The sequence below is a fragment of the Helicoverpa armigera genome, chromosome 3, assembly GCF_030705265.1.
Source record: "Helicoverpa armigera isolate CAAS_96S chromosome 3, ASM3070526v1, whole genome shotgun sequence".
In the NCBI taxonomy this organism is placed as follows: Eukaryota; Metazoa; Arthropoda; class Insecta; order Lepidoptera; family Noctuidae; genus Helicoverpa; species Helicoverpa armigera.
This window is the reverse complement of record NC_087122.1, coordinates 10,194,957-11,130,282: the sequence shown is the minus strand read 5'-3', so window position 1 is coordinate 11,130,282 and position 935,326 is coordinate 10,194,957. Positions and strand designations below refer to the sequence as shown.

General features: G+C 35.8%; 62 protein-coding genes, 2 long non-coding RNA genes and 3 pseudogenes across 102 annotated transcripts; 16 read left to right on the top strand and 51 right to left on the bottom strand.

Moving 5' to 3' along the window:
• Window positions 1-11,826: 11,826 nt before the first annotated feature.
• Window positions 11,827-172,986, top strand: LOC110372922 (uncharacterized). 5 transcript variants are annotated; one of them, XM_064043652.1, is made up of 11 exons: window positions 11,827-12,112; window positions 29,027-29,242; window positions 98,513-98,660; window positions 121,945-122,102; window positions 147,993-148,065; window positions 152,773-152,940; window positions 156,758-156,956; window positions 164,930-165,219; window positions 167,924-168,017; window positions 170,140-170,379; window positions 171,104-172,986. In XM_064043652.1, exons 2-11 carry the CDS (start codon window positions 29,181-29,183, stop codon window positions 171,220-171,222), a joined length of 1,551 nt encoding a protein of 516 aa, XP_063899722.1. In that variant the 5' UTR covers window positions 11,827-12,112; window positions 29,027-29,180; the 3' UTR covers window positions 171,223-172,986. The 5 variants fall into 5 exon arrangements, 4 of the variants coding, with proteins under 4 accessions (XP_063899722.1, XP_021185623.3, XP_021185619.3 ...); XM_021329948.3 differs by lacking the exons at window positions 11,827-12,112; window positions 29,027-29,242 and adding an exon at window positions 63,785-64,028; XR_010278175.1 differs by lacking the exons at window positions 11,827-12,112; window positions 29,027-29,242 and adding an exon at window positions 84,203-84,356 and having other exon boundaries at window positions 170,140-170,547.
• LOC135119141 (putative nuclease HARBI1) lies at window positions 99,563-100,330 on the bottom strand (annotated as a pseudogene).
• A 253-nt stretch (window positions 172,987-173,239) lies between the features above and the next one.
• On the bottom strand, window positions 173,240-174,698 carry LOC110372892 (putative serine protease K12H4.7). Its single transcript, XM_021329909.3, has one exon. The coding sequence runs from the start codon at window positions 174,680-174,682 to the stop codon at window positions 173,240-173,242; it is 1,443 nt and encodes a 480-aa protein (XP_021185584.3). The 5' UTR covers window positions 174,683-174,698.
• A 704-nt stretch (window positions 174,699-175,402) lies between these two features.
• On the top strand, window positions 175,403-179,208 carry LOC110372921 (intraflagellar transport protein 74 homolog). Its single transcript, XM_064043530.1, has 11 exons — window positions 175,403-175,597; window positions 176,030-176,156; window positions 176,686-176,923; window positions 177,020-177,216; window positions 177,326-177,502; window positions 177,595-177,720; window positions 177,850-177,951; window positions 178,058-178,363; window positions 178,453-178,567; window positions 178,685-178,794; window positions 178,980-179,208. The coding sequence occupies exons 1-11, from the start codon at window positions 175,491-175,493 to the stop codon at window positions 179,190-179,192; spliced, it is 1,818 nt and encodes a 605-aa protein (XP_063899600.1). The 5' UTR covers window positions 175,403-175,490; the 3' UTR covers window positions 179,193-179,208.
• Window positions 179,209-179,608: 400 nt separating this feature from the next.
• LOC110372891 (leucine-rich PPR motif-containing protein, mitochondrial) lies at window positions 179,609-191,124 on the bottom strand. The gene is made up of 16 exons (XM_064043651.1): window positions 190,918-191,124; window positions 190,498-190,848; window positions 190,129-190,285; window positions 189,786-189,895; window positions 189,263-189,494; window positions 188,653-188,859; window positions 188,006-188,219; window positions 187,401-187,613; window positions 186,645-186,865; window positions 184,207-184,383; window positions 183,597-183,755; window positions 182,991-183,205; window positions 182,449-182,622; window positions 181,823-182,045; window positions 181,171-181,393; window positions 179,609-180,887 (listed from the first exon to the last, which is right to left on the bottom strand). The coding sequence occupies exons 1-16, from the start codon at window positions 191,043-191,045 to the stop codon at window positions 180,709-180,711; spliced, it is 3,183 nt and encodes a 1,060-aa protein (XP_063899721.1). The 5' UTR covers window positions 191,046-191,124; the 3' UTR covers window positions 179,609-180,708.
• Window positions 191,125-191,876: 752 nt separating this feature from the next.
• On the top strand, window positions 191,877-237,278 carry LOC110372890 (ADP-ribosylation factor 6). Of its 2 annotated transcripts, none has more exons than XM_021329904.3 (7): window positions 191,877-192,034; window positions 207,808-207,908; window positions 233,820-233,928; window positions 234,583-234,738; window positions 235,129-235,275; window positions 236,293-236,475; window positions 236,780-237,278. In XM_021329904.3, exons 3-6 carry the CDS (start codon window positions 233,847-233,849, stop codon window positions 236,433-236,435), a joined length of 528 nt encoding a protein of 175 aa, XP_021185579.1. In that variant the 5' UTR covers window positions 191,877-192,034; window positions 207,808-207,908; window positions 233,820-233,846; the 3' UTR covers window positions 236,436-236,475; window positions 236,780-237,278. The 2 variants fall into 2 exon arrangements, with proteins under 2 accessions (XP_021185579.1, XP_021185581.1); XM_021329906.3 differs by lacking the exon at window positions 191,877-192,034 and adding an exon at window positions 203,790-204,020.
• A 2,359-nt stretch (window positions 237,279-239,637) lies between these two features.
• Window positions 239,638-251,086, bottom strand: LOC110372889 (uncharacterized). Of its 2 annotated transcripts, none has more exons than XM_021329901.3 (6): window positions 250,738-251,086; window positions 241,665-241,787; window positions 241,158-241,293; window positions 240,788-240,886; window positions 240,323-240,464; window positions 239,638-240,072 (listed from the first exon to the last, which is right to left on the bottom strand). In XM_021329901.3, the coding sequence occupies exons 1-6, from the start codon at window positions 250,984-250,986 to the stop codon at window positions 239,883-239,885; spliced, it is 939 nt and encodes a 312-aa protein (XP_021185576.1). In that variant the 5' UTR covers window positions 250,987-251,086; the 3' UTR covers window positions 239,638-239,882. The 2 variants fall into 2 exon arrangements, with proteins under 2 accessions (XP_021185576.1, XP_021185578.1); XM_021329903.3 differs by having other exon boundaries at window positions 239,638-240,051.
• Window positions 251,087-253,898: 2,812 nt separating this feature from the next.
• LOC110372948 (uncharacterized) lies at window positions 253,899-282,486 on the bottom strand. The gene is made up of 13 exons (XM_064043649.1): window positions 282,155-282,486; window positions 273,756-274,031; window positions 273,287-273,438; window positions 262,686-262,938; window positions 261,315-261,430; window positions 259,943-260,075; window positions 259,412-259,585; window positions 257,884-258,017; window positions 257,442-257,601; window positions 256,963-257,070; window positions 255,964-256,072; window positions 255,289-255,437; window positions 253,899-254,458 (listed from the first exon to the last, which is right to left on the bottom strand). The coding sequence occupies exons 1-13, from the start codon at window positions 282,398-282,400 to the stop codon at window positions 254,396-254,398; spliced, it is 2,073 nt and encodes a 690-aa protein (XP_063899719.1). The 5' UTR covers window positions 282,401-282,486; the 3' UTR covers window positions 253,899-254,395.
• A 5,121-nt stretch (window positions 282,487-287,607) lies between these two features.
• On the top strand, window positions 287,608-753,767 carry Kcc (kazachoc). 15 transcript variants are annotated; one of them, XM_049836553.2, is made up of 23 exons: window positions 287,608-287,723; window positions 303,608-303,907; window positions 372,996-373,028; window positions 726,780-726,850; window positions 736,069-736,326; window positions 737,421-737,606; window positions 740,897-741,132; window positions 741,758-741,911; window positions 742,302-742,488; window positions 742,736-742,892; window positions 743,255-743,467; window positions 743,719-743,898; window positions 743,976-744,095; window positions 744,279-744,472; window positions 744,848-745,016; window positions 745,432-745,624; window positions 746,019-746,234; window positions 746,413-746,520; window positions 746,669-746,719; window positions 747,534-747,674; window positions 748,688-748,851; window positions 749,235-749,374; window positions 749,744-753,767. In XM_049836553.2, exons 2-23 carry the CDS (start codon window positions 303,787-303,789, stop codon window positions 749,833-749,835), a joined length of 3,384 nt encoding a protein of 1,127 aa, XP_049692510.2. In that variant the 5' UTR covers window positions 287,608-287,723; window positions 303,608-303,786; the 3' UTR covers window positions 749,836-753,767. The 15 variants fall into 15 exon arrangements, with proteins under 15 accessions (XP_049692510.2, XP_049692509.2, XP_063899717.1 ...); XM_049836552.2 differs by having other exon boundaries at window positions 287,612-287,985; XM_064043647.1 differs by having other exon boundaries at window positions 287,612-288,008.
• Window positions 417,698-426,725, bottom strand: LOC110380589 (monocarboxylate transporter 1). Its single transcript, XM_049836580.2, has 8 exons — window positions 426,475-426,725; window positions 422,901-423,027; window positions 422,143-422,550; window positions 421,956-422,067; window positions 421,601-421,748; window positions 420,371-420,515; window positions 419,681-419,872; window positions 417,698-418,111 (listed from the first exon to the last, which is right to left on the bottom strand). Exons 1-8 carry the CDS (start codon window positions 426,697-426,699, stop codon window positions 417,999-418,001), a joined length of 1,470 nt encoding a protein of 489 aa, XP_049692537.2. The 5' UTR covers window positions 426,700-426,725; the 3' UTR covers window positions 417,698-417,998.
• Window positions 428,331-449,241, bottom strand: LOC110380577 (monocarboxylate transporter 9). Its single transcript, XM_049836571.2, has 8 exons — window positions 448,800-449,241; window positions 445,066-445,192; window positions 442,509-442,931; window positions 441,834-442,194; window positions 439,634-439,781; window positions 438,802-438,946; window positions 433,263-433,454; window positions 428,331-429,824 (listed from the first exon to the last, which is right to left on the bottom strand). Exons 1-8 carry the CDS (start codon window positions 448,908-448,910, stop codon window positions 429,679-429,681), a joined length of 1,653 nt encoding a protein of 550 aa, XP_049692528.1. The 5' UTR covers window positions 448,911-449,241; the 3' UTR covers window positions 428,331-429,678.
• Window positions 470,864-476,481, bottom strand: LOC110380576 (monocarboxylate transporter 12). Its single transcript, XM_064043320.1, has 10 exons — window positions 476,327-476,481; window positions 475,671-475,797; window positions 475,098-475,240; window positions 474,674-474,776; window positions 474,084-474,263; window positions 473,611-473,746; window positions 473,019-473,166; window positions 472,442-472,589; window positions 471,786-471,977; window positions 470,864-471,036 (listed from the first exon to the last, which is right to left on the bottom strand). The coding sequence occupies exons 1-10, from the start codon at window positions 476,465-476,467 to the stop codon at window positions 470,870-470,872; spliced, it is 1,485 nt and encodes a 494-aa protein (XP_063899390.1). The 5' UTR covers window positions 476,468-476,481; the 3' UTR covers window positions 470,864-470,869.
• Window positions 479,919-487,850, bottom strand: LOC110380590 (monocarboxylate transporter 1). Its single transcript, XM_064043347.1, has 10 exons — window positions 487,680-487,850; window positions 487,307-487,433; window positions 486,655-486,797; window positions 486,118-486,220; window positions 484,079-484,249; window positions 483,592-483,727; window positions 483,021-483,174; window positions 481,648-481,795; window positions 481,104-481,295; window positions 479,919-480,094 (listed from the first exon to the last, which is right to left on the bottom strand). Exons 1-10 carry the CDS (start codon window positions 487,779-487,781, stop codon window positions 479,928-479,930), a joined length of 1,443 nt encoding a protein of 480 aa, XP_063899417.1. The 5' UTR covers window positions 487,782-487,850; the 3' UTR covers window positions 479,919-479,927.
• LOC110380575 (trypsin CFT-1) lies at window positions 519,877-521,509 on the top strand. The gene is given in 5 exon segments (XM_049836595.2): window positions 519,877-520,022; window positions 520,604-520,772; window positions 520,859-521,114; window positions 521,191-521,343; window positions 521,345-521,509. Coding segments are annotated over 5 exon segments (702 nt in total). The 5' UTR covers window positions 519,877-519,976; the 3' UTR covers window positions 521,423-521,509.
• LOC110380582 (trypsin, alkaline C) lies at window positions 523,332-524,597 on the top strand. The gene is made up of 4 exons (XM_021340596.3): window positions 523,332-523,471; window positions 523,582-523,750; window positions 523,860-524,115; window positions 524,210-524,597. Exons 1-4 carry the CDS (start codon window positions 523,426-523,428, stop codon window positions 524,504-524,506), a joined length of 768 nt encoding a protein of 255 aa, XP_021196271.3. The 5' UTR covers window positions 523,332-523,425; the 3' UTR covers window positions 524,507-524,597.
• On the bottom strand, window positions 526,823-537,102 carry LOC126053744 (trypsin, alkaline C). Of its 4 annotated transcripts, none has more exons than XM_064043646.1 (4): window positions 532,945-533,091; window positions 527,630-527,798; window positions 527,286-527,541; window positions 526,823-527,198 (listed from the first exon to the last, which is right to left on the bottom strand). In XM_064043646.1, the coding sequence occupies exons 1-4, from the start codon at window positions 532,988-532,990 to the stop codon at window positions 526,905-526,907; spliced, it is 765 nt and encodes a 254-aa protein (XP_063899716.1). In that variant the 5' UTR covers window positions 532,991-533,091; the 3' UTR covers window positions 526,823-526,904. The 4 variants fall into 4 exon arrangements, with proteins under 4 accessions (XP_063899716.1, XP_021196275.2, XP_063899715.1 ...); XM_021340600.3 differs by lacking the exon at window positions 532,945-533,091 and adding an exon at window positions 527,940-528,097; XM_064043645.1 differs by lacking the exons at window positions 526,823-527,198; window positions 527,286-527,541; window positions 527,630-527,798; window positions 532,945-533,091 and adding exons at window positions 531,614-532,174; window positions 532,265-532,520; window positions 532,606-532,774; window positions 537,003-537,102.
• LOC110380588 (trypsin CFT-1) lies at window positions 535,501-536,450 on the bottom strand. Its single transcript, XM_021340603.3, has 2 exons — window positions 536,315-536,450; window positions 535,501-536,232 (listed from the first exon to the last, which is right to left on the bottom strand). The coding sequence occupies exon 2, from the start codon at window positions 536,188-536,190 to the stop codon at window positions 535,939-535,941; it is 252 nt and encodes an 83-aa protein (XP_021196278.3). The 5' UTR covers window positions 536,191-536,232; window positions 536,315-536,450; the 3' UTR covers window positions 535,501-535,938.
• LOC110380581 (trypsin CFT-1) lies at window positions 538,598-539,786 on the bottom strand. Its single transcript, XM_021340595.3, has 4 exons — window positions 539,687-539,786; window positions 539,412-539,580; window positions 539,071-539,326; window positions 538,598-538,976 (listed from the first exon to the last, which is right to left on the bottom strand). The coding sequence occupies exons 1-4, from the start codon at window positions 539,730-539,732 to the stop codon at window positions 538,677-538,679; spliced, it is 771 nt and encodes a 256-aa protein (XP_021196270.3). The 5' UTR covers window positions 539,733-539,786; the 3' UTR covers window positions 538,598-538,676.
• LOC110380580 (trypsin, alkaline C) lies at window positions 542,174-543,427 on the bottom strand. The gene is made up of 4 exons (XM_021340593.3): window positions 543,281-543,427; window positions 542,972-543,140; window positions 542,636-542,891; window positions 542,174-542,548 (listed from the first exon to the last, which is right to left on the bottom strand). The coding sequence occupies exons 1-4, from the start codon at window positions 543,324-543,326 to the stop codon at window positions 542,249-542,251; spliced, it is 771 nt and encodes a 256-aa protein (XP_021196268.3). The 5' UTR covers window positions 543,327-543,427; the 3' UTR covers window positions 542,174-542,248.
• LOC126053743 (trypsin CFT-1-like) lies at window positions 544,953-547,180 on the bottom strand (annotated as a pseudogene).
• On the bottom strand, window positions 550,581-551,845 carry LOC110380585 (trypsin CFT-1). Its single transcript, XM_021340599.3, has 4 exons — window positions 551,686-551,845; window positions 551,385-551,553; window positions 551,044-551,299; window positions 550,581-550,948 (listed from the first exon to the last, which is right to left on the bottom strand). Exons 1-4 carry the CDS (start codon window positions 551,729-551,731, stop codon window positions 550,655-550,657), a joined length of 765 nt encoding a protein of 254 aa, XP_021196274.2. The 5' UTR covers window positions 551,732-551,845; the 3' UTR covers window positions 550,581-550,654.
• LOC110380587 (trypsin, alkaline C) lies at window positions 555,185-556,958 on the bottom strand. The gene is made up of 4 exons (XM_021340602.3): window positions 556,802-556,958; window positions 556,292-556,460; window positions 555,816-556,071; window positions 555,185-555,519 (listed from the first exon to the last, which is right to left on the bottom strand). The coding sequence occupies exons 1-4, from the start codon at window positions 556,845-556,847 to the stop codon at window positions 555,226-555,228; spliced, it is 765 nt and encodes a 254-aa protein (XP_021196277.2). The 5' UTR covers window positions 556,848-556,958; the 3' UTR covers window positions 555,185-555,225.
• Window positions 562,030-570,711, bottom strand: LOC110380584 (trypsin, alkaline C). 3 transcript variants are annotated; one of them, XM_064043643.1, is made up of 4 exons: window positions 570,557-570,636; window positions 563,280-563,448; window positions 562,716-562,974; window positions 562,030-562,355 (listed from the first exon to the last, which is right to left on the bottom strand). In XM_064043643.1, exons 1-4 carry the CDS (start codon window positions 570,600-570,602, stop codon window positions 562,053-562,055), a joined length of 777 nt encoding a protein of 258 aa, XP_063899713.1. In that variant the 5' UTR covers window positions 570,603-570,636; the 3' UTR covers window positions 562,030-562,052. The 3 variants fall into 3 exon arrangements, with proteins under 3 accessions (XP_063899713.1, XP_063899714.1, XP_021196267.3); XM_064043644.1 differs by lacking the exon at window positions 570,557-570,636 and adding an exon at window positions 563,866-563,945; XM_021340592.3 differs by lacking the exons at window positions 562,030-562,355; window positions 562,716-562,974; window positions 563,280-563,448 and adding exons at window positions 569,048-569,369; window positions 569,595-569,853; window positions 570,048-570,216 and having other exon boundaries at window positions 570,557-570,711.
• On the bottom strand, window positions 564,738-566,138 carry LOC135116565 (trypsin, alkaline C-like). The gene is made up of 4 exons (XM_021340598.3): window positions 565,985-566,138; window positions 565,604-565,772; window positions 565,226-565,484; window positions 564,738-565,055 (listed from the first exon to the last, which is right to left on the bottom strand). Exons 1-4 carry the CDS (start codon window positions 566,028-566,030, stop codon window positions 564,765-564,767), a joined length of 765 nt encoding a protein of 254 aa, XP_021196273.3. The 5' UTR covers window positions 566,031-566,138; the 3' UTR covers window positions 564,738-564,764.
• Window positions 566,874-605,659, bottom strand: LOC135116564 (trypsin CFT-1-like). Of its 2 annotated transcripts, XM_064043642.1 has the most exons (5): window positions 605,602-605,659; window positions 567,970-567,996; window positions 567,695-567,863; window positions 567,355-567,610; window positions 566,874-567,271 (listed from the first exon to the last, which is right to left on the bottom strand). In XM_064043642.1, the coding sequence occupies exons 1-5, from the start codon at window positions 605,642-605,644 to the stop codon at window positions 566,975-566,977; spliced, it is 792 nt and encodes a 263-aa protein (XP_063899712.1). In that variant the 5' UTR covers window positions 605,645-605,659; the 3' UTR covers window positions 566,874-566,974. The 2 variants fall into 2 exon arrangements, with proteins under 2 accessions (XP_063899712.1, XP_021196272.3); XM_021340597.3 differs by lacking the exon at window positions 605,602-605,659 and having other exon boundaries at window positions 567,970-568,107.
• Window positions 574,354-576,035, bottom strand: LOC110383666 (trypsin, alkaline C). The gene is made up of 4 exons (XM_021344467.3): window positions 575,876-576,035; window positions 575,464-575,632; window positions 575,088-575,346; window positions 574,354-574,772 (listed from the first exon to the last, which is right to left on the bottom strand). The coding sequence occupies exons 1-4, from the start codon at window positions 575,919-575,921 to the stop codon at window positions 574,476-574,478; spliced, it is 771 nt and encodes a 256-aa protein (XP_021200142.1). The 5' UTR covers window positions 575,922-576,035; the 3' UTR covers window positions 574,354-574,475.
• Window positions 577,019-578,412, bottom strand: LOC110383663 (trypsin, alkaline C-like; annotated as a pseudogene).
• Window positions 578,822-580,421, bottom strand: LOC110383668 (trypsin, alkaline C). The gene is made up of 4 exons (XM_021344469.3): window positions 580,335-580,421; window positions 579,844-580,012; window positions 579,301-579,556; window positions 578,822-579,230 (listed from the first exon to the last, which is right to left on the bottom strand). Exons 1-4 carry the CDS (start codon window positions 580,378-580,380, stop codon window positions 578,934-578,936), a joined length of 768 nt encoding a protein of 255 aa, XP_021200144.3. The 5' UTR covers window positions 580,381-580,421; the 3' UTR covers window positions 578,822-578,933.
• Window positions 580,980-582,152, bottom strand: LOC126053740 (trypsin, alkaline C). 2 transcript variants are annotated; one of them, XM_049836589.2, is made up of 4 exons: window positions 582,060-582,152; window positions 581,816-581,984; window positions 581,448-581,703; window positions 580,985-581,372 (listed from the first exon to the last, which is right to left on the bottom strand). In XM_049836589.2, the coding sequence occupies exons 1-4, from the start codon at window positions 582,103-582,105 to the stop codon at window positions 581,076-581,078; spliced, it is 768 nt and encodes a 255-aa protein (XP_049692546.2). In that variant the 5' UTR covers window positions 582,106-582,152; the 3' UTR covers window positions 580,985-581,075. The 2 variants fall into 2 exon arrangements, with proteins under 2 accessions (XP_049692545.2, XP_049692546.2); XM_049836588.2 differs by having other exon boundaries at window positions 580,980-581,703.
• Window positions 582,738-584,807, bottom strand: LOC110383665 (trypsin, alkaline C). Its single transcript, XM_049836607.2, has 5 exons — window positions 584,734-584,807; window positions 584,057-584,450; window positions 583,789-583,957; window positions 583,367-583,625; window positions 582,738-583,172 (listed from the first exon to the last, which is right to left on the bottom strand). The coding sequence occupies exons 2-5, from the start codon at window positions 584,100-584,102 to the stop codon at window positions 582,876-582,878; spliced, it is 771 nt and encodes a 256-aa protein (XP_049692564.2). The 5' UTR covers window positions 584,103-584,450; window positions 584,734-584,807; the 3' UTR covers window positions 582,738-582,875.
• Window positions 585,278-586,544, bottom strand: LOC110383667 (trypsin, alkaline C). The gene is made up of 4 exons (XM_049836601.2): window positions 586,396-586,544; window positions 586,028-586,199; window positions 585,692-585,947; window positions 585,278-585,604 (listed from the first exon to the last, which is right to left on the bottom strand). The coding sequence occupies exons 1-4, from the start codon at window positions 586,439-586,441 to the stop codon at window positions 585,308-585,310; spliced, it is 771 nt and encodes a 256-aa protein (XP_049692558.2). The 5' UTR covers window positions 586,442-586,544; the 3' UTR covers window positions 585,278-585,307.
• LOC135116563 (trypsin CFT-1-like) lies at window positions 593,653-594,923 on the bottom strand. The gene is made up of 4 exons (XM_049836600.2): window positions 594,763-594,923; window positions 594,395-594,566; window positions 594,059-594,314; window positions 593,653-593,977 (listed from the first exon to the last, which is right to left on the bottom strand). Exons 1-4 carry the CDS (start codon window positions 594,806-594,808, stop codon window positions 593,681-593,683), a joined length of 771 nt encoding a protein of 256 aa, XP_049692557.2. The 5' UTR covers window positions 594,809-594,923; the 3' UTR covers window positions 593,653-593,680.
• Window positions 601,423-602,884, bottom strand: LOC110378558 (trypsin CFT-1). The gene is made up of 4 exons (XM_021337877.3): window positions 602,727-602,884; window positions 602,184-602,343; window positions 601,849-602,107; window positions 601,423-601,762 (listed from the first exon to the last, which is right to left on the bottom strand). The coding sequence occupies exons 1-4, from the start codon at window positions 602,770-602,772 to the stop codon at window positions 601,466-601,468; spliced, it is 762 nt and encodes a 253-aa protein (XP_021193552.3). The 5' UTR covers window positions 602,773-602,884; the 3' UTR covers window positions 601,423-601,465.
• LOC110378565 (trypsin CFT-1) lies at window positions 611,495-614,411 on the bottom strand. Its single transcript, XM_021337887.3, has 4 exons — window positions 614,282-614,411; window positions 612,694-612,862; window positions 612,215-612,470; window positions 611,495-611,938 (listed from the first exon to the last, which is right to left on the bottom strand). The coding sequence occupies exons 1-4, from the start codon at window positions 614,325-614,327 to the stop codon at window positions 611,642-611,644; spliced, it is 768 nt and encodes a 255-aa protein (XP_021193562.3). The 5' UTR covers window positions 614,328-614,411; the 3' UTR covers window positions 611,495-611,641.
• LOC135119327 (uncharacterized) lies at window positions 615,209-622,714 on the top strand. The gene is made up of 2 exons (XR_010278173.1): window positions 615,209-615,659; window positions 621,050-622,714. It is a non-coding gene; the product is annotated as an uncharacterized LOC135119327 (long non-coding RNA).
• LOC110378564 (trypsin, alkaline C) lies at window positions 624,852-627,702 on the bottom strand. Its single transcript, XM_021337885.3, has 4 exons — window positions 627,542-627,702; window positions 625,878-626,046; window positions 625,340-625,595; window positions 624,852-625,193 (listed from the first exon to the last, which is right to left on the bottom strand). The coding sequence occupies exons 1-4, from the start codon at window positions 627,585-627,587 to the stop codon at window positions 624,894-624,896; spliced, it is 771 nt and encodes a 256-aa protein (XP_021193560.3). The 5' UTR covers window positions 627,588-627,702; the 3' UTR covers window positions 624,852-624,893.
• On the bottom strand, window positions 628,801-630,427 carry LOC126053742 (trypsin, alkaline A; the record flags this gene model as incomplete). The annotated part of the gene is given in 3 exon segments (XM_064042842.1): window positions 628,801-629,135; window positions 629,554-629,809; window positions 630,252-630,427. Coding segments are annotated over 3 exon segments (732 nt in total), but the record flags the coding sequence as incomplete, so codon positions are not given.
• LOC126053741 (trypsin, alkaline B) lies at window positions 634,177-637,194 on the bottom strand. Its single transcript, XM_049836598.2, has 4 exons — window positions 637,143-637,194; window positions 635,400-635,565; window positions 634,905-635,160; window positions 634,177-634,517 (listed from the first exon to the last, which is right to left on the bottom strand). Exons 1-4 carry the CDS (start codon window positions 637,186-637,188, stop codon window positions 634,212-634,214), a joined length of 774 nt encoding a protein of 257 aa, XP_049692555.2. The 5' UTR covers window positions 637,189-637,194; the 3' UTR covers window positions 634,177-634,211.
• On the bottom strand, window positions 640,191-641,571 carry LOC135119326 (trypsin, alkaline C-like). Its single transcript, XM_064043641.1, has 4 exons — window positions 641,467-641,571; window positions 641,149-641,314; window positions 640,813-641,068; window positions 640,191-640,525 (listed from the first exon to the last, which is right to left on the bottom strand). The coding sequence occupies exons 1-4, from the start codon at window positions 641,510-641,512 to the stop codon at window positions 640,226-640,228; spliced, it is 768 nt and encodes a 255-aa protein (XP_063899711.1). The 5' UTR covers window positions 641,513-641,571; the 3' UTR covers window positions 640,191-640,225.
• LOC110378553 (trypsin, alkaline B) lies at window positions 643,443-645,099 on the bottom strand. The gene is made up of 4 exons (XM_021337869.3): window positions 644,973-645,099; window positions 644,615-644,783; window positions 644,115-644,370; window positions 643,443-643,775 (listed from the first exon to the last, which is right to left on the bottom strand). Exons 1-4 carry the CDS (start codon window positions 645,016-645,018, stop codon window positions 643,476-643,478), a joined length of 771 nt encoding a protein of 256 aa, XP_021193544.3. The 5' UTR covers window positions 645,019-645,099; the 3' UTR covers window positions 643,443-643,475.
• Window positions 645,704-646,973, bottom strand: LOC135119138 (trypsin, alkaline B-like). Its single transcript, XM_064042835.1, has 3 exons — window positions 646,717-646,973; window positions 646,219-646,474; window positions 645,704-646,027 (listed from the first exon to the last, which is right to left on the bottom strand). Exons 1-3 carry the CDS (start codon window positions 646,971-646,973, stop codon window positions 645,716-645,718), a joined length of 825 nt encoding a protein of 274 aa, XP_063898905.1. The 3' UTR covers window positions 645,704-645,715.
• Window positions 753,768-754,124: 357 nt separating the features above from the next.
• On the bottom strand, window positions 754,125-756,552 carry LOC110378542 (FAST kinase domain-containing protein 3, mitochondrial). The gene has a single exon (XM_021337851.3). The coding sequence runs from the start codon at window positions 756,431-756,433 to the stop codon at window positions 754,478-754,480; it is 1,956 nt and encodes a 651-aa protein (XP_021193526.3). The 5' UTR covers window positions 756,434-756,552; the 3' UTR covers window positions 754,125-754,477.
• Window positions 756,553-757,219: 667 nt separating this feature from the next.
• Window positions 757,220-758,412, top strand: LOC135119224 (uncharacterized). Its single transcript, XR_010278059.1, has 2 exons — window positions 757,220-757,628; window positions 758,068-758,412. It is a non-coding gene; the product is annotated as an uncharacterized LOC135119224 (long non-coding RNA).
• A 383-nt stretch (window positions 758,413-758,795) lies between these two features.
• Window positions 758,796-764,251, top strand: LOC110378531 (trans-1,2-dihydrobenzene-1,2-diol dehydrogenase). Of its 2 annotated transcripts, XM_021337834.3 has the most exons (7): window positions 758,796-759,056; window positions 759,386-759,436; window positions 760,741-760,948; window positions 761,905-762,196; window positions 762,455-762,701; window positions 763,270-763,420; window positions 763,858-764,251. In XM_021337834.3, exons 2-7 carry the CDS (start codon window positions 759,422-759,424, stop codon window positions 763,962-763,964), a joined length of 1,020 nt encoding a protein of 339 aa, XP_021193509.2. In that variant the 5' UTR covers window positions 758,796-759,056; window positions 759,386-759,421; the 3' UTR covers window positions 763,965-764,251. The 2 variants fall into 2 exon arrangements, with proteins under 2 accessions (XP_021193509.2, XP_021193510.1); XM_021337835.3 differs by lacking the exons at window positions 758,796-759,056; window positions 759,386-759,436 and adding an exon at window positions 760,203-760,444.
• Window positions 764,248-857,791, bottom strand: LOC110378530 (ornithine aminotransferase, mitochondrial). 3 transcript variants are annotated; one of them, XM_064043640.1, is made up of 11 exons: window positions 857,788-857,791; window positions 770,724-770,757; window positions 770,486-770,598; window positions 767,757-767,895; window positions 767,464-767,632; window positions 766,790-766,930; window positions 766,549-766,708; window positions 765,540-765,667; window positions 765,124-765,201; window positions 764,779-764,917; window positions 764,248-764,642 (listed from the first exon to the last, which is right to left on the bottom strand). In XM_064043640.1, exons 3-11 carry the CDS (start codon window positions 770,595-770,597, stop codon window positions 764,476-764,478), a joined length of 1,233 nt encoding a protein of 410 aa, XP_063899710.1. In that variant the 5' UTR covers window position 770,598; window positions 770,724-770,757; window positions 857,788-857,791; the 3' UTR covers window positions 764,248-764,475. The 3 variants fall into 3 exon arrangements, with proteins under 3 accessions (XP_063899710.1, XP_063899709.1, XP_021193508.1); XM_064043639.1 differs by lacking the exon at window positions 857,788-857,791 and adding an exon at window positions 771,224-771,282 and having other exon boundaries at window positions 770,724-770,782; XM_021337833.3 differs by lacking the exons at window positions 770,724-770,757; window positions 857,788-857,791 and adding an exon at window positions 771,224-771,373.
• LOC110378562 (NADH dehydrogenase [ubiquinone] 1 alpha subcomplex assembly factor 2) lies at window positions 775,045-776,340 on the bottom strand. The gene is made up of 4 exons (XM_021337883.3): window positions 776,228-776,340; window positions 775,911-776,001; window positions 775,575-775,725; window positions 775,045-775,373 (listed from the first exon to the last, which is right to left on the bottom strand). Exons 2-4 carry the CDS (start codon window positions 775,999-776,001, stop codon window positions 775,172-775,174), a joined length of 444 nt encoding a protein of 147 aa, XP_021193558.3. The 5' UTR covers window positions 776,228-776,340; the 3' UTR covers window positions 775,045-775,171.
• Window positions 776,761-777,690, top strand: LOC110378540 (tax1-binding protein 3 homolog). Its single transcript, XM_021337848.3, has 3 exons — window positions 776,761-777,090; window positions 777,169-777,297; window positions 777,383-777,690. The coding sequence occupies exons 1-3, from the start codon at window positions 777,037-777,039 to the stop codon at window positions 777,569-777,571; spliced, it is 372 nt and encodes a 123-aa protein (XP_021193523.1). The 5' UTR covers window positions 776,761-777,036; the 3' UTR covers window positions 777,572-777,690.
• On the bottom strand, window positions 779,287-780,195 carry LOC110378541 (NADH dehydrogenase [ubiquinone] 1 alpha subcomplex subunit 5). Of its 2 annotated transcripts, XM_021337850.3 has the most exons (3): window positions 780,044-780,195; window positions 779,732-779,893; window positions 779,287-779,636 (listed from the first exon to the last, which is right to left on the bottom strand). In XM_021337850.3, the coding sequence occupies exons 1-3, from the start codon at window positions 780,059-780,061 to the stop codon at window positions 779,460-779,462; spliced, it is 357 nt and encodes a 118-aa protein (XP_021193525.1). In that variant the 5' UTR covers window positions 780,062-780,195; the 3' UTR covers window positions 779,287-779,459. The 2 variants fall into 2 exon arrangements, with proteins under 2 accessions (XP_021193525.1, XP_021193524.2); XM_021337849.3 differs by lacking the exon at window positions 780,044-780,195 and having other exon boundaries at window positions 779,732-779,935.
• Topors (Topoisomerase I-interacting protein) lies at window positions 780,674-785,451 on the top strand. Of its 3 annotated transcripts, none has more exons than XM_021337847.3 (5): window positions 780,674-781,062; window positions 781,570-781,786; window positions 782,109-782,266; window positions 782,590-782,817; window positions 782,961-785,451. In XM_021337847.3, the coding sequence occupies exons 2-5, from the start codon at window positions 781,580-781,582 to the stop codon at window positions 784,465-784,467; spliced, it is 2,100 nt and encodes a 699-aa protein (XP_021193522.3). In that variant the 5' UTR covers window positions 780,674-781,062; window positions 781,570-781,579; the 3' UTR covers window positions 784,468-785,451. The 3 variants fall into 3 exon arrangements, with proteins under 3 accessions (XP_021193522.3, XP_021193521.3, XP_049692523.2); XM_021337846.3 differs by having other exon boundaries at window positions 782,109-782,278; XM_049836566.2 differs by lacking the exon at window positions 780,674-781,062 and adding an exon at window positions 781,128-781,279 and having other exon boundaries at window positions 782,109-782,278.
• On the bottom strand, window positions 785,917-796,170 carry LOC110378533 (mitogen-activated protein kinase p38b). Of its 2 annotated transcripts, none has more exons than XM_064043637.1 (10): window positions 795,898-796,170; window positions 795,568-795,704; window positions 795,286-795,479; window positions 794,914-795,023; window positions 794,682-794,806; window positions 793,816-793,895; window positions 792,646-792,767; window positions 791,815-791,945; window positions 788,409-790,288; window positions 785,917-786,319 (listed from the first exon to the last, which is right to left on the bottom strand). In XM_064043637.1, the coding sequence occupies exons 1-9, from the start codon at window positions 795,999-796,001 to the stop codon at window positions 790,209-790,211; spliced, it is 1,083 nt and encodes a 360-aa protein (XP_063899707.1). In that variant the 5' UTR covers window positions 796,002-796,170; the 3' UTR covers window positions 785,917-786,319; window positions 788,409-790,208. The 2 variants fall into 2 exon arrangements, with proteins under 2 accessions (XP_063899707.1, XP_063899706.1); XM_064043636.1 differs by lacking the exon at window positions 793,816-793,895 and adding an exon at window positions 794,078-794,157 and having other exon boundaries at window positions 795,898-796,168.
• Window positions 796,480-797,417, top strand: LOC110378537 (uncharacterized). The gene is made up of 3 exons (XM_021337844.3): window positions 796,480-796,844; window positions 796,934-797,035; window positions 797,179-797,417. Exons 1-3 carry the CDS (start codon window positions 796,602-796,604, stop codon window positions 797,314-797,316), a joined length of 483 nt encoding a protein of 160 aa, XP_021193519.1. The 5' UTR covers window positions 796,480-796,601; the 3' UTR covers window positions 797,317-797,417.
• Window positions 797,411-799,033, bottom strand: LOC110378535 (probable dimethyladenosine transferase). The gene is made up of 5 exons (XM_021337841.3): window positions 798,868-799,033; window positions 798,422-798,608; window positions 798,024-798,327; window positions 797,717-797,938; window positions 797,411-797,601 (listed from the first exon to the last, which is right to left on the bottom strand). The coding sequence occupies exons 1-5, from the start codon at window positions 798,923-798,925 to the stop codon at window positions 797,452-797,454; spliced, it is 921 nt and encodes a 306-aa protein (XP_021193516.2). The 5' UTR covers window positions 798,926-799,033; the 3' UTR covers window positions 797,411-797,451.
• Window positions 799,170-814,217, top strand: LOC110378532 (transportin-1). Of its 3 annotated transcripts, none has more exons than XM_021337837.3 (16): window positions 799,171-799,365; window positions 799,616-799,948; window positions 800,277-800,492; window positions 800,593-800,715; window positions 801,017-801,112; window positions 801,444-801,627; window positions 801,992-802,209; window positions 804,586-804,795; window positions 805,020-805,331; window positions 805,404-805,511; window positions 806,439-806,612; window positions 807,504-807,675; window positions 807,750-807,845; window positions 808,671-808,746; window positions 809,562-809,863; window positions 809,941-814,217. In XM_021337837.3, the coding sequence occupies exons 1-15, from the start codon at window positions 799,261-799,263 to the stop codon at window positions 809,842-809,844; spliced, it is 2,706 nt and encodes a 901-aa protein (XP_021193512.1). In that variant the 5' UTR covers window positions 799,171-799,260; the 3' UTR covers window positions 809,845-809,863; window positions 809,941-814,217. The 3 variants fall into 3 exon arrangements, with proteins under 3 accessions (XP_021193513.1, XP_021193512.1, XP_021193511.1); XM_021337836.3 differs by having other exon boundaries at window positions 806,439-806,621; XM_021337838.3 differs by lacking the exons at window positions 808,671-808,746; window positions 809,941-814,217 and having other exon boundaries at window positions 799,170-799,365; window positions 806,439-806,621; window positions 809,562-809,722.
• On the bottom strand, window positions 813,495-820,114 carry LOC110378536 (doublesex- and mab-3-related transcription factor 2). Its single transcript, XM_021337842.3, has 3 exons — window positions 819,522-820,114; window positions 818,835-818,982; window positions 813,495-814,543 (listed from the first exon to the last, which is right to left on the bottom strand). The coding sequence occupies exons 1-3, from the start codon at window positions 819,714-819,716 to the stop codon at window positions 814,299-814,301; spliced, it is 588 nt and encodes a 195-aa protein (XP_021193517.1). The 5' UTR covers window positions 819,717-820,114; the 3' UTR covers window positions 813,495-814,298.
• LOC110378545 (DNA ligase 4) lies at window positions 821,067-831,286 on the bottom strand. Its single transcript, XM_049836564.2, has 14 exons — window positions 831,128-831,286; window positions 828,054-828,241; window positions 827,272-827,581; window positions 826,924-827,099; window positions 826,422-826,595; window positions 825,947-826,142; window positions 825,505-825,718; window positions 825,215-825,350; window positions 824,647-824,767; window positions 823,634-823,827; window positions 823,406-823,543; window positions 823,067-823,328; window positions 822,091-822,362; window positions 821,067-821,800 (listed from the first exon to the last, which is right to left on the bottom strand). The coding sequence occupies exons 2-14, from the start codon at window positions 828,216-828,218 to the stop codon at window positions 821,471-821,473; spliced, it is 2,688 nt and encodes an 895-aa protein (XP_049692521.2). The 5' UTR covers window positions 828,219-828,241; window positions 831,128-831,286; the 3' UTR covers window positions 821,067-821,470.
• LOC135119325 (general transcription factor 3C polypeptide 3) lies at window positions 828,590-831,129 on the bottom strand. The gene has a single exon (XM_064043635.1). The coding sequence runs from the start codon at window positions 830,997-830,999 to the stop codon at window positions 828,633-828,635; it is 2,367 nt and encodes a 788-aa protein (XP_063899705.1). The 5' UTR covers window positions 831,000-831,129; the 3' UTR covers window positions 828,590-828,632.
• On the bottom strand, window positions 834,763-839,258 carry LOC110378561 (F-box/WD repeat-containing protein 9). The gene is made up of 6 exons (XM_021337882.3): window positions 839,099-839,258; window positions 838,396-838,540; window positions 837,724-838,035; window positions 837,356-837,624; window positions 836,689-837,229; window positions 834,763-836,505 (listed from the first exon to the last, which is right to left on the bottom strand). The coding sequence occupies exons 2-6, from the start codon at window positions 838,519-838,521 to the stop codon at window positions 836,416-836,418; spliced, it is 1,338 nt and encodes a 445-aa protein (XP_021193557.3). The 5' UTR covers window positions 838,522-838,540; window positions 839,099-839,258; the 3' UTR covers window positions 834,763-836,415.
• Window positions 840,874-851,126, top strand: LOC110378569 (alpha/beta hydrolase domain-containing protein 17B). The gene is made up of 5 exons (XM_021337891.3): window positions 840,874-841,008; window positions 841,089-841,721; window positions 844,518-844,650; window positions 844,728-844,845; window positions 844,936-851,126. Exons 1-4 carry the CDS (start codon window positions 840,989-840,991, stop codon window positions 844,809-844,811), a joined length of 870 nt encoding a protein of 289 aa, XP_021193566.1. The 5' UTR covers window positions 840,874-840,988; the 3' UTR covers window positions 844,812-844,845; window positions 844,936-851,126.
• Window positions 851,387-852,973, bottom strand: LOC110378568 (lipid droplet-associated hydrolase). The gene is made up of 2 exons (XM_021337890.3): window positions 852,643-852,973; window positions 851,387-852,431 (listed from the first exon to the last, which is right to left on the bottom strand). Exons 1-2 carry the CDS (start codon window positions 852,824-852,826, stop codon window positions 851,722-851,724), a joined length of 894 nt encoding a protein of 297 aa, XP_021193565.2. The 5' UTR covers window positions 852,827-852,973; the 3' UTR covers window positions 851,387-851,721.
• Window positions 853,709-856,239, top strand: LOC110378567 (uncharacterized). The gene is made up of 5 exons (XM_021337889.3): window positions 853,709-854,171; window positions 854,670-854,855; window positions 855,061-855,385; window positions 855,476-855,734; window positions 855,937-856,239. Exons 1-5 carry the CDS (start codon window positions 853,806-853,808, stop codon window positions 856,199-856,201), a joined length of 1,401 nt encoding a protein of 466 aa, XP_021193564.3. The 5' UTR covers window positions 853,709-853,805; the 3' UTR covers window positions 856,202-856,239.
• A 392-nt stretch (window positions 857,792-858,183) lies between the features above and the next one.
• On the bottom strand, window positions 858,184-859,423 carry LOC110378571 (low molecular weight phosphotyrosine protein phosphatase). The gene is made up of 4 exons (XM_021337894.3): window positions 859,261-859,423; window positions 858,807-858,994; window positions 858,562-858,723; window positions 858,184-858,484 (listed from the first exon to the last, which is right to left on the bottom strand). The coding sequence occupies exons 1-4, from the start codon at window positions 859,298-859,300 to the stop codon at window positions 858,401-858,403; spliced, it is 474 nt and encodes a 157-aa protein (XP_021193569.1). The 5' UTR covers window positions 859,301-859,423; the 3' UTR covers window positions 858,184-858,400.
• A 114-nt stretch (window positions 859,424-859,537) lies between these two features.
• On the top strand, window positions 859,538-868,182 carry LOC110378566 (myoneurin). The gene is made up of 13 exons (XM_064043638.1): window positions 859,538-859,922; window positions 860,183-860,548; window positions 860,750-860,823; window positions 861,045-861,159; window positions 861,391-861,578; window positions 861,678-861,910; window positions 862,321-862,507; window positions 862,675-862,858; window positions 864,445-864,587; window positions 864,665-864,928; window positions 865,390-865,481; window positions 865,889-865,985; window positions 866,280-868,182. The coding sequence occupies exons 2-13, from the start codon at window positions 860,218-860,220 to the stop codon at window positions 866,355-866,357; spliced, it is 1,986 nt and encodes a 661-aa protein (XP_063899708.1). The 5' UTR covers window positions 859,538-859,922; window positions 860,183-860,217; the 3' UTR covers window positions 866,358-868,182.
• A 76-nt stretch (window positions 868,183-868,258) lies between these two features.
• On the bottom strand, window positions 868,259-876,558 carry LOC110378570 (protein rolling stone). The gene is made up of 4 exons (XM_021337892.3): window positions 875,698-876,558; window positions 870,538-870,648; window positions 869,474-869,669; window positions 868,259-869,161 (listed from the first exon to the last, which is right to left on the bottom strand). Exons 1-4 carry the CDS (start codon window positions 875,990-875,992, stop codon window positions 868,948-868,950), a joined length of 816 nt encoding a protein of 271 aa, XP_021193567.3. The 5' UTR covers window positions 875,993-876,558; the 3' UTR covers window positions 868,259-868,947.
• A 2,057-nt stretch (window positions 876,559-878,615) lies between these two features.
• LOC110378543 (protein rolling stone) lies at window positions 878,616-882,505 on the bottom strand. Its single transcript, XM_049836590.2, has 4 exons — window positions 882,063-882,505; window positions 881,386-881,496; window positions 880,826-881,015; window positions 878,616-879,534 (listed from the first exon to the last, which is right to left on the bottom strand). Exons 1-4 carry the CDS (start codon window positions 882,373-882,375, stop codon window positions 879,312-879,314), a joined length of 837 nt encoding a protein of 278 aa, XP_049692547.2. The 5' UTR covers window positions 882,376-882,505; the 3' UTR covers window positions 878,616-879,311.
• Window positions 882,506-882,912: 407 nt separating this feature from the next.
• Window positions 882,913-888,350, bottom strand: LOC110378572 (protein rolling stone). Its single transcript, XM_021337895.3, has 4 exons — window positions 887,947-888,350; window positions 884,190-884,297; window positions 883,634-883,823; window positions 882,913-883,406 (listed from the first exon to the last, which is right to left on the bottom strand). The coding sequence occupies exons 1-4, from the start codon at window positions 888,257-888,259 to the stop codon at window positions 883,187-883,189; spliced, it is 831 nt and encodes a 276-aa protein (XP_021193570.3). The 5' UTR covers window positions 888,260-888,350; the 3' UTR covers window positions 882,913-883,186.
• Window positions 888,351-888,752: 402 nt separating this feature from the next.
• Window positions 888,753-899,368, bottom strand: LOC110378554 (uncharacterized). The gene is made up of 8 exons (XM_021337871.3): window positions 898,689-899,368; window positions 897,735-897,845; window positions 896,524-896,719; window positions 892,047-892,239; window positions 890,838-891,171; window positions 890,441-890,548; window positions 889,355-889,547; window positions 888,753-889,117 (listed from the first exon to the last, which is right to left on the bottom strand). The coding sequence occupies exons 1-8, from the start codon at window positions 898,999-899,001 to the stop codon at window positions 888,931-888,933; spliced, it is 1,635 nt and encodes a 544-aa protein (XP_021193546.3). The 5' UTR covers window positions 899,002-899,368; the 3' UTR covers window positions 888,753-888,930.
• An 11,005-nt stretch (window positions 899,369-910,373) lies between these two features.
• LOC110378549 (protein rolling stone) lies at window positions 910,374-926,053 on the bottom strand. Of its 3 annotated transcripts, none has more exons than XM_064043633.1 (6): window positions 925,790-926,053; window positions 915,163-915,313; window positions 914,696-914,904; window positions 911,764-911,928; window positions 910,981-911,208; window positions 910,374-910,607 (listed from the first exon to the last, which is right to left on the bottom strand). In XM_064043633.1, the coding sequence occupies exons 1-6, from the start codon at window positions 925,836-925,838 to the stop codon at window positions 910,459-910,461; spliced, it is 951 nt and encodes a 316-aa protein (XP_063899703.1). In that variant the 5' UTR covers window positions 925,839-926,053; the 3' UTR covers window positions 910,374-910,458. The 3 variants fall into 3 exon arrangements, with proteins under 3 accessions (XP_063899703.1, XP_021193541.1, XP_063899704.1); XM_021337866.3 differs by having other exon boundaries at window positions 911,764-911,910; window positions 925,790-926,048; XM_064043634.1 differs by lacking the exon at window positions 925,790-926,053 and adding an exon at window positions 924,904-925,163.
• Window positions 926,054-935,326: the final 9,273 nt, after the last annotated feature.

Below are 935,326 nucleotides of genomic sequence, written 5' to 3'. Positions count from 1 at the left end.
ATCAAAGGAGTGGACATTTTTAATTTAATTGCTAATTCAGAAATTTTCGCAAAAATCTACATAATATTTTGCAAAGATATAATGTCTTCATTTCTTTTTATGTTTCTCAATCCGACTAACATTGATGAATTAAGTATATTTCCGAAATTATACTCGTATATTTACGAAGTTTTATGCAATCTGTATTCTACATACATTGGTCTAAATAAAACAATATTCTATTAACATTTAACAGCAAAACATTTCCCTTTCAAAACACAATTAGTCTAGCATTAGCTATTTCTGTTCCGTGGGCGTACATTAGCATGATACACACTGGTAGTTAGTCCGTAGTTAGGACCCTACTTAATTCCCTTGTAAGCACAACTTGGTACATTGAGTCGTAGACCAAACATGTGAAATCGAAAGTTAATGAAATGAATTATTTAGATATTCTAATGTAGGATGCGGGGCGAATTTGTTGCGTTAATTTTGGTGTCTCGGAATGTTGCTGAGAAAAGGATAAGGTTTAGATGTTTCTTTAAAGATCTGTGTATAATTAATGACACCATTCAGAAAAAAATAAGACTAGACAGACAATAAATGTTTATCTCTATCATTTTTATCTATAGCTTGTTGGCATTATTAGTATTAATTGAAGTAATTTACTTCAATTACAGAGGGACGACAGAAAACTATCGGGAAATTACGATAAAATATAAATATACTGATAGTGATCGGTTATTCTAATATACTAAAAACTTTACAGCAGAAATAGAAAACGTTTATTTGCAAAACAGTTATACTTACTTATATACTTCGGCATACTAACTGATTTCCATTACGGCTCATTATAAAATCCGCCTAAACAGACCAAGTGATATATTTGCCTCCCACTAAATGATGTTAACCGACAAGAAAAAAACATTAGTTAGAAAACACGAACTTTAAATAAATAATAAAGAATAACATATAATTAAAGCCTATAATTATTTATTCATTAAATCATGTCATACCTATTATGAGTTAAAATTCTGGTTAAAATTCTGTTTTGATGGTAGAGTGCGAACAAACGCCTTTTGATCAATGATTTTCTTGTCAGATTTATAATTAATGAGCAATTTTGCGTTTCCTGGTGATGGATCTATTAAAAATCTATAAATATCAATCAAGATTATCAGGGTTCATGTGTACTTATTTCATTAATAGGTATCAAATTGGATTTTAAAACCACGATTATTTAATGACTCAATATTGGTTTTATAAATCCGGTTATTATCTGGTATGTAATCAAATGTTATGCTCAATTCATTAATGACTGATAATATTTTTTATTTATAATATACATATATATCCCAATCTATCTTTTATTTTTATTTAATAAACCACTATCGAGCCACTCCTACTTGACAAGGATCTTTCTTATTCCTCTATCTATTGGTGAAATACTGTTCAGTAGTTACTTAGTTTATCGGAAGTAGGTATAGAGAGAAAGATAAGTGTGACAGAGGCCTATGAGAAATCTTCATATCTCGATCATATTAATTTAGCTTCGTATGTATCTACTTAATTCATCCAGTTGCCATCAAACAGCCAGAAATCAGTGAATAGGCGTAACATATGTATGTTTGTGTTATGTTAAATAGAAAACACTCTTCACCTTGACACCTTACTATGTACCTACTTCTAATTTGAAATCTATTGTCTAAGCCCGTGTGGGTCGACGATGAACTAACTTCATAATAAATATCTATTCTTTATAACTAGGTAAGTAGGTACTTGGCTCTTTTAATTATTGAAACATCTTCATTATATTTTTATTACATTTTCAAGTAAATTATCGGTTTTTTTTCGACCTTTATACGGATTTATTGTAAGTACTTAACCTAGCAAAGATTTTGAATGAGAGAGATTATTATGATTGAGATATCAATTTCAAAGGAATGGCTTAGCGAGGATTTCCGGTATTTTTATGTTATTAAATTTTATTTTAATAAATATATGTATGTTATTAGGAAGGATTACAGCGATGATCGCAGGAAATTACCTTCAAAAGGAATTTAAACCACAAATCGAAATAAAATTAACGAAAAACTACCAACATTAAATGCAGTTTTATCTTGATTGATCGATTCTTGTGACTACTCTAGGTATTACAAAAAATATTGAATACAAACCCGAAACCTAGTAAAACCAGTGTTCTTTATAACCTTTGACATTTAAATAAAAGTAGCCTACTACATTACAAGCGGTACTCCGATCGCATCACACAATAAAACAAAAACACATCTGCCAAACTGTGTCTAGGTCATGACATTGGTAAGGTCGAACGAATCTAGATCTAAATTGGGTCTTCATTCCTTTGGACCTATTTTTTTGGTCCCAATGTCAGGTAGGGACCTGTTTAGCTGTTCTGGAGCACGCTTTGTTATTTAAATTTTGCACCTTTCGGATAGAATTTATGGAGATGTTTGGGAATTTTAATTTGGAGTTCCAAAAAAGTATTTTGGGAGGTACAAAGAGAATTCTAGTATTAACTACGTTGGGTAAGTCATCAAAATACGTTTTTTAAGGGTAATCTCTGGATCGCGCAACTTGTGCAACATTTTATAACAGAATTCGAAGGCCTATTTTAAATAATTAAAATCATTTGACTTCGTTTTTGCTACCAAACTCATACCTAATGATGCTTTTTTAATATATGGTTATTTTTGAGTGTGATAGGCTATGTTTTATCTTGATATGGGGTATTAGTATTAGTACCACAAAACAGTTAGTCTCATAGTTTAATAGATTAGTTACTAGACAGTAGTTGACTACTTAGAAGATGCGAGTGGGTTCCCCACTGACTCACGATGTAAACAAGACGAAAACAACTGTAGGTTGTAATCTGAAGTCTTAAGTAATGTTATATGCTAATCGTGATGCACATCTCTAACAAAGTACCATTCATTTTTGTTTCCTTTAGTTTTGGAAACCGTGAACTTTGGGAACCTCACATAATAGAGTGATTTGATTGTATTGGTTTTATATAGCCAGTCTTAATAGACTATCCTTTAAGAATGACTTTAGGAGTAAGAAATATAGAGAACTACGGAATTCGGGTTGTTATGTATATTTTGAACAAAGTGTAGCCACTGCGTTAAATTATTAAAACCATATTTATACATTTTTTATCTTATACTTCTACGATTCTCATGCAGAAACATTTTAGGACAAGCCAGGCTTTAAACTGCTATGAAAAGGATGCCACAACTTAATATTCGAAGGTTGGAATTCTGTGATCTTTGGTCTTCAACAAAATCCACATACGGTCATACAAGTTTCCATAGTTTGTGAACAGATTCTAGCTGTAAAGCTTGTTGTCCAATTCTTGTATAAAATCATCTTATATAGCGTAGTATGGTGTACTTTGTTATAATGTACATACATCATACTTAACTTTTCAAGGGTTTATTTAATGTTAACTTTTCTTGGTTTTTAGAAGAGAATTACCGCTCTATTGATCAGCAACCATAATAATATAAAAATACATGTATGGAGCAATGGAGAACGGTTCTTCACTATCCAGGATGTAGACAAATTGAAGGGACCGGCGATCCTATTAAGATCGAGCGGGGAATATTCCAGGGTGACAGTTTGAGTCCACTTTGGTTTTGCCTGGCCTTGAACCCTTTGAGCACATTGCTAGAGGGTTCGGGGCTGGGCTATCCTTTGCGGAGAGGGGGTCAGGTTATATCCCATTTGCTTTATATGGATGATCTGAAACTGTTTGCCACTACAGAACTGCAGCTGATGAAGCTACTGAAGATCACTGAAAATTTCAGTAGTTGCATCAGGATGGAGTTCGGTGTGGACAAATGTGCAGTCATGCATGTAAAGCGAGGGGGAATTGTGGAATCTGAGGGAGTACAACTCTCAGATTCCATAAATCTGAGATCACTCTCCGCAAACGATACATATAAATACTTGGGTATGGCGGAGGGGTTAGGCATCAATGTGGCTGTCATGAAACAGTCATTGCGGGGCGTTTCTTTGGCCGCCTGAATAAGGTCCTAAAAGTTCCTTATCAGGCGGCAACAAGGTTCGCGCCTATAATGGTTGGGTCATGCCAGTCCTGATGTACTCCTTCGGCATACTCAAATGGACTCAAACTGAATTGGATGCCTTGGATAGGAGAGTCCGCACACTGCTGACCGCAGAACGAATGCATCACCCACGATCGTCGGTGATGAGACTGTACATCCCACGGAAATGTGGAGGCCGAGGCTTTTAAATGCAAAGACGCTCCACAACCGTGAGGTGTGCAGTCTCAGAGAATATCTTCTCAAAAGCGACGTGGGTATGCATCGTGATATGGTAGCAGTGGACAAAGGACTCACCCGCTATCGTTGGCAAATGAGAACTGGCGCAGACCTGTGGTACTAACTACCCATGATCGCAAGGAAGTATGGCAGAGCAAACAGCTACACGGACGCTTCTTCGGGGCTCTTCATGGCCCCGATGTAGACTTCAATGCGTCCGTATCTTGGCTACGCTTCGGTGACTTGTTTGGAGAAACCGAAGGGTTTGTATGTGCAATTATGGACGAAGTTATCCTTACGAATAACTACCGGAGATATATCGTGAAAGACGGGACGGTTGACATATGTCGGGCATGTCACCATCCGGGTGAGTCTATCAGACATATTATATCTGGTTGTTCTCGTTTGGCTAATGGTGAATATTTGCACAGACATAACCAAGTGGCCAAGATTATCCACCAGCAGCTTGCTCTGCAATACAACCTTGTCGACCTTGAGGTACCGTACTACAGGTATGCGCCCGACCCAGTTCTCGAAAAGGACCATATCACGTTGTACTGGGATCGATCTATCATCACTGACAGGACTATTGTAGCCAATAAGCCTGATATTGTGGTGATAGATCGATTAGCGCGCCGCGCGATGATAGTCGATGTCGCCGTTCCGCATGACGAGAACCTTGTGAAAGCTGAGAAAGAGAAACAAATAAAGTATCTCGACTTAGCGCACGAGGTTGTCGCCATGTGGAGTGTCGACACGGCTGTTGTTGTGCCGATTGTCGTTACGGCCAATGGTTTAATAGCCAAGAGCCTCGACGAACACCTCAGGAGGCTCTCGTTGGGCGGCTGGATCAAGGGACTGATTCAGAAGGCAGTACTCCTTGATACGGCACGTATTGTGAGGAGGTTTCTGTCTCTGGGACCCTAACCACCGGTACCTTGGACCCTGTGCCCGATATCGGTGGCAACCTATTTTTTATATTTTTAAATGTTTTTTATTTTTATATTTAATATTTAAAAATGTAAATCATATGTTAGAAAATAAATAAATGATAAAAATAAAAATACATAGTTCTGAGATCAAGAATCTGAAGCTTGCGTCAACCCTTTCTAGGTCATTGTATATTCAGAAGTATTAGTAATAGTTATTTGTTATACAAGAGTGCAAAGTTGCTTTTTAACTGCGGGCTCAATTTTGATGACCGAGGAAGCGAAGGATTCTAAAATTGAAACACGAGCATAGCGAGTGTTTCAATAATTAGAATCCTGAGCTATAGCGAGGGAATCAAAAGAGCACAAGGTGAAAAATCTTTGCACTCGAGTGCAACACGTAACTTTTCATCCCACCTCATCGAGGAAATTTCTAAACTCAAAAAACAAAATGGCGCGCACATATGAGTATCAATTAAAAAGAAGTAGGTACCTATTAAAGTTCATTTATTTGAAAACTTAGTTTAAAAATGAAACGAGGTTAAAAATCAATGTAAAAACAATAATAAAAAATACTTAATTAATGAATTAATTATTTTAAGCAGTACTTTATTTGTTTAATATGTATTTGTTTGAAAAGTCTTATCAAGATTGTCACAAATGGAGTATTGCACACGATGTTCTAAATTCAAATCACTTTGCCGCTCTAGAGGATAAAAACGGCTTTTGCGCTCAGATATCAAAGGGTAAAACTACTCTTTCCGAGATGGTGGGATGAAAAAAATATTTCAAGCTAACTTACATATTTCATTGCTTATCTTTCAATACATACAAGCTTGAATCTATCGGCTATTCAAAATAATGCAATTGGGTGTCCTTGCATCCATACTGATGCGCCTGTTTTAGCAATCTTCGAACGAGTGTCATCAATTAACGCATTTTCCATGTTAAAAACAAATGTTAATTCTAATTGAATTCAGACATTTAATTAAATATCTATATTTTTTGTAAAGAATATTTGCTGATTTTGCTCTTCTGTTTATTTTTAGAACCCTAACTGAAGATGCGAACTTTCATTTTCTGTAAAGCTGGTGAGTTCGTTTATCTGTTTTTATGCTCTTTCTTTAAGAACTTCTGGTTTAATTTGAAAAATATTTAAGCCTTTTGGATAGCCCATTTATTGAGGAAGGCTATAGGCATAGGCACACTTTTACGGGTGCTCGAAGTAGTGAAATAGGTTCTACAGGACGTGGGCGGAAATGCGAAGAACAATTAATAATGCATAAAATTATGTTCAGGTATGCAAATGGTTTCGAAACGAAGTATAATTTATGAATTTTTAATATTCGATTTTATTGGATAATTGTCGTGTTTGATGGATTCAATATTAATTCATAGGCTGTGCGTGATTCCGTTGAACTGAATTAGTGGAACTAATAACATCCTGTATTTACTTATTTAGGTATGTGGCTCGGTGAGAAATAATGAAGATAATTGCTGTTGTTGTTACCCTGATGTTGGGTATTTTTTAAAAGCAAGTTACTGAAAACAGTTAAGAATCTAAAAGTACCTAACTATTAGGATCACATATAAATAAAATACATAGATCTCGCTTTATTTTGTAAATTTTTGTACAAAGTTTGTACGTCTACACTGCAAACTTTTAGTCGGGCGGTTTGAGTTGGCATAAATCAGTAGTATGAGATCAGGTAACTATTTAGCCGGTATTAGACCAATAGCTAACTTTGACAAAAAAAAAAACAACCATCGGGTCGACTGTGCTGCAGTGTGCGGGAACTCAGTTAGGTTCACGAAAATGTCAAATATTTCATGAACGGAAAGTCTATAAAAATAAAACAAATAGGAAAACTTAGTCAATTACAAACTCTATTTGTGTACCAAAATAAAACAAAGAAACTAGTCACTTAGAAACTTTACGTACAATTTGAAACACAAATTAAAAATACAGACGAAAAAGATTACAAATACACTTGTTATTTTCTTAAATACGGCTAATTACTTTCCTAGATATTATTGTGACTAATTATTTGACCACATACACTGATTTCGGTAAGTAAATTTACACTTTATGACATTGTAATAGAGTTGGATTTGCTGGTTTAAGAATGGAAAGATGGCGTGACAACAAAGAAAGATAATGGATGGTCAGTGTGGTCAGCGAAAGTGACCAGCTGTAAGTATTTGTATCTCGAGTAGATTCATCTCGATGATATTGTAGTGCTTACGATTGTAATAAGCTCATTATTGTTCATAGATAGCGTAGTTAATAGTAATGATTTGGAGACGGGTTTCACTTTAATCTGTGAAATTCAGGATGTTGTTGTTTCTGTCTTTAAAGATCTAATGTTGTAAAGAGAGCAGTAAATGGTTCCATATTTCCATGAATCATCTAGGTAAGAACATTCAGCAGTTGTTACGGGTAGTCAGAAGCCAGTAAGTCTGACACCAGTCTAACCAAGGGGTATCGGGTAACTGGGTTGAGGAGGTCAGATAGGCAGTCGCTCCTTGTAAAGCACTGGTACTCAGCTGAATCCGGTTAGACTGGAAGCCGACCCCAACATGGTTGGGAAAAAGGCTTGGAGGATGATGATGATCTAAGAACATTCAATACAGCTTTTCAAACAAACCCATTTACCGTTTCATTTTCACCTCTCCACTGTCAAAACGTGTATAAAGACTGTACTTATCATCCTCAAAATCAAAAAAGTGACCTTGAAAGTCTTTAATGAATGTCCTTTCACTCCTACTAAGCTAACCTATTACCCCGTTATCCTTAAACCTAGACCAAAGATTTATAGGTTCATAAAAACTTTTTGTGCGAGTCAGTTGTGCGTATTGAGCGCGCAGACCTGCGCACGCGCCGCCAACCGGTCACCTACCGAATATGGAGCTGTACCCGTTACCTATGTGATGGACGGCTATTCATGGATCGATATGGTACATGTTTCAATCGATTAGAACTGAGGTTTGTGTTTGAGGAGTGGTACCTACATACAGTATTTTTATGATTTTTAAAATAAATACTTTGATTTACGAAAAGGTTTTCCTGTAAAGTATTTCCCATCATTGAGAATCTTTCTTGGATATCTTTTCTATTTTATATTATTTTTCCATTTTCCTTTATTGCGTGGAACTTTTAAAATGTAACTAATACTTCTATAGTAGTCGAAATCCCTAATGATAAAGGAAGTCTTTGACGGGAAACCTTTAAAGTTCTAAGTATTGACACCCTCTTATTTCCTTTCGCAATCCTAATAAATGAATAACTTATCCGTGAGACTAGAAGCAGTCGCACACTTAAAATTTATAATTTGGGCGCCAAACCTACCTTTCTACCGACAAGTATCAAAGGAGACTGGTTACTGGTAGTTTTTGCTTGACTGTGTTTGAAAAACTGGGCGCAATTTTAATTAACGACTCGGAACATACATACATAGTATGTGTGCAATAGCACCGGCCTAGTATTTGTGGTAGATAGTAAGATTCGGAACGATTACCGAACTATTTGGTGAATGTGGAGTAGGTACTTTTTTGTGTTTCACGCTTGACTATGGTGTTGGCTAGCTGTACCAACCTATACGATTTATGAAGGGCTGTATTTGTTTCCCTCAGTGTATAAATGAAAAGGGTGACTTAAAAGAAAGATCTCATCGTGGAAATCTAAAGGTACTATTATACAGCTAAAGAGTTTCTTGGTTTGTTTGAACGCGCTAATCTCGTTAACTTCATTTTCGATTTGAAAAAATATTTCAGAGTTAGATAGTCTATTTACCGAGAAAGGCTAGAGGACGCTAGAGGGCTGCGTGCACTGTTTAGTTCTCATGGGACATTGGTGAAACCGCTAGAAATTCACAAAATTATAAAGCTGGCAAAACATTTTTGTCACAACAAACTTGACACGAACTTTACAACCGAAGTTACGATTCGAAGCTATAAACGTTAAAGTCGGAAGTATGACTTTCTAGAATGTAGGTTTTTAAAATTAATTATGTCGCGCGGTCAATGTCAATGGTCAACGTAAAATTAGTGGTTTAACTTGTTTTAAAAAGCTTTTGAGTTTTAATTAATTAGGGAAATTATTTGACACTAATTTTAAAGGTGATTTCTCACTTTTGAATATATCTGACTGTTTAACTGCTAGCCGTTTTCCTGCTCTGACTATTGCCCGTACCGAAATAAAAATATAGAGTTTGTAGCTTTCGAACAACGAGTTTCTTTCAAATCGGTTCAGTAGTTTCGGCGCCTTTAGGGTTCAAACAAATAAACAAGACGCACGAAGAGCCATTTCTGTCATGAGTACCCCTAAAAGCAAACACGCTAATCTATTCAGTGTAAGTACCTAATTGTACAGTACACTGTACAGTGCAATTATATCGAAAGTATGCAGGCGTTAACTGTGTAGCCACGGTCACTTCGCTAGGAAAGTGCCAGGTAAGACTTCTGCGATTTCTTTTTCACTTTTTACGGGTCGATTGTCGTGGCTTTATAAAGATAGCGTGGTATTGCAGGAAAATGGGTACTGTTTGCGGTTTCTCTTGTTTTCTAGGGGAAAAACAATTAAGATCAATTCTTGTAGGTTTCTGAACAGAACTGTGGGTTGATAAAAATCTTCAACAATAGGGAAAAGTAAACAACATACCTATTAATAAACGTACTAAATGAAATTATAACTGCTCTACGTATTCGTATTATACTTTCATTAAGCTAATAGGTATATTACCTAATAGCTGCTGTTACGCATTTACAACAAATTCCCTATGTTTAGGTATTCATCGTTTATGAGAATGTGATTGTCAATTGTTTGGAAGTCATTTAATGTATGTAGGTAAGTAATGCATACAATTTTACGAGAAACAATTATTTTGCGAAATAGGTATAATCTTTTCATGAAAAATCTTCGTATAAAGTGGGTTGCAGGTTTTAATCACCTAACAAGCCCTAGTGTCAGAGTTTCTGACTTCTGACCTCTGACCTGGAATTATCACGTCTAGGTACTGATTAGCATTCAGGGACGAGGGTTTTACGTGCCCTTCCAGGCTGTTGAAATACCGCTAAAATACAGGCTCCAGACTGCTTTTGTGAATCTTTCTAATACCAACATCGCAATATCAGCCCAATCCGGGAATCGTACCCGAGACCTCGTGCTCAGCAGTTGCGCTATACAACTACTAGACCAATGAGGCACAAATTAATTAAAGAACAGTTTGCCTCCTACATAAGTACAAGACTTAACCAAGCTCGTAGCATTGACTTTGTAAAAGCGCATTAGAACTTAGTCGTAGGTGTGAGGTCAGCCTAAAGGTTGCACAGTAAAATAATGCTATACATCGGCAGTCGTTTGTCTTTGCAACTAGTTGGAGTTTGCTATGTATTTTCAACATGCTTTTATTAAGTCGAACTACATGTAACTTATTATGTGCCTAATAAAATCTTCTTCTTCTTCCTCTTGCCCTGTTGCCAATTTTATTTGGGGTCGGCGCAATATATCATCTTCTTCCATTTTCCCCTGTCACTCTAAACTGCCTAATGGAATCTCAGGTGACTATCTTCCAAGGATCGCAGAAGGAACGTATCATGAAATTTGGAAGCTCTAATGACAGTAAAATATGTAATATTGTAGTGTTAAACTGATCTGATGATGAAGCCGGAAGATATGATCTGAAGCTTCATGATGAAACATCGAATCATAGATGTTTAGACTTGTTATAAATGTTTACGTGTATTCATAAACTCGTGTTCTTCTAGTATTATTTAAACAATTTGTTATAGAATAAACAGAAAATATATAGAATTATTGAAATGAAAACAAATGAAGCACGTTGAATTGCAATGCGATGTTTGTTACGTTTCAGTTTATTCACTTTCAATATATATTTATTTTTAATTTTAGGCGCTATAATTGCCAAAAATCATTTAGTGAAAATGATTATAATTTGACAGAAGTGAGTGAAAGTTAAATACTCTAACACTAGTGCATAATTAAGGTGTATGCGATGTTCAAAGACCAGCACAAAATGACGAGAGTTCCAACGTTTTGTATTTAACAACTTTTCCTAAAGCAAGCAATTATGTTTATTTATACTATTGTTGACAGAAAGCCATTTTTCTTAATGTCTTTCTGAATATTTGTAGGTTTTGTGAAAGTATGTTAATAGCTTAGGTATCGATTATTTTGTTTTTGCAGACTTGTGGTTATCGATTTTAGAACTTTAATCTCTATGTATTATTAAGTAGATATGCTGTTGTGTTCGATGTATGAAGTTGGCGTCATTAAAAATCCACTTAAAGTACGTATTGCTAAAAAAACATATATTTAATGTTTACATAAATATTGTAGCAATTTTATTTCATTTGTACAATACCACTTGTTTGCATTCTACATACGAAACCAGATGTATACAAAAAACATTTTGTAATCTTTATTATAAATGTTGGTTTTCTCCCAAAAATATAAAATTTAAGTCACAATTCTCACACGAAAACTTAACTGAATCGAAAATTAACTAAACCACAATACTTAAAATCAAAGCTGTCTTTACCTAAATTCTATGTCACCCACTTACGGGGCGGTGGGCGATACAGGTGCGCGCGCGCAAATTGTCGGCACACACCACGCCGCAAACACGCATCATACGCGGCCATCACTATAACCGGTCAAACGAGCGAATATCAACCGTACCGCGTTAAACATAAAGCTCAATTTTACTTTAGTAGCGAGTTTTTTTTTTCGTGATCGAGTGAATTTTCCGAAAGTTTTTCCCGAATTGTTTTTTTTTTTTTGTTTTGTGTGAACGAAAGTGAGGTGAACTTGTGATTTTTATTTGTTTGAATATTTTGTGGGACGTATTGAAGTTTTGGGATAGTGTTATAATTTTTGTTGTAAGTATTGTTATTTATTTTAAATATTAATTATAATATAAAATTATGCAGGTGTTTCCAGGTTGAGAAATCCCAATGTATTTTTATTTAATTTTAATTTATGGAACCTGAATTACTACGATAATTGGCTAACAAAATAAATCAACACTAATAATTTAAGTATATGAAGTCACTAGTTTTTTATGAAATCACGAAGTCAATGTACAGTAGGTATTAACAGTGATTTAATATTTCAAAGTTGTTTACAAATTAACTACTAATAAGTTACAAAAAGTTTACACGAGCATCGAACAATACTTTTCGAACAAAAAATATCTGTTCTTTACGGCAAAAACTAAAATATTTACACCAGCAGACATAAAAACTAATATTTAACTTCACCATTCCAACGTTCTGTGTAAATAAAAGCAAGAATTTATAAATAAAATTAATTTATTCAAAGAATTAATTAAATTAAGTACCTCATTAACATTAAGTTAAGAGAAAGTTTCAAGTTTATTTTAGTTCAAATAATAAATGCACGAAAAAAACAGAATTGGGTACTATATTGCAGTATATTATTTGCTTTCCAAAAAAAACACTTTGTACCTTCTTGCTAAGAAGGATATTAAACTTCAATATTCACGTTTATAACATACGTACAGTATACGTAGATCTAAAATGCTTTTTCATCGTTTTCTATAATGTTATTTCAAAGTCACACACACACCACATGCCAGCCTGTATCATCCTTGCGGTTTTCACAGGTCATCTCCAACAACATTTCAATATTTTTCTAAATGAGTCACGCCTATATAAACAGAACATTTTAACCTGACGAGAAGATACTTCAAATAAAGCTTGGCCTCGAATAAAAATCCGCGTGATCAAATAAAATTCGATTATGCAAATCCTAAAAGGTTTTATGCCAAAACTGATGCTTCCTTATGTGAAAAAAAATCTTAAATTTCAATAATTCTATTGTTTGAAATGTCATTTAAATTTTAAAATGTTGATGAGTCAATATCTTGCAAAAAAATTAATAATTTGTAAAAAAAAAAATCATTCAATAGTAAGGTTTCTTAGGGGTCATTTCAACACGCTTTTTGCAATAAGACGTAGACGCACCTTTTGGTAGACACTCCTTTGCCTTGAAACTAACATAAAAGGATTCTCATTAAGATGAGTAGTTCTATTAACATACTTCTATACTAAAATGAAAATGAGAGTTGTACTTTTTGGCTTTTGGTCAAGATAGGTATTCCATGCCGTTCATGGCTGAATAGGATACACATTTTATCTATCTCATCTTATAATGTCTCATGATATAATCCTTTTTTATTGCATAAAACGTAGAAAATAATTTACTTGTAGTCTATCCTGACTTTTCGGTAATTTTGCTATACCTACTTACCTAATTATTTTTCTCTACTATCACGTTTAGATTCAATATGCCTATCTCAATGATAATCAATTCGCCATTGCAATTTTCCCATAAGTATAACATTATCCCTTTACACCATGCATCTATGTTCTCTCTACCATAGCTTCGGAGTCATCAACGCCATATGTAATGATACACACTTTCCTTCTCATAACGTTGTGATATCGGAAGATATTATACTCCCATTGAACAAACTGTCGCTTATGTAAACAAACGATTTCATAAATACTGTATACAACTACTTGGATATCTATAAAAGTAATTTAGAGCACTTTGTATTGCGATTACATCGGAATGTGTATCTTGTTTGCGAAATTAATAAACATTCAATTCATAACATTGTAGGAACTTGAATAAAGAAATGTCTAAAAATATCTGTTACTAAAATTATAAAATGGTTTTTTTTTGTTACCATATCTGAGTCTGAATCTTTAGAAGATGCAGATTTCTTAATATTTTTTAAATTTTTTTCTGTAGTCAGACCCTGCTATTTCTTCGCGATAAATAGGGATATCTCAATCAGTAACTAAAAACTTCAAGATTACCTAAAAATCATCATCGAACACTTAAAATATCTCTTACAGTTAAACCGATCATTGACCCAATCAAAGTCTCACATTACACATGAAAACGTTACCAAACTGAGCGTAGCTAATGAGTGAGAAATCAATCAAGTCATTAGGTAAGTTGATCTGTAATCATCACGCTGATTATCTAACAGCCTATGCAATGTTTGTCAGCCATTTAATAACGGACCAGTGTGAAATCGATCCACTTTTATGGATATGTAAATAGAACACGTAGGTACCGTACTAAATGTTAGAAAACCAAGCCAAGAAAGTCTTTACAATACGTATGTATTTGTTTTTATTTGGAATCTAAGAAAAATTAAATCCTGTGTTTTTTCCATGATTATTTCTTTGTGAGAATAATCCGTTTCAAGGATACACATTTTTATCATTTCAATAAATCTAAGTAGTTAGGTATCCCTCAAGAGAAATTAGTCATTTAATTATGGTTAATGTACACTTAAAATTCTTATTAAATAAGAAATAAATTAGAACTAAATTCTTTTGATTGGTGACATTTTGTTCAATTTTAATAATTTTGTCCAGCTTTTAAAATAGACCACCTGTATAACATAGGAAATGCTAATAAAGCAATTGAGTATTAATTAATTTATCAAATAAAATCAATTGCACAACGCAAACAAGTTGCTTCATTTTCAATTTACTTAAGTGGGATAACAGAACAGAAGTGGGATAATATAATATAATGTGTCGGGACACCTTTTCACACACGGTCGGTTAGCCCCATGGTAAGTTATTTATTAACTTGTGTTATGGGTGCTAACACAACTGATAAACTACATATAGCTACATATATACATATTTATAAATACATATTGTAACACCCAGACCACGGCCAACAAGCATGCTCATCACACAAATGTCGACCGAACCGGGAATCGAACCCGAGACCTCAGGTTCGGGGGTCCGGCATGATGACCATTGCGCCATCGAGGTCGTCAAGTTAAGTCCATTAATATAGTTATAAACAGGCCCGCCGCTAGCTGTTTGTTCGCCCGCGTGCAAAACTGATTATGCCGCCCTATGACTACATACGTTTTGTCAAAAAATATATAAGGGGGGGGGTCCGGCCCCCTGGATCCGCCCCCGCCCCTTCATATCCATCTTACTTGTCATTAGATCAGAAAAATATATGTACATGCACCGCTCTGATTGCAGAAAACCAGTGCAATCATTACCCATGTGGCCCCTATGTATTGAAATACTTATTGTGAATTGTGATTAACTTAAACTAACGCACTTAAATATCTATAACAATGTTTAAAGTCAGTAAAATATGTTATTTGGTGGGTTTCCCGTTGAAAAGTCAACTTCCATACGTTAAGACACTTTCCATATGTAAGGAAGCGCGAGCGTAGCGAGCGCGAAATTTTTTTAGTCTAAGGACACAAAACAAATAAAAACCACTGTAAATTAACAAAGCAAAGTCAAAAATTAAGATATGCACAGAAGTGAAGTGCAAAAGCCGCGAGCGAAGCGAGCGCGATTTTTTCCTTAGAGTTTTCATGAAGTAAACATAAATCATAAAAAGCCATAACGGACGTGCGCGAAAAATGTTTATTCGGAATTGAATGCCTCAACAATTAAACAAAGATAAAATGCGACATCTGATATGGAGCCGCGAGCGCAGCGAGCGCGAATTTTTTTTTGATGCAAAGTGTGAAACATTCAAAATTGATAGGAGACGACCAAAGCTAGGGCGGCTTTTTCCGAAATTTTATTGGTTTAATTTTGCCGCCCCCTAAATAGCATTTGCCCCACGCTATGCCACTGGTTGATTTTAAATCGTTTTTAAGAATCTTTAATTTTGAAAATGTCCTTTCAACAGATGCACCTAACTGAAACCGGCAGTGTAAGTAATATTCTTAGCGCTATTGCTGAGTTCGGAAATATTGAAATCAAATCATTAGTAAAAAGATATTGTATTTTTTAAATATTACGTGATAACTCGCTAGATTTGCCGCCCCCTAGGACGTGCCGCCCGCGTGCTGTGCACGCGCTGCACGCCCGCTTACGGCGGGCCTGGTTATAAAGTTTAATATTCGTGTAATGGTAGCACTAACCGCCAGTTATTTGCTATCTGGCTAGGCGTATGACTTCATCGTTGAACAATATCGCTTTCGTAACAGTAGGAAGGTAAGTTACAATGTTTATAGAAATTAATAGACGTTAGGCCTTTCTAGTTGCGGTGGGTATGCATTTAAATATTGACCATTACATTAAATACTGATAGTTTGCATTTATATTATTACTAGAGGTTTCACTTAGAAAATAAATGCATTGAGAATCAATATGTACTATCATTAAAATAACGACACAAGAAACTGTAAAAGATATGGCTGTAAATCAATAATTTTACTTGAGGTAATTGAGATAACGATAGGGGTAAGTATGTAGGAAGAAATTGGATTAGGTAAGGCAGAGTTATTATGGGACTCGAGGGTGATGAAAAATTGTGACATCACGGTAGACGAAGAAAAAGAGGAAAAAGAGAAGAAAGGAGGAGAAAGAGAAAAAGAGGTAAATAATAAAACGGAACAATATGTTATTACTGAAAAGCAAACAGGCGTGACATTACAAAAACCTTCCTCTTTAATATTACTAATAAGATTCCAATACGGTAACAATGTTGAAGATCAAATGCACTTGTGCTCTAATGAAAATCGTGACTTGTAAGATGACCCCAATCACCTACAGTGACGAATTTATTGTTAGTTTACCATTTATTCAAAGGTTAACATATTTTATAAGAGCGAAGTTATACTTAGCAAGCTATGTCGCAGTACCTAACAATTATGTCTTCATGTGCTTCCCGAAGGAACTACTTCGCACACTCGGATAAAATGCGTATGACGGTTACAAACGGTCCCTGAGTAAAATAGCAGATTTTTCTGATAAAATAATGTTAATACGCTCAAGTGGGCTAAGGAAATCTGGTTGTAACAAAATCCATATTTTTCAGGTTTCAGAGAACTATTTACTAAAAGGTTAATATTCTCATCTTAAAACAAACAATACATACTTTACCAACAAGAGTGTGGTACAAAGAAGCCAGAAACACATTAGTCATGTGGAAATTACCGAAATTACTCAAAAGCAGCGTTAACGATGTTCAGTATTGTGTCAAAAAGCACATAATAGTTAACAGTTAGCTGAATGTAGCCGCATTGGTGATGCTAAGCAAATGACCGCGAAAATGTAAACAGTGACGCGTTAGGTACCTACTGTTGGACTTCGTTTACTGTGGGAGTGAGTTGTAAGTCACTTTTTAGTCGCTTTGCAGACGGTAGCTAAAGAAGTTTAATAACCAAAGGAACAAAAATAACATAGGTACTAAAACATTTGAAAATATGAAGAGAATGCGTTAAATGGCATAAGTTTTTTCACTGTTAATTAGGTATGTAATTATATTTTATTATTGGAGTTTGTTTTTCTGCAAAAATTTCAGTATTTACAGTGGATTTTTTAAGTATAAATCAATCCTATGAATACCACAATATCAATGGTAACAGAAACAAGAAGAAAAGAAATACATTCTTTCCCAAAATCAGATGAATGTTTACTTCTTTACTATACTTGTCTGACTAGAACTACAAAATACAAAAATACAAAAGTGACATCCAAAACAATAGTACCGGCCATCTTCACAGGTATCATTGACTAGCTAACGAATATTGGCGTGTAACTGTTTACCTAACTTGTTGAGATTGCTTCTGAGCAAGTAAGGCACTGCCTTTGGCAAATAATATTAAAACCAAGGCCGGGTCATTCGGAGTTTTGAAATTCTCAATGAGCCATGTATGATGGAGTGTTTATGGTAAGGAGAATGATTATGTAGATGAATATATTGATTTGTGTTATGCTTATTTAATTTTAGCTTTGGAACTAATGTGGTGTTTATTGTATGTTGCATGAAGTAATCAGAAATTAAGTTGGTAGTAGTAGGTTTCCTATTTAATAAATACGCTTTACACTATATATACTATACAGATTACACTGGTTTGGGAAAATAAATCGGCAGTTTGCCCAAAATTAAACTCTTATCTCTAATAATTGCTAAAAATTAGAATTATTTAACTTAACGCATAGCTTAAGTTAACTATAGGACCCTAAGAAAAATATTCGCCTTCTAACAATTCATTAAACAAGTGCCAAAAAACAGTTAATCCACAAAAGACCTCGTAAACTTGACACTTAAACTTAACAATTGACATTTAAACAAACAACAGTTGCACATGACGAATTAGAAAATATGTTACGAATCGAAAACGTACGGAATGCCCGCAGATGCGCTTGCGCAAGATCATCGAAAGTGACCGTCGATGAGTTGCCGTGACGAGGTACCGTCTGCACCGGTACACGATACATGTTTATTTGGTTTTTTCGACACTTTTTCGAAGACTTTTTGGATATAAAGATCTTTTTAGGTATTGTAGATAGAGGTATGAAATAGCCGTATAGTGAGAAGAATGAGTTTTTATTAAGTTACAGTGTAGGATTAAAAATAAAATAAAGAAAATGCAGGAAAACTCTAACGTGCACGTGTTGTTAAAATTAGATGTTAGATCATGGAGGTAGATGATGCTGCTGGATCTTGGACTAAAAGATCGTTTAGAGGTCAATTACATTTCAGAAACTTTACTATGGGGAACCTACAAAAATACATATAAAAAAATAATTACTAAGATTCAATAAAAATTACACAGATTTTTTACTTTTACCGTATGCTTACTGTATTACTTACCTAGGGGTATTGGGCCTTACCAGGGGGTATTGGGTTGGGTTGCCCGGGTAACGGGTTGAGGAGGTCAGATAGGCAGTCATTCCTTGTAAATCACTGGTACTCAGCTGCATCCGGTTAGACTGGAAGCCGTTCCCAACATAGTTGGGAAAAGGCTAGACAGAAGACGATGACCTTATGTTTACTGTACAAAATGTTTTCATAGTTCCTGGATACAATTTGATTAACTGATTGGATCGAACCAAAGTTCTGTTAAGAGATTTCACTTACAATGTTACAACATCAGAACTACAAACTACTGTTCTAGAGTTCTTGTAGTACACAAGTAGACACAGGTTCATTAGAGGTTAATGAATTAGTTACGTATCGTGTTAATTAGTTCCGCGCGGAACGAAATGGTTAATTATGTGACAGTTATTGCGATGAGCGTTTGATGTATCCATATCGGTCTGTCATGCATTGTAAGCAAGTGCTGCTTTCATTAAATGCCTTTCAGCAGGTTTCAAATTGATGTGTTGGAAATGTTTCCGAGATTTCGGAGCTAATATCGTCGTATATCAAATCATAAGAACATTTACTTATTCAAAGTAGGCTGAAAAACAGCACTTCAGAATTACATGAGACAGCCCCCAAAAACGCCCGACCTTCTAGTACTTGTTTTGCTGAGAAGAAGTAGAAGAAGAGCTTGTAGTCCTGTCCTTGTAGTCTTCATTATTTTCTCGTAATATGTTTTTTAGATTTATACTAATACGAATAAGGTGAAGAGTGTGTTTGTTTGAATGCGCTAATCTCTTTACAGGCCTTTTAAAAAGTGTTCAGTGTTCTTATTGGCTACTTTTAATCCGGGTATGCGGAGCAGTTCTTACGAGGCATAAAGGCTAGTCAATCTATTGTTTTTTATTTTCTATATTCAATATGTTTATTTGACTTAATATGTTTGTCCATTTTTTAATATTTTTTCTTATGGTAAATTCCTCTGTTTAGAATCACGATTTTGGCAACTGTTGTATGAACTTCAATGCACTCGAACGATGTGAACGTCTGAATAATAGTTATGACTAGATTTATGTCTTTTACAGTTGTTTTAAACGCGGTATTACCAAGAATTTTATTGAGAAATACGTTAAGATTGTCCACGGTATAATGCATTTATTTAACTTCTAAAAATAGAAAGATTTCGTGTGAAATTTGAATATTATCGTGTTTTAGTGCAGATATTTGCAAGCTAAAAGCTATTTTTTTATCTAATATGCACACACTTTCTGTTTTAGGTTCCTACAAATTAGCTTAATTTGGACCTACATATATTTGTTTGTCTACTTTCAATGTCCAAAACTCGGGAAGAGTTAGTTTGACTTTAGGTTATTTAATAAAAATACAAGCCTAGAAGACAATTAATTTTGATGGCTATTACAACAGCAGCAATTGTTTTATTTAGGTTTACAGCTCACTACGTCAACTGAAATCTAAGACACGACATTATAACCTAGAATTAAATTTCCGTTTTCATTACGCTTCCATTACAAGTTACAAAAAATAAGATGATTTAATAGAATTTAGAGTTTTAAGTTAATATTTATATTCTTTTATAATCTGCGAATTATCGTAATTTCAGAAACTTTGTTGCTTAAGTTATTAACGTTAATACAAAACACTGTTAACACGCACAGAATTAAGTTTTCAACTATAAATCAACGCATCTATTAAGTGCTCTCAACGTGCGAAATCAATTAATAGGGCTGTTAAAAACGTTTATTCATAACAACATACATAATTAAACTTGAGTACTTCGCCCTGAAACTAAGGTGGTTAAATTGGTAAAAAACATTTTCTCATTCAGAGAAAATAAAACCATATGTTTATGTTTTTCTTTTTACAGCCACTATTCATTTATTCTAGAAGGGAATTTGTCCTTTCTGACAGTTTCTTTCAAAGTTTTTGGTCCTCCAAATTGGTCAAATCATCACCACCTCGGCTTTCTTATACCACATTAACCACCAGTTTAATAACATCTACAGTTGACATAACACTACATAATTAAGACCACACCAAAAATCCCATAACACGGTTACGAAAATAAATTGCGTGTGGACCAATATTTCTTTATATGTACAATATTTCGGCCGAGTACTCACGTCACGCGACTATCTTGCACACCGTACATGAAGCTACGAAATGACAGCGATTTATTTGCCATATGCACACATTATTCGTAATTCGATGGCGATGTCGAAAGCGAAAATTTGCGTGTATTAGGAGCCGTGGCGGTTTAGTTAGCGATTTTATAAGATGATTGGGGTAATTTTGTGATGTGTTGTTATGTCGTTTGTTTTAAGTAATTGGTGGTTTATTTGGGTTGTTATTTTGTGTGATTTTGGAGATGATTTGGGAAATCTAATCACCAAAATAGAAGACACATGATGTGATTATGATGAAGTGTCAAAACTATTTGATATAGATAGCTTATTTTTGCTTGAGACACGTCTGCAACCTCTGTAGGCAGAATTAAAGGTTGAGTTAGTCAGGTTTATAGTCAATACTTTACAAAACTAACCATTATACTTTTTAACGAACACAGGCAAATGGATCACCTCAAGGCAATCGCAAGGACTAAAGGAATAGTGGAACGCTGAAAGCATCCTTATGAAACAGCCGTAATTGATTACACAGGATTACTGGTTATTACAAAATACACCCACTAACATCCTCAACTTATAAAAATCAACCTTCATTTCCCTCAATCATGATGCAATACCACCCAACATAAGTAGGCCTATTGCTTCATATGTTTTACTTGAGAAGGCAGGTCAAAAGGTTTTGGTCCTTCGATCAAATTCCAAGCATGGTTCGGATGTGGACTGAATGTTAAGAGCGACATACAAAATTGGCCTCTTGGGCTTCCTACGTGCAATAATTTGAGGGTTCCTAGTACAAATGTACTGTATATAATAGTATTGCTTTTTGCCTAGTTATGCGGTCAGTGGCTTTTTGGTCCTTTCGGTCAATAACACGATGTGTTTCGCCCACTTGTGAATATGATGGATAGTTGTTTAAGAAATTGTGTGGATAGCTGGTTAGGCTGAACAGTTCAAGCATTTTTTATATTTTATTGATTCAGTTATTTAAACCTAGGATTGTAGAGTTAGAAAGTTACAATCTATTAAGGAGTTGTAGGGGCAGGTATCGGCAAAGAATAGGAAAGGAATACTATTAATGCAGTCTTTTTCCTCTACTAGGTCCCTATACTGACAGTATCTGAAAGTGGAAAAACTACTATAGGAAGAGTAAGTGTAAGTGGCTTAAACGTGTTTGCCTTCTCCAGCAATCAGGAAATGAATGAATACCAAACACTTATGTTCTCGTATGTAAATACGATAATCATGAATTACTTTGTGTAGCAACAAAAAACGAGCAAACAAATCGTTTACCCATAATAATATATTAAAATTATCTTCCGCACATCACATTATGGGACATTGGCCCCCAATTTAGGCGCGACATCTATAAAAATACTGCCGAATAAATTTCTCATAAAACCGGCAAAACCTGTAGAATTTCGCATAACTGAGTAATATTATTGTCGATATTTTATATCATTTTGGATTCGGTAAGGTCCGGTAGGGTTCGGGTATATTCGTGAGTCATTCGTCCAGTGTCCATTTTGTTGCAAAATTTTGCTTACTCACTGCAGTTGCGAAAGGGTTAACTAAAAATAGTTGAATGCAATTTTGGTAATTGTGGTGTAAATTATTTGGAGTTAGTTGCGAATATTTGTCTGTTGTAGATAAATGGATAGTTAACGAAGAGAGTGGTTTATTGCCTGGATTCTTGTCGTAATATTTAATCTTCAAACCTTCGCGCTTTAGACTGCATATTGGATTGTTGTGTTTAGCAATTATTACTTCCACTATATATTTTCAATTTATATCCACTATATCCAATTTGGTGATGTATCATACAAACCATATTTTGCCAATATTCGTGGAATGGAAAAAAACTGGTGCAAAACAATGTGCAGCTTTTGTTGTATGTTAACACAAAAGCTCATTATTAGGCCAATGTAATGAAACTTTTAACTAAAGTTGATGAGTCTTCTTTGTCAATTAATCCATTTATGCCTAACTTAGAGTTTAGATAGGCGATACTCAAGTGTATTCCACCGGTTGAATATCCTACACTACACTACATTGCATGCGATATTTGGCAACATATTTGCTGCATTTTTTCTGCATTCTAATCCAAATAATTGGCCATAAAACTACGTATATACTGGCCAACTGTAACTGTACTAACACTGATCGATGTGTTACGGTTCATGTGCCGATTAATGTAATTAACACTGGCTTATGCCAATTTTCCTAGAATTCGAAGTTGGTTTAAGAAATGAAAGGTCGTTGGATGGATTATGTATGAATGTAGTTTAGCCGACCCCAACATAGTTTGGGAAAAAGGCTCGGAGGACGATGAGTTTGTAGGTGAAGGGTGAGTATACATGGGCTGCGGGTTGTTCGAAAGAGATACCGCGGCCCTGGTACATAAAAGGCCTATGACGGAACACGACGATTTTAGTCAGTAAGAGTCTGACACTCCCTCTCCGCTGCTAACCCACAGCGGGAGGGGTCATTTGATGATTTTACGTCGCTAAAAAAAAGGGTGAGTATACATGAATTAATAAAAACAAATAAAGTTATTTAACTAGAATTAAATAACAAATTGTTTGTAATTTTTTTTCTTAATTTTTTTTTCATATTCATTTCTTTCACTTTGCATGAATCAATGAAAACAAATAAAGTTATTTAACTGGAATTAAATAACAAATTGTTGTTATTTTTTACCCGACTGCCAAAGAAGGAGGGTAATGTTTTTCGAGTGTATGTAAGTATGTATGTATGTATGTATGTATGTATGTCTGTTCCTTTGTGACCTCCTGTAGCCTAAACGGCTTGATGGATTTTGATGTATGAGGTATCGTTAGATTTGTCTTGATTACGGGAGTGTCATAGGATACATTTTATCCTAAAAGTCCCACGGGATATTTTTTCTAAATTTCCCTTTAAAAAAATATGTATGCGGTATCATTAGATTCATTTCAATCACGGGAGTAATTAATATAGGATACGTTTTTTCTCAAAATTCCCACGGGAACATGTTAATTCTGCGTCAACGCAAAGCAACTCATGCGTTAGCAAGCAAAAAGCGATTCTTTTGGCGATACAATCACGTCGTCTTGATCAAATGCATGAACGTCGTCTTGATCGTCTTGAACGTCGCATTGGCGGTAAATTTATGTTGCGGAGTAACATCACTCGTAATCTAAAGCCAAATGTCGTCGAAATAATTTAAAATGGTACTTACATATACATAGTCTTCTACATCTACAACATTTTCGTTAAATAAAACAGCTAAAAGTTATAAATAAAAGAATTATTATTAAAAACAAAATACCCGACTGCACACTAAAAGAGTAAAACAAGCCCCACAATAATATTGATCAATACAACTTTACTGAATATAATTTATAAATATTGATGGAAAGCATCGCAGGCGGGGACCACCTTGACCGCCACCAACGAAAATTCTGCTAAATGGTGCACAACCGAAATGACTATAAATAAGCCTCTGTTGGTCCCCGCCTGCGATGCTTTCCATCAATATTTATAAATTATATTCAGTAAAGTTGTATTGATCAATATTATTGTGGGGCTTGTTTTACTCTTTTTTTAGTGTGCAGTCGGGTATTTTGTTTTTTTAATAATAATTCTTTTATTTACATTTCTTTGCTTTATTTTCATTTAACTCAATAATAAATAATCTGGATAGATGATGGTAGGTATTTGTTTCTATTCAATAGTGCGAATTTAAGCGTACGGTGCACGGACGTGATCAGTAGAAGTAATTCAAACGTGAGTGTCTGTCAGGAATTGAAATGTCTATATGACCAAGTGACGTCAATTGTCGACATTCTCTGGAGAGAGTGTACTGAGGGTAGGCACTAATTATATTATTTACAAATCAAAAATTTTGCCATCATCGCTAAATCCAGCTTTCAAAGCCATGTCAAAAAACTAATAAATCAATCAATCACTTCATAACAGTATTTGAATTCTCAAAACTGCACGCGTAATAGCCAAAACTGCTGTAGACTAAAACTAACAAGGCGAGTCTAAAAGGCACATTGATAATATTTACATACCGTACTGTGACGACCTAAAATCTATGAGAAACTGAACGATTAGGGATGGGATAAATTTCGTCCTGATTAGGCCGAATAGTTGGTACCTAATCTAGACACTACGTCATAACTGGGTGGTAAGCGAAACTATTCAGTTTAATCTCGTAAAATTAGTTTCTAGTAAAGTTATTTGTAAGTATTGATTACATTACATTTATAAAGTTACAGTTATCATTCGACACCATCGCGTCAGCTGAAAGACGTCCATTGCTGGAAAAAGGCCTCCTCCAAGGTTTACATTCAACTGACGCAAGTTTTTCTACTATAATACTTAATCTTTGCCTTCAAATTACACTGAAACTTAACGCCATAAACCTAATCGCCGAATATCCAACCAAAGCCGAAAAACAACGCCGAATATTGAACCCATCACTAGCCGAATTCCCTTCACGGAAATCAACGCAGCGTTTAGACAAAGCTAAGGCTATACGTCATCGGTTACCGGTTTGACCATAGACTGAATTGCTGACGAACTGTTACGACATTGAATATCTAGCTTTATAGCCATTATGGGGACTTGTGGAATGTTCGCCGATTTTGAAACTAACTGCGTTTTTAATTGCATGTGCATTGCGGGTCGGTTCTCATCGGTCTTTCTTGGTAGTGTAGATTCGTTTTGAGTATTTGGCAAGTTTCATTGGATTGATGGTATTTTCATTGTAGTTTTGGTAGGTGCTGTCTATATGAAAGCTAGGGTCAAATAAGCTTAGTATGTATTTTATATAGACTGGCGTTTTTACGTGGAAAGTATTTTGTTTTGATTTGTTTACCCTAGTTTCCATGTATTGATACTATCTTAGATCCTACACACGTTTACTATCAAAAATCGGTTTGACGGATTAAAATGTAACTTATGAATTATTTTGAATTGCAGATATTCTTAAAAATAACTTTTTTTTTAAGTAGGTGCAAGTCATTATCTCACTAAGTGGTGTTCTAAGATAAAACCCACTAGATTACTCTAGTGAAACCTCATTATCATATTAAAGCCAGTTTTTACTTTTTCCCGTTAATACACCTCTACTATGATCGCTAGAGTGTAACACTATGCTTTACGAGAACGTAGTTATTTCATTGATCGTACGCGCAGGTATGTATTCTAATATGCGCACACGACTATGTGAAGTATCTTTAGGTTACGTCACGTAAAGATATAAAGTTAAGTTAGGTAACGGTTTATTGGTTTGTACTTAAACGGATTAAGTAGATTACTCACTCCCTTCATAAAATGTTCTTAAAGCTCAGAAATAAAACCTGTGAACATCAGAGTTCTTTTACTTTTACTCTTATGATGAGATAATCTTATGAGATGTTAGCAGGGCGAAGCAATGTTTCATTCCCACATATTATTTTTTGTGACACACTGTTAAGCACCACAAAATGAAAGTACAAAGTAAATCTACGCCAAAGTCAAATCTATAATTTAATTACTGGATTAATTGTTTTAAAAATGTATTCTCTTATAGGAAACAGTGACATCACCATCAAATAACGTAACCTAAAGGTGTTACAAGAACTATTTCTCTCAGGTGGCTTAGAATGAATATTTTATAAGAGAAATGCGTTGCAACGGATATGCAACATTCAATTATATTATAATTGTGCGGTAATTGACAGTGTGTGAAGGAGACGTGCTTATGTGTTACCCGTGTGTGGGAGTGAGAGGTGCGACGGGAAATTATGAAATCATGTTAAGGATATTGGACTTAATATGCAGTTAATGTTTACCTATATTCCACTAGTAAATTTTATGCTTTTAATAGCGCATAATATCATGTTTGTAGACAGTTGTTAGCGATAAATGTAAGCGTAATTATTTAGTTACACGAAGGAAACGTCACATTTTAAATTTTAATACAAATAATATGCATCATGTCCGTGTACTTTTTCGTACATAATTTATTAACCACTTTTGAATGAGCGCCATTGTTCTTTTAGCAACACAACTTAAATCAACTGGATCAAATAAAAGTGTTATTTGAAGAACTTTTTCCGAGCTCGTAGAACATAGATAAATAACAGTCTTTATTTTATGGAGAAATTAAAAAAAGTAAATAATATATCAGTGTGTAAATACAGTTACAAAAACCACAAAAGCAAAACCAACCTGTTCCGTTCCTATCACTTACAAAATTACCATAAACAGTCTAATTAATAGCGCCTTGAACGAAAGGAAAATGCTTTCGACACTTACAAATTAACATAAGCGCATGATCACTCGATATGCAAATCAGACGACAGTCGGTTAGTAGGTCAGGCAACCGGTTGGTTCGGTCAGAACGCCCCACTAATGCATTCCTATGATACACAAGTGTAGGTTATGAACTTTTTCCTTTATATTTATTAGTTGTTTTTCCGCTGTTTCTTTACAAATCTGTTAAAACCATTTGGCTATGTTTTACTCCAGATTTTAAGCTATTTTCTCCAGAATTTTCATTAGAATCGTTTCTACTGTTTTATCATGATGCAAAGTTACTTCTTTTTCTGTATAATTACCTCTACTTAAACGTAAACAATATTTATAAATGTATCGATATATTTATAATTAAATATACAGTATCTAAGAAGTCTTACAAATAGGTATTTTAAAATCCTTTGTAAGTTTTTCCAATTGTCAATCTGGCTACTCACAAGGATTGTTTAAGGTTGGATTATCATCAGATGACCTATCCCTTCCTTCGAAATCTTATTTCAGACATTCCATCGTAGGTACTTACTTGCACCATTATGCAATAATGACATCTCAGACCTTGAAAGAAACCAAGACTGACCAGTTTATTTCGGTATTTTACCTTAATGTTGCATGATGAATTCTTGAGTTATGTAGGTACAGTCAACTTCAGGTCAGTGGTAACAGTTTTATAGGAAAATCGTATTTATTACTATTGCGTTAAGGTGCACGACAGTTACCACTGATGTGCGGTCTACCGTACATATGAGTTTTTACAAAACATCGCCGAGAATGATTTAATAGGTACCTCTAGATTGTTACTAATTTGAAGCTACTTTGAATAATATATTATGAATATTCATGTGATATATGTTTACAACATTATATAAATATTTATTTATATGTAACAGTAAAATGTTGGGAAAAATATTTCGTGGGTTGATTCACGGTTTATAAGTAAGGGGGATAAGAGTACCCAGCACACTATAAATTTTTAGTCGGCCGATAGTTTGTTTGGACTTATAAATTAGTATAAAGATGAATGGTAGTTACACACACTGCAAAGTAAATAATTATTAAATAACTACAACAGTTAAAAAAATATCTCTGTTGGTCAGCATTGTGAAAAGATGATATTTAATAGTCATTTTACTTGCCACTAAAAGTTTGAAACCTTTTATTAAATCATCAATGAACAGCTCATATTGGTCGTGTAATATCTTAATGAAATAGATGAGTTAAGTTTAGGTATATTCAGCCAGTTAGAACGTTTTATGGCTTTTATTAACGATCATAAAATTGCTGAGGAAATTGTGTATGTATGAGTTTCGTAAAGAAACGGTATTGCATCTGGGAGCTATCTTTCACAATGTTAGATTTTTATATGACTTCTTTTTAGAGTTCCGTAGCCGACGGGTAAAACGGGACCCTATTGTTTTCACTCCTCTGTCCGTCCGTCCGTCTGTCACCAGGTTGTAACTCATGAACCGTGATAGTTAGAGAGCTGAAATTTTCACAGATGATGTATTTTTGTTGACGCTATAACAACAAATACCGAAAACTAAAATAATAAAAATATTTTGGGGGGCTCCCAGCTCCCACACAACAAACATGTTTGTTTTGCTCATTTTAAATAATGGTACGGAACCCTTCGTGCGCGGGTCCGAACTCGCACTTGGCCGGTTTTTTAATTTGGCAACTTCAAACAAAATGAAGGTACTTATTTACTTTTCCTAATTAACTTTTTTATTGTTTCAGATAAACTCCAGTGAAGTGAAAACTTAAAAGAAATATATTAAGTGTTAAATAATGTTTTAAATACCATAATAAATAAGTGTGATTAGTGCATACAGTAGTGTGGATGTATCATATAGTGTATTGAGTGTGTGAGTGACATACAGCAGGAGTCAAGATGATGACCCTGTACAGAACCATTAAGGGGACCAGTACAACTAAGAGGAAGAAACGAGAAAGGTATGAGATGTTTTATTATATCTCTAGATTATAATTTGGTAGCTTTGTAGGTAAAATTGGGGCTAGCTTTCGTAGGGCACTGAATTTTTGAAAATATAAATACCTAACATCAAGTGACAGTGCTAAACAGTGACAGTGGTGGCCTAGTGGGTAAAGGACCAACCTCTCAAGTATGAGGGCGCGGGTTCGATCCCAGGTCAGGCAAGTACCAATGCAACTTTTCTAAGTTTGTATGTACTTTCTAAGTATATCTTAGACACCATTGGCTGTGTTTCGGATGACGGTTAAACTGTAGGTCCCGGCTGTCATTGAACATCCTTGGCAGTCGTTACGGGTAGTCAGAAGCCAGTAAGTCTGACACCAGTCTAACCAAGGGGTATCGGGTTGCCCAGGCAACTGGGTTGAGGAGGTCAGATAGGCAGTCGCTTCTTGTAAAGCACTGGTACTCAGCTGAATCCGGTTAGACTGGAAGCCGACCCCAACATGATTGGGAAAAGGCTCGGAGGATGATGATCAAGTGACAGTGCTCAAACGGGTGGGTGCCTAGTAGAACAAAAAAATTGCGGCTGCGAAAACTACAAAAAGCAAATAGGCATATTTTTTTATTTTTTCTGGCTTAAATCTAAATTGAAAGAAATATTCTATACTTCTTTGGAAAAGTAGACCGGATCCAAGTATCAAAAGGAAGTGAACTGAATAACAGCCTAATCAATACTTTGAAGATAGCCGAATGTTCAGTTCTTGGCTCTTAAATTATCACATGGGTAAATCTAGAATCAACAACATCGTTCATAAGTGCTTGTAAAGGTCTAACTAAACGAAATACATGATTTGATTTCGACTTTGACAAAGTAAACACCAATAGATGCTCATAATAACTACAAAAACTCCAAAATTACCGGCGTAGGCGCAGCACCGCGGCGCCACTACTCAACTAACGGGACCTTTCGGCATCGAATGCAGCGTTTCACTTTTACTTTACACTGACCGTTTGATGGATAGTTCGGCGCTGCGGCGATAGATGGCGCTGGTTTAAGTTTCTGTATAAATCTTGATACTTGGTAAATTTGAAGATACGTTGAAGCGATAAATAGACAAAATATTTTATGTGTTCCAATAGTATTTAACTCATTACTATTCAATTGTGAGAAACTTAATAATAATATGTAGATAGACCTACCTAATTTCAGTAAGTATGTTTTTCACGAAGAAAGAGAGGCACCATGCCATATCATATATAAAATAAATAGAAATAAAAGGATTTTTCATGACCGTTTCAGAATTTCAAAATTAGCAGTATTGTCAGAAAAATATATTTAATATGGTCATTATTAACCTTAATATGTAAATTATATTTAAAAATAAACCGGCCAAGAGCGAGTCGGACTCGCGCACCGAGGGTTCCGTACAAATCCTGTATAGATAAAAAGTGAGTCTCGCGCCAACCGTTCAGTTTAGAACAATCATAGTTACGGTAATTTCGTGAGAGTCAAAATAGTTAATATTTTTTATTTTATAATATAACTAAAATAGTAGGCCAGTACCTTGTAAAAGTTATTTTATTAAAGTTATTTATATACAACATTTTATAGTCATCATTCAGAAATCTGATTGAAAATAACTAATTATGTCTTAAAGGTCATTGGGCATATCTGACCCGCTTTGTAAAAAGTGGCGGACATGAATCAAAGTAGTTTTAAATCGTGGAGAATGGTATGACGTTTCTTTGAATATAAATATTTTATTAAAATTCCATGGAGACGAATGTCCAGGATCGTTTGAAAAATATAAAAGACAAGCAGTTTCAGAGGATTGTAGAGGTTGCAATGCTAGTTTTTATTGTTAAAGACTTTTCATAAAGAAGGAAGATACCAATTCGGATGACCAGGATCTGATGAGGATCTGGAAACCCTGAGATATCCAGGGCAACTCTTGAATATTGTAGGCACGCATCGAATCAAAACCAGACATGTGACTATATTTTTGAGGGTACTGGTAAACAGTAAAGGTTTGGAGCTGATTTGATTATGGAGACTACAGAGAGTCGAGGGAACTCCTGAACGGTATGTTGCAACTACCACGTGTTTGGGCTTATTTTATTCGTATTGATGAGAACTTTTCACAAAAGTTAAAAATAAAAACTTTTTACATAAAAAAAAAACAACAAGAAAACTGTTTATATGCATCAGTCTAGATCTCGGTAGTTAAATAAATATAGATCCATCCTCTAGACACCGACTTCTAGACCTAATCGCATTGGGGTAACCTGTAATGGTAAATGTATGTAGATAAATAAATAAATAAATATGAGCCCAAACACGACGTAACTAAAACATGCCGTTGAGGAGTACTCTCGACTTTCTCACGTCTCCATCATCAGGTAAGCTCTAAAGCTTCACTGTTTGATAGTATCACCAGACATACATCTGAGAATCAAGTTTTAATCCTATGCATGCCTACAATTTCTGATAGTTGCCCTCGATTTCTCAGGATTTCCATCATCAGATCCTGACCTGATGACAATGGAAATAAAAGGCGAGTATACTCTTTCACTACAAAGAAATGATTTCTCAAATCCGTCAAACTTGGTCGTTTAAATTCTCCATTGAAATGAGGAAAATATTTGATGTTTACACCTGATGTTTTAATGTTTTATGTAACTTCAAATTTATCATTTTCGCAATTTTTCCTTTATCTGTACTTTATAACGTTGCTTCTTGCCGAATTTCAAGATTCTGAGTTCACGGGAAGTACCTTGTAGGTTTTGATTCCCTAGCGTGTGACGGAAATTCGTCTAAGGTGTCGGTATAACTGCTGTATCTTTTGATCGCGTTAACTTAGAAGTTTGATTTTTTCACTACCTAAAGGGACAATAGACCTAAGTATTTGGTATAAATTTCAATTTGATACCTTTATTCGTTCGTGAGAAATAAGGTAGTAAGTTTCATTTTATTAAAATATTTTTTTTAATGTTATATAACTAAAAAAATGAGATTTTCGGAATTTTTCCTGTATTTGCATTATATGACAATGCTTCATGCCAAATTTCAAGACTCTGAGTTTACGGGAAGTATCCTGTAGGTTTTGATTCCTTTGCGAGTGTCGAAAATTTGTTGAAAATATCGACATAATCGGCTGTATCTTTTGATTGGCTTGGCTTAGAAGTTTGATATTTTCACAGCTTAAAGAGGCAATAGACCTGAGTATTTCATGTGAATTTCAGCTTGATACGTCCACGCGTTCTTGAGATAAAGGGTCTTGACAGACAGACAGACAGACAGACAGACAGACAGACAGACAGACAGACAGACAGACGGACAACAAAGTGATCCTATAAGGGTTCCGTTTTTTCCTTTCGAGGTACGGAACCCTAAAAAACAGACATATCAATACCAATCACCTAGTTATAATATTGGTTATTAGTATTTTTTCCTTTCCTTGTTAAAAAAAAGTCGTGGTGGCCTAGTGGGTAAAGGACCAACCTCTCAAGTATGAGGGCGCGGGTTCGAACCCAGGTCAGGCAAGTACCAATGCAACTTTTCTAAGTTTGTATGTACTTTCTAAGTATACCTTAGACACCATTGTCTGTGTTTCGGATGGCACGTTAAACTGTAGGTCCCGGCTGTCATTGAACATCCTTGGCAGTCGTTACGGGTAGTCAGAAGCCAGTAAGTCTGACACCAGTCTAACCAAGGGGTATCGGGTTGCCCGGGTTACTGGGTTGAGGAGGTCAGATAGGCAGTCGCTTCTTGTAAAGCACTGGTACTCAGCTGAATCCGGTTAGACTGGAAGCTGACCCCAACATGATTGGGAAAAGGCTCGGAGGATGATGAGTATTTTTTCCTTCCCAGTATACTCAAAAGGTCAATAACATAATAGTGAAGATTATCTATTTAAGATCATAACTACAAACTGACAGACTGTTAACCAGCTTAATTATAAACACATAAACTATGTAACTCAATTAAGTTTTTGTGGGAAAGTAATTAGAATTTGTTTATTTTTTTATGAGTGATTATCATCTAAGAACGCATCAGTCAGGGAAGTAACAAGCCGAAGATTTGTGTATTTATATGCTATAAGATGATCTTGATGTGATGAGTCGCAGAATAGGCTGTAATAAATAAAATGTAATAAATGAAAGATAATTATTACTCTGCTTACCTATAATATGAATATCGTAAATGTGAAAATAACTATGTCTGTCTAGTTTCCAAAACTACTGAAGTTGGTTCTTGCTAGTACAAAAGCTCGTAGGCTTTTGACCCGGAAAATGTTTTTCCCCAAATGGTGTAACAGAACGATACAATACGAACCCTTAGAGTTCCATCCCTGATATTTTAAATAAAATAATGGTTGTAGTATAGAAATAAAAAAAAAGTTTTCCAAATGTACTTAGCTAGTAATTCTAACAGTCTGTTCTGTGGTTGCCTATGTGTTTCGGTAAAATATTATTTACTGCAATTAATTTTGATGATTTATCTGTAAGTCCTTGTCAATAGAAAAGGCTTGGCAGATCATGAATCGAACAATACGGAACGTTCAAATCAACGAAACAAATTATCCTCAAGCTTACCCATTATATTTGGTAGTGACAGAGTTCAAGGTACGCACTAATTACTACAGCCTATAATTAATCGATTGTTGTGTTATTAGACTTTTCTATTGATAGGTATCGATTACAATGTTCGATTATTTTGACGTATAGGAAATGGTTTGAAATATTATACTTACATGGTTATATATTAATAGCCATACCTATGTAAGGCTATTAATTTAAGTAATGTCAGAAACTTTTCTCATAATCAAGCTTTATTAACCGACTTCAAAAAAGGAAGTTCTTAATTTCACCTGCATGTATGTATGTTTTCTGGTGCACAATTAAGTATCTCACGTCTGGATGAACGCATTTTGTACGTATTATCTGTTAGGAGACATAGGAGATGGTTAAGGGATATATTTTTTTTATATAAAAGGCTGATTGTATTCGTAGTCCGCATAGTCCTTAAATACTACGAGCTCGATGTAATTTGCATCGGATAATGACCCAAGCAAACAGTCAAATAATAATCCAGTCATAGTCCCAAGAATTTCTTAAATAAACCTCTTACATTACACTCAATCAAAATAAACAGAATTCTAGTACCGAATGACTCATCGAGCGCTGCCAAAAATTCCCAATTCTATCTTCTCGATTAGCATTCATCGAGTGCTCGAATCGAGTCATAAAATCGAAATGATCGAGTTAAATTGGGTTCCCGATGTTGTGTGCGATGCATCTTTGAGTAGAATGCAGGTAATAATTTACTGCAGTGCCTTGCAGTGTCAGTTGACGAATAACTGTCAACTTTATCTTGGTTGTTTGATTGCATTTTGAGGGACACTGTTGTTTTATAAACTAGCTGATTCGATTTTACTGGTCCATTTAATTTTATCCTGTTAAAATTGTTGTTGTGATAATTATAATCATATTGGACTTGTTTTGAATAGATCTTATTCTTTAAACTCAATAGACAGCTTAGATGGCTGGGGAGTTTTTTGCGCCACTTCTTGTTCCCAGTAAAAATACATGGGAAATGGTGAAGGGTGGGCGTTTTGGGGGCTGTCTTTTGTTTTTGACGTACCTAAAAAAGTCATGATTTAGCCTAATTAGTTTTTTTTTGAATTTGTTATCATTTATTTGCCTTGTATAATTTGCAATATTTTCTTTTATACTGAATTGATGAGCATGCCGTAGTTCACGCGCTTAATACCTATGGATTAGGATAAAAAAGACTGTTCTATAATTTTACCTCTATGTGTAGCCTTAAATCTACATTTGTCTCGAAAGTCTTGTTAAATAAAATTACGCTTTTCAAACTAACGGATTTTTCGTGGGAATGTAATAACTAAATCGTAAATCTGAGACATATCAATTCTTACCAAAGGTGACATTATGAATACAAAACTTGTACGTTTTTGGCATGTAATTTACAAACATTCATTATGTGGGAATATTAGTGACATCATCATTACATGAATTGAATACTTAAATAATTACATTACCTATGCGATGAGAATTTGTTTCAGTTAACGTCAATTTATTGGATAGGCGACATTAATTTGGTATTTTGTTATATCATAGCTGATTTTGATCTCCGGTATAGTTTATTGTTGATTTTATCACCTTTCTTGATAGTTCCAGCATAAGTTATTGAAAATTATAGTTTTATCACTAAGGTAGAAATCAGTGTCTAGGTATATTATGATATTTACCATAAAATAATATATGTAAGTACCTGGGATTTTGATATTAAAAAGTGTTAATTTGATCTTTCAGATGAGTTAATTCGAATCAATAATTTGATTTTACCACAGTATACATTCGTCTGGATGCAAGTCGCCTCCAACAGGTATCTGTGGAGATCTAAGGGGGAGGCCTATGTTCAGCAGTGGACGTCCTATGGCTGAGATGATGATGATGATACATTTGTCTAGGTATAAGAATCAACTTATCTCAACGATGTATTTTTTTTCAATATCTATTACCCATGCCTATGTTTTGCAATACAGTTCACAACATCAAGCCCTTAGGCAACTAAACCAATCCTGTTCTAAATTTAGCAACCGCCTTGTCATACCAAAACAACCAAGCAACCAACTATTTGACAGTTTTGCACTAAACAGCCAATTTAATACTGCAATATTAGTATTTTACACGTTACAAACGCCCACGTTATGAATATGGGTGCTTGTTAAGGTCGGGTACATGGTTACGGCTTCATCCATGAGAGGACTCCTATGTTTTTCGTAAATGATGTCACTGGTGGACCGTGTGTGGGGCACTTAATTTGATGTGTGAGATTTGTAGGTGTGTGCGTTTGCGAGTGTGTGGAGGTGACGTTGGATTGTTGTGGACCTGTGTTGTGAGACGTTTGATTCGGCAGAAAATTGAGTCCATGGAGCCATCGGTTTCTTGCATATGTATTTTTCAGACGTTAATGCAGGTTTTTACGATGTCAATGAAATTAGCAGGATGATTTTAGATGAACTGAAATAGACACTGAAAACCAACCAACGGTATGGCACTAGGTACTAGCAGTTTCTAGAATCAAAGTCAGTTTACATTCCGAAGCTACAAATCAAACACTAAAACTTAATCAACTACATACACTACTTAAAATAGATACCTACGCACATCCTTAGTATTCCAACGCCGCCCCACATCTACAGATTTATTATAAACACTTGAGCAAGATGTCCATCTGCAGCGAACAACGACAAAGCAATAGGTTGCTTGTTGCAACTGCAGTTACCTGTAGCGTGGGCGACTCTACAGACGCGATATGACGATATTTAACGATATCCCTGATAGTTGGGTAAAGGTGATAGTGTAAATAAGAGGTTTTTGTTTGTTTTTTTCTTCTAAGATATGGAAGAAAGAAAGGGCTATTAAAATGAATGTAGGACTTTCTGCGGTTGTTATTATAGTGATCTAGAACAACATACATGACATAAGTGCATCTAATCTAAACACACCTAATATTGTAGGTAGTGATTTTTTTTTTTTCACTGTTTAGAACCTACACTATTTCCCTGTATTGGGTTGTTTGGTTAACTGGGTTGAGGGGGTCAGGCGATTGCCCTAGCCGCTCCTTGTAAAACACTGGTACTCAGCTACATCCAGTTAGACTGGAAGCCCACTCGGAGGATGACGGAAGACGAAGAGTTGTCCCGGGATTTGTATGAAACTGCAAGAAATAGCCAGTATTGCACAAATCAATGCAAAAGACAAGTCCGAAATACTTCGGACCTTTAGCGTTAAGTTCAAAGAGTAACCTTTTAAAACTGAAGTAGGTATACTTACGTTCCGATACTAAATCAGTCAACTAATTAGATATCGCTCTTAATGCTAACAAAACAACTTTCAATTAGCAATACAGCTTAAAGTAACCCACTTAGCATAGTCGAAATAATATCGGCACAATCAAAGACGCATCTCCGTTGAATACCGAACTCACAATGCCAATAAGAAAAGTATATGCTAGTCCTAACTTAGATCCTTTACTAACAGGATACGCCATTGTCGGGCCTTGCCCTCTTGAAAATGGTACGGGAATGGTACGAGAACGCCGCATTTACTAGATCTGTGCTTTTGTGCTTTTGTCGTGTGTGTGCTCATATTTTTACTGGTATTTTCTCAAAGTGATCGAGAATATATGAGTGATATAACACTATTTGTTTCATCGTCTCATCCGTCGTCGTCGTTGGATGAAAGAAGTCCACTGCTGGACACAAGTTTCCCCCAAGTTTCGCCATTTTGCTCGATCTTCAGCAACCTGCGTCGAAAGTTGAAAGGCTATTTTGCATAGACTTCATGGCAGCTTCAATTGGTTAACTGCTCTAAGTCTAGTCCTAATGAACGCTCTACTTTGAACGCAATATAGCTATCTTTAAACAAATTTTTAATTGGCTTTAAGATAACAATCGGTAATTGAACAATAGTCGAGATAACGTGGTTAAGTGAGAATTTATGTTATAATGAAATTCTCTTATTTTTGTGACGCGGTTTAGTAAAAGTGCTTATGTATTTTACTAATTGTGAATGTAGGTAGCTTGTTTGTCTAAAATGGTATTCGGGTTTTGTGATAACAGTGGTATGAAGTGACTATTGAATTGAGAGTGTTTTGTTTTTTTTTTGTTCACCGTAAAGGATTTTTTTTAAATTAACGTGTGACTTTGCAGTAGGTGTGCTCTTGCGTGGTTTTAAAGCTTTAGTTAGTCCTTGGTTCATCATGGTTAATAAAAAACTTCACCGTCATATCCACCTCTAGGGCTAGCTGCTAGTTGAAAGAAACTCCTTAAATTCCTTATGACTTTTTATCTGACAGTAACTTGCCAACATCTGCTCTACTGTACTCAATTTGAAACTAAGACATTTAGATCAGGATCCAATCCACGATTTGCCTCATTAGACTAAAAGATTATATTCTTATACGTTGTTAAAAAAAAAAAATCTTTAACAACATAAAAATATCAGCATGCATCACACATCATCGGAATTCGTATCATGTCAACAGAGATTGGTCTTTAGAGGAATGTTTCACGAATTTTAATACAGTCCTTCTGTTTACATGGCCAGTCATTGACATTGATATTACTTGTATTAGGTAACGTTAGCTAAAGGTAAAATACCTAAGGATATTTTAAGGTTTAAGGAAAAACCTTTTTTTCTCTTTGATTCATATGATTCAGATATTCTGTGATAGTCTTTCCTTGTAGTTGTAAGTAACTATTTGGTCTTATTTATATCCGATGATCGGAGTGATGACCAGTTTCGAATTGAACTTTTCAAAATTATCTGAGTAGAATAGAAAATTTATATTTAGGTCATCTATTTCTGATTATTTCTTTTTTTGGATTAAACAGAAGAAAGGATAGTATTAAACGTAAAAAAAATGTTTATTCTCTACTTTAGCCTCCCATTTCGAACGATCAAAGTTTTGATCAGTGTTACTTGATGCTTCTGATTTGCTCACACAAATCCCATTTTCTTATATTTCATTGAAGAATTTAAGAAAAAACGAAGTAACTCAATCCTACAGCTCATTGAACTTTTTCACATAACCATCTTAAATTCGAAATTCACTAAAAAAGGCAAAACCAATACAAGTGTCATCATTCTTCGCATGACATAAGAATCCGTGACGGAATTCTTTGCGAATTCATTTGTTTACCGACTTGAAAACTGTAGGTATGCAAGATTTATGCGAGAAAATTATGTAATACCTTATGGGTTCTGTATTTATGCTTTGTGTGGATATAACTGTATTTTATTTCTGTTTATAAAAATTAAGATTGACCTTCACATTTGCCCAAAGGGTTTGGAAGAGCTACTTATTGTCTGCATCAGGACTGCCGTCACAAATCACCGACCCTCTCGAAATACATATAGAGAGTTGCTACCTAATTGCTACCAGCTACCATTAGTTGCTACCAATTGCTATCCTCGGGTTTTAAAGATATTCAGCATCTTAAGGTGACAGCCATTCTGATATCAGGATGGCTGTCACTTTTCCCAGTGTGAAGAAACGGCGCAAAAGTATTGAGTTTTTTTGCGATAATTCACAAATAACAAAAATAATCATTTTTTTGAGCTTGATAAAAGTAATTTGTGTGTAACGTTCGGCTTAGTGACTAAATGAGTAATTGATATTGTAGATTGTAGGTATGTTTTTTATTTTTGTAAGCCAAAAATAAAATCCAAAATTAAATTTTAGGTAACTACTTATAAAACCGCAGAGGTCCTTAAAAATCCCTAAATAAACCGCATCGGGCGTACCTGAAATGACATAACAAATGTATAAAAATATCAGGGTCCAAAACCCTTGCATCCGTTATCTGGAAATTCCAAAAAACCATCCCATAAGGAAAATTTTATCAAAAATGTTCGTCACTAAACAAATGACGGTGATTGTGGGTGCGACACATTCATTTGGTATTATCTAAATAAGAACCGTAAGGTTATTATGTTTACTAGCTGGTGCCCGCGACTTCGTCTGCGCAGGTTTAGTATTTCGAACAATATGTTTACAAATTGTAGCCTATGTGTTATTCTGATGTATAAGCTATATTATTGTAAAGTTTCATTAAAATCCATTCAGTAGTTTTTGCGTGAAAGAGTAACAAACATCCATACATCCATACATACAAACTTTCGCGTTTATAATATTATAAGTAGGATTACTTACATGCAGAGTATTTTAGGGCCTCCATCAGAAAAGAAATGATTAGAATGCATGAACATTTAAAAATATGTGTAGGTCGGACTTCATATGTAACTGAAATGTCCAATGGAAGAAAAAGTACGATGTTTTATATAAGTCAGTAATTCTTTGTGCAAAGTCCAGTCTAGTAAATATGGAAAAATCAACCGCATATTCAATGATATTTTGATAGCCAATTTACTTAGTCTAATACATATTAATTACTAGAGAGGTTGCATGCGTGTTTAATGCTATTTGAAAAATTATTACAGTGTTAGAAAGCCCATTTATCGGAAGCGTTAAAGTTAGTTCCTACTTGACGTGGGCGAAGAGCTCTGATCCTTTATTACACTACATGGAACTGATATGATAGAGATAATTTCGTTCCTGGGTATAAGTGGAAAATACTGTATTTTAAGACCCTGCCTAAACCCTGTCAAAAGTCCAAGCACCTTTTCTTCAACAGTTACAGTACTTATCTGGAAGCCATTGTATAGAATCGCCATTAAACTTTATGAAGCCTATTACAGCACATCGATCATTGCTCTCTATGTACACAAACTACAGAGGAAGAAAAGGTATCGGAGATGCCATAAGGAAGGTAGACCAGGTGTCTTCTTGTAGGTCAAGCAATGTATAAGTAGGCTTGATCAGTTGATAGAACTAACGATACGTTCGGGTTTCTTGTCAAATCAAAAGTAATCTGTCAAAGATTGGTATTGATTGATTCCTTAGAAGGTGTGTAACGGCGGAGCTACTAACGTTCCTCATCCCCCGAATACCTGCGTTTTGGTGCGCTACTTTATTAGGAGATTTTGCCGTATGATATCTCTGCTGGTCATTTAGTTCTCCATGACACAAACAAACCATTATTATAGATAAAGACAGCTCATATTATACAGTTTTTGTCATTGACAAAACTGTTACTGGTTATAGCTGTTTAGATGATGATTGATGGTTTTAGAAGTTCTTTAAGATAGATCAGTATTTAAAAAAATATTGTTGGTAAATGGTGATAATAACTCTAGATAAAGTTTTGATTTCCTATTGCTTTGTGGGAAATGGGAATACCTTTTACCTGAAAAATTTAATATTCCTTTCCCTTTGTCTTCATTAATACATTTTTAGAATAGCCTGGGAAAAGTCAATCTTAAATCGTTAGCTAGCTTTCGGCAGCATGTAGCAATTTCTTACCTTTGTATGCCTGTCAAACCTATAGCAATTTATCTCCGTAGTTGATCATAAGATTAGTATATTTTAATTTATCCGTTCATCACAAGCGAAATTGTAAAATAATGCCATCATCTTAGAACTCGTTGAGTAAGGTCCATATACACGCTTCTGTCTTAATTAACTCCAAAAATACTTTCTTAACTAAAATCTAAATGGACCTCTCTTAATCAGATCCTTTGCATCTTAACTCGTCAAGGACATTTTGGCGCCAAATGTAACGGAGAGCAAGTTTGCAGTCACATCTCATTGTTTAAACATTTTTTGTACTAAGTAAAAATTTTTCTGATCTTGTCTCAGGGCGATGTCCATTTGTGCAAACTTTTTGCTCAAACACTTACAATATAACTTGAACTTTATGGTTCTAGAAATAAGGTTCAATGCCCCGTTGTAAATGTTAAGTGTATGCAAAATAGGGTTGTCAGTTTTCGGGTAGGTGTACCTAAAGTCAGCTGTTACGGCAATCACGTTCATTTATCTCATAAGATGGAGTGGCTACTTGGTTCTTCAAAAGTTTTTTTGGTTATGCCTAACCCTGCGGTTTGAGACAACTTGACCGTTATATTATGTGGTTTTTATGTATGTGTCACCAAATGTGTATTGTTAAATATGTTAGTTTTAATGAAGGCTAATGTGCTGTGTAAAAGATGACTTGGCTCGTGATGGTTGAAGACCAAATATATTTTGCGAATAAAATATTGAGATAAAATGAAAAGAATTATGGTTTTGTAGCCTTTAATAAAACGTTTTATTTTTTAGGGATGAAGACATGACTGAAGTTGTTTATTCGTTTGCTACCGAATTCACCAATGTGCTACCGAATTAAAAAATAAGCATTTATTCAGTCTTCCCATTCTTAACGAATGTTAAACAACAAACATGGCGATATCAGTTAAAGCAAAAATTATGACACGTTCACAGCTCCGAGCGTAATCTACAAGACAATAAAAAATAATTCAACACAAATAAATAAATGTAAAACAAAATGATCTCAATAAATATAAGGCGGTGGTCTCACTTGCAACATTACACGTTATCACATACAAAAGTAATTTCAGATGACTTCTCCCTTAAAAATGGTAATGGGATTTACTATGGGTAACTTGCCATTAACACGCTTTATGGCCAATAAAAGTGATAAACTTCAAAAGTAATGCGCAAAATAAACTTTTTGATGCACACTTTTTATTTAAAGACACTGTAAATCAAACCTGTGTAATCAAAACTCAACCTTGTAAGCCACACTTTAAAGTTCAAAATCACATGTTGTAAACGAACCCTATAATTCTGTTGGAACCTTTCTCACTGACAGATATGGTATTTACACTGAAAGACAATAGCACTGATATTTATGTAAAGTAGGTTGAATGTTGCAAAGTTGATAGGAGTCAAATGTTATTTTCTACACCCCATAACCCTGGGATAAATACGGGGAATATTCTAGATTCATATTTCTTTTTAACTAATTGAAGCTTAGCGGCTTGAGGTTTGTAATTTAAGGTTAAATGTGTGAAGTTTTATGTATCTGGTGGTGATGACGAATATAATACGCTTAGTAGGCTTAATTTATAAGACCTAAGTTCACCGACAACATAAACGTCCGTTTATAGGGTTCCGTACCCAAAGGGTAAAACGGGACTCTATTGTTTTCGCTCCTCTCTCCGTCCGTCCGTCTGTCACCAGGCTGTATCTCATGAGCCGTGATAGTTAGAGAGTTGAAATTTTCACAGATGATGTATTTCTGTTGCAGCTATAACAAAAAATACTGAAAACTAGAATAAGATAAATATTTTGGGGGCTCCCATACAACAAACGTGATTTTTTTGCTCATTATCTAAATAATGGCCGTACGCGCGTTCCACTCGCACTTGGCCGGTTTTTGCTTTTACTTAAGAGTTCTTATTTTTTTGGAAACGATTGACGAAACTGTTTTTCTAGTGTGATCTTATAATCCCTAAAATAAAAAAAAAAAACAATAAATTAAGTACATAATTATGACAAGACAAAAATTTGACATCGGATGAGGTTCATGCGTGCTCCGGAAATACTTTAAATATTTTGTAAGGTCAACAAGATTTTTAGTAGACTTTTAAGACTCAGGTATCTCCTCGGAAGTTCTAGGAATTTAGGCAATTTGGAAAACACCCATGTTGTGGTCCATGTTAGGATTTTTGGGCAAATGCCTGTCACACTTATTAAGTACTACTGACAGTAATTTTTTTATACTTTGAAGTTTTTATGACCTTCTATAATAGAAACCATATTCGTTTAAATTACATAAGGAAGAAGGTTAGGTTAGGAATATAAGGAAGTAAATAAAGGGAGTACATAAGAAAGTTTATTGATTAGAGAAGATAAGGAATTACATCATAGGAGTACATAAGGAACTACATAAGGGGAGTACATATTAGGAGTACATAAGAAAGTTTTGATATTTATGAGCCTTTTATTTAATTTATTTTTATACCTGAAAAGGCACCTAGACCACCATTTCTAACCAAATATGACTTAGTAGAAAGAAGGACTACACTAAACTACATCCAACCGAATCGAATGGCTCCAAACATATTCAAGGCAAGATCTCTTGAGTACAATTCTAATAAGGACCGTGCTATCGTCGATATACATAAGTAGTATCATTTTAAGGCTACATACACAATGAATGGTCTTTATAGACTGTGTGAATGTCACCTGTGTGGAATTTGAACCCTGAACCCATTGTTGAGATGTGATACCGATCATGTGTCTTGTGACTAATATGTTCGGACCTTTTTGGTGGGTTGAAGCTGAGAACCTATTTGGTATTGGCTGTTTAATAGGGCATTAGTGGTTTTTGGTTCTAGGTAATATAGGTTAAATATTTTATGGGAAAATACATTTATTGATTTTTCTTACAGACTTTGATAATTCTTAGAAATAATATTAATTTATTTGGTTACCTATAATTACGCTCATGTACGGTTGTTTGGGCAATAAGAAACTTTATTTGTAGTGAACTCAATAATTCGTCATCAGCTCGCATACTCAAATGTCAAAAAGCTTTGAAAAATATCGTTGCCGTCAGATCCAGCTAAAATTCATTGGAATTGTACTTCGCTTGTCTTAAACTATAGTACCGTGATTGTTTTACGATTACAGTAAGATGATATGAAATAGATACTGCAGCCACATAAGAAGATAAGTAGACACCATTAGATTGCAAAAAGATATAATTGAACACACTACAACAACCCATTTAGACGAGCATAAAGAACTTAAAAAACGCATTAAAGCTACATGAGCACTAAAATTAAAATCTATCATGAAAAGAAATAATGGTCTTAAACAGCAGCTTTTCAATGTTTTGCAATTCGCAATAAACTATTCAACCGACTCTATATAGGGCAAATAAGTTCTACTTAACACACTCGAAACAAAATTGAACCTTAATCCCTACGTTCTAAAGTACATTTTCATTTGTTTCAGGTAAGCATCGTTTGAGAAAGATCGTGAGTTATGATTTCATTACTGATCGGCGCGTGCGCCGGTTTAAAGCATCTTGCGACATGGATAACACCCCTAAGATAAAGTATGTGCTGAATGTTAAGCAACTAAGTTATGAGGTCAAATTGTTTTTTTTTTCTTGTCTATGATAACAATGGTCTTTTTAATTGAGTTTGTATGTTGGTAGTTGTTGTCTGTGGTCTAGGATAATGGTTTGATGTTTATCTGTTTGTATCTTTTGTGACCTTTGTGTTGTATTATTGACCAGTAGTTTGTTGCGATGTATTTTGAATTAGGAACACGCTTTATGCAACTGAATTAGAACCCAGTCTTTAAATATTTAGTTTTGAATATTTGTTTTCAAAATGAGGATAGTCAGTTTTTTTTAACTATGTTAAAGTGATCTTCCTGAAAGAAGAAAAATATTTAAGATCGAATTTTGTTGTTGAACGTCTTATTAGCTGAAACAGAATAAAACAGTTGTTTAGTAAATAAATACTTGAAATACAGTGGGTAACTTGTATCTACCACCATGCTGGTCCCATAGATCACAGTCCTAAGGCTCGCCATTCATTATAAGACAGACAAAATGATACTCAAAGTGGCGTATATCTGAATGGGACACCTATTAATCTCAGCTTGCAACAAACGGGACGGCTATTGTTTCTTTACGAAGCCGAAACCAACAAATCAATTTAAAGTATTTACATCTGAAGTCATTACACACTGGCACGCCAGTAAACCGCGCCAGTAGACGGGCGAGTGGACGGGCGAGTGCACTAAATCACTGGCTGGATAGTGTTACGAGCCGTTCGAGTGTAAACTAATGTATGTAACAGTACGTTATAATTGATAGTCACGGTGTTCGGAATTAGATCTTGTTTGTGGTTAGAATTTGACAGTATTTAAGGAATTTATTGATGCTCCTTGTAAGTGAATAAATTCTTGGTGTGTTACTAACACACCACAAAAGATACAGTTAAAATTGAGCGATTATATGAACACTGAAAGTACTGAAAAAGATAACAACCGTTGCAGAAGAGCTTCAGACGTATTTATTTCAAAATACTTCACCCAATATTGCTCATGATATTGTGCATTTTTTATAATCGTGTAATTCCTATTCATTGCATTAAGCAGCATATGCTAAACATGACCCAGAAGATGGAAGCCCACAGAACCATTTAACAAGGACTACCTCAATATATTTCACCAACAATGCCAGCTCAGACTTGAATAGCCGCACTTGCTCCCGTAGGATATCACATCGCTACATTGTGTCCAAAATGCCCATAAATTAAATGTACGCAAATAAATTCACTTTATTTATTGTGAGACGGAGAGTCCAACTGACAGATTGCGGGAGGATGAACACATCTTGTAATTGTATACTGTGCGTGGAGGTCCCGAATTGACAATATAATAGAACGGACTGGGGATACGGACTGAGAGGCTGACTTGAGGGTAGCATGCTTAGCTTGCGTCGCGTGAAGGATGTGACGACATGGCTGATACAAAAAATATTTTTAGGAAGAAAAATAATTACAATATTATTTAGCTTAAGTTACGTTAAAAATTAAATAGTGACGTTAAAAATGTATTTTTTGATTATTTAAGAATTTATTTTGTAAGTGATTTTTGGATTTGGTGAATTGTGACGTCACTCTTGTTTAGTAGCATAAGCTAATTGTGTTTCGCGTTTATTCATCTATTTATATCTTTTCAAGAGGGGCATTTTCGTAGCGACGGTTAATATTTCTAGTGTATAGTATATCTGGCCGACGACAGTACATTGAGTTTTGTTTTCTGTACCCTGGGTGGCACGAGCGCTTCAATTTATTTCCGAACTTCCAGATAAAAAGTATTTAAAGTAGGTAATGTGGAATAAATTTTGATTATTTTTACTTATTCACTGCCTTTTGTGGCTTAACATTTTTGTTGATCAAAATGCATGTGAAATTCAATGGTAATGATATTTTCCATAATAGATGGATGTTGTTTGTTTGTCGTTTTGTTCGTTGAACAGACAGGTTGTTTTTACCCGACTGTGCTAAAAGAAGGGTTATGTTTTGAAAGATTGCTAAAAATCGTATGTTCACACTGGTTACAGTAAATTTAAATCAGCAGAATGTCTTTGCTGCTACTCATTTTTCAACTGACCCATATCTTTCATGCGAGCACCCAATAACTCTGTTACGAGCAAACCATTGTCCATCAGCGATATACATTCAATGAGTGAGCTAGTGACAACTGGATGCGCCATTATTGTGTGTGCTCGTATTGAACTGCCCGCGAGCGCACTTTGAAGTCCCGTGTTAACACCGCGATGGTATGCAAAGCGTTAGCATATTTGTGCCCCTTCCAGTGCGATTGATATAGTTGTTGATTTTGCTGTTCTTTTCGTATTGGAGTTGTTGTATAATTTACGACGGATTTTAAAGCTTTTTTTTCGTTGGACTTTGCGAGTAGAGTAGGACTGGAAGCCAACCCCAACATAGTTGGGAAAAGGCTCGGAGGATGATGTACTTTGCGGATAGAGGTACTTTGTAGTAGGTACAAACTTGAGCATAGAATTAGGAGTCAATTGTTACAACTTTACAATAACAAAAAGAGGTGTCAACTACGTAGCAACAAAGTTCTTCATAAACCAAGAAGATAACATGGCGCCTGAAAACTCTCTCACATAAATCGAAGCCTTCCGCATACCTGAACACAGAAACAAGTCAAGCTATAACATACTTCAAATCCTAAAGGGCGCATTCCCCACCCTTACTATAAGTCCACGTCTACACCCACTCTAGGGTGCCACATGGTAAGTAACATCCATCACGGCCTACACTCCGGGACAATACGCGTTCGCCCCACCGCTGCCCCATAAATATGAGATACGTCATCATACACCCGGGGCGCGTCCGAAACGCGCGCGATCCTCGATACCGTTTATAATGTAATAAATAACGCGATATGTGGACGCAGACACCTACTTACTTACGTGTGACTTGTCGATTGATAGTACTGTAGCTGTCTATAAAGTTTGACTCGACGTGTGCTCGGTTTGTTTAAGGTTGTTGTGATTTGTTTGAGTAATATGTTACTGGTTTTTTGTTAATAATGTACGTATACGTTTACATCTGATTAATGTAGAAATGGATCCTTCGATTTGCTTTAGGTAGGAAAAATGCCTGTTATCTCCTTTTAGTAAAGTTAAATCGAACTAATTAGGATCGACATCCTATAAAATACACTAGTTAAGTTAGTTAAGTAGTTTCTACTTTAAATGTCGATTTCGTTTCCTTGTCAAAAAAATTAATAATTCAAAGAGGTACTTTAATGAAGTTTTTTAGATATACCTAATTACCTACTAAATCCACCACTATTCCATTCGTAAACATAATAATGTTATTTATAATGAAGACTGCGATGACTGGCGCCAGTTACTTTTTTAAATTTAATTTTCAGTTCAATCACTTGACATCTTCCAATTTATTCTTACCACTAGGTACATTCTTTGTCATCAGTCTGAAAGTTCATTGATTTTAGTTTCAGTTTTTATAAAAAACTTAGCAAAAAGTATTTAGTCATGCTATCTAAGTGCCGTTATAAGTTTTTTTATATAAAATATTCCTTTAGCAACATAATTACACGTCTTATTATGAAGTTCCAATTCATCGAAGTCATTTGTCACTTCCATTCTTTTCGATGCTGGTAAAGAATATCTGCCTCGGTCAACAAAAACAGACTTGTGTTACGCTGCTCCAATTTAAAGTAATAATAAAATATATTTTTCACTCTGTGTTTATTAAAATATTTACATTAATTTTTAAAAGTTAAAATAAACTCATATAACAATAGATTTGGTTGAGTAAAAAACCCGTCATTATATGATAATTTATTTTGTTAAATAAAACCAAACTAATAAAACATTCTAATACTTTTGCAACAGCGCTGTTATCATCATCTGCATAGCATTTTCCCAATTATGTTGATCGGCTTCTAGTCTAACTGTTGAGTACCAGTGTTTTGCAAGAAGCGACTGCCTAGCTGACCTCCTCATCCACTGACCGACCGCAAAAAGCGTTTTTGTCCCAAAAATAAAATTAAAAAACCTCCGCTTGTTTCTCCTCATACACATGTGCTTGTGCACATCGACAAAATGCGTTGTCGAATTTTGACGTCACCAATTTCCCGTAACGACACATAAGTATGTTTTATTTAAAACTGCAGTACTGTCAAATTAATCAACGCATTTGACAGTGAGCTGGTCGGAGTCACGAAGTTAAGGGTGGCTGTATTTATTATGAAACGGAATTAAGCCGGCGATAAATACTCGAAGTACCGCAATCTTGTTACTGTATCATTGGAGTACGATTACTGGTCACGGTATGTTGTGTTTGGCACGTAAATCTGTATTGATGGGTGGAATTTCGTTGTTGTGATTTTTGAGTAGTTAGCTATGTAAGGTATTTTCTTAGAAAAAAAAAATGGGTCACTCTGTATTTGTTTAGCCAAGAATTAAGTAACTTTTTTATGCATTATCGTGTGTATTATGTTAGGTTTATTCATGAAAAAGAAAAAAGGTCATTGAGTACCTACCAGTAAATATCCTTGTGACATATTTATTAGAGACAAACTAAATAGATGTAAATGTTTCAGTTTATATTATTTCGTAAAAAATACATAGTAGATATTATATTATTTGTAATATTATATAGAACCATTAAAAGTTTAGGTTGAAATACATACCCCTAAAAGCCCAGATACTCTTCAAATATTCATGAAAATTCCCTAATCCCAAAATATTTCACACTTTCATTTACACATACATTCCCCAAACCCCAAAAAACAAAAGAACACACACACACTCACACCGTCCGATTTCGGGCTCATTCAGATACTGTTACGTTCCCGGGAACACCGCGGGATTTACGACTAGTCTCGCGGGATCGTACATCGAACCCCGGGTGGTATGGCACAGTTACACTTTGACCGACATCGGGATTACGGTACTTAAGGTAAGTTATAAATATTTTTGCCGACCTGTTTTTTGAGGTGGTGTAATGAACGGGTGGTGTGGCTGTATTTAACGTTAATGATTGGGCATCTTATTCTAATGCGAAACATGCACAAAAATGGGAAATATCTAAGGCTACTCTTGAAACATTCGCTTAGGATTTCACTCCGTATTTTTCCGCTTTTCCCGCAAAATGCAACAGTCTTGACACATCTAACCCAAATGAAACATCCCCAAAAATTATGTACACACGTCGTTAGTGTAAGTCCAGCGACGGATCTCTGCCCAGTTGTGTCCGATTGCCGTCCCACCGCATCGGCCCATAAGAGTACGGGCATAGAATGTGCACCAGTGTCAAAAACTGCTATATGCCATTATTTTTACCTTTTCTCAAGTTTGATCAATTTTTGTTAGCCCGAAATGTCCCACTGCCCAGCAGGAAAGGGCCTCCCGATATTGTCTGGGTTGTAGGCGTCCATGTCGTCCGGCCATCTTTTCCGGGGTCTACCTTCTCTGCGGTGGCCACCTTGTGGTATTTTTTTCTTACCTTTAATTACCTATTTTGTCTTGATTAAACACCTCCTCATTACAATATCTAAATACGCTAGACAGGGGACACTCCTTCCAACTCTTGGCGCCTACACTTGCGCCATTGCAATGTGATTTGGATGTTAATTAAGAAGACTTGCAATATAGTAGGAAAAGTTCAGAATAATTGACGTTCAAACGACGCCGCTTGATACGCAATGCGTGTTTGGCACCCAACCAAACTGCAATCTGGTCATGAGTAAAACATCGAACACTGTTTACTTCGTATGTTGTTACTAGAATAGTGTATTTAAATACCTTGGTATCTTAATCTGCAATAGTAATGATTTGTGCATGTACACGATTTAGAAGCACTTAGGAATATTTTGTATTTCAAAGATTTGATTTTCCTAAATCCAATCTATAGAATAAGTAGTAAGGTCTTTTTCTATGCAATTTGCTCTTAAATATTCTTTCAAGTGTATTGTTTCATTTAAGAGCACGGAAATATCACCAAAATAATAAATTCTGCTAAATGCAACGATTTAACGTAAAATAATCAATAAGGACATCAATATTATTGTTTTAAAATACTTCCAAAAATAGCCTGAGCTACCGTAACTTGCTTACCTTCGATAACGGTAACCGGCAAAATAATATCACAACGACTCACAAAACACTCGCCGGTAACCGAATACTACATTTCCTTATAAATAAACAAATAAACTTTTCTACCACATTAACTTTATCACCACCATGATCCACTTTCAACCTTAGGGCTAACCAATTAAGGGTTATCGCAACTGCATAATAAAGATGGTTAAGATATATCCGAAAAGTCCTGCCACCTACGTTTGGGAGCCATTTCTTATTTGTCTTGTACATTAAGTTTTTGAACAATGCACCGTTAAGCATACAATAAAATTCCTCTGTATTTGCTTGCCTAATATGCGCGAAAGGAAAATAAACGTAATTTTTGCGCGAGTTTATGGAAAGATGGTCTTTTCACAGAATTGTTTGATGTCATACTTTTTACCCCAACGCATTTAGATTTTTGAGAAAATGTGAAAAGGGTTTTTACAGTGTCCTATTTTAACAATACAATGCCACATTCTTCTAGAAACTAAAGAAAATAATGCCAAAAGACTATCAGTAACATTTAGTATCAAGCACAGATTTACAATAAGATCGCAATAAACAGGACTTTCGCATTTAATTATGAACCGTTACAGGCTTTCAATCATCCTGGAGTATCATTTCTCAAAGGAACACTAATTTACAACCACGATCTTTAAAAAAGCCTATGGCAAATGACCTGCAACTTGCAATGCAAAGCACTAAGTTTAAAACGCAGAAAAATAAATCAACCTCCCAAAAATTGCCAGCTAAAAATACCCCCTAATCAATCTCAACTGGCAACACCGCATAAATATTCAAATTAACCGGCGGTACAAAATATTTGATTTACAACGCATTATAAATATCTTCATTATGCACCAAACACTAGGCATTAAAGCAGTAACCGCCAATAAATTTATTCGACGTCGCCAATAAATATTTATTTACGATTAATATGATAATAATTAATTACTATGACTGCACTTTCTTTCGGCTGATATTTGAAGTTCTAAGAAGTTGTTCGCAATTTGTTTTGCGGTGTAACGAAGAAGGGATGGTGCGGTTGTGAGAAAATGATAATGATACAAGCGTAATAAATTGATTCTCTTACCGGTTTAGGGGTGGTAAGTATTAAAAGATCATGTTCCTATCTCTTCAAGTTAAATATTATAATATTGCTCGAGGATAGCTGATCATCATGGAACACAATGACACAGGAAAAGTTAAGAACTTGGGTAGCAAGAGCTGCTCTAGATTACTTTTACTCAAATTCATATTCAGAATATAAGTTTTTTTTTTGCATTGATTTAACTAAGCTTGGTGGCATTTACAGTAGCAGTACATGGCTTATGCCTATAGGTATGTGGACTAACAGATAATTGTCAAGGATTACTGAACAGGGTTCCTCAAAATGTGCCCTAATTTTAAAACTCAGGTTTGGCGGCCCTCTTTATAGCAGAAGAAAATTCCAATTCGAAAAATATCATGTACCATTCCTGTCAGCTAGTTTATGCTGGAATTATCCAGATTCCCAGTAGCAGCCCTACCCAATAATCTCAGGGAAGAAGACAGATGGTTTGCGGAAGCACGGGCAGTCGGCAATGCTCGGTATTTACGCGCACTGATTTAAATCCTGTAACACGTCAGTTACTGCCTGAAGGGACGCGTTCTTGTGAAGAAACCGATGCGTGGAATGGAACACCCACACTTCTTGTTTGGACTTTATGAAATGTATTTTTGAGGGAATTCTTTTAAATCAATGATTAAATATTACTTAGCTCCTTCTTAACTCTTCGTCCACATTTATGCAAATAAAATATAGGATAGGTAGTTAAGCACTGGATAATGTATATATCGGTAAGTCAAAGAATTTGCAGATTCTGATGTTTTAAAGTTTTGTTTTTAAAGGCGAGCGATTTTGGGGGCTGTCTTATGTAAACTTGACCTTCATAAGTGCTGATTTTCTGCCTACTTTGAATAAATGACTTTTTATCTTTATTTTTATGTAACTTACCATATAAAATGGTCCTCATATCTTAAGTCCATAATTGTAAGATCATACAGGAAAATATCAAATCGAATAAGTTCACAAACGTAACAAAATTAAATGCTACAATTTGTAACGCTCATACAAAATAAAAAGAATTTCTTTAATATCGAAATATTGCTTCATCGCGATCGGGGCTGGTGCGATTTTTATTTGCGACTAAATAATGTAGTGACATATTTATATTACGTCGTAGGATGGACAAAATTAAAAGTACAACAAGTCAAAAAATATTTTTTTGATAGGTGAAAGAGGTAGCAAATGCTTTCGTACATCAAAATGTTAAAAAAGTATCAAAAATTTTCCTGTTACACTATGTGCCAATATTGTTGATGATTTTTCCTGTATAGCCCGTACTTCCTGTACCTATATAAAGCTACTGAGTTTTCTACAGGCTCCTTTCTTTTGCTTTCTACTAACAATGATAAACTTTTTAGTGCCCACAGTTTGAATTACCACAACCACCACACAGCAGAAGCTAATTGTGTTACAATTATAATTCCAAATTCGAATTATTAAATCGATTCCGCGTTCCTTTTTTAAACCAATTGAGGATTCATTTGGGAATCGTGTTAAGAGTAATAGTTTTTTAAATGTACTCCCGCCGCGGTCATACATCACGGAAATGTCGACGTTTTTAAATTTTAAATGTATTCCAATTTCGAACGGTTCTCATATAAAGTGCGTGCGTTCAAAATATTACGTGTATTTATCATATGAAATTAAAATATTGGATTTTGATATCAAAGAGGATCGATGTGTCGATAATTTTTGTCTATAAATTGCGTGAAAATAAGACATAGGTTCTGAACTAATGTTCTTTGATAGCCGAGCTTTGTTTGCTGCAAAATCACTATTTCAATTCTATATTTTTTAAAATATTCTATCATCAAAAGCCTCAAAATTATTCATCTGTACGGCCAACTAAGATTTACTACATTCACATCTCCGTATCACCGATTCCATACAAACATTGCAAACAACACTGAATTACAAAAACAGTATTTAATTATTCTTTCTAAAGAAAGTTCTAATTGATATTGTGATTTATGTGCGTACGCGCAGCGAATCAAAGTCACGCCTCTTGTAATATCGATCGCGATTCGTGCAACGGCTAATTTTTATACCCCTATCAGATATTAAAATCTTGTGAAATATTTTACCAAATATTTATTATAATGTATACTCCCCCTATAAAGTTTTAAGGGCCATCCCCAAATTGTTAGTTGCGAGTGCTATATTTAGATGATGAAGAGTTCCTTGAAGAAGTTTTTCCTTATTTTTTTGATTTCTTAAAATATAACCAAAAGGCTCAGTATAAACCAAAAGGCGCGAAGTTAACTATGTGAATATAGTAGGTACCTTAGTTGCTTTGGTAATTTATTCTGACTTGATTATAAAGACAGACCTACATAAAAACACAAATTTTGGGTGTTCCTCATTATAGAATCTAATAGCAAAGCTCTCAAATGAAATATGCAGCAACAAGATGTAAAGCATCACTTAACGTTAAATCCAGCAAATAAATCGATAGTAACGTTAAATTCCACTACTTACCAAGTAGGTAATCATTTCAAATGCCTTCCTTCAATTTAGAACAGCACGAATCCCAATTAAGTCTCAAACAAGATAATTGAAATAACAACATTATTTATACGCAATTAATAGATTTAAATACTAAAGAGGTTACATACCTTGTTCCAAATATATAACAGTACATTATGGTCATCACAATGTACACCAAAAAGATCTAGACTTGTTTTCCAGTTAAAATAAGGAAAAACCACTCGTTTCTATGGCAACCCGCTTGTTTACACACCTACGAAAAAGGTGTGAATAATTTTCACAGAGGAAGGAATGAGCAGAGATGCTATAAGGCTGGTAGCTCAAGCGCCTTCTTCTAGGTCCAAAACGTGCATTAGGCGTGACCAAAACGATCAGTTACGAGTAATCTAACGTGGCGTTTCGGTTCCTTGACAAATCTGTCGATGATTTTTGGTTTTGCAAAAAATGGGCGGGTTTCAAAGAAAGTTTACGAGAGCATAGCCATAAATGCTTTTCGTCACCCAAATACCCGCATTTTGGTGCGTTAATTTTTTAGGAGATTTTCCGTTATGACATCTCCGCTTGTCATTACGTTCTCCATTATAATTTTATTATAATAGTGCTGCGCAAATATCCATTATTCGTATATTATGTTCGATAATGTTTATTCGAAGCAAAATTCCTTTGAAATCAAGAGTATTGTAATGAATAATGCAAAATGTGGTCTAGAGTCTAGACTTTGTGTAGGTGCGGTAATGTGTCACTATGTAGATATATTTTTACAAGGTCCTATTTAATATTTGTTTATTTGTTGACAAATATTAACAACTTAATAAAAACTACCTACTTACTTTTCTTATCCAGCAAAAGATTGTAAAATAGCATGGGCATAATAAGTAATACCTACTTAACTTCGAAGACAGTTAAGAGACCAATACAATTTGATTGTGAATCTTGTTGATCAAGTAAAATATAGTAGAGCCTATTCTAATATATTCTTATGTATAATATATTCTTTATGTAGGCAGATATATTACTCAACTACGCACTAAGTGGTTTCGCACTGACCGTGAAAGTTCGTTCAGAAACGCTGTATCATCATTAAATTGCAATTCCAATTATCTGGTTTAGAACCACTTTCATATTTTGTTTTTACCTTCCTTGTTTCTAATATTTACACCATACATACATATTTACAGATTATCATATAAAAATAACTAATGCTTATTAAATAAATATAATTATCGTGATTACACGATAATCGTCACACCTCTATTACTGCTCTATAAATATTTAAAATTCATAGTGTACGCGTGACGTAACAATGACTAAGAAAAGTAAATAAGGCCTAAAGGGTCAATGAACTTTCCGTTTTATTTACAAAACACCATAAAAGGGTTCTTAATTGTGTAGTGATTTCTGGAATACGCCAACACAAGCTTTTAAGGCTAAGTTTAGTTAACCAAGAAAAGTTATTTAAACGTATATGGTCGTACCATAAAAACGTCAAATTCGTCGTTTGTCGTTTAAACATCCGATGAACACTTGTCTAAAAAATTACAGATTATGACGTCGAAATAAGGTCCGTTTTGCAAGCACGCTTTTTTTTAAACACGTGTTCAACAGATGTTTAAAAGTTTTTTTAGCAAGGCTGTTAATGTTTTATTTAGGTATGAAAACGTAGTGTATGACGAATAAAGTTAATGATAATTATGTAGTGACGATCTGACATTACACTGATGTAACCAATGTTTTAATTGGCCATGCCCTTAGTAAAGCAAAATTGCACAATCTTAAACTTTTAATAATAACATACTTAACATTTAAATCTCAACAACAATAAGTACATCACAATTTATATTTTCAATTTCACATCATCCTATATTCGATATTTCGAAACCACATTACAAGCCGCTTATCGATACTTACGTCACTAATTAGGTATCGAGATGTAACGGCAGTCTCGATTTCATTAATTCGATTTCAATTGGTAGTTGGTGTACCTCTATCTGAATGTGAATTAAATGACAGATGTGATAACAATTAGGGGGAAAGGTTCTGTGAATATATTAGGAACTAATAGATTTACAATAGAATTTTATTTGATAGAGTTTATTCATCTGCCAACATCATCTCATCTGCCTAACCTTTTGCCAACTATGTTTGAATTAGCGTCCGTCTAAACGGGTGCAGCTGAGTATCACTGTTCATATGTTCATGTCCTATCTATCCTTGTCAACCCAGTTACCCTGGGAACCCGATATCCCTTGGTAACATTGGTTATCTAAGTTTCGGGCCTTTGACTACCTGGGGCCCGATTCTCCTAATTTTACTCAAGCGACCTTCGATTGACGTTCGACTCGATTCGACTGAAATCCAATCCCGACTCGATTACGATTGAAGCGTATGTGGCATTCCGCTATTTTTTCTTTGAAATAAACGTTTTTATCCTTTTCTGTCATTCAATAATGAATCATTTTGTCTGCAAATGATTTACGATTGCAAAATGATTGTACAGCAAACTACCGTATAGACCAAAATCATCAAAATAGCAGACCAATCGCACACCAATCAAATGTCAATCGAATACGATTGGTCTTTTATTAGTAGCAGAATGCCCGATATGGTTAAAACTGCTATCGATCATATTGCGATTCGATTTATATTAGATTTTGACATTATTAACTTAGGAGAATCGGGGCCCTGTAACGACTTTCATATGCGTTTTAATGACAGCCGAAACCCATCAATTCATTAAAATGAAACTTAATTATGTTTGTGGTTTGTTAAAAATAAATCTTTATTTATCTACAAATGCGTTCTACTCTTACTTTCTACGATTTCAAATGGTAATCTCTCTAAGAACGGTAGACGGTAGAAATCTATAAAGAACCATCGTATATAATGTAGTATATACCCAATTACTAGTTCCTTCTCAATTATCATAAATAAACTATGACTGTTGTACTAAAGTATCGTTTTACAAAGGATTACCCAAGGTCGAAGTATTCCTTCTTTCTGAACAAGCGATTATGAACCTTATGATCGAAGTGTAAGGTTGATTATTGCATGCTGGTGGTTTTGTCCACTCTCCAGATTGACACGTCACAGTTCTTTCTGAATGGGTTTTACCAGAATATGAGATTGATGACACAGTGTAGAACAGTGGCAGAAAGGCAATTCTGAATGTTAAATTGTTGTTGAATTATTGAACTTCTGTTGGCATAGTTATCTTCCTTTCTCTGCATTCATTTAAATTCGTCGACTTGAAGAAGCCTACATTTTTGTTAAAATTTCATCTAGTACTCGCTGTTTCACCATTTTTTTTCTCTTGAATGGCCATTGAACATCTTTGGCATTCGTTACGAGTGGTCAGAAGCCAGTAAGTCTGACACCAGTCTAACCAAGGGGTATCAGGTTGCCCGGGCAACTGGGTTGAGCAGGTCAGATAGGCAGTCGCTTCTTGTAAAGCACTGGTACTCAGCTGAGTCCGTCACATTAGACTGGAAGCCGACCCCAACATAGTTTGGGAAAAGGCTCGGAGGATGGAACTTGCTTCTGACACAAATTGCAATCTCCGTACTCAGACAGCAGATATTAGGTACGTCAGTGGCTGTTGGTACTTCTGCATAATACTTTTGCTGTATTTATAAAACACCCGAGGCCCAAGTACTTAACTATGACGTGCCAATAATGTTGAGCTCCGATTCATGAGGTAGTGGACTGGCCCCATAAAAAATGGTGACACTAACCGAATTCCATATGAGATCATTGTCATGACATCATTATTTAAACATTACATGAATAAGTACGGATATATTTGTACTAAGTTCCTTCTATTTTTAGTAAATGTTGGGAAGCCCATTTTTTCAGCAACTAAACACAGCATGATGCGAGAAGCCAAAATCGATCCCAGTGGCGTGCACTTGGAGAGGCCTATGTCCAGCAGTGGACTGCGATAGGCTGATGACGAAACACAGCATTACTTATATCGTTACTCTTTAGCGAAATAATAAATCCTATGCTAGTTGCTTGTGATACACTAAGTAGGTACTGGACGTAGATGGAACTAAAAACAGGATAGTACACCATCAAAATGTGAACTTCACTAACCACGGTCTCGCTAGTCAAAACTTCAATGGATCTAAACAAAACACTTGAGTAATTCATTGATTAAATCGTCATCTGTAAAAAAAACAACAAGAAAATACACTGTCATTTCACTTTCAACCTTACGTCTTTGTAATAAAGTCGTGATTTACTTACTCCTATATATATAAATATCAGGCTGCTTAGCTTATTGCCCTTAATAGCACAGCTCATTCCAAAACAAAAGACAACTGTAATTCAAAATCTAATCAAGAAGATACAAACCTGTTCAATAATGTCGAGGGCATAGAGTAAAAATTTAAATATACAAATGACACGATAATTATAGAGGTGTATTCGTCACCGAGTAGTGTTGTAACCGAATATCGATACTTGCATGTGGGTCAATGCCGATGCGAGTGAACACGTTGATAAAGCTAAGGCACTTACAGATGTCTCGATTGCGAGAATCGATTTTGTTTTGATGATCCTCATCCTCATTCCAACTGAATGAGGATGAGGATTTGATATTAAAAAAATATGCTTAAAATTTTATAAAAGACCATTTATTGATGTAAAAAATAATAAAAAACTGCAGATTAGTGATCAATGCAAAATCGAACGATTGAAAATCCAGCGGCTTGCACCTATTTTTACAATTAACAAAGTCCCTATCAAGTTAATCAATATTAGTTAAATATTTTTTTTGGCATAAAGATTTTTGTTTTTAACACATTACAAGTTAGGTTCCTAAGCATAAACCCATTTAAAGAAGGGTAATAGTGCATTTGACCTTTTATCGTCAATCTTGACACGTAACGTGTGATGACTACGTGCGCTTGCGCGCGTTTCGAACTACTGTTCTGTTGCGTCAATTTGGTAACACTAAAGTTTTGTGCATTGTGACGTAAAGTTGATAAACTTGACGCAATGTTGCACGTTGAGGATAAAGTTTTGATTTGAATGGAGGTATAAGAGAGATGAAAGCTGACTTAGTTGTGATTATGAGAACTTCTATGCAAGTTATGATGAAAGTGTGTACTAGATAATAAAGTATGGGTCATATCTAGACAGCAACAAGAGTTTATCACCATAGTCAAAGTCACAATTAATTTAGCACTTGCACTCTAAAATTCTTGGTTCGTTTTCTTGTTGCTTACATTTAGACAGTATTAGGACTTCATTATGTTACTTATTTAAATAGCTAAGTTAATCGTCTGAGGTGCCTTCAATGCTATCCGTCCTACAGTTTGACAGTTCACATCGTGTGAGCAAACGAAGATACAACTAATCTTCGAATCGCGTGGGATGATGAGGAGGAGTCGGATGTCAGAGCTAGTGTGTTTAACGATGATAGGGACATTGTTTGGTGAATGAAAGTATGTACGATTTGGTATGTCTTAGGTATGTAACTGACATTGATATATTTCATTGAAATAAATTTCAACTATAATAATTATTAGTGGGTATGGAAAATAGATAGGTAACAAATAACAAGATCCAGACAAATTGAGAACCTCCTCCTTTTTGGGAACTTGGTTAAAAATATGATGTTTTTTTGTTTTTATAACGGCTTAGGTATATGCAATAAGTATCTCTCTCTTTCCTGCTATGCATCGCACATTGTGGTGGGGTCAGCTTTCCTTATTTTTCTTCTCCACTTCGCTCTATCCGTGACGTCGTTCTCGGATACCTATATATGCAATAAGTATAATTATGATATTAGATTGAAAGTACATATAGTGAAATGTTATGAAAAGGTTTTATGAATAATCATTACACATAATTGTCTTGCATAATAAAATGCAGACATGCAGAATCACAAATCAATTACACCACTCATGAAATAATTTCTCAAGAATGACTCAAAAGTTGGAAAAATTTCTAAAAGATTTGTTTCGAGAAATAATTTAAGAAGCCAGGAAGTGGTAATGTCTAGGTTACTGTGTCAAGGTTCTATAAAAGCAGGTCAATGTCTCAATAGACGATAGGGAATGAGTCGTCTGGGCAATTTCGCTGACCATTGACTCAGCTTTGAATCAATTGCTTGGAAATATTACTTTCAGATGATTGCTGGTTTTCTATTTCATTGAATCACTTACAATTATGTTGGTTAAAGATGGAATATTTTTTTGGTGATGACCTTTGGGTATTCTGTTTGCTTATTATTCAATGTTATTGTGGGAAAATTTAGACAGTGATAGAGCTCGTTTATTAGACTAATTTCAAGGAATGTAATTTACACATTTTATATTAACGTTGATAGTCATTTTACGTGGAAACTGTACTTTAGATTTTAGACTAGGTATTGATATTTCCTTTTATTTTTAGGTATCTAGAAAAAAGTAGATTTGCATGGTCTCGTTTTGCATAATCTGCTGTAGTATGCTATACTAATATAATAAAGAGTTCCCATTCTTTTGTTTGTTTTTTTTTTTATGATTTTACTGTTGACTTCAAAGCCATACTCTTCCCTAGTAACATAGGCTATATTTATATCCCGTTCACACGGGACGTCAGTGAAACCACGGCAAAACAGCTAGTTTTAAATAAAATTGTACGTCACAAGCTTTTGCACTAGTTTTTAAACACACTGTATCTAGTACTTCCCCTTCAAAATGATACATATTTATAAAAACATGTGCATTCACGGATATAAATTAGGATTTCCTGATGCGTGCATGTTTTTACTAGTTCATGGTCCGTGACATTCGACTGTTTGATCTTTAATGTTTTAAATGCTATTGTTATTTTGAGAACGAGCATTACAAAGCAGATTTATATTGACATAGTGCAGTTAGGGTCACCGTTATATAGGGTATAGGTCGAAAAGTACATATAATGCGGAATTTTTGGGTGTTTTAAGGTTACAGATCAGTAAATTATGTTTTTGTCATACTGTCAAGGTGTAAAGCGTGCTTTATAATTTAATAGATTTTAAATACCGTATCCCGAGGAAATTATTATTATCTTAGAGAACCTCCGTTTCCGGAGTACTACCTATCACCCTGCTAATTTTGGTCTTAATCGGTTTAGTCGTTAGAAAACAAATTTAATTTCGCATTTAAAATATTAGTAAGGATAAGTATTTTGACGTTGATAAGTTATTATGTTTTTCTAAGTTTTGTCAAACTAGACACATTCGTATTGTTTCAATGCTACAATACACACGACTGAGTTAATTAAGCTGTCGCAATAATATAACAATATCCCTTGACATTTAGTAAAACACTATTTAGAATGTTGCAAAGATATTTCTGTTTCGGGGAAGGAAGAACATATAATTGTATTTTTATATTGAGTAGTTACCTACATAGTACCTATTATAAAGTTTCTGCTTAAATATTTGCATAATACGACTAATATGAAAATTATAAACGGGGATATATGTATTAGTTTTCAAAGGGATAAACATCTAGTCGCTTTGTCCTTAATAATAAATTATTTATTCAGATAACAAGATCCAATGTGTTGGTGATTACATAAGGTGGACAATCATCCACTATAATGGATGACTGAAAAAAGTATTCTTAACCAACTTTTTTTTACTTAATGGTGGAACATCATTTTCCACTTAACTATATTTTTCCATCATTTATCTCAATCCTTTGTGTCCACTCGACATTATGCATGCCAACTACACTAAAATTGATCTCTCATTAAGAATCGCCGATCCGTTCACACTTTTTGTCCGACTGTTTCAAATCGCTGATTAAGATCGATTTCAATTCGATTATTTATCGATTGTTATGTTGAAATTATATGAATAAAGTTCTTATGGTGATTATTTTTTTATAGTTCATCAATATTAGCTTTGTTTCTTGCATGTGTTATTGGTGTATTGGTCTAGTTAGACAGAAGGTTCTTGGTAGATCAGATGGCGGTTAGTATGAGTATGTTTGGGTTTCTCCAATATCAGTTGCTACTTTTTGCTGTAGAGATAATAATTAACTCATCTTCTATTGTGTGGTTATAATACGTGCAATATTTATGTTGTTAGTAATACTAAGTATAATCTTGTGTATTACTTTATAAATGCGATAATTAATGTAAATAACTAATATCAAACAACTTCTTTTTTTCGAATTCTCCATTTCTTACCGACACTTTTATTAGTATCTGTAGTGATTTACGAGTGTTTACTATTATTTGGTATTTTGTTATACAATGACTTGATAAAGAAAATAAACTTAAATGCTGATTTATATTGAATTTCCAAGCTAGTAAGGTCGAAATATTTTATGTTTATAGAGAAATCGGTTATCGATGACACATTTAGGAAGATAGTCAAGGTAACGAAGTAAAAATGTTGTTTCTTTGATTCTTAATAGAAAATTTAATTCATAGCATTTGTACTTGGACCCCTTACAACTTCTGCATCAACTTTAAATCTTGTTCTGGGTAAAAATATTATTAAAATATAACTTGACCCTTAAAATGGTCATCCTAGCGTTTGTTTTATTTATAGTATGATTTCAGAATTATCCAATTTGTATAAAATTAGGTACTGAGTCTCAAATATTTTTGATTTATTTTAAATTATTCTCAACAACCCTCAAAAAAACCTGATCAAAAGACCCCAAAATACCCGAAAAAAATCACGTCATCTCTCGATAATTCTCAAGGTCAAGTACAAAATTCCAAATGACTATAAGTAAGTAAGTTATAGGTAAGTGACGTATCTTTGGCATTGGACTCCGGTTTGTGACGTCACAGTTTCCTATCCTGCGACCTTTTGTCACTTAGCCTCTGATGTGTAGAGAAATGACACGCCGTATCTAGATCCGTCTCACCTTGTGTGGTGTGTGGTACAAGTTATAAGTAACAGAGGGTTTTAGAAAGATTGGTGTTGTTTATTTTAGTTTTGTGGTACAAATAATTTATTTTTGGTTATTGGAAGTTATTAATGCTCAGGTATCGAGAAACATAGCCTTACGGATAAGTGGAAAAAAATTAAACTGATTAGCTCTTTCTGTTTGATAGTTAACTGAGTTAGGTATCTTGCACAGAAACATACAAGGAACTGTCTTTAGCTAGCCCCGGGTAGGCGGCTTTCATAACCTATGTGCAATGGTATACGTACAAACATTAAAGTGAAACTCTCTACAGCTAATAAACCTCCATAATTTCGAAGAAAAACCTCTTTACAAGGCAATTTTTTTCCATCTATCAGTCGCGATCTCTTATCACGCGCGCCTCAATCACAGTCTCGATAGCAAGGTGATTAGTATTTCGGGCGGCGATGGTGGGAGTTGCGCGCGCAGTCTCTTGCCGCCAGCCGTCCCGTGCGCCCGCGCCGATGAGCGCACACCCGCGCCAAATTCAAACCCAAGGACCAACGAACTTTATCCCCCAAAAACACCCCTAAGTGTGCTCCAACCCCACAAAGTGATCCAAACAGTGTTGTGTGAATATTCAGTGTTTACAAAATCCCACCAGTCGCGACCACCGGAGCGACTTTCACTTATAACCAAACAGTTTTTGCAAGCGGTGAGTGTTTTTTCGCTTATTTTAATCAGACGTCGCGTAATTGTTCGTAGTTTGGTGTGTTACACAATGTCGTCTCGTTTCGCGAGGGAAACAATTTCGCAATTATTTCTTTTGTAGAAACTGTTTCTCTAAAGTTAGAAAAATAAAAATGAGTGCACGAAATTGTTCGTAGATTTTTTTTAGTTTAGTAAAAGTTTGGAAGAAAATTGTGTAGGAAATTTTAGTGGCGCTCGTTGATATCTTTTGTATGCGTAGCGCGGGGCTACGAAAGTGTAGCGGCTTCTCGCATATTACGCCGAGTCGCGCGTTCGTTGCGTTTTCTCGAAGCCGCACGCAAACCTATCATACTCTCGCATTAATATTTCTTGCGTGTGATAATCATCTTTAGATCTTTCCGACATATTTATTTAATGATTTGAAGGGAAAATTATGTGTGTTATTAGGTATAATAAAATAATAATTCGTATAATATAGGTACTAAAGTTTATTGTATGTGCAGATATTTACAAAATAGTATAAAGATTTTCCTAGACTAAACAGGATTTTTGAGGTCAGCTATAAGTACAATACAAGCTTTATTGCCTGCCATTTAGTATTCTGTCATGTAACCGCTGGTCGTAAAGACTGCATTTAGGCAATTAGAAGCTTAACTTAGGGATAAGCATGTACAAATTAATTGCTGTTTCTTTTGATGAAATACCTAGTAATGTAAAATCTTAACTCATAACATCTTGAGATTTTCTTAGGGTTGGCACTTACTTCAGCAAAATATAACTTAACTTATCTGTATTTAAAAAAAATCATCTCATTCATGAAAAGAAAAAAAATATTGTATATATCTACTACATTCGTCACAAAGAAAGTCGCTAAATATAGCACACGTTATAAAGTACAAAACGAACAACTACACAATTAAAACAATATTAAAAGATCTTAACAAACAGAGCATCATACAAGGAACTTCAAACATAGGAAATAATTATTATTTACTTAAAAAATACAGAGATTTACTTGAGTTTAGGAGTATGCAAATGTACATGTATAATGTATGCAGTAGGTACGTACTCGCCAAGGCCCCAAAATGGAATTACAACAGTTCTTAAGAAATCCACTGCAGAGATTATGTCATACACAGTTTATAGATTTTTACTTTGTTGGTGAGAATTTGATTGAATTTTAATTTGGGAAACAAAAACCTTTGATTAATACGTGTATGATGTGAAGTTTTTATTATGGTAATTCTTGAAGACTAAAAAATAGCGCTATTAAAATGTATTATTTATTTCGTCTTTTAGCTGTAGTTATAAAAGCAATTTTTTTAACTATTAACTACATAGAGACTACTGGACCAACTTAAAAATCTTTCAGTATTAGGTAGCACATTTACTGTGAAAGGCTGTAGGCTACATTTTATCCTAGTTAGTAAATAAATCAATAAATAAAATTGTTTTGTCATTGTACGCTGTTTATTATTTACTCAGCTTCGATTTCTTACTGAGACTGTTTCCCCAGTAAGAGCTCTTAATAAATTACTACCGTAAACAAACACGAAAGAGAGCTTAATCCAAACACAGTGTTGCACTTCACACTTTTTTCTGGACAAAAAATCAACAAGATTCACTTAATGCAAATTTTGTGTCATCAATACATACTTCTATACTTAATATAACATTTATACTCTAAAGGCGTAGAAAATACCGAACTGATTTGAAAATTTTATTCACACTTTTCGAAAGCTACACTCTTCCAGAGTAGGATAGGCTATATTTTATCCCGGTACTTGGAGTAGTTCCTACAGGTCGCGGGCGAAAATGTGGAAATTTGCCTAGTCAAATATATTGGCGACTGTTCAATGATCCCACGGTACAGTCAAAAACATTTCGACACATGGACCTATATTACTCTTTTTTTCAAAAAAGCTTGACACAATAGAGTAGGTAATGTTTGAGCTACAATTTGATAGGCTACAATAGAACTAATGGTCCGGTTAACCGCTTTGTTATGGGTTACAAATAACGTTTTTATATAGGGCTGGTGGATGGAGAAATTTTGTAGTTTTTTTTTATGTAGTGTTTTTTATTCTGATTGTGATTTTTATTATGAGTGAAATTGTTTGTTTTAGAAAATTGATTACAATAGTACAAGTTAATTGCTAGTTTAATAAAATTAATTGCTAGTTCTATTATCAATAATTATAAAACCAGTTTACTTAAATGTTAATTTAACATACTTGTTACTCGGACAGTAAAGAAGTTTTGTATTTTTTCATAAGAGAAAAACAACTATCGATGCTATAATATTTGCTTAAAGGTAAATAAAATACTATTTACTACTGAATATATACATCTACAGTTTTCATAATAAGAAAACATACTGACTTGCGAAGCTTCATCATAAACATATTTTGCAAATCGAACTCAAAATAATTTATTTAAATTAAAACTTCTAAACAATTAAATCACCACTATTCAAACAAAAACACATAAACAAACAAACACACAGCCCTATCTTTAGTACCATACTGTTAACTTCACAATGACAGGTCGTCGAGTTGTGTAACACAAACATATGCTTGTGTGCGTTCTATTTACATGTGTGAGTGCACGGTAGCGAATGAAGCCACTCGCTCATAGTTCACTAGCACTCGATTGATTGGTAAATCAATGAATGTTTTAATGTTTGTCGGCCATCTTTAATTCTGTCTGTTGAAATTTTGATGTGAGGTGTGTTAATTTTGGCCTTGAAATTAAATTAGAATAAATAATTTTAGGGTCTTTTATAGTTGGTATTCTTTTTAGGGTTTTGTAAATTTTTGTAGCAGCCATTTTTTTGTTCATGGATAAATAACTCTTAAACGCTTGTGACTGGTTTGAGGAGGTCCGATATGCAGTCGTTCCTTGTAAAAGAGTAGTACTCAGCTGCATCCTGTTAGATTGGAAGCCGACCGCAACATAGTTGGGAAAAGGCTAGGCAATTGATGATGATGGAAATAATACAATCACATATGTATGGAAAGTGAAAATGATAAGTTAAGATATCAAAATGACATAATCATGACAGTGCCTATTTTAACAAACTAGTTGGTATTGTTACTACACTAACACATTACGTAATTACATTTTTACACAAATGTTTGTAAGACAAACAATTAATTAACTCGACTGTTACATTATGAAGCAATTAGACGAAATATTTTTGGTATTCGTTTAACTAAATGTTTCTACTAAAGTGTACAGTTAGCAACGTAAGTTATTTCAAAAAATTGTACCTTATAAATTTAATGGTTTTATTTTTGTGGGTAACTGTGTCGTGTAGTGTATAGTTTCAATGGAAATTGATCAGAGTTCAGCTTTCGCATATGGACGATACGAAAATACTTTAGGTGCAGTAATAATTTACTATGTTCACGCATTTATAAAATTATTTTGACTGAGGTTGACATTCTCATTATTTGCAAAGAAATTATTTCTATTTCTATAGCCGTAATAGAAATAGAAATAATTTATTTGCAAATAAACCTACTTTGGTTCGTTTTCTTTTTCTGCAATCTTTTTATTACATAAAATATACTACAACTACTACTAAAATATGAACCATTCCATTGTGACCACATAAAATTTCTGTAAGGCTTGTGTTGCCAACTGTACAGAGTAACCGAATACGCATTGTTTTAGCCGAACATTTCCGAATACGAGTATTAAGGCCGGCGGAAGAACATTATTTCTGTATATCTTTTCAGCTATTATCTTTTCCGATTCGCTAGAAACGCTTATTCCGGTAGGATATAACCAAAATTTGCCAAGCAAAAATCAACCTTATTACATTCTAAGACTAAGTTCTACTGACGTGGGAATGAATGACGTATCTCCACAGTGGTTAAAGTTGATTTTGCATTGCGCCACAAAAATCGATTTATTTTAAAGTTAATATTGCTTTAAGAAACTTACTGATTGATAGTCTCGCGTGTTGTGAATTGTTTTGAACATTATTATTAAGTTTATTAAGTTATCGTTCGCGTTTTGGCCTCAGTTTGGTCCGAGTGAACTATTAACAATGAAAACGCTGTGTAAAGAGAAATAAAATGTGCCATTTAAAAAGTTTACGTGCTATACCTATGTAATATGTATGACTAGGTATATGAATTTCATCACTAAAAGTATTTGAAACTGTAAGTTTGTGTGTGATGTATGTAATTTACAATTGCTGCAATAACATGTTCAATATTTGCGATGTCTTTAACAATTTTGTTATCTGCGCAACAAAATTTGATTTAAATGGTCGTTTTTGGTATTTTTGACAATATGTATGACTGTTATCTTACAACTACGTTTTGATGAAAGTTCTACAACAAAGGTATCTTATGCATTAAATTGTATTACTATTTTCAATGTTAAGTATTTTATATACCTAAAGATTTGTAGAAAGTTTTAGTTTACAAACAAATAAGTACAATCATACGAAGCAAGTAATTTCTATATGGTTTAATATCGTTTAATGAACGTGTCAGTTTTTGTTCCGTCTTGAGTCTGACAGATTTCCCTGATATACTCACGAGATGACACAAATACCTTATTCGTGACACACTTCGCTAAATGGAGACTTTTCACTCGTTTAATATCAACTGATTTCTGTAAAATTATTTTCCTGTAAAATAAATATCTATAAGTATGTATTATATGTTTCAATGTACTGTCCAATCATCATCATCACTTGCAACATTACATATTTTATAATTTATTTGAAACGTTTTTTATATGTCTTTCATTGATTTCATTTCCTCTTCTTTCATTCATCCTCCTCCATTTTGCTTGCTATTTTTAACACAATTCATTCTTTCATTTTTATACGTAGCTTCACACTGAAACTTTGTAGTCATACTGCCCATCCCTTCTTAGCACCTCCTGTAAAAATGCAACAAACATTTCAAAAAAGTCACATGACCACACAAGATTTTAAAAATGCACATAAAAATTCAAAGTCAAGCATAAAAAATAATCAAGCCTTCACAGATTTTAGTGTCCTTTACAATAGAACCTAATATCTGTGTTTAAATGAATAAGATACACAGAGCACCTGTTTGCTTTCGCCATTACAATTAGCGAGCCGCGCACGCGCTTACGAAACCGAACTCTGACGACATTTGCCGACGACTCACGAACGTTGAAAGCGCAGTATCAACGTGTCAAATGTATTAAAATATTCTCGAGTTGTTGTGTAAACAGTGACCTCCTGCATTTTATGGTGTTGATTTAATATTTTGATGGCGTGAAGTGTGAAGGTATTTTTGGTTTTCTTATAGGACTTTTCCTTTTGGAATCTTAGGTAGGTATAACCTGATTTTTTGTGGTTGGTTCTTGACTGCATTCTAAATAAGACATACCTATAAAATAACAGGATGCATAGTAACTGCTTATCTGTTAAATCTTTAAGGAAAACAAACGTAACATTGTACCTATGAAGTTGTTGTTGATTATTTCAAGAAATGTTTTAGGTTTTTTAGAAACAGTCGTAACTAATAAATGATAATTTTTAAATAAACTTTGAGATTGGAAATCGAGGCAAAGAATAGGTTAGATAAAGCTCTTGATAAAACTTTTAGTAAAAATGTTCAACAATCCAATTTTATTCGAAGCTTTCCAATATAATAGACGTAGGTGCCAGCTAGTTAAATCGTAAAACCGTTCGATAGTAACGATTCCCTTTAATAACATTGTTAGTACAAAATATATTAGATAGTTACCATCATAAAGTATTTTACAATCGATGAAATATAATCGTTTAGTAGCTACTCGTGTTAGCGAGACGCAATCGAATTTTAATTAAGTAAATGTTCTCTAGTTAAAATCATGGTAGTTTTTTTTGTTTGTAAATAATTGCTATGTAATTGTAGGCATGATAAAAAATAGGTACCCATCGATTTATTGGACGCCAAATATGACATTAATAAACAAAGTATCTTCGTCATTTTTATTCACAAAAACGTAGAATAGTTCATGCCTATACTTTGAAGAAATATCGAAAGCAAGAAAAGTAATAACTTACTCAATTATGTATTTAGTTATATGTATCGGAAATACTCGAATAAAAACACTATTCGAAAAGTACCGATAAATTATTCGATAATGTAGGAACTAAATAAATCGGAAGCTGTAACGTTCTTGAACATGTTAAACGGTGTCGAGTAAGGAAATCCAATGTCCTTGTGTTCAATTCAATTTGTTGTCGATAAACATGACACTGAAATGTGTAAAACATTTAGAATAATTTGACTGTTTTGAGGTAAATCGATGACTCACTTTGTAAAAATTTAAAACCGATTTACTTTAGGCTTTAATGTAGATTAGTGGTGTTTATTTGATTGTGTAATATGTATGTTCTTTTAAAATGCAAACTCTCAAAAATAAATAAAAAAAACAATAAACGAAAAGATAGTATTTTTGATTAAGCATGATTCAAATCACAAAACTGATTTATTACAATTGGTAATAATTAAAAAAAAATATTCGTGAGAAGGACCCAATTAAAAAAAGGTCTGTTATTATTCAAATTAAAAAACGTGGGATGTGACAGATTACCATAGACAACTATAAAACACATAATATCATACTTAAAAATTCAAAGAAAATAAAAATTTCTAATGACATAACAGACGAGCCAGATTCGCAAAAATTATGTGAAAAAAAAAGAAATTAAGTATCTAGAACACATTAAAAATTCAGGAATATATTATAGCATAATTAGAGGCTAAATTATATAATAGTTTTAACTATAAATCTTAAACATAAAGAAGATACTTTAGTACATAATGTTCATCACCCGGATCTTAAAACCAGTCCTAGTTTGGCTCATCGCATAATATATAGCCATCGATACGATTGCGACATTTTTGAATATTAATTTGTTGTATAAAAACTATAAATATTTTTTTGTATGAGTAATTACATGATCTGTTCAGATAATAATATATTAAGAATTTTCTTTTTGGTTTATTTTTTAATTATGACTATTGATAATACTCATATAATGGGCATACGATTTAGCTTATATTTAGCTCTAACTCAAGTAGGTACCTTAAAAAGTAACTCCAATTCCGAAGGCTAACAACCTTCGTATGAAAAACAAAATGTTCATTTCAGCTAGGTACTCATCCTAAATCTTAATTTGGTACATTATAAATGTATAGATTTTTAAATATTAATAGCCATTGAATCACAAAATCAAAGCTTCCTGGTGACATTATGATTAATAATTAAATTGACACATCAACTTTGCATTGATGTTAAACCACTATTATTTGATCACCAAATAATAATACTCACTTATAAACGTGATTTTGAAGTATTCAGTTTACAATAATGATCTCATAAGAATAAAAATCTCATAAACAGGTCAAATTTATTCGAACTTTGGCATAATTTACATAATCACGCATAACACAAAAATCACGGTGTCAATGAATGATCGGAGGAACTTGTTTCGCAAGTTTTGATGTATTTTGGATACTATATTAACTTAATTGATTGAAAAGTATTGTTTTACTAATGTATACATCGATTTAGTTTTATATCTACATGTGATAACACACTAGCTTGTTTTCCCGCGGTCTCACTAGCGCCTCGTAGAAACGATTGTACTCGGACAAAATGGTACTCGGGGTTAGTGTATGTAGCTTCACAATAATGTAAGATTTTTTCAAATTGGTTTGGTTTGGCGTTCATTGTAATTGTAACCTTCTGAAATGAGAGCTGGTTTATTATCTGAAATTAGGCACAACTGTCCAATAAGCTCTGAAGTTCTCACTAACTACATAATAGCTTTATCGATATCAGATATCAATGAGAAGCCGATCCCTGAAAATGAATATCGATAGACCAATCAATTAAAATTAATCAAATGTATAATTAGAGCTCAAATTACTTCGGAAACTGGTTTTAACCTTTACAAATGAAAGTGATTGTCAATGTATTTTTGACTAGATATGTCCCGCGGTGTCACCCGTATCAAAACCACCGTATCGAATTGTCGATTGCCTATAGATACCGTTATTTGTTTTCTCCACTATCTTGCAAGGTAGTAACTAATTAGGACGATTAAAAAATTAAGACGGTTTACATGGGTAGCCAGAAGCCAGTAAGACTGACACCAGTCTTGTGTCACACCAGTCAGTGACTCAGCTGAATCCGGTTACACTGGAGGCCGACCCCAATATGTATATTTTCAAAACCAACTAGTTGCAAAGCTCGGGTTCTTCTAAAAAACAGACAAACTCTCCACTTTTATAATATTAGTAAAGATTTGAATACACGCCCTCCGGCTCAAAGAAATAGTCTTCTTTTGGTAGACAAGAAATTAGATGTGATTAATAATCGGAAATATTTTAATTGTCATAGAAAAATGAACCAGTGATTACAATGTTTTTAATTTGCTTTAATGAATAGAAAGTTATTAGGAAATTAAGTTTTGTAGTCAATATGACTTATATTTGTTTGTTATTAATATGAGTAGACATAATTTTGTAGAAAAAAATATATTTTATGATATCATGAAAAAATTGATTTGATGAATATGATATGTTGAATATTTGATTACATATCTATAAAAGTACGTAGGTGACACAATACGCTTTTTCAAAGCTTATCATAAAGCATTCAATTAGCATAATTTATTGACAATACTCATCATCAATATACCTTCTAACCACAATTTAACATAACCAGTTTGCCCCAAAAAAAAATCATGTACTTAATACAATGCATTTTGATCCAAATAACCCATAATAATGCTAGCAATATACAACAAAAGAAAATAAAAGTTCTTAATTCAAAAATAAAATAGTAACTAGGTGCCACTGGCTGGTACGGTTCAGAATAAAATTTAATATGAATCGAACAGTTTGTGTGACATTTTCAAAACTTGTTCTTCTCAATTTGGCAGCAGTCGGCGACCTTTGTCGCGGCCTCTAGTCGAACGTAAAATGGAATGTTACTATCAGATATTTTTAATTAATATTGAGCTTGTTGGCACCAATGTTGGACGTATTTATTGGCCCAAGTTTTTTGTCAAGGAGTTTACAAACATTGGACGAAGTTTTGAGACGACGAGACTACGTTTGCAAATCACATTGGTTTAAAATTTGGGCAAATGGTTTAAAGTAGTTCCGTGTTTTGAAAACATTTTGAAATTATAAGGTAACTAGTAATTAGCAATTAATGAAGCGTAATTTAATTGCATTTTAAGAACTTATTTATTCGAACATGATGGCTACATATTTGAACGAATGCATTCCTGATTTTTATTTTTTCATTTAACATATTGATTCATATGTATTAGTCTAAATTCGTTTAATTAATGAATTGATTTTCATTAATTTATTAATCAAGTCAATTAATATTATGAGTTACTTACAAGAAAATATTTTTGATCTTTCGTAATTTTGTAATATTGAGTTTCGTTTTCATATGACCTACTTGACCTGGAAAATGTGTCCTTTTTAATATTAAAGCATTTTTAAGCCCACCTTCAAACAATAAATAATGATTTCTGGACTCTCCAAGAAGTCCACTGAGCTATGGAACCTCACCTACAACTTATCAGAATAGGTACTATTATGATCGACGACCAATAAGCTACCTTAGCACTACAAACGTAGAGTTCCCTTTTCAACAGCATACGTCCCACAGAAAGCTGCTTCCAATATCAAATTATACCTTCAATAGAAGAAAGATGCAGTTCCAAATTCAAAACAGCTGAACATGACTTTTCCGATCATTCATTTGTTTTAGTTGAATGAATGAATAGAATGGACCTAAAGCATATAAGGTCCTGCAGTTTAGATGTAAGTATTTGCATGTAAAAGAGATTGACCATATTCTGTTGGTCTACATTCTACATAGAGGTTAAGATGCGGTTACCGCGATGTATGATAGCCGCCTTGGCCTAGTACATCTTATGAGTTCAGATTACTTATGTACCTGGACTTATTTAAACTTATATGACATACTCGTACATAGAGTTAAAGTTTGTGATGTCATGAGGGATCTTTGGATACACTGTGTTAATTGTTTTACTAATAGAAAACTATCGTATCAATTGTGAGCTGCATACGAGTGTAATAGGCTTATTTTTATCGAAGTGCTGGAAGTAGTTCCCTCGAGATTTTATAGGTGAAACGGCGCTAGGGCAATTATTCTGGGTTAAGCTCGCCGTTGTACATAAACTGTCTTGATTCTTTGTATATATTTATGTTAAGTGTGAAATAAAATAATAATTGTGAAACGGCGCTAAACATCTCTTTACAAATATGGTGGAACATCATTTTCGCACAGAATTTATTGTGTTCTTGACCGCAAGTTTTTCAATTAGAAATTGATACACCTCGTATATAAAATAGGCAGGTAAACCTACATAAGGTACAACAGATTTTACCTCAAATCGGCGCAGATTCTTGTACGTAGGATGCGTATGCAATGAGGACTATCTTGCTCTCATATGATTCATCCGCATCATCCTCCATGATGCAATAACTATATTATAGTATGTGCTGCCACCTACCGCTCTATTAGTAAACTGTCAGTACATTGTATAGTATGACTAATTATTACTTCAACACATCTTAGAATTAATTTACACATTTAACAAATATGACGTCAAAACCAGAGAAATCTCATAACAGTGACATAATATTGTAATATAATACTTTGTTATAAATATTCATATTGCCATAATTATGTGAGATGCGCTAACCCGGGTTATTCAACTTCGAAAGTAAGAGAAAAGTCGAGAAATTCACGTCTAAATACAAATGTCGTGTTGTATGAGCTCAGAGACCGTGACCGTTGTCTTCAAATAAATCTAAACCTTAATTCTTTATGGCTAGGGTACAATTTAGAAGAAGGTTGCTACATAAACATGAAAGTCTAAAAATATTTAAGCGGTAATTATTAGTTTATTGTGCTTTTTTAGTGTTGATACTTTATCTTGGTTTGCTTAACATCCGTGTAATAGTGCAAAGCAAAAACTACAGACTAAGTATTTTTTTGAAAAACTTAGACCTTGTAAACAGTCTTTCTTTTGCCAAACGTGGGCTATTATAACTTTAGTTAGCTATCGTATTTAAATATCAACAAATGTAAGCGATTTTTCTATAGTCGATAATTCACTGACTCTCTTTATTACTGAAGTATAGATTCCCATACTTTTGCTATCTCAGCAAAAAAGGGCATAACATGATAAAATTAAAATCACAATCCAATAGAAATTTAACCATTGCACAGTGTGACGAATTCCGACCTGATAACCGACAAAAACGTCACAAAATGTGATATTTTGTCACGACAGATTCTTTTATAGTGATCTTATTTCTAGTTGTCACTGTGTCGACACGCTCGTGTCCAATTTGTGTCAACACTTTCATCCTTTTGAAGCGCTTTTGTAATCCACTTAGGTACTGCAATCGTTTTGGAGATGGACAAATATTTTTTTGTCTCTTTTTGAGAAAGTTTTCTAGGCTTTTTGAGATACTCGTGGTATTTAAAAAAATTCATCAGGTGTTTTATCAAATATGAAGTATACATTATTTGATTCACCAAATCGGGTGATCCATTTGATTCTTGTGTGTATGTATGACTCTGCAACTACTGAGAGCTCCTGAACTTACGCACACCCAAATATGGCTCATGACTTTCGTGAGAAAAAACATCTGCATATGAAATGGAATATATAACCTCTACAAAGTTCAACATCACTTTCAAAAACTAACAAGATCGATTATACAATAAAAACAAAACAGATTATAGAAATGATTATTTCACAAATCATTTGAATATCTAATGTACTCATCTGTAATAACAGTGGGTACAGTCACGAAGAACTGCATGTATAGGTGAAAGGTGCATCTTTACGCAATTCGCGACTGTACCTAATTGTGTCTGTGATTCACTAGTGACATAATATTGACTTCTGACATTATTATTTCTGAGTGACTGTCAGTTTTGACGTGCTCTGAAAACTCACGTTTTATCAAAATCTCTAGTTATACAATTAAAGAAAAAGACCCACTAAAATTAAAGTCGTATTTTTGCAGTACTGGTTTTACAAAAAGTGGAAATATCACTCTTGGGTACATTATATATTTATTTATATTTTTTGTCGCCTGATTTTCTTGTAAGTAGTTTTTGTGGGCAGAAAATACTTGATAAGTTTTGATGTTGATGAAACCTATAATTTCAAATCAAAGTGTGCAGCAAATTAAATTTAAACAATACTCCGTCTTAACCCTACCTGTATGCTAGATTAGAAACAGTGTGTACCTCTATTTGAACAAACAAAACATTTCTTCTATTTTCTTTTCTTTTTTCTAACCAAAAACCGTTCAAAATGATTTATTAATCGGCTTAAGGTCGGCGGCCGATTTGTCAGTGAGGGATTAGTCTGTCCATCTGTCGGGTTGCGTCAGCGACATGCGTTGATGTTTTATTAATAATATTAAAGTCTTACAATACGTCTCTGTGGTAAATGCTGCATTTTTCATACATTTCGTAAGGTTATTTACGTCAACTGAAAATGTGACGTCGCGACGTCACATTCGATTAAATATTTATCCAAATGTGAATTGCAAAATGAATTTAATTTTGTAAGCTTAAATACTTAAAAAAAACGTGTTTGCGATTATAAAGTCAATGAATCTTTTCTAGATCTCGTCTGAGGTTATTATCAAGTAGAACTTACTTAATTCCATTTTCTACTGAAGAGTAGAAAATGTTTTAGAAGTAGTTTTCTATCATATTCTTAAAGAAATATATAATAATATTTCATAAAAATTAACATGTCATAAAATAACAAAATCTCACAAAAAAGCTGAGTTAATATAATATTGTCTCCATGCTTTCCGTATATGTAGACGACTTAATATTTTTTGCTATCTCCCAGTCAGCATTGTATATGATTTGAATTTACATAACTTATGGCTCAATTTTGATATATTTTTTGTCCCATCGATGACTCAACGATCAATCATTTATTAAGTAATGTCAATCAATACGGAGGAAGTGAACACCGGAACAAACTGGGGTCATGAAGAGACGTGACTGCGGTGGGAATGATTCGGAACGATCGCGCTATTATGTGAATTGAGGACAGTTTGTGATGAAAGAAAGGTACTTTTTTGGTACCAACTTGAATGTTTTTCCACAGAGAATAAATCACCAGATAGTTTGTATGATTTTAGAGAAATAGACAATGAAAGTGCTGAAAAAAAACTGTTACATGTAAGTATGTTTAAAAAAAAAGAACATTTTCACCTAAAATTGGTATCCCATCACCTCCAAACCTAAAAACCTTTCAAAATCTTCGAAGTGTTAATTTAAAAACAGAAAAAAAACAATTGAAATCGAACCAGCTTTCACGGCCTGATTGATCTCACACATCAAACTTATCGAGCTATTTTATAAAAACATCTAATCAAGACAGATACAATTGAATTGAGACCCTATTCTGACAGGTACAAAGTGCATAATTGATTGATAAGGGCTCTTAATAAATCATTTCGTAGCTAGGCGTGACGCGTGATGGACACTATTATGAGAAAAAAATAACAAGTGGATAGTTTGAGATGATACCCGATTACTGTTTTCGGATGTACGATAAGCTATTTATCTCAAATTGGCCGGTTTATAGACGAAGCGTCAATTTTGTTGAAGACAGACAGGGATTTGGGTTTAAACTGTAATTAATTGTATTAACAGTTCGATGTTTGTTTTCTTTGTTTGTGCTGATAGATGGAGTAGAACATTGAGACATTGCTAGCGATTTTTTACGAACTTCTTTATACATCTAATTTCGCTGTATCCAAAATGTTATTTATGACAAACATTTATTGTATACTTTTTTTAATGTGACGCTTAGGTATTTCCAATTTTGCCACTATATTATTCTCACTGTGGAACATTTTTATTTACTTATACATATTAAGTTAAAACACCAAAATCCGTACCTGATTTTGGGTGAAAGTACCTCGTGATCGATTCATGAACATAATTTCGTTATGACGCTCGGTTGCATAATGATATATTACATATGATGGGTTTACGATTATCAACTGACTGCTGTTATTAACACTCAGTAAGGATATTGTACTAACGACATTAAGTTTAAGTATTCCCTTTTATATTGTGTTAGGTCCACGGTTTTACTCGTGTCCCGGGGAAACTGCTACTTACTATCATCTTGATGAAAAGTAGCCTATGCCTGTTATACCCATCTCTGCCAAATCTCATCTCAATTGGTTCAACCATTTTAATGTGGTTGTGGTTAAAAACACAGTTAAAAATAATAAGTTTCTTACGGATTATGAGATACAATATTATTGTTTGGTATGTCACCCAGCAAAATTAAACATTTTTTTTATATTATTAATACTAATGAAATCCCTTTATTTGTTCCAGGTACCTATCACCTTTTCTAAGAATACTGGTAACATTAGCACTAAGGAAGTACCTAAGGAGCCACTAAAATGGCCGCCAAGGTGCACCTTCAGAACTATGCACCGATGCACTCTGAATATAAACAGACTAATGTTCTGACAGTTCGGGGAACGGCTTGTGTGCTCGACTGTACTTTGTAGGACAGTCGCGTGCACAAGTGCATTGGATATGAGGTGAATGAGAATTCAATTGGAACGAACTATTGGTTTGATAGGTTTATGTTGTGAATAGATGGAATTTCATTGAATCTATATTTTACTCTATAAAGTTACAACTAAAAGCGAAATATGGTTTAATTGTATTCATGTATTATTTTGGCATGTTATAATGGCATCGATAAATAGAATAATATACAATCATAGCAAAAAAGTCAGAAAATACATAAGCCAGTTACTAAACATACAGTTATTATGAGCAATACCATACCACGTTACATAGTCGTTACAAAATCTATTCTTATCGAACTGTACCTACGTCTATGTGTGTGTCGTGACGTTCGATGACGCGACGATCTTACGCACACATACATAACACGTGTCAGGATGCCTCCTGCATACCAATGAGGTGAAATTTGTGTTATATATAAAAATGAGGCGATCGCCAACAGGATATGGGCGTCTAGAAGGTTTTAGAATGATATAAACGCAGTTTTTATCTATGTAACTCTTAAATTGTTCTTAATTATCGACTTTGGATAGAGCTCAAGATCAGAGACATTTTAAACCTGTTGAATTTTATATTTTTGTATTCTCCCTACTCATGATACTCCATATTTCTATACATATCAAATCATACGAAAATTTAATCCTCAAGCTCCCTAAAAATATTTGAGATACATCTTAACCCTTTTCTCCATTTAACTTAACCTCTTTTGAACACCTACTTCTTAAAAGAACCGCCTTTTAAACTATACCAAATTAACTTCTTAAAAGATTCCCTTAATTTTATTTCCAACCTTTCTACCCACCTAGATTTCACGAAACCTTTTTTGAAACTGCCATCCTCGTCGAAATAAATCTCGATTCATTTGTAACGCGGTCTCGCTAAGATTAATTACTTGCGTGTAAAACAATTGATACTATCACTTATCTTGAAGACAGATACAAGATCTTTTCTACTGAAAGTACAATTCAACTTTTTTTTAACCAATCCACGCGATCTCAAAGTTAAAAGTTAAAAATCTGTAGGCGACAAAGTAGGAGTAGGTGCGAATAAAAAACCGGCCAAGTGCGAGTCGGACTCGCACACGAAGGGTTCCGTACTATTATTTAGAAAATTAGCAAAAATATCACGTTTGTTGAATGGGAGCTCCCCAAAATACCCATTTATTTTATTCTAGTTTTCAGTATTTGTTGTTATAGCGGCAACAAAAATACATCATCTGTGAAAATTTCAGCTCTCTAACTATCACAGTTCATGAGATACAACCTGGTGATAGATGGACGGACGGACGGACAGAGAAGCAAAAACAATAGGGTCTCGTTTTACTCTTTGGGTACGGAACCCTAAAAACAAAAAAGTTTTTATAAAGGTCAGTAGTACAACTTCATTAGGAGTACAAGATGTACTTAAAATGCAAAATTAAGTGGTTTGAATGAGGACATATTGATGGTGTTCAACTTCTTTTTCTACAATGTCTGCATTTGTTTTAGAGTTTTCTTTTACGTGTTTGGTAGCAACTTTTCAATCTGAATTAGCAATTCTAGCTTCTTTGGTATCTCTTTTCTTTTAACTACCAATGTATACTTTGTCATTCGTTTTTTTATAGTTTCGTATCGTGAGCTAGAACTTTCTTTGTTAGCCCTTTGTTTTCTTTTGTTTTGTTTATTTCATCAAAGTTGATATTTTGGCTGTCTTACTCAGCATTGTTATTATTTGTTGGATCCTCATTGTCTTCACCAATCACATCACCCACAATAGCATTAGTCATATTAATACAAATATTGATATTATTAGCAACTGTTCTCCTATACCTATTTTCCCAACACATCATCTTAGCGTTATGTTTGTCATGAGCTAATAGTGCATTGGCGACATTCTTACTACGGTTCCCATTGTAAATAGCTTGCAGTAATGTCATCGGCTGAGGTAATACTTAATACTAATTGAGTACACGTGATCTATCATTCATAGTTCATGAGGAAAGAATTATGAAGGTCGTTCATTGCTGTGGTATAAGATCCTATCAGATGTAGAATTCATTGTAGCTTTGACTGTTTCATATCTGCTTTTAAGCGAGTCACTGAGAATTCAACGGTTTATGTGTAATTTTAAAAAATGAGTTTTTGTAAGCCCTGTAAAGTTACTTTTATAGTCTAGGGTTTTCCAAAACATTGTATTTTTCGATCGCTTCCTGATCTGTATTTGCTAGCGCAGCTGCTGAACTTGAGATTCTAGTTTAATAATTAAAAAAAAAAACTAGTTTAAGTGCAGTTGGGGTTTTCAATGACAACTTTATTTAATAATCATATTTTAGACTTTCATAAAAGTTTCGGGCTATATTTGCATAGTTACCAACTTTACCAGTTTTACTTCTCATACCAAAGTGTAAAGCCACAGCAAAATACAGGCTCATTCAAGTAATGACAAAGTTCTATCTCTAGTAGGTAATAAAAACAACAGATGGATAAAATATTGGGAGCAGCCGTAAATATCTAAGTGCTTTCAGTACAGTTACGTTCAATACTAACCTATCAATGGACACATTAAGCATTCGAGACACGATCGGTAACGGTGCGGTACCGAAGTCATGCGGGTGACTGCCCAGTTTTATTTGTATGTTACTCCAATTCAATGTTAAAAAATCTATTAAAAAGGTTAGTTTTACTAGCACCTTTTATAGTTGACCAGTTACTTTAAAGACCCATAAAATCAAAGCTTTTCTAAAACATCGATATCGGTCCTTATTGTCCAAATATCTCTTTTTGAAAAGCACCTCATGATCAAATATTATGCAAGAAATACCTACATGCATTTTGCAATTATAATCAAAGCCATTACGAGTTTCTAAATCGTCATAACATAAACAAATATCATACCTAAATATATGTTTTGACTGTCAATACTTACCTAACGGTTCGCTTTGAATATTTCACAGACGCCAGTGTGAACGAAACAAAAACGTTTGAGAAAAAACTTAATATCTTCACACAAATTTATTTATTTTGTTAGAATGCCCTTGTCGACGTATGCAAGGAGAAGCACGTTCATACATTAGCAACAGGTTGATATTTCAAACTGCATCCAACTTGTTTTACTAGATTCAAAGATAGGACTAACAAAAAATATAGATTTTATGAAGGGTCCCTAGTATTTGTTATGTAGTCGGGTGCCTGCTTTTTGCGATCGTTTTTTGTCTAGGTTGGCATTAAGAAAAACTGTTATTTTATGCATAACTGCATATTGATGAGTAATCGTGATTGTCTAAAATATTCGGTTTTATAAAACAGTATTTTGTTTTTATCTTTTTTATTAGAAAATCTAGCTAGGCTTCGCAATGAAAAATATGTAATTCAAGCAAAATTTACCAAATACAATCGCGCACAAATTATTACGCATTTTTCTATTTATTTTTTCCATTACATAAAACTTTTTCATTACATCAAAGTTGCTTAAGCAAATTCTTCTATTTGAAAAAGAAAGAAAATCTACAGTCCACTTGCGTACTGAAGTGTAATGAAATTGTTTTTTGAGTTCTTTTATTTCTAACTTAGTGAACTGAGGCCGAACTATTAGAGTTGCGCAATAAATAATTGAAATATACAAAACATTTTTTACAAAGCTGAAATAAATGGTTACTTTGGGAATCATTGGAACGTTCACTTTTAAAGAGACATGACGTATTAAGAGGTGTAACTAGTTGAAGTAGCGAAGAATTTAGTAATAAAAAATAAGGCGACCCATAAATAGTAAATAGAAAAAAAGTGAAGTCATTTACAACGAGATAAAATGCAAACAAATACTATATATTTTATTCCACACCTATACAGGACACATTCCATACGATAAGACATAAATACGACATTTTTATATACTTATTTAAAGTCTATGAATAAATTAGTAACACGCCTCAAAATACATACGTCGTACTTCAACAAAAATAGCTACAATTCTAATATCTTTATACAACCAAACTAGCCGATTTCCCGCGGTGTCACCCGCATCCCGTGGAAACTACTGTCCGTGATGGGATAGAATATAGCCTTTGTTACTCGGGAAAAGTGTAGCTTTCCTACAGTGACATAATTTTTCAAATCGGTTCAGTAGTTTCGGAATCTTTAGGTTACAATAAAATAATGTGTCCTCTTTATAATATTAGTATCTCTTCGAGGAAAACATCGCGAAAATCTCACCGGATTACGTGACAATTCACAGTTACATTAGATAAGGTTAACATTTGCGACGGTAACTGTACCTAGGTTATTCTAAGCGCATGGTTACATTAACTATCGCGTCATATGGCAAAGCTCGCCGCCTCCTATCTATGACGTGGATCGCAATCTAACTCCTATTTGTTAGGTTAGGGTCGGGTTACTGAAGAGCGGATGAATGAGCGATTTTATTTATTTGTTTGAGCATTTATTACCTTTTTTAATTGAGTAATTAAATAATGATTTAAAAGCGGTTTCCCGAATAAAATATTAGTATTGATCAGAGAAAGATCATCGAGAGACCTTCTGGTAATCAAAATGTATGTGATTCGATTGCGATTCTAACTATTTATGATTGACATCTTTTTATATTTTAGTCGGGAAAATAAAATATATCCACAACTTTGCTCATAACCGTTGCAGCTACCTAAGATGTTGAAGATCAAAACGGGAACACTTCCTGGTGTCCAATCAGACTGTACTTCTGAAAAGCGCGAATCTGAAGCCAATATAGTGGACGAGATAGCACTGCAGTTATGAAACCTAAACCATTGACATACATAAGTTAGTGTCATTTTAGAACAAAAAACAGTATGACTTACGGCTCTCATATGTTTAAAATATTATCTTCTTTACAGATTATGTTGATTCTGCTAACTTGGATTTATGAAAGGTTTACAGGTTTCATTGATTTTTGTGACCTTTACGAAATATTATCAGAATTGGTAATTTTCTAAAAATGGTTGCTTTACATAACTATTAACAATACTGATGAGTGTTACTGTTACTGTTACAGCCTTTTTATCGTCCCACTGCTGGGCACAGGCCTCCTCTCACATGGAGAAGGATTGAGCATTAATCACCACGCTTGCTCAATGCGGGTTGGTGATTTCAGACTTTATAGTCCAGGTTTCCTCAAGATTAAGTGTTAAAAACCATTTGTAGATACAAAATTATTTAAGTAGGTACCAAACTTTTCATTCAAAGTCTTCAAAGAATTTCACTTTCACGCATTTTTTAAAGATCACAATCAAACGTTATTTTTTACGCCAATTACGCATCCAAAAACAACTAAAACTAAACTCATATTTTAATTAAAGAAGCATGCGCTTACGACAGCGAAATTACGAAACTTCGCTGTCTCTCTCTGTTGCTTAGGCTTAGCTATTGCCATCCCTTTTCCTCACATGAATAGCCGACGGAGTAAGATTTGCCAACTTTACAATGCAATTCGTTTCTAACGGCTCCGTAAGGCTAAAACCTGAAATTTTATGATAATTAGATTGCAATAGTATGTTCTAATTAATATGCTAGTTGCCAGTGTCAGAGGTTTGTGAGTGGTCGTGTCTTTTGTGTGTTGTTTTTTTTTTTTAATTTGTGGTGAAATTTCCAAATTCAAAAATGGATTTGCGGAATCATAAGCTTTTTAGGCCGAAAAAGCCGAATCTGTCTCGATCTTCGTCTATTTCTACTCCAAGGTCAGTTTCTACAAAATGATTATGATAATGATTATGCATTATATGAAATTAGCAATACTAATTAGCACCTATTCTAACAGTATGCAAATATCGTAATGAGGTATCGATTGACGTGTATTGTGGTGAATAGAAGGCGTGTTTTTAAACAAGTGTTTTTACAACTTTATTGATTGAGTAAAAAATAATAAAAATATTTCCTCTTGAGCTCATAGACCGCAAATGCTGTGAAACTTTCTCTACATTCTTTTGCCGTAGACAAGGTTGTCGTAACAATTTTAATAAGCAATATCCTATACTTATTAGCTTTAATTAATGCCTAGTCCTATGTTTTGATTAATTGATATGAAATGACGTTTGAAAGTATTTTCTATAAAGTCATATCTTCGTAAATATTAAAAAAAAATTGTCTTATATGTACAATAAAGTATAAAACAAAGTTACACAGTGGGTGGTCTTGCAATCCTAAGGTAGAAAAAAAGAGAAAAGAAATTATACATAAATATGATATTATTGTCGAAATAAAATTTAAATATTCTTGTTTAAAAATGTATTGATTATATTATTAGTTTTGTGTATTCATCACGTTGTTCATAAACTTGTTTGGTTTCTCACGTCATTGTCACGTGATTTGTACTACAAATAATATACAAAAAACCAGTTATACACGAATTCAATACTAATTGTAAAAGAGTTATCGCAATATATTATGCACCAAATAATTAATCTTAGAATAGAGTTTATTTATTTATCTACAATACTTGTTTATCAATTAAATTGAAGTTTATGTGTTACTAGATTTTGCTTAGTTTTCTTTTCCTGAAAAGCATTTTATAGTTTTCTATGGTGCCATAATCAAATTAAAATCCTTTGATACATTTGTGCAAACAAATTACGCTTTTAATAAAATGAAAATACTTGAGCATACGTAAACAGTTTTTATAAAATTTCGCTTTTACTTTCACGGTAGCGTAACAGTAAGTAGTTGGCTGTTTGAGCTGTCAATCAGAGTGTGATTATTATCACAAAAATTGATATCAATGTATACCCACAATTACGATATTCATTTAGTAGTATTATTGTTGCATTTATTTTTATATGCGTTGTATAATTTTCAAAGGTACTTAAAATTACAATTTAACTTTGAATATATGGACTATATGCCCTAAAATATGTTTAACTACAATTTTCCAACTGTATCCTAAAATCTCAAGGTTTTTGGTAAATCCAAATGTTGTAAAGATTGGTCGACGTTGTTTAAATACAATGTATTTTTATGAACTGAGGAGTAGCTCAATTTATTCCTCAAATTAATTTGAATTAAGGTGAAACCACTTTGCCCGGCGGCTGTACCATAGGCTGATTAATTTATAGAAAAACCTTGTTACAATGACTTGTTAAGTGATTTATTCAAAACACTCATTTATTTTAAAAGATTTAAAACTCGAATGAAAAATGATGAGATTCTGAATGTTAAGGCCTTCTGTGATTTGCATAGAGTCATTAAGCTTATTTCTGTGGAAAAAAATATTTCACCTAAATCGGCATCATCTTTGATTGAAACAATTAATTCTTTAGATAACGTGTGTGATATATGATGTCAGATCATTATTGTTTTAATTAAAATTCGAAAAGGTCAATAGTCATTTGTTTTCCAAATAAAGCATTTCCTTCTTATTGACAACTGTTAAGTCTCCTACGCTGTTTTTACTTTTACGGTAAAAACCCCACAATACTTTTATGCATAAGCAAGTATTGTAAAGTAATTAAAGCGCTTAATTAGCGTCAATTTCTTCATTTTCCGCCTATAAAATTAGTAATAAAACGTTTTACTTCAACACTTTTACATCACGCATGACTTATAAACCTAACGTCAATTTTTGTTAAAGAACAAGAAGTATGTACTTAAAATTGAAAGCGCAATAAACAATTAACAAATTACTTTTGCAATTTTCTGAATTAAAAAGAAAAAACAGCAAAAGATTGACACTTCAAAGCTAATACAAGATGTTTCCTTCATAAAAAATTGTTCTCACAATATGTTGTAACAATCGCCGTCTCATTTTTATTAACCCACGCTCTATGTAAGCATTGGATTAACTAACTTTAGACACTGTCTCCACTTGATTTAGAAGGAATTATAATTATCTAAAAATAAGGGTTTTGTAGAAGGCGCTAAGTAACTTTACTTATAGCACTCACAAAACTCATAATTTATGATTTGCAATTATATAGGTCTATTTTTTAAAGATACGCATATTATGGTGAACCCACTGTGTAGCCTATTGCCTCTATAGCCTGCGTAAAATAAGAGTAATTTTTTTTTCATATACTTTCTCTATTTTTCCACATGTAGGAATTAGTGGTGTTTTTTGTTGTTAAAATGACTACTTGTAAAACTGTACTGATTTTTATATTTATATCGTTAATTCACAATATCCGATAAATCTAAGTACAATCAAACAGACAAACATTTATCGTATTAGCACGTTTAGAGATATCTTAATGCCTACTATGTTAGATAATTGTGTAATTGACGTGTGGCAATTACTTACTTAACCGCTTCCACCTGTGATTAATGAGCAGTTTCATTTGTTTATTTACTTATTGTATGCTAACTTTTGCTTTTGTGTGAAAATTAAGTAAAACTCAAACACAGAAATGTAAGTATAGGAAACTCAGAATGTCATGATTTTTTTCTTCATTAATGATTTGGTATAATCCGTATATCTTTGCAAATTTTTCGTGGGCCGATAGTTTGTTTGAGCTCATACATCAGTATGAAGGTGTATGGTAGTAGTCACGTTACAAATAACAAACATCAGGTATTTACCGGGTTTCAGACCGACTGAAAACTTACTGATTAGGATCAAGAAATCTTAAAAAAAAAACAACCATGCATCGGGTCAACTGTCGGCCGTTTACTGTTTGGTCAGTGTGCATTATTTTGAATCGATTCAATGACAAAACATAGAAAATACAACAAACTGTTGATTTTCGAATCCCATTAAGAAACTAAAACTATTTCTTGTGTCATCATCATCACCTAATTACCTACTATGTTTTGAGGACGAACCATCTGCCATGTTCAATTCTTCTAATCATAAATATCAAACAAACTGGTTTCACTATATGCACCGGAAATATATCTATTTCATAAGCCGAATCGAAAGGTTAAGCATGAATCGCGACTCATCCATCAGCTATTATATTTATTCACTGAGAATTTGACGTCGATAATTACGCAACTTCATGGGATGTAAATGTCAAATGCGGCATTAACGGTTATTTGTTAAGTATTGCGAAGACAGATTTATGGTTTGTATATAAATAATATACACGACATAATAATATGAAAGCCCTTTATTTAACGGAAACTGACCAAAATAGAACGACGGCTTATGCATCTCGTAACTCTTTCTTTTACTTGGTAGCGTAGCCAAGCCAAGTTCAAACTAAATTACCTACTAAATGTATTCAAACTCAAAATATTTATTAGCAAATTCTAATTAGCAATTATTATGTACAGCTTAACAGCTTCTTTTTCGCAGAGGACTTATAAATCTACTTACCATAATTTGTATTTATTTACCTAGATTATATCCCTATATGAACAATATTTAGTTTCGTTTACCAACTTGGTAATGCAGAATTCTACCTTACATAATATCACCAGTGGTTTAGGTTATTTGAAATCTAAAAATAAACATTGATTTATACTTCAAAACTGCTTAATTCCATATACCAGCAGTTCTCACGACCATGTACGATAAAAAATACAATTTTGCGCAATGTCCTTTTTAGGCAGAAGTAACTTTGGGCCTAGGTTTAATTGTAGATTGCGTGAATGCAACGTTGGGTACAGTCGCACACTTAGTCTGCCTTATGTAGAAATAGTGTTGTTAAAACGGAGCGGAAATGTACGAATTTTTACATTACTTACACATATTTGTTGTAAATTCATATGTGTGTCTTAGAAGCGGATATAGATAGTTAATGTTTGATCTATTGAATAGCGTAACTACACAGGTTGTTACACCTAAATTCCAATAGTGTTTGGAAATCTCTGAAAATGGAAAAAAAACAAAATTTGTCGAGAAACAACATTTAGCTCAAGCGCCATTATAAAGTTGAAGAATAAAATGAGATGGATATTTAGACTTTTTCTACAACTTTCGATAAAACTATGCAAGTGCTAGAAAATGAGTAAGTAACTGATAACAAATCATTATCTGCATACAAAAACTGGCCAGCAGTTATCTTAAACCCACTGACACAGTTCACTCCTGACCGCTTAGTATTATTGTTAGAAACCATTAAGATTAAAGTACCTATCATAGATCTGAGTAGTGGTCACTAAACTGTGTCGAGTGTTATCAAAATCTTTGTACCTACATATGAGAATTTACATTGTTTGACTGTTTGTGGAATGTTCGTAAGTAGATTGTGAGGAAGTCCTTCAATCCTAAAGTCTTAGCTTTTTACCTATGTTTAGAGTTGGCTTAGCTGGTCTTCTTTTTCCATAATTCTCTGCCTGACTTCATCTCATGTCACATATTATTACAAAATGATACTCATTTTGCTTACGATGCTTATTAGATCTTTTTAACTTCTCATTCATTTTTATGTCGTTCAGTAACACTATAGCTCATTCTCGATACTCTTCTCTGTTTCAATATTGTTTTCATTATTACGAGTAACAATATACCTAATAGCAGCTGGTTCCGAAACAACTAAAATGTTACCTACATTATTCATGTTCTCAAAAATAAACAACCTTGACATTTCCACTTCTATTATAATCTAAATATAAAACAAAAGGCAGTTTGAAATAATTGGGTACACCGCATTTAGGCCAGAAACGGATCACGCATAAAATTTGCAAACCGCGGTATGTGATCTGATGGTAACGGCAGATTAACTCTGTAAGTGGAATTGTTTTAGTATTGCACACCTGTTCCATGTCAGTTTTATGTATCCCTGATTACCGCGAGATATAAAATACTAGCTACTGCCTGCGTTTTTACCCGTGTCCTATGGGAAAGAAACCGCGCACCCGGATAAAAAATTAAGTTTTCCTAGATAAATATGCTGCTAATTAGGACAGCTCTTCTTCTTTTCCTGCTAAACTACTTCGGCATAACATAGTTTGGGCCCCTATGTTACTATTTTTTTCAGTAGGTACATGAATTCCCCTCAACATACAATACTTTTTACTTCAAATCATCACAATTTGCACCCAAAGCACGTTTCTGAAAATCCCAAAGAAAAAACCGTTCATAGGTCACTATCACCATAACCTGTGAGGGGTGAACGGAATCCTTAGTACGCAGCACATTAGTCATGCGAAGCAAACTTAGAGGTTGTAACCGACCGGAGACGCCATTGCCGTATCTTCCCCTCTACCAAACCTTATAGAGCTTCACTTTTTGATGGGAAATCATCAAATAACCACCAAATGGTGATAAGTGTCAGACTCTTACTAACTAAACCCCACCATGTTCCTGCTGGAATCCTGTTTACCAGGGCCGCGGTATCTCTTTCGAACAATCCCACAGCCTCGATGACTTACCCTACTTAACTATGTATATTGGTAGACTTTTTCACTTGTTGGGCCCATAGCGACTCCGGTAGTTTCGATGCTCTAAGAAGTAAAACGATATGACTTGTTCTGTACCGTTGCGAACGTGCGTCTGCCGTTTTATTTTATTGCTGAGATATTGCGATTTAATAAGCGATCTGCGGTCCGCGATAAGCGATTTTTTTTTTGTATTGTTACATCATAATGTAACGGGTGTTTTCGCGGATGAGTTAAGAACAGGCTTATTTTAGGATACAAAACAGGCCTATTTTGGCTCTAAAATGTCATTAACATTGACTACTATAGCCAGAGATATATAGAGAATGGAATCGATATATGAGGAATAGTGATCTGTTTTTTTTTGTTATATGAGAATCTTCTAAAGTAAAGTTTCTTTTATAAATATAAAATTTCTTTTTCTGCACGATTGCATCAAAACCCAGAGCAATAAGGAAACCGCAATATTGCTATGTTTAGTTTTATTACATTTTCATTGTAGTCTAGTTCCCCTTTTTGACTTAACACTTAGACAAGATCATAAGGAGTCCGATAATTGTTTCTACCTAGGCTACTTTAAGTACCTAGATAGACGCGTCTAGACGACATTTCGGCTACACTTTTAAAGATAACATCACGAAAATTTGCCAAACCATTGTGTGTTTTATCACCTTGTCATAGGGATAAAAATTGAATGGCAAAAAGAAGTGGGCGATTTTGTACATGCATGGTTTTTGCCTTATTTCGTGCTTTTTACTGTTTTTTGTATGAAAAAGATTCCTTTATCGGTGTTAGTGTAGGTGTTAGGTTAGGTTACTGTCATTCATAGAGATGAAAAAGGTTTTCATTCATATTGTTGCCATGGTTCAAAATATGGGCATCTTGAATAGCTTTTAAAGAACTACTCTATGTATCTTATGTCAAATTACTTTTTAGAGTCCTAAGCTGTTTTACCCTTTCTTGTCCGTTTGTCGCTAGGCCTTATCTCATGATCCATGATAGTAAGACTATTGAAATTTTAACAGATGATGTATTTCTGTTGGCATTATAACTATTAACACTGAAAACTAGAATAAAGTAAATATAACAAACCGTTTTTACTCATTTTTGTTCTATGTTGATTACTAAGACCCTTCGTGGGCGAGTCCCGCTCTCACTTAGTTAAGATAAGTTTTCTAACCTAATTCAACCATCATCCAAAGTAAGTACCTACCTACCATTTTTTCAATCCAAGACTACAATAAAATAATGACCGGGTATTAAAACTATTACTAACGCCACATTACTGGTACTCCCACACTTAGTATATGACCTTTGCATTACGTAACTGTGTGGGCTATGCAAAGGCAGTCATTTTAAATACGTCAAAAGGTTACTTACCTACAAGCTTGGGTCTTGATGTCTTGGTAATTACTTGGTCGTTGGTTTATTGGAAGTAAACGCTAAGTTTAAAATTGTGGGTGTTCTGTTTTGGGGATATTGAAAGGTATGATTTTAGTGTGTTTCTCTTTATTTCATGTCGATGTCCTTTAAATTGCTTGCAAAAGTTGTGTATAACTGAACACACTGTAAATCTATACAGCTTGCTAATAACATATACCTAAATGCGATAGTAACACTGTCTCTCCCGCTTTCAGACCAAAACGATCAGAATTTTAGTACACAATATGTTCTATCTAGAACCCAAGATAGGGGCTCTAGATAGCGGGAACAGCCAGCAAGTTTAATAAGTTTTCCACCTTCAAATCAACCAACACACGTCAAATTACCATCTCAAAATAATCTCATCTCAATATTTGCATACAACACTCCAACACCATGTTCGAACATATCGCAAACCAGACAGCGTGTCCGAATATATGTTTGACACGTTACCGATCATTCTCGACCGCCCAAATTGTGACACAGATTGGATAACCATAACATAACGTAACCAGGAGTTCTTACCTTGCGCAACGTTGGGCTGTCCAACGGCCAACATATAAGTATCGATAAAATGTATTGTCGTTATAAATATGATCGATTAAAATAATTTTGTGGGTCGATGGAGCAATTTATTGTGATATGATTTATTGGGTGCATTTTGACGTTTGCTTAGGGCTATGAGTGGACCCAATAAAAGTATCGGTGATTTAATGATAGTTTGATGGTTTATGATAGAGAGATAGAATGTTTTGTAGATGCAATAGGACAAAATAAAGGTCAGTTACCTCACCACTTAGAAGTACATAGCCATCTGGTAGTATAATAAAATGGGGCTGACTCTAACTCCATAATATAAATTCTTTATTCGTTTGAGGACAATTTCATAATGTTTAATATCATAATGCCAAAACTTGCCTTTCTTTATGCAAATAATCGTCCAATATTTAGCAAAATAAAAATCCTCTTCTTCTACAAAACATAAAGTGACTTCCGAAATATTTTATAGGTACTTAAGTATATAACTATTTGTTTATCAACGTCAGTGGGCGTGAATCTCTTTGTATTCAGTTAGATAGCCTGCCGTTTCTAACAGGTAGGCGCCCACGCAAATCGATACGTAATCGACTATAGTATCGATATGCTGTGACATTGAAATTGAGTCGTTTCTATCGATAGTCGAGTATCGTGCTTAGCGGTTTTCTCTTGATGAGCGGAATATTAATCGGTGTCGCGAAATGCATTATTGACAGTTAAAAGTGAAGGAGAATTTTCTTCTTAGTTACTTTTTTTTTTTATTGATGATTCTGTATTTTAGGAATGTATTGTTGGAAATTCCAAATATGAGCGAGGTTTATTTTATAAACATATTGTCGTGCTTCGAATACTATGAAAGTAAGAAAATTCTCAATGTAGAATCTAATGAATATTTCAAAAAGATTTGTAGAATGCCTACAAATCTTTTGACACGAAAAAATAAATAAAAGATGAATGTCCTACTACTTATGTGCGTGAGAGAAAGTTATCATTTTAATTGCTAGTTAATTTATGTCGTGTACTCGCAGATGCAATTAGAAGTCAAATGCGAGATGATAGATCGCCAGTTGTTATGCAAACGTAGTTATAAATTAAATTCATTCTTCTTTGAACAATTCCTAATAGATAGGTACCTAAAGGACGAGCAACATGATCAATTTCCAATAGATGGGAATATGGTCCTTATTTCATCAAAGTCGGACTGAAGGACCAGAATCTAAAATACCAACGGGACAAAAATATTGACTTTGTTTATTTATTTTATTTATAAACTAGCTTCCACCCGCGGCTTCGCCCGCGTAGAATTCGGTTATATCACGCTTCCAAGAGAATTCTTCAAAAGTCCGGAATACAAACTATCCTATGTTCTTTCGCAAGGTCAACTCTATCTCTGTACCAAATTTTATTATAATCAGTTCAGTGGTTTAGACGTAAAAGCGTAACAGACAGACAGAGTTACTTTCGCATTTATAATATTAGTAGGGATATATATAGGCTTACTTATACACATGTAAGATATTAAAGTAGAGAACTAAACATAGGTAGGATGTGACTAAGAAAGGCCATTAGTTGATAGTTACGTCACTAAAGTAATATTAATTGTTATGTAAACTGTTGTAATCTTAGCAACAGGTTTGAATAGAAACTTGGCAAGAGCCTTTGTAGATGCAATAGGAATTGCCTACACTAAGTACATACATAGTTATAATTGCTAGATAAACTTAAACCTAAACTGTGGCTTTGACTAAGATTAATTTATTAACCTTTAGAAACCTTGCTTAAAAATGATTAAATTGGTTATTTGTAATATTTTCAAGTTTATGGATGCTCCTCAGTACATAATCAATTTACTAATTAGTAACAAGATGAGATGTTTAGCAACTCTTAATAACCGCTCGACCTACCAAGATGTTCTCGAAACAGATTGCGAAAAAATATGTTTTGTCAAAGAACGTGTCTTAAAAATGGAACGCATCCAATCGACAATAGGGGCGAACCTTTTAAAATTTACGGTGACGAAAGGACCAAGTTCCAAGGACCAGGTTTCAAAGGATTTTCAACTCTAACTTGTAGGTATAAGGGTGTAGGTAAGTGAAGATGTATGTTTGTTAGTTAAGATGTTCGTTTTTGTCTTCTAAACACATAATAGTAACATGTAATTAGAATCGCGACCACGTTTGTCATTTGACTTGGTAAACAGTTGAGAAGAATGCGAGCTACACAATTTCTATTGAATTTTTAACAGTACATTTTGTAATGTTTTTGTAACTGTAATAAAGTGTAGTGTAAAACCTAACATACCAATACTTTTTAAAAGTCAGAAACTATGACCTAATTTTTACCTTAATATGGTTTAGTATGTAAATATAAATATTCTAGAATAATGCATAAATAAATATTTGTATTAAACTTATATTTTATTTAATGGAAATACCATATTTAGCTATAGGTGCCGCCAAAACATACATTTACTCCATAAATGGAAAATATTAATATTTAGAGCAAATTAAATCGAGGTGTGACCACAGTTCTTTGCAATCATGCATTCTCCAACAAACACAAAATAATATAACACTTCTAATTATTTATTTTTTGTTCTGTCACTTATTAAATCTGTATCATCAAATCAAATGAGATTTTCTCCTCCCCGATCAATAAACTCAGAGTAAAATAAAAGCAAGCATCACATTTGTCTCATAAACTACAATTACAGTCGCGAGGCAACAAACTATCAAGCGATTATATCGTGGCGCGTGCTATCCAGATGTTTGTCCAGGGTTGGCTGAGCACCTCCTTTAATTTTAATATATTATTTAAATATTTAAGATTTATAAACGGATAAATGATTAAGCTTCAGCTTTCTTTAACTTTTTGTAACTGAAAAGCGTCTTTCGATATTTTTTGAACTTAGACTATTTTTGTTTTTGTAAGTTATTGATTTCGACATGCAGGTTTCTGTTGTATTTAAGTGTTTTTCGATGTTATGAAAATAGATTTGATAACTCTCTTATCCGTTGCCCTTTTCATAAATTTTGTTAAGTAATTCTAAAAAAGCTAGTTTGCTAATATAATTCTTATCTGAACAACCTGAGTAATTCTTATACTCATTTATCAAACAAATTCTCATTTGCGATTATTAAAATTATCCTCATTTTTAAGATAATGCTGATTACAATAAAAAGTATTTAAATCTACAAACACAACTGGTGTACAACCCTAAATGTACCGTAGCAATAGCGCCTGCCCGGGGATGCCTTCACGTATGTAAAAAGAAAATAAAAGTGTAAACCCGTTCCGCTAAGAGACTCCCGTAATGACTAGCTCTATGGGCCTAGCGGGACTCAATAGCTATCGACAATCGACATATCGATAGCGAATGACGCAAACATCGACACTATAAAAACAAATTATTTTTTTCTTACACCATAACTTATATCGAACAACTTATCTGTCAGTAATTACTCTAATTTTGGTACTTCGGAATGCGGAAAACGAGTAGCTAGTAGCTAATCATGCCATTTAAATATTACAATTTTAATTTACTATACACAATCACATAGTTACCTAACGCTTTGTAATTGACCACGTCTAATTTTTGCTTACGTGAAATGTCAATTTTTAAATGAAACATAAAAACGCACGCACATGTTATTACAATGACTGCAATCATGTCAACAGAAAGTTATTAAGTGTTTCGTCAATTGCTTGATTAGTATTTACACATTTTTTTAAATAAGATTTCTCTTCAAATACCACTTCAAACAAAATTGACATAGACACAACAAGTCATATATCATTCGATCATGTAAATCCGATCAACACCTATTCAAATAAAATGTTCACGAACGAACTATCGATTCGCTATCGACAAGCACCCGATCACAGCACTCGTCTCGAAGCGTTCACCCCTGTATATGGGTCAGCCAGCTATAAACGGGTCCTGTGACGTACAGGTGCACCGTTTTATGATCATCCTTTACGATGTATTATGTCAGACAATCGCAATGGCCGTGTACTTCACCTGGTCGTGGGAATATGTCAAAGTAAAGATTTGAGATGGAAATTAAAGTTTATTTTAATGCAAAGATGAGTAACATTAGGTTACAATTATAAAAAAGGATTCTAACGTATGTAGTTAACTTTAAAGTTCTTAAACAAAATATTATGAAAGTATTGCCAAATTGAGGAGGGATAAAATATAAATATGAATGTTTTTATGCTTGTACTCTCAAGTACAGCGAATCGAACACGCGACAAGACCAACAACATCACAGGTATGCTAAAGTGCGTGCGTAACATCAGAAACAGTAATTATTTAGAATTTGGACAATAACAACGTTTTTATTTATTTTTATAAGCAACTTGAATCAATCAATGACTGCTCGTAGAACATATGGTTCTAGTAAAAAAAACTCTTCAACCGTTTAACTGGTTGATTAATAAACAACTGACATTGTCACTTCAATATCGAACGTCATCGTACTTTTAAACAATTGCGTTTTGTTTTTCTATTACTGAGCAAAATACCATTTAGAAACAGCTGTATTGAACTGTACGTAAGTAACAAATAATAGCAGAGGAATGAAATAAATATCATGGCGAAATGTTCTAGATTTCTAGCGACACGAATCGATAACATGAATCTTTCCATGCTGTTGCGTATTTCATATCGCTGTATCGGTAGATCTAAACGTATCGCGATCGGGTGTCGTAACAGGCTTGCAATACATTATTTAGAGCAAAGTAAATCAAGTGTGAAAGTATTACTGACCTACTGACGCCCAGTCTTTACTCTCGGCGCCTTTGTGGCAAAAATCTTAAATGCGTTAAAAGGATAGTTAAAAGTTCACTACTTAAAGTATTTACGTAAGTTCCTGTGAGTGAATAAGCGAAAGGAATTCATTTATACCTGAAAATGCTTTTAAACGATAAGAAGAAACAGCTTCCTGAAGATGGTGCAATAATTAATGATTATAATATTACAAGATCAATAAAATAAAAATAAGTACAAACAAATTAGATGAAATAATAGTGGTATCACATTGAATAGAAAAACTAAACATAGCATCAAATGATAATTTTCCTCGACTTAGGTTTAATAACTTTGGCTTTGGAGAAAATCGCGTGAATAAAAGTACTTTCCACTTTCTATCAATTGAAATTAATGGGCTTGGTGTCTGCGGTCTATTCAATGGATTTATCCATGGCTTACCATAAAATAAAGAAAGTGCCCACATAAGATTTAATTTCAATAGGCCCATGTTCGATTTAGAAGATCTTCAAATTGATCGGTGAACATTAAATAAGACATTTTATGATTTACACTGAATAGTCTACTTCTTTTGATATTCAAATTCAAAATAACTACATAGCTATCATATATAGAGGTATAATGAACTCCGTTAAGTGTTCAATTTGACATGCTAAAACTTTGGTTAAACAGAACTTGACAATACTTAGATGTGCAAACATTGCTCCTATTACTAATAAATATTTTGAGTTTGAGTTGGATGTAATTAATAAACCATTCAATGAAACAGCATCAGTAGCTAAAATATAAGACAAACCAAAATATAAACACGAAAACCAACTAAAACAAACACAGTGGGTATCAAATGAATGGGAGGAACAGTCGGCGGCGATCGTTAGACACGGCAAACGATCCCCAATGTCGAATCCAATGCCATACATTGTTCGCTGTCGGAAGGAAGCAACGGACCGACGCTTTGTGTACTACTAAGAGCCAGCGATAAGATGTTTGCTTGTGTGGTTGGAGAAATTAGGCTTATGTACGTAGTTTAGTAGATGGAAATGTTTGGGAGATAAATAGTAGGGAAACTGATCATTGGATAGGTATAAATATTGGAGGAGACATCTTTGAATGATATGAGGTTGAATTTGATGTCGTGTTAAATGTAGACAATATAATTGATTTGAAAACAGAAACTGATATAATGAATGTGCGTGTATATTAGAACAACAAGATATATAAATAAAGTTATCATTAGAGTATGTCGTTCACATGTTTCAAGATCATAAATCGGTTTACGTATATTAAAAATGTGTGTAGAGTCTAAAACAAGCCTCGCCTATTCCTAATACGATGTCATTAACGATGAATAACATCAATGAAACGAAAACCTTCACAAACATTGGTGTCAATAGAAGCTTTCGCCTCGCCTTTTGTTTCATAACAATCTTATGTATAAGTTTAATCTTCTATAGAAAGTTCAACAATTGTATCATTTGCTATAGATATAATCATAATATTGTGTTACGTGTTGATATAAATAGTCTTCATTGTGTCGAAAATGTACCTAATTACATAGTTCCGGTTGAACACAAATTCCGATAGGATTGCATGTGTTGTTGCAAGTCAATCATGTAGAACTGTGGACGTTAGTTGATTTATTATATTCATACCATACATTCATATTTACAATAAGAAACGATATATTTACTGGCTATGCACAATGACTTTCAGTTGCATCTGAATCAACTTTAGTTTTATCATGCGCTGCTTTATGAATGTTTATATTTCAAGTCTCTGGACTTTTTACCTACTTCCTAATATGTAGTATTTTGAACCAATATCTAATGGTCTTGTATCTTCTTGTTTCAGCCTAGTTCCGTTCGAGGCGGCTGTGGGTAGCGAAATGGTGTCACGACGTCGAATACTTTCGCGTTCCCGCGACGACCTAACGCAGGCGTTCGCAGCACCCGTTGAGGAAGAGGAAGATGTGTGGTATCAAAAGGATAAACTTTATAAGGTAAGTTAGTATTTAATGCAAAGAAAATCAGGGATAAGTATTGTTAATGAAGGAAAATAAAGGTAATGCAGGTGATGTTGAGCGAGTGAAATGATGTAGGACCCAAAATGTTACCCTGTGGGAGTCCTTGTTCTCCTTTGCTATTATTGGTCGCCAATCTCTTCTCACTTATTATGTCAGTTGCATAATATAATACTTTAATGGGTCTTTACATAATTTTGAATGTTTCATGTCATAGGCATACTATGGTTTATGATATTGACTTTGCATACATGATGATGTTTTCAAAGAGTTTCGTCAGGTAAAGTAAACATATGTGGTACTATTCTGAAGAGGTAACAAACGTGAGGTTGCACTCGCTGTTGAAATAAGCTTGTACGTTTCCTCACCTTTTGCTTTGTATTTGAATAATAAAGTCGACTCGCATAAGCAAACAAATCATGTATATATTTCCAAAAAATAGACAAGTAACAAAAATTATGCTATGTCTTACGTAATTACGTAATATCTGTGTTTTATGTGTTCTGACACTAAGTATTTCAAATACATACTAACACCCGTATTTATAAAGAAGTAATTACTTGTTGCTAAGTAATTTCTTAATTAAGTCATTACTTATGGTTAGAATTCTTAAATACAAAATCTCATTCTATAGTTGAGTAACACACGTTACTTACTTGAGCAAATGCTTAAGTAATAGTCGACATAGTATTCATACAGTTATAAACTAATATTGTTATGGGATATCTTCCATGATTGTTTTTTTTTTATTTTGAGTAAGTAATAACAATATTAGTTTAAAGTTCAAACCGTGAAAGCTTAAAACAGTTTCATACAGTTTTAGTTTTATTGTTTATTACCTATATTATTGTTAAAATATTACTAGGTATACTATTATTTACCTACCTAGTGCAAGGATATCCTCCATCAGCAAGTAACACCCCACCAATTTCATTATTGCATAACCTTATATTTAAGCGCGAGTTTCTTTAAATTCGGCTATCATGTGTACTGCCAGCCCAACGTACTACTATATCATATATCATCAAATTAGGGCCACCAACTACTTGCACATTCAATGAAAAATATCCTTTTCTGTTCCGGTACTGCTCTGTATGAAGAATACCTCTAGGCTTGGTGATTTTAATGTGGGTGCAATCGATTGCTCCTACAATATTTTTTAGTCCAGGTGCTCTGCCAATGCAACCAAGGTTTTCGAAATCATCCTTAGTTTTCCTCAAATTTGCAGGAAACTTAATAAAATCTGGCATTAGCAATGCCAATGCTCTACTAACTCTCTTCACTATATTACACACTGTCGATTGAGAAATATGCATGATATCTCCACATACAATCTGAAAGCTTCCAGTGGCATAAAAACGTAAAGCAGTTAGCAACTGACACAGTGGAGTTAAAGGAAGCCCTCTTTGTGTCTCTGATTGTAAAGTGTCTTCAATTCTCGGTAAAATAACATGTCTCACAACACTTTTGGTGAAACGAAATCTCTTTTTAAAACAATCTTCCGAATAGTCATGAAATGGATCCACATCACGAAAGTAAACTTTGGGATTTCTAGGTTCAGCAACTTCTATCTCCTCTAATTTATTATCATCTATATTGTCTACAACAGCAAAAACCGCTTCGATACTATCCAAAGTGTCCATTTTTTATTCAAATAACGTCAAAGTAGTGCTTTAGTAAAGGAAATGGTGACTATTACTTGGCTGAGAATTCTAACTTTTGACAATTCTAAGTTTGAGCAATTACTTAACTATAGAAGACAAATCGTTACTTAAGTAATTACTTTTACTCAAGTACTTACTTTTACTTCTTTATAAATACGGGTGTTAAAGTCTGACTTATTCTATGAAACAAAATATTTCTTAAGAATACCTAAAACTGCAACCTCTAGTAATTTATAGACACCTGAACCGTTTCCTGCCATTGTATCAAAGGCTAATGAGCGGCCAATCAAATCATAATAGGCGAGCGATACCCAAATTGGTATTTAAACTTTCTATGCATCAATCACGAGGTCGTCGAGCCGATGTAAGTAATGTTCACGGCTCAGTTCACACAGTCACTACCATAATAGCATTGGTAAATGACAGATCATAGAAGAAACCATTATAACAAATTGTCAAAGTGAAATCTATGACTTTCCACAAATTAGGACTTCACGTGACTTTACGTGTGTCCACTTATGGCTGTTAGAGCTGTTTCTTTAAATTGTTCTTTAAAGTGCTGTTTCATACTGTGAAAATACGTATATCTTTCTCAATGAATAACAGTTTCTGTTCTGTCAATTTTGCTTTCAACAGTTTGTCTTGGATGTTGTACATTCGTGAGTACTAAACAATTATGGTTAGCGCTCGCTGTGAAAGCACCTAAAATGTAGTAACATCATTTTGTCTTACACAACCATTACAATTTTGAATTAATTAACTCAATTTGCAACTTAAAGATTACTGTCTTCCATAGTTGTTCCGCGTGTTATTACGTTTTCCTTTCCTTTGTCTTTGGTTACGTTTTTGTAACCGTTTCCGACTGCTTACTGTTATTAAGGACGTGAGAACTTGCCGTACTATATACTGATTACGACACTTACTAAGTTTCATTTAGCTTCAACATTACAAACGATACCATCGCTATTTCGATATCCATCGACAACTGAGAACAGATAACATTCATGCGTGCACTAAATTCAGTAGCATTGTATTGAAATGTCTTTGATTGTCTAGTGACGTAACAGCCACACAATAGTGTCTCGATTGACTCTCACAATGTTGTTTGTTCGATGCCATGCCTCCATTTATAGTTTTTATTAAAGCTTTCGCGGATATAATATCTGCGGTTGACAGTGAAAGCCTGGAATCATGAATGCCACATTCAATCAAAACATTGTTGTTATTGATAGATTTTTCTATTGATTCCTGTGGTTGTGGCTAGGAGTATATTTTCCCTTTTTCCCAATCATAGTCGGTTCTTTATGTTTGATTGTATCTGTATGTAGAATCGGTGCAACAAATCAACAATGGGCGAATACAGACTGCGATTCTATCGTAGAATTCCGTTGTTTCTTCAGTTACGCCATAGTTAACTAATTATGTAATCGTAAATGGAAAGAAACCGCAGACTATCGCAAGGTTTTGCATAGGTTTTAATTTCTTGACACCTTAATGACAGGTCTAGGCTTCATTCCTACATTTCGCAAAACTTAGTAAGTAAATGAATTGACTAGAATTTCATTTATCCATTATGGTTAGAATTTCTCAAGAAACGCTTGCCATTTAGGCACATTTAATGCCAAAGTCTTTGCAAAACAAACATTACTCAAGTGGAGTCTTTTCGCAACGTCTGTTGGTCCGTCAATCGTTGTACGATCAACTCTGACCCATTGATCGCGATCGTGACCGATGACTAACAATAAGTTACAGCATAGCAAATTGTCCGGAAACATCTGGTCGCGTACACTTTTGACCTTATCGCTGTGCAATGTCAAATTGCAAGTGATTTATCGAAGCTTACAAGCATTTCTGTAACAGAGAGTATTGGTAACCAAGATGGAGCGCGTGATTTTGTGAAATTCAATTATATACTTTGGAAATACACAAAGAAATAACAACATTTTAAAAGTCAATAGTACTCGGTAAAGGATCAATTCGTGTAAAGTTTTTAGCTGTAACGAGTCATTCAAGGGCCATTTTTCTGTCTCATGAACAAGAGGTATTGATTCCCTAAAGAGTCCGTCCAAATTCAATTCTTTGTTAAATATTTTGCATCGAATGCAGTCACGTCTTCAATCGGAGTGCGAATGATTGTATTAACCTCAGTATTGCCGGATATGTCTTAGGGCGTTGATCTGACACAGCCGTGGGAGGGCCATATTGACCTTAACAGGTCCAGTTCAGCAAATGATTGAAACTGAACGGTTCATTGAAATTTTTGCTTCGTTGTACAAAACGTAATCTTAATAATGATGATGCAGATTGTCCAGACTTTTTGTAAAAGACATTTGAATGGTGTCTTTTCTTATTTCTTTTACCTTTACAACAACTGCGATTTTATTCAAACCTTACACGTGTGTAAATTTTTTCCTTATATTGTGTTCATTTTTAAAACATTCTTTAACCTTTTCAAATCCTTGGTCTATAGAAATTTCTAGATCATCAGAGCTAACCTTACCCTTTTTAATCTTAACAATTTTATCATCTGCCATCACTGGACATTCTGACGCTTGATTTCCATTACTCTAACATTTTGCAAGTGCATTCGTACAATGAAGTCACGAATCTGACTGACTCCATATTTCGCTTTTAATATCAAGGCTCACAGAACCGTACCGAAATTAAGAAATGAATGCAACTCAAAAGTAGTTCAAGGTCACCTGTGATTCTATTTCGTGCGTTTCTTTCAAGTCGGTATGATTTTAAAGATGGAAATTATTCCATTCATGTTGTAAGTTTATGAATTTGGTATTTCGGTGTTTAGTTTTTGAAGAATTTAGCAACTTACCTTGCTTTTCTTTCAAGGTCGTCTCAATAACTTTCGGTTTCTATTTTAGGTTTACTTACCTTTCCAAGTACACTGTTTTGATTTCTCAATATTAATAACGCGTCGAATTCCTCCATAAATTATTCTATCCCAGATTCCTCTCTCAACTAATGCTTACCATTCAAGACATTCGTGTCACACCGCTGTATCAAAACACTCTAATCATTGGTCGATTGTGTATCAATATACAGCAGTGTCCTTATTACGGCCTACAGTGGTCGGCGCATGCTCTGTCGCAACACCTGACACTCGCTATTGGCCAACCCAGCTGTCTGTCTAGTCGTTGATTTTACGACAAAAATTAACACCAGCATATTAATATGCGGTACAACACTTTGATACGTTGCACAAGATATTAGCAAAAATATTTTTGATAGATTTTGTTTTCGTTTGATAGGTTGCTCAAAAACCTTGAGTGAATTAATCTGTGATGAATTTTATATTCAATTTAAATTCTGGTGTTATTTTTACATCTATTAAAAAAAAAGTATCTCTCATCACAATACGGAAAATATCTGACTATTGTTTCAAGTAACATCTCCAAAGAAATTCCTATGACGTTTTACATAACCACCATTTCTCCCATCATCTTTCCATGATAGTAATTGTTTTAGACACTTTAATTGTGCAGGGATCACGATCCGCGTGACGTTCAACGATCCTACGGACACGACATACTTCATACGTATCTAATGAAAGTGAAATCTTGTTGTTAGGAGAAAGATAAACAATGATATGTGCTGTTTTTACTTAATCTTTCTGCTTTCTTTAGTGTGCCGGTATCTTTGTTCATTGGACTTATTTTATTATAAGCTAAATCAGTTTTATCAGCATTAATATCGTCCAAAACAAAAAGTTCATTAAGTTTGATTTGTATTTTGAATAGATGTACTAAAAGTTTATCATTGCCATCAAATTAAACGCAATTATAATTCATTAGATCTTAAAATCCCTTAATATTATCAGCGTGTGTAGTAACATCACTATTACAGCATTTGCCTCATCTTCCATTGTTAATTTCGCGTGTAACAGCCTCTTACATGCCAATTTCATAACCGTTATCGAATGATCCAAACCAACAATAAACAAGATACATAACATTTGTTTAACTACATCAATGAAGCTTCGTTAATTTCAGATTACAATCGCAAGCGGCCATATTTGTAACACAATGAAATAACTGTACACTTCATCACACACTGAACGATATTGCAAAATCTAGCTAACGCTATCAAATCAAATGACATTCATTACCTTTACTCAAAGGAACTTAGGCTAGTCTTCGGAATTTTGACGGATAATAAGACAAGTGGCGGTGTGCGTGTCATGGGTCAATATTTGACATTTAAATAAGGCTGTTAAAAGTGAAATGACGTAAGATTGCGAGCCAGAGTTACGAAAGCACACACTTGTCACTTGTACGCTTGATATTTAGTTGCGTGCAATATAATTGCGCGTTAGAAAGGTCACTCTTGGTAGTAATTGAAGATTAGATTGTCGTGCGTTTGAAACTAATGATGTAGGTATCTTGCTCCATGCTAAGTCTTGCAGAGGATGATAGATTTGCATCGTTAATGCAACACCTAGGTTAAGTATTACGTGCCTTACGAGTATTTGATATGAACATGGTTAAGCAAGCCTTCTGTACGATAAGAACGATTGTTTTGTGTATTAATTTGACTTACTCCATAGATGTGGTAATAATTGACAGCGTTACGTTATTAACGCTTGATATTAGTAAGTTAATTTGTTTTAATGAGTTGTATGATTTGGTAATGATAACTCGATACTGCAATGTGAATGTTAGCTTTGACAGCTTTGCATAAAAAGTTAAAGGTACCAAAATGTCTTAATCAAGATTTGAATTTTATACCAAGCAAACACACTCACTTTTAAGAATGAAGAGTACAATGTAATTTACATGCCTAAATAAAGGAAACCCCAAAAAACAAAAGACGATTAAAACGACGACGAGTCCCAAATGCCCTTTTAACGTGGGAACAGTTGGTATTCGTGGTGTCCTTGAAATTAAAAACACTCAAAGGCACCCTACATCCGCCTGGCCGATATTATTTTTAAATTACGAGACAGCTACGCTCGGAAAGTAGGTAAATCAAGAGATACAATGCCCGAACAATGATTTAAAATACATTACAATTGTATTTTCTCACACAAAGGTATAATCATATATTCTTTTGGTAAGCTTACAAAAATATCAGACAGTGATTGTTCATTTGCAGGACAAGCTGCAATCGAAATACCCTTTACAAAATATCGACCCACGGAATGATTTGCATTTTTAAGATCAAATCCTTAAGACATCAAAGTCCTTTCATTCCTCGAACTGTCTGATTTGCAATAATGACATGATTAATTTCAAAACGCATTGTGGCAAATAAGCTGAGTAACTTAAAAATCTGATACAAGAATACCTTATTTAAATAAAGAAATAAGGATATGAATTTAACAAGTGAGATATTCGAAATTCGTGTCCACAATATTGCAGGTTTTGCGTAATTTGTGCCAAGCAGTAAAGTTCCCTACAAGGGCTTAAATCGTGTCTGTACATACACGCAGTTAACGTAACAATGTTCCTGTTGTAATTCTTCACACCCATTCTCATTTGTTTTAGCATCGTGACTCGATTTCGGACATGACCCTGCAAATCGTACTAAATCTCTCAGATTAAAACAAACTACATAATTACTAAGTTACTCATAATCTGCGTTATTGCCAAATGTTTGATCAACATCAATCTCACGAAAATCTGTGTGTAGTGCAAACAACGTTCCAGCCAATTGACATTTCGTTAACTCCGACCTCTTTGCAAAGTTCAACCTTCATTTCGATTTTAGTATCGAGATATTGGTAATTACGTTCCATTTTATACCAAATTCGTGGAATATAATAAGAACGATCCGATCTTCAGCAACTAAATCGAATATTAGGTCATTTGCGTTTTGCTTAACAGCTTGCTGATTTTCAAATCGAGGTTCTCGAATTGCATGATGTGCTGTAATTATATCCTTACGTCCTTCCCTTTCCCTCATTACGTTAACTGGACGACCTCCAAACTTATCGTCAGCAGCTGTTTCATTTTAGTTCATTTTTGCAATTTTAATGTATGTATTGACGACTTTTTGCTATAAGCGTTTATGCTCTACAATCAAGTTTTTAAAGTGGTATAGACACTTGCATTAAACACAGCTTGCAAGTTTACTATGAGGACATAATGAGTGTTGTATGTCACGATCCCCCTTCTTTATCTCTTGGGCTATTTACATTATGTTCCGCCTTGTTAAGAACAGTAATAACATCGCATTAAACTCGAAAATAGTAAACTCACTATGCTACAAAACTTTCCACAGCTGCACATATTTAACAATTCTTTATAATTTTTACGTCATCATTATCACGGTTAGCCAGCATTCCGTTGCCTACGGCGATTCCAGTTTCACTTTTTAGCGTCTGTTCAGTGAAAGTAGTTGATTCGAACTCCCAACTCTTCCTTTCATACGGCTCGTGCTGTATCATAACATTATAACATCAACCTGATATGTTTCCTGCTTTATGTCTTTTTTATATTTGTTCAATGTTTTGATTGTTTACTCTTAATTGCTTATCTGCAGTTACTTGTCCAGATTGCAACATTATAGTGGTCTTACTTTTTGGGTATCGGTACTTACGATTTCCGATTCGCATTATTACGCGAATGTTAATCGACCTTATGAAATACACTGTACAATTCGGCTGGTTTACTTTTCAGTACCAATTAACATAAAAACAATATTGAGTCCGACGGTTATTTAAGAAATACTCATTACCTGATGAAAAAAATAAACAAACATTTTAATATTTGCATGAATGAATATGCAACAAGTGTCAGGATTCCATTCATAATTCACTTTCAAGTAATACATCATCATTAACATTTTAATCGTGACTCCATCTATTGTATTATCAGCAATGTTGCTTTTCCTTACTTTTTTATCATTGATCTTTTCTACTGTATCGGTAACGTCCTTGCATATCAAAGTCTAAATAGTTATACCCATACCTGGTTTGAAGTCGAGGCGAACGGGTGAGCAGGAAGAGAACAACTTTCGTTTTCACGCACCTGTCTTGTTCTGCAGCTTTTATATGCAATTTTTTATCTCGAGTCAAAGTCGACTCAATCTTGTAAATGATACGGTTGATATTTGTCTGCTAGGAAGTAATAGTCTTGTGATGGTCAGTGATCTCTTGGGATTTATGCTATTTTTCTTTTCTGCTTTTATTGTGAATTCCCATGGCATGATGATTTTGACTAAAAATATTTTACATGGAATCGTTGAATTTTCATGGATTTTAGTCTTATGGCTTCACGATCTACTTTGATGCACAATATTTGTAACATTATAAAATATGATTCCATGCTCCTTTAAAATAAATAAGAACATTCAATTTAGCACCGCAGTTATTTCAAGCATTATACAAATGACAACTAAACGGTTCTAACGCAATTCAGTTTTGTTATGCTTAAACATCTACCGTCTTACCACAAAAACTTTTTAACGTCAGTTTAAGACTTGTCTAAAAAAATGTCAAATTATGACGTTGACATAAGGTTCATTTTGGAGCCACATTTTTTTTAGACAAGTGTAAAACACTGTTTAAAGTTTTTGTAGTAAGGCCACTAGTCATTTAGTACCATCAAAGGCTTGACGATCCAACAATAAGAATTGCATCCAACGAGTACTATTTTATCGTAGCCTTCACACTAATCTACTGAGCCTTGCCAAATTTTGTTTCTAGGTGGTGTTTATTGTCACTGAAACAAAAACCATATGACTGCTTTAGAGTTACATTTCTCTATCTAATGAAATCTGAATTATTTTAGTCATTATTTCTTGTTTCGTTTCGTTGCTTCCCTGTGTTTTCACCCCCATTCTCTGAGAACTGTACCTGGTCCTCAATTTTTTGCCAGTTCTCTTTGCACCACGTCACCCATATTTCCGTTCTTGTCGTTCTCCTCTTTTATCATCAAACTTTTACTGTCCTCTATAATATTATGTATGAATTGGTTAAATTATAATATTATACACATTACCTACTTAGCTCCGCCTAAAATTTTACGTAATGCCCCTTAGACTTTCGCTCACGAGTATGCGTGTTCGTAATGTGTGCGGAGATTCTCACACTATGTTTATTGTTGGCAGATGTTTAAGATAATTTACAGTAGTAACGCTATCTTTGAACGTTGTTATGTCATTTGGTGTTCGTGTTTCTCTATTGACTTAGCAAGTTATGTTTCTACGTGTAAAAGTATAATCTGTTAATGCCTTATCTGCCTTTCATTGTAATATTTTATTTGTATTTGAATTATCTTCTGCTATTCATACATTTTTGTCAGTTGTTTTGTTAGACTTGTATTTTTAGTTCCTGCAACTTCAAGTCCTTTCAAATGTTTTACTTGCTCGCAACTGTAAGTGACAGCAAAAACTCCAAGATCCTGATCAGCTCTACTTGATCATGCTCCATACAAGGAAACCTTACCACATTTTTTGCTACACTCACGCATTAGCTGTCCGGAAATAGCCTGACACTCCCAAACACGTTCAGTCGTCATCAGTCACGTTGTCAGTCATATGTTGTCAGTCAGCAGGTTGGTCGTCCAGCAATTAATCAACCTTTGTCATGCTTACACGACAGTAACACTTGTTCTCAAGCCTATTGGAAATATGAATAACGGACTACAAATACGCAGTTATGTAGAAATGTAATTAAGACGTCTTGAGTTAGAAAACTGTTCGACAGTCTATCGTTTGATTTTTGGTTCGGTGATGGTTTTAATAAATGACTTAACTTCCAAAAGGTACAAAAGGATGTTTTTTGTAAATATTTTTTCTTTTAAAATTTTGTGTTTTTGAATTCAAAGAAAAAAAACTCAAAATTCATACATTTGGTGTATTTTGGTGGCAAAATAATAATAACAAAAGCAATGTTTAAATCTGTAACAAAAATTAAAATTGGAGCTCATCTTGTAAATTCAATTACTTATATAAGTATGAAATTGGTCCACTTTATTATTGGCTAATGTAATATGTACGGCAATTTAGTTTCAAACAATTGAATGAATTATTGTGAAACTGCCAAGTGCGTGCTAGCCATTACATGAAACTTTTATTTCATTTTCTTAACACATTACACGATGTAATGGGTGTAAGATTTCTTATCTGTAATTCTTAAGTTCCATTTTATCTATTTTCTTTTGTGAAATTGTCACTTTAATAGCCACGGAACTCCAGTGAACATTTATTCAGAAAAAGCAAAAGATTTCACTTGTTTTATTAGGTTTTTCTTTGTTACAGTAATTTTTAATGGGAACAAATATAATGACCACCATAAAATGCTTTGATACCCTAAGTTTTGCAACCAGAAATATCTACTGAACACCAGAAAAATAAAGTCTAAAAATGTAATTGTACCAGCTATTTTAGTCACGACTTCACTTTAAATTGTATTCGACCACCAAATTTAGTAAATGATCACCAACTCTTGACGACCAAATTAATGTATTATTTTTGCCTAAATAAGTCACTGTGATTGCCATAAAATGTAGGCTTATTACCAAATAAAGTATTATGATGCCATATTAAGTTATGTGTCCGGCTTGCAATGCATGCGTGAGTGTCAGTATGACGAGTGACAGGGGAAAATGGAAGAAAATGACATATTACGCCGACGCCAAGTAAAATTGGGAACAGGGCAGGAGAAAGAAGAAGAAGAATGTGTTTCTCAATACACTCTTATCGCACTGTTTAGAGGCATGCAATAGACAATTTTCCACGCTAGTGCAGGAAAAGGGTCCCCATAATGTTATAACATTTATTTTATCAGGCCGAACTTATTTTTTTGGAGTCAGTTTACTTAAACAGGATAGCAAGATGTAAAAACTTTTTTGATGATCATTTACTACTTTTGGTGATCATTTACTACTTTTGGGATAACAATGATTTTTTTGGACTCATTTTGCCTAAATAGGATAGCAGAATTTAAAAACTTTGGTTATAATCTTATTTTAAAATGCATCCTCCGAGCCTTTTTCCCAAACTACGTTGGGGTCGGCTTCCAGTCTAACCGGATGTAGCTGAGTACCAGTGCTTTACAAGGAGCGACTGCCCTATCTGACCCCCTCAACCCAGTTACCCGGGCAACCCAATACCCCTTGGTTAGACTGGTGTCAGACTTTACTGGCTTCTGACTACCCGTAACGACTGCCAAGGATGTCCAATGACAGCTGGGACCTACAGTTTAACGTGCCATCCGAAACACAGTCATTGGCGTCTAAGATATACTTAGAAAGTACATACAAACTTAGAAAAGTTGCATTGGTACTTGCCTGACCTGGAATCGAACCCGCGCCCTCATACTCGAGAGGTTGGTTCTTTGCCCACTAGGCCACCACGACTTTTTATCTTATTTTAAAATGGTGGTTTAATTTTGGTGATCATTTACTATTTTTGGCTTACGCATGATTTATTTTGGAGTAATTTCACTTAAATAGGATAGCAAAGTGTTAAAACTTTGGTGATAGTTTTACATTAAAATGCGAGTTTCATTTTGGTGATCATTTACTATTTTTGTCTGCTGTTTGTTACTATATCTGGTGATCAGTTAAACATAAGCCATTTTTAATTTGTCACAAATTTTTGTAGAATTAATAACAAGATTGATTACATATTGGTGTCTAAGATGTTGATGATACAACGTAGCATGCAAATTCTTTAGTTGATTAATTTCGTTGATAATAAATTTCGTCGTTCTAATAAACTAATCTGAAATACGTCAAGAGGCGAACCGTGACTGAGTTATAAACACAGTTTGAGATATTACAAATTTGCCCAGTATCCAAATTGCTGTATCCTGCACTTACTAAGAGTGCCACACCGCAAACTTTTAGTGGGCCGATAGTTCGTTTGGGCTCATAAATCAGTATGAAAATTATTAGTACGCATATCATGAAGATACAGGTATTCAGCTGGGAACAAATCGACTGAAAATAGTTTGGAAAGAAGATTTTCTTTCATTTGTTTTTGCTAATCACTGGGTCAATGGTCGGTCAACTGTTTAGTCTGCAGTGTACAGGTATTTTAAGTCAATATTCATATAACGTTCACTTTCAATGAAATAACGACTCAATCGTAGAATTTATTACATTTGCCGATTCGTGACTCGCCTCCGTCAGAGGTCAGGATACGCCATTAAATTATTGCTTTACCAGAGGTCTATTAAATCAAATTCAGATTAAAATGAGATTATACAGATTTATATCGGCTGTTTGTTTTCATTTTGTACGTAAACTTCGAATTTTGTGTTGAGTCATAGTTTGTTACCAAATAGTTCCAAATTATTGGTAGTAAGTGATAGATGACATGTAAATTACATATATCAACTGTAGGTACAATAAATACTCTATCTTCATATTTACACTAGATGACATTTTATTTTATATTAGCAGAAAAAACTTATCTGCGTCAACACTGCAACTGTACAAATGTGCATATCTAAGTATATGAACAGCTTAGCTACCGATGCTTTTTGCAAACAAACGAAAATGTGTTAATAACGATAATTGCAAAAGTTCATTCAATAAATTAACACTTTAACATCCAAACAGCGCAAATGCTAAGAGAACCTTTAACAAAATTTATTGGACATCAACCAAGCTTTACAATATTACATATTCCTTATATCAATACTAATATAATATTATATTAATACTAAGTTTTCCTAGAAAAGCTCGAGTTGCCATTCACCGTAGGCTTGCATTCTATCAAAGGTCGTCAAGAGATGACCAAGGTTGCTCCACATAGCTGCAGGTGGAATAAATCAACCCAGCTCAACTCAATTAGGGCCAGGCCACAACAGTGCGTTGCGGCGTCGCATCGCAAAAACAACATTGCACAGCTATGCGATTAATATGATATGCGTCGTTGATTTTTGCGATGCGACGCCGCAACGCACTGTTGTGGCCTGGCCCTTAAGCAACCACTTAGATGATTCAAACTACTGGAGACGACAATGCCTTGTCTTTCTACCACAGATAGTGCAAGAGCGCCGCTCACAAAGTGTCTACATGTGTACCTAAATCAAGTTCATGTTTATGATTTGTATTTTTATCGTGTGTGTAGCAAAGTGATCGAAAATTCACAAATGATCTGTCTCCACATAGATTTTTTATTCATCTGCCATCACTGTTTGTTACGTTGCCTCGCCTCGCGTAACTTGGTAGACTTTTTGCATAGATTCATGGCTGATCCGGTTGATTAATTGTTCTAAGAGCAGACGACATATTAGATCAATGTTTTATTCATTTCATCTAAGATTAAGTCTTTGAGGACAGATCGTTTTATTGCTGCTAGCTTTGTGTGTGTGTGTGTGTGTTGAATAAAGTAGTGTTAGATAAAGCTTTTTGCTTGATATTGATACTAGTTTTTATGTCCTTTGTACATTGTTGTAACATATCAGTCACATTGTTATTTTTGTTATTTGCAATTTAATATCAATATCTAAACCTCACTGACGAGGATGATTGCTTTCTGTCATAATTAACATCATTTTGACACAATATTGGACGATAGATTTCGTCAAAATCTTCTCTTGTCACTTATCTACAGACAAACATTCCTACATTACACATACTAAGCTATATTTAGAAGACATTCAAATCAACTTAAAAGTAAGATAGCATGGTCCTGATAATAAAAATCGGCAACACAAAATTGTTTAGAGAAAAAACACAAAAAGTACAAACGAAGGACGCGGGAATACAGCCTGAGGATCCCTTTTTTTCTTAAAAAAAAATGAACGTTAATTAAGAACCACGTCCCAAAAGGGTTTAATGGTTCTACATCACAGGACGAAACCACAGAAATTGAATTTAGTTACAAAATACAAATAAAAAAGCGTTGTTTCAGAGATACGCTTGTCGGCCCAAATGTGAGATTTATCATCGATGTTATTAATGAAATGAACCTTTTGAACTTACTGTCGAAAATAACTTTATTTTGAAGTGCGAAGTGTATTTTGAAAATTATTTTTAGAGTTGAATAAAATAATAAAATCGAACTCCATTAATAATATCATGGCTACCGAATAATTAAAAATCAGAACAAATATTTTAAACCTGAAAAGTTCGCTTTGGCAATTCCAAAGCGAATAAATATCTCACTCAAGCGATTTGCAAGTTGACTGCATACATTTATATTTGAAGCGGTTAAATGAATAATGATTATTGAATTTGTCAAAATAACGTTTTATTTTTAAGTGTTTCAATTTATTTCAGTAATTTATTCATTTCGAATCAATTCTGAAAGGAACATGTGTCATCATTAATTTCTTTTTGAATTTGTTCTGCGCTTTCTGAAATCGTAATTTGGTATATTTGTTTGGTTACTAATATTTATTATCAATTAATGACATATTTTTTGGTTGTTTTGATGCCAAAAGATATTTTAATCATATGTAAGTTTTTGCAAGCTGCACGAACAACGTCGAAATAAGTTCATTCGCTTAGTATAAAAGTATGATAAAATCGCGAATATAATATCACTATTACTTTTGTAAGAAAAAAAGAGCATGTATGTACATAAGTAAGTACTTGTCTATGCTAATACCAGTTTAACAAAGAATGCAGGAAACATGACCCTGCAAGGCCGTGGTACTGTTACTTGCGTATGCACCAATTGCTGACGTGCAATTCTGAATTTTAATTGTAACCATTTAGCGTACTTATTTGAATGATACGTCTACTTTTAATATTGTGTAATTTAAAATTGTCTGTTTGAGCTGATATAAAAATAGTCGCTACCAATATTTCAATGGTTTAAAAGCTTACTTACTTAACTTAACTACACTGATTTAGAAGAACTTTGAATGAAGTACAAGATTAATTAAAATCTTGAGAAATATATTACAAATCGCACGTAAATGAATTAACTAGCGTCTCAATAAGCATTAGAATCCGAAGGTTAAAGCTAGTTAAAACACAAATGGCGTCATACCATCTCACACACATTCACCGTTCCATATTTAAAAGTTAAGGGCAAGGAATGACAGTTGTAGACCATAGTGTAAAGAATGCGTGCTTTCAACCAAGAAGGTGGCAATGTAACGCAATTTATGATAGTTCCTCTATGGTACAGGCACGCGTTTTATTTATGCAACTTCGTAATACAGTTATGTGGTATAAATTACCCAATAATTCGTGATAAAAATGTTTGATAGACATCTAATTTGAGCCAATAAATGGTCGATAGCAGTTGCAATGGTAACTATTTATTTAAGTATCTTTAATTGTGTTTAATTAAGCTTTTCGTCAGGTTGACCCAGATTTCCATTTTTACTCTTAATTCTGTGAGTCTACAGATTAAGGTTCGGTTTAGTTTGATTGGGTCATTGTACTTTGCACATGGCACTTTTTTACACACTACGTTATATCGAAACATCCTCACTAAAGTGTTAAGTTGCATTCAAATTGGCATTTATACTATCAAATACAATCTTTACGGAGTCGTAACCCAAACTCAAAATACAGATATTTCAAGCCGCTTTTTTGGCATCTCTACAGGAATATTAAAATTCCCAGCGGGATGTTGTTTCTAATTTAGTCAATGACCTAACCTCCTTTAAATTTAGAACTTTTAGGATAGGGTCCAAGTTTTTTTTACTTTTTTTAAAGCATATCTCTCCTCAAAATGGTTGCAGATCGAGTGCAGTAACATTTTATTTCTCTATTTTTTTTTGGTTGACTACTTAGTTATTGTGTTTATACTTATTTTTCTATGCAGCTTATAAAAAGTGAGTCTTATTGTTTTACTACATACCTACCTAATTTTGTGAACATAGATCACATCTTTGGAACATTTGAGAAGTCATAAGCAAAGGTTTAAGGTTGTTGTCTGCCTTATTTTTGATGATGTTTTTAGAAGCACTCTAATTAAAAAGATTTATAGCATATAATTCAGGCCCTTCTAAAAATTTATTATCGCTGAAAGTGTTTTGGTAGGCCATAAAAGTTTTTGAGGTCATCGTCCCGAAATTTAAGGAAAAAGACTCAAGTCTCAGGTAGAAACCTCACGTTTTAGTGCTTAAATTAAATAATCTTTAAATTTTTTATTTAGAAATGTGTCCAAATGACATCACCGCCATCTTTTTTTTTTTTTGTAATCGACTTCGGTTTTTGGTGCAAGTGTCATTCTCGCTTTTTTTTAAATGTCGAAAGTAAAAAGGTGGTTTATAAACTTTTTGTAAAATCTGTGTTTGATTTTAAGAATCCTTATTAAACATAGTAGTATGTAACGCTAGATGTCGCTAGCCGCCATTAAGTCAGCTGTCAAGCCCGCCACGCCAAGCCGCTACGTCACCTCCTACCGCGCAAGCCTTGCCGCCTCAAGAGGCGGGAGGTGAAGTAGCCGCCAGCCAGCCATATAAAAGCCAGAAGAGTTGATTGTGATTTTGCATTTTGATTTGTATAATTGTGATGGGAAACTCTGCCCAAATAAAACCACGTTAATCAAGTCATCTGTATTTATTTTATATCCGTGTCTTTATACTCAGAAGTGGTATTGGAAAAACCTACGATGAAACGATGCTCTGCTACACACAAACGTCGACGGTCCCCTTGCTCAGAGGACGAAGATTCTGCGTCAGTAAGCCAGTTGTCCGAAAGTTCAAACGACGAAGGTCGATGCACACCGCCTGCAAGGAAACTATTGAAGAATCTCCTAGCACAAGAAGTGGAAAAAGCATTCAACGATCTGGAACACGAAGTGCCTATTCGTCGGAAAGAACACCGCGCCGCATCGTTAATTCCAGAATTTGATCCTGAAAACGAAGAATGCACAGTTACCGCCTGGATAAAAAAAAAAAAAAATTGAACAATCAGGTCAGTCAACATGCCAATACTTGTACTATGCCATTTGCCAAATGTGTTCTACAATTGAGTGCCTCATGTGTCGATAATAATGCTATTGGTGGAGTAGACTTAGACAAGATCAGGGTAGGCCCGATAAGCAAATCTGATCATAATCAATTGATCGATTTACTATCTCAATACAGTGAATGTTTTGCTAGCTGTACAAAGGAGTTAGGATGTACGGATTTAGTTCAAATGCGCATAAGATTATCTAATAATGAACCAGTACACCGCAAGCCTTATAGATTAGCTCATCACGAACAGGAGACTGTTAGAGTCAAACTTAATGAACTATTAGAAGCGGGCATTATAAAGGAATCCGAATCACAAAGATCCAGTTTTGAGAATTTAAAAAAAAAACAATTCAGACACACTTTGACGACTACTGCATGTCCTAGGTCAAATGGTCAAGTAGAACGTACGAATCGCACTATTCTCGATGCGTTGGGGGCTACGGAACCTAGCGAGGCTTTTCATAATTGGGACAATAGTTTACCAAAATATCATATGGGGCATTAATAACACCGTTAATGATACGACAGGGTATAAGCCGTACGATTTAATGTTTGCTCGGGTAGGTAGGTCAGTATGCGATGTCTCCATCCCAGGTCGGCTCTCTGAGCCAGTGCAAGCTAGACGTAATAGGGCTTCCAATCGAATTAAAATAGCTAGTAACAGAATGAAACTTTGACAAGAGGCGTAAAAACAGTAGGGTTTACAAAAAAGGTGATTACGTACTTTGGCGCCAACCGCCGACTACTAGCGGTAACAAGATTAATTCTAAATTAGATGATTTATATTCTGGTCCATATGTCATAATTAATGCTTAAGGAAATGACCGATATAAATTGAGAAGTATAAAAATTCTTAGGGGATACAAGAAGTTTACAAGCCTAGTTTCTGCTGACTCCCTCCGACCCTATCATAGTGTTGCTTCTATGTCCGATAGTGCCAGTAGTGTGGATGAACAATTGGAGACCGAAGATCTTTTGGATCTTCTTGAGAGCTAGGCTGAAGTTCATCCCCCCCCCCTGATTCAACTCGCTCTGAACTCGCTTGTAATAATTTGTGTTGTTCCCATTGCGGGAGCAATTGTTACAGGATGGCCGAATGTAACGCTAGATGTCGCTAGCCGCCATTAAGTCAGCTGTCAAGCCCGCCACGCCAAGCCGCTACGTCACCTCCTACCGCGCAAGCCTTGCCGCCTCAAGAGGCGGGAGGTGAAGTAGCCGCCAGCCAGCCATATAAAAGCCAGAAGAGTTGATTGTGATTTTGCATTTTGATTTGTATAATTGTGATGGGAAACTCTGCCCAAATAAAACCACGTTAATCAAGTCATCTGTATTTATTTTATATCCGTGTCTTTATAAGTATTAAAAAAATAGTCTTGCTTATAACGATGTTTAGAACATAAAATATGCAGTATGCTATATGCAATGTAGACGCTTTAAAAACTTTGTAAACGCTTTAGAGATTAAATGGACTATTTTACTGAAACCATGTAATATAATAAGCAAAGGGCCAAGACTGAAATCTCCGTTAGTAACATTACAGCAACGGATAAAGATATTTATAATTACAATTATCTTCGCCCAATCGTTTCTAATTCGCATTAAGATGCAAATGATGATTCCAGCAGACGTTAAACGTATTAATACAATTAATTACATAAACACTGCTTCGTTTCATTAAGTTAGAGAAACACGCTAAACGATAACATGCGATATTCGTAACTGTTACGATATTGTGCATCACGAGAAAAATGTGGATCTGTATGTAACGTAAGTCAATTAAGAGCTCAGGTCTAGCTAAAACTTGGTTTCGATTAGGTAGTTAAATATCGTAAACAGGTAACTAGAATTCAACTCAGAAGGGTTTTTCAGCAGTTTTCTGTAAGGCAGAAACTTTTCAAGCGAGCTATTTATGCTACATTGTGTACCTACATATTTATTACAAAGAAGGTACAATCAGCTCAACTGAATCAAGACCGATTTGACAAAAAAACATTGGAAACGTCAGAACATCTCGATTTCCCCCATTATGGTGCAAACCATACATACAACCTTTAAAATATCAAGTCAACTACAGTTTTAAGTCATTTAACAGCAGCAAATATTGTTGACTTTGAACACGCAATGTCAGCGAGAGAATGTTACCACCCAAAAAAAAAACAATTCCTTAACAAAAAAAATGCATTTAAAATACACCAGGATATAATGACAAAATGCAGGTAGCCATTACAGTTCTAACATAAATAGCTTAAGGCGATCTAGGTGTGGCCAGCCTTGCATACTCGACACCGTTGCTCGCACCTAACCGTATTTAAAATGTTCTATCAAGTTCAGATACCAATATAAACGAACAGTTTATTATTAGTGAGAAGTAGTGACGTGTTTTATAGAAATTATTCATCTGTACATAATGTCATAAGATACTATCAAATTCATGTAAAATAAATTGGCAGTAAAAAGTATATTGCTCTTCAAGGATTTGACAATGATAAAATAAAACCATAGATTTAACTACATGTCTCTTTACAATCACATAAAATATGCCATACATCAAATCGATCATATTAATTCCAAAAATAAAATAATCATTCATAAAACAGCAACTAATATGACCAATATGACCATTACAATGTCCTAACGAACTAACTTGACCATTACTTTCAAATAATCATTTGCTCATTGTGGCACAAATGTCAACGTCACGCCATCTGACGGCAAAACATCAGAACTATCTCAGTGCAACAATATGCGGTTATAAATCAGTTGAATGATTAAGCATGAGTGACTGTCCAATCGCGAATAACTACAAAATAGCACTAACGAAGACTATTCAGAGCAAATAACGAACTGAATATGACAATATGGAGCTAGATTATGAGAAGGATGACGCTACCAATTGTGTATTACTAGATATTGTAGCGCTGTAGGGCTGTGCGAAAAGTATCGATGGTTCACTATAGCCAAATTCTTGAGAAGAAAATAGCATAATATTGATTGGTTAATCCTCAAGTACCAAGTAGCCGTAATGGAGGATTCTATGTATTTTTTTAACGAAAATGTAAAGTTAACCAAACGATACACATTTTAGTGGAAAATATTTTGGAACTTGATAATTTTACCTGCTTTTTATTTGATTTTTATTTGCTATTTATTGATACTTATACCTCGATGTTGTGCATCGATGTCGATACTCAGCCATACAGCCAGCCATCTACGAATGCACTAATGAGTGAATACAAAATCCTTCAGATTCGATACTCCATATTTATGGCAATGCCTGCAAATGATGGATTCTGATTAGAATTTGATTTAGTACTGTGAATGAGTCATTAGAGGCTTTCATATTGTATGAAGACGTTCAATAATTGGCTCATTTGGCTAATAGCTTTATCTTCAAACAGTGAATAGCTAAGCTGAGCTATACAAAGGTCCTCGATGGTCATATGCTTTTCTTTTTATTTTTGTCATTAGTCTATTACGCTTCTTAAGGTCTTAACATTTTTAATGACATTGCATTTCCAGTCTTACATTAAATGCTTAGTATTGCATAACACATAAAATAGTGTCGGTATCCATCTGAGCAGTTTTACCCTAAAAAATACAATAATAAGTAGGTACTTCCTCAGACCAGGAAATAACTCAATCAATCTTTCATGTTACAAAAAAAAAACACGACGAGTATCCTACTAATATTATAAACGCGAAAGTTTGTATGTATGGATGTATGGATGTTTGTTACTCTTTCACGCAAAAACTACTGAATGGATTTTAATGAAACTTTACAATAATATTGCTTATACATCAGAATAACACATAGGCTACAATTTGTAAACATATTGTTCGAAATACTAAACCTGCGCAGACGAAGTCGCGGGCACCAGCTAGTTGATAAATAAATTAAACCATCAAACAAAATCGAAAGTAAACACTAATTCATCTCCAACAATAACAGACAAAATTGCTATAATCATCGCATATCATATGAAAATGAAAGTTATTCGATTCGATTTCGATGGCGAGCGGAAACTAAAAAAAGTTTAGACCATCATAACGATGATTATACAAGAAACAATTGCGAATAAATAAAACTGTTGTTTTTCCGATATGTTAGTGATGTGCGTGTACGATAATGCTATTAACGAAGTATCGATAGTTTTCAATTTTCTTAACAAACAATTTTAAATCCAACAAATGTCGAATTAAATTGGTCCTTTATTATCTTATATTGTATTTTGCTCCAATTGTTTTAGTGTCAATAAACTATTCTTCTAATAAACTATCTCTCTTTCCTTAAAATAGAATTTTATCAACTTTTGTCTTTAATTTACGTTTGAGTTTTCATTAATAACCACATTAAGATAGTAACTTTTCTATTTTCTTTCGATAATGATAATAGATTTTTAATACTTAAATAACGTATTTTTAATTGACTATTTATTGAATATCATTCAGCTCTGATAAAGAGGACAAAGAGCCTTTAAACGAGAGAAATTTGACAGAAATAGAAGTGATAACAGGAAACCACAGACACTACATCCCTAGTCTATGAATGTAGATTTCAAAACTTTTTATTCAAGTAACGGTCTATTTAGAAGCGGCTTTTTAGTGGCAAAATTGCCGAGTTATTGTTACATGTAGGCAAAAACAGAGGCACGTTTACACAGGCCGATGCCCGTTGAAATTGTTAGAGAATATAAGCAAACGTAGCATGGGAAAATTATCTTTATTTCTTTTACCATAAGGCTCAATTTGCATTGACATTTGCAAGTTTCCCAGACCAGTCTCTTCCTTGTTATGAATACTGTCTATAGTATCGTTTGTATTTTTATTATAAATCATCATATTATTGATTGAGTGTGTTATTACGTCATCGGAGGCTTTGTGTGCATTTTTTGTTCAGTCGATAATTGCGGGCATTTATAAAATGCTCATCCGTCATCGCGTTTTGTGTTTGAGTCATTCATATCCTCATAAATATTGTTCAGATATTAAAAGAAATTAATTCAGGAACTGACCAACAATACCTATAAAAAATATAAAGATTTTTATTCTGCGACTGCATCTTCCAATAATTCCTTTTTTGCTTATTTTCCAATCTCTATCAGCCGTCATATTTTCATTGTTATTTTCATTCCTAACCACATTTTTTCATCAACTGTAATTAACTGTCAAACAAACATCACCGATATTTTACAATTTGACATAAAACACCTCACAAGTAAAGTCATACTCGTAGCAAAACACCGGTGATTACTAGAGCGGAACCTACGTTGCACCCGCCACGATGTCATCTGATTACAACAACATTGCCACATTAGGATTAATATCTAAACTTCAGTAATCATACCTTACAAAAGTAACTATAGCAAGGTCATTCTTAAACTGACGTTTTGCAAGACAATATGAATGAAAACGTTTAAGTAAACGCTGGCAATGAAACTACTGTTAAAAATGTGTGTAATAAAGCTACAGTCGTTTAAGGTAATGATTTTATTGTAGCACCGAATAATGAAGGTTGTGGAAATGGAAAATTGGTTAAGACCTGCTTAATAGTTTGTGAATGAAATACTTAATGTATTCGTAACATGCTATTGATATGTGTGAAGTAGTTGCTGTATTTTGTAGGCATAAAGCTATTGTTACTGAACCTACAAAGTCATGAATGCATTATGAATCTGTTATAATAGAAACAAATCAACAGTACTTAAAATGCTAATCTTTAATGATAAAATTACTAATAAAAAACATTATTTGTCAACAGGAACACATACAAGAAGTACTGGACAAATGGACACAGATAGACGACGAGATATGGGCAAAAGTGATAGTGTTCGAGAGGAACAGACGCGTTGCCAAAGCATATGCACGTGCTCCTGTACTTACCATCAACGGCTCGGACGATGGATTCGACGGCATGAGGTAAGAACAATGCTTAGAAACCATTCAATTTATGTAGAATCAGAAATTATTTAAAGCAGACAATGACAGATATTGCAAGCAGTGAGTCGATAGCTACAAAATGGATTTTGGAATCAGTAAAACTCGCTGGCTGATATAATTTGCTACAGCAAATTCCAAAACTAAGCAATATCAAACGCAGCCCGACCAGATATTTCTCAATCTAGTTTACAAACACACCTAGTTTTAATTATAATCAACTTGCAACTAATCCGAGCATAATTGCGAAATGTCTGCATTGCTAACTACTAAGCCTTAGCCGACTCCATTGTGGCACGTGGGTGCTCTAAATTCTATGCAATCCTGTTTATTATCTGCGAACATATTAATTTCTTGTTCCTAATCAATAACTGTCAGGTTTAAGTTCCCGATAACATTTTCTTCCATTGTTTCCAATTTACATTGTTATACTTCTTAATCACGCCGACTTCAATTCTCTAGTCTGTCAGTTACTTTGGTCAAAGTCAATTTATAGTTAAATTCAATAGTTGTTTGGTCCTGCTTCAGAGGACAAAGTAACTCGAACCACTTTTGTTGGTATTGTAATTCATTACCTTAGCTACAAAGTTCTAGCTTATTATTAAATCCTTCGCTTATAACTAATCCTTTTGTAAGATCTTATCCAACATTATTTTCAACACCTGCGGTCTCGTTAAGGTCTCCAAATACTAAATCATTTTAATTAGTTTCTACATCAATGGGATTAGCTACCTGTATTTTTAATTGTTCACCATTATCGTTATGGTAAATCGTTTCTCAATAATTACCATTGTGAAACTATTTCTGGTTCAGTTGCTTTGGACCTGTTGCAGTCACGTTGTCGTGATATGTTGAGCTTATCGATTAGAAGGAGACATTCAGCTCATTATTTTACTTGTGTGACTGGCTCTTTGTCATTCGTTTTCGTCAGTTGTCTTGTCTGATGTTTGACCTTATTTGCTTTACTTAGAATATTGTTAGTAACAATATATATCACTTGGTGCAATGTCAAATTGCTTGTTTAATATTATATGATCAATGTTTCTTTTTAACCATCGCCAAGGCTGATGTAATCTGTACCCTATTTCCATGGAAGTTCCTTCCATACAGCACGTGAACAATTCAATGTTGTACTCCAGTAATTGATAACTTCCTCTCATCATTATTATAGTTTCACGTATCGTTTTATTAATCAAATTAAATTATGATACGTAGGTTTTGATACGAATTATAAAAGGAAGATTGTATAGTCGCAATTTAAGCATGCTACACCAACCTAAACGTTTCTGAGTACAAATTATCCTACTTAAATCTTTATTTGGGGAAAATAAACGTTGACCTTGAAATTAAAATATTTAGTTTCTTACTAAATATGACAAAACACCTAACCACATTACCTTGTTGATTAAGAGCTTACGTAAATCATACATCGTCAATACCAAAATATTTAAACGTCGTTTCAAGAATAATTAAATTGCAATGCAAGAATTAAAATTACTAATTGAAAAAATCATACGTCAAGACTTGCGTATCTAACAGAATTAAAAGGCCAATAGCGCTATTTTTTATTAAATCCAATGAATGGTGTGAATTATATATAGATACCGAAGTAAGCGTTAACAAAAGACACGAAGCCAACGAAGCGTGGGCCAAGCAAGGTTACGACAACGATACTAACTGTAGTTTCACCTGTTTTAGTGAAGAATAAAATTTATCAAGATCATAATTCGTGTCAGCACGCGTGATAGTGAAAGTTTCGCGTTAGAGTAGGTGTTAAACAAACAGTGGTACATGATAATGATGATGAATGAGAAGAAACATTACAAAATAAGAAGGATTTAAGAGTTGTGTTTCATGTTAAAGCAACAATTGCCATTAAGCATCTTTTTATTTCTTCAAATATTTTGTTGTTTCTACACTACCAACCACTTTCTCGTTTTACAATTCAAATTCGCAAAATCATTAACTTAATAACTGAAGAATAGAGAATTTAGAATCACTATTAATAAAACCTGTTGCACCATCAATTAAGTCCTTAGACTCTCTCAACTTTCTTTCCTATAGATTTTTTATCAATTCACCCAACACCAGATTTAGTGACTCCACTAAAATTTGCAATAAACTCAAAGCGGTAACTAGTTCCTCTATCTGCCTTACAATCATTCGTAACAAACCCATACTCCTTTCAAGCGCACTGATTGTCCAATTATCCTTAGTATATGGAGGCTGCAGTAACAAGCCTCTTGTTCAACAAAATCAGTAATTGTAAACACTTCAATATGCTTACGTATATTATTATCATAGTCTCAGCTATCCCTTATAGCGAGGCAGCGTTAGGCAACCTCGCGTGCGAAAACGTCGATAACATTTTGATTATGGCAATCAATTACCCAACAGTGTGGCCAACACATTGAGGTTACGAGGATTGATACGTTAACAGGCGAGTTTTGACAAGAGCTGTTTGTCGGTTAGCTTTGGCGATCTTAGTACAAATTTTGTAAATGATTGATTCGCATCTGAATAATTCATTCATTTTTTGGGACATATCTCCAATGCCATTGCCTTTGATTAAGCTTTTTCTAAATCGTTTTCGTCGGTAATATCAGCCTGTCAATCAAATTGCTTATCTTTTACTTGCCCAACGGAAGTCTAAGTAGGTACAAAAATAGCACTATAAACACCGGATCTAGCAACCTGATCAGTTACTTGCGCACCAATTAATACCAAATTAATAACTTAAATGCCCTCGGTTTTCCTCGATAAGCTGTCACCGGACCTTAGCCAACTTGTTATAGATATAGCCGTGATCAACCAGTCACTGGGAGTTCGTGACCTAACTGCTAACGACATGCTGGAAATACGAGATACTGTATGTTTCCGTGAAGTTATGACAGATAGAGCTGTTGAAAACCAAATTATCGCGGTCCGTTTAGTGTCAGTTATAGCTAATTTAGTGGTCGGTAATAAATATGTTTTAATGTTGCAATAGTTGTGCGTAATGTTGCTAAACTCAGTTCCTTTCCCATGATAATTTCGTTCGTTATTCAAATTAGTTGTAGCTATAAAATTTTGGTTTTCATCAACCTTGTGTACTGCGATATTTAATGACACAGTTTGAATATATCTATCAACTTCTGCAAAGACAGTCTCTGTAATTGCACTGAATTCCTTTTCCTTTTCATTCCCAGGTTGTTAAGAATGTATGTCAATCGTCACGCTCTTTAACCACCACCATACCATTTGCTGTCTATACTTTTATGGCTATCAACTACGAACCATTTCTTTTTATACATGCAAGAGAAAATTCACTTCATTAGTTTCTTCATTTTCAAATTTCGATGACGCAGTCCTAAAAACAAAGGAAAAGCGTTCCTTTTTTGAATAGAATATTTCGAAAACAGAAGCCCATGCTTCCTTCATTCTCAGTCTACCCAGTGGATATTGAATAAATACATAAAATTAAGATGATAAGAGTGGCGGCGCGTGCCGATGTGATCTGCGCGCGAGCACTCCAACCCGTAATGATACGGAAGTCCGTCGAGTCGTAGATCATCGTGGACTGTCCGAGCTCGCTGTGATTTTGTACAATACTTTACTGTATGTGCTTTAAACGGAGAATTATGTTACTGAGGAATGTTGGAATGCTTGTGTATTTTTTTGTTTATTGTGAGGGCTATAGGTTCGTGGGTATTCTTAGTGCTGTATTCAGTCTTAACAACATTAAAATACATTCGTAGTTTATTGCAATATTGTTGTAAGTTACATAACATTATGTGGTGAAAAATCTTTACCTACTTCATTTCAAAAATGTTTTATTTTTTCACTTTTTGTTACCGTTTCATTCACCAAAAACGCTCTCACTACCGTCCTTCCTTTCCATTGTATCTTTCAATTTCACTCTCAACCCTAACACACTACATTAAAACCAAAGCTTTAACCGTAATTTTCCTTAAAACATTTACCTCAAACCACCACAGCATTAAATCCAGGATTTATTTAAAGCTAGATTTGCGCCTCTAGTTTTTACACCGGCTACAAGTAGGAAGTGTCGCTGGCGCACCGACTATCAGATCCACACACACGAAAATCGCCATTTAATGAAACCAGCCTCTTAGAACTAGCATTTAATTAGTCCAGATCTAATGTAAGGGCTGGCTAACAGCGAACAATAAAGATCGAACATTCCCTCTAATAATTAGGACTGGGAGCCTCTGATAGTGGGCCGGCTTCTAATTTTATGTGAATTAATTGGACCTATCTTGTAGGAAGTGGGGTTTGTGCACTTGCTGGGTACTGGTGGGACGTAAAAGTGGGTTTGTGGATATAATTGTTCTGTTGCTGGTTTTGGTTACATTTTTTTTTCTTTTTCGACTTGTTTTTGTTGTTTGTAGATTTAGGGATGGTACGTGCTCAGTTGTAGTTATGAAAGCTTGTAAAACGAGTTCAATTAGAAAGAAGGAAAACATCTAACATTTAAAGAATTGACATCAGTATCAAATAACAAATTCTGAGAAAGTGAATTTAAAACGATATCCAAATTGACTTTCTCCACAAAAAAATAACAAATAAAAATCACTAAATTCATTCAAATAAAGAACTGCAAAATTCTAAAATCAAATCACTACTCACACTATAGAACGAACACTCCTCGTATATGATTGGCTGGAACCTAGAACGTACATTTCAAAATACGACCGATCAACGAACTCACCTGGCACTTCGACCCAGTTACCGACGCCCCGTCGATAAACTAGATCGTCAAGCCCACGCGACCATTACTATCATAATTTGCGACGTGAGGTCGCTCTTTTTAAGGCGCCATTTGTCATTTGTTTTTTTTTTGTCTTGTGGTTAACAAGATGGCGTTTGATTTTGATAGGTGGCGCTTAGTAGTATCGTTTTTCATAAATAATCTAATATTAAACAGATAGATTAGATGTTTTGATATTTGTATTCGTTTTATATTAATTTAATTTGAAGAAAATGTAAAAGTATGTTCATAGATATTTTCATCTCGACACTATCATAGGACACTTCAAGCCTCAAGCAAATTATGAAAGAAAGTCTCGGAATTTACAAGAATGGTTTTTTTTCATAATTGAATTTATATTTTCATGTTTAAACAGTATGTCAAAACCTTCAAATCCTAACATTATTTACACTCCATTCTATCTACACTCCCAAGTATTTCTGACATAACATCGGAAAAAAAGTCGCTAAATCGCAAGTCCTTACAATCGTTAGTCGCATAACAGTGTTGTAATCGCAATACACGAACGTTATTGTTTATTGTGTTCTTATCGATATGTTCTTTGTACGGAACCAGTGTGTCAGTGCACAATGGGCTGGAACCTTGGTTTTTGTGGAAATAAACTGCACTGTGGGTAGGTCATGTTTGTGGTCTTTTGGTACGTGCTATAATTTATTTGTGAAAGAATTTGTTAAAAATGTAACCCTGTGTGTTAAGGTGACACTTAGAAAAGGCTGAACTATTTGTATTATATTTTAAAAGTTTTTTTTATTTTATTTAAATATGTAGACTCTGTATTTTGACGACTTCTATGGCGCAATGGTCACCAAGCCGGACTGCCGAATCTGAGGTCCCGGGTTCGATTCCCGGTTCGGTCGACATTTGTGTGATGAGCATGCTTGTTGATCGTGGTCTGGGTGTTACAATATGTATTTATAAATATGTATATGTGTAGCTATATGTAGTTTATCAGTTGTGTTAGCACCCATAACACAAGTTAATTAATAACTTACCATGGGGCTAACCAACCGTGTGTGAAAAGGTGTCCCGACATTATATATTATATATTATATTATATAGACACAGGTTCAAAACGCACTTTCCTTCAAATTTTTACACATTCTTTGAACCGTCAGTAAATACCAGTTAATTAAAAAATAACTGTCTATAAGTGGAAAGGACTTTAATAACATAGCAACATTCTTTGGCACATTATTTCACGGACAAATCTACAGACATGACTCTCATAGCCGGAACTATGTTTAACACAGTGAAAAGCTGTGCAGTCAACGCCCAGGCGGGTAACAAAACCACGTTGTATAGAGGTAGATCAAAGTGTAGGCTAATTTCTCAAGAAACTATTAAACACAACGGTAATACTAACAATTGCATATTTTAATTTCACGACTGGTAATATTCATAAAAATAAAACTGGTTTTCATACGAAATAGTGAGGATATACCGTTTTTATTTTACTTTTTTCGGGGTGACAGAGGTGACTGTAGAATAATTTTTGTGTAACTCCAAATAAATTTTTGTCTAATATAGTGACCGAATATTCCTAGCACCGTCATTTAGCTTTGTAAAAGAAGTTGTAAGTAGAAACATATGAATTAAATTCAGACAGACTGTAAAATATTTACATTATTAATATTTATTTGATGACAGAATATGTAAAATATTTATAGCAAGATTAACATTGGAATTATTTTAATGCATGCCTATAGTTTCTGAGGATAACCTAAATGATTACTTACGTTATTTCTTGCCTCTAGATTGCTTCAGACTCTTGAATAGTAATTTGTCCTCAAATTGTATTACGATATTTTAACCCAGTGCGTTATTGCTGATTGCATTCTGTAATTATATGACAGTAACTACATATCTGAGTAAAATAATGCAAAATCAAGTTTAGCCTAGTGATATAAAAACTTTAATAAACATTAAGAAAGATTATGTGAAATACGAACAAAAAATACAGTCCAAGAAATCTTGGAAGGGCTTTGTTATAAGCCATAATCAAGTAGACTGTCGTAATTCCTGAACCAGTAATTTTATAATGACAGACAAATTTACTGCAGTCCAGCATTTAGCTCAATTGCTGTAACCATAGATCCAGATCTGATCCAACGCCCACTAACTTAAGTTTCGTAATTGTCCTCATAATACCAACTACCAAAAGTACACTGTGGCGCCGACTGGTCCTATATCCTGATCACTTGATACAACAAATCAATCTGAACCCTATTCTGAATTCAGTAGAGCCTGCTTTAGAATGCTCGGTGGCTGCAACATATGCCATTCCAGAAACATTTTGCACGAACTTAATGTCCTCGATTCTATTGTCTTCGACGATAGCAACAACTATATTTGCTGTTTTCAAACCCTTTGCTTTAGCATTTTGAGCTTTATTGCCTGGACATAAGTGAGCTTTTGGAGTTTGATGATAGCAAATGTATCGTGGTATACTGTGTGATATAATTGTTTGTTTGTTATATTGTCCACATAATTGTAGCTGTAGATACGTTTGGAAAGTAGGGCGGCATTGAGGTAGGCTTTTGTAAGAGATCGCATTGGTCAGTGTCAATGAATTTGTTTCAGATGTTACGCAAATGGTTGCTGTTATGATTTTACGAAGTTATCGACGTTCTTTAATTGTTTTTTAAGCCAATGTGAAAATGTTACGAAATTGAGTTTCCTATCAAAGTTGAAAGATAATGTCTCTCTCAATACTCACCAATTTCTCCATTTGCATTTCCAAAACATATTTTGTTGCATTCGACTGACTGTCTTGCACCGAATGAAACAATGATTCTAATTTCTCTAAGCTTTTATTCGGAACCTTTAGGTAAGCGATTATGTATTGTCTGGCCACGCAGTTACGTCATCCAGACTTTGTCTTAAGCTCTAGGCAGACTCCTAGATGTGGTTTTGCAGCTTTTGCATAACGTGGTACTACGCCTATTCTAAAACCTACATTGTAGAAGAGAAATAATAGAAATTGTATATTGCTCTAGTACCCCGAAATATAGCCAAATGTCAGTTTAAATAAAATTAGAATAATTGTAAAGCAAATTGTAACAAATCTCGCTTCAAAAAAAGTACGGAAATTAAAATCTTTGTCAGTAACGAGACGATACTCGCCTCTCATGCCTCCTTGGTATATATCTAATGTAGCCATTTCAAAACATACAATATATGACTCGATGGGAAACATCGATCAGAACTCCACCCAGACCATAAAAGTACATTACTAATAAATAAAAACATAATCAATACCATAAATATCAATTAAAAACATTATCTTACTAAACTAGACTATCTATAGATAACTGATAAGGATCGCTCTAAAACTATTAAAGAAACCTATTGTTCTTTATAAGGTTTTATAGCGTGCTTATAAAATTATAATAAATTCAGGAAGTTCTAGATTCTTTGTTTTAAGATTACATCTTTAGCATTTCAAATTATCTTGGGCTTATTCATTTCGATTTAACTGAAGTAGGTAAGCTAAAAAAATATTTAAAGAAAAGCTGTAAACATGCTAATATCTAAACAATATTTTGGGTGTACTTAAGTAAAGGAAGATTTAAAACAAAATTAATCAAGCAAAATATTATTGTAGTTAGAATTTTTAAATCTATTGGAAACCGCCAAGCAAACACGCAAGAATTTAGAACCTTCGCATGTATAACTACACCTATAATCTTACTTTGGACATGCTCTTGCATAGCAATGCCTACAAATCGTACTACCTACAGTTTGTACCTGCCTCTGAATTAGCAAACATTCCTATTCCTAACTCCACCGGGTTTACAAGCAGAACCAGTTCCCTTTACACGAAAAGGCTCACTTTCATTAATCGACCTCAAACAATTTAAATTATCCACTTAACTTACTTAAATCGCAGTCGCGTGCTAGATCTAATTTATAAATAAAAATGGCCGCCAAGCAATTCCAATTCTAACAACTCGTAAGAACTCAATTAAGATTTTAAACTTAGTCGCTCTGGCTTCTTGACGCCTAACACCGATTAACTAAAAATATACTGGACTAACAACATTTTAATGGTAATACATAATTGAAGACAGTGGGTTGATTGGAATGCAATCTCTGATTCTTGCTTTTTGATAATTAGACGTCCTGTGTATCCTTTGGTAATCTTGACATCTAAATCTTTATTATACGTCTCGTACTTTTTGCCTTCAGTCAAAACTCATAAACTTTTGCTTATATCGTTTTATTATTCGACCCAAACTTACAAACTGTCATCTAAGTGTTCTTCCATTATTTACGTAAAACATATTTCACGCTATTTTCTACATAGTTTCTAAGTTTTCCCAAAAGAGAAATCATACGTGTGTCTATAGCAACCGGAATCGCCAATTATCCAGTCGGACATATGTACATACGCTACTGCGCCCACATCTATTCATCACTGTCCATCACCGCGAGGATGCCTGGCTACATTCACAATATTTTGATTGACACTGACTTAATTGCTTCTTACTGCTACTACACGTAACCTCACGATCCCTTTCAAAGTGGAGCAACAATTAAAGCCATAGTTTCAAATGTTTCTAGCTTAACCGTTCATAACTGCACTCGATCCATTGAAGGCGTTTCACCAGATTCCGATTCCATTAGAGATAATCACGAACTTAAATGACTGTATCTTTACAATTCAATGTGTGAAAAGTGAACAATAAAAATAAATAAAAAAGCACTTATTGCGTGTACTTAACGTATAAATTCGAACAACAAATCAGTTTGATGTGTGGACACGTACATTGACTTTTCTACGCTGATCTAAACTGTCAATATATGCAAATATGGCGCATATCTGATGTTCGGGCGCACGTGGGTTAGTTTAAGTCGCTTCTGTCGTTTAATAAAAAGATTAGTGGTGTTGATTCGACCCACGGAGGCGCGTTCCCTGTTTCTGTTCCTGTATAAAGGGTGATACACAAGTTCTGGACTAGAATTTGAAATCGTTAGGGAAGGTGCAGATTGGCTTCTTCAAACCAAAATTATTTTTGACCCATTTGTAACTAAACATAATTTGAGAAGACTTATCGGATGCACGTAAAAGAAAGACTCAATATAAAATAAGAAGCAACAATAAAAGCAAAAGCTATCAAACACTTTTCTGACCTCCAAAATTCCACTGACCCAACTGTACTTAACAAAACAAAATAGGTGACAACCACTATCGTGACATCTAACACAGAAACAACAAAACAAATGTGCATACACCTCAACGTGAACTCGTATTTCTTGTTGCTAGCTAGTCGCTTGCTTAGAGATGAATGTCACATGTTTTGCTAGACGTTGCTATTTGATGTGAATTTCGCGCTTGCAGCCGCCATCATGAATTTGACATGAGCTACAACTGTGACATTTATGTTTTGTTTGCTTGTAGATTCAGATTCATCTTTTTGTCTGTGTTTAGTTTCGAATTCAGAACTGTGTTTTGTTAGTTCTAGCTAGTTGATTTTGGATTTGTGATGCGAACGAGACTTTACTGTTTTGGCACATCTTATTCCTATACCATGATCAGTTTAATAGTGAACATAATTATCCAAAAAAGTGAACATAAGCAGTTATTAGGAAACATAATTAGACGAGCAACTATTTCCAGAAAATTGAGACCGCGGGATTCCCTTTCATCCCAAACCACTTTTACTGGAAACATGACAAAACTAACCTTTGCTCTAATTCTGCAACTAAAAAGTCGTAGAACTAGGCGATTCCGTGTTACTCAGGCAATAAAGATGATATCTAACGCGTCCGTAGACGTTCACAGACGGTGTGAAAATGACGAAGTGAAAGTAGCCCTACGCAGTGACAATGTAATCTGTGGATCTCCGCATCTCGCTTTGAAGCGATAAATGCGCACGCGACGCAAAACGCACGGCCGCTTGCGTACTTGTGACTAAATTATATTGATTTGTCTTGATTTTGATTGGTTATTTAGGCATACCAAATATGTATGGTAAAATTTTGATGAAAACACGGAAATAATTTAAAAAACAAATTCTTTACATAAATCGGTTAAAACTATGAATAATGTACAAATTCTTGGATATAGAGACTGTAATAAATTCATACTCAACTCTCACTATTTTAGCCGCCCCCATTAAAACCTTGATTATATCATTAATATAGAACATTATATCGATCATCAATAGAGTATTGTTTCTGACAACTCATGTATCGGTACAGTATCGATTCTCTAATCGATTACGTCGACCTTGTTCTTTAAAGTTGATTGTTTTGAGATCGCAATCAATCATTGCTTGATTTTTAGGTCAGAGTTTATGTTTTATTTTGATAATTAAAGATTTCTTGTAATCTAACTAAATTAACCTTTGCCAATTTGGAGTTGTGAGATCGTGTGTAATACATATTTTACATGAGTTGTTAAAAGTGAAATATGTCACTCAAAAATAAATACAGTAGCACAGATGAAAAGATTACTGAATTGATTTATATACCTCACAATCTTTCTAGGAATATTTGCTAATCTTGATCCTTCTGTCAAAAAAAAAACACTCAAATCCTAGCAACGTATTCAAAAATGTGCAAAATAACATCTTATGCGATAATTTATGATAATTACAAAATTCCTTACATACTTTTGTTAATTAATACCTATTTCAACACTTATTCGCATTTTATTACAAGTTTATACATATGACATTTATACTGTGTCGTAAGTGGCTAGTCTTGGTACTTAGTTTGGTTGAGCTAAAGGCTACGTCTAAATACTTGATACTAATGGATGGACTTTGTAAATGTTTTGAGATGAATAAGGCTTAGATGCGCAATTGAAGGCTTAGGAATGTTGCTTAACCTAGTGGTCGAGGAAGCAAGATTTTTTTAGGTGAACATAGACTCGCTACTCATTATTTTTAATGCTTCACTTCAATTTATATCAAAAGTATGAATGGAATACATTTTTTGAAAAGAATAATTCTTAAATATTAATAAAATCTGCGGTCATCAAAACTCTTTGGTCTATTTTAAAATCTTTTTAAACTTTACCGATACACGATTGATTGACAGTCAAACTAAACTTCAAAAACATATTTCGAAACATACAACAATTAGTGATATGTAACTTTTAATAGCTAGATAAATTATCTAAGTAATGAAATGGCTGTAAGATTAACAAAATGCAACATTATCATGCTACATAGAGCCTGGGGCGAGATCTAAACTTTTGTAAATGGAGGCCTTGAACGACCTTGTGTGTGAATGCATTAATGAAACAGAGCGGGGAGCAATTTAAAAAAACTGGATATTAATAGTGCATAAATTAATAAAGAACAAATCCTAGAAGGCAAAAAAGATTAAAATAGATTATGCTATGACTACATATGATATCATAGCCATAGCAATGATGAATCTTAATCATAATAAAACGAAGATTTTAATTAAAAAAATGTTTTAAATGACAACGGACCTACATTTGTAGACTCTAAGGCAGACTCTTCAAAATGCTCCTAATCTTGAACGCATTAATTAATCATGGCTTTATAGCTGAGTTATTGAATTTCTAGATATTAAATTTAATTTTGGAATAATTGAGTCACTAATTGGAAATCGAAACTATATTTTATTATCATAATTGTCGAGTATGCTGTCATCATCGGAAATGACCTGGCCATGTAATCTTAACGCGTTGACTAATTCCATAAAAGGTACCAAATTAAACTATTTCATTCTTATTTATATATTAATTAATTTTATCTCACTCTAAAACTACATATTTTTGAACCTCACATAGATTTACTCCAAGTTATGTTATCTGTACTATTTTTAGACCTTCATATTTTATAAGGTGACATTCTACGTTCACTTTAGATGGTCGTGATAGGTCAGTTTTGGATTCTGCAGCCTTATCATCTACTTTTCCATTGCATCGTAGTGTTGCTTCAGAAAGTGCAATGCTCAATTCTAGGTTGTCTACCTAAGGTAATCGAATATTTTCGGGACTCTTTAGTTCGTTAACCTTTTCTGCACATTTCATTGAAACTATCACTACCTCTCTTAACTTTTTTGAAGCTATGCCATCTACATATAAATACATATTATTACCTTCAAAATAATACTGCCCCACTTAAACAGCAGCACTACTAACAACTGTTCTATTTTTTACATCTATTATAGTACAGTTTTATTTATTTTTAACCACTTAAATTACATTCACTTCACAACACTCAATTTTGTTGAGAGCATCACGAGAGGTATCTGACGAAACGCCAGTGGTTAATCCCCCTGCTTCACTCGTTCGACCTTTTACCTCAAACATTTTGAGTTCGTTGCCTTTAGACACTAATTTGCCGATTGCAGTACGTCAGTCTAAATTAAGAGCTAATTGCATGTTAAATGCTAAATGTATTGACTTAGGTAACTTGGATTTTACTACCTCGAGGTTATGCTGATATTTGTACACTCGCACTAGTCTGCCATTTGTGCTAAGGATTTTGTTAAATATTGCGATCCAATGAATATTTGAAATTTTACATTGACATGAATTTACGCTACTAATGAATCTTTTACATAAAGTGTTTTTATAGTTCTTATTTTATTTTTATTGTACCAAATAATAATTATCCTTTCTTTTGTTTTCAGGTAAATAATTCATCAATTCAAAACCTATACCAAACCAGTTCATGCAGTCACGTATGTACAAATAAGTTAAGACTATTGAATACGCAAGAAAGAATATAACAAAATCCGTTTCTTACTATTACTAAATATTAATTTATGTATGTTAAAACGACCATAGCATTTAATAATAACCTTTTTACCTCCGCATTCAAACTGGTCTAAATAAATATCTTACAAAACACCAGTAACGATACTTATGTGACAAAAACTGTCTGTAGACAGTAAGCAAATGCAAATCTGAGTCAAAAATGTCGTGCAGCCGACATCCTGGTACCAATGGATCAGTAGGTGTGACGAAGGCCGACCAGTGAAGTTAATGCTTCATCTCGAATACCAAGTCGTTGGTGTAGTGAAATTGATGATAATTTTGAGATAGGAAAGGTTTTGTTTGATTAATATTGTTGTGTAGGTACTGCTGTGAATGATGAAGAAAACTTGCCTAATCATAAATATCTTATAAGTAAATAATCCAAACTGTATGAGATGCCTTATTATAGAGATTCCAATTTAAAAGTGGGATTTATTCCATGAGACTATTTTCAAATTACGTAAGATACTATTTGCATATAAATAACACTGGTAGTAGAGTAGTAAATTTTTTGCACCATTAAAAGATGAATCTGTTCCACTAACTCAAACGTGACAAGTAGTACATTCAATAAAAACAAGCCACAAGAAGAAGAACACAAATTGACAAAAACTTATTTGCATCTAATTTGGACACAATGTGTCATCTATCATCAGCAATCACTGTAGAGGATTTAAATGTACCTAGACCTGTATCTTTCAATCAGTTAGTTTTTATACATAAAGTTACTAAAGCTAAACTAAATAAAGATGTTACAACAGTACACATAGGTAAAAAATATTCAAATGAAGTGTAATGTCCTGAGCATGGTCACACGTTGATTGATAGCGCCATCTACCCGTTACTCATGAATAATTGGCAGAAATCCATCGTAGGAGCGTAGAACTTGGCAATGTAAAACAAACATGGTGATACAGACTAGTATTTTGTTGTTTAGGACTTAAAAGCAGATGAACAGGAATTTGATGATGCAAGAGAACGTAGCAGGCTGTAGGTATTTTAACTTCTTGTAGATCTTGGTGAAATTAAAGAACTTAACTAAAAATCTCTTAAAACCCAGACTTTAAAAAAAATTATCATGCTACGAGTATAAACATTTAAAATAACATTTAAAATAAAAAAATGAAGATGACGAAAACTCTATCAATCTTCAAACTAAAACTTTAATAAAGACATCAGTCGACCCAAATCCTTTGAATAGTTCAAGAGAACTGTAGCTTAATAAATAAGATAGATGCTAGAGTGCTATCAATCTTACCACAAAAGAGTGATTAGTTTAATAACCTGCTTTTAATTCAATGATCAGTCAAAACACTAGGACTAGTAAATCATAGCAACTGGGTGCAGTACATATAATTTATGCTTGCTCTGAACTTTAGTACTAAAATGTACGAAATGCTAGTTCGACTGTTGGCAAGAACAATGAATTTATTGAAGCTTAACTCATAGAATAATCTTGTTTAATGTCAGAATCGATGAATAAGGCTATGACGAAGAGAATTGGTTTCGAAATCTCATAATTTGGTGTAAAAGTGCCAAAATATAGGGATCATATATTTCTACTAGTGTTTTTAGTTATTATTACTCAGACATCACAATTTACATAAACAGGTCATTAATAAACTCATAAACTCGCAATCTTCTCTGACCACAGAATTCACATAGAAACCGGTATAAAAAAAACTTTCTAACAATCTTAACATATAAAGGCCAAATAACAATTCGGCCCTCAGTACTTTTCTTGGAATAATTTATTTTAAATTGACAGTTGATAACATAGTAGCACTATTATTAAGGGCTTTTTCTCATAATACAGTAGCCATTCAAAATAAAATTAAAGAGAAAATGATACTGCTGGATAAGTTAAATACTTACCTGTATACACACACACACATTGTTAAACAAATCAATTCTGAAACTTTCAAAGTCAATAATCTGATTTTAACTGAGACTGAACTGGACAATACATTCCACACAATCCAATAAAAGAAACCTTGATCAAGTAAGTACGAATAGAAGTAAAAGTATTTCTCTGGCAAACCTTAAACAGGAAGGCTTAGATACTTCGGTCCAAGGTAATTTAGCAATAGCCTGCAGCGTGCCACAGCTAGTACCTAGCTTTGTACTAGATCAGTTATGTCTTACAAAACGGCTAGAAACCTAGCAATAATGATCACGTTAAGTAATACTGACTGAGGTATGTTCAATAGTGTTAATCTTAGATTGAGGCGTGAAGATTGTGATATAATTCCATTATGTACTAATGAAAATGAAATTTGTTAAGCTAGTGTTAGCCTAGATAAGCAATATAAAATTGTAGATGAAACTATAAATATTTTTTCATTTACTAGAAGCCAGATCTAAAAATAGCAAACGTTTAAGTAGAAGCAATTTATAATAATGATGAAGATAGTTTGACAAATGAAATGGAAGCAAAAGAAAGTGGAATTACTGACATTGATCTCATTAAAAGTATTACAGATGATAAACAGTGCGTTGTTAATGCTACGGATAATGATAAAAAGAAAGTGATTCATAATGCTGTAATCAATTGATTTTACGCATGATAAATAATCGATTGTCGATATTCCGATGCCAATACGGAAAGCCTCACAGCGGAAGCGTTTATTGTTAACAGGCCTATTCAAAAGATCACACCCAATTTTCAATCTTTGTCAGTTGTGATAGAGTTGTAATTTGCATCGAATTCTTAATCTATTTTCACTTAAAGTCAATGAATGGAAGAAAATTCTACAATGGTTCGTTTGGCATCATAAATTATGAGTAGTTTACTTTTTAAGTAAATAAACATGATTTATTTGCCCATTTACGTTCGCAGTAAATTCATTTTTACTATGGAAGTGTTTTCAATATTGAAGTATTTTCTTTATTATATTAACCTTCTGTCAGGTGTAAAATCTACTTCGATGTTATTCCACGATCACTTACCTACGTCAATCCGAACACATTACCATACACGAACAAAATGACAGCAGCAGTCGACATTTCAATAACTATTTCAACTTAACTTACAGGAAACTGTGTTTTATTCTTACATCAACGTGAATTAGTGTGTGTACATGTGTTACTAAACATACAATTTCCTTTCAACTTTAATCCAAATGTGAATGTGCATCGTAGAACATACTCGTGCGCATCTCGTTCGGATCAATTGTATGACCCGGTTTTGAAGGCGAAGCGACAGAGCTGCGCATCCGATCACCTCGGTCCTTGGCACAGAACGAAAAACTTCCATGGATCACATCACAAGCCCTATTGTTGTTTAATAGACAATGTTGACCTACAACGAACATCTTTATGATGCGTAAGAGTGGATTTGTGGAGGGCATTCGATAGAATGGTTCGGAATGCTAATATCGAATTTGCATTGTGAAGGATTATTTTGTTTGGGAATTTACTGAAGTTTGCTGGTGGTATGTGGACAGTGAATAAGTATGTAAATGATGATAATAAAAAGTTAGACATGAGTTCTTGCTAGACTTTCCCACAATAGTTAATGAAGAAATTAAGTATACTGCCGATAATCTATATACAGCTACGGCTAATCCAGCTTATGAAAATAGTTAAAATATTCGCACAGCGTTTGAAATCAGATTTGAGAGTTAGCCTCAAACATGCTAATGAAACTAAACTACTGGTATCTAATTAAGCCGTCGAAAGGCGGATAGATCATTCTGATAATTCGCAGTTATTAAATTAATTTATAGAAAACTTTCTCCTAGTAAATTGATGTTAAACGGCTTGTAGACATGAAATAAAATCTGCTCTAAGATATAATGTATTCATTATGGTGCCCCTGCGGCGGTGTCCATAACTTGTTTACACTTGTTAGCAAGAAGAAAGCTATTGTTAACAAAACCTCTTTTATATGTTGTCAGTTTAGTATCTTTTGAGTTTCTAACAGACTTTCTATCGTCACTTTTTATGACTACATTTATCTGCCTGCTTCTTCTTCTTCTTTTGTTCCTATTATGTCTGGAATCGACAATACCTATGTTTTTCTATTTCAACCTTTACTACCTTTTTTTTAGCGACGTTAAAAATCATGAAATGACCCCTCCCGCTGTGGGTTAGCAGCGGTGAGGAAGTGTCAGACTCTTACTGACTAAAAACCGTCGTGTTCCGTCGTGGGCCTTTTATGTGCCAGGGCCGCGGTATCTCTTTCGAACAACCCGTAGCAACCTTTACTACCTTAATTCCTTCTTCAGTCATTTCATTAAATGACGTCACACTAACTGTTATTGATGCTGGGTGTTAATTCCTATTATTGTTATTTCCGATGACACCTACAGAGTTCGTAGTTTAACTCCTACAACACAATCGTTGTCTTAGTCACTAATTGTTTATAATGGGATGGGTAATAGCTCCCACTGATTGTTCCTACGTAAACAATACTCTTTTCGATCAATGCCATTTGTTGCTCTCCAAAATTTTTAATTTTTATCTAATTGTAATCCATTTGACCTTCTATTCTTAATGAATAAACCCTTTTGGGGCTATTTCCTACATGTCTTATGTTTATACTTCCTTTTTTAGAACAAAATCTACTGCATGTGGATAAATTAATATACTAACCATTGTATTCGTTCTGCGTTCAGAATGCTTAGTACCATAAAATTCACTATCATCCTTCTTTAAAGATATTGCATCTAAATAAAGGCATATTTTTGCAACAGGCACTATGAAAGGGACTCCGTTGTATTCAACCATTTCTATGGTATTTAAAGACAAGCCACAAACATGGATTTTACACAAGAATCGAGAATAGCTATTGATATTACCATTCATGGAAAATGTTACTTTCAATACATTTATGTGTTAGTATCAGCTTTAAACTTAAGTTATTGTTACGTCATAATTTTAAAATATATTAGTTCTATTTTAGACAAAAGTTTTACTTATATTTCCGAGAATTCAGAAGCCTATATTTTTATTTGTGCTTAACGGCGGTCATTCACTTCAACAATCCATTTCTATGCAAGCATGTCACTTCGTGTAGTTTTCCCATATCTTTCTAAAAGTGATAAATATTTCATCTGGGGAACATTCACTTCCCAATAATTGATAATCCTCAACCAGGTATAATTTAATTAACGCAATAACTTTATCAGTGTTTGTTTTATCATATCCAATTAAATTGATTGATTAATCGTCATTGTTGATAATTTTAGTTAAACAGAAATAATCCCATGATTCGAGTATCACAAAGTGAGTGGCATAAGTGGTGACCTCTAGTTTGTGTAAACAAAGTTATTAATAGTTACTTTAGCATTGTTTATGTTGCATTGTAAATGTTAATTAGTTGTTAAACTCAAATTAAATGCCAAGGATTGGGAGACGTTTCGGATTAACGATCATTGACTTCTTAATTTTTATGGATGTCTTTACAACAATAATGCTATACGCAGTTTTAAAGGATTACAAGGCTACCTTATACAGTTCCTACCAATTACCTGTACAGAAAATCTCGTTGAGGAACTTTTGAATAACCATACATAGATAGATGTATAGATAGATATACCTACTTTATTAGGTGCACCAATTTTTACATTTGTAAATATTACACTGTCAATAAAATGAGCAGAGTACCTACACTAAAAAAGAAAGTGTCAAGTCCATTAAGAAAGGTACAAAACATCATAAGGATTTGAGCAATATATCAGCAGCTCATAGAATGTAAACTATGTATAAGTAGGTAAATCCGGTACCCACCGATCAGCTTTTACTTTCAATGGAACTGCCGGCGTTGCTTCCGCGAAAGAAAGTGCGGGGCAACAACCGCTGATTTTTTATCGATATCGATGTTTTTAATAAATATAGTTATTAATAAATATTCTTTTATGCTTCTTAATAGTGAATTTGTATTGTATCTGGGGTTTAATGTAGAGCAAAACGTGAGATATTATAGGTGTTTTATGTACGTCATATTAACCTCTAAAGTCCGATCCACATATAAAACTACCACTTTTTTGCCCGTCTAGTCACTTTAATCAAAGATGTACTAAAACAGATTACAATCAAAAGTAAAAACCATACTTGAGTTACATATAATAATACGTTATAGGATAAAACTAATATTTTATACCAAGTTAGATAAGATAACTATGGTTTTTACACACAAAAACCTACTCCGTCTACAGCTTCAAAACCTTTTCTATAAATAATTGATCACGATATTTTTTTACGTGAAATCGAATTCAGTTCCGCGTTTAGTTTGGTCAAGTTAAAAAAGCGTGGTTACTATGTATTTTGCGTGGAGCATTACCTAACTTATTATAGAATAAAACTAATGGACACAGCGATATTTTTTTTTAACTTAAAAAAATAATAACTTTTTGAAATAAATAACGCGTTTTTTTCCACGTAGGACACGAACACAATCATAACACCGCGGTATAGTCACATGATGAATTATGATCAAAAACATCGATAAAATCACAATCTGATTAGACACATCACTAACGGTTTATCATCGGGTATGCTGATCAATGACAGCAAAACTTTCTTCTTCAAACACTTCACGTTCGTAAGAAGTTCTATAAAAAATCTTCCTATGGAGATACATACATACCTGTATTTAACAATTTCACTTCTTACCAATTTAATTGGTAAGAAAACAGGTTTAACTAGGAAATCGATTGCTTATGATCAATGTGCCTGCACTATGATCCTTAATCTTATGTATGTACCCATGTTGTAGCTTTATGATTCCAGCTAATATTGATTAAAATGCTATTTTTACTAATCGTTTCAATATTATTTTTGAAAACTGCAATACAATTGCTGAAGCCCCATTTCCTACTAGGTACTGTTTTAAAACTACTAAGTTAGGAACCCCTGCATCGTCCATTTTCCAAGTTAAGTTGTTGTTTTTTTTTTTTGAACTGCGGTCCCCAAACTAGGCTAGGCCTGTATCTTGGGAGCCTGAGTTGCGGTTACATGAGTATTTTAATCGAAATATAGGTCGTATGCGGTGTTTATGTGGACAATGATAAAATATAAAAATAAATAACATTGATACCTATACATATGATTTTCTTTTAAACAATAATTAATAGAAAGCCAATATACGTTTATATATAAATAAGTTGGAACAAATGATTTTCTCCCATTACAACGAGTGCACATTGAACCACAGTTCCGTAGCCACACCTTGGACCATGAACTTGCTGGAGTGACCACTTTCCCGATGCTATTGTTCTTAGAAAATGGGGAAAATCCAACAGTTTCTGTAGGCCATTTTGTTAATTTGTGACGGGTAAAATCTTTACTTTACATACTATCATTCGTAACTACAATTTTAGATACAGTATAATAGATTCTAGTGATATCTGCTTGAACGTTTTGGTTTAGAATGGCACATCGTTAGGAGTGGTATTGTCGTCAGAATTACAATAACTATAGGACAATAAAGTATTTATTTTGACGAATAAATGATGATGTTTGAAAACTTCAAAAGTCTTTGCACTTTTGAAGTCACAATCTTACAATATAGCTTCTTCATCCTATATATCAGCGGTTCCCGAATTCTTTTGGCTTCGGAACCCTTTTCGTTTCACCATTTTTCGGCGGAACCTTAGCCTAAGTAAGAAGTAAACTAAAGACGTAAATACACTTAGGTACGGCTCGTGGCGCGTGGTAGCGCACCAAATGGTTATATGGTTAGAGATATATTCAGTATACTCAGGCGTAGCATGACTATCTGCCACACGGGCCAGAAAACAATTTAGCCGCCCTTGAGTTTGTGTATTATGTGAATAGTTTTCAGTTTGAAGACTGACAAAGTAAACGCAAAAAGAAATAGATTGGGCTTGTTCAGGTGCGAGGCGAGCGAGCGCGATTTTTTTTAACTATAAGAAGAAGTTCCAAGCACCCGCTAGCATTGAAAGACTTCAGTGGCAGCCGGAATCGCGAGCGAAGCGAGCGCGAATTTTTTTTTAGTTTAAGTACCTACACAAAATAAACAAAAACACTGTAAATTAATAAGGTCTCAAAAAGTATAATATCCACACAAAAAAGCAAATGCAAGTGAAAGCAGCTAGCGAAGAAAGCGCTATTGCTTTTTCTGAACCAGAGGAATAAAAAATAAACATAAAAGGAAACCTCGACGGAACAGCGCGAAATTTTTTCGGTGTTGGATACTTGAGCAATTAAACGAATATATAAGCATCACCCGTAACATGGAGTCGCGAGCGAAGCGAGCGCGAAATTTTCGGATTCGCGGAGGTGCAAAAGTTGGAAATATTGTCACACTTTGATTCATGGTAAAAATAGCCACTGGAAACACTCGTATGCCGTGTCATTTCACGTCCTGTCAAATGTATGAAAACGTATAATCCTGGCGATGAAATAAGCCCAAAAAATGCGTTGCTTTTTGGCCGACTCGCTACCTACTTTTGCCGATTGCCGATTGCCGAAGACCTGTAGGTATTAAGTTATTCTACAATTTGTAACAAACGGAATTAAATTATCTGCTGCCGTGGCCTTCCCCCGCTACTTGTCGCGAACTCGTACTTACACTCCCGAGTGGTACCCACCTACATGATGCCTAAATGGAATTTTGGAATGCGATATTTAAAACAATTTAATTGAAAATGAATAATAATTTAATATTGTCAAAAGTGAAACGATTTACCATACGGAAATCTTGAATTTTCCACGGAACCCCTGAGGGCCTGTCACGGAACCTCAGGGTTCCGCGGAACCCCATTTGGGAACCGCTGCTATATATACCTAGTTACCTGTTAGACTGGAAGCCGGCCCCAACATAGTTGGGCTCGGAAGGCTCGGAAGGTGATGATTCTATATACACCTACAGATTCGTCAATACACGTGGAAACACTTTATATCTAATACACGAATATATATTTACTCACTATAATCAAAAGTTCATGCATTGACCCCAAGTACAAAGAATCATTCTGAATCACTAAACATAAAAAATACATTAAGCGATGCCAATTTTTTACGCCCTCCGAATTTGTCACGGCTTCATGAAATTATCACCTCTTTCGAGCTTTTATACATCATCATTGTCAGCCTTTATTTGTTCACTGATTATTTTAATCATTATTTTGTCATCTGCTTGTAATTTTATCTTCATGATACATCATTTACTTATTTATTTGAAATTGTCTCTTACATTTAAAAGAATGCTAAAATACGAGTAATACATACACGTACCTACTGGACTTCTCCAGATTGCTCTCATCGGTAATTTTACGACTTAAGTTCAGATTTTGTTAAGGTACCACGTTAAAAGAGCATTTCGTTCGAACTAGGTAAACCACAAAACTAATAAAAAACAGTGCAAGAATGATCAAATAAATAATAATTGCATTCTTCAATTGACTGCTACTACCTACTACTCTACGAATCTAATTTCAGTACCAAACAAACAGATTAATATTTACAATTGCACCTCATAAAATAACATAAAATCAATGACACAACCACGCGTATGATTACAATATTATATCATAACCATACGAACAGTTCCCTAATCAAACTAGCCTATAATTAACATGGAATTCCTAACCCAACGTCAAGAACTCGTGACCAGCCGTAATGACGAAATAATACATAATTGAATTAGATAACGAAACAGTATCAGTACACGATAGCATTTCATTAAAACAATTGACATAACCTTGGTTGGAGTCACGAGTGTCCTTAATATAGATAATATAGAAATCTTTGGTAGGAGTAGGTGTCCTAACCAGAATTGAGAGCTAAGAACTAACTATTACTAGTACTATCTAAGAGTATCTTGGACACCTGAAACTAAGCAAAGGTGAAGAAAAACTTTCTGAGGAAACCTAGACTTAAAAGTCTGATATCGGCATTCCTTGAGCCTAACAAGCCTTGAGCCTTAAGCAAAGCCCTGCATTGGTACAATAGGACATGTGGACAAAAAGCTTTGAATGATAAATAATTGTCCAGCTCTAAGGCTCTTTCTAGGGTAAGCAAAGTGCTTCGAAAAAAAAATTTGATGTCTAAAGTAGGTGGCCACATCATACTTGGTAAAGGGTGGAATTGAAGATCTCGACACCTTTCCATGCCTGTTGCAATAAAAACAAAGCTATTTAGTTCATACTTATTAAGCCCAGTAAACACTAAGATGCAAGACTAGCTAATCAAATCATAGGGCGGTATACGAGAAATGACACAGTAGCGGGTGACGGGCCACGCGCATGCGCGCCAAGGTCGCCGCTCACCGCGACTCCTGCGCCGACTGGTCGACGACCGATCTGCTCAATATTGTGCATTAATTCAGTTAACAGTTTATTATTTAATGTAGGGTCTAGAATGTTCGATTAATTTTTTTAAATTAATTGGTAATTTGAGGTGGTTTAGTAACTATATTTAGGGCAATTTTTTACTTATTTGTTCTTCTAAACATCAACGATATGCAAAAATGCATTCGGACTTTACCAGTCGCACAATACAAGTTATACCTACAAAATTATTATAGGCGCTATATCGTAAAATACTTTGACACATTATCGGACAGAAAATGTAAAACAAAATGTACTTTTTCCTCAAAACTTTCAATGTGACAAGGCACACCTCGAAATAAAATTTCGCTATAAAATAATTTGAATACAAAATGTAACACGCACACGTTGAATACATAAGTAGGTATAAACTTCGGAATCCTCTGTATGCCTTTAAAAGGGTTTTTCAAAAGGATTCTTCCGAAAAGGTATAATTTTGCGTTCAATTGACACGAAACACTCAATTTTTCGATAGCGTTAAATGCTATTGAATTTTGTCCCCACGTTTCTGTAGTAAGTTATATGAATATCACTGACATACCTACTCATCATATCTTATAAACACTATAATTAAAAAGAGCCTAGTAACATTATTGTAGACACTTGACCCAATTCTGTTTTCTCAAACACGCTATGCAACAGAGGTCAGATGAAAATATACGTTTGTATTGAAAAATAATACGGTGTTGAGGCACGTACGAGTCGTTTCGTGTCATTGTGATCAAATGAATTATCACCTTCAATTGTCATGTAAAATGTGTGTCAATATCGGCAAAACGCATGCGAAAAAGAATCTATAAAAAATTAAAATCTCTTAAAAGTATAATAATATAGAAATGGCAATATTAGAAGGTTAAGGTGAAAATACCAACAGGACTAATTTCTTAAGAGGTATGTTTCCTAAAACATCGAGGCAAAAAAACTTCAAATGTCCTAACGCTTGCATAAACTATCTCTATAATAGTTGACAGTTATGTTGTGAACAATTTAGCCTTCTATGTAACACAAAGTTAAACAGTTAGAAATAATTTCACACGCTTATAACTAACGTAAAGAAAGGAATTCCAAAACACATACCAACTCATACTGTACCATTTCTATTAACTTAAAAACCATAACGCGTCTCCACTTTTCACTTTCCACATCAAATAATGGAATATAAATTCTTGATGCGAAACGACCGTGTACATTTTCTTCACCATCGTTCAAACCACCATCAGAGTTAATCGTTTCACCCATTGAATAGAAATCAACATACACATAATAACCCAAAGAATCGAATAGAAATTCCCGATCAGTAAACAAAGCCAGACCTTAGTGACGAACTTGAATACCAATGAAAATGTGGACATTCTGAGGGCAATGCCAAGGAACGGTTTTGAGAAAACGATATTCCGATAGTACGTTTACGAAATACAAATGAACGACAAATTCCTATGTCGTCATTATTCGATACGACACATGAGAACCGAACCGGACTAGATTTGTTTACGAAACACATAAATATCGAGGAACTAATACATTAAAGAAGCTACTTAGAAGAGGCTTCAATCCTTGAAGCGAAAATACCAAGATTAGCTTATGGAACATTTATAATGTATCTGCCAATAATATACTGATAATTCACAATAGCAGGTACGACTCCTAAGTACCTATGTACTTCAATGATAAAAATACAATTCTAAGAAACCCACCCACTGTAAAAACCAATGTTATGAATGATGATATAGAAGCATGTAAATTATGTTTGCGGTTGCCAATGCCTATAAACAATACAAAGTTATTTATTAAAATTGCTTTTTTCACATTCAATGTTATTCTAAATTCGCTTGGCAATGTTCCAGCTATGCAAAAATCATCGCATGAAAAAATATAGACCGTGTGTACTGCATATAAATCACGTCATTGTATACCAGCTTTGTTGCATCTTTTGAATTGTGTAGGCATTTTTGCTGCGAACCTAATTCTATCTTCTTTTGCGCACGTGGCATTTTCAGAAAGTATTCACTCAACATTTTGTCACTCATGTCTTTATACGCATTTTTCTTTGTTTCCAGAATCGGTCTTTGCGGCTTTGATAACCCACACAGAGATCAAAAGACAGAAGAAGTCAGAAGACACATAGGACAAGTAAGTTGTACACATTCATTTATAATTCTACGCACACTCATTACCATTCTAGACAAATAACTCTTCTCAAAAATACGCGAGTACTAATATGGCAAATGGTCCATAATGAGTACATAGATTCAAGCTAGATAACTATCTTAGATCTGTGATAGGTCAACGTAGAACTAATGCTAATGATGGAGACACGCATGACACTGATATACCGTCAACTGATGAGCGTTGACACCCACACTAAAAACTGAGATGAGTTCATGACCAAATAGGCAAATGCAGAAATAACTAAGTACTTTAACAAATCGAATTAATTTTGCAAGCGTTAAAATTTGTAATGATGATAATTGAATAATGAATTCTTAGAAATATAGCTTTGATTCTGTTATCAGAGCAGATCTTGTTTTTGTGGAAATTCATGTCGAAGGCACCATGATTGATAACAATCTATACATTGATCATGAATGAACGATGGTGATGTCAAATGCTCAGCTAGGACCACCCACCACGAAGATTTTCATTAACAATCAGGATACTAATGAAAACATCAAAATAAAAAATCCACATTACATAGTCAAAATAGAAGGAATCACTGTCAATCATGAACCAACCCATCACGTTAGCAATGAAACAAAAAAATTGACAGACGATCAACAAGTTGCTGCAAGCAGAAACAATAGTTGTTCACAAGGAAGTGATGGAGAACATTTTAATATCGATATGCATACTGTGGCTATGGAAATATTAGACAATAGGATTGAAAATCCTGATACAAATGAGATGCGGCACCTAGCTGTCAAATACAAGGTTACAGATACCGATAGGAACGAAAAACAAACATCTAGCCTTAAGTGTGTCTAGTTCTTTATCATTGACTGGGTTGTAGGTCATTAGAAAGAGTACTGTTTTAAGCTCTTTTCTTCTAATGAGTCCTCGTAAGTAAATACCAATAGTGTATAAAAATGGCTCGTGCCAAAAAGATTTACTGATATAGTCGTGACTTTGGGCACGGTTTAAATGGGCAATCCTGTAATTTCACAAGGTATATCTATAATCGATTATAACCAAATCGGCCTAGAAGTAATTCAAATTGTATTTGCTCAACTGAATCCAATTTTATCGATCACCTTGGGAGTAAATTTGAACTCGATATAATCACCATGATTATTGTTGGTGCGATTGATTATACAGACGGACAAACATACAATTGTGATCGTAATAAACTTGAGTAAGGCTAGGAGCTTAATGAGACAAATGATCACCAGCTTTTATTACCCGTAGCTAACTTACGTTCTTGAAACAAATAAGATTCTGTGAGGTCAGCCTGATCTGCCCATATCCGGCCTAATATTTAGATTAAAGCAGATTGATTCGTTACAGAGTTTCTTGATTTCAAAACAGACAAATTATAGTGAGACGAATTATTATGTGGTTGTTGGGTGTGCTAACCTGTCACTTATCTTGCAAGCATTTGATCTTTAACCTCAGACATTGAAATTACAGGTGGTTTTAAAAACCGCAAAACATACAAAGTAAGAATAGGTATTGAATCTGTAGAATTAAATGTTAAATTAAATCTTGACATATTTTAATTACGTTAGTCCAATTAATATGTAAGACTTAAAATATGCTAGACATGACACAAGAGGAATTCAAAATTTCTCAAACATCATTCACCCTTCCACACAACTCGATATATAAAACCACTGGCTTCGAGTAAATTATCTACAGCTCACTGGTTCCAAGGAATTTGGTTCTACCGCGCGACAATTATGCGTTTCGTCAATACACATGCAACTTCCCACTACCGGTATAGCTGTAATGAAATGTTAATGTATTCCTCTGTTCAGTACGTGGATAGAGGAAACATTTTTAATGGAGGAAATGGGATTGAATGATTTGCGCATACTTCGGATAAAACATCGGATTTATAAATGCAGTCGTGTGGAGATTTAGCAATGAGTGAACATGTTGACGTAACTCTTCTAAGACCATACAGAATTGTAGGAGATAATAAAAATCTAATAATTTCAATTATACATTAATAATTTTATAGACTTATGCTAATCAATTTCAACGAGTTAATTTAGTTCTAGACACCCAAAAAAGTTGTGCTACTTCTTTAACATCCAATCATTCCTAACATATTTATTCTGCTCGTAAATAATAAAATTAGATGACTCTAAATTGCGACGAAATGTAATAAACAAATGATGTAAAATGTTGGTACTAAGCAATCGTGATCTCAACATCCGTTAATAAAAATATTTACGTTATCATAGATACGAACCAGGAAACAGTACTTAATGAAACACATGCACAAAATTCCACATGAAATAACAAAAAGAGTAAAAACATTAATAATTTTAAACAAAACATACTAGACGAGGAAGCGTCAGTCTCATTACGTATTCCACAAGATTTCTATCAGAACAAACGTAAACTTAGTTCGTGTATTAAACATTCGCTTTCAGTGTCTTTCCAAATGACAAGGCCATGCAAAGGTTACCTGTCATGGGTCTAATTTAAAATGAAGACATTAAAGTATCTAAATATATTTTCATTAAGATTCCTTCATTAAAATGCATCAATTTATTATCTAGGTATCTTGTATTGTTAATACTTTTCGCTTGTTCTACATTTTAATGTCTCTATTTAAAATGCTTGTTAGTAGCTATACATAATAATTCACAAAGTGAATTCACTTTAATAATTAACTACATAAGTCTGTACCATAGTTGTTTATGATGGTACTTTTATATTTTCTTTACCAACTGCTTCAAAGTGTAATAAGAAAAGTAACTATAAGTCATAACTTGCGTTGATGGCTATCAACATACTGTTCTCACGTTGTCTTCAACATCATTACACATGCATACTAAAAAGAACAACACATTATTAATAGTTCACCCACTATTATCAAACAAAAAAACACCCATTGTAAAACATTACAAATCGTTTACAAAAACCCTATTCTCACACGTTTAAACTCTAATTGATTTTGATATATTTTTTACTCCAAAATATGACCCATCTTCCGTGTATTTGATTAATTCAGTTATTTATAACAATACATTGACATGCACTTTTGAGTTCGGTAAGGTCATGATGTCATAGGTCAGATTAGTATGTACTTGTTCTATTGTTGAACGCCTTTGTGGTGTCATAAATCATAATGAGATGAATGATGGAAGTAAGAAGTATGGCAAAGACAATGACCTTGCTGATGGTAGATAAGGGAATGAGTTGTGATGTCATAAAGTAACGGGCGATGACAGCACTGGTTTAAAATGTTTGTAAGGTTACTGTCCTTTAGCAGCCTTGGTCTCTCCAGTTGTAATTCCAGACAAACATGAAGTAACTGAGTATACTGTCAATAGTCCCGTTACAGCGGATAAAAGTCTTCATGTCCTTGGAGAGCTTTTCTTTGATAGACTGAGCATCAAGAGACGACGCTTTATTAATAATCAAGTAATATTCAGGTCTCTATTGAAGCATATTCATGATGAAGTATGAAACGAATTCTGTACCGAATATCATATCAATATGATCAAGTTGTATGCAACAATATGAACTGACCTGATGAGAATTTCCCATCTGCCACATACCAAGTCTTGCGCAAGAGACGATTACTTAAAGCTGTAATTAATTTATCAACATCATACTGCAATAGATAATTTACTTGCTAAGTATAACGATCACGACGATATCCGACGAAATAACTAGTTAGAATAACAAGCATACTGGCAGCCAAATCGAGGTCCTGAGTATAATGCTAGTTGCTGCCTATTTTGAGGTATTTCATGAGACAACAGGATCTATATAAATATGTAAGCTATTGTATATTGATGATTTGAGAGTCGCTGTCAGCTTAGATCCCGACAATTTTCACCAATTATACATACTTCGGAATGCAGTCGTGGTGTTATAGATACAATTTAAGCATACCATACATTCAATGGCACACTTAGACCAGTACCAAGACACATTTTGTACTTCCAATAGAACCTTGGTCTACCACATTCACTTTCCATTCATGCTCTGCATTTGTCAGTGCTCAATTTTGAAGCATCCGGCCGATATTATCTTTATATGCCAAGCTTACACATCCTTGCATTAAGGTTGCGACTATAGAAAAAGTCACAACTGGCATTCTGCCATAGGTAGGTACTGCTAACGTAATAGGTTTTAATCAGCCAATGATCTAGCCTGCACGTGCATGACCAAAGTTCATTTCAACTAAGATATTGAGTCAAACTGTAAATTAAATGATAAAGACATTTGAGTACCTAGTCCACAGATGGAACTTGAAGACAAAGTCTCTAATGATGTTAATAATGTTCTGATAAGCTTAGCTGAGTCTAGGGTTAATAGTAACAAAACGTGCACTGATGAAGATGAAAATAACCGACGGAGAAGAAACAAAGCGAAAAATATTCGTACTAGACAATGAGGAATTGAGAATAACCACAAAAGTAAACCAGATGATTATGTTTAACCGCCAACTAAACCTTGATATCGTATTTAAAAACTCATAAAATTGCGTATTGCTCCATGTTATTTTAGCATTATTACTCCGACCACAGTTTCTTAATATTGCTCTAAATCTACAGATAATTTAAAAACAGAACATGAGAACGATCATTTGGTCTTAGTTGCAAGGATTTTATGATGGTTAAAATGTGTTTCTAAATGTTGATTTATTTTTGTTAACAGGGTGTCAAAATCAAAATGGACGACGCCGGTAACATACTCATCAGACGCTACTCCAAGAGTAACGTATTCGTGAAGAGTACGGCAGCCACCAGCAACGAAGAGACGGCTATCGGGCAGGACATAGTCAAACTACCTGGATATTCACTTGAACAGGAGAAAATATTTAAGGTGAGAGATATACTAATAGCAGATGGTAAGGCAAGGAGATAGGAAAGATTTAAAGACTTAACTTATTTTATAATAAGGAAGTTATTGCAAGCAATAGATACAGCAATGGGAACATGCTGTCCAGATAGAAACAGTGATGAATAAACTAAGAAATCATTTAGATAACAAAAGCAATAGAGATATTAAGCATCCATTAATGTTTTATACAAATACATAAATATATAATCCGAAACGCTTATTAAAACAAAGCCATTATCAAAGAATGTAAAAAACACCGTATGCGTAATATTTTAAGTGTTACAAATATGGTTTAACAATGTAATATAAAAACTTAAGCATCAATGTCGAGTCAAAAAAATCGTAACTATGTAGTTAAAAAATGTTCACAAGTAAAGTTAAATTTTAACCGTTCAAGCAAACTCGTTGTTAAGTACAAATCTATTTTAAGTAAACAAATGTAACAATTACTACCGTACCTACTTCTTGAGCTAACAAAAAACCTTGTACCGTAATAAGTTTTTATGATGCAAAATAAATAACATCATTAGCATGTCTTGCTTTGATAAACTTACAACCACAATTTGTACCAAGTCCAATAGGTGCATCTAATTGCACGTTGCTAGCTTATCCTTCCTCTTGCACCACGTTATTAACTAAATTATCGTCCAAAGAAAATAAACCACTATTCTAGTCTTTACTGCTATCAAAATATGAATTTTGGTATCTAATTTATGGGCAAGCAAGGTAAACTGGTTCGTTGTAAGCATACCAAGCAGGCGTCAGTAGTTATTTCCGTCAAGATAGATGCGTTTATGAAATAAGATGTCGTAACATTTGCCTATTAATTTCATGGTTGCCCACATAATGATCTAAATTGCTTGGAAGCCGATGAACGCTCGGATGTTCTGGAGAAATTACTTGTTTGGTAACTCAAACATCGATTTTTTCTTTCATATTTTGTAAGAGTAAAAGTTCTATCGACCGATTAAAAATATTCACTCACGTCTTTTTGAACTCGATCACACACAATAGGTGGCTATTGTTCGTCTGTTACTTCACCTTTTGCTGCTTCTGCCTCCGTAATTTCCTTATGTTCACCGTTATTAAAGACAATAATCATCGTAGAAAAAAATTAAGAGGCCGAAGCATTACTCTAATGCGCGTTGCGTTAGTGCATCAGTCATTTGTGGCGCATCACGACTGCACAGATTGTGTCCGAGCACGATTCACTCTGACCATGACATTGCCACGTAATTTCATTTTACCAACATTTTAATCTTACGAAATATTTTCCGAGCGTGCACTTTGAAGACGAGTTATTGTTAATAAAACCGGTATGCATGCACACAGGATTTTGTAGAAGGTTGGCACTTTATTAGCGTGTATGTGATACATAAGGTGAATATTATTTAATTTAATTTAACATTTGTAATCCGATAGGCTTGCGAAGTAGTAGATGGCTGTAACAAGAATACAATTCAACGAGTAAGGGCCATGACATTTGTAAACACGATACTAATGACAAAGCGAACGCAAATGTGAATATAATAACTAAGAACGACCACAAATTAGTCGGTTCAGCTGTTATTAAAGCTACTTTCATCGTAGCGCTAACCGACAGCATGTAGGTACAAGATGTGGTACAAAACAATGGAGAATTCACTTCCTAGCATCCGAAAGATTCATTACTAATTCATACTCCATTACCTACAAGGTTTTACGTAAGTCTGCAGCGAACAATGAGAGAAGATAGCACCATTAAGCAAGGGAAGGAATGGGCATTGCCTCACTTATTTGTTTGGGTGTTATTTTATTTCCTTGGGAGTAACGAAAGCGAATTTGCAGAAAGTGAACCATTGTCCGTGACCAGCGCACTGCCGAAACAATGTGATGCTTCAATTAATGGCGGCTGTGAGAAATATTACACTTCTGATAATATATTTAGGAGCGATGTAATACATTCTGTAATAAAGATTAGGTTATTAGGTAAGATTTCAGAAGTTTTTTTTTTTTGTAAATATGAATTGCGTTTTAAAATTGTGAATAATATAAATCATTCTTTGTCATTCAGTTAACATGAATAAAGCTAGTTATTACTCACGTGGGTTATTATTGATAATTGACGAGAACTGCAACATTGCAACAAATATTTTCATAGGTCACTCATTAAGGCGTTCTACAGCAGTGGAAGTCATCATTAAAAATACTCCAATTTCCTCGAAACAATACCGTCAAGTGTTGAAACTAGTGATCTCTGGGATTTTTTCTGTGCGATCCGACTCGTTTCCCACACCGAATTCCCTCGTGACTAAATTAATATAAAACAATACTATCAGTAGTGTCAACTACAGTTTTTAAATGAAACTAAACTACTTACTTCGAATCTACAATAATGTTGGAATTGTTGTGACATTAATTCTAAGCCACTTCACACATTCCTGCACTATTGTACTGACACCCAGCTATATGATCTATTTCAAAGATACAATTAACTTGCTGTGTTATGTAACATTATATATTCTTCATTTCCATCAAGCCTGTGAGAACGGAAGACTCAAACCATTTGTCTTAACAAAACATTTACGTCAAATCTTCCATTTGAATTTGGTACTTGCGCAAACCACTACAATTCATCACTTCCCAGAACACTCCCAATTATGTTTGTAGCTAGACGAGCTTGTGTTGCAACAATGGAATGTTACAGTTTTAATTAGAATTCTCAAAATGCATCAATATAAGTTGGAGCAGTCTTTTTTGAGTCACCGTCATATGATTTACGAATTACGTCGGCGAAGTTTTTAAAGATAACATCTATATGGTGTACTGGTCCGGGCAGATGGACGGACAACTCGACAACTGCTTGCACTGGTTATGTAACAACTTTATAAGCCTCATTCAATTTCGTCGATGCATCTGACTCGGCGTTTTTGTTTGTCTCTCAGAGTTCCGCGGTTAAATGGGAAATCTTTAAGAATATTTTAGATGATTATGATAGATTTGGATCACGTCGTGCTGGTATTTTTGGTTTTGTAACTTTGATGTTCAAAAGAAATTGTGAAATAGGAGAAAATATTTTTGAAATTGCAATATTGAAAATCATCACAGAATCGCAGCCTAAAGTCTTAAAGTAGATTAACAATATTTTTTATATTTTACTAACCAATTACATCATCATTTCGGGTACATCAGTTCAACACTCGCGCTTGACGTTTTGTAAAGATGGGCCCTACATGACGTCGGCGTAATTTTTGTTTGATCGAGCGATTGTCTTTTCATTATCGAACGATGGCTTGTTATGTAATATTAATTCGATAAGATCTCCTAATTTAGACGCATTCAATCGATCGTCCGACAATTTGTTTTAGATCATCGCTCGTGTTAATTAAGATAAAAAATGTACACGTTATTTGTAACTGTCTGTTATAAGTTTGTTTGTTATTACTTGATTGGTAGTATCGTCATCTTTAATATTATTCCTATTATGATTCATGTTAGGTGTTAGTACTTAATCATTGTTATTTAATTTTGTATTTGTTTTATCATAACGTGGTTTAAACATAATCAAATTAATGTCTATAGATAGCTTCTCTTCCTTATTTTGTATTAGACAATCTAGAACTCTCTCAGTATCTTAAGTTTAAAAAGCATACTTAACATTATCGGAAAAGTCTGCACGTGTTTTAGCCGCTCTACTTTTATGGGTGATAGGAATTAAATCTTCGCGCATTCCAACTTACCGGGGACTATATTGAAGCGGCTTCTTCTTACCTTAACATATCTGTTTAGTTTATAATCTAATTTTCTTTTCTTTTTCCAGTTATTCGACATGAAGAAGTTCCAATCTAACGTGAACCGTGAGCTTCGCCGTTCGTACCCTGACCGCAGGCGGCTGGAGACGCAGTGCCTCAGCGCTATTGCCTTCGTCAAGTCGGACAACGATCTCCTCGACTGCCCCATCTGGGTGCTCATCATCAACGTCGTTGCTATGGATATGCTCAAGTCCAAGCTTCCACCTGGTGAGTATTTCATTTTTTAATAGTTTATGTTATTCATTGATATTTTCTCTATTCGTTATTGTAGTGGATGGATTGGCCAGCATTCTTTTTTCTACAGCTATTTGATAGAAAATTTGATCTTTGTATTTGACCAGTGCAGTTTGTATCACTTAAAAATGCAGGTTTATTAATTCGTCGCTTTAGGATAAAAGAACATCAAAACTCAATTCTAAGAAATGTAATAAAAATAGTTAGACACAAAAAAGTGTACAAGCACAAAGTAACTTGTCCTTGCATTATTACGTTATGTTTTATTTTTGCTATTTACACAATAACGGATTATTTTTGACCAAGTTATCTGTTGTCTGGATTTGTATGAACATAGGTTTTGCTTAGTCTGTTTGCAATTTTTTCAACTACCTTGTGTACTCTTATAATATATCATCAAGAATCTACAGCATTTTTTATCAGGCTTTCTCAATTTTTGTCCCCATAGCAACTAAATTCGGGTATAAATATCTTGAGACACATTTACAGTCGGCTAATTTTATACCTCTCATAAGATTTGATACTGAAGACAAAAACAAATAAAACCAATGCAGGTTTTAGGATTAGCGATAATATGCACTTTGATGAATCACTTGGAGGGCAAAAAGTGAATTGTTTTGTTCGAAAAAAGACTTCACATTACTTTTTATTACAGCGAGACAATTTAGGAGAATATTTAAAACGTTTTTACTGCGAATTTAATTATCATTACTTATGACAAATGACGTGTTAATCTAACGCAAATCTGCATAAAAATCTTTGGAATCTTCTAGAATATTTTCAAAAGTTTCTCTTTTAAATACTTGATTAATTACATTTTTGTCTTTACCGTGTACTTCGTTTATTATTTAATTAACACTATCATTACCAGCGTTGGTTGACACAAGGGCTTTAAATCCGGTTGTCACGTCAGCGATCGACCTTGGTTCAACAATGTTCACTGTCACTTTCTAAGCCTTTGCAGATTGTATCTGTCTTAATAATCTGTAGTAGTTGGTCCTGATATAGTGTAAATTTCCACAAAAATAGGTCTAATAGACGAGAATATTGTAAAAGCAATTTAAGTTTTATAAATCACTTAAAATTAGAAAGCAAAGTCCTCCGCTGCCTCTGTCTGTTTGTTCGCGATAAATTCAAAAACTGCTGCATGGATTTTCATGCGGTTTTCACTAATAGATTGACTGACTTGTAAAGAAGGTTAAGGTGTATTTAATTTTATACAAATCTTACCAACAATACTTTGCCCTCTAACAAAGCTTTATGCCAGTAATGATAGATAATAGGGGTTAAAGTATGAAATTGCCGATTTGTACTGAAAACCTAAATTGTATTTTTTTTTAATTTTTAACAAACTTATTTAATCAAAATAGTTGCCATTATTATCTATACATTGCGGTCATCTAATAAGAAGGTCATTTATGCCTTTACGATAGAACTCTGAGGATCTAGACTGCACAAACAGTGTGAAAGAATTTTGTTCTGCCTCCTGGGAAGAAACTTCTTGTGACGTAGATAATTGTCCAAATCACAAAAAAAATGGTCGTCCGTTAGAGCAAGGTCTGGCGAATATGGAGGAAGACGAATAGTTTCCAACTGCAGTTCCTGAAGAGTTAAAACGGTTTATTTTGCTGTATGAGGCCTCGCGTTGTCATGGAGCAATAGCGGTGAAGGTCGATTCATGAGTCGTGGCTGTTTTACTGCTAATTTTTCAACATTATTCGGTGTTCGGCTGGGTATCTGGGTAGTTTGACTAGGATCGGCGTTCACCGTCTCTCTTAATTTCTCGTTAATCACCTGTCAGGCGGTCTTTCTCATGGCTCGTTCTTCAAGTCGAAGTTTCCACCACGAAAGCGTTTAATCCAAAATCGCACGGCGCGTTCTTTAGCAGACACCTCTTCAAATGCAGCATTGATATTGCGGGCTGTTTCTGCCGTTCAATCCCGCGTCGGAACTCATATTCAAAAATTACTCAAATTTTCGCAGTATCCATCTTTCTTGTTTAAGTTGAATAACAAAAACAATTGAACATCGATAATCAAATGTTTCACATTTTTTAAAAGAAGAACATCACAGAAACCACGTGAAAAAAGTTCCATTCGAAAACCTCAAACCATGAAGACTCTATGGCAATTCAAAAACCTACTAGAATAAAACGGCAATTTCATACTTTAACCCCTAATATGATATCGTACTAAGAATAGACCGTTTTGTTCAATCAAAATGCCTATTAACTTCAAAAGGCAGTTTGACACAACATATTGAAATAATAGAATGATGATGTAACACAAACGGCCTGTCATACTATATGGTTATATTTGATGGATTGGTTTATATTGGAAAAAAGTCGTGGTGGCCTAGTGGGTAAAGGACCAACCTCTCAAGTACGAGGGCGCGGGTTCGATCCCAGGTCAGGCAAGTACCAATGCAACTTTTCTAAGTTTGTATGTACTTTCTAAGTATATCTTAGACATCATTGGCTGTGTTTCGGATGGCACGTTAAACTGTAGGTCCCGGCTGTCATTGAACATCCTTGGCAGTCGTTACGGGTAGTCAGAAGCCAGTAAGTCTGACACCAGTCTAGCCAGGGGTATCGGGTTGCCCGGGTAACTGGGTTGAGGAGGTCAGATAGGCAGTCGCTTCTTGTAAAACACTGGTCCTCAGCTGAATCCGGTTAGACTGGAAGCCGACCCCAACATGATTGGGAAAAAGGCTCGGAGGATGATGGTTTATATTGGAAGTTAAACAAAAGGAAATACAAAACTTTCCTATGATTGACTTCACTTAGCTTTGAGTAAAATTTTAACAAATGATTGACATGATATAATTTGATTACATAATGTGAGCGAACGTTTAATTTAAAAAAGAGATTTTGTTGATAAAAGATTCGTTAACATAAAATTTTACATAAATGAAGAGTTGTTCTCACTCAAAAATCCAATTTGAAGTTAGAAGATAGCTTAAGTGGTAGGTAGGTTGGATAACTAATTGCCAACAAAAGATGAAGTTAGATAAAAATGATGGATAAGATTCCCACGAAACATTGCAGTTCATACATATGAAGATAGTAACTTTTTATATAATTATGCATTTATGTGATTCAGTATCTCAAGTTAATGTGGAGAGATTTCAAATAGACTGTGAGTCATACTATATTCTTAGATGAAGTAGAAAGCCAGTTTAAATCAATCTTAGAGAAGACAAAGAATCTGATGCCTTTCATAACAGTTTAAAGAAAAGTATGTGTGGGATTATAAAGATCTACAATAAATATCATAAACATGATACCATATAATCTGATCGAACATTAGACTTTCAATGAAAAGCATGGAATTTCGTGTATTGTGCAAGATTGACGCCTCAGAGAATTCGTAGGACCTAGCAAGAGGATATAAGCTTGACCTCTGGAAAAGACCAAAGTAGACCATAACCAATTTGTACCTAAACTTTATTCATCACCAAACTGCAACAAAAGCAACTAAAAATCATTCAAACCACAAACTTCAACAACACACACAAGAACAATGTGCTCAAAATATTAACACAAAACAAAATATTTCATACTAACTTCATTATAAAAACATTTCCGTGCAAAGAACTTGGAGATATCATCACTTGGGTTGTTCACTAGCCCCGAAACTAAAAAACTGATGAGCAATATGAATTGTTTTTGTCTATTTTTTTAAATATAGGCTTCATTAAGTAAAGCATGGTCAAGGTAGGCGAGTTATGATTTTAGCAAAATATTTTTGATGAGGTCAGTTGGTGATGCTTGTGGGAAATGATGGGGCTATTAATCTGTGGGTTGAACTTAAATCCATAGCAAGTATTTAGGTGCGATTAACTGATTTATTTAAACAAAAAATAGGTTTGATTGAGACATTAAGTATCAAAAATTGTAATAATACTTATTAGTTTTTTTATACCAATTGTGTTGACAATCCACGCGTCTAACTAGAACCTATAATTAAATCAACTACGCACGACCCACACACACACGTAAATACCATCTAACCACGATCAATAGTTCTTCATTAAACCCAGCAAAAACTATACAGGAAATGATTTCGTCTACATATTGCTTCAGAGCACTCTACCTAACGTATAAATTGGTCACAAAACCAATTAAATGTCTAACAAACATCGTGTCCAATGTTCCGCATATTTTGATAATTACATGCTACACGAAACTGGTCTAATGATTTAAAAAAATCAATTTGAATATAACCTCAGAGAAATGTACGCCTACCAATAAATATGTTTAACGAAATAAATAAGTGGAACTTATACTACCTTAAATTGAAGGGCTTTAAAAAGATCATGGTCGTTTTTGTACAAATAGTCTTTGGAAATAAAAGTGAAGTTACAAATGAACCTGCAAGCTACGGTCCTAAATAATCTAAATCTGTTACCGGCCACGTCGCATCGTTAAGGTTGACAGGGGCAGCAAACGATTTCACGCCACAACAATAGCAGAGAAAACAAGCAAAATCAACAGAAAAATTGCAATAGCAGCATTAAGGGACATAAACGCACAATACGTGTCATAGCGAATAAATTGCCTAACACCGATATCATGGACAGAGAAACATGGGTCCACTGAAGAGTTACCTCTTGCCACTTTATCTCAAAACACAAAAATATTACATTATAATACTGCATTGTGAACGGCATTTATCAAATCAACCTGTGGGAGTCACAACTAATGACGTTTCTTTATACGTTTGAACATCTGTTTTTAGCTCTCCCATCGATAGCGTCATCATTAACATTTAGGAGAATAATGCCATTAGCAGTAATGTTTATTTTAGGTCCTTCTGTATCATCAGTTACAAGGCCTCTGTCGAACATCAGTCACGCGTCATCAACGTTAACAATAATTACCATTGAATGGGCGTATGTTTGCATACGTAGACGATGACTAGAGGCACCCAAAGATCTGACAATGTTACAGTTACCTTGTCTTAGACCTCCGGAGACTGTGGCACAGGTATTATGGAACAATGGGACGACCTCTACACTTATCATTAACTGACGAATATACAAAATTAAATTCTTATAATGCACGGTAATATTCTCACGCGCAACCGCGAGCGTTTTACCAAGTTGTATTAACCTTGGGTTTATTGAAGTTTTAAGTAGGAGAGAAAAAATTAAATAGTGCGGAAAGTCCAGTCTGACCTTAAATTGATTATATGCTACAGATGTCTCATATAGGAGATGGCCTTTAAACCAGGATCATCAGCTGTCGTGTTCTTATTGTAATTATTGAGGGCTCGGTCCAAAGTGATCCGGTTTTCTTTAAAGCAAGGTGATCGGCCAGTAATAATGTACATACAATCGACTGCCCAAAGAGACTTCCGGAAATTAATCACATGTTGGATCTACGGGCACTAAGCGTGCGTCATCATAACGTCTGTGATTGAGTTACCTCTCCACACTCCTGTTTTATTCATAGGACTAGGAAATTTGTATTACAGCGAGTAATTTGCACGTCCTTTGAAATAAGCAACAAGTGTGAATCGAGGTGTTATTATATAAATAATGTTCAAATCTGATTTAGTTCCCATAGCACGCAACCGCATCAGCTATGCAGAGCCTCACTTCTCAGTAGTCTGCTTATTGTTGTGCAACAATGCAATCTCACATCGATCTCAAAATGTATTGCACCTCATTTCACTCAAACCGTACTGGAAATTTCTAACTAACCCCATCTAGGCAAGTTAACAGCAATTCAACATCTAATATTGGTTTTGCACAAATCATAGTGAGGCTATGGGAAAGAAACCGCACAGCGAGATTCCCGTGATTTTCCGCCACGGATAAGATGCGTTCATAGATTTTCTGCAGTGGTTTCGCGGTCTAGCCACTGTTTATCTGTTAAGGAACTCAAATAAATCTATTGAGTAACGTAGCTAATGTTTTCTGTATGGAAGTCGTGACACTTAAACGTGGAGACTGGTCGCTTTTGCCGATATAGCATCAAAACTTAACCTTCGTGTCATGGAGTTTATACATTGTTATTTTATTCGTGTGTTACTTTATTTTCATAATTAACCGATATGTATGGATTGCTAATCGTTTACTCTCCCTATACTTTGTTAAATAGCAACTCGTTGCTTTTAAATCCGATAAGATCTACATAAGTAACATGTTTCTTGTTCAATCAATCCAAGCCCACTTCATTGTCTACATCACACATTCGAATTTCGATTTCATAATGAGACCTTCGTTCGTCATAGTTGGTAACTGGATCATACGAATGCAATCGTAGCCCATAAACCCATTAAATTCACTTTGAATTGGTAACGAGCGCCAATTGAATCATTAAAGGCTTGAACAGACGTGAATCGTGACTGACGATTATGCAAAACTCCGATTGATGACAAGAGGAAGCATGGAGATCGAAAGTGATTTGAACATTATACAGATTTTAGTAGCCCTAAATTGGAGTTCTGACATGGTTGCGATGTAATTTTTGTAATCTGATAAAATTATACAAGAGAAACGTTAAGATTTAAGTACTTTAGATGGTCTCTACGCGAATAAAATTTTAAAGCCTTTTATTTTTTTGGCACTTGAGGAGGAAAATTTTTTATCTATTCATGATCTGAAACACCAACTGGAGCTTCGCAAAGATGCTCTTGAGTCGCATACCACAAATAGACCAAAGAATACAATTTTATTATTTTTTGTAAATAGACACACGTAATTTTCTGAGCATTTAAAAGCAGCCAGTGTTCCTCGGCTATTAGCATTCAGCTCATTGGCTGAACTAATCTGGATTCTAATCCCGTTGCGACATGGCGTCTACGGTATTTCCAGACACAGGTATATCTTGTACGCTTAGATTATGTGCGAAACAAAGGTTTATCGCTTCCACAACATCTTTATCATGTCGACGCTGGAAATCTATGAAATGGCAAGCTTTAACTTCCTTAACAAAATTACTGTAATTGCTGTTCAAACTAAAAGCTTTTGAATTATGATTGAAGAAATAATATTTAATATCCAGTTAAATTATCGTAATAGCAATGTTTGTAAGTGGTTGTAAACTGCAATCATCGTAATGAAAGGGTGCAATTAGGATTTATTTTTAATGTAATTGCCTAATGTGTAGGTACCAATTTATTACTAAGTTCCTCGTAATTACTCATAATGATTGACATGTATATAAAGAGCAAACAAAACATTTAGGACAGCATCGACAAGTCGACGCCATATGCTATGATGGATGCAGTTGTCACTATTCGTCTTTTGTACCGCACCGTCGCTCATGCAATAAATTTTATAGACACTTTAATATTTCGCAACTAAACAGTCAATATTCGTATGAATTTACGTTTATTGTTTGAATATTATGCATTCAACCTTGCGGTGTAATACTAAAGTTGGTTAATCGCGGACGATTCGTTTATTTTTATGATTAGGGACGAAGTACGGGTAATAAGTGATCTGTAGTGGAATGAAGACACTAGACCTTTGGCGTCGCTTTAATAATCGTAGGTTGTTCGAAGTCGTGAAGAGGAGTGATTGCCATCCGATCTCAACATCACGAAGTAACATTCGCGTTGCAAGTTGCGCAAGCGCCTCTAAATGTTTCCAATTGTTGTGTGTTCAAACTGTTGGATAATCTTTTTGGAAACTTGTTATTATACAATATTTTACCTCTGAATAGAATTTATATTGCTTCATTAATATCTGAGATGCAGATTGCTTGACCTTTGACTGCTTTAAACTCTGGTCTATGATATACGATTAGGACAAATTGAAATACTACCTTGACAACGATTATAATTTGAGTGTGCATTATCCAATAAAATCAGTTAAATAGAATAAATGAATTATGTTTACCATTGAGAAGTTTGACATTTACAAATGTTCGACGACCTTTCTGACACACTCTTCAATAAAACATCCATTAACTTCATGTACATCTTTGTCAACAGTTCAAAGACTGCTGGACATCAAGAACCGACCCCGCATTCCAATTCCCGACGAGGACCCGTACAGCATCGCCAGCTCCAACGCAAATGGCTCAGGATCTAGCGGCAGCTCCGGAGGCTATGGTCACAATGGACACAACGGACACCAGAATAATGGACATGGAGTAGTAGCCGCGACCAGGGAACAACTGATGATGCAAATGGGCCAGAGGAGAGGTGACAAGCCTCCGAAGCTACCACCAAGGGAGAATGGGTATGGGCCCGCTGATATTCCCAAGGTACGTGGATACAAAGTGAGTTATCGATTTTGGTGACATTCTGCATGCCTTTTGCACCTTGCATGCTTAAATTGTCACGGAGTTTCAGACTTTCTGATACTACAAACTTACAAATAGAAGCACTAAGAAGATGAGAATGAACGAGAGAATGGTGACATTTTTTTAGTAGGACAGAGATATTGATTACGTTCTGTAGGAAACCAAAGATCGCACTTACTCTGTAGTTTGTCAAATATAAAGATTTTGCCCAAAATAGTTTAGCTAAAAGATTTCTGATAGCCAACCAATTCGAAAATAAGTTCGTATTGAACTCAGATTCATTCATTCAAACATAAAAGACGTCTAGAAAGAAAAAGACCACTTAATAATACGGACATGGAATACGAAGTGGACTAATAAAACGATAACCAATAAAGACCCAGACGACTATAAAAACAAAATTAATCGCGAAGTCACCTAACAGTCAGCAGACACGTGTTCCAATTTTCAACTACTTCTTTAAAAGTACCTATTGCCCATAATTGAATTTAATAAGACATGATTTACGAGGGTAGTTTCATGATTGAATAATAATAAACATGAAGACGTTCTATCTCGATATAAAATGTAAGATGCGGTTGCGGATCGTCGAAGTAATTTCCGAAGTGAAAATTGCTTTACGAATTATTTTTTCATTGTTAAGTTGGTGCATCGAGGTGCTTTTGAGATGGCACGGCTATTTTTATTACAATAATTTACATGTAATTTTTATTACATCTCGTCTTATAATAAACACACCGCCAGCACGGTGATCTTTGTATATTTTATGTCCCTGATTATTCAGGTTTCTTTTAGTTGTTCTTTCGACTTTTGTTTCTTTTTAAGAGCAATTTGTACATTTCCGTTGTCTCCGAGTGTTGGCTTTGACAAAGATGTTCAAGAATTGAGTATGAGCTGTGGAACTACCAATGTTTAATTGTATTCTTCTACGCTTATTTTCAATTTCAACATGGGATCTTTTTAACACAAATGCTTTCGATGCATTTGAAACAATCAACTCCCAAAATTGCACCAAGGAAAAAGTAAACTGAAATGAATAAGCATAAATCTCTGTTAACTCTTAATGGACATTTGACAAAGCTAAAGTATAAAACGAAACACACAATCTACTTAGTGATACAAGTACGATTTATGCAAATTGAAATTCAAAATTGTCCCCGAACGAATAAATAATGGATGACGTCTGTAATCAGAAAATCGCTCGCCAGTGAAATATGCACCGTGTCTCTTAATACGACTTTATCAATCAAGACCGAACCGGGTCTTATGTCAGCTTAAGTTCTCAAATATTCCAAAATATATCCAAAAAAGTCAAGTGCACGCAAAAGGAAAAAGGTATTTAAATTCGATCCTAAAATATCGACCACATTTTCAAATTCCAATTAAAGTAATCCTTTCTTTCATTAGTGTCATTTACACTGTCCGGTTTTAGATGTATTTTGACATAACCACCTTCCTTATTTGGTTCTTTTACATTAGCGTATTGATTTTGGTTATCGATTTAAGCATTTACTTCTGTTATCTGCAAGTCATTTATTTTTCCGTCGCCGTCAAATTGAGTTTTTGCTACTACATAGAAGCTTTTATTATTTGAATCTGTTTATAGAAGGTTGTTTAATGGATATAGAATCGATATAATGCGTATCAAATGGTGTTAAATTAATCAGAATCCACCATCGTCTCTCTGCAGAATCCCAAAGTTCTTAGAATCTTTAAGAGCGAGTTGTTTGAACAGCAAAAAAGGAACAGCTATTATTACCATACAGACCATTCATCACACTTCAATCTAGGGTTGTAAGGTGGCTGTCATGTACTTATCTATTCACGTCAACGATTGATTCTTCTACCACAAAAACGTATTCATCGATCATTGCATAAATCATAACAATTGTAAAGATACAAACATCGAATGGAGGTGAAAGTTCAATCCGATTAACGGCTGTCGGTGCCGACTCCTTGTCAGATAATTGTGGACATGCGCTATCGCAACTGTGTGGAGTGGACAATGGTCGCCCAGCGGGGAGATAACTCTGACGTATCTCACATCTCATCGCCTCCCAAGATAAATGATAGCGACTACATAGTATCGTCGCGTCGGCTTTACTCTTTTATTGGTTTACCTAGTCTCCTTAGCTTCTGACACCATACAAATGAACAATGTCCTTTGTGTGTCTGTTACGCTTCACTTTTATGCCTGCTAGGTGTTTATTAAGAAAATATACTGCGTGAACCGATATGTCTTGCCGGGGTGGTTTCCATAACCTTTATTTGATAAGATCCTGTTCCTATGAGTTTTATATATCATGATTCGTTGTTTTTTGATGCCATCTTTGGTTCGTTACAAGGTAAAAGATTGTACGGCGCCCACACGTTCATATTATTGCATCTGATTTTTGCATCGTGTTTTATACGTGAATTACTTGCTTTTACATGTTCTAAGGCGCAAGTTGTGTTGTTTAGTGGACATATTACAATGTAATTGCGATCTGGGTGTTCCCTTAGGCTTAGGCGCTATCAGCCTTTCAAGTCGTCAAAAACGTTTTAGAATCTTGCTCCATTTTATTTACAATTTTATTCTATGAAGACACTATTTATCCAACTAAATTATCTTAGATTATATTTTCACAAAGCTTATAATAATACCATTTCTAATAAATATTTGTAACAATTTGTTTCACAGCCTGATTACGATGACATCGAAGGCCACGATGGACGCGTGCCAACACAGTTCCCAAGAGGCAAATCAGATAAGGGCAAAGACAACAAGAAATACGGTGAGTAATCTCATATGCTTCGTACTAATAAAACTTAGAAAATAATACCAGACGTTGATAGAGAATCGAGGGAAAAAATATTGCTGATGGATACCAAAACAGAAATAAAAAGAATCAGTTAGAATAAGCCCCTACTCTGCAGCACAAAACAATTGAAACTTTAAATCTCTCCATTTAAATTAAAAGAGTCTAATTACGTTGACTAAAGCCATTCATAACTTACCGGGCTTCAATTAACTTTACCATTCGCGAGAAACAAAGGGCATCAAGAAAAAACAAACAGACAAAATTCTGCATTAATTACTTGGACAGTATAAATTCTCTTCGTAGTATCACAATGTTCTGTCTTGCTGAATGGGTAATAACAGTATTTAAAAGGCAAAGTTCTTGGAGGCGCCTACATTGAGACCGGGCCCAGGATTGCCTCCCGTGTTTGGTCATTACCAAGCTCATAATTCTTCAGTAATGGACAAATAGGTTCAGCTGATATCAGAGGGCGGCTACTTAGTGATTTTTTCGCCGACAAATGTCTATGGGCTTTCTTTTCTATCTAAATTAAGATCTGCTGTTAGGTCTCCGTCTCCATTATTCTTTTATTTTCCTTTTTTTTTCTACATGAAAACTGTTAGTATTTATTTATATAGATCTACTAAATCTATTCATCGTAAATTGACTGGGAGTCAACTACCTGACATTAATTTTAAGAAACTCAATAGCATTTAATTTGACAGGACAGCACATTCGTCATTTCATTACGGCACCGCGAGTAAATTACAAAACTTTCTATTACATTTCACAAACGTCCAATGACAAAGATATTATTTACCACCAGCGATATTAGTCAAGCAATCACCGTCCTTTGCGACCAGAACTGTCTATTTGAACACGCTGCAGTTGACAATGCAATGGATTTATGAATGCGAGTTGCAATTTATACAGCCACAGTGCGAGTACTTGCAAGTGTGAACCTTTATATCAACATATCTAGCCAGATCATCATTTATAAACCCATGTCCACGCACAATGTGATTTAAAGCAATATTTATAAAATATGGAATATGGACTTAAGGTTATGGGCACAATGAACTGGATTGCTATTGATGTTTCTGTGATAAAAACTGATTTACCTACTGGCTTTTTTCTTTGGTCGTCGATGTTGTCGACTTTATTGTATTGTGTTCTGATGATAGTCCATAATATTAAATCCATCCTTTTTTATTTGCAAAATAGATATATATTTTTCCATTTATCAAATCTACGTTGGTAAAAATACAAAAAGTTAATTCAACAAAGCCTTAAGATTTATATTTAGCGAGACTCCACAGAAAATGCACCTTAAAATGGAATTTGTGTTTCTAAGGAACTTTTTGTTCACAAAAAGACAAGCAAGTACCTAGGTAGTGTATCAAGAGCATGGCCATACATCACAGATTACAAGGGGACACTTACTCAAACACCACAAGCACCGTCTTAAAAGGAGTAGATACTATTTAAAATATTAAGAGTTATATCGACCCGACAAAGAGGTGAAGTCTCTTTTGAAATATGAGCCCAGTTTACGTTTGAATACACTTTGGACGGTAAACTTAAACGTAAAAGGACTTTGACGTGTAAGTTCGAATTTCGGAAGTGTTATGCAAATGAATTTTGCGCATTACGTAACATAGGCTGCGTTCGGTGTTCACGGATTCCTGAGTGTCAATGTCGAGACACGTTTGACGCATACCACATACGACACGGCTGATCGGATATGACGTTTTTGGATCGCATTCGCACGTTTTAATTTGAAAGCACTTACCTTCCATTCATAAGAGGAGCTCAGTGCAGAGGTTATAAGCAGACAATGGCTCGGTGTCGCAACCGCCGGCTGGCATTTTGGCGTATCCTTGATATTTGAATCGTCGGTATTTGGAACGAGCCAGGCGTAGGATGCGGAACATGGAACAGAACGTGCATGCGTTCCGTTTTATAGACGAATGTGTGCGCAATTTCTAACATAGGAATAGGTGAACGATAACCATGTTATGTAAAGGCTCGTTTCCAGGTACTAACATGCCTATAGGCGCTTGTTGAGCGTGTAATGTGATTTTAACGTAACCATGTGGTTTTATTTTGATTACAGATGATCCTTACTACTGTGGTCTGCGAGCGCGCGTGCCCAACTTCGTGAAGACTAACGGCGCGAAGGTCTTGCCTTCGATGACTGAACGTCTGACTCTGAAGGAGGCTCCAGTGCCCAGCAAGCGCTACAGCGTGGCTCACGCTCACCCCGGCCCATTCCCGCCGCACATGGCGCCGTTCGCTCACGCGCCGATGCCGCCACAGGCTTTGTGGCACGCTCGCTCTTACGAGAGCGGAATCGGTGCGTACGATCGTCTACCAAGAAAAGAGAAGCTCATGTTCCAATTCTATCCGAACAGGGACAAACGGCTGCGACCCCTCGTGATCCAGCAGCCACGCTAGTGTATATACAGACTAACCCCGCACTTTAATTCCACCGCCTCAACGCGGACTCTTCGCTCCAATCTTGGTATTTAAACTTTCTGTTATATTAGACGCTTCGCTTGGTAGCACAACTCGCCTGTAAGCTTCGTTTCTTCACTTTTCACACTTCTGAGTTCATCTCTCATTTCACCAGTATCAAGAATTCACGTCTTTACTTTTTTCTTGACAGTCTTGTCAAATCTGATTCTTCTCAATTGCCAAATTTTCGAAAGCTTTGCTATCATCCTTAGATGTACTTTGCAAATACACTAGGTGTCCAGACTAGGCAGCAGAATTTTAGACTTCGCAAAATGTTTTCAGCATCGCGTTGTTGTCCCGTTTTCAAGGTCGTATTGTAACTAAACCAATTAGTCCGTCTGTTAATATTAACATACCCTGTTGCTTATCCTTAAATGTTTGTAACATCTCCACTAACTCCGCTGTAAGTCGTCAGTTTGCCTAGAACAAATTTAGTTCCTCAGTAAGTTTATATTAAGTAATGCCGAACAGCCTAGACCTGACAAGCAGAAACTGAAACCACATTAATAAGGTACCTAAGAGTATTCAGTCGTCTAAAACATAGATGTCGATATTTATTGCAGACGGAGAACAGCACTATGATCCATACGCGCTGTACGGACGGTTGCCCATGCCTGGGCGTGGCTTCCCCCCACCACCAGCACCTCACGCGCGTCACATGTTCATTGGAGAGTGGGACTAGAGTGCGAACCAACTGACACCTGGCAACTTAATCTAGACATAAGCAAAGGATACTGTCAAATCGATATAGAGAAATATCAGTACATTTTGGTACGATTTCTATGTAGACGATTTATTCAATCTTTTCAAATGAAGTAAACAATCATGTAACCAAAGATTGAAATGTAATTTAACTGGTTTTAGGGTGCATGAAGACAGGTATGAAATTAAGAATCGATGTGGCAGTATCTTTGAAATATATTATTCTTTATTGTTGTAAATATTCAAAGATTTGTAAAATAAAATGAATTTAAAAATTGTGTTTACGTCAATGACGCAATTGTTTATTTTTTGTATGTGGAGCAAGAGATTTGCGTTATGGTATTGCGAATATTATCGAGATTTCTAGTATACATCAATATGTAATCCTATAATCAACGTATTATGTCTAAGTATTAAGTATAGCATATAGTAATCGAGTTTACCAACACGTTAGGAGTAAAGTATTTAACTGAATATTGTAAAAATTTAGCGTTAATTAATTAAACCAATAAGTTAACTTTCACTGCCAATTTTTAACGATTTGCGTGTTCAATGTCATCACAATTGTCTTGTCGTTAAAGTATTTTCTCTTTTTTATTTTAATTTTTAAGTGGCAATCCTAGTCAAAACAGGGTTGGGAAAATTTAAAACAATTAGGGATTTTGAAATATTTTTGCTATTGTAATTGTTGCAATTTCCAAAAAGTTAAGATGGTTTTTTAGACGTGCTGTTTTCAAACATTTCATGTTGTTTTATCGAACAAAGTGACTGCAATATTTATTTTAATTGAAGAACAAAATGCTATATTAGTATACGAACAACAATTTTCGCCCTTCAAACATCACATATTGTTAATATAATATTATTTGTAATTGGCATGTAAATTGCATATTTTCAAATGCGACATGTAGGAATAAGGTAGGAATTCAATTATAGTTTTAATTAATACTTTTGTAAATATCTCTCTTCTTTAATATCATATTAAGGTCTATATCCACGTATTTCCTGATATATTTCCCAATACTCAATTTATCATAATATTAATTATGATCTAGTTTTGTACAACTACGTTGACAATTTAAATGTAATTTATTGTCACAATTAATTTTAAGGTTTTAATATTTTTTGTATATTTAGATACGTTTTGTATTTGTAGCACATTAAGTGTTATATTTTAACTGATAAACTCATACATTAAAATATTATATTCTTTGGAAAAACTGTGTTCTATAGAGACACGGTTCTTTTTACCATATCTTATTTTATTTGCTTCAAAAACTGAATTGTAGCTTCAAAAATTCGGAGGTGCTACACAGGTTACCATAAAATATTGTATCTTATGCATTATTGTAGATAATTATAATGATACTTTAAGATGAGAATATACACGTGAAACTATAGTATTTTTCCAAATCAAAGACGGTGATAGAGGAAAACGGACTACGATGAGTAAATGTATTAAAACATGTTCTGTAAATGTAACTTTTTATACAAAACAAGATCAATTTAACTGTCAAGTTACTTATTGATAATTGCAATTAGATAAGTAAAGCATTTTCAAAGAAAAATGTTATGATAAAAGGGTCGAATGACTCTGGCAAAATGTAAAATACTGCTGCTATTACGAATTTAAGTAATATAACATCAACATCCACTTGTATTGTGTAGCATTGGGTGTTGGTTATCGAGTAACCTATCATAAGGAAGAACGTTTATGAGTAAATATACAATTATTTTAATAAAACATTCGTTTCATTCTCCCTTTCACATTTATGAAGAATAAACCAAGTAAAGGCAATTTTATACACTATTATATACACCATTTCATAACTACATAAGGGAGTTAAAGGGAGTACATAGGGAAAGTATATAAGGCAGTAACTAAAACGAAAGAAGAAATAAGTGTGACGTCAGAAGCACATAAATTAGGGTCACGGGCATCAGCCCAGGCACCTCTGACATACAGCTTATCATATGCTCTTGTTATGCCATCAGATCTAAGGCATTTTATACTCTCCAGCACCTATCCATTTCTTAATCAAATACTTTATATACTTCCTAGCTTCTTTCAACTCTTCGGGATCCCTAGATCTATCTGAAAACAAGTCCCTACAGTGTGAAGACAAAGGTATAATTTTAGCTGGGGCATCATATGAAACATCTTCTAAAACGCCGAGTCTATGCCACGGATCTAAGTCACCATTAACAAAAACTACATTCGTTACATTAGGCTGCAAACCACCATACAATTCATTAGAACGTTCAATACCTTCATCAATTCTTCTTTCGTCAAATTCTGGACCATACGTTTTAGTACATAAACTGTAAAACAGGTCTGTATGTATATTATCAGTAAAAGGCTGATTCTCTGAAGCAGTGGTCATGAAGTAACCAAACTCTGTACAAGTTTGGTAAGTCCACGACATAACCCAGTCAACGTCTCTCATAGCCTCCACCATTGCATCAAAATCGTAATCAAAACAATTATTCCTTTCGCTCCACAAATCAGTTTCATCATCTTTAGCAGAGAATACTTTTGAATAAGTTGTTATTTCATCACATAAATTTTTAATGCTCTTAGGAGTTCCATATTGAGCTTCATACATAAATTCAGAAGCTTTATCGAGGAAAAACAACTGTTTGTTCTCTGGTTTGCCCATGTCTGTGTTGTTACAAATCTGTTCTTCTTCTTTAAGCTGAGCTATACCAGAATCGGTTTTGAATAATTCATCATACCTCTTAAAAACTTCAACAATTTTGTCATAACATCCAGATGTTCCTTGTTGTTCGAAGTCATCACTCACATTTTCTAGGTATTCGTAGAAATCCTTTTTGGCTAAAACTGGAGCACTACTAGATATAGCAGCATCAACTAAATCCGGGTAGAGAAGTCTCATCCAAGCCGCTAAGTTGCCTGCGTAAGAACCTCCTACCACAACAACTTTTGATTCATTATACTCAGATGACATTTTAATCGTTTCAATTAGTTTTGCTAGATCTGCAAGAGCTTGTCTGGAACTCAAGTAAGCTAAGGATTCTGTATTGATCTTCTTAAAAGGTTTGCTTTTTCCGTAATACCTGTGTTCTGATAGAAACATAGCTCCTTTAGTTTCTTTTGCTAAATCATACATTATGCCGGTTCGAAGAAACCACTCGCTTGCTTCACCTTCACCATTGATGAATAAGTATATTGGTCCTTTGTTTCTCCAAAAGTCCAGCCTTTCGAAGTACCTCATCTTCCACGTAAGGGTTTCATTACTATCGAAGTGGTCCAGTGGTTGTTCGATCCAGTTTGTCTCAATCTCAGGCGCATCAAATAAATTTAATGATGTATTCAGTTCTTTGATGAAGAATCGATAACCATTGCTGAGGCCGTTGAGTCCGAAACCGTTTGAAGAAAAGCAAGATGATAATATTATTGCAAGTTCTGCGAAATACATTTTATTTAAGTCCCGTTGGGCCTATCTGATGGACTGATGTTGAATGAATTTTGTAGGCTCCGAGAACGAGTGTTAGTAATTGCTAGCTATTTGGAACGAACGTCATACATATTTAAACTATCAGTTAAAGTAGGCTCATATGCGGGTGATTAATTCAAAAGTTTGTCACGCAACGTTATTTTGGATAGGTTCTATTACGTAGATACACATCTAAATACTATACGTTTGCCTACTCTTTTGCGCAAATGATCTATAATCTATACTAATATTATAAAGAGGAAAACTTTGTTTGTTTGTTTGGTTGTAATGAATAGGCTCAAAAACTACTAGATAGTTTATAAAAATTCTTTCACCATTCGAAAGCTACATTATCCACGAGTAACATAGGCTATATTTTATCCAGGTACGGGCAGGAGTTACCACGGGACGCGGGTGAAACCGCGGGAAAACGGCTAGTATTCAATAATAAAGTGACGAGTAATTCTTTGCTATGAACAAGAAAAATGGAACAAATAAATAACCTCATGACACTTAGGTATGCCATTATTAATTAACCCGGACACCTAAAAAGAAAACTGTTTTTTGTAACGCTTTTCTTCAATGACTACTTTATTATTTTGATTAAAAACTATAAACATCTAAAGTGTCAGTACCAAACACTGGCTGGCACAACAGCAAAAAGTAAAGAGGTTGTCAGTCCCGTTTCTATGGCAACGCATATCAACAACAAATCCAATGCGCCGGTCGACAATTTGAGACACTTGACCCTGTTTTATGTGAAAAAAATAATTAATTACTTGGCATTATTATGGATTTTTCTGAGGGAAGCGCGGGGGGGAAACGGCCAGACGCCCCTCGGCCGGTTTCTAGACGGGGTTACCGAGAGTACACGAATACAGGCTCAGCTGTGTCTAGGTGAGCTTATTACTGCTTATTTTGTGTATGTTATGTAAGTACGTCGCATATACGTACACATGAGCGAATGTAGTGTGAAGTGCGTTAGATTCTATTGCATTTGCGTAATTTCGCGAAGCGTGGTTGACATTTTCCTAGGCTACCATATCTGTATACTGATAAAGCTGTGAGTGATGTGTTTTGCTAGCTAATTAACTGGTGTAAAATTCTATGACAAATGCTTTGAATCCTCTTAAAATCTACAATTTTAATTTTCTCTAGTATGTCACATAGTTTCTACAATACATATAAAGGTTCATTGAATAAAATAATAGAATAGAAAAATAGTTTGAATACTTTCTTGGCAGATAGCCAGCTACTACGCTATGTTATCAAAAATTTGTTAGTGCAAAAAGAGAATACTTCCTTCCTTCATACGTACTGACGTTTTAGAAGCAGCACGATGAGGCCGACATCAGCATACAGAGGCAGTACAGCTTCACGGCTGTCCACGGCAGGGTTCGGACCAGCGCCTCCAACAGCCAGTAGGCAGCCTACAGCGATGACAGGATTTTCAATGGTAAGATCCATAACCATGTTCAGTGGGGAAAGTTCAGGAAAGTTCTAAAAATTTTTTGACGTTGTTGATTTCTAACACATACGCGGATATGAACCATGTAATTAAAACTACTTTTGTGGATTTTATCACGGTTATATTAATATAATCCCGACATTTCAGATCTTTTACAGCATCCATAGTCAGCTACAAACGGCTCGGTTTTAATTACAAACAGCTACCCTACATTTTGTTGATTATTGGGAATCCGATTCACGCAGAACAAACAGGCTCACTGCATCCTTAGGTCTAGCAGAATTACTTGTTGTAGTTTGAATTTACTTGATCTGTTGCCAAGTTTTGTTCACTTGATTTTAAATTGCTTTCTAGAGAGATCCTAATAATCTTAACAAAATGTACAAATTATTATAGACCTACGTAATGTTATGCATAAATTATTTTGTTCGCATGGGTATCTTCGAAAAATACTGTTTCAAAACTAAGCGATCGCCATAATCTTATACCTAAGTCTGAATAAAAACTTGCTATCTAGATCGACAGACCAATAACGCAGCAAGGAATATCAGGACTTAGGACTGGTACCGCCAGAGGGTTTCGGACGCGGCAACTGCAAGATAAACGATACTGGGAAGAGCTGATGCAAGTCAAAGTCAGGGAGATGAAAGCTGAGATAGCCAGATTGAGTGAACAGGCCGATGCGGGAGAAAGAGAGAGATCCGCTAAGAAACATTATGAGAAGAGAGTAAGGGAGTTAGCATTGGAGTTGACTGGTAAGATATAACAGATGGATTTTTAATAAAGGCTAGCAAGATAGGTATTTCATAACAAAAACAGTACATATAAAAGTGACACTGATATTATTCCAGATTTACAAGGACGTCTAGCAGATTACAACACAGCAATACGTATAGCCAATGGAGAGGCTAACAAACAATCAGTAGAAGAACAGACGAGAGAACTAGAATTAAGCAATCAGAAGATGCAAGAAGAAGTGGAACAAGTTTTCATGGAGAAACAGAGGAAGGAGAATCAGCTGCGGCAATTGAGGGAACAAATGGATAAGGTAATTGTAACTAGATATAGATCAGTAGTTCTAGAAGTCCAAAACTTTGGTAAAACAAGCCTTTTTAATCATATTGAAGTAACTAATAATATCAATATCGAAATTGCAGGAACAATCGACCATAACAAAATTACTAGCAGAAATGACACAAGAGCAAAAAGACGAATACAATGAGTTAGAAGCAACTGCTGCCGCACTAAGGGAGGAGGTTGAGCAAGCGAGGACGCAAATCGATCACCTCAACAGGGAGAAAGATGAATTTAGTAAAGAGATATCTGGATCTCAAGTAAGTAATACAAACAGAAAATCAAATAACTGTTAATATTAGATTAAGACCGTAATTATATTTATAGACTCCCTTTTACATTTGATGCATAGATAAAGGTCCATCTATTGGAGCTACATCGTCGACTAGTCGCAGCTGAAGAAAAACGTGACAACATGAAAAATGAAATGAACAACCGATTGGACCCACAAGAGGAGCGCGAGAAACTTTTACTTCAGGTAAAAATCTTAGATGATTAGCTATCTATACAGACAGTAAAATGTCACTATAAAATTGTTCACACTTATGAATGTACTTGGAAAATACAAACAGGACGGGCTTATGATGATAGCTTATGTTGCTTTTAGGTTCGTGAAGACAATGCCGCAATTGCGTCGCTGGACAGTAACGCAGCGAATTTAAAAGAGCAGATTAAGAAAGTACAAGAACTAATTGAGCAAGCTGAACAGGTAAGTGCAACATTCAATTCGTAAATATAATTTCATACAAACTCAAAAGGTTTTCTTAGCCAATACGAGTAAAAGAACACTAAATGATGTTAAATTAAATTTTCAGGATCTAGAAGAAGGAAATTCTGAACGTCATCAAAAATATCGTGAACTGAAAAAGAGAGAAGAAACAATGGACACATTCATGGCTACTTACGAAGAAAATCTCAAAAAGGAACAAGAAAAGATAGAACAGCTAGAGAAAGATATCGTCTTTGCTTTAGAACACAGTAGTTCTAACATTGACTTGGATTTGAGTGAAATAGATTCATTGAAACAGAAAGAAGGGTACACATCTCAGTATGATGATACCAAAAAATCTGCAGATATTTTGATGAAGGATTACGAAAGGTTCCAGGCTAATTTGAAGAAGGTAAAAGAAGAATCTCGTTGGAACTGCCTTTGAAATTGAATACCTACGGTTGATGTTGGTATTATAATACTTTTTGATTGATGTTACAGGCTGAAGCAACAAGGGAGCGATTAGCGACAGAGTTACAAACGTTGCCAGAGAAGACTAAAGTCATGCAAGAGGAACTAATAACATTGTCAGATTTGGAAAAACTTCGTGACGAAGGTAACTTAAAAGTTGACACAACAATACAATAACTACCGGTGTTCATGAGAAAATGGCATGAGCCTGTTCCTGAAGTCAGAAGGCTAGAAATAATTCTCAAATGTTTCTCAATTCCAGGTGAAGAACAAAAGAAAGGGTTAGAAACTGAGATGCAACAGCTCAGGGAAAAATTGGCTCCCACTGAAAGTGCAGTACAAGAAGCATTGGCTAAATTGAAGAAATTGCAGGTTAGCAAACTTATTTCTATAGCTCCTCAATCTTTCATTTTTTTTTAAATAAATCACATGACTATACAGTATAACCTTCTTCCATATAATTTCATACTCAAGATCTTCACCATTCAATCAGATCATTCTTTCATCCATATTTAATACATTGTCCAGTCCTGATAAAAATCTATTGAATCTTTCAGGCCAGTCTCGACGGCAATGAAATGTACGCAAAGCTGAACGCTTTAGAAGACCAGCTAGCTCAACTGGAGAATAGAAAGACCGTGCTAGAAGAAGATATAGCCTCAATTACTCTAAAGGCCGACTATGAACCTTTGAAGAAACAGGCCATGGAAGAATTGGCAGCTTTGAATAGAAAGATAAAAGAGGACTTGAATAGTGTTAAATCTTATTGATAAAGTGTTGTAAATGAAGAATAAATGTTTTATGAATAGTTTATGTTGTTTTACAAGTAATAGGTATACTATGAACGCTACATTAGGCTGTGTCTGCTGTTTTCACAGTTTTTCATGCCGTTTCGGGCTCCCACACAGAACTGCGATGCGATGAGATGCGAATTCGCATACTTGAAAGTATGGTTACCGTCAAAAACGGATCGCAGTTTTGTGTGGGCGCCGTTAGATCTCACACCCAGTTTATTTGATAGGGCCACTGAATGTGAAAGACACAAGCTTAGCACGCGTACTGTTAGCACAAATTATGCTGGTACAATTTTGATATATCGAAGGAGATTTCCAAATATCAAGTAGATACTTACTAGTGATGTGATCTCTTATTATAGTTTAATAACGATTGTAAATGAAACAGGTGATAAGTCTAAAAGTTTATTACTTCAATAATTTAATATCACAGTTGAATTTCAAAATATTGTAGAATAATAACTAGACAATTTACTTACTAACTAAAAAATGTTATTACTCCGAGGAGCAGAATTGTATTTTACGCTACGACTAGGGTCACTACAGTTAATAATATTGACTATACACAGACGCGATAGGGTTCAAATTCGAACGTATACACATCCAAATTTATACTAAATCACATACTGAATTACATTAAAGTCGATAAAAATATCGATAAAAATATTTTTTAAGGCGATGTAGAAAAAGAATGCTTATTAACAATTTATACATTTTAATCCAATTAAAAAAAAAACAGTTTTTCTCCGTTTTTGTCATGGTTTATAAATTTTTACAGTTCAAAAGTAACGCATTTCATATTAACAGACGCCATGACGATTTAGTAATACCTTTTAAAAAACATAGATAGTTAAATAGAGAAAGAAAATTATAAACATTTCATTAGGAACTCACTGTCGTCTTAATTTTTATCAGGTACCGCACACTGTGTATAGACCTTAAGAGCAAGAACTATCATATCTTTTGACTTGTACATATATCCAGGTTTAACAAAAACATATTAAAAGAAAAAATAACAATACCTCCTAGGCTTTGTACGGAAAACACTGAAATTCGAGGTAGTAATGCAGTCCATTATACTGTTAGATTGTGCCTAAAAATCTACTAATACAGTAACACTTTTAAATAATAAAAGGACATCCAAAGACCTGCTCCGTACACAAACAGCGAAAAGAAATGCTATATACATCGGATACAGAACGCCTATACAAAGATATGATCTCACATGATATTCATACCGATGTATGCGACACCCGTTTTGCGGGGAAAGAACAAAACATACCCGTGCTCAATATGCTTACTCTGATTTCTATATCTTATCCATCTGTTGTTTTGTGACTACAACAACTCTAAATTTAAATCTCGTATCTCAAACCATAGATAGATAGATATGATATGGAAATCTACTGTTTGTACTCTTTCACACTAAAATATTTACTTTTTACAACAAGACACCTCAAAAACTCAACAAATGTTAATAAAATAACTAGTGTTATGTCTGAACAATCTTTTTCTCTTTATCGAGTAGCATAGACAATTCTGGTGGTACATCTTTATTATTCGCTTTGGCCAGAGATACTAGATTCTTTACGAATTTCTGCGATGGCGGCACGTCCGCATCCTGCATTCTTCCAAATAGAGCTAGAGCTTCGGCGTAATTATCGTCACGTTCTGAAAAAAGGCGATTGTTTTTCAATATATCGACTTATTTTCTTTTGTAAACTTAATCAGATATAAAGCATAGTAAGTTAAGTTGCCATGTACGTAAAAAGTAGATGCGACTATTTTCTTTAAAAAAATCTTAATAATTATTCAAGCTGACTTGATCCGATCTGATATTAATGACATGATCAGATATTCAGATCAGATTCAGCATCAGTACCTCAATTTTTTTATATAAAACAAAATATTATCAACCACCTTTTCTTAACTTCAAAAAAAGACATATACTCACGTAAAACATCCAACATCAAATCATAAATGTCTCTAATATCGATACTGCGCAAATCCTTAGCGCACTCCGCTATCGTTTCTAAAGCCTTGATTTTCTTCTCATCGGCAAATCGTTCACAGCGACGTAAGATGGCGTCGGGATGGAATTTCACTGTGGGGTCTAAGAATAGTTTGCGGAGAGTCTTCTTGTAACCGACTTCTGCTAATGCTGCTATTATTGTCAACTGGAATGGTTAAAGAAGGAATATATGATTTATAGGATTTATTTTGTGATATGTTAGTTAAGGTATGTTAAGCAGTTAAGGAGATTTTGCAATTCATGTTGAAATATCATCGTGCAGTTTTAAAAGAGAAATAGAGTAAATTACAAAACTTAAAAATTGAATACGTTATACAAATTTTAATACAAAGAGAAAACTAATGAATTTCAAAAAAATCTTTTTCCAGAATGCTACATTATGCTAGACTAGCAACTCGCCTCGGCTTCGCACAAGTGCTAGATGTTCTCATCTATTCAAGATCCGTTGCGTAGTTTTAAAGATTTAAGCATTCATAAGGATATAGGGACAGAGAATGCTACTTTGTTACTTTGACTTTTGCCTAAAACCATGTGAAACAAAAAATCAAAATAAATAGTTATTTGAAACCATTACCTGAACATCTCCCGGGCCATGCACTTTCTTATCAATATTAAGTACAATTTGCACTAATTTGTTCAGTCTGCCGTTAGTCTTCTCATTATTCAAGAAGTTCTCTTCTGTCTGTCCGTCACCCATCAGGTGTAGGAGTTTGCATAGAAGCTCGTGTTTTAATGGAGTTTTGTTATATTTGTTGGCTAGGGATACAAATTCGTTGACTGCTTCTTGTACGTTGTCGCTGTGAATTAAATTAAATGATTATTTATCTAATAATTTTTTGGGTAGGTTTTGAGCTAATGATAATCATTTGTTCAGCATTTTTTAGGAATTCTGATTTCGGCATGTAAGCAATTTTGATCTGCTTCGTAGCGATTTAATAAAGCAAGATGTGGCTAGTTTTCACATTATTTTCAAAAATTGAGTATCTAGGAAGGAACCGCAGTAATTTTAAACAAAGTGAACTTGATGTGGAAGTCACACAGGTAGCATATTATTTTGATTTATAGACTCTTATATGTCATGACTTGAAAATTTGATATTGTTAATTTAGGGACATGGCGGTGACCCAGCCAAGTCTCTGAAGTCTCTATTATTTTTATAAGTAGTACCATGGAATATCAATATAATATCTCAATACTTACTTCTTCAAATGCACTCTAATCAGCGGCCCCAACATGATATTACTAGGCTTGCAGTACTTATTCTCTATAAGCAGATCGAACATCTTCCGCACTTCCACATGAGAGCCTTGTGCGGCCGTCGCGTCGAGAAGCCGCCAACAGTTCATTGCTATGCTACGACCGCCTTTTATGTTCCTGGTGCATTGTAAAAAAAGTATAAGGTTAAAAAAAATATTGAAAAGAAAAACAGGTATAGTATAATATTTGAATACGGATAATTGCATCTCTGCATAATAGGCATATGAAGGATAGAGTTACAGTGTAGGCAAATTAATCTACCATGTGCTTTGCGTATTCCATGTTTCAAAAATATTATAATTTTATAGTAATGTTTTAAAGCAAAAGTGTGTTTGTTTGTATGCTCGAACGCATTTATCTCAGGAACCATGAGGACCGATTTGAAAAATTCTTTCAGGGTTTAGATATCAATATTATCGAAGAACATCATAGGCTACTTTTTAAACGGTCAGGCGAAGTAATTAGGACTAAAAAGAAAATCTTACCTCTTCTTAGACTGTTCAGTAATCAAATCAAAAGCCTGATTGATCTTCTTTCTATACACCATAAGCGTTGCAAAGTCGATGATCTTATACTCGTCTAGAGTAAAGTTAGGTGACGATTTGTTAAGGTCCGCTAAAGCAACTTCTGCCATATCAAGCTCTCCGAGTTTTACGTGAAGGTCGAATATAGCCGCTTTCATACCAGCTGATAGAAATACCTGGGAAATTAGATGTTACCATTAAAATTACAAGACGAGAATTTAGGAGAAAGACTGGTAGATGATGATCTGTAGGTACATTAAATCCTTTTACCAACTATGTTGAGGTCAGCTAACAATCTAACTCGATGCAGCTATCAGTGCAGTATCAGTGTTTTACAAGGACCAACTGCCTATCTGAACTTCTCAACCCAGTTACCCAGACAACCCAAAACCTAGCAAGACTGGTTGTCAGACTTTCTGGCTACCGACTTCCAAAGATTTTCAAATGACAGCCAGGTCTCACCAATTTAACAGTCTCTTGAACCTGATATTATTCATCTTTGGTTTTTTTATTGGCTGAATTAATATATCAAAAATGCTAGTTAGCAAGGACTACATAATAACTTACCCCTTCTTTTTGGCACCTTTCAGCAATTTCTCTAGCGGCCTGCAAATTCCCCTCTCTGCAGTACTGTTGCAACAACCTTCTTAGAGTACCGCGTGTGTTCATGCCCTTAGCTTCGAGCTCGGCTAAGTGGGCACGTAGGTTTTCCTCATTCATGTGTTTCTGGAATATTCCATTTTATGTTTGATTAACTTTATATTTAAATCAGGCATTTTGCTAGACGTATATATTTTTAAATAGGAGCCTTCCATAAATTATGCGATGCGATTCTTATCCCTACTACCCCAAGTGCAGAGCGATATATTGTCTCTTCACTCAAAGGTAGTATAAAGCTGCAGAGCCGGATTGTTGGAATGCTCTAATCTCAGGAACCTAGCAAAAAGGCTGCGTTTTATCCGGGTGCACGAAGAAGTTCCCACGGGTTACAGATAAAACTACTTGCGGAAACAAAATAGTTAAGCATATTTTAGCTACATAAAGAAATACATAACATATTCTTAAATAGGTTCATTCTATATGCGAGGTAACTAATATAACTTTCAAAATGAATACACCTCACAGTATAAATTCACCAGATACAATAATTCTAACTTATCTATCAAGCTTGTCTTACCGGGTGCGGTAACTGCTGATCGAAAACATCGCCGTCATCCACCAGTCTCTCGTCAGTTATAGCTATGATTAGATCACGGAAGTTATCTATGGTGTCCTGGTCGTATTTCTCGGGTACTCGGGCGAGGCAGTAGTCGGCGGCTACTGTTGACATCTTTATTGTGGATTTCTGTAGGCCCTGGATATGAAAACAGTGTTTATATAAATATGGTCATGTATATAAAACATATGCATTAGGGTGTCCCAAAAAAATCAAAATCATTTTTTTTTAACGCATACCCTCCTATTTTTTTCCTTTTGGTCCAAAACTATTATAAATAAAATTTTATGATGATAGGACCACGGTAACCCGTGCCGACTTACATTTGTATGTTTGTCATACTTGCTCTCTAAGACTAACGCGATCTAACTCGTCGATGTGCTTGTGATTTCTTGTTATTTAGTGATCGAATCATTGTTTTCAAACAGCCAACATGTCACTAGACTTACGCAGTTATAAAAAGGGTATATTTTCAATTAGGGGACCTAAAGCATCAAATGACGGGCTCAAAACTTCCGTCTAATGGACAAGTTCTGGCAGTTTCATTGTACAACTAGCGACCCGCTCCGGCTTCGCACGGAATAACAGTATTTCTCCGCTATTTAATGTTTGTTATTAAACATGTAAACCTTCATCTTTAATCACTCTATCTATTAGAGAAAACCGCATGAAAATCGGTTGCGTAGTTTTGAAGAATTAGGTAAGCTTACAACGGGACACGGGGACAGAAAAAGCGACTTTGTTGTATACTATGTACTTAGTGCTATTCGGGAAATTGATTTAATTGTGAATGAAAACGTAAATCTTACTATTCGCGAATGCATTATCTACTGGGAAAAGGCGCGTATTCCAACAAAATCTTTGCCTAATTGTGTGACGAAACTCGTCACCTTTGGAGAGACAAAAGACACAAGTCGTTTTTAAGCAACGCCATCACGACTTTTTCAGCAACTTACATATGTAATTTGTTTGATTTTGATTAATAAGAATAAATCATCATGTCCCGAGCCTTTTCCCACTATGTTGGGGTCGGCTTCCAGTCTTGCCGGATTCAGCTGAGTACTAGAGTTTTACAAGGAGCGACTGCCTATCTGACTTCTCAACCCAGTTACCCAGCAACTCAATACCCTTTGATAAGACTAGTGTCAGACTTATTGGCTTCTGACTACCCGAAACGACTGTCCAAAATGTTAAATGACAGCCAGAAGAGCAGCCGGCCTACAGTTGGCGCGAGTTACAGAAAGCACGCGCCTCAGAGGAGCAAAGAGGAAATAACTCTTGAAAAACGATTGGATGTATCGTTTTTCAGGGGTTATTTTGTCTTTTTTTTTCAAAAGAAGATCTTAACGGTACGTTGTATGACAAAATCACCTCTAACTTCATTTCAGTAAAAAACGAGTTCTTTGATCGATCGCCTTAAAATTAATGACAGTTTTCTACATGAATGTGTCCTACCTTCTAGTCAAATAATGCTTCGTATCAAGAAGCCAAAGTTTCAGCACTGAGAGTTAGTGAACGATGTGGCCGAAAGATCGGTGAAGCTCATTCAAGACTTTTATTGATTAATCACAGTAGATGAGGAACAAAAACAATTATTGTTAGGTACCGTCCTAGAACATCGGAAAATTTATCCTGACTGTAAAAAAAACTACTTTAAAATGAAAATTTTAACAATGAAATTATTTTTCAATGTATATGAGAAGATAAAACATTATTTGGATGTATTCGAGGTTTATTTTTAGTAATAATAATTAAGATCTAAATTTCTCCACAGTAAGTCAGTACAAATTTTCATGTGAAAACTTTGGCATTAAGTCGGCACGGGTTACCACTGTCTGATCGAGATAATATTTATTATAGGAGATAATGAGGTCAAAACGAAAAAAAATTTTATTATAGGAGATAATGAGGTCAAAACGAAAAAAAATTGAGGGTATGTGTACTTTAATTCGAGAAAAAAAAAATCCCCCTTATGTCTTGGGACACCCTAATATGCATGAATGCTATCTGACAGAGAGGAATGGAAGAAGAGGCATGGTGCGCCGACCCCAAATCACTTCGGAACAGGGCAGGAAGATGATGTGTATAAAATTATTATTCTTAGATATTTTTCTTCAATTATGCACAGTATTATAGGAAATATTATGTATGTCAATTTATCCAGCACATGTGATGATTGAAATTAAAAGGTTGATGAAAAAAAATTAGGCTAGGTAATCCTATCCACATTTAAACAAGGTACGAAGAGCTAGTTTTTTTTAAGAGGATTTAATTCCTACCACACATTTAAAAGCACCACAAGACGTGTATATATCATACTTTTTTCGTTCAGCAAAAAATGCAACTACATACTAGCGCCATCTACTATTAACCAAACATAACCCCTTATACAAACTCACCTTCAACAAATTAGTAACATCAGTCAGATCAGTCTTTATCTTGGGATGCTGCATGAACTTACAAAGAAACCTGCCGACCCAGTCCTTATTCTGCTCAATAGATTTGTCAGTAATGTCTTCTAATGTATGTATAGTACACGTAACGTCTGCACTTATTAGATAGCCTTTTAATAGAGGTTTTATTAGCTTCTCTGCATCCACTTTGCCTTTGAATAATTCGCCTGTAATTTAATATATCAGATTATTTTGGGTATTTATCATCTGTATAGCCTTTTCCTAACTATGTTAGGGTAGGCTTCCAGACTAACCGGATGCAGCAGAGTGTGTTTGAGCAGAGCTGAGTGACCAGTGTTTTATGCATGCAGCAACTGCCTATCTGACCTCCTCAACTCTTACTGAATTTAAAAACTGACAATTTTGTAAGAGTCTTTAAACAATTGAATTCATCATTCTAAGGGAATGTTTGTTAAATATTTCTTTAGTTGACAGTCATAATAATAGATGCACAGAATCTCAAAGTACCAGATGAAGAATCTTGCCAAACAGTATTATTTGGTACTAATAATATAGTTTATAATGGAGCCAAAATATGACATAGGTAATCTCTTCATAATACATGTACAATAAAGTAGTCTGAAGGTTAACCCATTGCATGACGTAGCGCAGATAAACTTGAAAACAATTGATTTTCTATTGTTTTATGACTAGCAGCATACAAGCATAATCGACCCTAAAATAGTTTTAAAAAATACTCACACAGCTCACTAGCAGCCCTAACCTGTCCGGTATTCAACAAAGTCTGCATCATAGGCGTCAACACAGTGGTAACAGACAGTCCGGTTTCCAGAAACTTCTTCATCAAGTTCTGTGGTGAAGTGAAACTGACGTAGGGTAGCGTGTAGTCCATTATAGTGTCGTAGTCAGGTTTGACGTCCATTTGTACCATTGTTGTTAGGGTGTTCATTATTCCTGAGGAGAAATTGTAACTTTAGGAAACACATGACTCGTACTATGTCAGAATTTCTTTACCACCACACCACAGATTTTTTTAAAATCGAGTGAGAAATTGGTGTTACTTTGATTTTGACAAAAACATTTTATTGGTATTTTGGTTCAGTTTTCCCAAAAAAAAAAATCTCCTAAGTATTCCCTCAAATGGGTTAGTCTGTGTTAGTAATATTAAGTACTTTCGTACTCTCAAAATACAATACATTTCGGGTTATTTATGGCGACATAGACATCCATTCCTCGACACAACCCTCTTCTATGACAAAAAAAAACTTACTTTCAACTCTCAGACCTATTAAATAAGGTTGAATTTCCTAAACTAACCAAAAACACAAGTACCTCAAAACACATACCTTTTTCTCCATAAGTCTTAGAATTATGCAGCAATATTGGCCAGAAATAATGCGATCTAAGCGTAATACCAAGTTGTTTCATCCTAGTCATAAGATCTAATGCGAGAGGCACTTTGGCTTGCTGTAACGCGGCTTCACAGGCGTTTTGTAACGCTATCGGATTACGGCCTGATGACATTAGTTCTTGTGTTATTAGGCCTATTATGCTTGATGGCTGGAAAATAGACAAAAAAACTTTAAAATTGGGTAATTTAACTATGATATCATATAGTAGGTAGTAAAATGAATGACATCAGTAAGACCCTTGGCATTTGGAGCAACTATTGCAGATTGGGATTGCACACTTGTAACAACTTTACCATACATAACTCTTTAAAAAAAATTGATAGCTGCCTCAATTAAAGTTTATCCGCATCACACCGCCTAAAGAGATAAGCGAAAACGCAGCACTGGGTTCAAATGTTTTTTTATATAGGCAGGAGCTTCAAGCTTAACAGCTCAATCAAATAAGTGAATTGAATATGAAGATAAATTTAAAATAAGATTTTTTTTAGTACTTTAAAAGATCCTATAAAGCTGCATGCCAGTACTGGGCTTTATTTCACATTAAACGTTTATGAGCTGACAAAATACGTGGAAATTCTTACCATAGAGGCCTTAACACAATCTCGAACCAAACTTCTCCCATGCAATCCCTGATCATCTTTAGGCCCAAACGAAGGTAACGGCAAGCATTTGTATATTTCTAAAGCAGCTAGCGGATGGTTTTGGAACACCAGAAGTGTGGAAGTACTTTGCATTAATGGTGTAATTGACGGTGTCTTCAGTATTTCTTGTGGAAGATAGCTTAGAACCTGGAATTTTCAAGGTATGCAAATCTTATTATTATATTTTTTTTAATTGACTACGTGCTGGGTGTTCAGCTGCACTAGTTTGGCCGGATGTAGACCTCAACGTGGTTCAGAAAAGGCTAGGCAGATGAATTGAATTGACATCAATATAAAAGACGGAATACACTCCCAAGAAATAGGTTGTCTATCAACCAATTTAAGTAAATGAAGACACAGAGTTCTTTGACAGTTTGTCTAGTTTTTTTTTATCCCAAGGACTACTGAAACTTCAGATTTGAAAAAATATTTTAGCCAATTTATTGAGAGCCAAATAGGCTACTTTTAATCTGGCTGCACGTAAAGTAATTCCCGCTGTATGCAGTTGGTTCAGGAGATGGAAGCTAGTTTCATTCAATTATTATTTTACCTTAGGTATCGGCTGATACAAAGCAACCCAAGCTAAAGTCTTAACAATCTCCATGATATGTGCCTCAGTGAATTGCAAGCCGTTCTTCTTAGCTTTTTCCATTTCATCCAATAAGGCATCAGTCTTCTTGTTCCAAGCGAGGGCTCTGGTTGTGGCCGTGTAAGTGTCTATTGAGGGATCAACGTTCAGTGACCGCATCATTGTCATGACTTCTTGTATGTTGTGGACGTTCCTGGAATTTATAAATAAAGTTTTGATTTGTAAATTAGTCAGTGTTTTATTTTTTGTGAAGGCAAATGTGAGTCTTATTACTCCCTTTTTTATCAGTTTGCATTTAAGTATGCAACTATAAAGGCAAAAATTGTGATAGGATTTTTTACATATTAAATAAATAGATTACCATTTATTTACTTATTTATTGTTCTATGTTATTACCATATTTCTTTAGTTAAGTGCCTAATCAAATAGCATACTTATAATACTAATGTTTAAAGCCCAATATAATATGTATAGTGCAACTTACCCTGCCTTCCCTTGACAAATGATGAGAGAGTTGAATATACTTTCAGTGGCTGGCAGCCCTTGTGCCTTCATGTTAGATATCACTTCTGTGGATTGATTCAGGTCACCTGCCTGGAAATTTAAATATCTTATTATAATACCAATATTTATACATAAATTGGAATAACATATTGTACCAATCCCAAATATATTGGGAATAGGGCTGGAAGAAGTCTACAATATCATTAAAAGTAAATAAATTGTATATTACAATGCTAAGAGTATTTAGACTTTGGATGCCATATTATGCCATTTTGTAGTGGTTTATTTAAAAATGGTGAAAATTTAAAAGTTTATATACAAACCTCTCCAAGAGCTCTAAGTATTAGCTCATAAGTAGTGATGGTAGGCTTTGCAGGTGCCATCTGACTGATAAAGTTGCTAACTGTTATGGTCCTATTGTTAGCTATATACACCTTCAGTAGCTCATTGTAATGCTCTACTCCAAATTGTGTATGAGGCCTTAGGAGAAAGAAAAAAGTATTTATTAGCATTTAAACAGCCAAAAAGGAGCAGAATATGGTTGATTTAACAAACTTAAAATATAGTTAGAATTTCTTTTGTATTCATACTTTGTGACCGCTCTCATTGGGCTAGTAAGCATGTTTATCTGTGTCAGCTTAGGTTAAATTTCAATATAGGTACTCAAAGAAAATAAGTTTTTAAAAACTTACTTTATGGTATTCCACACCTGTTCCACCATCTGCATTCGACACAGAGCCGTCTCATCAGGCAGCAATTCCCCGCAGCATCGGATCAGAAGCAAACCTTGTTTCTTGGTCGAAAAGTTATACTCCTTCACTTTAGCCAGTACTCTTTGTAAGTCATTCTTATATACTCTGTTCTTCTGGTATAGGTCTGTGTTAAGCGCGGCAACATATTTCTCAAGTACTTCCTGAGAAGACAACGCCGGTTTCTTAACCCTGTTTCCATGTAATGAATCTTCTTCTTGTGCTATTTTAGGTGAATGTCGAATTTCTACATTCTTTTCTGCAAACCTATGTTGAGCATTCACTGCTATTGATCTGCAAATTTTTGATGATATCAACAGTAGAAATAAATTAAAATAAGAAACAATTTAAAAAGATCCTAACCTAGTCGCATTAAGATTATACGAATTATGTAAACGTGGAGCTAGTATATATTTCCTATTTAGCCTCAGACCATTGTGCAGTATTGTTCTTGAAGCACCAGCAATTTTAATGTAATGCCGAGATAACATTTTTTAGTTATTTTGTAAAATAGAATTTCTTATTTTTCGATTTCTAAATTCTTCAAAATACAGTTTTGACATTTGACTGCTAAATGGTATTGCCATTTTACAAAAATACTTTGATCAGATGTTAGAACTTTCCCTGTCTGAAAAAGAAACAATATAATTTTGTTTTTCAAGATCACTATAGAAATACGCGTATATTCAAATTCACTCATCATCATTCAAAATATTGTATTATTGTGCGATGAGAATAATCCATGACAACCTAAAGGCTGTGATGGATGGATGGATTAGTGTGAAATGTACGTTGGATGCTTCTCTGTTACAAGTTCCTATAGAAACAGCTTGCTTTTTTTAAGAGAAATCGTCAAGTGACTCCTCCCGTTGTGGGTGCATCGTGAGAGAGTACTAAAACCCACTATTTTACCACCTCTTATGAAGTCTTATGTACCAGGGCCAAGTTAACTCTGCCGAACAATCTCGCTGCCTCGACAGCCTTCATACCCGGGTTTTGCTTACTTTCCTTGGGGAGCGCGTGGAACAACGATATTTATTTATCGCGCGGTTCCACTCTTAGAATAATGGTACTTTATTGAACCGTGCTAGAAAATATTGGCATTTTGACAGAAGGCCCAATAACGTTGTAAGTACAACGCCATCGTCGCCATCTAACTTGTTTTCTAACTATGTTCTATTATTTTTAATTCTTAAAAATAAACTCTCTCATTACTTTCTTTGTCGTTAGAAATTATTGTAAATACATGGTTTGCACAATTCGTAAAAATTTATCGTCTAGGGAGTGCCTTAGAACATTACTGATGGTTGGTAGAACTGCAATTTGTCACTAACTTCACTCAAGTCCAATACGTGGCGCTAGTGTCGAAGCGAGTGACCGCCTGCCTGTCATTGTCAAACTGAATCGTGATTCGTGGATGCCAAGTGTTTTGTGTTGTGAGTGAATGTCGAAAATTGATGTAATCTATCGTTGTCATGTGGTAAGTGTTCATTATCATCTAAAAATTTCATAAATTCCTGTTTACGGGGTGTTAGAGTCAGGCAGATGCGATTTAAAGTTTGACGATTTGAAGTTGAAGCCGCCGTTACTTGACCGCCATCGCCCAAGCCTGTCGATGTCGGCGGTCGGCTCGGCTCCGCCTTTGCAGTTAAACGTGACATATAACACGATACTTGTATTATTATAATGAAATACGCGTCCTCGTGGATGTTCTAAGTGTTATTGTAGTATAATTAAATTTACTCCAGTGACCTAACCTTGTAAGAATTTGTATCTTCTCAATGCTTGTAACCAGTTTTCCAGTAGCGAAGTTAGTAATGCCGACTTCCCGCCGATGAATCACTACAGCATTATGTTGATATTTTTTTCGTGGGAAACATTTAACGAGTTTGTAATTTAATCAGTTATTTACTCAACAATATTAAGTTTATTTTACTAATCAGAATTTATTGTTACCCTAAATATGAGAAACATAAATAAGAGAAATTAAGCTTATATTTTATCTAAGTAATAACTCAAGAAACTTGCAAATACTCACTGACATGCATGTTAAAATATTGCAGCAGGCTTGCCCTACTGGTTTTAAAAATTAGAAAATAAAATATTTAATCTTTTTAATAGGTATCATTTTAATTATTAGCAATAGGGTCAACAATAATGATTGTAGGTATGACCTAGAACAAATAAACAATTACAGTTCGGTCTGTGGGTCATCAGGATTTCCTTAAAGTCTGATCACATAATTTCCCACAAAGTTATTTGAATAACATTCAGCTTGTTTGTTTAAACTTTATTAAAAACTCATTTGGGACAGATAAGATTTTTTATTTATGCAATTTTGAGTAAGTACCTACAGTTGGCAATGCAAATACATAATACCTAAGAAACGAATCTATTTCTCATTAGCATTCAAAATTATTACTGTCTATTTTCAGTATTCATGTTTTGTATTCTATCCTCTTTATATCTATACATATAATTCTATTGAACTCATTAAAGTAAGTGGGTTACTAATGTCCGTTGACCTGCCAGAAAAGTCAAAAAGCCAGATTCTACAGCAAACAAATACACACATCAAATACTAATTATGTCCTCCTCCTCCTTGCGTCGTAATTCCTCAATGCTGAGGGTCGTGACCTCCCTGTGTCATCACCTTTGAACGTATGATGTTCTTCCATTTGTTTCTGTCTCTGGCGGTGTGAAGAGCACTGTGCACCGTGGAGTCAAGAGCAGTGCGGATCTGGTCGGACCAACGTATGGGGCTGCGACCGCGAGGCCTTTTCCCATCCACTTTACCGGTCACGATTAGCCTCTCGAGGTTTCCCCCGTCTTTCCGTGCGATGTGACCAAAGTATTGTAGAACCTTGCGTAGGCACTCTGTTGATAATCGCGAGGTGATTTTTAGTTCTCGCAGTATGGATACGTTAGTCCGAAATGCTGTCCAAGGGATCCGGAGCATTCTTCTCCAGCACCACATCTCAAAAGCGTCAATGCGTTTGCGGTCTGCAGATTTTATCGTCCACGTCTCAGCGCCATACGAAAAGATCGAGAAGACCAGGGTCCGTACCAATTTAGTTTTGGTCTTTACCGAAATGCTACGATCTTTCCAGATTTTGTCTAGCTGAGACATAGCGCTCTTAGCCATGCCGATTCTCCTGCGGATTTCCTTTTCGCACGAGCCATCATTACTGATATTGGAGCCCAGGTAAACAAAGTTATTCACTATCTCTAGGTTCAAAGCGCCTGTGAGCTCCAATTTCCCAGTCCTGTCTACCACCATGACCTTGGTTTTAGACCTGTTCATGGAAAGCCCCATATCCTCGCTGAAACGTTCCAATCGGTCCAGGAGTGCAACCATTTCCGACTCATTTGCAGCAAGAAGAGTAGTGTCGTCGGCGTAGCGCAGGTTGTTGATTTTTAGGCCACCAACTGTGATGCCTCCCTCCCAATCCTCGCAGGTACGTCTCATAATGTATTCTCCATAGATGTTAAAGAGGATAGGCGATAAGATACATCCCTGGCGCACGCCTCGGCAAAATTTAAACGGCCTTGAGGCTGTATTATCGACTCTCACTATTCCTCGGCTTGAGTCATACAGGGTGCGAAGTAGGGCGATGAGATGATTCGGTACACCAAGTTCGTTTAGGACTTTCCACAAGTAATTCCAGTTGACACAGTCGAAAGCTTTGCTGTAATCAACGAAGCACATTATTACAGGCGTATCAAACTCGTATGCCTTCTCAACGAGCTGCCTTACATTGAGAATTTGCTCTCGAGTACCCTTGCCCTTCACGAAACCCGCTTGCTCCTGCGGGATTTGCCAATCCAGGTAGTAGCGGATGCGATTGTTTAAAATATGGAGCAAAATTTTACTGGCATGTGAGATGAGGGATAAGGTTCGATAATTGCCGCAGTTCTTAGTTGACCCTTTCTTGTGCAGCGGGAGAGTTACGGATTCCGACCAATCCTGCGGCCAGTCACCGTTGTGCCAGATGTGTAAACAAATCTCGTGAAGTCTCTCTATACCCAAATCACCCATAGCCTTAAGAACTTCTGCAGTGATTTGGTCGGTTCCTGGTGCTTTTTTCTTCTTGAGGGAGTGAAGTGCAGCGGATATTTCGGAACGGAGGATCGTGGGTTCCAGTTCTAGTTCTTCCCAGTTCAGGACGGCTCTTGGCGTTGAAAAGGGATCTGAGTACAGCTGCTCACAATATACACGCCATCTCTCGGCAATGCGGTCAAGCTCGTGTAGAACAGTGCCATCGACATCTTCAATGACCCACGATTTAGCCTTGAACTGTCTAGTGAGGACTCTCACTTTCTTAAAGAGGTCTGCAGTTTGTAACTTGCTAGAAAACCTCTCTATGTCGCTGCAAATGCCCTCGATGAAGCTGTTTCGGTCACGGCGACAACTGGTTTTGATAGCTTTGCTGAGCTCAGAGTAAACAGCCATTACAGTATGGTTTTGCAGTCCCTTGGTTTTCAGGGCCTTTCTGCGCTGGATGAGTTCCCACGAATGATCGGAGATCCAGCATTTTTGCTTCTGTTCTGGCTTCCTCGACTTAGAGACCAGGTCCAAAGCATCGTTGATGTGGCCTTTAAAAACTGACCACTGTTTGTCAGCGTTAGCAGGCTCCTGCGCTGGATAATCCTTCAGTTTCCCTTCTAAAAACTCTCGGAAGGCAGATTTTTCGGCAGGCTTCAAGTTTCTAGGCTTAGGTGGTTGACGGGTAGGAGCTTTTAAGCGCAGTGCGAAATTGGCTACGAGGAGGTTGTGGTCAGAGCCGCATTCCGCGCCGGGGAAGGTCTTCACATTTGAGACTGAGGATCTCCAGCGGGTATCTAGAATGATGTAGTCGATTTGATTTCTGTGCCTATCGCCTGGAGATCTCCACGTGTACAAACGTCTTGGATGATGTTGGAAATACGTGTTCATGATACTGAGATTTCTATCTATACAGAACTCGATCAGTTTTTCACCCCGTTCATTCCTAGTGCCAAGTCCAAATTTTCCAACAGTGCTTCTGATATGATCATCAGCAAGTGTACTACCGACCTTGGCATTCCAATCACCAAGAATCATTTTAATTTCCCGACCGGGAATCGAGTTCAGCGTTTCCTCTAGTTTCCCATAGAAGTCTTCTATTACCTCCTCCTGAGCTTGTGCCGTCGGAGCGTATACTAGTACAATATTCAGCACGCACGGCTTGCTGTTCAGCTTCATAGTCAGGATTCTATCAGACACCGGGTTGTAACCGAGTACGTATTTGTTCATGTGCGGTGGCAATATGATTCCGACCCCATTCCTACTCGAGTCCTCGCAGCCCGAGAAGTACATGGTATTCCCTGCCGCAGTGGTGAAGTGGCCATTACCACGCATATGCGTTTCACTGACGCCTAGTATGGAAATCTTGTGTACTTCCATTTCCTTTTCCACGATGGTGAGTTTGCCCGCCATTAGTAGACCTCGGACGTTCCAAGCGCCTATACGATGACTTGTTCGTATTGAGGTCTTCTCGCTCGCAGAAGTTGTGGTACCGACAGTAGTAATTCTTCCTCCTGAAGCCCGTCGGTATACCTCAGGGGAAGCTTCGGTCGCCAATTTCACACCATCCAGCCCGGGTACTGGGTGGCGCCGATTGTTAGTCGGGTCGCCCAACATAATCTCTCTCACTGTATCTGATTCCATAGGGGGTTTTCATGGGAAGAGTAATCGTAGTGGGTTCCCACGTCCTTCTACGTCAGTCTTTTAGAGGGTATTTAGGGCCCCACGGTCACTGGTAACCGCCCCACGGAAGTTGAGACCTCTCGGGGTTGTCGGGTTAATTACCGCCGCCCGATACTCGGCGTTGACTGTTTTGTGGTATGGGTGGGTCTCTTCCATACCAACCCTCCTCCTTTCACATTCGGGCTTGGGACCGACATCGGCGGAGTTAATTATGTATTACATAGTAATTCTAAACTAAAACCGTTTAGTTTTTTTCAACCGTTTGCAAAGCTACAGAATAGTCTGAAATTGTCATCAATCATATTAGATTCATCACCTATTCTTATTATTCTTATAATGTCCCATTGTTTGTTAAATAGTAAATTATCTCATGATAACTCATAGTCATAACATAATGTGTATTGTTATTGAGTAAAAGTCTCTATAATATAATATGTAAAGATTTCCATTTCTCTTTTAAACAGAAAATGATCTAGTTATTATGAGAAACTGTCTCAAAACAATTAGTTTTTTCATTCAGGAGTATAAGGACTGTAGTTCCCATGGATGTTTTATGTTAACCATACTTAAGTTCAACAGAATTCTAAACCTATTTTTCTATCTCAAATAACTGCAAGAATTTATAATTGGAATTTTCACTTGTCTCTTACAAATCATTTCGGATCAAATTCTTTCAATAACGGCGCGCAAAAAATGCTACCTACGGCCGATACCTTCCCAAAAAAAATCTTTAGAAACTGTATTAAAAATACCCGTAAATCTTTCGAAGGGTGGCTATGATCTTCTCACTAAAAGGCACATTGGATACTTTTAAATATCAATTCTCACCATCGATTTACGTTCGATTTACTGTAAATATTAATAACACGATTTCGAAACAAAATGCTATTCACGGTAACTTGCATAACTCAATTTTGATAGCAAATCTTTATGAGCAAGCAATGCTAATACGAGTTCCGATACCGAATATATCGGTAAATACCAAAGAAAATCGAGAAGAAAAAATCGTTCAGATAATAATGATACCATGTAACGCGATGTTCTGGTATTTATCAACGGCATCGACATCGTTCGACATTCGATACCAACCGTCCCTCACCCTGGGTCAACGAAGTGAGAATTGACGCCAATTAGCTAGACTCACGTCCACATGTGACCGCCGAACTGTTCAATTTGCTTGAGAAACATTTGCCTGATGTGCCGATCTTGCGTAATAAGAATGGCGTCGCTAAGAAGGGGCAGAACACGTTTCAGCTATTGTTCGGTTGGATGTTCGCGCCAGAATTTATGATCAAGTCATTCTTATTTGTACTTCCCGCAAACGTTAGTAGATGCTATGATGACTTTTGTATTATAACACCTCATTATTCTTCTGATGTTGGCTAGTCTTCAAGCAAAGAAATCGTCGATGTAGATTTCTACTCGTAACTTAGACAACCATTTCACTTGTTAGGTCCTTTTCTTAAGTTACAAAGACGTGTACTTAATTCCATAAAGGTGCTTGAGAGCTAGAGAGTCCTTGAGTAAATAAATGATGAATATCCTAAATAATTAACACCCGAGCGTGAGGAGTGTTAACAACTTACCTTTGCCTGTATCTCCAAAGGTTGTCAAATCATTCTAACATTCAAATCTCAAACTAGCATGACGCGAAGACAATCCAGCCTAGCAAGTGTCCCTGGACAACTGCATAAATAATATCTTTCACCATAACTTCCTCTAGAAAGGTTCAATAAACTTATGGATTTGAGACCGCTTTTGATGCTGACATTAAATCTTTATTCGTTACATCCCTAATCGTTACTCGAAGATGTAACACTCACCATGTTCGTAAGTCGGAAGCAATTAAAATAAGATTGAAAACTTTTAATTAGGACCAAAACTGTTTCCTTGAACTGTTCCCAATTAATTGACTGACCTTTGGACTTACACGTTCCCAGAAATAACAAATAACAATGAAAATATTTCAGGCCCTTTTGTTTTTTACCCTAAAAGTATTTGGCACAATTCATCTTCATATTGACTGTATGCTCATCACATTGTTTTTAATTGACTTTCTATGGAGAAAATGACACTCGTAAAGGTACTTAAAACGTAGAAAGATCTTGATGAGGACCACAATACGCAAACGACCCAAAAGTTTTCGCGAACCCCGTATTCTAACCACAAATTGTTGTTCGGAAGACATTTCATTAAAAAGCCGAAACCCGTCTGTCTCCGAAGGTTCAGACCGTGTCTGACAAGTGACATGTACTAAACACGAAAAGTAATTAAAATTAATTATGGTGGCCATTAAAGATTACGTAATACTTATTTGTAGCATCACCACTTGTGTGTACGACCCTCGACGTTTGTAGGCACTCCGCTTTATCAGTTCCTTGTTAGCGTTCAGATAACATTATTTTTTGAACCTTGTAACGTTAATAGTGTATACAGATTCTTAACACGTCATAATGTTTTAAATCTCAATGTTTTATTAATCTTCACGTGTTTGTGGAGGTTCTGAACTTGGCCAAAATTTAACTTCTCACTTCAAAATTGTTTTAGGCTTTAAACGTGAAATGGTTGATTTACTTCCAGCTATTCGTTATGATAATATCAAAGTAGATGCTCTAATAGCGAAATTGAAGAAAGTAGGTTAGTTACTGCACATTAATAATCTTATCATCCACATTGCAGTGTTTGTTACGCACTATTGCGAACTAAACTCGTAACATTATTGCCGTGTGTGGCTTCCTAAGCTAGTACCTTGTGCTGCACTCGTGATACTTATAAATAACACTAGCATTTGTTTGTATTGTTATCCTATCGTGGAAGGATTTTCTTTAGAGAAACCGAGAATATCAGTATGCAAATATCTTCACAACTAATTTATGCAGTTTTCGCTGATTGCACTCCTATTAGATATCTAGATGTACCTAGCATCATCGATTTGTTTCGCCACTTCATGGAAAACGCTTCTTAACTTTACCCACAAGTTCTGTTTTAACACGATTCCTATTTCCGTAATTAGCTTGAAAGCTGTCAGTGTCGCTTCGGACAGCGAAAAAGCGGCCATGACTGTAACCTTTCAGGGTCAATGTCGTCTAAATTTACTATTCATTATCATGACCTTTGGCTCTATGACAAAATCATGCGGTCGAGTATGACCTTCACCTGTGTATAGTCCCCAGGCCGGCGAACAAACTTTTTTTTGATACATATACATTTAAGACTTTGTGAGTGCCTTCCTTACGATGAGTCCGACAAACTTTTCGAATGCGCAAATTTTGGTGCCGCTGCGTTTTTTAATGCTTGACTCCTGAAATTGTCGATATGACGTCACTATGGCTCTTCGTACATACACGTTCCATCTTTTGAGATTCGTTTAATAAAGTTAACTAGAGAATGGTGGTCAACTTGTCCGATAAAGATCGTGCTGCGTTTGGAGTGTCCACCATCCTGAAAATGTCGGTATGACGTCACTACGACTCTTCGTACATACACGTTTCATTTTTTGAGGTTTGTTTAATAAAGTTAACTAGAAAATGGTGGTCAACTTGTCCGATAAAGATCATGCTGCGTTTGGAGTGTCCACCATCCGAAACATGTCGATATGACGTCACTGTGTCTCCCCATACATACATGTCGGACAAATACAACAATGATAGATAATACTAGTCTTATTGCAAATATCGACTTGTCCGACAAATGTAGTGAGTCAAATAGTCAGTTCGACAAGAAAATGAGAAAAAATATTACAATTGGAAGAAGTTTATTCTTTTTGTCAATTTCTGACTTAAATATTCACGTGCATTATTTAAGTATATTAAATTGGCATACTACTTACCAATTTTAATTACTATTTTTAAAAAAGTAGCCTGACTAAGACGTATTGTTGATAGTTTATATTATGTTAAGGAATAATATCCCACATCTATTAATGGACTATATATCAATCAAAAGGTCTTTTTAAGCGCAACATTTTGTCTCAACATACCACTTATCAATTCTTAGTATTTTAGAAGATATAGCCCAAATAAGGCGTATTATCGATAGGTTTTTCTATGTTAGGGAATAATGTCCCACCTCTAGGTATGAACCATATGTCAATCGAAAGATCTTTTTAAGCGCTATATTCCGTCTTAACATACCACTTACCGATTCTTAGTATTTTGGAAGACATAACTGACCTAAGGCATATTATTGATACTTTACATTGTGTTAAGGAATAACATCTCACTTGAAGTTATGAGCCATATTTCAATCAAAAGATCTTTTTAAGCGCAAGGTTGTATTAGCATAACTCCGACAAATTGTTAGTACTTTAAAAGCTAGAGCTTTTCTAAGAATATATTATCGGTAGGTTCTGTCAAGCTAATCCATTACTTCTTTAGTAGCAAATTATATATTATTTGAAAAACCTTTCCAAATGAAACATTTCGTGTTAACATACTTCCGACAAATTGTTAGTAGTTTAGAAGCTAGAGCTTATTTAAAATTATAAATAGATGTTTTCAAATAAATAAATCCCATCTCTAGTAATGAGTTACACATCATTCAAAAGACGTTTTTAAATGCAACATTTCGTATTAAAAAAACTTCGGTGAATTGTTAGTATTTCAGAAGCTAGAGCTTATATAAGATTATTTTATCGATAGGTGTTTTCAAGTTAATAAATCCCTCCTGTAGTAATGATACATATATCATTCGAAACGACTTTCTAAATGCAATATTTACTATTAACATACTTCACACCAATTGTCAGTACTTTATACCAAATCTTAAAATATATCTATATTTTCCGGACGGTGGACACTCTATATGCAGCATGATCTTTGTCGGACAAGCTTACCACAATTTTCTAGTTAACTTTATTAAACAAATCTCAAAAAATGAAACAGGTATGTACGAAGAGTCGTAGTGACGTCATATCGACATTTTCAGGATGGTGGACACTCCAAACGCAGCACGATCTTTATCGGACAAGTTGACCACCATTTTCTAGTTAACTTTATTAAACAAACCTCAAAAAATGAAACGTGTATGTACGAAGAGTCGTAGTGACGTCATACCGACATTTTCAGGATGGTGGACACTCCAAACGCAGCACGATCTTTATCGGACAAGTTGACCACCATTCTCTAGTTAACTTTATTAAACGAATCTCAAAAGATGGAACGTGTATGTACGAAGAGCCATAGTGACGTCATATCGACAATTTCAGGAGTCAAGCATTAAAAAACGCAGCGGCACCAAAATTTGCGCATTCGAAAAGTTTGTCGGACTCATCGTAAGGAAGGCACTCACAAAGTCTTAAATGTATATGTATCAAAAAAAAGTTTGTTCGCCGGCCTGGGGACTAGTAGTTTTCTGTTTAAAAAAGGAACCTGAAGGTATGAAATTTTCATGAGTGGAGCTTCTCCATGAAAAGTCCATAAAAGAGCAAAGTGAATTTGTTTGAAAGAAACGACATTTGGACATCCTGAACGATGATAAAATGGGAACATGTGGAAATGAAGACGTAATATGTTACGAACGCGGAAAAGAAATCACAACGACCAATCTCTTTCATCTTTTCATTCCATTCACATCAATTTGAAGAAGGATAGTTTAGAACTTTCAATCCGATCTATTTCCAATATTCAGTTCTCTAAATTCTGAATGTATCAAAGTTGAAGTTCTGTCAGTATTGTTATCAAAGTTCCTAGTTTGGGGTCGCAATAATAGCAGATTATTTCATCACGTTAGAAAGCCTAATCAATAACCTCGTCGGGATTTAGTATTGATATCGCGTGACATTTTCGTGAGAATTCAAATTGAATTGGCAGTACAAGGTTTTGAATAGTGGAACAATAATAAGAGGAAAGGCTAAACGATTGGTTTATGTAGGCTGTAACTACAAAGTAAAAAGATAGGCGTTTTTTTCATAACACCTAGACACTTCTCCTAATTCTGTTTAGCCGACTTCATGAGACTAATTTAGCTTCTTCAAACGTTTCATTTAATTGAACAACTTCTACTTGTACATCTCAATCATCACTTTTTTTAAACATGCAAGTAATAAGTAGTGCTTGTAAATCTTATTTGTTGAGATCACGTTAAAATTTCATGCTACACGCTGATTAGTCATGTTTGCCACATGCTTCCACTAGGTAGTAAAACTGTTCACTTCCAGATATCGTGTAGTACTGTTCTTATTATATTCTTCACGCTTGACGGAATAATTGCGGTTGAATAGCCGTTGCTCTAAATTTCGGGGTGTTGGCCTGCGTTTATTTCAAAGTTATGGCCAATTTGTGTTTGTCTTGAGGAGGCAATTATGAAATTTGAATAACAGGCCTTTGCTTTATTGGCTACTGTTTATGTTGATTATGATAGAACTTTGCTGTTCAAAATTAACGCCACTTCTGATTTTAGCTTATGAAGTCATAAAGAATTGAATGAACCTTGGGAACACTACTTGTGGCGGATACATTCCAAGAAGTCTTTCATTGAAGAGACCTCATTTTTCCATATAAACTCAGATTATCTAAATAGGCTTACGCTCGTCAGCGTAGGCTTATCCGTGAAACCATCTTCTAAATCTGGACGCGATGAGCATATCATTGTTAATTCTGTGTCGTGCGTGCGCGCATCTACACAACACAGGTGATCTGCAGGAGATCCACTACATACAATATCAGTTCATAGGGTTCAAAACATGTTATACCTACAGTACAATTTTTCTTATTTGTTGAGGTTACTTTTAGACATCAAGTGCGCCTGGTTTGCGGCTTTAATATTCTTCAGGTCATTTAGAAAGACCAATTAAATTGTCAGTTTTATTGAAGACGTATTACCAGATTTCGATCACTTCTCTTTCGATAATATCATCTCTTGCTGTGCGAAAATTCCTATGGAGGTTACATTTGACAACCTGGACCTTCTAAACCATTAGAGACTTTGTGGCAGGACCTCGTTACTCATGCGCAACGGCATGACTGCGGCGGATGGCAACCGATACGTGGAATCTGTTGCAAGTAACAAGCGTTCATACCTCTGAGCTTCATGATGGTGACGAATGAATTAATCACGCAGGAAATATAATAATCCCAGTCTATACCACCCACTGCAAAGTGGAGTTCAATAGGAAATGTACCCTTTTTATCGCGTAGTTTTGGGTTATAATACCAGGAATATATCCGCTGCAGGAAGACTCGGTTTATATCGCTTTATCAACCAGGAAGTTAATGGCCTATAGTTCATTTTAGAAAACTGCTGTTACTATCGCCATTCTAAAATTATAATTTTCGTCAAATTTATTTGGTTCATTAGCCAATTGCTGAAAAGCCAACTTCTGAATTTAATTTCTAAAATCAACAGACCGTAACTATTGAGTAAAACCCGTGCCTAACTTAGTTGTTGCTATAATTTTCAACTCCAATCACGGAATAATCAACATTTGCATTCTGTCTGGAAATATCTAAAGTATTAGTGATAGTTGGAACGTTTTACTCGTCGCCCGCTCCCTCGCTCGCTCGTACATTGCTCAGTTTGCTTGCGGTGGGTGTGCGTTACGGACGGAAGCTCGCGTGCTCTTGCGCAGATTACCACGTTCACAGACCAGTGCGGTTCGGAGAGGGGGTACTGAATACACAGTGGAATGTGGGAGTTTGGTGTAGTGATTAGTGATTCCGTGTTTTGATTTGTGATTTAGAAATTGTTTCTGCGTTTGCATAGTGGAGTTTGATATTTGGATGTGCTGTTTTTGTGTCAGGTCTGTTATGAATTTTGTATTCTTTCCGTGGTTGCATATTTCAGAGACAGATGTTGTATTAAGTATGCGAAGTTTTTTTTTTCTGTCATTGACAAGCGGTAGGTACAGGAAGCTATTTATTATTCCAAGAACATAGACGACACACCTCATTAGATATTACTGAGACTATGTAGTCGTATTGATGTCACATTTGCATCTGTTAGTTAGCGTTTTGATTTGAGCTGGCACTGGAAGAGGCGATTCGAATTACAAATGACTTCTAATAATGGAGTGGTGGTAAATACGAAAGATTTCATATTTATTGGAACGTTCCTATCTACTACAGTAGCCTTTAGTTAAACTGTTACGGCTATAGAAATTTTAAGAAAAATTGCAGTTGCATATAAAAAACGAACAATCGCCTACAGTCCAGACTGGCTACCAAGAACAACTTCAGCAGAATACAAAACTTTGTCAAAACTAAGTTACCTGTGTTACGTGATCAGATATTTGAAAAGGTTTCAATTTTACGGTTCACTGACTCGGGCATAATAGCATTAAACCATGTGATTTATGATAACATTCTAGTGTGTTCGGGCTTAATATTAGTAGTTTATACAATGTTCAAGTTAATAATAATATTACACATGCTAAAATTACGTTCGATGTATTTTAATGAACCATGAATGGGTATAACCTTCAATGATGCCTAGGTTTAGAAGCTGAAATAGTTTTGGCTACATATTCATAATCATAACTGGCCTTACCTGTCTCATGTCTCGTGTTAAACAAGAATCGATTTCTGAATTTGAGATACTCCAAACTTGCCAGCTTGCTCCTTAGTCCAACATGTTAATCAAATAAGTAATATGAATGAAGTTAAAAATATCCATCCTTAAGGGCAAAGAACTTCAATGGAAATTAACATTTTTATCTCAGTCTTCGAGTGACATTTGCTAGATATTAGGGATCCTAATTTACATTTCAAACAAATCCAACTTTATATTTTATTTACTCTTTGGAACGAATAATCCTAAAATTTTATCTTTCAAACAGCTTTTTTATTTGAAACGTAATATGGTTACCCTTAGCATGAAATGGAAGCTAGGTGATCATATAAAATTTAAGGCCATTGACATGACATTACGGAACGTGGGAAAGTTTTATATTTAGGTAAGGTGTTGCCTTTGCCCTTAAATGGACAAATACACGCCACGGTTATTTCATACAAAAGTATTGATTTTTCTGTAACTGTACCTACTGTTTTAGAAGTTCCTTCCGTATTTTTAACGGCAACTTTGATATAGTTTGTGGCTTATTGAACTGAAGTTATCGGACATCTCTGAAAATTATTCAGTAGATACTTAGCTCTCACGTAAATGCAGTTCTGATGTTACCTACAATTTTCAGCTCTATTAACTCCTGGAAAAATCCAGCGTTTTAAACTGGGTAAAGAATGTATTTTCCTGTTGAATCACTGTAAATAGAAATTTCCCTTCAATTGACTTTCCCCATTGATTAATATGAACCACTAAAGTTTCCATTATCGAAATTTTAGTTATTCTTCAAATGAAAACTTTAACGTTTGAATATGCAAGAGTACTCAATAAGTTTACACTTAGCAACACATGTTTTGCACGTCATAAACTCGTGTGGCAAAATGTCGTTAGTTCTAAGCCTTATGGCATGCGGAAAGACAACAAGGTCTTAATTGTAATTTACTTCATTGTTGTCAAGCGGTGTACTTGAAGAATCATATGCTTGCTGAACAAACGCCTAAGCAAATTATGTACGGTTTCTATTATTGAATTTGGTGGCAGGTGCTGCAACACGTGTGAAGGTGATTACCAATTAGAATTACTGCGACCTTCACAATGTGTACGATTAGTTATTATCGTATGACCGTCACTGGACAGATTTCTTGCAGTGATTATTAAAGAAGATAGCGTTGCCACAGAAAATTATGCAATTGTGATAAAGATAATCGTGTCAAATCAATTTTTATTACAGCTGTATTTTTAACAGAAACGTGACTGTTTCAAGTTATAATTAACGACTTCTCGTTTGCAATAACCTCTTGTCAAGGCAAAATTTGCGATGTGTGATTTCATAGCGGTTTGGAAAATTGTCTTATATTTAACGGCGATGTAAATATTTTGTCAATTTTCGACAGTGATGAAATATTATTATACCGAGGCTTATTTAAAAGTGAGTAGACAGTTTGCAGGTTACTTGCTGAGATACTTTTAAGGCGTGGAAACATCTAAATGATAAATATTTAACTGCAGGCAAAGCAGAAGTGAAAGTAAACGTTGAACAGAACCACAAGTCATATCTTCGTAAACTAAACTTAATCTCAACTGTTGAAAGTACAAGTTGTATGAGCACATCTCTGGCTTCGCTCTTTCCCTTCATACAAACGAAATTAACTTCATCTTGGAGTAAAAGATGTTTTACTACAGAGAAGTTTTGAACATAGAATAAGTATCATTGTAATAAAATGAAATCTTAACTTGTATTAGAGCGTTTATTTAACTCTGCTTTGGGTTCTTATGAAGGATTTCGAAGTTTTCCAAACACGAACATTGAGAGAATCAAATTTTTGCAAAAACTCCCATTTAATCTTTAAAACATTTTAGCATTCCATTTCAGCCTTTTATGTAAAACATAAAAACGAAATGATACTTGCAAAAAAGCCTGAATGTTGTCAGATGGAATTAGGCATGAAAACAAATTGAGATATGAAAAAAAATACCATCGAGGCTCCAGCGTATATTTTAATTTTAATCCCATCCAATTTGGTCAGGTGCCAAAGAGGTTCTATTTTCAATTCCTGATTGCACATTCAAAGCACATTTAGAAGCCTATTTTATTTTTACTAAGCTTAGCTTTACCTGTGCTTTTTTATTTCATCGTACCTCTGATTGTGGTTATTTATATGATCTTAAAATAGTTTCATCTACCTTAAAAAGGCTGCCAGATCCGAGAATCTTGAGTCATCCCACGTGTTTTCTGGGCATGAAGTAAAAAATCTTTAGTAAATTCTTAGAAATATTTCTGCTTTTCCTCATTCCTGTTCGGTGTTCTTAAAAGCAATATTCCTTGATGTTGAATAAATCGGATAGAGACCATGATTGCTTTTCAATTTAATATTGATCGCTAATATCAGAATTTGTCAGATTTATTTCCCCGGTTTCCTTAATTTCCTGTAGAATTCAATCATATTGTTGGTTGAATTGAATGAGGTTTGGTAACAATACCGACCTAACGTCTAATGTTCGTAATGTTATTACTTCGTCTAGTGTGATTAAATGCTCCATAAACATCTTCATTATTATTACTTACATAACGGTCTAGATAATTTTATTATTGACATAAATCATCACTTTTGCTATACATATAATAAGTTTATAACACAGACAGTTAGACAATATTAAGTCTTCGGTAAAATACTATTTTGCCTTGACTGGGCCGCTTGGCCGCAGCGCACGCACGGGCAACATGTAAAGATTTCCTTTCTACGAATTTCTAAACCGTTTAGCTTTAACATAAGGACCATGCGTGTGCAATCTATTCAATTATGTTTCCTGCCATAAGTATTTGCAGCATTCGATGCCCTTGCCTTTGCAAGCTTGTGTTTTGTTCGTATAATTTGACTTTACCAACTTTGAAGCGGCGAAATGAACTGACAATACCTGTGTTTCTAACAACCAACAGAATTTCATTTTCATCAATGTACACTAAGTATCCTGGAATGTGTTTACCACGTGTTGTTCAATTGTTTAACGCAGTTTATCCATTGTTTCAGGTTATGTGTGCGTGCCGTTAGATAAGCAACAGTGTGGTGGGATTGTTGAAGTGATCCAACAGTGTGGAATGGTTCCTGTGTGTTTGCGGTGTCTTGTTGATGTAAGTTGTAAATGTATACATATTGTCTACTAGAATATGATCGAGTATTATGTAAAATATGAAGAGGCTCCTAAATGATAATGAGGAATCTAGATCTAAAGTATTATACCATGTTCCATGAAGTAAAGACAAGTAACTTTCTAAATCATCAATGAATGTTTCGATCAAGCAGGCTTCCGAGACAGCCTATCGATAAGATCGAACGTTTAATTTAAGAATTATTAACAGCTTAGTAACTCAGTTCATTGCCAAGTCAAGATCAATAAGCATTCAAAACCGGTTCCGATTTTATCGGAAACCAGTGAATCATTTTATTTTACCTCTGAGTCTGACAATTTTAGCGTGACATAGGACCGTAATCAATTTCTTTAAGGTAAATCGACGTTAATTTTGATAGATTTGAAATAATAAAAATAATAACGGAAAAATGAAAAATTCAGCGTCCCAAAAAAAGAAATGGCATGTATTAATCTTAATAATAAGGTATCCGTTTTCTTGGACCTTCCCACTTCCCGAATTTCCGTAGGCTTTAAGTCGCCATCCCGTCTAACTGAGCGTTAAAAATGCAGCTCCGAATCCGAGAGAGCAACCCAAACCCGTGACTAGCAATCGGTTTTCGCTCGACGTAAGTCGATACTACATTCGAGTTATCCGATGTCCCATGAATACACACTGACCTCCTTACCTCCTTTACAAGTTAATATTAACAGTTTAGAGTAGTTTCGATTCCAGATTTAACGATTACATAATCGTGGAGATTCCAATTAGTTTCAGGGAATGTGTAAAATTGTTAAGTCTCAGACTCAATGTAATTGCTTTAAATTGGGCGTAATGTGAAAGAATTTCAACTGCTTGAATTGCTGTAACTAACGTACAAAATAATCGAATACAATGTGTTCATTAGTCTCCACGTTATAAAGTAACAGTAAGTGTATTTACGTAGCCTCAAATCGATTATAATCGATATATACTGTTAACTAAAAATTTCTCTTCTATCCTCGGATTACTACTGGCTTTTAGAGATGTGCTAGCTTTCTAAGGAGTACTTATGTACATGTCTGGGCGAAATCGAACGACTACCTAGCATGAATTGTTAAAATCGCTCTCGACCCAACTTCAGATCTTACGAGACTTGATAAAACTTTAATGTGTATAGGAATTTCTTCATCTACATTGTTTTTGTGTGTGCTCTAGTACTCATAACCGTAAATGTGCTATTGGGAATATTACATTTATTAGAAATATTTCTCCTTTGCTCAAAAGCCTCCTTTTTAAGAATTCTCGGGAGTGAAGGATGGCCATTTATGACTTTAATAGGCTTTTGACTAAACGATAATGGAACTTTAGGATCAAAAAGCATTGAATGTAGAAATTGCCATCACGCTCAGTGACTGACTGTTATTCAACTCGCAAATAGAAGATAGCCCACAGTGCCAACAAACTGAACATTACAGGCTCATATTGTTTAGTAGAAACCAGGAAATCAATTGAGCAAAAACAATCCTAATAAAACAAAATACAAAGCTACAAACAGGTGAACATATAAATAGGCTTTCACGTGCCTAGATCACACAATCCCGGGCTTAACAATACTTCGCGTCATATCACCGAGGTGAGCGTTTAATCGATATGTCTGTGTACGAGTTACACGTTCACGCCTGTTTAGCTCACTATTGTATGTAACTAGCCTTAGATGGGTGAGCAAACTACTGAAGCTTGTTTAATGGATCCTACTGAACTCTTAATATTTAGGCTTCACGGTGACTGAAGTATGATGAATATGGATTTTATATTGAGGCAGGATAGAAGCGGTTTCTGGAATGTACAGCTGACTGCACAATATTTGCAAATAAAAGAGGAGCATCGAACTCCTCTGTAGAAAGCTTTTTCACTCGAAATGCAATGCAATTTCGATACAACAGATTTTTCTCCTATCTCCGATAAATCTCCGATACTTTTCGAAATTGTCGAGAGCTTTAACTAAAAGAAGAGCAAGTGCTGTAGATACAATTACTTGTAAATAGTTATTTCCCAATACCCTGGCATTCTTATCTATGATAGTTTGTCCCTATGAATCATCGCTGCCCTGCCTAAAGTTCCGCACCCGGAGAATTTTAAACAGCACAAGTTTTGCGCTATGGTGACAGGTCACGGGGTTTTACCAATTTTATTCATACATGAACTTTAAGTAGTTCACGCTGTTATTTCTGTAGAAATTGGGGTCGTTAAATGGCGAAAGGGAGCCGTAATGGGGTTAGTGTCACCCCCAATTGACTTAAATAGTCTAAAATTGGTACCTTCATATTCTATAGGGACATTTTTATTTTCGATTTGTTGTCGGGGTTGCTTTATTTATAGTGGTAGGATAATATTTAAATTCGATATTTCAAATAGAGCTGTAACATTTGAAATTCAACGTTCTTGCATAAATAACGACTCCTTCGTACTTCGCCTACGGGTAGTTATTCGAATAAAATATTCCCTTTTTGTTGACTTAGCTCGCCCACTACCTTCCTACCTACATACAATAATGGAGGATACAGCTAGGGCAATTTTCACATGTTTGCCTTCTATTCAGCCATCCGTACTGAATGGATGTGGAACAATCTTAACACTCTGTTTTCCAAAACGCTGTAAAATGAAGACTGACGCGTAATTGATACTCCAGCAGTTAATATCTAAAGCGCTTTATGAATATGAAATCCCCAAAACCTTGTAAAGCGCTTAAAGTGCCTAAGCCTTATTATGTGTTTACATAGAACTGTTCACTCTAAACCAATTAATATTCGTTGCGCCTACGTGAACAGTTGTTCTGTGACCGCTTAACTTGTATCCAACCGGGAGTATGTACTGAATAAATGTATTGGTAATAGCATAGCAAAAATAGGCCACATAGGCATTTTGCATGGGATTCATCAGAGCATATTTTACACCAATTCCAAGGAAAAAGACTGTTAGAATAAGAACAACATTTGGTTGTTAGGGAAAGCAGTTTAATATGGTTATCATGGGTGCTGTAATGAAAAATTTAATAAGATGTTGCTAGTACTTTGATGTTACCTACATAATAAGCCTATAACGTAAGAGCCCAGATTTTCCATTCAATGCTATAATAATTCGCTATGTAAGTTTGTTTACTGCTTAAAGCTATTTTGGGAATCAAGCGGGAATGATTTTGCAAAAAAGTACCAAGTCCGTTGATGATAAATCAAAACTTTATCAGTTTCCAGTTTTTCTTTGTCTTCCTATTGAAGGAAGGCCCAAATGGCTTTTTCCCCCATTCCCGCCATAAGTTCTCAATAATTGTCCCTCTAACGATATTACACGAGCATATCGACGTAGCTCATTTTAATGTGAACAGCACAAAGTTCCCCTCATCCCGGATGTCGTCGGCACATAATTGTCGGTATGAAGAAATCAATATTATGTATTCTCTTAACGCACTGACTAACAGTATCGAGAGGTGGAAGTTTTGTAGCTTGATGACATGTTGTGCGGTCAGATTTTCAAAAAATTTCAAAGGTGTTTTAAAAGTGGAATTCAACATGAGGGATTTATGGAAGTTAAATCTATAAAGGTCTCACTGAAAAATACATCAAAATGGTATAATTGATAGTAAAAACATAACAAAATGTGCCCTCCAATTTAATTTCAGATGCCAGTATGAATTATGATGTGAAGTTTTGTTACTATTTTAAATAAGTTAACCTTGTACACCAAACCAATCGCGCAATATAAGGATAATTGCAAAATTATTATTTATCGCTTCAAAACACCAAATACATATCGCATACGTTTGCGTGAATTATATAAAAATAAAAAATCGGTAAAAAAACTTTTAAGTTAAACGGTTTTATCTTATGTGTACTGAAAACTAGAAAATAAAAAAATAGTTACTTACCTGTCAACCTACGTAGGTGGTCCCGGTCATATTAGACTAAAATAAAAACGTGGGGCCCATTAACTATTGCTGTAGTACTTTCTTCTAGAGGTATAATAGGTGTGGATTGCATCGACTTACTATAATCGTAACTGGAGATTTTGACAATCAATAATCAGCCGTAACGGCTTCACCAGCGAACGCCGAGCTCATGATCTACCAAAGTATAACGATATGCTTTGCCATAGGTAGGATTTCACAGGGGCCCCACGTTTTTATTTTAGTTTAATATGACCGGGACCACCTACGTAGGTTGACAGGTAAGTAACTATTTTTTTATTTTCTAGTTTTCAGTACACATAAGATAAAACCGTTTAACTTAAAAGTTTTTACCGATTTTTATTTTCTAGTTTTAGTATTTAATGAAAATGCCTACCGAATATTCCTCATTCTATCTAATTCATTTAGTGCATCATTATTACACGGTCTCTTACCTGACAATTTATTACAATCTAATTCCTCAATACATAGCCCTTCCAGATACTTTTTTTTGTAACAACCCCAAAATCATCACATGACCTCTCCTGCTGCGGGTCAGCAGCGGTGAGGAGTGCCAGACTCTTGACTAAAACCGTTTTGTTCCGTCGTAGGCCTTTTATGTACCAGGGCCGCGGTAACTCTTTCGAACAATCTCGCAGCCGGCAGGCCTTGGCCCTGTTGGGCCCCGCTGGAGTTACTGACAGTTTTCTACTTGTGAAGCCCTTTCATTTGATACCCATATTGGTGGGATTGATAAAAAATTGTTATCAGCCATTTGGTAGCGGCGGCCATCTTAGATTTCAATTTTGCATAGTAAATTGTATTCTACTTGTTGAGACCTTCCATTTGATACCCATGTTGATGGGATGGGAACCTAAGTTATCCGCCATTTTGTAGAGGCCGCCATCTTGGATTTTAATTTTATATAGTACATTGTATTCTACTGGTTGAGAACTTTCATTCGATACCCATATTGATGGGATTGATAAAACCTACGTTGTCCGCCATTTTGTAGCGGCCGCCATCTTGGATTTCAATTTTTTATAGTATATTGTATTCTGCTTGTTGAGCCCTTTCATTTGATACCCATATTGATGGGATTGATAAAATCTACGTTATCCGCCATTTTGTGCCGGCGGCCATATTGGATTTACAATGTTATTGATATTACTATATTGTATTGTCATCGGAATTAAAGGTGTATACAAAATTTCAGATTAATCGGTTGACAGGAAGAGGGTGAAATTTGAATTACTAAATTTGACCCAAGAAAAAAGAATGAATAAATAATAAAACAAACGGGGTGAGCTAAATAAAACCGTTTAATAAGTTTTTAATGAGCCACGTACAGTGTACATTTATTTAATCAATACTTTCAAATACATAACATAAGGAAGTTCCCAAACTACCTTTTCCCGCCCCTAATCACACATTCACCATTGTCACAGTGTGACGACAGATCGTTGTCATTTATAATTACTGTAGCCAAACAATCGCGATTAGAATCTGGTTTGCAACACAAAGGGGTTGTCTATTACAATCAGTCGGTAGGCTAGGAGCCGTCGGGTCATCTGTACACTGCCGTTAATGAAGTGACGGGTATCATGCTGTTGGCCTGTCATCGACACCAGTCAGCTTTCAGCTATGATGCACGCTATATGGTTGACTGTAGATTCTAGCAGCTGTGGATTTTTGGGATGGGTAAGGTCCGATTGATCTAGTGAACTCTAAGGGACATCTATGTCTTGAAGATGCTATAAATCTTTAGGAAGATACAAAAGTCGTCATGGGACACAACGCAGCATTTTCAAATTAAAATTGAACCCCAACTGAGAGATTTATCTAAAATGTATTTATTTTATCATCAAAAGGCAATTTAACAGATAATAAAACGATTTGGAGAGATTACGGTGTCCGAATTCTCGATACTGAAGTGGACATGGCGCCAAATTGGTCGCATAAATCAAACCGTAGGGATTTGCTGTATTAGTCAAGTAAGATTACTAAATGTTAGGGCTATATTTCAAAGTGGATATGCTCACAAATGGTATGTTGTTTATGCCGAGTGCTGAAAGTGTTAAATCTAAAAATAGTGGCGGTGACAAAGGAGGAGTCAACCCTGGCTAGTTGTGCTCAAACAAGTGATGTTTACATCAACTGAACGAGCTTCAGGGGACGCTTACAGTAAAGTTTGTTCACCCCACACATGTGCTAAAGCGACATGCAATCTACGTAATTGTTAAAAGCAGTGTGTGGTTTTTGTAACGTTTTTTTCCACCGACTTAGTAACAGCTTATGGTCATGCTTACACGGTTAGTTCTACGAGATTTCAATTAAAGGATGAGCTAAAATGAAAACAGACAATTCATTTCAGATTCAACAATGAACATACAAACGGTAGATCAGAAAGGAATTTAACCGTCACTACTCACGCTAAACATCAATGAAAAACATTGAAGCCGTCGATCATGATTCATGATGTTTATTTCTTTTACAAACGTACGATCAAAATCTACGGCATCCAAAAATAATTTGCACTATAAAGCCGTAGTGAAATGTTTATTACTACGGTTAGCGAACCCATTACAAAGTTATCTCGTACGCCACGAGATTTCCTCGTGGGTATTTAAATAGATGATACAGAACAATCGTCGGTTGCGAGACCGTAATAAGAACAAGGTCATCAGCTAATTAATTGTCTAATTCGATGTATTTGTTTAATCTAGATAGTACATTGTTTATCTTTACAGTTACGACATGAGTAGTGCCAGAAAAAAGAGTTTGTATCACAATTACATATAGCAATTGTTAACAGTCAAGCGTGATGTGTCGAAATGTCGTTTCTACTGCCAATTTTTGTAATTTCATTTTGCTTCGTTCGTTAAATCTGTTGCTATTTGCTCATCAGTTCAAATGTTCTCGTTATCATGCCAATTCATATTATTGCTTCTTATTCTTTACACACTAAGTATCAAAATAACTTCATTACTGTGAATGGCCACTTCCAGATGAACAGAAAAATCCTTATATTTGATACAGATTGAAACAATGAGTACGTGATATCGCAATTTCTTGATAATACAAGAGTTCTATTTCAGGCTAAAACAAATGATGGATAAAATATTCCCCATTATGAATAAGATAATATAATCGTTATCTTCATAATGAACTCGATATTACACTCACTTGAGCTCTTGTAAGTCACTGGCGGATATAGTTGGTGTATTGTCTATTATGAAGCAAATCCGAGTGCCAAGTGGCAAATACTAGGATATTCACACTATCCGACAACGATAACACTTATTCGCAACTACACTTAAATTGAATTCTAACGGGATGACTTTCATTGTTCGAGAACATTGTATCGAGAGCAAATCGATAACAGCAATGCAGTTTGAATCTAACGTGGTCAAATCCATTGATAACATAATAAGTAATATTGGAGAATGTTCTGAACTTTCTCTATAGTGCAAAAGTGTTATGTTTGGTTTGCGGTCCAATCATCTCAATCAAATCATGCTCCAACAAAAATTATTAAAAAATACACAAGTCTAGCCAATGTTAGCCAAATCCTCACCACAACAGATTTCGAGCTAGCAATAATAAAACTTTCTAATGAGAATTTTACCCAATTTTCGGTTTGTTTGGTTATACAATACGTTTCCATTAGCTTTTGTATATTCAACAATCTCTATTTTCGTGTTCGCATAACATTTTTGCAGTCCGCCATTGTAGTTAGAGGCCGTGACACAAATTCCAGTCAGAACTTAGTACCATAAGATACCATTAATGATAAGATCAGTCCAAACATTTACTAGAGGTAAAATCATAATTCTAAAGAGATTAATGTTGTATTGAGTAATTACGCTTTTTATACCAAAACCTGTTGGTTTTGAATGAAAGAAATAGAAAGTGCATACAGCTTTCCCACGCAAGTGGCATAAATTAGTTAGATAATAAAACCAGGTGATAATGTGGCGGTTGTAAACGTTGGTTTATTACCTGTTTGTCATAAAAATCTAATATGTGTTGTATACCTATTGTTATAAAGAACCATGATTTCAATATGGAAATCGTTAAGGGTGCTGATGGGCATGTAGTACTGACAAGATCCCCAAATGATGACTAAGCATTCAGTTCCAAACCAGAACTTTTTGCTAATATTTGCTCACTATCCCCTGTTTCGCCTGAATCAATATGGATGAATCCAGTGCTAAAGAAAGTAATATCAGTTCTAGCTCAGTATGTAGGTATTTAAATATATTCTGGGATTCACAAAGGCTCTATATCCTTTGACCAGTGGAACGTGAAGCTTCAAAAGATTATCGATACAAAAGGATTGAACAGGCATTGTACTGAAGTGCGAAAGCGGAACTTAGGGTTTTATTAATTTATGACGCAGTACCTGCAGAAAAGGGAAATTATTTACCCATGGGTGCGGAAAATTAGTTAGGAAATTCCAAAATACCTACTTTGTTGTACCTATTGGTGTATTCTCCTTTAACGAAAATAAATGTAATAAAAAAGATTTTCGCAATGAAACCCTTTTAACGCTTTAAAAATGTATGCCAGGGAACTCAACAGAATTAACCATACGTACATTTTTATTCTAGGAACGGCGATTAGCCGTATTCGGCGGTTAGGTCATTCGAAGGCCGGGGTTATCGGTCCGGATGTGCTTATGTGAAAACCATGATAAAACAACTAACCAACAGTTTGTGCGATTATTTTAATGTACAGTTAGGTATATTCGTGTGTATATTTTCACAAAAATTTTAAAGGTTTTATTGAGTATTGAAATCTGTTCAGACTCGATCTAATGTCATATCGATCATCGTTTGAGATATCGCGTGATAGTATAGCAAAATGTTTAATTTAAAAACAACCGGTTTTGTCTAATTCGCAGCGGTTTTTAAACTGTGTCATGTAATTAAGTATGCTATCTTTGTCATAATCTTCAAGCGTTTTATTGTTGTCAGGTCAGAAGGCCAATCGATCGCGACCTTTCACTTTGTTTCAAATCAATGCGGGTGCCAATTTTATGAAGCACGCAACTTTGTTATTTTATTTAGCACGAAACGTGTGCATTCAAAAAGTTAGTTAAACCTTCGCAAAGAACAACATGATCATTTAAAATGTATGTTTATTAATAACAGTAGTTCTCAAAATCGAGGCTTTCTGCATCTGCATGACATCATCCATAGTCCTTTTCGTAATCTCAGACCAAATGGTCCTCTTTGCTTTGAAAGCGCGTTAGAAACTGATATAAATGATGCAGTTTATTATGACAAAGTCTATGAACTATCGTGACACAAATTCCTTTAATCTGATTACGTAAGCGCTTGTCATCGGCCACATCTGGGCTTCCCGTTACAGACATAGTCGCTAGTGGGAGGTCGCGATGCACTTCGACCATATTAGCTTAGAATGGCGAACCTTTTTACGCGAAAGTCCACAAATAGGAGGCCCCTTTTCTGTTAATACCGATAACGGGTGTTCTTTAAGGAATTATTGTTTTTCGAATTGTAATGAGGTATGATACAGACACATAGATACAAAGCAATACCAGCCCGAACTGAGAATCTGTTTGATAATGTTGCTTAATAAATAACATCCATTATACCGTTGCATTCGCTTCAAATAAAGAAGCGACATTTAACCACACCTTCTGAAACAGACGTCAGACAGAGCATCAAGAATCAATTTGTTTAAATGTTACACCGCTTGAAGTGCCACAGGTCGAGATGAGCAGACGAACGTCCAATAAAATGAATTGTTGTTCGATCTGCCGTGAAGTCTCGATCTACGACTTCGATGCCACTTACAGACGTAAGAAGGCATTTAGTTTCTTGTTTACCTCTTTGCCGCCTTAAAGGAGATATCTCGTTACCTTATTTGTTTGCTTATTTCCACGACTCTTACCCGCCACTGCTTACATATAAACGAAGATTTTTAACGCTTCATTTTAATATTTCTGACAAAGTTCAAATCGTTTTTAGTGCCCTCAATATTATTTAACGTTGCTCCACCAACGTTCACTTCAATGATATTTTATCACCGAACTGTTGGAATTTGTGGTTCAAAATAAATGGCGAAATCTGCGAAGGGAACCATTAGTTCTAGAATGACATTCCGCCCGCAGACTTTATTAGCAGTATCAGTAAAAGGATCTCACAGGCGTCATTTACGTAGGTTTTGTGTTATGCAATCATTGTATTACACGTAGACCGACTATAAGTAGAGTCTTACATAAATGGAGTCTTCGTGAACGTTATCATGGAGTGCAGTAGCGCAAGGAAAAGGGGTTTAAATCTTCCGCCTAGAAACACTTATGGAGTAGCTTGAATTTTATCTACTACATTTAGCTTAAAATACGACTCAGTGTAAAGTTTTATTGTCTGAAATGCAACATCTACAACGTTGTATACTGTATTTACTTTTGTCAAAACTTATTAAGTTAGTTTATATAATTGCGCGTGCCCTATTTGTCTCCGTCTCCACCTACTTACTAACCCACAATTACCACAGACCGGCTCAACTTCTATTCGTTCCATGTAGTCCCCAATAGTAAAGTCGTATAAGCCTAGTGGATTACCCGAGAATTCTGGCATTTTCCTCGAAAATTTCACTAGAACAACAGTGAACAAAGTTTGACGTAACATTCGTTCATTTTTGATGCAGTTTTACAAAGTCTCATCCCCATGCGACGTGCTTGTTTGCAGTCAGTTATTGCATAACTCGTTTATTAACATTTATTTGCCGAACAGATGTTTCATGGTAAACTTGAATTTATTTTCATCAAACGGAATATGAAATATTTCACCCGTTGCTTTACCAATTTACATGTCAAGAGATTTGCACTTTCTGCTATGAGATAAAATCTTCCAAATGTCGAATATGAGCAGTGAAAGCGTTTCATAACATTTGTTATGTTTCAACGTTTATTTATAGATTTTGTAGAGCTTTAATAAGTTTTCTAAGAATGTTTTGCTAACAGATTTGATAATTCCGAGATTTAACAAACCCACAACATAATATTTTGTTGGAATAAGCGAATAAACATTTCCATGTCCACGAATTCCAATTTAATCTTGAATGTGGTCTGATATCACGTTCCTAATCTTAAACGAGAATCTTAGTACGGATACCAAGATCCGCAACTATTGTTTCCTGATTTACCGATCGGTTTGTGTGTACAACCCCAATATGTTCTCCCTTGCTTGCCATAAATCTTTTGTAACCGACATGCTGTTGTTTCAAGGGGCACAAAACATCCAGGACCATAAAAGACAGTTGTCCGATGATAGTATTAATGCTTACGGTGCGTGAACGATTGATTTGAAGGGTGCGGATTGTCTGGATTGGCGGGAAAAGTATTGAAAGGTTTTTGTTGATGTCAGTTGTGTAAACTAGGATTATCCATTCTTGGGTTTCTTCAAAAATGCGTTTTATTTAGATCCACGGCTGTGTAATAGTTTGTAGTCGTCAAGATGCAGTCTAATAAACATATCTGGTTTCTCTTTATTACAAAAGTCTCATCATGGATTTTATCTACGCCATCTTTATAGCACTGATTTAATCATCTCCTTCATAAAAGACAGCTACGTTTTATATCAATTTCTCCGTCATTCCAGTCTAGATAGCTAATGTTCGTCATTCTTTTTCATATTAGCTGTCGTCTGGGTCGAGCGATAAGACCTGAACCTGCTTGAAACACAATATATCACCTTACCACGGGACAGGGATTAAACGTGCTTGGCATGTCCAAAGACCCGCCGTTACCAACTTTATTCGAGGGTTAAGCTAACTACTAAAGGTTTTTGTGGCCGGTTGATTAACTCGATACGTTTCAAGTTCGATACACATTATGGAACTGAATACCTAAACCGATTTATCGCAACGATGTAAAAACCTTACCTTACCGTACCTTTCTGCAAATAACAAGGAGTATAGATATATATTCACGTTTGTGTTACACTTTATTAGTTCGCCACGTAACATGGTACGCATCCAAATAACGTCTAAATAGTATGTACCCCCGGCTTCCCCAGCCGCAATCTCTGTTGTAACGATGTTGCGCGCATCATAAAGCATCGTCTCAGATGTTCCCTCTCTTTTAGCTTTCGTCACCCTTGTTGACTGTATGTACTCCCCTCCCTTCTTAAATTAGCGTGCCAAAGAAACTTGACTGTAGAAATACAAATGTTTTACTTTTAGAATTCCATATCCGTTATTATTTTTTGTTCTTCTTCGATGGCAAACTTAACAATATAACCCAAAACTCGTTTTAAAGTATCAGTTTTTTACATTTACTACAGCAATATCGCAGCGCAGGTTCACTGAATGAGCCACCATAAAATGAAATAACGAATATCGGATCACGAAATGCAGAATTGCACTGTTCGTTAGTAATGAATGTTTATCACAAAAAAATAAAATAGCTTGGGGTTATTGTTCGGAAAATCTGATGCAAACCGCTGACGAAGCCAATTTGCAACGAACGCGGGTGTAAACCCCAGGATGATGGTAAAGCGACGCATAACGTGTCTACGTAAAATAGGTTAACCTATGGGCTTAAACTTGCTGACAGGGTTTTCTTGTTAATGTTCGCAACGTAAGCTTGTATAAAACAGGAAAGGTCTTATGTAAAATGTGAATGAAACGAATAAAAATACGTACGTAGAAAAGCAATAATGTTTTGTTGGAAAGATACAGTTTGGACTTTTCCTGCCTATGCGAAAAGTTATTCTGCACTTCAGAGGCGCGACTATTGCTGCCCTAATTAGGCTCCACCACAGCACTGTTAGAAGTGGAGTACATAAGTGTGCTAGCTGCACAACGCCCAAGAACTAGCTAGAGTTTGTCGAAAGTGCTAACTTTTCAAACGTACGCGATTTGTGTCATGAGGCAAACTAGACGATACATCTCACTGGAGCCGCTTTCCGTCTGAGACGTTATAAAATACAAGAGCTATAAAATATTTTATTGCCACGTTTCCCTACTAGCAGACCTGATGGGTGTCTGAAATTATTTTAACGCGTTAAAGACTGACTAACTTGAACGTTCTTATACTATTTAGGTCTTCGAAATTGCAAGCATCTGTATGTTGGAATATATGTTAAGAAAATCCCTCAAGTTATAGTCAATGTTATAAATGATCTGCAACTAGATATGCAATAGTTGCCACATGTTCCGTTTCCGTCCTGACTACGAATAGATATTGCGATTCTGCGGTTTAGACATGACTTGTTATGGACCATTGTTATTGCTTATGAGACTCCTGCAGAGCTGTTCAAGCTTCAGCAAGAGATACTCGAGCTTTATTGGAAGGGCTCTAACGGCTCATGACAATTTTAATTGGAAGTAATCTCAAGAAATCCCTTAGATGAAGCAACCTAATTGGAATTTCTTTGGAGGTTACATATGGGCTTTTTATTTTTGCTCTACTGTTTTGTTTAACAATCTTTATTTTGTGCGATCTTTTTATCCTCTATTACCGAACCTAAAACTTTTTGAAATAATACTTCTGTGTGGAAATATGTGGCTCCGCCTACTGAGCCTATTATCGAATATTTGATTTGCCCTCCTTTAGGACAGGAAAATATAAATCGGTCGCCTATTGTTCTAGTTTCACGATCCGATAAATGCGAGGGACTGTTTGCCTAAAGTCTGTTACGACTCGTGAATTTTAAAAGCGAAACGAAACATCTGTCTGTGATTCCAGCTATGGTTTATTTTTGGCTGCATTGTAGTATCCTATTTTGGAGGTGGGTTGGCTTTACCTACCAGTATTGAAAGGGTTTTGAATTGTTGATGTTTTGCCTTTGTCAAGAACTTTTAGCTGAAATTTGGATGCTATTTTTTCGTTCTCTGTATTTTAGAATCCTCCTATTCAGATATAATATCACGCCATTTTTTTTGCAATAACAGTCCATGAGGAGTAATTTTCACAATTGAAATGCTGTAACAGTCGCTGAACAAAAACTGCAAACTAGATTAGAATTTGAATATTCATTGCAATAGTCTCCATTCAACCACATTATCAGGAGTTGTGATTATCGTGTCTAACAAGCCACTCGGATGGGGTACCGTTAGCGAACCGGCCGCACCGGCGGTCACGGCCTCTGAATGCATTTTTTTTCTCACTAACCTACTAAGGAATCGTGTTAGCAGACAGGTTCTTCTAGTTCGTGAAGATGCCTGCTTAGTAGTTACGCTTCTATTAGATTTAGAACTTTGGTCCTCCCTTGGGTGTCATGTTTCAATTCGTAATTTGTATTTATGTGCGTCGTTCGATAAATTTATGCTTGGGTGGGACTTTGATTCAGGAAGAGTACTGAATGGACGATATTACCTATTATCCGTTATGTCTATTGGAAGGATTTTGGGGAATTACGGAAAATATATATAGGTAAACCTACGCAATAAACTCACTAGTAAGATTAAGACTACCTTTTCAGATTTACTCCTATTCTTTGTACAATTTTTGAGAGGCAAAAATGTAAGCCGGCTTTATTAACAAAAAGGAGTGTAGAAAATATAAAATACAAAAAGTCCTGTGTAAAATGATGTTGGCACAGCTTGCTCGTTGTTGTCGTGCTAACTGAATATAGGACTCTATACTTACTATGAAGAGTTATGCGTAGTGTCCATTCTTCGCAGCCGTTTCGGCGCCGAATAGTGCAGTTAACGCTTGGCAAATTTTCGTTTCGGAGACAGCAAAAAGTTTTTGGCTATTTTTGATCGTATTCAGATATCGGGCTTTTATAACCAACAATGTTCCAATTTCTGAGGATTACCTACTTTTTTACACATTTAATTAGTCAACCATATTTGTGATTCAACATTAAACATTAATCTCAATTTATGCGGCTTACATCGAGTTCACCCTCTGCTAAAACAAGGCACTCGACATATTTGATGTGATGTCAAAGTGTAAGCCAGGCATTTAAATCTTAATCTGATGTACGGCTTCAAATGTGATGCATTATTCATGAACACAGTGTAGATAGTAAAACAAATGAGTCAGTAAATTCATTAAACTTGTCTGTATACTGCACGTAACCGTTCCCTGGCCGCAAGCCAAACTACAATTCCCGAAATGCACTTAACTCGTAAAAAGTATCAAAAACGTTAGGCTAGGAGTTCACGGACCTATATAGACTTTTTCCGCCGTGGTACTGGCTCAATAGAATTGAAAAATAACACGAAGGACTACATGACGTGATTTACATAAAGCTTTCCTTGTTGCTGAGTTTGGATGCTTGGGCAATTAGATGGATTGCGAAGTCTGGCTGCCCGCATGCATGCTTCTATCAAATCGGGCGTTGGTTACTCTGTCGATATTTCTGCATATAAAACTCAGCGGAACAACACTGCGGAATCGTGAGTTACCCAATAAAAGCAGAACATTTACGGCACTGAAAATAATTTCGTGAGTTCCTACCTTGACTCGATGCACCATAATTCTTGAAAGAAAATAAGCGAAAAAGACACGACCGGGTCTGAAGTTTTTAATTTAGATGCAACTTTGGTGCCAGGACACGAGTCATTAGCTTTGCAATCATACTTTGTACGTTCTAATTGAGATGACCAGTATTTCTTTGATTACATACTGTCTTGATTGTCATTTGTTGGTTTATCTTAAACATGCCATTTTATGGCTAGGTGCGGTTTCACAAAGTACCTTTTAGCTTATTAAATACAGAGTGCATTGGGAGATCCAGATTGTAGGTATAATCTAACTTAACGGTGGCAAGCGCACTTAGCAGCCATGTTGCAGTATCGGAAGTGTATTAACTTAATCAGTGTTGCAGATCTATCTTGGATTAACCAATAAACAGAGTATTTAGTTGGGAAGTCCTTCCAAGTTGAGCTAGCGTGTTAATGCTGTATAATATCGCAATCTCGCCTTACTTGATATTGCAGTAGTATTGTAGTAGCAGCTTACTTTCTTTTGAGCTTATTTATGAATTCTTCGTATACTATCAAACAAAGGTCTACCCTTGAATGTATCTGGGTTCTATTAATATGCTTGTTCTGAAGTACAACCTCCCAATCACAGACTGTGCAGTATTATAAAGGATGCATATTTCCATTTGAAAATATGTGTTTGAAGTAAAATCGTGATTCATTTGTACAATTACCTGTTGACCTTAAACAGTAATAATTGAGTTTTACACGTTCGTATGTTATGCTTTATAATTGTTTCTGATTCATCGAATATGATTGTATCATGCTGGTTGACATCATCTGTAGCCGTTTGTTCCTAACCTATCCTTCCTTCAACGGATTTGTTAGCACTGGTTGTTACGTAACCCAAATTTTGCACGCGGATTGTTCTAATATTGTTTAAGTCTTCTTTACGTTTTTGGTTAGAGACTTTCCGTATAAGTCAATATGGTGATATGCAACATTCACATTGTTTGCATGTCTGTAACTCAATTTGTTTCTTCCAAAATACAGACTCAACAGAATTTCCTAAATTGATCCGGTTCAGTTTCTTCATTCAACTGCACATTCCATATTTTTAGAACCACTGGAAAATCACCTAATATCGCTTTTCACAATCCGTATTCCGTTGCCGAATACAATGACGTAAGTTCGCGTTCACCGCCGTTACTGCTGATAGGATAAATTAGATCAAATGGATTCCCATTTAAGCTGCTATGATTCGAAAATATTCTGGAAATATCTGAGAGTTATTTCTAGAGATTTATATGCAAAACACGAGTTGGACCGGTGTTATAAGCACGCAGCAGTTGAAAAGGTGAATGAGTGGGTTCCAGAAGATCTGTCCGTAATTGCTTAGGATTCTCGTGGGTTTGCTAAGGGTGAACTTCGACCCACGGCTGGAGCAATAAGATCCTGTGAAAGGAATTTATATTTTAGAATTTGAGCTTTTGAGGTATAAGTAAGTGGGCGGCACTTATTACGAGAGGCGGCTTGGAATATAATATCGTGTGTTTCATTAATCCTTCATTATGAGATAGGTATGTATTTTTTGTATGATCAGAATATACGTTATGACGGAAAATGTAATTTGAGACTAATGTTTGTTGTCATAATTATGACCCATGATTGATATGATTTTTATGAATGTAATTTTTTGGTCATTTGTGAATAGGATTGTCCTAATGCAAGAGATACGACTAAATAAATTTTTGATAGTTATGTTCCTTAATTATATCTCATTAGTTACTTGCTTTAGCACTTAGCTTTTTTATTATCATAATTATAATATTTTGAAACACAGCATGACGAATGTAGATTAAAATAATCTAGTTCATTTATCATAATAGCGAACTATATCTAGCTAGAGAGTAAATTATTCGTACTTTAGTGCAATCCTTACTTCATCAATCATTCTACTTGTGAAGTCAACACTAGAAATTCTCCTAGAGTAAGTATATTTTTTACGGTACCTAAGATAGCGGGTATATTAAATCACAATTCATCATTTTCACTTAAAACTTCCAGTAACAAATCATAGTCTTATCAGCTACCGATGAAACAGCCTCTCAATACATTGTTATTGCTATGTACTTAGTGCGGGGTATAACACTTGAACCGTTGGGTTTATACAATAGATTAAAATAACATTTGATAACGCAGCTGAGTCATGTTTCCAGTTAAAGTTAATAAAAATAAGTGAATACTTGGTGTTAATACTTTTTATACGGTACCTACATTTTAACCGTCAAGTTATTGTAAATTCAGAAAATGGTAAGGGAATAAATACTTAGAGGACTCAATATGATATCAATATCTAGAAATGTGGTTCTTTACATAGGTTTTAGTAAAAAAATATTTGTATGAAGCGCATAATCAATTTGAATACGAGTACATAATTGTCAAATTCTTCTAGGCGAATTCTTCTTTCTTATTCTTCATGAACGCGTCATCGTAAATGTTCAAATCACGTTTGTAAAACAAGTGACTGTACGCACTGTTTATTGTACCATTCAATTGGCTTTCCGAAGGAAATGACGTGGAAATGTGTAACGCCCTAGGCGTTGACCCGACGGAAATAGAAGGGCGACCCCGATGCTGACGAGGTGGTTCTGGACCCTGTGACAGTGTGGCGCCACCCTTATTTTGGGGTTAGGGCAGTAGGGAGCACCTTCGTTTAACTGTTCGATGGATATCTTGACTTGGTTTGGGTTTCGTAGATATTGAATTCCAAATTTTTGGGAGGTCCTATGTCGCCCAAGTTGATCCCTTCCGAAACTTGCGAATAACCGAAGTAGAAATGAATGACCTAACTGCAGTCATAAAGATAAGATATCCTTGAATTTAACTTATCCAGTTTCCAGTGCACTAACGACTCACTGAACTGAGTCTAGTTCTAATTGTCCATCTCTTCCTCATTCTTGCCTACTGGGTTTATTACGTCATCTAGCTAATGTTCTTTATCATTCGTTGCTATGTTACACTTCGCCGAGTTATGCGTTACGAATGTAATATTACGTCATTCAGTATTGTTTCGAAGGTACCACGGATTAGTTTATTCAGCGGTGCATCAACAATTCAAAAGCGTACCTTTTTTGGAACGGAATTGAAGTAATATTTCATCGCGGCACGGGTGGCTGATATTGCATCCGAAATTACGTAGTTTTGTTTGTTTTTAAAACTAAAGGTTATGAGTTCAACTCAGAGGGTCTGAAGAACAAGGTGGTGTCAGTATTTTCCAAACTAGCCGGTTTATTGGCAGTTACACAAACGAAATTACGATCTTCAATATCAAATAAAGGTTTTTGCTTTGGAACGCGATCTTTTCACTTCTAAATTTAGTATCTCCTTTCAGTTTTCAGACCGACAATGAACTTCGATGGATTGTCGAAAACCTTTCACTCGAGTGACGTCAGCCGTCTTGATCTTGAAACCGTTTGAAGTGCCCTTTGAAATCTTAGACCGTCTTGTGTCACCTTTAGAAAAAATATAGAATACAAATTGCGATTTCATGTGTGTTTCAAGCACAGTTGTGTGACACCTGACGTGTTTACAAACTGCTGCAAGTTACGACTTAAAGTTGCAAAAGTTTCCAGCTTAGATCACGCGTGCTGTGCCAAAATTGTTGTGTGAATGGTTGTTAGTACTTCTGACTTCTGACACTTTTATTGTTTAACCAGCTTGAAAAATCTCTTGTCTGCGACAGAGAATTAGTAGTTGTGACAGTTAGATAAAGAATGATACAGATTTTGACAAACGACTTAGCTTTTTTCATGTTAAAGGTTTCTGCTGTTCTTTAGCTGTTGTTTTTATGTACAACGAAATTATAGGAGATTGTAACATTACCCCTTTGAAAATATAACTAGGCGCCCTTGCAGACATTCAAGCATCATTATTTAGACACAGCCTTTCAAACGTAGTGACATTATAGATATACGGTGCGACCCAATTCAGGGACGTAGGGTTCCGTGTGCGGATCGCGGGCAAACCCTCGTTTCGCTTTTATGATGCCGTGGCACGCCGTTAAACCTTTATTTTGTTTATCGACCAAATACCTATAGTGGGTATCGCGTCAATCGACCTCTCCTTTCCCTTAGTTATGATCAATCCGGTTTGCATCCTAACGGTTCCTCTCACTTCTGATACTGGCAAATATTGCATTGTCGCCTGGTACCGTTTTTGTCATATCAGTTCTGGTTTTGAGGCTTCCCATTGTCTGATGTTGGGATCAATTTTCTTTATCTTATGCTTTTATTTTGATCAGCAAAGTAAGCGAATCAATTTCATGTATCTTAGTATCGCCTGCGTTCACATAATCATTTCTCAAGTTTTTCATCAGAGAATTCTAGTCTCATACTACATAAAATGTGGTAGATGGCATTTACTTTACCTACATGTCAGTGCCTCTTGTTCTACTAGTTAGATCTAGATTCCATTGCGGCCCGACCTGATCAATTAATGTCAATGTCCACGTTTCCTATTCCTACGCAGATAAATTGTTTCATCTGCGGGCTCTTAATAAGAATTTCCTTTGACATAAGTATGCTGAATTCATTGTTGGGACCTAATCAAAGATCTACGAATTTTAGTTGATTGGAGTTTCAAGTGTGCTGTTTTTCAAACCTTTGCAATCCAAACCATCCCGTACAAATTGCCGTTTTCATATATTAGCAATCTTGAACCGTAAGAAACATGACGAGTTCAGAATTGGTTATACCTACACACGCATTTCTTATTCCATTGCCATTCTCGTCATGCTTAAGTTAATGTTTCGTTGACACGTTTATTTATTTACCATTCACGTTTCATGAATATTCGAGGTTTTTCATTGCGAAAAATACCATTTGAATAGCAATCATTTCTATAAATTCTGATGAATATTTTGAGTGGTTATCTGGCGTCAAAGGCGTTTCAACGTAAACGTAATTGCTTCGTCGAAGCGTGGGATCTTTACATTCAGTATTGGAAGACTAATTTGTTTTTGTAGTGATTTGATTGAATGGGTTTCTTTATCTGTTGTGTTTGATACGGCTATTTTTTGGTTTTGTATGCAATTAAGCCTTCCAACTAACGATTTATCTATTCTCTCATTTTTATAGTTTTTGCTAACGAAAACGCTGGTCGAGAATAAAGCCCAAACAAAATAGGAGTAATAAATTACAACACCACACAAGCCCGTTACACTTCATTAAACAATATTCATAGCTCCCTTTTCCTTTGCTCATATAAAAATATCTTACACCAGTCTATTATGTTTCACACTTTCGTTCCGATTCGTATAGAATACATTCAACATTTCTATGACAATATGTTGGTAATATACGAGAACAATGAAACATCGGAACAGTATATGGTGTAACTGTGGATTCTGTCACGTGCTGAATTACACGTGTTCTCAAGAATGTCTGTTGATTGGGATATATGGACACGAGACATCTGCCACAAATGACATGTTGGCCACGATCACTCCGTTAAGAGTGCTATCGAGATGATGATTATGCTAAAACATACATTAATCGATGAAGCTAAAGACAGACCCTTGAAGCATCTGCAATAAACAAAAAATGTTTGCAATCTAAACTTGGTTTTAGTTACCGCCTGATATGGATGTCTTTTCAATCAAGATGTAAATAAATTCTCTCCCACAGAAAATGCGTGAACAATACACCTATGTGAAAGTAATCGATTCACAAAGGGAATGAAGAATATTGCATTATACATTTTGCCGTCTTTTCGTGTCACACCAACGGTATGTTTAACACCACTTTAGATATTAAATTCTAAACGTGTTGCGACTAATGTGCATTTGTACACGACACAACAAACATGTTTCAGTTGCCTGTTATTGTCTGCCCAACACATGAAAAATGCATTATTTCTACCATTCTTGGTATAACATTGATTGTAATTATAGGGTTTGTAGTCATAACGTTCGTCATAATTATTGGGTTTATAAGAATAATGACTAAAATGTATATGTCATGAAAAAAAGATGATAATTTGGAAAGAGTTCCACTATATTTACATGAGTTAAATATTGTTGCTCGTATCTTTTGCTGAACTCCTAAAGGACTAAAAGAATTTACTATTATCTCGCTCATCAGCTTGTAATAACATTAAGGCAATGGTACAAAAATGGGAGTTATTCCCAATTTGTCATTAGTACCGATTGGTCACCAACTATTTTTTCCATACACCAAATCCCAATTGGTCATTCGAGCAAAATAAATAATTTAATATTTAAATTTTGAGTTCCGATTCGTCCCCCGCATAAAATTTCACGTATCAGAGTACCGTCAGAAATAAAAGTGTTAGAAGAAATTTTAAATGAAAAACTTCGATGTAGGTAAAGTATAGCTCTCATATAAATATAATAAAATTTACATTAAAACACAGGTGAAGACAACTTGGGCATTTTATAAACCCGAAAATGTGACTCGATACTTTTTGTGCCGGTAACAAAAGTACCAGGGGCCCATAACTAGCAAAGAGATTGTATACATAAAAATGATGAATGATGGTGTAAATTGGTATGTTTATCTACAATTAGGAAAAAAACGTAAAATCCTGACACTCTTGACTGCTATACTCCTTTAAGTTATGCGGTCCTAGTACACGGTGGGCAGTTCCATGGACACTCGTTGATTGGTATATTACTCATCTGATTTATGCGATCCTGGTATTTTGGTTTTGGCCGTGCGGTGTGTGACGCCGTTGAAATCGCGATTTTATTAATAGCGTCTTGCCATATTCGGAAAAAACATAACCAAAATAAATAAAAAAAAAACATATTACAATATTGTAAAGCTTATCTTGTTGACAGTACTTTTTACAAAATAAAGTACGGATGACCAATTGGGACTAAGCAAAATAAAATATTTTATTGAATGACCAACTGGGACACGTTTTTTATGGATGCCAAATCACTAAAATGACGAATCGGGCATAACTCAAAAATGGCCTGTGATCTAATAGACAGAAATAATCGTGACAAATAAACGAGTTGGCAATTCATTCCACGCCTTTTATCCCTCCATTCTCCCCTCGGCAGTTGCTATTTTTCTTCCTAAACTAATTCTGTTCGACAATTTAGCCAGCCGATTTCAGATTCAATAGAGGTTTTCCCGTTTCAGTAGAAAAATAATACGTTGACAATTTGCATATCTTAAGCTTTAGTCGCAAAAAATATTTTTTATTAATAGACTGGTTGGCTGCCAAATGTAAACATCCTGTAGAGTTAGTACCAATTTTCGACCTACAAATAATTTTGACCTTTTTGCACCAATCTGACCTTTCGTAGCAAGTTTCTTAGAATTATGTGCCCTTTACCGATTGTCGTGTAATTGTCTATACTCAGTTTGTCTGCGTTTAAACTAGGTCTGATACGGATAATACTATTTCTGAAACTAGCGTCTTCTGAAATTGAGAGACGGTTGCCCCTTTCAACGCGAAGAGCAATCTGAATTTGTAGCGCTCTTACTTAATCAAGACTAGTCTAAGAACGGAGAGTTCTTGGAACGTGCCTGACGGTCCCGGAATAATCAGGACAATTCGTTTTATTCCATGTTTATCCTTTAAAGATGGTCGTAATCTTTGTTAAATGTCAGGTCTTAACTTTTGGGAGATTTGAGAGGTTTCAACTTTGGGAGAAAAACTTGGAAATTCTAATTTTGGGTTTCATTTTTGGTCTCCATACCGTACGGTGTTATTGATTTTTTCAAAAGACAACGCAGGATAAGATCAGGACGTATGCTGAAATGAGAAACATGTACTTTGGAATTCGATAAAATAACAGGTAAAACACGCGTGTCATAGATTCAGTTTGTGGATAGATCAAAGTTGAAGACATAAATGGTTATCTAATAGAACCAGCTCAAGATATCAGCTACAGGTCTTGTCTATATTTAGTTCGTCTTAACTTAGCATTTAGGGCATAGACTGTCTTGAAGGTAGGTGTTGCATGTGGGATGTTGATGTAATAGCTGGTTTCCTTGCTTAGAACGTTGTTATTAACGCCCGGTATCTGTGAAATGAATCGTTTCCAGTTAATGCTGTTGGTTGTGATTTGAAATTTAGATTTAAATCGATGAATTTTAGCATTTATTATTGGATACATTTTAACATTTACCTATTTTCTGGCGGATTTTAATCGATTGCTTGTTTTTTAAATCGAAGAAGCAGCAGGGAGTTACAAACTGATTTGGGAGAATAATTCACATAATACGAAAAGAAAGAATTCAGACACAACTTTTGTATGATTAAATGGCTGCCTGGAATCAATTGCGAATTGCACAAAAATCTATAAAGGTATCAGTGAATGGCATTGAAAATAAAATAGCGTGTGTTGTACCCTATTAAACGTACATTTAAATAAACGAGGGTGTTCACTATGATAGACGGTTTCCGATAGCGTAGGTACCGTCGCCCCGATTCTATGTTGATTGATGATAACGTTGAATGCATTAACACAGATCATTGATAGGACGATGTAAAACATTTTGTTCGATATAAAGATATGATAGTACTTTGATAGTTATGGGTCTTAAAAAATTAACTCACAGAAGCAATTTGTCTTTTCATATTACTACTTCAAAAGTTTGTGTCTCATTCGTGAATAATAAAGGGTTACTTAGAAATAATTAAACTTCTGGTTACATTAGTAATCATTCAACCTCTGCCCTCAGGTGTTTGGGAGATTAATTTCGCCCAAAGATGGTTGAAATTGCTCCATGATTTACAATCCTTCATTTCCAAGATTTGGGATATTTCCAGAATTCGGATCAATTGTGAAGTTCTATTTAACAAGCGTAAATTGAACAGTAATCTCAGGTAAAATTGGAATCTTTGACGTCATCGCGGCAAAGATTGGGGTTAAAGTAAATCGTTTCTGATTTAGAGGTACTTACCGGGAGACCAGTGTGTTTTGCGAAATATATTTTAAAAACGTCTGTCTCCTTTTTGGAGTTTTGTTTCGAATTGTTAATAAGCAAGATTATCGCAACAAGAATGAATGTAAGCATGGGTGCGCAATTAAGGCATCCAGTTAAAAATGGTGGACCTTAGCTCTTTAGAAGGATACAGTAAATCAATTATGTATAGTGCGAACACAGTGCATCGGATGTTTTTGTAGGCCATGTTATCACTTAACTTGTTAACAATGTATAGTGTATAAAATATGTGATTCAGATTGCGGAAACTTTGTATAAAGCTCTAACATTCGTACAGTGGACGAGCAATTTATCATCCTTGTGTAGAAATGGAACGGTGATCTTTTAAGGCTGAACAAAGCTTTGAGCTCTATCCTTACTATGCCTAGAATCCTACGTAGTAATGGATGAGAGTCGGGCCATCAAGCAATTTACATAATCCAGACTGAAATTGACGATGACACGTCCCCAATACATTTGAAATGACGAAGGAGAACATGTCCTCTAAGTTTCGACCGCTAACTTATTTCATTAAACTTGGATCCTGATAGGCAACATTGCCAAATTGGTCCATCGAATCTCTGCAAACATTTTTAGTGAGCTCTCAAGATTTTCATTCTCTCCCTGATAACTTGTGACTCGTAAAATATGTTTTTCGCTGATTTTCGTTTTCGCTTTGATAATATTGGAGATCTACTATCTTGACACGCTTCGTCGTAAAATAAGTATGTAGCATGATGAAAATGTGTTTTTCGAGCTTTATTCTTCAGTTTATAGGAATACCGAATACGAGTACGATCATAAGATTGGTCATTTCACAATATTGGCGGATCTGCAATGATATTATTATTATCGTGAATGCAGACTGAAACTTGTTTACGCAGTCAATAGTGTTTGTTAAACTCCACAGTCTGCCGTTCTTTATAACCATTAATCAGAATTAAAATAGGGTCAAACTCGGCAAACAATAGATCTAGTTGACTTTATTAGGGAAGTACCCTTCAACTCTACAGTTGTTAACTTCTGGAGTGCTTTAGCAGTTTGTACCGACTTCCGTAACCGCGCTTCAGTTGGTAAATTAAAACTTGAGTCTCTCGAAATTGATTTTCAAGAACAAACAAATTGAATGATATCCGTTTATAGTTCTGCTTTGGTAGAATGTAGAATGGATGTTGTTCTTGAGATTGAGAAATTGATTGTTATTTTGGCTGTTGTTTGTTTGGAGAAACGGTTTTTAAGATAACAACCCGAATTATTCTTTGCTGAATGAAATTGTTTTGTTGAATTTGAAGTTTTTCTTTTCGAAGAAAAATATTAAACATTGTTATATTTGTGTGGAGTGCACTTTTGTGGTCACAATAGCAACGGCTTAAAGCTTTAAATCCTTGGGCTGGCTAGCTTTATTGGGATTTTCCATTTGGATTTTCTCAGTAGGTACAGTCAACTTCAGGTCAGTGGTAACAGTTTTATAGGAAAATCGTACTTATTACTATTGAGTTAAGGTGCATGACAGTTACCACTGATGTGCGGTCTACCGTACCAGTTCAGCGTTTCGATCAATTGATGACGATGCTTATACACATAAAATTAATAGCTTTCTTTTCCTTATTCCAGTTGTGCGGTTGAGGAGAGTTCAGCACAATGGGGAAGCTGCTGTCAAAAATCTTCGGTAACAAGGAGATGAGGATATTGATGCTGGGCCTCGATGCTGCCGGGAAGACTAGTATCCTTTTACAATACTACATTATTACTACATCGTCTAGTTAAAGATGGTAAAGGATTGCCATCGGGGTCTTACAAGGTTGGGTATGAAAATGTATGGGTAATACGATATATTCTCAAAATTCTGATGAAGATATATCGACAGTCATGTTCCAATTGAAATCACAGCTATAATTAAATTTACTACGGAAACGATACTACGATTTCGTAAACCATAAATATTTAGATGCAAACTTAACTGGTTTTACGTTTCGATTTTACGGCGCCATAGATACTCTCATTTATAACATCGTAAACACGGTTCGTATAGCAATGAACGTACAGACTCGGGGCTACACCTCGACAGATAGTGTGGACTCTAATGAAACTACCAAGATAAAGAAAACAGAGGTCTCAATGCTAACCGTAAAGAATGACTCAGTAAAAGTAGTACATGATTAGATGCAATTTACGATTGCGGAGTACCCAAATATAATGTGTCCTGTAGTCCGAATACAAAGTCGTCAATGTATAAATTATATACGACCTAGCCTCACAAGGAAGTCCATTGTAAATCTTCCATGAAGTATCCAAACGTCAATTGTGAACCTTTTGAATGTAACTGTACAGTAACCCAATGATGTAAGAACATTAATTCCTTAAAATAAACCTACAGCTATTTTATATAAATTAAAATTAGGTCAGTCAGTCACAACGATACCTACGGTCGGTTTCAACGTTGAAACTGTTACGTATAAAAACGTCAAATTCAACGTATGGGACGTTGGGGGGCAGGACAAAATACGACCATTATGGAGGCATTACTATACAGGTGTGTATTATTTATTTATTTTTAGTTGTATAATGGGGGTACGGTGGGACACGCTACACAAGAAAATGTGACATCTGTAAAAAAATGTGGAAATCAAATAAGGATACGAATATAACACCCTAGACAGATCCCTGTTCCTAATCTACGTTGATGATTTTCTTGAACTCTCATGAGAGATTCTTACCTCTCTCGGCATGAGTAGTTTTCTTCCATTAATCGGTTGAACTGCCACACAATCATTTCCTACCTTATCAGCTCTATCTTTGGATCTTTCAACTAGAGTATATTCTATTATTCTTAATAACACTGCATCATCATCATGAATATTTACATTTTATTTTAGGACTACCGTCAAACATATATATTGAAGTCTCCATTTAAATGTTCCAGGCACTCAAGGTCTAATATTCGTGGTGGACTGCGCGGACCGGGACCGCATCGACGAGGCGCGCCAGGAGCTCCATAGAATCATCAACGACAGGGAGATGCGTGACGCCATCATCCTCATCTTCGCCAACAAACAGGACTTGCCTGATGGTATGGTTTAGCATCAGTCTATTGTCCCAATGCAGGGCAGGGCAGAAGCGCTTCTCATATAGAGAGAAGGAATGAGCCTCCAACACCACGTTTTTGCTCAAGGCGGATTGGAAGACTAGATTCCCCTCACCTTTATTGGTTACTTATGGCTACATCGTATAAATGCTATTATTACCGATCTACCATTATTGGACCTGTAGTAACTAGGTTCAGTACCAGCCTTTGCTGCTATGGCGAATTTCAAATTGAAAGAGAAATTGGGGGCATTCCCCCAGTATAACATTCGCATTTCCATAACTAATTTATGCATTTTGTCTGATCTGGAAATCGGCAAGAGATACCGGAATAGTCTCCTCATACCTGGGAAAGTCAGTGGTCAATTCTTAGAGATTGATTGACGACAAAGTTTTGGACGCTCAATTAATCAGCGGTAATAATGTTGCTTGTTACCATATAATGAGGCAAAGACCTATTTCCTAGAAGGAAGGAATCTAGGACACGTCATGTATCAGCTGCGAGAAATGGTGCTCGTAATTTACTAAATTGTACGGTCAAAGGTCGAATTCATGCGTGACTAGTAGGAAGCCATGCCGCATAATTTGACTCTTGATAATAAATAATTAAACTTTGCTCCAGATAAAAAACAGTAGGTGTCTTACATATTAATCAAGATTAGGTAAGCTAATTTTAAATTCAGGTGTTAAATTAACGTAGGCATTAATCTGTTTGGTAGGTGTAATAATTGTGTCAATTACTCGTATCGAACAAAGTTACGATGTGTTGTGTTATAGTCGATATGGCTACAAACAATGTTACTTGTAAGATGACGGCAGACTGAAGAGTATGGAGGGAGAAAACATGCTGCACCGACCCAAAAGAAAATTGGGACAAGGACAGGAGAATGAAGATGACGATTTTAATCATTTGCATAACCTTACAGATCCAATTTATATGTCAGTTATTTTCTTATAGTAGACCTTTCTGCATTTATCTAAACAAACTTGCTTGTGTTTCCAGCAATGAAACCCCACGAGATCCAAGAGAAGCTGGGGCTGACGCGCATCCGCGACCGCAACTGGTACGTGCAGCCGTCGTGCGCGACGTCGGGCGACGGGCTGTACGAGGGCCTCACCTGGCTCACCAGCAACCACAAGTTATGAGCTGCAGAGTAGGCGGCCGCCAGCCGCCGCGCCCGCCACGGTACGTTGTCACCTTCCTACTATTGTTCTAACTAAAAATCCGAATCCTATCGCATAGAAAACGCTAACAATTCGGTTGCTATGGCATGAACATTGAATCCTCAAAAGCGAGCTCGATATTACCAGAGCTTGTTGATCAGTTTTGGTCCATTGAAGCTGGTTGCGGATTTTGGGCTTTAATTTTGTCGTTTTATTTTTAAATAGCAACTTTATGGACAATATTGTGCACCGCTCTCTTTTCTTATTAAATTATGTAATTTGGTTTCCAAATGTGATTGTTTGACACCAGTTTTTTGTGGTTTCAGGTGAGGATGTCGATGCCATTTAATTTAAGTAAGCGCCCGCGTGCCGGAACAAGCAACGTCATTGTGAATACCAGTGTTGATTCTATATAATGGTTATACAGACAAAAACGCTCCAGTGAACGGTGCGAGAGACTGTCCGTGTGAACACAACGTTAGATAGCAAGCAAGCGAACGCTTGTCACAAAATCAATTATTCCATATTTAAAAAATTAAAAAACAAATTTAGAAAGTTTTGTTGTAACGATATTCGATTATTTTTTTATGTTATTTAAAGAATTATTACATAAAGTAAAATGATTTTTTTTTTATTTAGTTTAATGTTTACCTCCTTTGTATAGTAAGGTAGAATAAAGTTTCTAATGCATTATTGTGGGTAATCGAGGACTATGTATGGGAAGGTCGCAATGTTCTTTATTATGGATATTTAAGTGATAGCTATGCACGCTGTGTAGGTCATTCGTATGGAGTGGCTTGACTGTTGTAATATTTAACCACTAACCACAAATAATTTCAGATGAACCAGAATAATCAAAATAACATTTGACGATTACCCTTTGTTATTTTGTGTGTAAGGACATTCATGACTACAAATTGACATGTTAATACATCACTATATTATTTAATTTTATAATTAATATTAAAATAACTTATGTCAATTCTATAATTTACATAACCTATTTTTCCCCATTTTCCGACTAGTGTGACATAACCTAATTTCTTTTAACAATAGTCAAGCTACCCTCATATAAAAATGTACATATTAAAGCAATGTATGTACATATTGAAGAGTATTTTTTATTACTATCGCTGTTTGAATGTTGATTTTTTGTATGCGATTTTTTTTAAGACAAAATCCACTATGTATGTATAATGTATTGCTTTCTGCTTTCATTGTGAGTGGCCGGCGGGGAAAGGGCGCTTTACCGGGCTTGTGAATTCAAATTTTGTACATAATGCTTATTATTTTACTTTGAGAAAATTAAATAAGTCGTGTATAAAGATAGATGTTCATTTTGCTGTCGAATCTCGAGTCCGGATAGGTTATTGATCTACAGATAGAGGTCATGTTATAATCGGGCATTCTTCGAAGTTGCAACTTGAAACAAACCTATATTTGTTTTGCGAAGTTATCGTTTGCTAAGCCATTCTTCTTGAATTGAATATTAATTGCAAACAGTGTTGAGAACTATGCACACATGTTACTGTTCTAGCTTCTAAAAACTTCCATAACAATGTCCGCCAACCGCGAATTTCTCTAATCTATCTGTCTAATTTGTGACTAGAGATTGAATAATCTCTATGCACAAAACTAAGGATAGATAGGTTAAAGAATTCCGCAGTAAGTAAAGCGTCGTACTAACCCCGCCGAGCCAGTAGTTAGTCAGTTCGGGGACCATCTGATTTTGTAAATACGGCTCTTGAATGGACCTTGAAATGAGATTTTTCTAGCGAATTATATTTAATTTTTATAGCTTCGTTTTGTGAAGGCTTTTGCCAAAGGGTGATTTGCTTATACAAGGCTGATTTTAGATGCAAAGTCCATTAAATATCCAATCTTTGATTTACTTGGGAGTAGGTTAGTAATGGAGTGTTTATAAATCAATCAGCTATGTTTGACAGATTTATTTAGTTTCAAGGTGCGTATTATTCTGGTTCTAAATCACAAACTGAAACACTCCATTTTCAACTAATCTGTGATTGATATCGAATCAATGTTACGTTGGTTTGCTTGAGCATTGCGCTACGACAAGTAAAGGAAATATACGAGTATAGCAATAAATAGATTTTCCAACTTTACCTACTTTAGATAGAGATTAAAAGCAAATTAGTCCAACGAAATGAAAAACTCGCAAGTTGGAACATCGACTTTCGTAAATAATGTAATCGTTACTGCTAGATTTAGGGCCTGGTTTCCACGACCGGTTAACTTTTAACCAGAGATCAATCAGTAGTTGCTGATAAGTTAACGGATGATGGTTAATCTGGCCTTTATTATGGTCCTTAGAAGTAGGACAGAGTTTAGGTAGGTGTTGATATAACTGTAAGGCACTAGCAGGGAATTTTGTTTCACATAGTCTTTTGATTGGAATTTTATTGTATAAATCAATCCATCAGGCTATAATATGCCCGCCGGACGGATGGTAAAAAAGCTCCTAAGGCTAAGTGCAGATGAAGGAGTGGAATGGTTACTGTTCGAATGATAATGTACGTGAGACAATAAATTACCAATACAAGATCGTCTTGCGCCTCAATTCAGCACTCAGCCTTAGGACGTCTACGAATGAGTGACCACGAACATTTGTTGATCGAAATTAGCTCTTATTTCCAGGTCCATAGCCTACTTTTACGACTATCTTCATACTGATTTCTTGCCTACATTTAAATGTCCTATTGAATTGTGTAATTGCGAGTAAACTACGATGGAAACTAATGTTAACTTTTCTGTTGAAACTCACCTATACTTTGTGATATAAATATATTTCATAGAACCTTATAATGTATGATTATTTTCTAGAATGTTCGAATTATTGATGCTAATACTCTGAGACATGACAATATAAAATAAGTCATGTTCTGTCAAATTAAGAACTGATTTACATTTGAATAATCAATTTTCGTTTAACTTAAAGTGCAATTAAAATTTCTAGCAACTATTTTGCACGGAGATGTAAAAATAATATTTTTATTTGTATGGTAATGTACCGCTGGGTTCATTTTGCGGGAAGCGTTGATAACAATTTAAAACCTATTGTATAATATTGTAGAAAGATAAATTCAATATAAATTCACCCTTAAAACATCTAGTTTTATTCCTAAACTGTCAAAAGTGCGAACTAAACTGCAAAGCAAAATCCGTATAAAAAAGTAAACTTTAATGCGGACTTATTGGAAATAAAATTATAAATCAAAATTTCTTAATAAAATCACTAAGCAACCAGTCTAAGTACATGACTAGTCTGCCGATTGTTTTCCTTGAATTGCGTATCAGCCGTATCAATTGTCGACGTGCTTTCGAGCCAATACCAGGTTTCACGTTGAACTTCATTTATCATTTAATTCCTTGTAATTTGTACCTTAACACATTGCGATAGGGTGCAAACTCCTAACTGATGCTTTGGTCTGTGGTTGTGGTGGTGATGGACGAGTCGGCCGTGACGTCGTCGTAGCGTGGCGGGAGGATGATCTGCAGTTCCTCGTTGAGTTGCACTTCTTCGTCAGGCACCGAGTCTTCGGGGACGCGATTGTCGTACTCTTCGTGATTTGATATGCCGCTGGAATCATGAATATTCGTACTGTAACAAAACGAGCTTATTGAGTTAGATATAGTTTTCGAACTTTTTGTAGTCATGGAATATAGAAGATACAAACTTTTTTGTCGTCAGTTTGGCATAGGTAAGATTTTAGACAAAGTGGGTATAGGTACCATTGGAGAACCTCAAAAAAAGGCAAGGCTGGGCTCGCCGTTATACTCTTAAGTAAAAACATATATGTATAACTCTTGAATAAAGTAAATGCATAATTTACTTCCTAAGCTATACTAACTCCAGCTGATCGCCAGCCCTGGCGCCGGCCAGGACGGAGGTGTAGAGCCTCGCGCGTGCTCCGTGCAGCCGCATGCCGGCCGGCACGTCCTCCGCGCCCGAACGGGTCTCCAGAATCGGGAGTAGGGCGTTCGCACCGTTACCTGCAGTTAAGGTATTGCAGAATGCAATAGTTAGGTACTACCAAATTTTCAACTGTTAAACATTGAGTCCAAAATTAATTACAAAAAAAATCATACGTAGCTGCTGCGTTTCTTGTTTCAACGATGACCCTGTCGGGGGCTTAGATCCACTTAATTGGGTAAAAAATGAAAAATGGGTCTAACTAATGAAAATGGGAAACCTAAGTATATGAGTTACACTTGATAAGGTACGGTATAGGCACCTACCTATGCTTGGAAATCGCAAAGCCTTGATGAGTATTTAACAAACTAAATTAAATTTTCTGCTAATAATTCAAACGCACCCTCATCTGGTCTGCAAGCTTCCTTGACTTTATTCAATTCTTTTCCTTGTCCGTTCTCATCGGGCGGCAGAGACACTTTGGGAATTTCCTCTCGAACGTCTGAAAATGACCCGCAATATTAATGAATAGATATCAAGTAGTTTTCTATGTCTACATGGAACCTGTCAGTATGGTTTGTTTTAAACAATCTGGAACCTAGACAACAAACCTTGATGAACAAATAACGAATCTCGCTTTGTTGTAAGAGTTCTTCGGCAAAGCTAAACTTCATAGACCTGGCTAACTGGGTAATAGACTGACGATAAATAATATCCCAAAAAGTACCAATCACACTGGCATTGTTATACATATCTCGATTTGTAAAACTAACCATTTTTGGGAATTCCTCTCGTGGGCAAGTCAGCGTAACCACGGAATAGTGTTTCCAGTTCATCAGGTGACATGCGACGCAGGTACGGCACACGCTTCAGATCGGGCCGGTGGAGACTCCGGAAGGAGTTTCGATGCTGAACGAAGACATTTTTGATTTAGCATTACTAATAATAAGGCGGAACGGAGAAGTTTTTGAATACCTGACCAATAGAATTCTGTTATGAAACATCTTCGCCCACGCAGTAGTAGGTACCTATTCCTGAGCAAATAAATTCTAGTGGTCCTAAAATTCTCCGCCCCGCCTTGGTGGAGTTGCTTTTAGTTTCAGAAGATTGTGATACATAAAATGCCTGATTATTTTATAAAAGCAAAACTTTCTCATTCCTAGTTTTCCGGGTTTCCAGAACAAATCAAGTCGAAAACAATAGTACGAGTACAAGGGTAGGTATACATATGACCAGTTTACTACCCCAATGGTGGTCATCTAAATAAGTAAACATGGTACCTTAACGAGGCCGGGCGGTATTTGCATCCTCTCGCAGGCGCGTGACATGCTCAAACATTGTATCACGCTGTCGTGTTTCACGGAAATCGCTGAGAGTCCACTTCGCACCAGGTCCTCATTAATCTGCACCAGATTGTCAAAGACATATTTAGTTTTAAGTCTACATATTTGAATAGTAGTAGTTGTTGGTTTTTATGACGAGAAAAGTTGCTGCGATTTTTAGCTAAACTCGTAGCCGGTAGCAATAAGTTACCTATCGGAAATTTTAATCTAACCCTAAGAGAAAACTAGGGAAGTAGGTACGTACCTAACCAACCTATTACCTATAAGGTTCATATCCACTCTTAACCATCTTTTTATAGTTCACAGTTAGAAAATCGCTTTAAACTATGCTATTCCCAGGAAACTGGTTAACATTTATGAAATAACTTCAAGTGTCTATTGAGTGATATCTCCGAACGTATCGATATTCCCGAGCGCACCCTTTTACGCGTATGGTCACCTGGCCTGGTCGGCCACTGATTGGTCGTACGATATGAGTTTGATAGTAACAATGACTTACGTCTCACACAAACTCACCCCGACTACAAGTGCCGAATCTGAATTAGAATTAGACTAAACATCTAAACAGGTAATCTTCAAATTCCTAACGAGTTTCAAGTTCCAAATTCATTTTAGTTTGTTAAAATTCGGAGAAAGCTATGTTTCTCGGGAAACAGAAATTGGTAAAATTATTTGGTTTCCTTTTGAATTGGATTCTAGGAATGTCGGTAAACGAGCGGTAAGTTCTATGATATTTGCTAAATGGAATGACTGAAAGGCTTGGAACGATTTATGTACCAAAGTCTCAGAATACCTAATCAAAATACCTAGGTAAAAAATACATATCTACTAGGTACTTAAGTATTTTTGAACATCGCTCCTTATTTACACATATACACTTAACGAATCATTAACTAAACGAATTTGATAGTAGGTACCTATTACCTAGTTAGGTACCTATTTATATTTGGCATGGTTAATTAATGTGAAAACAATAGAATCTTGTGAAACTTGCGATACGAACGATAGCTTTAAGTCCGATAACATCAATTTATGCCAAGTTTTGATGAAATATAATTATTTTAAGTTTTGTAAATAGGCGTAAGTACCTACCTTCTTACAAAACTTCTCAAAAGTTTACAGACAGTTTTGTGTTTAGGCTCTTTAGACTATTTGGGTGGTTTTTGGGGAAAGCAAAGAAGGATATTTTATAATTCAGTTCGCTTTCTGTGGAATACAAGTTCATTGACTTATGGAATACCTCGCAAGTTGCGTTGACTGGTGAAAAGCTATTAGTTAAGTATTCACCCACCTAGGTACATATTTAAAAGTAAATTAAGGTACCTAAATACGAAATGAAACCTATGAATAGAAATTTAATGTTGGTTCTCAGGTTCTCAGTTAAAATTCTTCATGACAAAGAATCGAATGAACGTTGTAAATGTACAAATTCCCGCATGAATGAATTAAGGACAACTTCGACATTCCGTTTGACATTAAATCAATGTTCGCGTTGAATAAAGTATGTCGCATATGGACTGCGAACCCGCGTATATTGGAGCACATCAATCGGTAGGAGATGGGATCGCACTCATTTTATGCGGCAACCAGACTTTAATATTGTGTGTTATTGATAGCTTTAGGAATTTGGCGCCTTGAAAGCTACTATGAGAATATAGGTATATGAAAGGAGTGTTTTTCTGAATAGGTAGGTACTGATACTGGATCTTGTTTCTTCCTACCAATTATTATCCTAAAGGTTAGTGTCCTACACACTTGCATTTCGAAATTAAATAATGAGTAGGTACCTAGGTACCTCTAGAAGACAAGTTCTTTAAGTAATTAGTTCATGATTTTGATGAGATTCCCACACAAAAAAAAAAAAAACATAACGATAGGTAGGTACCTAAAGTTCGGCCGCTCAGAGAATGCGTTTCTGACACATCGCGATTGAACTGACGACGTAACTTTGTAATGGCGTTGCAGTACGATAAAAATATTTTTGCTGGTTGTTTATCGTTTTAACAATTGATGAGCATTAAAACAACATTATTATATCAATAATAATCAATGAATGTTGTAATTTTGTGCCAAATTGAGTGTCAAATAATTTGGGAAACAATATTTTTCTAAATCTATACTGCGCTATTACAAGGTTATGTCAGCGCTTTATATTTGTAGTGCTGTGCTAAAAATAACAGGCAAGTATCGTAATCTGTTCTGGTTGATGGTTCTTATACAGTTATACTTATAATATAAAATAATACGTTTTGTTTTTCTTTTTAAGAATTTGAAAATAATGGACTATAAGATAACTTTTATGAAATATAAAAATAAAACTATGATCAAACTGAACGCGCGAAAGTCGTCGCGAAATTGGAGGCGTGGCCACGAGCTACAGTTCCCTATGTGGCTTCTGGCTACCGTGGCAACTTGGCGACGTGGCCACAGTAGCCACTATAATGTACACGCACTGTCGAGACGCCATGGCCACTCGACTTGGCGACATTTGGATGCCAGAAGTAGCCAGACCTGCGCCGCTGGCGACGACGCCATGGCGTCCCAGTGAGGTAGAGCTCTAAAAACCTGATTTTGGAAGATTTTGACCGAGATATCAGGATTTTGTACAAATTTATTTACACAGATATTTACAATACATATTTACAATAAAAATAAAAAACTATCCTAGTAAAACAAACAACTAAAAAGCGTCAAAAAATTCGTCCCCATCGCTGTCAACTGGGAGCGTGCCCAAGAGGCTGGCAGCATTACCTCGTTGGATCGCCATGCTGATTCTTTGTCCGAGGTAATAGCCAGCCTTCTGGTCACGAGAAGCGTCAACCAGCCGCCTTGAGAGATCTTTAAATAGAATGTGGGCATTCGGACCCCACGACCCGAGGGTTTCAACCCCAAACGGTTCGAAAATATAGTTTCCGACAAGGCCACTATATTTCCGCCGCTTGAGGTTCTCCGCAGCAGCAGCACAGCACGCAGAACTTGGAAGGTGTGATGGCGCAAGAGTATCGACACAGGTTGCGTCCCATACTAAAGGCCTACCCATCTTCCAAGGGAATAACGACATGCCGTCTGGTCTCTTACCGTCGTCGCGTGCCAAGCCGTTTGGTTCTAATACAGCTGGTACCCCGACGGCAACATGAGCCCGACGTATAATGTCATTGATGTTTGCATGCCGGGCAATACGGCCCGCACTGCGGCTGCACGACAGGCCGTGGTGTCCGAGGCTGGTGACAGCCTCACCACAGTGGCAGCGATGAGGGGAGCAGCACGGTGCTCCTATACGTAAGCAAGTAGCGAGGCGGAAAGTTGTATCGTCAAACATGGTGCCAATATTTGACGACGGTAGTGCCTGAAGCCAAAGCCCCGACTCCCATCTACCCACAGCCAGTAGGCGCGCTCGCTCAGCAGGAGTAATTGCCGTTTCTATCAAACTATTCCGGGTTACTCTGCAGAGCGGCTAATCCCACTGTCTTTGGGAAGACGGGTTGCTGGGTAAATTTTCATTCGGGCAAGTAATTTTCCATGCATCCATAGCCTCGGCTAAATACGGCACCTCGAAATCAGCCAGTGTTGGAGTAAGAATATATATATAGCCTTTATTTATCCTTTGAGAAGTTACAAAAAATATACATATGAAATATTATATATATAACATTTACGTATCACAACTATTTATCTTAACTGAGTAAACTTAATTAATTTAATATTATAACTATGACCCATTAAGGACCTCTTTTTGAGTAAAGGCCTCCTCCATGACTTTCCAATTCCCTCTATCCGTCGCTTTCTTTAGCCAATCATTTCCTGCTATTGCTTTTATTTCGTCATCCCATCTTTCTGCTGGTCTGCCTCTATTTCTTTTTACTGGCGGACCTTTCCAAGCTATAATATTTTTTATCCACTTCTTTCCTGACATTCTTGCTATATGTCCTGCCCATTTCCATTTTAATTTTTTACAGTGATGTAGAGCATCAATAACTTTGGTATTTTTTCTAATTATTGTATTTCTTATTCTATGTCTTCTTTTTATATTGAGTAAACTCCTTTCCATCGCTCTTTGGGTTGTTGCTATTTTGTTACAGGTATATTTGTTGAAAATCCACGTTTGGCTACTGTACGAAAGACAAGGCAGGAGGCAAGAATCCATTACTTTCTTCTTGAAATATGTACTTAGATCTGACTTTAGTATTTCTTTATAGGACCAAAATTTATTCCATGTTAACTGGACTCGTCTCTCAATTTCGTCACGATGTCTAGATTGATGAAATGACATTTGTTTACCTAGGTATATATAGTGTTCAACGTATTCTACTGTGGATCCTTGTACTGTTATGCCTTTTTTTATACTATTCGTCATGACTTTCGTTTTATAGTATTTAGTTCTAAACCTATTTTTAAACTGCAGTTGTTCAACTCGTTAATCATGTTTTCAAGTTGTTGTGCAGACTCCGCGAACAGTACTATGTCATCTGCAAATCTTAGATTACTTAGGTAAGAGCCATTAATAGATATCCCTTTTTTGATCCAGTCTAGGTCTTTCATCATAAATTGGAGTACAAGTATGAATATCCTCGGTGATAAAGGATCTCCCTGTTTGACTCCTCGATTAATCGGTATTTCTGTTCCGCTTCGATCTAGTCTTACTCTACTGACGCTTTTAGAGTATATGTCTTGGATAAGTTGTATTAACTCTAAAGGGGTCCCATACTCTTGTAAAGCTGCCCACATACTATCGTGCGAAATAGAGTCAAAAGCTTTTGCGTAATCAATAAACGCCAAGTACAAGGGTCTTTTATGTTCTTTATATTTCTCTATAATTAGGTCTAGCGCATGGATATGATCAGTCGTTGAAAACCCTTTCCTGAAGCCTGCTTGCTCGAATGGTTGATGTTGATCAGATATTACTGAGAGCCGACGTTCAAGGCAGGTTGCTAATATTTTATATAGACAAGGTTGCAGACTAATCGGTCTATAGTTTCCAATATTAGTAGGGTCTCCTTTTTTATAAAGTAAGATAATATCCGATGCGGCCCATTCATTAGAATTTTCTTTTCTTCTAATATTTTATTGAATAAATTTGTTAGCGGTGCGGTAAGAAGAGTTCTTGCAACTTTATATATTTGATTTGCAATTTTGTCTGGTCCACTACTTTTGTCTTCTTTCAATTTTTCTAAATTCTTGTAAATTTCTATCTCTGTGAATCTTTCTACTTTTTCTTTATTAGATTTGGTTAAGTTGTTTATCATAGGTAGTGAACTATTTTTTTCATATAACTTTTTGTAAAATTCTGTTGCAGTTTGTATTATTTCCGATCTTGAGTATGTAGATTTATTTTTTCTTGATATACATGGTATCCAATTTTTCGACACATTGAGTTCTTTGTATGCTTTTTTCAGGCTCCCTGTTTGTGATAAGTGTTTTTCAAATTTTTGTTTTCTTAAGTCTTGACGTTCCTTCTTAATTTCTTTGTAGATGGATTTATATAGAGTCGTTAGTTCTATTTTTTCTTCTTTATTTAGATACTCTCTTCTTTTAAGTTCGTTTCTTCTTTTAATGTTCGTTTGGATGGTGTCTGACAAAAAAGAAGGTTTTTTGTGATTACTGTCTTGGTTCTGTGGTAGACTGTTGATGATTGCAAATTTTATTTTTTGGTAGCTAGACTCTACGTCGTCATCTATATCCATTGGACAATTATTTTTTAATTCCCGTTCGAGGTTTTCTAAGAAGGAGGATTCGTCTTGTTTAGTTTTTAGCCTGTGTTCTTTCTGTGTGTATTTAGCTCTGCTATGCTTTATCTTTTTTAAATGAAATGTACTTCTTATCAATCTGTGATCGCTGTTGAAGGCAAATTGGTTAAGTATTTCTATGTTAGTAAAATTTTGTTTTACATTCGATATTATGTAATCTATTTGACTTTTTCTTGTTTTCGGCGAAATCCAAGTCCATAGGTTATTTGATTTCTTTTTAAACATGCTGTTTATTACTGAGAAATTATTTTCGAGACAATGTTGAATGAGTCTTTCTCCTCGTTTATCTCTATTTCCATAACATGTAGGGCCTACAACTGTATGTTCGTTTTGTTTGCGTTGACCAATGCGAGCGTTAAAATCTCCCATTACAATGATGTGTTTTCCGGAATTATTATCTATGGTGTTTTGTAACATTTGGTAGAAGATTTCTATATCTTGTTTCGATGCGTCGCAAGTTGGTAAATGAACCTGTATTATCGACAGATTATACTCATCGAACTTTAAGTTTAGAACTCCAATTCGTTCTGTTATTCCAATAAAACTCTCAATGTATTTCTTCAGATGTTTTTTAATAAAGAAACCAATACCTAATCTCCCTTTTGTTTCTCCGTAGTAACAGAATATATGTTCAGTTTCTTCTATAATGTTGTATCCCATTTGCCTTACTTCACAGAGCCCTATTATGTCATTTTTGATGTCACAAATTGCTTGTTTAAACTCTAGCAATCTTTCATCTGTTGAGAGAGACCTTGCATTATATGTACATATGTAGAGTGGAGTTGAGTGAATATTATCTTTGCATGGAGGGTTTCGGTCTTGAGCTCCCACGGCGACCACCCGTGTTGGGAGTTTGGAGAGTGGAGGGGCTTCATTTTTCAGTTTTTTGGTTCGTTATTTCGAAGGTATGTGGTGATATTGCCAATTTTATTCTTCTTCGGAGCTTGTTTTACTGAAGACGACGAAGGTTTGCTTAAGTTATCAGTATTTTCAGGGGATTGCGACAGATATCTTTTTTGTGTGCGCGTAGAGTCTTCCTCTGGGTTTCGTTTGGTGTTCTTTTCCAGTGTAATTATTTTATCATATCTAAGAAAGACTTTATTTCCCTTCTCTTTCCCGTTTAAGTTCTTCTTGTAGTTGTTTTCGTTTTTCTAGAACTTTTTGGGAAAATCTTCTTTATGTATATTGTAGAACCTTCTAACAACTTCTTTCTCTTTAATATATCTATCTTCCGACCGACGCTGGTAACGGTTATCACAATAGGCCTTGTCTTGCCTGTTTTACTTCCTAATCTTTTAACCTCATCAATTTCTTCTCGTTGACAGGCAAGTTTTAGAGTTTTGGTGATGATATTATATACCAAGTCTCTTAGCTCGCTGTAATTATTTTCTGTCTCTTCTACTCCAAAAAATATCAAATTCTTCTTCTTTAATTGTCTCTCTAATTGCTCTATCACATCTTGCTGTTTATCTATTTTGCTTTCGAGCTCCTTTGTTTTCTCTTCAATCTGCGTGAATTTCCCGTTAATGTTATTATTAATTGACTCTTCTATATTTTTCATTTCCTGTTTTTGTTCTTTCAGGTCTCTCTGGATCTGTTTTAAAATCTCCATTATAGACTCCATTTTAAGATTTAGTATGACTCTTGATCTTTGTTCGAGTACCTAGCAATACTAAGTGTAAAAAAGAAACCTTTAATGGATTTTTGCTGTAGTTGTTACGGTACTCAAAGATAGATGGCGCTGTTTACAATTTTTATCTGCAGGAGTCTAGGACAATTTTTGATGTATCATTGTAATTTATAGGTTATGTTCAAAAAGGATAATTTTGAATTGCAATTCTTCACAATAGTTCTTGATTTATCACTTTCTGCCGTATCAAGTTGGATAATTGTCTTTGTGCGGATATAACTTGTGAATTATTCAAGATGTCAATCACTGAACACGTAATATTGTAACGAACACACTTTTGACTTTTTCTCTACAGTTTTCGGGATTTCTTCGTCACTAACACTTGTACGCGGTTATTTCAATCTTATTCACAGAATGTTCACTTTATTTTGACGGGTTAGGTATTATTTATATTTTTAATGCCGAACGTATTACGGAGCAGATGTAAACAAAAGCACAGTAGCGCCCTCACTCGGAGTAAGAATATTCCTGGTTAATTTCTCAGTGCCGTGAACCGAGGATATGAATGCCGGTAAACTAATACTGGTAATTTTGCGGACGCCGAGGCCTCCCATCCGGATGGGCAATGTGGCTTGTTGCCAGGCTCGGTCGTCCAGGGCCACATTGAGAATGGAGCTGAGGGTATGGCGGATATCAGGATTGATTCTGTTATTGATAATACCTAATATAATTATACACGTAGGCGAAGATGATGATGAAGACACCACCTCCTCAAGCGAATCGGAGTCTGATTAATATTCTGTACGCACATTCAATTCAATGTACTTTATTGCATAGAAATACAGATTGTAACTTGTAACAAAGAATAAATAAAACGATTTTATTATATGAATATTACCTTTTTTTGGTTTCCACTTAAATAACTAAAATATAAATTTTAAATGATTCCGCCAATTTAAAACGAAAATAATCTTAAAATAATGCGGCGGTTTATTTTGGGGGAACGGTAACGAACTCAGTGTTATGTTGTGCCCATCACTAGTCCTGACTAACTGATAGGTGTCAGGAACGCATTCTCTGAACGGCCGAACTATAATAGCTTTTTTTCTAGAGTTCATAATTCAAACAATTTCGGTATAGATTGAATAGTTATCCCAAGGGTTGATATAAAATTGCGTCAATAGCCCTCAAGAGCAATTTTTATGATTGCCTCCCTTCCTCGAAACTATTAATGGTTTTGTCCTGAAACGTTTTTAAATATCTTTTGTGGCCAAAGCTAATCTAACACAAGTATTGCCATGACATTTTATTCTGTTCTTTCTTGGAATCGTTCGAACGAATCCTTCTATTGTCTGTTTTATTTTAATATAAATTAGTTTTCTTGGTAACAGGTAGGTAAGCCAGGGCAGGGCAGAGCATCGTCTTGTTTTATCAAGAAGAAAAAGTAAAGATAAGTAGTTTATAATAGATTCTTCAACATTGCATGATCGCACGAGACGTTCAAATGTACATTTCGCAGATATGAGTATTTTACGCATGGTCTTACGATCATCTTGGGCCGCATGCATGACATAGGAGCAATGCTTATGGGATGGCGTCTACTACTAACATGATTGGCTAAAAGGTAAGTACTTGCCTGCAGTTCTCTCCCTTCACAGCACGGTACTAGGGGCGGCAGTTCTTCCTTCAGCTTGTGAGCGGAGTTGAGCCCGGTGGTCACGTTGTCTCCACTCGCCACCGGGTTCATGAGGAGCAAAGACGCGTCCGAGGACCTTTTCTCCTTCACCTCCATATTGTCGGACAAGTCCTTGACACTCATGTTGGTACTCATGCTCCTATCCTTCGCTGTCATCAAGTGAGTCTTGTTTTCGTGTAGTAGCTGCATCACTGCTATTTTTTTGTCTTGCTGTGGTTTGTTATATTTTTATGTTCACATTTTTATTGAAATTTTGACGTTGTGTGACGTTTCGATTTTGAAATTTGGGATTTCTTTTTTTATTGTGCCTGGTTCGGATCTTAGTTGTAACCTCTTTGGTTTGTCCGCTGTTGCAATTAGGTTTGTACCTAGTCCTTGCAAACTTTTTGGTTTGAAGGATAACCTCTTTCGAAAGCTTTATAGATCAACCAAGAATTTCGGAGTGGGAGGTTCAATCTAGATTTTCTTGATACTCGTAAAAACCGATGGTAAAAACCCACCGAGTAGTCACTGTTAGTTTTTACTAATACCGAGTCAACGAACTACCTTTCAGATAAGTCTTCTATATTCCACAAATTATTTCGTATCAGCATTTCTGCACAAACATATTTACCAACCTCTGGCAGCAAGCTGCATTCAGTTTACAAATTGATCTCTCATCCTAACTACATCCCAAAAAGGTTGGTAAGCTCTTGAACGAGTACTTGAGTGAGATAAGTGTACTGTATCGCACCCCGATCACGTAGTACCGCTTGACCAAAATTACACCCTCCGAGAAAAGTTCGCTTTGAGAGTATATTGAAATTAAGCCAGTCCCTTTTTGGGAATAAATTGCCAATACCAGTCTATTGTGTTATGAACTGGATAAAGAGTTATTGGCTGTATTTCTGACGTGATCAGATTAATCCTGGGAGGTTAAAATTATGTGGACTTTTTTACACAGCCAAAAATGCATCACTACATAAAGTTGTAGGCACTTCTTAGTTATCAACTTCAGACGCAAGTTCGGTGCGTTTGATAGCTTTACTTATAGAAGGGTATAAACCATTGTATAAACTCATTGTGTAACATTAATAAAAACTCATTTTATTCAACGACAGTTTTGACTAGTAATTTTGAACTTGGGGGAGTATAGTGGTCATACTTGGGTGATGGGCAATTCGATGTGTGATTGATTTGATAATTAAGTTCCCATTGGCCTGCATATTGACTAGGTATACTTATTCAGTCAGTAAATAAAATAAATCAGGTTAGATTTTGTACATTTATTGAAAAATAAATGAGCTACAAAACAACATTCATAGTGAACATTTTATAAAATACATATCAAAAACATACGAAACGATATACCTACACAATGTGGATTTCGTTAACTTAGATTTTATTTTAGGTACGTCAACAATATACAATTTATCTTTTAAGAGCGTGTACGCTCGGCGCGCGATGTCAACTTTAGGTAATTCAACGCAAAAAACCGCGCAGACTAGCGTCGCGGCTGTGTGCGTGCCTATCATACTTCACGTATAGTCACACAAACCATTTTGATCCTTTCGAGTGAAATTGGTAGAACAAAAAATATATTATTTAGTAAATAGTTAATAGCGGGAAAATAGTGTAAGTCTATGGATGTCTAAAATATAAAAGCATGAAAATAAGTCGTTAATACTTACACTCTTTTGCAAAAAAATCGGGCACCTATGAAAACCTTGGTTTTGAGGACTTTCTGTATATTACATACAATTTTCAACAGTAGATACTAAATAGTCGACTGATGATTAATGACAATGTTAAGAGTTTCTGTATTTTAACCGATTTCAAAAAAAGAAAGGAGGAGGTTTCAATTAGATTGTTTTGTGATTGTTCTCAATTTGATTGTTCTCGATTTCTCAAAGACGCCTGGACCGATTTGAAAAATTGATTGTTTATATGAATGGTCCAGTCCATCCAGACCGAAAAATTGTGGTCAAATAACAACAATTGCCGGAAAGCCAAATATTGGTGAAGAGCTTGGGTTTACCATTGCAAATAAAGTTTTAAGTTATCTATCCTATATGCTTCAAAAGTTATTCGAGATCAAAAGTCAAAATTTGAGTACATCCAAAATGAAAAAAAAAAAAAAATTATAGCTCGATTGGTAACAGACATCTGCAATAAGTGATTTCTAGCCTAAGGAGTCCGCCATATTGGATTTAGACTCGCGACACATTTTTTTTCGAGTTATTCATTGCAAGCCCTTTCATTTGATACCCATATCGTAGGAATGCATTAAAAACATTTTTTTCTCCATCTTGGGTATACCGCCATATTTTATATAGAATCATACATTGTCATTAAAACTGAACATTCAAACAAAATTTCAACTCCATCGATAAAAAAATATGCTTCAAAATTGAGCTTTAATAAAATAGTAATGTATCAAGATTTGTTGGTCGCGCTTGAAATGTACTCTATTCTCGGTATCCACGGCAGAGGTTATTCACCCTACGCGATGTGACGGAGCGACACGTCCTCTCTCTGTGAAGCCTTGCGGCGGTCTGGTTTGAGTTGACTCGCGTGCAGCGTTTTATAGTAGTTTTAAAATAATTTATAAAAAAATAAAAACGAGAGATTAAATTATAATATAAAGTTTATGTTTTAAAGAAAGAGTTATATTACTATAGTAAATAATTATTATATTAAATTAAGTAAGAAAGATAGGTAAAAAAAGCATTTGAAATTCACAATTTTTCACATTGTTAAAATATTTTTTTCTGAAAGATAGAGACCTAAATCAAAAAATGTTTTCAACTAACTATAGGCATGGGGATTTCGTCTATGAGTAAAAAAATAAATATGACTAGATTTGCCACTGTTTTCACATGAATTTAAGCTTCGAAATAGACGCTGAACGGGAATTTTATAAAACATCTTTTACGTTATAGGTGTTTTAAGTATTTAAACTACACAAATTGAAATTTATGTTCAATTAACTATATAGACAGTGAAATTACCTTGCGTTATTAAAAAATAACATAGTTATAGGATAAGTAGTTACTGAGAAACAGTGGTTTGAAAAGTACCATTTTAGGCCAAATGGCGCGCGGTTGACGTACACGCTCTTAAGTATAAAAATCAAACCACGAAAATGTAGTTACTACGAAGCTATAAATAATTGGAGACCGAATTTCATGGGAAAAGAGAAATATGAATATTTTGCGTAACTTGCAAAAAGCATTTAATTTATTAAAATGAAATCTTGAGGGCTTTTAATTAAAGGAACAAAATGACGATACAAAAACAAACACTTTTTTGTACCCAACGACACAAACAGACAAAAATACATGAAGAAAACTCATTCAATAGACTTAGTTCAACCGTTGGATTCCCTGAAGATGAACTTTCGTAATATATCTGAAAAAGGTAACCTATTTATAAAATAGATAAATATATTTTTCAACTTCCCAAAAAGGAGAAGGTGCTCAATTCGTCGGAATCTTTAATTTTTTATACCATGTATTTTTATCGGTCTCCAAATTATAATATAACAAAAATCTGTTATATATCACTATAAATATAAATATAAAATGCCGGGCATCTAAGCAGGTATGGAATTTGTTCACTATTCGCCCGGCACGTAAAAGTCCTCCCTCTTTTCATCCTGTAGCTCTCTCTCTCTTCGTCTCTGAAATTGCGTACTGGTATTAAAATTAAACTATTTTCGCATCACACATAATATCTGTTTGCTGGAGAATACATATCTATACTAATATTATAAAGCTGAAGAGTTTGTTTGTTTGAACGCGCTAATCTCAGGAACTACTGGTCCGATTTGAACCATTCTTTCGGTGTTAGATAGCCCATTTATCGAGGAAGGCTATAGGCTACTATTTATCCGGGTTCGTGCAGAGGTTCCCACGGGATGCGGGTGAAACCGCTGGCAGAAGCTAGTAGGTTACATAAATGAGCAGAAGAAACAAGTGCAAAATAAAGGTCAAGAAAAAAACATGAAAAAAAACGCACCAAAATATCTCAGAGTCGGAATGTCCGATTTCTATGCTGCCTTAGTAGCGGACAGCTGTTTTTTCGCCGCTTCCTGTATCAAAATAAAAATAACAAGAAAAAAAAACATTAATAAAAGATATTATAACAAAAAATTGGACAAATCTTTCAACCTCAGTCTTAATTACTATCTTTGGCGAACAAAGGCCTCTCCTCTCAACATGACATTAGTTCAGATCACCATGCTTGCTTAGGACAGGTGTCCAAAGGTCTTAAAAGTGTACCAAATATTTTGAAAATACCTATTTATTTGCTCATGCTTCAGATTCATCTGTTTTTTGAAATTGTTGCTGAACACACCAATCGTAACCTTTTCTAAAAATGTCCGTCGCCCAATTTGCCTGACTGATTCGACCAGAATCAACTTCTACATCGCCAGACAGTTCAGCACACTGGTGGCAAGCCCCCTTCCTAAACACAGCCCCAGAATCCTAAGTAACGAAGGCTACATACTTTCCTCTCCTGCTTCATGTCGTTCTGCAAGTTCTTGAGCACGCGGTTGGTGAGGAACTCGCACGCGCGCCGCACGTCCGCGCACTCCGCGTGCACGCGGTTATCTACTACCGCCATCGCTAGCCCTTCTACTGCTTCACCCCATTCCACTGTCAGGGAGATTAGAATTACCTTACTTACTATTAAGAATATAATTTAAATTATGTTTCGAAATAACTTCTGCCTTGCCCTGTTTATAAGTTATTTGGGGCCGATTCACAGTGTTTTTCGTTTCATCCACTTTATTCTTATTCATGTGTTTTTGTTTTCTCTAAAACAACTCACTTATATTATTTGAAAAGTGAGAGTGTGTGCCCAATTATTGGTACTATGTCGGGATTAGCTTCCAGTCGTAACGGATGCAGCCAAGGACCAGTTTTACATGCAGCGACTGCCTATCTGACTCCTCACCCTATTTACCTACGCTACCCAATTGCGGGTTGCGTACTAAGAGCTTAGCTCCCGTGGCTAACGCCGTTTTCTCCAGTTGTGCGTAGACCGCCAACTATTCAAACTCAGAAAAATAAGAGGTATGAAAAGCTGTTTAAGCTAAGCTAAGCTTAGTTCTTGGTCTGCAAAGCGCTTATTATTCTACAGCTATCCAAAAAAATAATTAATGAAGCAGCTACCACTTACAGGGGTGTCTCATCTTCGGCAGTGTCACCTTGCCCACGGTGACGTCCATGCCTTTGTCCACCTTCGCGGTCACTGTGCGCGACAGCAGCTTTGCTGATGCATTCACCATCTACATACGCCACATACACAATAACTTTATCCAGGTTAAAAAAAGAGTATTCCCTTCTACTTAAGTTAGGCTATGGGATTTGTGGGTGATGGATTTTAAAAGTCTAAGGCCTGGTTTCACTAGTTACTGATAAAGTGTACGTTAGTTATCTGATAGTTAATGCTGTCTGCCAGATAAAGACTGCTTATAGATTCTAGCAGATTTTGCTATCCGAGACCTGTGAAACCAAACTGACTTCATTTCGCTTTTAAAGAAAAAAAAAAAGGGTTGCTTTCTTCTATGGAAAATATTCGGAAACAAGGTAAGAAAATAAAAAACCGGCCAAGTGCGAGTCGGACTCGTGCACGAAGGGTTCCGTAAATTACAGTTAAATCAACCTATCTCAAAAACTATAAGAGATACTTTGATCAAACCAAAAATCGTTGAAAGAGTTAATTAGCATGCATCACCTCTATTTTTTTTAGAATTTTATACCCCGTAGTTATAAAAATAGAGGGGGGGGACATACTTTTTACGACTTTGAGAGCTGATATCTCAAAAACCGTTCACTTTAAGAAAAATGTTTTTTAGAAAACATTATATCATTTTAAAAGACCTTTCCATTGATACCCCACACGGGTATGTACATCGAAAAAAAAAATTTCATCCCTCAGTTACATGTATGGGGGGCCCCACCCCCAATTCTTTTTTTTACTATTTAGTGTCATATTTTTGTAGCGGTTCATACAACACATATTCCCATCAAATTTCATCACTGTAGTACTTATAGTTTCCGAGTAAATCGGCTGTGACAGACGGACAGACGGACAGACGGACAGACGGACATGACGAAACTATAAGGGTTCCGTTTTTGCCATTTTGGCTACGGAACCCTAAAAAAGCATCCTCACGTCGAGCAATTTCTTCCTCTCTGGAAGGTAGGTGGGCACAGACACGGGGTCGGGCAGGTCTTCCACCCTGTCTATGAATGTGACCTCAGCCAATTTCGTTTTCGATGGCTGCAAAAGAAATGTAACATGTGAATATTAAGTACCTTTTGCTTCAAACACATAGGTACATACCTAAGCCAAAATCGTCTTGTCGGTTTGAGAAACTTTTCAGAGCAGCCCGATCTTTGGAACTTGGTGATTGAGAGACCCGTGCATCGGCGAGCACGTTAATCGGTCCTGCTTGTGATCTCTCTCTGGACGTGTCGGTTTTCCATCTCACCGGGCTAGGAGAGTGAAAGAATAGAGAGTGCACCTGTGGGGTGCACCTACATGTCCTGTATAGCTGGCTGATCTCCTTAGATGAATGATAAAAAGCCGCTGTGGCTGACAACCGCCTACCTTCTATACGTTTTGCTAAATAAACCGTAAGTGTTACGTACCACAGGCGTTGGAATTCTTTCTTTAATACTTTTGAGCTCAATCTCAGATTCCACTTCTGCGGGTATTTTGATAGCCTCTCCGAAGCCGAGCATACTCTCTCGCGCATGGTGACGCGCCATCTCGGCCGCTATTTGAGATTGCCAACGAGACTGTTTTGATCTGTTGTGGAGATTGATAATATTTTTGATTAAATCTTAAATCTATACTGATGCACATGGATAAAAGTAGCTTATATCTTTGCCGTTCCCACTTCACGTATTGTGGTGCGTAACAATTAAGGTAATCTGTTCTTGTACCTAGAATTGTCACTGCTCAACGCTCTCCTGGACAAAACAGATTCTGATATTTTAATTGATGAATGGAAGACAATCTGTGTGTTAGTTAAGTAACTACGGACAAGCAAAGATATGTGACAAGAACAATAAATAGCAATGAACGAACCGTTTCTTGCCAACCGGTTGCCTGAAGTCCTGGAAGAACACGACGGATGCTCGCGATTGTACCATATTCTCCACGTCTTGCAGTAGTTGATGCACGCGGCGTCGCGAGAACTCCATTATGGCGGATTCTAGCATCTAGGTGAAAATAATTATGAAGAAATTATTAGAGTTTGAAGGATGTATTTGGAGCAAGTGGTGCAACCCACTGCACCATTTACTTTTACAATAACCAAAACAAAACCAGTAGTGAAATTGCACACATTGGTCAAATTGGCGATTTGACGGCTGAATACGGTTCGGTTATTGTTTGTAAAATTAGTTGAATGGTGCAACCCGTTCATAATATTCTTTCGCCTAGGAGTTGTACTAAAAAAACTCCCAACATTGAAATTCCCCACAATTATTATAAATTGACAGTTAACATTTATCAAATAAATAGCGGTTTTGAAACTTTTATACTCCTTATTTTGTTCCAAATAATACGAAGTAATAAGCTAACAGTCAAATAACGTTTTATTGGACACAGCTTCATAAATCATAAGATTATTAAGAAATAAAGATTGAGCGAAAATATAAAACAATACCTATCTAATTTAATCAGATCCCGTCTTGTTTTAAATAATCAAAGCGCCCAATTTTCCTAATGGTCCGTATAAACAACGGTTTATCGTTGACAGAGGTCAAAGTAATAGGTCCCACATGTCGCCAGTTAGTGAACCTACATAAATTACAATGTTTTAAGAAGCTTCTGTTGCTATAAAATGTTTAGTTATTTTTGGTTTAGGCTCATAGAAATAAAAGTTTCGGTCGAAGTTATAGGTTTACGTCAGCTCTTAAGGAGAAACCTACCAAGAGTTCGAGAAGGTTGAATAATGTTACGTCCATGATGCAGTTATTGATATCCGATCTTATCCTTCTTATGACTACTTAGGTATACATAAGTAATTTGACAAATTAGGCAAGCCATAAATCACGTTATTAACGCAATTCAAAGCTCATTAATACAGCAATGAAACTATTAACTAAATCGGGATATTCATTAGTTATCCCGACACCATTCGCGAGGAAGTCACGTTAATTGCGGGAATAAGTGTAATAAAATCAGCATACGTTATGTATTTAACTACTTCAGTCATTAGGAAAGTCGAATTATAACTTTTTGATACGATTATGGTAGGCGAGGATTTGATAAAATTGTGGGAATATGGAGGAAAGCTATATGATAGATGCTTCATCATCGTCTCAGCTATAGGCAGATAAATGCTTATGTCGCTTTAAAAAAGTTAATAAAACCTATTTATCTGAATTTATGAGCTAATTTAGGGATATAAAACAGGGATTCAAAACTAAAAAACACAAGAGCGCAAAGAAGACAATAGACAAAAAGAGAATTGTTTACGTCAAGATGACTGAGTAATATAAAAGGAGTCCTTATACATAGCTTGGCAATTTTTTTTTTTGCCTTTTATATATCGACTCTGAAGACAATATAAGACCCATACATGAATCATTTCAATGCAATAACTTACCTCATCAAGTAACCGTATCGGAGCTAACGGCAGCAAGGTCTCGATGTCCATCCTGACGCGCGCTTGTCCCAGGATCATGAGCGTGTCTCCCTGTGTCGACATCGCGTTCGACATCGCTTGGGCAGCCATCTTCTGAGCCAGTTCCGGGCTCATGCCTTTGGCACCGCGCTTCGACTGAGAATTAGTAAATGTACATAGATGTAGATTTTTATAGGGACGGTCACAGCTGATTAATAAAATCTGGCAGTAGAGTGATGTTTCAAATAGTGCTTTGATGGTCAGCCATAGTCAAACTGATAGATTTAAAGATGAAGGCCTACACCAAAAGGCAGAAGTAAAACCTGATACAAAAATAGTACACATTTATAGCCTTCTTACGGCCGCTCCGAATATTCTACTCATCTGTTGATTTGCTTGCTAAAAGTAAAAATATAATTTTGCTTATGCCCAAAAAAGTAATGTCTTTCTGCCTCAATTGCCTTGGTAGCCATCAATATACCCAAACTAAGAAATACACGTCGTTTTCCATACCTTCTCAAACTCCGAGCCCATTTTCTTGATAAGCCGCACCGTCTTCGCGGTGCCTCCGTGTCCAAGCTTCCAGTTGGCGAGTCTGATGCGCTGCAACTCTAGATCTGTGTTGTACGCGTATATTTCTGCTTTCCTATAATATAAGCATTACAGTTTTTATAAGACCATATATTCGTAGAGACATACAAAGCATGGAAGTTGTTCAGAGTGACCCGTTGAGCTACCTTTTGCTATTTGTTGTATGCAAAATTTTATGCAGGTCGAATTCTATGGGCTGAATTTATTGATGCTTAAATCTAGACGATGTGTTCATCACTACCTATTAAATTAAGCTCTATAACTAGACCAAGTTTTGAATAAATTGGCTTTTCTAATCCAGTTCCAACCACTCATTTGTTTCATCCACTTTCCAGACCTTATACAAAGTTTATTAGCTCTCACGTGTCTCCTACAGAAGCAATTTAGATGTCGTTCGGAATACAATCAGGACTTTATTGCTGTGTAATCTGTCGCCATAAAGAACGAAATGAATCAACATAAATTAGGATTACTTGCTTATTGTCTCAACGATCCGACCAGATGAGATAGAATCGAAAAATCAGGGATTTGACTTATTTCGTTTTTAGAGATTATTCCTTTTTTGATTGGAAACGAGAGTATTGTTTTCGGCTGTCAATATAAAATGAGTGAATAATTCATATCCATCTCCTCTGATTATTTCTGTTCTGGCTTTTCTATATCGGTTTATTTGTATTGCTTTTTCGCATCAAAATGTTGTCATGTACAGAGAACTGCGAAAACTATCAAACATTAAAAATATTTCTGGAAATTATTTCTAGGTACTCCAATAGCCTATTTGATAAATTCCAATTAATCGAACAAACAGGATATTGCTAAATTCAAAATTTTAATTGGATTTCATCGAAACTGTTATTTTAAATTCGTTAAATCAGCACAACATTTTAAAAGCGTACTTAAATAAGTTTTCGCGTATTGTAGATAATAAAATCGATGTATATTTGACTATCTACAGCTGTGTTCTGATTCATGGGTTCCGCCCGCATGAGTTATCTTATCGCGGGATGAAAGTATCTCTATACAGAATCGGGGCTGCGGTTCAGCTGTATATGACTTCTTATCAAAAGAACTGATCAATTGCCTGTACAAGAATAATACCTAGCATTAACAATGATTATGGCTATATTAGTAGCTAAACGCGAACTTCATATTTCTAGATAAAAGTACTTAATATCATGACCAATTTTTTGCCACTTTTATAACTTGACACATGACAAACTTTTTGACATTTTGAGGCAATTAAACCACATTTACCTCAAAATGGCAACATGTTAGTGTTAGCCACATCACTTACTTGGCTCTCCTCTTAGCACCGGCAGTCATGTCTTCGGAGTACAGCTTCAACAGCAGAGCCTCTTCTTGTATCTTCATGTTCTGAGCTTCCACGCGTGCAATCCATTTGTTGTTAGCCTATAATTATACAAATTTTTACCTTTGTTTATTTTTGTCTATAAGCAGTCTATATGACAAATCTGTCATCAGTAGGTAGACTCAAGCATTACTACTTTACGCCCGTGTTCCGTAAAAACGATTTCGCCAACTGGGTTAAAGAATGTAGTCAAAAAATTTTGTTGCCTTTAGGTTTTTTCGCTAAATGAGCTATCAAACCCTGTTTAGATTTTTTCAAACTTGAAGAACATTAAGCATAGATAAATCAGTCTTTTGTTACTACATTTCTTTTCTCTGTATCATCATAGAAACTACCTGAAATCCTATCTTACTAGTTTTTGTGAAACCAATTCAGCTTTGTACTAGTAACAAAAACCAATTACTCCGTCGTTTCGTCACAGCTAAGTAATGGGTGCGTCGCTATTCGCTCGCCTTTCCGTCACAGAAGCCACGACAACCGCTTTTCCTCAAACGGTTACAACCGAGATGAAGGTATTTAAGTCGGTAAACTTTAGAGGGAATTATATTAGGTAGAGTCTAGAATCTAGAATACAATATAGAGGTAGTAAGTGTTTTTGGCTAGAATTTATGTAGTACGGTGTGAATCTGTCGAAATAAAGGAAAGAAATGTCTTCCGAATATTTGTTCTAATGACAAAATAAATCAGTATAAATGTTTTAAAACTACATTTTAAGACAGGCTTCAATTTTCGCTTAGATGATAAAAGTGAACCTTAATCCTTTTATTCAGCGATACTAATTATTATCCATACTAGTTAGATGAAGATATTACATTATTATTGTTACGTTAGGTATGCAATAAACTGCAGAATTCTGACAAAAATGCAATAACCCATGGGGATCGTTCGGTGGAAAATATTTTGCATTTCATTGTCATCGCTATATGGACGAAAATAAACCAGAAATTGAATTTCTCGGTAGCACGAGCACGCATTTTAAATATTGCACCGAGCTTGGAACGAAAAAAGATCTCTACCATTTACTGGGGCTTACTTACGTATAGGCAGATATTACAAGCAAAATACCTACGTACGTAGTTTTAAAATATTTTGGATTTGTATTGATATTTTTGGTTAGATTGGAGATTTTGATGTTACAGTTTTCAAATTATAATATCTTGATAGTGATACTTATTACATAAAATGAGATTATTATTTATTTTAACCTTTCTATATGTACATTATAAGGGAATTTTATTAACCTGCTTCAATCCTACAGGACTCGAAGAAAAACCAAGAAATAAAGCAGTTAATTACCTCATTTTCCAACCGCCTTATCTTGGATTCTCTCTCTTGCTTGACCCTGTTCAGCCGTTTCTTCTCATTGGCCCGCCATTGCCTGACCATGGTAATCTTGCGCCGGAGTTCCATTTCTGCAGCGGCCTGCACTCTCTGCTTGATCCTGTTTTGTTTCTCTCGAGCCTTCTGAGCTCGTTCTCTTCGCTGTTTCTCGTTAAATTCTGCTAAATATTTCATCCTCGCTTGGATTTTCTTTTCTTGAGCTTTGGCACTGAGAAAACAGTTACAATATGATAAGTGCTTGTACAAGTTTAAGTGACTTTGGTTTTGATATGAACAGAAGAGGATTGTAATTCTGTACAACAACAAATTTCAGAACAGCTGCTTAACCGAGGGTTTTGGTTCAGCTCAGGAATTGAACGCGACCACTTGACCAAGAAGGAACAGCTTCCTCAGATAGAGATTTCGGCCTAACTGAATTGAATCCGAGACCCGGCCGATACGCTCAAGGCCACTAGACCAATAAAATTTAAGAAAGCTTACTATAACAATATTGTTCAACAATACAGTTTGTACATTTGTATTCAATGTACAAACGACGTGATAATGTTGCATTGATAAATCAAACGTTCTATACATTAGGTATTAGTAGCGCTATTACTCTACACAGAGGTAGATCCAGTATAGTGTTAATGCATTGATTAAGTGGTGGCTAATCAAAGCGTCTGCATCACCGAGATTAATGGCAAATCCGAGCGTGCAATACATAGTCAATGTTATCTTTGTAAGTCAAATTGATCTCGTATGGTCACATATTATTAATGTTCAACTACATTCTTGAGGATTTATTTTTAGACTAGCTGTTCTTCGTAGTTCCACCCGAGTCTTCGAGTAACTACTTTTCACAGTCCGATTAAAAGTAGCCTAATTAATTCCTTCTCAGGTTTAAGAATATATGTGTACCAAAAGTAAGTAGGTTTAATCGGTTCATTCGTTTTGGAGTTAAGTGTGACAGACAGACATGAGCTACGTTCACATTCATAATATTAGTGAGGATTAAATTAAATCTACTTGATGATTAACTCTTCGTCGTTCTCTGTGGCTCTGAGGCCTGTGGCCTGAAGTACGACAGTAAAAAGGCTGATGATGATGCATTATGACATGGTATTGACACATTGCACTAAAATTAGCAATCATTAAAAAACTACACAATCCTGAGATATACAATTACTTATTTGTGTTTGTATTGAAATGACAAGTCATTAATAAGAATTCTATTGACAATCATAAAATTACAAATTGCATCTTAGCAAGGTTATGCATAATCGCACTATAAAATATACACAACTGTACCTATAATAGAACTGTATTCTTATACACCACACATAGTGTAAGGTATTTCCTGATCCACTTCATTGCTAAGATAATTATTTATTATGTTAAAACGGTTTACACACCAATTACATTAACATAAAGAGAGAATTTTTTTTTTCAAATAATTTTAAAGTGAAGAGAAGCCACAAAATAAAATCATCATTAAAACCAAACTTAATAAGGCCGTCAAGGATGCCAGAACGTTCTAGAAATTCCTCCATCTTTCAAATGGTAACGCCTTTGCGGTGTGGAGTAAACCATGCTCCCTTTAATTAAAACCTTCGCCTTTCGTTGGCATACGTTTGAGTTAAATACTCGAAATGAAAACTCTTTCGTGGTTCATTTTAATTTCGAGTAATGAGTTACGCTTGCAATGAGTTATGATTGTGGCAAATTCCTTGAGACATTGTAATTGAATTTTGCATTTGCATGCTCATTTATTTTGTTAAATGTTTCGTTGAAATACGTCTTGTTTGCTTTAAAGATTCCGTTGTTCTTGTTAAGGTTGTCTTAATAGGCAAGAAGTATGCAGAGATGGTAAGATTTGCAGAAGACGAACAGAGACGGACTCAAGGGCCGTGAAACTATGTTGGATGGATGGTGGCATAGAAAACAATGATATCGATCTCTTTGACTGTATGTCGTGCTTTCACACCAAAACTACTGAACTGATTTAAATGAATTTTGAATACATAGATGAACACAGATACTTTAGATTCTAAGAAAGGAGAAAAGTAACATTTTATCCTTGTGCTGGAAATAATTAAAAGATGCGGATTTCAGATAATGCGAATGTATTTTCACGGAGATTTTACATTTTATTTTTAATACATGTATGTACATTGTATATCCCTAGAGGCTAAGATTTAATGAGGTAGTGTATAGCAGCCGCAGGACGCATGGCTGTCTCCTGCGGTTACCGGAGGAAGCAATTAAGCTATAGGAGAGATGCTCTGTAGCATATAGCTACCTACATATTTGGTTACTGCAAGTCTTGTATATACGAGTATATGTTTTGGAGCACGATAATTGGGAGATTTTACCCGACATGGTAACGCAAGTAAAATATAATGATATTTAGGTATTTGTTCATTCAAATGGTCTCATTTGATCACCCTTTGAATTAACAAGTCTTTATCAAGTTCAGCTTCACGGTTTTGAGTTAATGGGGTATGTATCATTATATCTCAGTATTTATTAACTATTGCTGGTCATTGCTTGCAGCTATGATTATTTCTGGTCAACTACTATTTAGTAGAGTATTATCAATAAACAACCTGTACAAGACATTCTCACAATTGAACTAACAGCGATCCAAAAAACGAAATTGCAATACATGAAGCTTATTTCGGACTCAGCATCAAAATCTTCCATAAACGATTTCCCTACGCAGCACGAAACTCCCCCACAAACGAGCAGTTAACAGGAGTTGACGAACGTCGCCATTAAATAGGTTATGTAAATGCAGCGATGCAAAGTTTCGCGTCTCGAGTGCAACATGCGACTTGAGTAACAAGGGCAAACGGTGCATACAAACAGCGAATGCGGAATATGATGTGTAGGTAATGAGAGAATGAGTACGCCTTTGAGGGTTAAGTTGCTCGTTTTCTGGTTCGTTTATTTGTGGTAAATATGTGTTAATATGAATATAATAGCTCCCTTTTTCCATATCTCTATCTAATTGCAAATTATGTTAAGTTTATGAAGAAATGTAGCGTACACGTAACAAAATCATCATGAGGTTTTCAACATATGTAGGTAAGTATTTCGTATGCTGCTCTCATCAGATTCGTTCCAGATAAAATGCATTTAGCACTTCAAGATTTTACTTCGCAATTTTAAAAACCGCACACGTAATATTACAGAATGGTTCCACCTAAATTGCAATTTTGAGCACATTATGTTCGCACACAATTTCATGCTGTGAGAGAGAGTAGACCAGATACATTTGCGTGCGTCACAGTGTCGTACACCTGTGAAATCTCGTCTATAATTTCCAAAGTTCCTTCGAGACGAATACGCAATACCGATACAAATGTTGTAAGGGTCGACCCTGACTGGTCACTGCGCTTAAGATTTAAAACTAACACGTTTTATTGAGCAAATTGGATTCAATACGACGCATACAAGAATTCACGAGCAATACTAATGTGAATTTCGCCACAAGACAATTTAAATAGTTTCGTTTAATAAAAAGTATTTAATTAAAGTAATAAAGGATTTATTTAACTCAATGAATCTTACGTAATTAAGCTCAGCTATCTCCTTCGAGCAGGTGTGCGTGTAATTAATGTAACGATAGTTGCCTTGGTGGGAACTTTGTGAGCACTATTTAAAGCGCCCAAGTGAAGGGATGAATTACAGTGGAAATTCATTTCAGGTTCCTGAGGTAGACCAGAACATGGTCCATGTGTATCATGGGGTATTGGATGCAACGGTTTAGACTTGACTGACAACTCCGAGCTTATGCTTAATTATAAGCATCTAGCGGTCCGCTAGTGTCCTGGGAAAACTTCTGCCCGTATCCGGATAAAATATAGTGCTCGTCACCCGGGGAAAGTGTAGCTTTCCAACAGTGAAATCATTTTTAAAATCTGTTCTTTAGTTTCGGAGCCTCTAGGGACGAAACAAACAAAAAATATTTTCTACAATTTTAGTCAGGTAGGTACTAAGATGAAACTGAAATAACAAACTGTATCTGTATAGGGAACAAAGCATAAATTCAATAAAAATAAAAACGATAGACCGACATGTATACTTACCATCAATCTCAAATGGAGAAGAAAATAAGAAAATTCTCACTCCAACGGATCCATACAAAGAGTGTTTGATGGTGTGAGAAAAGCCATAACTATTGGTAATAGTCGTAAGTAACGAGTTACAATGTACTTGAAGGAAACAATTCCTCGGTATGAGCTTGCTAAGTGTATTGTTACGATTAAGTTAATAGGCTGCACGAAATGGTGTGATATGGATGTAAGTGATGTGTGCTTTATACTCTCATTAGATTAATTGACATTATTACTTGTTGGTGAATGTTTCCGATAACCAAATAATTATCAAGAGTTGTTTAGAAAATACGATAAAGATAACTATTTAAAGCATGATGATTATGATAACGATTTCGTTCGATGACCAAAGCTTTGGTCTCTTAACACCACTTATCATCACACATCATATCAATCAAGAATCATATCTTTTTTTGTATAAGATTGGTAACATGACAAGTATTTTCTAGTAGGTACGCGTAAGTTTTTTTGTTAGATTGAATAGACAAAATTCAGGAACTACTCAATCGGTTTGTAAAATTCTTTCAATTTTGGATAGCAGTCATAAATAAAACTGATATCGAAAGAACTAGAAACAAACGAAATACACCATCAATAAACTAGCCCAAAATAAACTACTTCCTTAACTTCCGTAATAAGTACAGTAAGTTTCAAGTATCCAAACCGATAGTAAGCAAAGCGAAGTCTTGAACTTAGAAATTTATCGGGTTTGATTGAATACTACCAGCAGTAGTGTTTTATACATAGAGAAGTTTGCAAATGGATAAACCATTTAAGGAAAAAAATGGTAGATGAATTTTAACAAAAATGTAGATAAGCCTTTCTCGTATCCAAACTACTTTTAACTGAAAAATATAGAGTGCTAACAGTTTTGAAACCTATGACAAAATAACTTAATATCCATGCTACTTACACCTCAAAATGTCTGAAACAAAGTCATTACACGCATGCAAATGATACCGTGCACCATCCATTTATTAATTAATCCTTGTTCGATACCGCTGTATCCTCGCTACGTCGGTGCAATATCAGCATATTGTGTTCTCCATGTAATTACATTTTAGCGGAGTGGATGCTGTAGCAAATGAAAATGCAGATGCCAATATGGCGCGACCTTCTTTCTGTTTAATCAAATGTTCTGCGTGGCGTTTTAATCATTGGATTGCTGAGATTTTCACGTAGTTTAATACGTGGTGTTTTTGCTGAATTTCTTTCAGGTGATGTGACTTTGTGTTTAGCTAATAACTTCATCATACTTCTGCCCTTGCCGCAATTTGATTTGGAACGGTGCAGCATGTTTTCTCCTAGCATATCTAGCTATTAACTTGCGTATTATAATTATAATGCCTACTACTGAATTCAGGCTTGGAGAGAGATTATTTTCAGTCCACATTGGAAAGACTATTAAAAACTCTTTCCGAAAAACAGATTAAACTTACCAATATTACTAAATCAAGTAAATTCTATCGTGACCTATCTATCCTTAAAATACAATAAAAGGACAAGTACAAACTAGAACTTCCAACAGCCATAAGCTCATAAATAACTCAGCAAATAAAGAAATACGTTTTCCGGACGAAGGTTAATGTATAACAGGGACTAAATGAAAATAAGTGTCGTCATTAATCAGTGGGCCCTCGGCTTACGCAGAATGGGCCTCTAAGCCAACAACGCTAAATATTCCACCTCCTTTCATTAAACTGAAGAAGAAATATTTACTTGGGTGTTTGAAGAAGAATGTGCTATCGATGAATAGTTTTCTAGACAAAATTATGTAAAAATTGCTTGCTGTGTACCTACCTATAAACTACAAAATTTACAAATGTATCTTTTAAGCATTTTGTATTTTCTTATTAACTCTAGAGTGTACCAGAAATAATGTAAAGAAGAAAGGCTTACCCACCAAAAACATTAAATGTAAAAAAATGCCAAGTCTCTCGATGCAGTCTTTCCATCGTAAAAAGTTTTGAGATCTCATAGAAGCCAAGTCCTATTCAAAATATTTTGTAGTTATAAATCAACATTTAGTAATTGTATCAATAGTTTTCTTTATATTATAATTATAGTGACTTGGCAATGAGCACAAATTAAAAGCTGCTTGCTGCCTGGAATTATGTGCAAATGTTACTGACGAGACCAGTGGTCAGATTATTTGTTATGTGTGAATCATGATAGTCACTACCGACTACATGCTCCAATACAATAATTAAGAATACCTTACGGGCTATCGCTTTATGAAAGTAAATGAATCGAGAGTACACTAAGACTGACTGCCTTTGCCGAAATTCGGTTGGGACGACACGGATAAACCAAAAGAAAATTAATTTTGTGATATTAATGTTTACACATGCGGTGTGTGTAACTTTCAAATCCTCCAAATATGCCGTTTTATTTGTTTCTTCTTGTGCTCATTGCCAAGTCACTATAATTATAATATAAAGAAAACTATTGATACAATTACTAAATGTTGATTTATAACTACAAAATATTTTGAATAGGACTTGGCTTCTATGAGATCTCAAAACTTTTTACGATGGAAAGACTGCATCGAGAGACTTGGCATTTTTTTACATTTAATGTTTTTGGTGGGATCTCATTTATTTTTTGTAAGTGTATTTCTTTCTTTTTTTTTAGGTGACCTCATAATTTCTTGGACTTCAGCTACTGCTTTGCTTAGAACCCATTCTCTATATCTATCTCTTTTGTTTCTTCTCTGAGGCTTCGTTACTTCCAAGGTAGACAAGTCTGGGCGATATATACTTCGGAGTCGAATATATTCAGCTAATGCTGTCTCCTGAGCTTTGATACTACTAAAATTCACATTTATTAAATGTAATCCACCCAAACTAGTCACTCTTGAAAGGGCCACGTATGCTTGACCACAGGTAAAAACTGAAGAACCTATATCCATCATATATGTATAATAACTAACAAACTAAATAGAACTAAACTAACTATCAAATAAGTAACTAAATAAATATATACATATCTACTAACTTACAAACTATAACTAAACTAAATAACACGTAAAGTTCTCCGAATATCAATTATCACTACGATATGTTTTAGTTTCGAAATGGTTTTTCATAGACAGATAGCACTATCAAATGAAAATTATCGAATTATTTTGAAGTACTACTTAGACTGCGCTTTGTAACGAAACCATAGCGCGATTCAGACAGGCACAACGCCATCTCTCGAGCGCGCATACAATATTTATCGCAATACAATGGAGTTTTAGCTTTATTAATTTAATGAATTATGAACTGTATGTATTAATTTGTATTAATGATAGTCTATTTATTACATTTATATTATTCTTTTCTATTCTATGTATGTATTCATCCAATTGAATAGGTACTTAAACAACGAACAAAGTTAACAATGCAGTCAAAATCCATACATAATGTTCTTGCCAAACCGCAAATATAAAATTGTTTTCTATGGCATATAATTTTTTAATGTTTTTATAATTTTTCCTTTATATGTGGCTAATGACCTATCTTGGTGCAAAATTTGAAGTTTCTAAGTCTGCTAGAAGTACCTTAGATTTTTGATGATCTGTCAGTGAATCAGTGAATCAGTGAGTCAGTGAGTGACAAAATGGTGTAACTTTGATCGACCGTAACTCCTAAACTATTAATTCAATTGGCATGTAATTTCGAACTTAAGCTTGTTCTAATGCCTACTATTATTCACCGAAAACCTAAACTCCTAGCTTTGTCCACGTCGAAGATATAGGGGGGGCGAAACAGCCGCGAATCGCTTCGAGAAAAGATGGTACGGCCGCCGGGCCCGTTTTGCTCGAGACTTGGCTGGGGCACTGCCGTGCCCCCAGATTCATTTGAGAGATAATATGGAGGGAGGAATTTTTTGAATCTACCGATGAGATTTCGAAAACTCTTTCACTTAAAAAAATATGTCATATATTAATTTTAGTGAGATAGTTCTTGTCTGAGAACGTCTTGTCTTCATTATTTTTTATAGAAATAATCTCGCCTGTAATAACAATATTATGTCTACTGAGATATTAATTATAGCAGTTCGAAAGAAAAACAATAAGCACGAATTTCAAAGAGCCCTTAACATATAACTCGTTAAATTAACCATCCGAGGCGAGAAGGGATTTACATAATCATATTTGCACGCGATTATAAATGCATGAGGATCTTAGTTCCTTTATAAGATTCATTATAATCTCTACAGTTACGCGGCTAGCGGTAATACATTTTATGTACGAGTAATTGAATTCTTAGAAATTAGTTTACTGTATGCAAGATGACTTCGTACGTAAATAGCTGTTCCCCAAGGTTCTGAGCGCGTCCTTAAGTGATCATCTCCTTCTAACAACCGGATAAAAAGTACTCTGTGTCGTTTCCCTGCTGTACCATTTGCCTCCATTGCACCAAATCAGTGTACCAAACATTTATATCGAGTAATAAACATAAATTGAGTCGTTTTGGCCTGAAAGCGCGACAAACAATAAACTTTCTATAATATTAGAAAGGATTAGTCCAAGTAAAGTAAGTTATGAGCAAGTTATGAGAACTGCTTTTAATATTCATTAAAAGCTGAAACATCCTTTTAACTACCCCTTTATTGAGATAAAAAAATACTCCACAAGGGTTATTATCGCGAATATCGTTGAACCGTATAGGTATGGAACATCAAACTGTTATCCTTTACCAAGTACACGTTCTAAATAATAACAAGGCGAACATTTTGAAAATATTCCATCCCCGTGCATAACGTTGGAAACTTTGAGCAGCCCGTTAACAACTCAGGTAAATATGTACAAGTTGCCAACAATAGTTGTTTAACTTTTGAACTTATAGAACACAACCCTTTTGTCTAGCAAGACTGAAGTACGGCAAATACCTACTTAAAGGTAAGTATGAAAAGTATTGACTAAATTATCGACTAAAAGTATTATTAGGCCTTTACTTCGACATAACTAAGAAACCTTTGTATTTTTACGTAGGAGTTTACTACAATAAACTGGTACTTATTTTATTATTTTTTGAACACTTCATATAACAACGGTGACCATTATTTTTTATATCTGTAATACTTAAACCTATTATTAGAACTACCGTTGATTCAAGTGACCACCTTCACAATAATCCTTCTATAAATACCAATACCAAAATAAAATCTATACAAACCATTTAAACGACTAATGATGGACAAACAAAATATGCAAACACAGCATTAAAAAGGGCACTTCACTTCCAACCCGCTTATTCAGGGAAAAACCCTTTGTCTGCATTGTCCAAAGATTTCGGGAAAACGTTTAGGGTGAGTATAGATTACTTACAACATTTTCTCGAGCATTTCTGTGTAATGTAACATTATAGCGAATGGTACAATACAGGCAAAAGCTCAGTCTGCAAAGCATTTCCATGTAATGTAACGTGCGTGCGAACGCTCGGCGTTATGTTACGGGTAAATGCTCACAAGAAGCGAGTCTTTCGTCCCTCTCCTTCCGCGTCACCCCGCAACCGCGCATCGCCCGCACTTGGCTCGACGAAATGTTACACCAATATGCTCGTTAGTTTGTAACAAACAGGCGAGCGTGCTCGATGTTTTGTTACAAGTAAATGTTGTAGTTTATACTCACCCTTAGGTTCAGTTTTCCAAAGGGCTGACATTGATTGGTATTGTTAGTACATTAGGCATGCAATGTTAAGTTACGTAGACAATCCGGATAATGGAATAAAATAGACTTTTTATGGAGAACAATGCTTGAGAGAACAGAGTGTATTCTATTTGCGATTCGTCAGTAGCACTCAGACAAAACAAGCTTAAGTTCTGCTATATTTATAAAGAAATTACATTTATTTACGAGAACATAACGCATTGACAACACAAAAGGAAAAAATGTACGAACCAAAAAAAGAACAACAACAAGAAGACAATTATATGTATGTCGCTGAAATGGAAATGCATGATTTTAATTTAAATGCTGAATATTCGAGTATGTTATAAAATAAGCATTAAAATACTGCTTTCAGAGGAACGAAATAAAAAACTCGTCTCAAAAGGGGATTTTTGTCCTCATTTCAGATTCCGTATGGCAAAAATCCAATAATAAAATGCGAGCAGAAACGAAGTGAACATGAATTTTTAACTCTATGGTTTTAATAATGCTAATAAAGCTTCTCCGTATTTTTATGAGAAACATATTTTATTTTTTCGAAAGTGTGTCAAATGGAAAACAGAATACAATATTTAAAATACATAGTACTACCTGAAAGTACAGAGTAGTTACTCTCTGTTAATAACTATGCTTAGTCACTGACACATCGCATCTGCCTCGGCTTTTCCCTACTTATTAACTTATATCAGTTTGCAGTCTTACCGGAGACATCTGAGTACCTGTTTACGTAGTGACTGTTTTTCTGATTTCCAAGTTCCCAGATCTTCCCAGCTACCGGTAATAAAATTAGGACTTACGCTCGTTTCTTAGACGCCCACTCGTCTGCGTGCTCCTGCGCAACCTTTTCGAGGTGCTCCCTCGCTTTCTCTGCTTTCGTGAACACCTGAAGTCTTCTTGCAACGTCATTCTCTACTCGCTTTAGGGTTAAGTCGTCTCTCGCACGTTCATCCTGTTTGTTTTTGATAGAAATGTGAGAAATGGGATCGATTTTTCGGAAATTGTTTCTGGTGGAAACTAGTTCTGAGAATTTTACTTATTTATTTACTACTTGATTTATGTGAAACCTTATATGCGATAGTTACATTATACTATTTATATCGCACTATTAGGTTGACGTCGTAAGCATGATCTTAGCCTGTTCTCATATGATTATCATCAGCAGAAGTAGGCTCTAATCGGCATAGTGTTACTATGTTAGTTCTTTCTAAGATGCTTTCGATAGAGACAAACTTAAAGATTATGTTTAATAAGATTACTTTGACATACCAATTTCTTCATCTCCATATGAATCCTATCCATGAACTGGTTGTACAAATATTTCCTGTACTGATTGAACTCCTTCAACGAGCAGACTGCCCTGCCATCCTTGGTGCAGAAGCCGAGCTGTTTCATCCTGTTCCTAGCTGGTTTCTGCGAGAAGTGGTGGGCGAGGTGGGGGTCATGCATGGGCACGTAGTCGTAGGAAACGTTGTTGCAGTAAGGATCTGTGAGGTCGAAGGTAGGTCGTGGGCCACCGCCGAGCCCGAGGCCGAGTCGTCGAACCTGCGGGAAAAATGATTTGTTTGTTAAATTCTGTGGATGTGCTAGCGAATCGTTGCAAATAGTTGCAAAAAACTATAGTCAGTTGTCCTTAGGATACGGGTGAACTAAAAAACAAAGTATCCAAGTGTAGTAGGTATACTAAAGGTAGGATTTATGTACCTATTCTCGATGCTTTATTTATTTTCAAAATCTAACAATTAATATTTGATTTAACAAGAAACATTTACATTCGACAAATACAAAGGCCCCGTCCGTTTAGGTACATCTCGTCTGTTTAATTTAATGTTTAATTCAATACTACCTTTGGTGTTAAGCAAACGAAGCGAATAATTTAAATATAATAACAAAATAAAGTAACAGCCCACGCAATTAATCGTGAAACTTAATAACTTTGTCCTTTACAAATACTGCGAAAATTTTCATTTTACCGTCCCACATTTTCGTTCGTCGTATACCTATCCTATACATGATCAATATTAGCGAAAGGGAAATATTTGATTGGAGACTCCCAGTGGAATTAATCTGATCCTGAAAGCGAATTCCCACCGTTGGGATATAGATAAGAGTTCACGTTTCGTTTATCTGCTTTTGATCAATTCATAGCAGTACTTAGTAAAGTGTGAAAAATATTATTAATTTATGGAAAGTCGCAAAACTAGGACATACCGATTGCTTGAAAATACCAAGAAGTTCAAAAGCTTTACGGAAAATTGTGGTTTACCAGCAAAATAATTGTGTTTACGGAAACAATTTAGATATTCTTGTAATTTAGAATTTTGCATGATCTTTCAGTCAGAGAAAGCATCATTAGCTCTTAACAAATAATTACAACTGTTTAACTCTCGAGCAAAATGCTTCGTCGACCCTAACTGACATAAGAACTTCTTGAAAATTCAAATGTATGTTAATTGGCGAAACCTTGGCGGCGATGAACGTTGTAAATAGACGCTGAAAACCTGATCATTGAGACCTAAATATTCTAAAAACAATATCATTTTAATGTGACTAAAATGTCAAAACATAATTAGGTCATCATCTGCCTAGCCTTTTACTATGTTGGAATCGCCTTCCAGTCTAACCGGGTGAAGTTGAGTGTTTTACATATGACAGTCACTGCCTACCTGAGCTCCCGAACCCATTTAGTGGCAACTGACTACCCGTAATGACTGTCAAAGCTGAGAACTTGGACCCACCAATTAACCTGCCTTCCGAAACCGAGAAGAACTCGTCATGACAAGATGATCACTCATTCACGGACCCCAGGACCACACCCAATGCTTGGAGTATAGTTGTTTTTTAGTTTTTGCGTTGTCATCAATATAACAAATTCCTTATCCAGAGTTTTAATAAATCCTAGGTAATATAATATAACATTGAATGTAGCGTTAATGGTAAAACAAAGTGATCCATGGCAGGGCGAAGTAATTAAGTGCAGTGCGTAAAAAGGTCATCGTCAATATAGGTCGGAAGTTCGTTAAGTGACGGTAAAAGCTGACTGACGCAGTTCCAAGCACAGTCAGTGGCAAATTGGTGAAGTATTACACATTTATAAGTAAACTAGCTGGTGCCCGCGACTTCGTCTGCGCAGGTTTAGTATTTCGAACAATATGTATACAAATTGTAGCCTATGTGTTATTCTGATGTATAAGCTATATTATTGTAAAGTTTCATTAAAATCCATTCAGTAGTTTTTGCGTGAAAGAGTAACAAACATCCATACATCCATACATACAAACTTTCGCGTTTATAATATTAGTAGGATTTTTTTGTATAATTTCGCATTCATTTGAAGAGACATCGAACTTGCTGCTCAAGACCGAGAGGAGTGGAAAATTATTAAGCGATCTCTATATCCCTGATGAGGGGTAACAGGATATCATTATTTGTTTCACACTAGCGGCCAGCGGTTTCACCCGCGTCAGGCGTGAACTGTTCTGCGCACTCGGATAAAAAGCTATAGGCTTTCCTCGATAAATGTTCCATCTAACACTGAAATATTTTTACAAAACTGTCCAATGTTTCCTGATTATAAGAACACCAACTTTGAAGCAAAACCACTATTTTTGTTTGTATGAAATGCACCTCTAAATCGAGTGACAACAAGATAGAACGCCAGTTACCTTACTCCCCAGTGGCTGGCATCGGCAGGGAAATTGCGGGCAAACTCACCGTGACTCGTCTTACAAAGCAAATAGATGTTCTGTTACAAGCCAGCACTGTGGCTCTAAACGCAAAATTACTTTGAAGAATATCGTTGAATCTTGTTGGTATATGCTCGTTTTAATAACACAGATTGTATTTATTTAAAGGTTATTTTGCCATGGTTTTTAATCACCGAAATATTTTTTTAATTAAAGTAAAAATAATGAACGATAACGAGAGAGCCAAATAATCAGAATAGTTCAATGATTTACATTGAACTATCTCTGCGCTAAATTCATGCTTCCAGGAATTACTCGCAAACCACTTTTTTGTGTATAAACAAAAACCTCTTTCATAATATAAAAGCGGATCCCTCTCACATATTTTGGTACTAATAAATCAAATACCATGTACCATCGAGAAACCCCCTGCTATTTGACAAATAGCACCTTATTACCTTGGACCTAGTCTACCTTCCTGAAATACCCTATCGCTGGCAGAGGCCCAAGGCCGGAGATGACAGGCTATCATGATGGCCGCCTAGTTCCCGATGTTTTCCGACAAATCCCGACGTATCCCGAAGTTGGTAAAGTTTGTATGTGTTTGGTGCCTAAAGAGATTTGGGTCAGGCATCATATGACGTGATTAAAGCCTAACAAACCTGCTATGATTTGCTGACAGCTGTTTCGGATTTTGTGGTTTCATTTGCATTCTGAATATTGGTGTTTGGTTAAAGTTTTCATAGATTGAAATCACATAAATGTAGGTATATCGGGATTTAAGTTTTAACAAGGTGATAGGTAATTTTAATAGAACATAAGGACATACTACTAACATAAACGGCAAAGGCGAATTGTAATTGATAATTCAATAAATAGAGTAAGACAAAACTAACGATGCATATTTCAATAGATGTAACGTTCTATAATGTGCATCAAAATGTAGGCCACATCAACTTCCCCTATAAAATCACTCTATTTCAGACCCCCAAATCTGTAACTAACCGCATATTTTTACATACATACAAGTGTGGTAAGATGATTTATTTCGCGAAAACCTCACACACGGTACCATTCACCGACTGAAAAGCAAGCATTAGGATAATGAGAACTGCCGAGACTCTTAAAACAGATTTCAAGTGTTGCATACAAACATATTTTGTGGACGGAACCCTTTATGCTGAGAGCTTCCGAGCTATCATAAGAATTTCATCAAAAGAATTCTACGGATTTTCGTTAAAAAATGAGTTTGGTAACCGAATTTTTCATTGTTAGTCTATGTAGAAATAAAGTATGGAATGTTATTTTTATTTTATTAATGTTCCAGCACCATTGTTTTATTGGCATTTTAGTCACAAAAGTAATCCTTAATGTCTAAAATACTTTAAGTATTGTATCTTCCTCAGTTCGATGATCAGAAATGCGATGTTATTAAACCTGATCGTAGTCCAATTGATTTGGACTCTCATAAGAACAATAGCTTTTTAAAATCCTAATCCAGCTCTAGAGCACTTAATTATATTAATTTTGTAATAATAAATTCAGTACGCGTATACCTAGGTAAGATGCGAACACCTGTCGCATGGCACGCCATCTGTCGGGATATTTTCCGATAAATACTGCCGATATTATGTTGAGCATGTTCCTAAAATGGATAATTTTTCATGATGGTGAATTATTAAAACACCTATTTATCCTTAATTCCCTAGTCTGTTGGTTAGTAAGCATTGAAACCTGGGACGTTAGAATTTTCCAGGAATTTGGAGCTGAGGGTTATCCAGTTAAATATAATTAGAACTTAAGCTTCCACGCAAATGGCGTAGTTGATAAGTTAGAATCAAATATAAGGAAAGCAAGAAGCAAGTGTTTCTACTTTTACCATCACATAAATACGTACATATGTTGTTGTCAGTATACTTTATCTAATTTCAGAAATTAATTTTAGCTAGTAGGAAAATCTGCCAAAAATCTAAATAACAAGCTTTTGTAAATTTAATATTTATAAAGGCATATTCAACGATAATGTATTTGAAACGTATGAGGAAAGTTTGATAATATTTAATATCATTTAATTAAATTACCAAATTAATTTTGTGGCTTGCTAAACTATCCTTATAATATTTGAGATTAACGTCAACACCATGGTTGGGAACTCATAATTAAATTAACGATTATGTACATTTACTAGAATAAAATTACCTACAGAAAAAGACTCGGGAGATGTTTATTTGTGTAACTCGATTCGAATTAAAATAAAACAAACAACTGCGAAAAATGACAATATGAAAGCATAATAAGTCCATAAAATTGTACCTATAATAGGTGCCTACATGGAATAGGAACCGTCTGATTAATTCTGGCGTTCAAGATTGCTTTGCTTGCATACTGACAGACAGATTTACATAAATGCATTTAGATCAATATGACTATATTGCATTGTATCAAGCAAGGTATTCTAGGAACAGAAACCACTTAATCTCTCAGAAACAAGATACAATGGCATTAGGAAAATGTAACATGGATCGTTCTACCTAATATTGTTAATCTTGAAATAACTGTTTGTTTGTTAGTTGTACATTGAACTCTATACCTACTGTTGATTTCATCTGCCCAGTCTATTATCAACTAAGTAACAGGATGCAGCTGAGTACCAGTTTTCTACATGGATTGACCGCCTATATGACCTCCTCAACTCAGTTACCCGGGTAACAATATGCCCAAGTGTTGTATTTAGACTACCTGTAACGACTACCAAGGATGTTAAAATGACAGCCAGGTCAATTTACTATGCCTTACGAAACACGAAGAAACTCGTCATGACGTATACCTATGGTCACCCAGGTCCCAAGCGTTAGCCTAACCTTATGATCGAAAGACTCGTGCAGCTGCTATTTAGCCAAGACCCCATAATACGAGTTAATCCCTCTTAAAAGGGTTCCTACATATCTATCTATTGTACAAAGGTACAGGAATATTAGTGGTCGACCCTTTTTGGTATAAAGAGTTTTGACTACGATAATACGAGGTAATCCGATGAACTAGCATGTTATTAAAATAGTTTTTGCATAACGTTGTTATGTAGGTAAATTGAAATGTGGGGCAAGATGTATGAGATTCATAAGGATGGTTTGATAGACTTTTTATACGAATAACTTTGCTGATTTTAAATTAGACTTTACGATGAGAATGTGCTGATTCATATTTTAGTACAGTTAACAAAGGAGATGACGAAGAGTTTAATTTAAAAAAAATATTGTAAAGATTTTATTATTTAATTTTGTCGTGTCGGGGGACCGCTCTAATTCATTACTTTAGATACGTGTTTTTTTTTTTTTTAAACGAATGTTGTAATTAGGTAGGTATCATTTGATTTATGTAAGTATTTATGAAGGTAAAAAGCGTTATTTCACGCTTTTTAAAGGAGCTCCTTAATTTTTCCTTCTTTCATTTAATTTATTTTATCTTAAGATGGGGTCGCTATATGCGATCTCGGCCAAAGGAAGCTGTTTAACAATCGTCATGACAAACTGGCTCTGGGAGAATTGACAGATTGAGAAACAATAAAGATTAACCTTTGGACATTCTAGATTTTCAGCAAAAATATAAATCGGTTTATCCGTTTCATTCCGGCATTTCAGGGTTTCGTCCGCCACATCCCATTTCCAGCATCAGGTTCTCCTCAATCAGAAACATGAAGAGAACTCGTCAAGAAAAATTCAACGAGCCTAAACTCGATGGGTTTACTAAAAGGCAGTTCAGGGTTACGTCTCCTACCTTCGTGCCCTAACAGCAGACCAGCTCAGTGCTTCCAAAAGACATTAGTGTTTCAAATTTCTGATCCCACATATACTTGCAAGTAAACTGAGCGTGTAACATTCCTATCACATCTAGCAAACGAGCTGATGACCTTGAAGACCTGAACCGATTTCCACCAAACATAGCTAAGAACACTCCCGACTGACATTCCTTTTAAACAAAAAAAACCGCATTACAATCGGATCATCCGTTTGGGAGCTACGATGCCACATACACACACACACACACACACAGACACGTCAAACTTATAACACCCCGTCGTTTTTGCGTCGGGGGTTAATAAAAATAAGACGATACAATTTTAAGTAATATACAAAACACACACACATAAAAATATAGGTATTAAGTGCCTTATGAATTTGAATATTCGATACAAATATCAGTGATAAAAGCTTTCAGTACAATATTATTCAGGTACCTCCAGACACTCATTTAAACATAACGCGTACAATATGACTGACAAACACAATTGGTATAAAATTCAATATAGATATTTCATTACGTGTAAGGTAATGAAAAAGCTCATATTGCTTTTTATTTCGTACTTCGTCAAATATTAATGTTTTCATCTCGTTTGATAAATTAATCATATAAAAGATAATGCTTTTCATTCAAATATTAAATATCCCAGAATCAAAATTGAAGGAGAAATAGTGACTGTATGTCTTATAGATGAAATAGCTTGAATTAATTTGGGCGAAGAGGAGAGCTGGTACAAATCAGACAGGTACTCACACTATTCATAGCTAATAGAGTTAATATCTTGTAAAATCTCAAAGACATTGCCAGACTAAATGATGATGACGATTAGTGCACCTCATTGAACCAACTAATCAGTCAGGCTAAGGCATTTACACCTAAACCTATAAAACATATCTTAAGTATAGAAAATTCTTTCCAAACAAAACAGCCAAATGTTTACCAGGCGCTCATAAAGAAATGGGACAATTTCAATGCAAAGTAACGGTTGATTTATGAGTTCCCCAGCCTCCATTCATTCGTTCACGCATCTACCAATGGTATTTGCATGACAAACATTGACAACGAACCATTTAAACCTGAGATATTAACGCCCAAGTTCACCGACAACTTAAACGTCCGTTTTTCTTAAGCAGCTGTTTACTTTGAAAATTAAACGTCAAACTTCTAAATCTAAACTGCGGTTTTTAGAAAACTCATCATCTCCTGAGCCTTTTCCCAACAATTTTGGCTTCCAGGCTCATCGGATGCAGCTAAGAACCAGTGATTTACAAAAAAGCGACTGCCTATCTGACCTACTCAGCCCAGTTACCCGGGCAACCTAGAACTAGAACCCCTTGGTAAGACTGGTATCAGACTGACCGGCTTCTGATTACCCTAACGACTGCCAAGGATGTTAAAGGACAGCCGGGACCTACGGTTTAACGTGTTCTCCGAAACACAGTCATTGGGTGTCCAAGATACGTAAGGGTGTACTTAGAAAGTACATACAAACTTAGGAAAGTGGCGTTGGCACTTGCCTGACCTGGAATCGAACCCGCACACTCATAATTGAGAGGTTGGTCCTTTACCCATTAGATACCACTTTAATTATTTTAAGAAAACTGACGTTTATATTGTTGGTGAACTTTGGCCTCAAGCAAGATGTTTAGGAGGACTTAAGCTAGGTGTACAAAGGCAAAGTTTTCGCAACTGAGTTCGTAAGGTTTTAGCCGAATCCCTTTGTGTAAGTCATGCTTGAATACTTTGAATATGTATTTAGAGATGTTATGAATGTGTAGTGGCTTAAGATTTGGAGATAACGTTTAAATAAATCGCTACCTATAACATTATTATTCATTGGTTTATCAAAATTAGGTACCTACACAAAAAACAGTCAGACCGCAATGTTGTGAAAACATATGTATACAAACAAACTGTAATTGTAAATTAAATGGATTTAATAATTCACATTTGGATTTATTTTTGTAGCGTTTACGATTTGTCATTGTTGGAATTATGGCAAAGGAATAACTTTGCCATGCGTCACAATGTGCATGTCATGTAGTTAAGGTATAAAACCTATGAAAACAATTTCACAGAAAACCAACACCATGTGCCATTTCACATAACGCCATGTGCAACAAAGCTAGAGTTATATCACATCTAATAACTACTTGTAAACCTAATAATATGAGAAGTACTCACGTCTTCGCCGATCCTCCCGCGCGAGAATATAACTTTACCGACAGGCATTTTTGGCACTGGCAACTTGCACTCCAACCCAAGCTTGTACCACAGGGGCAAGCCATTTTTTGGCACAGCTCTCACAGGCTTTGGCACAGAATCGATCACTTTTTTGAGCTCCGTAGGCTTCCTCAATGTCATCAACGTAATATCGATATTATCGAGATCATCGATCGTCAGCTCAGTCAACTTTTCAGACGACGTCATTGTGTTTTTATAAATTTAATCAAAATAAAAAATAATAATTTAAGAAAAAACCGCGACGCGGCCGCTAGGCGGGGACTACCAAAAAATTTGACAGATATTGATGTTCTATTTTTAAATGTGACGCTGTGTTGATCGTTTTTTAATTCCTTTTTCTAGCCAGCCAGTGTTGTACATCTGATATTTAGGTAAAAAAGTTTTTATTCAGTTTAAGTATACAATAATCAAATTGATAATGGTATGAATCAATTTCAAATAGTTCACGACATAGAACAGATTTTAAGCTCATAAATTAGCTTATTTACATAAATGCGGATAGGTTTACACGGTATACATGTTAGTTTACATACTGATGAGTTGTTAGTGCAAACACATTGTTTCATTGTCGCTTACGTAATGATATAAATCGCTGCATGAGGTAATTCTGTGTTAATACTCATTTTAGGTAAACTAGTCGGTAATTCCTGCCAAGAGGCTAAGTTGTACAATTGGCGGAGTTGCCAAATGATCGGCGTATGATACGTCCGTCGTTTAGTTCGACATTTGTTATCGCTGCCAGCTGGTGCTTCCCCCAAATTAAACTACCATTTATCGTGAATATAACTTGAAGTTATTTTCATTTTATTTACAATAATATCAAGTTGTTAAGATTGCATGTTTCTAAGAGGTCATCTCCAAAAACATTCACTTTTGAGTATGCCTGTTTCAGAAGAAAACTGGGATATCAAAAAGGGGTCATTTATGGAAAAAAATGTAGCTCTGATTCTCCGAATAACTGTTTCGCAAAATAAAGCGAAACGTTTGGAAATGTAATATTTTTATTTTTTTTCCTAGTAATAAGTATATTTTAAACTATGTGGGTTAGTGTACCCCATTGACAATGACCTCCCCATTGAAGATTTATTGGTTCCTTTAATTTAATCAATTATATTCACCATTCAAGAAAATAATATCTTCAGTGCAGTAGCAAAACAAAAGAGGATTTTGTCCCACACGTACATTGATTATTCACAGACGTACATACTGACTCATTAAAACTGTTATCCGACTCATTTCCCCAATTTAAACAAAAGAACGACAAACAAACGTCAACCCTTACAAAGTTCACGTCCATTGTGCTAATTAGCAAACAATTTATCGGCAAGCAAATGTGTCACATCAAAGCTCAATAAAGTTACGCTTAGATATCCTGCTGAAGGAAATTAAAATTCCTGGAAAGACCGTACGGCGTACTGCGGCAAACGCAGGGTTACGGGTGAATGTACTTACCTACACAATTTGTTTGCGTACTTAGCGTTTTATTTTTAGTTGGGGCTTGAGTACGTAGGGTTAAATGTGGTTTATTGTTTGTTTTATTTTGAATTTATAGACCTAAAAGGTCATCTTCTGTTTAAGAGATTTGTTTATTTGTGGAAAATATGGATATTTTAATTTTCCGGCTTTTCTAAAAGTTTTACGAAACCAAGATTTCTCGAGTATATATATGACATGCCTAAACAATATTATTATTGGGCTCGAAGATCCTGAATTTGTAGGTATGTGCACTGAAAAGACCATTGAAATAACTGTCTGCTAATGAAAATGTTTCAGTTTTCCATTAAAATATGTACTTTCCTTGTTTGCAATTAATTATTATTTCGATATTAAACTGCATGAGTGGTCATTAATCCTACCGTTATCATTATCATTCATGTTATCATCAAGTGTTAATATTTGTGGCCGCGTTTGATCCACATTTTAATTGCATATAAATGAGATTCTCCAATATAATAAATATTGCGGTTATAGGGTACTTCAGTAAAATACAGCTATGAAATATCGAATGTTTGTCAGTTCACCTATTATTGTGTGAAGGTGACAGTGCAAATCCAATTTGTGAAAATAAGTATGGCGACTGAAAAAAATAATTAGTCCGCATTTTAAATAACCCTAAAATAATGGGCACGTATTTTTTCGACTGACTGAGACTTCGGAAAAATAAATATTACCTATATCGCATTTAAGCCCCGAATATTATATGATGCAAATATATTTTTGTACACATCACGAATGTTTAAAAACGTTTATGTATTGGTCGTCTGAAAGAGACAAGACTGCCCATTTTGACACGTATTATAATTAGTTTAGGCTAATTATCTAAATTATTTATAAATTGTTATTTGTCTATTTGTTCATATTGTCAGTTTCACCTATATCATCTTTGCGAATATTCTGATACTCAAACGTTTTTATGCTACGACGTGCGTGTCTGGAAATACATTTATATCTGAAAAGGTCAAACGCGTTTGAATAAAGTCGTAAGAAAAGTAGTAGCTACTTGAGTAATATCGAGTGCTAGCTTCCTTCTACGTATATGTTTATCGACCCCCTACTTACATATATACCTCTAAACTAAACCAGAAGTTGTATCATCATAGATATAAAACTACCTAAGTATTGTACATATGTAACTTTGCTACGATATTTGGTTTTCAGTGACACGATATTTATCTCGACCTATTCATTAAATAGTAGGTACCCATTTATCTGGTTTTATAAATATCAATATACATTACTACTCACAAACATTAATTTTAAAGTACCTAATTTAGTATCCAAGCTAAACAACGAACTTGAAGAATTAATTTATCCACATTTTTCTACTATAATTAGCTCAGCAAAGTTTAAAGAACCTGCAAAGTTTTTGGGTCAAGTACATGCGTCCCAGATATAAGAAACAGGACAATCTTTCTCTATGTTACAGTGGCTAACAGATCGAGATAATAATATGCAGATTTAATATACCCACTTACGTAGATATGCAGAGAACTATAAAGCCTTATTATATCCAATTATATTTGTAGACTAAATCATCTTCCGAGCCCTTTCCAAACTATGTTGTGGTCGGCTTCCAGTCTAACCGGATGCAGCTGAGTGGAAGTGTTTCGTAGGGAGCCATACTGCCTATTTGAGCTCCTCAACCCAGTTAGACTTTCTGGCTTCTGACTACCCGGAAAGACTGTCATGATGGGGTGGGCATGACATGATGGGCACCCATCCACGCATCGACAAAGCCAAGCGTTGCTTAACCTTAAGATCGATCGATCCGCGCGGTATTTATTGAGTAACGATCTCTCGGCCAAGAAATATACATTAGACATCATTATAATATTATGCAGATTCGATATATGCAGTGAACTATAAAGCCATTTTGATACCTACTACTGTCGTACCTAATAATATTCATAGAACTAATTAGGAACATATTAAGTTCTATAATAGATTCTCGTTTCACCTGTTACTGGTGTGACTAGATGTGTCATAGCAATGTCACTTTGACTGACGAATATATTATTGCGTTGGGTGTAATCTATGGAAATTAAATTCAAATCAATTCGATAAAATATAGAAAGATTACTTGCGAAAACAAATTCACGTTCCCGAACAAAAAAACTACAATTACATAATTTAATTTGTAAATATAGTATTAGAAGTAGAAAAAAAGCTCCTTCTTGTATGATACTTGGCACTAATATTCTTAAAAAAAAAATCGGATTGAGAAACTTTTTCCTTTGGGAATTTAGTTAAAAAGCTGAAAGGTTTTGTTTGTTTGGTTACTGATTTGACCACAAAACATAATATACACCCAAGAGCGGGATTTGACAGATTTCTAACCTGTGCGCGAAGTATTTGCCTTGGAAAGCGGGTCAAACCGCGAAAATCGGCTAAATTAGGAACATCGAATTAAGAAAACTACCATATTTACCTACATATTTTTTTAACCTTCTCTAACGAATGAACTTCAAATTAGTTGCTTACCTATGTCTGCCAATAAAACTAAATATGTATGTAAGCATAATTATACATTGCGGTATACTTATTTAGGTAATCTGATGAGGCGAATTTTAAATGAATCAGTTTTATTTATAGAACGTTTTAATACCTTGAGTGAATTTTAATTAATGATAGGTACCACAATTTATAAATGAGCTGTCGGCGTTACAATTTTGATTGGAGTGATTTTCACAACTTTCTTTAAAAAAATATTACGGCGGCTTTCTAAGGAGATCAGTGTATCAACATTTTAGCTTATACGGGTGCACTCTCTATGTATTCTCTTACTGTCGACCGGAGAGAGAGAAATCAGGCGCAGTAGCGATATTACGTGCTCTCCTATGAAAGGGTGTGTCACCACCAACTAACTATTGGACTTTCTGGCTGCTTTATAATAGTTACCTAGATCCACAAAGCGTTTTAGGCCCGTTTCATTACACCGAACCCGAGACCTCGTGCACGGTAGCCGCGGTTGGCAACCACAAGACCAACGAAGCAGCAAAACACTAAGTAATACAATAAAATATGAGTTCATATTCTTGTTTATAGTTCGTAAATTAAACTACCAAGACTGGATATTTCATATAAGTCTTACGAAAATAAACCCATCTACGTAGATTTATAGGTAGGTTTACACAACATTTTCTTATAGAGTTATTTCCTTATCAATTTTCTGTACGCATTTTAGGAAGGGACTTGTATACAAGGATATAATAGTGTTGGGGCCCATTGACCTGGTGGAATACTCAAGTCCCATCTTACGGCCCCTGAGGGAAGAGACGAGTGGGCTATTCATAGCATGGCACATGTAAATGGGTTACCGGGAGTCTTGTAGGCTCTCGACAAACACATATGCGGCTACAGGTGGTTTCAAACTGTGCCAATGTACGAAATTGGGCCTTCAGATATTAGGTTTGTAAGAGTTTGAGAGATTGTGTAATGTGACGTAGATTTGTTGTAGGTACGTAATTACTTATGGGTAGGTAATGGGTAGGTAAACTTTTCTAGATATTGATAAACGGCAAAAGGTTAACGCCCATTTTTCTCCACTAAATAGGGCAATATATTTTGATGGTTTATATATAAAAACGTAATGCATTAAATCGGCATTTGTATCCTAAGTAGATTTTTTGATAAAAAATATTTCAGTCCTTGAACTCTATCATAATTCTGTCCTCCATTGCACCAAAAAATTGTTACGTAATCATGATGCATCATTTATATACAATCTATTACTAAATCCGTATTACAGTGAATTGCATAGCAACTAAGATACAAGCGTGTTTCAGAAGAATGAAATGATGTTTACATTTGAGAATGCCGTAAATAACGCTGTGAACGTATCGGCGATTAGAACGCGCGGTAAACTGTGCTAGCACTGTGTTGCACTTTGCAGGCGGAGCAATGGAAATTGCGCAGAGTAGCGGCGCCGTGTCCACAGGCGAGCCGACCGTACTGCGAGCAGACGTGTCCTAGCCACCGTGCGACGCTCGCGTGCCGCAGCGGACCCGACGTGCGTGTCTATACTATACAAAACTTACGAAAACAAAGTGCTAACCAACAAAAAAATCCCAAAAAAACACCAGTTTTTGTGATAACCTCACCGACAAATAGTGCAGCCGTGCGTTTGCTATAAACAGCGATTTGTTTACGAATGCCGCGAGATTTGCGTATATTATAAAGGTTAAGTTTGTTGAACTTACATTTCGCGGCACGGGCCGGCTTCATGACGTCACATGGAGTGCACCGCTAATTAGATTAGATACGCTAAGCTAGTATGTAATGTACACGGAGGGAGGTAAGGCTGGCGACAGACTTGGAGAATGCAAATAGTGTTTCATACGATTTCATTCATAGTTGGCCCAGCCGTTCAAGGTCCAGCTGTGTAACAAAATATTGTTACGTTATCAGTGTTTTCCGGTGTTATTAAACAGTATGCGATGTCGTGATGTGTAGCTGTTAATGAATAACTTTGTTGGAGGAAACTTATGCAGTTATTAATGGGTGATTAAATACTATGTTATCAGATGAAGTTTAAGCGCTCTTACATGTAGATACTAGAACTACATACTCTTACCCATATGTTCGAGAAACTTTGGAATTTAAAATGAAAACATGAGACAGTAATTCGAACACAATGAAAGACGGTTTTCTCGAACAATTTGACAGTCGAAACTTTTTTCATATTCAGCTGAAAGTTTTACTTTGAGCTCTTGCAAGTTACAAGTTTACAGCGATTGTTACGAATATTGTTATTTCAATACATTTTGGACGTTCCTAGTTACGGACGATTGATATAAATAGATGTTTCCGTCTATTGTTTTACCTAAATGTTGACTGTAGGTACACAGTTTAGTTTGAAATGCAAATTAACAATAAGTAGGTAGGTAATTTGTAAGTCGTTTTTCAGTAGCGTGAATTATTAAGACAAATAGGCTTGGGTAATTTGTAGTCAAATTGTTTTAGTTACATTATTTTTCAACTTTTAAGTCATTATCAGTGCTGGTGTTTAGTTACAAAACGATAAACTGTGAATGATGAATACTTTCTGACATATGTTATAACGTTACTTAATTGAAATTTAGTTTGGCATTGAAAAATAACTGGATGCATATTACTTGACCTAATTTAGGATCCTAGCGAAATCGTGTAACTACCGTAGGTATACAGTATTATGTACCGTAATCTAGATTAAAAATAACTTGTAGTTATTTTGTAGGAAGGTAAAACCACACAAAATACCTTGTACATCTCTACCTATAGTAGTGTCGTTTTTAAAGGAAAAAGTCAACATAAATAGTTTGATAGTTATTTATAAATATTAGCTATTTACGCTTCATTTTCATTAAAATATACCTAATAAGACTATAAAAAGTGTAACATAATAAATACGAGTTTTTTATACATAAGGTCATAGAGCAATCTGATCCATTATTTTCCTTGTTTTTTGTATCAGCTATCGATTGCCAGCGCATGCAAATATTTTTAGGATTCCCATGGGAATTCCCATTCGCAAAGTTTTATGTCACTAATGTCAGCTGATTTCAACTCAGTTATAATACAAAAGCCATTATTCAAAACACAGTTCCTGTCATTTGAACATCTTTGGTAGTCGTTACGGGTAGTCAGAAGCCAGAAAGCCTGACAACTTTAACAATGGGTATTATGCCCAGGTAACTGGGTTGAAGATTTCAGGTGGGTTATCGCTCCTTATAAAGCACTGGTACTCAGCTGCATCCGGTTAGACTGGAAGCCGATCCTTACGTAGTTGGGAAAAGGCTAGGCAGACGATGATTCAAAACGCAGTTCCATATTTTTATAAAAATCATGATCTATTCTGAGGAAGACATATACACGTTTTATCATTAAATACAGTAAATATTATTGTATTGCACTTGAAATTGATTACAAACTTCATACTTAATTATATAAATCAGTGACTGATAAAGCATTTATAAAACTGTGTATTAATAAAGGGATTAAATAATACTCCGGTTCATTTGTCACTCTTAACTATATAGATGTTTAATTACCCCCACCATGGGTATGTATTGCTTCAATACTTCAATTTTCTATATAAATAATCAAAGGGTTTAGCCTTATATAAAGTTATCAACAACCTCTTTCAGGCCTTTTTTCTGTGAGGTTCTGTAACTGTAAGGTTAAGTACTATACCTAAATCATCAAGCTCGCTCAAAGCAGGTTGGCGAATTCAGATCATTTAAGTCCAGGTTTCATCCCCATGTTTTCCTTTACATTTAGTCATTCATAGATGTCCAAGATACGGCACATTCATACTATAGTTAGGACAGATAAATAATGAAATACATAAGGATTTGCCTAACCTGAAATCATGAAATCATAGAGAGGCTTTAACAGCTAGACAATCATTTCTGATGAATCATTTCTGCCGATACTAAACAAGATCAGCAGTTTTCTTGTGGTCATTGTAAGACTATAACTATTTCATATCCAGTGAAAGTTTATTTTCAGAAATTTATTTCAAATAGAATTTATTTAACAACTAACAAACACATTAATTTTCTACTGATAATTTAGAAAAAAAAATACCCTCAACAACTTTTTAATTTTTAATTTTTATTTTCTCTTTTCATAAAACATAATTAACTTGCTCACAATCCAGCAATTCAGAGTACTCTTTTCCTTATAATTAGCTTCAGCATCTTTAACTCTGTATTAAGAATTAATTCATTAAATAATAATCCTCCAGTCTTTTGTTTCTAAACTTAACTTTACTTTTAACCTCTCTTCCTTCTTTCACTTAGCTATCTCTTCTCACATTCCAGGGTGCCTCAGGGTTAACTTTTCATCATGTTAACCCGTAGAGCTGCATTCTTTGAGGAAAAGTTGAGGGCTACACTGAAAGACTTGGAAACCAGCAAAGATCTGTGCAAACAGCTGTTACAAGAACGGGATGACAGCGAGGTAGAAGTTAAGGTCATTGTTGACAAGAACACTGAACTTAAGAACCAGTTAGCTGAATTACATATAGAACATATGGATATACTCGACCAAAATCAACATCTTAATCGACTAGTGTCAAACATGCAAGAGTGCAGCGACACACATGAACTGGCTTTAACCAGGATCTCTGAGCTGGAACATGAGCTAAGCAGAGCCCACAACACCATCACACAGTTGGAGTCTGCAAAGTCCAGTGAACGGTCTGCGAACACCTGCAGCCTGTACGATGAGCTTGTTGGTAGTGCATCCGGTTCTTGTAGTAATCAGCCAATGATAACAATTGACTTGACCAATGATACTTTAGCTCAGGAAAGTAAAACATTTACATCACACAATAAAATTAAAAAGTATTTAAAATTAAATAGAATAATAGGTAAAATTAGAAAATCATTAAAAAAACAAAAAGTGTATAAATCAAACAATTTCCTTAGGAAAAAGAACATTAGTTTAATAAGTGATTTAGAACTTTGTCAATCAGAATTAGACGTATGTAGGTCGTTTCATGACACTGAAATTCAGCGCTTACAGGAGGAACTTCATATTAAAGAAATTTGTCTTAGGGATATTTTCCACAAATATGAAGCTTCACAACAGGATTTGAGTAAGCGCATGCAAGAGGCCTGTGAGCTGGCAGACATAGTGAGGTGCAATGCAGAGAGGTATGAGTCATTGACAAATAACCTTTCCTGTAGTTGTACTTGCTCCCCAACACCTGAGCCCCAGTCAGTTATCCCGGCACCACAGGTGACTCAAGTGGCTGTCACCCATGATTCTGATTCTATTACAGTTATAAATAAAAGTGTTACATACATTTTTTCTGACAAATTTGGTCAAGGATTAGGTAGTATATTTAATCAGTGTTCGCAACAATATGTAATTAATAATTGTTTACCTGGTGCCAGTTTTAGCCACTTAATAAACACTATTAAATTGACAAAGCTAATTCCCCATTCTACAATAATATTACTTTATGGAGATAGCTTTAATGTTACAAAAAAAGATATCATAGAATGCATTAGTCTTGTACTACATTTAAGTGTAATAAATAAATGTAAATTCATAATAGGTGCCTTACCTTACTCTTACAGTTTGACTGAGGAACAAAATAGGCACATTTTCGACCTAAATATGTTAATGTACAATAGGATTAACCGTCTTGAATCTATTTCAGTTTTTGATGTTAATCAATTTGACAATAGATTTAAACTAACTGAACATTCTATGTATTTGCCACCTAGTTGTAGACGACATATTGCTAATCTTTTAGCATATAATATACACACTGACACAGGTACTTGTCATGTATCTTCGGATATTGTTAGTAATACTACTAACATTACTATTGATACGCCTACTAGTTTAAACTATTAGGCACGACAACAGGTGAGTCGAATGTTTTGAATCTTGTACATCAAAACATGCAGGGCTTATCTGGCAAGGAGTTAGAGTTAAGTTTATTTATGGAGACCCATAATGTTCATGTTTTGTGTTTAACTGAACATTGGCTAAAAGAGCATGAATTACTGTTTATTAATGATAACAATTACACAATACAGAGTGCGTTTGTAAGAAGTAAGGCTATTCGAGGCGGTTCCTTGATTCTAGTTTCAAATAATTTAAAATGTAAACAACGCCCGGATATAGTTAATCTTTCTATCGAGCGCACTATAGAGTTGTCCTGTGTGGAACTTGAGCGCTATATTATAATCTGCGTTTACCGCCCCCCTCAGGGAGATTTCAGTATATTCGAATCGGTAATTGAAGATTCACTTAATAAATTAAAATCAAGTCACAAATTTAAAAAAATTATATGTGGTGATTTCAATGTTAATATCTTGGAGGCTTCGCCATTAACTACTAGAATTTTGAACTTATTTAAGTCTTTCAATTTAGTGAATTTATTTTATGAACCAACGAGAATAACGGCGTCTTCTTCTACTTGCCTCGATAATGTATTTACCGATTCTGTTGAATCAAATAATACTCTAGTCTTTAACGACCTCACGTCCGACCACTGTGGCCAAAAAGTAAGTTTTCCCATGGTAATTCATACAAGTCCACTTAAAATTGAATGCAGGCCCCATTCAGCTAGTCGTTGTAACAGATTTAAATGTAATATAGCTAAAAAAATAAAACCCAACATTATTAACAACGAGGATCCTAATGCCATCTATGGATCACTTTTCGGTATTGTTCAGAAAGAATTTGATTCTACATTTAAAACCAAAACTTTGGAAATTAAAAGTACCTCGGCCAACTTTAATCAATGGGCCACCACAGGTATTTATAAAAGTAGAGCGAGGCTGTATGAGCTATATGAAATAAAAACGTATCAATTTGATGATGCATTTGTTAGTTATGTTAAACAATATTCTAAATTATTTAAAAAGGTTTGTAATATCGCAAAATCTAAATTCTTAAGCGATACAATTAAAAAGTCAAATAACAAAATTAAAACCACATGGAAAATAATAAATAACGAAACTGGTAAATCGGTCAGTCATGAAAAGAAGTTTGAGATCCTAGTCGATAACAAACTTGTTAGTCATGCGGACGACGTAGCAAAAGCCTTTAACGAGTTCTTTGCCGATATACCCATAGCTACAACTCGCTCCTTAAATTCTTCTTCGACTGATGCTGAGAAGCTTTTACGTAGTTCTGTACCCAAGTGTGACTTCTTATTCAAGTTTGAGCATGTAACGCCGCAAGACGTCATCAATGCCTTCAAAACTCTCAAGGCAAAAAACACCGGTGATTACTGGGGTATTTCCATTAAACTTTTAAGTCATATAATTGACATTGTTGCCCCCTATCTAGCTGTCACATTCAATAAATGCGTTGATGCCGGTGTATTTCCCGACCTCATGAAACAAAGTAAAGTCGTTCCCTTGTTTAAATCAGGAACCAAGTCGGATATTGGTAATTTTAGACCAATTTCAATTCTACCTGCGTTTAGTAAAATATTTGAAAAGTTAATACTCAAGCAGTTGCTCAGTTATTTTAATGTAAATTGCCTCCTCCATAGCGAACAATATGGCTTTACTCGGGGTCGTTCGACCACTGATGCTGGTGTTGCTCTTTAAAACATATTTTTAATGCATGGGAAAACTCTCAAAACGCAATAGGGTCTTTGCGACCTCTCCAAAGCTTTTGATTGCGTTCAACATGACACACTTTTACGCAAGTTACGTTATTACGGCGTTCAAAACGGAGCTTTAAACGTCATAGAATCATATTTAAATAATAGATTGCAATGCGTAGACATCAACGGTGTCAAATCTTCAGGCCTACCAGTTCAATTAGGCGTGCCGCAGGGTTCTATTTTAGGTCCTTTCTTATTCTTAGTATATATAAATGATTTACCGTTCCATTTGAAAAATATATGTGATATAGTATTATTTGCAGACGATACATCTCTCATTTTCAAAGTTGATAGGAGTAGAGAGCAATTTGATGACGTGAATAGTGCACTCTCCTTAGTTACGCACTGGTTTACAACAAATAATTTAGTTCTTAATGCTAAAAAAACTAAATGTGTTAAGTTCACTTTGCCTAATGTGAAACACTTAGGACCTAATATTATCCTAAATAATGAAGTTCTTGAAACTGTGAAGTCAACAGTGTTTCTGGGAATAACAGTTGATGCAAAGCTACAGTGGGGCTCGCATATATCCAGCCTCGCGGGAAGGCTTAGTTCTGCTGCCTACGCCGTCAGAAAAGTAAGACAATTCACTGACGTAGACACAGCTCGACTAGTCTATTTTAGTTACTTTCATTGCGTTATGTCCTATGGTATTCTACTGTGGGGCAAAGCTGCAGATATCGAAAACATTTTCGTACTACAGAAACGAGCCGTTCGTGCAATATATCAGCTAGGTAGCAAGCATTCCTTAAGGGAGCTTTTCAAAGAAATAGGTATCCTTACTGTGGCATCTCAATTCATCCTTGCCAACATACTATATATTAGACAGAATATTCATCTGTACACTAAGAAAAGTGATGTCCACAGTATCAACACTAGGAACAAGCATAAACTGTGCGTACCCATTCACAGGCTTCACAAGGTGCATAGAACATTTAAGGGGCTAGGTATACGATTTTATAATAAACTTCCTCAGTCGTTATTAGAATTGCCATTTGATAAATTTAAAGTCCAAGTCAAATCTATTCTGTCGAAGAAAGCCTACTATACTGTTAATGATTACTTAAACGATAAGAGTAGTTGGTCCTCATGTTAAACACCGGACAGCTTCAAGAGTTATCATTGATAGTTGATGTGATTTATTTTAATTTTATACGTGACATTTTCCATTTTTGTATGTATTCTGACAGATTACCACCATCGTACTGTTTTCACGATGGGTTGTTTCGCAATTTTGTAAATGGTTTACTAGCGACTGTGAATCTATTAGTATTAACTGTTTTCTTGTTATGTGGTTGCAAGTCGTCATGCTCCCTTAGACGGTATTGCTTGCGGTAGCGTCGGTGGTCGGGTTGCCTCCCTCCCTCAAAAATGTGCGAGGGGGGCGATGGCTGATCCTCGCGTTATGCTCGTGAACGGGTGCTGCTTGTGGTACCAGGTCGTCTTGCTGACTACATATTTCTTGACCCGTAATATAATGTGTATGACTTTTGATTTGAACAGTAGTCCTAGTTCACCGTTTTCATTGTTTATGTTGTAAATCTGTTTAATTTTTTTTTTATATAATATATAAAAACACATCGTGTTTCACATGTCGGTAGGTACGCCCAAAAACTATACCTATTTTCACTGAATGGAGGCCTTATGTTCTCTCTTTTTTTTGTTTTTTTTACACATTATATATATATTTTTTTTGTAGCTGCTTGAGCAATAGGTATGGGTAAGGTGTGTACTAGCTAACATGATTACATGTTTACTTGCTTTTTTTATACAAATTTATGTGTATAATTTTGAGTGATATTTTTATTTATTTTTTTGTATACGGTTCTTCAAACCATACAGACAGAATTGTGTTGCTGGGGAGTTTGTTCCACCACTTCTTCTTCCCAGCAAAAACACATAGGAAGTGGTGAAGGGCGGGCGTTTTGGGGGCTGTCTTTTGTAGATTTGACGTTCAAAAAGTGCTGATTTTCAGCCTACTTTGAATAAATGACTTTTGATTTTGATTTTTTTTTGATTTTGATTTATGTAGGTACTACATTTATCTCAAAAGTCAAGTCAAACAGTCCTATTTATCTAGTCAGACATAATAATTATAATACTGATTGATGTTTATAGCGTTATAATTGCGCCATATTATAGGCATTAATTATAAATACTATATTAGCGCATAGCTAGATGATAATTAAGTATTGAAGTTGGATATTGAGTTATTGTAATTTAAACAGAGTTATTATGATTATACATAGGTATAAATAGTGACGTGATTTATTGACTAGAATGTATTATATTGTCGCTATGTATTTCTGTAATAAAGCTAGACTATAATATTATATGACTCTTAAGTTGAAGTTCACTCTGTATACATGATGGATGAGGAGAGAAAAAATATAGACTCAAAAAAACATACCAAAAACTAAAAGGTATTTTACGAGTATGTGAAAATGTTAATTTAATATTAATTATTTAGGCATATCTATCAATTAAAATGCGACAGTTGATAAGTTGAAATTTTTATAACTCCCATCGCTGAGAACAATTAACTATGTCTGCAATGTTTTAGAACAACGATCTAAAACTTCATATGGCATTAACTTATAACGAACAAACATTACATAGACCATTTCACAGAAATTCCAAGACACAATTTACTTACAACGAAACTAATTCAGTTCCAGACTTGAAGGCACTCCCTTATGGTGCGTTTACCCTAAGATTATCATTCGTCAAAGTGTCGCCTAAAAGGCAGTCGAGACAAGCAAACGTTAATCTTGCGAGGGAATGCCTGGATGCCAGACGTCCAATATCGTCATGTTTCACGCAGAAGTCGTGAAGGCAAGTTCGGATTACAAACGGTTGATGCGACGCGACGGTTGTACGTCTGATCATGTGTCGCGCGTTTTGTAAACGCTCGCGTCACTTGTTTTATTGTATAATATGTACCTATAGTCTAGACTAGGGAAGGGTATTAGATTTTTAGGTTCATTGCCTATTATGTAGGTACTGCACTGCCCTTTAAAAGAAAACCTACTTTAGTATACTCTTTGTTGATTTGCCAGATAACTGGCTCTATTTTGCGAAGTAGTTTTTGGGATCAGCGCAATAGTTCTTTGATTCCCCCATATGATTCTAAAAAGATACAAAAAAAATTACCTCTTAAAATCATATAAGCATATAGGATAAATAAGAGTTTGCAAACTTTAATTTCACAGAAATCTCGTGGTAATAATGATTTTATTATTTCTCCATACATCTCTATCTGACGTAGAATGTAATTATTAAGAATAATTAAGGCTAGCGTTACACAGTTAGGCTTACACATAATTAAGAAATATTATGCAAAAAAGTTTGGTAACAAAAAGTAACACAGCGCAATATGTTGCCGAGTAGTTTCGCAAGATTCCTGACCACACCGAACAAAATACATCTGATACTAATTATTTAATTAAGGAAGTTAATATTGTATTTTGCGTAAGCTTCAGTCTGATTGGTGCACGTATGTATATGCGAAAGATTTAATTATTTGAGCTACTGTTGAAACGCTAATGTGTTTAATGACTCGACAAAAAAAAATATCTTAGTATTAAATGAAATAACTTATTAAAAAAATGATGTTTTTCTTTTATGCATATTGCACTTGCAGGTTCTTATTTCTTAACCTTTTTGCGTCTTTCTATTATGATTATAGAATAGAGATGAAAAAAACACTGGGAATTTTCAATATCTCCTGGGAATACTCACACCCCACACGTATTTATTCCCAAAATAGATAACTTTCCCATCTCACTTGATTGGACCAACTCAATTCTATTACCAGTTGATTCTAAAATAAGAGCAAACGCCCATAGGCCGAATTGACCGGACACATTCATTTACTGCATGTATATCAATATGCGACGGTTAACCATTGTGTGACCGAATGTTATTCATTGTGGAGGTGAACTTTTGAAATAATGCGATGGGAATTATGTGTGAGTGAGTAGTGGATGTATTTTTGATTAGGAACGGCCACTAAGTGGGAATTATAACAACTAAGATAATGTTAGTAGACAATTTTAGTAGTTCTGTAGTTTTATGGAGGTCCAAAAAAACTTGAAAGGCGATTTAACAAGGCAGAGTTAAAGTAGTGCTAGTGCGTAGTGCTTTGAAAATAGCGACATAGGAATAAAATTGAGAACTTTTTTTATGAAGTCGGTAAAAATTTAAAAGCACTTTTTCTTGTATCAGATACAAATTCTTTTGTCATAATCAGATTACATGAAACCGTGAAGTTTTTTCTTAGAAATCAGATCACAAAGTTCTCTTCGAAATAAAAGCAAGTTTTTGCGGTTTATCTGCTTATTTATTTCGTAGTATTTCGTTCGGTTGGCGTCAACTGAAGTAAGGATTTATACTCTGGAGGATTCTGGCCAATAATTACAATCTAGCTTTCTTATTTATTTGGGATTATGTGGTGCCGGGGAGAAATATATTCCTTCCTTTATTGCCATACTGTTTTTATTTTTAAAAGGTGAAGCTTGTAGGTAATCTACAGTGAAATAATTAACGAAATAGGAGACCATTTTTGTCCTAAACAGAGTAGTTATGTGTGTTATGTCAAAAATGTCTTTTAAAAAATTACGTCAATCTATCAAGCATACGGACTAATCATTTAAAAAACTAGCTGTGCATAAATATGCTTTTGATCCATCACCAAAATAACATTGTAACTCAATATTATATAAAGTACACGTTGAAAATCCAAACTTTTCTGAATGATATTTGACAAAAATCTATGCTAGTATTACATCATGAAATATCAGCGCTGTTGTAGCCCGAACACTTGATACGTCCAGCTGTTTCAAGTGGGTGTCATAAAAGATACTCCCACGATGTCAGGGAGAGAACTTTGGACAGGGGTGACTTTTACATAATAGTCAAATATAAGGCTATTAGATTTTAGAATTGTTTAGATTGTCCTGTCTCTTCTAGTATTATAGAGTTTGCTTGTTTCCTTGAACTGGTTATCTTAGGAACTCATCAAGAGATTGAGGCTAGGGAATCAGCCAATTGCTGTCCACTGCTGAACGCCATCCATCCCGGTCATGGTCAGCCCGCATCCATCCATTCTGCACAGTGGACCGACGATTTAAAGATGGTGACGGGCAGTGGGTGATGGTATACCATGAGATAATCACCTCAGTATTATATTACGCATTAGTATAACGCAGTTCTCTATCAATGAATAGTCTAACATAATAAATCATCAAGACATCGCCCATCACAAAGGTCAACGACCCCAAAAACAGTACCACCAAACACTCATAATTGATTTGAACAAAATAACTCGCAGTAGACGCGACGAATGAAATACCGATGTCGGCCCTGGCGTTCAATTCAGTGTTTTCAATACATTTCAATTGGCGTCATTTGATCGTTCGTTTGTTGCACCGGATCACTTCGGTATCGGCCGATTGTCACTCGATATATTTATAGAATTACTTCTGTTGTTGCACTTGTGTAGGCTTTGTGTGCACTCGATTTTGTACTGTAATGTGTTTTACAGACGTTTGTTATGTCTGTAGTTTTTGGATGGGTTAAACGATCGTGTTTTGTTTTTCTTTGGAATTTCTTTCTGATTGAATTGGTGCAGTCAATTACACTCTCTTTCGTATATTAGTAGTAGTGGTCTAAGCACCCTTCTTGGCACATTACACTACGCACGTGTGCCTAACCACATTATTTTGACTACCACTACAATAGTTATTGTTACCGCTCTATCGCTCTGGTATCTAAGCTACAAGAATCATAAAAAAACGCTCTCATATCTAAGCTACAAACTAAAAAAATACAATATTAAAACTTCAATAGTAAGATCCTTTGATAAAAACCCGCACAACTTAGTTGATATAAAACAATTTAATAGCACTCCAAACTATAAAAGGGAACTGAGATCGAACTTCGAGAAACACTCTACAAAAAGTTTATCTTCATTTTCATAGACTTTACTTTCTTACTCACCCACTTCGCAACTGGGACAGTATTGAGTTTTTCTTACTGGTTGTTAATTAAAATCTTGATATTTTATAAAGGTTCGACAATGATTTGAAATAAATTATTTTATGTTGCAAACGAAATCTATAAACATATCCAGGGTAATTAGTAGCAACGTGGAAAGACGAAGAAGTAAGTTCTAAGTAAGACTGACTGAAATAGTATGTGTGTTTTTGTTGTATGTTTTTTTTTTGTTTTTATAATTTATAAATTAAATACTAAGTATATGAATGTCAAACTTTTTTGTAGCTTTTAGTTATCATTAAGTAAATGCTGTGGTTTCCTGTAATTGGGGAAACATTGTAATCAGTTCCTATGTACATATTTGTGTTTAATGTAAGTAATCTGTGTATCCTCTGTTGGAAATTAAATAAATAGGATAGGAGGATACCTGAAATTCCACCAGAAAAACAATGTCCACAATTTTTTAAGCGTTACTCAATAATTTTGTATCATGATAAATATTTTGCTTTACTCAGTAAAAAAAGTTTTCTAGAGTCGCAAACGAAGGTGAAATCGCAGGAATCCACTAGTCCACAATATAATAATCAGATTGCAAATGCATATTCTATAAGCCCGATCTTACCTTAATCAGTGCGACACAAGAATAATTTTAAAACCAGTTTGATATGTTACCTCGTCGACCCGAATGTTCAAGGACCCACTTTACTAGATAACTGATAACAATGTATGTGCCTGGATTATGTGACGTCACCTTTAGATAATACCTTTTTGTGTGTTTCGGAGGGCACGTTAAATTGTAGGTAAAAGTGGTGGCCTAGTAGGTAAAGAACCAACCTCTAAAGTGTGTGGGTTTGATTCCAGGTCAGATGGTACCAAGGCAACTTCTCCAAATCTTGGACACCAATGACAGAGTTTCGGATGGCACGTTAAACTATATAGGTCACGGCTGTCATTGAATATCTTTGGCAGTCGTTACGGGAGTCAGAAGCCAGTATGACAACCAGTCTTACTTAGGGGTTGCTTAGGTAACTAGGTTGAGAAGGTCAGATAGGCAGTCGCCCCTTGTAAAACACTGGTGCCCCAACATAGGTAGTTGGGAAAAGGCTCGGGAGATGATGACTTTTACATGATTCCTTTTTTTTAACAAAATATTGGTGGCTTTTATTAGATTGGTGTGAAGTGACCCCTAAGCTGTGAGTGAGGTATTGTTTACCAGATAAAAAACTATACCAATACTTACTAAGACTGAAGTTGTTTTGTTTAATTTCAATAACAACAGGACTGATTTGAATATTTCTTTCAGTATTAGGTAGCCCATTTATCAAGGAAAGCGAAAGCTTTGACTTTTTCTTCGGGTGCGTCAAGTTGTTCACGGGACGTGGGTGAAATATCACAATAAAATTATTATTTGCAATCTAATGGAAGTAATTCAATAAAATGTTTATTTTGAGATTAGAGTAGGTGTACGAATTCGGTTAAAAAGGACAGTCATGTGTGAGTGTGTGCAAAAAAATATATTGAAAACGAGAGTGGAATAGGAAGCGACGTTGCGATAAAACCATTTTTTATAGTCTAAGAATACAATGTCTATAAATCAGTCAATCTTAGTAGTGATATTATGCGATAAAAGAGTAAAATATAGTAGGTAGAGTCTAGTCCAAATAATATAATTTTGTTAGGTAGGTACATAGATGAGGAAAAACTGGTTTCATTTTGCAGATTGCAGACACAATTTTAATACACATAACTTACATAGGTACATAGTTATAAAGTGCTTGTAACTAGGTATAATTATAAAATATGAAAAAAATATGTTTCTAATTATTACATTGTTTGTTAGTTTAGCCATAGCTAAGAATGTCACGGATTTTACCGATAAGAGGTACCTACTCTCGGTAAAATGGTTTAAAATAGTATTTATGTTTAAGAAATTGCATACGCTGCATATCATGTAGCAGGTAGATTCCTAATATAGGTACATATTATTTAAATTAAAAAGGTATTTTTTAAGTACACTCTACTATTATAAAGTCCCCAATTACTATACGCCTGGAAGTACTGAAAAAAAAATATTTATCAAAAATTTTTACGAACTGAAAATCTACCATTTTCCTTGACCATATTTTCAAGTTTTTACCTATATTGTTTGTAATCTCTATTATCCTAAAGCTACGTTATAATTAATTCCGTAGCCCTCATTATTTTCACCCGCATATCAGCAAAGCTTTTACTATCTTCTGAAACCAAACGAAAAAACATCGCTGCATTTGCATTTTGCCGAGCTCGCGTCAGATACAAGGGGAATCTTTTTAATTCGATTTACTAGCCGTCCCGGTTGCAGGGATTTTTTTCCCAGAACATTCCAGATATTACGACGTGCTGACTGATGTCCTGTTCCAATAGTGTTTAATTATCTTTAATAGATTTTTGTATGATGTAAATTTGAAATTATGGTAATACAGTAATGAAATCGCGCGTAGCGTGATCTTAAAAAGCAGATTATTCGTGTTTTTGCAAAGATAAATCTGCTAACATTACCACACATACACACTACATAACCACATTTTGACTCGTTCTGAAGTGATGATCGCTCTTCTATCGCTATCTTTGTATTTTCTCGTATAAATTCTGTACTCTCAAACCGCAATCGTCAATCGGTACTTTTCAAACAACATAATGATCATGCTCTCAATACCACAATATTCGAACCAATAAACAAAAAAATCCGATTCAAAAACAATACTTGAATAACTTAACTTAAACTTGAATGCATAAGCAAGTCCGTATAATTTTCTTACTGCAGTTAAGTTACGCGGCGTTTTTCACTAAGGTTGCGGCAACCACGGCATTTGTTCATTAGTTCATACATTTACGTGTATTAATGATTTGAAATAGATTATTGGGTACATATGTGTATGTTTGTGTTTTACCATAGTAATGGTCTTTTATGATGTCAGTTGTAAGATAGCCCTGAAAGGGACTTTCAATGTTGGTTTGCTAGACTTTCAATTGTTTTTCTAATTTTATAAACAAAAAAAAATAGTTTGCGTTTGTGTTATGTTCTTCTTTGCCTATAGTTTTGCTATAGTAATGTATTGTTATATGAATTGTTTACTAATAAAACAATGTATTACCTTTACATTGTGATGGAATTCAAACTTACTTAGTATAAATTGCATACACTTTCTTTGAACAGAAAACAACCGACTGTTTTATACTAATTAGTCAACATTTATAACCTAGCTAGGTAACCCCTAACCACGTTATAAGGGTCGAGAACTTTCCGTAGCTGCGAAGAAAAATGTTTTGCTTAGAAATGAGTGTTTTTTCAACTTTATTTTGCTCACGTAAAAGTTTTTGCTTCGTCCGAATGAAAATTGCTCTTGACTACTTTTGTATGGATTCTGTTTCTATAATAAATTGAACTTGGGTACTAGTTTACTGGAAAAAAATATTGGTGCTTAGAAATTAAATATCTATAGGTTATTTCTGCCTTTGTTGATTAAAAGAACGAAAAATATTAATCTTATTCAAATAACAATTACGTAGGAAATTTACAGTTGAGGTGTCTACGCTTCTTCTTAGTGCGTTACTGACTAGTATCTAGTAGTACTCAAGTTAATACATAACATTTATGTCATAGATTCTCTCGTTGCCGACCTATCAACCCCCTTCATGTTCAAAACGAATATTTTTCCTAATGATTATTTTCTCTACATTCAATGATATTAAAATAAACCCAGCACTTATTTAAACAAAACTACTGTTTATAGCAACCAGCACGAAATAAACCAAAACAGTGGCACATAAGAAACATAAAACAATGTATAAGTGACCGAACACATCCATATCAAAACATATCACAGTGTAACCGAACAGTGTATAATCATATCGAGTGTTAGTGTAAATTGAGTGCTATAAGTGTTGGAATAAGAGTGAAAATTGCGTGAAAATGTCTGAACGGTTTAAGGTGACGAAGTTTGAGGAGCCCTCGGGCAAAACGTACAAGAATTATGGAGCTACGTCTGCTGAGAGCGACGTGGAGCTGAAAGGAAAGCTGCTTCCAGACTCAGGTTTGTTTCACACATACATTATTATGTGCAGAATTAGTTTACCAGGTATTTAGGTATTGTCTACACATATATGTATTGGTATATTTAGAATTAGTATACCGGTGTAAGGTCTCTAGAGTATATGTATTTGAAATGAGAAGAAAGTTTATTGCAAGGTAAAATGGTTTCTTATCTGCGTGATATTATATTTTTGTAGTTAAGTTAATGCTTGCTGAAACAAATGTAGTCGATACTGGTAACTCCATGTTATGGAGATATTACACAAAATAGGACTTTTGATCTTAGTTTGATTTATATAGGTAAATGGTAACTAGGTAAATGTTTTTCACAGCTGAGTTATTTCGCAATTAAAATTCAGACTAAGTCTGACTTATGAGAAAATCTAAATATACTAGAAAACGAGGTGTACAGTTAAAATAAATTTAAATATTATGAATAAATGTTTAACATTATACCATTTGGTGGAGCTTAACATAACAACTATAATAATTTTACCATTTCTTAGAGGTAGAAACAAACCAGCGAAGTGTTAATATGCTATTTAAATACAAGTTAAATAAACTAAGTGGATTCGACTTTTGAATCATAAATTAAATTGAAATTAATGTTATATTTTCATGAAGCTAAAATGATAACCGCGAAAAAAGCAATTGTTAACTTTTTACCCAACCTTCTTGAAAATATGATCTATAATTTTCTGTGCTTAACGTTAGTAAATAATTGATGATTTGTCTAATTAACATTTTTATATAACATTTCTCCGTTTCATAATATCTTGTCTAAGAGTTCCCAACTTGTACAAAAACAATACCAACTCACAAAAAAGGTCTGAAAACTTCAGCTAAACAAACTTCTTATAAAAACTTTGAGGGATTTAATAATAACCTGTTAAAAACCTATTATTTTTAATGAATCGTCTTAATTGAAGGGCTAACACTTAAACGGTGTTAATGGCTGAAAGGTCAGAGAAAATCGTAATAAAGTCATCGTTAAATTCTTGCTTGTATTAAACACGTTATCGTCGACTGACTTGTAGTGTTAATTAGATTGTACCTACTTAATTATTTTCAATTTTTGTACACACCAATGGCTGATAATAAGGTGAAGGAAATTATCTCGAGGAAACCTGGACTATATAGTCTGAAATCACCAACCCGCATTGAGCAAGCGTGGTGACTAACGCTCAGTCCATCTCCATGTGAGAGGAGATCTGTGCCCAGCAGTGGGACGATAAAAAAAGGCTGTAACTGTAACTGTACACACATAAATGAAGAAAGAAGACAGGAAAAAAAGAATTAACAAAGGTAATGCTTATTTCTAAAAAATCTCTTATTATTTTATATTTATTTTACAGATCTCTCTTTTTATACTCAAGCACCCTAGATACCAGGTCCTTTTGTGTATTATCTGCTTCTGGAATTAAAAGTTTTTCCTGTATTTTTTCTTTAAAACTGATGTATACGTCTTTTCTCATAACTTAAATACCTCTTTCACTTCAGTGAAATTGCAGTTGAATTTTAGGAATTCTTTTATTTAAACCTATGCTAGAAACCTTTCGTTTTTATCAATTTTCTAATGTATTTCAAAGTATGCACTCCTTTCAATGACAAAATGATTCGAAGAAGTGCATGCATCCTCCTCACGCATGCGCACTCAAAGATTGATCTAGAATAAATTCAAGTGCTCAATTGTGCGTATCCCGTAGACACCAGATACCTACTAATCAAATATGTTGTGGTTGGTGGTACATAGTGAACTTATCAAATATCATAGTCCAAAAGCGCTTTTTTAAAATTTTTCACGATAGTAATTGCTTCAGATGTTTTAAGAGACCAATAATATTCGATCAAACCACGGTGTTTTCAGTACGTTTAATAAAGCGATCGGTACATTAATCTATACTAATATTATAAAGCTGAAGAGTTTGTTTGTTTGTTAGAACGCGCTAATCTCAAGAACTACTGGACCGATTTGAAAAATTCTTTCAGTGTTAGATAGCCCATTTATTGAGGAAGGCTATAGGCTACTTTTTATCCGGGTACGGGAAGTAGTTCCTACGGGATGCGGGTGAAACCGCTGACAGAAGCTAGTCTAAGATAAATATGACAAGTATTATACCACCCAACCATTTGCACACTACCACTTTAACTTAAGCAAGAAACCAAGCATCGTTACACAGTAACTTCACTAACACGTGATTAAGTTAACACCACTCACACTAATGCATGCTCACTAACACTAATTAACTGGCTATTTGCATAATAAGCAGTTTTGGCACGATTGATAGTCTAAAAGGACTATCAATCGTGCCAAAACTAAGTGCGTAAGACTATGATGGGGAGTTAACTACTATGATTACTTTATACATATAATGTATACAAACAAAATTATCAGTTTTGTCGATGAAGCTTTGACTATTAAAATACTTCAGTAATTCAGACTATTCTCTTTCACGATAAATAGTCTGCAGGAAAACTTTGGTCAGTAGATATTGAAGCATGAGAAGGTACAGTCATTTTTCACTTGAGTAAAATGGTCTCTCCAGGAAAAATAAATATTTTTTAACAACCTATATTTTGCCCACAATTGGACACAGGTACCATTATTAGTCACTTCTAAAAGTATGAATCAATTCTTTCACAATAATTTTAGGTCTCAAACAAACTGAAAATATTTCACATCACCACTAAACACTACTATAAACACCAACCGCAATGTTTCCCTCATTTTCTTATGCAAGTCTATACAGAACAATGTAAGAAACACATAGGGTTGCTAAAACCAGCCGGCTTCGCGTTCCTTTGTCAACTTTGTACGGGAGCCCGGAAAGCGGATCCAGTGTGACGGTACTTAAGTGATGTGTGAAGCAAAAAATAAAATGCGACAACCCTATTTTGAGGGAGGTTTAATGTGTTGTAGGGTTATGGAGTTGCAACTTATTTGTTTATACAATATATGTAAGCTTATGTCGTTTTCTAGTTACTGGATTTAGACAGATAGACAGTCGCTCCTTGTGAAACACTGTAAGGAGTAACAAATTGGGAAAAGGCTAGGCAAATGAAGATGATTATGATGAGAAAAAATAAGACTACGAAACTACTGAACTGATTTTGAAAAAATGTTTCGCTGTTAAGTCTAAAGTAAAGCTATATTGTCTCCAGGTGATAATGGCTATATTTTATCCGGGTAACCAGCGTATTTGGCCGGTTTGTAATCTATTATATCGTCTCTAAATGTCCCCCTCGGGAAATCCTGTAAGTAAACACATTTCAACTTCAAGAAAACACGAAAATTATCCATGATTTATAGCCTCTACCGGCGGCTTCACTCGTCATCCGTAGGAAGTACTTCGCGCACCTGGATAAAAAGTAGCTTACAGCCTTGCTCAATATAACAGCACAGCCACAGCAGTTTCCGAATTAGCGTTTTCATATAAAAAAAAACAAACTCTTTATCAATGAAGATGTTACTTTTAGATTTTTATTTGGCTCTCAATTAACTTTATTTCAATTGCCAGATACATCACACTACTTAAAACACAGAATAAACAAATATAATAATTTCTTTGTATTTTAACCATGTTGTCAACATTTAAAGCCATTTCCCACGGCTGGCGTGTCGCGTGATTATTAACCCATGAACTCAGACTATGGTGTTCTAAGTATAGACTTACTGCGAAAATATTTTTACGCGAAATCTTACGTAGGTATAGTAAAAATAAGGTAATAAAATAACTGGAAGTATGGTTTATTTATTGATAAAATCGCGTGTAGTTCACATGTGATATATGTGATGTATGTCGAAGATGTAAGTATGTATATTTTTATGTTCGGATACAAAAATAAATATCTTGACGGGTGATTTTTGTTTTAAAATTGAATTATAAGTGTAGTGTGAAGCTAAAGATTGGTTGCTTCATAACACCTATGGAGTTTGATATAAGTAGCAATATTCAAAAAGCAGGTAGTTCACTCAGAATACTTCTTTTTGTGACAGATTTAACTTTATATGTTACTGTGTTCCGTCCCCGTGTTCCATCCGATTCCCGCACCCGAATAATAAGAAACCTATGTATGTTCTTTCTCTACTAAGTATCTGTGTACCCCATTTAAATAGGTCCAGTATTTTAAGAGCCCAGGCAGAGTTTCTTTCTCATTAAACATAGTAGAGATTATAAAAAATCCAAAACAGCGTCAATTAAAAACTAAAATTCTCGTTTACCTAGCATGATAAAAAATAATAAACAGTCCTCTTTGAAGACTAGGTATAAAGAAGAAATTGAGGTGTAACAAAACCTTTTGAAAATAAAACTTTTAGTTTGAAGTAACCCGTTTTCGCCGTCGAAGCCTTAATACCCGAGAGATAGACAGTTTACCTCGTTTCAGCCATCACAATTTCAGAAGAATAAGAATATAAAATCTTACAGATTTCATTCAGAATGTTTCAGAATGCATTATTTCTCGCTAAAGAGATGAAAAGTTAATGCTGCGTGCAGAATTTTGGAGTGTTCAACTGTGACCTGCACACTGGAAACTTTTAGTCGGCCGATAATTTATTTGGGCTCATAAATCAGTCTGAAGATGAATGATAGGCACATAACAAAAATGGTATTTAGCCGGTAACAGAAATAATCAATGCCAACCATCGGGTCAATTTTCTGCCGATTGTTTAGTCTGCAGTGTGCAGGTACTCTTAAAGTTATTCACATTATATTTTTAATTTTGAGACTTAAAAGTTGGCGTTTTATTAAAATTCCATTCACGGTCGAGTGTAGGAGTGAATATTCGTGGGATAAGTTATACATGCTTACGGTTTTGAAGTAAAGTATGAATGGAGACTTTTTAAGTAAGTATTCCCTGAAAGGCTTAATAGTGGTATCTAAAGGTGAGATTTCACCGGTGTGCGGGCACTGAAACAAATGAATGTTTCATCTCCCCCTTGCTGTTAGTATAATTGTAAAGTAATGTTTAATTTTTATATTACTTACGTCTAGACTATTAGGTATTTTACCATCCATTAGGCTCAAACTAGACTCGAAAAGATTTCTCAATATTTTCAATATTCCAGCTATTCTTAAAGTTAATCAAAGTTACACATAAAAAACGATATAATTAATAAACTTGAAAATATATGCAAAGAAAATAGTCTAGCTTCTCAAAATTCCAAATAGGCTGTTGACTTAGTTAAGTCGATATAGCGTTTAAATAAACGTAGTTCAATGCCAGTTAACTTTGTTAGGTTAAGATTAAATACCCAAAATGTCTGGGCAAACGGTACCCAGCGCCCTTGGCGGTCGGAAACAAGGGCACGAAACCCATTTAAAGGTGATTATACTTGTTACTAGTTTAGAAACGTGAGTTTGTCTACGTCCCCACACTATATGCTGCTTTTTCTCCCTATGTACGTACATTCTGAAAAGAGAAACATTTGTGCTATAAATAAGTATAGGTATGATATGATCCGGGGCTGCGGGTTGTTTGAAAGAGATACATCGGCCCAGGTACATAAAGGGCCTATGACGGAACACGACGGTTTTTAGTCAGTGAGAGTCTGACACTCCCTCACCGCTGCTAACCCACAGCGTGAGGGGTCATTTGATGATTTTTGACGTCGCTAAAAAAAAAAAAAAGGTATGATATGATCTCTCTCCGGTCGTGTCGGATAGCCGTCCCATCGGGCTATGAGAGTGAAGGAATAGTGAGTGCACCTGTGTCTGCGCAAATGCTTGCTAATCTCCTTCCTGAGAAGAGCCACCGTAGCCGATAATTGGCTAGGAGGACATCATCAAATATAGGTAGGTATATATAACTATTTGTACATAGCTTGTCATTTGTGTTAGGACCCATAAAACAAGCTAATAAAAAGCTTACCGTGGGGCTAATCGACCGTGTGTGAAAGGTGTCCATATGTCAGATATAGAGGTAGATGTTATTCGACAATTTACGTAATTAAAAGATAGACCAAACCAGTACTCAGTCCCAAATTAGTTGTAATCCCTAAGTTAAGTGCAAAGTGCTATGTTTTTCTTGAATAAATAAATACTTATACTTACTTATAAAAGTTAGCATCCCTAGGCAGTCAAGTAAACTATACAATACTATATCTATTGGCTTTATAGTAAGTAATTGTACAGAATAGCAATCGCAAACAAAATCAGGAACAGCACAGAAATAAATCGAACAGTCGTTTCAGTACAAACAGCGACAAAAGTGCATACAAATATGAGTTCGGAACTGGAGTAGGAAGTTAAGGAAATGGTATATAAATGGCGTATAAACGAAGCGTTTCCTCTAACTATTGACTTTCTATTGTAGAAAGGAACAATGGAAGTAAAATATAAAGGGGTAAAGATGGGGCAGTCATGGCAAAAGTCACCGCTCTTCGCGATTTCACCTGCGACTTGTAAGAAAATTTCCCAATAGTTGAATATTTCATCGTTTAGAAGTGTCAATTGATTCATCATTTTTATTTCAAAGCATGTGTTAGATAGAGCCTACTTATCGAGGCTGCCTCTAATCCGACTAAGCGAAGTATTTCCCGCTGGACATAAACAAAGTCACGTGTGGAATCGAGTTCATAATAAATACTGTGTCTAATTAATAAAAAACCCTGCTTCAATGTATGTACTTGATACTTTAGTCTTATACCTACTTACGTACTTATACTTACTCGACCCTTCTCTGTACGAGAAGAGGCCTATAGTATAGGCCCTATAGTGGGACAAAAAAGGACTGATGACGATGATGTACTCGATACGATTTTGAACGAAAAAGTTGACCTACATGCACAAAAGTCGGGAGCGTTCGGCACAGTTCGGAATTTCCCGAAGCGAACTAATAACGTATCGTGAGTCAACAGACTTTGTTTGTAGACAATAAAGCCGTGTTTGTTCATATGTCTAGTAGTACCCACATGTGCTTGTGTTTATATGTGAACTCTTCAACGAAGAAATGGGATAAATATTAGCAAACTAGCTCTTCTCTGCGGCTCAAGGCGTTCTAAGGGAACGCCGCTTGCTTCCCGCACCAGGGTAAAAATTATAGGCTCTAGATAATTATAATAATCTTGTCATAAACTTTACCTTAATTGGTTCAGTAGTTTAGATGTGAATCTTTCAAACTTTTGTCATCATGAAAAGTAAAATCTAAGCGTAGAGATACTCGTAAGCTATGTTCATCTTCAACTAAAAGCTATCTTATATAGTAACTAGTCTATAACATTTTATACGTTACTCAATATTTTATATTTATAATTGGTTTCCAATATTCCATCATAATATACATACATTTACAACAAAACCTACTTTACCACAAAGCTGTATTATAGAACTCAATAAACAAACAAACATGCGCACATGAAATTGGCTTGCAACTTTACTTCGGCGAAAAACTTTTCTCGACTGATTTCAGACAAAATGGATTTTCGAAAGCCTGTCTCAAAAATTGAATATTCTAGCTTTGGGTGTAGAATATTCACCTCATTGCATTATTTGTGTTTTTATTTTGTAGAATTGTGAGGTATTCTCCTACTTTTATCCTGATGATTAGGTATTTGGGATTAGCGCAACACATTTTTCTGTCTGATGTCATATCACAGGTATTATTTTAAACCTTATTATTTTTCAAGCAATACGTTCACGATTATCATCAGCCTTTTAATCGTCCCGGGCACATTTCTCCTCTCACACAGAGAAAGACTCAGAGTTACTCAACACGCTTCCCGTTTATCATGTCCTTAATGAACTAAAAAAAAAAGTCAGGCACCCAAATATATTTGATTTTTTTTTCAATAAGTATGGTATATTATTCAATACGTGCGTCACACTAGAAAGTTCTCGTGTATCGTGCGTGCTTTTACATTTCGCGCATTCATTTCACTTGCGCAAACATTCAGACCCGCATCAAAAAACTATGTAAAGTGATAAAAATGCTTTCCGCGTGGGAATGAACTTTACATACCATAGTAGGTACTCTATTGTGTGTAAATGATGAACTGGCTTGACAAACCTTAATTGATTTTTATATTTTTAAAACAAAAAAAGGTAACTATAATATTCATCATCCAGTTATATAGGCTATTTCAATTTAGAGAGCCTTAGACAGCTCAAACTCTCTCTGAGACCAACAGTTGTCAATTAAAAACGTATTTTTTGTCAGATATACGCACATCACATATAGACAGGGTGAAACACCCCTTTAACAAAGAAGATCAATCTTAAAGTATACCTAACATAAAAATACCGACCAATTCAGACATAATCCTCTATATAAACTTGGAATTTCAAGCATTATTGTTCCCACAAATGCAAATAAACGCTATGTTATGAGAATGTAAATATGAGAGTCTGAGGCTTGCTACCGATAAATTCATCTCGGTAAGGTATTATTACATTCAGTAGGCCGCATGAAATGTCTATACAATAGTTTTTGTAGGCTATAAAAGAGTTAGGATATTAAGATATACTTCGTTGTATAATTATTTCAGCTTATCGATTTATTTTTCAGTTTTATTAAGTAACAAACCAGCTGGTAAAAGACCGCCAATTGGTCAAATGATACAGTTCAAAGTCTCATATTCATTGACCAATGAAATAATCACGTTAAAATTAGTATATACGTGCAAAGCAATTAATATCCTAATTCAACAATAACCGCAAACCAATTATGGGAACTGTCCAATTGCCATCCTTCAATTAGGCATAGCTTTTTCCATGTACGTAGTAAACAGGTTCATTTATTTGATTAAACATATCAATATTAATCTATTATATAAAAATAAGTCGGGTTTTCCTCCCTGACGCTATAACCTTAGAATGCACGAACCGATTTCCACGGTTTTGCATTCGTTGGAAAGGTCTTGGGCTCCGTGAGGTTTATAGCAAAAAAAATTCTGGAAACTCGATGTCCGAACTCTACGCGTGCGAAGCCGCGGGCGGAAGCTAGTTATCGATAAATTAATTTTCATTTGAGTTTTCAATCAGTTTGTGGGAAATAATAGAAAATATTTAATGCTATAGCATTATGGGACCCTTAACATCTGTCTTGCACTTCATAACTTGTATGAGGAAAACGGAACGGTACAAAAACCATAGTACCCCTTTTTCTGGGCAGTAACTTGAAGAAATCCTTTAGTGGCCCAGAAGTAGCAAACGCGATATTGGCAAAAACCATGTGACTACCATGTTTGTGATATACGTTTATATGTAAAACCAGCTTTAGAGATAGTTCAAATAAACAATAGATGGTAGGAGTTAACTACAACTTATAGGTATCCTATACTTACGTTACACCTACATCAAATTTACTTTTTACCAACCTAAAAAAAAGAGAAAAACTTTTCTCTCCACGTACTCGCAGCTTAAATAGATTTCAGGTAAAGTACATTAAAGTGAAAATGTCGTAATATGGGCGCTTCTATAACTTGTCCAACTAAATGTATGACGCATTTCAGTTGGACTCTTTACACGGCTTTCACGTGAAAGGTACGTTTTGCGCTTTTAAAGCTAAAAAGGGGAGTTGTATGTGAAAATAGTTGAAAAAAAAGAACGCTGCAACCGAAGTGGAATTATGCAGTGACACGGAATCCGAGGAATACCGACAACAAGTTGCCTGGACTTAGGGCTGCTAGGATATAATATTATGAAATTTCTTTAGCGCTAAAACCCTTTTTGGGATAGTATAGTAGTCGTTGTGGCCTAGTGAGTAAAGAACCAACCTCCCAAGTATTTCAGGTTAGGCAAGTACCAAAGCAACTTTTCCAAGTTTGTATGTAATTTTTAATTATATCTTGGACACCAATAACTGATTATAATCAGCAACCCGCATTGAGCAAGTGTGATGATTAACGTTCAATTCGTCCCTGTGTAAGAGGAGGCCTGTGCCCAGGATAAAAAGGCTCTTGATGATGGTAGAGTTAACATTTTGTGTTGCCTATAGCAAAACAGTATGTACTAACTATAATTTGAAAAAAAAAAAATTACGAATTCAGTCAGTTGAAAATGACGTTGGCGAGGCAACGTTTCAAATCTTTACATGACAAACAGATGACTGTAATTACAGTCAAGTAATATTTTTGTAAGAAAAGTAATAATGCAAAAACATCTTCTCAATATTGATTGTACAATGTAAAAAAAGATTGTTTTTATATACCTTAAATAAAAATAAGTTGAGCTGAGCAGCCCTAGCGTGACTTGATTGCGGCCATGCCATTATGATTCTAGTTTTCAGTTGAATTTCAGTTCGTCGTAACGATTCGAAATGTACATAGAAGTTGGTTTTGGTACTTTTATTTAATTATCTGTTCTCGGGAGCTTCCGCCATTACTATTTCGTTTGAATACCGTTTTGAATAACTTATCTTTCTACCATTTATTTAGAAAAGCCGAATGAAGATTATTATTTTGTATTAATTAATTGTTAGGACGCAAAAAACCTAGCGACTACCATCGAATGTAATGTACCTAATCCTTCCAATACATATGATAGATGCGAAAATAACTTTATCTATGTATATGTTAAGCAATTCCAGTAAAAGCGGCTGATCCATTTGAGGCGAATGACACAGAGTTAAGAAGCATCCTGAACCCAACTTTTTACTCAATACGAAAATGCATCCGGGGTGGAAGCTAGTACCTTTATGTAAACTAGAAATAAATTCAATAAAATAGTACCTATTCACTAAAATACAAACGATACTCGCTTTACAAAGTAGCAGAACTTATTCTGTGACGAAGGTAAAATATCCATTTGAACAAGATTTTGCAAAAGCGTTCCGTATTGCATCTTGTACCTACAAAGCTGGTTATTTTAGTACCCAATAACTTCTCGAGTATTTATTTCAGTTTTCATAGCTCGTTAAGGACTCTTTCAGTTTCGAAGCTCGTTATGTTTCAGCTGTAAGTTTCAAGTATATTGCTGAGTAAGTATGTTTTCTTTTTGGGACGATATGACACTCAGAAAGGTATGATATTCCTGTTTTTCGTTTTTTTCTATCGGTTTTTATATTTCGACTCGTTACATTGAACCGTTTTCCTGAAACAGCAAAATTGTGTACTCGTTGGTCAATACTTGATTACTGTAATTTATTAAAAGACTTCAAACGAAATTTTCCCACTGTTCTAATTCTCAGTTTTAAGACCACAAACGAAATGTTTTACTTCTCTTCCATGAAGTGAATAAACCTGAAAATTTGAGGGAAACATTTGTTCATTACGAATGCACAGAATTAACCAGTGTCCAGTTGAATAACAATAGGTACACAGTATTCTACGATAATTAATTTTACAGGAACACATTTTCAAATCCAGGCAATACTCTTTCATTAAGTAATTTATATTACTAATACAAACACTAAAGGTTTTCAAAAATAAAAGATTCATAGTTCACAGGACCCTAAAAGCTTAAGCTTCAAAAAGGCTAAAGTTTTACATAATCACGGTTAGACCAGGCTGTTGCTATTAAGTTCACACTAACAAAAGGTCGTTCACCCTGATTTCATGAAACATTAGCGCAAAGTGACGGTTTTACAAAAGAATTCGTGTCACGCTTTCATCCTAGTATTCATTATCTTTCCTTTTGTATTTTGCGTAAAGAGGAATTTTTTAGAGTTTAATATATAGTATGCCTTTTTTTTTTTAACGACGTCAAAAATCATCAAATGACCCCTTCCGCTGTGGGTTAGCAGCGGAGAGGGAGTGTCAGACTCTTACTGACTAAAAACCGTCGTGTTCCGTCATGGGCCTTTTATGTACCAGGGCCGCGGTATCTCTTTCGAACAACCCGCAGCCCCGGCAGGCCTTGGCCCTGCTGGGCCCCGCTGGGGTTGCTGACATCTCTTTGAGGAGCGCGTGGAACAACGCGCGCCGTCGACACGGGTCTGTCGTCTAGAAAAACAGAGGGTCGATGAGCCACCCGAACTCACCGCCCACAGACCCACGCCTACGGTGGCCGGGAGTCATCTCGCGACACCCGGCGCCCATGGTGTCTACCTGGTCCAGCGCGGCGGCCGGGATGAGAGGTGCGAACTCTCTGGCGTTCCGCCTCCTCCTTCTCGAGCATGACCGCTTCGCAGAAGGAGGCGACGGCATCCCATTCCCTCTCGCCCCGGACCATGGCCTGAACCAGGGCCGGACGCGAGAGGTCGCGCCGCCCAAAGCCTCGACGAGGACCCGGCGGTGCCCCTCCCATGCGGGGCACACCTGGACTGTGTGGTCCACCGTGTCCTCGGGGCTGTCCGCACAATGGTGACACCCGGGCGCCTCCTCACGACCGATTCGGTGCAGGTACCTCCCGAAACAACCGTGTCCGGTGAGGACCTGCGTCATGCGGTACGTGAGGGCGCCATGACTCCTCCCGAGCCACTCCTCAAAGAGAGGACTTACCGCCACGATGGTGGCGTGCCCTGCACTGGGTTGCGACAGTCGCTCCCTCCAGGCCACCATGAGATCGCGCCGGAGCTCCGCCCGCTGCGCGACAACTTGCCGCGGTAGCGGAGTTTCCCCCCGGCGCTGAGCCTCCTCGCGCCAGTCGTACAGGCGCAAGAAGACCCTCGCCTCCAGATCCCACGGTGGCAGTCCAGCAAGTAGGAAAGCTGCTTCGCGGGAGATCGTGCGGTACCCCCAGATTAGCCTAATGGCTATCACCCTTTGGGGCACGTTCAGGTAGTGTACAGCCCGCGGCCGTACCGAACGTGCCCATACCGGGGCCCCGTAAAGGGCCATGGACCGCATGACCCCCGCGTAGAGTTTACGGCAGGGGGCGTTTGGGCCTCCCAGGTTGGGCAGGAGCCGCTTGAATGCAGCACCTGCCTTCTCCAGTTTGGGGCCCAAACGTCGGAAGTGCTCGACGAAGCTCCACCGGCCATCGAGGACGAGTCCCAGGTACTTCATCGCCCTCTCGACGCCGATGGTAACCCCCCCCCACCGTGACTTGGGAGCCTGAAGGTGGCGCGTTCCGAAGCCCATGAAAGCACATGGCCTCGGATTTGTGCAAGGCCACCTCCAGTCCCAGCAGCTGGATCCTCTCGATGACTATCGCAACCCCGCGCGTCATTATGTCGGCCGCCATTATATAGTATGCCTGGCTGACTTTAACATACTTAATTCTTACTACAATGTGTCTAATACAAAAATTGTAGGAGAAGAAAAGGGTCTTGTTTCTTTTTAATACTTTGTTTCGTAATTTTGTTATTAACTGACATAAATACTGGTATTTGTAGAAGAACTATGTTTTTAAGGAAAACAGAAAAAAGTAACTTTTATACGCTCTCTTTAAAATTATTTTCTTTTCTTTGTTGCAAAGAAGACTGTTTATTTCTTTTTTGCAATAAATTAACAAAAGGTGTTAAGATTTCATCTTAAAACAATCATTCATATGACACTAAAACATATTCCAAAAACATTAAAATCAACTTTAAAAGCACTGAAAAGCAAAAAAATATAACATCTTACTTTAACATCACTCTAGACTGGAAGTCGGTGTCTCAAAAAAATAAACACGGCATCAACTGTTTATTTTGCCACCGACTTCTATGCCGCTAATCGTACGCGAAAAGCAATTTATCATACTATGTTTATTCCTAAACCAATGTACGTAAAATTGGTTACGCAACCGAGCGTTCAAATAACCCGGTCATATAGAAATATGGATATGAATCATACACGTTCGCTCTTGACCTTGTTCAAACTATGAACCGCTTAATTTGCATGTCACGCCAATATTTATTCGAGTTTTGTTTAATCTAAGTATTTAGTACTCAGCTATTTAAGTTTTTGTTAAAGTATTTACATTTACTTAGTAATGTTTGAAATTCCTGTGATATGTTATGTAAGAATGGACTATTATGACTGGTATTTGAATATGTATAGACTGAGTGAATTTGGGTTTTGCAGCATTGTTAAAATTATGCATTCGCTCAGCTGTTTGAAGTATGTAAACACATACTATATGTAATTATAGTACAGTACCCTCTGCCTGCATTATTTGTCTAGTCAATCTCTACGACGACTACTATGAAATCATTTCTATAATCGTGTTTGTATGCTCATTAATGAGCTTAAATATGTGTGTATGTATATGTTTCTGATCTAACAAATAAATATGTTTTCAAATCGGACTAGTAGGTCCTGAGATCAGTGCATTCAAGCAACCAAGCAAACTCTATAGCTTTATAGTATAGTGCCTATAGATAAAATATTACCTGAACAGATATCTACACTGACTCATATTCATAACCCCCAAGCGTACATAAAGTCACTACGAATTGCGCACGATATTATACGTCTTATTAAAACTTCGACGCACACTAATGTACCCTCGGGTCTTCGTGACAAACTATACGGGGCTTCAGTATCATTGTCACCTCAATACCTGTCTGTCTGAAATTCTGGATAAAACTTGAATAATGCCCAAATTATGCTAATTCACGCAAATGACGGTTGAACACACAATAGCGGCAGAGTGTGCCTGAAGAAGTTTCAGTTTGGTATGTCTTTGAGATATATACCTATAAAAATATTTAGAGGATCTGTCATAGACTTTATTCGTGTAGTTTATTTACTGTTTAAGTCTGATTAAAGTTTTAGAACTTATGAAAATAAAAATTTCTGCCATGGTATTCTTTATTTTAGCAGTTTGATTTAAACAGAAATCGAAACAAAAGCAGAGTATACCTACTAGACAGTATCGCTTATGCTCGACAGAACTTTGACGGAGAATAAAATAAAGATTTGTATGATTGAAACCGCAAGCTGTTCTCTTCTGGCATACATTCTATCTATTACAAATAAAAAAAAAACTTTTAATAATATGAGTTAGTAATAGTAAGTACATAGAACAGCCTCCTGCTTCAGTATCAGGAACTCAATAAATCCACATACGAACCACATTGTCTAGCATCCACACCAGTAGTTGCAGACTCCATTACTCACTACAGATATGTTCAGTCCACACAGATCTTAATTAATCTCAAGCTAACAATGGTCGGACCTTCTGCGCGTTTCTTTTGTTTGCGCAGAACATTGTCCTACGTCGACAGCTCTAGAAATAAACATTATGGCTAGAAGTCGGCATTGCGGTATACTTGTACTGTCGACGACAGTATTGTTGAACCACTTGAAATTGATCGCATTTTAACCTTACCTACAGTGCAATCAATCGAAAAAAAAAACCAAGATCAGGAATAAAATTATTGCAAAAATGCAGGGATTTATCAATCACATTGACCATTTATTAGGATCAAATCTTGGAGGATTACTACTAAATTAATGGTGGAAATTAATAAGCTACAAAATGGCGGAGGTATGAAAGGTCAACAATTATGGTCGGTGACTGTACCTCGGGTTATAAACCGATATTTGTAGTTCAAGTGCAATGGAGTGCGACTTCTATAAATACGGCACTGCTTTGCGGGAGGTGGGTTACACGCAAATAGAACGCTTTGTGACTTTTTCATGTTTTGTGGTTTTGTTTATGATTCTATTTCGGTGTTTGTTGGAGACAAAATTAAGATATTATTTCAAATTTATTGTGGTGTGGTATCGGGGTATTTAAAATGCTACTTCTGATAAACCAATGTTGAAGTAAAACCTTAATGAACTTAAAAATAATCTTTATTGTATGTTCATCTTTTATAAAAGAACTAGCTTCTGCCCGCGACTTCGTACGCGGATCCTGTCCCTTATGCCAGCGACTACGGGGTCAGCAAAATCAAAGATCTGAATAGTCTGATATTGAATTTTAAGGGACCGAAGAGAAACGTTCTATATACTTAATTTTTGTACTTTAACAGCAAAAGCACAGCAGATTAAACAAAACGCTGAGAACTGAACCGCAATAGACGTGACCATAGGGATAAAAGTAGTGATTCTAATTAGTCCGCATTTGTGTGTGGCAAAAATATTACACAAGTATTATTACGTAAAAAAACATTAAATAGATGACAAAGTCGTGGTGACTTAGTGGAAGTCGTGGTGGTTTAGTGGGTAGAGAACCAATCTCTCAAGTATGAGCTGAAGGGTGAGGATACCTCGGTGGACTTTAAACGCAGATTACGCGCTCCCTGTGCTTACCATGAGGCACCTACCCTCCGAGCAGGGCTACTAATCCTGCTCTAGCGACTCCACTCTGGACGGCCAAGCCAAACCAGAGGCGTGAGACCTACCCCCGTCATGGTTCTAGCTGGGCTCCTGGAGTTCCACATCAGGTGTAGGTGTGGTTCAATTTTTATAAGTCAACAGAGAGTGCTTATCAGATTGAACAACTTTTTCTAAAACGTCATACCTCTATATGCTATAGTCTAGCTGGGCCCCTGGAGTTCCACATCAGGTGTTTTAGATCTTCAATTTGTGTAAGTCAATAGAAAGTGCTTATCAAATTGAACAACTTTTGCTAAAACGTCATACCTGTATATGGTATAGACAAGCTGGGCTCTTGGGGTTCCACATCAGGTGTTCCAGATCTTAAAATTTATTATCTTAGCTGAAAATGCTCATCACATGAAACAATTTTTGCCATGGCACCATTTTTGTATCTCTTATAGTTTTGTTGGTCTGTTGGAGTTCTGCATCAGGTCTTCAAGTTTCGAAGATAAATTATAGCCTATATGTTGACCAGGCTTAATACTGATACAACAATAAAAAAATCATTGAAATCCGTTCAGTAGTTCGGAAGTTTAGCGTGTACAAATCTAAGAAGATGTATACAAACTTTCATCCCCTATTTTATCCCCTTAGGGATGGAATTTATCAAAATCCTTTCTTAAGAGTTGCTTACGCCATAGTAGCTTTATGCATGCAAAGTCTCAGTCCGATCGGTTTAAAATTGACAAAGTTTCATACAAACTTTCATCCCCTATTTTATCCCCTTGGGGGTAGAATTGATCAAAATCCTTTCTTAGCGGATGCCTACGTCATAACATCTACCTGCATGCCAAATTTCAGCCCGATCCGTCCAGTGGTTTCAGCTGTGCGTTGATAGATCACTATGTCAGTCAGTCACCTTTGAGTTTTATATATTTAGATAATTTGCTAGGGAACTTTCTGTTTATATTGATGTCAAATACGTAGAAAGGTACTTAATGTCTAAAAAAAAAACTAGAGTTAGTAGTAGGTGTAACCGCACTTAATCCCAACACAAGATATAGCTAATCATTATCTACTATCAATGTTAACACAAACAAAACAGGAGGCTCATTATACTGTTGCTATCTATCGTGAAATGAAGGAAAGTCTGTTTAGAGGTCAGTAGACCCTGCAGGTCACGACATCATGACATGTTGATAAGGTATCAACATCACATGACTGCGTTAGTACATTTATTGTGTTTTATCACTGTTTTGGCGTATTTCTGCATGTTATTTGACACATTTTCTGCTTGTGTGTTGGGTATTTGTTAGTTTATTTTGGTAGACTGTTTGTGATAATAAATAATGGTATTTTCATTAAATGATTTAGTCGTGCACTTTATTTATTAATAACTTGCAGTTTCTAAACGTTCTACGCACGTCCCGAAGGAACTAGTGCTTGCACCCAAATACCTATGCCCTTTTTCAGGCTCTTAACTATCTTTCTTCTAGTTAAATCAATTCAGTAGGTTTTTTTGTTTAAAAATTTTAGGCTACTTTAGGAATTAGGTTTTGTTATTATTTATGTGCTATGTGATGATACTTTCCGTACACAACCATAATAATAACAAAGCCATTCGATTTCAAAATATCCACCCTGTAATTTTGGTTTGGATGATGGCTATATTCAATAATAGATGCCCTACGGATAAGATGATTAAGTTTTCCACGAAGTTTTCACATTCTCTCAAAAATGCACGAATCCCAGTACTTTCATAAAATGCATTTGAAATAATCCCTTTGACTATTCGAGTGTAATATTTCGTGTTTTATATTTACTTAGCGAGTGAACTGTTAATATTTGCAGCCCGTATCGCGACTGTGAAGCGATTCCAACGTTTTACATACGCAATGAAATTTTAACCGTCTATACGAGTACCTATGTCGTTTTAGTACTTATGTTTTATTGCTGAGCTGGATTGTGTTGTGTTGTTTTATTATTTATTGAGTTGCTAATGTCAAGGTTATAAGAGTAAGGTTGGAAAATACTGAGTGTGAGAGTTACATAATATGTAATTAGAATTCTGATTATTTGGATCCGTATTTACAATCAAATAAAAGTATTCCTCGGGTGAGAGTTTCAGTAACATAACTGTCAAAACGCATGAACCACATTTGAAGAGCTTTACCTCCAAATAAAAGGTAACCCACACAAAAAATTGTGACCAGGACATTTTAATGCCAAACCATTTAATTTTGACCAATAATAACCTACCTACCACTGCTATTTCTCCATCACCATAGACTGGCAGAAAACGCCTAAGGCGTTAAGTCCGCCAATGTACAAACTTGTGCATTAAGTATTAAATAAATAAATAACTACTTAATTTTGTACATACCTGTAACTCATCATTCGGAACCATGTCTTCTGACAACTGCTGTTGTTACATCTGACGAGCAGTCACTCAGATTCTGTGGCTTGTTCAGAATCAGTTCAAAGTATACAAGGAAACCTTAAAAAGTAATCTTGCTTGAAAGAATTCCTTGATACTCAAAATAATAATTTACACCACGAAAACAATACACTACCGTTATCAGTTAGACTTATCCTCGCGAGCTGTTGCCAAGTCCCGGATAAACCGGTTCCGGTTCATTCCAGTTTCATCCTAATTCATTACAATAAAGTCTGTGAAAACTTTTGTTGAACCACAAAACGTTTGAAAACCTTTTGCGTACCTATTCAGCTTAGGTAATACCGACGATCCGCCGTGTGTACTTTGCAAACCCTTTCTTTACGGCTGATACAATAGGAGTCAAGTAAATCTGGCGATTCAGAAAGATTATTATGTGTATTGTTTATTGAAATGAATTTTTTACGGATTTAATACTTACATTATATATGATTGTAATTAAAAGGAAGCATCTAAATTTATCATGTGTCATTTATTTACAGATTTAATTTTCATAATCATCCTCCGAGCCTTTTTCCCAAACTATGTTGGGGTCGGCTTCCAGTCTAACCGGATTCAGCTGAGTACCAGTGCTTTACAAGAAGCGACTGCCTATCTGACCTCCTCAACCTAGTTACCCGGGCAACCCGATACCCCTTGGTTAGACTGGTGTCAGACTTACTGGCTTCTGACTACCCGTAACGACTGCCAAGGATGTTCAATGACAGCCGGGAACTACAGTTTAACGTGCCATCCGAAACACAGTCATTGGTGTCTGAGATATACTTAGAAAGTACATACAAACTTAGAAAAGTTGCATTGGTACTTGCCTGACCTGGGATCGAACCCGCGCCCTCATACTCGAGAGGTCGGTTCTTTGCCCACTAGGCCACCACGACCTATATATATTTAATTTTCATAATAAGAATTCTAATTCACAAAGATATGTAGTAGCAAAAATGGAAATACATAACCGAGGATGATAGGTAGGAGGTGAGTGGAAACTTTTTCATGTTGATGATTTAGCTATCGTTATAGTTAAATAGTGCAAAAAATACCTCACCCTAAAAATTGTATCATAAAAGACCTTTAAAGTCCCCGAATATACCAAACCAAAACCAAGAAAAATATTCCAAAAGTATTCTGTAGGTTCATCAAATCACCCTCTACACATGAAGATTAGGGGTTGTGTAATCCCCAGCCAGACGCTTCCCCAGCTTAGAGCACCCCTCCGATTGTTTAAATAAAAGAGCAAAACCAACTGTAGGCACACCGGTTCTAAAGGGCATGTTTTAGTACCTACATGTCACTATGAGATGAATGGTGCCATATTCTAGGTTAGAGTATCGGAGAGCATGTAAATGTTGGTCCTGCTCCTGATCTCTCTGCGGTCGTATCGGATTACCGTCCCATTGGACTATGAGAGTGATGCGTATAATATGTCCTGCGCAGTAGGCTTATCTCCTTATATGAGAACACTACCCGTGGACAGGACGACATCGTCATCATCATCACATTCTAGAGAAATCTTTATAAATTAAATAGTCGAGGCAGCAGGCGCGAGTCGTCACGCGGGCTCAAATTTTATATGCGGAGAGTAGGTCTGTACTGAGCTCCCATTTTTGGGGACGGACGAATGACTACGTGTACATTAGAAAGCATTGTCTGCACAAAGCGTTAGGTAAAAAAGAATTATTATTAAAAAAACAAAATACCCGACTGCACACTAAAAAAAGAGTAAAACAAGCCCCACAATAATATTGATCAATACAACTTTACTGAATATAATTTATAAATATTGATGGAAAGCATCGCAGGCGGGGACCAACAGAGGCTTATTTATAGTCATTTCGGTTGTGCACCATTTAGCAGAATTTTCGTTGGTGGCGGTCAAGGTGGTCCCCGCCTGCGATGCTTTCCATCAATATTTATAAATTATATTCAGTAAAGTTGTATTGATCAATATTATTGTGGGGCTTGTTTTACTCTTTTTTTAGTGTGCAGTCGGGTATTTTGTTTTTTTAATAATAATTCTTTTATTTATAACTTTTTAGCTGTTTTTATTTAACGAAAATGTTGTAGATGTAGAAGACAATGTATATGTAAGTACCATTTTAAATTATTTCAACGACATTTGGCTTTAGATTACGAGTGATGTTACTCCGCAACATAAATTTACCGCCAATGCGACGTTCAAGACGATCAAGACGACGTTCATGCATTTGATCAAGACGACGTGATTGTATCGCCAAAAGAATTGCTTTTTGCTTGCTAACGCATGAGTTGCTTTGCGTTGACGCAGAATTAACATGTTCCCGTGGGAATTTTGAGAAAAAACGTATCCTATATTAATTACTCCCGTGATTGAAATGAATCTAATGATACCGCATACATATTTTTTTAAAGGGAAATTTAGAAAAAATATCCCGTGGGACTTTTAGGATAAAATGTATCCTATGACACTCCCGTAATCAAGACAAATCTAACGATACCTCATACATCAAAATCCATCAAGCCGTTTAGGCTACAGGAGGTCACAAAGGAACAGACATACATACATACTTACATACTTACATACTTACATACACTCGAAAAACATTACCCTCCTTCTTTGGCAGTCGGGTAAAAAAGACCTCAACTTGACTATTTATAAAAATCTAGTAATTGATGGTCTGGCCAAAAAGATTAGGCTTACAGATACTTTTAGAAACATCACAACGTACAGTAAGTAATGCTAATTAGCTAATTAGTCTGGTAAATAACGGTCAAGCCTTCTTTCAGTGTAAAAGGAATTTTGGTACACCTATGTGGTTTTGTGTGATGTGTATCGCGATAAAAATAGGTCTTTCTAATTTATCTAACAGTAACAAAAAGCTGAAGAATTTATGTGTTTAAACTAGTAACAGCCTAGTTTAGGCACGAAACAGAAAATCTATGACTATGACACTATAAGGGCTTGTGCACAAAACGTTTTTAAACGCGCTTCGTCGGCGCAAATTTATCCTACAGAGCAGTTTGCTTTCGTCTGCATTGGCACACACGGGCGTCGACGACGAGCTGTCTAAAAATCTTGTATGCATAGGCCCCTAAAAGTCGAATAGAGAAGAAAACATTGCGATTATTTTACCTGAATTATCGATGGCAAAACGTACAATATCTATTAAAGTACCTACGATAGAGCAATCGGACAGGACTTCACCAAGAATACGGATGAGATCGTACAGCTAATTACAAACAATACATTCCGCAAACCACTTTATTACGTCTGTGTGTGTACCAAGATTATTTTGTATCACGCAAAATAAACATTTTCAATACAAAAGCTAAGCTATAAACAGTACAAAGGGGACATTATACTAATCTTTATAAAAGGGCTTACAGGATTTTTTCTCCGTTGTACCGCGAACTATGCTATTGTCGTTAGTCCAGTCGACCTAATTCTTTAACAGGCTAAGCTGAAGCGATGCTTTGTTAAAGTGATTTTATCATAATTAAAATCGAGTGAAGGATTATTTGTTGAGACCGGTTTACATATAAATAGTTTATTGAGTGTTGTATTATTATGCTAAATATCAAACTTTTAAGTTACAAATACGAAAGTAATATGTCTATCTGCTCGGCTTTTACGCATAAACTTCTGATTTATTCAAATGATATGGGTTGCAAATTCTTAAATGAATTCTTAAATGCTATCTATGAAATTACTTTTTCTTTATTTTCGATATCTGTTTACACACGTTTCGATGTCTGTTTAGTATGAAACAATGTGGCTATCTTCAATTATTATTTACATGTACATTTTACCTATTAACCACATGTTCTTCCTCATACAAGGTAAAACAAAACCTATTGTTAAGATAAAAAATCCTGTATACGCATTTATTAATAGAGTTCAAAGCCCGATGACTTATTAGTCAGTACAGTTGTATGTTGTAGGTTTTTATGCGTCAACAGTTGCTTTTGATATCGTTATCAGGTTATTCAGTAGGATACTGTTGTATCATTACTCCGTGTAGAATGTAAAGCTACAAAAGTATTAACATCTAGATTTTATTTCAAATCTGTTTTTTTAAGCCTGCCTTAGATGGCCCTTTTACAGATGCAGTTGACTTTTGCACCTAACTATGTCCATCAAATTGCGTTTGGTTTCGTGTGTAAAACCAAACGAATGTCCATTCCGTCTCTTTGGGAGCAGTGAAAACCTTCCATAAAAAAAAGCATATTGAAATATGTACGTACCTAAATTTTTCGTACATCAATATCATCATATGGAATCAACGACGTTGTCATTTTAATTTAAATATCTAAAAAGATTCTAGAGCATTCTCCCCACCCTGTCTTACTCAACAGCATTCCTCTAGAAGTCTAGAACCTATAGAAGTCTTGAATGACGACATTCACGGGACGAGGGCTAGCATTGACCTATTTTTAAAGGAGACTACTCAACTATATGTATAAGCTTACACTAGAATATTCTAAGTGTATCAGGGCCGGCTATTGTAACCACATGCGGTAAAATATTTACACTTATTTACATTTATTTACACCTCGTTTAACCGCAAAAATATCTTGATTGTTATAATTAAGTGGTACTTAGTTGTAGCTGTACTTAGAGGTCAATGAACTGTATTGATAGGTAGATAAGTAGTACCTACCTAGAGTGTTGTAACTGTTTACAAAAAATTCATGGACTGTTTTGCTTTGCTTTTGAAAGTGTGTTAGGAAATTATGAGCTTTGACGCTATATTAAGTTCATAGTATATTTTTTCTAGTAGGTGTATGGTTTAATAAATGTTTATATCAAACGATATTTATATACATACTTACAGTTCTGATGGTAAAGGTCTGAGAAAAATAGGCGGATAGGTTAACAGCGATTTGAAAAATGTAAGGAAAAATAGGAGTCCGGCCTGTTATTTTTTTTGTAAGAAGTCCTCAAAAATGGTCAACATTATCAAATCAGCCTTAGAATGTCTACTGCACAACCATCAATTTTAAATTTCAAGCTCCTATAAAATGGCACAAAAATTGGTTAATACTAATAAAAACATTTTGGAGTATCAATATACAGAACTTAGCTTAAATGTTTATGCGAGTATGACGAATCTAGATTTTATTGTAAACATTTAAACTGCGTAGATATAAATGCAGTTTGTATTGCGGTGGCAATGACGTAGTCTCGTAAAGCTAAGTGTGTTCAAAAGATATGTTTATGGAGATCTGCCATCATGCTCATCATCATCCTCCGAGCCTTTTTCCCAACTATGTTGGGGTCGGCTTCCAGTCTAACCGGATGTAGCTGAGTACCAGTGCTTTACACTCATGCTCATGATATATTTTTATTGGAAACAACTACAACAGAAAACAACAACATTACTTTACAATAATTAATTTGTGTATAAAAAGTAGGTATGACAAATTGTTACGTAGTATAATTGACTGAATGTTCTTCGCAGTTTTAAATCCATCCCGACGGAATTCCTATAAAGAGTAACTTATGTATTTTCTTAAGCTCTGGATTACATGTGTACCAAATGTCATATAAATTGATTCCGTTGTTTTGGTGTCAAAGCCACCTACATAGGTAGAGTAACTTTCAAGTTTGTGGTGTTATAAATCTGCTGCAGGTCTTATGCAGTAAGCAAATGCAACATGTCAGTTCAAGCATTTTATATTATAATTATTACAAATGCTAATCAATTACTAGGCTTTATCGCAATAAAACGAGCTATTAGGCTATCTATCAACTTCAGCCTTTACCTATTTGCCTAGCCTTACAAAACTGGCTTGAACGATATGAATATTATAATACCTATGACTTGATAACCTTTTGGGATACATATGTATGTCTTTGCCAATAAAACAAGAAAACCTTTATCTAGGTGTTGCAAGAATTGCAAATCGTGTAAACTCCAAACTTTTTGTCGACCGATAGTCTATTTTTAACCCCTGAAGCAAAAACGACGGGGTGTTATGGCTCATGAAACAGTGTGAAGATGTATGCACACGGTAGTACGTACTTTATAAAGATCAGGTGATCTTACCGAGGTATCGAACCGACTGAAAATATTTATCGTAATTAAGCTTTTCTTTAAAAAAAATGGCAATCATCGGGTCAACTCTCCGCCGACTGTTTAGTCTGCAGTCTGCGGGCCACTCTTACATGAACAAAATGCAAATCGTGTAAATGTAACGACGTCATCATCACGAGGCGTAACCCACTTGTGTCCAGTCATGTGATGGTTTAAGTAATCGTAGGATTATGAATATCACTGTCGGATTCAAAGGTTAGAGATACAGGTAATCAAGAGATCATGTGATAAAACCAGATATGGTGAGGATGCTGCAAATACCTTAACGATCTAGCTTTTATGTAAGTTTTAGTATGTACCAAAATATATGATGTTATTGATTGATTAACTATTGAGAAAAATAATTGAGGAAATCCTGGCTTTTTAAGATTTGTCTGTGATTCTTAATCCAGTGTGTACTAGCGGGTAATAAGAAGGGTATAAGAGACTTTATTATTTGTATATACACTTTGTACTAAGACCAAAACTGTTTAGCTTGTCCAGAAGTGGAAAGGCTAAAAAATACGAAATTTCAGCCCAGTCTTGTCCCTGAAGGCTTAACAGTAAGTTGTGCGTAATCAACTCATTAACAAAACGTATTTTTAGGAGCAATGTACCGAATTTGCATTTCATGAATAATGTTTACACAACTGTTTAAGTCATATGATCTTTTGTAGGTATTACTGTTATTTATTTACACAATTTGTGATTCAGTTGCTTAGTGCGTATCACGACTTATTATGGGTATTTATTATTTAGTTTCGAAGTTTCAGTTCAGTTTCGTTCCAACCTTTGAGGATGATAATCATAATCTGGTATTTTGATGTCAACTTGATTATCATAGACGTAAAATTGAAATAGCAGAAGTTACTTTTTGAGTGCCATCGATTTAGATGCTGTAGAAAACTATGCCTTCAATTGGTTATAATGCATATTAATAGTGAAATGAAAATGCATAGTAATAATATAATGCTGTTATAATGCAAGATATTTTTGTAGATGTGTCTTTAAATACAATTTAAGCTTGAATAGACAAATGAACTGATCAATACAGTCGTTTCAGAAGCCATGAACCTAGAATACAAGATGCTTGTATCCACTTCAAGAAAATTAAAATCAATGAACCGTTTCGACGAAGTAAAGACTTCTTGGAACGTAAACTCGATACAGAACAGGGCTTCTAACACTGAAAGCGAAGATAAATTCTGTAGTAAAGTCACAGTTAAAATATAGCTTTGTAAAACAGTACCGAAGCTATGTACTAATTTTCGGAACAATGTCACTCACACACGCATGTGCTCGATGCACGACACTCGGTACTGACGGCGCCGAGAGAAGAACATAAAAGCTCGAGCATAAATATATCTTGGACGCCAATGGCTGACAAAAAGGTGAAGGAAAACATCTTGAGGGAACCTGGATTATAAAGTCTGAAATCACCAACCCGCATTGATCAAACGTTGTGATTAATGCTCAATGCTTCTCCATGTGAGAGGAAGCCTGTGCCCAGCAGTGGGACGATAAAAGGCAGTAACAGTAACTAAGTAGCTTCACAACTGTACATGTTTATTCTGTGGTAAAGTCTAGGGTTTCTTATATAGCTAGGATTTAGCTGAGCCCTCTAGAGACTGCGATAACGAACATGTCTGGGGATGTAATGCAACGTGATATCGCTGGAGTATACAGGATGATTTTAAGGAACCGTTACTACATGATTTTGTAACTGGTTTTTATACACTGTAGTTAGAAAATCAGAAAACAGGTTTTTGAAGCTCGGTAATTAATAAGAGTTGCTTTTCAGTTTACTGAATTCAGATTATACATTAGTTGATTACAAAATGTCTGTATGTATTGATATCATCATTATCATCTGCCATTTTATGTTACTTTGTCTGTATAAGAACCAAAGTCACTTATTTACTTCCAAATATCTTATGGAAAAATTACAAAAAGTACGATCGACGAATAATTATTACGGAGCCTTATATAAGCTGAATGATGGTGAAGGAACATAATTATAAATGAAAAATGAGACTAAAAGTAAAATGAGGGCACTATATTATACACAGGACTTAGATTATTCTAGATAACTCATATCTGTCCTACATATACACGCTAAGTTAGAGTCGTGACCAGAATTTGTGAGAGATAAGACGTGTTAAGATGACGGTGTAATATGACCGAAATATATCAACTGTGAAGCTGGATGACAGTCTCTGAATGCTTTTAATAGAACTGATCCAGTAAGTAGACGATAGTGTAGAAAGCATTTTAAATAAATCAGATATTTCTTGTTACTGAATCTTTAACAGTTATGCTCTAGATTTCCGAAGCTTAAGGAGAAATAACTAACATCTGTAAGCAAAACAAACAGTTTAGGTGTAATGGAGTCCATTATATTTATAACTAGACGTTTTGCCGCGGTTTCACCCGCGTCTCGTAGGAACTGCTGCCTGTACCGAGATAAAACATAGCCTATGTTACTTGGGAAGAGTGCAGCTTTCAAACAGTAAAATATTTTTTCAAAACAGACCACTTTTCGAGCTTATCTCGTACAAACAAAGAAACAAAAATACAAAGTTTTCCTCTTTATAATATTAGTACCAAGTACGACTTGTTTTATCCATTAAAGGTTCATAAATGTTACTACTATGTATTTTATATTTCCATATGGTAAATTATGGAATGCAATAAACGCTAATAATATATTCTGTCCAAAGTATCACACTTAGTTATTATTGTATTAGTTATATCAATAATGTAACTGTAATGTAAATCAAACTAGCCAGTTTAAACAATAGAAATTGGAACAGCTGTAGGTTTAACCGAATGTTTGCTAACATCGTGTTAACCTGGAAATCAGGTATAGACTGTTATTCAAATTAAACATCATTATTGTATTCGATGTGGTAGTAAAGCCTATTTGAATTTTCACCGGTACATATTAATTAGAGTTTATTTCACAGTTACACAGAAGTATGAATTTCAAAAAAAAAACCTATTGAAAGAAAAACATATACATACATATTAGCTGCGACTCAGAACTCACACTACATTTTATGACGGCAAAAATATCTCTCAAAAACTAAATAGAATTGGCAATTGCGTCATGCGGCTACTTAAAAAACCGCACCAACGAAGCAACCCTAATAAAATAACATTTCTTATTTTTTCAACTCAAAACGGTTTTCATCATTAATCTTCTTAAAAACACGAAATATGGAAGCATAAGCGCGAAAACGTTTATATTTACGGTAATTTTTATTTACACCTCTTATTTACCTTTTTTCTTTTATCTTTTAGAACGTTGAGGTAAAGCTTAGCAACTCATGTTCAACCGCGTTTGGCAAATCGCAAACAAAAATAACAGGTACCTACCCCTTTTTAATCGAGCAGGGCGTTTGTTTGTTTTATTTTGGGGTTATGTCTTTTTATGCGGGTTCCCTGGGCCGTGCTTTTAAGGGGTGTAGAATATTTTGTTAATAAGTGCTCTTGGTGTATCATTACTAATATAACAAAGTGAAACTCGGACACTCGCCGAGTGTTCAGTGTGACAGTCGGGAAGTGGTTTTCCCAGGATACGGGTGAAATCGGGGAGACACTAAGTAATGCCATTAATGATATTTTAGAATCTTTTAATTATTTCTCATCTGAACTTGCAGTAAATAGCTACATACATACATTCAATCTTGCCATCAATTTTCTAACCCGATTATTCAACCATTCAACCATACTCTTATGACTGCAGCTTGATATTTTATGTCTTATATTTTTGTCATTCCAATGTAATATCGCTGAGAAAATAAGTATTCATGCTAAAGCCTTTACACAATACCTACCTTATGTTACACTTAAGACAGTTGTAAGAACATATTCAAATAATGCAAATTCGTTCAACGTTTCATGTCACTCAGAATCCAATGTGTCTTTCACACTCGCATGTTCAAGGTCTTAAGATGGTCTGCAGTAAGTCTACTTGATCCAAGTTTACATATTTCGTCGTGCTCGGATTAACTGGTATTATGGTCTCGTGATGATGACGAAAGTTTGTATTATCACTTTGTACATTGTTTTGTTTCATGATTCAGTCGTGACGTCATATGAGAACATTCTTCATTTTGGAATTAGGGAACTAATTTTACTGGAAAGAGATGTTTCACGCCTATCTGAAGGGAAGCTAAAGACTCGAAGATTTTCCGAAAGAGTTACCGCGGCCCATGTACCTAAAAAGGCTTAAGGAGGAACATTGTGGGTTAAGACAGTAAGAGTTTGATACTACCTCATGCTTCACCCGATAAAAGACCCCAGATATTTTCAAACTACGCAATTTTGAATTGTTAAATCGTTTTTTTGTTCAATTCTTCATATTAAGCAGATACTTTCAGAAGAAATGAGGGAGACTTAAATCGTACTTATTAAGATTTATTTAAGTTCCCATTTCTGGCACTCTTCACAACTGAGATTCAAAGCTTCTGGATTCTTTATCCCCTGTTTGGCCATTCGCCAACATTGTTATAAGTTTCATTATCCTCTTACAACAGGTTGTTGCTGCTCATTGGCGGGTATTTTGTGGCTATCTCGACTCTCTTATATTGTTAGGTTTCATTCACACTGTGTGAGCGACGCGGATGGAGGATTTTTTTCAGTTAAATATTATATTCTAAATAATAACGACGCGTTATAAAATCAACAACAACAATATTTTAAGCTTATGGCTTACTTTATGCGGCTCCATCGAATTAACAGTAATTTCAGTAGAAACGCATAGTAGGTGCAATTTTAAGCACCACTCAAACAGTATTTTTTCGTACCCAAAACTTGACATGGCATATACTATAATTTTATTTTATTTTTATTTGGGAAACAAACAAATATTATACAAAAATAATTTCAATCAAATAGAAAACTCTAAATCCAAAACAGTTTCTACACTTAATCTATATATTCGCTGGAATATAATTGACCGGTCTCTACGGACACTATGGACTGGACGTGCCGTTGAAAATGGTCCTTAAAGCGTTAAGCGTTTTACTTCTTTCAGTGTAACGTTAACCTTAATTCAGTCGCCTTTATTTACAGTTGGATTTTCCTTAAACAGTGCTATTGATTAGGTTTTGAATATAATGCAATGTCTGTCCGCTTTAATCTCCAGACCGCAAACCGAGCTTGGCTGATTTTTCTCTTTAACTAGGAAATATTGTTTCTGTTTTTGCTTATACTGAAAAGTTTTTTGAGTACTTTATTAAGGAAGTCCTGTTGAAGAATTTTCATATTACATGACACAAGAGATAGTTTAATACTTTATCTAGTTCATAAGAAGCATTAAAAATTAAAATAGGTCGATTAGTTGAGGAGATTATTTTATATTATATTACATTATATTATATTATTTAGAAATACGTGAAAAAACATGGATCAATCCCTACTAATATCATAAATGCGCTTTCACATCTAAACCATTGAACTGGTTTTAATATTTGGTACAGAGATAAAGTTGACCTTGAGAAAGAACATAGGATAGTTTTTATCCCGGACTTTTGAAGACTTCTCTTGGAAACGCGGGCGAAGCTGCGGGCGGAACCTAGTTATATCATATGACCTAGCGCACCTAGCGCACTTACTTACACTCTGAAATTATTTACACTCTTTTTCTTCTATCTAGGATGACCTTTAGTGGCCTGACACATAAAGCCTAGCAAATATTCCATCACGTACTTCACGCCCTGGATTAGCTAATAACGTCAGACTGCATACTTCGAATTAGTCAGCGTGAACGCATGGAAATGCAGCGCAGCCGTCAATTGTAGTGGCTAGGCAGATCATTTCAATTATTGGTTTTATCGTCTAACGGATTCTAATGGATTTACTGAAACACATGGCATTGAAATAAAGCTATTGAGAAGAGTCATTAGGCGGTATGTAAACTTAGGTAAACTGTAATTTAGCCTGAATCTTACACTATTATTTTAAAACTTTCTAATACCTTTTACTTTTGTTTATTAACATCTGTTTTCCCGCGGTTCTGTGTCAACTATTTCCTATGTGACAGGGGAAGAGTGTTTCTCTCCAACAGAGAAGTTTCGGAGCCTTTTGGGGTACAAACCAAAAAATGTTACCGCTTTATTATTATAGATTTAATAACTTAAACCTTACAATAAACGTCAACGAAATATTCTGTAAACGGGTACAGGTTTTTATCACGAACGCTTGGTTGTCACCTCGAACAGTCTCAACTAGGATCACCGTGGCGAGCATTCCTCGTCTTTGCACGGGAAAGTTAAATTATCTTCCAACTTTCCGCCAATTTAATTATGAGACAAATATAGGTTGAGGGGGAAGTCGTAATCGATGGAGTATGAAGGCGTCAGCGGGGGTTGCAGAAGACTGATGTACTTTCCGTGGTGCGGAAGTGACGAAATGGCAAATGGCAGAGGAAGTTCGTGGGTTTGTGTAACATTGAAAGGGTTTAATTTTTAAGTAAGTTTATTATGGGATAGGTAAGGAGGATTGAGTTAGAACTCATTGTGTGTCTGTTTGATACTGAAGACTTTTCGGGGCTTTAGTTTTTGACCATAGGAGTCAAGGCCTTTGGACCCAGCACTGATAATGTCAATCGAGTTTATAGATTTTGCTTATTGTTTGAAATATTATTGCAATGTTAGTGGAGCGTTTACTGCCTTGTAAAAAGATACCACAGTTTGTAAAAATAAATGTTTTTGAATGTCAACAATCACCTTTTGGAAGTATGTGAAGTTTTTTTTAGGATTACGCTAACTGTTGCTTCCGTTAGACTCAAAAACAGAATAGGTCCCAGAGTGTATGGTTTATTTGCTTTGAGCCTGATTTTTGAGGAAAGGCAATCGTAAAACAAAAAAACTTTGTGGTGCATGTTTACTTTTAGATCTCGTTAGAATAAAATTCAGCATGTTCCATTTGTTGTAAAATGCTGTATGGATGCTGAATAGTGCTGACAAAACCTGGTAATCAAATACCTTATATTATTAAGTTTTAATAATAGTTATTATAAGCAAGCAAACCGTGATAGACGGGTAAATAGATTTTATGTAAAATAAATGTACTTAACTATTATTTTGCTGTCAACTTGGCATTCAAAAGGCAATGAAGTTAAAAGGCAAGTTCAACAAGAAAGTTCATTAAAAGCCGAAACTTGCTGCGTTGAGAACACAAAAAGACGTCAACTTGTGAAACTAGTATTTAAATATAATTGCCAACCTGAGTTCCCGAAAAGTTTTTACATCAAGTTAACTCTTAAGTTAATTTCATAACGAAGTTTCGGAACTAGGTTTTATTTTATTGCGTACGACTGAATTGCAGATTAATACTTATTTATAGTTTGACAGGCAGGATGTATTAATTATCTATTATTATTTTTCTGATTTCATTATTCTATATTTTCTTATCTACTGGTAAGAATTGGTTTTGCGTCTACTTTTAATGGCAGTCCTCATTCGTAGCTTTGCACACAGATTTAATCAGAGCTGCGTCGAAACAAATTGGTAATAATAGTAAGTACACTTAAGTTTCAGACCCGAGATAAAAAATAACCACAAAAACTTGTACTTGCGAGCTAAACGGTAGTACTGTAGTGTCTGACGTCATTAAAATCCTATCAACTATTACTGAAACATTCAACACAAAATAATAAATTGTTAAAAGCTACATTGTTTTGTACTACACAATACGCCCATCTTTTCACATGATAGGCGAACAAAACACTGTCGAACAATACCTAAAGATAGACTTGAATATGTTTATTGTGTACTGATACGAATGGAATACATTACGATGTCAGAATCGAAGATATCCAATTTTTCAAGGTACTTGTACTCGTATAATCAGGTTTGCAGCCTTGAGAGCAAACGCGATATTCTAATTTCGCGTTTTTGTAATGGGTCACGTATGAATTTTGTCAGTTCAGTGTGTTTAGGGTGTCTCTCTCCAAAACTTGTAAAGTTACCTTCGAGATGATGGTGGAATTATGCCACTGGATATGGTCGCATTCCAACAAAACTACTACTAAAACAAGCAAACGGATAAAAAGTAACTTTCATTTTAGCCATCTAACACTGAATCATTTTCTTCAAACAACCTGAAAAACATAAACAAACTTCAGCTTAATCCAACGTTAGTTTCAGGCTAATGTCCGTCTCCGCAATTCATCTTATCAAATACGTATCGTATTGTAAAGAAAATCGATTAATCCGTCCACCGTAAAAGCAGATAAAATAAGATTAAAAATAAAGTTATCGCCTACTATAACTCAGGAAGCCACCTTCGGCTTAAGCCAGGAGTACACCTTTCACCTAAATAATACGCGGCATACAAAAATAAACACCACAAAGATATATTTGGCCTATTTCAGGGAAGCCTTAATACTACGGCCTCGGATTAATCAACTAATTAGCGCTATCTGCAGTTTTGAGTGTCCCTAATCGTTTTACCTTTCATCTCTCGTATTAATGAGATTTATTTTCCTAACCTGATTTTGGCTGCGTATGTGCCAGGATTAGTTTTATGCCAATAATATTTGAGAGCTTAGAAATTATGAAAGGATTAAGAGAAGCTATGCGTATAAAGGATGAAAAAATCGAGGAAGACCGTACTCGGAGTATAGACCATATATAAGTTAAAATACAAGGTTAATTATATTGCCTTTTAACAAAAGGTAATTCTAGAGAATAACATACAAATTTTACTTCTTCAAACTATTGTTGGTTTTAGAGAAAAAACAAATCAATTTCAGTCAGTGCATTCAAAATGAGCACCTCAATTTGCCATTCAAGGTTTTTGTTCCAACCTTCAACATGCAAACTTGATTTTCAAGGGAAGTGTTACATCTGAAAACACAGTTATTCCATGTTGGTTACGTTTCTATACCTGTGGTAATAAACTTGAGTTAGGGTGGTTGTTCACATGGCATGCCATAGATAATGGTCGTTAGTACTGCTTATAGATTATAGTGCGATTTTATCAAAAACATCGTGGAAGGGAAGGTCGAAGAAAAGAGAGGAATTAGTCGTCCAAGGTACCCATAGCTACATCAAGCAATTAAAGAGAAGGTGAATGTTGTGACGTATAAGGAAGTTCAGGAGTTGGCGCTAGATAGGAGTAAATGGAAGGAGTTGCACCGATAAGAGCTGGGCTCTTAAATTAATGATGATGATGAGTGCTACTTATATGGATTGCTGTGAAACACTGAAGAACATATTTCTGTGAAACCATTGCTGGGCACATACCCCCTTTTTACACAGAAGTCAGAAGCTCGCACTTCCTAAAGGCGGTTTAGCGACTTCAGACTGTTGGGTCTTGGTTTCCTTGTCATTAATTCATATTCTCATTGCACAGTGAATAGTTAGTGTCCAGGTTACAATGAAAAAGTACATAATAACTTTGAAAAGCGACATAAGTACTTGTCCGAATTTTGGCTCCGAGCATCCTTAAGCATAAGAAGCCATACTTATCAATGACTAACTCTCATGACAAATTAACCTATCTTACGACAGGCTTCATGTGTGAACAAGCTCTTACCCTTATATCATGTTGGTTACGTTACAATACCAATAAAATTGACTTACAATTGAGTTTGACGTCACTATCAGTGCCTAATACCGGGAAAGGTCAGGGCTCTTTCGATCGGCTGTGTTCGAGTACTTCATACTAGACGCGGCTTTTGTATAACGATTGCTTGTTTCCTGCTTTCAAAGTGGATGCTTCAATATCGAAACTGGGATGTTGTTTCAGAGGTGGTTTGATGATAGGTGACTCATATGATAATGAAAAAATTAACGATTTTGAATCAGAAAGGTTTTTCTGCGTAACATCTAAGATGTCCAGAAAACTATGTCTAAATAAACACCATCAAATATATAATAAGATTATCATCCCTTTTCTGTCTACGTGGTTAAAAATTAGAACTTACTAAACTTACCCGAATATGAAATGTTTCAAATTTATTTTATTCAGGCTAAAAGAAACCTATACATTACCTATAAATTAGGAGTTTGAATTCCACCTGTCTTTTTGTTAGACATATCTACAGATCTGTCAAAGACTGAAAGAATAAAAGAGCCTTAAAAATAAATCAAATAGATATGCTTACATATCTACAAAAAACCATAATTCTTTGAATCAATTCAGCTAAACATACAAATCATACCAATGAAAGAGAATCCACTCAAACATATTGAATTCGAAGAAAACTTGCCAATTTAAATGCGAGGAACACTCAACCGCAAACCTAAGACTCAGGCTTCACGTAGAATATAATATCCGTGAAATTCCAGCATTCCCTCGATGTTATTCAGGAACAGTTTGTCATATCACTAGCTTTTGCGCGTATTTGTTCGTGTTCAATTGTCACTTTGGACCTACGCCACAGATTATTATAATAGTTACATTACGCTTACTTTCTTATTCTATCCTTTATGAATACCTACAGCTGTTTTTTCGGCTTCGCACACATTTCGCATTGTAAAAAGTATCATGTTCTTGTTTCCATAATTATCTCCATATCATCATCACTATCATCATCAACCTTTTTTTGCCGTCGCACCGCTGCCGCAGGGCACAGGCTAGCACTCATTCAGAGAAGGATTGAGCGTTAACGCTCAAACGTGGTGTTTTTCTTTACCTTTAATCAGACATTGGCATCCAAGATATGTTTGGAAAGTATAGTATGTTTGTAAGATATGTTGCATTGATTCTGGAATCGAACCCACACCCTGACTCTTCAAAACTTATACCCAAAAGGAAACAACGATTTCACCATAAAAGCGTGATAGAAGAACTGTATTTTCATTTGTAGTATTAGTAAGGATTCCTACGGAGGAAAGTGGAGTACGTTAGGATTGCGTCCCTCGGATTTCGCTTGTGTTTGTGAACTTCACAAAGGAGGTGCGCTGATGAAAGTCTGTAAGCGATAGCGTGGTATATGACTGTACTTAGTTTAGTTTTCAGTAGCGTAGTTTGCTATTTAATGAGGAGTCAAGCTTCTCAGACTTGAATAAGATTTTTTGTGGCATAATTCAGTTACTACAAATGCTATAAGAAGTTGTTGTTGGTTTGACTGTATGTTCGGGATGCTACCTGCACTGGCTGCGCCTTTTGCGAAAAAATATCCAGGAACGTCGTCGACGAGAAATGTCTTAGCTGAAAATACGTATGTGTCTGAATGTAACGTTCTTAAATATTATAATAATGTTGATCTAGTTTTGATAACGTCAATTTGAGAGGTACATATATAAAACACCATTATTAACTCATTCCGAGAGAAACCACAAGCTAATCAATACACAACCAAGGGAATACCATATTCACACATAATGCTCCTACTTCCAATGCCTACCAACGTAACCTAATTCGATTCCCCTAATGCGACTTCAGATACAAAGTGCTTATCAGTTAGCGTAATATATGTATATTGAATACTATTGAATCATGTCTGAATACTGAATAGACCAGTCGAGGCCTATTCGGTACGGCGTCACCAAAAACTCGGTGAAAGCGAGTTTCATCCGTATTCGATCGAAATGGTGGTTCTGTTGTTGTTCTGTCAAGCATAAAGACTTTGCTAATTAATTTAGCTGTTCTTAAATAGTGGACAGACGACCTTATAAAGGTCGCCGGAAGACGCTGGATGCAGGTCGCTTCCAACAGGTATCTGTGGAGATCAAAGGGGGAGGCCTATGTTATAGCAGTGGACGTCCTACGGCTAAGATGATGATGATGAATTGGTGAATATATAGATAATAAACGCTAACGCTTTCCAAAGATTCTTGTTTTATAAGGGTGGTATTATTACCTAGTCTAGATAAAGTTATTTCTTAACCTATCCTTGACGTACCTTATTGAGTACCATTATAAATGAATGCACCAGACAATTTATTATTGGAAGATGAATAATATATCTTGTTCCTAAACAATATTACCTATATCTCACAAGATATTTTTATTAATAAATAAGAACAGTCTGTCTGATATCAGATTACCTTGCTTCTAATAAATATAATTATATTGTTTTTACGTCCATTTTGTCACGTTTACTCGCTTTATCGTCCACTTGGGTGTCGGGAACGTGTCAGCCGTCTATGATCGTGTCAGACACTTCTACTAATGTTGCTAAGCGGTGATATAGAAGAATCTCTTTTGTAGTTATATACAAATAATGTTAAAAATATATGTAATGATGGGATGTATATTCTAAAATGATATGCCATACATGTATTTAATGAAAATGGCGAGAGAAACCGCCCATATAAGTATGCATAGAAACCATATTTGATTTTTCATTTCAGTATCTAGTTCCAATTTAAAATACGCTTAGAATAACTAATTCAAAAAGGTTAGAAAATAGACAAAAATAAGTAAGTATTCAATTGAAATAAAATTTCCAATATAACGATCGACAGCTGAGAGCTTTAGAATTGAAAATGTAACCTAAAATTAATTTTCTTCGAGAGTCGTATTTCAGAAGCCGGGCTAATATTCCTAAATTTAGAAGCGTGAGTACGTATTGATCGAGTCCTGAAAATATTAGGTTCAATGTAATTACTAATCAGCCGAGCGATACAATTAGGTTATTATCCATCAAGATAATTGATTACCCCGATTCTACATGATCTTCGCATGCTTTTACTGTATGTATCAATACATACAAATTGTAATACCATATTATTTTTAAAAAGAGTAACCATGGAGTTTCTTGCCCGTTCTTCTCCATAGGAAGCTACTTTTGGAATGGGCAACTAGAATCAAACTTAGTTATAATTTTGACGTTCATAAGTGCTTGTAAAGGCCTAAATGAAATAAATGATTTGACTTTGACTTTGACTTTGACCGATAAAGATGTTCGGATAAACAAGATGAGAAAAGGTGCTTTATTTAAGAATTTTATGTCCACGGTACCTATATGATATTGTATCATGGAAGGCTAATTCATAGATGGGACTATACCTGATAACATCGATATTATCACACAGAAATATTTTTGGGTACTGTTTATTAAATATTGATTTATTTATGACTAACTTATAAACTTATAGTGAACTTATACATAACTGATAACCCTAGGAGTGTCTTTCTGAAAATAGAATCGAGTTTGAATGATGCTTCAAAAATTAAGTGATGTAGCTCAACTTGAACACACTTTTTATTGGAGTTGACTCAAATCATTAAAATAATCGGTCAAAGTGCCATCAAAATCAGGTCGCCAGGTCATTCTTTGACACTTTTCTAGAAGTGTTCATTATGCAATTGTGCGTAATCTCCGGCTTAAGTGGCACTCTATCCGAAGGCTGTAATTGGCACCGACGCGCCACGAAGCCCCTCAGTGCCAGTCACGACATTTGATTTCCACTTACTTTATCACTGTGCCGGTTTTATTTACCAAATACACTTCTAGAACCTTCGTTTTTGTACCAAGAATAAGTATGGGAAACGTATTGGGTAAGGATGTGTGTATAATTTTGGTATTTGCGAGGAAATGGTGGAATATTTCATCAGTTGCTGTAATTCTTCCTTATTTTAGGTGTCTTTTGGTCGGTCTTTATGAACTGATTCCGATGGTGCCAATATAACTTTATGTCTGTATGTATTTAAGTAAGAAAGCCATACTATCTGTCGCCATTTAAGCCAGGTTTTCAAAGGTCACATCCATCCTTGAGGTAACGACTATTTTAGCCCTGCTGAAAAAATCTTCAGCAAGGCAAAATAAGAAAATACTGTTGAAGTGAACACAGTACCTAAGGGTAATAAACAATCAATTTCCAACACAAAACAGCATTACACTCGCATAAAGAAAAACAACACCCCACCGTACACTAGCGGGAGAGAAAAACGGGCACACCGTGACAGATACTAATAAGCCCTACCCGCCGCTGACTCATTAATTTTGTCCCCACTATGACTGACGACAGAGAGCTGTTGCTTCTGTGCTAAGCTAAGAGCATTGAACCAACAGGATCCGACATGAGCACAAATGTCTATGTGAAAAAAGGACTGCCAATTTACGAAGATGGAGGGAAGCAAAGCAAGAAAATTGTGATACCTTATTCAAGCATTTTTGATTTCATCGTTGCGACAAATACAACCTTTCACTTGACGTTCACGTAGACGCAGTAACTAATTAGTAATCAGTAGTATTTATATGAGTACTGCTTGGCAGAGGTGAAAGCGCGGGGAAATGGCGTGTCCAGCTGGTTCAATGATTTAAGTAATAAAATGAAATGACTGCAATCAGTTGTAAGTTATATTGTGGTAACGCTAGAAAAATAGCTAATACGAGGTTTAGAATATAACGCTTAATACGGTGTATGGTTCAATTAAAGTTACAAAATATGTTCTATCATATAACGTAAAAAAGTCACTTAAATCAAGTAGAAAAGGCTCTTTGTCATTAGTTTAAATGCTATAAGGGTTATATCATTATGAAAGACTTTTAAAAATTATTCGATTAGGAATATACATACGAATATCGCCAAAGAAATTGAAAATAGTGCTTAAGTAGGTATGCCTGTGTAACAAACAGACACGTTTTTACAACTCCCTTTTGTTAAAGCTAGGTAACATACATTATTATATAATCAAACAAAAGAATGTAAGCCATGTTTACTCTATTACTATTAAAGCATGAAGCCCTAGAACATTCGATAAGTGGCAAATAATCGAGCGAGAAACGATTGATCGAATGGATTATGCATACCATTATATCGAGACTCGGTCCGCTGTTGTGGCGTTTCTTCGAGAGATGAATAATCCATTTCTTGTTAAGTTCAGTTCTTGACTTTATTTAAACCTTTAATTATTTAAGCATACGAAACTTTTATAAAACGAGAATTGTAATTGGAGCCCAGGAAATACTTTTTAATTTACATTTGTAAAGTTTCAAACTCTTGAAACTCGAACGTGAAAGGAAAGCTGTGCTTGCCGCGGCCTGCCCTTGGATAAGACTAACTTAAATTATTGCCTACGTTATTTATTTTCTCTTCCATTCTTGATTCCAGCCTGTTGTCAGTAAAAACTGGACTTTAGTTACCATTTTCAGTGAAAGGTTCGTGAAACTCAACAAAAATGAACTGAAGTGCATTCTAGGAACACGATTATTCGAGCTATCACAACACTGAAATCCGATTAAAGTGAAGATAGGATTTTTTCCCCACTTAATTGCTGAAGGTACCTGAAACTACCTAAAGTAAAAAGCGTGCGAGGATTTAAATTGGAAGCGAACTTAAGTAGAAACGTTTTAATTATATACTAGGTATTCCTTAGCTTTCACTCACGTCCTGTATACAAGGTGTTCCCTAGCCATCACCCACGTCCGTCAAGACCCAGTCCCCGCAATCGGGTAAAATGTACCCTATGTCCTTTTACAGGCTCTGGACTCGGTACTTTTCAATTAGTAATTTAGTACTTTTGGCGTGAAAGATTTCTAATAAACAGCCGTTTTCCTTTCTAAACTCACTTTTATTTTGTAAAAATGGGCCACATTATGTAGTTTATCTCACAGGTAAAATAAATTAAATACACTAATTTAAAAGTTTATTTGTCATTCTGGACATCGGCAGGCGTTGTTGTCGGCTCACTTCATTCCACTTTAGTGTCCACTAATCCTGTAATTGGATTGCTCGACCCGCCATGTAAGGGCTCCTACACATCCGCTACTTCACGCAAACGACCATCGATTGCGTAACAAGTGACTCGAACAAGATTTTTGGGACAATCTGGAAGGGCTGTATTGCGATGGGAGATAGAAAGAAACAAAATATTTTTTACTGCGCAACAACAGACACATACACACACTCAAAATTAGGCACATTATACAGAAATAATAATAGAAGGGGAAAATATGCGTCTTAAAGCGCGCTATACGGCCCTCGCTCAGCAAAATACTGCGACGGAGTACCAGCGCTGCGCTGGTTTTCAGATAGTTTTATTGTTTTGTTACCTCCTGTTTTATTTTTAGGATTTTGATGTTTGTGTTTTTATTGTCACTTTCTTTGCTTTAACTATGCCTACATTCTGCCGCTGCTAACAAATTTTTATTCTACGATATATTTTGATAAATGTCCTGAGCGTAAGTATCTTTGACACCACTGGTTTACGGACTTATTTACTACATATTTCCTCGGAGATCTGATAAGACTGAAAACTCTGTCTGTCTACAAGCGTGGTAGTAAATTGAGGAAGACCTAAAATTCAAACAGTGGGAATCAGAAAAAGATAAATTAATTTTCTGTTGACAAAACGATAATTTCATTTTATTAGAACGCAATATCTATTCACATCCGATCTCGTCTATTTGCATACTTTGATTGGATTTCAATGATTAAATAAACGTGGGCTGCCAGCATTTTATATTTTATGTTTTGTATGGATGCTAGGCATAAAAATAACCTTGGGAATATGATTAATAATTTTTCTTTATTGCAGTTGAAACCGCTCGACCGCGCGGAAGGTTCAGCCGGATTTCGTAGACGCTAGACCGATATGAGATTGACTACCGCTGCGGTGCGCAGTGCGATGTGTAAATCACTTTACAATTTAAGTATCAAGATTTTTCATGAAAACTGTCAGTATTTGAAAATGTTATATTGCTAAGTTAATTAGACTTCAAAATTTGTAGTCGTATGGTACATCAAGTCGATTTTTTTTCAATTATGCGACCATACAGTGTAAGTTACTCTTTAACTATAACTTAAGCATTGACTATACGTGTATATGTGTCAATCAGACCACATCTGAATGAACATACGAGTATTACCTACATATTTATAAACATCACAATTTGCCACGTGCTCTTCGCCAAATTACCTAATACCAACTAATTAATTATTTAATTAATCCATTAGTACATTAGATATAGTTGTAATAGTGTTTTGATGGAATTGCTTCTAGCTCAAGTAATTATTGGTAGTGCCCTTCTCATCTTAGCTACATAATGTAGATAAGTACGAAGCTTCTAGACTTTGTAAAGGTGTGGTTTAATCGGACATCGACTATACTCTTCATTTATTAAGCTGTGGTCTTAGAAAAAAACCGTTTTTTAACATTTTGTTTACATTTATGGAGTAAGGCTATTTAGTGCATTTCCTAAATAATAGTTTGAAAAACTCTTAGAAAGTAAAAATCTTAAGTTATGTACAAATTGCGAAGACAATCTGAATGACCCGGACTGAAAACCTCCAAAAAGTTTCAGTAATTCTGATGTAGTTTAAAATCAAATATTATTCAAAGTTTACGTCTAAAAGGCTTAGTATTTTCACGCAATACTAAGAAACAGAACGGGCGAAGTTTTTTATGATATTACTCCTACTGGTAAGTAAGCACAAATGAGTTCTTTCACATAGCGCCATAATTAAGCAATTTTCTTTTCTACTTGTATAAAAGAATTTGAAACACATTTTAGCTAATATATTTGGCTAATCGCGTACATATTTCATGACTAAAAACCGCCCAAAATGTACACAGAAATAAAAGTACTTTTTTAACCTTCTAATTCGAAGGTGTATTTCATTATTGTGACCTTGGTAAGTGAAAGTTAAACGCCGTAAAAATAGCTTCACCGAAGACACTGTAGCTACTAACATAAATAAAAGAAAAGTTTGTGTGACTAGACGCAGTAATGAAGGCTTTGATACCTAGTGAGAATTTAAAAATAGTAATAATAGTCAAAAGGGTTCGATTTTTAGAGAAACTGAACTTTTAATCACTGTCAATAGATTGATCGGGCTCAAAATCAGTATGGAGGCGAACGGTAGAAGGTAAGCGCATTACAATAATCAGGTATCATGTCGACTAAAATAAACGAATGAATTATCTTACCTTTAAAAAACTCGGGCAACTATCAGTTCGATAGTTCAGTTTATAGTGTGCGAGCCAAGGGCTCTTAACTTGAACTAATCTAATCAAGCGGTAAAATAAAATTATAAACACTATATAAACCTTAAAATTAACTGCTGTCTGATACTGATATTCTTCAAATTACTTTCTCGTAAATAATAATTATAGTTTGTAAATATATATTAGGTAATAGTCACGCAAAGATACAGCGCCCATATTCGAAAACTTAATTGAATTTTAATTGGCTCATTATTTTTAGCCGAAACCTCTGAAATCCAGAGCCTAGGGATCTAAGATAAACGTAATAAATAAGAATGTATTTTCTGAGTTTCAAGAGGACTCGCAATATGTACTGAGGAAGGAAAAGGAGCGTCCGTGGGGATAAGATCGTGTAGATATATAACTTTACATAGTATAAGTATAACGTAAATAATTGCTTTACGTACTGTTGGAAAAATGTGTGTATGTGTGTGTGCGTTGTCGCAAAGTGGGTTGATAATTTAAAACCTCTTGATTTTCCTTAGACCACAATTAGACAGTGTCTTTCATAAACTGGAATTCAAGAGGTAATAAAACTGTCTGAGACTAGCAGATATCTAAAACCTTTAAACGCGTTTTTACTTACAAGCAAAGAATCAAGAGGACGAGTTAACTAAATAGGTTAGACCGAATAGGTTATTGTAATAGGTTGTTTGCGATCTGACTTTTAGGTATAAACGCAAAAATCAAATGGATCACAAAAACATTAAAGGTACTTTATTTCACGAACTTGTTGCTTTGAAGTTTGTAGGAGAAAATTCGTCCGTTATTACAAAGCCTTTTGAACTGTCCAGCCATTGTGAAAGTCTTAGGGGACACGACTCGGCTGAAACTATATAATTTGCATAATCTTTGTAAGTTAAATGGTTAAGCTTAATTTTTGTTTTGTTAAGATATTCCAGTTTGTTAAAAGTTATAATAGTTAATTTTGAAAGTTTAATATTAGTTTATTGAATTAATTTAAGGCAGCTTTATTATAATTTTACGTTTTTGAACATGGAACTTGGTAGTTAAACTGTATTAAGTATTTGAATTCTGGATATTGGTATAAAAATTATCGTGTTAGGTGTTGGTGTTACATTATGTCTACCGTGTCAATATAAATATGTATGTCTAATTTCCGCCTAACTTTAAACACCTATAAGTATATTACAAGGTCCTGTGTGCAAGTGTTTCATTGGCAACAGTGAAAACTTGGACTTAAAAATAATGTAATAAAAAGAAATTCGCGCTCGAGCGATCTTGGAGATGCCCCGTGAATGGGCGAAACATGGGTCGAGAGTATAGTCTATTTATTGTCTCTCTTGATTAACACCTGATTCCACAATTTAATCCTGTAATCACCAATCCGCCTTGAGCAAGTTTTGTGGTGATTAACGCTCATTCTTTCACTGTATTAGAAGAGGCATCTGCCCAGAAGTTGGCAATACAAATGCCGCTGATGATAATTGCGAAAATCCTATATTTTCTAATCATGACGAATTCAGTTCATTCCTATACAAAACTACTGAAGATTTCACAAACGTTTGAGCTTTTGTTCCTTTCAAAGATATTTACGGTTCAGTGAATCACAATACTTACTTCAGTCCGGACCTGTGTTAAGGTATCTATTCATATATTATCATTAGCGACCGATCCCAATATTTGATCTATCTGTTGTTTTGTTTACCGACTAGAGATAGAGAATTTGACATTACTTGTATTGGGCTAATTTCAAAATTCTATCTCATTAACCTCCTGCCCTTATCCCAATTTATTTTGGGGTCGGCGCAGCATGCCTTCAGCTTCCATACTTTTCTTTCTGCCGTCATCTCACAAGTAACATTCCTTCTAACCATATCAGCTACTTTCACACAATCCATCCATCGTTTCTTATGGTAAGAAAGTCAACCTATAGATACAATATTGGAAGTGGCCGTTGGCCTTTTCATATACTACAGTCTTCTAAATGAAATGTGTTGTTTCAGTAACTTTTGTTTGTATACTCTTTAGGTATTTTCTTCTTTCATAAACGTGTTGATGTTTTCTCGAAGCTTTTTTACCTACAGGCTCCTGTCGGCTGTTGATTAATTACCTCCTAAATTACGGGTAAAGAATTCACAGCTTTTACGCTTTTATTTATACATTAATGTTCTATAGAAACCACATGAAGTAGGTTTGTACTTACCTATTCTTCATATTATGTAGTGGTAGCAAATATTTCTAGATAATAAAAAGACAAGTGACTGAAATGTTGTGAGATGATTGAGATATAGTTAAAGAGCAGTGATACGAAATAGTTAGAACATAGAAGCTTTAAAGAAAAATTCTCTAGATAAAGCAAAAAGCGTTTAATTTGTTTACTTGACCACTTAAGATAGACACTGTGTGTGACATACGTTAAAGATTTTATCGGTGCTTTTGGCTCAGATAAAATGTGTAATCACTGTTATTATACGAGCTGAGGTCATATTACAAAAAAACAAATGACACTCGATCCCCTTTCCCATTGTCACTTGATGCCAAGTTATCAGTGTAATAATAACATAATCTGTTAGCAGATGCGTTTGTGATGACGAAATGATCGTATGTCCTTAGGGGTAAGTTACGGTATTAGCATATGTACCTACCTGTACGTAGCGGTTTTCTTTCACGATAGCTGGTAAGCCATAGTTCTGTGTGTAAATGTACAAGTATGTCTGTTGGCCATTCACTCAAAAACTACTGAACCAATTTAACGAATTTTTATACACGGGTATTAGAGTAGTAGAGCCTAAAAAATTACATTTGGTGCATATTTCTAACCGGATGCGGAAAAGAGATTGCAAAGAACAGGTTACAAAAAATATGTAGACTTTTGTCTTTTGTCGATATCGGGATAACGCAGCACATAATTAAAAAAAAACTTTAGTTATATACCCACAACCTATTAAAATAACTTAACAGTTTCTCATCTTTAAAAAGTAGGTTAGCGACGTAAAATTATGAATGCTCTAAATCTCAGTTTAATACCTAGGTTATCTCACAACTAGGCTAGCAATTTACCAATCAATTAGGATTATTTAAGCTACACGTTATAGTGTGATAAGCATGAAATTACGAGCGATGTTGCTAATTATTGTCTATCAGATATTTAGTTTATCGCTGTTACGCTAGCTTTGTATAATGAAGTGGGCTCATCAGGTCATAGGTGCGATTTAAAAGTGAATTATTATTATTTATCAGACAATTTAATTTTAAATATTTGTTAATGTGATTGATAAATAGACAATTTGACAAGGGTACGCAAACGGAGTAAGGAAAGATGAGCGGAGATGAAATATGCATTATTTAGGTATAGGTAGGTCAGGCGCCTTCTTCTAGGGCCAATTCGTACGGCAATGTGGGCATGCCCAAAACTATTTTTACGAGGGAACTAACGAGTCATTTCGGTTCTTTAGGGCTGTACCTACATGAAGTAGCCGCTATGATGAAGGTTACACCTAGATCTTGAGGGATACAACTAAGTTTACCTGGCTATACCTGGCTCCAGCCAGCTAGAGCTAGTTGAAACCGCACTTGTGTTTTAGCTATAACAAATATAAGTCCGATAATACACTCAAAAGCAACATCCCCATTTACTTTTCTTTACATTACAGTTACACGTTGTTATCTCCCATTTACACTTACCCAAGAATAATAACGCAACCTGGATGAGGTTTTACTGAGAGTCGACAACAGTATTGTACTGTATACGTTCTTAGTTAGGGGGACACTTCAAACACTCTTGTTGGGGCGTAGGCGCAACGGACAATAGGCACAGATATTTTTTTGTCTGCTATAATTAAATATGAGATCCTTTTGTATGACAAGAGGTCTGTTACATGTAATGGGACAGTAAAACCCTGCCGAATGCCAAAATAATAAAACATAACACAAATAAAAAATCAGTTCGCAGGCAGTTTGCGTATAGGAGCTCTAAATTTACAAACTTACTTGGTTCATGTTTTCATAGTTGATATAGCAGCCAATATTTAATTCAGATCAATGTTTGTACATACCTCTAGATTTCATTATTTGTTATTTTATAAAATGTAAAACCTTACGAGGCTGGCATAATGCAGCAGCGTTAAAGCCTCATACAAATAAATGATAAATAAAAATTTTCGTCGTCTGACTTTCGAGGTGCATGAGATATAGCCTGGTGACAGACGGACAGTGAAATCTGTAGTAAGGACCCCCGTACCTGATTTTTCCTTTGGGTAAGGAACCCTGATTTCAGTAGAAGCTCTTTTTCAGTGATATAAAACAAATTGTGAGGAGGAAAACACAGACATTAATTAGCAGCAAGTGGGCACTCAACAAACAACTTACGGACTAGTTATGAATAAACGTAGAAAGGTTCTCTTTGGTACAATCCTCTTATTATTGTAACCAGCTTAGTTCTTCAGTACTTCATAAAATAAAGTGATTATTTAAAATATGGGCCGTAATTGAATTACATTATTTGTTTATCTATTGTCTTTGAAATATTGTGCTATTTTGCTGTTGTTTCGGTAAAGGACTTAAAAGAAATCACAAATAAGATTTTGCAAGTTGATTATCTGTCTGTTGATCCTGATCCTTTTTCTCAGGAAAGCCAAGTATTTCAAGGTCCAAATTAAAACTTGTCAAAAGTCCTTATCTCATCACCAAAGTACAAAAGCACCAAAATAATTTATTAAATAATTATATTCATCGCAAACAATAAGATTTAATTAAAACCAAAAGTCCTTAATCTACTTTTACTTAACTATTAAACTGTAGAAATGTTCACAAAATACGATTAATAAATCAAACAAATTCCATTTAAAATAGTTATTGTTAACTTAACAAAAGGCTTAAAATAAAGTTAAACAAATTAACGTTTTGTCCTCCAAACAAAGTTTACTGTAACTAATAGTTTAATGGAAATAGGTAAGTTACGTTAAAAGGTTCCAAGTTAGAGTTATGCGTAGATAATTACATTGCTTCGAATAAATGTTATATTAAGTTACCTGCTAGTTTCCGCCCGCAGTTTTGCCCACGTCCCGAGGGAACTACTTACACATAGGTACATTTTATACATAACGACAGCAAAGTTTCCAAAATCTAACATACGAAAAACATAAAGCAATTGATTCCCATATTTGTTACTACTTTTCATTTGCATTTTCGAATAGCATTTATTCCACAAACGACATAATTTCTTCAATCGACAATTACACCCTTGTACATTGTCATATTAATATTGAATCAAAACTAAACATACTTACCTCCGTTGGGTTGAACCATTGAACTATAGGTAATGATAACCGAACCATTTTCAGTTATCAAATTGCTTTTTTGACCTATTTATAGGCGACAAGTAATCGTTATAGTTCAATGTTGCAACTCGCCCTTTGTCATACCTAGCTTCCTTAACAACGTTAATCCAATCTTGACTTGCTGAATATTTAATACAGTAACAATCCGGGATGCACTTAATAGGATCAAGTGTCCTCCATCCTGCTTTGTGCAGCGAACTGATAATGGCCACAATAGTTTGCTTTAAAGCTAAATAGTAGAAGCTCATTGTTGGCTGAAGTGACGATTTATCTGAGAAATGGAACTTGTGTCTTAGGGGAGTGATTAGCTTTTTGGTTTTAATATTGAGTAGAAATGTAAGATAGGTAAATGATAGTAGAGGATTAACAGATGGGTTTTACATAGCAATTAATGGACTGGTTGAAAATATATTGCAGTGTTTATTAGCCCTATAATCGAGGAAGACTATATGCTACTACTTCTTAGCTGGGCGTACAAAGAAGTTTCCATGGGACGTGGTTAAAAGCGCTGTCAAAAGCTAGTTCTAATATTAATTTTGCTTCATAAAACAATTATGTACATTCGGAGTTTTAGCTTATCCTGAGTGACATATAATTATGTAGTAATTCAGCATGTGTGAAATTAGTCAAATTAGCTATATATTTTGACTAAAATAAAGCATTTAGGTAATATTATTTCTGACATACTAATTAGACATTAGATATTTGCCGAGTTGAAACATTCCAAAATTGCGCTTTCATTACTTAACGAAGTGTATGTGTACATACTAGGGGATTTCATCACATATAAGCACCTAGCTTACAAACGTACAGTTCAAACAATTCCCAAATCCAGCAATCTAATTTCCTGCATTTTCCTCTCTGTTAGCCAAATTTATTCATAAAACGAAACATTTTCTGCAGAATAAACAATTACAAATTAGATTTATGAGCTAACTACTTAGAGCATGCAACCAACCGGAGCTTCAATTGCCGTAATTGCCCTTTAGTTGTCAATCGTACCAGAGCGCCGATCATACTGGTAGGAATGTCAAGTTAATTGGTACTAGTGTTTTTCAACTTTGCTATGTTCGTGTGTAAAGACTTGATAAGAGTGCATGACTATTTTGTTGCACTGTGTCGCCTCCTGCGGTTAAGTTGGCAGACTTTTTCGTAGTCTTATTAGTCTGTCAGTGCTACATGAGCCATTATCGGTTCCTTTTGGCTAAATGGTCTAAGTAAAACTGTAATGAGGCTCGCACTTCAAATGCCAAATCATTAATTTTGGTCACGTTCTGCTACCAGCAACCGAATCCGCCTGGGCCTGTAGTTTGATTCCCTTCTAAATTGTATGCTTTAGAATTATATTGGAATTAATAATTTGCATTCCTAGAAAATTTGGGACAACTCGGACTTTCAAAGGACTGTTGTTTTAAGTTTATTGGATTCCGTTAAGCATTTATTGGAACCTCAACGAGTATTTAAGCGTATAGTTTAAATATCCTAGATTATCAAAATTGTTTTCAGGTCATCGAAAATTCTTTAGGTACCTATTGAAAGTGACTTTAATATTGGGTCGGCTTCTAGTCTTAGGATCCACAACATGGCTTGGGAAAGGCTAGGCAAATGCTGGTGATGATAATTGACCGTACATATCGTGTCTAAGGTAAAAGAAATACAAACTCGCAAAACATACCTACCCATACCGTATTTGCATGATAAAGGGAGGCTGGGCTGAGCAAGCCAAGTTTTAGCCAGCTGTTATTTCAGCCAGACTGCCAAATGATAGGTTAAGCATACCTACGTGGTACGTGTATCTTGTAAAGCAGGTATCTTTCCAATACTATGGCAAAAGCTAACGAAGAAAGAAAGGAACTGGCTGTCGTGCTTTCGCGTTAAAACTACTGAACCGATTTTCAACTTTGTAATACAGTGATAGTCTAAAACTTGAATGAGTGTGCACTATATATATATGTACATATGTGCGGGATGTAGTTCATTCAAATTTTCATTTAAAACATTTAAATGCGATGGTGAAATCAGAAAATTTGTATTTATTTAATTATATATAAATTAGAATATTTTTCTTCAATTCGGAAAATTCCAGGCACAAAATAAGCTTAGGTACTATCTAAATTCCATTTTACCAAGCACTACATAAAGAAAATTTTAGTTCGATTTTTCCTAAGCAGTGTATAAACACTAGAGCTATTTTTAACCGTGTTTTATCGTCACTACGTGAGGCTTTCACGCGGGGTTTTGTCGGATAAAAATTGATTACTCTCGATCATCGTGTAAAGAGAAACTAATAGGAGTTGAAGTAACGAGCTTATAATGATACTAGTTGGTGGTCCCGATTTTACTCTTCTTTGTTATTCTTATGTAAATAAACTAAACTACTGTAATCTTTCAAAATAATTATAATAAAAACCGGTCTATAGCGTTTCTTTGAAAAAATAAGACACGTACACAATCACATCAAAACTGCTGAACCAATTTAAATGCAGTTTTTTACACTCTCTAATGCCCGAGAATATACATGAGCTACTTTTCCGGGTGTCGGAATTACTTCTCTCGAGATGCGGCAGAAACCGCGGGGAACAACCAGTTGGCACCTACCACGGAGGACAGAAGTCCAAAGAGTAAACAAAAGAAAGAAAAAAAACATGATTTCAGTATTTCCTTTGTGGCTTACTTTGTCTATCCAAAAAATACATACATAGGTACAAAGCCTAGAGCCTAAATAAAGCCTGCCTTTTTCATGTCCATCTAGCTTAGACCCTCAGACTTCTAACAACGCTGTGTCAATCTTGTTATCGAAAATCCGTCTTCTCTATTGAATTTGACAGTTCAATATTGTTGAAAACCGTGACTAAATCTGATGTTAGACGGTTGGAGTGTGAACGTTCATTCTATGTTCACACTACTAAGCTGAAATGAAAACAACTCCTATGATTAGTCGTAGGTTAATCAGGGAGGGTGTGAAATGCTTAACCGGGCTTACTTGTGGAATGGTCTAAAAAAAAATTGAATTATTAATAAAAAAAATGAGTGAACAGGTCTCAATCTCTCAACTGTCATTTTGTCTTTCACTCGGCGTTCAATCGTATGCATGAAAGATGGCAATATCCAATCCACTAATTACATAATACATTCCACATTCGTGTTTCATTTTATTTCAATAGAAAAGTGTCGAGTGAAAAGCGAGAATGAATGGAAAACCAAGCGTCTGACATCAGCTTTAGTCCTATGTATCTTGCTATTGTGAATGTGTTACATAAGGCCTTGTTTGTACGATTTCAATCAAATTCACAAACTATTTTGGAATTCCGTCTGATGATAATATTATTGTTAGCACATCATGTGCCTAAATAAATTAACTGAAGCTTTGGTGACATCAATTCAATAGGCTTTATCGACCAAAATTACACATATTACAATGGTTTGTCTGTCTAGTTTCAAGTTTCATCAAAATCAATTCAACATTGGTTTATTAATAACATTAAACAATATAAACACACACCTTCTCAAAAACTTTTCTTTTATAATATTAGTGTGATTTAAGAAGAAGCCTTTGAAATACAAATCGCTATTGCTTATGAATTAGAACGTGACAGTTTAATGAATGCGTCAGAAATTGCCTTTGTAAAGGGCGTTTCGCAAAAATATCATTTTAAAAGATTCAATTATTCACGTCGGCCTGTAAACAATCTTGGCATTTAAATAAGGATTTGAAAATTGGAGCTTTTTGTTTATGTTTATTTAATTTTAATAGGATCATAATTTAGAACAGTAGTTACCCAGCACTTTTATTATATCACTAGCTTCTGCCATAGGTTTAGCACTCGAGTAATATGCAATGGGGCCAAGCTTAAGCTTAGAAAATGTGCATGTTCATTGTACATATGCACACAAGTATGCTATACCATCGTAAAACATTAAAGGAATATCATATGCTAGAAATAGGTACTTAAGTTCGCGTATGATTTTAATTCATTCAATTAATTAAATACTTCGAATGGCTAACATGAAACTGAATAAATCAAACTGGAACTCGGTTCAGGGTTTAATATAATTGAAAACAAACACAATCAAGTCTGGGGTGACCTTTAATCCTATTGGAAACAATAGCAGTGTCGCACAAAATTCACGAGAAAATAAATTAGGACAATGTTTAAGTGGAGTTTCCTGTTTTACGCTTTAATATATAAATAAGGTGTTTTAATTGATTGGAGATGGATGCTTTTTAGTGATACATACAATAGGTAACTCAGCCTATGAGACAAAAAAAAATTAAGAGTGTTCCTAACATTTTGGTCAGGGTATCATTTGTATGCCGGACTATTTGTAGTAAAATAATATGCTTAGGTTATTGTAATCCATGTTCAGAATCAAACATTAACTTTTCTATTATTTTGTTTCAGGTATACACGGTTTAAGTACATTCATGACATTGGACAAAAAGACAATCTTTTACTGCACGGAAGTTGTGAGGTAATCGTTTCAATAAATAAATTGGGACATACCATGTTGGTACTTAAACAATATCGACAACACCCGAGAAATACGTACTTATTTAAACTTTTCAGATAATACTACAGAAATCAAGTTCAAACTTTAAATCAGAGTAGTAATTCCAATTTATCGATAAAATTGGTTGGTTATCGAGGAAGTTATCCGCAAACAAACATTAGAAAAATTCAAATTGAGAACCTTTTTCTTTTTGCGAACTCGGATTAAAGAGGCCGTATATTGTAAATAATAACTGAAAATTCACATTGGAAGTGTCATAAAACAATTGAGCGTACTGTATGAAGCATTTTTCGACAGCAGCAGTTTAATACACGCCCCGTACGCATCAGAATGATACACTGATCAAAGCGATGCCAATCGCTCCATGCTTCATAAAAATGAACTCAGTCGTCAAGTAAATAGAATTCATTTTGTAAAATCGTTGTCCGATACAGTTTACTACATCTGCATATTGAAATATTCTTTGTGAAAAGTGACTTTTTATCTAAGCCAGTTTATCTAGATGCTTTCTGTAGGGCTGAAATTACAAACTGATTGAATTTTCTTTTAAACTTAAGAAATAATCAGGATAGAATCTGGATCAGGTGTACACAAGACTATTTATATAACTCTATTAATATAACTACTTAAGCTTTGTTTAGATTTTTTTTATATTTAAGGTAAAGCTAAATGGTATAAATATACGTTTGTATGCTTATATGTATGTACTAGACTGTATTTTTTGGAAGATGAAGCCAACAAGTTGAAGCTCTTTTGAGACAACTTTAATAAAATGGTGATACAACACCAACAATTATTCTTGTATATCCTACAGAAAGCCCGCGTAGAGTTCGGTTATATCGCGTTTCTTAGAGAATTCTTCAAAAGTCCGGGATAAAAACTATCCTATGTTCTTTCTAAAGGTCGACTCTATCTCTGTACCAAATTTCATTAAAATCAGTTCAGTGGTTAAGACGTGAAAGCGTAACAGACAGACAGACAGACAGAGTTACTTTCGCATTTATAATATTAGTAGGGATTATGAAAGATGTAAAAAATTTCATAGTCATCGCGGTAGATTGGAAGCTGTCTAAAAATAGTAGACAAAAGTTAGTATTACATTTTATCTTTATTTCGATGATACCTAAAGTTTTTCAAAGCTGTCCAGAATTCATTGTTCCCTAGTGTAATTGTTACAAAGGGCAGGATTAAGGTTAGGGCCACTCCAATCCCTTAAGTGTATCTAAAAACACATATATACTAAGTTTCAGCTTCAGGCGACACGTGTGGGCGACTCTTTTATCTTGTTAGAAAAAGTTTTTTTACGATCACAAAAATGCTTGAAATATCAATGACGTTGTGTTTAGACACCCAGGTTACTGGATTAATTTGATTTCCAAAGTGGTCTGGTATTTTAATGTACATATATTTCCAAACAAGCTTCCGCCCGCGTCTTCGCGTCGGCGTAAAGTTCGGTTATATCGCGTTTCCAAAAGAATTCTGCAAAAGTCCGGGATAAAACATATCCTATGTCCTTTCTCAAGGTCAACTCTATCTCTGTTGAAAATTTTATTAAAATCAGTTCAGTGGTTTAGACGTGAAAACGTAACAGACGGACAGAGTGACTTTCGCATTTATAATGTTAGTATTCTTAAATGCTTATCTATTATTTTCTATTATTCTCACTGCTGTATACTTGTCAGGCCAAGATTTTACTTACACACCATCATAATTAAACCATGCACATGAAAATTCAGTTCGTACTCCTAAGCCCTTTCAGACACTTCGCGACTAAGACCTCTTTTCGCCACTCGTTGTGAACTCGAAAACGTAATGAAGCCATACATATTTAGCAGTGAGAGAAACTCGAGTACGTACCAGGAAATGCCATTTCTGAGATGTGAACGCGTTTAGTAAATTGACGCACATTAGGGGATAAATTTCATTTGAACTGTGCTAGAATTTCGTATGATACAAGTGCAGGAATAATGCTACTAATGTTTTTAGGTATAGGTTTTAGTTCTTTTAATAATGCAAAATTTTAGCGGGATATAGATATTGGTATTTTACACTTATTACACGAGCCAGAGTCGGAGAAAGAGAATCTGAATGATTAACTGCTTTTAATTATATGTATATTATTACACCCATATTTAACAAAAAACAATTATTTTGAAGATTCTCTCACCCACAAAAATAAATGTTATTTGTAAGTCAAAGGTTTATGTAGTTACATCAGTATGTGGTGCTTTAGCATAAACATTAAAGTAAAAAAGGATTTTTGTTTATAGTAACTTTTTGTTTATGTAACTTTCGTTTTGATAAGTAAAGTTTCACACAAAAAATAGTTGAGTGTCATCTTCATTGTCTTTTACCACAAAAATACGCTAAACTGCGTAGAATATTCTGGCAAAATTGTCTACCAAGCGCTTGGGAATTCTCATATCGTTTGAAGCCCGTTCCTCTAGATAAATTCTGATCCTAACAGATTTAGACTCAAATGTATATGCTGTATACAATGCTGGAATATTCTACAAACTGTAAACTGTGTACTAAAGTACAGCCTAGTAATTGTTTACTAGGGAACAGTTAATTACTTTTAACGTCTTAGGATATTGTTGAAAACATTGTTTAGGCTAAAATATGTTTAGGCTTAATTGAATTTAAAACTTATGTAGTTAACAAAAAGATTTGGTTAAGATCATAGTGTGGAGTACGTACAAATAAATTGGTAACTTATATTTTTTAATAAATGCAAACCTAAACGGACTAGGCTAGTATATGTAGTCTGTGCGAGGCTTGACATTTTTTCACACTTTATTTTAATATATTTGAAGGGATAGTAATACACAGGTCATTTCAAAGGTACAACCAACATGGTTGAAACTGTACCTACTTACGACCAAAATTGAAACAGGAAACAAGTAGATACATAATAATTTTCATTAAAAGTCAAAGTATTTTGATCAAGTATCGCGGTTTTAGCTTATCTCTTCCCATTAAATACCAAAGCTTGTACAGATAGTAATTCATGCCCATCAAGTTTATCTCAACAATAATCTAGATTCAGATCGATACTCCTATCGATAAACATGAAATATTAACATCACTATTTCGATGACGTCAAATTAATGCAGCTATCACTATTCAAGTGTGATTAAAATTAAGATTAGGATGAAGAAACCATCTCATTGGATTTTAAATAATATCAATTAGTCGCAATTTCTTGTAAAAAGGGTAATTGAAATCCGGTAAAAGGTAAAACAGGTCCTTTCAATGTTATTTGATTTCAGAAGATCATCATTTTCGATCGAATTCAAATAAGGTATTCAATAAACTTAAGTAAAAATTAGTTAAAAATAACCTGTTATACTGCATGAAACTTTAATCCAACAACTCTAAAACCGTTAACCCCATTACAAACTTACATGAACAACACGTTTGCAATCCTAACAAGTCCCCGAACAACAGAATTAATCAATCTCTGAAAACAATAAACTAGTTCGGAGCACTTGACACAGTGAAACCCAAACACACATGTGAACTATTAACAGGCAGACAAACAAACAAACAGACAAGCATTTGACTAATCGGGCCGACTGTTTGCTCGACTCGATTGAGAGCAATTAGCGAGAGGAAATAATGTCATCACTGTGACATATGTTGACACGTTAGGTCGAAAGGACCAGTGATGTGAACTTGTGTGTTTACAGAAACGCAGGTATATTTGTACCAAATATTTTCTGCAGTTGACAGCTGTCAATTTTCAAGAAAACTAGCATTTTTTTTTTGTACTGACGCGTACGGTAGACCGCACATCAGTGGTAACTGTCATGCACCTTAACTCAATAGTAATAAGTACGATTTTCCTATAAAACTGTTACCACTGACTTGAAGTTGACTGTACAAAAAAAAAATTTCGTCGATTGCACTAAAAAATAATCAAACCATAACAGAAGTATATAGTACCTACGAATTGAATTAAATAATGTGGAACGGAGGTAGCTTCAATTGTAAGAAGGTAAAATAGAGAACAGACCAGTTAAGAGCCTCGTCATTGCTTTACAAGCCAGTACTATGCCTGAAAAAGTTATTTCCTGCTGGACCAAAATCATTTGTTTTTTTTTACTATTTAAATTTTCTTTAGTCTCTGACATTGAATTTGAACATAACGGGATGGAGTAGGTACAGCTAGGTGCTTAAACCGTTCCCAAATAATCTAGAAAACAAACAAACGACGATGGTAATGACACGATAAGAAGAAGCGTCTTTGTTCGAATATCCAAGCAACACACACTTTACCGAATATAAAGACAATGATTAATATGTACAGCCTTTATTTCCTAATAAAGTTTCATTACTCTTCAAGTGTGTGAGAATGAGTTACGAAAACAATTTGTAGCGAAATTAATTCCAGAAACGCTTTACAATAGACCCGACGTTTATTGGCGTCATCTAATTAATTTAAACCTTTACAAAATATTACCTTTGCATATTAAACACTTTATGAGCTTCGAGAAATGTAAATTGATCATTAAATTTTGAATTGTATTCATGTCTTTGCGTCAACTTGTCTGCGTTTGTGAAATTTGCTTTATTATTTATGTTATAGCGCCTTCTTGGAAGATTCTCAAATTACTACTGATGGTTCTGTTGTTCTGTATGCTTCTAATGTTTATGTTGTAGCCGTGTTATCGTAAGTTCTTGATAATTATGCTCGACCATTGTCGTGTGCTTTCTTTCTGGGTGGTTTGAAAAAATAAAACCTCATAAATGAAACTGCTCAAATCATAATCAGATTGCTAATGAAATGATTGATAATTTCATGAAGTGATAATTTCATGAATGTATGTTATGCCTATCGAGATACTTTTAGGAAAGAAATGCAATATTTGTAACCCTATACGAAAACTAAACCTAAAATCATTCCAGAATGTACAAATTGCAGCCAATTAGTGTCTGACACTTGCGTTGCAATTTGTGTCGTAAGTTAACACAGCTGTCTGAGGTAAAAACCTGAAAGGGGAAGACGGTTCGTTGGATAAGAATAGTTGCGTCTGTGAGTCAATTTGTACGCGAATCTAAGGTCTAATTTGTTGGCATCGAAGAATTTGAAATGGTTTTTTCAACAGCAGATTTATTAGTGGTAACAATAAGATAACATGAGTTTATTTGCTAAAATGATTCAGAGTAATAAAGATAAAATTAAAATACATGACATGAAAAATCAAAAGTCCTTAATATTATAATAATAATGATTTTTGAGCCATTTATATATTTTTATAATATAATGTTTTGAACATATTTGGTAATTATTCATTGTATAATCGCATACACATAGTCAAAGACTAAAAAAAAAAAACAGCTGATCTAGGTAGCTCTTCCAGCACAAGCCATTATTGGCCACGTCGACTTCGAGAACTTTTATATAGTTCTTTTATTGGTTGTAAATGTTATTAAAAGATATTGTGCATGCTACAAAATGCAGGTCTTTTTCAGGTTCAATTCAAATTCGGAATTCAAAACTCGTTCCTGAAATGTCACTAGAATGATCAAAGCCTGCATTGATTGACATCTGTGTGTCACAGAGGGTTGCAAGCCAAAAGGGCTTTATCTGCTATTGCAAATCAGTGATGGATTTACACCCGTACCCAATTTGCTATCCATCCATTGTTTTGGTTATCAGAGATAGGAATTTGATATACTTGTATGAGGCTAATGTCAAAATCCAGTTTTTTTAAGCAAATCTGCAGCTAGACAAAATATTAGGAACCAACATTCCTTGAATGTTTGTGCTTCATCGTTTCCTAATCTCATAGTTATCAACTTTTTCTGCATTATGTTACTTTTTGATGTGTTAATGTGTAGCATGCCTTATATCCTGTACTTAATTTCAACTAGTGTAACTCGTGCAAATTGGATGCATCTACTCTGAAAATTAACTCATAAGATGTTGGGTTCCGTTGGTATACTGCTCGTTATATGTAATTATATTTTGTAACGAGTACTTAGAGAACGCTTTCAGCTTAGTTTCGTATTTTGATGCTTTTAAATACCCTCAAAGATCCTCATTTTGAAAAATACGTAGGTCCACTTTTTACAAATTTTAATGGGAGGTGAGATAGGCAGTCGCTTCTTGTAAAACACTGGTTCTCGGCTGCAACATTATTGAGAAAAGGCTCGGTAGATGAATGGTTGTTTTATTTGAATAGAGCATCCTGTAGAGGGTAGTGTGATAAAATACTCATTTGTAAAACTCTTTTATAGCGTCAAAGTGACAAAAAATTGTAAGAAACATTTGGCACGAGAGAAAACTGAAACCCCAAGGGCGTATAACCACCACTCAAATTGACTGCCATCCACAGGAAACGAGTTCACAGCGGAAAAGACGGGACACTCCTTTGAAATTAAAGAATTTCTCTTAACTAAGAACCTTTTTTTGAAATAATCTTTCAAAGTTTTCAAAAGTTGGGCAAATGTTTGAAAGGGCTGAAAGGCTTTTGAAATATTTTTTTTTTGAGTTGGACGCAAGATGCGCAAATGTGTTACCTATTTTAACTGTTGATAAAATAGGTAATGTTTTTTTTTAATATCAAATGACAAATCAAGAGAGATAAATTCCAGTAAGTGAGTAATTATTCAAACAGGAAAATAATTACTTATTTTTCCAGACTTTGATGTCACCCGAAATGCTTATAAATATTCATATTTGATCTTTTTCATAGTTACATTTGCTAGTAAATAACATTGTATTTGATACGTTCATAAAACATTACTTAAGGACATAATATATTTGGCAGTAGAACACGCGTGGGAAGACATTTATCAAAGGAAATGTCACGCTACAGGTAAATATGTACTGTTACAAGTACATTCGTGTCGTTTGTATTGCTAAAACAATTTACTAATGTATTGTAGTGTGTGTACGATATATGGTAGTGGGTGTGAGACACGGAGTAAAGAAAGATGAACGAAGATGCCGTATGCAGCTAGATCGGGCGCGTTCTTCTAGGTCATATACGTACGGTGGGCATGTCCAAAATGATGGTTACAAGTGAAATAACGAAGTGTTCGGGTTCTTTAAGACATCTATCAACGGTTTTAGTTATTTCAAAGAATGGGCGGATTCCTAAGATGGCGTTTAAGTGGTAAGACGGTAACGTTCCTCGTCCCCCGCATTTTGGCGCGCTACTTTTTTAGGAGATTTTCCGATATGGTATCTCCGCTTCTCATTTTGCTCTCTATGGTGTGAGTATTATCTACGGCTATTTACGGAATTTCTTCGGATGATAGAACTATTGTTGAAATGTGATAAGGTCACCTTTTGCTAGGAACAATAACAACTTTTTGTTTTGACAAGTGGAAAGCTAGTATTTCGCTTTGTTTATCGAACCATGGAATTAAACTTCAATCAAACATGGGTTTTCTATATTTATTTACACCAACAATTCCTCACATTTATTTCATACTTAAAGGTGAATTCCCACTGACTGTTGTTCCGAACATATTATGGGGCGTAATTCGTGAAAATATGTGTTAATATGTACGTGTCCCGATTTGGGGTGTTATAAATCTGTCAATGAATGTCCGAACGATAGCTCTAATGCCTTTTCATACGTGCAAGTGTTCCAATCGCAAAGGTGCTGGACATCACTCCATAAGGTTTTATGATATGAAGCTGTGTTCCTGAGGTTCCTAGAAAACTATTTTCTACAATGATAGCATAGTCTTCTACTAGACTGTTTTTCTTCCTTTCATTGAAATAAGTTCTGTAGCTTTGGTATGAAATGTAGACTGATCTAGATAGACCGACGGAGTTACATGTATTGTGTTAGTAAGGATAGTGTCATGTAGGTAAGTCTCTAGATTACAATAAGATTTCAAAAATCTGAAAAATCATATTATATTGTAATGAAAACTACATCCACACTTGTGTGTCTTAAATTCTTTACTACAAACTTTCTTTAAACAGCTACAAACGAGCCTGATCACCTCTTTTCGTAACATCCCAAAAATAATCACAATATAACCGTTGTCTATAGGGTACGGATAAAATATACAGGCTGAAGAAAATAATGATCGTTGACAAAAGGTCCCTCATTTTCTATATCTGTGATCTATAATCTCGAAAACGTTTTCGGATCATTCCGGTGGCGGTATTACGAAGATGACTTTGAACTTTTTTTATCTTTTTTCCTTTTAAAAAGGTTAGTATTGAATGCGCGTTTTTTATTAATATTACAGAGATTTTGTTCAATGGAGGCGTTTAGGAGTTTTTAGGGTTTTTGTACTTTGAAGATTGTTTGCTGTAAAATGCTTTATTGAAATAGAAACATGGTGTTCGGAACTGAAAAATAATATTTTACTTAAGCATACCTCGTCGTATTACATGCCATGTTTTGCATTTCCACATAGGTAGGCATTTTATCATAAAACGAAGGAGTAATTTTTTTTCAATTATACTTAATTTGATTATACGCACTTTATTACTTTTAAGTTTTTTTTTTTTATGTAAATATAGATCTACCTTTTTTTAAAGATAATGTACAGATTTGAAATTGAAAATATAATGCGCAACCTTATATTATAATATGTAAAACTTAATTTGATATTGAATACCTGCGGCAAAGCAATGGAAAAAACAAACTTGCGTCAGAATTTAGAATACACAAAATCTTTTTGTTTCTCTGCCACAACGAGATAGCAAACCAAAGTTCTAACCATCCTAGGTTTCAATCCAATTTTATTTATTTCTCTTCTTTACACAACCTACTCTAGTTTATAGTACCGAGCGTACGTTTTACTATCTGGCTAGCCTTAGGTGTTGATGGCTTCAGGCCTCATGTGGTTTTATGGCTGCAGTAAATAGCCAAACGTGGCTATTTAGCCAGTTTATTAGGCTTATTTAGAGTCTTGTTTTGTTTATTGACAAATTGGGTTTAGGTATTTAGACAGAGTCAGTGTTGAGACGGTTTTCGTTAATTTGAAAATATTATTATCCTTAAGTACATACTTGAGATCTATTGAAATATGGGCTGCGGGTTGTTCGAAAGAGATACCGCGGCCCTGGTACATCAAAGGCCGACGACGGAACACGACGGTTTTTAGTCAGTAAGAGTCTGACACTCCCTCACCGCTGCTAACCCACAGTGGAAGGGGTCATTTGATGATTTCTGACGTCGTTAAAAAAAAAGATCTATTGATATATAAGGGTATCTATTTTCATAAACAAATAACATAATGTACCTAACAATTATTGATTCCAGTATGATTGACTGAATACCGTTATTTGTGTTTGTACAAAGTAGGTAGCTCTTTTGCAAAAATATAGTATTATCTATTTCAATTAGGAAGTGCAGGAAGCACTGCTACTGACAAGTAAAATATTAAGTAATAAACGGAGCATGAATTTCCTATTGACCAAGTTTGAAGAGCTCCAACTTCAGTTATATCTCCTAGTTTTAGTTCCCGTTGTAAAGTTCAGTCCAATATCGCCCGATCTATTATCTGAAATAATTATAATATACCCACTAGCTTCCAACAGCAGTCTCACCCGTGTCTGATGGGAGCTATATTGTGCTACCGGATAAGAAGTATAAGAATGTGCTACCTAAAAGAAAAAACAAATCGGTCCAGTAGTAGCGAGTTCAGACAAACAAACTCTTCAGCTCTATATGATCAGCATCTATGCCATAGATATTAAAAAAAAACATAGGCCGGGGATATGTTTTTTGTTTAAAGCTTTTATACCAACAAAAATTGTTTAATTTAAAACAATTGTGTGCTCGATATATCGGGTGTGTCGTTCATAATCACATTAAATTCTATCACATGTACTTCATGATATTCTATAGCGAATTGTAAAAAAAATAACATAATCCATTCAGTGGTTTAGCCACAGGACTCATTTTTCGTTTTCATAATTTACAACATCATGTGTAAAGCAGAGATGAAGTTAGGAGTATCGAATGTTTTGATCAGTTGACAGCTGTCAGTTTTCAAAGGAGAATTTCAGCTGTTTATAATGACTCACTTCTATATGATGTTCTTATTTTCGCACATTTTTATTCTATTTACTTTGTTTGAAAAATGCATTTTTTTATTTTTACGTATTTTTCTTTTTTATCTGTGTTAATCGACATATATCAACCAGTATATTAACGCATTTCATTTAATGTGATTATGAACGACACACCCGATATGTTTGCTAACTACTTAAATAGTATATTTTTATCATACCTGTCAACAATGAACCTACAGTGTATTAAAAAATATTAAAATAACTATACTTCAGAATATTAACTATACTTCAAAAACCTACATACGAGTATAATGTCAAACTTCGCACAGCCGATTCGGCAGTAAAAAATATTTGCGGCAGTTGCCAACAATATGTCAAGGGAAATACTTTATGCTTTGCGGTAACCGAACTTGCGGTCTTTAGGGTCAATTCATGATAGAGCAAATAAGTTTTACTTAGGCTTAAAGGTTCATTTTCATCGTCATCGATTCAGACCTCGCAGTCAGAGTAATTTAGTAGTTAAGAGGTCAATATAATATGGTTGGTGGGAAGCATGAAAGTAGTGCAACGTTCCAGCCTCGTTTTACTGTCGCGGAATTAACACTGCTTATTTTTCCTAATATTTTATCTTTTTCATTACTCATTAGGGCAAGCCCACATGCGAATGATGGGATCCCTTCCCCTGTGGGTACAGCGCAAAGGACTGTAACATTTTTACTCACTAAGACAAGTTCTTTCTGGACGCCTTTGTATACCATGGCCAGGCCACGGTAGCTTCCTTCGAACGATCCCGCAGTCCAAAACCTATGTAAAGCTAAGCTTATTTATGCATGTCTTGTACCAACTAATGAATTTAAATTTTCATTCTGCATGCTATGTTATGAGTTAACGAGTCAAAATGTAAATAACCGTCAAAATTATTTGCCACGCCTTACTTAACGCTGGCATGAATTGGCCCTAACGTTTAAAACGTGAGAACAATACTGGCACGTAACAGTCGAATCGTTTTCCCGACGTTTCAATGGAAATGAATGATTGACGATTTTAAAAAAAGAACTTTTACTTTTTAATAGGCTACGTAGATAAAAACGTTTTTAAAAAGAACGTTTTAAATGAAACAAATAAAAACGTTATTTTTGGTGTGTTCCTATTTTAAATATTACCTTTTCATAGAACTTATTAATAAATGGTTCCGGGAAATTATATTTTCCGCCACGTGTATCAAGAATGTAAGGTTGATTTTTACATTAAAATTATCTCAAGAACTGAATAGAATAGGTAAACTAGACAGGTCATTTTACAGAGTCTTGTAATTAATGGAGGTTTTACACGCATCGCGTTTTTTTCAAGCTATAATTAAATCTATTTTGAAAGTATATGGTTGTGAATTCTTTATTAATGGAGTTATTATGTCTCATACTTGATTTAAACCTATAAATATTTGAAAACCAATGCTAGTTTTTAAACAAATCTAAACAAAAATTACTTATTAAAATAGTAAGTAGTCTATAAGAATTTATCACAAAACCCAAGTGCAGTTAATGCTCAAGCGAAAACTTAGTAAGTACCTTCCACTGATTTCAGTCGACTGTTTAGTCTGCAGTGTGTAGGTATAGGTATCATAGCAATATCAAGAGAAACTGAACTTTTTTACGTTACTCTTAATAAATTGTTCCTAGGAAGAATCCTTTTTCAATTAAAACAAAAAAATATTTCTTTTGCCTTTGAAATAAATTGATTGGAGTTTTCTTTTGTTTGCATTTTTTGTTTCAATATTTAAATGCTTCATAGTTGAATGACAGTGATCTGTATTTCTTTCCTGTTCGAACTTACTTAATATGTACCTAAATAAAGTTACATAGAATCTAGATTACCAGACGTATAAACGAATATGTTTCAATGGTTTTACTAACTATAAAATAGCGAACTGATAAAGTTATTTTCACAGTTACGATAAGCGCATTTTAAAATCAGTGCACGGATATGTTAATGAAGTACTATAATAGTATAAAAGCAGTAAGACTTAGTGCTTTTCTCCTAGCTCTTGTAAATAAAACTTCAGAGAACCAATAAAAGAGTTTACAGTCGTTTTATTGTGAAGCTTATGGATGCCGTTAACACTCACAATGAGAACTATTGAAATCTTAGAGCATTTAACAACCGGAGCCGACATATACCATGAACACGAATATTAAGAAAACCCAAAACAAAGCTATGAAAGCTCACTCATGCATTTTTGATAACATTGCATACAAACGGCAAAATTAACAATCACAGGCGTAAACTTGACGTACACTACATAAGAGTATGAGCTCTCGTATCTTTGGAAGAAGGTAAGGTGATAGCGTGTCTAGTTAGTAAAATTATCTCAGATTGAAATTAAACTCTCGTCTAGTAAAACTCCTTCATTGAGGTTTTCATGTACTTTTAGAGCGCGCTTGTATTCTTGCGAGGTTAAAGATACATGAGCGTTTTTTAAGTCGACTGTAATTTACTTTAATTGACTGAGATTTGATTGCAACAGTGCTATTGATGTGCAACACAACATTATTTGGCTAAATGCGCGTCAAAGCTGAACTAAATTTTATATAATCTAGTATATGGGTACGGATATGTATGTTGCATTTTTGAAAGAGTACGATAAGCACATCACTAAAGAAATCAAACATATAAACGGCCACCGTTGAAAACCAAAAGGTCACAAATCAAATGAATAACATACCTCTTTCAAACCTTTTTGAAAACCGATCAATTGTAAAGAGATTTGAACTTAATGATATTGGACTTGACTTTGTTACGGACTAAAAGGGTCAATGCGGTTTTGAAGTCAGAAGTCGATTTCCGCAAAGACTACAAAGTCTTTGGTTATTTAAAGCTAAGTTTAAAGGTAAGTTAACCTGACCGTTAGATGTTTGAAAGGTGAATGAAAAGTGTTTTGAAATAAGGTAGTATCCTTACAAGCTATAAAATTAAAGATATTCTATTTGGATATCAAAATCTAACAATTTTTATTTTATTTTAAATTATCTTTAACTGACAGCTGTGGTATGAAAAATAAAATATTACTTAATTGTACAATGTACAAGTTTTCTAGATGATCCGATATGTAAGTTTTCTAGCTATTACGAGTCGAATAGATATCGACTTAAAGTAAGCTTACGAACTCTCTGAACAGAGAAATCTGAAATGCAATTTGTAACTTACATCTGTTTTAGTCCAACTTATAATGTATATAATCTCATAATATTATCGGAATGATAGAATCTCTCATCCAACTTGGTAATAACATGGATTGGAAATGAACCTGATGGATATCAGCGCCTAGTCTACTTTGAAACTAATGGCAAGTTACTGCGAAGATTCTCTTCATCTTCGAACCGATTGTTTGAAATTCTGTTTTAATTGCTATGCGTACGAGCTGTCTAGTAAAGACATGATTCCTCAAGTGATCTTGAGTACTAATCGATTTGCAACCGTATTGAGCGCTGACCTTCACCTGCGCAGAAGTAATTTACTGGGTCCCTTTCGTGGTATGAAGTGAGGCGCGGGGGCGGCAAAAAGCTGTGATTGGCCCGCAGCGCATCGCATCATAGCCATCACACGGGATTGGTTCTTTGCTAATAAATCACTTCTGCGCAGATGAAGGTCGGCGCTCAAGATTCGTGCCGATAACTATAGGTGTTGTGAAATCATCGTCATTTTTACTGCCGCAAGGCAGGGACTTCTTCTCATTCGGAGAAGGAATAAGCGTTAATGACCACCCTCGCTTAAGGCGGAATGGCGGTTTCAGACTTTTTTAAGTTTTCCTCATCGTGTTTTCCTTCATATTTACCCAGTCTTTTGAGAGATAATTCGATAAGAAAAATCAGGCTTTCTTATTTAATTAAAGAGTCAAGACATTATCTTCAACCTCACATCTGATTCAAAACTACTGATCCTTGACTCTATATTTCGTCTACCCTTTACTGCAACTGAATGCAAACGCAACATTACGCATGCTGTTCGGAATTACAACCGCAGTAAACATGACCTACGTGATACTAATTACGAATGCTGCAAACGTTTTGTGTCGACAAATCGAGCTCCAATATTAACAACGTTTGGGGAGGTCTGTAGAGGTGTTAAATGCAGTTTAATGTTTGAATGGGAATTTTGAACTTTAGTGGAGTAAAGGATTTATGAAATCTATGTATGTTACTGTTATAAAGCTGAAAAGTTTGTTTGCTTGGACTCGCTTATCTCAGAAACTCGATCGATCGATTTGAAAAATTATGTCAGTGGACTATCATTAGCACATTGATTCAGCAAGGCTTTTTATCCTGGTGACTGGAGTAGTTCACTGAAAGTAGTAGAAATCGCTGAAGGATACTATAAAAGTAGGAAATTACTTGATCTACAAATGCAAAATAACCCCCACAATCTAAAAATACCCACTCAAATAACCATAGAACCATAATAAAAAAACTTCCTCCAAACACAATTTACGCTAAACTATTTCGAAAAATACAACGTGATTGAAAATCGTATCGTGTGTACCACATCAAAGGGCTTACTTTAGTACAAAATCGACAAGGGTGAACCAGACCCCTAAAAATAATAAAAACGTTATATTATAGTTGGGGTGATCAATCATTCAATTTTGTAGCCCGTCGTAGCCGGATCCAGGACGTACAGACGTAGTTATATAATTGGAACTGTTTACGGTATTATTAGGTATGTTTATTTGTTGTGTTTTTATTTATTGGGTAGAAGTTGTGGTTGGGATAAATAGTGTAGTATACAATGTGTCCCGGGGATAAGTGACCGCCCGAAATTTTTTGAATATTTGTACAAAATTAAGGATAATTCCATTTATATTTTTGAAAAAAATCATTAAAAAAAATTTATTGTCAGGCCTGTTAATAACAGGCTTTGCTCTTTTTTTTCAAATTTCAACTGACTGTATTTTTGCATTCGTTTCAAATAGCAGCAAACATTGTTGTGAGCTATTGTAGGAAATATCATGTAGTTTATTAATAAATTAAAAGAAAGTGATATTATCGGGGCATTTATTGGACTTATTTTGAAAAAACTGAAAAAAAGGCGTTATTTTCTTTGAATTTTTATTTTCTTTTTTTTCTAATAAATGTTTTATTACATTTTTGTTATGTTTGATAATTTTAATTGATAAACTATGATGTCGGCTAGTCAATAAAGAAAAAAGAATTTAAAAAGATGTAAAAACTTAGGAAATATCTTAAAAAAACTGCAGCACGTCACAGTATTTACTAAAAATCATTAAAAAAAAACCAAAGGCGGTAAGTCCCAAATATAAAGGAAATTATCCTTAATTTTGTACAAATATTCACTTATAATACCACAAGAGCTTCAAAATTATCGGGTATTTTCCGATAGGTTCGTTGCAAACAAATGAAGGAGTCAAGTTTTTCAGGTTAAAAAATAACGAGCGCGAAGCGCGAGTGATTTTTCCTGAAAAACTTGACGACTTTATTTGTTTGCAGGGAACCTTGAGGGAAATGCCAGATAATTTTGAAGCTCGTGTGGTATTCGGGGGATTATTTTTCCGTCCCAAATGTCGGCCACAACCTGTCAGTTTGACGTAGCAACGACCAGAGAAAATATTAAAAAAAAATTATCAGTACCATGTAGGTTGTACCACGTGACGTCGAATGGTGCAATTCTATTGGTCGATATTTGGGTCGGAAAAATAATCAAAAAAATTCGGGCGGTCACTTATCCCCGGGACACATTGTATACCATAATATTTGCAGAATTCTTTTTTTAGGGTTTCGTACCCGAAGGGTAAAACGGGACCCTATTGTTTTCGCTCCTCTGTCCGTCCGTCCGTCCGTCCGTCCGTCACCAGACATGTGTATCTCATGAACCGTGATAGTTAGAGAGTTGAAATTTTCACAGATGATGTAAGGGGTAGTCAGGAGCCAGTAAGTCTGACAACGAGTCTTACTAAGGGGTATTGGGTTGCTTGGGTAGCTGGGTCGAGGAGGGCAGATAGGCAGTTGCTCCTTGTAAAAAACTGGTACTTACTCAGTTGCATTCGGCATAACTAGTACCCGACCCCAAGATAGTTAGGAAAAGGCTAGGCAGATGATAACGCTACGACTAAAAACATAATTACAAAAACCTTTCAAAAAAAAAAAAAAAACAATTAGACACAAAAAAATCTATTACTCCTCAGTACACAGGCTACATAACTCATAGACTGTCACGCTCAAGATAGATGGCGGTCGTGTTAAACGCACAGCTTCAAGGCCGGGTGTTAAATTACGCCAAACGTTTTTGTCGATCATGGGGTAGTTTAGTGAGGAAACCGTGTTTTGGACATGGTTGTTTAAGGTTCACAGGAGGAAGTAGGATTAAGAGTGATTAGGCTTGGGTGGCGTAATTATTTCTGGAGTTTGTCGACAGCATGCTAAATGCAAACAATTGATTTACATACTTGTCAAATGGCTGCTCTAAACTTTAATGTTTATAAGTTTATTGAAATAAAATGTTGTACAAGTTAAGACCAATTTAATATCACCGATATATTCATAGGGCTCTAGAAAAGCATCCAATAACACGCTTAGTTGTTAAGACCAACAAAAAAGGCTAAAAAGAGCCATCATTTTCGGAGATAAGAACAAAAGCAAAACTGGCGAACAAACATAGCATTATTTCACACGACCTGCTAAAATCACAAGCCTCCCTATTTTTAGAGATGAGGTACCAAATATAAAGGATCTGAAGTGAGCAAAAGGACTGTTGACATGCGTATAATTTCACTCCTCTCTATTTACAGACCGGGCTGAAATCCGAGCAATATCGTCAAAAGGTAAGCGTTTGGGACATATAGACTAACAATGCTAACATCGGTTGAATGGGGCTTGTACTAACTTATGTGTCTTACTAATCCTGCTCATAGAGAATATTTCTTGTAACTATGAAAAGTTGTTTTAAAGATTGTGTAAGAATATCTTCTATTATCTGAATTGTGTGTTAAAATACACACGAAAACCTGTGAAAACTTTAGTCTGATCCGAGGATCCAAAAAAGTTTTAGCCATATAAAAACCGCGAGGCCATACCTAGGTATGTTTTTCTATGGGCTCTGCTTTCTTTCTCAAAGAAAGAAGGTCAAGCAAACGCCTTAAAAAACTTATCAAGAAGAAAAATCATAATTTCAAAAACAGAACCTTTTGTCTTTAAAACAAAAAAAAAAACAGCAAACGGCATCTCTACAAAACGAAGTTATTTATCTGCCAGTTCTTTGTCTGGTGCTAATTAAGTTTGAAAAAGTTTTATATACTTTTCCTTTGATATTCAAAATTATTTATCACAGGCCGTTCATTTTTTTTATTGGCACCTTTATTTTTGAAGGTGGTTCGAGGAGAATGGAAAGTGAAATCGTATCACCGACTTTTGCCTGATTTGCTATTGTGAAATATGTTTTCATATCCCTAGAGAATGTCTGTGTATACCGCCATCAAAAACTAGGGGTAACGAGTTATGACATCGAATTTACTCACATGTATGCAGAACTTTCTGAAACTCAAATTATTTCAGAAAGTTTATTTTATTGCACTCATTTATTTTATTTGTGTTGGAATTAAACCTATTAAGTTGTTTTTAACTTATTTAGTTGTTTGTTTAATATTTTATTGTACATACATAATTTGTAAACATCAAGTGCAGAGTAACTTTGGCAATTGGTATTTAAAATATGTTTTCATTCATGAAAAATGGTAAAGAAATCAGTTGTAATGACGATACCCATTAATGTGTAAAAAAGGGTACCTACGATCGGTAGTGCTGCGCGCTACAGATATGCCATGGTGTGAAACCGCTGTAATTTGGAAACAACGAATGACAGCGCGCGCGGGTCCGCGCGTCATTTTTCACAACTTAGAAATGGTGTGTCGTGATCTCTATGAATATATTTTATAAGGTTAAATACAAAAGTAATTACCTACATAAAAGCTTGCGGTTAACCTAGCGCAGTTAAAGTTAAAAAAGCCACTTGAACCGAGAAAGACAAGACAAGCTGTGTCCAGAGACCCTAAACTCGAAACTTTAATGAAATTCCTACCTTAATGAAACTGTTTAACTAAATTCTAAAGTGAACGGGTGGACATTTTGTGTATTGCAATTTATTTAATACAATGAATTTAGGTTGTAAACTCAAGTGTTAATACATATAAGGTAGCTGTATAAATCAAATAAATAGTTTTATTAGCCTTGTACGCTTGATTATCCTAAAGAAACTTACAAACAAACTTCACAAAATTGAGCTAAAGAGCTCAATCAAAAAAGTTGTATCTGACCCTAAATAAGACTTTTTCTTTTAACTACACCCACAGTATTCCTAATCAAACATTATCTACAAGTACCTTTACCAACACAATTCACAACTGATCACTTTCATACACAAAATACTTAGAAAACCTGGTACCTACTAGAAGTTTATAAAACCACCAAAAACAAGGCATATTGGAAGGCCATTTAGTCTAGCACTGGGAGACCAGATATCTCCATACAATTTATCTCCAGACCCTGGCGACCGAGGGTGTATGGCACAAAGCCAAACTGTCGCGACCATGCTAAGGTGCCTGTCAAGCATGGAGAACAAAATGACTAGCAGAGGTGCCATAACGGAAAATCGCCTAAGAAAGTAGCGGGCCAAAATACGGGTGTGCGGGGGACGAGGACCGTTACTGCCCTCGCCCTTATATGCTTTCTTTAAACCCGAGATTTTTCGTAACACCTATAAAAAACGTTGACAGATGTCTCATAGAACCTGAACGCCTCGTTTGCTCATTGGTTACTCGTTTCGTTTTCGTCATGCCCACCATACGAATTTGACCAAGAATCATTATGGTAAGCCTGACCTACCTGCATTATGGTATCTCCGGTCATCTTTCCTTACTCCGTGCTGTCAAATCATACAGTTCGTTGGGTAAAGACAATAGTTTTGATGGACCCGGGTCTATTGTAGTGGACATAAAGGCTTGCTATAGTTAAGGGTTAATTTCATGGTATAATTAATCATGGACTAATCTATTTTGTAGCGTAAAAACTTTCATCATTTTGTCGAACACATTTTTTTTGACCTACAGTTGCATTGGTAACTCGTCGTGTATCTGCAGGTACGTGCTCTAAATCCCACAGCACTTTGTAGCCTTTAGTATATACCTAGTAAATACCTTGCTTATAGACGAGCAGAGCAGCAGCATCTCCGAAGCTATAAAGATCCCACACTGCTTACCACATGCCCAGTGCATTGGGTATAGGAATGCCCCCAACTTGGAACCCTTTGTTTAGCAGAGGACGATGATAAGTCTAAAGTTAATTCAAATAGTAACTTCAATACCTCTTCAATACCTAAGCTAAAGTATATCAGTCAACGTCATAGTACAATAAAGTATGAAAGTAAATTGAATCGATACCACTATTCATCTTCAGTACCTGTTGCAAGCACTCGTAAAAATTGTAGAACAAAATCATAAAATCTATCTCTCGTCTATTTTACCAGTGATGCTGAACAAACTGCTCTCAGGTATCCAAGATACTAGAAATAAGGACGCTGATACACTAGAGTGCACCTGACAGTACAGTTATATTGCACTTTACTTTCTTTCAGAGAAAAACAATGAAAGCAATCACACCGTCGATACCGCTTCGTTAGTTCAGAAGTAAAGGTAGAATTCCAAGCATCACGATCGATCGCAGCCACGCGCGGCCTACGACAGTCGTCGTCCCTCGCGACAATAGTCAACTTATGAAAATATATGGCACCGCTGCCGAGGCCCGCGACTAACGCGCGCGGCCGACGAATGGCGTGAGCCGCGGGCGGACTTGCGCATCTTAACATGGCCTAGCGCTTAATAACATCTATAGGATCTTAGTAAAACCAGAATTGAATTGTGGACTATTGTCGCGAGCAATCGACGATAGTCGTACGCCGCGCGCGGCTGCGATCGATAGCGATGCACGGAAGTCTACCTTAAATGTTGGGGCTTTCATTTGTTTTTCATTCTCAATTGTTGTAGTGTAAAAGAATATTGCTCGTTAATTGTAACAAATATTGCCTGTTATGTTAGTAAATATATGAAACAATATATGCCTCAGAATTGGTGCGGCGAGTACTGTTATGAAAACATGCCTACATTCTGTGTCATATTTCAGTGACACTGCAACTTGAAAGATTGTTATGACTAAGGATTTGGTAAGGTTACGATTCGTAGGGCTTTTACCCGACTCTCCCAAAAGGAAGGTTATGTTTTGGAAGTGTTTGTTTATCAAACAACATAAAAGTTATTCTAAATCTTTTCTCCTTCTTAAAAGTATAAAGCATTATGTATTTTCCGATTTTGCAACTGTCTATCGAAGCAACAAATTCTATTGACCAAACTGCCCAACTAAGTACGATACCAACAGAACTCGATACAACGTTTTATATCAAATTTCTGCGAATCGAACCGATTGCGATGAATAGAAGTCCGTGATCGAGTAAAACCGAACGCTGTTTTGAACGTGGTTTGCTTTCAGATACGGGAAATGTGTTAATTGGACCCGCCAATTAGAGAAGATTTCTGACTACCTGTATATAATGTTTGATGACTATCTATTAGTTTAATTTGATCATACATTATTAGGAATAACTAGCATTGACATATACCCATGATAATGTTCTGATGACACAAATGAATATGTGTAATACGATATTATGAGCTTTCGCGTGCTAATGTAAAGCCATGTGGTATTATAGACTAAAAAATATAGAATGGTCACTTTAAACTTTTAAAAAGATTACTCAAATGGTGTAAAGTAGTTGAGAAAGTGAGAAAACAATAAACAATTTGATTTACTCGTTTTGGCGTAAAAGCACGACAGACCTATTTAGCGACATATTTGTAAAGATTTAAGATAAAAAAATGTTCTTCAATGGCACACAGAAAAAGCCAAAAACCACATAGGGTTTCCAGGTTATTAAGTCATACACACCATGCCATACAGCCAGAGGCGTATACCTATGTATATGAAAATATACCTACATATATAAGCATATGAGTACCATATAGGCTACCATACAGGCAATTGCCAGGTTAGTGCAACGCACCGAATACTGGAAATGATTGGCTCTTTACAAACTAGCTGTACCCATTCAAAGAGCTGTTCGATTCATTCATAAAACGCCAATTAGTGCGTATCACCAGTAATTAATGATAAAGACCATTTATGCGTGTCCAGGGAATTAGTATGAGGTTTAAATCAGCTTTGATATATGATTTGAAGATGATGATGTGAAGACATATTTTAGTGCACTGTTTGCTCCGAACACATTACCAAACAAAAACTATAGGTTCTGTAAATTATTAATAAGGAGTACGTGCATTAGTAGTTTGGAGCTTTAAAAGGTTGCTTACATACTGATGAGGTCATTCTATAAGTACATCTTCGAGTAGCATGAACTTGATGGAATATAAAGTTATTAAGGTCTAAGCAAACAGTAAACCCTTAACTAGCTTCTTAGGTAATAAAATATCATGCACCGGAGCGTCCAAATTAAATCTGTTAAGGGTTTACGACTAATAAACCTTTACTATCTGACCAGTGATTCTCAAACTTATTACGTCTTACCTCTTGTAATAATATTAATCAACGTAAACATATAATATAAAAATTAAGTTAAGTATGTTATGTTTCTGTGCCTAAATAACCAGGCATATTATAGCCATATACCCAAGGTTGATCACAGGACAGTGTTTTTACCAGTACTTTGTGTAAAATACATCATCCTCCTTCCCTTATTGCCATTTTAATTGAGTTTTCATCTAACTGCATGTTTTCATCTTCTATACATTTAATTATTACCATATAATGCGTAAAGTTTAAATTTCTGGGTCCTTTTTTTCATTTGACTATCTTTGGATATCGTAACGTGTAGTCGGAAAATAATTTTTCATTTACAAATTGTGAAATTAAAAACATCATTTACGTAAACTTTGAGCATCGTACTCCGTCTACCTATTTGATAAAGCTAATATTGATTATTAATTAAGTAACAATATTGGTCGGGTAGCTCACTTTAGTGTCGTAAGTGTGGATGGTCATAAACGATGTTATATCCTTGGCCTGAGCTACTGAGGAAGATGTCTTTATGGGGACTTGATTATATTACGTAAGGTTTAGAGGGCAAGTTAATGAGTTTTGTTGGTTTAAGTTTACTCGTAGTTAATATGAAATTAAGACATTTGCAAGATACCTGAATAGTTTTTACCTACAAATGGTATTTCATGATTTCTTTAAAACGTCAGAGCATTACGAAGCGCTCCTGGAACCATTCATAGTGTTGGAATATTTGTCCAAATAATCAGAATGGACTTAACGTCTAAATATCAGATCTTAAGGTTGATTGAGGGCGAGACAGGTGCTATCTTAATAATATTTATATATTTTTTGGTCAATAGTTATTTAGTACCTAAATAAACACGCAGTCAAAGTCCACGCACGCAAGTCACGGGCAACAGCTAGTGTGGAATGAAAGTATAGTGACATCAAATCATACACATTATATACAGTTCAGGCATTTCACCATAAAACGGCAACATACAAATCCCTTTCCGTGTTTATAATATTAGTAAGGAAATTAAATAAGAATCGATTCTGTGTATTCCAAAATCGAATTCAAATCAAGTAATACCTTGACGTTCGATTCATCAGGTCATGCCCTTTTCCGTATGACAATGACCTTTCATTAACCATACACGTTCCCTGTTAATTGATTTTGCGGTGTCCGTGAGTTTACGCATTTTTCCCTGTGGTTTCCATCAAATAAATTTTTATTTTCTATTTTTGCTCGCTTGGAAAGCACGGTAATCTGTAGGTCGCGGCTGTCATTTGAATATCTTTGACAGCCGTTACGGGTAGTCAGAAACCAGAAAGTGTGACTACCAGTCTTACCAAGGAGTTTTGGGTTGCTCGGGTAACTGAATTGAGGTGAGATAGGCAGTCACTCTTCGTAAAACACACTCAGCTGTATCCGAACAGACTGAAAGCCGAAGAAAGCGGTGAGGGAGTGTCAGACTCTTACTGACTAAAAACCGTCGTGTTCCATCGTAGGCCTTTCATGTACCAGGGCCTCGCGTTACCTTAGACCGCAGGACCTTAAAATATAATTTTTGTAAGTATTCATTTTAATTTTAGCTAATTAAAATAGGTTTCGAAACAGCAGGCGTTATTAATTTCGTTAGTTATAAGAACCTTCTGGGTCGTGATCGGTCCTGTTTTAATTACAATTGATTTCCATCATATTTTGTCAAATTGAATATCAATTTATTTTGATTTCTGTTTACAATTTGTTTGTGTACAGTTTTGTTTAGAGCGTCCATTTATAAAATATTTTCATCTTGTTAAATAAACGTAGGATTTTAAGAACAGTTTTAGTTTTAAGAATATTTCTACAAAATAGGCCAATAATTAATGTTTTTTTTTTTTTTATTTATAAAGCCTTACCGCAGACTTGAGGGTCCGCGCTTTTATTTACATTTTTTTTTTTTTATTTAATTATAATTTTTTGCCGTCTTGGCCTCACAACTTATGTCTAGTCTTAAGACTATGTGAGTCCACCGCGTATTTACGTTTTTATTTTAATATTTATATATATATGTATACAGAATTCTTTTTATTACTTACACAATACTTAACACTATATTCATGGACTTTGGCAACTTAGTTAAACACGATTTTGGGACAGGAACGGATTGGGGATTGGTCTCATTTCCCGCTAGCGACTAGGGACTTTGCGAGTGCTAGTAGGGCTAACATGACAGTGGAGTCTCGATGTTGCATGGCCGTCTTGAGGTTGTATTCGACGACCGTTTTTATTGGCGCGTCCATCGCTCGCTTTATGAAACGGCCAGTGGCATCGTCGGCGTCATCTGTGTAATAGACGCAGCTAGCCGTATGTCTCGACACTGCCACTACCGCGTGGGAGACGCTGTCATGAATTTGGAGCTTCCTGGACTTAGTGTTTATGATAACGACGCTGTCGTATGTCAGTCCCTGAGCCTCGTGAATGGTTAAGGTACGCGACCCTTCACCGGACCCGTATCCCTGGCTAATAAGAGAAGATTTCTCTTCTTGCGTATGAACCAAGAATAGGGTGTTCTGGGCGGTGGTCGGTATTTGCGCTCCCGTAAAACCCTTCAAGCTCAGGGAATGAACATGAGACAGCGACGTTTTAGAGGAGTATATACCTGAGTATATCTCGCTGAGTGCGAATGCCACATCCATCGGGTTACGGTGGGTGCAGAGCAGCTCCTGTGTGATGCCAGCCACCAGATATGGACGGGTATACTTTAATGGAAAAAGGTTATCCCTGTCCAAATATGGTAGCTGATTCACGTCTCCGATGAGGACCACCTCGCTTGCACCAGACAACTTTGCTGCCATGACTATGGCCCCGAAGTGGTTCATGAGAGCTTCGTCTACCGTCAAGCGGTGACATTTCTCATTTGGCTTGAACCCGTTGGCTAAAATTGAGGCCATAGTGCGCAACTTTGTCTTCGCCCTATCGCCCAATTGGTGCGCAAGCTTTCCTCTTAGATCTTTGGCCGCTTCAGTTGTCGTGGTGGCTACGACGTCCCTCCTCTCGTCGAAGTGTTTCACCACCCAGGTAGTTTTGCCGCACCCCGGCACCCCATTTACCCATCTGATATTGGGTACCGCCCAAGGTTCCATCGATGCTGAGGTGTCTGAGGTCCCAGAAACGGTCTGTGCCATTTCAAGGATACTATCCTCCAGCATGATTTTGGTACATTTGGCGGTAACCACTATCGGGTCATCGTGTGGCGTCTGGAATTTTATTTTGCCAGTTCGCTCCGTTGCTTCTTCGTCCAGGGCCACGAAACCGTTCTTTGCGCTGTAGGCAGCCATGTACGACCCCGTCATTTCCCCCGCAATGACTTGGGAGTTGGCGTTGTCGTACACCGCCGCCTCTGCTTCCTTGAGCAATACCGGAGCAGACCCTCATTTTCTCGACGGAAGGTCAGCATGATCTTGTTGCAAGTTCTAAGGTTTACCTCCTTTGTGGCCCTTACGACTGCAACGTACTCCAGGAAAGCGCTTTTGACATGGTCCGTGGTGCCCAAACTCATCGCGAGGGTCGGTGGGCTGACCTGCCCCTTGTCTGCTCTTGTAGGCTTAGGCTTTGGTGACTCGGGCTCTTTGGGCTTTTTTCGGAAAAACCGCTCCACTGCTGATTCCTGTTTCGCTGTTGGTGATTTGCGACTGACCGATGGGAGCATGGCGCTCAGGAAAGAACCGATAGCTTTAAGGCGATTCCGCGCACGAGCGTGCTCCTCTTTGCTGGTGGTATTCCTTTGCTCCTTTGCGGCTTTTTCAGCAGCTATCTTTTGCTGGGCTCTTTCAGACCCGCTTTGCGCAGTTGGACTTTTTGTGGGGCTCGTCGCGCCGGCTGTAGGGTTTCCGGGGACTTTAAGGAAACTCAGGGTTTCCCCTCTGTCCTCGTATACTACCACCTCATGGTGTTCTGAGGCTTTCAAGCAGCCGAAGCGGTCTGCGACGTCACCCCTTTTCCATCCAACTGCCATCGCGTCGACGCTTATAGTGCGAGCCGTGGCTGACGCTTCTTCTTCATCCTCTGCGATCTTTTGCAGCAGTGAGCACGCCTGAGTGAATGGAGTCTCCTCTCTCCACTCGAGTATTACGATCGTCTTGCCTTTGAATCGCAATAGTCGGCATCGGTGAGAGGCTACTTCCAATTGAGGCAGTGCATGGTGCAATAATTAATGTTATGCATATATCAGAAAAACCAACACAAGTGATTAAATCGAATTACTGATTGTGAAAATGAAATTCGAATACAAAATAAAACTAATACGTATTATTGGTTTTACCAGAACCGAACTCGATGGTAACATGATCAAAAATTGGCTTTTTGAAAGTACAGTTCGCGTCAAAATACAGGTAAACATTTAAAAAATCAGCTTTTATTATTTTTTTGCAATATTTAATAATAACGACATAACCATCTTTTTACTCTCCTTTTTATAAAATGTCAATGAAAATCGATATCTGAAAACGTCCCTTTAGTAGCCAAGGAAACCAAGTTCATCACCCTCCGAGCCTTTTTCCCAACTATGCTGGGGTCGGCTTCTAGTCTAACCGGATGAACCTGAATACCAGAGCTTTACAATAATACACAATAAGGTAAACGCGGGTGAAGTCGTCATGCCCCAATAGTCGTCAGTTAATCTTAAAACTTTTATTATTATTTTCTACTGAACTTAAAATGGGCCGGTTTATATATCAACATATTCTTGATAATATATTGCACAATTGAAATAACAATACGGGGTTTTAACAGTCACGGCTTCTAAGATATGTTATTTGAAAAGTGTGTGCCCTAACAAAATCGTTTTTTCGTGAAGTTCAGCTGTCAAAAGTGAAACTCAGCACGTGGTTTTGTGTTTTGATTTACATAACTCCAGTGGGGTCTGTGGTATGTTTCTTCGTTTAATTAGATAGTTAAGTATATTTGCTAGCGATGTTATATGCAATTTGGAATACTTTTAACATAGAAGATATATTTTTTTAATGTGACATCTATTGGTACTTCAAAACTCCCATTTGACCCAAAACCCGTCAATTTTAAAATTATTATGACGACTACTGGGACATGCTCAAAAGTTGCACCTAAACTCGTCATAATGACGTATTTTGTGTTTTACAGTACAAAATGCGAATAAATAGCTAATATCGGGACTTCTACGAAATTCATAACTGTCTAGAACAAACTTATTTAAGGTTTAGAATACATTTATTCATAAAACTGCGTTTCTTTTAAGCTTTTTCTTAGGGGTAAATTTTACTCTGCCGGTTCTAGATGCACGTACACAGTCATGTTATTCGATTCATATGTTTCTTAATGGTTAAGTCCCCTGTTTCTATAAGTATGCACTGTCTACGAGTGTTTTTTCAGGTATATGTTGGCCGCTGTAGGCCTCCGCCATTCGATTAAGATCTACCGCTTTGGGTACAAGTAGGTCTAGCACTAGCCTTTGTTTCTACAACGCTTGTATTACAATTTGTGGCAAACAAAAATTGACTGTTCTTACACTATGCTTTTTGTTCGAAATAACTGCATTTCGTCACGCGTATTGTACCGCGTCTTCCTAACGTGCCTTAATAGCGCCTGTATAAAAATTATGTCATTCAACTAGTTTTGACGCAAAAAATATTAAAATCAGTTTTAAAACTAAGATGACATAGCTTCCATCGCTGTCACTTGTTTGCTTGTCGTATTCGATATTGATGGGTAAAGAGTAATCTTAAGTAAGATTTTTTTATTTAAAATTGTCTGTATTTAGTGATTGCATGATCGTAATTTTAATAGAAGATCATGACTGAAAGAAACTACAAGCAAGAGGGCCTTTTAAAAGTCATAAAAGCTGTAAATCAAGGGGCCACACACAACATCATATGCAGCAAGAAAATTTAAAACGCCCTTTTGAGACAACTAATGAAATGGTGACACAAAACCGACGATTATCCCTGTATATACATACTATAGAAATGAACCCAAGGACAATCTCCGGTTCTGAGCTAAAGTATTGCTAACTATGGAGGAAAACTACTTGGGCTATTGCGTTGGGATGTTAGTGGATTCATCATCATCATCATCATCAGCCTATCGCAGTCCACTGCTGGACATAGGCCTGTCCAAGTGCACGCCACTGAGATCGATTTTCGGCTTCTCGCATCCAGCGTTAGTGGATTAGGATATAGGAAACTATAGGAATTATGGCACCTGGAAAAAAAAAACGTGGCCTGGTGGGCCAAGAATCAACCTCTCAAGTATGAGGGCGCGGGTTCGATTCCAGGTCAGGCAAGTACCAATGCAACTTTTCTAAGTTTGTATGTACTTTCTAAGTATATCCTGCAATGTCACCAATGACTGTGTTTCGGATGGCACGTTAAACTGTTGGTCCCGGCTGTCATTGAACATCCTTGGCAGTCGTTACGGGTAGTCAGAAGCCAGTAAGTCTCATGCCAGTCTAACCAAGGGGTATTGGGTTGCCTGGGTAACTGGGTTGAGGAGGTCATAAAAAGGCAGTCGCTTCTTGCAAAGTACTGGTACTCAGCTGAATCCGGTTAAACTGGAAGCCGACCCCAACATAGTTGGGAAACAAGGCTCGGAGGATGATGATGATGAGGAACTATGGCACCTGCCGATGACAACGTATAAAATACATGTTAAAATGGCAGGTGGAGACTCGCCACCTCACTTACTGGGCCCCCGGGAATCAGTCGCTAAATCGCAACAAGAGGGCAACAGGTACATGAGCGGCTGAAGGGTGAGGATATCTCGGCGGACTTTAAACGCAGATCACGCGCTCCCTGTGGGTCCAGCATCACCGGCCCACCCGCCACTTACCACGAGGCATCTAACCTCCGAGCAGGGCTGCTAACCCTGCTCTAGCGACTCCACTCTGGTCGGCCAATGAAGGCAAGCCAAGAGGCGGGAGACCTTCGGACACTCGGATATATGGCCCCGCGGGGTCGCTACTCCCCGTCATCCGCCTCAGATGCCCTGTGAGGCTTATTAGATATTATTATTACTGGGTTTGAACGGTTAGTTGTACCTAATCATATTTTATTTTTTGATTGATACCTTTAAGACAGTAGACAGTTTGAACTGTCTATAGAGATTTTTGCAAATGGTACTTAGCATGCGCTAAGCAGTTCAGAAGTTTTGATGAATGACAACCTTACCTACATATCTATGAATGTTAGTAATTATTTCGCGGAAACCTATTTAAATGAATGTGGCTTTTATTTTTTGTAAATACTTTTATTTTACAATTTAAATATTTTAAAAGTAATTATTTTACTCGTGCTACATATGCACATGACTGCATGGGTATTATGATTAAGAAATATAACATATATTTTAGGGTTGATTTATATTAGGCCTGGACGTGGCCGGGGCGTGCCGTGCACGTGGCTCGAACGGGGCACGGACGTGAAACGTTACATACATTTTGTATGAAGTAAAAGCCCGGCCGTGGCCCGTCCGGGCCACAAGCGACGCTCGTCATACAAAATGTATGTAACGTTTCACGTCCGTGCCCCGTTTGAGCCACGTACACGGCACGCCCCGGATACGGCCCGGCCTAATATAAATCATCCCTTATAGACTGGTTTTGTGATTCCAAGCGTTTGATAGATTGAAATATAAATTAAAATGCAACCATGTATCTGTTTTATTGAATACCTGCTCTTCTAACAGATTATGACCTGCTATTCTAAATAGGAATTTGGTTTTTTATCTATCTACCTACCTAATGTTTCAAAAGCACAAGTATGCTTAACAAATTCAAGCACAAAAAATGTACATAACTTGAACCTTATGTTCAAGAGCAGAGAGTTTACATTAGCATTAAAAGTTGACGAGTACTGGGAATATTTGACGAGTATCCGTACAAATCAGACGACTATTGGTACAAATCGCCCTTTTTTTACTTTTGCCTTAATAAGTATATATACCCATCAAAATAATTAAAAAAACATTAGCTACTTAGAATAATGAATAAATACTCTATCACGTCATGCAAAAAATTTCATTTTCTATTGAATATTTAACACACAGTAGCGCTTCAAAGTCAGTGATTTCCGAAATCCGACGACTATTGGTACGTTTACCTTACAATAATATATCTGACCCCCTCAACCCAGTTACCCGGGCAACCCAATACCCCTTGGTTAGACTGGTGTCAGACTTACTGGCTTCTGACTACCTGTAACAAGAAACAATAAACCAAGATAACACCTACGTATTAACTCTCTAACTGATTTAACTTATTAGAAAAAGACAGCAAACATTAAAGCTCCTTTAAAAACGACCATGTCCTTTGCAGCCACTAAAAATCCCCAAAAAAGTCCCTCGTCTGATCATTACACGGCTGCATAATCCACAGTATATAGTCTATGTAGTTCCAGTTTTTGTGGCAGATAAAAGCGCACTGGACTATGAAACTAGATATGATAACTACCAGCTGATGTCACTGACAAAGTGAACTCTGTGTTCACTTTTTGGTGCCCTAACGACTACTGGAATATGGTTCTCGTAGTTCTATGAACGTTGTAAGGTTAACTTGGTTTTGTGGAAGAAAAGTCTTAAAATATATTGGTCTGAGTGACTTTTATTGCTAAGAATCATTAAGTAGAGCAATGATAAATGTAAATGCCAAGTTAGGCAGAACATAGCTCAAACTTTTAACCACTGTTAAACTGGTACCACCTTTGTTCTATACCAATAAATGTTTCATTCTTTCTTTCAAACATGTGCTCAAGAGACTATTTATCTTAGAAGAAAAAAATATTTATAAATAGGTTTGAAGAAAATAAAATATTTTAATTTTAAAGCGTCAATAACTAGCAGTCAATCAACATAATAATATGCATTAACATCAATAAGTACAGTCTTCTCGAATTCTACTTTCATACATAGATAGACCGACGCAGATTTATAATATATTCCTAGCCGACAGTACACCGAAATCGGTCTGATTCGGTTTTCATCCGTTTTGGTATTGAATTTGACGTTAATTTGATTATGCAATATCAGGAATCCGCCGAGTGAAATTGATAATATCGATGTTGTACAATAGCTTTCATTTCCAGACCAAGACTCGATATCAAATTGGAATAGGAAAAATTGGAGGATTACCTACGCTTTTTGAGTTTCTTAATACGTTTTAGAAGATTATCCCTCCATAGGTATGTAGTGGTAGACCAGTATATTATCGCGGTTTCTTTAGGTTTTTTATGGAACCAGTCCGTGCAGTTTTTTTATGGTCTCACTGTTATTTTGTACAGTTGACAGTGTTATCAGTCAGTACAAAAATGCATTTTTTCTACTGGCAGTGCAACTGCACAAAATATTCGATACCCTATACCACTATATAAAGTCTATTAACGTCACCATAATCATTTTCCACGAAAACAATGATAATAATACCTATGTAAATCTATCGAAAGCCTTTTAATATTTTACCAACTTTTAGATATTTGCGTAGATAACTTAACACGAGTGCCTTTAAGCTTGCACGTCATATTTCTTAGTTTGAAGATTGCATCAAACTTAGTTCAGACATCGCTACGTCGCTACGTACAAGGTACAAGTTTTGTAGTCGCTATGTTTACCTAATGCGTTCTAACATTTTAGTTTCAAGTATAGAATACTAAAGATAACTTGAAGAACTAATTTCGATATAAGTAACTCGGTAAAGTTGGATATTTAAAAAAATACGATTCTCATCTGATTTGTGGAAGGTATTTTCGAGACTGTGTTACTTTAAGCTAAGTTTGTTTCTTAGTAAAGTCTGAATCCTTGATGTCTGCACCCAAAAGACCTTGCTTGAGGTTATCAAAACTTACTCAAACACTAACTTGTTCGTCCAAAATTGTTCGCTAACTAAGTTCTCTCGAGAACTGATTATCGTCAGCAAAAGAATCCTTTTAACTTTTCTCGTTCTTCAAAACTTGTTGAGAGGTTTATTTTCTTTCGTCTTTTTTTTATAATTAGTTGATAACCGGTATTTTGAGGAACTTAATAAGTTCCTTCTGTTTTAAAAATTGCTCATCTCTCTAAGTTACTCGACTAGCTTTGTTCTGAACTATCTATTCAGCTCAGCGTTATTGTGATAACTAATTCAATCAAATTACAGTATTTACTCATAGGGCTTGTTTAATAGGAGGATGAACTGAAAAAAAACTTCTAGAATTCCTTGAGACTTTTGAATTTTTATCTTTAATGATGCTTCAATGAGCAGAATTAAAGGGGCTAAATTATCGAAAATTGTTTTAGTGGGGGCCATTATTGCTCAATCATTTGCGGTGGCAGCATACCAGCTGTAAAAATATAATTGTTTATATATGTATACGATTGTTTACTTTCTAAGGTGCTTCATACTTATATCTTAAATAGCTCATTACTACACGTTATTTATTTAGAACTACCCCAATCGACACACCATGCTTCAAAATCACAAACTGTAAAATAATTGCCGAATGCCTAACAATTCAAGGCCTTAATTTCCTAAAACCTTCAAGTATTTAGCATTGGGAAACTTTGACTAATCTCACAAGCTTTAATCAAAGTTACACAAAAGTACATGATACGGGTATACCATACCTAATTTGGCATAATAATGTTTACTTGAAGTTTTCATACTATACTGAATTATTCTAACTCTGTAAAAGTAAAAGAATTTTAGATACAGAACAGCATTTCTTTTACTTCTAATCATCATCTTTCGAGCCTTTTCCCAACTATGTTGGGGTTGGCTTCCAGTCTAACCGGATTCAGCTGAGTACCTACCAGTGCTTTACAAGGATATTTTTAACTTCTAATACGAAGTCAAAAATATCCTAATCTGTGAATTCAACTTTAACCAAAAGGTTGGTCAAGTACCGGTGAAAGTAAAGTGGTTCTAAGCCACAAAAGTTGCGGACGCAAAACTCACTTCTAACTTTAAGGGTCGACATCAAAACGTGCAATTTTGTACTTAATAACTAATATTACAATCTGAACGTAGCTTTTTGTCAACTGCGCATTTGAGAGGTAAGTATACGTTGAAGCGGCTGATTTATTTTGGTAATGTCATGTTTGGAGATAGACTCAAATCTTAGAAAGGAGTTCAGAATTATATTCATGAACACGAAACAAACCGAAGAAAAGAGATTTTCTTTCTGTTTACTGTAGGAACTATATAAGTCATCCAAAAAATTATCTGGCTCCAAAACCAAGATGCGTAGGTATCGAAAGTTCTACACGGAAAAGTTCTAAGGGTCGTCCACGGTCGCCCACGTAGACCGGCCTACTATATAATTCAGGAAACTTAAGAAACTGTAGTTTACATGCCATAATCAAACTTCCTCATCACTGATATGGATACTGTAACATTATGGATAGTGCTTACTTGTTTGAAGTTACTAATTGTCTGCGCCATACCTACGCCTAGTGATTTTTAATAGCAACAAGTTACACTTTGATGTGATACTATCAAATAATTATTTTTTTGTTTTACGTTCACCCGCAAACTTTTTATATTACTCACTTCTATATTGTACACGGTTGCGTCGCCAGAAAATCTATAATTTCATTTTGTAAAATGTCAAGAATTCAGATTATTAAACCTGTATTGCGAAGAAACTGAGGTTTTCATTATTAAACTTCCAAATGTCCACCACTGGACATTAAATGGCGACCGTGACAGGACGGATTTGCAAAAATTCGGATCGACTACGAAGACAAAGGAATTCTCACTAAAAGGAAATCTACCAAAGATTCATCGTGGAGGACTACAGACGCAAGAACACTATAATAGAAGACAACTAAGCCAGCCAGGTCGGTCAGAAGAACTCGCCGCGCCCAGCCTTAGCTTCTACTCCGTCGAGGTTCACCGTCAGCCTGCCACGTCAGTCCGAGAATTTCGTCAACATCTGCGAGCAGCTCGTGTACCTATCAGTACCACAGCCACCAGCGAGGACCAGTGCAGCCAGAAGCAGCCGTCTCGCCTATCAGTTAAGTGCCATTCCTACGATTTACCCTAATACCTGAACCCATTTTTCCTATCGAAAGGTCGCTGTTTGGTACACTCCACTTGTGTATTTCATTAGTTTAACAAAATATCTAGCAATTTTAAGGCTTATTTCAAGTAAACAATCAGTAAATCTCCTAAAATAGTACAATTAAAATCCATAATTTATTGTCAACTACCTACGTAATCATTTGTAAAATCATAAATTCATTAAAATAACAGTAATTTCATGAAAATAAGTTCATAAATAAATAATACTTGAGTATCTAAACACCTATTAGTAATTACATTCCCGATATTTTCATTCTGCTAGGTAATCTGAAGGCCTAAACTTAGCCACCCTCCCAATAGTGCGTGTCATTATTCTAGTTCACATTATTTCAAATATTTTGGCCGACTATTCCAGGGAATTCGGCGCCGCCCGACGTTGACTACCGCTAGCCGCGTTCGGGTGACGAAGCGTCTGCGCTTCGCCACGCGCCGCGCCGAGCCGCCGCCGCGCTGCTGCCGCGCTGTTACCGCGCTGCTGCCGCGTGGCTGCGTTCAGGCCCCAGGTGTCGCCGAGGGAGTATCAGATAAGAGTTGAACATATAACTTTATTCCTTCATTTTGCATTAGTGTGTTACTGTTTAGATTACTCAATCACCTATAATACTTTCTTAAGTACTAGTTTGTCGTTTGTTGTTGTTACATACTATTAATTAATAAACAAAATGTCTTTAAGCGAAGATAAAGACAGTAATGCAAAACAATTGAAGGAGCTATTTGCTAAACGTAGCTCGGTCAAAGGTCGTTTAACGAAATTTAAAAAGTATTTAGATGTAGTATGCTCTTTAAAATTATCAAAAACCCAAATTAAAGAGTTAGAAATTAATATTGATAAAATACGAGCTATGTCTAGCAAATTCGATGAACTACAGGCTCAGATTGAGGTTATTAATTGCGATAATATGGACTCTGAGATTGATGAACGTGATGGAATTGAGCAGATCTTCACCTCACATCTGGCAATTGCTGAAGAGCAACTTGACAAGTATAAGACTACTTCTCACTATTCTGATTCGCACAATTCATCACAATGTCATCACGATCAGTCAACTCATTGTCATCATGTTGATTTTAAATTACCACAAATACAAATTGCAAAGTTCGATGGCGCTTATTTCCGCTGGCTTGAGTTCCGAGATACCTATTTGTCGCTTATTCATAACAATGAGCGTATCAAGCCTATTCATAAGTTCCATTATTTGGTATCGTATCTCGAAAATGAAGCTGCGCGAATTATTTCTAATTTAGAGATTTGCGAAACTAATTATGAAACTGCATGGCAGCTTTTGTGCGATCGTTACGATAACAAGCGCCAGCTTATAAATCAACACCTCAATTCATTGTTATATTTTGAATCGACACAGCAACAACACAAACGTGAATCAGACAAATCACTGAGGTTTCTAGTTGACCACGTAACAAAAAACTTGCGAGCATTATCAAGCTTAGCTAAACAAGATGAGCTGCTTGATATGATAATTATCAAAATTCTTATACCTAAGTTAGATAATCGTACTGCTATGAAGTGGGAAGAACACCGTAATAGTTTGTCCGATCTCCCACTCTAAAGGACTTCAATAAGTTCCTAACTGATCGCGCTGATGTGTTAGCAACTATGTTCCAAAACAAGTCTGACACACCCAAGGCTACACAATCACGCCAAAATAATAATAATAATTCTCGTAGCACTAAGTCGTTTTCATCTACAGTTCAGAACACCGGCTCTGTCACTAAGCAGTGCGTTGTCTGTAAAGGTGACCACTGGATTTACGACTGCCCTACATTCCTAGCGAAGAGTGTTCAAGAACGACGAGACGAAGCATTTAAGTTGCACTTATGCTCCAATTGTTTACGAACTGGGCATCGTGCACGTGATTGCAAGTTGGGTCCCTGTCGTGAGTGCAAGCGTAGACACAACTCACTCTTGCATTTACCTAATTCTAACAATGCTAGCACAGGTAATACTAGTACAGTCAGCAGCAATAGCACTAACACAGATCGCGGTTCAAGTGAAATATCAGTTAATAATTCGATTAGTGATAATTTCGTAGAAAATCATATTCTTTTGTCAACAGCCATGGTAAACGTTATCAATCCTCAAACAAACAAGCAATTTCGAGTGCGTGCTTTATTAGACTGTGGAAGTCAGTCCTCATTTATTAGCCAGTCACTCATGAACAAGTTATCATTACAGGTATGTACTATAAATACTATAAACGTTATTGGTATAGGCAACAACTTAGCGGAACATGTAAATAAAAGTTGCATTGCCCGATTAAATTCATTTAGCAACGACTACAGTGTTGTACAATCATTTTATGTGTTGAACCAGTTAACAGGTGCTATTCCTAAACAATCTATAGATATTAGTCAACTTAATATCCCACGAGACATACAGTTAGCTGATCCCAATTTTAATCAGCCTTCGGCAATAGACATCTTGATAGGTGCGGACCTATTTTGGGACCTATTAGGATGTGATCAGCTAGCATTAGGTCATAACATGCCCAAGCTACGTAGCTCAAAGCTAGGTTGGCTAGTCGCCGGCCCTATTTTTCCAAGTTTAAGGAATCGTTCGTTACCAAAGAGTATTCCGTGTCATGTTTCAATCAGTGATAGTGACGAATGCAATAATTCCGATATTAATTCTCAATTAACAAAGTTTTGGGAACTGGAGCAAGTTCCAGATAAGCAATATTTTAGTAAAATTGAGCAGGCTTGTGAAGACCACTTTTATCGTAATACTTACCGTTTAGAATCTGGCAGATTTTGTGTTAGGCTGCCTCTAATTGATAGTCCAGATTGTTTAGGAGATTCTTACGCAATGGCCAAGAAACGATTATTGTATTTAGAAAAACGTTTCCGTAAGAATCCAGAATTAAAGTTACAATATTCAAATTTCATTCAAGAATATTTAGAGCTAGGCCATTTAGAGGAATGTCCGATTATAAATCCCGTTCCATCCTATTATCTTTGCCATCATGCAGTGTTTAAACAAAACAGTGAAACGACAAAGACACGTGTTGTCTTTGATGGATCGGCACGAACTTCCTCAGGTTTCTCTCTGAACGACCTACAGATGGTCGGTCCCAATGTTCAAGACTCAATCTTTTCTATTTTGATTCGAGCTCGTCAGTACAAATACATTTTGACAGCCGATATTGAAAAATTCTTTAGGATGGTTGAACTAGATGAAAAGGATCGTAATTTACAATTAATACTTTGGAGAAGTGATGAGTCAAATCCTATCAAAACTTTACGTCTAAAAACCGTCACTTATGGTCTCGCAAGTGCTACATATTTAAGCACCAAGTGTTTGTCAGTATTGGCAGAGGATTGCGATGATCAATTTATAGGTAATATTATTAAACACGATCATTATGTCGATGATTTGGTCACTGGATCCAACTGTGAGTCCGAGCTGTTATACATTCAGCGCAAGGTGTCGGACACTCTAAAATCTGCAGGGTTTAAACTACGTAAATTCAGGTCGAATTTACCAAGTATTTTGTCATCATCGGTCATTGATCAAAATGACAAGGTTAGTTTAAGCGGATCCACTAATACTTTAGGATTAAATTGGAATCCTAAAACCGATACTCTTCAAATATCAATTGTAATTCCCAACAAAGGTGATGTAGTTACCAAGCGATCTATACTGTCTACATCATTCAAGATTTTGATCCTCTCGGTATTCTCAGTCCATGCGTGATTATACCTAAAATGTTACTTCAGTCCTTATGGCTCAATAAAAAGGGCTGGGATGAACCGGTTAGCTCTGATATTTTGGAATCCTGGAACAAGTTTATTAACAATTTAAGTTTTTTATCAGATCTACAGATCCCGCGATTAACGCTATGCGAAGCTCCTAGTTATATAGAAATACATACCTTTAGTGATGCTTCCCAAGTCGCTTACGGTGCATGTGTGTACCTGCGGTCACACAACTTAGCTGGTGATGTAAAGGTTAACTTACTGTGTGCTAAGTCTAAGGTGGCGCCGTTGAAGCCGACGACAATACCGCGTCTGGAGCTTTGTGCTGCTCTGTTGGCTGCAAAATTGTGCAAGACAGTTACCAGTTCTCTACGATGTGAGGTTGATCGTATCATTTATTGGTGCGATTCTAGCGTTGTCCTCAGCTGGTTGAATGGTAATTCTGCAAAGCTAAAAACATTTGTAGCAAATAGGGTTGCCGAGATTAATGAACTTACCGATAGTTCGTCGTGGCGTTATGTGCCGACTGATCAGAATCCAGCTGACCTGATCTCAAGAGGCGTAAGTCCAGATCAAATTACCAATCTTAATTTGTGGTGGTCAGGTCCAAAATTTCTAATACAGCCTGAATCTGATTGGCCCTATTTAAATAAATTAATAAATGAAACAGACTTACCTGAGATGAAATCCACTTCCGCTGTTGTCCAGGAACCTGTAACAGAAATTCTAAAAGTAGATAAATTTTCATCGTTTTTAAAATTAAGACGCATATTTGCGTATGTAAATAGATTTATACATAATATTAGACATAAAAATCCTAAAGATAAATTATTTGGTAAATTTAGTGTTACTGAATTAGAATCATCCTTTACTAGCCTATGTAAAATTGCTCAGCAAACTTCATTTGCTGTAGAGTACAATATTTTGTTAAAAAATAAAAATTTAAGTAGCAAATCATCTCTCTTGTCACTTTCACCCTTTTTGGATGATGACAAGGTGATGAGAGTCGGTGGTAGAATAGAATTATCAAATTATAATTATACTAAAAAACATCCCATACTTTTACACGCCTCTCATCCACTCACCAAATTATATTTCAAACATGAACACTTACGGAACATGCATGCCGGGCCTCAACTGTTGCTGGCCTGTGTAAGAGAAACTGTGTGGCCTATAAACGGTAGGCACTTGGCCCGCCGCACAGTACATGCCTGTGTCAGATGTAGACGTATTCAAGGTAAAACATTAACTCCCATGATGGGAAACTTACCTGCACAGCGCATCACACCTGATTTTCCATTTCGTACTGTTGGCGTTGACTTCGCTGGTCCGTTCCTCACGCTAAATAGAAAGGGTCGAGGTGCACGATTAACTAAAACCTATTTATGTTTGTTTGTATGTTTTCGCTATAAATGTGTGCACCTGGAAGCCGTCAGTGATTTGTCCAAAGACGCTTTTATTATGACATTACGCAGATTTATATCGCGACGGGGCAAGCCAGCGGAGATATTTTGCGATAACGGCCGCAACTTTGTTGCAGCTGCTAAGGAAATAGGCAATTTTCTTAAAACCAATCATGAGCCTGTAGTCGATTTTGCTACCAATGAAGGTGTGAAGTTTGTGTTCTCTCCCACGTATGCTCCACATTTCGGCGGCATCTGGGAGGCTGGCGTTAAATCCGCGAAATACCACTTAAAACGCGTTATGGGAAACAATCATTTAACATTTGAGGAGATATGTACCCTTTTCACACAAGTGGAAGCTGTACTCAACAGTAGACCTTTATGCCCACTCTCCCCTTCCCCTAACGATTACCATTTCCTAACTCCCGGTCACTTTCTGATAGGGCGTGCCTTAAATGCATTGCCTGGTCCATCGCTCGAGCACGAGAACCAGAACAACCTTCAACGCTACATGAAGCTTGAACAAATACATCAACATTTTTGGCAGCGCTGGCAAAGGGAATATGTAGCAGAGCTACAGCAGCGCTCAAAATGGCGTACTAAATCAGCATCCCTAAAGGTCGGCGACTTAGTTCTTCTCCATGAGGATAATGTCCCACCACTCAGTTGGCGAATGGGACGAGTCAGCCGCCTGTTCCCGGGGACCGACGGAGTCACGCGAGTCGCAGATGTGCAAACTACCAGAGGTTGCTTCAGGAGACCTCTCACTCGGATCTGTCCCTTGCCTACATCTTTACCGGATGAAGACTGATGTAGTTGAAAGGAGTCTTTCAACGGGGGGGAAGATGTCTGCGCCATACCTACGCCTAGTGATTTTTAATAGCAACAAGTTACACTTTGATGTGATACTATCAAATAATTATTTTTTTGTTTTACGTTCACCCGCAAACTTTTTATATTACTCACTTCTATATTGTACACGGTTGCGTCGCCAGAAAATCTATAATTTCATTTTGTAAAATGTCAAGAATTCAGATTATTAAACCTGTATTGCGAAGAAACTGAGGTTTTCATTATTAAACTTCCAAATGTCCACCACTGGACACTAATCAAGTTAATATTCCCACGTACTCTGGACATCGTCAAGGAAATTTAATTTCCCTTTAGTATGATTTTACTCGATTACCTTGCAGCCTTGTTGTTTATATAAAGGTCATAAATAGCTGTTAACTAATTGCCTTTATCGATGAAAATTGAAATCACATCATTAATAATCAAAAACAGAGTCGTCGGTTTTGGATATACAGGAACATTTAAATGATGATATGTACTCGTAACTTAATTGCAACTGTGGTTCACACATATGGCCAGTTTCCAAACGTGAAGAGGTTGATAATAATACAGATGGAAATATGAATTTCCGAATAATGACGCCTTTCAATCAGGTCCGATTTTACAATAAAAGATTCACCATATTCTCTTTGAAGGTACCTATTATTTTTAATGCCAAATTGTAAAAGGCATATTTCGAAGGCCTTTTAAGGCAGATATTTTGGAGCTGCATAAAAGTAAGGTACATTCAATTTGATGTCAATATTGCATATTGCATACTGCAATATACACCTTGTATACCAATTTATTTTCTTTTTCTTTCTTTCTTTTCTTTTTTTTCTATTTCTTTCCAGCAGAAACATATGGAAAGTGGAAAGTGCTGTTTTCCAGCCAAGTTTGTGAATAAATGATTTTTTATTTGAATTTGAGTACACCTGTTTGTACACTTTCTCGTTATAATTGAGATCCAAATACATTTTAATACCTGTCAACAGTAATAGGCTTAACTTACCACTATCAACTATAATATCAGGTCCTAAAATTAACCCAGTAACTTATAATCCTTAAGACAATATAGGTCATGTTATGTGGATCTCCTAAACGCTGTTGGATAAACCCTGGCTGTAGTTAGACGGGCGAAGGGTATGATTGATGAGCCCAAGTTGGAAGATTCAGACCTTGGGGTGTATCAGTTAGTAATAGGAACCAGGGTTACCGAAATCGGGAATTGATTTTGCCTGTAATTGGTTTTGTTTTATGATTAATTGTAGTATGATTGAAATTTTTTGTTGGATCGGAGGAATGTTTGTGAACTTGAACTTTTTTGTTAGATGGGCATCGTGGTCACATTTTGCAAAAATGGACAATAAATTCAGTAGGTATACGTATGTATTTTTCAAAATATTGTTTGTTGTTTTTGGTGTTAACTTTTGGCTTATACAACCAAATATTTAAGTATCAGAAATCTAAACCGCTTATATCATAAATCGGCTTTTGTTATTTATCATCTTATTTAGATACAACAATTTCACCTTAGAAGATTCCGTTGAAAATTAATTGAAAATTAATCAGCTCAGCTGTTCTGAAATCCAATTTCCTTAAAATAATCTGTAGAAGCGTGGCACCGTCATACTCCGGTGTTTGACGCGTCGGCACGTAAACCTGAACGGATTTCACTTGGATTTGTATTCAAATTATTATTCAGAAGAACTTGACATTTCAGATTTACTGGTTTCTACAAGTTTAATAAATATACTTCAATTTATAAATGGTACTAGCTGGTGCCCGCGACTTCGTCTGCGCAGGTTTAGTATTTCGAACAATATGTTTACAAATTGTAGCCTATGTGTTATTCTGATGTATAAGCTATATTATTGTAAAGTTTCATTAAAATCCATTCAGTAGTTTTTGCGTGAAAGAGTAACAAACATCCATACATCCATACATACAAACTTTCGCGTTTATAATATTAGTAGGATTTATTTTAAAGTAAACTACTTTCAACTATCGGGAGCACGATTTCAAAAACTAGGTTATTTTTGCATCCTTAAGATGAAATCTACTATTTATTGAAAAAATACAATATAAAGATATTGATAAGAACCTTAACACAGAAACACGTGAAATCTCTACAACAAAGCAAATTCAACGACCAACGCAACTACAGAACACAGCAGTTTCCAAAAACAATAGAACACCCAATTACCTAAGATTGGTGCACTAACAAAGGACCCGCTTGACTGCTTGCCATTGGCTGAATTGCAACCTCTTACCTCCCCACTACTTCCACCCTAGTTAATTCCTTCGAAGGACTAAGATTGCCTTCATTATAACGATGCATTGTGAACAATAAGTTGTAGTGTGCAAAGTACAATTTATCTTGCTCATGTCTTTCCGTTCTCAAAGGACTAGTGCTGAGGTGCCATAACGGAAAATCTCCTAAGAAAGTAGCGCGACAAAGTGCGGATGTGCAGGGATCGAGGGTTGTTACTGTCTTCATTATATTTATACACATAGAACATACTATCATAAATAGAGGTATTATAACATTAAATCATATTCTAATACATATTTTGTAATACCAAAAATTGTTAACAAATACCTCAAAGAACCCGAACGCGCGTAGTTTATTCGGAACTGATCGTTTTCTTCATGCAAACCATACCTACGTATTTGACCTAGAAGATGGTGTTTGACCTATCTGCATTGTAGCATCTCCGCTCATATTTCTTTACTCCGTGATTGTGAACAATAACTTGTAGTGTGCATGGTATAATTTGACTTGCTTTTGATGCAGAAGAATTTAATTGGTCTCTGCTGTTACTGAAACTTGATTGTTTCAAGAGAATTTGAGTATTTCGTGTGGGATACAATGGAATGCAATTATACGAGTACCTTCGTGAAGGACTCGATGTGTTTATGAGCTATCTCGTTTCAAATGATAGAGTAAAATGTATGATTTACTTCATTATTTTTGTGTGAACATCTCGTAGTGTTCTAAATTCTGTAAGAGTATTTTCGTGAATGTCCACCTGCTGCATATTTTTATACATTATAAGCATACGATGAGGTCTTATATCAGACTTTATCACTTGACAAGTGTGTATTATAACAAAATCATGTTGAATCGCAAAAACAGCTGGACTTTATTTTCATAAAAGCAAAATAAATATAAGTAACATTATTGAAAAACCTCATCACCAACTTACTCAGATATGTGCAATTTAAGCATAACTCGATTCCAAGCAAGTAAGTTCCTCTTCAATCCAAACACTTGTGTAAAAGACCTTCATTTTTCGAGATATTCTATGAGAGGATACTCTTCAAGATATTTTTATCCAACCCACTATTAGAGGTGTAATGACGTCAACAAGCTAACTATTTTTCATTATTTCTATCGGCTATTTTCAAGCCCTGTAGAATTAACGCATGACTAGACTATTTAAAATGAAGGTAAGTATGAACTCAGATGCATGTAATCTGTATACCTAATAAAGAATTAGAATTTGGAAGGTTAAAATATGTCTGAAAAGGGCGTTCACGCCACGCATAATGACTGCAATGCCAATAAAAAATTAAAGACAAATAAATAAAAAAATATGGTTGAAACAATTATAAAACAAAATGATTGCTATTATTTAAATTTTTGATGATAACAGAGTGAAAATGGTTTGAAATACTGATAAAAATGATTATGACCCACTAAAAATATTTCTCTTTTGTTGCAGGTAATCCAGTTTGCCCCACTTTGAACGTATCTCGAAGATTCCAAAAGCTTTCTTTCCTAATATTATATCTCTTGATATCGACGGACTTTGACAGAAGATGATTTATGTATCTCAGCGCTGAAGGAAATAGTCTGTAAGACCCCGACATTCATTCGAGTTTCAAAGCAAGTTCCAATGAAAAGCTTTAAAATAATTGCAACATTTTATACGAAAATGAAAAAAGCGAATACATAATATAACTTAAAATTCACAGATAAATACAGGGTACAAAATTAAGTAAATGAATGTACTTATTTCTTAAATAAAAGATAAATTTGTGTTTAAGGAGACATTAAAAAACTGACAGATATAGTACTACATAACTGTGTGGTGTTATAATCCATCCAATAATAGGACATACACTTGTTTTTTTTAAACATGTTCTCACTTAAAAGAAACGTCAAAAATAACAGAAACCGCGATCATTATTAGGAAAACTCACCGAGAAACGACTTCTCAACTCATTTGTAACTGCGACCATAAAATCAGATTACGTATCTGCAAATACGCAAAAGATGACCATAATAAATATCATTACCGCGAGTTATGGGCCGTGATACTTTTAAAATCGCTTTAATTATATTCGTTTTTTCTTTTTTCTTTCTGTATAGGCAAAACACGCCATTGTTTTAGAAAATTGTTTTCGCGCCGCGTCGCCTGTTCCCACAAAAGGTGACATTCTTTTTATTGAAATCGAGAAAACAAAGAAATCGTTGTGTATTCTGATAAATTAATAAATGTTAGGGACTTTTATTTATAGAAAGAAGTACGTCTTTCAATTGTTTAAGGTACTTCGTATTATAGTGGAAGCTTCTAGAGAAACTCAATTAATATTTTCTTTATTTTACGGCTTAATAAGTAGTTACTTTATATCGAACTAACAGTTTTCCCGCGTTTTTACCTGCCCCTTGGAAACTACTACCCGTACTGGGATGAAATAATAGCATACGTTATTCGGGAAGAATGTACCTTTCTAACATTGAAATAATTTTTCAAATCGGTTCAGTAGCTTCGAAGTCTTCAGGGTATGTACAAACAAAAAAATGTTTCTTCTTTATTATATTAGGTAGTATACATAAAATAATATAAGCATATGATATTATATTTATAAGAGATGCTAATTAATTAAGGTACGCTTTTTTTCAAACGATCCGATTCTTTTAAAATTAATTAACACACAAATAATGTTGTTCTTCTGACAACAAACAGACATTTTTATAAAGCTCTCTTTGAATTGCATTTACTTGCACTCAAAGTATTCTTAGTTTAATTAAAATCTCTGAAGAAAACTGCTCGGAGCAATTAGTTGAGGATTTCTTTTGTATTTAGAATGGACTGATGTTGATTAGAGAAAACAATATTAGATTTAAGATTAATTTACACATACTTTAAGAAAAAATCAATAACGGTTTCCGCAGAAATCAATGGGTTTCGTAAAAACAATGATTTATAAGTACTTACACTGTTGTCCTGGGTTTATTCAACTTACGTTTCTACATATCAGGTTAAAAAGTTATCCTAGACACCTGATATGTAGAAATATACATAACAATAAATTACAATCTATACTAATATTATAAAGAGGAAAACTTTTGTTTGTTTGTTTGTTTGTTTGGTTGTAATGGATAAACTCAAAAACTACTGGACCGATTTTAAATATTCTTTCAGCATTAGAAAGCTAAGTATATTATCTGCGAGTAACATAGGCTATATCTTATCCCGGTGCGGGCAGTAGCTCCCACGGGACGCGGGTGAAATCGCGGGAAAACGGCTAGTAACAAATATAGGTAGGCACTTAAAAAATAAAATTCACCCAATGTTTGAAATAATAAAAATATTTATAAAACTTATCACACACAATTTAGCAAATCCATTTCGTTTTAGCAAAAAAATTTAAGTAAAGTTATGTTGACCATGTTGTTTAAACCATACAGACAACATATTTTTTCAACTGGAATAACATGATTGTACAATTTATCTGTAAAAAGGATTCCTGTGGGATCCCCATAACGAAATGTGTAATAACCGAAATAAATCCATTTATAAGTTTACCTACTACTATTAGGAAATATATTTTTGGTTGAATACGCAATTTAATTTTTGGTTCTATTTATGTTTAGTATTTGTTCAATACCAATCTATTGCGATTTTTATTTTGTTTTAATCCGTTATTGAGTCTGTTATAAAAATATTAATATTTGATTTTTCAGCATTCCATCTAATAGGTGTGACGAAAAAAATCTATTTGCTTGTTTGACACTTTTAAGTAACGAAGTTGATGTTTCTCTTTATTTTTAGGGTTCCGTACCTCAAAAGGAAAAAACGGAACCCTTATAGGATCACTTTGTTGTCCGTCTGTCTGTCTGTCTGTCAAGACCCTTTATCTCAAGAACACGTGGACGTATCAAGCTGAAATTCATATGAAATACTCAGGTCTATTGTCCCTTTAAGCTGTGAAAATATCAAACTTCTAAGCCAAGCCAATCAAAAGATACAGCCAATTATGTCGATATTTTCAACAAATTTTGGACACTCGCAAAGGAATCAAAACCTACAGGATACTTCCCGTAAACTCAGAGTCTTGAAATTGGGCATGAAGCATTGTCATATAATGCAAATATAGGAAAAATAGCGAAAATCTATTTTTTTAGTTATATAATATAAAAAAAATATTTTAATAAAATGAATCTTACTACCTTATTTCTCACGAACGAATAAAGATATCAAATTGAAATTTATACCAAATACCTAGGTCTATTGTCCCTTTAGGCAGTGAAAAAATCAAACTTCTAAGTTAACGCGATCAAAAGATACAGCAGTTATACCGACACCTTAGACGAATTTCCGTCACACGCTAGGGAATCAAAACCTACAAGGTACTTCCCGTGAACTCAGAATCTTGAAATTCGCCACGAAGCAGCGTTATATAGTACAGATAAAGCGAAAATGATAAATTTGAAGTTACATAAAATATTAAAATATTATTTTTGCTTACACGACATAAAATATTTTTTTAATAATTATAAACTTACTACCTACCCTTTTTTACATGAACGCGTAGAGATATTAAAGTTGAAATTCATATCAAACACTTCTTAAATATAATTGCCTCTAAACTGTGAAAAATTTTAAATCATTCAAAGGTCATTGGGCACCTTAGTATGGAAACCATACCCACGGCGGATACGAACGAAATATAGCACAGTATAATGATAAAGGCTCTGAATTACTATGGCATTAGTCGCATCTATGTGAACCATGGGATTCTAGAGAAAATCAGGTGTAAACATCAAATATTTTCCTCATTTCAATGGGGAATTTAATCGACCAAGTTTGACGGATTTGAGAAATCATTTCTTTGTAGTGAAAGAGTATACTCGCCGTTTATTTCCATTGTCATCAGGTCGGGATCTGATGATGGAATCCTGAGAAATCGACGGCAACTATCAGAAATTGTAGGCATGCATAGGATTAAAACTTGATTCTCAGATGTATGTCTGGTGATACTATCAAACAGTGAAAGTTTAGAGCTTACCCGATGATGGAGACGTGAGAAAATCGAGAGAACTCTATGTATGTTTAAAAAAATAAAAGATCCCATGAGTAGTGAATTCTCATCACCTAAAATAAAATAAGCTCCAACACAAGGTTACGTTATAAATTGTGAAGGAGTTCTCATAACTATATCTGATCTTTGCTATCGATCCCACAATGGCAGTTAAACCTATCTATGTGGAAAGTCTTCGCCAATACGAATAAAATAAGCCCAAACACGTGGTAGTTGCAACATACCGTTCAGAAGTTCCCTCGACTCTCTGTAGTCTCCATAATCAAATCAGCTCCAAACCTTCACTGTTTACAAGTACCCTCAAAAATACACTCACATGTCTGGTTTTGACTCGATGCGTGACTACAATATTCAAGAGTTGCCATCGATTTCTCAGGGTTTATAGATCCTCATCAGAACCTGGTCATCCGAATTGGCATGTTCTTTCTTTATGAAAAGTCTTTAACAATAAAAACTAGCATTGCAACCTGTACAATCCTCTGAAACTGCTTGTCTTTTATATTTTTCAAACGATCCTGGACATTGGTCTCCATGGAATTTTAATAAAATATTTATATTCAAAGAAACGTCATACCATTCTCCACGATTTAAAACTACTTTGATTCATGTCCGCCACTTTTTACAAAGCGGGTCAGATATGCCCAATGACCTTTAAGACATAATTAGTTATTTTCAATCATATTTCTGAATGATGACTATAAAATGTTGTATATAAATAACTTTAATAAAATAACTTTTACAAGGCCTACTATTTTAGTTATATTATAAAATAAAAAAATATTAGCTATTTTGACTCTCACGAAATTACCATAACTATGATTGTTCTAAACTGAACGGTTGGCGCGAGACTCACTTTTTTAGGGTTCCGTAGCCAAAATGGCAAAAACGGAACCCTTATAGTTTCGTCATGTCCGTCTGTCCGTCTGTCCGTCTGTCCGTCTGTCACAGCCGATTTACTCGGAAACTATAAGTACTACAGTGATGAAATTTGATGGGAATATGTGTTGTATGAACCGCTACAAAAATATGACACTAAATAGTAAAAAAAAGAATTGGGGGTGGGGCCCCCCATACATGTAACTGAGGGATGAAATTTTTTTTTTCGATGTACATACCCGTGTGGGGTATCAATGGAAAGGTCTTTTAAAATGATATAAAGTTTTCTAAAAAACATTTTTCTTAAAGTGAACGGTTTTTGAGATATCAGCTCTCAAAGTCGTAAAAAGTATGTCCCCCCCCCTCTATTTTTATAACTACGGGGTATAAAATTCTAAAAAAAATAGAGGTGATGCATGCTAATTAACTCTTTCAACGATTTTTGATTTGATCAAAGTATCTCTTATAGTTTTTGAGATAGGTTGATTTAACTGTAATTTACGGAACCCTTCGTGCACGAGTCCGACTCGCACTTGGCCGGTTTTTTTATCTATACAGGATTTGTACGGAACCCTCGGTGCGCGAGTCCGACTCGCACTTGGCCGGTTTATTAACTGAAAGATTACACCTTGGTTTGTTTGGAAGTTTTGCATAAAACAGGCAAAACCCGGACTAAACACGAGTATCGTTTTTGGAACACAGATGAAAACAAATTACTCTGAAACTGTTAACAAAAAACACAACCACATCGAAATTCATTTGATAGAAACTAGGTAGGTATCGATTCATCGCTACCGCACATTTTAATACCTATTCCGAGAATTAATTTAACTCGGTATACAGTTTGCGAGTATCACGCAGCACATATAACAATAGCAGTTTAATTGTATGTCATTATCGGTTTCTGTTTAGTAATTTTGTTTATCTGTTTATTCGATTAGAAGTTCTAAACTGATTAATGGATTTTGATATAATAGCTAGTAGACCGACCATCTACAAGAGTTTTAATGGTAATGGAAAAACTCCTAATGCACCCAAAATAAATGACTATATCCATATTACAGTGTCTTTAACGGATTGAATCCATAATATTATAGTGCATCTACTTCGTGGGTTTCATCACATAAAAAAAACTTTCAAAACATTGGTGAAAAACTAGAAACCATATTAGCAACTCCTCTGGTGTTGTGACCACGGTTACAATACTACCTAGGTAACTTCCTACTAGCCTCCGCACGAACATGGGAAGTCTGCACGAACCCGGATAAAAAGTAGCTTTCCTAGATAAATATGCTATCTAACACTGAAATAATTTTTTAAATCGGACTAGTAGTCCCTGAGATTAGCGCGTTCAAGCAAACAAACTCTTCAGCTTTATAATATTAATAGTATAGATAAGGCTATTAAATGTCACTACAGGTATCTGCATCCGATATTTCCTGAAACAATGCCTAGTTAAAACACGGGAAGGCCAGCCCAACCTTCCGTAGTGATCAAAGTGACCCCGATGCAACGCTACCAATGTCTCGGCCGGTCTATATTCAGATGTGACATTCAATGTTCGTCTGCAGTTCAGGGTTTCATTGTTTTCAAGGCTTCGGTTGTTTCGTCAGGTTGTTTTGTCATAGCTTTAGAATTTAGAGGATCGGAAAACTAAGCACTAACAGATAATATTAATTTCAACTTTAGAGGTACCTATATAAGTGGGCATGTAAATGCGCTTTTCAGAAAAAATCTGAGATAGATTTGCAGGATCTACAACAAAATAATAACTTTCTAAGGTCTTTTTCTTTTAGGGGTCTGGCAACGTATAAAACGGAACGTATAATACGTATTGCAAAGAGATAAGCGTAATGCTACCTATTTGAAGATTGATGTTAAGTTGTTATAGGTAGTGGATAACTTTCCCATTTATATTATCAAATAGGTGCCCACATTCTATTACATTTTTTTTGTTCTTTCACCCCCTTATTGTGTCAGGAAAATACTTTAAAATCAGCTTTCAAGTAGGTACAAAAACTGCATCCAAATCGGTTTACGCGATAGCGGTCAATCTTAACACGCAGTTCTTGCGTGAGGTGTTAAAAAATAATATAACACCCCTCTTTTTGAGGCGAAGGTCAAAAAACAAACAAAAGTGACCCCCAAAAACTTTAGATAAGTCCTTGAAAAGTAGTCTATTGTGGATGCACTTCCAAAGAGGTTGTTTCATAACTCAGCCTGTCTATTTTCACCAGCGGACCTTGACCAACCGGCTACCCTGGCCTCGTGAAGGTCGGGTATTTTAGTTCGCAGCCGATCTGTTGTCTGTTGTCTATTGTCTACAACTTGTATTTGGAACATTGTCTAGTTTAAATGGAAATATATGGTAAACTGAAGATTGATAGACGGCCTTAGGTTTAGAAATTTAGAAGTGTTTTTGAATAAAGAACGTTGTTTTCTGTATGGAGTAGGTAAAGCTACAGGTAGACACCATGGGCGCCGGGTGTCGCGAGATGACTCCCGGCCACCGTAGGCGTGGGTCTGTGGGCGGTGAGTTCGGGTGGCTCATCGTCCCTCTGTCTACTTAGGCGACATACCCGTGTCGACGGCGCGCGTTGCTCCACGCGCTCCTCAAAGAGATGTCAGCAACCCCAGCGGGGCCCAGCAGGGCCAAGGCCTGCTGGGGCTGCGGGTTGTTCGAAAGAGATACCGCGGCCCTGGTACATAAAAGGCCTATGACGGAACACGACGGTTTTTAGTCAGTAAGAGTCTGACACTCCCTCACCGCTGGTAACCCACAGCGGGAGGGGTCATTTGATGATTTTTAACGTCGGAAAAAAAAGTAGGTAAAGCTAATTAATATGATCTGATTTTGGTCCAGCAGTCAATTGAATGCGTATTGACAATTGCATAAATTAATTAAGGTTGATTAATCCTATTCTACGTGCTTTCACGGCTCATTGGTGTTGCAGTGCATACAAATGTCCTGACTATGTTGTGTCAAACTAGTTCAAGTACCTATATTATTTGATACAAATGGTAGCTTATTCCAAGTTAAGAAACATTCTGGCTATACTATCCTTCGAACAAGAAATATTACATGAGTTAGAATGTCTGTTACTAATCTTAGGTAAGAAAAGTAACTACTTAGGTACTGAAAAATCATTTCAGGCCAAACATTATTAGGTTTATATCAATGTGAGCATCTATCATGAAGCCTTCACCAGCAATTATGAAAGTATAAAATAAATATTTCCTTTAGTGACCTATTCCAAATGTAACCAAGTCCCATATTCATTAATATTCCCTATAGTAGTAACCATGCTATACTCGTATATACCAACATACATTGGGCACCAAACTCCCTCAACTTGGTACAGCAATAATTTCCTTACGTCCAGTGCACCACCGCGTCATGTAAGGATATTGGCTGCGTCGCGCCAACGTCAGCTGTCACTGCGTCGCTATTGCGTTACGTCACCGTTTGTGTGCTGTAGCTTTGTTTGTTGCGCTGGCCTTGTGCTTACCGTCTTTCATCTGTAGCACTGATTGTGTACTATGGTCAGGGGGTGGCATTTAGTATTATACCTACTCATATATACAAAAATTATATGCAAAGATCACATAGGAACACTAAATATTTGAAACCAAACTCCCTACATTTCGTACGTGCGTCCAGTGCACTGCCGTGTCATTTAAGGATATTGGCTGCGTGTTGCCAACGTCAGCTGTCACTGCGTCGCTATTGCGTTACGTCACCGTTTGTGTGCTGTAGCTTTGTTTGTTTCTCTGGCTTTGTGCTTACCGTCATTCAGGTGGGCTATTTATATGGACTTTTCATTGGAATTTAATCTCTGCAAAGGACGAGGGGAGGTGGACGACTGTTGAATAGTGGAAACGCTAAGCCCATGAGTGATTAGGAAAGTCACTTCCATGTGACGAGAAGAGGCAAAAAAATACGTTTGTTGTATGGGAGTCTCAAAAAATACTATATTTAATTCTAAGTTTCTGTAGTTATTACAGGGGTAATAGAAATACCTACATATTCTGTGAACATTTCAACTGTCTGGCTGTCATGGCTCATGAGATACAGCCTGGTAACAGACGGACGGACAGATAGACAGTGTAGTCTTAGTCATAGCGTCCCGTTTAACCCTTTGGTCACGGAATCCTAACAAGGACCAAACTGCTGCTCCAAAGTCGTGATTACGTCAGTTATAATTTCTTTCAATATTATTATTAAAGACTATATAGATATACCCAAGAATCCAACATATGGCTTGAAAATATATCTTTGTGAATTAAAACAAATGCTGGTTTTTCAATCAATAAATTCCTAGTACTGCATCGAATTCCGTTTAAACAGTGAAGGAACTCAGAACTATTGATAACATAGCAACATCGATTGGCTAGATAAAGTTTTAGATGAATTGAGACCGCTTAACGTTTGCTTTGAGAGATTGTAATATCATTGTACGTTTGTATTGCGAAGTAACTTGAGCTAAGTAATTGGAAATTATACGAAGCTAGGTTAAGTCGCTGCACATAACACAATGAGGTATCTAAGGTATAGTCTTTTTCGTAAAGCAACAAAGAATGGAAAAAGTAAATATTGATAGATGTTGATAGAAGAAAATTATTTACTTCTTATCGAGTGAGCTGCAAGTTTAATCACTTACAAAGTCCTAATAGAATGTTAGAGTTTTCTCAAATGTTCGTGATGGCTTTCTGACGTAAAATTTTGACTTAGTTGGTACTTACAGTACAGTAGGAAACAATCAGAGACGATTTTTTGAACATCATTCCCATTTCACCAACACATTAAACACAAAAGTCTTTTACTCAAAAATAAGTTTTCTTAGTATAACTTTGAATACAATATTGAATGTTTCATAATTGTATCATTCTCAAGTAAAGCAATAACTCTAGTTACCAATAAATTAGGCAAACTTCAGACAGTTACAATGATTTATCGCGAAGCAAGTTGTAATTCTGGACGAGTCCGATACAATCGGAGAACTAAGTTGCCAAGCTATGTGAGAGCCATACATAATTAGGTGCGATGCAAAAGTTCTTTCATTATTTACTTACTTCAACTTTTATACCGCAAAGAAAAGAGCTCGTGAACAGTTAAGTAGGTATTAATCTATTCAGGCACTTGGCAAATAAGTTATTCAAAATATATATCCAAATCCACCAGTACACTGATAATTTGTTATTATCGAAATAATCTCTTAACAAAAATGTTCCCAAAATTATCTTTTTTTTTCACCACTCTAACAAAAACTGAATACAGCGCCATCTCTGAGATGGATGTGGTACTAATATAATAACATGTTCAGTACGAGATCTCACATAGAACCTCCTCGGATCTCTGTGTCCAGTTTTCATTGTAATGCGTTCTATCAGCACTAGATGGCGCTTTCAGTTTAGTTTCGGAAAATTGAGCGAGGTAGCGCTAGTAGGCTGAAAAACAAAAGAACAAAGAATAGATTCTAAAATGATTCTTTTAATACAACTTCAATTACAATCATTTTTTTTATTCAATCAAATCTTTATGAGCTTAGTATTTATAGATCAGAATTCAATTTTAACAACTGCACAACACCGATAATGTTAATGTTTTCTATATCCTTGCTGATAAACAGGAATACTAAAGTTTTAATTTCACCAAGGGTACAATAGATTACTTGTTCCGACTGAGAAGGTATTTATTTGTGTGTATTTTTTCCTCTTTCAAAAATAATGTAAAGTCACTTGATCGTAAGTAACGAAATCTCAAAGGTACTTAAGCAAAGTTGTTTCTTTATTCGTGTTTTCCTTTCTTTCAAAAGTAGCGTTCCTCGAAACAAAACGGAGGAAAAAAAATAACAATCGTGTGAACAAAACAATAAACAGGAAGTTCTTAACTCCCGAAGATACAATCAATTCCTTCGGAAACAAAATTTAACACATAACAACAGAAGTTGGCGACAATCCAAATTGTATCACCAAATTGTTCCAGCTACTCTGCTCGAAGTACTAGGCAAACATAACATAACAGCGATGATTTATGCCGACTCAACGATTTGTCGCGGAACGGGAGAAGCACTTACTTTTTGACGTGATATCAAGTAGGCTTGAGACCTGTTTAATTTTCTGCTATCCTGGTATTTGAATGGCCTGCATTAGCGGATTTTCTTTGTAGCTTTTTTACGAGGGTTCTAAATAAGAAGAGAGGAAAAATTTTGGGGGGAACAGTCATTTTAGCCACGAGATTTTTGACATTGACCGAACGAAAATAGGTCATGTGGATAGGGAGGGTGAATTGGATAAAATATCAAATTACTGTGTCAATTCTTATTTTTGTAGAAATGTAGCTTTTGAAATGATCATAATAAACAAAGATCCTAACAACATTACAACAAACCACGACATAATAGCTAAATAAGATATAACCCACATTACGAACCATTGCGAGAGTACGAGCATTTTGCACCCGGAGCTTTGTTCAACTCGGCAGAAAATAGCCATTTACCTCGCCGTTTCTATGTAGCCACTGGACCGAAAGTGAATAACAAAGGAAATCTTTGTCACTGGCTACAAGACTGTGAGAAAAACTACATTTATACGAGTATATGATTAGGATATTCTTTGGGCGCCAGTTGGTTTGCTACGAGAATTTAGGTCAGTGGATTTAGGCATAATAATGGGTTTCTTTCGCTTGTTTTGACGGGATGTGAAGGTATTTAGAGGTCCAATGATATGGTTTTATATTGGTTTTGGAATTTATGTTTAGTATTGGCCTTTATAATTTATTGTGTTCCGTACGTTTTACAATTTTCAATCCTGGTATGTCGCTTAAGTGTACCTACTCATCGTCATCTATTACAAATTAAAAAAAAATGCTAAAATCTTTAGATGTATACTGCGATACTATTAACAAAGGATTAAGGTAGGTCTACATTAATAAAATTAACATTTACTTTTCCTTTTAGGTAGCACTTACACTTTAGTCAAGAAATTCCGTTTTGCTAAAAAATAGATCTATCTATATTTTGACGACAACATTGGTTACAATTTAAAAGTTGGAGAACAAACTACATAGTTTTCTCCATGGCTCAGATGATTTGGATTCTGTGAACAGAATCGAACTTTAGTAGTTTTACGAGCTAAAACTTATGACGTATGGTGAGTTCTGCTGTGGAAATCAGATGTGTAAAGTTATCTCGTATGTAATAACTGTAGGGTGACGACGACGAAGGCGATTTCTAAGTTATATTATCGACGTAAAAGTTCGAATGTGATACTTACTACACTTATAGAAATATATACAAAGGTATACCTACTTACCTACCTAGATAGATAACACTCACAATTCATAAGCAAAACCCTCATGTTACAAAACGATAAAGAAGTAAAATAATATTCCGAATTGTCCCAAACACCTTCCATTACAGGCAAAAGCCGTCACATCTTATTTATCAGTCGAAATTCAGTGTTTTTGTGGCTCCCTCACCCAATCCATTTATCTTTCTGCGTGAAATATTCGCAAGCAATATGTAAAACGGTCTGTACCTCATAGAGCTGTTAAAAGAAAATACGCAGGTACATCAACATTATCGGTTGGCGTAAATTCTCATGAATCAATACTGATACCCTTTTGTTCCTTGTGACATTTCCATGTTCATGTGTAACAAATATCTTAAGTATGTACAGGTACTTGACATAAATTGTGTACTTCTTTATTGAGGACCTCTTTCCTTTTTCAAAGGTTTAATACTGAAAGGTTTTTAGAAGTGTAAGTACATATAAAGTTCACTGGAAGCCGAAGCACCTTTCTTTAAAAGGTTGTACTCAATAATTTTGACCTAATGTAAGTTGATGGAAATCACTTATCGAGGGGATGGGTGCACAATGCAGATGTATGTCATAATGTTTGTGATTGATTGAAAGGGATGATGCAAAAGTGGCTGCTATAAGCTCTCGTATTTGGGGAGTTATTTAGGGAATGACCAAGAAAGGATACTGGAGGGAGCTCCTAAACGTCACCATTGAGTCAATCGCCCGAAGGACGCAGTGCAGTATTTTGAATTTCTTTTGTCATTTATTTAAGTACTCCTTGTGTGACCCAAAATCTGTCGATAGTTACATGTAAATAGTTGATAGTTATACTTAACTAGACAAAACAAACACCACTAGATCATTATTTACTAATTTATTGCAATGCTTTTTGCTAATACGGATCCCTACTGTGAAGGATATTGGTCTACATAAATTATTAGACAATAGAAATACGAATTTGTGAATTTTATCACCTTATCTTACCCCATGCTGAGAAGATATCAACAAATGCACAAATGTGTATTTATGTAAATGTCTTGTTTTAGATCACGTATTGTGTGGTAGAGCCTTGACGCTGCATCGACATTTAAAACATTTCATGTGACATGTTATAACACCAATTAGAATATTATGTTCTAATGGAAGCAATAAATTATACCAATTACTTAACAAAATCTAATCAAAACATATTATATATTCGATGTCATTTCGTAGTATCAAAAATAGCTAGAATAATAAGGCTTGAATAGAGAAACAAATGAAAAACGTTTTGCCGTCGAAACACCTGAGTATAACAGAGTCCAACTAAGATTTTAAACTACTTCTACTTTCCAGCAAAAATACATAGGAAGAGGTGACGAGCGGGCATTTTGAGGTATGTAAATTTGACCTTTGAAAGGGGCTGATTCTCTTCATCATCATCATCAGCCTATCGCAGTCCACTGCTGGACATAGGCCTCTCCAAGTGCACGCCACTGAGATCGATTTTCGGGTTCTCAGCCTACTTTAAATTAATTACTTTAACCTTTATTTCTAACCGATACAATAAGTCACCCTCACATTAAATCATCGACGTAAAATTTATGATTAACCATTTGACATTTGGTTAGATGAATCGATATGACAATAGCAGTCTTCCTGACGGATGACTAGGATACGATGGCGCGGGTCGACATTTTGAGGACTGTCTTTTGTTAATTTGACCTTCAAAAGAGGCTGATTCTCAGACTACTTTAAATTAATTATTTTAACCTAGGTACATAACAATTAGGTATCTCCAACCGATACAATAAATCACCCTCAAATTAAATCATCGACGTAAAATGATTCGCCATGACATTTGGTAAGATGAATCGATATGACAATAGCAGTGTTCCCAACGGATGACCAGAATACGATGGCGCGGGTCGATACAGCATTTTGAGGACTGTCTTTTGTAAATTTGACCCTCAAAAGAGGCTGATTCTCAGCCTACTTTAAATTAATTACTTTATTAACCTACATATATCTCTATCCGTTACAATAAATTACCCTCAAATTAAATCATCGACGTAAAATTTATGATTCGCCATGACATTTGGTAAGATGAATCGATATGACAAAAGCAGTGTTCCCGACGGATGACTAAGATACAATGGCGCCGGTCGATACAGCATTTTGAGGACTATATTTGGAAATTTGACCTTCAAAAGGGGCTGATTCTCAGCCTACTTTAAATTAATTAGGTACTTTAACCTTGATCTCTAACCGATACAACAAATTACCCTCAACATTTATTAACCCTCCACATTATCTGATTTAATAATCATCGACGTAAAATTTATAATTCGCCATGACATTTGGTAAGATGAATCGATATGACAATAGCAGTGTTCCCGACGGATGACTAGGATACGATGGCGCGGGTCGATACAGCTCGTCCGGGATCCGCCACAATGCGAAGTAGGTCTTGCTGTGCGAACTTATCATTGCATGTAGGTTTTGTGTTTTTGGGGTGGATATTTGTTGGATTTTTGGCGTGAATGATATAGGATAAATATATAGGATAGAATCCCTTTGGTAAATTAGGGTGTGAATAATAAGTCTTGTTCAAGAAAATACTGTTCTTTTCTATAAGTCTAAGTCTAAAATGTGTTAATTTCATGAGTTAACTAGGTAGGCTTTTCGTTTATGGGATTGTTAGAATTCATATTGTACAAGGAAGAAGTGTCCTTTGTTTTTTTGACCTATAAAAATAATCGAGTTTTTGTTAAGATGCATAAACGTTTATTCTATTATAATTTATCTTTCATATTTAAATTTTAGCACCATCATTGCACTTAAAAGAAGCTAATTTATGAACCAAAACATTATTATTTGGTCACACGATCAATATTTCATAACTTAATCGCCTAACATTGATTACTTTTGTCTAGAAACGCAGACAAACAACTTTAAAAAACATGTATTTGTCGAAAATTAGTACTAAATCAAAAAAAAATATAGCACTAGACTGTTTGTTTAATAGACGTGTCTCGAACATTGTAATAATTGTCAAAATATGTAGGTACAATATGTGTATATTATTATTTATGTACTGGATAACATTTAACCAAAATTTTAATCGTTTTTGACTGACTGGTCTCTTTATAATATGGCTTAAATTCTCCCGTGGGTATTGACCTACCCTAACCTTTAATATATTAAGCACCTTACACTTGGAATTCCCATAGTACTGAGAGAAAGGGGCGGGGCTTTATATACAGGTCGATAAAATTCTCCCCTTCCGTAGATAGTCAACTATTTCTGAGTCACAATGGTTACCAATTGTCATTTGTTTTGATTTGTCCCATTGATGGCAGACTTTAGTGTTATTTACCTATGTGCTTTTGTATAAATTAATATTCTGTGGTTTTTAGGAGTCCTGTTCTTCGTTGTATTATCCGCACCTCACAATTTGATTAATACATTTCTAGTTTTAATAATGTTCTGTTTCCTCTTTAACAATTTGCATACCGCATCAAAAATAATTTAACCATTTCATTATGAAAACTTTACTAGCTCACTCAGCTAGTAGGTAGCAATAGTTCCAATGTGTGAAACAAATACATTATACATCAATACATATACATCTATAGCAGTCTTTTGGGACATACTCGTATACACGTGATGTTACCTCTACATAACGTATTATTGATTCGGATATATTTCAAAATAGTATCAACCCTGTCACCATATAATTTGATATGACCTCGACCTTGATTCCTTTTATACTCCACACGTTTCCTACATTCATATCAAGCAATGTGTGACAGACAGCAGCCAACTCCCAACATTGGCGTGATCGTTGGGGCCAATGCAATAATTTTTGTAACCGCATATTCGGCAAACATTGGATCCAACATTGGGACCGAAAGTCAATATTTTCCTCAATCCCCAACGAAAAATTATTCAACCTTTCACACAAAACGTAATAATAACATTTATATTTCCTCCTAACCTGTGTCAATTTTAATTTGTCGCGAATCAAAAATTCGACCTGTATTTTCCGGTACCTAAATAATTGAGGATGAATATAAATATAACAATTTCTTTACGAATTCGAAGGTCGATTTTGCGACCTTTTGTTTTGAGTTTGCCATTTTACTTATAATTCAGTTACTTACATTAATAAAATAGGAAGTTGTTAATTTAGTTTGTTGATCGGCCGTGGAAAGCTACAAGTTAGGCAAACAATGTCGTTAACTTTGGCCTAGTTTGTTTACTTACCTCATAATTTATCGCTTGGTTTGTACAGTATCATTCATGAAGTAAATGGAATCAAAATTAAAGTAAATATAATCAGTATCCTGTATTGATAGATGGAATAACTTTGATAAACATTATCATTTCATAAACGCATTCTTTCTTCTTTAAGATGATCATAATTACATTTTTATCTGATGATCAGAAATGGAATCATCTTTCCTTTATTTTATATGCTAAAATATTTCAATTGAATTTAAATCCATCATCATAAATCTAGTTTAAATCTCAGATTCAAGAACTCGAGAAAGAATGGCTGAATTCAAAAGAATCCTCAATTCGCTAAGTCAATGAAAGAACATCCCACAGTATGCGCAGATCTGGAAATTATTCCCTTTCCTCAAGTTATTCGACATTGCTCAGCTACCTGTCCTCAAACTACTCACGTAATCTCGTTTGGCAAGGAATTAGGAAGTTCCAGAATGTTCGGAAACAACTTAAACGCTAATCACGTTAGCCATCGTCAAGGCTTACTGCTGACATTATCCCGAATAATGGATTAGTGCACTCCTTGGTAATGGATTATCTAGTTAATTAATAGAAAAATCGATCGTTTTTGTAGGGATAGTTCTTGAGTGGGATCTCTAACTTTTTGTTTATTTTGGGAATCAAAGATCACAGAGTTTCCATTGGGGAATTGTCAGAGCGGTGTCCGTTTCTTGGAAACAGGTTTATCTTTAGAAAAAATGGCAAACTACTACAATATACCACTTCCTCAATAGCAGCAAATATTGAGAATTCTCCTAACATATTGAGAAATTAAAGAATCAAAAGGGCAACATAATTTTTATTAACGCGATTTTCGGATGCCGTCTAACTGTTTTATTCAAAGCATAGACTAAAACCAAATAATTCACCTACTAGATTAATAACGCAATATTATGCATATTCTATCTTCATTCCGAGATTGAACCAGCAAAACCGGGAAGCCATTATTCAAAAACTGCAATGCAACAATTTGCAAATGAAACGTGATATTAAAACGAAGGCCGAGCTCATGCGGACTTCAATCTGATAGGAAGCAAACTCAGTTGTCGGGAAGCTATGAATAAATTTCTCTGGAGCCCCTTTTAGCTGAGTTCTTCATGCATTTCAAGATGTACCGATAATCCGCTTAGAAAGTCAAGTGTGTGTGTGTGTGTGTTTGAAAGGCACAGGTTGTTTTATGCAAGAGAAAGGTGATGTGGATTTTGTTTGTTATATGTTTTTACTGGATACTATTGATCCTAGAACTTTTGAAAATATGATCATGCTTACAGTATTGTCATATTTGTGTAGGCACAATTTTTATTTTTAGAGTAATCAAAAGGCGTACAGTACAATCAGGCTATAGAAATCTTACCCGGGTCAACCTTGAAAATGAAATAGGTATACAGCAACTTACTCTACTCCATCTTCCAAGACCAAAAGAAAATCTTCCCCAAAACTATAAATAGAACACGAAACCCAACCATCATATTTTGAAAACCCTCACACGTTTAAAACCGATTAGCCACAAAAAGGGTAATAAGAAAGCGTCAGAAAGATTGATGCGGCCCAACTTCGTCCGAAGGTTTTTCTAAAGCACCCAGCGCGTTAAGGGTTAATAATGAGGCCTCTTCAGAGGGCCCAACGTAATACTGAGGTAACACTGAAAAAGTACCTGATATATTTTACCTGGCAACATTTTTGTTGGACTGCGTGAATAAAATGATAGTCTTTGCATCTACTTGGTTTTGCGCGAAGAATTTATGGTCGGTCATGATTTTTCATTTGTTTTTTATTCTTAAGTGAGATGAGTTATTGACAGAAGTACTTATTATTGATGACTGTCTTAAGGCTTCGTTCCTTCTTGTATTTATTCTTAAAACCTATTGCCAGATTACATCACATTCGCATTACGCAAAATGAGTGTTACATTCAATCCTTCGCCCATCTTCTCTTGTGGATAGGTATAATTATGAAATATAGTACTCTTGAAAATATGTATGTAATTCCATACATGTGTATGTACAATTTGCTATACATACACTAGTTATTGGCCATGCATGAATGAATAAATTTATTAGATATGCAATATAAAGTAAACAAACCAAAGTACACTTACGTATTTATTATTGAACACAAAGTCCTATCAAGTATGTATAAATTAAAGTAAACTAAGCATTTTATTATACAATCAAGCAGAAATACTCCTATGTTTTTATACTTATATTAGGTACCTAACAATGCTTACATCCTTGTCGATTAAAAATAAAAAGTTGTATAAAAGACGGGGATAGTAGGCTGGTAGACTCGATTATAGGGCATTCATATGACTCAGTCTTAACAAGAATATGCAGGAAGGTACAAAAATATTTCAGGTTTCACTTAAATTACACTGTACGGTATATAAAACAGGTCACTTTATCTTTATTAGATATTCTATCGGCCAGAAGAGAAGACAGGGGATGCAGCAGAGTGTCAGAGCATAAAATGCTGGCACATAATCTTGGTACACGTCTTTCAATAAACCTGTAACAAATAAAAAGGTATTAAAGTTCTGTGTTTCAAAAATAATATAATTTTGTTTTGTATGAATTCAATTTAGTGTGCCTATTTTTCATCATCTGTTGTATTTCGGCCGGCAATTGAGTAATGACGCCTATATTGATGTGCTTGTAAGTTTCTTTCCTGTTTATAATAAATAGTTTATTAATAAAGGTAATAAGTAAAGGTTTTAAATCTGTTGGCATTTCAAATCTGTTTATTTACACAACGAACAGAATTAGAGGGAAACGAATTGCAAAACTAGCAACAATGCTTATATTTCCAGTAGTTTTTTCAATTAGTCATGCAATGGTGCAATTTTTGTACTGATAGTAGATTAAATAAATATATTATTCAAATAATAAAAGAACAGTTTTATCAAAAAGCAAATTCATAATAATAGATAACAATGTTTGTAGCTATCATCACATTTGAATGGAAAATTCTTATCAGACTGGATGATGACATTCTGATAAAAAAACACCTAAAGTTATTGGAAATCTTTTATCGATAAATAAGTAAACCTGTCTACAGACTCCGTTATAACCCCTCAAGTTAGTTAATTCTTTCACATGCTTTCATAAAATAATTTATATACCTAGTGTTCAAATCCAAAATAATTTATATAATGTTAAAATCCATTGTAAGTATCAAGGTTTTTATTAAAATTTTGTTAATTTTCATGAACCACAAAATGTTAACCTTTTATTATGAATAGTCGGAAACATTACTTAGGACACTCCAGTATCCTACTGTTGCCAAAATAATGGCATAGTTATATCAATATTGGATTGATGTTTATCAGCATATTCATTGATTATTATAATCAGCAAGAATAGAATCATGATATAACATAATAAGTGATTGAACAAAACATTTACCTACTGGCGGAAATAAGTTAGTATTGTTTGGGAAGAAGATCTCAACTGAAGTACCATCTAAGTGAATATTTTATGATAAAGCTAGAATTCTTTTAACATGTCGTGTCCTAAATCGAGTTTCAATTCCAAAACATTATGATATTGAAAATCTTCATATGGAACACCTGCGGTAATACAAAATGTAGTTTAGTCTTATCTTGTCTTAGCATCAGAGATAATCATATCGTAAATAAGATTTAGTAATTTACAGGCACAACAAATGAAATAAAAAAAACTCCCTTGTTGCAAGAAGGTGCCATTATTTCACTTAATGCTTTTTTCCTGTTCCCAGTCTAGAGTCCATTTGTCTACTGAGCTATTGGGAATCGAAACAATTGAAATAATTCATCGTGTACTCTAATGAATAGGAGAGCTTGAAAAAACGTAATACTTGAAAAGCTACAACTACTTTTTTGCTGATCAACGGAAAATTATCACATTGAAACTTAAGTTTTGAAAGGTTAAGAATAGGTATTTTTGGTGTTGGTGTCAAAATTATAATGATTGTAACAATTCGAAAAATGATAACTGAAGATTATGACTTCATTAATTGCGATATAAAAATACGAGTACATAGCAAAAGACCACGCCCAAGGCATTCTGTAAACCCATATTGAGTAGACAAAATTCTTACCAATAAGCGGCGAAAATGTAACATTAACTGTGCCAGCAGCTAACATAGACAGCGCGTAGGCTCCAGGAAAGTCTTCATGAGGCACATGGTTAGCGATAAGCAACGGACTGGCCACGTGCAGCCACGCCCGCAGTATACCTAGCACGCCAGTCACTGTCGCCATCCAAACTATGCTGGTAATTTGGAGCATTACTGAAAATGAAGAAATAATGTCGATATGAGGACACAGAAAAAAGTTAATGGAATTTTATTGTGTTCTACAGGGATAAAAATTCTTGGGGTCATATACATAATTATATGGACAAGTGTGGAGACCAACTGGGGAGGCCTTTGCCCAGCAGTGAGACAGATCGGGCTAAGGAAAAAAAATGGGACATATAATATCCAATGGATAAATATGTAATAGTATTTTAGTCCAGTAATCAACACATAAGCCTTTCTTATAAGAAAGTCATTACGACAGCGAGACAATACTAGGCCCGCCTTCTTTCTTTGATTGATGATCTCATTAATAACAAAGCCAGGCCTCCTAAATTACATCACATAGTGTGACAAACAACATGAAACTAGACAGAAAACATAATAAACTTGAAACAAATAAAGATACTTATCTCACGATAGCATTGTAATAACGAAGGAGTCAACAAGATAAGGCAGTAGATATCTATACATTAATGAATAATTTCGTACCTAATCTGATAAGGAAGGTAAGGAGTGTTGCTAGGTAGAATAGAAGTCGGGTGTTGATGTGGAATATACTGCTGATGATGGCGAGCGCGAATCTGCCGCCGACGTCAGCTGCCGCGCATATGGATATGCACATGGCCACTTGAGTCTGTAATAAGAAAAATGAATAAGTGTAAGGGAGCCAAATAAATTAACAATGCAGAGGCATGCTATAATGGCATTTATCTAATTGGGAATAAAACCTAATTTTAAATTAATCTCTGGTAACTTTTGAGTGCCCCTGTTGTTACTGTTACTGTTACAGCCTTTTTATCGTCCCACTGCTGGGCACAGGCCTCCTCTCACATGGAGAAGGATTGAGCATTAATCACCACGCTTGCTCAATGCGGGATGGTGATTTCAGACTTTATAGTCCAGGTTTCCTCAAGATGTTTTCCTTCACCTTTTTATCAGCCATTGGTGTCTAAGTATACTTAGAAAGTACATACAAACTTAGAAAAGTTGCATTGGTACTTGCCTGACCCTGGAATCGAACCCACACCCTCATACTCGAAAGGTTGGTTCTTTACCCACTAGGCCACCACGACTTGCCCCTATATTTTTTATATTGAAATAAATAGTAGGTATGTAAAATGTTATTTAATAATTTGTAATAAAACATGACAAATATAATAAATTTTGAGGCTTAATTGAGGAAAACATAAAAAATGTTTTTGTTTTATCAGTTTCTGTTTTATGGTACTCTAACAATAATATCTAACATTCTTAAAAACAAGTCTTATTTGCATTGCATGATAGCATTTTTTATTTTGAGCAACTTAATATGATTTTGTGTTTTTCAAAACCTTATCTTTTGGATTCATTGTTTACTGTCTGACATGAGTAAGCAAGTTACAAATGTCATGTCTGACTTATTGCTATCTTTCAACATAAGCCTGTCTGATTTACAATTGTGTTATTTTTAACTGATAGCTCGTTTATATGAAAACACATTTAAATATAAATACTGAAAAACTTGTATAGTTGGGACACGTTTCGCCAGCCTAGTGATCGTAGTTTAGTTTTAAAGTTGCAAGAACTACTGCTCAGCACTTAGCCTAATTACTCTGGATCGGGTCAATAATCTCTGGATCCCACATTGTTTAATTGGACTCTCATAGGCAAACCTCAGACGCACCAGGATAATTTGGTAGGCTTATAGGTATTTTCAAATAAAAAGATTCTATCACTTACCCTATCATAGCCGTATTGAAACAGAAGCATCGGCTGTAAGACAAAGAATGTGAGATCGGAGAAATTGACGAAACTCTGTCCCAAACAAATGTTGCAATAAACAGCATCTTTCAAGATCCTGAAGTTGAATATTTCCATTAACTTCTGTCTGCAATGAAAAAATACAATTTAAACAGACTTATTAAAAATGTATCACCAAAATATGAATATGGTAGCTTTCGTGAGCGGTTTTTCTCGCGTCCTGAGGGAGCTACTTTCCAACAGTGAAATAACTGTTCAAATTGATTCAGTAGTTTTGGTGTGTTTGGTTTGTTTCTCTTTATTATAAATATAAGTTTAAATTCATATGACCCACCTTATTTTTTCAATGAGGCTCTTATCAGCATTCTGGTCTGCTTTGTTATTATTCTCAACATTAGAATTCAATAAATCCTCATTTTCATGACGTCCCCCATTTTCTATATCAGCTGCAAATAAAAAACCACATTCAATTTCACAATCAATTCATTGACAAAACTTAAAAATTCCAAATGAAAAAATACTTGCTGTTCTTATTTTTCTTGTAGAAGATGCATCTGTCTTCATAACTAGCATTCCTGGGAATGTGTGGAGGGACATTCCAGCTAAGATTAACAGAGTCCCTCTAAACCCATAAATGGTCATTATCTTCTTCAGTAGTTGAGGGTACCACATTAAGATGACTCCTTGGACAGCCTTACAAATGCTCATCACCGTCGTTCTCTTTCTCACAAAGTAATGATTCAATGTCGAGTAGCACACAGGTACCATCATACCGAAACCAATGCCTTGTAGTATTCCAAAAGTGATTGGAAGTTGGTTGGTGTTGGTAATGAATATCGTACTAATAGATCCAGTTGATAAGAGGACCGCTCCAATAAGTCCTCCGAATCTTAGAGAAAATCTTTTTGTTATACTGTTGAGTATTATACCTGAAATTAACGAAGAGGGTTTGTGTTTAATAGTAATATACTAAACTTATGCTACCGCTGTGTTAGGTAATGTTCAATTTGGCAAAATAGTCGGTAAATAGGATGTTCTCATTTTAGTGTAAGTTATGGTTTGAATCAAGACTTTTAACTTTGACTTTGTTTTTTTTTATTTTTTAATCTGTAAAATATGCTAAACAAGATACCATATCGCGAGACACGATACACCACCGTGTTGTATGTTGTGGTGGTGTTATGGTATGTCAGTACTTGTATGCCTTACGTTGAAGATTTCATTCAAGTATTATTTTGAACTAAGTATATCATAAACAATCTAATATTATTAAACTTACCTCCGATAGCTAACATGATAGCAAACACGCCATGTGCCGAAGTTAATGATTTTGCAGTAGAGTGTGTGTCAATAATAAAATCATTGTAGATCAGTCCAAATGAGTTCACGTGTCCAATACCAGCTATCTGTAAACATATTGAGAGCAAATTCTTTAATATAAATAACTGTATTTGTGTGTGTAGTGGGTACTTATACAAATAAACCTTATTTGATTTTAGGTTTGGTATACATAATTACATACATACTATTAAACGAGCGATTACTCATTATAATTATACGAGATTTCACTTTGTAACTGATGGATAGAAGACTAGGACATTTATATCAAGTGGATTTGGGAAACTCCAACACTGGAGCTTGTTAAACGATATGACCTAGCCCATGCGGTATGAAGACCACTATCAGTGCGTACTCTGTATGTTATTTTTAGCACTGTTAAAATCAGAATCAGGACATGCATAATAGCATGCGAGATGTTTACACTATATTTATAGGTACCTAAACGTTACGTAACTGAACGTTTCATATATATTTTTCAGTACTTTCCCGTCTTTGTTTTTTGACATTTTGGGTTAAATTGCGGATTGAGTACATTTTGACCAAAACAAAGTTATTCTCTTGTTATTTAATATTACTAATTAAAACGCTTACAAAGTCAACATCATTAAATTATTTACATAAAACTGTTGGAATCGGTTTCACAATTAAATTACGAATTTCGGAAACGAGCGTTTTCTTTGTTTCATTGTTATATTTAGAGAATGGAATTCGATTAATGAAATACTGTGGCGTGGTGGATTCATAGACAATGAAATTACTCGGAAAAGCGTTGCACCGAAATCCCCACAAAGGCTTTTCCATCAGGAACAACCTATGTAATTAAAATGGCATGAAAATAGTACTATGATAGATAGCTTTATTGATTTTTTCATGCGAATTTTACACTTTTGCGAATTTTATAACAGAAAAGCTTTTAATAAAATCACAGATCAAAAGAGTGATTTAAAAAAATAATCTTTCAACAATATGCCATGTGAAAGAATTTTACTAGCACGGAAAATAATATGATTCTTCTCTCCAATTCGTCATAAGAGATTGCTGACGACATTGAACAAATGACAGAAGAATTTTTGATTTCAGAATACTTTGTCTGGTGTCAGGTACTGGCCATAAAACATTTTATAAACTCAACTCTTTGGTTTTCAGAATTCCAAAATGGAACACACGTAAATAAGTAAATTAGAACTTCAAAATTCAAATCAGGAGTTGAAAAGCACCTAATGTTCTCATGATTATGGCCCCATAGCGCCATGTTATTTTCAATCCCCTCAATTATCCCACAGTTCAAATCAGAAGGTGTAATTAAGAACAAATAAAACGATCCCATTTCAGTTATGAGTTGTGATTTTCCAGTCTACAGCTTTCAGTCATTGTGAATTTGTGACCCATTTTTCTCAGCGAGTCCGGTAAATTGCGTGGAAAGATTAGTTAGTACTTTAATTGATTTTCAGATTATGAGCGAATGACGCCATTTTGTTTTTTACGGACTTTTCGGGTAAGGAGGCCAGTTGTAAAAAAAACTGAGATTTCGTCATAGGTTGATATTAATTTCGGATTTTGTGCTATACTGTTTTATTTCTAAAATATAGAGGAAGCATTCTTTTGTTTGTTTGTACTCTATTGGCTCCAAAATTGCTATAACGATTTGAAAATTATTTCACTGTTAGAAAGCTACACTCTTCCCAAGGCTAGTAAGATACCCTTGTGTGTCAAAAAGCTAGATAAAAATAAGAACTTTGTCGTTCTAACAATCACAGTAGTTTGCTGTTAAAACTGACTGTCAATGTTTACAGAATTTACTCTCACAAGGTTGTTACCAGTTTGGTATCAACAGAAGCAAATAAGAATCGGTAGTTCTGCGTTGGTAAATATTATACCAGAAGCAGGAAAGTTTATTCTATAAATATATGCACAGGACTGATAACAACTGCTATCATCATAGAGGTAGGAAGAGTAAATTCACACGTGAGTAGGTAGGCCTAATATCTCCAGCCTTGATTGTGTCAAATAAAGAGAAACCGTGTTACCCAGTGTTACCACAAAAACTTTAAAACGTCAGTTTAAGACTTTTCTAAAAAAATGACAAATTATGACGTTGACATACGGTTCATTTTGCAGCCACAATTTTTTTAGACAAGTGTAAAACAGACGTTTAAGTTTTTGTAGTAAGGCCATATTGGTTTTAAGCTTGTCCGCAACTGGCTTCAAGCTACGTTTACTTTATTTTAGGCTTATTGTTTCTAAAATTGCTGTGACATCTAAGAGTTGGTTAACCAACAGTAAATACTTTTGGGTACCATACACTCTTAGGTTGAAAAACAGTACATGTCTACTTGCTTAGGTGCTTTTGTTGCAATTATTATTGCATATTTCACAACAATAACATATTATTGTGCTACAAATTAATACTTACAACTGTAGTTTATGTTCGCCCTTTTATCTGGAATGTAGTTACATACTACATAGGTACTTAAGATATTGTAGTAACCCGACACGCATGAAGATGTAATGAGTATGTATGTACCTACCTACCATTCAATTTTAAGGGAATATTACACTATATGGATATGATATAATAGAAGGAATTCCTACAAATAGGTACGATAGCAATTTTGTGTAGGTAAGCTAAGCACCGATTTTATATGTAAAGATATGCAACAAAACTTTTTTGAATTTTGGTATAGAAGTAGCTTGAGTCCAGCAAACGTTGTCGAAATACTTTTGTTGTTTTAGACGATGAACCCGCGGGAATTCATAAGTATGTAGCTGTAGGATTCTTGTATATGTGATTGTTATAAATTAATTCTATCAGCCTTAGATGCCTGATTCAATTGAATAAGTAAAATAAACTACCGATGTCTAGTTCTTACTATTTGTCATGACCTCATACAAACCACAGAGGTTTCGGGATTATGGGCTATTATGCAATCATAAATAGATTGGACAAGTGGGCACTAAGGAAGTTTAGTGACATCACTGACATCTTGGAACACTCTTTGTTGACATAGGAGGGGACACAGCGGCTCGGTATTCAGTACCGAGTAGGTATGGTTTTAGATTATGCTAGATTTACGTAGCCCAAACTGGATGGGAGATGGGATATGTATTTGTCGTTTAAATTACACATCGTTCAAGTGCCCACAAGACTATTCAATGAAGAAACCAAGACCATCATTTGGTAAACGGACATTTTTTAAGTGAAGCTATTAAACGCCTAGACTCGAGTAAACAAACACAATGAACGAGAATACTGGAATAATTTGTCTTTCATGCAAAGTGAGGCCCCAAAACCCGAATACTAACTTGACTCCGAAAGATCAATAACCCAAAATAACACACATACAAACAACTTATTTATAAACAAAGAAAACTCTAACGTTCTTTATATAAAATACTGAGTCACCAATCCATAGGTGACCTTCACACAATTTCCGCGGGAGTTCAAAACAGCTGGCAATGTAGACACAACAATAATATCAGTATTTAAATAAAAACAAAAGAGAAATACGTACAAAGGTTATCACTGTTCCGAATCCGACTGCATAACCCCAACTGTTCCTATCTGTTCTCTCCTTAACCGTGGCTTCTCGTTCCTGCTTATTATCCAGAACATTGTCTTCTAAATCCTGAGTTTCCATAGCACAAACCACTGTCTTGAGTAACGTACACAATTGTACTGTGAGTCGACCGGACGCTACTGATAAACAAGTCGTATGTGCCTTAGGGCTACAACACATTGCTCTGTGTTTGGTTATACGACAATTGACGGCTGATAATAACTTCCTTTGGGCGCACATGTGCGTCACGAGTTTTTGTCGTGGATTATTGCGACTGAAATAGTCGTGCTATTTTTATTGTGGTATTTGATTGCTGCATTTTTAAAAGTCATCGTACGCATATAAGTATAATATAAATATATTTGTACCTAATCAATTTATTTAGGAGCATTTTCTTTCTTGTAAATTATTTTCCTTACTGCGTATAAAACAAAATTACTCAAACGAGTGGGTGTTTCTTCTTCTAATAACAAATTGTTGATTTAGGTATCAAATTCTCATTACAGAAACAAAACTCTCGAGATTAACGGAATGGTTTCAGATTTAAAATAAATAGATTTGAGTTTGAATTGGATTTACTTTAAAAGGATCTAAGCTCTGAGAGATGTTTTTACGTAGAGATAAGTATCTTTTAGGTTAATTCCGAATTTAGCTACACGGTACTAAGGATATTTTTTTGTTGCTTCTAGTATGTACCTACAAAGAATGTAACTATTTACTCTGTTATAAGGCATAGTATTTAAATCAATAGTTATTTAAAACCTACTAATTACAGTATAAGCATTTTACCATGGCAGGTTTTTACCGTTTTACTTGTTTCTTTTACCGTAGTCCATAAGATTTTATATGCAATTAAGACATTAAATCTCCTTTATTGTCCTGCGACTTTTAATCGCTCTTATTCAATCGTGTCGTGTTATGTGCGCCGAACATTAGCGTATGCACACCGCTCTTAGCCTATAGAGTTACGTATAGATAATTTTTCTTTGTTCATTTATTCGCTCATACACAATCGCATAATAAATACTGTTATCGTTTATTGGAGTATTAATAAAGCTTAGTGGTAGGTTTACATAGGCGTCGGAACATTTTGTAGTACAAGACGGAATTACGCAGTTTATAACTTTTTTATTGTTGTAGGAGAGATTATTAATTAATTGTTTGTTAATTTATTTATGTCCCTGTTTGTTTATGAGTCATGTGACATATTTAAATCTTGTAGGCGTCATTTCCGCGTTTAAATCAAGTATAATTTCAATATTTGGTGAATGCAAAAATAACTGTATTTATGTATGTTTTTTTAACGTCTTATCAGTGAACAGATATTTCATATCATGGTGAAGAAGACAGTTTTTTATCTATTGCTGAATTGCATGATTCGATCATACAGATATTGTCTTTATGATTTTCAGTCTAGACTAAGCTTTAGATTAGGATTATTGTTGTTTCATACATATGTTTCTTATAGACTTGCCCTTGGCTTCTTTCACTGATAAATGTCAAAGTATAATCAATTAATTATTATTATGCAATCTGTATCGATACACAATGCCGGTTTTTAATCGATTCCGTCTTGGTTATTTACTATTTTTGTCTTTTTCTTGTTAGCTCTTATAAAATAATTTAAAAATGTGATTTATTGCTTGGGATCCTAGAGTTCTGGTAAAATTACTTTACTGCTCCGAAGTTGGGTCTAGTTACTTCGGCAAATAAAAACAAATGAATAAAACACTGCTATGCATGCTCAAAGAAGCTGGTGGCAGCAGATTCCTTCGATATGGTATAAAATTAAAATAAACAAAAGACGTTCGTGTAAAAAAAAAACTATTTTATTTCTCAACAGTTTCACTATTACACAGCCATAAATATTTCAATCTACAATATTCACAGGTCCCAGTGATTTTAATCTTCACAGCACAATCAAAGGTACAGACTAAAATAAATTCTTTGACATAGTACAACTAAATGACAGTCTACCAATATTAAACTGGGACCGTGTGATAGACTATGGCCTTTTGACTTTGGAGAGGCCTGAACAACAATAGTGGCAAGATTAGAGGCATATTTATAGCTATCTAGCTGTTCCCCGCGGTTTCATCCGCATCCCAAATAAGCCACTCGTCACAGCCGTGCCTATGTGAAGTTTCATAATATGACTTTTCTCAGGATCTAACTACTATCTGCGCAAAGCACGACAGACTTATAGACTACTTTATTTTCACAATCATAATATTAGTAGGAATTAAATTTTAATACATTATGTACACTTAAAAAATAGTTACGTAAGTAAAACTAATTACTTATTAGTCCTTAATATTGAACGTAGGCCTCTCACTGAATACCTATATATATTAATTTTGTGGCTTTAATTATAACTAAAGTAGGTCTTATTGCTACAGATTATTTTGACTGATTAATAACTAAAACTACGACGTAAAAAGCCTTCAGAAATGGCAACTACATATTTGCCTAAGACTTATATTTATTAGTCAAATCTAAACTAGTGCTTTCATTGAAAATAAAATCTTCAATAAAAGCCAAATGCAGGTCTTTTTAATGAGCGACCAATATGGCAACTTGTTTATTAATCATTAGTTCTAAATCTACTTATAAACTAAAATGTTCAACAGACTCAATACACGTCTTATAACAATGAGTATCTGTAACACTAGAACATATTTACAACTCGATCCACCGCTTTTAGCTAATCTTTGATCAAAAAACTACTCCCTAAAAAAATAACGGTTAAATACTTCTTCATAACATCTAAAAATACTTTCACTAGGGGTGTTCTAAAAGGACCTGATACAAGTCAATACTTTTGATAATCGATTTTCGAATCGAATATTAAGGTGGGTCCACACGATACCGACATAAAGTTTGCACAAATATCTGTTTGAGAAAAATCGAAAGTGGAAATATAAAGTCTGTGTAAAAATCTGAAGTTTGAGTGAAAATATGATGACAAGATGCTTGTGCAGACTTATCATTGGCTCAGACTTTTGTACGCACCGATTTGTTACGCTGACTAAATTCTATAAAAGTCTGTGTGAAGTTGGTATAGTATGGACCCACCTTTACCTATATCGATTCACGGTGGGTTCAAATCCTTTAAAGAAAAGGTCGAACTCGAATGATTAAAGCTGATAACTTAAAGGTTCATGTCTTTAATGCGTTGGTTGAGTTCTTGTTTTTTCTGTACTTGGCGATGGCTTCAATTGCCCAAGGAACGACGCAGAAGAGATTGCACATAGTTATCATGTTGAAGGCTATGGCATAACTGCCCGTGTAATCTCGGACGAAACCTGGAAGTAAGGAAAAAATATGTTAAGTATTTATTGACATGTGGAAATTATACTTATAATACTCTACTTAGAATCTTTTTAATCCTTGAATTACCATTGAGGTTTGCGTAAAAACGAAAGGCTGAAGGCGGAGCACTCAGAAATTAATTATATCATCAGTTACAATAATTTTCCTAATGCTATTTCGTGGCAAAAAAAAACTTAAAAAAAAAAAATTTTCGGTGCCAACTTCTTAATAGTACCAAATTTTTTGACTCAAAACTAATCGTTTCTTGTTCACCGCCCAAGCAATAAAAGAGTTTCAGAGATACAGAGGCTCTTTTTCATGACATTCATCCCCCACGGATGGCCTTAGCAAGCATAACGTAATTATCCCCAGAATAATACAGAATCATTAATTGCTATAGTATTCAATACTCGTTGAAACGTTGACTTGACACAAATTGAAGCGACAACCAATAGTACGAACGTCAGCGAACGATATTGATTTACCGCCGTAGGTATTCTATATTCTATCTATCTTTTGATTTGGTTACTAGAGATAGAATTTTGACATTAGCCCCATACAAGTAACTAGCTTTTGCCCGCAACTTCGTTCGCGTGGAATAGTTACTTCCGGCAGATTTTTGGTTTGACCAATAGATGGCGCTATATGTCCGGAATAAATTTATTTTTTATATTTTTTACTAATCAAAAAAGTATCCTCTGTCCTTTCTCAAGCTCCAAACTATGTCTGTACCAAATTTCACACAAACCGGTAGTTTAGGCGTGAAGAAAAGACAGACAGACAAACAGAGTTACTTTCGCATTTATAATATTTGTTAGGATGTCAAATTCCTACCTCTAGTATCTAAGCATAGATGGAATATGGGAACGGCGTTAAATAGGATTGCTGAATCATGTTCGATAGTAAGCAAACGTGTTTAATGTCACACTCTGGTTAGTGTCGAAGCGAAGACAATATTAGGCAGACATTTTGAATGATGTATTGGCGTTGAAATGTTTCGTTAGTAATTTCATTGTGTAAAGTAAATTAGGCCTTATGGTTTCCCGTGACCCGATTTCTTTTTCCGTCAATTTACTTTCATCATCATCATCATCATCTCAGCATCTCAGCCATAGGACGTCCACTGCTGAACAAAGGCCTCCCCCTTAGATCTCCACAGATACCTGTTGGAGGCGACCTGCATTCAGCGTCTTCCGGCGACCTTTATAAGGTCGTCTGTCCACCTTGTTAATAATTTTACTTTCGCGTTTATAATATTATTAAGGAAATCGCATGGTTTACTGTTTAAGACATTTGCGAGGATCTTAGGTAGGTAAAGTTTTAATAAATGTGATCATTTTGACATTTCGAGCAGACAATTCAATTATTTTTATTTTGTATTACCAAGTTAAGAATATTTAAAGACCTAATTTAAATGCTTATGTTTAAATTGAAATCAATTTAAGAGAATTTGATAGAAAACAATTTGCACAACAATACCACTTCTAAAATATTATTTAAATTTTTCTGTGTCATTTTATTATTTACGGTTGTTTTGTATTTTTATTTGTTGTAGGTAATATCATCAAAATGCTAATGGGTACTGACGAATTGACATTTGAAGCTAAGCATTTCAGTGGAATTATATTTTTGGGTAGGTATTAAATAATTTAGGTAATACTGTACAACATATTTAAAAATATGAAAATTAATAACGATGTAGGTTGGTATAAGGTCATCCAAAAGGAGATGGCTAAATTTAAAAAAATACTTCTGAAGTTGTCTTTAAATAAACTAATGTTCCAAAATAACACCGATCTTTTGTTTATCTTCGTTAGATAATCTTTCAAAAGGTTTCAAATGTCAGTAAATTAAAAGATAGAATAGATCACTGATAGTTACAACAAGATAGTCCATTATGTTAATTTTTAAATTGATCCTGTATACCTAAACAAATAAGTTTGAATCTGTCCATTAGGACTGGTCTATTACATATGTTAACATCATGTTATTTTTAACCCCCGACGCAAAAACGACGGGGTGTTATAAGTTTGACGTGTCTGTGTGTGTGTGTGTGTGTGTGTGTGTGTGTGTGTGTGTATGTGGCATCGTAGCTCCCAAACGGATGATCCGATTGTAATGCGGTTTTTTTTGTTTAAAAGGTATGTCAGTCGGGAGTGTTCTTAGCTATGTTTGGTGGAAATCGGTTCAGGTCTTCAAGGTCATCAGCTCGTTTGCTAGATGTGATAGGAATGTTACACGCTCTGTTTACTTGCAAGTATATGTGGGATCTGAAATTTGAAACACTAATGTCTTTTGGAACCACTGAGCTGGTCTGCTGTTAGGGCACGAAGGTAGGAGACGTAACCCTGAACTGCCTTTTAGTAAACCCATCGAGTTTGGGCTCGTTGAATTTGTCTCGACGAGTTCTCTTCATGTTTCTGATTGACGAGAACCTGATGCTGGAAATGGGATGTGGCGGATGAAACCCTGAAATGCCGGAATGAAGCGGATAAACCGATTTATATTTTTGCTGAAAATCTAGAATGTCCAAAGGTTAATCTTTATTGTTTCTCAGTCTATGCAATTCCCCCAGAGCCAGTTTGTCATGAGGATTGTTAAACAGCTTCCTTTGGCCGAGATCGCATATAGCGACCCCATCTTAAGATAAAATAAATTAAATGAAAGAAGGAAAAATTAAGGAGCTCCTTTAAAAAGCATGAAATAAAATTAAATTATAAATTTAAAAAAACCCCCGACCCAAAAAAGTATGCAATAATTATGACAAAAGGTTAAAAACGCTAAACCCTATAAAAAACAAAAAATAACTTTTAACACTACGTAAACTAAATTTTGACGTGTCGGGGGGCCGCTTTTTGCCTTCATAAATACTTACATAAATAAAATGATACCTACCTAATTACAACATTCATTTAAAAAAAAAAAACACGTATCTAAAGTAATGAATTAGAGCGGTCCCCCGACACGACGAAATTTAGTTTACGTAGTGTTAAAAGTTATTTTTTGTTTTTTATAGGGTTTAGCGTTTTTAACCTTTTGTCATAATTATTGCATACTTTTTTTTAAGACTTTACAGCCTTATCTTAATAGGTCAAATAAAATATTTAAACTAATATAGGCATTCATTTTATGTTCTGCTCTAAAAGGCTTTTTTTAATAATTTGAGCAGAAAATATTTTCTTTAAACCCCAGGTATTCTAACCGTAACAGCTAAATAAAATTTTTGAACTACTAGCCGTTTTCACGCGGTTCCACTTGCATCCTGTTGGAACTGGAACTACTGCCCGTACAGGGCTATAATCTAGCCTATGTTACTTCAAAAGTGCTAGGTATTCAATTACGTTTTTTTTTCTCAAATCAGCTTAGTAGTTTCAGAGCCTTTAGGAAACCAACAAACATACTAGTATATAAGTATAGGTAGATAATCTTACCTATCATAGGTCCAACGCTCAAACTGATTCCTCCGGCCAACAGCATGTATAACCCATACGCTGGTGGGTACCTCTCTATGGGTACATGCTCAGCTACAACTATGGGCTGGGCTATATGGACCAGTGACCTCAAGGAACCCAGTATACCGGTGAGGATGAGAAGTGGTGTGTAGGTGCTGAACTGGATGAATACTGGAAAAGAAAGAGAAGTAAAAATAAAATACAAGTGCCGAAAGTGAAAGTCGAGAAATCTGTAAGATTCAACAAAAAGCAGACATAATATACTTAATAATAACTGGCATGCCAATAATGAAGTATTATTTCTTGTATTAGATATTAAAAAAATAAAACACCTTTAGAAGTTTGAAAGTATATATAGCAATCTTTGACGACCTCAACCGAGCTGTACATATACTTAGTCTATTTAAAATAAATGAAGTCCTATTTTTTCCTATACCTAAAACTTGTGCTATGTGGTGCTTCCTTATTGACTGGGTTTGTTTACAGGTGCATAATACCTATTTAGGTAAGATTTTCTATTTTTGATGCATTTAGATGCATTTTAAATAGAACCCAATCCATTAACTTTTGCATTAAGTGACACGATAAAACACTCTTGCAAATGGAACAACAAAATAAAACTTGCATTTACATGATTCCTATTTTTAGACTGAAAATGACGAACAGTAGCTAATCATTCACTTAAATACAATATTTAACCTTTTTGCTTAAATATCACATTTTTATATTTTTAATAACTATGCGGATTTATTTATTTTTATATTATGTATTAAATCTATAAACATATAAGTATAATAAATAATTGGATTATACATAATAAAAAACCATTGTATTCTCCATTTAAAAATTTTGATGCATTTATCCAGACAGAAGCAAAAAACATTTTAAATATAATTTTAAACTTGTTATATTATCTATACATATAATAAATCTGTAGAAAAGTAATTTTTGTACATTGAAGAAATTGACAAAAAAAATAGCCAGCATGTTAAAGGATAACTAACAGAACCCATTTCCATCATTTTTGTAATTTTTGTCTGTTTATCTGTTTGTTCGTTCGGGATTCACGTAAAATCTACGAATTCAATGCAGACAATGCTTATATACAAAAATTCTACGTAGCTTGGGGTATTACTTAGTTTTTGTTTCATCGAAATCGATTCACTCTATCAAAAGATATGATTAATTTTGTGAATTCAAGATGTAAAATATTACGACACGCAATCTGTTTGTCAAAACTGTACATTTGAATGTTGTACTTATATTAGTTGATCGGCCTATTATTAACCTTTACACAGAAAATCACACCTTCATAAGTAACTTCGGAAGAAAAAAAAAATGAAAATTTTGTTTAGCCAAGGTTAAAGTAGCTCCATCTGTGGTAATCTGTGTTAAATAAAATACATAAAATTTGTCAAAGGAGCGAGGTGGTAAATGACAATAAATTACCATACATTCTTTATAGAGGATTATTATTTCAACAGATGGAGTTGTGTATTTTCCGTAATTCACCATATTTTAACACGTAGTGTAATTTTTCGGTAGACATTTCAATAGTGTTTGTCAGTTTGCCGTGCCACATCAAAATCCAATTATAATTATTACCTTGATGAAAGGAAGCCAAATTTAAAACGGTGCCATCTTAATTATTTTTTGAACGTTATGTTAAAAATGATGACTTTAGTATAACAATTAATTATCATTTAAAGTTACAGATGGAGTTCATATCAGGATTTTTTCATAAACATAGTTTAGCTTATCTTCCACTAATGTGGTGGCCTTAAAACAAATTACTTTGAGTGAGTAGTATTAAGTAGACCTTAATTATTTTTTCTGATGCAAAATATGTAAACTTAATCCTAGAAGAAAGGAGAATCTGTCTCTCGCAAGCGCTGCTAAGCGTGAGGTAGGTATTTAATGTAGCTTTAAGAACAAGCCCAGATACAAAGTGCAGATAAGAAATGGGAGCTTTCTCGATTTAATACTTTCAACTTCTGATCGCAAATACACTGGTCACGATTACGAACAGTCTCAGTAAGACCCGAGCCAAGTCTAAAAAAACACCTTTTATATAAAACTACGTTTGATGTCATTCAATCACAAAGACAGAATTGTTTTCTGTTGCAAATCCTATCCACCTGTATCCTATCCTAATCCAGCATGCATTGCAGGTGTGCATTGCACAAAAACCAATGGTATCCTATTCGAGAAGTCAAAAGAGTCAAGTGTTCTTAATAGTACCATCAGAATTACATTCATCGTTGAATGAGGTGAATAAATTTTCAGAAACCACAATAACAGTAGGAGCCAAAGCGTATTATCGCTTCATAGAGCTCTGATTGGCCCCAGGTGACCAAGTCAGGTCTGATTCGTTCGTTCATCAGATCTTTGAAAGTGTTTCGGTGGATACTTACTGTCGTCCTGTATGACATAAAATATGGTATATAAACGTCCTCCGCAAGAGCGAAATTTTTTTCTCAATTCTCAATTCTTGATTGCATACCATAATGTATTACAGGTTGTTGGTAGGTTATAGATATTAGTCACAATTATGGACCCTGTCGGGCACAGCAAACAATAGTATTTTCCCGGTGTGCGGTAGTGACGCACAGTATACAACACTTATGTTTCTTTCGATTTGCTGGCTCCACCAAGAAATGACAAATCGCAAGCGTACATTTTGAAAATCTTAGCAAAACTGCAGGTTTCAAGTACGAACACATGAAGTGGACTCTCACAGATACGTACATTTTGCCTATTCGTGAACTAATGCAAACATTTCGGTGGAGTCCCGGCTTAGGCCTCCCCCACATTAGGCGTGCGCGAACCTCGGGCGTGTGAGTAGTGCGGGCGCGACGCGTTTTTGTATTATATATTATGTATGTTAGTCTTTAAGGTATATATTTATGGGCCTATGCAGCCTGAAATAAAGAGGTTTGATTTGATTTGATTTGATTTGCTGCCCTGCGGCGTTTACCTACAGCGCGCTCGCGGCGCGCACGCGCCGCTCTCCTTGACGTTTAACTGCTAAGGCGTTTAGCGGGCGGCGGGGATAGTGGGCGAAGGGAGGCGGGGAGGGGCGGAGGGGAGGGGGTAAGAACGCAACTCGAGCGCCGCCTGCTCGCCGCGATCGCGTCGCTTGCACTCTTCACACATGCCGTAGGGCAGCAAAACGCGATGTTCACGCAGCGCGCTCGCGACGCCCGCGCTACTCACACGCCCGAGGATCGCGCACGCCTAATGTGGGGTCAGCCTTACCATAGTGAGTAAGTGAAACTATCCTACCCTATGCGCCTGCTGATGATGATGACTCATTTCATCATCCATCCAGCTATTCCCCAACTATGTTGGTATTGGCTTCCAGTTGCCGAATCTGTTCGAGTACCAATATTTTGCTTGGAGCGACTACCTATCTGATCTCTTCAATCCAGTCACATTACAAGACATTATCCATGGTAAGACTGACAGACTTTCTGGCTTCTGATTAGTCACAGCAGCTGCAGAAAATGTACAAATGACAGCTTTGTCAGACTCAAAGCGTATAGACATAGATTATAGCTGTTTCCTGTGAAAATTATACTAATATTATACTATACGTAATAATTTTCCAAATTGGCTGACTAGATCCAGAGATATTCACAACGTCACAAACTTTACTTCTTTTGTTTAGATAAATGGTCACATCCACAACACAACCTTGATCAATGAATCTATGCGACTGCTAAGTGCTAATCCTAATTATACTGTCACGTGAAAGAATGCACCTACGGGATAAGTAGTATTTTGACTATTCTGTATTGCCCACGCAGACGAAGTTGCGGGCAACAGCTAGTAGTATTTAAATATGATTATGACATTATATCGTAGTCTATAAATTATGCTATCAAAATGCTGCAGTGATTATTATTGACAGTTTCGCATAAACAGTAAACAAATTAGCATTTTAATAGGATTCTTGTATAAAAAACGTGTTATAGATAAGATAAGAAAAACCTTTTTTTTCTTACTATTTTGTTTATTTTATGCTAAACGAACAAATATTAATATTTTTTTACTAAGTAGTTTTTTGTTTTGAACTGAACTAGTTTTTTTGTTTTGTTTTAACACCTATGAGTATCATTTTATTTAACGTAATATAAAAAAAAATGACAGCCAAGAAAAGGAGAAAATTTACTTTTTTCATCAGCATCTGCATGCCTAAAAGAGGTATTTTAGGCCGACTATGCTTAATATCCGCTTCGAATATCTTAGAAATAAATAAGCAATAGGAAAATACCTAATAATATGCTAATAAAATCTAGTCCTAAAAATTAAATGCCACTTTATAAGACGGATTCATATAAATTCATGTTCAGATATAAACACCTGTTTTGTTATCATATTTATTGCACGTGTAATCAGTATTATACTATAAATTATTCAAATAAATAAAAAAAGGATACAATTAATTATAATTAATATTCTATCTTTATTTTAAGAAAACTAAGCCAAGTACGAGTTGGGTTCGAGTACGAAGAGTTCCTTAACATTATCAATGAAACGGACTAAAAAATCAGTTATTTGCCATGCCCATAAAATATTAAGTTTAATATAATTTTGAGCATTAATTGTCGTTAAGGCGACAACACAAATACATTTTCTGTGTTTCAAATCTCTAAGTATAACGGTTTGTGAAATACAGCCTGGTGACAGAAAAACGTACAGTCAACTTCAGGTCAGTGATAACAGTTTTATAGGAAAATCGTACTTATTACTATTGAGTTAAGGTGCATGACAGTTACCACTGATGTGCAGTCTACCGTACGGACAGCGAAGTCATTAGATCTCGTTTGAACCTTTGGGTAGCTACGGAACCCTAAAAACGGTACCTATAGAACAGCCTTAAATTGTAAAAAAATATACCGTTTAGCCTCAACATCAGCTAAAAATAAATTACTGCCAGTCAAAGTTTCATCTAAATAAATAAATTATAATTTTTCAGCTTAAAAATACTAGTTTATACTGGCACTAAGAACACTTAATAAATTAAATATCTAATTACTATGTTGATGTATGCAAAACATTGATGTATACTATTTTTAATTAAAAAGCTTAAAGACGTGAAACACAGCTGCACAATGACTGAGTGCTTTTTTGATATCATTGACGTAGTTGAGAGTTTACTAATTTGGTATAATATCAGATTTTTGACGAGTTGAATTACTGACTAGAGTAGTGTAGATAGATCTTTTTAATCCCTAATATTTTATTTAGGTCATAAATAACATACATTCGTACAAAATCCCCCTAAATAACTAACGCAAACTGTCAAACTGATTTTAAGTATTATGTATTACTTCATTTAACTAACTAAATATTAGTAGGTAAATAAACCTCTAAACCAACAGCCCCCTCATTAATAAATATAGTATATGGTGTGATTATGAAGACACGTCTTTTTTCAATCAAAATAACTTATAAATCTGTCGTTAGTTTTTGGTTGCCCTGAAACATGAGGTATATAAAAAAAATAACTTACTGAATCTAAATAGTGCTGTGAAAAACGCACCGCAGAAGAACATATATCGACTGTTCATCCTGAAGAATTGTCCTGCCACGCCCAGGAAGAGTCGCGCTGACATATCCATAGCGCCACCCACCGCTATTATATTTGCTATCTCGGCCTGGAATATAATATAATTGGTATTTTAGCTGATATTTTAAAAGAACAAAAAAAAATTGCTTAGCATAATTGAATTTTGAAAAAATATGCTGAAGATGATTGATCTTCTCATTCATTTATGATTAAAATGGTAAATGACTAGGTATAAAAACATTATTTGATATTTAAGGGGGATTTTATCAAATTCTGAAATAGTTAATTGGAATTTACGGCAGTAGCCACAACTATTCTAGTAATTCGATTTATTCGACAAATTAAATCTAAAATATCGAGCTCACAAAATCCTGCTCCATACAAATTCACAAACAGTTTGGAACAATACAACGATGAAGTTTTTATTGTAACTTCAACACATGTGTTGCCAGTTAGAAATATTTATTGAAGTTGCAACACCGTAGCGCTATTTGAATTTCCGAATAGTTCCATGTGGTTAAAGATTAGAATTATGCATACGGACTGCAAATGTAGTGAAAATCAGCATACGGAACCACTAAGAGGTTCCTTATTTCCTCTACGTTTTATTTTAACCTTTGTATATATAGGTCCTTCAGAGATAAATATTCAAAGCGAGATTTATTCAACCATTTAAATATTTTCACCAAAAGAAAACCAACCCAAATGATCCAAGCGAAAAAATTAAAGACCCTCAGTTTAATATTCTAAAAGCAAAAATATTAAAGAACCTTACCTTGCTTAGATGTTTTTTGTCCAAAAATAATGGTTCCAGAGTAAAAAATGTGAGGTCAGAAAAGAAAGTTAATGCCAGTCCAAATATAATATTAACGTAGACTAAGTCCTTTAGAAGGGATAAATCCAGAAATTCCGCTACGGTTTGCCTGAAAAAAATAATCCTTACATTATTTCATGAAGTTCAAGTATCTGTAAGTATCTGTCTACCCTAGCTAAGGATGGGTCGATTCCTTAAGTAGCGCAAAGGTTCGTGGTTGGGTAACTATCTATACAAAACCTTGGGACCGCGTATTGATAAACTCTTGTTGTCAGTCATTCATAAATATGAGAAGCGATATAAGTTGAAGATTTCTTAAGAAATAAGCAGCGCCTTTGTGTTTGATTGTTCAATTTTTCTTCTTATCTCATATGTGTAAACATATTAGTAAATATTTTTTTAAAAATAAGTAGTACTATTACTATTTTGTGATATATCGTATTGTAGTATTGTTAATAGAACAAAACAATACTTGTTTTCAGCCTCCCAGTCGTATTAAATTACTTTGCTAAATAAACTTAACACTTTTTTACATATAATATTTAGGCGGAACTTCTTGAATGGACGTTATTAATGATGGTAAATAAACTAATAATAAGTGGAATATTTCATCGTCTAACAGAACAGTAATAAAATTGTTTATTTATTTGTTTGTAACCTTTTAGCTCTGTGTAATAAAATTATGTAAATGAAAACAACAAATTCTTTTAGGTGCCACCGACATTTTAGCAAAATTATGATTTATTATTTAATTAGAGAATATAATATTTTGTAGGAATTTAGCTTATGCAAAATGACTCATCATCTGCCTAGCCTTTTCCCAACTATTTTGGGGTCGGCTTCCAGTCTAGCCGGATGCAGCTGAATACAGACTGGTTGTCAGACTTTCTGGCTTCTAAGAGCTCGTAACGACTGCCAAAAATGTTCAAAATTGTAGCCGGGACCTACATACGTAGTTTTATCATACTTTCCGAAACAAGGAAAAACTCGTCATCAATTGTCAACAATCTCCAATCCACGAAGCGACCGCGCCAAGCATTGACATACTTGTAACAATTGACTGTCATCGTAAATGGTATTATTTTTCGCGTTTAATTATGAGTCCTGCAACTACATTATTTTTATTAGAATTCTTAAAAAAGTGTGGAGTCATGGAAAGCAATCTGAATAGACTCCTATCATAGTACTTTACATAATTACATAAAAGAATTATTCCGCAGCCTTATTCAAGGTTGACATTGATTTAATTTTAGATCACATTATTTAAATGCATTTTTTATACAAAAAAAAAAAAAAAACTATGTTCAGGAATTCGTAACATAGTACACAATAAACATTTATATCTATTTTCTCAATATCTTGAATATCGAGTCTATGTCATATCATGTTTAATGTTGACTTATCGATGTGCATAATTACTTCTTTATCTTGTGTAATAGTATAATTTGTATAATACAGCAATTTTTACACACATTCAATTATGTATATGTCAAAGTGACGTTAGTTTTCTAAAAAGATTCCACTTATTTACGTTTTTTATCAAGTCTTTTCAGGTTTACAAAACTAAAAATCTACTGCCTATCTATATTTTTATTTCAAGTAAGCATTTAAGCACGTAGGTATGTATTTATGTAATGCGTTTTGCGTAAATAAGATTTTTTTTGCGAGAAAACTAAACAGAAAGACTGACATATATTTTATTAGTATGGAGAACCGAAATGCAATGTTTATTTATGTATTTATATATATGTACTGTATTTTATTACACCAGACTAAAATCTGCATTCGTGAATTAACATAAGACTATAAAGAAATCCAAAGTCCATTACTATTTATTGCATTTGTATTATTCAAAATCAGTCCAATATAACGTAAATACTTAAGTGTTTATATTCTAAAAAATCATGTTGTTTGTTTTTCATATTCAATGACATTTTCGTAATGACTGAAAAGAACACGTATTTTTACTTCCACATTCCATCTAATTAGAATAAATAGATGAATTTTGGGGTTAGACTATACAGTTTCAGACATATACACTTTCAGGTATCTGCTATACAAGTAGGTATAATAACGTCTTAATGTAAAAAAATAGAATAATCAATCGCGGACCGTAATTAAAAAATTAAAATAAAAATCAAACAAAAGATTTAAAACATACCATTTTCCTTCCTTATTCTTTATAATCGGCATAGGTTCCGCAGCAATATTCCCAAAGTTACCCAAACTCGATACCGAAGCGGCCTTGTACAAATTCTCTCGATACACATGATCGCTCGAATCGAATTTACTATCTATCTTCCCGTCTGCCGGGATCAAGACAACTGGTATGCTCAATCGCCTGGAATCGCTTAATTTCGACACAAATAGTAATTCTGCTCCTTTCTGAGGATTTTCTAATCGATTGATTCGGTACAGATTCTCGACAGATCTCGCGTTTTCTGATGAATCGATTTTTGGCAGCGTTTTCGTGAAATCGAATTTGTCTTTGTTATCTTCTTTGGCTGGTGTTGGTGGTATTACTGAAAAATAAATATTAATTTCCATTAAGTCAAACTAAAACATAACAAAAATATAATTTTATTTTCAACAATATTTTTGCAAGAATTAATCTGTGAAAAGCTTTCTAGTAAAATTATAATTCAAAGCCCAACTCAACAAACAAAAAGTTACATCAGAATACAATGCTAAATTGCATTTCTCTGTTCTAAAATTAAATATAAGCTCGACTTCATACAACGAACAGATTTGCAAAGCAAAATGAATTTTCACAAAGAACAGTGACCGGTACAAAGTCGGCTTTATTATGTAGATAGAGTGTAATAAAGATACTTACAAACAATTTTCTCGCAAGGTTTTGGTTGTTTCACCATGTGCCATTTCACAGGGTGCATGACCAAAGCTCCAAATATACTATGTGCTGATATAGCACAAAGAATCGCTAGAGTCCCCCTAAACCCGTACTCAGTTATCGTGAACTTGATAAACAACGGGTAGAACATCGTTATCATTCCAATTGAAGCCTTACACAGACTGAGATAGAGTACTTTTTTCTTTGTGAAGTAGCTGTTGAAGCTTGTGTAGGAGACAGGTATGAGTAGCCCCATGCCGAGGCCGTGTAGGAAGCCATTTGTTATGATCAGCTGTGTCGTAGATACTACGAATATGGCTAGGAATGACGCTAGTGTGTATATGAAGGCCCCTATTAGACCCACTTGTCTTAGTGATAGTTTTTTTAACGCTATGTTTGCTGAGAATCCTGAAACAAAAGACATTCATTTGTAGATTTTCGTTTTGAATATGAGTATACCTATGTTTAATGTAAACTCAAAAATCAATTGTTTATTTTAAGACGGCCATATTTATACTTGGCAACCAATATTGAAGACAAAAAATGTGCTGCTTCAAGACAAAGCTGAAGTTTTGAAAGAACTTTTGCTGCAAAAATAGGAGTAGGCAAGTCTTAATCCGACTGAATTTACAAGGCTTTTTCCCGTAGCCACTTCTTTTACAACGATGAAATAAAACCTCGGCTTTGTATGCCTAAACAATTGCTTTAAAGTTTTCAAAAGCAATAAATTCACAACGATTTTTACTGCCGACATTTTAATTCGTGAATTTTTGTTACTTTTCCGTGCAGCTCTTGTTACATTCCTAATGCTAAGTGATGTATTTAATCCTGTCAGATCTTTTAAAATAATAGCTTTTGACGATTATTTATTAATTCTTTGTATAATGTTGACAGTTAACACACAATTTATTATTGTAGAATGAGATAACAACCAATGCCTAAATGGTAAGAACTAGCAAAATCTCATAACAACCAATTAATTAGGTTTAACAGGAGTTTTGAGAAATAACGAATTCAATAGAGTTATTTAACCTAATATGGCAACAAACATTTATTTTTATAGTGCAATAAAAATAAGATTTATGCGTTCTCAAACGAATTCATAGGTCTAGCTAGAAAAATAGTTTCTTATCTCTTTTTATCAGAATTTAAAAAATGTCCTGAGCTTAAGCCGTGACCAGATTCGGAATGGCTTTAAAAAAATATTCCATCACAAATATACTTGTTTATTAATGTTAGTTAAAATTAAAAATGTATTAACGATCTGATAAATATTTACTAGCAATTAGTAGCATGTCAATCTAATTTAATTGTTCAGGTAATTTAAATAAATGTATGGTTAATTAATTTGCAGAAAACATCATTTTGGTTGTTAGCTAGGATAAAGATAGGACTGGCGATCGGATTCTAAGAACAAAATAATAGTCTCGTCACCTTACTTTTGATAATGATATCAGAAAATAAATATCGATCTAATAAATATCTAAAAATATATTGTAGTATTAATAAATATTGTATTAATAGTATTGTAGTAAGTTTTATTTCTCCTTTCACAAAAATAACAAAACAAAAACGTGCTACAATTATAGAGCAGAGCGAACAACTTTAAAAATTGCTTCATATAACTAAACACCAGCTTTATCCTATTCAAAATTCTTGGACAGAAAATGCAAAAGAATTTTAGCAAAAAACATACCTAACCCAGCTTTTGCTGCATTTGGGTAAATACACGTAGGATTTCGTGTTGACACGAGTTTAGAGTTGCTTTGGCATAAACAACTGCTCTAGAAACTAGAATGCATTTTGGTTTATAGCGTATCGTGACGTAAGGAGGTTTTATATTTTGTGTTTCTTATTTGTGTAGGTCATTATTGTTATTTTGACACAGACAAATATTTAAGATTTTTAAGACTTGTTTAATTGGAACGTACTAGTTAACGATTTATATTAAGTATTGTAGTATAAGAGGTATGTGGAATTAAAATTAAAATTGAGACATAAATTAAAATTAGCATGTTGTCAAACAATATTTGTTCATTCTAGATGACTTGGACATGTAAGTAGTTTTATTTTGTTTGAGCTTGAATAAAAACTATGTCTATAACAAGTCTATTGAGTTATTATATTACAATCTAACAAAAAAATAGACACTTCATTAATTTAGATAAAGATAATTATTTATAAGAGTAACGGTTCGTATTATTATAATTAAAATTGTGTGTTTAAGTTTTATAAAATCAACGTAATTGCTATAAAGTATATAATTTATATAATTACATAATACGCTATTATATACACAATGTAAGGCCTAGTTTTTGTCATGAGTTAACTATAGTTTGAACAGTTAAAAGAACCTGCAGATAGTTATTTCAAAAAAAGATAATTGATCAAATAATAAGGATCATAGTTTTTATTGTGCACCTGCAGATCATTATTTGAAATTACTAAACTAATATTTGAGAAGACTATTCTACAATCTATGCTATGTTAGTTAGTTTGCGAGAATAAATAATTTGATGTTAAAATCATGATTTTTACTTACCAGCAATAGCTAATGTGACTTGAAATACACCGAAAACTAAAGTTACCGCCGCTGTGCCTACCCCCAATTCGTCTAAAAAGTCGTTATATATGAAGCCGAATACTGGCTGGTGGGCTGTGCCTGCAATCTGAAACAAAAAGAAACAATAGCGTCACTTTTTCAAAAATGGAACAAAGGAGAACTCCTATTCGAATTTTGGATTTAAAATTTTCGATTCTTTTTTGTTTGTGAGGCTGTCAGATGTTTAATAAATGGACGATATACTATACAAAGTTTTGTTTAAAAATTGTAACTATTAATTTTTCTAGAAGTTCTAAAACACAATTTGCGACATGAAACTTTGAATATTAAAATTATAAAACTTAAACACACCAAGTAAGTCTGATGCTAAGAAGTCTAGCATTAGATAGAGAAATAACAGGCATACATAGGCATTAGTCATAATGCTGAGTAAAAAAAGTGGAGTCAATGAACTCTGTCAACTGAGCACGCGTAAATCGCGAGAAGCTATTCATTTGATTCCTTTACGAATATGAGTTTCACTTTCTTATAGTTTCTTATCATTTTATTTATTTTTCGATCTATTTTAAATGCAATATATTTTATTTTAATATATTTATAGTATCAACTATAACGTAATAAGATCGTTCTAAAAATAGTCAAAATTATATAAAATTATTCCGCCACGCTTATTTATTGACAAATGCATATAAATTAATCTTTATTTACGACTCTATGTATATGTATGTAAATATTTATTAGGTCTAAGAATTTCGCGAAAATAACAGCATAATAATTATGATGGAAATGTATCAAGGTTTTAAAGCAAGGCTTATCTGGGTTTAGACCTGTTATGCTTTTTATTTGTAAAAAAAAATCTATTAAAATTACTTTATTTTATTCGTTGACAATTACAACCCGTTCTATTTCATAATAAAATGGAATAAAAGTAAAATCACACAGGTAGTTAATATTTATTTATTTATTGTGTAGGCATAGTATGTACCGCCATTCACATAGTAAAACACAGTTTCATTATCTTTTTGATTGTATTAAAAATAACCTCTCCAAACTTGGCACTTTAACCACTTCCTAACATTTGTGTTTTTGTTACAACCCTAATTATATTATTAAAACTTATATAACAATAAGCGTTTTGATTTTGAATACCGGTCATGGTCACCTTTATGTCTAACCGCTTGATATAAGAAACCACGCAGTTACTCCTTAAAAAAAGCTTTAACTTTGGCTCGCTAGTATTTAATGACAGTTAAGTAAGCTTAATAAAGATAACTGTTTTTTTGAGATTTTGTGTCTGTTGTTTTAAAATGTCACTAAACATTATTTAAATCTTCAGCCTTACTTTTAGTAGGTACCACCTTTTAACCACTTCACTGTCCAATGTGTATCACATTGACTCAAGGGACAGGGAAGTTATTAAGAACCAATTTCCATCCAAAGAGACACAACTTAAAACAAGTTTCATCCCACCGTAGATAACACCACACTGACGGAATTTAGACTGATGGTAATAAGCCTTACGGGCCAAAACTAACCTTCGAAATACAACAGGTTGGCTCAATATGGAAAAACATTGTGCAACATAGTGTAACTTAACTAATTGAAATAACTATTGGCTGACGACGCCAATGGCCGCGGAGTTTCGACAAAAAATTAAAGAAACTATTTTATTTGCCTAAAACTAAATTACTTTTGTGGATAACGGATATTTATAATGTATGGGGGTCTACTCGCGTGCGGTAGTCATATTATATTGGTTGACTTGAGTGCATAAAAAGTGACTATACGTTGAAATGAGTTGTCTGTTCTGTGACAGGTTGTATTTAGTTATGTAACTAGATCTATACGGATATATTAGCCTAGGACATACTAATTGGTATTAAATTACTTCTTAAAAAAAATATTTAAATATTCGATATGTCTGCACTTATTAAGGGTTTGTATGTAGGTACGTTTACAGATGAATTATCTCTGTCAAAACTGGATCATTGGCTATAATTTTAGATAACGTTATTATCTGAGAAACAGAAAGGTTTATTTTTCCTTTTCTCAATGCAAAAATCTCAAAATATGCTCACTCCTAGTGCTTACATTAACATTTGGAAAATTTAAGCTTTTTAATTTGAAATCATTACAGGCTTATGCAAATATTGAAGTAGGTATATTTATACATTATTATGTATCATAAGCCAGTAGTATTCCGAGCTTTATCATTTAAATCTTAGCGTATTTTAGATGGAGATTCTATCTAAAGTGAATCATTTAAAGCCTTTTGACGTCATTCTGATAATCAATTTTTAAGTGTCACATTTTACGGCCTTTAATTATTCTATGCTATTTTTAAATGGAGAATTATGAAGTATAAATATTTTTTGACTTAATTAGGAACGGAAAAGAGTTGGTAATCTTCCGATGTTTCCTTGGTAACACAATAAATTATTTAATACTGCAAGTAAGATGAAATGAAATCGGTTGGAAAAGAAGAATCTGTGAGGGTTAGGATTTTACTTCTTGGTTGCCTACGTTATATTTGAACCCACATAGCCAATGAGGTATCTCTATGACATTATGAATGCGAAAGTTACACTATTTATTTGGATAAGTAAATAATTAATTTACAGTTATTTTTTTATATACAACTGTTACTGTGCTGCCATGACTCATACTAATAGTTAATGGTCAGCTGTCTTCGATCATTACATAAACATAACTTATAGTGGTTCTTGGACTAAATTTTTAGATTTTTAAGAATGAGATTATAATTATTCCGGTTTTAAGATTAAGTTTAACAGTCTTTTAACTTTTCTTAATACATGTGAATCATAATAAAATCGAAGTAACTTGAATACCTACGTAACTTATTATTCCTTGTTCGTTTAATTCAAAACCGCTAATTGACTAACTATATTTAGTTTTAGATATTGGACATACTTAAGAAAGTATATTAGCCGTATTTCTTATTACATAACTTGCTATTTTCAACATTTCTTGTTTAATTTGCACTAGTTAGACTATGTTTGTATTAAGAACTCCGTAATCAGCAATTGTGGTTCAAGTCCGTTCACTTCAAATGCACATATGCATATTCGATATTATATCATTTGAAAAAGGAACATAAGTATAACAAAATTGGACACTCTTTTGTTTTTAGTTTTTTTCTCTTTTTTATATTTTATGTCTTTTTGTCAATTTGTGTACGTAAGCAGAGAAGGGATAATGTTTCGTTTTCCTGCTTTTGAACCAGTCTTAGGGTTTATTGATCTTACTTAGGTGTTGTTATAGCATGTGCAACAAAAACTTGTGACGCACTTGGGGTTATTTTAAGTGTCGGTACGGTTGGTTTTAATTGTATTTATTAGGTAATGCGATGATAAACAGTTTTTGACGTTTGTGAAAAAAATTGCTGGGTTATTTATAATTTTGCCCATGTGATGATTACCAATTGTATTTTACAACTATTATATTTTTATATGTCTTTTTAATTTATTTTAGTACTTAACAAAATATTGTTTTTAAATATTATTTTGGGACAAAAACAAGTTTTACATAGGATTTATTTATTTTAATTATTTCTTTAAAAATAAAAAAGTTTTTTTTTTTATTCAACAGCTAATAGAATCTCTGACCCTATGTCCTCACTTACTACCACAATTTTAAATTTTAATTTTTTTTAGGTATTTCAAAACTCATAAAAGTATGTAGGTAATACTTACAAATATAACAGATAGTCCGATGCACACCATATACCCCCATCCACCCTCGGGGGGCACATACTCGTACTTATCCACATCCCCGAACTCAACATTTTTTTCCTTCACACTCATTGTCACTTCAACCTTCTTTCTCCCCGTACAACACTTCAGCAGCGGTTTTATAAATCTTATGTTATCGTCAACTATACGGAGGCTATTTACTCAAAGCTTAAATAGTAACACCTTTATTGAGGGTACGGTATGTAAATAGATTTCGGATTTCCCACAAACACGATTGACAAACAACCTGATGATAAACGACACGCCACTTTATCAACCCTTGTGCACGAAAAAAGTTTTAAACAAAAAGGTTTTTTTTTTAATTTGTGAGACGACGTAAATGGTCAACGGTTTGGAGGCAGATGAGCTAAGCAATCGAACTCTGTGCGGCCAGTCTTGTGTGAGCACGCTAGGTTCCACGTGCACGCCACCACTGAACTCAATGGGCCTTCGATATTCAATTTTACGCTACACATTCCATTTAAATAGTCCAATGACACAGACACTGATTGTTTTTATTTTTTGTCGGCCATATGATTGAAGCCATTAAGTTCAATGATGGTTGCCGATTGCAACGGGAGCTGTTTATATTGTGTTGCTGTGCGAATATATTTATATTTTATATTTTATTATATTCATTTAATTTTTTTGTTTAAATATTGAGATTTATTTGATTTCTTCGTTCAACACTTTTGATTTTAGGTAAGTCTTTTTTTGTTAACGTTATTTTAGAACACTAAACCACTGTCCGCTTCTAACACAGATACGTGCAAAGTAAGAGTACTCAATCAATAAAATAAAGTGCATAATATTCAATAAATGCCTAAGTATTATGAAATCTACATAGACATACCAAGTAGGCTGTTTACACTGTCAGCATTTTGTGCATGCGTGACGTTTAAATGCACGTGAGTATAATGCCTATGCATAGTTCTGACGCTTATCTACATATTTATTTGCAAGCAAGACAAAAAATGAAAATAAGTAATCCTAGGTTTTTATACTGTTCTTTATAAGTTACTAGCTTCCGCCCGCGGTTTCGCCCGCGTACAGTTCGGTTATATCGCGTTTCCAAGAGAATTCTTCGAAAGTCCGGGATAAAAACTATCCTATGTTCTTTATCAAGGTCAACTCTATCTCTGTACCAAATTTTATTAAAATCAGTTCAGTGGTTTAGACGTGTAAGCGTAACAGCCAGACTGACAGAGTTACTTTCGCATTTACAATATTAGTAGGGATTTCATTATTTGTGATAGTTCCGCGTTTGTTTGAAATATACGTAATATTTATGCAATTTGATTTGATACAGAAATAAATGTATTAGCATATTATCTTTGTTATATTCGTAGTTGTTGAAATTGGTATAATTTATTTCTCGATTTATCTCTTAATTTCTAGAAAGAGTGTCAATTTTGTCGAGTTCTTAGAATTAAGTTGAACTCGTTTGTTGGATGTTGGAAAAAAATGCAGGAAAATTTTTATTTCTTTCTTATATAACAGTATATATTTTCGCAAACTTTTCCAGATATATCACATTTTCAAAAATTGACAATTGTTAGTCTATAATTCTATGGATAATATAGTTATCTTAGGTGACATTTACACCTTGCTCGTAGGTATATAATTATATGAAATCGCACCGAAAATTATATGCGATAACATTTCGAAAAGTCAACAAAATATGAAATATGATTATGATAGTGTAGCCATTTAGATTTTAGACCGAGAAATAAATAAAACAACATATGCATTTATAGTAATAGCTATTATATCTAGTCTTATAATTTAATAGACATTGTTGTACTAATTTCAAGGACGAAGATTCTACTGTCTTTATTTTATCCAGAATTACTACTTATCGTATTGATAGTATTTTCGGAGAAAAGGAGAAAGGCAATTAACTTCAGAATAAATAAATAGATAAAGAAACATTTTGTCTTCTAAATTCTAAACCGAAAACCTACTAATGAAGTTCTTTCACCAAAATTACAAGCTTTTGTCAATCAGTTGCTTTGTGGTACCCATTTGAATAAGTAATTCTTGATTCCAAGATAATTCCTTTTGATACAATAATACTCTCTCTACCATGGAGAACAAAATGACTACCAGAGTTGTCATAATGCAAAATCGCTTAAGAAAGTAACGCCAAAATGCGAAGTTTCAGGGGACGAGGAACGTTACTAGCTCTGTCCTTACCCGCTTTTTATGGAACCTGCTCATTACTTTCAAAATATAATCAGCGATCAATCAAGACCAATCTTTGACAGATTTGGCAGATTAACTTTACAGAAAACCTTGTCAGTTCTAGTTCTACGGGAAGGCGCCTGACCTACCTTCTTCGTGTCATCTCTGCAATATTTCCTACCTCCGTGCTGTCTACGTATTAAGTTCTTGGTTTCACCACAGACGGGTTAGCTGGTTGTGAACTAAACTTTTGAATGATGAATCAATTACATTGTAATAATAGCGGAATTCAACCTTAATTGATGTCTGTATAATTAAAGGGATTTGCTTGTTGAATGATTAAGTGTAAAAAGTGTATTTTAATTATAATGGATTTTTAACTAGCGTCGAGTTTATGTAATAGATGGGTATGGGTATGTAAGATAATCTTATGCAATTAGTGATAGGTAATTATTCAATTACGATGTATTTTTTGACAATAACGGATAGTTTTAGTACTTTGTAATGCAGATGCAAAGGTGTCAGCTGATTTTTTTTTTTTGCTAAAAAAGTGTTTAAACTAGTCTAACCAAGGGATATTGGGTTGCCTGGGCAACTGGGTTGAGGGGCTCAGATAGGGCAGTCGCTCCTTGTAAAGCACTGGCGCTCAGCTACATCCGGTTAGACTGGAAGCCGACCCAACATAGTTGGGAAAAGGGCTCGGAGGTTGGAGGATGGTGCTAAAGAAATGTTTAAAGTCTGATAAATTTTACATATAATTTTTAAATTGCATTTTCCTCTGGAGACAGGTAAATTCGTCATAAAATATCGATAATTGAGTAATTTTGAAAATAATGGTGAATTAATGCATTAGTGATTATAGGTAATTTGTCGATGAAGGATACTTCAAATCAGTCCACGGTTAAATATAATACTACTAGTGACTCATGAACTAGATTTGCTTTACTCAAAGGATAATATTTTAAATCCAGTATTTCTGGTTAAAGGGTTTTCAATATCTCATTACGAATTGAGGAAACTTATATGGAACCAGTACTTTAACTAGGATATTAAGAGCGCCTTGAAATACTTAAACATCATAAATTCAAAAAGTCATAATGACTGCTAATGAATGAATTTGTTAAATATTTTAATAAAGGTTGCATAATATAGAACTCGTTTTGATACCACAGTTAAATAAAATAGTATTCAGGCTATTTTTAGTTCTTTTACCGGTTCTGGTGTCAATTTTATAGACCACCTGCAGATACATATTCTTCAAGTTATGTAAAGCGGACGTCAGGATCTCTCTAGATAGGTCTACGTCTCGTTTAAACTAATTAATTAAAAGGTCATTAAGCCTAATATGAAAACATGGTACCCAGTTATTACTGGAATTTACTATAATACCTACCTACTAGTGAGTAAGTATAACAATTCTATTATAATTTTACCTGTCCATACAACATTTCGATACTCTATTGTAATTTTTATTTCCACACAACACTTCGATAGCCAAATTCTAAACCTATTCTGGTATATGGTGCCTACGAATTAATAAATTATTGTTTAAGTAAAAGTTAGTATAGCATCTTTTATACACGAGTACATGATTGAATTACTTAATTTTAGGAATTTTGGTATCAATTTAAAGCATACCTACTAATGTCATTTGTAATCCCCCAAGCGACAGAAACGGGTATTAAGCAAGTACACCTACATCTTACGCAGGAAAATAACCAGTAATAAGGGTCTGTATTGCAATTATCCAGATCAATATTGAGGCTGTGAAATTCCTAATGGAAAAAACCCTTTAACGTTATTTCCAGGTATAATTTGTAACATAAAATATTTGCCCGTAGATTAGCTTGAATATTAGAGGAAAAATTTTAGGAACCCGCATAAATGTTATTATATCCTTATTTTTGGTAAAGTATTGTTTTACACAAAGATAAGAGATGCTGGATGCATGCAGGGGTTGTGGCTAAAATCGAAAGGGCTGGTATTTTGAAAGTCCTTTCTTTTTCGTGCCTTGGAGAACAAGGTGTAGGTAATCTTTCGCCGGTTGTAATTCGATATTTGAGAAACAAAATGCACTTTTATAACAATGTCTTCCGTAGCTGGCTGATGTTCTCAAGAACAGTCGCTGTGGCCGAAAATCATTATGGGTAATGCCAAGCCTCCTTTTTTTTTCTTTATCTGAATAAATATGTTTTTAAGAAATGGAAATGTCTAACAAAAATGATTTACTGCGGTCACAGGCAGACAGAACAGTAGATTATATTAAGTAATTACCTATTTTGTCAATTTAACCGCAATTAGACAACTCAATAAAAGATAGTAACTAACTTCCTGTCTCCTAAGAAAGCTACCTACACGTGTTTTAATACTTTATTAATAGGCAAACACAATGTTTGCACACGTTTTTATAGTAAACTGGGGAAACTCACACTTGTTCTAATAAAGGATTTCCGTTGCGATACAGTTATGAAGATAAAACCATAAAAATTGTTAAGATTGTAGATATTTTATTAGTAGTTTTTAATGTTCTATGTAGAATATCAGGTTGATTGTGACGTAGTCGTCTAAGTAAACTATTGTATGTACGTTATAGTATAGGCTTGTGTAAACACATGTATGAAAGATAAGGGAATCAGTTTATTTGTAAACAGGGGGTAATCTCCGAAACTACTAAACTACTAGGTACTTACCAATTATAAAAATACGCTGAGGATTCCGAAACTACTAAACTACTAGGTACTTACCAATTATAAAAATACGCTGAGGATTCCGAAACTACTAAACTACTAGGTACTTACCAATTATAAAAATACGCTGAGGATTCCGAAACTACTAAACTACTAGGTACTTACCAATTATAAAAATACGCTGAGGATTCCGAAACTACTAAACTACTAGGTACTTACCAATTATAAAAATACGCTGAGGATTCCGAAACTACTAAACTACTAGGTACTTACCAATTATAAAAATACGCTGAGGATAATATGTAGCCTCTGTGTTTTTGGGTTTTTTATTGGCATACGTAGGTAACTCATAATCCTCTCAGAGATTTCCAATTGCATACAAACTTCTAAGCATGCATCTCTATAATTTTAAACTGTAGGAGTTCTTCACCTTTAAGAACAACAACTATTATTACAAATAAACAATATTATTTAACACCAGTACAGCCTACTATTACACCACTATCTAAATCCTATTAAATAATAACGCAGTTGTTGACAAAATATCGTAGTTTACTAATGTTTGCGAGCGCCTATTGTGTTGGGAATACCCTAGGTTAAGATTTATACAGATTGTGTGCTCTGATTGTCTGTATTTGTTATTGTGGCTCTGTTTTATATGGCTAAAGTTTATTGGGGATGGGGGCTTGGCTTCAAGTAATTAAAAACAAAAGAGAAAGCCAAATCAATTTTAGATCAACCAAACTAAATATTATAACACCCCTCTCCTAGGGTCGGGGTTTATAAACGACGACTAGGACTGTGCGCACGCCATTTCATCTCTCTCTGACAACTTTTTTCGATAAGTATATTTGTATTCACTGCATTTACCTATTTTTTATCACAAGTCAAATAAATCGGGCCTTGGCGGAAAACATTGTTTAAGTATCTAAATAAGATTTGTTACCAAGTTATAGATACCTAAAATAACGTGCCAAAACTTTAGTATTTTTGGAATTATTGTCCTGTAACAAAAATATTCGGATGCAAGGACAACCTTTGAGCGTTTAAAATATTTATAAAATTTTTGTGGTTTCCTCGAACAAAAGTTCCGTGCCTCTTTGTGTTGCTCAACAAAAGATGGCCGAAATCTAAAATTATTTTTCTGTAAAACAATTGTTTCGCTAACGATTTTTTTAATTGAATTTTTCTTTTATAACCTTTTATTTTCGGAAGAAATTAAATTAGCTTACCTTCAAAATTTTGAAGTACCTTCATAATGAGATTTGTTATTATTGAAAGTCGCTTCAGCAAATATTTAGATTTTTATTTGTGTGATGGCTCATCACTCATTTTACTTGACGTTTTGGCATTTTAACTTGACCTATGTAGTAAAAGTGCACTAATATGTATGACCATAATACAATTCGTATTCAGTGGGATTGTTTACCGCTCTATGAATCAACTTAGTGCTGTTTTATTTTAGTTCAAGGCAACGGATTGAGACCCCCACAAAAATGTCATAAAACAGTTTTATTGCATCTTTTTTATATAAAAATAGGAAGGTATATAGGAACCTATATAGGTTTTATATAGTTGTCATAATGTGTAGGTGAACGGGTGACTGATGCCATGCATGCAGATAATGTGGTCAAAAAAGATGGAGTTTCACATTATTTTTACGACTCTGAATCATTTAGATTTATCGTTTTTATTTGCATATGTTGCAGCTACATTCCGAATAGATAAAATGTTTATTTATAGATCACAAAAATACTTGCTATGTAGTATGGAACTGTTTAGCGTACGTCATACGAGACATTTTGGTATCTGAAGAGCATTTTATTATCTGATTGAAGATTTTTTTGTTCTAATCTATTTGATTTCATATTATAAAGCTGAAGATTTTGTTTGCTCTTCTAAACGCAACTGTCAAAGGAAATACAAAGCTGGCTGATTAGAAAAAATATTTCAGTGTTAGATAGTCCTTGTTCCGAGAAGAGCTACTTTATTTCTTGGTGCGAAATAGCTCCAACCGAACACGGGTAAAACCGCTGATGCAAACTAGTTTCACATAAATGTTATCTTTCTTCTTATTACATAGGTATGTATTGTTTTTCAGCCTTCAAATACTTATCGATACTTTTTTTGTTGCAGGTAATTTCAGGCCCCTATCGCAGTTCTTCAGTAATGCGGCAGTATTCTAGAAAATCATAAGTATTTTTAGAATTGACATTGGTTTAACTTAAATACCTTGCGTTTCTTTATAATTTGACTTATTAATGTTTAGGTACCATGACATGCATGACATAGTTAAAATATTTATTTTGTTATATAACGAGTTATGTAATGTTGAGTTCGTTAAATTCAGGTATTTAATATTACCTTTTCGCTCAAGTTCACTGCAGGTATTATTAAAATTGACAATGCATAGAGACACACATTACTTTACTGCCTGCCCGTATTATTGAAAAATGCTATCTATCTAATAAGTATGTTATCTGTCTAATAAGTGCATCTTAACTTGTAATTAAACAAGATGTATGAGTAGAAAAACGTAGTATTTAAAGGTTAGCAAAATGAAATATTCAAATACATCTCGTTAAACTTCTAAATAAAAATACTGACTAAACTACTAAATACTTCACAAAAATTTCTACGGTTCCGAAACGAATTTTTTTACCTACATATGAAAGCTCTGCAAAATAAACATCTAATAAAGTAAATGCATTGTATAACGTATACTTAAAAGGTTACATAATCTATGAATAGTCCAAAGTCTAACAACCTTCGACTCTATTTTAGAACCTAGAGAAAACGAATCAAGACATTGATTGAAATGTGACGCTTAAAACGTTTTAGTATTATTAATTACAATTATGAAATAAATCCCTTTAATATTCGATTAGCACTATCTTTAGTGGTAAGTTAAAGAACAATTTAAATCATATCACAAGTTGCGCAATATTACGTTTCTCTGCATCTACCTAACCTAACGTACAATCATAGAGTATAAATAAGTTTAGAGGGCCAAAACAAAGACTCTTTGATAACAGAATGATACATTAATTTGATAAAATGGGCTCATTCATTAAAATATTCCATCTAAGTACCATTAGTATACTTTCGAAATGTTACGCAATGTCATCTCCTTCTAATTAGTTAGGCAATCAAATAAAAAAATGTCGCTCAATCCATAGACCAGTTATTTTTGGGCCTACAAAACTGGTTTGTGTCAACAAACTTCTGGGAATTGAAACTCCTTACGGACATAAACTTTATTGTTTTATCTTTTTTGGTTGCTAGTCTTTTTGTGTGCCAGTTCTTAAGATGTTTGAGTTTTTTAGATGTCCTTGTAAATTGAATAGGCAGGTTTTTAGTAGGGTTCAAATGGCGCCTTTTTTAGGAGTCCTTTATAAGGTAAACGTACCAATAGTCGTCGGATTTCGGAAATCACTGACTTTGAAGCGCTACTGTGTGTTAAATATTCAATAGAAAATGAAAATTTTTGCATGACGTGATAGGGTATTTATTCATTATTCTAAGTAACTAATGTTTTTTTAATCATTTTGATGGGTTTATATACTTATTAAGGCAAAAGTAAAAAAAGGGCGATTTGTACCAATAGTCGTCTGATTTGTACGGATACTCGTCAAATTATCCCAGTACTCGTCAACTTTTAATGCTAATGTAAACTCTCTGCTCTTGAACATAAGGTTCAAGTTATGTACATTTTTTTGTGCTTGAATTTGTTAAGCATACTTGTGCTTTTGAAACATTAGGTAGGTAGATAGATAAAAAACCAAATTCCTATTTAGAATAGCAGGTCATAATCCGTTAGAAGGGCAGGTATTCAATAAAACAGATACATGGTTGCATTTTAATTTATATTCCTATCTATCAAACGCTTGGAATCACAAAACCAGTCTATAAAATATCTATACTTGCTGAAGAGTTTGTTTGTTTGTTTGAACGCGCTAATCTCAGGAACTACTGGTCCGATTTGAAATCAGTGTTAGATAGCCCATTTACCGAGGAAGGCTATAGGCTACTTTTTATCCCGGTACGGGAAGTAGTTCCCACGGGATGCGGGTGAAACCGCTGGCAGAAGCTAGTATGTTATATTTCTTAGTCATAATAACGATGCAGTCATGTGAATATGTAGCACGAGTAAAATAATTACTTTTAAAATATTTAAATTGTAAAATAAAATAACTAGTATTCACATAAAATTAAATTATAAATTTAAAAAAACCCCCGACCCAAAAAAGTACGCAATAATTATGACAAAAGGTTAAAAACGCTAAACCCTATAAAAAACAAAAAAATAACTTTTAACACTACGTAAACTAAATTTTGTCGTGTCGGGGGACCGCTCTAATTCATTACTTTAGATACGTGTTTTTTTTTAATACGAATGTTGTAATTAGGTAGGTATCATTTGATTTATGTAAGTATTTATGAAGGTAAAAAGCGGTCCCCCGACACGTCAAAATTTAGTTTACGTAGTGTTAAAAGTTATTTTTGTTTTTATAGGGTTTAGCGTTTTAACCTTTTGTCATAATTATTGCGTACTTTTGGGTCGGGGTTTTTAAATTTATAATTTAATTTTATTTCATGCTTTTTAAAGGAGCTCCTTAATTTTTCCTTCTTTCATTTAATTTATTTTATCTTAAGATGGGGTCGCTATATGCGATCTCGGCCAAAGGAAGCTGTTTAACAATCCTCATGACAAACTGGCTCTGGGAGAATTGCACAGATTGAGAAATAATAAAGATTAACCTTTGGACATTCTAGATTTTCAGCAAAAATATAAATCGGTTTATCCGTTTCATTCCGGCATTTCGGGGTTTCATCCGCCACATCCCATTTCCAGCATCAGGTTCTCGTCAATCAGAAACATGAAGAGAACTCGTCAAGACAAATTCAACGAGCCCAAACTCGATGGGTTTACTAAAAGGCAGTTCAGGGTTACGTCTCCTACCTTCGTGCCTTAACAGCAGACCAGCTCAGCGGTTCCAAAAGACATTAGTGTTTCAAATTTCAGATCCCACATATACTTGCAAGTAAACTGAGCGTGTAACATTCCTATCACATCTAGCAAACGAGCTGATGACCTTGAAGACCTGAACCGATTTCCACCAAACATAGCTAAGAACACTCCCGACTGACATACCTTTTAAACAAAAAAAACCGCATCACAATCGGATCATCCGTTTGGGAGCTACGATGCCACATACACACACACACACACACACACACAGACACGTCAAACTTATAACACCCCGTCGTTTTTGCGTCGGGGGTTAAAAAAATAAAAACCACATTCATTTATATAGCTTTCCGCGAAATAATTACTAACATTCATAGATATGTAGGTAAGGTTGTCATTCATCAAAACTTCTGAACTACCATTTGTAAAAATCTCTATAGACAGTTTAAACTGTCTACTGTCTTAAAGGTATCCATCAAAAAATAAAATATGATTAGGTACAACTAACCGTTCAAACCCAATAATAATAACATCTAATAAGCCCCACAGGGCATCTGAGGCGGATGACAGGTAGTAGCGACCCCGCGGGGCTATATATCCGAGTGCTCCGGGGAGAGTATACTGTCCCCCATCTCCGGCCTGCCGGAGTGAAGGTCTCCCGCCTCTTGGCTTGCCTTCATTTGCCGACCAGAGTGGAGTCGCTAGAGTAGGGTTACCAGCCCGCTCGGAGGGTAGGTGCTTCGTGGTAAGTGGTGAGTGGGCCGGTGATGCTGGACCAGGGACAGGGAGCGCGTGATCTGCGTTTAAAGTCCGCCGAGGTATCCTCACCCTTCAGCCGCTCATGTACCTGTTGCCCTCTGGTTGCGATTTAGCAACTGATTCCCGGGGTGAGGTGGCGAGTCTCCACCTGCCATTTTAACATGTATTTTATACATTGTCATCGGCAGGTGCCATAATTCCTCCTCATCACCATCATCCTCCGAGCCTTTTTTCCCAACTATGTTGGTGTCGGCTTCCAGTCTAACCGGATTCAGCCGAGTATCAGTACTTTACAAGAAGCGACTGCCTATCTGACCTCCTCAACCCAGTTACCCAGGCAACCCAATACCCCTTGGTTAGACTGGTGTGAGACTTATTGGCTTTTGACTACCCGTAACGACTGCCAAGGATGTACAAGGATAGCCGGGATCTACAGTTTAACGTGCCATCCGAAACACAGTCATTGGTGTCATTGCAGGATATACTTAGAAAGTACATAAAAACTTAGAAAAGTTGCGTTGGTACTTGCCTGGAATCGAACCCTCATACTACCCTCATACCTCATACCCGCGCCCTCATACTTGAGAGGTTGATTCTTGGCCCACCAGGCCACCACGACTTTTTTTTCCAGGTGCCATAGTTCCTATAGTTTCCTATATCCTAATCCACTAACATCCCTCCCAACGCAATAGCCCAAGTACTTTTCCTCCATAGTTAGCAATACCTTAGCACAGAACCGGAGATTGTCCTTGGGTTCATTTCTATAGTATATATACAGGGATAATCGTCGGTTTTGTGTCACCATTTCATTAAAGTTGTCTCAAAAGAGCGTTTTTCATTTTTTTGCTGCATCTGATGTTGTGTGTGGGCCCCTGATTTACAGCTTTTATGACTTTTAAAAGGCCCTCTTAAGATGACCTACTCTTTACCAAAGAAGTGACAGCGATGGAAGCTATGTCATCTTAGTTTTAAAACTGATTTTAATATTTTTTGCGTCAAAACTAGTTGAATGACATAATTTTTATACAGGCGCTATTAAGGCACGTTAGGAAGACGCGTGCCGAAATGCAGTTATTTCGAACAAAAAGCTTAGTGTAAGAACAGTAAATTTTTCAAAAAAATTGTAATCCAAGCGTAGTAGAAACAAAGGCTAGTGCTAGACCTACTTGTACCCAAAGCGGTAGATCTTAATCGAATGGCGGAGGGCTACAGCGGCCAATATATACCTGAAAAAACACTCGTAGAAAGTGCATACTTATAGAAAACAGGGGATTTAACCATTAAGAAAAATATGAATTGAATCGAATAACATGACTGTGTACGTGCATCTAGAACCAACAGAGTAAAATTTACCCCTAAGAAAAAGCTTAAAAGAAACGCAGTTTTATGAACAAATCTAGTCTAAACCTTAAAAATGTTTGTTCTAGAGAGTTAACAATTTTGTAAAAGTCCCGATATTAGCTATTTATTCGCATTTTGTACTGTAAAACACAAAATATCCTCATTATGACGAGTTTAGGTGCAACTTTTGAGCATGTCCTAGTAGTCGTCATAATAATTCTAAAATTTACGGGTTTTGGGTCAAATGGGAGTTTTAAAGTACCAATAGATGTCACATTAAAAAAATATATCTTCTATGTTAAAAGTATTCCAAATTACATATTACATCGATAGCAAATAAACTTAACTATCCAATTAAACAAAGAAACATACCACATACCCCACTGTAGTTATGTAAATCAAAACACAAAACCATGTGCTGAGTTTCACTTTTGACAGCTGAACCTCACGAAAAAACTTTTTTGCTAGGGCACACACGTTTCGGATAACATATCTAAGACACCATGACTGTTAAAACCCCGTATTGTCATTTCAATTGTGCAATATATTATCAAGAATATGTTGATATATAAACCGGCCCATTTTAAGTTCAGTAGAAAATAATAATAAAAGTTTTAAGATTAATTGACGACTATTGGGGCATGACGACTTCACCCGCGTTTACCTTAGTGTGTATCAGATTGAAATTATCAAATTATTCCCGCAATGCAATCTTCTAAACTAAAAGGATTCTACGCGATCAGATAACGTTAGCAGAACCATTACTCTGAGCCGTTTTCAATTGAGCAAACATCTAGATCGCTTAATTTCAATATTAATTAATTTTGCACACTTCAATATCTGTTGTGTTAATTAGGTGTTAACTGGTTACTTGCATAATTCATTTTCTCAGCCTTATTACGTAAATGTATGAATGAAATTCAAACATACATACCTACATACATCCGCATAGCCTTAAGATAATAGATTGAATTAAAAAAAAAATGCACGGATGAGGTCAAATATTTTTGATCTATGAAAAAGGAATTCTTGTACATAGGTATTTTGTTTCTGGCCAGTAATTTGAGATTTTAATAAAGTGCAGACGGCCTTCTTATATAACATGTTATGACTGATACACCAACCTTTTTGCAGCTGATGAATCACCTACCTCTGTAGAATGTCATTTTGTTTTTATTTCTAGTTTAAAAATAGACTAATAGGCACTACACCTCAGCTAGCTACTCTACTGCCCACAAAAATCGCCTGCATTGTATAAGAACTAGAACATATCAATTCTCACTAAAAATTTAGGTAAACTATTATAAAAGAAAATATTTTTGGTATTTACCTATTACCTAATTGATTTAGAATATATTATACTGCTTATATTACCCGTAGAAAAATATAAGGAACAAGCTAACAAATAAGTACAAACATCCGAATTGAGAACCTCCTTTTGGGAAGTTGGTTAAAAATCTATATTCATAAATAGGCTTTTATACAGTATGTTTCGGATGTTCCCACACGTTATAAGCGGTTTATTTTATCTAAAACCGGAACCAACAGCCTAACGGGCTTGACGCGCGAAGTCTTGTCTGGATGTGTATAAAAAGTAATAGATTCACGTTGTTACTCGTACTATCATGAGAGGAACGCGTGTTCTGGACTTTGGTCAGTTCAAAAACGAGATAGTACGCATGTGTTAAAAACTTTTTGGAAGTTGTAAGCCTTTTTGGTTTCGTCGATTTAAATTTAGAAGTTTAGAATGTTGATGCAACGGAACCATGAGATAGTTTTCCTCAAATGAGTTTGTAGTGTGTAGTAAGTACTGTCATACAGGCAAGGTAATTTGATATTTCCACTAAAATCATTGATCAGGGTAGGAAGTCAATACACAATAATGGAATTTTACCGATCACCTTCTAATTCTGACCGAGGAAACTCGCAGTAAAAATAATTTACGACTCTACTGGTTTAATAGACCCTAAAGATTAATTATCTACTTAATAATCAAACACATTTGTTATAAAAACACAGGCAAAATTGATTTCTTACCGCCTTTGACTGAAGCACACGTTTTAGAGTAAATAAATTTATTCTTATGAAATGATAAAGATACGAGGGATATGGATACAATTTCCTATCGTTTTTATAACCATGATGAAGCAAAAAAGGTTGTTAATGAATTCGAAATTGGTAAAATCCTTTTTTTGACTTCACCAACTTTGAGATTGCAAAGACTTTATTTGAAGTTATGCAAAATGCTTCCTTATTACATCAAACGAAAGTTGGGAATCGCTTCAATAGAATCCATTATGATGCATTCTTCTGGGTTTGAAATACAGAAGCTTTCTATGTATCCAACAGTGGACTAGGAGTAAGAATGGTGATTCAGAAGCATCAAAAATGAGCACGAAAAAAGTCCAGCCTTAAAAAAAGTTTGGTTGTTATACATTTTTTACATAAACTTTTTATAGCTATTATTATAAATTAGCATGTTGCCAGCAATAAAAAACCACGGGCACATTTTTGTTCTGGTCAGCAATACCAGTTTAATCCGGTTCGAATGGAGAAGAAGATTTTTTTGTAATATTTAACACAGTGTTTTACACATACTTGTTTCAAATTAGCTTATTAACTATTATTTATTGGTAATTATTTATTCAAGTTAGGTGTAGGATGTGGATATTATGGTAACTGAGATACTTTTTAAGTGGTTATGACTATCCACATATTTTCTAGGATTGGATCTATAAAACCAGTTTAGTACTCTAATTTTTATTAATATTCTAAATTCCAAACTCATATTGATGGCCTATTTCTGTCTCCAAGATTTAAAATTAGTTTGTTAAGGTACGAGTGAATCCGCGGGCGGAATGCAGTATCTATAATATAATGTTTATTGTGGTTTGCCATAGCAACGAAAATTGATATCACGGTATCTAAAACATCAAAATTAATGTTTGGAATAATACAGAGATGCTTATCTTTGCTTGATTACGATTTTTATCTTTGCTCAAAACATAAATACAAGATGCCAATTAAATACTTAAAATCATAAAATACTCCGCATTAGACACAATAAAATTATAAAAATTAGCTGTACTCCGTGATTGCATTTGTATCGCAACCTCTTCCGCGCCCGGTTAACATGAGTATTGAAGTAATATTCATATTATTAAAAGCATGTATTGTTTCAAATAATTTATCTCTCTCTCTCTTCCTGTTATGTATTAAAGTATAAGTTATATTATTGCATTTTTTTTTTGTGAAAAAGTATGAGACATCAATGCATACACACAATCTCCAAACCTATACCATTTATGGTAGTTAAAAAGTCTATAAATAGAGTTTTAAGATTTTTCTTCTCCTAGTGACATTTTTATTGAAACAAAAGGTCGCAGTCTAAAGTCTAGACATAGTGAAGATAGTTATCGTTGCCTAAAGTGATATTTTTAGTAATTGCAGCTGTGATGCAATTTAGATAAGATTATATTTATAACGGATCACTACCTACGACAACATTTATTTTTACATCTTTTAACAACTTTATATCATGCTGGCTTCCGCCCGCGTTAATTTTACCCAACCAGACAAAAAGTACCATACAAACTTGCTCAGTAAGAGGGCTATCTAATACAGAAATGTTTTTTTATCGATCTGATATTATAATTAAGCGCCCAATACCTAAATTAAAATGAAATTAAAAGGGTATTAGGTAGCCCAGGTTGTGGAAATCAGATAGGCAGTAGCTCCATGTAAAATCTGGTACACAGCTGCAACCAGTTAGCCTGGAAGCCTGGAAGACCACAACATAGTTGGAAAAAGGCTAGCCAGATCGTTCTTAGTTTTCTGTATTGAAGTCGTGATAAATTACCTACCTATATAATTTTGCTATCAGTGTTCACTACTAATAGTACTAACAGTGAACTGTGATAGCCTTATTTAATCAAAACACCAAGTACTAACTCATTAACAATTGCAATAGGTATCTCACAGTTCATAGTAATGTACTCGTAGCTGATTGTGAATGTATTCTTGCATTTACGTCACAACATTCAACTCGTTTTTGACATCCAAACTTTTCTACGATATTTCGAATTCGCTCGTTCACTGTCCATTTTTAAACATTTTGTATCTTGCACATCTGTGCGTACTTGTACCTAATAGTAACCAACTTCACAGAAGTAAAGTTATTTGACGACCTGCGTTTTGTATGCATGGACCCAACTCTGTAGCCATAAGCCATAAGTAGCCATATGCCAAATGCCTATTCCATATGCCAAATGGTCACCAAAATGTGTGAAGGATATAGACGGATTAACTAAAATAGGCATCATAATACGAATTAATGATACAGACGCTACTAAATAAAGTATTCATGATAATAAAGAGATATCTAAAAGCTCATCTCTGATTACAATCAACAAATAATAACCTACACCTACCAATAATACCACAAGTTTAGTATCATTTAGAACTAGTTCTCCATCATAATTTACTGCTAATCTCATCATCTGCCTAGACTTTTACCAACTATGTTGGGCTCGACATCCAGTCTAACCGGGAGTAGCAAGTACCAGTGTTTTACATGATTTTTTGGCTTCTGACAGCTCCATATGTGCAGCCAGAACTACGATCCTCAACATGCCATCCCACAGACGGAGGAACTCGTCGTAGATGGTCATCCGACAACGAATTGATCGCGTCAATTGTTGCTGAACCTTATGATCGATCACCCTTAAGGCCTACTTTGCTACCACAACTTGTTTCACTACCCAAATATAGGAGCCTCAAAAAGTGAAGTGTCATCAAAAATGCTGGTCGATAAAACCTTTTTGCAACTATGTACAGTTTTAACATCGTTGTATCCATCTAGTTACACGCCCACACTATAACATCGTTTACTTAAACAACTTTCATCAGACCAAGATACAGCTTATTTTGTTTTCTGTGGAAAAATCCGTCCCATGTAGGTTACACGATAAATTTTACGAGCGACAGAATATTTCATAATATTTTTATGTGGATCGATGATATGCTAAGTTGCTTGTTTGCTTTACTGGGGTCGCCCAAGTTTTGAGCTGCTGAGTCAACAGATACTGAAGTTTAAGTGGAGAAATAAATTGAGAGTAATACAAAATAAGGCATTTCTATCATTCATGTAACAACCACAACCAAAAATGGTCGGCTTTCAAGAAGGGTTACGCTTTTACAGAAAGATGCACCTTATCTTAAGCCAATTCATTCCCTGTTTGGGAACATGTCTTAACATTTTCTAGTGAATTATTCTATCGATTGATGGCAACAGTGCGCAAACAGATCAGGCAAGGTGTGACAATACAGGGGTGCACGTGTTTATAATTCTCCCTAGTTACATAGCAAAAATAAATGTAAATCCTTTACAGCACGTTTTCATGCAATGAGTAGCTAAAGTGCTAGATTACGAAAGATAAAATCTACTGCTGTTTTCGTCCTACAGCAAGGTCGTAGGAAACCCAATACCACTTCATATAATTCTTCATATAAATGGATTATAAAGCAACCGTGTTTCAACATTTGCTCTAAGTGGCAAATAAACATTTATAATCTTTGCAGGTGGTAATATAAAAATTCTTAGTTACACACTCATAAACTACACTGAATAATATTATTTAATTGAAGGGAAAGTTTTACGTATTATGCATATGTTTTGTAGCAGTCTGTTGTTTTTCAGTAAAGGATGATTCATAATGTACATAATTCATCGAGATTTGAAAGTTTTCGCTATTTCTAACATAGATCATCGGTTTATTCATATAAACATGTAATAATACAGTCTCAGTGTTCTAATAAAAATAAGTCGATATCAAACATATCCTTTACGGCTACGCAAACAAAATGTAACCGTTTTTTGAGTACCAGAAGATTACTCATTCTGTCCTAGAACACTAATGGTTGGTTCTAATTTATTAGGGTTAACTTTTTGCTTATTGAAATATTACAGTTAACGTGCTCATGGTTTAATGAACTCTTGTATGTACTTGTGAAGTACAATATATTTGCATAGTTAATTAGGTCCACCTACTTACAGTAGTTATAGTACATTGAAATTATAATCTACTGTCCAGTTATCTTTTAAAAAAATTGTGTACGTACTAATAATTTCAAGCTCCATCTAGGCCGATATTTATTATAATCGTTAGATACCAAAAATTACTAATCTTTAATTCATTAAAACCACAAAATTAGATCCAAATCTCCATGGAGACATTAACGTAGTCAAGTTTTTAGAAGACATCCAAAAATATATTGACTCTGGCCATTACCGAACGTGATAATTTGTTAAGTTTAGGAAGATCATTCTCAGAGGTACAACTCACTTTAGAGGTACAACAACGCAGACAAGAACGGAAGTCATTATCAACAGCCAACAAGTTAAACGCTGCCATTGCCCTAAGGCCTACCAAGGCCAACAGATCAAGGTTTAAAGGGCCCAAGCTTGGACAACGCGACCTTAGTTATCGATCAACGCCACGAACCACGTGCTGACCACGCTACACTTAAATAAATAAAACAATTAATAAATCAAAATCTAAACCAAACAGGTTCTTTAACCCGTCTGGTGTTTGACGTCATATCAACGTGTAGCGGAACGTGGTCTGTTAACATTTTTTTAAACTCATAAAAGGCTCAAGGTGGCTCAATAGCGGTTATGCATGAAGGTTTCACATTTGAAATCAATTTAAATGAACCAAATAAACAACGGTAGTTTCCATTGATGTTTCTAGGGGAGAAAAACATCGAAAATGTCAGCTGATTAGTATTCAAAGTCAATGAGAAGGGGGTCGCGACTTGCGAAACTCGGATGCAATTTTGGAAGATTTTGCGTTACGTTTCACTTTTATTTTATTTTTGTCAAAACAAAGTTTGTTTGGAAAGTTTATAACAAATAGCTTTAGTAGACTATGAGAATAATGCAATCACCTCGTGAGTTTTTTAACTTCAAGATGATTCGGATGACCTACCCAACCCAAAGATATTTTAATTAGGTACCCATTTGTTTCTAGTAAGTAAAAATATGAAACTTATTAATTTAGGGGGCTATAGACGAAAAGCCTACCATAGTTTTAAACTAATATTTTCTAAAAATCAGGTTTCCTCGAACCATGGAATTTTATCTCAATGTTTCCATATTTGTGCTAAATTAAATAACCTTTACCCATACAAATATCCTGATTTTTTCAATAGCTTTTATCCTTGAACTTGCACTCAAAATATTTGGAAAAAAACAAAATTCTTAATTAAGATTATTTTGCCTTATTTATTGTCCATTTTTAATGACTGATCAGATAGCGATCTAGAGCTTGATTGACTTGCTAATTAAATGTAGCGTTGAAATAAAATCCTGTATCATGTCGTGTGTATAGCTAATCCGTGTAACTTGGTAATAGGTAGACTATGTTTAGTCTAAGCACGTGTAAAAAATGGGCCAAGTGTGAGTCTAAATATATGTGCCAGAATGACGCATGAAGGTGTTCGTAATTATGAAAAGACAAAAAAAATACTAGATATGTTGTATGGGGAAAATAATTATAATCTAATTTTCAGTATTAGTTGATATAGGCTTTATTTGATATTCACGTTATAATTAATATTAGCTTATCGCTGTTTCATATGGTAATATAACTGTGATATAACCTGGTGACAGCTTTTGGACAACACCCAAAGAACTACGACACAAATGAGCACCTTCTTCTTTTGCAGACGGTTTGAAATGCCTGTCTTCAAAAATAGCTCAAAAAGTAGTCATTAAAACAAAACTAATTTAGTATTGATTACAATAATGATATTTATGACGTTGTAAATAAATATTCTGACAGATTCATAATGCATTTACAATATATCACAATAATATTATATTTATGCGTCTCGTCTTGTCGATCAGGTCTACTAGCATATTTTGAGGTACTTACACAAAAAAACTTTCTTTGAATACTTAAATTACGAGTTGTTGGTCGCGGTTTATTATCCCAATGTGTAAGTTACATAATGCACTTAGTAGGTCCCCCTGAAAATCCTTCAATATAGTTGAGAAAGTGCTATTCAGAGATATACTTTCACACCGAAAAGTTATTTCAACCCGTTGCTATGTCTCCAAGAATAAAAGAAAGTTACAATCGCATCTGTTTATAAGAGGAATTACAGTTATCAGCTCCTAACAACTGCACTGCACCTGGGAATTCCGAAAGATAAGTATGTACTCACATTGTCATATAACCACAATAATTATAGCCTGTGATTAAAAAATGTCTATGGTAGACAGTCAGTCAAGTCAGACAGTAACTGCCTCGTTGGTCTAGAGCTCGCGAGGGCGACAGGTCTCGGGTTCGATTCCCGGGTCGAGCCGAAATCGGTTTGTGGGTTTTATAAAACTTTCACAAAACAGCCGGTAGTCTGGAAGTTGGTGATTGATTCACCCGTGCATAGGAGAGCACGGTATTATTATTAGGGTAGACAATGGTCGTGCGATGGCGCTAGTTGTAGCCAGTGGGTGATAGATCGAGGATCGTAGCTCTCGCATTTTATGATCTTAGAATGGCGGACTTGTCTGAAAAGGATTTGCTTGTGGAGACGCGAAACTCATGCATAGCAGTTCTGGTCAATGATAAGCGGAATTTGCACAATATGGTGGAGTTTTTAATGCAAGCCCCACCAGAACATCTTTTTTAACTGCTGGCAGCCTTTTCATTCCAAAAAAGGCAGCAACTGTGCAGGTGACAGAATAATATTATGAAAAAACGAGTTAAGACTCAAGGAAATAATAATATTTTAATTATGCTGCCAAATAAAAGAATAAAGTCACAATCCCTTTAAAACCACTTTTGGGCACTTTTGGAAAAATTAACACACATCCTGTTACCGAGCCACATTAACAAAACGTGTTCGTATGACGTGTGAAGCAGATTATTAAAATAATATTTTGAATAATATAAATTTTGTATTCAAGAACACATTTTACATAATAATAGAACTACCTCAACAAAGATTTAATGTAGGTTTAATATAATAAAATGATCACTTTTAGACCTTGGGTCGTCTAGTTTTTTTCTTGTCACCTGAACTGTCATGTTTGTAAGCATATGTCACTATGCATGTGTCAAAATGATTTTTTTGTCAACTGGATTAACTTATCACGGTAATTTAAAATTGAAGGATCCTGATGAAGAAATAATTAATCAATACTGTACAGTTTCTTACTTATAACGTGGAGTTTCGATTAGCTTAAGGCGGGTTTTACCATGGTTTTACAATCACACTGACCATCAGTGCTGACAGCTACACGTGTAGTTTGACTGAACGTCGTCTGAGCTGTTAGCCTCATTCAGAGTGCTACATATATTTTCTGCCACACCAGAGCGGTGAGCATGCCTTAAGTTTAACTATTTAAGGCTTAAGGCTTAGATAGCCGATTCCGAAAACAAATGATAAAATAAAATTGCAGTCTTTACGTCCTCAAATTCACACTTGAGTATATGTATTGTCATCCGAATTTGGCCATTTACATTAACTAATAAAAGAAGACTTTTCTGCGCAATTTCTTTCTCAACCCCGTTACGTGAGCTACCGGGTCTATTTCCAAATGATTCACGGAACTTTGTGACTGCACGGCAAATAGCTTTGCCACAACGGATAAATACACTAAGCCTGCTTCCACGGTTCACTCTATTTACCCTCACACTATTTGGTCGACTACTTTGTTGACTTGTTCTGTACCTCCAAAACGTATTGTGGGAAATGAAAGAATCACAATGTATCGGGTTGGTTGGGTGACTTTGGGTACTGTAAGTTTGATGTTATTTAAGTTTTTGGATGTAGGCTGTATATAGTGTATATATAAGAGTATATGTAATTTCTTATATTCATCCAGGCAATTGAACAAAGTTATTACATTAGATAGTAAAAAGGATTAGTAGATAGGAAGGAAAGAATATAGGTATATGAAGGACGATTTTCTGATAATTAGGAAATCCGACTATCTTTTTCATTAGTGTAGCCTTAAGAAGTGTCAGAAGCTAGCTAGTCGTGATAAAAAAGTAGTTGGTAAATGAAATCAGAGCTTAAATTCATTCAAAACCTTTATTTAACTGACTAGATTTTTTATTCTCCAAGTTTTTTCTTCTTCTGTGTTTAACAATAAGTTCTATCGGCCACAATATGGCTACAAGTGCATACATCGATGTTAGGATATAGAAGGCAGTGGAATAGCTATTTGTGTAATCCCGGACGGCACCTGCAAGAAATGTAAGAGCAATCAGTCACAGATCAACGATGTTCGCATAAATTACAGAGGAAGGAAAGATGAGTGGAGATACCATAAAGCAGATAGGTCAGGCGCTTTCTTGTGGGTCAAGTGACGTACGGTAGCCAGTTATAGAATAATCGAGGTGTTCGCGTGCCTTGTCAAATTAAGACGAATCTGTCAAATGTCTTGATAGATTGGTCATTTAGTTTTCGGAAAAAAGGGCGGGTTCTACAGAAGGCGCACGAGGGTGGAGCTAGTAACATTTCTCGTGCATTTTGGCGCGCTTTCTTAGGAGATTTTGTGTTATGACATCTCCGCTAGAGATTTTGTTCTGCGTGACATAAATTAACATAAAATCAAAACAAATCAGTATTAATGGTGATTATGTGACTTATGATACTGGTGACAAAGTTTAAAAACATTTATGTTAATTTCTGTCATGTTTTAGTTAAATAATTAAGTAATGGGAAGTTATGAGCCCATTTAATATTTACGATGAGAAAATTCAATACAATTTTAATACTGTTAAAATTTTGATAACATTAGTTAACTGTAAAGTAATAGATATTAGCAATGTTAAATGATCAAAACATAATGCAAACAGGAAATAAAATTATTCCAGGTTATTGGTGGAAACAGCTCATGACATTAACATGATTAAAGGAGTTTTGATCTTGATAAAAAAGCATTACATAATCGGAAGATTACAAAACAAAAGATATTAAAAAAAAACTCACCAATAGCAGGTCCAATAACCAAGCTTGATGTACCAGTAAGGAAACAGGTGATACCCAAGGCTGAAGTGAATTTATCAGGCGCCACACTTTCAGATATGACTAGAGGAATAAGGACTGCAATGGAACAGTGAGCCACGCCCATCAGTGTGAAAAACACCATAGTAGCTAGAATACCGGTCCACCATAGCATACCTGGAATTTTGAAAGAGGAATTAATTAATTTGTAATACACTACAATTATGTTGAGCTTTAGCTTGGATTAAGAAGAAACTTTTTCAAAGTTTTTGATAGCTGACAAGCTAGCTTCCGAGGCTATTGCTGATGGCATAGTTATTCCCAGTGACCCTTATTTTACTGAGCTTATTCCTCACATGAAAAAGTTTTGTCAAATTTTTTTGGGAGGAGCACTTTAGTAAAACGCAGTAGCGTTTAAGCCTCTATATATAAATGACAAAAAAAAGTTTTTGATAAAATAAGAATTGCAAACTTTTAAAGACAGTTTAGTCTATATCGTATATGAAGCCTTCATGATTCACTGTTTAATGCTGGTACTTAGTGAATAGTCAAATGTTTTGAAGCAACGCTTTTTTGGTTATCCTTCTCTCCATTTACCTATATACTTTCTTGAGGCTAATAATCATAAAGGGAATACTTACCAAGTCTTGAAATAATTGCTATGACGATTCCAACGATGTAAATGTTCTTAACGCCTATCTTATTCATCCACTTTGAGATCATAGTGAATATTATTCTCATTGATAAGTCTCCAAATCCATACAATGTTACTGCCATTGCTACGTTTTCCTGAAAGTAATAATGGGTTTGTTCTTTTAACATTATAGATATACATAGTTGGCCATGCCACAACTACTGCCTGTTGAGGTATATACCTAGGTTAGTCATAATTTAAATCTCGTTTGCAACGTTATAGTCATATGGATCGAGGAGAGTTCCGCAGGTCAAAGCGGTGTCAGTTCATCATATTTTTTAGAAGCTAGGATGTCTTATAGTCAATCTTAGTTAAGGGTATCGGATTGCCCAGGTAACTGGGACGAGGAGTTCAGAGAGGCAGTCGCTCCATATAATACACTGCATTTGAACTTATCTACATCTTCAGTCTGACTGGGAGCCGACCCCAACATAGTTGAAGTAGGCTGAACATGCATGGCTGGCGTTCCTTTGTAACCATACATTTTTGTAACAGATTTGGCTAATTATTGCAGCAATACTAACCTTACTCCAATTCATGGAATACAAGTATTGAGGCGACATCACCATGTAAATGCCATCAGCATTGGAACACATTGCGGTGCCAAGCGCTGCACCAGAAAATAAATAAGTCTTCACAAGTGATGGATCTATTACTGAATCTATAATTTTTCTGAAAAGAAATGAAGAAGGAATTTAAATATTCTATACTTATATGAAGAAAGGTGGCGTTTTAAGGCATAGAGAGCAGGATTATAAATAACCAATAGAATTTGTCCGCTCAAGCATCTAACTACTGAGTGCCCGGATGTTTAAAAAACGGAATTCTATGGTTCTTTAAAAACGTTTCTGCACCGCTTTGGTGGAGTCAGGGCCAAACTCATTTTTTGCTATCGAAAGTTTCTGAAGTGAATTAATTTTTAGCATTTTTACGAAAGGAACTATTGGTAATTAATACCCGTTTTTGGTCGGATGATAAGTGATTAAGAACGTCGGCGTAAATTTTTCTTGCGTTAGCCCAACTTTTTATGTGGATTCCAGATAAAGGGACAGCAGTATATTTTTCTATTTATAACCAATGGCGCTCATTAAGCTTTATTTTTATATTTAATCGTACCTGATACCGCTCTTCTTTTTTTCTGGCATCTCTAAAGCCTTTGCCAAAGCTTCCTTTGTTGGATTTTCTAAATCGGTCAATTTTATTACTGGTGTATCCAATTTCTTGACATCATTATTTTCTTCTAGAAGAAGTTCTGTAAAGTAATTTATTTATAGTTAGATTTTTCTCAACATCTAAGATATCATCAATGTTTAAAATTTATATTTCGAATAACATATATATGCTTCTTCAACACTAATTAATTATTGCATCCAAAAATTAAAACAATTTTTTCACTATAACTGAAAAGCAACTCTGTCTGAAATTAAGTTCATATCTGAGAGAAGACATTTTAAGGCAATTTTTTCAGGCTAGTTTAGAAGGTATTTATAAGGTAAGGTGTTTATCGGTACACCCCTCTTTTTTGATTCTAATAATAATGAGTCTCAAAAAAGGCTATAAAAGCCACTGGAAATACAAAAAATCCTTACTAAGTTCAGCCTGCTCCTCCGGTACCTCAACCTTCTTCATGTGCCATCGAACCGGCTGCATCAGCAACACAGCCACAAAGTTGTGAAGTGACAGTCCAGCGATGAGTAGAAGCGTGCCTTTCGATCCATACTGTTCCATCGACCATCTGACGAACATCGGTGCGACCATGGCATTGACCCCTGTAATTCATTTGAATAATGTTTAAAAACCAGTAAGTATTAATGTGAGGCTATTAATTTTTAAATTATGAGTGTTTTAATTTTTTATACAGATAACTCTAAACAATAATTTAGATTAAAATTTAATACTAATGAAATCAACATTTCCTGAGGGTGGTCACACTTATTATCTTTGTTAATTGACGTTATATTGGTCCTAAGTTTGTACAATAGTCCAAGATAGGTAAACTGAAGTGTCATAGAACTTTCATACTGGCGGATTTTCCGAGCAGGTCGTACAAGCGATGGTTATAACGATGAAATGTGATATTGCACGACAGGTTCTTGTCGCTCAGAATGTGTTCTGAATCGAACGAAAGAAATCGCTTTTGTGAAAGCGCTAAGACATAAAAAAGCATTGGCACATTTACCTGTAGCAGTTTGAACGAAACTCATGATCAGAATTCGTCTTTCGACGAAGTAATCATTCACTACAGTACAAGCTAAGTTGTATAGTACGCCTAAACCAGCACCCTGTAATGTAAAATTATAAATAATATTAAACTTAAAAATGATCATATAATGAGCATGAATCACAAAAATAAGATTTGAATAGTTATGTGCAAACATCTTTGGCAGCCGTTACGGGTAGTCAGAAGCCAGTTAGTCTGACAACCAGTCTTACCTAGGGTATTGGGTTACCCGGGTAACTGGGCTTAATTGGTACTCAGCTGCATCTGATTAGACTGGAAACCGACCCAAACATAGTTGGGAAAAGGCTGGGCAGATGAGGATTTTTATACAAAGTGCAGTAAATACTATCATTATAATTCAAGTCTATAAAAGTGCATTCACCTGCAATACTCCTGCGGTCATGAAAAACATCAGTGGTGTCGTCATGATCACCGTGCCAAAAGTCCCGAAGGCGAAAGCCACTGACGCAGCGAACGCCAACCATCGCATAGACATTATTGACAGGAGAGGTGATGTAAAGAATCCTGGAATTTGTTAATTTATTGCGTGATTTCAATTTCTTTGAATTAGAAAAAGGACACGCTATGGCGATTATCAGATGACATAAAGACCCAGCGCGTAAGATGGTAGCGGTAAATCAGAATCAAAGGTGTTTGTGTAAAAGGCGTGGCAGTACAGTCCAATATAAAATGTGATTTGCTTTCGGAACACATCTTGAGGACGAGTGCTTGAAACTGACTGAAGACTCAATTGGAGCACGTGAGATGATTAATGCTTAGGCTCTCCTTGATAAGCAGATGCCATTTTTAAAAAGAAAGTTTTTTGTCAAGAGTTTGATGAAGTTTTGAATACCTATCACTGAATTTCTTCTCAGTTTGAGCCTTCGATTTTTTATTCCAAAAACTATCTACATAATAAGAACCCGGTAGAAAAGCAATATGAATGAATAATTACCAGTTAAAGCTACAGACAGGCAGAATATTCCTGTGAGCAGTGTAACGCTGGCTGAACTCATTGCAACCTCAGTTATGAAGTCATTGTACATTATCCCGAAGCAACCTCCAAATGCCGTTGTTGTAGACTGAAAGTATATGATGAAAAAGTTATAGACTTTCGTGATCATTATGCAAGACGGTGGGTAAAGGTTTCAGATTTTTGTTTTGCAAAAAAAACATGTCAAGTTGTTCTAGATTTTCGAGTATGAATTAAAGTTGTATTTTTTAGTAGCCTCTTCAAAGTGAGCAGTCATAGTAGATGTTCTCCGCGAATCTCTGAACCACTTCGCGCAACCGGATAAAAGTTGCCTATCCGAGGTAGGTGCTGTAGCGAGGTAATATTTAGTGAACTGCTGTAGTCTATTGTCTATGTAATTTACAGTAACTAGTTGTGTACTAAATTTGTACCTTTGTGCCAAATTTTAATTTAAAACTTAGATTCGTAGGTAATATTTACTTATTATTATATTTTACTCCCATCGATATCTTTAACATCCACTCGCTTAAAAGTTCATGCCTCTAAACGGAAAATTTGAGATGCCCCATCCTGAATCTTCTCCACCCCACTAACACTCCATTTAGCTTAAATCCCACCGTATTCACAAAACTACTTACAAAGCATATTATAGCCGAAATAGCCACCAAATAACCCCATCCTCCATCAGGTGGTACATACTCATAATTCTTCACCTTCACCTTTAAACTGTCTTTGCGATCCATATTCACGTCACGTATATAATATACAACAAACTTCATGTACCACCAGTTAACGGTTTTATTTGGACTCCTATTTACTTGTTTTATCTAGAACAAGCATTGTATTTAAACATGCAATAAATGGTTTTTGTTCTATGACGAGATAAATTGGCTGGAGATGCCAGTCATGTACAGTTTACGTTTTGTAATAGGTACAGTGTGTTTTACTGTTGAATGGAAAGTCACTATTCGTAATTCAGATGAGGAGCATTAGAAAATCATAAATCACAAACCTTATTTTTGTCAATTCTTATATCTCTTTATAGCTATGCGTGGGATGCCTTCTCTTTATTATATTATTATAGTATTAGTGGGTATAGATTATTTCACTAAATAAATCCACATTTATAAATCATATAACATTATCATTGTCAGCTCGAACCCTCGTAGCACGGGTAGGCCCCATAAGCTTGGGTAACCGTTGATCTGAATGCTGTTAAGCTGGCTTTCGCACCCAAGCAAACATACAGTCATTGTCAAAATGATGTGTGATGATAACCCCTTTACAAAGGGTGACAAGAGATAAACAGGGAATAAAGACCAGTGATGTATGTATTTTGGAAAAATAGATCATCTTGGAAAAATAGATCATCTTGAAAAAGTTGATCATCTTGAAAAAATTGTTCATCTTAGAAAAATAGATCGTCCTGTAGATGTTACGCAAATTAAAAGGAGACAGATGCAAATAATAGGTAGGCTGTTATCAAAATACTTTATTTATAATTACTTCTTTTATCATTGTTTAGGATTTGCACGTGATTCAGATGTTTTTTTTTCCTTTTCAACCTAATAAACATCTGCAAATAACTGTTTAATGACAATTTTCTTTCTAAACCAGTTTCAACTACAAGATTCACCTAACCGAGTGCACAATTCTCAAAAGTGTAAAAATAAATTAAACCATAAATTCAAAAACCGGCCAAGGGTACCATTATTTATAAAACGGACAAAAAAAAACACGTCTTTTGTATGGGAAAAATATTTATTTAATTCGAGTTTTCAGTATTTGTTGTTATAGCGGCAACAAATATACATCATCTGTGAAAATTTCAGCTCTCTAACTATCACGGTTCATGAGACACCTGGTGACAGAGGGGCGGACGGACAGAGGAGCGAAAACAATAGGGTCTCGTTTTACCCTTTGGGTACGGAACCCTAAAAAGCACAAAATCAAGTTCAAGTTCTGGTCAAGGTCCTATTTCGGAAAAAGATTCCTATGAGTCTCCTTCTAACCAGCTACCTTATTTCTGACTACTGTTTGTATTCTTTGACGCAATACTGTTATGTATTAATTGTAATTATAATGTCTTAATTATTATCTCGACCTTGGTAACCTTGAACGCATATCGGATTCTGAACCCAGAAACAGAGCAATGTTATGTTTACGGGTGTTAGTATCTACTTACAAATGTTTCATGTGTCCTGTGTCTAGAATGTCAGCTGATAAAAATTAAGTTGTGTTGTTGTGGTTAAGTGTACCCTTATAAAAATCCTAGGTAAAATATAGATGTCGGAGACTGTCATTAGTACGGACACTAAACGTCACGCAAGCACGCCCTCTGGTGGCGTTTCCGGTGAAACAACATTTTGGCGCGCTTGGCAGAGTCGTGGTGGTCGGCGTGGCGTCCGCGGAGCTCAGTCTTGGTCGAGTCGTCGTGCTGCGCACATCTCGATACTGCCTTTCGTTACGTGTAGTGTACCTAGTGTTATTGCCTAGTGTTGTAGTACTGTTGTAGATCCATATTGTAAAGTGTGTAAAGTGTCTTTTGAAATTAAAGTGTAAAGGTTCTTCTAACCTAACAGACAGACATGTGTTGCTGGGGAGTTTGTTCCGCCACTTCTTCTCCCCAAGCCAAAACACATAGGAAGTGGCGAAGGGCGGGCGTTTTGGGGGCTGTCTTTTGTTCTGACTAATTTGAATAAACGTTTGAGTTTTTAGTTTGTTTGAGTTTTGAGTTTCTTTGAGTTATCTCTTTGCTTCATTACCCTAACTGATGTCGGACGATAGTGCCATTCCTGATGACCCCTCCGACATAGATATCTTATCTATGACAAATCAAAATCTACTAAACTGTACAAACAAGTATGAAGCAAAAGTGCTGAATCATTAGCCCTCTGCCCTTATCTCAATTTTTCACCCTCTAACGTCATCTTACTATTATCAATCTTTCCATTCTAGATCAATCTTTCAATTATACAAACTTCATTGCTACTAGCTTTCACCAAAGGCTTCACTCAAGTCCGATAAACTATTTTGCACACTAAAAAAACCTTTTCTCAGTCTCTAATACTAATCATTTTTCAAATGAGACCAGTGCAGTATAAAAATAATTAGTGTGAATTATTGTTTTGGATTTGTAATGAGGTGTACTACAGACCCGGGGTTGCAGGATTGTTCGAAAGAGTTACCGCGGCCCTGGTACATAAAAGGCCTACTACAGAACACGACGGTTATTAGTCAGTAAGAGTCTGACATTCCCTCACCGCTGCTAACCCACAGCGGGAAGGGTCAATTGATGATTTTTGACATCGTTAAAAAAAAGACAAGAGATTAACCTAACTATTCATCTTCATAATATCTATTAGTATGCATACTTATTTATAATTAGCTTCATACACGTGCCTGTTTATTTTATTAAGATTTTTCGTAAAAGTTTTCCTCTCACAAAGTCAGTCATGATTGTTTTATTTTCATGTAATCCTATCTCATCCTCACAGACGTAAACGAAAGTGTTACACAATAATTATTTTTCAGCTGCAATATTTTCTTAAGATTTATTGAATTAAACATTAAAATCAAGATGACTGTCTAGTATTATAAGTGCAGACATGTTGATACTCGTAATTGTTCAGCTCATACTTACTGGTTCTTTTGTAAACCTCAAGTGTACGCTTGCAAACAAAAACAGAAGTTTTGTAAGCAATCTAAAAAGGCGGTTATGTCATTACATGATAAGAGGAAAATTAGGATTAGGGTTAATAAGGTAAGTTTATGTATTTCCCGCGGTGTTGCCCGCATCTCCTGGGAACTGTTTTTGGCACTGGTATAAAATATAGCCTATGTTATTCAATGATGGTGTAGCTATCCAATAGTGAAAGGATTTTTCGAATCGTTTAAATAGTTTCAGAGCCTTAAGGGTCTGAAACTATTTATTTTTCTATTAAAACAAACAATCAAACAAAAAGTTCCTCTGTGTTATATTAATGCAGATTTGTATATAACATGAACTTTATTTCTTAAATATGCATAGCAATAGTTCAACATTTATCCGGCAAATTTTAATTTTGATACTAATCTCGTTATCATTAGACTTATGTAGATGCAGATAACAGATAGATTAGGTGTTTTGACTACTCATTTCTGTCTAATCATGCTAATCTCTAAGATATGTTTAATTTTGGACCTTATTTATATAAGACTGAGGAAAGTTTGAATAAAAAAAAATGTACATTCATTCATTCATTTATTTAACTTTTTCTGTCTCAAATATTCTCTCCGCTGTAATCTCTTGTGTTTGTTCTTCTTGTAGCACATTTCTATTGACCAGAATAGAACGATGATTGCAAAACAGGACGCGATCAGGTAGAATACTGGACCGTAACTCTCTGACAGGTCTCTGACGGCACCTGGAAAGTTTTTTGTTCCCTTTATTATACGTATTATTAAAACATATTACTCAATAAAAAATATTGAATAATAAGTAGATATGTTTATTGTTTAGTTTATTATTTCAGAAATCTCCGATTAGAAAGATTTTTGGTCTTAGGCCTTTGCCTCGAATTTTGCGGGCAGCGGGGCGGCAGCGGCGGCGGCGCGGGAGCGGCAGGATCTTACGCGTATAGTCAAATGGACCGGCCCTCGAATACAGAGGCGCGGGCGCGGGCAATGAGCGGTGAGCTCCAGTCAAAACGGTGAACGCCCGCGCCGCCGCCGCTGCTGCCGCCCCGCTGCCCGCAAAATTCGAGGCAGAGGCCTTAGAGAGCTTATTTATCGAGTATGGACTATGTATCATGTTGTCAAAATGGTAAAAAACTGTGCTTTATCTAGTCAATATTAAATAACATCTAATGTTATTCGTTTGTGTGGATTGTTCAACGAAGATAAGATTTCATTCGATATTTTCGATGCCTTATCCAGCTTTTGAAATGTTAGATTAAAAGATGCATAGATCCATTGAACTTTTTCAGAAAATAAATAGATGATAAAAATAATCTGGACTGGCAAGTATTATTTTGCTTATTATTTACATCTACTTAGTGTTAATATCAATGGAATAGTTTGCGATTTTTTCTAGAAAAACTAATTCGATTCTGTTACAGAGCTTTTTTTTGATAGTGTTGATTTGGGATTGATTGTTGTATGTATATACTTATTCTAATGACATGTACTATATATAGAACATCATTGTTTTCTGGACCTCATTCATATAATTAGCGACAAGTACATGTACATATGTAGACATTAATCATATTAAATGATTTTTTTATTAGAATAGGGCATACATGAAGCCACACAATATCACGTAATAGAACATAATAATGACTCGTAGTGGAACCAAACCATGAATTTTCCCATAAAATCATGTAGTCTAAGTAAGAAACTTAGAAATTCGTTCCAAAAACGCATACTACTTACAAATAGCCGGTCCCAACACCAAGTTGACTATCCCAGTCAACATCATCAGCATGCCTAAAGCTGAGGTAAACTTCTTAGCAGGGACAGCATCACCTACCACTAGGGGAACTAGAATAGTGACAGCACAGTGCGAAGCCCCCACTAGAGAGATGTAGATCATTATAGCTATGTAGCTCTTAGACCAGAGCATTCCTGGAATGGAAAAAATGAGCTCTTCAAAATATGTTGAGGCTTTTGAGATGGCGTTAGATAGAAAGGTATGGAAGAAGAAGTTTTTTTTATGGAGAGAAGGCTTCAAAACAATCATGTCATTTTGGGTGGCAAAAATGGGGGTATCCTAGTTTTACCTACAGACTTACACCTTAGCCGTTTGAGATCACGAAAACTCTTTTTCAAGTTGTACCTTTTGTCAACTTTTAATGAAATTGAAGTACTCGTATCGTTTATCTGTCAAATTAATATCAACCTTAGATCTTGTGTAATGAAGTCCAAATTAAATTAAGGATGACTGGAAGACCATCGAGTCTCTCTCAGCATAACTTACCAAGCCTAGACACTAAGCCCAAAGTGACTCCAAGTACATAAAGCTCCTGGCTGCCGAACTTGTGTAGCCAATTACTTAGTACGAAGAACAGCAACCGCATAACCAAGTCTCCAATGTTATACAGCGTGTTGGCTAAAGCTATGTTATCCTGCAAAAATTAAGTTTAAAAAAATTAGGTCATGAGAGCCAGAAAAGCCACCTGTTGATAATAAATTTGTATTATAGAGGAACAACAACTAGTCAGATCTTCATCATCATCCCTCTGCCTTTATCCGAATTTTATTTGGAGTCGGCGCAGGACTTTTTCTACTTCCAAACATAGATGTGAAAAAGCTAAGAAAAAGTTGGTTAGGCTACTGTGGTTACGTAGCCCATTGTAGAATAACATACCTTATCTCCTGTGCGTCTTGAGAGACTTCTACATTTGTAGCATACCTACATAGTCTATGGTGTTTATGTGCACTAGCAATGCAGGATGTAGGTATTTGTACTAAACGTGCAGAATTCATTTATGTACAAATCATATTCACAACCTGTTTCTAATTCTGAGCCTAATTTTATAAATAAATTGCTGAAGCTAATTAATTCGAGAAAAGCTCTCACGCTTAAAATACTTTAGAATAATTTGATTAGCATTGTGTTTTTGGAGCACACCTGTATTTTATTAAAACAAGTATTTATTAATTAATATGACTTTTATGAATAATGTCGAACAGAGCCACCAAATTCGAGATCTTTCTTCTGACGTTATATCATCTGGCCAAATCAGGATTATTAGGTATAATAGATTTTGTTACAGATAACTAAATATAAATTCGTCTGAGTCTGGTACAGATAAGAAACTTGATTTAACCGGAGATAACAGTTTTGAATAGATAAATTCCCATTTAAATTTCAAATGGTTGTAAAAAAACTTGTAACATTGATTATAAAATAAAATGAAGATTAAAAAAATAAAAACAAACAGAACACAGTTTTATGTCATACATGAATTTTCTAGACTTTTTGTTGTTGTTAGTACATAATGTATGAAAATTACGTTAAGTCGTTGACCTTTTAATAACGGAATATTATTTCTTCATCATCAGCTTTTCATTCAGAGAAGGAATGAGTGTTAATCACCACGATTGCTCAAAGCTAATTGGGGGTTTGCAGTTCAGATTTCCTCAAGATGTTTTATCTTTACCTAATCATAGTCCAAAATATTATCTAGAAAATACAATAAACAAATATGCCCACCATACTTAGTCTGTATTTAGACGTGGATTACCATAAAATGCTATGCATAAATTCGGGTCTTTACACATTTCATCAGTACATGACACGTTTAAGTAATCCGTCTGGTACACTCCTAGATAAAGTCTATAACTCACTTTCATCCATCCAGCAGTTTTCAAAGCTTGTGATAGTATTGAAGAGTAAGTAGTATCAGCGAACAGAGCCAGTGCAGGGCCGGCGCAAACGCAGGACAGTAGAAATCCTTCATACAGCGACTTGTCTACCAGTAAATTGATTATTTTTCTGAAACTAAACGAACATAACAATAATACATAAATACAAATGAATCGAGAATCATCCTTTATGGAATGTTGGTTAAAAATTTTACTGTCACTACTTTATTGTGCTATTTTTAATTTTAAGAATGCTTTTGTTTTCTTCTTCTCTTGAATGTGCTGTAGGCCGTCTACGTTTTGCTTTTTTTACATTTACAATACATCTCATCTCATATTAGCTAATTGCCCTCCACTGCTGAATGTAGGCCTCCCTCAACGAAAACCAACCATCCCGATCATGGACAGCAAAAAAATTATATAGTTCTAGTTTTGACCAGTAAGCTTCTTAACAATATTGTCAATATCGTGTCTTATCTTGCTATCATTTTTGGATAAGTTCTTCCTACTTAAATATATTTCACTATAAACAAAATCCAGTGTCAAAACATACTTGATTCCAGTATCATCGTTCTCAGCTAAGTACAATTTGTCATTAACATTCAAAATATTGCCATCTGCGTTTGTCAGTTTTATAATTGGAATAGCGCTCAGATCTTCGCTCTGTTGCTTCTCCGGCAAAAACTTTTCTGAAACAGGAATTTTTAATTTTAATTTCTTAATTAAGTATGGCTTCGAGAAATGCGAGTGGACTTGTCACTGATAATTAAAAGTGGTGATGACTTTTTTGAAAAGAAAGAACACAGGAAAAGTTAAATACAATAGGAAACAAAAAATATAAACCAATAAAGGTGTGCCAAATAGGTCCATCTTAGAATTATACCACATATATATTTGAAATTGATATTAAAGTCTATAATATAATTTAGAAACAGCTTTGATCGTTTTTAATTATTTTTGGTAAATTTCTTCTAAATCTAATTTCTGCTCGTTGCCTTTGACTTTGCTTACGATAATTTGTTTCTAAGAAAGTAACTTACCATTACTACAATCAATTTCAACTTTCTTCATGTGCCACTTAGCCGGGTGCATTAAAGTCACAGCTATGAAATTGTGTAAAGTCAGGCCAGACAGCAATATCATAGTATCACGGAACCCATACCTATCCAACGACCATTTTATTAATAATGGTGCCATCATTGATGAGATTGCTGAAAAAGATTATAAAAATATATTACAAACATACCTAGGTACTTAAAATTTAATGAAAATTATTTGTTTGTTTATAAACAATCATTATCTGTTATTGAAAAATCTTTATGATACCACTTTATATTGTTTAATTTCAGCGAGCTCTATATAAAATTTGGGCATAGTACAAGTCTTCTGGAAAATCCAGAATCGTGTACACACTCAAGTATCGAATTCGTATCTCCCAAAATATAAAATAAATAGTGCGGATAACGGTATTTTTATAAGAACACAGCCACATATAAATAGCTAAATCATTCTGCTATATTACCTACACAAAACCAGTCTCATGAGGACAAAACATTAATCAAAGCAAAGTATATGGCTAGCCGCAAATGTTTCGCAAACCTAAACGATTCCAGCTAGACATTTCATCTAGACCGAAAGATAAATGAAACAGGACAATACCGCAAATGTTCTTTTATTTTATTACAAGCTATCCTCCGCGTAGTTATACCCACGTCCTAAGGGAACTTCAAGCATGTTGATAAAAAGTAGCCTTAACTTTTTCTCTGGCTTAATACTGTGTCACTTACACATTATCTTCTGCCGAGCCTTTTCCCAACTACATATGTTAGGGTTGGTTTCCAGTCTAACCGGATGCACAAGGAGCGACTGCCCGTCTGTTCTCCTCAACCCAATTAACCATGCAACCGCTTTAGGTAAGACTGTCAGAATTACTGGCTTCTGACCACCCGTAGCGACTGTCCAAGATGTTTAAATGACAGACGTATCGTAGTAAAATATTTGCAACATACTGTATTTCAAAACGCGAGTTAAATAATAACTCCATCCATTTCAATTCTACAACCATACGATAAATCATAAATAACGTACCTACACTAGAGATCTCAATAATATTACGTCTCAGGATCAATTTAAGACGTGATGCAGTAAAGCGTACATAACATTCAATACGGGGACACGGTTGAATGGGTGCCGTTCACATTTCCAATAAATAACAATGTAAGCTCGGAAATATTGTAATTTTATTATGTACCGATTTATTGTCGCTTCGATGCGTTTTAGGAGAATTGTAGAGTAACTTGGAATATAATTTATTGGGGTGTAATTACTTTTCTAAGTTTATTCTGTGTTTTTACTTCGTCAATATGGTGTTTACATATTTCAGGCTATTTCAGGAATGAAATTCCCAATAAGATTTAATTTGTTCATCATTTTGTGATCCCTTTTTCTGCCTATGTATGAAATATTTTGTGTGATAACATTGTAAACAGAATCATATTGATTTATTTAAGAAACATGTTAAACCAGATGTTATTATTCATTTCATGATAAAGTTAACTGTAAAAAGTCGCTATGTGAAAAGCTTCCTTTTTGACCCATAACAAAACCACAATATTTACTTAAAATATCCTCATACAAAGCAAATAAAGTGTACGTACATAACATAGGAATTTTGATAAATGACATGACAAACAGTTTGGATGGAGCTCGGTAGTGACATCAACTGACAGAGTGCTTTGTTGTTCAGATAGCAAACATTGGACTTTTTAGATTTTTGAATAGCTTATTGTTTTTATAGATGGATAAGAGCTTTAGTTTTGTTATGCAAGTTTATAGGTGCCTATTAATAGATATGTATAAACAAAAGCAATCTATTTACTTTTTCTAGATGCAAGAATGAAGTTGCTTTTTTCTCAACATTAATTTAATAATACTTTTTTATTTAGTGGAAAGTCCTTCAAAGTTAATAAAGATTGCATGCATGATTATAAGTTTTCTCAAAATCTCTATTCATTATTGCCTTACTATCATTATTGCCCTTCGCACAAATTAAATGAATAAAAGCTCAATTTGAACTCACCGACAACGCTTTGAATTAAGCTAATGATCATGAGTGGTCTCTTCACGAAGTAATCATTCAAAATACTGCAGGATAAGTTATACATGAAACCCAGTCCGAGACCCTGAAATCAATACAGGAAATTATAAATAATAAATAACATTCATGAATAAATAATGTTATTTACTCAAAGTATTGAAGAATAAAATATTATTCTGTGCAGTGTATAAAGCAGGTGAGTTCTAGGATTTGTAATAGTGATATATCGTGTAGTCGTTATCCGCAATGATATACGTTCATGCCATATATTGCTAGTAAAAATCATTCAGACGCATAAACTTTGTTATCTATAAAACAAACTTTACAGTAGATTCTTTTTCAAGTAGGTATTTCTCTAAGATTTGATTTGAAAATAAGGTATTCATCTGCCTTGCCTTTTCCCAAATACGCTAGGGTCTTCTCTACTTTCAGTTTAACCAGATGTAGCTAAGTACCAATGTTTACATGGAGCGACTGCCTATCTTAATCTAAATACTTGGGCAACACGCTTAGATATACCTGTAAAATTCCATAGCAAATGTGAAAAGTGAAGACAGATTTCACAAATATAATGCAAACAACTCCAGTATTAAATATCAGTACAGCCACCAGCGTTAGCATTCGATGACTCATCAAGGAAAGCAATGGATTTGTCAGGAAACCTGGAAATGTTGATAGCAATAAATTAGTTTTCACTCGTCAGAACCAAAGGTATAAATATGAACAATTAAAGAAATAATGCAATTACAAGAACCTATTTGCCCCGGTTTCGCCCGCGTACACGCGTAGCCTTTTTCAGGGTACCACCGACCATCTGTCATAATACGTTGAAATAAAAAAACCATTGTCTGTAAAGTCGTTTTACTGACGATAGTTGAACGTGACAACGTGAGTAGCTGCCGATTGTGCCTCTTTGTCGCTCGCTGCGTGCTCTCGCTTGCACTTCAAGCCTTAAACGGAACGCCTCAGAGCGAGGTAACGCCTCAGAGCAAGGTAACGCCTCAGAGCGAGGTAACGCCGCATGAGTCATGTTTTTTCGTGCGTGCAGCCGGCTCCATCGATTTATAAGACGTTGTCACGTCAATAACAAACATCCATATACCCAAATTAACTTTCTGCGTTTATAATACATATTAGTGGGATAATAAAGCATAAAAAGTTATATGCTTACCTGCAAGTGCAGTACATGTGACGGCTACACTGGGTATCAATGATACATCATGCGAGCTTCTGCCGATGTCTCGAAGAAATTCTTTGAACAACAGGCCGTAGCTTGACACAAATGCAGTTGAAGTTGACTGGAAAGTATAGATGATAATTGTTAAAAATTCACTTTACAATTCACACCAAACACGGGGCAGCGTAAATTATTCCATACCGCAACAAAATTCGTTCTTCACAGAATCGTCTCAAAACCGTCAGAAGAATGAAAATTATGAGTAGGCGCTTATAGTTTCGCATTTCAGAATCGAATGCTTCAATGCACAATTTCGACCAACATGTATTAGGTAAAAACCGTAGAACTTTTGAAAAAAAAAACTTACACTTAGAATAATCACAGCAAAAGCTATCATATAACCCCAACCGCCATCAGGAGGAACATTTTTATATTTTTTGTTCACATTATTATCATCTTTAACATTCATGTTAAACACTAGCACTCAGCAATAATATTCTCTTAATGAATAAAACAATTACATGTTTTATCTCAAGTCAACACTCTTCTATATTAATTTTATTGCTAAGGATCTAAAATGATAACAAGACAAATACAATTATATTATTGCGATCATTCTGATGAAGGCTGAGGTTTCCAAGATCTTTGTGGCAGATTTTCTGTTTTATCCACGTAACTAGACTTTTCCCGTGGATACACCCGTTTTACGTAGAAACTTCTACCTTTACCGGGATAAAATATAGCCTTTGTTACTCGGGAAGAGTGTAGCTTTCTAATAGTGAAAGAATTATTCAAATCGGTTCGGTGGTTTCGGAGCCTTTACAAACAAATAAACAAACAAAATGATTTATTTTAAGGTACATTATCATGATCATTCCACTCGAAAAGGTAATGCCACCATATCTAAGTATTGTTTACACATAACAAAGCATTATCTACCACAAATCCCATACATTTAAATTCAACCATTATCCATCGCAATATATCTTCGGGAACACATACGAGAGTCTACCTGATTACGGACTACACTATAAAAGTCGACGATAAGGCGTCCATAACTCAATGGAGACAGAAGGTAATCTACTCGACTTAGGCCGTAAATATACAGGCCTTGGTCGCGTAAATTACGAGTACATTTCGTTCCCTTGCCTCACCTCCAGGTGTTTTTTAAAGTCTCCAATTATGTTTTAGATTAGTAATTTGTCCGTGAGTTCTTTAGCAAATGCGTTGTGGTAGATTAGCAGGAGATTGCTATGTAACTTTAGTAAGATTTTATCTGTTTCTATTATGACAAATCAAGGTAGCTTATTTAGTAAACCGTCGTCTTTTCAGCTGAAAGACGTCCTCTGTTGGTCAATTCCTGCCCCAAGTTCTTTACTTTGCCCAATCTTCAGCAACCCGCATCCACTGCTTCCCGGCCACCTTGGCGAGATTATTCATCCAACTAGTCAGTCATAAAACAAATTATGTAAAACAAATCCAATTATTTTAAGTATGTTAAGCCCAAAAATGCACCAGATAACACGTTTAATTGAAGATTTCCTGATCGTAAACCAAATATTAACACAGCATAAAGATAGCTTAATACCAGGAAGGTTACAGACATTTGGATTGACGTTCAGTGAGATTTTCGCTCACTATGGATCGTGTAACTTTCAATGCTCGACATGAGTGATGTGGCGCAGGGCCGCATTTGAATGGAAAATATTTTGATCAGTTTTTATTAAAAGTCATAATATGCAGTTATACACTTATATAACTTGTATTAATGTTAATATATATGTAGATTTAGTTTATTTTAAAATGTAATGTATAGATTTTGAGGTAAATAATTTATTTACTACTATTTGAAATGAAAATGAAAATAATTGGGTCGCATTGTCAATTTTGTAAATGTTTAATTTTGTTAATTAAGTAGTTTATATACAAAATATTCCACTCCCCCCCACTCCTATAAATAATAATAAATAAAAATTATTTAATTCAGGTACATAACCCATATAATATAGACCAAACTGTCGGCCGATGGTTGGTTGACATTTTAAAGATAATCCTGAATTCCACTATCAGCTAGGAACAAGTAAAAATACGGTACGTAATACTTTTAGTACAAAGCAAACGATCTCTTAATTTTAATACATTGTTATCCATCAATTCGTACCTGTATTTACGGTCGACGTATTTTTTCTTCCATCAGCCATTGATTGGCAGTCGAACCGTCCCACCCTGTGCGTTGCAATTTCCACTCAGCAAGATTGACTTTCACATTGAGGTACAATAGAAAATGTTTCAATGTATTTACATCTTCTTTTTTTAGCTACCTACCTATAATGGGTTATGTTTAGGAGATAGCAAATACTAACTTGCGCTATTGCAGATTACTACAAAATTACTACTTCGCGCATGTGTAATTTTAGGGTTCCGTACCTCGAAAAGAAAAAACGGAACCCTTATAGGATCACTTTGTTGTCCGTCTGTCTGTCTGTCTGTCTGTCTGTCAAGACCCTTTATCTTAAGAACGCGTGGACGTATCAAGCTGAAATTGAAATACATGAAATACTCGAGTCTATTGCCCCTTTAAGCTGTGAAAATATCAAACTTCTAAGCCAAGCCAATCGAAAGATACAACCGATTATGTCGATATTTTCAATAAATTTTCGACACTCGCAAAGGAATCAAAACCTACGGGGTACTTCCCGTAAACTCAGAATCTTGAAATTTGGCACGAAGCATTGTCATATAATGCAAATATAGGAAAAATTGCGAAAATCAAATTTTTTAGTTAAATAATATTAATAAAATATTTTAATAAAATGAAACTTACAACCTTATTTCTCACGAATGAATAAAGGTACCAAATTGAAATTTATACCAAATACCTAGGTCTATTGTCCCTTTAAGCAATGAAAAAATCAAACTTCTAAGTTAAAGCGATCAAAAGATACAGCAGTTTTACCGACACCCTAGACGAATTTCCGTCACACGCTAGGGAATCAAAACCTACAAGGTACTTCCCGTGAACTCAGAAACTTGAAATTCGGCACGAAGCAACGTTATATAGTACAGATAAAGGAAAAATTGTGAAAATGATAAATTTGAAGTTACATAAAATATTAAAATATTATTTTTGCTTACATGACATAAAATATTTTTTAATGATTATAAACTTACTACCTACCCTTTTCCACATGAACGCGTAGAGATATTAAAGTTATGAATAAAAAGTGAAATTCATATCAAACAATTCTTAAATATAATTGCCTCTAAACTGTGAAAAATTTTAAATCATTCAAAGGTCATTGGGCACCTTAGTATGGAAACCATACCCACGGCGGACACGAACGAAATATAGTACAGTATAATGATATAAGGGTCTGATTTACTATGGCATTACATGTGAACCATGGGAATCTAGAGCAAATCAGGTGTAAACATTAAATATTTTCCTCATTTCAATGGGGAATTTAAACGACCACGTTTGACGGATTTGAGAAATCATTTCTTTGTAGTGAAAGAGTATACTCACCGTTTATTTCCATTGTCATCAGGTCAGGATCTGATGATGGAAATCCTGAGAAATCGAGGGCAACTATCAGAAATTGTAGGCATGTATAGGATTAAAACTTGATTCTCAGATGTATGTCTGGTGATACTATCAAACAGTGAAGGTTTAGAGCTTACCTGATGATGGAGACGTGAGAAAGTCGAGAGAACTCCTTAACGGTATGTTTTAGTTACGACGTGTTTGGGCTTATATGTATCATTCGTATTGACGAAAACTTTTCACAAAAGTTAAAAATAAAATCTTTTTACAAAAAATAATACAACTTCTAAAAACAACAAGAAAACTGTTTATAAGCATCGGTCTAGATCTCGGTGGTAAATATAGATGCATCCTCTAGACACCGACTTCTAGACCGATGCACCTAACATCTTTTTAATTTCTTTCTTGCTTTTGTTTTCTTGTTGCTTTTTTATATGTTTGAAGTTGGATTTGTTTGTAAAATGCTACAAAATAAAATAAAGCCGACTTTATAAAACAAAGAAAGGGACAGAATTACACTTTTGTCAAGGCTCTAGAAACGTAAAGCCAGCAGCCCCGAATCCTACTCTCTAGAAGTCGTGGTTACAATTCGACAGCTACAAGCCGTCAGGCGGTTTCGAAAAAAACCTGAAACTTTGGCTCGTTAGGTGATTAATCCCTCAAAAATAAAAGATCTAATTACTGCAATGGCTGCTTTAACCCAAGTTAGTAGTGAATTCTCATCACCTAAAATAAAATAAGCTCCAACACAAGGTTACGTTATAAATTGTAAAGGAGTTCCCATAACTATATCTGATCTTTGCTATCGATCACACAATGGCAGTCAAACCTATCTATGTGGAAAGTCTTCGCCAATACGAATAAAATAAGCCCAAGCACGTGGTAGTTGCAACATACCGTTCAGGAGTTCCCTCGACTCTCTGTGGTCTCCATAATCAAATCAGCTCCAAACCTTCACCGTTTACCAGTACCCTCAAAAATACACTCACATGTCTGGTTATGACTCGATGCGTGCCAACAATATTCAAGAGTTGACCTCGATTTCTCAGGGTTTCCAGATTCTCATCAGATCCTGGTCATCCGAATTGGCATCTTCCTTCTTTATGAAAAGTCTTTAACAATAAAAACTAGCATTGCAACCTGTACAATCCTCTGAAACTGCTTGTCTTTTATATTTTTCAAACGATCCTGGACATTCGTCTCCATGGAATTTTAATAAAATATTTATATTCAAAAAACGTCATACCATTCTCCACGATTTAAAACTACTTTGATTCATGTCCGTCACTTTTTACAAAGCGGGTCAGATATGCCCAATGACCTTTAAGACATAATTAGTTATTTTCAATCAAATTTCTGAATGATGACTATAAAATGTTTTATATAAATAACTTTAATAAATTAACTTTTACAAGGTACTGGCCTACTATTTTAGTTATATTATAAAATAAAAAATATTAACTATTTTGAATCTCACGAAATTACCATAACTATGATTGTTCTAAACTGAACGGTTGGCGCGAGACTCACTTTTTATCTGTACAGGATTTGTACGGAACCCTCGGTGCGCGAGTCCGACTCGCACTTGGCCGGTTTATTTCAAATTGGACGAGTAAATTTCTGAGATTAGCTCATTCAAACAAACACCTAAGATCCTCAAGAGCTTTACAGTATTAGGTAGAGATAAGATTGTATTTTTCACTTAAGTATGTACTTTGTTACAATTAAGTATATGAAAGCATCTTGAAAACCCACAAAATGAATTTGCCATGACTCTGGAGTCGAACTCAAAACCCTGTGCAAGTGTGCATGGCAGTCATGAACATTGTCAAACTTAACTTTCCTTTATATGATCTTTTTTTTTTCTTTATTTGTAGAAATCAAAAGCATATCGTGAAAATTACTTCAATGTTGCTGCAATCCGCTGTTGTTTTGTTAAAGTATTTTCCTTTGAAAGTGTTTCCGAAGCAAAAGTTCCAGAGTTGTAAACTTGCAAAGTTTCTTCACACATCCATGAACTGAATACTACTGAAATAGCTTACCTTGCGTTTATTCATCGATAAAATGGAGTTTTCGACCACATACCTAGATTTCGCACAGAATGGAATAAATTGATTTGATTTTTTATTATTTTATTTAAGTCATCTAAGGCCCATATAAAATACAATAAATAGTAGTGTAACATTAAATCATACACTAATACATATTTGAAATAGACAACTTAATTAACAACAAAACCCAATAAGATCTATGAACTAGGAAAAAAATGTGTCTGAAATATAAATTGAAACTCCAGAAAAGATAATTGCTTGTTTATATAAATATACGTTTTAAAAACAATGAAAATATTTTCTTTCAACTGTAAACAAAGAAATAAACATTTCCTACTTAGTATTTACAAAACTCAAACTAAACCATAAATCAAACAAAAAATAACTTCTAACTTTTAAACGAAACAAAGTTCCGTACAATTTACGATTCTTTTCACAAAGTTTGACGTACTTACATTACTTGTGTACTTTGCGAGCAGTGTAGGGTTAAAAGGCGCGGCTGAATGGATCAATAGGGCGCGGCGATCGTGGAGGGTTACCGATGCAGCGAATATTTACTGTCCACGGAGTAAGCAAAGAGCAAAGATGCGATAACATAGGTAGACCAGTCACCTTCTGGGTCAAATACGTACGGTGGGTATGACCAAAACGATCAGCTACGAGTGAACTATCGCTGAAAACCAGCGCTGGGACTGTCTCGTTTCAAGTAGCAGCATTATGCTGAGCGAGGGCCGTATTAATTGCGCATTTATTGACGTATATTTTCCCCTTCATTTTTTTTTAAATTATGTTTATGTTGTCCATGTGTATATGCGTTTTTACATGCGCGATAAAACGTACTTTCTTTCTAAGTAACGAATTATTCGTGTACTTTGGGATATCTTTCAACAATTTTGGTGTTACAAAGAAGGCGGAAACAGTAACGTTCCTTAGCACACTCGCATTTTGGCGTGCTACTTTCTTAGGAGATTTTCCGTTATGATACCTCCGCTAGTAATTTTGTTCTCCGTGCCACTGTCCAATGCAAATAAGGCGTGTTTAGGGATAGCTGTAGTGAATTGCACTGTTTGAGTAAACTTGGGACATATTTGTGTGTGAGCATTGGTGCGGTGCCAATGAACTGTCGATTTATGGTGTTGGTTTGTATGACGTGTTGTGTGTCGTAAGAAGGTTTAAATTTAAATATGATAGATTCGTCGTGATCGTGACAGCTAGAAGACGCTCGCTGTTTGATAGAGGCATCCCCTAAGTTAGGGGGATTGGTCATACTCATTGCACTGGGCATAAATGTGCGTTTGACAGTATATTAGAATATCTGTTCATTAAAAGAAATATAAACAAAACATTTATTTTATTATGCGTTCGCCTAGTGCTAGTGGTAGATAAAATATAACTGTGTTTACAGTCCAAAAGTCATATTCTATTCGATTACTTTGAAAGAGCATCATTCCTACAGGATATCAGACACTGAAAAAATCGCCAACCCATTAATAAAAACCAAAACTAAACCCCTCCAATCAAATTCTGTGAAACAAATGCTTTAAAAGTTAAAAAAAAAACGCTCTCTGTGTTCGCCTGTCAAAGCTATAGACAGATGGCTGTCGGAGCTACGCTGCTCATTCATCTAACTCGCTTTAAAATACTCCGTGTTCATCCATCACTGACTTTATTGTAAAAAACTAATCCACTAGAAGCTAGTCTTTTAAACGGCTATTAAGCTGTTTAAGAGATTGCTTGGGGTAGTGCAGTAAATCATACTGCAGCTTGAGTTTATTGTATAAGTGTCAAAACTATTATAGGGACCTACTATCACCATGTTTTGTGGGTAAGATGTGTTGCAAATGAGCTTTCGTGTGCAAGATCAAAACAAGTTTTCGATTTCGGGAAGTCGTTTTTCTTTGTATCATTGAGAAGGTTATCAACCTGATTTTTTTTAAGTAACTACGTATAGATAGGAGCTTCAGAGAGATCGTTGTCTGCGTTTGCCTTTCCCAACTATTGAGGTCAGTTTCTAGTCTAGTAAGATGCAGCTAAACCAGTGTTTTACATAGCTTGTCTATCTATCCTGAAGCCCGATTGATTACCCGGGCAACCGAATACCTCGTGATTAGACTGTCTGGCTCCTTACTAGCTGTAACCAATTGCTAAAAATCACACACAGTCATGATCCACCAAATTAAAGCATCCTCCGAAACATGGAGGAACATGTAGGTATAAAAAACATTGCGTTAGTTGAGCTATTTTGTGAGGGCACGTAAGATTTTAAACTGCTCTAATTTAACTAAAGTGGTATGGATCAATACGGGAACGCTGCACACCATGAGCGTGTGACGTGACTCCCATTGCGAAACATAACCCTTCGCGTGCGACGGCGACGTGTAGGTATACGAGGTATCATTGACCCTTTACTGGAGTATATTTACAGGTTGTTAGGTAATTCACAAATAACTATGGTTTCACTTTTTTATTGGCTACTGTTATATTTATTTCTAACTAGCTTCTGCCCGCGACTTCGTACGCGGATCCTGTCCCTTATGCCAGCGACTACGGGGTCAGCAAAATCAAAGATCTGAATCGTCTGATATTGAATTTTAAGGGCCCGTTAACTAACCGTGAAAACAACAGAATGCGCATAGCCATTAGAAACGTTCCATATATTTAATTTTTGTACTTCAACGGCAAAATCACAGTAGACTAAACAAAATGTGAACCGCAATAGACGTAATCATAGGGATAAAAGTAGTGATTCTAATTAATCGTCATTTAACTTGAGTGTGTCAAAAATATTACACGTAATATTACGTAAAAAAACATTAAATGTTACTGAGATGACATAGTCGTGATGACTTAGTGGAGGTCGTGGTGGTTTAGTGGGTAGCGAACCAATCTCTCAACTATGAGCGTGCGTCTTTGATTCCAGGTCTGGCAAGTACCTGCCAATGCAACTTTTCTAAGTTCGTATGTACTTTCTACGTATATTTTTGATACCAATGACCGTTATTTGGAGGGGATGTTAAACTGTAGGTTCCGGCTATCATTGAACATTCTTGGCAGTCGTTGTGGGTAGTCAGAGGCCAGTAAGTCTGACCAGTTTTATCAAGGGGTGTTGGGTTGAGCGGTTAATTGGGTTGTGGAGGTCAGATAGGCAGTCGCTCCTTGTAAAAAACTGGTATTCAGTTGCATCGTGACTGGAAGTCGACCCTAACATAATTGGGACAAAGGCACTTGAGATAATAACGACAATAATAATGAGATATAAGCAACGCAGGACATCTGAGGCTGATGACGGGGAGTAGCGACCCCGGGCATATACAACATGTAACTAAATTAACGCACATCCTGAAATTAGTTTGTTCAGAATCGTTTACTGAATCGATTTATATAATTTTTAATATAGGTAATTTTTTATCCCAAAAATTATTAAAACTACGGAAATTATTGTCATATTAACCCTGTACAGTCAAAAAAAAATCAAATAGACCGTAACTCAAAGTAATAAGACTTCGTGTATTGTCGGCTTTTTCCGTAGTTTCGTTATGTTGTGTAGAGTCGAGCGGCGCGCGGCGCGATATTTGCGTGCGTAGTAGTATGACCAAAAAGTTCTCTAAGAATTGGTATAACTAATTTAGTAAATAACAATGCATATACATGTTAAATTAAAAATTCAGTGTATGTATTATGATTATAACATAATATTCTAATTGGGGTGTTTGAGGGTGTGCGTTAATTACGTTACATGTTGTATACTGAGTTCTCCAGGGAGAGTATACTGTCCCCCATCTCCGGCCGGTCGGAGTGAACCATGATGGGGGTAGGTCTCACGCCTCTGGCTTGGCTTGACCGTACAGAGTGGAGTCGCTAGAGCAGGGTTAAGTAGCCCTGCTCTGAGGATAGGTGCCTCGTGGTAAGTGACCCACAGAGAACGCGTAATCTGCGTTTAAAATCCGCCGAGGTATCCTAAAGCGTGTTCAAAATTCAAGCGTGTTATACCTTCGTTATTATTTGTTTGGGAGAAGGAGAAAAGAAAAAATACGTGTCCATTATTTTAGGGTTATCTAAAAGACGGACTAATTACTTTTTTTGATTCACCATACCTATTTCATAACATTCGATTCATTTCTATACATTTCGAGTGTAGTATTGCTCTTGAAGTTCCACATCAGGTGTTCCAGATCTTCGATGTTTATTCGTCAACAGAGAGTGCTTATCAGATTGAACCTCTTTTGCTAAAACGTCATATCTTTATATGCTATAGTCTAGCTGGGCTCCTGGGGTTCCACATCAGGTGTTTTACATCTTAAATTTTTTTAAGTCAACAGAGAGTGCTTATCAGATTGAACAACTTTTGTTAAAACGTCATACCTCTATATGCTATAGTCTAGCTGGGCCCCTGGAGTTCCACATCAGGTGTTTTAGATCTTCAATTTGTATAAGTCAATAGAAAGTGCTTATCAAATTGAACAACTTTTGCTAAAACGTCATACCTGGATATGGTACAGAGAAGCTGGGCTCTTGGGGTTCCACATCAGGTGTTCCAGATCTTCGAATTTAGTATCTCAGCTGAAAATGCTCATCACATGAAACAATTTTTGCCATGGCACCATTTTTGTATCTCTTATAGTTTTGTTGGTCTGTTGGTGTTCTGCATCAGGTCTTCAAGTTTCGGAGATAAATTATAGCCTATATGTTGACCCGGCTTAATACTGACACAACAAAGAAAAAATCATTGAAATCCGTTCAGTAGTTCGGAAGATTAGCGTGTACAAACAAACAGACATACAGACATACAGACATACAGACATACAGACAAACAGACAGAATTTTTTTTTTGGATTTTTGCTCCATTACTGTTTCTAAACCCCACCCAATTATTATTTTTTTAATATATTCAATGTACAGACACAGGTTTTTTACAGATTTATTATATGTATAGATAATTTGAAGTATAATGACAAATGATTCAAACATGTAGCTTTTGTAATTTTGTAACTTGAATACAAACTTTAATAAATGTATACGTTCACATTTTAGATTGTTCCAGTATCTACGCTTTATTTATGTTCTAAATAAAGACAGTTCCTAATTAAAACATAAGAGCAATCTCATTCACAACAAGCTTTGCTGTACTTTTTCGCTCTGGTTGGTATTTAATTGATAAGTTTCATTTGGAAATACCTTAAATATTATTGATCAAACCTTTCTTCTGCATTGTGCCTACGCCAAGAAATAAATGGCATGTGAAAAGAGACCCAATTTCGCGAAAGTAGGCAGATACTACCTACTAGAAAACGATACGAGCAGAATCAGCAGTTTAAAACCACAATATACTCGTACATACCTTGTAACTAACATGAAATGATATTATTTTTTAAATGTGCTAACATTACATAAAACAATTTGAATGTTTATATGAAACATTTTAAATTGTATTTTATCTTTTAATGGTGATATTCTTTTACATAATCAAAATAGACTTGCTTTCAAACCTTATTACTTATTTACTTTATATTGTTATTGTGGCTTTGAAAAGAATCACACTATTATACTATCTAATATTTATTAACTCGAAATCTTACTGTCTTCTTGAAACTTTTGCAATATCGCATCACGATAATACCAACTACTTACATAAAATCCAGTATCTATCTACTCTTACATAGAACAATCCATATCTTCAAACAGTTATAAGAGAACTAATATATCATTGGTTTTCTGTCAACTTCGGAAGACAATACATTTCATCCATTACCTGTGTAAACTAAGCTCTCCCCATTTTTCAAAAACGACAAGGCAATAAAAACATCGCGACATATAATCCGGCCTTTTAATGCATTCCCCAATTTCCCCAACCAACCGTAATTCCACTGCATTAACCCTTGCACAACTTATTTGGGACACGTCTGAAACGTGAAACCAGACCGGATTGTAACTCGCAAATCCAATCATGCGGTTAAAGTGGAAGCACTAATTCCCTTTGACACGACGAAAAATCTCACAGTCGCAGCTCCGGGTATTTAATACCGTAAACGATAGTGGCGGGTTGGAATTCCTTTTTTGAAAGAGTTTTAAATATTAGGTATATTCTGGTGTATGTAGGGTTTATCCTACTAATATCCTACTTATCCTACTAATATTATAAATGTGAAAGTTTGTGCGAATGTATGGATGTATGTTTGTTATTCTTTCACGCAAAAACGTTTGGACCGTTTTGGTTGAAATTTGGTATGTAGATAGGTAATATCCTGGATTAACGCATAGGCTAATTTTTATCAATACACCATGCGGGCGAAGCCGCGAGCGGAAGCTAGTATAAAAATAACCAAACCTTCGGGCTGCGATTTCACCCGTATCCCGGATTAACTACTCTCAACTCCAGCATAAAATGCAGTTTTATGTCTCTCTCCAATAGCTGCGCTAAATTTTATTTCAGCCAGTTTTGAGTTTAGTGTGAACATTCGCATTTATTAAGGAATATAATAAAATATTTGGAAGGAATAGGGATTATAAAATGATTATGAGTCATTAGTAAAGTGAATAAATGGTTTGTAAGTAAGTATAAGTTTACAATTTAACCACTTCTACTTTGTGGCAATTACGAAGAACACTGTTATTTCTAGTATCCCCATTCATCATTGATTAAATGTCTTAACTGCTTTGAAGACACCATTATGCAATTAGAGGGTGTAAACTTTCATTAAGGGTTTAATAAAATTGCTCGTGATAATAACACTTATTAAAGGAGATAAGCTAAAAGATATTTAGTGCTTCGATTCTAAAGCAATAAAAGCTAATGTTAAAGGTGAAATGTTTCCATTTGAAATATGCCTTTTCAACAAACGTATACTTTATGTATATGCAATACATAGAACTGAATCCTGATGATCAACGTTTCAACCCAAAGCCATCATAATACGAAATTACCTTGAAAACCACATAAAATACATACCAAATTTTCACGATGAAAAACGTCCATAAAGATATGCTAAACAGATTATTAACGGCATCTTTTAGCTATAATCGTGGGCAAAATTACCAGTTCAGGGGTCGCAAGTAGGTCGGGAATTCCGTGCAGATTTTTGTTTATCTGATAATCGCGTGCAACCCCGAGGGTTGGCCAGCCCTGGTTGCCCTATATTCACGGTTCGACAGTGGATAGTTGCGAAAGTTAGGGGCTCGGCGCCAATACAGCTTTTTAGTGTTTTTCAAACTTCTACTTCTACTTAGGAGTATTGAATTTTTTGTAGTTCTTGCGAAGATCTTATTAGCAGTTTGTTGGAGAAGGAAGCTCGAAGTATCGTCAGTTGTTTTTATAGAAGAAATATTAACACACTGTAACTGAAAAGAAAATACTATTTATTATTAAAATTGTAACGTAAAATATTTATTTACGATATAGAAAAGGATACCTACGTTTAAAAGCAATCATTCGTTTCCTTAAATACAATATTGATTGCACCAATCATTATTAATTTATTATTTATACTGAAATAAATAAAAATACACGTCTTATCAATTCGCTAATCTTCAGTACGGTACTAAAGCCAGTTAGTTACACATTATCACGGTCAAGATAATATTTATCTAAACAGTTGCCTTAAATAAAATCTACAAAATACAACTGCAGTATAATAATCCCACTATAAATAATATAATTTGAAATGATACGATCAGCAATAGGCAGTAAAAAATATATTAAACATTATAGCATGTTATAAATGTTCTGATTTTTTTTCTATATAAAATGGAAAAACATATTTTCTTTAATTTATTTTAGATTTAAGATTATTTGCTATAATAAAAGTTAATGATTACATTAACTTTAGATGCGTATTCTGAATGAAATGAAAAGTTTGAGAAATCTTGTCCTAAATATTACTGTTTATGAGAACAAAATTTGACTGAAGATTGTTTTTTCATCGTAAAGAATTTTTTTTGTCACTAAAGGTAGCTGTGCTTCATAATAAAGCTTTAGTTAACTATCCTTTAAAGTCCTTAAACTGTCTAAACTGACCACGTCTTGTGAGATCTCAGTTACAACCCTGAATCAGCTGTTTGTAATCCCGTATGTGTCGTGAGACTTAACCGAGCGAAGCAAATAGCACTCGAAGTGGAGCAATGGAGCCTGTCATTGCATCTGTACCGTTTTAGTATAATCTTGAGAATGTCTTGGTGTTTGTGAGTAATCTTTAACATGGTAAAAAGCGTGATTTATTTGGATCACCTTATATATTATCTTAACCATTATTGTAAGAAGAAAGATCTGTATAATATTTCTCTATAAAAATACTTAATTATTCCAATTAAAATAGGTTACCTATACATAATTTTATTTGAGTAAGGTAAGTATTTTTCCCGGAAACAGTGAGGATAAGCTAGTCTGTAATATAGTGAAAAGGACCTGATAAATAAATTGCAAGCACCATGCATGGCTTGTATAACGTACATTGATTTAATACTTTCCAAGATTAGTAATATTCTTATCTCAAGTGCACAGCTCTTCATAGAAGTATCACTCCAACTTGCGTTATTATTAAAGCTGACACTTTAAAACTGAATTTATTATTAAAACTGGACTGTTAATATAGAAATCGGTATCACGTGCTCTGCCAGTGAAGGGGTGAAATATCACCAACTTCTTGACTCCGAGCTGCTTTGTGAAAGTTTCTGAAAACCCACATACAAAACCGATTTTACCTAGCAATGAAGTCCAGGACTCCGTGTATGAAAGTTTCTCTAACGACCCTTAGGCTGCCCCAAAATATAGATTAAATAATATGTAGGTACTATCAAAAACATTTTTATTAACAAAATGAACCGACTCTAATGGCATACGTAGCTAACCTTCTTCTTTACCTGATAAATACTATCCTGAAAACCGTATCAAAATCGCACAGAACATACATATTGAGAACCTCCTTTTCTTGAAGTCGGTAAAAAAAAATGACACTGTCCATATATAACACAAAATAACTTATACCTCATATATTCCATAAATTATATAGACATAACCTATAAACAGAAGCACGTAAGCTATAACTAACGTTCAAAGTTACACGAAGCATAAACACAGCTTACTAATTATATGCCCTGAACAACATGCATGGGCATGTTCGAGATTATTGCACTGTATCGAACATAGCTATGTACGGCAAACTTCATTAATATGGATACCTATAGCATTTTACTGCTACAAAATGCATAATGGCTGCACGAAACTGTAACAACAAGGCTTGTTGAAGTTCTGTTTTTTTTTCTGTTGGAATTTTATTGAGGTTGTAAAATGTGCAGTTTTGCTGTGTAGGGGTAGAAAGCTGGAATCCCAACAAACAAGCTACTCTTATAAAATTATATGTTTAAGGTCTAATTTCTTATAGTTGCTTTAAAATCGCTTTCATTATGTCAATGTTCCTTATTATGGCACAATATAAGAAGATTTGGCTAATATTACCTTTACTCTTATAATTTGGTTGGGTTAACCATAACAAGTCCAAATTACATGATTATAATAAGGATTGAAAATGTGTTATTCTCATAAGCGCATTTACAATGCTTTTAAGCCTTATAATATTCAAAACCTTATAAAAGCTTTTCATTTGGCTAACTGTTCTTATAATGGTAAAGCATAAGCTAACTATGATACTTTTACACTCATAGGAGAATTTCATAAGATGTCTACCCAATAAACAATATTCTGCATTTTATATGGTCTTTACAAGAATGAACGCAATCCATAATCACTTACATAGTCATTAAAAAGGTCTTATTTTCTAGATGGTCTTATTAAAATATTCTTATACCACTTCTACTGCTACGAGTATAATACTACAAAATGACAACCCGATACCAACAAATCACTTGAGGGTTCCGTCAATGATTTTATGGAAGATGACAATGAAGTAAAGGAAATCAGTCAAGAAGAATATAACGGTAGTGGTAGTGAAGAAGACATAAATTTTCAACTAAATTTGAGTTGAATAAGATGGATATCGGTGGTGATGTCAAAAACTGGGCAGTAAAAAATAATATTTCACAATGGCTTTGAGTGATCTATTAAAAATATTACAATCTATTTATTAATCTATTTATTAAAATATCTATTTATTTACATTTACCTAGTAATAATTTTTTTTCAATTGCATTTAATATTAATACAGCTACGGAATGATGAAAGGAACCCTAACGGTAGATAAAATGGCGATAGCAGATGGAATAAATGTTGCCATTACAGAGCTTATAATCTTATAGATTTCTAATAGACGTTGTGAGAATGATATTACCCTTGTAAAAGCGTTATAAAAAACATGGCTTAATAATTATTCCCATTTTTACGTCAAAACTACTCAAATTCAAGGGCGCGTTGATATAATTACACTTTTTGTACCACATTTTATCATACGTTTGAATTCCCACATAGTTTTCTCAATAAACAAGCACAAAATACTCTCGGATTCAGGTACACTAAAAAAAATTATGAAATTAATCATGGTTCTTGTTTTCTTTAAAATACTCGTTGACGCTGCCAAACTGTGAAAAATCACTCAACAAAACACTTGTTGCAGAATCTCAATCACTGATTTTAAGGAGAATAGCTTTAAAATGGAATTTGTCTTGCTGCTATAAGTTTTACTCCCTTGTTGCTCGCCATTATAAAACATGTATAAGGTTGGTTGGCTTTTTAAGAGCAAATCCTTTTGCTTTTATTAGTTTGACTCCCTTATCGCTTGCTATAATAAAGTACATATAAGAAAAAGAAGCTGACAATAAAGCAAATATAAGGGGGGTTTGAGGTTATTGTTCTTTTAATTTGTGCCCAAACGCACCCTTATTAGCGTTAATACGGCTCTTATAAGAAATTTATTTTTAGCATTTTTAGCCACTATGAGAGGATTTTTTGTTTGTTGGGATACCTGTTATAAATTAAAGGCATCAAAAAACTTTACACTCAATTTAGCCGTCTTCACAGTTTCATTCACGTCCTGTAGGGGACTACCTGTAGGTACTGGGATAATACTTAATAAAGCCTATGTTACTCGCAGATAATGTAGCTTTCTAATGATGAAATAATTGTTTAAATCGGTCAAGTACTTTTCGAGTTTATCCATTACAAACAAACAATCAAACATTTTTTTCCTGATAAGTATAGATTGATATAGTTATAAATAGCAACTAGTGCATTTATCTGTACTATTTATTAATTACATTAAGCAAGCTACTAAAGTGCTGGAGGAAGATGCTCGGCATATCGTGGACAGAGTTCCGCACCAATGTGTCCATACTTCAGGAGCTCGGCGTCACAAGGCGCCTATCGACCATAGTACAGACGCGCATACTACAATACTTTGGCCATGTCTCTAGACGCGATAACAACTCTATAGAGCGGCTAGTTGTACAGGGAAAAGTGGAGGGCACCAGATCGCGCGGCCGATCACCTATGCGCTGGACCGATCAGGTGAAATCCGCAGTGGGTAGCTGCGTGTCAGACTGTACCAGAGAGTCTGCTAACAGAGAGAGATGGCGGGAGATCGTAAAAAAAGCTGTGTCCGCCTCTAATGTGGACGGCTCAACGTGACCACGACCGCTCTGCCAAGAGCGAATCGACAGAGAAGAAGAAGCTACTAAAATAATTAATTGATAGCTAACGACTTAAACCATAAACTTATGAAAGACCTCCGTTCTCCCATGACTCACAAGGTTTACCCATTTCCTCCCCACTACAAACAAAGGAGGGTAGTGTTTATTAAACATAATATACTTACAAACAGAAATGCAGGCACGCTAAAACAGGGTGTGTCTGTCCATCGCATTGCATTACTAATTTCCCCACTCAGGCAATTAAAAGTACACACTGTAGACTAAACAATCGACCGACAATCGGCCGACCCGATTGTTTAAAAAAAAATCTTGGTTCCAATCAAAGTTTTCAGTCAGCTGTCTGTAGATCTTTGTAGTGTGCGTACTACTATTCATGTATTTAACTTTCTTATAGCAGCCCGTAGTCTGGAAGTTGGTGATTGATACTCCCGTGCATCGTAGAGCACGTTAATGTCGGTCCTGCATGTCTTTGCTCATGTCGGATTACCGTCCCATCGGGCTGTGGGGGTGAAGGATTAGTGAGTGCACTTTTGTCTGCGCAAATGCTTGTTTGTGCACTGTAATATGCTGTATTGCGATCAACAAACCGATACGTAATTGATGCCAATGTTTTGTAACTACCCACAATTCTCGTCTTTGTTTTTTCTGTTTAGATTAATTTTTTGCTTTAACATTTTTCGAATTGTACCGCCCGCATGCTCATTTTGTACTTATTATGAAGTTAACTTGTTTTCTCATAGTATTTAAGTAAATTGTATTCTTTTTATAACAAATAAATATCTTAAACCAGAATATGTCCTGCGTAGCTGACTGACCTTCTTATATGAAAACAGTCTCTATTTCCGAAATCGGCCTTGGACGTATTTTTACTATTCATCGCCATACTTATTAGCTCAAACAAACTGTCAGCCAACTTAAAGTTTGCAGTGTGTGTACTCTAAGTGAAATTCCTACCAGGAGCGCAGAAATTCCAAGCAGTTCGAATTTTCAAATGAGGAGTGATGCAAGGAATCGATAGTCTATTGTCATGCAACGTACCATGGGCCCGGTCACGGCCGTACTAGAACAACATGAATTACTAGGAGCCATGAAACTAAGTTCTCAATGTCTTATTAAAAATTCATTGGGCTATTTCGAGCGTAGACGTCTGTATTGTCACATTCAGCCAGTAATATTTCTGATAGTATTTTTAATAGATTTGTAGTTCATTCAAGCATTTTTCATAGATTGAGTGAGTAACTTATTCGACGCCTTTAAAACGGACAATAGTGTTGTAACCTAGGTTTTCACCGGTAACATCTGTCGCTGTAATTTCACCCGAGAATTCGTGTCATGGGAAAATCTACTTATAAATTCCCCGTTTTGACTACAACTTCTAGCTAAAATAAAGTTGTTTTTATCATTAAAGGATTTTAAGAGAGAAATACAAGTCTGAAACAGATTGATTACACTGGTAGATACTTGAACAAAATTCAAATGAATCAAATGAAATCTGAAATGAGTCCGACTGGAATCCGCAGCGTTAATTTGTCAAAGTGCTATCGACGATACGGCGTGGTTCGGTCTGCATACCAAATACAAGGCTTGGTTTATTCAAATAATCTTGTCTAACTAACATTGCGTAGTACATTTAAATGTTGTAATATCCTGTTTTGAATTGCTGTCTGGTATATTTCATATTTATTTTTAGACGAAGTTTTTCCAACTGACGTTTTAGGCTTTTTCAGTCGTGATTTTCCAAGACGCCAGTGTAGAGATACAAGTCGTAATGATGTTATCAACATTGACTATTTTGTTCACCATTACACATTAACACGAATACATCGCTCCTTTAAGATCAATAACGTACGGTGACGTAGCAAAAGTAATTCCTAAAGGCCCAATTTTCCTCGATAAAGGGATGCCACCTCCATTCATTTGTTCGTTCCACGTTGTGGGATCGGTGGTACTATGGGGGTGGTAGTGGGGAACCACCACCAGGCTCGAACTGACGTGCCGAGCTGCCGCGAAAACGTATAAAAAATACCCGTGTTACAAAATTGTGGGTTAATTTCGAAGCATTTTTCGGTTTTCGTGTGGAGTGGTTTAATTAACAGTTCATTACTTATATTAATTGACTAGTAATAAACAATGTGGTTCGATATGAAGGGAAAATAATATAGGTGTTGTTTCTTAGTGTCATTTTGTCACGTGATGCTAATACGAACTTACATTATAATATGAGAGTTTGAGCCAAAACGTTTTAATGGAATGAATGATAAATATAAAATATAAATATACGCATTAAGTACAGTCAACAACGCAATAAATTAAGCGGTAACATGATTATGTAATGATGTAACATGCATGGTTGTAAACCAATCGTTTGAAAAGGGTTATGCAAACATAATGAATTATAAGAAAACTTCTTATAATTTCAGATATTATTAAAAATAAAGTAAACATTTTGATTTTAAAGCTTTAGTTACTTGTTATTTTTCATCGTAGGTAAATTATATAGAATCAGAATCGTTAGCAGTTTCTAAGGGCAATTAAGACTCTCCATTTCATTTAAATGAATTATATCAGACTGACTGAAAAATAAAAAAGAATATAACACGCTTTCCAAATTCAAAATTATTAAAAGCAGAATATTACAATAACAAAGTTATAAATAAAGTCGGTAAACTGTTTGACATTTAGAAGAAATTGATAGTTCAATAGACAATATCAATTTCTCGATAGCAGTGTTTAAGGGAAAACCACAAATTAACAGTGTTTACATAGTCAACAAGAGTCGATGGATTTACATCGATACTGTTATTGGTTATCTACAGGTATAAAGTACATAATATAAGTCTGTAAATAGTTCCACTAAATTCTGGTTATAGGTAGGATTATGTATTTTTTTCAGTAGACTAAATAGCTGTTTCAAGCATGCACATACATATATAATTCTATAGTTGTTACCTCTTGGTTCCATTGGTACTCTTGGTACCTCTTTCTCATGGCTAAGTAACAGTCAGCCACACGGTACGCTCGATCATAAGGTAAAGCATATCTTTGCGTGATTGGTCCATGGATGAATCATCATCTATGGTATGGCGGGTTCCAAAGTCAGAAAGCTATAAAAGTTACAAGCCAGAAAGTCTGACCAAGGAGGTTGCTCGTACCGGCGTTAAAGTCGTAAAACACTGGCATTTAGCTGCATCCAGTTGGACAGAAAGCCGACCCCAGCATAGATGAGAAAAGGCTAGCTTCTTTCTCGCACCTAACTGGCTTTTAAGTGGAAGTGTCACTGCAATGGAAGCCAAATTAACATTGTCATTTAATGATGATAATGTCATTAGCCTTTATTTTAAAATCTACTTCAATCAAAGCTATGTTTACTTCGCAAACTTTATTATTAATAGTCTGGCATGAAATCCTAAAGCTAATAATATTGTAGTACCGTAATTTATAGTTAGAACAACATCTAGTGTAAATAAGTTTGTTCGGAGCCCTATTTCCTCATGATTTATGATGGTCCATTGTACCGCAGTAATGAAATTGTAAAGAGGACCAGCTATTGGATAAACTTGAAGCTTGGACTCTACAGATAAACTTAGTTAACTTCTCAGATATTCTTTGGAAGCTGCTATCGTTTTAATTTTGTTCCTTGAATGTTGAAACTTAAGTCATGTTTCGAGATAGCTCTGATGTTTCTCTCTTGAAAGTTCGTCTTTATATTTCGCAAAGAATGACTACTTAAATATTTTAATTGTTCTAGAAGTCGGGCAGTAGTATATTAATTTCAGTTTCTGGAATGGAAAGCTGGGATTGGCAGTACGTAATTCTTGGTGCAGCATAATTTTATATTCTCATAAAATAAGTCTTTAAACTACACGTGAACATAAAAACAACTGCTTAACTATTTGTGTGGCCAAACAGTGGAAAAATAGTGATGTGAAAAACCTCATTAATAGTGTACTTGGCAAAAGTATTTGGAATCATGTACGACGGTGGAGGTACACCTTTAATGACCCCTGATGGGTACAGCAGTATCAGTCAAGGTAAGGTTCAGACCATGGCATTATTCACAGCTCAATGAAGGACAGCATACTTTACTATTAATGGTTATAATTATAAGTATGTAGATAGCTGGCCTTGGCTGTCATTGAGTATAATGGTGAATGTATATTTGATTAGAAATTGGTAGGTACTAACTCTTTGTGAATTATGGTAACATTATTTTGTTGTATGCGTGGTTTATGCCTGAAACATAATATATAAATGGCTAGAGCAATTAAGTATGTTTTATAAAATTTAAATAATATAATATACAGGACTATTTCCAGCTTAATAGAATCTAGAGATACTGGTGGATGTGAACTATTTTATCTTATTTTAAAATTAGCATCAGGCACTAGGCAGCCATTCTAAACGTCGAACTTAGAACTTTGTTAAAATAAATTCACTACTTAAATCCCAAGCAGAAACTTTAGCATTCAACTAAAGATATGTCTGAGTCGTGCCAATGCAAGACTTTATTGCCCCACTGACCCAATAAGGGCAAAAATGAGCATAAATATGTGATATCCCGGGCAATGCGAGCGAAGTTGCCGGGCGAAGTTTAGTACTTGCTCAAGTTTCTCAACTTGGCCGGTCGCCCTGATACGGGAGCGAGGTAGCAAAGTTTACGCGATACGTGGTTGCGATCTGGTTAGCTGTCATTGATCTGAACTGCAGGTAAAGGTTTTAAACTTTCGAGTTTTAGTTTTAAAGTACAAGTGGATTTTTTGTACAGAATTTTTCGTTTGTTTTTTCCTGTAGACTTAAATGACTCTTACTTTTATAAGATAGGTAACAGTTTCAACCCGGAAACCTAATTTAAAGCCACCAAAACAACTGTGTGAATCATTGGTTAATTAACTATCTTTGATTAGATAGAGATACCTATTACTGTTCAGTTTTGTAGGTATTCTAAACACACCTGTTACAATATTGATAACAGCTTCATTTTAATAATTTAGTACCTACGCAATATATAATGACGGTGGAACCGCGGGGAACATCAAAATATCTAGTCAAAAATATTATAGGGGGTCTAAAACACCCCATTAACAGTTTCAGAAGACAAACGATTCCTTGATTGTCGACTTTCAGCACGAACAGACCAAAGTAACAAAAAGTTTTTGTCGAAGCTTTAAGGCCATTTATTCGCGACATTATATCACTCCTGAGGGCCTAATATTTCTTCGCTTGGACACGAAAGATAATTTATTATATTATTAAATATCTCTGCTTTTGATTGATTTATCGCATCTTCTTTGGCGTCGGTTTACGTTTCGATAGCAGTCGAGAAAAAGATTCATTACCATGTGGATGATCTCTGTTTTCTTTGAAATAATGATCACGTGGTTATGGAATTCATTGAACGATTAGAAAGCTGTTAAATATTTGTATTTATTCTTTTTTTCCTGTTAGATCGATATCTCCAAAATCACTTGGTTAACTAACAAATAAATATGGCGCTATAAATATTTATTTACAACAAGTTGTACCTAACCTAATCTTGTTATTTACCCACAAAGATTCAACAATGGATATGATAGAGATAATGGTTATTTTCTACAAATATTTTCCGCGTTTTTAACCGATTTCTGCGAAATAAAATCGTTATGATTGCGATAAGAACAATAATAACAGATTTATTTTATTTTTATTGACTCATTACATGCTAGTGCCTTCCGGTCCACTTTAGGACCTAAACGTATCAAAGCTTCAGAAATCCTCAAACAACCAAAAACCTGTTAAAATTTTTATAGCTCTTTCACATTAACGGATTTTCAGAGATCGCGCGGACGGCATCACGCGTGCTTATATGCAAACAATTGACAACTAAAAGTCCAAACGATAATACGTAAAACCGCGCGACAGGCTTTTGTCACTCGTAAAATAAACATAGGTCTTTCACACTAGCAGACTTTCGGAGCGGATAGTAGGGGCGGTATCATGCGTATATGGTGCTGACAATTGACAACTACCGGTTCAAATGATGACACGTAAAACCGAGCGACAGGTTTTTGTCACTCGTAAAAAAACCGAACGGAAAATTTCCTAATATGCAAGCGCTGTTACTTGGAACCCTGTGTAAAATTTCAGCCAACTCATTAGTACTACGTTCGTCATGAAACTATGGACTTAACGAGAGCGAAGTAATTGCAGTTGCGAACTCGTATCGTAGTTCTTGATTGTTCAACAGTCCCCAAGTTAATGGACGCTCCGAATAATACCGCCGTTTCCTATTTGTTTTCGATCGATCTTGTTAAGAAATTGACCGAAGTTACAGAAAGTTTGATAATATAATTTTGATTGTTACTATGCTTTGTCTTATTAAGTTTGCATTGTATGATAAAAAGGATACCAATGCTTTAGTCCAGGTGTGTTATCAAAGTGAGTTTTTTTTTTGTTTTCTCATGACAAACTTAGCAATAAAATAGGATATCTTTTAGGCCCGATACGTATAGCTTTTGATACTCTAATTAATATCAGTCGGTAGTCATATTAACTGAAGTGTTATTTTGTTTGTCATTCGAATATATTATAGAATATAAGATAGATTTATATAGTATAGACTATATAAATCTATAATAGTAAAGTATATAATACAATAGTATTTACATGCCTAATTTTATTGAAGACAAACAAAATACGTCACGATCTTTCTAATAAACTACCTATCGCATAATCTATTTAGATTAGATAGATCTATCTTAAAGAAATTATATCCCTTATTTGTATTATTTTTATCAAAACATAGGGAAATCCAAATTACAATTTATAAGACCTAATTTTAATGTAGATACATTTAGGGAAAGACAATACGCTGAAGCCCTTTTGAATTGATTATAAGCTTATTGGAATTAAATACTCAGTCTAAAAAGCAGTATTAAATTCACATGCAAATAAAACGTGTAAAAAATACATTCAAATATTGATTTTCAAACCGTCATGAATCATTGACTATGATAAATAAATCGATAATATCGATGCATCAAGTAAATCCTCAACACTGCTAATAAGACCTGTTTATAATTATGAGAAGGCTATTATTACAATTGTTGTGAAACTACAGGATGGAATAGTGTCATATTTATAAGATAATAAGATTATTTTTAATTAATTATTTTCTGATTGTACGAAACATAGATCGATTTAATAATACTGCAAAAAAAATACTCGACTTTGTACTCAATTACTAGGTTTTCTTTCAGTTTATTATCACAAAAAATTACTGTAAATTTTTATTTGTTAAACTGTTGTTGATATGTATTTCGTGACGTTGACATGATGGTTGTATTTTATTTTAAAGGAACGTTAAAGTTTCTTCTGTTAAAAGGTGTTCGCAGTCGATCTATCGCATCAAGACTGTTCTTGTTCATAACATGAACAACACACTACAGGATAATATCCAAATGTACAAGAGAATTAATGTATTTTTATCTCTTATCATTAATTTAATCTATTTTAATAATTCCATTATCAAATTAAGGCCGTTAAGGACTGAATCTTTAATTTTATTTATACGTTCGTTTTCGTCATGATTCACCTTAATAGAAATGCTTAAAAATATTTTTTGTGCTCCTAATCCAATGGTCTACAATAAATAAATGCTAAAGAATTACCTGTACATTTAAAAAACCGGCCAAGTGCGAGTCGGACTCGTGCACGAAGGGTTCCGTAAATTACAGTTAAATCAACCTATCTCAAAAACTATAAGAGATACTTTGATCAAACCAAAAATCGTTGAAAGAGTTAATTAGCATGCATCACCTCTATTTTTTTTAGAATTTTATACCCCGTAGTTATAAAAATAGAGGGGGGGGGACATACTTTTTACGACTTTGAGAGCTGATATCTCAAAAACCGTTCACTTTAAGAAAAATGTTTTTTAGAAAACTTTATATCATTTTAAAAGACCTTTCCATTGATACCCCACACGGGTATGTACATCGAAAATAAATTTCATCCCTCAGTTACATGTATGGGGGGCCCCACCCCCAATTCTTTTTTTTACTATTTAGTGTCATATTTTTGTAGCGGTTCATACAACACATATTCCCATCAAATTTCATCACTGTAGTACTTATAGTTTCCGAGTAAATCGGCTGTGACAGACGGACAGACGGACAGACGGACAGACGGACATGACGAAACTATAAGGGTTCCGTTTTTGCCATTTTGGCTACGGAACCCTAAAAAGTACTTCTTAAATACATTTAAAGAGAATTTTATTCACTGTTTTTAGAAGAGTAGACGTGGGCTTCTCCTCGGAATTTAGTAGTGAACCGCCATTGCGTTTTATGAGAACTATACATATAGGTACTTACCTACTTGTTAGTATGTTTATAAAAAAATATGGACCCTAGGACAACGCAAAGTTAGGTTGCAAGATGACATCAGAAAGAAGCATGGAAGAAAAAGTAAAATATACGTTGCACGCTCAACAAAAGCAGGAGGATAATGATGATCAAATAAATATCAATGAGTAGCAACATACAACCTTAATGTGTGAGCAATCTCACCTCATACTTTAACTACGACAGTAAGCTATTTTTATATGTCATTCACGAGCAAGGAAAACAAATAAACATGCCTTTATTGAGGGCACATGTTCACTAATTGATGGTGTTTCAATGTATATTGGCCGTGGTACTGTGTCAGGGTCGGCTCAAGGCTGCTTTTAACGAAGGCTATACCATCAATATTCTGGTCTTGAAATAGATTCTTGGGTACTGGTGTGGTAGAACTTTGTGATGATAAGAGCCTACTAAGATAAGGCCCACTAATATCTTAATAAGTTACTGTTGCCTTTAATACCTGTATTAAAACAAATATGAGAACATTCTATCTTTGGTCATCTTTGACATATCTTGGTATCTCCATAACTCTGATATACTTGTGACGTCATACTCATTTCTACTGCACCATATAGGAAGGCCAGTACCAGGAATACGTAAGGCCAGTACCAACTGCCCTCTCTCTTAACTCTTCCTATATGCTCCCTATGTACCAACCCTTTACTACCCCTATGATATTCGTCATGTACTTACTCCACCTCTATGTACTTTCTCTGTTTACTCCCTTATCTATTTCCCTTATAAACTCTTTATTTACTACCCCTATGTACTCCCTTACGTACTCCCTGTCCTTCCTCATGTAACTCCTTTTATATTACCCCTATGTAATCATATAGGTACTCCCATTGTGTAATTCCTATTTACTCCCCCTTATTCAATACCTTCTACCACTTATATTCATAGATACACTTTCTATCACAGGAAAATAGCTATTTTCACGTAATATCACATCGTTATGTCGTGGCTTCCAATGTTGCCATAGAATAAGTGGCATTATCAAGGGCGGCACGGTAATACCACAAATCAATGTCATATCAACATGACAATGTCAATTTCGATTTCAGGGTTGCCATAAATGGGGGTTAATCATGGAACGATACGTTATACGTATACTATGTTTACAGAGTGTGTAAAAGTATAGAACCCATGTTTACAGGAAGTAGGGATATACTTTCATATGACAGGTACCTAGGTAGGTACGTACAAAAGGTACATACAAAGTACTTTCTTTGGGTTTGTTTTATGTCTATTTGAAGACTTCATCTGTTAATTTTAAGAAACATGATGTAGGTTTTGATTGAATCAAAATAATAGGTTTCGTGATTCGTTTGCTATTTATTGTTGGTTCGATCATTAAAGATGTTTAACTAGATTTTGAAGTTTAATTATCCAAAATATTTTATATAAATCAATCATTATTTTTTAAAGTTGCTAACCCTTGCTCACTAGATGGCGTTACTTACCTGATTATTTCATTACCTTCATAAAAATAAAACTAATCCATCGTAAAACGATTAACGAAATCAAACACTGATAGCAAAATCAGTCAGTTTTTAATAATTTTATTATTTCTAAGAATTTATTTATCTCTCTAAAACTTCTATAGGAAAAAGACCTTTCTAACTATTGTTATAATGCCGATTTTTGTTTGACAGTAAACAGGCAGTAAACTAAAGGTGGCTTAGATAAATTATATAAGTTGATAAACGTTTGCAGGGGTCTAGTAGCTTTGCTATGATTTTATATTAATAGTATGTAAATTATATTAGTTTTAGATAAGTATTGATAGCAGCCAATAGTCATAACCGGTAATAGCAATTGGGTTCATGTATAATTGTTACCTACTTACTCTGAGACTGACCAACGTGGTGAAGAGAATTTTGTGTTTGTGAAATACACGGAAATCCAAGAAAATCATATAAATTATATAATGATTTATGTAGATAAATAAATACAAAAATAATTCAATGATTATTGTAGATTTATGCATTTTACCAATAAATTCATGCTGTCACGCTCAGGTTAATAAGTAGCCTATAATCGTATCTGTCAAAGTTTAGTAGTTTTGCTTTTGAAGATTAACAAAAAATTGTTTATTTAATGGTCACGAGTGATTGAGAAGATAACATTATTTATAATTTTTATGTCAGGTGATACTGATTGCCAATCGGTTGATACGATAACAATAATTCGTAGAATTTGGACATTGTTGGAAATATTTTCATTAATTTTATAAGGAACGAAATATATTATAACTAGCGATCCATATAAACCTTCCTCTTCAATCACTCTATCTGTTAAAAAAACGTATCAAAATCAGTTACGTAGTTTTAAAGATTTCAGCGTAGGTACATAGGGATAAAGAAAGCTTAATTTTATACTATGTAGTGGTATGTATAAACATAAATATGTAATTCTCAAACCTTTCTATCGCAGCTACTACGCAGTATTATGTAGTTAAGAAAGTTAAATAAAGTACATAAGTAGGTATATAATTAATTTAGTTTCTGTCTTATTTTATATTAATTATAGGTCATCGACATTAATTAGCTGATTAATCACTTGCTTACTTTTTGATTTACTCATTAAGTTACGTAAGTGCCTAAATTAACCTTCAAGAAATAAAAAATATTTTAATTAAAATCTACAAATCAATACCTTATCGAGGTCCAAAGATTACGTAAGTAAGACTTTAAAACGTCATGTCTTAGTCCAGTCTAGATAGAAGATTATCTTTTAGGCTGTACCTTAGGTCTGTGTACTCTTTTTGTCTCACTTGGCCAATCTTACAGTAGTACATATGACAATGACATAACTCAGAATCAGAGCACTTACATCTGTGTTACTTCAGTCATACAAGTTTTGTTACCTAGCAAGCCCTAGGATAGGAGTTTATTCAAATCCGCTTGACGATTCGTGTCGTGGAATAATAACGACTGCTGCTTGGTCAGTCAAGAATGCCCCCTTTTTGGTGACCTCCCTGGCTATAGCACTAGCTGCCGAATTCCATTTTGCTTTTTCTGTAAGTTTCTAAAAACTCACTAAGTGATTTCGAAGTAACATAAGAACTAAATTGTAGATCACCAGACCTTGAGGTCAGTAATTTTTACAGTAAAGCGTAACAAAGTCCTTAACAATTTTGGTAGTAGATTGTATATAGAAGTAGATATTGGACCAAAAATACATTGTAAGTAGAAAACTCTTACATCTATTTTTAAGTATGCATAGAATTTACTTAAATATGTTTTTCAATATCAAAATCCATTGGTTAATCAAAACCATCAATCACATTAAAACCTATAATTTTATTTAAACGACACTCATATGAATCAAACAGTGACGTTTATTACACCAACATAATATAACATAAATGATTAACAATATTAATCATTAAGTATTAAGATAATTTTTCGCCAGTCGCCAAAACTGCTTTCGTAACAAAAGATAAGATAGTAGAAAAAATACAGGGGCGTAAACAAACGTAAGTATAATACGAACAAGACCATGGCATTGTGTAACGAAATAGAGGTCACAACTTGTCCTTATAACAGCCTTAAACTAGTACTACAAATAGAACGCATACATGAACCGTGGTTCAACTAGAAAAATCGATCCAGGTGTTCGGCCGTTTCCGCCGCCGTTCGGGCAACTCCGCCACTGACATTGGCATTCGTAAGCCACAACAGATGGAAACTTGGACTGAAACAAGTTAAATAATTCATAGCGTAAATACCACTTATATCATCAAAGTGATTCAGACTTCTGAATGGAAGTTATGCGATAAGCAACCTTATGCTGGTGTAAAGAAAGTATTTTTTCGGTTGTTGGTTTATAGTTTCATGAATCTCGTGAATCCAATTATTAATTGTAGAAGACTGAATTAATTATTAAGTTTAAGTAGATAGTTTTAAATAATTTGTATGTCTAACAATTATGTTTCTGTTGTTTCAGGTATGATCTTGTAAAAGCAACTCAGAGTACTGTTTGAACAGAAGAATTTGTAGGTACATAATATTTTTTATCAACTTCAATAATGCCTATACTTAGTTTTATCCACATCAGTAAAATTTAGGTCATCGGTAAGAAGGATTTTTTTTTTAACGACGTAAAAAATCATCAAATGACCCCTCCCGCTGTGGGTTAGCAGCGGTGAGGGAGTGTCAGACTCTTACTGACTAAAGGCCGTCGTGTTCCGTTCGTAGGCCTTCTTATGTGCCAGGGCCGCGGTACCTCTTTCGAACAACCCGCAGCTCCGGCTAGTAAGAAGGAAATGGGGGATTGGCGTGCATCGGTAAATCATTGAATGATAATAATATGTTGACAATCGCTCCTCTTCAAAGCAAGGATTGCTACAAACGTGTTTAAGTTTATATATGAACTTTCAGTTCAATATTATTTTTATTATTTTAACTGTAAAAAATCGTGATCTGCTTCATAATGATGATAATGATCGCAATTGTAATTATCGTGGGGCTTAGTTAAGCTTGATCAGTTCAGGGATAGGTGAGAAAAAATCTAATAGGTTCAAAACTCTATTGGCCTATATAATATATGTATGTATATTAATTGTGCATCTGTATCGATGTACACGCCTGTAATTTGATGACAGACCTTTTTATTTATTTGTAAAGACATAATATTGTCTATCATGACAAATTAATATACTAAACGGGAAGTATGGATGTTTTTCCGTATCAAATACAAAGGATAGGCAATTGATTAAGTAATACACTAATACCTTCCTATTTACATATTATAACATTCACAAATAAATCATTTCAGCTTTGCTAACTATCCCATTAAACCATTTGCGTAGTACAAAATTCGTAGCAGCTACAACGCTACGAGCGTAGCTACAAATCACGATTGCTACGAACACAAATGAGAGTGAATCTCGTAGCATTTGCCGGCTGTGCTTGGCATCTCCGCTTGCAATTCAAATTGGATTATGTAATTCAATTCAAAGTGGTTTCTTACTTCATTATTTTCAATTACGTCATCATTGTATATCTACGAGTATATCCTTATTTTCATGCAATTATCATTGTAAATATTTATATAATAAATGTGGAGGGATATAGTGGAAGGGGACGACCAAAGACGATGGATGGATTGTGTGAAAGTCGACATGGCTAGAAAGAATGTTACTTGTGAAATGACGACTGATAGAAGAGTATGGAAGAAGAAAACATGCTGCGCCGACCCCGATTTTTGTAAATATTTATTACTGTAGTTTGTTGAATTACGACCCATTTATTTTACTTAGATTAAAAATAGTTGTATTCGATATTATCACTTAGGAAGGTAGACTTCCTCATAGCTGAGGCTTTGTCAGGCAAGCAGTGACTTACAAACAAGGCCAGTGATAGCTATAGCTTCATCTAAGTCTTGGTTAGCAATCAGCCGGATACCTCGAACTTTGTAGGTAACTTGGAAACCTGTCTAACTTATATCTGGCTAGTTGTCGCGATCAATGCTGCGGTACCACATAGGAAATTACTTTGGAATTACTTTAGTATTTAAATTTAAATCATAGTAGATATATTTTTCGTTTTAAACATCTTTGTGAGGTAATATTAAAGAAAAAATATAGGTATTTCTATGGTATAAGAATATACGATATTTGGAATAAAATTTCAGATCAAAGGGAAAAACTCAACATTATAGAAAAGTCTAAATAATACTTGTCAATTTTTCTAAAACATTCCACACACCTCGACAGAAACACCTTTTTTCTGTCACATACAAAAAAATACTCACGTCTTAACATTAAAGAAAATTATCCATACTTTTCTTCCACATGAAAAAAAAATATTCTTTTGAAACTATTCTGTCGTAGACAGCTGACCCACAGTCTTATTTACATTCCAACCTGAATACGAATAACTTATTACACAATTTATTTCATGGAATTCTATCGCAAAACTCACAGAAAATCGAGATAATCCATACTCTGGAGATCTCAACGGTTCTCGAAAAGATATAAATTATCATTTTTGAAAGTGAGCCCGAACAACCCTTCTTGGCACAGATGTTTTAGAAAAAAAAATGGTATAAAGCTTCGTTTTTTTAATGTAGATTAAAGATATATTTATTTTTGGAACAAAATCTTTCTCACTTGTCTTGAATTATTACACTTTGAAAAACTTAAATGGTCCATGCTTTCTCATATGGATGTAGTGTTAAACAAGGTGAACACTAATTAAATAATTTATTTTTGTTTATTCGTTCCATAAACTAATATGGCAAAGTCGCCGCAAAAATAGATTGGCCAGTAATATATAATATCTAAATATAGTCTAAGTACAGATCTAAACAGGTTTCACTGTATTTAGAAAGTCACCAAGAAGAGGCAAGTGATAGTTCAATCACCAACAAAAAAATAAAAATAAAAGCGTGTTTAAAAAAGTCCAGATTTTACCCATCACTACTATTTGAAAAACTGTTCACCAATGACTTATCCTGCCATTTTTTCTATAAACTTCCGTCGGAACACTGACGTCATTTGTCACAATATCAATAATTATCTTGATTAATTTATTGGGGGTATCATATCATTTGTAAAGAATTTATAAAGAAGTGTAGACACTGGTGTAATACTGATTCTTTCGTTGTTCTATATCCTGCCTTTGAAGCTGCTTATAATAAAAACTATGCTGAAAATAAAACTATTCTGTCGTCGATTACAGTCTTTAGAGTCTGCAGACTATACAGTCTGCCAACAGTTGGCCAGATGGTTAGAAACAAGTATTTTTTTAGGAAAATCCTGAATACAATCAAAGTTTTTGGGCGGTCTCAAACTCGCCAAATACCTGACCGTTGTTATGTGCGTATTTCTTTTAATTTCCATACAGATTTATGAGCCCCGACAAACTATCGGCTGACTTAAAGTTTGCAGTGTGCGTTTAAATTTAATTTTGTTCAATTGTTTATTTAGTTGCATTTTTCTTCCAATCTGCAAACAGCTTTATTTATGCCGGATTATATGACACGAAATTCATTTAATCATTCGTCAAAGTCACTTAAGTAATCTGCAGTGATATAAATGCCTCCCGTTGAGGATGCAAGCCACACTTGTCAGTGAGTGGTGAACAATATGCGTATCCTTGCTTTGTTAGCCCTGTGCTTTGCGGCTGTTGCAGGTATGTCACTTAATATTCTTTTTTGACTTCCTCTTTGTCACTAAAATGTTTGCAAAATCATAAAAATCAAATAAGATCAGATTTTATTTAAATTGAAAGTCTTAATAAGCGTAACGGGGTGTCCTGCGTGAGCGACGAACGCGACGCGACGCGACGCAACACGGCGCGACGTAATGCGACGCGATGCTATACGCGACAAATGTCCTACGTGGTTTTGGTCATTACTTCTCAAATCAGTTAGAAATACAGTAAAATTTTGCTTGGAATTTCATATTTAAAGTACAGAGTTTTAAAAAAATATCGTAAAAAGCACAGAAAGAAAACAAATATAATATTTTTACAAAGAAACACATTTGGTTAGTTCCATAATTTATATAAAAAATTAAGACCATAACGTAATTCGTGGTGTCGCGTCTGGTCGCCCTCAAAACAAGTTCGCGTTACGTCGCGTCTCGCCGCAGACTGTCACATAGGCCGCATGTAGGGAATGCCGTAGAGTTGATCGCGTTCGTCGCGTTTGCAGCGTCGCGTCGCGTCGCGTTCGTCGCTCACACAGGACACCGCGTAAATCTTCTACCCAGCTGTCCCCAGCAATCCCCAGAGGATTGTGGGTGGTTCGGTGACTACTATTGACCGTTACCCCACCATCGCGGCTCTGCTGTACTCATGGAACTTGAGCACCTACTGGCAAGCTTGCGGAGGTACCATCCTCAACAACAGGGCTATCCTCACCGCCGCTCACTGCACCGCGTAAGTGTACCAAGAATAAAGTGTGTGATGTACATAAGACGGATTATGAAGACAACTAGTCTATAATTTTGTCAATACTATTGCAGTGGTGATGCCAACAACAGATGGCGTATCCGTCTTGGCTCCACCTGGGCCAACAGCGGTGGTGTCGTACACAACCTAAACGCCAACATCATCCACCCCTCATACAACTCAAGGACCATGGACAATGACATCGCTATCGTACGTTCCGCCACCACCTTCTCCTTCAACAACAATGTCCGCGCCGTTTCCATCGCTGGTGCCAACTACAACCTCGCTGACAACCAGGCTGTCTGGGCAGCTGGATGGGGCACAACTTCTGTAAGTTTTATAATCGGCTGAAGAATATTTTCTCTGTTCTTTTGTTTAAGGATTACTTATCATTTGTATTCCACAGTCCGGTGGCTCTTCCTCTGAGCAGCTCCGTCACGTTCAGCTCGTGACCTTCAACCAGAACACTTGCAGAAACAACTACGCTACCCGTGGTATCACCATCACTGCTAACATGTTGTGCTCCGGCTGGCCCAGCGGTGGTCGTGACCAGTGCCAGGGAGACTCCGGCGGTCCCCTCTACCACAATGGCGTTCTTGTCGGTGTCTGCTCCTTTGGAGTTGGATGTGGCCTGGTAAACTTCCCCGGTGTCAACGCTCGCGTGTCTCGCTACACTGCTTGGATTCAAAACAACCGTTAGAAAAGTAATTTAAGTTAATGTGGTATTGAGAACTATTGTTTCCTAAAATAAAGTGTATTTTTACGACAAAGTTGTTCAAACTCTTAATTTTAACCTTTCTCAAATAAATGCAAAAACCGCTGATTGATTGGTAACTTGGTTGTTGTATATAAATTAACACAGCAGTAGAAAAAAAAAATTGTCAATCCTTCTGTGCCGTCATAAAAGTTATTACAATGAGACTAATATTTAATTTTAAACATGGAAGTTTTGATCATCCAAACTTTTATATAAAAACTACAGCAAGTATTATGCTGAAACTCAAAAATCACATTATGTAGCTTATTACATCCAGATAGTTTAGGCTTCTTTTATATGGGTGCTTTTCATTCTTTGGAGAAACCGTGGGTAAATGCTGGAAAGTATATAAGATTATACCCTGGACTTACTTTACATATATTATATTACTTTACATATATTTATCGACATATAATTGAACACGCTGCCGCGCTGGCACTATTGCTCCGATATAAAAACTTTTACATTGTTTTGTACTGTTACAGAGTACGGAGCCTGTGGTTGCAATAAAGTACGAATCCGTTTTGAAATATTTTAAATTAAAAATTGACTTTATAATATTTGTTTCACTATTAATACAAATATATTGGATGGCATAAAACTTGTTCCAAACTTTAAACTTGGAGCGCTGGAGGTTTACAGCTTTGCCAAATGTCTGGCAATGAAAGATTTGATTTATTACATTGTCTACTATACAATAGGTTACATTTTTTTAATAACAAAAAATAGTTCTGTTTTGGTCTTGCTTGTCAAAATTTTATTTTGATCTGGTGATAAAATGCTCGGAATAATCCTTAGCCGACGAGCATTCGAGACTGTTCTTCAAGACTCAAGACTAAAGTTACATTTTGAGGCAAGTCAGCTCCACATCCCCTATTGCCTTCAGATGAAATAATGTTATAGGTTTTTTAATCTGGTTCTTATAGAGAAGTGAGGAATACACGTCAAAGTAGGAACTAAAGACAAACATTAAGGCCAGTTCATGTAGGACAAAATGCTCCTTCCTCCGTGGGTCGTTACAGTAAGCATTGCAAAACAACGTATTTTACAAAGAAAACACAAAAAGATTAACAAATCGGTGGATGCGCCATCATATACTTACCTAAATAATTTTAAGTATTGTGTAGTGAGAAAGTAAAGGAGAATCGATCTTCAAATGAGTTTTCAACACCTTCGTCTGACTTTAAACTCCCATTTGGTAAATATTTTAATTTGTTTTAAGAGCTTTGATATGATGCAATATCCTAAGAAAGTTCGCAACGTTACTGAACAAAATGCTCGGTTGATCTGCATGACGAAAACAACGTAAGCCAATGACTTTCAAAAATGCTACCACCAACACGCGACGAACTGGACACAATATTTGTTAGCGATACTATTATCTTGAAAATCATCATCAATCAACAAGTAAATATCAATAATCGTACGTGTAAGATGTTAGGGAGTGTAGACATTGGACTATCTGATGCGGAATTTTAAGAATAGGTTCGGAATGGAGTAGCACGCTGAGTCGTAGAAAATATAAAAGACCTACCAAAAAGGGATTCAACACATGACCTCTAATCTCTACAAGTTCAGTACATCATTTATTGTTAAAGGGGCGAGATGCAACATCTTTTGGAAAATTCTGAATCTTTTCCATCTGTCTCAACCAATTTGATAAACTGATCAAGTACCGGTCATTGTTGGTATTTTTGTTTACGGAATTCCCCAAATTACCTTTGAAGACCGTATATAGGGTCTAATCTACAGTATCTTTAAATTTGGCACGTAGATTAATCCCCGTAACTAATCCTTATTATTGTATTCCGCATTTTAATCGAGTGATATAAATACCAAATATTATAATCACAAAACAACACTCGTTAACGAGTAGTCACCAAAATGCGTATCTTTGCTTTGTTTGCCCTGAGCTTCGCCGCTGTCGCAGGTAAAATCTTGTTCTATCAAGTTCTGACACGTTCTAAAAACTATTTACTAACATATCAAAACGCAATTTGATATTTTATTGTAAGTCTTCAATTGTTTTCTTCTTTCTAGCCGTACCTACTAATCCTCAGAGGATTGTGGGTGGTTCGCTCACTACCATTGATCGGTACCCAACCATCGCTGTTCTCCTATATACGTGGAACTTCAGCACTTTCAGGCAGAGCTGCGGTGGAACAATCATCAATAACAGGGCTGTCCTTACCGCCGCTCACTGTACCAAGTAAGTTCATAGATGACGTAGAAATGATTAGATCCATCAATTTGGTAGTCGTAAGATTTAGCGTTATAGCACCTGGTTATTTCATGCATCGTCTTATTTCTTTTTACAGTGGAGAAACACCCAACAGATGGCAAATCCGTGTTGGCTCAAGCTTTGCCCACAGTGGTGGTGCGACGCACTTCGTAAACGCGAACATCGTTCACCCAGCGTATAACCGTAACACTTACGAAAATGATCTCGCTATCCTGCGCTCCTCCACCACCTTCTCCTTCAACAACAATGTTCGTGCTGCTTCCATCGCTGGTGCCAACTACAACCTTGCTGACAACCAGGCTGTCTGGGCTGCTGGATGGGGTGCCACTTTCGTAAGCTATTTTATAAAACGAATTACTACATCTTCGCACTCAAATAAGGTCTTATTGCTTGGGTTTATGTACATTGAAATATTTATTTCCTCAGCATCTCGCATTCGAGCGATCTGAGCAGCTGCGTCACGTCGAGATGAGAAGTATCAACCAGGCCACTTGCAGGAACAATTACGCTGTCCGTGGTACCGTTATCACCGACAACATGGTTTGTTCTGGCTGGCCCACTGGTGGTCGTGACCAGTGCCAAGGAGACTCCGGCGGTCCTCTCTACCACAATGGCGTTCTTGTCGGTGTCTGCTCTTTCGGTGTTGGATGCGGTCAAGCTCAATTCCCCGGTGTCAATGTTCGCGTTTCCCGCTACACTTCTTGGATCTCGTCTAACGCATAAGAAAAGAATATAAACTGGATCGATATACTCAACGTTGATAACAAAAAACGCAATGAGCTTTGTGTTATCAATGAATAAATTTTTACAGTAACTATTGTCTTTTTCTTACCTTAAAATGAGTAGCAAAAATATTCTTGACCTGCATAATAACATTATTGACCTGAGAAGTGATAACAATGAGGTCATTGACATTTAGGTAATATTGATAATCATATTTTTTTACATGACCTAAGACAATGTGTCACCTGCAAGCTTAATGACTACGTGATTAAATCAATACTTAAGAAATCGGCTCTGTTCAGTTGTTTAAAAGAAATAAAACGCAAAATTCAATGACAATAGACAAGAACATTCAATTGCAGTTGGAGGTATGACGTAAAAATCTATGTAGTCTTTTCAATGAGGTATTTTATGGTCTTACTTAACCTGTGCTGCCATCTTTTGAAAACTTCTACTAAACTATTTACTACACAAGTCGCTTATGCCGATGACATCAGAATTTCCAACACAAAATCTAATAAGAAAGCAACGTACCAAAATTCAGGTGTTTAGGGAACGAGGAACCTTACTAGCTTCACCCTCATACGCCTTCATTAGAACTCGTTCATATTTTTGAAAACTAAATCACCTATTAATAAAGACCAATCTTTGACAGATTCGCCTAGATTTGGCAAGGAACCCGAACACTTTGCTAGTTTTACTGATCTGCTGATCTAACTGATCGCGCCTACCTTATGTTAATATGTTAGCAAAACGTTCGGATAAGCTAGTGATTAATCCTTAGTAGTATTAGGTTGGGAAACAAAAACACAAATGCTGTTTGAGACGTCGCAAATGTTTTCTCATAAGTAGTAGGTAAATACATATAATTTTCAAATCCTATTTATTTACCAATTAACCATTATATCCAAATTATCAATAATTGACGTTGTGTTATTGATGATGCTAGCGATACTAATAAAACGTAATGTAATTATACTATTGGATTATTAGGTACTGAAACCCATCCACGTTTTACTCACTCGTTGAGTAGATAACAATTCTTCAGATCAAACGTAGTCTAGAATACTAGTAAACTTTAAAAATAAAGCTACTGTTTGTAACTAACTTAAGCAACTAAAGCATAATGAACCTTATTCGCGGAGCCATAAGCCAAAAGGTAAACAAACCATAAAAATAAGCTTTCTTTATAAGTCACGATTGAAGTAGTGAACGTCTATACATATAATAAAATCGTAGGGCAGTCAAAACTGTACAATGAATTTTTTTTTAAAGAATACTTGGGGGGTGATCTATAATCGATTCTGAACCCAAATATGTAGTTTTTAGAATTTTTGGCTGTTTTTCTGTTTGTCTGTAGGTATGTCCGCAGTAAACTCAAAAAGTACTGCACGGATTTACTTCAAATTTTGCATGAATTACCTACAGGTCAGGTCAGAACATAGGCTACATATTATCACGCTATCACATACAGGGGATAAGCAATGAACCAATATTTCTGTTAATCGTACTGTAGACGCGTGAGATATTGCAATGCATATTTGAAAGTTGCCTATTATTTAGTTGGGTTATCATCAATGTTTACATTGAAAAATTGCTACCTTTAAGTTACTTGAGCAGAAAATTAAAATTTAAAAGCAAACTAGGTTCAGTCAAGGTTAAAGTGGTGCCATCTATTGCAAATAAAAAGAACATACAAATATAGTGAATATTATTAAGAAGAATGATTCAAAATTGTTTGTCAGTTGGGCGTGCCACATCAAAATCCAACTATAACTACTACCTTGATGCAAGGAAAACTTTACTTCTTTTGTTTAGATAAATGGTCACGCATCCACAGCACAACCTTGATCGATGAACCTATGCGGCTGCTAAGTAGTAATCCTAATTATACTGTCACGTGAAAGAATACACATACGGGATAAGTAGTATTTTGATGATTCTATATTGCCCACGCAGACGAAGTCGCGGGTAACAGCTATTATTTTATAAAAATAACTATAGAAGTTATACATTGACAGCATTAGAAATGATATTTTAGAACGATGACTGTAAAACTTATGTAATCCTTTCAGACTTATTTGAAATCAAATATAACAACTGAATTTGAAATCAAAATAACGAACTCTACTAAACTGTTAGACCACAGATACTGCGAACATTTTACATATTATAAATGTGACGTTTTGTCACCGGTCGGGTTATACCCGCCATCTTGAAAAAGTGTTGTTCTTTGTTTAGCTTTTGGCTTACGGCTCGGCGAATAGGGTATAACGTGAGTGTGAGGGTAGGACAAAATACATTAAAATATATATGTATTGCAAAGAATGTTTATTTAGGAAACTTAGATCTTGTCATTTTTTTAACTTAAACTAAAAGTACTCGTAATTCTCCCTTCTTACGCGTTAGAGGAGATCCAGGAGGTGTAGCGGGATACGCGAGCGTTGACGCCGGGGAAGTCAGCCAAAGCGCAACCAATACCGAAGGAGCAGACACCAACAACGTTGCCATTGTGGTAGAGAGGACCGCCGGAGTCACCCTGGCACTGGTCACGACCACCGCCGATCCAACCGGAGCACAACATGTTGTCGGTGATAGCAATACCACGGGTAGCGTAGCTGTTTCTGCAAGAGTTCTGGTTGAAGGTCACGAGCTGAACGTGACGAAGCTGCTCAGAGGAAGAACCACCGGACTGTGAAATAAAACATTCAATTAAAATTTTCAATCAAAACGGACAACAATATTGGGCATCAGAAAGTTGACATTAATGTAAACTTACGGAGGTTGTGCCCCAGCCAGCAGCCCAGACAACTTGGTTGTCGGCGAGGTTGTAGTTAGCACCAGCGATGGGAGCAGCGCGAACTTGGTTGTTGAAGATGAAGGTGGTAGCGGAGCGCAGAACAGCGATGTCATTGTCCATGGTCCTTGAGTTGTATGAGGGGTGGATGATGTTGGCGTTCAGGTTGTGTACGACACCACCGCTGTTGGCCCAGCTGGAGCCAACACGGATACGCCATCTGTTGTTCGCGTCACCACTGCAAGAGGATTAAAATAAAATTATAGAACAGTTTACCATTTTACTTTACCTGAATTCTCAGCATTTTTTATTCTTGGTACACTTACGCGGTGCAGTGAGCAGCGGTGAGGATAGCCCTGTTGTTGAGGATGGTACCTCCGCAAGCCTGCCAGTAGGTGCTCAAGTTCCATGAGAACAACAGGGCGGCTATAGTCGGGTACTGGTCAATAGTGGTAACCGAACCACCCACAATCCTCTGAGGATTGCTGGGGACAGCTAGAAAAGAGGATAACAATGATTAATTTAAGACCACGAAAAAAAATGTTCGAGTTGCAATTTGTTTAAGATCTTTCGGTTTGGTGATAGTCGCAACTACAAACGTCAAAATAAGTTTAACAAGTTGAATGAAGAGGTTACCTGCGACAGCCGCGAAGCAAAGGGCAAGCAGAGCAAGGAAACGCATGTTGCTGAATACTTGAAGACAAGTGTTGACTTTCGTGTTAAATGTTTGGTATTTATATCATTTCAGATTAGTTATTACGAATAGACGATTGATTAAATCGTTACCTACTGTCCTATAATCCGTTGCAAAGATTGATAAGGCTGTTTACACATTGTTTCCTTTTAATGTAGATAGTGTTATAATCAAATGATCGCTGGCCTGCTTCCAAAACAACTTGTTAAGAAATTGTCAACGTAACACGTTTTTACACGAAATTAGGTTTTGTTGCATTGATAGAGTATTACTATCCAAATATATCTTTGGTAATTTATGAAATCCCCAGTGTCTACGCCTCCTTAGGGCGTTTACACGTAGCAATCTAATACGACACCTTATCATGATAATAATTATAATTTATCAATATTGGGCTTAGTATGACACAGGTAATGATTTAATTTATCATTTGTTGAAGTGAAGTGGTCTCAATCATATCAATTTTAAAATATTATGATAAACTAATTAATGGAAAATTCGCAGCCGTTCTTTGAGTGTGTGTTTCAAGAACATTCTAATCTAAATATGTATTCATATTTATTTATTTTTAAGTTACTTTATTCTGTAGGCCCAATTTGTAAAAAATGTGTTGCAATAAAAATGTGTTTCGTGCGAATTTATTTTTTTTTTAGTTTCAGTTTTTAATAATTACAGTACCTATCTACTGCCAATGGTTTGACTCATATCCAGTGGGAGATTTTCCTCGCACCCGGATAAAATGTAACCTTGCTTATAATGTGCTATCAACATAAACTGAAAGATTTTTTCAAACCAGTCCAACAGGACTCAGTTGCCAAGACTAGACTAGCGCATTCAAACAAAAAATAAGTCTTCAGCTTAAAAATGAATTAACATTTATTATTTGGAATTACATTTAACAAGTATGGGTAGGTATTCGATACATTCCGAGTTTTTCAGTTCAGAAAAAGTTGCGTCTTCTCATAATGTATTCTCATGGCTTACGCCGTCACCGGACCGTCACCGATAAGAGATAACGGCTCCGATTTAGCGACACATACATTTACTATGGCGCTGTGTCTACCGCACACCCGTTACCCGAGGGCCTTCATCTGGCTTTCGATACTAAACTCGGCCCGAAAAAATCCCGTTCTCGGTGACGGTGGCGGTGGACAAACTTCTTTGGTGTTGAGGACACTATGTAATAATAGTTAAACGACTTAAAACGAACACAATCATAAGAATAAAACGCTAAACCCTATAAAAAGCAAAAAAATAACTTTAAACACTACGTAAACTAAATTTTGTCGTGTCGGGGGACCGCTCTAAATCATTACTTTAGATACGTGTTTTTTTTTTAAACGAATGTTGTAATTAGGTAGGTATCATTTAATTTATATTGTAAGTATTTATGAAGGTAAAAAGCGGTCCCCCGACACGTCAAAATTTAGTTTACGTAGTGTTTAAAGTTATTTTTTTGCTTTTTATAGGGTTTAGCGTTTTTAACCTTTTGTCATAATTATTGCGTACTTTTTTTGGGTCGGGGGTTTTTTTAAATTTATAATTTTATTTTATTTCATGCTTTTTAAAGGAGCTCCTTAATTTTTCCTTCTATCATTTTATTTATTTTATCTTAAGATGGGGTCGCTATATGCGATCTCGGCCAAAGGAAGCTGTTTAACAATCCTCATGACAAACTGGCTCTGGGAGAATTGCACAGATTGAGAAACAATAAAGATTAACCTTTGGACATTCTAGATTTTCAGCAAAAATATAAATCGGTTTATCCGTTCCATTCCGGCATTTCAGGGTTTCATCCGTCACATCCCATTTCCAGCATCAGGTTCTCGTCAATCAGGAACATGAAGAGAACTCGTCAAGACAAATTCAACGAGCCCAAACTCGATGGGTTTACTAAAAGGCAGTTCAGGGTTACGTCTCCTACCTTCGTGCCCTAACAGCAGACCAGCTCAGTGGTTCCAAAAGACATTAGTGTGTCAAATTTCAGATCCCACATATACTTGCAAGTAAACTGAGCGTGTAACATTCCTATCACATCTAGCAAACGAGCTGATGACCTTGAAGACCTGAACCAATTTCCACCAAACATAGCTAAGAACACTCCCGACTGACATACCTTTTAAACAAAAAAAACCGCATTACAATCGGATCATCCGTTTGGGAGCTACGATGCCACATACACACACACACACACACACACACACACACACACACACACAGACACGTCAAACTTATAACACCCCGTCGTTTTTGCGTCGGGGGTTAAAAATGGTAAGCAGACACTGAAGAATACAAACCTAGAAATTAAAACACAATAGGGTCCATTCTATAAGTCTATTCAAGAATGATTTTTGTTTCTGACTCCTAATTTTAGACCATCATCACCAGTCTTTTTATCACCCCACTGCTGGGCAAGGACCTCCTCTCATACAAAAAAAGGATTGAGCTTTTAGATCATCATAATAATTATTTCAAAGAAACCGGTAGCACTCTATTGAAAATGAAGATTTTGAATTTTGTAGAACCTGTTGAACCAAACTTATGATTAACTGCAATAATTTGATGAGTATGAAAGAGAATGTAACTTCTCAACCGTTGTCTTGACTCGGCTCATGGCGAAAAGTGACACCATCTGCCTAGCCTAGCCTATTCCATACTATGTTGGGGTAGGCTTCTTCTTTATCTGGATGAAGCTGTGAAGTTGCCAGTGTTTTACATGAAACGACTCTCGAACTCTAAACCCTTTCGTAAGGCTGGTTGTCAGATTTTTTGGCTTCAGACTAGTTTCAAACTACTCATAACGACTGTTTAAGATGATTCATTCGTTTGACGTGGCTTTCGAGACTCTGAAGAACTCGTCCTAACAAGATGATTACATACACAAAGGTCGACTTTACCAAGCCTTGCTTTACCATATGATCGATCGATTGGTGTGGCAGTTACTAAGCCATACGTTCTTTCAAGAATAAATAACTCCATATCATCCTTACCCTACTCGGCCACTGCAGTTTTAACAATCGGCCTACTGTTGACCTGGTGGTTGGAAATATTATTTTTTGGAAAATCGTGAATTCAATCAAAGTTTTTAGGCGATCTGATACCGGAAAATTACCTGATATAACGTGTAGACTTCCATTCATCTTCATTCTGATTTATGAGCCCAAACCAACGTGTTGTAGTGTGTGACTGTGAATACTCTTGATTGAATAATCTTCATAATGAAGAAAGCGGTCTGTCAATGCCCTGATAAAAATCTGACCTATAAAGTCTATGCAGCTAAGATACATTTATATCTGGTTTCCTACACATTTACGAATTCAACCTAAACCTATAATCTTAATACTTTCTGCTGACTTAGAATGACTCAAGCTAAAGCTATTTTTACCAGAAGTGGGTAAGGTAGGTATAGGAAAAATACCGAAATCCGTAAATTCGCACGATAATGTTCAATATTTTTCACGTCCAAGTGGCAGTTTTAGAAGAACCGATTTTTGTTACATTATGTAACTTAATCTGCACTAAACTCACGTTCTAGAACGAGTTTGGTAATGTGTTTCGCCTATTAAGTAAAGAATACTTTTTCATCAAATTCTGGACGCCATCTCAAAACACGACATCAAAAGGAAGTACTGTATAATCGACCTTAGCCCAGACCACAAAAGTATTTGATGGCTTAAACATGAACAGCATTTGATAACCGTAACACAATCTGTTTTAATATTATCAGCTAAGATCATGAAAATAGTGTGAAACAAACTAAGTGAATCGATTGTTTAAATTGGGTTGCAAATATAAAAGAAATATGTTTTTTTTTTGTATAAAACTGTATATATTTCATTTGAAAACATTAGTCAACATTTGAGCAAAAGAAAAAATATTTTTCTTATGCGTTAGATGAGATCCAGGAGGTGTAGCGGGATACGCGAGCGTTGACACCAGGGAACTGAGCCTGAGCGCAGCCAATACCGAAGGAGCAGACACCAACAACGATGCCGTTGTGGTAGAGAGGACCGCCGGAGTCACCCTGGCACTGGTCACGACCACCGTTGGGCCAGCCGGAGCACAACATGTTAGCGGTAATGGCAATACCACGGGTAGCGTAGTTGTTTCTGCAAGTGTTCTGGTTGATACTTCTCAGCTCGACGTGACGGAGCTGCTCAGAGGAAGAACCACCAGCCTGTGTAAACAAATGATGGAATCAGTAATCTTCAATAATCATAATAGTACAAAAACGTTAAACTAGGCAAAATCATGTTGGCAAACTTACGGAGGTTGTGCCCCATCCAGCGGCCCAGACAGCCTGGTTGTCAGCGAGGTTGTAGTTGGCACCAGCGATGGAAGCAGCGCGAACATTGTTGTTGAAGGAGAAGGTGGTGGCGGAGCGAAGGACGGCGATGTCATTGTCCATGGTCCTTGAGTTGTATGAGGGGTGGATGATGTTGGCGGCCAGGTTGTGTACGACACCACCGCTGTTGGCCCAGGTGGAGCCAACACGGATACGCCATCTGTTGTTAGCGTCTCCACTGCAAAGGGTATAAAATAAAATTATGATCAGTTTATTATTTTTCTTTGCCTGAATTGTCTACACTTAATTCTTGATAAACTTACGCCGTGCAGTGAGCAGCAGTGAGGATGGCCCTGTTGTTCAGGATGGTACCTCCGCAAGACTGCCAGTAGGCGCTCAAGTTCCATGAGTACAGCAGAGCGGCGATGGTGGGGTAACGGTCAATAGTAGTTACCGAACCACCCACAATCCTTTGGGGATTGCTGGGGACAGCTTAAAAGAAAAATAATATTCTTTAATAATTTGACACAACATTTAACAGAAAATATATTACGTTTTTGCCGTGATCAAGTAGAAACTTGATCAGAAAGACCTCAGAAGAAGGCTTTCTACTTTTTTCAGAGTGAAAATAAAGAGTAAATATGATTTGAATTGAAGCTTACCTGCGACAGCCGCGAAGCAGAGGGCGAGCAGAGCAAGGAAACGCATGTTGCTGAATACTTGAAGACAAGTGTTGTCTGTCGTCCGAATTAGATGGTATTTATAGCATTGTAGATTAATGAAACGGCTACAGTGAGAGATAAGATGGCATTACCTACTGTCCTATAATCCTCTACGAAAATATAAAGCTGTATACAGAATACGAACGAACTTTACCAGCTCTTGCACCATTGCGCTACCAAAAAGAAAATGTATACATAAATCGAATCTGTAAACCTATGTAACAGATTTCAGGAACCCTCGCAATCCAAAAGTGGTTTTCCGCTTTGTAAGTCTTCAATAAGTTCATTTACTGTGTTTAATTGCAACCAACACAAGGGATAGTCAAGTATAATAATATATTGAGACTGCCGATCGCCATGCTTTAAAAGCAGATTGTTTTGGACCTTTATTTGGCGGTTATCAGAGCTAAATCATTTCAAAGCAAATTCAATTCTCGGGTTTCAAAGTATCTTATTTCAAAGCTAAATCGCAGTTTATGTGGACAAGTGTGAAAGGTTTGAGCGGATTTTATATAGCCCATGCGACATGAGATCTGTTTTAACTGAAAGAAACATCTGTGTAATTTGAAAAAACATAAAAACTGACGTTTATTTTGTCAGTGAAGTTGGACCTTAGGGGCGTAACAAAAATCGCAGTCCATTACAAATAATATCTTTATTGTTGAAAAGTGCTCCATTATCAACATTTCCTTAGAAGTGATAAATCTAACATAACACACAATCATGACAATAATGACAATTACTTATCAATTTTGAAGTTCCTATCTGATACAGGTAATGAGTTAATCACTCATTTGTTACTGAAAAGTTATTCTGAGTACTTATATCATCTACTTTTTTCCTTATTTTTCTTAAAATTCGTAGTAGTTGCTTATCTACCTAGCCAGACGTATTTTCCATTAGAAAATAAACAGCTAAATTACAATTATTTTCAAATACACTCGTACTTCAAACATACCTTTTTGTACGAGCAATAAAATTAGGCTTAGTACATTAAAAAATCATCAGAAGCAACATTAAAGTGAAAAAAGTTGATCATCATTATTTTGTTTGTGTGTGTGCTGGAATGGAGACCACGGACTAGTAAGCGCAGCGTAGGACGTCCACCAACAAGGTAGACAGACGACCTTGTAAAGGTCGCCGGAAGGCGCTGGATGCAGGTCGCCTCCATCAGGTATCTGTGGAGATCTAAGGGGGAGGCCTATGATCAGCAGTGGACGTCCTATGGCTGAGATGATGTTAACGATGATGATGAGCAAATCTGTGAGGTGGAGTGTCTCGTCGGTCTAGTGGTCGCAAGCGCGACTGCTGGGCACCAAATCTCGGATTAAATTTTAGGGACGAAATCTTTTTATGGGTTTTAGAAACTTTCACGAAGCACCCCTCATTCTGGAAGTTGGTAATTGATACATCCGTACTTCGGAGAGCACGTAAATGTCGGTCCTGCCTGCGCCTTATCTCCCTCCGGTCGTGTCGGACTGCCGTCCCATCGGGCTATGAGATTGAAAGAATAGTGAGTGCACCTGTGTCTGCGAAAATGCTTGTGCACTATAATGTGTCCTGCGCAGTTGGCTAATCTCCTTATATGAGAACAGCCGCCGTAGCCGATAATCGGCGAAGAGGACAACAGTATGATCTACGCAGCTGGCTGATCTCTTTCTATGGAAACAGCCGCTTTGGCCGAAATCAGCCTCAGACGCCATTATTACAGTTCTTCAGGTCAAATCTTGTTGGATTCTCTGGGTTATTCGAAGGAGTTGCTGTGGCGTTGTGCCACAATGGACCCAAAGGAGCATGATTAGAGTTTCATCAGTAGGGCCTGGTACATTATTAGATACACATACAAAGGAAGTGTTCATAAAAATGTTATAGTTTCCTCACGAAATGGTATATGGTATACTTGTTTTATAACAACATAATTAGATCCAACTGATATCGTGCGACTGATAATAATAAAGTGTAAAGGTAGTCATTGATAAAAAAGAGCCATTAATAGAAAATGTGTTTATGCTCATCGTGATATTTTGTGAAGTGTAAAAGATCTGATGATTGAACGCAGAACTGTATTATAAATCCATTGTGATTCAATGCCCACAGACAAAGCAAAGTCAGTTACATGCTACTGGGTCATGTACAAGCTCTGGTGCTTCTCTATGCTAAACGATAATGTTGGGAGTCTTCTCTGATGGATTCTAGACCGGAGGCGAAGCGACTTCGGAAAAGCTCATGTGTAAATAACAGTCACGAAGATCGATCGGTTCTAAGGTTAAGCTACGTTTGGCGTGGTCGGGCTATAGATGGGTAATCTATGAAATGACGATTTCCAGTTTCAAAAGGCACGGTGAATTGGTGGCTTTCATTTTTTGAACATCTTTTGCGGTCGTTAAAAGTAGTCAGATGCTAGAAAGCCTCAACCACTTATTAGGTATGGCTATACTGTTTAGGTTAGACTGGAAGCTGAGGCTTAGTTGAGAAAATGCTAGTTAGATGGTTTATAAAAGTAACAGTTTTGTCTGTATGCATTGTATGCTAACAACCTATCCGTACCTATATTTTTTGCTTATCAAAAAGCTCCTATCATCATTTTATGAATAGGTATTGATTTTTGAGAAATGTCTTTTTAGTGCAGGTGCGTAATGTAATCGTAATACTTTAGATAAAGCGGTGTTAGCTGACCGTTGAACGGTGAAACCAACAATAACCCTAATATTGTTTCCAACATATAGGTACCTACCAAATTGTATGTTTGTGGATATTTTATTTAATAATTATTGATTTTCAGTAAACTGACGGTCAATACACACATTAAATTGGGTTAGCGAAGAAAAAAATGCGAAGAAATCTTTTAATACCAATGTACATAATTTCATAGTAAGAATCAATAAATGAATTTTGAATTTTGACAAATTGTCGTTTCATTCCATCAACACATTCTTATGAGTTTGAGATGATCCAAGAGGTGTAGCGAGATACGCGAAGATTGACACCGGGTACTTTATACTGGCCGCATTTAATACCGAAGGAGCAGATGCCGATAACGTTGTTGTTGTGCAAGAGGGGACCGCCGGAGTCACCCTGGCACTGGTCACGACTACCATCGGGCCAGCCGGAGCACACCATGTTGTCAGTAATAACGATGCTATAGAGGGCGTATTTGTATCTGCATGCGTTCTGGCTATAGGCCATCAGCAGAGCGTGACGGAGCTGCTCACTGGAAGAACCACCGTTCTGTGAAATATACATTAAATAAACAATCCGCAAACCAAATACTGCAATATAAAAACTACAAGCTTCTTGAAATTAAACTTACAACAGTTGTACCCCATCCAACAGCCCAAACAGGCTGGTAATCAGCGAAGTGATAGTCGGGTCCAGCGATGGAACCAGCGCGAACATTGTTGTTGAAGGTAATGGTGGTTGCAGAGTGCAGGATAGCGATGTCATTGTCGAAAGTAACACTGCTGAATAAGGAGTGAACGATGTTCTTTTTGACATTATGAACTACACCACCGCTGTTGCCAAACGAAGACCCAACACGGATTCGCCATCTATTGGCCGGGGTACCACTGCAAAAAGATTTATACAAAATGATTAAGCAGTGTTTCTTTTCACAGCACTTTGATAATCTCTAGTTTTTTTCTCAATCTTGGTACAGTTCTTATAAATGTCGTGGTTGTTCCGAAACTAAATTCCGAGCAGAACTATTACAAAAAGTTTAGGAGAACTATACAACACTTACGAGGTGCAGTGAGCAGCGGTGAGGATAGCTCTGTTGTTGAGGATGGTACCTCCGCAAACCTGCCAGAAGGTATTCAAGTCCCGGGAGTACAGAAGAGCGACGATGATGGGGTACTGGTCTATAGTGGTTGCCGACCCACCCACAATCCTTTGGGGATTGCTAGGGGCAGCTAAAATAGAGAGTATTAGTATTTTTGCTTCAAAAAAAAAGATTGGTTTGTTGATTAAGCTTCTTAGATTAAAATATATGGTTATTTTACCTGCGACAGCCGCGAAGCAGAGGGCAAGCAGAGCAAGGACACGCATGCTGGTGACCACTCGGTGACGAGTGTTATCTTTCGAATCAAACAAGTTGTATTTATATTAAGAGTGCTCTAATGACTACTTGAAATGATTAGAAAGTACCCATCGCCCCATTGTCTGTAAAAAACATAAAGGTGTTTCTACAATTGTTATATTTTTAGAAACTTTTTGGTCACTATCCCTACTTCCCTACTAATATTATAAATGCGAAAGTAACTCTGTCTGTCTGTCTGTTACGCTTTCACGTCTAAACCACTGAACTGATTATAATAATAAAATTTACAGAGATAGAGTTGACCTTGACAAAGAATATAGGATAGTTTTTATCCCGGACTTTTAAGGAATTCTCTTGGAAACGCGATATAACCGAACTCTACGCTTGCAAAGCCGCAGGCGGAAGCTAGTTCACTATAAACGCATATGAAAATAAAAAATAGTAGTAGTGGCTTCTAGGTCCGTTCCAGTCCACATGTTAACCCTCACGTACCGCATGACGCAGGTCCTCTCCGGACACGGTTGTTTCGGGAGGTATCTGCATCGAATCGGTCGCGAGGAGGCGCCCGGGTGTCACCACTGTGCGGATAGCCCCGAGGACACGGTGGACCACACAGTCCAGGAGTGCCCTGCGTGGGAAGGGCACCGCCGGGTCCTCGTCGAGGCTTTGGGCGGCGGCGACCTCTCGCGTCCGGCCCTGGTTCAAGCCATGGTCCGGGGCGAAAGGGAATGGGATGCCGTCGCCTCCTTCTGCGAAGCAGTCATGCTCGAGAAGGAGGCGGCGGAACGTCAGAGAGTTCGCACCTCTCATCCCGGCCGCCGCGCTGGAGCAGGTAGACACCACGGGCGCCGGGTGTCGCGAGACGACTCCCGGCCACCGTAGGCGTGGGTCTGTGGGCGGTGAGTTCGGGTGGCTCATCGCTCATGTCTGTTTTTAGACAACAGACCCGTGTCGGCGGCGCGCGTTGTTCCACGCGCTCCTCAAAGAGATGTCAGCAACCCCAGAGGGGCCCAGCAGGGCCAAGGCCTGCCGGGGCTGCGGGTTGTTCGAAAGAGGTACCGCGGCCCTAGCACATAAGGCCTACGACGGAACACGACGGCTTTTAGTCAGTAAGAGTCTGACACTCCCTCACCGCTGCTAACCCACAGCGGGAGGGGTCATTTGATGATTTTTTACGTCGTTAAAAAAAAAAAGTCCACATGTTAAGATAAAACTATTTACTATAAAAAGATAAATTCGCTTAATTCATCATAGTAAGAAAGGTTTAGCAGCTATCAAAGACTTACATTTAGGTAAATCTTATGAACTAATTAACTATGACATTATCTATAACTTACACATGAAAGAAGAGATGGCGCTAGTAGTATCTAAACTAATCGATTAACAAGTAAACATGCTGCCTCGTCGGTCTAGTGGTCGCACGCACGACTGCTATGTAAGAAGTCTCGGGTTCGGTTTCTTCTAAACATCCACACCTTTATCCTTTTTAGCCTTTTTTATTGCCTCACGGTTAATATATTTAATATTAATCAAAGAAATAAAATAACAAGATTTAAGTTATATAATACATTAATTTATTGTACTTGTCAATAACTGAGTTGCTTATCATTGTCATGAATCAGATAGTAAGCCCTTATTACGCATTAGATTGAATCCAAGCGGTGTAGCGAGATACGCGAGCATTGACAGCGGGGTACTGAGCCTGACCGCATCCAATACCGAAAGAGTAGACACCAACAACAACGCCGTTGTGGTAGAGAGGAGCACCCTCGTCTCCCAGGCACTGGCCACGACCACCGGTGGGCCAGCCCGAGCACAACATGTTGTCGGTAATAGCAAAGCGACGGATGCTAGCCGCGTAATTATTTCTGCAAGTGTTCTGGTTGATGGTCACGAGCTGAACGTGACGGAGCTGCTCAGAGGAATAACCGCCGTCCTGTGTAAATAAATCATTCAAATAGTAATCTTCAAAATTCATAACAGTATAAAAACGTAAAACTAGGCATCAGTCACCATTTAAGAAAACTTACAGAAGTTGTGCCCCATCCAGCTACCCAGACAGCCTGGTTGTCAGCAAGGTTGTAGTTGGGTCCAGCGATGGAAGCAGCGCGAACATTGTTATTCAAAGAGAAGGTGGTAGCGGAGCGCAGAATAGCGATGTCATTGTCATTGTTTGTATAGTTGTATGAGGGGTGGATAATGTTGGCGGCCAAGTTGTGTACGACTCCGCCGCTGTTGGCCCAAGTGGAGCCAACACGGATACGCCATCTCTCGTTCGGGTAGTAACTGGAAAACAAATTACGTACTAAGCAGTATGTCTTTTAAGAGAATTTGTATCGCTAAATTCCGATTTTGCTCTTAGTACACTTACATGGTGCAGTGAGCAGCGGTGAGGATGGCCCTGTTATTGAGGATAGCACCTCCGCAAGCCTGCCAGAAGGTGCTCAAGTTCCATGAGTATAGCACAGCGGCGAGAGTGGGGTAACTGTTAATATTAGTTACTGAACCACCCAAAATCCTTTGGGGATTGCTAGAGACAGCTAAAATAATAATAATTAGTCCTTAATAATTCAACACATTTTACAAAAAATATGAGTAGCCGCGATCAACTTTCTGTGGCCTTTAAATATTTTAACGAGAACTTACCTACGATAGCCGCGAAGCAGAGGGCTAGCAGGGCGAAGGAACGCATGTTGCTGGATACTTGAAGACAAAGTGTTGTTTGTCGTCCTAATTAGATGGTATTTATACAATTTCAGATTAATGAACCGGCTATAGTGAGAGATAAGATGGCATCACTTGCTGTCCTATAATCCTCTACGGGAAGATAAAGCTGTGTACAGAATATGAACGACGTTTACTCGTTCTTGCAAAGCAGTGCTGCAAAAAAAAATGAAAAAATAAATCGTATTTGAAAACCTATGTATATGAGGTCTGCTTTACCACCTGCCTCAACGTTTTGTTGAGAAACGTCAGTATTTCTACTGTGTACTTTGAAAATTTAACTTAAAAATATATATAGTAAGCAGTTGTTTAAAGGAAACTGACATTTATGCTGTCAGTGAACTTGTACTTTAGTAGTGTAACGAATATTCTTAGCCAATTAAAAATAATATCGTCAATGCTCCAGTATCAACCCTACCTTAGAAGTGATAAATCTAGGATTCCTATCTGACGCAGGTAATGATTAAATGAATCATTTGTTGCTGAAAAGATATTCTGCGTACTTATGTTATCTATTTGTTTCCTTATTTTCTTAAAATTTGGAGAAGTGGTTTTCCCATATAAAATATCCTATCTAATCTTTCTTTATAAAATAAATGAACAGATTCAAATTATTTTCAAAAATTTAATAGACAGCGACAGCTAGGGCAAGTCACTCCTTGTAAAGCATTAGTACTCAGCTACATCCGGTTAGACTGGAAGCCAACCCCAACACAGTTGGGAAAAACTAGAACTTATAAGTCAGACACTTTTCCTGGGACACTTTTTTTTAACGACGTCAAAAATCATCACCCCTCCGGTGTGGGTTAGCAGCGGTGAAGGAGTGTCAGACTCTTACTGACTAAAAACCGTCGTATTCCGTCGTAGGCCTTTTATGTAGGTACCAGGGCCGCGGTAACTCTTTCGTACAATCCCGCAGCCCCGGCAGGCCTTGGACCTACTGGGTCCCGCTGGCTACTGAGCCCCGCTGGGAGTCTGTAGTTTTTTGTCAAGAGATCACTCTTGACAAAAACCCTATATTACATCTCTTGCGGTTCATCTTAGCTCGTCTGCCTGTACTATTAGAAAGATAAGGCAGCTAAGATAAGGCAGTGGACGTCGAACAGCTAGACTAGTATATTTTAGTTACTTCCACAGCATCATGTCGTACAGCATTAAGCTGCTGACGAGCTGCTGACATTGAATGCATACTTACAAAAGCGAGCTGTCAGAGCTATGTATAACTTACGAGGTCGTGAATCTTTTAGGGAACTTAGGGTTAATAAAAATATAGCCGTACCTTGCCAATGTATTTATGAAAAATATAATTTATGTTTGGAAAAAAATAAAATAGCTATCGCGTAGTCTAGACTGTTTAAAGTACATACATCTTTCATGAGATATTGTGTCAAATGTTACAATAAAATACCAGACAACATTCTGGAAATGAATAACTTGAGGTTGAAACTTATATAAAAGCCACACTTTGTAAGAAAGCATATTATACATTAGAACATCGCATTCAAGATTAAAATGCATATAAACATGCTGGTCCTGTTGCATAAGACACACTGACAATATCTAAATAATTACCAAATTAAAATTTCCTGCATAATTATTAGCTAGTAAAATTGATTTCTTCTTTTGATTATACTATAAAGTGCCTCGTTGGTCGGTGACTGCCTCGTTGGTCGGTGACTGCCTCGTTGGTCTAGTGGTCGCAAGCGCGGCTGCTGTGCTCGAGGTCTCGGGTTCGATTTCCGAGTAACCAGGGAGTTACCACGGAGTTTCTTGCCCGTTCTTCTCCATAGGGAGCTACTTTCGGAATGGGCAACTAAAATCAAACTTATTTATAATTTTGACGTTCATAAGTGCTTGCAAAGGCCTAAGTGTAATAAATGATTTGACTTTGACTTTGATCTGGTATCCTACAGATTCACCAATTTGACCTAAGACAGTTAAATGAATTCAGTAAGTACTTTCTACTAAATTACAAACTAAAGGTCTCTTATAGCACAATTACATGAAAAAATACCGAAATTCGTTAACTGGTCGTCAGATAGTAACGCAACATGTACGTTTTCCATTCCTAACATGAAGAGGCGAGTTTTTATTCTTTTGTCATTTAAAATTCTCCATTACCTACACTTACATTCCAGAAAGAAGTTGCAAATTGTGTTAAGCATTATATAACGAATCATTTTTCACAAAGTCTGGAAACCATATCATCTAAAAAGACAAAACGAATAAGGATATACATAAACATCAGGTCAGAAAACTATTTCATAGATTGAACAACGTTTATTAATCACAAATCTGTACATTTTATTCATTCATTGTGCCAGTAATAATGGCCCAATTCATAGCATGAAACAATATAATTGAACTGATTGATTATATGGGGTTGTAAATACAAAGAAAACAAATATGTTGATTGTCAAAATTTGATATATTTCATTTGATACAATATTTGTCAGCGTCTGAGCAAAAGAAAGCTAACTTTTCTTATGCATTAGATGAGATCCAGGCGGTGTAGCGAGACACACGGGTATTGACAGCGGGGTAAAGATCCTGACCGCATCCAATGCCGAAAGAGTAGAGACCGACAATTACGCCGTTGTGGTAGAGAGGAGAGCCCTCGTCTCCCAGGCACTGGCCACGACCACCGGCGGGCCAGCCGGAGCACAACATGTTGTCGGTAATAGCATAACGACGGCTGCTAGCCGCGTAGTTGCTTCTGCAAGTGTTCTGGTTGACGGTCATGAGCAGAATGTGACGGAGCTGCTCAGAAGCAAAACCACCGTCCTGTGTAAACAAATCATTCAATAAGTAATCTTCAAAAATCATAGCAGTACAAAAGCTAGGCATCAGTCATCATTTAAGAAAACTTACATAAGTTGTGCCCCATCCAGCTACCCAAACAGCCTGGTTGTCGAGGAGGTTGTAGTTGGGTCCAGCGATGGAAGCAGCGCGAACATTGTTGTTGAAGGTGAAGGTGGAAGCGGAACGTACGATGGCGACGTCATTGTCATTGTTCGTATAGTTGTATGAAGGGTGGATGATGTTGGCGTCTAAGTTGTGTACGACACCACCGCTGTTAGCCCAGGTGGAGCCAACACGGATACGCCATCGGTTGTTCGGGTAACCACTGCAAAACGAATTATTAAGCAGTGTGCCTTTTAACAGAAACTGTATTGCTAAATTCAGATACACTCTTGATACACTTACTCGGTGCAGCTAGCAGCGGTGAGGATAGCCCTGTTGTTGAGGATGGCACCTACGCAAGCCTGCCAGTAGGTGTTGAAGTCAAATGAGTACAGCAGACCGGCGAGAGTGGGGTAACTGTCAATAGTAGTTACTGATCCACCCACAATCCTCTGGGGATTGCTGGAGACAGCTATAAAAAACGAAATAGTCCTTAATAATTCAACACATTTTACTGAAAATATGGGTTGCCGTGATTAAGTTTCTGAGGCCTTTTTACAAATTTAGTTTTATTTAAATATTATTTATATGAATATTTTAATGAAATTTTACCTGCGATAGCCGCGAAGCAGAGAGCTAGCAGAGCAAAGAAACGCATGTTGCTGGATACTTGAAGATAGGATAAGTGTTGTCTATCGTCCTAATTAGATGGTATTTATACAATTGCAGATTAATGAAACGGCTACAGTGAGAGATAAGATGGCATCACCCACTGTCCTATAATCCTCTACGAAAAGATAAAGCCGTGTACAGAATATGAACGACAATTACTTGTTCTTGCAGCACAATGCTACGAAAAAAAATTGAAAACCTAAATCGAATATGATGATATATAATTATGCCATCTTCAGTTTTTTTAATCTTCGATAAATTAATTTACTCTGGTCGATTTCAACTAACACAAGGGAATTTCGGGTATAATAATATATTGAGACATGTCTCGAAAACACTTGAGATCCTAGCCAGTATTTCTAAAACCAGCTGTATTCTTAAAGGTGAAAATGCATATAACAAATAGTTGTTTAAAGAAAACTAACGTCTATATTGTGGGTGAACTTGTACCTTGGTGGCTTAGCAAATAATCACAGTCAATTAAAAACAATATCTGAACTGCTTAAAAGTGCTCAAATATAAACGTTTCCTTAGATGTGATTATCTATTATGATGACACATTACTTTAAGTTCCTATTTGATACGGGAGATCCTATACACGAGATCTGATACCAGAGATATGATTTAATTACTCATTTGTTGCTGAAAAGATATTCTGCGTACGTATGTTATCTACTTTTTTCCTTATTTTCTTAAAATTTGCAGTAGTGGTTTTTCCACCTATTCAATCATCTTTCCATTATGAAATAAGAAAACAGTTAGATAAAAAATGCTTTCAAATATAATATCGTACTTAATAGATGGAAAAAATACTTATAATAAAATTATTTAATAAGTAACAATTAAAAGTGTGTGAGCAAGGCAATGAGAGCTATATATAGACATTATTGAAGCTCTTTAGCTCAGATCCTACTTTAGTTTCTGGATTTTTTGAAATAGTTACCGTGGTCCTGCGTCGTAACAGGACCTGGAGGAACAAGTTTTTAACAGTAAGGCCCGAAACATCCATTTTGTTAAGAGAACCACAAGGACTTGCATCCTTATGGATCTCTTTTCATCCCTTATGAGTCTCTCTTACTTTTTAAACCATCATGTCCCCGTCTTAAGCCCTTTATATAACATTGCCTCGATAAGTCTTTAGAACAATCCTGCAGTCCCGGCAGGCCTTGGCCTTGTCGAAGTCGTCTCGTCGTTCCACGGCCACCGCAGTGGCTGGAATGATACATGCAAACTCTCAGTGGAACTTTTAGTACCAATCTTCCTGAACGGTATGTAAAACACTTGTTTTCCAGTTTTTCTTGCGTTTTATTTCGGTCTATCAATTTTGATATTTTTTGCCAAATTCATCATTATAAGAAAGTTTAGCAGCTATCGCCCACTTATTGTAAAGGTAATCCTCATGATTTAGTTAACAATCACATAATCTACCATTTACACATGGAAGAAGAGGTGGCGTTAGTAGTATCTACACTAACCGATTTATATACTACATACTGCGTCGTTGGTCTAATGAATGCTCGCACTACTGCTGTGCATGAGGTCTCGGGTTCGATTTCCGTTTTTATTGTTGCACGTTAGGTGTATCTCATATAGATTAAAGAAATAAAATAACTAGATTTGAGTAACATAATAATTTATTGTTCTTGTCAATAATTGAGTTACATAAGACGTGCCTATGACTGACGATTCAGATAGGAGAACTTTTTACGCATTAGACTGAATCCAAGCAGTGTAGCGAGATACGCGAGCGTTGACACCGGGGAACTGAGCCTGAGCGCAGCCAATGCCGAAGGAGCAGACACCAACAACGATGCCGTTGTGGTAGAGAGGACCGCCGGAGTCACCCTGGCACTGGTCACGACCACCGTTGGGCCAGCCGGAGCATAGCATGTTAGCGGTGATTGTGACGCCACGGGTAGCGTAGTTGATTCTGCAAGTGTTCTGGTTGACACTCACGAGCTGAACGTGACGGAGCTGCTCGGAACCAACGGATGCACCGTACTGTGGAAAAAATGTGTGATTTGGGACGACCAGAACACGACACTTTCATTTAAAAACTAGTTCGACAGAATATATTATGCTTACGAATGTCGTGCCCCATCCAGCAGCCCAGACAGCCTGGTTGTCGGCGAGGTTATAGTTGGCACCAGCGATGGAGGCAGCGCGAACATTGTTGTTGAAGGAGAAGGTGGTAGATGCGCGCAAGATGGAGATATCATTGTCGTACGTTCTTTGGTTCCAAGACTGGTGCACAATGTTCGCGTTAACGTTGTGAACGACTCCACCGCTGTTAGCCCAGGTGGAACCAACGCGGATACGCCATCTGTTGGCTGCGTCACCACTGTAATACAATGGAAATGTTATATATATAATTCTCGTGTAACAATGTTAGCTACCTTACTCTTTCGAAACGCCTTTACAAATTTTTACCAAAGGACAATGGGCACAAATATATGGGACCTGGTATACCCCACCAATAGGAATGTCATATATATCATTGGATAGGTCTTTTTATGTCGAACAATATTTACTATGACAGCTTTGTTGAAATGTTTGTCCGTTCTGAGATATAGATCAAAAACTGTGCAAAAGTTAGAACTAAGTAATCTATTGATAACTCAAGTCTTTAAAGGATAATCTAAGTACTACTAAGTGTAAGTCTTGTAAGTGCTACCTGCTGTGCCCGTTAGGGTCCATAATTGTTACTATTATGTATCATTTCAACCTTTTATTGTATCAACTGGATTTTGGGTTAAAAAGAAGGTTGTTGGTTAAAAAGACCTGTCCAACGATATATATGACTTTGCTATTGGTGCGGTTTCTCATTACGCCCAATATCCAGTTGGTACAGTATAAAGTTGAAATGTTAAATAACAATAACAGTTATGGACCCTAACGGGCACAACAGGTAGTACTTACAAGACATACACTTAGTAGTACTTAGATTTTCCTTTAAAAACTTGAGTTATGAATAGATTACTTGGTTCTAACTTTTGCACAGTTTTTGATCTATATCTCAGAACGGACAAACATTTCAGCAAAGCTGTCATAGTAAATGTTGTTCTACATAAAAAGGCCTATCCAATGATATATATGACATTGCTATTGGTGGGGTATACCAATCTGCCCATTGTCCTTTAATATGCATATTAAGTAGGTCTGAGAATCGGCTACTGTCTATTTTTAATACCCCTAAGTGATAAGGTTGTTCACCCTTAAGATTTTATAGCAAAACAACGTTCGACAGTTAGTATTTTTATAGAAACCTATATTTATACTAACTTTCTCTGTTACTATTAACTTTTTTCCTGGATTTACTTACGAGGTGCAGTGAGCAGCGGTAAGGACAGCTCTGTTGTTGAGGATGGTACCTCCGCAAGCCTGCCAGTAAGTGCTCAAGTTTGGTGAGTACAGCAGAGCAGCGATGGTGGGGTACTGGCCAATGGTGGTGGCTGAACCACCCACAATCCTCTGCGGATTACTGGGAACGGCTAGAAAGAAAAATTATGTGTTACTTCTAACGCCTACAAACATATCTATAGATATCATCTAGGGTTTCTGTCGTGGTTATCGCATGGTATTGTAAAAGTTTCTATTATAATGAACAAAAAATATGACAATTACGGGCTACCACTTTAATTAATACACAAAATTCAATATTGTCAATTGTATTGAACACTTTTTTCCATGATTACTAGAGGTAGAAATATTTCATAACTATTTGAAATATTAATAGTACATACCTGCTGCCGCCGCGAAGCAAAGGGCTACTAATGCAAGAAAACGCATGTTGTTGGCTTCTCGATGACAAGTGTTTTTTTTGGTCTCAGGTGTTAGGTATTTATATCAACTCAGATTAAATAAATTACCGTGATAAAAGATTAAGAAGTTGTGTTTTCCCTCTTTTCTTAATTTATTAACAACAATCATAAAGCTGTTTACAGATTATCAAAAAAAAAAATAGGTAAGGGCGATTTGTTTCGCAGTAAAAAGAAAATTATGATGGTTTATATGAAATGATATGGCACAAAATAATTTTCATTTTTCAAATTCAGTTTACAAGTACATTCTTTATCGATTTCCTTTGCAATTCCCTCTACTATTTAACCAAAAAATATTTTTAATTTGTGTCAAGTAACAAATGGCATGGATTTAAAAAGAGTGCAAAAATATTATTCAACACTACTATTACCGTTAGACCAGTCTAACCGGGGTATTGGGTTGCCCGGGTCACTGGGTTGAGGAGGTCAGATTATTAGTCGCTCCCTGTAAGACACTGGTCCTCAGTCGCATTCGGTTAGACTGGAAGCCATCCCCAACATAGTTGGGAAAAAGGCTCGGGAGATGATTATATCATTGTCGCTGGAAAAGTTATTTCCTTGTAAGATCACAAATGCCTTACTGCGGATATAGGTGGGTATACCCCCTTATTATGATAATCTCACTTTGAGACATTATCAAGAATGTGATTAAAAAATTCCGGGCCATATCAGATATAGTTAAGATTCAAAAGATCATTATAGTTTTTGCAAACTTTTTTAGAGCGCAGTTATTTTATACAGTTTTTGACAACACTTATTTGTAGAAGCACGTTTCGAAGTTTGTTTAAATATTAGATACACTCCTAACTAAAATTGAAGAATTTAGTATTTTTTTATTTGAAATGTAGATTAGTTTGGTGTGCACCATTTTAAACCTCCGTTTATAATTTTGTTTTGTGTTTATTTCATGTCCACACAAATGAGTATAGAAAATAGAAATTAATATAGAAAGTCTTCTGGAAATCCGTGCAGTGCCACATCTTATGAGATTAGAGAGAGACTTGCTCCACTGTGTACAAATGATGTATTATGTGGTTTAAGTGGTTTAACATTGTGCATCGATACAAAATTAACGATCATTCTTCTTTATAAGTATTGTCCTAGTGGAGTGATTCACCAATGACCATTTAGTACAAGTTTTTATGTGTTAGTGAGAAAGTCTGTGGTCCGTCCACGGAGTTCCGGGTTTGATTCATTGGTCGGATCGAAATATCTTTGTGGGTTTTAGAAACTTTCAAATAGCAGCTCGGAGTTTGGAATTTGACGAATTTGAGAATACTGTGACTGTAGTGCTGAATTGAATGAGAAAAGGAGTAGAAAATCTTGTTACTCGTAATATATGACTTCAGCAACCAGCCTTGTAAGTGTTACCTAGGAAGATAAAATCAGCTGATGGAAAATGGAATAGGGATGACAAACCCAAAAATAATATCATGTGTTAAATTCGTATCACTGATGTCCTCTGATAAAAAAAAAGACAAAGACTCTATGATCTTCATTATCTGAGAAGAAATGGAACGAAATATAAATATTATCGGATAAGGCTTTTTGTTTTATCAGCACAACGGATGTACCTAGGTGACAGGAAATTATTTTTGACTCATTAACGATAAAGAAAGTGCCATTGTGCTTTAGAGACACAGGTAAATCTCGAAAAAAAATATCTTAATTTTTTTTTGTACCTAACTCCAGAAAATACTCGAATGAATTTAAAATAAGTAACCTAATACCAAAAAATCAACGACCGACATAAAAATACAATTAATCAGTTTTTTTTTCTCAGCTATATAAAATTTACCTATTTATGTTCAACTACATAATATAACCAACTTTGTTCGCAGTATCTCTGATGCTATAATTACAAAAAATCCCTTGCGAATATCTTAATACTAAGCAATTAATATAGAACTGGACACCAAACCATCCAAAAGTATATGTTTGTTATGACTGAGAAATTGTAAAGGACCATGATTTTGAATCTTTAGGCCTCAGCAATCACTAGGTCGATTTGAAAATATATTTCAGTGCTAGAATTCCTTTGTATCGAATAAGGTAAGGTTATATTGTGTCCGGGTGCGCGAAGTAGGTAGCTCTTTCTTGTTTAATTTTTTTGCTCGTATTCACATGTAGGTAAAATATGGAGCGATCAATAAACTTAAAAATTAAACGTTCCTCACAATAAGAATACATCCTAAGCAGTTTGTCTCACGATAGTAAATACTTTATATACTCTTCAAGGATAATTTCTATCATTAATATTTTTTTTATATAGTCGTGGTGGCCTACTGAGTAAAGAACCAACCTCTCAAGTACGAGGGCGTGGGTTCGATTCCAGGCCGGGCAAGTACCAATGCGACATTTTAAGTTTGTATGTAGGCACTTTCTAAGTATATCTTGGACTCACTGAGTACAGACTGACTGAGTTTCAAATGGCACGTTAAACTGTAGGTCGCGGCTGTCATTGAACATCCTTGGGAGTCTTTACGGGTAGTCTGAAGCCAAGCCAGTAAGTTTGACGCCAGTGGAAGCCGACCCCAACATAGTTGGGAAAAATGATGAATGGAAGATGATGATTTTTTTTACAAAACTGCAAAATTCTATGACATTCTTTAACTGCTGCTAGAAGTTATGCATCGACACAAATATGATCAAAACCAAAAAAAACTTAAATATTTCATATTTTTTCTTGATGAAACCAAAAGTGAAGTCATGTTATATAATGAAACTTGAATAAAAACGTTTGTCCTAATTTTCTGACGTCAATCAACCTTTGGTCTAAATTTAATCTCTTAAATACTAATACTTATCAAAAATAACGGATATCCAAGATACGCTTGATTTTTGAGACACGCATTGATTACTTCGTCAGATTCTTATAAATAATTAGCTTGATAACACTTACTACGCCGCGATAATTACTCATTAGTGTTGAAACATGATTGGCCTTATCATACCCTTTTATTAACCAATATAATGATTTTCAAAACTTTAGTATTTTATTTGATGGATTATGACAATGGAGCAGTAATTTCGGAGAAGCAAACGGCAAGACGCTCCATTGGTTGCACTTTCAATTGCTGTAAATTACTACTTTTCTGGAACTATAGGATACGTTTAGGATTGTTTGTGAGACTTCTATTTGTATCCCTATTAAAATTATTCAGTATCCAATGATCATTTACCCAAATACGAAAACGAAAAAAAGCCTTACAGTTTGTAGTTTTCGTTATTTTGTTAGACTTCCTCAGTATGAGAAAGATTGAGAACAAATTATTGAACAGAACACAATATTGTGTTCAGCTATGGCAAGTTTTCACCTACAAATAAATCCATGTCATAAAATATCAATTTTATAAGCATTGGATATCCTAAACAGTGAGACGCTACTATTTAGTAAAAGGAGGAAAGTAAACAATTCATTTAAATTAATTGCTTAATTTTATTTTTTACAAAATGTCATCTTAACACTTTTTAATGAGATTGGAATCCCTTTTTACGCGTTAGATGAAATCCAGGAAGTGTAGCGAGATACGCGAGCATTGACACCGGGGAAGGCAGCCTGAGCGCAACCAATACCGAAGGAGCAGACACCAACAACGATACCGTTGTGGTAGAGAGGACCGCCGGAGTCACCCTGGCACTGGTCACGACCACCGTTGGGCCAGCCGGAGCACAACATGTTGTCGGTGATAGCGATACCACGGGTAGCGTAGTTGTTTCTGCAGGTGTTCTGGTTGATGGTCACGAGCTGAACGTGACGGAGCTGCTCAGACGAAGAACCACCGGACTGTGAAAAAACAAAAATACTCAATCAGTAATCTTCAATAATCATAACGGCACAAAAACGTAAAACTGGTAATCAATCATCATAAGGAAACTTACAGAGGTTGTGCCCCAGCCAGCGGCCCAGACAGCCTGGTTGTCAGCGAGGTTGTAGTTGGCACCAGCGATGGAAGCAGCGCGAACTTGGTTGTTGAAGGAGAAGGTGGTGGCGGAGCGGAGGACGGCGATGTCATTGTCCATGGTCCTTGAGTTGTATGAGGGGTGGACGATGTTGGCGTTCAGGTTGTGGACAACACCACCGCTGTTGGCCCAGGTGGAGCCAAGACGGATACGCCATCTGTTGTTGGCGTCACCACTGCAAAACGATTAAAAACCATGTTATTGAGCAGTCTTTTCGCAATTCCTGTATCATAACCAGAATTTGCTGTTATTCCACTTACGCAGTGCAGTGAGCAGCGGTGAGGATAGCCCTGTTGTTGAGGATGGTACCTCCGCAAGCCTGCCAGTAGGTGCTCAAGTTCCATGAGTACAGCAGAGCCGCGATGGTAGGGTATTGGTCGATAGTAGTGACCGAACCACCCACAATCCTCTGGGGATTGCTGGGGACAGCTGGAAAGACGAGTAACGACGATTAGGTATAGTAACATGAAAATGGGACATGATTTTTTTGCAGTGCAGAAATTCCATTAGTGAACGGATCAATTTGGATCTTTATTAAATTTAATTTAATTTGAAACTTACCTGCGACAGCCGCGAAGCAGAGAGCTACCAAAGCAAGGATACGCATGTTGTTGCCTAGCCGGTGTGACAATGTTGTGGTTCCAACAAAACTTGCTGTATTTATACTTCAGCAGATTATATCAACATGGCAGATTAAAGCAGTTTGTAATCCATCAGGTAAATGGTAGAGAGGTTTATACACTTGATTATCGTATAGGTAGGTATTGAAGATAAAAGGTGTACGCTGTTGGTACGGCATGGATATAGAATTATATTTTTTTGGAATAAAAAGCATGTAGCTTGAGAAGAATGCAAAAAAGAAAGACAACGGTTTATTTTTTAAACCTTTTAGGGGGAAATGGCTAACGTAGCGGATAGAAGTATATAGGGGAAATATTTATGAGGAATCTTATATATGGTTAGAAATTAAGAAAAAAAAACATAAAATTGTTATTGCAACGTCTTTACGTATTAGTCGTAGTCAAGGCAGTCTTACGCGAAAAATTTGAATTGTATTTTAAAATAAGGTTTGAGAGTAGCATAGGTACCAAAATTAGTATACAAGCTCCCTTAAGCAGTCTTTTTTTAAACACTATATTATCTGCCATACTTTATCGTGATAAGGACTATCGTTATTGAAGTTTATCTCATCTAATAGGTGATTCAATCATTCATTTGCTGACCAGAAGTGGTTTAATATGTCAAAATATAGTGTTAAACTGTTTAATTTGATAGATAGTTATTGTTATTCGGAGTCTTATAGTTTTTAAAGTTTAAGAATATTCAGTTTTTTTTTAATCTGAACTTACATTTTCGTTTCAGCTAAGTGCAAATAACAATTCAGATATTAGTGATTTCTGTGTTCGAAATTATGGTTCTTGACTTATGTACTTATTCTAAACATACTGCGTTGTGCCTGGAATAGTGCATTTTCTTAGTTATTAATATCTGAATTCCCTATGAATCTCTTGTTTGTGCAGTAATTAATTTTACATGAAGAAATGCTTGCCAGTGTTTCATTTAGGATGTAAAGTACAAATGTCTTATGTTGACTAAATAATTTAGATTATCTGTGATTAGATATTAAAGCTGAGATTTGAATGAATTCAACTGTAACTTCATTCTCTCACAAAAGTTAATTATAACGATGCAACAAAAAATAATCTCATTAAAAATCGCTGTTATAGAGGACACAAAGCGTACACACTACAAACTTTTAGTTGGCCGACGGATTTTTTGGCTCATAAATCAGTATGAAAATGAATGGGAGTACGCACATGTCATATAACATATTATGTAGATCAGGTATTAAACCGGTATCATACCGTCTGAAACGTTAACGTTAACGTCAAACGTCAACCGACTGTATAGTTTGCAGGGTGCTTTAAGACTGGGTTGCATCATTTAACTAGTATAACGATCACCGAACCATTTTCAATTGTCAAATCACTGATTTGACCAATCAACTCAATGCTAGTTGTGGGTTTGGTTATCTTTATAGTTAAATGATACAACTCACACTGTCACGTTTTTGGTAACTATGTTTCCTTGATAAGGAGAAAGGTTATTAAGCAGAACTCCAATGGTTTCTCGTTAACCTTTTAAGCTTAAGAATCTAAACTCCTATAAAATTTAGGCTTGGTTTATTATGTGCTAATTTAAAATTTAACTTGTTAAATAACTTTTTTTCTGAACTACAACTTTGCAAAGGCAAAAAAATATATTTATTTTTCTTTTGCGTTAAGTTTTATTTTATGCATTGCTTATTGTGCTTCTTGAAACATAAAAGTGTAGTTAATAATTTATTGTTCATGAAAAACAGCGAACAATTTATTGAAACTTCTTGACAACTACTTATGTATTGGTGTAGCATAAAACACCTAATTTTAACAATAAAGTTTTTTTTTATTTAATTTAAAACACCACTTGTTTTATTTTTATTCAGTGTATTGGTATTTTGGTAATAAGTGCTTTCATTAAAAACCTTTAGTTGCGTAAATATCAACAGTAACAACCACACAATATGATTATATCTAACACAAATTAAATATCTTTCTTACTATTAACACCTGCCTTATGTTCCTCAAAATGAAGAAAAATAGTTATGACTAAACTCTCACTTCATTTATTCAGCTTAAATAATTTTTATAATCCACTAGTTCCACGGAAACTACTGCCCGTATCCGGATAAAATTGCATAGTTACTTAGGTGATACTGCTAGCTTCCCAACAGTCGAAGAATTTTTCAAATCGATTCCGTAGTTTCGAAATAAACAAAATATATTTTTCTCTGTATTATACATATTAGTATAGATGGTTATGTGAGAGATAGATAACACAGATAACACGAGTAGCTCTGGTTGTAGGTAACACTTTTGGGCTCATGCATCATATTAGTAAAAACTCGCACTGCGTGATATTACTGCGCCATTTTTAGGTTTGGGTTGTTAGCTTCTAATTCCGGATTAGAATAACTGTGGTATTTAGATGAAATATGTCATAATTTATAATTGACTCTTGAAGTCATGTAAATCAAATACATAAAGCTTATGTCAAATATCAATCTTTAATCGGAAGACCACGGATGGGTAGGTTTAAAATTAACTGAAAACAAATGACAGTGGGAGATACAGTTTTCATGTTTTCTATATAGAGATTTATCTCCAGTGAACATATGCTAAACGAAATGCTCTTATTTTAGCTCTAGTACTCTGTTAGTATGGTCTAAACTTGAACTATTACAAAGATAGGTATGCGCGAACAAGTTGTGTAGGAAGCCATTGTATTGATTTCGTCCATCGCTCGACTATCGGGCTATGAGAATCAAGGACTAGTGAGTGAGCTTGTTTCTGCGCAAATGCTTGTGCCCTATGATATGTCCTGCGCAGCTAGCTGGTCTCCTTATATGAGAACTTGGAAGTATTATTATTATTTTAGGGAGAAACTACCCGAGTTTAAGAAAAACGCAAATTATCAAGCCATAATTTTAGCAATATACAACAGACACATAGCTTATCTGTTATTATGTATTGGTTCCAATATCTCTGTCGGCGCGTGTGACGTAGTGGTCAGAAGCATCGGCTACTGCGCAACGGTTTCTGATTTTATTTTAGGTCTTGTGTTGTGTTATGTCATGAATGTTGGTAAAATCACCCACAACAGTACAGGAGATGTCTTTAGTTACCGCAAAGTTTTTTTCTAATTTATACATTTGTTGAATTGGGCGCAAGTAATGTTAAAGTAACATAACACTAACACTACATTAGCACTGACATGTTTTTGCCTTTGCCTTATCATAATAATATTCTTGACTATATTATGTCTCTTTGCAGTATTATATAAACTCAATGTTGTTTTATGAATGTATCACCAAAGAAGAAACTTAAATCTTATTCTTCTTCTTGATGATCTTAATCTTATTCTCTCATTAATCTCAGAGAAAAAGGTAAATATTGTAATCTCTAGACTCAGATTAAAAAAAAATGGGTTTCAGTAAAAAAGATTTAATTAAAAACAGGCATATTATAAAATCATCAACAATATATTTCCTTATTACACTTCTTAAGCGTTGCTGTTGATCCAGGAGGTGTATTGAGATACGCGAGCGTTCACACCAGGGAAGTTAGCGAGACCGCATCCAATACCGAAGGAGCAGACACCAACAACGATGCCGTTGTGGTAGAGAGGACCGCCGGAGTCTCCCTGGCACTGGTCACGACCACCGCCGTTCCAGCCAGAGCACAACATGTTGTTGGTGATGGTGACGCCAGCAGAAGCGTAGTTGCTGGCGCAAGTGTTCTGGTTGATGACAATCAGCTGCACGTGACGGAGTTGCTCAGAGGCAGCACCACCGGACTGTAAAATGCAAATTATTATATGACAAAATGTTCGATAACGAGATTCTAAATATTATGTGTGATTCCTTAAAGAACCTTGGTCAGTTTATCAAAATAAATATTATATCGACAAGAATAAATAAGTAAGAGGGTAAATAAATAGACAGTGACGAACAAGGAAAGACTTGGACCTGGTGGAAGGATCGTGTTTAGGACTAATTGTAGAAAAAGAACGGCCACTGCTATTGATCATAATGATGAAGACACTTCAAATAAACTTTGAACAAAAACATACTAAATAAAAAATTAACTTACGGAAATAGTACCCCATCCAGCAGCCCAGACAAATTGGTTGGCAGCAAGGTTGTAGTTGGAGCCAGCAATAGGAGCGGCTTGTACATTGTTGTTGAAGGAGAAGGTGGTGGCAGAGCGCAGGAGAGCGATGTCATTGTTCAGAGTGTTGGAGTTGTATGAGGGGTGGACGATGTTCAGGTTCACGTTGTGGACAACGCCGCCGCTGTTGGCCCAAGTGGAGCCAACACGGATACGCCATCTGCCAGGGGCGTCACCTCTGAAAAGTTAACATTAGAATTAGGCTTTTTCTAGTACCTTTTACGAATGAGCTGAATATCTAAACTGAAGGTATTATTTCCCACGCTGAATTTTTATTTTTAATGCAAGCATTCTGATGTGAATTATTTAAAGTTAGTGGAGCTTCAAATCTTAGGCTCCGAGAAAACCAATTGGCCAGTCTAAATATTGCAAAATATTGTCAGTAAAACAGTTCTTACTGGGTGCAGTGAGCGGCGGTAAGGATGGAGCGGTTGTTGATGATGGTACCGCCGCAAGCCTGCCAGTAGGTGCTCCAGTTCCAGGTGTAGAGAAGAGCCGCAATAGTAGGGTAGTTACCAATGGTTGTAAGCGAACCACCCACAATCCTTTGAGGATTTTCGGGGACGGCTAGAAATCAAAGAAATATCCATTAATGTTGTGAATGACTTCGTAACACCAAAACTCCTTAGTCAGACGTTACGGGTAGCCAGATTCCAGAAATCTGACAAGCGGGATGAAGAATGTCAGATAGGCAGACGCTCCATTTAAAATACTGGGACTTTGCTGTATCCCGTACGACGAAGGCAACCCCAACTTAGTTGGGAAAAGGCTAGGCAGTTGATAATAATGACACTGCAAATCCTTCTTTCTGTTTTAATTTAGGGAATTAGCCACATACTAGATATTTCACTAGATTGTACTGAAGAATTTGGTGATTTTAAATATGATTAATAAAAAGGAGATCTTACCTGAGACAGCCACGAAGCAGAGGGCTAGAAGTGCAAGGAAACGCATGTTGCTGATACTTGAAGACAAGTGTTGTCTGTCGTACCCATTAGACGGTATTTATATCGATGCAGATTAGTTGGACTACTACGCGAAAAGATAATTTCCGCATTTAATCTTTTATCTCCATGTAAAGATGATTGCAGACTACCAATTTTAAATAAATAACAATACATGGTTGTTTAGGTAATTATCTATTTATTCGTTACCAAAGCTCAAAATTTTCTTTGGACTTATGTTTTTGGAATTCTGTTGTTAAGAGCGTTAGGTATACTCAGTAGTATTATCTAAAGGATTTTTTAAAACATTACCAACAGATGTTTGTAGCATAGACTTTTTTTTCATTCTGGTTTGATGAATTTTGGATCAAACAAATGAACATGGACCAAATTTTTGATATCAGAAAATTTTACAAAAAAATTACGGATCCATTGTCAAAATTGAAATAATCAGGGGGAGTCAGAGATGGAGGTCGGTTAAACGCCACATGCACACACACTGCTCGGAATTTAGTTACAGACCGCCATTGAATTTAGTGAGAACTTTGACATAACATAATAGTATCCATTGACTATGCTCCTTAATACAAACAATTTCGTATAGACGATATTTGTTGTGTTTAAAACAGATATGATAGTGATAACCAGTATCACGCAGTTATCTTAATGAGACTTTAAATCTACAATTTATGAAAATCCGGGTTTTCTAACAAGTCATTGCTTGCTTAGGTCAATATTTTGACAATAGCTCGTGCGGGTCCGATAGATACGTACGTTTATTTTGTTAATTATTTTAAATTATATTTTGAAAAGGGAAATTGCAGATTAATAGTTTAGATGTTTTACGAAGAAGAAATTATGGCTTTTAATAATTTTGATTTAATACAAAAATAGTAATCAAAAATATTTATTTGGAGTTTCTACTTTTAAAAAACTATCGCAGAACTTGTCCCTTGGATCTATCCTTAATTAAACGCTAAATTTTCTCAATATTTGACCAAAATTGCAAATTGATGTTGAAAAAGTCATTTTAATGAGACTTCCACTTGGATATCTCACGAAGAGGTTTTTTTCCCGTGACCTTCAGTTTTTTCTTCACATATTCCCTGCTTTTGAATTCACGTAATTAAAAAGTATACAAAATTACAATTCTCAAAAAATATATATATTTCCATATCATAAAAATAGTGTACCACCGGCACATAGTCCAAGCTACTGGCGCTCAGGGCCCCAGCGAAAAGCCTCCTGACAATGTGTGCCGTGTCAAGAAGTAGAGCTTTCTTATTCCAGTATACTTACCATTATGTTTTCTTTGTTACAGGTAACTTTCACATTAACAAACACAGCTGCTGAAAGGTTGGACGCATGAATTCTCACTGATGTACTTTAAATCCTCTTCAAAAATAATAATACTGGTTGTGAAAACTATAAATTAGTTATCTTTATAAGCATGCCACTAAATAAAGCATCACTAAATATCATCGTAATTAAGTCATATAAACTGAAGATCGGTTTAAATTCATCAAAAATGATATGGAATGTATTATATTTTGTGTGTTATGAAGATCTAGCTAGATGGTGGTTTTTTGCCTCCTTAAAAGATCGATACTTAACTTAGAATTGTGAATAATGAAATTGCCAGTATTATAAAATACGCTATGATCTAAATTACATGACAGCTCTCTTGAAAAAAAATCGTCTCAAAGAATCTTTAATACAATGCACCCAGTGTAGGTTTGAATCAGTGTTACTTACGGTAAATAGTGTGAAGAGAAATTTCGTAAGTTACGCGAACGGATTTTTTTTTAATAGTGTAAATAATCCCAATTAAATTGGAATAAGGGCAGTAGGATGAGTGTAAATAATAATTATGTGTTCGAAGTGGTGTGTGTTATACAAAATATGTGGTCTTATAGACAAGTGTTATGCGGAATGGTGAAAGACATTCTTTTTAAAATGTGATTATTTTTTAACCAATTTTAAGAATAGAGGAGGTTCTCAATTAAGTGTAAAGTAGGGTGTAAATTATTTATTAATTTGTTGTTGTAAAATAGAGTGTACCTAATGTATAATTTATTAAAGAGTGAGAGGAGGCCTGTGCCCAGCAGTTGGACGATATAAAGGCTGTAACAGTATAATTAATTGATGCGTACATTTTAGATTAATGACGTGACGAATGTCATTGTTTCTTGATTCCGTTAATAAAAATTTTGTAAAAGTGTAAAATCACTGTATCAGATTAATGTAAAAGCTACTATTAAAATTAATATACAAAATGTAAAATTTTTACTCCCTTTGGCTCTCATAAAAGGTTTTTATTATATTTTACTAAATATAATAAAAACCTTTTATGAGAGCCAAAGGGAGTAAAAATGATGTACTCATCTGGCGATAACGCGGCAAGGTTTATTTAAGAACAAGTTATTCATCATGTAAACTTTGAGCCATCTCTGTACCAAATTTTATCCAAATCTGTTCGGACATTAAATCATCAAAACATGACGAGCAGTTGTTGAGATACAGACGTACGTAGTAAATTCTTCGTAAGGCGATTACTGATAAAACCAAAATATTGATTATAATCAATCTGCACTTATGGATTATTGCTACATGATAGATAACACATACGATTATTTGTTAAATTAATCGCTTTTATTGTTTTATTGATACTGTTAGGTACTTAAACTGCAGACGTTCATGAGATAAAAAAAAAATATATAAAAAAAGCGTGGGGTGCATGGTGTCAATAGTTATAAATATTTTATTGACAGATATGAGTACAGTGATTTTCATTTCGATAATATCTTAAAAAGCACCCCACGCTTTTTTTAATTTTTTTTTTTTTGTATTCACACTATTATTAATTTATATTCCTTGAAATTTTTAACACTGTTTTCTTCATTTAAATTCATTAAAATTTATTTCCTATTTTTTAGTTCGTTTTTCTATAAAAAGCGTGTTTTTTAGTTTTTTTTAAACTATTATTTATTTTCTACTTTTTAGTTTGTTTTCAAACTATTATTTGTTTTGTAGAATTAAAATTCTCTTTAGTATACAAAAATTTGTCAATATTAGAGAAAACGGCTAAAGATAATTATTGGAAATAAAAATTAACATCGAGTCCTGCCTTATCGACTGTAGAGAAAAATTCTAGAAAATTTTAATTAATTTTCTTACCTTATCGACTATAGATGAAAATTATATAAATTAACAAAGATCATATTTTGCAAATTGAAAAGCCTAGAAGTCGGTGTCTAATGGATGTTACTAAGTTAATTTTGCCTCCGACTTCTAGGCCGATGCACCTAAAATTAGTTTTTTTTTTGCTTTTTAGTGTTTTGGGAACTCGGTTTAATTTTTTTGTAAAAAGGTTATTTATTTAAAGCTTTTCAGTGATACGAATAGTTGTCACTATCCATACAAGTGGGAAGTTCTCATCAATACAAAGAATATAAGTCCAAACGAGGTATTTTACATATTCAGTTGTCGAGTTCCCTTGACTTTCTCTGGTCTCCATCATCAGGTCAGCTCCAAACCTTCACTGTTGCATAGGTCTTGTCAATACGAATAATTTAAGCCCAAACACGAGGTAGTTTACATATTCAGTTGTCGAGTTCCCTCCATTTTCTCTGGTCTCCATCATCAGGTCAGCTCAAAACCTTCACTGTTGCAAAGGTCTTGTCAATACAAATAATTTAAGCCCAAACACGAGGTAGTTTACATATTCAGTTGTCGAGTTCCCTCGACCCTCTCTGGTCTCCATCATCAGGTCAGCTCCAAATCTTCACAGTTGAATAGTGCTTTTAGGCGTACACCTAAGTGTCATGTTTTTACCCTATGTATGCCTAGAAGTTTTGAAGGTTGCCCTCGATTTCTCAGGGTTTCCATCATCAGATCCTGACCTGATGAATATGGGACCAACTGGCAGCTATTCCAAGTCGAACAAAAAAAGAATCACGTAAATCGGTCTATAAACCTCGGAGTAATCGATGTGTATGTGTAACCTCCTCCTTTTTGGGAAGTCGGTTAAAATGGAATAATTTTATCAAATTAGTGTATTGTCATCGGTCCTCAATAAATCTACAAAGTTTGAACGAAATCTGGCCGTTTAAAGTGGGTCAAAATCGCGCCCAAAGAAGTCGGTTACAAACAAACATACAAACATACAAACATACAGGTGAAGCTAATAAAAAGCGTGTAAAAACAGGATTGAAATTGGAAATACAAGTTATCCGAATGCACCTTTTCTAGTTTTATTTTGTGTGAATGTGTCATCACTACGGCAAAATGGAGATTAAATTACTTATGGTGAACTTAATGCAAATGACCTTGAAGATTTTGGCATATCTTGTCATGCTCATATCATAATGATAAACAACGCACTATCGTCAACATACAAATTGCCTTAACCAAGTTTGGGCAACGGTCTGTCTTAGAGGTGATTAGCTACCTGTGCAAGATTATAAATAGTGCACAAGAGTACACTAAGAGACAGCATTTACTTAATCCTAAGTCTCTAATCTCTCTAATCCAATGCGACTGGAGAAAGATCAGGCGCAGCATCGATAACCTAACATGCTCACCAAAGCAGTGATGTGCATCCAAAAAGACTCCGGGCTGCTTTTTAAAAGCCTCTAAAGCTACTTAGTGCCAACCTTATCACGGAATCTCTTTTTAACCAGTATTGAATATTTTCTACACCAATAAAATATCTATGCGATATCTTATCATACTGCCAAAGGATGATGTCTTGTTCACAAATTTTGAGAAAGATTAAGGTTTAAAGATTAAGATACTCTGTATCTGAAGTTAGGGTAGTATTGATATTGCACGATAACCGTTCACTAGGTCAAATGAAAAAAAAAACACCGAGTTATTCATAGTGTAACTAGATGGCGTTGGTGCCAAAATTAATGCATTTCATTTATTTGGTCACATTACTACAATAAATACTTATTGGAGAGACCAATACAGGTATATATATATATATATATATATATAATCTAGAAAGACAGATACAATGATTCAGATTGAAACATTGTATCTGTCTTTCTAGATACCTCTCAGGTAGTACAATAGCCAATTAATAAATAAAGCGTCTATTGTAATGTTTGAGGCACTTAACCAAAGGTAAACAATCTTGACGGGACTTTTTACAGAACTGCACACAACTAAGAGCAAACACAACTATGTTCCAAGTATTTTATATTTCATTTTAAGCATTACTTTCAATCCAAGCCGAAACACGAGAGACCCGTGCATTAACACCAGGATACTCCTTTAGACCGCATCCTTCACCGAAGGAGCAGACTCCTACAACGACTGGTCCTGACCTTCCAAAGTGGTAAAGAGGACCGCCGGAGTCTTGCGAGCACTGGTCACGAACACCAACATCGAGGACACCGGAGCACAACATGTTGTCAGTGATAATATATTTGTTGCTATAGCGACTTCTACAAATTTCTTGGTTTATAGTGTAGACTTGGACGTGACGCAATTGCTCTGATGGCCAGCCGGTCTGTGGTAAAGAAATAATAAAAAGTATTATAAGAATTCATTGTTAAACTGATTATGGAAATAGTAAAGTTTACCACGGAGGAGGAAAGATAGCGAAGCTGCCATAAGGGAAGGTAGTTAGGAGCCTTCCTGTATGTAGGCGTGATCAGTTACTAGAAATATCGAAACGTTCATTGGTCATCATCAAAGATTGCTCTTGACTGATTAGTGGTTCTATAGAAGGCGTGTAAGGGTGGAGCTAGTAATGTTCCTCGTCCCTCGAGCACCCGCATTAAGGAGATTTTGCGTCATCTCCGCTAGTCATTTTGTTTTCCTTGAAAACGGTTGGGAAAATCATAGTTTTCTTAATAAAGTTGCTTACCTCCGTCACGCCCCAGCCGGCAGCCCAGACTACCTCATTATCATCCAAATTGTAATTAGGGCCAGCAATGGAAACAGGGCTAACGTTGTTCTCACGGACGATGACTGTGGCCGAGCGCATGATAGCGATGTCATAATCCAAAAACGCTGCTAAGTTGTAGGCGGGATGGTTGATGATATGTTGAACATTGTAGACAACACCATCTCTACTGGCAAAACTTGAGCCTGCACGGAAGGCGAATCTAATTGTAGGAGTATCTCTGCAAAATAATAACACACAATTAGAACTGAACTTTTGTTAAAACATAAGACAAAATCATAACCCATTTGAATTAATTGTATTTGGTGAATAAGTGATCAATACAAATGTAGAACAGTTGAGCTTTAAGGAACGTTTTGAATTCTTGCTGCCGACTACAACTGTCGATTCGTTTCGATCCAAATGTAAATACATAGAGGTACAAACCAATAGTGCAGCTGTGGCTGACTTGAGTCGCGGCATGTGCGGTCGGCAATTTATTGTATTTGGCAGCAAGAATCCAAAAAATATCTTTCATTTACTTACACGGTGCAGTGAGCAGCAGTCAGAATTGACCTGTTGTTAAGGATACTCCCACCACAACTTTGGAAATAGTTGACCAGGTTAAATGAGTAGAGAATAGCGACGATCCCAGGGTACTGATCAATTGTTGTTAAAGATCCTCCCACTATCCTTTGAGGGCCGGATGGCAGGGCTAAAAAAAATTGAATTCTTAAGTTCTATTGAATATTATAGTTTTTGTAGTGATTTGTTATTAAGGATTAATACATTACTAAAATTTAACTTTTCTGCTGATGTCCCAGCAAGTTCATAATTACGTAACATTAAAGCTCTCGTATGATGATGATAGCCACGCCCACTTTTCAATAATAGCCTTATAAAAATCAAGTCTAGAGGCTTATAAAAGTCTAATTTTCGATCTTGCTCTGCCCCATTCATACATATAGCGTCATACAAAACTTTACGCACAACTTCACGTTAGGTTTTATGTGGGTTACCAAATTCAAGAGACAGAGAAAAAAAACATTAGGGCTCCGACTTCAAGGGCGATGTAATTTTATCAAACTGTTATTATCTAAATGAGCATAAATATACATAAACGTTCACAAACCTCCCACCGCAGCAACACAAAGGGCCAATATCGCAATAACTCGCATTTTGGCTGTCACCAGACTACTGAAGATGCTAAAGTGTTTCCTTGGTTCTTATTTATACCACCATGTGATTAGATTAATAATAATAAATATTGTATAAACCTATTAAGATATCAGATTGACATGTTCATTGATCAGTCAGGCCCAATTGATTGGCTAGAAAAGGTAAGGGTGTGTCTAAATACATGACTATGCCACCATAAAAAGAGTTGATGCGTTTATACATCTTTGTATATGAATTCATTAGTTTTATCAATTCTAAATAAATTCTGAGGATTCCCTAATCAAAGTATTTTATATGCCTAACACAGGTGGTCTTTTACGTGGGTGTCATTTTATACTCAGATACTTAGCTATCTAATTCAATCATCAAGGAGATAGAAAATACCGGATTACCGGAAAAATATTTTTTTTGTGTTATATAAACTCAAAATTTCAACAATTACGAAACTTAATAAAAATATTTGCAAAAAGTAGTTATGAATATAGCCTTGTACCTAATAAATAGGAAAGACCAATTTAGGTAATAACGTATAGAGAATATAATAACAACTGATAATTGTCTAAGTGTAAAAACACAAATATGATTCATTATTACCTATTCAAAAAAACCGAATGTCACCTGATTGCTTTTGATGGATTAGGTTGAAAACCAAAATCAGTGCCATAGTTGATATCATCTTGCACAAATAGTCGTATATGGTACACAATAGTTTTAAATTACATAGTTTTTTGAATGGTTTCAAGATTTGTAGGTATTCCGTCTTATATAAGATGGGTTTATTAAAGCGCAGTCACACCAGGTATTACGAAAAAAAAAACAAATTAATATATTCTTGCTATTTTGTAATTCATTTTAAGCGTTGCTGACAATCCAAGCAGAAGCACGAGACACACGTGCATTGACGCCGGGGAACTGAGCCTGAGCGCATCCTGTACCAAAGGAGCAAACACCAACAAGGACGCCATTGTGGTAGAGAGGACCGCCAGAGTCTTGCTGACACTGGTCACGACCACCGACATCCAACACGCCGGAGCACAACATGTTATCAGTAATAACATATCTGCCGGCGTAACGGTTTCTGCAGATTTCTTGGTTGATAGTGTAGACTTGGACGTGGCGTAGTTGCTCTGATGGGAAGCCCTGCTGTAAACATGATACAAACTCACGGTTAAACAGCTAAACTGGTTGAGATTAATCATTTCTTTTGGAGAAAGGTAATAGGTACCCCATTGATAGCAACATAAATTTTATGATTCAACAAAACTTGATTTGACACAAAAATTGGTTTTTAACGATATTATAAAGCTACTTACTTCAGTCAAACCCCAACCGGCAGCCCAGACAGCTTGGTTATCAGCCAAATTATAATTAGCGCCAGCGAGGCGAACAGGGTTCACAAGGTTGTTGAAAACAATAGTTGAGGCAGAGCGCATGATAGCGAAGTCATAATCCAAAAAGGCGGCCTGGTTATAGTTGGGGTGGTTGATGATTTGCTGAACACCGTAGACAACACCACCATAGTTGGCAAAGATTGAGCCCGCTCGGAAGCGGAACATAGCTGGAGACCGATTTCTAAAAAATAAACAGACATGAATATTAGTAAAATTGATCTCATAAACAAGACAATTGAGCTTACAACTTTAGGCAATGACCGACACAGAAATTTGTACGAAGTTGAGATTTAATCTTACCCGACGCAGTGAGCAGCAGTTAGAATTGACCTGTTGTTAAGGATATTCCCACCACAAGATTGGAAATAATTGACCTGGTTGAATGTGGTGAGAAGGGCCACGATCCCAGGATACTGACCAAAAGGAGCTAAAGAGCCTCCCACTATCCTCTGGGAACCAGATGGCGAAGCTGTAAAAATAATTTTCTTATTATTGAAATAGGTTTTATTCTACTCTCTTGAACAGGTCTATGTGAAGAAACATGTATTGTTATTCAGGAAGGCTATCAAGTACATGATATTGCGCTAAATATTATTAAATTAAATGGGTAAGGTTAAAAAGTATTAAAATGGTTTGCCAGACTGACATAAGGTGCAGCCATGAGCAATAAAGTTTACAAACCTGCCACCGCAGCTACACAAAGGGCCAATGCAGCAATAACTCGCATTTTGACTGTCACCAGACTACTGAAGATCCCAAAATGTTACCTTGCTTCTTATTTATACTGACATGTGATTAGATTAATATAATAATTACATAAATCTATCTATTTATCATCGGTGGAAATTCATTGATGACAAAGACGTAGCTATCTATTGAGTTCACAATGTAAGGACGCGTCTACATATTAATGCTAATAATATAGTTGGTGTATAATGAGAAATTGTCAGGTGGCTTCAGAATACGCTATTGATGATGATGCATTTTCGGCCAAAGTGATTGCTTCAAACCGCAGTGATAATTTGCTGGTGTGCTTGCATATGACTGAAGGCAGTATCCTATCTTCTTTAAGAAGATTCTGCATGTAGCGAGCAAATCACTCTCATTATAATAATTATATGCATGTAGTCTATTCACTACATGTAATTAATCCCTTTTTTGGTGTAATATTAAGCACCATAATATAGCAAAGTCTTTGCACGATATTTTGTGCCATAGGTTAAACATTATGTATAGGCCATTATACTAAGAACAGTCTGAAAGCCGCCCAAAGCGATGATAAGATTTATATATATAATTTTTCCTTATGTTTGCCAGTCAGTTTATTTTTAAAGTTAATTAGTTTTTTTTTGCTATCTTGATTATCAAAGGTATCAAGGGTTGGGTTTTTTTTATTTAAAAGCAAATAAAAAACCCAGGAGCTTGATACATTTATTGTTATCTTTAAGTATTCTAGCTAATCGATGATGATCCTCCAGATATAGTCATTTCCGTACAGAGCAGATACTTCATTCATTCAGACTTCAACTTAGGCATCTGACGAAGTCATGCGACAAAAAAAAAACATAAGTATAAATGGATATTTCAGAAGTATATTTCTAAATACAATATTCAAATTATATAAAACACGATAATACTATCAGTCATTAAAATAAATTTTAATACTATTTCTTAAGCAATAGATGAGATCCAAGCGGTGTAGCGTGATACGCGAGCATTGACCCCGGGGAACTGAGCCTCAGCGCAGCCAATACCGAAGGAGCAGACACCAACAACGATGCCGTTGTGGTAAAGAGGACCGCCGGAGTCACCCTGGCACTGGTCACGACCACCTCCGATCCAGCCGGAGCACAACATGTTGTCCGTGATGGTATAACCACGGGTAGCGTAGTTGTTTCTGCAAGTGTTCTGGTTGATGGTCACGAGCTGAACATGACGGAGCTGCTCGGAGCCGGCAGTTGCACCTGACTGTGAAATACAAATACAACGATTAGAACACTTTTTTGAATAAAGCATACATCATTGTTTGAAGACTACGGTAATAAACTTACGAAAGTTGTGCCCCATCCAGCAGCCCAGACAGCCTGGTTATCAGCGAGATTGTAGTTTGCGCTTGCGATAGAAGCAGCGCGAACATTATTGTTGAACGTAAACAAGGTGGTAGACCGCAATACAGCGATGTCATTGTCCATGGTCCTTGAGTTGTACGAGGGGTGTACAATGTTCTGAGTAACGTTGTGAACTATACCACCACTGTTAGCCCAAGTGGATCCAAGACGAATACGCCATCTACCAGCAGCGTCTCCACTGCAAAACGAATTAAATTTAAAATTTCTGACTCCTATCCTATCCAATATTCTCATAGCTTGAATTATACTCAAGAAGACTTACTTGGTACAATGAGCAGCGGTCAGGATAGCTCTATTGTTGAGGATGGTGCCCCCGCAAGACTGCGAGTAAGTGATCCAGTTTGATGAGTATAGAAGAGCAGCGATGGAAGGGTACTGGTTAATAGTGGCGAGGGAGCCACCGACAATCCTCTGGGGGTTTGCGGGAACGGCTATGTACCAGAAAAAACATTATAAATAAAAAGAAACAAAACATTGTTTTTAGAGCAAAATTAAATTACAATTTTGGAAGGAATTGGAGTTCAAAATAATACATACCTGAGACAGCCGCGATGCAGAGGGCTAATAGAGCAAAGAAATGCATTCTGCTGGATACTCACTGACAAGTGTACTATTTTGGTAGAAGTCGATAGTATTTATAATAATCGTTTATGACTGAATTACCGCTAGATGAGATTACGTGGTTGAGTCATTTTATAATTTTCTACAAAGAAACTTAAGATACTTGTAGATTAGTCTGGGTATAATTTACACCTTTTGCTAATTAGGTTTTTACCTAAAATGGGTTTTGGCTACGAGGTCAGCAGAAATTACTTGTACAATCCTCAGAAGTTTTACACAAAGGTTTTTTTCGTTTGATTGAATTTGTTACATAAGGAAGCCCTATGCAACTTCATGTTCTGAGTTTTGCTAAGAGCCCGAATTGAGTAGAGGAGCATTATTGGACTACGAGTACCGATAGGTTTTCTTCGTTTTTGACCCTTTCTACTAATTATTATCAATAATCAACCTAGTGTATATACTTTCTTATACTTTACAGGATTACTGATAAATGATAATAATTATATTACCATTATGACACACCGAAGACAGCTAAAAACTTATCTCGTTTATTATGGTTGTTCAATATATTCGTCATTATTTTTAGAAATGTATTAAGTTATATCAACTGAAAGCAATAAACAAAGTATAAGATATGATTCACTCGTCACATCCTAAAATTATTGAATAACCAAAAAAGGATAACTTCAACACACATATCCTCTATGTAAGCGAAGAGGGATATAGCGCGCCTTTTGCTTTCAAAATTTTCAACTTTATTTTTGTCTTTGTCCCTTTTTAACCAACTTCCCAAAAAGAAGGAGGTTCTCCATTCGTCGGGATCTTAAATCTAGGCCTAGAAGTCGGTAGCGTTAAACTCAGGAACTTCCATTAGACACTGACTTCTAGGCCGATGCACCTAAGAATAGTTTTTTTTTGCTTTTCAGTGTTTTTGGGAGTCGGTTTTATTTTTTTGTAAAAAGTTTTTATTTTTGGCTTTTTAACTACAGAAGCCCACGTGTGGGACTTTATTAGGTTGATATAGGAAAGTTTACACTGAGAAAAACATAAAACATGCTGTTACTAATATCGTTTATTTAAGCGTTGTTAACAATCCAAGCAGAGGCACTAGAAACTCGAGCGTTGACACCAGGGAACCTCCTTCTAGCGCAACCTCTGCCGAAGGAGCAGACACCGACAAGGACTCCATTGTGGTAGAGAGGACCACCGGAGTCACCTCCGCACTGGTCGCGACGACCCACGTCCAGCACACCAGAGCACACCATGTTGTCAGTGATAACTGCACTGCCGTAACGACTCCTGCACTCTTCTTGGTTGATGCTGTAGATCTGGACGTGACGCAGTTGCTCAGAAGAAGGACCGAGAATAGTGAATTCCTGTAACAAAGAATTAAAACTTAAGGATGTGAATTTAGCCTTACGTTTACTGGCTGTTCTCCAGCGCGCTTTCTTGCCATCCGAATAAACTATAGTCTATGTTAGATTTGGATATTGCAGTTCCTACAATGATTCAAATCTGTTTAGTAGTTTAGAAGCCCCGAGCTCAAACGAAATAATATTTCTCTTTGATCTATTAAAGAAGATTTTATAATAGCAACTTACGTGAGTTTTGCCCCATCCAGCGGCCCAGACAGGCTGGTTGTCAGCGAGATGGTAATTAGCACCAGCGATGGCAATAGGCTTAACATTGTCATTGTAGATGATGGCTGAGGCGGAGCGCAAGATAGCGAAGTCATTATCCAATCGAGCTGCAACATTGTAGGTGGGATGCTCGATGATTTGCTGAACATTGTGGACAATACCTCCGCTGCTGGCGAAGGAGGAGCCTACTCGGAAGCGCCACATCTGAGGGGTATCGTTACTGAAAAGAAAAATAGGACATAATTTTTATGTTTCGATTTTCATCGAAGACTTAATATCAGTAGTAGTACTATTTATTATCGGACTTGTAATAAAATTAAGTTTTTTCTTTCTATCATTTACAATACCATTTTTTTTTGGAAAGCTGTTATCAATCATGAGGCCAAAAAATACAATAAGTTATAAGTAACTTACACGGTGCAGTGAGCAGCAGTTAGGATAGACCTGTTGTTAAGTATATTTCCACCACAAGCTTGACCATAGTTGATCAAGTTCCTTCCATAGAGTAAAGCTACGATCGAGGGGTACTGGTCTATTGTCGTTAAAGAACCACCCACTATCCTTTCGAAGCTGGCAGGCACGGCTGTAAAAAAAAAAACAAAAATATTAATTTTAATTGATAAAATTGAAATAAGATGTGTGCTTTCACTCTTGTCTCGTGGGAACTGCTTCTCTCAAACGGGCAAACAAACTGATTAGTTTCATTATATTAGTAGCACATTAGTGTCGGTCCTGCGCCTGATCTGTCTCCGGTCGTGTCAGATTATCGTCCCATCGGGCTATGAGAGTGCACAAGTATCTGCGCAAATGCTTGTGCGCTAGAACATGTTCTGCTGGTTGATCTCCTTATATGAGAACAGCCGCCGTGGCCGATAATCGACTAGGACACTATAAATTATAAATCAGCAAGAAAGTTCACAAACCTGCCACCGCAGCAACACAAAGAGCCAATACAGCAATAACTCGCATTTTGACTGTCACCAGAAAACTGAAGATGCTAAAGGCTAACTTTGATTTATATTTATACTATCAGTCAAACACAGATTATAAGATAAAAATCATGATTAAAAAACCCATATCAATTTATCAGTCATCATTGATTTACCCCATTCACAAAATTAGGTACTACTAGGGTTTTACTAGACGAGGAAAGGAAGCGTTCACACTGAAGACTGAACGAATGATTTGCCTTCGTTATGAAGGAAATTAATATGTAATTTTATAGAAGAATTCAAATATTTTTTTTTATTTCTATTGTTTTTTTTTTGCAAAAGTGTTTAGACTGCTAAGTAAAATAAAAACACTGCCAATAAGAAAACATACGTGTAAATATTACTAGGTAATAGTTTATTGGTGGAACGTAGTTTAGGATTTTTGACAATGAACATTAAATTGACGATTGATAAAACTTCGAAGCCATTGATTCAGTCAATAGACTTTAAAATCACAAAAGGAAACTATTATATAGGCACTATATTTTTAATAAACTTATTGTGGAAAGAGCCTTATAACTTAGAGTTAGAATGGAAAGCCCAAGGTAGATAAAAAATAACGTTGAATTTTGTTATCTATAAGAAAAAAAAACACAACTACGTAGTAATGTTTTGAAAAAAAATACATGAAACTTTTTTTTTACTTAATTAAAAAATCGAATACGGAATAGGTGATCCAGGCCAAAGACTCAGTAAAAATAATTAAATTGATGATATAGTATTTATTGTTTAGCTGCTTCAATATTTTGTTGCGCAATAAAATCAGAATTAACGATATATGTATCTTACTCACATATACAAGAAAAATATTTATACATATACAAACAAATATTTTTACGTGCATCTTGTTTTGGAAATATTATAATTTATACTTCGAATTAATCACTCGAGGTATGGTATAGAAACCTTTTTATAGCAAATATTTTCAACACACAAAATATTTTGAGATAACTAAAAAGAAAAAAAATTGAGAACGTTGAAAATTTAATCACGAGACCCCAAAATAACTAGGCATCTTAGTACCTAATCTTCACTATCGAAAGTAACAATTCCCTGGGTTTTTCAGTTTTAACTACGTTTATCTGTTATCTGTAGCATTATAGTCAATTGATTGAGTGATGAGCAATAATTATAGAACTATCATCAAATTGTTCTTCAGTATTTACTTTTTTAAATCTACAGCAACACGCACAATCAGAGCAATTTCTGACGGAATTTTAAAAAAATGTTTCTAACTTTGTGAGTACCTATCTACTTTTTCTTCGAAATATTTTTATGTACCTATATGTCTTACAATAACATCAAATTATCTCTTCCGCCCAACTCTTCTTAAGCCAAACCAAGTTTCTTCTAGTTAATCCAAACACCACGACTCACAAATAAGCCCCCAGCCCCGGCAAGCGTTGGCCCTTAAAACATTTCTTTGAGAGTAAACTTGGGCCTTGGGGTTCTGTCCAGCAGATATTATGCTGCTAACATAGGTAAATAAATTAAATATACTTTTTTAAATCTATCTCTCTCTGCTTGGAAAAAGAATTCATGTTACTTTTTTATTGGGAAATCATCAAATGACCAACCCCGCTGTGGGTTAGCAGCGCGAGGGAGTGTCAGACACTTACTGACTAAATCCCATCATGTTCCAGAGCCTTCTTAAGCCCTTCATGTACCAGAGCCGCGGTAACTCTTTCGAACAATCTCGCAGCATATTACTGCCCCTTACGTTATTGCAGTTATACCTTTTCAAAGGTTAAAATAATGATATGTACATTGTACATACATTGCTTAGTTTAGGTAATTTAATAGTGCAAACTTTTATCCAGCAACTTATAATTTCTTTAAGTAATAGGGATTAGTTTTTCTAGAAATACCAAGTCATGGTTCACAATTGTCAAAGGGTTTTCCATCATCTGCCAAGGCTAGGGCTGCCATCCGTCCGGGTTTCCCCGGATTTGTCCTCGTTTGGTGGCCGTCCGGGGGCCGTCTGGGCGGGGTTTCAAGAAGTGTCCGGGGAAAACCCGGACATTTTTCATAGGGCCATTTTAACCTATGGTGCCTGGGTATGCGAAATCCCGGGCGCCTAATAATGCAGAAGTCGAAGTGACCCAAAACTCCAAAATTTTCGCGCTCGCTTCGCTCGCGGCTTCTTTTCTTAGCACTTTTTTTTTCGTTTAGCTACTTTAATATCCCAATATTCAAAAAATTTTGCGCTCGCTTCGCTTGCGGCTTCTTCCCTTTGCGGAATATTTTATTATACAAGTTTAGGTGCTCTAGTAACCCAAAACTCAAAAATTTTCGCGCTCGCTTCGCTCGCGGCAACTTCACTTTACAGTTGTTTGTATTTCTCAAAATTTTTTTGTCTAACCTATCAAGAAGGTAAGTCTTAGTTTCCATATGAGCTTTCTTAATTATGACCTTCGAAATACATTAAGTCACAATCTTTCAATACTAGGTACTACATGAGCTAGAGACGGCCCTGACTTTTCATGTAAGGAAGGACCTCATTGAATTTAAGTAATATAAAAAAATTAGGTCTTGTTTTTTTTAAACAAAAAGAAAAATCGGACTCGTCCGGGGAAAAAATGCGATTTACGCCAAATGTCCGGGTTTTTTTAAATATTTGTCCGGGTTTAGCGAAATTCGAAATGGCAGCCCTAGCCAAGGCTAACTCTATAAAAAATTATGCCAGCTGGGTGCTTTGGTAAGACTCATAGCTTCATCAGAGCTTTTCAATAATATTATATGGTTTTAAACCTAATAATGAACTAAGCCTATCTTTCCTTCCCCCGTGATTTGAATGGAATAATGGGAAATACCAAAACACATGAACTTTGATAGCAACTAATGACTAATTGAATGAATGCTTTATCGTTATCTATTTTATTTTTAATTATCTTTTATCTAAACTACATATAGAAAAACCAAGTAGGTGTTTTTGTTGATCATATTTTATTTAGTATTAATGTGATTGGTTGCTTTCTCTCGAAAGCATGGGTTTTACTTTCTATTTAAATATTTTTATAAGTATTTCACTTCTTTTGTTGAAATAGCCATTCAATTAAAGATGACCTTACTATTTGATTTGCTATTTTAACCTTTTGACTACGACAATGCTACTTCGTATATTAAATGAACTTTTCAACAGGCTCAATACTTATGTAAATAGAAAATTATAGTACAGCTGTTGTCCAATTTCATTCCTTATCAGTTATCACTCAAGATCATTTTTAGTTAGCGCACAAACATATTATTCTACAGGTTTATTATATTTTAAAATTAAATGCTTTTTTTAAATATAAATTATGCTCCTATCACTTGGGTAAATCTGCTAAAAGCGCAGGTACTGATTGATCTATTTATATTTTTTGGTACAAGTTTTGGGTCTCCTAGCATTATCATAAGATATGTAGTACTGGTATCAATCATTATCCTTAATCATTTTCCCTTAAAATTAAATAGAGGTAAATCATTTATTGAAATCCTGACCTGAACAGGTGCCATAGCAACTCAAAGCATTGAAAAGGTATTAGCATGGTGGTAGAATGGTTGATTTATCATAAAACCTTGGTGCAGTTAGTAGTTTTGATATTGAGCTAAACCAAAAATCCTTCCCCACATGATTGAATCACACGATATATAATGGGCCATGTTAATATTTTAATCAAAAAAATATTTGTTTTTATTCAACGGATAACATTAAATAAACGATGAAGATAAAATAAAAACAGATCTAAATATTTCTACCATTTATTATGTTAGGTTTATTTTTACATAGGTACTTATATTAATATCAGTTTTTTTTTACATATTTTACAACTCCAAAATACAGCATATCACAAAGTTTCATCCATTCTTACGCGTTGCCGGCAATCCAAGCAGATGCGCGAGAAACGCGAGCATTCACGCCAGGGAACTGTGGCCTGGCGCATCCAGTACCAAACGAGCAGACACCGACCTGGATGCCATTATGATAGAGAGGACCACCGGAGTCTTGCGTGCACTGGTCGCGACCACCGACGTCAAGAACACCAGAGCACAACATGTTGTCAGTGATAGTAATGCCACTAGCTCCATAACGGTTTCTGCAGGTCGCTTGATTGATGGAAAAGATCTGGACGTGGCGCAGTTGCTCGGACGGAGAACCACCCTCCTGCAAAGCAGAAACAAAACTTAGCATATATTACTAAGATGCAGATCCCTGCCTGGAAGTCATAGTGGACTAGTAAAGGGGTATGCTGGACAGTCGCATGGTGGACTAGGGTAAAGAACCAACCTCTCAAGTATCAGGATGGATACCAGTCATACCATACATAAGGAGTATTGGGATACCCGGGTAACTGGGTTTGGGAGGTCAGATAGGTACTCAGCTGCATCCGGTAAGACCGGCACACCCCAACATAGTTAAGAAAAGGCTCGGGATTGTCGATGATGCAGATCCCTGCCAAGAAAAACCGTATATACTTACAGAAGTCAGACCCCATCCAGCGGCCCAGACAGCCTGGTTATCGCCCAAATTGTAATTAGCGCCGGCAATGGAGACTGCCCTCACATTGTTGTTGAATGAGATAGCAGTGGCGGAACGCAAGATAGCGAAGTCCAAATCAAGAAATGCGGCCTGGTTATAGTTGGGGTGGTTGATGATTTGTTGAACGTTGTGGACAATACCTCCGCTGTTAGCAAAGGTCGAGCCTACACGGAAGCGCCATCTGTTAGCGGTATGACCACTGTAAAAATAACAAATGAAAACAATGTGAGTATCAATGAGTGTTTTAGCAGTAATATAAAGATCATTTCCAGTTAGAAGTGTATCTTATCTCCTGGTGAGCAGTTTATGTACTTACATAGTGCAGTGAGCAGCAGTTAGGATAGACCTATTGTTGAGGATAGTACCACCACAAGACTGGAAGTAGTTGACAAAATTACTTGAGAACAGACAAGCAGCCATCGTTGGGTATTGGCTAATGGTAGTCACCGACCCTCCCACTATTCTTTGTGGGTCCGATGGCAGAGCTAAAAACAAATTACCATTATTATATAGGTAGGTATAGTATAAAATTGGGATAGTCTGATGGCGAGACTGAGCTTAAAACTTTTTAATACCGGTCAAGTTGCTGAGAAAAAGTTGCTGCAAAATATATACTATTTTTTACCCCTACATATGTATAGTATATGTTGGCTAATTTTAGTACGGGGGAAATAGTACCGGGGTATTAAACAATTAGGGGTAGTTTTATTATAATAAAGTTAACAAACCTGCCACCACCGCGATGCAAAGAGCTAATGCAGCTACTACTCTCATTTTGACTGTCCACACACTGGTGATGCAAATTGTTTGCCTTGGCTTTTATTTATACTAATAATAGTAAGTGATAAGATTAAAGTCATAAATAAATTAATCTATCTATCAAACTCCTGTTGAGTGATAGTCAATCAGCGGCATTTACAAAGTCTTATAACGATTTGTTTTTATAACGCCAAAATTACATAATCTAATTTAATTTGGTCCAAGAATTTCCGACTATGCAGATACTTCACTGGACAGGTAGTTCTAGATCAGGCCCAACTTTACCGTCACCATAATCATTTGGATTTTCAGTGTTTGTTGTTTAAGCATGCCTAGTTTTAGGAGCGGTACTTATGTTTAAGTTAACCTTCCCTATACATAGAGTGCAACGGTTTTAGGAGTGATTCCGGAAATTGCACATTGGTCCACCAATATCGATTAGGGCCAGGAATATATCAGAGCACTACATTATTGTCAGTGATTGTTATTACAGCACTTGCAGAATGGCTAGCTTGGCGGTATAGATGTGACGTAATTGCATTGAGAGAGAACCAGACTCCTGTAGAAAAGAGTTTTAAATTGGAATTTTCATTTCATTCAAGTTATCAGCCAATTGTAATTAGCGCCATTGATGGAAATAGACCTCACATTATTGTCAAATGAGATAACATGGGCGGGGCTTAAGATAGCAATGTCATTATCAACGTAGGTGGCTACACTGTACGTGGTTGGTGATTTGTAGACAACACCACCGCTATTGGCAAAGAACCACCTACTGATTGATGATGATTTAAAAAATTATTAGGTCAACCGTCTGTCTCATGTAAGCAATCTGCCTTATCTTGAGTGTCCTCCTACTCTGGCAAGAGAAGAAGAGCCTCGCAATTGGTTTTAAACATCCCAGTTGCATCAAGGGTTTCATCCCTTTAATTAAGTGTTCAATGCTCTTGTCAAAGAAATATTATTTGAAGTTAGAAATTATATGTACTGTCAAGCGAGACTTAAAAAGTATTTAGGATCCAACATGGTAGATAAAAGTGACAGGAGTTCTCAAATATACTGTTTGCAAAAGGCGAGCATAACAAAGGAAGAGAGATAGAAAGCCAAACAAATAAAATTGTGAAAGTATATTTTCGAAACGAGTTACATATTCGGTTTTCGTTGTACAGTAACAGCTATTCGATCAACGATTTTAAACGTTTTAAGCGTTACTTATGATCCAAGCTGTTACACGCGAAACACGAGCATTGACACCAGGATACTGAGGCCTTCCACATCCAAAACCGAAGGAGCAGACACCGACCTGGATCCCGTTATGATAGAGGGGACCACCGGAGTCTTGCGAGCACTGGTCGCGACCACCGACGTCGAGTATACCAGAGCACAACATGTTGTCAGTGATGGCTATGTTGAAAGCTCCAATCGAGAGATTTGCATAACGGCTTCTGCAAATCTCTTGATTGACAGAAAAGACCTTGACATGGCGCAGTTGCTCGGACGTAGGACCATTCTCCTATGAAACAGAAACAAAATTACGGAAAAAAAATAATTTTAAGATGCGAATACCTGTCAAGTAAAATTAATACTTACAGAAATAAAACCCCATCCAGCGGCCCAGACAGCCTGGTTATCGGGCAAATTGTAATTAGGACCAGCGATGGAAACTGGTCTCACATTGTTGTTGAATGAGATAGCTGAGGCGGAACGCAAGATAGCGAAATCCATATCGACAAAGGCGGCCTGGTCAAAGTTGGGGTGGTTGATGATTTGTTGAACATTGTGGACAATGCCGCCGCTATTGGCGAAGGTTGAACCCACTCGGTAACGCCATTTATTTGCCGTATCGCCTCTGGAAAAACAAATTCACATGCGAGGTAACTATCAAAGAACAATTCGAAGTAATTACAACACAGAAGGAAGAGCAAAGTTTAAATCTTTAATCTGCCTATAATACCTATACTTACATAGTACAGTGAGCGGCAGTTAAGATGGACCTATTGTTGAGGATAGTACCTCCACAAGACTGGAAGTAGTTAACAAAGTCAAATGTAGTCAGACAAGCAGCCATCGAAGGGTACTGGTCAATGGTAGTTAAAGAACCACCGACTATCCTTTGTGGGTTGGCTGGCACAGCTGTAAAAGAAAAAGTAGTGTTATATCTATTTTAAAATTAACTTTTTTATTTTTTTAATTTAGATTAGAACTCCATTAAGGAAAATTTAAGAAACAAAATATGCGGTATCACGCATGGCTATTACATTTGCTTATTATATTAAAACAATATTATTAATTAATTATATAACTATAATTAATTCACAAACCTGCCACAACCGCTACACATAGGGCCCATACAGCAATCACTCTCATGTCGACGGTCAAAAGTCTACTAGTAATCAGAACTATAGACTCGGAATGTATTTATACTGCTAAGGGTAAAGTTATAGGTACTACCGAGTGATAATATTTTCTTTATATTCAAAAACCAGTTACCTATCAGACTTTTACAGAGTTATTTTATAAAAAACTTTACTGAACTGAGCTGAGAAACTGAGAAATATTAACCAATAGGATTGAGGAGCGAAGATTTTGTGCAATCCTATTGGTTAGAATTTCTCAGTTTCTCCACTCCGCAGCCTAGCTCCGCTCCGGTGGACAGGCAGCCTTATCGCAAATTTAAACATTTTGTAATCAAGCATCAATATTTAGGTTACGAAATGACAATATTCTGTAGGAAATGTTATCAAGGCAGCGTGTTTATTTACCTTAAATCGTTATCTTTCCTTAATTAATCGCGATACTGGCAACAGTTTACTCAGTTTCTCGAAATATATTCAATGTCTACTTGATAGCATTTTTAATTAGCATTTAAAAAGATTTGAGATCATGTGGCCCAATGTGGTAAATAAAAACGACAGTTATCATATTTTTTTATTAAGTAGTTATATTTTTGATAGTCGGTGATCAAACAATACGGAAAGATAAATTCAGTTATTCGATCAACGATTTTAGTTCATTTGCTTATACGCTTTAAGCGTTACTTGTGATCCAAGCTGTCACACGTGAAACACGGGCATTAACACCAGGGAACTGTGCTTCGGCGCATCCAATGCCGAAAGAACAGACACCGACCTGGATCCCGTTATGATAGAGAGGACCACCGGAGTCTTGCGAGCACTGGTCACGACCACCAACGTCGAGTATACCAGAGCACAACATGTTGTCAGTGATGCTTACGCCTCTAGCTGCATAACGGGTTCTGCAAGCGGCTTGATTGATAGAAAAGACCTGGACGTGGCGCAGTTGCTCGGACGTAGAACCACTCTCCTGTAAAACAGAAACAAACTCAGCATATATTTGCAAGACGCAGATCCCTCCTAAAAGTAACAATACTTACAGTCACACCCCATCCAGCGGCCCAGACAACCTGGTTATCGGGCAAATTGTAATTAGGGCCAGCGATGGAAACTGGTCTCACATTGTTGTTGAATGAGATAGCAGTGGCGGAACGCAAGATAGCGATGTCCAAATCAAGAGGGGCGGCCTGGTTATAGTTGGGGTGGTTGAAGATTTGCTGAACATTGTGGACAATGCCGCCGCTATTGGCGAAGGATGAACCCACACGGAAGCGCCATTGATTTGCGGGATCACCGCTGCAAAAACATATGCGAGGTCAAATCCACATCAAAGAACAATTCGAAGATAATACATTACAGAAAGAAGCATTAGCATAAAGTTGCACACTGAATTTGCCCTACCCTATCAAATCACTCTTTCACTCTAAGGTTGGCTGTAAGAGAACCCAACACTGGGTTAAGCTCGCCGTTGTGCATAATCTCTCTGTTATCTGTGTGACAAAATATGTTTATGTATGCAATAAAGAATAAACTAAGGAAGAGCAAAGTTTTATCTTCAATCTACATATAATATAAATACTTACATAGTACAGTGAGCAGCAGTTAAGATGGACCTATTGTTGAGGATAGTACCACCACAAGACTGAAAGTAGTTGACAAAGTTAAATGTGGTTAGACAGGCAGCCATCGTAGGGTACTGGTCAATGGTAGTTAAAGAACCACCGATTATCCTTTGTGGGTTGGTTGGCACGGCTGTAGAGGAAAAAGTAGTGTTGTTACTATTTTAACATTTCTTTATATTTTCTATCTAGTTTAAGCACCCTTTGAGGGGAAATGTAAGACAAAAATTGTTACCGCATGAGTGTTACGCTTGATTGTTTTGACTACTTCTCGCATTCGAATATAAAGTAGTCTTCATACTATTCTGATGTATAAGCTACATAGCTGCCAAGTTTTACAAAATACACTCAGCAGTTTTTCTGTGAATGATCACACTCACACATATGTATCTAAAGCGATAACTTCTTACGAACTTACATTTATGTTATTAGTAGAATTATATTAATTCACAAACCTGCCACGACCGCCACACATAGGGCCCATATAGCAACCACTCTCATTTTGGCGGTCAGAAGTTTACTAGTAATCAAAACTATAGACTCGGAATGTATTTATACTGTCTAGGATAAAGTTATAGGTATGGAGAGATAAGATTATCCTTGATATTTAAAAACTAATTACCTATCACATTTTACAGATATATTTCATTAAAAAAAACCCAGCCGCATTTCATAAAGCAGATTTCATATTGCAGTAATTAATGACTAGGCATTATTTTTCAGTAGATTTTTATTTTAGTCAGGGAGAAAATGCTTATTTGACACTCTGGGGGGGAACCTTCTTATTAAAATTATTATGATTTTTTGGTTAGTACACTCGGTATATTGGCAATAGGTAGTGCTGGGTAAGGTACATCGCACTGGATGATTATGATTTGATTTAAAATCTGTATGTATTTTGATAGATAGAGAGGAGACTTTATACTTCTTAGTTAAATTTAACAATTATGACAGTTATTGTATCCCCGTAAAAGGAACAACTTAATTTCACAATTTTGCCACAAACATCAGGCTGAAATTTCGGGTAAGTGGCTTACGCCAATCAGGTCTAAAATTTACAAAAATAACTTTGGAAAATAAAAACGTCAGTTTTCAAAATATTTTATGAAGTAGGTATATTTTTGATAGTCTGTGACAATATGAAAAGGTAAACTCGTTTATTCAATCAACGATTTTTGATCATTTGCTTAAATGTTTTAAGCGTTACTTGCGATCCAAGCAGTTGCTCGTGAAACGCGAGCATAGACACCAGGGAACTGTGGCCTGGCGCATCCATGACCAAAGGAGCAGACGCCGACCTGAATCCCGTTATGATATAGGGGACCACCGGAGTCTTGCGAGCACTGGTCACGACCACCGACGTCGAGTATACCAGAGCACAACATGTTGTCAGTGATGGTTGTGAAAGCAGCTGCATAACGGCTTCTGCAAATTGCTTGGTTGATAGTAAAGACCTGGACGTGTCGCAGTTGCTCGGACGTAGGACCATTCTCCTGTGAAACAGAATATAAATTTTGAAAAAAAATAGTTAAGGCGTGATTACCTGTCAAGTAAAAAACAGTACTTACGGAAATCCGACCCCATCCAGCGGTCCAGACAGCCTGGTTATCGGGCAAATTGTAATTAGCACCAGCAATGGAGACTGCCCTCACATTGTTGTTGAATGAAATAACAGTAACGGAACGTAAGATGGCGAAGTCATTATCAAATATGGCATGGTTATAGTTGGGGTGGTTGATGATTTGTTGAACATTGTGGACAATGCCGCCGCTATTGGCGAAGGTTGAACCCACACGGAAGCGCCATTGATTTGCTCTATCGCCACTGACAAAAAAATACACATACGAGGTAATTATCTGAGAAAAAAATTAACTTAGTAGGCACCACATAGAAAGAAAAACAAAGCTTCGATCCTTAACCAATGTATAATACTTACATAGTACAGTGAGCAGCAGTTAAGATGGACCTATTGTTGAGGATAGTACCACCACAAGACTGGAAGAAGTTAACAGAGTTAACTGCATTTAGACAAGCAACCATTGTAGGGTACTGGTCAATGGTAGTTAAAGAACCACCAACTATCCTTTGTGGGTTGGTTGGCACAGCTGTAAAGGAAAAAGTAATGTTATAGCTATTTTAAAATTAAATATTAAATCTAGATTATTGATTAATTCACAAACCTGCCACAACCGCTACACATAGGGCCCACACAGCAATCACTCTCATGTTGACGGTCAAAAGTCTAATAGTAATTAGAACTATAGACTCGGAATGTATTTATACTGCTAAGGGTAATGTTATAGGTACTACCGAATGATAAGATTTTCCTTATATTTAAAAACTATCCTTATAGTTATCACACTTTTACAGAGTTATTTTATAAAAACAAACACCGAACCGAACTTTGTAACAGATTTCCTTATGCAGTAATTTTCGACTAAATTAGGCTTTTATGGCTCTTATAACTTTATTTATTTTAATATGTATGTAAAGTCTTTAAAATATGCTTACATAAGTATACCTATGGGATAGTGAAGCCTAAAATTTCATATAAGCCTTTACCAAATTAAAAGAGTTTACAATGTATGAAGCCTTAAATATGATTGCCGGAAAGGCTCAATCAATATTTAGATAACGCGATGACGGCATTCAGTAGTAACTGTTGTCAAAGCAGCGTGTTTATTTACCTTAAACATCTATCTTTCCTTAATGTATCAGTAAACACGCAATAGTTCACCCATATTCTCAATCATAAGGATATTTATATCCCACAGGTATTATGTACTTACAAGAACTTACGCATGCAGGACACAGTTCGATGATGGGTATATTAAAGTAACTAAGTTTGCTATAAAATATTTTTTTATTACAAATTCAATACAATACTGGAGAAACAAAAAGCACTGACTATAAAACAAAACCAAATTAGCTTAGCTTTAAGTTTAGCTTCTCATCAATAATCGCAATTAAAGTCAATATTTGCGAGCCCATTTTATTTACGCGTTTTTTCTAATCCAAGCGGATGCACGTGATACCCGAGCATTGACACCAGGGAACTGTGGTCTAGCACATCCAAAACCAAAGGAGCAGACACCAACAAGGACGCCATTGTGGAAGAGAGGACCTTCGGAGTCTTGCGTGCACTGGTCACGACCACCAGCGTTGAACACACCAGAGCACAACATGTTCTCAGTGATAGTTATTCCTACACTTTTGTAAGGGCCTTTACAAGCATCGTGGTTGACTGTAAATACCTGGACGTGGCGCAGTATCTCGGAGGCAGGACCTTTCTCCTAAAAATTGGAATAAAATATATTTATCTGCCTGACCCAGCGAACTTAGTACTGCGTAACAGGAAAAACTGACAGCCGTGCCACCTAACACATTGAAATTAACATAAGTCAAATTCAAATCAGTCCAGCCGTTAAAAATGGAGATGTATGGAAATTCGTATAAATAAGTAGACGTTATTCAAACTTATACATACAGAAGTCAGACCAAATCCAGCAGCCCAAACAGGCTGGTGATCGGGAATTTCGTAAATATCGCCAGCTATGGCAACAGGCCTCGCGTTTTTGTTGAACGTAATAAAAGTGGCGGAGCGCAAGATAGCAAAATCATAGTCACAATGAGCTATAACATTGAACATAGGATGTTGGATAATTTGCTCAACATTGTGGACAACACCACCGCTATTGGCAAAGCTCGAACCCACACGGATACGCCACTTATTAGCGGGATCGCCACTGCAGAAAGAAGAAACAAAGATTTGTTAAAAAAAAAAATATTATTCCGAATAACGACTGATCATTGTCATTTAGAGCCATTTGTATTGAGTATTCTTTAAAGGATTCTCATAATGGAATGGATAGAACGAAGAATTCTTAAGTTTCTTAAGTTTATACTTACAAAGTACAATGAGCAGCAGTTAGAACGGACCTTCTGTTGAGGATAGTACCAGCACAGTATTGGGTATAATTGACCAAGTCGTTTGAATACAGACAAGAAACGATAGCAGGGTACTGGTCAATGGTGGTCACAGAACCACCCACTATCTTTTCGGGGTAAATCGGCACCTCTGTAATGTAAACATAAAAAGCTGATGCCCGAAACAAATGTATTATCTACATTCATTAATGAATTTGAATGTTATGATTTTTTATTACAATTTACGAACCTGCCATAACTATAACAATGAGGGTCAAAAGGGCATAAACCCGCATTTTGGATGTCCAAAGACTACTGATGATCCAAAGGATAGCGTCGATTTCTATTTAAGCGAAATTCTCGTTTTAATTTACTGTCAAGGTGATAAGATTGCTCCAATTCAAATTCAAACAGGATGTTTCATGTTGGTGTCATTTCATAAATTCTTCTTATGTGGTAATTTTAGATAAACAGGTCCCTTTTGATCGATGGCACATAATAAAACAACCCCACCTAATATGGTTGTAGCAGAAAGCAGTAGCAGTTCCAAATTCTTCTATATTCAACATCGAATAGTCAGAGACTTCGATTATCTTTTATGAGCAACTTTGTCCTCATGAAATAAACTGCTCCACAGAAATCACCTTGAAAACAGCAAACAAAGTGTTTAACATTCATACTTGAGAAATGCAAGCAAGGAGTATAGCCATACTCATTCCCTGGTATGTTATACGACTTCTCTTTGCTAACGTAAAGTTCTTCAGAATATATAAAGCCATTTATCCTAAAAATACTTAGGTCAATATGATAAAGATCAATCTTCTAAAAGTAATTAGTAAAATTTTGTATTGGTATCACAATTCTGGTCCCAGCAAGCAACGTATAGATAGGAATTGGGTGCTGGAAATAGGTCACAACAATACTAACTTTTATCAAAATCCTCAGTACTTTTTTATAAATATTCCACCTTGTTGATGCAAGATGTGTACAATTCCCAATCTGTCATAACAGTTATGTCAATATGTAGATACGTCAAAAAAATATTTTCATAATTTTCTTTAGCAACCAAGCAAATCCTAGGAGAGAGAGGAGGTTTTAATTTCGGTATCGAAAATCCAGAAAACCGCATTCTATCCGTCTTCGGGCTTGTTAGACGCATCAATGAAAAATTTCAAACAGGTATTCAATGATTCTGTGACATTAAGATGCCTTGGTCTTGTGTGGTGTTTTCCATAACTACCTCTATGTACCCTGAACCTATGTACCCTGTTTCGATTGCTATTTAGGGAATTTATCCTACCTTTCCAATCCATATAAGGAATTATAATATATGTTACCGGCCAAACCTCAAATCATAACCTGGCATATGTAACATATCAGGATCAATTAGTTTGTCTTAGGAAAAACCAGTTTTTCCGGGCGTAGGATAAACTTGTTCGTGATAGACAGCCTGCTACTGAACAAAACAACATTTTGCAAATTACCAATTTATTTAAACTTCTTATGCGTTGGAGGAGATCCAAGATGTGTAACGAGAGACACGAGCGCTAACACCAGGGAAGAAGGCGTCACCGCAGTTAATACCGAAGGAGCAGACACCAACAACGATGCCGTTGTGGTAGAGAGGACCGCCGGAGTCTCCCTGGCACTGGTCACGACCACCGGAGGGCCAGCCGGCGCAGATCATGTTCTCGTTGACCAAAACACCACGGGTAGCGTAGTTGTTTCTGCAAGTGTTCTGGTTTACGATCGAAAGCTGAACGTGACGCAACTGCTCGGAACCTTGCTCTGAACCATACTGAAAAAGAACAAAGAGTTATAGTAATACATACTTTATGTCAAAAAACCAAAGTTTTATGTACTTTATGCTCGCTGTTGTACTTACGAAAGTGTCACCCCAGCCAGCAGCCCAGACAGCCTGGTTGTCACCGACGTTGTAATTGGCACCGGCGATGGAAGCAGCGCGAACATTATTGTTGAAGGAGAAGGTGTTGGACACGCGCAAGACGGCGACGTCATTATTTAAGTTCCATCTGTTGAACTGTGGGTGAATGATGTTCGATGCAACGTTGTGGACTGCTCCACCACTGTTAGCCCAGGTGGAGCCAACGCGGATACGGAATCGGTTGGCTGCGAAACCACTGAAACAAAAAGTACATTATTAATGTACCATTCTGGATTTTAATTCACATTTTATGACCCAGGAATAGTAGGTACGTACACAGTGCAGTGAGCGGCGGTGAGGATAGCTCGGTTGTTGAGGATGGTGCCACCACAGTCTTGCCAGTATTGAACTAAGTTGGATGAGTACAGCAGAGCGGCGATTGTGGGGTAACGGTCAATAGTGGTCAGCGAGCCACCCACGATCCTCGAACCAGGTGTCCTCTGTACAGCTGTAAAATATAACAATTATTGTAGATGAACAACATAATAGTGATTTGCTGTTTTTTAGGTTTCGTACCAGAAGGGTGAAATGGGACTCTCTTCACCAGGCTTCTCATGAAATGTGAAAGTTGTTTGCATGGTTCGTAAGAATAGTCCAAAGAAAGCCAAAAAATATAATGAAAATGATTAAAGTTAATGACATACCCGCGACGGCCGCGACGCAAAGGGCGAGAACTGCAAGAATGCGCATGTTGTCCGACTGCTGATTGACAAGTGTGATTATTGCTCAAAGTTAATGATATTTATACCAAAACGGATTGATATTTCCTTAAACAGATAATATTAGATAGCCAAATCTTCACCGCTTAATGATTACATATCGTTTTATTTCCACATTTACCTCTACTGTAAGCCATAAGGATGAGTTCAGACTAGATTCACGTACAATGGCCGATGTGGTTACTAATTGTCTCCTCTTCATACACGGTACGAAACCTTTTGTGGTTTCACTTTATAAAGAGGCTAATTTTAAGGAGGCAGCTGCTGCTAAGGTTCCAGACATCTGGGGGATAAATTACAATTGACCAAAGCATAACAAGAAACTGTGAAGTAGTCACGTCACAATACATACAATAGTTTTGAACTTATTTACTCAAACAAAAGTGGTAACTAATAGCTCTTTAGGGTGAAATTCCTAAAACTAAAACTCAAAATCATTTATTCAACCACTTTTCGAACGTTAAAAACAAAAGACAGCCCCCAAAATGCCCAGCCTTCACCATTTCCTATGTATAGATAATAGGCTTCATAGGTAGATCGGCGATGTGGTAACTGAAAATGGTTTGGTTATCGTTACAGTTAATTAGTGCAAAAGTGCAAATCACCATAAAAGTAATGTAATATTACCAATATTGTTGGTTATACAGATTGCTTGCATGCCAACCGATACTAATAAATATATGTATGTTATGGACCAAGTGATAAATTGGGCAGTATACATAATGCCCGGTCATTATGAAAAATTCCCAATATGAGAGTGCAATTTGATAATAGTTATTTAAATAATCATCTTGACACATAGGTCATCAGGTCACGGGCACTATACATATTGCCCGTGACCTTTTGGGCAAAGTAATACAAACATATTTAATTTCAATTGTTTTTATTGTTATTGCCATTTAATTTAAAATAAACTAAGTATCAAACGCTATGCTAGGACAAGTAGTCCAATTAGGCATCTCTCCGCCGAATCCAACTCGGCTGGACAGAGTTCGGGAAACTACGCAATGTCTTTTCGTCCGACATGAGGTATGTGCCTCAAGACGAAAGTCTTTAACCAATGTGTGTTACCAGTGATGACTTACGGCACCGAAACGTGGTCTCTCACTATCGGCCTCATCTCAAAGCTCAAAGTCGCTCAACGAGCTATGGAGAGGGCTATGCTCGGTGTTTCTCTACGTGATCGAATCCGAAATGAGGAGATCCATAGATGAACTAAAGTCACCGATATAGCCCACCGGATTAGTAAGTTGAAGTGGCAATGGGCAGGCCATATTGCTCGCAGTGCATATGGCCGATGGGGTCGTAAAGTTTTGGATTGGAGACCACGGACTAGCAAGCGCAGCGTAGGACGTCCATTAACAAGGTGGGCAGACGATCTTATAAAGGTCGCCGGAAGACGCTGGATGCAGGTCGCCTCCAACAGGTATCTGTGGAAATCTAAGGGGGAGGCCTATGTTCAGCAGTGGACGTCCTATGCCTGAGATGATGAAATATCAATCCACTTAAATAATCAGCCTCATGATTTGGATTAATTATGAAGGACTTCTGCCTTAAATATTTACTCGTTTTTGCATTTAAAAGTTAAGGAAAGTCATATTAAAAATATAACAAAAAATATTATTAAAAAAACAAAAATTTTACAACAAATCTTTGTTTTATAGAAATTACTTATTATTACAAAACAAAATAAACTAAAGTTTAAGCAATTAGACTTATTATTTGGCATAATTAACATCTTCTCTTAATAAAAGTCAAATGAAAATATCACCGCGTAAAATATAGCTTTATCACAGATTATATAATAGTTACTACGTAACAGATAAATCACTCCATACTAAAAAGTCCATACCTACTGTTATAAGCACCTACAAGTTCCCCAACTACCTACAAATTCCTAGCTGCGTTATAAAATGAACCTTAAAAGCTCGAGCGCTTGATTGTTATTCCAATGCGATAGCGCACAGTTCAGTGACCGCAACCGTACCGTGGCCGTGCTTAGGGTTGCTTCTTACAATTTATTAAATTAGGAAAACAAAGTTACGCTTATTTTAAGATAGCCTTTTTTAAAACTGAGTTTTTAAATAAAAAGTAATATCAAGAATATTTTTCTTTAGTTAACTATTGTATTGCCTACTAAAATGGAGTATGGGTACATATTACTAAATATTACCTAATACGTAAGCATAGGTAAGTATCTACTTAAGTAAAGCTTTCGTCAAAATCAAAGGCGGTTTCCAACTATTTTTCGAGCACAAGTGCCATACCTCATATGGTACAACTCCGTCGAGTGTTGATACATACCTAAAATTGGTTTCTGCGTAGCGACACACGTAATGTTCCGAGTCGTCATTAAGTTGGACCAGAACTACACCTACTTACACTCGAGATGTGTTTTGAGCTACAAAACTCACAATACAGTTCATATAACTAAGTAGGTATCTAAAGTAAAACAAGTACCTAATGATCTCTGTTGTTAAAATCATAAAGTAGATAAGTATTAATTTATTTAAAAAAATAGAATTACTAGATAAGTTCATAATATAAACCAAAATAATCCATCAGTTTGTTAGGTAGCTTAAAAAAACGAATAAATACCAACAACAGCATAACATGCCACGAAATAAAAATAATAATATTGGAACGCGTGCGGCTCGTGTGACTGTTGTGCGCCCTGAGCCGCGTGGGGCTACCGGTAACCCAGCGAGCGGTAGGCATTTATCGCGCGCAAGTACAGAGAGTGACAGAGGCCTGGCTTTATTATCAAATTGCCCAACTGTCATGTAGCAATATAATAATGCCCGTGCAATGTGATAAATAATGAAGTTAAGATAGTTATAATCATTTGGCCCGATAAAGCTCGACATTATTCATAATGCTCGGGCATTATTTATAATGCCCGAATTAATCACATGGTCCATAACATGTATAATACAATGCTTTAAAATGTACACGCCTCGTCTTGCAGTTGCTGTCATAACTCATATTAGTGTAACAAACACGCGGACTTGCATTTTCTTCTTTGCACTTTCAATATTATAAGATTAGAAAATCGCACATATAGTACAATGTATATTAAGCTTTAATAAATTCCCAAATTATTTTAGGAAAAACCGAACGGTGTTTGGTAAATATCACATGATATTTATATATTATCTAGATCAACATGACTAAGTTACTTACTATCCATTTGATGATAATTATTATTTATCTTAATAGGTAGGTACTGTCAGTACCAAAAGCTGATTAATTGATGTAAAATGCCTTAAAAAATAAACGCGTCAAAAACTTTGGCCTCGCCCTTGTCACTTTACTGCTAAAATCCATCATGTTCCTTCTTAAGCCTTCAATGTACCAGGGCCGTGGTAACTCTTTCGAACAATCCCGTAGCCCTGGCAGGCTTTGGCCCTCGTGGACTAACGCACGCTGTCGACACGGACCAGTCTCCTAGGATACCCTAAGAGAAGTATGATGAGCCACCTGAAACTCATCGCTCACAGACTCACGCCTATGGGGCCGGGAGCCAGGAGCCGTCCTCTACCACAACGGCTATCAAAGAGCTCGGGGCTAAATCAAACGATCATAAGGTTCAGCAACGCTTAGCTCGGTTAGTCTGTAGATTGGTGACCATTTTGTTAGTATAAGTTCTTCCGTGTTTTGGAACTCACAATAATTTGGTTGATCTAAGACGTCATTTGAACATCCTTAGCCATCGTACTAAGTGAAGTCCGAAGCCAGAAAGTCTGGCAACCAGTTTTACCAAAGGGTATCGGGTTTTGGTAAAACCGAAGTATATCTAGGTAGAAGGAAAATTTAACTGTTTTACTATTTTACCTTATTAATATTACTAGCTTCTGCCAGCGGTTTCACCTCATCTTTCATTCCTTTGTTGGTTTCACCCTCGTTTTACTTCCTTGGGTGTAAAAGTAGATAGATTATTCTGTTACACTGTTATTTTCTATATTACTGCCATATCAAAATTCATTCAGTTGTTTGTTGCGTTTAAGAAAAACATACATCCAGCGATCCAAACATACGTACAAACCTTCGCATTTACAATATTATTAGGATTATTATCTTTTAACCGCTACTATCGTAGCACATTGATTGATGACTAATAACATACATTCAAGACATAGAGAATATCTGTTTGTAGCTTCAGTTAGTGATTCACGAGCTGGCAAGCTAGCACCTTAACTTTTGGTTCTGAAATTAATCAGATTTAATATTAAACGTTATTATTTATACAAAAATATATAAAATATTGTTTTTAAATATCATAAAAAATACATTAAAACTAAAAACTTAAATTCTTCTTAAAATATATTTTAAATAATGTTCCTCTTTTCTTTTAAACTATATCAGTACTTCATAAAACTATTTTTTAAACTATATAAGTGCTACGTTAATGTAAGTATCAGAAAGATTTATATCTTTAATTAATATCATCTTGTTTAAGTTGTAGGTAAAATTTACGAATCTTTATAGCAACAGCTTTTTTTCAATATTAGCTCAATCCAAAATAATGGGAGAAGATAATAAGAGGATTGTAGCCGGTTCGGTGACTACCATCGATTTCTTAATTTTTCATGGTAGTCAAATTGAGGGTGGTTCGGTGACTACCATGGAAAATTAAGAAATCGATGGTAGTCACCGAACCACCCTCAATTTTCTGATAACCGCAGAGAGACAGTTAAAAAAATATTTGGGGTCGGCGCAGCATATGTTATTCCATACTCTTCAATACATATGTACAGTCATGGTCACATAATTAAAGACACCCCCAACTCGAAGAGAAATAAATAGTTATGGTACTGGCATGAGCTTAAGCACGGTATAAAATGTAATGTAATTATTATTAAAACAAACATTACATTGTGTTCTTAAAAATTAAGGACAAAAAATATTTACTTTCTTTAATACTTTAGAATTTAGATATAACGATCTATGGGAAATGAACACTAACTTTTGTAGTTGATACTTGGCTGGTCAACTAATTAAAGACAGTTAAAGCCCAGTTAAGAAAAAAAAACGCAAGATACAAATAGTTGCCATACTTTTTTTTAGAAGTGAGTAAAATACTTATGAAAACTCGAATAAGGTAATAATTTAGGTTTCTTTCATTAAACATTTTCATTTTAGTCCTATCAATAAGACTAGAACAAAAATACTGGTAAGTAAAATGTTTTAGGCTTTTTTAAATTAAGTTTTGACATGCGGATTTATTCATACCACTTGATCTGTAGTAAGGATATGGTTATAAATTTATTATTAAAGATTCCTTATTAATGGCACTAAAAAAGGCAAGGTTTGAGAACAACTGAAAACCGACCCCAAGGAAAACTTCTCCGCAAACAGACTTTAAGGCGGTGCTATAGGCAAATAGTGAACCATTTGCATGATTCGGTTCTGGTTTTTTTGGGAGTCATCTGATGCTAAAAGGACGATAATTGTGTCTGCAGAACTTTTAGACTACAATCGGGTTGGGAAAAGCTGTAAGGCATGGGTATCGGAAGATGTTACTTTTGGAAAAGCACCGCGTGTCCATACTGTAGTTGGCTATTTCTATTAAATGTGAATGGTGCAGTGAACAAGTGTTCAAAAATGTAATTTTTTTCTCATTAAACAAAAGGATACGAATAATTCTAAAATAATGCATCGATATTAGTCGCCTCCAAAACATGAGATGGAACCAAAGTACACCAAGAAAGTTCTCAAACATAGGAGGCGAAAAAGTAATCGTGTGGGGCTTCTCTCCACTACTTGGTGTGGTGATCCTTTAGAAAGATATTATTAAAAATAGGCGAATTCAAGTACTATAATATTTTAGAAATAAGCATGTTGTTATATGCTAAGCATAATTTACCGGTCCTTAGCGCTTTCCAAATTAGAAAAGTTCTGAAAAACACTGTAAGAGTAGTGAAAAGGACTCTTTGATCGAGCAACTTATGACGGTTTTGGTTTGGCCCATTGCAAATTTAATAGAAAAAAAAACTGATAATCGGCCAGAAAACACAATGGCGATAAGTCATACATGAAACATTGATCAGTTTTACACAGATTTTTATGAAGCATGGAAGAAAATTCCCGCGGCGACTTAAAACAAAACTGACCGCTTACACGTTTAGGGATGTCGTGCTGTCATTGAGGTAAAAGCAAATAAACCAAATATTAGTACTCATTAGTATGCTTAGTTATAGTGTAGGGAATGTTGTTATAGAAAAGTACCATCAATAATATTAATAATTTGCTTTTCTTCCTCTGAGAAAATGGAGTGTCTTTAATTATATGGCCAGGCCACGTTATGGTTCATACCGCTCGAGATTCGGATAAAGCGAAAAAAACTTGTCGCGGAGGATCACTGAAGATAGTCTTTAGTTTTTATGTTTCGCAATGCCCTTTTAAATATTTTTAAATAGAAAATAAAGTTCCTATAGCAATCAGAAAAAAGAAATGCAGCGGCAATTTAAGATTCCAACAGTGTCTTTAATTAGCTGACCACGACTGTATATGGCAACAATCATGGAGGAAGGTTAGCGGAGATGCCGTAAATAAGGTAGGTTATGTGCCTTCTTGTAGGTCAAGCAAGGTATTGTAGGCGTGATGAGGTATTAGAACTAACGAGAAGCCCGGGTTCCGACTTTGTTTTGGTTCGAGATTGGTTTAGTAAAGATTGTCTTGATTGATTAGTGATTTATTTTAACAAAATTGGGCGGGCTTCATATAAGGCGTGTAAAAGCGGAGGTAGTAACGTTCGAACACCCACATTTTGGAGCGCTGCTTACTTAGGTTCGGTATTATTTCTCTTTTAATAATTTTTTCTCCATAGCACCAGGCCATATATGAACAAATTAAATTTAGTATAGCATTTATGGACATTGAATATACTCAACGACGTATTAAGTTGACAACCGAGAGTCTGGAGGTATCACCATATCTGATATCAGGCTAAGTCCAAGAATTCACGATCAAGTAAATTCACCCGATATTTTTCAAGAATTGCCCTCGATTTCTCAGGATTTCCAGATTAGCAGATCCTGACCTGATGTCAATAGAACCAGGCAAGTGTACTCTTTCATACATATAGATTATTTTCTTAGTCGGTATAGCCATACTCAAGGCGAATTTACAAAGAAACATTGGAAACCGCTTCTCTCTTTTGAACAAAAAAAAAAACAAATATTTTGCGTTAATTATTTATTTAAACTTCTTATGCGTTGGAGGTGATCCAAGATGTGTAACGGGAAACACGAGCGTTAACACCAGGGAATGATACGACACCGCAGTCAATACCGAAGGAGCTGACACCAACAACGATGCCGTTGTGGTAGAGAGGACTGCCGGAGTCTCCCCGGCACTGGTCACGACCACCGGAGGGCCAGCCGGCGCAGATCATGTTCTCGTTGACCAAAACACCACGGGAAGCGTAGTTGTTTATGCAAGTGTTATGGTTTGCGATCGCAAGCTGAACGTGACGTAACTGCTCGGAACCCTGCTCTGAACCGTACTGAAAAAGAACAAAGAATTGTAGTAATACATACTTTATGTCTAAAAACCAAAGTTTTATGTATTTTATGGTTGTACTTACGAAAGTGTCACCCCAGCCAGCAGCCCAGACAGTCTGGTTGTCACCAACAATGTAGTTGGGTCCAGCGATGGAACCAGGGCGAACATTGTTGTTGAAGGAGAAGGTGTTGGACATGTGCAAGACGGCGACGTCATTGTTCCAGGTCCATATGTTGAACTGTGGATGAATGATGTTCGAAGCAACGTTGTGGACTGCTCCACCACTGTTAGCCCAGGTGGAGCCAACGCGGATACGGAATCGGTTGGCTGCGAAACCACTGAAACAAAAAGTACATTATTAATGCACCAATCTGGATTTTAGTTCACATTTTATGACCCAGGAATAGTAAGTACGTACACAGTGCAGTGAGCGGCGGTGAGGATAGCTCGGTTGTTGAGGATGGTGCCACCACAGTCTTGCCAGTATTGAACTAAGTTGGTTGAGAACAGCAGAGCGGCGATTGAGGGGTAACGGTCGATAGTGGTCAGCGAGCCACCCACGATCCTCGAACCAGGTGTCCTCTGTACAGCTGTAAAATATAACAATTATTGTAGATGAACAACATAATAGTGATTTGCTGTTTTTTAGGTTTCGTACCAGAAGGGTGAAATGGGACTCTCTTCACCAGGCTTCTCATGAAATGTGAAAGTTGTTTGCATGGTTCGTAAGAATAGTCCAAAGAAAGCCAAAAAATATAATGAAAATGATTAAAATTAATGACATACCCGCGACGGCCGCGACGCAAAGGGCGAGAACTGCAAGAATGCGCATGTTGTCCGACTGCTGATTGACAAGTGTGATTATTGCTTAAAGTTAATGATATTTATACCACAACGGATAATATTAGATAGCTAAATCTTCCACGCTTAATGATTACATATCGTTTTATTTCCACATTTAAGTACCATTTAAGTACAGGAAGCCTTAAGGAGGAGTTCAGACTAGAGTAACTGATTCATGTACAATTACCGATGTCATTACTATTTGTCTCACCTTAATACACGAAATAAAATCTTTTGTGGTTTCATTTTACAGAGAGGCTAATTTTGAGAGTGCAGCTTCTTATCTACCTCTTTAAGTTCGGGACCTTTTGTGAGATGAATTAAAATTTACCAAAGCGTGACAGGAAACCGTGAATTAGTCACGTCACAATACATACTTTATACTTTTCTGCGAATTCGAAGTTATTTACGAATATTAAAAAAATACATTCATAGCTCAAAGAAAAGTGGTAACTAATAGCGCTTTAGGGTGAAATATCTCGAACTCAAAATCATTTTTGGCAAAGACATGGCTGCAAAACAGCACTTTTTGAAAAATTTACAAAAAACTTTACACTTCTTATGTGTTTTTGCTGGGAAGAAGAAGTGACGTAACAAATGAAATGTTTCGCATCATATTCCCATTACAGTAACATACCAACAGTAACCCGTTATCGTTACAGTTAAATAGTGCAAATCACCATAAAAGTAATGTAATATTACCTATAGGGTTGGTTATACAGGTTTCTTTCATGCCAATCGATACTATAAAATGTATTATACCTACACGCCTTGTAGCAGTCTCGCAGTTGCTGTCATAACCCATATAAGTGTAAGCAAACACGCGGACTTGCATTTTCTTTTTTGTAATATCAATATTAGATTAGAAAATCGCACTTATAATACAATGTATATTAAGCTTTAGGAAAAACCGAACGGTGTTTTGTAAATATCACATGATATTTATATATTATCTAGATCAACATGACTAACATATTACTATCCATTGGATGATGAAATATTATTTCTTATTATTTATCTTAATAGGTACTGTCAGTATCAAAGCTGATTGATTGATGTGAAAAACTTAACCCTTCTTGGTTCTCTAGACTTTCCCTTTGTCCCTTTTTATGGGATATCATCAATGACGCCTCCCGCAGTGGCTTAACACTTTACCGACTAACCCATCATGTTCCTTTTTCAACTCTTTATGTACCAGGGCCGTGGTACTTTCGAACAATCCCACAACTCTGGCTGGCTTTGGCCCTCGTGGACCAAAGGACTAAAGGGTGTCGGGTTACCCGGGCTATTGGGTTGAGGAGGTCAGTTAGGCAGTCCATTAATGTAAAACACTAGTTCGAAGCTGCGTCCAGTAAGACTAGTAGCCGACCCCAACATAATTGGGAACAGGCTAGTCAGATGTTGATGATACTTTTTGTCAATTTGTTTTACCTAAGCCGTCATTTAAGCCTTCACGACATATTTCTCAAAAAGATTACACTGATCGTAGGCGATCATCGTAGCCATAAGATGTCCACTGTTGAACATATAGGCCATAACCACTTTTTTAATGTCGTTTCAGGAACCTTAACCTCAAAACAAAACAGTTTTAGTAAAACCAGAATATATCTAGGTAGAAGGAAAAATCAACTGTTACACTATTTTACCTTATTAATATTACTAGCTTCTGGCAGCGGTTTCACCTCATCTTTCCTACCTCTGTTGGTTTCACCCTCGTTTTACTTCCTTGGATGTAAAAGTAGATAGATTAATCTGCTATTTTCTATATTTACGGCCCTATCAAAATCCGTTCGGTCGTTTTTGCGTGAAAGAGGAACAAACTAGCCATCCATACATACGTACAAACCTTCACATTTATAATATTAGCAGGATTATTTATCTTTTAACCGCCACTATCGTAGCACATTGATTGATGACTAATAACATACATTCAAGACATCATAGAGAATATCTGTTTGTAGCTTCAGTTAGTGATTCACGAGCTGGCAAGCTAGCACTTTAACTTTTGGTTCTGAAAATAGTCAGGTTTTTTTTTAATTATAAACGTTTTAATTCATACAATTTTTTTTTTAATATCATAAAAATTTACATTAAAACGAATAACTTAAATTCTTATTAAAATAAATTTTAAATAAAGTTCCTCTTTTCTTTTAAACTATATCAGTAGGTAAGTGCTACGTTAATGTAAGTATTTAAAGGATATCTTTATAAAAAACAGCTTTTTTTCAATATTAGCTCCAGCCAAAATAATGTGGAGAAGATACTAAGAAGATTGTGGCCGGTTCGGTGACTACCATCGATTTCTTAACTTTCCATGGTAGTCACCGAACCACCCTCAATTTTCTGATAACCACACGGAGTCAGAGACACGGTTAAAAAATATTTGGGGTCGGCGCAGCATGTGTTCTTCCATACTCTTCAATACATGTGTACTTTCCTTTACTTAGCGGAAAGTTAGCGGAGATGCCATAAGGTTTGGTGGTTAGGTATTGTAGGCGTGAAAAAGTCAGGTAACGAGCAGCTCGGGTTTCGACTTTGTTTTGGTTCGAGATTGGTTTACTGAAGTTAAAACCATTAGTCAAAGATTGTCTTGATTGATAACCTCCCCACTCAGAGTCATTTAATGGTTACTTAAGCCATTCCTTAGTGAAGGATTTGTATGACATTCCGTCACTAAGGAGTGACTTAAGTAATCATTAAATGTCTCTGAGTGGGGAGGTTAGTGATTTATTTTGTCAATATTGGGCGGGTTCCTTATAAAGCGTGTAACCATCGCACTATTAAGGTACTTCAGATACAAGCATATTTAGCTTCAACCAATCTAACATGTGTCAGTAAGTCTAAAGTCGATGCCGCACTGGTGGCTCGTTTTGGATCTACATGCAAATAAGACCAAGAAAGATAAAAATTTTCAGTTTGAATCATCTTTATCTAATTATACACATGTTCAATGATATATGTATTTATAGGTATATATATTAGGGGTTAAAGTATGAAATTGCCGTTTTATTCTAGTAGGTTTTTGAATTGCCATAGAGTCTTCATGGTTTGAGGTTTTCGAATGGAACTTTTTTCACATGGTTTCTGTGATGTTCTTCTTTTAAAAAATGTGAAACATTTGATTATCGATGTTCAATTGTTTTTGTTATTCAACTTAAACAAGAAAGATGGATACTGCGAAAATTTGAGTAATTTTTGAATATGAGTTCCGACGCGGAAGTAAACGGCAGAAACAGCCCGCAATATCAATGCTGCATTTGAAGAGGTGTCTGCTAAAGAACGCGCCGTGCGATTTTGGATTAAACGCTTTCGTGGTGGAAACTTCGACTTGAAGAACGAGCCATGAGAAAGACCGCCTGACAGGTGATTAACGAGAAATTAAGAGAGACGGTGAACGCCGATCCTAGTCAAACTACCCAGATACCCAGCCGAACTCCGAATAATGTTGAAAAAATTAGCAGTAAAACAGCCACGACTCATGAATCGACCTTCACCGCTATTGCTCCATGACAACGCGAGGCCTCATACAGCAAAATAAACCGTTTTAACTCTTCAGGAACTGCAGTTGGAAACTATTCGTCTTCCTCCATATTCGCCAGACCTTGCTCTAACGGACGACCATTTTTTTTTGTGATTTGGACAATTATCTACATCACAAGAAGTTTCTTCCCAGGAGGCAGAACAAAATTCTTTCACACTGTTTGTGCAGTCTAGATCCTCAGAGTTCTATCGTAAAGGCATAAATGACCTTCTTATTAGATGACCGCAATGTATAGATAATAATGGCAACTATTTTGATTAAATAAGTTTGTTAAAAATTTTAAAAAAATACAATTTAGGTTTTCAGTACAAATCGGCAATTTCATACTTTAACCCCTATTATTTATATTTATTTATTGTACGCAGATAATGATTTGATTATTTGATTTTTAATCAATTATAATTTGTTTAGCTTTTTATCATCTTTAATGTACTCTTTCTATACAAATTAAAATATTTATTTCAATTAACATAGGGTATACTGTTAAGACCCCATTGTGGGTTAAGTTCATTAGGATTGTTATTATGCATTTCATTCTCGAAAAAGAAAAACCGTCTTCAGAAAGCCCTGCATCATCAGTACCACTTCTTGGCACCACTAGGAGAGAGGCTCAAATAAAGTAAAAGACTACTCATCATCATTAATTTAAGAGCCCAGCTCTTGTCGGTGCAGCTCCTTCCATTTACACCTATCTAGCGCTAACTCCTGAACTTCCTTATACGTGAAGGAAGGGGTCGTCCAAGATATAGCTACATCAAGCAAATTAAAGAAAATACTACTAAGCGTAAAATAATAAAAGGGTCACAATAAAACTTTTGACATGGCCTTCTAGACCGATGCTCCTCAGTTTTTTTTTTGTTTTTATCCGCATTAGTGGAAAGTTCTCATCAATATGAATAATATAAGCCCAAACACGAGGTAGTTAATATATGCCTTTGCCGAGTTCCCTCGACCTTCTCGAAAGTAACCATTCTCGAATAATTTGATGTAAAAAAAAGAACTAGAAAAGGATTTTTTCATTACGAGATGCTTAAAAATCTCTTTCAAGGTAGAGATTTTTCGGTATTTCGGAAAATTTTGTAAAACTTTAAATCCGTAAGATTTTGTTGAACATATATTGTGTTGTGTTGATAGGTAGTGACCCAAGCTATCACCCCCTGCAGTATGTCGTACTATTTACTGGACACCCTGTATACATAAGGTCTGATTGATGTTATAGGTACTGAAAGATAATATAAGATTTAGATATGTCATGAATTTCCTGGGGCAGCGATTACATATTATTTTGATAAGAAACCATTTTTACATTTTACCCTCCAGCAAATTATAAGGACGAGTATAGAATAGATAAGTTAAATGACGGGTCATAAGACGACATAATTTCTTTAAACTTTCGATTGCTTCTATGATGTTTTTTTAAGGTGAAAAAGGTCATCAAATGTCTGCATAAAATCCACCCATGTTTTTTCTGGACTCCATTGTGTTACTGGGCTACACAAATTCTTTTGAACAATAGTTCGAAAGAGTCTAAGGGGCTTCAGCTTTGCCCACAGAGTAAGAAAGATTACCGGAAATACCATGAGGCAGGTAGATCAGGCGCCTTCTTCTAGGTGAACTACGCAATTTCGACATATTAACGATCAGTTTCTAGTAATAATTTACTCCAAGCCGTTTTGGCTCCACACATAAAAATAAATAAATGAGTTCCAAAGAGTAAGTAGTATGAGGGCGTAGCAAGCAAAGTTTTTCGTCCCCCGAACAGCCACATTTTGACGATGCTTCTTTCTTAAAAGATTTTTCGTGATGACATCACAGAATATATATGTCTCTCAACCGTTTCTGGCCGTAAGGCATCAGTATTGCATTTTAATTTCTTAGTAGTGCTCTGGGGCCCGATCCTCGTAATTTTACTTCAGCGACATACGATTCACATTCGACTGAGATCCAATCACGACCCAATTACCTACTATTGAAGCGTATGTGGCATTCCGCTATTTGTTCTTTGAAATAAACTTGTTTATCCTTTTCTGTCATTTAATAATGAATCATTTTGTCTGCAAATGATTTACGATTGCAATATGATTGTAGAACAAACTACCGTATACTATAGACCAAAATCACTAAAATGGCAGACCAATCGCAAACGTCGTTGGAATACGCCCGATATGGTTAAAACTGCTATTGCGATTCAATTTCTATTCAATTTTGACGTTATTAACTTAGGAGAATCGGGTCCCTGGGTTACATAACCTTAGCTAACCCCAAAACGGATTTGGTAAAACCAAAGGATGTGAGCTGTAATCGCTCCGTTTTATCGCATAGATAGAAAGAAAAATTAACTGTTTCATCACCTTATTATTATTATTTATCTTTATAACTCCACTATCAACTGATTGATGGCTAATGCCGGCCATTCATGAAATAAATAATATTTTCTATTAATATCTTCAGTAAGTGATTCACCGAGCTGGCAAGCTAGCTACTTAGCTTTTTAACTTTTTAATATAGTTTTACAATAAGTTCCTTTTTTTAATCAGCTCGGTATTTCATAAGTGCTACGTTAATGTAAGTTGCGATAAGATATTATTTATTAATATCGCCTTTATTAAGCTGTGTTTATTTGTAAAGAAGGAATTTTTTTCCTCGATAGGAGCTCCATCCAAAATAGAATAAGAAGATAATAAGAGTATTGTGGCCGGTTCGGTGACTGCCATCGATTTCTTAACTTTCCATGGTAGTCACCGAACCACCGTCAATTTTCTGATAGCTACAGAGAGCCAGTAGAGGGGCTTTTGCAGATTACACCTTTTTGGTCTAGACACAAGTCGAACAACTCCAAGCCATGCATGCATGCATGAATTTTTATTCACTAATTTAGGGAATTGTTTAAACTGATCGACTAAAATTGACTAGTTTGACTTTGGCGGAATCAAAGTCAAAGGTGTTTTTAGGGAAATCATCAAATGAACCAGCAAAAATATCGCGTTGTGCGACAACACCATGTCTTGAAGAGTTATAACTTGTAAATCAGTAGTTGTTTTGAGCAATACAAACAAAACTAGTGCGGGCAAATCATATATTATATACAGGTATTATTTCTACTTCTTATGCGTTGCTTCCGATCCAGCTTGAATAACGAGACACACGAGCGCTGACACCAGGGAAGAAAGCTTGACCGCATCCCACACCGAATGAGCTGATTCCAACAACGACGCCATTGTGGTAGAGAGGACCGCCGGAGTCTCCCTGGCACTGGTCACGACCACCGGAGGGCCAGCCGGCGCAGATCATGTTCTCGTTCACCAGAATACCACGGGTAGCGTAGTTGTTTCTGCAAGTGTTCTGGTTAATGATCACCATCTGAACGTGACGCAATTGCTCGGAACCTTGGTTTGCACCAGACTGAAAAAAAAGAATTAAGATTTTATTTATTGTCTACTTTTTTTATACGTAGCTTCAGCAGAGTTTGTAATCGGGATTGAACTTACGAAAGTGTCACCCCAGCCAGCAGCCCAGACAGCCTGGTTGTCAGCGACATTGTAGTTGGGTCCAGCGATGGAACCAGCACGAACATTGTTGTTGAAGGAGAAGGTGGTAGCGGAGCGCAGGATGGCGACATCATTGTTCAAGTTGTTGGGGTTGAATTGTGGGTGGATAATGTTCTGATTAACGTTGTGGACAACTCCACCGCTGTTAGCCCAGGTGGAGCCAACGCGGATACGGAATCTGTTGACTGCTCCACGATTGCTGGAATAGATTTTTTTATTTATTACAAATAGTCCTTTATTTGAATTGCCATTATATGTCGTGGTACAATACTTACAAGGTGCAGTGAGCAGCGGTGAGCAATGCTCTGTTGTTGAGGATGGTACCACCACAGTCTTGCCAGAAAACAACTGCGTTCGGCGAGTACAGCATAGCGGCGATGGAGGGGTAATTACCAATGGTGGTCACCGAGCCCCCCACAATTCTATTTCCGCGAGCTGCAAAATTAGACAATATGATTTTTACGGGTGGTCGTTGTGGCCTATATCTTGTGCTGATGACTATGTTTCGGAAGGCACGTTAAACTGTAGGTCCCGGCTATCATCCTTGGCAGTCGTCACGGGTAGTCAGAAGCCAGAAAGTCTGACACCAGTCTTACCAAGGGGAATTGGGTTGCCCGGGTAACTGGGTTGACTAGGTCTGATAGGTAGTCGCTCCTTGTAAAAGACTGGTACTCCGCTGTATCCGATTAGACTGGAAGCCTACCCCAACATAGTTGGGTATGATGATTTTTTCACGGAAAATCAATCGCATTGATTGTAAACAAATTATGAAAAGGTAAAAAAATATATAAATAGAATAATAATATTAAAAAAATTACCCGCTACGGCTGCGATGCAAAGGGCAAGGATTGCAAGAATACGCATTTTGTCTGTAACTGCTGACTGGCAAGTGTAGCTTTGTTTTTCCGTATTCGATATTTATATTAGTATAAATCCATGAATTTAATTTCCCAGAAAGATAATAGAAGATAGTAGAGTCTTCATTTTGCGATTTCAACGTATGATAAGTATCTATATTGTATAAGGGCGAGTTCAGACAACATCAATATAGGGATTTTCCCTATTTTTTGCTATACATCCCACGTGGTGATTGGGTCGGCTTTCCTAATTTACTTCGCTTTTTCTCCGCTTCGCTCTATCTACTATATCTTATTTTTCCAACTGATCATCTGGTGGTAAGGCAACAGTATTAGTAGTAAAACCAAAACGAATGGCGTTGTTTACATTTTTTGCTTAACAAACCGCAAAAAAACCGCTAGGAACTTTCAGGCTAGTTTATCATATGGCCGAATTATCTCGTATAAGATACTTTTCGACAAAGCTTTGGTTTGTAAGAATAAAATAAGCCCGTAACACAAGCGTTAGGACATATATGAAGTGTATACTAGCTAAGCAAGTAAGTCTGCTATTTTAAAACTCCAAGAATCCCGCAAAATTTTAGGGCATTTCCCATTTATACCGATACTCACTCATCCTGTTACAATCATTGTGTACACAGCCTTAGAGCAAAAATTAAGGGAAAACCAAACGATGTTCGGTAATACCAAATTCATATCACCACCACCCGTTACGATTACACCTAACGATTATTAGTGTATTTTATTATATTTATCTTTCTGTCAGTATCAGCCATGACTGATTGATTTGGCAAGTCCATAATTCAACTAAATAAAAAATATTTCGTTTATACAGTCATAGTGTAACGAAATAACTTGCTGGTATGTAACGCGTATAAAAATGTAAGTCAAGATTTTTTTATTTAAGATTTCTTTCATAAAAGTAAACCGAAATGAAATATCGATTACAAAATGACTTCGGAAACATATCGGAAAACAGCATATAGTTCTTCTTAAATGACTGTTCATACCTATAGAAGTCAATATCTCGGGGTTTCAGCCACGTATTTGTTTACTGAAATAATTTTGCACCTTAGCAGGTATGTGCTTTTCCTAACTTTTTATATATTTTTTCCATTTCAGGGACTTGGTTGAAAATTATAAATTCATGTAAACTTAGGGACCTTTCGCCTATTAAAGTTCCCGATCTGCATTTCGCCTCAGTTATAGGCTGCGACCACCAGCAGTCATAGACCATATAGATTTAAAATTTTCCTGAAATAAATCCATAATAGGACATTCGCTGGAATTACGCGACTCTTTCTCTTATCGAGTGACTAGTGCTGACGTTTTCATTACCTAACATCGGAATTTACCTTCTTCATTACCTAGTTGTCGAAGTTTTCTTAAACTGCCTGAAAGCCGTGAATTTTAACAGAAGCTGTTACTGGGTAATACTCTCTTTATGTCCCTCCTAGGAAGTGTAAGACTTGCAAACTGATTTCAACCCGGGACTCCGTGGAAAGTACTCTCAATTGCAATCACCGTGGCGTTTTGATGATTAGCTGCTATTCAAGGGAAAGGAAATCAAGAGTATTGTGGCCGGTTCGGTCACCACCATCGATTTCTCTACTTTCCATGGTAGTAACCGAACCACCCTCAATTTTCTGATTACTACAGAGATTCAGATGAAAAGGAAACGAGCAAAGTTTTCAGTTATTTTCTAATGTAACGGGGAAAGGATTTATATATTGCTTGCTTTTGTTCACATGTCATTGTGGTAATTAATTATTTTAATACTTTTTGACCAGCTCCAATGCATTTTTTTTTTTGTATCCTTCTAGTTATCAGCCATGTGCGATTATTATGTAAAACCCAATATTTTGAAGCAAGCTTTTGGGAAAACACCGGCCAACTGAAAATATACTTTATCAACGGCTTATCTACGTCTTGATACATTTATCGTCATTAATAATTTATTCACAAAATACCATGTAAAACACCTATTTTTAGCTGCATCCGGCTGATAGTGTAAGAATAAGAAAGTTTTGTTAATACGGATAAAAATAGCTTATAAGAAAAAAGAGCACGTACGCTTTCAAATTCTTAACGCGTTGGACTCCACAATCAATAATTTTTCAATTGTATCTGATAGTTGACGACAAATGGCCCAATAGTTTAAAAAAATAGTAAATGTAGTTTAAGAGTAATGCCCGTTTTCACCAGTAGCCCCTAAACAGTCACTTGAGTTAAATTCCCTTATCTTAAATCATCGCTTTCAAATCATCCCCTGCCAAAATTCATATTGATTCAATCATGGTCAACTAAAGTTTTCAGCGTGCAGTTGGTTAGGTAGCTATTAGTACCTCTTTCGATGTTTTCGTGTTCTGGTGTTATAATAACATAGTATTTATAATAACAATTCGCTTTTGTAAAAACTTAACCTTCTGAAAGCTTATAAATATCGAGCTTCATCCGCATCAAATTAAGATGTAAAACGATTTTCTTAATTAGTAGTTAAATCCGTCGATATTTTTATCGTATTTCCAGCTTAGAATATGTAATACTTACAACATCATTCCAGATAAGATAATGTAAAAGCTTATCAAAACAATAATGTATCATTCATAATTGTGATAACAGATATAAAGTACTATCGGTCCTCTTCCGGTATTGTTTTAGTCATCCGCTAATTCTAAAATAATTGACCTAATCTGATTTTATAATCAAACTTTTTTAACATACCATATTTTGCAACATGAACATATGTCGTGGTATGGGCATGTGATGAGACGGTGTGAAACGCATGTTGCAAAGAGTGTGTGCAGTAAGAATGCGGAAGGATAGAGAGTCAGAAGTAGACCGAGGAAAAGATGGATTGATTGCCTGAAAGAGGACATGAAGCGGAAGGGAGTGGATGTAAGTTTGACGTCTGACGGATGGGAATGGAAGAAAAAGACATGTTGAGGCGACCCCAAATGAATTGGGAGCAGGGCAGGAAGATGATGATGTGATGATGATTTTGCAACATGAACACCATAATAATTATCCGCAAACTGCAACCTTTCAGTCGGCCGATAGTTTGTTTTACTCATAAAGCAATATGAAGATGAAGCCGGTAACAGCCCGACTAAAACTTCGATAGGCACCCCTATTTTATTTAAGGTTAAAAACCAAAATGTTTACTAAATAAGACAATCAGAGCAGATTTTATCAATGTAATAGTTTCATATTGATTGATTTGATAATCGTAAAGGTTAATAAATCTAATTTTGGTCCATGCATTATCTTACGTATCTATAATTTTATCAATCAGCTTTACCTACCTGTAAATATTAGCTCCATATCTGTAAAGTTTTCTACACAATTCTTTACTTAATGCGTGGAATGGAATTTAAATTTAATGTAAGTCTTCTTGCTGCCCAGTATTCCTGCTTCTAAAAAGGAATGCATGATTTTGTGGGGACGCCGTAGGATGAAGGTAGTTACGGACGGTACTTTTGCAACTAAATTAAAGTATTTATGAACTAGCCCGATTTCTCGGGGTTTCGACCGCACCCTATGGGAACTACTACCCGTATCTTTATAAGATATAGCCTATGTTACTCAAAAAGAGCGTAGCTTTCTAGCAACAGTGAATGAATTTTCCAAATCGATTAAGTAGTTTCGGAGCCTTTAGGTTACAAACAAAAAATGTTTATTATATTATTACCTATATAAATAGACAGTATAGATATAATGTAATAATCTGAATCATTTTTGATTAAACAGTATCAAGCCTGCCAAAGTTGAACGACTGAAATAGTGCAGGCATTAAATAGGAAAGTGCAAGGTCTGACTAAATAAGTACATTAGCAATAAAGAGAACTTTGTACTTTTTGTAACAAGGATATAACGTTTACCTAAGTATTACCTAAGGTTTAAGGCGAGGAAGTGGTCAACAATAATTCCATAACCGGCACGCGCATCTAAGGCGCCAAAAGGGGTCGGAGCGTCTGAGCGGGGCGAGGATAACAATACGCGCGCTAGCTTATAACTAAAAGTCGTAAGCGACAAAATGGTTTTGTAATTTTATTATTTAGAAATGATAATTTGATAAAAAATCCTACTACAATTTTAAAGAGTATGTATATACTCAACTACTAAAAAAGTTAAGAGGCTTTAATCGGTCCCGTTTGCCCATAATATGTGAATCTCTTTTTAAAAAGAGGTATGTTTGATATATTTTTCTCTGTTATAAAAGTTACCTAATCATGTTTCTACAACTAACAAAATAAGGTTTATATCATGAACTTTCAGGTAACCAAGTTGTATTTTGATCCGTTTTGTATTTACTGAGAAAAATTGACATCCTTGGCGCCAAAAATTCCAATTCGTCCTCTTAAGTCTAAAGTGTAACTAGGTAGCCGGGTTTTCCAAATCGATAACTACTGATAGCAACGATTAAATATTAAGTACCTAAATTACCGATTTAGCAATAAAACGATAAATAACTTAGTGTGAAATCCTAAAGATAAGGAATAGAAAACCCCGAAAGGTATTTTCTTTTGTCATTTGATGTTCTAAAAGATAAAACTACTAGACTACTTGAATAGTTACATACTTACTAAACTCAAAAAGTAATACGCGGTTTTCTAGTAAGAAGTTTTAATTAATAAATTCATAAGTTAATAAATTAGGTAGGTAAATAATTTAACGCATGCGAAGCTGGGGCTGGTCATTTATTTTGAATCACTTGTAAAATAGAGCAAGATACCATTTGTTTTCTTTTCCATTAAATTACCTGTACAGAGTATGGTTATCAACGCTCATAGTCCCTCATGTTCTCTCTGTTGAAAAAGTGTTCTTTGCAAAAGCATATTCTGTACAAATATACTTAAAAGTTTACCCAATATTAATAAGGGAGGTATAATGTATAAGTGGTGGATATACATAGTTAGTAATAAGTATAAGAGGAAGTTTGAAAGTGACAATGAGCGCATAGCTTGAATCATGTGTTGAGCATGAAATTCGTGCATATACCTAGAGGTAAAGAACGATTAAAGCAACGATGTTTGGTATTGTGAAAAATGTCATGGTTGGAAAGAATGCCACTATTAAGATGACGTCTGAGAGCATAGACGAAAAAGATGTGCTGCGCTGACCTCAAATTAGATATTACGATAAGGGCAGGAGAAGGATGATTATGATGATAATTTCAATTCTAATTAATGTGTTTTCTTCGTATTTACAAGAATTTAATAGAAACACTAATGTTTTCTGTGACAAGACTGCCAAGTATGTTTTGTAAATGTCGGGAACACAATTTAGTTTTAAAGACAGTTATTTTATTTATTTAAACACATTTACAAATAGATCATAAAAAAAAACTAAAAAGCATCAAAAAATTCAGCCCCATCGCTGTCGACTGGGAGCGTGCCCAAGAGGCTGGCAGTATTACCTCGTTGGATCACCATGCTAACCCTTTGTCCGAGGTAGTAGCCAGCCTTTTAGTCAAGCGTCAATCAGCCGCTTAGAAAGACCAGTATACATAGATATTACATAGGTACAGTTGCTTTAAAATTGTTGTTATATTTATAATTTATTTGTACATCATGTTAGCTTCACTTGCATTGTATAGCTTTAGGTAAGAAAACTATTGTGAAAACATGCTTTTTTTAAAAAAATAATGTCTGTGGAGTTTTTTGCCGTGTAACTAGGCTTATTCGAAATTGCTTTTTTGGGTTTGAGTTAGAGAAGAAAAATGAAAAGTAGTATTACTTATTTTAAGAAAGTCAAGTCAAAGGAAAAGAAGAAAAATAAGGCATCAAAAATATGAGAAAGATGCAAAATTCAATCTTCATGTAAGCAAATGCACGAGTCGATAAGTTATTGGAATCCACGGGAAGAGTATACATATATAAGTACATAAATAGTAAAGGTTTAAGCTGGATACATAGCATAGTTTCACGTCATTCACATCACAACGCTTTGTTTTATTTTATTTTTCACAAAATTTTAATGAAATCTAGATCATAAATCGTTGTCATTACGATATCGTAACTAATGTGGTTTTTCCTTGGAAAATCCAAATAAACAATTTGATGTTACGTTGCCGGGAAATAGTGCTGAAATTCGCGGGATTTTTTTTGTAAGATATGCATGCATATATTATTTTTTATCGTAACTGCGGAACCAAGGCATCTAATTTGATATGAGGGAAAGTTCATAATAATATTGTAACGAGTTTATCAAATACTATATCCGCATTCTCAAACGCGCAAGTATTCGAAAAAATTGTTTGCGACTCCTTTGACGCATAACTGCTGATATACATAACCTATTCCATATCCAAGATGGTTCAGTCCATTTGAGGTTACTTGTAAAAATATTAGTAAATTCATATCATAAAAGCTTAGTGATTTTTTAATTAATACGTTTCGCAAGGCAAGAGCGTTGATCACCGCGTTTGCTCAAATCATGTAGATATACCTTATATGATTTATATATTATTGAATGATGGTATATATTTTTCTGTTTTGCTGAAAATAATATCCTTTTCTGTGTAGTGGCCATAGTGGCCAAATTACTTAAAAAGCAAAACAGTCATAGTGCAAGTGTTCATAAAAGTTTTTCCCACTCGCAGTTGTTTGTTTTTGTTTTTTAATTCGGCATAATGATTGACAGCCAGAGTCACTTATCTATTTATCTATATTTATATAAAAAAGAATCTTTTTTTGTTTCTTTTTGCCCTAAAAGTTCAGAAACTAATCAAGGGATTTGAAAAACTGTATACTGTTGAGAAGCTACATTATTAAGCCAGTAAGACATAAAGATATAGTTACATAGTTTGGACACAAAAATGAACCAATTATAAAGTAAAAACTGTTTATTTTGCAGAAATCCCGGACAATATTTTTCCCCGATACCGGGAACAAAAAGCAACGATTCAATCACTAGTATTAGATTAAGCCAGACTAATTATAGGAGATAACGATAAATTTGGGAAAATACGCCTTATTATCAGAATTATCAATTAGTAAGATAATGTAATATTATAATCCTTTAAATACAACAATGTGCGTCACCTACACATGTTTTATACGCGATTTTTTCAGTTCGTTAAAGTTCTAGCACAAAGTAGAAAATATTATTTAAAGACAATATTTTAAATATAACAAAGAAGGGACTATTAACCAAGTTTATCCCAAAAGCTCTCAACACAAACTTTATATTACCTAACTCTCGCATTTACACAGAAAAACTCACATAATTGGCAGCTTATTAGAATATGAATACTTATTCATTCACTATAATTAGGATTATTTCGTGTTTATCCTGACTCAGTTATTCATAATTTCAACTGTTTATTATAACCATTACACATTCTTTAAGTTTACTGCTTGTTTATTTTACACTAGGGAAACCTTCTCAAGCTTTAACATTCGAATTTCAAAATTCTTGTACGTTCTCTGTGTATGTTTGTTATTTCATTATTGGTGGTGTTTTAATTAATTTCTTCAATTAATACGTATCGTATAAAACGTACTAAAATAACCAGAGAGAAGAAGTATAAGAGAAAGTAAAATCATTGTTCGTTTTCAACATTACGTTATCTATAAATCCCATAGTATACATTTTCATAAGTCCAGTTTCCATTATATATTTGCTTTAGACATTTTTGTTATATTAGTGAAAAGGTAGTTTTATTCTATGCCCTATGTTAGTTATGTACTACAATAACCTATTAAAAACTATGGCCAAATAACAGAGTTTCCAAAATTCATGTTTTCAGTGTATGTTTGTTATTCTCATCATTGCTTGTGGTTTTATGAATTTCTTCATTTAGTACATATAGGTATGAACCGAATCAGTGTTATTCGAATCATTGTCCTTTTTTAACATTACTTTGTTTATGAATCCTATAAAGTATAGTGTAAATTTTCATAAGTCCAGTTTCGAGTAACGCAAACTGACCTCACGTTTTATCACCTACAAAAGATTAAATACGGTTTTTTTTTTTTAAATAAGTACTTAATATCGTTAATCTGTCACGCGTTAATATTATCATAATCACTAATGAGGGCGTTAGGGTTGCCACTTTAAAACTGATTATTTTGAATGTCATACAGGTACAAGAAGTTAGCGTGATTAAATTGGCGGTACCTGAGGCCCCTTATATGAAATTTCCATCAACCCCATTTAGCCACTCAAAAAGCTTTCTTTTATTTTATTTTTTTGTTATGTAACCTATATTAAGTAAAAGAAAAAAATATTTTCTTTATGATGTTACAATCAAAAAGGAATATAAGGATAAACGACTTTCGAATGGAAACCTTGCTGTGGATCTTAAACAGTGACTTTTATCTAAGGTTGCTATTGAAAAATGATCATTCCTGAATTTGAAGTAGGTTAAACATATCCAAATCTATGACTGTGGCGTGCGTTTTAATTTTGTTTAGGAACGAAAATCTTCTTGGATCACATTTTTTTAAATAAGTACTGCAGATACAGGTCTCGAAATCAGACCAAAAACCTTATGTGGCATGAAGATATTACAGAGGGACCAAATACATTTTAAGGTGATAACCCTGAATGACTAAGTAACATTATCTTCCTACAATAATTAATACTCAGATATTCTTTTACCTCAATGGAAAACCCAATCTTATCACTGAAAAATATATTATTCCAAAAATTTAATGAAGTGATTCATGCAGGCTTTACAATGATCTAGGAACAAATAAGATTTAAGAAACAAAACGCATACATAAAATAATCCTAACGTCTTTATTTTCTTGCCAAAGTTGTGTGAAATTATTTCAAATGAGGTTCCTCTTCCAAACAGTAATTTAGACGAAACATAAAATAAATACAATAACATCAAAATCGTTAACTGATATTCCTTCTACAAGGAACTAAGCATTAGCCTGTATCCAAGGTGTAAGTCGAGATATACGAGCGCTAACTCCAGGATAAATGGCATTTGCACAGCCGTAACCCCACGAGCTAATGCCAACTAAGACGGTGTTATGGTAGATAGGACTGCCGGAGTCACCCTGGCACTGGTCGCGATTGCCAAGTTTGAGCCAACCAGTGCACAACATGTTGGCTGTGACATTGGCGCCAAACACCCCGTAGCGAGCGGCACAGGTGTATTGGTTAATGGTCCAAACTTGGATGTTACGTAGTTGCTCAGTTTTAGCAGCACCGGCCTAGAAGCACAAATTAAGAAAATCAGGTAAAAGTCTCTAAGATTTATGAGCCAGTTACAAAAATAAAGGGTTCTTTAAGGTTGAATGCTTTGGGATCCATTCTATGATAGACACAATTACGAATTCACTATTAAAGTAAAAAAAATCACTATGACAATGTAAGATCATTTAGAACCTAGACTTCTACTACTACTACTATTATGCTCTATCGACATTGCATAAGAGATCAAATTGAAAACACTGCAAAGTATGTAGATAAAAGTTTTTAATACTAACCACCGTAGTACCCCACCCAGCAACCCAGACGATCTGATTGTCAGGGAGGTTATAGTTCGCACTGGCAATGGAAGCTGGTTTAATGGTGTTACTAAACGGGATGGCGATCCCTGTCTTCAGTATTGCAATATCATAGTCCATTGAGCGGATCTTGAAGCTAGGATGGGTGATGATGGAGTAAAGGGCGTAGACAGTGCCACCGCTATTGGCCCAGCTGGATCCAACTCGGGCACGCCATGTGTAGGCCGTATCACCGCTGTCAAACAGATATTAATTACTATAAAATTTATAGTATTGACTAAGGTTTTTTTCAGTAAAAGGTTCAATAAAAAACCAATCTTATGTTTTTTTATTTATAGTATGCACTATTCATAGCACTCTGAACATTCTTGACCTACTTACTTACAGTTAATGGAAAATGAAATTATCACCAATAGGTCATTCTAATCCGAGTACTACTTAAATGTTCTCATACTTACTATACGCAATGTGCGGCAGTTAGGATAGACTTAGCCGTGACAATAGTGCCAACGCATGCTTGATTGAAGTTGTTAGCATTGGAGGAGTACAGCAGACCAGCGACACTGGGGTACTGGCTGATGACGGCCAATGAACCTCCGACGATCACCGACTGCTTGGTTGGAACGGCTGTGAAAAGCGGCCAGCTTTTTATAAAAAGAAAAACCTATTTAAAATTCAATAAATGGAATGTTTGTTTAAAAATAATGTTGTTTTTTTTAAATACAGGACGCATATTCTAAATCGGAATGTCTTTCAACCTCATTACCTATTACACAATACCTATTACTTATATAAACTTGGTTAACTCCTTAAAGCACAATATAGCAACGTTATTTGCAGTGATATCGATTATGCTAAAATTAGTGATAACTTTATCATTTTACATGAAAACCAATATTGCTATGCTATATTTCAAGGAGCGGATAGTCTGAATTAAAACCAAAAGTTCCTTTACAATGTATCGAGTTAGGTACAATAGACTTTTGAAGTATTTTTATCGTGATGGTATGTCCCTGTATAGCAAAAATTAAAAGGCCAAAACCTAGCTAAAATTCAACAATAAAATACTTTCGTTGATTCGTTGTCCCAAATATAGTAGTCTTTCAATATTCAACCTTTAAACAAAATCATAGCAATTTATTTTGTAACTAAGCTGTTATTTGCTTTGTAATTGAGTAGTTAAAAGAAGTGCTGTAGATTTTGTGTTTTAAGAGGCTGATAATGTCGATAAGGTGAGAGGCTTTCTATGATAAACAGCATGGTGAAAAAGATTACGTCAAACGGCAAAATCTTGTCGATTCTTCAAAAAGAATCTTTGTGGAGGGCACACGAAGAGAATATTTCACATGTGCACACATACATATATTTCATACATATTTATCATTTTTTCATGGTTTTCCAGTAACTATAAAATAAAGTTTATGTGTAAGTAGTGCACTCTGGAGAACATTATATTGTGTTCCAAGAAAAAATAATACACGCTAAGTGAAAAATAAATTGCACTCGTTTATCTTGGTAGCTTAAATTATTAATTAAAAGATATTCTCAATACCTCTTTACTTTTACGACATCTGATAACAGCGTTAATACCTTAAATCTTTAATGTACTACCGCAATGATAGTGAGTAAAGCAAGGTCGTGCAAAATACAATTTCAGTACTTACGAGTAGGTATAATATGTATACTATTTCATATGAATATGTATACTTAAATTGTCTATCATGTCTTTATCTTCCCTCGTTCTTAATCAGGAAGAAATAAGCTAATTACGGACTAAAAAAATGCAGTGACTTATAAAATCATGAAGGTTCTATTTTGTTTAAAGATGTAAAAAGTTTAACTACCCACTACAAGTATAAAGTCCCCGAAACAGATAATTTCCGACGACAGATCGGGAACACATATAAGCAGCAAAACCCTAGGACACACCTTTCACATTTTAGGATATATACCATAGAAAACGATAACATAACAAAAGGACAATAATTAACTGCGATTCGTAGTTAAATTAAGATAAAAATATTTTTTTTATAAGAGAAAACTTACCCGTAACGGCAGTTAAGCCAAAGGCTAGTAGAAACACTGCACGCATCTTGCCTACCAATGCACCAACTTGCAGTCTAGAGGCATTCTTACTATTTATACTCCGTATTAAGTGACTGATTCATAGTTTCGAATTTATCTATCATAAATGTTTCATTCAAGTGGTTGTTTTTCACGTGTTAGCTACCGTTTTCTACTTACTCTCTAAATTATCTTATTTGTTTGTTTTGCTAAGGGTTTTCCTTGTAGAGTAACTTTGATTGAACAATTCAAAAGATCAAATCAAATCAAAATTCGTTCATTCAAACTTAACTGCAAAACAGCACTTTTCGAACGTCAGAAATTTACAAAAGACAGCCCCCAAAACGCCTACCCTTCACCACATCCTATGTGTTTTTGCTGGGAAGAAGAAGTGGCGCAACAAACTCCCCAGCAACACACACGTCTGTCTGTAAGATTAAATTAAACTTGTATTTTGCTAGTCACTCTATTTTTACAAGGAGTGACTGTGTGCTTGTTACTTGGCTGCAACTGGTAAGACTGAAAGCCGACCCCAACAGAGTTCGGAAATGGTTACCTACTTAAGTTTTACATTGTTCTCCTTAAATCAGCGCCTTGATAATATACACTGGCAAATCATTTATCGACGCATACTCATAAAAACTTCAGTATTTTCATCAAGACTTTATTCGAAAAATGCAACTACAATTCATATAAGAAGTGACAGTTAGACCAGGAGTACGACTAGACCTGATATTTCAAAGAACTTGGACAACAGTCTGACGAATGGGTAAGGTATAAACCCATCAGGGTAACTACTCATGACGTTATATCATTAGATTGACGAAACATTCGTAGAATCCCCTTATCTTCGAGACATTCTACTCCACTTACAAGAAGACATTTCTGTATAACATTGACACTGTAGCTATGGTGACCACCCAGCCTTCGGCCCTAGATTAAGTCTGTACGCACACATGTATAATGTGCTGACTATAATTTTAAGAACTTAGGTAGATAAGTCGCCCCACCGGAGATGTCGCGCCGAGATGGGTCAGACAGTAGATTAGTTTTTTTTACAATTAAAAGTACCTCAGAATCGGTAACACGCTTTTAATTTGTCTCCCGAAATTCCTTAGTAGTAATACTTAGTAATTTCAATAGTTTCCCCGCTCCGGAAACAAGAGTGGCGCAGCCGGTAGGATTTCGCTGTTATATTCCTAAATTCTTCGCGGTTTTAAATTCGTCGCGTGTCTCGAGGACGAGCTGCACGATAGCTGTGGGAATTTAAGGACGAGTGAAATCCGACGAACCAAATAAATTACTCTTGGTGCGTGTGGGCAAACAAAGGAATACCAAGGATGAGAGTAGCAGCTGGCTGGTGAGTGATTTTTCGCCAATCCATGTTCCTCTATCCCCCAATACTTAATACCTACATTATTTTGAGATTAAACCTCTCTCATTATAACGTGTTCATTTAGATTATTGGCTTATCTCATTGTGTTCTATAAATAGAACCGACATAGAGTAGTTAAACTTTCAGAGACGCCAATTAATTGTTATCTCAAGTGTATTCTTTGCATTGATATTTTTATAAATGTGTTTTATTAAAAGTAATAAGTAAAGTGTATGTAATTCTACACCTAATATAAAAAAAATATATATTTTATACATTAATATTTTTAATTTTATTACCTAAACTATTACATACATTTTGCGTCTAATTATTTTCTGATTTACGTGTGTTATGTTTGAATTGTGTTATCTTGTGTGTTTCATAGCATAGTCAATTGTACTCTCACGAATTGTTTTATCTGTTCCGTTCTCTACTCTGTGAACATGATGACTTCAGTGACTATTGAACAAATACCCAAAGAAATTATTCAATTAATACCTTTGTATAATGGTGATAAAAGACAGTTAAATCTTTATTTGCGAAAGTGTCAGTATGTCCTTGACCGATATAAGGGTAGCCACGAACAAAATCTTTACGTTTATAATGTTTTAACTAGTCGATTGAGAGATGACGCCGCAGCGCTCTTATCAGAACGTGAAGATATTGTGACATGGTCTGCTTTTAAAGATCTACTTATTCAACATTTTGGAGACCCGCGTAGCGAAGCGTGCATTAATATCGAATTAGAATCCTTAAAATTAAATCCGGTGAAAGTTATTTAGAATTTTGTAATAGAATCCAAAGTGTTCGATCATTATTGATGTCCAAGGTCAACATGATTGAGGATACTGATTTGAAGAGTGCAAAGACAATTATTTATAACAATACGGCCTTGAATGTGTTCTTATACAATCTCCCAGAGAATATGGTTCGTATTGTAAGGCTTAAGGCACCCTCTAGTTTAGAAGCGGCCTTGAGTATAGTACTTGAGGAAGTTAATTTCTTAGAGCAGTATAATACTAGGAATCGCATTTACGGTCAATCTAGCAGTTTCGGATCAAAATTGGTAATGACGCCAGCGGGATACAAACCTTTATTGCCAAATAATATTACCACACCTAAATTTAATTTCGGTATTCCACAGAATAAATTCAATCAGCCCCAAGGTCAATTACCAAATGCATTAACATCACGCCCCAAGCCTGGGTACTTACCCCAATCTCAACAATTTGGGTACAGGCCACCCCAACAATTCGGGTACAGGCCACCTCAACAATTCGGGTATAGGCCACCTCAACCATTTGGGTACAGGCCACCCCAACAATTAGGATACAGGCCACCGCCACAGTTTGGCTATAAACCGTTGCAACCTCAGCAGTTTGGTTACAAATCCCCCAATAATTCTAATACCCCACAAATACTAAAACCTCAAACGCAAACTACTGATGTGTCTATGCGAACAGCCCAACCTAAATCGAATGTACCACAAGGTTTCAATTTAAATGAATTGTCTGCTGACGACTATGAGCCTTATTACAATAACTATTACTCTAACTATGACGATGACTATTATGGTGACTCAAATGAAATTAATTATCATGACGAGACTCATGTTGACTATGAATTACAATCAGAAAATGAAATTCAGGCACTGGATTTTCAGGAGAGTGCCTCGACGGACAAGAAATCTTAGAATTAAATTTTGACTCTAATTTAGAGCTACCGTATATTTATGTAGAAGAGATAGACGCAAAAATGATGATAGATACTGGTAGTATGAGATCGTTCATTGGTCCTACAAAAGCATATGAGTATTTTTACGACTATATACGTAATGAAAATTTTCAGGTGGTTAGTACTCATGCTACTAGTAGACATAATGAAGTAATAGAAATTCCTCTTCTACCTACCTTTGTTAGTGACGATTGGCATAAGTTCTATGTATACGAAGTAGATCCACGGTATGACGGGCTTATAGGTAACGACCTTTTACAGCAATTAGGTGCAATTATTGATCTAAAAGAACGAATCTTAAAAACGAATTCCACTTGTATTCCAATAATCAATAATAATTTAAATTATAAAATTACTGTACAGCCACGTTCAGAACAACGATTTAAATTGCCAGTAGATCAATATTCAGGTGACGCTATTCTTGACTACCAAGAATTTCGAAATGGACTACGAATGCCTAGTGCTTTAGTAAACTGTGATAGTGGATACGCATTTACAGTAATTCAAAACACTTCAGATTGCCCAAAACAACTGACTATTTGCCAACCTTTCACAGTAACGCCATATGAAAATACAGAATACAACATTAATTTTACTACGACCAATACTCCTCTAGAAATTGACAAATTACTTGAAGAAAATTTAGATAAATTAAGACTCGATCATACCAATGGCGAAGAACGTGAGAAAATTTATGCACTTTGTAGGAATATAAGGACATATTCTACTGTGACCAAATCCCCCTTACGTTTACTAATCAGGTTAAACATCACATACGTACCAAAAATGAAGATCCTATATACATTAAACCCTATAGACAGGCACCTTTCATCCAAAACGAAATAAATAATCAGGTAGAAAAATTACTTCATGAAAATGTTATACAAGAATCTCATTCCCTTGGAGTGCTCCAGTTCACCTTGTCCCTAAAAGAAGGATGCGTCTGGTGAAATTAAATACAGGATGGTAATAGACTACAGACGACTGAATGACATAACCATAGACGACAAATACCCCCTACCTAATATTAATGACCTTTTCGACAAACTAGGAAAGAGTGTGTACTTCACCACATTGGATCTAGCAAGCGGCTACCACCAAATAGAAGTAGAAGAGAAGGATAGACAGAAGACAGCTTTTTCGACGCAAAATGGCCATTTTGAGTTTCTCAGAATGCCGTTTGGACTTAAAACCGCTCCTGCTACCTTCCAACGGACCATGGATAATATTTTGCGTGGTCTGCAAGGACTCCACTGCATGGTATACTTGGATGACATAATAATTTACGGAAATAGCCTTGACGAAATGATAAATAAATTAAGAATTGTATTTGACCGACTTAGAACAACTAACATGAAAATTCAATTAGACAAATCTGAATTTTACGCAAAGAAGTGCTCTACCTTGGACACACTATAACTAAAGACGGGCTAAAGCCTAATGACGACAAAATAAACGCTGTATTGAATTACCCGTTACCAAAGACAACGACAGAGATTAAGAGCTTTCTTGGACTTGTAGGTTACTACAGACGTTTTATAAAAGATTTTGCAAAAATTACTCAACCATTGACAGCCTGCTTAAAAAAGCGCAACAAAATTGTTATTGACCAGAAATACATAGACGCATTTAACAAATGCAAGGAACTCCTGACACATGCCCCACTGTTACAATACCCTGACTATGACAAAACATTTATACTGACGACCGACGCATCCAATGTCGCTCTAGGCGCTGTGCTGTCACAAGGACAGATTGGCAGTGACAAGCCCATTGCGTATGCTAGTCGTACCCTCAGTGATACAGAATCACGTTATAGTACCATCGAACGTGAACTGCTCGCTATAGTGTGGGCAGTAAAGCATTTTAGGCCCTATCTGTACGGTAGAAAATTCTATATATATACTGACCACCGTCCCTTAACTTGGCTCCAATCTCTTAAAGACCCTAGTAGCAAACTCACACGTTGGCGGTTACGTTTGCAAGATTACGACTTTGATTTAATTCACAAAACGGCAAACAAAATACAAATGCAGACGCTCTGTCCAGAATAAAAATCAATGCCTTACTCACAGACGACGAAAATCAGTCTCTAGCAGTTAATATTGATGAGAAGGAAGATAAAAATCTAAATGAATGTGCAGATAGTAAAGGTTCATCAACAGTAACGATATCTGATTCTAGTCGAACTATGACCTGTAGTCCTATAGATTTTTCCGACAATATTAGAGAAGTTCACTACGATACAAATGAGTATCCAATACGATCAGTGTCCAGTAAGTCGAACGAAACCGTTCATTCCGCTGTAGAATTAGAATCAACCGGTATACCTATTTTACATGAGGCGATCGACACCAAGCCGAATCAAATCTTAATATTTTCATGGTTTAAAAATCAAATGCATGTTAAGAACCTGTCACGTGACAAACAAAAGATATTAGAAGTTTTCCTGCCAAAAGATAATCCGCAATTAGTAAAGGACTTTTTAAAGGAATACATACAGCCAAAATTAAAATATTTCATTTATTTTGAGGAGAATGAACATCGGAAACTATTTAGCAATATAATAATTGAACTATTCAGAAAGGGAACTATTAACCTATTTGAATGTACAGAAAGAGTTATTTTGTAGAAGATGAAGGAGAGCAAAAGGCACTTATACTTAAACACCATGAAGGAAAGACCTGTCATAGAGGCATAAAAGAAACGCTAGTTAGGCTCCGTAGAAATTATTATTGGAATAGAATGCAGGAAACTGTAACAGCCGTCATAAACAGTTGCGATGGGTGCCGTAGAATGAAATATGATAGGAAACCCATCAAACCTATATTACAACTAACACAAACCCAAGACGCGCCTTTTCAAGAGCTATTTATAGATCTTTTTAGTATAGAAGGTAAAACTTATTTAACTATAATTGACGCATTTAGCAAATTAGGTCAGGCAATCGAAACTCAGGGAAAATCAACTCCCGAAGTAACTAGAGCACTGATGAAATATTTTTCGTATTACGGTACACCCAGAAGAATAAGCTCAGACCCCGGAACCGAATTTAATAATGAACTAATTAAGGAATTTTGAATTTACATAAAATTGATTTCCACATTGGAACCCCTAATAACCCCAATTCAATGGGTCTTATTGAGAGGTTCCACTCCACTATAATAGAAATTTACAGACTGGCCAAATACGAAAACAATGTACTGATGCGGCTTCGGTTATGACTTATTCTGTTCTGGCATACAATCACACTATTCACTCAGTCACTGAACTTGCACCATTTGAAGTTGTCTTCGGACATACCGACTCAAGCAGTCCGTTTAGCATAGAATTAGAAAAACGTTATTTCCAAAAATTAGTAAAAGATCATGCAAAAGAATAAAAACATTATACGAACACTTAGCAGACAAAATGGTTAATATTAAAGAAAAGAATAGAGAGAGTAAGGGTGGTGAAGGTGAAATAAAGTTTAAAAAAGGAGAAATTGTTTTCGGTAAAGACATAAATAAGCGTAAAAGTAAGGATAAGCCCCGATATATAAAAGCTGTAGTAACAGGCAAAGCAGATAAAAATATTTTACCTATAAAAATAGGAGAAAGGGATACCAAAATTCCTATTAAAATATAAAACGTCCTCCACAGGTGCGGCATATTATTGATGACAGTCACGATGCTGTCGCTGGCCCTTCATCTGCAAAATCTTGAAGGTAATCCAGGAGTTTTACCGGTGAAACAAGGTCATGCATATTTCCAAACTGATCAGTGGACTATTGTAAAGATCATCAGCCTAGATCAAATTTATACTGACCTTAACTACATCTCTACCAACTATCAAGCGCTTTGTAATTTAATTGATTGGAATGCATCATACTCACAAGAAATTATGACTATTAAAATGCATACAGATTCCATACGTGATTTAACTGTAGAAAAATACCAACAGCTTATACCATCCAAACGATCTAAACGAGGACTCATTAATCCACTGGGCTCTATTAAAAATTGTTACCGGTAATTTGGATCATGATGATGCGTTGAAGTATGATAATCTCATTTCTAAATTGAATCAAGGTCAAATCACTATATCTAAAAGGTTAACATTGGTCTCTAAAATGTTTGACAGTTTTATTAATGCCACTGAAACTATTGAACAGAATACAATTAACTTCCATAACAGGTTAACTAAAATTGAAACATTAATTAAAGATTTAACTGCTCAGCAAAATAGTTGGATTTTTCTGACGTACTTAACTGGATTGTTCAATGTTTTCATGAGTAACTTTCGTACTATATTTATTAGATTAAGTGAAATCGAAACTGCACTTGCATTAAGCAGAGTCTCTATTTTACATCAATCAATTGTTAATTCTTCAGAACTTTTATATCATCTTAAATTAATATCCGAATATGAAAGCTTAATATATCCTCCCGCCGAAGCGAACTTGTTAAAAATAGAAGAGATTATATGTGTTAAATCATTTATTAAAAGTAATCAAATAACGTTTATAATGGAGATACCACTTACCGATAATGTTACTTATAACTATTATAAGATTTACTCCCTACCAATTTTCCATGACACCGAAAATAAGACCCTAGCTATTTTCCCCAAATACCCTTACCTATTGGCGAAAGAAAATAGATACTCACCAATCGCAATACCGTGTAGACCATTCTCTGCCGGTGCTCGCTTCCTCTGCACTGCAGACAACAGGATCCCCTTCTATGAACTTACCTGTGTCGAACAGCTTATGAATTTCGAAAACGACCTTACCCTTTGCAAACAACATCCAATAGAAATCGAACAGGTCAGAGTCCAACAAGTCGCTAACAACAACTGGATCCTGTATAGTGAAGAGAAGACCACACTAACAGAACGATGCAAGGATGAGACCAGTAGACAATTGGTATTTGGTACTTACCTGATGACCATCGAAGAACCCTGTGAGGTGGAGATTCATGGCATACACATTAATCATCGTATCTTCATAGAGTCCGATGTGGTGAAAAGAGTACCAATCATCGCCTTACCTCAGTTACGCACTAACGCACAGCTATCCAGTACACGTGCACTTGATATGAAGGGCATAAATCTAGACGAAGTGAAATATATGGCGTATTCGTTAAAACATAGTGAAGTGATCGAAAGTGTTTTTGATAAAAGGGACAGTAGCTTCAGTGCGTCCTTGGTGTACGTGACCTTAGGTTTAGTTATTTTAAGTATTTTTGTATTTTCCGTTTATGTTGTTCGGCTCAAATTGCTGAAATACACGTGTTTCAAGAAAAATTATCGGAACCAATCTAAAATCGATTCTCCCGATAATTTTCCTCTTAAGGTCGGAGGAGCTATGGTGACCACCCAGCCTTCGGCCCTAGATTAAGTCTGTACGCACACATGTATAATGTGCTGACTATAATTTTAAGAACTTAGGTAGATAAGTCGCCCCACCGGAGATGTCGCGCCGAGATGGGTCAGACAGTAGATTAGTTTTTTTTACAATTAAAAGTACCTCAGAATCGGTAACACGCTTTTAATTTGTCTCCCGAAATTCCTTAGTAGTAATACTTAGTAATTTCAATAGTTTCCCCGCTCCGGAAACAAGAGTCTGTATATAACGTCAACACTCGAATAACACTACTAATCGAAAACAGTACTTAAAATACATGTTGTAACTAAAAATTAATTGGTTTCTTTGTCTAATGTAGGGATATTGATCAATGAATATGAGATATATATAGCTAATTTTAAAAGATGAAGAAAACGTATAGCATTGACTCAGGTGTGATATTGCAATGTAAATGAAGAAAGGCGTTTTTTTTTTCAAATTCTTTAATTAAACCTACAAGTTTCTTAATAAATAAAAAATCGGTAAAAAAACTTTTAAGTTAAACGGTTTTATCTTATGTGCATTGAAAACTAGAAAATAAAAAAATTGTTACTTACCTGTCAACCTACGTAGGTGGTCCCGGTCATATTAAACTAAAATAAAAACGTGGGGCCCATTAACTATTGCTGTAGTACTTTCTTCTAGAGGTATAATAGGTGTGGATTGCATCGACTTACTATAATCGTAACTGGAGATTTTGACAATCAATAATCAGCCGTAGCGGCTTCACCAGCGAACGCCGAGCTCATGATCTATCAAAGTATGAAGATATGCTTTGCCATAGGTAGGATTTCACAGGGGCCCCACGTTTTTATTTCAGTTTAATATGACCGGGACCACCTACTTAGGTTGACAGGTAAGTAACAATTTTTTTATTTTCTAGTTTTCAGTGCACATAAGATAAAACCGTTTAACTTAAAAGTTTTTTTACCGATTTTTTATTTTCTAGTTTTTAGTATTTAATGAAAATGCCTACCGAATATTCCTCATTCTATCTAATTCATTTAGTGCATCATTATTACACGGTCTCTTACCTGACAATTTATTACAATCTAATTCCTCAATACATAGCCCTTCCAGATACTTTTTTTTTAACAACCCCAAAAATCATCACATGACCTCTCCTGCTGTGGGTCAGCAGCGGTGAGGGAGTGCCAGACTCTTGACTAAAAACCGTTTTGTTCCGTCGTAGGCCTTTTATGTACCAGGGCCGCGGTAACTCTTTCGAACAATCTCGCAGCCCAGGCAGGCCTTGGCCCTGTTGGGCCCCGCTGGAGTTACTGACAGTTTTCTACTTGTGAAGCCCTTTCATTTGATACCCATATTGGTGGGATTGATAAAAAATTGTTATCAGCCATTTGGTAGAGGCCGCCATCTTGGATTTCAATTTTGCATAATAAATTGTATTCTACTTGTTGAGACCTTTCATTTGATACCCATGTTGATGGGATTGATAAAACCTACGTTATTCGCCATTTTGTAGCGGCCGCCATCTTGGATTTCAATTTTTTATAGTATATTGTATTCTGCTTGTTGAGCCCTTTCATTTGATACCCATATTGATGGGATTGATAAAATCTACGTTATCCGCCATTTTGTGCCGGCGGCCATATTGGATTTACAATGTTATTGATATTACTATATTGTATTGTCATCGGAATTAAAGGTGTATACAAAATTTCACATTAATCGGTTGACAGGAAGAGGGTGAAATTTGAATTACTAAATTTGACCCAAGAATTAATAAAACAAACGGGGTGAGCTAAATAAAACCGTTTAAAAACAAGCGTACTTTGATTGCATAAAAATCAAAATTAATATATAAAGGAATAATAATAAATATGTTGACCAAGGTTATGTATTTTAAGAAGCGATTGTATTCCACGAATTATGTACAATCTTCAGTCAATTAAACAATGATGTTACATTGCACAAATATTTGCAGGCTTCCAAAACAACTATAAACTTGTTGTATCGCTGTTATACAAAGACATTCATTCAATCAAGAATAAAACAACATATTTAAGAATAAAAAATCTTATTTGCAGAAACACATATTATTTACTATTAAAAAAGCTATTTATTTCAATCAGTCAGATTTAAGCGTTAGCTTGGATCCAAGAGGTGAAACGAGAAACACGAACATTAACGCCAGGGTAAAGGGGATGGGCGCAACCGATGCCGAAGGAGCAGACTCCAACAACGACATTATTGTGGTAGAGGGGACCGCCAGAGTCACCGGCGCACTGGTCACGGCCACCGACGTCGAGGATGCCAGAACACAACATGTTGTCAGTGATGGTGCGACTGGCAGCGGCATAGCGTTGACGGCAAATGGCTTGGTTAATGGTGTAGATCTGAACGTGACGAAGCTGCTCAGCGCCACTCCAACCGTGAGGCTGCAAAAATAATAATAACAATAAAATCCAGCCTTTAGTCCTTGAAAGGATATGAGGTAGTTATGTAAAGGAGTTTAATATCAAAGGTGACTTAAGATATAAATCTTAAAGTTCAAGTTAAAGAATTAAGTAGTCAAAATTCTTACAGTAGTGACACCCCATCCTGCAGCCCAAACGACTTGGTTGTCAGCTAAGTTATAGTTGGAACCAGCAATGGATCCAGGCTGGACGACGTTGCTGAACTGAATGTTTGTTGACGTTTGCATGATAGCGATGTCAGCATCCAAGGTGTTGGCATTGAAGTTAGGATTGAATATGAACGCGGCGAAACCCAAAGTATTGCCTTCTCTGTGTGCGAAGGAAGAACCAATTCGGACACGCCACCTCCATATGGTGTCACGGCTGTAACAATAAAATGATTTTATTATTTTTCAACGTTTTATCATCTTTCAACAGCCTACAAACACACTGCACACTAAACATTTGGCTGACTGTTGGCAAGGTAACTGTTTTCTTTTTTTTTAAATTGTGAATTCAATCAAAGTTTTTAATCGGTCTGATATTGCTCATCGTTGTTACGTGTGTTCTTCAACTTAACTTCACACTGATTTATGAGCCCAAACCAACTGTAGACCGACTAGAAGTTCGTATTGTAGATTTGTTTTAGCTGTTCTTATTACTTACAATGGGCAGTGAGCAGCAGTCAGAATGGATCTGTTATTGAGGATGGTACCGCCGCAAGACTGCCTGAAATCATTGTTGCTAGCTGCGTAAAGCAGAGCCACTATCGAAGGATAGTTGTTGATGGTAGTAGCCGTACCACCTATGATCCGCTGCGGGGATATAGGTACCGCTGCAAACAATAAATAAACAAGTCAAAGTATGTTCTTTTTTTTATTTCAGATAGGCCTATTAATATTAATATCTTTCGAAACGTCAAACTAGTTGCACGGTTCCAAAAAGTTGGTCTTCGGAGAAGAACCGGCAAAAAACTCCATTGTGAGCATAGATGAGCAACCCGATCAAATGTTCTTTCTTAATTTTTAAAACCGTTAGAAAGATATATGACATTAGCCGGCTTCTCGCAGATACACCCATGTCCCGTGGGAACTACTGCCCGTACTGGGATAAAATATAGCCTATGTTACTGGGCAAGAGTGTAGCTTTGTTACGAGGAAGATTAAAGCTTTTTAAAAGGGAAAGAATTTTTAAAATCGCTGTAGTACTTTTTGAGTTTATCTATTACACACAAAGTAAATAAAATTTTTCCTCTGTATAATATTAGTATGGATAGATAAAGTCGGTAAGTTACTCGGTGGGGTCTACTATTTTCACAACGTCAATGAAAAAGAATTAACTTATCTATGAGGCGATGATACGTAAATTGCTAAATCAGTGGTGACGTTATTTACGCATAATGACAAAAAATAATTATTGGAGGAAAAGTCTTATCGCTCTAATCTTATCGTGTTTTATATCCTACATGTATTTACATCCATAACAATTGATTGTCATGATGGCTATTAAAAACAAATACTTCCTGGCCGCAGAGCAAAACTATAGGCAATAGGTGCCTACGAGTACGATGTTTCCTTTATTTCAATATTTAGTCCGATGTTAATTCTAAAGCAATAAAATTAAGTTTTATGCTATGCCATTGCATCATCGTCCGCTTCTGTATAGTTACACTGCTGGGCACAGGCCTTCTCTCACATAGAAGGGCCTGCAAACTGCTGCTGCATTGAGCTTACCACGCAAAATGCTTCTTTCAAATGTAACATTGCACAACAATTAGAAATTGTGACTAAAGCGTCATAATTACAGTTTCCGCCAACAGAAATACTTTAATTGTTTGTTTGCTTGATTTTTACCTTAGAGCTTGTGTTTTAAGTCAGTTCATGTAAATCAGAATTATAACAATCTTTGTATCTTTGATATTTTATGAAAAAAAAAATAGAAACCCCGCTTTTGCTCTTGTAAGTAACTGGCTTCAGGCTTAAGTAAAAAACTTCCGTTAGTCATAAGAATTCCTAAGAAATTACATAGGTACTATTAGCGACTTGCGAAGGTGGTTTTCATTTGCAAAATTGTAAGTTAATTACTTAGCTAAGTACTTGTATGAAAAAAACTAACAAGTTTAAAGGCGCCAAAGACGAAAATACACAATAAAGATATATCGTGAATAGACTGTCATAAAGCGTTTACACACGCAATGATAACGTTCAAAACCAAGAAACAGATTTTTGGAAAAAAACCATCAATGAGAACGCACCGTGATTGATATCACAAACAAGGAAGTAACTAAACATATTTTAATCTAAATGAAACCAATCACCACTTCGACGTACCTGCAACAGCAGCTAAGCAGGCCAACAGTGCAACAAAAACTCTCATTGTGACTCCTTCTGACTCCAAACTTACTATTGAAGATGTTACTCGTATTTATACGAAAACGTTGTCTGAGGTTTAAAGTAATCAAATCAATTAGAGATAATACTGAGATAGTTATATCACTATAGAGGATTTGACGCAGAATGATGATCACAATATTTATATCTAAACAGTAAACAGGTTTATTAAATAGTGTACAAAACGTAAACTGGTTTTGATGAAAATGTTCAACACAGTAGTCGTTAAACCTCTGTAGAAAGTATCAGCTAGTGCCATTGAATGGATTGAACCAAAAGACACCTATGGTCAGAAGATACCTATTAACAATATTTTAAATTCAACGGTCTTAATTGCAGATAAAAGGAAAGAGTTATTAACTACTAACGATTTAAGCTTCCCTGTTTGACTCCTTTCATCCTATCAAAACATATCGTTATTATGAAAAAAATTATTTCGTAGCGCCTAATATAACAAATGCAGCAATCTTTTATAAAAAACTAGCTTTTGCCCGCGGCTTCGCTCCCGTCAATTGACTTCTCTACTTTACCCTATTTTTTTTTCATAAGAACCTTCTCCTGACAATAACAAACACAACAAAAAAAGAATTAGCCAAATTGGTCCAGGCGTTGTTGAGTTATGCGCTTACCAACACATTTTGCGATTCATTTTTATATTATAGATAATGACATATATACTTTAGCAATTCACTTAGTTTTATAGCAATGTTGCAGTGGTGTCATTAATGTGTTGTTTTTTTTTTTTTTTTTTCAATATCAATTTCAGTAAATATAAGCCCTCAAAAAGTCCTAACTAGCATGATTAATGTAAAATTTTTGTAAGAATAAAAATATTTGAGTATGTTTTGAATAAGATATAAAACTTTTAAGATATATTATTTCAAGTATAGGGTGCCTACGGAAAGCATCTTAAGGCCTCTGAGATTCTGAATATTGTCAGTCAATAAAAAAAAATTAAAGGTGACAAGACACATTAAATAAAACATATTAAACATAACACTCAGTGCGCTTCCTCCTCTCTCCTACTATTGTATGTGCTGTGCCCGACAGGGTCCATAATTGTGACATAAATTACCTATAGAACAACAACTGTAAACATTATAGTATGCATTAAAGAATTGAGTATTGACATACTACACAATTAGTAACCTAAAACTACATTCACTGCCACGGTGCATCAAAAATAATAACACAAAAAATATATTTGCTTGATCAATTTATTTAGAACCATTGCTTAAGCGTTGTTTATAATCCACTGGGTGAAACGAGATACACGCACATTGACGCCAGGGTAAACGGGATGGTCGCAACCGATGCCGAAGGAGCTTATACCAACAACTACATTGTTGTGGTAAAGGGGACCTCCATAATCGCCATTGCACTGGCCACGACCACCGACGTCGAGGACGCCAGCACACAGCATGTTGTCAGTGATGGTGCGACTGGCAGCGGCATAGCGTTGACGGCAAATGGCTTGGTTTATAGTCCAGATCTGAACGTGTTGAAGCTGACTGGAGCCGACTGCGTTGTTAGGCTGCAAAAGAAAACGCGAATTTTAAGGCGCATTACTCCTAAGTAGATGATACGTTGAAAAATTTTTGATGTCGCATCGCAAGTTCCTGCAATATGAATTAGTACGGCAAACTGTTTTGTTTTTTTGTAACTTTGTTTTTTCCTCTAAAGCTGTCTCTGAGCGGATTAAAAGGGTCGTCACCAAGTAGGTATGAAGTAAAATCGCAAGAATGCACGATACGAATGAGATCGGAGCTTCGCTCTGCGTGAGTTCGCAGACATGGCAATGCGTTGCGAATTTGCAGTTTTGTGTGAGAGCCCTAATATCACACACTTATAGACATGACTTTTGTCCCACACTGCAGCTTACTTTCCACTTTTGTCGTTGTCATACAAACTTAACTCACAAAAAGTATATACTAGGGTTAATAAATACTCACTTGAGTCCTGCCTCATCCTACAGCCCAAACGACTTGGTTATCGCCAAGGTTATAGTTGGCACCAGCAATACCAGCAGGCTGGGCAAGGGCACTCATCTCTACATTAGAGGCGGTACGCAATATAGCGATGTCAGAGTCCCGAGTATTTACGTTGAAATTGGGATGGTAGATAAATCTGGTAAAGCCGTAGGAGGTTCCATAATAAGTCGGATGGGAAGAACCTACGTGGACACGCCACCTGCTGGGAGGATCGAGGCTGAAAAAAAAGAAAATGGTTAGTGGTTCCAAGACCTATTTTCACCTCAAACAGGTATTTACAGGTGTTAATAATAAAATAACGTTAAGGAACAGCTTAGCGGCATTTTTCTGGCGTTGCCAATTAGAGGGCTCATAATATACTTATAACTTTTTACTATATTCTATTCTTTAGATATACTTTTATAATGTATATTTACTTCGACTTGATTTAAGGTGTCTAGTATGTAAGTATAGTTCGTAGTACAAGTTTGAGTTAATATAGGTATTATTTTTAAGCTTATTACAATTTGCATTAAGTTATGTGCACCACATCCATATAATGAACAAGTTACATTTATGTTACAGCCTTTTTATCGTCCCACTGCTGGGCATAGGCCTCTCACACGGTGAAGGATTGAGCATTGATGAAGTAACATATATAACGTTTTGGTTTAACTTACTATGGGCAATGAGCAGCGGTCAGAATGGATCTTCTATTGAGCAATGTACCACCACATTCTTGTTTGTAAGCGAATATAATATTTGGTGCGTACAGCAGAGCCACGGCAGAAGGATACTGTCTGATGTTCGTCGCTGATCCACCAACAATCCTTTGAGATGTAGGTACAGCTGAAAATTAATCAGATATATCTCTTAATTTTTAGAAGACAATTGAATAAATTGCACTGAGATTAGTTTAGCCCATCGTTATTGTGGATTTTAATATATTTTTTTTCTAGCAATATAGCCAGTCACAAAAAAACGGTAGTGACTAAACGTAGGTACAGATCTGTAGCCCAAGCACGAATATTTGCGAAAAGTTATTCGTATCGAAATCGAGTAACATTTGTATGAGAATTGTACAGCGCCCCTATCGGGCGTAAAAGGAAACAAAACATGGCAGCACGAACATTGTTTTGACGTACGGTAACGTAAACTCTCGAAGGCTGGCTATCGAGTATGGTCGAAACATTATTCACTTGAAAAAAGTCGGTGAGAAAAGTTTCGAGAAGTGTAAAAATAAAGTTTTAACCGTGTTTATGTTTTGTTTAGAGTTAGTTTTGTGAATAGAAGTGTTTTAAAATTATTGTTAAGTTATTGGAACAATTAGTAATAGCTTCAATATACTTTAAAATGCAAAGACCGCCACTGTATGAACGTAGTACCGCATATTATTTTTAGCTTCAAATTTACTAGAAAATTATGGATATCAATCACGAGAAACAAGGTACCTAAGTAATTAAATCATATTTTATTTATTTGCGTAGATACCTATAGAATTAATGTGTTTGAAAAAAAAAATGTTATTTATATGTTTATTTTTAATCATTGTAGAGCAACACTTAGGAATAGAATTAACCCACTGGACACAAATGAAACCGAATTTAAAAATATAGAATATAGAAATAGCATTGCACTTAAAATACTTCTACACTAAAGTTTATGCCACTCAAACTTATTAAAACTGTTTACTCACGCTTCCATGAATTCAACCATCATTTCATATTGCGTGCGTCTGACTGGTTCTCATAATTATTTATTATATTGAAAGCACTTAATTATTTGTAGCAAAACAAAAACAGAAATACTTTTGTTGTGGACGTGTAGCAAAGCATAAACAAATTTGGCGCTCTTACGCGCGTCGGATGTCAAGTGGGTGCGTTCGGTACCCGTCATTTTTAAAAAATAAAATCTCCGTAACTATGTTATATTGCTAAAGATAATGCCATTTTATAATGTCTAATAATTAACTTTGGGTCTCTTTTTTATATTACATTCAGTTTTATTATAATTTAATAATAATAAAACGTTTAATCCAAGGTAAAAAAAATATTAACAACTAGAGTTAGTTTTCGAACGCACCATTCATTCAACAATCCAATAGGCCAAGGCCTACTTTGTGACTGGCTATATTGCTAGAAAAAAAATATATTAAAATCCACAATAACGATGGGCTAAACTAATCTCAGTGCAATTTATTCAATTGTCTTCTAAAAATTAAGAGATATATCTGATTAATTTTCAGCTGTACCTACATCTCAAAGGATTGTTGGTGGATCAGCGACGAACATCAGACAGTATCCTTCTGCCGTGGCTCTGCTGTACGCACCAAATATTATATTCGCTTACAAACAAGAATGTGGTGGTACATTGCTCAATAGAAGATCCATTCTGACCGCTGCTCATTGCCCATAGTAAGTTAAACCAAAACGTTATATATGTTACTGTTTGTTTCATTTACTTGGACAATGAGCAGCAGATAGAATTTAAATCTGTTATTAATAAAGATGCCACCTCTCGTCTGTCGGAAATTTCCACGGTGGATTAACGAAGTGGAGCCACGATAGATGGGCAGGTGTGGTCGGTGGTGGCTGAACCACCAATTCCTCTCCGAAAGGAGTCAGGGGCCGCCACAATTAATAAGCAAATGATGGAAGTATGCTGTAAACATAGAACCAAAAAATCTGCCATTCTAGGTATAACTTAGGTCCTAAAAAAGTGACTAATTAATAAAAATTGTGACTTTTCCTGTAGTGACTTGTATCTTCATCATTTTGTACCGAATTATCTTGTTTGTATCCGCAAAATCGATGCGCAAAACGTATATAATTGGGCAAGTTCAATTATAAATTGTGTAAAGCATTTTCAACTGATAACAATATGATATTGTTGTATTGTCAATATCAATTAATCATTTGTGCATTTATCTACGAAGATAATTAATCCTTGTAAATAACAATTATCAAACTCTTCAAATTGATTATTAAAACTATGTCTCGTTGTCAAAACTATTGTAAAGTAATAGTTATTTGTTAAACAAGAGTGCAAAGTTGCTTTTTAACCGCGGGCTCAATTTTGATGACCGAGCAAGCGAAGGATCCTAAAATTGAAACACGAGCGTAGTGAGTGTTTCAATAATTAGAATCCTGAGCGATAGCGAGAGCATCAAAAAAGCACAAGGTGAAAAATCTTTGCACTCGAGTGCAACACGTAACTTTTCATCCCACCTCATCGAGTTTTCTAAATGCAAAAAAACAAAATGGCGCGCACATATGAGTATCAAATTAAAAAGAAGTACCTATTAAAGTTCATTTATTTGAAAATTCAGTTTAAAAATGAAACGAGGTTAAAAATCTATGTAAAAACAATAATAAAAATTACTTAATTAATTGAATAATTATTTTATTAGTATTTTATTTTTTTAATACCCATGTAATTGTTTGAAAGTTTGAAAAGTCTTATCAAGATTGTCACAAATAGAGTATTGCACACGATGTTCTAAATTCAAATCACTTTGTCGCTCTTGAGGATAAAAACGGCTTTTGCGCTCAGATATCAAAGGGTAAAACTACTCTTTCCGAGATGGTGGGATGAAAAGTAAATTTTTCTCTTAATCCCATATTTTTAGGGTTCCAACTAGGAACCCTACCAGAAGAATAAATAGACGTTTACTGTAATAATATTAATAATATGTCTCTCCCCTCTAACTATTGAACCATAAGTTTTTTTTAAATACGAAAAAAAAACAGAAGAAACACTTTATGGGAAAAATATTTTGAACTGGATTTGTTGAAATTTTTTACAAAATAGTTTCTTAACTTAGTTTGTAATATTACTGTACGTACATTTTTTTTAAGTTATCATATTTTATCATCCTTGACATATCTTCATTTAGTCAAAACAAAAATTCTAGATAACACACATAATAATGACCCATCAATTTTTACTGTTAATTTTCTGAGAGATGTCGATGCACTTTGGGCTACTTCGCGTTTTTTATATTTTTCTAAGTTGATGGCGTCTGGATAAGTTATGATCGGAAAGCTACGTAACTCTAGACTGAACTGACTGACCTGACTGGCCTGCCGAATAATTTTATCCTAAAATCATTTTAGAATTCATATCATCATTTCCAGAGTCTTTGCCAACTATGTTGGGGTCGGCTTACACCTTTAATAAATAATATATACTTGTATATTGCATGGGCTCTAATAGTTGTTTATAACAATAACAATTACATGGCGCCTAGCAGAAACTTAATTCATTGTGATCAATACACAATTGATTGAGTTATTAAAAATGTAGGAACGTGTAATTTTCGTCTATATAAGCTACTGCGGGGAATATGTTAAGTTCTGCTTAAGCTTGTATAAACATACCAAGTTTCTGTGATATATGAGGAATAAAAGAGCATCATATTTAACTTACCGATAAATACATATTTCTAATTAACTTTAATAAACTTATAGAAGGCACAAATGATATCAAGCATACCTCAGAGAAGCATATAAGGGCTGTTTTGCCCTTTACGGAATTTCCAAAAGATTGAAATACGGCATAGTTTATGAGTCAGGCGAAAGCTATTCATCAAAAATAATAACAAAGTTTATTCAAAAAATCAATTTATTTAGGACCATTGTTTAAGCATTGTCTATGATCCACTGAGTAAAACGAGATACACGCGTATTGACATCAGGGAAAAGTCGATGGGCACAACCATGGATGCGAAACGAGCTGATACCAACAACCACATTGTGGTGGTAGAGAGGTCCTCCAAAGTCACCGAAACATATGCCACGACCACCGCCGTCGAGAAAACCGGAACACAACATGTTGTCAGTGATGATCATGAGACCTCCTATGGCATGGCGTCGTCGGCAGATGCCTTGGTTTACAGACAAGATCTGAACGTGTCGAAGCTGATCAGGATGTTCAGAAGTCTGATCCTGCAAACACAATTTCGAAATTTAGGGCGAACGTTATTAGTCTTAATAGATGAAACGTAGAAAATTACATAGTCTCTAATTTATCCTATTGAAGTACGTATGGTTATAAAAATCACAGTACTTTTGTCCCGCTCCGCGCTTACTTTCGCCTATTGCCGTTGTCGAACAAAGTTAAGGGCCTGTACGCACTGTCGACTAGTCGCTGGTGACCGAGTCGCCAGCGACTGTGACTTTCATTACTTTAAATAAGGTGTTACGCACTTGGTCGCCGGTTGTTGCCTATGTATGTTGTTTTGGACGCCGAGGGACTGAGACGCCGCCGACTAGTAGACAGTGCGTAATAGCCCTTACACAAAAGAACTCTAGGCCAGGGTTAAAAGTACTCACTCCAGTCCAGCCAAATCCTGCAGCCCAAACGACTTCGTTATCACCAAGGTTATAGTTGGCACCAGCAATTGAACCAGGCTGGACTACGTTGCTGAACGGAATATTAGCGGAGGTACGTAATATAACGATATCAGAGTCCATAGATCGGGAATTGAAATTGGGATGGTAGATAAAGGCGCTGAAGCCATAGGTGTTGCCATCACTATTCGCAAAAGAAGAGCCTGTGCGGACTCGCCATCTGCTAGTGGGGTCACCGCTAAACAAAAGGATGATGATATTAGTTAATCCAGGACTTACTCTTGCAGGATACATTCTAACATATTACTCACATTTTATCCAACATAACTTTAACTCTATTGAACACTTGTCAAAAAAAAGTGAGGCTGCAAAACGGACCTTATTTCAACATCATAATCTAACATGTTATTAGACAAGTGTTCAACAGACATTTAAAAGTTTTTGTGGTACGACGGTTAATGCTCTTGTTCAACTTACTATGTACAAGTGGCAGAGGTCATAATGGATCTGTTATTGAGGAGTGTACCACCACAATGGTGCATGAACACGTTTGCATTTGATGCATACAGCAGAGCCACGATAGAAGGATATTGATCGATGGTAGTCGGTGAACCACCAATAATCCTTTGGGATGTAGGGACAGCTGGAAATTATAAAAAAATATCTTATTATTTTTAGAAGACAATTGAATAAATTGTAATTAACAAACGCCTTAGGCGTTTTTAACTCCAGTCTACTGCTAATGTTATCGCGTAGTTTCAATTTAAAGTTATCCATTCTGATGTCCAAAGGAAGCTCATTCCAGAAAAGAATAGATTTAACAAAAAAGAAAGAGTGAATAACGTCTGTTCGGTGAGCAAGGCAGTTTAGAAGGCGATTACTAAAAGAGCGAAGATTTTTCCTATGTTGAGAACATAGACGTTGGACTTAAGGAGTTAAATACGAAGTTGATGAGGGAGAATGTAGAATAGAAAAAAATGTAGTTAATGTCCTCATCACATGTCGTTGTCTTAAAAGTAGCCATTTTAGTTCGATGCTCTGCGCTGCGCTCGATACGCTGACACACGATGGTAAGTTCTTGTGGAAATGAAACACGCATCGAAAGCGATTGTTAAGAAGCCAGTCAAATTTATTGAGCAGATCTTATTGAGCAGATTCAGATCATAATAGCAAACATCACCATAGTCAATTATGGGAAAGATTAAGGTTAGCATAGCGCCGTCGCCTTCACCTTGAATGGAAAAAAAATCTAAGCGATCGGGGATAAATAAATAGCTAGTCACAAAAAAACGATGTGTAAACGAATCTCTATATTGTTCTGTTTCTTATAATGTTATCTGTTTCTTTGACGCCTTATTTTTAAGTCATTAAAAATATAACAACTGAATCTATTCAGGATCGATTTGCCGATCATTCAATCCAATCATTAATTTTTAACACGCTTTTTTATTATGTCTAGGTCACACATTTAACCAGACTTATGTATTCATTTTGACTATTACAGGACTTTTAATATGGAGGTATAAGTCGCTCTTTCTGAAAACTATTTCCTATATCAGAAGAAAATATAGCCTACAATCGCGAATAGCTTCCCAAGATTTTCCAAATCGGTTCAGTAGTTTCGGAGTCTTAGGTGATCTTCACACTGCCCCGCATCACGCTGCATCTTGCGTGTCGACGCACCTACGCGCGTTCCTGCGGGAGTGCAGATCTGCATCATCGTGCGGGTTTTTCACGCACTCACGCGCGTAGGTGCGTTTTGTAAATTCACGCAAGGCGGCTCTCATCGAGTTCCATTTTCAAACATACACGTCACGCCCATTCAAAATCACGAGCGTCACTGCGGGATTCAGTGTGCCATACCTTGCGTCTCGCCCCGCACCTACGCGCGGGGGTGCGTGTTTCTCCGCATGTATGTGCGTGATCCGCATGAACGCGCGTGGATGCATTTTCAGTGTGTTGGACTATGCGTGTTTTCCATACAAACGGAGATATTTCCATACAACGGAAAAAAACGCATCCACGCACTACGCTGCATCATGCGGGGCAGTGTGATAATCGCCTTAGGGTACCTAGTATACCTACCGACAAACAAAAGGCTCTATTTACAGTATTATTATTTACCGTAGAGAAAAGGCTAGGCAGATGAGTATTATCATTTACCAGGAACAATTAATGACGAAAAAGAAGATATGGAGGAAGTAAAAAATTTTTACATACCTGCAACAGCAACCAAACTAACTAGCAGAGCGGTAACAGCCCTCATTGTGACTCCTTTGAAAACTAAACTTCCTAATAAAGAAGATACCACTATTTATATAAAACCCCCAATGCGTTAATCAATGTAATTTGAAGATAGTATAGATAGAGATAGCCCAACAGGAAAAGGATGTTTTCGGTCACATACGTTCAACTTATTTTTAAGTTAACTGTTTTTAAACTAGCTCCTAGAGTAACTTTTGAAAGATTTGTATTTCATTGATTGTTTAAGAAAGTTGTGAAAATGGAGTCATTATAAAAAGCATTGGTTATTCCTGTACAAAATCCCAAATATGTTTCAATTCGCAAGGTGATTTACATTTCAAGCATTGCCTTGAATCTATAGATGTAGCTATAATTTTGCCGCCCTCAAATTTTAGGTAGGTATTATGGTACCACCTACATTAAGAACACTAGAGCATAACATGTTATCAGGAATTATGCGACCAGCACTGAGTTACTACAACTAAGTTGATACTCCAGACCGCTTACTAGCTTTTGCCCGCGACTTCGTTCGCGTGGAATAGTGACTTCCGGCAGATTTATGGTTTGACCAATAGATGGCGGTATATGTCCGGAATAAATTTTATTTTTTATTTTTGTATTTCTTTGTAATAAAAACTATCCTATGTCCTTTCTCAAGTTCCAGACTATGTCTGTACCAAATTTCACACAAATCAGTCCATTAGTTTAGGCGTGAAGAAAAGACAGACAGACAGACAGAGTTACTTTCACATTTATAATATTAGTTAGGATGGCCGGTGGATGCACGCAGCAAAGTCACAATATAAGGATAGCTGTGGTTGGTGGTGGCTAAACAACCAATACCACTTCGAGAGGAGTCAGGAGCCGCTACAATAAAAAAATGATGGAAGTATCCTGTAAACATAAAACGAAATAATATCAGCCATCCACGTACAATAAATCTTAAAACAAACTGAGTTATTAATATTTGTGACATATTAATTAAATATTACTTATTAATTATAGACTTATTAATTATTATAATTAAACGCAAATAAATACTAATGACTTTTATCATCCTCATTATATGCCGATATCTTATTTGCCGAATTTCCACGAAAGGTTTACTTTGAACTTTGAACATGCCTATTATTATCTATACGCATTGTTCAAAGTACAAAAAATCATTTATGGGTTTAAGTAAAAATATATTTTTATCCTTGTAAATAATATCAAACTTTTATTAAAACAACATTTTTATTTTCAAAACGATCCTCGATTGTTTTGGAATTTATTTATGCCGCGATCTTTAAAATAAAACTTTAGAATTCATGGTCAAATGTTTCTCAATTTAGACTATCCAAACAGCCATCTCGATTACAATGAAATCCGGCTAACCGATCCGATCCCAAAAGCTTGTCATACTCGTCATGTAGTCATTCGACGATGCACTGTCCATGTAGAAATCGTGGTGGCCTACCAACCTCCAACCTGCCAACCTCTCAAGAATGAGTGTGGGTTCGATTCCAATTCAGGCAAGTACCAATGTGGTTTAAGTTTGTAAGGACTTTCGCAGGTTATCTTAGAAACCAGCGGCTGTGTTTCGGTGACACGATAAGCTGTAGGTCTCGGTGGTCATTTGAAAATCTTTAGCAGTCGTTACGGGTAGCCGGGTAGAAGCCAGTTAGTGTGACACCAGTCTTACCCAGGGGTATTGGGTTGCCCGGCTTACTGGGCTTAGGAGGTCAGACAGGCAGTCATTTCTAACAGAACACTATTACTCAGCTGCATCCTTGTAAGACAGGACCCCAACATAATAGGGAAAAAGCTAGGCAGATGGTGAGTGACCATGTAGGTACATATACATATGTATTTGCAAAGAGATAAAAGCATCCTGTGGTACGCTTTTTATGAAAATTAGAGAAAGCACACAGGTTACAGTTATTTAATAGGTAACATTTGGTATTATTATCTTGGAGACAGCCAATGAGACTATAACGCTTTACAAATTTATAAGAAACTTGGACCAAATGCAGTACCTATAGAATAATTTTATCCCAAAAAAATTGTAACATACTGAATATTGCATGGGCTGATATTTAATTTCTTCTATAATTACAATTTTACATGACGCCTAGCAGAAATTAAATTCATTGTGATCATTAAACAATCTATTGAGTAATAAAAATGTAGGAACACGTAATTTTCATACATTTAGGCATCTACGGGATATTTGGGCTTACTTCTCATTCACGTTCACGTTCACGTCATTCACGTTGTTTAAAGTTCTTACTCGTATTGCCAACGGATTAGGTTGGTACATTTGTAAGATATGTGCTCATTCAGAAAAATCAGAAAAGATGAGCATCAAATTGATAAAACCGACATTTAAATACTTACTAGTGATAATTTGTTCATCATCATCAATTTAAGAGCCCAGCTCTGTCGGTGTAGCTCCTTCCATTTACCCCTATCTAGCGCTAGCTCCTGAACTTCCTTATACGTCACAACATTCACCTTCTCTTTAATTTGCCTTCCCTTTCACGATGTTTTTGATAAAATCGTCGTGACGTATAAGGTGTCACATCATTTTTCCTCTCCTATTCCCTATGTTATGTAATAGTTGTTTTTTAGTTCCTATTCTGTTTAGAACTTCTTCATTGGTAACTCTTTCCGTCCAGCTAATTCTCTCTATCCTTCTCCAGCATCACAACTCGAAAGCCTCCAGTCTGCTTATATCCTGCTTATGCTCCAGATGTATGTCCTTACGAAATTCTTGCGACAGTTTCTGTGTATATTAGATCTAAATAAATATTTTTTGTTGTAAATACATACTATAATCTGTTAAGATTTGTTTCTTCAATTATTGTTGTATCTATCTTCTTTCTGAGATAAATACAACAAACGTAAAGAACATACAAAGCATACAACAGGGAAACATCTATAGGCCTCTGTTTTTGCTGTTTTTGTCTGAGACAGAATTTCTGGAGGAGTGAGATTCGGAATGTTATGTGAGTTAGTCAAATGACAAAAATAATAACAAAGTTAATTTAAATAATCAATTTATTTGGGACCATTGTTTAAGCATTGTTTTGAATCCATCGGGTGAAACGAGATACACGCACATTAACACCAGGGTAATCTTTATGAGCACAACTGACGCCAAAGGAGCTGATTCCAACAACCACATTGTTGTGGTAGAGAGGTCCACCGGAGTCACCGTCGCACTGGTCACGGCCACCGACGTCGAGGACACCAGAACACAACATGTTGGGAGTGATGGTGCGACTTGCTCTTTCGTAGCGTTGACGGCAGATGGACTGGTTGATGGTGTAGACCTGAACGTGACGAAGCTGCTCGGAACCGGTCACAACGTGAGGCTGCAAAAGCAATTTCAAACTTTAAGTCGTAAATAGAACATGCGTTGTAAACTCCCTAATTACCCCTCCCTAATCTTCCCTAACTTCTTAAATTGAAACTTCAGTACGGCGGACAAAAAACTACAATAAAGATTTTAAAAATATCAGAAATTAGTCCCAATTGAAATCAAGTATGGCTATAAAACTCACAGAATTTTTGTCCCTACCTTGCTGCTTACTTTTCACTTTTGCCGTTGTCGTACAAAATTAAGACACAAAAAGTCTATACGAGTGTTAAAAGTACTCACGTGAGTTCTGCCCCATCCCGCAGCCCAAACGACTTGGTTATCGGCAAGGTTATAGTTGGCACCAGCAATTGAACCAGGCTGGACTACGTTGCTGAACGGAATATTAGCGGAGGTACGTAATATAGCGATATCGGAGTCCATAGATCGGAAGTTGAAATTGGGATTGTAGATAAAAGTGCTTATGACATAGATGTTGCCATCACGATTCGCAAAGGTAGAACCTGCGCGGACACGCCATCTGGAGGTATGGTCGCCGCTAAAAACAAGAAAACAGCTTGTAATGTCTTTACTTCACATTCTTTAATTTTGAGGCAAACATTAATTTGCTTTACTTACAATGGACAATGAGCAGCGGTCAGTATGGATCTGTTATTGAGCACTGTGCCACCACACTGTTGCCGGAAAGAGTTTCCATTTTGTGAGTACAGCAGAGCCACGATAGAAGGATATTGATTGATGGTAGTCGCTGTTCCACCAACAATCCTTTGGGATGCAGGGTTAGCTGAAAATTTGATTACAATTGTGAGATAACTAAAAACAAACACACTTAAGGCTACTGAACTAATCGGCGCTGCTGATCAGTTCAGTAGTTTCGGATTATTTACCATAAACAAATTTATGTAGAGGCTTATAAAGAATAAAGTTTATTTATACCTGCTACAACAACCAAACTAGCTAGCAAAGCAGTAATAACTCTCATTGTGACTCCTTTAAAAACCAAACTTCCTAATAAAGATGGCAGCTGTATTTATACAAAATTCTCAAAGCAGTAATCAATGTTATTTAAAGATAATTATATAGATGGGACAACAGGAAAAGGTTTAAACGGTCACATGCGTTCAATTAATGATGCAGCATTTTTATTCTTCTAGTGAATCATTTGAAAGATTGATGTTTCATTGATTGCTTGAAAAGGTAGTAGAGATGGAGTCAATATTCAAAAAAAAACAATATAAGAATATTATTGTTTTCAGTTATCTGATGAAGAAAATACAAAAAATATGACATTGGCTAGAATTTACATCAACATAAACCCGGGATTTGTTTGAAATAAGGTGGGAATTTTGAGGGAAGGTGGTTCGAACGTGTGCACAACACCTGAATATGAAGTCACTACTAAAGTGAGACAAAAAGAAATCCTTACTTCACTGTCCAGTCTCAAATTATTGGTTGTGGTTACTATTATATGCATAATGAGGTCAACTGTTATTGATAAGGATGCCACCAGATCGACACCACAAAACTCGGACATGATTGCCGGCAGATAAATGTAGGGTAGAAGGGTACCCTTTTTTGTAAAAAATAACTCTGATGAGTCTGGGGCCGTTATAACTGAGAAACGAATCTTGATTCAACACGGTAAACATAAAACGAAACATAAGTTATCCAAAATATAGGTACAATAAGTTTTAAACAAAGTGACTTATTGGTCTTTTCCTGTGACGGCTTTTATCATCATCATCATGTTCTGATTTGTTTATCTTGTTTTCTGTTTTTCCGCAAAAATGTATAATTAGGCGTGGTGTCTAATAAAATTGCGTTGACTCGTATTTTATGCTGATAAAAATATCAATAAATCATCTGCGGGTTTATCTACAAAATTGATTGTGTCCTTATTCATAAAAATGATCTGTAATCTAGTTCATTAATAAAATCTTCAGAGATTTTTTCCAGCAGTCACATTCCGAGACAGTCATAGCTTGTGCTCAAATGTTGCTTGTGCAAATGTCGCTCAATTTTAAATTGCATTCATATACTTACAATAAAATCCGGTTAAACCATGCTGCTGACTGGCTGACTGATACATATACCTAAAGGTTTTCATACTCACCAAAATCATTCGACTATGCAGTGTGTATGTGTCTTTGCAAAAAGTTAAAGATATACTGTGCTGCACTATTTATGACTGTTTAGAGAAAAAATACAGCGCCTAACAGAAACTTAATTCATTGTGAACAATACACGATTGAGTTATTAAAAATGTAGGAACGTGTAATTTTTGTATGTTTAGAGATCTACGATCTACGGAGAATAAGTTGAGTTCTGTTTAAGCTTGAATAAACAAGCTATCTTTCTAAGATCTATTAGGATTAAAGGAGCATCATATTTATAAAACCAACATTTTAATGCTTATTTGGTATAATATAAGCCGTAAAGCTTTGTGGGATATCTACAACAAACGTATAGTGTAACAGATGCAAATAATATTGAGGGTACCTCAGGGAAGCGTCTTAGGCCCTCAGTTTTTTTATTTAAAATACTATGTAAGTAGGGCTGCCATCTCGAATTTCAGAAAACCCGGACAAAAATTTAAAAAAACCCGGACATTTGGCGTAAATCGCATTTTTTCCCCGAACGAGTACGATTTTTTTGAAACAAAATAATACCTTATTTGTAATCTATTTACTATTAGCATATTTAAATTCAATGAGGTGCTTCCATACATGAAAAGTGTCCGGGTTTTCCCCGGACACTTCTTGAAACCCCGCCCGAACGGCCCCCGGACGGCCTCCAAACGAGGACAAATCCGGGGAAACCCGGACGGATGGCAGCCCTATATGTAAGTCACCTTGTAATGTAATGTTCCAAATATTGACTATGCTAAAATCCATAGGAAAAAAACAAGGACAGTAGTTAATATAATCAATTTATTCAGTTACCACTTAAGCATTGCTTTGAATCCACGAGGTGAATCGAGAAACCCGGACATTAACGCCAGGATAAAATCTGTCACCACAGCTGATTCCAAAGGAGCTGACTCCAACAACGACATTGTTGTGGTAGAGGGGCCCGCCAGAGTCGCCTGCGCACTGGTCACGGCCACCGACGTCGAGGACACCAGAACACAGCATATTGTCAGTGATGGTGCGACTGGCTGCGGCATAGCGTTGACGGCAAATGGCCTGGTTGATAGTCCAGATCTGAACGTGACGAAGTTGCTCGGCACCGATCGCAATGTCAGGCTGCAAAAGAAATTTCAGAACTTTAAGGCATAAGTTATTAGGTATTTCTAAATGTTTGATGGTATGTGAAAAATATTTACAGAAAGGATCATTAGATAATGATAACGGTAAGGATCACCAGTTATACTGTCAAAGTGTATGGTGCCGATTGTCGTTTACCGCAATGGCTGTTCTTTCTAAAGGGATGACTTGATGAGCTTTTGAGAGACAAGTTACTTTTGTATCGATTCAAGACGCAGTCATGAGTGAAATCTATTATTTTTTTCTCACATTTACCATTCACATAATATATGTATAATTAGCACACAAACATTTTGAACAGGATTAAAAAGTACTCACGTGAGTTCTGCCCCATCCCGCAGCCCAAACGACTTGGTTATCGGCAATATTATAATTGGCACCAGCGATGGAACCAGGCTGAATAACATTGCTAAACTGGATGTTAGAGGAGGAACGCATGATAGCAACGTCGAAATCCATGGTTTGGAAATTAAAATTAGGATGGAAGATGACGGTACTAAAGCCATAGGTGATTCCCTGACTGTGAGCGAGAGAGGAGCCAACGCGAACACGCCATCTTGTGATCAATTCGCGGCTGAAAAAGAAAAGCAAGTTAATTATAATGGTGACTTTTTGCCTGCCCGTATTGTCCCACTGCTGCGCAAATGCCAGCCCATTTTGTCTCCACACCTCTTGATCTTTTAAGTGTTCCCATCAATCAGGGTTATAGATATGATTGCGAAGAGATAGATAGAAGGAGACATGGTAGGACTACCTGGACGCCTTGAAATGGTGATGAATTAATTGTATCTATCGTGGCAAAATATGTTGGAACTTACAATGGACAATGAGCAGCCGTCAGAATAGATCTGTTATTGATCAGGGTGCCTCCGCAAGACTGACGGAAATTGTTGCCGGTGGATGAATATAGCAGTGCAGCGATTGAAGGGTAGTTGTTGATGGTGGTAGCTGAACCACCTATAATCCGCTGCGGGGAAGAAGGCACAGCTGCAAACATCAAACAATAATTAATAAATTAAGATTAGGGTAAATAGTATTTTTGACAACTGTTATGGACAATATGCATGGATCATCACGACCAGGTTGTTTTAAAGTTTTGAACTTTGTTTCAAAATTATAGAAACGAAATAAATGTAAATTACACATAAATATTTTTAAATCTTTAAAAACACATACCTGCAACAGCCGCTATAACAACCAATAATGTGATAAGAACTCTCATTGTAACTTCGTAGGAGTCCCAAATACTGACTGAAGATCTAAGTCATCATTATTTATATAAAAAATATTACCAATGAAATATAATCGACGGAATTATAAGATAACTTCGAGATAGCGTATGTACCTAGACTATGACTCAACATATCATTGCAAAAAAAAACATTCGGATTGAGAACCTCCCGTTTTTAAAAGTCCTTCGAAGAAGAATTAATATTATACCTAATCATTTTGTAAGGTCTCTCAACAACGGTGCGTTTTCCCAGTTTATGTGCTTTGAAACTAAAATCTCAATTTGTTTTAGAACGATATTGTCATAATTATTGGACACTCTATTCATATGTTTTTCTACCACTACCCCGAAAAAGTGGTAATTCCCAAAACAAAACACAGCTGCGATTTACATACATTAAGCCTGATAAAAACCATATATCATTGTCAATTTTCTATACATCAACGTCGAGTCATCTTGATATATTTTAAATGAATTAGATAAAATTTTATGAATAAACAAATATGTGGATAGATATTAATTAGGTTATTTATTGAGTTATTGTATACTCTCTTTGGAATAATCACACGACAGCAAACCAATTATAATTTCAATAATAATTTTCTCGTACAGACACTTTCACCGTTTAATTTTTATGCATTTTTACTTTTTGTGAACTCGTAAAAATGCTCCCTCCTTCAAATGATGCCTATCCCAAAATTGTGTTAGCATTAGCTATAATCCAATCAGCAAAGCGTGACACTCGAGTGTTCACTCCTGGGTACTGAGGAGTGGCACAGCTGATCCCCCAGGAACAGATTCCAACGACCACGTTGTTATGGTAGAGGGGGCCGCCGGAGTCGCCCTGGCACTGGTCACGACCACCGACGTCGAGGACACCGGAACACAACATGTTGTCAGTGATGTTGGCTGCCCGAGTTGCGTATCGGGATCTACAGATCACCTGGTTGACAGTCCATAGCTGTACGTGGCGGAGTTGCTCTGATAATAAACCACCGGCCTGCAGAAAGCACATTATATGTAAGCTAGTTACATATAGGACTCAATACAATCTTAATGTGCACAATCGAAAATCTGATCAAAATAAAATTAATTTGCCTAACTGTAAAGGTACAGCATGGCAAGGCACTAATGTGAAATACAAAATCACTAGTCAAAAAAGCAACAAATTATTCCTATCTCACGACTTACGGAGGTAGTACCCCATCCTGCAGCCCAAACTTCTTCATTATCGTCAAGGATGTACCCGTTACCAGAAATGGAAGCAGGTTTGACAACAGGGCCGAATATAATGCTGCCAGTTGTCCGCAAGATGGCGACGTCATTGTCAATGGTGCGAGAGTTGTATTTGGGATGGACAATGATGGCTATAACTGTGTGGACGAGACCGCCACTGTTGGCGAAGCTGGAGCCAACGCGGATGCGCCATCTATTGATCGTGTCACCACTAAAACAAAAAGGGCAATTTATTTTAATTATTAAAAAAATAACTACGTTGTTGTGTATATTACGTTTGGATAAAGGCACCCCTGGCCATCGTACAAGAACCTAATATACAGATCATTAGTAGAATGATGAATACTGCTGAGTTTTTAACAGGAGTTGAAACTGATCTTCCTTTTCATCTATATTCAAAAAACGATTATTACCATACTATTGCTCAGACGTTATTAACTGAAGTAAACTTACGAAGGACAGTGAGCAGCGGTGAGGATAGCCCTTCTAGTGATGATGGTGCCCCCACAGGACTGGCTGAAGCTGATCCCGAAGTAAGAGTAAAGCAATGCGGCGATGGTGGGGTACTGGTCTACGGTGGTTGCTTCACCTCCCACGATCCTTTGGGGATTTCTGGGGACGGCTGGAAGAAAAAAAATGGGAAGATACTTGATACTTGATGAGACAATCGGATAAGTCAATCCCGGGTTTTTTTCCTCTGTGATTGGCATTACGCTTATCCGTATCGTCCAGTCGTGAGTCCTATTTTCTTCATTGTCTTCAAAAATACATTTTTGAGGTGTAATTTTTGTAAATAACATTTATCTGTCTAATGTTGAATGATTTAAAGAATTATAGATTACTTCAGAATTATAACCCATCTGTGCATCTTAAATCCACATTACAATATTTCTTTCCATCGATTTCGCAGCCAACCTATCCGTTTTCAAATCACTTTCCTAATCTCATTGGCATTACAATAATCTGTATTCCCAAAGGAGAGCGAACAAAGGAGTCTAGCATTGGCTCAAGTGCCCATATAAAGGGTGAAGACTATTAACTTACTCAGAGCTACCAAAAATCTTTTTACGAACGCAATAGCAATTTCCCGTTCCACTTTTATTCGCAATAAGAGACACACACTGCAAACTAAACAGTCGGCCGACACTCGGCAAAAGGTTGTTTTTTTTAAAAAAAAATCATAAATTCAATCAATTTTAAGATACCTCATCGTTGTAATATGCGTACTACCATTCATTTTCATACTGATTAATGAGCCAAAATATAGGCCGTCAGAAAGTTTGCAGTGTGCGGATGTTCTAAGATGTAACTTTGTATGTTAATTAAAGACGAGCCTATTATAAACTTTAATGCCCACAATAAAGCGAAAATGAAATGAAGAAATTGTTTATGGCTAATAAAATCCGTTTTATAAACATCTCAGGCCTCACCAGTTTTCATGACTTTTTAATGCCGAAATCTTAAAGACTTTTTTCTTTTGTTACAGGTAATCTTATGGCATCCTGCATATGGCCTTGTCTCAATACAGACTGCTACTCTATGATAATCTTGAAGAGTCAACGGGTATTACAACTGACAAGGTATTTAGCATGGAACATCAGAAAAAATATGTCATTCTCAGTATGTTTTAACCCGTTGTATGTCAGACTGCAGATATACGCGAGGTATTTTTTTTTCTATTGTTTTAAAATTTGCGACATACAAGAGGTTAATGACGCTACTATATGCTTTCAAAACAATTAAAAAAAACTATTAAAGACTTTAATATTCGTACCAAAAAAGGCTTATTTATACAGCAAATCCTTGTCTTTTAAACAACGAGAAGAGACCGCGGCACTATAAAACCAGGCACTGTTACTGAAAAGCCGACATCTACAATAGCGATAACCAGAGAAGCTTCGAAACAATGGAAACTCGACTCCAAGAGAAATGATTTAACTGTCTTGGTAACCGAAACGAAATTGCACTCATTATACTCCATTCATTTGTTTTGTGTTCGAAAAAAGAACACTCGTTTTTAGAAGCAGGATTGCTGATTCACGACGCGCGCCGTTTATGTTTGAAAATCTTCAAGGAATCTTGATTTATAGCAGATACGAATAAATTATAAACTGTTATATAGTTAATTTCCTAGCAAATTAAGACAAAATTGAATTACTTATTAGCATTAAAGCTAGATTGTATTTTTTATGGTGTTATCGTACGAGGTCACAACATATATACAAAAAAAATGTAGGTAATAAAAATGACTGTAAATTAAGATGGTAAATTGTGCATTTTTTTGTGTCATAATTTTGTGCAACTAAACTAAACAAAGACATATTTTGTTTCGTCTATAAAAACAATGAATTTTACCTGCAACAATGCCCAAAGACAGGCACAATACAACGATAGGCCTCATGTTGCACTCCCAAACTTCAACTATTTATCTTCGCACTATCCAGCACTTATATTACCTTGCAATTATTGATTTAGTCAAGATACACTATCAGTCGAAAGGACAAATAACTTCAAACATCTTGAACCCTTCATTTACTAAAGCAAGACAATTTAATAACAACTAGATTTTGTCTTTGAATTTTCGCTCAACGAAGCAAAAAGATGGCAGTAACAACCTATTGATAAATCTTGACTTACATATTAAATAACTTAGAATTAAATAAAATATCTTGGTTCAATTATCAAAAGCGCAAATAACATTTTCGAAATCTAAAATTCATTTGTTTAAAACACATCTCTGCATTCAAGAATTTCACAAACATTGCAAGAAAAACGAATAAGAAAATGTATAAAGAAAAGTGGGACGGACAATAATACTTCTGAACATTATAGTATTTCTCTTTTCTGTGTAATCTAAAGGTTTTCTATATTTCTAATGGCCTCTGTATTCAATGTAATGACCGATATCAAAAACACTTTAACGTTTATCGATATATTACCACATACAGACTTGACCTACTCGTAGAGAAAAGTAGATGTGGAGCCAATAGAAACACTAAAAGTAAGATTAAACTTTAGAGTGCTGAGTTACGCTATGCTATGCTATGCTTTTGTTTACCTAGGTATAAATATCTGTACAAGAAAAATGCTTCTTATCTATACCAATATAATAAAAGATGAAATATATTTTTTCATGCGTTTATAGCCTTAAGGTTCTGAAACTACTGAACCAATTTGAAAAAAAACTAGAAAATAAAAAAATAGTTACTTACTTGTCAACCTACGTAGGTGGTCTTGGTCATATTAGACTAAAATAAAAACGTGGGGCCCATTCTGTTGCTGTAGTACTTTCTTCTAGAGGTATAATAGGTGTGGATTGCATCGACTTACTATAATCGTAACTGGAGATTTTGACAATCAATAATCAGCCGTAGCGGCTTCACCAGCGAACGCCGAGCTCATGATCTACCAAAGTATAAAGATATGCTTTGCCATAGGTAGGATTTCAGAGGGGCCCCACGTTTTTATTTTAGTCTAATATGACCAAGACCACCTACGTAGGTTGACAGGTAAGTAACTATTTTTTTATTTTCTAGTTTTCAGTGCACATAAGATAAAACCGTTTGACTTAAAAGTTTTTTTACCGATTTTTTATTTTCTAGTTTTTAGTATTTAATGAAAATGCCTACCGAATATTCCTCATTCTATCTAATTCATTTAGTGCATCATTATTACACGGTCTCTTATCTGATAATTTATTACAATCTAATTTAAAAAAAGTCAATTTTTTTAACGACACCAAAAATCATCAAGTGACCCCTCCCTGGGTCAGCAGCGGTAAGGGAGTGCCAGACTCTTACTGACTAAAAATAGTTATGTTTCGTCGTAGGCCTTTTATGTACCAGGGCCACGGTAACTCTTTCGAACAATCCCGCAGCCCAGGCAGGCCTTGGCCCTGTTGGGCCCTGCTGGGGTTGCTGACAGTATTCTACTTGTGTAGCCCTTTCATTTGATACCCATATTGAGGGGGTCGTGGAAAAATATGTAATCAGCCATTTTGTGCCGGCGGCCATATTAGATTTACAATGTTATTGATATTACTATATTGTATTGTCATCGGAATAAAAGGTGTATACAAAATTTCAGATTAATCGGTTGACAGGAAGAGGGTGTTTGAATAAAACAAACGGGATGAGCTAAATAAAACCGTTTAAAAATTGTTATCAGCCATTTGGTAGCGGCGGCCATCTTAGATTTCAATTTTGCATAGTAAATTGTATTCTACTTGTTGAGACCTTTCATTTGATACCCATGTTGATGGGATTGATAAAACCTAAGTTATCCGCCATTTTGTAGAGGCCGCCATCTTGGATTTGAATTTTATATAGTACATTGTATTCTACTGGTTGAGCACTTTCATTTGATACCCACATTGACGGGATTGATAAAACCTACGTTATCCGCCATTTTGTACCGGCGGCCATCTTGGATTTGCAATGTTATTGATATTACTATATTGTATTGTCATCGGAAATAAAGGTGTGTACCAAATTTCAGATCAATCTGACAACAGGAAGGCACTGAAATTTCAATTTCTAAATTTGACCCAAGAATGAATAAATAATAAAACAAACGGGGTGAGCTAAATAAAACCGTTTAATTATGTCACTTTTAGGCAGTTACACTATTCCTAAGTAACATAGGCTATATTTTGTTCTGGTACGAGCAGAAGCAGTTACCTGGTTTCTCCCGGGACGCGGGTGAAACCGCGGGAAAACAGCTGATACAAAATAAATCCATTGAGTTAAATATGTAGAATTGTAGATACCACCAGTCAGGTTTACGATTGTCTCATAGATAACATATTATCTTTTAAGCAGTGGTATCTTTGATGGTATGTTTCAAATATAAGTAAACAGTATAACGTTATAATAGATTATCATAATCAATGTAATCACATGTAAAGTATTTGAAACATTATAAACACGAACCTTGAAACTTGTTCACTTGTATTCCATGAATTTATTATTAGTGGGACGACGGCCGAAACACAGTCTTCCCAAGGGAGGAATGTAATTAACACAGCGAAATAATTAATGACCACTGCTCACATGACGTGTTCTACGTTGCTCAACAAAGATGCGCCTTTGACTATATTAAAAAAAGATGAAACACAATTTGATGCCTCTAGGCTAGTTGTTTGATCTCTATTACAATAGACAAGCTACTTTCAAACAAAATGTACAGTCCAATCATATTTCGACATACAATATACCCTTTGTCCCACTCCCACGGGTACAAAGGGTGCTGAACAAATAACGCTTTACTTTACACACTTACGTGTTGTAAGCCATCTATGCGTGTGTGCGTGTGTTTTCCTACAAACTCGTACGCTCCGATATATTAGCTTTACGTGATTTAATTTTGCAATATATTTGATTTGCCAACACTTGAGCTTTCTTCTGCGAATCTCGCGCTTTCATATTAAAGTCTATAAAAGAATTGATATTAATATCGTCGTCGACAATTCTTTCTTATTCAGCTTTCAGTTCTTCAATCTGTTTTCGTATATTGTCGAACGACTTGCGAAGTTTCGTGCCACGATTCACGATTTAATCAATTCTGTAATTCCACAAGAGGTTTCTGTACCTACATTTAATCAAATGAAGCTTAATTCTGTACCTTTTCGGCGCCTTATTGTATTTCCCTCACATCCCATATACGTAGAGAATATTGTGAAAATACACAGGGCGTGTTCGTGCAGATATAAATCAATTTGGCAGAGGATAACATTAGTATTCAGTGCGCGCGGAACTCGCCTCTTATCTGAAATTTCACTGACCTTACCTATTATTGAGCAGGATTATAGTGGCCCCAAAACTAACGCTGTTGGCCCGTGTTTGGGTTTCGGCCATGACTTTTTGCTGAACTAAGCACATTAGTATTTGTTCTCCAGATAATAATATGACCTGTTGTGCCATATGTGCTAATAATAATATTAGCCAGCCAAAAGTAAGAAAATCATTTAAACACCAAAGCTAGATACTGCAGCAGACTGCCATTAGTTAGCACGTGTCTAGTTTCTCCGTTCATAATACAGCAACCGCCTCTCGGCCTCCAATCCCCTGGGCCACTAGATTTTCTCCGACAAATCTCATCAGAGTTACATAACTCGGGCATACCACTTCCTAACCCACCTTATATGGCTTCAAAGTCACTTACGATGCCCCAGAGACTGAGTGTGAGAATCTGTATGTTTTTTCTAGATTAGTTTTTTGATGTGAAGTTTGATTTTCACAAAGCTTTGACAAAAGTCGTCAGTTGTCGGATGAAAATCGGTCAGAGATAAAAGCGGGCATCTCGCTCGCATGTCGGCCGTGCCCATTGCCTCGTATTTGACGTATGTCGCGAAATGTCAGACTTGTATGGACATAGTGAATGACAGCCGCGGACTTGCGTCGCAATGCGGACCTTAGGACAAAGTAATCGTAATCGCGGCTTATGGATAGAGCCGTCATCTACTAGAGCTTTTCTTTACGGGAACTAGGTATTCTTAGGCCAGCTTTATATTTGTGTACCTATATCTTGAGCAATGTCTGGAAGTGTTATCCAAATCAATATTATTTTGTTAGTTATTCGTTAACGTAAGCTGAGCTTAGTCTTGGAGCTTAGGAGTTCGGTTTTCAATTATCGGGTTGGCTTTAGCATAATAAAGTGTCACTGTATGCTCATACATATGTATGTATTGTAGGTTAGGAAACCCATAAAAATCATTAGTATCGCCGAACAGAAATATGAGTTTGAAAGTAGTCAGTAGTAGTTCAAACGTTCTGGATAATCAGCAAAATGTTATACCTACTTATTATGTAAATAAAAGAAACACAATGTTGACATGTAAAATAGATATTATACCACATGCACAGTTTCGGTTCACGGTCAGGTCAGTCGAGATAAGATAAATTGAAAAATAAAACACAAACGAATCTATTTGTCAAGGGAAATAAAAGATTCCATAACTATTTGTTAGTGTTAAATAGCTTGTGATTGTGACATAAGACTTTCGGTAGTTTAATCGTGTAAGTACAAGATTATAGGTACTACATATTTAATCAAGACTTCTGAATCTAAATGTCGAGTAGGCCACTAAAAGACTTTTTTTTTTGTTTAATGGAGCCCTCTATCTCAGATACTACTGGTTCAGTATCAGTGGGTCAATTAACAGTAATGAGTGGGGTATCGACTACTTTTTATCTGGCTGCACAAAGTATTGGCCAGGATTCAAGACGGGACCAAATCCAAATCGTGCTACCCGCGACCTCACCTCACCGAGTACAGAGTTAAAAGGGCTTAAACAAACTCACCATTGAATGAAAGCTGTTAATAAAATGATCGGCCATTATCAGCGACATGGCAGTGGCGACGTGCCTAATGTCCTCAACTTGGCAGCACTTCAGTCATATTCATGAGCACTGATTCCCTTTGATAAGCACGCTCCACTGTTGGCCTTTCAAATTGTATGGATTGGTTTTATCCAATCGCGGATTTTAATATGTTGGTACGGAATATACGGAATAGGTTGTCACGTTTGCTTTCAGAGAGATGTAAGTACCTATACGAACAGGCTTCGACAGTTATGTTTTTCAATTCAATGTTATAAGGGACAGCTAATGATGAAATATCACTAAGCGACTGTACAAAGACGGTCAAGAGACACACAAACTTAAACCTACAGTAAAAACTATGAATGAATACCCAAGTTAGAGAACTACTTATGCAAATTCGCAAAAAAATTGGCAACTAATTCTAAAGTATCTGGCCCAGATTTACCACTTCTAAGTGTACCATTTATTTCCTTTGTAGAAAAGCGAGAGAAATGTTTATCATGATATCAACGTTATCACTCACAAATCCCCTTTCACTACTGTGCCGACAAGCAAAAAAAAAACGTGATAACGCCTACAAAATTATCATAACAGTGCAAACTATACACAACGCCGGCCACTCGAGTTGTCAGTAAGTACATATTTAGATAGCGATCAAGCTATAGTAATCGACTGTGGTAAATAAACTCGGTCAATGACTGGACTCATGTGACTGTCAGCTTATCGTTTGAACGTGAATGATGCTCACTTGTTAGTACCTAGTTGGGTGCATTATATTGCATGGTGCTTTCAATTTGCTTGAAGCAATTAGATTGCCGTGGGACGCCGGCTTAGAATTGCGCTCCCCCCAAATCATCCCGTGGGTGTCGTAAGAGGCGACTAAGGGACAAACCGGAGGTCGGGCAGCAGCGTCCTCCGCGTACTGCATACCCTCACTGCGATCGCCAACCCGCCTGCCAAGCGTGGCGATTAAAGGCAATTACCCCCCAATGAGAAGCACAGAAACCAGGCCCCCAGTCCCCGGCAGCTCCGCTATCCCTGGCGCGGGTAGCGGTCAAGGTAACGGCGGAGCAGGGGGTGCTAAGAATCTCCGGAAGAGATCCGGCTACCCACCCCCACGACGACTGGCCCTGGTAACACACAACATACGCACATTGAGGACTGACGAAAAGATCTGCGAGCTGGAAGAGGAGTTGAGCAAGTTACATTGGGACATTATAGGGTTATGCGAAGTCCGTAGAGAGGGAGAGGACACCGTAACCCTGAAGTCTGGTAACTTGCTCTACTACCGGGAGGGCGACCAAAAGTCCCAAGGTGGTGTCGGGTTTCTCGTTCACAAGTCCCTCGTAAACAACATAACAACCATCGACAGTGTGTCGAACAGGGTGATATACCTAATACTCAGAATATCCGAAAGATATTCGCTGAAGGTCATTCAGGTATACGCTCCGACCTCGTCACACTCCGATGATGAGGTGGAGACTATGTATGAGGACGTAAGTAGGGCCATACATAGTTCCAAAACCCACTTCACTGTTGTTATGGGGGATTTTAACGCTAGGTTGGGCAAGAAAAGCGGTGATGAGTTGAGAGTGGGGCAATTTGGATATGGGCAACGGAACCCTAGGGGACAGAGGCTGGCTGACTTTCTGGAGAAAGAGGAACTCTTCATGATGAACTCTTTCTTCCAGAAGCCGCCTCACAGGAAATGGACCTGGTTGAGTCCCGATGGTTTCACGAGAAACGAGATAGACTTCTTCATGACCGACAAGAGACGGATATTCAGTGATGTCTCTGTGATCAACAGGGTAAAAACCGGAAGCGATCACCGAATCGTAAGAGCCTCACTGAATATCAATGTTAAACTTGAAAGGTCCAGTCTGATGAAGTCTACGCTCCGACCTACTCGGTCCCATATTCAAAACCCGGAAAGCTTTCAACTCGAGCTCTCTAATCGCTTTGCTTGCCTCGAGAACTTAGTGTCAGTGGACGAGATCAACGACGGGCTAGTGGAAACTGTCCGCACGGTAGGGGCTAAGTTTTTTAGACCTTGCCGTAAAGATAGGCCTCATAAACTGACCGACCAAACCTTAAACCTCATGGCTGAACGACGCTTGCTACAGTTGCAGTCTTCCCACGACGCGAAGTCATATAGGCAGCTCAATAGACGAATATCCAAGTCCTTGCGACACGATCTGCGTCTCTTTAATACGAATCGTGTTAAAGAGACCATACAGCGAAACCAAGGCTCCAAAGTGTTCGCAAAGGACAAGTCTATTGGGCAAAGCCAGATGACTAAGCTGAAACGGGAGGATGGCAGCATAGCGTCGACCAAGGCAGAGGTTTTAGGCGAGATTGAGAGGTTCTATGGACAGTTATACACTTCGGTCGCAAAGCCCGTCAACAGCTTGGCAGGAGATCCAAGAGCCAAGCTGTCCCGACATTATACCGAAGATATCCCGGACATCAGTCTGTACGAGATTAGGATGGCCCTGAAGCAGCTTAAGAACAACAAGGCGCCGGGTGAGGACGGAATCACTTCAGAGCTTCTGAGAGCGGGTGGAACACCGGTACTTAAAGTCCTCCAGAAGCTCTTTAACTCCGTCCTGTCCGAGGGCAAAACGCCTGAAGCATGGAGCAGGGGTGGGGTGGTGTTGTTCTTCAAAAAAGGTGACAACTACCTGTTGAAGAACTACAGACCCATCACACTTCTAAGCCATGTTTATAAGCTGTTTTCAAGGGTTATCACGAACCGTCTCGAACACAGGCTTGATGACTTCCAGCCTCCCGAACAAGCCGGTTTCCGAAGAGGCTTTAGTACCATAGACCACATCCATACGCTGCGGCAAGTTATACAGAAGACCGAGGAGTATAACTTGCCATTATGCTTAGCGTTTGTGGACTATGAGAAAGCCTTCGATTCGGTGGAAACATGGGCGGTACTTGAGTCACTCCAACGATGCCATATTGACTATCGGTACATCGAGGTGTTGAAGTGTTTGTATAATAACGCCACCATGTCGGTCCGAGTACAGGAGCATAGCACGAAGCCGATTCCGTTGAGAAGAGGCGTAAGACAGGGGGACGTTATCTCCCCGAAACTGTTTACCGCCGCAATGGAAGACGCCTTCAAGCTCCTGGAATGGCAAGGACTTGGCATCAACATCAACGGCGAATACATCACTCACCTTCGGTTTGCCGACGACATCGTAGTCATGGCAAAGTCGATGGAGGAACTCAGTATGATGCTCGAGGGCCTCGACCGAGTTTCACAACAGGTGGGCCTGAAAATGAACATGGACAAGACGAAAATTATGTCAAATGTCCATGTTCAGCCCACCCCAGTCTCTGTTGGAAGCTCGGTACTCGAAGTTGTTGACTCATATATCTACCTAGGACAAGTAGTCCAATTAGGTAGGTCCAACTTCGAGAAAGAGGTCAACCGCCGAATCCAACTCGGCTGGGCAGCGTTCGGGAAACTACGCAATGTCTTTTCGTCCGACATACCTCAGTGCCTCAAGACGAAAGTCTTCAACCAATGTGTGTTACCAGTGATGACTTACGGCACCGAAACGTGGTCTCTCACTATCGGCCTCATCTCAAAGCTCAAAGTCGCTCAACGAGCTATGGAGAGGGCTATGCTCGGTGTTTCTCTACGTGATCGAATCCGAAACGAGGAGATCCGTAGACGAACCAAAGTGACCGATATAGCCCACCGGATTAGCAAGTTGAAGTGGCAATGGGCAGGCCATATTGCTCGCAGAGCAGATGGCAGATGGGGCCGAAAAGTGCTGGAGTGGAGACCACGGACTAGCAAGCGCAGCGTAGGACGTCCACCAACGAGGTGGACAGACGACCTTATAAAGGTCGCCGGAAGACGCTGGATACAGGTCGCTTCCAACAGGTATCTGTGGAGATCAAAGGGGGAGGCCTATGTTCAGCAGTGGACGTCCTATGGCTGAGATGATGATGATGATGAATTAGATGAGCGTGAGTGGTGATTAGATGAGACGATAGGCATTTGTTTAATTAGTTATTAAAACTTATCCTCATTATACTTTCTTACTAGTGTTATAAATGCGAAAGTACTCTATCAGTCTGTCTAGTATCAGCGATCACGCCAAAATTACTAAGCATACCAATTTAAATGAAATTTGCTACACAGATAGTTTAATACTTGAAAAAGGACAAGCCTTTTTATTATCCTGGTGGGGGAAGAAATTTCTTTGGAACGTGGTTGCTACGGCACGGATAAGCTAGGATGGATCGATATAAATAAATGTGTTATTTCAGGTGTTTGTCTGTACCTTTGTCACTTCGTCAGCAACATGTCAAATGCTACCTTCATACTAATCTAAATCCTTTATTTAGTTGCATACAATGATTGGCACGCTGTTAGTACCGATGATAAAAATAATCTTCACAACAAAGGTGAATAGGTACTTGTTCATATAATAACACTAATAACTGATTTTTCAGGGGAGCTTAGGTCCAATCCTTCTGGGACGCTGAAACCTAAAATAATAAAACACTCGAATTAGCATGTACCCCGCAACACTACAGATATTCAGTGAAATGAAAACTTACTACCATATGATGTATATTGTAGGTACAGACTAGTTGTTGTACGGGAAAAGATGGAACTATAAAAAGGCTTGATTTTAATAGTTTTGACTCGAAGCACGAAAGCTAAATAAAAGACAGTTACTTTCGCGTTTATAATATCAGTAGGTAAGGATTTATTCTAATCCGTCTGTTGAGTATTATTTCACCCTTTGAGATTGTGTAAGGACTAATAAAAGACGCAATGTAAATCCGATTTATCTTATCTCGTCTGGAGGGTAAAGATGTTACTGCAATGACGGTGTTTCAATGAATGTAGTAGAAATCTTTATCCACTTTCTATAGACATTATTTACAACAGTAACTTGTAGGTGTGTGTCTGTTTGTTATGACTTTTGATTAAGCTAAGGCGATTTTGATGAATCTTCATGAAATTCAGGTAAAGTTTTAATGAAGGGCTCTTTATTATTTATGGACTTATATTACGAATCCATGACACAGATTTGTTTTCTTGAATTAAGAAAGACATGTTAATACAAACAAGTTCTTGAAAGGAAAGCTAGCTTAAATATTCCATTTAATTAAAGCAAAAATAATACAAGCTATCAAACTAATCACACCCTAGCTCCCTACAATTCTTCAACAACAAGAATAAAATACAAGTATTTATTTACAAACCAAGTTCCTACGAGTATTTTTTATCAAGATTCACAGTAAAGAACGCCAGTAGGTACAACACATTTAAATAAATATTGACACAGATACGAAGAAGCGATTAAGTACTATACTTTCTTAGTTCATCATCTGCCATTACCGGCGAACGTGCACAAATCATTATTTAGTTTAACTAATTATAAAGATAATTAGTTATTATAAAGATAATTAGTTATAGTTTTTTAGTGTTTCTTATCAGTTTGTTGTGTTCCCAAGTGACCTTAGTGTTGAACTGTGAAGTGGATATCAAAATATTTACACATGGATGAGAATAGTGGGGCACAAAATGGAAATTATACACCTCTAGTTTTTAGATCAACAGGTAAGATTGGTTGTGTATGCTTAAAAATAATTTTTCCCTCTCTTTTTCTTCTATTCATGTAAATAAGTATTGCACATCTCAAACTAATTATTACCTAAGTACTTGAATTTTCCCTAAATGTACTTTACATTTGTAGAATTGTAGTAAAACACGCCAGTAAACCACTTGTAATGTTCCTGTTTGCAAAAAGCATTTTTGTGTTTCGAGTGAATTAAAAAAGAGTGTCACGAAGTTTCTACATTTACACTTTTTCTGAATAATACAAATATTTAATTCTGACCAGTCTAGTGACTCTCCATACTTTCCGTAACTCTAATATGTCTTCACAAGTGCATCTTGTAGATCGTGTTTCTTATTTCATCGTCTTCTAAAATATATACAGCAACATATCTAATAAGGCATTCAAAACGATTTAAATAATGAAGAAACACTTCAAGTTTATACGATTAATCGTTCACAAAGTTATTACTTAACTAGGTGTGGTTTGCTCGGTTTGATAACAGTAAATAAGAGATATTGAACTTAAGTTTTTTTTTTCATAATTTGTATCGATAAGAGAGATCGAACTCACCGGTATGGCAATAATTCAATACGCAAACCTTTCAAATTTAATTATCGCGGCTTGTATTGAAATTATTGCGGTCCAAATATTAAGTAGGTCAATTATTATGATAAATTATTGCCACCAACCCTTTAGCATAAATAATGATGGCGACAGCGCATAAATTATTACTTGCTACATAGTCACTATTGTATCGGGGTTTTGCTAACCTAGCCTTTCAGAAGGAAATTGAGAACAATTGTTTGAAAATTAAAAGGTCTGAAACAATAAATAAGTATATCATACTACTAACATATTTTGCAGTAGATATTTTCAGTATTAATTTAGTATTCAAAATCTATTTTTTTCATAAATAAACTGACTCAAAATGAATTGGACTTAACCAACACCCTTTTTAATATTTGCTGAACTTCTTGATTGCATCACTTTTATTATAAGACCGTCTATCTTCCGTCTACACAATGCAAATCCGCCAAAACACTCATATTATCAAACCATAAAATTCAATGACAAACGCACCACTATCAGAAACTTTTCACCAATCAGGTGCAATCGATCGTACAGTTCAAAACACTTCAAACAAACATTTATTTACTTTAACTACATTTTTATTGGTCTTTTGTTTACTCATTCATTATCAGTCACATGAGCATCTATAACGATAAAGGATAACCTACTTTAACCTGTATATATAAGATTTGTTTAAACGTAAACGAACAGTTTTATTTTATTTGTATTGTTTATCTAATGCGCTGTGTTGTGGGAAAATGAAGTTGTCTTCAGGACAAGATCAGGATGGTGGAGCCGCGGAACAAGGCCTTATGAGGCCTGAGGAAGAAGGTCAGTGACCTTTTGAATAATAGTAGTAATAATATAGTTTACGATAATAAACAAAATAATAAATCTATGCAGGTAATAACTAAATATGTAACGGTTTTAGTAGGTATACATAAAATAATGTTCAATGAAATTCAAATTCGATTTTATTTATTTATCACAAACACAGCTATCATTACAGGTTAATAGAAAGGTTATAGGTTAATAGACATATCATAACATGAACCCAAAATAAATGTTCATGAATTTACAAACGGACACAGAGAACTGACGTTGATTTTGAATAAATAATAATATATCGTTAAATATTTTGTACGTATCCTGTTAGCGATTTAATAATAAAATTATTTAATTTATGTAAACATAATTAAATACTATACATTACAATATTCACGATTGCATTGTTGGTATGTTATCAGAAAATCATCAGAAATGTGATAATCTAATTATGATATTTGATAAAAATCTCTTTAATCAGACGAAGAAACATTGAGTAAATGATTATTAATTTGTTTAGAGACTTATGACATAGTTTTAATTAAAGTGATAATATCTAGGTCTTGCGATCGTAATCTTGATTATTATCAAAAGACACCTTTATTAATGTGTGTCTCCCAAAAAAATCCTAGGTATCATTTTATACACGTAAATATGTACTACCTCACAATATTCGTCGCACTGGTCTAAGATTTTAAAATGCACGAGCTACGAATAATGCACAGGCATAATTTACATACCGCTTCTCATTACTATGTAATATACTAACATATGTAGTTTGTAAGTATAATGTTACTAACACTATGAGACTGGTTGCTCAATTTAAAAAAAAATATCTCTTTCAATCTATACTATATATATATCACTATAAGCTTCTGCATCCACATCTATTCCTTAAACCAGGTTAATAATCTATTCAAAGCTATTAAAAAAATTACTTTATCTTCAAACTATATCTATGTAGACCACAGCAATGCATTGCCCAATTAATCCGTAACTATAAGTCGCCGACAGCAGTATAATACTTTTTAATTTGCAAGATAACAATGATAACGTATTTTTCGCGTGTTCAAGTCAGATTATGAAAGTAAGCCGCCGCCTTAGAAGGCAGACGGTTTCTTTGAAATGAAGGAGCCAGATATCTTATCGGTAAGTATCGAGTTATCAAAGAAAGTCTAAACACCGACATTTAGGTATGACTATCTTTTAGGCGGAGTGATCGTTAGCACTGGTTTCTGTTATCAAGTTTTACTTTTGAAATTCATAACTGAAATGGTCCAAATTTTCAACTGCTTGGCTGAAGGTTGTGACGAATTTGGATCGTGAATCTATCGGACTTTATTAAGATAATATAACCAATGACTTGCAAAATGTATTTAGATGAGTTAGCTATACATTCTATATTTGAGAACATGCCCATAACCCACTGGTGGACCTATAAGTATAAGTACATACCCATGTTCAATGCTTCTTAGTAGAACATGGTTATAGCCCTGCCCTGTCACCCCTTGAAACTAAAACAAGCGCGATACCCCATCAGACAGCGGTCTCAGCCGTATGAAAAGTTAGAATAGATGTGACATGCGGGAAATAGGGTCGTCAACTATCTCCAGTTATTGTGTTTGTAATATGCGCTGGGCTTGCAAGCTGTCACCCCTGCCATGACATGTGACGGTATACTCTATCATAGTGCTAAACAATTGTGATAGTCTAAATTAAAGGGATAGGGATATTATTAGAGGGGTGCCGAAATTATGTAGGTGTCTCTAAACCTACTTTTGTAAAGCTGCAATATTTTAACCGATTTCCCAAAAAGGAGGGTATCAATTCATATGTCATACCTGTCGCTTTTTGTAGAGAATTAATTACTTTTGGCTTTTCCTCTCAATTTTCACACAAGCTTCCTCAAGCTCAAGTTCTTTTAGCCACAGAAGCTGCACACAGTAATTATAACCTTGTATTCCGTCGTACATGAAGTTCATTGATACTGAAATAAATTTTATTGGGCTAAATGTTATCTAAATCCGTTCATTTCATTTTGTATTAAAAGATGACAAATATCTGTCTTCATCAGTGCATACTCAGACTCTTTCTCTTGAATTACTGATCAAGCTATCAATCTGATAAATTATTTCACAACAATTGATGGTAACCACGTTCTTTTTTCTATTACACAACAGAAAAGTGAACACCCTGATAAATTATGTTACAATAAAATTCTATAATACCTTCTCACAAAAAGGTGGTGTGAAGTAATTACCTCGGCAGTCGCGCCGCCATGATGAATAGCTGCAGCGGTCTGACTGCATTCATTACGCATCTGAGTGACTGCTTCGAGCTGTGTAATGCCGGCTGTTTACTATGGGATATAATGTAATATATATTACATTCTGAGATATAATATTTTATCACTCGTCGTACATTTCTTCCCGTGCTATAATACATATGTACATTCACATCATATATTACATTCCAAACTATAAATATGTTTTCAAAATGTATTACGAGCGATAAAATATTGTATCTCAAGATGTAATATATATTACATTATATCTTATATCCCATAGTAAAAAGCTGAATAATGGCGCACATTTGGATGCTCCACTTGCTTTGTTATCGATATTCATTGAGGTGGTAAAATGATTAGTCGTATCTATAGTTACAGAAAAATTAACAAATATTTGCGTCCTTCGACTCTTCAGACGACTCTTCAGTAACGTGGAGAAAGACTTTTGCACAACATCGTATTCGTAAAAACAAGCTATCACTGTTGGAACATCATTTGAAATGTTAATACTTAGTTAAACCAAAAGAATACAATAATGACCTAGGTAACGCGTTCATCCAGACTCACCCTGATAAATAATGTTACTCACGCTTCAAACTACATAGTTCAAAAAGTTAAAATTACACGACAACGTTTTCAATTTCATTACGTACATGTGTCTATTACCTTGTCCACGTTAAACGCAACAAAGTACCAACAAACCAATAGACTTTGTTAGTAGCCAGTCAATTAATGTGGTCTAATGCATCCAGTTATTAGATGCAACGTTTAGCGCAAATGGCTTTGAAAACTAATTGGCACATCACTTTCAGTCGAACTAATTATACTAACACATCAGCTTTTAATTGAGTTGGGTGGTTGGAGGTCGCAGTTCTGTTGTTATTACACTGAAATTCTATTGCATCTGGCTGGGTTAGATCTCATAGTAATAAAGAGACAAAAGTGTATATTTTATTAGTGAATTGGAAAAAGCTATAAATAAGAGTGTAGCCATATTCACTAAGCACTGTTATAATTGCCTGCAATTTTAATAAAGTCGTCTCTAATTCACTCAATTATCTATTCGTTTAAACTGCTATAAATCGAAACCCAATACTGCTATTTAGAGTATCTTAAGGAAACTTGTATTACTTGGTAGGTGTTTACCCAATAAAAATATTTCCAAGCACCACAGAGAACTTATTTGCATATCCGCATAAAATACTAATAAAAGTCACCAATATTGTATGGTTATCGCCCAAGTTTTTCCATGCCGTGTTATTTGTAACAGATTATACTCAGAAGAAATTTTCTTCGAAAAAAACATCACAGTACTTCAAAATTTCGTCAGGTCGGTGAAAAATTGGAAGAAATTACGAAAGGCCTACAGAAACGGAAATTGTAAAGGTTCCTTGGGACGGAGGGCTGTAAGGAAGTTCGTTATGTCAAATAAAAATGTGATCAAGATCGACATGGGCGCGTTTTTGTGACTTTCATTCAGAAGGAATGTTCTGGAAACATCAAAATCTGATTTGTCACATAAAAGATAAGTCTCTGTCGTACTAATAATGTCTTTACTACAGGAACACGACGTACCTTCTCGATTTGTTTCTATGTTACACATAAAATAAGTGACGATCTCGTACCTACTCAGATGATGAATTATCTTGAGCATGAGACGTGTGAACGCTTATCCCACGCAAACTGAGCATAAATAGAATTAATTATAAAAGGTCTTCAGGGAAAAAAGGAGGAACGGTTATTTTTAAACCTTGTGGGCGTGTGTACATTATGAGCTTACCCTTCGCCTGAATGATATAAGAACCTTCTCGATAATTCTATATAATCTAAGTATTTACTTAAGTTCAAAAGACCTTCGAAAAGTAGAAACGAACAAACTTAACTCTTAACGCTTGGGTACGCTTAGGTACATGTGTGAATGATATTGTGCTCTTCTATCTAAGTCCTAAGCCAAAAGGAAATACCAAAACAAAAGAAGGTGAAATTCGAAAATGGACAAAGTAAATTCACGGGACCTAGAAAAGAGCTAAAAAACAGCTACTATGAGGTGTAAAACATTGTATACCCTACTTTTAATGGCGTACCCAAGCCCATGCGTTAATTAAGAATAGACTGAACCCTGTTTTATAATTAAAAGCACACCTATAGTGCCTGGAATGTAGCCGGGCCTCGGGCGAAATATTTAGAACAAAATGTGCTACAAACTCACACAGGCGGCCATCAGTGAAATTTTGTTTGAACAGTGTTTATGATACTCTTAGTTAAAGGTCTACTTTATTTATTAGTAAGTAACTGTGGCTGTTTTTAGTGAAACTACTTCCCGTACCCAAATAAAACATAACTTTTATTAATCCAGTTTAGTGTAGCGTGGTAATGGTTACAGAAAAATTTAAATTGGTCGAGTAGTTTTTGAGTTTTCTTCTTCTTCTTCCTGTCCCATACCCAAGTTATTTGGGATCGGAACAATATGTATTTTTCTTCATTCCTCCCTGTCAGGCTTCATGCTAACATCCACTCCCTTCTGATTCATGTCCTCTTGCAGGCAATCAATCCATCTTTTCCTCGGTCTACCTCTGCCTCTCTATCCTTCCACATTCATATCAGACACACTCTTTGTAACATGCGTTTCACACCGTCTTATTACATGCCCAAACCACGACAAACGCAGGTTTTTTAATTAGTTTGTTATATTCAAATATTTTCTCACTGTAATACCTAATAGTTACCTACCTATTAACTACTACTGGCATTCATATCGTTGACGAGTACCACTTTATTTGGTAGGATCTTCGCAACGCAAACTGCTCTTGTGATCAATATCTATTGTTTGCGTCCGAATGGTTGGGTCTGAGTACCTATCGCATCGGTTTGAAGCTCCTTTACGAATACGTACGAATAGGTATGTAGTACCTATTCAGATACAGCTTACAGTTGGTTAACAGCACTACAGTAAATTCGAGACTGAAGTTTAGCTATCATTTAGATTGAAGGTTATCAGTTATCATATAAAATTACATTTGAATAGATAACCCATTCCTCTTTGGTGGTGGTAGAAAATTTTCGCGTTATACAACAAGCCACATCTTGTCACATTATACATTATACCTACTTCTAATGTTAGATTTTGATAAAAAAGCTCTCTTTTCAGAAACGATAAATTATATTTAATTATAACTTTAATTGTAGGATAAAGATATTGTGGTTTAATTCGTCGTCAGGATGATAGTGACATCTCTAGCGTATTTCACCCTAAATTCCACCATACTCGTAACTCCACCCTAAATGAGAATTGCTTTTATGCGGTTTTTGCTACATGTTAATATGATTTAATTTTCTCTTTATTAAATGCTATTTATTGCTTACAAAATTTGCGTTTCGCTGTCGCTGCTATAAAGCTCTCAAGTAACACTAAAGTATATGTTTAAGGAATATTTGCTGAGTAGACATTAAATTATTGTTAAAATACAAAATGCTGTCTTGACGCAAAAATCTAGTCTCCCTAAAGATAAGCAGAGCAGAAATAACAGTCGTCGTGCGCAAAATCAATTTCTTACATTTTGTCATAAAATTTTCGTAGAACCACTCTTTGCTTTTAACTCAATATTTCACGATGAAAAATGCTAGAAATATACAGCAGAACATTCTACCTTTTGTTCTTAGTATTGTAAGTTAGTTCTACGGAACTTACAATCGTATTATGTACACACAATACTTAGGGTTACTTACGAAGAGCTTAGTTATGAAGACTTAGCAAGTTTCCAAGTTAGTTGGACAAAACGGTGCAGTGGCGTGCACTTAACACGGCAAAAGTTGCGTGCAGTTGCGTCGTATTCAAACCTATGCGAGTGAATAATTTAATTAAGTTAATTATAGAACGGATGAAGATGTTGTTTTCATAAATGTGACAATGAATATTAGGCCAAAATATCTTATGGACCGGCTTTTTCTTGAATTTTTAGATTCGTGTTCAAATATTTCACTTTATGTATGAAAAACTAAAAGAAAATAGAAGTCGACTGTACCATTATTTTATGTATTCATTACATACTTAACGGAATATCATTATCATTTAGCATTTCATAAGCACCTGTAGTGTATACTAGTATACTATTAAGCATCTACATATCACACGCTTGTTGAAATAAGGGATATCTATTCCACCTGGCAGTTAACTATTAACAACTGTCACTTACACAGAGAAACTCCAATTTCAATACAGAATTTATCGATAACAGAGATACTACAGAGCATAATGTTCGCACAGGAGCACCGTCATACCCAATAGCCCCTTTGGCGTTCCCTACAAAGCGCTATGAGCCTGCGTCCTAATCATGGAGAACAAAATGACTAGCGGAGGTGCCATACCGGAAAATAACCTAATAAAGTAGCGCGCCAAAATGCGGGTGAGCGGGGGACGAGGAACGTTGCTGTCTCCGCTCTTACACGCCTGCTTTGAACCCGAGCATTTTTCCTAGTAACAAAAATCGTTGACAGATGTCTCAACGAATCCGAACACCCAATTAGTTCATTCGTAACTGATATTTTTGATCATGCCCAATGTACATTTCTGACCCAGAAGAAGGCTGACCTACATGCGTTATGGCATATCCGCTTATTTTCTTACTGTGTGGTCCTAATGAACGTAGCAAAGAGACCCGCCTGTCAAATTAAGCGGACCCACCTCCGACGCAATTGTTATTCCGTTTGTAAAACCGGTGATTGTATTAATGCCGATGATAGTCAAACAGAATAAAAGGACATTTCGTTCGACTATTTTAAAAGGTTGGCTTTAAATGCTGTAATTAAATGGCGGTGAAATAATTTCACATTTTAATCTCGGCTTTTCGCTTGGTCAATTGTAAATCCATTAGGTACTTTTACGTCATAGTTTGAACTAAAATCCATTGCTATCGCTTTTATTTACAATCAGTTTGAAAACATGATCATGCTTTCAGTATTAAGAACTCCAAATGTACATATATTTCAATTACATTCCACAAGATCTTCACAGATTTTCTTCCAAACATTTATAAAATTGTAAACACCACTCATATTCATGCTTCCATAAATCTGAATACAGCAGTTGTCACAAAAGATCACTGGCTCGTATTTTACAAGTCCCGAGACGAGTGTTAAATAAACAGGAGAACAAACTTAGCCTGAACACTTCTACCCATATCAGAAAATATTAACACACCGAAGTCTCGTAAAACAATGTTATTATGACAACGTTTTATCTTAAACATTTTCAACTAAAATTTTATAACAGATTTTGAGTTTTTGTGACAATTTCAGAGAAAACACGTTCCAGATTTTAAGTTATGCGTTTCCAGAAAAATATTGAAGAAGAAAAGGTTTCGTTGTATCTTCTGAATAGCCATTGAAATATTGATATTAATAGTGATATTAATAGCACTGAGCTCTTCCAAAACCTAATGTATTTCCAGAAAAAAATCTTTTCAAAATAAACTGTAACTACCAACTCCTCATTACGCTCTCCAAACCGACCCAGTTAATATAAAATCTAAAGTTAGCTTAAGAATTTACTCCACACCGCGAGTCATTCAGTTCAGTTCACGAGTACGTCTCCACAAGTTTGTACAAAACAAAATGGCGACCGACTCAGCAAATGCAGGGTTAATGATCAACTTAACCCTTCGCGCAGTAAATAAGCACGTCTGGCCTGCTGACAGCCGCGGCCCTGTAAGAAATAGCTCGACTTTACATGGCTTAACTAGATAAGTTGCAACGAAGTAAACTTGCACAGTTTTCGTGTTTATTTTTCTTCGTTCCTTACTCCCTTACTTCGTTCCTTAGTCTGAGAGAATTTTCTTTCAATTTACAAGTTGGATTGTTGCATTTGTTACTTTTGTGAGTAGGTTAGTGTAAATTTTAAAATTGCTCGATCGATTTTGTTAATTGGCTTCAGTAGTAACGGGCACAGCTTCAGAACGCTAACGACTCTGTGGTTCAGCATTTCATTGGGAAGAGGACAAAGGGAATTGGATTTTTGTTGTGGAGCGTCGATAATTGTAATGTTCTCTTTATTGTTTTTAAATCAAGCGATTATCATTTATTCTCAATTTATTTATTTGGGACATTACCATAGGAACCAGGAATTGTCTTAGTATAATTTAAATGTTCAAGTTCGTGAAGCAAAACTACCTTACAACATTACCTACTCGCTATAGGTATCCATCCCTATTTACCATGACAGAATATTACTGGTCCCACGTTGGGCGCCATTAAGGCGGTGACCACACTACCAGCATTATCTTATTTTCCGAGGTCTTACACATAAGGGAAATGTGTTGGCTATATTTTTTTACTTCACAAACACTCACGGCAGGCAAAATTATTATTATGGTGCTATATAATGTTGTTACCGTGGTTTTTCACCTTGTGGGTGAATATTCGGTAATTTTGCGTTAACACAAGGCCGCGTTGTCCTATACCTACCTAAATTGTCGAGTGTTATGTTATCAATGTTTGTAACATTGCTGTTAGTTCAATGTATTTGAATAATTTCTAATTAACTTTCGCTCATAAATTGTAACACTAATAAAAGATAACACGTGCGGTGCTGATGAATATGGCTCAAACTCTTTAAAAAAATGGTACAAAAAACTTTCATAAATCATTTATTTTTGTTATGTTAACAATTGGCTCCAAACAAGGCATGCCTATTTCTGATGTTCTAGACATCATTGAAATTGATATCTATCAGAACAATTTAGCATAACGACGACTTCAGATGAAAGAGTATGAAAGGAAACTAGAAAATATGCTGCGCCGACCCCAAAAAATATTAGGTATGGCAACTTATTTATTAGGTAGGGCAGGAGGATGATGATGTTGATGTTTAATCTAGCATGCTAACCAATATATTTCATACAAGATTAGGCTATATCCCACACAAAATTATCAAACATGGCAATACACATCACCAAATAAAAATTAAATTATAAATTAAAAAAAACCCCCGACCCAAAAAAAGTACGCAATAATTATGACAAAAGGTTAAAAACGCTAAACCCTATAAAAAGCAAAAAATAACTTTTAACACTACGTAAACTAAATTTTGTCGTGTCGGGGGACCGCTCTAATTCATTACTTTAGATACGTGTTTTTTTTTTAAATGAATGTTGTAATTAGGTAGGTATCATTTGATTTATGTAAGTATTTATGAAGGCAAAAAGCGGTCCCCCGACACGTCAAAATTTAGTTTACGTAGTGTTAAAAGTTATTTTTTGCTTTTTATAGGGTTTAGCGTTTTTAACCTTTTGTCATAATTATTGCGTACTTTTTTTGGGTCGGGGGTTTTTTTAAATTTATAATTTAATTTTATTTCATGCTTTTTAAAGGAGTTCCTTAATTTTTCCTTCTTTCATTTAATTTATTTTATCTTAAGATGGGGTCGCTATATGCGATCTCGGCCAAAGGAAGCTGTTTAACAATCCTCATGACAAACTGGCTCTGGGAGAATTGCACAGATTGAGAAACAATAAAGATTAACCTTTGGACATTCTAGATTTTCAGCAAAAATATAAATCGGTTTATCCGTTTCATTCCGGCATTTCAGGGTTTCATCCGCCACATCCCATTTCCAGCATCAGTTTCTCGTCAATCAGAAACATGAAGAGAACTCGTCAAGACAAATTCAACGAGCCCAAACTCGATAGGTTTACTAAAAGGCAGTTCAGGGTTACGTCTCCTACCTTCGTGCCCACACACCAGCTCAGTGACAGCAGACCAGCTCAGTGGTTCCAAAAGACATTAGTGTTTCAAATTTCAGATCCCACATATACTTGCAAGTAAACTGAGCGTGTAACATTCCTATCACATCTAGCAAACGAGCTGATGACCTTGAAGACCTGAACCGATTTCCACCAAACATAGCTAAGAACACTCCCGACTGACATACCTTTAAAACAAAAAAAACCGCATTACAATCGGGTCATCCGTTTGGGAGCTACGATGCCACATACACACACACACACACACACACAGACACGTCAAACTTATAACACCCCGTCGTTTTTGCGTCGGGGGTTAAAAATAATTTCCGCAACTTAATACACGAACGCAATATCGGAGCCACCTGAGGATCTATGATAAGGCGCCTGTCAAAACACGCCTCCTTCGTGTCAAACATCAAAGGTAATGCGAGGCTCAAAGAATCCATAGACAAATAGATAACAGACTACTTTGCACGTAGATTGTGTTACCTAGAGCGGGGATTTGAGGGGGAGGGGAATTGGGGGGAGTAGTAAGGGATAATGTGTTGTGATATTGTTTTTGGGGAATGACCCCATTTTTTTTGGGGTAGTTCTTGTGATTTTGGATTGGAGATATTATGGTTGTTGAAAGGACATTTAGCTTGAGCATAAATGTACACGATTTTTGTTGAGATAATTAAACTCATGATTGAAATATAAACTACTCCTAACTGTTAAGGTTTTATGAGTTTGTAGTGCGAAATGTAGCTTGGAACTTAAAATAAAATTCATAGAACTTTACTTTTGTTTGTACTACAAATAAAAATTACGCCTTTTGTTTAGCCGAGTTTTTTACAACATTCACACTCATATAACGAAGAATCAAATCCAATTCTCGCACAGATTTATAAGCTTAGCAACGTCACGTCGCAAACTTCGCCTTCGCTTTTTGCGGCAAAAGTGTCGAAAATTCGCTTATTTCGGCAAACGTCGCGAATTCGCTCAATCCGGAACAATATTGTGTTGGGGAAAGTTAAGAATTAGTGGCGTTCGCGATTCAGCAGTTAACCGCTACTCGTTTAATTTACTGGTTGCTGTGCTTTTTGCTAAAAATAGGTTTGTCGGCTGGCTTTTATTGCCGAAAGTAGTTTGTTCGCTTTGAATGTTGGAGGTAAAATGAAATTGTGGTTTGATTACAAAAAATTTGGTGGAGCTAACTGCTGAAAGTAGGAAAGTAATATTGGTATATTTATTTAGGTACATACTTCCTAGCTAACATTACAAAAGAACCTCACTAACTAATAATTGCCAGAACTAAACACTGCAAAACCCTTTTCGCCATTTGTTAAACATAAGACCCAAACATCCAATCCAAAAAACAAAAGAAATCCTACAAAATTCTTCACAAACACCTTAATAAATACCAACAAATAAACGTAGCCTGTACAATACAACGTCTGCTTGCACCCGCTAATGAAACTGTTCACACTGACAGCCATTAAAAAACGTAATTAAGTAACATCGCCCTAATGGGTGTTCGCAGCTATGAGATAATTGCCAGCTTGTTCGCTTCAAATAGTTATTGTTTACCAAGCTATTGTTGTGTTATAGCCCTTGGAAGTGAAGTTTTTAATGGGATAATGATCATGTTAAAAGATGTTTATAGTTAGGAAAATATTTAAAATGGTTACTACACAGAGATTTTGTATGGAAAATTCGGTGTTGGAAAATCTTTTTTTTAAATGAAGTATCGGATATGGAGTACCTATAGTTCCTATTTATTTTACTTGTTGTAAACAAGCTGTGGGCCCCATAATAATATATTATTTATAGAAAATGGCTGACATTGACATATGCTACGCGCTACGTGCTACATACTAGGTACGCTACGCTGTCGGCTAAAGCGTAGCTCACTTTGCTACGAACACATGGTCTCGGTACACTATACAATTTATTATGTCTTCGATGCTTCACTTTAAACTATATTCTTATTTTAAACTTTTTACCTACTAGTGCTGACAGTTTTTGATTTAGTGTAGACCTAACGCAGTGAACAAAGCCAAGTTTTTTGCCTTTGTCTATGAATCCGTAGCATCTATAGTCTGACCTAATAAATAATGTTTGATAAATGTTAATTTCAGACACTGAAGTGATTAATGATCTAACTTTGACATAGTGATAGCTAAAACGGTAAATTTTCGCCTTACTCGGATAATTACTTAATTTTCTTAAAAGTTAATCACGAATATTAGGGAAGAATAAACCAACAAAGTTTGCTACTTAATTAATATAATAAAATGGAAATTAAAATGAACATCAGAGAATTGTGTTGACGTCAAATGATATTATCAAGGTGCGGAAAATGTACAGCTGTACAATAACATTTTAATTGACTGACATGACAGAATTTAATCCCGGCCAACTGTGAATTGATTTATATAAATATTATTCCCGGACTGGTTCTTATTATGCTACCTATTTTGACTGTATTTATACCTTTGTACAAGTAAATTTTTGTGTACAGTGTAGTAATGGTTGTGGGACAGAGGTACCAAAGAGAAGTATTTTTTAAGCGTTCCGTGACACTTAATTGTTTATATTGCTAATCACACTTTGCCTAAACAAGAAAAATCTGACCCAACTCTATATATTTTTGTGCAACAACGATTTCCCAAAATAATCCGTTTTAAAGCCGTCATTTCAATCAATCTTGATCTTGTCACACGAGTCGTGTTGGGCGCCACTTTACAAGCATGACGTCACAACGCTTTTCAAAACCCCCTGCGATATATTCAAGCTAACGTTTTTATGATATATAAAAGCGATTTCTAGTTTTACGATCACCATGCCACCACTTACGTTATAAAAGTATTTTTTATGATTTTTTAAAGGTTAAGTGTAGTTTCTGATAATGCTTTTGAGTATATGGAAATATGGTATTAATTCACGTTATTTATGTATTAATTAATTAGTTTAGATTTATTTTTATATATTTATTATATTTTTTTATCATTTATTTATTTTCTAACATATTATTTACATTTTTAAATATTAAATATAAAAATAAAAAACATTTAAAAATATAAAAAATAGGTTGCCACCGGTATCGGGCACAGGGTCCAAGGTACCGGTGGTTGGGGTCCCAGAGACAGAAACCTCCTCACAATACGTGCCGTATCAAGGAGTACTGCCTTTTATTATATTTATTATTATATATTTTACACCTAATCCCATCGCTATACACTGTAAGTAGGTACCACAAGCAAAACTTTTTGTTTCTATTTTCTGAATTAGTGGTTTTTATCCATATGAATATGTCAACCTCATAAGATATACCTACTTAATGCTCATTTTAGTAATCGAGACCAGAACTCCGGGTTTCACAGTCCAGCTTCCAACTACTATTTATTTATTATTTTAATGCGGAGTCACAAGTGTTTATTTCACAGAAACTTCCATGTACCTATACTTTTACTGTCTATAAAAGAATGTATATAGTCTGAACTATGAACATTCTCAGTAAATAAACACAACATTTATGTTTAAAAAGAAATCCTTAGAATCTACTAAACTACGACTACACACAACAAAGAAACCATTTTGTTTGCGACAGTACATCGCATACATTACGTTATTACATTAGCATGTACAATCAAAAACAAAACAAACACATTGAGCACCAATTCTGTTTCAATATTTTTGTTACCTAACAAAAGAATGAAAATAAAAAAAAAATGGGAAAAAATAGGTCTTGTCACCGCAGAGTACGAACTTCGGGCCGATTGTATCGGCAAATCAAATTGGCCGACGCAACGTATATCGACCGATTCGGCAAACATACAAATGACTGAAATTAATCAAAACTGCAACGAATAAAGTGATCACAAAATCGAACAACTATGCGATTGGAATTTTTTATTGGACAGAATGACGTGAGCGGATTGCGAACAATGGACGATGCGCTTCGACCGTGTTCAAAGGATTGTTGGATTGAAACTTATTTGATGAGTTTTTGTCATTAAAAGTCAGTATTTGTGGGAAAGACACATTTATTAAATACTTAGACTTCCCGTGGTTAACCTAATCCTTACTATAATATTATAAATGCGAAAGTAACTTTGTCTGCCTGTCTGTTACGTCTAAACCACTGAACTGATTTTAATAGGATTTGGTACAGAGATAGAGTTGACCTTGAGAGAACGTAGGATAGTTTTTATCCCGGACTTTTGGAGAGTTCTCTTGGAAACGCGATATAACCGAACTCGACGCGGGCGAAGCTGCGGGCGGAAGCTAGTTAATTTAAAAAAATCACCAATTACGTAAATTATTAGGTATGTCATTATTAATCTGCGTATTAATAGTTTTACTCACGCCAAAAAAAGATATGAAGCCGAGACTAACTTAAATGAGATATGAAATTGAAATACTTTAACACACCTGTGCGGTTCAATGGGTCATATCATTTATCAGATAGAAAATTGGGAGCCATCGTTTCATTTGCTCAGATATTCTCGCTTTCCAACTTTTCTTTATAGGTACTTCCTCGTATCTTCTTCTTTAAAAACGACTGAGTCATTTGAAATTATTTTAATGAATAGTCAATAATTTCTTGTGTTGCAACGTACAGATATACAATATTTGTAAGAAATGCTTTTACCTACTTAATTTATTACTTTTCATATTATAAAATTTTTACTAAATAAAATCATAGTAAAATATGGAAACTATTTTTTTATTTGTTAACCAAGTCTTAAATCACAAATCTTCCACATAACAAACACAAGATAAAAAAATTAAATAAATTGAACTATCATAATCAACAGCAGAACGCACATACACAAGCTGCGTACAATCAACACACGCACACACTCACACGCGGAGGGGTTGCGTTGTGACGTCACGGGGAAACAAGACCACGTATAGTACTCTTGCTAAGTTAGAGCGGGACAGAATATAGGCCAAGAACCGACCTACCTTCTGATGCTGATACAGTGGCGAGTGGAGCCACCTATAGCAGCCACGGAGCTTGTAATAAGGTCGCTCGCAAACGGTGTATAGCCTTCAAATTATACTATTCACATTTTTTTATGCGCTGATGACGCAAATTTGCGATATATTCATGAAAACTAGGTTACCCCTGAATCTAAAAATAGAAATTTCAGCATATTTTGAAAGCCTATTGATGTTATCAATATACAAACAAAGGCGTGCGTGCATCGCGTCGCTCTGAATAAACTGATTTTAAAAATTCATCCGCACCCGCTCGAAAAAATTCATTTTAAATTTCCACTTCGCCAACTTTATTCATGAAGTTTTGAAGCTAAAGTAGAACAGCTCTTTACAAGATTGTTATTTGAATTTTGTTTTTAATTCATAGTAGGTTAATAGTTCCTCTTAAAAACATATCCTTTATCAAGGGTATGAGACTTTTCCGAGCATATTTCAACAGTATAAAATAAATAATGCTCTTACTGAAAACAAGGAGTATAATAACCACGGCAATAAAAATGAGACTATTAAATTTTTACGAGATTTCATAAGCTTTTGTTCTTTACTTAAATCAGTAACATGTTCTTTAGTGTGCTGTTTCTGATTGCTTCGTTTATCGTACTGTGACTGTACTTACTTGCAATAACAAAAGAATCGACTGACGGCCGGTCCCAATTTCATATCTATCTGTTATTTTGCTAACTAGAGATCAAATTTTGAAACAAGTCTCATACAGAAATACCAAATTCCTATCTTTAGTCAGTAAAACAACAGATATCTGTAAAGAATATCGGAAACTGCTGTCAGATGCTTGGCATAGATCTAAAACCTGTATAAAAACCTATCTACCTTCCTTTATTCATCCACATAAAATTAACAGCACCCTATAAAACACGACTAATAATAATATAATATTATTTGCATCCATTTAATGTCACAAACATGAAGCCATGAACATTATTCAGCAGATAGCACTTAGCCCAAATGAGAGAGAGTCATTCGGCAAGATGTTCCAAGACATTTAACACTCGGAAATGAAATCCCAGGGGACGGATGCTGGCAGAATGCTCGGATATGCAAATGCAGCTGCAACTGTCATCTGCAGCCGAAACAACTGTTTACCTTGCTAATGCTAATGACTGTGTTTTAATGGAACTCAATTTTATAGTTTTGTGGAGTTTTTATTGCATTTTATAGTGGAGCGCAGCGAAATAATGCGAAGTACATTTTTTTAATGTTATTGCTATTTTTTTTGTAATGTTTGTGATGATTAACATCAATCACAAATTATGGAGGTTTCTTTAAATATGGTTAAGCATAAAGTGTACAAAAGTGTCGATCGTGAAAATCAACATTTTTATTCTATTATATAGTTCAAAAATTAAATCGTTGGTACGTATAAATTACTTAATAGTTTTTATCACGTTGCTCTTTATCAACTAGCACCCGATGATGACTAATGCCTAGACTTTTAGGAGCACATAGCCTTTCATATACAAATCTATGTCTACATAGCCTACTAATAAATCGATCCCAAATATGTTCTTCCCCAAAAACAGCACCAGCAGGCTACCCATTCGGATGTCACGTTCAACGTTAGTGTAATGTACAGCAATAAGCTATAGTGATACAAGTACGTTATGTTACGTCTGTACCAGAGACTGAGCTAACGTCCCAAGGGACTGTGGTGTCCGAACCAACTGTGTACCTAAACGTACATGTACCAAGGTTAAACGGTTAAAACAAAGCATTGTTCGACTGCTTATTTAGGTGATTTTAAACGTTTTTCTTTGGGAAGTCATGTTATAAATTAATTTCCCAAATATAAACAAAACATGTTGTATATTGCAGCGAGGGACTTTTTCCTTTTTTATCTATGCCAACAGATTTATTTGCATGAGACAAAAATATTTGATATAAAGGTGTTTCTCACGTGCTTCTTATTTACCTATACATCCTAATACTTAATAACGGTTAAGTATAAACTTGTAAATATCGTGAGTAATTATTTAGCACGTGTTATACTTACATAAATCTTTGCAGACGACTTGTAAACTTATCAAATGGAGGATTAACATCACGTTGCTAATTATATTCTAGTAAGTCCATTATAGCTAGCGGGATTTACAGAGTAAATAAGGTAGCTAATTTTGCTTTTGAGAAAACCCCAAATTTTACTAATATTATCGTTGTTACTAAGAACTGTTCTTTAATCATGATTTGTGATCTGATAATGCCTTCATCATTTCAAAACTTTTCTTCCTGGAAATGACAATAACCTATTATAATTTCTACACAAATATTAAATTAAAATGCATCAGTCGATCCAGAATAAACAACCACTCCCTTTTTCACGCAAAAATCTGTATAATTAAAACATGCCATAATACGAGCCTTGTTAATTGTGTTTTACCCCGAGGCAAATACTTTATGAAACACGTTTTATGAAAAAAGCTTATGTGTATTTTATAATGTTGGCATTATGCATCAAAATTCAAAAGGAAAAGCTTCATAACAACATGTTTATAAAATCATGTTTTGAAAGTTCGCACGTTGAATATAAATGAAAACCATCCATTCTTTATTTTGGTGGGTCATCACTTTGGCTTCCGGCCCCTTGGTGGCAGCCATGCGTACACTGCCTGGTCAATGTACAGAATCATGAAAAAACCTGTTGTGAAAAGAGGATACTGCTATGGAAATTAAACAAAGGCAGGAACGTAGCTTAATGTTGTGTTTTCCGTATTGATTTTTATGTACCTATATTGAAAATTTCCGACAACATTTTGCCGCTATCTCACGTAGCAGAGTTCGACAGCCAATGATACCTACATTAATAGTCTTTCAGTTACTGAATAAGTAATAATTATTATTAAAATTAAGCATATCACAATGCAAGGTAAAACCATTCATGTTTTACATTCACAGTCCATAACACTAACGAAAATTTCAATAATCGACCATAAATTCCAATTGAATAGTTCATAGTTAATTAAATGTAGTTCCAATCATGCACTATGCATTGTAATTAACTGCTGAACTGATTTCACAACGCTGATCGCTTGAATAATTTAATAATAAAATTGTTCCCATTTATTTTAAGCTCCGTCCAAATAACTCAGTCTGTAGCTACCCACAGATAAGTACATTCTCAAGTAATCTTCCTCTTTTAACAGAGTTTTCGCAAAGTCCTAACAGATTATCTACTTACCTGAGAAGAAAGTAGTTATCCCAGCCAAAACTTTAGATAGGTGCGGCCCTGTTGACTCTCTAAATAAGTTTTTCTGTAAGGCTAAATTGGTGTTTCGCAGCCGACCGCTGTCGGTGTACGTTTTTCGTGTTTGAACAAGAATTTCTCAGTTTATGACCAAGGATAATGGGCTTTGTTACTAGCGGTACAATGCGGAGTAGGTCGTGGCCGAAGTGAGCAATTTATCGGGCTCTGTCAGGCCAACATCCCGCATGGGGCCCGTTGAGAGACCTAGTGAATAGGCGCGACCGCAATTAAAATATGGCCGACACAACGGCCGCTCACTGAGCCCTTCAGACGATAAATACGGGGTCCCTGCGGCTTCGGTGACATGTATTTCTCCGACATGTATTACTTTACCTTTTTACTAGCTATAACTTTATTAGGATGACAAAATTCGTTTCGGAGTTTCCTTTTTCATCGCGAAAGTAATTGGTTGATATAAAATGGAGCTCGTGGGTTAAAAGCTAGCAACTTGCTGCTGAATGCAATTTTGAGACCAATTACTTTATGCTGAACATTGTAAGTGTACTCTCTTGTATATTGTGTCGCATTGTTCATATTTTATAGTACGACGTAAACAAGTTTAAGAAATACTGACATTGAGTGGTAGAGGATAGTAAAAATGCTATAAAAATAAGATGAAATATTGCAGATGTCTTGTTACACTGTCGATGCTTTATGTTTTAAAACATAACAACTCTACAATAGACACTCTTTTTGTTTCCGTTTTTTTTTCTATTCTCTAGCTTCCAATTAAAAACCATTTTCCAAGTACACAACTATTTTCACAACATACTATTTATAGAAGGTATTAATATAAAACATTTTAAAACAGAATACAAGTATCAATAAAAGAAAACGTTCAGCAAAACTAAATTGGAAAAATAAGAATCATTTAGTTAGAATCCGTAGTAAAAGTTTCCATGTTGATTCCGGGAATTAAAGTAAAATAAAATTGCCGGTCGAGTTGGTTCTCGATCGGTGGAGCCCACAGCGGGTCGGATTGCGTCTTTACAAACTACGCTATTGAGCACGCCACTCCAAACATTTATATTGTATGTTATTGTGAACCGTTCTTTCGGATAGAGCATTGGTTTCCTTTGGGATTCTGTACGGTATAAAAACTTCTTACCTTTATGATGTGATAATACTGACATTCGATTTTTTATGAGAATGCTGTTTTAGTAACAAAGAGATTTAAAATACATTTATGTGAAAACTCAACGGCTACTAAAGCGATTACAATTCAATTTGAAACAAGTTAAAACGCGACTTGTAGAAAAGAAATAAGCCAAATGGTTCCTGAAACCTTAAGCCAAAGCTAGCATTGAATTAAAGCCAAAGCAATTACAATATCCCTTGAAACGAATATCTATTATTTTCTGAAGCCCAAATTGAGTTCAATGACCCCGAATCATTATTCGATCAGAATTAAAAACGATTGAAGGGTCCGCGTGAATTAATAGGTTTTCCTAAATTCTAATTGGAAATGATCAATTAGCATTTACGTGGGTATAAAATCCAATATTGGCGTCCAATGCCATTAGTGTTACGAAAGACCCTTTTCTTTGTAATATTTTTTTTAAAATAAGTATATCAGACAAGCTTGTACGGTCTGGCATATAAGAAACCTATTCCTTATATTTGAGAATGTTTCGATATGCCTGCTATTTCTTAATATTAGATAATTAATATTAAACACGTAAGACTTGATATTTACTTTAAGTACTATTTTTATTAGACTTCGTAATAAATGAGTACCGTTATTAATTTTGTAACGACTTATTATAGTCGCATTACTAGTTTCATCATTTTTGTCGCCAGAAAGCACTGATGGCAAGGCTTTCATTATAAATCTCTTTGTTTTTTTTTTCTATGAAAACCAGATTAAATATATTATTATCTAATGGTTTTTTTTCTATTACAGGTATGCGAAATATCACTATTTCAACTCTCAACCAAGCTCTATGGATTAAGTAAGTCAACTTTTTAACATATTGTATATCTCAATGATGTTGTTCTATAAAATAATTATACTTTTTCACTAATTAACTTTTAAAGATTTGAATCAGTTTAACCTCTTTCAAATCGTAACTATTACCAGTAAGTAGTTTATTCTTGGTTAAAATTAATTTCGAACTCGGAATTGCATAAGGATTTGGTTCGTAGTTTGCAAATTTCACTTTACGATCCTAACTCAAACGTTATTGAGGACTCACGAATGGCTTGGTAAGCAGAACTAACTACATCAATTTTACTTGAGTACTTATCGTTCTTTGGAAACTTGCATCAGTAACTAGATTATACTTGTGTATATTTGACTCAGTATACATGTATAACTCTAGCCGTAAGATTGCCCGCGCACTTAAATCTGTCGGCCGATAGTGTGTGTTTGGGCTCACAAATCATCATGAAGATGTACGATAGAGGTAGATTTTTTTTGTCAAACATCGGGTCATCTATCGACCGACTGTTTAGTCTGCATTATGCAGATCAGATACTCTAATTTGAAAAAAATGGCGGGCGGTCATAGATGGGAAATGGGCTGGCCATGACCGGGATGGTTTGCTCCGACTGGCAAAGGCCTTGGTTCAGCAGTGGATGGCAATAGGCTGACATGATGATGATGACACGTATGGTCTATTTTCCGTTATTATTTTTTAACAAAGAGAAACATTTCGGGTGAATTTTATCGGAAAATAACAGACTTCGTTTGAGAGCACATCATTGTTTCACGGAAGCCGATCAGAGAGATGAAATATAATTCCGTGGAGCTGTGTGCGCTTATTCTCTTTACTAGGTATTTCCTATAGTTTCAGGCTACCTGAATAAAAACTACCGCACAAAATGAAAACGTAACAAAGGAACTGAATATTTATGATATGTATTCTGATAAATATTATTTATATATAGTAACTTTTTGAAAATAAAGATACATAGATTTAATACAATAGCAGGCATTAAGTAAAAAAATATACCTCGTTTTCATACTACGAGCTTATCATCAGAGATTTACTACAAGCTCTACTTCGGAACGAATGATTTGCTTTTGTTTTTTCTTTGACATAACCTTTTAAATGACCAGTTTTCGAATGGTGTTTGATAAAAGTATCAACTTGACTTGAAGCTCTATATAATTCCAAAGCTAAAGATCCGTTCCAAACCTATTGTCAAGCAATTGCAGGTATAATACCTTGCAGGTACAAATATCACATTCACCATTCCAAACTTTCCTTCAGTTTGAACATTTGAATGTACAGTTGTACCGTATTATTTTCCGGCACATTGGTTGCGTAACCAGCTCCAAACAATTGAATGTTTCTCTCGATTACCTCACAGCTTTTGACGCTTCGTTAACGAAAATTTATCTAAAATAAGAAATCTTCTTTCGTCAGTTCACCCTTCCATTGTTAAAGAATGTCATTAGTGAGCTGTGAATATTTCTATAGCGTAAATTGTTCTTAATTGAAGCGTAGGCTAGATGTTTTGTTTCATGAAAACGGGTGAGCTATCCTTGTGTGTATAAACCATTTGTATTTGTACATCTACATGCATATTATCTTTGTAGGACTTGACGATTCGACTACTAGGTTCTGAACAGTCCATGGTACACAATCATGGTCGCCCAATTTCGTGAAATAATATTCTGTTCCAATAGCCATGTTACATTGGTCGATTATTCTAAAGCGATACGCAATCATTTTATTTTGAAATTGGTTTAACATTTTTATGGGATCCGATATTTATGTTGGTTCTGGAATATTTTTTATGACACTTTTTATGTCGATTCCTGTTATATAACTTATTATTATATAGCGTTTTCTGGAAAACTTAGAAGGTCATCTAATTGAACTATACGCAGACGGTAGAAGTTTAATAGGTAGCCAATATAAATGAAAAGATAGGGATCGTCCGCTTAATATGCATTAACTTTGAAACTAGTTACTCTAATCTCATTTTAAGATGAAAAACAGATCTAAGGTAACGTGTACCTATTTATAATAATTTTAGTTTGTGATATTAATATAGAAGAATGAATACATATATACATTTTTTTTTTATATATATATACATTTTTACGCTTGCCTGATGAAATGGCTGCAACAATATACATGCAATTTTAAAAGTAATGGAGATACCTAGAAATATGAATATAATTGTTTCTTTTTGTGGGGAAAAGTACCTGTAATATTCTATAGCAAGAGCTTTTAAGAGTTTGTAATGTTGTAAGTTTAATGAACGTGAAAGGGGTTGCAAGTTAATCACCTCCCTATAAACCGCCGAGCCCGCGGATGAAACACGCCGACATATTAATTTTGAGTTAACGAGCAAACTGTACTTTTGGTATATGAAAAACATGCTTAAGTTATTATTAAATTACGTCGTTGTATTGAGATAGGTGCAACAAGAATAGGAAAATTACACCTGGAGAATGTTTAACCTAGGTAGACTTTTATTTCTAGCCCAGCTATGGGTTTTACATATCCAAAGCGAATTTCTTCTCATACACACAAGTGATCAGATATCTAAGAAGAATGTATTTTTCAAAAGATTACATTTTATATCATCATTAGCGTAAAAACTAGGCTAGCCTTGTATCTTGGGCGCTAATTTAGAGAGGCAATATCCTTTCTTACTGTCAATCGTACTTCTGTTCCTTTTTTTAATTAATTTATCTAAAGTAGTTGGTATTTACTTGTATAAATATAGAAATAAAAACTGGAGAAACCCAAATGTTACGTAGCATTACAAATATAGTCGATATTATTAATGATTGATGGATTCGCGTGCCACCAGCATTAGCTGTGATAATAATGAGATAATCCCTTGTAGGCTCGTATTAATTATAATCATACTGATAATAACACCTAGCTATTTAATTTTGTACGACTTTATCACTATTCACTTTTATGTATAAGCGGAACAGTCGTTAAAACTCACTTCCAAATCAACAATAATTGTAAGCAAATAGCAACATATTTTAAAGCGACTTCCTAAAATCCAGATTCCTGATTCGGATCTGATTATTTTTAACCGACTTCCAAAAAAAGGAAGGGGTTCTGTATATAGGGGGACTGTATATTTTTTTCTTGTTTAGAGCTTAAAAACAATTCTAAGATTTTAATGTACACTGTACTAACGCACCGAAGAAACTACAGTACTAAAGAAAGAAAAAGTTTATTTTATACATAAGAAAACGCACACAACATTACATAAACGTGAACCGTTGTTCTCCATGTAAATGCACCGTGCAACTCTTCTCGGCTCTAAGCCATTTACTACGATAGCATTATTCCTACTTTAACACCATTTAACTTTTATGGATAAAGGTGGGATTACATTTGTAAAATGTCTTAGTCCAGAGTAGACTTTGACCAATTTGCAACTTCAACGTTCTGGAAACATCAAGGTTAAATCAAATATTAATTATATGCAAATAAGTATGTCTAAAAATAATTTAGTCTGGAAAATTCCAATGTCACTATTAAATGTAAAACAGCTTAGAGCACTATCTTGCACTTAAGTATCATACCACCCCTTTTCGAGGTTGGAAATCAACAGAATATGATCATGAGTGTCAAGATTTTACTGACTGAAAACCACCCTTATTCCTTTTTAACCCTTTATGTACCATGCCGCGATAACTCTTTTGAACCATCCCGCAACCCCTCAGAGTAAGTGTGACACCACCCTAAGAAGTTGTTGTGATCTTCGAGTGAGAGGGATGCAGAATAACTCCGCTGCCGGTGTTTATGACGCCGTAAACGTTATCTAGCGGAAACTGGTTATTTCCAATGTTTAGCATTACAGAATTTTTACACCAACGATAGGGTATTTCTTCCTGTAGAATATTGTCATGTTTTTGAAGAATGGGTTTGGTTTTGAGTAGTTTGAAAGGGTCTGGTGACAGACACAAATCTAAAGAGGTTAGGTATATGAATTAGGTAATATAATATACGTTTATCAATATTTTCATTTAAATTTTTAGAAGAAAACATACTGTACTAACCCCAAATAAAAGTGAAATAAGAGCAGGACGATGATGACGACGAGATGACACAAGTTATTTTAGTCAGGTATCATACCTGCTAAGTATATTTTTTGCCAAATGGATTGACATGATTGCGTAACGAATATCAATCCATACAATTTTTCTTAACATAAGTACTTACATCTGGGCCTCACCGGTAAGACGAAATAGCCATTCATAAAAAAATACATTAGCAAAATAAAATTGAAGTGTACTTTCCCAAATTATTTCACGTAATCTTTGATCTAATATTCAGAATATTGCCAGCCATCCCATCTGCCGGCAAGTTAACGTGGTTATACACATCCGTGCACCCGGCTTCGCCCGCACTAACCTTGTGAAGGGTTTCTGAATAAATTTACGTGGCCACCGAACTTTTGGGATAACATCTTAGCGCTCGTTTTATATGTATTAATAGAATTCCCTCTTTTGTTGGTTGTACGAAGATATTGTGAAAGCTAATAAGTTAGATGTAGAATTTTGTTGTTACTAATAAGGAGAAAATATGTAGTAATTCTTTCAGAAATATTAGATGTGCGGTACCTAGATACAATCTCTGTATATTTAGTAATAAATTAGGTGGTCTTGTGAAGGATCCCGACTGAGGCTACTTCTAGATTTATGCGGACAAAATGATGATAATGAGCACTATATTGACTTTACCGTATTCTTGTTAAAACTGTATAATTATATAATCCTTACTTACGTTGTAAATTAAACTGGTTTTTTTTTTTCAAGCTAAGACCAGTGATCTGATTTAAGCTAAGTTTGCTACAGAGATAACTATCGGCTTAAAAAGAATAAAAACATAGGTAGCTTTCTTAGCTTTCTTTCTGGCCATGGTAGCACCAACCTAAGAAGACAACGTCATCGCTGTACCTTTGAATCATTAGAATAACCACCTTATTACATTAACCACTAGGTTGCTATTCAATCACAAGGCTGCACAAAATAATTGTCTGTCTCTTGTATCAGTAGTGAGCACGTACGGCCAGTGGTTTTGTTACCACAGCTACGGACGTGACGGTAATGGCGACGGATAGTCAAATGTTAAGCAAAACTAGTAAATACTGACGGCTAAACGACGAGTTACCTACTGTGTAACTAGTGTTCTATGCGGTTGGTGAGCATTTGTTGATTTTAGATCTTTAAGCTATGATTAATGTCTTTTTCTTTAAATGTTTCTCCAACTTGCGGGGCAGAGGTGGACAGTCACCACTCATTATCTTTGCGGTTAACGCTCAAAACAGTTTAACCTCATTCGAGATTTCTATCCATTCTCTGATATTTATCAGTCACGTCTTTTATACGCTATAATTACCTACGGTGAAAAATAGTAAAAAATGTTTTATATCACGTACCTATATGTGTTCTAAGACGGATAAATTAAAACCTCCTTCCTGTTGAGTTTAATCCAAACGAATTAGAATGACATGTGAGACTGACATTTGTAAAACATTGCTGAAAAAATCTAAATAACCAATTAACACATCTTTATGAGATTCGAAATATATACCTTCTCTGAATCCTATCTGCACACTGGAAAATATTAATATTTCCGTGGAAATGAATTTGATGAAACCTCACACAACGTCAATAACGTAATTTCACGGAACATTCCGGAGCAAATCTTCCTTTGAGCTGCGTTCGTTTCTGTTCCACTTGAAGATTTTGATTAATATATCTTTGTTTTGCTTTACAGCGCTTTTACACTCGCGGATTTTCCGCACGAGGTAGCTGGGGTCATAAGGGCGTTTTAGCAACAATAAATAATTGACAACTACTAGTACAAAAAATACGGCTAAATCCGCGCGTCAATTTTCGCCCTCTTCCAATGTGTTTCGCGTATACGCTCGGTTTTGCTACGAGCTACAAAAATCGGGTAATGTGAAAACACTGTTATTGATTTAAATATTTTTTTTATTTTCTATTGCAATAATTGTGAATGTATTGATGTTGGATCGTATTTTGTTTTTTATTTTTGATGTGCTGTTTATTGTGTGTGTGTTTATTCAATTCTCTTCTATGGCCTGGTATATATCAATGTGAATTTTATATGAGAAGATTAAATAGTCATATACCTCAATAATGACGCACATTCATAGTTACATACCTATCTAGAATGTTTACATAGACTATTGACAAGCCCTGTCATCATAGGGGAAAGCAAATACTATCTACATAAATGATTCAACAAACATTCGTAATACATCCACTGCAAATTACCGTATACGTATGTACCTACAATGTTCCCTTTACACGAAGTTTGGAGAACACCGAAATAATTGAAAACGTTGTCGTCCGTACATTGACGTGATACTTGGGAGTTATAACGTAATGTGTCAACATATCAGGGCTTGATGTTATCACAACAAACACTGTTATCATTACAAGTACACCTTCTGTAGTTCCAAATATCATATCTCGACCTTGAAAGTAGGATGAGAATATACGTAGGTACACTAGCAATTGTAGACGTTTCATCACTAAAAACAATAATTATTATTATTCTATAAACTTCTGTCTAGAGATAAAATCTAAGAGACTACCGCTTACTCAATCAAGTCGCGAACATATGAAGAACACTTCTTAATTTTACATAAAACAGGTAATAAGACCTCATTTCCGAAATCCATCATAAAACAAATAGGAAATAACTCTTCATTATTTACAGCTAGATACATTTCCCAAATAGCAAAGCTGAGGCCTATAATATTCTACCGTGTGAGCCTACTTTAATAATGCACACCACTGTTGATGTAGGTGTAAAAGAAAAGCGCTGTAAGCGAGCTCGGGAGCCTACAAATCTCTCGTAGGCACAGCCGAGCCCCGCCTTCAGTAAGCAGCAAACACGTGAATAATAAAAACAGAAAACATCACAGGCGAAATACTACTTTCGACTTATCTGAAATGGAAGTTTTGTCACAAACTTAGGTACTAAATATTTCTATCTTCATCATTTACCTTTTTATTGTTCGACTGCAGGACACAGGCCTCTTTTCAAGAAAGAAAAATTAAGCATTCTAGACTCGAACATGCACATTCATACCTACTTACAGGGCAGGGGTTAGTCATTCCCCTGCTCTGCCACCCCGATGTGTCCAAACGAAATATTTTATCACTCCATCTTTATCCTGACTTCTAAATCGATTTAAAATCGGTTGTCAACAAAACGCTGACTTTGTTCGGGAAGCCAATAGCGAGAGAAATAATGTTTTATTGAATTTTAAAGGAGCTGAAAACGTTGAGATACGGACATTTTAGTAGCTCCGAATTTTATGGAAAAATAAAATAGCCGTCAATTTTCTGACTGGTTTTGATATCAATCTTTGTCTTTGTCGTATCTAGAATATTTTATACGTTTTAACTGAATCAGAATCTAGCTTAACATAGCATATGAACATAGTAAGACAAGTTAGAGGTCTAGACTGTAAACACCTAGGCAAGTATGTGCTCACAACATGTGTTATTTTTCTCAGTCCTCGGTGTGCGCCATAAAGTTTGAAAACTGCCGGCTCTGCGCGCCATGTTTCACGGTATCTGAGCGCATTATCAGTACTCACTCGCTGAATAAAATTTTATGCATAAACTAGACGCGGTACGGGCTCAAGCTCGGTACATATTTTATGAACGCTTCGTTTACACAGAATATTTGATGGACACACTGTTTTATGTGAATCTAAAATAAGGGTAGTTAAACCTACATACAAAATTAAAACTGTATGTTTCGCTCACTACATTGTAAGTAAGCTACGAGATTACAAGTAATGGCTTCTAAGCTCTTAAAATGGAATGCAATCCGGACACTTTCAACGTAAGTTTAGTGAAGTAGCACTCGGGTGCTTAGAAGAATATATGGTAGTACTTAACTAGAGCTGTACATTTATACCGCCCAGCTCGTTCATTGAGACAAATTGCCACAAAGCCGGTGCCATCTTTGCCACATCGTCCTTTGTTTAGATGGGACCCTAATTAACGGAAACTCTTTGAAGAGTGCTACAAAAACTTTACCTCAGTGGGCGCTACTCCGTCTGTGCCCTTTAATTAAAACGAAGCACTGGGAAGCCGGCCTGATTGGCAGTGCGATGTAAAATCGATAACGTAGACGATTATGAGTGCCTGATATTATATTGAAAATTATACTCAAAATCCCTGAAGTGATGACCGAGCACGGAATGTGCAAAATTATATCTAATTGGTTAAACGCTCTGGAGGTTCAATCTAAATATAAGACGGGAATATTTAATCGAAAGTAAATTGTATCCGATGAAATTATGCGATTACTCGTGACATTTAGCGGAGTTCTTGAATAATCGAGGTCCTAAGACGTTGCCTTGTGGGAATATGCTTCACTTAAAGGGTAAACAGTGTTAACGTGTTGTTGCTAAGATTATTATTATTGCTCATGAAGGCAGATGATGTTCTTGGAGGCTTCGCTCACGTGTCGCAAACGTAATTCAATAGTAGTTATGTTTACACACACGGATCGATCGGCGCACAGCATCGAAGGCTACACCAGATACGAGATTGCTTGTTATTGTGTTCGACATACGGTTCCGGCGTATAAACAAAGCTTGTTGGTTTAGGAGATACTTAGAAATATGAATACGCATCTTTGGAGGTCGGATGTTGTTTAGTTATATCAATTTTCTTCACTCGATTACATTAAGCAGCCGCAAAATAAAACACACAACTTATGTAATGTTTGGTTTGTAAAACTTATACCCAAGTATTTTGGGTAAAATGTAAAGTCTTCAAAGCTATTAAAACCAGGAACTAACGCAATAATAATAGCGAAATGAAGCAATTTTACCCATATCAAGTCGTGTCGCGCTTTCTGTTCGCCGCAAAAGTTTGCTTATCTCCCGCGTATTACACTCGTTGTCTTACACAAAGAAAATTACAGCCCGTGGCCCTTGTTGCCTCTAACGCTTGTTTTCATGTTTACTTTTGTATTCCGAATTTGATGAACAGCTAGAATTTCCTCCAACTTTAATATTTGACGTGAACTTCAAACATTTTGCCCAACTTGAGGATTATTCTATTTGTGTAATAATCAACTTATTACGTAATTTAAGAAGCTTTGTTATTGAGTAGCTATTACGTGTCTATTGAGAGGAGGAAATTCTCGATCATTTACATGGAACATTAAAAGTAGGCAGGGATTTGATTTCGTTCTGCAGGACGACCCACTGTTTGTTTAATGTAACAATAAAACGCCCAATGACTGTCATAAAAACAACTTTATTAATTTTCCACGATACTGTTGCAACGGTTACGGAAAAAGAATAAATAAATAGGAATGTCAATAAAGTTTATGAATGCTATGCATAAACTAAGCATGCGATATGTATTTCAAATATTGAAAAATATACAAATAAGTAGATTTATTAATACTCTTAAATACTTGACTCTAGGAACTATAATCTTTATAAATCCTTGTCCTAATTGTACTTTTGGTTATATGCTTGTTAACCTTTCATAAAAAAATATATTAAATCTCCATATTTTATAGAAAGATAAATGAAAGTCTTGTACTCAGGACGTGGGCGAAATCACAGAATAAACATTAACCCAAATCCTCAAAAATGATATAGCCCAAAACGAAGCCACTGCCAATGAGTTTCAGATTAAATCTGAACAGCTCATGAATAAAGATTTGTCTGTACATGTTTGTTCAAAACTGACAGAATCGTTAGGACCTGTAGACGGGTCTGTTACGGACATAATTCTCGGGAACACGGCGGTGACGTCACTCTTCATAGATGATATTCCAATTTAGAGTGATGTATTTGACGAGAGACAGTTGCCGTCTCGAGGGTTCACCAATTTAGTTTTGCGAAGTTTGGGGGTGAAGTGTGGAGAGTTTGGAGATGAGTTTTAAAATGTAATGTCTTAAGATTGGAATCTGGTGTGTGCTATCTTTGTTTAAAGTCTATGTGTAAAGTTATCCTGCTAGGTGACTAAGGACACTTTCAGCATAATATGTTAGGTGGATGTTTGTGACTCTTTCGCGCAAAATCGTTAAACATACCTACTTTACTGAAATTTTTCAGTAATAAAGCTCATAATTCTAAATGTCCAATAGGCTACTTTTTACTCGTTTTACCAATTAGGATACACGTTAATTTTTAAACCACTCTTCAAAGGGCAGTCTTTAAAAATGTTCTTTGTGAAATAAACACCGATACATTACAGGTCCGATAATCCAAAGTAAAATATTAACGTAGTGCGACACGCCCGGGTTTCGTAACACTCCGCTGAACAACAAAGATTGAACACTATATATTTTTCCCAGATCGCGTCCGCAGCTTGCTTGCGACCGTACATTGGCGTGCAGAAAAATATACTCCAAGTTTGAAATATAAAAATCCAGTTACAATGCTCGGTAACTAGATCTTATTTGGTTGACGCTGTGTCACTTTATTAAATAAAAAAACTATTTATAGAACAAACGCTGTCCAAAACTCATGAATTGATCGATAAAACTTTGTATAGTTTTGGTATAGGTACCTAGTTAGTTTTTACTAAGAATAAATTATAGTGTATTTTTTGGTTATCATCAAATAAATACCGAGTCGTCTGCATATTATTGCACGCGAGTGTACTCCCACGTGTGTCCACAAACTTTTCCGCTACACTAATATGTGTGACATTTCACCGCTCATATTGTATGTACTGTCACCAACATAAGTTACTACCGTCACTACGTTTGAATACCTTAAGCATCGTTTTTCGTATTTCAGTAAGCAATAAAAATACTATTACCATGAATATATTCTCAAAAAAGTTATTACAAAAATTGAATGAATTGATCACTCACTTTTGTCACTGCCTGTACAGTAAACTCGCTATATTTTCGTGTATCAGAATAAAAGAACTTTCACGTAACTCGAAATGTCATCATCCCGCAAAAAAACGCTGAAAATATAAAGAAAACCAACAGAAACTCCTATTTTTAGTAAATAACAAAACCAAACAAAAATATCCTACTCCGTGCTGTTTATTTGTCGAACCTCGTATATAAATTCACATTTTATATTTGTTTGTATTTCGAGCTCAAAGTTACAACTATATTTAGTATTTACCCTGTAGAATATAATATGAGTATATACCTACCACGTACGACTAATTGGGATTTCGTTCTATTTCGTAGTGACGTTAAAATGTAGGGTTTAATCTATGGTCTACATATTTTACATACTCGTCTCTGAGTGTTCATTCCGAGGATCGTGCGTTGAATTTAAATCGGAAAAGTTCTGCCGCAAAATGGCTCTCATCCGCAAGTGTTACCTAGGGATAAATTTCGGATGAACCTGTAATATTATGACTGTATCCACGCCCTCTGTATTGATTCGTTTACAAGCACGCTTTTATATGCATATTCGGGATAACATTTTCAGTATTTCCGACCACGCGAGTAAATATCATATTTTAATTGACTTTCAGGAATCATTTAATTATGCAGTATGAATGTTCTGTATATGAAAAATGTTCCGTGAAAAATATTTCAGTCTATTAGAATATGTTTATTTTATTTTTAAATGTTAAAAGCCGACTGAATTGTGGAAGGTTATTGCTGCGTACTATTTACTCATACATACGTTTACATACTTACTATATACAGGTAGTACCTAAAACAATAAGTCTCATGAGGCTGTGAATCCCGATAAATAGCAATGTTGAATGGTGTCGCAATTTCACATCTTTCTATTACAAAATAAAGCTCGCAGTATTTCAGCAGAGCACTCCAGTATTTTTTCAAACGTTTTTGAAAACAAATACGAATGTGTATACATTCCATATTTACTTTTATAAAATCCAGCGCGAACCGGTTCACACGCGTATTTATTTTCGCAAAGCAACGTACCGATTGCTATCTAACTCGATACGAAAAGTAATTTCCCATCGATCCGCTTTCGGATGGAACGTAAAATAAATAATTCAATACACGAGATACTTATGTATCCTGCAAAAAAGTTTTTTGCCGGTCTTAAATTAGCTTAAGTGGTCTTTTTAGAGTCTTGGCCGGATTACGGAGGGGCAAACGGCAAAGTAGATTAGTTGGGGCTTGATAAAAAAGTCCCATTTCCACAAATGTACCTGTGTTTGTTTATCATAAAGGCGGGTTAATGGTGGAATTTTGGAGATAATATTATAAGGGGTTAGAAGGTCAAGATGTTTGAATTTTATTGCATTGCGGTTTCTATGTAGTACCTTTAATAAAATTTTAAAAACTATTTCTTTTGATTATGAAAACAAATAAAAAATATCAATTAAACATATCAATTCTCATATCAGTTGACATAATTACGTCAAAAAATCTAAAACAAAAGATCACATAAGTTTCATCAACACCCTGGCCAGCGTTCCTAAATGAAATAATTCTTCTATTCAATACCTTGATCCCATTTCTTTTTTGCTATTAAATAATTATTCACAATTCGCGTCTTGTATCATCTTAACAACAAATTACCTCAAACACAAAACATGAAATGACAAGATTAATTCCGTCCAGTCAACCCTGCTACCAGTGCGGACAAACAAATTGGACGTAAGGGTAAGCGACTTAACCTGTCAGCGACGTCGCTAATTCTATTCCGAGTCACGTGGACAGCTGCGGCTATGTCGATAATCTGCTTAGTGGCCGTGACTGAGCTGAAGAAATTGTAATTATAATCAAGGCATGTTAAGATATGTGGATGTTACATACTTGAATACTTAGAAGTAAGTAGAGGGGTATTGTTAACGCAACATTAGTGTAAAGAGGTATTAACCTAAACGTGATGTCAACTTGACTTCGGACTTCGGCTTTTGATAGCAGAGAAAATCTGTGATTTGACGTATATTGTTCTAGTTTTATGGATATTACAACAATGTCTATAATTCATTAAGGCATCACAGTATTGTAAGCTTCACCGTGTTAATAGAAAAATAACATTCTGTTTTAAAACACGCAACGGAACCGGATCTTATAACATTTATTTTTCCAAAAACTTAAAAATCAAAATAACACTACAACTCTATTTATAATAATTTAACCAAAATATACAACGCAACCTTCTGAAACTGTTCTATCTTAATTAAATGTAGCTACCGTTTAATTAAGGCTAGGGATCAGATTGTGGGGCCTACAGGTTAATGCTACAGTTCGTGAGTTCTAAGCAACTTGCTTGGGAGCAAACGTAGACTGTCACTTGTTTTGTTGCTGATTAAATTCATTAAGATAAGATCAAGTTGGTCTCTATGTTGGAGGGATAAATTATAGTGAATCCTGAAGTGTCATAATAGGAGTAGGAGTTGAAACATTATCATATGTAGTCATAATAAGATGACAATTCGGTACGAACTAATATTACAGGTATAGCCACATGTTCATATATAATTTATTGTGTACATAATTGAATTAACTTGTAAACTCCGCTGTTGCAGCATTTTTACAAAAGTAAAGGGCGTAGATCTTTCTTCAACGGGAACTTCCTTCACGAAAACTTGGAAATATTTTTGATAAAATATTGTCAAGTTAATATACTTCGAAATTCTATTCGGTCACCCCTACCTTAATAAAAGTGTAGGTGACCCTACTAGGTCACCTTTCTCGTCTAGTGTATTTACTCATAGAAGTTATTACACTCTACTTGAAAATAGCATTTTCGCTATAATAATTGTCAATTGAACGATAAAGTGTTAAGTAAACTTCACGCCTATATTCCATACTCTAATCTCACGTGATGATAATAACAAGCCTAAGGTTCTTTAACCTTGTACGAAATGAAAGGGGAAAACCCAAAATTTTCACATCTTAGATTTTTTGTAATTTTCTCCTAAAATGCTACCAGTATGCTTGCTGGCTTCCGACAGTGGTTTCACCTTAATCCCGTGGAAGCTAATCCGCGCAACTGGATAAACAGTAGGCTATAACATCAATGAATAAATGGGATTTAATAGTGAAAGAATATTTCGATATTTCACAGATCCCGAGATTAGCGCATTCAAACAAACTGAAACAGGCAAGCATTATAAAATTAGTATAGATTACACTCTCACAGTTTTGCCGCTGACACGATTTGGTAGAAATAAAGTTTTAGTCGAAATACAACGACGCCTAACAAAGACTATAAGGAATTCTGTCAGCTTCTGTGAAGTTATTTCGAATTCTGTCAGCTTCAATAAAGCAGTTTCCTAGACTAATAATCTCCCTCAATCAACAGTTACATAATAGAACATTATTCGTCAGATTCTCAAGAGATAATGTAATCCCTGTAATATTTACGTGGCTCTCGAGGAAATCATAAAAGTCAATAACATCCGTAATTGTGAATACTTTATCCTTCTGTTGTTCGCTTTTGTCTTCATTTGTGTTACATTTATTTTTTTGATCAGACTTTTTTGTGTACTTGGTTATTTATTTTTGTTTCTTGTTTAAGTAAAACAGCATCAAATTATTGCTACATAGCTAAATAGCTAATATGTTATTTGGATACATTGTATATTTGAATCTTTAACTATTGTTTATTACAAGTTAATAAAAGCACTGACCGAAGTTAAGCATCTCTTTAAAGTTTATTCGCTTACTAACACCAAAACATCAAAAGGTTTACTTAACTAATACGTGCAGCAAGGGCGGAAAATGCAGGCCGCAAAACCGCAATTAGTTGATCACCAATGGCACCCATTATGATATAAGTACTTTGCATAGCACCCCTTCAAATCCACACTTGAAATAGCACCACCAATCATAACAAAACAATCCGAGGAAACAATAAAAAAAAAACATATTTCCATATCACAGTCTCACGACTCTGCCATCGTTATTCTAACTTAGTTTGAGTTAGTGGAGTGACGATGAAAAGTAAACCAATTTTAATCCTATTTCCTTTTTATGACCGCCCATACTGCAAAATGGGTCACTGCAAATCACATTCGGGCTTTTGTTTTCCCTATTCTAGTTTTGCGGACAATATTGTTTGAAAAACTATACATACGTAATGTAATGTCGTTTTTTTATTGAAATTACATTGGGCTTTTGGCTTTTGTTATTTAAATGTACGTTTATTTTTATTGTCATAGCTGACTTTTGTAGTTACACATTCATACAACACAATTTTTTTGTGGTAGTCAACTCAAAACAAATAATTACGTGACCAAAACATTGACACACGTCATCAAATGATGACATTTGTAAAAAGGTAACAATCTAAGATCGCCAGTCATAAACATGAAACATCAATATTTATGGTCCGTATTGTCGTCGTTTATTTCTGTATTATTCTTTCTTTGTCTTAGCGTCGATCTGGAACAAAACGTCTATTAAAAATTCAGGAATAGCAGCTCCGAGCCTAAGTAAACGACGCCCGCCATTGTGGGCGCGCGCTCTTTCTATAGAGGTTTTAACCCCTCACCGGAACGTATTTTTTATCGCATTCCCATTCCATTTTGATAAATGACTCTGCCTGTCTGTTTATGTGAGCAATTTATTCCTAAATGAAATTCGGTGTACGTTTTATTTGATAAATATTGAAGGATTGGTAATTGTGTTAAAGCACCCCTTTTTGGTGGTATGACTAACGGTTGTAAAATGTTGTTACGGTAATTGAATTTGCAGTTGCGTAGAATTTATTTATAGCCTTTTAAAGGTCACCTTTACCAATATCCGGTTTCTAATTGCAAAATAAATAGTAATTATATTTAAATAAGGGACGACTCAAATCAAAATGTCCCTTAGAATTTTGAGTTTTCGGAAAACATGCCAAGCCATGGTGTCACAATGTTTCTATTTCATTGTCAATTCAGTGAAGAACTCGAAATTATAATCAAAAATTAAATCAGCTTCCTTTTGGTCATTAATATTCCGGTCATAACCTCCGCGAAAATCTTCATTTGAATCTCCAGATTTGTTTTTAAATTTTATTTCATTTAGATGTACTTAATCAATATTTTTTGACATTGTTAAAATTATAACACTTCGTAAATTAACTACATATTTCCATTGGCATATTGTTTAACATAACAAATTGATCGGCCTAACAGTTTCCCTAACAAAAAGTATCTAACACTATATCTCCTTAACCTTTTCAAGACAGTTTTCCTCTCACATTTTCACGAAACAGACAAGAACACACTCATAAAAGGTCCGTATCCAAATCGTTCCAATTTGGGCTACATCGGAATCGACCCCCGGTATCGACTCATCGATTCTAATAAAATACTCGATACCTGCTCACGACAAGGATCACGGAAGCCGTGACGTCACGTAACGAGACGGATTCGATTCGACCCACGCTTTTACCGTACGCTGTAATTCCCCGAGCATCGACTAAAACCCTGCCTCGAGTCATCATGTCAAAAGGTTACGTTAAGTGAGTGACTGAAAATCGAAATGGAATCTAAAGTGGTTGGGTCCTGACCATGTACGGCGTATATGCGTTTTGGGAGTGGTTTAGATGTTCTATTGTTTTTAAGTGTTCTAATGGGGATGGCGTTTGATGTCACTGGCTCTTAGTTTTCTGTCGCAAACATAATGTGTCAGTTACCATTCTACCTAAACATAGTATCTAAAGTTAATTTATAATTTTGTTATACGACATGCAAACTGAGTAAGGACTTTCCAGATACTGGTGACAAAAACAAAATCAGTCGCAATATTAAATACAAGTAGCAGTAGTATAGCAAGTCGAAGACCACTTTAACTAAAACGGGAATGAGAACTTTAACTTCAGTTAAGATAAGTTAAAAGTCCGAGGGATAAAAATTCGAGTCAACATTTTCTTGCCCGGAAGGCTCGTTACATAACTCTTTCCAAGTAATTCCTCTTCAAGTCTTTTCGTTTTTTCTTTTTAGTTCGATGTCAAATCTAAAAACCAATAAACGAGGCTGGCCTCTGATTTCAAAGAAAAAGATCTCTTCAAAGGCTCGTCCTACATCTATCGTTTAGAATATTTGCATTACAGAGGTTTTAATACCTTTGTCTTCAGGCGGTAGCAAGTTCACAAAAACGTAACTATAAATTAGCCTGGTTTTCAGCAATATCGTTCAAAAAGTCACCAGTAGACGACTTTCATCATTCATTCATCATCATCTCAGCCATAGGGAGTCCCCTATTGATTTCCAAAAGGACCAGTTGGAATCGGCCTGTATCTATCCACAGCCTTTGTTCGATTTTAAAAGTGACTAGGTAGACCGTAATTAGTTACCTCCTTAATATAAAACGTGGACTTAAAAAGTACCGGCTTTAGTGCTAGGTTTAGACTATTAACTTCTAAACGCTACACAGACTAAACATCACATTACAACCCAAAGAGTATTTACACCAAGTGTTAAATTACAACAAAAAAAGGCGGAAAACGTGAAACCTTTATAATTCAACAGTGAGGACGTGAGGGACGCAAAGCTCTCGTGATTTGCGCCATTCCGAATACTTCTTAGTGGACAAACATGCAGCTTTTGTTCAGTAAAAAATATTCTACCGCTTTTTGCTTTGTTGCTGAAATTATACGTGATGCGGGTGATGTGGAATAAATCCGACTTGCCTGAAGGTTGTACTTTGTTGGAAGAAATAGTGAGTATTTAGCGACGCGCCCCGGCTTCGCACGGGATATCAATATTTCCCCACAATTTAATGGATGTTATTATACATAGAAACCTTCCTCTTTAAGCACCCTATCTATTAAAAAAAACCGCATGAAAATCGATTGGGTAGTTTTGAAGATTTAAGCGTAGAAAGGGACATAGGGCAGAAAAAGCGACTTTGTTTATACTATGTAGTGGTACACAACAAATAATCTGTTTTCCGATATGACAATAACACTACCTATTTAAAATAAGCAACTTTTATTCACACCTCAATGAGTTTTTAATATCTAAAGCAATTACCACTTTTTTACATAACGTTTTACGCATGACTAAATAGTATAATGTTAAACAGAGAGAGAGAACTTTATTAATTATAATTTCACTTAATTCCGCCCGTGGCGTTACCCTCGTAACATTTAATTTTTATTGCGCCTCCCTTCATCGGCGTCAACGCTCCACTGACTACGATACTGCCTTGAATAAACGTCTATAGACTTTGCCGAAAATATCTCGTTAAATTCTAGTAGCGGTATAAAAGCTTGAAATTAGTTTTAATTAAAATCCCCGCAATAACATCCTAATCGCTAGATTAATTAATTTATCAAAATATTTTTAACTAGCGCCGAGTTTCATCCCGATTTTCTATTTTGGTTTAATGTTGAAATTCTTACATTTATAAATAGCTTCAGAAATGTTACCCACATTTAAAACCGTGTTACCTAAACTGTCAAAAAACAGCCATCAGTACAATGACTTTCGAAACTAACGTGAGTTTCAAATGAACAGTTTCTGTGAATCAAACGGAAAAGTTTCAACTGAAACGTGCAACGAACTTTCAGCGACAGATCTGTCCGTGATTTACTACAATTAGATTTGTACTTGAAACTTACACAACTTCGAAATTTTTGAACTGAAAAAATACACAAAAAGCTGTATTTACCTGTTTAAAAGTATGTTCAAAAATATACCTCTTAACAACAAAAGAGAATGTAATACAACATAGTCAAATGGCAAACAAGAAAATGTACAAAAGCCATGTTGCAAATGATCGAACGCATTATCGAAAACTCGTCACAAAGAACCCATTATGTCCTGTTTATTTTTTACTGTTACTCTGCTGCCTTATACTTACTTTACTTGGGTATAATGAAAGTAAGTCGGAAATTGCCTTCAAATACTTTTTACAAAATTTTAAACATTCTTGATACTACGATCCTAGTATTTGTTGTTAAGATACGTTCATTTCTGTTCTGTTTCGTTTGGAAAAGTGGCAGAGATCAAGAGAACAAGAATTAATAGATGTTCTTAGTGGCTAACCCTTAGCGGTGATCATCGTTAGATGTATACGTAAACTCATTGACCCCAAAATGTCAGCTGGCCCTAAACGACAAAGGTTGTATTAGTAAGAAGAATATACAGACCTACTGTAGCTGAGAGGCTAATTTATATGAATAAACGGCGGTACCTAGAGAGCTTTAATTAAAATAATTACACTGATAAAACATAGGGACGGTCGTGTATAGTATACGTATGTTGTGTAATTGAGCCTACCTTAACAAAACAGCCTACTGACGGACATTTTGGGGTGGCTGTCGTCGAGGGGAGTGAAGTGGGGCCTCCATTAATGGCGATAAGACACGCGGCTATCGAGATCAGAGTCAGCAGCGCCTCGTCCACTCCAATCCGTAGCGCAGACTAAGCTCCTAATGAAAATGTTTTCTTTCTAAGCTGACAAACAACACAGTAGGCGGACAGAAGCCATCGCGCCCCGCGTAATCACAGACGCTCATCTCAGATTTTTATAAAAATAGCTGTTCTGTTGACACCAAAAAACATCATGTATCTTTCAGTTGTAAGTTATGTATAAAAATGTACTTTTCACTAAGCTTTTCTTACCGAGCTGGATATCAATTCTCGTTATCGAGATTAAAAAGTTTTGGAACATCGCGTTATTTAAAATTTAAGCACCTAAGTTCCAAAACAGAAAGTGTCGATTGCGGGTATTGTCAATGGTTTTTAAAACAACTAAATTAAGGGTGTATAAATGAAAGGCATATAGTTACTAATTATCATAACTAAGCAGGAGTTAGGTAAAGACTTTTCAGAAGTAAGGAAATAGTTTCGTGTGCAATCAGACTAAGTTTTATTATACCAGTCTTTAAAGTTGGCAGCTGTGCTAGAAGTGCTGCACAGCATCGATTAGGAACATTCAAGCTAAATAATCGCTTCTAACGTTAAAACTCATCATAGGCTGCAATTATTGGCAGACCGATATGAAAAAATATCATTATAAGATGGAACGTATCGTAAATCAGTCGGGGATGAAGAGGGAATTGAAACGTGGTCCGCGGCGTCGGGTCGGCGGCGCGGCGGGTCGGCGGCGGAGCGAGCTGCGGCGCGCGTGCGCGGGGGCGCGGGCGCGGGGCGCGGGGCGCGGCGCAGCCTCCCAGCTGCTGCACTCCGCCGCCGCCCGCCGCCCGCATCGATCCCGCCCGGGCCGCAGCCTCCGGCGAGCCGGGACCCGACGCGCGCGTCCCGAACGCGCGCCGCACGCGACCTCCACGCGTTCCGCACGACGCCCGCACGCCGCGCGCCCGCCGCGCTCGCAGCTGCACGCCCCAAGGTCCACATACCCCTGCATCTCATCTCGCGCCCACAACAATAACAGTAATCGCCAGTGTTGCAGGTTATAATCGTGGCTTACGTAACGTTTGCGAATTCGTGCGTATTGACAGGTTATGTGTGTCAGTGGCCCTCGTCAGCTCCGTCGCGACATCCGCGAAGGTTTCCACTTGTTTTGTATGTGTGACAGGCCGGAGCGCGCTACCGTGCCTTCATTGTGTCGGGACGTCGCTGAAATGTAAAGGTTGCGTATAAATAATGTATAAGAGTAATTTATCTGAATACGTCCCTCCTATTCGAGTGAATATTTTAGCTACGAGCGCTGCTACACACATAGCCTGCAGTCTACGAGAGCGAGTCGTCCGTCGCGCCGTAGTTTTCGTACCTGTTCAGTGAAAATCCGACTTAAAGTCTGCAGTGATAGAGTCGATAAAGGAATGAAATAAAACGCTCTTTCACTAACAGGCGAATTAAGTGGTTACAAATAGAACTTTTGAATGTTCCTTACTTCGTTAGTTTACTATCATTAATATAAAGCAATTGTGGCGGTGAAATTATTGAATTATTAGAGTAGGAAACGGAAAAAAGAAGATTCCAGGATATTTATCAATCACACTTAGAGAGATCAGATCATTTTGTCCATCGCTTAATTATTTTATGCTTAAAAGTCCTTTTTATATAAGTCAACGAAATATTTTTATAGCGCAAACTTTATTTCCGTAATTCACATCCAACTTAATTTAGCAATCACTCTAATATGATACTAATCTATGTATTTAGTCATACCTAACTAATCAGATACCAATTTTCATCAATTATCAATTATTTTATAAATGAACTTGATATCCTATTTAAATATAAAAAATAGCAAACACAAATTACGTGCCGACGGAAAAATCTTTGTGCATTAATTTGAACATTAATACTTGTATCCCCCACAAATTGCTCAAATAGATAACACAAATGCACCAAATCTCTGTGGTGGCCTTACTTGCATTGTTGTCTTGGTCACACACATACGTGCGCAAAAGTTGCGCAAACGACGGGTGGAAAAATTGGTCACATGCCTGAAAAATCGAATAGTCACATATTTACACACTACACAATTAAAAACACGACTGAGCAATACATAAAGTACGTATGTCAACACATACCTTGTGAATATGTAAGTACTTTGACCTTTTTCCGACTTGTTAATTAGTAGAAACATATTTAATGTCCCATTAGCGCGGTTTAGATAATCTGGTATTGTGATAAACGTTGACAGTTTCAGTACTAAGCTCAGTATCAACAGGCCGGGCTAGTCACGGCGCGGGCGCAACGTGATCTCTCACCAATTAACCCATCACGTACACAATAATACTTAATAGTACAACTTGACAAACACTCGAGCAATACCAAGAATATTGCCGCTACGACACTACTCCGTCTATCAATCTAAGCAAATAGCATGGTGGTCGAGTTGCGGTCGAATTTTATAATTTTTAACTGTTAAAGTAAATAATATTAGGATGGCTGTTTGCCAATTTTAGTCATCGGAAATCACTCATCGTTCATTATCGATAATAGTTATTTGTGTGGTCCTTGGGTGCGGACGCATGCAGCCGGTTTAAAATCGTACGCATTCGTAAAGACAGGTATGAGCAGCGGAGTGACCGTGTTATAAATTCGGACGTCTAGTGTGTACTGCGCTTAGCATGGCTTCCGAAAAAGAGAAGATGGCGGCTGCCGAGACCAAGTCTCCCTCTAACAAGAGCAACTGCACCTCCCCTGGGAAGAAAGGTGAATATTCCATCATTCTTCCATCGTGTCACTACTCATGTTGGTCAATGTTACCAAGCTAATATCTCATTTAGATTTATAGATTAATTGTAGTAATCTTTACTTCTTCTTGATTTTTTCCTCTTTTGCCGCATCTATCTACGGCACTTAAAGTGACTACCATAACCATTAACATTTAGCTTACATTACCTCCACGGACGGTTCATACCTTAGCTGAGTGGTAACATTATTTTTGTTCTTTCAGCAAGTTTAAGTGCCTAAATCTTGTTTCATGTCTCACGTATTAACCTAATGTTTGAAGTGTCAATAGTTATACTTAATCACAATCACAAAAATCCTCCGTTATCTTTTGAAGCGCAATAAAGTACCTACTATAGTAGCTTACCACATTGATAACCACCCACAACTGCGTCTATTCATAACCGAGGAGCCCTTGAAATCAATAATTCATGGGTAACCTTAACCTGTGCACGGCAAGGCGAAGGAAAGACAATACGGAAATATACTCGTAAGTAGTGGCTCAGTTAGCCGGCTTCATGACTTGGTGTCGAAGCCCGATCGGCTTAGCGGTGAGGCAACGTGATTGCAACTCGAAAACTTAACTATATATAGAATAGATGCAATCATAACGCCTAATCAATTCGTATATCGTTAGAGGGTTAAAAAGGCAAATCAATTATTTATAAGCACGAGTGGATTGGGATTTTAATACGCTTTGACAAGTATGATTGCGGGAGCAGATGAGGAAATCAGTTCTTCACTGCAAATGCTATGTTTAATATTGCAAAATGTCAGACAGTTCGAAATCGTTTGAAATATTGTCAGAGATCTACCTCACTGTCTCCAGCAGAGATCTAATATTAGAACAATAGCTGATCTTACCAACAATAGAGATGATCTTAGCGTCCTGATATTGATTCAAATCTCTTTTCATTGTACAGTATTCCAGAATGACAATCAAACATAAGATTGTCTTTAACAAAGATTGGGAGAGGTAGGGAGTGGTACTTCAAAATACTTAAGAGCAAAGCTTATTGTGTAAAACGGAGATATCTAAATATGAACCAGAGGAATAAAACTAAATAAATAAATCGAATTTCATATTCTCTGTAGGACTGAAGTTCGCCGTCGGCCTACTCTCCACTAGTCGTCGACGGTTCTTGACTCTGAGAGCAATCCTAGTCGGGCCTCTTTTTATAATCACCTATCCAATCACTGAATATAATGAGGACTATTGATCGGTCTTTAACCTGCCCTGCCTTATTTTAGAATTATAAAGTTAGCGCAAAATATTGGATATTAGGTTTTCCTGGGTGTTCTAATAAAATGTAAATTCGATGTGGAAAGCAGGTGAGTTGACTTTGCGTCCTATGTTCGGTGAAGTGAAAAGTGTAATAATATTCAAATCTATGATACACCTAGCAGACATTTTGTCTTATTTTTGTCCTTTTTGATTAAATAGAAAACATGTATTTTTTTCAAATACTGTTTTTGCGAATAACCTTCCGGGAATCCTAAATACCAGTAGTTAGACAAAGGGTAGATGTGCTTTTTATTACAAGCAATGATGAGGCAATATACGCAAGCAATTTCTCCCCACAAAAACCAGAAGGAGGCAATTACGAAGGCAACACATATTACATTGTTTCAGTGCTTAACTACACGCGTAACGTTAGGGTCTTGTTAATTTTTCACGTCGTTGGGCAATTGTCAAAGTTTATTTTATCTATCCCGCGTTTATTGTTCGGGCGCGGCTCCGTGGCGGGCCGGCTAACGCCAAAGTTCCTTTGTTTCAGCACAAAGCCTTCAATGGATGGATGACAGGATTGGGCGTCGTTTAATATACGGTCACTTGTTATTTGTAACAACAGTTGCGAGTTTTGATGAAGTGCTGGACTAGATTGTCCGTTATATTTTTCGTGGATTCTTTAGATGCGTGTAATTTTCTTAAAGGGCAAGGCCAGCCTATTTGCGCCTCATAGGCCTCTTTCAAAGTAAATGGGCATGTGCTTGGATTTATCGACTCAATTATGAGTCTTTTTAAGCAAAGCTATCTTACCTGACCGCAATGTTAAGCGATCCCAATCCCAACCATCCCTTTTGAATGAGTAGTAGAAAACAATCACACCCATATAAAACCACGAATGGCTTTTATCAAACAACGTTAACTCGGTCCCGTCGTTCTATACATTCATGCTCACCTTAATTGCCTTTTCATTGCAAAGTTCTTTCAATGAGCCTTATTAAATATCAGCGCCCAGCGATAAATTAAGAAGTTTTACCTATAAAATGGTTAACAGGCTCATATAAATCCTTCGGTCTCCGCTAATTGCTTGTATTCAGTGAAAATATAAAGATACCTCAACGGAGGAAATTATTTTGGTATCAAAAGGTACTTAAGTATGTTTTTAAATTGACATGCTCAAATATGGATAGGTAGGTACTGAAAAAAGCCCAGTTTTAGCAAAAAAAACTATTACGTCGTATTTTAGATAAGTCTACGATAGCAATTCCAAGATAATAGAACGGGCTAAAAACTGGAGGACATGCTATATAGTAAAACAAAAGGGTTCCTTTTTAGAGTCCCATTACTAAAAAGCCTATAACTTTCCCAAGCCCTGCCAAGCCTTTATATATTATTTTGTGAAGAATCGTAGGTTTTCCGGAAAAATGATTAATAATATAATCAAAGCTAAGAACATCTTGATCCGTAGCGAAGAGCTTCATATATTTTGCACCTCGCCTTGCTTCGGCATCGCAGTGCCCATCAAAGATAAAACTTCTCGATTCACAACTATCCAACAGTTTAAGGACGTTTGAGAAAATACTTTTTGCTTTCTTAATGTCTGCTGCTGAAAGACGGTCGTAGTTCGTACATTTAGGATGGGTTGCCGAAGTTCCAAGCTTCGTTCTAAACTTTTTAAATTGAATCAGAATTGTCGTGCCTTGCCGAACTTTGGGCCTCGCCTTAGTTACTCGTGTACATAATAAATGCCGGGCCTTTGCCCATTGCTAATATTCCAAAGTTAAAGGGTTAAATTATGTGATGTACCAAAACTTGGCAAAATCTATTTTCGAGTTATTTGCTACTTGAATTGGGGTAGAGGGGAAACAATTTAAATTTTACGACTCTGTTCGAATTTAGTTGAATGTATAAATCCTGGAGCATATAAAGCAAGCAGTAGCAAATGGTTTCTGAAAAGGTCTAAAGACCCACTCAAATGTTCTTTAGCTCACAAAGAGTTTCTTAAGTTCGCATTTGCATTGAGAATTAACGTTTACGTATTACGAAAAGATCAAAGCTTAATCTTGAACGCATTATTAAGGTGCAGCGTAAACGCTCGGAGTCTCGGAGGTAAAGAGTTAGAAAAGCATTGTTCTTATAGCTAAGTAGACGTGAGCAAGCGGGCTGTGCTCGTTACGTTAAAAAAGTGCTCAGCCCCAGCTCTCAGCGGATCTGCATTAGCGCACACTGAGCATTTAATCCCGACGCCCGGGGCGTTACCAGCTGAACTCGCTTTTACGACGACCGCGGTGACTTTGATATTCCAGATTTTTATGAGATTAGTTTTGGACGCTGACCTAGTTTAATATTTTGTTTGTGAGTAATTGAAGTCGTCGTTTGGCGTTTTATGGATAGAGTAGTAGTGGAAAGTGGAAATAACATGTCGAATTTAGTGGCATAAAATTAGTCGAAAAAGACAAATCGGGCAGTTCCATTGATGTGATTCTCTGTATTATTGTGTCTCTGATTAAAGGTTAAATACGTTTTGAAATATTAATACACTACATGTCGTCAACGTTATGTGACTCCCGAATTCTCCATTATTATCAGTAACAGAACATAAAGATTAAGCTTGTTAACTATTCTACTTCGGTGCAGCTGTACCTATACATTAAGTGTACGAACAGAACAAGGATACACAGTAGTGAGTAAATTAAGAAAACCCCATAATTACTCATCCTCTAATATTGATCATTGTCTAGTAACACATCCGTGAACGATTGGTAAAAAAACTGGGCACGTGGATATACTGACGTCATCACGGTCCGAATATTCTCTATGCACATATTGTACATACGGCGATGTGGTACTAGTTCCACTGTCCGTTTTTATCAATACAAACACACACCTCGGTTCTCTATCAAGACAATGTGACACTAAAAAAACAATTGGTGTAGTTTTAGCCATAAAAATTGTGGTTATAGAAACCGATCCATTTCCGATGCTATAACCGAATTACCTGATCACCAATATCAATGAGGACATACTACCACTTACTGATTTTACTTTGCTCTATGATTTTCGCTGACCGAAACCTATTCTAACTAGCATAGAGAAAAATGCTCACTTAAGCCTACGCGCACACTGAATACTGAAAAAATAGGACGACTGGAGGCCCCTTGGTTGAAAAAACAATGTTTTAGAAAATCGTGAAACAAAGTTTTTAGTCTCGTGTGATTTTTGAACCCAAACCAACTATCGGCCGACTAAAAGTTCGTATTCTGCGAGTACTCTAAGCGAAACTCCATCGAGTTTCCTGAGTAGTACTGCCTGAAGCGCTGAAAGAAGATTACGCGCTCTAACACGAGGTATATCCTAAAGGTTTTCGGTTGGACGAACGAATTGGTTTTGAATTCATCTATCTTATATGGAAATTCTGAGAAAAATATGGAATATTACCTCGCATTTTACGTGCATTGCATTCCGTTTGGATTTCGCTCCGTTATTTAGATTTTTGTAGTTTATTTAGGGATGTAGCTTTGAATCGTTTGTAGGTTCAGATAAAGTGCTTTTTTATAGATGCCTGCTTACTGTGAATATACTGGAGATACTTATAGATAATCCTCTAATATGACTCCAGTTTTTATGAGTTAGCGAAAACTGTTAGATACGGTAGGTACTTCAACACACATGGCCCCAAAAAGTTTCAACCATATTAGGTTTAGGTTCGGTTAGCTGTATTTAGCTAGAAATCGTATGAAATTATATTAATGAAACCTTGTAATAGTCGTATTTTACAGTCAGAAGCAATATTGCTTGAGGTCCTATATGTCCCGTTATAGTTCTAATTATGCAAATTCTCGCGCTTACGGACCCCCTGAGGATGGCTCCCAAATTAATATTAGTTTGAACTACTTTGGTTAAGTATGGAATATACCGAGTGAGACCTTTCTGGCTGTAGAGAGTCTGTAGGTACAGATTATTTTAAGGCATAATTACATGTATTTAGGTTTCTCAAAAGATATGCAATAGGTTTTATTTTGTATAGTATTTTAACCAGAACAGAGGAATTAAAAGAATTGGCAATTTTAAAATTACTTAAACATTAATTAGCTGTTTTAAATCGAATATAAAAAAAATATACACTTAGGCATTTCTCAGAATTAATAAATCTTTATACTTTTTCCCATATCATATGCCCAATTACTATAATCCAAATACGACTCGTTTTTGTCTACAACAGTTTTTAACGCTTATTCTATTAGGCTTACTTCATGTAAATACTCGAAGCTTAATTACCTGTGACAAAAAACCTTCTGTTAGCAAAATGACTCATTCGTAATTTATGGAAATCCAACATAAATTAGTCTTCATTGAAACTGTGGTAATACCGTAAAAGCATAGCAAACACATTGATAGAGATTATCGAACATTTATGTGTATGGAGTATATATTCCCATTCATTGGAGGCTTTAATTAATGCCTTCTAAATAAATTGGTACCAAACTGTCATTAGGTTAGAGATATATACAGTATGTGGACTTCGTAATCATTCTGCCGATAGTCTTAATGGGCCTCAATAAACACCTGAAGAGGGTCTCTTTAGGCAAATTTATTAAGTAGTTCTTGTATGTAGTCAGACACTATTTGTATCGAGGAGATTGTCCTATCTAGGAAACTGGGTGACGTATAGGACGGTGTCCATATGAATATCTAAACATAGTGAATCAATTCGTACAAGACTTACAATCTATTAGAACTATTTAGATCGAATAAAATTGCAAAAAAAACGTATATGAACAAATAGAAAATATATTTTAAGTGATACTTTTGGCATCTGCATAGAGAACAAAATTGATGCAATATTTTTACAAAAACAGCACACGCCGTGTATCTGGGTCTCTTCTAAACTTCGCAGCAAAGCATCCACGAAATAAAGTTCCTCAGTACATACACCCACCACTTACTTAAGTATAACAAACATTTAACAGTTACAAAAGCACTCAGCTTTTGACGACCGAATATTTAGTAGAGATCGTTACAAAGTGACTCAAAAAACAAATTACTGCGCCGTTTTTAAAGTGTTTTACGTACATTATACATCGTCTGTAGGTACTTATAGAAATGAGAGACAGAGGTTACAACCTCTCAATCTCTCTGAATGACGCTGTGATTTTGCTTGTAACATTTTGTTTAGCCTCTTGTAATATTTTTTATCTTTTTAAAACTCTGAGCAGACACGATATCGCTTACTTAATTAATTTCAACGACAAATACAGGAGTAGCAGTGTTAAACTTAATTTTTATAAAATAGATGATACTCCTAATCTATCCTTTCTTCTGAAGCATCATTCAAGCAAACAGACGACAAACCAAAAATGCTTATTATCGTTACAGAAACCCTTCCAATAAAATAAGGCTATAAATGACACATTTATTTTCCCAGAAATAAATGGTAACTGCTATTGTGTTAGAAAATAGTTTGGCAAAATATTTGAAATTCTCGAATATTTTGTTCGCCCGGGCAAGACTTGACATTGCTTATTGATTTCGCCCCGAGATACAGATCTGCTTCGGACAGACCTAGCCTAGATACAACCCATTGAGATAGTATCTGCCTTTGAAAATAAAGAACTCCCACAATCTCAGCTTTTATTTGAAATATTTCATTCGGCTTATTTAACTGTATTCTTAGGTTGCTTATTTAGAAATTATATTTCTAGTTCGAATTTAGGTTTGTTCTATTGACATCAATGGCAATTTTGTTCTATTTTATCGGCACTACTTTTAAAATAAAAGTTCATATTTATTTTTTAAAAATTATATTTCTTGATAATTGTGAACTATCTTTAATCTTTCTCTTTACTAATAATTTAGATATGTTTTATCATTATTTTTCTTCTAACTGATCATTAAATACCATTTTTTTAATAAAGCATCTCCTTTTGTTTCAGGTAACAACTGTTAACATCTTGAAATAAGTCTACCGCGATGTTGGTAATATTCCAAATGTGTAACATATTCGGATATATGTATTATACAGGACATAAGTGGCCTATTTATATACGGTATCTAACAAAATTGAGAACGCTTCCTACTTATCTAGTCGCTTAAACACCACACTTCCGACCCATCGTGATTCTATTTACGAACATAATATATCAACTGTAGTTTAACACAAAACAATCTATTTTTGTTCGCAACGATCCTTTCAAGTTTGGTTTCAGATAAAATAATGAGTTTTTTGTAACGTTCCTTTATCAAACGACAATTAATATCGGGAAAAGTTTCCGTCACAGGCTTTTTCCGTAATAAATCTTTTCTTAGAAAACGTTGTCTTGGTTACTAAATCGGTTAACGTACCTTCGACTGAAATTTACTTTAAATTGAACAATCAAACTTCGAAATTCTATACGTAATGAATGGCAAACTAACCATTATTACTATCAGTCAATATCATACGAGTATATTAGAATTTAATTGAAGTTTCAATGAACCCACAAACTCTATCAGTTCCATACAAAGTTCCTATAGAGGTTTGAATGGGAGCTATCAATATCAGAGGTTAATTTTACAATTTGTAAATCATTGAGGCTTTTAACTTTAAGTTTATTGTACAGAATAGCAAAAGCTGACCGTTTAGCCAGCCGAGGGTTATAAAAATATTACAAACTAGGTTTATATTTTCTCCCTTTACAAGTCCTAATCGCTTTCGTCTCAGTAAGGTTTATCCCCGGCCACACCCGTGAATGTAGTTAAAGGATTATCCCAAACAGGGGGCAATGGAAGGCGTCCTACAGTTTATTTCCACGATCACAAGCCTATCTACCTCATTAGATGAATGCCAATATCCCTGAATCAGCCTTAATTGTATCGTTGATTTGTTCAAAAGTAGCCGCTAAGTGAAATCGTGCGAAACAAAATCGCAACTCCTATTAGCAATTTCGCTTCGATAAAACTCAGAGTTTTACTTATCAAGAACAGAGCTACGAAGTGTCAAAGAAAAAATCACCAAATGTATAAAGTGGATCTCCTTCGCAAAGTTTCACGATATTGTTTGTCGTAGAATTAAATTGTTCTTTCGCTTGTTTTGATTTATTTACGGCGCTATTGCTTATGTAAATTAGAAAGATTCATTTATCTTACACTTAATTAAAAAAAGAAAACCAGAAGGAACAGGATACGTTTGCCCAACAATGAGGTAGTATGAGATACCTTAAGAGATTTTGAGTCTAGGACACTAGTACAAATATCCATGTATTTCTAACTCATGAAAAAAAAAACTGGATTCTATCATGGACCATAATAATTTGAGTCGAAAAGAAAATTAGGGCACGGTTAATGGTCGAACGCCATTTGGATGTGCGCCAACCGCCCTACAACGGATTTGGGGACAAATCCGCTGGAAACCAAAACCTTAATCCGACCGAATAAAAAGTTCACCGAACGTTGCTCCAAACTAATTTATATGGTTTAAACTAATCAGTCGCAGGGCGCCATTGCGGTTTGTCGTAACGTGTCCAATTTACCAAACCGACTTGATTTTCATGCTGCCGGACGATTATTCAAGCAAAAAAAAACGTTTCCCTGATTATAATTTCAAATGGGGCCACCCAGATCCAACCAGAAAAGTCTTTGAAAGAATATTGAATTGGAAGCGTCGCTATGTATTTATTCTGACTTATAAACTAAAGCTATATGAATGGAGCGTATTCAACCAGAACGTAGGTTTATGATTGATAGTGCATGAATGGCAATTGCTATGTCTGTGGTGGATGAAAAACGACGCTTTTATTCAAAAAGCTTCCTCGGCACGTGTGCAACTATAAACTATGTTCAACATTTTAAAGAGCTTTTCACTGATTAAATTACGTCTTCCTTTAAACGTTTTACCAACTTTTATATGGAAAAGTTGCAAATAAATGCACATAAGTATGAGATAAATATTTAAATAGCTTCAGTAGACTATTTGTAGTAGAGCATGGCAATATAAAGAGATACACAATTACAATTTCAAATGTAAGCCTCGCACGGGCCTTACGATGCAAATCCGAGGTCCGCAGTAGCTTAGTACGGGGAGAAGAGCCTTGCGTACATCTATCAATAATTGTAAGCGAGCAATTTACATTTGTCCCGTACATTTTACATTATTAAATAAGAAAAAAGAAACAAAAGAAAAATAGGACGGAAAGTCTTTGTTCGAGCTCTTTTGTACGGAGGCCATATTGCGACTAGTGGAGACATTTAACGAAACTTGATGTGCAAAGTAGTCCGCAGTGACCTATTTGCTGAATAAATTACTAGAATTCCCATGTGCCGGCCGATGAAGTGCCTTTTAGAAATGTGAAACTGTAATGTTAACTGCTGTTTCGTAGTACTTAGAATTTAAAGCAGCAATAACTAGAATGATTCGACTTCTGAAAGGCATACTCGTATTTGAATAAAAAAAGTTTAATTAGGTACCTACTTTAAATCAACATTTCCACGACAGACACGTACTTGGCTGTCCGTTACCTCGAGCAACAAAGGCAAGTTTACGAGTATGTACTCAGACTGTACTACATGGCTCACTACATAAGTTTGTGGGACCGCTCCACTTAATGTCAGTGCCAACTGATGTCTCCTAACTTTAACGCTTGTGGTTAGGGCCCGGCGGGCCCCGGCAATTGTGGACGAAAACGAAAAATAAAAGTTTTTAAGAGGTCACAGATGAAAATGGAAAAAATATCGTCGGATCAGATATTTTAGTACGTTTTTCAGGGTATAACAAATGACGATTTAATTTAACGTCGGTGATTATGATGAAATTTATATCGGTGTCGCTATCAGATGACAGATTTTCTTTTCATAGGCTCTTGAATGATTTGTCTGTGTAAATTTCAACATCTAATTGGTATAAGTCAGTGAAGTTGTCAAACAGAGACGATTTCAAAGGTGCTCCTTTTAAATCTTGAGCAAAAACTTAATTTAAAAGGGACAGGCTCGTACTCGGGAAACTTTTCTAATTTCTTTTTTAAAACTCTGAATTCGCACCATGACCGTGACGCTGCTCTCGGCTTTTAACGACTTATTTAAGTTATTAACTTCCAAATATTATGCAGAAACAGTGGAAACTGTTCTTACCATATGTATCATATCAATATTTGACTAAAGTGAAAAAATATTTAGATGAAATTCTATATGCAACGAAAAATATGATTATATATTTTTTTGTTTAAGTTCTAAATAAACAACTCCGTCATTATAAAGTAAAGTAATAATGAACAATAGCCTTGCTTGATTAGCTGCTTCCAAGCGAACTTAAAACTTTTGCTCTTACCCGTAATGGCGAGTTGGAAAGAATTAATAACTTCGCTATTTCCACTTTGCTGACTATAAGCACTTCTCAGTTTAATCTGTGAAGGCATTAAACTTCTCCATGCTTTGTATTCTAACTAATATAATAAATCCGCAAGTTAGTTCCTCTATTATGTATTGAGGTTTAAAATATTGAAGAATGTTTTTAACCAGGTAGCTACGTGTACTGTTCCCTCATAATAATACCCTTATTATGGGGGACCAGTAAAATAATACTAATAATAACCGCGGGCAATAAGTAAACTATAGGTTCTTCATTAAAATCACAAATAACCTGTTGGTTGTTGGTTTAGGCACAAATTAATATCTAAGTCGTTATAAAATTGATTCATTCTGATGTTCTATTATGGTTAAACTACACTATGACTCTTTAAAATAGATATTTTATTTGTTGTATTTTGAAGGGCTCTCTTATAACCTACCAAATTGTAGCATTGCTCACTGCAAAATACGTCCTTATATACGCACGAGTATTTCATTTCTCCAAAACATGTTCTAGACTTTCAGAACAAAATATACCTACAACTACATACATTATAACTTAAGCAATTTGTTCCATAAGTGAGATAAAACTAGGTCCACATATCACATGTGAGTGCTCAGCAATGGCGCGTCGAGATTCATCACGGGAACCGACGAGGCGTTAATTAATTGATATAATTTATGTTCCCTCGTAATCACCTCCACACACCTCCCTCGGTTGAAACGCTAGATAAATACAGTATTAACCAAATTATTCATTAGCTTATTTTGGTACGTTTTATGTTTAATACAACGTTCATTTTGTTTGTATGGCGGATTAGTTCTGAAATATGGTGGTGAAATTAAAATCTGCTAACTATGGTAAATCCTTGGTATGAGTATAAGTCTGTTCTAATTACTTTCTCATTTATTAACAATCTAAATAAAATAAATGCTATTTCAGTTATATAATATCACGCTTTTTATCTCGATGGATAAGGTAGAAGTTTTGTGAAGATTTACGGATAAAAATTAAGTTCCAGTGTTTTTTAAATCTTTGTAACTGTAAAGATGCTGTTCAATTAATACTTAAAGACGGAACTTTGTACCAAATTCTGCGCCATCGCTCACATATTAAAGTAGGTTCGTGGAACGATAACTTAGTTAGAAACAATACAATCAACAACAGACTTAATGTAAGGAATTTCAGAGGTACGTAGGCAATTAGTTCGCTGAAACTTCACCCACTTCCATACTAAGTTAGTGGTATAGAATACTTAAGTATCGTGTACTTATTGTTCTTATGTAACGCACATGAGACCTGTCTTTGAATAATAACTTAACTTGTTCTGTTTGTTATGCTTAAGTTAAACAATTAATTTTCATTTTAAATGTTGGTTTACGTTATACGTGATATCTGTATGATGAAACTATTTTCATTGAACTACAACTTAGTTCGGTGAGTTACGAGTAAACCATGGTCGGAATAACCAAACTTAAATGCTACTGTCTGAATATGAGAATTTAGCGTATAAAGATTTTTATACGTTTGCTCGTTTTGACGTAAAATACCAATAATTCACCAACGTGAACTGCCACCTCCGTATACTTTACGATAAAACCGGTAGGTGTGACATAGCATGTTAAACAAGAACACAAGGACAAGATAGCAATAAAGAACGAAATGTTGCGAACTCAGGCTCAAATAAAATCTATGTATATGGGAGTAACGTGGATACGGGGAGGCGCGTGAGCAAACACATCGTACGCTTGACAAACATAATATCGATAAAAACTGTTACCTACTGTCTGCATCAGGTTGCGTTATTATCAGGATTTTTCGCGCTTCTTTATTATTTGAATTGAGAAGCTTTTGTTTTTTTTTTACCTTAAGGAAGAAAGGTTATATGATATTTTTAGACGTGAATTTGCATTGGACTGAATGTTTGCTTAGATTTACTTCGAGAGGCTTTATTTAATTTTTTTCTTACTAGGTATGTTTTTTTCGGTGTTTCATTTGTTTCTTTGATTGAATGTATAGGAGTTGAGAAGGTCAGATAGGCCATCGGCTAAAGCTGCATATAGCTCATCTAGAAGTCGACTCTTACACATATTACCAAGTAGGTAACTAAACCGCTAAGCAGAAGATCATGATGATGAGTTAGTTACTTTGTTCAAATCCACGAATTGTTTTTTTTATGCCTACGCAATGATAGAAAATATAATATTTGCTTTTCATGTAACATATTTAATTTCTCAAATAACATATCAACTTCAAATATGAAGTCATAACAAAAACTTTATTCCATTTACAAGCTAAATGAATACTCCAAAACTTCGACGGTTTCAGTCGAAATTGTAATTAAATCTATACGGGCGCATATCAAAACAATTTATTATAATTTTCTCATTAATATTCAGAATAGGGCTCCGACTAGATGTGCTGAAGAAACCAAACTTTGGACAATGATTGAAGGCTTAAATTCCGTAGTGAAGCCTTTGAAGTCCCTAATGTTATACCTTTCAAAGTTAGTTAATTTCTCAACTGGAAATCGAAAGCTACAGGGCCCTGTTCTTTGCCCTTTAGTTTGCTCCAAGTTTAGTCACTTGTTTTTTGGTGCGGTTTGACCCGCGTTAATTTGGGAGACCACAAAGCGTTTCCTCTTATATAATAGTTTGCATTTTAGTTTTCGATTTATAGGTTATACAATATACAGAATATTATATACTAGCTTCTGCCCGCGACTTCGTACGCGGATCCTGTCCCTTATGCCAGCGACTACGGGGTCAGCAAAATCGAAGATATTTGAATCGTCTGATGTTGAATTTTAAGGGCCCGTTGATGGGAAAACGGAATAGCAAAATCATTCGAAACATTCCACATATTTAACTTTTGTACGTCAACGATAAGAACTTAAGCGCAATAGGCGTGACCATAGGGATAAAAGTAGTGATTCTAATTAGTCCGCATTTTCTTAGTTCGACCTCTTTCTAGCCATGGTAATAGTTTCATTGTGAAGAAGATACCTGATCAATTAAAATCTAGCTGACTGCCCCCTCGCCCCCGCGTTACTGAGTAAGCTAAACTGTCACGAAGATAAATGGAAAATAATACAACACTCAAATAGCATTAAAACTCGAACATTCATCCTATAAAGTTTTGTAGTAAAAGGGTAAAATTGACGATGATATACCATCACCATTGAAAGTCTATCCTAAACTATTACCGCCTTCACCGCTTGGAGGTACTTCCAGCTTATTTATGATAGCTTCTGCCCGCGACTTCGTACGCGGATCCTGTCCCTTATGCCAGCGACTACGGGGTCAGCAAAATCAAAGATCTGTATCGTCTGATATTGAATTTTAAGGGCCCGTTGACTTGAAAACAACGGAATAGGTACGCATAGCCATTACAACAGAAACGTACCATAAATTTAATTTTTGTACTTCAACGGCAAAAGCACAGCAGACTACCTAAACGAAACGCTGAGAACTGAACAGCAATAGACGTGACCATAGGGATAAGAGTAGTGATTCTAATTAGTCCGCATTTAAGATGTGTGTGGCAAAAATATTACACGTATTATTATGTAAAAAACATTAAATGTTACTGAGATGACAAAGTCGTGATGACTTAGTGGAAGTCGTGGTGGTTTAGTGGGTAGAGAACCAATCTCTCAAGTATGAGCGTGCGTCTTTGATTCCAGATCTGGCAAATACCTGCTAATGCAACTTTTCTAAGTTCGTATTTTCTTTCTACGTATATTTTGGATACCAATGACCGTTATTTAGAGGGGATGTTAAACTGTAGGTTCCGGCTGTCATTGAACAGTCTTGGCAGTCGTTATGGGTAGTCAGAAGCCAGTAAGTCTGACCAGTTTTACCAAGGGGTGTTGGGTTGAGCGGGTAACCGGGTTGTGGAGGTCAGATGGGCAGTCGCTCCTTGTAAAACACTGGTACTCAGTTGCATCGTGACTGGAAGTCGACCCTAACATAATTGGGATAAAGGCTCTTGAGATAATAACGACAATAATAATGAGATATAAGCACCGCAGGACATCTGACGTCATCAGACGGAGAGTAGCGACCCCGCGGGGCTATATATACTGAGTCCTCCAAGGAGAGTATACTGTCCCCAATCTCCGGCCGGTCGGAGTGAACCATGACGGTAGTAGGTCTCACGCCTCTGGCTTGGCTTGGCCGTCCAGAGTGGTGTCGCTGGAGCAGGGTTAGTAGCCCTGCTCGGAGGATAGGTGCCTCGTGGTAAGTGACCCACAGGGAGCGCGTAATCTGCGTTTAAAATCCGCCGAGGTATCCTCACACTTCAGTCGTTCATGACGTCCCTGTTGCCCTCTTGTTGCTATTCAGTTACTGATTCCCGGGGGTCTGAGTCTAAGTCTCCACCTGCCATTTTTTACATGTATCTAATACATTGTCATCGGCAGGTATCCATAGTTCGCGTAGTTTCCCATTCCTAGTCCATTAGCATCTCAATCACAATAGCCCAAGTAGTTTTCATCCATAGGTAGCAACAGTTTAGCACTGAAACGGGGATAGTCCTTGAGTACATTTCTATAGTGTATAAAGGGATAATCGTCGGTTTTGTGTCACCATTTCATTAAAGTTGTCTCAAAAGGGCTTCAGCGTGTTGGCTTCGGCCCCACGTTTTCCTGCCGAAAATTCGGAACTCTGTAGTCCCGAGGTCTGGAAGAGACATACAAAATAATAATTACATATAACGCAACAAATTCGGAGAGTGGGGGCTCGTGACGCCACGTCTGGGTATGTAAAATTTGTACTAAGCAGTGACTTAACACAAAATTCAAGCGTGTTATATCTTCGTTATTATTTGTTTGTGAGAAGAGGAAAAGAAAAAATACGTGTCCATTATTTTAGGGTTATCTAAAAGACGGACTAATTACTTTTTTTAATTCACCATTCCTATTTCATAACATTCATTTCTATACATTTTAAGACAGTGTAGTATTGCTCTTGAAGTTCCACATCAGGTGTTTTACATCTTCAATTTTTATAAGTCAACAGAGAGTGCTTATCAGATTGAACAACTTTTGCTGAAACGTCATACCTCTATATGCTATAGTCTAGATGGGACCCTGGAGTTCCACATCAGGTGTTTTAGATCTTCAATTTGTATAAGGCAATAGAAAGTGCTTATCAAATTGAACAACTTTTGCTAAAACGTCATACCTGTATATGGTACAGAGAAGCTGGGCTCTTGGGGTTCTACATAAGGTGTTCCAGATCTTCAAATTTATTATCTCAACTGAAAATGCTCATCACATGAAACAATTTTTGCCATGGCACCATTTTTGTATCTCTTATAGTTTTGTTGGTCTGTTGGTGTTCTGCATCAGGTCTTCAAGTTTCGAAGATAAATTATAGCCTATATGTTGACCAGGCTTAATACTGATACAACAAAGAAAAAATCATTGTAATCCGTTCAGTAGTTCCGAAGATTAGCGTGTACAAACAAACAGACATACAGACATACAGACATACAGACAAATTTTTTTTTTTGGATTTGTGCTCCATTACTGTTTCTAAACCCCACCCAATTATTATTTTTTTAATATATTCAATGTACAGACACACTTTTTTTACAGATTTATTATATGTATAGATAGACTAGAAATACATACCTACTCAGATTATACACACACTAGGTACCCAGCTGTCTGCAAGCTGTCGCCTTGCCCCAAACTTCTCCAGTTTTGCCGCGAAGACGTCAGCGTGTGGTCATTTGTTAACAACACGCGCCTTCTGTCCCTCTAACTAACAAGGACATATCTAATTAAAACTTGCGCCTAGTTAAACCAGCTAGCGAATGTCGACCCAAAGTTTTTTACCCCCACAACTACGACAGCTAAGTGCTCGATCGGAATTTATCGCAAAAAACTTTTATTTATCCAGCAAAAAGCAAAGCGCATTAGGTGTACTTAAATTATTTTTAAATGTCAAAAGTAAAGCCTTTTCACCCGTTAAAAACCTTTAACACAAACAAAATTAATATGGCTGTCAGCTAATCCAAAAGAGCTTGAAAATTACAGTCCCCACTTTGTTTCAGCGAAAACGTTTCAATTCGACGGAATAATTTTATACGGTGAGGACACACGACCCAAAACTTTCGTATGTAAATAAAGACATGGCTACTTAAAACTCAGCTACCCTCATGCCTGGCTTTAGCTGTCACGACTGAGTCGCGTACTTACGGGGAGAATAAAATTTCAAATGTTCAGGATTTAAGAGTGCGGAGTGCGGACAGGCGTCAACCGAACAACTTCGTGAGGAACACTTAAATGAACTCGACGATGCGGGATTTCAACCGAAACGAGACAAACGGTAGACTTCGGCTTTAATCCTTCTGCAGAGTTAAATGTTTTGCTACACTAAGCTGAAAGTTGTTGATTAATCGTTTTCCAAGTAATCCGTCTGCGGTAACTAGTTGCTACAATGCCGGCTAGCTTTTATGAATTCAATTTATTTTGATATGATTAATGTTATTTTGTTCTCAAGTCAAAATGGAAAATGAATAAATTCCGCTAGAAGACTAGAAGCTTGTGCTACTATTGTGTGTACAAACAAAGAAACATTGACTTGTACGTTTTCTACGGATTCAGTTATCGTACATCCGATTGACTTGTGAGTTCATCGGTTCTGGAATCCAACCTCACTCCAACATACGTAAGTCTAGTTCGTTACGTATTGAAGTTTAATCCAATGAAATCATAGAATAGAATAAATTGACAGAGATAGAATTATATTTCAAATTATACCTCTTATATAAGGCGCTAATTGAATTCAATAAACTGGTATGAAGGTGAACCTGACTTACTGAATACTTTAGTTGATAATTAATATGTTTATAAGTATGATATTGAATATAATTTGCAGTTACTTATTCAATATTTCGCAGTTGAAAAGTATTAAAATATTTATAGACTACCACTAAGTAATAACATTTGAGCTCTTCCAAATATTTGACAGATACATTACCTCGACAAATGTGATATTAGATATTGTTTATTTTGACGTTGCCGACATAAACTTGATTTATAGCATAACTGTGAAAATACGAGTCGCTCAACAGCCGTATCGTTAGTGGGAGGAAACTATCCCTTCTGGCGAGCCGCCAAAATGTTAGCCCGGCCGAATCGTCATCAATAAAAGTTATCATACTACCCGCCGTGACCGAATACCCTAAAAAACCGACATCTGTGTCCCCAAACTTTGTTCGGCGTTGACAAATTCGGTAGCAAAATATTTTTATTAGATACATATATTTCACAAGTGCTTAAAGAGTATAACAGTTGCCTGCTGATTGTACAAAGTAGTTATATGACGTAGTAGGTCAGGAAACGTGGCGCGGCAGCGGTATCCTACCCTCCGGAAAACGACGTCTATTTTACAGCTATAATCTGTACACTGAACACATAAAAGGAAAAGCAGTTCCGCTACAGTTAATCATCTTTTTTTCGCGTTCAAACAATAAAGGAGAGTTGTTTGAACTAAGGTGCGGTTACAGTTTTTGATGAACGAGGTCGAATAGATATACTTTAGAAAAAAAATGAGAATAATAAGAAAGAAAAAATGATAAGATAAAAATAGTAAGTACTTACTACGTTTGAATAAATATCTAAAGGAAAAAGCGAGATTCTCCCTACTAACTGAAATCTTGGTATTCGCCTGCAAGCTGATGGACAAGTCTAAACGAGTTTGGCGACTATCTTGGTGGCTGCCACTCAACCGTTTGTTCGGAGACACAGCGGTCCCCAGCCACCCCTCATTTTGTGGGTCGGCCATCAATAAAGCTTATCGTTGCTAGTCTGGCCGCGACATCTCGACTACACAACGACCTGCCTAGCCACCCAGGCGCCTATAAACGAAATATTGCAAATTGAATTATTTTTTCACTCAGCCATACAATTTGTTAAACCACTGACCTTATATAGACGTAATACCGCCTTTTTACTAAAATTAAAGTACTCCCTGAAAGAGACATCGTTATAATTTCCGCAACTTTGAGTCGTACTACGTACATTTTAAAGCTTACATCCCTGTAATGAGGTGTTTGTGACGTGTTATCTCGTGTTGACACATTATTTGCGCATGGTTGCTTTTATACGTTTCAAAATGTACGTCAACTTAGACTGGGTAAATAGAATGATGGCAAGAATATAATAAAATATGGTGAATGCAGAGCACGTAACACATAATCACATTAGATTGGATATAAAGGCCCGTCCGTGCGTCTTTCACGGCCGTGTAACGCCTTGCGCGATAAAGGTAACCGCGCCCAAACTAGCCTGAATCGTCGACGCGGCCGTAACGTTGCCCGGGGACAACGATTTTCTGATCTCACGCTCCCAGAGGCAATGATGGCACATTTATAAAAATTGGCACGATGGAAAAACTTCGTAACTAGATAAAAGAAAGTCTGGATTTTATAGGTTCAGCCTGAGATAAATTGGTTCGTATATCCAGTAATTTCATGCTTGTATTACCTATTAAGTTTATTTGTATGGATGAGCTCGAACAAAGAGCTTTTCATCGACTTTATAATAATATGAGACATAAATAGACTAACCCAGCGGAGCATGTGTACGAACATCCTCTTATTAGAACAATATAGCCACTTATATTGGATCTAACAAGAACAAAAGAAAACTCTCATACGACTACGAGTATAATACAAAATGTCGCTTGTAAAAAACTACGGCGCATTCATTAAACAGGCTTTTGTGTTGAGAAATCTGATTAAAAATTAATTAGAACAGTATCGGCCCTCCCTAAGCGAATGAATACGAAAATAATCCAACAGTGATGTTCTGTCTGTTCAATTAATTGAATGCCACAGCGAGTGATCACACTGGAGTTAGAATATTAATTGAATCGGTCGCGGCGGACAAACGTTTAGATTTGACACATGACTGATGCGCTTTACTTCGTACGATAATGTATGATACGAACCATTTACTACCACTGCTATTACACTCTATACATTACACAGAGCAGGGAGATAGCACTAATGTATTTTGAAGCTATGTAACTTAATGTAATTTTGAGTCAAAATGTTTTACTAACTGACTTAAACTTTGCCTAACTCCTAAAATAATTCACGGCACATAGCCTTGCTATATAAAGGCACTTGAATGTGAGTAATATTATTTTTTAGCTCCCCGTTGGTAATAAAATATTTCTATGAAATATAGGGCGACCAAGTTTGTTTTTTTTTCTTCTTCCACGCTATTACCCTGGCTTGGAGCCAATAATGTAATTATCGCTGGTCGGCTTAGTAACACACATATTACATCAACTTTATACAGTGCATCCTTCACTTAATATTGTTTCATACTCCCGCTTTTACTTAATGAAGATATCTTATGTAAAATTGAAACAGAGTAATAATTTTCAGATTCTCTTGTGGAGATTCCAAAGAATAACTTATTTTCCATAAAGAGCTTCTCATCAGCGGTCAAGACTTCAATAGCTTTGCTTCCCCATACTTACATCTCGATATTACTTCAGAAAACTGAATGGGTGTAATACCCCTACACACACCTTTGTCTCACCCTTTAATGAAGGAAAGTTTTACACCATACACTAGTTCTTTTTCTATGATACGTAGACAAAGCGTCCATCAGCGGCTACCAGATAAACAAAGAAAGGCTCTATACTTAGATAACACGTGTAAAGGGAACAATAGTACTTAAAGGTGTTTGCGCAAACAAAGCCTGAGGCAGGTAACATTGTAATGAAATCCCGGCGACGCGCATCAATCACGCTGTCAGTAGCCTGTACCACTACACGGCGCAATCTGCACTAACCCGACCGCTAATTAATTTAAATTTATTAGCCGGTCTTATGAGAAAACGGATTTTTTAAACTCGTCTTTGTGTATCTGTGAAAATAAGGCACATCATTTTAACTTATTCAATTGCTTATTTCAAGAACCCTAGGATCAAAATAACCAAATTATAAGTTCCCTCGTCATATTTCTCTTCAAAGCATTGAATTTCACAAGAAAATATCTAAAACCTAATAAACTTTATCATGTTCTCATAAAAGCAGAAGGTGGCTTTCACCTCGGATTTTTAATTAAGTAAAAGTGCCGTAAGACAAAGTTTAGCGTAATTTAATAATGAAGGAACGGACGCCCAGAGTCCTGAGCTCAAAAGTTAACTAACTACTTAGCATAGATAGATATGTACCAACAACTGTAATATAGACATTTTCATAACAGCACGAGTAAGGAGAGCTTCAAACGAACGCAATTCGAAATCAAGAATTCCTTTCGCTTTGGAAAGTCATTTTGGATTTACAAACATTGTAAAACACTAATTTCAAAAGCTTGGAACTCGCTAATCGGCTTTTGTATTTATAGGAACATAATTTCTCTTTTAAGCAGTAAGATTAAAATTCCGACCATTTGGCTGTTGCCTGCTGTGATTTAAAATGTTTGCAAACCATTATTATTCTCGCAATAATACAGCTCTTTGGGTCACCTACCATTATGTTGAAAAATAAACACATTTGAAACTCGATACAATTCTTATTCAGGTCGGCTTTTGTTCCCATTCTATTCAGAATACAGCAGCCTGTATAAGATATGCAATTAAGGTATAGTTCTGCGCGATATAAAGGTGGGCGATTGAAAAAGTTTCAATAATTGCGGCGCGCGTACATCCTATAGCCCCGTGTGAATTGAAACGTGCATACTCCCGCGGGATTGCATAGTGGCACAAATGAACGCGCAGTTTATATACGGACCGCGTTCGCAAATATACGCCCTGAACACGCCTATACGATTGGCGATAAAGTGTACTTTTCACTGTATTTGTTTCCGATAGCGTTAAGCATGTTATCTGTAGTAAACTAGAGGATATGTGACGGAAAGTTACAGTGTTACATACTTCGTCGTGAGGTTTTTTATGCAAATTATCGCGTTCAATTATTTAAATGAATTGGATGAATGGACGAAATTATATCTTTGCGGTTGTATTTACTATTGGAGTCCAGTAACCTCATTGTGAAATCGACTATTAATAATACTAATTACTCAATGAGCTCAATACAAACAAGTTATTAAGTCACTGTGGTTAACAGTCCTTAAACAAAGCTGAGGTGAAGCCAAATCTTAGGCCAATGTACGACAAGCTAAACCCCGATTAACGGTATAAGAAGCCTTCAAACTGCGAGGTAAACAGATACTCACTTAATACCGACAACTGTTAACATCATATTATCTAATATTTGGTCAGTGTCGAACTGTCGAACAACTCGGTGAGCTCCAAAGCCCGATTTATAAGATTCCAATTCTCTTTGAAGTTACATCTGACCTTTAAATCCTTTGAAATAGGAAAATATGATTAGGCGTAGGCACGTGTCAGCCGGAGTGGCGTATGATATCGAACAGGAATGTTATAAAGGTCGCTCTCGGTAAAGCCTTATAAAAATTCTTTCAGATTTATATTTAGAACAAAGTTAATGATTAATATTTTATTGCGGTCGGACCTTCACGTACGGAAATCGATAATGATAACATATAAGTAACTTTGATTTCTTATTTTCTTGAATCTTTTTTCAACTTAAATTTTTCGCAATAATGCAGTTTAACATGTCTTAATTTAGGTACTTTTGGTGGCTCACACGTAAATATATTGTATATTGTGTATATGTAATGAACTTCATTTATACATTGTATATATCTACCCTTGCAAGGTAAAGGCGTGGCACACACTCGTGCACTGTAACACATCACTATAAAGAATGGCGATACACCTAGCCTTGCTAAGCGGAGAATATTAGCGAGCTACACGTGACAGTGGCTTGAGAGTGAATTAATTAACCACTCTCTACTAAAACTGTTTACCGTGACAACGTGCTCGTTGACTCCTTGATTGTTCAGCGTCAGCGCTAACGATGTTGACGGCAACTGCCTTCATATTACTATGATATAGGGCTATAACTATGATATAGGGCTGGGAAAAATGACGATGCTGTGTAATAGTCAGGAACGGTAAAGTTGTTCAACGAATTCTGGAATATATGCTCTGGAATTCTGGAATATATACTCTCGTGCATTCCTTGCTCATCAGATCGAATCTAATACTTGCACGTTCTAATTGACTAATGCCCTGTAAAGAATTTCACATGATATTGCAATACAGAAAATTTGAGTAAAACTATCTTAAGTATTGTGTCATTCAAATCTTTGCTTGATGCGTAACATAGAATCCAAGGTACGAAATCCATTACCGGCTCACAGAATAGTTATAATGAAAGCGCTTTGATTCTAATGCCTCATTATTTCACAATTACTAACGTAATTACAAAGCTTAGCGTGTGTATAGTTATGGCGGCGAACAAACGCGGCTCGCGCTCTCGCGGGGCCGCACAAACAATGTGTGTGCACACTCCCTACATATTTACTGAAGGGAATACATTACGACTCACGCGGGAATTATGCGCTACCTAAAATATGAGCCTGCTTGTAAGACGGGTAATCTGACGCTTTTAAATTCGAATATCTTTACGTAACGACGTAAATATTTAAAGTGTTTTCGTGAAAAATACCAGAAGAAATTTTGCCTGTAAACAAAAATGAGTGCGTGTAACTTTTCTCGTTGAAAGTGCTCACAATATACGGCTGAAGTTACGATGTTTTGGTGTATGTGTTGTTTACAAAATGTTTTTATAACCAACCTTGATGGAAGCATTTAATATTTATCAAACGATATTTTACAGGAGCATTTTATGTAGAAGCGTGTAGTATATCGAGTAGCATCGATAACTTTGTTACTGTTCGCTGTTGCATCTCTAATACGTCCTTTTTAAGTCTTCCGTTTCCCGGTAGTAAAATGTCAGCAGTGTGAACATGGCATTGAAAGCTAATAACTATGAGTATGTAGGTATGTACTAGTTGTGACGTAACACAGCCGGTGCTGCACGTATAGGATAATTTTCCGTAAACCAATTTCGTATGCGGTCGACTTCATGATATCGTTCGAAAGTTAATTTTACGCGAATGATTTTGACTTCATATTTCGAACGTAAGTGAATTTTGCGTCGGATATATCGATGTATCGTATCGTATATTTATTTGATGTGTTACGTAATATTTTTATTTGCATATTTTATGGAATGTTAAATGAAATGTTATACAATTTTGTTTTATTAAATACGTTAAATATATGAGGTATAAACAGCGAAGTATAATGTGTTTATATCGCGTACAGTTCTTATGTATTTTCACAATAAAGTAAAATGGTAAATTTACGAGTATTTACCAAAACAACACAATATACTCAATTTATAACCCAATAACATACCCAAATTGAAGTTTTTTTCTGCAAATCTCTCTAAAATCTGTTTTTATTTCCAGGTGAAACCGACGAGCATGGCCTACCCACAGAAAAGGACAAAGGATGCGACACCAACCTGTACCTCTACCATGTAAGTTTGTTTTGTCACTGTTTACTTAGAGCAAGCACACTACAAACTTTTAGTTGGCCGATAGTTGATTTGGGTTCATAAATCAGTATGAAGATGAAAGGAAGTACACATGTAACAGCGATCAGGTATTTTTTCGGTATGATACCGACTAAATACTTTGATATAATTCACAACTTTCTAATATCTTTTTTTTCCTGTCAACGTGCCGACAGTCGGCCGACTGTTTAGTGCGTAGTGTGCGCTCAGGCTTAAGTAAAGTTATGTAAAACCTTTTTAACGACTGCTCCTGTACACAGTGTAGGTATAAACTTAGTGGAGCTTATCCTAACTTTGTTGGACGTTAAACATTGGAGCCCTTTCATTATTCACTGTTTTGTTTCGCTGTGTTTATTTTAGAGTGTGTTTAAGTTATTATTTTATGGGGAACTTATAAGAGTTTTCAATAATGGAAAATTACCGCTAAATAAAAACAAAAAACAAAATTCACAGAATAAATTAACCGCAATATAAGCTGTATTTCACCAAAACGACGTAACAAACAGACAAAATTATTATCATAAGCTCAAGTATTAACAGTTCCCCTAAATAAGGTAGATTAGCCCCGTCTTAAACAGCCAGTGTTGTACCGTGAACAAAGATAGCTAGGTTCATTATTCAGTAGATGAATTGGCCAGTTACGTAACAATTGCGCTCACTCATACCGTGATCCTGTGGATTAGGCCTTCTTACACTGAATCTGTTGAGTAGGCGTGGTGTAGGAAGTTCTAAATGTTACGAAATATGCGTTGATAACGCCCATCCCTATGTGGAATAATAAACACCGTTGGTATGTAGAAATGTAAACTTCTTCAAACTATAAAATTCAATGATATACTAAAATCATAATTATTTCGATTTCAATTTTACTATATGTTTTGTAAAACAAGAACATATTTGTAATTAAAAAACGTTGACCCAAATATAAGCCATAAAATAATAACTGCAAACGTTCCTTTTCATTAAAATATGCGCGTTCTTCACATAAATACGTGATATTCTTACTTAGATGTAGTCATTTAAATGTTCAGTCAGACACCACTTCCAGTACCGTCGTAAAAGTCTTGAGAAAGTTACGACCCCACTTTGTAGGGGAGAATTTATTTTATACACTACAAACTCCACTGAATTTGAATGTTTCAGCCTACCCACATTTTAGTAGTTCTCCGACCTCTTATCTTTTTGGGGTAACGTCTTTGTATTCTAATTTATAAGCTTAATGTTTTAAGCAATAATACATAACACTCTGTATAAAGCAACAAATACTAATGACCTTCATTTACTAAAGCACCCTATAGTTATTACACCCAAATGAACGTTACCTGTTCCTTTACCGCAAGGTTTCATCATGAAAGATAACACCTAATAATTAATTCATTTAATCTTCCACCCAACGCCATCCCGGCGGTATCTGGAGATTAAAAAATCATACCGTGTTACGTGTTGTTTCGTTTCAGTGGGTCTCATCACACTAATTATCCTTGACCTGGCTTACTCCGTTGCACGTTTCAAACAGCAATCAAATTAAGTACGAATACGTTCCCGTATATATTCCCAATATCCAAGCATATTTAAATAACATTTACGCAAGCTAATTTAAGACCCGGTTTGTATATTCCGTGGAGGAAACTGAATAAATTGAACGCCTTATTGAAATTGAGTTAGGAACGTATTACCCTTGCTACGAGTATTCGTACGTATGTGTGCTTTCGATGACCCGTATAGATCGTAGCGTTCTCGTAGCGCTCGTAGCTAGTTCGTAGCTCATTACATGGCGGTCGTAGCACTTCAATCTCTTACGCTATTGGCTCGAGTTTCGCGCTTCATTCGTCTCGACTCTTGATGTGGTTTCAGAATTTTCCCGATAAACATGTCACATTTTAGCTACGAAACTTTTTTCATCATGCAAATAAAATAAAACAGAAATTCGTGTATGTAAACGTCCGAGTGTAATAACATAGCGGTTGTCTAAAAAATGAAATAAACGCGTCTCGGAAAAATAGAACTGGAATAAAAACATTTGTATTCCGGAATACAATAAAGATGGTTATTTACATAAAACGCGTATGTAGGTGGGTTCGTGTGATGAAAATAATCCTTAATAAAAAAAGTCTTTAGTACATAAAGGCGAGGCCACACCTGCGGTGCGCCGCGTAGGCTGAAATAATCCAGGAGCGCAATCTCGTATATAATTCACGCACCATTTGCGAGCCTTGTGACTTCTGCCCCCATTACGTGTAGTGATGGCAACGGAAAGATGGCGATAGAATTTTTATACGCACCTTAGGCTTACATACACAATATATTCAAGTGAATAGTACTGTATAACCGTGAAATATATCTATACTATTATTATAAAGGTGAAGAGTTTTTTGTTTTAACGGCTAAAAATTACTTCAGTCTTAGATGGCCCATTTATTGAGGAAGGTTATGGAGTTTTTATCCGTGGGTGAAGAGTAGCTTCCACGGAACACGTGTAAAACCGCTGGCGAGAGAGGTAAGGCTGAAAGCTAGTACAATAAAAAAGTAATTGCCTAGCCTACAAATAATACAGCCTAACGAACGCTTTTGCTACCCGTAACATTTGATAAAGCATTCTTTGCTCCTCGTATTTCACACACGCTAGCTCGCACCCGGTGAGAATAAAATACTGGACAGGATTTTTATTTTTTTCCTTAAAATTCGGTTTATGTTAAGTAAAACCTACCTATAAATTGGTGTATTTTTTTTTTCAAATATCATCTAATGAAATACGTAATTGCGTATTTGACTAATCTCTGATAGAGGCGTTGAGATTTTTTTGCAAGGCAAACATTGTATTAATTTAAGATGTAAAACATACATATAATAAATTGTTAATTTAAGATACAATACAAAGTTAACCAATTCATTTCAGATTAAATTACACTAATACATATGTACATATTGTCGCACCTAGTTAACCAAGTAACTGACATTCCAAATAATTGCATTGTACTATAATTATAATGGCGCACACATAAATAATTGCAATACAATTAATTCGTTTGCAATTATCTTGCACCGTTAATCACGTGAAGGATAAACGTCATTATTAACGGTATTAACGTAATGCGTTTATTACTCGGAACTTAATTAATGATTTTACAAACCTATCACATTTATAGGTATATAAAGAAGTATATAAATATGTAGGTTACGAACTGGAATCTCCACACGGCTTTCTGTAATTACTTGATTTCTAGACGCTGTAATTACGATTAACTTTTCTTCTTAGAATAATTCGTATACAGAAAACTAGATTTTAACTTTATCGCTCATGGAAATATCTCGTATGATAAATGATACAAAGCGAATAAATACTAAAACGTAGGCCATTTAATAGGCTATATACATTCAAACCCAAAATGTTTGTATGTAGATATGTTCTCCTTTCACGAAGAAAATCAGAATAACCAGACTACCTTTTATCCGAATGCGATGCGGGAAGCAGTACCTTCGGGAAGCGGAATTAACCACTGACAGAAGCCAATATTCTATATAAAATATAACTAGTTAACAAGCAAATATTCGGTAACATCCAATCCCCGTGGTATATCCGTCGGATATCGGGTCGCCGCGGCCCCGCTGTCTAAGCGCTGGTAAGCACCCTACACCCGAGGCCGCTCTCAGCACAAGGCCGACGCCGAAATCAATGTGAGAGCTTCAATAACATCTCTGAGACCTCTAGAGAATGCCGAGTCGTAATTGTGTTCGATTTTTAAGTGTTCCTTCTTTTTTTTCTTAAAAATTTTATGTGCTTGTACTTCGGCTAGCAACTTCAGTCGCGTCGACTGGGATTCCATGTTGTTTACGAGATTCACGTAAATACTTTATGGTGCTATCGTCTGGTATGTCAAGATTTTCAAATCAATGTAGCCATGATTTTAATCTATACTAATACCTATTATTTAAAAGAAGTAGGCAATGTTTGTGAAGTTTGTAGGGGATTTGGATGTACTGAACCGATTTTTTAATTCTATCTTCTATGAAAAGCTACCACAATTTGAGCGTGTCATAGGCTATATTATAACCTGTTAAAAGACAAGTTTCCAATGGTATTAATACGGGAATCAGCTATTTAGAAGAATAGTTGAACAAAACGGTTTGCACTCGGTAGTTAAAGCAATAAACTCGTCACGGAATATGCTCTCAGAGTTCAAGGCAGAAAATCTAGAATTAAATGGCTTAATAAAGTTCTAGGCAATGGTGTGTAAACCTATAACTGCTTGAGCGCTGTTTAACGGTTGTTAAACCTGCGACTGTCATTTCAAGCAGTAACCATTTAAACCTGAATTGGCGTCATTTACTGTCAGTTTATGTGAGTGTTTGTATTTATTGAAGAATAATAAATTCTATACAAACTACAGGGTGAAGAGAAGAACATGGTAAATGCTAGGCGTAAATGAAACCATATGGAAGCTCATAGAATCTATTTAATAAACGGGCTCATTGGTGATCAATATATGTATTATCAGAATACCTAAAGATACTTAATTCTATACATAATTCAGTAGTAATTCTTCCCCAAACCTATTTAAAGCTCAAAAACAGCTGTCTCTCAAAATTAATGTAATAAAACGACAAAATCCACAAAGCAGAACGAAAGCAATCGCTGAAACAGCATCGCCGGTGAACGTTAATATTATGTCAAGGGCTTCTCTTGAGCTGACTCCGTAAAACCTCACAATCTACTGCGGATGAACAAAGAACTTCATTACGCTTGCGATTCCAGTTCTATCCGGATACCAAATAAAGTGCCGAATAATGGCGACGGAACAAATGAAAACAAATAGGAAGAGAGCGCCCCTGATAAATTGCTCGTGTTGTGTGCCTTTATTTTATTGCTCTACATAATTTACAACACGACTTTTAAGACCATCATTGCTGTTTAAAAGATTTCCTTTGTGTTTTAATTTTTCTTTTAGTCTTTTAGCTACGTTACTTCAAACTGCGGGATGCTAAAGTAAGTTTTGAAGCAATAAAGGTATAGAAGCATTTATTCCATATTTTTCGGTTAGAAGGTATTCAAAAATTCTAGAATGTGTAAAAATATCAGAAAGAGCAACATCGTTTGAATATCGAAAATCAATTTTAAATTGAATCATCAAAATTCGTTTTCTGTCGAACGTGAGACGTAAAGCCGCACTCATACCTACGTTCTCAGGTATGCTGGAAGCGTCACATTCCGTCAAGTGTCGGTACTGCCCTAGGTATGTTGGAACGTTACGGTGAACGCAGAACGCCGATGCGGTGCAAATGGCGCGTAAATAAAATACGAGCTTTCGGAGACGAACGCGCTGACTCGCGTTTCACCAACCCACTCGTTCATATTTCTCGTGTTACATATGTATGTACGTGAAATTAAAATCTCCGTTGCTGGCTATATGTTATTAGCTTGAATTTTCTCTACGAATATCGTGCATATTCAACTTTTTGTAGGTTTTGAAATAAGTAGGTCTGAATGGGAAAATAGAATTAATTTTTCGCGGTCCATAAATAAAACGCGATTATTATGAAAAAATGAAAAGGGTTGGCTGGAGAACATATTTTTATACGGCTGTTACACTTTTTCTACATAAGCATAAAGCGTGAATTTCTGTAGGTACAGCTACAAATACCATTTCAGAAATAAGAATAAAGATGGTAATCCTAATAGAAACAACAAAGAACTCAATCTCAGCAACAAGGGCGTTATCACGAAGACGTCAGTTGCTCTAACTTTATCATAACCGCTTTCGAGATTGCGATGGCAGAATAGGCGGGTGTCTGACAATGATTACGCAACCCTAAGTCAGACTTCGTGAAAACCCGCTGGGATCTAGCTCAGCCTTATTTCTACGTGTGAAGTTAAACATATTTCAAGTTGGCTACGTGATTTGGATATGAATTCTGGCTATGCCGAAACATACGGTGAAAATCGAATGTCCCACTTTACAAGCGCGTGTCAGTACTCGTTTTTACATAAATTATTATGACTATAAAACAGTAATGCTATAAAACGTATAAGTAATTGGCGAGAGAAAACATAATTTCTCTGTGATACATAAAGTTATATGCGGTCGTATATGTGTAATAGCTGTCATTCCGGCTTCCCTTGGGAAAACACAAAAACGTAATTTACGTTTTTATATGTAGAGAAGTTGTATGTAGGTATATTTTATTACAAAACAAGCCCTTGTTTTGGTTCATGACAGTTAATTTGAACATTAGTGCACTAAGCACATAAAGCAAACACACGCCTCTCCACAGAACAGCAAATTGAAAATAGAGCAAAAAGTTAAATTCACGGTATATTTTTTTATTTCCGATAATGTTCTAATTTTAATTTTGACAGGAGATGCTGAATAAAAGAATATATTTTTTATTTGGAAACCAAATTGAAATCTGATTTTTAAATTAAGAATACACAAAAAAGAAATGACATAAACTAATATTCATATTCATTTTTAACCCCTCTGCTCGACAAGATTTTGACATATGACTTTACCGTTGATTCGGCGGGATATTTTGAATCGCGACATGGAAGTCAAAAATTTGTACTAACTTTCAACACATGAATTCTAAGTCCGTAATGCCTGATTAGAAGTATTTTAACTATAACTTTAGAGCTCACTTATTTGACAACAACGTGCAAAGGTCAAAAGGGGTCAGTTAATTCAGAAAAAGATAATAATTACGGTGTTTTTAAGTCTATCGAAAAGTTAGGCATTTCAAATTTGGTGAAAACTTACCAATAAATAATCGCATCACTTTCTCAAACACAACACAAACGTCATATTTATAACATTTTCAATCCGTTGCAATATATTTCGTGCACTTATTTATGTTCAATAACTAAAAAATCAGCACATAAAATACACAATAAAAATGAACAATTTACAAGATCAAAGAGAAGTAGACTTTGGAATGGAGTATGTATTTTTTTTTTCAATCAGCGGTGTGCATTCGATACCTAAATCGGATATTTATTATAAATAATCGAATACCAATTTTATATATACATACCTATTTTTTAATAGCAACTTATTTCAATTTTATTTATTAATTTTAAATTATAGGTTCAATTTGTTTTTGTTGTTAAGAAAAAAGATATTTAAGTTTTATGAAAGTTTTTAGCATTAAATTTTTATATGTATTATTTATTTTGGTGTTGCGTCATTTGTAATAATTTTAACTTTAATTGAATTTTTATTACCTATTACGGAATTTTAATTTATTCTTATATTATTTCTCAACAATTCTAAGATTTTTGTTTCGGCGGAGGGTAAGCCTGGTGTTCTGAAATATAATGCAATTTGTAACTACCAAAGTAATGTACTTATTTGATGATGAGAAACAATAATAATAATTGATTGATTTTAAAGTCACCAAATATTTTTAACCGAATCCCAAAAAGGAGGTGGTTCTCAATTTGGATGTTTGTTTTTGGTCGAAAGGGTATATTCCCCATATTTGTTATTAGATCCAGGATCTGATGATGGAAACCTTGAGAAATCGAGGGCAACTCTCGAAAATTGTAAGCATAGATAAGGTTATAACTTGACACTCAGATGTATGTCTGATAACACTATGAAACAGTAAAGGTTTGGAGCTGACCTGATGATGGAGACCAGAGAAGGTCGAGGGAACTCGACAACCGAACTTCTCTCGTCTACATCTCCTTCACTGTTGCAGAGGCCTCGTAAATACGAATAATATAAGCACAAACACGAGAAAGTTTAAATATTCAGTTGTCGAGTTCCCTCGACCTTCACTGGTCTCCATCATCAGGTCAGCTCAAAGCCTTCACTGTTGAATAGTGCTATCAGGCAAACACCTGAGTGATAAGATTTCAACCTATGTATTTCTGCAACTTTCGAAAGTCGCCCTCGATTTCTCAAGGTTCCATCATCAGATCCTGACCTGATGATAATGGGACCACCTCGGAAGTATACGCTATCAAACAAAAAAAGAATCATCAAAATCGATAAATAAACGGCTGAGTAATCGCGTAACAAACATACGAAAAAATGGTCGAATTGAGAACCTCCGCTTTTTGGGAAGTCGGTTAAAAATAAGTCGGCGGCGGCCATCTTTCCTTCTTGGACCAGCTTTCGATGAACAGCGAACTATTTGCCCTTTCAAACAATAAAATCGGCATAAAATTTTGCGATAACTACACCTAACTACGGCTCTCGTCAAATTGCTTTGCCGCTCAGTTAAAAAGTTGGAAGTAACGAATCGCCATTAAGTTTGGCAGGTCTACAGGAATCCTGCACATAAAACACCCGAAGAAATAAATAAGTCTTCATTTGCCGTCTTCAGAAACCCTAAAAACCGAAGATTATTTTATTCCGGCTACAACATATTTTCTACCACTGATTTTCTAGCATTTTTTTCAAAATAAATTTACTTTTCCTAATTTATTTTCAGATTATGGTAAGTATACAAAAGTGCAATGTAGTAATATTATAATATCAAATAATATAAAATTATTAAATCGATTCTTTATTTTAACGAATCGGATCATTCGATGCAAAACTTCTATCACCGTCGCCATCTTGTCTATGCGTCTTCAAATTTAAAAAAACAACTAATGTAAACAAACATGGCGAGTTCGATCAGAATTCCCGGTAATTACGATTGGATTTTAAAAAGGTATATTTCTAACGGGATGCTAAATATGAAAGGTTTGAATGCGTAAAAATAATTTAAATTTATTTAGTTATTTTATTTAGTACTCACAAATGTGGTTTGATTGGAAAGAAAATAAATATGAGCGTAAATAATTAGGAAAGCATATGACTGATTCGCAGACCCCAATTGGGGTCTAAACCGAGCTTACGGTGACATTGATGTTTAGACCCCGATTGGGGTCCGCTACGGATTTGACGGTTAACCATTTTTAACACAGCTTATTTTTTTTTCAATTACAACATTTTTGTCTATGGTAGTTGGAGGAGCAGCTTTTCCTAAATGTCAACAGTAAAAGCGCGGTAAAAATCAATGTTCAATCAGTTTCTAATTTATCTTTTTTTTTCATTTATTTCTTCTTTGTCAGTACCTAGTGAAATGTGTGGTTTGGCGCAGATTTGCAGGGCCAATTTTACTTCAGTTGTGAACCTACCTACGTGCTATGTATTTGCTAATATTAATAGTAAATTGTCGTTGTTTGTCAACAGGAAGAGTTGGAAGACCGGCCCCGAGCGGCCACCTTCCTCAGTTCGCTGGCGAACTACTCGAACACGATCCCGACGGCGTCGGCTGCAGACCCTGACGTGAAGCCGGCGCCCCCCGCCCGCATGGGCACGCTCATCGGCGTCTACCTGCCTTGCATCCAGAACATCTTCGGTGTCATCCTCTTCATCCGTCTCACGTGGGTCGTCGGAACCGCTGGCGCTATACAAGGATTCCTGATCGTGCTTGTTTGTTGTTGTACGGTGAGTGAACTCGTGTGAATATTTTATCTGCGACACAAGGGAGCGGTTCAGCTAATTCAGTATAAATTATGAGCAATATCCAGCGACATCCTAATTATGCGGGTACTCCAAAGCTGGAAGAATGAGGACTTTGTCCCAATTTGAACTTATCTCGTGTATACGTAGTTACGTAATACCAAGTTGAGTAAATAACAATGTAGATACATAATGTAATCAGCGTTACCCCCGACCACAAGCTATTTTGAATAAAATTACTTACGCGTACAGCTATTCATATTCGTCGCGGCGGGGGGCGATGACGCACGAATAACAACTCGCATACATTCACTTGTCGTGTGAAAATAAAGTGGAAACGAGAAATACAATTGTATGTTTGTACTTATCGCTGTACCGGCTACGAAATAAAAATACGGCCCGAATAAAAATATCAACGTCGTCCGCATTGTACTCGCTCCGCAGTCTATATTTCGTTTTGATTGCGTTATTGTAACGTAGAATTTCCCCCGGGTCTGTCCGAGCCTCGTTCCTAAATCTACATTGATGGCGCGTCTAATAATGTCGATCCTTCAACTTATCTAATTTAACTTGCCGACGGTTTATTAAATCTCCTAGACACTAACTGGATTATTTATCCAGTCTAACTAGATTATTATTCGTCGGTAATCCTAGAGCTGTTTGATAAAATCTAAACTTACCTTTTATTTGTATAGAACGTCTGACCTTTATTGTGACTTTATGAGTCGTTGTCCAGACCCTTGGCAACCCTCTCTTGTGTCCTCTATGAATTACATACTTACTGAAAATATATTTACGTTCGTTAAGTCGAATTTTACTTCTCAATAGTATTGATTATATAATATAGAGGTGCTCTTGCGTATTATAAAAAAAAATGATGTAAAAAGCCACGTAACTTTCTATGCAGTAAGGTGCTCCAAGGCCCATTTTCGCTTACAATATAAACTACAGGTTTTTGTAAATCAATTGTTTACTTTGAAAATTGAACGTAAAAATTCATGGTGAACAGTTGTTTTAAGAAAACTGACGATTACATTATGGACCTCATGCTAATTATTTCCCTATTTCTCTGTTAACAGACAATGTTGACTGCCATCTCGATGTCTGCGATCGCGACGAACGGCGTGGTGCCGGCAGGCGGGTCGTACTTCATGATAGGACGCGCGCTGGGCCCCGAGTGCGGCGGGGCGGTCGGCATGCTGTTCTATACAGGCACCACGCTCGCAGCCGCCATGTATATCGTCGGAGCTGTTGAAATTGTTCTGGTGAGTTATCTTCGTTATTAGCTTCTTTGTCGTCCCACTGCTTGGCTTCTTCCTTCTTACACAGAGAACAGTTAACCGCCTCGATTGCTCAGTGCGGGTTGGTGAGAAATATATGTTTTTTTAACTTTATAGCTATTTTAATAAGTCTCCAAGACGTAGCGTAGACAATTGTTGGTCGCTATCACAAACGCACTGAAAATCCTTATCTAATATATTATTACAATTCAGACTAGCAACGTATTCAGATTAGCGGGTTTCCCGTTCGGTTTTTCCGAGAAGTATCGCTTGAAAAAAACATGCAGTAAACTCGTTAATTTAAAAGTATTATTAGTACAAATTACAGAAGGGGGTTCTGTAATTGAAGGACAGCTGGCTTATATATAGATAGAAATTAGATAACTCCTGTTGCTGAACGTCATGAAACCAATACCGGTTTACTTACCAAAGGCATGGCGCGCGTGGCTGAATATCTTCTCGCCACAATTGCATAGTCTGCATGCATAGCAAGTTTATCGGCCTATGTGTGAGCATGAAGCCTGGCGCCAACACGATACTTCAAATATTCTGACCGTGTTTAGCCAAAATCTGGCGGTATGTTGTAGTTGGTTAAATAACCGCTAAACTAGGCCGCTTTAAGGGTTGTAGTGTGTAGCAGAACCTGCACCTTGTTGTACTATGAAATAATATGAGGTTTGCGATACGTGAAAAGTGTTAAGACCTATAATATAATCTAACTAATCATCAACCGGTCTACAAATGTTAAGCCAAAAACTGTCACCGCCAAAGGGACAAAATAATCGAAATAAAACAAATGTTACAAAACATACTCCTACATAACATAACATGACATTTACTCCACATTCAAAGGAAATGGAAGTAGGTGGATATAATATAAAAACCCACGTATAGACAGACGTTTATTAAATACACGTGTTCACAATTTAAGAATCTTTGTCTCATGAAGCATTTGAATTATATACACGCAGTCTAAATTGACCACTAAACAAAACTTTTCCATTGAGACTAACTGTATCATTTTTATATCGTCATGTAAATGCCTAAGAACTAAGGTACCCTGTTACAGCCTTTTTTTTATAGTCCCACACACACATATAGTGCTGGACACAGGCCTCCTCTCACACTGAGAAGGATTGAGCATTAATCACCACGCTTACTCAATGCGGGTCGGTGATTTCAGACTTTATAAGTCTAGGTTTCCTCATGATGTTTTCCTTCTCCTTTTCATCAGCCATTGGTGTCCAAGATATACTTAGGTACCCTATTATATTATTATTATCAATCCTTTTCGGTTTTGCACGGGTATAAATAAATGACATACCTACCTTGGCCACCAATAAATCTGTAATGGCTACTATCAGCGAACCATTTACATTGCCACAAATTCACAGACCAAAATCTAGTAGCTAGAAGTGCTCTGTGGACCAGCTAAGCAGTGTTGATATAACGGACACCGGAGGGGCGGGCCGCTCGTCCGTCACTCCGGTCTCTGGGGTTCAACCGACACGGTACGGTTACGGTCGACTTGCCATTTAACGTCGACCTGACACTGTACGTCCATAATTTTGGTACTTGAGCCTTGCAACTGGCCACCTAATTGTAAAGAGATGTAGTGACCCAAAATGTATCTATGTACTACCTACTATGTTATTACGGATAAGAAATATATCAGGTGGTCGCTATTCTGTTTAGTTTTCCTTTTTTTAATATTATCCAAGATTATGTTCCATATCTGTGATTTGTAATTACACCTGCCACGTTCAAAAATTAAATTATGTTTCTAAAAAGGCTCCTAGTTAGTCTAGTGTGCTATTCTTCTTGTCTGTGTTCTGTGTGTCACTGTGTAAATAAACTATTAAATAAAATAAATAAATGAAATGATGAAATGGCTTTTAAAAACTGCTTTTTAATAAAAAAGGATAGATTAAAAAAGATTATAAATCGTGATCCGCACTCCGCCACGATCCGGATGGCTTTTAACTAGCCAATTAAAGCTTCTGCGGAAACTGCAAAGCAAATTCGTGCTTGGAATACAGCACAACTGTTTATTATCTCTCTCATTTATTACCGTTCTAACATTCGGGGTAATTATGGCAATGTTTGTTAGCTGTAATGAAAATAGCGAGCAACATTATAGTAGATTTATTTACTTTTGCCTACATATGTATTAAGATACTCAACAAAGTACACACCTTAATAAGTTATGTAGGTATTTTTTTAACCAGGTATTTCATGAATAAGAATAGATTCTGGTATAATATAAAACAAGGAATCTATGACGACAAAGGATCACATAGAATTGTTAGTTAAAAATAACAAAAGAAAATAATGATAATCTTGCAAAATAAGCAACGAAAGCGTTACTCTCATTTTAGGCTTATTCGAAGCATTTAAAAAATATAAATCCTAAAGAACTTTAATGTTCTGAGCCTTAATTAAGCAATTTGGTTCAGAAACAGATTTCAATATTCATCAGGCTGCTAATTACTTCTGAATGATTAAGGTCGCGCATATGAATTGTGTTCTACTTGCGGTTAATGGCTCCCACTCCTGGACCATTAGCGAACAACAATTATTACAATATCGGCTGAAGAATAAAACGAACATTAGATTTTTAAACAATTACATATAAAATACGAGGCTTATGTGTTTTAGAGCTACGGTCCCATAGATACATATGTATACACAGATAGACAGAAACACATAGCGGTCAAACAATCGAAGTCTAGAACTGTCTCGCTAAATTTACTCAGTCAGTTTGTAAGATAAGTCCGCAAACGTTTTAAAGAACATCATTAGAACAGTCCAGTAAAGTCCAGTCCAGAGAAGTATCCATGTAATGGAAGCTATCCTTTATTGGGGTACTTTGTTCGTGCAATTAAAAATCTTGTCCGTCGTGTGTTGATCATACTTTACTCTGCAAGCACTAAGCTTTACTAATCCTTTGCCAGCAGGGATGTTTTATTGCAACGAAACCTTAAGCTAGGTACTGACTGATACTTAATACGTGTCAAGCGACTCGTTGCTCGCTGTTTTCTACATGACAGTACGTACTGGATCCCATAAATGCGCGCCATATAACATGTATATCACACCTCATCACTTAAGTCAGCACCCAGCTTAACATAACTACAATTTCCACATTCATCATCATCCTCTTCCCCTTATCCCAATTTTTATTTAGGCCGATTGTTTTCTTCTTCCATACTTTTGTGTCAGCCGTCATCTCTTATTTCCACACCATTAAAATTGAATCTCAATTTCCTTGACAGACGTACATGGCGCCGTGGATGTCGATCTTCGGGGACTTCACGAAAGACCCCGAGGCGATGTACAACAACTTCCGCGTGTACGGCACCGGGCTACTTCTCATCATGGGCATGGTGGTGTTCGTGGGTGTCAAGTTTGTGAACAAGTTCGCCACCGTTGCCTTAGCTTGTGTCATCCTCTCCATCACTGCGGTGTACGTCGGTATCTTTGTCAACTTCAATGGAAACGATAAGTTGCAGTGAGTATTTCAAATCATCTTTTTAGGGAGTAGCTTAAGTTCCATTAAATTTTGAGGGGTCTAATTGATCATTGACATTAATTGGGCAATTATCATATACTTTTTTACGAATATGGAACGTTAAACAAAACACCAATAAAACGTAAATCCTTAACAATGTCAATTGCCACTGAAAAACAAATTAATGCTTGGCCATAACGAGGAAATTTTGGCAATTGAGTACAGAAACATCGGTCCCGAACATTAACACTCAGGGTAAGGGGTTAAGCCGTGACTGAGATAGTCGCATGAGTCATTAAGCCGCGTAATGGCTCACACGAGATGCTGTATTTCAGAGATAACATCAGCCTGCTTTTATGTCTGTAGCTCGAAAAGTTAGTTAAAGTATGCTTAGGCCTGGACCATTAATCTTGAAGTTATGTCATCTGGATAACACAATATTAGTACTGAGCCAAAACTACGCAAAGACAGTAGTGTCGTAAGATCTTTTAGCACCAATTTCTACAGGAACTACATACCTATGTTTCCTTGAATATTTTAGGTCAACTAATTAACCTCAATCTTAAATATGCTGCATAATTTTCTTTTAAATATTCTGGTTTAAACCAAGTTGAACGTATTCCAGGATGTGCGTGTTAGGCAAGCGCCTGCTAAAAGACATTAACATCAATAACTGCACGAAGGAGATCGGAGCGCCGTTGCATCAGCTCTTCTGCCCCAACAATACCTGCGACCCTTACTATCTGGCACATGATGTGTCTGTCGTACAGGGTATTAAGGTAAGCAGAATACTTTGTCAAGATTGCTTTTCTACCTTCTTGATTACTAGAACTAACTACTACTTTACGAAGAGCCTACTGATCACGATTTTATGAAGCTACTAGCTTTCACCCACGGTCCCGAAAAACACTCTATTCTTTAACATGGATAAAAAGTAGCCTATATTTATTCTGATGTATAGGCTATATTACTGCCAAGTTTTATCAAAATCTATCAAATCAAATCTTATCGAATCCTATACTGTACCTACCTATTTTTTTGCGGGAAATGGGTGAAACATCCATACATCCTCAAACTTTCGCGTTTATAGTATTTCTAAATATTTGCTTTCAGTATACGAAAATATGTTCATTAATGTACCCTTATAGAATGTGGTTGTTATCTTCTAGGGATTGAAAAGCGGAGTATTCTTCGACAACCTACAAGACTCGTTCCTCCAACTGGGCCAGTACATTGCGTACGGCAAGGAGCCCGATGATATCGAACAAATGGAGAGACCCACCTACAACCAAGTGTATGCCGACCTCACTACCACCTTCACTATTCTCATCGGAATATTCTTCCCTTCGGTCACTGGTAAGATATCTTCAAGAATTTTTAAGATCAGCAGTTTGTTTTGGCTAATGACTAATAGACAAAGCCGCAACCCAGCTATTAACTTTTCATTCGAATTTGACCCTTAAATCTTATCTCATATAAAATATTTTATAACGTCAATATAAAAAAAAGCACCATTGCCTAATTTTCTGTGTATAGTTCTATATCTGTATCCATTTTGAAACTCCCAAATATTCGTACCAAATTAACATTATCTTTTTCGTAGGTATAATGGCTGGTTCCAATCGTTCCGGTGACCTCGCGGACGCTCAGAAGAGCATTCCTATTGGTACCATCTGCGCTATCCTGACGACTTCCACCGTGTATCTGTCCTGCGTACTACTGTTTGCTGGCACCGTTGATAACCTACTGTTAAGAGACAAGTAAGTATTACCAAGGACCCTAGGACACCTAAACCTAAAGAATTCAAACTCAAAACTCAAACTCAAATTTTTTTATTTCAAATAGGCCTATGAAAGCTCTTTCGAAACGTCAAAGTTAGGTGCACGGTTCCAAAGAGTTGGTCTCATGGAGAAGAACCGGCAAGAAACTCCATATTTAATCTTTAATTTAATCCAATTTACACAATATCTGCAAAGCAGATTCAGGCAGTACCTTAAATCTTGACAACTGAAATAGAAACACGATGCATCAAGCCCAAAATCTTTGGCACCTATATTGTCAAATGACAATGCTCCCAAGCATCTTTAATATCAAATCCTAAAACTATCTCCCATCTTTTTAGGTTCGGTCAATCTATCGGTGGTAAGCTAGTAGTAGCGAACATGGCGTGGCCGAACCAGTGGGTGATCCTGATCGGGTCGTTCCTGTCGACCCTGGGAGCTGGGCTCCAGTCCCTCACCGGAGCCCCACGATTACTGCAGGCCATTGCCAAGGATGAGATCATTCCGTTCTTGGCGCCTTTCGCCGTTTCCTCAAGCCGGGGTGAACCAACAAGGTACGATATAAACTAAATTATTATATAAACAGTTCTAAAGATATTCCTTAGAGGAGACGTAACAATAACTTGTACATTAAAACTTCACAGAAAAGTGAATGTTAAGCAAATGTCATTATCGTACTCATTACAGAGAACAATCCAGCTTTGAGCCCTTTTGTTACAATTTTTAATCTTCATGATGTATTATGTGCTTTTTATCGCTAGCCAACACATAGATACCTACAATTATTTTATCTGTTGATTCCCAGGGCCCTGCTGCTAACAATGGTGATCTGCCAGTGCGGTATTCTCCTGGGCAACGTCGACATCCTCGCTCCCTTACTCTCCATGTTCTTCCTCATGTGTTACGGCTTCGTGAACCTCGCCTGCGCTCTTCAGACACTCCTCAAGACTCCCAACTGGAGACCTCGTTTCAAGTACTACCACTGGTAAGATTACCTTCCTTAGCTATTCCATTTGCAATCGTATTTCCATGGTTGTAAGTTATATCTTTGCATGGTTCCAGGTCGCTGTCTTTGGCCGGTCTGACGCTGTGTATCTCGATTATGTTCATGACGTCATGGTTCTACGCTCTCATCGCGATGGGTATGGCTGGTCTCATCTACAAGTACATTGAATATCGCGGGTAAGTTGATCTTTGAAGTGAATCTTGTAACTTTCAAAGGAACTCATTTGTACGTTTTATTTTTCTAATGTTGGCAGTTTTTAGCTACAAAGTCCCGCCCGTTATTTAAAAGGTTTTTTGGTTTAAGCAAAAGATTAATTAAACTTAAAAGCAGTAGTTCTTAAATGAAATGACAACTTCCAGAGCGGAGAAGGAATGGGGTGACGGCCTACGAGGTCTGGCTCTATCCGCGGCGCGTTATTCTCTGCTGCGTCTTGAACAAGGACCGCCTCACACCAAGAACTGGCGCCCACAAGTACTGGTGCTCGCCAAGCTGAACAATGAACTGATGCCTACTTATAGGAAGATGCTTGCCTTTGCCAGTCAACTGAAAGCTGGTGAGTTGCTTTTTATCTACACAAGTATTTTCATACACACAATATTTTTATTTTTATTTTGGAGTTTGTAGCAAACTGTTGTTTTAATATTCTTTAGGTACTTCTATCAGACAAGTCAACAAAAGAATCGCGGACTCTCTTTTATTCCCTCTCATAAGGTTTTAATTATTATTTTTTTTGGCGAGGGGTTTTGGGGGCTGTCTTTTGTAAATTTCAGACATTCGAAAAGTGCTGTTTTGCAGCCAAGTTTGAATAAACGAATTTAGATTTTGATTTAATTATTTTTTTGAACACATAAATTAACGATATTCATGTATATTTTGTATACGGTATTATGTAGATCGGTAGATCTAATATTAACTCCATTTCGTTCAGGCAAGGGTCTGACGGTATGCGTGTCGGTGCTGGGCGGCGACTTCCCGCGCCGCGCCGGCGACGCGTCGTCCGCGCGACAGAACCTGCGCAAGGTCATGGACGAGGAGAAGGTCAAGGGCTTCGTGGATGTGCTCGTCTCGCCCGACATCGCTGAAGGACTTAGCCATTTGTAAGAATTACATTTACTTTATTTTATTGTCAAATGTAAGAGTCATCGTTACTGACTGGCTCGCTGATAGTTTCCCATATTGAACCTTTTTGAAGAACAAGTTTGAAAGGAAATTCATCAGGGTCAAAACATCATCAGACAGAAAAACGGAAATGGAAACCTGTTACCAATACAAGTACCAATGTAACATTTTCGTTGGCGATCCTAACTAAATAAATTTTCCAACAGCTTACGTACACTCTACTGGCTACCGTAGATTGTAAAACACTTAATATGTAAATCACTAATCAGTGACAATACCATCACCATCTATGCTCAATATCTCCATTTTATTATTTACTCACTAACAAGCCAACAATAAATTACAAATTACTTGCAGTAAAAGGCATATCTAATTCCCCACAACACTTTCCAGGGTCCAAACCACAGGTCTGGGTGGTCTAAAGCCCAACACGGTGATAGTAGGCTGGCCGTACGGCTGGCGCCAGGCGGAGCGGTCGGCGCCGCGCTGGCAGCACTTCCTGCACACCGTGCGGGCGGTGGCTGCCGCGAGGATGGCCATGCTCGTGCCTAAGGGAATTAATTTCTTCCCTGATTCTACTGAGAAGGTAATACACGGTTTTATAACTGCCGTTACAGGAATGACTATCTATATTCGAGCACGACATGGTATAGAAATCATAATATATATCCAAAAGAAAAAAAAAAGAAGAAATCCCATCAATAAATTGATACTTTTAGTCTACTCAGGCTGGCCTCCCAGGGGAGGATTCAGGAATCGTAACATGCCTTTCTCGTGTACTTACACTATAAGCATTACCTACATAAATATTGTATACCAAAAGACAAGTATGAAAAGTCTACATTACATCTCACGCCATGTCTTCTATTGTTCAAGCTAACTGGACAGAACATGGCAATTTATAAAAGGGTTAATAGACACGCCTTTACTGATAATCAAGAGCACTTTTATAGTAAACCCCACTAATCCGCTCATTCCAGGTATCCGGCAACATCGACATCTGGTGGATCGTGCACGACGGCGGCATGCTGATGCTGCTGCCGTTCCTGCTGAAGCAGCACCGCACCTGGAAGAACTGCAAGATGCGCATCTTCACCGTCGCGCAAATGGAAGACAACTCCATACAGATGAAGAAGGACCTCAAGATGTTCCTGTACCAGCTCCGGCTTGAAGCTGAAGTTGAAGTCGTGGAAATGGTTAGTTTTGGAACAGGTCATTTAGGTCTGGAATAGGATCAAATCTTTAACAATCTATATGTTCTAATTTAGTTTTTGGAATCACTTTTTATAGGAGATATCAAATAAGATCTACTTTATCATGGTCTAGATAGAATCTAGATGACCAGAATATTGACATAAAATAAATTTATTTCAGACGGACAGCGATATCTCTGCCTACACTTACGAGCGAACCCTGATGATGGAACAACGCAACCAGATGCTGCGCGAACTGCGGCTGAACAAGAAGGAAACCATGGGCATGGTCAGTACTAAACATACATTAATCATAATGAAATATATTGAAGTGTTCACAATTTCAATGTTCAATATGTCTGTACAAAGCTTCCTATATGTACTAATAACTCTACTCTGACCTAGAACTAACATGTTTGTCTGTCGCCTATATACAGATGCAAAATTTCGTGGATTATCGTGAAAACGCTGAGGAGAAGTTACCTTTGGTAAAGTGGATACCTTAACCCTGATTCGAGTCCACTTATTTTCTTTAAAAACATTTTGTTAGCTATTCGTTGATTTCCAAAAATCCCGCATTTTGAAGTCTACACTAATTTCTGCTGTTATTTTGATCCAAGCAATGTGTAGATGAGTTTACTTTTAGCTTTAATGAATTCTTGGTGTATATTAGATTAAATGTTGTCCTATTTGTGGCTAAGATTTCCACGTTCACTCCATCATCAAGATATACATTTCTGTCTTCACCTCATTTCCACCAATTCAGATAAGTGAATTTGGCTTACTTCTTCTGAATATTGCTTTTGATGTTTTAGATCATTTTCTTCATTAACCTTATAGTATTTACACACTATATTTCACTCTACACTAATCCCCTTGCTCTATTCTTAATCACTATCTGCACAATATTCCTTATAACGTAATTCATTTGACTTCATACTTTTACTCTGGGTGTCTATAGATTGATGTTTACCTATTAGAACATTTCATGCAATCCTCTTCATCTTTCATTCAATGTTTTATATATTCCATCATATAACTCTAATAATCGCCAACTCACAACCTTCCAACTTTGTATTTTATGCAGAATTTAAAAATATTCTAATTAATTGTTTGTAATTTAAACATTTTTATATACTCTCATAACTGTACTTAAACAAACCTTTCGTTAACAAAGAACTCTTCATTTCTTTCTTCACTTATAGCATGAAGGAGTATCATTACCTCCCTAAATTCTTGATCAACCTCCTGCATACACAAATCCTTGAAATCCACAAGACTTAAACCAACCTTTTAATACAGGTTCAAGCTATTGTTGACCATCACCACGCGGACGTGAAGACAGCCAGCAAGGTTCGGTTCGCGGAGCCCGGAGACGAAGCTCCGACCGACGCGCCATCACCACCTCTAGCCGACACTGATGATAAAGATAAAGATGACAAGGTGACTATACTACTTACACGTACTAAGTTTAATTGCACTTAGATTATGAATCCCCTTGAATGAGTCCATGGAAGTTTTGATATTATTGAGACTGAGTTCAATGGAGATGAGAAAATAACTCCACATTGACGAACTTTTGCCACGCCATGAGAGATCGATAATAGTCTAATCTAATTTTTACTACTAAATTGAGATCGTAAAGTCCCCTTTCTTAAAGATTCCGACTATATTTAAATTGATGAATGCATTAACATAAACAAGCTTCTTTTTCTCAGCTACACTATTCATGATCCCTTTATAATTTAATAAAAAAACATGTCCATTAACAATTTCATCGAATCCACATAAATTATCCCAAAAGGTTTTAGGCCGCACATTGGTTTTTGTTTTCTTAAGATTTTTTTTTTAGAACTCGTCTTGAACTACAATCTCGTTGACAGATTCAAGACCAGTTATATCAGTAGCCTTATCTTGTTACATAGATCTATGGAATTCAGGATAGACCTCACTGAATTCTGTTTAGAATTGTCTCATCCTGTTCTATGAGACCGGTCTACCAATACGTTGTTTTGGTATATCCCTGGTAATATTTGCAAAATGTAACACGATCAGGCTACGATCAGCTCAATAGTGTGGTAGTCATAAAAGCCAGTGTGATATGCACTGCTAACCATATTCTGTCATTATTTATTTGATATTATTTTAAGTTTGTCATCTCATACCCCACCTTCATGTATATCACCAATGAGTCCTAGCGAATTTACACACGGTGGTCATATGTTTGCGATGAGTTCATTCACGTTAATTTGTTCACTTTAGTTTGTTTCGTTGTCCACATTAGCTAAGAGGTTTGATGTTTGAATGTCAGTAGTGAGTTATCGTTTAACAATTAAAATAATATATGACATCCCGTGTTTCATTCGCCTTGAATCCGTCATGTGCAACTCAAACAAACGAATCGCGATTCAAAATTCAAATTTGAAAATGGAATACGACGAATTGGGGATGAATAGGACGACTTTCGAAGTAGTTTGTTGCACATAATCGATTCAATGTGGGACTCGCCCGATGAACGGTCGCAGTGCGAGGACGCCAGCCCGCCGCCCGACGACAAGCACAAGGACGCCGCCAACGGGGACCTCGCCAAGCCCAAGCCCAACCTCGCAGACATCACGCCGTGAGTACCACATGATATTCTAATAACTATTCACGAATTACGGGGTGATTACGATAATCTAAAAGTCGTTTTAAAGCGAAGAACATACATTTGTACGTCTATGTTTCTAATACTTTCAACCAAGCAATGTTCATTCAGTGGCGGATTCAATTCTAAAAAAAAGATTGTGATAATTTATATAGTACATATTAATAAGGTAGTTTATAGAGCCGTCTTTATCACCCCCGAGCTTACCTACATTTTTTAAATTTAATTGTATATGTATAAAACCTGCGTTAAATCTTAAAGTTGGTTTTGTTCAAAAAAATACAGTTTATAATTAAAAAATATTTAAAAACTTGACTTTAAATAAGGCGAATATACAAAACGTGACGTATATACAGTGACGAGGGCACGGTGCGGCGCATGCACACGGCGGTGAAGCTGAACGAGGTGATCGTGTCGCGCTCGCACGACGCGCAGCTCGTCATCCTCAACCTGCCCGGCCCGCCCCGGGACACCAACATCGACCGGGAGTCCAATTGTAAGACCCATACTTTTATACGTTAGAAGTTCTTCCCGTACCCTGATAAAAGATGCCCATTCTTTTCTTTCTTCTTTCATGTCGATGACATGTCTTATAGTGCGACGACTACACTTTGTCAGACCAATATGCCGCCACAGCGAAAGCACGGCCGGATGCGCTTATCCCGCGTCGCTTCGGGTACACCTACGTGTGATCTCTCGTAGCAAAATGCTACTATAACAAATTATTATTGCACTACGATCTGTGTGCCGTAGCCAAACGCTACGAACATTTGTTAGTTCCTGTAGTTTACCTGTGATATGGTCAGCAGACATGCCAAACGCTACGTTAGAATTTCCCATAAGTGACATGTGACGTGTTCTGCAGACATGGAGTTCCTGGAGGTGCTGACGGAGGGGCTGGAGAAGGTGCTGATGGTGCGCGGCGGCGGACGCGAGGTCATCACCATCTACTCGTGAGCTGTGACCGCTTCACTCATATTCCTAGTATTTTCTTACGATCTTGTATTCGGCATCCGTTTTACTTGTAAATGTTAGCTTAATTCTACGATACGTTTTGTTGAATTTGCTGTTTAGAGTGACGTTGTTTTGAAATTTATTCACTGTTGTATAGATATTTATGGATATGATATGTATCTAATGAGGAGCCTTATCTGTCGGACGTTAGCTCTAAGTTCGTTGTTTTGTTATTGAATAGATTAGCTAAGAATTACTTTAAGCACCCGAGTGGTCTCTTGTTTACCGACATGCCATATAGTTTTATTTTATTGCGAAAGCGTTAGCTCTTAGATGTTAATTTGTATCATTTTTATACATATTTTTATTTTCTATGGTTGTTAACACGACGTAGATATACTTTGTAAGAGTATATACTTTAACCATAAAGATTTTTAACTATACAAAAATAATATTTTGTAAATATTATTCTGTTCTAAGGTTTTTACATCTGCTCAACTTAAAACATACCGTGGGACTGACGCTGGAAGTTATAAACGATCCGAACTTTACGCTAACTGGGTAGATTTCGACTACTTTTCATTTGAAGTCATTTCTAGTCACTTTTTGATATTAGATCAATCTAATACATACACAATTCGTTATACCAAAAAGCCATGAAGTCATTAGTGGTCAACAAGGCGAACCCTCGAGTTTTTATGGTGAGTAGATCGAGCAGCAACTAGACCGCGCTCGGAGGGATACCTAGGTAACTATTAACTATTCGTAATTTAGTATTAGCGTGAAGATTTAATAGTTAAATGCGATCCCCGTCGTAATAATTAACTTAGTGAATAACTTGAAAACTTATTGCGCACATTCGCGTAGGTAGATGATTTCTTACTGTGATCGTTTGAATAAAGTTTTTATTGTTTTAGTTTAACTTAAGTGGTAGCGGTAATTACATCCGGACTATGCAGTAGTAGCCAGCCATCAGCCGCGTTTTCATATTTGCTATTCTATTTAACGAGTTGCCTTAACTTGCTCGTGCTATACTTTAAACAAACTCTGATAATTTCAAACCAAATTTTCAAAAGCAATACAAATTGTACGATGATTGTCACCTGCTTACAAAGAGCGTGTTACTACAAAAGCATGAAAACTAAGAACCCACCCGTACAACAACAAGGAACAATTTCCAATCAAAAATTCAAAATAACTGGATTTCGTTCACCTAAAAAAAATGCTTTGGCGTGAATATATTAACTTCCAAATACCATCTGTAAGTAAACTATTTACGAGCATAGAAGCCATCTCCGCGTATAAAACTACGTATGAAGAAAACTTGTCAATTTTTCATTTACCGTTACACCACATTAGTTAAGGAACTATTTCTTATTCGTATAAAGAGTGTTAGATAACTGCCAAATAGGAATCGGTGTTGTAAAATATCCTAGTCCATAAGTGAGCTACCATCTACTCGGTAATAATAACGTCGTTTATGAAAATTGTAAACGTTTTACAGTTATAAACATTACTACAACACTTTGTAGACGAAATAGTTAGATGACTGTATTGCCTTTCTTTCACAAAGTAATCGACATAAGGAGTTTACCATCGGATAGCATTCCTTTAACGTTCATTTCGAACTGTAACTGTTATTTTTAAAATTATCAATTATTACCTAAAATAATGTCCTAAGATTTTACGATAGCATCAACTCGAATTTTGTACAAGAGTTGATATTTTTAAGATTTCCTCAAATAAAAAATAGTTTAACCTTTTCATAACTCGTACTCACAAATACAAGTAACATCATGTAATGTTCGCGCCCCTCCGCGTTACGAACAAAGTAGGAATAAATTCGAAGGCATTTAAGTATTCCTTTCTGTCATGGTTGTAGATGCCATAATAATAAATTAAGTACGTAGATGTTAGTTATTCTATGAATTCGACTGTCGACTAACCGTCTATGAACTGCCTGAGTGCAAGCCCTGACCATTCGGTCGCCTAGCAACCAGACACGTAGCCGCGGCCATCCCTCTGTCTATCATTGAAGCATAGCGATATTATAACAAAATTAAATCACTTAATAAGATTAAGTATAAATCATTCTAAATTACTTATATTAATATATACATATATATTTCAACATTTGACAACTATGGTGATAATACATCGCTCATTTTAATTTTGTATTTGTGTTCTCTATCACGTAGTGATAGGTAATACACAGGTCAAATGAAATAGTGATCACATATCTTCCTTTCACATAGAAAAAATATATCTACATGATATTTATGCCTATTAATAGGTAATGGACGATAATTTATTTAAAAAATGGATTTATATTGAATTATATATCGAAATTATTTAAATTTAAAATTATATACCTAGTAGGTATTATTACTATCTAAGTCGAATTTGTGAAATTGGTAAATTATAACAACATAATTTGTGTTCTGTAAGAACATATGATTGTATTTTAATGTATTTTTATTTTACAAAATTGATGATTGTATTAAAGGCTCAATAAGCATTCCAAAATAATTAATAATGTAAAGATGTACACAACGCATCACAAACGTTGGGCGTCTTGCAAAAAGACAGTAAGCCTGGGCATACATATAGGTATTTCTTGAATCCCCAACAGGGGCCGGCGCTCCACACCTACTTACTTCAATGTTACCTTCTCGATAACAACATTGTAGATAGTTCCAATTATTAAGTAGGACACTAGTTAATGTTTGATGCCCACAATAACGTCATACATAATGTGCCAAACATCATTATTTCAGTGAGTAAATGACAAGGTGGCAAATATTTAGAGTAGGTCATCCGACTTACATTATTAGAGTAACTACAAAATCATGTCTCAGTGAAGTATCAGTAATGTGTGTAATACTTATAATAAATAGCTTTCGGAGATACATTATGTGTTAGAAATATCACGTTTACCAACATAGTTGTAATTCAACAACATGCACATACATAGTGAACCTTCTCGGAATAGATTTAAAATCGTGTTCGTAATTTCAGTCGTTACATTTTAGCTTTACTAAAATAAAATCATTAAATATTATTAAATAATTGTACAGTCGCCAACGTATCGTCAGCCACAGGTATGATTGAATACGCTGGTGAACGCGCTTGGCGATTGGACTTGACAAGTATCAAGTAATTATTGATATAAAACTATAAAATTACCTATTTTAGATTTTAGGCTGTGAGTCAGCGTAAACACATTCTTTACAATTTAATATTCAAGCTAGAGTTGCTGTGATACACCATTATGGCTATAAAATTATAGTGTAGTCATTTCTGGCTATATGAATTACAATGGGAGATAACGTGGATGAACGTTCAACGCCATATTCTATCTGTGATTTCACTGATGTGTAGATGCACCTTAATCCGCGTAACCTTACAAATCCCTGAAGTCTCATTCCCATTCCCGACTTGAGTACGACTCGTAAAGTTTTGCCTCACGATTTGTAATCTGTAACTATCTTATTACAAATCACAAAATACATAATGAAAATGTAACTAACAAGGCTGTCTCTACTTTGAAGATATTTTGAAAATTGTATTTTATAAAGCCTATGTCTAACAGCCAGAAATGTAACTAGATTGTCTATTATTGAAACAAATCTATTTGAAAACTATTCTTGGTGTTGGAAATAGAAAGCGACAAAGTTAGCCTACATCATGCTACATCTCAAGATATTGAGCAATAACGAAAGTATATAGATAGTGATCGCTGGGCGGTATGCTATTTAACTTATAAATATTATGTATTTTGATCTGGAACGAGTTTTTCATAGAAAAAATATTTCGAAGTGTAAAAGTTGTTTAAGAAATTATTAAAATATTCAAATAATAATTCTAGAGAGTTAGTCAGTGAGTAATTATAAGAAAAGATGTTACGAGTATAATAAAATAAATAATAAAAAAGATTGCTTCGTTTTATTGAATAACGTTTATTCATTTAGCGTTTATTCGTTTATTAAGAGCGTTATACGCTCTTAAATCGCGAATTTTCCATCCAGACCTACTGCTAAGCTGTAGAGCCCCCAAATCGCAGTAACTTATAAAGCGGTTTTTTAAACAGCGAAAAACTTTTTGACGCTGAGTTATTTATAAATACTTTTATTATAAACTAATATATTAAAAGTATTAAAGCCAAGAGTTTGCTGATTTTCTCCGGAACTACGGGACCAATTTAAAAAACCTTCGTGTTCGATCTCTCGAGACGCGCCGTAATCGCTAACGCAAGGAATATTGCTCCTAAGAAACTAGATTAAATAAAACCATTTTACTGAATAAAATAATTTATTTATTATTCGACATTTACAGTTACAAAGTTAAAAAACGTATTTATTATTCCCTAAAATGGTTAAATAAATAATTATATTTTTCCTAATGCTTTAAAATCTTTTTATGGTAAAACTCCTGAAATGTTTTATGGAACATGACACATGGTGTAACTCAATGCACTTCCCCAATTCTACAAACTAAATGATTAGGCCTTTAACCTTAAGACTAGAAAAATAATTTGTTTAGTCCTTATTATAGGCCTTATTTTTCAAATATTTATTAACATAATATATTCATGAACACTGCAAAGATATCACTACCAATATTGGTATTTAACATTCACTTGTTTCTAATTGACTGTCATGCATTGTTCTGCATTTTTGATGCTTTCAATCAAATATTCTCTCAACCCATTTTTATTGTATGATGTATAAAATTGACTAAGTAAAGAATATTTAAGGCTCACAACTTTCATTCCTAAAATTTTTAAATGTGTTTTTTTCATGACTTGTGGACCAATTAAATGTTCATTATCAGAACAGTAGTGATCAGGCAAATGAATTAAGATAGCAATATTTTCATTTCGCTCAGTTTTGGATTTCCAGTTAAATGTTTTGCTGCCTAGACCAACAGAGTGTAACATAACATCCAACAGGTATGTCTCATCAGAAGGTAAGTATGGTATTGACACAGAAACAGATAATTTATCTTGACCTCCTGCTATATTCACCAGAGTGTCCATTATTTTTTCCAAAATATTTTTTACTCTATAATCTTGGGAAATAGGTTTTGACCACTGATTTTTTGGCAACAAAGGACCAGAGTACTTCTCATATTCAAGTGTCATTGCAGTATCAATTAAATAAAATCTTTGTAACATATCAGGGTTTTTCACTTTTGTCAGGTACTCCGGGCTTAGCATTCTGGATACTAATGTAGAAGGATATTTACCTAAATAAATTAATGACAATAATATTGAACTAAGATCATTACAACTAATTTTATCAAATCTTTCATTTAATACTTTATCTACAGCAGTCCAGAAGGCCAAACTATTTTCAGGATCAAAGTGCAGATAACCATATGGATATATAAATGATCTGAGAAAACTGGGAGGCACTATGTGCCAGTTACGCATGAAGTATTGACTGCATGAATTTAAAATCTGTTCATTGTAAATTTGGAATTGCATACAAAAGTTTAAAATACCAACAATGAGAACATAGCTCTCAATCTTTTCACCTTTAAATTTCATGTATTTTTCAACAGCTTTCTCAATTTGGTTATCAGTATATTTCAGCCTTGTTAGTTTAGAAATAATATCTAGCATTGAATCTTCATCTAAGGCATGTATATTGGCATACAGCCAACTGCCAACAGCACCAAATGATTGTACCGATAAATATTTCTCTTGCACAAAAGAGGTCAATATGTCTTGCATAACAGGTGGTTTGACTTTATACCACAAGTCACATAGCTTTTGCTCCAGTAGTGTCAAAATAATTCTCTTGCTCACTTTCAAGCCATGCAGGATACGAAACACTTGTACAATATTAGATTCATCTATTTCATTTTCTTTTGCCACAAAGCCAACCCACAGTTTATCAATAGTCTCTGAATACTTTCCATCATCCTTATTTTTTATTAAAAATGTTATAAACTCGCATATTTGCTCAATGGTCAACTTGTTGTCAATTACTCTGAGAAGTAGCTCATCATGAAATTTATATTTGTAAGGTTCCATAAAGGAAGAAGCTGTGTTTAATATAGCTAATATAGTACGAGTGTCTTCAGTTTTCATAACCACTCTGAGAAGTTTGTCTAATATTGCACCTTTAGCTAAGTTAATGTGCATTCTTCTGGAATCAATAATTAATGACTCTGGATTTTTTTCAATGTCATAAATTCGTTCAATGGCACCCAATGCAATATTTGGCGTTATTTTTGTACATTTAGAAAGCAAAGAGAATACTTCCCGGAGATCCAAGCATTGTTTGAATTCCTCTTGGATCAGCTGATAGCTCAGTGAGTCATGCGCACTTGCTGTTTGTTCTTCGTTTGGCTTCTCTTCGATGTCTGAGAGATCTCTCAACCTCTTGATAGCTACGGGAAGTTCTTGAACATTAAATCCATTTTCTATTAATATTGTGCTACTGCTGAATTGTGGATTATTGCCAGATTTGTCGTCACTGAACGTTCGTGGCGTAAATGTAAGTAATGAACCAGATAACGAAATATTTCCATTGCTGGAAGACAGGATATTGTTTTTGGCTTTTAAATACGTTCTTCTCAAAACCAATGACATGTCGAAAACATAAACAAATAAGCACAAATAAATAAAAACAAAGCAAAACTTTTGCGATCACATCTTTGACAACTATGACATTGAATGTGACATTCAGTCAGTGACACGAATGGAGAGAACGAATGAATGACTCGGTACAGATCCAAGTGAGGTCTGGAAGGTAATCTTCAAGATGTGATGTGCAGTGCCGGCTTAAAGGATTGCGGGGCAATCAGAAGACCATCGGAGGCGTTGGATCTTAGGGTGCACCAGCCGAACCCGCTCAGGACAGTAAGTCGGGGCAAAGCACAGTATTTCTCTATCCCGAAAATGCTTTTTTCAACTCTATCTAAATGAACATTTGTAGTTTGCTGAAAAATTCACTCGTAACGCAAGCATACATACCTAGACACCTTGTTGTTAAAAGATTAAAAGTTAGGTCTTTTTCAAGATTATGAAAACAGTATTTTTTATTGTCTGACATAAAAATGCATCGACAGCTTATGACGAAAGATAGAGAAAATAATTTCTTTTAGGACGTTTCTCGACCGTTGTACGGGCAACATTAACAATTTCACAGTCAGTTATAGTCTATATATATTTATATATATTTTGTATATAGTATTTTATTTTTAGTTTTGTATAAAGATAAGTAGTTTAAGTTTGTATATATGTATAGTGTGTACATTGTAGAAATAGATTCCAAAAAAATAAATACAATTTCGTTCGTTATAGTCAGAATGTCAGAATGAGAATGCAGTTGAAGTTTTTTTTTTTTTCATTCATAGATGAAAGAATCATGCACATCGAGCTTAGAATTATAAGGAGACGCCGTTTTGATATTGACGTATCTATAGTTATATAAATATGAAACAAACTATGCAACATAGTTCTGTCTCACTCTTTCTAAGCAGATAAGTGTATTTGAAAACAGGGACAACAATATTTTTGTGATTGCGTAAAATGGTGACATTTACTTTTGAAATCCTCCTGTTTGTAGGTGCGTGCCATATCTGGCCATATATGTCATGGTAGTTGTGCTGTCAAATAGGTGCTCTTCGTGACTTATTTTTGCTATTTTATAGAATATCACTCGTGTTTACTTTTAAGACTTTACTATTTCAATAGTGAAATAATCAACGAATATGCCTATGTGTTGTATTGTGAAGTGTGGTGCTAGGAAGCACCAAAATCAAGCTGGATTGTCTTTACACAGGTTAGGAACCTATTTTTGCTAGAAACTACATAAAATAATTCACATTTTATAAAAAATATGTTACGGGAACATGAATTGATGGTGAAAGTACTTATATTTTGGTTTATTTCTGTATAAAAACCTATATTTAGAAATAAATGTTGTTTACAATAACATGTTATATTGGCATAGTGCTGTGCAGTTGTCATAATAGTATCGATATAATATGCACTTAATAAGTCTGCTTTTACAAATTTTAACATGAGAACTTACTGTCCCTAAGACACTGAGCCCTCAGAGTTGTGTATTATTTTCAACAAAACATCAGTTAAAAACATTTTGATTAAAAAGGCGTATTATTAAATTCAGGATTTTAAAGACATATTTTATTGAAAATAATATGTTTTGCCTTTTTATTTTCACATGATGCTTCTACGGCGACCACGGCACGGCACGGCAGTGCTTCCGCACAGACGAGCAAATCGGAATGCAAGTTGCAATATTTGCTTCAGAACTTAGTTACCGAATATAGGTTTCGAATTGTATAAATATTTTTTTCTTATCACTAAAATTGTTTTGTACAATCGATTAATACATAATTAGCTCCATTTGCATTATATAACTTTCTCATGAATAGCTTGAAAACGATTTTAAATTATTGTATTTTTTTTAAGAGAGTATCTCCTTATGGCGTTTCTTGCGGATTCTTCTTCATAGGACCGAATCTTTGGCACCCTGCAACTAGTCTGTCGTGAAAGAACTTTCATAGGGCTATTTGAAATAATAAATAATTACTTTGCCTGTTTTTTTTTTTCAAAGGTATCACCCTACTGAAATGACTCCTCCCATTTGGTTGATGTTGTTGAGGTTACCTATTAGTATCAGTGAAGTTAATGTGATAGTTAGTTCTATGACGAAGAGGTTATTTATACTCGGTTATTTTTATGCACCCAGTAAGACTCGTACATACTTCTAACTAGAATACAATATCGATATTTGTTGAATCCGGTAGCGGTTGGGTTACTAAAATGTAACTAAAATGGCGCCATTACTAGGGTTGTCCTAGTAATGGCGCCATTTTAGTTACTACTGCAGACTGACAGTAGGTGTGCACGTTTTTTTCGTGACATTTCCTGTCCCTATAGTTATATGTCAATGATCATGCAACATGCGTTTTCATTCATTGTGACAGCACAATCAATGCTCATTCATTTAGTTCATTCTTGAGTCTTGTGCCGTTTGTATCCTATTGTGTTTCTCCTCTACGTTTTTTGTGTATTCGTTTAATTTTGATAAGATAGGACAATAATTATGTAACACTAAAGGTATTTTAAATATAATACATTAATATTTATACTCTAGTGAAAGGAAGTTAGGTTAGAAAACCCGGACAAAATAATCTTACGGTGATAAATTTTGAACTCGTCGAGTCAGCTGATATATTTTTCGGTAAGTTCGATTGTTATGTTGTTCGATGATTTAATTGTTATTTTTAAGATAAACGTACATCTTCGTGAAATAAAGCTTTAAAAAAATTTCGCTCATTTAAAAAATACGTAACTCTTATCTTTTATGAATACATTTAATGAGAAGGAATTCAATCCTATTTCCACTACAAAAGAAAGAACAGGAAAAAGCTCCTTCTTTTTCAAATAATATAATATTTAATTTTCAACTCTTCCCTATCAAAGGGCCGGTTTACCACATCATTTGAATTTTTTATTCAAATAAAATCCCAATGTGATGTTATAATAATTCTTCATTATTTTATTTTGTAGGTGGTGCATAACTGAGGAATATACAAAAAAGTTACAATGCCTGATCAAGTGGTGAGTATTATAGATGTAGATGTTATTATATTGTCATTAAATACCAATCAAACCACTTGATTAACATACCTATTATTTCTGCATTAATATCCATTTTCATTAACATGATGATGCATGCCATGGTACATACTTTTGTATCGACAGCGTTCACATTTTTGCATTATTTCTACATTTTGCAGAAATGATTATCAAAAATAATAAGTTAATGTTAGCATAAGAGTTAAAATACCAGTGCCAAAAGACCACAATTATTCATATCCTGACTTCTCTCCCAACATTCTCTTTGCTAAACACATAATAGGCACGGGAATATATTTTTATAATTGACTATAATTGAATTGCTGCAAATTCATAGCAAATTATTAAACAGTATCTAGAAACTCATCCATTTAAAAAACTTTGTATAGAATGCGAGACAATTATGCATTAATTAGAGCTCTTGTTAGAGCTCATGAACATAAATAAACATTATTGGCTATGATCATAGGTATGTTCCCCTGCCTCATGTAACACTAACAAACAGCCAATCAACCTAGTTGACCAATGGACACATGTGGACATGTCTACACATACATACATACACCTCTGCTGACTCTATACTCAGTTCAATTAACACATATTTAAGAGGCCTGAGTGTTCTGCCTAGTTGTTATATATTTCCAAGTGAGGACAAATCACAGAACATTGTCAGCAAGGCGCGATAGCTACAATGTGTACCTTTTTACGTGATTATCTTAAAAGATAAGAATACCTAATGCAATGTTATGTTTGCCTACCTCTATGAAAACATTTTTTGTTACTTCTCTTTACCAGTTTGTGTCCCATGCGGTATTGACGTGTGTTCTGTTCAATAGTATTGAATTACAAAGTAATTTGATGGAATAGGCAAAAGTTGTGTTTCACCCACATATCACTATCAAATTGTCGCCGATCATATTACGGGAGAACGTAGACATTTGTATTATAAATTAATTTTATTACCGTCTCAATCACCGCATTTGACCGCAAGTAAGTAGCTCAAGTTTCCTGTCGATATAAAGTATCAATTACATAATTTTGCAATTTGCTTGCTATCACAGAAATTAATCTACGTCGTTGCAAAAAAATCGATAGGACTAAGTCATCCAAAATAATGTTTGAAACGATGCCCTAATCTCATGCTTTCGTCATACCATTCAACATCGATAATATCTTATCAAAATAAAATCTTTCGTGATTTTCGCCACTTCAAAATAAACTCCTCATCACTCAACAGTACGTCAACTTTGTTTACAAAATACTTAAGGACATGTGTATTTTTCCAGATGGGTTTACAACTGAAATGGGGGGTAGCCGGCGTGGGTATGATAGCTCACGACTTCTTGACCGCGCTGGGGACGCTGCCGGCTGATCAGCACAAGGTCGTCGCCGTGGCCGGCAAAGATATAGAACGTGTCCACAGATTGGCCACGCTCCACAAAATCAACACAGCTTATGAAGGCTACGAGTCACTCGCGCGTGATGACTCTATAGGTAACAAAACGTCCTATTGTTTAGACGAGGATCAGTCAACACAAACAAAAGATAACGAGCTCGAATCATTACACTTGAATGACTTTGACACTTCCCCTTAACATTACACTGCGTTGGAGGACAATTTGCCAATAGCCTCTACTAACCCGTCTGATTTGCTTAAGATCTCGTAATATTTTCCTATCATGTTTTGTAAAAACTTTACTAGACCTGCAACTAGGTACTTACATCCAAGACATCTTCGAAACCTGAAGGTTCTACCTTAGGTTTCAATTCATAATCTCATAACTATCATACCCCATATAAGCGCATCTTTAAACTTAGATTTGCAACCATAGCGATATTTCATAAGGTTAGTAATCAAAATAAAATTGATGACCAAATTCATGGTCAAGTCAGTAATCTTCACTGACAATATATTTAAACTAAATATTTTGCTAAACGTGGCTTTTAAATATACTAAAACAAAAGACTAAATTATCCGCCTGTCGATATTTAAAAGAGTCGCTTATTTTTCTTTGACTGTAAATGTACGAGTATTTCAATAGAAGTCGTGTAGTCAAGGAAACGTTTGGTCTAAGTATTAGAAGTTTGTAGCCATTTGTTAAAAATAATTAAGTAGTGATTGTTGTACCTAAGGTCAATTTACAAAAAAAAATGTTTTGCACCTCTATCAAACACATAAACATCAAGATTCAGCTTGAAACATACTTTCTAGATTACCAACAGGACTCAATGCACAAACGCTCACGCACATTACTTCCGTGTGACATTGCACGATTTCCTATAAACTTACAATATGTGTAACAACTTAATAGTAGAAATTGTCGTGTCGTTTCATTTTTAACACGAGGTTGTACTTCAAGGTGCCACACTAACACGATACGGCATGCAACGCCGTTGTCACACAACTACACCAGCCTTCGACTTATCGGAAATATTTTTCTTGTTTCCAGACATTGTATTCGTGAGTGTTCTCAATTTGCAGCATTACGAAATAACTAAATTAATGTTAGAGAATGGTAAACACGTGCTATGCGAGAAGCCTATGGGCATGACTTACAAACAAACTAAATCGCTGGTGGACCTGGCGCGCGAACAGAAACTCTTCCTCCTTGAAGGAATGTGGTCGCGGTTCTTCCCTGCTTACGACGCTTTGGATCAGCACATATCTTCTGGCGGGCTTGGGGACATCTATCACATCAGCATACAGTTTGGGGTCGAAATTAACGACATTGAGAGGAACTTGTAAGATATTTATTGTCATTCACTGCCTATATAATAACGCTTACCCCATCATCATCATGCTTCTATTATAAAAACGCTTATTTTATAATGGTGACACTAACGTTCGTATTACAGAAACTGAACTACCTACTCAATAAAGATTACACAAAAATTCTATATCGCAACTCAACATCCGTTCTCGAGGATCAATCTGTAATACGAACGATATCGAGTATCGATTTACACCAATTCGATTCTGTAATCGATGACCAATTTCAGAATGAAAGATTTGGGCGGCGGTGCAGTACTAGATCTGGGTGTTTACATGTTGCAACTAGTGCAATTCATATACAAGGAGCCACCAACCGACATCGTATGCACAGGACATTTGAGCAAAGCTGGAGTGGACGAGTCCATTTCTTGCGCGCTCAAATACAAAGATGGCCGTACCGCTACATTGTCGGCACATACGAGGGCCAATATGCCCAATAAGGCGGAGATCGTTGGCACCAAAGGAGCTATTGCTGTAAGCTCATATTCTATTGTCTTACTACATGTTCCCAGCAATGCATGCATAAATCATAATTTTATACGTAGTAAAAGGCGGTTCTAATTTGGTTAGGTAAGCTTTCTCGGCAAAACGGCTGATCCGATCCAGATGTTGGACGTGGAGATAGATTTCTTTCTGATGGGATGCGAAATTGTTCTCCCGGGAAAACATTTTTTTTTATTACAGTCTTGACCGTGATATTGTCAAAACAAAACAGACTTGCATGTCCTTTTATCATATCGCCTACTTCAGATTACGCCACGTTTATCAGATAATCCTAAATCGGAAAATATGTGACGTCATAAACCGTTGCACTATTGATTTATGCAAATACTACTTAGGTACACTACTGACCAAAATATATTTAAAAATTACTAATTAGCTCCAAAATAAGGAAAAAAATAATAGGAAAATCTAAATATATGGGATAGGTGACTTTTTCTCAAAAATATTTCAAGCACCTAGGTAGTGCATTTGCACTCAACTAAGTCAACATTTCAATTATCAGTCCAATGCAAATCTCGATAATTGTTTATGTTCACAGTTGGACTATTTCTGGTGTCCCACCGTGCTACAAATATCAGCTGCTAACAACACAGAGTGGAGTTTACCCAAAGGCAAATACAAGTTCCATTTCCATAATAGTGCGGGACTCAGTTACGAGATACAAGAATGCTGGGATTGTATCAGCAAAGGTATGCATGGTGTATCTTACGCACTTAACATAAATATTATTGCAGCTCTTAACAGTTCGCAGGCAAAGAAATCAAAAACATCTGTAACATCACATACTGCTTTATTTTGAAAACATTTCCGCTCGCAATATCATCTTTTTTCATTTTAAAATAACAAGTCGCATGTTTACCTTCTTCAAACACAAATGGCACGATCTTTCAGACTTAGTGCTGTTTGTAAGTAGTCATTAACTCAATATAGATGTGCAAATAAGTACGCAAATCTCTGTTACTTCAACGTCACACCACTTTTCGTCTTAAAAATGGTAATTTACTGCGTTTTGTTTTCTTTGTCCATCAATTATATGATTTTGCGCACTGTTTAAACAATGCTATCGTTATGATTTTCTCCTTCACGTGTATTTTATGATAATTTATATCATGCTGGTTTATTACAGGCTTGCTGGAAAGTCCCAAAATGAGTTTGGATGAATCTGTTCTATTAGCTAAATTGACTGACACTATGCGCGCTCAAGTGGGTGTCTTAGAAGCTGAACTAAATTGAGGGAACAAAACGAATGCCATTACCTTAAATGTTAGCCAGTCCAAGTTTACATAATACTTAAATATAACATATACATAAAGAGATTTGCTTTAATTATATTATATTGTAATGCTAAGTGCCAGTGGAACAAAAGAGCTATGCGTTGTGATATTTTACCTTTATTCGGCTCATACATGTTTATGAAAGTTACTTAAAGTACAGTATTTACCTCAACTAACTGTGATTATTAGTATGTTGTGAGATGGTTGTTAAATGTTAATATAAAAAATATATACCGCACAAATTCATTTCCTCGTTTTATTTAAACAGTACAATTTTGGTTAATTGCTTATTATATAATCTCGATATAATTTCAATAAAGACTTAAATTCCTAAAGATATCTCTTGAAACGTTCTTCCCTTGTTTGGGGAGGATGTCTAAATAGTTTCAAGATGTGGAGAAATTTCAAGGGTGGCCTGTTGAGGCATGGACGTCGTCCATATTGCGAGGCAGAGGTTGAAGGCAGTGCGTTTATTTGTCATAGCTGTCAAGCACCTGGCGAATGATGTTGGCACCCTCGCGGATTTGTTGCTCGGTGATGACGAGTGGTGGGGCCAGCCTGATGGTTTGTCCGTGGGTTGTCTTGGTCAGCAGACCAGCGTCACGTAGCCGTAGACATACGTTGTACGCTGGGATGCCTGGAATCGCAAAAGTTTATAAGTTTTCATTGCCCGAGAAATTTAAATCGGTGTCATCAACATATTTTGGGTATAACGGTTACATTTAAACTAAAATCAGTGATGTTCTTGCAAGGTAAAAAAGCGTAATACGTACTGTCGTGAACAACAATGGCGCACATGAGACCTCTGCCGCGCACTGTCGTGATCTTGTTCTTGGGGATCTTGTTGAGCTCCTCCACAAGCACTTTGCCGAGTCTCTCCGCATTTTCACATAATTTCTCCTCTAGCAACACCTGGTATCAAGGACAAGGTAGACGGTTAATTGGCGATAGTTTAATGCTGGCCGCCTAACATGGTGCCAGTAGAAAATATTGTTCAAAACCACCCAAAACTCAGTGTGATCCCGTGAGTGTAATTGCTGAGCCAAATGTTGGCCTAAAATTAATATGAATGTGACCATTTGGATCAGGGGGTATTATAAGTATAGTATGGTCTTTACCTTCACAGCTTCCATGGCAACTGCGCAAGCCAAAGGATTGCCGCCATACGTCGATCCGTGAGTGCCAGGCTTGATTACCTGTATAAACATAAGAAAATTGTTTATTTCGCATTCGGCCTCTTGGCATTCGAACTCTACTTCTAATCGTGATTACAAAACGTCACGTAAAATTCATGGATATATTCATATATCAAACGCAAAAGATCAGATTTAGTGAATTATACCTACCTATCAGAAAAAAACATAATGTTTCTTATGCATCATAAATTAAACATCTTAAAACAATCCCTTATCATAGTATCAACATACTCAATTATCTATTGTTATTTTTTAAAGGCGACTACTGAAAAGGTTGCAAATCCAAAAAATAAAAAAAAACTGTTTCGAATGGCTGGCCGAAAACAAAGGTCGCTTACATCCATGACGCTGTTACTAGCCAGGACCGCGGAGACTGGCAACACTCCGCCACTGAGGGCCTTGCCTAGGATCAGGATGTCAGGCTTCACACCTTCGTGGTCTACTGCTAACAGTTTTCCCGTACGACCTGCAATAGGATAGAAAATCATGATAGCGGTCCTGCTGGAATATTGTAGGTAATTGATTGTTCTATTTCCCTTCTTGTCGCATACACTGTGTAGGTGCATAAGTAAATAAATAATATTGCATTATCCACATGGGAACTGACGGAACCATAGCTGCCTCCTGGCCCAGTTTAGTGTTCTCGGATTCGATTCAAGTCAAAGAACCCTAAGTCTTAAGTGCTGGTCTTAATATAATCTTACCTAATGTAAGTTGGATGCCTTAATAGTTAGATACCTTTAATAAAAACCAGACAACCTAGGTATAAGAGGCATACAGTTCAGTACTAAAAGTGATAAAGTTTGCCTCGCATTATAAAATAATCAATGACAGTTCAAAATAATTGCGCGTAATAAACATGATAGGGTAAATATCAAATGTTTTCAATGTAACCATAATAAGGCAATGTAACATAGGGTTTTGCGTAAGCTAAATGACATAAGGTTATATACTGATAAAAATTCATGACGTCGACATCGTTCAAGAAACAAAGTTATCAGCTGTTATTTTTGCTGGTCTAAAACTGGACTATCACAATGGAAATGTTTTATTTATATCCTCCGTATCTAAAGTTAAACGACGAAAACACATTCATCTATTTGTTTACATACAGTGCGATAACCTTTCGACCTTTTAGTCTATTTTATGAACGAAACCCAGTATCAAGACTTCACTTTCACCCTTGTGGCACTGGGGTGTGGTACCTACCTATGATACATGTTAAAACAAAAACAAAAGATGATGAAACTGGCTAATACTTGAACATGTTTTGACTAAGAGAGATTTATCATGACATAACCCAGAATGACCTTTACAGTAGGTACCTAAACACCTACTTGTACTTACCCAAACCAGTTTGTACTTCGTCTGCGATCCATAGGACGTTGTGTTGGGTGCACAGCTGTCGGACTTTTCTCAAGTATCCGTCATCTGGGATAATGGTGCCCGCTTCGCCCTGGATGGGTTCTACCATGAAGGCTGCCACGTTGGGGTCTTGAAGAGCTTTCTGTGTGTAAAAATATATAAGTCAATTTCAGCCCCAACTTCGAGATTTAAATGTTCTGGTTCTGTCATCATTTGAACATACCTCTAGAGCATCAATGTCGTTGTAAGGAATTAACTCAAAGCCTGGCATGTAAGGGCCAAAGCCTTGGTAGCACGAGGGATCTGATGACGCCGACACAGCTGATAGGGTTCTGCCCCAGAAGTTGCCTTCAGCGAAGATTATCTAAAAGCGAAAATAAGATTTTTTTTATTGGGATAATAGTGGCCTGCCTTTAATCTTAATTTTTAGGATTGTATTTTCCTTGAAACTATAGTCTCCCCGTGAGGTTCTGCGAGCTTAAGGTGGTTGCAACTCTCGACTCTCTAGCTGACGAACTAAAAAGTTTGCAAGTGTAACCACGTGTCGCGTCCATATCAACATAAAGCAGCAGAATTACAATTCGGACCGGATTCGTCCAGTGTTCACTAAGTCTGATAACCCGTGTTTATATAACAAAATGATTGATAAGAATTATCCAGACATTAATAATATTAAAGTGCATTGAGTTCTTTGTATTAGGTTAATTTGATTAAGTGCTCCGATAAGTTGGAATTAAGTATTCCACAATGCACGTCATGTAAATACTTTTCATAAAAGTCCCCATCACAATTTTTTGAATGAAACGAAAATGGATCTTAATCAGGATGTCTATGTCAGAAAAGGGATGAAAAAGGACTTACTCCAACATAATTTATAATAGGTAAAAAGTTAGTCACCTTTGCCTGTCCATCGGGTACTTTCTTGACGTCATACGCCCATCTTCTGGCAATCTTGCAGGCGCTCTCGCCTCCCTCTACTCCAGTGTTCATCGGCAGCAGACGATCGAAGCCGAGGAGATCCGTCATGAACTTCTCGTAGTTACCCAACTGGTCTGAGTAGAATGCTCTGAAACGAGGATTTGGATTTGGTATAGAGGAGTCATTTTAACTGCGATGTAAAATGGATGCTCGTGTCCTATCCCGCTGCTTTATAAATTAGGTATAAATAGGCCGATGAGGATTAAAATTACCTGGATACAAGTGTAAGTTTATCAGCTTGCGCCTTCAGAGCGGCAATAATCCTAGGGTGGCAGTGACCCTGGTTCACCGCGGAGTACGCGCTAAGGAAATCATAATACTTCTTTCCTTCCACATCCCAAACGAACACACCTGCAAGGAAAGAAAAATAAGAATTTACATAAAATGTCTGAAAGTCTATTTGCACTCATAATCGCTCAAGTTCACTGTAAAGAATTTTATCAGTTAATTCCTACAATCTAGTTATTAACATGTGTCTGAGATTTACTATAAACCAACTAGAGCATACATAATAAAGATTAGAAAATACATGCTTATTATTTATTTATGTAGTTCGTTTTTTATAACGTGAGGTGAAGGTAACAGTTTTATTGATACTGTAAAACTATAAAATTATCTAGAGACGCGCTCATACAAAAAATATTCCTAATTGTCAGCTGTCCTTTGAGCACTTAATTACCTTTAGGTAAATTTAAGGCTTGAGATGTTCTAATTTTTCTTAGTCTGGGCGCACCCTTAGAACTAGGCCGCTATCCCGCGTTTTACGAGCGTTGACGTCAAAGGCGCGTCGCGTTCCTTCCTCGTCAGAATCCATCATTCATCTGATTGTAAGCCTCAAATTAATAGTAGTTATTATGCGTGACGTTAACGTTGCGATCAGCGGACGTTAATCTTGCGCAACATTGGCGCTGCGAAACGTTTGAAAGACGCCGACGCTCATAAAACGCCAGTGGGATAGGTACCGGCCTTACGAGAAATAAAAAGGCTATCAAAAAGTTTCAATGTTAATGAAAGAAAGATTGTTCGCTATCTGTTGTTTATAAATTGATTCATGAAATAAAACTGCCTTATCTGCATTAACTTTGGGTCAAGTATGTATTGGGGGTATGTATGTAGGTATATAGGTAGGTACCTCGATGCTATGCCTACTTATCACAATATGTGCTTTCTTTACCCACTAGGCATCAAACTTTCAGAGATCCCGAAATAAGTTTACTTATAGCCGTTATTTATATTTCATCATGTTGGTACTTAGGTACCAACCAATATGATGACCTACCCTCTTTGTTATCATAACATGGGCACATAATAAGATAATCGTGCAAAAACGTTACAACTCTGATTAAATAAACTTCCAACAGAAATATCGATAACACCATAGATATATATAAGAAAGAAACTGTTATTCATATTTCAATGCACACGCGACTACAAAATACGACTTTATCTTCTACACATATTGTAAGACTCACATGTTCACAGAGAAGACTCACAGAGTTCACATGTTGAGTGAATCTTCGTAAAAGAGGCATTGTCTCGTTTTAATTTTCCGCAGTGCAAATCACGAACTTATGAAACGATACTCTAGGAGCTACACATACCCAAAAAGCTCTTCTTTTGCCTTAACCGAACCTTCAGCTTCTTCGAAGACATTATGCGGTCTTCAAAGCAAAATATTAAGAAGCTCTTAAATCTGGATCAAGATGAGGGCAAATGGTCGGATGTAATTTGTGATCGCGATCCTCATCAATGAGAGAACGACGAAGAAGGAGATGCACATCGCACCTACCATAGGTACAACAATAGAGACCATAAATTAACAGCTAAAAATATAGTAGATTAGATTCCAAATCCTTGAGATATGTAAATATAACCTTCCTTGCAGTAAAGAAATTACCGGTTAAATTACCGGTATAATCTGGCTATCAATGATAAGCGTAAGTAAAACACAAGTAACACACTAATATTATAAAGAGGAAAACTTTGTTTGTTTGTTTGGTTGTAATGAATAGGCTCAAAAACGACTGGACCGTTTTTAAAAATTCTTTCACCATTCGAAAGCGACATTATCCACGAGTAACATAGGCTATATTTTATCCCGGTACGGGCAGTAGTTACCACGGGACGCGGGTAAAACCGCGGAAAAACGGCTAGTGTAAGATAAAAGGAATGAAATTAATGTAAGCACTTTAGAGACGATACACGACATAAAGGGATCGCATTATTTAATTTTTTGTTGTCCCTAATGACGTGCCTAATAACAATAGATACTCGTACCTACTGTATCCTAATTAGGAAGTAAAGAAATTAAGCTCGAATGAATAAATCACAAAAAAACTTAAATAATAATGAAGCCAAGTTAACTATCAGGAAATAAAGGGACACACATTCATGGACGCAGAGGGGGATGTAAGACATTGAGCCTGAAACCCCTCAGACAATATTTTTTTTACCTAGGTATTAATTTATCTAATACCTACTAGCCATCCATTTAAGGATGTAAGTTACATGTGTACTACCAAACCTTCCACTTCTTATTATAAAAGCGCTCTATCTATTTTTCAAAATGAAGTTTTTGAGCTTTTCGCGAGCAGACGCGGAAATATTAATTATTGGATAATGTTGTGTTATAAAATTGTATTATTTAACCATTGAAAATTGAGAAAAATTACAATAGCATTTTCTTTTTAAAGCTCAAACTAAATAAAATCACTTAGAGTCCCGAGGCATGTAAAAGTGCTTATAGCCTTGCCCGATATCGATTTTTTTTTAAACTACTTCCTGAAATTACTTATACTGTCCAATGAAAGATTTAATTGTTTATACAATAAATAATACAATAGGTTTTATTTATTGTATAAACAATTTGTCGGGACACCTTTCACTCACGGACGCAATTAAAACCGCAGGAAAACGGCTAGAAAGAAATGTTGACACTTACCCTCGCCACGGCTAAGGGCTACAGGCACCGGGGCGTAGTTGCGACACCCATACTTGTCTTCGAGGGCGAAGATCTCCTCCGACGACAACTGTTGTTCGTTCTTTCCAACCATTCTGCACAAAAATATTTTCCAAATATTTATTAAGTAATGGCCTAAGTAACGTCAGTAAGATTCTTCAAATGTCAACAAATCCTCCGTGAATGTGTAATAATTAAGTTTTATTAAAGAAATACGTACTTTATTCGTATTAATCTTTCAACAATCTGAAGCTGAAGCTTTAACGATGAAGATCTGTGCTAGAATGACAAAAAATACTATCATGTGGCTTTATATAGTACCGCGCTTGAGATGAGACAATAAAGAGCTTAGATTGCAGTCTTTGCATAGATATATTAATTAAATAAATATTATTAATCATGCCGTGCCCGGTGATAAACTCACAATTGACTTATTGTTTAATTGATTACAGAACACAGAAATGACACCGAAAACCAGTTGGCGCTAGCTAATAAACAAACAATAATTACTTATGAAGAAGTCAGTAAACTCATCTTTCACTCAATGTTACTGAAGTTTAATTATAAACTAATATTTCATTCAAGTCTCTCAGAATAATTGCCTATAAATAATATTACTCAGATAAATACGTTAATAAGATAAACTCTTTGTAGGTACAAGTTAACTGAATTAAATTAAACTGGGTGGTAAATTATGTGCCAATATTTATTTATTCTTACTTTTAAGTATCGATTGTGTGAACTGAGGGAGATACCCGGGAGATGAGTGTCTGCGGCCGAATTTGTCCAATGACTGAATGGAGATAATAAACAACTGGTATAGGAAAATTACAACGTATGGATTGCTCCGCGCGTCTCGATGTTACGTCATGCAGCCCCCCGGAGTCAACATATCGGTATCGTACAATTAGACATCGTCAAAATAAATTGTCTCTCGCGAAATCGCCGTCTATTCGTGCAATATATCTTATTTAGCTTCAATTATTGTGTGTTTATCAGCTCATGTTTGTTGTCTCGGTAGGTGGGTTCAGTGTAGGATAAGTAACACCTTTAATATTAGGTCATGAATATAAGTAAATTCACTGCACAAGTATGAGTGTGTGGGTTCGCTTCCAGGCCAGGCGAAAACCAACGCAACTTTTCTAAGTTTGTATGTACTTTCTATGTATAGGTATCCTAGACACCAATGATCGTGTTTCAGAGTGCACGTTAAACTGTAGGACCAGGGTGTCACTGAACATCTTTGGCAGTCGTTACGGTAGTCAGAAGCCTAAGTCTGTCACATCAGTCCACCACGTGACAACCAGTCTTAACTAGGGGTACTGGGTTGCCCGGGTAACTAGGTTGAGGAGGTCAGATAGGCAGTCGCTTCTTGTAAAACACTATTACTCGGCTGCATCGGGTTAGACTAGAAGACGACCCCAATAAACTTGGGAAAAGGCTAGGCAGATGTTCATATGGAAACTCATATGGAATGATTTACAAGTACTTATAATAAAACGTTTGCTCCTCCGTTGTGTCCATAAACGTAGTGTTTCAGTAATTAGAAAACCATATTAAATGCAAGTTTAACTATTAGGTATGACACAATTTCATTAGTCTAGCTACTAATGAAACTGTGTTATACGAATATATTCATATGAAGTGCAGTGTTATTATAGTATATAGGTAAAGAACCTAGACTCTATTACAATAGTTATGAAATCTTCCCGTGGTCTCAACTGGATGAACAAACTCCGATAAGATTATACCTACTTGGGCACTCTGCGATTGTTCGTTGTAGACACAACGTGATTTCATTTGACACGCCGATTAATTCGCAAATTGATGAATAACACTGGTCTACAGCATTTACATGTATTATTTTCGTGGCTTTACACTGAGAAATAAGATCAAAAAATAGTCCTGGATTTGCTTTTTTGTGAAAAATAAATAAAAAATCAAATAACTTCGTGCGCGAGTCCGACTCTCAATTGGCCGGTTTTTTATTTATAGGTACATTACTTAGGCATATTATAAAAATATAATAAGTAGGTAAAACCCACGCACAAAAAAAAACTTTTTTGTTTACTATTGTATTGTTAGATGTTCTTTCTGTTCGAAAACTTGGTTAGCTAGTTATCTACTCAACATTCCTTTATTATTATCATCACACATGTATGAAAGACGTACACAATGTAAAAATAGCTTTTTCGCGTAACCCTTTTGAATAACAGATCAATCAAGATCAAGAATAAAACAGAGCAGTAGTGTGGGACTGATATTTTCAACAAAATTAATATTATGTGAGCTTTGTTAATTGTTTGATTTGCATAAATTAGATAGGTACAGAGATAGCTTTAAAACCTATAAATATGTATCCCCTCCCCTATAAATTATTAGATGTCATTACTATTATAGATAAATATAAATAATCCTATTCATGAAAATAATTATGTTGTCAAGCCACGGGCTGAAAAAGGAATCCCCGGGCAACCTTATTCAAATTACCTACCTAAGTTTAATGTAGGTTACAGCTATTGCATCGCAATATTCTTTTCGCACTGACAATGCTCCTGCGCAGCAAGTTGTGGATTGATCCCTGGGTACTTACTACGTTTATTTCTGTGCCTGGTAAGTACACCTGCATTTTGTCTATTCTACAGAGGAATTTTCACATCTACCTAGGTATTGTTCAAGATGGTAATGATACTAAATTCCATAACAAAGGGCAAAGGTTACCTAATACTGAATCACTAACTACCTATCTCATTCTTCAAGTCTTCTGTATCTATTAAAAATCAGATGTATCAATGGCTCGGCATTTCGTTGGTAGGTACTTTTGTCGCAGTTTGTAGTAGCAGTAGTGGAAATTAAAAAAAAAACGTTGGTGCACCTCTTTCAATAAGTCTTTGAAAGGGTTGCTCACATCACGTGGAAACAACGTTAAATAAATCAATGCCCCAACATTACTGTTATTCCTACCAACTTTTTAGACCTGTTTGTTTTAATTTGGACTGCAGAAGGATATTTAAACTTTAAACTCGTTATATCCCTACATATCTTATCAGCATTATATTGTGTGTTAACACTACATGAAGTCATTTCAGAGTAAAGATTATAAGATCAGACTGTGATTACATATATAGTTATTTAGTTTATGCCACGTGCGACAATACTGGTAACTTGTGAAACATCTTTTACGTAGGTAATTACCTAAGGTTACACTGACAAGACTTGGTAAATATGGTGTAAACCTCGGAATGGCATTCACTCATTCAGCGCTCTTTTAATTTAACATCCTCGTGTCTACTACGCAATGCTTTAGGTTTCGCACGTTCTTAGTAGCTACCTTATGTTCTGGTGCCATTTAATTAAAAATTCCTAATAGTTTCGGTGAACTCGATAGGAACTGGATTCCATAGCATACCTTCGTATACCTACCTATTTTATTCACCAGTGAGTTGTTACATACAGAGATGCGGAGGCTCTTTTGCCACACCGTCGAATCGCGAATTCTGGCCGAAGAACGGAGACGTACACCACGCTAATTACGTTTGGTCTAATTTTCAGAGAAGTCATTAGGGTCGAAGAGCTAAAGTTAGGTAAGCACCTGTAGCAGAGCATAAGCTGGTTATTCGACCTCTCTGCGCCGTGCGCCTGCCATAAAATAAGGAGCACACATCTGCTTTAGGAACGTCATAATGCTGGAACTATATAGCCGGCTTCGGTGAATATTCGTGTAACCGGGATTCTGTGGCCACTTGACTAGGCAAATCGTTATGATTTGCAATGCGTAATATTTGGGTGAAGACGAGCGACGTAGGTACAATGGGGGCGCTGCTGTCGACGGAAATTCGTGCGTGCTAAGTGCTAAAGGATTTGTGGCAAAAATACTCTCCTTGATAGACACACCTTCGTTTTGGCCCTAGCATAATATATATAGATATATACCAACTTAACATATTTGGCTAGTAACTGCTCTAAGACTGGCTTTTGGCTAGGATTGACAGTAAGGAGCTAAAGATTAAGACAAGTGCTGCAGCAGCTTATATCCACAAGAGGACATTATTATTCATTTTCGTAGCCACAATTACATTTCAGTTTCAAAAGTTTTAATTTAAAACTTCAATTAGGGTAAATAAAACAAAACTATTAACAACATAATTTACTACTCACTAAAGATCACAGCTCATAACTACAATCTAGACAGATGAAACAAAAGTAAGTTTAAAATTTGGATTATTTGTTTAACTGTCTACCAAATAAAATTTACTGCCTGATAATTCACCATGAAGAAGTTTGTACATAGTAATATGAGGTATATTTACATTTAACTATATTTAATCTAATTATGTACAGCAATTAAGCTAATAAAACAATATAAGCACTGGCAAGCTGAGCAAAGTAGACTTGATTATTCGGCATTCCATGGTAAAAAGTATTAGCAACATTAATGTACGAAAATTTTTTATATCATCAAAATCTTCATAGTGATTCTGTATGGGTCAAATGTGCTGTATGTAAAATGTATTTACATGTAGTTGCTTAGATAATTTATATTTATAATCCTATTGAAAATTTACTCTAACTATATTTTAACAGAGTATTAATTTAGAACAACAATATCTCCTTTGTTACAAGTCAACTGTGCTAAGTTTGTGTAGCATTGCTCAAGACCCATTACAATTACTTGTTATCTATTTTATGATTAGGATCACCGGGTTGAAAATCAGGGTATGTGGGATATGAGTTGTGCCCTTTTTCAGGTATCGATGGCAGAGAACCACCCTCCGCAAGGCGTTTGACTTCAATTTTAGCTGCATTTTCTTTCTTCATTTGAGCAATAGCTAAGTTTTTCAATATTTCTTCCTCTGTTGGTGGTTCAAGTCTGGAATGTAATTATAATGTCAAAATTATTCTGCAATACAGTTCTGAATTTAGAATTATAATAGTTTTGATGTTAAATAGTTGAAACTTAGTATGTACATATTTTAAAATGGAGATGATATGAACCCATCTGGAAATGCATATTTGCATGGTGTATGGAGACCACAGAGAGAGCAATTAGATTATAAGCCAGTTTATATACCTGCGACCCCTTAGCCATGACTCCCACTCAGCAGGGATAGGATCCTGAAAGTCTTGACCCTTCGGTGGGCTATACCATCTGGTTGGTTTTCTCTTCCCAACACTGGGATCAGCAGGAATTTCAAAATAATCATTGCCTATGTAATCTTTGCCTGCAATTGAAATACCACATCACATTTATTTATGTTCTCATATTGCAGAAAAAAAGAGTAGCTACATGTTAAAGTTCATAGATATGCATTTACTTATATTATTTGCAGTGAATCTGTTAAAGTTGCGTAGCTGTGTGTAGAAGTTACAAAAATAATGTACGAACAAGGATGCTTAAAGTAATTACCCATGAGATTTCCCCTTATTTGGCGGGGTTTAAAAGAGTTGATAAAATTTCTAGCTACGATCGCCCACACATTACGAGTTGGGCCAGACATCTGAAAGAAGAAAGAAAGACACTATATTTTTTATGGTTCTTACAGATTCTAGGGACTACACTGTCTCAAAAAACATCATTTGGAGCAGAAACATGCCAATAGCATGAAAATGGCCCTGGGCCAAATTATTTACGAATGTTTTCAAATAATCAATCATGGTTTTAATAAAATCATTATCTTGATTCGCATACCGAATGATTGAGGAGTGTTAAATAATAAAATTTACCTCAATATCGTGAGATACTTCGTATCATTAACCAATTTCGACAGATTTTGGGACGGGATTCTGTAAATTCTGTTTTGCTGTCACGTCTGTCAGCTGCCTGGCTGGCTGTCATCTGCATAAAGGCATACATACCATACACAACATACACAAGATTTTCGGAAACGCTCAAAGATTCTTGGATAAAAATAAATAAATATTACCCAAATTGATTGATCGTCGATTGTTCCTTGAGGCATTGCCCGAGCAAACAGACTACCTCCTGAAAAATCGTCAATTCACAGTTAGGCAGCTGTTTTACAGAAAGCTGTAGCACAGTGATTAATTTGAAAAGTATCTTGTTGAGGTTTAAAAAAGCGACAATAAAATCGACTACTTGAACCAGTAACTTTAGACTATTATACTGTGTGATCGAGGCCTAATGAGATTGAGATAATCTGTGGGCTTTCTGCGCGTGGCTGAGCGAGACAGATAGAAGAACATTCAAAATCAAAGTTCGATTGGAGAATCTGTGACCGAGATCGTGTCATCTTTGGGCTAACAAAGTGCTAAAGTTGTACAAATAGTGAATTATACGATTACAATATATTTTAATAACACAAAATCATACGTACTTACGCTGTGGTATCTACAAACATTGATAGTATTAGTGATTCGGAGATATCGCACCAAGAGACGCACATAAAAACCTATTGTGTTTATACAAGGTAGAAGTTGTTTTGCAGTACACAGTGGATATATTGTCGCAAATAACGACAATACCTCAGATTTTTACTGAAGTTTACACCCGAGGAACTAAATAACCAATCACCATGGCGAAAATGGCATTTCAGCACCAGGCTGGAACAGCTATGGAGTGTCTTAGTGTAAGTCGAGGACCACTCCCAGTTTTTGTTTGATTCACTCTTTATTCCTATGAATTACATGTTGATACCTTTTCGCAGATACCTATTACACTCCAAAAAGAGGCAGGCGTTGATTCTGAAGGTAGAGAAGTTATGAAATGCGGTTTTAAAATTGGCGGCGGAATAGATCAGGATTTTCGCAAAAGTCCGCAAGGATATACCGATAACGTAATAATTTATTTTACATTCACGTAAATATAAGTTGATGTGATTTATTTGTAGTATAGTTTTGAATGTTAATCTACTTTTACAGGGTATTTATGTAACAGAAGTCCATGAAGGGAGTCCTGCTGCTAAATCTGGCTTGAGGATGCATGACAAAATATTACAGTGCAATGGCTATGACTTCACAATGGTAACGCACAAAAAAGCTGTGAGCTACATCAAGAAACACCCAATTTTAAACTTATTAGTAGCAAGGAAAGGCGTAACATCTACTTAAATCAATTTGTTATAAACCATCTTACTTATAAACATTATTTAGTTTGTAATTACTTTGAGGTTTATCTATTTATTGTGTTTCAAGAATAGATAATATTTATTTGTTATCTTTCAAGATAACTTGGTTAATGACTAATAGCAATTGAATGAAAACATGTAGGTAAACATCCTTTATTTGCAAAAGTATTGCATTTCACTAATGCAGTAGTTTGAGCTTCAGTTATTCGATTTTACCCACTTAGTTTTGTTTTATAGATTGTGTATTGATGTAAATAGTAGTATTCAGTCTAAACCTAACTATTCTGAGATGCTTATGGACTATTTGGCATATTAATTAATGCCTAAGGCAAGGGCTATATAAAGAGTAAAAAAGAACAATAAGACAGGTGCCAATAGATCACTGGTCACTTGGTCAGCCAGAAGCAAAATATTATGATTATTATCTGAGAACTGCCATTTTAATTACAGTTTTTACTACCTTAAAGAAGTTTTGATACCTTTGAAGTCTGTCTAATTGTTTTTAATTGTATGTGCTTGCTACACCAACACATGACCACTGTTGCCACTGCCCTACTGAACTTTGTATGTTTCTGAAGCTGTACTTAGGAATCTTATCTACAACCTCTAGCTATTTAGTAAATTAGATGTAACATTCATAAACTTTTATGGGATTTCCAGCTTATAAGTACATGAATCTTCTACCTGTAAAAATATAACAATGGAATTTGCTCTTTGTACAAAGTGGAATTTGTTTAAGTTATGTAGATAATATAAAATGCCTAAACAAAGATGGACAATTCATGGTCACTATTATTCCTATTTTCTACAAATTCCACAAATTTTAGACATTGTTTTAGCATGTACAGTTGTAATTAAAACAAGATAAATATCAGCTATAAAGTTTATAAGTAAATTGGTTAATTGTTTGATATTTTGGGTTAGGTGATAAGAGCATGGAGCACTGAATTAGTATTATATTATGACAAGTGATTATAATAATGTTATTTATTTTTTTATACTTAAGATTTAGTTACTAGAGTATTTCTTATTAGGTACTGTTTAATTATGCAACTTTTGTATTGCTGCTCAACAAAGTGCAGTGAATTACTAAGATGCATTTCAAAGTATTTATATTAATGAGTTACCAATGACATATTTTTATACTAAACAATGCATTTACACCAGCAGTTATTATTTTTTACAAAATTTAATGAAATCATGTAACTGTCATGGAAAAAGAATTACTAAGTTAAGTATTTATTAGTGGTTACATTTGAATTTTGAATATTTAAAATTTATAAATTGGTTATGGTCATACTAATTGCTTTACTTTGATATTATTAAATATTTATTCAGGGGTTGGGCCTATATTTGTCATTGTATTCCATAACCTACACTGTCTTGAATATTTTTTAAAGCAAAGATTTTGTTTGCCATCTGTTGTTTCACTAGCTGATTGGTCTACAATTTTTGTAGATGTACTATGTATGAGAGTAAAGCAGTTCAGTACATTGTACCTTACCTTGTTATGGCTCAGTAAATTCACACTCTTCATGTTCTAATTGAACAAATGATGTAGATTTAATTCATTACTGAAATGTTTGTAATATTTACATTTTACACTTTATACACTGTGCCAAATAACACTGCTCCATCATTTTTTCTTTGTATTTAATTGAACTGAAACATGTTAGTTATAATAAAATAAGAAACAAATAATGTTTGCACATTTTATTATAATCCCATTATGTTTTTCGATTGAACATAAAATAACAGTGTGAATACCTAGTTTGAGTACACTTATGTTGACATAGGAAACAAAGTGTATATTTACAGTTTACTCATATTAACTAAAACACAGTGATACTAACAAGAACATGGGAGGGAAATTAAGGCTTAGTAGGAGGCCAGTCCCACTGGCCTTTTGGAGGCTTAGCCATGAGTGGCTCCCATGGTTTCCAGTTCAACATTTTCCTAGCCAGATTCAGTTCATTTTCAGCCTGTACAATCAGTTCCTCTGCTTGACCACAGTTGATTTTCGATTCAAGCTCGTACACATCTTTAGTCTGCAACATGTAATTATATTTAAATAATACCTGGATAGTTCTCACAGATGTTAGAATAAAAATAAGTACTTATCAGGTAGGCACTATTATTTTACCTGTGTTAACACAGCAGCTCTTTCGCGAATAACTGGTTCAGTGTGCTTCCTGTATCCAGCAGATTCAGGCATCTTTTGAAGAACTCGCAGAATTTTACCGTATAGAGAACCAAGAGTGTGATGTGGATTTGGGGCTACGGCCATGCCCACAAGGCCAGTACTCTGGAATAACAAGAATTTGTTTTCCATGTTAGATTCTGACTAGGTACCATTGAATTCGTTAATGTTGCACGGGAATGTATGGAGCTTTGATTCGTTTATAAAATTGCTCCCATAAAGCCAAAGAGCTTTCCAGATCAAAACTAGAATTACCTTTTTAAGTGCTCCCATGTTTAGTGATTAGATAACAACAACCTGAATTCCACTATTCCAGGCAAATGGTAATAGGAATTGACTTGACAGTTTACAGTAAGATGACAGTGACTTATTATTCTCTGTCAAAATGCTGCGAACCAAAATTATTAGAGGTGTATTATTTATAACACTTTTGTTATTTAACTACCGTATAAAATAAGTAATACAAAAAAACTAAAAAACTGTAGGGTAGGCGATACATACCTGCGCACCTAAACTGTAAACATAGGTACATGGAATACGTGCATAATATATTGCTTAGTATGTTGCTGTTAAGCTCTTGTTGTCAATTGAGTGTCAGCAAACCCTCACAATAACATAATTAGCTCACCTACAATACATTGTGCAATGTGCAATATTACAGCAACAGTACAGTACAGTATAGAGTAACAAAATAAAATTTTAGTCGATAAAAATCAATGCGCCTACTATTAACCATTAATTTTCCTCAATTCTTAAATATTGCATAGGTAATTTAATTGATCGTCTATAAAGGGCTTAACGAAAATTTTACTACGTTTGATGTATTATTCTGTTTGATTGTGAATCTCTAATAATCTCTATTAGTTTTATCATCTGTATCACGCACATCTGCGAGTTCTGCGACTGCGATGTCGATTATGAAGCGGAATACATTTTCTTTCTCAGTCGATTACTAGAATATAAGTGGGTATTTCCATTCCAGTTTCCATGTGTGCGACGAACGTGTTTACTATAATGCGCTATTGCAGATCCAGACCTGATTTTTGTGTTTTTATTTCTGCTTTTGGAAAACGCTTATGTCAAGTGCAGTTTTAATTGTTTAATCATGATCATATGGCTATGTTCATATGTTATAACTTAATACAACTGCGGACTTTTATAGTATTGAGTTGAAATCGAATCTCAGTGATTGAATTGGTAGGTACTCGTCTCTCGTCACGTCACAATTCCTCAGAAATCTGTCAAGATCACACCATTGTCAGGATTGTCAGTAGGTACGTATTATCAATTCATGAACTTCCATTACCTGATATAGGAAAATATGTTATGTGCCGCACTTGTCTCATCATTTGCATATCAGTTCGTTAATCTTCGTGATTTCATTTCATGATAAGTAGGATAGACTGCAATACAGATCTGTGCATAAACATACTATGCTGTCTGCCTATCGTTTCGTTTATAAGTAACGTTAAATAAGTCTTTAGTTTCGGTGTAAGTAATCTTAGTTATAATGCAGGCACAGATGTTTAATTTCAGATAGAACATTATGCAAAATCATCATTAACAGTTTAATACAGATAGTTTTATTTTAAGTTAATCATCTTTATTGAAGACTATAATATTTATTGTAGGCACTATACACACTTCAATGTCATAAGCCATATGTCCCTTATATTATAGTGTATTCTAATGTGATTTATGTCTGCAAATTATCAATTCATGTAGTCATATTGACTCACAAACAACAAAAAAGATTGATATCACTACTTGAACATCCACAGATAATTAGCCATGGAGGCACTCTCTGCTGCTCAAGACGACAGCTCAGGAGCCAACCCCAGCAGTGTCAAGAGTGATGACAGCAGCCCTCGGCCTGACAGTCGCTCAGGCTCCCCGCCTCCCAACTGTGCTATATGCCTTGGAACATGCAAGAACAAGTCCTTCACTGATTCCTGTTTACACCAGTTCTGCTTTTCATGTCTTCTAACTTGGAGCAAGGTCAGTTTTTAAAACAAAAATATAACTTTAAATGCTTCTTGTAATTTATTGTAGAATCCTAACTCAGAATGAATTAATTGACTACCTATTTAGTTCACAAAGTGATAACAACCATATCTATAATTAGAACAACAGCTGAAATACCAAGTCTGTGTTTCACTAGATATGATAATTGTATGCTTACTTCTCTGCAGTTGATAGTAGCAAATACTGTGCAATTTTTTATCATAATAATGTGCATAGGAAATAGTATAGGAAGCTTGTAATGATATGATGATGATGATAAATGAACATGAAGATAATAAGTAACTTGAAATTCCAGGTTAAAGCCGAGTGCCCACTGTGCAAGCAAGCCTTCAGGTCAATTATTCACAATGTGCGCTCCAACCACCAGTATGAAGAGTACCTGGTGGTACAGCGACAAACTGAGGAGTCGAGCAGCAGGATCGACATTGACAGAGTCACCGCAGCAACACACAGGTTCAGATACAGGTACAATGGGCCTGGTACTTGTATGAGTTATTATACACATAAAATCATACATAACCATTACCCCTACATGTATTACAGAAATATTTTCTGGTTATAAAAAGGACAGTCCTAAAATATTTTATGTTATGTATATCATATCTTAATGATTAAGGTCGCCAGGGAATATTGCACAATAATATCTGTGATTGTGCAAGAAGGCGTCTATGTAATTTAGAATCTTCTAGACAAAAACCAAATGTATTTTGATGACTTGCACATTTTGATGGTTCAAAGAATTCTTGAATAAACAAATGAACGTTATCTGTTTTCAGGACAACCCTTACGCTGCCGCGTCGCGAGACGATCGCGATCCAGCAGCTGCTGCGTCACTACCCGTTCATGGCGGACGTGTTCCCGGGCGTGAGCCCGCGGCCGGCGCCGGCGCGGCGGCGGCGCTCGCCCGCGTCCTTCCGCCGCACCGTCTACCGACACAACCTGTGGGCACGCCCGCTGCCTGACTTCACCGGCCGCTTCCGCGACTGTACGCCCGAGTTCTACAGGTAACTTTACTTGTGTGGAAATACAGAGCGTGGTTTTCTTGATTAGTTTATAGGTGAAAAAGTATTACTTGATTGTTAATATTGTTATAGTAAATTGTTTCTTTTGCTGCACATATTAAAATCTATCAATTTCGTCCTTGAAGGTACAATGACACACAAATGCACCGGCTGGTGCCTTGGCTTAACAGAGAACTTCATTATTTATTAAACGAAAACATTGGCCATATTTCTTACGTCATGTCTCGGATCCTAGACTTGCTGCCACAACATCATATCAACTCGACAGAGTTTAGAGAAGCAATGCATCGATACTTCGGAGACAGAACCGAGCACTTCCTACATGAGCTATACTGCTTCGCTTCGACCCCTTATGATATGACCGGCTACGACCGCAATGTACAGTATACCACAGATAGTAGAATATCCACAATGGTCAACGAGGTGATATCGAGTTCGGACACTGAAGCAAGTGTAGATTCGGATATTGTAATGGTTTCAAGTTCAGAACCGGCTGAGGCGCCTCCCGGGCCTTCGAGGTGTCCGGCACCCGTTTACCCTCAAAATTATATTTCCCAGCCCACTACTAATAACGTCATTCCTATAGAAACGATATCACAATCGGACACCGACGACGACTCCTCAGAAGTGATGGTCGTCGGTTATATAAAGCCTCCTCAGGAGAGGACGCCCGAGATCGTAGACTTGCTGGGCTCCGACAGCGACGTCATCGTACAGGACAATCCTCAACCGGAGCCGCCTCAACCGTTGGAAGTGCCTGAGCCCCGCCCCGAACTGCGGCCCGTGCCGTCCGTGAAGCTGACGCTGAAGCGGCACCGGCCAGCGTGCAGCGAGTCGGACAGCGACGACAGCTCGTACCGGCCGCCGCCCCCGCGCCGCCGCCGCCGCCCCCGCGCCTCCGCCTCCACCAGCGACACGTGCCGCGACACCTCCGCCTCCTCCACCGCGTCCACCTCCCCCGCACCCTCCTCCACCACCGCCGAGACCTCCTCCTGTAATGACGACACCGATCACTCCAAACATGTAGTCAAAAAGAAATCTAAGAAAAACTCCAGTGAGAGCTCTAATAGAGATCGAAGGAAAAACAAAAAGAAATCACACCACAAAGAAAAGAAGAATGCACAATCACCGGAAAAAGATAAACGGAGCAAGCGGAAATCTTATTCTGGGAAAGGCGTCAAGTCCTCGAATAAAACGAGCTGTAGCGAGTGGACCGCCATACCCTCGGAACAGATGATCCCTGCCCTGGACCAGCCCAGCACCAGCGGCACGTCGAGCAGGGACCGGCGCAAGGCGAACAAGGAAAGGAAACGCCAGCGGCGCGACAGCCGCGAGAATAGAAGACTGAGAAGTGTTGTAAATGTTATTAATAGTCATAGGAATACTGATGAATCAAATTCAAGTGCAAATTTCAGTAATTTTTCAAATGTGACTGCTACCAGAAGTCGGTCCGATGTCGAGTCCACAGCATCTGCTTTAAATGACTCTCGACCTTTCAGTACAGAGTTACCTGTCGGTCACAGCGAGGGATCGGCGACGGGTCGTCGATTTCCGGAAACTTCGTCGGATTCCGAAGACAACTTACCCTTGAATCTTACGTTACAGAAAATTGGACCGTTTACGTCGTCATGAAGGATAATGTAAAATATATAATTGTGATAAATTATTAAATAAACCATTCAAGTAGTATAACACTTAAGAATTGATTCAATCGCTTTTTTACTTTCAACAAAGTACTGGTATAAATAGTAATGTCACTGGGAAACAATAAACCAAAGCTGTTGTGACTGCATATACGTTACAGTTTGTACAGTCAATAAGTTTGTATGTATTCTGGAGTTCAATCGAAATATTTAGCATGAATGTAGGGCCGTTAGGGTCAATTCCCACTGAAAGAGCAGCGGCCGTAAGAGCACGGAAAATGTAAGAGCGCGGCGTCGCGCGGCCCGCCGCGCTGGCGCTCAATCCCTTGCAATTACGGCCGCTGCCGGCCGCTGCTCTTTCAGTGGGAATTGACCCTTAAAATGTAATTACCGCTAGTGTCAGTAGCACATTTAGACTACTGCAAGTTCCTTGAGTGAAACACTTCAAGACTGCAACTAACAATACAAATTCTAAACAATTGCATAATTTGCGTTTTATCCCGATTTTATTATCCAAATTTAAAGATATTGTAAGCCATGCAAGCGTACCATTTGGCAATGTATAAATAAATCATATGTATTTTTATTTAAAAATACGGGTATTTAAGTAGAGTATGGATGATTCATTATAATTTAAGAATTTTGATAACCAGTTGATCATTTTCTAATTTGTGAATGCTCTGTAAATAGAAGTGTATAAATACAAAATAATTTGCATATTCTTGTGAGGATCAGCGTCCTCGCTGATGCATGGGTTAGTGGAATAAAAATGCATCAATTGTGGCTTTCTTCAGAATCTGTAAAATAATTTTATAGATAAAACGTAAGATGTATAGATGTCTTTGATTTTCGAAATTAACCAGGATGATGATGTAAAAAAAATCTTGCCATAGGTAATGGCCGTTACAAAGTTTTTACAGTGGAAATGTATCTTACTGGTAAAAGCCAGAAATTAAAGTGATGTATAAATTGATCTTTTATTTTTGATAAAAGCTTTCATTTATTTATTTACCAAGTCCACCCTTTGGATACAAGGCCTACTTATTTCTTATCTGTTATGTTCACAAGAAAGTTCTTTTCGCATTCTAATGTATTGTTTCGCCTACGAAAACGCAATACGCGTATTTGATCAACAAACTATTTGTCAGCATTTGTGTGAAATAGTCACGTATTTTATAGGTAATACGTGACTATTAACTATAAAAATAAAGATCTCTGGCAAAAGAGCTTGATTGTTGAAAGAATAGAGAGTGCTAAACACGATTGGCATTTTGTAAAGAGACATTTGTCACGTATTGATCAGTTGACCCACACCACAAGGGCAAAAAGGTAAACTTGCGTCAAAAAGTGCCTGACAAGGTGCCGATGGCGTTTATTAGCACTAAATGGGTCTCGGGATTTGATCTGAATAATCATGGAGGAAAATAAAAAGCAACTCTTGTATAATTTCATGTTTTACTCTTAAAATCCAACAGTAATACAAATACTACGTTGTGTAATACTTACAAATCGTAATCTGTATCATAAAATAAGATTATATCTTAAAAATATTCATAAAAGTACAGTTGCCAGGCCTAATACGCGAAAAATATTTAACAGTCTTCTGAAGAAATTAAGATATCTAGCTGCGATCATTATAAGATACCGACCATTATTTATGTTTTTCGCGTATTAGTCACAGGCTCTGTAACAAATGGCAAATTATATTGGTATTTCATAATCTTACATATCCCGTCCTAAAACCTTTTCCTCGTTACTTTTACAAAGTAACCATTTCTATTTAAGTAGTGTCAACACTGAGCAAAATAAAGTGACACCTAGATGGACGGCTGGTCTAAAAACTTTCTCCTGTGTGCGTTCGCGCAGCGGAATGTTGTTGAATTTAAAGATTTTAATTATGCAGATAATTAGTGTAAGACGTCCTATAATTGTGTATGGTAAATAAAAATTTGTGTATGCAGCCATTGTGGAGAAATTCACCAAAAACAGATTCCGCTGGGCGAACGTTGGCGAACGTTGTCCTGGCGGAACTTTTTTTAATCCATAGACTTTAGAAGAAAAGAAATGTGTCCGAAAATTAGTGTGTATTTGTGTATAATTAATTATGTATGAATGAAATTAGTGCATGCATAAACTTCGGAGAAATTCAAGTTTCCGCTACGCCAACGTTTGGCCATTAGCTAGTTTTCATATAAAGCGCTTACATAGAGAGCTGTAGATTTTTACATACGTTGTTTTGAATTTGTTTATATTTGTTTAAAAAACAGATTCAGAAAAAGTCGTAGGGTTTAAAAGATAAAAATATAAACGTAAAATACACTTATTAGGTCTTAGTTCTTAAAGTATGCAGTTTGGGGTCTAGATTTTCACGTTTACACAAACCTTGTAAGTGTCTCCAACATGTTGCCAAGTATCAATGATGTTCCGTTAGTAATTAAAAAGTTATAGGATATTTTACCATGAACAGATCACTGTTTACAAAGCAGTCGAATATCACGACGTTCTAAAGGAATTGCATGGTAAAATGTATGCCAATAATTAGTTTAATCGTTCAACTATTCACTTGCAAAATTTCATGTCATTAAATTCAGTAATTAAAGAAAGACAATTAAAATATCGAAACCCTACATAATCCGACCAAGTTCGGATTGCCACAAAAAAGCGGCCGTGCCATATGTCTAAGCAACGTTCTTAACTTGGTAGGTTAGTATTTATTAATATGGTACAGTTGCGTACACAAGCGTTAGAAAAAAATAAAACAATTGTATTTCGTGATTTAAAAATATTTTTTAATAATAATGCCACTATCTACGATAAAAATAAATCTTCAATTAACAAGTACTTTTCTATTTAAATATCCGTGTACAAAAATATTTTTATTATTATTACTTACATAAATTACTTGACTACGTGATTAAAAATAACGTTAATAAACGTTATGTATTTTAACTAAAATGTCGTAGATAGTGGCATTATTATTAAAAAAATATTTTTCATTCAAGAAATGCAATTGTTTTATTTTTTCCTAACGCTTGTTTACGCAACTGTACCATTTTAATAAATATACTAACCTTCCAAGTTAAGAACGTTGCTCAGACATATGGCACGGCCGCTTTTTTGTAGCTATCCGAACTTGGTCGGATTATGTAGGTTTTCGATGCTCCGTCAGTATTATAATTGTCTTTCTTTAATTACTGAATTTAATGACATGAAATTTTGCAAGTGAATAGTTGAACGATTAAACTAATTATTGGCATACATTTTACCATGCAATTCCTTTAGAACGTCGTGATATTCGACTGCTTTGTAAACAGTGATCTGTTCATGGTAAAATATCCTATAACTTTTTAATTACTAACGGAACATCATTGATACTTGGCAACATGTTGGAGACACTTACAAGGTTTGTGTAAACGTGAAAATCTAGACCCCAAACTGCATACTTTAAGAACTAAGACCTAATAAGTGTATTTTACGTTTATATTTTTATCTTTTAAACCCTACGACTTTTTCTGAATCTGTTTTTTAAACAAATATAAACAAATTCAAAACAACGTATGTAAAAATCTACAGCTCTCTATGTAAGCGCTTTATATGAAAACTAGCTAATGGCCAAACGTTGGCGTAGCGGAAACTTGAATTTCTCCGAAGTTTATGCATGCACTAATTTCATTCATACATAATTAATTATACACAAATACACACTAATTTTCACATTTCTTTCTTCTAAAGTCTATGGATTAAAAAAAGTTCCGCCAGGACAACGTTCGCCAACGTTCGCCCAGCGGAATCTGTTTTTGGTGAATTTCTCCACAATGGCTGCATACACAAATTTTTATTTACCATACACAATTATAGGACGTCTTACACTAATTATCTGCATAATTAAAATCTTTAAATTCAACAACATTCCGCTGCGCGAACGCACACCTTTCTCCTTACTTAACATTAGGTAAAACCGCTTGGACTACAACAGGTGATGTTACTAAAAGCATGTTCTGCTAAAACGTACAATCTTATGTCTAACTAACGATAATTAGCAGCAAATTAGTTAGCACCAGCATATAAAGCCATTAGTGACGGTAACATAGTGCACTGACTAGTGACTACTGCCGATGCCGTGTCTGCATGACACTGAAGCTTTACTTACAAATGTATACGAATCTACGTTTAATGCAGAAAGTATATTGCTCTTATTTAATTCGATTATTCAAAGTTTCCATTTTCGAGAACTTTACAAGAGTTGTGGTTGTATTGTCGAGGTTAAAATTTAAACTCCACACTGCTTTCTGTATAACCAGGTGGATCCTTTTAGAACGAAGTTTGAAATATACGTGTCGTCACACGTCAGATAAATAATAATGTCTAACCATACTAAATGTATGAAACCAATATTTTTCTGACGTATCAAGACATGTGATTATATTTCGGAATTTAATAGAAGCCAAAAGTAACTTAATACAGCATTAAATGCTTGGTTGAAAAAAATCGAATCCACATAACTTAATTCAAAATAAAATTTTATTTGATTTTATTTTGCAGCATTAAATGCTCGGTTGAAATAATTCGATTCCATAAAACATGATTCAAAAATAAACTTTTATTTGATTTTATTTTACAATAGCTTTTGTGCTTGATTTCTTATTTCTATTTTTTTCGTAATAAAATATACTTTATATCGAAACTGACAAGTTTCTATAATATATTATTATTATGTAGGTCCTACTTTATTAGCCTTTCTCTTATTTTAAGACATCAAAAATATTTATCAAACACTTGGCATAATGTTTGCCTACGTGCGCTTATTTATGCAAGTTTTTATATTATCGGGAACTTTAATCTGCCTGGTATTAAAACTGTCGGAAAAAGTACAATGTGCAAATGTTGACAATGGATTGCAGATAAGCCACTCTACGTAATAGGTAATAACTCTGCTATAAAAAACCTTATTATTATAATAATAATTTACGCTTGGCTACCTCAACATTACCATATTGCATATTGATAGTTTATCGAAATGTTAAAGGCAGTTTCAGAATTACAAAAGGCACCTTAACTTAATCTGTTCTAAATTAAACACTAATGAAGTAGAACCTAACATTTTACTCTTATGAAATATAGATTATTATCCATTCGTAAAATACTCCACTTACATTATTTACAATCAACGCAGCTGTCAGGGGTAAACAATATAGCTTGCTAAACACTGCAGTGACAAAGGACTTAGCAGCTTATTTATTAGTGCTGCTCAATTCATTAACATTTTTAAATGTAAAAAACTATGAGTGAACATAGCCATATTTATGTAACTCCAGTCCTTATTACAAAATTGAACTCTCCAACTAGCATTCAATGCCCTTAGGTATAAGATCTATTTTTGAGCATCATTCTGCAATATGAACTGTAGTTTTGTGAGTGCTAATGCTTTAGTCTTAATATAACTGGGATCGTTTTCGTTTTGAAATACGGAAATAATAAGTTCATTCAAACAGTTCATTCTCTATGCTGAATATAATCCAAGTAAATAAGGTTTCCTACGCGATTATTGCTTCGTTTTACTATTGAATCCAGTTATATTAAATGTACTGCATAAGGCCTGTGTACGACTTGCGATACTTATTTATATCTGCACTAAAGTCTAAGTTATTATTTACCCTGATAGTATTAAGCCATAGATCAAGTGTTGCAACAGCGATGTTCAAGTAAATCAATGGTAGATTTCATCAGATTTTAAGATGGAGTGACCTCTACAACTGTGTTCATGTGCTGTGGGTGGGGCTTGAATTCCACCACTTCTTTCCACACCAATTCTGTAAAAATAACGGAGTTATTTGAATATCTACACTTAAAAGAAAACTTTTATCTAAGTAAATAATATATGTATATTGTCAAGAAAATTTTGTTCCTATAAATTCTGCTGAGCAGCTAAACAGCTCATTTTGGAATAAGTACATCAACAAAATAGTTAAAAATAAAGGAGATTGGGCAAGAATGTATGAAGTCTGGTCCAAATGTCCACCACAAACGAGTAATAGTCCACTTAATTTAGAGTAACTTTTACTAAGAAAGTAAAAAAAAAACAATGCCAAAAAAAAGTTATAGCCAAAAATGTATTCTTAATTTTCGGTAGTTTTTGTATGTTATCATTATTATTTTTTATTTTATTCCACTTCCATTTCCGAACTTTATCTAAAACTAAGATGAGTAAGACACATTTGCATATAAACAGCCCATATTTTTGCCCGATGGATGTACGAATCACTAATCAATTGAGGCGCCAGAAGTGCTTGAATATACTCAGCGGTTCCTGGTTCCAGGGGTAACTGGTGGTGTCTTCTCTCTAATAATGAACAATGCTATTTTGTCAGAAGTTACAGAAAGTACGAAAATCGAACATCACGAAAAGTAATTGAAAAAATGAAATTGATAAAATCTGTAAAATGTTGTATTTGATTTTGCTATAACTTTTTTCTGGCATTATAATTTTTTTTACTTTCATAACAAAAAATGTTCTAAATTTAACGGGCTATCTAGCCATATAGGTCTCGTTCGTGGTGGACATTTGGACCGGAATCGCCCATTGTCCTTTCCAAATGAATAATCGTAAAATCGCATTGATAAGTACCTTGTTTCCGACAAAAGCAATTTCAAAATATTGATTACCAAAGCCCTTTACTGGAAACGGAATTATCCGCAAGGATAGTTGTTCGATAGCCAATTATCGTATCACAACGATCCGATAAGCCCCCCCAACCCACAAACGGAACAATCCTCTTCAATATGAATTTAAGAGATAAGATGCACATAGATACACACTCTAATTAACGCGAATCATATATCGGTAACCTCCAGAACAATGACGTAATTTCATTGATAGTTCACGAGAAAAAAAAATTGGCGTATCGATATACAAGTTTCACGATATTCAACCTTTCTAAATATTCCCGGATTCCAGAGACACATTAAAAGTAGGTAATGTAAGTATAGAAAATGTTTATGAAATTAATTACTTTGAAGAAAACTGTTCGCTACGTAGCCCATGGATATAGGATTAAAATGGGCTCAGATGGTTTTATGTTACCCTGCATCTCGGTTAGAACAATGATATTGTCATTGCCAGATTAAGCAAAAGCTTTGGGTCTGTAATATTTTTACGCGGATCTTTTAATCTAAGAAATAGATAGTCGAAGAAAACTACTGAGAATGAACAGCGAAAACGTCCTTTCAGCTGCGAAGGGCCTTTTTGGAGCCTTTGTTGCGAATCCCGTTGCATTTGCCTGACTATTCGTTAATCAAAACACATGGGCAGTGAAGATATTTCGGAGATTTTACATACCTTTCCACTTGTCTACGGGCAGGTCCATGTCTTCAAAGCTCTGATCGTAAGGCGCCGACACCGGCTCGTCGTCTGGGTCGGCGTATTGAGCCAAGTATTCGTGAGCAAGCGCTTGTTCCGCTGTTATACGTCTGCAACGGGACATTTTGATAGCTTAGAGTTGGGAAAACCTTATTGACTGTGGTCTATTAACGATAGGTTTTCGAAACTTTAAGAACGACGAACATTTTAAGGGATGTCTTAAAAGAGCTAAAGGCAATACTTCTTCTGTCGAACTTTTTAGTCAGTTGAAGGTGTAGGAGCTGTTGAACTTTTTTGCCAAGAGTATAAACTTTCCCTTCAAGTAAACACCCAATTGATATATGTATATATCTACTTGTAGCTGTGGTAAGTACCTACGTATTTCATATGTACCTAAAGTATACTCCATACAATTCCATTAATAATATTCATTTTAATATTAATATTCATTTTTATTCCAAACCAATAAGGAAAAGGTTGGAAACTGGTTACACCAGTGAACTACTGTCTACACGATACTTAGTCATACAAATTAAGAATACCGAAACAGTCTCTGGACAAGGAAAATGATTAAACAGATTCTGTCCAATGCTTATCCTCTCAATTGGAATAAGACAAAATACGATTTCTAGCTCTAGTTAAGATTAAGAATAAGACTCCTTTGATAGTCAGTACATCTTTGAAAATAACTAACATGCGATCTTGAACTCGATAAAAAAATAAAGTCGTCTGGAGTTATCTAGATCTATGAAAGTACCTACTGCTAGGCTGTATATACAGGTAGAGTAGGGAAAGAAATAAAAAACTTACTTGTCAGCGTCCAACTCGAGCATGAGTTCAAGCAAGTTGACGGCCAACGGGTTGGCACCGCGGAACACTTCGCGGAAGTCACGCCTCTTCAGCGCCGGCAGAGACTGAATGTAGTTCCTAGCCTGAAACAGTCAAATACAACCACATATGTGAAGTATAACTAGGTTTTAAGAAAGTCTCCAAATGTTGGTGCCAATATTCGTACCAACTTCTGGACGGATCCCAAAGAAAAGACCGATAGAAAAGGCCGACCCCCAACGTTGGCGTGAGTGTTGGAGCTAATTCAATAAGATTCAAGGTAATCCAGAAGCTTTATAATATAAGTATGCATAGAATAATAGATTCCCAATAGATGCATGCTTCCGTCTATTGTAGTTTGCAAGTCTATCACGTGTTTTGATGTTTAATTATCTGATTTAAAATTTTGACAGCTATTTTCTAGGACGGTAGTTCGTCACAAGACTTGTCTTTGTCTCCATCATATCACGAGTTGTAAACTAGAGTTTATAGTTACAAGGATAAACTTAATACCATCGTCTATTAAATCATAACTATGATTTTAATTACGGCCATTGCCAAATCAATTGCATTTTCTTTGTCTTAATAACTACGTCTTGTACATGTAAGAGGAATAATCTTGGGACACTTATTTTCCTTCATTTTATTTATCTTGTAGCTTTCATAATGTTTATGACTTTTTTATCGTAAAGTTGTCGTAAGTAAACAGAATGATTCAAAACCACTAAATGTGCACTTGTGACAGATATTTGTACAGCACGACGAATAAACTATTTGTTTTAATGAATTAATTTCAATGATGACTCAGTCTACATATACATTGAAATAAGCAGAGCTGGACGAACACAAATTGGCACGTCACGAACAATACACACCATGTTTTCTTTTATGTAGAACGCTCATTAGAACTTTTACAATGCGTACACAAATACCTACATCTATTCAAACAGATGGAACACAATATTCACAACGGCCTTGCTATCTTTTGACGCATAAAATCTGAGTTATAATTATTTTTAAAACTACATTTTTAGTACATTTTAAATAGTTACAGTGCCGTTTTATTCTTGCATATTAGAAAGCGTCAAAGAAAATATTAATGTCTGCCTTAATTTAATATTACAAGATTAAATTTTTAGTAGGCTTACTCACCTCTTCACTAATTATTTTGTCAATAGTCTCTTGATCAGGCCTACCACACAAGAATAATATTCTTGTGAGGTGATCAATATCTGAGTACACGCATGTTAAGGTTACACAAGCACCAAACTTACACAAGCCATTTATTGACATGACATAACAACATCAATTGAAGCAAGTTAAAGGCAAGCTCTTTGCTTAATGCTGATTATAATGTATGTACACTTAACGTTACACCATATCACCGCTGAAACATTCAATGGTAGCTACTTACAGACTCTGAAGATATTTTCGACATAAACTCCTTAGCGGGTGTTCCGAGTACCTCCATGATCAAATTCAATTGATGGATATCTGTCTCATCCATTAAGGTTGAAAGCCATTGAGGTTTAAATAAAAATTATAAGCTAAGCTGTAACTATGTTGTGAACCTGTAGGTATACTTTACGTACACGGGAAACATAAATAGCTATCATAAAACTAACCAGTTTATGGAGCCACAGCAGATTGTTTTATTAAATTGAATTTATGAGAAATGCAGTCAAAGGAAAGTTAAATATACACATGAGGAATAAAATGTTTCTTGGCATGGTTATTTAACAAGTACACAATACCTTACTTCTTCCCAGTTAGCAAGAGCACTTAGCCGAATTTCTGCTAAACACAGTAAAATTATGTGTGTGAACCAATAACATTTAATTACCTACAAACAAAATAATGTAGCAATAATACTGGTATGCAAAAAAAAATAGAAACCTGTATTCCATATGTAATGTAATATTTTTTTTTTTTGGAAAATAATGTACTGGCAGAATTTCAAATACATGCAAAATAAGTTCTAAACATAAATATAGACATAAATAAAATTAAAAGGATACGGTCTGAACCGGGGAACAGAGTTCGGCCAGTCAATAGTTCAGCCATGATACAACCCACAGACCAAATATCAACTGTTTGGTTGTAATGCATCCAGTTGAGCATAATTTCTGGTGCTCTGTACCACCTGCAAAGTTTTCTTATAATTACATATTGGAAGGATTCAAGTGACAAACATATTTGTTGTTGTCTTAAATGAATGTTGTAAATATGATGATAATTTGGTGTACATACCTTGTAGCTACATAGCCAGTCATCTCAGTCTCTGTAGGCCTGGCCAGACCAAAGTCTAGTATTTTCAACTCACAGTCCTCATTGACGGCAATGTTAGAAGGTTTTAGATCCTACAATATTAATATTTGTGTTAACTTTAAGACAATGCCACAAAAATTACAAGTGAAGTTAAAACATGCAAGTTTCATGGACTTTATCATTTTCTTATTAATTAATTTTAATTAATTAGTTTTTTCTAGACATTTTATTTGTCTTGTGATATTATGAATATGCTAAAATGAATGATTGAGGATCAGTGTCTAGAATGAATAATCTAAATGTCTTTCCATTCTACTTTTATATGAAATGGAATTAAGAGAAAAAATTACATACTCTATGAATAATTCCTGCAGAGTGAATATACTTGAGACCTCGCAGAATTTGGTAAACCAAGAATTGAACATGGTCATCTGATAGCTTTTGCGTGCGAACAATGTTGTTCAAGTCTGCTCCCATCAAATGTGTTACTAAATATACTTGCTGAAACTCCTCCAATGTTTTCTCAGGGCTAAATACATCCAGCAAACCTAAACATAGTAAATAAGGAGATTTCACTTGGCTGGCTAACAGTTAAACCTAGTGATTGAAACTTTCCAAATATTAGCACATATTTACCAATAACATTCTCATGGTTCATATGCTTCAACATTCTAAGCTCGCGGTAAGTGCGCTTTGCATGCACGGCGGACTGGAATGGTCTCGCCAATTTCTTTATCGCTACTTTCATATTATGCAGTGTGTCGATTGCGGAACTGTAAACAATTTATTCAATTCAAGAATAGACAACATAGTCAGCCCGCCCACGTAAGGGCAATGTACCTACTTACTTTACATATTGTTGCTTAGTGGATTGCGTGCTATTGGGATTATTGATATAAATAAATGCATGCTTCTAATAGAAATAATTACTGGCATACTGCCGATTATATAGTCACAAACACATACCAAACTTGTCCGTAAGCACCTGAGCCTACAGGTGTAAGCATCTGATATCTTTCCGGGACAATCCATTCTGTTTTATTAATTTCCACCTTATGGTATCGAGGCATCTTTCTTGTTATCACCCTGGGGATATTTTAATCCACAACTCACAAAATGGACTAAATTAATCAAAACGCGAAATGATAAAAGCAAAGAGAGATAAAATCTCCCAACTATTTGCTCACAGAGTAGAATACTACCACAGACTATTATTTATTATGGGGACACTGTAGTAGAGGGAAATTGACGTACATATAAATAAAATAATTTTGATGAAAGCGCGCCATACACAGGACGACATTGATCGACATTTGATCTTTATTTTAATTTTATATATACTTGTTGGAATGTGGGGATAAAATACTGACGTGTATGCCACTAGCAGCAATAATTATCAGTAAATGTGTGGCAATCTTTCCTAATAGCCTGTGCACTCCCGGTCAAGATATTCTTCAAATCGCGGGATACATGGGACATTACATACAATATAACAGTCTGGGAGTACCCGAAAATTCGATTGTCACAGGTACTGTCATGTGTCAAATAAATGTTAATGTCAAGAAAAGAATATTTTTGTCTGCACCACAGTGCGCTACTTGGTTTGTTGTATTTGTTACAAAACCAACGAAAAACTATTGGCACAGTAACTAACATAATAAAACGAAAACATGGCTCAAACAGCGGGTGTAAAGCCCATGGCCATTGCTGGTCGTGTGGCAATTGAACGTGAAAGATGTTTGGGCATGACCGATGTCGAGAGAGCTTGGCGCAAGCAGTGGCTGAAGGATCAAGTCTTGGCTCCTCACGAACCTGTTCATGTTCCAGAGTACTGGAAAGAACGTACCAATATATTCCGCCGCATTTACCGTGCTCCTTTAGATAACATTTATAAAGCTCTCACGCCAGTATTGGTAAGGTTACATAACTTTAACCTAAGTCCAGTAAACAACGAACAATATTTGTCAAACAATAAACACTGTAATATGTAACTTATTTACAGGGAGCCTCTCGTGCTCAGGACTATAGGTACCTCACTGGAAAATTTATAATGATTGGCTTTGGTATTCTTTGTGGACACTACTACTTCAAATACAATGGAAATGTAAGTAATAGATTACTTAGTTTCAGTTATGATTTAGTTTGTAATATAATCAAAACTTTTATATATTTATAGCATACTGCTTGAGGTAAAGTGACTTGGATGTCATCTGACAGAAACCAATTATTGAATTCCTTTTTTTTCAGGACTGGACCAAGAAGGGTGGTTGGAGAGTCCATGTTTCCAAACCTATGGTTCTGCCAGGACAACCTGGGTTCCCCTTCAAGTCAACCCGCAAAGAAGATGACTATGCTGGCAAAGGTTTCAAGGCCTCTCCCATATAAACATGAACTTATTTAACCCAGTTCACCAACCAATACTGGAATATGTTGTCTTAGTTTTATTATGTAAACTATAATAGTTAATAAAAAAGAAATATAAATAATATATTTTATTTTTATCATCTAATAAGATATATGTTATGCAAAATGTATTCCTTCAGAATTGAAGGCATGTAATAACTTCATGAAGTCATCTATGTCCATCATTCTTGCCCTGATCTGTTCTGTTTCTGATTTTGTTAGAATTTCTTGTACCTTTTCCTTTATGTCAAAATCTTCAGGAATTTCCTGAAACCAACATAATATATTAGTAATCTTAGCTACGAACAAGTGACCGATCAATTTTGTATGTTCAGTTAAATAGTCTACAATTCTTCTCCACAACATGTTCAGTCAGGCCTACCTTGTTATGTAGAGAACAGTGCACCCTATAATTCTTCTCCAAAACAGCCATAGTTGTTGCATGTTTAAAAACGGCTCCCAATGTTTTATTTTTCCTTACAAATGCTATTCTCGTTAAACCATCCCACTCCACAAAATTTATAGGTGGGGGTGGGTTTCTTGGTTCTATTCGCACTACACTGGACTCCACTTTTGGTGGTGGCCTAAAGTTGTTCTTGCCTACCTGTTGAAGTAATAAAATTAATTACAGAGCACTGTCTTCATAACTATAGTATCATTTTTAAATAATCTAACCAAGTAATACTGACCTTCATCAACATATCTACTCTAGCCAACAACTGGGTGTTTATAGAGAGCCTGCAGTACAGTTTATCGCCAGGTTTAGCTACTAGTCTCTGAGCAAATTCCTTTTGAAACATGAGAACTGCACACCTGAAGAATGGTCTGTGCAGTAGCAGTTTGAATACTAGAGGAGAACTGATTTGGTACGGCACATTGGCTACACAGATGTCGAAGAAAGGTAATTCTGTTTTGAGGACATCGCCCACAAGGATTTGGAGTTTGGCTTGGTAAGGAGTGCCTTGGACACGCTTCTGAAGTTCAGCAACCAATCTGTAGCAAAGAAAATTTATTTAGTACATCGGTATGTTTTCATATTTATATTTTGATTCAAAGACCAAAAAATATACATTTATACTTAACTTACCTTGTATCTATTTCACAAGCCACCACTTTCTTTACTCTGTCAAGTAACTTAACAGTCATGTTACCAGTACCGGGACCAATCTCAAGTGCTACATCTGTAGGCCTTAATCCCGCTTTATCTAGCATTGAAGTTATAATGAGTGGATTTTTTAATATGTGCTGTCCAAAATCCTTGTTAAATTGTATACCTGAAATCATATGATGATATTAATACTGACCCTAAGACGACCCACTGACCAAAAAGTTTTGTTCCGCTCTCATTACAAAAAGATATTATTTATTTTGTTACTGTTGATAAGTTAAACTTCTTTCAGTTATATCAAAGGATAATTTAAAATCCAGTGTATGTTATAGTTCCCTAAAATTATCACTGAAACTCGGGGAAAGCTAAAATAAACATTTTTAATAACAACAATAAAAGAGATTCATTTAAAAGTATGAGGGTACCTTGCTTCGCAATTTCATTGTGCACTCTCGACTTCTTTTCAGCTTTAACTTTAGGCATTTTTACTGTTTTGAGCCCGTTCTTATAGTTTTTACAATTAAAATAACACCATGCCTACAAAAACACGCGCTTTGAACGACAGCTGCTTTTTTTTCATAATTTCATGCATTTCACTGTCAATTTCAACACCAAGTCTTTTGATTTCGTTTGAAACTTATTCGACTAACACCTATCGTTAGCGATGTATCGATAGTGAATATTCTCGATTGTTCAGTATAATAATATCACAAATTTTTTGGTTGCCATAACATTTTTTTCATCTGGCAATTCTTCAAATTTTGGCATGGTTGATCTTTACGGGACCGAGTGAAATAAAACCGTTTCGAAGAATTATTATGAAAATGGAGTGGAAACCAGAACAAGAAGGACTAAGACAAATACTAACACTTCTCAAAGAGTCTCAATCACCAGATACAGCAACACAAAGGGCCGTTCAACAAGTATCCTTTTCATAATTTTCACATCTTTACAGCTATCGGCGTGGATATTTTTTGTAACTATAACCGCTTACTTTTTTATTTACCCAATAATCTTTATCAATGTTTTCCTATTTTCATGCAATTTTCCACAAAAGTAAGCTACGACGCCTTTTAAACAATAATTTGTTTCATCTAGACGCTTGCGATAAAATCGATTTTTCCGACATGACAGCCATTGACAGCCTTTATTTTCCTAACAATGTAATCTCAGAAATTGGAAGAATTGAACAAGTACCCAGACTTCAACAATTATTTGATTTTCGTCTTGACTAAACTCGTCACCGAAGAAGAACCTACAAGATCTTTGAGTGGTTTGATTTTGAAAAACAATGTCAAAGCTCATTATAACAGCTTTTTGCCTGAAGTGGCCGAATTTATTAAGCGAGAATGTCTATCAGCCGTCGGGGACCCGTCCCCCTTGATCCGAGCAACCGTGGGCATTATCATTACTACCATAGCTAGCAAGGGAGAACTAACATCATGGCCTGAACTGCTGCCAGCCTTGTGTCAGATGCTAGATTCACAAGACTACAATGTTTGTGAGGTAAGATTGATCCACACATTCAGTTTCTGGATGCCATGAAGGGGTTTAATATTAGAAGATTAGTGTTTGGAAAGGCTACATCTGCTTTTTAATTTTTGTTTGGAAAATTGATAACTTTGAAATGACCTCATACCAAAGAGTATTTTCTAAGTACTCCTCATGAGTAGCATTTCAACTTAGTAAGCAAACAATAATTTCAAATATATGCCATTATTAGTATGTTAATGGAATTAACCATGCTCTCTAGAAAATTAATTTCTACTTTGTCATCATTCTCATAACAACAGTCAGTTTAATATATCAGCTCAAAATTATGTTTTGATTCTAGGGTGCCTTTGGAGCTCTCCAAAAGATTTGTGAAGACACAGCTGAGATCCTGGACAGTGATGCACTAAATAGGCCTCTGAATGTGCTAATACCTAAATTCCTACAGTTTTTCCGGCACTCGTCACCTAAAATCAGATGTCATGCTATTGCTTGTGTCAACTACTTCATCATGGGCAGAACTCAGGCCCTCATGCTACACATTGATGCTTTTATTGAGGTAAGAACTTCCACTAAAAACATCCACAGTAAACATGTTCTTTTATTATAAACTGGTGTAAATGTCATGAACACATAATGTAATAAAAATATTGTTGCAGAACTTGTTCCACTTGGCTGCAGACGAAGACTCAGATGTGAGGAAAAATGTGTGTCATGCTTTAGTGCTGCTGTTAGAGGTGCGACTGGACAGGCTCATCCCTCACCTGCCTAACATCATTGAGGTAAGCTGCTTCTGAAATTAAAGTTATTATTTTATGATTCCTTCTATCAAACTTAGAGCCCTATTACATATCATCGTAATGGTATCATGAGTATCCTAATACACATGTTCATTTCTTCGAATTCTAGCATCTTGGATCTTGAGTGTCTTATGCACTGAAAGAAATAAAAAAATTTAGTCCAATAGAAAATATAGGTTTATTTCACGAAACTGCTTATTTATGTGGTATGGAACTTTTAGTTTGAATATCAAAGCTCCTAATGAATATTTCAAGATTAAAAATTATCTTATGATTGTCACAGTACATGCTGGTGAGGACACAAGACCCTGAAGAAGGTGTTGCTCTGGAGGCCTGCGAGTTCTGGCTCTCACTTGCTGAACAGAACGTCTGCCGTGAAGTAAGTACCGTTATCATAATGGAATAGGATTAACTTGATATTTAGAGTAAAATTTAGTAGTTAATGCAATATTATTCTTATTATGTTATACCCTATTTGGTGTATTTTTTATCATAGCCTTATTATGATTAAGATTGTGTAATGGTTGAAATTAATTGTACATTTGATGCATCTGGTATGCAAAAGTAGAATGTACAGCAAATTACGAGAGTCTTATGCAATCCTCACAAAATAAAACCAACCAATTACTACTTGCTGAAATGATAAGATTAAAATGTTTCATCCAGTTCTTAAATCTTTGCAACACAGTTAAACATTTTTATATAAACAGGTCCTAGGCCCACGGCTGCCCAATCTCCTACCGATATTAGTCCGCGGCATGCGTTACTCGGAGATGGACGTGATCTTGCTGCGAGGGGACCGCGATGACGACGCCGATGACGCGGAGCCGGACCGCGAGTCGGACATACGGCCGCGCTTCCACAAGCCGCGCTCACACACTGTCAAACATAATGGTAAGCTTATCATATATTTGTAGGTTTGTTCCCAGTAGTACTACAATATAAGGTGTAACAAAATAGTAGAAGTCATGAGAATAGAAATTCCCACTAGTTCCATTGAACAATTCCATGGTAATGGGCTATTTTGCTCTACTGGTTGTATTTTTTATCTTGTTCGCTTTAAGACAGAAGTACGATCAACAGGTTAGGCCTATGTGGTGATATGTCGCCTACTTCAGATCTGGGCCTTGGGCATGCTGTATACTTTGGTCAGATGTTGGGGCCAGTTTTGCCTGATCCGGGTTTACTTGTTGCTGTGTAATATTTCTGTGCATATCTGATCTAACTTTGAAATAAATCTGTTTTTCTTCTGCCACAGCTGGTGCGGGTGACAGCAACATGTCAGGCGGTGGGGAATCAGACGATGACGACGACGGCGGCGCCGACGCAGACGACGGCTCGCTGTCCGACTGGAACCTGCGCAAGTGCAGTGCTGCGGCCCTCGATGTACTGGCCAATGTGTTTGGAGCAGATCTACTGCCTGTGTTGTTCCCTATACTGAAGGAGACGCTGTTCCATGATGATTGGGTTATTAAGGTGGGTTAAAGGGCCTTTTTATTAAGTTAATTAAAAAATAATACAAACATCAGAATTGAGAACCTCCTCTTTTTTGGGAAGTCAGTTGAATATTACCGACATCATTCAAAAGTATAGTATGCATAGTAGCACTAAAGGACATTGTTCCGGCTCCATACATGTTCTGCCTAAGAACCGTTCGAATTTAAAGTGACTTCTATAAACTCTTAAAATTATATGGAATCCTATGAAATAAGTTTTCACGAACGGACACTTCAGGAAACTAAAATAATTACGAAAAAAGTTAATATTTTGAGGTTATAAATAAAAAATAACCAAGCTTGCGTGAAATATCAGAGTAGTATTATCAAACTACACTATACAAAATATCAACAATACTATGTACAGCTCTATATGTTCTCTTCTAGATCTAGGAAAAGACTACTCTATTAGATACTAGGAAAAGAGATACTACCTAGTCAAGTTTAAGATAATTCTTTGACAATTATCATTTTACAAAGTTGCATTTTCTGTCTGTCCCTATGAATGCTTAGATTTGGGTGCGATTTTTTTTAATAGATAGAGTAGGTCAAGAGGAAGGTTTGTACACTAAGGTTTTACATTGCCACCGTGCGAAGACGGGCGTGTGGCTAGTTTTCATAAATGCTTAGAATTTTTATGAAAATCAACTACCTAAACGCTTTTGCTTTCAACGTTACGTTTCTTAATATAACCCGCGGTCCAAGAAGGCACTGAAGGCACTGAAGGTCCGGAACCAAGAAGGCACAGACAGACCATACTAAAAATGTCATTACCACACAAAATAATTTAACAGTTAAAGTAAGGTTTACCAATAACAATGAAAGAGGTTTTCGAAGATGTGTAATAAAACAATATTTATATTCAATTAAAGGTTTTTAATCATCAATATTTCTCAATAATATATTATCTAAGAACTGTGCAGGGGGTTCAATTGAATTTTGGTATCTCGCCCAGCTTATCCATTGTTGTATGCAACGAAGTATTTCTTCGTTTTCTAATACCAAAGAACCTCCAGCAGATCCACAATTCACACAATATAAACTATATTCTGCATCCATTGTTGTAATTATAATACAACTAAATTCGATCACAGACAGAGCAATATCCGAAAATGCCAGGAAAATCCTTTTCCTTTACACACAGCCGAGTCTACCAAGTACGCAATCTAATCGGAGTCCGTAATCAAGCCAAAGTTGTTAGAATAAAACCATGAAACGCATAGAAAATCACAAAAGAAACGATAGTTGCAAAGCAATCAAACCATTGACATAATTATATTCTAATCAAACTGACTACTAGCAAACTGACTGAAGTACACCAGTGTTGCCAATTACGAAAGTATAAAGCCCCCAGTACACATTGGCCCAAGCGTGGCCAATACACGCCATCACCAATGTGTACACGGGGTATTGGTGCATGTTGGTGGACATTTGTCAAGGTTGGCGCGCATTCGGCGAGGTTTTTTGGGCACACATCAAAGGAATCGTGGCCCAGCTTGGCGTGTGGTGTTTACACATTCGGCCAATGTTTAGTTCGTCACCGACCGCTGAGAATAGTACACTTTTGTGTTGCGTGTAAAAATGAATATAGTAGTAAATATAGTAGTGTAGTATAATACGATTAGATTGCGTATTAAAGATAGAAGTGTATGGAAGAAGAAAACATGCTGCGCCGACCCCAAATAAAATTGGGATAAGGGCAGGAGGATGATGATGATAGTAGTGTAGTATAATATAAATATATACATATAGTAGATAGTGTACAGATAAATAGCCGCAGCCTTAATTACTTCGACGTCCATCGCAAGTGGTTTGCCAGGCAGCAATGAGCCATGCTCCAATGTGTTAACACTATTTGATCGTGGCACTACATTTGTGCATCGCAAAGGTTGGCCCAACACAGGCCGATGTGTATTGGGGGCTTAATACTCGAATGCCAAGCTAGAAATTCGCGATTTCGCTTAAAAAAATATAGAATACTAGTATTTTTCTAGCTAGTCAGTTTAGGTATTTAAATGAATAAAGTGTTACCAACTAATTTTAATAACCGATTTCGGAAAGGAGGTTCTCAATTCGATCCGTATTTACCGAAATTGCGAAATCTTCCGAAACTGGCAGCACTGGCTGACGGAAACATTTTATAAGGCATCAATAATTGTGACCCTACTTTTTATTTGGAATTTATTTATTTGAAGTGTCCGTGGAATACTAAAATATGTTTTAAACAATATAAAAATAAATAAAAATTATAGTATAATTTATATTCACATCGGTTCTTAGGCCAAAATTGAACAATGTCCTTTATGATAAGATATAAAATACATGCTGTACAATTACAATGCATGCATTGTTCCAGGAGAGCGGCATCTTGGCCCTGGGCGCCGTGGCGGACGGCTGCATGGGCGGCATGGTGCCGCACCTGCCGGACCTGGTGCCGTACCTCGTGTGCTGCCTGGCGGAGCGCAAGGCGCTGGTGCGCGCCATCACGTGCTGGACGCTGTCGCGCTACTCGCACTGGATCGTGTCGCAGTCCCACGACTTGTATCTCAAGCCCGTCATGACTGAGGTCAGTGCTCTAGCCATGGTACCTATGGTAAATATAAACATGGCCATATGGCGGGGGTGTGGTCATCCCCGCCTGCCTCGTGAACCGTCTCGCGGACGATGGTTGTGTCATATAAAAATTTGCCAGACTATGCTACAATGTTTTAAATATTTATTTGTAAAGTGCATAATATGATTGTCTTGTTTTTGCTACATCATAACTGTAAATTCCTTGTCTGTTTTTAGTTACTGAAACGCGTCTTAGACAACAACAAACGCGTGCAAGAAGCCGCGTGTTCAGCGTTCGCTACCCTCGAAGAGGAAGCCTGCACAGAACTAGTTCCGTACCTCGGCTTCATCTTACAAACGCTCGTGTACGCCTTCAGCAAATACCAACACAAGAACTTGCTCATACTGTACGATGCTATCGGAACACTGGCGGACTCCGTAGGACATCACTTAAATAAGCCTGAGTACATTAACATGTTAATGCCCCCACTTATCAATAAGTGGAACGTTTTAAAAGACGAAGATAAAGACCTTTTCCCGCTTCTAGAGGTAAGAATATTACATTAACCGCTTTATATAGTCGAAAGAATAGCGAAATATTAACAAAACTATTGTTTACAGTGTCTGTCATCTGTAGCGACAGCTCTTCAATCAGGATTCTTGCCATACTGTGAACCAGTATTCAGAAGATGTGTATCATTAATAGAACAGACATTAAATCAAAATATTGTAAGTATATTTGAGAATATCATACTATTCTAGTTCAAACAACAAAATGTTATCAGTATAGCTAGTACCGTGACGATGACGGCACCAATATATAAACTAATTACGCGTAGTCATCAATCACTCACGGTATTTTACAGGGCTGTCATGGAAACGGAATTTTACTGTTTACATAAGTATAATGTTTCGTTAGTATTTCTTTTTGGGGAAATACATGATAAACACCCATGTAAATTATTTCCTTGACCTCCATTCTTGCGCGTCAGGAGAATTAAAGAGAAAAAATATATTTTTCATCCCACCATCTCGGAAAGAGTAGTTTTACCCTTTGATATCTGAGCGCAAAAGTCGTTTTTATCCTCTAGAGCTGCAAAGTGATTTGAATTTAGAACATCGTGTGCAATACTCCATTTGTGACAATCTTGATAAGACTTTTCAAACAAATACATATTAAACAAATAAAATACTGCTTAAAATAATTATTCAATTAATTAAGTAATTTTTATTATTGTTTTTACATAGACTTTTAACCTCGTTTCATTTTTAAACTGAGTTTTCAAATAAATGAACTTTAATAGGTACTGCTTTTTAATTTGATACTCATATGTGCGCGCCATTTTGTTTATTTGCATTTAGTAATTTCCTCGATGAGGTGGGATGAAAAGTTACGTGTTGCACTCGAGTGCAAAGATTTTTCACCTTGAGCTCTTTTGATTCCCTCGCTATCGCTCAGGATTCTAATTATTGAAACACTCGCTACGCTCGTGTTTCAATTTTAGAATCCTTCACTTGCTCGGTCATCAAAATTGAGCTCGCGGTTAAAAAGCAACTTTGCACTCTTGTATAACAAATAACTATTAAGTGTCGTATCGCATACTTTGTAACATCTGAAGATCACTTTTCTGAGAACAATCGAAAATACGTTTTCAGGCCAACAGTCAAAGTCCAGAGCAATTCGAAGCGCCGGACAAAGACTTCATGATTGTCGCTCTCGACTTACTGAGCGGCCTCGCGGAAGGTCTGGACGGACACATAGACCACCTCGTGTTCAACTCCAACCTGATGCAGCTACTGTACCAGTGCATGCAGGATCCGATGCCTGAGGTATATCTTGTATGTGACTCTTGCTTATCTAATCACAGGGCGCATAGGGCACTTTGATGTCAAGGTATTATGGAGTTTTAATGTTATATTTATTATTTACCATTAAGCTTTTTAATATTGTTGAACATATTTTATATACTGGTTGCGTTATCCAAGTCTCAGTTTGTTTGCTTGTTTGTAAGCTCCCATTTTGGGAGACTGATTCTGTTGAATGTTTATGGAACCTGCATGTTTATCAGTTGGTACTGTTTATATGTTAAACGAATGCAGGCTATCTTACCATTTCATTTGACTTATAATTTGACCCATAAATATCTACCCATAATTTTATTAACAGGTTGTAGACAGACTGGAGAATTTCATTAATTTGAACGATGCCTTTCTACACCACATGTAGCATAAGCATAGCATAAGTTGTGATTTTTATTAACCTGTAGTAGAATATAATGTGCTAATGATGTATGGTATGAGTTAAACAGCCAGCAGTGCGAAATATATATTCGCCTTATACGTAAACATAAAAAACTGGGTGTGGTATTCAATATTTCATGAACAAGCAAAACTAAATTATAATTAAATCCATTATCTATACACGCAGTTGAAAACTAATAATAGAAGTTGGTATAATGATGGCATTGTGAGAGTTATCCCATCAGAGTATGCCTGCTTTTGACTCTCGCCAGGTACACTTTGGATGGCGCAACTTGTTTCTACATTTCTCATCTTGGTTCTAAGGTTGATGGATATTACATTTATTTCACTCACAAAACCATTAATACTCATTGTATATCTTGTTACAGCCATATATAATAACAGTAACTAACACGTATTGGGTGAGGGGATTACTTGGTTCCAATTAAATTCATATTATAAGCTGTGTTTATGACCCAGGTCCGCCAGTCGTCGTTTGCGTTGCTGGGAGACCTAACAAAGGCGTGTTTCCAACATGTACTGCCATACATACCCGAGTTCCTGCCCATACTCGGCATGAACCTCAATCCAGAACTCATTTCTGTTTGCAATAACGCCACTTGGGCGATCGGCGAGATTAGCATCAAATTAGGTAAGTCAATGAACAAGGATCTTCCGATTGTTATAGACTTTTTACAAACATATATCTATATAAACTTATTTCAGGACCGGAAACATCAAAGTATATCCCTCTTGTGTTGAATCATTTAGTTGAAATTATCAACAGGCCTAACACACCTAAGACTCTACTTGAAAATACAGGTAAGTGATGTTATTTATTAAAGTTAATTTGAACACTATTACTTTGTTGACAACAATTGAAAAATAACTAATCAGTAATGTTTTATTATTTGCTAGAACTATCTCCAATAAGTGACTTTTCTTGGTGGCAGTCTTGTTATGTATACCTATTATATATATGTTACTATTTAATGTTTTATATTGAGTTTTTGTGATGTTCATGTTTACCCCATTTATGTTCGCCGTAGTTCCCTGCCTATCTGTACCTGGCAGAACTCATATAATATGTATCAGAATACTTATTTGATGTGTAACTAACTCAGTACTAAACACTTCTATATCATAAATATCCCTCCTGCAACCAAACAAACTATGTATCGAACATGTATTTTATTGCATTACAATATATTTCACGTTATATAAACACGAACAGTAGAAAGTTTCGACGCCATAGCTTATTTACCTTACATCAATACTCTTTATTTTGGTTTTGGGGTAAAATGTAAATATTTGAAAATGAAAGCAGAGCCTAAAATGAAGTGTGTGCCCGATGTAAAAAGATGGCCTAGACGGCTTAGTATTGTATCATCAGCTTGCATGATCATGGTGTATTTGTTCATCAGCATCGTAGCACTACTTATTGTGAACACGGTACAACTTCTAGGCCATCTTTTGTCCAACATATGGTACTATATAATTTGATAGATTACTTAGCATACGATTGTTTCACGTTATTTCCATTTGTAACACTAATTTGTTGCTGTTGAATTATGTAATTTAACTATGTTTTGGATGGTTTGTTGATTTGTTTTCTTGGTTTTGTTCTCGGTATGTCGTGGCGTGTAGCGATTACTATCGGTCGGCTAGGTTATGTGTGCCCCCACGACGTCGCACCCGTTTTACATCAATTTGTACGCCAGTGGTCTGTAGTCATTTTTTTTATTATTACTTTATATTATTACTATTACGTTTAATATTGAAATAAGTTATTAACCGGTATTATTTCGATTGTGGATGGTGTTTGTCCATGGCTTGTTAATATTATTGTTTTATATGATATGTTGTTCCTGATTTAAGTTAAACCAAGCATGAGAATATTAATTCTATGTATTAATTGTACGGCCACACTTGAGGGACTCACTGACTTTTTGGGTGGTATTTTACCAATATGATCATCTTATTTTCAGTGCTGTACTTTATATGTGTTGAACACCATCCGCTTTCTAAAAAATATAATCGACTTTTTACACCAAACTGCAAGACAAATTGTTATGACTAACTTGTAAGATAGCAAACATGTTATGCTCATATTGTTGAATAATTTATTTATTGCTATGACTAAATAATATTATTTAATATTATATATTTTATTTAATGTAATTTGCTTACAGTTTGGAATGTTCAGAGTTCCAATATCCATACAAATATTTTCATGTGCCAGTTTCAATATTTGCTATTCACAATAATAACCTTTCCTTTGTTTTCCACAATCCCTAGAACAGTACCTATACAGTTATTTACGCTTGATTAATTTTCATCATTATTATTTTAGAAAAATAAATTAGATGATTTTTCAAATTAAAAAGATACGCAGAAGTGAATTGAATTGTTTTCTGTCACTAGAAGTTAATAATCATGTATACAATTTTGTATAGGAAGAAATTGAAAAATCATCTAAACAACAATAGTATGTATGATCTAACGAAGACTTTCTTACGACATATAATTCACTATCAGGTGCGCTTCGCTGAGAAATATCCGGGACAACGACGAAAAGGATTCAGCGTTCCGCGGCATCTGTCAGATGATCCAGGTGAACCCGGCCGGCGTGGTGCAAGACTTCATGTTCTTCTGCGACGCCGTAGCCTCGTGGTCACACCCTAAAGACGATCTCAAGGAGATGTTCACGAAGATCCTGCACGGCTTCAAGAACCAGGTCGGCGAGGAGAACTGGCGCCACTTCACCGACCAGTTCCCCGTGCAGCTCAGCGTGCGTCTCTCCGCGCTCTGCGGGATATAAACGTCGTCACTGCGTTATGGTAAGCCACTATAGCCTATGTTCGTATCTAGCTACGAGGATGATCGAGCCGGTGGTAACGCGGTGCTTGTGTTGCAGGGGAACCAATGTCAGCACGGGTCGGGAAGACATTGAGGGTGTCGCGGCAGGCAGAAGCAGGCCAGGCCGGCTGCCGGCACCCGCGCGTAGGGAACACTCGCACGGCCGGCCGCGTTATGTGCCAACACACTGACCTCACTACACTAGCGAGGATATTTACACATTTGTACCTATCGACAGAGAATATTATCTAGATTGTTACACTTCATTCTTCTGTTTGTACCTGAAAATTATATGTTTTTCGTTCGACGAGACGTACATGTAGAAGCGGCGTAATCACTTAATGGTAAGAGTGTATCGTGCACGAGTGTATAGTAGGTAGACTGGTTGGGTCGGCAGTTCAGAACTCGCTCGACAGACGCACAACAGGCACGTCGCGTGGCGCAGCTCAGCTGTCCGGCGCATCGCCGCACGTTGCATGCTTGCCCATCTCACCATCCATCGTAACGAGTGTACATTTATTGGCCCTTTCTAGTTGTAGTTTTACTCACTAAATTTTATAACGCGGTGACTATTACCGAGTTACATGTGGAATATCTACTATAATTACATGATATTTAGAATAGTTTCTAGATTGTAACTACAAAGATGAGACGAGGTATTTCCGTTTGATATGTAATTTTTAAATTGATTCGTAATTATTCGAAAATTATGATTGATTTTTATTTTGTCAACTCAAAATTTGAGTTATTTGATTTCTTCAATAAGATTCAAACGACACATTGAATGATCGGGAGTCTCATCATAGAATTGATTAACAATGAAACAATAGTAAATGAAAGTACTGTTTCAAGTGGAATCGCTATCGATATGATTCGGAAGTTGATGGCAACACTATCAGGCCGTCGAGAAGCGATGATGTAGCGCGGGCACTCGATCGCCAGTCACACGCTCGCCGTATTGCTCCTAGTAGATTAGTCTTAGGTTGACTGATGCCATTCACTGCTCAACACAGATACTGCACGTGTCTATTTCATAATTCACTAATACAGCATCTGCGGTTTGTTTTAGAGGATTTTAAGTAACGTCATTTGGTTATTAATTTTGTCTAAAAGCATTTATCTACACTCACTAAAGCTTCGCAAATATATTTTAGTAGATATATTTAAAATTGATGTGTTAACTTTTATTTTATATAAATTACAAAGACTTAGTAAAATCGAGAATTTATGTCAACTGTGATTTGTGACTGGTTTTTTTTGACTAATATATGTGTATGATGATTATATGTCTGTGTCAGTGTAGATATAATATACTGCTTTGATAGATTTTATGACGGCTAGATTTCTGCTATATAATATACCAAATAGTATTTTTACGTTGTATATTGTTTAATGGAATTGTACGTGAGTTGTCCGGGCGGGACGCTCGCTGGCGACGCGGGCGCGGTTCCTGCAACATCTCACAAAGCTATATTTACACATTTTGTATTCGCGCGCGTCGCCACTGCGACTCGCCACTGTCCCGGTCAACTTGTATTATTGATATGAAGTACTATTTACGTGTATATTTAATTAAAGTAATATTATGTATATGTAAATACATATTGCGATGTATATTATTATTATATTCAAGTAAAATTGTTATTTTTTGTTTTATAAAAGCTAAAAGTCTGACTTTAAACACTTGTTAAATATCATTTAGTTTTTTTTTCAGATATGGGGTCTGAAATTGTGTAGTTCAAATGAACATTAGTGTATTTTAACAAATTGCAAACGTAGCGTAGGGTACAGCGTCGGTATAATACGGTATTTTTCGGGGGCATAATGAAATTTGAAACATTCCGTAATCTAAATTCTATCTTTTGGCTTGGTTACAACTTAAATTTCACTCTTGGGTGTTATTATATTATAGTATAATATATATTTTATTCGTTGCGTCTCGCTAAATTTGTACTTTTTAGTTGGATAGATATTGTGATTTGATGAGTAGGTAAGATCCCCGATCCCTGGTACCCAATGAGTTCGCATCCCGAGTCCTGTCTAGTCCCATCCCGCGTGATGTGCCAACGAAGCCCGGACGATTGCAGGTGAGCCGCGCCGCGCCGTCTGATCGATACGGTAGCTGTTTCACGTCTCGGTACCCGTAGGAACACTAAATTACTGTAGCTACCTTCCGATAAATTTGAGACACATTGTTTATTTTTTAAGTAGAATCCATTTTATATCGATGTTACGGGTGGCCTCGTAATTTATTTTTAAGGTTAGTAGATTTTATGGTCATGATTTTTTTAATGTAGATGTTTGTTTTTCCTAAAAAACCGTGATAATAGTTGGATAAGTGATCGCATGCGTGTATGTGTGAGTGAGGCGGCATTCGTAAGGCACTCCCTTCCTTGAGGCATAGTTAGTATTTTATGAAAAATATTATAGTTGTATCGTTTGGACGAACATTAATTGTGATGCATTGTCGATATAAATGTAGGTTGTTTGCGTCGCGTTAAATTGTCTTATTGTGTTGTGCATTATTGTCATAACGTACATATTTTATATTTTTAATACATAACACATTATGTATTTATATTTATCTATCTATGCATGTGAATTACAATCACATTGTCCACATTCGTTATTAACATTTCTGAGTTCAATATAGTGCACAATATATTTTTGTATGGTAGCATTTACATAAATATCTAAGAAAGGTTCATTCACGTCACATTACAAAATGTGCTACCGTGGTGCGTAATTTTTTGCGCCAGAAGTACTGTAAGATTGAAATAAATTAAAATGACATTGCCTCGCTCACGTATCTGCACTAAATGCGCTGAACATTTCACAAATACGTCACAGTTCCATAGGCATAGAGGTCAAACTCACCTGCGCACATCGGATCATCGAATTTTAAAGAATCCGCATCTAACAAAAAAAAAATAACTGCATTGACTGACAAGTCGCTTGCGGGTTTACCTATTTGAGTCGGGGCTTCCACCAGAGATGCGTTTAGCTAGAACTTTTCTAACTTCAGAAATATCTAAATACCTGGAAGGTATGTGGAGCGAGGATGCGTAGCGGACTCCTTACAGCTTTGGTGCCAGTTCGTTTAAGAAACCTATGTCATCTTTCCTTGGGTCTGTCACACATTTCTTGTACCTACGCCGCCCTCGCTCCATTTCTTACTTGTTCTGTCTTTAGAGACTTTGCCCCCCTTTTTAAGCCCACTTTCTACAATTTTGTTAGAAGGCTGACAATGGCCTTGTCCAACTAAGCTGGCTAAAGCTAAACTGCTTTGGTGGAAACATCTATAATAAACCTAGTATCATTCAAGTAAACTGAAGTATTCTGATGAATTGAGAATCAAAAATGCTTTCATAATTGCAAAATTGACGCTCAAATGCATAATCGTTAATCATCTATTATCTAAAAAAATGTTATTAACATTTATAATTGTCGTTGATTTAAATTTTGTTCCGGGTTTTCTACTTCATTACTCACATTCTGCTAACCAAAACCCTGTACTTATTCTAGTTTTATCAATCTTGACACAATGTAGACAATGTGATATTTTTATACATTATATTATCTATTTATTCTTTCGCAAAATAAAACTCATAGTTCTGCCATTTTTTGATTTTATTATATGTTTAATTATAACTTTATCCACATTATTTAAATCTATTATTAGATATGTACTAATATTTTATTACATATATTATTTCACTAGTTTTATTTACAAATCACTACCATTAGTTAGTCCTCTTGCAAATTGCGATAGGAAATCTATCCGTGCATACTGTATCTTGTATAAAAATGAATTGAATATATTTTTAATTACTTTATGTAAATTCTTGTCACCTGTAGGCAAATGTGTAAGTTATTTACATAAAAATTAACATGAAACTGTTGCAACTGTAATGTTTGTATTGTAATACATAATTTCAGCTATAAGTCAACCGGTACAAAATTACATACCATACGTCATTGTGTTGTTTTTACATAAAGTGAGTACAGATAAATGAATCTTGTAATAGACACTACCTACCTCTACTTTAAGGCCTAACCCTAGGCGACTCGTTCAAAATTAACAATATAAAAATTATAATTTTAGAAAAATATATTTGTACAACACGCTTTTGAAATGTAAATTCTGTACTCATTTTATATAATTAATCAAATTAATTATTAATTAAAAGTAGTAAAAAAAAACAAATGTAAAAGTTATCTTAATCCAGATATTAATCAGTTGTTTAAATCTAAGTTCTGGTTGTAATAAAATGACCTCACAATAGACATTCTTTTACCATACATTTCGTTAATAAAGCACTCATTGTTCAAAGACGTTTGAATTTTATTTCAATTAACATGGACATTGCGCCTACTTTACCTACCTTTTGCCGAAATTTTCACTCAGTTTGAAAACTACTGGACGCCTATGATAGATTCGATGGAAAAAGAGAGTTTTTTCCTCTGTGGTTCATTGTGCGGTGGTATTGGTGCGTAAGTAGTGAGCAGTGCTGCGAGCAAGTTTCTGCAGAGTAGTGCGGCAGGCGGGGCAGCCGGCGGCAGAGGCGCCGCCCCGCGCTCTAACTCGACGTCAGCAAAGGCTCGACGGCGGCGCACGCGCTCGTTCCATGCTGGGTCATTTGAGAACACCCGCTCCGTACCTGGATGCCAATATAATAATTCTGTATTTAACTCCATTTCCCAATAATTTATTTTTGGCCACCAAAATAAGGCAGACTTTATCTAGAAAACGCAATATTTTTGGCGAAGTTGCTTTGATAAGTGCACAATATTTCTCCGATAATTCGAATTTTCTGCGTGCACATTTCCAACAGGTTACGCACTTATAGGTCCCAAGATCACTAGGAATCACTGTCTTGCTGGAGTAACGCTCACTCACCCTAACTTTAATTGGCTTTCATTTATCTCGGGGTGTCCTCATTTCTGCAATAGTTTTGAGTTAGACAAATATAACTGTTATTAACTCTCCTACAGAGTGACAGTTAGGTACCTAAAAAAGGACCATGGGCAAAAATGTATGAAGCCTGGGCTCACCCACCAACAGAGATGAGACCACTTTGAATATACTTGTAAAGCACTAAATATAAAGATTTTAACTCATTTTTGCGAAGAATCCATGGGGTTATTTTGCTATAAATATTTTTCTCTTACCATAAATAAACTAATATTCTGCAAAAAGTAGTGCTGTTATGGCATTGTAGGTTTTGTTATTGAACACCTTTAACTAGTTTTAATTAAAGGTTTAATGTATACATAAAAAATAAAAATAACTAACTAGACTTCTAGGCCGATAAGAATAGATTTTTTTGCTTTTCAGTGTTTTTGGGAGTCGGTTTTATTTGTTTGTAAAAAGTTTTTTTTTTATTTTTGGCTTTTCAGTGACAAGCATAGTTGTCACTATCCGCATTTGTGGAAAGTTCCCATCAATACGAATAATATAAGCCCAAACACGAGGTAGTTTAATATGTAAGTTGTCGAGTTCCCTCGACCTTCTCCGGTCTCCATCATCAGGTCAGCTCCAAACCTTCACTGTTGCATAGTGTTATCAGACGTACACCTCACTGTCAAGTTTTTAACCTATGCACGCCTACAATTTTCGAAAGTTGCCCTCGATTTCTCAGGGGTTCCATCATCAGATCCTGACCTGGTGAATATGAGGTGGTCCCATAATCCTAGCATAATCAAATCCTGCGAATTAGGTTTTATGTCATGAACAACCAAGCGCACTACGACTCCTAACAATTGTCCTTTTCTACAAAACCTATTTAAGTGCATATCTTTTTTTTGCCATGGAATTGAAGGTAGTGCCCATAGTAACAATTTTAGTACAAACAAAAACCTTCACAACGGCATATGCTATAACTCTGTTGGATAATGAGCCCAATTTGACTCATGGTCCTTTAAGTGATAGATAAGTCAGACGCTGTTTTAAAGCTTTCTTTTTCCCTTGTCCAAGGGAGCAAGTACCTACAGTATGTTAATGTTGATTCTTTTAATAGTAGGTAGTAGTTATTTTAAAGTGTAATGTATACTGTGACGGATAGCAGGGTGTCGCCCGCGTCCGCACCACTCCGCTTTGTTATTGTAGTAACAGAGCCGCCACTGTCGAGTGTTTCGTTTCTCAGCCGTGAAATGCTAAATGCGAATTAGCTGGATAAATATTTGTTTTGGAACAGCGGGAAGAGTTAAAATTGAATATTTTGGAGACGAGCTGACAGTGACAATATCTCAAAGGATTTTTTTTTATTTAGGTAACCAGCATTAGGTTGAAATTAGGTAGATCCTAGATCTAAGAGCCCTCGCGTATTTCCCTTTCCGTGTTCAACTGGCGACACCGGTCTCGCGAAATCCACACGCTTTTGTTTTACTACGGAATCGTACGACCCCGTGTTCAATTCGCGTCAACAGAGCACGATTTTGTGATCAAGTGACGCTGGGTAAGGTTTGACAAAATCGTGTGCAGTTGAACCGAACACTTTTTTGACTTGACTCTAGACTGTTTGAGTCTTCAAGAGCGTCTTGAATCGGTATCAATAGTAGACAGTAGGTTGTATTTATTAACTCAATGTGATTTCCATGAAATATTACATACAATACAATTAATGAAACATTTATTATCAGCACAAAAATAACAAAAAAAAAACACCGACAAGACTATTTTGCGGAACGTTCGTTTTGGTCTATGTTCACAGCGATATTATTGCACGTTTCTTTTTAACAGAACGGCCGAACTGAATTTCTACCACTGCTAGGTAATTGTTTTTGATGACAGTAACAAACAATATAAAATTGCAACGCGAAGCGCGCGAATCCAACTTCGGGCGCTCTCGCCTGCTTCGGCCCGCACGATTTATCCCGAACATTTACGAACGCGCTAAATCAGTACGGATTTGTTTCGAATAGACAGGTTAAAAAACCGTGTTCAACTCAATTACACACTGTTTTGTAAAACTTCTTTTAACGTTGCTTGGTCGCAAAAGCGTGCTCTGTTGACGCGAATTGAACACGGGATCGTAGGATTCCGTAGTAAAACAAAAGCGTGTGGATTTCGCGAGACCGATGTCGCCAGTTGAACACGGAAAGGGAAATACGCAGAGCCCTCTCTAAAAAAATGTATAGTAGGTAACTAAAACAATTGCTATTTACAAACTACAGATAAAGAAATACCAGCCGACTTGAACACAGTTTAAATAAAGCACGATTTGATCATACCTCACCTGTAGACTGAAGATTTATTATTTTTTCAAAACTTATAATAAGGTAAACAATTATAATTATCTTGGAATTAATAGTCTAGTAGGTAACTATTTAGTTATGCGTCATTCTTTGTTGCATAAAAAATCTTCAAAGCGTATAAATAGAGCCACAGGCGTAATAAAAAATTTGAATGACTCTTGAAAATGTCCCCGCTTCATTACAGAACAAAAGCTGTCATCCAACACTCGGCAACATTTCACTGTCTATTAACACAAAAACTAAAATTTCTTTTAACTATTTTTATGGGCTCTAAAAAGTGTAAAGATTGTTTTACACGAGGAGGCGGAGGCGGCTCTTTGTCGGGGTGTCGGATTACAGTAATACTGTTGACTGTAAACATGTCTTTCCGTTCTGTTGAATGATAGCTCCGCGGGTGCCAAAAACATCTTCACACATATGACATGAAGATAATATTCGTTTTTAATGTATGACTTTATGAGCTGCTTGACAAAAGTAACAGGTTGTATCAAAATAAATTCACTAATCATCACTTCAATAGTTGAGTATTTACTGCGTTAGAATTTTTGTGTCTATCTATCTACATCTAAATCAATGAACTCTTGAATAAAGTATTTTACAAAATATTTGCACCCAACTAATTAATGCGTAAATCTGCTGTCTTACCACGTAGGTATTTCATGTTCTTAAGTATCAGAAATTAACCGCTTAACCAGAACGCACAAGAGCATAGGCTTTTTTTCTGGAAATTGATATTAAATTCGTTAATGCCATTATTTTTCAAGAATTGTATCTGCCAGTAATTTTCTTATTCTACCAATGACTCATACCTATTATATACCTAGCATGAAATTACCATCCCCTTGAACTACATTATGTATTCGAGGTCCTTAAGTGATATGAGAAATCAGTCCTTGAAAAGATATGAAATCATGCGCAGGGCGGAAACTAGAGGGACTTTTGTCTTACCTGAGCGATTCTGCTAATTTTACTAAAGCAACATACGATTCACATCGGATTGAGATCCAATCATGACTCAATTACGATTGAAGCGTATGTGGCATTCCGCTATTTTTTGTCTGCAAATGTTTTACGATTGCAATACCTATGATTGTAGAGCAAACTACCGTATAGACCAAATGGCAGACCAATCGTAAACCAATGAAATGTCATTGGAAAACGATTGGTCTTATATTAGTAGCAGAATACCCGCTAATGTTAAAACTGCTATTGCGATTCAATTTTTATTCAATTTTGACATTATTAACTTAGCAGAATCGGGCCTCAGGTTTTCTTAATGGTATTTTCATGTCTATTTTGTATAAAACGTTGTCAAGGATCATCTGATTTTCTAATGTACCTTGACAAACAAGCAATCACCATTAAGCACACAAAACACAAACACGGAACAGCTGTCCTGTGCAGGAATCGAACTCTCTCTTAAGCACAGCGGCTGAAGCAATCGACAACGTGTCATGTAGTTGGGGACTACTAAACGCGGAAAGAATGGAAGCCGTGCATGAAATTTTGGTTACAAAAAAAAGTTTGTAGAAGTTTGGTGCAAACAAAAACGGACGTAGTGCGAATCCGACGCGCACACGAAGACGAAAAGTTGTAGATAGATGGTGCAAACAAAAACCGGCGAAGTGCGAGTCCGATTCGCACATGAAGGGTTCAGAAGACAAGAAAAGCCAAATAAATTTGGTACCTACTTACCATATATCGAGGGCTGTATCGGACATGTCCTGGACATCTGCATGCATCGCAGCCGGGCGCGGTAAGCTCGCTTACGAGCTGCCAACGCGGCTGCCTCACCGTCGCGAGCCTCACCATCGCCTGCACCCTGCTGCCGGCGGAGAGCCACCTGGCCAACGAATGACTGAGGTTTATAGAGTTAAAGCTTGAAATCCTAAGGCTTTTGTAGGATGACCATCGCTGGTTTCAGAATTTTCTCTGAATACCTTGATGGATTTTTTTATTTTTCTGAATACCTTGATATTGTTTCAGGTCTTTAGGTTGTTAGAGCTGAACTTGATTGATAGACAGACCTTTTAAATGTACCTAATAAAAGGAGGTACCTTTTTTTACGACGTCAAAAATCATCAAATGACCCCTCCCGCTGTGTGTCAGACTTTTACTGACTAAAAACCGTCGTGTTCCGTCATAGGCCTTTTATGTACCAGGGCCGCGGTATCTCTTTCGAACAACCCGCAGCCCAAAAGAAGGTACCTTAGGTTAACAACTTATTTAGCCCAGACTTGTCTTCCCCAACATTGGTCTAACAATCCACATTCCCGAATTAAGGTTCAGCCGTTTAACCGTGAAATACTTAGTCACTAATAAATAGGTATCATTAAAAACTGTAAACAGCATTTATGATACTAGAGAAAAATAGCTAAATACCTGAGCAGCCATGACACGCTGTCGCTCCAGCACCAGCAGACATCCAGGGCACCGACAGTCCCTCCAGCGACACAACCTCTTGTGTCCCTTCAGGCACGAGATCACGCCGTGGTTGCGACATCGCGCACACTTCGGAGTCCTCAGCGCCTTCCGACTGTTCCCAGGACCACTCTCCACCACACCCTCGTTTTGCATTTGTTTATGTATCCCGGAACTTTAGTAGCGACACAACCACCTCCTACCTACTTAATTCATGATACACGAGCCGAGCACACGGATTACAGAAATACAAATGAGGCGCGACATCGAGTCATGTTGACGCTGAAATATCGTTTCAGATTGACGGCTGTAAAGTGGGCTTCAAGTTTTAAGAGTTCTGTGGCAGCCATCGCTCCGCCCCATTCGCATCTCCATTGGCCGAGAATACCGGTGTGGGCGGGCGGCGCGACACCAAACGGTTTAGTATTGTAAAAGTTTTATTTTTTCGTAGCAAAATGATACATTAATCGGTTGTTCGGTCATATTTAAGTGTTTCTTTGTGCGTACCTAATTTAAATTATTTCAAAGACTTCTTCATCTTCAAATAAACGTAATAAAGTAAATAATATACAAGATGTTCCTATTTAATTATTTTTTGGGGACTTTCCAATCGCAGTTCGTACCTCTTGGATATGAAAAGGAATAGATAGGATTCCTCACGTAAATTGGGTGCTAATTTCAATCCCGAACTTTCTATATCCCGATATATCTAAAACCGACGTAACAACTTAATCGATAATAGTATCGTGATCGTGGTGAAAATGATATTCAATCTCGAGCGGCGATTGCCAATTAGCTCTCATATTTCAATTGTCCACGTCCACGGCTGCTTCTTCAGTTACCTGCTATCTAACTTGATATTTATTTGTATTTACCTAGTTAATTAGTTATTTATTTGTTACTTTAGGGACCAACATGAAAGATTCATTTTAAAACAGCTTACAGTCAACTCTGAATCTAATAAGCAGAAATCAATCAAGTCAACAGCAGAAGAAAATAACTACGTATTTTTGCACAGTAGGTAACTTAAATTAGTCTACCAAACATTAGCCTAATTAGAAAAAAAATATCGGTAGAAATAAATATCAGTAATTTAATAACAAGCATACGCATTAACACTAATGAAGTATTAAGTTAATAATAGTACCACACAACGTATCTTTGATTGCCATAATCGCGAGTTAATTCATAACATAAAGCCGTCTTTGGTAACCCTCGTATTACCGAGTGGTGGAACAAACGCCTTCTGTGTAAGGTTTCACGCGTGCATTCAATTCATTATGCGCCTCAGTAGCTTTGATTGTACAATATGCAGTGTTAACAAACCAGGACTTTTTGTTGTAATTTAGTTTAGGTTTATTAAGACGTGTTTATTATATGTGTGGTTTTATATCAAGTTATGTTCATAAGCCTAATAATATATTGTAGGTACAATCGCGGACATAAGTTTCATAAGTAAGTAAAAACGATAACAGTTAAAGTAGGTACGATATAAGTAACAATACATTTTAAACGTTTAAGATATAATTCATAAAAATAAAGGTAAATTTACACAAAATGTATTAAAATCTTTCCTAATGCATAGGATATAAATCAAAATATATTCCATAATAACTGAATAACGAATGATAGAATAGTACGTACTTACACATAAAAAAATATAAAAATACAGTGTTACCTACTTTTTTAAAACAGTAAGCACTAAAATATTATTATTTTACTAATGATCACATCCTCAGAAAACTTACAGGCACACCTCCATCTTTCAGCCACTAGACCGACAGATAATTCTTAACTTCATAGAATTTAAATAATCTTTTATTTGCTTTAAAACAGACAGCAAATCTATATCACCTAATTAATATCGTTATTTCTTCTACTAAAAAAGTAGAAATAAAATAAAGCCGGTGTCACATAACAAGAAACTTTTCTTCAGGAACTAACTGTTTTTGCGAAAAGCATTCATTTAGCCAATCTTCACTGACTATCAAGCCATTGGATGACTTTTTAATATTATCAAGTTCTGTTTTATCTATAGTGGTGGGTACAACTATATGGGTGCAGTGAGAAGCCGTATTGTCAAGTACCGTGGCCCCGTACATTCGAGCTACTATAGCGTCTATGCTTTCAGGGTTCCGTATGTGTATGCAGCACGGGCGTAGAAACGAGTGTGGGTTGTTATCGCCAAATATCTCCTTATCTAAGTTCAGCATCTCTTGAGTTGTTAGGTAGATCGGTATCTGTTATGAAAAAAGGCATTTTTGAAAAAGTGATTGCAGAGAAAAATCAAATTTCCATAAATGCTATGTTGAAAACCGCATCAAAATCGGTACAGCCAAAATTGAGAGAATCGCGCACAAGCATACTTACATACATACAGGGTCAAAGTAGGACCTCTTTTTTTGAAGTCGGTTAATTAATAACAGAGACCGAACTCAAGCATTGTTCGTGTTCGTGTGTCGTTGTCTCTATGACATTTCGAATCAGGTAAGTTCAATTGAGTCCGATAGGTACATATTGAACTACTTACATCATCATCCATTTTCTTAAAACACTTGACGAGCGTGTCTTCATCTATTAGCTCCGTATAGCTGTCTCCATGCACATCGTAGTGTCGAGCGAGCTTGCGTCGCGTGACGTCACTGAGGGCCAGCATGTCGAGAGGCGCGGGGTGCGCGGGCGCGGGGGAGGGCGGCAGGGCCCGCAGCCAGGATGTGGGCAACACGTCATATGCTCGAGCCGTCATGACTGCCTTCACGTGAGCTGTGACACGACCCGCTATGCAGCACCATGTGTCCAACCCTGATACGGTTAACAGTTCAGTTTCAGAGCTGACTTGTACATAGTAACTGATTTCTTTAAACAAGAAACGTCTCGTTTTCCATACTAAGGCGATTAAAACACGGCACCGCGCACCGCCGCGGAGGGCGGTGGCGCTCGAACAAAAGAGCACCGCTCGAACGCGCGGTCAGGCGGTGTTCGTGTGTTAGGCATCAACGGATTTAATACAGGTCAATGCGACATGAGATCTGCTTCACCGCCTACCGCGGCGGTGCGCGGTGCCGTGTGTTAATCGCCTAACGGTGTATAAAACTGGTGTCCTGAATTGGGTACAAAAGTTCCGACGATGGAAAGTTAAGGAGCGCTTAGCGCCGACGGAACGGAGTTGGTTGGTCCTATGTGAATACAATTCCCCAGTTTTCGGGACAGCATAATACTCTGTGGGTCCTCGTAGTAATTAAGGCATTCGATTCAGATGGAAGTTAGACACCTGGGTTATGAAAGTTTGGACCAGGAAGGATAGTCAGTCGCTTCATATAAGATACCTGGAAAACTGACTAAACTGACTTCAAAATAAATATTCTACCAGCCTCAATTGGAGAATGACGACAGTGGTCAGTGAATAGGAATAATTAAATATGAGGCAAATAAAGCAACCATCTCTGGATATTTACGTACTGTTTTCATTAAAAGATATGTATAGTGAAGATTATAAGACAACATACCCGTATTCGCCACAACCTTCCCTCCGTGGGACTCAATGATCTTACAAAGCTCCGGTCGCTTACAATCGTCATCATCCGACAATATACACACTTTTCTTCCGAGCAATGCTTTTGACGTAGCTTCGACGTCACCAGTTGAGCTGATCTGAAACTGCTCGGCGACTTGCGGCTGTTGAGTCTTCCGTTTCGCCCGGGGTTTTATCTCATCCATTTGCTCTCCATTAATTAGATTAGTGCTCAACTTGACTACTGGTCCTTTATGCTTAAAACATAGTTACATTTATTTAGGTATGTATGTGAAACGCAGTGCTAGAGTGTCAAGTGGAGATAAAAACTTACTGCGCAAAGTTGATTGAATTCGGCCAAAGTCATGCAGTCTTGATAAGGTTTATCATCTCGTACTCTCATGACACGCGGAAAGCGAAGAGTATAATCCGCCCCAAATCCCGTGGTTCTGATCAGCTCCGACGCCCGGACCTTGTCAAAACGTTTAGACTATTATTTAAACCGAATAAGAACTGTAAAAGACTAGGCGTTAAGTCTTAGATAGCTGGAATTATCCCTTACCGTTAAAACAATGGAATGTTCAGGTAATATCCAGAAGTCTGGTTTCTCCTTATTGAAATACAAGTGAGTCGGGGCAGGCGTCTGTCTGTAGGAGACCCAGTGACGTTCGAGAGCGGCACACAAACTCTCACGCTCGTCAAATGTTAGGCCCGTTGATACTCGCCCCACTAATACCCAGCGATCAGGCGTTTTACCTAACAGATACAAAAACTTTAGAAAAGTTGGAAAAAGAGTTTAGAAATGACAAAAAAAATACTCTTAAAATTGTTAAGCGGTTCCACACTAGCGTATTTTGTGAAAAGTTCCTTTTTAGGGTTCCGTAGCCAAAATGGCAAAAACGGAACCCTTATAGTTTCGTCATGTCCGTCTGTCCGTCTGTCCGTCTGTCCGTCTGTCACAGCCGATTTACTCGGAAACTATAAGTACTACAGTGATGAAATTTGATGGGAATATGTGTTGTATGAACCGCTACAAAAATATGACACTAAATAGTAAAAAAAAGAATTGGGGGTGGGGCCCCCCATACATGTAACTGAGGGATGAAATTTTTTTTTTCGATGTACATACCCGTGTGGGGTATCAATGGAAAGGTCTTTTAAAATGATATAAAGTTTTCTAAAAAACATTTTTCTTAAAGTGAACGGTTTTTGAGATATCAGCTCTCAAAGTCGTAAAAAGTATGTCCCCCCCCCTCTATTTTTATAACTACGGGGTATAAAATTCTAAAAAAAATAGAGGTGATGCATGCTAATTAACTCTTTCAACGATTTTTGGTTTGATCAAAGTATCTCTTATAGTTTTTGAGATAGGTTGATTTAACTGTAATTTACGGAACCCTTCGTGCACGAGTCCGACTCGCACTTGGCCGGTTTTTTATTTTATGTTATAATATGATGGTTATCTACACGAAATTAGGTATATAGATAGCTAAAGTGACGCGCTGTAAAAATGTGTTTTTTTTTAAGAATCTCTGAAATCTGAACTACCATTTTCCTTTAGTCATTCAGACTTACCGGGAGCGCCACCATCGGAGCAGGCGACGAGAAAGCTCTTGGCGCGTCCTTGTCTCTTGTTTGCAGCTTCTTCAGCACCGATGATGACGAGGTCAAGGTCGCTCATAGTTCCCTCTGTGTACTGGAATAATTAGGTAAGGGTCAAGTTGCCAGCAAGGGGCTATTAACTAGGTATAGTTATCGACACGAATCTTGAGCTCTGACCTATATCTGCGCAGAAGTAATTTATTGGGTCCCTTTTGTAGTATGAAGTGAGGCGCAAGAGCGGGCTAAAGCGGTGATTGGCCCGCAGTGCATCGCGTCATAGCCATCACTCGGGATAGGTTCTTTGCTAATAAATCACTTCTGCGCAGATGTAGGTCAGAGCTCAAGATTCGTGCCGATAACTATACTCGAGGTGGTAGTTCCAAGTGTCAATTGGGAGTTTTGGGTGATTTAACTCGCCCATATATCAATGTCGGATTTTTCCTTCGAGCTTTAATTCTTTAATAGGGTCGACCTCATAATCCCTGAATTCCCCATTTGGTCGCACCTAACAAAATAATACGTAAGCTATCATGTCACTTACCTCAGGTTTAATCTTGTACCAGCCAGCGTTGCGTTTATTTGGAATGTAGTAGGAATCCACATCTTTGACAACTATACCCTCGTCTTGGTTCTCTATGGCCTTGTTCAAAGCTTCCAGTATATCAGGAAATATCGTCCTTCATGAAATCAAAGACATTTTCATAATTTTACGACTTGTACCTTTCATAAAACTCTTGTAAAGAATCATTAGGAGATGTAGCACGGTTCAATTTTGAGGAACACTCTGTATACAAACAAAGAATTATCCCTAAAAAAATAATTAATAATCACCTCTGCGAAATAATCTGGCGTTCACTATGCTGTATAACTCCAGGGACGTTAGCAAATATCTTGTCTAAAATACGAAGTCTCTCACTGAGTGGTAAACCTCCTTTCTCCGGCGGCCCCACTAGAGTTCTGCCATTGAAGTACAGGATATCAAACGCACAGAAACATGGACGGAACTTTGAGTTCTCCGTTATCTTCTTAACGTCGAAAGCCATTCCTGTTAAAAGAAGAGATAATTCGTTATTGTAAAGTTAGAAATTCGAGCATACTCTTTACATTTAAAATTGTAGATATGAACAAAAATAGATACATATTTCTCGTCAAATTTCTTTGCCTCTTAGATCTGATGACAATAGGTACCTAGGTAACTACTAATAATTGATAGCCCATAGACACAGAACAATTACCTATTCAGAAAATAGGAAGAAAATTTTATCTTTTGTACCTTTACAGCTGAAACACTCTCGTTCCTTGTGCCAGCCCATCATCTCGCCGTCTAGAATAATACTTGAGACTTCTGACGAAAAGCACTCCTTGAGATAAGGCGTCAACAACCCGGAGTCGTATGAGCTTCCGTAATTCTTGGCAAAGGAAAACCCTCTTCTCGAAAAGTATTCAAACCGCCCGTTTTCCATGTGCATCTGTTTTATATAAAAAACGATGAGATAATGTAGATATCTTCTTTATAAAATAATATTATCATTTAGCGGGTTTTCCATCTTACCTATTTACTAACATAAAACCTAAAATATTATATACCTCTAAGACACAAATTGATGATTTACTACACAAAAAAACATGATAGCACTGTACCTCAAGCCTACAGGATAGGCAGCTAATAACAAAATAAAGCATTTAATGGTAATAACAATAAGGGTCAAAATCGCATAGGTGAAAATCTTGTATCTAAAAGGGCTTACCTGAAACCGCTCCCCATCAAACTTATTTTCTATCTGATAAGTTTTGTCCGAGGAAAGTTGTCTGGCTATATGTTTGACATCAAGGCGTTCAGAAAGCATGGGGCTTATGGCTAGGAACATCTGTATTCCGAGCTCTAGGGGACGAGCGTCTCCATCGCCTAGTTCTTCACACACCTAAGCCAATACAAAATTCTCATTACGTCAAAAGGTATATTTACTCATGGAGGCGAACATTCCGAGGAAAAAAATGCTATGTAGGGTACCTATACCGATAGACAGCACCCATGCAACCAACATCGTATATGTAGGTACTTACATGGTCAACGAGATTCTAGTACGATAGATAGATAAGAAAACATATTGTCGAATTGTTGGGCTGTGGTTGACGTCACAAGTGGCTCCTAATTCAAAAAATGGGTGGCTTATCTACAGGTGCTGAAGACGTGAATTTAAGTGTGAACTACTTAGCTATAAACACATAATTTAGGCCATTATTACCAACCTTGGACAAAAGTCCACATGTCTCAAAATATTCGGGAGCGTCGGGATGAAACAGCCCTAATATACGATTGCTTCCTATTTCAAGCTTTAGGTCTTTGAGAATTATCCTCAGGAACCACTTCAATTGATCCGCGGTCACTTTGTTTATCACATGACTGAACATGTCATCAAGAACAGCTGAAATAAGTTTTAAATTTTACAAAAGGTGTAGTAGGTATATCCTCATCTTTAATATACAGGTATCTATGTGTGGCCCCTCATGCACCTCGGCCACTCACAATTCGCGCGATAATCCGAGTTGCCACAAAGTTTGGCGGTAACTAAGCATATTAACTAACCATTTACTTACAGGCTTTCTTTCCAACTTCAGCAGAAGCAATTTTATCAAGGATTTCATTGATATCACCAACGGTGAATCCATCTGATTTTGGGCTAAGTCTACTCTTAAACACAAAGTAGGCCACGCCAGCGAAGTCACTGTCTGTGGAATTACTGACGGATCTGTAGTTCAACAGCTTTTGAGCATCTCGCGACTGCTTGCTCAACGATAGAACTTTGACCAGTAGAACACCCAATTTGTTCTCTTTTAAATTGTATGCATTCCTTTCTCTATCCAGTTTGGGTAACAGCAGTCTTAGGATAGGAAAAATGCTGGGGTTCTGGAAAAGTAAATAATAAAGTGACGAAAGAATTGCACGGTGTTTTAGCGCCACTGCTGAGTACTGCTTTCGAGAAATGCATCAGTTGAAAATAAAGCGACCAGTCTGCTTACTTGGAGCGATCATGGTTACAAACCGAAACACCGCCATACACAGAAACAAAGAAAATAAGTGTGCCATAGGAAGACATACAGGGTTCGTTGTACAAGGTACAGTCAACAACAAAAGTTTATAAAAATCTGAAATGTGTTCAGTGACTTTTGTATTTCTCTGATGTCTATGTTGTTGTGACAGTCAGCCACTTATGGGAGTTTTTAGTATTTAGGTAAACCTATCTTGTTACCTATTTTTTACCCGGCAAAGATACCTAGACTTCAATTATCTATTTATTTCACCCATCTATTTATTTTAAATGAAATTGTACTCTGTTAGGAGCATGATGATGTGAAAGTATAAATGTCTGATTGATTACCTTTTGGCCTACGATTTGTGATGCAGTCATTTTGAACTCGTTTATAAAAGCTCCCAATATCTTATCTTGCTCTTGTCTTTGCTTTTTCCTCTTGTGCAATTGTTCTAAGAGATTGCACAGCTTTTCAAACTTTATTTCATTTGCTGGCGTTACTTCATTGGCCATGATAGTTATTTATAAACTAACTCCTAAAACAAACAAAATATATGAGGAGTATAAGGACTAGGAATCGTGTTTGTATTGAGTGTCTATTATTACTATAATAAGGTACATAACTAACTACTGATTTTAGTCAAGGAAATAGCTGACATTCTTTTTATATTGTCTTTGTTTTATGTATCTAGTGGCTCCCTGGCTATATACTATATACCTACCATACCAAGTAGGTTAACGAAATAAATTATTAATATGGTATAGCCATATTAATAATTTATTTCGTTCGTATAGTGTCTGTCAACAACCATAATTTTTGGTATAACCAGACAAGCAACAGATATAGTACCTGTATCAATTTGTTTTCTCTAAAACTAAGGGATGGAATTAAAACTGTTTTTGTTAGCATGTTTATACACACATTTATTAGATAACAAGATAGTTCATCAAATATTTCCTAGCCATCAAAGGAGAATGGTCTTTATAAAGCAAATATAAATTATAGGCAGTTTCCTTTGTCAGGTCAATAGTTCCATGTTGATCACATTTTGCAACTTGTTCACAAGCCAGTGCTCTTTCATAGTATTCGATAGCCAGGTTATTGATATTCAGCATTTGATAAACTCTTCCCATATTGTAATTAGCTTCTTGGTCACATTTCCTTAAATTTCGATATGTTTCCATGTAAGCCAATCCTTGCAGAATAAGATTGTGATGCTTATCTACAGTTCGCTGTGCTGCCATTACCAAAATAGTTACAGCAATCAAAAATGCAGACAAGGGATCTCTGCATTTGTCATGATACTCTAAATAATATTTCAATGTCACCAAGTATCTCCCTGATATGAGGAAGTTATTTCCCAGGAACAGGTTCTTTATAACATTATTACTAGTATCTCTTTGGAACAATCTTGACAAGAATTTTGAATTTGTGTTCCTATCAGTATAATTAATAACAAGATTCAATAAGTTCCAGGTGCGTGAAGTTGGATGCTTCTGAGCAAACTCTCTTATGAAACGAGAGGCATTATGGTTATCATTACTTAATAGGCAGGCTTGCAGACAATAAAAATCAATATCCATTCTATGTGGAGATAAACTCTTAGACATCATTGCTCCAAATGTTAATCTTTGCATTGTAAAGTATTTTTTTAGATTACAAGCTGTCCTCAGCATTTCTAGAAAGAAATCCCATTCTTGCTGTGGAGTGAATTTGAATGGTTCATCTTCATCAAAGTGAATATCATTTTCATGATACTGGCTTTCTCCTCGCAATGTACGAAAATTGTGTATAAGCTCAATTCCACACCTTACCATACATGCCATATTTAATTCCTCTTGATGCCTAAACCGCACAAAATTTTTGGAGAGCAGGGCTTCACCTACCTCTAAGTACTTATGTAACTTGTTGTATTTCTTTAAAGCCAAACATTGTTCATAAAGCAGATTGGCATTAACCACATATTTAAAATCTTGTTCTAACATTTGCAAGGCTTCATCAATGCGACCTTTCTTCTCAAGAATGGAGTACAACTTTCTTCTAGCATCAGGGTGTTGTGGTGCATGTTTTAACACTTTGTAGAAAGAGGCTATAGCATCACTTTCTCTGCCTAACATGTACAAACAATCTGCATGTTTAAGCCACACAGCTCCAAGATCAAAGCTATTATTTTTCACTAATGGCTCTAATAGTTTTATTGCTAACTCATGATGTCCAGCTGAAGAAAGTGCTTCTTCTATATCCATATATAAATCTCCAGCCTTTTCTACATCATTACACAAGAAATCATTCAGTAATGTTTGAACCAAATTAATGGCTCCAAGATGAATGAAACAGACCAACAACTTGCTCTTTAAATCTATAGGCAAGGAGTTGGGAATAGAGCAATTCAAGTAATTAGTCTGCTCCTCTATGTCACCCTCAGCATTTTTCACGGTTTGTATTTCAGCTTCTATTTCAACTCCTGCATTTGCAACAAATATTTCAATACATGTGTGGAATTGTTTTTGACCAATTAGCAATTCCAAGAATATATTAAGGTCTTCTAAAGTGAATAGTGTTGGACATTTTTTATAAGCAGAAGACATCACTGCTAGTGCACGTTCCATTTCATTATTATTGTGATACTGTGTTACAGCCAGTTTAGCATACTTCATTATGGTTTCTCCTTCTGATGCAGGCAATGAGGTTACTATTTTGTGATAACACTTAAGTTTGGTTATATGTAAGGTCTGAATAGGATATTTCATGTTTTCTAGTTTATCAAGAAGCTCCATTCTTTTTACATGACTGTCAAAGTTATGCGGATCATCTGCTATAGCTTGTGTGTAGCAAATCATCTCTTGTTTGTAATCTTCCCTTTGTTTTGATATTGCAGCAAGTCTCAGCCATTCTTCAGCATCTGGAGGGCTCAAGTGGGCTGCTAGAAGCGAAAACTGAAGTGACTTTTCAGTATCTTGTTCATATATTTGAGCTAGTGTTTGGTATGGTTCAGGAGCAGTTGGAAATTGCTTAATAATTTCGTGACACATCTTTTCAGCAGTATCTTTATCTCCTCTAACAAATCGCAAGTTTGCTTCACCCATCAAACCGAGGAGGCCTGGTGGCAGACGAGCATATTTGCGGCGTCTGTGCATTCCTTTTTCAGTAAATAATAAGGGTCCATCGTCATTTCGTTTACTAGCTTCGTCGACGTCTTCTTCATCTTCAATATTGTACCATTCATTGGAATATTCAGCAAAAGACATTTCCCCACTCAAGAACTTACTTGTCAAATCCTTTTCTAACTCCATTTTGATGTTTATGTTTTAAATTATTTTCCTAAATGTGAAGATTTAGTATTCTTTCAATTGCTCGGTCTATTTTATTGTAAGATTTAGTATACGCTATAACAAAGCATTAATCTTGAATATTAACTTACTTGAAATGAAAACAAAATAGAATAATTTGGTTCAGCTTCTTGAACACATAGTTTTCATTTTTTCTTAGGCTTCGCTAGAACTTTGGGGCACCTATGGTATTACAATACATTAAATATCATCGCCTTCTTTTACACTTTTACAGACGATCTCGAGATTTTTACTATTATTTTTGAGAAACAGGAAAACAGCTTTATTAGCACCGCACGCTCGTAATATTTGATATTAAATGTGACATTGACGTTTTTCTTTTCCATGACAACTGACAACCTGACGGCTGAGTCGCTGTATGGTCCGAAAGTATTTACCGTTTATGGCGGTTCCTAGACCTACATTATCATTCGGAAATATACAGGATTGCTGGTAACTCGACGTATTCCTTGCAGGACATTATTAAGTAGGGTTAAAATGCAACAAATTAAGCCACTAAATGTTCTACCGAAATTCAGTAGTTTTTGAGTTAGTAAGGGTTTTAGATTTTTTGTGATTATTTTTCCGACCCAAATATCGACCAATAGAATTGCACCATTCGACGTCACGTGGTACAACCTACATGGTATTATACTGATAATTTTTTTTGAATATTTTCTCTGGTCGTTGCTACGTCAAACTGACAGGTTGTGGCCGACATTTGGGACGGAAAAATAATCCCCCGAATACCACACGAGCTTCAAAATTATCTGGCATTTCCCTCAAGGTTCCCTGCAAACAAATAAAGTCGTCAAGTTTTTCAGGAAAAATCACTCGCGCTTTTAACCTGAAAAACTTGACTCCTTCATTTGTTTGCAACGAACCTATCGGAAAATACCCGATAATTTTGAAGCTCTTGTGGTATTATAAGTGAAAAATACACGGGGCGACTGTACTTCAATTTCAGTACAATGACATGAATAATTTTCAAATTGGCTTCAAATAATTTAATCTGGGATTTTTCACAAAAAATCTAAAACCCTTACTAACACAAAAACTAAGTACTGCTGGCTTATTCGCTAACTTTCGAATTCTCAGATGTCAACTGGCCTCAGTTGTCATCGGAACTTTGATGTCAACCTATAAGTTCAAAACATTGGTATTCTGTATCGCATGAAGTGGATATCGGTGGATATCGTTACACGGTTGCTGACGCCAAAACTACGATGACAACTTGACAACTCTATTTTTTTATCGACTATTATACTGCTAAGTAGGAAATACCCTATTAGCATTAGATTACTACGTTTGAGAGAACGCTTTATTTTCAGCGTGTTATATATTTAAAAACAATCTGTGGCGGTAAAATTCAGTATTTGCTTTCTATTGTGTGTGAACTTGGTGTCTAAAATTCCGTGTGGTTGAACAATATTTTAATTGAGAATATTGTGAGTATTGTAGTTATTATAAGTTTAACAACGTAAACAATATTTTGATACGTAGATTCCTATATTTTGCATGCAAAACAAAAATTGGTACACTACAAGAAGGTAACTTTACGTACTTGAGTAGGTCGTCCCATACATTGAGAGCATCGGTTACCTCACTTACTAAATGAAGGTTGAGACATGCTGCAAATAAGTAACATCAAATTATGTAATATTGGTATTTATTTAACTTTTTACGTTATAAATTCTTACTTTTAGCTCAATTGCAACAGCAGTGTTTTGTTGAGCACGTTGCAGAAACGGACGTAACTCTGCCGAAACTCGCTGAAACCTTGATTTGTTGATACGGAAATTTGCCATGAATTCCTTCTCCCGTAAATCCAGAGAATTATTGCAATCACGCATACGACGTTTCTGGATTCTGGATAAACTTCGTTTTGTCTCTTATTCCACAAATGCCAGCAAAAATACACGCGAAATTTTTATTCCACACAAAGAAAGATAAAACAAATTAAAATAATACAATTAAAAATAACACTATCAAAAAATAAAGGAAACGACTCAGGGTTTGTATTTCTATTGGAATCGCAAAATTAGAGAAATCTAATATGTCTGATGCAACAATATAGTATAGACATCCCAGTGATGAGGCATAAAACACTGCTATTTGTAGTGTATTTAAAAAAATGTCAGTGGCTATCAATTTGATGTCCACTCATTGCCCGCTGGGCTTACGAAATCGCAATTTAACGTTTATCGATACAGAAACAGCTGTCAAAATGATCTACGGTGGACATCAAACGCTGTCGGCGCTCATGACGTCATCGCAGTTGGTAACTGGCGTTAGCAAATAAGAAAATAGCGGTTTGACAGTTTACCGATGTACACTTTACCAAATGATGATAACTGCGAGCTGTCAGTGGAGTTAGCGAATAAGGCCCCAGAAACCGCTGTCAAAATGAGTCATGGTGGATATCAGCCTGTGTCGATGCTGATGACGTCATTCCATTTGGTAACTGGCGTTAGCGAATAAGAAAATAGCTGTTTGACAATTTACTGATGTACACTTTACCAATTGATGATATCTGCGAGCTGTCAGTGGAGTTAGCGAATAAGGCTACTGAACTTCGGTAGAACATTTAGTGGCTTATTTGTTGCATGTTAACCATACTATGATGTCCTGCAAGGAATACGTCGAGTTACCAGTACCCGGTAACCCTGAACCCTGTATATAAAAATGAAACCCGCTTTCCGTTGTCACGACATAACATGAAAACGGCTTGACCGATTTGGCTGAAAATTAGAGGGGAGGTAACTTAGACCCCGGGAGAAGGTTTTAGGATTTAGATTTCGTCACCATCCAGCTACAGGACGCGTGTGAAATCGCGGGCGAAAGCTATTTATAAATATAAACATTCGTAAATGAAAGTTGGTTATATGCTCTTTTGCTATCGCGTAGGTAAATCTCACTCAATCAGCAAGCAGTCGTAGTTTAATTGCCTAATACTAGGGCTTGTTTGATATTATCTAAGCAATCATACTTGGCATCGTAATCTGAATAGTTTATTCCTATCTATGTTGGGGTCTGCTACCAGTTTAACCGGATGAGACTTAAGTACCTGTTTAGCCTACAGTTCCGGTTTAGACTGAACTGTACCAGTGCCATCTGAACTCTTCGAGCCAGTTACCCGGTAAACCCAATATAGTTATCGGCACGAATCTTGGGCTCTGACCTACATCTGCGCAGAAGTGATTTTTTGGCAAAGAACCAATCTCGAGTGACGGCTGTGACGCGATGCACTGCGGGCCAATCACCGCTTTAGCCTTCTCCCGCGCTTCACTTCATACCACAAACGGGACCCAATAAATTACTTCTGCGCAGATGTAGGTCAGAGCCCAAGATTCGTGCCGATAACTATAGCAAACTCGATAGCACTAGCAAAATTAGTTGGCAGACTTTTTGCCTTTTAACTTTAACGTGCCTTCCGAAGTACGCAGGAACCTGTTGTAAAGTAGATAGTCCGATTGCCTATCCAAGTACCTACCGGCCATAATCAACCCATGCAGCTGATACTTGGCTATGAGCTTCACGTGAACGCGCAACTTTGTACTTGAAATCTCTTCTAAAATGGGCTTGCTCTTTCCTTCTTTCGGCGGATAGAAGTACTTTGCCTTTATCAGACAAATGTAAATGTGTTTATCATTATCTATCTTAATTTATACTTAATTTCAGTACTGTCAATAGGATATTATATTAGCTGAAAAGTAAAAGACAGACGATTATATTAGTCTTTATTTTGAAGATCATGTAAGTATTTATGAATGGTTTAAAATCTTTAAAACACATTGAAGACATAATAAAATTCAGCGATAACTATCTTATTACGTACGGTTCTAACAACAGATAAGACATGTATACAACGTGTTTATATTAGGCCTAGTTTACACTTTCGCACGCACTCACGAACACGCATGTACGCAGTCACTTAGAGCGTCTCTGTGCGCTACTGAACAATGAAAATTCATGTTCCAGTAGCCGGCCGTATTAAAAACAATATTACATACGGCCGTATTAACAACATTATACAGCAGATTTTACTAGTCGTGAAAAGAGTCCATTGAGAATAAGGTGAATGAATTGATTCAATCGCATCACATCATAAGGGTCAATTCACACTAAAAGAGCAGCGGCCGTAAGAGCACGGAAAATGTAAGAGCGCGGCGCGGTGCGGCCCAGCGCGGCGCCGCGCGGCCCGCCGCGCTCGCGCTCAATCCCTTGCAATTACGGCCGCTGCCGGCCGCTGCCGGCCGCTGCTCTTTCAGTGTGAATTGACCCTAATGCACTACAGAAAATAGAACGACACTGAATGCAAGTGAGCTTGTTGGCTCACCATCTACGATTCGAAACATTTATAAATAACAAACCGAATACACAATCTTCTGAAGCTCATTCACCTTATTAAATATTAGGTACCTTTTATTATACGTATAGATATTTTGTACAGTTAGCAGCAGATAGTAGAGAACATTAAATCAGTTTAACATTACGTTAAGAAATTAATGATGTTAATAAAAAAAAAATGCTTTAAAAGACTGCAACTATGTTACGAAAAGGCTGTTTAAAATAAAAATTGCTTTTCTCACTATAGGCCTTGTTAAACTTGACTAAATTCTAAAGTCCTAAATCGCTTCCCAATTACTTTACCTACTCAGTCTCAAAGGACACTTATCTTCCGACTTAAGATTCTAGAATTTTAAATTTAGAATTTTAACTCCCTGAATGCTATTTTACTTGACTACATCTTAATTAGTCAAGTGGAACAAGGCCTTAGGTTTTTTTATTTTTGTAGTTGGTCGGAAGAAGTTCTATTCCCAACTAGTATAGAACATTTTATTATGTCTACCAATTGCTTACTTCCTCTGCTTTTAATTTAATCTCATTGGTCCTCAATAAATAATAATCTATCTATTCTGTTCTTTTGTCGTCAGATATGATAAAAAAATGCCTGATTGGTATATTACCTAAAATAGTTTTAAAATGCATTCAAAGGAATTCAGTAAGAGTATGTTGATCATTCCAACATATTTTCAACACTCATTTTTACAGTTGTACAACAGCAGCCATATCCATTTAAATAAAATGTGATTTAACAATTATCCTATTAAATAATAAATTGAGATGCTATATCACAGTAAAGATTATAAACTGAACATAGACTATATCATAGCACAAGCTCAAGAAGTTGCAGCACCTATTAACATTAAAATAGGCTAATTAGACATTTAAGTTAATTTTTGTATTAATACAATTTGACACGTTAATTATGTTACATAAAACTTTAAATACACATAGACATTGTCATTTCATTATCAGACTTCACATTGGACAAAAGTCAACTCTAAATTCCAACTACCTTTCATTAAAAAATATTTTAGTCATCTTGGTATCTCTCTTTCGGTACCCAAAATTCGAGTGCAGAATCACAGGTACCGACTACCAGCACGCCGTTCAAATACCGTAACTGAAAATATACAAAATATGGTTAGAAATATTTGACAAAAATAAATTATAGTGAAACTGTTTCGGTAGAATCAATTGGACGGTAGTCTTTTTTTTTATTTAAAAGATCCGAGAGACACTAATACAGCAACTTTTATTAATAGATGAAAAATACATTAACACATTGATGAATTCTATTATTTACCTGAGTTATATCAAATGTGCTGCTTTTCACATTAGTATACTCTTGTGGAGGGTAGCAATTGTACATAAATTTAATTTCTCCTCTGTCTGAGCAGACTATCATATTGCCTGGACTTTGATAGCACCCTGTTATCTTACTGGGTGGTTTTGTGATAGGTGGCTCAGGCCATAATTCATGTGTTCTCACATATGTGTGGTCTTCAGGATTGAACAAGTGTAGGCAACCTTTCGAGTCCCCCACATACAATGCGGAGGGACTCCAGCTAATGCAAACTGGATAAGCTTTACCAGTTGGTATCTTCACATCACTTAATAAAAGTTTCCCAGCAACTCTATCCCAGACAGCCATAGTTTTGTCCTCACTCAAGGAGGCAACCATATTACCGAATGTTTGAAGTGCCAATACTGGTCCTTTATGTGGCTTGTATGAATAAGTAGGAGAAGACCCCGCTCGTAAGTCGAAAGACAGGATCTTTTTGGAGTATAATCCAGCAATAACTTCATTACCAATGGTAACAACAGACAATGCTGACATACCACATCTGAAAAATAAAAATTACATTCAACATATGGGTAATGCTTATTTATCTATCATTTAATGCACCTTTAAAATTATTTCAATCATAGTTTTTCTGTACTTCAAGCGTTATACATGTAGTTTTACTTACCGAAATCTTTGTTTACAATGAAATCCAGCCTCAAGATCCCACACTTTTACTGTATTGTCCCATGATGCAGAATATATTGTGGTAGCAGAATCTATGTTGTCTGCAGCCAAGTCCCAGACCCATCCGGCGTGTGCATCATGTCTGATATACCTAGGCTTCGCATCAGTAAATGTGGTGACGACGTCACTTTCATCATTAGGACTAATATCCAAAACATGCCATAGTGCCATTCCACGATCTCTACCACCTGATATACAAATCTCACCATTCTAAAAAATTGTATAAGATTCAGATGTATCACATGTATGTATTGTTACTGTTGTGTTAAAACCATACCATGTAATAAAATAAGTAAATATCTTACTTACATTGACCAATAGTACAGTATCCACTGAAGCAAAATGAACATCTTTCACAACAATATGTCTCATTGTATCCTTAACATTTGTCCATTTTTTCATCTCCACATCCATTTCCACACATACTGGTTCCCAGTCTATTTGTGTGTCTTCCCATACTTTCAGACGAGGTAGTGTTGGGTAACAGCCATTAATTTTACTATGAACCCAATATTTCCATAGATGATCATCTGCTAATATGTCCTCAAATCGTTGACACACTTTACTCAAAGTGTGTTTTAAAAAGTGTGCATCCAGAAAAGAGCATATTTTTAATAGTATCTGTAATTGACATTTTTAAATTAATTTAGAAATATTATATCTATTTGCAAAAATCAGAGAAAAGCTGAAATAACTTCTTAGGATAACTTGGCAGGTTGTATGTAGGCAGTAGGTGGGAGTCGATAAATGCTAAACACAAAATACAAACAAAACATTTTGGTATGCACACATCAGAAAAGTTGGCAAGTTTGTTGTCCTTACTGACTGAATCAGCAACCTTACAATTATTACAAACCTTAAACCCAGAATGACATCTGGGCCAACGGTAAAACATCAGAAAACTTAAAAAAATGTTTACATTTCAGTATATTCTAATTAAGGGTGCTTATCCTTAGGTAATATGAAAAAAAAAAAACATACCTCAACTGGCATATCCACTAACGTGGGCTTCGTACAATCAAACATTTCGCAAGCTTCCGTATTTGTTTCCAGTTCATTTTCAATGTCTGTTAACTGGTCCTTAACTGATCCAAGTACGTCACACATTCTGATTCGAGAATGGACACTTAAAATAAAGTAAATGTTACTCAATAAAATTATAGTAAACAGATGTTCATTTTTGCTATTGGTCCCCTAACATATCTAAAATCTATCATGCATGACTAGCTGCACCTGGCATGTTTGAGACCTCTTTTTTTGGCTATGAATGTTCAGAGGACCATAACAGAAAACCTATGTCCCATGCAGGACAAACACCAATATTCCAATACAATAAATGATTTCTTGTGTTAAGTCAAATATTAAAAAAGTTAAAATTTTGATTGCATTACCAAGGTAAATATTGGAAGTTTTCAATTGTATTTAAAACACTTTTTATGCCATTTAAAAGAATTTAATTGAAAGTGATTCAGTCACATATCATTATTGCAAGGTGGATGATTTCCTTGGCCTCAATTGCATTACGTATCAAAACAACATATGTTCACTTCTTCGATTTCCATGATAGAGCTTTGTAATGATTTAAGTCTAATGCTTCCAATCATAATAAAGGAAACAAAAACAAAGGTTTGTTTGGATTAATTAGATCTACTTTCCTAAATAAATAAAATGTCATAACTATTACCGTTCAGCTCTGAAAAATAGGGCAATAATATGTGGTTACGCCCGTCTAATTTTTATCTTGATCATATGTCCCACTGTGTACTATTTTGGTAAAATTTAAAACAAAACAGAAAAAATACAAGTCACACACCAAGTTGAAGCTTATTTTTTTTTTTGGTTCTGGCTACAAGGTTTTTCATACTAAGCTTACACGTCTATCATACAGATTATTTTATTACAATAGCCCACTAATACTATGCTATTACAAATATTTTAATATTAGTAAATGTTAGAGTAATTTAGAATATTAAATTCGAAACGGAGATTATTTTTTCATTTAGTGATTACAAGATGCAAGAGCGGTTATCTCTCGTACTCTCGCAGTTATATTATTATCACAGCAAACGTAAGTAGGAGTCGCAAATAGATTCAGACGTATGGATACACCATTATCTGGAAAGATTGTCCACAGTAGCGGCGTAAGGGGGGGGGCGGAGGGGGCGGTCCGCCCCGGGTGCCACGTCTAAGGGGGTGCCATCTCGGTCGGCACATATCTGCACGACCAGGATGGCGCGGGCAGAAGGGACAAGTCACTGAGGGTGCCATTCTAATCTGCAAAGCCTAGGTTCACTAAATGCACGATATTCAAACAAAACCACAACAGTGCATGCGCGAGACGTCGAGGCAACACTGAGAGGGGTGACAGCCGGACTGTGTCACCCCTCTCAGTGTTTATCTTCTTCTTTCTTGTTTATTTTTGTTCTGTTTCCTGATTACTTAAATTAATTCCTCAAACTTAGAAAAAAACTTCTTCTGCGTTTACTTCTTGAGTCCTCAATCTAAGAAAAAGTTAAAGCACCGAAGTAGCAAAAACAACTGACGCTCTACGCTGACGATTTCTAAGTTGTTTAGGTAGTGGAGGACTTTTGTGTACCAAAACTCAAAAAATTTCGCGCTCGCTACGCTCGCGCCTTTCACATTACGGTGGTTTTTCTAATTTCTTTAAGTATTATTGAGTCCCAAAAATCAAACATTTCGCGCTCGCTACGCTCGCGGCTTTTCCACTTTACGCCTGTTTATTTTAAACTCTTTAAGGGACTTTACTGTCGTAAAACTCAAAAATTTCGCGCTCGCTACGCTCGCGACTTTTCCACTTTACCCCTGTTTTTTTTAAACTCTTTAAGGGACTTTACTGTTCTAAAACTCAAAAATTTCGCGCTCGCTACGCTCGCGGCTTTTCCACTTTACGCCTGTTTCTTTTAAACTCTTTAAGGGACTTTACTGTTCTAAAATTCAAAAATTTCGTGCTCGCTACGCTCGCGGCTTTTTCACTGGACACTGGTTTTTTAGAAAAAAGTTTGAGTTATTTTAAGTCTCAAAACTCAAATGACACGGGATCGCTTCGCCGATCGCCGCTTCGATCTGTCTCCGGTTTCTTTATGATAAACCTAGCAAAAAGCACCATGATTTTTAAGTACTTTAATTTACAATTTTAGCCCTTGATTATATTTTGTCGTTTTTTTTTGGGGCGGTGCTCAATAGGTAGTACGCCCCGGGTGCCACCCGATGCTACGCCGCCACTGATTGTCCAATCCTTAGACTTCGCTTGTTTTAAAATTACCAACAAGTAAGCTGTAAGCCCCCTAGAAAACAAGGTTCTGTAGATCAGGTAAGATGGGTTTTTAATAAAAGTAGTTCGAGGCGAGGCAAAGTTGGACGAAGTAAAATTTTCCGCTCTTATGGACCCTCCACACTCTCCTTTTTACTTCAACTTCCCAAGTAGTGTAGGGGAGGCTCAAGAATACGTTACAAAGTTACAAAGTAATGACGTTGGCAAGTTGGCAACATTGCCGTCATGGCTGAACGAAACTGTTGACTATCTGTCAATTTTGTGAAATCTTTTATTTTCGCCATGATCAGGAATAGGAATTTGTGAGTTGTGGTTTTGTAATGGATAGTGTTCAATAATTTTCTCATGAGTATTAGTAAAAATTCATCATGAACGGGTTAAGTTTCAGTGAACTCTGTTGCCTGTTTTGTTGTCCACCATGCCCGGGGAAAATCGCGGCTAAGCTCGCATTTCTGCCTCCAGAACCTACGTATGCATTCACACCTGATGAGACAGGATCAAAATTCACATTGACGCTGACCGAACGAGCAGAATGGCAATACTCAGAACGAGAAAAGGAGAATATCGAAGGCTTCTACTCGAGAACTACGAGAGGCAACAGAATAGCTTGCCTCTTTGTTCGGTGTAGCCCCAATGCACGCTTTACGATATTATTTTCACATGGAAATGCCGTAGATCTCGGTCAGATGAGCAGTTTCTACTTAGGATTAGGGACTAGAATAAACTGTAACATATTCAGCTATGATTATTCTGGTTATGGTGTGAGTGGTGGAAAACCGTCAGAGAAGAATTTGTACGCTGACATCGATGCTGCGTGGCAAGCGCTTCGGACTCGGTATGGCATCAGCCCAGAAAACATTATATTGTATGGACAAAGCATTGGAACGGTACCAACAGTGGACTTAGCTGCTCGCTACGAAGTGGGAGCTGTTGTGTTGCACTCTCCACTCATGTCTGGTATGAGAGTTGCCTTCCCTAACACCAAAAGGACATGGTTCTTTGACGCTTTTCCCAGGTAAGTACCTCCTATAGTTTTAACATTATTTCTTTTTATCTATCTTCAGTTGTTATGGTGACTCATCAGTAGGAATGTGTAATGTAGACGGTATGTGTAACTGTTTGGTACAAAGTGTGCTGGTTAATTATGTTTAACTAATGGATAACTAATTATAATTAATTAAAATTGACACTCATTAATTTTAAAATAAATTGTATTAATGTGGGTAGTAAAATTTCCAAAATGTTATAATTTTTTACGATGAATAAAACAAACTTGTATAGGAAGAAAGTTAGGAAGGCACTTAAAAAAAAGTTAGATCAGGTGTAAATCAGGTTGATACCTGAACAAAATTTGAACACTATTCTACCAACCTTAATGATTTTATAATTTTTGTAGTTATACTACCAGCATGCCACTTCAATTATCTTGGAAATTATTAGACTTACAAAAATTATTGAAATCTTATTATAATTAAAAATTTTAATTAATAGAATTAGTTAATTAGCTTTGAATGTGATGATTAATCAAAATTTTAATGAGAATAAGGATACCCTAGTATTTACTCAGTTTCAAACTATAAGAATATGCATATTAAGTAATTATTTTCAGCTATATATTTTTCTTTTCAATAAAACATTTACACTTGCATACTTTATTGTACCTGATTTCTTATAATGAAATCAAGTCTGACAAGTTATGTAACATAATCATAATCTTGCAACATTTTTAATTAATCAGTTATTTTGACCTTGTTTGTATTACATTTTCTCTTTTCAGCCGGTTATCACTATTTTTATTTTATAGGTATTGGGCTAATTAGTCTTGATAAATAACATAAATCAACCCACATAATTTCATATCATTTACTAAAATAGCTATAGTCATTTGTCATAGAGTAAAATACAAAAAGTTAATCGTTAATAAATGTTGTGTAGTAGAATATTATTATGTAGATGCCAATTAAATGTTTTTTATAACTCAATACACCACATTCTCAGTTATAAGTTCAAAACATTGAACATCATAATAAAACAACAGAGTTGATTCACACACAAATTATCGCATTATCAGTGTTGTGGTACTGATTTTAGCCTGATAACTTTATTTGTAATACGTACGTTAGTTGATTGCACAGCATAGATAACATCATTAACACAATATTTAGGACATTTTGCTACTCATATTTGAAATTATTGAGAATATAACTCATACTCATAAGTCAAGGAAGGCATCCATAAAAGCGTTGTTTATTATGGACATTACCACAATGCTGTACTCAATGTTTTTTTTTTTGGCGAGTGACCTCAATAAAAAAGAAAAATTGGGTGTAAAACAGTTTTATATTTCACTACATTTATGGATTTCCTATATAAATTAGAATCATAATGAGTATTCGGTTATGCATTTGAGTTGTTATGAGCCTACTTGGAGTATACTTACTAGACGAACCTATAGATGAATGATTGTTGTTGTTTTACTAGAACGGAGCAAAACTACAACATTTTTGAGTTTTGTATTTTAAACCCTCGTTCACTATAATATTTATTGATTTGTAAAGCGCACTTATTAAAAAATGGGCCATTCAAAAAATATTTTATTGAATGGTAATGTACTGTAACGCATTACGGTTTTATTCGCTAATTTGCTCTTCAAGTAGATATTCTATTGCATGTATCTAGTACAAATAAACCAATATCATCAAATCCTGTTGGTAGAAAGAAACCAAGTAGACATAGTATTTTTCCAATTGACCACTTTCGCTTCAGTTGTTGCTTACTTAGTCAGCCCTCAATAACCATTTAGCGTTGAATTGCCAGCTGTCTTTTAGTGCACGTAACGAGTAGTTTAATACGTACATACTTAATACTTGTAAACTGTTATAACATCAGCTAGTCGATCCAGTATTTTGATTGCGTATTCATTACTTCAATATAATGCAGTCGACCAGTTGGCTGGAGTCTACAGTGAATCGCCTACGTCACTTGATACCGGCAATCAGCTTTTGTTATTCATTAAACATTTTGGATGTGGCATCTTTTGAGAACGCCACTTACGAAAAATCTATTCAGTATAAGAATATAAAAGAAGCAAGATTCACGTCTCTCTCACAATGACGGCGCTTCCAATAAACCTATCAGTTCGACAGCTAGAAGCCGTGGATTTCGTAATAACGACGGGAACTTGCCGGTCTAATTTTACCCGACTGCCGAAGTATGTTATGATGAATGACTGGATTGAGTAACCGTATACAAACTCAGGTTCAACGTAGTAAAAACAATGTTGAGTATAAATACTTAATTGCTGAAAAATCCACACACTTTAGTATAAAGACTGACTGCACCATATTCATACCATACGCCAATTACGCATCCAACCTGTTTGCATCTATATGATCCATATTTATAAAGTGAATCACGAATCATCAATAAGTATCGAATCATCACGTCAATAAGGCGTTGAGAACATTCATATACTGTAATTGTTTATTTTTTCGTAAAGAATGATGATGCGATTAAGATTCATTTCTCTACTCAAGTACTCCGTAAAGGCAATCGTCACATGACCACGATAATGTTCATGAAAGCGTGTCCAATTCAATTATCAAAGTTTCTTTATAATCTCATAAACGGTTTTTGATCGTATAGAGGACAAACACCTTCATGCCTGTCCGAGGCTATTCTACTGATTTAGGCTATTGATTGAACGTTAATCCTTCTTAAGTCTCAACTCATTGTTGAAATGTTGTTAGCCTTTCGTAATTTACCAGACCTTTATTAAACGTTTAGATTTAACTATTATTTTTGTTTGCAGTATCGACAAAATTCCAAAAGTAACCTCTCCGGTTCTTGTTATTCATGGAACTGAAGATGAGGTGATAGATTTTTCGCACGGACTAGCGATTTATGAACGCTGTCCTCGTGCCGTTGAACCATTATGGGTGGAGGTAACGTATTCATACATGACATGAATGTATTATTTACTAGAAAATCCTGCAATTGCTAACATTCGCTCACATTTCAGGGCGCTGGACATAATGATGTTGAACTTTTCAATCAATATTTAGAGAGGCTGAAGCGTTTCGTTTCAGTGGAATTGCTCAACTGACAAAGACTGCCGGCCCCAGGCCAGACTACTCAAGGTAAATAATTAACGTGATTATTAAGCCTTTACTTGATAACAAAATAAGTACACCAAAATACAATGAATTCATAAAATTCTGAAATTTTAGGTGACGACCAAAATCCCGCATCGACTCTGAGCTCCGGCACTTCTAGTTCAGCGACAGAGAGACTCCTCTAGCTAGCGGGGGCCGGGCCCAGCCGGGCCGGCCCCAACAAAAACTCAGCGAACGCTAACGGCTCCGTGAGTCCACACAATTATAAGGAAAACAATAAAACAGACAATAACGAAACAGGCTCTGCCGATCTGAAACCATCCGTCGCGCATAACATCAGCATAAACGTGACCGATACTGACTCGCCCACATGTGTGCGAAGACGGATACATTTGCGATCTCTTAGCGATGTGACCCCAGCTAGTCGCACACATACGCCGCGAGCGCGCTCCCACTCAGAACGGCCGCGAGCCTCCCCAGCGCCTTCCCCGTCGCACGCAGCACCACAGTCGCCTGCGATCGTGTTGCCCGCGCCGGCAACCACGCCTACTGTGTTGCTGCCGCGGATCGTTCGTAGCGAGCGTTCATCACCTGACGCCTCGTCGCTTGCATTGGACGATGGCACCGAACCTCGTTTGCGAAGTCGTGATCGCTCTGGCAGCGACGCCGTTTCCGTCCTAGGAAATCCGTGGCGCAAAATGAGCGAAATCGATCTGAACGCTGGCGATAGCCGTGGTCGAACCGCTGGCCGCGGAGCACTCGATCCTTGGGTTAGAAACCCCACATTGCGCCCCAAAAAGTCACTCGACCAACCAGCATCCCGTGAAGACGTTGCTCGCGCGGCGTCTGACTCAGAGCAAAAACGAGAGGTTCCAACCGTTAAAAGAGGTAAGCTCGAGCGGCGCTCGCCGGTCGTATGCGAGACGTGCGGCAACGAAAGCTGCGAGTGCTGGCGAACCAGCTGGGCCCGGCAGGCGCGCGCGGCGCGGTCGCTGGGCGCGCAGTGCACGTGCGACGCGCGCTCGCCGCGTCCGTCGCCGGCGCGGCTGCGGCCCCGCGCTCCTCCGCGCGCTCTCTCCGACGACGAAGAGCGCCCGCGTCGACTTTACAAGTCTGCTTCGCAGAAAATGATATGCACTTCAGTCGATGGTGACAGAGTTAAGAAGCTAGCGGATCCTCTGTTGGAGACCACCTGTTGAGGTGACGGACGTCGACATAGTGTGAGGAGCCTGCCCGCGCAGCCGCGTCGCGTTTGCCAATAGGGAGGAATCGTTTTGTGTACGGTGTGTGTTGTCCCTTTTTGATGTACGAGTATTATTAGTGCGAATTTTGTATCCCTTTAGTGTTAAGATTTCAAAATTTATTATTGTACTGTATCATAATATTTGATAAATATAAAAAGTATGCTCGTTTTATGATATGATAATGAATGTTTTTCATGAATATTGTATAATTATCTTTTACTTCGAGAGGTTGTGCGTAATTAGATATTCTACATCATTTGAAAGAATTCTTTAAAAACAAAGTTCAATTGCAGTAGTATTTCAAAAACAGTTGTAACTACAAACATGAAAAAAATAGTTAATATATATAGTCACTGATCTATTATTTTTTATTGTCACAAAAAACTTAACGCACAATACCATGGTAAATCTCTTACATTTTCACCAGTCCGTAGTACATCTTCCATAAACTGTAAATATATTTAGATATGAATTAAACATATTAATTATAGTTGTTATATAAAAATCTGATTGTAACGCAGAATACTAAAGCATATTTAAATATTAAATCGATTTAATAGGCATGATCAGTTTCTATCTTAACATTCCACGAACATGTTATAATGAAATCCAATTAGCAGATTTCCTTTGATGCTCCCGATCATACAGTTTAAAAGTATGACAAATTAAAAACCGTTATTGGAAGCAGCTTTGGGCGTTATTTTATCGTCATTAATCGTATTTAGTACTTATCATAATATGACTTAGACCGTACGTGTTTCAGAATTAAATAACATGTTATTAAAAGAAAGCAAATTGTAATTCTTGCAAGGATGAATGTTCATTTAACCGGACCTTCAATTTCTCTCGATGTGGTATTATAAAATTGTATGACATTACTGCTCTGAGTAGGTAGGTAGTAGGTATCTCATATTACCTTCAAACTAGATTACATTATTAAAATGAAGGATGCTGTTATGTGATGATGCGCACCAAAAGAAAGTTGGAATTATTCGCGTGTATTGTTCTCAAGAATTCATATTCTAATGTACCTATCCCTAAGCGTTAGATATCTGCTTGTGCCATCCGTGTAATACACGGTTGCTGATTTATTTATATAACCAAGAAATGAACTCGTAGTAAGGTTGAGTGGAACAATACTAAAGTACAATAAATCGTAATAAATTGGTATCTTCTGCAGGTTACTTCCGCACTTAGTTTATTGGTCTCTACAATGATCGAACGTACTGACGTCAATGTATCAAATTATCAATACGTTTGAATAAAATTATTGAACGAGCTCGGTTGGGAACATTTTATGGTGCGTGAACATAATTGTTGACCATACATTCATTTTTGAAAATAATACATACGTTTTTGGAAGTGAATTGTAGGTACATACCTAATGAAGAGAATTACATGATTTTAAACAAATATATATAACAATATACAATAACAATATATATATAACAAATATATATAACTTGGAAATACATCGCCTAAAAATGACTAAATCAAATTAGAATCAACCTTAAAAGGGCTATAGATCTTGGACTCCGTTCATAACTTATTAGGTTGCCAAGCACTGTATCTATGAATTAATGATGATATGATTTTATTCACGTCTGTAAATATTCTCATGTTTGTATAAGATTTACACTCCAATGTTGTTCTGCAGCGACAGATAAAACTTATTATAAAACAACAAATTTCTAGGAATCGGGGCAGGTAGTTTTTATACAACTGGTACCAGTGTAAAGTCAGATATCGTTTTGTTAACTTCTTCAACACCTAACTATGTACTGAACATTTGGGTTTAGTGATATATGCGCAAGCGCAAGAATTGTTTTATTCGAATTGTAGCCACGCATGGTATTTCATCTTACATTTATCGCATTATTATTAAGCCCTAAATGAGTGAATAAATGCAGCAATGTAAAACGTTATATAAATCCATGAATGATAAAAGGTCAGTCGATAAGCGTGGTAGTACATGCAGATTGCCGATAAAAGTTAATGTGTTATCGATGAGCCAGGCTTTTGCTGGTCAGTCACGGACTTAGTACCTACATTTGCATTTTAATACAACTGTATACGAAAGTTCCTACTTCAAAATATCGAAGTGCCAATTATGTATGTAGCTACTTGCTAATATGATGGCCGTTGCTGGGTCTTATACCTAAAGCCTTAAGTCCAATCCTGACAAACTTGTTGTCCAAACTGCGCATGCTAGGCCTAAAATACTGCAACAGGCAACTGTAATGTATGTTAACCGGCCTCCTAATTGCTGTGCATAGCTGACTTCGTAATAAACTTCGATAGCTACCTTTTAGTGAAAGTTTGAGTATCAAAGAAATAACAAGTCCTAACATTGATAATTTCCAAATTGATTCTTTTGTTTTTAAGACTGTACGGTAGACCGCACATCAGTGGTAACTGTCATGCACCTTAACTCAATAGTAATAAGTACGATTTTCCTTTAAAACTGTTACCACTGACCTGAAGTTGACTGTACCTAATTCCTACTAGCGTGACATAATCATATTAATTCAAGCGTGTCGTTTTTATTACGCTTACAATTTGAGAAATTGCATTGCAGGCGTACAATGCCGTTATATGGCTGTTTGGGTCGGTTATCAGCAGCATACAATTCATAAAATCCGTTGATTAGACTACACCGCTCAAAAATAGCAAATAAAACATAAGCAACACGCATGCATAGGAAAGTCTGGAAAAAAACATACATAAGTAGTATCGCCGCCTCGCTTGATCGTTTGCGGTAGCTACTTGCTTTCTTCTCACATCAGAATAAGTCATTTTTCTTCACAGTGCCAAACAAAGTCTTATTACCTAATAGTCACAGATTAAGTTCCCTATAAATAACATTTTCAAGGGGTTAAACTTGAACTAACTTTTCGCCGTGATTATTAATAGGAGGACGTGTCTCGTAATATTATTACTATAACATGTAACTCTTCAACTCAATATTTGTAGGAATATCTTGTTGAATACAAAGCATTAATAACATAGTCATACCTAAATAGTATCCATGTGATCCCTAATAGAAAATGAAATCTAACATCTGACTACTTATGTATTATTTAGTTAATTCTGTGTTTATTTCGCAAATTATGTATTGTTCATTACTGCTAGTCCAATGTACGCTCACCTTGTATCCAAATTTTTGAGTATTCCTAATTAAGCTCGAAGGGTTATCAAATCATTTTATGTAACTATTATCATTATCGTTTTATCTTTAGGATGATGGAATCTATTGGTGGTTCATTCAATAACATTTTGACTGCCTCGATCTGTGTACAAAATTGTTGATGATCATGACAATCTTTGGAGTTTAAATAGCGTGTCCCTTTGGTATACTCACCTACCATTTTATTGCAGTCTTGATGTCGTGTATGACATACTTTAAAATTTTGTATTCATTTATTTTTGCGTAGAAGAGCAGTACTTAATTTTTTAATTTAGTTTTGAGCTGAATGTAATGTTTAGATATAGGTAATACTGGCTCAGTTATAACTAATGATTCTATGGTGTGTCTCACACCCCTAAAATGTTATTTGATCATTTCATATAAATGTGTCCAATTTTATTGCTGTAACGGTCACTTTCTAAAAACGAAACGGTAGAGAGCACACGCGTAGGTAAACATTGTGACACATCTACAAAAGCACATGATAAAAAAGAGATGAATTTCGATAGGAAGCCATAATTATACGAGGCTCGATGTTGACTGTAAACCTCATCTTAACTTATAGGACCGCTTACTTAGTGGAGTGTAATAGATTTTAAAACTTGACCAAGTAAATTATTGTGATCTGATGAGTACCTACTATTTTTTTAATATTTTGTTTAATTTTCCAATGCCTGTTATGAAATATATCTAAAAAATTTAAAATTAATTACTTTGTATCTGGAGGAACTAAAATTTGCCGTTGAAATGGGTTTTTGGCCCAACTCGAGAACTTTCTGCCATGTTCCTTCCCATCGCTAATCGCTATTAGTTACTGAAGGACCTACGATGGTATGGTTGCGAAATGGTAGACAGTTTAAGTTTGAGCCAAAATTATACCTAGGGCCAACGTTACGGTATACTTATAATCAAATTAGGTAGTTACATTATATTGACATGTACCTGCATATTATGTAGGACCCAAAACGCTGTTCACATTGTAGTGCCATTACCTCACAAGTTACACCTGCCCTTAAGGCTGCGGTTCCACTAAGGCGGAGACGCGCGGAGCGGTGAGGAGACGTATGGGGATCGACCAATCATATTACATGAAATCCACATCTCGTCTTTTGCATGTAATGTGATTGGTCGATCCCCACACGTCTCCTCTCCGCTCCGCGCGTCTCCGCCTTAGTGGAACCGCCGCCTAAACAATGTAGATCTGCCATGTACCTATTTTTCGTTGATTTGGTCACAAATTCATAAAAGACAAAAGATGACAGAAGAATGAACTTTAGGCCCCTTACCTATTCATTAGAATTGATTTATCAGGTGTGTCTTTAAACAAATGGGGAAAGTTAATTTACCTAAAACTTCATTTACCTATTTACTCTTTTTCTAAAGCGTCAACAAACTTGGCACGAGATATTAGAAAAAAAAGGCATTAAAAATTGAGTCTCACGAAATATTTACTCTTGCATTCTCCATGAAATATTCTAGAAAATATGTGTCAAAATTGTTTACTTTTTAGGGCAAAAGTAGATAAGTACTTAGACCCGTTTTTGACATGCCTGCCTATTTACCCATACCTACACTTAAAAAATGTGTCTGAATGATTATGTAGGGAGGCAGTTCAATTTATTAATATGATTGGTATGCATTGGATAATGGCAGTTCTAGCATGAACTAGCGTGTGTAACATTAGGTACCTTACTCATTATGTATCCAGTTTGAAAGAAATATGTAGGTACCTACTTGTTTTAAGAATGTACAGGAAAAGAAGTTTATTTGGTCTCGACGGCTATTTTATGATTATATATGAATGTTATCTCTAAATTGTACAATAAGAGGTAATTTACTTTTTAATAAATTAATTAAATTGCACATATCTGAAATCTTTTGTCTATTATTTAGGATCTCCATACTTCATTAGTAACAGGCCTGCCTTTGTCTAGATTATTCATTTTATTTGAATAATTACATTTGAACAACACCCTGTTAGTTACTCCTGTCCAATCCTGAGCACATTCAAACAAGTTTTAGAGTTCTATAGATAGTGTTCGCTAGCTGCACACCTAGCCTACCTAGATTCTTTTAAAAACTACCTACCATACATAGGCAATATGGTATTCACTTTTTAAATAAAAGTCATCACTTTTTTAAATAGGTAGGTACCTAATTTATTGATATTTTTTATTAAACCTCTACACAATCCCACTACTTATCTAAAGTAATAGTATACATAATTGTCCTATTTTAGAACTCTATTTTTAATTGAGATCACTGAATCTATGTAAATGGCAATAAATTACACTTTTGCAAGATACAATTAAACAATTAAGTTAAAGGAATGTGAAATACCCCATAATCACAGGTTGCACTATGAATATTATACAAATTACTAATTATTCATCTTATATAAACTACATCCTGCCTTGCTCTATTTGCAACATTGTGGTCCATTTTGTATGGAGACACTTGCAAAAGTAATTATATTTTTGTGATTATAAATTGAGCCACCATATCTGCAACTGTTTTCGATGATTTCAAAACAAATGCATGGTCTATATTTACTTCTGTCATGGGGATTTCTGGTTGGCATTTATGAAGGTCCTCCATGTATGATACTGGAGCCCAATTGTCATGACTACTATAAATTACATTAACAATGTGCTTTATTTTATTTAATGCATCAACATTCAAACTTTTCACTCGATCCATTTCATTGTAAGCTAAAAAAAGTATCTTTTCTCCAACATTTTGATTTAAAAACTTTAAAATGAGTTTTGTGTAGTGTGAAGGCAATGAGTTTATTTTTAAATACACTGCTATCAAGAAATTAACTATAACTGTTGGCAATACACTTACGAGAAGGTACAGAAATATTAATACACTGTGTATTTTTCTTAGGTAATTATTAAGAAAAATGCCATTCCTAGTTTCTGCCATTCGTTGCAATGTTGGGAATAACAGATTAACAGACTTAACCCGCATCGCCAAATTTTCATTATCATTGAGTAGTTCTAAAATTAACCAACTTCCAATGGAATGACCAATTAAATGTATTTTGCTTTGTTTATCAATATAAGTATTGATAAGTTCAAGTTTGTGCTTAAGTTGACCGTCAAGGTGAAATAGGTGCTCTTGACCTTTCAGCATATTGGACTGTTCATCTGGAACTACATCGTGACCCGCATGACCTAAAAATAAATAAATCAGTACATCAGTAGATTTATCGGCAGAAAAAGTCTAATAGGAAGAACATTAAAATTTGTCCTCACACGGAAAAGGCTGAAGGTTAGATTCAATAAACTACAAAAGTCTACTCTGGCTGATTACAGATGTTCCTTTATTATATTTTTACACAAATGGAACTATGGGAATTATAAAATGTGAATAAAATTTACTAACCTATAATGCACAAAGGCAATCCTGTTGATTTATATAATTCTGCGCCAAATTCAATGTAGAAATCTGGAATACCTGGGTTTCCAGTGATACAAACAATGACATCCTTTCCATTACAGTGAAAAGGATCTCCATAAGTAATTATATGTGTTTGCACATGGTTTAGAGTCAAGAATTCATTCTTCATTTTAACGTGCAAAACGCGTCGTCGATTTACACAGACACAATATCGCAGGACAATATCTTAGTGATTAGAATACTTTATAGATTGTTACGTAGGGATCATATTTTATGATAGGTACCTAGCGTTCGCTTTATCTTTACGATACAAAGTAACTATACAATCATAGGAGGGTGGGATTGCAGAAATAACGAGTGTGTTTCTTGAATTATATTAGTCACTAAAAAATAACTTATTTTACGAGGACTATACATAATAAATTAGATCCATTTCTATTTTCTATGAAAGTTATGAAAATTAAAACTCAAACAAACAAAACATGACGCGGTGACAGTGACACTCGTGATTACTTGGACGTAGTTATGCAGAAACGTTCCAACCCACAAGTCACCCGAAATCGAGTTATTATGATTGAACAGCCTAAAATTTAGCATATGGTTATCTAAACTCAATATAATTCAACAATAAAACCTCTAGTACCTTTACTAGTTAGAATAAAAAAGAATACAACTGAAACGCGTAAATGCATAAATCTCAAATTCAAGTTTAATTTGAGATATAAGCATTTACGCGTACAGTGGGTTGGAACGTTTCTGCATAACTACGTCCACTTATGAATGAATGACATGACAAGCAAACCAAACACCACAGATTAATTAAGCAAGCACACAAAAACAACCAAGAAGCTTTAATTGGAGTCAAAACAAATACGAGACAAACGTCCCGATAAGTTTTAAACACAAGTGTACTGTACTTGTTTTTACGAAATATATGCGAGCTATTTGCATTGGCTATTTGAGGTCAACTATACGTTGCGATACAAATCGCGGCAATATCGCAGGGCCGGGCCCACAAACTGACGGATAGACAGCTGACTGACGCCTGACTCCTGACAGTGACACGAATGCAGGAACTGACACACGCAACGCACGTGTGTGAGCGAGAGTCAAAATAACACAATTGCGGTTATGTAGTTTATTATTTTATGGTCCAAAACCATAATTCAATCATGGCATCTGATCATGAATTATCACCATCTCCAGGCAAAAAGAGACGAAGAAAAAATAATTCCATCACGGAATCTGGAGACGAGCTATCACCGTCATCACCACCGGTAAAGAAGCGAAAAGAAAATGGTATAGAAGGTGAAAAGTATTTGTCTAAGGAGGAAATAAATACAGATTCTGAATCTGAAGAAAGTCATGCTGCGGTACCGGTGAGAAGGGTGCAAAAACCTATGAAACTTGACGATATACTAAAAGATATCGACGATATTAGTGAGCCATCTTGTATGGATAGAATACTTATGTATTTAGGAGAACTGAATGACGAGGACTATTTCTTCATGGAGGTAAATTGCTGCCATCAATATATACTAGTCCACTGCACCTATGCTACTGTTGCAAGAATATTGCGCAATTTTTGCAACAGTACTCCTTTTGAGTAGGCACTTAACTAAAGTTATACCAACTTCTGATAAGACTATTTCATTAAATGCCATATAACACAAATAAACATCTGCTTAAAAGAACAAGTCAATTTATTTGGTAAATGTTATTATTGTATCACATTAGTTAAGCACATTTATATTATTATTGTATCACATTTATATTTAAATGGTGTAATGTTTTGTAGGATGATTTCATGAAGCTACCTCTCATAAATGAATTAATAAATAAAAAAGTCGTAAAGGTTGTTAAGCTAAGTGCCTACTCAGACAGAGAAGATTTTATTGTTTATCGTTTGTATTAGTGTGCCAGTTTCCAAGGACACCTTGTTTTAGAAAATAAGGTTTTAATAATTCTATTCTAGTAAAGGATATGGAACGTTTGTTGTTTTTTTTTTTCAGACACTGGTATATAAATTGCACGGAGAAAAAATAACATGGGAACAACCCTGGTATCAACAATCTAACTCACTCTCTAGGCCACTTAAAGATAATAATAATGAAAGTGAACAGCAACCATACAGGACGGACACAATATGTAAAGCTGAATCAGAGAAGATTCAAGAGAATTGGGATGAATTCAGAAGGGTATGAAATACTTTAATGAATAGGGTTTTTTTTAATATTCATAATTTATGTACAGATTGTACAGAATTATAAGAATGTTAAAATAATGAGGTGTTTTATGTGCAATTAAATATTTTGCCTAAACACACAGCTCTCTTTAGCAGCTTGATTTATTTACTGAATTTACAGAATATAAGAAATATTTTATACAATCTGTTTTGGGCAGCTGTATGGAGTTCCAGATAAATTAATTTGCTTGGCTCGTTGGAAAAACAAAGATAAAAGTCGGCTTCCAAATACACCTGTTGAGTTAGCAAGACGTTTTGTTGTTGCTTATTTGGCCCGAGGACTGGAAAGAACAATTTATCAAGTTTTCAGACATATAATGACTTATTTTGGAGGCTCCAATAAAGGCCCTTACTCTGATGTTGAAGAAAAAATCATGAAAGTTTGCTTTACGCACCATCCCAACAACTCTGTAACATTGTTGTCTAGGGTTTTATGCAGGGAGCCTAGAGGAATATACAAGAGATTAGAGCAACTATTTCAGGGTAACTTATATGATATCATTAATATTCTTATTGTAATAGTTAGTTGTAAGAAGCATAATTTATGTAACTACATTGCAATCTGAATTTCAGGAAAACCAGAAAAGAAGAAAGTAAAATGGACTCTACCACTAGCTACTAAACTTCTTAGGTTACTCCTAAAATATACAGAATTACCTCTTGAAGATTTGAAGTACAGAAAAATTGATAAATCTGTTTGGTTGAAAATTGAAAAGAAATTTGATCATCATTATATTCACATACAAGCATTTTGGTATGCATATCTTCATGTTCAAATATTCGTCAAAGAGACTTTGAAAATAAACAAATTGAGGAGACAGGTATTCAAAAGGTAATTCTTATTTCAATTCCCAGAATTCACACCATCATAATCATCATCAATCACCTTTACACTAATGACCCCATTTGATAAAATATGATAATGACTAGGCAACACACCTTTATGTACTTGATGCTTACAAGTGTTTACTGTCAGTTACATCAATCCTGAAATTATTTTTAAATTAAATTGATTGGTGTCTTTTACTTTACAGATTGAAGTCCTCATCTTATGAAGTTTGGACTGACATTCGATGGAAAGATTTAGTGAAGCAATTTCCAGATGGAATGACACATAGGTTTCTATATGCAGTATCTCGACTAGTAGTTTGCAAAATACCTGGGTATTTAAAAAAGCCTCTACCTGATATTGCGGATCGCGCCTTAGTTAAACTCCAGGCAAAAAAGTTTCGTAAGCGTCGTCTCAGAACGCTACAATTAAACGAAAATGGAGAACTAGAAGAGGTGAAGTACAGTTGAGACAAAGGTTACTAATAAATATTAGTTTTTTAATTTAATATTTCTTTTATTTCAAGGTCAATGCCCGATTTTGAGTCTCCAGGTCTATATCAAATAGGTAGGTAGGTAACTGGCTGTGTCACGCAGTTTGAACTTTTTCCAGTACCCGGACAGAATATAGCTTAGGTATGACATTAAGGTTCCTAGTCTAGCAACTCAACAGCTAAATAATTTTTCGTATCGGTTCAGTAGTTACAAACAAAAAAATAGAACCAAACATTGTGCTACCTACCAATATACCTCCTCGACCCTAATCGCAGTTTTTTCACACAATGAGAGATTCTCTTTCATTCTTTTCCTAGCTGGTGACTAGATGGCGCTGACCTAGGTACGTGAATGCAAGGAACGAAAAGATTCCTTATCAACGTCATAATTTTCAAGTCGTACCTATAACGAAACGTTTTTGTGATCACCAATAAAAAATAGGGAATAAAAGGAGAAAAGAAGTCAGTCAGATTATTATAATGTACCGAGAGATTTTAAAAACAATTCGTCCAGAAATCTGAATTTCTTGGGTCTCATCGGCACAGTTTTTCTTTTAGTCGGCTAAGGTACACTCACGTAGTAGGTACAACGCCATGTATAACTTTTTGAGAACTTTTTTTTCCATGTACATTTCCAAGCCACGTCGTAAGCCTTCAACTCACTACTCACGGTGGGAGCAGAAACTTCGTCAACAATATTACCTATGTATACCTAAAATAAAAGGTATACCTATGCATAGATGTTTTAGGGTTACCCCAGCGGGGCCCAGTAGGGCCAGGGCCTGCCGGGGCTGCGGGTTGTTCGAAAGAGATACCGCGGCCCTGGTACATAAAAGGCCTACGACGGCTTTTAGTCAGTAAGAGTCTGACACTCCCTCACCGCAGCTAACCCACAGCGGGAGGGTCATTTGATGATTTTTAACGTCGCTAAAAAAAAAGGCTTTAGTGTTGATTTATATTAGGCCGGGCCGTGCCGTGTCGTTTGTGGCCCTGACGGGCCACGGATCATGCACTGTGTAATATAAACTGCTTCATACAAAATTATGTACGTTTCACATCCGTGCCCCGTAAGAGCCACGTACACGACACGCCCCGGCCTAATATAAATCATCCCTTATTCCAATAATATAATTTCGGGAAATGACAACACGAACGAGGGAGATAAATCAATTTTAATGGCATCACTGTGTGCTGTGTGTGTGTTGCGCGCCGGCCGGCTGCAGCAGTGCGCATTTGCGCAGGTCAATAAAATTGCTGGTTGCAGTCAAAGACTACATAATATAACTTTATGGTTGCATTTCTGAGCCTACATCAAAGGCCTTGATTTAGGAGTTTAAATTGGGCTGTTTTTCACACATACCTACATACAATTCTTCACATTAGATTATTTTCCAGCGATATTGAAAAAAAATACGATTTTAAAAACCTTCCAAGCAATGAAGGGATCATCAAAAATTATTTCGAACGATTTGAAAAACATACTCGATAGCGACGATGAGTTACCAAGTAACTACCTGTTTTAAATCTAATTTTCGATTGTAATGCATGTCTTGTCAAAAAACATTAACGATGTTTCGGTATTTTCAGCCGAATATGTAGATTTGCCCCGTGTTCCCGCTTACCTGAATGAAAAACGCTTTGACAACCCACGGCAGCACCACAGAACTAAAGCACCTAGTAATGAACAAAGAAAGGATCCAATAAGTAGAAAAATCATATCTGATGGATATTTAAACAAGAAAGATATGTTCTGTTTACAATGTCTGGAGCCAGCAATTGGAGAAGAAGTTCTAATTTGGTTTTTAAACTTCCTTAAAACCAAGGATTTACAATCAAATTTTACATTTCTTTCTACCTGTTTAGTACCCAGTTATGTCTCTGGTTTAACCAGTAAAGCTGCAGTGGATTGTGCCGAGGGTAGTCTTAGATATAGGCTAATTTCTAGTAAAAGACAATAAGTGTAATGGTAGAAAAGATTCATGATTATATAGAATATGTATTTCATTATTTATAATATCAATATTTAAACCAACTCTAATTTGATACCAATATGCAATAAAGTGGGTGTAAAGATAGACTACTTAATGTTTTAAAAATACAGGAGTTATACATAACTATATTTATAATTTATTAATCTGGTGTGTACAAAGTGTATACAATGAACAGTTGGAGATATTTATTTTTGCAGGCTCTCTAAAAACCCTTTAGAACACCTCAATGACTGCTGGTAACACTTTTCAAAACCTACTGCATCACTGTCCTGGAAAAAAATACAATGTTAATTAATAACTTTGAATAACAGTCAAATAAAATCAATTAAATAGTAATTAAACATACATAGTATGGATCTCTTATAATTCTATCACCCTGAGGATCAAAGTCACCAAAGAGAAGGAGTTTCGCTTTACTTCCTTTCGGAGCTCGTTTTGAAAGATCCTTCATGTTTGCCTCATCCATACCAAATATAAAATCGTAGTGGTTGAAGTCTTCTGTAGTTATCTAAAAAAAACATTATGTAAACATTAAAATTCTTGACATTAAAATATTCAAAGAACTATAGCATTATTTTATTAATATTTTACCTGTCTAGCATGGTTGTTATATGGAACATCATGCTTTTTCATAGTGTCTAAGGCTCTCCAATCAGGTGGATTGCCAACATGCCAGCCTCCTATAGCAGCACTGTCAATTTCCCATTGATCACCCAATTTCATGTCATTCACAGTTTTTTGAAACACTCCTTCCGCTATGGGAGATCTACAAATATTACCTGTAAAATTTCTTTGTGTTTTTAGTCTGCTATCAGTACTCATAGTCTGAGTAGACTGATAGCAGATTAAAAACCTGTAAAATGGAACACATTATCAACTCCTGGCTTTTAATTGTCTTGTGGAAATCTTAGTTCCTTTTTGTTCTATTCATAACCTTAGCCGATATGGACGCGTAATCTCTTGAGGTAAAACTTATACATTATCATAACATTATTATAGAAGATACATTTAAAATGTGAAATCACCAGTTATAAGTTCACATTACCAAGGCAGATGAATAACGCCTTTTTCTTTTCCCCTGACATATTGTCCTTATTTTGTAAAATGCAAATGCACTTATCACCTTGACTCTCAATCTATATTAATAAAGAATGGAATGGAAAAGTGGAATTATTATACTCAACAGCTGACAAACTATTTTGACATCTTATCCATGCCATAATGACAATGACATGACGGAGAGTGACATTGACATAGTACTCATAATCGCTTTGCTCCGCCAAAAAAACTTGCAAAACTAATGTGTGTTTATGGTAAGCGGCACAGTAAGCGCGCGGGTCACATCGATGAAGTACTCTGTGGTCACTCTTCTCAGCTTTAGATCGTCAAAATTGACATTTCAATTTCACATTCACATTTGCTTGATTTGGTTTTGCAACTTGCAAGCAACGCCGTCATGAACGCTAAGCAAATGCAAAGATTTATCTATCCATAAGTACTAAATTATAACCTCCAGGACATTGGCAGCACCCAGTATGTAACATTTTATCCGCATAGAAGAGGGGTTCTAAATTATTGCAAGAGTGGCGATGAAATTTTTGAAGCACCATCAGGATCGGATAGCACAATTCGTTTGAACAGAGAGCACAAGACTCATCACTGGTCAGATTTAGTACATCATACGCCTTCTTTCTATGTGATCACAAGGTAAAGACAACAAAATGTAAACATTTTTGTCAGCTTCTGGGTGGGTAGCATTTATTGACAAGTTACATTTCTTTTTAACATTATCACATTTCTTACAGCCATAAATAATATAAATATTCATTTTATTTGTACCATTTCGTTTGTGTTTGTTTGTTATTATATTCTGATAAAGGATTTATATAATGTATGGGAATTTTGGTGATGGTTGTAAAGAATTATGTTTGGTAGGTACCTAATAATAAATTGATCTGATGTTTCAGTTCCGTCATTCAATGAAGAAATTAGCTTAAAAATTATGTTTGCATCACACGAAAAAAATGTTAGCAAAAAAAAATTTCAGAAACCAAACATTCTCAGAAGAAAAGGTAAGGTTTCTGCACCGAAACCGAACATATCCAATAATTATGAATCTCCAGTAGCAATATCTGTTGTTGGGCCGGCTCAAGTGGACAAGACAAACATATCCAGTGGCCTGGACAACATTTTAGGGTTTGATGAAACAAACACAAATGAAGCAAAAACATGGAAGCTGACATTAACTGACTGTGAAGACCAGAGTGGGTTGACAACATTGGAGACTGATATAGAAGCCAATTTAAGTAGCAATGCTATTACAGAAATAAATGGTGAGTAATCATATTGAAATCATAAAATAAAAATACACTTTATTCCTACTTTCATAACTAATTATTGAATAACCTTTTATACTTATTGGCTATGTACAATAACTGAAGACTTAATTTTGAATATATGTGTGTAAACATGATATATGCATTTATTCAGAGTAATATATTTTATTAAAAAATATAAATAATTTATGTTTTCAGGTGTAGCAAGAAGTTTAGATAACAATTCACTCAATATTGAATCTTTTATAAATAGTGATGGCTGTATTGAACAGGTATGTAGTAATAACAAATAAAACCAATTTACAAATTATATGTACCAATTATTTGTAAATTACCAAAGAATTACATATTATGTAGTAAAATTTGAATAAATGGATTTGATTTTGGTCTATTTGGACCTATAAGAAATTCCTCTATTATTATTATTCATTAAAGTTATTATAATCTTAGATATCTTTTCAAACACACATTGGCACCTTATATTCTTTTGCAGGATCAACCTATAGTTTATGACACCACTGAATCAATGGAAAATAAAACTGCTGAAGATAAAACAAAATGGTGCTTTGATGTAACTAACAATTCTATGAATATTATAACAGACAATGGTAAGCATAAAATTATGAATGTAATACCTACTACGTACTGAAACTTCTGATTTAATAAGTTTAATCATAGCACTAGCTATTGGAGTAAAAATTACACATGTTTGCAGGTTGTGTAAAAGGTATTTAACAGTTTTGTGTGTATTTTCTTTCAAATTCTATGAATTTTAATGCTTGTGTTATATTAGACAAGTCTAAAATAGGTGCAGAAGTAATTTAAAATTGTATTTACAGGTAGGGAGGAACAATCAAGCAATATAGAAGAAAAAGTAGATTCAGTGGTTGTGTTACCCCCTGTCACAGAGACAGATCAAAAAGTCAAGGATGTATATGAGCAAGTGTTCAAGCAATGGTCTGTGTTGGCAACTCCTACACAAACCATTGCTGTTGATTGCTACTCAAATAAAGCTGTCAAGTATAAGGTATTATTGTAAAATTATTTGTTGATTATGTACTTTTTATGATGTGGATTTTTTTTCCATAATTAGTAAATGGTACTGTAATATGCCATTACATTTCAGTGTGATCATCCGAATTGCACTAAAGGGTTTTGGAGTGAAGAAAGGTTACGTAAGCACAAAAACTCGCACAACAGACAAGTATATCGTAATCCGACTCAGATGACTTACGAGTGTCCCGTCAAGAAGTCAGCCGATGATGGCACTGAAGAGAAATGTCCGCGGATCTTTGAAGTGAGGGGAGACTTACTCAAACACTTGGAGGAAGATCATACATTGGAAGATGCTCAGTATAGGTAAGGGTAGCTGTAAGACAATTCAACATTGGGTTAAGCCTGCCACCGTACAGAGTTTACTCTGTTTTCTGTGTATTAAAATGTATTTATGTGCAATCCCTACCTAATATTAATGCGAAAGTAACGCTGTCTGTCTGTTATGCTTGTACGTCTAAACCACTGAACTGATTTTAATAAAATTTGGTACAGAGATAGAGTTGACCTTGAGAAAGAACATAGGATAGTTTTTATCCTGGACTTTTGAATAGTTATCTTGGAAACGCGATATAACCGAACACGACGCGGGCGAAGTCGTGAGCAGAAGCACAAAAATTCCTTAAAAAAAATTCTACCTAGATTTTCCATTTTTTTTTCAACTTCATCTTACATTTAAAGTTGCATGGGGTGACGTGATATACTGGTTGGTGCAGATGCGTGGTGTGCGGGCGTCGCTTCTTCTGGGCGATGGGCCTGCGCGCGCACACGGCGTCGCTGTGCGCGCGCGGCGGGCTGGCGTGCGCGTGGCCGGGCTGCGGCCGCGTGTTCCGCCTGCCCTGCCGCCTGCGCGAGCACGCGCGCGCGCACACCGGCGACCGCCCCTACGTCTGCCGGTACCCGGTGCGTATGCATTCGCAAGCTAGTAATGTCATTACCATCTGTCATGTCTTCCCAACTATGTCATTTTTGATTTAATAATCTACATACATTTACGACTGAAACATAGTTGGGAAAGGCTAAGCAGATGGATAGATGGTGTTTTCTGACATTGTTTATTTATTATACAGGAGTGCGGCTGGGCATTCCGTTCGGCCAGCAAGCTGGTGCGACACGCGCGGCGACACACGGACGAGCGCAAGCACGCGTGCGGCACGTGCGGCCGCGCCTTCCTGCGCCGCGAGCACCTGCGCGAGCACCTCGCGCGCCACCACCTGCCCGCAGCACGCGCGCCCAGGCTCTGCACCCACCCCGGTACTCTAGCCTACTCTCACTCTAGCCGCCTTCCTGCGCCGCGAGCACCCGCCACCACCTGCCCGCAGCACGCGCGCCCAGGCTCTGCACCCACCCCGGTACTCTAGCCTACTCTCACTCTATTCCTGCGCCGCGAGCACCTGCCACCACCTGCCCGCAGCACGCGCGCCCAGGCTCTGCACCCACCCCGGTACTCTAGCCTACTCTCACTCTATGCCTTCCTGCCGCGAGCACCTGCCACCACCTGCCCGCAGCACGCGCGCCCAGGCTCTGCACCCACCCGGTACTCTAGCCTACTCTCACTCTAGCTGCCTTCCTGCGCGGCACCTGCCACCACCTGCCCGCCACGCGCGCCCAGGCTCTGCACCCACCCCGGTACTCTAGCCTACTCTCACTCTAGCTGCCTTCCTGCGCCGGGCACCTGCCACCACCTGCCCGCACGCGCGCCCAGGCTCTGCCACCCCTGGTACTCTAGCCTACTCTCACTCTAGCTGCCTTCCTGCGCCGTGAGCACTGCCACCACCTGCCGCAGCACGCGCGCCCAGGCTCTCCGGTACTCTCTACTCCTTTATGCGCACTCCACCTGCCGCAGCACGCGCCCAGGCTCTGCACCCACCCGGTACTCTAGCCTACTCTCACTCTAGCTGCCTTCCCGCCGCGAGCACCTGCCACCACCTGCCCGCAGCACGCGCCCAGGCTCTGCACCCAGGTACTCTAGCCTACTCACTCTAGCTGCCTTCCTGCGCCGCGAGCACCACCACCTGCCGCGCACGCGCCCAGGCTCTGCACCCACCCGGTACTCTATACTCTCACTCTAGCTGCCTTCCTGCGCGAGCACTCCGCCGCCGCATCCAGATGCTGCCCCGGTACTCTAGCTCTCTTACTTTCCTGCGCCCACCGCCGCCGCCCGCGCACGCACCCGGTACTCTAGCTCTCACCGGTTCCTGCCTCTGCATCGCGCGCCAGGCTCTGCACCCACCGGTCACCTAGCTGCCTCCTGCCCGTGCGCAGCCTGCACGCGCGCCCAGGCTCTGCACCCACTCTACTCTCACTCTAGCTGCCTTCCTGCGCCGCACCGCCACCACCTGCCGCAGCACGCGCGCCCAGGCTCTGCACCCACCCCGGTACTCTAGCCTACTCTCACTCTAGCCGCCTTCCTGCGCCGCGAGCACCCGCCACCACCTGCCCGCAGCACGCGCGCCCAGGCTCTGCACCCACCCCGGTACTCTAGCCTACTCTCACTCTAGCCGCCTTCCTGCGCCGCGAGCACCCGCCACCACCTGCCCGCAGCACGCGCGCCCAGGTTCTGCACCCACCCCGGTACTCCTGCGGTCTTATACTATCCCGTCCCGTACAACGACTCACAAAGTTGATATGTCTCTGACGTCATGTGAAGGTCACTTGGCTTGCCATCGCACCATGTACCTAAAGGAGATTGATGCATGAACTTGTACATCCTCCCAATAGTAACCTAGACAAAGATAAACTTTTATTTATGTATTGTCTCTCGAAGAAGTGTAAATAAGCTAAAAACTGCGGGTGATTTTTTAAAATTTGTTTTCTTCAACTCATTTTTTATTTTACAGGTTGTGAACAGTCTTTCACGAACATGAGTTCCTTATACATGCACATGAAGAAAGTCCACAGAAAGAATGAAAAAACTGCCGTCGCGTCCAACGCTGAGGATCCATCTGCGGCTTTATGTGAAGTCGAAAACAATGTTTATTTGGTGAGAATTCGATTCAAACAGTCTTTACATACATATATGTCACTTTCGTTTTGTCAAATATAAAATCTTATTTCAAGGTCACATTGCCTGGCGAGATGGCACAGGACACCACAAAGGACGCAACACTCCACGTCGAACTTGAAGAGAAGCAACCTGAAAGCTTCGTAGAGGACGAAGTGTCGACGGACAGCGGCGCGGGGGCGACGGAGACGGGTGCGGGGGGCGCGGGGGCGGGACGCGAGTGGGCGGGCGCCGGCCGAGAGTGGCACGCGGCTCGTACACACTGCACGTGGCCGCTGTCACGCACACACCCACACTACGTGCTCGATGATGACGTACATGTGAGTCCATGTTCTAAATTCAAATACACTGTAGACTAGACTCCATGTAACGTCCCTCGATTTTACGACAAACTCCCTGAAGCGTCGAAATCAGTTGGCTTTAGTTGGTTTAGCTTGTTTTCCATACACTATCTATATTTAATGCCAACTCTTCATCTAGATACTGAAGAGTTGAAGAGTTTGTTTGAACGCGCTAATCTCAGGAACCGATTTGAAAAAATATTTCAATGTTAGATTTCCCATTTATCGAGGGAAGCTACTTTCTATCTGGTTTCAGAGGTGCAGAGGTTTCGGTTGAAACCGCTGGCAGAGGCTAATAACGCTATAAAATGAACAGTCCCTTCATTGTTGTTATATAGAGCTTACACTGTAATCTGTTTTGATTTCTTTACTGCCACTTTTAATTTACAGAAAAAGGTTTTAACTGTATGAAGGTAATCATGGCATCTGTTGTTGACTAGGTGGAGCGAACAGAGAGCTCCGGCAGCGATGTGTACACAGTGCGTAGCGATCTGTTCTTACACGGGAATGTGCCTATCGACGACGACAGCCAGTGAGTATTTTCTTATGATGTAAGCTATATGTACATTTATTGAGTTCATAGGTTCGCCTGGACATGGGTGCAACATCGCCAATTACCTACTGTTTGCATTGAAATAGTATAAATAGCCTACAAAACTATGTAGAATCTGAGACTATTTTTGCAACGATCTGACTCAAGTTGCAAGTTGACGCATGTACGAATCACTACCTTGGTGGGACTAAAGCGTTTGTCTTCTCAATAGGTTTTTCAGAATATGGACTGAAGTCATGACATAAAATGAAAGTAATACGGATTTTATCGCGGTTATATTATATTATTTAAAAGTAAAAAAGTAGTTTTATTTAAATGTCTAATATTCGCGTAAGTGTCAGAAATCAATATAATATCTACTAAATAGTGTACGTGTGTGTGTGCAGGCAGATCGTGGGTGCTTCGCTGTCGGTGGCGGGCGGCGCCACGCTGGACTCCGACCTGTGCCTCATCGACGCCCATCCCACCATTGATCTCATGCAGGTATGTTACTATACAATAAAGACATCTATTTCATGATTATACCTCATCCTTACAAGCAAAAAACTTTTATAAAAAGTAGACATCAGGTCTAAAACTCGAACAATAAAGCCAGATATTGGTTTGCTGCGTTGCAGCAGTACAGTACATGAGATGCCTGAAATACTTTTTTTTTAAGTACCAAAAGTTCATAATCAGAACTTCTTACACATCAGCAACATAAATATAGCGTATAAAAAGCAACTGCAGTTCATTGATAAAAAAAATTCAAGATAACTAGCCTTCTTATTATTTTAGGAGGAGTTAATGTACGAAGACGCCGCGGACGAGTCGTCTTTCAGGGTACTTCTCATGAACGGGGAGGAACTCCCTTAAATCATACGATTTTACAATTTTTCAAACTGTGCCTCTCCAGTAGATTTTATCTATCAGTGATCAATTTCATAAAAAAACCTTTGAAGAAGTTAAAACGGTTTAAAACTTATAAAAGAGTGTGATTGGAATTGATTATTTAACAATCATACAAATATAATGATTGTATTTCATATCACTCAAATTACATACTCAAATTCCAATTAAAATAATCATGATTGCTAATTGAGTTCAAAAAGGCACAGTTTCTAATGATTACAGTAGGTAAGTTGACTTATAAAGGCTGCTACAAGCGAGTCATTGTTATAGCTATGTTAAAGTAATCTATTATATCACTGCGAGTGATAATGTTGCCAGGTACATTTCAGTAAGCATTTCATCGGAGTTATTGTACTGAATCAGGCCTTCACTAACCTAACATCACATGGCAACACTGATGAAAGATGGTCTCAGTGTTGTGGAGCGAAGACCTAATGTATTTGTCAACTACTCGATGATCTCGAAAATGTTAATGTAATGTTTAGGCTAAATAGCTATATTATATACGAAAGACATGATTTTTTTAGTCTTAGGGTGCAATATTTTCTAATACTTTGATGTGTAATTGTTGAACTTAAGCCACAACTTTTGGGCTATAATTTTTCGAATTGGCTTCCTGATGAATAATCATTATAAAATGTAATTTGTAAGGCAATGTGAGGACGAAATGTACAATAATATTGTTCGTATTTAAGTAGTGCTAAGGAATCATTTGATAGGAGAAAATTAACCGCACACTAGAGAATAATACCCGGATTAATAATGATTCGTAAGTGTTCATATGAAAACGTTTTCAGTAGTTTTTCATTCTTTAACTATTATTGAGCATGATTATGTAAAACCTATATAGTAAGTTTTTAAGTCTCGTTTAGACAATTCTCTTTAAAATTCAAATGTTACATAACAAGTTAAATAATTATTGTCTTCACTAATAAATGTAAGATGTAGTAAACTTTAAACTTCTAATTGGGTAAACTTTGCTCACTCAAAATTTCTAAAGTAAGTAATGATCTCTGGAAATGCCTTTTAGATGTAAGTTCGGTAGTGAATTAGTATAAAAACTGAATGTTTGTGATACTATGAGTGTTTATGAAATAACCATTAATGTCTAATTAATGTTAATTAATCGCTAGATGTTAAGTACTCGCGGTTGTATTTGCCGGAGCATGTTACTTACTCAGTTAGATATCTTGTACTCTGTGATGGGAAAATGACTATCCCTAATAGAAAGTTCTTGTTACAATAGTATATAACTAAGAGGAATGAGACAGCAGTAACCCTGTGCAAAATCTGTGCAAAGTGTAGCGCGTTTGTTCCAGGCGCCTCGCAATCTTGTTTGTCTGTATGTCCTGTCGGTCGTCGGCGCCTCGAGCTCATACTTAGTCTGACCACCTTCGATTGTATATAAGAAGTTATATTTTTGGATATACAAGGTAAATGTGAGATTGCTTATTTTTTGAGACTGTTGTCCAAATTATGATCATGAAATCGTTTTGTTGAAATTGTATACTTGGATGTATGTAGATGTATTTCAAAATTATTTTTATAAACAAGTTTTATTTTGGTTGTTAATATTTTTGTTTTGTTTAATTAATTAAATAAGCCACGAATAAGTGTAATATTTGCTATCACAGTCCGCACAGTATAGATGTACTAAGTCAAATTTTAATTAATCACATATCAATTATTTAGTTTTGTTATATTAATCATAGTTTTAATTGGTTGCTTTGTGTTTAATTGTAGATTTTGCTATATACTAGTACCTAATAAATGTTTTTTTTGTAATACATTTCATAGTTTTATTTTATCGGTTACAATATGAGGTAAACTACACCTTAGTTTAAAATCGCAAATAAGGCTCATTTCACACAAACGAGTTTATTTTGCATAATACTTATATAACATATTTACATTATTAAAATTAATTAAACTTTAATGTATACTGCAATATACAGAAAGTTTCTAAACTCTATCCGATAGGTACAGCCCTTCAGTTTATAATTTATTTTTACAAAATTAAATGAAAGGATATATCAGTATTTACAACTAGATTAAGTAAACCAGTATTTTCTGATTTTATAGGCTTCTCGGTTGTTAAGTTTTTCCATAAGAAACCAATATATTTTGTACTACATTTGTAGTCTTGTATTAACCTACTTAAAGTCTATAGTTGAGCTTCCTTTGAATACTGATCACAATGTAAATACATTGAGACAGACTATATAAGTGTTGAAATATATCAGAAAACGCTCACTGAACGAAAACGCGTCATGGATATGAAAAATAAATAATGAAAATGCGTAAGTCGTAACAAAATGATAACGTTATCTGATGTTTCTTCACTCAATCCAGAAAACGCAATCAGATCAACTGCAAGTAAATATTTACGAGCGATAAATAATAGACGAGATAGGTCATTACAGGCCAAGCTTCATCTGATGACCAATTGCGTTAGTTGATGTTAGAAAAAAAACCGAGTAGGCTGGGAAAAGCTAGGGCGCAGTGTTGTTCTTCGCGTTCAATGAGGTTTCGATCCGAATTCCTTGAACGTTACTCATACGATCCTCGTATGCCTGTCAGGCGGGGCTGCGGCCAGGTCGTGGCTGGTGGTCCGAATGAGGACCGTGGACAGCTTGTCTCGGCACAGAGCGATGCCCCAGACGCACGCATACACTATTATGAGACCGGCCATTGATGCTGTTACTACAATGCTCGTGCGTCTGCCTTCAGACCAGTCTAACACTTCGTATATGAACGAGCTGCCGTTTCTGTAACAACAATTGAATTTTCAATTAGAATAAGATTACCTAATAATTTAAGTAGTGCAATCATGAATGAATTAATATTTTTAGCATCTTGGAAGTTTTATTTACTACTTATATTACGCTTGCAATCTGAATGAACCGGTTTCTGAAGTGATAATATTTTGTGTAACTCCAGCAGATTAGCAATGTCAAATGGAGTGTTGCATGATCTCTTAACAACTGTTTTAAAATCAAGCTCTGTTCTTAACTTTACCTATTCTAAGATCTATTGCCAGCCTACTCGGCAGCAGGTGAAGCATTGCCAGCATTACTCACATATCTGTCCCACCAGCCGCGTAGTATATGGCGGAGAACACCGCATACCACAGGCCCATGCCGAGCGGCTGGTACAGATGTAGGAACCGCACCGGAGTCCGTGACACTAGTACTTCCACCATCATCAAGCACGATGTGATCCCGTGCGTTGACACGTCCAGCCAGAATGCGCGGTCTGGCATCTCGTCCCGGAACTCTGGAACCAGTCATCATTGTTAGCTAGCTTCGAAGTCTCGTCATTTACTCGTAATTCAGTGTTGGAATGACGTTGGGGCATTTCTATTTAGATTTCGAAGAACTATTAATAATAATAAATGTTGTTCATGTTTTTCCTGTTCTAATGATCCAAAACTTTAAAGAATCTAAGTAAATAAGTTTCAATGCGTAAATTATTTGTGCCGAAGATTTGAACTCAGCTAGGCGTCCCACAGGGCTCAATGCTAGGTCCATTCTTATTCTAAAGGTATAGGTAGCTATTGGTCGTTAAGGATAGCTGCTGCTTGAGAGGTTTCTATCTACTTCTACCTATGTAGGTAAAGTACCTATTATTTACTGAGGTAGTCAAAGGGTCACTAATTAACAGCGAGCAGACTCATCAATTTTCTGTTGCGATTGGATCTAATTGTACCTGCATCTGACGACAGGAAACGATGACGTTAATACCTTATCATTGATACCTCTTGGCAAGCGACAGTGTGTTTTCAGGTAGGCATAGTTCTCGTTAATCTTTTTGTAGCCAGGGAACATTGCGTGAGCATCAAATGCGCGTACCTATTTGTGCTGAGAATTTAAGGGCGGACCGCCATTGAATTGTGCAAAAAACTATTTAAATATAGGTAATTATGATGATGTCCTCCTAGCCGATTATCGGCTATGGCGGCTGTTCTCATATAAGAAGATAAGCCAACTACGCAGGACATGAGTGCACAAGTATTTGCGCAGACACAGGTATTCCATCACTCTCATAGCCCGGTGGGACGGCAATCTGACACTACCGGAAAGAGATCAGGCGCAGGACCGACATTTACGTAGATGTAATAAAAAAACGTATGTAGGTAACATACCTGGATTATATAACAGCACCCAATATAGCGTGGTGATCATGATGGACAGAGTCACGGCTATGTTGAACACCACCCAGTATAAACTCGCGTACCACGGTAGCTCCTTTTCCTCTGGAAATGTATCAAAAACCAAATTAGCTTGAAATTGAACGTCAACACAGTTTCACACTTGAGATGATGAATGAGATGGGAAAACAAATGTAACGTTTGATGTAGCAAAAGTAAATTGAAATACGATGTTTATCTACAAGAGACGGCTTATAACTTAAAATTTGATTCATGGATGAGGATTTTGTGCGTTGTGGGTTATGGACATACACTTATTAAGAATCTTGGAAACAAGGCCCTTAAGGAAACAATAATTAAAAGATAAAATGTTGACATCCAAATGTATGATGATCGGCTTATACCACCTGAAACTGTAGAGCCCATACAGCCATTTTTGGTCGCAGATATGATAAAGATGTAACAAGTCGCAACAGTTTCGTAACAGGTACGACACAACGTGACTGTGTAGGGATTAGCTTTTATGTGTTGTAACGGTTCAGTAAAAATGTGACGGAAACTAGATTCAGTAACTTTGTGTGGTCGCTGTGTACTTTACAGCTTAATTTGTAACCACACATTTTAGAAACTTTGCGTTTGGTTTGTAACCAGTGTGCATTGTTCACACAATTGTGTTGTAACTGGGTAGTAACATGGTGTAGTCGATGTTCCAGAACACTTTAATACTAACTTGCATATATAAAACATGACGAGAGCCAGTTATTCTCAAACTGTCTATGTTTTCTGCCGTTATCAACCATTTAATGAAATTTAAAATGAGTAAACAACCAAAAACCTTACGTAAATTCCGATGGACTTCAACTTTTTACAGAAGAGTTAAAGAAATAAGTACGTCCCAAAATGTCTCAAGTACCTAATTGTACTCGTACACAAGTTTTTTTTTCTTATAATAATATTTTTTTCATGATGTTGCATTGTTGGTAGGGCAAATTGACGGATACCCATTTTATTGAACTTAAAACTTATTCTTTTCTAGGCCATTTACAGGAAAACAGTACGGAATTTCGTACCGAGGAGCTTAGTGGTATCGTCCCTAGTGCCAAAGTTTCAACTTTCGAGCTCCAAATCGCAGTTTTTTCTTTTTCTCGGCCAAAACAAGACGTCTTCGTCTTTAACCCAAGAACTCGGCACAAGCGATATTAATTCTGATGAACAATGCAAAAAGGCATCTTGACTTGATAAAAACTTTGGAAAACACTGTAACCAAATATTAAGAGAAACCATCTTAAAAATCTAGTAATTTTGTAACAATTTACCGTAACATGTCGACACGTGTCGACACATTATCGTAACTTTGTGACTAGTTGCGACGAGCATATTTTTCATAACAAACATCAAAAATGTTTTTTCATAGTTCATTATTTATCAATTTTATGAGTAAATCTTGCTAAAATAATTTGTATTAGGATTAAAATATTTGATTTTGTATTTAAATGGAAGCTTTTGAGCACTAGATGTGCAGCATTTTATATTTTTATTTCATTTTAACAAAAGTTTTTCTTTCGCCAGAATTATTAAAACATGATATTACGGTGGCGCGTTGGAAATATCAACATTTTCAACGAAATTACACAGTAAACTTTTTTTCCCAATAAGATTTGAGCATTATAAACCATATAATGAAAACTAAAACTTTGTTTACTTCATTATCATTATCATACTTCAACCATCATTCTGGGATTTCTTGTATTTTGTATTATTTCGTCGTTTCACTCACACACGAGCCAACGAAATTGATCGAACGAATGAATGATTGAATGATTAGTGCGAACTCTGGTTAAAATATGGTAACAATGTTACGACACGGCGGCGTAAATAAGAAACCAAATGTTACTTGTTTATTGTGTCGAGATCTTCCCCATTTTTAGTTGCAGCGACGGCGCTAACACGGAACGTCGACGAGATTATGTTTCGAGATAGATCAGTGTCGACACTAAGTGTCGAAACGGTTACGTTATGTTCGCAAAAATGGTTATATGGGAGTGCTCTACCATGAGTTTTGAATTTATTTTTGCTGGCGTAAAAATATATAAAATAAGCTATGGGTATGCATATTGACTTAGTGGCCATTAATTTAATTATCTATTGTTACTCAGAATGTTTGCAAACGTTATAAATGTTAATTGCCACTAATTATGTATTTATTTATTTCATTTTATAGGAATTGCGTTTTATGTATCTGTATAATTAAGTACCTACCTAAATACCTACTCTCTACATACATCACCTACATGCACTAAGTAGTACCTACCTATGTCAACATTTACCTGATACCCTTGCCGTTAAGGGATTTAAGGCTTTCAGAAATGTATTTCTATGGCAGACAGGGTCGGCATTGAATTTTTCATAACAGGAAGTAGGTAAGTATATTCTCTAGCATTCCCATACCTAATATTTGTTGTTAAAGAATCAAATCTGAAAAGATTTAAAAAGGGTTTGGGAATGTGACTTCCGCAGGCAAAGGTTGCAATTTATTTTCATTTTCACAATTTTTAATACCAAATTATAAAGCACCTGGCAAGAGTTTCTAGAACATTCCTCAGCAACAAGGTCAAGGTATGACATGGTAACTCGGAGGTGCATAACATCGCTTGCGAATGTTAATGGAAGTCGATCGTTGCGTCACAACACTACGTTGCGAGTATGGGGTCGTCCCACCGACGTCGACGTCGACACAGTGGAAATTACGACATCGATGAAGTGTGTCTGTTGGCTTAGTAGATAACCAACTGGTTTTATTATGGTAAGATTATTGTCACTTATAGAAAATAGACACATTCGGATTGAGAAACTTTTTTGTTGAAGCCTTTTTATTATGAAGTTACAACCACGAGTATTTAGGTATGTGAATTGAAATAAATAAGTAGATTCCTGACAATAAATGTAATCCATGATACTTAAGCGCTTTTAATGTCACCATAACTTCTTAATCGCTCTAGATTCTTTATGGAGTTAGAATACCGTGTAAGACGACTCGTGATAAGAAATTCTATTATTGTTTACTGATAAAATTGATATAAAAATATCAGTCTATGTATATAACAGGAATCATTTCCCAATAGGAAAACGATGAATAGGTAGGTATATAGGCACGTAAAAATACAAACATCAGAGTTGAGAGCTCTTTTTTGGAAAATCGGTTAAAAATAAGAAGTGCCTCTAATTAAGAGTTGTTTTTATCTTATAAGCGTAAAACGTTACACGTATTAGGTATATTGTTTATGTTATTATCTTTAATTGATCTTATGTATTGTTTATCTCTTAACTGCCGTATGACGCGAGAGGAGTGACGTTGGGAAAAGGTTAATGTGACACAAATAAACAGACGCTTACAACGACGCCAACAAAGTCTAGTTAATCTAATTTTCGAGTACGTTGACAGCCAGGTCCTACCGGTTTGTTAGTTACTAGTTCTAGCTGAAAAACAATAGGAGCAGCATGAATCACTGGATAGATTAAATATCTCTTTTATCATATTTTATCAAAACTATCTTTGCATTTTATGTATTCGTTTGTGTAAATATTTACAATCTCATCACTGTGGTGACAATAGATTACCGTTATTATAAATTAACTTTATTGAATGTTGATTTAGAAGTTTGAAAACAATGAACGGGTTTGCGTGTAACACGAACAATTGCTTTGTTTTGCAGACTTATCAAGTTGCTAATGGTTAAATAGTATGCGGATGTTATCTATCCTATATCTACAGTTGCAACTGGTTGCAGACATAACATACTTGCATCAACTTCTTTCATGTGGTAAAGGTAAAGAAGTTATTTATTTGCAAAACAGGTTTTCAGTTCAAGGGCAGCGGGAAGTGAAGTTGTAAGTCCATGAAATCAATGAATCAACAATTCTTAAAAAGGAAATAAGTTGGGCCAAGTATTAATTATACCTACTTAAATCTGGCATCTATCCTCTAGAAAATCTTAAGGGTGGTCCTGAGCTAGGTTCCCCATTCTAAGAATTTCGCATAGGTATCCATACTGTGCCTGTCAACTTCCTCATTGATGTGTCGTTGTGAAGTTGACCATCATCATCATCTTCCGAGCCTTTTCCCACGAAGTTGCCCTTTCATATTTGAAGTTGACCATGTAGGTAAGTTAAAAATACATACCTACTTATGGTTACTGGTAAATAATTACTACTGAACCTAAGTATTCAAAACCGTCACTCTCGGGTGCTGAATACTATATTCCTAGTATTGTTTTTATATCTACTCGGAACGAAGTGGAACTCGAGCGTAAAATACTAAAAGGGCTATTATTAACCCGGGTAGTACCGAACTCCACGAAATTACCATTTTTAGAAGTTTTGATTCCTAGAAGCGAACTAGTTAAGTAGTCAGAAATAGAAATATTATTACTTAAATATATTGCTAATTATAATTGAAATACCTAGTGAACTTTCCTCAAGTTAATGTGTGTAGGTTTTTCAAAACTCGTAGTAAGGCAAATTATCAAGCCTATCAGACTGGGTCAAAGTCATTGAGTAGTTTTACTTGCTAAGGAGATTGGGGCTTCCCATATGTTAAGGCATATTATGAATGAGCCATCGAAGTTTGCTAGTTTTCTTGTACCTACACAGATGAACTCATATCATAGGGTTTTGTGAATTAAAAATGAAGTTATCAACGACTAGATACAACGATATCAACATTAACGATTTGTTTGCTCCTTATGTGTTAAACAAACATAAATTGTTAGTTCGTTACCGACATACTTCGATTACAAAAAAAAACCCTTTCTTAAAGGACCAATTTGTCTGTCTATAATGGTGATTGTAAACCTCATTGTTTAATTGGTTTCATAAAGATAGTACTTAAGTAGGTACGAGTGCCTATTATACAAAAAAATTGAAAGAACCGGCGCGGGCGTGCAGATTTTCACAGGAAGTAGCTTGGTCTCAAATTCGATTCTCGATAGGAACAAGAGCCGAAGGAGGATATGAATTGTATAAACAGAAAACATCCTATACGCAATGACAATCTTAGTTGGTAAAAAAACTGTCTCATTTTCAAGACCACATCCTTAACTTCCCTGTAAAGTTCTAATAAAGACACAAATTATGTATTGTGGAAAAGAAACTCACCGTTTGGCCTGTTGCAAAGGACTGAGATAGACACTACGAGTGCACACAAAAACATGCCAACATCTAGCATGAGGCCCCAGTTTGTAAGGTAGATCAGCCAGTAGGGGTTCGGAGCTTCAACCAGCGACCAGATGAGGATCGCCAGCGCCACCCCCATCAGCAGCAGCCTGATAACCAGCATCGGAATAGGAGAATCTCCCCGTTGCCATGACGACGCGTAGAAGTCGCTTACCCTTTCGTTTGTCGACACCCATAGGGCGGAAAGGGACACACTCTTCCTATAAAATTTCACCATTTTTGATCACTTAAATTGGCACACAGTCACTTTTTATGATAGAGCAGTTCTACACATCTCCCGGCGTTTAACCGTTTTCGCAGCAGCTACGTAGGAGACTGCAAGATAAGTTCAATCACTTCTGATAATATCTATTTTGTTACCCGTATCACAACTGAAAACCATGCGGTGCCGTCTCAAGAGAGTGAGCAGGGCCGTTATCGATGCGCCGCTATCTTGGAAATAATGTAATCCTATGCTCTTTTGCACTTAGCTTTTTATTAGAGCAAATAAACAATGAGTAAATATGTTAGATAATCCTAAATGGCCGGAGAGAGAAATACAATACACTGAACGTTTTTTTTCTTTTTACTTCATGTTGGATTTTTTTATTAGAAGTTTTATAGTTTGAAATAAGTAGAGAAGTTTGGCGCGGTTTGCGTAGCGGGTGCGCGAGCGCAGCGCAGGCGCGCAGGGTCGCAGTCGCAGATGTAGACTGGTGCGGCGGCTAAGACAGCGGAGCGCGAGCTACGCCGCTTGTATACTTGCGTAAACTATAACCTCACTTATGTAATTACTGGTTTTCTAAACTCAATCTGGGTTGTGTTGTGTCAACGACGTCGTACGATCAAACTTTTGTATGTGGATTCATAATTCTGTCTCAAAAAAAAATTAAACTACTTTCGTTAATTTATGATTTCGTATATTAATGCAATGGTTTACGTGCCGTTACATTTGAAATGAAATGTTGTAAAAAAAATAACAATTGCATGTGTGTACACTGATTGAGAATTTTGAGAAGTATCTTCAGGTTAGTGACCAATGTGTCCAGTAAGATAAAAATAGACGACACCTGTAAACCTGTTCACCTTTTTTATTGGGTCCATCGTTTTTTTATGAACTTTATTTAATAATATAAATAAAGTTTTGATGGTGTAAGATTATAAGCTAAGTTGGTATTAAGAGGTATCTACTTATGTAATTAACTTGAGAGATTCTAGAGTCATCGTCCAGCTGGATGCAATAGTCTCTCGGAGCTTTCGAAACGTACGGACTACGGTCAATCAATGAATCATAAATGACTGCAACTGTGTAATTCTGCTGATTTTCCATTCACGGAAATGTCAGGTGTTATTCTAAGGTGTTAACTTGGACTTTAAGCTTATTGCAACTTTAGACAATCTATATCTAAATGTATGTAAGATCCTTTCTCGTGACTAGGGCTGCCATCCGTCCGGGTTTCCCCGGAAGTGTCCGTGGAGCATATGAAAATTAGAACTTGTTTTTTTTTACATATTATTTTCGGACACGTCCGGGAAAAAGCGGTTTTCGCCAAATATCCGGGTTTTTTGAATCTTTGTTCGGGTTTGACGAAATTCGAGATGGCCGCCGTGACGGATGGACGCACAACCTGCATCTTGGACGCAGAGGCTTGGAATTTGGAAGAAATACATTTTTTCTATATAATGACAAATCAGTAGCTGATTGAACTACAAACAACTTAGTTGAAAATATCAAAACGAACGTGTGATGGTTAGGTACAAGACAGAAAATCCATACAGATTTTTTATACAAGCCCATTCTTAATGAATCATTTATGTACCTAGTTATACTGTTATCGTCATGGCCAATATTTATGCAGTGTACAAAACACAGTCATGATGATTTGCTTGACTACTAAACATAGGTTGAAGTAAGCAACCGCTGGCAGGAGAGTTTCCAAACTGAATAGATATGCTCAGAAGTGACTCTATGATATGTTTCATTTATATAAAGATAATAACGGCTAAGTAAAATGTAACTTTCGAAACGTAGGTTGTATCGCTAAGTTAAAATTTATGCAGTTTCTTGAGTTCATAAGCAAATAAAACGTATGTAGGGGAACTGGTTTTGATGATAGGATACTTATCGAAAACTGGAGACTTCTGGTATTTTTATTTTGTGAATTGTTCTGGGTTTTCCTCAAAGGAGTTTTGGTCTGCAGGTCATCTGTTTTTAAATATGTTTGTTTATACTTACGATATAAGAGCATCAAATTCGTTAGTCATTGTTCAGAATTTTTAATAAGATTTCAATTATAACTTCCCGAGTTTTTTTGCGGAGCTTCAGAACCGTCAATGAGACATGTTGAATGACATTGACGGTATCGTCACCATAAAAACTCTTTGAAACAATGGCACAAAAAAGTTACGTACTTGCTTAGAGTACACACTTGGTACACAGGTGTCTGGTAATCAATAGGAAAAGCACGGTCGAATATTGAACACATGTAGGTATTAAAGTCTTATTAGGTCAGAGTTGGTTAAGACAGCCTGGATTTTGAAGCCATTAGCGAAGGATATCATAAGCAGAAAATCGCATTCTATTGGACATATGTGAGAAAATTAATCAATGTACAAATTATACGTAGGTTTTGCCTGAGAAACTAGAATTAGTACTTAAGTTTGCTTGAAGAGAGAATTGGCCTTCAGTTCATGCAGTGAGCAAATACTTACTTAGTGCAAACTACAAGTGGGTTATTTATTCATTAATTAGAAAACTCTAATTGAAATGAATTGAAGGACGGCTCAAGATCTGACATAATATGAACCTACTTAGGTATTAAGACCTCATCGGAATAGTAGGATGAAATAAAAAACTTAAGTTTTTATTATATGTGTGTATTTTTATGTATTCGCTTACAATAAATAATAACAAAGTTAAATGCAGTTTATGTTATTACACTCGTAGGTACATCGAATCAATAGAAATGTCATGTCGACGAACACACATTCGTCCCTCACTGATTGCAACAATAATTACATAATGTATGGTTGCGTGTCTAGTCTGCACGTGGAAAAACTAGTTTTATGGTTCAAAGGTCCTCTCTAGTTTTTTATACTGAAAGGTCATCGTTGCAAGATTCCTAAAACTTAACACACACACATAAAATTACTTCACAGAAGTCCTATAAGATATTAATCGTACAAAAAGAACAATCTAAACACATCAGCACTCACTTGATATCTAATTCTTTCACTACACAATAAACTAGAACAAATAAATTAAATAAATACATAGCTTCTTTAATGATCATGTAACGCTAACACATTGCGTGAATACCTTAATATAAATATTGCTGCATTTTATTATAACTCCCATCCCATACATTAAACATCTTTGCCACTGGGGAAATACAGAATTCCACTTAGAAAAACATAAATGACGTTAATGGAATTCCAGATACACTATAACAATATCAATCAGAAAAAGAGACGGATAATTTTGATACGACTCTCGCGATTATAGCGACATGGGTAGTCGTCCTAATATTCCAACGATACAGGCTTGTTTTCTTCCTTTATGCGTTTATTCTCCCTGGTTGTCGTAATGGCATGCCTTCGTCAACATGCACAGTGACAGCATGATGCACGCAGCGCTTAGCCACCAAGTCACGAGCCACCGTTAACCCCAGGGTCAGCAGATGCAGAGCAACCAAAAGAAGACCGGTGACCAAAACAACCAGGATAGTCGTGCCCGGTGCAGACCAGTTCACCACAGGGTAGATGTAGGCGTTACCTTTCCTGGAACAAAACGTTTTCACGTTTTAAGAAGAGTAAAAAAATAGAAAGGTCTTGTATTAGCTCCTTGAGGCACTCCAATAGTGACACCTACTTTTATTTATTTACTCTACGCTAAGCATTCTTAAAGTATGTTGTGTAATCTACTTAAATGTTTTAAGATCTTATATATCTCGAAGATTGATATTATTATGAAATATTAGGGTTCTAAAATTCTTGATGCATATGACCAAAAGCTTATTGATTTCACATATTAACATCGTATGTGATACTTTGTATGCTTGTTATAAAAATACTAAATACTTATGAATGGTCTGGGATGTAAATAACCGCCCTTGGCATCAATACCCACTAATTCAGGCAGGTACAAACAAATATTACATACACGTGTTTCCTTGCATGTTCGGTAAAATCTCCTAATCGCAACAAGGCTTTAGTTTAGGTATTCTAAGCGCTGCATAAAAGATGTAATCTTGAAACACAAAAGAAGTATTATGTGACATGAAAGTTATGTTTCAAAGAGCTCTTGTGTAAACCATTGCAGTAAAAGAATCATGGTTAGGTAAACAAAACATAGTCATGAATGGATGTTAACTGTTTTGATTCCATGTTCATCGAATGAGGTGATCTGTGAGAAAACTTAACAAACATAGTTTTATTTTAATAATAAAATTCCATATAATCGGAATTCCTGTCGAGCTTGCATGCAGTTAATCCACTATTCTTTCTACTTTATGTGCATTTATATATTTTTTCTAATGGAAGGGTTCGCAATTGCATCACTTCACAATTTCATTCGCATCTGATATTGATCACATAACATCTATTATAATCATATTTTTTATTTGAAGATAAAGGGAGCCTATGTATGATGATTCTGTTTTTCTGGTCAAACGATGGTCAATCAATTCTAAAGATGAACTGCATAAACTTTTGAATGATCCGAACTGTATGAATCTTTGAAATAATGTTTCTATAAACATCGCAGGAAAGTTCATTTGGGACCAGTTTTTGAAGTATGTAGTATGACGTATTTAGTAAAATCGAGAGGATGTTACATAAAAACTACTTTAAAGAAATTAATAAGATAGTTGTCTATCCGACTAAGATTGTGCGTTATACTAACTGCTTTTTAGACGTATAAACACAAAATACATCTTGCTATAAAATCTGCTTTTGTAAATTAACGTCACATCTAGCATGTTCTCGGAAGAAATACCTTGTGAGAAGGTAAGCAAGTTTTCGCCAAGCTACGAGTAGGTTACAGTTAGGATTATTAAAAGAGTACACTTACTGGTCTGTGCCACCAGCGAAGTGGTAGATGACGCTGAACAGCATATACACGGTGCCAAAGACGAGAGGAAGGTAGATGTGCAGCAGACGGCCAGGGTGCGCGCTGCTGATGAGCAGGCACAGCACCACTAACGAGTTCAGGCCGTGCACAGCTACATCTAAACCGTGGTTCAGCTCTTCTTCGATGCCAGCTGAAAGTAATGTATTGGGGATGTTAAGTTTACTGTACCTACTGCATGAATTACTGATGATGAATTACTGACAGATTACTGAAATATCATATGTAAACGAAGCTTTTAATCGTTCAATGATACGACAAATGAAAGGAAGAGAAGAATAGATAGGTACAAACAATATGACTTTTTACTGCAAGAAAATTGGCCTATTCTTAGCTCAGTATTTTGTTTCATTGGAAACATTTTGCCCCAGAAATGAAATTTTTGATGAACTAAGAAAAATATAGCAAAGCACACTATCGGGTTTTGCTTGCTTAAAGAAATACTTGGACGTCAACGCACCTAGCTGAAGTTAAGAAATTATTTTTGATCCAAATGGTCTCACCTTCGTAAAGTACAGTCCAGTAGAATATGGTAATCATGAAGGCAATGGGCACGGCGATGTTGAACAGCGCCCAGTAGATCTTCACGTACCATGGCAGCTGGAACTCGGTGCCTGAAGCATTTTATACGCAAATTATACCATTGAAGACAATAATCAATTCGCATAGGCGTTATAACAAGAAACTGACAATCTTATAACTGCTGTAGGTAAGTACCTAGCTATGCAGACGCATTTTCGAGTATAGGATAAATCTTGAATTTGTTTAATTTTGATTCCTTGAATTATGGTTTTCCGACGACGTAATTGCAAAAAAAAAAAACTACTTTCGAGACAGGTCCACCGGTACCGGGATCAATGACATCGGAGTTAAATTGAACTTCGGATACAAATAGATCCTTGAACAAGTGATTGTTATAATATGGTTACTTTGATACTAAAATAAGGCAAACCAAGTAGGCCATTGTCCACCTGCACCACGGTATGATTAGGCACAAATTTTAGTCTGATAACAGAAAACTTGGAGATAATTTTACACACATACTATATATTGATAAATCTTTACACATAGGTACCTATGATCCTTATTATGTAACATTCTTACGGGCTACGAAACTAAATTAATGTAATATTAAATAGCAACAAGAGTATTAGGATAGTGAGACATAAAACTTACTTACTTATTGGTCCGTAGAGGTAACAGCGCGCTGACACCAAAGTAGCGAATCCAGTCACAAGGAGGATGCTCGTCAAGCCCCAATGCGTCAGGTAAATGAACCAGTACGCCACTTTACCATTCAAAATGTATATTATTATTGACGATAACACTATTCCTATCGATGTGAGGAACAGCAGTGCCCGCCAAATTAGAAGCGGCACGGCCGACCGCGTCGTCTGCCAACAACTCAGATAGAAGTCAGTCGGCTTATGATGCTCCAAAGTGAGCATACTAGTCTTCACCTCTTGTCTAAAATAAGTCTTTACGCCACTCATTTTGGTGTTGTTGTAGTAACAGTTTCACAGCGCTGCCAAACCTATCGATAAGACGGAACTGATAATCGATACCGTGAAGTTGGTTATCGATGACTCACTAACATTATCTAAATGCGGTGCCAAAATATACGTTATCTTAGTACGTACGATCACTGATTTAAGCGTGTATAATTTGGGTGTGAACCGAACATTCATTTGCAAACATATGACTAACATTGAATTGATAATTGAAATTGAATACGAAGGGCATTTGACCTCTAAGACTTTCCTCCAGATAAGAAATAATGGACACAGTTTCATTTTTCCTTCCTGATGTAAAAAACCCACGAAAAACCAAGTAACTGTAAACAATCGTTGACTGATTTTATTTTAGAGTAAGACATACTTGTCCAGGACATCCCATAAGAGTAGGTGGGCTTTTTGTTCGTTCTGAAGAAAAGGTGATAATTTCAGTTGTTTCATAACTGACGAAAAATTCTGATAGCTCTTAAATGTTTTTTAATTAGTAAGGGTGTTATTTTTAGGAATAGTCGGGAAGAAAATAAGCAAAGCCATTCAATCATTTATTCCGGCGGCAGTATATACAAATGCCTTCTTAAAGCTATTAGGTAGCACAAACCAACAACATTACTAACTCAAGCTAGTGATGAGCGTTTCATATTTATGTCAATTTATTTATTTTTGGGACTAAGTCGTCCAAAAACGCTACATTCATTTATTAATCTCATATTATTCCAGATGCAGGGATTGTTTGCAATACCTGGTTTTGCCTTTTTGGAAGGTCCAGGCTTGGCTTCAAACAGCTTATTGTCTATCTTAAGTAATTGCTGGACATCCCATTACTTTGTCCGTTGGATATGGGTATGACTGTGGTGTCTCTATACTTCTTGGTGAGGGCGTCCCGGCCCACAGTCATGGCGGTAACGATCAAGTGTATCACAATGATCAGGATAGCTGTTCCCACGACCATTAACACAGTCTCACCGGGTTTCGACCAGTCCAGCATCGGGTAGATCCAATTTGTGCCGAATCTGGACAGAACAAATACAATTTTAGTTTTAAGTTGAAGGGTCAGAATGAGAGTTAGGTAAAGTCTGCTATGGCCAAAGGGTTGCGAATAACGTTGATTTAAATCTTGGTTTAATAGAGTATAATATCCCAAAATGAATTTTACAAGACCTGATAAAATGAATTTAAAAATATGTATTCCATAGCAACGTTTGTAGTCAAAGCCCTTTAACATCTTAAATATACTCACGGACTCAATCCTCCGGCGAAGTAGTAGATAATACTGAAGATCATGTAGATGATGCCGAACAGCACCGGGATGTAGAAGTGCATCAGCCTGTGGGGGTGACGTGACGTCGCCAGGAGGAAGAACATCAGCACTGAGTTGATACCGTGGATGAACACGTCCAGAACTTTATTCATGGCGTAGTCACCTTCCACTGGAATGGCAGACAAAGACGATTCAGTAAAAACCAATTCACGACAGCAATGTTGTAAGACGGGAGAAGAATGCACAGATAACTTTGAATTTATGAAGTTAGCCATTTGATGAATCTTGCATAAGCAAATTCAAAGGGCTTAGTTCAAATATTCCCATCTCATCATGTTCAACCATCCAATTTGGGACACAAAAAGCTTCTCAGCTAGATAAGTACGAAAAAATGTGCAAGGGTTCAAATTGTTATGGCACAATCATTAATAAGATAATAATATGAAGATCTAATTGTAATGAAACTTGCTATGTGTCTGCTATAGAAAAACCTCGTCGTTGTAGAGAATGCATGTGAATATTTGAATTGACTTACCAACATCGGTGAGCAAGGACCAGTAGAATACCGTGATGAAGAAAGCTATAGTGATGGCAGTATTGTAGCATAGCCAGTAACACTTCACGAGCGTAGGTGGGGTTGAATCTGAAATTATTGCTAAGTATGAGAAATTGAATTACATAAGTACATATATCAAAACTTAAGAATGGATAAAGTGAGTAATGATTTCATTGTAGAATGTCAAAGTAGCACCAGTTCCAGAAAAGATTATGGATGCAGAGGAAGACCGAAAAAAGATAGAAAGGATGTCATGATTAATAAGGGACCGAATGTTGGTATAAAAACTGAGAGAGAGAGAAAGAAATGGGAGCGGAAAACTTATGAGCCGACTCCAAATAAAATTGGGAACAAGTCAGAAGAAGAACATCAAAGCTTAGAACGGAAAGGCTAGGAAGAATTTATGACTGTTTCATGCTTTTGGTACACCATTAAAACATAAACTTTTTGTACCACACTATTGAATTAGGGAAACCTGTAACGATAGTGATGATGTTGTTGAACAAATAAATAAATAAATAAATTAATAATAGAATAGAATAGAATAGAATATCATTTATTTGCATAAAACATGGTATACAAGATGGTAAGTTAAAATATAATTGAACATACATGTTTTGCTCAATACATAAGCGTGCAAATTTTACATGCATAACAATACAATAATAAGTTATCTAATCTTATGCTCTAGGAATTCCTTGACACTGTAAAAGCTATTAGTAGACAACCATTTATATAATTTGATTTTGAATAATCTTATATTTAACATCTTGAATTCATTTGGAATTTTATTATACACGCGGACACACATAAACATGCAATTTTTATTGTATTTTGCAAGTCTTGGCAAAACATCTAATGTGAGCCTGTAAGGGTCGCGACGGCTTCGAGAATGAATATCGCTGGCTCTAGTGAACAGCTCTATATGTCTTCGGACAAACAAACAAATTTCTAAAATATAAAGGGACGGCAACGGTAACAAATCAAGTTTTTTAAATATCGGCCTACAAGAGTCGTCAGGTTGAAGCCCATATATTGCTCTAATGCATTTTTTTTGAGCGACAAACGCTCTATTTTGATCAGTGCTATTACCCCATATAATTAAGCCATAACGTAGCACCGATTCCACATATGCATGATACGCAGTAATTGACGTTTTAATGTTCGTTACGTTTTGATCTGTTTTAGTGCATATACAAACTTATTAATTCTTTTGGAAACTGTATCAACATGTGCTTTCCAGTTGATGTCTTGATCCAAAATTACACCAAGAAATTTCGTTTGTGTTACCTCGTGTAATCTATGTATATTCATTTTAATATTAGATTTCGCATTTGATTTATTAAATTGTATATAAACGGACTTCTTTAAATTAATAGATAGGTTATTTTGTTTTAGCCATTCAATTAAACTCTCAACTACGTTATTAATTACAGTTTCGTGGTCGGCAATTGTATTGTTTCTTTTATCAGATGTCACAATAATAGATATGTCATCGGCGAATAAAATACATTTATGATTAGTTATGTCAATTATCGAATTTATATATAATAGGAATAGAATAGGGCCTAAAACACTTCCCTGTGGGACGCCATATTTATTATAACTGATTTCAGAATAGTGTAATGTCAGATCATTATTATTATCCATTCTTGTAATGGCCACACATTGTCGTCTATTATTTAGATAAGACGATATCCATTGAAGTGAAATGCCTCTTATGCCAATTGATTCCAATTTCTGCAGCAATAAGTCATGAGAAACTAGATCGAAGGCCTTAGATAAATCAAAGAACAGTCCTGTCGTGTAATGATTATGATTAATATTCGTTAATATTATTTTTATTACATTGTAAATCGCTAACGTTGTGGATTTATTTTTTTGAAAGCCAAACTGTTCCTTCTTTATAATATTAAATTTATTACAGAATTCTATTAATCTTTTATACATACATTTTTCAAATATTTTCGATATAATAGGTATTAAGGTTATTGGACGGTAGTTATTAACGTCTGACTTCTCTCCGTTTTTATAAAGAGGCTTAACAATTGACAGCTTCAGAGCTTAATATTATATTCAAAAATAGGACATCTAAGATAAAAGTATTTGTGTTGTTAATCGCCTTTGATACAATTTTTGGATTGTGTGACTATGCGATAACGTAATCAGACCTATCAACGTATTTTCATAATTCTAGTCTTCCGCGATAGATAGATATAATTAGCTGTCAGGTTAGAAGTAAATACAAAACATTAAGATCTATTAAATTACGGGGTTTCGTGAGTAATTGAAACCTATCTAACATACTAGTAAAATTCATGAAATACTTCGAATTTTTAAAACTCTTTACAGAGGACGTTTGGCATAACTTAAACTTAGCTCAAGAGCATGCACATAAGAGCTACGATATCACAAAGTAAATATTTTTACGGAAATAAATCCTTATAAGTACGACGGCCAATGCAATATTAATATTAGCATTAGCTCGTCTTTGAAAAACATTTCTGTGATCCTGATACCTAGAGGCATTCAGACCACCACACAATAAGTAAGCTGAACAATACCTATATGACATACCATATGACACCGGCGGTTATTGCATTCGGCGCTTGATCAATAGTCATTAGTCATAATGAACTTTGATTAATTGTACATTATCGGCTCATGTAATAATCCGCGTAATCTTTAGTAATGTTTAGAAATATGCCAAAAATTATATTATCAACTTGTATGAATCATCAAAAATAATTGCGGTAGTAATTATATAAATACGTGATCTGTTGCTCAGTTAATTTTGTATTGGTGACGAAGATACCTAGGTGAAGGTAATTAGATTTTTAGAAATGTATAATGAGTCACCAGGAAATTCCATTAAATATATCTTCGAAACATGATTCTTCCAAATTCGCTTTAACAGTGACGATTACAACTGGATGATTATTTACTTCTATATTCTTAGTCAAACATATTGGCTATAGTAAATTCTAACCTACTAGCATTATAAATGCGAAAGTTCATAAGGTGGCATGGATGTTTGCTTCAGAAGCTTCCGAATGTATTTTAATGAAACTTTTCAATTCTAATTAGATATCAGAATATCATCTAGGCTACTTTTTATCCCGGCGTGGGACTTGGCTCCTGCGGACAACGGGTGAAAGAAGTTAGTATTTGAATGACTTGTACAATGTAAATACAGTCATTGTAAAGTTTGGTAGGGTTTGACCAAAATATGATTTAGGTTTTGTATACTCTACCGGTTTCGGTCATTAGGTACGACATCCACAAAACAAATATTCATTGCAGACAAAAATTGAGGGAATTTATTCGTTTGCACTTTGCTTTATGATTTCCTCCGATTGGTTGGAGTGTAGCAAGGGGTGTGCAAGGCTTTTGGGACTTAGAAAATTTTTCATAAAAAATGAAAATTTCTGAAAATGTCTAGTTTTTCATATCTATCGTATAGAATACCTAAAAATAAGACGAAAACCATCTGGGCACTTTTTGTCTAGGCCCAAGGAGCCCCGCGTAGCGGGTTAATTTTTTTTAAACCACCCAGAAGTAGGAGCCCCGCGCAGCGGGGCTCCGTCGACTTTGCCTTTGTTTACAATGACCTTCAGTGCTCATTTTCAGGTGAACCGTTGGTCCCAAAAGCCTTGCACACCCTTTGCTACACACTAACCGCATGTCTACGAATCTAGAAAACGGCTTGGAATAGTAATAAAGACTTTAGACTTACCTTCTCCTTTGATGAGCTCTGCAAGGGAGACACTGAACGCCAGTATAGATGCCACAGTGTTTACAAGTAAACCCCAATGTGTCATGAAAATGAACCAGTGGCCTGCGCCCATGTCGGATCCCATGATCACTAACGAGGAAATCACAGTACCCACACAGCCTATCATTATTAAAGCCCTGATCAATAGTAAAGGCCATACGGACCGGTTCCTTTGCCAACAGCTTATACAGAAATCTGACGGATCTTCGTAGTCCAACGAACACATTCGAAGTTGGCACTCCCTTTTGAAATACTTTTTCACGCTTCCCCCCATTTTTGCAAGCACTATTTACTTAAAGTAATATTATCGAGAGTGACGAGCGAGCGTGTCGGGCCCTGACTGCGAACCGACTCTGTTATCTCTGATTAGACGGTGATTGTGTGCCTTCGATGATCCACACATTTTAGCAGATAACAATAGAACAATGATGCCTTGATTATATTAAAACTTTAGTCACTGGAAAAAAGGTACCTAAAGGTATGTTAAAGTACCTACTGTTGTTAATATTCTATAACTTTTTTTGGATCTTTCTAATACCCCGTTTCGTCTTAAGAGATACCATAAAAATGATCATCCCTGGAGTCTTTCGTACATCGGCTCAAATACGTCTTAACTCGCAAAAGCTGAGCGCCTGAAAACTTTTATATGCAAGATGGACATTTGCGTATCATCTTTAAGAAAGTAGGTATATTTAAACAGGCGTTCTCTTGCTCGATGACAAACTCGTTTTTCAATGCATTTGGTTCATCAATAAAACAGTCCCATGTAGCGAGTATTTTGTGTTCAGTCATTTATTTATGTAACATTTTAACAAATATTAAACAAAATATTCCTTCGTTAAGTGTACACTTCGGACACATATTTTCTTACCATCATCATAAGGCTTGGAGAACAAGAGCTTTCTTCATTTTTATTAAGATCTTTAAAAAAATTAAAGAATTTCTCTATCTGCTGGATATCAGAAGCACTGTATTATCTCTGCACCGCTTAGTGATGGCATCCCTGCAGAGGGTCATGCCAGCGACGACCATATGTACCACAATGAGAAAGAAGGCCACTACCACGACCAGGATCATGGCCTCACCGGGCTTCTCCCAATCCAACTGCGGATAAATCCAATGTGTGCCAAGACTGTAGAGAACAAGAAATGTTGTTAGTTACATTCTTTAGTGGTTTGATATCCAAGTGCATATGGTCATAGGAATGATAGTTACCTACTTGAAGATTTAATCCTGATAAAGGTAAGTTCAGCATAATCATTATGATGAGCTTGCCATATCAGTTTTAAATTCTGACTAGACTATATTGATAATCTTAATTATATTAACTGATAAAGAATTAGTCACTTCTGAATTAAGATATACTTACGGGCTCATCCCACCAGCAAAATAGTATATGACACTGAAAATAACGTAGGCTAGCGCAAACAAGATTGGAATGTAGAAGTGCATCAGCCTGTGGGGATGGCGTGACGTGATCAGCATGCAGAACATCAGCACCGAGTTGATGCCGTGGAGAAACAGGTCCACAACTGGATTCAGTTCAAAGCCGCCATCTGCAGCTGAAAATGAAGGTTTTGATGTTGTTAGTAAAAGGGCAATTAGTCGTCGTAAGGTTTGACTGTTTGGTCTAGTGGTTATAACAGCGAGAGACGTGCACCGGCGGATTTTGACAAAATCTGTTGCCAGAAGGTGTTGCGTGGTTCAACCTAAAACTATGAGCAAGTTTTAACAGAATACCACCAGTCGCGGGCGGATACAGTCCTCCTCCTCCGTAATTGAAAAAACGCACGTATTAAATTCAGGTAGATCAAGGAGTAGGTACGAATTCGATAATGTGACGTGCATAGGTATATAAACTAGATACACTTTTAGGTAATAAATATTGCAATCGGGAAATATGAAAGTTACAAAATAATTGTAATTAAGTAGGTATCGTGAATTGGTGGAAAACTATTGAATGCTTGAAGTGTCAGTTTCCTGGCTGCAGTAGGTATACATATGTGCATGGCCAGGATTCATCATTTATGAAGTGGCGGACTATGAGATAAATGTATTTATATTATGATAATTGCGCTAAATATCAACGTTTGAAAATGAAAATCTTTGACAAACACTATTGATCACACTAAATAAAATTCATAAAATAGTTACATTTACCCTCGTTAGGTGTCGTAGGGTGGTCAGATGCATTCATAACTTTAGCATTAGTAACATATGCACATGCATTAGTAACATGTTATAACCTTCAAAATATACATGTTTAAACCACAACGGTAGATACATTTACCATGGAAGTTACACAAACAATATTTTTACAGTCAGACCGCACATAATTAGATTGCTCAAAAATTTACTCGATTTGTTCATACGTAGATATGTAGGTACTTGTAAAATATATACTTACGAGTGCATAGATCTCATTGTATATTTCTGTTTACTTTGAATTACTTACCAACTTCTGTGAGAAAAGAATAGTAGAATATCGTGATGAAGAATGCCATAGAAATTGAGATGTTATAACAGCACCAGTACATTTTTACCAGCACTGAAGGAGTTGTATCTGAAATCATGGAAGTACAGTAGTTTTACATTTTTGCTGTAGGACTTTAGGAATGTTTATCTCTACAGTGTTTTGTAAGAATATCTAAGCTATGTAATATATTACTGTTTAAGGTTTATCAATTTCATAACATTGCAAGAATTTAATCAGAGCTAATAAGATATTTTATAATCTCGTCAATTCGTGAAGTCGGGATTCTTAAAAATATTTTATGTTTTGGAATTCTTTGTAATTTATCGTTTACAGGGAATTGTTATTAATTGTTACAGGAATTAAAACAAGGACTTACCTGTTCCTCTAAAGAGTTCCGTAAGAGAGATACAACATGCTAGCAATGAAGTAATGGTGTTTACGTACAAGCCCCAACGGGTCATGAAAATAAACCCGTAACCAGCGCTTACTCCATCCTGAACCAAGATCACGAAGGCGGCTACCGTACTCCCAGCAAAACCTATGAATATTATTGTTCTGATCACCAACAAGGGCCAAATGGATTGACCTCTTTGCCAACAACTCAAATAAAAATCTGATAAATCTTCAAAGTCCAGCGAAAACTTTTGAAATTGGAATTCCTTTTTGAAATACTTTTTTACTGTTCCACCCATCTTTGAAACACACTTTTCTTAATTATTATTTTTATCGAGAGTAGGTTTATCGAGTGCGCGTGTCAACTACCGACTGAAACAGACCTTGTTATCTGATTAGTTTGTGATTATGGGCCACATTTAAGTACATAGATAGCATAAGAATGACGCCAAAATTACAAATAATTTTGGCGCCCGAGACAAATGATATAAGAAGCAAGTTTCTTTCATAAGTAGGTCGTGGAAAACGGGATGGGTAACACTCATTGTGAAGCCACTCTTGTATAGCTGTAAGTTATGATTAATTCTGGAGCTAAAAAATAACACCATATAAACATAAAAATATTTATTGATATCTACATGTTTTGACGTCATGAGGATTTCAAGATCACATTAATCCAGTCTGACTTTACGCTTTCTAAGTTAGGCTATGTACAAACCATAAATGTAAAGTACAAATAAATCTACTTACTTACAATCCTTAAAAACTAAAATCACAGTGTGCTTTGAATTTATACAGTAAAATATGTATAGCATAATATATTACATTCACACATAGAATAAATCATTCAGCCTATCTTCGGGAGGTGTCATGGCTGGTGGAGCAACCACAGGTAAAGATACCTACTAGATATAATTATCGTATTTTTACCCCCAACAATAAGTGTATTAACAAACCCCCTCCACGCTTTCTTCATAGCTCCCAAACGCAGAACACGTACAAACCCTTTTATTATTTTTAAATCTACTAAGACCATTCTTATGGTAGGTATGGTTGCGAGCGACCTGTATAATTGACTGAATTCCCTAACCGGTTAAGTTTCAGCTACGAATTAAGAGCACAACAAGCCAAAGGCATTTCTTACTCGGTTTTTTTTTAAATAATTTATATAATTAGGTAGATTTTCTTGTTAGGGTGCGAATGCATCGTTGTAGACGCCCGCAGGTACAGCCAGCCGTCTCTTGGCGATCGCGTCTCGTGCTGTAGCGATGCCAACTGTCAGCAGATGCATCAGTGCGAGGAATAGTGCTGTTAACGTGATCACCACCATCGTCTGCTCAGGCTTCGACCAGTCCACCACGGGGTAGATGAACGGGTTACCCCATCTGAAATGGTTAAACGACCTCTTTAGTAAGTAGGTAGGTTGAAGTAATATTTTTTACCCTTTGGATATATGATTATTTTTGGATGTGACATCAGAATAAAAGATTCTTAGAAGTGATGTAGAATTCTGATAAGCTTATTATGTTATCATATAATTGACCATGATTACAGTGAAAAACGCTCTTTCCCGACGCAAAAATGATGCAAGTTCGTTAACATACATCTAGCGAGACACGTTGAGGACTATGTACCAGTAAAAACTTTGCTACAGTTGCTAAAAAACGATGTCTATGGGTTTCGCAAATAGTTGTAGAGTAAGGTCATTCTCACGGCGAGTGATTTATTCTCAACTCCTCTGTATGTATGTAGTCACAACTATGGTACCTATCAGAGAAACAGGGCATGTTTTGTTTCATCAGCAGGTGTTTTGTTTTGTAAAAAAAAGCACAAATAGGTATGCTACTCGATAACTATAATAAGCTGATATACTATATCTTTAAACCTATATACTTACAAGCTTCATTTTTGCTATCGTGGCATTCCTATTCGAGAATACTCGTTCACATTTAAAATTTTCAAGTTCATATTTCGCAGATGTAAGTCGTGGTGGCCTAGTGGGTAAAGGACCAACCTCAAGTATGAGGGCGCGGGGTCGATCCCAGGTCAGGCAAGTACCAATGCAACTTTTCTAAGTTTGTATGTACTTTCTAAGTATATCTTAGACACCATTGACTGTGTTTCGGATGGCACTTTAAACTGTAGGTCCCGGCTGTCAGTGAACATCCTTGGCAGTCGTTACGGGTAGTCAGAAGCCAGAAAGTCTGACACCAGTCTAACCAAGGGGTATCGGGTTGCCCGGGTTACTGGGTTGAGGAGGTCAGATAGGCAGTCGCTTCTTGTAAAGCACTGGTACTCAGCTGAATCCGGTTAGACTGGAAGCCGACCCCAACGTGATTGGGAAAAGGATCGGAGGATGAGGATGATGATGATTTCGCAGATGTAAGTCGATTGTGGCTGTGTTCGGAATATAAAATTAAGCCATAGATAGGTAGTTCACCCGTTATACTATGTAATATTAAGTGGAGGTAACGTTATTCTCAAGTTTTGATTTGAATTTTCAATGATGATTTACGTAAACATATTTTGCAATAAGTTTAATCTGTATCGCGATGTCATTGAATGCACCAGTCTCAGTTTACAAAAGGGCTGTATTTATATTTAGCAAACACGTCTAGTACCCTACCTGTACTTGGCATATATTTGCAGTGTTCAAATAAAGCCAAGGATTCACGTGTTTGGTGTGCACGGCTGCGGTCATTCACATTTGTGTACTAGGCTTTCTGTTAAATGTTTATTTTGTTTTTCATGACTTTTAGTTAATCTTCAACAACACTCTGCTTTGTTTTGGTTTCTGTTTAAATGTTACTTGGCATGTTATACTAGTTTTGTTTTTGATGCTTTATTTATTTATTAAATACCTATGTATCGCAGGCTTCTTAAATATATTTGCAATCGATTCCTTAGAATGTTTTATTTTTCCAAATGTTAAGTACTTAATGAAAAAAAAAATCGCTTTTCAAAATGATTAACGAATTCACCTAAGTTTGTACAGCCAAGGTTCGTATACTAATTCACATATCATTTTAACATCAAATACACAAATTCACACATAGCTGTGTTTTATAGTGTGCGTGGGACACAAGCAATATACAATATATGTGCAATATATAGCAAACAAATTCATTGTTAGTCTGTCATTCACAGATAAGTCAAGAAACAGGAGTCTAATCTACATGTAGCAATTTCTTGACGTGCAATGTATTGTGTTCACCGCCCAAAAATCGTGTGTACTTCGCCTAAGTGGCGTAAGCGCAGCTTATTGTGAATACGATTTGTTACTGGATACATGGTGGTATAAAATAAAGGTTTGCGTTCTCATGCGATTTACAGCGATTGCATTTTAGTAGCAACCTTTTTTTACGAGTCTAGCAACTCAATAAAAAATCTGGAAGGATAAAATTACAATTTTTGTCCATTGGAACTCTCTTGTAGTCGAGACAAATACTTCGTTAGTTTGTCGTAGTAAATAAATCTTACAGCTGTTATATGATACATTGCGATTTAGAATTTATTTGGTAACACTACCTCATGTGTCCTCAAATCATAAAGCATAAAACAAATAAGCGCGCAGATGTCATGCGTACGAACAATGACTGCATACTAATCTAAGGTTTTTTGGAATTGTCTGTTTCCTTGTTTTATTGTCCCCGTTCACAAACAAGGTGATGCTCTTAAGGTAACATGAGTACAATCATACAAACGCATTACCGAACCTCTGCCATCGGCCTTGGGTCATATTTTCATAGCGGTATGTGCGTTAGATAGTCTAATCTAAATAAAATCTGTCATAGTATCAATGTCAACCTACGTAATGCTGAACTTGACAAGTATTATGCGTGAGTGTGTGACCATCGACCTCTCGCTCGTATATTGGCCACATGTCCGTTAGATGTCGAGGTTTCATTACGACATCACACCAATCTCCGATACCAGCCACGGAACAATCAATTAGAACATTATTTTATTATTATTTTGATCTTGAACTTTTACGCTGATGCAAGCGTAGCAACGAGCTTACGTTACGAAAATATTTGATTAAGTGTTTTTTTTATGTAATTATATCGGGTGTGTCGTTCACAATCACATTAAATGAAATGCGTTAATATACTGGTTATTATATGTCGATTAGCGAAAAGGAAAAAGAAAAATACGTAAAAATAAAAAAATGCATTTTTCAAACAAAGTAAATAGAATAAAAATGTGCGAAAATTAGAACACCATATAAAAGTCAGTCATTCCAAACAATTGAAACTCTCCCTTGAAAACTGACAGCTGTCAACTGATCAAAACATTCGATACTCCTAACTTTATCTCTGCTTTACACATGATGTTGTAAATTATAAAAACGAAAAATGACTCCTGTGGCTAAACCACTGAATGGATTAGGTTATTTTTTTTACAATTCGCCATAGAATATCATAAAGTATATGTGATTAGATTTAATGTGATTGTGAACGACACACCCGATATAATATTGGAATGCACATTTACGCATAGACTTATTTATCTAACTAAACATTTGAAGACTGTCATTTTGTTATTTCAGTCCAATTGAGTTTTTTTTATGATTTCATTACAGTTGCAAAATGATTATCGTTGAATCATTAAAGTCTTTACAAACAAAAGGTCTTTATTGATCCATTGCGTGTTTTAAAGGACGTTTTAGATTGATCTTGGAGATATCTAAACAAAGGGTCAGTTGCTTCATCTTACTCGTCTATTATCGTCAACGGCTTACATGCCTTTTAAAATGCCATTATGTAAATTGCTATATAATTGGTAGTTTGTTTGTTTACCTATGCACAAAAATTACTATTATCTAAATACCTAAGTTATCTGCTATGACTAATAGTATATACGCCCATTGCATATGCCTGCACTCGCATTAGTTTCATACATTCATGAGAGTGGGCGTGAGAGCATAAGACCATATGGCAGAGATATCAAAAGGTGCTCGCGTGGCAATGGACTGACAAGTGCTACCAAACATTGCTATGACCGTTCCGTTAACCATTCTTAAAATTGCATAGCTTGCTAATAAGAATCTTTATTTGCAGAGACACGGTATAACAGGTGTTTTGGTTATGTTACATTCGCCCGATTGGTATGCAAAGGACAATGGGCACAAATATATGGGACCTGGTATACCCCACCAATAGGAATGTCATATATACCATTGGATAGGTCTTTTTATGTAGAACAATATTTACTATGACAGCTTTGCTGAAATGTTTGCCCGTTCTGAGATATATGTAGATCAAAAACTGTGCTAAAGTTAGAACAAAGTAATCTATTGATAACTCAAGTTTTTAAAAGAAAATCTAAGTACTACCAAGTGTAAGTCTTGTAAGAACTACCTGTTGTGCCCGTTAGGGTCCATAATTGTTACTATTATGTAGCATTTCAACCTTTTATTGTATCAACTGGATTTTGGGCGTAATGAGAAACCACAGTTGCACAGTTTTTGATCTATATCTCAGAACGGACAAACATTTCAGCAAAGCTGTCATAGTAAATATTGTTCTACATAAAAAGGCCTATCCAATGATATATATGACATTGCTATTGGTGGGGTATACCAATCTGACCATTGTCCTTTTAAGTAGGCACTGGTACATAGCATAAATTAGGACATATAAAAGTGACATTGATTCAGTAATACTCACGGGTCCAATCCGCCAGCGAAGTAATAGATGACGCTGAAGAGCATATAGGCCCCGGCGAAGTACAGCGGCTGCATGACATGCATCAGCCGGCTGGGGTGGGCCGAGAAGATCAGCTCCACCAGCATCACTGCAGAGTTCACGCCGTGCAGCATGATGTCCAGCACCGGGTTCGGAGCGAAGTTCACTGTCTCAGCCGCTGGAATTATTAAATGGATGTTAAAAATTATGGTATGCTTTTTCATAGTTTTCATTTATAAGGTACATTACAGCAATTAATTAATTCACCTGAAGTAAATAAAAAATTGTTACTTAATGAAATTAGAGATTTTTGTTGCAAACCTAACTGTTTTAAAAATAGCTAGTTAATAGTAAAAACTCTTTTATCGCTAGTTACAAATGTCCTATTGAAAAAATCATCATACGCATAGTTAACTAAATGAAACGTTTACCGCGTCCTGTTTAATTGACTTTTTACAGGTATAACTATTGACTCCTCACCGTCGAAATAATGGTGGTGATCAAACCGCGTACCTTCTGTGTAAGAGGCCTTTGCCAAGCAGTGGGGTCATTAAGTAGGTCGTTGTTGTTATAAAAGGCTTTTTATGTCGAACATTTTTTCGTTTTGCGACTGCGATACATTTTCACAGTATGTCTTTTGTTGCTCAATTGATAATGCGAGTGGCATTAGAAAGCGGTAACAATGTGGGCACCATGGAGTTGGAATTTGTCAATGTTGTTCCACCATCGTAACGTAAGCCCATTTTAATTCGGGTCATTAAAGAGTTTATTAATATTCCTATTTGTAAAACCGTTTTGTAAACGTCAATCAAATAAATTATCAACGCGTTTCTCAAACATTGCGGAGTTTTCAAAAGGTATAAAATGAGACGGTGACAATTCATACTGATTGATTCTGAGTTGTGCAACTAATATTGATTTATTGTCAGATAGTGTTGACGAGCAATAAGTCAATATTATTCTGATTGCTCTTAATAGTTGGACGTCAGCGCTTGCGTCTTCAATATAACATCTTCAATTTACACAATAACTGTTTCAAAACCTTAACCATTTGTAGGGCAAGCGAGTTATTTTTGATAGACGTTGCATTGTTCAGATTACTGATATAAGAATTCAAGGATTTGTTAGAATAACAACCTTTACAAACTAAAATGTGGCCTACTTAGGTCTTTGTTAGGTTTAGTACAACTTACAAGTCTTCAGGATTCCCCAGTAGAACACCGTGATGAGGAAGGCGACGGGGATGGTGATGTTGTACAGGATCCAGTAGGTCTTCACGTACCATGGCAGACCGAACGTTGCATCTGAATCGAAATGTTCAAATTATTTCACATTGCCTTGAACACAGATAATAAGAGCTATTCAAATATCGATAGCTGTTTCAATGTCAACGTGCGGGTAACTGCATTAGTTTGGAATTTTTGTCAGTTTCTAATATTTTGGGACGAGGTGAATTCAAACCATTATGCTAAGTTCATATTCTATAAATAAAGCTGCCGTTCCCACATTGCAGTTACGGCGTTGGCCAATACGTAAATTATCATGCATTAAATTGAAATAACTTGTATTTTCCGCTCATCTAAAGAGACGACTACGCGTGTACGCATTATAATCTACGTATAATTTTGTGAATGTAACGATCATATCTTCCGCTAGCATTGGTCGCACAGCGGAACATAACTAATGCGTCCGCTCTACATAGAATGTTATACACGACCTTCATTAAATATTAATATATGAACCAGTTATTCGACAACTTATTTCATGGAGATAGTTCGTTATGTGGTGTTAGTAAGTGAGAGATGAGATAATGTGGAGGCAATATTTTATAAGACCTCACGCGTTTGGCGCGAGGTCAGACGAACGCATTAATACGTGATGCTCACTGCAGCCACGTACCACATATTATTCTTTGACGTGACATCAACAGGCCCATATCAAACAATACAGCATCTCCTATAAAATCTTCGACAATCGAGGTTCAAAATTAACATATTTTCAATAAAAAAGGCCAGCGATTGTTGAGCCACACGTTTACGCGTATGTTGTCTGTTTTGATAACATGCTACGTGCTGTTTTATCAGAACAGGTGTGACACGTGGTAGATAAACACAGATAGATACGTATGAGTTGGGAATAAAGCGTACCAATGGGCTTCTTAAAGTAAGCGTATGCTGATACAGCAGTAGAGAATCCGGTGGTGAGAACGATTAGTAGGAAACCCCAATGCGTTAGGTATATGAACCAGTAGCCGAAACGTATGTTCAATGTCAAGGGCACAGCTATAGACGTGAGCAGCACGCACGTCGAGAACAGGAAGAGGAAGCCTCGGAGGAGCAGCAGCGGCGCGGCCGAGCGGTTGCTTTGCCAACAGCTCACGTAGAAGTTGCACGGCGACGCGTGCTCCAGCAGACACGAGCGCCACCGACACTCCACGCGCACACACTTCACGCACAGCATGGCGCACCAGCCACCACGCACACAACACTAACCAACAACTCGGAACACACAAACAGCATTTCCAAATGTTATTTGTTTAGCGCGTGACTGTATTGATCCTTCACTAGATTGCGAAGATAACCTTAATATAATCAGCTCAGTATTCCCCGCGTTAAATATGACCGATCGTGCACATAGTTAGTGATAAACTAAGTAGTGAAAATGTGCTGCAAGCAGTGAAGCGTGAGGACGGCTGATCTTGTAACAGCACTGTAATGAACTTGTTCCTTATTGTACCGCCAAGGTCTTGCGACATAGATTTTTAATCGGTTCTTGCAATAGCCATTTTTATACTTAGCTTACTTGTTTTGTATTTAATCTTATCTGCGTATAAATAGCTGCTATTTGGTGCTGGTTTTGTTTTGTTTGATTGATACCTTGAAAATTGTTCTTTATCTATTTTCAATACCTATACTATACCTAGCAACATGTGATTTCGCTTTATATTTGGGAACGGGTGCTGCTGGAGGTACTAGGTCGTGTTGTTGGCTATTTACTCTTTATTCATTATAAGTTAGGTCTTTTATTAGCTTTTTTGTGAAAATAATATTACTGTAATCCTAGTAGGCACATCATGTTTGTGTTGTACATGTAATGTAGTAGGATGCACCAATTTTATGCTTAGGTTAAAATTATATATTTTAACAGGCTTTAGATACGCGTACAAAGTAATGGTCGAGAACTCAGTTTTTAATGGGGGTGAATCAGTATGCTAACAGACTCGTGTTAATTTTTATTTCTATTTCTTATCATCTGATATTTACTACTTTTGTACTAGTTTTGTATGCATATGGTTCTTCAAACCTAATAGACATTGCTAGGGAGTTTGTTGCGCCACTTTTTTGGGGGCTGTCTTTTCGACAGCCTAATTGGCCTAATAAATCAGACTAATCTGAATTAAGGTTTTTGAGTATTATTATAACTAACATTCTTTGATTTATGATTCTAGATTTGATGTTATTTGTAGGTAGTTTACAAATTGAATTTCAGATTAATTTAATAACACATATTTTTTATCTTCTTTATTTATTTTTTATCGTGTATTTTCATCTCCACCTACCATAACTAATTGGGAAAAACATCAAACAGCAACTTTAGTTTGTGTATTTTTGCTAATATCTTATTTTTATCTACCTATATTAGTTAATTGTAGACAAAAACACTTGACGGTTGGAGTGTAGCAAAGGGTGTGCAAGGCTTTTGGGACTTAAAAAATTTTTCATAAAAAATGAAAATTTCTGAAAATGTCTAGTTTTTCATATCTATCGTATAGAATACCTAAAAATAAGACGAAAACCATCTGGGCACTTTTTGTCTAGGACCAAGGAGCCCCGCGTAGCGGGGCTCCGTCGACTGGCAACCTCGACTTAGGGCAACCCCGACTCGGACAGGTTAGGTTCGAAGGGGATGGCGGGGTCTGCAAGACCCCGCCATCCCCTTCGTGGTTATTTTTTTTTAAACCACCCAGAAGTAGGAGCCCCGCGCAGCGGGGCTCCGTCGACTTTGCCTTTGTTTACAATCACCTTCAGTGCTCATTTTCAGGTGAACCGTTGGTCCTAGGCAAAAGGTGCCCAGATGGTTTTCGTCTTATTTTTAAGTATTCTATACGATAGAAATGAAAAACTAGACATTTTCAGAAATTTTAATTTTTTATGAAAAATTTTCTAAGTCCCAAAAGCCTTGCACACCCTTTGCTACACACTAACCCACTTGACGTTTTCTTATCTCATGTTTGGTCACGATCTAACCTTCCCACGATTTAATTATGAAATAACAGTCGGTAAAAAGGCATTAAGTTTTAATTAGTGACGAGAAAACAATAACTCGCCCAGAAGAATGACATTAATGGTTGTAATCATTATATGAAACCTCTGATAAGGTTTTGCTCGTTTTGATAGAAGGTATGCATTATTTTGTTATTTCGAATGCACAGGAAATTAAACAGGCCACAATGCGAATTGATGTTCAAAGCACATCACCGATCGTTAGGTACTAATGGGTATGTGATTATTTATAAAGATAATATTAGCAGGTTTCAATAGCTGCCTAGTTCTCTTTTGCGAAATATTCATGCACGCGTGACTAAGTCAGTGGCGCGAATTTATTATACAGTACAAGAATGCTGTAGTTGTCAGGCAGGCGGGTGCCGGTACCGCTGCAGCTTGCACCAGCTCCGCCAGCCAGGATGCTATGTGAAACACCAGGTGGAGCAACCGTCGCCATTAGTGACGCATCACCGACCCGCTCGGAAGACACCCATTACAACCAATTAACAGATGCAGCAATTAAAATGCTGTCAACTTACCTGTTAAACCTTTACGTCCTATGGCGACGAATATCCCGAACGACGACTCCAGTACCACGAACGCCAGGCCCCAATGTGTCATGTAGAGGAGGAACTTCTCTGTTGGCCCCCAGAAGAACGATATGGACCAGAGCATGACGACCAGTGCCCACACGAGGATGGGCACTCTCCAGTACAGAGGCGATATCCTTCCCCAACATGATCTCGTGAACGGCTCGCTCGTCAAATTCTCTTCTTTCCCAAGTATTCCTGTAGCGCAATAAAACGTTTTCCTCCACGACCACTGCATCGTGCTATGTAAACTTATGATCTCTTGCGCAATAAATTATACTTAGTCAAAATACTCCTTCAGTTATTTTATAACATCTTGAGTGAGACCCCACTGTTTGTGTAGCTGAGGACAAGGACAAAAAATAAGAATATTAAATACGCTATAAATAATTATTTTGCCAAAATGATACTCTTAAGTTACAAGGTTCTTCAAATTCAAGTGATTAGCATAAAAGAAAATGAAGTCATAATTTGATAACTCATCAAAAATATTAGTTGTCAAGCACATCAGGTATCTCTTAAGAGGTTGAGAGCTAAGGTCAAGTGACCATAACATAAAATAAGTGAGTTAGGGAAATGGTGAAGGTATTGGTGCGTAAAATGTGATAGAGGTAAAATGAGTCAAGTGACAATATGTACTCTATCAATAATGATAGAGAGCCATTTTGAGACCAATTGATTGCATACCTACTTTCGGTACAATTTTGATCTGTTTTGAATTAGTCGTTTCTGGGCTCATGAAAGTTGTATATTTTTAGAACAAGCTGGGCATATGATGATTAATCTTTCTATAAAATAATGTAAAGGATTGGTAAATATTAAGGGCCAATTAAATCTATTAAATTTCCAATATAATAAAAGGTTGATTGCAATCCACGCAACCGCTAGATGAATAGTCAAGGTGAAGTATAACCATAGCTCCTATAAGTCAATAATAATAATTTATTTTATTGCATTTTATATGAACAAGTATGAGTATATATAATGACCTTAAACTATACATATGTAAAATATAAATAATTATGGTAGGTATGTCTGCATTTTAAAATTAACAATTGAATAGTTATTTGTAGGAGTTTGAATAATCATCAATCATCATTATTTTGGCTACAATCAAATGTTATAAACGTGACCGCATGCAAACAGGTTTACCGTATCCATACAATACAATTAAGTTTAATTACTTATACAGTATATTCACCCCAGTATAAATAATAATAAAGTCACACATCAAAAATCAAAGACAACCAAACTAGCTGGAATGACAAATCTATAAAAAAAACCTTTAATACGTTCTCAATGCGTAATGCCAATCATTGAAACCAAAACATGCATAAGTACGCTCAAACAATTTATTTGCTGTCATAAAAAAAACTTAAACGCATTTAAACGACAAACATTAACTATGAAAGATTACTGAATTTACATACTTATACAATAGTACGACATTCATCATGTAATGTTATAAGAGGATAGCAAATATTACGAATTACTAGAATTCTGTTCAAAATAAACACACGCTACAAGTTCAAGTTCAGCGGAGCATTGATAGTTGCGCAGTCGCAGATACCTGCCTGATGACCTACATAAAATATTACGTAGAACGAATCGACTGCTCTATGTTTTTTTTATTGACGACTATTAACACGTGTTAGGCAATATAGCATAACTTTAGTAACACGATAAAACTAAAAAACCGACCAAATGCGAGTCGGAATCGCTCACGAAGGGTTTCGTACCATTCAATAGAAAATGAGCAAAAATATCACGTTTGTTGTATGAGAGCTCCCCAAAATAATTATTCTATTATAGTTTTCAGTATTTGTTGTTACCTATAGCGGCAACAAAAATACATCATATGTAAAAATTTCAACTCTCTTACTATCACGGTTCATGAGATACAGCCTGGTGACAGACGGACGGACGACGGACGGACTTCGAAAACGAAAAAGCGAAAACCTATCAGGGTCCCGTTTTACCCTTTGCGTATCTACCTACGGAACCCTAAAAAAACTAACGGACATAATGTACTGCTACAATTTTATTTTTAAGTACTATTAAACGACCGTTAATATAATTAAATGCATGTTCGTATAAAAGGTTAATGAATGTGCGTAAATTTACCTAATTTAGTATTAAATTAGAATATTTGCCGAAGGTTATGACTGCAAACTGCGGAGCAAACATTTGCTTGCGGTCGGCATTGGTTAGTAAGTACACAAGCAAGTATTTGGCATATACAAATACATATGTATAATTATTTGTATGTGCATAAACTATTAAAGGAATACGCGGATACACGTTTCAAGTTACGTGGCTGTTACTCTGTTGGCAAAATATATTTAAGTACATTTAGAAGCAAAAAATCCTGAGCTCACAAAAAAGCTTTAAGTGTTAGCTTATTAAATCGACTTTAATATTAACTTAGTAGGAAGTATTGTTCGTGATTAAAATCTAATATTTTTTATATACATATTCACTCATATATTTATTTTAATTAATCTGCGCGCTTGTTGATTCTTAGTTTCAGTCTACATCGTATTAAACCATTCATTCAAAAAATCGAATGCTTACAACTCCATTTACGATTGTACAATATAGTAAAACCTCTAAATATTAACCGGTATTTTATTACTATCAGTAAATAAAATGTGGTCAGGAATTTAATTACACTATATTTTTTACTGAGTACGAAACACGTGTTTGAAAGGCTTAGAATATGTATTTCTACAATCAATCAATACTCGAGGTCAACGTGCTGTAGCCACGGTCAAGTGTAAGTGAAGCTTAGTTCGTAAACACTCAAATAAATCGGTTTTATTAATCGAGTTTTGGTATGTGACTGTTGAGCGAATGCACGTTTATTTTCATTCACAACAGCGAAGTTCATTGATCGGAAGTACACCTTCGAAAAGGAACTTTTCTACATCTACTACAGGCAGCTTAATTTATTGCAAAACAATCCCTAAAATCAATCGCGATCTCAATGTGATGTTAAACATAAAAAGATACGCATGACTATGCGTAATATAGCTCACTGTATCAGAACCTAAAACTTTACGAAAGCACAAACTTACTGAAATTTAAACTACAACACTTTTCACATTTTCAAAATACTCGAAGTTAAAAATAATTTTCGATTGTTTAAGTCAGTAATCATAAAATTTGCACCTTTTGTTTTCACGTCCGCCGCAACTACAGTCCAACACAGTATTGTTTAGTTGTTGTCAAATTATAATACGAGTCGAAACCTATCGGGGAACAATACCATGTAACTGAACTCTTAGTAGGTATTTTGTAAATGTTTCCACAATCAGGCCGTACTATGGGTCAACACTAACTTTGCTTAATTTGTTAAGTCGCCTTGTCCAAACGCTGTTAAATATATTTGTGTTCAGCCGTTGTTTGTTATTTACGTTCGTGCCGGCCTACAACATCCTTTAAGGCAGTCGAGGAGCTCACTGCGTGGAAAATCATTTCAAGGGCATTAGAAACCGAGGAAAACGCTCGCTCATTATCCTAACCTTAAGGATGCGCTCAGTCACGATAGACGAACGATTTGTAATCACAATAAGGATATGGTGCTAACGTGGCCCTCATCTTCCGGTGCTCGCGTGTTTCTAAACATCCGATTGAGTGGCAATTCGTTTTGCCAACTTTTTACTATTATATTTGTAACTGATTATATCAGTGTACTTACAGCTTGTTACACCCATAGAAGCATGTCGTGACACAATCTTCGAGGTTAAGAAAAAGGCCTACTAATTTGTTTTTCCACGTTGTTGGTTCAACGAGGTTAGAAACTGATGTTGCCAGGGTTTACATCACTCAACTTGAAGGATCTGATGATCGTGCTGTAAACACTTAACAAGTTCCTCTATTCTTAATTATTAAGAGAGTTCCTGCGTTTATGATAAATTACTGCCCTTCTGAGCCAGCCGTGAAAATTACAAATTATGGAATGGCATTTTCCATTCTAAGATTTAAATAAAATTAATTTGGGACAAGCTAGGTCTAATACGAGCCAGCAGCTGCACAAAGCGTTTAGTGAAATGTCATTTTACGAGTTACGGTAAGACTGAAAATACATTACTGAAAATAAATATGCCCCAAGAAGATTGAAGCCAATATCTAGGCGAGCTGTTGGGACATGCGCCAAAATACTATTGGAACCTATATTACTTGTCAAGATTTGTTCCAGATTTAGTTTCTGTTATTAATTAGATGCTGTTCGAGTGACGTTTCTTGCATATGTGATGAAATGGTCAGGTGCAGACCAATTGCATATTTTCATAGGTCAGGTTTTTTTATCATATTTCATTGTCCTGACCTACACGGTTGTATTATTTCTGGCAGTATTGTTTGGAGATTGATATAAATAATATATTAAAAAAAAAAAAATGTGCCTGTAGCTTTAGTTCGTAAGTAGCGTAGTTTATCTAAAATCTAAAACATTCACGAAATGCGGCGGAAATCGATAATGTATACAAGGTTTTTGCCCTTTCGGGTCAGTTGCCTTTAAAGGGTGAGTACGTGAACACTCCTATGCATAGATTAGGTCGAGGACTTCTTCTCCGAGAGCCGGTCTTCTATCGGTAATTTTTATGCGACCAAGAATACTTAATCGTGTAATTACTTACTATAATTTAATGGCACGATAACTTAATATGCGCATAAACGGAATAAATGAAGGCACATCTGCGTTACTTAGCAAACACTTCAAAGATTCATAAACTTAAAATCATTGATCTAACTACCTATGTAGGTACATACGTAGGTACATGGTAACAAAAAAGGATTTTCCGTTTGCTTAGAATGGACGTCATAACAATTATTAAGTACAATTATAAACATATTTAAGTTGTTGAGGATTTTTTGCTTAGATAACTGAGTTTTGATTGCTGACGTTAACACTCATTTTTGGTTAGTTTTGGGGAAATTTTGATGGATGTGAAAATAAAATAAGTAAGAAATATGAATGAAAGTTTTGATGAGTGGTCGCATAGTGGGACAATAAATAGACCGTTGTTGTTATGAATAGTGGCATCCATTTGATGACAATGAACAAGTTTTCATTATGGAGGTACTGAGAGATCAGTTTATGAGATGATAAAGGGAGTTGCTGTTTGTTGACCTATTTTGATAATATTTTAATTGTTCGTTTTGGATTAAAAATGTTTCCCTACTGTCGTAATATTTTTATGGCAGCTTGATGTCATAGTGATGAATAAGAAAAAACAATTACTTTGCAATTGTAGATTATTATAATTTTTATATCAGTTTTACCATAAAATATATAAGGAAATAAACAAAAGGGGCTTATCTATAAAAAAAATAATTATTTGTTACAATTTGCAATACATACCAGCTTATACTTTATTTTGTTCACACAATACACTAATTATTAAAATAAAATTTAAACTTGAATGAACGTCGCGCTTTTACGTTTATTCATAAGTTTGCGCGGTTCGCTAGTTATCAGAGTTACACGCAGCACGCGTGATGCAGCGCGCGAATGCCGCGCGACTGACGCCATAGATAATACACTAACTGACGCTCCGAGTGCCGTGCGGCTCGGATGCTGCGCGCACGCACGTCAGCTACCTGCGTGAACCGCGCGCGCCGGCTCGCCCTCAACCAGCCCGTCATATAAATCCTTCATGCATCGCGAATGATTTCGATCACACTTTTTACACAACATTTTTTAGGCTCACCTTGATTCTATTTCATTAATGATATGGTCAGTTATTTAGATGGAATGCGAAATAAAAACATAAATTACCTCAGAAAATTATTTCATTTATTATCACGATTAATTACACTGATTAAAATACGATATGACCTTAGGATATTTTCTACAACGTTCGTGAAAATGGGATTTTAATTACATTAGAAATAAATAAATTCACGGCCAATTTCTGAAATAGACCAAAATACTGAGGATCTCTTTATTTTAATACTAGAAGATACAATAGTTATTTCCAGAGAGATTACAGTCCATTACAATTTTATAATAATTACATTATTGCTTACAATTTCGAGATTACAAGTCTATTATTGCTTATTAGTTTAATTAACAGTAATTTAATTAAAAGAAACATTGCATCACAGCATTTTGTCCGATTTTAAATTAGGGCTAGGAACGATTCATATCACTATTAATAAGTCCTACACTAGGCTACGTAGATTCGCTTACATAAATGCTGACACAACTTAAGTTCGGAGCGAGGCAGGAATGTACGCAAACTCAGCTTCTCACGACAACAGTATCTAGCTATAAGTAATTTACTATTTCTATGGAAATGCAGAATTACTTAGTTTCCCGCGGGCTGCTCCTAATTGAACATAATACCTATGTTATTTACTCGTTTCCTAACAACAGTTTATGAACAAGGACACCATGACAAAATATTATAATAATGATAATAAATTAATACATATAATTATAAAATAAAATATATTCAAAGATATTGACGGGCCAAGGTGATAGAGTTCTGTTCTGTCAGATGTCACACTCCTATAAAGTTCTATGCGTAAAACTGGTTTTATTTTCGACTTTTCAACATGGTAACACCAATAGATTCAAGATCAAGGGAGTTGAAATATGGCACATTATTAGTGTAAGGTATTTGTAAGTAATATTTTAGGATAACAACACTATTTACGAAAAAAAGGGCCAGTTATAAGTAGGCACTTACGTTTTTGAACGTTTGCAATAATAAAAATATCGCATAAAAGATGCTACCCCCGTATTTGAGCTTGAAATATCTCACTAAGGTATATAAATTGTCTATACCTGCAACCCAGCAATGAATAGGTATAATTTTTCCCAAGCGTGACCTTTTTCGCTTCTACGAACCATTTTCCTCCATTTAACTATCGCACCTTTGGGCCAAAATATCATAATTTTCATAAAATCGATACCAATTCAATCGATACATACATAAATATCACAATTCGAGTAAATACTACATATAAGTGTAAACTTGCGCATATATTGTTTTATCAGCCGCCACTTAAGAGGTGCATAATGGATTAAGTCGAATAAAATAGAACCATTATTGGATATTAACATAATTTTGTTGTTCATATTATACAAGTCCAATTTCTATGAAGAGGTTTTCATTTGTTTCAAAACGTACATCTACATAATTCTACAGAGTAAAGCAATTCTAATGTGTTAAAATATTTCAATTACCCTTTAAGATGGAAAAACCTTGGAAAAACCATGTAACTACAATATTTATTTTGTGGTCACTTGGGTCTTGATTTCCATGAATTGACGAAGTTCCGTTCTATACTTACTTGTCTAATCCACTATGCACCCGTGTAAGTTTACAACAATGAGGTTGACTTCTATAGCCTCTTACAATAAAACACGCCAACCTTTTTTGACCTATAGTTTTCAGGAGTATAAAATTACTAAAGTTATGAAGAAAATTTTCGTTATTTTTCATATTTTTATGTACCTTTCAAAAGTTCATGACAAAACAAAACAATAGGTTTTTACTCTCGATAACTTTGGTCAATAAAAGTCACGGTGCTCGAATGTTTTGCACTCAAAACAGATAGTATTCTCTAAAGTACAATTTGTAGGCACTACATTACATCAGGTGCCACTTTTAATAAAGGTGCAATGCACATACCATTGACTTAATGCTAAGTTTCTTTGGAAAAATAGGAATGCTTTAAGTCGAACATAAATGATAATGCAGTTACTGTATTAAGAAGCAACGGCTCATTCACTCGACATTTTATCTAAAAGCGATTCACAAATATTCATTATATTATTTAATGCAATATTATTGATTGCATGCAATTCCCATACTACCTAATATATAGGTACTATAAGTAGGTTTCTTTTAATTCACTATACATCGAAGGCTGTATGAACAAGAACGCAACTGCAATTTTTGCAAAAATTGTGTAAAACGGGTCACCAATCAATGACGTTTTTATTTTCAAATGTTTGCCCTGAAGGCGTTTGTCAAAGTTTGCAGTTGCGTTTCCGTACTTGACCATCGATATAATGGCAGACATTTTTGAACATCCATGAATGCACACATAGGATGTTTTTACAATCGTAGTAATATAAACACAAGTACATGCCTATATTTGATGTGTACAAATCCTGTATGAAGCTAGGAATGTTTTGAACTGAGCAATTAAGCATTCCAACTATTTCATTATTGAAATGAAAATATAGCTTCTTTTATAGTTTTGCATAACTTAAGCTTACGCCTTATAATATTATGCTCGCAGTTTTAATATAAAAACTACGTGTGTAAACATTAAGACTATTACGTTAAAAGAGATTTTTCATAAGAACTGTGCAGACGTAAACACAGGTATATCTAACATGAATGTATAAACTCTTAGTACAACTTGCAGCAGCAGGTTCAATTAATATTAAGTTGTTTAGACGTTACACTGAAGTTCTTGAAGAAAAGCGACAAAAACACTATTGTCGCTCAACTTCGTCAAATATACTAATGAACTTAGGTATAAGCCATTTGGGACGATTTTGGTGCCAGTATATGTTCTTTTCTGCCGATAAATGATTTTTTTTTTAAATTAATGAAGATGGAAATGAAATCTATACTGATAATTGTATGTGACAATAACTTCATTACGTCAATTGCCATCTTTTCGATAAAGTTTTGCAAAAAAAGGCACTGTCACTGGGATTAAATGCACACTTTGACCAAGAAAAGTGATTCACGAGGGCGTAATCGCAGCTTGTTTTTACGGAAAAATCTTTACACTGTTCTTAACTTTATTTTCCTACCACCTTATTCATAGAAACGAAACATTCGTGTAACCCACGCACGCCATCTACGCCTGACACGCGTGGCGTATCAGATACGCGGATTTCATATTGTGTAGTCTGTGGCATACCAGGGGAAAACCTATTTGGCCATCGAACTATTTCGTCCCTTCTTTTCAAAGACAAAAAAGTTTTGTCACTACAGGCTTATTAGAATTTCACTATGAATAAGACAGTCGAAAAATAAAATGTCCAAGCACGTTGAAAGTAACAACTAGTGCAGTTTCCCGTGCGATCAGTGCGTAGGCAGCGCGAGTCGGTCGGCGTGGTTGCGGGCACGCATGCGCGAAGCGAGGCGAGTGCGAGCGGCCGCCACGAACGTCGCGAGCGCGTGCGCGAACACCATCACCACTGCGCAGAGGGCCACGAAGCCGAATGCTGAGCCTGGGTGGAAGAAAATAATAATATTCATTATTTGTGTAAATACTCAAGATGGATTGAAACCCTTCTTAGAACATACAGTTTAAGATTGCATTAACAGAACTAAAATTATGATACCTATGTGGGGCACAATTTTTTTTTATAATATTTGCTAATTTAAGTTGGGATCCGTAATAAATAAATATCTAACATCTTAATTATTTTTATCACCTCTGCAGCATGAAAGGCATGTTTTTGAAAGACAAATAGTTTGACCATTTTGCCCTTATTAAAAAAAAAACTGACTGCATCTGTAGACGATCTGCGTTATGATGTATGCCTTTAAGATGCATCCGTAAGGTTATATGAGAGTTTCTGAATCAAAAATAATCCTTACCAGGTTTATTCCAATCTAGAGCCGGATAAATAGCTGGCCTTCCAATCCTGTCAGTGCCACCAACAGCCCAGTAAAACGCGCTAAACACTCCATACGCGAGTCCCGCGCCTGCACTGTACAGCGCGTGCGCCGCTCGCACGGGATGTGACGTCACTGCCAGCTCCAACAGCATAGACAATGAGTTCCCGCCGTGAACCAGCACGTTTAGGGCATTCACCTCGTGGATTTCTGCAAAAGAGATTTTTGATTTTAGAATTAGTGAGTGACGTACCTATCGAATTTGATACGATACTTCGAAGAAAAATTTTACGTTATCCTGTACTATTTTTGGATGTCGGTTTGTTAAATCAGTTGAAACAGGAGCTGGACCATTTTAATAAATCGATACATTAATATCAATTTGTAGACAGCTGGATTACTTGTACCTACCGGAAAGTTATATTGTTCACTTAAGTGTTAGAAGCTATGACAATTTTATAAGGCGCATATCTAATCAACCAAAATTAAAGACATGTTTTTCCGTAATTTTATTGTAACAGCCACACATCACGATCATGACGTAGATAGCTGATTCTTTGGGTGGGAGAATATGCTAGTATACGAAAGTCTACGTGCCTTATATTGTTAAATATCACTTGTGTTAAGACCCTTAGCATAACTTAGAAATAACCTGCTGGAGATAGCCACCCGTGAGTGAAATAATAAAACGTGAGAACATCTACCAAGTTTTTTTAATTACAAAAGTGCATATAATTATATAGCATAGGTATAATTAGTACTTACTAGGATCATGTACCAGTGCCCAATAAACAAGCGAGATGACGAAAGCCAAGTCCGTGGCAATGTTATGTGAGAGCCAGTAGGCTCGGCAAAGCAGCGGTGTGCGCGCGCGCCGACCCAATGGTATCGGGATCTCGTCCTCTTCGCATGCTGCAAAACGTAGGTTGACTATAAACACACGTAAAGATATGCTTAGACATGCATGTTAGTTAGTAAAATAGATTTTGTAATTTGTTAAAATCTCCTTGGTAGCAGTTATTGTGTTAGATTGTTTCCACAGATCATTTCTATTTAGTCAAAAACATTTCTACATAGTTATAAGACTAGCAAGTAATGTAAACCCTACGTAACAGAATCCATTATTTTGTTAATAAAAGCTTCGCTCAGCTGTAATCCTCGTTTGAATCGAATAGAATACGATATCCAACGTGTTCGTATCCAACAATACAAGAGACCGTATTATCCACAGCCATGTATCCGCGCGAGTTAACGAAAGTGACCGTTTGTATAAATCCTTTTATGTCGCACACAATTGTCTGGCACTTGGTATTGAAGTGGACAACGTCTCAACCGTTCAACAATAGCTGCGAATAATACTCGGACTGGGCTCAGTCGGAATGAGGAACCAATAAGGATAATTTGAAGCACAATGGACAGCGGGCCTGCTCCACTCTGATCTTAATTGACGCGAAATTGCTACCAATCAAGCGATCATGACCCCCGTCGATAGCGTGCACCAAAATATTATCCAAATGTCTTTATTTGAATATGATTGCCCTTGACAAGTATCGATGAGAACAAATACGATAGGACAAAGCGAACCAATAACGTTGTTAGGAGGTTTCATCTCAATTGATGAACAGTCTAGACTTCTTAACGCATAGTGTGACGAAAAACAAAACACGTGTTCAATCGATCCCTAGCGAGCATTTTGATGTGTACGACGACATGCGACTCAATGATTCAGATTAATTGATTCGCGTGAGGAGTAGCGTTGTCCGAGAAAACCGTTTTGTGTAATAAACGCACCCACGCGATTCACTTGACATTGACGAGCTCGACCCGGCAACAGTGTGCTCTGCACTTTCTATCACTGCCTTATTAATGAGTTCAAAACTCTATAAGTCCTGTAGTTTTACAAGCAACCACAGAATTGGTAGCAATGTCAGAGCGAACTAGTTCATGGATTCCGTAAAATCATGCGCCAATTGAAAATCTCAAGTCATTCACTTGATTTGCTCCTGCAGTTCAATCTTGCAACGGAAATCGATATGCGCCAAGATTGTTTAGTAAACATGGCAGTAGAACATTACTATACGTCGCATGGCTGCAGGTATTGCATTTTACGGATATGAGACTAGCTGGAGTAATTTACGGCGTTCTGTATGTTTATGATTTTGTTTTGTTTGCGTTTATATTCGTCCTGCTTCTCTTTGATCTTTGATAGATGAAAACCGCGTTAATTTCAAAGAAATATATAAGCACAGAATTATTTGAATAGAAGGTAAAACACAGGAAATGAAAGACGTATGAAAATATGAGCTACTGTGACTTGTTTCAGCCACATTAGAAGAATTTAATACATTTTGTGATTAAATACTTTGAGGAATGGTATAAGTCATTCGAGATATTTCGAACAGAAAAAAATGTGAACCCGCAGTGTGCGAAGTTGGAGGTTTATTAAGGAATACGATTGTTATTAAATCCGTAGCTAAAAGTATATTCTGAAAAAGACTCCGAAATCAAGCTGATCACTAAACCAAGTTTCATTCAGCGTTGTTTTCGTCAACATGTTTATGAATTTTTTATTTGCTTCTTCGAAGTTGATTCATAGTTGACTTTTAATTTGTTGGTGTGGAATCTTTTAATGGAACATTTGTTGTTTTTAGGACGTAGACAGAACGTATCGCTTGAACGAAATATATACCTATTTACATTAATATCTTTTGCATCTTACGTATGAGTTATGTTACTGATGCAAGCTCAGTGGAACCAAAGTCTAGTGTAGATGTGTCATTGAACTTGATATTGCTTCGTTACATTGTAACAAACTGCATTTTCTTGTGCAGGTGATAATGACTCGTGAATGCAGTCCTAAAGTAAGATCTTGTCGTGGTATTCCAGAGAACCGTTAAATATTTTATGATGCCTTAAGTGTTGAGAAGATAGATGAGGTATTCAGGTATTAAAGAGTAAAGTTTGATTTTTAACATGTAACTTTTGTTCCGATAAAAGGTGAATGACCAAGTATATATGGAATTCCTTATACAGTACTTTTTATAAAATATCCGATAAGTGTTTATTTTCCTACAAAAATCCAGGTTTTCAAGTAACAAGACAATAACCGAAACTTCTAAAATAAATCCTCAGATCATGTTAAAAAGCTTATACGTTTTCCGCATAATCGGTATCGATTGAGAAGAATCAAGGATCGACATGATTACAGTGGACCCAAAAGAATTCAGAAACACAACCTATACCTAAAACATCCTGACGCTTGCATTTACGTGAGACGTAATATTATATAAGTATTATTGTAACAGAATCATAAATAAAAAGTCATGTTTTAATAGTAATAATTACTTGGCTATCAGAACTTGTGATTTATATTATTATATAATCATGAGGCTTTGGATATAGGCTTATACTGACGTCATTTGTACAAACGATGTAAACGAAACGGCAATCATAGTTTTACATGGAAATGTACCTCGCAATCGTTATTTTATTTTATAATTCCGGATACGAAAACAAAATTCCTGAAGTGAAAAGCTTGTAAAAAATATGGAAATAATTTCTGTATTATTATGGTTTTGCGTGAATCTTTGCTAGACTTCAGATTTAAATCCCAAATCCAGAAAATAAATTATACGTCACATTGGAAAATCCACCTGCCATTGTTATATTAACTTTTCAAAAAGTGTGAACCACTTACGTGAGTTGAATTTTTGTGCTCTGTACCGATGTAGGACAGCTAGCGCGAGTCCAGCCTGCAGTGCTATCAGCAAGTAGCCCCAGTTGGTGAAGTAGATGAACCACTTCATGTAGTTGAGCTCCACCTTAGGCCCTTCGTACAGCCGCGGCAATCGCTGGCAAGAGAAGCTGGCCACGCCAATCGACACCACGGACACGAAAAACAACCATCTGAAAAGTAAACAAATAAATAAGTAAATATTCATAAAGTTTATGATCGTCAAGTGGAAGTAGAAAGAAAAACAATGCAATAAAATAATGTTTCCTTTCATACAATTTTACGCGTGTACACGTTGTTAATTCTGGCACATTCTTACGCAAAAACTAGGTCAAAGTTTTTTTTTCAGACATTAGTTTTAAATTAGAAGATGTTAAATTTTTTTACACATAGTTAAAGACAGTTAATATAGAAACAGCTTTAGAGATTACCTGTATATAAGGTAGACTGTGGAGGGATGTGGACTGGATTGCCACTGACTGCAGGCGAACTGATGAGCTGGACTGTGCTCAAGGTTGAGCGCCCGCCGGCTCGCCTGCCACATGCGACCCAGCATAGCTGGCTTACATGACTTCTGGATAGCTGTGGAAGACAAACAAACATTAATAAGGGTACGACAAGCTAAGTGAAAGTGACAGTCGCATTTAGATATAAGCTATGCTTATTGTTAGAAAGGTTGGGATGAAACAGAATGACCCTAAGTAAATGATGACTGACAGTGGGCGGCGGGTCTCATTTACAGTAAAGTATATCTGGACAGGTCTAAAGTTACAATTCCGATGATAACTAGAGAATACGAACATTACCTGAAGCTTGGGCAGACATTTCCCGTATGCAGTGGAAGTTTAACGGCCAAAAAGCAATTTAAGAAGCACTAGGTACTGAGCTAGTTTTATACGTTGACAACAGTACGTCTACATACATCGTAACATAAATTCTAATTGTACCACCGTTCAATGAGACTGCGTGAGTGGTGGACGATCGATTTTATGATACAGGCACCTCGTCTCTATTCCTGCCGTTCGTTCATAATAAATTTAATGGACATCGATGTGTTTTGTTCACAAGCCTGGGGCGACATACACCTTGACACCGATAACATTACGCGGGGAGCGTTTCTTTAAATTGACCATATTTAATCAGTTTTGAAAACTTTTGGAACTGTACTACTTCTGAGATACATGAATTTATTTTTATAACTTCGTATAAGTACAGCACGGTATGCATGTGGTCACGTGACACAGCGACGCTTGCTGTGTTTTGCACGCGATCAATAAAGGCATTAATTAAGAATACGTTATGTGGTCCGATGATGAGATAACGACGGAGGGGAACACTTCACTATAATCAACAACGATCCTTTCAATGCAGAAACGCTTAAATCAGATCAAACTGTCTTCCTCATGACTGGCCATTATAATCAGTTCACCAGATAACGGAATGAAAGTTAACTTGAACATTATTTGAGATTTATAAGTTAGAGCAGTGTATCGGCAAATGTGATAAGCTCATAAATAAGCGCATTAATGTTGGCGTAGGTAAGTACAATGCGGCAATGAATACGTCGTTGTCTACTCGAGTATCAGCTACATGAATTACAGGAGGAGATTAACAGTCTTAGTTTAATTGATGTAGATATCCACGATGGGTCTAGCGAGCGAGGTCAATGCACAACAAATTGTGAGCCACCTGCGTCGATTGGCTGGAGCAGCGAGTGGGTGCACCAACTGTTCGCAGAATAATTACTAATTAGTACACAAGGTCGCGAGGGACCGGCCCGAGTGCCATGAGGGTCTTGGCTCATGCCATTACATTAGCGGTTTTATCAAAAGTTCTTTCTCCTACCTTCGAAGCTACTCCTTATGTTCTTGGCATTACAAAGCCAGAGAAGTCGTTAATATTCTAAATAAATTAGTGCTTAATATTGTAATGACTTGCTAATTAATTAAATCGAAACTGATGAAGCAATAAAACGGTTTATTTCCTTATATTTGTGCCAAATGGATAAATGCTCTCAATGCTTTTTGCACTGTCTATCAGTAGCATAGCATAATATAAACAAAGAATTTTATGACAATGGCGTGGAAACATAAATGACGCTATATGGATGGCCATCATTTTATTAGTATGCATTAATTGTGAATGAGAATTCATAGTGTTATCAATGGGGCCTGTTTCAGACTAGTTTGAATAAAACTGAGGTTTCGTCTCGGTTGGCTGGGTGGCACTGTCATTCGAGATAGTAATCTGGCCATGCAGGACCATCAATAAACCTTCTACATTGAAACTGTTGTTTAAATGTGCCCATTAATGTTCGTACCTGCACAACATGCTGTAGTTCACACGTTTGTGAATAGGTCTATACTTCTTCGTGTTCATGTTATACATATACATATTTGGGAGATAGGAAACGGTTAAAATGATGCGTACATTTTATGAAAGCAGTATTAGAAATATATCCAAGTATATTTATATTATTCTCCGATATTGCAAGTCTTTCAATATGACGATACATGTCAGTCTATGGTTACGTAACATGAAACATCTATAAACTACATTCAACAAAAAGATCAAATGAAAGAGTATCGTTCTATTCTGAAACTTTATAAATGTAGCTTTGATTTCATGATCCCATATTTTTTTCACATAAACTCTTATATGTCCTACTTTTGGAATTGTAGATAACATTTCAACAATATTATCGATATTCTTATAGACCGATTCGAAGCATGACTTAGGTATACACATTCCACTTCCTTCCAGACTTTTATGAAGGAACTCATGCTCATCGTTGCTTATTGGATTTAGAACATGAATAAATGAATGAAAAAACCTAATAATGTCCCAAATACGCCTTAGCACAAAACAAAAAACTCTCAAAGACCCACAGTCGAACTGTGTAGACGGTTTTGTGGGAGGCATATAACGGAGGCATATAATATAATGTGTATGTAGTATCATGTCATAATAAATGAATCAATTCATTAACCAAAACTATAAATAAACCAAATCGAAACTCCATTGACTCGAGGATAATTACCGTGATTTTATGAATGTAGTATGCAAAGTACCTACCATACACGCATCCGTCACGAACTACGTTCGTATGGCATTGCAACAATGTGTATAACGAATGAATATTTATATGCACTATGACTGTTTATCTAGACGGCCTGCAGACGGCTTGTCTTCCGGGGTAGCCTTGTTCTCATACATTTTAATTCATTCGTTGCTATATCCTTCATCTTATGATGCCCTAGTACTACTAAGTGGGAACAAATTCGGCCATGCTATACGTTTAAGCCGAGGTCGGTCAACGTTATATAGATTTGTCTACCTGTGTCGAATCTAGATTGCTCAATTTTTTTGGGACAATCAGTATGATTGAACTCTTAGCTGGATGTAGTGCGCAGTTATCAATTATTTTATGTCTATAGCATTAGGTTAAAAATAAACCTGTAATGGTAGGTTAGAGGTGTAAATAAATAAATACATTTTGCAACAGTATGATTGTACCACGTGTTGCTTTTGCATACGTATTGTTAAAGATCTTTTTATGTATTTTGCATGGGTTGTTAAGTCATGTTATGCATAATAGTTACAAACGAACTTCGAAGTGCACTGCTGGGCACAGGCCTTCTCTCACACACATTTTGAACCTACCAATTAGGTCTACTTTAATATAAGTTATCATAAGTTACGATACATTTTCAGTTTTCCTATTTATATTGCATAATACTGAATTCGCTATATAGGCAGTCGTTATTATACAATTGTTCGCATGGTAAATCTTATCAGCGTACATGGTTGTTAACCATGAATTTATGACGCACCGCATGCTCCATTAGCCACACAGTTTTTGTATCTAGGTAAGTAATAATTACTTTTTTAGCCCAAGTATGGCTTGTCGCTTAGGACTCTCCCTACAAAAACTATAAAGGATAATTAAAATCAACTTGTGAGGCTTCGCACGTGCAGTTTTGACCTGCCCTTTCTGGCCATCTGCTGTACTTGCCATGTATTGTGAAAACAAAGTCTTCTAACGGGAAATTATGGAAGCCTACTCCTCTTTTACGCAAAAACTGCTAAACGGATTTTTGTAAAACTACTCTATTATTGAGTACAACACGGATTATTTTTTATCCAGCGCCGGGAAGTTGTTCCCTCGGGACGCTTGTAAAATGGCGGGTAGGTATAGTCTACAATCCAGTTTTGCATATGAATTTGCACAGGGCCGGTGGCTCGCAACTGTCTTAATTAGATAAGTTAGCGTTGACCCGCCATTGTTGAACCTAGGTCACAGCTCAGCTGACCTGTTTAATCTTCTATTAGTGTACACACGGCAAAGGTTTACCCTCATTATTGAGTCATTCACGTAAGACTGGTGGATGTATCTACACAATTAGTTAACTGAAAAAAAACTATAAAGCGTTTTAAAGGGTAGCGTTTTTAGGGTTTTAAGGTACATTAAGAACATTACTGCAAGGTAAACGATTATTATTACAAGATCATATCTTATTTGGGTCATCTTTGGAGGAAGTTTGAATGGATTCAGAAGTTTATATTCAAACGCACATATGTACTTATATATTTCTTAGCGATGATCGTAGATAGTTATATTAAGTACCTAGTAATTTTGCAAAATGTTAAGGTAAGTAGTCAAGACATTACCTACTCAAGACAGGTTCTCACAATATTAGACACAATCATCATTCTCAGATTGTGACGCTAAACATGAGATGATTGTTCATCAAATCATCATCTAGAACTAGATAATATGATAGTTTCGGACAGACCTCCCGAACAATTGCTCGCACGCAGAAGGAACCACGTGTTTAAGTGTGTATAATGCTTATTCACTCGTGCGTAACAAAAAGGTACATATGTGGTACAACGTCATACATATATAATGTTAAGGTACGTTTTCGAAGCTTGCTGCCACCTGCAACCGCCGACCGCACGTGCTGCTGACGCTTCTATCCAAAACGATTTCGTGTAAATATTATAAGCCAGTGTTGCACTCGCGGTATGTGTGGTCGACAGTTGCAGTCGGCAGCTCGCTTCCAAAACGTACCATTATTTCAGTTATAATAACTTGATAACCAAAGATTGCAGGTGCAGTTTTATAGAGCGCGGCCTATGAATCGTATAATGAGAATGTAGATTGGAAGCCGTAGGGTTAAAAGGTCGCGGAGATCAATAACTTGTTAACCCTTTACGACAAATTGTGTCACATTAAGTATTGAAAGTAGGTATCATATAATTGGACACTATTTGTTACTTAATTCAAATTATACTAATAGATACAAATTACTCAATTCTTTATTTGCGTTCCATATGTTATACTTCATTAATTAACGTGTAATTAGTTTTGATTTACATAAGTACTTACTTTAATTTTCTACTAGTAATTTTATATCTATTTTTTTTGTGTTTCAGGCTCTAGAACTGAATCATATCATCACAGCCACCCCGATCAATACTGTAACGAAAGACTAAAGCTCTTATCACTTCATTATCGGAATGACGTATTAGCAAAACTTATTGTAAAATGAATGGACAAGTTATGGAAAGGTCAATGCACACTAGAACAACACTAGAAGTATTTAAAGAAAATCGATATGAAAGCCGCACTACTCATTTGGGTCAGCTTCCAATGTAGTTCAATTACCTTTGAAAAAGCAAGCTGATAAAAACGGTTATTTCAGGGAAGGAAATCAGCACAGTATTTCAACCAAAAAGTGGTATGATTCGTTCAAGGACTCTTTAGGGAAAAGGGATGAACGTACAAAAATCATTCTTAGCAAAATCGTTATAATAACTAAAAATCCAGGAAAATACGTGAATTACTAAAAATGGTAATGAGGTAATTCATAACTTAAGTTTTAAAATAAACTAATTACAGAATATCGGCCTACGCCCGTAGTTTCAGCAAAGTTTCGGATAAACTCTCTTCAGTCGCATAAAAAATCAAATGTTTTAGCATTATTGCTTAAAACAGGGTTACTTTACCATTTAATATTGAGTACACAGTTGGACTATGTATCCAGGGTACCAAAAATACTTGGAGATGCTAGAGACCAAATCTAATTAACGGCGCATGTTCGTCTCTATTTGGCATCAGACCGTCAATTTCGGTTACAGTTTTGATAATTGAAACTTGCGCATTGCCAGGTAATATTACAAGTGTTAGGCAGTACACGTGTTGGCCTTTTTAGTCACATTATAAAATAAACAGTGTGAGACACATTTTACAGACATTGGAATCAGTTTTCTGCATTCTTGATGCCATATATGCTAATGGATATTCAAATTCTCGTAATAGGAACTGTAAGAAAGCGTTCCTTCATGAATAATATAAAAATTAACATAAGAAACTTGAACATTGAACCTATTGCCCTTTGGTAATGATTTTACTAATATGATGAATGGGAAAGATTGTGGCTTTAGATGTGTCCTCAATTATGCGTTCAAGGCTGACTGGACTTTGATGAAACGTGGCAGTAATAAAGCTTACACATCATGATAACATACAGGCTACTTTTTACTCACGACGGAACGGAGCAAGTATTATGCGTTTGTATCTCTAGGTTTGTTGTGCTACTTGTTATTCCCAAGAAAACACGTAGGAGGTGGTTTTGGAAGAGCGGGCGTTTTTGGGGGCTTTCCCATGTGATATTTGATGATCGAAAAATGTGTTTTTTCAGTTTAATTTAAATGATTTTTTGATATATTTTTAATTTCTTGTTCTTTTTCATTCTTTGGGGACGCGGGTAAACCCGCGAGCTTAACCTACTAAAAATATACTTATGATTACCAGACAATTATTTCCTAGTTTCGATACCTGGGTTACCAAATAACCGTGCCTAAGCCGAGCCTCATGTATTGATGTGGAAAGGTTTATCTCTTGGCTTTGACCTTCTTGCCGATCTATCGGCATATTTTCGTAATACGTCATTATATTTGCATTGGGTAATAAGGAGATTTTTTCGCACGTGTTTATCTTCGGTGTTTATGAATATTTAAAAAGAAATTGCTTAATTTTGAGATGGGTAAAACGTATGTCTATTCTTTATATCAAAATCCTGTAATTTATAAATCGGTGTTGGTAATATATGTAAATGTATTAATGGTTCTGAGAAATCAGCTCATTTGCAAAAGGGGATTTCCCACAAAATGTGTTTAGGAAATAAAAGTTGTACTTAAAACACAGTGATATAAATAATGATGACGAACCACTTCTACCTAAATATGTTCTATTTTTTATCCTTCTCAGAAGTGTTTTAAGAGTTCGCAATAAAAGTAATGTTTATTTAATTGTAACATCGATATATTGTTGCTAGCTTCTTTTTCGATTGAAAAAGAGTTAGCAGTCATTGCTGATTTATCTATCGGCCATTACGGCAATTGAACGATTTGTTCGACATCGTAAATGTCGAACTAAGCGGTTGGCGACAAGACAAATAACAGCCGAAGTCTTTAGTTTCAAGTGAAACTTTGAGTCAGTGGTAAACTATGTTTAGACTACGACAAAATGTCTGATATGTGACTCCTGAGTTATTTTGTTGCGGTGTTACGAGAACTTTGTTGGCTCAACAAACACACGATGTAAACACTAAGTTTGCAAAGTTGTTGTGTGGACTTTTATAACAACATACAATAGCGGATGTAATAAGCGACCAATCTTTTGAACGCTTGTTAACAAATTAATCCTCGAGTGGTTTTCGTAACAATTTACACCACGATCCATTATTGATTCGCGGTCAGCGAGGACAGACGCAAAATATTTGCACAATAAAGTAGGCCGACGACTTTTTTATTGCTTTGCATCAGAATAGTAACGTCAACAACACTAGCACAAAACCTTATTAAATATTTATTTCGAGAATAGAACTCAAATGCATAGCGTAGGTATCGTCTAGACTGGATGTTATAGATAACGAATAAAAACAAAACGTGCAGGTACCTATAATGCCGTGTCAATGGAGCCTTAGAGTGAAAACCTCAGAATGGATTTTTGCTGTTAGTTTACTGACTTTGAAGAAAGATAAAATTGCAAAGCCCTACTATTATTTTATTGAAAAATTACGTCGTTCACACTTACGATGTTTTCAGTCTAAGGTATTCTGAATGTTTTGTCTACTGCCTTCTAACAATCCTTATAAATATTCAGCGGATAGTTGTATTATATAACAGTTTCCGTCCGTGGTTGGGTCTGCGTCTCGTGGGAAAATACCTTAGCTTGGAGCCTTCTTACATACAGACGACAATCTCAATCTGTCTTTCTTCAATAGGTTTTCAACTTTATCATAATAGAGGAAGGTTAATGTACGATTGGTACAATGATCAAAAGACCTAGCGTCTGTCAATGATCTATTTAACACTGAAATATTTCTCGAACAAATCAGATCAACGCAATCAAACTTAACCAAAGCTTTACATTAGTATCGATGTTACGATTATAATAAACCGTCCGAGTAAGGACCGCAGGAAGCTTTTACGTTTAACACTCACCGTCTTACCACAAAAACTTTTAAACGTCAGTTTATGCCTTGTCTAAAAAAATGTCAAATTATGACGTTGACATATGGTTCATTTTGCAGCCAAAATTTTATTAGACAAGTGTAAAACAGGGTTTAAAGTTTTTGTAGTAAGGCCCTCAATGTTTATTTATTTAACGATGTCATAAAAGTTACTCGCACTTTGAAACTTTACAATTTATGATCTGATTCCTCTTTCCTAGGTGTCGTTAAACTGTAATGCATAATAAATAGATAACGGTTTGAGGAATTTCTAATACAAAACCATTGAAGGAAAGTCAACATTTTCATAGCATCAATCTTATTGTTATATTGGACTAGCTTGGAGTAGTTTTCTAATCTACCTAACGTAAACTATCACCCTGTAATCTTACCCTAGAAATAAATATAGTATAGTAAATAATTCACGTACCAAAATAAATAAACAAATGAACGACAGCGTGTAATTCGTCATCACCTGTCTCACTCCAGGGGTGGCTGTAATCTCTGAAGCGCTGCAGCGCTTTGTCACACAAACGAGATTACGCTGAAAGGTTCGTGCAATCGCTCACGGTTATTGGGTTAGCGGTAAAGCGCTTGAGACCGGGGTTGGAACACTTTTATCATTTCAAACTTTTTGCACTGAGATTGAATGGATCGCTTGCAAAGATGGATGGATCTCTCTGGTGTCTTTCTAAGACTTCTTTTGTGAATTAATTTTTTTTTTTGTAATAATTTCTTGGGAATTAAGGAGCTTTCGCAACTTAGGAAGTTTTTTGGAAGATTTAAAGGTCTACATAAGTTAAAATGCCTACGTCCACATATTTCTGGTAATGCAATAATTTGTTAAGCAGATACCTAAGTAGATAATTGTACTACGTAATTAGGATTTCATGAACATTTACTTCTTCTTGTTATTAGAGACTTGTTTTAACAATTTGTGTTAGTGCTGTAAAAAGTATAATTTTGGTTTGAACAATGTTCGGTGTAACCTGTTTCCTGAGATATTCTTCCAAAATATACAATGTGGGTATTTTTAATTTTATAAAACTAATTAACAGACCGTAATTGACATTACATCGTTACGAGAACAGACGTCATCCACCGAATGTCTTGTAATTTTTCTATTACATTCATTAACAATGACATAAACGATTCATTCGTTTCATAGATATTAACGTCTTGTCGTGTAAAACGTTTCACAAAGGACTTCAAATATGTGACGTACGAAGGCCTGCATTTGATTGTATTAATGTCTACAAAGATTTGACAAAATACAAAAATACAGGCGTGTTTTTCTGAGTTAACCTCGAGTCTCGAGAACTGTAGCAAATATTGTCACAATTAAGTTCTTGTTTACCAAAGTCGTATTCGTAAACGTTTCAGATTTCAATAGGTACACGCACGGAATGAAAAATAGACATAGAACACTTTTCTATAGGAAATAAAAAACACAAATCATGTTTATAATACAGACGTGTAAGGTATTCACACATTATCGTGATACCCATATAATTTATTTATTATTCTCACGCGTTTAAATAATGCGTAAAAATGCAATTACATTACACGTGCATGAATCATTTGAGACTATTTACATTCCCTACACAAATATAGTAATCGAGTTGTAATATAACTCGGCATAACACTTACATAGATCCAATTTCGGCAACTTCATCTTTCTGGTTCAGGATTCAAGTAATCAGTTACAACGACCGGCGTATCAAAATACCACACTATTAAAAACGTTTACAAGTTCGCATTACGTTGTTTTTGAACTCCGAAGAATGTGTACGATTCGTGTATCGCGATGTTTTTAAAAGGGAAGCGGTGCATTGAAATGAGCGGGTGTGCGCATGTACGGGCTGCCGGGCTGACACTGCGGAGCCGACACAGTCAATACAGCAGCACCGTCCTCACACGATCTCCATTACAATTAACTCATCCGATCAGTGGCTCCTTCGGTCCCGGCAACAATCTCAGCGGATCAATGCCACCGCGCCTCAACTATCGACGTTACGATTAATAGTCCCACATGACACTTAATACGAACAAATGGCTTCCTAATTTAAAACAATTGGCTAGCCTCGCGAAACTATTCGTTGACCCATAATGATGAAATTTTTTATTTATTATTACCACGTATGAACACGAAGGACAGATTACTTATACCAAAAAATAAATAGAAACTTAATTAACTAATGCTTACATTTTAAATGAAAAATAATACAAACACGTATAAAAACTTGTGCATGAAGCAGTACGCTTTTGATTGTCACCATTATCACAGAAAATATTTATAAACTTGCTAAACTCACTGCGTCCGATTAGCAACAAATCCGATACTAGAAGGAAATAATGGTATTTAAGTTAACTACATCGGAAACAAGCACTAACGATTGTTATGTATATGAACCATAAAACTCTCACATTCTTCGTATCGACAAGGATAAAACAATATAAAACCTATAATTGTTAATTAATACTATAGCGTACGATAACCGTGCGTAAATCTAAGAGGAATTCTTATCAAACTCACCTGAGTCCACACTCTTCTTCATGGGCACCATAGCAACATTTTTGCACATTTTTACAGCTAATATTATTATGCACTTCGTTGGAGATATTTTTAAAATTGTATGTTATTTTTATTTATAATTTTTTGTTTAGGTTTCGTGATTAATTCCGATGGATGTTTTTTTATTTAGTATGGTGTATTATGCATGGGTGCGTGTGGTGTGCGGCGCGCGTGGCCGCGACTGCAGCGTGCAAACAGTGGCGGTGGCGAGCATGCGCAGTGGCGGCGCGCGCCACCACGCCACGCCACTCCGGCTCGCTCGCCGCTACCGGCTACGAGCTGCATCACCACAATCTGATGTACAAATATTTACTGACAGGAGAAAGATACACGTAATAAATCCATTAGCCAAATATTTATTCAACAAATTATAAGAACTGGGGCAAGTCAATAAAGAAAGATATAAAAATAGTACATAAACAGTTCGCAAAAATTTATAATTTCTGAACTAGAACGCTCTTGCAGCTAACATGAACTACAAACTTATTTGCTACCAGTACCTAGTTACCGACTACGTTTTTTACTCATATGATGTTAGTATTATTCTGACTAAATCCGAACGAAAACGCGACTTCAAATAAATACCAAAATAAAAAAAAACATTTTTTATTTACGTAACAATTTTATACCAAGAATCATTGTAATACAGCGATGTCAATCAATGTCACATCTGTGTTAAAAACCGTTAGCACGTGGTCTCAACTACCTGGGGTGACCACGTGTCTTTACCTGGGCCGGGACACGGCGAGGAAGCTAAAGAAACCCCCGTTATTGTAATTATTCGACCATGACCGTATGGGAGCCGCGGCAACGCCATCTGGAATTCGCCGGGTTGTGTCAAGTAATTAATTTATACGAAGTAATGTAATAAAGGAGAAATATTTTTATTTGTACCCTTAAGGCTCCTAAACTACTGAAACGATGTGGACAATTCTTTCACTGTAGGGATGATACACTATTCGCGAGTAACATAGGCTATATTTTATACCGGTATGGAAAGAACTTCTCACCAGACGCGGGCGACACCGCGGGAAAACGACTAGTTACTTAGATTAGAAAATTAGTAAATTACCGTAAAAATATTTTTCTGCTAAATTACTAATCTGGGACTAATTTACAAGATCGTTAGTAAAGGGAAAAATATACAGTATGTATTTAAAGAGTAATTAAACTTTACTCCATGTTTTTTAATATAATAAGCGTTATATAAATAAGCGTTATATGTACAGAAAAAAAAATAAGTATCATCATAACAACATGCGTAAGTGAAAATTCACCATGGGTAAAATCGGTGACCATGCGTCATAAGCGTTTATTCAATTTGTGCACGAAACGTTATCTAAGACATAAAATTGTAGGTACCTTTTCTTTTACAACTGATTATTATTATGTAACTGAAAATTGTAGTACTATTGTGTCGATTTTAACCTAAACGTGGTTTCTAAATAAATACTTAATACAATTGTATTGGCTCTTGTATACCTAATTGATCATTGGTCATGGCAATACTGATTAGTCCCACCATTTGTTTTAACATAATAATTTTGCATGCAATTTTTTTATGTCACTGTTTAATTATGATTGTTGTTATTTTAATTAATGTAATGTTCGTAAAAAAATCCTGGAAAAAAAATTGGGCCAAAAATATAATAGATGCAATAAAATACCTTCTTAGGAAAACAAAATCAAAATGGAATAGAACGCTAAATAATAATAAAATCACAAGGGTATAAATAGCTAAATAAAAATACCAAGACATAGGTACACACCCAGTTCCCATTCAGGACGCTAAAAATCCCCTAATAACGTGCAGTTGTGCTCATATGCACGTAAGTACGTAGGAAATCCTATCTCTTCCTAAAAGTATTTAGTTATGTATTGTTTAAACAATTACATTATAACTATGAATCATTGTAAACTATAGGGATAATGAACTCTGACATATGTACCTATATCGGGTGTGTCGTTCATAATCACATTAAATTAAATGCGTTAATATACTGGTTAATATATGTCGATTAACACAAGGAAAAAATGTGAGATGACGGCAGATAGAAGCGTATGGAAGAAGAAAACATGCTGCGCCGACCCCAAATAAAATTGGGATAAGGGCAGGAGGATGATAATGATAACACAAGGAAAAAATAAAAATACGTAAAAAAAAAAAAAAAATGAATTTTTCAAACAAAGTAAATAGAATAAAAATGTGCGAAAATTAGAACACCATATAAAAGTCAGTCATTACAAACAACTGAAATTCTCCCTTGAAAACTGACAGCTGTCAACTGATCAAAACATTCGATACTCCTAACTTTATCTCTGCTTTACACATGATGTTGTATATTATAAAAAACGAAAAATATTGAATGGATAAACCACTGAATGGATTAGGTTATTTTCTTTACAATTCGCCATAGAATATCATAATGTGATTGTGAACGACACACCCGTTATATTCAAGGTTTTACAAGAGCTGTTACCATGGTGCAGCTAATTACAAAACATAAAAAAACTATCCTGGAAAAACAATAAAAAATTAACCACTATATCTTAAACTCGAAAATTCATCCCCATCGCTGTCAACTGGGAGCGTACCGAGGCTGGCAGCATTACCTCGTTGGATGGCCATCCTGATCCTTTGTCCGAGGTAAGCTTGGTTGTAGACAATTCTTAGAATTCATCTGTTATTTTTAAACAGACTGAAAAAAAACATCTTTTTTTCAAATCCAGTCTTTTCATAAAAACACGATAAACGTTTTCATAAGAATCGTAAGTTCAAAAGTAGATACTAAACTCAATTAAGTACCATGAAAGTCCTTCAAGAGTAAAATCAACTCAAAGATATCCAAAGAGATATTTAATCTTCAAAGAAAATCTTTATCAAAAGGAATGTAAAAGCCGCGTCCCTGTCGAAAGTATTTGGCAAAGGGCTGTCCTGGCTATATTCCAAGGACACTTCGAGTCAATTTGGCAATGGCCTCCTATTGTCAACCTTCCGAGGATCATAAATTCTTGTTAGGTTCCGTATTCGGGCAGTTTCGTAAATAAGGGTAGTTCAATAAATCTTTTTTATATAAATTATAAATAATGGTTGGATCATCATCATCTCCCGAGCCCTTTTCCTTTTGTTTGGTATAAGGAAAAATAGCAGAACATTTACTGGTTACCTCCCTTCGCTTTTACAATGTTTTTCGTCATTTTAATTGGCATGAAACCCTAAAACCTCCTTTTTGAAAGCCCGCTTTTCCTCAAGGGGAGAGCGAATTAAATTACAAACACTTTGTGCCCCGCGAAGTGCTCTCAGGCTAAAGGATGCTCTTGAAATATGAGATCTGAATCATTTATTTTTAAAAGGCTAAAAGGCACGTCGTATTTTTATTATATTTTTGTAACTTCAGTTTCTGTTTCAGGTTTCTGTTAGGCGCATTTGGTGTGACGTTTGAACACTGAGCAACCATATCTTATTATTCGGCTTCATAACTTTGCCACATTTGATATTAGATCATTTTATCTGTAATATCTGTGGTATACTATACAATTGATTGACATGAACATAACTGTCGTTTTCTCGTAAAAAGCCTGGATATTATTTTATTTCAGAAACGGATCGCGTTCCAAGAAGCGTAAGATGACATCATTTAAGTACCTGTTTGCATATTCCAGAGATATTGATCGCATCCTGAGGGAAATTCTTCATGTACCAGGATAATAATTGTAAAAGACCTTTTATTTTCCAGTGGTTTTTCTGGTAATAGTCATGACATTTATCTTTATTAATTAGTTGTTTATCTTTGTGGGTAAACCATGTGCTAAGGATTTTTTCAGCTCTATCTTCTTTTACTTTGCTGAAAACAGCTTCGGTTAAAAGTTAGATAAGAAAGAGTTTTGTTGTCGCCGTGTGATCAGCAACAATTTATCTTTTCCTAATTGTTGGTTAAGATAAAAATTATAAACTTTGAATAAACACATTTTAGAGACACATACATATAATGAATATCTGGATATAATTTAGTCTTAGTAAAATCATTTCGATATCTACAGAAAAATACACTCCATTTGAAGTGATATTGACATTAGTTGTAGCGACTCATAATTCCTGTGTATCATATAGTTTGTAATGACGACATTCATTCGATTTTATTACACGTTTGTTTACCCACGTACTTATGGTGAGTGATACATAAATATCATAGATAGCAAGCAATAACGGAATTACTTCTTGGTCTAGGAAAAAGAGCTAAAGTGTGACGTGTCTAGGAGACCTTTCTAATTTGTGACCAAATCTGTCTCGATTCCCGCAGCTTCGTAAATTTCGTACCATTTCAATAGGAGACTACTTAATAGGTATTTTCCGTTCCAATATCAACGTGTAAAAATTGGCAAATAACTGAAGTAAATATTGAGTCAAGACCGTCAATTATGGTGAATTGGGTCAGCTGAGGTCCTTTGGCATCATTGTTGAGATTTTTTTGTTTAGAATTCACACACATTGAAATATATGTATGATAATATACGAGTAAATGCAAATGTTTTAGTTTGAAGCCCTTCTTCGAATCGAAGTCACGCCAGATTATCTCTAGTTATCAATTAGTGTAACAAGTATCAATGCATGAAGTATTCAGCATAAGCATCGTGAGTCAGTCCTGTTACGGCTGTCCCAATATTCTATCTATCTGTTTTTTGCTACTATAAGATATAGGAATTTGACATTATATATGGGCTTATATCAAAACTCTATCTTTAGTAAGCAAATCAAAGGATTGGGAGAATATTGGGAACGGCATTTAATAGTGTACTAGCTTTTGCCCGCAACTTCGTTCGCGTGGAATAGTGACTACCAGCAGATTTTTGATTTGACCAATAGATGGCGCTATATGTCCGGAATAATTTTATTTTTATTTATTTTTTGTAATAAAAACTATCCTATGTCCTTTCTCAAGTTTCAAACTATGTCTGTACCAAATTTCACACAAATCGGTTCAGTAGTTTAGGCGTGAAGAAAAGACAGACAGACAGACAGAAAGACAGACAGACAGACAGACAGAGTTACTTTCGCATTTATAATATCAGTTTGGATTATTGACGTAGAAAACGATCAACTATACATATGTTCGTAGAGACTGAAACCTTTTCCTTGACGATTTTTTACAGAATTTGTTACTATGCTTTCATCAAAGTTAGTCGATGTGATGCATATGGTTTGCAGATTTTGCTTATCGTCTCTCCACTGAAAATATGTCATTCCTTACAGTAGATTTTACACTTAGGTATGTGCAAAACTAGTGGTGGTCGATTAAGAAAAAAGTGATTGCCTATACTCTCAAGAACGAATCTACAAGCTATATAAGGATTAGTCTTTAAATATATTTGAAACCAGACTCGTATGTCTTATTGTTTCATTAGAAGTGTTCATTCATAGTAGTTTCACGTATTAATATGTAAGTATCGTGCTCGAGTACTATAATTATGCAAGATATTTATATTACAGAGGGCGCAGGGGTTAATTTACTTTTTCAATAACTGTATTATTTTACAAATCATTCTATTGTTTTCTTTATTTCATTATTAGATTTATATTCAAAACCATACTGAATCTCTGAAAAGGTAATTTATAATAATTTTACATTCGTTTAACCCGTAGGTAAAGTTTATTAGAATAACTGTGCACATGTATATGTACGGTATAAGTATTTTACATTAAAAAACATTAACTATATTTTATGTATGTACCTACATAAAATCATAATGTCACGTCACTAACTCATAAAAAAATCTTAAAAACTTCAAGTGCGAGAAGTCTTTGCATGGAAATTTGAATGAAATCTATCCAGTAATTTTCGAGTTTATCCGCAACAAACATACTTAAACCGAGAAAATAATAGGAAAAGTCAGATAGCTAAGTTAGCCATAACTTTAGCCACTCTACATAGTTCGGACCCAGTCGTGTTTCAAATGCGGGCTTCTTAACTTCAAGGAACAATGAATCTCAAATTATAGTTACGACAATAATCCTGTTACCACAAATATGCAGTATCTATAGTCCCAATTTTCCACTGAGGACGACCCATTTCTCAACAATAAAGGGCCTGAAGATAAAACGTTGACAAGCAACGCTCTTTTATGTTAGATTAAAATCTCTGAAAGGAAAGGCCTTTTCTGTGGAAAAGTCCAAACAGCGCCCCAGGGGACCGGTTACCTTCAACGTCCAAACCGTTTTTCCGGCTCGCAAAACTTTAACAATAGGTACCCATGTTTAAAGTTAGACAGCTGAGGTCAACCGGCTTCGAATGAAAACATTTTTGTTTTTATGAATTGGAAAACAAGACGAAAATGTGAACACAAAATTATTAGACAGCTATTCTTAACGCCTGGTAGATTATCAGCCGCGATACGTTGAAATGCACGTTGCTATGAAAATTGCATGGGCGCTTCAGTCCGTGCTAAAAGCCATACACGATTGAGGATAGGATAGGAACATGTACTTTACTAAAGATTCATTAAAATATATTCGTACCGTTGAGCAATAAATAGAGCAATTATCTCAAAATAATGCATAGTTTTACAATGGAAATAATTAAGGAAAGGTCAGATTGGTCAGAACAGGATAAATAGGTATGCTAATATTATAAAGAGTTTAGTTATGTTTCCTTATACCCCAATAAAAATAAAATACCCTACCAACAGGTTCAAAAACTACCTAGTGAAACCATTTGAAAATATCTTTTCCCGATATAATTCAGCCAACATAGGGTAGCTTACCTTATTTTGGCTGTAGTACAGGAAAGTTTCTACTAAATAGCTGTAGTGGAAGTTTCGTTAAAAGACAATGGATATAGTTTTAGTGCAAAATTATTACATAATAGATTCAGAACCTAATGCCAATATTGTATCATTTACACACACCTCTCGGCTTCTCGGTAAAGATGTACGCTACTCGTATTACGAAATATGAGGAATAGGTTCACGCATCTCTCAGGGAGTACTGACGTACTGAAAATTAATTCCAAAGTTGTAATAATTTTAAGCCTATTGGATGTTAAGTGCGTGAGTGTTTTAGATTCTGGAGTGCCTCTTGTAAATGGCTCGTTTTTCTGAAGAAAACCTATGGTAAATTCACCGTTTGTAGGCACGCTGCGGAGCGGGGCTTTGTCGGTCAGTTTTGTATGAGTCACTCACTCCAAAAAATGTCCTGTGAACGGTTTCACGGTGGCAAATTCGACGTATGTATTTTCAAACAACGTGCCGTGTAGAAGAGCTCTTAACGTGATTTGATTTATACTATCACTTTGCTACGTGATTTTACTTCCTAATCGAGGGCCAAAAAATACATATAAAGTGAACTATGTTCCCATCAACCATAAGTTTATTGCCAACCATAAATGAAGGAGCACTATTTTATCAATTAAATGCGCATTTCCAGTATTCATCAAAGCACTTTTATAACGACAGATCAAAGTACATCTTCGTTGTAGGTACTTCATTCAATATGTTTCTAGACAATGTTATAGGCCTTTGATAAGAAAGCAAGCGTTATTTGTAGGTAATAAAATCAAATTCAGTCTCGATACTTACTTATACTTACTTACTGATGGAATTTGGATGTTTTCTAATAATGTGCCTTTGCACATTAATTGATTTAAATAGCCTAGAAAAAAAGACTAAATACTTACTAAAACATTTTTAAATTTCTCTTTAAGAGCTATTTTTTGGAAAATATTAGTGAAAAACATTTGTTGCAGTTATCCCATATTGTACTATTGTCTATGTTAGTACAAATTTTGTATTTTGTAATGACAAATGTTATTTCGAAAGCTGCATTATGAAGATTACGTACAACCCAACAAACAAAAAATCCTCTCATAGTGGCTAAAAATGCCAAAAATAAATTTCTTATAAGAGCCGTATTAACGCTAATAAGTGTGCGTTTGGGCACAAATTACAAGAACAATAACCTCAAACCCCCCTTATATTTGCTTTATTGTCAGCTTCTTTTTCTTATATGTACTTTATTATAGCAAGCGATAAGGGAGTCAAACTAATAAAAGCAAAAGGATTTGCTCTTAAAAAGCCAACCAACCTTATACATGTTTTATAATGGCGAGCAACAAGGGAGTAAAACTATTCGCCTTAAAATCAGTGTTTGAGATTCTGCAACAAGTGTTTTGTTGAGTGATTTTTCACAGTTTGGTAGCGTCAACGAGTATTTTAAAGAAAACAAGAACCATGATTAATTTCATTTTTTTTGTGTACCTGAATTCGAGAGTATATTGTGCTTGTTTATTGAGAAAACTGTGTGGGAATTCAAACGTATGATAAAATGTGGTACAAAAAGTGTAATTATATCAACGCGCCCTTGAATTTGAGTAGTTTTGACGTAAAAATGTGAATAATTATTAAGGCATGTTTTTTATAACGCTTTTACAAGGGTAATATCATTCTCACAACGTCTATTAGAAATCTATAAGATTATAAGCTCTGTAATGGCAACATTTATTCCATCTGCTATCGCCATTTTATCTATCGTTAGGGTTCCTTTCATCATTCCGTAGCTGTATTAATATTAGCTATATTACATTTTAGATTACAATGGTCGTATTTACGGACGTTGCCAAATTTTTAAAAAGAAGAGAAGATCTGACTGTCCAAAACAAGAGATGGCCATAGAATTTGACACATTTTATCGTACGAAGAAAAGGTTTTCATTGCAAATATCGGACTTTGTCAAACATACCTTCACACTTTGTGATTGGTGGAAAAAATAGAAGTTTTGCTACTATTCACTTTCTTGTTTTGTCAAAATTGTAAAGAGTATTTGATTTATGATCTTTATTGAAGATGAATATGAATATTGTAATCCATAATTTTATTACACATTTCTCAATAGTAATCAAAAAATTCAATACCTAGCAATGAAAAATAATTATTACTAGGTAAGTGTAAATAAATAGATATTTTAATATATAGATTAATAAATAGATTGTAATATTTTTAATAGATCATCCATTTAATACTGTAATATTTTTAATATATCATAGATATCCATCTTATTCAACTCAAATTTAGTTGAAAATTTATGTCTTCTTCACTACCACTAACGTTATATTCTTTTTGACTGATTTCCTTTTTTACTTCATTGTCATCTTCCATAAAATCACTGACGGAACCCTCAAGTGATTTGTTGGTATCGGGTTGTCATTTTGTAATATTATACTCGTAGCAGTAGAAGTGGTATAAGAATACTTTAATATGACCATCTAGAGAATAAGACCTTTTTAATGACTATGTAAGTGATTATGGATTGCGTTCATTCTTGTAAAGACCATATAAAATGCAGAATATTGTTTGTTGGGTAGACATCTTATGAAATGCTCCTATGAGTTTAAAAGTATCATAGTTAGCTTATGCATTACCGTTATAAGAACAGTTAGCCAAATGAAAAGCTTTTATAAGGTTTTGAATATTATAAGGCTTAAAAGCATTGTAAATGCGCTTATGAGA

Excerpts from the sequence above, each read along its gene's own strand:
- LOC110378572 (XM_021337895.3), bottom strand. The coding sequence starts at position 888,259 with ATGGGGGGAAGCGTGAAAAAGTATTTCAAAAGGGAGTGCCAACTTCGA. Across the intron at positions 883,824-884,189 it reads GTCCTTGCTCACCGATGTTG|TGGAAGGTGACTACGCCATG; the intron begins GTAAGTCAATTC and ends CTGCCATTCCAG. Across the intron at positions 883,407-883,633 it reads TTCGCCGGAGGATTGAGTCC|ATTCGGCACAAATTGGATCT; the intron begins GTGAGTATATTT and ends TGTTCTGTCCAG.
- LOC110378530 (XM_064043640.1), bottom strand. The coding sequence starts at position 770,597 with ATGGTTGGAAAGAACGAACAACAGTTGTCGTCGGAGGAGATCTTCGCC. Across the intron at positions 767,633-767,756 it reads AAACTTACACTTGTATCCAG|AGCATTCTACTCAGACCAGT; the intron begins GTAATTTTAATC and ends TCCTCGTTTCAG. Across the intron at positions 764,643-764,778 it reads CGCCATTGTTGTTCACGACA|GCATCCCAGCGTACAACGTA; the intron begins GTACGTATTACG and ends TTGCGATTCCAG.
- LOC110372948 (XM_064043649.1), bottom strand. The coding sequence starts at position 282,400 with ATGACGTCGTCTGAAAAGTTGACTGAGCTGACGATCGATGATCTCGAT. Across the intron at positions 262,939-273,286 it reads TGGGCGTCTAAGAAACGAGC|TGCCAAAGCTCAAGAAAAGA; the intron begins GTAAGTCCTAAT and ends CTGTTTTCTCAG. Across the intron at positions 258,018-259,411 it reads CGATACGGTTACTTGATGAG|ATGCTAGAATCCGCCATAAT; the intron begins GTAAGTTATTGC and ends ATTTTCACCTAG.
- LOC110378543 (XM_049836590.2), bottom strand. The coding sequence starts at position 882,375 with ATGAGTGGCGTAAAGACTTATTTTAGACAAGAGGTGAAGACTAGTATG. Across the intron at positions 881,497-882,062 it reads TTACCTCTACGGACCAATAA|GCACCGAGTTCCAGCTGCCA; the intron begins GTAAGTAAGTTT and ends AAAATGCTTCAG. Across the intron at positions 881,016-881,385 it reads CTGGACTGTACTTTACGAAG|CTGGCATCGAAGAAGAGCTG; the intron begins GTGAGACCATTT and ends CATTACTTTCAG.
- LOC110378566 (XM_064043638.1), top strand. The coding sequence starts at position 860,218 with ATGTTTGCATCACACGAAAAAAATGTTAGCAAAAAAAAATTTCAGAAA. Across the intron at positions 860,824-861,044 it reads GTGATGGCTGTATTGAACAG|GATCAACCTATAGTTTATGA; the intron begins GTATGTAGTAAT and ends ATTCTTTTGCAG. Across the intron at positions 864,588-864,664 it reads TCGAAAACAATGTTTATTTG|GTCACATTGCCTGGCGAGAT; the intron begins GTGAGAATTCGA and ends TCTTATTTCAAG.
- LOC110380577 (XM_049836571.2), bottom strand. The coding sequence starts at position 448,910 with ATGAGTGTGAAGGAAAAAAATGTTGAGTTCGGGGATGTGGATAAGTAC. Across the intron at positions 438,947-439,633 it reads ACAAAAAACATCTAAGCAAG|GCCGAGATAGCAAATATAAT; the intron begins GTAAGGTTCTTT and ends ATTATATTCCAG. Across the intron at positions 433,455-438,801 it reads CACAGCACTATTTAGATTCA|TATTCATCCAGTTCAGCACC; the intron begins GTAAGTTATTTT and ends TTTCTTTTCCAG.
- LOC110378540 (XM_021337848.3), top strand. The coding sequence starts at position 777,037 with ATGGCGAAAATGGCATTTCAGCACCAGGCTGGAACAGCTATGGAGTGT. Across the intron at positions 777,091-777,168 it reads CAGCTATGGAGTGTCTTAGT|ATACCTATTACACTCCAAAA; the intron begins GTAAGTCGAGGA and ends ACCTTTTCGCAG. Across the intron at positions 777,298-777,382 it reads CGCAAGGATATACCGATAAC|GGTATTTATGTAACAGAAGT; the intron begins GTAATAATTTAT and ends CTACTTTTACAG.
- LOC110378553 (XM_021337869.3), bottom strand. The coding sequence starts at position 645,018 with ATGAGAGTTCTTATCACATTATTGGTTGTTATAGCGGCTGTTGCAG. Across the intron at positions 644,784-644,972 it reads TGTTATAGCGGCTGTTGCAG|CTGTGCCTTCTTCCCCGCAG; the intron begins GTATGTGTTTTT and ends TGATGTTTGCAG. Across the intron at positions 644,371-644,614 it reads ACGGCTGCTCATTGTCCATT|CCGCGAATTGATCACAAGAT; the intron begins GTAAGTTCCAAC and ends TTTCTTTTTCAG.
- LOC110380580 (XM_021340593.3), bottom strand. The coding sequence starts at position 543,326 with ATGCGTTTCTTTGCTCTGCTAGCTCTCTGCTTCGCGGCTATCGCAG. Across the intron at positions 543,141-543,280 it reads CTGCTTCGCGGCTATCGCAG|CTGTCTCCAGCAATCCCCAG; the intron begins GTAAAATTTCAT and ends CGTTTTTTATAG. Across the intron at positions 542,892-542,971 it reads ACCGCTGCTAGCTGCACCGA|TGGTTACCCGAACAACCGAT; the intron begins GTAAGTGTATCA and ends TTCGTTTTGCAG.
- LOC126053741 (XM_049836598.2), bottom strand. The coding sequence starts at position 637,188 with ATGAGGGCTGTTACCGCTCTGCTAGTTAGTTTGGTTGCTGTTGCAG. Across the intron at positions 635,566-637,142 it reads TAGTTTGGTTGCTGTTGCAG|CTGTCCCTACATCCCAAAGG; the intron begins GTATGTAAAAAT and ends TATAATTTCCAG. Across the intron at positions 634,518-634,904 it reads CAGGATTTGGCTGGACTGGA|GATCAGACTTCTGAACATCC; the intron begins GTGAGTACTTTT and ends TTGTGTTTGCAG.
- LOC110378549 (XM_064043633.1), bottom strand. The coding sequence starts at position 925,838 with ATGTGCAAAAATGTTGCTATGGTGCCCATGAAGAAGAGTGTGGACTCA. Across the intron at positions 915,314-925,789 it reads GAAGAAGAGTGTGGACTCAG|CTATCCAGAAGTCATGTAAG; the intron begins GTGAGTTTGATA and ends TGTCTTCCACAG. Across the intron at positions 911,929-914,695 it reads AGCACAAAAATTCAACTCAC|TCAACCTACGTTTTGCAGCA; the intron begins GTAAGTGGTTCA and ends GTGTGTTTATAG.
- LOC110378571 (XM_021337894.3), bottom strand. The coding sequence starts at position 859,300 with ATGTCAGGGGAAAAGAAAAAGGCGTTATTCATCTGCCTTG. Across the intron at positions 858,995-859,260 it reads GGCGTTATTCATCTGCCTTG|GTAATATTTGTAGATCTCCC; the intron begins GTAATGTGAACT and ends GAAATTTTACAG. Across the intron at positions 858,485-858,561 it reads TTATAAGAGATCCATACTAT|GACAGTGATGCAGTAGGTTT; the intron begins GTATGTTTAATT and ends ATTTTTTTCCAG.
- LOC110380588 (XM_021340603.3), bottom strand. The coding sequence starts at position 536,190 with ATGGCCTATAGCCAGAACGCATGCAGATACAAATACGCCCTCTATAGC.
- LOC110378533 (XM_064043637.1), bottom strand. The coding sequence starts at position 796,001 with ATGCCTCGATACCATAAGGTGGAAATTAATAAAACAGAATGGATTGTC. Across the intron at positions 793,896-794,681 it reads TCTGTTCCCCGGTTCAGACC|ATATTGATCACCTCACAAGA; the intron begins GTATCCTTTTAA and ends GCGTGTACTCAG. Across the intron at positions 792,768-793,815 it reads ACAAAATAATTAGTGAAGAG|GCTAGGAACTACATTCAGTC; the intron begins GTGAGTAAGCCT and ends TGACTGTTTCAG.
- LOC110380587 (XM_021340602.3), bottom strand. The coding sequence starts at position 556,847 with ATGCGTTTCCTTGCACTTCTAGCCCTCTGCTTCGTGGCTGTCTCAG. Across the intron at positions 556,072-556,291 it reads ACCGCCGCTCACTGCACCCA|AGGTGACGCCCCTGGCAGAT; the intron begins GTAAGAACTGTT and ends TTAACTTTTCAG. Across the intron at positions 555,520-555,815 it reads CTGGATGGGGTACTATTTCC|TCCGGTGGTGCTGCCTCTGA; the intron begins GTAAGTTAATTT and ends TGCATTTTACAG.
- LOC110378536 (XM_021337842.3), bottom strand. The coding sequence starts at position 819,716 with ATGCAAAACGAGGGTGTGGTGGAGAGTGGTCCTGGGAACAGTCGGAAG. Across the intron at positions 818,983-819,521 it reads AGCGTGTCATGGCTGCTCAG|GTGGCTCTCCGCCGGCAGCA; the intron begins GTATTTAGCTAT and ends TTCGTTGGCCAG. Across the intron at positions 814,544-818,834 it reads GATACAGCCCTCGATATATG|GTACGGAGCGGGTGTTCTCA; the intron begins GTAAGTAGGTAC and ends ATTGGCATCCAG.
- LOC135119138 (XM_064042835.1), bottom strand. The coding sequence starts at position 646,973 with ATGCCAATCACAGAGGAAAAAAACCCGGGATTGACTTATCCGATTGTC. Across the intron at positions 646,475-646,716 it reads ACCGCTGCTCACTGTCCTTC|TGGTGACACGATCAATAGAT; the intron begins GTAAGTTTACTT and ends TTTTTGTTTTAG. Across the intron at positions 646,028-646,218 it reads CAGGATGGGGTACTACCTCC|GCCGGTGGTTTATTATCAGA; the intron begins GTAAGTCGTGAG and ends TGCTTTCTGCAG.
- LOC110380589 (XM_049836580.2), bottom strand. The coding sequence starts at position 426,699 with ATGTGTTGTAGCCCTAAGGCACATACGACTTGTTTATCAGTAGCGTCC. Across the intron at positions 422,068-422,142 it reads AAGAAAAATAAGAACAGCAA|CTGATATAGAAAATGGGGGA; the intron begins GTATTTTTTCAT and ends TTTTATTTGCAG. Across the intron at positions 419,873-420,370 it reads TACCTTCCTTATCAGATTAG|TAATGCTCCAAATTACCAGC; the intron begins GTACGAAATTAT and ends CTTCATTTTCAG.
- Topors (XM_021337846.3), top strand. The coding sequence starts at position 781,580 with ATGGAGGCACTCTCTGCTGCTCAAGACGACAGCTCAGGAGCCAACCCC. Across the intron at positions 781,787-782,108 it reads GTCTTCTAACTTGGAGCAAG|GTTAAAGCCGAGTGCCCACT; the intron begins GTCAGTTTTTAA and ends TTGAAATTCCAG. Across the intron at positions 782,279-782,589 it reads ACACACAGGTTCAGATACAG|GACAACCCTTACGCTGCCGC; the intron begins GTACAATGGGCC and ends ATCTGTTTTCAG.
- LOC135116565 (XM_021340598.3), bottom strand. The coding sequence starts at position 566,030 with ATGCGAGTTATTGCTGCATTGGCCCTTTGTGTAGCTGCGGTGGCAG. Across the intron at positions 565,485-565,603 it reads ACTGCTGCTCACTGCGTCGG|AAATCGGTCTCCAGCTATGT; the intron begins GTAAGATTAAAT and ends TTTATTTTTTAG. Across the intron at positions 565,056-565,225 it reads CCGGTTGGGGTTTGACTGAA|CAGGGCTTCCCATCAGAGCA; the intron begins GTAAGTAGCTTT and ends TCATGTTTACAG.
- LOC135119325 (XM_064043635.1), bottom strand. The coding sequence starts at position 830,999 with ATGGAGTTAGAAAAGGATTTGACAAGTAAGTTCTTGAGTGGGGAAATG.
- LOC126053744 (XM_064043645.1), bottom strand. The coding sequence starts at position 537,048 with ATGCGTGTCCTTGCTCTGCTTGCCCTCTGCTTCGCGGCTGTCGCAG. Across the intron at positions 532,521-532,605 it reads ACTGCTGCTCACTGCACGGC|TGGAGACGCTAACAACAGAT; the intron begins GTAAGTTTATCA and ends TACCCTTTGCAG. Across the intron at positions 532,175-532,264 it reads CTGGATGGGGCACAACCTCC|GCTGGTGGTTCTTCCTCTGA; the intron begins GTAAGTTTGCCA and ends TTGTTTACACAG.
- LOC110378564 (XM_021337885.3), bottom strand. The coding sequence starts at position 627,587 with ATGAGAGTTTTTGTTGCACTGTTGGCCTGCTTAGCTGCTGTTGCAG. Across the intron at positions 625,596-625,877 it reads ACTGCTGCTCACTGCCCATT|CCGTGACACCATATGGAGGT; the intron begins GTAAGTAATAAG and ends TTATTGTTACAG. Across the intron at positions 625,194-625,339 it reads CAGGATGGGGTGTCACTACT|CCTCACGGTTGGAGTGGCGC; the intron begins GTAAGAATTTTG and ends TTATTTTTGCAG.
- LOC110378554 (XM_021337871.3), bottom strand. The coding sequence starts at position 899,001 with ATGCTGTGCGTGAAGTGTGTGCGCGTGGAGTGTCGGTGGCGCTCGTGT. Across the intron at positions 892,240-896,523 it reads TTCGCTGGCGGATTGGACCC|ATGGGGTAACCCGTTCATCT; the intron begins GTGAGTATTACT and ends TAACCATTTCAG. Across the intron at positions 891,172-892,046 it reads ACAACGATGCATTCGCACCC|GAAAAGTGTGTTTCAAAGAT; the intron begins TAACAAGAAAAT and ends AATAATAATTAA.
- LOC110380582 (XM_021340596.3), top strand. The coding sequence starts at position 523,426 with ATGCGTATCTTTGCTTTGTTTGCCCTGAGCTTCGCCGCTGTCGCAG. Across the intron at positions 523,472-523,581 it reads GAGCTTCGCCGCTGTCGCAG|CCGTACCTACTAATCCTCAG; the intron begins GTAAAATCTTGT and ends TCTTCTTTCTAG. Across the intron at positions 523,751-523,859 it reads ACCGCCGCTCACTGTACCAA|TGGAGAAACACCCAACAGAT; the intron begins GTAAGTTCATAG and ends TTCTTTTTACAG.
- LOC110372890 (XM_021329904.3), top strand. The coding sequence starts at position 233,847 with ATGGGGAAGCTGCTGTCAAAAATCTTCGGTAACAAGGAGATGAGGATA. Across the intron at positions 233,929-234,582 it reads CGATGCTGCCGGGAAGACTA|CTATTTTATATAAATTAAAA; the intron begins GTATCCTTTTAC and ends ATAAACCTACAG. Across the intron at positions 234,739-235,128 it reads ATGGAGGCATTACTATACAG|GCACTCAAGGTCTAATATTC; the intron begins GTGTGTATTATT and ends TAAATGTTCCAG.
- LOC110380576 (XM_064043320.1), bottom strand. The coding sequence starts at position 476,467 with ATGAAGTTTGTTGTATATTATATACGTGACGTGAATATGGATCGCAAA. Across the intron at positions 473,747-474,083 it reads GGAGGAGCAGGCTGAACTTA|AACTTCTTCTAGAAGAAAAT; the intron begins GTAAGGATTTTT and ends ATTACTTTACAG. Across the intron at positions 471,037-471,785 it reads GGTTATTGGACCTGCTATTG|GTGCCGTCCGGGATTACACA; the intron begins GTGAGTTTTTTT and ends CATTTCTTGCAG.
- LOC110378569 (XM_021337891.3), top strand. The coding sequence starts at position 840,989 with ATGATCAGGAATAGGAATTT. Across the intron at positions 841,009-841,088 it reads ATGATCAGGAATAGGAATTT|TTTCAGTGAACTCTGTTGCC; the intron begins GTGAGTTGTGGT and ends GAACGGGTTAAG. Across the intron at positions 841,722-844,517 it reads TTCTTTGACGCTTTTCCCAG|TATCGACAAAATTCCAAAAG; the intron begins GTAAGTACCTCC and ends TTTTGTTTGCAG.
- LOC110383668 (XM_021344469.3), bottom strand. The coding sequence starts at position 580,380 with ATGAGAGTGGTTGCTATATGGGCCCTATGTGTGGCGGTCGTGGCAG. Across the intron at positions 580,013-580,334 it reads ATGTGTGGCGGTCGTGGCAG|CCGTGCCAACCAACCCACAA; the intron begins GTTTGTGAATTA and ends TTTCCTCTACAG. Across the intron at positions 579,557-579,843 it reads ACTGCTGCTCACTGTACTAT|CGGTGATCCCGCAAATCAAT; the intron begins GTAAGTATTTAT and ends ATGTTTTTGCAG.
- LOC110378562 (XM_021337883.3), bottom strand. The coding sequence starts at position 776,001 with ATGTCTGGCCCAACTCGTAATGTGTGGGCGATCGTAGCTAGAAATTTT. Across the intron at positions 775,726-775,910 it reads AATAAGGGGAAATCTCATGG|GCAAAGATTACATAGGCAAT; the intron begins GTAATTACTTTA and ends TTTCAATTGCAG. Across the intron at positions 775,374-775,574 it reads TCATGGCTAAGGGGTCGCAG|ACTTGAACCACCAACAGAGG; the intron begins GTATATAAACTG and ends ATTACATTCCAG.
- LOC110380585 (XM_021340599.3), bottom strand. The coding sequence starts at position 551,731 with ATGCGTATCCTTGCTTTGGTAGCTCTCTGCTTCGCGGCTGTCGCAG. Across the intron at positions 551,554-551,685 it reads CTGCTTCGCGGCTGTCGCAG|CTGTCCCCAGCAATCCCCAG; the intron begins GTAAGTTTCAAA and ends TCGTCTTTCCAG. Across the intron at positions 550,949-551,043 it reads CTGGCTGGGGCACAACCTCT|TCCGGTGGTTCTTCGTCTGA; the intron begins GTAAGTTTCCTT and ends GTTTTTTCACAG.
- LOC110372922 (XM_021329944.3), top strand. The coding sequence starts at position 84,280 with ATGGATTTGCGGAATCATAAGCTTTTTAGGCCGAAAAAGCCGAATCTG. Across the intron at positions 98,661-121,944 it reads AAAAGGATAAACTTTATAAG|GAACACATACAAGAAGTACT; the intron begins GTAAGTTAGTAT and ends ATTTGTCAACAG. Across the intron at positions 148,066-152,772 it reads TCAGAAGACACATAGGACAA|GGTGTCAAAATCAAAATGGA; the intron begins GTAAGTTGTACA and ends TTTTGTTAACAG.
- LOC110380584 (XM_064043643.1), bottom strand. The coding sequence starts at position 570,602 with ATGCGAGTTATTGCTGTATTGGCTCTTTGTGTTGCTGCGGTGGCAG. Across the intron at positions 563,449-570,556 it reads TTGTGTTGCTGCGGTGGCAG|CCCTGCCATCCGGCCCTCAA; the intron begins GTTTGTGAACTT and ends AATTTTTTTTAG. Across the intron at positions 562,356-562,715 it reads CCGGCTGGGGCGTGACGGAG|ACCGGCTGGCCATCAGAGCA; the intron begins GTAAGCAACTTT and ends TCTTTACCACAG.
- LOC110378558 (XM_021337877.3), bottom strand. The coding sequence starts at position 602,772 with ATGCGTATTCTTGCAATCCTTGCCCTTTGCATCGCAGCCGTAGCGG. Across the intron at positions 602,344-602,726 it reads TTGCATCGCAGCCGTAGCGG|CTCGCGGAAATAGAATTGTG; the intron begins GTAATTTTTTTA and ends CTAATTTTGCAG. Across the intron at positions 601,763-601,848 it reads CTGGCTGGGGTGACACTTTC|TCTGGTGCAAACCAAGGTTC; the intron begins GTAAGTTCAATC and ends CTTTTTTTTCAG.
- LOC135116563 (XM_049836600.2), bottom strand. The coding sequence starts at position 594,808 with ATGCGCATTCTTGCAGTTCTCGCCCTTTGCGTCGCGGCCGTCGCGG. Across the intron at positions 594,567-594,762 it reads TTGCGTCGCGGCCGTCGCGG|CTGTACAGAGGACACCTGGT; the intron begins GTATGTCATTAA and ends TATATTTTACAG. Across the intron at positions 594,315-594,394 it reads ACCGCCGCTCACTGCACTGT|TGGTTTCGCAGCCAACCGAT; the intron begins GTACGTACTTAC and ends TTTTTGTTTCAG.
- LOC110372889 (XM_021329901.3), bottom strand. The coding sequence starts at position 250,986 with ATGCAGCTACTACACGAAAACAAGACTCACTTGATGACAGCGAAGGAT. Across the intron at positions 241,788-250,737 it reads GTGAAGGGAGAGAACTGCAG|ATTAATGAGGACCTGGTGCG; the intron begins GCAAGTACTTAC and ends AATCTGGTGCAG. Across the intron at positions 240,465-240,787 it reads AGCTTGCAGACCAGATGAGG|GTAACGGTGCGAACGCCCTA; the intron begins GTGCGTTTGAAT and ends CCTTAACTGCAG.
- LOC110378542 (XM_021337851.3), bottom strand. The coding sequence starts at position 756,433 with ATGTCATTGGTTTTGAGAAGAACGTATTTAAAAGCCAAAAACAATATC.
- LOC110383667 (XM_049836601.2), bottom strand. The coding sequence starts at position 586,441 with ATGCGCATTCTTGCAGTTCTCGCCCTTTGCGTCGCGGCCGTCGCGG. Across the intron at positions 585,948-586,027 it reads ACCGCCGCTCACTGCACTGT|TGGTTTCGCAGCCAACCGAT; the intron begins GTACGTACCTAC and ends TTTTTGTTTCAG. Across the intron at positions 585,605-585,691 it reads CTGGCTGGGGTGACACTTTC|TATGGTTCAGAGCAAGGTTC; the intron begins GTAAGTACAACA and ends GTTCTTTTTCAG.
- LOC110383665 (XM_049836607.2), bottom strand. The coding sequence starts at position 584,102 with ATGCGGGTTTATGCCCTTTTGACCCTCATTGTTATAGTTATGGCAG. Across the intron at positions 583,958-584,056 it reads CATTGTTATAGTTATGGCAG|AGGTGCCGATTTACCCCGAA; the intron begins GTTCGTAAATTG and ends TTTACATTACAG. Across the intron at positions 583,173-583,366 it reads CTGGATTTGGTCTGACTTCT|GAGAAAGGTCCTGCCTCCGA; the intron begins GTATGTATAAGT and ends TCCAATTTTTAG.
- LOC110378537 (XM_021337844.3), top strand. The coding sequence starts at position 796,602 with ATGGCTCAAACAGCGGGTGTAAAGCCCATGGCCATTGCTGGTCGTGTG. Across the intron at positions 796,845-796,933 it reads AAGCTCTCACGCCAGTATTG|GGAGCCTCTCGTGCTCAGGA; the intron begins GTAAGGTTACAT and ends ACTTATTTACAG. Across the intron at positions 797,036-797,178 it reads ACTTCAAATACAATGGAAAT|GACTGGACCAAGAAGGGTGG; the intron begins GTAAGTAATAGA and ends CTTTTTTTTCAG.
- LOC110378565 (XM_021337887.3), bottom strand. The coding sequence starts at position 614,327 with ATGCGTGCAGTGTTTCTACTAGCCTTTGGCTTAACTGCCGTTACGG. Across the intron at positions 612,863-614,281 it reads TGGCTTAACTGCCGTTACGG|CCGTTCCAACCAAGCAGTCG; the intron begins GTAAGTTTTCTC and ends CGCTTTTCACAG. Across the intron at positions 612,471-612,693 it reads ACTGCCGCACATTGCGTATA|CGGTGATACGGCCTACACAT; the intron begins GTAAGTATGAGA and ends TCTGTTTGACAG.
- LOC110378545 (XM_049836564.2), bottom strand. The coding sequence starts at position 828,218 with ATGGCCAATGAAGTAACGCCAGCAAATGAAATAAAGTTTGAAAAGCTG. Across the intron at positions 827,582-828,053 it reads CACAAATCGTAGGCCAAAAG|AACCCCAGCATTTTTCCTAT; the intron begins GTAATCAATCAG and ends TTACTTTTCCAG. Across the intron at positions 822,363-823,066 it reads GAAGGTTGTGGCGAATACGG|GGTTGGACACATGGTGCTGC; the intron begins GTATGTTGTCTT and ends TAACCGTATCAG.
- LOC110372891 (XM_064043651.1), bottom strand. The coding sequence starts at position 191,045 with ATGTTATCTCGGCATTACATTAAAATTGCTGGTGCTTCAAGAACAATA. Across the intron at positions 186,866-187,400 it reads TAGGGCTGCTAGTGAGCTGT|GCGAATTATTCAAAGGCAAA; the intron begins GTGAGTATTTTT and ends ATTAAATTACAG. Across the intron at positions 184,384-186,644 it reads ATGTTACTAATTTGTTGAAG|GGCCTACAGAAATCCACAAT; the intron begins GTGAGTTTGTAT and ends TTTCATATCCAG.
- LOC135116564 (XM_064043642.1), bottom strand. The coding sequence starts at position 605,644 with ATGTCCTCTTTCAGGCAATCAATCCATCTTTTCCTCGGTCTAC. Across the intron at positions 567,997-605,601 it reads CCATCTTTTCCTCGGTCTAC|TAGCCCTCTGCATCGCGGCT; the intron begins TTCTGACTCTCT and ends TCTTTGCTCTAT. Across the intron at positions 567,864-567,969 it reads CTGCATCGCGGCTGTCTCAG|CCGTTCCCGCAAACCCCCAG; the intron begins GTATGTATTATT and ends TCTGGTACATAG.
- LOC110372892 (XM_021329909.3), bottom strand. The coding sequence starts at position 174,682 with ATGTATTTCGCAGAACTTGCAATAATATTATCATCTTGCTTTTCTTCA.
- LOC126053740 (XM_049836588.2), bottom strand. The coding sequence starts at position 582,105 with ATGAGAGTGATTGCTGTGTGGGCCCTATGTGTAGCGGTTGTGGCAG. Across the intron at positions 581,985-582,059 it reads ATGTGTAGCGGTTGTGGCAG|CTGTGCCAACCAACCCACAA; the intron begins GTTTGTGAATTA and ends TTTCCTTTACAG. Across the intron at positions 581,704-581,815 it reads ACTGCTGCTCACTGTACTAT|TGGCGATAGAGCAAATCAAT; the intron begins GTAAGTATTATA and ends TTTTTTTGTCAG.
- LOC110378532 (XM_021337836.3), top strand. The coding sequence starts at position 799,261 with ATGAAAATGGAGTGGAAACCAGAACAAGAAGGACTAAGACAAATACTA. Across the intron at positions 800,716-801,016 it reads ACCTGCCTAACATCATTGAG|TACATGCTGGTGAGGACACA; the intron begins GTAAGCTGCTTC and ends TGATTGTCACAG. Across the intron at positions 802,210-804,585 it reads ATGATGATTGGGTTATTAAG|GAGAGCGGCATCTTGGCCCT; the intron begins GTGGGTTAAAGG and ends GCATTGTTCCAG.
- LOC110372921 (XM_064043530.1), top strand. The coding sequence starts at position 175,491 with ATGGATTTTTCTGAGGGAAGCGCGGGGGGGAAACGGCCAGACGCCCCT. Across the intron at positions 177,503-177,594 it reads AAGAGATATCTGGATCTCAA|ATAAAGGTCCATCTATTGGA; the intron begins GTAAGTAATACA and ends TTTGATGCATAG. Across the intron at positions 178,364-178,452 it reads TCCAGGCTAATTTGAAGAAG|GCTGAAGCAACAAGGGAGCG; the intron begins GTAAAAGAAGAA and ends TTGATGTTACAG.
- LOC110378567 (XM_021337889.3), top strand. The coding sequence starts at position 853,806 with ATGGTCCAAAACCATAATTCAATCATGGCATCTGATCATGAATTATCA. Across the intron at positions 854,856-855,060 it reads ATTGGGATGAATTCAGAAGG|CTGTATGGAGTTCCAGATAA; the intron begins GTATGAAATACT and ends TGTTTTGGGCAG. Across the intron at positions 855,735-855,936 it reads AGGAGACAGGTATTCAAAAG|ATTGAAGTCCTCATCTTATG; the intron begins GTAATTCTTATT and ends TTTACTTTACAG.
- LOC110383666 (XM_021344467.3), bottom strand. The coding sequence starts at position 575,921 with ATGAGAGTAGTAGCTGCATTAGCTCTTTGCATCGCGGTGGTGGCAG. Across the intron at positions 575,633-575,875 it reads TTGCATCGCGGTGGTGGCAG|CTCTGCCATCGGACCCACAA; the intron begins GTTTGTTAACTT and ends ATTTGTTTTTAG. Across the intron at positions 574,773-575,087 it reads CTGGATGGGGTCTGACTTCT|GAGGGTGGTTCTCCGTCCGA; the intron begins GTAAGTATATAC and ends TCTGCTTTGCAG.
- LOC110378568 (XM_021337890.3), bottom strand. The coding sequence starts at position 852,826 with ATGAAGAATGAATTCTTGACTCTAAACCATGTGCAAACACATATAATT. Across the intron at positions 852,432-852,642 it reads ATTGCCTTTGTGCATTATAG|GTCATGCGGGTCACGATGTA; the intron begins GTTAGTAAATTT and ends ATTTATTTTTAG.
- LOC110380581 (XM_021340595.3), bottom strand. The coding sequence starts at position 539,732 with ATGCGTTCCTTCGCCCTGCTAGCCCTCTGCTTCGCGGCTATCGTAG. Across the intron at positions 539,327-539,411 it reads ACCGCTGCTCACTGCACCAT|TTACTACCCGAACGAGAGAT; the intron begins GTAAGTGTACTA and ends TTTGTTTTCCAG. Across the intron at positions 538,977-539,070 it reads CTGGATGGGGCACAACTTCT|GACGGCGGTTATTCCTCTGA; the intron begins GTAAGTTTTCTT and ends TTATTTACACAG.
- Kcc (XM_049836553.2), top strand. The coding sequence starts at position 303,787 with ATGTCTGAACGGTTTAAGGTGACGAAGTTTGAGGAGCCCTCGGGCAAA. Across the intron at positions 741,912-742,301 it reads CTGTCGTACAGGGTATTAAG|GGATTGAAAAGCGGAGTATT; the intron begins GTAAGCAGAATA and ends GTTATCTTCTAG. Across the intron at positions 746,235-746,412 it reads AAGTTGAAGTCGTGGAAATG|ACGGACAGCGATATCTCTGC; the intron begins GTTAGTTTTGGA and ends AATTTATTTCAG.
- LOC110378541 (XM_021337849.3), bottom strand. The coding sequence starts at position 779,920 with ATGGAAAACAAATTCTTGTTATTCCAGAGTACTGGCCTTGTGGGCATG. Across the intron at positions 779,637-779,731 it reads GAGCTGCTGTGTTAACACAG|ACTAAAGATGTGTACGAGCT; the intron begins GTAAAATAATAG and ends TACATGTTGCAG.
- LOC110378531 (XM_021337834.3), top strand. Across the intron at positions 760,949-761,904 it reads CGCGCGTGATGACTCTATAG|ACATTGTATTCGTGAGTGTT; the intron begins GTAACAAAACGT and ends TCTTGTTTCCAG. Across the intron at positions 762,197-762,454 it reads AACGACATTGAGAGGAACTT|AATGAAAGATTTGGGCGGCG; the intron begins GTAAGATATTTA and ends GACCAATTTCAG.
- LOC110378561 (XM_021337882.3), bottom strand. The coding sequence starts at position 838,521 with ATGTGTGACGTACTTGGATCAGTTAAGGACCAGTTAACAGACATTGAA. Across the intron at positions 838,036-838,395 it reads TAGTGGATATGCCAGTTGAG|ATACTATTAAAAATATGCTC; the intron begins GTATGTTTTTTT and ends TGTCAATTACAG. Across the intron at positions 837,230-837,355 it reads CATTGTAAACAAAGATTTCG|ATGTGGTATGTCAGCATTGT; the intron begins GTAAGTAAAACT and ends TTTATTTTTCAG.
- LOC110378535 (XM_021337841.3), bottom strand. The coding sequence starts at position 798,925 with ATGCCTAAAGTTAAAGCTGAAAAGAAGTCGAGAGTGCACAATGAAATT. Across the intron at positions 797,939-798,023 it reads GAGTAGATATGTTGATGAAG|GTAGGCAAGAACAACTTTAG; the intron begins GTCAGTATTACT and ends TTACTTCAACAG. Across the intron at positions 797,602-797,716 it reads ACTGTTCTCTACATAACAAG|GAAATTCCTGAAGATTTTGA; the intron begins GTAGGCCTGACT and ends TGTTGGTTTCAG.
- LOC110378570 (XM_021337892.3), bottom strand. The coding sequence starts at position 875,992 with ATGGTGAAATTTTATAGGAAGAGTGTGTCCCTTTCCGCCCTATGGGTG. Across the intron at positions 869,670-870,537 it reads GGTGCTGTTATATAATCCAG|AGTTCCGGGACGAGATGCCA; the intron begins GTATGTTACCTA and ends GACTGGTTCCAG. Across the intron at positions 869,162-869,473 it reads GCGGCTGGTGGGACAGATAT|AAACGGCAGCTCGTTCATAT; the intron begins GTGAGTAATGCT and ends TTGTTGTTACAG.
- LOC135119326 (XM_064043641.1), bottom strand. The coding sequence starts at position 641,512 with ATGAGAGTTATTACTGCTTTGCTAGCTAGTTTGGTTGTTGTAGCAG. Across the intron at positions 641,069-641,148 it reads ACCGCTGCTCATTGTCCATT|CGGCGACCATACCTCCAGAT; the intron begins GTAAGTAAAGCA and ends TCTTGTTTTTAG. Across the intron at positions 640,526-640,812 it reads CGGGATGGGGCAGAACTCAC|CCTCACGTTGTGACCGGTTC; the intron begins GTGAGTACTTTT and ends TTGCTTTTGCAG.
- LOC110380590 (XM_064043347.1), bottom strand. The coding sequence starts at position 487,781 with ATGAATGTTAAAGATGATAATAATGTGAACAAAAAATATAAAAATGTT. Across the intron at positions 487,434-487,679 it reads TTGCTGTGATTATTCTAAGT|TCAACTTCAACTGCATTTGT; the intron begins GTAAGTTTTTTT and ends TATACTTTCCAG. Across the intron at positions 486,798-487,306 it reads CACATGTACTGCACTTGCAG|GTTTCCTGACAAATCCATTG; the intron begins GTAAGCATATAA and ends CAACATTTCCAG.